At 41.7% G+C, this 1,153,433-nt stretch overlaps 5 protein-coding genes and 1 non-coding gene across 12 annotated transcripts; 2 read left to right on the plus strand and 4 right to left on the minus strand.

Moving 5' to 3' along the window:
• Positions 1-51,438: 51,438 nt before the first annotated feature.
• Positions 51,439-110,874, plus strand: accs (1-aminocyclopropane-1-carboxylate synthase homolog (Arabidopsis)(non-functional)). Of its 2 annotated transcripts, XM_080190270.1 has the most exons (16): positions 51,439-51,630; positions 57,896-58,576; positions 68,253-68,899; positions 71,413-71,472; positions 72,472-72,542; positions 73,284-73,353; positions 78,228-78,294; positions 81,251-81,348; positions 82,849-82,926; positions 86,319-86,419; positions 87,618-87,707; positions 88,751-88,796; positions 94,048-94,189; positions 95,728-95,870; positions 99,057-99,210; positions 101,941-110,874. In XM_080190270.1, exons 2-16 carry the CDS (start codon positions 57,919-57,921, stop codon positions 102,219-102,221), a joined length of 2,706 nt encoding a protein of 901 aa, XP_080046396.1. In that variant the 5' UTR covers positions 51,439-51,630; positions 57,896-57,918; the 3' UTR covers positions 102,222-110,874. The 2 variants fall into 2 exon arrangements, with proteins under 2 accessions (XP_080046396.1, XP_080046397.1); XM_080190271.1 differs by lacking the exons at positions 99,057-99,210; positions 101,941-110,874 and adding an exon at positions 97,468-97,713.
• Positions 110,875-141,854: 30,980 nt separating this feature from the next.
• On the minus strand, positions 141,855-147,370 carry LOC145343843 (ATP-sensitive inward rectifier potassium channel 11-like). The gene has a single exon (XM_080190272.1). The coding sequence runs from the start codon at positions 147,269-147,271 to the stop codon at positions 146,006-146,008; it is 1,266 nt and encodes a 421-aa protein (XP_080046398.1). The 5' UTR covers positions 147,272-147,370; the 3' UTR covers positions 141,855-146,005.
• Positions 147,371-154,416: 7,046 nt separating this feature from the next.
• On the minus strand, positions 154,417-406,412 carry abcc8 (ATP-binding cassette, sub-family C (CFTR/MRP), member 8). 4 transcript variants are annotated; one of them, XM_080190275.1, is made up of 41 exons: positions 406,044-406,409; positions 393,390-393,552; positions 393,115-393,256; positions 382,486-382,607; positions 365,429-365,595; positions 343,519-343,761; positions 331,858-332,046; positions 328,589-328,753; positions 298,448-298,603; positions 283,753-283,887; positions 280,746-280,908; positions 257,308-257,348; positions 256,112-256,257; positions 253,851-253,956; positions 253,450-253,560; positions 245,408-245,483; positions 239,755-239,860; positions 236,558-236,581; positions 230,380-230,418; positions 227,696-227,794; positions 220,003-220,087; positions 215,740-215,820; positions 205,755-205,892; positions 203,373-203,498; positions 202,819-202,924; positions 202,064-202,311; positions 189,830-189,996; positions 188,469-188,538; positions 186,121-186,278; positions 181,372-181,464; positions 180,897-180,999; positions 179,636-179,749; positions 176,815-176,935; positions 176,570-176,700; positions 172,742-172,820; positions 170,994-171,102; positions 167,833-167,936; positions 164,300-164,433; positions 160,630-160,692; positions 154,806-154,965; positions 154,543-154,630 (listed from the first exon to the last, which is right to left on the minus strand). In XM_080190275.1, exons 1-40 carry the CDS (start codon positions 406,062-406,064, stop codon positions 154,831-154,833), a joined length of 4,779 nt encoding a protein of 1,592 aa, XP_080046401.1. In that variant the 5' UTR covers positions 406,065-406,409; the 3' UTR covers positions 154,543-154,630; positions 154,806-154,830. The 4 variants fall into 4 exon arrangements, with proteins under 4 accessions (XP_080046400.1, XP_080046402.1, XP_080046401.1 ...); XM_080190274.1 differs by lacking the exon at positions 154,806-154,965 and having other exon boundaries at positions 154,417-154,630; positions 406,044-406,412; XM_080190277.1 differs by lacking the exons at positions 230,380-230,418; positions 236,558-236,581 and having other exon boundaries at positions 406,044-406,408.
• An 18,635-nt stretch (positions 406,413-425,047) lies between these two features.
• On the minus strand, positions 425,048-651,861 carry ush1c (Usher syndrome 1C). Of its 3 annotated transcripts, XM_080190278.1 has the most exons (27): positions 651,767-651,861; positions 622,223-622,290; positions 617,213-617,356; positions 607,354-607,492; positions 593,877-593,985; positions 584,300-584,324; positions 577,726-577,783; positions 568,000-568,103; positions 567,764-567,848; positions 565,949-566,008; positions 561,443-561,499; positions 557,092-557,234; positions 552,959-553,024; positions 548,855-548,979; positions 535,484-535,533; positions 526,982-527,134; positions 524,275-524,391; positions 521,435-521,971; positions 520,737-520,793; positions 512,529-512,645; positions 473,099-473,161; positions 462,675-462,716; positions 457,301-457,354; positions 453,885-453,984; positions 441,685-441,794; positions 433,726-433,781; positions 425,048-426,819 (listed from the first exon to the last, which is right to left on the minus strand). In XM_080190278.1, exons 1-27 carry the CDS (start codon positions 651,800-651,802, stop codon positions 426,807-426,809), a joined length of 2,688 nt encoding a protein of 895 aa, XP_080046404.1. In that variant the 5' UTR covers positions 651,803-651,861; the 3' UTR covers positions 425,048-426,806. The 3 variants fall into 3 exon arrangements, with proteins under 3 accessions (XP_080046404.1, XP_080046406.1, XP_080046405.1); XM_080190280.1 differs by lacking the exons at positions 473,099-473,161; positions 512,529-512,645; positions 520,737-520,793; ... (2 more) ...; positions 526,982-527,134; positions 535,484-535,533 and adding an exon at positions 537,580-537,653; XM_080190279.1 differs by lacking the exons at positions 473,099-473,161; positions 512,529-512,645; positions 520,737-520,793; ... (2 more) ...; positions 526,982-527,134; positions 535,484-535,533 and adding an exon at positions 537,580-537,656.
• LOC145344607 (U2 spliceosomal RNA) lies at positions 599,678-599,867 on the minus strand. Its single transcript, XR_013886908.1, has one exon. It is a non-coding gene; the product is annotated as a U2 spliceosomal RNA (small nuclear RNA).
• A 14,446-nt stretch (positions 651,862-666,307) lies between the features above and the next one.
• Positions 666,308-914,329, plus strand: otog (otogelin). The gene is made up of 58 exons (XM_080189956.1): positions 666,308-666,451; positions 673,819-673,940; positions 674,562-674,616; positions 683,649-683,736; positions 688,536-688,634; positions 690,806-690,966; positions 697,580-697,701; positions 700,972-701,177; positions 703,743-703,873; positions 706,737-706,843; positions 707,124-707,233; positions 710,565-710,690; positions 711,979-712,087; positions 715,519-715,565; positions 716,874-717,019; positions 718,991-719,123; positions 720,654-720,831; positions 726,331-726,455; positions 728,526-728,738; positions 733,180-733,345; positions 736,003-736,077; positions 743,724-743,767; positions 749,651-749,816; positions 787,149-787,256; positions 792,228-792,366; positions 793,219-793,353; positions 794,175-794,321; positions 795,903-796,022; positions 799,138-799,254; positions 802,498-802,654; positions 803,615-803,641; positions 807,796-807,963; positions 811,010-811,288; positions 842,437-842,554; positions 852,181-852,260; positions 854,661-856,921; positions 859,247-859,424; positions 864,477-864,622; positions 871,423-871,512; positions 873,413-873,599; positions 875,763-875,983; positions 879,173-879,311; positions 882,058-882,249; positions 882,510-882,722; positions 885,771-885,875; positions 888,319-888,423; positions 889,259-889,360; positions 891,671-891,769; positions 891,865-891,905; positions 891,992-892,067; positions 898,182-898,360; positions 899,838-899,939; positions 902,059-902,178; positions 905,706-905,748; positions 906,106-906,123; positions 907,630-907,680; positions 909,212-909,294; positions 913,879-914,329. The coding sequence occupies exons 1-58, from the start codon at positions 666,308-666,310 to the stop codon at positions 914,077-914,079; spliced, it is 9,420 nt and encodes a 3,139-aa protein (XP_080046082.1). The 3' UTR covers positions 914,080-914,329.
• Positions 914,330-1,153,433: the final 239,104 nt, after the last annotated feature.

A 1,153,433-nucleotide genomic window follows, 5' to 3' on the forward strand; every position in this document is an offset into this window, starting at 1 on the left:
TTAAGCCATTCCCTATTTGGATCCTCAGTGTAATGCTCCAGTAAACCACCTTGCATACACTCCAGGAAGTCACCCTCTACAACATTTGTACTAATTAAGTTTATCCAGTCTATACATAGATTGTAATTCCCTATGGTTACTCTATTTCCATTGTTATATGCACCTTTAATTTCCTCATTCATACTGTGATTTACATTGCCGCTGTTGTTTGATGGCCTATAAATAACTCCTACCAATGTTTTCTGCCTTGCTGTTTCTTAGTTCCATCCAAACTGATTCTACCTCTTGATATTTAGAACTAAGGTAGGCTCTCACTATGGTATTAATGCCCTTTTTAATTAACAAAGCTACCCCACCACCTTTTCCCACCTTTCTGTCCTTTCTGGATGCCACATATCCTTGGATATTTAGTTCCCAGCTTTGGTTTCCTTGTAGCCACATCTCTGAAATGGCAATCAGGTCTTACATATGAATTTCTACCTGAGCTGACATTTCATCTGTTTTATTGTGAATGCTGTGTATATTTACAAAATCTTTAATTCAGTTCTTTTACTAGTTTTGTTAACTCTGGCGCTATCTGCTGGCACTATCTTAAGTTTGCAATCATTCTCCCTTCCTCCCATACTCTGGATTTTATTACCTTTATTGCTACCTTGATATATTGCCTTATCATTTTACTTACGTTTTTTCAATCTTCTCCGGTTGAACAAGTTGGGCTAAAGGGCCTAATTCCATGCTGTAAACCTCTTCTCCTACATAATCTCTTCCTACCTCTGATTAAATAGGTTAAAGCCCTCTCTACTTTCCTAGTCATACAATTCACTAGAACACTGACCCCGGCACAGTTCAAATGTATACTGTGCCAAAGGTACAGCTCCTACTTTCCACAGTACAGGTGCTAGTGCTCTATGAACTGAAACCCATTTCTTCCACACCAATCTTTGAACAACACATTCATCTCACTGTAATCTTATTTACTTAGCTATGGATCAAATTGTATTTTTAAAAAGTGTAACTTTGTATCAATGTTTGTTAATGCAACATAAGAGTAACGTCAGTCAAAAACAGGTTTAAGGTTAAAATGCTGGAGTTAGAAATGTTTCAATTATTTCAATGTTTCTCATTGTGATGAAGGACCTACGCCCAAAACACAGAGTTCTCTTTTCTGTCTCACAGATACTGAAACAAATGTTGTTTTTTCCCCTGGATTTTCTGTTCATATTTTATATATTTATCTCTATTATCTCCTACATGCTTCTCCACAAGGAGTATGTCTTGTTGCCACAATTTTCTTTGGCTAAGAAAGAATAGATTGGTCTGTCTGAATCAAGAATTTCTCCACAGATCTATTATGTGTGATCAAGGGACATGGACAAGTTTGTCTAAATGAAACTCCATCTGCCATTCATCAGCCCACTGGCCCAATTGATCAAGATCCCGTAGCAATTGGAGATAACTTTCTTCACTGTCCACATGCCACCAATCTTGGTGTCATCTGCAAACTTACTAACCATGCCTCCTATGTTGTCATTTAATCATTAATATAAATGACAAATAACAAATTGAACCTGGATCCCTGATGCTGTGAGGCAGCAGTACTAACCACTGTCCCATCAAAACACAGCAACTAATTTTCACACAGCAAACGCGATTTGATTTAAAGTCATAGAGGTTTACAGCATGGAGACAGGCCCTTTGGCCCAACTTGTCCATGCAGCCCTTATATTTTTTAAAACCCTTAAGCTAATCTCAATTGCCCACATTTGGCCCATATCTCTCTATATCCACCTTATCAATGTAACTAAATGCTTTTTAAAAGATAAAATTGTACCCACCTCTACTAATATCTCTGGCAGCTCGTTTCAAACACTCACCACCGTCTGTGTGAAAAAAATGCCTCTCTGGACACTTTTGGATCTCTCCCCACTCATCTTAAACCTATGCCTTCTCGTTTTAGACTCCCCTACCTTTGGGAAAAGATATTGACTATCTACCTTGTCTATGCCTCTCATTATTTTATAGATCTCTATAAGGTCACCTTCAGCCTCCTGCACTCCAGAGGAAAAAGTCCCAGTCAGTTCAGCCTTTCCTTATAACTCAATCCATCAAGTCTTGATAGCGTTCTAGTAATTTTTTTCTGCACTCTTTCTAGTTTAATAATATCCTTTCTATAATAGGGTGACCAGAATTGCACACAGTATTCCAAATGTGGCCTTACCAATGTCTTGTACAACTTCAACAAGACGCCCCAACTTCTGTATCCAATGTTCTGATCAATGAAACCAAGCATGTTAAATGCCTTCTTCACCATTCTGTCCACCTGTGACTCCACTTTCAAGGGGCTATGAACATGTACCCTAGATCTCTTTGCTCTGTAACTCTCCCCAACACCCTACCATTAACTGAGTAAGTCTTGGCCTAGTTCAATCTACCAATATGCATTACCTCGCATTTGTCTAAATGAAACTCCATTTGCTATTCATCAGCCCACTGGCCCAGTTGATCAACATCCCGTTGCAATTGGAGATAACCTTCCTCACTGTCCAGCATGCCACCAATCTTGGTATCATCTGTAAACTTACTAACCATGCCCCCTACATTCTCATCCAAATCATTAATATAAAAAGCAGTGAGCTCAGCACTGATCTCTGAGGCATACCACTGGTCACAGGCCTCCAGTTCACAACCACTCTCTGGCTTCTGTCAAGAAGGCAGTTTTGTATCCATTTAGATACCTCACCCTGGATCCTGTGAGATTTAACTTTATGCAACGACCTACCATGCGGTACCTTGTCAAAGGACTTGCTAAAGTCCATGCAGACAATATCAACTGCACTGCCCTCATCTACCTTGGTTACCCCTTCAAAAAACTCAACGAAATTTGCGAGACATGATTTTCCACTCACAAAGCCATGCTGATTGTCCCTAATCAGTCCTTGCATCTCTAAATGCCTGTAGATCCTGTCTCTCAAAATACCTTCCAACAATTTACCCACCACTTATTGAGGATCACTGGCCTGTAGTTACCAGACTTTCCCTGCGCCGTTTTTAAATAAAGGCACAATATTTGCCACTCTCCAATCTTCAGGCACCTTATCCGTGACTATTTTTTCATTCCTATTTCTGTCAGATGTTGCCATTACTAACAAATTCCATGATTACATTTCCATTCTACAGGATGATAGTACTTTCTTAAATTAAAAAAACAATTTTCATTTACATTTATTTATAAGTTTTATATGAAGCAAAGAGGTAGCACGGGCGATTTTCCAATCTCACCGTGCCTGGCACAGATCACACCGATCCCAGAAAATAACTTGTGAGCCTAAAAATCAGTTTCGGGTCTTGCGCCGAACAGTTTGCAGTTTTCCAGTACCTTTCTCATGGTATGAACTGGGCGTGAGGCCGATTAGCATATTTAAAGTAGTATTTTAACATGCATATACCATTTAACACCAAATTCTCCCAGCACCTGAGACCTTACAATCTTCGGGCACAATCTGAGACTGGCAAAAATCACTAGTGGTCTTCACTAGCAGAGACCAGGCATGATGCTCTTGCCAGTGTGCTCGGTGGCCATTGAAGGCTCCAGGTGATCAGAGGCATGGCTGGGCAGTGTCCACCTGGCAGTGCATACCTGGCATCCTGGCAATGTGCATCTGGCACCTTGCCAGAGGCAGTGCCAAGGGGGTGGGTCTTGAGTGGGAGTGGGGCCTATGCGAGTTGAGCTATGATGGGAGGGGTGGGGGGTTGATGTGGGAGTATCATGCAGTGTGACGCTTGGAATGGACATGTCAGGGTTATGAACGGGGCACATCAGGAGTCATGAAAGGGGACCAAATGGGATGGCCTCAATGCTGGCGATCCATGTCAGGGAGGAGTTGGACCACAATGTAACCAATTAAGAAGGAGGGCAGTCCTGATGTCCACTGGGGGAAGAGGGCACTGAGAGATCAGGGCGCACTTTGAAAAGAACGCCTGATTGCTTTGCACCTGGCCTCAATGCCATATTTAGGCTTGGCCCCTCCCACGCAACTCACCACTCTCCCAAAAAATGACTGAGTGTGGGACAATTGTGGTCTGGACCACGCCTGACAGACTGGCACAGATCGCTCCAGTTTTCTCACCATTATGACACTTAGATTTTTTTGGAAAAATCACAGCCAGCGGTGATCAACCCCAAAGGATACTCATTATTAAATGGTAACATTTTTTGGAAAACTAGCTTTAAGTACACTTCAATATTTCAGATCAACATAGGCAAAATGAAATAGAAGTTCAAGTGCAAGTGACAGCTAGTTCTGGTTTTGGTGCACAAGAGATGATGGTGAGTGCTGCTATCATGTTTCAGTGCAATCCTGCTATACTATGAAAGGATTTTACAGCTATTAAAACTAATAATCTCAGTCTTTGTCCTCATTAGATTACAGCAATTGGGTAATGATAATATACAAGGAACTAATGCTGCAATTTAGTTTTTAATTGTCATATTAAGGACAATTGTCATCGTTGAAGTTTGGAGGAAGAAGTGAGTCAACTGAAATAATTTTTAACAAATAAATTTTCATAATGCAATGGTGCCATTCAAATAAAAATGTATCAAGTTGTTGGCAAAACACTCTTTGATATGTCATATATAGCAACTGAATTTCAAATTTCAAGAATTTTTGTGCACATGTAGATTCCTACATTTGATGGAAATTGTTCTCAGAATTTAAATATAGTAAGTTTGGATTAAAAACCAAAACTAGTGCAAGCTGCCTCTGTGTTTGATAGTCATTCAAGCAAAGGCTAAAAGCCTGTCAAACAACTTAGAGAATGAGTAAGGAGAAAGTTGCAATCATAGTCATGGATAGTTTTGAGGATTAGTCGAAACGTCCTTATCTGCATAATATTAAAGTGGCCAGTGAAGTGGTTAGTGATGGTACTGAAACAACTGAATAATTCCTTTTTGAAGCAAACCATTGAAGACAGGGATTATTCACTGAAACAAGTCTTCCATATTGATGAGATGGGCTTCTTTGGAACTATATACCACACTGAGAATCTACATTTCCAAAGAGAAGACAACATCAGGATTTCAACAGGCCAATGATCACCTTGACTGTTTGCTGGTTGGAAACACTGCAGCAGACTTCAAGTTCAGGGTCTTAGTGATATACCAGTCTGTGCTTTTCAGGATTAGACAATGGAACGTCCATATGTTACTTGCCATTCCAGTAAGAAATTCTGAATGATGGATTGTTTCTGTCTGTATGCCATCCCATATATATTGCACCAGTGAAAATATTGCCTTGAAGATATTGCTCCCCTTAGGTAATATAGCAGATTATCCTATCAGTCTTAATGGGTGGGATTTTACAGACTTTCTCACCGGCAGGATCTTCTGGTCCTGCCGAAGGCAACTCTCCCTTGGCAGGTTGTCTGGCGGCGGGGCGGGCAAGCTGCACAAGACATTGTGGACCTTGTTCAGACTGGAAGATTCTGTGAGCGACCATTGACAAACTGCCTCACTGCCAGAAAATACTTTGAAAACATAAGGCAATGACTTGTCCAAATGTGAAAGTGATTTTCCCAGCATGACTTTATTGTTGCAGCCATCGATCAAGGAAGAATAGAAACATTCAAAACCTACTATCAAAGGTGTTACTTCTCCAAAATCCATCTCATCATAGAACAATAGAACATAAAACATTACAGCACAGTACAGGCCCTTCGGCCCTTGATGTTGCGCTGACCTGTAAAACCAATCTAAAGCCTATCTAACCCACATTATTTCAGTATCATCCATATGTATATTAATGCAACAGATGGTGAGAAAGCACCATCAGTCTGGGATTTTTATGCTGCTAACATCCTCAAGGGTATCAAAAAATTGTTGATTCATGGGATGAAGTTATATTCTTGTATTGGACCACAGTGTAGCAAAAATAAATGGCCCAAATGTGTCAGTGACCATGGAAAATCTCAGGACACTGGTGTCTCTATTCACTCAGAAAGCGTGTGGGAAAATAACCCTTTCACTACAACAATGATAAAACTCAGTTTTCCAACCAGCTCTTACAGCAAAACACCTCTCTGTGTTGATTAAAATCAATGTGAATCCATTCTCCAAAACTTGTGAGTCTCCTCATGATAAAGACAGACTCAGACAATGCAGAGCAGGATCTTAACCTGAGACTAAGGTCATGGTTCACTGTGCAGCGTTGATCTCCACACTCCTATCTATGTTTCTGAGACTGGGACAACCTACAGCAAGCAACTGGAGGCATCACCAGTTTTGTTTTTTGAAAGATCCTCCAAATCTAGTCACAAGAAAAGTAGTTCAACAACAAGATCCTCCTCCAAACTAACATGTTCAGCATTGAGTCATTAATCATTCAATGCCACCGACACAGAAATGCTTTAGGGATGTGCTCAAAGCATTCCGGAAGATATCAAACATGTCTACTGATCCATGGTGAACAAACAAAATGAAGAAGGTTCATTCGGGAATGCAGTGAACACTTTGAGAGACCATGTCAGGAGCATGCAGAGCTGAAGTCAAGACAAGAGAGAGTGAGTGCATAAACTTGTCTGAAATAAAGAAATCTTCTCTGATAGTTGTCAATTTAAATTGTCAATTTAATCAAATGCTTTCTGGTAAACAAGCTATCTAATATCCACTGGATTACCATTATCTACTGATTGGGAAGTTTCTTCAAAAAGACTCATTCAGGCTGGCCATCCATTTTCCAAAGTCATGCTGTGTTTCTTTGCTAATCTGCTACACAATATCATTTTCTCCCATATTGACCTATTGTTGTATATGCAATGTCCCCTTCTACACTGACATGAACTCTATTAAAAAAAATCACAAAGACCAAGAGAGGAATTGTAACAAATACTAAATTCTTTAGCTCTTGCACAACACAATTTTAGGGCTATGGAACCTGTGTACAGTCATATTTTTCATGCAGCTTTAGTTTTCTGATTCTATTCAAGTAACACCCACAACATTAACCCTAGCGCAGCTATAAGCAGCAGGAGTCAGAGGAGTTAAAAAGTTAAATGCAATAAATATGATGCCAACATGCTATGAACATGCTCGCCACTTTATTCATATTGGTAAATGTTGAGATGTTCTAGACTCCCACCATAGAGAGATGAACAATTAGTTAACAAATTTAAATCATGTTCCCATTTGGCAGCCTGATTTAGAATTAGATATTGCAATACAGGTGTTCCAAGATCAGGAGACAAGAGTTCTTGGTTCTAGAAGGCTTTTCTCTACACTTCTTACGAGCCATGAAGAAAGGCAGTGCTCTCCTCCCTTCAAGAGCCTCAAGAAAACCTTGATATCTCCAAGACTTGATTATCGCCATCTTGATTGCTGATCTCTTTTTCTCCTTCACTTCTGACTGTGAACTCTTTCTCACCACCCCACCTCACTCCCAAATTATCCCTGATCACAGCTTATCTCCTTCCTTCAAACAGCAGTGCCTCCCACTGCCCTTCAAGCTGCAGGGGACTGTTACTCAGGGTCTTGGCTGTGATCACCTGTCACTAGTGTTCTCCCTTGGCTATCAGTCAGGCTGTTTGTTTGGCCAGCTGCTGAATGGCTTCCAAAGATAAAAAAAAGTTCTGCCATTATGGTCATCAGGAAATCTGCAACACCAATAATTCCTGGCGATTCAGCCTATTTTTGGTGATGTCCTCCTTGCCTCCCCATGAATATCAGGGCCATCATTTTTCATCCCGCAGCACAAACTCACATAAAATATTACAAAAGCGGAATATTTTTTGGTTAATTTTGTGTTATAAATTTTATTGCTAATGATTACCTTACTGCTCCATCAGCACATTAGAATTATAACTTTATATTTGTGCCATGAGTGAACCAGTTGGAAAGCTGCTCAGTTGGAAGAGCGTAAAGCTAGGAATTTCACTGTACAAGGCCAGCCGAAAGCACATGTTTTTTCTAAAACAAACCTGAAAATATTAACTTTAGTCTGAAGAGAAATGAAAATCTAATTTGAGATGGAGATTGAATATTAATGAACCAAAGCTCGTGGTAGAGTACTGTCTTTGCTTTGAGAAAGGCTTGAGCTCCTATTTACTTATTTGTACAAAAGGAACCATTTTGTCCAAAGCAGAAAGAAGGATATTGCTTTTACTGACTGCCAATTTGATATAGATTGTCACATTGGTGACAGAGGATGAGCTTCTGATTTTGATTTCTCACAAAGTTGGCTCTGGATTTTTTTCTGCTGGAATATGAAGGACAGGACAAGCCGGTTTGGATTTGAATTTTAGGTAGGCATCATGAAGCAGTTTTTTTTAAGAAGTAAATTTTATCAAAATCTACCATACAATGTGGTGTACAGGTCACAGTATTGGCAGATATGTTGCTCTTTATTCATTCACTCTTATTATAACAAACCTCAAAACTATTGTTGACTTTCCTCCACAAACAACATTATGAGAAACAGATTAACTGTTTTTTTCATACATTTGCTGTTTGAGATACCTTCCTGTGCACAAAATACATTCAAACTCCACTACCTGCCATGGCAGGATTTAAACCCAGGTTCCCAGAAGATTAGCTGAATTTCTGGTCTAATAACGTTGCGATAATACCAACACTATTAGTGGTACGGCAGCACAGTGGTTAGCACCGTTGCTTCACAGCTCCAGAGTCCTGGGTTCGATTCCCAGCTCAGGTCACTGTCTGTGTTGAGTTTGCACATTCTCCTCTTATCTGCATGGGTTTCCTCCAGGTACTCCGGTTTCCTTCCACAGTCCAAAGATGTGTGGGTTAGGTTGATTGGCCATGCTAAGAAATTGCCCCTTAGTGTCCAGGGATGTGTAGGTTAGAGGGATTAGTGGGTATAATATGTAGGGATATGAGTGTAGGGCCTGGGTGGGATTGTGTTTGATGCAGACTCGATGGGCCGAAGGGCCTCTTTCTGCACTGTAGGGTTCTATGATTCATACCACTAGGCCATCACTTCCCCTATGTGTATGGATACACGTGCATGTAGGAGAAAAAAATCTTCTGGATTGTCATGCATCATAATCCAAATTGCAGGAAAGGATTCTGCATTCACTCATTTAATTTTTCTTTCCCATAAAAACTGCCTTCTCTACTTACTTGAGTGAGATCATTCATTTGGCTCTAAACCATTCAGTCTCATCAAAAAGTCGTAACATATCAAATGGCAAAATAATAGCTATACATGTAATAAATTGTTCTACCATTAACCACACACGAGTTTTCATTGTTGTCCTGAAAGGTAATTTTCTTTGTTGGTGAGTAATTTAAATCTTGCTTAATGCGCATGATGACCATGTCTACAGAGCTCACTTCCCATTGAGTGATCATGTCTTATGTTTAAAGGTAATCAATCCTTACAAAATGGATGCATTTCCTTTTTTGCAATAACTGAAATAGGATAATGAAATAACTCCTTAGAGGCAAACTTATATTTATTTACATTACCAGCAACAGTCCAACATTCCTTGTACAGAGTATAAACCCAGAGTGCCAGTAACCCTGACATTCCACATTCTATACACGAGCAGGGTTCCTTGATAGACCAACTCATTACTACCTTAATCGGGAGCTCATATTCTAAGAGGTCTACCTTGTAGGCCTCATTAAAGTAATTACAGATAATAAAACCATTGGATAACTATTAGTGATGGAGTCTAACTGTTGCTGATATTTGCTTGGTAGGTTGCCTCAGCATTAAAAAGTGCAAAAACTCACCAGGAATTGGAATTGATTCTGACATTAAAAAAAATAAATCCAGGAAATCTGAAATGAGAATAAAAATGAAAATTAAGGACAAAATGTTTAATGGATTCACAAAGAAATTTAAGCAGGGACAGTTTGGTCAGAATTCTCTGTTTTCGTCCTTGGCAAGCCAAAATGGAAAATTTGGCATTCCAGCCAAAACTCCATTAACCTTCAGCGGCGCCTGAAAATCCCAGCTCTGATCGAGGACAGAGAATTTTCGTCATTGAGTGTGTTGTGTGAACAGATCTGATCTGAATCCCTTTTATATGACAAAAATACAAAGAAAAGGGTAGAAATTAGGATTTGAGACATAAGGCCCCGATTTTACCAAAAATTTGCACCCGTTTTCGGGTGCAAAATCACAGTAAATTCGGGCGTCAAGCCTGTAACGTGATTTGCACCCAAAACCGAGCAGATCGCGCCTTTTCCAACACCTGATTTGCAGCCCAACAATTTAAATACATTAACATGCATTTAAATCGATGTAATGAACTGCGCGCCCAACTCTACCGCCAAACCCCACTTTACCATCTTCGGATCCGTTCCGGATTTGCGCTGTTATCAACCTGCAGAATAAAAATCCGAAGCAGATTCCTATTCTGCAGGGGAACCTCCAAAGTCCATCCTTCTTGAACAACCTTCGCAGACTCCTCGCTAACCACCCCAGCAGACCCCCCCTCCCCCCCGCGATCCGAACCCCCTGGGAGACACACCCCTCCCTCCCCCCACCCCCCCCCCCAACCAGCACACCCCCCCCCACCCCGGGAGGCAGGCCCCCCTTGGCAGAGCACACCCCGCCGCGATCCAACCACCCCCCCACCCCCGGGAGGCAGCTAATCACCCCTGTTGAAAATGATGCCTTAGTGTTTTGGAGAATTGCTTTGCTAATTCTTTATAGATCTATTACATGTTAACGTTAAGATGATACGTCAACCAAAGAACTTCAATATTTAGTGTTGTGTGAGTAGTTAATAATTCATGATACTGCAAAATAATTTCATGAAAATATTTCACAATCCTAGCTTCTGTCTGATTAAGCTTTGACAACTCTAAATCATTGTAAAACTCACACACATTTAGAGGCCTCGTCAAATTATTTTTCTTCCTTAATAAACTGAACTCATAATTAAAATTAATAGACACAGTTCTTACATAAGTGAAAAATAGAAATGTGTGAACAAAATACACTTTTTTTCTCCATTATGATGGCTTGTCTTTGCAAAGCCTTGGGCGTTGTAGCCCAGGTTAACATCAATTATATCTGCTCGACTGATAACAGGGTCACCACTAATGGGGAGGGATGAATACCAGATATTCTTACATTTCTGACATATGGCATGCCAGGCAGTCCTTGAGCTCTGTGATCATTGAATTCTGAAACTATTATGTCAGTTTGGCTTAGTGATAACGCACTTTGCTTTGAGTCAGAAGGTTGTGGATTTAAGGCTTGCTACATAAGCAACATGTAAGGGGTGTCATCCTTCAAATGAGATGTTAAAGTAAAATTTCATATAATTGGATGCTAACCATGGAGTTTTTCTGGTGTCTAGATGCTAACCATGGAGTTTTTCTGGTGTCCTTGTTCCTTATCTAATATAACCAAAACAATATCATTGATTACTCATTTCGTTGCCCTTTGCAGGACATTAATGTGTGCAATATTATATTGAACTTTCATGAGGTTAACTTTTCCCTAAATCTTACCTGACTTGATGAGTGTTTCTAGCCCATGCTAGTTTTATTTCTAGCATCAACAGTATTTTGTGCTTTCTTTTCCATGTTAAAATGTTTGTTTATAAAACACCAGAAATTAAGCTGACAGCAAAAGGTTCAATAAAATGTGCATTGTCAATGGCAAGCAGCTGTTAGGTGGCATGTCATTTAAAAGAATATAGTTGAAGTGAGACGTAGTCAAGCTAGAGACCTGGCGGATGAATTGATCCATTTTCTGACCTCGATTAGCAGTGTGTGTTAGTTTGGCTCAATTGATAATATTTTTGCCTGAGTTAGAAGTTGATCTGCTGAAAGGGTTGGATAAGGAAGGATGGGATGGTGCTCATGTGGAGTGATTATGTCCATAGTTAGACCAGTTGGGCTAAATGCCACATTCTTCTGCTGTGGGCTCTTAAGGGCAGATTTTGGTCCAGCTCATCACAGTGGGAAATATGGCAGCCAAGGACACTAAATCCACAGGAGGCCTTGTGTGAATTTGCCAGCGGCGGGATGGTATTGATGCAGGAAAGTCTCTCAGTCGCCTGTTAATGAGCCTTGTTGATGAACCTGTTAAAGCCATTTAAAGTTGAATTCAATATTGTGCATCCCAAATTACTTGAAAACCCAGGGGTCTCCCATGGCTGCTGGAACTCACCCAGTTAAATTTGATGGCATATAAAGGGACTGGTGTCATTTTGAATCTGATCTACAGAAATGGAATCTATCATTAACTTGTTATATTCAGCCTGAATAATTTAGTAATCCCAGAGTGAGGTATGTGGGGGTGCCACAGAAAGCTGACTTTTTGACCTTAGATTGTCCACGCTCACTGCAGGAGCAGAAATCGGCTTCCTTAAGGGGCAGTGCAAATGTATGGCCTCTTTGCAGGGATGTGCAATGATATAAATTCATCCTGTAATGCTAAGTACACACCAGGTGTAAGTTTCCATTTTTGAGATGAAATGCAGTGGCACTTGGGTTTTGTTGTGCATACCCTGCTTCTTGGAATGGCAGGAACTCACACCCAATTTTGCACTTATAAGTCCATTAGTTATGCACAGGTGAGAACCTCTCTGAACCAGCTGGTGGGTCAGGAGCTGATTCATCTGCCCTGCCGTTAACTGATGGGGTCAAAGGTTTGTGTGCCAAATTTAAATGTCACCCAAACACAAACATCTCACTCTTCCAGCACACCTACTTCCTGGAGGTCATTAGAGATGTCTGCGGCCAAGGATAGAAGGCAGTGCACCCAGCTTTACCCACCAACCCCTCGAATGCATAGTGATGTGATTTATTCAGGCATAGCAGCAGAAAGCATACCAGCCTCACCTCTCCATCCTGGAAAAACAATGCAAAGGAGGTCGGTTAAACAGGATGAATGGCCACATCTGCTCCCACTAAGGAAAGTCATCCTTCAGCTCCCCCCAGTCTCAAACATTCCTTCCATACAGCCTCAGACCCCCCTCCCATTCAGATTTGCTTCCACTTTCAAATTAAAACTGTATGATAGCTCCAGTGGAGCAACTTGGTAGTCCTGCACTATTTCAAAATGAACTTCGACCATAAGATGTAGGAGCATAAGTAGGTCATCTGGCCCATCAAGTCAGCTCTGTCATTCAATGAGATCATGACTGATCTGACATCCTTAACTCCACTTTCCCACCTTATTCTCATAACTCTTGATTCCCCGACTGATTAAAAATCTGATTATCACAGCTTTGAACATACTTAATGACCTAGCATCTATAGTTCTCTGTGGTAAAGAATTCCATAGATTCATTACCCTGTGAGAGAAGAAATTCCTCCTCATCTCTGCCTTAAATGGATGATCCACTGGCTCTGCAAATATGTTCTTTGGTCTGAGACTCTCCAACAAGGGGAAACCACATTTCAGCCTCTATCCAATCAAGCCCCCTGAGAAACCTATCTGTCTCAATAAGGTTGCCTTTCATTTTACTCAACTCCAATGAGTACAGGCCCAACCCACTTAACCTCTCCACATAATAAAATCTCTCCGTACCTAAGATCCACCTTGTGAACCTTCTCCAGACTGTCTCCAATGCCAGTATATCCTTCTTTAGATAAGGAGACCAAAACTGTTCACAGTATTTCAGGTGTGCCTTGTATTGTTTTAGCAAAACTTCCTTATTTTTATCCTCTATTCCCTTTGAAATAAAGGCTAAGATTCTATTTGTTTCCCCAATTATCTGCTGAACTTGCATGCTAGCTGTTTGTAATTTACGCACAAGGATCACCAAATCCATTTGTGTTGCAGCTTTCTGCAGTCTTTCTCCATTTAAATAATAATCACTGCCATGAGAGCGCTCTTGAGTTGTCCAGTTGCCATTCCTCAGTCTACTCAGTGTGAGTTGGCACCTCCCTGCTTTTTGTGATGTGCTCTCAGAAGGATGTTTTGCTGGTCCACTGCAACAATGCTAGTGATGGTCTGCAGGTTTCTGCTAACATTAGGTTTCCACAGAATGGTCGCCTGGCTCAACTTCTCCCCAGACGAAACAATGTGTTTGCATACCAGAAACATGGAAGTGGTCATGGCCTGGGTGGACTCCACCATTGCCCAAACATGTCTGCTCAGTGACTCAGGCAACACTGCCAGATTCTCCCCTGTTTGCCTGGGCAATTCCAGCAGCCTGAAAAAGGGCCTCATCAGAGGCCTTTCATCGACCAGAGGCTCATTTAGAGCCTAACTTCCAGCAGACCTCCAAATGTCAGTGGCCTAACCTGTCACTGCAGTGCATAGCTGTAACATGCTCACCAGGTTGTGACCCAAGGCCAGTTCATTATTGTCGCACCAGCAAGTAAGGTTATCTACGTTGGTGCTGGGTGCATGGTACAGATGTTATTCTGTGACTTCAGAGACATTGGGACTGTCATCCTCAGAGGAGATATCCGAGGTGATGCATAGATTAATTATTCCAGTCTCTGTAACAGTCAAAGCAACAAAGGAAGCAGAAACACAATTACTTGAATGATTATTCAGTCTACTGCCACCTATTGATGCAGTAGACTTGTATTGTCTTCAGGGATGGGGGATAAGTGCAAATCCTCGTCACTCTCCATACCTGCCACGGCAAACTCAACATCGAGATGGGGTGTCTGCCCTGCTCCCTACCAGCTCTAGTGCTTCCAGGTCAGCATCAGTTAGCTGTCTGATGTTTAGGTCCTTTTGTTCTGCAAGCATAAGAGGCAAGCTAGTGAGGCTTCTGGTGATGCTGAGTAGAACCCCATGCTGCTGGACTTCTTCCCACAAGATATGATGATGTCCATCCATCATTCTAAAGCTCACGTTCTCAAGAAATATGGAGAGAAAGACACAAATTCCTATGTGAAACACACAAGCAGCTAATGTGATTGGAGAAGCTGGTAAGGGGCCACAATATAAACCTCAACACCAGGGCAAAGCTATAATAATTGAATGACGTTTCTGTTACTGCCATCTTTAATTCACGTTTTGCCAGTCTGTCACTCAAGCCCATCCCTGTGGGTCATTCATCCTGCTCCTGCAGTGGACCCAGTCTCTTGAATGCACTTCACTACTGCTCACCTCTGCAGTGACATTTATCTGACCTCCTTGGTCATCCAAGAGGGCTTCATGTAACTATCACCAGGATACAAGTTATGCCTATACTCGCAGATAATCTGGCAGAGGTCACACAGCGAGCTGTGGGGCAAATCACTGGCTGGGCTGTGACATTTCTGACCTATTCAGTTGTCACTTTAGTGCCACAGAATAAAACTGTGTGATGGCACTGGACTCCTCTCCACGGACCTTGGAAAGCCTCTTGGAGAAACAGAAATTTCTTTGCCAGAGTTTTAAACGACACAATTTCAGATATAAGGCTGGCTGCCCTTTATGGCCAACAGGTGATGATGGCTTCTCGATATCAGGGCTGCCCCCATCAAGTTACCTGACACCAAGCTGACATCACTCGCACTAACTGACCGTATTATCGGGTTCATCAGTCTGCTAGGAACCTGCAGCAGATCGAAGGGAGGTAGTGGCATAAGAGTATTATCACTGACAATTAATCCAGAAGAACTGGGTAATGCTCTGGAGACCTGGGTTTGAATCCTACCATGGCATGTGGCAATATTGAATTCAATAAAAATCTGTAACTAAATGTCTAATATTCGATTGTCATAATAACAACCCATCTGGTTCATTAATATCCTTTAGGGAAGAAAATCTGCCATCCTTACCTGGCCTGGCTGACATATGATTCCAGACCCACAGCAATGTGGTTGACTTTTAATTGCCCTCATGGATGGGCAATAAATGCTGACCCAGCCAGCGATGCCCACATCCCATGAACGAACAAAGATCACCGGCGACTTGTGCTCCCGCTGGAGGGAATATTAAATCCAGCTCTATGTAATTCTTTTGTTGGTTCAAGCACATTATTCCAGCCTTATACAATCATTTTGTTACATCAAGTACATTCTGGGATTTGATAGTAGGTGACTTGTTACTGAGAGACTACTGCATTGTTGAAATTGCCATCTTACAAATGAGGCCATTCCTCTTTTGACAACATATATTTTGTGGCTGGTATATTATTTTTGTTCTACTGTTTCATTACAGTAGCTTTTGGAGTTAAAACCTGATTTGGTGTCTGTTGTGTGAGCCAAAATGGCATTACCCTCCTAATGTCTTAATTGCTCTGTTGCGTACATACACGCTTTGATCTTACAGTTGCTGGAAAATATAATTGCATACAAGATGAGAGAACATCTTACAGTTTATCCAGAGCACCAAGACCAATTTCTTTTCATTCTAGGATAGAAATTCAATTTAAATTTGCTGGTTCAGCAGGACATTCAACAGCCTTTTGAAATTGATAAAGATGCATATTTGATTCCTGATTTATCTTCAAAGGAGTAAGAAATAGTATCCTTGAAAGTCTTGTTCTAATTTATCACCTTTTCTGAGGTCATCTAAACCTCGAGCTGCTGTCCCAGGAGAATATTTCAGGCCTAATTTTATTTTGAGCTTTTTTTTATTTTTGAGAAGCAGTAGTATGTTTTGTTTTTTATTGTAAATTTATCTATGCTAGTGCTCATGCACAGAAGTGCTTTGCTGAATTACAGTAATGTAATTTTATGCTACCGTGACAATGACAGTTGAGTTTAAATTCTACAGATCTGATCTCACTGTAGCAGGTTTAAAGCAACAATGAACACAGTTCTGCATATGCAATTAGCCATTCGGAGCAGGAGTAGGCCACCCAGCCCTTCAAACCCACTTTGTCATTCAATAAAATCTGATTGTAGCCTCAACCCCACATTCCAGCCAACCGCTGATAACCTTTCACCCCCCCCCTTGTTAATTAAGAATCTATCAAGCTCAGCCGTAAAACATATTCAAAGATTCTGCTTCCACCACCTTTTGAGGAAGAGAGTTGCAAAGACTCTCAAATCTCTGAGAGAAAAAATTCTCCTCACCTCTGTCTTAAATGAGCAACCTTTTGTCTAGATTCCTTCACAAGAGGAAACATCTCAACCACATCCACCCTGTCAAAACCCCACACGGTCTTAAAGGTTTCGATCAAGTTGCCTCTTACTCTTCTAAACTTATGCATATATGATCTGATCTGAGTGCTTCTATTCCATACCCAAAAAGAAAATGTATTTCATATTCAGCCAAAAGTAGTTCTTATTCAGATCTGTAATGCTATCTGTGTACAATCAGGTTGAAAACACCTGACAACTGATTAAATGTGAGACTTACAGAAAATACTTCTTAGCAAGTATTATAAATATAATCACAACCAAATTCAGTTGCGAATAAAAGAGCCATCTTGGTTTTATTTTTAGAAAATTATTTTTATCATTTATCAACACGTCAACTTTTTGCAATGCTGGCTATTTCACAGCTTGTCCCATGCCAAGCATGAATTCAGTTTTTCGTTCTTAATGTTAGTAGGGAGTCAATTGATAAAAGAAAGAAATGAAGTGAAAGAGTTGAGCATGTTGAAATGAGAAAAAGAGATTTTACAATTTCCTCTTGAGATTGTATGTTGAATGATGTCACGGAGGGGAGAGACTTATTGCGAGTAGTGATGGAAAGGTGAAAGTGTTAGGCTGGGATTCTCCCAAAAAAATTCTATGCTGAATTTGTGTAAATACTGGAGTAAATCCCATTGTTTTTTTCAGCAGGATTTTCAAAATTAATATCCCATACTCTGTGCATCATGGAGAACCCAAGCATGAATCACATTAAAAAAAATCAGTGAGTGGGGCCTATTCCCACGGGAGAGGCCGGCAGTATAGCGCTGACTAGGCCTCTGTGCATCACTGGCCTCTCCCCAACCCCAACCCCCCCACTAGAGGCCAACCTCCTCACCCTGATCACCAGCCTTGATCACTTGCCTCTCTCTCCCTCTGTTGCTGATCCCAAGTGCAGAGTGGCAGTGGGTCCCCCCCATTCCCACTGAGCCCTCCCTCACCTCCTGAAGACCCATGCCCATTAGGGCCTTCTCACCTCTGCCCCCACCCGTTGGCACTGACTTATGGGAAGTGCCAATGTGCCCCCTTGGGCATTGCCTCTTTGCCTCTTGGGCAGTGTCAGGAGGCCTAGGCTAGCACTGCCAGGCTGGAAATACCCGTGGACAAACCCCCCTTAACCTTGACCTCCTTGGGGGACTTCCATGGCCGCCCCCTTCACTCCAGTGGGGTTGGACCACCAGCTCCTCGTTAGTGGGGAGCTGCTGTAAACCCCGCTGGAGTGAAACACTGCTGTTGGGTGGGGAGGTGGTGGAGAGATGCTAGCGGGCCCAGTAATGAGATATGAATCACAATTTAAATAATTTATTCGGCTCCACACTGATTTCTGGCGCAGAGTTGACGATGCTGGAAATCCTGTGGCCAGATACACATGGAGGCTGTGGTGCCCAGTGGGAAGCCCACTAAACTGCCTCCTCTTAAATCTCCTAGCTGGGAAAATCGTCCCCTTATTGAGAGGTATGGAGAGGCAAAGACCAATATTGATTCCTAATTTTCTTGAGAGATAGTTTACCATTTCCTATCCTGAAACTAGATCCAGGGAGTGATGTTGCTGGCACCGATCCCTTCAGGCAGCTGTATATTGTATTCTGTCCTGATGAAAGTCCTCCAGGTGCTGGGGAACTGAACGTCACTCTTTGTTCTGATAACAACATGGAATACAGGTCTACATACGCAATTAGCCATTAGGAACAGGAGTAGGCCACCCAGCCCTTCAAACCCACTTTGTCATTCAATAAGATCATGGCCGATCTGATTGTAACCTCAACCCCACATTCCGGCCAACTGCTTCCTCTGACTCATTACAACAACAAGTCATGCTTATGAGTTTTATATAATAAAATTTCCTAAGGCATTTTGTGTCCATTATAAGACAAAATTTGACAGCAAGCCACATGACAATATATAGGCCAGTTGATCAAATCATAATCACAGTGATATGTATTAAGCGGTGTCTTAAAAAAGAAAAGTGATTTGGAGAGAATAAAGTTAAGGGCCCAAGCAGCTGAAGGCAAGGCCATCAACAGTGAAATAATTAAGATAAGGGATCATCAAGGCCAGAATTAGAGGAGTGCAGATATGGAGTCCCTACGGTGCAGAAGGAGGCCATTTGGTCCATCGAGCCTGCACCAACTCTCCGACAGGACATCTTACTCAGGCCCTATCTCTGTAGCCCCACATATTTTCCTTGTTAAACTGCCTAACCTACACAACTTTGGACACTAAGGGGCAATTGTGCATTGTCAGTCCGCCTAACCTACACAACTTTGGACTGTGGGAGGAAACCAGAGCACCCAGGTGAAACCCATACAGACATGGAGAGAACAAGCAAAATCCACACAGTCACCCAAAGCTGGTATCGAACCCAGGTCCCTGGCACTGCGGTGGCACAGTTAACCACTGTGCCACCATTCTGCCCCATCTTAGAGGGTTGTGGAACTGAAGGAGGTTACAAAGCTGGGGGGATAGAGGGGCAAAGATTTGAAAAGAAGGATAAGAAATTGAAAATTAAGGCTTTGCATGACCAGGAGTCAGAGTGGGTCGGTTGGCACAGCGATGGTAGGCGATCAGGATTAGATGCAAGTTAGGACATAAACGGCAGAGCTTGGATGACCTCAAATTTACAGACTGTTGTATGTGATAGATTGTAAAAAGTCTGACAACACCAGGTTTTAGTCCAACCGATTTATTTGATAGTAAACTCACTAGCTTTCGAGGGGTTTCCCTCTTCTTCAGGTGAATGGAGAGTTCTGGCCTCAGACAGAGTGTATAAAGCACAGACAGTTTACAGATTACTGATTAGGATGCGAATCTTTACACCTAACCTGCTGTTCAAGTCCTAAAGTGGCTGACAATGTGTGTGGAAGAAGCACTGATCACAGGTTAAAGAGATGTGTATTGTCTCCAGACAGTACAGTAAATGAGGTTTTGCAAACCCAGGCAAGTCACGGGGGTTACAGATAGTGCGACATGAGCCCAAGATCCCTGTTGAGACTGTCCTCATGAAGAACAAGACTTCTTCACTGCACAGAATCTTCAACAGAATCTTCTTCTAGTATACACTAGATACATCGATGACATTTTCTTCCTTTGGCCTCATGGTGAACAATCACTGAAACAACTATATGATGATATCAACAAATTCCACCCCACTGCCAGACTCGCCATGGACTATTCCCCAGAATCAGTTGCATTCTTGGACACACGCATCTCCATCAAGGATGGTCACCTCAGCACCTCACAGTACTGCAAGCCCACAGACAATCTCACGATGCTCCACTTCTCCAGCTTCCACCCTAAACATGTTAAAGAAGCCATCCCCTATGGACAAGCCCTCCGTATACGCAGGATTTGCTCAGATGAGGAGGATCGTGACAGACACCTCCAGATGCTGAAAGATGCCCTCATAAGAACAGGATATGGCGCTCGACTCATAGATCGACAGTTCATATGCGCCACAGTGAAAAACTGCACCGATCTCCTCAGAAGACAAACACGGGACACAGTGGACAGAGTACCCTTCGTCGTCCAGTACTTCCCCGGAGCAGAGAAGCTACGACATCTTCTCCGGAGTCTTCAACATGTCGCTGATGAAGACGAACATCTTGCCAGGGCCATCCCCACACCCCCACTTCTTGCCTTCAGACAACCACACAACCTCAGACAGACCATTGTTCGCAGCAAACTACCCAGCCTTCAGGAGAACAGTGACCACAACACCACACAATCTTGCCACAGCAACCTCTGCAAGGCATGCCAGATCATCGACATGGATACCATCATCACACGTAAGAATACCATCCACCAGGTACACGGTAAATACTCTTGCAACTCGGCCAACATTGTCTACCTGATACGTTGCAAGAAAGGATGTCCCGAAGCATGGTACACTGGGGAGACCATGCAGACGCTACAACAACGGATGAATGAACATTGCTCGACAATCACCAGGCAAGACCATTCCCTTCCTGTTGGCGAACACTTCAGTGGTCACGGGCATTCAGCCTCTGACCTTCGGGTAAGCATTCTCCAAGGCGGCCTTCACGACACACGACAGCGCAGAGTCGCTGAGCAGAGACTGATAGCCAAGTTCCGCACACATGAGGACGGTCTCAACAGGGATCTTGGGTTCATGTCGCACTATCTGTAACCCCCATGACTTGCCTGGGTTTGCAAAACCTCATTTACTGTACTGTCTGGAGACAATACACATCTCTTTAACCTGTGATAAGTGCTCCTTCCACACACATTGTCAGCCACTTTAGGGCTTGAACAGCAGGTTAGGTGTAAAGATTCGCATCCTAATCAGTAATCTGTAAAATGTCTGTGCTTTATATGCCCTGCCTGAGGCCAGAACTCTCCATTCACCTGCAGAAGAGGGAAACCCCTCGAAAGCTAGTGAGTTTACTATCAAATAAATCGGTTGGACTAAAACCTGGTGTTGTCAGACTTTTTACTATGTTTACCCCAGTCCAATGCCAGCATACCCACATCATGTGGTAGATTGGTCAGAGATACATTAAACAGTTTAAGTGTGGAGGTATCAAAAGCATGGATGTGGGTTTCAGTAGAAAATGAAATGAGATGGGACAAAGTCAGGCAATGTAATGGAAGTTAAAATAGACAGCCTTAGAAATGATGGGCCTATATGATACGAAGCTGACCTTGGGGTTGGATATGACACCAAGACTGCAAACAGTTTCAGCTTCTGACAGTTTCCAGGGAGAAGAATGGAATCGGTAAGTAGGAAACTGAACAAATGACAAAGGCTTTAGTATTACCAATATTTAATTACAGCAAGCTTCTGCTCATCCAATATTGGATGTTAAACAAGCAGTCAGCCAATTTAGAGAGAGTGAAGAAGTTGAAAGAGAAGGTGGGGATGATGAAGCAGAATTGATTAGCACCATCGTACATATGGAAAATTATGCATTTTTGGATAATGTTGTTTATAGACAGTGTGGGGATAAATAAATAGTATATTAGACCCTAAGGGGACACCAGACCAGAGGTAACTGTGTGGGAGTGGAAAGAGAAGACCATTCTAAGCACTCTTGCTACCATTATAGGTAAGAGTGAAATCAGGCAATGCAGTCCCACCCCCTAGCTGGATGACGGTGGAGAGAGGTGGAGGAGATTGTTTTGATCAACCTTGCCACAGACTCCATACAGATCAAGAAGGACAAATTGGACTAGTTTACCTTTGTTCCAGTCATGTAAATGCCATTTGTTGCTTGAGTAAGAAAGGTTTTGTTACTTGACTAAGAAAGGTTTTGGTACTGTGACAGTAGTTTGACTAGAGGACAAACAGAATCATAGAATTGCTACAATGTAGATAGAGGCCATTTGGCCCATTGAGCCTGCACTGATAACAATCCTACCCAGGCCCTATTCCTGAAACCCCACATATTTACCCTGCTCATCTCCCTGACACTAAGGGGTAATTTAGCATGGCCAATTAACCTAACCCACACATCTTTGGATTGTGGGAAAAAATCAGGAGCACTCAGAGAAAATCCACGCAGACATAGGCAGAATGTACAAACTCCACACAGACAGTTACCCAAGGCCAGAATTGAACCTGGGTCCCTGGTGCTATGAGACAGCTGTGCTACTGTGCTGCACTAAAATAAAGAATAATTCAGAAATGAAATATATCAGACTGGAGGAAAATGTGAGATTGTTTAGAATGCATGTGTATAAATGCCGATAGTCTGATAAATACAGTTAGTGAGCTGTAGGCACAGCTTGTCAAATGAGGCTATGAAATAGTGACTCAAAAGAGAGGAGGATTGGGAAATATCCCTGGTGACAAGAAATTCATCTGAAAGCACTTCTGGAACTCTTGCTGCTTTCTGACCTCTATCACTATCCCAAACCATATATGGGTGCTTCAAGTCCACTATAATGTTTGCATCTTGCCATAGTTTTTCCTGCAGATTTATTCCTCTACATCTTTCCCATTAGATGATAACCTATAGACTAGGTCTTCAGTGATTATAGAATACATCAAGGAATGTAATTCCACCCTTTTTGTTCCTTAGCTCTACACAACGTGACCCTGTCCTTGAATATTTTTTTCCAGTAATGCAAAACTCTCCTTAACCAACGTCACCTTTCCTCCCTTTTTTGTCCCTTTTTCGTTCTTTGTTCATGGAATGTGGGTATCTGAGATCTGAATCCAAGTCCCCAGAGCATTACCCTGAGTCTTTGGATTACTAGTCCAGTGACAATACCACTGTGCCACTGCCTCCTCAAACGTCCTTCCCTATCTTTCCTCGTACCAAGAACATTTAACACCCTGTCCTGCTCTTCTCTGTGACCAATACAACATCATAATTCTGCACAGCAAGCTGTGCTGTAACTCTCCAATGTTGTTTACTATACTCTATGCATTTATATACATAGTAAGAAGCCTCAAAACACCAGGTTAAAGTCCAACAGGTTTATCTGGCAGCACAAGCTTTCGGAGTCTTGGTCCTTCTTCAGGTGCTGCCAAATAATCCCGTTGAACTTCTAACCCGATGTTGTGAGGCTTTTTATTGTGCTTACCCCAGTCCAATGCAGGCATCTCCACATCATCTATATACCCCTGATTTATACTTCATTACTTTCTCCCTTACTACAACTCCACCTATTAGCTTACTATTCTCTATTCTCATGCTATCTGTCTCTCTCAGCATTTTATGCACCATGGTATTATTCTCTGATGTTATCTCCTGATTCCCACACCCCTGCCAAGTTAGCTTAAAGCATCTGAACAGCACTAGCAAAATGCTTCACAAGGAACTTAGTCTGGCTCTGTTGGATACCTGACAGTATTATGGACATTCTTTGACCAAATGTACTGCAGCAGCTTAAACAGAAGGCTTGCCAACACTTTTGCATGGAAAACAATGAGATGAATGATAAATTTTGGCATTGCCAGGAGTCCATATTTCAAAAATGAAATAAGAAATAAAAATCTTGTTTTCAGTTGGCTTTGGATGACCGCAAAGCAATTGCATTAAGAAAGTAGATGAGCTGCTTATATCCAACATAATTGCACGGTCAGCTTGACAATCATATTAAAATAAGCCCAAACATAAAATTGCCCATGCCTTATGTTGATGGCTTCTCATTCTCCATTTTGCTACCTCAATGATGCAAGTCCCACATTAAGATCTGAAGTTAAGTATCTCACATAGGTAACAGGGAAGTGTTTTTTGAAAAATATGAGCAGAACTGCAAGCAGTGTTTCATAATTCTGTCTGCAGCAGAAAAGATTATCTTTGTCTCAGAAACTTACTCTCTTTGGTTTACGCTAGTGTTAAACAGGGTCAATCTAGAGCTGGCATTTGTAATTTGCCTTAGCTATTCCACTGCACTTATATTTCCAACTGGTGTTGAGAATTTGTCTTTTCCCACTGAAGAAATCAAATGCCAAATTGTCAAAATGTTTTTATCCCTCTCTGCAAAACTGGGCAGGAAGCCATTGATAATTATGACGGAATAATAGTCTATAATCTATACCAAACTTGTCTCTTAGAGCCTATTTTTTGAAGATGTCAAGTAAACGGTTTGCTGGTATGAACACTTTACATATTATCTCTGAATCAATGCAATGGCAGGCATTGAAATAAAGAGTCCACTTAATCTTCCTCAGCCCCTGCCAAGTTATAAAAGGACACTAATATAAGAGACATTGCAACATGTAGGGGATGAAAGAAGAAATGTTAGGTATTTAATGATTGGAATGTCCCACTTATGCCAGAGGTTGTGGGTTTTAACACAAAAAGAAAATACATGGTTTGCACATGTAGATTCAAACTAACGCACAACAGGTTTTATTCTAAGAGATGTTGTGTGCATTGAAGAATACAAAACTGAAAGTTAAACAGCAGCCCGCAATACCCTAATGACATCAAATCATGTGGTCAGCTCTTAAAGCAATCTACAACCCTTTTAAATATATAACAATGATGTAGGTCTTCCTTTAAGGCTGTAGGTCTTCCTTTATGGCTGATGGTCTTGAATAACTTTTTTGTTTCGGTCTTCACGGAGGAGGACGTGAATAATTTGCCGGGTGTTAGCGATGGAAAGATGGTAGGAGTGGAGGGCCTGAATGACATTTTTGTTACTAGAGAGGCAGTGCTCGAAAGACTGGAGGGACTGATTGTGGACAAGTCCCCAGGACCGGATGGAATGCATCCAAGGGTTCTGAAAGAAATGGCAGAGGTGATAGTGGATGCCTTGGTGATTATTTTCCAAACATCGCTGGATTCCGGGGAAGTGCCGGAAGATTGGAAAACGGCTAACGTTATGCCGTTGTTTAAGAAGGGTGGCAGGCAAAAGGCAGGGAATTATAGGCTGGTTAGTTTAACGTCTGTTGTAGGTAAAATGTTAGAATCCGTGATCAAGGAGAAAATAGCGAGGCATCTTGAGGAGAATTGTTTGATAGAGCAGACGCAGCACGGTTTCATTAAGGGGAAGTCATGTCTGACGAATTTATTGGCGTTCTATGAAGATGTGTCTAGGGCGGTGGATAGAGGAGAGCCGGTGGATATGGTCTTTCTTGATTTTCAGAAGGCGTTTGATAAGGTGCTGCACAAGAGGTTATTACAGAAGGTCAGGGGGCATGGAGTTGGGGGTAGGGTGTTAGCGTGGATAGGGGATTGGCTGTCAATTAGGAGGCAGAGAGTGGGGGTCAATGGGTGCTATTCGGATTGGCGGTTGGTGACTAGTGGAGTGCCCCAGGGGTCGGTGCTGGGGCCTCAGCTATTCACCATTTATATAGATGATCTGGAGGAGGGAACCGAGTGTATGGTGTCGAAATTTGCTGATGACACCAAGATTGGTGGAATGGCAAATTGTGCGGAAGGTGTAGAAAGTCTGCAGAAGGATCTAGATAGGCTGGGTGAATGGGCCAGGAACTGGCAAATGGAATTTAATGTTGGCAAGTGTGAAGTTGTCCACTTTGGTAGGAATAATGGTAGGAAGGACTATTACTTACATGGCGAAAAACTGCAGCATGCGATGGTGCAGAGGGACCTTGGGGTCCTTGTGCATGAGTCGCAAAAACCCAGCCTGCAGGTGCAGCAGGTGGTCAGGAAGGCTAATGGGATGCTGGCCTTCATAGCGAGGGGGATTGAATATAAAAGTAGGGAGGTCTTGCTGCAACTGTACAGGGCACTGGTGAGGCCGCAGCTGGAGTACTGTGTGCAGTTTTGGTCGCTGCACTTACGCAAGGATATTTTGGCCTTGGAGGGAGTGCAGAGGAGGTTTACTAGGCTGATACCGGAGTTGAGGGGGTTGAGCTATGAGGAGAGGCTGAATAAACTAGGCTTGTACTCGTTAGAGTTTAGAAGAATGAGGGGAGATCTCATTGAGACATATAAGATGATGAATGGGATGGGTAGGATAGAGGTGGAGAGACTCTTCCCGCTCAGAAAGGACAGTAGGACTAGAGGGCACAGCCTCAAGATAAAGGGGGGGTGGTTTAGAATGGAGTTGAGGAGGAATGTCTTCACCCAAAGGGTGGTGAATCTCTGGAGTTCTCTGCCTGTTGAAGTGGTGGAGGCTGCCTCGCTAAATATATTTAAGACGCGGGTTGATAGGTTTTTGATAGGTAAGAGGATTAAGGGTTATGGGGAGAGGGCGGGAATGTGGAACTGAGCCATGACAGATCAGCCATGATCTTATTGAATGGTGGGGCAGGCTCGAGGGGCTAGGTGGCCTACTCCTGCTCCTATTTCTTATGTTCTTATGATAAAAGAAGAAAAATATCTATTTTTGAAGTTGGGAGGAGTAAGTTTTATATTTGTCATGGCATTCCAAAATGTAATTTAGCCAAAATTAAGCAAACTTAGGGATTTTTGATGGAGTATAGGATAAAATGACACATTAATGGAAGTAGGGGATTCTTTTCTCCAATGTTCCCAATTTTATCCATTTGTTAGGTACCTTGTCAGAGTTTAAAATATTATTAGTAATATCTTTGTCTTTTGCCATTTATTTTTTTCTTATTCATTCATGGGAGGTGGATTTATTGCCCATTTATTGCCCATCTCTAATTGCCCTTGAACTGAGTAGCACTTAATGGTCAACCACATTGCCATGGGCCTGGAGTCACATGTAGGCCAGGCCTGATAAGGATAGCAGATTTCCTTCCCTCAAGGACATTAGTGAACCAGATGGGTTTTTATGACAGTCGACAATGGTTTCATGGTTATCTTTAGGCTGTCGTTTCCAGATTGAGAATAGAAAATTGTATGTGGGAAGAATTAGCAGTTTATTGAGACTAGATTTGCTGAGAATGAATAATGAAAGGTCGCTGGAACTGGAAAAATTCTGCTTTGTCCTTCAATGGTAATTTAATATACATTACTGTTGAAACAGTGAGAAGGCAAAAAAAAACCCAAATATCAGATTTATACAAGATGATAAATGTTTACAAAGGCCACCATACAGCAAGACTGCAATAAACTTTGCAATTTGCTCTCATGTGTTTTGTAGCCTGAAGTTTTTTGTTTCTTCTGCTAAACTAACGAGTCCTTCATGGCATTACTAATGATAAACCTGAGGATGTGCTCTTTTATAATGCCAGGAGTTTTATATTATGTAATGCACAAGCGTCATTCTACTGCTAAAGTGATGTTGGCATGCATCTTTTTAGATTGTCAAGTCAAACTGCTCTAAATCAAGACAATCTAGGGACCACTTAATTGCTGTTCAGCAAGGGATGTTTGCAGATTGGAAGGTATATATAAATTCATGGCGCTGGGGTGGAAAATACTGCGTAATGGTGTTTTTCTTTCCAAAAATGTTGTCAAATATAATGAATATTCCCAAAATGCTGGATATCAAATAAAAAGTGGTCAAATGTATTTGGCAACATTATGAAATGGTAGAATGTCTCTGTATAGAGTACAGTGCTATTAACAGAAAAGGGTCAGGAGTTCTATTTGTTGTCTTTATTGAACAGAAAAAATGCATGAAACATTTCCAGTAAAATGAATACTTGAAAACGAGAATGCAAAGCACTCTCATATATAGATTGTCCAATTGTACACAAGTACAGGGAGTTTGAAATCAATCAACCCTATCAGATATTGTTGAACATAAAAGGAAGCCATTCTAAATAGAATCTAAGCTTCCTGTATGAATACATAATGCTCAGAAATGAACAAATTTATTTGCAGTGTGCAGATGCTATCAAACACGTGCAGATAATATCTTGGCAACTTTCAAAATACCAGGAAATGTTAAGGATTTATTTTTTGGAGGAAAGTGACCCTAGTAAATTTGCATTTATTGTTTATCTCTAATTGTTCTGAAAAGGTGGTGAAATAAGTTTCTTATGGAAATTGGATGTAAAATTGTAAGAAACTGTTTTCCTTACAAATCAATGATAAATTTACTCTTATTTCCATTGCTTTTATCTGTATATCTATTTCCTTCCTTTGTGCATCATATATAAAATTGGAAAATGTATTTTTCCCCTTTTCTATTGCAGTGCTGACATGTTTGCACACCTGTTGATGCACAATTGCGCAGGCTGCTCATTAAGGTCAGTGATGTATCTTATTTTAAAAGCCGTTAACATTTTCTTCAGAACGGCAGCACTTTGAAAAACAGAACCCTCTCCAGTATATTTTAAATTGCTGATTTAAAAAATGCTTATTTTATAATAGTTGTCACTGATTTTCATGTCCTACTTCAAAGTTTATTGCTTTAGTAGGTTTTGGCTTGTTGGATCGTATAGAGTGTACTACCATTGTACACCTATCAGAAAATGGATTAATAAAATGCAAAATGTTCTGTGAAAAAGTGAAAAGTTCTAAAAAGAAACACAAAGGCACACTGCAACAGGGAAACCAATAAATCAGTCAGGTGCCTGTTCAATTTACATTACAGTTCATTTCAAGTCTGTTCAGAAAGTGTGTTCCATACTGACAATGCTTGCTGTGCTGTAGTCAGTGCTGTGGGGTTGTCACCATAGAATCAGCTGTGTTGTTAGGAGCAGAACTTCACTCACCACAGTCACAACATAACTGTGAATCTGCTTACAGTTCTGGGTGCAAACATGCATAAATCATCAATGACCTGATATCTGGCTTTTGGGTGTTCTGTCTACAAGGTAGAGAGTGCAAGCTTTTGAGTGAAGAATAGATCATGATGAGGAGGTTAAACAGTGCATGTCCAATTCATTGCTACTAAAAAGGTAATGGTAAGGCCAGGGAACTTCACAGTACAAAGTTCAATTTGATAGTCATCAACGAAACAAGTTTCACCAGCCAAATGGATTTCTGGCAGTCCTGTTACTTTAGCTAGTTAGGGTGTAAAACATGAAGTATTTGAAGTATGCAACAACCATATTTATCATGCTGTCATTTATTGTGAAGGCAACTGCACATGTTAAAGATAACTGTCAGAATGATGGAGCTATTTTATATTTGTGCTAGTCTATTTATAAATGCTGACTACAGATGAAGGTAGCAGTGTTGATATTTCAGAATGAGACTTATAGAGATAGAACCAAAATAACTGTTCCAGTTTGATCCAGTCTTCAATCAACTTGTTCAGTTCTGCCTTATGATTGTTTCTTTTTTGTTGGTTTTGCATGGCTTGCTGTGGAGAACAGGCATTTATTGATTTCCTGTAATTGTGTTTGTTCATTGTTTATATAGACCAGCTGAGACACTAAATTCAGTAGATACTTAAAAACACTCACAAATTATATCGGATGCTGCAGATTATATATGCTGTAGGTATTTTACCATGTGATAGATTGGTTACATGAAATAATGAATAGTCAACTAACCATTGAAATTACAAACATATGAAATTAACAAGCAGGAAAAGACCAGCTGGTGCACAGAAGCTGCCCACATCTTGTGGCTACATCATTTTGAATAGACACCGCCTATCATTCTCAGCCAGCACTTCTTGACCATTTCCAATTGCCTGTGGCAGTTTGGTACAGTTGGACAGCTTATTAGCTAAGAGTCAACCACATTGCTCTGGGTTTGGAGTTGCGCATGTGTTAGACTGGGTAAAGACAGCAGATTCCCTTCCCAAAAGGGAATCAATGAACCAATTTTTTTTTGGCAACGTTCCATTAATTTCACATAATTACTGACACTAGTTTTTAAATTCCAGCTTTATTTAGAGAACTGAATTGAAATTCCCCAGCTGCTATGGTGGGATTCAAATTCATAATCGTCTATCCAGACCTCTGGATTACTAGTCTAATTACGTGACGATGATGCTTTTGCTTGTAGTATGAGCAATAAAGTTACAATTGTTTACCGTTTGTTATGGATCTGACTGCTAACAGCAGTAACAGTTTAACAAGGTGTGATGCAATCTTCCCCAGCAGTAGATGGAAATCTGTCCAGTGACAGCAGTAGCCAGAATTCAAAAGATGTGATTTTCCAAATAATGAGATTATAAGGCATTTGGACAGAACAGGTGTAAATCACCCTATTCATGGGAAACAGCTTACCTAGAAGACTGAGAGGTCAGTGGAGGTCTACACAGGCTAATTTCTAGGGTCAAGGAATTTGAGAGATGCAGATAGTCAACTACACAGAATGAAGAATCAGAGGAAAAATGGTACAATTGTCAGCATCCTTAGAAGCAGGCAGGCTAGTTTACATCTAGCAGTCGAGAAGTCTTTTCATATCTAACAGCTTGTGGGGCTAGCCCAGAACTCACAACTTGGAGGCTGGTCCCACATCTAAGTATTAGAGCCAAGGCTGTTCAGAAGCATTCATAAAGGCAGTTTAAATATTTTGACTGGACCAGGAGGAAATGTTTCTCAGACTTGATTCTCAGCTTTATTGTATGGTAATTATAGTCTGAATTTTATTTATATAATTTGGATGTTGTTTGGGGAAGGAAGAAGTCTTAAGACATTCAGGGATTGTAGCTATATATTGGAATAAGAAACTGTGTGTTTAGTGATTCATACACTTAATTGACTTAGAGAGTACTGTAGTTCTGTTCATGTGTATTTGCCTTTTCCTTAACTTAATAACTAGTATTTAATAATTGTTATACAACAACTGAACTAGTTATTCTCACTGGGGTTGACTCCTCACACCATTCCAAAGATGAAACTATACACCATCACGAATTGGTGTTTCAAGTTGGGACATCCTTGCAGATCATATCAGAGTGGTTCATGACATTGTTAGAATGGAATAAATTGAACAGTAACTTCCTGAATCCACACATGCACAGTTAGATACGAAAATCTGGAAGTTGCAGTCCCAGTTACTCTTGTCCTCCACAGATTTGTGCTATACAGCTATGTCACCAATAAACCAAGCACTGAAATACTTGTGCAGGCACAAAGTTGTGGTACTTACTGACTATTTATCCACTAATAACCCCTGTAGAGCCACTGTGTATCAGATACTTGATGACAGCAAGTTTCCACTTGCTTGCAAAAAACCGTTTACAGCTGCTGGGCGAGCACCATTCCTTTGTTGCTGCCCACAAAATCTGGGCCATTGTTTCTGAGCACATTTTCATTCAGTCACAAAAAGAACAAAATAATCAGGATAATTTTCAATTTAGTCTGTTATGACCAGGTGAGAAGGTTCCTCTTGATTCAACCTTTATGGTTGGTTACAGCAAAGGTTAAAGTTTCTTTTTCACAAGGATATGCCTTTTACAAATCAAAATGTATTTAACTATTTAAGCAATGAACAATGTGGAACCAAATAAGGCTTTCTTGAATCAAAGAACATGTCTATTATCCACTAAGTCTGACAAAAATAATAAAAACACAATATCAAGCATTTGGTCTCCTGCAGTCATTCAGGCTGGCCCAATACAAACACATGTCAGGAATAAGGAGAGTTAGAGTCTAATTAAAAGTGTAAAATAATATACAATATAATCTCCTTTGATTGTTCGTGAGGTGTTGATTTTATATGCTGTGGCCAATTTGAGTTACCTGGTTTTTGGGTGCAATCAGATGGAGAAAATATTGCAATTATTACAAGATCCTGGTTCGTTGTTAGGCTTCTGCCAGAGTTGGCTCCTTGAATCATGCAACATAATAATTCCAAAAAAAGGAGAGAGATATAAAGAGAGCAGCCTGTTTCTCCTCTTGAAGTATTTATTGATGCCCCTTGTGTGACCTGCAATCTCTCTCAAGTGGCTGGACAGCCTTGCCTTGAAATACTTAACCCACGGTGTATTTCCATGAGATTTCAGGTTTGTCTGTCTGTGGCAGCCATTGTTTCAACTGCTGGCAGAATGATTCTGTATGGTGTACAGAGATTTAGACATCTGGCGAAACAGCACTGTACACAACAGGTGTTCGAATAAATTACAGTGATTTTTGCATCAATATAACTGCCAGAGTGATTTTTGGAACCATGGTGGAAATGGGTTCTGAAGGAAGGCAATCCGGCCTGTGTCTTTGCCAAAGAATGTTCATAAAGTGATGGTGCAGATCAAGGGCAAACAAAGGAGTCGAATTGCTTAGCAGAGGAGGAGCTAAGGCCAATAAACAAGAAAGGGGACAGAACTAAAATGACCTTTCTGAATGGCGCTGAGTACACACATGTAATGTATTATCCTGCCTAGTTCTCTGAGGACATTATCAGACTTTATCATTGTGATGGAAAAAGTGAACTTGAACTTGGAATCAAAGTAGGACTGACTGAAAGAAAATATTGGAGAGGAAACAGTGTGTCACAAATGGGATGAAAGAAGAAATGTTTGATGGTGGAAGACAAGGACTGAAATGGGCCATATTGTTGTTACATTTGCATGTTTTGATTTTGTAAAATGGATGTATATTTATTGTAGAGTACTAGTAGTGTGAAATTGGCAGAGTTTGAGAAATGAAACCATTTTTGAATCTTGATGGTTCATTCTTTTTATTAAAGGAGGAAGTTTGTGTACCTTTAAGAAATTTTTTTTTAATCATGCTCTCTGCAGCTATAAGAGCTTTTTTTCATTGTCATGCTCTATGGAGAAGTCCCTATATTGCTAATTCAATAGCTTAAATGGTTTTGTTAATTTTTACTCTGGGGCCTCAGGGATTTTTGATGAACTTGCATTGTGAGAGGGAAGATTGATTGACAAGTCAAAGTCAGGTGGTTCCACCCCCAAAAAAAATCTAAGGATTCATTTTCAGCTTTGGTTTAGAAGGGGGCTAGTCAGCAGACTGGAAAGCAGCGTTTCTCTCTCTTCCCGGTTCTGGAAATTCTGCTGTTAGTTAGAAATAAGGTCCCTGACCTTCCTGCTGTTGGTGGTTGGCTTGCCTCGAGTCTCTCTCTCTCTGTGGTGTTTTGGGAAGCTGTTCTGGGTGTATATCCAGAGGACTGCTAGAAGTTACAAGGCTGGAAAGTCAGAGTTTCTATTCTCCACCCAAAGGACTAGGTTCCAGCATCACACGAGCATTTGTATTTTCTGTGCTGAACCTATGGAAAGGATTTGTGTAGGGAAGTTTTGTTAAGGGTTATACAAAACCATTTTTTTTTGTAATTGGTAAAAGTTATCGCTTTTTTCTATAAATGTTAACTGTACACTTCAATTGGAGAGATTCTTCCCGCTCAGAAAGGACAGTAGGACTAGGGGGCACAGCCTCAAGATAAAGGAGGGGCGGTTTAGAACGGAGTTGAGGAGGAACTTCTTCACTCAAAGGGTGGTGAATCTCTGGAATTCTCTGCCCGTTGAAGTGGTGGAGGCTGCCTCGCTAAATATTTTTAAGACGCAGGTTGATGGGTTTTTGATAAGCGAGGGGATTTAGGGTTATGGGGAGAGGGCGGGAATGTGGAACTGAGCCACGACAGATCAGCCATGATCTTATTGAATGGCGGGGCAGGCTCTAAGGGCTAGATGGCCTACTCCTGCTCCTATTTCTTATGTTCTTATGTTCGAAACTTTGTTTGATAAAAGCTCCTCAGTGTGTCATTTGAATCACACCTGAAGTGAAATATCCCATACTCACCCTAGTCAAATACAAAGTGCAAAACTTATGATCTAGGTGGACTTCATAAAACATTTTGGAGTTTCTGACCTGAGTTCTAACACATTGTCAACAATTCCTTGTGGATTATCCTCCTTATTAATGTTTGAAATGTGAAACTGCCACGAAGTAAAGATTTTCTTCGTGCATTTCTAATAAAAATTAATAACTCCAAGTGTTAGGGAGAATATTCAGGGAAATGAAAATTCCCTGGCTGTTAGCAGCAAAGAACTCAAAACCATAATTAATTCATAGTCCAGATGTCATTCATGGCTAATGCAGCAATCTGTACAAGTGGAGAGATTTTTGAGTATCTCATTCAGCACTCATCAAATCTGACTTGCCCATTTGTTTTCCTTTGGGTTCTTCGCTACTGGCAAAGCAAGTTGATAGCATAGGTCTCAACTGAGGTTTTGATCGACATCCATTTTAAGCAATACCAAGTTGTTCTTGGAATTGATTTAATTTTTCTGCATGCCCCATACTAATTCTCCAGAAATTAGGTCAACAGTTAAATCTGATAACTGAGCCAATATGAAGGTGAAAATCTGTGTTTCTATTTTTACTTAACTAACTTTTTAACCAGTATCACAATAATAATTCATATGTGTATGCAACATAATGCAATCCTATATGTGGCATGGATGCTTTTTGCTAACAACATGCTCATTCAGAACCAAATTGATCTCATTTGCATTTCACCATTTTACCTTCATTAATTGAAGCAGAATGAAAGCATAAGAGACTATATGTGCTCTGTGAAAATCTGAACCATCAGACTTGTCAGCCATCTCAAAACCCAATGAACCTGAGTGAAAGCAGGTCACCCTTGATCCTGAGGGGATTGCCTATTAATTCTGAGTATTAAGGAGGAGGAGTATGAATTAATGGATGGTATGAAAATAAAGAAGAAATATGAGGGGTTTAGCATTCCTGAAACTAGATAAACTTTTACGGGGAGGTGATGGCTCAATGGTATTATCACTGGATTATTAATCTAGAAACTCAGCTAATGTTCTGGAGACCTGCGTTCAAATCCCACTATGGCAGATGGTGGAATTTGAACTCAATAAAAAAAACTGTAAGAATCTCTGGATGACCACGAAACCATTGTTGATTGGCAGCAAAACCCATTTAGTTCACTAATGTCCTTTAGGGAAGGAAATCTGGCATTTTTACCTGGTCTGGCCTACAAACGATTCCAGAACCAAAGCAATGTGGTTGACTCTCAACTGGCCTCTGAAATGGCTTAGCAAGCCATTCAATTGTGTCAATCGCAAGAAGACAGCTCATCACCTTCTCAAGGGCAACTAGGGATGGGCGAATGAGCGGTGCCCATGTCCCACAAATTAAAAAAAAAACTACTAGGCCCAGATATAATGTTTCCCAGATTATTAAGAGAAACAAGGAAGGAGATAGTGAAGGTTATGATCATCATTTTTAATCTCCACTGGCTACAAGTGTGTAGCTGGAGACTGCTAACTTTGTTGAAAATGGGAAGAAGTGATAGACTATTTCATTACTGTCATCCACTGGTGGCGAAATTATTGGAAATATTTCTGAGAGATGGTATAAATTATGATTTTTGAAAGGCATGGATTAATCGAGGACAGTCAGCATGAATTTATTAAGGAGAAATTTCTCCTACCTAACTTGATTAAATGTTTTGAGGAGCTGACAAGGAGGATTGATTGAGGGTAGCATGTTCAAAGAATTTAACATGTTTCCAAATGGAAGTCTGGTCAAGAAAATAAAAGCCTATGGGATCTAAAGGAAAGTGGATCCAAAGGATATTTGGATCCAAAATTGTCTTTGTGGCAGGGAGAAAAGAATAATGGTTGAGGAAATAGCACAACATTAAGTTCCTTGTTTTTTGTGTGATTAAAATTGAAATGCAAGGGGCATGGTTAACAAGTAATGCAGATGAGTTAGAAGTAAGAGCCTGAGAAGCAAGCAGGTTGATGTTGGATGTGAGGAAGAAACCTGACTTGCTTCTATAGTGGGCAGAAAGGCAGTGGAATGATTGCCAAATTTTGTTTTGACCTTATTTAATCGCAGCTGGTGAGCTGAGGGCATCCTATGATCACACTGCCAGAATTCTTCTGTAAGAACGATGTGAAATCGTCTAACTCCTACACTGAGTAGTTGCTAGGTTGAGTTGAATGAAGTGGGATGATGATTCCAAAGGAATCTTGAATGGATTGGTAGCAGGCAAGAGATTTTTGGTGGGACGAGGAAGAATACTGTTTTTCTCATCACTCAAAAAACCCCCCAAAATTTCCCTAGCTATTTCTTGAGTATCCTTTGCCATGTCCAAAATTCTTGGTTACAACACTTGTATCTCAATTTTGCAATCCTCCAAATGATATAGGACACTGGTTTTCAATTAAGTAAACTTTATCTCTTTCAGATGGACAACCTGCTCCCCAATTTATCAGCCCATCTTAAAATGACATCAAGAAGGTCTTGAATGTCAATGTGATAAGTAAGGCATCTCCCCAATGTACAAATGCTGGCTGCTTGTTTTTGAGATGAAAAACAGGCAATTGTATGTTTAATTCTTTTTCCTTTGCTTTATTAAGCCACATTTGTTCCTGATAATGAAATGTCACCATCATTAAAGAGGGATGAATTCCTCTGAATTATCTGATATTCTGAATGTAGCTTGAAACATAAATGACATATTAGATATCAATGTTCCATGATAACTGAGCTTTACAGTCATGAGTCATAATGTGTATAATTTTGTGATTATGGCCCTTTATTTTCTGATATAAATTGGGAGGTACTGCTGTCTCACAGCACCAGGGATCTGGATTCAATTCTGGACTCGGGTCACTGTGGTGTGTGGAGTTTGCACGTTCTCCTCACGTCTGACTGGGTTTCCTCTGGGTGCTCCAGTTTCTCCCACACTGAGCAGATTAGGCTGATCAGCCATGCAAAATTGCTGTATAATGTCAGAGGGACTATCAGGGTAAATACGTGGGGTTACGGGAATAGTGCTTGGGTAGGATTGTTGTCAGTACAGGCTCGATGGGCTTGTACTGATGGCCTCCTGCTGCACTACAGGGACTCTGTGGTTCTATGAAATTACAAAATACCTGAAATAGATTCCAGTTGGTTGAAATGTGTTTGATTAAAGTAGTACATTGCAGTATCAATCTTTAGAGGATAGAAAATGATGATCAAGTTCAGAAATCCAGTGATGCAGAATGAAATTGTAGGACAGGGGATTGTTCTTATAATTCCCTCATGATGCAGCTTCAGTTGAACATTTTCTTCCTGCGGGAAAATAAAAATTGTGGAGGGTGTTGACTCCACTCTGTACAACTGTATACATTTTTGAGTAGTAGGCTCTTGGGAAAGTTGGGTTTTGAAGAATGCTGTCTGAGCTCTCAGTAAGAGAATTAAGCACAAGATGCACTTGAAACATTGCCAATTGCAGAATGTATAAGAACAGTTTGCTGAACACTCCAATACCCAATGCACAGGACGAGAACATAAGTTTATACTGTAATTAATTATTCTACATGGGTCAGCACAAGAGATCATGCTATTTGTATGCAATTCCAAAGTTCAGTTAACTTTGTTTATTCCAGTCAGTGACACAGCAAACTGCTAAATTTGTGTCAGTGCTACCTGATATCAGCATTTAATGACTGGAGGAGCACTTGTGTTGTAAGTCAACTTTAACTTAATGCACGCAAAATGATCAACTTTTGAAACTGTTGGGGTTGAAAAAATTAAAAATTACTCAAGTGGACAACTGGACACTTTCTTTATTATGTATTTTGAAGCAAGTGTGCCATCTAGTGATGGTAAGGCAGTTTGTCCTTCTGTATGTATCTGCAGAGAGTTTTCATTCCCTTCTATTGAAATAACCAGAGCTCGAGTAAACTGGTTGACTCAAAAATTAAAACTAGTTCATTAAAACAAAAGCCCAATGGTGTACCATTGCAGTTAACATGCTGCACAACCTACATCTTTAGTACTGCTGTCAATGATATCATTCAATTATGTGCCAAGGGTTAAAACCAGTATTAATGTTTTAATATCATGCACAGAATGATGACCACATCTTTTTGATCTTGAACAGCTACGTTGAAATGTTTCTAAATCATTTTCAAACAATGACTATGTAGCATTTGCAGTTAATAATAGCTTTTTTGAGACCTAGTGGTGAATTAACAAGACAGGGCTTTAAACTAACAGAGGGGGATAGAGAAGAAGAGGATTCACGTGACAGGAGATTTTGAAATCCAAAGAGAAAAGTCGAGGCAACAGAACAATGGATAAAATAAGCAGAATGGGTCAGGAAGGGCAGAGATTATAATAAACTGTGCATTAGTGAATAAGATCAATATGAGGAATCTTAGTAAAAAAATGAAACTTAATGTTCTTTATCTGAATGCACAAAGTATCTGCAGTGAGATTGTCATGAACATGTAATTATGATGTTACAATTTTTAAGGTCAGTTTTAAAGGCACAGTCAGTGGGTATAATCTCACGCTTGTCCATGCCAGAGTCTACCTTCTACTAGAGAATGATCTGACTAGGTGGGAGGTGTTACCCTGCAAAATTCAAAAATAATCCAGAGAGGCTGAGCAAACTGAATAATTTCAGCAGCGGGAATGTGTAAAGTTTTAGACAGCTGAAAATGTTTCTGAAGCCCTACAGCGGGCTGTGTTACAGCACATGAAGGTTGAAATGGCTAAGCCAGAATCCACAGAACTAAACAGGAAGGAGGGAAATCCCCTAACAGACCAAGCACAGTAAAGAAAAAGCCCCACATCATCGAAGAGCCTGAGGGAAGTCACTTGGCAGTTAAAAGAGCTGCAGGCAAGCCAATGAGTAAAAAGACACGGCAAAGGGAGACTCAGGCTCCCCAAATCAAAATGCATGAGAGAAAGGATAGAGACATCAGGATGATCCTTAAGCATTAATGGCAGCTACACTGAGATGAAGCAACACAGAGAATAGCCATGTCCATCATTGTGGAATTGCAGAATGCAGCTGAAAAACCCAGAGTCCCTGAAGTCAGCTTCAGCCCATGATTTTGAAAAACTGTGAGTTAAAAGATAGACTTAAGATGTTAAAGAAAAAAAGAAAAGGTACAAAACACAGAAGCTGGCAGCCCAGCTTGAAAATAATTAAATAAGACGTGATCTGCGTGGAATGAGGAAAGCTGATAGATTTTAAGCTATTCAAAGAAAGAAAAATGGACAATAATACCTTACATTTTTGCTAGAACATAGAAAGCATCTTGTAACACCAAAAAGAAACTGTGACCAAAACAGCTTATTGGCATAGAACAGGGCTATGACTAATTTGCTCACTGAAAGGGGGAATTTAAAAACTTTAAATCTGGGAAGTGAACAGGAAATATATCTGAACAAAGGAGTAGCAACTGATTCAGCTTTAGATTTGTCTGGCGCATTCTTTGATGCCATCAATGATGAAAAGGCAATGATAGCAAATCCAGAGAAGCTCCAAAGTTAAAATCAATGCGAACTGTTGTAAAAAAATCGATAAAAAGAGAAGGAAGATATTTACTAGATGAAACATAATTGAGAAATATTCGGAGAGAAAAAAGACAATAGGAAAGTGCGTTGTATCTGTTAGTGGTAAATATGTTAAATTATCCCTCACTGTATCCAAACAGGTGCCAGAGTATGGCGACTAGGGGATTTTCACAGCAACTTCATCACAGTGTTAATGTAAACCTACTTGTGAATAATGAATAAATTTTACTTTAGTGTCCTTATACAAAACATTTCCTATGGGAAATTTCAGAAAGTTTGAGTCAGTGGACTAGTCAATATTTAAGAACCCAGTGACCAACCTGAATGAACACACCACTCCAGTAATAATTTCATTAGTAAGTGCGCAGAACACTGTGCGCCAAAGAAGCAAATCTGTGTGTTTCCCAACCAGAAACCATGGATGAACAGGGATATCCACTGCTTGCTGAAGCCCAGGCCTGAGACATTCAAGTCAGGTGACCCTGACCTGTACAAAAAATCCAGATACAATCAACGGAGAATTATCAAAGGTTTCAACTGAATGTACTGGATCAAGCTAAAGTCCCAGGCTAGCCGCGTGGACTCCCACCGATTATAGCAAGGTCTGCAAGACATAACAGGCTACAAGATGAAGGCATGCAGAATCGCTGGCAACAATGCACCCCTCCCTGATGAGGTTATTGCATTCAATGCCTGTTTTGAACAAGTCAGCGAGAGGATGCCTTCCATCCTGGAAGCTTCAACAAAATCAGTATCCAAGGTCACCAGTGCAGACATTAGATCAGCCTTCTTGCAAGTCAACCCATGGAAAGCGACTGGCTTGGACTAGACACCCGCATGAGCATTCAGCTTCCTGCACAGACCAGCTGGCAGAAGTATTTGCAGACATTGTTAACCCCTCCTGATACCGAGCTGAGGTCCCTAACTGCTTCAAGAAGATAACCATTATCCCTGTATCAAGGCAGCATGCCTTAATGACTATTGTCTGGTGGCTCTGATATCCATCATTATGAAGTACCTTGAAAGATTTGTCATGGCACTGATCAACTCCAACCTCCCAGATTGCTTGAATCCACTACAGTTTGCCTATTGCCACAACAGGTCCTCAGCAGACGCAATCTCCCTGGCCCTACACTAAACCCTGGAACATCTGGATAACAAAGACACTTGTGTCAGACTCCGATTTATTGACTAAAGCTCAGCCTTCAACACCATTATTCCTACAAAACTCATCTCCAAACTCCATGGCCTAGGGCTCAGTTCCTCCCTCTGTGACTGGATCCTAAACTTCCTAACACACAGACTTCAATCAGTAAGAATAGGCAACAGCACTGCCATGATTATCGTCAACATCAGTGCCCACAAAGCACTGTCCTCAGCCCCTTATTATCCTCCTTATGCACTTATGACTGTGTGGCCAAATTCTGTTCCAAGTCAATTTTCAAATTTGCTGATGACACCACATAGTGGGTCAGATCTCAAACAATGATGAGATAGGAAACAGACAGAGAATCTGGTGAAATGGTGTGCTAACAATAATCTCTCCCTCAATGTCAGTAAAAAGGAGATAGTCATCTACTTCACGAAGTATATTGAAGGTCATGCTCTTGTCTACATCAATGGGGATGAAGTGGAAATGGTCAAGAGCTTCAAGTTTCTACGTGTCCAGATCTCCAATCTATCATGCAAACCAGCCTCCCATCCATTGACTCTGTCTACAATTCCCGCTGCCTTGGCAAAGCAGCCAGCACAATTAAGGACCCCACGCACCCCGGACATTCTCTCTTCCACCTTCTTCCTTCAGGAAAAAGATACAAAAGTCTAAGGTCATGTACCAACCAACTCAAGAATAGCTCCTTCCCTGCTGCTGTCAAACTTTTGAATGGACTGACATTGCATTAAGTTGATCTTTTTCTACATCTTAACTATGACTGTAACACTACATTCAGCACTGTCTCGTTTCCTTCTCTATGAACGGTATGTTTTGTCTGTATAGTGCGCAAGAAACAATACTTTTCTCCAAGTTAATACATGTGACAATAATAAATCAAATCAAATCGGTAAAATGTTAGAATCCGTCATTAAGGAGGAAATTGCGAGGCATCTTGAAGGGAATTGCTTGATAGGGCGGACGCAACACGGTTTCATTAAAGGGAAGTCGTGTCTGACAAATTTACTGGAGTTCTATGAGGATGTGTCTAGGGCAGTGGATAGAGGAGAGCCGGTGGATGTGGTCTTTCTGGATTTTCAGAAGGCGTTTGACAAGGTACCTCACAAGAGGTTATTGCAGAAGGTCAGGGGACATGGAGTTGGGGGTAGGGTGTTAGCGTGGATAGAGGATTGGTTGTCAAATAGGAGGCAGAGAGTGGGGGTCAATGGGTGCTATTCGGATTGGCGGTTGGTGACTAGTGGGGTGCCCCAGGGGTCGGTGCTGGGGCCTCAGCTATTTACCATTTATATAGATGATCTGGAGGAGGGAACCGAGTGCAGGGTGTCGAAATTTGCTGATGACACCAAGATTGGGGGAAAGGCAAATTGTGCGGAGGGTGTGGAGAGTCTGCAGAAGGATCTAGATAGGCTGGGCGAATGGGCCAGGAAATGGCAAATGGAATTTAGTGTTGGCAAGTGTGAGGTGGTCCACTTTGGTAGGAAGAATGGTAGGAAGGACTATTACTTACGTGGCGAAAAACTGCAGCAGGCGACGGTGCAGAGGGACCTCGGGGTCCTTGTGCATGAGTCGCAAAAACCCAGCTTGCAGGTGCAGCAGGTGGTCAGGAAGGCAAATGGGATGCTGGCCTTCATAGCGAGGGGGATTGAATATAAAAGTAGGGGGGTCTTGCTGCAGCTGTATAGGGCATTGGTGAGGCCGCAGCTGGAGTACTGTGTGCAGTTTTGGGCGCCGCACCTGCGCAAGGATATTTTGGCCCTGGAGGGAGTGCAGAGGAGGTTTACTAGGCTGATACCGGAGTTGAGGGGATTGAGCTATGAGGAGAGGCTGAATAAACTAGGCTTGTACTCGTTAGAGTTTAGAAGAATGAGGGGAGATCTCATTGAGACGTATAAGATGATGAATGGGATGGATAGGATAGAGGTGGAGAGACTCTTCCCGCTCAAAAAAGACAGTAGGACTAGGGGGCACAGCCTCAAGATAAAGGGGAGGCGGTTTAGAACGGAGTTGAGGAGGAACTTCTTCACTCAAAGGGTGGTGAATCTCTGGAATTCTCTGCCCGTTGAAGTGGTGGAGGCTGCCTCGCTAAATATTTTTAAGAAGCGGGTTGATGGGTTCTTGATAAGAGAGGGGATTAAGGGTTATGGGGAGAGGGCGGGAAAGTGGAACTGAGCCACAACAGATCAGCCATGATCTTATTGAATGGCGGGGCAGGCTCGAAGGGCTAGATGGCCTACTCCTGCTCCTATTTCTTATGTTCTTATGTTCAAATCAACAACCTGTTCTGGTCCTTCCATACTGATGTTATAGTTAAGAAAGCCTGTCAACACCTCTACTTTCTCAGGAGGCTAAGGAAATTCAGCATGTCCACTAAGACTCACCAATTTTTACAGATGCATCATAGAAAGCACCTTTCCGGATATATCACAGCTTCTGTTCTGACCAAGACATAAAAAACTACAAAGGGTTGTGAACATAGCCCAGTCAATCATGCGAAACAGCCTCCCATCCATTGGCTTCATCTACACTTCCATTTGCCTTGGGAAAGCTTTTTATTTCTTTCATGGATGTGGGCAAGATCAGCATTTGATGTCCATCCCTAATTGGCCTTGAACTGAAAGGCTTTCGAGGTCATTTCAGAGGGCATTACAAGTCAATCACATAACTTTGGACCTGGATCACATGTAGGCCAGACCAGGTAAGGGTGACAGATTTCCTTCCCTAAAGGGCATTAGTGAGCCAGATAGCTGCTTACAACAATCACCAATGGTTTCTTGGTTACCCTGAGTGAGTCGAGCTTTTCAATTCCAGATTTATTAATTGAACTTAAATTCCACCAGCTGCTGTGGTGGGATTTGAACCCTTGTCCCCAGGACATTAGCCTGGGCCACTGGATTACTATTCCAGTAATAGACACTAAAGTTAAGAAAGCCCACCAATGCCTCTACTTTCTCAGAAGACTAAGGAAATTTGGCATGTTTGCTGCAACTCCCACCAACTTTTACAGATGCACCATAGAAAGCATACTTTCTGGTTGTATCACAGGTGATATGGCTCCTGCTCTGCCCAAGACTGCAAGGAACTACAAAAGGCCGTGAATGTAGCCCAATCCATCATCAAACCAGCCTCCCAGATCATTGAATCTGACTACACTTCCTACTGCTTTGGCAAAGTAGCCTGCATAATTAAGGACCATGCACCCCAGACATTATCTCTTCCACCTTCTTCTGTGGGAAAAAGATACAAAAGTCTGAGGTCAGGTACCAACCAACTCAAGAACAACTTCTTCCCTGCTGCTGTCAGACTTTTGAATGGACTTACTTTGCATTAAGTTAATTTTTCTCTACACTCTAGCTATGACTGTAACACTACATACTGCTCTCTCTTGTTTGCTTCTCTATGAATGGTATGCTTTGTCTGTATAACTTGCAAGAAACAATACTTATTACAGTATGTTAATATATGTGATAATAATAAATCATATCAAATCAAAACACTATGGCACCATCTCCCCTTCAGAGAATGTGGTAGAAAGTCAACTCAACCATTTTCAGGGCTTATTAGTTTGTGCAAGCTTGGAAGTGTCAAAGTATATTTGTTTCAGGGATTCTTGTAAACACAGGAATGATTCCACATTTAAGATGTTGATATGGAAAGTTGATCTACCTGGTGCCAAAAGAAATGGTACAAATGGTAACAGAAGCAATGTGCAGTAAATTGTTTCAGCATTCAATCTTGGAACCAATTCTTAAATTGTTAATTTGATATAGTATGGTTTTGAAGCAAGCATTTTGAGAGTGAGGGATCTTTAATGATATTTATGACACAGGAGAACTACCAGAAGACTTGAACAAATCAATGTTTATTGTGCTCCCTAAAAAGCACAGAGCGATGGAATATGAGCCCCATTACACCATCAGCCTGATAACTCAGATTGATTAAGATCTTTCTTCGAATATTGATGAATTTGGCCAGGAACTAGATAAACCAGAAATTTCAGCTCTTCAGTGTGATTTTGTAAAAGATAGAATAGTGAGAAATGTTATCTTTTTGGTACACATGCTATCAGAAAGAGCCATAGGGATGAATAAAGATGTGTTCCTGTGTACTATTGATTTTAGAAAGGCATTTGATGAGGTGAAACATGAAAGACTGATAAGCATGTTACAGTCTTGATGGCAATGATTTTAGAGTGATGTGAAACCATTATTGGGAACATGCTTCAGCTTTAAAAGTTGAGAATGATATAAGTGATTTTGTCAAGATTAAAAAGGGCCATACCAGGGCATCTTCAATAATTGTTTGATTAGTAAGTAAAATTCTCCTTCTTCTTCATGCCATATCTTATGGTTTTAAGGAGCATTTTAAACCTGTGAAAACTGCGTTCATCTAATTCATTTTCAAATCCTTTATGTGGCAATATGTTCAAATGTTTGTGAAACATGATTGTGTCTTTGTGTATATGGTTTTCTTTCCTTAAAACTTAATAAAGGTTTAGGATCAATTTTAACTTGACAAAGTTAATGTTAACAAGGTGCAAATGGCCTCAAAATTGAGTCAGTAGGCTTACTACCCCATTAATGCCTGGACTCTGTTGTGATGTCAGTTTACTTTAAGAAAGGGTTTTTTAAAAATCTTGTTTTCTGCAGTTGTAAGCAAACCTTTTTCAGTTTGATTTCATTACTACTGAGTTGTCTATGAGGGCTTGTTTTATTGCTACTTCAATAGCTTAAATGGGAGTTTGTTTATTTTTACTCTAGGTTATTTTGTGGCCCTGCATTGTTAGGAAGAATGTCATGTGTGTTTGGACAGTTTTGTTTTCCTTTCTAGTGAGTTTAAAGTTTCATTTTCTGTTTGGCTACAGTTAGAGTTGAGTTTTAGAAGGGACAGCAGGCTGAAAAAAAGTGGTTCTCTCTCTCTCCCTGTTTTGTTTGGAAATTCTGCTCGTTATCTGAAAGCAAAGTCTCGTCTTTCTGAAGGAGAGAACCTGCAGTTGGTGATTTAACTAGAGTCGTTCCCTGTAGTTCTGACTTCAAGCTGGTCTGAGTGTCAAGAGACCCAGAGCATTCATCCAAAGGACTCATGTCCAGGATCACATCAGCATTTGTCTTTGCTGTATTAAATCTGTGAAAACTGTCTTTTGTCTATGGGATTGGTTTGATTGGTACACATTATATATATTTGTTAAGGGTTATACATTATAGTGGTTGTTTTGTTTCTTCTTTGTAATTGACAAAAGTTATTGCCAATTTTCTTACATGTTAACTATATTCTTAAATAAACTTTGGTTGATAAAAGCTCTCTAGTGGGTCATGTGAATCAAACCTGAGATAAAATATGTCATACTTATTCTAACCAAATACAAGATGCAAAACTTATGATCCAGGCAGGCATTTGGAGTTTCTGACCTGAACCATAACACTGTCTTCTATCACTTTTAGAGAGGCATACCTCAGGGTGGCTGATGCAGCTGCCTGCTTTGGGCAGAAGACCTGTTTTAATGTAGAGCTTGGGATCCTATGATGTAAAAATAAGATCTTTGGACAGAACTAATTAGCACATGCACAGTGCACTCCCTAAAACTCTCCATGTCTCCCCAGATTCCCTGCATACTTCTGGCTATGAATTGGAAATTTCTAAATTCCAAAACATTATTTATTATTAGAATAATCCTCCCATTACTGGAACTATGCAAACATTAATTTTGTGAGTCAGCATTTCACATGTGTAGAATTATTTTCCTCCTTCATGGGATGTAAGCATCACTTGCAAAGTCAACATTTATTACAAACAACTAATTTTCCTTCAGAAGGTTCTGGTTGAGCCGACTTCTTGAACTTCTGCAGTCGGTGTGGTGTATAACCCACAGTGCTACTAGGTAGGGAGTTCCAAAATTTTGACCAAAGAACAGTGATATATTTTTAAATCAGGGTGGTGTGTAAGTTGTGATCTTGCAGATGGTGGTGTTTCTATCTACGTGGTGGCTTTGTTCTGGGTGATAAAGGTTGCAGGTTTGAAATGTCAACTTTTAAAATAGATACTTCGGATACCTGACCTAAGTTAGGATTAAGAACTGAATGTTCTTGGACACAATGTATTCAAAAGGAATAATGTGAGGGGGGGGGGGGGGGGGAAGAGAAAATGGCAATATTGATCAAAGATTCCTAACAGCACTACAAATAGGAATGATCTGTGTAACAGTGTAACATCTGGATCTCTTTGTTTTGAGCTAAGGAAATCGAAGACTGTATTGTAGTGATGGCTGCGAGATCTTGAACAAGCCAATGCATGTATGTGTACCACAGTTTTCTGCCACCCTTAGAGAGCACCCTAACAGCAATATTCTCTGAAAGGAAACAATCATTGATGATGTTCACAAAAGTCTTGGCCATTCTCCCCACTACACTAGATGGTTCACTGATAGATGATTTAATACAAGGAAAATCTTCCATAATATAAATTGGTCTCAGGTTAGGAAACTGAGTTAGTTGTGAACAATGTTCCACATGATCTGTGATGCCTCTCCTGCAGTCTGTAACAAGTGCCAGTTGTAAACTTAAGGTTTAGAGTAACTGACTCCAAACAGTTTCAAGCTCCAACTGATGTATTAATATTTCTATGCATAGCAAGCAAAATATTGTTGACAAATAATGCAATACCTCTTCCCTTTTCACCTGTCCTACCATTCTTAAGATTGTGCAAAATGCCATATTGCAGGATATAACTGTCATTTATATCAAATCATTGTCTCTGTCACACCAATAACATGTGTTTTCTAATGCTGCATGAGATTGTAGTTCCAGCAGTTTATTTCTAAGTCTTCCCATTTAAACATGGGTGGCATTTATATTTTGTACTTTACTTCTGAAAAATCTAGGAAGTCTTTTTGTGCTACTTTCTGGTTTATCTATTTTACCCTTGGTTTAAATCTGCCCAAACCAAAGGCTACCTCAGAATTGTTGGCTACATGTGTGCACCTAGAAAGCCAAGGCAAAAATCCTTCCAAGAAAGTTTACCCTGTAACTGAAAAAAAATCCATTTGCCTTTCAAAATAAGCCTCTCTCTTTCTCTCACCAAGATCCTCGAGCCCAGTAGTTCTGCTGTTCCTTTCTATAGAATCCTATAACCTTGGAAGAAGACTTGCAATTACTACCTTTGCTCCCTTGTATTTTAGTTCATGCGTGGACTTCCTCCAGTTGTAAGAACATAAGAACATTAGAAATAGGAGCAGGAGTAGGCCATCTAGCCCTTCGAGCCTGCCCCGCCATTCAATAAGATCATGGCTGATCTGTCGTGTCTCAGTTCCACATTCCCATTCTCTCCCCATAACCCTTAATACACTCTCTTATCAAAAACCCATCAGCCCGCATCTTAAAAATATTTAGCGAGGTAGCCTCCACCACTTCAACAGGCAGAGAATTCCAGAGATTCACCACCCTTTGATTGAAGAAGTTCCTCCTCAACTCCGTTCTAAACCCCCCCCCCTCTTTATCTTGAGGCTGTGCCCCCTAGTCCTACTATCCTTTCTGAGCGGGAAGAGTCTCTCCACCTCTATCCTATCCATCCCATTCATCATCTTATACGTCTCAATGAGATCTCCCCTCATTCTTCTAAACTCTAACGAGTACAAGCCTAGTTTATTCAGCCTCTCCTCATAGCTCAATCCCCTCAACTCCGGTATCAGCCTAGTAAACCTCCTCTGCACTCCCTCCAAGGCCAAAATATCCTTGCGTAAATACGGCACCCAAAACTGCACACAGTACTCCAGCTGCGGCCTCACCAATGCCCTATACAGCCGCAGCAAGACCTCCCTACTTTTATATTCAATCCCCCTCGCTATGAAGGCCAGCATCCCATTCGCCTTCCTGACCACCTGCTGCACCTGCAAGCTGGGTTTTTGCGACTCATGCACAAGGACCCCAAGGTCCCTCTGCACTGTCGCCTGTTGCAGTTTTTCTCCACATAAGTAATAATCCTTCCTACCATTATTCCTACCAAAGTGTACCACCTCGCACTTGCCAATATTAAATTCCATTTGCCAGTTCCTGGCCCATTCACCCAGCCTATCTAGATCCTTCTGCAGACTCTCCACACCCTCCGCACAATTTGCCGTTCCACCAATCTTGGTGTCATCAGCAAATTTCGACACCATACACTCGGTTCCCTCCTCCAGATCATCTATATAAATGGTAAATAGCTGAGGCCCCAGCACCGACCCCTGGGGCACCCCACTAGTCACCATCCGCCAATCCGAATAGCACCCATTGACCCCCACTCTCTGCCTCCTATTTGACAACCAATCCTCTATCCACGCTAACACCCTACCCCCAACTCCATGTCCCCTGACCTTCTGCAATAACCTCTTGTGAGGTACCTTGTCAAACACCTTCTGAAAATCCAGAAAGACCACATCCACCGGCTCTCCTCTATCCACTGCCCTAGACACATCCTCATAGAACTCCAGTAAATTTGTCAGACACGACTTATAGGGCATTGGTGAGGCCGCAGCTGGAGGACTGTGTGCAGTTTTGGGCGCCGCACCTGCGCAAGGATATTTTGGCCCTGGAGGGAGTGCAGAGGAGGTTTACTAGGCTGATACCGGAGTTGAGGGGATTGAGCTATGAGGAGAGGCTGAATAAACTAGGCTTGTACTCGTTAGAGTTTAGAAGAATGAGGGGAGATCTCATTGAGACGTATAAGATGATGAATGGGATGGATAGGATAGAGGTGGAGAGACTCTTCCCGCTCAAAAAAGACAGTAGGACTAGGGGGCACAGCCTCAAGATAAAGGGGAGGCGGTTTAGAACGGAGTTGAGGAGGAACTTCTTCACTCAAAGGGTGGTGAATCTCTGGAATTCTCTGCCCGTTGAAGTGGTGGAGGCTGCCTCGCTAAATATTTTTAAGAAGCAGGTTGATGGGTTCTTGATAAGAGAGGAGATTAAGGGTTATGGGGAGAGGGCGGGAAAGTGGAACTGAGCCACGACAGATCAGCCATGATCTTATTGAATGGCGGGGCAGGCTCGAAGGGCTAGATGGCCTACTCCTGCTCCTATTTCTTATGTTCTTATGACTTCCCTTTAACGAAACTGTGCTGTGTCCTGCAGAAGGAACATTTTCTCTAAGATGTCATTTGCTTCCAGATGCAATGCCATAGTAAATGCTCTGTTATAATGAGATGATATGGTAAACAGAATTAAAACTGTTTTGAGCCTGCATGTGGTTGCAAGAATTGATCAATGGGTTGCGCTTCTCCACAAATCATTCAAATTGCTTTATGAAAAATCTTCAACTAAAATTTTTGCAGAACAACTTATTTGTGAGTAACTCAGATAAATTTTAAAGGCAACTATTTTGGTACAAATTAACAGCTAGAGAAATAAATTGTTAATTATTGCTTGAGACATATTCTAATTATAACTGCCCATGTAGAAAGGGCCACGTTTTCTCAATCTAACTCTTTTTAAAAAAAATGAATTTTGATGGATAAATACAAAAAAATTCAAAAAATTATGAATGTAACATGGAATTTCATTTTTCAGCACACTGTAAATTTTTCCTCTTTTCTGTAGCAACGTTGTATATTTATTCATTTTCTTGAAAGATTCTCACATATTTGGAAAACACCTCAAAGTACAGCATTGCCTTAAAAATTGGATCATAAGAACATCCTGAGAGGGATGTATCGCATTTAGTAGCCTTGTATAAATGTATCATTAAAAATGAAATTGAACATTGAGGTGCAAGTACTTCATCTCATCTGACCTTTAACTACTGGTGCTGGTGACATTTGGGAATACCAGCGTATAGCTTTGCCTTTTCAGTTTGGCTGTTGGTTCAGAACTTAAGAAATAGCAAATGAGTATTTATTTAGCACCTTAAAATACATCAAAACATCCTACTTGCTGAATTTATACTTTTGGAGTGTATGACAGATTGACATATGCAACACATTATTGGACATGTGCTACAGACTAGAGTTTCCACTCTTAAATCCAGACAAAATGAACAGACAAGTAGGGCAGAATATATGATCATAGTTTCAGTTCAGACATGTCCTTTATTGCCAATAACAAAATAAACTAAAACCTATGTTCTTAAAGAGAATCTTTAATTGTTTTCCGCTTGATTAAGTTGCACTCAGTTTCTTTTTTTTAATAAAACACTGTGGGCGTCCTGTTTATATTTCACCAATTTTGTAACACTCCACACATTAACTGGAGTGACTAGTCCCAAAAGCAAACAGGTGGCAATTCAGTATCAGCTACTGTTTAATGGTTTGGCAATAATCATAATTAACAAGGCTGTTGAGAGCCAACACATAAACTGGCAGGGTTACTTGCAGAACTAAGGCAAAGAAAGGAGGTGGGTAATTTAAAATTATACTTTTGCTTTGAAGGAGCAAGCAGCAGCATGGCTTTTAAACTTTAAAAAGTTGACAACTAGGGTGAGTGTCTCACTTCTTCAGTGATTCAAAAATCTGACCAGTTTTGTATAAATTGAGCCAAAGTGTGACAGAGGAAGGGCTCCCAGCCTCTTAGGCGCGCTGTGTGCCTACGTGCCGGCTAGCCTGGCTCCACACTGCATTTCTCCCGCACACACATCTCTCTATTCCCGTTTCCAATGGCTCTCCTTGTACAACAACCAAAGACTGGCACGGACCAAATTTATCCCGGAATAAGGACAGCACGCATGTGCCGTCAACCCGGATGTAAATCACTTGTCTAGTGCAAGCCTTGGTTGAATTTTGGCATTGTGACCGGGTCCGGACCGAGCTGTGCCAGGTCGGACTGCGTTTAAAATGGGAATAAAGGTAGCACCGGCAGGGGCATCGCGCCACATCAATCCCATGAGTTAAAAATTGGCCAATACAACCATCTGATCAATTGGGGAAAAGCCGGCGGAATTGGGCGAAATAAACCCGGGATAACTGGAATGGAAATAGAACCTGAGGTCGGTGTATTTGGTACTTGGGGGGGGATTTATCTGATGACAACTGTTTCAGGTGATGTAAACTAAACGGGATATTTGGAAGTCCTGGAATAAAAGGCAGATAAAATTCCGAAATACAATATTTCAGAAAACTGAATTGGGGAAATAAAAAAGAACCAAAAATATACAAAGCATTTTTTTTATTTTTGGCAGTTTGAATATGGCAATTTCCTTTCTTTCCCCTGTCTTGCAGATTCTGCCAAACTTTTTCTTCTGAAGTGCTGCCGACTGCAGACAATGTTGCACTGTTATTGTCGACTTCTTTTGTCACTAACAAGGTTTATTGCCAAGTAGATGACAGTTAGCCCCGCTCCACCACAGTCTTCATTCATCCTCGAAGCAACCAGCTCCAACCGTTGTGAAAAATCACAGCAGTGCTCCTTCCCTCTATCCCACATTGACTGAGTCTGTATTTCTCAATGGTGTGAGTTTCCACACATAAACGCCTACGTGTGCTGAAATGATAAACTCACATTCAATCCATCACATTAAGAACAATCCTTGCCCATCCAATTTTGGTTTCGTTAAGTTAGTGGAATGTAAAAATGGTTGGTTTCTTTTTTGAGGGGTTGCAAGAGAGAGCAGCACAACAATGTCTTGACAGCTGGATTTATCTGATGATAACTATTTCAGGTGATGTAGATGATACAAAATACTTTGGAGTTCTGGAGCAAAGGGCAAATGAGATTCCGAAATATTGCACGAAATATGTTTCGATGGATGGGGGAATTGATTCCTTCAGGTATGGTAGACCGTGTTGGAAGTGGGTTATGCAGCTGTATAGATCACAATGATGCTTGAAGGTCTGCCTGACAATGATTCTTTCAAGCTATGTGGAACTGCCATTAAGGAGTCACCTCCATTCCTTGACCACAGAAAAGACTTGGGACTATATGGAGGAGAAAAATGCAAAATCCATCCCTTCCCCATTGCATCATCCAATTGGTTCCAAAATTAATTCAGTGTTTTTATGTTCTGGACTTAAAATTTAAATTCTCTAAATCTTATATTCCTCCTGAACATCATCTTTCAGATGCCTTCTTTCCTTACTGAAAAAAACAAATCACTAGATTATTTTCCTCATAGTTTAAATCCTGAAGATTAGGCGTCAGGTACTGGGCCACCTCTTTTCAATGCTTCCCATGTTTCAATATCTCCTTTGTGTCTCAGTGACTGGAACTGAACATAGTATTCAAGGTGTGTTCTAACCAGCACCTACATAGTTTGCTCATGATTTTCTCTTGACCAGGGGAATTTTACGTTAACTTCACTGCCTTACTTGTGACTAATAAATAAACTTTTTTTTTACTTTTTGTATTCAGCTGTTCTGGCTAAAACATTCAGCATTCTGTGTTGGTTGGATTATTGAGTGTTGGGTTTCGGAAAACTTCTGGGTTACTTTCAACTTTGTCCCTAGTTATTTTAATACCATTCATGGACTATGTGTATTACCCAGTTTTCATTCTAATGTGCATTTCATCTAATAACATCGTGGATTCAAGTCCCACCCCAGAACTTGAGCACAAATCAAGGCTGACACTCTCAGTGCAGTACTGAAGGAGTGCTGCATAGTTAGACGTGATGCAAAGTTAAACTAAGTTCCTGTCTGCCCTCTCAGGCAGACGTAAAAGATCACATGGCACTATTTTGAAGAAGAGTAGGTGAATTGTCCCTGGGGTCCTGGCCATTATTTGTCCTTCAATCAACGCAGCAAAAATATATATAATTTTTACATTGCTGATTGTCATGAGAACATAAGAACATAAGAAATAGGAGCAGGAGTAGGCCATCTCGCCCTTTGAGCCTGCCCTGCCATTCGGTAAGATCATGGCTGACCTGAAGTGGATCAGTTCCACTTTCCCGCTTTCTCCCCATAACCCTTAATTCCCTTGTCTATCAAAAACCTATCTACCTGTGACTTAAATATATTTAGCGAGGTAGCCTCCACCACTTTAATGGGCAGAGAATTCCAGAGATTCACCACGCTTTGAGTGAAGAAGTTCCTCCTTAACTTTGATCTAAACTGCCCCCTCCTTATCTTGAGGCTGTGCCCTCTAGTCCTGCTATCCTTTCTAATAGGGAAGAATCTCTCTACCTGTACCCTATCATCCCCTTCATTATCTTATACGTCTCTATAAGGTCCCCCCTCATCCTTCTAAACTCTAACGAGTACAGACCCAGTCTATTTAGTCTCTCTTCCTAGTCCAACCCTCTCATCTCCAGTATCAGCCTAGTGAATAGGCCTTGTCAGAGTCAATCAGCCTCGTCAGAGCTTGCTATGTGCATAATGACTACTGCAATTCCTATATTACAGCAATGACTGCACTTCAAATGTACCTTGTAGCTGTACAGCGTCTTGGGATGTCTTATAGTTACAAAAGGTGCTATATAAATGAAAGGTTCTCTACTTATCAATCTTACTCAGATTGACCTGGGCAATTATGAAATTTAAGTTTTGAACTTCTATTCAACTGCCCTTTCTAATTTAGTACTATATACAAACTCAACTTGCATTTGATTTCTGAGTCCATGTCTTGATTAAAGTTAGAAACAATAATGATCCCAATGTTGTTTTGCTGAGGCATCCAACTCAATGCTTCTCCCCCATTCCAGCATAACAAGTGCCCATTATTTTCCATCTTTCAGCCAATTTCTTATCCATAGCAAAAATTTACCTTGAATTCCCTCAGGGGACACAGCATTTACCTGTAACTATACAATACCATGGTGGCAGAGTAATTAGCACTAGGGACTCAGGTTCAGTTCCCGGTTTGGGTCACTGTCTGTGTGGAGTTTGCACATTCCCCCCCTGTCTGTGTGGGTTTCCTCTGGGTATTCTGGTTTCTTCCCACAGTCTGAAAGACATGCTAGTTAGGTGCATTGACCTGAACAGGTGTTGGACTGTGATGACTAAGGAAATTTCACAGTAACTTCATTGTAATGTTAATGTAAGCCTTACTTGTGACTAATAGTAAATAAACTTTAAATAAATACATATTTATACTTATTTTGCTGTATTTCAACATGGCTGGAATATCTGAACTGTAGTTGTATTCCTTTGTCTTTGATGTGTAGCTTGAAGTATTTCCTTCTGAGAAAATGGATCTGATTCAGGGATCTGAGTGATCCCAGAAAAAAAAATTGCAAAATATATGGAAACATACAATCGAAAACAAAATCAGGAGTAGACCATTTGGCCCTTTGATCCTGCTCCACAATTAATTATGATCATGGCTGGTCATCAAACATTCAGTACCCTGATCCCACCTTGCTCCCCCCCCATATTCCTTGATCCCTTTACCCCTAAGTAGCCCGATGACCAACATCTAATTCCCCCTTGAAATCACACAATGTTTTGGCCTCAACTTCTTTCTCTGATAATGAATTCCGCATATTCATCATTCTCTGAGTGGAGAAATTTCATCTCACCTCAATCCTAATCCTCAAACTGCAACCCCGAGTTCTGAATTCTCCCACCATCAGGAACATTCTTTCTGAATCTACCCTGTTTAATCCTGTTAGAATCTTATCCCCTCTTACTCTTCTAAACTCCAATTAACATAATTCTAACCAACTTCCTTTCTCCTCATATGACAGTCCTACCATTCCAGGAATCAGCCTGGTAAACTTTCAATGCACTGTATCTACAGCAAGAACATCCTTCCTCAGATAAGGGCACCAAAACTGCACATAATATTGCAGGTGTGGCCTCACCAATGTCATATACAATTGCAGTAAAATATCCCTATTCCTACCCTCAAATTATCTTGCTATAACGGCCAACATACTATTTGCCTTTTTTACTGCCTGATGTACCTGCATGCTTATATTCAGTGGCTGATGCACAAGGACACCAAGGTCTCATTAAGTAGCCACCTCTCTCAATTTACAGCCATTCAAATAATAATCATATTATCGTCACTCATTCTGAAGAGTTCTCTCACAAATAGATTGCCAATTGATCCTCTCTCATTGCACATGACCCAGTCCAAGATGGCCTATTCCCTTGTTGGTTCCTCAACATATTGATCCAGAAAACCATCCTCTATACACTCCGGATATTTCTCCTCTTTTGTTCTGTGACTAATTTGACTCACCCAATCAATATGCAGATTAAAAACACCTATAATTACCCTTTAACACATGCATCTTTGATTTCCTGTCTAATGCTATTCCCAACGTTACCACTACTTTTCTGTGTTCTGTGTAGCACCCACTTGAATGTTTTTTGCTGCTTCGTGTTTCTTAACTCAATCCATGCAGATTCCATATTGTCTGTTCTAATATCTTTCCTCAATATTGTATGAATATCTTTAATCAACAAGACAACTCCATCACATTTGCCTTTCTGTCTGTTCAACCTAAACACTGAATAGCTCTCAATATTTAGTTCCCATCCTTGGTCACTTTGGAGTCATGTCTCTGTAATCCTAACTATATCGTACCCCTTTATCATCTATCTGCACAACTAATTCACCCATTTTATTTTAGTTGTTTTGAGCATTCAGGTTCAAAACCTAAACATTAGCCCTTTTAACCCTTCCAGCTTGTCCAGGTTCCACCTTCCCAGAACTGGTCTCAATGTCCCAGGTATGTGAAACCCTTCACCTCACCATCTTTTCAGTCATATATTCATCCTATATATATCCTGCTGTTTTTACTCTTGACTAGCACATGGCACTGATAGTAATCCTGAAATAACTGCATTTGCAGTTCTGTTTTTCAAATTGCTTCCTCGCTCCCTATATTCTGCTTTTAGGACCTTTTTTAAATCTACGTCATTTGTACCAATGTGTACCATAACAACTGACTGTTCACCACTCCAACCCCCACTTTACCCACTTCATAAATATATTCTATAATCACATAATGATATCTTAACAATAAAGGATGGCACAGTGTTAGCACTGCTGCCTCACTGCCAAGGACCCGGGTTCGATTCCCGCCTTGGGTCACTGTCTGTGTAGAGTTTGCACGTCCTCCCTATGTCTGTGTGGGTTTCCTCCAGGTGCTCCAGTTTCTTCCCTTAGTCCAAAGATGTGCATTGGCCATGCTAAATTCTCCCTCAGTGTACCCAAACGGGTGTCAGAGTGTGGCGACTGAAGGATTTTCACAGCAAGGCCATTGCAGTGTGAACGTAAGCCTACTTGTGACAAATAAATAAACCAATCCAACTATACTCACCAAACAGCTTAGATTACCTTAGGAGATGTAAACTTGCACTCCACTCTTTCTTATTGTCTTTTAACCATCTGGTTCTGCTCTTAGATTCACTTTCTCTTTATTCTTTATCCTCCTATCTTTGTTCCCTAATTGTTATCTTGTTGAGTTGTTTAAGTTTCTGTTATTTAAAGATGGTCCCGAATATCAGTTCTTACCAATCAATCAGCTTACTGCTTTCCTGTACCATCACTCTTGGATTTTTCAAACTGAGCGCGCTGTTGGTGATATAAATAAATATATTTTATTGTCTCATTTTCCTGTTTGAAGTAAGGCCAGGTTCCTTTGTAAGAAATACTGTTTCACATGCAATTCCTCAGAAATTTGACATTGATTTTGAATTGTTTTCATCCAAACCAGTTTTGATTTGATTAGGTTCTGCATGGCACTTTTCTCTTAAAACCAGGCTATGGATCCAACAATATCATCTTAATCCTGATATCTCCTTCTGTTCTTCATGGTGATGATAGAACCACTGCCATTATGATTCAGGTCCATTCCCTCCTGGGCTTATCTCAAAACAAATCTTGCACAGACCACATTGATGCTTAAACAATAATTACTTCAAGCTATGAGTGGAACTGCCACATAAGGTGTCACTTCCATTTCTTTGACTGCAGAAAGGACTTTGGGATTATATGGTATTTTATCAAACACTAAGGTAAGTCAAAATTTAACATTAGAAAGTATGAATTTTATTTGAAGCTGTAATATCAAGTTAAAAGTGTATTGGCATCATAATGGTCTTTCTTGTAAAGCAAACTTCAAATATAAATGGAAGACAAGTAACACTTTCCTTAGCTGTTCCTATTCATATGTAAATCATCTGGGTGTAAGAAAGTAACTTTATCTTTCGTGTGCAGTTAGTATGAGTATGTTACAATGGTAAAGTTTATCATGACTTGACGGGGAATGTAAATATTTTCAGATGTTAGTTACTTCTTACTGATGGATTGTAAAATGAGATTGCAGCGAGATATTTAAAATATACTGTTTTGCTGTTAAGGTCTTTCAGCCTAATGAAATGTGATGGATTTCCGAGGCAAGAAATACGAGCGTGGGAGTAACTGGTCAGATCCTGAGGTGGTGGAGCTGCTGCAGCTTTGGGCTGATGAGTCCGTTCAGATGGAGTTGGAGAGTTGTCTGAGAAACCAACATGTCTTCAACAGGATAGCAGAAGTCTTAAGGGAAAAGGGTATCCACAGGACAGGAGACCAGTGCCGGGAGAAGATCAAAAAAATGAAACTTGAATACAGAAGAATTAAGGATAACAACAAGATTTGTAGGGGAGGGCGGACTTGGAAATTCTTTGAGGTGATGGATAGAGTCTTGTCCAACAGGCCAAATATTTGTTACAGTACTGTGGGTAACACTGTGATAACACAGCAGATTCCACCAGGTGTTCTGGCAGCAGGGGATGGGTACATTCATCATCACCACCACCATCATCTTACTTCTCCTCCACATGGTATTTCTCATTCACACCATCCTCAGGAACTAATGGACATTAAATGTGAAGAAGTGGACTCAGACGAGCACAGCGAGACACCTGAACCACCCCCCTCCATTGTCCTTCAAACTGGGGATGATCATGGGATGGATGGGAGCCTGTTGGAAGGAGGACATCATGATGGGTCACCAACGGCTCGGCTCGATAATCCTACAGAGAATGCCATTTCTCCAACAGGTTGGTACTTAATACCTACCCTTGCCTCCTCATCCCTCTCTCCTCTTGCATTCTGTCTTTCTTTAGTCTTTCTGTATTTTTCTCACTCTCTATCTCACTCTCTATCTGTCTTACTCTCCTTTTATCTCCCTTTCTCTATCACTCCTGACTTCTAACTGGTTGTACTCCGCCCTCTCCACCAACACACATGCCTTCTATCTCTCGCCCTCTTTTCTCTGTCTGGCTCATTCCCTGCTCCTCACCCTCACATTGGGTCTATATTATCCTCTCCTCACTGTTTTCCTCCCAGTATGTCTCATATGCTTCTCCCCTCCTCCCGATCTGCTCATCTGCTTCCCCCTTCCATATCCCTTCCTTATCAGATGGCCTGCCACGTGCCTCCTTCATTTCAGTTCACCTATCCCCTTTCATTTCCTCTTTTCCTCTTTCACTCTAATTTTTTTTCTCCTTTCTTCTCTGTCCCTCCATTCTCTGCTTCACACTCTGTCTGTTCCTGCCCTATTCACTTGCTTTGTGTTTCTTCTTTTATTTCCCACATTCTCTTCTTTAGTTTTCATCCTTTGTTCTTTTTTGTTTCCTTTTCCACCTTTCTATATTGTTCAGTTTTTATTCCAGTGCTGCTTAACATGTTACATTAACCCAATTGACAAATATTTGATTTACTGTCACTTGATGTGAGTTAAATGATGTCCCTGAGATCAGTTCAAAGGGCCTCATTTTCCTTGAGACAATGTGATGGAACAAACTGAGCATAATGTGGATGTAACCAAATTGCGACCTAATACATATTCAGAATTGTTCTAGTTTTGTGTAACACATTCCAAACAACTTTTTCCATCATCATAGCCTCATGATAAGGCTATGAACTGCAAGCCCAATGTTTATATATATACACACCTGGCCCAAATACATCATGCTGCATTTGTCTCTATTGGAAAACATCTGTCCACACTGGCCTCTTTGCCCAATGGGCTTAGTTGCCCATGTAGGCAATTTATTTAATCTAAGGTGCTAACACCCCACATGTCATTGTCAGATAAAAATTGTACATTGTTTCCTCGTTGCTAATAAAGATGATGAAGAGCACATGCACTAACAATGTCTTCTGGGCTATTAGCGCCTGAGCCAGAAGATTGTACGTTTAGGTTCTGTTCCAGAAACCTGAACCGACACAGTCTTTGACATACCCATGCAGTACAAAGGGAATGGGGGTGGGCGGGATTTTCTTGAGAAAGTTCTACGTGTAAAGCAGGCGAAAAATGGGAGGTTTTCTTGCCTGCTTTTTTTTGCAGTGAGGTTGGTGAAAGTGACTCACAGCACTCTGTGCAATGGAGACTGTACTGTGAATCTTGCCAGTAGGGTGGATGGAGTCTCAACACACCTGGGAGGCCAGCTGCTGCGCTGTCAGGGTGCCATTGTACAGATGCCTTGATCTGTCACTCCACCCCCCACAAAGGACATTGCCTGGCACACCCTGACCGACTGATGGCCGCTTTGAACATCAACCCCACCCCCCTCCCCGATCACTGCCTGATTGGCTGGCATGGTGAGCCAGTAAGATCCTGCCTGATGTCTTTCAGATGGGACGTCATGGGTAGGAGGTCCCATAGCATGATTTCTAGAAAGAGCAAGGAAGTTCTCACTGTTTCCCATGCCACGTTTAATCCTTCAAAAATACCAAAAAGCAGATTATTTCATTAATAGCACAGTGCACTGCTTTTTTTGCAGAATCTTGCTGTGCACAAATTGGCTGGTATAGTTTGTACCTTACAACAGTGAATGTACTTGAAAAATAATTCATTGGCTGTAAAGCTTATTGGCGTGTCCTGAGTTTAATATAAATGCAACTCTTTCTTCCATATTCCTTTACAGTAATGACCAGCTGCGCATGTGTCCTATAATTCATAACTACCCTCTGAATCTGCAAAGCAGCTAATTCCCATTATCCAAGCTAAATCTGCCAGTCAATCCCATACCATCTAGCCTTTCTTAGTGAAGTTTAATGTTTACTTATTAGTGTCACAAGTAGGCTTACATTAAGACTGCAGTGAAGTTACTGTGAAAATCGCCTAGTCACCACACTGCCCCACCTGTTCGGATGCACTGAGGGAGAATTCTAGCATAGCCAATGCACCTAGCCATGAACTGTGGAAGGAAACCACAGCAGACACAGTGAGAATGTGCAGATTCCACACAGACAGTGACCCAAGCTGGGAATCAAAACCAGGTCGCAGGTGCTGTGAGGCAGCAGTGCAATCTCTTGTGCACAGTGGTGTGACAATTTACGGAATCATTTTTGAAAAGCAAGGTAGAATTGTGCATTGTCTGCATTGCGCCATCCAGAATACTGCAGTTTCTGCTGAAACCTGGAGTGCTGATGTACATGCATATGTAAGTAGCAGTATAATTTGGTGTGTCTATTTTATCCATTTATAGGATTTCACCTGTTGACTTGAGGTGTCAGTGGCCTATGCAACTATGTGTACGCAGGGTCTTCAGTGTGCTGTGATATTTTGGCATGCATAGTTAGGGCGTTATGTTAGCTGTGCTTCTTTCTCCATTGTTGAGCCACCATCAAAGATGGACTCAATAGTTGTACAATTTTTTATTTGGTTGTTCTCTAGTGGAATTTTTGCTGCTAGAAGACAAGTGCAACAACAAGATCCAAGTGTACAAAGGGCAAGCATGTGCTTTATACAATTTTTAAACTTTCCACAGTAAAGGCATGTTGGCACAGTGGTTAGAACATAAGAACATAAGAAATAGGAGCAGGAGTAGGCCATCGAGCCCCTCGAGCCTGCCCCGCCATTCAATAAGATCATGGCTGATCTGTCGTGGCTCAGTTCCACATTCCCGCCCTCTCCCCATAACCCTTAATCCCCTTGCCTATCAAAAACCTATCAACCCGCGTCTTAAAAATATTGAGCGAGGCAGCCTCTACCACTTCAACAGGCAGAGAATTCCAGAGATTCACCACCCTTTGAGTGAAGAAGTTCCTCCTCAACTCCGTTCTAAACCGCCCCCCCTTTATCCTGAGGCTGTGCCCTCTAGTCCTACTGTCCTTTCTGAGCGGGAAGAGCCTCTCCACCTCTATCCTATCCATCCCATTCATCATCTTATACGTCTCAATGAGATCTCCCCTCATTCTTCTAAACTCTAATGAGTACAAGCCTAGCTTATTCAGCCTCTCCTCATAGTTCAACCCCATCAACTCCAGTATCAGCCTAGTAAACCTCCTCTGCACTCCCTCCAAGGCCAAAATATCCTTGCGTAAGTGTGGCGACCAAAACTGCACACAGTACTCCAGCTGCGGCCTCACCAGTGTCCTGTACAGCTGCAGCAAGACCTCCTTACTTTTATATTCAATCCCCCTCGCTATGAAGGCCAGCATCCCATTTGCCTTCCTGACCACCTGCTGCACCTGCAGGCTGGGTTTTTGCGACTCATGCACAAGGACCCCGAGGTCCCTCTGCAACGTCGCATGCTGCAGTTTTTCGCCATGTGAGTAATAGTCCTTCCTACCATTATTCCTACCAAAGTGGACAACCTCACACTTGCCAACATTAAATTCCATTTGCCAGTTCCTGGCCCATTCGCCCAGCCTATCTAGATCCTTCTGCAGACTCTCCACACCCTCCGCACAATTTGCCGTTCCACCAATCTTGGTGTCATCAGCAAATTTCGACACCATACACTCGGTTCCCTCCTCCAGATCATCTGTATAAATGGTGAATAGCTGAGGCCCCAGCACTGACCCCTGGGGCACTCCACTAGTCACCAACCACCAATCCGAATAGCACCCATAGATCCCTACTCTCTGCCTCCTATTTGACAGCCAAATAGCACTGCTGCGTCACAGCACCAGTGACCCAGGTTCAATTCCGGCCTCGGGCCACTGTTTGTGTGGAGTTTGTATGTTCTCCCAGTGTGTGTATGGGTTTCTTCCGGATGCTCCGGTTTCCTTCCACAGTCCAAAGATGTGAGGATCAGGTTGATTGGCCATGCTAAATCGACCCTAGTGTCAGGGGATTAGCAGGCTAAATATGTGAAGTTATGGGAATAGGGTCTGGGTAGGATTGTGGTCGGTACAGACTCAATGGGCCAAATGGCCTCCTTCTGAACTGCAGGGATTCTAACTGTGAATTAAAGCACACAAGAAGTTAAATAAAAAATAAGTCTCAATAGTGAGCAGCTGGTTTGATTTGGTGTGACAAACCTACAGGACTCTACACTTACTGCGCCTAATGTGATGTCATACCCAACTTCTGCAATATTTCATAAAAACTCCAGAGGGCAGGCGTGCAAAATCCAGATTTTGCATAGATCTGAGCAATGAAAGTGGGTTTACCCGAGGCTAACTATCCTCAATCTTTACACACCGGTTTTGTGATTTTCTAACATAGACTATACCTTTCTCTTTTAAACTAAACACTTTGTAATTTTTTGAAAGATTTTATGTAAACTTTTCCTGCAATCAAATTGGTTGCTTCAACCAAAATACAAAACCCTAGCATTTCGAAACCAGTATCAAAGCCATTACTGATTGTTTTGTCCCGTGACACTGAAAATAATTGAAAGCAAAAGGGAGAAAGTCCGGTGAAGTAAAGAACAAAGGAGCAGTTCTGTTTGAAAATTATCGTTCAGTTTGAAGGTAGGGCAGAATCATTGTAGCAGAGCCCAGCCAAATGGGAGCTTAACAGAGATGTTGAATTTAGAGTTTTAGTGCTGCAAAAAAAAAGGAAGTGGGCAAAATCATTGTGTAATGTATAGGCTATAAAACACAGTGTTTGTAGCATTGACAGCTCGGGAATCAAATGCCCTTGTGACTTGAGGTGTTAATCAGTAAATTGGTGGCTACTTAGCATATTGTACTTTACCCTATATATACATCACGGATTGTAGCTTTCTGCACTTGCTGAAGATTGTATTACTGGCAGGTTCTAAAAATTAAGCACGGACCTATTCTAAGGTAGGAGCCAAGATTTTCTTTATTAGTGAGGAATTTGACCCAAGAACATTAACTAAGTTACTATTTAGTCTTCATGTTTAGCATTGCTTTTTGTTGTACAGATTTTTTTTTCTGATTGGTACAATGTTAAGAAATATTACATCAATACTCCAGGGACAGAGTGCATAGTAGGCAAGCAACCGGGGTTTCAAAGTATACTTCTCTCCACTGGCCAAAAAAGATTTTGATTTTCTTCCGATCCAATGGAATTGTAAAAAAAGAAACTAGAGTTTACACAGAGTGCTTTTCAAGATTTCTGCATAGCCCAAAATGTTTTATAATCAATTAAGATCTTTTTGAAGTGTTGTCACTTGTGGCGGAAACATGGTGGCCAGTTTGCACACAGCAGTGTCCTACAATCTGTGACCGTCTGCTTTATTGGGTGAGGGATAATTAGCTCGAACTATGACAGCCTCTCTGTTCTTTGATGTTTTTCTTGTATCTGAGGGAACAATAGGGCCTCACGTAGAAGAGTTTAATATCTCATCCAAAAGACAACACTGCTAACACAGCAACACTCCCTTAGTTTCGTAGAACAGAATCCCCACAATGCAGAAGGAGGCCAGTCGGCCCATCGAGTTGCACTGACAACAGTTTCACCCAGGCCCAATCCCCATAAGCCCCATTTTTACTCCCATTAATCCCCCTGACACTAAGGGACATTTAGTGGAAACTGGAGCACCAGATGAAACCCACACGGACATGGGAGGATGTGCAAACTCCACATTGTCAGTGACCCAAGGCCAGAATTGAACCCAGGTCCCTGGCGCAGTGAGGCAGCAGTGCTAACCACTGTGCCACCGAACTACCCTAGAACTTTATTTTGCTTTTTTTAATTTCTTCATTCAAGAGATGTGTGTCTTGCTGGCAAAGCTGTCATTTATTGCTCATTCCTCATGATGAATTGTGGCAGTCTGTGTTCTCAGAGTATTTCTAAAATGATTTTTGGTAGAGAGTTACAGATTTTATCCCAGGGACTGTGAAGAAATGGTGATATATTTCTAAGTTAGGGTGGTGTGTGACTTGGAGAGGAAGTTCGAGGTGGGTGATATTCTCGTGCAATTGCTCGCCTTGTCCTCCTAGGTGGTAGAGGTCATGTGTTTGGGAGGATAGGCAGCCTAGATTTTGTGCACTGATCCTTTAGTCAAACTTGAACCAACAACTGCTTAATTCAGGCAAGAGTGCTACTAGCAAGCCCATGCTGGCACGCAAGTTCTGTCTTGAATAATTCCTTTAAATTTTGATACTTGCTCGTCGTGGCCACAATGTTTTAAGTGAGTACATTTCTCTCTGCTTTGGCAGACTTTCAAATTCAGTTGGTGTGGATATGAATTATAGTGCGACTCAGCCAGGGAAATGTTTGACCTTCGACACAGATTAAGCAACTATCACTGAACTAGTAATCTACAGGCCTAGCTAATGCTCTGGGGACTTGATCCCTTCATAGCAGCTGGTACAATTTAAATTCAGTTCATAAATCTGAAACTTAAAGCCAGCCTCGGTAATGGTGACCATGAAACTATCATTGATTGCTGTTTTTTCAAAAAAAAACTCAACTAGTTTATTAATGCCCTTTAGGGAAAGAAATTTGCTGTCGTTTCCTGCTCTGGCTTACATGTGACTCCAGATCCATAACAATGTGGTTGATTCTTAACTGCTCTCTGAAATGGCCTAGCAAATCATTGATTTCAAGGACAATCAGGGGTGGCAACAAATGCTGGCCTTGCCAGTGATGCCCACATACCATGAAGAAAACAAAGGAAAGAAATCATCTCGTTGTTCAGGCATATTACATTGACCAAAAGCTTTAAGGAATTTGCATTTTCTTCTAGATCAATATCAGTAAAAATTAACATTTCACTGAACTTCAACTATTTATCAATGTGATAAAAGTGAAAAATCACTGTGGCCTGTTCAGTACCGATACCAAACTATAGTCTGCAGCTCTGAGTGTGTCTGCTGCCGGTATCTAGCGACGGGAAACTGTGTAAAATATCACTTCTGTGTTTTAGCAGAAAGTTGTTTTCATGGTTATTGAAAGGCTCATGTCTCTTAAGATGGAAAACACGCATGTAAGATGCAGCTGTTTGTTACTCGGTAACATTGCATTTTTAATGATCAAAGTTGAGTAATAAATAGGCTTTACCAGAGAATTAACAGGCTTATCCAATGAGTAAGTGAGAAATACAAAACAGGGAGACCCCAGTTTCGGGTTCCTGGTCTGTCCAGAGTTGATCAATTTCAGCCAAGGTGCTGGCAAGAATATTCAAATGCTTGGGTTAAGAAAGGTAAAACCCTTGGAATGTTTCTATTCCTGGTTTGCTATGTATCAACCCCACTCGAGGTTGGACTTGTTTACGATGACCACTGCCATCCCCATTCAACCCTGAAAATTAGACAAGTCATGCTCATTTGGACAAAGCGCAGGAATTTTACCATAGAAAGTCATGAACAGCTATTGACAGAGGGAAAACTAAAATCCTTGAGTCCTGAATCAAGTTTTATTGGTTAGTTTTGTCCCTTCCATTGGTTTTAAGTTTCAGGACCCACACCCAGTTGTCTGACAAAGGATCATCCAGACTTGAAACGTTGACTGTATTCTGTCCACACAGATGCTGTCAGACCTGCTGAGATTTTCCAGCATTTTCTGTTTTTCTTTCAGATTCCAGCATCTGAAGTAGTTTGCTTTTATCTTGATTATTTCAATCCCTTTTGTGAACACTCTGGGGGCTTGGCGAGCCAGTAAGATCAGGACAGAGGTGAATCATTAAGTTTGTACCCAGTCTTTCGTCTCTTGCGATGTTATTCGCACTGATTTGCTGGTGAAATCAGCTTACAGGCGCAGAGCCAATTTCAATATTCATTAGTTAATTTAAATATAATGAGTTAGTCATTAATTATTCATTTCAATATAGTTAGTGAGTCCCAGACACTATTGCATCTACCTGCCTACTCGCCGGTCAAGGTCCTAACCAGCACGGATCATGTATGGTTCCCACCAATGGAGGCCAGACGCGATGGCCTTGCCAGTGAAACCGGAGGCCATTGAAGCTCCGTGGATGGTCAGGGGCGAGGCTAGGCATTGCCACTTGGCACTGCCAACCCAGTACCCTGCAGTGCCAGTATGGAACTCTGGCAATGTTAGTCTGGCAAATTGGTACTCCCAGTGGGCACCGGGCATTGTCAGAGTGACTAAAAGGGGCGGGCCTGCAATGGGGACATGGCCATGATCAGATGAGGTGGGGGTGGGAGCTCCATGGTGTGGGACAAAGGGGGTACTCTGCATTGGGAGGACTATTTGGTTGGGCTGGTGATCGGGAGTGGCGGTGATTGGTGATGTCCAGGGCAGAGATTGGAGTGGTAGTGGGTTGGGGATTAGGTTAATGTTCAGGGTGGCAGTTGGAGTGGGAGGGGGCGATGTCCGGGGCATTGAAAGGGGGGGGGGGGAATGGAATCAGCGAAGTCCAAGGTGGCAATCAGAAGTGGCTGTGCAGGTCAGTGATCGGTGAGGGTTTGGGGGAAGGGGCAGTGTCCATGGTGGTGACAGGGCACTAGGAATTCACCTGCACAGTGGTGTCCTTAGAGCTCAGCAGACAGCTTCTGGCTGAGAATAGGCTCTGCCACACCCCCTACCGGCGAGAATCACATCTGCTTTCTTTTTTTATCCAAGTATCGTAAGATTGAGATTAGGAGCTCACCCAAAAAAATCACACAATTGTCTCCCATTTTCACGCTTGTTCAACATAGAGCCATAGAGGTTTACAGCATGGAAACAGGCCCTTCGGCCCAACTTGTCCATGCCGTCCTTTTTTTTTAAAACCCCTAAGCTGATCCCAATTATCCGTATTTGGCCCATATCCATCTATACACATTGTACCCATGTAACTATTTAAATCCTTTTTAAAAGATAAAATTGTATACCCGCCTTTACTACTATCTCTGGCAGCATGTCCTAGACACTCACCACACTCTGAAAAAATTGCCCCTCTGGACACTTTTATCTAGATTTAGATTTGTTTTGGTAAGATCACCCCCTTTAATTTGCATATTAAAAATACTGTTTTAAAAAGTGAATGGTCGGAATTTCCAGGGTGGGTGAGGCTTGTCGAACGACATTCTCCATTGGCCTCAGGTGGGATCTTAAGTGTCTTGGGCAAGTGAGGCAGTAAAATTCCAGCAAATCTGTCTAGGCAGTTTATTGCCCAGTAAGGACGGCACAATAGCACAGTGGTTAGCACTGCTGCTTCACAACTCCAGGGAGCTGGGTTCGATTCCCGGCTTGGATCACTATCTGTGTGGAGTTTGCACATTCTCCTTGTGTCTGCATGGGTTTCCTCTGGGTGCTCCGGTTTCTTCCCACAGTCCAAAGATGTGTGGGTTAGGTTGCTTGGCCATGCTAAAATTGCCCCTCAGTGCTCTGAGATGTGTCGGTTAGAGGGATTAGCAGATAAATATGTAGGAATATGGGGTAGGGAATGGGTGAGATTGTGGTCAGTGCAGGCTCGATGGGCCAGATGGCCTCTTTCTGCACTGTAGGGTTTCTATGAGTTCTGCACGGCTAAACCAAAGCAAGGTGGAAAGCAAATGACTTTCAATTACCCTTTATTTTCCTGTTAGGTATGTTTTGAAGAATTACATTAAACATGTAGTTTATGATTACCTCTGCAGGTTACATGGACCCAAATGTAAGTGGTACCTCCTCCGGGATGCATACCTCTGGACCTGCCTTTTCCGCGCTCCACAGACTTCGCCGGAAAAGGAAGCCACCCCGGGTAAAGGATCCTCTGGATGACATTCTTCTGAAATTTCTAACGGCACAAAGAGTGGTGGAGGAGCGTTTCTTGCAAATGGAGGAGCGAAGAATGCAACGGGACATGGAATTGGAAGACAGGCGGATGCAGTTGGAGCAGCGCCGGATGGAACTGGAGAGGGAGCATGAGTACAGAATGTTCACCATATTTGCCCAGATGGTGAATGCACTTCGGCATGGAAGCTCCATGCAGAACTTGGGCCTGGACCTCAGCCAGGCCTTCTCACAGCCTTCTGGTCGAGCTACAGAGACGGGTGGTCCCCCAGCCTCAGCTTCCATCTCCAAAGATGGTAACAGTAGAATAGTGCAGCAGCAGAGCAAATCTCTACCTAATGGACTGAAAGATGCTGTGTCTGGTGTAGAAACTAATCCAACATTCCAACGATCTGAATCTAGCATTTATTTATCAAAGAGAGGAAATGAAATTATTAATTCCTGTGAAATAACTCAGGAAGGTTATGATGCCTACCATGAAGATAAGTATGATGAAGATAAGAACCCTAATGTAAGTCTATTAAGCCATTTTAAATATGTTTTAAAATTCTGCCTATCTGTGGTGTTTGGAGTTTTACTTGTATTCGTTTAATTGTTGTTGGGGTAGGATGCTATGATATCTCCAAACTGATCTTAGAATGTCATAGAACACTGATTTTATTTCTTAGCCTGTGTTTCATTTTGAAGTCACAGCGAGGGACATCTACTTATTCCATGCACTTGGATGTTCATTTAAAAATGAATTTCCACAGCATAACGTTATATAAATTTGGCACTGCCTTTAGGATTATAATCTTAAATAGAGACAATGATAAATTGGGGTGAAAAGTGTTCATGAAATGTTTGGGTTCACATGTCTTGTAGGGAAACACTGCATTGTCTTATCTTTAAATGCTGAGTGTTTGAAACTGTAGCTTGACACAAATTGAACAATGTTCCAATTCTGATCTTTGTCATGTAATGTGCAGTGAATACTGTCCAGTATGACTGTCCACAGTCTTCAGATATGATGGACCTAGGAATGTCAGATTTGGAGCAGGAGTAGGCTTTTCGGCCCTTTGAGCCTGTTCTGCCACTCAATTGGACCTTTGCCGATTGGATCGTAGTTTTAACTCCACTTTCCTGCATGTTCCCCTCCTAACTGTTGATTCCCTAGTCTGTCAAAAAAAATTTTAACTCTGCTTTGAATAAATTCAATTACCCATCCTTCACTGCTTCCTGGGAAGAGAATTTCACAGATTGATGACTTCCTGAAAGAAAAAAAAATCTTCTCATCTCCTACTTAAGAGGGATACCTCTTACTCTTTCTTTCATAGAATCTCTATAGCGCAGAAGGAGACCATTCGACCCATCGAGCCTGCACTGAAACAATCCCACACAGGCCCTATCCCCACAACCCACACGTATTTATCCCACTAATTCCCCTGTCACTAAAGGGGAATTGTGCATGGTCAATGAAAGTAATCTACACAGCTTTGGACTACGAGAGGAAGCCGGAGTACCTGGAGGAAACCCACGCAGCCACTGGGAGAACATGCAAACTCCACTCGGGCAGTCACCTGAGGCCGGAATTGAACACGGGTCCTTGGCGCTTTGAGCAGTGCTAACCACTGTGTCACTGTGTGATCTTACCTATCTTTGTGTTATCAGCAACTTTAGCTACCATACATTCGTCCCTTCGTCCAAGCATTGATGTAAATTATAAATAATTGGGGTCCCGCGTTGATCCCTGGTTAAAGCTTGTCAACCTGAAAAATACTCATTTATCCCTACTGTCTGTTCCCTGTTAGCCAACTAATCCTTTATCCATACTAATGTGTTACCTCCCCCACCATGAACTTTTATTTTGCGCAGGAACCTTTTGATGTGGCAAATTATCAAATGCCTTTTGGAAATACAGGTATGCCATGTTTACAGGTTCTTCTTTATTCATCTTGCTTGTTACTTCCTCAGAAGAAATCTAATAATGTAGTAAAAACACTATTTCCCTTTCACAAAACCACGTTGATCTTGCCTGATCACATTATGATTTTCTGAGTATCCCACTATCACCTCGATAATAATGGATTCTAACAATTTCCCTCTGACCAATAGCCTGTACCTGAGTTCAAGTGTGTCGAAATTAGTTCAGTTTTTCTCCTGCATGTAGCTTCATTGGTACTTCCTGGCAATTCACCCTGCTCTGCGGTCAGCAACTGGATGCTTTAATTGGGATTTTAGTCACATGTATTTTGAACCCCTGGAGAAAAGCTTCCTTTGATTCAATGAATCAGAAACGTAAGAAATAGTGCAACAATGCCCTTTTTTCACTATTTCTCATAAATATGCTAAATGTTTCAACAAAATGGATTTTTGATCTCTCTGGAGAATGTCTTCCAGCCATAGTGTATCTAATACAGGGATCAGAGGAAACCTTTTTCCCTCCTTACCTCCCCTTCCCATAGGACAGCAGAGATGGCTGGTTTCAGAATGTTCCCATCTTTTCCAGTAATGTCAGCCATTGTTTTATGTACCTTTGTTGAGTTTCTAAATTTTGATGTTTTAAATTGTAGGCAGTGAAAATCCTATATTGTAGTTTTCTGTATGTGACTTAAATTCAATTTGACCTGGAACTGTGTGGCACAGTGGCACAGTGGTTAGCACTGCTGCCTCATAGTGCCAGGGACTCAGGTTTGACTCTCAGCTTGGGTCACTGTCTGTGTGGAGTTTGCATGTTCTCCCCGTGTCTGCATGGGTTTCCTCTGGGTGCTCCGGTTTCCTCCTGCAGTCCGAAAGTTATGCTGGTTAGGTGCATTGACCTGAACAGGCGCCAAAATATGGCGACTACTGAATTTCACAGTAACTTCATTCAGTGTTAATGTAAGCCTGACTTGTGACTAATACCTTAACTTTAACTTTAACTGGAGCTGGAACAACCTAGCACCCACATTGTGAATTGAAAACTGATGGGTGAGTAAGTCTAAGTGCAGCTTTTTGTTGAAATTACAGATGATTATGTTCTTTTTGTTCTTATCCATCTTGCAGGGCATTATTAATCTGGGAGCTAGTGAGAACAAGCTGTGCTTTGACCTGCTTTCCAAAAGGGTATGTGCATCTTTACTTCAACAACAAATAAGTTTTAAAATATCTGTGTCCTTCCAAGTGCTTTACCATTACCCATTGTTCATATCAACAGTGCAGACTCAATGGGTCGAATGGCCCCCTTATGCACTGTAGGATTCTATGCTTTGGAGTTCTCCCCACTGAGCACCCTGTCTCTATTTCGCTCTCCTTTAAAACCTAGCTACATCTGTTTGAACATTTATCTACATCTGTCCTGGTCTCAAATTTTGGTTGATATCATTCCTATGCAGTATCTTGGGTTGTATTATTTCTAAAGTTAAGTATGCTGAATAAATGTAAGTTGCTGTTGTAATAGAATTGAATTGATTAAAAAATCTATAACAATTTCAGAACAAGTCTTTGTTACGTATTGTTAACTGTTTTCCCTCCTGTTTAGTATTGCACTTTGAGTAATCCTTTTGTTGAGAGTGAAATAAATGCATAAGAACTGGCCTTACATTAATTTTGCTGCCGTATCCTTACGCTGTGAAGAGTGACAGGATCACGAGAACAGGAAACAGATACCCCACCGGTGCCAGCACAAACTTCAGTTGTCTGAACTTTACATTTTGGAATGTCTACCATAAACCTTTCTGCCTCTCCACTTCCTTCTTATTTAAGAAACTTTCTCAAGTCCCCATCTCATTCATTATGCCTTTGATTGGCCCTTTGAAATTTAACTTTCCTGGTTCAGCAAGCATTTTTTTTAATGTTAACCTAGGAAGCAATTTGGAATGATCTGAAATGCAACTATTATTTAATACATTCACTGAATATTACAAAGGTAATTTTTTCTTTACAAGATTTGTTCATGGTTATTCTTTTATTATTTTTGTCCAGAATCTGTTGTGCTTTTCAGCTTAAACTTTCTAAATACAGAAACACAAAAGAAAGTTTAAACCATTTCAATGTAGATTTCTGGCTATTAAAAGATTATTCCTTGTTCAATAATATGCTAATTGGTTTCTTATCTATTTGCAGTTGATGCAGCCTGACATGTTTCAGATAGACCCTCCACTCTTGCAGTATCCAGACTGGAAAGGACATGAGTTGTAAGCAATTTTATTGTGCTATTTGCTGACTTTAGGTCACATCTATCTAATAGTAAAAATTGTCAACCTCAGTGGGAACTCCATTATTGCAACATGCTTTGATGGAGATGCCATGTTTCACATAAGACATAAAAAAGGTCTGTGTTTGACATAAAAGATCACAAGCTACAATTTGAAGGACACAGGAAGTTCCTCAATGAATACCATCAAAGAAAGGAAAACACCTTGTTGCTGTTTGTGGAGTCCTGCTGTGTGCACTTTGGCTGTCCTTCTCTTTATGACATGCTTATTTCTGTTGCTGAAGACTAGAATTTAATGCTCCTTTAGGGATGACTTTGGGGGTAAGATGGGGGGATGGATGAAAGTATGTGAGTTGGACACTGCGCTGTCTCTCCACTTGCACCTGGTTAAGCCCCACTGAAACTCCTTATTCTCCCTATGGAGAATCTTCGTTGCAGGAATGAGACATTTGAAGGTGACATATCACCATCTTATCAAAGATAATTAGGGTGAACAATAAATGTTGGCCTTACCAGTAATGGCCAAATACTGTAAATGAAAACTTAAAGAAAAAGATTGGCAATGTGCAATTAGCATTTTGTAACACTGAGGCTTTTTGATTTGATTCCCTTTAAAAAAATGTTTTTTAATGATTAACTGTATCTGTGCATTTGTATATCTAGAGAAATGTGTAAGAAACAAATTCAAAACATTTTTCTGTTTGTCTTGCTGCCATCTCAGCCTCAGAGTACAAGTGGGAAAGTTTTTGACGTGCTATTGTAAAGCACCGGTGCCCCTGAAGCCTGAGAACGTGAGTAGTTACCACTGTCCAGCATTGCCACTCGTTGTTTTGACCTCTCCCTTTGCCAAAACAGCTTGCCACTGTGGAAACCCTTCAAACCTTTTGTAGTGGCTAGACTTCTTATTATCCTCAATCCACCTTTCTCTTCAGACGATTACGATGTTTTCTCATGCCAAAGGTGCTATACAAGTGTACGTTATCTTAGTCATGGCATTCTGATGATTTGATCTTCTCCCTCGGATCAAATTTACTTTATTTAGAGTGCATTGCTTATCTTTTGTAATGACCAGTGATCCACAAAAATAACATAATCTGAAGTATATGGGTATCACAAAAGCAAAACATTACGGAAGTTGGAAATCTGAAATAAAAACAAAAAATGGTGGAAAAACTCAGCTGTGAAGAGAAAAACTTTCAAGTCTGTATGACACTTCTTCAGATATAGTTTTTTCTGAGTCAACTCAGTGTCTTGACAGATGTGGAAGTCCATTTAAGAAGTTTTCATGTCAAGCTAATAAGAAATCAACAGATATAGGGGTGATTTTGCCCCCCAAAAAACTAAGTGACCAACAGGCGGAAAAACTGCACTGATCTCCCCATAGGGATATCGGCACATGCACATTGGCCCCACCATCACTGGCCTCCTGGTCACCGGGCTCCCCATTGGCTTTCCTGAGCCCCCCACCAATCGCTGGCCCAACATCCACCAGCTTCCCCCCCCACCCCAGTTGGCCAGTCCAAATTGCCCCCCTTCATCACCCATCAATTGCTGCGTGGGGTGCGCAGCAGTTTCCCTCCCCATCACCACCACCACTAATTGGCATGCCCTGGTCTGGTCCCAACCTCAAGGCCCTGCCCCCTCAGGCCCCGCCTCCTTGGCACTGCACAAGGGGGCCTGACCTTTGGGAGGGCCTCAATGGCCTCTCCCCCTACCAGTGAGACCATCACACCTGGTCCCCGTTGCTGGGGACCAGCTTTAATTCCCGCTGGTGGGATCCCCAGCAGGGTCAAAACATTAGTGAGCCCGGATGACACCGTAATCAGCATTTCCCAGCAGGAGGGTGATCATGCCATTAAAAAAAAGGCCTGAGAAAGTCACAGTTGACTGGACGCCAGTTGTGTTTCAACCCTCCCATCAGAATTTTCTGGCCCACTACACTTCTTGAGCTGCGTAGCAGGTCAGGAAAACTGCACCCACGACATTTGTTTGCTCAAGATGTATTTTGTTCTCTATCCTGGGGGTACTTATTCCTCTAACTCCAAAGACTTTAAATGCGGGTTAGTTTAGGGACTCCAGAATCAAGTTCTACACAATTTTAAACATTTGAAGCCAGGCCATTTATCAGTGTATAATACTGGTAAACTTGTAGCTACTTATTCACTAGGATCATTCTACATGTTAGGAGACAGAGTTATCAGTAACCAGGTGGCTGGAGGTTAGCTCATTGTAATGAATTATGCAACAGCATGAATACGGAACTTCAGCAATGTCTGCAATGTACAAGTGATTTACAACTTTGCTCACAAGTTAGCACCAAATACTTTTGGAAATCCATGTACAGCACCTCAAGAGCATGACCCTTGTCAACCTTCTCTGCCACCTCTTCAAAAAACTCCAGCAAGCAAGTGAAACAGATTTTCTCTTAACAAATCAACATTGGCTTTATTTAATTAACCCAAATTTGTCCATGTGACTATTAATTTTATCCAGAATTATTGTTTCTCGAGGATTCCCCACCACTAAAGTTAAACTGACTGGCCTGTTATTCCTGGGCTTAACTTTGCATCCTTTTTTGAATGAAGTTGTGGCATTTGCAATTCTCCAGTCCCATTGGCACCATCCCAAATTTAAGGAAGATTGGGAAATTGTGACAAGTGTCTCCATGCAGAGAGTTAAAAGGAGGGATAAGAATGGTAAGGGGCCAAAAAGGGGATTAATGCATGAGGCAGAGGACATAAATGAGGTTCTAAGTGATTACTTTGCATCTATCTTCACCAAGGTATGAGATGCTGTCGAAGTTGTAGTGAAACGGGAGCTGGTTGAGACATTGGACTGGCTAAAAAATTGAGAAAGCAGAGATATTAGAAAGGTTGGCTATATATAAAGTTGATAAGTCACAAACTGGATCAGAGGGCACTGAGGGAAGTGAGAGTGGAATTGCGGAGGCATTGGCCATAATCTTCCAATCCTCCTTAGGTGCAGGGGTAATGCCAGAGATCTGTAAAATTGCAAATTTCACCCCCTCATTCAAAAAAGGATAAACCCAACAACTACAAGCTGGTCGATTCAATCTCAGTAGTGGGCAGGCTTTTAGAAACAATAACAGGTCAAAATTAACAGTCACCTAGATGAATGTGGACTAATCCAGGAAAGGAAGCACAAAATTATTGTGGGGAAATTGTGTTCAACTGATTTGATTGAGTTTTTTGTATATGTAACAGTGAGAATAAAGCAGTTGATGTGGTATACATGAGCTTCTGAAAGGCATTTAATGAAATGCCACATAACAGGCTTGTCAGAAAAGTTGAAGCCCATGCTATAAAAGAGAGAGTGGCAGCATGATTACAAGGTTGGCTGAGTGACAGTAAATAAAGAGTTGTGGTAAATGATTGTTTTTCACACAGGGATTGATAAGATCATTGTTTCTCAATCTATATTAATGGTTTGGTCTTGGGTCTGCAGGGTACAATTTCAGTGTGTGAGGATGACACAACACTTAGAAGTATTATGAACTATGAGGAGGGTAGTGAACAACTTTAAGAGGACATGGGTAGACAGGTAACAGATTCAATTTAATGCAGAGAAATGTGAAGTGATGCACTTTGGTAGGAAGAACAAGGAAAGGCAACATGAAATGAAGCATATAGTCCTAATGGAGGTGCAGGAGCAGGGAGCCTAGAACCATAGAATCCCTACAGTGCAGAAGGGAGCCATTTGGCCCGTTGAGTCTGCATTGAACACAATCCCATCCAGGCTCTATTCCCGTAACTCCACATATTCATCCTGCTAATCCCCTAACACTGGGGTCAATTTAACATGGCCAATCAACCTAACCTACACATCTTTGGACTGTGGGAGGAAATCGGAGCACTCAGAGGAAACCCACGCAGACATGTGGAGAAACTCCACACAGACAGTGATCCAAGGCCTGGGGACTAATTGTACACAAATCCTTAAAGATGGTAGGACAGATGGAGAAATAGTTAATAACACATATGGAATCCTGGAAATTATAGATGGAGGCATAGAGCCAGTATAAAACACTAATCCAGCTTCAGCCAGAACATTCTGACCTATTTGAGGAACCACACTATAGGAACGTGAAGTCATTGGGAAAGGTGCAAAAAAGGATTTGCAAGAATAGTTCTAGAGCTGGAGAGAGGGTGGAGAGAAGATTTGATAGAGGTTTTTCAAATCATGAGGGGCCTGGACAAAGTAGATAAAAATAAACTGTGCTCATTGGTGGAAGAGCTGAGAACTAGAGGTGAATAGCAAAAAAAGGAGATGAGATGAGGACAAGGTTTTTCTTAATGCAGTGAGTGGTTAGGATTTGTAATGCACTGACAAAGTGGGGTGGAGGCAGATTCAATTGTAGCTTTCAAAAGAGGACTTTGGGAGAAGGCAAGGGAATAGGACAAGCTCAGTAGCTCTTACAGAAAGCAGCCACGGATATGACCAGTTATCTCCTGTGTTTTAACCATTTTGTGACTTCAACTGATTTTGGCTGATTGCTGCTTGAAGATTCATTAATTCTATGAACATAAGAACATAAGAAATAGGAGCAGGAGTAGGCCATCTAGCCCTTCGAGCCTGCCCCGCCATTCAATAAGATCGTGGCTGATCTGTCGTGGCTCAGTTCTACTTTCCCGCCCTCTCCCCATAACCCTTAATCCCCTCTCTTATCAAAAACCCATCAACCCGCGTCTTAAAAATATTTAGCGAGGCAGCCTCCACCACTTCAACGGGCAGAGAATTCCAGAGATTCACCACCCTTTGAGTGAAGAAGTTCCTCCTCAACTCCGTTCTAAACCGCCCCCCCTTTATCTTGAGGCTGTGCCCCCTAGTCCTACTGTCTTTTTTGAGCAGGAAGAGTCTCTCCACCTCTATCCTATCCATCCCATTCATCATCTTATACGTCTCAATGAGATCTCCCCTCATTCTTCTAAACTCTAATGAGTACAAGCCTAGTTTATTCAGCCTCTCCTCATAGCTCAACCCCCTCAACTCCGGTATCAGCCTAGTAAACCTCCTCTGCACTCCCTCCAAGGCCAAAATATCTTTGCGCAGGTGTGGCGCCCAAAACTGCACACAGTACTCCAGCTGCGGCCTCACCAATGCCCTATACAGCTGCAGCAAGACCTTCCTACTTTTATATTCAATCCCCCTCGCTATGAAGGCCAGCATCCCATTCGCCTTCCTGACCACCTGCTGCACCTGCAAGCTGGGTTTTTGCGACTCATGCACAAGGACCCCGAGGTCCCTCTGCACCGTCGCCTGCTGCAGTTTTTCTCCACGTAAGTAATAGTCCTTCCTACCATTATTCCTACCAAAGTGGACCACCTCACACTTGCCAACATTAAATTCCATTTGGATGGATGGGTTTCCATTGGTGTCTCATGTGAAGCATCAATTTAAAAAACAGATGCATATCTAAATAACAGGAGTGGATATCTCCATAATGTGAATCACACTGATGGGAATCAAAACTTGATTATTTGGTATGTAATTGGCCTGTGTCCTCTTGAAGTTAAACACAACTGAATATGAAATAATTCTTTAAAGTTGTGGTCCTCTTTCCTCCTTCCAGAATGAAAATACTTGTTCATGATGTGCTAGTTAATCAAGAACAAGGTATTTACACTTTTTTCTCCCATTTTTCTAGATAGTTGTGGTTAACGGTTGTGGTTCTCTGTTTTCTGCGCTATCCGCTGTGCTGTGTGATCCTGGAGGTAAGTGAAGATTGGAACAGGGTGCTTGTTGAGCAGTTAAACATTTGGATTTTCCTTTAGGTTTTTAGGGATTGTATCTTGAGTGTGATATTGTTTCTTGATACATCAGCACTGTAAACGTAAAATACCAGCTTTTGAGTTGACATCATCAGTGCCTTGATTCAGACACAGATGCAAGTGCAAAAACCTGGAAGGGAGGGAAGGGTAACTAATTGTCCTCAACATCAAAACAACATTCAACAGAATCTGGCAACAAATAACCCTAATACAACTAGAGTCAGTGGGGAAAATATATCTAAGAAGCATGATCCTGGTTATCAATGGCCAGTCCAACTGCATTGTTCTGGGTGAGAGTTCTTTAGGGTAGCACCTATGGTCCAGCTAACTTCTGTTGCTTCATCAATGATCTATCTGAATTCATTTCAATGGTAAGGCTGTTTACTCATCATTCTGTGGTGTTCAACTCTATTAGCAATTCCAAAACTAGAGCATACATATAACAAGACCTGGGCAACATCAAGTTTGGGCTGAAAAGTGGCAGGTAACATTTTTCCATGCAAATCCCAGGCAGTGACCATCTCCAATAATGGCTCTACTATCATTTATTCCTTCACCACGAACATCCTGGAGGCTACTATTATTCTGAAACTTAATTGCATAAGGTGAATCATCACCATACTTAATTAACAAGGCAACATCTTACTTTTTCTGTGATAGGTGACTTGTCTCCTTATCCTTCAAAGTCTCCTTGCCATCTACATAGCTTCAAAGTGTAATAGCATACTGGCTGCTTACCTGGATGGCTGCACCCTCAATAACACCTCAGAATCTCAGCATCATTTGACGCATAGTAGGCTGAACAATACCCTGTTTGTTTTCCCCAGTGCGTTGTAGCTGAGTGTATACCAGCTGTAGGTGACATTGTAACAACAGGATTTTATATTGCTGGCAGTTTTGATTCCACGATACCTGGATTTCTTTAAATGCAGGATTATTGAATTCAGCTTGCTAGAAGGATGATTGGCTTCCCGGTGAAGGCTGGGTACTGAGACAGTGTGCCAAAGCTGATCCTTTTTCCACCCAATGGATATTTTAATAATCACCACACAGACTGAGGTTACCAAAAGGTTAATGAAGATGGTCAAAAACTTTCAACTCTGTCAGTATGCTTCCAAGGTTGTAGAGTGCCTAATCCTACAGTGGATCAAGCTAAAAATGTAGAATGCCCTGAATGTGGACCAAATAGATTTTGGACAAGAAGAAAACCTATGTCGTCATATCCTTGTGCCAATCAGTTTTGTTGAAAGCAGCTTTCAAAGCAATCTTAGAACAGGGGCACTATTCCTTGACCTCACTGCAACATATCATACAGTCTGGCAAGTTGACCCATTCATTCAAATATCCCTCCCTGAGCTACTGGCACCACTGAACTGTTACTTTTGGACAGGGTGAAAATGGGTGATAAGACCATTGCCTGAAGGAGACAGATAAATGAGCTACCTCACAGATTTGTCTTAGCCCAACCCTGTACAACTTGTATACCAGCAACCTACCCCCAATCCAATCCCAGAAATTTATCTGTATAGATGACATCCGCTGTAGGATACAGGCTCAGATTTTGCGTGAAATGCAAGACACATTGAACGATGATATTGCAAAGCTGGCGGACTACTGCAAGACTTGGTGCCTAAATCTGAGCATCAGTTTACATGCTGTACTACGTTACACCTTCATAATACCATGCCAGAGAATACACCTGAGGACCCAGGGCAGGAAATTTACTCGGAGAAAACATCCAGCAAAAATCATTTTTGTCTTTGTAGACCTGACTGCTTGTTCATCCAGCTTTGATCCCCCATGGTGACAATGGGCCCTTTTTCCAGACTGGCCAAAGCCTCTGTGCAGCTACCAATCACCAGTGGAGTTGCCGAGGACCATACGGGGGTCAGCCATTGTGCAGACCAAACTATGACACAACGACTCTCACTGTCAAGGAAGGTCTGCTGCCTAAACCTGAAAGTGGGCTTAGAGAACTCCGTGTAGCCATTGAAAAGACCATTGCTTGGCCTTGGGGACCACACATATGTTAAATATATGAATACTGTAGCAACTCAGCAAGGTTACTTTGAATGTCTCCCAGCTGTATGACCTCTGTCACTGAGAAGGCCAGGAACAAGAAAGTCTTGGCAACAACATTATCTCCAAATTCCTCTCTAAGTCATTTACCATCCTGATTTGTTCGTATCGCACTGTTGTTTCATCATTGTTGGTTTGCTTTCTTATAACTTGCGACTTGCCATCAACTGGGAGGATGGGTTGAGGTAATGACCCATTCAGGACAGCTAGAGATGGGTAATAAATGAAGTCATGCCAACATCTCAAGAATAATTCCACAAAAAATCTGTGCTTTATCAAATCTGGCGACAACTTAAACAGACAACATTACACTGGTCACTCAGAGAAATGTATGAGGAAGAGATGAATAACATCCTAACTTTTCATTCTCCCCTTGTCTGCGTGAGTTTCCTCCCACACTCCAAAGATGTTTGGGTTAGGTTGATTGGCCATGCTAAATTGCTACTGTAGTGTCAGGGGGACTAGGGTAAATATGTGAAGTTATGGAAATAGGACCTGGGTGGGATTGTTGTCAGTGCAAGCTCAATGGGCTGAATGGCCTCCTTCTCCATTATAGGGGTTCTATGATTTTAGTGCATTCCCAATATTTCTCATTATTGACACCTATTTAAATCCCTGACACACCCTAGGATGTTATTTTGTGCCAGAGCATATTATTTATAACACCATTTACCCATATGCCATTAGTTAATTGCAGCATTTATGCTGGTAAATGGACCTGTTGATTCAGCAAATTAATAATTTTACGTTTGTCATCTGATCATTTATCATTTGATTCTGAAATTCACTGCACTGACTGGTTCTGTTTCTGTTTTAACAGATAGAATTCTGCTACCCGCTCCATACTATGGTTTTATCAAGGATGATATCTTTTTCTACAGTGCAGTCAAACCACTACTTGTGCATTTGGAGAGCAAAGTAAGGCGATCACACAGGATACAAACATGAATTCAAAATGTGAATGCTTTATCGATCTTTGTGTTTTGTGAAATATACAAAATTCTGAACTACAGTTTAAGTGAATGGAAATTAAACAACTGAGTAACTCTCGGGTTAATCTTTACCAATAGCTGTCTTTGAGTTATGTCCTGAACAGTAACATAAGGAGAATTTAGAAGTTTTGTTTGTTCTAAAAGATGTTTGTTAAATCAATATTGTCAGAAAACCTAACCATTGGTACACAGATGAACTTGATCAGAACACGTACCAGTCACTGAGCAGTGACTCACTTTATTACAAAACTGCCCTTTCAACTCTGAGCTCAAGTTCAGGCAAAGTTTATGTCTGACAAGCATATCTTGCAGCTCAGTATCAAATGGTGCAATTTGTTTTTATTTCTCCTCTTAATGCACCATGCACAAGTCTTTGACTGTGTGAGTTGTGCCCATATGGTTTTGCCAATTAGTGATATGTGGTCTCTTGTTGGCTTTTCTTTCCTGCCCTTTTTCTGTCTATCTCAAAAAATAAGGGTGGCACCGTGATTAACATGGCTGCCTCACAGTGCCAGGGACCCTGGTTTGATTCCAACCTTGGATGACTGTGCATGTGTGTGTGTGTGTGTGTGTGGAGTTTGCATGTTCTCCTCATGTATGTGTGGGTTTGCTCTGGTTGCTCCAGTCTAGAAACATAGAAACTAGAAGCAGGAGGAGGCCATTCAGCCCTTCAAGCTTTCTCCACCATTCATTATGTTCATGGTTGATCATCAAATTCAATATCCTGATCCCCACAGTCCAAAGATGTGCAAGTTAGATGGATTGACCATGCTAAATTGCCCCTTAGTGTCCCAAGATGTGTAGCCTACTCACAGTGGTTAGCACTGCTGCCTCACAGCGCCGGGGACCCAGGTTCATTTCTGGCCTCGGGTCACTATCTAAATGGAGTTTGCATGTTCTCCCCGTGTCTGCATGAATTTCCTCTGGTTCCCTCCCACACTCCAAAAATGTGCAGGTTAGGTGGATTGGCCGAGCTAAGTTGACCCTTAGTGTTATGGGGACTAGCAGGGTAAATATGTGGGGTTGTGGGAATAGGGACTGGGTGGGATTGTGTTCGGTGCAGACTTGATGAGCCAAATGGCCTCCTTCTGTACTGCAGGGTTTCTATAAAAAAAACAATAAATATGTGGGGTTATGGGAATAGGGACTGGGTGGATTGTGGTTGGTGCAGACTTGATGAGCCAAATGGCCTCCTTCTGTACTGCAGGGTTTCTATTAAAAAAAATTCAATAAATATGTGGGGTTACGAAGGGATATGGTGGAACTGGGTAAGATGCTCTGTTGGAGAGTTGGTGCAGACCTGATGGTCTGAATGGTCTCCTTCTGTAGGGATTCTGTGCTTCTATGAACATTAGCAATCTGCTAAAAAGAAAATTGTAGATGTAAAGCTAGGTCTTGCAGTGAACTTCTGATGGTCTTGTTTTAGGTGTCAGATGGAGATACACGTCCATTTCAGCTAACAGTGGAAAAGCTTGAAAAGTCAATGCAAATTGCACAGTTACAGGTGAGTGGATGATTCAGAAATATTCATTTTTCCTATAGCTTAATTATGGCATTGCTTTATTTTCGAAGTAAGTTTCAGCAAATTGGATTTCAACAGAATATCCATCAACATTTTGTGCATAATTCAAGCAAAGTCTTGTATATTCTGCAGTAATTGTGCAATGTCTATAGTATTCTAGTACTGAACAAATAGTGCATTATATCAAAGGTTTGCTTCATATAAACAAGCTGGGCCAGAAGTTGACAGATGTTGTAATGTCTCAGTAATTGAACCTTTAGGCATTCCAATTGCTGTTTCTGATGATGTGCCTAATTTGTCATTTTTCACTAACTGAAGCCTGGGAATACTGTGTATTTACTCTTCCCTTGATTGGTGATTAAAGTGCAGTCTGTACTTCTTTTAAATCTATTTCTAGTTCACCTGATTGTGTGAAATGCAGTTCAATTTATGCACTTTTTTTCTTGTTTAATCACTTAAGTGTTATGAGCAATTTGACTGATGGGTACATCATGTAAAAGACTAATTTGATGACCTATAAAATCGGAGGAGGAAAAGGGGACTGTTGAAGGGACAATTGCAAGTTTTACTGCTCCTAGCGCAATGCTTTTTTTTTGCAAGAAGGGTACACTAATCCAATCAGTGTTGCCTTTGAATGGGATTTTCTGGCCCTGATCCTGCTCCCACTGAAGGTTGACTGGGCCACTGTATCCTTTGTGACAGGTACTGCCATGGTGAGGCTGAAAATTCCCAGCCTTCTATTCCTTTCTCATTCATGTGCAGATCTAACTTTCTCCTATGTGCACTTGTCCTTTTCTCCCACACTGTTTCTTCTGGCCATACATTCCACATTACTGCTATACTTATGATTTTAAAAAGTTACTCCTGAATTTGCAATTGAATACTTAATTGATTATCTTATATTAATGACCTCTAGTTTAGAACTCTTTCCCCCTTGCCACACCCCCTCCAACCATAACTGGAAGCATTTTCTCAACATCTACCTTTATCAAAATTTTTCTTCATTAGTTCATCCCTTTTCTTTTCTGAGGAAATAGTCTGGCATATTTAACCTTTCCTGTTAAATATACTCTCTTAATTCTGTTACCATTCTTGCAAGTCTTTTTTGTGCCTTCCCCAGTGCTTCTCCATCTTTTTTACAATATAGTGATCAGTGGGGCTAGCTAAGGTTGTGTATAAGTTCAACATAACTTCTTTGTCTTTCTGTTTGATCTCTCTAGACATGAACCTCAGTGCTTAGCTTTTTTTAATCTCAAGTTTGAAGAAAGTCTATAATGGGAATCAAAATTTCTGATGTTAACTTTTGATGACCATTTTATTTGTGTCTGAAAATTGTTTGTTCTTTTGTTTGCCATTTTTTTAGATACCATTTCTCACTAGCTGGACTTAGTTCACATCAGAGAATCAGAATTGTGACTATTGCCCTTCCTGTGTTCTAAGTATTGGTTCAGTCTCAGCTTTTCCTTCTATGAAGTTTTACTAGCCTAATTCCTGGGATGGCTGGATTATATGAGGAGAGATTGGGTCCTCTGGAGTTTAGGAGAATGAGAGGGATCTCACTGAAATGTATAAACTTCTGACAGAGACTGGACTTACAGGATGCAGGGATGATGTTTCCTGTGGCTGGGGAATTAGAACAAGGGATTGTAGTCTCAGGGATACGGGATAGGTCATTTTGGACTGATGAGGAGAAAATTCTTCACTCAGAAGGGAGTGAACCTATGGAATTCTCTACCACAGAAGGCTCTTGAGATCAAGTCATTGAATATATTTGAAAAGGAATTAGATTTCTAGACTCTCTCGGTGTCAAGCAGTATGGGGAATGTGCAAGAGTATGTGTTGAGATAGAGGATCAGCCATGATCAAATTGAAGGGTGGAGCAGACCCAAGGAACGAATAATCTACTTCTGCTCCTGTTTTTTAAGTTTCTGTTATCGTTTTAGTCCCTATACTGAGAAGATTCTGTTTTTAAACATGTCAGCGTAAAGTATGAGAATCTGTTTCCCACGTTTTCTGGTAAAAACATTTTGAAAAATGAGCTGAGAAGTGACTGATTTGGAACAATGCTTTGTTGTTCCATCCTGTCTCTGTCCATCCTGTTCATTGATGGTTTCTTGATTCAGTACACTGTATGCTTCAACTGCATTCAGTGGGTATTTATTCATTGATTCAAAAGCTTGAGGAAAATGTCAACAACTTTCAATAATTCTATTTCAACTCCTTGCCAGTTGTTTTCACTTCCTCAGTGGAATACTTGCACTTGGCATCCTAAAAGGAACGTTCCCACTTGGGATTGTTATTGTGTTGTTTTAGAAATCATGGTTCTGAGGTTAGAGGTATGGCTTCTGTGCACTGTGGGTGGACACAGTAAGAAATCTCACAACACCAGGTTAAAGGCCAACAGGTTTATGCATGATCTTCTTGGAGATACTCTCCACTTGGAGCCAGCAGTTTGCTGTGTCGATCGTAGCTATGATGTGGAGATGCCGGCATTGGACTGGTGTAAACACAGTAAGAAGTCTCTCAACATCAGGTTGAAGTCCAACAGGTCAAACCTGTTGAACTTTAACTTGGTGTTGTGAGACTTCTTACTATGTTTACTCCAGTCCAAAGTCAGCATCTCCACACTGTGGGTGGAACAGGAGTGGAAAAAAGTACTCATCAAAAAATGTGCATTCCAATGTTAATTTTGAAAACTTGGTAAACTAATATCTCGTTATGAAAATTCAGTGCTGTTAACCTGTTTGCTTTGTCCACCCATCCTTCATTGCCATTCTGAGTAAAATTCAGAGAAATTGAATGATTGACCATTCCTGCTGGAGTTCCAAAGATGAAATGTAAAGTTGTGTAAAACTGCCTGGATGATAAATTCTGGAATTCTTTCCCTAAAACTCTCCAGTTCTTTATCCATCTCTCTTCATGATGCTCCTTAAGACCAAACTTTTGTTCTTCTGTCCTAATATCTCCTTAAGTGATATGAAGCCAAAAATTGCTCGACAAAACTCCTGTGAAGCACCTTGAGACATTTTACTATGTTAAAGGTGCTATATAAATGCATGATGTTGTTGTTAATCAATTCAAGCCATCAATTTGAGAGACAAAAGCAAGAAAGGGAAATGCTGCATATCAGAAATAAAGTGGCACATGCAGAACTGTCAGCAACTGCAAAATATAAAGGTCAACCTGATAGACTAACCAATCTCTGCCTCTTTGCACTTTATATTTTAGTTATAGTGATTAGCATGACTCAAATCTTGTGCCGTCAATATTTCATAATCAACTGAATTCCTATAATAGATCCATTCTATTTGGACAAAGCTTTTTTAGGAGATTGTTTGGTGTTGGCATTGATAATTTGTTTTGTGTAATCACAGGGCACCAGGGTCACGGCCATCATTCTGACAAATCCCCACAATCCCTTGGGCGATATTTATTCAGCAACAGAAATGAAAGAGTTTCTTGAATTTGCGAAAAGGTGAGATTTCCATTGGAGCTATGAGAGAGTCCTAAACAATCTCTGACCAGCAATGAAGGTTTGTAAGGAGTTGCATGATTCTTTTCAAATGTGCTAAAATGGTTGGTAATTAGATATTGTGAAGCCCCTGCTGATTTTTGCTTCTATCAGTTCCAGCTGTGTATAAAATAGTGTGATTTATTCTCATGTACAAGTCTGAAAAATATTTAAGCTACTTGTTCAATGCCTTTAGTCACTTCTCAGCTTTGATTACAAATAATTGTAATAATTGAAACAATTCAGTTTACAAAGTAAATCTAGTTTTAAATATTTTTAATTTTTGAGCTTCAGTACTTTGTATTTTTTTTCCTTATTTGTGATTGTATCCACCCCGCAGTGATGGCTGTTAGCTTGACTCTTTATCAGAGCTAATTATTTTTTGGGGGGGATCTTGTAATTTCATCCACACTGAAGAAGATCTACATAATTCCCATGATTGTGCTTTATTCTACTATAGAGTGAATTCAATCATTCTCTACACTCCCCACTCCTCCCCATCACACCCCACAACTTCTGATGTGTACAGATTGTTGTGTGCTGATGAGATTGAACCTTTTTCTTGCATGTTTGCCTGCAAAAATTAATATAATTTTGAGCCCAGAGCCTTGCCTGGCGTGTTCTCTCATTTAAATATTTCTGACTAAGTCACGTTGAGTTAATAAAAGGATCTGCTAAATCTTCGGTACATTTCAATTGGTGCAAAACAATAAGAGCTAATTCATGTTGCACAATTGAAAGGTAGGTTGTTATTTCGTACTTGTAATTTCCCCACCAAAGTGTTGTCAGAAGGCGTCAAGCAGAGGACAGGTGCTTGTCCATAAGGAGACAGGAAAATCTGATGTCAGGTCTATTTTGCCTTCTACAGCCCATCAGGTACTGTAACGTCATTCCTGGTCACTGGTTCACAGGTTAACATTAATAGGTGCCTCCAAGCAAGTTACTTGTGTAGTGTTATTTTTATTAGATCTCCCAAGGTGTAGACAAGGTGTAAAAAAATGACTCTGTCCTCAATTCAAAGTGTGCAAAAAGTGGCGTTCCTGCATCATTTATAAATAAAATATCTCTAAGAAAGGAAGATCAAAATCTGATTTTGAACTGATTGAGGTTTCTGCGTAATTTTATTAAATGCTGTTTATATATTTTTTTCCTGATGATGTAGATACAAATTGCATGTAATTATGGATGAAGTGTACATGTTATCGGTATTTGGTGACACGGACTCTTTCCAAAGTGTCCTCAGCTTTGACAAGTGAGTCTTACATTTTACGTTAAACAATGTGAATAATGTGACAATCACTTTGTTACTTTGCAAGTTACTTTGACATTTTTTGTCAACATCTAAAATTTGTACTTACAGAAACCCATCATCATTATTTAGAGGTCCCTAAATCAAGCTACTGAGAAATCGACATGTAGCATTTCTGTTTTTCTGATGCAGAATGCACATTCTGCCGCCATAGAACCATACATCCACTTACTCACCAATAGAGAGCTTTGGTGCAGATTGCTAGGGTCCAGGCTCAAGGGCCTTAAATATACACAGGTATATGGCTGGAAGTTACCAAGGAAAGACTACAAAGCTCCCTGCTGCTTTTCCATTCTATTCATTGGAGTATTGGCTTGCAGTTACCTGAAGCCACGTATAAGAAGAAATCTCTAACCCAAATTGGCAACTCTGCTTCATCAATAGATCTTTTCTGACCTACCTATTTCTAGTTCACCTGACTTGGCAAGTTCTTTTTCTTTCTGTCAATACTGTAATTTTGAAATTCCATTCTTGGAATAAATAAAATCAGCTCGTATTGCAAAACCATCTAAATGGATTTCAATTACTCACACTTAGTTACATTTCTATCTGACTGTACTATGCTGAATCGAGGCCTGTGTCAACTCATTTTTTATGTATGTAAATATGGGAATTTCACAGTAACTTCATTGCAGTGTTAGTGTAAGCCTTACTTGTGACCAATAAATAAACTTTAACTTTTAAACTTTAAACTGAGACAATGTGGAGCATTGGTGCACCAAAATTTGCAATAGCAGCTATAATACATTGCAACATTGCAAGGCGCCCAAGCAGTCCTTTTAATTTAACTGCGGTGTTTTGCCACTATTTTTGAGGGTAGAATAATTGTATTAACATTAATAATAGATTGACGACCAGACTTTGTTTTCAACTTTTCTGCTTCCAAGTTTAACCACTTAAGATGTATGCTGATGAATTTTACTTTTGAGCTGTTTGCTGTATTTTTGTTTACTTTTAAGTATTTATAATGTATTGCTGTTTTTCAGGCTTCCTGATCCACAGAGAACTCATGTGATGTGGGGAATTAGCAAGGTAAAGCATCTGATTGGTACTAATGGTTAATTATTTATGAAAGCATGTCATGTGTTGAAACAAGGTGGAACAGTGAGTTGGCATCTTAGCAGATTACTCCAGAGAGCAACACCATTCGATATATATCTCATGTGATGAGTCTACAGTCTTTGCTGGAATTGAATTTGGAACTAAAGAGTCAGTTGTCAGAATGGCAATGGTGAAATGCAGAAATATATTTCTGCTGTTCTTTACCTGAAATGGCTAAATGATGTGGAGACTTTATACCAGGTAAAACTAATTTCGATCTCTATAAACTCTTAAGTTATACTTATTCCAAGGAGGAATTCAGGAGAATCTCCTTTATGCAGCGATTGGTGAGATTATGAAACAATGTGCTAAGGCAAATAGGGAATCTTGGATGGTCAGTACATGCTAATTTTCTAAGTCTGTCCAAAATGAGTGAAAGATGTGCCAGATCATCGACACGGATGCCAATCATCTCATGTGAAAACACCATGCACCAGGTACATGGCACATACTCTTGCGACTCGGCCAATGTTGTCTTTCTGATACGCTGCAGGAAAGGATGTCCCAGGCATGGTGCACTGGGGAGACCATGCAGACGCTATGACAATGGATGAATGAACACTGCTCAACAATCACCAGGCAACAGTATTCTCTTCCTGTTGGGGAAGACTTCAGCAGGAAAGGATGTCCCAGGCATGGTGCATTGGGGAGACCGTGCACACGCTATGACAATGGATGAATGAACACTGCTCAACAATCACCAGGCAACAGTATTCTCTTCCTGTTGGGGAAGACTTCAGTCAAGGGCATTCAGCCTCTAATCTTCGGTTAAGTGTTCTGCAAGGTGGCCTTCAAGACACACAATAACACAGAACTGCTGAGCAGAAACTGATAGCCTAGTTCCGCACATATGAAGATAGCCTCAACCAGTATTTTGGATCCATGTCACACTATCTGTAACCCCCACGACTTGCCTGGGCTTGCAAAATTTCATAAACTGTCCTGACCTGAGACAATTCACACCTCTTTAACCTGTGTTTAACCCTCTTTCCACTCACATTGTCTGCACCTATTAAGATTTGATTACCTATTAAGTCTTGCATTCCAGCCATTATCTTGTAATTGAGTTTGTGCCTATGTATGCTCTGTTTGTGAATCCACTCTTTGTTCACCTGATGAAGGGCAGTGCTCTGAAAGCTCATGCTACCACATAAACCTGTTGGACTTTAACCTGGTGTGGTGAGACTTCTTACTGTGCCCACCCTTATCCAATGCCGGCAGCTCCACAACATAAAAGAAATGAGATGAATAGAATATCGAGTCAAGACTTTGAGCCAACAATATTCAACACGAACCAGGAGAAATAAAGAGACCCCAACAGAGCGACCTACAGAAGGACAGCAGAGGTTCAGTTGAGATGCAGAGGTAGAGAAACAATGCAAAATACAAGAGATCTATCAAATGCCAATGATACAAGGACATAGAGATAAATATAACAAAGACATAATTAAATTCAGATTTACAAAAATAGAGACACTCAGAAAAAATTGAATATTTTGAGGGGAAGTTAGAGTACAAGGAATAGAAAGGTATGCCTAATGGAGTTAAATGGACTAGCATAGAAAGGGGCAAGTAGAGCATGAGCACCAGCTGCAATCAAATGGTCTTGATTTGATTTATTACTGTCACATGTATTAGTATACAATGAAAATTATTGTTTCTTGTGCAGACAAAGCATACCGTACTTAGAGAAGAAAAGGAGAGAGTGCAGAATGTAGTGTTACAGTCATAGCTAGGGTGAAGAGAAAGATCAACCTAATACGAGCTAGGTCCATTCTGATGGCACCAGGGAAGAAGCCATTTGAGTCAGTTGGTATATGTCCTCAGACATGTATATCTTTTTCCTGATGGAAGAAGGTGGAAGAGGGTATATTTGTGGTGTGTGGGGTCCTTGATTATGCTTTTCTGAGACAGCAGCAAGTGTAGACAGTCATTGGATGGGAGGCTGGTTTGTGTGATGGGCTGAGTTTCGTTCATAACTCTTTGTAATTTTGCCGTCTTGGATAGAACAGGAGCTATGCCAAGCTGTCATCCAACCAGAAAGAATGCATCTGTAAAAGTTGTTTTTTTTTGTGTTGTGAATTCTATATAATATTAGCAACCACTCTGATAGCTTGATGCCTTTGTAAGATGGAAAGTTAGGATAAAGGTTATGAAGAAATCTTCTAAAGGTTGCAATTCTTTCTCAAACTATTCTTGAAGCAGTCTGTAAACTTCTCAGAAAGGGAATTGGATATTTACTTGCAAAAATTAATATTGAAGAGTACGAGGAGCACTAAAGAGAGATATTAAGTAACCAGAACACCAATTTAAGAGATCAGCGGTGCTTTATGATTTTCCATGGAAAGGTTGGTAATAATTCAAGACTAAGTAATTCTGATGACTCTTGCAAATTTCCTAATGGCAGTGAGAAACTTTTGAGAGAATTTGGGGTAGGTTGTCTACCTACCTGCCCAGAAGTGGCAGAGGGCAAAATGGGGTCTAGCGTGTGAGTGGAATAAAGGACTAACACGTTTTAAAATTAGTAATGATCATATTGCTGCAGGGGAACCAAGGTCACCAATTTGGAAATGATATTTTGTTAGAGAAATAGAAGATCTATTAAAATTACAAGACTGAGGTGCAGGGAAAAGTTACAGCTATTATCATAAAAAGAATTTGCCACTACGAACAGGTAAGGGGTGGCCTATATCATGAAAAGACCTAATTATATTTACACCAATGGCCAGATGGACAGAAAAGTGGCAAATGGGATTTAATCCGGAAAAGTGTGAGATGAGGTGCTTGGGGAGGGCACACAGGACAAGGGAGAACAAATTAAATGGTAGCATACTGAGAAACGTACGGCAGTAGAGAGACTTGGTCCACATATCATGAAGGTAGCAAGACAGGTCAGTAAGGTAGTTAAGACATATGGGTTACTTCCCTTTATTGGCAAAAGGCATAAGATCAGGGATGTTATGCTGCAACCATATAAAACACTAGCTAGATTACAGCAAGAGTACTGCATACAGTTCTGGTCATCACATGACAGGAGGAATTTGATTGTACGACAGTGGGTTTATAGGGTTTATAGGGCCAGGAAATGGCAAATGGAATTTAATGTTGGCAAGTGTGAGGTGGTCCACTTTGGTAGGAAAAATGGTAGGAAGGACTATTACTTACGAGGCGAAAAACTGCAGCAGGCGACGGTGCAGAGGGACCTCGGGGTCCTTGTGCATGAGTCGCAAAAACCCAGCTTGCAGGTGCAGCAGGTGGTCAGGAAGGCGAATGGGATGCTGGCCTTCATAGCGAGGGGGATTGAATATAAAAGTAGGGAGGTCTTGCTGCAGCTGTATAGGGCATTGGTGAGGCCACAGCTGGAGTACTGTGTGCAGTTTTGGGCGCCGCACCTGCGCAAGGATATTTTGGCCCTGGAGGGAGTGCAGAGGAGGTTTACTAGGCTGATAGCGGAGTTGAGGGGATTGAGCTATGAGGAGAGGCTGAATAAACTAGGCTTGTACTCGTTAGAGTTTAGAAGAATGAGGGGAGATCTCATTGAGACGTATAAGATGATGAATGGGATGGATAGGATAGAGGTGGAGAGACTCTTCCCGCTCAAAAAAGACAGTAGGACTAGGGGGCACAGCCTCAAGATAAAGGGGAGGCGGTTTAGAACGGAGTTGAGGAGGAACTTCTTCACTCAAAGGGTGGTGAATCTCTGGAATTCTCTGCCCGTTGAAGTGGTGGAGGCTGCCTCGCTAAATATTTTTAAGAAGCGGGTTGATGGGTTCTTGATGAGAGAGGGGATTAAGGGTTATGGGGAGAGGGCGGGAAAGTGGAACTGAGCCACGACAGATCAGCCATGATCTTATTGAATGGCGGGGCAGGCTCGAAGGGCTAGATGGCCTACTCCTGCTCCTATTTCTTATGTTCTTATGAGACTTACAAGGACGTTGCTGGGAATGGAGAATTTTGACCATGAAGAAAGGTTGGATTGGCTGGAGTTATTTTTTTTGGAATTTGAAGCTGATAGGAGATTAAATTGAGGTGCATAAAATTAAGGGGCCCAGATAGAGTGGGTCCTTAGCAGAGAGGTCAGTAACTCAGGGCCATAGATTTAAAGCGATTGGAAGGGAGTTAACGAGAAGTGTTTTCACTCAGTGGGTGGTGCGGTTCTGGAACTCACTGACTGAAAGGGAGTTGAGGAAGAAGTCCACATTGCACTTAAGAATTACCTGACTATTGCATTTAAAGTGCCGTAACCTGCAGCATTACAGACCAAGTGCTGAAAAGTGGGATCAGGCTGGATGTCCCTTTTCAAGTGGCACAGACACAGCTGGCCACCTCCAGTGCCATTCATTTTCTACATTTTCTATGTAAAATCTTTTAGTCCGAGAGGTTTGTTGAGTACAATATAAAAAGATTGCTCAACTTTATGCTGCTAGAAAATGCTTGTATAAATCTTCTGGTTTAGCAGTATGTGACTGTGAATAGGAGTTACTGCAAATGTCTTGTTGTGTGGCCTCTGGTTTCTGTGATTAGAGAATTATTAGGTCGTAGATTCATTATAGTTTGAATGCCAGAGAGTAAATGCTGAATGTTGGCGAGGGAATAACCCAATTCTGATCTCTTATGCATTTCTAATTATAATTGCTGCACCATTGTTGGCCTTGCCTTTAATTGTGTAGGCCTGAAGCTCTGAAATTCCCTCTCCACCTCGCTTTCCACTTCTAAAAATCTATCTCTTTAATCAAGCTTTTGGCCATCTGACAGAATATCTGTTTCATGTGGTTTGTGTCAGAATGCTCCTGTGAAGTCCCTCAGGGCATTTCATTACCTTCAAGGTGCTATAATAATATAACTTGTTGCTGAGTTTTACTTTTGTGTGACTGTTGACCTAAAACTACTTGCAGGCTTTTAAAACGTGTCAGCTTATGTTCCAATCCATCAACAAATCATTATGGGACTCTCTTTAAAGATAGAAAATCCAGTACTCAGCATAACGGACACTAAAGTGCAAATCCTGTTGACTCAGCACTTGGTGGCATTTCCTTTTGAATTGCAGTGAACCTGCTGACCTGCTGCTTGGCCTACTTGCAGTAAAAGTTGTGTGGAAATGTAAATGTAAATGCAAATCTGGGTGAGGGAAAAGATTCAAACCAAAGACTGCAAAAATCAAACCTGTTTTATTGCTTCCTAGGATTTTGCAGCCAGTGGAATTCGAGTAGGTACACTGTACACAGAGAATACAGCTGTTATCAATGCCCTTGGTCGGTTGTCATGCTTCCACGGTGTTCCAGGTCCCACGCAACATATGGTAGCACAGTTGCTGAGAGACGAAGGTAAGTATACCACGGTGGAGGGTTGCTTTATTCCATTTTTGGGTGGGTTGTTTGTGTCAAATACATAGTGAACACTGTTCTGCTGAGGTTTTTATCTTGGATTGAAGCATCTTCCTGCTGTTTGGCAGAGCATTATCCCAGAGCAGGGTGCCGGGCATTGGATACAATTAACCACTAAGGCACATAAAACGTTATTTAGTAACATATTAGTCAATAAGTAAATAAGTAGTTACATTTCTGAAATTATTAATTTAATAGGGTAAATTTATACTGTGCAATATTTTAAAACAAGAAGACTCGATACCCATTTTTAAACAATACTCTCTAGATTTAAGAGTGATTAGTAGCCAGTGAAGTTTACTTAATCAGTTAGTAAAATTACATCTTCAATCAAAGATAAAATTACATGGATTGAAAACCTTCTGCTGTTATGACAGGAATCCTGGCAAACAGGGGTCAAAAATCATCACCCATAATTAGCAGCTGATGATTATTCTAACTTGAAATATGCTACATTATACAAGGGTCACCAAGATCAATTACATTTCCTTAGATCAGCATTGACCAGGGGACTGAAGCTGAGACCTACTGGTTCACTTGTTTCGGTGTGATATCAAACTGTAGCCATAAGGGGTTACTTTTTCCTCTGATTAAGCATGACACCTTTTCCTTTAATCAGTGACTGTACCCCACAAGCATTGTAGAATGTGGCCTTAGCTAAGGAGTACATGCATCAACACAGTAATGACACTTCTATTAAAGAAATTTGAAGGTCATGAAATTTCTTTTGTATTTGATTTTCCAAAACTTTCCTCACTATTTTCTTCTTCTTGGCCTGAAGGTGCTCTTTTTGCTGGAGTATGGTTCTGCATGTACCATGCACATTGCCAAACATAGCATTCCTCATGCAGGAGCCTTCAGTCTATGTTAGCATGTTGTTACATGTGAAAGGTATGCAGATGAATTGAACTTCCTCTCCGGTCTCATCCAAAACATGTCTAACATACGCCCACTTTCTACGAGCTGTGACTGGATAGCAATCAGGGAATCTTGGCTGATTTTTATTTATTTTCTTTGCTAGAATGTTTGCAGAAACCAACTGCAGTCAGTTATCACGCTGCTGAGGTCAACCAACTCAGCTCATACCTGGATTCAAAACTGGCATCTTCCTGCTGTTTGGCAGAGTATTATCCCACAGCAGGGTGACAGGGATCAGATACAATTACCCATTAAGGCACATAAAACATTATTTAGTAACATATTAGTCAATAAATAAATAGTTACATTTCTGAAATTATTAATTTAACAGGGTAAACTTCTATTGTGCAATATTTTAAAATAGGAAGACTTGATACCCATTTTTAAACAATTCTCTCTAGATTTAAGTGTGATTTGGTAGCCAGTGAAGTTTATTTAATCAGTTAGTAAAATTACATCTTGTTGAAGCTGACACTTCTGTACAGATTTGTATTTTGTAGTTTAAAGATCAGTTTTGTGTCTTCATGTCCCCCCTACTGCCCCCCACCACTTTTCTGTAGATTGGATCAACCAGGTGTTTTTGCCAACAAACCGGGCCAGATTGAAAACTGCCCACAAGTATATGACAAATGAGCTCAAAGCAATGGGCATTCCTTTCCTGAACAGACACGCGGGCCTGTTTATCTGGACTGATTTTAGAAAGGTATTCAGTGCTATTATTGTTGTTAAGATTGTTTTTGTGATTTTCTTAAACACCAATGTAAATAAAGGAATATGTTTGGGATTTATGACAATTTATTCAGTTACAAGAACTGAGGCATTTTCGTGGTTCGATACATATATTTTTTGCAAATTGTAAAGGAGCTTAGGATTCGTGTTTGCAACTTTTGCATCTTGAATTTGATTTCAGATCTGGAATGAAACTCCATGGGAAGATATTTTAGGTAAAATGAGTTTAGCCAATCCTCAGTCTGTTTCTGATGGATTAATGTTCATAATTTGGTCCAAACTGGCAAAATACGCTGGGGAAACAGTTGAGACATGTGGATGTGGTAATGGAAAAAAAATCGTTGTGCATTGGAGTTGTGTTGACCACAAAGCAGTAATACTAAGGAAAATTTGTAACTACTTTAAAATACTTGAGGAATCTGTAATTTAAGAAAATGTTTCAAAGGATTTTTGAGAGATTACGTCAATTTGGAAGGGATTAATTATAAATTTCAGGTAACTATACTGGTCCATGTGACCCAATAACCCTTCATCTGAAAGTGGTATCAACAGAAAGGCAGATAGAATACAAAGGTCATATGGCACAGGGAGCGGTGGAAAGGGTAGAGCTGGAGGGAGAAAGTGTTTGATAGCCTGTAAGATTGTGGGATACTCTTTGTAGTATCTGTTATTCCATGTATAATTTATACATACTAATCATGATTTGCCTTTTAATGTATTTTTCATTTATGTTGATTCTGATTTGTGTAAAAGTTATAAAAAGTTAAATCTTGTTTGATATTAGATTGCGAATATCTTTTTCTGTATTTTATATATTTTAGAAAATAGCTTTTAGATTTAGGAATTAAAGTACTAAATATAAGATAAACGGAAACATTAGGGTAAGAAATAGGTAAACACCCTACGATAATTATCATTCAAAAGATAGAACTCTGATCTCTTTACATAAAAATTAACTAAGTGTGAAGGTGTTAAATAATGGGCTGGTTTTCCTGTTTATTTGGTACTAATGAGATGTCTACAGTTGACTTCATTTGGGGTTTAATCATTTTCCCCGATCAAAGAAGCAAAAAACCCCTTTGCAAACAAGAGGTTTCTTTGGGTGGAGGAGGGGGGGAGAAATGGGGAACCAGCAAATCTGGAGAGAGGATAATTGGCAGCATAGTAGTTAGCAATGCTGCCTCATCACGCCAGGGACTCACGATCAATTCCAGGGTCACTGTCTGTGTGAAGTTTGCACATTCTCCCTGTGTGTGCATGGGTTTCCTCTGGGTACTCCGGTTTCCTCCCACAGTCCAAAGATGTGCGGGTTAGGTAGATTGGCCACGCTAAATTAACCCTGGTGTCAGGGGGATTAATAGAGTAAATATAAGGGGTTATGGAATAGGGGCTCGGGGGGGGATTGCAGTCATTGCAGACTTGATGGGCTGAATGGCCTTCTTCTGTACTGTAAGGACTCTGTGATTCTGTTAACTCCATTGGAGAGTTTAATTATCCATGGGATCCCAGAATCAAAAGGTTTGGTTTTGAAGTTAAAGGTTAATTAATTTTGCTTATGTCGGCTATCTCAGCTAACCTCTAGAATGATTCAGCCTTGACTGGGATTCTGGAAAGTTGTCAATGGGAATTTTCCAGAAGGTCTTTGAGATTGGAGCCGAAAGAATCCAAGTAAGCCCTGAGATCAGAAGGCAGCAGAACATAATTTGCTTGAAGGTTTCATTCATGGGCATCACTGGCTGGATCCCTTTCCACTGCCTGGCCATTTCAAATAGCATTTGAGGATCAATCACATTGCTGTGGATCTGGAGTCATATGCAGAGGCCACAGCAGGTAAGGCCGTCCGATCTCCTTCCCTAAGGGCATTATATTTTAATGCCAATCAGTAAAGGTTTCATGGTCATCATTAGGCTTTTAATTCCAAATTTTTTTTATTGAATTCAAATTTCACCATCTGCCATGGTGGGTCCCCAGAGCCACCTGTGTCTCTGGATTACCAGTGCATTGACAATACCACTACCCCATTGAAACATTAAAGATCTCATGGCAATGGGGGGCTGGGGGGGGGGGGGGGGGAGGTGTCAGTATATTTGGCTCTTCTGGTTTACGGATCCCCATGCACATTATAACAAAGAAGCAGTGAAGGAGAATTAGTTTCTACACAATGCAGACAGTTTCTGTAGTCTGTGCTGTACACCATAGTGTCTTTGTGGAATGTAATGCTTCCTGCAGCTTTGACCCTTCTTACCATGACCACTGCAAAAATTTAATGACATGTGACAAATTTGGACTGTTGTAAGTATTATCAGAAGGTATTTATGTGAAAAATACAAAGGATTAGCACCACTCGAGTTCTAATTAAAAATAATTATGTATTAGTTAAATCATTCAACCTAATTGTTGAGCCTGTAGATGATTGGTTGGCAGAGAAGGAAACCTGATTGGAGAAATGCAAACAGAGTTGTGGGAATGGTGGGGACTAACTTCAGAGGTAACAAAACATTTAAAGTTGATGGCTTGCAAGAGTAGCAGGGTCCAGTAAAGGGTGGCACAGTGGTTAGCACTACTGCCTCATGGCACAGGGACCTAGATTTAATTCCAGCCTCAAGTGAATGTCTGTGTGAAGTTCCGTATGGATTTCCTCCAGGTGCCCCGGTTTCCTCCCACAGTCCCAAGATATGTGGGTTAGGTTTATTGGCTATGCTAAATTGACCTTTATTGTCAGGGGGATTAGCAGGATAAATACATGGGCTTGCGGCTAATAGGGCCTGGGTAGGATTGCTGTCAGTGCAGGTGTGATCAGCTGTATAATTTCCTTCCGCACTATAGGGATTCTATGGGTTTGCGTGAGGAGGACCTCACTTGATGGCTATGGCCTTCTGTTGTTCCCTGGTGTACTGGGTTGTGGAGAACCATGATCACCTTTACCAACCCTGATTCTGAAATAGTTGAATCTTGCAGTTTATATTTGATTGATTTTTCTTGCTAAAGTAACATCTGTGTTCTCACATACACTTCCTGTCTGCTCAGCAAGCTGCTTTGACTTCTTTCCCATGCTCAGAAGGAATTTAAACATCATTTGTATTAGGTGATTCAGCTGGAATGCTGCAGCAGGGAAAAAAGAAATCGCAGGAATTTATTGTACCCATTTGTTCTGGTTCAGTACCTAAAGAATCCAACATTCGAAGAGGAGGAAAAACTATGGAAGCGGTTTATTGATAATAAGATTCTTCTCACTCATGGAAAGACGTATGGATGCTGTGAGCCTGGGTGGTTCCGCCTTGTATTTGCTGACAAAACCTCCCGGCTAAAGTTGGGTGAGTAGAATAATAAACAGAACTTTGCCTTGTTGGTTCCTCTTTCATATTTCTGTCTTCACTTTCTTCAGGGTCTCCAGCAGTTTAAATGTGGATTTTCCACAGGTAGTGTTTCTTTAGCTGAAGAATGTAGGATATGAACATCCAGTTTGGTACAAATTCTAATGTTTATATTACTATACTGATTAAACAGCAAGTGCAAGATGGTACAGTTTCAGATTTGTGTATTTTATTGTTCTGAATGAAAAAGCAGTGATCATTGACATTATTGGATTGAAGTCCCTATTTGCAAATCAAAGATCACTGCATGCAATGTTGTGCCCTAATTTTTTTGAAAGTGATGTTGGGATTCAGAAGTAGAGCCTCCCCCATGCCCTCCTCACATCCTCACCACCACCACAACAACTTGCTAAACCACACCTATTACACCACATCATGTATTCATCTGCCTTCGCCCATATGCGCTTTGCCCATTTCTTCACAAAAATTCAAATTGACCTGGCTTCAATGCAGTATGGCACAAAATATGACAGAGGGTTCATGTCTGCCTTCCACTGGCAGAAAAATCTGCAGTTCAGCAGAAAGCAGCCTGTAGATAAAACTCGTCTTGTGACAGAATACAGTGAGGTTCATTTTGGAGCCGATTGGGTGCTCTGATTTCTTTCCACAGTCCGAAAATGTGCTGGTTAGGTGCATTGACCATGCTCAATTCTCTCTATGTACCCGAACGGGCGTCGGAGTGTGGCGATTAGGGGATTTTCCACAGTAATTTCATTGCAGTGTTAATGTAAACCTACTTGTGACTAATAAATAAACTTCAACTCTTAATTGACATCAGTTGTCCCTGAGCCCACTGAATTTACTGGTTGGTGAGTGATTAAATGCCAGTGCTGATTTCCCTGTTGTGTTTTCTGTGGTCTTTTAGCTGGGATGGTGATGGATAAGGTAGGAGGCAAAAGGTTCCTTTTTTTCAAAGGCATTTGGCGCATGATCAATGGACCTGGCACTATGCTGCAATAAGGCAGTCCTTGCTCTTGCCTCTGCCCTCCACCATGCAGTCCCCTCCCATATCCCACTCCCTGCAAATGCTATCTTGTCCTTGCTCACATGTGGCTTGGATTCCTTGCCAATCTAAGGCCTCTCCCTGGGTGCATTACTGGAAACTGTCAATGCTTCCAATTGCTTTGCCAGCCTCTGGCCAGTTTCTCTCAGCGGGTAGAATTTCCACTCCTGGCACCATAAATTCTTGGGTAGGCCTGATGCTGGCCAGTTAATCTGGTCCAGCCTACCCCTCCGCTGCGATGTGCATTTCAAACTGTTTCTCAAATCAGTGAGCTGAAACGGCGCCAGTTATCTTAAATTTCACCTAAAGTTCCTACTACTTAGGACACCAAAGTGAATATTTAAACAGCTTCTATGCCTTTATTGGGTGGGAGCAGCAGGTGTCCACTTAAAGGCTTGACTGAAACTCAGTTATGTAAAGGAACCCTACCAATTCTTTCACGGTTGCCTATTCTTAAGGCAGAAAATGGATTATTGGCAATTTAAAAATTCCTTCCCCATGGTGTCTATTGATGTGTACTCCACACCCAGCTAAAAAAAGGTTTAATTAATATGTTCTTATGTTCTTATATAGTGTGCCTTTATGAAATGTATTTGTCATTCTACTTGTGAAAGAAAAGTTAAAAGTCAGCTCTGATTATGGTGCCAATTTTTCTGCTCCAGGAGACTTGCATGCTGAGAATATAGAAGCATAATTGATTCTAGATATTGAAGTGTTTGTTTTAATCTGAGCAAATGCAGTTTAGTTTATTTTTTGGGTTGGCCCCTGAGGTTTCAGAGTAGGGTTTAATTAGGTTGATTGACAAGAGAGTGCCATGTGCTAATGGGGAGGAGCTAGGCTTACAGAGGGTAAAAACAGCCAGTTTTTACTTGGACTTGCAAGGAGCAACAACTTTTCTCTCTCTCTGAAGATGGAAGTCTGAGAACTGCTAGAAAATAGATATTTTTCTTCAGGTGTTCTGGTTGTTTGAAGACTAGCAACCTGCATACCAGTCTGTTGTTTTCTAACTGATTTTAAAGAGGCATTTACATGCATGAAGAAAGTTGCCTAAATTGGAACCAATAGAGATAGACTAGCAGTTAAGAATTATGTCTTGTCACATTAAAGTATTTCAGTTGATAAAAGTTACACTAATTCTTTTTGTTATGGTTATACTGTGTTGTTAAATAGAAGTTTCCTAGTAGGTTAACAGAATCACACCTGGAATGAAACACCTTACGCTCACAGTAATGCTGAAATCAAGAATAGTTGGGGTCTTAGCCAACTTCATAATAAACTTTGGTGTTTCTGAACTGGTCCCTAACAAGGGTGAAACTTTTTTCTATTTACTATGTGGCTTTCATTCAGCAAGCAGCATGAAGTGCAAGTGCTGCCTGCATTACATGATGCAAGATAATTGTGTATTGCAATCCTTATGTCCATTTTTAGAAACTACCCAATTTAGCCTCTGTGATTCCTGACAGAGTTTATTTTGGCTGTTTAAAATCAATCCATAACTTTGAAGGGAACTATAAGAGAATTCAGACTAACTTTACAGTCTGCATTTTAGCATAACAAATAGCTCAGTGGAGAAGGTTTGAAAAAGTAATTGTTTTCATTTTATTTTGTTAAACTTCATTAATTGTTGCCTGCATGACTAACTCACAGTTTAAAACTGTTTTGCTTAGGATTGCAGAGGATTAAGAAGGTTCTGGAAGAGCAAGATTCAGAAATCCAATCAATTGAAAAGGGACCCAATTCTGATTCTGAGAGTGGAACCACAGTTGCCGAGGATGTCATAGAAATTGGTGTCCAGCAATCTCCTCAAGATCCTGCTCTTGATGGTCTTATTGGACTTCTGCGCCAACAAATCCGAACAACTGACTGGTTACAGAGAAACACACCTGAACAATTTGCTCAAGAGAATCCAGAAGTGTATGAAGTTTTCTGCAAACTTGCAGAGAAGTAATCTGCCCCTGTAATTACAGAGATTGTATTAATTGGAATGCATTAGTGATTATTTTCCAATTTGTTAAATGCTTATAGGTCATTTTGCATGACCTTCCTACACTTACTGGTGGGTTAATAACAAGTCTTAATACTGAAGTGGTGCTGTATAACACTGCTGGTATTTTTAATTTTTAATTTCTCATCAGTCTCTAGTTTGGCCATGTGTCATCTATCCTCCCCAGTACAAGAAAACTCATTTATGATTGGAACCAAGCCCTCTTGTCTTACCAGGCGAGGCGTTCAGAAGTTTCACTTCCACAAGACTATAGCATTGTAAATACTTGCAATTTCATTAATTGGTTTTGAATTAAGGTAGATGGAACAGAGAGACAAAAGAAAATAAGTCTGGCTCTCCCTGTGAATCACATAAATTAAATGGTGCAAAATGCACAAAACAATATCTTGAAGGTTAGCAACATTTTAAGTATTTAAGAGGCAAGGTAGAGGGATACTGAGAAACCCAGTATGTTCTGCTTATTTTTATGTCCATTTAATGATTGAAACCATTACATTTTTAAATCTTTTTCAATAGAAAACAAATTGATTTCAAAAATACTTTACTAGAATTGTTATCCATCCTTAAAGTCCCCAAACCAGATTGTTTAATTGCATTTTACTAAATTCTATTGAACTCTAGTTCATGAAGATTAGTTTTATTCACCAAGATTCTCTATCTTGTAGTGCTTTAGATACGATATTATCATTGGTCATCTTTGTTGCATAATGTGCGAGAGGATTTAAAAAATTTTTAAGTGCCTTTATGCACTCGTAAGAAGCAGTCTTACCATTCTACACTGAGTCTCAAAGCAGGTCAGAAAAAAGGAGTGAATGTTCCCTTCCACTTCTACCGAAGATTAGAAACCAGTCTTCTATGCTCCCAAGGCACACATCATGTATAATGTCCGCTACCATGGACTTTATATCTGCATCTAATGAAAAGACAAGGTAAGTATTTTCTTGCACAAATAAAGCTGTGGGCTCATTTCTTAGTAGGTCAAGTTTTGCAATAAAGCTAATTTACAGAGCTGCTTATCTTTGGATCTCCAGAAAGTCTCGAGCTTGAATAAGTATCTATATTTTAGAATTGGTCAGAAATGTGTGGGAGTGGGGAGAATGGAGTCTGGCTGTCACAGTGATTGAGGTCATTGTTGTTATCATTCAGTCTCTTGTAGATCTTCCACTTGCTTCACTCCATTATTGGTGGCTATGCCTTCAATAATGAAGGATCAAATCTATGAAGTCCTATTCCCACAGCTGTTTGCCACCTCTCTCCTCTTTTAAGATACTCAAAATGTACACATCTTTGCCAAAGTTTTTAATCACCCATTCTAATATTTCCACCTTTGGCTTGCTGTCAGTTTTTGTTTGTTTGCCCTCTTGTTAAAAAAAATTGGAATCTTTTACACTGTATTTAACATTAATGTTACGTTACATTAATGACATTGACAATTAGAGGAAACATTCTACTCCCAATCTCCTGTGCTAGTCATATTGTGAACATGTTTTGTTTATAATTTAAAATTGCACTGCATAAAGCAAACGTAGTAATCTGACACAGCTAAACACCTTCTTCCAACTGGTGCTTTATTCTGTTTTTGGGCTGCATTGCAACCATGTTCAGTCTCTCAAGTTCACTTCTCTTTGCTGATTGGAAGGCCTGTTAATGAAATGGAAACTCTCTATCCAAATTCCTGCTGGGCATGAGACTAAATTACTGAACTGACAGTGATTTGTCTCAACAGTATTTCGCAGTCTTGCTCCTGGAGCCACAAAATGGCTGCAATTGGAAAAAGGAAAAGTTGTTCAAATGTGCAGTCAATCCTATTTTGAACTCAGCACTTAAAGCAGAGAGGAGAAAACTTTATTTGGAATCTGATCTGTCATGACCCAAACTGACAATGCTTTATGTTACTATTAGTGTTCAATGTAGCAGCATGTTTGTTTTCCCCAGCCCTGACCTGCTACCCCTACAAGAGTCATTACTATAAGATACTGTACCCTCAGGGAGGCGGTGAGAAACCAGTGTGGTCATTTTGTTCAGGTTGCAAATAAACTCCATTCCATATAAACAACATTAATTGTAATGGTGAATGATAGGTCACATTTTCAGATTTAACCAGTTGATGATGCTAGGGCACACTGCTTTCCATGTAATGACTCTCATCACTATTTAGGAGTTGAAGTTGACATATGGGTGGCATGATAGCGCAGTGGTTAGCACTGCTGCTTCACAGCTCCAGGTACCTGGGTTCGATTCCTGGCTCGGATCACTGTCTGTGTGGAGTTTGCACATTCTCTTTGTGTGTGCGTGGGTTTCCTCTGGGTGCTCTGGTTTCCTCTCACAGTCCAAAGATGTGCAGGTTAGGTTGTTTGGCCGTGCTGAAATTGCCCCTTAGTGTGCCAAGATGCATAGGTTAGAGGGATTAGCAGGTAATATATATATAAGGATATGGGGGTAGGGCCTGGGTGGGATTGTGGTCGGTGCAGACTTGATGGGCCAAAGGCCCTCTTTCTGCACTGTAGGGTTCTATGATTCTATGATTAATTGAATTGTTGTTCAGTGTAGTGGGTATTTTTGGGAAGAAGGAGGGCACATTCATGACAGCAACAACAAAGTATTTTCTCATTGCATCTAATGTCATAAAGCTCTTGAGCTGATATGTATTTAGAAGGATGAAAATTGTGAAGCTGAATGTAGCAGCAATGGGATCTTTTCTAACCTGCAGATCAATTAAATGTAGTTCTGACAAATGGCTCCTTCTGAATTATTAAGCTAACTTCCTTAGTTGCTGATTAGTTCCATTTCTAGCATCTTCTGTTATTTAAAATTTCTCGTGTTTTTAATCTCTGCAGAGGAATCCAGATCAGTTGTTCACTGAAGCAGGCAAGCAGCAACTTTATGTGAAGTTAAAGTTCATTTTATTAGTCTTGCAAATAGGCTTACACTAACACTGCAATGAAGTTACTGTGAAAATCCCCTAGTCACCACACCCAATGGCACCTGCTCATGTACACTGAGGGAGGATTTTAGCATGGCCAGTGCGCCTAACCAGCACGTCTTTCAGGCTTTGGGAGAAAACCAGAGCCCCGGAGGAAATGCAAGTAGACGGGTGGTGCGTGCAAACTCCTCACAGGCAGTGACCCATGCCGGGAATCGAATCTGACACAGTGAGGCAGCAGTGCTAACCACTGTTCCACCGTTTGCCCATTGTGCCACCCATAGCTCATTGATGTCTTGTAAATTTGTGGGTCAAATAAAAAGTTCCTGATTTTAGGAAGAAGTTAGTAATGGCCACAAAAAGCTGCCATCAATAAACATGCCACGACAAGCATGAATTCAAGCAATGAATTCTTAACATCTTATTTACTGTGGGAAAAGACTGTACGTGAACGGAGACTGTCAGAAGGATATTATCTCGTCCTGGTTCTCATGAGTAAAATCAAGATTTGCTCCTTAGATGTGGCTTTCAGATGTTTTGAATGAAAAAAATTGTTGAAGGTAAAGAACAGATTTAATTAAGGTAGTCTGCACAATTTGATTATAAACTGTTATGAAGACCCTGCACAGCCTTTTATCTAAACCACAGGTAGTGCTAAGGAATGGAGTGATCTGACTGGAAAATCCTTCAAACATTGACCTGGAAGGACTCAAATGTTTAATTGCATCATGTAGAATACTCCTATTTTATGGTCTGTTGAAAATTTATTTTTCAGTTTGTTGGGTTGCAATAGCAGCACACTGCTGTCTCACAGTGCCAGGGACCCAGGTTCAATTCTGGGCCTCGGGACACCTGTCCATGTGGAGCTTGCACTTTCTCCCTGTGTCTGCGTGGGCTTCCTCTCAGTGCTCCGGTTTCCTCCCTCACTCCAAAGATATGCAGGTTGGGTTGATTGACCATGTTAAATTGACCCTAGTGTCAGAGCTATTAGCAGGATAAATGAGGGTTATGGGAATAGGGCCTGGGTGGGATTGTGGTTGGCACACACTCGATGGTCCAAATGACCTCCTTCTGTATTGTAGGGATTCTACTCTATTCTGAGATTTCATGGCCAGTTTGAAGGTTAGTACAGCTGGAGATTGTTACTCTAAGGTTTTTTATTGCAGTAAAATTATGCTGCTTTTACTTTGAAGTGTTATTTGCATTGAACAAAAAATACTATATTGCAGTTGAATATGCACTGCATGTCAGTTGTTTTATATTAAATAATTTTTAATTACATTTTGTGCCAAATTTATTTAAGCTTGTGTTGCAATGTTTGTATATTCCTCTTGTTTACTTCATTTTGAGCCATTCTGTATGTAGCTTGTGAGCTCATTTTATAGGAGAAATTACTTTGTCATTTGAGTAAGTACAATTTGAGACTTTGAAGAAAATTTCATTTATTTATGGAAATGCTTTGCAGAAACACCTTGAAGGATTTATATTAACTATTGATGTCAGAGTATAAATCGCACTTTGAAGCCTGTCAAAATCCTTCCAAAAATGGGGGTCCACTTATACGCCATGTATACACAAAGCATGATCTTTGGGACTAGAAAAACAGGGTTGTCTTTTATACCAGATTGACTTGAATATCATAATTTATGGTAATATCTGTTCTTGCGCGCTATGATTTTGAACATGAACGTGACTTAAATGACGTCCATTGAAGACTTTGATTTTTCATGGTCCCAGTTCAAAAAATCTTCATGATATTGTTAAAGCTTTTGCCAAGGATCACCAAAGTTGTCTTTTCTTTAACCAAAGTATTTTTGTGTTCAGTTTAGACAAAAGATAACTTAAATAAGGAAAGAAAGGTTTTTTTTGGCATAGTCTCATCTGAAAGTCTCTTCCAGAAAGTTACCCATATTTTCTCTTCAGAAGTAGAGATATAGGTGTTGTCAACTCCCAGCATGTGGATAAACATCTGGAAGAAAATAATTGCAGGGGAGCGAGATATATTGAATAGCCCCACCAAAGAGTGGATACAAGTATGATGGGCTGAATGACATCTTTGTATGCTGTATCATTTTGTGATTCTATTATTTTCCATTTTTATTTCCTATTTTGAGCATTTGCAGATTTTTTTCCTTTTTCTCTAAAACAGTTTCCAACATGGGATTTATCAAGGGTTAGTTAACAAAACATGTCAGTGAAGTGCAGTTCAGCTCTCCAATTACATCGTACCTTCATTATTGATAGCACCTCACCTGATCGGAATGTAACTCTCATGCCGTAAGAAAGCACTGTTTTGGAGAAATAACTTTTCACAATACATGATGGAGTTCTTCTGTATTGCTAATTGACAGGGTGGGAAGCGAGGTTGACTTTGCCTAGATAAATTGAAGGCAGTGAGGTTCAGTTCCATTTTGTGTGAAAAATGTATGCTAACACCCAGATTACTCTGGGTAAATGTGCTGATTCTAAAAATATGGCTATTAATCAACTTCCTGTTGTTGAGAATGAATGAAAAGTAATTACCTGCTAAAAATGGGATTTAAAAAACAAACTAATTGAGAAGCACTTCTCACCGTACTCCGCCACACTAGCCTGGCAACATTTGAAAATATCTTCTTGCTATTTCACACTTAGCCTTGAAAGTTGATCAAATTACTGGAATTTTCAGTCTCCCATGGTAGTAAACATACTACAGAGTATTGGTCTGTCTTGCACTTTTCCTTCACTAATGTGTAATGTTCCATTCAGTAATTCAAATGGCTTCATTATCAGAGGGACATAATGTGTGTCACTTCTCATCAAGGTCTTGTCACAACAGCTAGGTCCTCAGGTGGCCTAGCCACTGTACTTGGAGCTAATGTATGTAGATTTTAAGTGAGGTTTAAATGTGAGTCTGTGCTGTGAACCCTGTTATGGGAAAGAAGGCAAGTATATTTCATGTAAAATGTGTTACATCCAATGCTGTATTATAAGGTGATAGATTGTATAAACTATTTGAAACATGTCACTTTTTAATGTAATCATTATTATAAAATTAGTTTTATTTTGTACTGCATATCTAAATGTCTAGTAAAATTACACGTTATTGCCACTTCTTTATTTTGACTCTGCATTATAATTGGTGTCACCAACCCAGCTGGTATCTATGAGGGTGCCAACTTGGAAACACTGGTTTGTGGTGGTATATGCAGGAATAGTGCAAGGAGCAACGTGTGATACCCAGTGTGAACAGTAACCAGCCCAGTCATAGTATATAACACTTGTTAAAGAGTATTTATTACAATAGAGAAAATACACATAATCTAAGACAGTTATGTACAAGACTGCTAAACACACCCACACAATTTAAGTAGGAATTACCCTTTTGATCCAAAGTACACTTTCAAGATCTTTCTGCACTTCCTGCATTCTTGCTTCTAGTTTGCCAGCTAGAATTGGCTTACAGGCTGCTTGATGGAATCTGCCACTTGCTTCCACGAAAAGTTTGCCACCTATGGCATTATTTCCTTCTAAGATTCCGTAGTTGTCTGCTCCCTCAGCTTCTGTAGTTCTGAGATTAATATGTCTGTCTTCCCTGAATGATTCAATCATCTATTCAAAGTGTTTTCTATTAGCGGGACAATGGTATTTATTTTAGTCAGTCTACAACTGCTAATCTTGGTATTGGGATTCACATCCTGTGAAATACCTTTTGAAGTGCTGATGGTTTTGAAACTGTTGGCACATTCATGACTTTGGGCTTCAAGTATCTCCCAAAAACTACAAACATTTGATCTGCATAACACTTTTATGCTTTCGCTTAATTTTCACAAGATAATATTTACAAGTTAATATCCCAATGGATGTCAGTGAATGAGTCAAAAGGAGGCTGTTCCCAGCAGTGAAGCTTTTCAATTATAAGGATGAAAAATAAATTAGATGAGACCTTTGACATTTCTGAAGTTTCCTTAGTATTTCTCGTGGTATAATGTGTGGGTTTTAAATGTCAGTTTTTTTCATGTCTCTTAAACAGTTCCACAGTTGTCTTTCAGTATCCAGCCCAGCTGTATTGATCCATCTTCTGTGTGAAAAAATTGCCCCTCTGGACACTTTTGCATCTCTCCCCTCTCATCTTAAACTTATGCCTTCTAGTTTTCAACTCCCCTACCTTTGGGAAGAGATATTGACTTTCTAGCTGATCTGTGCCCCTCATTATTTTATAGACCTCTATAAGATCAGAATCTTATCAAGATAAGATTATGTTATCACATTCTTTCAGAATGTGGGAGGAAACCAGAGCACCCAGGGGAAATCTGCACAGACACAAGGAGAATGTGCAAACTCCATACAGACAGTGACCCAAGCTAGGAATTAAACCTGGATCTCTGGCACTATGAGGCAGCATGCTAATCACTGTGGCACCCCTAATATTCCAGTGAATCTCTCTCAGCTTGTAGGTTTGAAATCCTGCCATGAGCACCTAATTTTTTTTACAATCCTGCAAGGTTCTATTAACATTTAGAGAAGAAATTAAAACATCCAGCAATTAATCGACAGAAATACACCACAAGGTTCCATTTTTTTTAGTCAAAAATTATTGTATATCACAAAATATTAAACAAAGTATTAAACTGTTAACATTATAACAAATAAAGACTTTTGTGTATGCTTTGTCTGTATAGCATGCAAAACACAATACTTTTCACTGTATACCAATACGTGACAATAATAAATCAAATCAAATATAAAAAACTTGGTTCTTTCTATTCCTGTCCTCCTCCCGCAAGAGCTCCTTTCTTAATTTACGAAACTTTTAAGATTAATTTAATTTTCATAGGATTAACTCAAAAGGTACATCACCGGTCTCAAGAATGCACTCTAATTTCAGTTTTATAGCTATTTACCAAGGTAGATTTCATGGGGCCCTTCCATTAAGTTTTGACTAAGTGACCCTACAATTTCTTCTGACCCCTTACGTCTCTGAATTCTGCAGGAACCTTCTTGCAACTCCCGTTCAATGGTTTAAAACATTAGAAAACACCCTTGGTTTACACTAGCCCATTGTTTTGGGTCCAAATTTCATCCAATCTGAATATATCCAAAACTGCAACAAGGTTAATGGCCTTTTATTGAAAGGATTACTGTAGATTTCTTCCTTCCACTGCTCAGATCTTCATTGCTTTTCCCCTTTCAAATTTGTTTTATGTTGGACACTAGCTCCCAGTCGCAGGTTGCTTCATGGAGGATAAATTTAGTATTTGCTTTACTTCAGGTGTAGGTCTGCCTTTTATCTCTCAACTTCCAAGTAGTTACAAGCTATATTACGCCTACAGCTGACATAGTTGCTTTCAAAGAATCAACTGGTCTTGCCTGCTGGTTATGTCCTAATTCAATTCACTCAGAATCTCACTAAGAAATTATAATTACACCATTGTAATCCCCAAGATAATGTCACACACATTGGGCCTATTCCCAGGCAGAAATGCAAATTAACTACCTTTTAATTCCAAAGTTTTCTTCAAATCTGGGAAGCCACAAGACCAACATATATATTTTACTGGAGTAACAGCAGATGTCATGTCTCCAATTTTTATGAGGCTCTCACCCTTTTACCCTGATTTTATCCAGTAAACACAAGTTTTAATTCTAATTATCTTAAATCTGTTAGTTTGCCAACATCTAGATGTTTAACCACCATCACTGAACTTACATTTAAAATTCAACTTCTAAAATGAAAAAGCTGCACCTCTAAAACATGTGAATTATGACATCAAGGGATAAGTGAATAGCACAGGAAGGTGGCTTGAAGTAGATTGTGAGCTATAATCAAACTGAATGGCGCAGTCGACACGATGGGCTGAATTTACTGCTCCTATGCTCCCGTGTCATTAGATAGATGTAAAAATAATGTCTTTCATGATTATTGCTTTTTTTTTAAAATTAATCCTCCAATTCTGATTCCTTGTTTCCATACAAATTATTCCATACTTATCCAAACTGAAGCATATCTAGCATTACTCATTTCAAATATTTCATTGTTTGTATTGTTCCTCATTTTCTCTTCCTCCTAATTCAATGTTTGCAAAGTGCTGCATAATTTAAACTTGCTTCCTGTGCTACATCCTGTTGTAAAAATCAGTCTGTTTTAACCCTTATACGATGGACAAATAACTTTGAGTAGACGTCTTATTAGTACAAACAAAATTTAATTAAACCCACACAATCAATAATCACCCACCCGACCAACAATAAGTTATCTTACAGAAATGCTAGAATTCAAGTACAATACAAGACCTTGACTTAACTTTGTGTGACTGACAAATACCCAAACATTTACTGGCCTTTATCTGTGTGCTGGTCTTGGTAGTTGTCTGTGTAGTTCGGTCCTTTGCTCTGGTCTAGCATTCTGGCTGTAGTCTCTCTTTCTTCCTTCTTGGGTGTGGTGGCTCTCCTCTTGCTGGCAATGTTCACCATTGTTGTAGCTCATTCGTGGGATCAGAGAGAGAGAGATTCCTGGTTGTGCAGCATCCTTTACACCATGTTTGGTTTCACACCCTTTTTTTGGCTATTGCCAATCAATCGATCAGGACTTGATCACCCTGATCGATAAGAGTCCAATCAGGTGCTACCACACCGATCTCTGGGTGTGTCTCTGGCGGCCATGCCTGTATGTGTTGTAGGCACATAGGTCACATACCTTCCTCCTAAATAAGGATTCACGGTGCCTTTACGTCTGGCACACAACCCAGTGTGACCAGAAAGTCTTTTTCATCCTGGAGATGGCCCATATCCTGTGTATTCACTCACCAGGGTTGCAGCCTGTTTGTCTGTCTTTAAACTGCAGCCTGTCGGTTTAGTTTCTTGCCCAGTTGTCCCAGAGTGCTTTACAAAATGCCATTTTAGAGGCCTGTTTGGCTACAATCCTATTTCGTATTTTATATCTCCTGCATCAAATGACTCAGTAAGAAGTCTCACAACACCAGGTTAAAGTCCAACAGGTTTATTTGGTAGTAAACACCACTAGCTTTCAGAACACTGTTCCTTCATCAGGTGAGTGGAGAGATCTGCTCACAAACAGGGCATATACTCACCTGACAAAGGAACAGCATTCTGAAAGCTAGTGGCTTTTACTACCAAATAAACCTGTTGGACTTTAATCTGGTGTTGTGAGACTTCTTATTATGTTTACACCAGTCTAATGCCGACATCTCCACATCAAATGACTCAGCCAGTGTACCTAGTGATTCCACACAAACCAAGACTACCTCAAATTTAATCTCATGTCTGTGCAATGCTAACTAATCACAGTAAAGAAAGAGGATGCTGCAATTTGCCTTAGTGCTTCTGTGTTAGAGGAGAAATTGACATGGGGCTCTTCTCTCTATTACTATTCAATGAATCCTGTCACTGTAGACTTCTGCATGTCTGTGTGAGTGGATGAGGTGAGGTAAAACATCCTTGATGTCCTTGGTGTGGAACATTGCTTGTTGTCAAGTTTCAAACATTGGCCACATACTTGGGCATTGTACTGTCTCAATGCCTTCAGGAAGAAAGTGGGGGAGGAATTAATGAGGGTGGCAAAAGTCATACTTGAGAAAAAATGGTGGCTGCTCATGCTGCACTTGAGTGATTTAAGCAAACTGTTATCAGTCCTCCATTAAATTGCAGCTTCTCACTAATCTTGTTCTATGGACAGGAAGAAGTTTAGAAGAATGAGGGGAGATCTCATTGAGATGTATAAGATGATGAATGGGATGGATAGGATAGAGGTGGAGAGACTCTTCCCGCTCAGAAAGGACAGTAGGACTAGGGGGCACAGCCTCAAGATAAAGGGGGGGGGGTGGTTTAGAACGGAGTTGAGGAGGAACTTCTTCACTCAAAGGGTGGTGAATCTCTGGAATTCTCTGCCCGTTGAAGTGGTGGAGGCTGCCTCGCTAAATAGTTTTAAGACGCGGGTTGATGGGTTTTTGATAAGAGAGGGGATTAAGGGTTATGGGGAGAGGGCAGGAATGTGGAACTGAGCCACGACCGATCAGCCATGATCTTATTGAATGGCGCGGCAGGCTCGAAGGGCCAGATGGCCTACTCCTGCTCCTATTTCTTATGTTCTTATGTTCTAAGATTATGCTGATTTTTAAAGTGCTCTGATCTGGCATTTCCTCTTGTTAGCACTCACCTCACAGGCATGCGACAGACAATTGGTTGAAAAGACTTTGTTTCCCTGCAAATGATTAAAATCTTATCATGAAGGCATGTGTTGGTTTTAAAAGCAAAACAAATGGGGCAATGTCTGGAGACTTGGAAGATTTGCAAATGTGTTTGCTTTTTTTCTATTGCTTCTGTATGTAAACAAATGAATTCTGGCGCCAGCAGTGTATTTTGCAATGGTCCAGTACCTTCAGCATTGCATTACTATTATTAATCACTTAAGAACAGCATGCATAAACCAATACAATATTTGTATCATTACAAGTGTTCAAGCAATGTCCATGGCAAAAAAGGAATTGTGTAATGATGCAGAATGATTAATTTCAAAGCAGATGATTTCATGGATTCTGCAGTTCACTTCTGGTGCTGAGTTATTGAAGTTACCAATGTTAGTACTTGCACCCTCACTCTGCATCAAGTATCAGCAAAACAGATACTTTAATTGTTAGTGTGTTACCTAAATGCCTGTGGCTGTGAGCATGTTCAGATCAGAAGTAATAGACATCACAGGTAGTCTTAACACTCATTGAGTGAGTGATATTGACCTCTTGTTCATCTTGGAGTCTCAAATTCTGGAGGTGAACACTGTTTCTTCAAGTAGATAATTGGTAAAATAATGAGCAACATAAACCAAGAACACATTCCCATCCAGTATGCAGAGCCAAATTGCGTGATATCTTCCTTGATTTGTTCCATATGACGCTCGGTGAACAAAGACCATGTGATGAGATACAGTAACGCTGAAAATACAAACATGGAAAACTTTTAATATTCCTGCAAAAATCAAGTTTGTAGCTCATACAGTGACCATTGATGTAAAGTTCTTTGTGACAGATGTCAACTGAAAATTGTCTAACCTAAACCAGGTAGTGAGAGATTAGAGCCAATGTTTCGAGTCGTCTCAGGAAGTGTCAACGAAACTCGGAACGTTAACTCTATTGTCTCTCTTCACAGATGCTGTAAACCTGCTGAAATTCTCCAGCATTTTCTGTTTTTGTTTCAGATTCCAACATCTGCAGTATTTTGCATTAAATCAGGTAGTTCTGTTTGATGTGACAACACTTTTCCAGACACTTTTAAATGATGATTTATGACTGATTAAGCCACACATTGTTGGTAGGTCCTCTGATTTTTTTTCAGGGTAACGTACAACAATACTTTTGAGCATCTGCCATTTTTGCCTATATCCATCACCTCAAACATTCCCTCAAACAAGGGAAGTCGTGTCTGACAAATTTACTGGAGTTCTATGAGGATGTGTCTAGGGCAGTGGATAGAGGAGAGCCGGTGGATGTGGTCTTTCTGGATTTTCAGAAGGCGTTTGACAAGGTACCTCACAAGAGGTTATTGAAGAAGGTCAGGGGACATGGAGTTGGGGGTAGGGTGTTAGCGTGGATAGAGGATTGGTTGTCAAATAGGAGGCAGAGAGTGGGGGTCAATGGGTGCTATTCGGATTGGCGGTTGGTGACTAGTGGGGTGCCCCAGGGGTCGGTGCTGGGGCCTCAGCTATTTACCATTTATATAGATGATCTGGAGGAGGGAACCGAGTGCAGGGTGTCGAAATTTGCTGATGACACCAAGATTGGGGGAAAGGCAAATTGTGCGGAGGGTGGGGAGAGTCTGCAGAAGGATCTAGATAGGCTGGGCGAATGGGCCAGGAAATGGCAAATGGAATTTAATGTTGGCAAGTGTGAGGTGGTCCACTTTGGTAGGAAGAATGGTAGGAAGGACTATTACTTACGTGGCAAAAAACTGCAGCAGGCGACGGTGCAGAGGGACCTCGGGGTCCTTGTGCATGAGTCGCAAAAACCCAGCTTGCAGGTGCAGCAGGTGGTCAGGAAGGCGAATGGGATGCTGGCCTTCATAGCGAGGGGGATTGAATATAAAAGTAGGGAGGTCTTGCTGCAGCATTATAGGGCATTGGTGAGGCCGCAGCTGGAGTACTGTGTGCAGTTTTGGGCGCTGCACCTGCGCAAGGATATTTTGGCCCTGGAGGGAGTGCAGAGGAGGTTTACTAGGCTGATACCGGAGTTGAGGGGGTTGAGCTATGAGGAGAGGCTGAATAAACTAGGCTTGTACTCGCTAGAGTTTAGAAGAATGAGGGGAGATCTCATTGAGACGTATAAGATGATGAATGGGATGGATAGGATAGAGGTGGAGAGACTCTTCCCGCTCAAAAAAGACAGTAGGACTAGGGGGCACAGCCTCAAGATAAAGGGGGGGCGGTTTAGAACGGAGTTGAGGAGGAACTTCTTCACTCAAAGGGTGGTGAATCTCTGGAATTCTCTGCCCGTTGAAGTGGTGGAGGCTGCCTCGCTAAATATTTTTAAGAAGCGGGTTGATGGGTTTTTGATAAGAGAGGGGATTAAGGGTTATGGGGAGAGGGCGGGAAAGTGGAACTGAGCCACAACAGATCAGCCATGATCTTATTGAATGGCGGGGCAGGCTCGAAGGGCTAGATGGCCTACTCCTGCTCCTATTTCTTATGTTCTTATGTTCTATTCACACCCACCAGCACTGATGTACAGTTGCAACAGTCCTGGAACTCCCTTCCAACAGCACCATGGGAGTGCAGTGAGTTAAAAAGCTTCCCAACCAACTTTTCAAGTATAATTAGGGATGGGCAATGAATACCGGGCTTTATCAGTGATCCTTCTATCCAATAAATCAATAAAAATGGAAATTAACTTTCATGTTCACCAGGTCTAAAGTTAACAAGAGTCAAAGTCCTTACAATTACTTTTTAGTAAATAGAACACATAATAAAACTTACAATGAGTTACTTCGCAGTTAATTTGACTTATTCCTACTTATACAATTGACTACTTAGCTACACTATATTGCTTAAAAAGTTAATTGAATGCTCAATTAGTATAAAGCTGAGTTTGGGCCCATTGTTCAGGAATATATCAAAATGAATCCATTATGTCATAGTGGGTAAATGGGCCATTAAGTTTAAAGTTTATTTATCAGACACATTAACATTGCAAATGAAGTTACTGTGAAATTCCCCTTGTCACCACACTCTGGTGCCTGTCATGTGTCAATGCACCTAATCTGCATGTCTTTCAGACTGTGGGAGGAAACTTGAGCACTTGGAGGAAACAGCACAATGCCACAATCTCAAGTCTATCTTTAACCTATGTAGAGAAAGCTGAGGTGGGAACTCTATAATTGGCCATGTCTTTGATAGTAAATGTTGGCGGGTTATTCATACAGGGCCATCAAACATGATGCGCACACATTCACTTTCTGCTAAATGATGATCAGTGCTTCAAACCCTTAACTATTATTTCTTTCATTAACTGAAGGGTGTTGATGTCAGTAGCACCCTTACTGCCATGCTATCTGATAACAGCACATATAGGGGATTGATTTTGAGACTTTCTTGGTCAGCAAAGCCCTGTTACTGACTGCTTTAACAACTGAACAACCTGAGGAGCTTCAGTGGCTTTGTTCTTACCAGTTGGCACCAGTATTGCAATTTGCAGTGTTCCTGGATAGAGAATCCGCCCAGGATTGATCTTGGATTCAATGTCAGTTTCTGGGTTCCAGCAAAAGATGAACAGCAAGGAGATAAAGATAGCTGTGATTGCCATCATACTCGCAATCACTCCAAATACACGCTCTGCTTCCACAGCTAAAAGGAAAACAACAGCATCTAAACAAAAAGCTCAGACAGCACTTGAACATAATTGATTCATCATTTATCATTTTAAATATCATTTTTAAGAAAGTTAATGAACAAAGTCCTAATTTCCTGATTATTTCTTCCATGGTTTAGGGTTCAAATATTAATTGGATGTAAAATGTCTTGTAGTTTGTGTAAATTGCACTCACTTTGGTACTTTTATCACTTCCTGCGGATAATGGAAAGGTTAAAGAAGGCTGGGTCTCTGCCTGTATATTCTAACAGCAAGCCTGAAAGGCCTGAATCCTGGAAGTAGATTGTGTATCCACCATCAATGGCCCAGAATAATGCTAGTTTAAAAACTGAATGCAGGAAGAATTATAGTTTGAATTGGGTGTGAATGTACTGAAATTATATTAATAAGAAGAAATATTCTGCATCATGAACTTTTTTATTTAAATGCCTGCTTTTTAATTCTGGATCATGACCTATTAGATTTATTTTACAAAACTGAGAACAGAATAGAAACAGAGAACTAGGAATTTTAATGGCACTGGAGGTAAAGAGCAGAAACCCAGTCTGTGAAGTAAGCATGACCAGAATTAAAACGTGAAATCAATGGTATCAGACCTGATGGCATCATGGAGAAGTGCAAATTCTTTGCCAAATTCTGAATTAAATCCCTTTCAAATTATGCTACAGTGTACTGGATATCACTGGAAAAAACTTGTATTTGTAAGAACCTATCCTAGATGCCAAATCAGGGAAGGCCTGGCTAACTGGCACTGAGATAGTGAAACAACAGAACTCTGCATGTAAGTTTAACATACTCACAATGTTCTAGTCCTTGCAGATATCTGCTAATTCTAGAAGATTGTAGCAATGGTGTTTGCTCTCATTCAGAATTCCCAGGCTAATGGATGGCCACGCAGGTCCAATAATTGTGAAATGCAGTTTTGCAACCATTTGCAATTATCCTTCAGATTGTTTGTTGGGTGAATTACATGAACATTTAAGCCCATGACAGTATCTGAGACAAATAGAGTGCCCCTCTCGGGCCAACCATGAACAGTCTAACTGGTCAGTCATTTCATTGCATGTTGAATGAACCAAGTGGAATTCTGTGACATTCACTTCCGCAATGTAATTCTCTATATATAAAACACTGTGTCAGTTTGGAGAAGTGCAAGTGTTCTAGTGCAGGTCTCTGACTATTTTTGGGTTTAGAATACTCCAATTTGGACTGAACTTTGCTGGGATTAAGGTTATCAGTTGCAGCAGGGGAAAAGCAGCATCTGGCCTGTTTCAATCTCTTGCAAGAGGGATGGTGTTGAAGTGAGATCCTGAGGGTGGTAAAAACTTCAGGTAATTTAGAATTTTGCTGAAAAAAGAGACATGCTGTTGAAGCTTTTTGCCTTGCATTCATCAGGATTGGTGCAAGAATTCAGATGTAGCAAACTGATCAAATTTCACACACGAGTCATCTATGTGTCAGAAATATATAAACGGTAAGATTAGAGTCTTCGTATCGAAAACACTCTTGTGACAAAAATGTTAATGAGAGTTGGCCCTAAAGGGGAACCCATGGTAGCACCATCTATTTGAGCATCTGTGGCATCATTAAAGCTAAAGTCATGAGTTCAATGAACACAGATTCAGAATCTACAGCTTCAGGTAAGAATTTCCTAACACACCTCAATATGCTTCATTCTGAGCTCAAGTTCACCTTTGATATGGGCAGGCTAATGAGCCCCCTTTTCTCAACATGTGAGTTGATAGATTTGCTGATGGGTTCTCTACTCTTGACACCATAAGCCTACCTTCACTGATCAATATATGCTTTGGGATCCCTACATTTCTTTGTGCTATAAGATTGGCCTTATTAGCAGTCTTGTAAAGAGAGCCATTTGCTCACCATACAATGGGCAGCATGGTGGCACAGTATGGGTGGCACAGTGGTTAGCACTGCTGCCTCACAGCACCAGGGACCTGGGTTTGATTCCAGGGTCACTGTCTGTGCGGAGTTTGCACATTCCCCTCGTATCTGCGTAGGTTTCCTCCGGGTGCTCCAGTTTCCTCCCACAGTCCAAAGATGTGCGGGTTAGATTGATTGGCCATGCTAAATTACTCCTTAGTGTAAGGGGGAATTAACAGGGTATATACATTGGTAATGGGGATAGGGAATGAGTGGGATTGTGGTTGGTGTAGACTCGATGGTCTGAATGGTCTCCGGCAGTGTAGGGGTTCTATGAAATGCAAGTTGGTGGTGAAATAGGGTGCATCAAAGCTCTTCTGCAGGACACTAGCCACCCTGATCAGATCAATGCTTGCTTGTATCGCACATATTCATGAATGGGCCTAAAGCCACCAGTTCTGGACCTGAAAAATGCCCAGTCTACTTCAAATTTACCCCGAAAGGATAATCTCAAAAATCTGATCCACAAATGTAGTTAGTCATTTCATGTTGCTACTATGCAGAGGCAGCATGAGTGTTGTTTTCCAGTAACAGGATGCTGTCATCTAACCAAAAAGACATTCTACCTAATGCCAAAATTAGCAATGTGATACATGCCAGGTACGTGGGCCATAAGTCCTAAGAACTTGTGGATCACATCAGACAACCCATCCCTTCGGCTGTATGCAATGAACAGCATATTCAACCAATCTATGCTTACAAAACTTAGAACATAATGTCCAATGTTAGATGTAATTTTGCGATTGGACAGCACTGGCTGAACAAGTGTGCTAAAAATTACATTAACAATCAATTTAAGATTATTGGTCAGGTTCACTTACATTTTATATAAGCCACATATATTTATATGCAGGGAACTGTCTTCGATAAGCAAAAGTATTATGTCTGATACTGCAATTTTTGTGAATAAACAAAAGAAATGGGAAATGATAGTTCACTGTTACATTCGTCATTGCAACAGCTTGAACAATCAGAGCAGACTTGCCAACCAATCAGCACCCTTTTTCTTATGCAGTAAAAGTTTTTCTGTCTGAAATTTGGCATTCTTGCACCAGTCCTGATGAGTGCAATATGAAAAGGTTTGACAGCATGTCTCTTGTTTCAGCAATACTCAGTAAGCATTTGTTTCGAATACAGACCCATGCTTTGGTTCAGAGTGACTCTGGTTCTCTTTCTCTATCATTCTGTGTGCAGTGATTGGCCTTTTAGTCACTGTGCCTTGGCTGTCTCAACCTCTCTCCATGAATCATTTGGCATGCCATTTGCTTTTTCTGCTTTCAAAATCTCCTGACCTGAACCCTGGCTTTCAATCTTCCTTTTTTAGGCATTTAGTACAATGCTGAATGACAGACTTATGAGCAAAGTTATAGCTCATGGAATAAAAAAGAAAGTAGTGTCATTGACACAAAATTGTCCAAGTGACAGGAAATAGTGAATAGTGGTTAGTGGGTGTTTTTGGGCTGGAGGAAGGTTTGTAGTGGAGTTCCCCAGGGATCAGGCTTGGGGACCTTGCTTTTCCCAATATACATTGATGACTTGGACCTTGGTGACAAGGGCACAATTTCAAAATTTTCAAATGATACAAAACTCACAAACATTATGAATTATGATGAGGATAGTGTACAACTTCAAAAGGACATAGACAAATTGGTAGAATGGGCAGACTGGAGACAGATGAAGTTCAATGGAATGAAATGTGAAGTGATTCATTTTGGTATGAAGAGGGCGGACAATACAAAATGTAGAGTACAATTCTAAATGGGCTGCAGAAGCAGAGGGACCTGCGTCATTGAAGGTGGCAGGACAGGTTGAGGAAGTAGTTAGTAAAGCCTTATTAATAGCAGCATAGAGTACAAAAGCAAGGAGGTTATGTTGAACTTGTAAAGGACACTGCTTCAGCCTCAGTTGGAGTATCACGTCCAACTATTTGTGCCACACTCTAGGAAGGATGCAAAAGTATTGGATAGAGTGCATTAAAGATTCACCAGAATGGTTTCAGGCATGGGAAACTTCAGGTATTAAGGTAGACTGGAGCTGTTCGGCCAGTTCTCCTTGGAGAAGAGAAAGCTGAGGGGATGTTTGATAGCAGTACTCAAAATCACGAGGGGTCTGGGCAGAGTATATATGGAGAAACTGTTTCCACTTATGAAAGGATCAAGATGAGAAGGCACAGATTTAAAACAAAAAGAGCAATGGCAAACTTCTTTTGTCAGCGAACGGTTCGCATCTGGAATACATTGCATGACAGTGTGATGGAGGCAAGTTCAATCTAGCCATTCAAAAAGGAATTTGTCTGTTATTTGAAGAGAAAGAATGTACAAGGTCAACGGAGAAGGTGTGAGAATGGTACTAAGTGAACTGCTCTCATGGAGAGCTCGTGTAGACATGATGGACCTCCTTCTACATTAACAATTCTGCATTAATAAAAAAAAGTATTAGAAAAACTCAGCAGTTCTGGCAGCTTCTGTGGAGAGAGAAACTGAGTTAACATTTCACATTCAATATGATTTTTCTTTGGAAATCTCCAATTCTGTTTCTTTTTTTTCTCCCTTTTCCTCTTGCTTTTTGTCTGTTGTTTACAAGCAACCGGTAAATTCAACACCTTGAAGCATAATTTGTATGTGGGGAATGCTATCAGAATATAGACTGATTTCAGTAAAGCTAATGAACATCTCTGGATAAAATCAGTTTCTCCCCATTCCCTGCGTGAATTACAGGATTATTGTGCGGTGACTGATTTAGTTTGTGCAAATTATCCAAAATTCATTTTACTGCACTGTTGGACACTGCTAAGGTAATGGCATGGGGACTTTTTAAAAATTATAAAACTATCGATTGAAACAAATTTACCAAAAATTAATTGGATGAAAAGCACTTCATATTGAACAGCCACAATGGTTTCTCAGTGCTGCCTTGTCATGTTGACAATGGTGTAGCAGTGAGCTGTTGAAAATTGTGAGAGATTTCAAGTAAGGAGAAACTGTGTCCACGAGCAGGAGGGCCAGTAAACAAAGAACACGGATTGAAGATAATTGGCAAAAGAACCAGAGGAGAGAAGAGGAGAATTTATTTCCTGCCACGTGTTGTTCTGAACCAGATTGCTCCACTGAGAGTGTGATGGAAACAGATTCAATAATAACTTTCAAAATGACTTTGAATTTATATTTGAAAAGGAAAATTGCAGGGCTCCACAAGAAGAAGATAACTTCTGTTTTATTCTAAAATATCAAACAAAATCTGCCATTGGGACTGAGAAGGAAATATTAGGACAGATGACCAAAATCTTGGGCATAAAGGTTGGTTATAATGAGGGAGAGATGGAGAGGATGAAGGAGGACTCAAGCAGCAGAATGCTTAGCTGCCAATTATGGAGAAATTAATATCAGGGGTACACAAGAGGCTAGAACTGGAGGAGTGCTGAGATTTTGCAGGACTGTAGAGATGAAGAGGTTTACAGAGATATGGAAGTGTGTGACCATGGAGGGATTTTAAAGTAAGTTTGGGGGGTATGGAGGTGGTTGTTGTGGAGCACTGGAGGTGGGAGTGTTGGGCAATTTGTGGAAGTGAGGGTCAGTACTTCTGGGGGGTCAGGGATCAGGTAGTCTGGGTGAGGTTAATGGACAATGGGTGGAATCAAGTATTCAAGAGGGAGTGATTGGGTACTTGGTAAGGGGGCTGACCAGGGTGCTGGGGAGGGGAGGTTCAGATAGTTGGAGGAGGTGTTTGACTAGTCAGTGAAGGGGTGGTCATACCAACAAAGGGATCAAAGAGTTGGAGGGGGATGGTTGGATCAGGATTGGTGAGGTAGTTGAGGGTTGGGGGTGTGCAGGGGTGAGTCCTGTGGGGCGGTCGTTAGGGAAAGTGGAGATGTAGTTAAGGGGGTTTCCAATCTATATATAGATTGGAACTATTTACATATGTCTGATCGGGAGACTCATTGATTTTGACTTAACCGCCACCAGCCCCAACCCCCCCCCCCCCGCCCCCCCCTCAACTATCCCCGCCTCCTAGAAGTTCTGGAAATACCAGAACTTCCTATAAAGCCCCATCCCCTTGGGGCTTTTATAGGTAGTGGGAGTGGGGGAATTCCACGGGCTGGGGATCAGTGTGGTTAGTCTGTATTATAGTTACCCAGCTGGTAGAAGCCGTTATAATTCTTCTATCTTTTTTCTGGGTAACTATTGATATAATCTGTGGAAACCATCCAAAGTTTGCGATTTCAATGGCAATTTCAGATGGTTCTTGGAGCAGGGCAATTGCCGAATGTGAAGTTTCCATTTCACGGCAATTTCCGTGTAATTGTGGGAAATCCCTGACTGCATTTTCAATTATACTACATGATATCCTCCCCGTATTGACTTGGAACACGGCATACAGCCCCAGAGCCGCTTTGGGATGGAAGTCTCTTACCTCGGCTGAGTTGCTGGTGGAGTGGAATTTTTTCAGCGGCTGGCGTCACGGATGGCTCCCACAGCCCCTTATTCTGATACCAGGCCGGGCTGCTAACCGAGTAGATCAAAGTTATCGAGCCGATGATCGCAATGCTGTTCTGCAGCAACCTGTACCTCAGCTCCTTTCCTCCCATCCTTAACTTTCCGAGTCAACCGATACTGGCAGAGGCACTGGGTGGGGTTGTATGGGGAGGGGGACAGTTGAATATTAACCTGGACTGAGAAAGAAACGACCCTGCCAACTGATGTCAACTGCTCAGTGGCATTGAGCCTGGCTGATTGGAACTATTTACATATGTCTGATCCGGAGACTCAATGATTTTGTCTTAACCACCCTCCGCCCCCCAGTCCCCGCCTCCTAGTAGTTCTGGAAATACCAGAACTTCCTCAGTAGCTCTTCAGCCTACTGAAGTGGGAAATCCCCTGCGATCGATCAAGCGGTGCAGGGGGGACTGGGCAATGAATGAATGACTCTGAATGGCCAGGAACCCCACCGTGGACAAACAGTTTCTGGCGCTAAATCTCCGAAGTACAGAAATGAAACTGAGATTTCAAACCACATTGACGTCAGGCTACAGGAAGGAAATGTTCTGACATTTCCATTGCTGTCTCTTTATTGTTAACTGCACAGCCACAGCATTTCAACAGCTCCTAGTTACACACACACCTGGGGCATCACTGTCCCTCTCTCTGCGGCCCCAGTCATTTGACAGAATGGCTGATTTTAATGGACGAGATTCTTGGATCAACTTTGAAGTTTTCAAGAAATCAACGGAAGATTTTCATCTTAAACGTGTTTCCCCCGCCCCCAACCCCACAGGTGACGTTTCTGGTAAACAGAAACTGTTTGTCCTCCTTCAATGCTACTGAAAGCAGCCGCACACAGCCATGCACATCATGCAGATATGTGATGTGAGCCAGCAGCTAGCTATCTGTAGTAAGACACTGTATTTCTTTTAAAAGGGCGAATCTTCTAATTGCAAAAAGTGCACTAAATATCCCAGAAAATGGTTCCGGGGTAATGGTTACCTGGATAGATTGGAGAGGTTGGAACTTGGAGAAGAGAAAGTTGAGAGGAGAATTGATAGAATCATGAGGGGCCGGGACAGAATAGAGAGGGAGAAACTGTTCCCATTGATGGAAAGATGTCCAGTCCAAAGATGTGCTAGTTAGGCAGATTGACTATGCTAAATTGCCCCTTAGTGTCAGGGGGACTAACTAGGATAAATGTATGGGGTTATGGGGATAGAGCCTGGGGATGGGATTGTGGTCAGTGCAGACTCGATTGGCTGAATGGCCTCTTTCTGCACTGCAGGGATTCTATGAAAGATCCAGTAGAAGAGTACAGATTTGACATATTTACCGAAAGAAGCAATGGCAATATGAGGAAAAGCTTTTCAGCGCAGTGGTGTCTCTGGAATATACTGCTGAGAGTGTGCTGGAGGCAGCATCCATCAAGACTTTTAAGAAGGAATTGGATAATTTTTTGAAAAGGAAGAATGTGCAGGGCTATGGGGAAAAGGCAGAAGGGTGGCACAAGGTAAAATTGCTCCTTAGGAGAACCAGCATAGACACGTCAGGCCAATTGGCCTCCTTCTGTGCTGTCACCATTCTGTGATTTCTGTGATCTTCTCGTTTAACATTAAAGTGAAGTTTATTTATTAATCACAAGTAGGCTGACATTAACACTGCAATGAAGTTATTGTGAAAATCCCCTAGTCATCACACCCCAGCACCTATTCAGGTACACTGAGGGAGAACTTAGCATGGCCAATGCATTAACCAGCACATCTTTCGGCCTGTGGGAGGAAACCAGAGCACCCGGAGGAAACCCACACAGACACAAGGAGAACATGCAGACTCCACACAGACAGTGACCCAAGACGGGTGCTGTGAGGCAGCAGTGCTAACCATTGTGGCACTATGCCACTCCATATGACCACATAAGTCCACATGACCTGTAGTTTCCTGAATGTTTGCGCCCAATGTCATGTGTAATCTGCAGAATTTTGGGTGTAAGTATAACATAACCAAATTTCCTCAATTTTTTTTGAGCTCTTATGGTCTGATTGGAACCCTTAACAACTCTTTCAGATTGTTTTGGTCTGCATGGGTCTTTTGGGGTCTCTTTGAATCTGTTTGGATCTGCTTGGGTTTATTTAAATCTTTTTTTATGGCAAGGCCGATATTTGTTGTTGATCCCTAATAGGCCCTTACGGAAAAGGAAGTGATCTACTCTCTAAAACCACTGTACATGCACAAGTTCATTTGGTGCAGGTACATCAGCAGTACTGTTAAGAAGAGAGTTCCAGCATTTTAAGCCAGCATTTTAAGCCAGCAAAAACAATTAAACAATGATGATACTGTTCTAAATAAGAATGGTTCATGGCTTCAAGGGTTTCCATCCATTTGCTGTGCTTGCTCTTCCAGATCAATGCTTCCCAAACTATTTTCCAGTGTGACCTCTTTATAGAACTGTGTAGAAAGAGTTAATATATTCACCAGCCAACTTAGCAATGCCCATGCTGTGGAAATCTAAGGATGGGATGCTGTTGTGGTTTGCAACGTATGATGGTATCACGATAATCACAGGTCAAGTTGACCTGCTCCTAGTGTCTTCCAAATATGTTAATACCAAGATTCACACAGATGTGGTGAATCTGAATTTCCAGAAGGCATTGGGCAAGGTGCCTCACAAAAGATTGTTGCATAAAATAAAGGTACAGTGCATTACGGGTAATGTATTAGCATGGATAGAGGATCAGTTAACTATGTGAGCAACAGGTAAAGATGCTGTTAACACATATATCTGTACACCATAGAAAAATAGCCTAAAGTTAGGTAGAATGGATATAGTCAGGCACATTGATAACCCACATTATGGGAACAACTGTGATTTTAGTCACAAACATAGGACATAAAATTCGCTGCTGCTAACAGAGCAATAGTCAGGGACAATAAAGAAACTGCCTGTGGTGTAGGAATAACACCAGATATGCTGTGTGCAGTGAGGCACATACACCACATCCTGAAGGAATGTACAAGGTCCAGGTTGTAAAAGCAAATGGTATACAAGATGTGTTGTTTCTACAACTGAGCATAAAAGGGGAAAAAGGTCGCTGAGATAGTTGGGACAGCAGTGATTAAGTTGGCAAAAGATTGATTACCGCCTATCTGAACTGGACATGTAACAGTGTTAGGTAAGAAGGATGAGTTTACTAATGCACTCTTTAGATGGGGAGTAGAGGGGATGGAAACTTGGGGCACCTTGAGCCAATAGGGGAATGACAACACATAGATGGGACAGGGACCACCAATTAGGGGAGATCAACACATTGTAAAGCCATTACAATGCTTGTAAAAAAAAGTATAAAAATGTGCTGCAAATCGATGTAAGGTGTGCCTTTTTTTTGGACACCCGGTCTTGCAAGAACATTAAATAAAATATCTTGCTCCTTCAGAACTTGACTAAATTGTTTGACTGTGAGCTGCGTTTCTCACAACTAACAGAAAGCGAAGAGTGGGGATAAATGGCCGTTTTTATGGTTGGCAATCAATGACTAATGGTATGCCTCAGGGATCACTGTTGAGACTGCAATTGTTTACAATTTACACAGATGATTTGGAGTTGGCGACCAAATGTAGTGTGTTGACATTCAGTGCCAGAACCACTCGAGCTCCAGACCAGCCGTCGTTACCAATATCCCGATGGGCGAAGGGTGTGAGACCTGTTGCTTGTATTTCTTTCAGATCATTTGCTCTTTTGTAATAAATCATTATAATAGTTCAGAGATTATAATTCCAGTCTACCTCTTATTTAACATTCTCCTGGGTCATTAAAAGAACAAAACGGAAAAAGCCCTTGCAAATGAACGTGAATCCCGATGTCAGTTTAAAAAAAAAGCAATAAATCAAGATGGTAATATGTAACTATTGGCATTCTCTAGAAAAAAATTGAAAACCTGTGATGAAATCTGTGGTGGAAAGGGAACTAACTCTTCTCTTTCAAACAAACCAATAGTGCGCCCACTCTCTAGTGTCTCTGACAGTGACCCAGAGGTGGTGTTACAATGAAACATGCAGTGCATGGGCAGAAGGCCCCGACCACTGGAGGCACCACCCCCTGCTGGCCGGTGTCTGTGGGAATTAAATCCAGTTTACTGAGTAACAATATTCACAATTGAGGCTTTGCAGAGAGAACTGGCCTGTGGGATGGGGGCCTATTCCTGTCAGCGGGCACCTGTGTGGAGTCTGTGAGTGGCATCAGCTCCTTTCAGTCGGATCATCTGGCCCAAGTATAAAATGAAGCCGGACATTTTTAAAGGGCTGTTTTGTGGGAATTTATTCTGTAAGTTGCCTGCAGCGTTTCAAATGCAGCAAGGAACGTATTTTTAAAAAAATGTTCAGAAGTAAAGCTATTCCTAGGCACAGTGATATATAAATTAATTAAATAATTTTAATTTCCCATATTAGTGCAACATTATGAAGTTAAAGTTGGATTTCCTGGAAATAACTCTATTTCTCCCTCTCTCTCTGTCAGTTTTCCCATTTCTCTTTCCTTGTGTCTTTCATTATTCAATGTGCCCATTATCCAACCATCTTTTAACTCAGTTCATTTTAACCTATTGGTTTGCTATTGACTTCACTCTTAATCAGAGTTAAACTTCTTCAGATTAATTTGAGAGGGAGTTATTGGCAAATCTTCCCCAGCAGTCAACCGGGGGGGTGCCACTTGTTTTAACCTGATCCGGAATCAGTTGGTGTTCAGTTTGGTGTGAGTGAGAAATGATTTTGATTCCTTATTGCGCTTCACAAATTTAGTGACGAGAAGGGAAGTATGTTTTCGATGGCTTGATACATGTAAAAGCACCTCAAAGCTGCGATGCTATAGGGAGCATCAAGTTAACCCAGACTGATCTATTTGTTGGCTGAAGCCATTTTCACAAATCATGCCTTCGGTTGTTGACAGTATATAGCACTGCATTGCACACATTTAAATTACTTTAAATGCACCCCGAAAAGACTCTCAGAAACAGACGTTTCAGCTTCCAAATGGAAACTAAAGGATTCTGTTTTATAACATCTCACACTGTAAATACAGATTTCGCTAACTGAATATTCAATATTCTCCGCTGTGATTTGTACAGCGCCCGACATGAACTGGGAATACAATATGTTGCAGACCCATCTGTAGTACCGATAGCAGTGTCGTGAGTTCTGAAGTTTCATGCCCTCATCAATGGATCAGGGCACTGCATCCCAATTTGCAGACCGCAATACATGTCTAGAACATTAGAGTGTGTATCATTGTCAGAAAATATGCTCCTTCCATGTATATTAGAACATAGAAAAACTACAGCACAAACAGGCCCTTCAGCCCACAAGTTGCGCCAAACATATCTCTACCTACTAGGCCTACCTATAACCCTCAATCCTATTAAGTCCCATGTACTTATCCATAAGTCTCTTAAAAGACCCTATCAAATCTGCCTCCACCACCACCGCCAGCAGTAGATTCCACTCACCCACCACCCTCTGAGTGAAAACCTTACCCCTGACATCTCCTCTGTACTTACTTCCCAGCACTTAAACCTGTGTCCTCTTGTGGCAGCCATTTCAGCCCTGGGGAAAAGCCTCTGAGAATCCACCTGATCAATATCTCTCAACATCTTATACACCTCTATCAGGTCCCCTCTCAACCTTCATCTCTCCAGGGAGAAGAGACCGAGCTCCCTCAACCTATCCTCATAAGGCATGCCTCCCAATCCAGGCAACATCCTTGTAAATCTCCTCTGCACCCTTTCAATGGCTTCCACATCCTTCCAGAACTGAGCACAGTACTCCAAGTGGGGTCCGATACAGCTGCAGCATTATCTCCCGACTCTCAAACTCAATTCCTAGATTGATGAAGGCCAGTCGACCATAAGCCTTCTGAACCACATCCTCTACTCGTGAGGCTAGCCATCCAATTTATGAGTCATGAGATCAAATCATATCAGAGTTAGAAATATCTTGTTTCATCTTCTGTGAGGGAGACATATCCTGGACGGCACCTTTTTTTTATTAGTCACAAGTTAGGCTTATATTAACAATGCGATGAAGTTACTGTGAAATTCCCCTCGTCGTCACAGTCGGGCACCTGTTGGGGTCACTGCACCTAACCAAACTATTACCGCTGAATTTGAAGTACCCAATCAAACCAAAGCATTTTTGCCATTCTTTGCTTTATAAATTGGCTATATTTTAGATAACCAGTTACAGCTGTAAAATGGTATTACTGCACTAAAATGCCAGTTTAAAGCGATTATCGTGAATGTATAAAAGCTTTCGCAATTTGTCATTCCATTGGCCTGTAGCCTTGTACAACATCCAGGATGTGCAGAATCTTACAACACATTTGGGGCCCATCGTGCCTGCATCGCCTCTTTGAAAGAACTAACCAATCAACCACACTCTCTGCACTTAGCCCATAAACCTGGAAATGTTCCCTAGACTACATATTTTTGAGCTAATATTGATAGTACAATGAAGCATCTGTCTCTCTCACTTTAGTTATTTCTCACGTCAGTCTTCCATTATCCCCCCTCTCTCCCTCTCCACAGTTCTGTCCCTCTTCCAGATTCCCTATTTGTTTCTGCATATAATGACTTAATTTAAAGTGAGGTGACAAGCTGTAATGAAATAGGTTGTTAATTTAAATGGAGGAAGATGGGTGAAGAATTGGACCCCATCTCCCTCTTGCTACTTCCAATTCTGTGTGTCCATGTTGTTGTGGGTTGTGGGAGAAGTTGACTATTTGACTGGGGCCTGTTCTTGTCAGCGAGCGCATGTGTAGAACCCGTGAGTGTTCTCTGTTTTGAGATAATAATAATGTGGTAATGCACATTTCTCTGTTATTCTAATCAATGAATACCCCACAGATAGTATTATTGAAGCTGTTTGATGTCATCATGGTTGTTTATAGAAGTCTGCTGCATGCAATTTTCCTATGCATTTTGCTACATAACAAGGGTGATAATGTTTTAAGTATAACCTATGAGTAGTTAAGCTACAGTTGGACAGTGGTATAAATCTGTGGATGCAAGCACACACACAATTCCAGTTTTGCTTTAGTACCATGTGTCCTTGGGAATATAGGTAGAGGGTTGTGGTGGTGTGCAGTCCTTTTGTTATATTCCAGCTGTTCAAATGTTACAAACTCAGTACCAAAAACATTGCAAGCCTGGTTAAAGCAGAAGATATTTAATTTCATAGCAAACTCCAGAAAATGTTCGAGCCACTGCAGTGTGAAGATGCTGTGCCTTTAAGAAATGTGTTTGAGCCAAGTTCTTGTGCAGGATCTGTTGTAGCAGCTTTTATGCACTCCGAGCCGTAGTGTCTACCAGCATGCTGTATTGTTATTGCAGCAGCTTAGTTGTTTCTAATGGCTGGAATTTTTATATAAACCTGAACTAATGTTGTTCTGCTGTTTTCTTCTGGGATTTTGCAGAATGGAGCTTCATTGGGGTGATTGGCAGGTCTGGTCATGTGACAGGAAAGGCAAGGCTTTTTCACTGAACTTTCCAACTTAGATGTTGCTTTTGAATTAGGACTGAGCAGTCTCTCACTTCTCCCCTGTCTGAAGTTGGAGACTGGAATCTGCCAGGAAGTAAATTTCTTTCTTGGAGATTCTGCTGCATGACAGTGGGTCTTTCTCTTAGCGTTGCTGCTTTGGATGCTGCAGAGAGAGCGAATCCCTTTCTATCTTTGAACTTGGAGACTGGGGGGATTGCTGGAGGTTGGGTTAGCTTCTCTTCGATTTTTCAGTTTTGAGGATGTATCTTTCTCTGAGAATTGCTGCCTGGACTTCTGTCCAGAAATGTTAAAAAGCTGAAAATCCAGCATTACATGAATTCTGAAGAAGGGTATATGTCTATGGAATAACCCTTTAAAATTGAAACAACAGAGGTAGCTAGCTGTTAGGAGTTATGCTGTGTCATGGTTAAGTCTCAAGATAAACGTTATGCTAATTCTTTTTGTTATATTCTAACTGTGTTCTTAAATAAACTTTGTTTGATAAAAGCTTCCTCGTGGGTCACTTGAACCATATCTGGAACGAAACACCTTATGCTCATCAATGCCAAAATAATATGTAAAACTTAAGGGCCTAGGCAGAACTCATAAAACACCTTGGAATTTCTGGCCTGGGTCTTAACAGCAGCAAAAGCTGAAATTAATTTATCTCATTGTTCAAGTTGTGAAGAATTCAATTGGAAAAGTATGATTTTTGGCTGTTAAACCTAAATAGTTTATTTTCAGCAATTTTTTAAACTTATTTTTCTAGTGACTCTGGACAATAGCTGCATGGTATGGTGTTAAATTCCAGTTACTATCTACAACAAGTTAGCACAAAACCAGCCATGATTCTAGCTTCTCATTAGGTCAATATTCTGCATAGATCTTTTTAAACCATTTATTCCTTCCATCTCCTTCCCTCTCTCCCTTTCTCTCTCTCTTGTTCCTACTTTAAACTTGCAGGTTGCTTCTTTTCTTACTTTTTAAACACTTAATTTATGGATGTGACACACATGAATTAATGTGTTGTTCTTGCTACTTCCAGCTCTATGTGTCCACATGTGTTTTGATTTGTCAAGGGAAATGTTTGTTTGACCGATGACCTGTTCTTGTCAGCAGGCACCTGTGTACAGTCTGTAAGTGTGGTCAGGCTTGCGATATTAATGCTCATCTCTCTGATATTCTCATCAATGAATAGCCCTCAGATATTGTGACTGTTTGTGGGGACCATTATGTGTATTTCCCTGCTGAGGTTGCTTCATAATAACAGCAAGTTTGGTGAGGTATGTAGTGGGGTGCTATGGGTTTTCTCCCAATCCAAACATTTTTTTTACAACTTGTCTATTTCTTGGTCTGCAACAAAGAACAACACAGCATGGGAAACAGGCCCTTTGGCCCAACAAGCCCGCGCTGCCATTTTAACAAGGCATTTTCCTTAACCTACCTTGACCCGTGTGTATGCGTATGGTACCCCCATTGGAAACCAGGTTCAGGGGAGAATAATTTAGGGACAATTTGTTACACCAATCAGCCTAAGAGCACATCTTTGGGGTGTGGGAGGAAACTGGAGCACCTGGAGGAAACCCACGCAACCACAGGGAGAATGCGCAAACTCCCACAGACACTGTCCCAAATCCATGTATCTGCACAGCAAACAGTGATAGTCACTGAGCTGTTGTGGTGCCCATCTGCTGGTCCAGTTTTAAGCACACACAATGACGCGAAGTACTAGGCCACTCTTGAAACATCCAAGAGCAGTCCACGCACGACCCACCGTGTGCATGCCCCTCGTTCGACAACAAAGTGGACCGACACACCTGCGGAGTAAAAGAGACAAAACATCAACACATGTAGTATTAGATTTCCAGTAACGTCCTGAGGCTCTGATCCTTTTTAAAACTGTCTCCTATGACTCTCCATCCCTGTTTCACTCATGTGCCTATCTAAGTAAACCTTAAACAAGTCCAGCGTGCCTGCCTCCACCACCTTACTTGGTAGTGCATTCCATACCCCCACGACCCTCTGTGTGAAAAACCTCCCTCTAGTATCCAAATTATACTTCTCCCCCCTCACCTTTAGCTCGTGACCCCTTGTGATATTTGTCTCCAATCTAGGAAAAAGCCTGCCACTTTTTACTCCATCTATACCCTTCATTATTTTATACACCTGAATCAGATCCCCCCTTAATCTCCATCTTTCTAAGGAAAAGAGCCCCAGTTTACCCAATCTTTCCTCATAACCCAGTCCTTCCATACCAGGCAGCATCCTGGTAAACCTCCTCTGCACTCTCTTCAGGGTCTCCACATCCTTCTGGTAATAAGGTGACCAGAACTGGACGCAGTACTCCAAATGCATACAGTCTGAAGCTGTACCATGTCGTGGTCACTATCACTAAAATGCCCTCCCACCACCACCTCAACTAATTGTCTGGCTTGATTCCCCAGAATTAGGTACAATACAGCACTGTCCCTTGTTGGACCCTCTACATATTGACCTAAAAGGTTCTCATGTACACTCTTTAAGCAATCCACTCCATCTAAGCCTTTAACGCTATGTCTATCTTAATTACACTCCTCCACACATTGTGCACATATTTACTCCTCGATATCCCACTGACTATCTGGGGGCCTATAATAAACACTTAGCAATATGGCTGCCTCTTTTTTATTCCTAAGCTCTATCCACAAAACTTCATTTGATGCCCCCTCCAAAACATTATATCTCCTTCGAGCAATAACTGATCCCTTAACTAATCCTGCAGTGCCTCCTCCTCTTTTGCTCCCTCCCCTATCTCGATTGAAGATTCTATATCCTGGAATGTTCAGCTGTCAAACCTGCACCTCCCATAACCATGTCTCTGTGATGGCTACCATATCAAAATTCCACGTGTCAATCCTCACCCTTAACTCATCCTGTAATACTTTTGGCATTCAGCATTGCCTTACTCCTTTGAAACCTAATACAGTTGTAATCCCTCTGACTTGATTGTTTTACTGTATGATTCTGTCCCTATTTTGCTAATAGCCTGCGCCCCCTTCCCCTGCAGAGTTAGTTTAAATTCTTCCTAACACACTCAGATGTTAGTCTCACTCTGGTTCAGATGTACACCGTCCCACTTGCACAGGGCCCATTTACTGAAGTGACATGGGAAACAATTTAGGTGTTAAAACTATAGAGGAGGTGAGTTCAAAGTGGAGTTATATGATTACAATTCACACATATAAGCTAAAATCCTGGTCTAGGGTGAATTGTTTAGATATAAAAGGTGATCAAAAGGGAAATAAGCTATATTAGTAGCTGGCTAGTTTATCAGGAGAGAACAATAGTTGGTAGGCAGATATGACCATAGCCATTCTCATCTGGAAAGTGGAAATCTCCCAGAGCACAGAATTCTAGGCTCCAATGGCCATTTGGAAACCTCAGAAATACTTGCTGAACCTAAGAAAGGCTTCCTAAATGTAAAGACAATTTGTGGGTGGTAACAATTTGCTGCATTTAGATCATTGATGTATAATGTGTGAGATATTAATTTGGGACAAGTGACTTTTCTGAGAGTTCAGGGATGTAGATAGATGAGGACATGGTTAATTCCATAAAATAATGTGTGTATGGCCATTATTTTAGTTAAGTGTACCTTTGTTTTGTAGTGGTTAATTGTGTGTTTCTTTAAAGTTAATAAATATTCTTTTATTTGAATGCTAACAGAAAGACTGAACCTTGCTTCACTGGTTTACATATCTTTCCTCATATTATATCAAATTGCAAAACAGACATTTAAGAGCAGGTGTTCCAAGTTGTGCTTCTGGGTTTTCGGATACTCTTGCATTTAACATCCATGGGGTTCTTACAACGATGATAAATCTTACAAATGCTGTCATAGACAAATGCATCTGTGACAGGTAGTTTGGTGAGGGTAAGGTCAAATAGGAATTTCTCTTTTGTTCGTTCACCCACCTCTTGCCTCAGGTCCAGTCTGGCAGTTATGTCCTTCAGGTTTCAGCCATCTCAATCAGTAGTGGTGTTATTGATCTACTGTTGGTGATGGGCATGGAAGCACCCAATCTGGAGTACATTCACTGTCCTTGTCACTGTCAGTGCTTCTTTCAAGTGGTAATCAATGAGGAGTACGTAGCCATCACCTGAAGGAGGGCTGTCAGTGATAATCAGCAGGATGTTTCCTTGCCTGCGTTTAACCTGATATCAGGATGTTTTATATGGTCCAGGGTCAATGTTGAGGATGGGATTGTTTGGCTCTTATGGATCTCTTAGTTTTTGCTAGTGTCAGTTTGGTATTGTTTGGGTCTGTTAGACTCTGTTGAAGTCTGCTGGGCCTATTAGGCTGTTTTAGGGTATATTTTTATGTGTTTGGGCCTGTTAGATGTTAGTGTCTGTTAAGGTCTGGAAAGTGTTGCAGCAGGAGGTTTGGTAAGTTGCTGCAGTGTATTTTGTATATGGTGCACATGGCTGCCAATGTGCATCAGTGGTGGAGGGAGTGAATGTTTAAATTGGTGGATGATTTGCTGATCCAGTGGGTTGCTTTATCCTTAAACGTAGACACTAAACAGAAATCCATTTATTGTAAATGCTATTCTGTTTCCCTCGCTGGCTTGGCTGAGAATGATTCTAAAAAGAGGTCCACTTTCAATTCTTGTAGATCATCTATTGATGTTCGTTGACATTGTTTTTTCATTCCTTCTTGAGATTTGGGCATCACTGGCTAGGCCAGCATTTATTGCCCATCTCTAATGGTCATTAAGAGGATGATGGTGAACTGCCTTCTTGAATCCTATGTACACCCACAGTGCTGTTTGGGAGGGAGTTCCAATATTTGGATCCAACAACAGTGAAGGAACAGCAATATATTTCCAAATCAGAATGGTGAATGGCTTGGAAGGGATGGTGATGGTGTTCCCAGGTATCTGCTGCCCTTGTCCTTCCAGATAGTAGAGGTTGTGAGTTTGGAAGGTACTGTCTGAGGAGGCTTGTGAGGTCCTGCAGTGCATTTCCCAAGTGAATTCTGTAACAGCTGTGCATTGGATGCTGAGCTTTCAACTGACTTACTGATTCTATTCACTTTTGAAAAACTTGCAAACAGTTATCAAGGTCATTGCCTCAACTTAGGGCACTGTCATTTGATCATTGCCCAAGTAGTTTGCAGACAAACTACTTACTTCGGGTAACAAAGTAAGGGACGGGTAATAATAAATAATATTTATTCAGATATGAATGATAGGAATTTCTCATAATACGATAGCTCTATCCAATAGACAGATTGGAGATATGTTTCTAAAAGACCACTGATTCAAGCTCTCTTGGGCATGAACTAATATGTCCATTTTCTAAGAAATCTTTTAAGAATGGTTAGGCATTCTTGCATACTTTGAGCATAAGTGTCAGTTAGAATTTTCCACACTGAGCTAGTGCTGGGATATTAAATGTACAGTTAAATGAAGCAATGTGCTTAATAGTTTGTAATTGTTTTCATCTCTTTCTTCTTAACATAATCATGGATAGCAAAGTTTGTGATGGTTCTAGAAACATAGAAACATAGAAAACTACAGCACAATACAGACCCTTTGGCCCACAAAGTTGTGCTGAACATATCCCTACCTTAGAGATTACTAGGCTTACCTATTACCTTTTATCTCACTAAGTTCCATGTACTTATCTAAAAGTCTCTTAAAAGACCCTATCAAATCCGCCTCCACCACTGTTGCCGGCAGCCCATTCCATGCACCCACCATTCTCTGAGTGAAAAACTTACCCCTGACATCTCCTCAGTACCTACTCCCCAGCCCCTTAAACCTGTGTCCTCTTGTGGCAACCATTTCAGCCCTGGGAAAAAGCCTCTGACTATCCACTCGATCAATACCACTCAACATCTTATACAGCTCTATCAGGTCACCCCTCATCCTTCGCCTCTTCAAGGAGAAAAGACTGAGCTCCCTCAAACTATCCTCATGAGGCATGCTCCCCAATCCAGGCAACATCCTTGTAAATCTCCTCTGCACCCTTTCTATGGGGTCCACATCCTTCCTGTAATGAGACAACCAGAACTGAGCATAGTACTCCAAGTGGGGTCTGACCAGGGTCCTATATAGCTGCAACATTATCTCTCGACTCCTAAACTCAATTCCTCAATTGATGAAGGCCAGTACACTATATACCTTCTTAATCACAGCTTCAACCTGCGCAGTTGCTTTGAGCGTCCTATGAACTTGGACCCCAAGATCCTTCTGATCTTCCACATTGCCAAGAGTCGTACCATTTTGCCATCCTATTTGACCTGCTAAAATGAAGCACTTCACACTTATCTGGGTTGAACTCCATTTGCCACTTCTCCGCCCAGTCTTGTATCCTATCAATGTCTTTCTGCAACTTCTGACATCTCTCCACACTATCCACAACACCTCCAACCATTGTGTCATCCGCAAACTTACCAACCCATCCCTTCACTTCCTCATCCAGGTCATTTATAAAAGTCACAAAGAGTAAGGGTCCCAGAACAGATCCCTGGGGCACTCCTCTGGTGACCAACCTCCATGCAGAATATGACCCATCTATAACCACTCTTTGCCTTCTGTGGACAAGCCAGTTCTGGATCCACAAAGCAATGTCCCTTGGATCCCATGCCCCCTCACTTTCTCAATAAGCCTTGCATGGGGCACCTTATCAAATGCCTTGCTGAAGTCCTTCCATCTACTACATCTACTGCTCTTCCTTCATTAATATGTTTAGTCACATCTTCAAAAAATTCAATCAGGCTCGTAAGGCATGATCTGCCTTTGACAAAGCCATGCTGACTGCTGACTATTCTTAATCATATTATACCTCTCAAATGTTCATAAATCCTGCCTCTCAGGATCTTCTCCATCAACTTACTAATCACTGAGGTTAGACTCACTGGTCTATAATTTCCAGGGCTATCTCTACTCCCTTTCTTGAATAAAGGAACAACATCCACAATCCTCCAGAACCTCTTCCATCTCCATTGATGATGCAAAGATCATCACCAGAGGCTTAGCAACCTCTTCCCTCACCTCCCACAGTAGCCTGGGGTACATCCTATCCGGTCCTGGCGACTTATCTAACTTGATGCATTTCAAAAGCTCCAACACATCCTCTTTCTTAATATCTACATGCTCAAACTTTTCAATCCACTGCAACTCTGCACCACAACCACCAAAATCCTTTTCCATAGTGAATACTGAAGTAAAGTATTCATTAAGTACCACTGCTATTTCTTCCGGTTCCATACAAACTTTCCCACCGTCACACTTGATAGGTCCTATACTTTCACGTCATATCCTCTTGCTGTTCACAATCTTGTAGGATGCCTTGGGGTTTTCCTTAATCCTGCCTGCCAAGGCCTTCTCATGACCCCTTCTGGCTCTCCTAATTTCCTTCTTAAGATCCTTCCTATTAGCTGTGTACTCTTCTAGATCTCTAATGTTACCTAGCTCTCTAAACCTTTTGTAAGCTTTTCTTTTCTTCTTGACTAGATTTATTACAGCCTTTGAACACCACGGTTCTTGTAACCTACCATAACTTCCCTGTCTCATTGGAACGTTGCTATGCAGAACTCCAGACAAATACTCCCTGAAAATTTGCCACATTTCTTCCGTACATTTCCCTGAAAAAACCTCTTTCCAATTTAAGCTTCCAATTTCCTGCCTGATAGCCTCATAATTCCCCTTACTCCAATTAAACACTTTTCTAACTTGTGCTATTGTAAAGGAAATAGAATTATGATCACTATCACCAAAATTCTCTTCCACTGAGAGATCTGACACCTGACCAGGTTCATTTCCCAATACCAAATCAAGCACAGTCTCACCTCTTCTAGGCTAATCCACATACTGTGTCAAGAAACCCTCCTGAACATACCTAACAAACTCTTCCCCATCTAAACCTCATACCCTAGGGAGATTCCAATCAATACGTGGGGAATTAAAATCTCCCATCACGACAACTCTGTCATTATTGCACCTTTCCAGGATCTGCTTCCCAATCTGCTCCTCAACAAACCTGTTACTATTGGGCGGCCTATAGAAAACACCCCTTCCTGTTCCTAACCTCCACCCACAGAGAGTCTGTAGATAATCCCTCCATGGCGTCTATCCTTTCTGCGGCCATGACACTATCCCTGATCAACAGTCCCTTCTGAAACATCTGAAACCCTGCACTTGAAGTAACCAGTCCTGTCCCTGAGTCATCCAAGTTTCTGTAATGGCCACCACATCACATTTCCAAGTAATGATCCGTGCTCTAAGCTCATCCACTTTGTTCACAACACTCATTGCGTTAAAATAGATACATCTCAAACCTTCGGTCTGAGTGCTCCCCTTCTCTAACACATGCCTACCCTCCCTCTCATAGTCAACAAGCTTTCTCTATTTGTGAGCTGACCTCCTCTCCCCCAGTTACTTCAATTTGATTCCCACCCCCCCAACCTTTCTAGTTTAAAGTCTCCCCAGTAGCCTTAGCAAACCTCTCCACCAGGATATTAGTCCTCTTAGGGTCCCCCTGGGGTTCAGATAAACCAAAGATATCAATGTAAATGACATATCTCTGTGTGATTTAGAGTTGAGGCTTCTGCAAAAAAAGTTTGCATTTATGTAGCACCCTTTGACAAACCAATTTATCCCAAAGCACTTTCTATCTAATTATAGTCACTGTTATAAAATAGGAAACACAGGAATATCATAAAACTGGAAGGTTACAATCATCTGCCAATCCGATTTTTGGTGATGTTGATTGCTGTATAAATATTGACTAGGACACCAAAATTAACTACCTCAGTATTCTTTTAAAGTATTATGGGATTTTATGCCCACTTGAGAGGGCAGATGACCTTGTAATTTACCATCTCATCTCAATGATGGCACCTCTGTAAGTGCAGCAATCCTGCAATATAATGACAGCCTAGATTTTTGATCTGAAGTTTCTGGAGTGGGACTTGAACCCACACGCTTCTGATTTCAGGTGGGAGTGAACCAAAGCTGATTCTCAGTAAGAGTTAGCACACTTAAATCAATGTTGTGCTTTCTTGGCTCTGTTGACAAACTTGGTCACCTTCAATTGTCAACATGCTCAAAATCCTTTGGTCTGATGTGTATATATAGAGAAGAAACTTTCTTTATCATTATGAATATGATAAACCATCTCCTTTCAACCACCTCACCCCTCGAATGGCATAGCGGAATTGACCAGCTGAATGGCCTCCTCCTGTTTCTATTTGAGGCTGACCACACAATTGTCCTCCATCGCCTTTCCTCTGTCATCCAGCTAGGTGAGCTATCCTTACTTGGTGCCATTCTTATCTACCAATTCAAAACCAGAGAATCACCTTTCTCTCCTGCACCATTATCCACTGATGATCCCTGGGCATCTATTCTCGGTCTATTTTTCAATTATATGCTGCCCTTTGATGGCATCATCTAACAGCATTACCTCACTTGGCAAATGTATGCTGATAACACACAACTCTACTTGGCCACCACCTCTCAAGCCCTCCACTAACTAATTCTAAGTTGTTAGACTAATTCAACATCCAGTGCAACATTTTTTTCAGGAAGATCAAAGCCATTTTTTCCATCTGTACTGTAAGCACAGCTCCCTAGCCACTAACTTCATCCCTCTTTTGGAAACTGCCTCAGGCTGTTCTTAATCTTGATGTCATACTGTACATAACGCCATGATCAGCTTCTGAAAACACATCCGCATAGCCACTAAGAAAGTCTATTTTTTCACCTTTGTCACATTGCCTGAAATTTCCCCTGCTTCAACTCATTTGCTGCTAAAACTTTCTTTCATGCCGTTGACTATTCCATTAATATTGGGATTTGTAATTCACCTAGATCACTCTTTTTTAAATCTTCTAAAATATGGAAAAATTTCAGATTTTTCATTATAATGTTCCAAAGAAATGTATGTCTTGTAATATTGGCTGCTTCATGAATTAGAATGGTATATGAGACATTTTTTTAAGGTGTACAGATTGATGTATAATCTGCAAGACAAAGGCTCCTTTAAAAGATGGATAAACATTTTGGGTAGATCAGTGACATGATTTTTGAATCAGTGTTTCTTCTCTCATATTGATTAACCTGGTGTATTTTCTTTTTAGTTATGTTGTTAATGCTAACTGCTCTGTTATTCTTCATTAGCGGCACGGTGGCAGAGTAGTTAGCGCTGCTGCCTTACAGTGCCAGAGACCCAGGTACAATTCCGGCCTTGGGTGACTGTGTAGAGTTTGCACATTCTCCCCGAGTCTGCCTGGTTTTCCTCTGGGTGCTCTGGTTTCCTCCCACAGTCCAAGATGTGCAGGTTAGCTGATCTTGCTAAATTACCCCTTAATGGCAGGGAAGAGTGATTACGGGGATTGGGCTTGCTGGTATTGTTATCGGTGCAGGCACGATGGATCAAATGGCTTCTTTCTGCAATGTTGGGATTCTGCTGATCCACTCAGTTTGGCGTTTTTCAAATTGTCTCATACCGCTAAGTCCTTTGCTTTCTGTGGGAATGGCACTGGAGGGATGTGTTGGAGAATTTTTACACTACTTGTATATCCCTGTGCATTAAAATAACCAAGCATTTTTTTAGACTTAACGGAACAGCAGAATATAAACACGAATTAAAAATTGCAGATTGAATCCTTGTAAGTCAGTTGAAGTATGAATTTAGTTCGCAAAGCAGGAGAGGGCGCCATACACCTTAAACAAGGGCAACAGCGCACCATCCAATTGCAATAGTTTCAGATGTTACAACCTACAGTTTTCATTTTGAATACGTCCGTCTTATTCTGTAATTTGAGGATGGAAAAATATATTTTTGCTAAGTAACAAAATCAACGGCTGTGAAAAAATACTTTATTTCTGAGGATTAAATTTCTGAAGAGTAAGAACAGTCAAAATAACTAATAATTTAGGATATCTTGAACATTTTAGGACTGTAAATATACATGATGAGTACATTTCAGAAATAGCTAGACATTAAGTTACCTTTCTTTACTCCACTTCAACCTATAGACTTGAGCCCCAGTGTCTGCCAGACTGGCGGATTATGTACTTACAAAAGCTTGACTCCAGGGGACACACTTTGAGTCGCCGCCAGCACCTGACTGCTTGATGTTTGTTCTTATCCCGTTCAAACTAACTATTTAGTCACTAAGACCGGAGGGCAATGTGAATTAGAATAAAATATATGCAATTATGGATGAAAAACTGATTGAGGGAAATACAAAGGCTATTAGGTAGATTGGTTAAACTAAATTAACTGGAGTTTTAACTAAAAATCCTGGTTGCGTTTTGTGGCGCATTGAACCATTGAGTACAATGCACTAGTTCACCCCAAGTAAAAGGCATAATCGAATAGATTGGCATGGCTCAAAACGGGCTACATAGTGCACTCTCAAATCTAAATAATTATGATTCAGGATAAAAGTCTGGCCAACCTCGTTTTAAGTATTAGATTTACCGATTTCTACTTGGAAACTCGTCAGCGCTTTATTTAAAAATGAAACTTTTAAAGCGACAAAACTTGATTTTTGGTTTGCTGGTGCAAAAGAAGCCTCTCCCTGAAAGTCTAACATACCGACTATGAACTGTGTGTGGCAGCATTAACCAATACCATGGGTGAAGTTATCTGCAAGAAAGGTTGGTTTTCCGCGAAGGTAACCACAGGTTTCAATTTTCACAGGCAATATTTTATGTCACGGAGTCCCGCTGTGTCCAACCAAAATAATAAATTGGTTTCATAACCGTTATGTTGTCAATTGTTTGTACACTTTGCATTTCAGACTTTCTAGATTGCTTAATCTTGTTTCACGCAGCAGGTGCGAAAGATTTTATTTCTATAAATTTCCACACAATGTTCCTGCATTTAATACATGTTTTATATGATTATTTTCTGTTCACAAAACCACTAATATTTACCACCATTGGTTAATGCCAAATAAGTTAAATTTATTTCCATTCCAATTTTCTTTGCAGGATTTGAGAGATTAAATTCCACAATGCTGTCCGTTTCCCCCATTAAAAACATAAATGTTATGGTGCACATATACTGTCGCTACCTTTCTGATTCTAAACAGTACTTAATTTATTGTACCAGCCTCCAACTGCATTTATTCTGTCCATAAGGAAGATTAGTACATTTGTGCTTCATAATACTACTCCTGCTTCTAGTTTCTATAACAGTTACAAGGGTTTGCAGTGCACAGTAAATGTTTTGTGTCTTTTAAGCCGGGTACGTTTGTCCCTAGATGATCAATGCGGCCCAAACTTCCTGCAGTGTCAAAGCTCAAACAATGAAATGACCTTTTCCAATAGCCTCATTATTAGGGCTCTAAGAGTGAGCTGAGTTGTACTGTAAGTTTTTAATATTGCTACAAAACAAGAACTGACGCTAATGCTGGACCGTAAACATATCCTTACTGCATCTAATTCCAGGTAGTTTGGTTTCTAATGTAACATTGGCTTCTCACATTAATCGATTCAGTTACAAATCTTCCTGTTCAAAAGGGCGGTGCTTTATTTTTTGAAATGGCTTTCCCTCCTTATATGGCACATCTGTACACTCTGAAGATGCCGGTCAGATAATCGCTTCCAGATTTAAATTCCTAAGGCTTGCTTGCAAACTTTGCAATGATGACATTGGGTATTTCCTTTGGGACTCCGATCTCCGAAAATACGCATTAGTCTAAGAGCTGTGATAAACTCCCTGACTTGCAATAACTGTTTTTCCCCCTTTTATTCTTTTCATGGGATGGGGGTCGCTGGAAAGGCCAACATTTATTGTCCATTCTTAATTACCCTTGAATTTTAAATCTTACCTGTCCATTTCAGATGGAACTTACAAGTTAACATATTGATGTGGGCCTGGGGGCGGGGGGAGCCACATGTAGACCAGGCCAGCTCAGGGCGGCAGATTTTCTTTCCTAAAGGACATTAGTGAATCAGATGGATTCTAACAACAAACGACGATAGTTTCATGGTTACCATTACCGAAGTCAGCTTTCATTTCGAGATTTATTCATTAAATTCAAATTCCATTAGCTGCCGTGGTGCGATCTGAGCCCATGTCTCCCATTGGCATTAGCCTACATCTCTGGATTATTAGAGGTTACCTTCACCGTCTGCGCCTTCGCTTCTAATTATAAGACTTATTTGTTTTAGTAATTGGGAAGCATTTCTTAAAACGTATGGGTTCAGTGATTGGGTAAATATGAGCCATGAAATGAGCCCTAAGACCTATTTACTATATAAAAGATGGTAAATACAGTAAGTTTATTACGGGTAGCTAGATGGGCCGACAGTGTTGCCAATAATGAGATTTAGGGTGATCACTTGCTGCCATTTGACTCTATTAGACCAAAATGTTGACTTATAGGAATTAGAGACCAGTTATCCTTAGTACAAGTCTCTCAGTCTGGAGGACTGAGCCATGTGAGCGACTCTTCCTCCCCCCCCCCCCCCCCCCCGCTACAGGAACGGAATTTCTTTGGTTTTAATTCGACTCTTGCGGAAAGTTGAAATATAGTAATTTATAAATATCTCCAGTATCACCCCTAGATTTCCTTTCAATGATCAGACATAGGGCACTTTCCAGGATGACCTTCCCATCCTTGTTGATTGCGATTATAAGAATGATCACAGAATTAAACTGAATTGAACCCGATTATTCGGATGTAGATTCAATATTTACGGGCTGTCATTTTTTTTTGTTCGTCCCTTTCTCCCAAATGGACGAATGTTTGTAACTTCTCCATGATTGGTGGCTTAGTGGAAATTGTCAATATAATTTTATTTAACAATAACGTGCAGGAGTTAACCACACCTGGTGAGAGCTCATACATTTTTACATTGCTTGCCGTTCCAATAGGATAAAAAGTGCAACTGTTTGAACATAAATGTTTGGGAGGACAGACTCATTCAGGTTGTGTTCATTTAAACTGTAATAATGGGTTTGCAACTAGTTAATGGAGCCTGAGGAAACTTAACTACTTGAACAGGGAACCTTTCGGACAACCTTACAGCTGACATGTTGCCAAAGAAGCTGCAGTGGGAAAATGTGCTTTCTATTTGTGAATACTGGGGAGTACACTCGGTTGAGATACACCCATGTATCTACTACGTATGTTCGTGCCTGAGACGGGGGTGCTGGATGTGAACTTTATATCTGGTTGGCTGTGATTGGGGACGGTATGGTCTACACTGACAGTTTAATCATTGGCTGGAACTCTTCGATTCTAAACTCGCTTGATTATAAAGTAGCCGTGTTTGTTTTTGGTCAGATCTGACTGTGCTTCACTGTAAACCCCTCTTCGGGATTGGGAAGTTTTAAATCCTGGAGCCGCGATGTTGTTCTCTGAGTCATTGCAAATTACTGCTTCCCTGCCGATTTAATCCATCCAGTGCGTTATTGCGCAAAGTCTCAACAACTATTAACTTCAGCACTATGGATCCCCGAGAAAAATACCTTTCCGACGCTCAAGGTTTATTGCTTGACCAAGTCACAGAGTCACTGAGTCGCTTCTGAAAAATAATACTTCTTAAATAGATAAATCCTGCCCCCCACCCATTTGAAAGAAATCCTGTTATAAAAATCTCCCATCAGATTGGCAGAGGCTCAGAGTTCGCTTTCTGACTGTTGCTCTCCCTGTCTCTCAATCACTTTGATTCTGTCTGTCTCTCTGTTTCTGATTGTCACTCGGCCTGTTCTTTTCTGCCTGTCTCCACCTGTTTCTCTGCCTGTCTCCCTTTTACTGTCTGTGATTCCGTCCGTCCTGTTGCCTGTTTCCATCTGTTTCTCTGTCCCTTTGCCTGTCTCTCACTCTACCCCTTTCACCCTACCTGTCTCCGTCTGTTCCTCTGTCACTCTGCCTGTCACTCTGCCTCTGCCTGTCTCCCTGTCCTGACCCGTCCCTCTGCCCTGTATGTGTGTCTCTGTCACTCTGTGTGTCTATGGGGAGACAGGTGTCTCTGTCTTTATGGCTGCCCCCTCCTACTCCGGCTGCCCTCCTCCTCCACCGGCTCCCCCCCCGGGCTCAGTCTGATCAGGGCCCGGGGCTGAGGCTCGCCTCCTCACCGACTCCTCCGGGGTGAAGATGTCGAAGGTGGCGGTGTGGGCCGGGGGGGTCGCTGCGGGGCTCCGGGCGCCGGCGGCCTCCTCGGCCGGCGCCGGCCCCTCTCCCAGCTCGGGGGGCATGGCGACGGGCAGGGTGTTGCCGAACTTGGAGTAGTCCACCGAGTAGTGTCCGTCCTCCTGGCTGACCACCGGGGCGAAGCGGCGGCCCCACAGGATCTCCTCGGCCAGGTAGGAGGTGCGGGCCTGGGTGGTGATGCCGGTGGTCTCCACCACGCCCTCCAGGATCACCACCACCTCGAAGCAGCGGCGCTGCAGGTCGGCGGCCGAGAGCGGGTAGAGCGGGCTGCCGGGCCCGATGGTGTGGGCGATGATGAGCGGCGCCACCAGGAAGATGCCGCCGCCGCCGCTCGGGCCGTCCACCGACACGTCGATCTGGTCGAGCGGCAGCACCTCGCCCTCGGCCGTGGCCGTGCGGCGCACCAGCTGCAGGCGGATGCTGGCGCCGATGATCATGCTCTTGCGGAGGTCGCCCACCCGGCACATGAAGCAGAGGCGGCCGTCCCGCGGCGCCACCACGGCGTGCTTGCTGAAGATGAGGGTCTCGGCCCGCCGGTGGGCCTGCGCCGTCTTCATGAAGATGCAGCCCAGCATGATGGCGTTGATGACCAGCCCCACGATGTTCTGGGCGATCAGCACGGTGATGGCGACCGGGCACTCCTCCGTCACCATGCGGCCGCCGAAGCCGATCGTCACCTGCACCTCGATGGAGAAGAGGAAGGCCGAGGTGAAGGAGTGCAGGCTGGTCACGCACGGCACGGCCGCCGCCGCCGCCGCCGCGCCCGATCCTCCGCCCCCGCCCGATCCTCCGCCCCCGCCGCGCCCGGCCAGGTCGCCGTGCGCGAAGGCGATCAGCCACCAGATCATGGCGAAGAGCAGCCAGCTGCACAGGAAGCTCATGGTGAAGATCAGCAGGGTGTGCCGCCACTTGAGGTCCACCAGGGTGGTGAAGACGTCCTGCAGGAAGCGGCCCTGCTCGCGGATGTTGGTGTGCGCCACGTTCAGGCCGCCGCCCTTGGCCACGAAGCGCACCCGGCGCTCGGGCGGCCGGTAGCGGGGCCGCGACACCTCCTCCACCAGCCGCAGCACATACTCCTCGGGCACCAGGCCTTTCCTGGCCAACATCTCCGGCCCATCAGACAGGGACACTCTCTCAGCCGCTCTCCGCCTTTCCCTGTGTGTGTGAGCCCGGGCAGGAGAGGCACATCCAGCCTGCCAGCAAGCTCCGGCTGGCGCCGCCAATCACACCAGTAACTGGATAGGGGGATGGAGATAGAGAGGGATGGAGACACAGAGAGAGAGAGAGAAAGGGCAGCCCGGGGAATGAAGCTACCCACAGCCTGGCGCAAGGCTCAGCACCAGCTCCCAGCCCCTCCCAGCCTCTTCCCAAAGGGAAAGGAGGCGCTCCCCTCTCTCCACCCTCTATCTCTCTGCCCTTTACCTCTGCCGCTCTCCCCATCCACTACCTCTCTCCCTCACCGTCTATCCCTCTCTCCTTCCCCTCTCCGCCTATCCATCCCTCTCTCCTTCCCCTCTGTCCCTGTCCCATTCCCTCACCCTGTATCCCTCTCCTCTCCCTCTGTGCCTGTCTCCCTTCCTTCTGTCCCTTTCTCCTTCCCCTCTCCCGCTGTCCCTCTGCCCCTCTCCCCCATCCTCTTTCCCTCTCCCCGGTCCCCTGTCCATGTTGTTCCTGCCCCACTCCCCCTTTCCCCTACCCCATTTCCCCTGCGCATCTCCCCTTCTCCCCACCTCCTTTCTGTCCCCCATACCCTTTATCCTCTGTTCCTTTGACTCCTCTCCTCCCCTCTCTTTCCCTCTCACTTCTCCACCCTCTCCCCTCCACCCTCACTTCCCCTCGCCCTGCTGCAGTTCTCTGGGCTCTGATATATAACTCGCCGTTTGTAGGGGATCCATTTCTAGTCGGCAATCGGTGCTGTGTAAACCGGAGTGGATTCACTGTTGCTGTCCCCGGAATGCCACTGCTCCCGCATTTCAATGGGATATTTTTGCTTCAGTGTTTATATGTCACCAGCGGAAACGCAGCTTGTTTTTTAAATAGGGGCCAACGGGAATTGGTAGAGGGATGTTGCCGTGCCACTTGAAGCAAATGTGATTTTAAAAACAAGATACTGGAAATATCCAAAGACTATAGGGAGAGAAACAAAAAGGAGCATCTGGCCTGACCAAAGAAACTCTATTAACTCTGCACCAATGCTGCCAGACAAGCTGAGTATTTGGCTTTGCCACTCTACGCAGGATAGTCAAGTTTCCCCAAGGTATCTTGGCCATCTCCAGCCTGCCTCATGTGCTTTACCTGTGTTTGAATGGCAGGACCAGCCGTTCAGATTTGAGGGATATCCCCACCATCCTTAGATGTGTCGAAGCTTGTCTATCAGCAGTGAGTTCTAGCATGGCAGCGGGATTAGTTATGCGATAGTGGTTACATTCACTGGATCGGGGTTTGTAGTGAGCCAACCATTTGCCCAGCTCCTCCCCCCGGGCTATAGTACTGCTATCTGTGATGATCAATGAAAGCCATTACAGCATAGCACCCTCTGTAGGGGATCTGAAACCTGTGTGCAGAATGTTTAAAGGGCTGACAGTCAGTCCACGGGCCCTTCAACCAACTCCCCCAAATCCCCCAGAGCGAAAATAGAGCATACGCATAGTCACTAAAAAAAAGTCGGGTAAAGCCTGAAGTTTAAATTGGAATAGTGAATCAGTTTCAAAATGGGTGTGAAAAAAACCCGGAGAGATTGGGTTTAAGAGAGATGAAAGAAATGAAGAAAAATCAATCTCCAGCTGTAATTCAAATATGAAGGAACAGAACTCCACAATTGTTGAAGTTAATTTTCAGTGCCAGTGAAGTTGATTGGCAATAATTAAGATTGATGACACCTTGTACTGGAGTGGACGAATCAAACTATTATGGTGAATTATTTCTGGCGAGTCACTTAAATACAGCAGCTCCTTGCTGTTCCAATCCCAATTCCATCAGTATGATCCTGCGATTGCACGGTTTCTAGAGGACTAGGATAGGGCAAACAACAACTTCCTGATTTCCACTTTCAGCTGCGTATGTTCTGTTGTCGGCAGTTGCTGTTCAATATACACTAATAACTGCGTACTGATAGTTTCCATGTTATTTTTACTCCGAAATCCAAGCCAATTTTATTTTTAATGAAGGGACCCCAGGTGGTCTTGGATCAGGCAACTATGTGTGGATTGGGGGTTTCAAGTTCAATTTCCCTGTCTAGGAAAGCGTTCTGAGCAAGTAGGTTAACAAACACGTCTGATGTCTCCTACCAGACAAATCAAATGTAACTGTTCGGAGGATTAGAAGACAATTGAAATAAACTCTAGATTGGATTGTAAGACATGTCTTGGTACCCTTCAGACCCCATCTGACATGGAACAATAGTCTATGCTCAAAAGAGTTGGCGCAGACTTGATGGGCCGAGTTGCTTTTTCTGCACTGTAAGGATTCTATGATTCCTGTGATATGAGCATGAGAGGAACCCCTCTTGTAAGCAGGCATCTTTCTGTAGATAGGTGGATCTACCAATTCCCCACAGCCTTCGGCCGCCTGTGCTAACCGCAGAACAGAGAGCTTAAAGTTGCAATTTAAATGGGGGTTAAGAGCAACAAGACACCAGTAATTGAAGGTTACAGGAAACTTTAAGGATGATTGAATTTTTTTTTGACGTTTGAAATGTTTAGTACCAGCAGTTAGCACTTGAATATCCTGATGGACAGGGGACAAAACGTGGTCGGTTATAGTGTCCTACAACTATTGTGTTAGCCTGTCTCAGGATGTATTTAGCTAGGGCTAGCTTGCATTTCATAAAGGGACATATTCCTGCCTTCCTGGAATGGTTACAGTAGCGAGCTGTGTATACCTGGATACAGTTTAAAAAGTAAATCCTACAAGGTAGAAGGAGCTATGATACTTTTATTTATAAACAAAACATCCGTACCCTCTGTCCTAACTTAGTATGAGGTAATACTGCGCATCCAGCTTTTCCACAATTTTGTGCCCTCGCAGAAGTGAAGAACCCTAGATTTCTTAGAGTCCTTCCTCATAATTCTGTCTCTTAACCCTTAGGATAATCGTCTGATTTCTCCAGTGACGTGAAAGCACTTTAAGATGATGTGGCTGGTGTTCGGATTGCAGTAACCAGTGCAATTATCGGAAGAGGAATAGCTTCCAGCCACTTGATCTCGTTCCGGCATTCAATTCCATTATAGCGGATCTGTATTTCAACCCCATTTGCCCGTTTTAGAATCACATCCCCTTGCCAATTGGAGATATAGCAACCTCAGATTTGACCTTTTCAATCAACCTTAGCCTCAAAATCTTTGGAGGGGAAGGATTGAAGATTTTCACCTCCTCTGTATGAGGAAATGCTTCATGACAGTTCTTCTGGGGAGCTCGAATTTTATAGTTAAGTCTCATAAGCGGCACAATTAGGCGATCACGTTAAAGGCAAAATACTGCGGATGCTGGAACCTGAAACAAAAAACAGAAAATGCTGGAAAAATGGCAACAGGTCTGACAGTATCTGTAGGGAAAAAATAGAGCCAACGTTTTGAGTGAATGATTCACAGATGCTGTCAGACCTGAGATTTTCCAGCATTTTCTGTTTTTGTTTCAATTAAACCATTCTTCAGAGCATTTGGGGTGGAAGAGCCCTTGACTGAACAGGTGGGGAACTGTTGCGGCTCAAACTGTTCATGGGCAAACTGGTTGCTTCATGGAATTAAGGTGAATAGCCAAGGTCTTTTCCCCAGGGTAGGGGAATCCAAAACTAGAGGGCATAGATTTAAGGTAGGAGGGGAAAGATTTGAAAGGGACCAGAGGGGCAGTTTTTTCACACGGAGGGTGGTGTGTATACGGAATGAGCTTCCAGAGGAGTTGGTAACGGTGGATACAGTTACAATATATAACATCCATTTGGACAGAAATTTGGATAGGAAAGGTTTAGAGGGATATGGGCCAAACGCAGGCAAATGGGACCAGTTCACTTTAGGATACCTGGTTGACATGGACGACTTGGGCCAAAGGGCCTGTTTCCGCGCCATATATCTGTAAGTCCATGACCAAAATCTACTGTCGCACCTGCCAAGGGAATCGGAGCGGGCGAGGGGCAGACAAGGATAAGGTCCGTTGACCTTGGGCGGGATTTTACGTTTTTGGGACAAGGGAGGCAGTAAAATCCCGCCTATTTATAACGATGATGAGTCTGAGCTCCAAGCAGACCTGGTTACTGTGATCACTGGCTGTAGTGGTGCCAGTTGGAAAGGTTGGGAAACATATAGTTACTAATAAAGTTAGATTGCGGCAGCTAGCAGATAAACATTTAACTTCTGAATCTATCTCGTGGAGCTGCTGGTTAGGTACTCGTGGCACAGGTTGCTGTGGGATTGGGATATGTTGTGCAGGTGGGAACAGATCGGAGCCCAGCTCCTTATGGAACCCACTTTGGGGTAGACCTTCCTCCTGAATGGAACATCCATCCGTCTGCTTCTTGCAGGATGGTATTTTTTTATGAGTGCGCCCCTCTCCCGCCCCACCATTACCCCTCTTGAAGGGAGATGAGAAGCCAAAGGCAGGAGCGATGTAATATAAACAAAAACTGCTGGAAAAACTCAACAAGTCTGGCAGCCTCTGTGGAGAGAGAAACAGAGTTAACGTTTCTAGCCCAAATAACTCTTGTTGTATCTGTCCACTCAGAGTACCAGAACTGCTGTGTTTATCCAGCATTTTCTGTTCTGATTGCAGATTTCCAGCATCCGCTGTATTTTGCTTTGCTTATAACACGAGAGCTTTGTTCACAACTAGTTGCCCCGAGTGACAAGATAACTAAAATGTGGATAGCACTGGGCACCACGAGAGCCCATGGCAACATGTCAAAATGCTAGCGATAGCTCGCGGTATTAACATATTCCCAGATTTGACTGTGGATCTTTCAAAGCTTTCCGTGTGACACTTTCCATTTCTTACCACCTTTCAGTGTCAGCCCTTGCCCATTTGTTTTGAATTTGTCATTGAACAATTATTTCACTCTGAGATATGTGTGAAAGGTAAGGTCGCAGCTTTGGGTTACACCCCCTTGTTCTGGTGTTTGACAACTCTGAACTGTCTTCGGTCAGTCCGGAACAGCAGGTGCTTTAACTCATTCTTCAGGAAATCCAGACCAATCTGGAATAATTGTTTACTCACCTGAGAGTTTACATCTCATAATATCCAAGCGAATGTGAAGCAAGCCTCTCGGTTCTTCAAACAAGTGAGGATTGGATGCACGGATAACGACCCTGTAAATGTCGATTATTTGCAGAACCAAGTTCTTTACACCGAGTGTTATCGGCCATGTTAAACTTGCAGTTTAACCTTATTAATTAGGATATTATTTAGGCATTACAGACGCGGATTCCACTCTGCAGTGTGTGCTCTGGTGAGAATGTGGTGCGTTGTTTGAATAGAGGCTTTCCTTTTTCAGTTATATTTACTAGTGTTGTGTCTGTTTTGTGAGCGGTGCTCCAGTTGTTCCCATTAGTATTATTTATTAGTGTCACATGTAAGTGTATGTTAACACTATAATGAAGTCACTGTGAAAATCCCCTGGTCACCACACTTTGACGCCTGTTCGGGTACTCTGAGGGAGAGTTTAGCATGGCCAATGCACCTAATCCGCACGTCTTTCGGATTCTGGAAGGAAACCATAGCACCCAGCGGAAACCCACACCAACATGGAGACAACGTGCAGACTCTGCACAGGCAGTGACCCAAGCCACGAATCAAATCTGGGTCCCTTGTGTTGTGAACAGCAGAGCTAGCCACCGTGCAGCATTGATAATAGTCAAATGGAGTAGACCTGTTGGAGTAATTTTTATCACCTATTTAGTTATAGTAATACACATTGTCTAGAATAGTAATAATATGACCCTTGACTGAATTAGAAGAATTATTCAGTTTGTTATTTTCTTCCTAGGAGCACTGGTATTTGATTTGTAAATACTGCCTGAATCACATAGCGAATGCCACAGCCAATGTGATTAGTTTCAAAACTTACAGGACAGGTGAAACATCAGTGTTTGTGAAGCTTGAGAAACGTATTCTTTATGGTTGTGTGGAAAGGCATTACAGGTGAAGCGGGTTTGCTATTAAAACATCATTTGTGTATAAATAGCCCAATTGTGTTATATAATTTTGAACACAGAATCCAGACTGAAACTGCAGAGCAATTGTTTGTTTATGTATTTGAGATTAGTTTTATGTATGGAATAAACAGCACATGGGCTATGGTCCACTGGAAAGTTTACAAGAAACTAGAGAATTCAGGACATTTGCTTTGCTGGTCTGAGTAGGGAATTATGATTATAAGTTATGAATTATGATTTATATGGTGGTGAATGCTAGCCATGTGCATTAGCTAGATAGGATTTGGAGGCTTATGGAATTCTCTTAAGTAATGGTAATAGTAAATGTTTCTGTTTGATGCTTGAAATGGTTTTATGTTAATATGAGTTTAGATTTGAATTGTAATAGGAACATAAGAAATAGGAGCAGGAGTAGGCCATCTAGCTCTTTGAGCCTGCCTCGCCATTCAATAAGATCATGGCTGATCTGAAGTGGATCAGTTCCACTTTCCTGCTCTCTCCCCATAACCCTTAATTCCCTTGTCTATCAAAAACCTATCTACCTGTGACATAAATATATTTAGCGAGGTAGCCTCCACCACTTCAATGGGCAGAGAATTCCAGAGATTCACCACCCTTTGAGTGAAGAAGTTCCTCCTCAACTCTGATCTGAACTGTCCCCCCCTTATCTTGAGGCTGTGCCCTGTAGTTCTGCTATCGTTTCTAAGCAGGGAGAATCTCTCTACCTCTACCCTATCCATCCCTTTCATTATCTTATATGTCTCTATAAGATCCCCCCCCATCCTTCTAAACTCCAACGAGTACAGACCCAGTCTATTTAGTCTCTCTTCATAGTCCAACCCCCTCATCTCTGGTATCAGCCTAGTGAACCTCCTCTGCACTCCCTCCAAGGCCAATATATCCTTCCTCAAGTGCGGCGACCAAAACTGCACACAATACTTCAGCTGCGGCCTCACCAGTACCCTGTAGAGTTGCAGCAAAACCTCCCTACTTTTATATTCTATCCCCCTTTTGTACTTTCCTTTTGTACTAACTAGTGCAAGGTATGGTGTGACATAACATTTTGATGTGATGGCAGTGAACAACTTATACTATTGCAACACAAGCCATAAGAAATGTGCCAATTTTATTTACAGATCAAATGAAATTACAAAAGCAACTCTAGAATGCAATTATTGCTATGTATCATTTATCTGCCTGCACAAAAGAGGCAAAGATTCCGTCCCTTTGTTCCAAGAGTATGCTGGGAGTGTCATATTCTAGGATAATTCCTCTTTTCATCACAATCACCAAGTCTGCATTCAAAATGGTGTGCACTCGATGCTGGAAAACAGGAACATCCTTTAGCACAATTTACTGCTAACCAAGGTACCTTTTCAAAAATATGAACATTGGTTAGCCACTCAATGCTGAAATATAAAACACAGCCCGTGTTAGTGTGAAAGCAGAGGACAACTCTTATGTGTATGAGGGGTTAACACAGCATTCCCATACAAACCCAGTGGGCCAATTTGCGACCATCTCTACTTATTGGACTTCACTAAAAAGGCAAAGGTACTGTTCTTGCTCAGTAAATTGGATACAGTATCATTTTCTTCTATTGTGCCATCCGACAGGACTATAATCTGATCCGCATCCAGAATTAAACAAACTCGGTGCTAGAAAGGAAAAGGGTAAAGAAATCCTTCACACTGAGAACAGCCAGGTCATAACAAAACTTCCATAATATCTACTGCATGAATAGCGTACAATACATTATTATCAATATACTGAACTACCCCATCCCACCTTCATCATTGTAAAACACACCAGAATTCTGCACCATTCCAATTTTAATTCACCCCATTAATAACATTCATTATCTTCTTTTTCAATCATCAAGCTGATTGTAATCAACAGTTACTCAAACACTCATGTCACACAGGCACACAGTAAAAGGTGTAGATCATTTAATCCCTCATGCCTGTGCCTCTATGTAGTTCAAGTTATAGAATGTTTCTATCCATTTCAATCACGTGCTATCCTGTAGCTCTACTGTTGTGATGTAACTTAATTTCTCTGTACACTGAAACTCCAACAGCGGCATTTATTGCAGTGAGGGCAGGCAGTAGCATTGTGGTATTGTTGCTGGATTAGAGGACTTGCATTCAGATTCCACCAGATAGTGAAATTTGAATTCAATAAAAAATCTGGAATTAAGAATCTACCAATGACCATGACACCACTGTCAATTGTTGTAAAAACCCATCTGATTCATTAATGTCTTTTAGGACAGGAAATCTGCTGTCCTTACCTGGTATGGTCTGTGATTTCAGCGTCACCGCAATGTGGTTGACTCTCAACTGTCTGAAATGGCTTCACAGTCTACTCACTTGTACCAAACTGCTAAAAAGCTTGGAACCAGATGGACCACAAGGCATTAACCTTGGCACTGGAAATAGCAGCAACTCAGCTCTGTGAACCCTGCAGAATCCTCCTTACCAACAGTTGGGGTAGTGCCAAAATTGTGTCTCACAGACTAGTTAAGCAACAGCCTGATATAGATATACTCATGGAACCATACCTTATAGATCATGTGTCAGACACTACTGTCACCATCCTTTGGTATGTCCCATCTCACCAGCAGGACAAACCCATCAGAGGAGGCGATACAGTGATATACAGACAGGAGAGAATTGTCCTGGGAATCCTCAATGTTGACTCTGGATCCTATGAAATCTCATGGCAAAACGTCAAACATGGGAATCCGCCTGCTGATTATGACATATGGTGCACTGTCCCCCACCAGCTGATGAATCAGTACCTCATATTCAGCACCACTTAGAGAAAGCTCTAAGGGTGGCAGCGATACAGAATGTATTCTGGGTGAGAAACTTCAATGTTGATCGCCAAGCGTAGCTTGGTAGCACCATTACTGATAGAGCTGGCTGAATCTTAAAGGGCATGGATTGCTAGATTGGATCTGTGGCAGGTGGTGAGGGAATCAATAAGAGGTTTAAGTATACTTGACCACACCCTCACCAACCAACCTGCTGCAGATGCATCTGTCTAGGAGAGTATCAATTCGAGTGAGCACTGCACAATTCTTGTGGAGACGAAGTTCTGTATTCACATTGAGGACATCCTTCATCATGTTGTGTGGTATTACCAAATGCTCAATATGATAGACTTAGAACAGATCTAGCAACTCAAGAGTGAGCAACCAAGTGGTGCTCTGGACCATCAGCAGCAGCAGCAGAATTGTACTCGATCACAATCTGTGACATCATGGCCCATCATGGCTCCGCTCTATTATTCTCACAAAGTCAGGTGATCAACCCTGGTTCAACAGTGTGATTGCCTCTGACATCACAGCAGAATTTGGGAGTGTGGCGTCAAGGTGTCCTAGCAAAATGGAAATTGGGCAAAATTCTCAATTGGTTGGAGTCGTACCTAGCGCAAAGGAAGATGATTGTAGTTGTTGGAGGTCAATCATCTCAGCTCCAGGACATCACTGCAGGTCATCATCAGGGTAGTGTCTTAGGCCCAACTGTTTTCAGCTTCTTCATCAATGACCTTGCTATCACAAGGTTAGAAGAGGGGATGTTTGCTGATGATTGCACTATGTTTCGCATCCAGCACGACTCAGACACTGAAGCAGCTTATGTCCAAATACAGCAAGAGCTGGACATAATCAAGGTCTGGGCTGACAAGTGGCAAGTAACATTCATGCCACACAAGTCCCAGACAATGACCATTTTCAACAAGAGAGATTCTAATGATCATGTCTTGACATTCAATAGCATTACCATCGCTGAATCTACCACTGTCAACATCTTGGGGGTTACCATTCACCTGAAATTGAATTGGACTTGTGAAACAAATACTGAGGCTATAAGAGCAGGTCAGAGGCTAGGAATCCTGTGGTGAATAATTCACTCCTGACTCTTCAAAGCCTGTCCACCATCTACAAGGCACAAGTCAGGAATCTGATGGAATACTCTCTTGTGTAGATGAATGCAGCTCCAACAGCACTCCAGAAGCTTGACACCATTTAAGATAAAGCAGCCCACTTGATTAGGACCCATCCACAAAGATTCCCTCCACTGACCACCGACAGTCATGTGTACATCTACAAGACCCACTGCAGGAATTCACCAAGACTCTGTAGTACTTACCAAACACACGACTGATTTGATTTATTAGCGTCATATGTATTAGTATACAGTGAAAAGTATTGTTTGTTGTGTGCTATACAGAAAAAGCATACTGTACGTAGTGAAGGAAAGGAGAGAGTGCAGAATATAGTTTTACAGTCACAGCTAGGGTGTAAAGAAAGATTAACTTATTGTGAGGTAAGTGCTTTCAAAAGTCTGATGGCAGCAGGGAAAAAACTTTTTGAGTTGGTTGGTATATGTTCTCAGACTTTTGTATCTTTTTCCGATGGCAGAAGGTGGAAGGGAGTATGTCCGGGGTGCATAGGGACTATGATTACGCTGCTGGCTTTTCTGAGACAGTGGGTAATGTAAATTGTGTCACTGTATGGGACGCTGGTTTGAGTGATGGACTGGGCTTCATTCATGACCCTTTGTAGTTTATTGCGGACTTGGACAGAGCAGGAGCCATACCAAGCTGTGATACAACTGGAAAGACTGCTACCATTTAGTAGGACAAAAGCAACAGACACAGGGGAACCCCGCCTGGAAATTTCCCTCCCAGGTACTCACCATCCTGACTTGGAAATATAATTGCTGTTCCTTCACTATTACTGGGTCAAAATCCTGGAACACCCTCCCTAACAGCATTGTGGGTGTAAACTACACCACTGGGACTTCAGCGATTCAAGAAGGCAGCTCACCATCACCTTCTCAATAGCGGATGGGCAATAAAATGCTGGCCTAGCCAGTGATGCCCAGATCCCCATGATTGAATTTTAAAAATCAGCATTTCAACCTTTTTTATAAAGACCCAAACTCCAATCTACTGTTCCCATGAATGATTCTTTAAACACCTTAATCATTCCATTCCTGCCATGTTGACAATAATTTGTCAGTAACTAGCTCATTACATCTGAGCTTCAATCCTTTTAAATTTTCTTTTCTTTAAAATTTACATCACACCAGTTACAGACCATCCCCAAAACACTTCATGGTTCTTTTCTACAGTATTATTGTTGGACATTAAGATATATCATACACATGGGACTCAATTTTTAATTCCTGGGCAAGGACATGCCAAAGTGAAAAGTCTGGCTTTCTGGGACTGCTGCTAATGGCCTGATCTCATTTTGTATGTTGTTTGCTGACCTCTCAGTCAAAAAGGATGGGAGGTTGGCAGGAAACTGGTGTCTGGCTGTTAAAATTGGATGGCAGAAGGCTGGCACTCGGATCCAGGGGAATTGTTCCAGCCATAATTGGAGAAAGTCAGCTGGGGGGGAGGGGGGGGAGGGGAAATCCAGGGTGAGAGAGGCCTATGGTTCACTTGTGGGGCCCACAGGGTCATTCCTTTCCCTGGCCCCTGATCTAGAAAAATACTTCTGACTGTGGCCACTCCCCTGTTCAGACCGTGTGTTAAAATAGTACATCACATCCTGATGATGTCACTGAAATTTGATCTGTATATTTAAGGATGTCCGCATCAGCTTAGGGTTAGTATTCTCGTTGCTGATAATTGTACACTGCTGTTCCCCTGGTTGGGATGGAAAATTTTAACTGTTGTTCCATTGAAAATTGGCTACTGCCTCCATTCATTAAAACAAATCCAACACTCTGGACTCTGCCCATGATTCCCGATCTCAAATACAGTCATACAATATATTTGTTTATTCTTATATTCTATTTATAGTCATGTAGTGGTTATGTTACTAAACTTGTAATCCAGAGGGTCAGATCAATTAAAACTGAGCTCAAATTCACCTGCAACCCACTCATCCCCACTCAAACGTTTACAGAAGAAATAATTAGTAAAAGTGGGTATGAAGTTGCCATATTAACCTAACTGGTTCACTCATCTTCTTATTCAGTCTGGCCGAAATCGACTCCAGTCCAATATCTGTATTGTTTATGCTCGATTACCATCTGAAGTGGCTGGTGTATCAGTACACCAGGTGACACATCATATTCTTGTGGCCAAAATATGTCACCGTTTTCAGTTTGAGTGAATTCAAAAAGTTCCCTACTCAAATCAATGTGCAAAACATGAACAATTCAGCATCCCATGCAATTGAATTTCCTGGGGGTGGGGGAAGAAATTCTTCCTATTGAAAGTTAGGGCAAGAATTTTCCCCCAAAATTTTAAGTTCCCAATTTGTATGAAAACGGGAGTAATTCCAGTTGGGTTTTTTTTAAGTGTGATTCTCAGATTGAATCTCCCACACGCTGTGCATCACAGAGTGCCCTAGTGAGATTCACTCTGAAAATCTGAGGCATATTCCCCATTGGAGAGGGCAGCAGCATAGTGCAGTGGTGCATGTGCTGGTCTGTCAGAGCGGAGATTGGTGCATGCGCAGTGCTTCTGCATTGCCGGTCTCCCGATTGCTGACCAGCCCAATCGCTGGCCAGCCCTGTGATCGCCCCCCCCTCCACTTTGCTGCCTCTCCGACCCAAGTCTCAATGTCCCCACTCCCTGGCCAGCCCCAATCTCTCCACTTGGCCAGCCCTGATCCCCTGGCAGCCCTTCCCTTCACCCAGATGGCCAACCCCAAACGCCATCCTCCCTCCCTCTGCCTACGATCCCTGTGCAAGTGGAAGCAGGAACTTATCACCCCCATCGATTGCCCCTCCCCCAATCAACTTCATTCCTCTGGCTTCACTTCCTTGGCATGGCCCAGTGTCCGATGGGCAGTGCCAAGGTGCCCCTTGTGCAGTACCTGGGGCCAGTCTGGTATTGCCAGGTTGAAACTGTCCAGGGGGCACCCCCTGTTAACCTGACCTCCTGGGGGAGTCCTCCATGGTCTCTCTTCACTCCAGTGGGGAGCTGTTGTAAACCCTGCTGGAGTGAAACACTCCTGGGAGGGCCAGGGGGTGTAGGGTGTGGAAAGAGATGCTCCTGGGCCCAGAGACTTGAGTCCCAGGCCTGCTATTCAAATGCAAGTGTAATTATAATACTGGAATGAGCTCTGCACTGATTTTCGGCATGGAGTTGATGATGCTGAAAAGCGTTGCCATGGAGATGTGTGGAGACCCAGGAGCCCAGCGTGAAGCCCACAAAACAGCCTCCGCTGATGCCAGCCCCTAATCTTCAAACTCCTTCATCTACAATTAGTGGCGCCTAACATCCTGGAAACTCTATGACCATTCCAAATCTTAGCAAAATGTGAAACCAGTAAAGCAGGTAATACTTACAGCAATGGTCACCACCGTCCGATCTGCAAAGGCTGTCATCACAACCTTCTGTAAAATATTTTCCTATGAGAGATAACAAATAACATTAGTTCTTTTTCCAACAGAGTTTACATACCAGTAACTACAGTTTACATAATCCCCATGTTACAGTTCCTATTTGTATGTTTCTCCAGCTGCCTTCACCCAATATTTCTCACCTAAGCTAAGTGAGACTGTCTGGAGAAAGATAGTTCACTTTGCTTCAGGACATGGTTTGACTTTCAATTTACACCACAGTGTGATGCAAGGGAAACCACTTCCCTCCAAAATTACATTTGCAGTTAAAGATACAATCTAAGGCTGAACTTGATGGATATTCACATTGTAAATGCAACACAGGACACAACAAGAACACATTCCCCAATAATGAGTCAAATCACTCTTTCATCAGAAACAATAGTAAATTAGATATGTCCAGGTTTTATCTTCCTCGGCTGTATACCTGGCCAGTCATCCTGGCCTTGGGTGACTCTCCATACGGAATCTGCATATTCTCCCCTTGTATGTGTGGATTTTTTCCCAGTGCTCCAGTTTCCTCCACAATCCAAAGATGTGCAGGTGAGGTGGATTGGCTATGTTAAATTGCTCCTTAAATTAGACTGATTAGTCATAGGAAAGGTGTGGTCTTACAGGGATAGTGTGGGGAGAGGGCCTGGGTGGGATGTGCTGTCAGAGAGTCTGCAGACTCAATAGGCCAAATGGCCCATTCTGCATTGTGTGGATTCTATACAGCCAGCAGAGTACTTTAAGGGACTCTTTCATAAGAACATAAGAAATAGGAGCAGGAGCAGGCCATCCAGCCCTTCAAGCCTGCCCCGCCATTCAGTAAGATCATGGCTGATCTGTCGTGGCTCAGTTCCACATTCCCGCCCTCTCCCCATAACCCTTAATCCCCTCGCTTATCAGAAACCCATCAACCCGCGTCTTAAAAATATTTAGCGAGGTAGCCTCCACCACCTCAACGGGCAGAGAATTCCAGAGATTCACCACCCTTTGAATGAAGAAGTTCCTCCTCAACTCCGTTCTAAACCGCACCCCCTTTATCTTGAGGCTGTGCCCCCTAGTCCTACTGTCCTTTCTGAGCAGGAAGAGCCTCTCCACCTCTATTCTATCCATCCCATTCATCATTTTATACGTCTCAATGAGATCTCCCCTTATTCTTCTAAACTCTAACGAGTACAAGCCCAGTTTATTCAGCCTCTCCTCATAGCTCAACCCCCTCAACTCCAGTATCAGCCTAGTAAACCTCCTCTGCACTCCCTCCAAGGCCAAAATATCCTTGCGTAAGTACGGCGACCAAAACTGCACACGGTACTCCAGCTGCGGCCTCACCAATGCCCTATACAGCCGCAGCAAGACCTCCCTACTTTTATATTCAATCCCCCTCGCTATGAAGGCCAGCATCCCATTAGCCTTCCTGACCACCTGCTGCACCTGCAGGCTGGGTTTTTGCGACTCATGCACAAGGACCCCGAGGTCCCTCTGCACCGTCGCCTGCTGCAGTTTTTCGCCCCGTAAGTAATAGTCCTTCCTACCATTATTCCTACCAAAGTGGACCACCTCGCACTTGCCAACATTAAATTCCATTTGCCATTTCCTGGCCCATTCGCCCAGCCTATCTAGATCCTTCTGCAGACTCTCCACACTCTCCGCGCAATTTGCCGTTCCACCAATCTTGGTGTCATCAGCAAATTTCAACACCATACACTCGGTTCCCTCCTCCAGATCATCTATATAAATGGTAAATAGCTGAGGCCCCAGCACCGACCCGTGGGGCACTCCACTAGTCACCAACCGCCAATCCGAATAGCACCCATTAACCCCGACTCTCTGCCTCCTATTTGACAATCAATCCTCTATCCACGCTAACACCCTACCCCCAACTCCATGCCCCCTTACCTTACCCCTTTCCCAAGTAGGGGAGAAAGAGATCAAAATAATCCTGTATTGCAGCAGGCTTCTGAAGCCATTTGTCTTATTTGTTTACCTCTCTTTGAAGTATTGTGCTCAGATTTGCAAAGTAACCATCCTGACAAATCTACTGCAAACTAAGATATTTCGGAAATAAAATGTGGCAATCTGCTCTGTACACCCAGAAAAACAACTGAACAAAATAGCTGCATGTGGGAATCACTGCACTGAGACCGGCGAAGGAACAGCTAACCATAAACTTCACTTTTCTTTCTTCACAAACTGTAGAAATTTTTTTTAGCCTATCCTCGTATTCTGCCATCTGTACAAGTGCGTGCATGTGTGTCTGTGTATGTGTGTGTGTGTGTGTATAGGAAAACCTGTCTCACTAATCTTTACAATGAGAAAGCATAAATAATGGGTATTGGCAAAGCACATTTTCTCTAAATTCACAAAATATCCTGTTATAGTCAAACCTGGAGTGAGAGACGAGGGGAGTTATTACATCCCTCCTCACTTGGTCTTAGCATCATCTACCTGGAAATATCTGAGGACATTTGTCTTTGCAGGCTAGGCTGCATCATTGAATTGTAGCCGTCTAACTAGCAAACAACATTGACCACATCCTGAATGAATTGACCAGCACCCCTTCTAAAGTTTTAATATCTTTCCTCTCTCTTTGAACCCAAAACTGCACTCTAAGGTTTTATTAAGATGTTGTAAGTCTTATCTGTTGGTGTTTATATGATCTATCTCTTCAGTTGTAACCTAGAATTTTAATGTGGAGATGCTGGTGTTGGATTGGGTAGGGCACAGTAAGAAGTCTCAGAACACCAGGTTAAAGTCCAACAGGTTTATTTGGAACAACGAGCTTTGATGAAGGAGGACCACTCTGAAAACGTGTGAACCTGTGTTCTTCCACACAATTTTGTAAACTTTTATTGAGTATCGTTTCTTCTGTTTTTTATCAAAATGTTGCCTCACACTTACCGACATTGAACTTCATCTGTCACTTTTTAGTTCACTCTCCTATCTTTTGCGCTTTCCTTTGGTCATCTGAAGAATGAATTTAATCTCCTATTTTATAATTTACTAATTTTGATATCAATCTTTCTTAGAATATATATGCAAACAATTGATGGAGAAAGTGAAGGAATATAGCTCCATGATTGAAAACTGTTGGACTCCGCTTACCACTTTGAACTTCTCAACTTCTATTCTCCATTTTTTCTCTAATAACCACTTTTTAATCAAGGTTGCAATTTCTCCCTTAATTTCAGATCCTTTAAACAATTCTACCAATTTCCTGTGTGCTATCTTGTCGAGCACCATTCAACATCTACGCATACCGCATCCACTATAATTGCCCTACCTACCATGTCTGTACTTCCTTTCAGATTATGAGGGTCAAGCACAAATGTTCCTTTTGAAATCCATACCAACTACATTTAAATATTTTCTCTTTTATCTAGATAAATGGTAATTTATTTCTTCATTAGTGAGACTAAAATTTCTTACCACAGATGTTGAATGAATTGTAGTCTTTATGCCATTTGGCTGGGGATATTTTTGATCCCTAGTCAAAGTCTTGTTGCAAGATGTTGGAATTTTCAAGTTTAAAATACCTTGACAATACAATTGCTAAAATCAATCCATAGAACCCTGGGATGATATTACACAGTGAATAAACCATCAGTGGAAGCTGGAGCATGGTACTTACTGTTGCCATGTCTATCGAGGCTGTGGCTTCATCCATGATCAGCACGCTACTCTTGCGCACAAATGCTCTCGCCAAGCAAAACAGCTGACGCTGACCCAAGCTAAAATTTTCCCCTCCTTCAGTGACTATAGCATCTACCGTTCAAAGGTAAAAATAAAAATAATTAAAAACCAGGATAATCATTGAATAAGCTTTCACCTAAACCTCAATAAGTAAATTTTCATATTACATACACCAAGGTCAAGATGTTCCAACACTTCTGGTATGCTGTGAAAAAGCAATATTTGGTCATCATTTTTCCAATTACTCTGTCTAAACTTATTGTAAATCATTGTCACCTTGTTTATTACTTTGAACCAAGTACAAAGAGCCTGATTATAAGTGTCAATGTGTCTACCTTTGTTCTCCAGTATCAAAATGTGTGGAGCCAAGGAGAGGTGGTTTAATTTAAATAATGGAGGCAGACACCTGTACCACTAGTGGAAACTGTCACAGTTGAAAAATGTGACCTAGCATTCCAGTCAAGGGGGATGGATGGATGGGAGAACACCAGTCAGAAGGTATAACATTATGTTGTGTCAAGTATCACAACTTGTTCCACCACGGATGATTGAATCTACCACATTTTGTTACTCTGTAGCATTCTGGAACTTTGTCAGTGTTTTGGAAACCCAATGGCATGAGTCCATCCATTTCCCTCTCAAAACTATAAATTGGCAGCATTTTCTGTTCATTTATCAAGGTACTCATATCATAAACCATCTTTTTCAGATACACATCAACTTGCACTGGGTTGGAGTTAGGTATTGCAATTAGACAAGAGATGCTATCTGGGATGTGATGGAAATGAGGAGGAAAGTGGCAGAGGTGGACGGGGTAAGTTGGATAGATCTAGAGACCCAGTCTGAAAGCCAGTAGGAAATTTAAATATTAATGGACCCATGCAATTTTCCCAGAGGTGGGAAGATGTTTAGGTTAGAGTTGGGTCAGGATCCCAAACACAAGTTCTCCAGCATCATGGTAGAAATTCTCAGTCCTAGGATGAGTTTGCATTTCCTGTTCATTTCATTGGGTTGAGTAGGTTTTGGAAGACTTCTGAAAACATGCCTTATTTGAGACTTCAGGAGCCTTGATTGAAGCATGTTGCAGAGTCAGGAACATTCTAATAGGTAAGTGTTAAAATTTTTTGACAACTTCAAATATCATTATTAAATGGCGTTTGTAAGCTACTTATATTTTTACTGCAGTGATTGATCACAGAACCCTGTGTTGTAAAAGTTGACCATTATATTGAGAAGAATTGTGTAAGTTTTGAGATGCATTAGAGTACCTTTCCCACTAGAAAAAATGCTTTCGTATGTCCAAACCTTAAGAAACCAGTGCTTCAGAACTTTAAGGTTATGATCTAAAGCACTTTAAATGTCCCGTTCTGTATATTTGAAAAAAACATGCTTTTGTTTAAATAAAAAACAGCCATCTGCTTTTGGACAGCTCCTCTGATGTAGCTTAAAAAAACATAGCTATCTGTTTTTCCATTTTCAATAGGTTCCATTGGTTACAGCGATATTTGTTTGTTTTGACATTTGAGCCCTTAATGAACACGTGGCTGAGTTTCAAAATCTATTGAGTAACTTATTTCAGCTGTGTAGCCATCCATCTGCCTGCTCTACCTGTGTCATTTTCTTCCTCATTCCCATCACATCCCTATCAGCCTCTCTTGTCTAATTGCAACATCTACCACGAGGCTCCAACCTAGTGCATATTGATGGGTATCGTAGGTTCTGAGAAAGATGATGGTTTAAAAATAGAGTACATTGCTAAAATCATGGCACTTAATCTTTAATCTGTCTTTGATGTGGTCACTTTTTCTTTTATAACTGAATGACCACTTGAGGAGGTTTTTTTTGCATTTGGCCTGGAGTCTTTTTCAGGATGATTTTTTTTTGAGTGACAGCTCTATTACAAGGAAGGCCCTCCATCCATCCCATCTCAGCACCTGCACTCCAATTATGCCACCCTGGGAGTCTAGAAACATAAACCCTGACTGCCTATATCTCCAGAAATGAAAATATCATGGGTATAGTCAGAGGTGTCAGACAAGATTTTCTGAAATCCAGGAAAAGGCCTGACTTGAATTTCTTGACTCCTATAGGAAAAAACAGCCCATTGTAAAGCAAGGGCTTTTGATTGGTACTTAAATAAAAAAAAATCCTTATTCACTTGAAGTAGAAAGATGAAACAAAGATGACAAAATAATTCTGTTCTGTGAACCAGTCATTTTTGATTCTCATACATTAAAAAGGTAGGTGCAGTAAACATTGAGTTTTCCACTCTCACTTTCATCAACCTTTCACTCTGCAAGCTATCTCGCTCACTCTGAACTAGAAATAAAAACTTTAAGATAGTTTTCTCTTGTCCAAAAATACTACATCTGATCTTAAAATCATTTGGAAAAACACATTCATAATGTGGTCACTGATTCAGTCTGTGATTTTGTGGAGGTGACATTCATCTTATACTGTAGTTCAAAATGGCCAATGGTGAATTGACAGCTCATTTTGCATTATTTCTCTAAATTTTCTTTTGGATTGACTTCAATGGGAAAGAAAATCAGGCAGACTATAAAATAGGTTGTCAGTCACTAGTGGCCATTTTGCACTACCTGCCAAGATGAATGTCTCTTTTTTTCTCTCATACACTCAATGTCCCTCAACTATTCTCTGTGTTCTATCTCTCAAATATACATACTCTCCCTCACAGACACTGCCTTTATCTCAAACAAACCTAAAGCGAGGTAATTGTCACAATTGATAATCACACAATCAAATTTGAAGCTGATTCAAGTCGGTGGTGGTGGAGACAAAATCGTTGGGGTCTTTTAAGAGGCTTTTGGATGAGTACATGGGATTTAATGGGATTGAGGGTTATAGATAGGCCTGGTAGGTAGGGATATGATCGGCGCAACTTGTGGGCTGAAGGGCCTGTTTGTGCTGTAGTGTTCTATGTTCTAACAAAATGATAGCTCCACATCAAAATATAAACTTAAGAACCAGACCAAAACACCTTGTCCAAGGTCAGGTTTATGAGATAAAAGGTGCTCATACATACAAAATATAACAGAGGTTTTATTATGTTATTATGAAATCAATTGCCTTATGTTTTATTTTGATGAAAATCTTATTTTAAAACTAAAGGTGGGCTTTTACAGCCTTGCTCATCCTGAAACTGTAAAATCCCGCCTGAGGTCAATGGACCTTCCCATGCTCCACCCATCACCCACTCTGATTCTGTGGTGGGCTGGCCGGTAAACTCCAGCCTAAATTTGTGGATTATTGGAAATTTTGTGTAAAATCAATTGAAAGATATAAAATCTATTCATTAAATGACACCTTTGAAGAAATGCAACCCTAAAGGAACAGAAGAGTAAATCGAAATCATGCATTCTCATCTATAACTGAAGTTTATCTATCATGAAAGCACAAATTTTGTTAGTGGTGTGCTTCCCTTGCAAATTATTTGATTGCCCCTGTTACCTAAACCTCCTGGTAATGCTTTCACCACATGTTTGAGCTGAGCAATCTCCAGAGACTCCCACAAAACGCTGTCTGTGCACTTTTTCTCTGGATCCAAATTAAATCTGCAAAAAGAAACTTGCATTCAAAATACAACTTTGCAAAAGAATTTTCTGGTTCCTATCATACAAAATACTGGTCAATAAATCTGCCAGCTTGTCACCGCTAGACCAGTTGGTCAATATATTTATAATGCAATACAGTAAGATTTTATTAGTGGTCGCTTACCCCATGAAAATGTCAGTTTCAGTTTAATTTCATTCGTAACTGTTCATATGCTAGTCAATATTTCTCAACGTCGCAATCAGGGGACCAGTTAAAAAAATTACTTTGAATGTGAAGGTTATTTCCTCTGCATCCACTTTTGCATTACCAAGAACTCTGAGATAAGCTCAAAGATAACTTTTCAACGTTCGAAGTATCATTCTCAAGTATAAAGAAAAGGCAAGTTTGAACATCGTTAGCCAATGCTAAATCTGTATTTTTCTTGCTAACATGAAAACTATTAGTTAGACCTTTGAGTTGAAAAGAGCACATCTGGTTTGAAATTACAAATATCAGAAATTTAAAAGGTAATGCTGGAGGTAGGGACAAATGTAACCATCCTCCTCAGCATGAAGATATTCAATATTTGAGCTAATGGGTTAATTGATTGTGAGGCCCCGATTAATTGATCAGACCCACATCTTATTCAGCCAGTAAGGCAGTCACCTGAAATACTGTTATTTCTCTTATATGTTTTATAAATAATCTCTGTTATACATGAAAATAGGGAAAACACCCAGGTTAATCTCTACAGTAGAGTTTGGCACATCCTTAAGAAATACCACTTCTGTCTCAATCCTCACGAGAAAAGGATCTTATTCTAAAAATAGATTTATTTTCAAATCATTCCAATAAGCAAAAACAGGTTCGTCAGGAAATCTGTTCTTCAGTGTGAATCTAATGCTTTTGAGGATGGCCTTAGACCTTTACCCTCTGGAGTCCATCTTTAATATGTACCGGACATTGATTTGAAGCCATGATGTGAGTAGAATAACTTTTCTGGCTTTCTCACCAAATAAACAAAGTAGCAAAACAAATGTTACGGTTACAGGTGCATTTTTTGGGGTTCCACAAGTAGGTTTTAAACCTCTCCTGTGCTGGGATCCTCCCTTGTCCAATTGTAACATTCACCTGCAACACCCTCCCTGGTGTTGCAGGAGAACATTACTTCATTTATTTGTCTCCACCTCACATTTTGCCTTTACCTTTTGCTACTTCCCATTAGTTTCAGGCAGGCAACTAACTGAAAGGGCCAGTAAATGAGGTTGGGATTAGCAGCTATATTAGCAGAGCCTCATGCTAGTCAGATTGGTTTGTTTTCTGTCTTGGCCTCGCTGCCCACCTGATTTCCACTCGAGAGTTAAAATCAGAGCTTTTCTATCTTCAGTTCATCCCCTGCCTTCTGAGTACGCAGAGACATGCTGTTCCCTCTCAGACATACTTTAATCCAGCTAAATCCCTATTCAATTTACAGAAACACTATCCCTTCCTCCAACCCTTGCAGTTCCTGATAACACTTTCCTCATCTTGTCTCTATTATTTCAGTCTGACATTCTTCGCTGTATCCCTTCACTTAAAACTGGTGCTCCCTTTTTCTGTCTGACTGTATATCCATGCTCCCCCTAAAGACCCATTATCACCACTACTATCCAGCTGAAGTTGCAGTCTCCTTTTACACTGCCACTGTTTCTTGTTGACACTTGCCTCCAGCCCTCTGTCCCCATACTAAGCCCCTGCTGACACTCCCCTTTAACACTGCACCCCAGTTTGTGTTGCTATGACAATTTCAAATACAATTCTTTTTGGTTGTACGATATACAGGAAGCTGAGTCTGGCTCATTGGCTAAGTATTTGGTGATTGGTGCTACCATAACACCTTTCCTGTGATTCAATGCAGAAACAAGATTTGTCGAAGTTTACAACCATAGTAATAAGACTAAAAAAAAAATTATTTTCAGAACCAGGGAACAAATAGCAAAGTAACCAAACAGATTACATCCGATTACGGGGCATTAGTGAATGTCTGATGCTGAAGCTCATCTGGGTGACATTTCCTGCACACTTCTTAAACAGGTAATCTCCACAAGTGATTTCTGCCAAGGGGATAGACTGCACTTGGAATATAGTGTTAAAATCTTGTTCCTCATACTATCAGAAAGATGTGGAAACTTTGGAAAGGTACAGAAAAGATTTACTGGATGTTGCCTGGTACGGAGGGCATTAGCTATGAGGAGAGGTTGGAGAAACTTGATTTGTTCTCACTGTAACAACAGAGTTTGAGGGACGAACTGACAGAAGTCTACAAAATTGAGGGGTATGGACAGAGTGGACAGTCAGAAGCTTTTTTCCAGGCTGGAAGAGTCAATTACTAGGGGGCATAGGTTTAAGGTGTGAGGGGTAAGGTTTAAAGGAGATGTACGAGGCAAGATTTTTTCACAGAGGGTGGTGGCTGCCTGGAATTCGCTGCCAGGGGAAGTGGTGGAAGCAGGTACGATTGTGAGTTTTAAGGGGCACCTTGACAAATATAAAAATAGGGTGGGAATAGAGGGATATGGTCCCCGGAAGGGTAGGGGGTTTTATTTCAGTTGGGCAGCATGGTTGGTGCAGGCTTGGAGGGCCGAAGGTTCTGCTCCTGTGCTGTAATTTTCTTTGATCTTTGATAGTACAAGTTTATTTGTGTTAGTACATAGCCCACAGAATAATCAGATCTGTCTCCCTGCTACAGACATCTATATATCCTTGTTTCCCTCAGTATTCTTTCCTTGTGGGTAATGACCCAGAGGTATGTCTGTTATAGAGATATTGTCTCACATTGCTTAAAATCGAGAAAGTGGACTAGCAAACCAACTTTAGCTCAGATATACCTCAACTGACAGAAGCTGATTAAAATTTAATCCCAGAAAATCCCGAACACAGTTCATTGTAATGAAAATTTTCCATAATAAACATTTGGAAGCAATAGCCATCTTAAAGAGCTTAAGCTGGTTGCATCCAAGGCTGACTCACATGTAAACTGTGGAATGGCTTTTGTAGAATTATTGACAGTAGGTCCAGATTGCCTGATGGTCAGTACTCACCGTATTGAACCACTGAACAACACCGGATCTTGAAGAATGATGGAAAGTCTGGATCGTAATGTGTTTAGCGGCAGTTTGGAAATGTCAATTCCATCAATAATTATTCTTCCTATGCAATAAAAGACAACAACACTTTAATTTTCAGCCATGCTGCTTTTAAACCATCATGGCATACAATATATATTTGATTAGAAAAGGAATATAAATATGGTGTTCATTTTCAATATATCTATATCTAAATTGATGGAGGGAATGAATGTTTAAGATAATGGGTGAGGTACTAGTTGAGTAGGCAGCTTTGCCCTGGGTGGTGTTGAGTTTCTTGAACATTATTGAGCTGCACTCACTCAGGAAAATATTCCATTATGCTCCTGATTTGAGCCTTGTAGATGGTGGACAGGTTTTTGGGAGTCATGAGGTGAGTTACTCACTGCAGATTTCCCATTCTCTGACCTGCTCTTGTAGCCCCAGTGTACGTATAGCTTGTCCAGTTCAGTTTCTGATCAATGTTAGCCACTAGGATATTGATAAAGGGGAATTCAACAATGGGAATGCCATTAACAGGAGATGGTTAGATTCTCTCCAGTTGGATATGGTGATGACCTGTCACTTGTGTGACAAGAATGTTAATTGCCATTTGTCAGCCCAGTGCTGATTAATGTCCATGTTTTGCTGCATTTGGACATGGACTGCTTTAGTGTCTGAGGAGCTGTGAATGGTGCTGAACATTGCTCAATCATCAACGAACGTCCCCATCTTTGACCTTATGATGAAGGGAAGGTCATTCATGATGCATCTGAAGCTGTTTGGGCCTAGGACACTACCCTGAGGAACATGTGCAGTGATGTCCTGGAGCTGAGATGACTGATTGATCTCCAATAGCCACAACCTTTGTGCTAGGTATGACTCCAACCAGTGGAGAGTTTTTCCTCTGATTCCAATTTTGTTAGGGCTCCTTGATGTCAAAGGTTTAGAGTGTCTTGCCCACCCTCATTCTAATTGAGGCCCTTAGCTGAACTTCCCACCTGTTGAAGCTGGTGTGAAGAGTTCCTTGGCAAGATGGGAGCCCTTCAAATCACTCTGCTTGGCCCTCAGGCAGGAAAGAGAGTCACTTCCCTCAACAGCATTTTGCCCTCTGTGAGGGCTCCCTACCCACCAGCCTTTCCATCAACATCCCACTCCTCTCACCCCATTCCCCTTGGCCTTACCTCTCCTCCCCAACAAAAGTACCTGTGCACTTATCTGGTCCTGGACGCCAGGAGAAAATATCTGGGGACTGCTTGTAGACCAATCCTAGCTGTTGTCACTGGCGTCGCTGGGGCTACAGAGTTGCTGGTCGATTGGATTGGATTGGCTGCCTGCTCTCTGAGTTGGAACTTCTGCCTCGGCCCAGAAACCCAGCCTCCAGCCAATCAACATTCCTCAAAGGGTGCAGTGGGTGTGGGGCAGCTGTAATTGGCAGGGTGCACTCCCCACTGACTCTCAGAAAACCTTGTCCTCCAAAAATTCCTGCTATCATAGAATTCTAGACTGGCTGATATGTGCTTGGATGGTCAACATTAGCGATTACAGGGTTTACTTTGACATTCTGCTGGACAGTGCAACCAGTACCATGGCTCTTCAGAATTTTATACTATCAGCAATGCATTTCAAAGTACCAATGTCTGTAGCTCAGATTCAAGACATTCTAGAAAGGTGTGACTGGCAGATGAGAGAATGCTTAAAACAAAGCCAAGTTAATTTTTTACCTTCAAACATATCTACCATCCTGAAAAAGGCTAAAGAAAAGGAAGACTTCCCACTGCCAGTTCGTCCACAGATTCCAACCTGTGTAATGAATGTATTTTAATATTGATTATAGTATAATACATAGTAAAGCCTTCAGTGACGCTTACCAATGGCATGTTATAGTAACATAAATGTTACGCTAAAATCTATTTATGCCTTCATTTGCATAAAATGGCTTCGTTTTTGTATTAAGGACAAGAACTTAAAAGAGAAATCTGTCTTCTATATCTGTCCCTAATCTAAGTTATCTTTCCCTCACCTTTTCTGTATCTGGTATTACAGTGAATTGAATGTGTTTATACTTGGTTTAGATTCTGTGGCCTGGATTTTCATCACTGAGGGAAGGGATTGTGGGAGTCAGGAAAATTCCAAGCCCACTTAGTACCCCCAAAGGTAGGACCTGCATTGCTGGGAGGAGTGGGTGTGGGCTTCAGTTGGGTTAGTCAATGCACAAAAGTGGTCAGCGACAGCCACAGGAGCTGCTGGGTGTGGAAGCAGGGAATTAAAAGGCCTGACTTGGTGCTGTGGGATTTGGTCCCAGTTAAAATAAAAAGGACCACCATTCCTCATGCCACCCCCCCCCCCCCCCTTAGACCTGCACACTTGCATGCTCTATTCATGCCACCTCATACCCATCATGCCAAGGTAAGGCCCACCAAACAATTCCTATAACCTTTTATGCCACCCACATTGAGTTATGGTATTTACATGCCCATGTATCTACTATACACCTTAAAGGAGCATTGAGCACAGTGGCACTTGCACAGTGGGGTGGCCACAGTGGTTAGCACTGTTGCTTCACAGTGCCAGGGACCTGGGTTCGACTTTCAGCTTGGGTGACTGTCTGTGTGGAGTCTGTACTTTCTCCCATTGTCTGCGTGTGTTTCCTCCTGGTGCTCCGGTTTTCTCCCACAGACTGAAGGACGTGCTGGTTAGGTGCATTGGCCATGCTAAATTCTCCCTTAGTGTATCCGAACAGACGCTGGAGTGTGGCGACGAGGGGATTTTCACAGAAACATCATTGCAGTGTTAAAGTAAGCCTACCTGTGATCGTAATAAAATAAACTTAAACAGTTGAATAAAAAAGGTTTAAAAAAGTAATTCATTGATCATTTTCTACTTTCCTAAAAGAAAATTTATCTTAATTACAGAATAATAAAAGAATCAATCACCCAGAACCTTGAAAGCTCTTTATCATGTGTAAATAAACACTGTGAAATTGACAGCAGAGATCAGTGAGCCACAACTGTCAAGCAAGCAATGTTTTTGTTGGGGCTAGAGTGCTTTGGTACTCTGATGGATGACTGGACTCTCAGCCAAGTATATCGTGTGAAAATTGAGTAATGAAAAATTTGAACTGTTGTGTAGGAATCCTGGTATCAGGATCCAGCTGCCATTTTTAAAGGGCACCTGAGTCATCTCAACTTGCTGAAAATCCAGGCCTGCATGTCAATGAATATCCTTTGGTCTGAATGGTTGAAGAACCACACTATTATTTGCCCTGCTCACACGCACCACAGATCTCTTGGAAATAATCTCCAGAAACCACACAATATTGCTGATAAGCCACACTAACAGTCTGTGGGCAGCTATATGCACATTGGAGGTGAACACTGTTCCTTTGTCACTGGTTACAAGCTCTAAGCCAGTGTCTTGTTATGAAGTTCACACGCAATCAATTACATATTTTAAACCATCAAAATTCTACAATCATCAGTAACGTGAATGACTTTAATTGATTTTTTTTATCGGTTTTATTGATTGGAAGAAATATAATGGTCAGGATGGCTGAAGAATGTCCTGCTTTTTGTTAAACTGTGCTGACATGAGATAGCTGGGTCCCAGATCAATTTCCCATCTAAAGGACTGCTGTAAAGACAGTTCAGCACTTCATCAGTGCTGCATTGGAATGTTGACCTAAAATCTGAGTCCTAGCCACAATGTGGACTTTAAGTCACAACTTTCTGACTGAACCAAGGTGACTTTAAAGGTGGCACAGTGGTGCCTTACAGCATCGGGGTCTTGTGTTCAACTCTGGCCTCGGGACACTGTCTGTGGGGAGTTTACATGTTCTCCCTAAGTCTGTGTGGTTTTTCTGCATGTCCACTCACACCCTAAAAGACATGTGTTTGATTGGCCATGCTAAATTTCTCCTTAATATCAGGGGGACTGGAAGGGTAAAAAATCGTGGGGATAGGGCATGGGTGGGACTGATGTTGGCATAGGCTTGATGAGCCAAATAGCCTCCTTCTGCACTGCAGAAATCCAATGATTCAATGACTTTTGTTCAAGAAATCAATAATTTTTCAGATTCTTAGACATCAGAATATTATAGTCAGGAACTACTTTAATCCATTTTCAATTAATTTATCTTTTCCGATCTGCCATTGTTATTGGTTTAGTTTTGTACTGATGCATGGCTTTAGGGTTCTTAATATTCTATTTTTTGGTTTGGTATCAATAAATCCACATCAAAACAATTGCAGGCTCAGACTCACAAGACTTCAATGTTCCAACTGGCTTCATGAAAAAATAACTAACTCTCCTCAGTACCATTAAACATAATAGAGCTGAATTCTTTTCTTTTAAAATGTTTTTCTTCCATCCTAAAGACACACGCTTTAGCTTGAGGATACCTTATACTGCATGAGCAGCTCTATGATACTCATGCAATGAGACATTATTCCAAAGCTTGCTGCAGCATGTAATCCATGAACACAATGCCTATGCAGAGCTGCTGGGGTTTCAGCATAATGGGCTGGTGAGAACAGAAGCAATATTGCACATTAATCAGAGATATAATTCAGGCAAGTGGAGGGGTGAAAGTACTTTATGTTGCTGAAATTTGCCTTCGTTCCAGCACAAACACCACATTATTAACTGCGGCAAAACAGTAGTGTTTTAACTTCTAAAATCTACTGCAATGCTTTGTCCTTATAACATAAACTATTTTGTCAAGTTCTTTATGAGCTGTACTCTCATGCTGATGGTAAACATATACATCAGCATTTCAGTGACCACTTTTTTGTTAAGTCTTCCTTACTCCTGCAGCATTTGATCTGCATTTTCATCGAATCATAGAATCCGTACAGTGCAGAAGGAGGCCATTTGGCCCACTGAGCCTATACTGACAACAATCCCACCCAAGCCCTATCCCCGTAACCTCACATATTTACCCAGCTAATTCCTCTAACTTATACATCCTGGGACACTAAGGGAATTTTTTAGCATGGCCAATCAATTATGCACATCTTTGGACCATACTCTCTCCATTTCCAAATGAGTACAGCTTGTTTAAATGGATCCTGACAGAATTCCAAACCATGAGTTTTGGCAAATCAATGCACACTTTTGGTCTGTAGAGGAAATTGGAGCATCCAGAGGAAACCCTTGCAGGCACAGGGAGAACGTGCAAACTCGACACAGATCATCACCCAAGGCGGAAATTGAACACGGGTCCATGGCACTGCGATCCTGCTGCTCCATCTTGTGCCATTATATGCCATCTTTTATGTCATAATTGAGAAGCATGCCATGTGCAGAATGTGAACACAACCCTTGCTCTCCTAATTAACCTATGACACAATGTATCCAACTACTAGTTGGACAAATGTTCTTCTGGAGGCAATGGTACTCCTGAGCCACTCCTGGTGTGTGCACAGTGTGGTGCTGCATTATTTTTTTGCCCTTGAATCATAATTCAATTCTTTGAAGACCAATTAACAGGGGTATTTCACCTATCTCCATTTGGCAGCACCATATTAGCTAAACATAGCATACCAACCTACCTTCTGTCCTGGGCTGATGTGGGCATTCACATTCTTTAGGACTGGTTTTAGAGTGCTGTCATATCGGACGCTGAGATTCTGAATTTTAATCTCGCCCTCGTCTGGCCAGTTTGGAGGGATTTGGGAAGGCACTATAGCAAAGTAACCAGGATGGGAAAAGAGAATGGTTAGAAGTTTTTTTCATTAAGTTAGCTGCCTCATTATATTTAACTTTCCTATTAAATGTGCCAACTGGGAATACTCACAAAGAAGTCCATCATAATTTTCAGTTTCAATTTTAAGAAGACTGTTAACCCTTTGCACGGCACCCATTTGCACTTCCATATCTGCTAGATTACGAACCATCCAGTTCAAGTAGTTTGAAATCTGAAGAGAGATACCAATGAAGAAACAATTAACTATATTGCTACTGGCAAATCCAGCCAAGCTAAATGTTCCACTAGACAGACTGTCAACATGATAAAACATACGCAGTATTGACCTTCCATGAGTAATAAATTTAATATTACATAAATCATCAATTTATATAAAAAGCATGACCTCATGTTTTTGTCCATCATTAATGGACAACATCTTTTCTACTTTGGTTTTAAATCTAGCATGAACTTCCAGGCAACTAAATGAATTAGTCCGACTTTCAGGATCTCAGATATATCAGCCAATATGAGCAACAATTAGAATCAATAGGAAATCCACCCTTGCAGTATTTATTTCTTTAAATTTAGAGATGTCATAAATAGTCATGCTCCTTTTCCAAAGTACAGCTTGTTTAAATGAACACCTACTCCCGACAGAGTTCCAAACTATGCATTTTGTCAAATTAAATACACATTTATCAGCACTTTAAAGTGTTATAAACAAGGGAAATGTATAGAGTTAGTGAATATTTGAGTTCAAAAGATGAATGTGACCAGCTTGTGCCTGAGTTCATAATGACACTCTTCATCTCCTTCCTCCTCCAGTTCATACTGAGAATCTTCACCTCAAATCATATAAAGGCAATTCGTCTCCTCCCTAATTCAAAAAGGGACTCTTTACTTCTTATTCTCAATTCATTGAAGCACTCACCTTACCCTTTCCTCCTGTTCACAAATGTACTGTTTTCCAATGTAATCCTCTCATCTTCCAGTTTATGTTTTTTTAATTCATTTGTGGGATTTGGGCATCTCTGGCTAAGCCAGCATTTATTGCCTATCCAGAACTGTCCTTGAAAAGTTGGTTGTTAGCTGGCTTTTTGAACTGTTGCAGTCCATATGGTGTGTATGCACCTATAGTGCCATTAGGGAGGAGGTTCCAAAATTTTGACCCAGTGATAATGAAGGGATGGAGATATAGAACATAGAACATAGAACATTACAGCGCGGAACAGGCCCTTCGGCCCACAATGTTGCGCCGACCAGTCTTATTTTTAAAAAAAAAACATTGACCCACTAATCTAAACCAATCCCTTTTCGTCCATAAACCTATCCACCAATCTCTTAAACGCCCCCAAACTAGGCGCATTTACAACTGCAGCAGGCAGGGCATTCCAGTCCCTCACCACCCTCTGGGTAAAGAACCTGCCCCTGACATCCGTCCTATAACTACCCCCCCTTAATTTAAAGCCATGCCCCCTCGTGCTAGCTTTCTCCATCCGAGGAAACAGGCTATCACCATCCACCCTATCTAAACCTCTAATCATCTTATATGTTTCTATAAGATCCCCTCTTAGCCGCCTTCTTTCCAGTGAAAACAACCCCAAATCCCTCAAAGTATTTCAAATATATTTCAAAGTCAGGATGGTGAGTACCTTGTAGTGCCAAGTGATGGTGTTCCCATGTGCCTGCTGCCCTTTTTTTTGATGGTAGTGGTCATGGGTTTGCAAGACATTGTCTCAGGACGCTTGGTGAGTGCACCTGCATCTGTCAGTGATGGAGATATTGAATGTTTGTGGATGGAACATCAATCAAGCAGGCTGTTTTGTCTGGGATGGCGTTAGCTTCTTGATTGTTGCTGGAGATGCACTCATTCAGGCAGGTAAAAAATATTCCATCACACTCCAGATTTGTGTCTTGTAGATGGTGGACAGGCTTTGGGGGTCATGATGTGAGTTACATGCTGCAGGATTTATAGCCTCTGACCTACTCTTGTAGCCACAGCATTTATATGGCTATTCCAGCTCAATTTCTGGTCAATGGTAACCCTCCAGGATGTCGAAAGTGCGGGATTCAGTGATTGTAGTGCAATTCAATGTCAATAGGCAATGGTTAGATTCTCTCTTGCTGGAGATGGTGATTGGCTGGCATATGTGTGTCATAAATATGAATGCCACTTGTCCAAGCCTGGATATTGTTCGGGTCTTGCTGCATTTGGATGTGGACGGCTTCAGTATCTGAGAAGTCGAGAATGATGATGAAGATTGTGCAGTCATCAGCAACATCCCCACTTTGACCTTATGAATGAAGGAAGGTTATTGATGAAGCAGCTGAAGATGGTTAGGCCTAGGACTAAGGCTTTTCCTTAGGAAGTCCTGCAGTGATGCCCTGGAACTAAGATGATTGACCTACAACAACCACAACCATCTTCCATTGTTCACATTATACTTACCTGATTCTTAACAACATTAAATCCATCAGACATCTATTTAAAAGATTGATCCTACAACTGTCTTCTTATATCCCCCTTTGTTCTTTCCCCTAACTTGTGTTTTGCCCCCTTTTAAAAACTGTGCCTGATACTTCAATTTTCTTTCTTACTTTCTCTTCTTCATTTTCTTATTTTACAGAAAAATTGGAAAAAGGAACACATTTCCACTACAGATTCACCCAAGTTTCCTGAGGGAGTTTCAAAACTATAAGTGATTTCTCAGACTTCATTTGCTAATTTAATGTGCATTCTTTTCTGCATGCAAATAATTCACTCGCCACCACATATAAGCTTCATCTCAACTATTCAAATATGTTGGGTTCTATTATCAAAAGCTGACTAAAACAAAGCTGAAGTAACCATGTTCACATGTTAGTTAAGTATCTGGTATTTTCAGCATTCAAACATACTTACAAAGAAAGGTCAACAAAATATTCTTACCATCAGTGCATAGGTGAGTCCCAGACCGACAAGTCCTGATGCAAGTCCATAATATAATGAGTTGGTGATAGAGGCTACTGCTGCAATCAGAACTACACACGCTCCAATGTATTCCTGAGAAATTGTAAGAAACAATCATTCCAGACATATTGTGCTTGAGCAAAATAATAGTGAATGAGTCAATGTGTAGTAACACAAAATCCGAGCAAAATTACGAACAAATGCAGAACATAATTTAGTCAACATTTAGTACTTTGTGGGAATCTAGCAAGCATTTGAACTTCTGGGAGGATAATACTGTGAACAGTTTTAAGTTATTCATAAAAGGCAGCATGGTGGCACAGTGGTTATCACTGCTGCCTCACAGTGCCAGGGACCTGGATTCAATTCCAGCGTTGGGTGACTGTCTGTATGCCTGTGTGGAGTTTGTATTTTCTGCATGTATGTCTGCATGTATATTTGTATGTCTGCATAGGTTTCCTCCGGGTGCTCTGTTTCATCCAACACTCCAAAGATATGCAGGTTAAGTAGACTGGCCAGGCTAAATTGCTCCCTTAGTGTGTGTACCAAGATGTGTAGGTTAGATGGATTAGCCATGGTAAATGTGTGGCTATGGGGATAGGGTGGAGGAGAGGGCTTGGGTAAGATACTTTGTCAGAGAATTAGTGAAGACTTGATGGGCAGAATAGAATCCTTATGCACTGTAAGAATTCTATGGATTTAAATTTTTGGTGGGGTAATACACTGACCAGTTTGTAATTATTGATAAAACAGCTCCACGAGGACACTTGCAGTCCAGAATGCGGTAATGAACTCGTTATAAACATGTTATAGGGACGTGGCCCAGACATAAGCAAGAAATGCCTATCACTGACTGTCAGGCTGCTGGTGGGATCTCCTTCTGAATGTTACGGGCAGCAGCCATTTAAATGGCTCCCAGTGGGTCTGCGATCCTTTCTGGGATGGCTGAACACTCAGGAGAACTGTCGGCTCAAACAGAGGGCCAGCAATACCACCAGGAGTGCTGCTCACTACTGAGGCAGGCAGGAAATGGCACTTCACTTTACAGAAGGTAGGCAAAAACCATTTTCAAAAGGTTCCAGGACCAGGATCTGGATGGGAAATCTCTCCATGGGTATCATTGAGACCACCAGTCCATCTTTGCTTTAAAAAAAGTCTTCTCTCCACAGGTCAGATACTAATTCCATAAAAATAAAATAAAAAAGGCAATGTGTAAAGACAGAGGGCCTGAAAACCTTACCATGCGTACTTCCAGCCAGCGGTTGGCAGCTGTGAGGAACATGGAGGCAATGTTGTTTGTGTCGGTGAGTTCCAGCAGCTGCTGCCTGAAGCGATTTTCTTCCCTGAAAAGACAGCCATGTAGATTCCATTGAAAGATGGTTTACTCGGCGTACATGCTTGGTGAAAATTAGTTCTTCCCCACAATGCTTATTCAGCAAATTAACTAATTCAATCTAATTCTAGATTCAAACTGGAGGTAGTGGATGGGATTTTATAGCCTTGCTTGTCCCAAAATCGTAAAATGTCAGATTCTTCAAAGAATTATGCTTTGAACTGCTTTTTTGATTAGAGGTTAAAATGGAGTTAGGGGTCCAAAAGATAGCTAATTAGCACTTTCTTCCTGGATACAGGCCCACGTGATTCATGTTTCCATGGAGATGAGCTTTGAGAGGATAAGTGTCCATAAGAAGCCATTTTAGTTTAGATTGCTTTACCTCAACGCCCGTATTGTCGTTAGACCTTCCACAGTTTCAGAAAAGTGGGATAACAGGGGAAGTTGCGTGCTGTCATCCAATTGCTGGAGGTCCCTGCAGAAATAAGTAGGAGAATGAGGAGAATTCCATTGAAGTTGTAGAGATCTTATCATGTCGCTTCACTGATATGATGGACACTCTAACTCAGACGTATTCCGATACATGGATAAACCCTCAGCTGCAAAAAGATTGTTAATTACTAACTTGAAAATCTGAATTATATGAAAGGTGCACATGTGGGATCAGAACATCCAATTACTTCAGTCAAGAAGGAAAAGTTATCATTCATAGCAGAACACTTGAGACGCAGGTCTTGGGGCACAGTGGGTAGCAGCAGTACCACTGAGTCAGAAGTCCTGGGTCTGTCTCCCACTTCACAACTTGATAGCCATGGAAACATTTCATAACATGGATGGACAATCTACAAATCTTTCCAATACATCAATTGGTAAGAGTGGGAAGAGTCCTTGGTCAGTTATGATTGATGCAGTGTGGCATCCCTCAAGTTATAGCCCCTGATGTAAGGATAATGATCTGTCCCAGGAAAAACTAGTTATGGAAATAGGTGTCAGCATGTGCTTTGTCTGCCTCATATGTCACTAAGTGTGAGAAGAAAGAGGAATATTTTACATGAGTTATGAACTTCTTACTTCTACTGCAGTAAGATATCTGTTCTCTCCCTTTTTGAATTTTGCTGATAAAACAAGTGTGCTGGTCGTTGGGCTTCAATGGATATACATTGAATTTTAATGATATAAAATAAATTTGAGGATATTTTCATTTTCTTTATGTTCTTTGAGTGTAGGTCACCTTTGTAAAATTTCCAAAACCTCATATTGGGGTTCAAGCATTAAAGCTACCCACATCCAAAGGCCTGAAACCAGTGTGATAATTTTGTTCAGTATTTCCAAAAATCGATATGTACGACAATAACAATTTTTGGGTATATGCAATGTTTTTAACACAGAAAAATCACATAATGCAGAAAAAAACACAATGATCACATTTGAATTGTTAGCAAGTTATAAAAAACATGAAGCACAGAAGGAGGCCATTTTGCCTGTTGTGTCTGCACTGGAAGACTAGTTACGTTTAGTCTCACATTCCCACTTTTTGTCTGTAATCCTGCAAAAACCTGTCCAATTCCTTTTAAATTCAGCTTCCACCACTTTTTTTGGTAGAATGTTCCAAATCTCAACAACTTTCTGACTAAAAATTCTCTCCATCTCCTCTTTCTATCCGTTGCCAATAATTTCAAATCTATCCCACTATCATGAAAGCCTTTATGCGATCATTATTTCACCTTCTCCATTCCAAGGAGAAGTCCTACCTTTTCATAACTTCCTCTCATAACTGGAGTCTCCGATCCTTGGTAACACCTTGCTAAACCTTCTCTGTACCCTTGACATTGTTGACATTACTCTTGTTCCTAAAGTACGGTGTCCAGAATTATCCACATTACTGTAACTGAGACCTAACCAGAGATTTATAAATTCTAGCACAACCTTCTTGTTTTTATATTTTGTTCTTCTATTTATAAAATCAAGTAATCTAAATGCATTTTTAAACTTATCCAACCACTTTTAAGGATTTGTATATATGAACAACAAGGTACCTTTGCTTATTTACACTTTTCAAAATTGTGCCATTATAACATACGGTCTTGCCATATTAGTCCTCTGAAAGTGCATCATTTATGTTTATCTGCATTGGATTCCATCTGCCACACCTCTGCCTATTTGCCATCCTGTCTATGTCATCTTCAAACATACAACTATCATTGTCACAATCTATCATAGAACATAGAACATAGAACACTACAGCACAAACAGGCCCTTCGGCCCACGAGTTGCACCGATCACATCAACACCTACCAATCCATAGACCTATCTATAACCCCCAATCCCATTAAATCCCATATACTCATCCAGAAGTCTTTTAAAAGACCCCAGCGAGTTCGCCTCTGCCACCACTGACGGCAGCCGATTCCATTCACTCACCACCCTCTGAGTGAAAAACTTACCCTTAGCATCACTTCTGTACTTGCCTCCCATCACCTTAAATCTGTGTCCTCTCGTAGCGACCATTTCAACCCGGGGAAATAGCCTCTGAGATCCACCCTATCTATTCCTCTCAACATTTTATAAACTTCTATCAGGTCACCTCTCAGCCTTCGTCTCTCCAGAGAAAAGAGTCCCAGCTCCCTCAACCTAACTTCATAAGGCATGCCTCCCAGTCCAGGCAACATCCTTGTAAATCTCCTCTGTACCCTTTCAATAGCTTCTACGTCCTTCCTATAGTGAGGCGACCAGAACTGCACACAGTACTCCAAATGAGGCCTGACAAGGGTCTTATAAAGCTGTCATGCTGTCAAGTTTTGAATCATCTGCAAATCTTGCTCCCAATAACAACAACATACATTTGCATGGCACATTTTACATTGTAAAATGTCCTAAGGCAGTCTAAAAGAGCAATACCAAAAATATTTTTGACATTTTTTGACACCAAACCATAGTAGGAGAACTCAGGAAAGGTGACCAAAAACTGGATCAAAGAAATAAGATTTTGGGAGCGTCTTAAAGAGGCAGAAAGGTTTATAGAGATAATGCCAGAGCTTAAGGCAAAAAAATGTCATCAATGGTGGAGTAATTAAAATCAGTAATGCTCAAAAGAATATAGCTGGAGGAGCACAGAAGTCACAAAGATTTGAAGGGTTCAAGAAAGTGACACAAAGGGAGAAGCGGGGCCATGGAAGGATCTGAAAACAAGGACGAAGATAATAAAATTGAGGAGTTCCTGGAGGAGAAGCCAGTCTGGGCCAGCAAGCACAAGGATGATGGATGACAGCGATTTGGTGTAGGTTAGGATACGGCTTTGGATGGGCGCTAGTTATGTAAGGTGGAAGACGGGTGGCCAACCCAAGAGCATGGAGGAGTCAAGTCTGGAGGTAACAAAGGCATGGATGAGTGGTTCAGCAGGAGATGAGTTGAAGAAAGGCTGGAGTCAAACAATGTTATGAAAATGGAAGTAGGAAATCTCGGAGATGGTGTGGTTTAGTAGTTGGAGATTCAACACAAGGTCAAACATAACAAATGGTCTCACACAGCTTAAGAGACAAAAATGGTGGACAAGGAGCAGAATTTGTGACAGAACCAATGACTATGATTTCAGCCTTCTCAATATTTGGCTGAAGGAACATTCTGATCATCCAGTATCAGATATCAGTGTGACAAATTGGAATCAATTGGCAGGATTTTCCAGCCCCTCTACTGGTGAGATATTCCAAAGTCAACCCCTTGCAGTGGTGAGGAGGGCAAGCCATACCAAAGTCCATAGGCTTTGGCAGAACTGGAAGATCCTGCCAGCAGCCAATGACTGACTGCATCCACTGCAGGAAAACCCACCACAGGAAAACCTGCAACGGGGGCAGGGAAATCCCAGCCAATGGAGGGGTTTAAGGAGGTAGTGATCAGATGGAGCTGACTGACAACTGTACATACATGTGGTATCTCATGTTATTTTCTTTGAATAATATCGCTGTGGGTAGCATGAAGATGAGAAATCCAAGGAGTCAAGAATAGATCCTTGGGAAACTCCAGAGCTGATACAACAAAAGTGGGAAGAAAAGCCAGTGGAGATGACCCTCTGGCTATGGTTAGATACAGAAGAATGGAACTAAGCCAGGGCAGTTCCACCCACCTGGATGGCAGAACAGAGCTGTTGGAGATGTCAATTTGTTTAGTTGAGCATGGGTAGTGGGAATTAGCTGGAAATTTACCTGAGCACCTCTCAGGATGCAAACTAAAGCTGCACTTGACGGGTTAGGAGGTGTAAGCTTATAATGCATAATAAATAGAAAAGTGTGCAAATATTGGCTACAGTTTTATCCACCAACTATTGGTTGCTGGATTAAAATAAGAGGAGGATGGTGTGGTCAACTTTTTTTGGATGCTTCAGACAAGTCCAGAAGGATGAAAAAAGATAGTTTATCATAAATATTGTAACTTGCCTTAATCCAAATGCTAGTGAACATGGATACATGATACAAAATTACACTGAGTTGGTAATTCCATTCAGAATTAAGGTATGGTGGCTGATCTTAGAAATGGATATCCTAGAATCATAGAAACCCTACAGTGCAGAAAGAGGCCATTTAGCCCATCAAGTCTGCACCGACCACAATGCCACCCAAGCTCTACCGCCATATCCCTACACATTTCCCGCTAATCCCTCTAACCTATGCATCTCAGGGCACTAAGGGACAATTTTTAGCATGGCCAATCAATTTAATCCATACATCTTTGGACTGTGGAAGGAAACCGGAGCATCTGGAATAAACCCATGCAGACATGAGGAGAAAGTGCAAATTTCACACAGGCAGTGACCCAAGCCGTGAATCGAACCCAGGTCCTTGGAGCTGTGAAGCAGCAGTACTGTGCTGCCCACATGTACGGCATACGAGTGCATTAGAAAATGCTCCTAAGTGCTAGAGGCTTAGAGGCAATATAAATTGTTGGGGCAGAGTACAGGGAACTTTACTTTGCAACTCACTGGGCCATACCTGACTTGAGAGATTTTGATGCAGATATTGGATGTCTGAAACAGAAGTTTCATTCCCCAGTGCTAACAAACTTCACTTTGATATTATCTATGGACTGGTTCAGTAAATCTCTGCACACCACAGCAAATTCAGCTCCTGATGATAGTTACCTGGACGCTACTCTGAAGTATTTCTGGATGAAGTAATAAGCCACAGCCAGAGGAACAAGGGCAATGAGGAACACTGGCGTCACATATGAGATCACGGCCAAGGCAGAGACACACAGAAGAGTTGATCGACTGAGACACTCCAGGGTGGCAGGAATGTGCTGAAAATAAACACACCGGAATGATCAATCTATTCAAATCAAATGGGCAGAATTTCTGTACCAAATCTCATTCTTAAAATTTATCAATCAAAACAAATGATCACTGCAACAGTACTATGGGCATCGGTGAGGAATTAAGAATCTAACTGACAAGAAACTGAACATAAAAGTTTGCTACTGAGAGATGATTGATTGTCCCTACTAACATCAGATTAGCTTCCTCATGTGGGTATAGCTTCAGTAAATTAAAACTATCACACCTTTCCTGTGATGTTAGAAGTACTCAACTTTTAGGGAAAATATTTAGAAATAATGATCAGGAGAAAATTAACAGCACATGAACAAGGATGGACTAAAAAAGCAGAAGCAGCAAAATGTCATTGAGGGCAAATCATGTTTGACCACCTTGATTGAGATTTTTGATGGGATAACGAAGAGTGTGGATGCAGACAGCACAGTTAATATTGAGTATATGGATTTTTAAAAGGCATTTGATAAAATACCACATATTAAAGTGGAGCTTGGTGGGCCAGATTCAGTCAAGTGGAAGTATTGCCTGGGTTAATATTCCTTACCTTCGTTATCACCCATCAGATGAAAGGGAATAAAGACCTGAGGCTGGATTTTCAGATAAGCCACCTGCTCTTGGCCCAATTGAGGTCTTTAAGTGGCCAATTGGCATTTATTGGCCACTTAAGTGCCTTTTCCCATCCGGCTTCAAATTTTTGGCTGGCAGGAGGGATTTCCAGTTGTGGGGGGTGAGGGCAGTGGGGGGGGTTCCGAAAACGATTGGACTTTTATCTCGGATGAGAAAAGAACGCGGGGGGGACAGGGGGAGGGCCCTCCATCAGAAGCCCCCTTCTAACCTTGGGCACTCTCTCCTTAAGGTGCAGTGGCAGGTACCAGAGAGCTGGTGATCAATCAGATGGGACTTCCTCTCAAGTGAGGTATGGAAGTCCTGCCTGCAGCCAACCAATGCTCAAGTGTGAAATGACTGCGGGACTGGCAGTGTTAGCGGGATGTATTCACCACTGAGATTTTGAATAGCAGGATGGAAAATCCTGCAATGTGAAATTTCCTGGTCAACGGCTTCATACCTGTGGGACCCAGAATTCAGGAGCAAAAACTTATAGAAGGATATTTTAACTACACCATAGTTAGGTGTAGTCTCTGAGGACAATCTCCCAGATGTGCAGCTTCTGATAGAAAGGACAACTCTTATTTGTAACAACTGCTCAGCAACTTTGTGTGCCAGGCAGGCATCGATACAACAGATGATACTGCATTGATCCTTGCATCAGGCCCCCAGATAAGAAGCAGTCAGAGATTACCACATGAATTTCTCAGTATAGATCTGGAACGCATTGGACAGGTGGTGCCTAATGTCCAGCAGTCTGTCATCAGTTCTGTCCTGAAGTGTCAACCTAGATTATGTGCTCAAGTGCTATAATAGATTTGACAACGTACAGCCTGTGAACTGATCTGAGTGCTACTCACTGAGATAATCTAATAATATCACACTTCAAAGTTTTTTTTTCTGACTTAGAGTCAGGTGCTTACAAGTAACTTTCAATCTGTGAACTGAACTCAATAAAACAACAATTTTAAACTTTGCTTGCTTTTAGGCAAGCAATCAGGCCTGCTGCACAGTTTAATAGAATTTCACTGTGGCAACAGGAAAGGCTACAATATTACTGTCTCCAGTCTGCAGTCTAAATCTTTGCAGATCTTATTATTTGCATCACCTATTAATGACCGTATGCTGTTGCGACCTGACTTTTGCACATCCACCTTGGGCGGCATGGTGGCACAGTGGTTAGCACTGCTGCTTCACAGTGTCAAGGACCTGGGTTCGATTCCCTGATTGGGTCACTGTCTGTGTGGAGTCTGCACGTTCTCCCTGTGACAGCGTGGGTTTCATCCGGGTGCTCCAGTTTACTCCCACAGTATGAAAGATATGCTGGTTAGGTGCATTGCCCATGCCAAATTCTCCCTCAGTGTACCCGAACAGGTGCCGGAGTGTGGTGACTAGGGGATTTTCACAGTAACTTCATTGCAGTGTTAATGTAAGCCTATTTGCACACTAATAAAAATGAACTTAAATAAACTCTGGGGAGTTTTATGAAGGTTCTGGCATAGCACAAGATACTTGTATTCGGTGTTACCTGCAAAATGACAGAAGTATCTTACCTGATCAATGATATTAGTGTCTGCAGAAAATCGATTCAGGATGTTTCCAAGAGGGGTGGTTTCAAAGAACCTGAAAGACAATAAATGCCAATAAAGAACTTGTAGTGAATGCTTAGAGCACTAGGTTACTTAGTATTTCATGGTGCTCCACGCCATTCCCTTGCCTTGCTCATGAGACATATTTTTGTTGCAATGCATATTTTGCATTTTTTGCCGTGGCTTCTAGTGCCTGATTGGCAGTGTAACTGAGTCAGCAAATAGTCCTTGGTAATGCTTGAATTGCATATTGCCCATAACTCTATTATTCTAAGAGTGAAACTCTTCAGAGTAATTCCCTTGTCAATATGAGCTTCTAACTTTCTTAATTGTTACCCTGTGGTCCCTGGTACATGAAGAAAATGACTTGTATTGATCAATTTTGTTGATTTCTTTCAGGATTCAAGTTGCCATTGCAATTTTTTTGAAAATTATCACCAGTAGCCACTTGTAACCAGCTATGCACTGATCAATTTATTTTTCTAAAGAAGTGTGAAATTCTGACAGGAAATAATAGCATTACTTTATCTGTCTGCCAAGAATCCCAATGATCTTCATCAAAATGGGTTAACCATTAGACTCAAAACAGGAAATGTTGGAAAATCTCAGCAGGTCTGACAGCATCTATGGAGAGAGAACAGAGCTGATGTTTCCAGTCTGGATGACTTTTCGTTAGAGCCATTTTAACTATTAGACTGTTGGAAGATCTAGAAAATCACAGGTCGCCTAAATGACTGACTTCCTTCACATTTGGGCTCTCCCACTTTGGTTGAAAAAATACTAGCAGGTGCAGTAATAAGACCACATAAATGTCACAAGCTTTTTTTCAAAACTATGGGAGTATTTTTCACTTAACCCACACGCTGGTAAACTGAATTGAAAAATGAAATCGCGCACCCATGCAAAAGGGGCTGCAAAGTGGCACAGTGGTTAGCACTGCTGCCTCACAGTGTCAGGAACCTGAGTTCGATACCTGGCTCGGGTCACTCTCTATGCAAAGTTTGCATGTTCTCCCTGCGTCTGCGTGGATTTCCTCCGATGCTCCGGTTTCTTCCCACAGTCCAAAAGACATGCTGGTTAGGTGCACTGGCCATGATAAATTCTCCCTCAGTGTACCCAAACAGGCATGGGAGTGTGGCGATTAAGGGATTTTCACAGTAACTTCATTGCAGTGTTAACGTAAGCCAAACTGTGACACTAATAAATAAGCTTTAAACTTTAATTTGAGTCATGTCAGTTTCCTGATTAAAAGCTGAGTTAAAATTACATTCATAAAATTGTAAGTGGACATTAATAAAAAACCATTTTAAAATGTAGTCCAATACCTCATTGGTGCCAGGATGACTTTGTTGAGCAAACTTTTGTGTAGTTCCTTGGTCACTTTGAGACCTGTCCATTCCACAGCAATAGAGGTAACCAAGCAGAGGACAATTCCCAGGCAGCAGAGAATGCTGAACACTATGGTGTAGTTGGAATGGTTGAAGCGACAGTCCTGGGGCAGTAAGCATAAATTAAAACCAATGTGCGATGATGCAATGCTGACCACGTGACAAACAAAATAGATGGCTTCTTTAAAGTGAACTTTATGTGACTTAGCTGTATTACTAACAGAGCCTTGTGAAATATGTACTGGAACAAAGATCCACAAATTATCTTTACATTTAAATTAATCATAGAAACCCTACAGCGCAGAAGGAGGCCATTCAGCCCAACAAGTCTGCAATTGACAACAATCCCAGCGAGACCTTATCCCCACAACCCTACATATTTACTCTGCCAATCCCTCTAACTACACATCCCGAGACACTTAAGGGGCAATTTAGTATAGCCAATCAACCTAACCCACAGATCTTTGGATTATGGCAGGAAACCGGAGCACCTGGAGGAAACCCACACAGATACAAGGAGAATTTGCAAACTCCATACAGACAGTGACCCAGGCCGGGAATTCAACTCAGGTCCCTGGAGCTGTGTGGCAGCAGTGCTAACCACTTTGCTGCTGTGCTGTCCAGAAGAATAGAAGAGAAATTTGATAAAATCTCCATTCCCGATGGCTACCACCCTTGCCTGATATTCCTGGAAGTGCTCTGCCCCACCATGCTTTACAGTTGCATGGTAAATGTATTTCTACGTTTCTGGCAGGCTATTTCTCCTATTCAATAATGCTCAGTCAAGGAGCATAATTTTCCAAAAGTTGTTAATTGTTCTCTTTTATTTGAATAGATGGCAATGAACACTTTAATGTCACTTTAGATTAATGAATCACTTGTACGAATCACTTTTGATATGTATCCAAAAATGAATAATAAATATTGATGTGCTTGATGAGTGGGTGTTGTCTTTGATGTTCCTGTTTACAATCTGCAACTTTATGCCTTAGATGCCAGTTAGCGAATGATTTATCTTTGAGTACACTTGTCAATAGACTTAAACAGCTAGGATTTTTATTGTCCTTTGAAACAGCAAAGAAAGAGAAAAGCCACAAGTAAGTAATTCTGTAATTGTCACTTTAAAATCTATATTTGAAATAGACAACTAAAAAAGGCTGACTGTCAGAATGTACAATGCATCTAATCAATAGAGTACTTAAATGGTCCAACTGCAACTTTTTGAAAGAAGATAATTATTAAGATAAACATGCTCAATGATTAATGCTACTTCATAGATCATTTGTTACTTTTTTTAATTTTCAGTAGAATTATTGCGCAGGTCATTCATATTTGTCCAGTTATCCAAAGAACCCCTGTATTTAACTGTCTGATTCGAATGGAAATTGTCAGGCTATATGTATCATTATGTGGTATTCATCTCACACTGATACAGTCAGAGGAGAGGTACTTTTCTGCTGACAGTTTGTTATTGGAACAGAGTTTATTTATTCATTTATGGGGTGCTGGCTGGACCAGCGTTTATTGTCCATCCATGTAAGAGTCAACCAGATCTGGAGTCACATGTCGACCAGACCAGGGTGAAGACAGATTTCCTTGCCTAAAGAGCATTAGAAAACCAGATTATATTTATGACAATTGACAATGTTTTCATTGTCATCATTAGACAATGTTAGGATTCAATTTTAATTCATGTGGGGATTCAAACCCAGGTCCCCAGAGCATTACTCTGGGTCTCTGGATTGCTAGTTCCAGTGACAAAACCACTATGCCTTCCGAGTAGAAAGGGCTGTACTCAGCGCCCTACTCTTGCATAGAATATAGAACATGGAACAGTATAGCACAGTACAGGCCCTTCGGCCCTTGATGTTGTGCCGAGCTATGTCCGAACTCAAGATCAAGCTATCCCACTCCCTGTCATTCTGGTGTGCTCCATGTGCCTATCCGATAACCGCTTGAAAGTTCCTAAAGTGTCCGACTCCACTATCACAGCAGGCATTCCACACCCCAACCATTCTCTGAGTAAAGAACCTTCCTTGGACATCCTTACTCTATCTCCCACCATGAACCTTATAGTTATGCCCCCTAGTAACAGCAACATCCACCCAAGGAAATAGTCTCTGAATGTCCACTCTACCCATCCCTCTCATCATTTTATAAACTTCTATTAAGTCGCCTCTCATCCTCCTCTGTCCTAAAGAGAAAAGCCCCAGCTCCCTCAACCTTTCTCCATAAGACCTACCCTCCAAACCAGGCAGCATCCTGATAAATCTCCTCTGCATCTCTCCAATGTTTCCACATCCTTCTTACAGTGAGGTGACCAGAACTGCACACAGTATTCCAAATGTGGTTTCACCAAGGTCCTATATAGTTGCAGCCTAACCCCAGGACTCTTAAACTCAAACCCCCTGTTAATAAACGCTAACACATTATAAGCCTTCTTCACGGCTCTATCCACTTGAGTGGCAACCTTCAGAGATCTGTGGATATGAACCCCAAGATCTCTCTGTTCCTCCATATTCCTCAGAACCCTGCCGTTGACCCTGTAATGCGCATCCAAGTTTGTCCTACCAAAATGAATCACCTCGCACTCTTAATTGACCAGTCAGTCCCAAATCTAAGGCAACTTGTGAAAACACTTTCCACTCTCAAAACTGACAAAATAAAGCAGAAATAATGAAGAGAAATTATTCACCTGAAAACCCAAACTGAGTAGACAAAGCTCTTAAGGCTAAATTTTTGTCTGCGCTTTGGGTGGGAGAAGCAGGGAGAATTCCTAGCTTCGCGAACCCGACTTCGATAAATGTCTGACCTAATAGCAAGTTTTTGGTCTGAAGGTTGGGTTCTATTAACAATCGGAGTGGGCAACCCTGGGAGTAATGAGAGGTCAGAAGCAGGCCTGGCACAGATTGGGTGACTCAGGCAGAGATAAAAGAATGAGTTCTCAGGAAAGGCTCAATTGAGAGAATGATCATCCAAGATGAAGTCCCTGTGTCTCACAGGAGGTGTCATTGTCTTGTCAGTGTTGCATTATGTTGTATAACAATGTGCCATCATGAGAAGGGAAGTCTGTCATGTGAACCAGTCTCAGTAGTACTTTGGCGTGTGAACAGAACACAGCACACACAGCTCTGCTGCTGATGTCTTAAAGTCTTCTATAAATGTATATCGGTTCTCATGTGCCTAGTCGAAATAAATTAATCCACAATGTGCTTGCACAATTCCTTATAAGTGATTCTGCCTTTATAATATCATTTACACCATGACAGACAGGTGAATGGGAATTCTGTAAATGTTGCCAACTGTTAGCTAACCCTGGAATGGATGGCCCATTATGGCCTTCCCTTGGCTAAACTGTAATTTTTGCTGCCAATTCCCAATGTACTGAACTGAAACACTGATTCCATGGTGTGGCTTCACAAGAAACAGCCATGGAAGTGATATTGCCTTGTTACCACTAACTGGCATAGATTTTCTGTAGTCATGTAGTTAGCTGCCAAGATTCAGAAGATTACTGCTAAACCATATCATGCTCATTATCCAATCTGATGGTCCTCTTGCCACCCACCTGTATGGATGTGCCCACACTGTTGACCCTTGAGCAGGTCCCTCACATCTGCACACTGTCATAGCATAACAGTGTGTCCAAGTGAGATAGTCACAGCTGCAATATACATGGCAGCAAACATTCGTGTGGTCCACTTTCTACATTAAGCCTTAACAGTACTCACTGATAATGTGAAAATGGTTTGTGCATGTAAGGACACAAAAGTGAATGAAAGCATTGTAATCAGTGTAGCTCATGACCCTTTTTGCTGTAGAATTTTATTGATAGAATGTCACATGGAGGAGAGAATGGGGAAGGGATGGGTCCAGCTTCCCCAGGTTATTCTGATCACAACCTTCATGTTTTGGTGGAGGAGGTCGAGAAAGGGAGAACAGTCTCTACCCTGCTGAAGGGAGAACAGTCTCTACCCTGCTGGCCGGCATAATCCACCAGCAACACAGAGTGGCCTGGATTTAAATGCTGAGTGTAGCAGGAGACCAGCAACACTCATGGAATCAGCACAGGAAAAGGTTCAATGACCTGCTGCATTCTGCAAGATGAGCAGCTTGGCTTGTCCACACAGAACTAAAAGAGAAGGGTCACGATAGAATACTGCAGTTAAGATGTGAGTGCTGCCTTATCTCCGTGCTTCAGCATTGAGATTTGTATGTATGAGCTCCCTGCTTCAGCACTGAGATTTGTATGTATGAGCTACTGATGTGAATGAGTAGTGGGATGCATGAACACAGTAAAGAGAAATAGCGCTATATGCAATATACATCAGGCTGATGGGCTGAGAACCATTTGCTCAGTTGGACCATGGAGATTGTCAGGGTGTCTGTTAGTGATGGTGAATTGCCAGCAATGGGGGATAAAGGTGATGTTAAAGTCATGTTTGAACATGGTAGTAATGGTGGAGGTCATGACGTTGCTTCACTGAGCACAAGGGAATGTTGGCATTAGAGGGAGTGCAAGGATGGGGGTTGCATCATATGGGCAGTGCAAGCATAGGTAAAGCAATGGAGTGCATCAGAGCACGCATTTACACTGAGAAGGGCTATACTTAAATAATTCATTTTCTGTCGAACAAACCCCTACCACCTCAGGGTGACACAGTGGCATAGTGGTTAGCACTGCTGCCTCAGTGCCAGGCATCCTGGGTTCAATTCCAGCCTGGATACTATCTGTGTGTAGTTTGCATGATCTCTCTGTATTGGTGTGGGTTTCCTCTGCATGTTCCGGTTTCCTCCCACTGTTCAAACATATCGATTGACTCTGTCTACATTTACCGTTGCCGTGGAAAAGCAGCCAGCATAGTCAAGGACCCCATGCGCCGCAGACATTCTCTCTTCCACCTCCTTCCGTTAGGGGGAAAATACAAATGTCTGAAACACGTACGAACTGACTCAAGATAAGTTTTTTCCTGCTGCCATCAGGTTTTTGAATGGACCTGCCTCATATTAAGTTGATCCTTCTCTACACTCTAGTTATGAATGTAACACTATGTTCTACACTCTCTCCTTTCTTTCTCTATGTACAGTATGTTTTGTCTGTATTGCACGCAAGAAACAATATATTTTACTGCATACATGTGACAATAATAATCAAATCAATTCAAATCAAATCACGATATGCAGGTTAGGTAGATTGGCCATGATAAATTTCCCCTTGCAGCCATGGGAATTAGCAGGGTAAACAGGTGGGGTTACGGGATCAGTCCTGGGTGGGAAAGCCATCAGCGCATACTTGGTGGGCCAAATAGCTTCCTTGTGCACTGTAGGGATTCTATGATTCTCATCTCAACACCCCACCTCCAGAGCAGATACCGCGGGCATCAAGAGGAGGGAGATATACCCAAAGAAGCAGTATCACACCTTAATAGCTCAAACGCACCAACTCAGATGCAAGCACTATAGAGGGATGTATCACATATATAGAGTCAGTGGCACATGGTAAAGGGCATTGCACCAGGTTAAGGAGGACGGGTCTGAGTCAGAGACATTTGTGCATCGTCCTCCTTCGAGGAAAGTCAATGATGCTCCAGTGAGAAGGAATGTGCGGACTCAGCGGATACCCTTTGGAGCTCAATATTAAGAGAATCAGCAGCAGATGTGTGGATATCTGGCAGACTTCCCTGAGGCAGTGGGAGCTCTAGGATTACAAATACAGGTGTTCATCACCCTCAGGAATGCCACATTGTCCCAGGGGCTCAACCTCATCTGCTCCAACCATGAGAAATTGGCCAGTCTCATGGAGAGACACACAGGCAGTAACAATCAGAGTGAATGCAAGCACACGGTTTCAGGCAGAAACGGATGCAGGCTTCTCTCAGGAACTTGGAATTATTCTGCTCAGAATATGCCATAGAATATACAATACATAAGGAGCTGCTCATTCTTAATAGGATGGTCGCACTGTTGGCACAGCAGTTGGCTGGATTGATGACTGCTGTGCACCAGCGGTCAGCCCCATCAATTCTACCTGAAGGTTGACCCAAGGCTGTTCAGGTAACAGAGGAGGATTAAACTCTTCAGCACCCTCATCTTCTTCTACCTTTCCAGCCCCTCTGCTGGAGCCTTTGGCTGTTTTTTATTCATTCATGGGACATGGGCACTGCTGGCTGGTTGATGTAGTTATTGCCTATCCCTTGTGGCCCTTGTTCAGAGGGGCAGTTGAGAGTCAACTGCATTGCTGAGGCTACAGAGTCACATCAAGGCCAGACAGGGTAAAGATGGAAGATTTCCCTCCCTAAAGGGCATTAGTGAACCAGATGAGTTTTTCCGACAATCGTCAATGGTTCCTTGGTAATCTGTAGATTTTTAATTCCAGATTTTGCCACAGTTGCCCATGTAGAGCTGCAGAGGTCGCAGTTTGAAAGCTGTCCCTAATGGGGTGCTTGTACAGTGAAGCCAATCACCATGGTACTTATTGCCACATGGAATGCAAAGTGATCAGCCTGCCTCCACCTTCTTTGAGGCAACATTGCGGTGAGGGTGGCACTTTGTAGGAGTGTGCGAGAGCTCAGACCTATCTCATCTAGAACACTGATGCATTCACCGTGGTTCCACTTTTCACATTGTATATGACTTTTGAGTGCTTTTTGAATATGTTTACATACATTCGTAGTGTGTTTTTGTACACTACAGAACTTCAAAAGACTGATAACATTATAAAGGGTGCCATTACCAGTGATAATGAAGGTGGCATGCTGAAGTCCATCTTGAGATGAGTTATTCAGAAGCAAAGATGTAACAATCTTGGTGAGGCAACGGAGAGTCTCTTCTTTCTCTAGTCTATCACATAAGATTCCAGTGATCAAAGGCATAATCATTGAGATTTTTGTTGAATCTGTCATTGTCCACCCAAACCTGACTTTAAGGAAGGCTCAATGATCAGACTTCACGGTCAGATGCTGGGCAGCAGGTGTATCTCAAGCATGAATATTGAGTGTGTGGAACACTTCTCCACACAACACTGGCACACATTGTCCTAGGTATAAGTATTACGCCATGATGTAATGCCATGTACCCTCCAGATGCTGTCCCATCTACATTTGCCCTCCAGATGGTACAGGATGTGCTTTGTGAGGGAAGCAGAGAAGCCTGGAATGTTGATTAGGGCATCTACCTCAGAAGCTGGACCATAAACTGGAATGGATGGCGCACATGTTTTTCAAAGATTGTTGTTACAGTTATGGGCTCATCTTGTGCAGTGAGCCTTACCTGATACATACAGTCTTAAATCATGTCACTCTCAGCATTGTGGGCATGTCACTCACAGTATTGTAGGCACGTCACTCTCAGCATTGTAGGCGTGTCACTCTCAGCATTGTAGGCGTGTCACTCTCAGCATTGTAGGCGTGTCACTCTCAGCATAGTGAGCGTGTCACTCTCAGCATTGTGGGCATGTCACTCACAGTATCGTGGACATGTCACTCTCAGAATTGTGGGCATGTCACTCTCAGCATTGTGAGCATGTCACTCTCAGCATAGTGAGCATGTCACTCTCAGCACTGTGGGCACGTCACTCTCAGCATTGTAGGCGTGTCACTCTCAGCATTGTAGGCGTGTCACTCTCAGCATTGTAGGCGTGTCACTCTCAGCATTGTGGGCGTGTCACTCTCAGCATTGTGGTCGTCATTCAGCATTGTGGGCGTGTCACTCAGCATTGTGGGCGTGTCACTCTCAGCATTGTGGGCGTGTCACTCTCAGCATTCTGGGCTTGTCACTCTCAGCATTGTGGGCACAGACCGATCATGGATAAGCTTTTGAAGCTCATTTACAGGCAGTGGTGTTTATGTGAGGGAGTCAGGTTGTGAAGGACCTTTTACAATGTATTTGCAGTATGTTGAGGCCCATGGTTATGATGATGAGGGTTTCTGCCATTTTAATGTAACTAAGTCAACCTCATTGATTTTGATTCTCTCCCTCATTGGGGGACAAATATTCCCCTGAGTAAATATGGTGTCAATGTAAAAGGTTCTTGGGAGTTGCTCACCAGGGACTGATTGGTTCAAACTTGAGCTAGCAGGATCTTCTATGAATTGATTTTGCACAAGGACACATATGGTGATGATCCTCTGGCTACATGGCCATGCCTCCCATACAATTGGCAGCTGTCATGATCTGGTGAGCAGGGATGAACTGGTTCCCCTGTAATCAGTTCCCTCGGTCAGTCACAACAAAGGTTTACATTTCTTCTTTCCAAAGAAATGGCTTTTCCAAATCAGAATGCAATCACTATTAAGCTGTGAACAATAAGGAGCCAATTAAACAAGATTTTTTGAGTCGAAGAATGAGAAATTCTCCCCCTCTCTTTTTGAAGACTTCTATCAAATTGCCTCTCAACTTGGTCTTATCTAAGTACAACAACCCCAGCTTCTCCAATCTATCCACTTAAATAAATTCCACATTCTTCCTGAAGTGCTGTGCCCAGAATTAAACAGAATAATCTGGTTGAGATATAATCAATGTTTTACAACAGTTCATCATAATCTCTTTACTTTTATACTCTGTGCCATCATTTATCAAGCCTAGGATCTGGTACACCTTTTTAACCCCTTTTCTCAATCTACCTTACTGCTTTCAACAATTTGTGCACACATACCCACAAATCTCTCTGTTTCTGCGCCTCCTATGGAATTGTACCATTTATTTTACATTGCGCCTCCTTATTATTCTTCCTAAAATGTATTACTTCATACTTTTCTACATTAAAATCTCCTGTCAGTTATCCAGCATTCCATCTGTGTGTATATGTCCTCTTTAAGTCTATCAGTATCCTCTTCACAGTTCACAATACTTCCAAGTTTTGTGTCATCTGCAAATTTTGTAGCTCTGTCCTGCACAACTAAGTCTAGATTATTAATACAAATAAAGAAGAGCAGCGGTCCTAGTTCAAAAGTACATTAGGCTTTCCAGAAATTAATGTTAACAGAATCTAGCTGCATTGAGATAACATTGGTAGTACCAAGCGTTTATCAGACAATTTATAAAAAGATCACTGATGATACTGTACACAAAACTTTTCCATAAACAGAAACTACTGGCAAGTAGCATTAGTTAGCATTGACTTCTTTCTTCTGCACTGCAATGGCAGCATTATTTCAATGTTCGTTCAACCACAAAGCTTTCAGAGTTGAGTGGGTGAGCAGGACAGGATTATTCAAAATTCGCCAACAGTATTTATTCAATGAACTGTGCTTCTGCAATTTAAAGACTGAACTGCTACATTATGAAAGTTGATTTCCCAGGGTGGTCTGTCAGAGGAATAAACAAATCAATCTCTTTGTTTTGCTATCCTCAACATTCTGAGATAATCACAATGGTTTCAAACAGTTAGACTAGTAGCCACAGCAGCACTTACTGATGTCATTGGAAGATACTGACAAGAGTTTATATCAGGATTATTTTTTAATGGGAATTCTTGGAATCATTATGCAGTTATTCCTGTCAGACACATAAGCAGTTGCTCATAATGTTAGACAGTTTCAAATTATGCTGGGAGTGGTAGGAATTAAATGAGAATTGTCAGTACATTGCAAATGAATTCATTCACTCCTGTGGTCTGCCCGAGGGCAGATCCTTTGGCTCCTTATCTGCTGATGTTTCATCCTGAGCTATTTCCTTGGCAGTCCTTTTGCCAGTGGGGATTTGTCAATGCCTTCAAAGTTCAGGAGCAGGGCGAGGAGGCAGGTTCCAAGCCTACCTAGGCATGGACGTTACTCTGAAGCAATCACTAGCCATCTAGTCAACTGTGGTAATTGGCCTCTAGCAAGTCAATTCTATGCTATAATTTTCTTTCTGTAGGACCTAATAAACAGGTTGCATGAGATCAATCTGCCCTTTGGTCATGAATGCGTTAAAGTAGATTCAAATATTTGTGGCTGAGTGAAATAGCACTGCCGGCTGGGATTTACACTGAAATCAAGTAAATTTGTTGTTTCTTTTGTAAATATAGAGCAGATATCAGATCTTGCATCTACCACTCATAAAGGAAGTTCACTCTGCGCAAACATAGATGAGCATGTCTCACTCTTACTAGGCCTCGTAGTGCTGAAGCTTTAGTTATTAGTTAGAATTGGTTGGAAAAAGAAAAGGATCCATCTGGCCATATAAATGAAAATTCACCCTTCAGTTAATTCCATCTGGCAACATAACAGGAGCAAGTTACTTTCCAGCTTTGGTTTCAATGAATCATGCAGTGAAGAAGAAGGTTACTTGGGCCATTCTGTCTTTGCTGTTATCTTGAGTATGTTGGAACATTTTTCTTATCCTCAACTAACTCTGATCTTGGTCAATGTTATATATTTTTCAATTTTAATGCTCACTTTCCTTGGTTAGAAAGGACTTACAGATTTTACTCTCTAGGTGTAGTAGTAGCTTCACAACTGAAACTTGGGGAGACTGATTAGGGGGATTGTAATTGGACAAAGGGAATGTAAATGGCAATAGTAACGGCTGAGAATGGTGCTGTGAGTGTCAGTTAAGAGATCAGGATGTGTAAATGGCAGAACAAAGGTACAGATTGTTAAAGGACAACCTGAGGAATATGAATATGGCCGGAGCTGGGTGGCGGGTAGGTTTGGAAGACTAGACAGAAAATGAGATTTCTGGAGTAGAAAAATAAACATAAGAATATAAAGTAATAAAAATAGATGGATGAGATGAAAAGAAGAAATGAAATAACATAAATGGAAATGGGGTGAAGAGGGAGGAGAGAATTTGTGCTCTGAAGTTGTTAAACTCGGTGTTCAGCCTGGAAAGCTGTAAAGTGCCCAGTCAGATGATGAGGTGCTTTTCCTCCAGAACACTCAGCACTTGGTTTGGAGTCTTCCAGCCATTCATGCCCCACCATCGCTGCAAATGAGAACGTAGAATTTGATGTTCAGTCAAATCACCATTCACTGGAGCAGGACCAGAGAATTCCATTGATGGTTCGGCCTGCTGGAAAGTTCCAACCTTGGTGTTTATTACGAGGGGAATGGAATATAAAAGTAGGGAGGTTTTACTGCAAGACTGTAAAAATTCTTTGGTGTGGCCACATCTGAAATACTGTATTACTTGTTTTGGCTTCTTTTTTTTGAAGAAAGACATAATTGCAGTTCAGAGAAGGTTCATTTGACTCATTTTGGGATGAGAGGTTTTTGTTATGAAAACAGGTTGAAGTGTTTGAGCCTACACTCATTGAAATTTATAAGAGCGAGAGGTGATCTTACTGAAAGGTGTAAGATCCCAAGGAGCCTTGATATGGTGAATAACTGGAGGATGTTTCCTCTTTTACGCAAAGCTAGAATTAAATGATGCAGTTTAAAAATAGGCAGTCTCCCTTTTCAGATTGAAATGAGGAGTTTTTTTTCTCTCTCTCTCTCTCAGGGGTTGTCTATGAAATTCTCTTTTCCAGAAAGTAGTGGAGGCTGTATCATTAAATTTATTCAAGGCTGAATTGGATAGATTTTGATAGACAAAAGAGGCAAGAGGAGTTGAAACCACAATCGGATCAGCCATGCACTTATTGGGTGGCAGAGCAGGTTGAAGGGCTGAATGGATACTCCTGATCCTCAGTCATAGAATCACAGACTCCCTACAATACAGAATGAGGCCATTCAGCCCATTGAGTCTGTACCGACCACAATCCCACCCAGGCCCTATTCCCGTAGCTCCACACATTCATCCTGCTAATCCCCCGACACCAAGGGGGAATTTAGCATTGTCAATCCACCTAACCCGCACATCTTTGGACTGTGGAAGGAAACTGGAGCATCTGGAGGAAACCCACACAGACATGGGGAGAAAGTGCAAACTCCACACAGACAGTGACCGAGGTTGGAATCGAACGTGGGTCCCTGGTACTGTGAGGCAACAGTGCTCACCACTGTGCCACTATACCGCCCCAATGTTCCAATGCTACTTACATTACAATTATGTACTGTATGAAAGCCAAGATGATTGCGTCAAATTTCAATATGTCTGGGGATAAAGAATCTACATTGCAATTTTCCTTCTATCGCAGTTTCTAATCTAGCTAAATGCCATACCTTCGGCTATAAAACTGGGTATGGCAAAGATTGATGCACATAGTAAAGGAATAACCAAAAAATTCACTATGAATCTTGCAGTCTTTACCTGGATCAAAGAACAGTTTCTTTTCTCTGCTTCAATCTTAACTTGAATAGCATCTGAGGTCCATTTTGCTAGCCAGTAGTCAATTGCCACCATCACTGTGTGCTTGAAGAGTTGTGAGAAAATCAGCAGAGGCAGCAAAAGACAACCTGCGGATCTCAGGTACTTCCCACAAGCACGCCATGGCATTTTTGCTCTCTGTCGCAGGACAGATGAGAGGTTGTCCTCATCATCACTTTCAGTGACATCTTCTGTAACAAATATGCAAAGGAGGTCATAAGAACATCAGGCTAAAATATTATTTTATTCCTTCACATTTGCTACAATGCCCATAACCAAACAGCCAAGTGTATGTAAGGGTTCTATCATGTCCACAATATCACAATGTATGCCATCTTTCTCTGGAAAAGATTAATTTAAAATCAGTGTGGAGTTCAAGGCAATTTTAAATATTGGTCTATGATCACTAAATACTAGTGTCCAAATGCACTTCACTTAATAAGCAGGGTGGGTTCAAACTCAGATCTGAGGCAAAATGTAACTTCTTATGGTGCTATTTCTATGTGTACATTTTTGGGTAAATTGTTGAAATCTCAAACTTCACAAAGAAAGTTCTTACAGATGACTGTTTCTTTGATGTGTTCTTCATTTTGCCTCCATTTATTCACATGTAAATGAGTTTACACAAAACACCACCAAGAATCTGATTTTTCAGAGGATTGTGTGTGCAATTTAATTCTTACAAATTAGAAGGATACCTTCAGCTTCAGCCTCTTGTAATGTTTTGAGGAGGGCCTCCCGGGAATACATTGCTCTCCGCAAGTTCTTCCGTTCCAATGCTGTCTTGCTTCCAGCTACAGTCTCCTGGAGAATATAGTCATAATTTTAATTTTTCAACACTCAACAAGCAGCGTTATTTCAAATAATAGCCAAGACTGGATTCAAAGCAATTTCTGGAATGAACGTTCAGTGCTATGCAGGATACCTTGTGTTGCAGGATCTGGATTCTCCAGTCCCGTTTGCTTGAGGTCAATGGGCTTTTACATGGTCCACCTACCACACCCCCAGCCACCCCCACCCGCTACGATTCCTGTGTCAGGTGTGTTGGGAGAATTCCAGCCAATGTGCATGGATCACCACTGATAAAGTATAAATCTGTTTAGCTTGTGATAAAATGAAACATTTTTCTTTGTATCATATTGTGGTGTTTGTTTCCTTTTGTCACTGAGGTAAGAATTTAAAATCATGTCAGTCGTCAATGTGACGTTGTTTCAATGTGACAACAGAAGTAAATCTCAGAAGATTAAAGAACCTTTTCGAGTTCCTGATCCTGCCTGTTCATTAGTGTTTTCCAAAGTTCAAAGAGTTCAGGGTCAGAATTCTGGATATCCTTGAGAGTTCCCTCTCTCTGAATTGTACCATCCTTCATTGCTATGATCTATGGAAACACAAATCACATAGAAGAAAACATACAACTGATAAATAGTTCAAATGGCGAATGTTATTGAGCATTATGCTGTATGTGAAAATATTACATAACCAGCTAAACATTATTAATTGTACAGGCATCCTGATCATGGGACAAAGGATAGCAGGATCTTAAACCGATTTTATGTGAGATTTTAAAGCAAACCTCTCACAATGAGATGGTTTACTAATTGGGCCCAGAGAAAGCATTAATTAGGACAGAATTATAATGCAAATCGAGCTGAAGGTCGATACAGAATGAATATCATGTCTTCAGAATTGTAGCATGGGATCTTTTATATCCACCTGAATAGGTAGCCAACGCCTCAGTTTAATGTTTTATTCAAAATTGTAAATTGTACAATTGTAAACTGCGCTAAAAGATATATAGAGAATATGGAATAAATATAGAGAAAGATTACAACTCCGAACCCCAAGGCAAAGAAAAATACTGTGGATTCTGGAAACCTGAAATAAAAAACAGAAACTGCTGGAAATGTTCAGCATGTCTGGCAGCATCCACAGGGAGAGGAGAACAGAGTTAATGGCCAGAATTTTACCGGCCCGCCCACCACGGGAATCAGAACAGGCAAAGGGCGGACCATGGAAAGATCCATTGACCTCGGGCAGGATTTTATGTTTTTGGGACGAGCAAGGCTGTAAAATTCCGCCCAATGTTTCTGGGATTTTGAAAAACTTCACAGATGCTGCCAGACCTGTTGAGTATTTCCAGCATTTTCTGCTTTACTTATTCTGTCCCTAGTTATACTGCACTTCATCTTCTGAACTCTGTTGCTGGATTTTTGGAAAAAGGCTGGCCTCTCAATGTGCACTTAGTCTCAGTATTCCCAATGTAAAAATGGCACAGAGGTATCCACAGGGCCATGGAAGGAGGCCATTTGGAGCTATCATGCATATGACAAATATTTGTTACAACCATCCAGAACAAATCCCACTGCACTCCCCATATAGTCTTGAATTTTCCTTTGCTTAATATATGCCTCGACTTCTAATTCCTAGAAATCTTCTAGGATTTAATTTTATCTGTGACACAGTAATATTGCCATCCACACATTTCTTCTCTTCACCTCTTGACATTGTATACAGGCATATACAAGGGCAAGAGGTGAATAATAAGAGGGACAGTTTTTTCATACAAAGGGTGGTGAGTGTCTGGAATGTGCTGCCAGAGATAGTAGTTGAGCTAGGTACAATTTTGTCTTTTAAAATGCATTTAGACAGCTACATGGGTAAGATGAGTATAGAGAGATATGGGCCAAATGTGGGCAATTGGTACTAGCTTAATTGTAAAAAAAAAGGGTAGCATTGACAAGTTGGGTTGAAGAGCCTGTTTCCATGTTGTATACCTCTATGATTCTATGTCTAAGAGTTCAGTTAAATGGACTCAGACATAGGCCAGAAACAACAGTACTTCATTAAAAAGGCAGTTGCATTTTTCCATTTCTTACCTCAACTTGTGTTTTGTCCCCTCAAATTGCCACCACTGGTATACGTCGGCTCCTTCTCTACCGGTACTCAATCACCAGGAATTTTTGTGTGACAAATAGATGATTTATAACCTTATATAATAACTCTACAGTGATTACTGCTGGAAGCTTCTAAGGTGCATGTTTAACAGAGAAAATGTTACACCATAAATTCTAATCATTTTGTGGTAGTTCCTTATACTACTATGAGTATCAAAATTATGCAAGAGCTCTATACAAAAATGTGTTTGACAAGGTTTTTAATAGTGAGGGACTTAATTATTAGATTCTTGCAGACCTTCAGTGGGATTTTCCGGCCCCTTGAGCCCCAAGACTGAAAATTCCTGCCCAAGATCAATGGACCTTTAAATGGTCTGTCAAATTTTCTGTCCCGCCCACTAGGATTCCTGCAGTCTGCAGGATCAGAAAATCTCACCCATCATTTCATTTGTGTATGCCCTGCCTGAAGACAAGTCCTTGGCTCATTGTCAGCTTCACCCCGACCTGCTTTCATTGCAGTTTTATTTTTGGCAGTGGTGGTTTGCCATTGCCTCCCACTCTCAAAGACAAGTGAAGAAGGCAGGCCCCAAGTCTAATTCAGCCTTTGCTCAAATTAAACCCACACTGTTGGCGTTATTTTCAATCAAACACCAGCCATTTAACCAACAGGGCCAACCAGCCCCCTCTTAGGCGTCATTTACAAAGCCAGAAAACGAAATACAAAATGGGGGCTGCCTCACCCAGTCTGCATGAGGCAGATACTGCAGCTTATGAGTGACCAGCACCACAGTCCGCTTCTCCTCCTGCAGCAACTTCAGGATTCCATCCTGCATGAGGTGATCACTCAGGTGGACGTCTAGCGCTGAGAATGGGTCATCCTGCAAACACCAGCATTTGATTAACGTTCAATTCAGTACCTTCTCTCAATTTCACTGGCGAACACATTAACATGACCTATGCATAACAAAAATATTGCGTTCATTTATAAACTGCACCTAAAATTAAAACTACATCTTCATGGTTTAATGTTTCTTGGTTGCCTGATGGGAAAGCAGAGAAAAAATCTAAAACTTCACTTTACAAGAGATCGTGTATAATAGTTCTTCCTTAAATTATTTTGAAGTTCTCTCGTTCCCTACTCTATCAGAAATCCAATCCAAGCTTTAATCATTCGTTCCCAAATTAGTCCTAAATTTGTGTTTCATTTGGTTAAACATGTGCTCTTTTCAGTATGCTGATGGGTTAACTTAACCTCAAAGGTTTTAGGTTCACCCTTCCTTTACTGGTTAACATTCCTGATCCCTCCTGCAGGTCCCCAGTTTTGCTCCCTCTGAGGTCCAAGCTTTTCATCATAGCTCAGTCTCTCTGACATTAGGAACTGCTCCCTTAGTTCTTTTCCACATTATCATAAATACTTGCATGTCTTGATTTTAACTGAAATGTGAACACTTAAGTAAAGCGTATGTGAGAAAAGGGGAAACATTTACCTTGGTTCAGCTTTCCTCAAACTAATGGCCAAATTTGCCGGAGATGGTGAGTAAGTTTGCTAGATTTTTTTCTGTTCCCTTTAGTTCAAAACCTTTTGCATCATTACTTGCTGGACAAGCAAGTTAATAACGGCCTGGTGAGAGCATGGGGTTATCAAGAACCAATGTTCCCTGCGGGTTGCTTCGCCACATGGCAGCCCCAAAGTTCCTGCACAAGCTGCATTTAGGTCAGTCCCTTTAAGTTATTGTCTTAAGTTTCTGAAATAAATTTCAGGCAATTGGTGTGTAAATACAGCAGCTTCTTAAAAATAACAGGAGACTAAATGCAAAATGTTGCTTCTGTGGTGTAAGAGCGCTGGAAATTAAACAGCAAGCTCTGGAGATTTGCAACTCACATCGCATCACTAAATAGTGAATTTGATGACTGACCTGTGCACTAATAACATCTTGTGTCACTAACTTGTGATTCCAAGGTCCCACTTCGTGGCCCTAATTGCGGGGCTGAAGTTGGAGAACAAGGAGTGGAGGACTTATGAAATGGAAACTACAAGGATGAGTTTCCCACCCATGCTGAAGTTGTTAGCTGAGGAATACCACATTTTCCTGCTTGTTTCCAGCCCAGCAGTCAGCCTGATTGGCAGGAAAACCTGCAGCAGTACGACATAGCTGAGCTTCGCTAGGGAGGCAACGAGAGTTTGTTGTCAAGGTGGGACAGAGGCTGTGGGGTTTTTAAATTTAAGTTTATTTATTAGTATCACACATTAACTTCATTAGCACTACAATGAAGTTACTGTGAGAATCCCTAGTTGCCACACTCCAGCGCCTGTTTGGATACACTGAGGGAGAATTTAGCATGGCCAGTGCACCTAACCAGCATATCTTTTGGACTGTGGGAGGAAACGAGAGCACCCAGAGGAAACCCGCGCAGACACAGGGAGAACATGCAAACTCCGCACAGCCAGTGACCTAAATAAGGAATCAAACCCAGGTCCCTGGCACTGTGAGGCAGCAGTGCTAACCACTGTGCCATTGGAGGGAAAGGAAAGGAGATGGTGGTTGGGTTGGTATTGGACAGATTGTTGGATCATGAAAAGCACTACTTCCCCCAGATTACAAGCATTAAAAAATAATTTTCAGTTTAAACTCTTCTAGCTGGCTGTCCCAAGGCCTGGAAATGTGGCCAACATAAGTTGCAGGTAGAAATGCACTTAAATAAAGGCACATTCCTTTTTCAAAAGCTATTATCATTTAGATGCCTCCTGAGGACGAACTGGTTGCCAGTTCCTTGCCCTGCCGCTGTTAAAACCAGTTTGAACATTTTGAAATTTTAACTTCTCATTGGCCCAAACCCAGCCATTTCTGGGGGTTATAAGTTGCCTCAAGGTGAGGGTGGATAGGGTTCAGATGAGGGGAAATTTATACATAAAAAGAGAATAGTTAAAGCATGGAGCAGTGTAGTGAGTTGCGTAAAGACAAATAGAGAGTGACAGGGTGGGACAGCTAAAAGTGTAGCGGTGAGTTAGGTCAAATCAGGGAAAATAGTAAAAAGTTAAATTACAAATGCTTTATCTAAATGCAGAAAGCATTCCTCACAAGTCAGTTGAATTAATGTCACAAATAATAATAACCAGATAGGCTGTCAATCAGATAGGATTACACAATGCCCAAAGTTGAAAGTTAAATATTTCAGGGTACTTGGCATTCCAAGAAGACAGAAAAAAATGGAAGTGTGGGGAATGACATATGGATGGAAGTAAGGAAGGTTCTGGTTCAGAAGGCTTGAAAGTAGAACTGGATGGTGGAGTTGAGGACTAGCAAAATTCAGAAATCACTAGTCAGAATAATTTATGGGCCTCCTATCAGTGGCCAGGTATCATGCAAGAAAGAAAAGGAACTAGTCACAAAGGATATGAAATAAATATTGGAGGCTTTAATCTTCATAGGATTGGACAAACCAAATTGGTAAAAAGTAGTTTGGATGGCAAGTATTTGAGATTTTCTCCAAGAACAGTACATCATGACACAGACCGGGGAAGACACTCTTCTAGATACTGTCTTGTACAACAGTATGGAGTTAATTAATATTCTCATAGTAAGGAAGAGTGATCATAATATGACAGAGTTTCACATTGAATTTGAGAGTGGCATCCATAAATTTGAAATAGTGCGGTAAAATTTCCAATCCCGCCAACTGCAGGAATCGTTGTGGGTGAGATGGACAATTTAAATGACTGCTGAAAGGCTTGTTGACTTTAGGCAGGAGTTTTCAGTCCCCAGGCAGACAGGACTGGAAGATCTGTCCAACACAAAGGCAAGTTGACTAAAGTAGATTGGGAAATTAGATTAAAACAGTATGATGGTACATAGGTAATGGTTATAACTTAAGGGAATATTTCATAATGCTCAAGGAATAAACATCCCATTAGACATAAATGGAACAATTCTCCCATTCCAACCCACTAATCTTTTGGCAGGACAAGTGGGAGATTCGTATGCGCGCCGATTCGTGGGATTTGTGCATGCATTCCTGATGCACATGCATTTCCCACCGCCGGATATCCGGTGCAATCAGGACCACGCTGGAAACCTTTTAAGTCTTATTTTAATGTGATTTAAATGTAATTATTGGGTCCGGGACTGAATTCTCCGAGCCCGATAGCATCTGCCACCCACCATTACACTCCGGCGGGGTTTAGAGTAGCTCCCCACTTTCAGAAAACTAGGGGGGACCCTGCTGGAGTGAAGGGGGGCAATTGGGGCCACTCAGGGGTTTGAGCGGTAGATGGGTGGTGCCCCCTGGACATGGGCGCCCTGGCATTGCCAGCCTGTGCCCCCTTCACACTGCACAAGGGGCAAAGTGCCCATGCCCAGTGGGTATCTTGGCACTGCCCACTGAGATTGGGCAGTGTCAAGGGGGTGGTGGCTAGGGGCAGGGTTTAGTGGGTGGGGTCTTTGGGGGTGAAGAGTCCCGCTGCCACTCTGCAGACAGGAACAATCAGGGTTGGAGGGAAGCCAGTGATTGGGGAAGGCTGGGGGGAGTCTGCTGGGGTAAGATGGGTGGGCAGGATTGTCACTGCTGTGGGGGGAATAGAGATCGGGGTGGTCTAGGAAGTGGGGGGAGGGTCGGGACTAGCCCAGGAATGGTTATGGGGGCTGCGATTGGGCCGTGAGGGGATTGGTGGAGGGGCAGCACTGCCAGGGTCCTGGGCTGGCCAATTGGAGGCTAACAGTTCCACATGTGCAGAGGCCCGGAACTGTCAGACTCTGGCGTAAATGGTCCCGCCCACGAGCTTTTAATAATATTCATGATTGTGACCTCTACAGTGCACAGAATGTGGGAGATTTGAATCTGAACTGAAAGAAACAGTTGTAATTTACACCATTTTTCCCGCACTTAGAACTTTTCAGCATTTAGAACTTTTTCTGGGAGAACTGTCCTCAAAATCTCCACAGGAAGAATGATCCATTCGTCAAAGCTACGTAAAGTGGTTGATGGTATTATGAGATTAAAAGAAGAGGGTTATAAAGTTGCCAAGAAGAATAGTAAACCTGAGGCTTAAAAACAAGCAAAGATTTATCAAAACATTTACAAAGAGAGAAAAACATGGAATACGAGAGTAAACTACACAGTGGCACTATGGTTAGTATTGCTTCCTCACAGTGTCAGGAACTAGCGTTTGATTCCTGGCTTGGGTCACTGTCTGTGCGGAGTCTGCATGTTCTCCCCGTGTCTGTGTGGGCTTCCTCTGGGTGTTCCGGTTTCCTCCCACAGAAAGATGTGCTGGTTAGATGGATTAACCATGCTAATTTCTCCCTCAGTGTACCCGAACAGGCGCCGGAGTGTGGAGACCAAGCAATTTTCACAGTAACTTCATTGCAGTGTTAATGTAAGCCTACTTGTGACATTAATAAATAAACTTAAAGAACTAGCAAGAAATATAGGAACAGTTACAGAAATATAAAAATTGAAAGAGTAGCAAAAGTAAATATAGATGCTATAGTGGGATAGACAGGAGGAATTATAACAGAGAATAAGGAAATTTCAAACATATTAAACGGATATTTTGTTTCTGTCTTCACAGTAGAAGAGTTACCAGAAATAGTGGGGAACAGGGAGTACAGGCCCTATAGTAATTAATGTAAGTGGAGAAGAAATACTGCAGAAATTAATGGGACTAAGAGCTGTCCCAATCCTCTGGATATGATAATCTGCAATTAGAGTTCTGAAAGAGGTGGCTACAAAGATATTAGAAACATGGGTTGTGATCATCCAATTTTCCCAGGTTCTGGACTATACCCAATTGTTTGGAAGGAAGCAAATAAAATATAATACCTCTATTCAAGAAGACAGAAAAAAGCAATGAACTATAGGATGGTTAGCCTGATATCAGTTGTCAGGAAAATGCTGGAATTAAGAAAGTAGTAACACAACACTTATCAAATAATTAAGAGACAACAGGATTAAATGAAAGGGAAAATGACAAATCCATAAGTATGTTTTGAGAATGTAGGTGGCAGGATGGATAATGGGATTAGCAATAATTTTATTGAATGTTGGAGTAGGATTAAGAGTCTGCGTGACATACTCCTGCTCCTATTTCTTATGTCCTTCTGCCAGAAGCATTTTCAGCTGAAGTGAATGTAGTGTACTGGATTTTCAAAAGGCATGAAAGGTTGTTACACAAGATAAAGACTCATGTAGTTTAGGGTTATACATTAGTTTATGTACAGAATTAGTTAAGGGACGGAAACAGGGCAGCACAGTGCTCAGCACTGCTGCCTCACAGCGCCAAGGACCAGGGTTCAATTCCAGCTGTGGGTGACAATCTGTGTGGAGTTTACACGTTCGGCCTGTGGCTGTGTGGGTTTCCTGCCACAGTCCAAAGGTGAGGGGTTTAGGCTGATTGGCCATACTAAATTGTCCCTTGTGTCAGGAGGATTAGCTGGATAAATACATGGGGTTACAGGGATATGGCCTGGGTGGGATTGTTGTTGGTGCAGGCTTGATGGACTGAATGGACTCCTTCTGCACTATAGGGATTCTACGAGGGTTGAATCTTCAATCTTTACTTGAGATGGGAATGAAGGTGTGTCGGGTACACAATATTGGCACTAGCCAGCATGCGTGTTTCCTAATGCCATTCTCACTGCTGGTGAGTTCTATCAATCAGTGCAGGAGGAGGGCAGCCACACTAACCTGCCCAATCAATTAAGAAAGCCAATTAACATTATTCAAGAGCTCACTGAAAGCTTGTTAAGGGCAGGTTGAGATTTTCATGTGGGTGCATGGGATGCAACTACTGTCCAAAGTAGACCAGCTGAATGGAGGTGGACACAGTGGGGAGTCGGTCAAGGCAGGCCCAAGTAATCAGGTGGCCCCAAAGGGTAAACAATGCAGAAGAGACTCAGCCATTGGGAAAAAGGTGCCATTGGCTCATAGCAATTGCAGGAAGAGTGGGCTGTAAGCACTTGGGTGGTGTCGGAGGAACAGGAGATAGGGAAAGGTGGTCAAATACATTGTGGAACTAATTAAATTCAAGGAATGCGTAGCTGGCCAATGGGGACAAACCCTCAGATTTCAGGTCCAGTGCAATGAGTAGCATCACCCTCTGCAGGAAGGTCAGAGGCCCAGGCATGAAATAGGTAGGGAGGAGGGGCAGGATTCTGATGGGTCATCAGCATAGGATCTATTGGCAAAGAAAGGGCTACCAGTAGATGTTGGAGAATCATTGCTGCAGATGGCTAGAGAGAGCATCACTTGGAGCACAACAGGTATTCCCTCCAGGCATCATGTGCCATCAGTGCCACTGATACATGCTCCATGTTACAGTGTGGCAGGTATCCTGTGTACATCGGTGCTCAGTTCCAGCATGCATTTTAAATGCTACCACACACACTCTCCCAATGAGGCTCATGTGTTCAAACTCTGAGCCATTGTGGCTCTCATGAGCTGGGTGGACCCCTCCATTCTCTACCCGTGACCCTGTGCTGCCTTGAGAAACTCTGACTTGAGGGTACACATGTGTTGCTACTGAAGATGTTAGGGCCTCCTTTCCAGTGGCTCCTGAGGTCCTACATTTAAGCCCAGTGAGCAGGGGAGTGTGGACAGATCCCCCCTCCATGGGAGACTGTCCATAGCTGCCTCTGGCACCTCTTTCTGCACAATAGTGCCATGTTCTTCACCTAGTGCCACGCTATCTCATCATGTGTGAGGATCCACTGGGGTGCATGTATCTGCGCTGGTGGAGACTGAATTAGTAAATTGTGACAACGCCTCTTCTGAGGTCTGATGGGGCTTCATTTGGCACAGGGATGGTGAGGATGTTAGTCTCAATGTCTGCGGGAGACACATGAAGGGATGATAAGAATGCCTTGGTGAATAAAACCCTCGGCATGCTATTACTTCCTGATACAATTCAATTTCCGTGCTCTGTTGGACAGGGTGGATTGCAATGCACCCCCTTAATGAATGCGTTGGCTTCTCTAATCACTATCCCAATCACAGATGCCGTTTTCGCCCTGTCCAATTTCCTTATGGTCCATGATCCTAGCAACATGAGGGTAAGGAGCCTTTTTGATCCCTTTTCCAGATGTTATGAACCGCTTCTCCTGCAAGGACAGTGTGTAACAAGAGACCATGGGGTTTCTATGTCAAATGTTACTGCCCCTTTACATTGGAACTTGCATGTACCAGTGCTGGCAAGTCCTCAGTAGCACAATGTCTCTAATTCTGAGGGGTCAGTAAGTACCTTGGGTACATTCTTCCCCCAGGTTCACTGGTAGTGATTGCCCAGAGGCCCCTCAGCTGATGTGTGTTGGAAGGTTGCACTCAACTTGCCAGAATGTATCAAGTCATTCAATCTCTTCCAACACTGGTTTAAAATTCAGTGTGCCACACTACTTTGACTGACTGTGTCAGTTATCTTCATTCTGGCCTGCTTAGTCTGTGTGGATGGCCTTCTCCTGCCACCCTCCAAGAAAAGGACCTCCCTCCTTTCTCCTACAGCCTTAAGGAGGACTTCCAGGTTCACATCAGAGAATTGAGGGTTGCCCTGCCCTAGTTTCCAGGCCTCTGGCTCTCCTGAATCATTGTATAATTCTGAACTTTTATACTTGTCCATATAGATGTTAAAGTACTAAAATGGCACATATGGTTACCATGATCTGTTTAAATTGTGTCTGTACTTGAGCAAAACTTGTATTCACTCCTGCTCCCTCAGCCACTAATTAACTGTCAAATCTGTCTCCTTGCCAGTTAACTAGGTGCCCCCATGAGAATCAGGGCCAATGACTGTTTCGCCCCCAGTGGAGAGGGTTTGTGATCTGGGAACTATTCCCACTTCCACATCCCACTCCCAGAAAAAAAACTCCTACCCAGACAGTTGGAATAAACTGATCATTTTCATATTGGCTTGCTGTTACTAATAGGGTGACACAAGAATCAGTGCTGAGGCATCAGCTATTTACAATCGATGTTAATGAATTAGATTACAAAAATGAGTGTAAAATATTCAGATTTGTTGGTCATACAAAGTGAGGTTGGAAAGAGCTTTGGAGGCCAGAATGAATCCACAAAGTGATAAAGACAAGTTAAGTTAGTGATTGTGGAGGTAGTAGCGGCACGATGGCACAGTGGTCAGGATTGTGCCCTTCAGGATTGATAGGGTCCTGGGTTCAATTCTGGCCTCGGTTCACTATCAGCACAGGTTTCTTCCAGATGATCTGGTTTCCTCCCGCAGTCCAAAGATGTGTTGGTTAGGTGGATTGGTCGTAGTAAATTGCTCTTTAGTGTCAGAGGGACTAGCAGAGTAAATGTTGGGGTTCTGGGGATAGGGCCTGGGTGGGATTGTTGTTGGTGCAGGCTGGATGGACTAAATGGTCTCCTTCTGCACTATAAGGATTCTAGATGGAATACAATGTGGGGAAGTGTGAGGTTATTTACTTTGGAATGAAAAACAGACCAAGAGTTTTTTTTATAAATAGCAGGAAACTATTAAATGTTGGTGTTCAGAGGAACCTGTACACAAAACACAAAAGGTAAGATGCAAATACAGCAAGCAATTCGGAAGGCAAATGGCAAGTTGACCTTTCTTGCAAAGGGGTTGAAGTTCAAGACTAAGGAAGTGCTGCTGTGATTACACGTGGTTTTGATGAGACTTAACCTGGAGTACTGTGTACAATTCTCATTTCTGTACCTAAGGGTGTACCAGATTGATTCCTGTGATGAGTCATCCGATTAGGAAATGTTGAGTAGAATGGGTTCATAGCCTCTGGAATTTAGCGGAATGAGAGGTGATGGTACTGTGAAATGGTTTGACAGGGAAGATGTTGAGAGATTGTTTCCTGTCACTAAAGGGTCAGAGGGTGAACTTTTCTGACACTGCCTGATGTTGGGATTGTCCACTCCCACCTAAATCAATTGACATTGAATCTCCCATAACAGGGCCAGAAAATCCTGACCTAAGACTAGGAAAAAGAGCCGGTCATTTAATATTGAGCTGAAGACAAAATTCTTCACTCTTCTGAATCTTTGGAAATTTATACCTCCAGAAGGCTGTGGGTGCACAGTTGTTGACTCAACTCAAGAATGAGATAATGGATGTTTGGACTGTTAAGAAAATCAGAGATGTGGGGGTCACGTGGGAAAGTGGAGTTAAGGTACAAGATCAGCTATGATCTTACTGAATGGCAGAGCTGGTTCTAGCTGACATATGGCTTAGTCCTGCTATTTTTTAATTTTGTTTGAATTTATTTTTATTTATTTTATTAGTATCACAAATAGGCTTATATTAACACTTCAATGAAATTACTGTGAAAATCTCCCACACTCCGGTACCTGTTCGGGTACACTGAGGGAGAATTTAACATGGCCAATGCATCTAACCAGCACGTCTTTTGGACTTTGGGAAAACAGCAGAGCAGCTGGAGGAAACCCATGCAGACATGGGGAGAATGTACAGACTCCGCATAGACATTGACCCAAGCAGGAATCGAACCCAGGTGCCTGACACTCTGATGCAGCAGTGCTAACTCTGTGCCACCACACTATTTCTTATGTTAAAAATTATTCACCTTAATAAGGCTTTTAAAATTGGACAATTTGTAACATTTATGGATTGCTTCTTTTCACTGAATCTGAACATTTAATATGTAATATTTAATTACTTATTAGAAAATGAAAATTAGTGACTTAACATAGAGAAATCCAAAGAGAGACAAGTGAAATAACTGAACTCACCAGGAATACCACATTTGTTCGCTGGTAAAGGGATCTTGCAACACTAATACGTTGCCGCTGTCCACCACTTAAGTTAATTCCCTGCGGAACATTGGGAGAAAAGAAATAATGAAACCAAGAGAAACTCAATTTAGCCACTTAACTACGGCAAGAGGAACAAAGGTATATGGACACTAGTCCATTCCCCACAAGCCCATTAATGTTTAATTAGAATTAAATGAAAACGCTCACATCCTTCACTAATGAGACATTAAACTGAGGCATTGCCTGCCTTTTTCAATAGTTCAATTGGATGTCAAAGATTTCGTTTTCTAAGAAGAGCAGCACTTTTTTTTCTGGTACCTGGCCTACATTCCTCTCTCAACCAACATCACCAAAAGAAAATTCTCATAAAGCAGGGTCCATTCTTTTTAGTGATGTACTGAGTCTGGTAATGAGATCTAATGGAAATAACATTTTCTAATTACATGTTTCCTTTTATTTGCAGAGTTTGGTGGGTCTTGGCAGTCCTTACCAAGATAGAGCATTAAAGAGTGACAGAATAGCCTAACTATGGGTGGTATTCCAGCAGTCAGAACTAAAGCAAATGGCAAAGCATCCTGGTCTCAGCAGTGTGAGGGCAAGGCAACTTTAACTCCTAGTTCATTTGTATGCTATTGAGGGAGCCTTATTGTGTGCAGAGCAAAGGCTACGTTTTGCTTACATAACAATAGTGACCCCATTTGGAAGTAATTCACTGTATACTCTGTTTGATAGATTTCTCAGAAATATGATAAAATGTGACAGAAATAAAAATTTATATTTTTCTATAGGTGTGATGAGAGTCTCTGGAGGTTATTTATATTGACTGGTATTGAGATGTGAACTCCTCCATATAACTGATGCATTCAGTGCTGTTGAACAGCGATAATGTTGCCTGTGAAAGGCTTGATGAATGAGTAAGTGTTCTGGAGTTTTGCTTGATTACATTTAGGGATTATTAAGACATCATGTGGAAACTTCCCTGACAAAATTAAATCTGTAGTCAAGTATCTGGCAGCATAGATTTTTGAACATAGATTGTGGATAAGCAGACTCGAAAGAAATAATGACCAGAAGTCATGCCCCTCTATCACTAACAGTGACAGTGGAGAATCTGGGACTCAGCCTAGTCTTTGTTCATTGCAACAGAATGGGAGTACCCTGGCTGTGAGCGAGGTCGGAGAATCTAGCCCAACATTTTCTCATTACACGCTTCCTTTTACTTGCTAGAGATAGGTGGATCTTGACAATCCTCACCAAGATATAGCATTAAACTTCTCTTTCTATACACATCCCACTGCAAGAACAACAACAACATGTATGTATATAGCAACTTGAACAAAGTAAATATTGTAGGAGTGATATCAAACTTGACAGAAAGCCAAATAAAGAGATATTAGTTGGGGACAGATGACCAAAGTCTTGCTCAAAGATGTTAGGTTTCATGAGTGTCTTAAAACAGGAAAAAGTCATTTAGGGATGGAATTTCAGAGCTTAGCCTTAGCAGCTGAAGGTGCAGTCACTAATGGTGGAGATTAAAAACAAGGACACTGAGAAGGTTGGATATGTAGGAGGATTGTATTGTTGGAGGAGCTTTACAGAGACAGGGAAGGGAAAGGCTATGGAGGGGTTTGGAAAAAGGTTAAGAATTTTAAAATCGAAGTGTTGCTAGTTTGATTTTGATGATACCATGTCTTTAAGAAATGTATTTTTTATCATGTTTCTTGTCAGGGGTATGTTTAAAATTCAGCTCTGTTTTACACAGTGTTAACTTGCTGCCCTAGACAGCTCATATGCTGAGAATGCGGGGCAATAATTGATTTTAGCAAAGCGTATGTTAGTTTTAATCTGAGTTAATGCATTTTTGTTTACTTTGTTTTTTCCTTTATGATCTTAGAGTAGGGTTTTGATTAGGTTGATTGATAGAGTCATTTGAATGGGTGAAGCTAAGGTTACAGGGAAAACACATAGTTCTCTTTATTTTAAAATATTCTGGTCCTGAAAAAATCACGAGGTTTCTTTCTGTCTCTTTCTTTTTCTGGAGGCTGCAGTTTTGGGCTATCAAAGACAAGTGCCTCTCTGTCTCCAGAGGCGTTCAAAGACTGTTAATAAGTACAAGCTTGTAAGCCTGGGGCTTTGCTAACTGATTTTGAAGAGAAGTTTAAGTCTATAAGGGTTCTATATTGCTTGAATTGGAGCTAACGGAGATAGGTTAGCAATTAAGAAAGTCTATAAGAGGAATATTGTTTGAATTGGAGCTAATGGAGATAGATTAGCAGTTAAAAATTATATCTTGTCATTGATAAGTATTTCAATTGGTAGAAGTTAAGCTAATTCATTCATTATAGGTAAACTGTATTGTTAAATGAAGTCTGTTTTGATAAAAGCTTCCTAGTCTGTCAATGGTATCACATCTGGAGTGGAACACCTTTTACTCACACTAATGCCAAAATAGAAAAAAAAACTCTTGGGATCTGGTTGGGCTTTGTAACATACTTTGGGGTTTCTGCTCTGGTACCTTAACAAAAACTGGGGGCTCTTGACGGATTAAAAACTATACGTCTTTGTTTGGTTTAGGATTATTGAACTCAAAGACAGTAGGTGTTGAGCGTTAGTGTTTTCCTTTCAGATATTCCATTCAGTTAGTTTAAACAGGGGGTGCTTTGTAGAATAATGACTCTTTCAGTGGCTAATGTTTTCCCTGGGTGTGGAAGAAATCATTCACAGTAGCTAACGAAAGATTATGAAAACAAAGCTTTTGGAATTGGCAAACAAGACTTTATCTGGAGGAGCAAGGAAGGCAGAGATAATTACAGTCATAGCTCAAACTTAAAATTGCCAGGAACAGTCAGAAGAATTAGAATTGGCTAGAATTTATTTACAAATGGAACAGCTTGAATTAGAAGTAAAAGAAAGAGCGCGAGTAGCAATTGCAGTGGAACAACAAAAAGAAGAATTAAAACAGTTTGAACAAATTAAAATAGTTAAGACAATTTGATTTGTAATCAAAAGTTGCAGGAAAAAGAGAAAGCAAGAGGAAAGGGAAAGGGAGAGAGCTTCGGAAAATTGAACGACAAAGCGAACATCAATTTAAACTGCCGGAGGCAAAGGTAAAAGCTGTGAATAGAGATGATGTCAGTGAGGAAGAATGAACCTATCATAATCAAAGGCTTGGTAAGGATCTATTTAAATATGTTCAAGCATTACCAAGGTTTGGTGAGAAGGATGTAGAAGCCTTTTTTCATTTCATTTGAGAAAGTAGCTAACCAAGTAAAATTGCCACAGACCATGTGAGCATTATTGATTCAAACAAAGTTGGTAGGTAGAGCTAGTGAAGTGTTTGCATCATTATCAGATGAGGTATCTAGGGATTATGATGATGGCAATCTTAAATGCATATAGACTAGTGCCAGAAGCCTATAGGCAGAGGTTTAGAAATCTAAGGAAAGAACGCATGTCAAATGCATACAGGATTTGAAAGAATCAATCAAAGTAACTATGGCAGGTGGAAAAGAGCAATGAAAATATGTTGCGTTTTGGGGAACAGTTATTTTGGATGACTTTAAAAATTCACTATCTGAAGTAGAGAGAAATGATGTGGAAGAACAGAGGGTTAAAATTGCAAGTTTGGCAGCAAAAATAGCAGATGATTATGAGTTAGTTCATAAATCAAGGTTTGGGTTTCCACCTCAATATCAATCTATGAGGGATAGAAACTGGGGAAAAAAATCCTCAAGTGGCAAAGGCAAAGGAGTTCTCATTGGAGATAGTAAGGATAGTTTACCTCAGTTTCCTTAAAGGAAACTTATTAAAAAGGAAACAGATGGAAGAGAAATAATAAACCTCAGACATTTTCATTGTAATAAAGTTGGACACTTGAAGTTGCGGTGTTGGTAGCTTAAGAAAAGCACTCTCAACATCAATGAATGGTGTAATATGTCACAGCAATGATCTATGAGTACAAAATAGAATACAAAAACAAAACCCTGATTTGCAGTGGTTGCTTCTCAGAGGTTTGTATTACTTTGGGGGTTGATGTGATTCCTGCAACAATTGCCCTATCACTCTTTCACTGGACAGTTAGTATTTATAAATTGCTGTTTCTATCAATTGTCAAGCATGGAAAAATAAAGAAAAGAATTCAGGCCAAAACCCCTTGATAGGCTTCTACTGAATCATATTTTTTATTTATAAGAACTATTTTTTTTTAAAAAAGCAAACAGGAGCAATGTAATTACTGACCCTCTCACCAATCTGAGTCTGATCACCCTGAGGAAGGATGTCAATGTCTGGCTGGAGTGAGCAGGCTTCAATTACTGCTTTATATCTGTGGAGAGAGTGGCAAAGAGTCAATAGGGATGAATCTATTACATCGAGTTAATTGATTCAGGGAAAATCAAGCACAGTCTGGCCAGATGGCAACCACTGATTCAATCTGAAAGCCTAATGGATCATCAGCCTAAGTGACATCAAGTAAACAGGGCAGATCTGCATTGTTTTGCTGATAGCGGCAAGAATTCCTTTTCCACAATCTGGTATATTTTATAGCGTAAAAAAAAGCAATGATTTAATCCACGTAAATGATTTAATTATTACAAGACAGTGATTTATTTCTATGCTCTTGTATGTTCAGGGCTGCTTAAACCATATTTTACTTCTCACCCCAAGATATTAGAACATTTTTCTATAATTTTGTTACTCCATTCAAATGTAGCAGTTTTGACACAACCCTAGAGTCTGACCGGATTTGAAGTTAAATTCGCGTTAAACAAAGAGTCTAACATTGGCTTTAATATTATACTTGGTGCTGTTCAAAAGAATGTAGTATTAAATGACTTTTAAAAAGTTTTTACCTCTAATACTCGGAAGATGGAAATTATATTTAACAGAATAAATGACAATAATTACACACTCTGCTTTGTACTAAAGGGATATGACATTCAGTTGTAATTTTCTATCTAAGCTTTACAATCACTCAGCAGAAGCTGAATACTTTCCCAGGAGAAGGGGGAAAATCAGTATTAATCACGCACGCACCCCTCATAATGGCCAACTATAAAGAGATTACCAGCGGTGTGGGATTAGCTCTTTGCCCACTCTCAACATCAACTGTTGTTTCTCTTCATGCATTTAGCAATGCACAATCATAGAATAATAGGATTCCCAACAGTGTGGAAGAGGCCATTGCACTGACTCTCTGACAAAATATTTTATCCAGACTCTGTCCCCTGCCCTATCCTTGTGACCTCACACATTTAGCATGGCCAATCCACCTAACCTACACATCTTTGGACTGTGCGATGAAACCGGAGCACCCGGAGGAAACCTATGCAGATGGGGAAAATGTGCACACAGACAGTGATCCAAGGCCAGAATTGAACCCAGGTCCCTGGCGCTGTGATGCAGCGGTGCTAACCACTGTGCCACCCCCAGACTCACATCTGTTCACATAGCATGGTTTTTCCTGAAACAGGTCATTAGCCTGTCGCCAGAAGCTTATAGCTTGAGGTGCGCCACTCTGCCTCGCATGGCTGACCAGGAGTATCTCCCACTCTTATCACGAGCCATTGGTGTGTTGGAAGGTTTTGCCTTTCGGCCATGCTATGAAAGCACATTCCTTGGCCATCATGTCCTGGGATGGGACTCAATTCCTGAATGTCTGGCTCAGAGTCAGGGATCCTACCCACTGCAACACAAAACCTCCTGTCAACATCAGTGAATGGTGTAATATGTCACAACAATGAACTCCAAGTACAAAATAAAATGCAAAAATAATACCCTGATCCGAATGATTGCTTTTCATTCTTTTATATTTAATACTGACAAATGAATTCCAGTTTTATTGGCTCTTTCACAATAAGAATTATCCCGCACTCCAATGTTGATGAGAGGAGGTTTGTTTGGTCAGACAACAGGACAAAGGTGGTCGCATTTAAATCTAAACAGGTGCTAATAATAACTTTGAGATCCCAAGGTAGTTCTACTCCAGCAACCTGCTTCATTCCCAATAGCAGAACAAGAAAACAAACTGAATCAATAAAAAACCTTGTGCTTAATGGTTGCTGCACGTACTGCCTGCAGCCAGAGCAGAAATTCCTTCCCAAAATTAACAAAGTTTACCTGCTCCTCCACATTTCCTGACAAGCCCTGCACGGGTGGGATTGAAATATCCTGACCTAGGCTTTTTGGAAGAATACCGTTCTATGGATCTATGTCCAATTAGCGGGGGATTTTGGCTGGCTCCAGTTCACCTTAGAGAGTTTTGTCATTGTGGAGAAGAATTGATTTTCTGTCCATCCTGGCAGCATTAGAACTTATGCCATAAAGATGAAATGCAACTGAGTGGGGGGGGGGGGGTACGATTATCCCCCAAAAAATGAAATGCCCAACGGGTGGGAAAATCTCCCATTTTCCCGTCTATATTTTGGGCTAACTTTTGAGCACTTTGGGCTTCACAGAATTCACCGGGGGACTCAAGCTGGTAGCAGGGCTGGGGGTGGGGGTGGGGGTGGCGCTAATCCTGCCTGAGAGGCTGGTATCAGCGCATTGAGTGGGCCACTGCGCATGCGTTGACCTGTCAGTGGAAAGATTGCACATGTGCCCTGTCCAGCCCCAACCCATTGCGGGCCACCCAATCACTGGCCTGACAATGCCTTCCCCAACTCGCCCCCCTAGCCCCTGGTGGCCAGTCCTGATTGCCCCCTCCCTCCCCTACCAATTGCAGTGCAGACTGCGCAGCAGCTCCCTCCCACCGCCACAACTGATCGGTTTGCCTCTGCTCCACCAGAAGGACCTTCCCCCTCAGGCCCCACCCCCTTGGCACTGCCCAGTGCCTGCTGGGCTGTGCCAGGGTGCCAGGCTGGCACTGCCCAAGGGGCAAGCCGCCAGTCCACAGTCCCCCGGAGAGGCCTCAATGGCCTCTTTCCCCACCAACGAGGCCATCACGTCTGGTCTCTATTGCTCGGGACTAGCTTTAATCCCCACTGGTGGGACTGGCAATTCCAGTTTGAACCCTCTTGCTAATATTTCTCGGCTCGCTGCACTACTTGGGACCCATTACTCGCACCCAAGATTTCTATGTTGCCCTATTCACCAAACTAGGTATACATACTGAAGAGTTTTAATTGTTCCCCTTTGATTGCTCCCAACCCCATGATATTTACAATTCCTCTATCCACTGTGTCCTCGTTGAGAAATATATCTTTGGATCCAAAAAATACCATCTGTCATGGTTTGTAAACATTTCCTTCTTCCCAGACTTTGCTTAGTGAATCATTAAAATGCTACAAATATTGACAGAGAGGCATTTATTTTTTGCTGTGACAGTTCAACCTTCATTAAGAACACCATATGTGAAGTAGAATGCACCATTATGATCCAAACTAAGCAAACACCATTAAAATATTTAAGAGTATTAGATCATTAATGTAAGGTTATCTCTGGCTGGTGAAACAGGAAAAAAAGACACTTACAATTGCACACTAAATGTACAGCATGTGATAAAGATAAATAGAATAGACAGAAGCTTCTGCTCTTACTGGCGGTGAGATTGGAGGCATGTAATAGGGTGGTAGTGTACTGGAACCACACCACTTTCCTGATTCCTTCAGAATTAGTTTCTGTGCAGTAAACTCTATGGTTGACCTTTCCAATGTGTCACTAATTGAGACCCTTAAGGGCCTTATTCTGCCACTGCTGCAAGCAGGCATGTTGTCATACAGAATGCATGGAGGTGAAACTGTGCAGACTGCTCTGGGTTGGGGAGGTAGTGGGGAGAGAGCTGCCGCAGGGCTTACCACTGTCTGACAGGCATATGGGTTAATAGGTATTCCCAAATAGAGGCAGCGGGGGTGTCTCCCCAGCTTCCCAGTCATCAGGTGAGACGCCCAAATCTCAACAAAATTCCGCCCAATATTTCTAGTTTCTGGATCACCTCCGGAAGATCTGAGTGCAAAAATATCACACAGTTCCAGATAGGCAAGTGTCAACAACGTCAAGAGTTGGGAGATTGTGTTTGACTAATTGAATAAAGTGCATTGAGGAAATAGCTTGCAACATGGATGGTACACTTGGCTGCCATAGCTCGTCAGTGGTGGAGGTATTGGATATCCGTGGAAGGGGCAGCAATCAAGTGGGCTGCTTTGTCCTGGATGGTGTTGAGCTTCTTGAGTATTGTTATGGTTTTTCAGAATGCTTGTTTCTTTTCTTAGCTTTACTATAGGTGGGCCGCTTCTCATTTAGATTAGGGTCACAGGTTTTACCTCGTTTTCTATTAGCTGTAATTCTCGGTGAGATTTATCCAACTCTTTTTTTCTTCAATCTTACTACTTCTTCTGCTGTGACTTGTCTTACTTTCTGTCTGATTACAGTTGTATTCTTTTCTTGTAATTCACTTCTACAACTTAAGGAACTTCTCATTTCAATATAAAAGGATGGGATGCAACTTACTTTTGGTTTCAGCTCTTCATTTAGTCAATTAGGATGTTTTGTTGCCCTCTTGGGGTCTTTTCTTGCCCTCTTGGGGTCTTTCAGTGCCCTCCGTCAGGGTCTTTCATCACTATCGTTCTGTCTCCTCCCCTTCACAGGGTTTCTCAGTAACCCCCTCCCCGTCAGGGGACTTTGACTGCCTACTCCGAATCAAGTGTTGCCTCTTCCTTGAGAATTTATTACCTCCTCCGAACACTACTTTGAGGTCTTAATTTCTTCCAGTCGGGTCTTGCTTTGCTTATTTTGGAGGCATGTTATGGGATGGTACTGTACTGGAACCACACCACTTTCCTGATTCCCTCAGAGTGAGATTCTGTGCAGTAAACTCCATTGTCGACCTTTCCACTGAGTCACTAATTAAGACCCTTAAGGACCTTATTTTGCCACTGCTGCAAACAGGCATGTTGTCATTTTTAGAGTTGCTCTATCTTTTTAGAGTGCCCTCTAACTGGCACCTTCTCTGATTTTTCTGTATTTTGTTCCTTGTTGTGGTTGTTTCATTAAATGTTGTACAACTTTAAATGCGTTACCTCTTTAAATGCATTACTGCTTTAAGACTGTCAACTTTTTTTAAACTGCTGCAGCTGCTGTATCTCTGTCTATGTCTGTGCTTTTCCTGCACTTCTTAGGCTTTTGGTAAGAACTCCTTCTTGGACCCTTTTTTAAATTGTTTAACTTCTTGGGGGTGGTTCATGAGGTGAGTTACTCACCACAGTATTCCCAGACTTTGAACTGCTCTTATAGCCACAATATTTGAATGGCTAGTCCAGTTCAGTTTCTGGTTAATGGTATAGTGGGGGATTCAGCCTTGGCAATGCCATAGAATGTCAAGGGACCATGGTTAAATCCTCTCTTGGTGGAGATGGTCATTGCCTGGCACTGGTGCAAATGTTACTTGCCACTTGTCAACCCAAGCTTGGAAATTGTCCAGGTTTGCTGCATTCGGACATGAACTGCTTCAGCATCTGAGGGGTTGAGAATGGTGCTGTCATCTGCAAACATCCTCACTTCTGACCTTATGATGGAAGGTCATTGATGAAACAGCTGAAGATGGTTGGGCCTCAGACACTATCCTGAGGAACTTCTGCAGTGATAATCTCAGTAGAGCTGAGATAATTGATCTCCAACAATCACCGCCATCTTATTTTGTGTTAAGTATGACTCCAACCATTGGAGGATTTTCCCCAGTTCCCACTGCCTCCAGTTTCGCTAGGGCTCCTTGATGCCATACTCAGCGAAATGCTACCTTGATGTCAAAGTCAGTCACTCTCATGTTACCTCTGAAATTCAGCTCTTCTTTGACAGCAAGGCTGTAATGAGGTCAGGAGCTGAGTGACCCTGGTGGGATCAAAACTGAGCATTGTTGGTGACACCTTCCATCACTTTGCTGACGACTGAGAGTAGACTGATGGGGTAGCAATTAGCTGGGTTGGATTTGTCCTGTTTCTCGTGTACAGGACACACTTGGGCAATTTTCCACATTGCTGGGTAGATGCCAGTATTGTAACTGTATTGGAATAGCTTGGCTAAGACAGGAATTTAGTGACCACAATCAGATCAATCATGATCTTATCAAATGGCAAGCAGACTCAAGGGGCTGAATGGTCTACTCTTGATTTAAATTTGTATACTCATATGGGAGCTGATCAAGGTGAGTGTGTGTATGAGAGAGTGTGTGCCTGTGTCTGTGATAGTGCCAAATGGGTGATAGCTACTCAGCAGTCCGTTTTATATCTCCTTATTTTTATGTCCAATGATTTCATAGCATTCACTCCAATCTTGAAACAACTGGAGATGTCAACTGGTAGCCCATAATAAACCAAGTTCTGGAGATACAAATGTACATATCTCTAGCTCTTCTCATCCATGTTTGTACAGCTTAGTAAAAGTATAAATATTTTTTATTATATAATGTCTTCTCCAGCGAGCTGGACCCTTCCAAGACAGACAAAGTAAGGGATAAGGGGTGGACCAGGCTGCCTTCCACCATTAATCCCAGTGTGCCATGATCCAATCAGCAATACCTGATCGTAATTTTCAGGGAGGAACCAGGTTTTTGGGTCCTTCTGGAGTTTGGGATGCCAGATATGAGATGCTATACAAATATAACTAAAAGTGATCATTCATAAAATAGAATCAGTTTTTTAAATTTGATTGAATCCATGCTCTGTTTCTTCATACACGGATTAAGATATGGTTCTAATTTGATTATGTGTTGTTATCTGTCATAATAAATCTTACTGAACAACACAATAAGAAAGGATATAACCAACTTTACTTTGAACTGTCACTATGCAGACTATGTCCAATTTATTAATCTCTGGGGAAAACTGAACAACCACAAGTAAAACTTTCTATAAATCAGGAAAATGAGCAACTTTTCCTTGACTTCTGCGGACAAACTTTCTTGGAGGTGGTCTTGTTAACTTTGCTTTCATGGCAATTCTAGCAAAGTTATGGAAGTGGAACAGGATCAGATCTTGCTGTAGGTTTCTAACTCCTCTCAATGTCTGCTACAGGATTCTCTTTGTCTCCCATCCTCGCCCACCAATCCTGCTCAGAGTACCATCCGCCCTTCCATAAATGCCAAAGTCCATGCATATAATGCTAATCTCTTCCTGCTGGCCAGGTAGACAACCTGGCTGGGTGTCAGGAGTGCTCCTGCAAAAATTTATTCTAACGAGGCCCTGTCTGAGGGAATAGAAGGATATGGACAGAGTAAGGGCAGGAGTTTTTTTTAGTTTAGTTAAGGTATCATGATCAGCATGGGCTTGGAGGGCTGAAGGGTCTATTCCCGTGCTGTACTTTTCTTTGCTCTTTGTCTTTAAATGGCCAGGTCCTTCATGTCTTCCATCTTGTTAGGTGCGTTGTTGTACTCTGTTCCTAGCAGAGTCCAAGGTCGTTTACTACATATCGCACCTGTCAAACCTCTTCATAATTTTAAATGCCTCAAAATGGTTTCTTTTTAGAGAGCCCCACCTTGTTCAGTCTTTTCTGACAATTGTCAGTCTGGTGGAACAGCTATGGTGGCTTTTCTGCTCGGGCCCCAAGTTGAAATGACCCTGATTTGCATTTATCCATGAGAACTGTGCCTACTTTAAACTGACAATTTATCTGCCTGCCAATTAAAATGGGAAATGGGTTTTGAGTGAGTAAGTAGTATGCTTGTTTTAAGTTGGCTTCCTACCCAGTCTCCACCAGGCTGATAGAATTAACATTGATCCATGTGACATTCCATGACTAAAATCTGCGTAGATCTGGGACTCACCATATAGAAACTGTGAGCATGAATTCTGCTCCCTCCAGTGCACAAAATACCAATACACAGTCCTAATTTCATTATTTGGCCAACTAGATCAAGTAAATGTAGAAAGAAGAGGTTCAAGTTAAAGAATATTCACTGCTTCTTGTCTATGCTACAAATTCAACTTTACATAAAGTTTATTACCTTTGCTTGTTGAAAGGATTTCCAAAGGTGATGTTTTCTTCCACTGTAGTGTTCAATATCCAGGGTTTCTGTGCAGCATAGGCCACAGCACTTCTTCTCCTAGGGGGATAATAAAAACAGCTTATAAATATATATGCAGATGGCAAACAAATAAACTGCTTGATATGTGCTAGTAAAGGGTGATATATTTGGATGACAGACATACTGCAAAGACCTAAATTCCCAGTGCACTGGTTAATAAAGGTGCAAACCCGTGTGAGAGACTGGTGCAATTTTGGTCATGGCCACTATCATGCATTCAGATCTTCCAGGATCCTGTCCTGAATGACACTTGAGGAGATTCTTATTCTCTTTAAGTTTCTGTACCATATCCTCTGTTAGTGACGTGATGGGATTCGCATGATGTTAAGCAATATGTTTGTATGCTGCAGAACCCAAACTTTATACTCGCTAGAGTTTAGAAGAATGAGGGGAGATCTCATTGAGACGTATAAGATGATGAATGGGATGGATAGGATAGAGGTGGAGAGACTCTTCCCGCTCAAAAAAGACAGTAGGACTAGGGGGCACAGCCTCAAGATAAAGGGGAGGCGGTTTAGAACGGAGTTGAGGAGGAACTTCTTCACTCAAAGGGTGGTGAATCTCTGGAATTCTCTGCCCGTTGAAGTGGTGGAGGCTGCCTCGCTAAATATTTTTAAGAAGCGGGTTGATGGGTTCTTGATAAGAGAGGGGATTAAGGGTTATGGGGAGAGGGCGGGAAAGTGGAACTGAGCCACAACAGATCAGCCATGATCTTATTGAATGGCGGGGCAGGCTCGAAGGGCTAGATGGCCTACTCCTGCTCCTATTTCTTATGTTCTTATGTAACTTGGAAATATATTTGTTTAGTGCAGAACAAAACACAACGGTTTGACACAGCACTCAAATGATTTAAAATGAAAGTTGAAAACTTGACACTTGAACACAGATAGGACCGGTGAAGTCTGCTCCAAAAAGCATTAATGACAGACATGTAGACAGAGGATGCAAAGGTATCACTGGTGATCAAGAACTGGTGATTAGAACTCTAAAACCGGAATGTTACGACCGTTAACGCTGGCCGGATTTTCTCATTCCGCTGCAGCTGGGTGCCAAATTCTCTGACCTCCCAACTATTGGAAACTTGCAATAGTTGGGGCATATCAACCTTCTCTATTGTATTTTGAGATAGTTGGGTCATTTGCCTGTTTGTAATTTTATTTGCTAATTATTTAACACAGTATGATTGACACAGATTTGCCAACATGTAGCAGGGTCCCCTGACATCAGTGTCACAATGTTCCTATTTCCATTGCCAAAAGTTGAGCGAAAAATTTATTCAAAGAAATAGAAGAAAATATGACTTTTATAGAAGGGACTGGTGTTCTCAGCCAGGACTTATAGAACTCAACAATATGATGAAATATTCATTTAACCAGATGCTTCAAACATTTTTTTCATTTTAAGAATATGCATGTACACTTGTTTTAATCTCATTCCTCTGCATTTTTAGACTGGGTTCCAAGAAAGTTGCACAGAAAAGTTACCAGTTGAACCAAGAATACTGCTGGAAAAAATAAAGCTAGGATGCAACATATTGATCAGGCTGTTTTGAGAGGGGGGTTTCAATAGTCCAAAAGCATAACTCCCAAGTGTAGCAATATGTTTGTATGCCGCAGAACCCAAACTTTATAAAACAACTTGGAAATATATTTGTTCAGTGCAGAACAAAACACAATGGTTTGACATAGCACTCAAATTATTTAAAATGAAAGTTGAAAACTTGACACTTGAACACAGATAGGACCGGTGAAGTCTGCTCCAAAAAGCATTAATGACAGACATGTAGACAGAGGATGCAAAGATATCACTGGTGATCAAGAACAGCCTAGGTAGGATTGCCAACTGTCATTGGATATATTCCTGGAGGTGTCACACATCCTTCTAGAATCATAGAATACACACAGTACAGAAAGAAGCCATTCGGCCCCTCAAGCCTGTACTGACAACAATCCCACCCAGGTCCTATCCCCATCACCCCACGTATTTACCCTGCTAATCCACCTGAAATTAAGGCACAATTTAGCATGTCAAATCAATCTACTCTGCACATCTTTGGACTGGGGGAGGAACCCAGAACACCTGGAGGAAGCCCATGCAGTCATGGGGAGAACATGCAGACTCCACACAGTCACCTGAGGCTGGAATTGAGCCCAGCTCCCTGGCACTGTGAGGCAGCAGTGCTAACCACTGTGCCATAGTGCCACCCCACATCCTATCCCACACTCCTGCCTTGATCACCAAACATGTCTAACCTTGCAGCGTACTCCCTCCCACAGCAACTGGAAACCAAACAACTCTTAATTATTTAGTCAAAATGGCCTTTTGATCCCATCTTTAATGTTTTGAAACAAATAAACATTGTTTAAAATTGCAATATTTTAAACATATCCCTATGATTTTATAGCTTTGCTTTTAACTATGTCCTAGTGGATAATATTTAATTCTAGGAAACTCCTGGACAATCCTGAAGAGTTGGCAACCCTAAACCTAGGAGACACATCCAACAAAGTCTGCTAATATCCACAATGGTGAAAGCACACCCAGGGAGAATTTTGGGCAAGAGTACAGCTTCTTAGTGATTGGGAGAAAACAACTTGATATACCTCACTTCAACATCAACAGTCGTGTCCTCCTCGGTGCTGCTGCAATATTTAGAAACAGAAAGAGGATAAAGCAGAATGTCTCTTTCAGACATTTGAAGCATTTATTACTTCAATTAATTCCTCCAAAATGCATTCAGATTTGTAGAAACAAAAAATGCAGGAACAACACAGCTGGTCAGCTGCCTACAATTGTGGCTTTCAATAGAATGAAGATAACTTTTGTACAAGTGTGTAGTTCTTGACACGGTTTTCCAATTCATCATTGCTTCTTTGCAAAATATGCATGCGGTACCCATCAATAATTTTTCTCCACCCAGCCTATTTTGGAAAAAAACAATTGACGAAAGGTCCCATTGAAAATATTAACCCATATTTTTATTTCAGATGTTGACTGCATTATTATTCATTTCATACTCATACTGTTTCTATTGCTAAATTTCATCATTTATAATTTATCTTCTTATTCCTAAAACATGCAGCTCTCATTCCAGTGTTACATAGATGGTAACAAAGGAATTTGATACTCTAGCTTTGAAATCCTTAAAAGATATTTGTTAAGTAGGCATTACATTGGGCTGTTCATTCAACTATTTTTCAACTATTCTTCACTGCCTGCCATTTTCTTTGTGTGAGAGGCAGAAGCAGAGTATTGTTAACAGGACATGAGCTCAAATTGAAACACTTTGAGCTGATTAATCATTTGAGTCTTGCAAGAACATTGGGTTCATGATATTAAGATTTAAGAATTAGAAGTCATACAGATAAAGCTTCTTTACTTCACTTTCATTTAACTGCTTACTCCAATTCAAGGTCCCACTGAGTTGGAGCCTATCCAAAGAGACAATGGGCATTGGGCAGGATACACCCAAGACAGGGTGCCAGTCTATCCAGGGCACACACTCTCACATACCCCCACACGCAGAGGGGCAATTTAGTATGGCCAATCCACCTAACCTGCATGCCTTTGGGCTGTAGAAGGAAACCAGAGCACCTGACGAAAACACACATGGACACAGGCGAAACTCCACAAAAACAGTCACCTAAGGCTGGAATCAAACTTGGGTCCCCATGAGCCAGCAGTGCTAACCATTGTGCCATCTTGGTGCCCTACACTTAAAGCACTTAATCAAATTCATTAATTTACTTCAAAACTTTGCTCCAAAGTCACTGCATAGTTTATAAAATTATCAAAAGGATGGTTTTCATTTGAAAAGAAACCTGTTAACCTTATTGTTGAACTCCATATAATTGAAGGAACACATTTTGTTTTACACTAACATCTAATTGTCCTTGAGAAGATGGTGGTGGACTGCATTCTTGAACTGTTGCAGTCCATGTGGTGTAGGTACACCCAGAGTGCCAAGGGTGGGGTGGGGGGGCGAGGGGGGGGTGTTACTTCCAGGATTTTGACTGAGCAACAGTGAAGGAATGGAGGTATACGTCCACATCAGAATGGTGTGTGGCTTGGCAGTGAACTTCCAAATATTGGTGCTCCCAGGTATCTGCTGCTCTTGTCCTGCTAAATGGTAGAGATTGCAGATTTGGAAGGTGAATTTGAAGGAGCTTTGGTGAGTGGCTACAGTGCATCCTGTAGGTGATACATATTCTGTCACTGCCTTTCAGTTGTGGGAGTGAATGTTGAAGGTGGTGGTTAGGGTGCAAATCAAGTGGGCTGCTTTGTGCTGCATGGTGTTGAGCTTCTTCAGTATTATTGGTGCTGGACTCATCTAGGCAAGTGCAGTTTACTCCATCACACTTCTGACTTGTGCCCTGTAGGTAGACAGGTTTTAGGGAGGTTTTTGAGGATATGAGTTATTCACCTCAGAAATCTCAGTCTCTAACCTGCTCTTGTAGTCAAAGTATTAATGTGGCTAATCCAGTTCAATGTATAGTCAATGGTAATCCCCAGGACGTTGATGGTGTGGAATTTAGTGATGGTGATGCCATTGGATGTCATGTGGAAATGATTGTGATGGTACTGTGCCTTTAAGGAATGTATTTTAATCATGTTTGTCTGCAGGATGTTTTGTCAGCACTGTGTTGTCTGTGACTGTCCTTTATTGTTTCTGAAGCAGGATAGTTGAAGCAATGATGATTTTAATCTGAACTTTGATTGAGTTTTTTGAAGGGGTAACCAAGAAGGTAGATGAGACCCATGCAGTTGATGTTGTCTACATGGACTTTAGCAAGCCTTTGACAAGGTATCGCATGGTAGGTTGTTGCATAAGGTTAAATCTCACAGGATCCAGGGTGAGGTATCTAAACGGATACAAAATTGGCTTCTTGACAGAAATCAGAGAGTGGTTGTAGAGGGTTGTTTTTCAAACTAGAGGCCTGTGACCAGCGGTGTGCCTCAGGGATCAGTGCTGGGTCCGCTGTTATTTATATTAATGATTTGGATGAGAATAGAGGAAGCCTGGTTAGTAAGTTTGCACATGACACCAAGATTGGTGGCATAGTAGACAGTGAAGAAAGTTATCTCCAACTGCAATGAGATCTTGATCAATTGAGCCAGTGGGTTGACGAATGGCAGCTGAAGTTTAATTTGGACGAATGCGAAGTGATGTGTTTTGGTAGATTAAACCAGGGCAGGACTTACTCAGTTAATGATCGGGCATTGGGAAGAGTAACAAAACAAAGAAATTTAGGGGTACATGTTCATAGCTCCTTGAAAGTGGAATTACAGGTGGACAGAGTGGTGAAGAAGGCATTCGGCATGCTTGGTTTTATCGATCAGAACACTGAATACAGGAGTTGGGACATCTTGTTGAAATTGTACAAGACATTGGTAAGGCCACACTTGGAATACTGTGTGCAGTTCTAGTCACCCTATTACAAAAAGGATATTATTAAACTAGAAAGAGTGCAGAAAAGATTTACTGGGATGCTACTGGGACTAAATGTTTGACTTATAAGAGAGGCTGGTAGACTGGGTCTTTTTTCTCTGGAGCGTAGGAGGCTGAGGGGTGACCTTATAGTAGTCTATAAAATAATGAAGGGCACAGATCAGTTAGATAGTCAATATCTTTTCCCAAAGGTAGAGGAGTCTAAAACTAGAGGGCATAGGTTTAAGCTGAGAGGGGACAGATACAAAAGTGTCCAAAGGGACAATTTTTCACACAGAGGATGGTGAGTGTCTAGAACAAGCTGGCAGAGGTAGTGGTAGAGGTGGGTACAATTTTGTCTTTTAAAAAGCATTTAGATAATTACATTGATAAGATCGGTATAGCAGGATATGGGCTAAATGCAGGCAATTGGGATTAGCTTAGGGGTTTAAAACAAAAGGCAGCATGGACAAGTTGGGCCAAAGAGCCTGTTTCCATGCTGTAACCTCTATGACTCTACTGCAGTGTTATGTGGTTTTAATGTGTCCCTTGGGTTGCTGAGTGGAGCTTGATTGGCGTTGATGACCGGTTATGTCATGTGGCTAGGGACAGCTATTTTTCAGAGAGCATTTCTGTGTTTACCTCTCTGAAGTTTGGCTGTTTTGAAGAAATATCCTTCTCTGTAAACAGTTAGCCTGGATTTCTATCCAAAAATGATACAAAGCTGAAAATCCAGCAACATGTGAACATTCTTGTATTTGTGCTCAGTCTGAAGAATGTGTATGTCTATGGGATGGTGTTTACATTGGAACAACAGAGAAAGCTGCTCGTTATGGATTACACTGTATCATGTTTAAGTCTTGTAATTGGTAAAATATATGCTAATTCTTTTTGTTATATTCTAACTGTATTCTTAAATAAACTTTGTTTGATTAGAGCTTCCTGGTGGGTCACTTGAATCTTACCTGGAGTGAAACATCTTATGGCTCACCCAAGTCAAAATCAAATGTAAAACTTAGGGGGAGTTTTCTCATCCCGCCTGACATGGGAATTGCCGCAGGTGGGGAGGCGGACCATGTAAAGATCTGTTGACCTTGGTTTGGATATTCCAGTTTTGGGGTGAGCGCTACTGGAAAATCCCACCCTAAGGTTCTTGGCTAATTTCACAAAACACACTGGAGGTTTTGACCTGGGTCTTAACATAGTTGAGGTTGGTATAAAGGGATATGGGCCAAACATGAACAATTGGGCTAGCTTAATGGTAAAAACTGAGCAGCCTGGACAGGTTGGGCCAAAGGGCTTGTTTCCATGCTGTAAACTTCTATGACTCTATGGGTGAATGTTCCCTTGTTGAACATGGTCATAGTTTGGCATTTGTGTGGTGTGCATGCTTCTTGCCGCTTATTAGCTGAAGGGTGAATGTTGTCTAGGTCTTATTGCATAGGAACACAGGCTGCTTCAATATTTGCAGAGTTGTGAATGGTGCTTTATATTGTATAATCATCTGCAAACATTCCCACTTCTGACCTTATGATGATAGGAAGGTCATTTACAAAGCAGCTGAAGATGGGTGGGTCTAGGATCCTAGCCTGAGGAATTCCATTCAGCAACGTCCCAGGATTCAGATGACTGACCTCCAAAAATTGCAAACATTTTGCTTTGTTCCAGGTATGACTTCAGCCAGTGAAGAGTTTTGCCCTGATTCTCATTGACACCAATTTTTATGAGAGATCCTTGATGCTGCACTCAATCAAATGCTGTTTTGATATTAACAGCAGTCACTCTCACGTTATCTTTTGAGTTTAGCTCTTTAGTCCATGTTTGGATGAAAGCTGGAGTAAAGAACAAAGAAAAGTACAGCACAGGAACAGACCTTTCAGCCTTTCAGGCCTGTGCCAATCATGATGCCTGAATTAAACTAAATAAAAACCTACCCTTACTCGATCTATATCCCTCCATTCCCTCCCTTTTCATGTACCCATCCAAATGTCTCTTAAATGTTGCTAATGTGCCTGTTTCTATCACCTCCTTTGGCAGCATGTTCCAGGCACCCATCACTCTCTGCATGAAAAACTTACCCTGCACATTTCCCTTAAACTTTCCCCCTCTCACCTTGAAGCTGACACTGATGTGCAGGAGTAATGTGCAGGAGCCAAGTGGCTCAGATGGGATACAAACTGAGTGTTGGTGTGCAGGTTATTACTGAATAGTGTTGCTTAATAGCAGTGTTGGCAACACTTTCCATCACTTTATTGATGATCGAGTGTTGGTTGATGGCATGGGAAATTTTCCAGGTATGTGCCAGTGTTGTAGCTGTACTAAGACTAAGGCGCAGCTAATTCTAAAGCACACAACTTCAGTACTATTTCTGGAATGCTGTCAGGGCCCATAGCCTTTGCAGTATCTAACCAGTGGCCTCAGCGGTTTCTTGGAGTAAATCGAATTGGCTGAAGACTGGTGCCAGGGACCTGAGGAGGAGGCCGCGAAGGATCATCCACTCGCCATTTCTGGCTAAAGGTGGTGGCAAATGCTTCATACTTGTCTTTTGCACTGAGGTACAGGGCATCCCCATTGTTGAGGATGGGGATATTAGTGGAACCTCCTCCTCTAGTTTGTTGTTGAATTGTCCACCATCATTCTTGACTGGATCTGGCAGGACTGCAGAGCTTAGACCTGATTGATTGGTTGTGGAAGCACTTAGCTTTGTTTCACATGCAAACAGTCTGGTGTTGCAGCTTCACCAGGCTGACACCTCAGAGTAAAGGCTATTGACCCAAAGTATCTTTCCACAGATTTTGCCTGACCTGCTGAATATTTCTGATTTCCAACATCTGCAGTATTTTGCTCTTGTACAAAAAACTCTGACTGTTTATAAACCACTAATCCATGGAAATAAACAATGTGTGATCACAAATAAGCCAGAATGTGATAAAGCTAAATTATCGAAAATTATCAATAGGTTAGGCAGCACTTCTAGAGAGAGAAAGAGACTGAATGTTTTGCCTGATGAAAGGGCACCAAGGTGAAATATTGGCCAGAATTCTATTGCCTTGCTGCCCCAAAATCAGGGCGGGCAAGGCTCACGGAAAAGAATTCTCCATTGGCCTGAGCAGGATTTTATGAGTGTCACCCCAGTGATGTCATAAAATCCCGGCCGTTAACTCTATTTTTCTCTCTCCACAGATGTTGTCCGGCTTGCTGAGTATTCCTAGCATTTTCTATTTATTATCCTCAGATTTCCAACATCTGCGGTATTATGCTTTAGACAAATATCATCTATTTTTAATCTTGTCCTTGAATTGCAGAAAGATATTGGCACAGTAATGTATAGTGAACAGAACTGGAGACCATACCTGCATTCTCCTTCCATGCGTTCACTGTCACGAATGCCAGAGGAGGGTAAAGAAAAACAGGTTAGACAAACAGACTAAAACAAAGAAGAAGGAACTTGTAATTATATAGCACTTCAGAGTAGTCCAAATACTCTACAGCCAATTAAGTAATTTTGCAGTGCACTCAATGTTGTAATATCAGAAATGTGGCAACCAATTTACTCATAGCAAGATCCCACAACCAGCTAAGTAATAAATGCATGGTTCATCAATTTTTAGGTGTTTATTGGGGGATAAATGTTGGCCAGTTCATTGGGAAAAATCCTCTATTCTCCATTGAATAGTGCCTTAGGTTGAGGATGGGGATATTAGTGGAACGTCCTCCTCTAGTCTGTTGTTGAAAGAAGACAGAGAGGGCCTCAGTTTCATATTTTATTGAAAAATCAAACAGAATGAATAAAGATATCATGTAATACTATGAAGACCTTTGACCTGAAAGCAGAATGGTAAGGAAAATTTGTTAATTCTTTAAAATGTCTGTGAATCTGTAATTGTTTTAAAGAACCACCTGTAAAAGACTTTTTCAGAGTTGCATCATTTGTAAAGGGACCGATTATAATTTCCTCACGTAATAGGCAATACTGGTCCAAGTGATATGGCAACATGACCTGAAATTTGTACCAACAGAAGGAAGTCAAGAAAGAAGCCATGTAACTGGTAGATACAAAGGAAAGCTGCAGACACAAAGGAGAGCTACAAACAGGAGCTGGAGGCGGGGGGAGCAAAGGAAATCATCACATGGATGCAGACATAAAGAGAAAGTAGGCAGAGAGGCAGAGACAGACAGAGGAACACAAAGTTCCTGTGACAGGATTTTCCTGTCCTGGGGCGAGCACGTTGGAAAATCGCAGTCTTGATTTCTCATATACTGAATTCCAAAACAGCTGGGATAAGGTTCCATGATTACATTTGTTTTGTCTCCTTATAGCTTAAAGTTATAATCTTGGTATAGAACTTTTGAATATCTTTTAGTTAACAGGGCAAAGAAAAAGTGACTCAGGGATACAAAGATTTGAAGAGAATTCATGGAGCATATGACCACTGCTGATTACAGTGGATTCAACATATTATTATTTATTTATTTATTAGTCACATGCAGGCTTACATTAACACAGCAATGAAATTACTGTGAAAATCCCCTAATCGCCACACTCTGGTGCCTGTTCGGGTACACTGAGGGAGAATTTAGCATGGCTCATGCATCTAACCAACGCGTCTTTCAGACTGTGTGAGGAAACAGGAGCATCTGGAGGAAACCCATGCAGCCATGGGAGCAGGTGTAAATTTCACACAGGCAGCGACCCAAGCCAGGAATCAAACCTGTGTCCCTGATGCTGTGAAGCAGCAGTGCTAACCACTGTGCCATTGTGCCATCTCTTATTACCAAAGCTATTACAATTCAGGGTGCATCTTAATTACTGAATGAAAGACATGATACAAAAGCTTTTTGTCTGGCACTTATTAGGATAGATCACAAGAAATTTCCATTAGTAACAGTGAAACACCAATTTATACTGCATAAGAAAGATGTGCAGATTGGTATGTGGACTCTGATTGATGGAAGTATTGCCATGGGGAATGCATGGTGTGGTGCCAAGTATTTAGGCCATATGTTCCAGGAATTATTAGATTGTATCTAGTGGCATGTCCTTTCGGCTGTTCACAACAGGCAAAGCATTGACCTGACCCAATCAGCCTGTGTGCAAAACTCAAAACATAGGGTGGAATTTTTCCATCAGGCACTAAGCCCTATTGTGAGGATGGGAATGTGGAGTATTTCCTGCTAAGGAGGTAACTGTGCCATACCTTCCATCCCTGACCTCATTAATATTCCATGGTGGAGCAGGCATGAGTCCCGCTGTCACATCTTGGCGCTGTAATGAAAGGGCACCCAACATCACCAACGCACCATTTAAGAAAGAAGATGGCCTGCCTGAAAATGATGGTGCTCCATAAATTCTCTGAGGCAAGAAGATGGATTCCTTCATAAAGAAGATGATTCTCCACAAATATTCTGATGCTGGAAGATGTGCCTCCACATGACAATGAATCTGGGAGATCAACTTGTAGATGATCCCATTATATACTGCTATAGCATTCCGGGGTCCACTACTGTTAGTGGCCTCCATCCTGAATTCCAGTCTCAGTCCCAGGCATTATTCAGATAAGTCCTCACTTCTGCACACCTCATCATTCCAAATGTGCTCTGGTTTGATGTGTTTTCCCACTGGCATCATGAAAAATTGCTGTGGGTAGAAGACTCCAACCAGTTTGTTATCTGCGTCCCATTAGCAGGATTCAAATCTGTTTCACACTAGCCTCCAGTGGGTTTCCCAATCTGCCACAGTGGGTGCCAGCAGGAGATCCCACTGGAAATGCACGCCAGCATGAAACCAATTTTCTGACTCTCACCAAATTCTCTCTCCCCTAACTGCCTTTGAACCTGCTGGCGGGACCATTGAAGAATTCCATCCCTGGTGTCCATCTTAAGGACTGGAATTCTTTGGTTTCACGAGCTCAGCTATTGCTGCCAAGCAGAATGGAGAATTTAGTGTTCAGCCAAATCTCTGTTCATAGCAGTGGGACTACAGGTGAGATCAGAGAATTCTGGTCAAGATCTGATTCCGTGATTGGACAGCATCTGTAAAACAATCCTGACTGCTAAGAATTACACTGAAAACCAGTTTAAAATCCTCAGTCAGGCTAATAATGTGGCTTATTCAAGCATGCAAGAAGCTGCATATATTTACACATAGCACCCTGTTCTTTGCAGACAGAAGGAACATATGCACATATTGTGTCTTTTTGAACAAAATAAAAGCTTAGCAAGCAATCATTCCTGGTACACTTCCCATGACAATGTCTTGACTAGAGTTGATCTGCCCAGTTTGAATTTGAACAAAGCTTGGTAGTTAACTGTTCCATGCTGCAATCACCATGGCAATGCTTCCACCAATCAGAGTCCACTTGCCAACCAATCAGCATTCTCTTTTCATGCAGTATAAATTGTTGTTCCCTATTTCTGTTGGAAATTTCTTGCAAACTATCCTAATGAGTGCAAGACAAAAATTTTGACAGCATGTCTTTTTTTCAGTCATACTCAAGTTCTGTCCTACCAGATGACTACACAGGTAAATACCATTTGGCAGCCTCAATACCTGTTCCAGTAGACATTTCCAGAATTTTTTTGCATTTCTCCAAGAATTGCCAAGAGGAGGGATGATTTGCCGCACCCGACCTGACCAACTATCATGGTTAGCTGTCCTGAGGAAAGAAGGAAACTTTTTAACGGTACAGTATCAATACATTGGGTCAGCACTTTTTACAGTTTGAGTTGTTCCGTCCCAATGAGTATATAATGAGCAGGGAATGTTGCCTCTGGTTTCTCTAAGCAGCTTTATTATAAAAAAATCAAAATGCATAAAGACTAAGTCATGGAGTCAATCACTTGCTAATGGAGCTACAGAGCTAGTGTCAGAGGTCTGAGTTATGAGAAAAGACTGGAAATACTTAGGATTTTCAGCTTGGAAAGGAGACATCAGAGACTGGATTTTTATAAAGGACAGATGATCATAAATTGCATAAAATGGTGAATCCAGAAAAATTATTATAAGTCATTGTTGCCCCTTAGCTGGCTAACCACAAATATGGCACCAGTAACAATGGTTTAGCCACATGCTCCAAATTTGGTACAAAATGACATATACACTCAGACAATACAGGTAATTAAACTTCATGTGTGTATTTCTAAACATCTAATCTAATTCACCGCAAAATTTTACAATTTTTGTCTTGAAATTACGCCACAAATTTATCAGATACATCTCAGTGCAACTTCTCGATTTCTCTGTAGCAGCTGTGAGTGGTACTTTGACTGCCTTAGGCTGATTGGTAAAAATGTTAACAAAATGCAGCAGATGCTTCCCTACTCTCCTTTCATGAGGATGCCGCTTGTCCATTGCTGTGCAATGTTCTATTGGAGCTACTGGTTATTTATTGAATTTGCTTTCTTCTGCTGGCCTGGAGTGATTACTCCCACTCGTCAAGCTCACCATGAAGACTGCTCTTCTTTCCATTCAGTGTGGCTGGTATGAACTTCTCTATTACCAATTGTTTAAAAATTATGAATCATGAATGCGATCATTCACTTCTGGATTCTCAGTCATCTACATGTGGCTAAGGCATTGGATGACATATAAATTAAACTTTGAGTGTAACACAGGCCCAAATGAGTAAAATGTAATTTTGCGACCATCGTCAGAAGGTTCCCCCACATAAAGAATTCTTAACATTTGCAATCGACTTCTGGGCAATGTGGTGGAGGTAAGATTCCCAGAGTAATTTAAGAAGCAACTACAGACAGCTTTGGGGCAGTGTAGGATTTTTCTGGATGGATGTGTTGGAAAATATTGAATGGCCATCATCATTCATAAGTATCTTGTGATATTTGAATATGAGCTACAAAATGTAACCCTGCACCTAAACACCGTCCCATTTATAAACATGTTAAATAACACAGCAGTGGCATTTCCAATTGATCAAATGTCATTCAAGAATGGTACTATCGGCGTATCAGAAGATACGCACCAGAATGTTTAGGCTCAAAGCTACCTCTAACATCAACACAGGTTTTATTCGGGCGACCTGGACAAAAAATACATGTCTCAGTGTTTAAGTAGTTCACTTCAAGATTAATAGGACAATGGCATCCATAATGGTCTTCAGAGATCAGTTTAACAGTTTTCCCTTCCCTAAATCCCAATTTGGCCACAAACATTTTATTTTGATCTAAAACAAGCAGTAACCCACCATTAATTTTAAAGATTTGAAAACTGAGTTGTTTCAAAAACTATGTAGGTACAATTTCTATTTGCCTAGATATAGCACAAACCTTTGTCTCATTATCCCAGCAGAAAGCTGAAGCCTAGGTTGGCAAAACATAGGCTTAGTTCTGGAGATTAACTTTCTACAATCATATAACTTACACATGGGGAGTTTCCTACTGTACATATAGGTAATTATGACTCCCTCTTATTTGGGCAGTATGTTACAAGGTTATCTGAAACCACATGGAAAAATTCCTATTGGCCATTGGTGAGCCATGTTGCCTGGTCAGTGTTAAGTAGTATTCTGGAACAAACAGGAGCTATCTAGTTTTTGGAACTATCTAGTTCTGCCATGGAAGTTTGAATAATTGAAACATTAATACTCTTTCACCAATTGTGCTATCTTACAACTATCTTGACTCCAAAGAAATCCTGATTACCTCCCTTAAAGGAGGACTTCCTTTAGTTACTTGTTAGGCAACTAAAAAGCTCCAGGGTGAGTCATTGTTAAGGAGACATATGACACAAACTTTACTTAAATTTTATAGTATCCATTATTGCTTACTATAAAAGTGGGCATTCATAGCCACCATATTCCTTACATTAGCAATGAAATGCTGTGTAACCTATTGAATGGTGCTTCAGCAGCAAGTCCTTACCTCTTACGGATACAATTATAGTAGATATTGAAAGCTGGATAAACAAACATACAATGTGAAATTTATATCAGTAGTACCCACTGATTGGAGTTGGTAGTGCAGACACACACTTCTGAGGTGAGCTGCACCATGTTAATGCACATGCAATGAATATCTGCGGGAAGCATATAGAATCAACAGATGCTGATTTAATATGACAGTGCTATGTTAGAGCTCATGCTCTAGCTTAACTTTGCACAGCTGTGCAGACATTCAGCAGGAAGGACTGTTTAGGTGTCTATTTAAAGTGATTATCAACTATTTACAGGTTAGCTGTTGGCTGATTTCTATTAGTTCTTGCTTAAATTTTGCAAGTGTCTACTGTGCCTTATAGCTGCTTAACTTTGCCATACTCTAAAGGCAGTGATGAGGCAACGTTAGGATATTTGCTGACTTCAAAATTTCTGCACAAATCAGTCACTCTGTGGATGGGTACACTGGTCACCATTTCCCTCAGGATACAGCGTGACTTGGAGAATGAGCAAAGCGAGGTGACATGAATCAAGACAAGCTGCTGGAAAAGGGAGCAGTGGGAGGGGAGAAACGCTCTCAAGAGGAAACCACAACCCTCTGCTTTCTGTTTCCAGCAGCCAGCTATCCGTTCTGCTAATTGTCTCCTCACTCCAAATACTCTAACTTCATTCATTTGTTCATGATGTTGGACTTTACTGAAAGTCTTTTGGAAATTTACAACTCTACCCTTGCTTTCTCCTTGTTGCCTTCTCAACAAATTCCAAAAGGTTGTTCAAGCAGAACTTTTCTTCTTCAAATCTCTTCAGTAGTAAGAATTACAGCTGCCACAAAAATCACCTACCGATGCAATCCGAGCAGTTACACAGGACTTCTGATGCAATACACTCCATTTACCTGGATGAGTGCAACTCCAACACTCTAGAAACTCAATACCTTACAGGACAAAGTGAATTGTTTGACTGGCAGCTCATCCACTACCTTAAGCATTTATTCCCTCCAACAATGGCCCACCATTGCTACAGACTGTACCATTCTTAAGAAATGCAGGCTTATTTGATAGGACCCTCTGAAGTTGTGATCCCCACCACCTATGAGAACAAGGGCCACTTTGGTTCAGAAGGCAGCTCACCACCAACATCTCAAGGACAATGAAGGCTGGGCAATAAATTCTGATTGCTCCAGCAAGGCTGATATTCCATGAATGAATAAACAAAAACATGCCTGCCTGTGTGTTCTAGCACTGACGCCACCAATGTATTAAAGTCAGCGTTAGAACACCAAAGCATGGGACCAGTAAGCAGTTGATTATTATGAGCCCACCATGGGTGCCCATCAGCCTAAAGAGGCTAAATTTCAAACATCTGCTGCTATGTATGGGTGTGAGGTACCTGGCTTTCCAACTGTACCATTCACCAACCCATCACAATATGGAGTTGTGAGCCTTTTAGCTATCTTGGTCCACATCCGGTGCCCGATAATGTATTTTTAAAATTTATTTTTACAAAGTTATCATTTTGAGATGGGGTCTATTTCTGTTCTTTCAGCAGCTGCAATGTCTCACCCACCCCACTAAGGCCACTTGGAAACATTGTAAAGCAATAAACCCATCATATTTGAATCTTGATTTATTTGTTGAGCCTTGTCCAGTGTGCTACTATGTGAGGTGTGTGCTGGAATCTGGCAGGCACCAGACTCCAATGGTATAATGATAAAATACTTACAGTCAATGAATTGTTAAATGCTGCTGTAAAAGCACTGAACTAGTTTTAAAATCATGGTTAGCCCTGTTTCCATTTCTGAACCCGTAAATGAAGACCGATCATAGAGGTTCATCGCGTTGACATAGATGTCAGTGAACGTGAGAGTTAACTGATTCCTATCTGTCCTATATTTGCAAGAAATCAATGCACCTCACAATGTAAATTTGGACATTCCTACATGCTCAGCTGAATAGGCGTTTCAGAAGGCGTTTGATAAGGTGCCGCACAAGAGGTTGTTACAGAAGGTTAGGGGGCATGGAGTTGGGGGTAGGGTGTTAGTGTGGATAGGGAATTGGCTGTCAAATAGGAGGCAGAGAGTGAGGGTCAATGGGTGCTATTCGGATTGGCGGTTGGTGACTAGTGGAGTGCCCCAGGGATCGGTGCTGGGGCCTCAGCTATTTACGATTTATATAGATGATCTGGAGGAGGGAACCAAGAGTATGGTGTCGAAATTTGCTGATGACACCAAGATTGGTGGAACGGCAAATTGTGCGGAGGGTGTGGAAAGTCTGCAGAGGGATCTAGATAGGCTGGGCGAATGGGCCAGGAACTGGCAAATGGAATTTAATGTTGGCAAGTGTGAAGTTGTCCACTTTGGTAAGAATAATGGTAGGAAGGACTACTACTTACATGGCAAAAAACTGCAGCATGCTACGGTGCAGAGGGACCTCGGGGTCCTTGTGCATGAGTCGCAAAAACCCAGCCTGCAGGTGCAGCAGTTGGTCAGGAAGGCGAATGGGACGCTGGCCTTCATAACGAGGGGGATTGAATATAAAAGTAGGGAGGTCTTGCTGCAACTGTACAGGGCACTGGTGAGGCCGCAGCCGGAGTACTGTGTGCAGTTTTGGTCACCGCACTTACGCAAGGATATTTTGGCCTTGGAGGGAGTGCAGAGGAGGTTTACTAGGCTGATACCGGAGTTGAGGGGGTTGAGCTATGAGGAGAGGCTGAATAAACTAGGCTTGTACTCGTTAGAGTTTAGAAGAATGAGGGGAGATCTCATTGAGACGTATAAGATGATGAATGGGATGGATAGAATACAGGTGGAGAGGCTCTTCCTGCTCAGAAAGGACAGTAGGACTAGAGGGCACAGTCTCAAGATAAAGGGGGGGCGGTTTAGGACAGAGTTGGGAGGAACTTCTTCACTCAAAGGGTGGTGAATCTCTGGAATTCTCTGCCCGTTGAAGTGGAGGAGGCTGCCTCGCTAAATATATTTAAGATGTGGGTAGATAGGTTTTTGATAGGCAAGGGGATTAAGGGTTATGGGGAGAAGGCGGGAATGTGGAACTGAGTCACGTCAGATCAGCCATGATCTTATTGAATGGCGGGGCAGGCTCGAGGGGCTAGATGGCCTACTCCTGCTCCTATTTCTTATGTTCTTATGTAATAGCATTACCAGGTTCAACAGAAGGGAAAGCACAACTCCTGGTTTCAGCAGCTGCAACTCTCCACAGGGAAGACAACTGATTAGTTCATGAGCCCAATCAATAAGATAACAGTTTATTATTGAAACATTTTTCATTCATTATTAATTTAATTCATTCACTGTCCTACCATGAGGGATCTTGATTTCAATGTTAGATAAAGTTGGGGCTCCATCAGATGTCCAGGTAAAAAATCCATTTGTCACCTGCAGTGTCATAAAAATGTATTAGAAATGAAAAGCTGTGAAATACAATTAGCTCTACAACTTCAGAGATCATTAGCATTACTATTTCAGGAACAACGAGACATATTGGCTTGTTAAATAGCTATTCTTACATGCCCATGATATGCTGAGATAGTAATCTCTAAACTGTCTGTGCTTTATATGCTCTGTCTGAGGCCAGAACTCTCCATTCACCTGACGAAGGGGCTAACCCCGAAAGCTTGTGAGTCTATTATCAAATAAATCGGTTGGACTAAAACCTGGTGTTGTCAGACGTTTTACTGTGTTTACGCCAGTCCAACGCCGGCAAACCCACATCATGCTGAGATAGATCAGGAATTTACCATTTGTGTGGAGGTCCTGATGGTGGGAGGAAATGTGTGTCACTGGCACGCACGGGTGGGCAGCGAGACTCTCATTTTATGGGTGGCAGTTAATTAAGTGACTGCCACCCTTTTAAGGACATCATCCAGCCCCCAGGTGCTGCTAGCCAATCAGAGAACTGACGGCTCAGCAGCCTCAGCTGTGCCACCCGAACGTGGGAGCATTTGTGTTCTTGGAATGCTGCAATAGAACTGTAAGATGCACAGGGAAACCAGACAGGCAAAAGGAGGAAAAATGGGCCTCAATGAGGAAATTATCTTTACAATATTGTTCGTAGGCCAGGTGAAGCAGCACTATTTACTCCAGGCCCAGCTACTTTAGCAATCAGATTCCATTAGACAACCAGCCAACACAAACCCACCCCCCCTCCCACCACACAATTGCACCTCCTGCTACAACCACCATCTATCATCTTCATGCCCAAAACTCCCATAATCAGATTCATTAGTCTGCCATCTCCCCTCACCACACCATCTACCCAACCGCCCCCCCCCCCCCCCCCCCACATATCTTGACCCCTGTATTTTAATTTAATGATTGGACTTCCCACTCAGTTGCAAACCACTCCTCAACTGGAGACCCCCAATGTGACCACTACCACCAGCCCTTATTGACCTCTCCCACGCCTTCCACATATACCCGCTCCCCCAACCTCCCCAAGGCTTGGCTGCTCTCAGCCCATCCTGGCAGCCATCTTGTGCTATAGGATAGCTTACCCGACATAAAGCCAGCCTGTGTGGGCAGAAACCTACAAATAAAATGCAAAGATATATTGCAGTTTTTGGAAAAGTTACACTTATTAGTTTTCTGATCACAAAACAGCCTCCACTCTTTACTCCTGTCTCCAAAGTAATATATAGTTCTGGGTGTCCAAGGCTAATGCCTGAAACAGATTTTATTTCCTTTGGATATACAAATAAGAGGTTTACCATCTGTTTGAGGCGCTCTGTGAAATATCAACATCCCTAGGGGCAGTTACACTAGCATCAGTGTCACTGTATTCAAGAAAATCAGGTTTACAAATTGGAGGCAGTTCTCCATGGGACCATCGCAGGCTGCTACCAAAGGATAAACTTCAAATGTTTAAAAAATATTTAACTGAATATGGAGCTGTGAATATTATTAATCCCCAACTCCCATTCCAGCCTTTTCCTTCCCTGATCCCAGCCTCTGTCCTCCTCCCACCTCCATTTCCATCTTCATTGGGGTAATTCTTCCATTCCACTGCACTGATTTTTTTAGTGTAGTAGACCGGGAGATTTACGTGGGGCCAGAGAGGTTCGCGCTAGGCACCGGGCCCCGAGCGTATCTCCCAGCATCGGTTTCCAGCACCGTCAGCTCTGCACTATAAATAGGCGCGGAGCTGCCTAAGGCATACAGCTTCTATTTTTAATACCAAACCCGGACTGAAATCTCTTTGCCTCCTAGCCTCCCCTCACCCCAGCAGGAATGTTTCACTCCAGCAGGGTTTACAATAGCTCCCCGCTCCTCTCTGGGTTGAGGGGGTGGGGTCGGCCTGTTGGGTGGGTCAGACTGCAGAGTGGGGGGAGAATCACAGGGGGGAGGAATGAACAGGCAGGAGGGAGACTGAGGCTGCCAGGGGGTATATCGAGAATGGCCTGAGCATGTTTGGAAGGCCAGTGATCAGGCCGTGGGGGTGGGCATAGTTGAGAGGGCTGGTGTTGTGGGGGTTTACAGGGCTGGATAGCGATTGAACTGGCCTGCAATGGGGAGACCAGCAGACAGGGGCCACTGCGCATGTGGCAATCTCAGCGCTGACGGATCAGCATATTCTCTTCAGCGGGATAGGCCCATCCACTGATTTTTAACAGGATGTATTGTAGTGCACTCTGCCCTGCACGGAGTATGGGAGATTCTTCTCTGAACTCCCACTCAAAAAACCAGCATGATTTACTCCAGTTTTTCACACGAGTTCCACACTTTGAATTTTTTTGGGAGGATTGCTCCTGTATCCTCTCCCCCGCCCCCCATAGCCCCTAGACCTGATCCTAATCTCTACCATCGTTATACCCCATCAATCGCTACATGCTCTACAAACCCTACTACGGCCTCCTGCTGTATTCGTAAACACGGTGCCAAAAAATATGAAAGGGGCAGGGAGAGCTCATAAATGATTGGAGGGCAGCCTGATGTAAATGAGTAAAACTTGAACTATGTGTATGTTGTGGGGGACGTGTCATGATTCATATCAGTGTGCCCTCATGCCAACGCAAATGGGCACTTTAATGTGGGAGTCTAGCAGGCGTAAAGTCCTGATAATGGTATGTAAATGGACGGAAATGGGAATCCTGACTTTTAAAGTTGGGTTTCCCATTATACCATTGGTAGGGGAAGGGGGGGAGACAATTGACTGGGGAGTTCCCACCAGCGTAAAAGCCATGTTGGGACTCCCGCACTATTCTCCACCCCCTCTTTCATTCCTGTACCCTAAAACAAAAGCGGAAAATCCATCCCATTGGTGTTGTTTGATTGGGAGCCCCTATGTAGGTTGACAAGTGTGAGAGTGATGGGTAAAAGGGACTTAGCTGAATTTCTGGAAAACCAAAACCATCTTAATTTTCTGTGCGACAAGAATTTCGCATTCTGTTGTTGCATTGTTCCAACTCTCCCTTGCCCTCAGATGGTGAAACCGCACTCATATCTTTCATCACCTCAAAATTCACCATCCCTAGTATTCTTCTATCTTACCACCACTCTCTATAAATTACTAAACTTAATGTCTAAACAAATTTACTAACTGTTTCCATTGCTGCTTGTTGTTTCTTTGCTCCATTAGTAATCAGTCTTTTAATGACTGCTGGTCCCTTAGAGGAGGAGACGGGGGATTAATAATCCAAAACCAGGAAATGTAGAGACTTTGAACAAACATTTTGTATCTGCCTTCATGGTTTCAATTCCAATTCTCTTTCTGTACCCAGTGGTGCACTAAGGCAGACCTTTATCTGTTCCCAAACTGATTAATTCCTGGAACAAGTTGATAGTCTGCCGCTGGGAGCTTACAGTTAGAGAGATACCACTCCACATAAAGCTTGGCTGACAGGCATCTCTCCTGTTCTTAATGCCAGTCATTGGAAAGATTTACAGGTTGACACACTCAGCCTGTTTGACTGTGCTATGAACCACCTTCCTTGGCCCTCAAGTTCTGGGACAGGACTTGAACCTGCTACCCACTGCGCCGCAAAACCTCTGCCTTCATGGTAGAAGACACCAATCGCATTCCAAGATAAACCAAGGGGCAAAAGAGAGGAATGAAGAAAACCATTATCACTATAGATAAAGAACGAGCAAAGGTAATGGGACTAAGAATTGACAAGTCATCAAAATCTGACAGCTGGCATTATAGGATCTTAAAAGAAATGACTGCAGAGATGGTGGATCCATTGTCTGTAATCTTCCAAAATTTCCTAGATTCTGAAAATGTCCCAGCAGATTGTTAAGCCACAAATGTAATGCCCGCATTTCAAGAAAGCAGGGAACTGTAGGCCAGTTAGGCTAATGTCAGTCACTGGAAAAATATCAGACTCCATTATTAAGGAAGTAGCAGCAGGACATTTCAGAAAATCATAATACAATGAGAAGAGTCAAAATAATTTTATGAAAGTGAAATTGTGATTGAAAAACTTAGGAAAGTTCTTTGAAGATGTAATAAGCAAGTAGGATCAAGGAGAACAATAGAGATAGTCTATTGGATTTCCAAAAGGTATTCGATAAGGTACAAAAAAGAGCTCATCATGTTTGGGATAACATATTAGCTTGGATAAAAAATTGGCTAACAGGACTAAGAGTCAGAATAAATGTATCATTTTCAGGTTGGCAAATGGTAACTGTGGAGTGCCACGGGCATCAATGCTGAGGCCTCAACTATTTGCTGCTCTTTACATCCTACCAGGACATTTATTGTCATGGTATATATTTGTCTGTCAGGGAATGGGTTATACACTACAGAACATCCAACTTCTGACCTGCTCTAGTTGCTACAGTATTTATTTGGCTGGACCAGTTACACTTCAGGTCAATGATAACATCTAGGAGTTGATGGTGGAGATTTGGTGATGACAATGCTATTGAATGTCAAGGGAGAGTTAGACTCTCTCTTGCTGGAGATGGTCATTGCCTGGAACTTGTGTGGCATAAATGTAACATTGATCAGACCTGCTCAGGTTTTGTTACATTTGTGCATGAAATAGCTTGATTAACTGGGGAGTTACAGCTGGAACTGAATATAACATATTCAGCAAACATGAACACTTCTGATCTTTTGCTGGAGCAAAGTTCATTCATGAAGCAACTGAAGATGGTTCAGCCTAGGGCATTACCCTGAAGAACTCCTGCAACATTGTTCTGGGACTGAGATGTTCAACATCCAACAACCACAACCATCTTCCTTTGTGCTAGTTATAACTCCAATGGTTTGTTAAAGTGTGACATAAGGCCCCTTTTGAATTCCACTTGAATTTGTTTTTTACAACTTGAATAACAAGAGTAATTGAACCATCCAACACCTTTGTATTGTCAAGACAAATAAAGAACACGCTGGGTGAGATTCTTTGGCCTTCCTGCCTTTTGGCATTGGATGGCGACAGTGTTTCGCTGGCAGCAGGATTCTCTCATCCCACTGCTTTCAGTGGGATTTCTCATTGAAGACACCCCATGCCACTAGGAAATGCATGGATGGGGTTGTATTGTCGGCGGGACCAGAGAATCCTGCTAGCATGAATGAAAGAACGATTTCGGCCATTATTTCTGCCATAATACGATCTACAGTTTCAGCTATTGCAGGATATGCAGAATTCTGCTGCAAAAAATGTACATTTTTGACATATATGCCTCAATCACTACCAATAAAGTGGATAACACTAGTACAATAAGGATGAAACACGAATGGTCAGTCAATGTGATTCAGAGTAATGGAAGACATGGTATATTTTGAACTCAGAGTTACTGCAGTGATCGCAAAGAGTCCTACCTTATCGATAGATAAATTATTGCTGAACATAGTCTATGCAACCTATTTATCCAGAAAAAAGTAACAACCTATTCAGCAGCAGTCAAAAACATAGTTAGTGTCACATACCTATGCATTTTGCACCTTCTTTGTCCTTCATGATGCCTACAATTGAAAATAGAAACTCCCCAGGCCTAAACTAGAAACAAACACAAACATGGGGTGGCACGGTGGCACAGTGGTTAGCACTGACGTCTCACAGCGCGAGAGACCAGGTTCAATTCTGGCCTCAGGCTACTGTCTATGTGGAGGTTGCACTTTCTCCACACGTCTGCGTGGGTTTTCTCTGGGTGCTCCAGTTCCTCCCACAGTCCAAAGATGTGTGGGTTAGGTTGATTGGCCATGCTAAATTGACCCTATAATTATTAGCAGGGTAAATGTGTGAGATTATGGGAATAAGGACTAGATGGGATTGTGGTTGGTACAGATTCGATGGGCTGAATGCCCTCCTTCTATACTGTCGGGATTCTATGATTTCATGAACATGACAAAAATAGAAACTACTGTATGTCAGGTTTTGTAGAAGGGTAGGGTGATTCTGGATCCAAAGCACAATAGTATTACAGCCAGGGCAGCTACTTTACTGTAGATCTCAAACAGTCTTCAGTGGGTGTCACTCAGCATTTGTCATGTTTCTGTCATGTTTTCAATTACTGCTGATTACTTCTCTAATCATCCACCCATTCACAGACATGAAGAAGCCTGCTCATTTTCTTTAATTAAAAATGCTGCCAACATATTTTGTTACCTAGTTTTAACAGAAATCATTCATTTTACATTGAAAGGAAGCACTACTCCATTTATTCAGATGGATTTGTGCCCTGATTCGCTGGACAGAATTCTCCCATCCTGCCCTGCAGCAGGTTTGATGGCAAGTGAGAGCGGGAAATCTAGCAGGAGCCAAAAAGTCGAAACCCCACTAGCATATCATTCTCCCGATGGTGGGTTACTGATGAGTTGATCTTCCCACAGACTGGTGGCATGAATACCATTTGCATTCATTTGCGTCTCATGAATGTTCAGTTAGCCGGCAGAGTCCTGTCATTATGTATGTCTAAACCCGATTATTAGAGTGGCATGCACAAGGTGGTCCTCAGTTTGCAAGAGAACTTGGGGTGTGTGCAACAAAGCCTTTCTGCCATAATGTTGCATTGCTCCTGATACGACGCTCATCACTCTGCCGGGTCAGACCAGTTTCTGTCTCCATCACCATGTCAAGTTGGTCTTCATGGACAGCACTGTGCTGCTGGGCCCATGGACCCTCCTGAGTAACTGGGGTCTCCTTTCCCTTGGTTCCACACACCATTCTTTCTCTGGACACCATTGTGCTGTGGATTCATGCAGTCAAATGTCCTAAGTTCAACTGGGGGTGGGGTCTGAGGTGAGGACGGAATGGGGGAGAGTGTGGCCTGACAAAGAGAAGAGGGAGACAATGTGAAAGGAGGGCTGTGCTGGGGGTAGGAGAGTGACGGGCTGATGATGGCAGGCAGACAGGCAAAGAGGTGGATGAAGAAGATGAACAATGGAAGACAGAGAACAGACCAAGGAGAGGAAAGCTGAACTCTAACTTAGCTGCCTGAAAAGCTGACAAACAAGGGAGTCAAAGGGATTGCACATTGCTCACTGGAAGGGGATGTACAAAGACCCGAGATGCGGCGGGTAGAAGTCCAAAGTGGGGCATGAGTGCCTCACAGGTGATGAACTTGTTGTGCTGGGGGTGGAGTGGGGGGGAGGCTGGTTGATTCAGGGAACAGAGTTCTTCTTGAGGCTGCTCGGCAGTTCCCTCTGTGTTGCTGACATCCTGCAGAGTCTGATGAACACAGTAAAAAGTCTGACAACACCAGGTTTTAGTCTAACCTATTTATTTGATAATATACTCGCAAGCTTTCGGGTTAGCCCCTTCGTCAGGTGAATGGAGAGTTCTGGCCAGAACTAACCCGAAAACTTGCGAGTATATTATCAAATAAATAGGTTAGACTAAAACCTGGTGTTGTCAGACTTTTTACTGCGTTTACGCCAGTCCAACGCCGGCATACCCACATCGAGTCTGATGAAGACAGGTGGGTTGGAGAGAGTTACACGAGTGTGCTGGACAGCTGTTTAAATATGTCGTCTGGGCCATTGGAGCCACGAGCTGATGATGGGCAAATGAATCAACTGCCAGCCCACCAAGAGATTCAGAGCGGAACTCGCCTGTGTATAATTAACGAAGTTCCAAGTGCAAAATCTGGCGCGGGGATCCTGCCATTGTGGCCAATGGGAAAGGTGCAGCCGGAGCCCACCACTGCTGAACTTAGTCTCAAAAATGGAGAATTCTGCCCGCTATATCAGACCACATATCCAACAGTTACATCTTTTTGGTCTTCACAGAGCCAACACAATTATAAAAATAACAATATTTTCTTTTAAAAATAAAAGTGCATCGTAAAACCAAATAAACCTAAACTATAAAACTGACAATCCTCATCTTCAGAAAGATTAAATAAAGGCAAGTACAGTAGCTGTTGTAGAGGTAGATATAATTGACAATTATTTCACCTTTATAAAAACATCATCTCCTTCTGTGACGCTTATCTGCTGTCTGGACAGAGGTTCGTAATTGTGCCATTCCTCCTTGCTCGGCCGTTTGCGGTTAATAACTTTAAGCGGCTGTGCAGGAGTGAGTGGAAAACGGAAGGGTAAGTGTTCATAGCATGAGAAGTGCTAATTAAATAAATACACACAAACACACAAGTAGCTTGAATCCCACAAACACATTTGTTATAGCTTGTGAATTGCAAGATGGATGCTGTTAACATGAGGAATGAACACGATGGACTTCCAGTTACTGCGTCACTTCATTACATGGCAGACTGTGAAGGGGCAGGAATGATGTGAAGGAGGTGGGTAGCACTGAGGAGCTGGCTAGCTGCATTGCAGAAATATCAACTCATACTCACTACAGTCTGGTACTTGCTATTATTTTCGCTGTTCAGCTGCACCACAACCCTGCTGTGATCCTCTCCAATTTCTTCACTCGAGAAGAATTCGCTTAGTTTCTGCACACTGAACAAAAGATATAGTGACTTATGGTAGCATGTCAATCAACTCTGGGAAATCATGTGACAGTGCACTTATCCGTGTAATGATAACCGATAAAATAGCTCAATCTTGATGTGAGAAATATTTCAAACTCTTTTACAAATATTGTTTTGTTTTCTCTTAGACAATGTGTTGAGTACAAGTTAAGGGGACTTGTACTCATTTACTAAGGTAAATGCATGGGGTTATAGGGATAGGGCCTGAGTGGGTTTGTGGTTGGTGCAGACTCAATGGGCCAAATGGCCTCCTTCTGCACTGTAGAATTCTATGAGAAGTCCACAGACAATGACCCCATTCCCTTATGTTGCAAAAATATGCATTTTCCTGATGCGTAGTGCTTAATAACAGGTTATTGAATTAATTGCGATGGGTGAAAAGAGGCTTTTCGGTTGGCCTAACCCAGTTTTATCTCAGGAATACATTTCACATTATTGGTTAAAGTTTACAAAATACATTTTGACTTTTTGTTTTTGCTCTCACTGGCATGTGCAATAATGTTGAAATGTGCATCTTTTAGCAACACTCACTGCACCGTGAAACAGAAACCCACACTGATTTCCCTTGCAGCATCTGCATATCAGTTCAGCTGCCTGCTCAGCTCAGCAGCTCCTCCGAGACATTTCTCTCCCCACCCCCATTGATGCCGTCAATGCTTTTGTATAGGAATTATAGAATAACTGATTATAAAGGTTAAGCCAAATTATTTCTGACCTGTTTTCTTTCTAGTTTCTATCCATTCTAAGCGCTTTCTCCTCCCCAACCCTGCCCTCACCCAGCAATAATGGCGTTTCAGAGGGGTTAAGACTGAGTTGGGTTCATTTACCAGTCAGAGGTCCACTCTTGTCTCGTAACATTTGTTTGACTCTTAAGTCAACCATGGCACTTGCTGTAGTTAGCTAGGGGCATGCTTAAATGCAGAAATTTGTGGCTCAGTAGTGATTTTAACATTATATCACGGTGAGTCCTGCATTGTGTGGGAATCAACATTCAACCCATGGCTGGTGGGGCTGACTGGAAGACAAGGCCAAGGTTTTTTTTAAAAAAATCTTCTATTTAGTGAAATCTTTCTGGTACAGGGTAGCTAGAATACTCTGATCTACCCGCTTGCTGGCCCCTCCTACCACCACACCCAAGAGATTCAAGGAGTCCTTGAGCCTCTCCAGCCCTAGTTTTGCCTCTCACTCTTGGTGCTACTTATCTACCAAAGGCCCTGGCAGAACTGAGGATTGGCTGGGGACAGCTGCTTTGGGTCCATAGCCTCATAAGATTCCTGAGTCATTATTCCAGCTGTCTCCTGCACTAGCTACCTGACCTGATGAAGACATAAATGATTACACTGTAACAGGGTTTCCCAAATTGTGAGTCACGACCTCAGACGAGATTTTGCTCAGTTGCAGCCATGGCTGTTGTGGATTTGGATTCATTTCAGAATGTGAGGCCCCACTTGACAGAGAAGTCTCCTTGCATGCTCAAAAACTCTTGCATCCAATCCAGAAGTTTTACTCTGGCGTCACACATAGTCTGAGGCATTAAAGTGTGGATCCACCGGGAAAAAGTTTGGAAAGCACCGCACTATAAAACCAATTACCTATTGCTAGTTGGCAGATCCCATTGTCTCATCGGGCTGGATTTGCATGGAGTCAGGATGACTCCGACAGCCTTTTAAAAGGGCGGGAATGGGACAAGATCCCAGGATTCCTGGTCCTATTCCCGGCACCAGTAGTTTTTCACTCAATCCCTCCCCTGTCTCCCTGGAATGAAAATAGTGAGCCTGGTGGGTCATTTATGGCGATGGATCTCAAGGAGTTGTGTTGAGAGCTGACTTGTATTTACCTCCCATGGTTAGGTGCATTGGCTACGATAAATTCTCCCTCTGTGTACCTGAACAGATGCCAGAGTGTGGCGACTAGGGAATTTACATAGTAACTTCACTGCAGTGGCGAACGTAAGCCTACCTATGACACTAATAAGTAAACTTTAAACCTCTGACTCTTTGATGTTTCAGGCATCACAGAAGTGCACTAACTGCTCTCGCTATTCTCTCAATTTTAGCACCTATGCACTGTGACAGCATTAAGTGAACCAAAAGGGCAAACATGGTCTTTGAACAGAATTTTACCTCATTAAAGCTTTGACAGTAGAACGGACCACACTGGAGAGCAGGAAGAGGGGTGTGACCAGGATGTGGAAGAGGGAGAGTGAGGCGAAAGCCACTGCTGGCGAGAGATCTGCATTCTCGTAGAGGTGAGTGTGAACAACAAAGGTCTTTTGGGAAAATTAGAAAACATAATTGAAATCATCTCAGCATGAGCGAGTAAAAATACATTTGAAATTAGATTTGCAAAGCAATCACACTCAGAAAACTAAACAAGCAACACTCAGCCTGTCTTGTTTTGAACATTTTAACCAGAGATTTTAATTATAACCATCCAATGAAAACCAGGCAGGCAGACTTTAAAAATGCCTCAGTTACTTATTCGCCAGACAGCTGCCTGGATCTCACTTTTCCAATATGCTACTAAATATTTCTGTACAGGCAGCTAAATGGCCAGGCCAAAGCCTGTAAGTCCCTAAATCATGTTTGCTCACAGGGAGCTAATAATATTCATCGACCATCACACAGATGACAAGTCACTGGGAAGGGTTTTGAGAAGCTGAACAGATCTTTTATTTAAGATTTCTACTTTCCTTGGTGGGTCCAGAAGCAGCAGAACTGCTCATCTTGACCTCGATTGCAAGGAACGTTTAGGCTTTCTCGAACATGAACTAATTTTTCCAAGGCTGGCAACTACTTCCTACTTTTTCTGGGTAGCTGTGACCATTATTAATTATGGTACATAAATTCAGTGAGGTTCATTTAAATATGCGTGCTGCCAATTGACCAATACCAGCAATGAAGAAACTGCGGGAGTGATTTTGAGGTCTTGGTCATTTACTGTTATTTGCCAGATCATAGGACTCACTACACCAGAGGACCACTGGGAATTTAAAAGGAAATACATCAGCAAATTCAGATGTAACATTCAGGACATAAGACACATGGCAATTATAGATAAACTAGCCTCATCTATTTTCATCGGTCCTCAGGGGAATACACAAAATGGGTGGGCCACTTGCGGAATAGATCAGCGAATTAAATAATCAGAGTCATAGCTTCTGAAAAAATGTTTAGAAATCAATCACTTAGAAAATTCTATCTATCCGCCTCTCAGTATTTCTCTATTGTTAACATATCAATAATTTCAGTATACAAGGCTAATATTTACAAAGGAAATATATCATCTTGTTGGAGTAAATTAAATACCAGATACTTACTGTGAGGACTGCTGCAATTGGTATTGCTGCATTCATGAAAACTGCAAATAAAAGAAAACCTGGTGAAGCTACAAGGTGAAAATAGTTCAGTACAAACAGTAGACTGTGTTTCATTCTGGAAAACCAGCTTGAATTTTTCAGGACATAGGACTGAAGGTTCTAAATGGTCATGGGTTACACCAATGAGGAGCATTTGAGGACTCTGTATTCAATGGCGTGTAGAAGGATGAGGGAGGGATCACATTGAAACTTACAGAATAATGTAAGGCCTAGATAAAGTGGACATGGGGATGATGTTTCCATGAGTAGAGAGACTAGGATCCACGGGTACAGCCTCAGAATAAAGGGATGACTCTTTAAAATAGGGATGAGGAGGAATTTCTTCGGCCAGAGGGTGGTGAATCAATGGAATTCATCGCCACAAAGCTGTTGAAGCCAGGTCATTGAGTGTGTTTAAGACTGTGAGAGGTTGGTGCTTGATTGGTGAAGGGATCAAAGGGAAAAAGGTGGGAGAAAGGGGTTGAGAAATTTATCAGCCATGATTGCATGTTGGAGCAGACTCGATGGACTAAATGGCCTAATTCCACTCCTCTATCTTATGGTCTAATAGTTGCAGTTTGGAAATGCCTACTTTCGTGTTTCACTTTGGTGTGTGACTGTCACAGTAGCTGAGATATTTGCTTGCTTCACAGACAGTCTTATCTTTGTCCATCCATCTTCACTGATTAGTGGAACCAAAGGGGGAGCATCTGAAAAAGCCAGCCTGTTGCAAGATCACACTGAGATTTAAGTGTGGAGGGGGTTGGGGAGGGGGAAGGGGCAGGGTGGGGGTGGGGGGGGGGGGCGCAGATTGCAACTAAACTAAAATACTGACTGACGTACAGGATGCCAGGCAACACAGCTCCCCATTAAGTTGCTTATGCTGAATCCAGAATATTTTGTTTCTAAATGAGGACAGTGTACATCCCCATGTTCTCTTGCTAGAAGAATGGGATGCAAGTTTTTATTTTTACTGCCAATTAGTTTAGGATGTGGGTTTTCATAGTGAATATCATGAAATATATAAAGCTAAAGAAAATATTAAACTAATTGGCTTCTTCATGAAGTACTGCTGTAACAGTTCATCGTATTATTAAAAGTTTGTGTTTACATAAATATTTAGTTTTTGGGGGTGCTGAGTCCTTGTGAGTTCCAAAAGGACATCTGCAGAACGCATGCAGTACTCCTGACCCAAATCCTGACTCACTTAGTGAGTACATCGTGAATATTTCAGTGAAGTGTGCAGGCAGGCCAATCAGATTTGATGCCAGCAATATCATTTGGAGTTCCACATTCCAGTTTAAAGTAAAAGTTTATTTATGAATCACAAGTAGGCTTACATTCACACTACCATGAAGATACTGTGAAAATCCCCTAGGCGCCACACTCTGTTTGGGTACACTGAGGGGGAATTTAACATGGCCAATGCACCTAACCAGCACATTTTTGGACTGTGGGAGGAAACTGGAGTATCTAGAAGAAACCCATGCAGACACGGAGAACGTGCAGACTCCACACAGACAGTGACCCAAACTGGGAATCGAACCCAGGTCCCTGGTGCTGTGAGGCAGCAGTGCTAACCACTTTGCCACCATGCAGCCCCTACCATATTGTACCATAGTGCTGCCATTTCCTCAAATGGAAAATCCCATCAATTTGGCTTCCAATATTCATCCTTCTGCAACATTCCCATTGTCCAGCTCAAATTTTTCATTTCTGTTCTCTGATTTCACTATTCCCATTTCTGAGGATAAGTTATTCACAAAAAACTTGCTGACTGCCACAGCTATCTTGACTTCCCTTCTTGCCACCACATTTCATAGATACATAGAAACTAAAAGCAGGAGTAGGCCATTTGGCCCTTCGAGCCTGCACCTCTATTCATTTTTGTCATAGTTGATCATCAAATTCAATATCCTGATCTCCCCTTTCCCCATATCCCTTGATCCCTTTCGCCCCAAAATCTATCTCTAATTTTTTCTTGAAATCAGACAACATTTTGACCTCAACTGCTTACTGTGGTAGTGAGTTCCATACTTCCACCACCCTCTGGGTGAAGAAATTTCTCCTCACCTCAGTCCTAAAAGGTCTACTCCTTATCCTCAAACTCTGACCCCTAGTTCTGGACTGCCCCACCATTCTTTCTGAATCTACCCTGTCTAACCCTGTTTGCCTGCAAGGGCCCAATTCTCCATCCCATCACAATTGTTCAAATGATGCCATCTTCCATATCAGTGCTTCAATATGGTCAGGATTCAGGACAAGAAACTCCTGCCAAAAGTCAACGTATCTTTGGATGGTCTGTCAAACGTGCAAGTTTTCCTGCCACATTTGGAACCAATCTTCCATTCTTCTCAGTTGAGGATTCCTCTGCAGTATAGTTTACAGGGTCCTTGACTGTGACCATCACATTTCCTTTTACGTTTGTTCCCACCCATTTCTTCCCTCCAAGAAACACAATACACTCTTTGTCTTCACCTTGCATCCCACCAGCCTTCAATTTCAGTAGCTCTTCCTTCACCGTGCCACCTCCAATGTGATGTCAGTATGCACCGAACACATGTTCACCTCTGCACTATGTTACATCTCCAGTTTTCCAGTTCTGATGAAATTTCATCAACTTGAAACATTGGGCTGGATCTTCCTGGCCCATTGGCAGAAGAGGGTTTACCAGAAGAGGAACACTCTTTGGGGCCAGATTCTGGTTATAGAACTTCCATCTATTTTTCTTTTGTTTACTACTGGTACACAACTCAAAATAACTTGTTTGAAGAATCTTTCAATCACATTTCTTGCCCCATAACAAATGGATGGTAGTAAAGTTTCAGGATAACTTAGAAGCTGGAGAATTTTGCCAATGATAAATAGGAAACATCATCAATAGTCTCAATTGAATTAACAATTTTGATTCATTTCTTGCTATCTGTTATCCTGTAGTCATTGTTAAGAGTGCTTAAACAACATCAAAACTAACTAAAGCTGCTGGAATGAGGTTACTAAAAATATAAAATGTAATAGACTCCTCAAGACTCAATGCAAGATAATGCAACTGGAAGCATGATGGTTTATGAATGTTATACTGCCAGATTTCTCCCCACTGGTTAGATTGGACTTGAACCATTATAAGCCAATGGAGTGAATGTCTCCATTCACTCCATTACCTCATAATGGTTCAAATTTAATGTGCAGGACCAAACTTGAGGAACCAAAGGGTAGCATTAAAAATCGCACAAAACTGCCCTACAAAGGCAACTTCTTCATGCTTAATAATCAATTGATGGAATATACTGCCACTTAGTGCAATAAGTATTAATGTATTCAAAAACTAATTAGATCAATTCCTAATTCAATATTGAATCAAGGGATTTACATTTGGGTAAGTGAAAAGATCAGATTTTGTTCTGAAACTTGACCTGGACACTACAAGAAAGTTGAATGATGTCTTCTGGTTTACATGGCATCAATTTAAACATTGTGCAGCATTGCATTGCATAGGTACTGTGGAAGAAGGGGAAATGCCACAATGGTTTCAGCTAAGGTCTGGGCAAACTGAACCTTCTACCTAAAATTATGGGGCAATTCTCACAGGAGACTCTAGCAGCAGCCATTTTGCAGGCTGTCCACTGGGCACTATGGTCTCCATAGTCTCCGGCAGCCAGATATTCAGTGCCATCAGCTCCACGCTAGAAATTGGCCCAGCAGCTTAATTTATTTAAATTAGCATCTCCATACAATTTTAATACCATTAGTGGGCCCGGAGATTTCAGTCCCAGGCCCGCTAGCCTCTCCTGCTCTCCAGGAATATTTCACGTTAGTATAATTCCCCACTTGTGGGGCGCTGGCAGCCTGACCCTGTTGGAGTGAAGGGGGGCAATCAATGTCCCCCAGAGGATTGGGTGCTGGGGAGTGCCACATGGGCATTGCCACCTTGGCTGTGCCAGCCTGGGCCCTCTGGCACTGCCTAAGGGGTGAAGTGTCAATGCACAGGGGTATTGTAGGGTTTTGAAGTTTTTCTTCGTAAACAGCTTCCGGTATCAATGAAACTGCAGCTCTAATGTCCACTTCTATTTTTGCCAGCTGTTCATCCAGTACCAGTTTGCTGTACCAGCAATAGCCAATTTGTTTAATGATGGTTCATCTTTAGACTGCATCGCAAGTCCTTTTTCATGCTCTTTTTGTATCATATCAATACTTTCTCCCTTATTCAGCATTTCTTTTGATGCATTCAGCTTTTGGTTTTTTGGAATTCTGGCCTGAAACTTGTTTCTTTTTCAAAAGGCACATTCAATGTGGCCCTTTTTAGCTACAGTTCCTGCACACGATGCCTTTGCACTAACAATCTGCTGCAGAGTGCCCAGTTTTTGCATACTGATGGCAATTGCAAATCTGCATCTGTGTTCAGTTTTCGACTGACATCTTATGAATTCTTGTGCTCAAACTTGATGTGTGTGAGGCAGTTAGATGTGGTGGCTGTAACAGAGACATGGTTAAGGGAAGGGCAGGACTGGCAGCTGAATGTTCCTGGGTACAAGTGTTTTAGGTGTGACAGAAGAGGGTTGAAGAGAGGTGGAGGGGTGGCACTGTTGGTAAAGGAAAACATCACAGTAGTGCAGAGGGAGGACAATATGGAAGAGATAGGGATTGAGTCGCTGTGGGTGGAGTTGAGGAATAAAAAGGGAGAGATTACATTGCTAGGGGTGTACTATAGACCACCCAACAGCCCGAGGTCAGTGGAGGAAGGTATTTGCAGGGGCATTTTGGATAGGTGCAGGAAGAATAGGGTGGTTGTAGTGGGTGACTTTAATCTTCCTGGAGTGAATTGGAGGGGGCCTAGAGCTGGGGGTACGGAGGGAGAGGAGTTTGTGAAATGTGTTTTGGAAGGGTCTCTAGAGCAGTATGCAACTAGTCCGACTAGGGGAGAGGCTATACTGGATTTAGTGTTGGGTAATGAGCCGGGGCAGGTGGGAGAGGTAGAGGTAGGTGAACATGTGGCTAATAGTGACCACAAGTCCGTCTACTTTAGGATAAAAATGGAAAGGGACGAGTGCCGGCCGAACGGGAGTGTGCTGAACTGGGGAAAGGCGAGCTATAGCAGGATTAGGAGGGAGCTGCAGGACACTGATTGGGAAGGACTGTTAGCTGGCAAGTCCACGGTTGGCAAGTGGGAGGCTTTTAAAGGCAAAATGAAATGGTTGCAGGGGAGGTATGTTCCGGTTAAGAGGAAGGATGGGAAAGGTAGGATTAAAGAGCCGTGGATTACAGGGGGTATCGAAGACTTGGTCAGGAAGAAGAGGGAGGCGTATGTTAGGTCGAAACGACTGGGTACGGAGAGTGCGCTGGAGGAATATAGAGAGAGTAGGAGGGAGCTAAAAAGGGGAATTAGAAGGGAGAAGAGAGGGCATGAAATGGCTTTGGCTGGTAGGATTAAGGAGAATCCAAAGGCATTTTATTCCTATATTAGGAGCAAGAGAGTAGTTAGAGGGAAAATTGGTCCTCTTAGGGACAAAAGCGGGGAGTTATATATTGAGTCGGAGGGAATGGGGGAGCTCCTGAATGAATACTTTGCGTCGGTATTCACGAAGGAGAGGGGTTCGGAATCGTGCGGTCTGTTAGAGGGAGCTGAGGATCAGCTGCAGGAAATATCTATTACGAGGGAGGAAGTGCTAGGGCTTTTAGGTAGCGTAAGGACGGATAAAGCTCCGGGGCCAGATGGTATTTATCCCAGGCTGTTTAGGGAGGTGAAAGATGAAATTGCTGGGCCTCTGGCGCAAATCTTTGTCTCTTCTTTGGACACAGGTGAGGTCCCAGAAGACTGGAGGGTGGCAAATGTGGTACCGCTGTTCAAAAAAGGTAGTAGGGATAACCCTGGGAATTATAGGCCAGTGAGTTTGACATCGGTGGTAGGGAAATTAATGGAAAAAGTACTTAGGGGTAGGATGTATGAGCATTTGGAGCGTTGCGGTCTGATTGGGGATACGCAACATGGCTTTGTTAGAGGGAGGTCTTGCCTTACGAATCTGGTGGAATTCTTTGAGGAGGTGACAAAAACGGTTGACGATGGGCAAGCCGTTGATGTCATCTATATGGATTTCAGTAAGGCGTTTGACAAAGTCCCTCATGGTAGGCTGGTAGAAAAGGTTAAGGCGCATGGGATACGGGGTCAGGTAGCTAGGTGGATTGAGGACTGGCTGGGCAATAGGAGACAGAGGGTAGTTGTGGAGGGGACTTTGTCCAGCTGGAGGCCAGTGACAAGTGGTGTGCCGCAGGGCTCGGTACTGGGACCTCTCCTCTTTGTAGTCTACATAAATGACTTGGAAGAGAGCGTAGGTGGTGTGATCAGCAAGTTTGCTGATGACACCAAGATGGCAGGGTTGGCTGGTACTGAAGTGGATTGTCAGGTGATACAACAGGATATACATAGGTTGGTGCATTGGGCAGATAGGTGGCAGATGGAATTTAATCCTGACAAATGCGAGGTGATGCATTTTGGAAGGAATAATGTAGAGAGGAGCTATGTGATTAAAGGTAGACAAATTAGGAGTATAGAAACACAGAGGGACCTGGGAGTGCAGGTTCACAAATCCATGAAGGTTGTGACACAAGTGGAGAATGTTGTCAGGAAGGCTTATGGAATGCTAGCCTTTATAGGAAGAGGTATAGAGTCTAAAAGCTGCCGTCTAATGCTTCAGTTGTATAGAACGTTGGTTAGACCGCATTTGGAGTACTGCGTCCAGTTCTGGTCACCTTACTACCGGAAGGACGGGGAGGCTCTGGAAAGGGTGCAGAGGAGGTTTACCAGGATGTTGCCTGGCATGGAGGGGTTGGGTTACGAGGAAAGGATGGAGAAACTGGGACTGTTCTCTTTGGAAAGACGGAGATTGAGGGGTGACATGATAGAGGTATATAAGATACTGAAGGGAATAGACAGGGTCAATAGTGAGAGACTGCTCCCTAGATTGGTTACGAATACAAGAGGACATGATTTAAGGGTGAGGGGGGAGAGGTATAATTTGGATATGAGAGGAAGGTTCTTTACGCAGAGAGTAGTGGGGGTATGGAACGCGCTACCGAGTGGGGTGGTGGAGGCGGGAACGTTGGACTCGTTTAAGGTTCAGTTAGATAGGCACATGAGTGAAACGAGGATGGAGGGTTATGGTAGGGGTTATTGAATAAGGGTTAGAACCTCGGGAGACACCGGAAAGGCAGGCTTGTGATTAACGTTTTTGTCTTTTCACTCCGCAGGTGGAGGTCCACCTCGTTGTCAAACGAGGGGCATGCACACGGTGGGTCGTGCGTGGGCTGCTCCTGGAGGTTCCGGGAGTGGCCTAGTACTTCGTGTCGGTGTGTGTGCTTGATCCTGGACCGGTAGACGGGCACCGCAACGCCTCGGTGACTAGCACTGCTAGCTGTGCAGATACATGGATTTGGGCCTGTGTCTGTGGGAGTTTGCGCATTCTCCCTGTGGTTGCATGGGTTTCCTCCGGGCGCTCCGGTTTCCTCCCACACCCCAAAGATGTGCTCTTAGGCTGATTGGTTTTACCAAATTGACACTATTCTCCCCTGAATCTGGCTAAGTCAGGGGTTCTATTTGTAGATACGCAGGGTAGAATAGGTGTAGGGTGATGCGGCGGCGCGGGCTTATTGGGCCAAAGGGCCTGTTTCCCGTGCTGGGTTGTTCTTTGTTCTTTGTTAACTCAACTGTTGAGCCTCTTTGGCTGCTAATTCCATGGATAGAGCAATTTCCAAAGCTTTCTTTAGGGTTAGGTTGCTTTTTGTTGACAACTGTTTTGAATAGACTTGCTCCTTAAGTCATAGACTAATCTATCTTTAATGGTGTCATTCAAGACATCCCTCAGTTTGCAGTGCTCAGCTAGTCTCCTCAAGGTAGCTACACACTGTGTGACCAATTCACCTTCTTGCTTTTGGCATTGACGAAAGGTTTAGTTGAATAGTTCCCTGCAATTTTTCCACTATTTCTTAGAATCATAGAATCGTACAGCACAGAAGCTCATTGAGTCCACAACGGCACATTACAAACACCTGAACTCCAACCTAATCCCATCTGCCAGCACTTGGCTCATAGCCCTGAATGTTATGCTCAACCAAATACTTTTTAAAGGATGTGAGGCAACCCGCCTCTATCACCCTCCCAGTCAGCACATTCCAGACCATCACCACCTTTTGGGTAAAAATGTTTTTCCTCATATCCCCCCTAAACCTTCTGCCCTTCACCTTGAACCTATGTCCCCTTGTGACTGACCCTTCACTAAGGGGAATAGCTGCTCCTTATCCACACTGTCCATGTCTCTCATAATCTTGTACACTTCGATCAGGTCGCCCCTCAGTCTTCTCCATTCTAACGAAAACAACACAAGCCTATCCAACCTCTCTTCATAAAGTAAATCTTTCATCCCAGGCAGCATCCTGGTATATCTCCTCTGTACCTACTCCAGTGCAATCACATCCTTCCAATAATGTGCTCACAATTCTCTGGCTGTGGCCTCACCACAGTTCTATACATTTCAACATGACTTCTCTGCTTTTGTAATCTATGTCTCAGTTGAGAATGTCAAGTGTCCCATATGCCCTTTTCACCACCCTACTAACATGCCCTGCTGCTTTCTGTGGACAAATACATCAAGGTCTCTTTGTCGCACCGAACTTCCTAGTGCCCTATCAATCATTGAATACTTTCCTGTCAAATTACTCCTTTCAATGAATATCAGCTCACACTTTCCAGGATTACATTCCATCTGCCAATTATCTGCCCAATTGACCAATCTGTCTATATTTTCTTGTAGCCCAAGACACTCAACCTCACTGTGAATCACACTTGTCTACAGTTAGTAAGTAGACAAACTTATTAATCCTGCCTCCACATAATCATCAATGTCACTTATATAAATGACTAGTAATAGGGGACCCAACACACATCCCTGTAGTAGGCCATTGGACACTAGCTTCCAGTCACTAAAGCAGCCTTCTGTCATCACCCTCTGTTTCCTACAAGTGAACCAATTTTGAATCCACGTTATCAAATTACCCTGTATCCCATGTGAATTTACCTTCTTTACAAGTCTCCCATGTGGAACCTTGTCAAAGGCTTTGCTGAAATTCATATAAACTACATCAACTGCACTACCCTCATCTACACACCTGATAACCTCCTCAAAAAAATCAAATTTGTTAGGCATGACCTCCCTCTGACAAAGCCATATTGAGTATCCCTGATCAAGCTTTACTTCTCCAAGTGGTGATAGATGATCTCCTTCAGAAGTTTCTCTAGTAGTTTCCCTACCACTGGCATGAGACTCACTGGTTTGTAGTTCGCTGGTTTTATCCCTTCTTAAATAGCGGAACCACATTAGCTATTCTCCAGTCATCTGGCACCTTCCCCGTAGCCAGAGAGGAATTGAAAATTTGGGTCAGAGTCCCTGCAAAATCCTCCCTTGCCCCCCACAGCAGCCTAGGACACAATTCATCTAGACCTGGAGATTTATTCACTTTGTCTACCAACACCTCCAATACCTTGTCCTTCCCTATGTCAATTTGCTCAAGAACCTCACAGGCTCTCTGCCTGAATTCCAAACCATCATCCTCATTCTTTTGGGTGAAGATGGATGTGAGGTATTCATTTATTTAATCGTATGTTTTCATGCTTGGGTTTTCTGGCTGTGATGTGGAGATGCCGGTGTTGGACTGGGGTAAACACAGTAAGACGTCTCACAACACCGGGTTAAAGTCCAACAGGTTTATTTGGTAGCAAAAGCCACTTGCTTTCGGAGCACTGGCTGCCCTTTGTCAGCTGAGTGGGAGTTTTAATCCCACTCACACTCACCTCCTAATCACCTGATGAAAAGGCAGCCAGTGCTCTGAAATCTGGTGGCTTTTGCTCTCAAATAAACCTGTTGGGCTTTAACCTGGTGTTGTGAGGCTTCTTACTGTGTTTTCTGGCTGTAACAAACATCTCAGGAGGTTAAATGCTTTTCTCCCAGTTATGCTCAGGAAAGTTTGGACCACAATATCTGCCGCTATCTTGTTTATTTAGTTGAATCCCTCTGTATATGAGCTCCTCTGCTCTGTATTGTCATCAAGCGGTCCTACAGCGCCGATGACTCTCGTTATTTTTACTATGGAAAGGGCTGTATGAGCATGATGTGCACATAATTTTCAGCACTACCATGCTCCTTTACTCCCCAAAACAAGGTAAACTTTAGCTCAGCCTGCTTCCTTTGTGTTTTGCAAGACCACCAGCTCTAAATTGTTGTAGCAGGGTACTTGCTACTGATGGTGCTCCTGGTGCTGTTACAGATATTTTTGGAACAGAGCATGTGGCAAGCTTCTTTCTGAAGTTATTTTCTCCAGAATCTTAAATTATTTTTAGTTCCTCCTGTGGCTGTGACAGTTGTTTGGCAGCCCTCCCTCACCTGCTTTTGTGTAGCGATGATTTCAATTATTTATTCCTCTGTCGGGTGTCTACAATACTGTCAGACATTTTCCACTTTTTTCTTCCTTTTAAATGGCTACAAGTGTGGTCAGACCACCTCATCACCCGTTTTCTATGTGGGGTTTTAAAAGTTAGGCTGCAAGCTTCAAGGATTCAAATGAACTTTATTGAAAGGATATTAACACTACAGGCTGTTAAGATGGACTGCCTGATTGCCTGTGCAAACAGCTGATGACATCATCAGTGATATCACATGATCGGTCTCTTAAAGTGCCCCCTTCCGCTGCAAAGCTGCTAGTAAGGAAACATCAGACATAATGGCCGGATCACACCGGTGGGATTCTCTGGTCTCACCGGCAGTGCACCCTTGCCTGTGGGTTTTCCACTGGCGTTGGGTGACATTAACAGGAATTGTCATTAACAGCAAAGGGACTGGAAAATCCCACCGTTAGAAAATAATGCACCAACTGCTGCCAGTGGGAGACTGGAGAATCTTGCCCAACAGGAATACACAACAAATGCTTTTCCCAGAAACTGTCTTGGGATAAGAGTCAAGTTCAATCTCATTGTCCTCATGTTTTTGTTGCAACACCTTCACAAAAGTAATATTTAGCCTTATTCACTTCATACATTTTATTTGCCTCAGATCTTTATTAGTTTTAGAATATGGGTATCATTGGTCATGAAGCTGGAACTGTCTGTTTTCATGTGTTAATATTAAATACTGCAAAACCTTCTGCTTACTGACATGGATATTTCTGCTTTGTGTGTCAGCATTGCCCCCTTTGGTGCTGATAATATATTGGAAATATCAAGTAAACTGACACTGAGGACTTGACTAAATCAACAAGGAAACAAATGAACTTGAATGTGTATCATCATCTCATGCTTTCTTAATGAGAATCACTCAAAATAGTCGTGTGTAAACTGATATTTGAAGTTTTAATGGGAAGCAAGGAAGGGACAGCTAATAGAGCTAAAAAATAGAACGTGTTTTCAATTTTTGCAATATGAAACACTGATACATACAGTATGGTTAGATATAGAACAGGGCAATTTATTCCAATGTTGCGCCTTAACTCCAAGCTCAGAAGAGCATCTCCATTACAGCTCAATAAACCATTACCCACATAACACATCCTATGGACTCTTGTGAGACTGGTAATTTAATACAAATTAGCTCTGTCCTCTCAACAGTTTTGTGCTGTGGTCTAGGTTTCATTACATCATTTGATGTCGTCTGCGAGAGTCATCTAAAAACATATGTTGCAATTGGGGATTACGTGTGGCATTTCATTGGGTTTTTTTATATGTTTTAGAAATTGATGAAGCAGCTAGAAACAGTGCAAACTGTATCAAAGATCGTGCTGATTCAGTCTAGGTTTGAAAAGCTTGAGTTTTTCCTATTGACCTGGTATTACCTATTGACAATATGGAACAACATTGAATCACATCATGCCTTAGATCAGATTCATCAACCTGGATTTTTGTGGTGCAAAATTAATGGTTTAAATTAACGGGGAGGAAATTGAGGGATGGCTGGGTAGGGAGACAATGTCCCCTCTGAGCTTTACTAGCGTAGCTGTGTAACAATCAGGAATATGGTGTGCATGTACTAACAGGTCATGCACAAACAATGTTCCCTTTAAGATAGGCACATGTGCAATCTTAATAGGACTGGACAGTGCAACAATCAGGCTGCACACAGCAAAGGGAAGCTACAGACAACATTGGTTAGGACTGGATGTATGGTTAATTTGGAAGAAAAAAATGACAACCACAACCTAACTTTTAAGTCTCATTGAGAATGTTTGGCTGCAGGAAGTAACCTGTTTATTAGAGTCTGCGCATGAGTCAGGGCAGGTGGAAAACAAAGACATTGGCAGGGATTTTGTGCTCCTGTTCACATCGGGCATGAATGCTGACGTGGGTGCAAAATCTCACAAGAGGCCCAAATCGCATTATGCATCAATGAATATCCTGTAGTGATTGTCCCCACCACCCACCAGTGACATAACAGGATTCATTAAATCTAATTATCAGATTCTTTGTCTCACAATATCCCCCATCACCCCCTCCCCGCTACCCCCACCCCATCCCTTCCCCCATCCTGTTTACAGACCCACTGGAGTTTTGGCGAGTGCATTGCTCAGTGAGAGAAAGTCATGACTGGGCAGTTGTGTGGGTGTAGGGCTAGTGTTTGACTTTTACTTTTGCGTATGAGGGAGACCTTTAAAAAACTAATTTGCTGGTAGGGCAGGCTCCAGCCTGACATTGTGGGGCCTGCCCTTGTCAATTTTTCTCAATGTTGTGAGCAATATGACTGATAAATCCATTGTTGGGGCTGATAGCTTTAATGCCAATTTTCCTGCCCGCTGTGATGCTATACAGAGAAATGGAGAAAATTTGCCCAAGGGTGGGATTATACGCTCACCCCATAGTATTTTTTCCTGTGGTAGAGGCAGCTTGCCATTGGCCGGTACATTTCACTAAGACCCATCACATTCAGATAACCTGAACTTAATAAATGCTCAAATCTTACAGCTGATTTGACTTACTGTTGTGGGATTAGCAAATACACAAGAGGCAGATGCACAAGATAAGGGCTGAGGTCACAGGAGACACTTCAATTGTGGCCGGTGTGAGAATGTGGATTCAACGTACCTTTCTGTTTAGGATCAGTAAACAATGTAATTTATAAAAGAAAAGTTTTAAAGTTTTATTTATTTGTCACAAATAGGCTTACATTAATACTGCAATGAAGTTACTGTGCAAATCTCCTAGTCATCACACTCCGGCACCTGTTTGGGTACACTGAGGGAGAATTTAGCACAGCCAATGCACCTAACTGGCACATATTTCAAACTGTGGGAGGAAACCAGTGCACCCAGAGGAAACACGCACAGACATGGAGAAAATGTGTAAAGTCCACACATTGACCCAAGCCCGAAATAAAACCTGTGTCCCTGGCGCTGTGAGGCTGCAGTGCTAACCACAGTGCCACCGTGCTGCCCCATTTGCAAGACTGTCTCTGCAGACATGTGCCAATCTGAGTGCCAGCAGAACGACTATGAGTTTTTATTAATGACAAGGAATGTTACTATATTAGTGCAGAGATGTACAACCTCAAGAAGAGGCTTATGCTGGTGTGCAGCATGGTGCTTTCATATTGAGGCAGTTGGGCACTCAAGACCTTTTAATTTGAACAAGGAGATTTAAGGACTAATAAATAGGAGACAAAAGCTGTCCTTTGTAAATCTGGCTCATGACACCTGTGGGAAGTTCCATAACACAGGTGCAGGAGTGTTGAAACCAGGCTACATGACCACCAGATATATTATAATGGGAGTCAATGGAATAGTGAGAATGCAATGTAGGTGCCGAGACAGATCTGGAGTACTGTTTAATGCTCACTGTGAGGTGATACAGAATGACAGTGGTGTGCTGACTCTTTCCTAACATAGTTGAGCAAAAAGCATTGCATGTGGAAATGAGTGAAGGCTTCAGGTAAGAACAATGAGGTGGAGGAATATTAAGATGAGGCACCATTGCCTAACAAGCTGCATACATTGCTGCCCGAGTGTCAGTGATGTCCTAGAAGCTCAAATATTCAGCAAGTGATGACTTACAGAGGAAAACATCACAACTGGAATTCTCCAACCCACTTCCAGTACCAGCACCCTCTCTCTGCAATAAAGAAACTTTCAGCCACACATTCACCCAATGCACACCTAATAAGTTATGTCACATAATAGCATAAAAGAAATGAAAGGGCAATACATACAACAGTCGGCAAGATGTGGGAATGGTGCTAAGCAATAAATTTTACATGTTATTGTAAGAAAAAGAAACTTAACAACATAGCATAATTTTTTTAAATCACTTGTGCCCCTGTTTTTGGTGAGCTACAATACATTTCTCTTTTGTGACTGACCAATTCCATGTGGCTTCTGAGGCTGAGAGACAGGCTGTTGAAATTCCCACCCTAAGTGTTGAAATGTTTTTGGCCTACCATCTGAGTCTAGAGTGCCGAGGTGATGATTATTGTGAATGCAAAAATCCCAGTGTAGCACACAAATAGATGTCTAAGAAATTTTCAAATATCAAAACGTTTGCCAAGATAAGACGGACCACGCTGCAAGCAGATTGGCAAAATATGCATTACACTCAAAAATTGCCTCTCAGAATGTGAAACATTGATGGCAGCTGCATGCAAAGCGTTCAGATAACCTCACAGCTCTTTCATCACTTATTATCCAAGAGCACACTACAGACTGACACATTTTTAATCTTAAAGATACAATTGAAATCATGCCATACTTATCAGAAATGGATTCTTCCAAAAAAAGCTAGCTGTACACTGCATGTTCATGTGTTCCATTGTACAAACACACACTGGGGTGCAAGGATTAGCACTTAAATGTCATTGCATATACCCTTGAGACTTCTGACATTTCAATACTATAGAGTTAGAATTTCTGTGCTAATACCCATCCCCGCTGTAATTTTGACAGAATATTGATAGAAGCTCCAGAGAAGCAGTGTTAATTATCGTTGACTCCTACGGATAACCTGCTGCAAAAAAAGCCTAGTCGAGGATTCCACTCCAACTGCATTTTATGAAATTAGTGGTCTTTGAGCGATAATAATTAATGAGTCCATTCTTGTTCTGTGCAAAGTTCCAATATTCTCACCCTTTCTCCAGGACTTCTCCCAATCTCCCACTGAATTTATGATATATGATTGCAGAAATTCTATACAAACTTCTCTGCTTGGAGGATGTGCTGACAGTTAAAAGGAGGGTGAAGTAATGCATGTGTTCAAAAAGGCAAATTTAAAGATAATTGGGAATGAAACTATAGAGGAAGCGAAATAAGGTGATTTTTAAGACTTTCCCCAAGATGAGTGATATCACCCTTTTTTGCATCACTTACTGATTTAATTTTACAATACCATACAAAGATACATCAAGTACAGCACCATGACACATGTATATTGCTGTTATGTTCTATACGTATTCATGTAAAAGTCAACCCTTGTTTTTCAAGTATCAATGGCCCAAAATGACACAACCAAAGGGAATGAGTGGCTAGGAAGAGAGAAGCAAAGGCTTCAAATGCTCGGGCTACAATTGGAAAGGCAAAAATGAAACCAACCAAATATTTCACAACATTAGTAAAAAAAAAATTCCCAGTTGTCATACAAATTACAAAGAGAAGTTAACCCATCAAAAATAATGCACTAATAGCTGAGATTATAAATGCTGATTTATTTCTTTTTTAAAAAGGGTGAGCATAATGGAACTTTGCACTGTGCAAGGGTAGAAGGCGGTCTTACTAACTAATAGCATTCAAAAACTGAGGCATTGAATGGTACTTTTATAAAATGAGGTAAATGCAATTATGGGCTAGGTTTTCTTTTGCAGCAGTTCTATGTTTAAGAATATCGAGCAGAGGATCAGATTTGAAAAGTTTATTGAACAGATTTCAGCATCCTTTTATAATGCATTAAAAATGATTTAAATTAATTTAGCAATACTTCAGCTTTCCCATCACCCGAGGTAAACTTGTCCAGTCAAATTAGTGCAAATCAAGCACACATGTTAACCTTTCAAAAATACTGCCCGTGTAAAAGTTGACTCTATGACCATTGATCTGAAAGGTTTGTCTCAAAAATTCAACCTTTACACACGTATTTATGGTAACTCTGAAAGGATACTATACATTCTCTAGACTTCTCAAACTAAAAAGTTGGGATAGCTCCATTACAGGTACATAGGCCCACCCACTACAGCAATTAGAATGGATGAAAGGTGGGCAATGGGAAAATTCATTGATCTTGGGTGGGATTTTACAGTTTTGGGACGAGCGAGGCTATAAACTCCCATCCACAATCTTCCTGGTCAGATAGAGTTGCAATAGATGATTGAAAGAAGACTTGTGGAAATTAAAGTCTTTGAGTGTGAAGTATCTTGAGTTATGATAGGTCTTGCATGCATGAGTGCAGATCTGTGGCCTACACATTTCTACAAATGTTTACTTGAGTTGGTTCCAAAAGAGATTCTGTCTGACTATGAACCTAATTCTTTTATCTTAATTAGTTACTCATGCCAACAATTCCAAATAAAGCAATTTTGATCCAATTCATACAATTCTACCTGACAATTTACTTGAATTCTTCGAGATAGTAACAAACAGGATAGAAAAAGGGAAACTTGTAGATGTAATATAGTTGGATTTCCAAAAGGCATTCAATAAGGTACCACACAAAAGGTTGCTTAATAAGATGAATCCATGGTGTTGGGGGTAGTATATTAGCAAGGACAGAGAATTGGTTAATTGATAGAAGCCAGAGAGTTGGGAGGGGGATTTTTAAGATGACAAACTGTAACTAGTAGAGTGCCACAGGGATGAGAGCTGGGGTCACAACTATTCACAATATATATTAATGACTTGGAGAGGGAAGTGAATATATTATTCCAAGTTTGCAGATGACAAAAATCCATGGGAAATCAAGTGGTAAGGATGATAGAGTCTACAGAGGGATAAAGACAAGATAAGTGAAAATGCACAATAATGTACTTTAGGAAGAAGAATAAAGGAACAGAATATTATTTAAATGAAGAATGACTATAGAAAGCTATAGAAGGTTTTGGGGGTCCTTGTGCAAAAAGCTAGCATGCAAGTTCAGCAGGTAATAAGGAAGGCAATTGGAATATTAGCCTTTATTTCAAAGGGAATGGAGTACAAAAATAGAGAAATTTTAATAAAACTATACAAGGCATTAGTTAGAGCACATCTGAAATACCGTGAACAGTTTTGATTCCCTTATCTAAGCAAAGGTATATTGGCATTGGAAGCAATCCAGAGAAGGTTCACTCACTTGATCCTGGGTATGGAGGGATGTGCTTATGAAGAGTGGTTGGGTAGGTTGGGCCTGTACTCATTGGAGTTTAGATAAGAAAACCTCATTGAGACATAGGATTTTCAGGAGGCTTGACAGGTTAGATGATAAGTGTGGTTATTTCCCTTTGTGGGAGAGTCTAGGACTGGAGGCATAATCTCAGAGTAAGGGTCACCCATTTAAAACAGAGAGGAGGAAGAATTTTTTCCCTCAGAGGGTAGTGAAGCTGTGGAATTCTTCACTGTAGAGTGCTGTAGAAGCAGGTAGTTACGTGTGTTAAAAGCTGAGGTAGACAGATTTTTGATCTGGGAATCAAAGGTTATGAGGATAAGGTGGGAAAGTGGAGTTGAGGATTATCATTCAGTCATGATCTCATTGAATGACAGCACACATTGATGGGCTGAATGGCCTATCCATGCTCCTATGTCTTATGGTCTTATTCTCAATTGAATGATTGGGTAGAGGAGCTTACTGCTACTCTAACAGTATGTCAAACACCAAACACTAGATGAAAAATGATTTACTTGCAGGAGCTACTCAGCAATCTGCAGGATTTCATTATTTTAATTATATGAACAGCAAGTGTGTACACTGTCACAGAGGCACAGCTCCACAGATTTGAAGTCAAAATAAAGTATAGACTTCATTTGAATCAGAGATAGAGGATAGGGCTTAGCTCTACCAGGATATGTTGCATAATTCAGCCCCATGTTAAAGGAATGCACTCCTTACACTTATATAATGACCAGGAATTTGCTGAAAATTTGAGATAATTGGAATGCATTGATTTTGTCTTTTTGCACAATGATCTTGCCATTTCAAACTTAACCTAAAACAATTTCCTGACCCTAACTATCATCTCTTCACTATGAATGTTCCAATTCCCAACAATTCCATCTCCCACCAGAATTGGTCTTCGGTGTCTTTGAATGAAGAGCTAACCAGCCTCCATCCACAACCTTCCTTCTGCCTAGCTGAGGTTTTCTTCTTTTTGTGGGCTATGTGGAACATGCTTTGTTTTATTCATACTCAAGCTCCCTTCCTCAAATCTCCGGCAAATTGATGTATTAGTGTTGTCTCCTGTTCTCATCCTGATCTAGAAAAAACAATCAACTTTTCTTCCGATTTCCACTCTTCTCTGACATTCACCTGGCTCATCTCCAACTTGTGGTCACAACTTCCACATCAAAACTGCTCTCTCCTGGATTTAAGAGATTATCTTTTATTTATGGCCCTTAATTCATGCTGCATCTGGAAGGGAAACATCCTTTCTACATCCACCCTATCAAAGCATTTCACACTGCTAAAGATTCCTTTCATCTCTTTCTTCTTAGAGCAAACAGACTTTACTTGTTAAATCTTTCCTGATAGATATAAGCTTCTGGTATCATTCTTGTAAATCTCTTTTACACCATCCCCATTATCTCCATAACCTCTAAAATATGGAGACCAGAACTATTTACAATGCTTCAAATACACAAGTTTAAAATCATTTCTGTTTTTCAATTTTATTTGTGTAAGAATGAACTCAAATGATTTATTTGATTTTTAATGGCTTTATAAATCTGTGCTGCTAATTTTAGCAATTTGTATATCTGTACCCTAGATTTCTCTGCTCCTTTATCTCGTTTTTGGACACGTATTTTCCAAGGTAATATGGCCTCCTTATTCTCCCTACCAAAGAAACTACGAAGAGTAGTTCGTAGGTCTATTCAAATGTCTGACGACAGCAGGGAAGAAGCTGCCCATCACACAAACCAGCCTCCCAACCTTTGACTCTGTCTACATTCTCAGAAAAGTAACCAGCATAGTCAGGGACCTCACGTTCCCTGGACATTCTCTCTTCCACCTTTTTCTTCAGGAAAAAGATACAGAAGTCTGAGGACACATATCAACTGATTCAAGAACAGCTTCTTCTCTGCTCCCATTGGGCTTTGAATGGTCCTACCTTATACTAAGTTGATCTTTCTCTACACCCTAGCTATGACTGTAACACTACATTCTGCACCCTTCTTTCCTTCTCTAAGAACGGTATGCTTTTTCTTTATGGTTTGCAAGAAATAATACTTCTCACTGTATACTAATACACATGACAAAAATGAATCAAATCAAATCAAAGAAACATTTAGCTATATTTACATTAATTTGCCAATTCTGTTTTGCAAGTTTATTAATGTCTTCCTGCATTTTCTCACTTTCTCACAACTTCTTCCCTGCTGCCGTCAGACTTTTGAATGGACCTAACTTATACTAAGTTGATCTTTCTGTACACCCTAGCTACGACTGTAACACTACATTTTGCACTCTATCCATGTGGTTTCATTGGCTAATTTATACTTCTGATTCCTGGGTCCAAATTATTTATTTCAATGATAAGTAACAGTGGGTCTAGGACCGATTCTTGTGAGACACCACTTCCACCTTTTGCCAATGTGAGTAATGATCCTTACTCTTCTTACAAGCTATCCATCTACAACATGCTCCCTGACTTGACAGGTTCTGGTTACAGTCATGAATCAATCACACAGTACCTTATCAAAGTCCTTCTGGAATTCTGCAACTAGAAATATCTTCTCCAAGTTTACCCAATCAGAACCTTTCATAATGATAAAGAACTCAGATTTCCCCCTCAGTCTAACTTTTCCAGATAAAACTGACCCAACCTGTTCAATCTCTCATTGATTGTGTTACCCTGGTCTACCCTTTTTGTTACTGCTTTGAAAGAATCAATAAGTCCAGTCAGGCATGACCTTCCATTTTCAAATACATGCCACTAGTTTTATCTTTTCAACTTCCAGGTCTTTTAAATTAAATCTCAGAATAACGTTTCTATTATCATGTCTATCACCAAAGCTAAGTTAATTAGTCAATGGCTCCCTGACTTTTCCTATTTTCTGTTTTAAATATTGGAATCACATTAGTTGTCTGTCAGTCCTCTGACAATTCTATCTCTTATAATGAGTTTCTTTATACATATGTAAATAATGCCTCTGCTGTTACTTACCTAAATTCTTTTAATATATGTTGATGCAATCCTGGCGTCTTATTCTTTCTAAGCTTGATTAGTCTATTAATTATCTCTATAATTTCTGTCATAATTATCTTTACATGTTTATTAATCTCTTCAAATTGTCAAAGTTCCTGTCTAAGAAACAATTCAAACCCTCAACATAGCTTTTGTCTGTATCTTCAACCTGGTTGACTACCATAACATCAGATGGATACAATTCTTCAAATATGACGCCCACCATATTAGCCTTTCTGGTAAATACTTGGCAAAATAATTATTTAATATTTCTGCTACTGGAAAAACTACATTTTTATCTCATTATCTCTTATTTTAATGGCTCTATTCCTATCCTGAAATTTATTTTGTTCTTTATGTCTCTGTGGAATATTTTACCTTTCTGAGTGGCTTGATAATTTATTTTTATAATTTTGCTTTGCCTTTTTTGACATCTTTCCTAACTTCTCACCTTTCTTTTGTCATCCTCTCTTTTGCTGTCTAGATAATCAGTACATGCCTTTTTGATCTAATTTCAATTTTTAAAAAATCATCCATTGTGCATCATTAATCACTAATTGTCATTGCTTTTTACTGGGATGTATGGCTCCTAGATTCTATTGAGCACCATTTTAAGCAGTTCCCACTGATGTTGTATTTCTTTGGTTAGTGATCCTCAGGCTGGTTCTTGAAGCGTTACTGGGGCAGCAACCACTGATCCTGAAGACACTGACACCAATAGAGAACAGCTGGATTCTTATTGGCTATATCCCCGAGGGGCAGAATTTCTACCCCACTGGAGGCCTGGTTATGTGGAAAACCCAATGTTGCCTAACTGAGTATCTGAGCATCCTTAAATCACATCATGCCTTCCCCCCATGGAAGGACATGGAGTTTTCCAAGTGGTGGGTTGACCATGAGGGAGTGCAGAGGCCAGTGTAGCAGCTGGGTGTTTAAGGACACGTGTGATAATATAGTGCCTTGAAAAATGTATTGGGGTCATGTTTTTTGTGCAGTATCTGTTTAAGCAGTTTGTTTTATTATTGGTATCATTTTGCCTTCATCTGGTAACCCTGTTGTTACTGCAGCAGTATAATTGCACCTAATTGCTAGAATGTTTGTTTTAATCTGCACTAATGCAGAGTTGTTTTCACCTAGTGTTTTCACCTAGGGTTTTTCAGGGTGAACCTTTATTAGGTTGACTGACATGTAAGGTCATATGACTGGATATAGCTAGGCTTACACAGGGAAATCAAGCTTACTGTGCTGCTTCGGAGCCTTAGAGAGAGATCGCTTTCTGTGTGTTTCATTTTCTCTTTGGTATTTGAGACTGGGTCTGCCAGGAAATAAATTTCTATCTCTGAGATTCTGTTGTTTATAGGTGGATCTTTCTCTGGAGGTTGCTGCATGAGAGTCAGAAGATAGGTGTCATTCTGTATTTATCCAGAGGGTTAAAATGCTGGAAACATAGCACCCATGTGTTGATTCTGAAGAGGGACTTATGTCTATGAGGATGCTGCTTACATTGGAACTATAGACAATGATAGCTGTTAAGAATTACACCTTGCCATGTTTAAGTATTTCAATTAGTAAAAGTTATACTAATTATTTTTCTTATAATTAAACTGTATTGTTAAATAAAATTTGTTTTAACAAAAACTTCCTAGTTGATCAATAGAATCAGACTGAGAAAGAAAACACCTTATGCTCACCCTAATGCCAAAATTGAAAAAAATGGGGTCATAGCTCAACTCATAATGTACCTTGCAGTTTCTGATTTGGTCCCTAACACATGTCAGGACAGTGATCTGGTGCATTGCATTTGGGGTGGGGGGGGGGGTGGTGGTGGTGGGTTGACTGACCCTGTTCATGATTGCGGGAAGGTCCCTTCTCTTTGGTCGAGGGTTGGGAGTATTCCTCTTGTCTGAAGGGGGTCAAGATGTCTGTGGGGATGGGGAGGGGGTTGGGATAGAATAGAATCCCTACATTCAGCCCATCGAGTCTGCACCAACAACAATCCCTATGCCCACAATCTCACACATTTACCCTGCTGATCCCTCTAACCTACACATCCCAGGACACTAAGGAGCAATTTAGTATGGCTAATCAACCTAACCTGTACATCCTTGGAGTGTGGGGGGAAACTGAAGCACCCGGAAGAAACCCACACAGATATGGGGAGAATGTATAAACTCCACTCAAGCCAGGAATTGAACCCAGGTCCCTGGAGCTGTGAGGCTGCAATGTTATCCATTGTGCCATCACACTGCCCCAAATCTTTAACTTTAAGTTGAAATTGGGACACTCTTTAAAAATGGTGCTCCAATCTTTGTGGAGCCAGTCTTGTTGGAATCTTTATGCCCCACCCCTCAGGAAGGATGGCATAAAACATGCACCCCTGCTTTTTCTGACAAAGTGTCAGAGAATCTGGAGAGAAAACCTGGCTATTTTGTGGAAAATCTCCCAAAAATCTATAAGGTTAGAAGGTATTTTCAGCATAATGTGCATATGAAATATTATAAAAAGAAATCTCTGTGGGTCTATGACTTTCTTACGTAATTGATCAGATATTAGACAGTGTGAAACTAGTCAAAAGGCATCTTGCTCCAACTTCACATGGCCCACAATTTCTTCATTGATGTCATGTTTATATACAAGGAAGATCCATATAATTAATTTTGACATTCTTACTGTTTAATTAATTAATTCCTTTTGACCTTCCAGAACTCTATTATGGGCCACAGTATTCAAATCGTCACACATACCGAAACTGAAGGTCCTTTCAATAGCCACAGAAACAATGATTTCTCAACCATTTCATCTTGAAAGGGAAGGAACTATACACTAAACTTTAATCAAACCTTATTATGCAGCTTTCCTCCCTTTTGGGAAATGTGTAATTCAGTTACGATTGCATGGCCGCTCCTGGTTATACAAAGGGCAAAACAAATGGAACAGATACAAGTTTGATAAGAGCAAGACAACTTAACATAGACATCAAACTGATATTGCACTTTTTAAAATGAAATGTAAACTGATTCTTACTCGATATGGAGGTATAGAGGGCAAAAGATTTGAGACTTGTTAACTCCTTGTGTCGAGTCTCTTCCACACTTTTATGAAAGATTTGCTCCCAAGCATAAAGTTTAAGTAACTTGATTCCTCGTAGCAGTTCATTCGTTTTCCTCAAGCGCTCACTTGAATAATCCTGCCAGAGAAAGGACAATCAACAGTTGGACTTGAAGAACTGCAAATTCATCCAATAGGGACATCTCAGGAGCAGAACAACTGCCCATCAGCCCAATACTTACTTCAGTCCCTCTATGTGATACTGTCCTTTCCTTTCAAATTCATTCATTATTTTCTTCTGCTAGATAAATCATGGTTGGAGATGGAACACATTCCCATTTTGGTAACAAACATCACATCAAGCGGTCTGACGTTCCATGTAGTATGGAAACTAAAACTTCATCTGTTCCATTCCAACTACATGTGTTAGCCTGAGAAATGTCCTTCAAAAAAGCACCAGTTCTCTCCCATAGTTCGCACACCAGCCACTCTACCGAACTCTCTGAATGAGACAGAATTTCAATTTTTGTTGATTCTGTGCGGCATTTAGCTCCCTGTCAGTTGGCAATAGTGCTCATATTGCCTTAATAACAACTACCTGCATTTACAAAGAGCCTCTAATACAGCAAAATGTCCTCAGGCCCTTCACAGAAGTGATCAGACAAACATTGTCAACAAGCCATAGGAGACATTATTTGGTCATGGAGATAGGTTTTAAGGATTGTCTTAAAGCAGGAGGGAGAGGTAGATTGGCAGAACAGTTTAGGGAAGAAATTCCAGAGCAAATAACCTAGAGAACTGAAAGGATAGCTACCAATGGTGCAGTGAAGGAAGTAGGGCTGCACAAGTGGTTACATTTGGTGTGACATAAGAATCCACTCAGGGTTGTGTGGCCAGAAGAGGTTACAGAGAGGGTAGTTCAAACATATTTTACATAGGATGTAAATTTTACGATGCAGTAATGCTGTAATTTACAGATAGATGTACAGTGTATTTCCACAGAAAAAGAATACAACATCCAAATGCACTGAAATCAAATGGTGGGTGATCTCTTCACATTAATTTCACTTTACACTGGCTGTAATATAACTCTAGCCTGCTGTACCATATCTTGTGAGAACCTTTAAAACTTCTGATAGAATGTTTAAATATTAGCAGTAAGTGGATGATTGCTTTGCATTCTTCTAATAGAAATTAGCTGGGGAGGCGATGGCCTAGTGGTATTATCACTAGACTATTAATCCAGAAACTCAGCTAATGTTCTGAGGGCCGGGGTTCGAAACCTGCCACAACAGCTGGTGGAATTTGAATTCAACGAAAAAATAACAGGAATTAAGAATCTACTGATGACCATGAAACCATTGTCGATTGTTGGAAAAACCCGTCTGCTTCACTAATGTCCTTTAGGGAAGGAAATCTGCCATCCTTACCTAGTCTGGCCTACAGGTGACTCCAGAGCCACAGCAATGCGGTTGACTCAAACTACCATCAAAGGGTAACCAGGGATGGGCACTAAATGATGGTCAGCCAGCGATGTCCATGTCCCACAATTGAATTTAAAAAAAAGCTGCTGGCTGGATTTGCAGAACATTAGGTTTGCAGCATCTAGATGTCACTTAAACTCAGATCAGTGTGAACTGATGTCTGCCAAATCAAGGTCCATTATGCTATTGACCCACTCTCCCTCAAGACTGATTTAGGACTACTTATACTAATTTTAAATAACAGAATGACTAAGTATTTGTTCATTATTTGAGTGGCTTTAAACTATAGTCTCAGCTGTAAAAGACTGAGATACAAATATGTCTTGGGCAATAGTTGAAAGCAGGCTGAATTGCAACGACTACAGAATATTGGATATGGTAATTAAAAATCATACTATAGTTACTGCCCAACCTCTACTGCTGTCCAGGATGAATATTTATCTTTATATCTGATCCTACTCACCATTCAGTCCCTCAACGAAAGTACAGCACCTGTACTTTATAGTTGACGTCAAGGAGTTGAAAGCATATAATTTCAGAAAATAGGTTTATTTTCTGTCCAAAACTTACTTCAATTTGCCCATTCACTTAGCAGAAAATGTATTACTTTCCATTTCTATCAAAATGTAGATTCCTGTACCATATTATTTCATAAAATACAAAAAAAAATGAAATCTGAATGGGTCTAATAGTTCCATTCATGTGGGAGTTTGAGTACTCGTGTTTTCTCTCCCAGCTACAAAATGGTAAAAGGAGTGAAATCAGGTGACTTACTCTTAGAATTCTGTTAAAGGTGTTCTCAACTGGAGGGAACTGTAAGGAGCTGTGTTAGAAAAGATTTGGAAATAGTCCACCTTTACCTCTTTGTGTCAAAATGTTTGCTTCCACTCTGTACATTTTCAAGCAATGTAACTGAAATAGGCACTCAGAGGAATGTTGAAGTGAACTTGTGCCCAACAATCTGTGGTATGGCACATTCATACCATCACCATGGCACATTGGTACTACACAGTACATTGTGCCAGCACTGCACCCCCTTCATATTGGTTTAACTTTAGTTTAAAAACTGTAAAACAAAAGCAAATTATTACAGTTTTGCCAAAACACCTACACATGAAAGGAAATTTTCATTTCATAGCTTTAACAATTTGATAGCCCCAGACATCCTTCTATTCATTATTATTAGTCAGAGATATAAGCATCATTGGTTCTATATACTCAGGATTCATCAAACAGCATAGTTTGGTGAACATAACAGCTTCATTCTTATTTACATCGTTAGAAGGGAGGTATCCATTAGAAGACTTTTCTCAGATTGGATGAACTGGATGCTGTGATGCACCCTACAAAGGAATGGTTGGTTATGGAGCAACAAAGATATAACTTGAAGATCAGGTCTCTTATTTGCCTGCCTCTTTGGTAAATGCAGCATATGTGGGTGTGAAAGGAACATAAATAATTCCCACAAACAAAGCAACATTTGATTAAGTGATACTCACCAATGTGCTTCTCTGTGCCTGAGAGAATTTGGTCGCTACGAAATACTGGACAGGGGCCAGAACTGCAATTACTGTAGCTCCGATTAAGGCACTAATTCCAAGGAGGTAGTAAAGAAGAATCACACCTACAATAATCTGCAATAAAGATACGATGACCATTTAGACAGATATTCAATTAACTCCCCAAAGGTTCAATCTGAATCCTAAGTGGTTCACATTCTGTTGAGTTTATAGCCATTATTTGTATTCTGTATCAAATAATTGTAGACTTTTCCCAGTTCAAATTCTCTCCTCAAGAAAAAAGATAGCATTGTGTAATAAGATTACAGACGTCAGGGTTCCTCTGATTAGCACCGGTGCAGAATTGAGTTACATAGTCTGGCATAGTCTAATATTCAACTCCTGGGTCTGTGCTGAGTTTGCTCATCTCAGGAAAAACAACTGCACCAGGCTACAATTTCATGTAATACAATTGGCCCTAGTCTGGTTGGCTTTGGCAATAAAAAAACAGCCAGGATTCCTACTCTTCACTACTATCCAATGAATCTTGGACATCATTGATGAAAGAATTGGGTGGGATTGTGATGTGACAATCATAGTTGAATAACTTATGAAGACTCAATGCTCATGCTGAACAAGAAAAATGGCAATTTCACTGACATACCACAGCTTTCCCAGGTACAGTAGAGCTTCATATTAATAAGAATGACTATCTTCAGTTTACAGGCATCTCAGATCAAAATGGATTCAATGCACTTGTATCAGAAAGTACAATATATTAATAACCAACAGCTCTATGTATGGATGAAACTACAGATGGTTGATTTTAACGTTTTGCCGTGGTAATGAATGGGTAATAGATGATTGAGTGGGCATTATACACACGGATTGATTTTCCTTTCCACTGACTTTGAGGGGATAACTGGGTGAGGTAGCTGATCTACTACTGTTGTTCTCTGCCACTGTCAGAAGTTAACACAATCCTCTGAATTCAAATGTGACAACAAGATAATGTTTCACAACAGCTGCTGGCTGGGGAATGTCAGTTCAGTGGAATCTGCTGATGCTGTGCAGCAGCCATTTACTTTATTATTGGAGCGTGACTTTCATCAGCTGTTCTAAGATTGATGATTTTTTTTCACCACCAGAGAAAATATTCCTCTGCTTTAGCCCCCCGGAGGCTCAATTACAGTAAATCTTCCCACTGAATCTTGTTCCTGGTATAAATAATGCACAGGATGGTGTGTGAGTTTATCAAAAAATAATAAATTCCCTGTCACTTCTTCCCACATTATTGCCACAGGATTTATAATCTTCTAATTACTCATTTTATAGTCTGATGGTCTCATTTACACAATTGTAACTGGCTTTCTTTTTATCTAAACTCCACATTAAATGCACAGTAATGCACATCTTCAGATATGTAGTCAGTGCTTTTTTTCACTGCTCAGTAATTCTTAATTAATTTTTTGGAGGCTTCGGACGTTAACAAACTGACATAATTAGTCTTATGGACCAGAAACGAAGTTTCACGTTTAAAAAGTAGACATTATAATTAGGCATTAAATTGCTGCAATTTACTGAATGGCCTTCAAAAGTCTAAAGTTCTCGAGAAGTTTCCTTTGCTTAAAAAAAAACAGTGATATTTTGTTTGATTTATTGATGAACAGGTTAGGTACATAAAAAAAATCCCCTGAAATGTCGTTGCATTTATTTTCCAGGACAAAAATGAGGCATATCATTATTGGGGTTTGGAACTGTCAGAGTATCCGTCCAACAGAGGCTGACTTAAAAGTGCAGCATCTTTTTCTTGTTTGTTTTTCCCTCAGTAAGTGGCTGAACCCATCTGCACTTTCTGAAAAATTAAGAAGTTATAAATCGGTGGAGTGGAATGCCATTGCATGATGTTCAGTTAGACAGCATGAATCTCAGCAAGGAGAAGCCAGTGATATAACAGGGCTGTTGCTAGGTGCATTCTGTACTGTTCAGTACCAGTCAAAAACTGTTAGTACAAAACCCTATATCTGCAGCCCACTGAATGCCAATTCTGGGGCAGTTCACAGACTTCAAATGCAAATTCTCGCTAGCTTCTAGATTATCTCAATCTTTTACCAACACCGATGTGTTGATGTTTTTGGCAACACAGTGGATTCTTGACCTCTTTCAGGAAATCAAATCTCAATCTTCCTAATCTTCAAACCCTCAGTCCCACTGGAACTGCTATTAGCTGTCACATGCCTTGCAGCTTAATCTCTGACAGTCAGTCCGTTCCATCCACATGACACCAAAAAATAAACCCTGGGACACTTTCCACAAGCAAATGCTATTGAAATGCAAGAGATCCAAAAAAGGTCAGAAGTAATTCAACAGCAACTTGTATTTATATAGCATTGTTAACATAATAAAACTTCCAAAGGCATACCACAAGAGCCTTATGAACCTGAACTTGACACCATGCCACATAAGGAGCAACTGCGTAGATACTTGGTCAAATGGGGAGGTTTTAAGGAGTATCTTAAAGGAAGAAAATGAAAGCCAAGGAAGGGAATTCCAACACTAGGCTGCTGAAGGCACAGTGATTAAAATTAGGGATCCTCAAAAAGCCAAAATTAGAGGAGTGCAGGTACCTTAAAGGGTTTTGGGAGGAAGTTACAGAGGTGGAGGAGGAGTCACTCAGAACAAATGGTTTGAAAAATGACAAATGAAATTCAACCCAGAAAAGTGTCAGGTAATGCATTTGGACAGGGCAAACAAAGCAAAGGAATATTCAAGAAATGGGAAGATATTGAGAGGGGTTGAGGAAGTGAGAGACCTTGGAGTGCATATCCTTGAAGGTGGCAGGATAGGTGGACAGGGTGGTCAAGAATGCATAGTGAATGCTTTCCTTTATTGGGTGAGGTATTGAATACAAAATCAGGGATGGAATGATGGAACTGTGTAAAATGCTGGTTAGGCTACAGCTGGAATTTTGTGTACAGTTCTGGTCACCACATTACAGGAAAGACAAAATTGTTCTGGAGAAAATGCAGTCAGATTTACAAGAACGGTGCCAGGACTTGAAAATTACAGCTATAAGGAGAGACTGAATAGGCTAGGCTGGTTTTCCACTGAAGAAAGATGACTAAGTGGTGACCTAATTGAGAGCACATAATTACAAGGGGCCTAGATGAGGTACACCAGAAAGACCTATTTCCCCCAGCTGAGGGTTCAGTTACCAGAGGGCATAGATTTAAGATGATTGGTAGAAGGATTAGAGGGGTGACACAGTGACACAGTAGTTAGCACTGTTGCCTCACAGCAAGAAGTTTCATAACACCAGGTTAAAGTCCAACAGATTTATTTGGTAGCACAAGCCACAAGCTTTCAGAGTGCTGTTCCTTCAACAAGTGAGTGGGAGTTCTGTTCACAAACAGCGCATATAAAGACACAAACTCAATTTATAAAATAATGGTTGGAATGCGAGTCGTTACAAGTAATCAAGTCTTAAAGGTACAGATAATGTGAGTGGAGAGAGAGTTAAGCGCAGGTTAAAGAGATGTGTATTCTCTCCAGCCAGGACAGCACCAGGGACCCAGGTTCAAATCCAGCCTTTGGTGGCTGTCTGTGTGGAGTCTCCCCATTCTCCCTGTGTCTCAGTGGGTTTCCTCCAGGTGCTCCTGTTTGCTCCCATAGTCCAAAAATGTGCAAGTTAGGTTGACTGACCAAGTTAAATTGCCCCTTAGTGTTAGAGGAACTAGCAGGGTAAATATGAGGGGTCACGTTGATAGGGCTGGATGGGCCGAATGGCCTCATTCTGCACTGTATGGATTCTGTGATTCTACGACATGGGGAGAAACCTTTTCATCCAGAGGATGGTGAACATCTATAGTTCACTGCTTAAGTTGCTGTTGATGTTGAAAACTCAATTAAAAGGTACTTGGAGCAGCATCTGAAATGCTGTAACTTGAGCAATTAGTTTATTTTTTCTTTTTTTGGCCAGTGCGGTCAGGATGGGCTGAATGACCTCTTTCTGCACTTTAACTATTCTGTGGTTCTAACTTTTTTTTCATATCCTCACCACCCAATCTTAAGTTTGGGTTTATGATTATAAAGGAGAGATAACGAATGAAAGTTTGGCATTTTCATAGAATCATAGAATCCCTGAAGTGCAGGAGGAGGCCATTTGGCCCATCGAGTTTGCACCAACCACAATCCCACCCAGGCCCTATTAACTCCACGAATTTATCCTGTTAATCCCCCTGACATGGGTATCAATTTAACCTGGTCAATCCGCCCAACCCCACATCTTTGGACCGTGGGAGGAAACCGGAGCACCCAGAAGAAACCCACGCAAACAAGTCCCTGGGGAGAGAGCCATAATGGAATAGTTGACCAATCCGACCACAATATTGAAAATAGTCTTTACAGAGGTCGGGGACATGCTGTCTGCCTGCTGTCACAATCATGGCTGCTGTGTCAAACAGGGGGTCTCAGAAAATAACAAGAGGAGCAAAACAGAACATGATTGAGCACCTCACGAGTTAGGACAGTTACTCATTATTCACTATCCTAATTCATGATATCACTGCCATTTGGATTTGACAAATAATGCCCTATACACAAGTTTAAAACATTTTTTATGTAATCATAAAATTGTAGACAACACATGGATTTCCAGTTGGATGTGCAGGCATGGTAGTGCTGATATGGATAAGAATCTTTGTCCTTTGAGGATTCAAACAGAGCTACAGACAATGAAAGCTCCAGCCACATGAGGCAAATGTGACAGGTGCCTGTAAACATCTCACACTTGCGTCGATCATTGTTGTTATCTTGAAACTATTCTGCAAGATTCCAGATGGGTGCCAAACTCTCACTTTGATTGAAATCTGCCTGTTAAGCAGGCATGGGAGACACACAGATGAATATTCAGCCCTGTTCAGTGGAGCATCTGTGATAATTGGAGTGGAAAGGGTAAATTTCCACCACTGTCAAATAAATTAGTAATATTCTGGGAAGTTGACAGTGAAATAAAAATGGTGGCACGGTGGCACAGTGGTTAGCACTAGTTCTCCCCATGTCTGTGTGGGTTTCTCCTGGGTGCTGCAGTTCCCTCCCACAGGCTAGGTGGATTGGCCATGCTAAATTGAGGGGGTTAGCAGGGTAACTACATGGGTTACGGGGATAGGGCCTGGGTGGGATTGCTGTAAGTGCAGCTTCAATGGATCAAATGGCCTCCTTCTGTACTGTAGGGATTCTATGACTCAAATGAGAATTTGATGTTTGGTTCCATTTTCAGTCAATATTATACATACAAGGTCAGAAGTTAAATCGGTTAAGTAACTGAGGTAGGTTATTTGATGTTGGTAAGACAAAAGACATTGGGGTGTACTTTTGTCACCAATAACAGCTAAAAAGTCAGGATAAGTAAACATATGGGGAAATCTGATTGTGTCAATCAAAACATCCTTGTTTTGGGAACTGAATCATCTTCTATTTACAGAAAGCAGTAGCTGTCAGTGGTCTGGAATTTGATCGCTGTGGGATGGTTTCTAGAAGCAATGTAAAAACACATGACTGGTCTGTGTCCGCTGAGCAGGCCAAGAGCTTCTCTCAACATAAACAATTATTGCCACAGGAAGTATTAATAGCACCTTGTTTATTTTACATTACTGTGATCAAAGGCAGTACTGTCACTGGCAGTGGAATGTAATATAAATGCAGCGGAAGAGAGGATCATTACTGCATATTATCACTCTTTATAAATGAATGTGGGACAACCTTTTTGGATTCACCCTCTTTGTATCTTTACACTTCAGGGATTTTGCCAATGGCTTCGATGATGGGAAATTTGTGGATTGTATTCACATGCAAAATATATAGTACCATGGTGCTCACAGCCCCTCCTGCAGAGGGAATAAAGACAAATGGCAGTCCCTGGTGTAAATCACACAGCTGACCTTCTTCTGCATATTTTGTCAAAGTCAACGAAATGTCATTGGGTATTCAAATGCCACAAACATGACCAATTCTCAACAGGTGTCTTCTGAGGTGACCCCCACCCAAAAAGCTGTTTCTATCAAACTAAAAGCCTGTGGTCACTTAAGGACCTTAACAGAGGCATGTGCAGCTTCCAAGATGGCATGGTGGCACAGGGGTTAGGGACACGGATTCAATTTCGGCCTTGGGTCACTGAATGTGTGGAGTTTACACGTCCTCCCATGTCTGCATGGGTTTCCTCTGTGCGCTCTGGCTTCCTCCCACAGTCTAAAGATGTGCTGGTTAGGTGGCTTGGCCATGCTAAATTGACCCTTAATGTCAGGGGGATTAGCTAGGGTAAATACATGGGGTTATGGGGATAGAGTCTGGGTGGGATTGTGGTCAGTGCAGACTTGATGGGCCAAATGGCCTCCTTCTGCACTGTAGGGATTCTATGATTTCTGTCCAAGGCCCTGCTTATCCCACTATATAATTGGCTCGGTGCAGGCAGGATCCTGGAGGGAATCCCATCCAACTTCACCTCAGAACCTGCCGAAGGAGGTGCGGAACTTAAAATTCTGGCCTAGATCTATTATAAAAAATGTATTTTTTATTTAAATTCATTCTCAAACTGTCCACAATACTACAATTTTATTGCTCATCTAGTGATTCCATGATTAGACAGTATTTGCTAAACTATCCTAAATGCGCTAAGAACTATGCTATCAAACAATTCAAGATTATCTGTTTGGCTCTTGGTGTGTCGCACTTACATGCACTGGAAGCTACATATGTGAATAGACGGGACCCTTCTCTTTGCAGATAGAAAGAACATATATATTACACCTGTACTAGCTAAACAAAATTGACCATTCTCTGATTCACTCCCCAGGGCAATGTCTTGACTAATCACAATCAACCTGCCTGGTTTGAATTTAAATAAAGCATGGAAGTTAACTGTCAGTCATCAGTTAACTGGTGTATTCTGTATGGCAACATATCAAGCAATCAGTGTCTACTTGCTAACCAATCCAGCACTCTCTTCCCACAAAGTATAAAATGTTGTTTACTCCACATTTGGTATTCTTGCAAATTGGCCTGATGAGTGCAATATGAAAAGTTTTGACAACATGTGTACTTTTTCAGCAATATTTAACTTCTGTAATACCAAACAATTTTAGTGAGACTGGTAACTTCTGACGTAATCTGCTTCATTGGCTTTACAGTGGCCAGCCAGGATTCTCAGGCCTTGGATAACTTGGCAACTGAAAGGCAGGGATGACAGTTCCAGAGAAAACGTAAAGTGTTTTTGTAGAACTTCTTGTTGGCCAGGGGGAGAAAGAGTGCTTCCTCCCTGGCACGCCAATCATTAATCTAGCCCAAAGTCAATTGGAGGCTCCCACCCCTTGGGTCATGGAGCAGAACTCTGTTCTGGGGTGGGGGGTGGAGGGAGGTGCGATTCTTCCAAAAGTACTGAATTAGCAGAAGAACTGTTTTTTCAGTGCAATCTCAGACCTGAATCTCCCACGCTCTGCGCACTGCAATTGTGAATATCATTAAAAACTCAGGGAGTGGGGCCTATTCACACCAAAGAGCCTCAAATCCCACACATGGATGTATCTGTGGGAGATCGCTGAAAAGACCTCCCTGCATCCAGATCACTGCCCTTCAAATCCCACAGACATCGCTGGCTTCATCACTGCCCCCACAAACCCCCCCACAGACAGCGCTGCCCTCATCGCTGCCCCCACAACCCCCCACAGACAGCGCTGCCCTCATCGCTGTCCCCGTAATCCCCCCACAGACAGCGCTGCCCTCGTCGCTGTCCCCGTAATCCCCCCACAGACAGCGCTGCCCTCATTGCTGCCCCCCACAACCCCCCACAGACAGCGCTGCCCTCATCGCTGCCCCCATAATCCCCCCACAGACAGCGCTGCCCTCATCGCTGCCCCCCACAACCCCCCACAGACTGCGCTGCCCTCATCGCTGTCCCCGTAATCCCCCCACAGACAGCGCTGTCCTCATCGCTGTCCCCATAATCCCCCCACAGACAGCGCTGCCCTCATCGCTGCCCCCGTAATCCCCCCACAGACAGCGCTGCCCTCATTGCTGTCCCCATAATCCCCCCACAGACAGCGCTGCCCTCATTGCTGTCCCCGTAATCCCCCCACAGACAGCGCTGCCTCATCGCTGTCCCCGTAATCCCCCCACAGACAGCGCTGCCCTCATCGCTGTCCCCATAATCCCCCCACAGACAGCGCTGCCCTCATCGCTGCCCCCATAATCCCCCCACAGACAGCGCTGCCCTCATTGCTGTCCCCGTAATCCCCCCACAGACAGCGCTGCCCTCATCGCTGTCCCCATAATCCCCCCACAGACAGCGCTGCCCTCATCGCTGCCCCCACAACCTGAAGTCTCACAACACCAGGTTAAAGTCCAACAGGTTTATTTGACAGCACAAGCTTTCAGAATCTCGCTGCTTCATCAGGTGTGGAGTGAGAATCTGAAAGCTTGTGCTGCCAAATAAACCTGTTGGACTTTAAACTGGTGTTGTGAGACTTCTTACTGTCCCACAACCACCACCCCCCCTCCTGCAGATATTGCTGGCCCCCCTCCCCCAAACAGACTTCGCTGGTTCCCCTCCTCCATACCAACATCACTGGCCTCATCGCTGGCCCGCATAACCCACCCACAGACATAGCTGGCCCCCTCCCCATACAGATATCACTGGGCCCCCTCCCCCCACAGACATCGCTGGCCCCACACCCCCATACAGACATTGCTGGCCTGCACAACCCCACCCCCCCCACAGACATCGTTGGCCCCCTCCCCTATACAAACATCGCTGTCCCCTCTTCCCCATACAGACATCGCTGACCCCCCCCCTCCCCATACAGACACCATTGGCCCACCTACCTCATGCAGACATTATTGCCCCCCTCCCCCAAATAGACATCATTGCCTCCTCCCCCACGCACAGAGATACCTGCTCACCCCATGCCCCCATAGATCTGGATAATGTGGGTATCCCATCCCTCCATCCTTGAACATACTGATCTCATTGCTGCCCTACGGAGAATTTGCATTGTGCTGACATGCACAAACCCAGCTTGTGATCATTCCCTCTCTTGAATGGGAACCTTGAGTATTGCAGCCCCCTGGACACAGCAGCCAATCAGCACCCTGAATGACACTCAACTGAAAGCAGCCTTCAAAATCTCTCACAAGTATTTGTCGCCAACGGGTCCTTGGCTGGCGACACCCACTGCACCTGTACTCCCCAGAAAGTCAGAGCTGTACATAAGCTGCAGGAATGGACACACAGACAGTCATGCCACAGAGATGTCTGCGCACAAACCAGCATGCAGCAGATTCATAGAGGCTGACCAGGAACACCTGCTAGGTGCCATGGAGGAGAGGAGCAGATCTTCCCTGGCCAAGGCCCTCGCCCAAGGGTTGCATTTGCCATGGCATTGTAGTAAAAGGTGGCATAAGTGGTGAATGCTAGGAGCCTGATACCAAGTTCTGGCAGGCAGTGCCACAAAAAAAATACAACTTTCTGCGAGCAGCAAGGGTGAGGGAGCATTCCACTTGAAACCCACACATGCTTGGCACGGATCTCAAACTCTGCTTAGACACCTGAAGGGCATGCAACAAGTTACCCTTCCTCCAGGAACAGAATCTTACCCCTTCCCCTCAATGAGCACCTTTCAATGGTGACCGCTTTCCCTGAAATTACCAGCACAATGCCCAAGACACAGGCATGCATTGTGTACCATGCACTGCAATACATTAATGCTTGTTATCCACCTTGGGTTCCCATAGGAAAAGAACATTCACAACATACGTGAGAAGACTTAGACTGGTAGTGGTGTGCCTGACCTGCGGCAGCTGACCAGCATGGGGGAGCGTACCATGGAGCTGGCAGGAGGTGCTGGGTCTTCTCGGTTGGTCACCAACAGCCAGGTTGGCGTCCAGCATGCAAATGAGCAGAAGCGCACCCTCAACCTTGGCCCTCCTCGAAGTAAGTGCGATGTTGCATGGAATGTTTTTCCTCCCTCCCCCTAATGTGTGTTCTTTATTGCAGCTCTCGGCCTACAGGAGCCCGACCCTTTGGGTGTTGCCGCCACCCCTGCTGCTCTGGAGCAAACTGCCCACGCACCCCTGGATGACACCTCGGAGGGAGGCACTGAGGAATCGTCTGAGAACAGCTGCACTAAAGCGTCACCGCCATGTACCACACAACCCACCAACACAGAGACAATCACCCCGGTGTGTACCTTTAGTATTGAGGCTTCTGGGTCATGGTCTGGTGAGCACATCACAGACACTGATGCACATCTGGTGGAGGCGGGAACATCTGAGGGCTTAGGCATACGGAGGTCTGCTGGAGGGCAGGATTCAGCTGTCCCAAAGCCAGCTGCTGGGCTTCTGGATTGTTCCTCCCAAGGCTGGTGGAGATGCATCAGCAAACCTGGGGAGTTGTGGAAGGGCTGTCAGCAACCATGATGCGACTGCAAGGTTGTATAGGGGAGTGCCACAGTGTGCTGTTGCAGGAGATGGTGCCGATGCACCGTGTGAACCAGACCAACACTGCAAAGATGGCAACAGCAATGGAAAGTCTGGCTCAGGGGTCTGTCCCCATGGGTGATAGGGTCCAGACCAACCTGGAGACACAATGGGCCACGGGCAAGTGTGTTTCTGGAATCCAGCAGGCACAGCATTTGATGGCCATGGGTGTCGGAGACATGCGGGAGACACTGGCTGGCCATGGCTGGGACTCTCACTGGCTTTCTGGAGGCACAGCAGGCCATGAGCCTCGACAACTTAGCCCAGGCTCAGAGGGCTACTGCTGAGGGGCTCCAGAACCTGGTTCCCTCACAGAATGCTGTAGTGAAGGGGCTCCAGAGCTTGGTCCAGTCTCAGAGGGCCAGGGCTGAGGGATCACACATAATGGGGCAGACACTTTTAGGCCTCTAGGACTGGCAGAGCTAGATGACACCGGAATTTCTGGAGCTCAGTTCAGCTACCCTGGCATCCCATGGAGTTTTTCTGGGGCCTCTGGGCACCGCAAGGGAGGAGGAAGGGTTTTAGCTCCTGCCGGGGCCTTCCATCTTGGCGATCTCGGCCTTCCCGAGACCTTCTGATTCCCCCCTTTCTCACACCAGGGCATCTCAGGTCCAGCGAGATTAACAGGACGGCATCAAACTAGTGCCATCCGCAAGTCAGCTGGGGTCCTGCAGGTCTTGGCCACCTAGGGGACATCCGTCAAGGGCATCACAGGCAACAGGGCATGCATCACAGCTGGAAAGCTCCACCTCCTATGTACATCCTGGAGTAGCACCTGGAAGAAGCAATAGATTGCACAAAGTAAGAAAGTTGTAGCTCACTAATGGAGCATGGGTGAAGGTCACCAGTTTACGTTAAAAACACAATAAATCCAACTAGGTCACCGCTGGGTGCCTGAAATGAGCCAGAGGCATAAAAGTTCAGGACAGCCGTAACCTTCACGTCAACAGGGAATGGGTGCTGCCCCTCCCCTGATGTACCAGGTGTGCGAACACCTTACAAAGGTGTCACATCATGATCTTGGGGAGCCGCAGCCGGCGACGGCACATCTCCTTTGAGAGGGCCCTGAAGGAATTGCAGGGCCTGTCCCACCTTGGCCTCAGCACACTCTGCCTTCTGTGCACCCTCTCAGGAGGCTGCTCACCCACCTCGTGGCCCTCAGCAGCACCCTGCCCTCCTTCCTGAGGGTCTGGTGGTGGCTTCTCTTGCAGTGGTCTCTCCACGCCCGCCCCCTCCTGAGCCACCACCTCCTCCCCCTCCTCTGCCCCTGCTGCCACCAACACGGCCAGCTTCAGATCGAGCAGACCAAGATCCATCTGTACAGTGGGGTTTAGAGAGAGCATAGAATGATGGATTATTACCATTGGCTGCATAGACCCAGCACCACCCCAATCTCTCATCTGGGCCAGCAGCCCCACTTGTGGGAGCTGACAACACCACACAATTCATGGTGCAATGCGTGACCTAATTAGGGTTGTGTGAGATTCCCATCATGACAAATGCTGGTGCAGATTATGCAAGTCAGTGTGCAGGCATGGGCAATGCGCACCCTTGAGCCATTGCTATGCGTACAACTGCAGCATCTGTTACAGGCAGGCCCATGTCACAGGGCAGGGGTAGACTGCAAAGCATCACCAGATGTGTGCCCAGTGACAGCAGATTCCATGCAATCCATGTCTGAACCTCTGCATCCCAGCCTGAAGTAACAGCTGCTTCATCTGGTTAGGCCTCAGTCAGCACATGGTGCACTTCTCTCCCACTCTGGAACACTAGCACTTAGCCGAGTCCCTGCCCACACCCTGCGGCAAGACAATGTCACTGCAAAGTGCCCTGGAGGGGAAGTCTGAACAGGACCCCTTAAGAGTGCCTCCCAACTGAGCTACAGTGTTGTCCTGGAGGGGAAGTCTGAGCAGGACTTCTTCATGGAATCTCACCCAGAGAGCTCTGAGAAAATAGAAGTCCCCCCACCCCACACCAGATATCACTGGGCCAGCACCTGAAGACAGCAGGCAGAAACCCACCAGGCATCTCCAGGGCCTGCCTGCAACATTCACCGCTCTCTGCTAGCAGCACTTACCTCTTCACACCAGTTCAAGGCTGCCATGGCTCACATTGAAATTAATGAACTGGGGCATACAGGGCATCTGTGACCTGCTGCGCACATCTGTGTGTGGAGGCCTGGGAGGTCCCAACTAGGTCACCACTGGGTGCCTGAAATGAGCCAGGGACATGAAAGTTCAGGGCAGCTGTAACCTTCACGTCAGCAGGGAACAGTGCCGCCCCTCCCATGAGGCGCCAAGTGTGCGAGCACCTCACAAAGATGTTGCACCATGGTCTTGGAAAACCTCAGCCAACAACAGCACATCTCTTCCGAGGGTTGAGACTTTTATATACCTACTCTGATTCCAAAGTGTCATCATGCCAAAGAGATGGGAGATGCAAACATGGGTGAAGATTGCTGTGTCGATCCTGATAATGGCATGCTAAGATATGGAAAGTAGTGCAAGTCAGTGGCATGCCGGTTTTCTGCGTGTTCCCGGAGGCGCCATTTTTTTCCGGTTGGGAGATGCGCGCGGGTTGTAAATGCTTGTGGGGAACCGCAAAATGGCTGACATGTGCATCTCTTGACCTGACCTGCCTGAAAATTTGTGGATCACTATGGGAGAATCGCTCCCCCCCGCCTCTCCCCGCCCAACCCCAATCTGCAATCTGGGCTAAGCTCCAGACAGGGAAGCTGTCAGGTTCAAAAGATGTGCACTGTGAAACTGGATTCCATATCATGGGCAAAATCGCAGGCTTCTAGGCTGAACAGACACAACGCTTTTCCCCTCCTGTGCTCCCACCAGTGTAACTTTCCCCTGTTAAAATCCAAACCATAGATACAGTAGTGTTCCTTGGAGTAATCCTTGTTGAGATTTAGAATTCTTCCAACATTTTTGTGCACACCACAGAAAGCAACAATATTGTCATGCCTTTGCCATTTGTTAACCAAAACTCAAAAGAAAGAACGAAAGAAAATATAAAAAGACTTAGCCTTTTCAGTTGTTCATATGATGTTGTCAGGGTTGCGATTTCCCAATGAACTAATAATTCTAATAAATTACTCTGTAAATTACAGCTACTGCTGTCATGGAGGCAGATATGGAAACTGATTGGCACACATCAAATGAGATGAATATCTTTGAAGAAGAGGCTTTGGGTGGAACTTTTCCATACATTTTCACAGTGTCCGACTCTGACTGAAAACCAGTGTGCAGCTCTCCAGCTGCACAGCCAAGTTCTCAGTCTGGATTTTCAGGCAGTCTGAAAAGTAAATTGTGTAGGTTGTCAGTTTAGTGGTGCAGGCCCTGATGGAACTTGCTAGATTGGCTCTACTGAAATCAGGGTGCAACTTTGAAAGGGTGCACAAATCAGCATAGACAGTAAATCCGTGTCGCCATTCTCGCTTTCAGCGAATGCAGGCACAAAATCGCTCCCAAAGGCTGAAAATGGTAGATGGAATTGTCCCAACCCATCTCAATGGGTTGGCGATGGGTGAGTATGGAGAATCTGGCAGGAGTCAAAAAAGTCAGAAACCTGCCGGTATAAAATCATGTAACAGTCCATCCTGTAGTATGTCAACAGTGGATTGGTCATTCTGATGCTTCCAGAGTTTTCTTCTGCTACTCGGTAGCTAGGAACATCTGGTTTCCTCAGACACAACAGCTGATGACCTTGCCTCCACTGACTGGGAGGATAGAGGTGTGAGAATCGGAGAAGAATGGAATCGAATAGAATCCCTACAGTCTTTATAATCTATCAGAATCTGTTATTGTACTCAGTTCCCTATCTTTGGCTCCACAGGGGGAAATAGCTCAGCCCCTTGGAACACCATGCAGGAATTGCATTGAGGACAGGTGCCTGCTATATTCACTCTGACCTAATTTCTGGCCCATTGGCAGACCCCTGTTAAAGTTACATTGAGTGGATACTAGTAGAGTTGTTGCCTTGAGTGGTCAGTGGATTTAGTAGAAATGTACATATGCTTACTTAGGCAAGTTATACTCAATTTTAGCTAAGTCGACAATCTTTCCAATGTTCTGCTTTATGTTATATATCTGCACAACCATTACTAATGTTGGGTTGACCCTGACTATAGAGGTTTAACTGACAGGCAGCATGTTCTTACCTGCACAGGCATGGCCCACAGATTTGGTGAAAGAAAGAAAAACCACATCAACTGATTTGTATCGATGGCGATCAGATTGCAGATCTGTCCAACTGTCATCTCACCCATGGACATGTTTGAGGTTGACAAACGGAGAATCTTATTGTAGATCTTTGTCTAAAATAAAAAGATGAAACACAGTTGGTGTGAGAACTCATCTGGAAAGTTCCTCACAGTTGATTTTTTATTTATTTTCAACTTGTGAACCAAATAAAAGTGATAGGAGCTGTATAAGTCCAGAACTTGAAGTGATAATAAACCATAAGCAAAGGGGAAATATATGATCTCAAATATATTTTATTGAATGAAAATGTCAGGGTTTTAAGCCTCACCATTTCAGTCTCTGTGCTGAAGTGTAATTGTTGATAAGTGTGACATTCACAACAACTCATTTCCATTGCATCTGGCAATTATATGCATCTTGCTATAGCTCATTGGTTCTTTAATAATTGGAAACTAACCAACCAGTAATCTGACCATGTGAAGGGGAAGCAAATCTCAAAAGGGCAGTAGCAGCCAGGATTTTGTGTTTTGTTAATGGGCACTCCTGTTAATAATGGCTCTGCTATATAAAAAAAATCACTATTTCCTTGATGAAAGGCCTCCAGTGGCCCTTTATAAACGGCTGGTTAGGCCGTTCACAGCGCCAGACAAATGTGTAGAGAACACACAACACATGGTCTACTTGTGTGTATCTTGAAATTGTCATTAGGATCCTGCATAAGTCACAGGAACTTGATTTGCTTCACTTAACAAGGCTCACATCTGATTCAGTTAGAAAACTGGACTAGCCTTGTAAAGGCCCTGGGCAATATTGTGGTGAGCAGAATTGGATTGAGAATGAGGCATCAGGTATAGACTGCTAATGCCGATGCTATTACTTCCCTGTTACACCAGATGAGCCAAGCTAAAACAGTCTCATCATTTCCCACACTAGATAGAATTGCAGTAACTCCTATCATCAGTGAATGATAATCTGTGTCTAGCAATGCAACAATCTCTTTTTTGTACTATTTCATTTATTCATCATCAATTAAACAAACTTAATTCTGCAGGACCACAACCACAATTACAGATACATCCAAATTACAGACAAACTTGCATCCAGACAGAAATATAGAGAGTAATTTTAACTCCCAAAATGGGTGGGCTAAATTTGGGTGGAGGTTAAAAATCTGAAACTGACCTGCTCAAATTCACTCACTTCTGATTGTAACAGAGGAAGGACAAAGTGGGCGGAGGGGGTGAGAGAGGTGGGGAGTACAGGGGGGTCGACAAATCTGTTCACAGGCCAGGGGTTGCACCGGGGGAGAGTCAAGGAAAGATCCCTGGATAAACACAAAGCTCTGAGCAAAGTGTAGTCATTTAATTCAGAGAGTTTATGTGAGTTTACTCATAAGCTTAAAAAAGGCACTCAATGTCACAGTGAAGTTTAACATCTCTGGCTTGATTTCTGACTCACTTGGCCCTTGGCTGCAAGTTACACAGAAATTGAGAGAGTACGAAATAAAATTCAACTGAACAGGAGGTTGAGAATTGGCTGCTCATTATATACTCTGCCTGATTTTCTTTCTAATGACTTCAATTACCCTTGTTACTAATCTGGGTCTACCGCAGATATCTCCGTAGACCCAGTGGCGTGATAACTACAGGAAAAGTCTGTGTTTTATTTTTTCTGGGAATTGACTCACTTTAGACTTGAATTTAATTGCTAGGCTATTTTATTTGCCGGTCAGTAAACATACTAAACAACAGTAACAGATGTATTCCCTTATGGAATTAAATTTAACTTGCTTTCATGAAAGATGTGACTCATGAAAATACAGTGGTGGGAATTCTCCATTACGTGGAGATGCCTGCATTGGACAGGGGTGGGCACAGTAAGAAGCCTCGCAACACCAGGTTAAAGTCCAACAGGTCTATTTGGTATCACGAGCTTTTGGAGCGCAGCTCCTTCATCAGGTGAATGGAGAGTTTGGTTCACAAACAGGCCATAAATAGACAAAAACTCAATTGCAAGATAATGGTTGGAATGCAAGGCCTTACAGGAAATCAAGGCCGCAATTCCCACATCCGTGCCCACCACTTTTCCGGCAGCCTTGAACAGGAATGTGCATATGCATGGGGAATGCATGCACATCTCCCAGAGCCAGCAAGAAGTCACCCACCAGACCACGCTAGAAATCAATGGGAAGGTAGGTAAGTAATTTAAATCTATTTTTAATCTATTCCATACATGTTGATGAGTTAATTATCAGGACGTTTCAGGTCCCGATCGAATCTCCCACCCTGGCTAGGGTACTTCATTCCAGCGGGGTTCAGACTAACTCCCCGTGTTTGGGGATCCAGCGGGAGACCCTGCCGGAATGAAGATGGGGGCAATTGGGCCTCCCTAGGGGGTTGGGTGGCAGGTGGTGGTGCCCTGTGTGTATGGGCACTCTTGCAGTGCCAGTCAATGTCCCATGGCACTGCGGAAGGGGCAAAATGCCCATGCCCAGAAGGCACCATGGTATTACCCATCAGGCATTGGACAGTGCCAAGGATGCAGGGCCTATTGTGAGCGGGGCGCAGGGGCAATTGTTGGGGGTGGGGGTTCCTGTTGCCACTCTGCATTGGGATCAGTCTAGGGTGGAGGGAGGTCAGTGATTGGGGCGGGCTGGGGGAGGGAGGATGCCTTTCGGTGGGGGGGGGGGGGGGGGGGCGGTCTGACCTTGGAGGGGATCAGTGGGGAGGGGCAGTGATCTGCTAAGATGAGGGGGGGGTGGGGGGATTGCCACTGCCGGGAGATGGGGCCTGGGCAATGGGCCACTCCAGGACAGGAGGGGGGGTGTCAAGGCTGGCTTGGGAATCATTGTGGGGGCCGCGATCAGGCCGGGGAAGGGCTGGAGGGACGGCACTGCGGGAGTCTCAGGCGATGAGGTGACAGTTTGGGGCCACTGCATGTGCGCAATGCTCCAGAACTGTCAACCTCCGGTGCGAATAGGCCCCGCCCCCTGGGTTTTTAATGACATTCACGGCTGGGTCCTCTATGTTGCACAGAGTGGGGAGATTGAGAAGGTGACCTGTCAGAACTGACATGATCTAGAACAGTTTTGCTGCCAATTCAGCACTTTTGGGAGAATCGGCCCCAAGTCTTTACAGGTGCAGACAATGGGAATGGAGAGAGGTTTAATCACAGGTTAAAGAGGTGTGGATTGTCTCAAACTGGACAGTTAGTGAGATTTTGCAAGTCCAGGCCAAACGGTGGGGGTTACATGTAGTGTGACGTGAACCCAAGATCCCAGTTGAGGCTGTCCTCATGTGCGCAGAACTTGGCTATCAGTTTCTGCTTAGTGATTCTCTGTTGTCCTGTGTCGTGAAGGCTGCCTTGGAGAACACATATCCAAAGATCAGAGGCCGAATGCCCGTAATTGCTGAAATTTTCCCCATCAGGAAGAGAACACTCCTGTCTGATGATTATCTAGCGGTGACAGTGGGAATCCTCTGACCATTCATGTCAGCGGGATTCTCCAGTCCTGCCGGCAGTGCACTCCGATCTGCGGGTTTCTCACCAGCATGGGGAACGGCAGGACCTGAGAATTTCGGCACCAAAAAACAATACATCACCTCGTGCCGGCGGGAAACATGCAGCTGGGGGAATCTCGCCCAATACCACCCAGCTTCAGCAGGTTCTGTGGCTCGATTTACAATTAATTTTCCAAAACCTTTTCTCTTGCATTCCATCCTTCTTGAAGCTTTTTAGTGCCTGACTACCCTTATAGCATCCTCTTTCTAAAGCAAAACTGCCCATGTCATTGTCAATGATTTGTTACCTGACTGAAGGAGATGGAAAAGCCTCCAACACATTACTGAGACAGTCTATAAAATCCTATATTATTTATAGCTCCGGCCTCTTATGTTTCATGCTTCCAATGTTCCTGTATTATACCTTCACATGGATTTACATCCTCTCAAATCTGCCAGCATCTTTTTGTTCCTAGGCTCTGGTCCAAGCATGTCTTTCTGTATTACTGTGTTCAAAGTTGCCAGTCAACTAGCATTCAGCCTGCAGCCTGTCGTGTCCAGAATCCGGTTTATACACCTTCTCCCTCAATAATCCCCTCCCCATCACCTCCGCACTCCCAGTTATCTGGTTTAAATGACTTTTAATTGCTCCCTCAATGTTCCTTGCAATTCTCTATTTCTGCTCATGACTAATGTTTTTGTGATAAACAGCTTTATTTTTCATCCAAACTTAGTAATTACAAGGGAATCAAGTTCTGCCCTTCAAGAATTGGGTGATGAAGCCAATCTCTGTGATTACTTAATGGAAAAAATAGGAAACTAATAATTTGGAAGACAATCCCTTAGTATTTCACTTTGAACCATGCGTAAATGAAGCAGGAAATAGAGTTCATCCTCCAAGTTATTTGCTGAGTGTTTGCATTCAATTGCATCAGTTGGGAGATTCACACGCAGAAGGTGAATTGGGAGATCCACATGCAGAAGGTGTAAAGAAAGTCAGAACATTCTTGTGACAAAATTAGATCATTGATCCTATATTCACTTGGTAGAGATTCCTTCACCTCAATCACAAGGTATGAGAGGGTATTTTTCTGCCCCCATCTGGAGACAAATCTGTGGGAATTCCTGCCTTGAGGTATTATTATCGTTCAGGGTAGCCCCAGAGCAAATCTTACAGCCCCCGAACGGTGTGTTTTCTGGTGGAACGCAGGCCATTGACCATAGAGTCAAAGAGTCATAGAGGTTTACAGCATGGAAACAGGTCCTTCGACCCAACTTGTCCATGCCACCCTTTTTCATAGAAAACTCTAAGCTAATTCCAATTGCCTGCATTTGATCCATGTCCCTCTATATCCATTGTACCATGTAACTATCTAAATGCTTTTTATAAGATAAAATTGTACCCACCTCTACTACTACCTCTGGCAGCTTGTTCCAGACACTCACCACCCTTTGTGTGAGCAAATTGCCCCTCTGGACACTTTTGTATCTCTCCCCTCATCTTCCAGTCCCACCAATGTCTATGATGTTTTGCTTGGCTCGCCTGGCCTGCTACTGAAAACAGTTGTGAGAAGTCACTATTGGTGAGGCAGGAAGATCACGCTGGCAGGCAGGGCTGGAAAATTCTACCCTATGTTTTTGATTCCAAAATCAAAGGGCAGGATTTGGGCTATGCTTGCTCCAAGGCTGGAAAATCCTGCCCAAGGTAAATGGACCTTTGCATGGTTCGTGTCTCGCCCATTATGATTCCCGTGACGGGGTGGGAAAATTCCGCCCCAAATTTTTAATTGAAACAGTAAACAAAAGTGGTCCCAACGTACAACCCATTGAGGGACATGCACTTTCAACTTCTGCCACTCTGAATATCTACTTTTATGCTTAATCTATCTTTTCTGTCTTGCAGACAGCTAAATGTCCATTAAAATACTTGCATGTAGTCTAATATGGTGCTCTTTTTGATCATGGAAGAAAGATGACGTGGACATGATTATCCCGATTGCTGAAGTATTTGACAGAAATGCTTCCAGCTTGTTAATCTGAGCATGTTATTAGAACTTATCTGGATATTGGGATATGTTTTGAGGCCAAAGGAAGCTGTTTGCTTTCCTGCGTTTGATGTTTCCTATCCATTATACATTCACATATCTACTTGACCTTCATCAGAGTGCACTCTGATTGTTTTGACTCACGCAGCTTGTCTGATTATAATTGTGCCAATGTCACAGGCCACAGAACCATTTGATTTAGCACAGGTAAATGGTCTCTGCACTGCACTTCATCGAGACCAGGATTAATGGTTCTTGTGTTAAGTGTTCACAATGTATCCTCAAACTTCAGAATATATGCATAATGAAATGTATTGTGAATGTCACTTGTATTGAGTGCCCTGTTAGGAGATATATTTGTTGTGCTATTTTTGGTTCAATTAAACCTTCAAGCTTATAAATGCTGTAAGAGTCCAGATTAATATTTAAAAAGACAACTAAGACACATTGTTACAGCAAGGCAAATTCTTGCAAAGGAAGCTATTATGTTCCCCCGTTGTTCCTATTATAAAAACTGTATAATACTAGTAGGAGAATGAGAGGTTGAGATAATGATCCTCTAATAAGAAGATACAAGGCTAGTTAATCCCCTGCGTACTGTCCTCCAGTGCATTTTCTCCTTAATATGAATTATTTACTTTGAAAGAAATCCCTGTTACCTAATATAATCAGATACTACAGTATGTAGCAGAATAGGTTAGATTGCCTTTAATATTATTTTGTCCTGTTGCTTTTCCCCATACTACTCTGCAGTCACAGCTAACACAGCACTTATATGCTAACCTAGAAAACCAGAAACAACTACATATAGCTAGTATAGCCCCACAAGTTTGATCACTCAAGAATGATCCTAAAGCAAATACATGAAATTATAGGTGATTTGGAAATTAAATTGTGACAGGATGATTGAGGATTGGTACTGTACAGTAGGGAACATTGGTATTCTACCCTTGAGGAGTGCCCATTGATTAAATAGACCATAGAAAACTTAACGCATTGTCAATGATCCCTCTAAATTTTCTTTATTGTACATGGCCAGCTTATTTCAATGCCATGTAGTTAATTTTTTTGTAACACCAGGTTAAAGTCCAACAAGTTTATTTGGTAATAAACGCCACTAGCTTTCGGAGGCCTGCTCCTTCGTCAGGTTCATAGATCATAGAACCATACAGTGCAGAAAGAGGCCCTTCGGCCCATCGAATCTGCACCGAACACAATCCCACCCAGGCCCTACCCCCATATCCCTATACATTATACCCAGTAATCCTTCTAACCTATACTTCCCTGGATACTAAGGGGCAATTTCTTACCATGGCCAATCAACCTAACCCGCACATCTTTAGACTGTGGGAGGAAACCGGAGTACCCGGAGGAAACCCACCTCAGGTTCACCTGACGAAGGAGCAGTGCTCCGAAAGCTTGTGGCATTTGCTACCAAATAAACCTGTTGGACTTTAACCTAGTGTGAGAATTCTTACTATGTTCACCCCAGTCCAAAGCCGGCATCTCCACATCGCTACTTCTTTTTCTACACACTACCTTAGTGACAGCTATGGAGCAGCCTGCACAGGAACTTTTGGATTGCTGAGTGGCTGCATATATTTGCAGCTTAGAGCGATCACTGGGTACTATCCTAAGGTAACAATGCTGGGACAACAGTTTCTTCTATAGTCACCAATCACTTTCCCTTCAAATGAATGCAGCCCAATTAAGAAATAAAATGTGCACGTTACCTGGTGCTTGTTGCCACTCCAGCCCATATCTTTTGAAATAGAACACCAGATTGATACATATGCCAACCTCTCCTCTGGCACATGGTGCAAGCTGCTAGATGGCTCTATGCTGAGTGCCAGTGAATTGAATGGGGATGAGGGGGCAATGTGGCTATGTGACAGTTATCTACAAAGAACAAAGAACAACCCAGCGTGGGAAACAGGCCCTTCGGCCCAACGAGCCCGCACCGCCGCATCACCCTACACCTATTCTACCCTGCGTGTCTCCGAATGGAACCCCTAACTTAGCCGGATTCAGGGGAAAATAGTGTCAATCTGTCCCAATTTGGAGGGTGGACGATTAGCCTCGTTGTTGAGTCCAATTAAAGAAAGCCAACTGGAATTTTCCAGTTGCATTCCAGTTTGCCACACTAACAGGCGATAGATTATGTGCCTGGAAGTGGGCAGTCAGCTGCATGTCAGGGGGCCAGCACTCCAAGTGATCAAGAGGCTCTCCCTGTCCATCTGGGTGTGAGAGCAGCCACATGCTGCCCTGTAAAGGGCCTCCAGCTTCTCCCTTCACCAAATTGATGGCCATAAGAATCTTTCTTTCATTTAAGTGTTAATAAGGTTGGTTAGAGGATATCTCCATTTGAAATGCCATCTCTTTTACTTACTTGCTATTTCAGCCTGCTGGTCCTCTTAAGATATGAGGCCTCTGATTGACCCTTCAGATTCAAGAGCTTGGCTGTTTCCCTTAATTGGACAAGAAACTTGGCTCCATGCCAATTAAGGGCACTCCTCCGTGAGATTAGGATGAGTTTAGGGTCTCGGAAAAGCCTGTTTCTGATCCACATATGGAAAAGAGCTCAAGTCTCAACCATGCACCCAGAGGAAGTAACTGACCTTAAAAGATAATTGCATAGGAGCTCACCTTCCCCAGCAGCTAAGCATCAGAGGGGAGGTTCAGTAGAAGCAGACTCTGGAAGTAAGGCCAGAAGTTGGAGAATTGAAAGCCACAGGCTGCGATTCTCCTATCCTGTTACACTAAACAATTAGCGCAGCCGACCGGGAGATTCTCGCAGCGGCCAATTTGCTGAGTTCGCTCAAGTGTTCACACCCCACGTGCAACTCCCAGTACCGGATTTCTAGTGTCATCTGCTCTACACCAGAAATTGATGGGGCGATTCAAACATTACTTACATGGTCATTGTGATATAATTTAAATACGATTAGTGGGCTCAGGACTGAAGTCTCTAGACCTGCTAGCATCTCCCACATCTCCACGGTATTTCACTCTGGCGGGGATTACAGTTGCTCCCCACTTTTAGGGGGCTTGCAGCCTATTTATTTATTTATTTTTTATTTATTAGTGTCACCAGTAGGCTTACATTAACACCACAATGAAGTTAATGTCAAAATCCCCTAGTCACCATACTCCAGCACCTGTTCGGATATACTAGGGAAGAATTTATCATGGCCAATGCACCTAACCAGCACGTCTTTCAGACTGTGGGAGGAAACCGGAGCATCCAGAGGAAACCCACGCAGACACTGGGAGAACGTGCAGACTCCACACAGAGAATGACCCAAGCTGTGAATCAAACCCCAGTCCCTTGTGCTGTGAGGCAACAGTGTTAACCACAGTGCCTGACCCCTCTGGAGTAAAGTGAGGGGCAACTGGGGCTCCCAGAGGGTCAGGTGGCAGGGGGTGCCCACTGGGCATTGGTTAGTGTACTGCCCAGTGCATGTCCCATGGTGGGTGGGATGGGAAAATTCCACCCATTGACTGGAATAGGAATAGAGGTTTAGAACATGGAAACAGGCCCTTTGGCCCAACTTGTCTACACAACGTAAAGGGACAAGAAATGTGAAAGTTCCTGGAATGTGTTCAAAATAATTTTTTGCAGCAGTATGTTTTTGGTCTAATGAGATGACAGATATTTTTGGAACTGGTTCTGGGGAATGAGTTAGCCCAAGTGGTTCACATAATAATTGAAGAACATTTAGGGGACAGTGAGCACTGTATCATTAGGTTAAGGTTGACCATGGGCAAGAACAAAGAAAAATCTGGTGTAGGAATAATTAATTAGGGGAAAGCCAACTTCAATGGGTTGAGAATGCATCTGAATTGAGCGAGTCGGAATCAAATGAAAAGATAGCAGCTGAATAAAGGGCCAGCTTCAAGGAAAAAGTACTATGCACAATGTCAAGGTATATTTCTTTGAAGGCAAAAAGTAGAACTAATGAATCCGGAGTACTCTGAAAAATGAAACAGATAGTGGTGAAGATCAAAAGGAAGAGCGTGGGTACGGCAGATGTCAGCTAGAAAGTACAATGGAGAATCAGGCTGAATATAGAAGGACCAGAGGGGAAATGAAAAAAACAATAAGAAGAGCAAGGGAACATGAAAAGTGACTGGCGGCTAACATAAAAGAGAATCTTTTATGGGCCTTCTATACACATACAAATAATAAAAGGCTGGTAAAAGAAACAGTAGGGCTGAGTAGGGATAAAAATGGGGATTTGTGCATGAAGCAGAGAAATAGCAGTGGCATAAAATTTGCATTTGTCTTTACAATGGAAGAAAATGTTATCCAGACTGCGGATGGTACAGTCAAAGAATTTACAATCAAGAAGAGAAGGTGTGTTAGAAAGGCTATCTTTACTTGAAATAGATATGATACTGGGACCAACTAAGACACATCCAAGAATACTGAGAGAAGTGAGAGTGGAAATTACAGAGACACTTGAGATAATCTTCCAGTCTTCTTGAGACACAGGGTTGATGCTGGAGGATTGAAGAATTGTGAATGTTACACCCTCATTCAAAAAGGGGTGCAAGGAATAGACTGGCGGCTCCAGGCTAGTTTGTTTGATTTCAATGGCAGGGAAGATTTTGGAAATTATAGTTTGGGATTAAAACAATAGTCACTTAGACAAGTGCAGGATAATTAAGGAAAGCCAACATAGATTCATTAGGGGAAAAAATTGTTTGATGGAATTTTTTGAAGAGGTAACAGACAAGGTTGATAAGGGCAACACTGTTGATGTGGTGTATATGAATTTCCAAAAGGCATTTTATATAGTGCCACACAAGAGACTTATAAGCAAAATTATAGCTCACGGAATAAAAGGGAAAGTAGGCATTTAGAAAATAAGTCTACAGGAACACAGTTGTGGTTAATGGCAATTTTTCAAATTAGAATGGATGGTTAGGACATTCTAATCTCTGCAATGCAGCCAGCCAGATTGGGAGCTCTGTCACACGACTTAAATTTGACACAAGGTGTTGACAGAAGGTAGTGCCCTCAAGAAAGTGCTTAGAATTAAAGGGATCATGAATTAAAGAAAAAATGAAAAAGAATGCTTAAATGATAAAGCTTAAATGTTAAATCACGAGACAAAATGTCTCTTCAACAAGTCAGACTGAAGATTCCGCACTGAGACATGGAGACCCTAAGCTAGGAAGTATGAGTCTGAATTAATGAAAATGCATATGCAGAAAATGAAAAAGGTGGAAAGAAAGGGCAGCATGGTTGCACAATGATTAGCACTGTTGTATCACAGCGGCAGGGACCCAGGTTCAATTCCGGACTCAGATGACAATCTGTGTGTAGTTTGCTCATTCTCTCTGTGTCTGTGCGGATTTCCTGGGAGCTCCAGCTTCCTCCCACACTCCAAAAATGTGCGGGTTAGGTTGTTTGGACATGCTAAATTGTCCCATAGTGTCAGGGGATTAGCAGAACAACTACATGGGATTACAGGGATAGGACATGGGTGGGATGGTTGTCAGAGCAAGCTTGACGGACCAAATGGCCTCCTTCTGCACTGTAGGGATTCTATGATTCATCATTCTATGATTCTGTGAAAGAGTAGGATTAAGGGGGAGATACAAGCAAGGAAAAAAAACAAAATTAATTTTCATTTTTGATGAAATCTTCAATAATGGTTAAAAATTAAAGGGATCATGAATTAAAGAAAAAATGAAAAAGAATGCTTAAATGATAAAGCTTAAATGTTAAATCACGCTTTTAAAAATGTATTCACACTTAAATGGACAAGCCCTAACTTCTTTGGATGTGTTTACATAGAACATAAAACATTACAGCGCAGTACAGGCCCTTCGGCCCTCAATGTTGCGCCGACCAGTGGAACCAATCTAATGACCCTCTAACCTAAACTATTCCAATATTATCCATATGCCTATCCACTGACCATTTGAACACCCTTAAAGTTGGTGAGTCCACAACTACTGCAGGCAGGGCATTCCACGCCCTTACTACCCTCTGAGTAAAGTTTGGTAGGCATTTAGTGGGGAAGTACTGAAGTTTCATGTCCTTTGTCTGTTTAATGGCTGAATCACTGAGCAAGCTACTGGGATAGCAAAGTTTGAGGAGACTGAGGACAAAGTGGACTACAATGTCCTGATTTTTATGCTTCATCACTTAGAATGTGGACAAGAGAAATTGGTGTCCAATTTATTCCTCAACAACAATGGGCACTGATAACCTCAATGTGAATCAAAGTTCTGGGCCAAAACCTCATCCAACTCTGCACCATTTCCCAGAATGTTTTCTCTCTTCCAACCTCCTCAGTTCACACTTGCACGCTTTAACATTACTTCCATCAATTCAAAGTGGCACTCTTCTTCTCCAACTCAGCTCAGCTGATAATCTTCTCTTGATCACCTATTTGAATCTGATATTGTTCTTACCCTAGTTGTTCACATTGGTGAGCTGCCTCCTCCTTCAGATCCTTCTCACTTGTCTTTAGTCAATTATGATATTCTTCTTCCCGTTCTATCCCACAGCATCACTCTCAACATCTTTCCCTTTTGCACCAAAGAGCTTCTACAACTTCCTACTGTTGCTTTTCATTTTATTTGCCTTCATTGCCATCCTTTCCCACCATGTTCACTGTCCTCAATGATCTTTCTTCATTTGTCGTTCATTCGTCCTTCTTTTGAAGCAGTCTATTCCAATTTTTCTGTGCTATTCATTTTCCTTCTCACTGCTATTCACTACCCTTGCAGTCATTCACCCTATCAATGTCTTTCACTGCCATCCATTCTTCTGCATCCCTTCTTTCATTGCCACAGCTACTCTTCCCATTCCACCTGAGAGTCCAGTGGTGAATACAGTGCAACAGCCTTCTCTTCATGCTAATAGTTAATATTGTAGCCCCCGTTTATTAGTGCAGAAGAGTTCAGAATATTATTATATGGCTGGATAATATGCAAGGTTGAAATTCTTATCAGTCCATGTATAATAAAGTAAAGACAGTAAGATTGAATCTTTATAAGCACAAGAACCATGGATGTTGTTTCTTCTAATTGTTCTTTTTTCTCTATGAGAAAATGTATTCTGAGATTAAGCTTGCCACGCTTTACATTTCTCTTCCCATTTACCTGGCATTACAGTTAATACTGGCACTCAGCAGTGTGAGAGAATTACAATGCAAGATCATGTGCCACCAGTTTGTGGTATTGTATAATGACACTCTACTATACTGTGCCAAAATTCAGAATAATTTGTTTCCTCTGAAATTTTAATCAGGAATTTTTGACTTCTCCACTTACTAATACTTACTTACAGCCCAATGCAGTGGCAGAGTCTAGCAGCTTTGTTTAACAAACAATTTCAATTACATTTTCAGGCATAAATCCTGCAAAAGTACATTTGAATATTTAAAGTGCAGTTCTGTGCTGGGTTGAGTAATGACAGATTAATAGCAGGCCAGATGATTTTTGTATGGCCACATACAAATCTTTCCAAAAACCAAAATGCTCATGTGTTTGGGAGAGGCCTTTAACAATCCTTTTTAGGACTACAGGTGAAGCCTCAATGTAGAGTGAAAGCAGGTCTAGTGCATGCTACACAAACGTCATTCAATTCTCCATCAAGGTTGCAGAGCTTCGCAACAGGCCTGATTTTCAGCTTTCCATCTGTGTTTCTAAGGTGTTCTGGATGCTTTGTTAATAATCTGCAAGGGGGCTGATTCAGGTGGGCATCTGGGTGCTCAAGGCCCAGGTAGATTTTCATCTGCTGATTGTGGAATACCTACTGTGCAGAAAGAGGTCATTTGGCCCATCAAGTCTGCACTGATCACAATCCTACCCAGGCCCTATCCTGTAACCCCACATGTTTACCTTGCCAATCCCCCTGTCACCACAGTCAATTAGCATGGCCAATCAACCCAACCTACACATCTTTGGACTGGGGAAAAAAAACAGAGAATTTGGAGGGAACCCACACAGACACAGGGAAAACGTGCAAACTTCATGCAGATAGTGACCCAAGGCAGGAATTGAACCTGGGTCCCTGGCACTGTAAGGCAGCAGTGCTAACCACTGTGCTGCCATGCCACCTTACATTTCACAGATAAAGAAGAGATAATGCCAACAATTGAAGTTTTCCCAAGAGGGCTGATATATCATGGGAGCGGTTGAGACATGCATAGTAATGTCATAATATCACTAGTAATTTTGATTAAAATAATTTGACCAGTGTTCATAAGAACATAAGAACATAAGAAATAGGAGCAGGAGTAGGCCATCCAGCCCTTCGAGCCTGCCCCGCCATTCAATAAGATCATGGCTGATCTGTCGCTGCTCAGTTCCACTTTCCCGCCCTCTCCCCATAACCCTTAATCCCCTCTCCTATCAAAAACCCATCAACCCGCGTCTTAAAAATATTTAGCGAGGCAGCCTCCACCACTTCAACGGGCAGAGAATTCCAGAGATTCACCACCCTTTGAGTGAAGAAGTTCTGAAGTTCCTATTTTGAAGTTCCTATTTGCTATTTTCAGTGCCTGCAACAATTTCAGAAAGATTTTCTAAATTTTCAGTTGTTGATATCTTCTTCAGATCTCCTTTCCTAAGTGAGAGAATTTCTAAGTAAAGTTGTTTGAGTCCTGAGAAAGAGACTGAGTAATTTATCTCTTGATTTTATATTTGTATGTCTTTTTATATATGCTTATCACAATTTCAAAGCTAGGACTCCCTGAACTTTGGTTCATCATTATGCTTGATTTTTCACATATTTAATACTAATGGAATTGACACGAGGATTAAGTATTTGAAATTCAAGTACAGGAATTCCTAACAAGATGCCTTTAATACAACAGCACAGCTTTTCCAAGTTACCATAAATAACTGTTAAATCTTTCTCCAATTCAGGCCGACAATTCAGAGTTAAGTATTCTGGTGCACATTGGCTTGTGCCAAGGGAAAATATTTCAAAATCGCGCACAGAATCCTACAGTGCAGAAGGAGGCCATTCAGCCAATTGAGTCTGCACTGACCACAATCCCACCCAGGCCCTATCCCCATAACCCCATGCATTTACCCTGGTTAGTCTCCCTGGTACTAAGGGGCAATTTAGCATGGCCATTCGACCTGTGGCCAAACAGGCCATCTAAAATGGCAATTTGGAAAACACTCTGGGACAATTGGGCAAAACTAAAACGACAGGTTGCAACCTAAAGACAGAGACAATCAGGCTGCAACCCTGACGAGTGAATAAACAGGATATGGGTCATCTTCAGGATGAAAGAGACTTCCTGGTCACACTGGGTTGTTTAGCAGACATAGTGTGACTGTGGCCCCTTGTCTGGGGGGGAAGGTGTGAACACTATGCACCTCCAACACCAATAAGCATGGCCGTTGGGTACACATGCAGAGATCAATGTGGCAGCACCGGTGATCAAGTCCTGATCGATTGATTAGCAGTGGCCAAAAGGGACACGAAACCCAATGGAGTATAAAGGGTGCTGCGCATCTAGGAACCTCTCTCTCTCTAACCTCATGAGTGGCGACAACAACGGTGACCATCACCAGCAACAACCAGCATGAAGAGTGCCACCACACCCGAGAAGGAAGGAAGACCAGAGCCAGAGTATCAGACCAGATCAAAGGACCAGACTACGCCAAGGACCAATGCACAGATAAAGACCAATATCTGCTTGGGTATTTGTCAGTCATGCAAAGTTAAGGTCTTATATTGGACTTGAACTCTAGTATTCTTTGTAGGATAACTTGTTGTTGGTTGGGTGGGTGATTATTGATTGTGTGTCTTCAGTAAATATTGGTGGTACTAACGAGATATATACTCACTGTTATTTGTCCATCGTATAGGGATTAAAACAGACTGTGCAACAGGCACAACAATTGGTGTCCCCGGGTGCGCTCGATAAGAAATAACTTTGTTGCTCTGATATTGAACCCTGCAGAATCTAGATGGAATGGTAGAGCCAACAGGTGTAAACTCCTTACTGGTCAAATAACTGCTTTCGGGAAATTATTTATTGTTTCATGCATTGTTACTAACAAGAAGGGTAGGGTAAACTCCATAGGTTTGTATTAGAATCCGGAGGGATTAGGACCGGAACATAGCCCAAAGCTGTACCTGCAGTCCCTCACTCAACTCCCTACCCCTTGTTGTTGAATATAGAATGACAGGAAACAGCACAGAGATGGAGAAGTGTCCCACGTGGGAAACAAAATTCAGGGAATTTATTAAGAAGAAATGGTGAACCCCATGGGCAGAATCTTGTGCCAATACTGAGACAGGACTGGGATCCCTAGGACAGAAGTATTGGGATGATCTAAGGAAAGTTCAGGGAAAACGGACAGACAAATGTGAGAAAGAAATTGCCATTGTGAGCTACTTAGGACAACTGCCAGGAACAGAAAAGGAATTAAACACAGTTTGTAAGGAACTGGAGGAATCGAAGCAGGCACAAGAGGAAAAGGAGGAGGAGATTAAGAAACTAAAGGAACAACAGCAGGAGAGGATAGAACAGATAAGAGCCAAAAACAGTAGAGAGGTAGATGAATTAAAGAAAACCAACCCAGGCAAATTTATTACATCTGGGCAATTTTCAAACCCAGTATGAGAGAGTCTACCAAGGCACCCAACGCTCTGTCTTGGCCAAAGGTGAAACTGAACGGGCAGTAGGCACGATTGGAAGCTAAGTTCACTGATCTGCAGGTGGCAATGAAGGCGCTATATCAAGCCAGTGAAGAACAGAGACAGGCAACAGCTGACCACTCCAAATGCCAGCAAGAAATTTCATGGCTGGAATCCCTATTATCAGTTCAAAATGGATTTATGGGTGCCTTTGGGACAGTAGAGGAAGAGGAGACAGAGAATGCGGATTGGGGAGAGTTAAAAGAGATTACTAGACTTTACGTTATGCAAACCGAGGATTGGCTTCCACCACCATCACTAGAAGAAGTCATAACCACTGCGCCTCCAGATTCATCTCCAGTACTGATGCACTCAGTGAGACTGAATGTCGGACAGGAGGGGCTCAGGGCCCAGCTGTTACATATACGACCTCATTTACAGTGGCACAATTGGCTGAGATCACAAATAAAATCACAACCTTTGAGCCATCGGCTGACCCACACAGTTTCTTTCAGGATGTTAGACAGTAGAAGATAATGCATGGGTTAGATGAAAAGGAAGAGGTGAAGCTGATACTCATGTGCTTAAGCAAGTTTGTGCGATCTGCCCTGCCAGCCCCTCAAAATATTGGGGAAGAAACCTTAAACGAAATTAAGGAAGTGATGTTGACAGCGGTAGGGTTTAATAAAGGGGATCCTGTAGATGGGTTAAATAAATATAGACAGAGGAAAGGGGAACATCCGACTGCCTTTGCTGGTCATTTATGGATGCCCTTCATGGGAGTATATGGGGAACTGGATTGGGCTAGATTGAATGAAGCTGATTCATCCAAATAGGCAAGGACATTAGTCTTGCACACCACAGAGGAAGGCAAGAAAGCCTGTGCTAACTTTGACCCTGCAGAAACCACGCACAATGAAACATGGGTTCTCAGGTGCTTAGCTCGAGTCTGAGAACAGGAAGTTCAGGGACCCTCAATATCACGGTCAGAAAGGGAAGCGAGAATGCTTCCAATGAGGGCCAGTCAGGGTCCAGTATGGAGAAACAAGGGTGGAGGGGATCACCAATACCAGAGAAATACAGTTCCACCTTACAAGCAGCCCCTGGGAGAGATAGAGGGACACGTTTTAATTGCGGGCAGCCAGGTCACTTTGCCTGAGATTGTAGGAGACCCCGCCACCATATACACAGTTCCCGAGATAATAGGACCACCGGCTCCACCAATTAGGCCAGCTCCTGAGTACGAGAGGGAACACCGTCCACCACTGATGGAAGGTCCCAGTCATCCCATGCATACCGTAAGCATGAGCCCATCACTGTATCCGACTGTCCCTGCCTATGGAACCCTAGATTGATGGTGCCTGGCCTCCCCAACCTGGATCTGTAGCACCAGGTGGGATAACATAGGGAGACCCGTAGTTAATGGTGAGGTAAGAGGCCACCTTGTAGAATTCCTTTGGGATACTGGAGGCTCCCGAGCTACCCTAAATGTATCAAAATTAAAAACAGACATCCCTTGGCCAACTACGAGCACAATTACACTCAGTGGATTCACAGGACACATGCAGGAGGGACGCATTACAAGCCCTGTACAGGTCTGCCTAGGTAACATGGTGTGTGACCATCCAGTAGCGTTAGCTGACCTTCCCCCAAATGCTGAACACATTCTTGGGTCCGATTATATGAATAGATGATCCAGCGAATCAATGCATTTGGCAGATGGCTACAATTAGCAGAGCGCCATCAATCATCCCAGTCGGGACGTATGCTAATAGGATTAGCACAATAGGGGAATTCTGGTTTGATCCCTTAACGATTAGCAGTGATCCTGCCATCAGGGAGGTGCTTCAAAGGAACAATGGGGTATTTGCACGGCATAAACATGATTGTGGCCAGATACCTGGGGTGGTGTTAATTGAAGGGCCGGACCCGAAACCACAGAGACAATATGGTTTCTCCAGACAGGCAGAGGGGGAAGGTAGCCAAAGTAATTGATAGTCTATTACAGCAGGGGGTGTTGAGATGAGTGGCATCCACAAATAATGCGCCGATGCGGCCTGTGACGAAGGTAGATGGATCGTGGAGCTTAACGGTCGACTACCAGGAATTAAATAAGGTTACCTCATTCACGACCCCCACAGTAGCCACAAGCCCCGTCACCATGATGAGACAGGGGGCCCAGGCAAAGTTTGTGAAGGTACTAGATATTAGTAATGGCTTCTGGTCCATCCCTTTAAATCAGTCTTGCCAGTACAAGTTTGCCTTTACCTTTCAAGGACAGCAATATACTTGAACTTGTATACCACAGGGTTTCTATAATTCCCCGTCCATCTTTCACAGACGACTAGCTACCGGATTAGAAGAGTTTTCCTGACTTGAGTGCTTGGTCTAATATGTAGATGATTTATTGTTACAGACTAACACCAAAGAGGAGCATATAACATTGGTGGAGGAACTACTCGCACTGCTCCACTCATTAGGTTGCAAAGCCAACCTGAAAAAAGACCCAAATTTTGCAACCCGAGGTTATATACCTAGGTACAGTGATTACCCATGGGAAGAGGGAGATCGAACAGAAAAGGACAGACTCCATAGTGCACCTTCTACTGCCCCGAGATGTGAGTGCCGTCCGATCTTTCCTAGGTCTGGTAGAGTACTGTCGGAACCATATAGACGGCTTTGCCATGAAGGCAGCCCCACTTCCGAATTGCTAAAGAAAAATGCAGCCGGGAAGCGGACTGAGCAGCACACAGCTGCAGTAACCGATCTAAAGCGCGCCCTTGCCACAGCACCAGGCTTACTAATCCCTGACTCAGACCTACCATACCCTTAGAAGTTGCAGCCACTGACCACACACTGTCAGCAGTATTATTATAAGAAAGACATGCTAGACCAGGCCCAGTAGCCTATGCCCCATGAGTATTAGACCCAGTCGAACAGGGCTTCTCCGGGTATGAACGACACCTGCTCGCAGTATTTTGGGCCGTGCAGCATTTTGCCTATATCACTGGACTGAATGCAATAACCGTCCTCACTGAACACACACCCCCACCCTGCTTCTGTTGGACAGCTGCCTTAAAGACGGCTCAATAAGCCAGGTCCGCGTTGCCCGTTGGACACTACTACTGCGGGGTAGGGACATCACTGTAAAGCGAACCAAAGTGCCCACGTTCCTAGCAGATAATTTAAATTATGGGGGAGATCTGCATGAGTGTCAGGTTATAGCCACAAAGGACCACACTGGTCCATTTATCCTGAAAAAACAGGAGAGACAATCATGGACCAAACAGATAGCCACCCAACAGCCACCCTCAGCCTTGAGAATTTATGTAGACGGTTCATCCATCATAAAGGATGGGACCAGAATCACAGGATGTGGCATTTATATGGAAAGCCAACAGGGACAGCCAATAATAGAACTCACCCTCAAATTACCCAGCCATTTGAATGCTCAAGCTGCCGAACTAGCAGCAGTCGCATACATAGTGAGTCACCCAGACCTATTTCCAACCCTTGCCAACATACACTCCAATAGTATGTACATATGCAATAGCCTGATTGAATTCCTACCGTTATGGGGAGCCAGAGGCTTCATATCTGCAGACGGAAAGCCCCTACCATCAGCCCCCTTATTAAAATACATTCTGCGGGCCACCAAAGGGTGCACATATGGGATTATTAAGGTTAGAAGCCACCATAGGACCTCTCCACCTGGTAATTATAAGGCTGATGCACTAGCCAAGGTCGGTGCTCGTACGGGACAGTTTTGGCAGCCACCTGTAGGAGAGTGAGTAAACGCTGTGACCATTTGCCAAACCAATATAGCCAACCCGGTCCAGGTGCAGCGCACTGACAGTTCCCTAAGGCAAATTTTAGATGGAGTCTACCCAGCCCCATATGAGAAATGGAAGGACAAAATACAAAGAACAGAGAATAGCACAGCACAGGAAACAGGCCCTACAGCCCTACAAACCCGCACTGCCCATTTTAACACTCAATGAATGTCTCATTCCAATCCTACAACTTTTGTCTACATCTCGTGGACTCCACAATAAAGGGTGTGCAAATTTAGAGAATTATATGTGCGCCAGATTAAGGGAGATCCAATTCAGGGACAATTTATTGACACCAATCAGCCTAAAAGCACGTTTTTGGGGTCTGGGAGGAAACCGGAGCACCCAGAGAAAACCCACGCAAGCACGGGGAGAATGTGCAAACTCCCACAGACACCGACCCAAGCTGGAGATCCAACCCGGGTCCCTGTAACTGCACAGCAAACAGTGATTACCACTGAGCTGTCGTGTTGCCCGTCAATTGGTCCAGTTTAAGTGTACACTAACGACGTGAAGCACTAGGCAACTCTCAAAGCAACGTCCAAGAGCAGCCCTCGCATGACCCACTGCGTGTATGCCCCTTGTTGGCCAACAAGGCGGACTGAATCGCCTGTGGATGTAAAAAAGAGACATCAATAAACATACAACAGCCTATACAGACATTAACTGAAGATCCCCAGTAGCTCCAACATAAGAGACAGGTGAACCATAAAATATGTTGGACGGCCCCCATAGGAATCTATTAATTCCCAGGAATGTCCTGAGGCTCTTGATCCTTAACTAGAACATTCTTTTGTATCCCTCCATATCCAGTCTGCTCATGTGCCGATCTAGGTAAGCCTTAAACAACTCGAGCGTGCCTGCCTCCACCACCCTACTTGGCAGTGCATTCCAGGACCCTACAATCCTCTGTGTGAAAAACCTCCCTCTAACATCTGAATTATACCTCGCCCCTCTCACCTTAAGCCCATGACCCCTCGTGATTTTCGCATCCAACCTGGGAAAAAGCTTCCCACTGTTCAATCTATCTATACCCTTCATAATCTTATACACCTCTATTAGGTCTCCCCTCATTCTCCGTCTTTCCAGGGAGAACAACCCCAATTTGCCCAATCTCTCCTCATAGCTAAGACCCTCAATAACAGGCAGAATCCTGGTAAACCTCATCTGCACTCTCTCCAAAACCTCCACATCCTTTTGGTAGTGCGGCGACCAGAACTGGACGCAGTACTCCAAATGTGGTCTAACCAACGTTCTATACAACTGCTACATTAGACGTCAGCTTTTATACTCTATACCCCTTCCTATAAAGGCAAGCATACCATATGCCTTCTTCACCACCTTCTCCACCTGTACTGCCACCTTCAAGGACTTGTAAACTTGCACACCTAGGTCCCTCTGTGTTTCTATACTCTTAATGATCCTACCACTTATTGTATAACTCTCCCCTACATTATTTCTTCCAAAATGCATCACCTCGCATTTATCTGGATTAAATTCCATCTGCCATTTCACCGCCCAGTTTACCAGCCTATCTATATCCTGCTGTATTGTTAGACACTGTTCATCACTATCAGCAAGTCCAGCCACCTTCGTGTCATCTGCAAACTTGCTGATCACACCAGTTACTCCCTCTTCCAAATCATTTATATATATTACAAGTAGCACAGGTCCCAGTACGGAGCCCTGCGGAACACCACTAGTCACAGATCTCCAGCTAGAAAAAGACTCTTCCACTGCTACCCTCTGTCTCCTGTTGCCAAGCCAATTCTCAACCCATCTAGCTACCTGTCCTTGTATCCCATGAGCCTTAACCTTTTTCACCAACCTGCCATGAGAGACCTTGTCAAATGCCTTACTGAAATCCATATAGATGACATCAACAGCTCATCCTTCGTCAACCGTTTTTGTCACCTCCTCAAAAAATTCTACCAGATTTGTAAGGCACGACCTCTCCTTTACAAAGCCATGTTGCCTGTCACTAATCAGATTGCTACGTTCTAAATGCGTATACATCCTATCTCTAAAAATCCTCTCTAACAACTTCCCTACCACTGATGTCAAGCTCACTGGCCTGTAATTACTCGGGTTATCCCTACTACCCTTTTTAAACAATGGTACGGATCCAGGATGGTTTGATATTAAAGGCAGGCAATATGTAGTCCCTAGCCAGGACAGAAACCAACTCATCTACCAGTACATGGCCACCAGGACATAGAGACAACAATCAAGCGATTACAAGAATTGAGTTGGTGGCCCGAACTGCACAGTGATGTTACCCATTATATTGACGGTTGTTTAATTTGTGTCCAGAACAGTCCCGATAGGTATGCCAGGAAAACGGAGCTAAGACGCACATGCCCGTGGAGAAATCTCCAAATTGATTATATCACCCCAATACCACCATGTAGGAATGGATTTAAAGACGTCCTGGTAATAATAGACGCTTTCACCAAATGGGTCAAGGCATTCCCCACTAGATCCAACATAGCTAAGGCCACCACAAAGATATTAGCCCAGCAGGTGTTTACACGATGGGGTCTTCCCTGCAGCACAGAATCCGACCAAGGGACACATTTCACCAGGCGGGTGATGCAGAACGTTACGGCTATGATCACATCAAGCAGAAATTCCATATCGCCTACCATCCACAGTCAGATGGAATCGTAGCGTGCATGAACAAAATGCTAAAAGGGATCATTAGAAAGACGGTACAGCAAAACAACACAACATGGGACACAGTACTTCACTTTGCCCTTATGATGGTACACAACACCATTTCAGTTCTACTGGATTCACCCCCCACATTATTGACCGGCCGACTTATGAGGGGAACTGAATATTTATTGGGGTCTGACTTAACTGAATCTGCTATCACAGCGCTCACCCACGAGAAAGCTGTCTAGCAGCTCACCAAAATCATTAAAGCAGCCCAGTTAGCCGCGGCTGTCTGATTAGGAGTTAAAAGGAAACAGAGCAAGGCATATTTCAATAAAAGGGTACATCCGGTAGCATATACAGCTGGCCAGCAGGTGATGATTTCCCTCTACAATCCCAGTTCTTTCTTGTCCCTGAGATACGCAGGTCTGCACACCATCACTGACAAAATAAGCCCCTCAGTGTATAAAGTCCTAATCACCAACGGGAAAATTGGTTGGTTCCAGGTCACTCAACTGAAAGCTTACGGGACTCAGAATAATCACTTCTACCATCTCTTATTAGGGATAGAGGAGAATGACACTAGGCAACTGGAATGGCCTCAGCCAAGAAATGTATTTTCCCGGACACTTTCTCACCCACCTTCAGACCCTTACCCCTACCACACTACAGCCCAGAGCCTCATCCACACCTGGAGTGCCCCTAGGGGTATAGATCGACCCAGACATAACAGGAGACTTAGGCAACCTAGGGGACTGGCACAACTCGCCAGATATCGGCCCTCGCAGCATTATGGATTCTCACATAGACATAAGCCTTAACAACCCCAGACCCAACAGTGAGGCCCTGACTAAACGATAACGGGTTATTTTGATGGGGACATCCGATGCTGCAACCCCACATGGATAAGGGACCAGACAGATAGATTAATTAGACTGGGGCACAAAGATGAAGGACCCCTTAACCCTGATACAAACATAGACCCCACAGTGCAGTCCAATGAACAGACATGGATATGGAAACCAAGTGAGGAAATAATGATGGCGCCGCATTAGACAAATGATTCAGAAGATGAGTCTCTGTTGGGCCATTGGTTAACGAAAATGCTAAATGAAGGAATCTAAGTTGCTCCAAATGATGACCTTCAGCCTACAACACAGACCAGTACAACGTACAGAATCTCTGATGGAAGCACCCACTCTTAAGCAGTCATATACTGCTCATATCATTAACCAGGTTGATTATATAATTCAATGCCAGCTCTTTCATCACCTTTCTTTAATAAGACAACACTAAGTCAATTACACAAATCATTGAGGCCATTGTGCTAAATTTTAAAATCTTCAAGGTGACTGAGCTGCATTTCAACAGGAATTGGAACAAAACTCTCACAGTACGAAAGCCTGGGACAATATGCAGCTACTCTTAACCCCGCTCCTTAGCGTTCCAAGTGACACTAAGAATTTATTTCCAGTGGTCTAATGAGAAAAACATAGAACATAGAACCCCACAGTGCAGAAACAGGCCCTTCGGTCCATCGAGTCTACACCAACCACAATCCCACCCAGGCCCTACGACCATAGCCCTACACATTTACCGTCTAACCTACACATCCCAGGACACTAAGGGGCAATTTTAGCATGGCCAATCAACCTAACTCGCACATCTTTGAACCGTGGGAGGAAACCGGAGCTTCCGAAGGAAACCCACGCAGACACGAGGAGAATGTGCAAACTCCACACAGACAGTGACCTGAGCTGGAAATTAAACACAAATCCCTGGAGCTGTGAAGCAGCAGTGCTAACCACTGTGCTACTGTGCCACCCTCTCTTTATCCCTAATGTTAAAGAGACACATTTTTGACTCTTAGAGGCACTTGTTCTTTACATGCAGCCCGCCTTCAAACTCCAATGCACTCACAGAACAGACACCTCTTCAGATCATTACAGACCGACTCCAGTGCAATTTGAAAGCCTATATTAATGGTGACTGCTGCTAGACTAAAACCGGCTGCCTTGATTTTGCTGGCCAATTAAATAAGCTCTTTTCTGACAACCCCATGACTCGTCTATTCATTGAACTGAACAAAATTGCTCCGTAGTGCTCCACAACTAGAGTAAAAAAAACTAAGACATGCAAGTGACACTTGATACACCTGGGTCCTCCTGACCACACCACTATCAATTAAGTGTCCACGGAAAAGGGAAAAATGGGGGAGTGATATTATCACATCAAATATTAGATGTGGTAACAGTAGAAATTACATAGAGCAACAGATGACGACAGAGATGCAACCTACGATCTACCGCATCGGAGTCATCATTGGGATAAGCACACAGGACATTTCAAGCAAAATGAACTTGTGATATCCCTGTTATTTATGGTTTGCCCCACCTGATGCAGGAGAATGTGAGGAGGGTGTATTATGGGTGCACCCCGAGAAGAGTATAATGTTTGGGTGTAACAACCAGCGGCTGGTAAACAGAAAATCAATTGGCAGTTCAACTGAATGTTGTCTGAGTGTCACCATAGAAGGGGATTGGTGGGGATTTTCAAATAATGGGTGTCCTGAAATTGGATGTATGGCCAACAGCCCAGGAAAAGGATTAGAGCTCGGGCAGCAGTGCCTGGGACACTCATAGAGGGAGCTTTGCATTGTATGACGTAAGAACTGGGCCAAAGCCAGCCCCAGACCCATCCCACCCAATTTGTCCCCCCGGACCACAGAATGGATGGATACTAAAACATACAGGGAAATCCTTGTATGACAACATTCACCATGAATTAGTACCTGTGGTGGTTGATATAGCTGGGATCCGACTGCCAGAGATTATACCTCCAATTAACTCGCAGACTGTTACTTTGGAAGGTAGGAATGGATGAAAGACAGGAAAGATCCAAGAGGGAGTTAGTCAATGACATGGCCACAGCATAAAGGGCAGGGGTAGCAACCATCAACGCCCTTGATTTAGCTGACCTGGACAATAAACTTAGGATTCTGACCCAACAGGTTAAACAGACACTAAATTCTACCAATGAGGACAATCAGCAGGATGCTAAAGCGGAACTGACTGGGAACACAGCCAACTTGGTGGCTGTATTAGAAGGACACACCAAGACAATCAATCAAATTATCAGAGGAAAATTAGAGGATGATGACTGACAACAGAACTGGACTTTATGTAGTGCATATGGACAGTGGATGATAGAACAGCTAAGGGAAAACCTTGCTTCAGAAGGTTAGGGGGCATGGAGTTGGGGGTAAGGTGTTAGCGTGGATAGAGGATTGGCTGTCTAATAGGAGGCAGAGAGTTGGTATCAATGGGTGCTATTCTGATTGGCGGTTGGTAATTAGTGGAGTGCTGCAGGGATCGGTGCTGGGGCCTCAGCTATTTACCATTTATATAGATGACCTGGAGGAGGGGGCTGAGTGTATGGTGTTGAAATTTGCTGATGACACAAAGATGAGTGGAAAAGCAAATTGTGCGGAGGGTGTGGAAAGTCTGCAGAGGGATCTAGATAGGCTGAGCGAGTGGGCGAGGAGCTGGCAGATGGAGTACAATGTTAGCAAGTGTGAGGTTATCCACTTTGGCAGGAATAATAGTAGGAGGGATTACTATTTAAAGCGTGAAAAGCTGCAGCATGCTATGGTGCAGAGGGACCAGGGGGTCCTTGCGCATGAGTCGCAAAAACCCAGTCTGCAGGTGCAGCAGGTGATCAAGAAGGCGAATGGGATGCTGGCCTTTATAGCGAGGGGGATAGAATATAAAAGCAGGGAGGTCTTGCTGCAACTGTACAGGGCACTGGTGAGGCCGCAGCTGGAGTACTGTGTGCAGTTTTGATCCCAGCACTTGCGCAAGGATATTTTGGCCTTGGAGGGAGTGCAGAGGAGGTTCACTAGGCTGATACTGGAGATGAGGGGGTTGGACTATGAAGAGAGACTAAATAGACTGGGTCTGTACTTGTTGGAGTTTAGAAGGATGAGGGGGGATCTTTTAGAGACGTATAAGGTAATGAAGGGGATGGATAGGGTAGAGGTAGAGAGATTCTTCCCGCTCAGAAAGGACAGCAGGACTAGAGGGCACAGCCTCAAGATAAGGGGGAGGGCAGTTTAGAACGGATTTGAGGAGGAACTTCTTCACTCAAAGGGTGGTGAATCTCTGGAATTCTCTGCCTGTTGAAGTGGTGGAAGCTACCTCGCTAAATATATTTAAGTCACGGGTAGATAGGTTTTTGGTAGGCAAGGGAATTAAGGGTTATGGGGAGAAAGCAGGAAAGTGGAACTGAACCACTTCAGATCAGCCATGATCTTATTGAATGGCGGGGCAGGCTCGAAGGGCTAGATGGCCTACTCCTGCTCCTACTTCTTATGTTCTTATGTTCTTCAGCGGGTACGCAGTAGAGAGTTCCATCCTGGATTAATGACGAACAGATAGAACACGTATTCATGGGTAAGAAACACCCTGAGTTATCTGGCTGCCAGATTCGACAGTTGACCAAAGTCTGGTTCAACGATGACTGCAAAGGGACTTCAGGGAAAGCCCTGGGAATGATATTAGGGCTCCCCATAATCACTGACGACGGGGTCAGACTGGAGTTCTTTGAAGTGGAGAATATAGGGACTATCCATGATGATATCTGGATAGGCACAACGGCACTTTACCATTTCTAGTGGAGAAAGAAGGGAGGCTCATAGACACTACTCTGGACAGATGTCAGCAAACTGATGAAATAATCGCATGCCCGTACCCAGTTTACTTAAACGAGCATTCACAGTGTGGCTTCAGAACAAACACTAGCTTAAATTGCTCAGTAGAAGCTCGTAGCCTGGACACAGACGTAACTCGGATAGCGTACAAGGGAGCAGGGAGATACTGTCTCACCACCTCCCTGAAACAATACCAGTATGGCGTGGCACATTGTAACATTACTAACACCACATTCTGCATCAAATCAGACATACCAGTGAGGGTGGGTCGCAGTCAACTAATAGACATCCATAAGAGGGAGAGGGTAGATTTGAACGCCACTGACGAACTCCGACAGACTCTAGGGGAGTACCATGAGAGATATGACACAAGCCTAAACCTCCTGCCAGTGGAATTGAACCTGATTCGAGCAAAATTGGCTACAGCCCACAGAACCTTCATCAATGCAGTACAGCAGATCCAAGAGATAAAAAGGGGGATTAAGGAAATTAAAGTCACCTCTTGGTGGTATGACCTTTGGAACTGGGGCTCAAACATCCTAATCCATCCATTTGTCCGCATAATGTCACACCTGGCAGTAGTACTGATTTTGTTCACCTTGGTATACCTAATCATCCTCACAGTCCAATTCAGCCAATGGGAAAAGAGGATCACCCGGAAGCAGAATGTAGTGTCCACGCCTGAACCATGGTCTCCTCTAATTCAGTAGAACAATGATTACAGGAAGCCTGCCATTTTACGATTTGTACTAATGAGCCATTGGAAATTCTACAAACAAAATGTGCTTCAGGTCTGCAAATACTTTATTCGAATGTTTGTTTGAATGTTGGTTTATAATTAGTTTATTATAATAATGGTGTTTGGAATATCTGATTGTCTGTATTTGTGAGTAACTAGCTTATTGTAATAATGGAGCCTAGAATAAGTGGTTGTTTGTATTTGTAGTGTGTTGTTGTCTGCAGTTTCTAGAATATGTTGTAGGAATGTATTAGCACTGTGCATGCTAATGCCTAGGCTTTGCTTGACTGCTGAGTGACTAGGGAATTCCTGACAGATACCACTTCGTGTTCAGGATCAAAGCAGGGGGGACCGTGGCCAAACAGGCCACCTAAAATGGCAATTTGCAAAGCACTCTGGGACAATTGGGCAAAACTAAAATGACAGGCTGCAGCCTAAAGACAGAGACAGTCAGGCTGCAACCCTGACGAGTGAAGAAACAGGATATGGGTCATCTCTCGGATGAAAGAGACTTTCTGGTCACACAGGGTTGTTTACTAGACATGAGGGTGTCATGGCCCCTTGTTTGGGGGGAAAGTGTGAACTCTATGTGCCTCCAGCACCTACAGGCATGGCCGTTGGGTATACACCCAGAGGTTGGTGTGGCAGCATCTGATTGGACTCTTATCGATCAGGGTGGTCAAGTCCTAATCAATTGATTGGCAATGGCCAAAAGGGACACAAAACCCACTGGGGTATAAAAGCTGTTGCGCAACCAGGAATCTCTCTCTCTCTCTCTGACCCCACAAACGGGCTACAACAATGATGACCATCGCCAGCGATGACCAGCACGAGAAGAGCCATCACACCCGCGAAGGAAGGAAGACCAGAGCCAAAGTGTCAGACCAGATCAAAGGACCAGACTACGCAGAAGACGTAGTCCAATACACAGAAAAAGGCCAATATCTGCTTGGGTATTTGTCAGTCACATAAAGTTAAGATCTTATATTGGACTTGAACTCTAGTATTCTTTATAGGATAACTTACTGCTGGTTGGGTGGGTGATTATTGATTGTGTGTCTTCAATAAATGTTGATGGTACTAACAAGATACACACTTGCAGTTATTTGTCCACTGTATAAGGATTAAAACAGACTGTGCGGCAGGCACAATACATCTAATCCACATATCTTTGAACTGTGGGAGGGAACCAGAGCACTTTCCAGGCCGGGAATCAAAGCCAAGTCACTGGTGCTATGAGGCAGAGGTGCTAACCACTGTGTCACCATGCATCTCCAGCTTAAAAGTTTGGGGATAAAATTTGTTCACGCAGCTTCAAGAAGTGCAACGCCGACAATGTCAGTTCTCTGGTGGGTGCAAGGCAGCACCGCAAGATTGGCCTGCACATGGTATCGAAGAGGAGATCCTTGTGGGTCATGCAGGTAGTGTCTCGCAGTGATACCTGCCCCTGGGGAATTGACTTAAGTCGGTGTAACATTACTTCAGATAGTACTATGCAAAAATACTTCTCCCTCTTTATGTTTATTAATGACCATGAGCAGTAAGTCAGGATGGGGAGTTAGCAGATTTGCAATTTGAATTCCAGGCATTTACCAGCAGCCAGGGAACGAAATTTATTATTACTCCTTAGTGTCAACTTGAGACTGCTTTTGTCAATTTTGGTATTGCGTGCTACACATTAAGTTAGGATTTGCAACTTACAGAAGGCAGAAAAATATTCACCCCATTGGTTATAAGTAGATTTAACTTTCAGTGGAGAATGTAGAACATGTAATGCACCACACTGTTTTTTCAGCATAATTTATATATAGAAACTCAATCTTTTCTATTAAAGTGAAATATTCCAAGAATGTGATTTTAATATACATTCGCATTATTTTTCTAAGAACATTTGTTGGGAAGGCAAATTCTTTACATTTTGAATGAGAAAGTAGCCAGATGGCAATGGCTGATGTTAGACCATCTGGATGGAAAGCACGTAAAAATAATACCTGAATTGCTCCTCGCAGGTTAATTCCAGTTTCTATAGCAACGTAATAAGATGCCTGAAGAAATGTCCTTTGCAGAAGAAGGGCAAGAAACAAGAGGACTGCGATAACATAAGCATTGGCCAAAAACTCTTGTGAGGAAATGAAGTAAACACCCAGCAACTTGACCTATAGAAACAAAACAGAGCCTGTAACTATTCAGCAGTAATGACTACACTGTGCAAACTGTAAAATATAATGTCCTTACAACATTCAGAAAATTTAGTCCCCTAAATTTATCTGTAAGACAGAAATAGACAATTTTGCTTCTATCACATCTATTCTCTTGGTCGTGATCAAATCATGTATTACAGAGCTTCATGTTTGCCCCTTCAGAGAATCTATGTTAACTACCAAATAGCTGCAATGCACAATTAACTTTCAATTGTATTTTTTTAGTATTCAATAATAAGTTGTAAATGGTTCCTTAAAAACAAATCATACAATGCTTCAGGACATAAAAACGTTACAAGGAGCGTAATCTATCCAACTACTGTAACACAAGACCAACTAAATAACATCAATCTGAAGGTTTTCAAATTCAAAGAAAATGCATGTAATTTAACATTCAGAATTGAAATGTCATTGCACTATATTGCCTTAAATCATTCGAGCATCATTAATAAGTTTGAACAAAGTTGCCAGTGATTCCGTTCTCAGAATGGACGAATTGTGCAGAAGAGCACTTGGGCTTATTCAGATTCAGACCAGGCTGGACTCATGCTGAGCTTAACATCAGACCTACTTTGTACCCTGAAATCTGGTATTTTAATATTGCTGTATGAAGATTTAATATGTTCATACTGAAGACCTGAGTTCATTATTTCAATGGAGGTGCTAAACTATTAGGTAATGTTTTCACTGAAATAACAGACACTAAAAGGGCATAGTGTACAATTTGTGTTGAATTATTGTTAAGCATTTGTATGTCATCAGCAATTTTGGTCTGTAATGTTCATATTGAACAAGAAGTGAGCTGTCACAACATTTCAAACTACTTTGTGTTTTAAATAAGGATTATTATGACATGAATACAAAGTTTTTTTTTAATTTTCTCTTTAATCAAATGTGAAATGGTTCATTGCAGAGAGTCATGTAATCAAATTCTGCCTGACAACAAGCTTATGTGATTTGGTTACCATGGAGACTGGCCACTCAGGTTGTGGTCTACTGGGATCAATGTGCAAAATGTTCACACCTGAAAACAAAGACAAGAGCAGCTGGGCTATCTGTGGACAGAATTTCTGTCTCCAAATTTTCAGATACAAAAAAAAGAGAGAGGTCTCAGAGAGACAAAAGCTGCTTTTTGTGTCATTAGCAGAGAGAATCATAATCGTAAAAATCATAATCATAACAACTAGAAACAGGAGTAGGTAATTCAGCCCCTCAAAACTGCTCCACCACTTAATACAATCACGGTTGATCTAATCTTGGTCTCAACTCCACTTACTTGCCCGTTCACCAAAGTCCTTCAAATCTTTACCAATTAAATATCTGTCCATCTCTTCCTAAATTTACTCAAAATCTCGGCATTCACCATGCTCTGGGGGTTGGGGTGGGGGTTGATGGTAATGACAGGGGGCTATGACGGGAGACTTTGCAGGGGGCTGAAGGGGGGCTAATGAATGGGAGCAATGTCAGGGGTCACAAAGGGGGACTTTTTGGGAGAGCCCCAATAACTCTATGCTGGCGATCCATGTCAGAGAGGGAGTGGGGAAACATTCTGCATACAAGAGGGAGGAGGGGGTCCTGATGTCCATGGAGGTGATCCCAATGTCAGTAGGTTGGGTCCCGATGTCTGTGGGGTGCTTGGGGCTGTGGGGAGGCAACATGAGATCTCACAGCATCATGGGAAATCTCCTGCCGCAATAGCATCCCAAAGCTCAGCAAGCAGCTTCACCGGCATGCTGAATATCACTAATCCTATTTAAGTAGCATTGACGGTGTGAAAACCATTAGTAAGGGGCTGCTTGCAATCTTTTTTTACTACTTCTGCTGCTCCATAAAGATGGCCTCTTTTCCCTTGGACAGAAAAGACATCAGCAAAAAAGCCTGTGACATTGTGCCACCCATACTCGAGACCGAATCCTCCAATCTCTCTACAAACATGCAGGAATGGTTGTAAGTACATTGTGAATTCTTTATTCTTCCAGAAATATCCTTTTTGTCAACAGGTCTCAAGGTTCATCATTTGCATTGAACGGAGCAGATCATGGAGCATCAAGGCTTCTGACACAGACTCTCTCTCCTGCTGTCTCTCTCCAGCTCTTGCTTACTTGTGATGTGTGAGACACTGAGTGAAAACCCAAAGATCTTGTTTACCAGTTCCACCAAAACTTGAGTATCTGAACTAATCTGCATGAAGTCTGTACAACCCTCAGATTGAGTGACCTATCTGAGAAATCATTATCATCCTCCTGCAATGCTTCCTATGGAGCAATTGAAGAACTTGTGGGAATTGGAAGAGATTAATTGAACTATTAAGGTTAGAATGGTTTAACTGCTCATTGTACACATGATCAGGTTTCATTCACTGCCAACATTAAGTCAGCATGAGCCAGTGCTGTATATTATGTGACTCTCTGATGCTTAATATTGTCACCAGGTAGTTTGGATCTCCCCATCTTCAATGACTAGGCGCTCCAAGACTCTGCATGCTCTACAGCTGTCACCATAGATACCACTGGGGTACTACCTCTGGTTTGCTGCCTCTGCTTTCTGTTCTGTGCTCTCTTCTCCTGCAAGGAGAACATAAGAGCTTAAGAGAGAGCTGAGGGGAGGCGGTGGCCTATTCATATTATCACTAGACTATTGATGCAGAAGTTCGGCTAATGTTCATGGACCTGGGTTCACATCCCACCAGGGCAAATGGTAGTATTTGAATTCAATAAAAAATATCTAGAGTTAAGAAGCTACTGATAAGCATAAAACCAGTGTTAGTGGAGAGAGAAACAGAGTTAATGTTTTGAGTCCAGTATGTCCCTTCTTTCAATCGAAGAATTTTGTTTCTCTCTCCACAGATGCTGCCACAGTTGCTGAGCTTTTCCAACATTTTCTGTTTTTATTTTGGATTTCTGGCATCTGCAGTATTTTGCTTTGAGCAGAATAGTGTTGTTTGTTTGCTGGTCATTATTCAGAGACAAAGAGAAATCACCACACAAGTTGCACCAAACAGATTTTACATTAGACCGGTGCTCGAACTGTGTTTTGCAGTTGTGATTAAGTTGCTGTACCTGTGGGCGGAAGGTTTTGTGTTCATCACTCAGATGATGTACAATCCCCGAGATGCAGAGCGGGCCTGCGAACCCCAGCAAATCGGCCAGAATGCGAAAGGTGCTGCTGAGGACAATGGGATGACCAAATGCCTGCCGCAGCACACGCCAGATCAGCTTCGAGTCCTGAGGGCTGACGCTGCTCTTTTTCTGCAACAGAAGGAAAAACAAACATGGTTTGCAGCTTATTTTATGCAAATAAAGTTGCATAAGTCGCCATCAGACTTGAAACAAAGCAAACTATCTTGTGATACAAGAGTGGAAGAGTCTGGGTAGGAGATGTATACAGACTGCCTGATAGTGGTAATGTAGAAGGGAAGATATATAACCACAAAGGCCAAGGAAGCCTGTAGAAAAACAAATATGATTTCGTTTTCATTTTGTTTTAATATTTATTCTTGGGACATGGCTGTCGCTGGCTAGGCTAACATTTGCTGCCTATCCCTAATTGCCTTTGAGAGGGATTTTCACAGTAAATGTAAATCTACTTGTGACTAATAAACTTTAGAGGGTGGCAGTGAGCTGCCTTCTTGAACCACCACAGTCTGTGTGTCGTAGGTACATCCACATGCTGTTAGGAAGGGAGTTCCATGATTTTGACCTAGTGACAATAAAGGGACAGCTGTATCATTCAGGTCAGGATGTCAAAGAGGCTGCAAATTTGGAAGGTGCTGCTGCAAAACATCTGCAGAGTTGACATTTTTCTTGTAAGAAGGGATACACTGCTGTCACTGTGAACTAATGATGGATGGAATGAATTTTTAATGTACTGGGTGGTGTGCCACTCAAGCAGGCTGCTTTGTTTTGAGTGGTAAAATAAAAGCAAAAATACAGTGGATGCTGAAAATCTGAAATAAAAACAGAAAATGCTGAAAAAACACAGCAGATCTGGCAGCATCTGTGGAAAGGGAAACAGGGGGGAATTCTCTGATTTTCAGGCTAAGTGCCCACGTCAGCGAGAAAACAGGAGTGTTTTCCGCTGGAGCTAGCAGCATCTGTCAGGTAGGATTCATCCACCTGAAAGATGCTAATGAGGTCAATTCAGGGAACTCGCCAGCCAGCCCGGTTGTTCCGAGATTGAGGCACAGTTTTTAAAGAGTATCCCAGTCTCCATGCTCAGAGCCCCCTACCCATAAAAAATGAAATGGTGTCCCCTCCACTCCTGCAGTCCACCATATTGATCCAGGGTGTACCACCAGACATTCACCAAATAGAGCCATCCCCCCATGTACATGCAGGCATGAGGGTGATCCAACCTGAAGCCTCCCCTCCCCCCTTGGACCCCCATTCAGCTCCCCGATCACCGACCTTACATTCAAGTCCTCTCCCCCTCAGACCCCCCACTCAGCCCCCTCCCCACTAACACCTTCATTCAGATCCCACAGCACCCCCCCCAACCCCCCGAATTCAGGCTATGCATCTTGGCAATGGCAACAATGCACTGCCCCCTGGCGCTGACACCTTGATCACTGTGAAATATTAAGAATACGTTAGATTTGTCAGTTTGTACTTGTTTCCATCATGCAAGATAAAATACCAGCAGTAAAAGAGAACTGACAAACACATCAAGGTGGAAGAGGGAAAGGGAGCTTGGGGGACTGAACATAAGACAGGAATTTCTGTTCGGCCTCACTGTTTTTATCGACACAATTCAAAACAGCTCAAAAAGTCATGGAATTTCAAGTGAATATTATATGCAGAACAAATAAGGTTTTTGTAATCTTTTGTGTTTTATAAAAAAAAATGTTTTGAGTAACACAGTGGCACAGTGGTTAGCACTGCTGCTCCACAGCTCCAGGGACCAGGGTTCAATCTTCGGCTTGGGTCACTGTCTGTGCGCAGTTTGCATGCCCTCCTCATGTCTGCGTGGGCTTCCTCTGCGTGCTCCAGTTTCTTCCTACAGTCCAAAGATGTGCAGATTCGGTGCATTCGCTATGCTAAATTGCTCCTTAGCGTCCTGGGATGCATAGGTTACAGGGATTAGTGGGGTAAATATGTGGGGTAATATAGGGTTTGGGTGGGATTGTTGTTAGTGCAGACCAAATGGACCAAACGGCCTCCTTCTGTGCTGTAGGGTTTCTATCATTCTATGATATTAGAAGCTAGCCCTGCCTACAAACCTGGCAAGTTGACTTAAGGTATGTGAGTTTTCACTAATTGCACTTATTTGCCTTTTAGGATGTTCTAAAAATTAGGCTGCTTTTCAGTGCAAAAATAGCTGTATACAGTATAGGCATGTTTTAAAAGCTTTTGATACAATTATTTTTAATGTAATACAAAACTGACTACTGTACACTAATATGACTTAAAGAAACTAAATAGAACCATTTTCAAGTATCTTGAGTTATTTAAGATCAACATACTCACAGTTGATGGAATAAATACTGATTAAAATGCTTATTTTTGGGCTGAATTCTGTCAGCAATATTAAGGAAACTGCACCAACATGCCATTCAGTTAAGGAATATATTTTAAAATAATTAGCTTTTAAAACATGCCTATACTGTATACAGCTATTTTTGCACTGAAAAGCAGCCTAATTTTTAGAACATCCTCAAAGGCAAATAAGCGCAATTAGTGAATGTGATGTTCTAAAACACTACTCACTCGCACCAGTTCATGATAGATTTTATATTCGCAGGCATGTAAATGAATTTGAATGGAAATTTGAGGGGGAAAAGTACTTCTCAAAATTACTGCAACTTATGTCCAGTTTGCAGATTGCACTCAAAGTGGAAAATGGAAGTAGAGAAAATAATAGGACGTTTGATACACATGTGTCCACATCAGAGCATTAAGATCTGATTAAAGATACAGGGCGGCATGGTGCACAATGGTTAGCACTGCTGCCTCACAGCTCCAGGGACCTGGGTTCAATTCCAACTTTGGATCACTGTCTGTGTGGGGCTTGCACATTCTCCCTGTGACTATGTGGGTTTCCTCTGAGTTCTCCGGTTTCCTCAATTCTACAGATTCAAGAATTATGTATTTGGATTAGGAGCTTTGGCCATGCTAAATTTCCCCTTAGATTCCCTAGATGCATAGATTAGAAAGATTAGCAGGTTAAATATGTGGGATTGCAAGGATGGGGCCTGGGTGGGATTGTTGTTAGTGCAAACTTGATGGGCTGAATGGCCTTCTTCTGCACAGTAGGAATAATATGAAGATAAATAGGTAAGGAAACTGCAAGTGAATGAAACATAATTTTCCAAGGCACTCTAGATTCAAGAATTATGTATTTGGATTGGAAATTACAAATGTCGCTACATTACTTTGGCAGGGAAAGGAAAATTGGCTAACTACAGAATTACCTGTTCCTTATCAGTCGGAGGTCATTTTTAACAAGGTCTCAAAGGAAGAGATGGTGCAGCACTTTAGTGCGGTGATTCCAAAACTAAAAAACTGCCATCAATGGTGAGCTGAAGGGAATGGAAGATATACAAGAGTCTTGGATTGGAAAAATACACATGCTTTTGGAGAGTTAAGGCATGGGGGAGACTACAGAGATCAGGAGTGTGGTAGGTGGGGACATTCATGGGAATTTCAATACTGAGGTGTGGCAGTCTCATTGAGCTGGACAAGGGAGAAGAAGCATTGGAGGAAGATGGCACTTAACTAAGTCAAAGGCTGCAAGCAAGTTGAGAAGGATAAGGAATGTTAGTGCAAAATGGTCACAATCACAGAGGGCGCAATTTGTGACTTGGACCAGGGCAAGAGGTTATTTATTTACTAGTCACAAGTAAGGTTTATATTAACACTGCAAGGAAGTTACTGTGAAATTCCCTGAATCACCACACTCTGGCATGTGTTCAGATACACAAAGGAGGATTTAGCGTGGCCAATGCACCTAACTGGCACATCTTTCCGACTGTGGGAGGAAACTGGAGCACCCAGAGGAAACCCATGCAGACATGGGGAGAACATGCAAACTCCACACAGACAGTGACTCAAGCAGGAATCGAACCTGGGTCCCTGGCACTGTGAGGCAGCAGTGCTAAACACTGTGCCACCGTGCCACAACGTACAGCAGTTACTGTACTGTGGCTGGGGTGGAAACTGACTAGAGAGGCACTGCCCTGTTATTGATGGTAAAAATGTGCATGGATTCAGGAGATGACAACATATTCGAGGACTTTGATTTGATTTGATTTGATTTATTATTGTCACACATATTAGCATACAGTGAAAAATATTGTTTCTTGCATGCTGTACAGACAAAGCATACTGTTCATGGAGAAGGAAACAAGAGAGTGCAGAATATAATGTTACAGTTATAGCTAGGGTTTAGACAAAAATAACTTATGCAAGGTAATCCAATCAAAAGTCTGATGAAAGCAGGAAAGAAGCTGTTCTTGTGTTGGTTGGTATGTGACCTCAGAATTTTGTATCTTTTTCCTGATGAAAGAAGGTGGAAGAAAAAATGTTCGGGGTGCGTGGGGTCTTTAACTAAGCTGGCTGCCTTGCCAAGGCAGTGGGAAGTGTAGACAGAGTCAATGGAGGGCAGGCTGGCTTGCATGATGGATTGGGAGAGGAAAGTGAAGTTGAAAAAGCGGCAGTAGTTTGCAAGATCAGAGTGATCAAGAGTGTTTTGTTTTAGAAGAAGCGTCCATGACATTTTGAAAAACATGGGACAGTCCCAAGAAGAGGGATACATTTACCACATTACTAACATGTAAGTTAGAAAGACAAGCTGGGTAGTCAGCCATTTAGTGGGAATATGTTGAAGAGAGCAGGAAATGGGTCTCAGGGGCAAGATGAGCTCAGAGATGGTATTAAAGAAGGCAGGAGAGTAACAAGAGAAAGCTGTGAGTTTATTGGTAGGGCAAGGGGCATCCTTGGCATGGACGGCAAATGGTAACGAGGATGCACTGGGACCAGCTAAATGGATGCTCTCAAGCTTACTGACGAAGAAGTGCATGCGGTATTCTTAGTTGTTGTTTGAAGTGAAAGGGCAGGGCTAATGTTTAAAAAACATGACTTGTTATGTAAAACTAAAACTGGGGTATACCTTTGAATTCCAGAATAATCCAGGAGTAGCAATCATTGTTGGCAGAAGAGAACATTACCTGATAGTATTTGAAGTGGTTCAGCTAGATCTGCATGGCTCCATAGGTTGTGCGCTATGTATGATCAAGACTGCAACTCTTTAATTTAGTGGAGTGAAGGTGGCAACCAAACCAGAGAGATGGATCAGAGAGAGAGTAAGGGCTTTGCTGGAGACAAGGGTATTAGGGGCAACATTAAGGGACTGATTTAGCAAATCGATAGTCAGAAGTATCATGGCAAATGACGACCAAAGGCTAGGTAGTGGGGAATTTGAAAACTCCATTTTAAGTGACTTGGAGATTTATTTCTCCAGAGTGGGCAGGAGAGGAAGTGTGGCTGGAGGTAGGTACAAGTAGTGAGAAATACAAGAAAGTAACCAGAGATGATGGAAAAAAAGAGGCCATGTGAAATGGTGAAGGGAGGTCATGGATATTGGTAAGAGAAAAATAGAAAGAGCAAAGTGAAATGGAAATCATTGAAATTGAGAATTTGCTTGTTGCAACAGATGAAGACAGAAAGGAATTAGAATATCTAGCTGATGAGAATTTTGATTGCATTGGTTTGGGTGTGCTAGTGATGGTAACTAGAGCCCTGTGTGGGAAGGTACTACATAAGCTACATTTCCATCAAGGCTATGATGTCAATGCCATCATCCACAATAAATCATTAATGGCGAAGGCTTTGTTCAAAAGTGAATGAACATCCTGGAGGCAGAAGTAGAGAATGTTGATCCAATGGCATAGTCAACAGTACCACAAAACGGGTAATGGAAATGTGGAACCGTCTTCCTCAAAATACTATTACAGCGTCTTGGCCAATTGAAATTTTCAAAACTGGCTTCGCTGGAATTTTTTGTTAAGTATGGATACCAACACAAGTATGGAACAAAGGCTGATAAGTGAATTTGAGATACCGTTCAGTCATATCGTAAGTGAAGGATGAAATGGGCTCCAGGGCTCATCAGCCAACCTTATCCCTAGGCAAAAACAATATGGCTCCCAGTTTGGTCATTATTTAGAGGTACAAAAAAGACAGCATCATGCTTTCAGCTTTTAGTGTACTTAGGTTGACATATTAGAGCGCTGGGACATTAGCATTCTGTGTGTCAACATATATCTCTACACAGCCCAGGACCTGTATTATTCTTAGACAGTGAGCTCATTTCAATGTTAACGTTAATATTAACAACACTACTTAGATAATTAAATGGAGCCAGAAATACTTGGAAGGGTTTACATTGCACACTTTGTGTGGGTTTTCGAATTTGATTTTGAAAGTTAATGAAAGAGGATAAGCAAACTTTCAATATCCAGCTAAAAATCTCAGCTGAACATTTATTGTTAGCTCTCATAACTTTCATCACTGGATTGAACAATAGTTAAAAAGAACACATTGGCCTGAATTTTACATTCCCCATCCTCTGGCAGGTTTTGGCATGTGGGGGCGGTGGTAGGGAGTCCACCCTTGCACCCTGTCTCAATTTTTAGGCTGTGGGTATTGGATTGCTGAGAGTGGGGAATAGAAAAAAAATCACTGGCCTCAATCTCAAATAGGAAATGGGGTGGCAGGGGTGGGGGAGTGGGGGTGGTTGGCGCCTCCATCAGAAATTCTCTCATGGACACCTCCCGACTTCCCACCCACCCTGACCGATCCCCTGATTTCATGCTCTCCCACCTCCCCCACCCCACCTCACACTTCTCCCTCACCCTTGACCCCCTCAGGGCATCTTCTACCCTTCCCTCCCCAGGATCCCTGCCCCTTACTGGTTTCCTGCATTTAGTTCCAGGCATGGCACTGCAGTGCCTCTTCCGACCACCGCAGCACTGTACCTGGATGGGCTGGAGAGCAGTCATAGAATCATGCAGTGCAGAAGAGGCCCTTCGGCCCATTGAGTCAGCTAACCTGATTGGCTAACAGCTTTCCAAGTAGGAACAGAAATCCCACTCGTGGAATCAATGTACATGAAATGTTAGCGTGTCTGTCAGAGTTGCGGGGATGTGAGCCCCTGCCAACCAAAAAATTCAGGCCATAAAGAAGAATGACTATTGTGAAACATAAAATAAACATGCACAACTTTAGTCATCTTAAAGTATAAGAAATTAGTAATAATTTCTAATTGATACAGAGATAGTCTTGTTTCCTCTTGGCTCATTTTCCTTCCTTACGTCAAATATTAATGCACTTAAGCAAACCATAAGTAAAGAAAACAAACATTTGAACCAGACAGGCTGAATCATTTACATAAGAACATAAGAACATAAGAAATAGGAGCAGGAGTAGGCCATCTAGCCCTTCGAGCCTGCCCCGCCATTCAATAAGATCATGGCTGATCTGTTGTGGCTCAGTTCCACATTCCCGCCCTCTCCCCATAACCCTTAATCCCCTTGCTTATCAAAAACCCATCAACCCGCATCTTAAAAATATTTAGTGGGGCAGCCTCCACCACTTCAACGGGCAGAGAATTCCAGAGATTCACCACCCTTTGAGTGAAGAAGTTCCTCCTCAACTCCGTTCTAAACCGCCCCCCCTTTATCTTGAGGCTGTGCCCCCTAGTCCTACTGTCCTTTCTGAGCGGGAAGAGTCTCTCCACCTCTATCCTATCCATCCCATTCATCATCTTATATGTCTCAATGAGATCTCCCCTCATTCTTCTAAACTCTAACGAGTACAAGCCTAGTTTATTCAGCCTCTCTTCATAGCTCAACCCCCTCAACTCCGGTATCAGCCTAGTAAACCTCATCTGCATAACTAGCCAATGGAAAAGACATAAAGCTGTCAAGGACATTGTTCTAACTCCCAAAAGATGAAATCAATACAAAACCTGTCAGAAAGGAAGTTAGAATTGATCCTGTTTTGTTTTTCTGTTGAATTTAGTTTAATTTTGATACATAGCTGTCGTTCTTGTATTTATATAATAACCTATCATAATCAGCATCTCAAAATTCTTAATATAAAATATTATTTTGCAAGTGTAATGGTAATTAAGTGGACAAAAATATAAAAAAGAGATCAAAAGGTAGAATTTCCACATTAATAGCTGTCTGAACCCATACAATTCCCTAGCAGAAATGATATAAATCTTACCAAGTTTCTTTGGGATTTCTGTTTAAATTTCAAAGGAAGTCAAAAGGATCCTTGTGGAATTTTTATTGTTCATTGTGTAATCGAGGGGACAGGAGAGTTACTGATCTATTTTCGATTGGAATATAATCCTTCTATGATCCCTTAACAACAACCTCTGCCACATGGAAGCATGAATTCGGAAGTGAGGGACTGAATATAAGGCTCAAGGTAGGTAACCCTGTATAATCTGGGAATTCCCTCCCTAATGGCATTGTGGGTCAACCCCCAGAACATGGACTAGAATGATTCAAGAAGGCAGCTCACCACCACCTTCTCAAGGGCAATTAGGGATCGGCAATAAATGCTGAACCAGCCAGCAATGCCAGTGAACCGTGAATGTATATTAAAAAAATGTCTACATTTTGATGAAATTGCTTTTTCACCAAGATTTCCGACAATTTGATTTTGTTAACAAACCATAAAGTATGGAGAAAATCTGACATTTTCATTTTGCAATAAAAAAGAATTTATATCTTCTTAGGTGTTTTCAGTGATGTCTAAGAGATGACTCCATTCTGGGACTCCCAACAGAAATCCAATAGGCATTTCCTGGGAACACATTATTCATATATGTTGGATAAAATTAACAGTGATGTCTTCTGTCGGAACATCACTCTTGTTTTGTTAAAAATCAGAACTCCCCATTCTGATAAAGGGTTATATTTGAAATATGACCTCATTTTCTTTCAGCTGGTGTGCATTTCTACCACTATCCATTTACATTGCAGACTTTAAGAACTTTCTTTATCCCAAAATACAGATAAGGGAAGCCATCTGACCCATCTAGTTCATCCTTCCATAGAACCCTCCATCACAGCATCAAACCATCACTTGAATGGTCAGAGCTTATACCCTTGTTACCTTACCAAATGAACAAATACAGATTTTCATACTTGTTTTTGAGAACTCAAATCTTTTCTAAATTGCCTTTATGGAATATTAGCTGTTCATGTGGCTAACGCTTTAGATTTCTATATGTAATTCCACAATGGTTAACAATGTGCTCACAAAAAAAAGTATCATGAATCTAAGCAGTTGGTATTGGCAGTTTTTCAAACATCTGGACACCAGCCTGCTACGAAAAATGGCAACCACAAATATCCTCTGAAACTTCAGACGTAAAACTGATTTTGAACAATTAATTTTCTTTCTTTATAGAATCAAAACCTCTGCATAGTGTCAAAACATGCCAGCGAGAAAACAAAAACAATGTGGATTAATTCTGTTTTTCATTCTTCAATTTTTTTTATGATTTTGCTTTTGTGTATTTAATCTGAATGTGAGTCAGGGAATATGATTAAAAGGGAAAGAAGATCTGTAGCTGTTATAAAGATATTTATGTGTGGTGTCTTGGTATAAAGTCATGCAGTATGGTAGATTACTTTGCCTTTAAATTGCTGATGAAAAATTAAAAAGATAACAATACAGAATTCATCACATCTAGCAATGTAAAGCTACAGGAGACTATTACTGTAATCATTTTATAGAATATAATTCACTTACATAATAATTTCCAGAAATTATGTAGTTTATTAATAAAGATAAATAGATGATGGCTACAACATAACAAACAGAACGGAAATAATGTCCTTGTCTTATTACAGATCTTGGGAAATGGTGATAGCAAGCAGATTGATCATTTATCTGGTTTAAACAGTGGCGCCTTTGATATAAGCTCTCAAAGAGATTATGTCTTTGAATGCAGCCCTGCTGGCTTTTTTCTCATACAAGTTCAAAGTTACACATAAATTGAGTTGCTTTCCAACAGCATCCATTTGGATTATAGCAAAAAGTCAAAGTCGCAAGCAAATTGGATTAGTGCCAGCCTTCACTTAATTTGATACACAAGAACTTGGCTGAGATTCTCCGGTTCTGTCCGCCCCAACCGGGAATCCAATGGCCCATTGAAATAGGAGAGGCAGCCAAATCAGCATTGCTGCCGGGCAACCAACCTGCCCCAAGTTTTCTTCCCACAATCCTGCCATGGAAATCAGATTCTTGCCCTAAATTAATTTTGATGTCATTAGTGGATTTTAAGCCTGATTCAATGGGCTCCCTCATTGCTCTCCCAAGCCGTGGGGGAAGCCCCTCAGGGGAATTTCCCTGGTAAAACTGACAGGTCATTTTTATAAAAGCAGTTTAAAGAGGTTATTTAACACCTAGAACCGATGACATTAACCAGGACCAATCTCGACCATGGACTGGTGTACTGCAGTGATTTTGAAGGCTTCCAAATGTCCATGGGGCATGGATATCAAAGTGACTAGGCCACTTCAAGGCTTAAATGACAGAGACAATAATAAATATCCTTACCAGAACGGTGTCTGAAATCACCATCCTGAGAGTGAATACACTTTTTCCAGGCAACTAGGACAAATGCAGACATTAGACCACTATCCCAGGGGATAGTCCTGAGGTCAACCCCTTTCCTCCAGCCCAACTCATCCAACTCTCAGGTCCCTTGAGAGACTTCCTCTGCAACCTGGCAATAGCAGAGGAGCCCATTGGCACAGGAGTTACCGCCCTCTGAGAGCTGACGAAGGGTCATCTAGACTCATCTGTTTCCCTGCTGTCAGACCTGCTGAGATTTTCCAGCATTTTTCTGTTTTTACTTCATCATTATATTCACCCAACTACAACTAGTGGATGTTTTGTTGGTAAGATTCACATCAATATGCTGGCTGCCATTTTTAAGTGTCAATTCTGCATCTCCTGATAGATAGTCTGGGGAGCCATATGTAATTGGCTCTGTCAATAAGCCAAAAACTTCACAAATGAAATCTGCTATGAAAAGGAATTAATAATCAGTTTCTAGGATGTGTGGAGATTGTGTAGATACAAGTAGCTTATACAGTTTCAGATTGTTTTTTAACAGATTTATTGATAGGTTGTTCTAAGAAGCATTAATGTTAAATAAACTAGCTTCTGTATCACATTAGCTTTTCTGTCAGCTCATCACTCCTCTCAGAGTGGTGGTTCACGATGGGGTGCTGTGTTTATAGGCATCAATATATCCCTGATCGTCAATTAATTGGCTACAGTTCCACTCTGACCTTAAAATTGTGAATGTCATTAGGCTGCTCAATCATTGGACAGGGGAGGGAGCTTCACAGTCAAGCTGTAGCTAGTTCTCACCTGATGTTTATACATGGAAACCTTTCCGCAGGTATCACTTGTATGTGGTAGTATGTTGTATCTGATGCAGGGAATCAGGTTGATTCTTTCCTCCCTAGCTTGTCTGTGCTGTGATTATTTGTGACACTTTCACTCCAATCCTTTGGTAAAATTGGCTAGCAGAGTATAGACTTGCAGCTGAATTGAAGAAATTCCTCCTGTCCCTTGGCATAGTTGTATGCTGAATTATCAATGGAACTCATTACACAGCACTAAACTCTTTAAGAAGCACAGAATGCAAGATTAAACAGAAAGATGTCAAATATTGGAGTACTCTACCTTTTGTGTCTCGTATGCTTCCTTAAGTTGTGTATAATTGGTCATTGCTCTCATGGCAAAAGGCAGCTTGCCAATGGCTTTAAGGTCAATTGGTCTTTTATGTGCTGTCGTTATGAAGGTATTCATCCACCAGTAAGTGCCTTTGGAGAGTAAGTTCACAAATGGTTGCAAGAATCTGACACCTAAATCCTGCAGGTCTTCAGGAGGTTTCACCTCTCGTGTGTGTTTGTAGAAGATATAGCGCTAAAGCAAGAAAAAGAAATTCTGGGGTAAATAATAATTTCCATGTAAACAGTAATACAGTTGAAAGTTTACATTATTGCCTAATTGTAGCAAACTATGAATCAATAATATTTTTTGGCAACATTATGATGCAAAAAGTGTGTATACACACTGCAATTTCCCCACATTTTTATTCCCTCCTTTCCTGAAGCTGTTAAATGTAATAGGGATAGAGCTCTGTGTTATTTGGTAACCATCTAGTACTTCACACAACCAACAGCGCATCAAAGTGTGGGCCCAAATGATGAGTTTCAGCAGGCTTTCTGACTGTGGGGCAGCATCATAGCAGAAGCTATTTCTAATCTCTCTCATGAACACAGTCAGACAAACAAACACATACATTGTTCAGGTAGGGTACCAGATAATCATCAATAGAAACTCAGGCTAATTCATTCTGCTTCCACTGAAGCTGCATATAATGCTACTTGCTAGTGAACATTATTCTTCTGCTTATATGTATATAACATAATTCTACTTTGGATTCTCAGCATGAATACTTTAAGAATGAAAACCAAACCAAAACAATTTAAATAAAATCCTACAGTGCAGAAGGAGGCCATTCAACCCATCAAGTCTGCACCAACCACAATCCCACACAGGCTCTATGCTCATGTATTTACCCTAGCCAGTCCCCCTGACACTAAGGGGCAATTTAGCATGGCCAATCCACACATCTTTGGACTATGGGAGGAAACTGGAGCACTCGGAGGAAACACTCACAGACACAGGGAGAAGGTGCAAACTCCATACAGGCAGTGACCCAAGCTGGGAATCGAAGCTGGGTCCCTGGCACTGTAAGGCAGCAGTGTTAACCATTGTGCCACCATGCCACCTCATCTTACAGGAAAGAAGAATTTTGACAATGGTAACAAATATAATAAGGAATGTATGAACTACTTCTCTCATCATTAATATAATCTATTCACTTTATATCAAATATATGCATCATGTCCAATGCATCTGGTCTGAATATAAGATATTACATCATATTTACAGTACAGAAAGAAGACCTTTATTCTAACAGCTCTATATTAATAGATGATAATCAGGTGATAGCAAGCTCAGTGAAGACGTGTTGGACGATGATAGTGTGCCAACTGTGGCTACAGACAGGTGGAGGAGGAGAAGGAGGAGGACAAAGTTACTTGCGTCACAATCACACAAGATGTTATTTGTGACTTTGGCGAGAGTTGTTTTGGTGCTATTGCAATATGGAAACCTGATTGAAGTGATTCAAACATTGAGTTTGGGGAAAGTGTGTATTACGTATAGAAATATATGAAAATTACAACATTGAAGTAGGTTTTCTGGCCCAACAAGTCTATATCAGCATTTTGTTAATCATATATGGCTGATCTGGATTCATGGCTTCCACTGACATCAGTGGATCCTGTTTTGTATAGAGGTAACAACAGCAGGAATGTAAAATCAGGTGAGAAAATTCATGTTTTTTTAACACTTTCATTTTAAACGTATAATACTTTGCTCTGTTAACTGGAAGGTCTCTGTGTAGAGTCTTTATACATTCACAGGCAGAAACCATGCGAGAAAGGCTTGAATTCTTGATTTGATGTTGCCAAGATACATTGCAGCCTTGTTTATTCTATATCATATAATATTAAATATACAGGGGTTATTGGAGATGCTTTTCTATGATTCTATTGATTTGTAGATTTTTGTTGAACTTGTTATAATGAGTAATAACTTGGCTGACTTGAACAGTACAGGATAGTCTTGCGAATGTTAAACCAAAGTTACATCTTATGTTGTACATGAAAATATCATGGTAGTATCATTGAACACATGGAGAACATGCAGACTCCACACAGACAGTGAACCAAGCTGGGATTTGAACCCTAGTCCCTGGTGCTGTGAGGCATCAGTGCTAACCACTGTGCTGCCATGCTGCCAGGTAAACCCAGTAAGAAGTCTGGCAACACCAGGTTTAAGTCCAACCAATGTGAGCTGAGTTTATGTCCAACCAATTTGGTTGGACTTAAACCTGGTGTTGTCAGACTTCTTACTGTGTTTGCCTCAGTCCAACGCCAGCATCTCCACATCATAAGAACATAAGAAATAGGAACAGGAGTAGGCCATCTAGCCCTTCGAGCCTGCCCCGCCATTCAATAAGATCATGGCTGATCTGAAGTGGATCAGTTCCACATTCCCGCTTTCTCTCCAAAACCCTTAATTCCCTGTCTATCAAAAACCTATCTACCCATGACTTAAATATATTTAGCGAGGTAGCCTCCACCACTTCAACGGGCAGAGAATTCCAGAGATTTACCACCTTTTGAGTGAAGAAGTTCCTCCTCAACTCTGATCTAAACTGCGCCAGCCTCTTACCTTGAGGCTGTGTCCTCTAGTCCCGCTATCCTTTCTAAGCGGAAAGAATCTCTCTACCTCTACCCTATCCATCCCCTTCATTATGTTATATGTCTCTACAAGATCCCCCCTCAGCCTTCTAAACTCCAATGAGTACAGACCTAGTCTATTTAGTCTCTCTTCATAGTTCAACCCCCTCATTTCCAGTATCAGCCTAGTGAAGCTCCTCTGCACTCCCTCCAAGGCCAATATATCCTTGCGCAAGTGCGGCGACCAAAACTGCACACAGTACTCCAGCTGCGGCCTCACCAGTACCCTGTACAGTTGCAGCAAGACCTCCCTATTTTTATATTCTATCCCTCTCGCTATAAAGGCCAACATTCCATTCGCCTTCTTGATCACCTGCTGCACCTGCAGACTGGGTTTTTGTGACTTGTGCACAAGGACCCCCAGGTCCCTCTGCACCATAGCATGCTGCAGCTTTTCGCCTTTTAAATAATAATCCCTCCTACTATTATTTCTGCCAAAGTGGATAACCTCACACTTGCTAACATTATACTCCATCAGCCAGGTCCTGGCCCACTTGCTCAGCCTATCCAGATCTCTCTGCAGACTTTCCACACCCTCCACGCAATTTGCTTTTCCACTCATCTTCGTGTCATCAGCAAATTTTGTCACCCTACACTCAGGCCCCTCCTCCAGATCATCTCTATAAATGTTAAATAGTTGAGGCCCCAGCACCGATCCCTGCGGCACTCCACTAGTCACTAACCAGAATAGCACCCATTGACACCAACTCTCTGCTTCCTATTAGACAGCCAATCCTCTATCCATGCTAACACCATGCCCCCAACTCTGTGCACCCTAACCTTCTGTAGCAACCTTTTATGAGGCACCTTATCAAACGCCTTTTGATAAGGTGGCCAGGTAAACCACCACACTACCAGGTAAATTCAGGTGAAGGCACCAGCAATTAAGATCAAAATTGTGTGCTAAATCAGACTTTCAAACAGACCAGTCTTATTAGCACTGCACTCACTTTCTCTCCCTTACCACTCCTCCAGCCCACAGGCAACCTAGATATCCATTTGTTGAGTTTATGCCTTTGTGCTGAGTTCTTACAATCCTGAGGTATAAATTGTGCACTAAAGTATATCTGCAGCAAGTACACCATCACACCCACACATGAAACAGTGTAACTTCCAATTATGATTAATTATGAAATGGAAATTACTGTGGTTCAAAGGGCACGAGCATGAAATATTTCTCACACTAAATTATTCAAATGGATTTTAGCATCTTTGCAAAGTCACATATTGCAGCACTGGGTTTCAGGATGTTTGTATATCTGAATTTTGATGCCATTTTTAACAGTTCTCAGGTCTCAACGTGAACAAGTCTAAAACACATCTCCACAATTTTCTACAAAGACGTGCATTTGTTTTGTTGCTTCTGTTCAATATATAATGTATGTTAGGTGCTTTTGAAGGTTAAGTAACAAGTTATATGTTACTTAATGTTATTAATGCAACCAGATCCTTTTATTTTATTTGCTATTGAATTCCACCTGCAGCAATATCTGAGCAGCAATACGTATGTGCTGAATTAGAAAAGATCTCGTTTTAAGCATAAATGGCTCCTTTACATGAAAGTGCCAGTACTAGGTGAAGTAAAGTTTATTTATTAGTGTCACTAGTGAGGCTTGCATTAGCACTGCAATGAAATTACTGTGAAAATCCCCTAGTTGCTACAGTCCGGCGCCTGTTCAGGTCAATGCTCCTAGCCAGCGTGTCTTTCAGAATGTGGGAGGAAACTGGAGCACCCAGAGGAAACCCACGTAGACACAGGGGGAATGTGCAAACTCCACACAGCCTGTGACCCAAGCCAGGAATCAAACCTGGCACTGTGAAGTAACAGTGCTAACCACTGTGCTCCTGTGCCGCCCAGATATTTCAATGTTCATTAAAAATGATCAGAATAAATTAATTTTTGGAAACACAAAGGAAAAAGTAGCAATTAGATATAAATCTGATCACAATGGAAAGCAAAGAATGGCCAGGCATGGCAATAACTAATGAACAGAATAGCTAATTTCGTGCAGTATAATCAGAGACTAGAATCTTGAGGGTCTGCTGCTCCAATAGGGCAGAACCGCTCAAATTAATCCTAGATATGGATTGGGATAATGAATATGGTTTTGACAAGTAAATTGTACTTGCAAGGGTACATCAGAGGCACTTGCTGCCCATTGAATGCTGCTTTATCAAGAAGATCCAAGTCAAAAGAAGTCTAAGAAGTTTATAAATAGAATGGGGGCCACTGACGTTTAGATTCAGGTCAGTAACCTGGTCCGAGCTTCATTACTTATTTACTTCCAGTTCTGAGATCTCTTCTGGGACCTCAGTGGGATTCACACCAAGTCCTAACTGATGAGTGTTCTGCTGGGCCACGTAAAGGTAATTCGGAAACTACCTCTGACATGTCTACTTCACATGAGTGAAAGATTGTCCTATGGCAGAACAGAATAGATGGAATAAAATCCTAGGAGGAATTTTGCAGCTCCCACAGCGGGCGTGCTTTTGGCAGGGGGCACATGAAATATGTTGGATGGATAGCCTACTACTTACTGCCCATCACCAATCTGGCCTCCGTAGTTTAGGGAATGGATAAGATGCCCAGTAGTCCATAAACCTACAGAGGTCATTAACTGCCCAACTAAATGTCAATTAATGGCCTCAATCCACCTCCACTGGGATAATACACTGGGCAGTGAAACGTGGCTGAGAGTGGGAAGGCTAGTTTTTTTTCACCAAGGTCGGGGGAAAGAGGAAATGGGAATACTTTTGCCAGGTGTCTTCTGTAGATCGGAAGCACCTATCATAAGCTCGCACCCGCCCCTCATTTTATGCCATCCTGCCTGTCCTCCAAAACCTACTCCCCATCCCCTCATGCTCCCACCCATCCGTCCTAATATTCCTGATCCCTTCAAGCACGAGAAACTCGGACTTACCTTGCCCGGCATCCACATTTTAGTTATAGAGTCATGAGGGAGAATTTTCCCATCCCGCCCACCATGGGAATCGTAGTGGGTGGGGGAGGGGGGAGAAACATGCAAAGGTCCATTGACCTCGGGTGGGATTTTCTGGTTTTGGGGCGAGCGCAGCCGGAAAATCCTGCTCAAAGAGTTTTACAGCAGAGAAAAAGGCCCTTCAGCCCATCCATCAAGCAACTATCTATTCTAATTCCACTTTCCTCCACTTGGTCCATAGCCTTGTATGCTATAGTGTTTCAAGTGTTCATCTAAATGCTTCTTAAAGGTTGTGAGGGTTCCCACCTCTACCATTCTTTCAGGCAGTGAGCTCCAGGTTCCCACCACCCTCTGTGTGAAAAAGCTTTTCCTCAAATCCCCTCCAAAGCTCCTTCTCATTACCTTAAATCTATCCCCCTGGTTATTCACCCCACTACTGCATCCTTCATAATTTTATACACCTCAGTATACAGGTAGGCTTATGTTAACGTTGCAATGAGATTTACTGTGAAAATCCCCTAGTTGCCACACTACCACTTCAGTCATTTCCCCCCCCAGTCTTCTCTGCTCCAAGAACCTCCAAGACCTTCGGGTAAGCATTCTCCAAGGCGTCCTTCATGACACACAACAGCGCAGAGTCGCTGAGCAGAGACTGATAGCCAAGTTCCACACACATGAGGACGGTCTCAACAGGGATCTTGGGTTCATGTTGCACTATCTGTAACCCCCGTGACTTGCCTGGGTTTGCAAAATCTCACTCGCTGTGCTGTCTGGAGACAATACACATCTCTTTAACCTGTGACCAGTGCTCCTTCCACACACATTGTCAGCCACTTTAGGACTTGAACAGCAGGTTAGGTGTAAAGATTCGCATTCTAATCAGTAATCTCTAAACTGTCTGTGCTTTATATGCTCTGTCCGAGGCCAGAACTCTCCATTCACCTGACGAAAAGGGAAACCTCGAAAGCTTGTGAGTTTACTATCAAATAAATCGGTTGGACTAAAACCTGGTGTTGTCAGACTTTTTACTGTAGTCTCCAGCTAGGCAGATCAAATAAAAATTACACCCTGGTGTAAGGATACACACACAACAGGACTGATATTGCTGGTTGTTATAATAGCCAAGTGTGCCCTCGAGATGTGGTTGACATATAAATACTAGCATAGGCCCCATAAAAAAAGCCATAATTTTCCACAGAAGACCAAAAGTATTTACATCACATATCCAATAGTTTCTAAGAATTACAGAAGAAGGCCATTTGGCCCATCAAGCCTACACCAACAACAATCCTACCCAGGCCCTATCCCTGCTAACCGCTCTGAAACTAAGGAGCAATTTTGTATGGCCAATTCACCTAACCCACACATCTTCGGACTGTAGGAGGAAACTGAAGCACCCAGATGAAATGCACGCAGGCATCGGGAGAACGTGCAAACTCCATACAGACAGTCATCTGAAGCCAGAATTAGAACTGGGTCCTGGCGCTGTGAGTCAGCAGTGCTAACCACTGTGCAGCTGTGCTGACTCAAACTCATTATTAATTGTAAAGATTAATGAATACATGTTGTTTACCCCGGAGTAGACAGAAGAGAAGTACAAGTCTATGATTTGTTCTGTGGATTGGCCATGGTAAATGCATGGGGTTAGGGGATACAGCCGGCGGGCTAGGTCTGAGTAGGATGCACTTTTGGAAGGCCACTGCAGACTCGATGGGCCGGGTGGCCTCCTTCTACACTGTAGGGATTCTATGTTGCGAGCTTTGCTGAACTGAGATGCATTTGTAAATTATGTTATCCCTCACAGAGGTAAAGAGAGAAACAAATTCCATGTCAATCTGCATATCCTGGCAAAAGCTGAGATAGCAACATTTACAAAATCATTGCTTTTTTTATAGAATCTCAAGCATTTCCTTAAAGATTCCTTGCATTTTTAAAAATAATCCCACAAGTTTCTCAGTAGCACCTGAAAAGCAACCTGCAATAAAGAAAAATAATTTGGGTTTACAGAATACCTTTCACATTCTCAAGATGCTAATCGTTCACATCAAACTTCCACAAATAGCATAGCAATGCATGGGATCAGTTTAGCAGTTTTACCACTCTTTGCATTTATATTGCACCTTTTTATGACCTTGGGATCTCCCAAAGAACATTACAAATAAAGGAATATTTTTGAAGGTGTAGTCTCTGTTGTAATGAAGGAAATATCGGTGCCATTTTCACACAGCAAGATCCCACACTGAGATTTTAAGAATGTTGGTTTTGAGATAGATATTGACCCTGAACATTCTAAGTATTAACAACTTATTTCCACTTAGTTCTCAATGATGACCATCAATTATGAAGTGCTTTGAAATGTTTGAAACAAATTTCAGATAGACAGCAGAAATGTCTTGAAGTCCTGTACGTATTGGCTGCTTTGAAGTCAGGTGCTAAAAGAGTCCCCGATCAGAGGTGGAACCCCTGTGTCTGACTCTGATCAGATAGAAAAGTACCCACTTACCTGCACATGTTGAAAATGATCTGACTTTCGATGCAGAACTCCCTTGGAGTTGGAATCCTCACAGAGAGCAGCAAAGTAAAGTTTATTTATTAGTCACAAGTAAGGCTTACATTAACACAGCAATGAAGTTACTGTGAAATTCCTCTCGTTTGGGTCAATGCACCTAACCAGCGCATCTTTCAGAATGTAGAAAGAAATGGGAGCACCCGGAAGAAACCCACACAGACACGGGAAGAACATGCAAACTCCACACAGACTGCAACCCAAGCTGGGAATGGGACCTGGATCTGTGGCGTTGTGATACAGCAGTGCTAACCATTGTGCTACCATGCCATTCCACAAAGAAACATTGCCTCCTTTTGACGACACTAACTGCCATGTCCTGGTAAGTCTTTAAAGATCCCAGAGTTTCTCAGCATGTTCTCGAATGAGTGAATGTGTAAATGAAAGGATGATGAGAGCCCTCCCTCCACTTCGGAAGCCTCAGCCGAACTTGTATCCAAGATTGCCTTCGCAGATGTTAGACCAGCCTTCTTGAAAATCAACCCATGGAAAGCAACAGGCCCGGACGGGGTACCCAGGCGAGCACTCAGATCCTGCGTGGATCAGCTGGTGGGGGTATTCACAAACATCTTTAACCTCTCTTTACACTAATTTAATGTCCTATCTGCTTCAAGAAGGCAACCATCATACCTGTACCAAAGAAAAACCAGGCAGCATGCCTTCATGACTATCGTCTGGTGGCTCTGACATTCATCATTACGAAGTGCTTTGAAAGGTTAGTCATGGCACAAATCAATTCTGGCCTTCCAGATTGCTTGGATCCACTACAGTTCGCCTTTTGCCACAACAGATCCACAGCAGATGCCATTTCCCTGGCCCACAAGGGAGATCTCCAAACTTTGTGGCCTGGGCCTCCTCCCTCTGTGACTGGATCATGAACTTCCTAATCCACAGACTGTAATCAGTAAGGAGAGACAACAACACCCCCTCCACAATCATCCTTAACATCAGTGCCCCACAAGGCTGTGTCTTTAGTTCCTTACTATACTCCATGCCGATACTATAGTAAAGAAAGCCCACCAATGCCTCTACTTTCTCAGTAGGCTAAGGAAATTTGACATGTCTGCTTTGACTCTCACCAACTTTTACAGGTGCACCATAGAAAGATTCTTTCTGATTGTATCACAGCTTGGTATGTCTCCTGCTCTGTCCAAGACTGCAAGAAACTGCAAGGGTCATGAATGAAGTCCAGTCCATCACGCAAACTAGCCTCCCATCAATTGACTGTCTACACTTACAGCTGCCTTGGAAAAGCAGCCAGCATAATCAAGGATCCCAAGCAACACAAACATACTCTGTTCCACCTTCTTCCATCAGAAAAAAGATACAAAAGTCTGAGGTCATATACCAACCGACTCAAGAACAGCTTCTTTGCTGCTGTAATCAGAATTTTGAATGGACTTACCTTGTATTAAATTGGTCGTTCTCAACACCCTAACTATAACACTACATTCTGCACTCACTCTTTTCCTTCTCTATGTACGGTATGCCTTGTCTGTATAGCACACAAGAAACAATACTTTTCACTGTATACTAAAACATGTAACAATAATAAATCAAATCAAATCAGAGTGAATGGATGAGTGTGTAGAAATGTAAAAGAGTTAGTAGGCATGGTGAGTGGGTAAATCAGTAGAGCAGCAGGTGGGTAAAGTAGAAATTAGGTATGGTAGAAGCTGAGTATGGTGGGCAGCAACAAGTAGGAAACAGGATGATCTGGGCCAATGTTTCAATGCAATATGCTATCCAATCCAATATTTGAAGATACTCTGATACATTGCAGAGATATTGATGGAAATGGCATTGTAGAATGCTGTTCAAAAGTTTTGATTTTCTTTTATCGCAGCTCAACAGTCCATGGAAAACACATCTGATGGAAATTCATGGACTTGCAAATATAATATGGGGACAGGATTTCAAGTGGAGGCGATGACCCCACCTATCAGCCAGAAAATTGGAGGGTCTGGAAGCTACAAATCAATTTAACTGTTTCAGGCAACTAGCTACCTGGAATAGAGACACTCTCCCTCTGAGGCAAATTGTCCTGCTTCCAAGAACTCAAGAGGGAAGTGGGGAGATATTCCCATTGCGCTGGCCTCTGCCACAAGGGGAGATCTCAATGAGCCTCAGGGTGTCTGATCAGAAGGGACTTCCCTATTCTACTTGTCCAGAGCTCAAAGGGAGGCATCCCTAAGCAGCAAAATGACCCCTTGCCACTGAAGAAATACCAGCAGTGGCGGGAAATGGCAGGTACTTAACCATTAATTGGTCACATAACAGCTTCAGTTGGCTTGAGGATGGGCAAGCTGTCCACCATCACTCTGCCACCGATAAAATACCAGTGGTAGTGGAAAGCTATGGAGGCATGGTGCCTCCAACCATCCAATTCAATTTTACATTGATACTACATCCCAGCTTGCTTCTGGGTAGAGGGGTCACAATGGTGGTGGCCTTGAATTGGATGAAGATCCACAGCACCATAAAGTGAATTTATTGAAATAAGATGAATTCATTGTTAAATAATCCAATGGGGAGTTACCTCAAAAGAGGGTGCAAATTGAAAAACTGTGCTACTCTGACCTAATTGGCTCTTCACTTATGGTGCAGATTAGTGCATTGACTTTTGATTATTTTCAAATTGGGCAATAACTGAATAAAATACATATTATAATCCAAGTATCGTTCCAGATTAGTAAAGTTAAATAATACACAGGCTCAAATAATCCTTTAAGTGCTGGATTTCCACATCAATCACTGAGAAAAAAATTTCTTAATAAAATGCACAGAAACAAATATATCAAATGCAAAAACATGAGAAGGATTATAGTCATTAATTTAGTTTAAAACAGTTGTTTCAAATTTCAAAGGGAATGCAAAGAGAATACCTCTGTACACTGGAATGTATAGAGTAAGCAGTGGCCATTAAACCCACAAACCTGTCCCTTTCACAAATTGTGCTTTTCTATTTCAGTTCCATTCTACTCATAATGCCAGCAGGAAGAAACGTGCTCAATGATTCTGCCAGTACCTTCCGCATCCCTACCCTCAAACCAATCTAAGTTACACTTTTCCACTCAATGGGTGCTGGGAGTCTGGAACTCTGCCTGAAAGAATAGTGGAAGCAGAGATTCTCCTAACATTCAATAAGTATTTAGATGTGCATTGTGATGCCAAGGCATACAAGGCTATGTGCTAAGTGATGGAAAATGGGATTAGAATAGGTAGGTGGCTGTTTTCGACTGGCACCGAAGTGATGGGCCTAAGGGCCTTTTTTGTGCAATAGATCTCAATGACTTTAAATCAATGTTTTACAAACTTTTTTTCCCAAGGACCCACTTTTGCCAATTGGCCAACCTTTGGCATGTTCACTTACCTTTAATGTGACTGGAGGACCTGTCAGTCACGTTCACAGGGTGAGAGGGTAATGCGCATATTAGGTGTAGAGTTCAGCCCATTTCTTTGCGCAGTCTTCACCTTTGTGAGAATGGAAAATCCCACTTCCCACATGTAGGTCGTCGTGAAGGGCAATTGCAACAAGATGCTTGTATGACTCAGTGCTGGAAAGTCCTGGGAGATGCTAATCCAGGATGATGACAACCCTATGGATTTGTGGCATGTTTTTAACATGTTGTCACAGGTCAGGTGCAGCAGCTCAGTCTCTTCATTTGTAGTCAGCTGCAAATTCATAACTGATTCTGGAATCTCAAACTCAAAAGGATTTTTCATCCAGCTCTTCTCTTTCAGAATCTGAAACTGCTCTGGAAAAACTGCTCTGGATCAGCGCAGCCAGTTGCGACTGAATATGTCTTCCCCTACAGACAGTTCCCTTACTAATGCTGTTTTCTTTAATGTGCCGTAGCAGTGTCAGGAACATTAAGTTGTCTTGGCTTTTTACTTGTACTTGCCGACTTTCACCGACTTTTGGAAAGCATCTACTTGTTCCCAGTGCCAAAAGCAATCATCATCCTTCTCTTGCAATTTTAGGTTCAGTTTGTTTAGAACTGAAAAGATGTCTGCAAGGTAAGACGGAGTTAGCATCCAACTTTCATCACCAAGTGAATCAGCCAGAGGAGATGATTTCCCAACAAGGATAGCGTGGATTTCATATCTCAGTTCGTAAACTCTGCCAAGCATCCGATCCCATGACAGCCAACATACCTCTGTGCAGAACAATAAATGCGTGTGCTTGACACCCATTTCAGAACACAGAGACTTGAAAAGCTTGGTAATGAGTGCACTGCATTTAATGAAATTCACATTTCAGGTTTTTTTCAACACTTTTTCAAGATTGGAGGAATTCCTTTCAATGTCAAAGCTTCGCAGTGAATGATTTCAGGCAATGTCCTGACCAGTTGCCTCTTTAATCCTTATTATAACTCCACTGTTTTTTTCCAGTCACTTTGGCTGCCCCATGACTTGTGATGCCTCTGCAATTCACCCAGTCGAGCCCTCACTTTCTAATCACATAAACATTCAATGTTTCAAAGATCTGTGTGCCAGTCACATTGGTTGGTAATGACAAGCAGCACAGTATAGCCTCAAAAAATTCATTGTGCCAAACATATCATAGAATCCAGAATCATAGAAGGTCATTCGGCCCATCGAATCTGCGCCAAACACAGTCCCACCTAGACCCTATTTCCATTACTCCTCATATTTACCCTACTAATCCCCTTGACACTAGGGTCAATTTAGCATGGCCAATCAACATAACCAGCACATCTTTGGACTGTGGGAGTAGACTGGAGCACCCGGAGGAAATCCACGCAGACTGTGACCCGAGGCCGGAATTAAACCCAGGTCAGTTCCTGGATCCCTGGTGCTGTGAGGCAACGGTGCTAACCACTGCTTCACTGTAAATTGGCAAGATTGCACAATCGGTAACATTTGTACTTTCATCTAGTTGTATTGAGAACTCCCAAGCTAACTTTAAATGAGAATTAAGCAATTCTCAGCAATATCACTTATTGGCGAGTCACTGTGTTATCACAAAGTGGGATACATTTCAATTTTTCAGTTGACTTTTCATCTGGGACTGTGCGAACAGTGTCTGATCTTTCAAGGAGAATTAATCCCTCTGCAATAATGTGGGGCCTTTTCGCCTTAGCAGTAAGCTATCATATCAGAAGCTAATTGTGTTTTGTCATTCAATGTTAAATTTCTGCTGAGAACTTGAGCTGATGATTTCAGTTCTTGCTGCATCCTTTGAAACAAATCCAAAGTTCTATTTTCCAGATTGCCATGCGTAGTCTTCAGATATCTTCGCAGTTTTGAGGGTTTTAAACTTTCATTTGCCAGTATCTCCCCGCTTATAACACACGGGGGCTTTGCATCCTGATTTGCGTTGGCACAATTAACAAAACCATACCTCGAGACATCATCTTTTTACTGTTGTGCTCCTGATTTTAGTTCCTTCTGTGTCTGCTGTTCACTGGAGGCTCCAGCGCCCTGTACAGAGCTAACTGTAACACTGTTCTGCCCTGTTGTGGACTCTCCAGCAGATTCCGTTGTGAGATCCTGGTCAGTCGGCACTCTTCTTGTTAGTGTCTCTGGCTGTCTCTTGTCACAAAACAGCCCATGTCCACGGTCGTCTTTTCCATCACAAATAAAGGAAATTCCCTTCCAAGTAATTCATTCCAAAAGCACGTATGTACAGCGTGTTTGGCGTCAAGTGTACATGTTGGGTGCACAAACTTGCTCACTGTTGCTTCTTATGCTTAGAAAATACTGTTAATTATGTTTATTTTGACTCTTACTTCTTGGCTTCTCCAGCCAGAAGATGTTACAAAATTTCTTCTACTTCTCCTGCTTGTGATGCACACCTGGTGGGCTCAGTGCTTCACTCTACCCATCCCCTGTCTGGTTCATAATTCCCAAGGGAGTAAAAATTAATACACTGGGGTTTGCCCACATTTGGAGTCCAGTGTGCAGTTCTCGGCACCAAAGTCAGGCGATCTTTGGGGAACACCATGTCCCTTTATATCCCATCCCCACCTGTGGGTCATGACCCCACTTGAAAAAGCCTGCTTAAATCAAAAATCCAAATGTCTGTGCAATTTTGCATCCTACTGTCCAAATGAACATATGAATTAGCAGCAGGAATAAGCCACTCGGCCCCCCGTGCCTGCTGATCTGATTGTAAACTCCACCCCTCATTCCTGTCAACCCGGATAAACTTTCACCTTCCTCCCAGCCCCGTAGAAGAGGTAGGAGAAGTTTTGTAACATCTCCTGGCTGGAGAAGCCAAGAAGCAAGAGTCAAAATAAACATAATTAGCTGTATTTTCCAACTATAAGAGGCAACAGGCCTGTGCACCCTCCATGTAAACTTGATGCCAAACACTTTGTACATACGTGCTTTTGGCATGAATTACTCGGAGGGGAGTTTCTTTTACTTGTGATGGAGAAAAGAACTGTGGAAATGGACTGTTTCGTGACAAGAGATGGCCAGACTCAATAACAGGAAGAGTGCCGACTGATCAGGATCTCACAACGGAATCTGCTGGACAGTTAATCAAGAATCTATCTAGCTCTGTCTTAAGTATATTCAAAGGTTCTGGAATTCTCTTCCTGAAAAGGCAGCGGAAACAAACACTCACCATTTTCTGAGAGAAAGAAATTCTCATTTCTGTCTTTAATGAGTGACCTCTTGGCCGATGTAGGAATGAGGGCAGAGAATTCAATGGACAAGCAAAAGAACTGTTGACCTTGGGTGTGAATTTCTGGTCAAAGAAGTGCAGCACCAGAAAATTCCAGCTCTTATTTTTAAACAGTGAGCCTAGTTTTAGATTTTCTCACAAGAGGAAACATTCTGTCCACATCCACCATGTTAAGAACACTCAGGACCTTAAATGTTTCAATCAAGTTGTCTCTTACTCTTTAAAGCTCTAGTGAATACAACCTAATCTGTCCAACCTTTCCTCACAGGACAACTCGCCCATTCCTGGTTTTAGTCCCGTAAACTTTTCTGAACTGTTTCTAATGCATTTACTTAAATAAGGAGATCAATGCTGTTCACGATACTCCAGGTGTGGTCTCAACAACGCCCTGTAAAGTTGAAGCAGAACCTCCCTACTTTTGTAATGTGGTTAGCACTGCTGTCTCACAGCATTAGGGAGCCGTGTTCAATTCCGGCCGTGAGCCACTGTGTATGGAGTCTATACGTTCTCCTCATGTCAGCATGGGTTTCTTCCGGGTGCTCCAGTTTCCTCCCACAGTCTGAAAGATGTGCTGGTTAGGTGCATTGGCCATGTTAAATTCTCCCTCAGAGTACTAGAACAGGCACCAGATTGTGGCGACTAGGGAATTTTCACAGTAACTTAATTGCAATGTTAATGTAAGCCTATTTGCATCACTAATAAATAAACTTAAAAACATTTAATCAATTCCCCTTACAATAAATAATAAAATTCTATTAGTTTTCCTAATTACTTGCTGTACCAGAATACTAGCATTTTGTGACTCATGAACAAGGACACCCAAATCCCTTTGAACATGAGTCCTTTGCAGTCTCTCACCACTTCAATAATAAGTTTATTTTTTATTCTTCCAGCCAAAATGGAAAATTTCACATCAGCCCACATTATACTCCATTTGCCAGCTCTTTGTCCATTTATTTAGCTATGTACGTCCCTTTGTAACTTCAGTACATCCTCTTGACAATTTACTTTCCTACCTATCTTTGTGCTGTTAGCAGATTTATCAATCATACCTTTAGTCCTTTCATCCAAGATATTTATTTAAATTGTAAAAAGCTGAGACCCCAGTACTGATCCCTGTGGCACACCAATCGTTGTATCCTGTTAACCAGAAAAAGAACCATTTATGCCAATTCTCTGTTTCTTGTTAGCCAGCCAATTTTCTATCTGCATCGATATGTTTCCCCTTACATGAACTTTTATATTCTGCAATGATATTTGCTGTGGCACATTGTCAAATGTCTTCTCAAATTCTAGGTACAGTACATCAACCAGTTTCACACAGAGGGTAGTAAATGTCTGAAACAAGCTGACAGAAACAAGTAGTAGAGACAGGTACAATTTTGTTTTTTAAAAAGCATTTAGACAGTTACATGAGTAGCATGGGTATAGAGGGATATGGGCCAAAAATGGGCAATTGGAACTAGCTTAGTGGTTAAGAAAAAAGAGCAGAATGGACAAACTGGGCCAAAGGGCTTGTATCCATGCTGTAAACCTCTATGACTCTATATCTAATAAATTGGTTAAACATGATTTCCCTGTCACAAAACCATGTTGACTGTGATTGATTACCTTGAAGTTTTATAAGTGCGCTGCTATAACATTTTAATAATGTTTTCTAACATTTTCCCTATGACAGATACTAGGCTAATTGGCCTTTAATTTCCTCCTTTCTGTCTTCCTCACTTTTTGAAAAAAGGAGATTGCTATCTTAGACCACTTGTCTGTTTTTTGTGTGCAGTATGGCACATTTTTAAGATCATCCCCACAAGCTCCAAAGCTGCTCACTTTAATTTTGATCATGTTACACGTTGCTGTATATGAGTCACAGGTTCATGTTTCATGCTGAAGGGGATCCCTTTATTAAGCTGATAATCATAGCACGAACATAACCATTTTAATTGATCCCTTTTTGACATGCTTATTCATCGATGCCTTGTCAATCCTCTCAAGCTGCTCGCTGTATTATATGGGCTTAAAACATGGAGGAGTGGCACATTGGAATGCCAGTGACAATATGCATAGAAATTGGCATGCAACAGCAGTCATTGACTTGCCAGTGGGTGTAACTATGATATAAAGAAAGCGTGCAGCATGGAAACTACAGAACTATGAAAAATCTTACAGAAACTTTAATAAAGTTTACAGATTATTTTCTACACATAGTACTATAAAAGTTTACAGTGCAGAGGTTGTTCAATCCATCATGTTTTGTTACTAAAGCTATTCAAGATAAATATTGCTTTCCTCTCCTCACCTCATAACCCTATATCTATGTCTGCTTTAAATGTTTCTCCTATTTCCCCTTGCACGAGGAGGTCTCAGATATCTGTGTCTATTTCCTTGTATTCTTTTACATGGTCTTGCTTGGCAATTGTTTACCTTGCTTCCCAATATGTTACTATTTATCTTTTGCACTTTTAAATTACCTTACGTAATGTATTTACCTGAATTTTTCAGATGGCATGCTCTCGCAATTCACCATCTGAAAAGTGTCCCCACTCCCGAGTGCTCCGCGGCCACTTCATGTCTGAATGAGTGTTACGTGGCTACAGGTAGGAATTCTGCCCCTCACTTAAAGAGCTGATGGCCAATCTGATTGGCCGGCAGCTTTTCAGTCATAGAGTCATAGAGGTTTACAGCATGGGAACAGGCCTTTGGCCCAACTTGTCTATGTCCCCCCCACATTTTGTTTAAACCGCAAGCTAATCTCAGTACTCTCATTTGGCCCATATCCCTCTATACTCATCTTACCCATGTAACTGTCTAAATGCTTTTTAGAAGACAAAATTGTACCCGCCTCTACTACTACCTCCCTGCAGCAACAAGAGCTGCAACGTATTGGAAAGGAAGTACATGAGGAAGTCCAAGACTAAAGTAAGTTCCAGGACAGGGAAGGGAGGATAGAGAGGGAAGGCCTGGTGGGGGGAGGGACGGTGGCAGGTGTGAAGTGGGTGATCAGGTTCTAGGAAATGAGGCCAGGAGTTGGGGGAATAGTAGATGGGAGAGAGATCCAGAGGCCATTGGACCTTGAGGGATCTGTCTTCTGATGGTGGTGCCACCAGCCCCCTCCCCTGATCCCTTCCACGTCTCCTTCCTGCCTGAGACCTAAGTCCATTACTGCCCCCACACAAATTCAATCATCCTGCCAGTCTAGAAGTTGAGACAGGGTAGGAAATGGCCCATTAAATGGCATTAATTGGCCATTTAAAGTCATCAAATGGGGCAAGGATGGGCTTCCCATCCGAAGAATTAGCAGACCAACAGAAAGTCACTATGCAATTGGGGCGGATGAGAAAGTGGAGGGAATCTTGTCCCTTCAATTTCACACTCCACTCCCCGTGTAAAAACCTGCCAGTGGGGGAATGTGAAATTCTAGCCATTATTCCCCATTCCTCGCCATCAAAACTATGCAGAAGCAACATGCTAACAAGCCTTAGCCAATGCTTCTCTGTGCCTTAAATTTAGCACCAGCAATATGGGTTGCTATACCTCAATGAGAAACATTATCTACTTCCCCCGCTTTCTCCTCCACATAATACCACCAGCAGAGATCCAGGATTCAGTATAATGAAACCGTGGATACCAACTTCTGTACTTTAAAGAATATTAATTTCTCCCATGTCCTATTTTTATCACACTGCTTAACACATTTATTTAAATGCCTGTCTGTACCATTCTATACTATAATTAATCTGTTTATTTTGACATAGTAATCGCTGCATTGAAATAGCTCAGGCAAGAATTTAACACAAAAGTATTAAGTGATGTTTAAGCAGTTATTGGCCAACCTTTAGACAGGCACTTTTGGCTTAAGCTGGGTTGTGTTTTGTTAAATTTTGAGAGACTTTAAAAAGATGTACAGCCTTATTTAAAATGAAAGTATATTGGGCCTGAAAATGTGGGGTGGTGGAAAAGCACTCTGCACACTATCTCAATTCAATGCCACAGACGTTGAATTGGATAGTGGATAGATTACACAGTAAATTATACTAGCTTCCCTAAAAAGAGAGGACACATCAGAGAGAAAGCTGTCCTGGATTACTTTCATTCGAATTCTCCCCCAGAGCAGCAGTGCTAGAGGCTTGGGCACAGATGCGTTTTATACAGCTCCATCAGAAACTTCCTGCTCTTATATTTTATGGTAAGAAGTCTCACAACACCAGGTTAAGTTCCAATAGGTTTATTTGGAATCACAAGCTTTCAGAGCGCTACTCCATCATGTGAGTCACCCTACCTCAGTCCAATGTCGGCATTTCCACATCATGGCCTATATTCTATGCTTCAGCTAATAAAGGCAAGTATCCCATAAGTCTTCTTCTCCACCTTATCTACATATCCTGCTGTCTTTAGGAATCTTTGGACGTGCACCCCAAGGTCCCTCTGGTCCTCTGTACTTCCTAGCATCCTACCTTTCATTGTATATTTCCTTGCCTTGTTTCTCCTCCCAAAATGCATTACCTCACACTTTTCAGAGTTAAATTCCATTTGTCACTTTTCTGCTCATTTGACCAGCCTGCCTATATCTTCCTGATATCTAAGACTTTCCTCCTCACTATTTACCACAGCAACAATTTTAGTGTCATCAGGAAACTTATTGATCATTTCCTCCTCCACACCCCCATTGACCATCACTCTATGCCTCCTGCCACTAAGTCCATTTTGGATCCAATTTGCCCAAATTCCCCTGGATCCCATGGGCCTTTCAAAATAATTAATTAGTTGTGAAATACTTTGGAACACCTTGAGCATGTGAAAGGTGCTATAATAAATGCATGCACTTTCTACTTTAATAACATTTCTGGATGGATTTCAAACTGATTTAGTAATTGCAGAAATTCTGCCCTTTAAATAGTAAATATTGAAGTCTAAAAATTAATTCTTATATTTTGGTTTGCCCAATCTCTCCAGGGGTGCTGCAGCTCTTTAAAATTAAGCTTTGCATTCTACAATAGAAGAATATTTGTGTTTCATTATTACTTCTTTTTTCAAATTGATTAGATCTAAAGGGAACTTTACAACACATCTCTCCAGTTGTTCAGCATAACAGTGCAAGTCAGAAACAGATCTACAGCACTACGAGACTACACAAAAAGTGAAGCTTTACAAAGGTCATCCTTCTACTGTTTAGTCTGCCAATAAACCTGGCTGAGGTATGATCCACTGTCCACCTCTTAAGCAATTTTCATTCTTTCTGATCACTTAAAATAGCTCACCTTCAGCTTTACGTTTGTGACCTACATGCTACATGCACCAAGAATCTATGTTCACAAGTACATTCAGTTATCTTGTAAATGTTTTCAAATTGATAAACGACATGTGACCTTGCTCATAATAAGTGGGTTGCATTAGTTATTTCATTTACATCGTGCACCAGGGGAATTACTGTGTAACCAGTCATGACATTCTCCAGATGAAGTATGCTGTTGATGTCTGGTGCCAGGTTGGAGAGGTTCTAAAGAAAGCTCCTTGACCTGAACTACTGGCTGAACGTTTCTGGTCCTTTCTGCTGGTAAGAACTTCTAGTCTCATTGATGGTGAACCCCCCTCAGTGTGTTTTCCAGTGGCAGAGGGTGCAGGGCACACAAAATCCCATAGACATTGACAGGACTGGAGGCTTCACCATTAGAAAATATGCCACAGAGGGCCAGAACATCCCACTGAAAGACCTGCTAATTATTTCCAGCAATGTCTATTGTTATTTATTATTGAAGAGATTAGATTTTGGATGGTGTTATTTTTAAAGCAGTTATTTATTTGGTTAAATAAAATTTATGCTAGGTCTCACTAACTGGCAAGAAAATGGTTATAAAACAACCCTCATTAACTTGCAGTTTACTCATAAATGGACTCTGTTAGCTTCTTTGACAGATTAGTGAAACATTCTGTATGCTACTAAATCAATTAGGTAACACGGTGGCACAGCGGTTAGCACTGCTGCCTCAAAGCACCAGGGACCTGGGTTTGATTCCCAGCTCAGGTCACTGTCTGTGCGGAGTCTATATGTTTACATGGGTTTTCTCTGGGTGCTCTGGTTTCCTCCAACAATCCAAAAATGTGTGGGTTGGTTCATTGGCCATGTTAAATTGACCATAGTGTCAGGGGGCTAGCAGGGTAAATATGTGGGGTTATGGGAATAGGGCTTGGGTGGGATTGTGTTTGGTGCAGACTTGATGGGCCAGATGGCCTCCTTCTGCACTGTAGGGATTCCCCATCAGCAAAGTTTAAAGTTAGATTCTTCATAATATTTAGCTATTTGATTTAGAAATATATTATATCAAGGTAATCTTATAAGTAGTTGAATGGGTATAATATTAAATGGTAAATATCTGTTCACTGTGTACCTATGATTTGAACTAAGTTGACTCCAGTTGGGATGGTTCTAGCAGTGTTAGTGTTGCCTCGGTGATCCAGACCATGTAAGGGGTGAAAGCAAAAATCTCCATGCCTTTATGTGACATACATCAAGATTTAGTAATTGCTTTATTATCTGCAAATTCCTTGTCCGAGTGTCTCAGGCCAGGGAACATACCTTCAGAATTAGATTCAGTTAGGAAAAATTTCATCATGCAAAGGGTGTTAAAACTTTGCAACTCTGTCCCCTAAAAAGCTGTTCAGTTAATAATATTAAATCTGTAACTGATATTCCTTTTATGCCCTCAGCTGGTAAAAGTCTATCAAACCAATCCAGGTACATAGAGTTGTAACACAGATCACTCATTATCTCACTAAAGGGTGGCTAAAATGGGCTTGAGGGGCCAAATGGACTTGTTGTTTTCCTGTGGCTAACTGTGACCCCCTGGTGAAAATGCATGTGTATTTGAATGATGGATGAGGAACAGGATTTGGTTCACATGAGATTCCCCAAGAAGGGGAATCTTGCTGATCCTCACCATTTGGTGTTGTAAATGCAGAAGGGTCATTTGGATGAGGTGGTGAAGGCTGGATGTCACACTGCCTTTGGAAAAGAGGAAGAACATTGAAAAAGGGAAAAGAATGGCTGTCTGCTTACCCGTACTCTGATGACATTGACTTCCACTGCCAGTAACATGCCATACAATATGGCCAATAATGCTGCAATACAGAATCGGAGTTGGCTCAGTCCAATTCCATGCTCACAAAACTTGGCAAATTTGACAGTTTTTGTAATGAAAGCCAAAGTCCAGTAGACCAGCAAAGCTGCAAAACAAACGCACATACATAACTGATATCAAACTATAAAAAATACCAACATAATTACACTTGTAATTCAACAGTTTGAATAATTAACATTATGTGCACTGCTGAGCCCATAATTCAAGTCTTTATGCTTGTGAAAACAAATAATTTTAAATAAAAACCTTTGACTGACATATATCAAGAATTAATAATTGCTTAAACATCTGCAAATTTGTGTCATTGAATTGTTAACATTTTTGATTGATTACTGTGTTATAAAAGTTCTCAAATAGAAACATAAGGACTGGAATAGACCATTTGGCCCATCAAACCCTCGTTACCCTTTTGTTAGTCAATGCATATTGTTGGTCTTTCTAATCCAAATACTTCTTCTATAATTAATCATCTTATTTTCCACCTATGGTTAGCATGTAAACGCCTTATCAGAAACAAAGATGTTAGACTTGCTTGTAAAATGATTTTGTATTTTAATTTTTAAAATATTAAAAAATATATACATAACTTGTTAAAATTATCCTTGTTCTGAATTCCTGTAGTGGAAGGCATTACGTCTTCTGTTGTCAGAATTTGATATAATCACACCCTGGATAGTCTCACAGAATGAGTTCCTATTTCTTTACAATTAATATAACAGAAGGAGCAGCTTTTTGTTATTTACCCTTGCAAACACCTTCATTCATCAACACTCCTAATCAGTTTATCCTCTTAACCTTGACATCTCTGGGGAATGTGATCTAATATTGCCTATAAATACAATAGAACAAAATCCTTAGTAGTTCATGTAGGGCATTGAATTATGCATCAAGATTTCAAAGGCAACGTGCATGAAGTCAGTAATTGACCTCACTCATGGGGTGTTGGCACTGTTATATAACACTTTGATTGTATTTTCATTGAAAATAAATGTATTTCAGTGACAATTGTACATTTAGGTCACATCTTCCTCCAAACTCCTTGGTATTCTCAAACAGCTTTATCAAGGAAAGGGCGTGTATGGGGTGTATTACCTTTGGTGGGGGAACAAGTCGCGTCCTTTCAGGGTGGTTTGTCCATCCTTCGTCCCCACCTGGCACTCAGCTCTCACCTGTGGCTCCCCGTAGCTGTTTGCATGTGACAGCGGCCACACCCCACGCAATGGCTCGGCAAGCCGGCTAAACCAGGTGAGGGTAGCCGACGGGTCTCAACCCTCGGTGAGATAGGGTGATGTCTATCCCAGCATGTGAAGACAGAGTCCGGCGGATTGAGTGGATGACACCAACGGAAGGTCCAATGGTCAGGAAGACGGTCTCTGCAAGCGTCGTGGAATGCAAAGAGCAGGACAAGATACAGAAGATATCCTGCATCCTGAAAACAAGATACAGAGGTCATCCGCTGCGCCTAGTCCCATCTCCAGCCGTCTTGACTCTTGTCTTGCCTCTGGATTTAGATGGGAATTGGGAAGAGAGAGTGAGGCTGATGCTGTGCAACTCTCCCTCACTTTAATTCAAATCAAGCGCTAGGTTCGGCACCATCATCATCATCATCATCATCAATGTCCTGTTCAATCCTTGAAGTCCTGTGGCGATGGGTAAGCGACGATGCAGCAAGTGTGGCTACACTGGGAGCGGTATTCACAGACTTGCACGCAGGCGGCTCAGGTCTAATGGTCGTTTTCCGCTGACCGAAGCAACAGTGGAACTCAGCGTCTACCTGGGCGACTGAGCAGTCCTCTTCAGGAATGCACTGCTCACCTCCATTGAATGAGGAAGGGGCTAGAAAAGGTGCCCTAAACATTGTCTGCTTCACTACACCCTGGCTGCGGCTGGCGGGGATCCCATCTTGCGGTCGAACAAACAGAATAAAATACAAGGTGACACCGCTCACCATTGGCACTTGGAACATGTGCATGCTTTTGGACAACCTTACAGCAGACAGACCAGAGAGAAGCATAGCCTTAGTTGCCAGAGAGCTTGCAAGATTGACATTGACATTGACATTACAGCGAAACTCGTCTTGCCAACATAGGTCAGTTGACTGAAACTGGAGGTGGATACACTTTTTTCTGGAGCGATCATGGCAGCGATGAGCGTCGTGATGCTGGAGTTGGAATCCCCATCAAGAGTCACCTTGTCCGGAAATTTGATAGTCTACCCAAGGGTGTGAATGACCGGCTTATGACATTACAGCTTCAACGACAGAACAGAAGTCAAGCCACCCTGATCAGCCCTTATGCCCGCACAATGAACAACCTGGATGAGATGAAAGACAAGTTCTACAAAGAAGTAGGTGCCCTACTATCAGCAATGAGCAGTACTGACAAGCTGATCTTGCTTGGCGATTTCAATGCAAGAGTAGGGTGCGACTCTGCAATCTGGCAGGGAGTCATTGGGAGGCATGGAGTGGGCAAGTGTAACAGTAACAGCCTGCTCTTAATGAAGACCTGTGCAGCACATGACCTCCTCATCACAAACACAACCTTCTGACTGCCTACCTGTAACAAGGCCTCCTGGATGCACCCCTGCTCTAACATTGGCATCTTATCAACTATGTCATTGTCAGGAGAAAAGACAGGCAGGATGTCAGAGTAACCAAGGCCATGTGTGGTGCTGACTGCTGGACAGATCACAGGCTCATTGTCTCCAAAATGAGGCTCTGCATCAGACCCAAGAGTCTGGAAGCAAGGAAGCAAGGTTATGAAAAGAATCAATGCAGCCAAGCTAAACAGCCCCAGCATAGCTTCAGCACTGGCTGAAGACTTAGAAATCAAGCTTGCTGACCTACACCTCGCAGGCAGCGCTGAGGACGACTGGGAACGCTTCAGGGATGCTATCCATACATCTGCGCTGAAGATGCTCGGACCCTCCACCCGCAAGCAGCATGATTGGTTCGATGAGAATGATGAGGCAATACAGGCTCTACATGTTGAAAGCACCGCCTTCATCGGGCCTGTCAGAACGACCCATCTTCAGCTGCCAAGAAAAATGCTTTTACCAGTGCTCGCAGGACAGTCCAGAATAAACTGCGTAAAATGCAGGATGCCTGGCTGAGCGCCAAGGCAGATGAAATACAGGGATACGCTGACAGAAACGACTTGAAACGATTCTATGGAGCCCTCAACACTCTCTACCGACCTCAGTCTCTCGGGAGCTCCCCCCTCCTGAGTACAGATGGTACAACTCTCATTACAGAGAAGGCTCAGATCCTGCGAAGATGGGCTGAACACTTTGAAGCCGTCCTCAACCGACCGTCATCTATTAACGATGAGGCAATAGACAGGATTCCCCAGGTTGATATCAACAGCGCCATGGATGACCTACCGGTAGTAGCCGAAGTCACAAAAGCTGTCAGCCAGCTATCGAGTGGCAAAGCCCCAGGGGCAGATGCCATTCTCGCAGAGATCTACATAGCTGTTGGTCCTGCATTTATTGAGAAACTCACTGAGTTGTTCCAGTCCTTTTGGAAGCAAGGATCCATCCCTCAGGAACTTAAAGATGCTTCCATTGTACACCGCTACAAGAGGAAGGGCAATCGGCAAGTATGCGACAACTACTGAGGAATCTTGCTGTTCTCCATCACAGGAAAGCCCTCGCAAGAGTCCTGCTAGATTGCCTGGTCACTCATCTGGAGCTAGGCCTGCTCCAGAGTCACAGTGTGGCTTCTGCAAAGGTCGTGGGACTACGGACATGATTTTTGCTATGCGCCAACTTCAAGAGAAGTGTCAGGAGCAGAATCGTGAGCTCTACACAACCTTTGTTGACTTCACAAAAGCCTTCGACACTGTAAGCCAACAAGGCTTGTGGAGAATCATGTCAAAGTTCGGCTGTCCCCCCAAATTCATTCAGATGATACACCAGTTCCATGATGGCATGATGGCCAGAGTACTGGATGGCGGAGAATCCTCTGAGGCATTTCCAGTCACCAATGGCGTCAAACAGGGCTGTGTGCTCGCACCCACACTGTTCAGCATGATGTTTACTGCCATGCTGAAAGATGTCTTCCAGGACAATGTTGCTGGAATCAGCCTCAAGTACAGAGTGGATGGAGGAGACTTCAAGCTATTACCAAAGTGAAGAGACTGTTCTGAGGGACTTCCTATTTGCTGATGACTGCGCCCTGTATACTACCTCAGAGCCAGAGATGCAAGTCAGTATGGACAAATTTTCCACGGCTTGTGACAACTTTGGACTCACTATCAACATTAAAAGGACTGAAGTCATGCACCAGCCTGCTCCTCATGCACCGTACACAGAACCCATAATCACAATCAAAGGGCAGAAGGGCAGTGGACCAGTTCACTTATCTTGGCAGCACCCTCTCCCAAACAGTGACTATTGATACAGAAGTTAACTGCAGAATAGCAAAGGCAAGTTCTGCTTTCGGTAGACTGCGCTCCACTGTATGGGAACGTTGAGGAATCAGCCCTGCAACAAAACTGAAGGTTTACAGTGCCACGGTACTCACTACCCTCCTGTATGCCTGTGAAATGTGGACTGTGTATCGAAGGCATGCAAGACAGTTCAATCATTTCCACATGACTTGTCTTCCCAGAATATTACGCATCCGATGGCAAGACAAAGTACCAGACACTGAAGTTCTCTCTGGAGCAAGTCTACCATCAGTCCACACACTGCTGATGAGAGCGCAGACCCGGTGGGCAGGTCATGTCATCCATATGTCGGACGAGCGCATACCCAAGCAGCTCCTTTTTGGGGAAATTCTGCTGGAAGATGCTCGCATGGAGGGCAGAAAAAACATTTCAAAGACACACTCAAGGCCTCCCTGAAGTCGCTTGAAATTGACATGACCACCTGGGAAGCACTGGAACAAAACCGACCTACCTGGCGCTGCCTTATCCGCAAAGGCTGTCAAGTTCATGGAGCAAGGTGCATTGCTGAAGATGTACAACTTAAGCGCGAGCTGCACAAGTCCAGAGCCACCAGCACAACATCTAGAGTGTCTACACAAGTCCGTCCAATATGTGCCAGGACACTCCGTGCCTGAATTGGCCTTATCAGTCATCTTCGGACACACCGCAACCAGCCTGAAAATGACTAATGGTGTCGAGGTCCTCATCGATGACGATGGACAAACAACAATATCGAGGAAACTATACTGTATTATTTGCTTTCTGGGTGTTAATGAAGTTGTGTACAACCTAATCAATGAATTTTCATGAGGGAACTGGGTATTTGGAGTTAGAAAACTTCCTGACTCTACAGTCTTTACTGCCATATTTTTGTTTCCTGGAGGCAGGGGAGGGATGGAAGCAATGGAAATGGATGGTGCAGCCTGCAGCCTGGAATGCACTCCCTATGTTTACCAGGATTTACACCTAATTGGAATGACGAATGCCAATCCCACAAGCCTTACCCCTCATCCAACCACCCATCCCAAAAGCCCCCTCCGTGACCTCCGTATCTCAAAGTTTCTTCCATGCTTCTATGCATCCTCCATGTCCAGTCTTCCAATATCCACAATGTACAGAAGCAATGAGCCATTAGCTAACTTAGCAAGTCTTTGAAAAATACCTGAAACTGACATAATGAGCAGAAGCTTTGAAAAGATGCTTTGGGAAAAAAATGGCTCAACTTGTATCAGTTAACCAAATACATTATAGTCTGGCATAAAAAGCTTTTCTCTACTTCACATAGCTTATTATTGTGTAATGGAAAGTCAAAATAAACACACAGGCAGGGAAAATACTCTTCAAAGAATCAGCATTATTAATACATGAAAATAGTGATGGCTGCAAACAAAGCTCTCTCTCTACTCTGCAACTCTGCAACAGGACGAGAGGACACAGCTTCAAGATAAGGGGGGGTTGCAGTTTAGATCAGAATTGAGGAGGAACTTCTTCACTCAAAGGGTGGTGAATCTCTGGAATTCTCTGCCCGTTGAAGTGGTGGAGGCTACCTTGCTAAATATATTTAAGTCACGAGTGGATAGGTTTTTGATAGACAGGGGAATTAAGGGTTATGGGGAGAAAGCGGAAAAGTGGAACTGATCCACTTCAGATCAGCCATGATCTTATTAAATGGCGGGGCAGGCTCGAAGGCCTAGATGGCCTACTACTGCTCCTATTTCTTATGTTCTTATGTAACTATGTAAACATTATTTGCTTAGATATAAGTGAATTAGACATTTTTGGAGCTTAGCCAGGTATCGATAATGTGGTCATCTGGAAAGTGTGTTAACAAAATTCGGCTGAACAGACAGCCTCATTAAGAATGTTTAGCTGAAGACCAAGTATGGTTAATGGATAGACATGTCAGCAAGCAATGTATATACAGATGCACTGTTCTAAAGGTCTTAAATTGGAGGAAACAAGCTCAGGGCAGCAAAGGTTTCAACTTCTGATATTGAGTCCTGAGAAGCAATGCTGCATGACTGGGCTTCGCAAAGGAAAGGTTTGTAAAATATATTTCCAGCAGCCTCATTGGCTTCACTTGGTTGCACAGCTGCAGTTATAAGTGGGCTAAAAATCTATCCAGATCCCATGTACGTCACAATTTGACTACTAAATTTAGAGGTCAGCAAGGCAGCAGCAAGAAACAGTATGCACTAAAATCCATTGAAGTCTTCTCTTTTAATCTTGATCAGAGATTTTGAAATTCCTTTCCATATTTTGTTACATTAAAACAAAATAAGTACAAAATGGTACCTCACTCTCAGAGTTCCGATTGACTCTTCATACAATTCAGATTTTGCCCCATAGTTTATAAAGGGACACTTGCAGGCTTGGCTCCCAGTACAGAACCTTACTAACAATGAATAGAAACAATGGAGCTAGGGCTACAGGATTGTCACCCTAATGTTCTGATGGCTAATTCTGCAAGGAATGAACCACTCCTTTGATAATTATCCCATGAAATCAAATGAAAACACTGAGTGATTCACAATAAGAATATTTTTATTTCTTTCCTTCCATGAATTAAAGCATAATAAACTAGTCCAGCCAAATATAATTTTACATATCATTTTTGAGCATTGTTTGACTGTGATTGGACTTAAGTTTAATTTTTCACAGTCAAGAGTTAAGTTTAAAAAAGGACTCAATAGCCATAGCTGAATAGAACTGCCTATCTCATAAATCTTGAATTTCAAGCATTGAAATTAAATTCATACTAGATGGGATGTCAAGGAAATGTGCTAAATTGGTAGTTTGTAACAGGAAAGCTTCCTTCGGCTTCCTCAATAAATCAGTGTTCAAGCGAGCTTTTTGGCATAGTGCTACATCATAAAAACAATGAGTAATGTTTTAACTGGGCCACGTGCTTGAGGAAGATAGATTGTGGAGAACCTGGAAGTTTCTGCAGTATGTTTATCAGAGGTTTTTTTAATCCAGTCACTGCATAAGCTTCTAACTTCCAGGATTCTCGACCAGTTAGCTGGTTTGGACATGATGATGACCTGATTTGATTTATTATTGTCACATGTATTAATATACAGTGAAAAGTATTGTTTCTTGCATGCTATGCAGACAAAGCAAACCATTCATAGAGAAGGAAATGAGAAACTACAGAATGTAGTGTTACAGTCATAGCTAGGGTGTAGAGAAAGATCAACTTGATGCAAGATAATTCCATTTAAAAGTCTGACAACAGTAGGTAAAAAGCTATTCTTGATTTGGTTGGTACTTGACCTCAGAGTTTTGTATCTTTTTCCCAATGGAAGAAGGTGGAAGGAAGAATATCGAGGATGCATGGGGTCCTTAATTATGCTGGCTGCTTTGACGAGGCAGCGGGAAGTGTAGATAGAGTCAATGGATGGGAGGCTGGTTTGTGTGATGGATTGGGCTACATTTATGATCTTTTGTAGTTCCTTGCGGTCTTGGGCAGAGCAGGAGCCATATCAAGCTATGATACAGCCAGAAAGAATGATTTCTATGGTGCATCTGTAAAAGTTGGTGAAAGTTGTAGCTGACATGCCAAATTTCCTTAGTCTTCTGAGCAAGTGGAGGCGTTGGTGGGCTTTCTTAACTATAGTGTCGGCATAGGGATACCAGGACAGGTTGTTGGTGATCTGGACACCTAAAAACTTGAAATTCTTGACCCTTTCTACTTCAACCTATGTGAATCTATTTCAGCAGAATCAATGAGACACAGTGAAGATTGAGGTTGAGGAATTGTCCAGGTGTTCAAACAATGGAAGCAACTTCAGAAACAGTTTCCCAGGGTGGCAATGTGTACCTCAATTCACAACTGTCTTCCAAGAGATATTCAACAGTTGGTCAGACTTCAGGAAGATTCTCCTCCTACCTTGTCAATGGAGGTAAGAAGGCTAATCCAGAGAACTCAAAGGTGGGGCAGATTGCAGAGGAGATTAATAGCAGGAGTACGGTGCACGCTCCCCAGTGCAGTGCCAGAAGAGTTTCAATAACTTGCTCAGGTCAGGGGGAGATAGCATAATGGTAGTTTCACTGGACAGATAATCCAAAGGCCCGGTTTAATGCTTTGGGGACACAAGTTCTAATCCCATTGTGGCAGCTTGTAGAATTTGACTCCCATGTAAATCAAAAAGCTGCCTACCTCGGCCTTGAATACATTGAACAGCTTACCCTCCACAGCTGCATGGGTTAGGAAGTTCCAAAGATACACAGCTTGGTGAGAGAGGAATTTATTCCCATCTTAACACTTGGGTAGACCTTTTATTCTCAAACTATGTCCCCTACTTTTAGATTCGCACATTATGGATATAATAATCTCACCAAGGCCAGTCTTCCATCATCAACTATGGAAAACGGTCCTCTGAGCATCGACCCCGCCATACCCCTTCTTTATGTTACGTATTTCATAATGCTTTGGAGGCCAGGTGGAAATGACAAAGGAGGGATGGAGGTATGAACACATCTAAAAAAGGAGTAGGAATAAGACATTTGGCCCCTTGAGCCTGCTCTGCAATTTAATAAGTTCATGGCTGATATGCTAGTAACCTTAAATCTAAATTCCTACCTACCTCTGATAATCTATCACCCTAGCGCTTACCAAGAATCTATCAACCTCTCCCTCAAAAATTCATACACTCTGCTTCCACCATCTTTTCAGGAAGAATCACAACACTCTAAGAGAAAAAAAATTCCTATCTCAATTTTAAATGGATTACCGCTTAGTCTTAAAAATTGACCCCCAAGTTCTAGATTCTCCCAAAAGAGGAAACATTCTCACCACATCAACCCTGTCAACCCTGTCAAGACTCCTCAGGATCTTGGTTGGGAGGGCGGGTGGGAACTACCTCCCCTATCTCCCAACCAAGGAGGTAGGTCACCCCTTCAATGATATATCTGCGGGGTTTAAAAAGAAACCTATCCACTAGGATTTGTTAGTGTGGCACGAGAGGGATGGGTTGCACAGAGATCTATGGTGATGGAGGAAGGAAAAGGCTTGTACAAGAGATGGATTGCAAGGAGATTCATGGAGGAAAAGGGGAGAGATACTGTCATCAGTGAAGAAGGAGTGGGAGAGCTTATTGAAAGACAGTTGTAGTCCCTGGACTGGGCCAAGAGATCAGTGTGTGCAATTAAAGGCAGTCCTTTGTGGACCTCGTAGTCAGCGTCAGAGATTAAAGGCAGACCTGGGGATTAGCGGGCTATGTTACTGGGTGATATATGGCACGCGTGTCATAGACCTGCTCCAGGGAAGGTCAACGCTTGTTTGCTCAACTGGGATAAAACACAACTTGTGTGCTTGCCAGAGTCTTTCTTTATATAACAGTGTGCACATGATCTTGAGATAGGAAGAGATGTCCACATGGGGACATCAACAGCTGGGGGGTGGGGGGAATGGAATGTCCACCACAGTTACAATGAGGTCCAGAAATACCAGTGGTGGGGTTGGGGGGGACACTGACAGCAGAGAGGGAGGGTCGAGCTTGCAGTATGGGAGGGGGCCACAGATGGACTAAGGGGCCCTTTCAGGGGCTACCCTCAAAATGCTTAGAATTTGAATGTTGAAATAGAGTCAGGGCTGAGAGAAAAGAGGAAGACTGTCTTGAGAAGGTATAATTGGAGTCACTGCCTTCTGACACATTTTAATGGGAGATTGCAGGAGGGCTTCACAACCCAGTTGCTCCATTTGAACATTAACAGAGATGTATCTGAGAATGGAAAATGCAGGCAACCATTAAGGAAGCATGGCTGCTGCACCTGCCAGATAATCAATGAAAGCTTCCTCCACTTGGCATGGATAACAGGTTAAAGGGCATCCAATCATTACTAAAGTGTAAGTTAATCTCAATCGCTGCATCAGATCAGAGATTGCAGGAATGCTTTGAGAAAGATGCCACATTTCTTGATTGCATCCAAACCTCTGCCAACATCTGTTGGATTGAGATGTCAAGTCTCAGGGTTAGCATCTTGATCGCCGAGATCTGCGAGTGAGTGTGTGCCTCAGCTATAAGGCTGTATCAGTGAAAAACTGGTAGCACAGACTTAGCTCTAGGGCATGACAGTGGTTTTCTGTTTGGAAGTGCGAGGGCCACTGTATTTGTTCAGTGTTCATTAATCTGTTACGTCTATCAGTCCACAGGGAGAAGAAGAGTTGAGTAATGAAGCCAATTCTCATTGCTGCCTTCTTGCTGACAGTGATCTGATTGAGGAGGAGTAGAGCTCAGCACCACCTAGTTCTTCTTCAGGAGGAGGTCCAGTCATATCCTTGATCCAGGGGTGTCCTTGGCGACACCCAGAGGAGGAGGAGTTCAGACCCATCTCATTGAGGTGACTCGTACAAATAAGAATCTATCAATGAAATCTTTCCTACCTGTAAATAAGCAACAGACAATGCCACGCATGTCGTGATATGGTGGATCATCTCTGCCCCATGGACTGTGAGGACAATCCATGCCCTTGCCTCTGAAGGCTACTGCCACAATTTATTTGTCTGCAGATCTTCCAGGGATTCACAGGGGACTCTAGTGGTATCTCACAGCCCTCAACACATAAATGTATCAAGGAGGTGATGGATGCCCGCTGCAATAAGGTTCATCATTATGTGACGTTCATAAGCTAGCCAGGATATCCGATTTAGAGAGTTTAGAGCAATCCCAGACTTCCCTAGAGTACAGCGTGCAATCAATTGCATAGATGTAGCTTTGAGAGAGCCATAGCAACATTAACAGGAAAGGATTCCACTACTGAATGTTTAACTAGTGTGTGATCATCGGGAGCACATTGCGCATATTTATGTGTTTATCTGGGAGTTCTGATGACTCATACATGCTGAGGTGCTCCCAGGTGTCTTACATATCTGAAGGGCATCAGTGGTTACTGTTTAGAGCTAAGGAATACTCGCTCAAATGATGGCTCATGACCTCATTGTCCTCTGAGTGATTTGGTGGAAAGATACAATGTGGCACATAGGTCAACATGATCCATCATTGAGCAGAACACTAGCATCCTGAAGGTTCACTTTCGATGTTTGGATTGCGTTTCTTGGGTGGATGCCCAACAGGCTGGCCTCCTTTCCCACCACCTGCCAGGACAGCGAGGGGATGCTGGTGGGCTTCATGAGCCTTCCCTCACTTACAGAACATTCCAATGCTGGTGAACTCCAGGGATGAGTGTCTCAAGAGAGATTGCTGAACCTGTTTTGTTGGACGCAGTCATGTTGAGACTTTCCCTCCACACAGCTGGGCTGGTGAGAGTTTGTGTGTGTGTGTGTTCGGGTGGTGTTTAAAGATGGCACCACAACCTTCAACCCCCGTAGGTAACATCAGGGTACACGAATCAGTGCCTGACTTGACATGTGATTCAAAGAGCAACTTGCCGGTGCATAATAAATATCTTCCAAGTGTGAAATCAGATACAATTTCCCACAACACAACCCAGTGGGAAATGCACTGTGAAACCGTACTTGCACCAAAATTTTGCTCCTGTTCATGCTGGCAGGATCTTACTGTCCTGCCTATGATGCATCCCTGCTGCAGGTTTTTCAGCAAAGAGGGGTGCATTCAGTGGGAAACCCTGTTGATGATGGCAGGACTATAAAATCTCAGCAGCAGTGAGCATGTGTCATCTTCCACCGCTGTGAAACATAACATGTAGAGAGAGATCGATGTGAAACATAACATGTAGAGAGAGGTCAATCCCACTCTTAGTCCCAAAAATTGAAAATTCTGCCTGATATTGACTCTTTGTGGACATCTTGTGTTCTGCTGGCAGCCTGCTTTCACCTTATTTTTGTATCACTAGCAAATGTGGCTGCAACACACTTGATCCTTCACTGATGTCATTAATAGATTGTACATCATTGAGGCCCCTGCCATGATCCCTGTGACAGCTGACTAGGAACGGTTTGCCAACATAAAAAATTACCTCTCTCTTCCACCCTTACTCCATTTCCATTTATTTCATTTCATTTCTTCTTTTCATCTTATTAATCCATTTTTATTACTTCATATCTCATTTTTCGACTTTTAAAATCTTGCTTTCCTTCTTGTTTTATCATCCCCCCCATTCCCCAACCCAATCGGGCCATCTGCCACAATTCTACACTCTGGACCTTTGTCCTGTCATTTACACATTCCGAGCACTTAATGGATGCTATTAGCACCATTCCTAGCTGTTATGATCGCCACTTGCATTTCCTTTGTCTTTTTGTCTATGCCATCCCTATCAATTACTGAACCTCCTGCACCCTCACAGTATAAATCTCATTCTATTTCCCTTCTATTTAGCTCCGATGAAGGGTTATCCAGACTCGAAATGTTGGCTCTGTTCTCTCTCCACAGATGCTGTCAGATCTGCTGAGATTTTCCAGCATTTTCTGCTTTTTGTATAAGAAATGACCCATTTATTCCAAATCACTAGAAATCATGGAAAGATTCATAGAATCATAGAAATCTTACAGTGCAGAAAGAGGCCATTTGGCCCATCGAGTCTGCATCAACCACAATCCCACCCAGGCCCCACCCCCACATCCCTACATATTTATCAGCTAATCCCTCTAACCTACGCATCTCAGGACACTAAGGGGCAACTTTTAGCATCACCAATCAACCTAACCTGCACATCTTTGGGCTGTGGGAGGAAACTGGAGCAGCGGAAGGAAACCCATGCAGACAGGAGGAGAATGTGCAAACTGTACACAGACAGTGACCCAAGCTGGGAATTGAACCCAGCTCCCTGCAACCGTGAAGCAGTAGTGCTAAACACTGTGCTACCGTGCCACCCACTGTTTCTGTCAGTTAGCAAATATTCTGCACAATAGCAAGAAACCTTGTGTCGTAACCTTTTATGTTATACCTTATTGAATGCTTTTTGGTAATCCAAAAACCCTGCATCTATTGGTTCTCCTTTATCAATCCTGCTTAATACATCCTGAATGAGCTCTAATAAATATGCCCAAAATAATTTCCCTTTTGTTAAAACCATGTTGCCTCTGCTTGATTGTGTTATGACTGTTGACCGGAGCAGTAGTACTGTGAAGGGCTGAGAGGAACAAGAGTGCCTAGAGTGTTGTTAAGAAAATGTTCTACAGCAGTATATTTCCAGTCCAAGTTGGATAGACTTTGTTGGACCTGTTTCTTAGGAATGCGCTGGCCCAACTGGATCAAATCTCAGTGGGAGAACATTTAGGGGACAGTAATTATTGCATCACAAGGGTTAGGCTGACAATGGAAAAGGACAAGAAACAATCTAAAATAAAAATAATTAACAGGGATAAAGCCAACTTCGATGGGGTAAGAATGAATCTGAACTGGAATTAAAGGTTGGCAGGAGAAACAGTAGTTGAAAACGTTAAAGAAGATTTTAGCTTGGGCACATTTAAGGTATGTTCCCTTAATGGAGAAAGTAAGGACAACAAATCCAGAGATTCCTGCGTGACAGAACTGATAGAAGCTAAGAAGAAGAAGAAATATGTTTATGACAGGTGTCAGGTAAATAATATGATGGAAAATCAAGCTGAATGTACATAGTTCCCACAGGGAGTGAAAAATCAAATATGAAAAGAGGAAGTATGAAAAGACATTGGCAGCTAACATAAAAGGGAATCCTGTAGGCATCTAAATTGTAAAAGCAGTGGCAAAAGGAGGAATAGGGGCAATTCAGGACAAAAAAAGGGATTTCAACATGTGGGCAAAAAGCATGGCTGAGGTACTAATTGAATATTTTATGTCTGTCTTTACCAAGGAAGAAGAGGCTACTCAGGCCGTAGTGAACGAGGAGGTGATTAACATACTAAAAAGATTCAAAATTGCTAAAAAGAAGCTATGAGAAAGGCTATCAATGCCTCAAGTACATACAACAGCATAATCAGATGAAATGCTCCCAAGGATACTGAGGAAAGTGAGAGTGGAAATTACAGAGTCACTGGCCACAATCTTCCAATCTTCTTTAGGCTCAGGTCTTGCCAGAGAACTGGAGAATTGTAAATGTGAAAATTAGCCCAGAAATTACAGTCCAACCGATTTAAACACAATGGAGAGGAATTTAGAAACAATAATTTGGAACAAAATTAATATGCACATGGACAAATATGGATTATTCCATCTTTCTGCAAGGAAAGCCAGCATTCATTTGTGACAGAAAAATCACATTTAATTAACTTTCTGAAGATTTGGGAAGAGGAAGGAAGTTTTTTGAAGGCAATGCTGTTGATGTGATGTACGTGGACTTCCAAACAGCATTTAATACAGTGACACACATAAGACTTGTGAGCAAAGTTATAGCTGATGTAATAAAAGGCACAGTAGCAATATGGATACAAAATTGACTGAGTATCAGGAAATAGAGAGTTGTGGTGAATGTGTCCGGAGAAGGTTTTGCAGTGGAGTTGTTCTGCAGGGATCAGTGTTTCAGTATTGAGACCTTTGCTCTTCTGGATATATATTAATGACAGAGCGCAATTTCAAAATTGTGATGACATAATATTTGAAAGTATTATGAATGGTGAAAAGGATGGTGTTGAACTTCAAAAGGGCATGGACACTTTGGAACGGGCGGACAAGTGGCAGATGAAGTTTAGTGTGGAGAAATTTGAAGTAATTCATTTTGGTAGGAAGAACATAGAGAGACAAAAATTAAGAGTATAATTCTAAAGGAGGTGCATGAATAGAGAGACCTGGCTGTGTATGTGCATAAATCATTGATAGTGGCAGGACATGTTGGGGTGGCGGGGGGGAGGATTTTACAGCAACACTCATCCTGAAACCATAAAATTCTGCCCAAGGTCAACAGACCTCTCCATGGTCTGTCCCTTGCTTGCACCAATTTCTGTGGCAGGTGGTCCACTAAAATTCTGGCTGTTGAATGCATAAGCATAAAATATTCTAGTCTTCATTAAGAAGAGCATAGGGTAAGTGAGGAAGGAGGTTATTTTGAACTTGTATAGGACACTCTTTTGGCCTCAGGTGGAGTATTGAGTTGAGTTCTGGTGCTGCACTTTAGGAAAGATGTGCAGGCAAGAGAGGGTGGAGAAAATGTTCATTTCATACAGACATGGCTCACCCCTGCTTAACCGGACTGTGCCCTACAACCAAAGGAATTCTCAATCCACTGAATGGACCATGCAGCAGTGTCAACAAGGGTAGGGGAAGTGGGGTCTGCCTTCTAATCAACAGCTCTTACCCGAATGATAACAATGAAAACATTACACAAGTGGTCACGCAATGCTATGTAAATTCAACTCATTTCCCTCTATTAACTTCATTATAAGGATATATCTGTAATTAAAATCTCTGGTTATGAGGAGAAATTTAAAATACATGGAGTTGGATAAAAAGAGGTTCATTATTTTTAAATTAATGACAGTTGTGAAAGGGTTACTAAAGAAACGACAAAAAGTCATCTTGTTAAAACTGTTTTGAAAAGATGAGAAAGCTAGGAGGAAAGAAGAACATTATTGTATCTGAACAAATGATCACTACTGTAGTTGCTGTGTACTGTTGCACTGTCAAGCTATGCCATGTTCTCCCCAGACATCTGCATGTATAATTCCCAGCAGGAATTACAATCAGATGTGGGAATACTGGCTATTTTTTTCATCCATCTCTGGTCCAAAGACATTAGAGGCAACTATGATCATTCAGTTGCTTTGCAAGCTAAGATCACAAGCATTTCCACTGCAAGCTGTTACATCTCAGACTGTGGGATAATTTAAGGAAAAAGTGGTTAAAGATTTACGGAAAAGAATGACACAGGACCATAACGTTGGGCTCGTTTTGAGTTATTCTGGAAAAGCAGGCATAGGCATGAACAATCTCCTCCAAACTGCATGTTTCGATCCTAAGGTTGATAAGCTTAAAAGTATTGAATTTATTTTGGGAAAACAACTCAGGTATGGGCAAATGAACTCAATCTATATACAAACTTCCTTATATTAAAATAAATCATCAGCTGTGAACTGACTGGGCAGTCAATCCTTTTCAAGTCTGCATAATAGATTAGTGTGACTTATCCAAGAACACCAATGATTGCCAAATCAATATTTTGAAGATAACAGCTTTGTTGGATTTGTAATTGAGTGTGATATCTGTGTTACTGTTACCTCTGAGAGGGCATTTCAGTTTTGACCCAACACTTAAGCAAAAAACAATGTTTAAATTTATTTACTAATGTCACTAGGTTGACACTAACACTGCAATGAAGTTACTGTGAAAATCCTCCAGTCTCCATACTCTGGCGCCTGTTTGGGTCCACTGAGGGAGAATTTATCATGGCCAATGCACCTAACCAGGGCATCTTGCAGACTGTAGGAGGAAACCGGAGCACCCAGAGGAAGCCCATGGGGAGAATGTGCAAACTCCACACAGACAGTGACCCAAGATGGGAATCAAACCTGGGTCCCTGGCACTGTGAGGCAGCAGTGCTAACCACTGGGCCACCATGCCATCAATGTAACAAATTTTCTGATTGTATTGCTATCCCACAGATAAGCTTCAGTTTCACAGTGCTTGTTCTAATAAAGAGAAACTTACCTAGTAATAGTTTGGGAAAGTTTGACGTTTCAATGTTGTGGTAATAAATTATTGATGTTATGGTGGCCAAGAAGCCCATACCAGCTGGCATATAGAGGTGCAAGTGACGTGAATCATTAAACCTAGAAACAGGGAAGCAAAAAGAGATACAAGATTGTGAACTTGGCAAAATGTCAATGCAATATTCATAAAATAATCAGAAGATGTAATCATTTTAAAGGATCTAACACTTATTACACTGCCTTACACATTCATATTCCTGGAGATTTCCTCTGGGATTCTCTCAATCAACTGCTGTAATTTCACTCGAACAGCAGCAGCATGGTGGCACAGTGATTAGCACTGCTGCCTCACAGTGCCAGGGACCTGGGTTCAATTCCGGCCTTGGGTGACTGTCTGGGTGGAGTTTGCACATTTCTCCCCAGGTTTCCTCTGGGTCCTCTGGTTTCCTCCCACACTCCAAAGATGTACACATTAGGTAGATTGGCCCTTAATATCCAAAGATATGTAGGCTTGGGTGTGGAGTAAATAATTGGGTTACAGAGAACAGGTCTGGGTGGGATTGTTGTCAGTGCAGTCTCGATGGGCCAAATGACTTCCTTCTGTACTGTAGGAATTCTATGATTCTATGAATATGTGGAGGTCTAGTGGCAGAGTGGTGGTATCCCTACCGCTGTACCAGAAGCTTCAGATTCGAGTCCAGTGCCAGAATTTGTTGGCATGGAAGGAATGCCAATACAGTTCAGCAGGCTAATAATCAGCTTGGGAATCCTTCCACCACTATTCCCCAAAGCTGAAACAACAATGTGGGTGCAAAGGTATGCTTAAAAATATGAGAGTATAAATGGGGAAGTTCTCACCAAATCAGTTGAAAAGTTTATTTATTTGTCACAAGTAAGGCTTATATTAACATTGCAATGAAGTCATTATGAAATTCCCCTAGTTGCCAGATTCTGGTGCCTGTTTGGGTCAATTCACCTAACCAGCACATCTATTAGATTGTGGGAGGAGACCAGAGCACCCAGAGGAAACCCACACAGGCACAGGGAAAACATGTAAACTCCACACAGGCAGTGACTCAAGCCAGGAATCAAACAGGTCTCTGGCGTTGTGAGGCAGTAGTGCTAACCACTGTGCCACCCCATTATATGACTGATTCTCATCATTGGGCGGTAAGATTAGAGAGTACAGTTTCACAGTAGAGCAGTGGATGACAGATCACACCTCAATGATTACTGGACTAATCAGCATTTGCTCTAAGCTCTGAAGTAGCTGTCAGATTCAGAGGAGTAATGATGGTGAATGCTGACAACTTGTTAACAAAAATCCAAGACCATTCATATTGTTACTGTATTTTATAAAGGGCGGTGCATTGGCACAGTGATTAGCACTGCTGCCTCACAGCGACAAGGACCCAGGTTTGATTCCCGGCTTGGGTCACTGTCTGCGTGGAGTTTGCATATTCACTCCGTCTCTGCTCAGTTTTCTTCCGGGTGCTCCGGTTTCTTCCCACAGTCCAAAGGTGTGTAGATTAGGTGGATTGACTCTTAGTGCCAAGGGATTTGAAGGTTAATGTGTGGAGTTGTGGGGATAGGCCCTGGGTGGGATTTGTGATTGGTGCAGATTCGCTGGGCCAAATGGCTTCCTTCTGCATTGTGGGGATTCTATGATATCTATGATAAAGGGTAACACATGAGTAATTTCATTACCATACTATATACTTGTAAGATTGAGGTTTAAATTCTGCATAAACTGGCAAAAGTAAGTAGCTACTTATTCTCTGTCATAACTGTAAGAGTTCTAATTAAATGAAGCTGATGGACAGCAATTAAGCTTCTTAATGGATATGTACCTATAACACAAATAGTCAAAACAGCTTGACTCTGACAGGCCAAAGGCTGACTGCAATGGAATGTGTAGATATGTTACATTGGGAAATGAGGACTGTCTAGACAGTAAATGGTTGTACACTGGTAATGTCACTAGGCTGGCAATCCAGAGGCCCAGGGACTGAGGACATGAGTTCAAATCCCACCATGGAGGCTGGTGAAATTTAAATTCAACTAATTAAATCTAGAATATAAATCTAATCTCAGTAATAGTGGCCACGACAAGTATAACTGACTGTGTAAAAACCTAACTGATCTACTGATATCCTTGCCAGAAGGAAATCTGCAATCTCTTACCCAGTATGGTTGGCTTACATGTGACTCTAGATCCACAGCAATGTGGGTTGACTCTTAACTGTCCTTTGAAATGGCCTAGCCAGAAACTCAACCCAAGGGCAATTAAGGAATGAGCAACAAATGCTGGCCTTACCAGTGACACCCATGACACATGAAAGAATAAAAAAAATTGGGGACTGATGATTCAATATTCAGTAATTTATTATTTAATCTCCTTCCCCTCTATAGTGGCTAAATTGCCACTTCGTGTAAAGGGGATGAGCAGGGTACATATGTGGGACTGTGAGGATAGGGGTTGGGTGGGATTTTGATTGGTGCAGCGATGATGGACTGAATGGTCTCCTTCTGCACTGTAGGGATTCTATGGATTTTATAGCTAATATTCCATTTATCTCTGATTTGCAAGTCTTAAGAATTGTTAACATATCAAGTATTTCTGGCATGTTGATTCCCAAATCCTTTAGGATATTGGTGCACTCAGAAAATGGTAGTTCATTAATACTATATAAAAAAAGAAATATGAACAGGAGAAGGCCACATGATCCCTTGTGCTTGCTCCACTATGCAACAAGATCGGGGCTGAAATTTCATATCAACTCTACTTTCCAACTCTATCTCCGTATCTCTTGTCTTAGTGCTCACAAATCAGTCTTGAATATTCTCAATAATGGAATATTCATAGCCCTCTGGAATATAAACCAAATTCCAAACATTTACAAACTGCTGAGTGAAGAAATTTCTCCTTATCTCAGTCTTACCTGGCCAACTGCTTATCTGTAGACAAAGCAGACAAGGGTGCAATGGAGTGGGGGGAGGGGGGGGGGACAAGGATTCGGTGGGTGGGTGCAGAACACTCTTCTATACCCCACTCATTTGCTTAAACTTGACAATGGCATTTTCACATTATTTCATGGATCCCTGGATAGTCTCCATGAACTGCCAGTCACCACGGTTTGAGAACCATTGATCTAGTGAACTTTGTGCAGCTCTCAGGCAAATACGCCATTCTTTATGTATGGAAGCCTAACCTGCATACAATATTTCAGATGTGGTCGCAACAACACCACTAAAATAAAGTAAGTGGTTATTGTATCAAAACATAAAAATATGGGGAACATTCATCAGATGAATCAGAAACTGATGAGTATAGCAGATTAGTTAACAATTAATTTTTCAGGTATAAATGCCTCATCAGAACTGGTCATTTACCTAAATTTTGTTTGTCGGGCCATGCTGTGCACAAAATTAACTGCCACATTTGCCTATAATATGAACAATAAGTACTCTTCAAAGAGAATATATTGACTGTGAAGTGCTTAGGACCTGAAATGCGCTATATAAAAACAAGCCTTTGTGTTTACATGCAGGTTATAACTCTGCTTTCTCAGTGTTAAATTTTGTGTGAGGTGAGTACCTACAGGAAGTTTGCTGCAGAGGTTAACAATTTGCGGCCATGCAATTGAACATCTATTATGCAGACCATAAATCATCCACCCCTTGCTGTCAGAATTGCTGACACGTACAACTGTCATGTAAACTCTGTGGCCAGGGTACCTTTACTTCATTGTGTCACAAAGCTATCTTACCGCATGTTCATTTTTTTTCTCAAAATGGCACCAGAGTAAGGCAACTTCTTGCAACCTGTACCCAGCATATCTTATAATTCTATCTTTTACTCTCGTTCTATGCTTCTAAAACTTCATTCTAACTCTTTTAAACTCTCTAACAAAATGCATTAGGTTGATCTTTCATCTACACCCTGGCTATGGCTGTAACACTACGTCCTGCGCTCTCTCCTTTCCTGCTCTATGAATGGTATGCTTTGTCTTTATAGTACACAAGAACTAATTCTTTTAACTTAATACTAATACATGTGACAATAATAAATCAAATCAAATCATTAGTTGCCTCACTTCCATCATTGATGGTAATGGGTGCTTCCAAATATAAACTGCAATATTATTGCTTTTACACATCCTTCTAATCACATCAGCAACACTTGTGCTTTTGTGGGGGTATCAGTATCAGCTTCATATTGATAGCTTTGTCTTAATTTTGTCCATTAGTTCATTGTGTGCATATCTTTGACAATAATTCTGTGACATTTTTCCAGTACTGATGAAAGGTAATCACCAAAATATGTTTCTCCCTCTGTGGATGTTGACAGACCTGCTAAGTAGTTCCAACATTTCTGATTTTATTTAAAATTTCAATATCTGAAGTATTTTGCTTTTGTATTGATTTGCCTTTACTCATTTTCAAGTTGTCTCACATATAGTGAACACACCTCCTCGTGTGATTTTTCCACTTTCTACATATCTCTAGAGATGGAATTACTTTCCAACATTTGAAGTGAAACATGTCTCTGGAATTTTTAATTACATTACAATTGTGGCGTTTATATGATTATTATGTTTTGGGACAATGGCCAGAATTTTACCGACTCATCCACCCCACAATTGGGGCAGGTGAAGCCCGCAGGACGGAATTCTCCATTGGGTTCAGGTAGGATTTTATGAGCCTCAGCCGAGCGAGGTCGTAAAATAGCAGTACGTATCTTTAAATTTAGGATAAATGAAAGGGGCCATATGACCTTCTGAAGTCTGCCTTACTATAAGCCTGTGCGGTTTGACATTTAGAGATGAAAGTTAGTTTTACTGGGAAGAAGGTTGAAGGTACTTATGCTTGAAGACAATGGCAGCACTCTACACTCTGTGTCACCCAAAGTCCCAGAAAGGTGTTGAAGGTATGAAATTATAAACAGTTGTGCTGTAAATTATCCATTTACTTCTAATATGGAAGTAAGTGGAGGGGTGGGCGTCATGGAAAACTAATTGGCATGACCACCTGAATGCAAGGTTAATGTGTTCAATGTTGACATGAAGAAGACAAAGCAAGTAGTTTTTGAGATCCAGTTACAGACTTCCCTACAAATCAATGAATGTTGCGGATAGATGGCAGTTTTTCTCTGTGTGGTCAACCAAGAGAAAGGCTGTTTGGCATTGTGTGCTGCCACAACTAGATGTGGGAAGGAGACAGTCTCTAGTCGAAGAGATGCTTCCTGCAGCCTTCTAAAGGCTCTGGGAGATTTATCCTGGCATGGCCAGGGGGACGAGGAATCAATAGAACAGGCATCACTGTTGGTGATGGTTTTAGAAACTCTCCAAATTCTGAGGAAAACCATTGGAGACAGTCACTCAAAGTCCTTACCTGGCAAAGCAAGAAGTAAACCCAGTGAAAGCTGATAACAACTGTTGAAAGTTTGCGAAAAGTAATTCCATGGAAAATGCAGTGAGTAGTAAGTATTAGAATGTGACTGTCTGTAGTGTAAGGAAAGTATAAGGAAAAGTAGTATTTGGCCAACTGTGGCTTTAGTCATTTGTTACATTAAAAATTCTAAAACATGAAGTCTTGTTGTGCTATTCTTCCAGCTAATAACTGGAAATTCAAATCTCTTTAAAAGTTAATTGTCTCTGTATCTGCTGGGATTTAGATGGGTAAGAGTTGAAATGATTGAAACAAAAGACTCTGAGGGGTATCAAACAGTCGATGTTGTTTCTTCCTGTGGGAGAGTCTAGTACCAGGGGCCACTGTTTAAAAACAAAAGGTCCCCATTTAGCACTGTGATGAGAGTTTCTTTTCTCCCAGGGGGTTTGGAGTCTTTTGAACTATCTTCTTTAAAAGGCAGTGGAGGCAGTCTTTTAATATTTTTAATGCACTGGCTGATAAATTCTTGGTAAGCAAAGAGGTGAAAGGTTATCATCGGTAGGTGGTAATGTGGAGTTGAATTTACAATCAAATCAGCTGTGATCTTATTGGATAGAAGGGTTAAATGGCCTCCTCCTGCTCATAATTTGTAGGTTCATACAGAGATCATAATAATGATAAAATCTTAATTTACAGTTAGTGCAGACACCTTTAACTCAAGGTTCTTGTTCATTTTCACCTAATCAGCTGCACAGTTGTTCTTTGTATCTATTCTTTTCATTTCAACATCTTGTAATATTAATCAGTTCCAAATTAACACTGAGCAAAATGTTTTGTGGCACTAGAATCAGATTTTCAAACATCTCAGGATGCTGATATAGGATTCAGTGAAGGCAATTTTTAAAAGATGATAAAAGAAGCTGATTTTAACTGATATCAAAATGAGCAACTACACAGATAATTCATCATCTATTTAATATGCCAGTGAGCATGATGTAACAGTGCACAACACTGTTATAAACTGAATACTGATCTTTTAGCTCTACTGACAATTTTCACTTTTCATATAATCCCTACAATGCAAAGGGAGGCCATTTCCCATCAAGTCTGCACCAACTCTCCCAAGGAGCATCTTTACGCAGACCAATTCCCTCAATTCCCATAACCCTATACATTTACCATGGCCCATTCACCTAACCTGCACATCTTTGGACAGTGGGAGCACCCAGGGGAAACTCACGTAGACACAGGGAGAACATACAGACATTCACAGACATTAATCCAAGGCCAGATTAGAAGCCGCCGGGTCTCTGGGTCTATGAGGCAGCAGCGCTAACCACTTTGCCACTATGCTGCCCACAGGAAAACTGCTATAAGAACCAAATGTTATTGGGTCTGTGTTACATTATAGGCTAGTTTTTGTACTGCTTATGATAATAAGACAAGCAGCAAAACAGACAGTAAATTCCAGTTAATAAAAACAGAAAATGCTGGAAAAGCTCAGCAGATCTCAGAGCATCTGTGGAGAAAGAAACAGAATTAACATTTCAAGTCTGTTTGACTCCTCTTCAAAGACATTTCAAAGACTCTTTGTCAAAGTGGCATACGAGCTTGAAATATATTTCTGTTTTTCTCTCTATGGATGCTGCAAGACCTACTGATTTTTCCAATCATTTTTTGACTTTATTTCACATTTCCAGCACTTGCAAAATTTTCTTTTTATTTTAGCAAATCCCAGAGTCTGAATAAATGCAAAATTCTGAAAGTTGGTCTCAGAGATATTCTAGTTTTCCACAGGGTGACTGAAATGAACACCAAAATAAATGTGAACTTTGGTAAATTTCCCTTTAGTTCCCTTCTAAATAGGCTGGAAAATGCTAGAATTGGAGAATTCAGGAATAAATGGATCTTCAGTGTTGTGGTAAGTGATAATTACTAACAAACAACCTCTCTGGCAGTGAAAAATATTTTTAAGGTTGTGCAAGTTCATTTCATGAGAAGCAAATATTGAGTTGGGATTTAAAACCAACTATATTCCCTCTTTGTTTTTCCAGACTGTTTTACCGCTCTCTTAATCGCATATTTCTTTCCCAATCTCTAATGCACTTTCTGTGCATGATTTAAATTTAATCTATACCTCCTACATTATACTTCCTGGTTCAACATTGCATGCCTGTGAAGATTCTTCAATCTGATTGGTAGAGGAACATTGCTATTTCTCATGCTGGTCAGAGGAGCCAAAGATGTCCTGTAAAAGGTGCCATGCTGGATCTGACACAGGATTAGTGCAAGTCTCGGTTCTATACCAGCAAAAGCAACAGGAGGAATGGTGAGTGCTGTCCCTTTGCCATACTGATCAGAAAATGTGGGTCAACATGATATATGTATTATTCCGACTTTTGCTGCACCTCTGTATTCAGTTACATAATGTAACAACTACCAATAGTAAATACTTATGGACTATTTCTGGATAAAAGTATAAAGTGAGCACTGTCAAAGCAATGCATAACAAGAGTTTTCAAACTAATACACAAAGGCAGCGCTCAGGTTACACACAAAAACTATTCTAGTTTCATCCTTCTGAGTTTTCTGGATGAATTTCAGTGGTCTGAAGTTCAATGAAACTTTTCATGCATTGAAATCTTTCAAAACACCATTTGCAAATATTACTGTCCACAGGTCAAACAGTTATAATTTACATTGTATGACCAATATAAAGCAATTTATAACAGCCTAGTTCCATGATTGGTTCGCAGTAATGTAATATGGTTTACTCTTGAGTATATGTGGAACATACAAATTTGAATCTGGAGCAGAAATAGACCATTCAGACCTTTGAACTTGCTCCACCACTCAATAGGATCATGGCTAATCTGATTTTGGGCTCACCTCCACATTCCCACCTTTCCCCAATATCCTTTGACTGAAGGGAATGTGGGTAAAGTTACTGATCAGATTCTGTACTTCATTTTGCCCATAACATGTGTCACTACAGCACAGTGACACAGTGGTTGGCACTGCTGCCCCACAGTTCAGGCACCCAGGCTTGATTCTCAGCTTGGGTCACTGTCTGCAAGAAGTTTCCGTGTCTGCATGGGTTTCTGCTGGGTGCTCTGGGTTTCCCCCTAGAGTCCAAAAGATCTGAAGATGCCAGCGTTGGACTGAGATGAACACAGTAAGAAGTCTCACAACACCTGGTTAAAGTCCAACAGGTATTCCAAATAAACCTGTTGGACTTTAACGTGATATTATGAGACTTTTTACTGAGCCCAAAAATGTGCTGGTTAAGTGCCTTGTCCAGGCTAAGTTCTCCCTCAGTGTACATGAACAAGCACCGAAGTGTGGGGACTCAGGGATTTTGATAGTGGCTTCATTGCCATGTTAATGTAAGCCTACTTCTGGCACTAATAAAATAAACTTAAACTATACCTGCTTAGTAAAAAAAACTTACAAACTTTAATTTCAGAACATTCCAGTGACAGCAAAGAGCTGACAATACTGATTTTTTTTTACGACTATTAGAATGTATCCCGGAATTGAACATTGCATGCAGAAAACTTCACTTTCCCTGACCAGGAGATAGTGTAGTAGCAGCAAAAATATTCAGTACTGTCAGTTTATTCGGTTTAGAATCAAATATTGTCTTCATATTAGCCCATGACAACATACAGCAAAACCTGAGACATTGCAAAAGGTTAGTCACTGTCCTTTTTCCCTGCACATTCATCATCAAACTATACAATTATATCTTTGGAAAGCGAAACAGATTGGAATTATTGAGATTTGTAACTAATATCTTCTGGAGACCTTCAACATGTTCATCTAGTTGAGCTAAAATTTGAACAAGGCTCCTTTCATTTTTTGGGCTGACAATGTTTCCAGCTTTTGCCAGTCTTGGTAGTAATCAATTCCTGGTCAAATACAAGATGGATTAAATACAGAGTAAATCTCTGAAGTGTTGTGCTTTTAACCAAAAACAGAGAATAGCGCCCGCTGATGAACCAGTATGAGGTTTCAATTTTCCACAGTAGCCTTCACAGTTCCAAGACACACAATTAGGGCCAAATTATGCAAAGATTTATCCCATGAACTCCGATGTATTGAAGGCATCATTTCAGTTGGCCCCAGATTAGCTTTTATTTAGATTTACTCTCCAGAAATTGTTCTATCCTATCTGTACTGCCCTAGATATAGGATTCAATGTGGAATGCCAAAAACTCAGTTCACTGAATTCATAAAATCACAGAATCTTAACAGTAAAGAATGAGGCCATTCAGTCCGTTGAGTCTGTACTGACCACATCCCACCCAAACCCTATTCCCGTAACCCCACGCATTTACCCTGCTAATTGCCGCAATGGTCAATTTTACACAGCCAATTTTACATGGCCAATCAACCTAACCCACACATCTTTGAACAGTGGGAGGAAAGCAGAGCAACTGAGGAAACCCATGCAGACACGGGGAGAACGTGCAAACTCCACAGAGACAGTAACCCAAGCCGGGGATCAAATCCACGTCTTTGGCGGTGAGGCAGCAGTGCTAACTACTGTGCCAGCACCATCCCTGCCTTATGAATTCTGCCTATATCTAGTAATGTGACCTGACAGTAGAAATCTTTCACACTGAGAAGTTCCTATTGTCCTCTTTTTAGAGGGGTTTGGCTGATAACCTTCCACAACCGTTACAATGTAATTAGAATTGAAAATTGAAAAAAATACTGCTTTTGTAAGCAATTGCTTATAAAAATTGCACATCATTTTTAGTTCTTCATGATAGCTTTGGTTTTACTTCATTTTAAAAATCTCCCCAAGAAGGATCTTCAGGAATAGTAAATAATTAGTTGAAAATTGTGAAGAATTCCAAATTGACACACTGAAAGCTATTCAAACATTCTGGAGGCGTTTGGCGCGCTGTTTGGTTTATAATTAAAAAGAAAGCTGCAGCTTTTATGCCCGAGTCTATCTGAATCTCGGCAAAGGGGACGCACTATGCCAACATGTACCTATTACAGGTTCTTTCACTCAAAAGCATGGCACGAACTTCGGGACGCAACTGATTGCTCGGGGTTAAATACTGGCACACATCCCGCCCCCTCCCCCAACCCCCCCACCCTTTCTCTCTCTCTCTGACACTTAACTAACAGTTGCAAAGCCAGCGAGACGAGAAAGGCGCTCAGCCCGGTCAGTAAAAATAGCCCACAGCAATCTGGAAATAACACACATGCGGCCACTTACCCATCTGAGACGATTCCCTCTGCTATTTCACACACCAGGATAAACATGAGTATAAAAGTGAGGATCCATCGCAAATTATGCCCAGGGAAATGCAACCACGTGCTGTGGTGAATGTGAACTTTGGAACTTTGACTTCCCCAACCTTAAATTCAAAAGAGTGCACACATTTTAGACAGACTGTTTTATATAGAGAGAGAGATAATGACAGTGCTGTGAATATGTAAACACCAACATGCAATCGAAATGGCTGTGAGCTTCTCATTCATATAGCTTACCAATGAATAGTATAGGGAAGGTGATGAAGAGCAGCAACACATGGGGGACAACATTCAAAGCGTCCACGAAGCAGCCGTTGTTGAGCACTCCCTTGTCCACGTTGTAGGCAGCCGTGTCGTTGTCATTGCCACAGAAAGACAAGGACATGGTCGAAGTGGGACTCTGGTCAAATCGAAGAGGAGGGTAAAGGACAAGCTTTAGCACATGTTCAGAGAACCATTGCCTAAAACGATCCGGGGGCTGGGGAGGAGAGGGCAAAATAAAAATAATGAAAGCGCCAGAATGTCAAGCAGGGCTTTGCTGTCAATGAGCTGTCAGCGTTCCGGACTGCTGAGTGTCCAGATCCATTTCTCCCATTACATCAGTGCTTCTAGCTGATAAAAGGAGAACAGGATCCAACTTCCAACGACTGCAGCAGCAGCGGCTCACTTCTGCAATCCTAAGCAAATCTGCAAGCCGCTCAGAGTTGGCCAGAAGCACAGACACAGATGAAACAGCGCTATCTATAAAACAGCGCTATCTATAAAGACCTTTAATCAGATGTGATGTGTGAAGCCTTTAATAATTAGTACCGGTAGTTAAAACAGAAAATAATTTTTGCGGCGTAATTATGACTAGACTTCACACACCGAAACACTTCATTATTCAAACAATTCCTTTCAAACATGGTTTTTGCTACGCAGTTACTAAGTCCTGGGTAACCACTGGGTTTATCCCTTGCTCATGTTCTGCACGTTTTTTTTCCATCACTAAACAATAATAGGCTATTTTTTTTGTCCACGTGCAATGTGAGGGGCAATTCTTGCTGAAAAAATTTACAACATAGCTACATGATGAATTTTAGCAGAAGCAAAATCATAATGAGATCCAAATAAGTCTCTCCCCTTCTCAGGGATCAGCTTCATTTCCTTGCCTTTCCAGTGCCCCAGACCCAGCTACCTCCATAAAACAATTTGCATTCATGTCATGCCTTCAACCCAATGGAACATCATAAAGTGCTTCACTGCTGGGTGACAGGACAAGCATTAACACCAAGACAAGCAAGAAGAGTCATGGCAAAAACAGAAAATGCAGGCAAATCTCAGAAGATCTGACAGCTTCTGTGGGGAGAGAATAGAGTCAACGTTTAAAGTCTAGATGACGAAGGGTCAGAGCGAAGGGTCTGACGAAGGGTCACCTAGACTCCAAACATTGGCTCTATTCTCTCCCCACAGATGCTGTCAAACCTGCTGAGATTTTCCAGCATTTTCTGTTTTTGTTTCAGATTCCAGCATCCACAGTATTTTACTTTTACGTTAAAGAGAGCTCTGGCTTGGTTGCTGCCACTCCCTCCTCTAAGTCAAAGAGTTGTGAGTACAAGTTCTACTCCAGGAGTTGAGTACAAGCATCAAAAATTTGACTCCAGTGCAGTACTGAGGGCGCGTTGCATTGCTGGAAGACTTTGAACTAAACCCCTCCTGCCTTCTGGGAAGATCTCATAACACAATGTAGAAGAAGAGCAAGGCAGTGCCCCTGGTGATCAGTATTTATCTATCATTCAACCTGACAGGAAGAACAATTGATCTGCTTAATGTTACATTACTTTTCCCGGTGCTTGCTCTTGCAAATTGACTGCTGTGCTCCCTACACCGCAACAATGAACACACTTCCAAGCAGTTAATTGGCTGTAAAGTTCTTTCAAATGTCCTCTGGTGGTGAAATGTGCTATTGAAATGCAAGTCTCAAAAACACATTATAAAGTCTGTCTTTTCATTTAGAATAAAAGCTGGAGGTGGGTGTTAGGGAATGTTTATGGAAAAGAGTGAGAGGTGGCAAAGAAGTAAGGTTGAGCAAAGAAATTCCAGCATTCAGGACCAGAGCAGGCAGTGGCATGACCTTCAGCATGGGTAGAAGAAAATGGGGGCAATGCACATGATCCAGAGTTGGAGGCACACAGAGTTCTCAATGGATTGTAGAACTGGAGAAGACTGCAGAGATAGGGATAGATGAGAACAAGAATTTTAAAATCAAGATGTAAGTGGCCACTATAAATAAGTGAGTTCAAGGCAATGGATGATAATTCAAGTTCAAATATACCACCACTGTTATGAATAAGCTACATTTCTGGAACACACAAGATGGGAGGAAGGCTTGGAGAGCATTGGAAAAGCTGGATTTGGAGGTATGAAAGAATGGAGGAGGGTTTCATCAGAAAATGGGCTGAAGGGTAGAAGTGGAAGGTCTTGGTAATGGAAACAATATAGAGGCAGAAACTTGGTTCAGAGTGAAATAGGCTTTGGGTCATGAGTGGTCTGCATTAGTCTCAGTCAAGTGATCAGTTTGGTGGGGAGAATCAGTGGCTGTGTATGAAATTTTAGCTGGATCACAACATTTTGTTTTTCCCAGTGTTTAACCAACATCAGTATTGGGTTATCCAGTGTCAGATAGTTTGACAACACAGGAGCATTTGAATGGTCGAAAGAGATGGTGATGAGGTACAGCTGGCATTATCAGCATGCGTATGATGCAAGTCAAGGGGCAAATGCAGAGAAGAAATAGGACAGCAGTCAAAAATAGATAGTTGGGGTGTCAAAAGGCAATGTTGGAAGGAAAGAGAAACTATTTAATTGCCTCTTGTACTCATTTATATTGTCCATTTCAATAACTTCTCCATCAACTTAAACAAAATATCAAATATCTCTTTAAGTTAAAATGTTCACCTTTCTTCACTTTCTTAGTCCTAACTTCATAATATGTGTCCATTGATATTTAAACCCATCACCACAATGAACAATTTGCTTGAATCAGTTTTGTCAATTTGCATCATAATTCTGAAAATGTCATTGCATCACTTATGCATGACATTATTACTGGATTTTTGATGTATTGTTATTCTGTTTATGTTTCCACTATAGTATTACAACAATTCCCCCATTAAATGTTACATTATTTTTTGTTGAAGATGATCAAATGAAGTAATAACTTGTTTCTCTTCTTATTGAAAAACAACCAAAAGGACAATTGAAATGCATTGAATACAGTTGAGGTTGAAAGCAACAGGAAAAAATAAAGCAATAAAGCAGTCAGTTGTGATTAGTTGTTACTGAACTTGTGGTTTTAAAATCTGCACATTAAAGAAGGCAGGCACACATTATACTTAATTAGTATTAAGACAGCAACTTGTCAAACCCATTCTCAATGTGACATTAAGATATTAGTGTTGAAGGAATATTTTTTACCAATTTCAGAAGAACTTTTAATTGCTTTTATACATCACCAGGCAACTGCCTTGTTCCAATTCTCATCAATTCAAGATTACTGCCCACTGATGTAAACAAATGCAAATCATTGGGAACTATCTTTTGATATGTGACAGCTGTTCAATCGTTCCTCAGTACAGCTTCAGTTGATATAAATAAAGAAAATACTTTTTTTTGTCAATTGGTGAATTTTAAAGTTTATTTATTAGTGTCACAAATAGGCTTACATTAACACTGCAATGAAGTTACTGTGAAAATTCCCTCTTGCCACACTCCGGCACCTGTTTGGGTATACTGAGGGAGAATTTAGCATGGCCAATACACCTAACCAGCTTATCTTTCAGACTGCGAGAGGAAACCAGAGCACCCCGAGGAAACCCATTCAGGTGCAGATTCCACTCAGACAGTGACCCAAGCTGGGAATCAAACCTGGGTCCCTGACGCTGTCAGCCACAGTGCTAAGCACTGTGTCAGCCTACCACTCTATTTTTCAGCAATTTTCACCAATTAGAAACTGCAATTTAGTTTTAAAATAAAGGAAATTCACTAGTGGCTGGCAGTTAAATATGTTCTTCTACAGGATTGCACTTTTCTTATTGTTCAATCCTATTTGAAATTTCGTCGATTGGAACAGACAGGAACACTGGAAACAGTAGTCAAGAATCTCGTTTTAACCACAAATCACTGATACACTAAGAGGGTGTTTTATCTTTCTTGGTCCCATTTGAGGTAACACGTACCACAGGGAACAAAAGAGTCACACCAGGTCCAACAGGAAAATTATTCTGCAGGTATTTTAGCATAGCACACTGCCATCTATGAGATCTTACACAGTGGAAATGGCACAAAGAATAATGAACAGAGGGGAGTGATTGTTGATGAGAATCTAATTGAAAAGTTCAGATTTATATACAGAAAACTACATTTCTGAAATGAGTTATAAGGAGCAATCCAATTGATTTGTTTGGTTTGATGAGAGGATTTATGTCCAAAGCAATACATACTTGACATCATTAAAGGACAGCAATTTAATCCAGGGCTTTAAATAATGCACAAAATTAATAGACAATAAAATCATTATCTAGCAGCTATTTAATTGAGCAATTGAGATATCAAAATATAAAAGCTAAAACATATATTTTCTGATGGAATTTAAATTCAATTAAGAAGTCTGGAATTAAAAGCTATCTTGGTAATGGGGATCAAGAAACTATTGGATTGTGATAAAAGCCTAACTGCTTCATTAATATCCTTTAAGGAAGGAAGTCTGCTACCCTTATCTGGTCTGGCCTACATGTGACTCCAGATCCACAGCAATGTGATTGACTCTAAAACTATTCTCATATCCTCAGAAATGGCCTAGCAAATCATTCAGTTCAAGCGCAGTAAGGATTATGGGAAATAAATGCTGGCCCAGCTAGCGACACCCACATTCCCAGAATGAATAAAAAACAATCTACTATCCTTATCTCGTCTGGCCTACATGTGATGCAACACCCATAGTGCGGTTCATTCTTAACTGCCCTCTGAAGTGGTTTAGTAAGCCATTCAGTTGTACCAAACCGCTACAGAAAAGTCTAACTCTCCCTCAGCTAATTGATCAATGTACGCTGAGTGTTTGGGGGCGCGAAGGGGGAGGCTTCGATGTCTCAGTAGCTCAGTAGCACCATTACTGACTGAACTGGCAGAGTTCTGAAGGACATAGCTGCCAAATTGGGCTTGTAGCAGGTGGTGAAACAATCAAGGGGAGGAAAAAACCTGCTTGACCTTGCAGACACCAATCTTGCTGCTGTGGTTGCATCTGACCATGACAGTTTTGGTAGGCATGACCTGTGCTAAAGGGAATAAATTCAAAGCAGATCTAGCAGCTCAAACCTGGACATTCATAAAGCACTGTGGGCTATCAGCTGTAGTAGAGTTGCTTTCAACTGCAACCTGTAATCTTGCAGCTGAGGATACCCCTTCTTCTACTATTACCATCAAACTCAGAGATCAACACTGTCTCAGTGAGGAGTGCTGGAAAATATGCCAGGAGCAGCACCAAACAGAATTAAAAATGAGCAGCAACTGAGTGAGGCTCAGACATACCAAACATTGGGAGCAGCAGACAACAGACAGAGCTAAGCTCTGCGGTCTTGCCACAGCCAATCATGAATAGTGATTGAAGTCTAGTACATCAGAGGAAAAGACAAAGTTGAAGAATTTGCAAACATTTTCAAGCAAAAATGTTTGCAGGTGAATCATTGTAGCCTTCCCCAGAAGGCTCCAGCATCACAAATGTGTTGTCAACCAATTTGATTCACTGCACATATTAAGAAACAGTTGAAGGCACTGGATATAGTAAAGCTTATGACCCCTGTTAACTTCCTGGCTCTAATATGGAGTATCTGTGCTCCACAACTAGCCAAACCCCCGGTCAAGTTATTCCAGTACAGCTACAACATTGACAATGTGGCAAATTGACCAGGAATGTCCCTGTTCACAAAAAAAAGACCAAACCCAATGTGGCCAAATACTGTCCCAGCAGACCTCTCTTGATCATCAATAAAATGATGGAATATGTTGCTCAACAGCATTAGCAAGCAGCAGTTACACAGCAATTACCTGCCCCCGTGCTTGATTTGGGTTCCTCTAGGGCCATTCATCTCTAATCCCCATTACAACTTTGGTCCAAACACAGACAAAAGAACTGAACTCAACAGGTGATGTGAGCATGACTGCCCTTCATATCAAGACATCATTTGACCCAATGTGACATCAAGGAGCCCCAGCAAAACTGGAGTTAATGGGATTGGGAGAGAGGAATCTTACCTAGCACAAAGGAAAATTGCTGCAGTGTTTGGAGGCCAATTATCTCAGCTCCAGGGCATCAATGTTCCTCAGGGTGGCGTCCTAGGTCCAACAATCTTCAGCTACTTCATCAATAACCTTCCTTCCATCATAAGGTATGAAGTGAGATGATCACTGATGATTACACAATGTTCAGTACCAATCACAACTCTTTAGATCTGAAACAATTTTTCCATATGCAGCAATACCTAGAAAATGTACAGGCTTGAGCTGATAAATGGCAAGTAACTATCATGCTACACAAGTATCTAACCATCTCCCCTCGACCTTTGTTGAAACTTCCCACTATCAGCATCCTGAGGATTTCTATTCATCAGAAACTTAACTGGATCAACTGCAAAAGCAGGTCAGAGACTGGAATCCTGCAGGCAACAACTCATATCCTAACTCCCCAAAGCCTGTCCACTATTTACAAGGCACAAGTAAGCAATGTGAGTGAATACTTTCCACTTGCTTAGATAAGTGCAGTTCCAACAACACTTGAGAAGTTTGACACAATCCAGGGAACAGCAGCCCACTTGATCTGCATGCCTTCCGCACCTTAAATATTCACACCCTCCATTACAGATGCAGCGGCAGCTGTATGTACCGTATACAAGATGCAATGCAGCTCCTTCAACGGCATCTTCCAAACCTACAACTTTTAACCCCCAGAAGGACACGAACAGCATGGGAACATCACCACCCGCAAGTTCACCTTTCAAGTCACACGTCATCCTGACTTGGAACTACATCACCATTCCTTTACTGCTGCTGGAACATTCTCCCCCTCCCTCTCAAAGGCACTGTGGGTGTTCCTGCAACAAATTGACTGCAGTGATTCAAGCTAGTGGGTCACTGCCACCTTCCCAAGGGCAATTAGGATGACTAACAAACGCTGTCCTTGCAAGAAGCACTCAAATGCCACAAAATAATTTTAAAAAATGACAGAGAAAACAATTCCTATCTTTAAAATAATGAATAAACTTGTGATGCATGGATGTAATAAATCAATATTTACCATGCAGTGCAATTTCCAAGCAATGTAAAATGAAATGCATTTTTTAGGCTGTAGGATTAATCTAACATTTCAATAATAATTACACACTGAATTTATCACAGTATCAAAGTTTCTCACCATTGTGAGTCCTGGCCTATAGCTTTTATAGGTAACATGAAGATCTGACTACATACCTATAGATTCATTTATATAATAAATGTGAATATTGACTATAGTAGGCAGGAAAACTGTTTAATATCAGAAGAAAAAAGCCTGATTTAATATCAAAAAATCAAAAGGGAAATGACCAAAATAGCCAGGAACAATGACAAAGAATAATATTTCAAAGTCACTTCAGAATCCTAAAGGTTTAATTCATATATGGTTCATATAATATTCATTAATGTTTTATTACCTCTGGCTGCTGATTTGAAACATTTATTTAAAATTGGGATTTTTTTTCACTTGATAGCCTAAGCTTCACAACAGTGGTAGATAGTAGTCCCTGTCTGGTCTCCAATGTTTCACCTTTAACATCACACATTGGATACTTTTGCCCACCCATATTGATTAGAAGATATTTTCCTGACAACATTGACTCTTGTATTGATGCTTTGAGACCTAGTAATCAATAACATTTATAAGTATTTGATTTAATGAATAACTTCTAGATTGGGGGACAGTAACTTAGTATTTTAGCTATTCACTTAAGCAGATGTTTCTGCATAGATTGCTCCTTTTTTGTCAGTTACTTGGACAGTAATTACTTGCCAAGTAAAATCCTAAAATTCAAGCAGCGACTTATGAACTCCTTGAGAGAAGTGGATTTGATCCATTTTGATGGATGTAGTTAAAAAGTATCATCTGAAATTCTACAATATTAATAGACAATTGCCTTTCCTTCTAGAGGCAATGGAACTCACTCAAGAAAACTATTCATTAGATTCAATTATCTTGAAAACGGACATGAATTTCACAGTAATATTTCTTGCAATTTTCTGCAGATACCTGGCAAATACATAAGTCACCACATATAAAACACAGTATAATCATAGGTTTTACATCGAAGCTCAATGGTTGATGGAATGTTTCCATAATTTTACATCAGGTTTGTCCAACATTATCGTTAATGGGCAAATTTTGGAAAGATAATGTTTGGCATTACATTACACTGACTTTCAAAAAAAGTTGAGTTTTTTTAAGAAGGAACAATTGCTGAGCAAAAATAAAGCAATCACATCGCAATAAATTATTCAGTTAAATAAGAGTAACTAACAAAAATGAACAGAATGTGAAAAGGTCAGAGTGTGTGCGTGCTAGGCTTACTTCCATTCTCACTCTCAGCCATCGTGTGTTGGTGAGAGTGAGTGAAAATCTGAGGCTGGGAGTAAAGCACACTCACTCTCTCACTCCCAAACACACATACACAATTCTTCACTCCCATACACATGCGCTCTCACTCACTCACCTTCTTCTTCAACACACACACACACACACACACACACACACACACACACTCACTCACTCTCTCACTCACTCTCTCACACTTATACACATGCATTCTCACTCACACTTCCATCTGACACACACACACTCACTCTCTCACTCCCACACACATACGCAATCCCTCACTATCTCATTCCCACACACATACACTCACACATAGTCACGCACACTCTTCTTTGACACGCACACACACACACTGTCAGTCTCTCACTCCCGTACACATACACTCTCACTCCTTCAGACTCCCCTCTGACACACACACATTCACTGTCTTACTCCCACACACACATACTCAATCCCTTACCATCTCACTCCCACACACATACACTCTCACTCACTTACACTTCCCTCCGACACACAAACACACACACACTCTCTCACTTTCCCACACACATACGCAATCCCTCACTATTTCACTCCCACACAGATACACTCTCCCTCACTCACACTCTTCTTCGATACACACTCACTCACTTCCTCACTCCTCCACTGATGAACCCACACAAATGAGAGAATTTTGAGGAACATGAAATTGTCTGAGAGGACACCAGGCACATGTTTCGATATCATTGCACACTTGTGCAATATTTCACTGGCGTGCATGTGGAAGAGTTGGAGGCACATCCACCAACAGTCAGGCAATTTATCCCATTGAGAAGTCAATGGAGTGCAATTACATGGGCCATCTACTTTTACAGTTGGCAGGTAGTTTTTATGCTTTAGTTGTAATGTTGCTCCAGGGCAGGATGAAATATCAGGGCTGACATATAATTAAAGGAGGTGTACAGGGACTGACTGTTTTTGAATGTGCTGCCTAGACACTGTTTGCAGTATTTTATCATTAGGGTTTAATTTGTACAGGTCTGCAACTCTCTGACACAGCTCACCTTAGAAGCTCCAGCCTGCATCCTCCCTTTCCTCAGCATCCACCCTGTTCCCATCCTCCCAGGTAGCACTGAACCTTTCTCAGTGAATGTTTAACACTGGCTGCCCTTTCATTGGCCAGCCAGCATGAAATCAACTCCATGGCTGATCACACTTTGGATCAGTGTCGAGGGCCTCTGAGTGTGTACGTGTGAAATGGGCACAAAATTCAAACCATACACAATCAATTTGCCACACACACCAACCAGCCTCTTCCTTAACTGCTGCGCATTGACCCTGGGTTTCACTCATTGGCTCTGCAGCCAACCTCTCCTCCCCAGCACTCAGGTCAGCTCCTGGACGGGGCACTCTGTTCTGCTCCTGGGCCCTAACATTCTGGTCTGTCCCTGGGCTCTGACACTCTAGTCCTGTTCAAGGCTCTGGTATTCTTCTCTACCCTGAGGCCCCATCACTCTACTATAACCTGAGACCACAGAATCACAGAATTGTAACCGTGCAGAAGTAGGCCATTTGGCTCTTTGAGTCTGCATGAGCTCTCTGACAGAGCATTCCATCCAGGCTCTATCACCATAACCCAATATATTTACCCCACTAATTCCCCTAACCTAAACATCTTGGGACACAAAGGGGCAATTTTAGCATGGCCTGCACACCTTTGGACTGTGGGAGGAAACTGGAGCACCCGGAGGAAACCCACACAGATACAGGGAGAACGTGAAGATTCCACACAGATAGTGATCCAAGATTGGAATTGAACCTGGGTACCTGGTGCTGTGAAGCAGCAGTGCTAACCACTGTGCTACCGTGCTGCCTCATCACTTTACTCCACTCTGATACCCCGTCACTCTGCCCAACGATCCCATTGCACTACCATGGGACCTCATCACTCCACACAAGACCCTATCACTCTACCCCAAGAGTCCATTGCTCTACTCAACCCCGAGATTCCATCGTTCTACTCAACCCCAAGACCCCATCACTCTACTCAACCCCAAGACCCCATCACTCTACCCCAAGATCCCATCACTCTACCCTGAGACCTCATCATTCTACCCCAAGACCAGATCACTCTACCCTGAGACCTCATCACTCTACCCCAAGATTCCATCACTCAACCCCCAAGATCCCATCATCCTACCCCAAGATCCCATTACTCTACTCTGAGATCTCATCACTCTATGTTGAGACCCCATCACTCTATCCTGAGACCCCATCACTCTTTCCAGAGACCCCATCACTCTATCCCAAGACCCCATCACACTAGCCTGAAACCCCATCATTCCACCTTGAGACCTCATTACTCTACCCCGTGACCCTATCACTCTACCTCGAGATCCCATCATTCTACCCAAGATCCATCACTCTACCTCAAGATCTAATCACTCTAATCTGAGACCCCATCACTCTAACCCAAGACAACATCAGACTACCCCAAGACTCCATCACTCTACCCTGGGACCCTATCACTCTACCCCAAGGCTGCATCACTCTACCCTGAGACCCCATCACTCTACCGCAAGACTGCATTACTCTACCTCGAGACCCCATCACTCTACCCGGAGATCCCATTACTCTATCCCGAGACCCCATCACTCTATTCTGAGACCCCATCACTCTACCCTGAGACCCTATCACTCTACCCCAAGACCCCACCACTCTACCCAAGACTGCATCACTCCACCTCGAGATCCCATCACTCTATCCCGAGACACCATCACTCAACCCTGAGATCCCATTACTTTACCCCGAGACCCCTTCAGTTTAACCCATGACCCAAACGCTCTATCCGGAGACCCCATCACTCTACCCTGAGATCCTACCATTCCACCCCAAGACCACATTACTCTTCCCAGAGACCCCATCCCTTTACCCTGAGACCCCATCATTCTTTACATTACACTATTAACATTACGTAACTCCCAGCCTTGATAGCAATACCCACATCCCTTGAAGGGATAAAATAATATTACTGGATATATCAGTACAACTCACAAATGAAAAACAAAGGGTTAGGAAATGCCAGCAGTCAAACCCACAATTACTGCCTGATACCTCCTTTGGAGTATATGAAAATCTCATCGTATTTCGCTAAGATTTGGGTTACATAGTCAGATAGCAAAGTTAAAGGTAAGAATGTAATTATTTTATGCAATGTTTCGTTGGGATATATTGACAGCCTCATCACGTATCCACCGATTTCAAGCGTGGCACTGATAGGACTAGAGTGAACCTGTTCACACTTCAACCCCAGCAGGACCTCATTGTCAGTGGGTTCACTTCCGACCAAACACCGCCAAGAGTTCAGTTGTGTAACAGACAAGAGAGCTGGCAGGGAGCCACCTATTGTACACCAGCAGAAAGGACACGAAGCCCATGGAGCAATGTGCATGCATTGTGTTGATGCTGGCATCAATTCCCATCTCCCAATTCTCATCAAACTGACCTACATACTGCAACCTTTTCAGCATAAAGCTGCCAATGTAACCAGGCGTAATTTCAAACCTACCTAAACACGAGCGGAAGATGCAAAGTGAGCAAGGGAAAGAAGCGTTCCCTCCCATTATCCGCTGCTTTTTGATGGAACAACGTGTTTTTTTCCCAAGCACGCCAATGTGTCATTCTGATAAGTAGCAGAATCTAAAATATTCAGCAGTGAAGATGAGGGGTTGTAAAACTGACCCTGAGCGCTACAGCAAATAAATACTGCAATGCATATCTTCAATGGCGTGAATTTCAAAGGCGGCATGGGTTTGTTACTGAATTGGGTATTTCCTTGATCCCACTCCCTGACCTTCCCTCATCCCCAGCCGCAGCATCCCTGTCCCTCCCCTTCTCCCTCACATCATTGGCTCAACAACGCCAGTGGCGTCCCCTTGCCAAACGTCATTTTCAGAAAAATGCCCCACTTTGGGCTGTTACCCTGGCACAAACTGAGCTTTCTTCTTTAACGGGGGATTCCCTTTAAAACAAATACCATTCTTTAAACATGGAAAATAGTTAACAGAAACATTAAAACGTGGGTGGGGGGGCGGACAGCATGTTTGCAACAGAATGGGGTAAAAGATTACCTTGTACTCCCGGTGTGAGTTACTCTGACAAACTGCTCCCAAAAACCAAACTACACAAAGGCTGCGCTTCCTGGGCACCTTGTCATGCTATCATGCTCAGGCGATGTCCGTGTCCATCAAACTTACCTCTTTATATCTGGTGATCATATTTTACTGGAGGGTTTAGGCTGCAAACATTGTGCCATTGAGTGTTACAAAGATGTTCATACACGTTCAACACAGCAGCGAAAGACCGGTTGCGAAGATGGCAAGAGCGCAGTAAGGTGGCATTAAAATCTGTCAGCGAAATGTCCTGCTTTGTTATGTTTCAAACTCCATCTTTTTTTCTCCCGCAGAAGTAGGTCGACACTGACATTCCTTCCTCTGGTTATATTTTTAGCCGCTCGCACTCAGGTTCTGCCGACTTCACGCTGGTTGGTTGAGTTCAGGTTGAGAACTGGAGTCCAAGTGCCACTACAGATCGGGAGTAAAAACACATACACACACATACAGATGCACACGTACCCCTATAGACGCACACACACACAAACACCCATCCACACACAGACACACGCACCTACACACAAACAGACCACACACAGAAACACCACCACACACACCTACATCTACACACACACACAGACACCCACACACACAGAGATACACAACTACATACTGACAGACCACACACAGATACACCCACACACAACCTACACACGGATACACAGAGACCACACACACACAGACACCCACACACAACACACACACACACACACACACGCACACCGGCACACACAGACACCCACTGACACACACACCCACAGACACCCACCCACACACACAGACCTACACACCTACACACTCACAGATACACATGCACAGACACACACAGACAAACACACACAGACACGCACACATACAGCTAAGAAATAGATGCTTTTTCCGTGTCGAGCTACATTATGCTTTCACCCCTGGCCGCTGAATATTAAACAATGCCGGGAGGATGATTTAATATATGGAGCACCGTGCGGCTTGGGCGCTCTCCATGGTGCTTGCAGTCATTCGGCGGAAGCTACGAGCCAGGTGAAGACGTTTTTAAAAACCCCGACTACCCTGGGGTTAGGCAATCTGATGTCACACTTGTTTATCGGGTGTGTGTTGTTTTCGCTTCAATGCGAATGAAAAGTGAGCATTGTAACAGTCCGGGGACAAATAATTGGAAAACTAGCCTGACACCGGATCAGGTATGCCAGGCGCTCAGAAAGAGCACCCGCAACTCCAGTCTAGCAGCAGACCCGAGTCGATCCAATTGCCCCTTTATTAAACAGACAACTATCCCGAGATCAAACATTTAGAACTTTTTCCAACTGCATAATTACAGAAACATCATTAATGGGGTAGATAATGATTTGACCTTTGCAAAGCATTATTTTTGTTTCATTACTTTTTATTCGACATATTTTAATCAACTCTTAATGAAAAGTTGATGCAAACATGTTCGGTTACAAAATAACCACGGTTAAGTTTACCTTGCTTTAGCATCAATCAGGAGCAATCCAACCTCACAGTGTACATTCTTAAAGTCCTACTATTAGAAACTTATCAAAAATGTAGCATTTCAAGTGCCTCAAAGTCCCACATCAGTGATCTCTTGAACATAAAATATTCCAGGGACTATTTCTGTTTATCTTGCACTCTATGTTTGCCTCGTCTTTTAGACTCGTTCCCTCTCTCTCACCCCAGTCCAATGGTGATGCTGATCTTGTATTTTCTCTTCCTGGTATCCCTTTTTTATTCCCGAGTTTATTTGTTTCGGTTTCACTGTCTGCAGTCACCCGCCTCTCTTGCATTTGTCGAAGATCTCATTGCCCTTTCTCGCGTTTGTTTGCTGACAGTGTTTTAAAAAGAGCCTCTTTGAAAGGACAACACATGTCCAGCTGCTCAGATTGGGCTGGAGACAATCAATTGAAGATGTGCTGAACCTTTGCTGGGAAGGAGCTGGGAAACAAGACATAAGAACATAAGAAATAGGAGCAGGAGTAGGCCATCTAGCCCTTCGAGCCTGCCCCACCATTCAATAAGATCAATGCTGATCTGAAGTGGATCAGTTCCACTTTCCTGCTTTCTCCCCATAACCCTTAATTTCCCCGTCAATCAAAAACCTATTTACCCGTGACTTAAATATATTTAGCGAAGTAGCTTCCACCGCTTCAACGGGCAGAGAATTCCAGAGATTCACCACCCTTTGAGTGAAGAAGTTCCTCCTCAACTCTGATCTAAACTGCAGCCCCCCCCCCCCCACTTATCTTGAGGTTGTGTCCTCTAGTCCTGCTATCCTTTCTATGTGGGAAGAATCTCTCTACCTCTACCCTATCCATCCCCTTCATTATCTTATATGCCTCTATAAGATCCCCCCTCAGCCTTCTAAACTCCAACGAGTACAGACCCAGTCTATTTGGTCTCTCTTCATAGGCCAACCCCCTCATCTCCCGTATCAGCCTAGTGAACCTCCTCTGCACTCCCTCCAAGGCCAATATATCCTTCCACAAGTGCGGTGACCAAAACTGCACACAGTACTCCAGCTGTGGCCTCACCAGTACCTTGTACAGTTGCAGCAAGGCCTCCATACTTTTATATTCTATCCCCCTCGCTATAAAGGCCAACATTCCATTCGACTTCTTGATCACCTGCTGCACCTGCAGACTGGGTTTTTGTGACTCATGCACAAGGACCCCCAGGTCCCTCTGCACCGTAGCATGTTGCAGCTTTTTGCCTTTTAAATAATAATCCCTCCAACTATTATTTCTGCCTAAGTGGATAACCTCACACTTGCTAATATTATACTCCATCTGCCAGGTCCTCGCCCACTCACTCAGCCTATCCAGATCTCTCTGCAGACTTTCCACACCCTCCACACAATTTGCTTTTCCACTTATCTTTGTGTCATCAGCAAATTTTGTCACCCTACACTCAGCCCCCTCCTCCAGATCATCTATATCTATATGACTCTAAAAGGAATCAAATGATTGGATGTTGGTATAGGAGATAGCAGGAAGAGGGGATCTTGTCTTAAGGCAGAGTGGGCAAGAGTTGAACTAGGGATCTGGGAATATTTTGATAGTGCCATGACTTTGGAAATTCTCAAAGTCTTGACATGGGGAGTCAGCCATGGGAAAATTCTCAGGACCAGGCATGAGGCTTCAGAAAAGTATTCAAAAGGTTGGAAATGTTTAAGAGGGAATTTGAAAACTAAGAGGACCTGGGAAACTGGTGTTGAAGGAGAATTGGGAAGCATTGGGAAGTTAGGGCTCAAGGAGAACTGCGAAACATTGGGATATGTAATCAGTCAGAGATGAGTTTAGAAACACTGGAGAGATTGGGAACAAAAGGGATACAAGTATGAAACCAGTTGAAGTAAGCTAGCCTTGAAAAATATGATATGGACTAGAATGAAGCAAGGCAGAAAATGCAAAAAGACCCCAACTGGAATACATTTTGCTATTGTCAAGGTAGTTGACACATTATGGGAGCACTGAATAAGAATTTGGGAGCATAGGTGTTATGTGTCCCACTCACCTGACAAAGGAGCAGCGCTCCAAAAGCTAGTGGCATTTGCTACCAAATAAACATGTTGGACTTTAATCTGGTATTGTGAGAGTTCTTACTGTACTTTGCAAGCCAGTGCACTGTACAATCACAGGATCTATGTTTTCTCATAGTTCAACTGACAGAGCAATAAATAATAGTTGCAGAATAGAAATCAGGTATAAACCAGAGTTAAGGGGAGATTGACAAAGATACCATAGGGAGTGTTATTGATGGTATTAAGGACTAAAGAAGTGCTAAAAATAGTATAAAGGTAAGAGAGTAGAATGAGTTAATAGGGGGACAAAAGTAACTGCACATTGAAAGCAAATCAGAACAAAAAATGACAGATGGTGCCATGGGGAGGGGGCATGGGAATCAGGGGTGAAACCTTCTACTGGTTTGAGTCATATCTGGCATGAAGGATGATGGTTGTAGTGGTTGGCAGTCAGTCATCTCAGCTCAAGGATGTCACTGCAGAAGTTCCTCAGGGTGGTGTCCTAGGCCCAACCAACTTCAACTGTTTCATTAATGCCCTTCCTTCCACAATAAGGTCAGAATGGTGTTGTTTGCTGATGACTGCACAACGTTGAGCATCATTCACAACTCCTCAGACACTGAAGCTAATAGCACTTTGTGGGCCCCCACGCTCATCTTCATTTCTGGATCCCCTTCCCTAATGAGGCGATGCCCCTCTGCCCAATTATGTTTGCATTTCAAATGAGCCTTTGTGCACAACCTCAGTCACTCACACACTTTAATATCTCACACACACATGCTCAAACTCCCCATCACACACACAATCCCCTGAATCTCCTTCATTCACATACATATTCTGTCACACTCATTCACTCCTTCAATCTCTTTCATACACTCACTCGTGCATATTTCTGTATAAGTAATGCATTTAATCCCCCATCTCCCTTACAGCAACAACTGATTGAATGCATAACTCTCAATCTCAAATTTAACAGCACAACTTAATCCATTAACAGTGCTTAGAATATTAAAGTCTGTAAGGTCATTGAGAAGGGGAAATAAATGAAAGTTGGTGATTCTACAGCAGTTCCCTCTCTGGGACAAGGCTCCTTAGTTTCAGTGAAATGAGCATTTGTGAAGTGACGAGCAGAAACAAGTTCCAGAAAGAATGGAGTTTTGGAAGGGGAGACAGAGGGGGTGAAGAATGTTCGAAGACCATGGAAATACAGCCAGAAGAGAGGAGTTTCAATGATTAAAAAGTGCAAACAGTGTGAGGGGAGAGAAAGCAGTGAGTGAGAGTGACTGAGCTCCATTGGAAGGGAGCTGGGTCAGAGTGAAAAGAAACTGTTCCTGGTTCCCGTGATGAACACAACAGCAGCAAGAATAGCCAGCAGTTCATTGTGGTTCTTGACACAGCAGATGCAAATAGTTCCAATAGCGGTTGAGTACAACCCGATCACACCCTCACAGAGAAGAATCAGCAGAGGAAGGACTGCAGGAGCCCCCACTAAAAAAACTAAAAGCTCTTTCCAGCCACAGCCTGCCAGAGCTGACTGCCCTCTGTAGCAACCCAGGGCTAAGAGAATCACACTTTCAAAGCAAGCATACACCTAAAGAATAGCCAGTCAGGAGGATGTTTGTCTGCTGTAACTAATACTTCTGTACCTCTCTCTGAATTCAATAATATTGCTGCAGACTTTGAAACTAATATAGACCCAAGGGACCACACTACTCTCTTCAATCACTCACACACATTCTTCTCTCAATCTCTGTCCCTCACACACACACACACACATTCAGTTACCTACATTTCTCTCAACCTTCTATCCTTAACTCACATATACTGTTTTTATTGTGAAGTCTCTGGGTGGCTTTTTCATGATGTGTTGATTCAGATGAAGGCCAACAGAATGAAATCTGTTTCCCACTGTGTTGGTGTTACAAACAGCTTGTTGCCAGTAAGCAAATGCAAATGGATCTGTGAGCAGTGCTCCTTCACACACAACTCACACACATGCACAAGCAAGGCAAGAAAGAGAACAAAAAAGATATTTGGAAGAAGGGAGAATAAAGAGGGGAGGGAGGCAAAAGCAGCAAATGTCATGAATGCTCCAAATCAGATGTCTGATTGTCATCATCATTTATCCCTTGTTGCTGGTGGCCATTTCATTTTCCCTAGATTGCCATAATAATGTCCTGGCTCCTGGGGAGCAGCCCTCTCCCAGGTAGTGCTTGGATGCTCTGGCCCCAATGTCTTGGGGAGATTTAGAAGTGGATTTTGGTGCAGGGGCAATTTGACAGTGGAGACCCGGAAAGGTAAGAGTAAGCACCAGACTTACTTGCACACCAAATGAAGGCCAGGCCCCCTGAACAAGTGCATATTGACCAGAATTTGAACTGGACTAACCATATAAATACTATGGCTACAAGAGCAGGTTAAATGCTAGGAATCCTACAGTGAATAGCTCATCTTCTGATTCCCCAAAGCCTATCCACAAGATACAACACACAAGTGAGGAGTGTAATGGAATATTCTCCACGTGCCTGGTTGAGTTCACTTCCAACACTCAAGAAGCTTGACACCATCCAGGACAAAGAAGCCCCACTTGATTGCTTCCCCTTCCGCAAAAATTCAATCCCTCTACTACCGATGAACAGTGGCAGCTGCATGCACCATCTACAAAATGCACTGCAGGAACTCACTAAGATTGCTTAAATAGCACCTTCCAGGACCACAACCATCTATAAGGACAAGAGCAGTAGATACCTAGGAATACCACCACCTTGAGGTTCCCCTCCAAGTCATTCACCATCCTGACTTGAAAATATATTGTCATTCCTTCACTACCGCTACCTTCTTGGGATGGTCAGTAAATGCTGGTCTAGCCAGCAACACCCTCATCCCATAAATAAATAAAGAAAAACAATAACCATCTTGCTTTGGTCTTGATATAATTGCAAGCAATGTAGTATTTCATCCATGATTCTCATTGCTTTCAATTTTGCTACAATTCCTTGATGCTACATTTATCAAATAATGCCTTGATGTCAAGAATATTTCCTCTCCCTCACTTCATCTAAAATTCAGCTCTTTAGTCTATGTTTGACTTTTGGGATTAAGCACCTAAAAATGCACAGTTTCTCTCGCCATGCATTGTGGTACCAGTAACTCTGCAAAAACGTACCTTTATTTCCTCAATCCTATCTGCTTTTGCCTCTTCCCCCATTCCTCTCTTGTCTCTCATCCCATCTGCTTCTCACTTTTGCATCACTGCTCAGCCCTTGACTCTCCACTTTTGCCTTCCCTTCAATTTTTGTCTTTCTCAGTTTTCTCCTTTACTTTCAGTTTATTCTTTTCACAATACTCCATCATTATTTCTCTCCTCCTGCACTTTGTCTATCCTCCTCCACAGTTGCTGACCCTTCTTTGTTACTAGTTCCTCTTTTGCGGTCTCCTTGACCAAGTCTTCTTCTTTCTTTTAGCATGCATTAGCCAGGAAGCAATTGCACTGCGTAAGTTAACGGATAAGTTATGCCCCACTAAAGGCAAATAGACTAGAAGTACAAATGAATGCATGGATCAGAAAGGTCCCTGGGTAGAAGGTAAAACAAAAGGTATTGTTCTGCAGGCATGTGAACATCTGGAGTGGAATGTATTCAAGCTGCATTGGTAGGAAGCTGCCCATTAAATATTAAAGATAAATGAATAAGCATTAGAAAACAGAAATAGGATCTGTTTTTTAAGCTATTGCTGACGATTGGTGGCCAGCGTGAGCGAGCGGGAAGGGGACAGAGAGAGAGGCAATGGCCAAGAGCAGAGAGGGGGAACAGCGAGCACCAACCGACTGAGTTTTAAAAATATTGCCCTTGGCAATACGCAGCTTAGATGATAATCAACACATTCTTTCTTGAATATTTGTGACTGGCTTTAGAGCCTCAATCACTTCCCCTTGGTACCAGCTTTTGTGGTTTAGCGATGCATAAACAAAGCAGAAATAGTGATGACGTTTTACATATATATTTTTATCTTAGTTCTCAGTAATTTGCATTTGCATTTGTGGTATAGAAAAGCAACATTTATACATCTCTTAGCATACATGAAATTATTGGTAAAACATTAGAATCAGTTATTCATTACAATAAATTCTTACCTTTTAAGGCTGTTGAAAATTCTGCCAATTTAAAATTGCATTATAATTTTGATTTGTTCTTTAAACAATTAAGGTTATGCACTGGATAGGACAAGCAGTTTATTTGTGTACTGAAGGGGGGATTGAAATCTGGCAAAATCTCACCTAAATTAGGCAAATTTTGATCAAATGCTAGCTCTAGAGATAGGCATTGGAACTTGGTAACCAATTCCTTTATGATTAGTACAATGTACAGTTGTTGTCTGTTTGATGTGGCACCCACACAACATTATAGTGGTAAGATAAAATACAAATCTCCCATTTTAGTCTTATGTAAATCCAAGAATATTTCACAAGTTTTTGAACAGTTACAGCAAAAGGCAATGTTTGTAAATTTATGCAATATATTACCTACATGATCAAGCTTATATCAATCACCTTCAATGTTCTAGAGTTAGTTAAACACCTTGCTAACCTTTCAGGATTAGTCAGGAATTTCTGGGAACTCAAGATTAACCTCCAGGACAATACTGAAGCAATCCGGAAGAAAAGCCATAGGGGCATTATATGAAAATTGTTTGCATGTGATTTTTTTCATTTTAATTTTTCTGATTTTTTAATTAGAAGAATGTTGAAGATGAAAGAAAAGTTGCTTGAATAAGGTGTAAGTATGATTCAATTGAGTAATGAATGGTTGTACTTCCAATTGGGGTTGGGAATGCAGGCAGTATTAGCATCGATGTGCTGGGCAACCAATGGCAGGAGCGCAGAGACAGGGCAGCTGGAGAAAGGAGGTCATGTGACAAAACCTCTGGGAATATATCTAACCAGGGATGGCATCACTATTTTTGAATTCATCACTCATGTTCTGAGAATATCTATATGTGATCATATCAACTCATTCTGAATGTCTAGGACTTTATGTACAAAGCTCCCACCTTAGGTCAACTTCTGGCCATATCCCGAGGCAACATTATGGATTCTTGGAACCTTGGTAAGCTTTTTGTAGGTTGAGGAAATAACACTGATACATTTATTGCCAGACAAGTTATTAGAGATGTAATTCAATCTCCTGTGATAAAGCAAAATTTATCAGGAAAAAAAAGTAAACTTGGGAGGAAATTATCATTTTATCTTTAAGTTACGCACCCAATAAAAATGGTTAATCCACTTAATTTAGATAAGTGAAAACATTATAATAATATTTCCTTCATTAATTAACCTTGTGTGTTTAACTTTTATTCATGTTAGGAAGATATAATTAGCTATAATTTACTTTTCATGCTGAAAGGCAGATGTGAAGAAGGACTTTGATCTATTTGCCCTGAGCTATAAACTTGCTTTAGTTTAGGGGAGACATTATGAACTCCAGGTAACGGATTTCATAATGACTAGATTTCTACCAGACTGCCAGTGGCCCAAAGAAGATTCAGGTGGATCATATTTCAGCACCATAAGTAAGAGGCAAGGTTAAAGGGGTTACAAGGCTCTAAGAACTGCAGCAATTGCAGGGGCTGGTCTCCCAAAAGTGTAAAATTGGTGGAAAAACTGGTCTAGATCATGGCTGTTCTATCAGTGCAGCTTCACACTTGAAACTGCCCACTCTGTGCAATGCAGAGGTCACAATAAGGAATATCATTAAAAACACAAGGTGGGCGGGGCCTATTCACATCAGAGTCTGACATTTTTGGACTCTGCACATGCGCAGTGACTCCAACCTGTCAGTCTCCCTGTTTGCTGGGCAGCTCAATCGCTGGCTGACCCAGGACCCCCACAGTGCTGCTGCTCCAGCCTCCCCCTCCCCATGGCCAGATGGCGGCCTCCACAACAATTCCCGGGCCAGCTCTGACTCTCTGGAGAGCCCTGGAGTGCCCTGATGTCCAGCCCACTCCCACCAGTAGTGGCAATCCCCCTACCCCTGTCACCCCAGCAGACCCCCTCCCCCATTGAACACCTGGGGTTAGACCCCCTGGGAGACAGCCCTCTTCCAGCAGACCACCCCGTCCTGAGCCTGCCCTGATCATTGGTCTCCCTCCAGCCCAGACTGATCCCCATGCACAGTGAAAGTGAGACCTGTACCTCCACCAGTTGTCCCTAGGCCCCACCCACAATAGCCCAATGGACAGTGCCAAGGTGTCCCCTGGGTATGGGCACTTTGCCCCTTGGACAGTGCCAGAGGGCATTGGCTGGCATTGTCAGGGTGCCCATGCCCAGGGGGCACCATCACCCCACCACCCAACCTCCTGGGGGGCCCTGATTGCCCCCTTCACTCCAGTGGGGTCTCCTGCCAGTTTCCAGAATGTGGGGAGCTACTGGAAATCTCACGGGAATGAAGTACTCCTGGCAGGGTGGGAGATGCCATTGGGGTCGGCATGGAATGGATAATCACATTGAAATGACATTTAAAACATATTCAAATTACTTACCTCATTTCCCGCTGGACTTCTGCGCTTTCTCGGTGGCACCATTTTCTTCCAGTTGGGAGATGCATATGGGTGTAAAAGCTCACGGGAAACCCGCAAAATGACCAACATGTATATCTCTGAACCCGAGCTACCAGAAAAGTTTCGAGTCACAATGTGAGAATGGGGCCCCACGTTTCTGATGGCCGTGACTAGGATTGAGGCTTTCAGCTGGCAGGCAACCTTTCAAAGGAGGACATCTTTTGAGCTCTCTTGTTCCATGCAAAATATTTGTTGCCATTACTACAATAATGATTCCAGGCCTGCTGCTAAATTTCACTGGAATGCCAGGAGCAGAGGTGGGCAAAAAAAGAAAATGGCGTAGGAACCCGTGCCTCACCATATTGCTCCTAGTGGTGGCAGTGAGAGGAAATTTAACATTTGTCAGGGAAACAATTTTAGGTCTTGCCATCTGATTTTCTGCACTGGTTTCAGTATTATCCTGACTTACTGAGAGATTTTAGAGAGAAAAAACAAAGGTGATATATTTCCCCTTCTAAAAAGCACACTCCACATAGATGTGATATCAAGCTGGAGGTTTCAATAACCTATGTCACATTTTCACCTAATTTTATGAGCATGTCACATAAAACATAATTCGTAACAACTTGCTCCACTTTCCAAAGGAAACTTGTATCTATAGCTTGAAAACTCCAATTGGATTTTCAAGGGTAGGAGTCTTAGCAGTGTTGAGGAGCAGAAGGATCTTGGGGTCCAGGTCCATAGGACACTCAAATCGGCCTTGCAGATGGAGGACGTGGTCAAGAAGGTGTATGGTGTACTGGCCTTCATTAGTCGAGGGATTGAGTTTAGGAGTTGGGAGGTAATGCTGCAACTTTATAAGACCCTTGTCAGACCCCACTTGGAGTACTGTGTGCAATTCTGGTCACCTCACTACAGGAAGGATGTGGAGGCTATTGAGAGGGTGCAGAGGAGATTTACAAGGATGTTGCCTGGATTGGGAGGCATGCCTTATGAAGATAGGTTGAGGGGGCTAGGTCTCTTCTCCCTGGAGAGGCAAAGGTTGAGAGGTGACCTGATAGAGGTTTATAAAATGTTGAGAGGAATAGATAGGGTGGATTCTCGGAGGCTACTGCCCAGGGCTGAAATGGTCGTTATGAGGAGACACAGGTTTAAGGTGCTGGGAAGCAAGTACAGAGGAGATGTTAGGGGTAAGTTTTTGACTCAGGGGGTGGTGAGTGAGTGGAATCGGCTGCTGTCAGTGGTGATAGAGGCGAACTCACTGGGGTCTTTTAAAAGACTTCTGGATGAGTATATGGGATTTAATGGGATTGGGAGTTACAGATAGTTCTATGGCCTGGTAGGTATGGATGTGATCGGCGTAACTTGTGGGCCGAAGGGCCTGTTTGTGCTGTAGTGCTGTAGTGTTCTATGTTCTATAAGTAGACTTTGAACATTATGGAGTCTAACTATTGATCTCCTGTAAGTCAGTCAGCATTTCTTTCAGTAAAATGAAATGAAACATTAAGATCTACTTCCACTATCCCACTCAAAATTTGGAAAGAAAAGCAATACAAAAGGGGTTAAAATTGAGTTGAGAACTTTTTTACTTTATTACCACTGCAACTTAATTACCCTCTTGTTCCACTTTCCTAACAGCTCTTCCTAGGACAATTATTGACTTGTACTGCAGGGTCACTAAATGAAGGCACAAATTTGGCCTTGGCATCATTTGCATGATAAATAGAGGGAGACATCTTCGGAGAAGCATTCCATCACTTCAAATAGGCCCATAGCATTTACTTCCTAAAGAGCTGGTTCTTCACAAAGGATTCAGTGGGAGATACACTGAAATACTTGGGGCAGATCAATTTAATGTGAGCAGGCTATCAGGTGTAAAGGCCTAATAATGACGTTTTAATGTATTCAAATAAGGCCCATAAATCCCAGTCTTTGTTACCAGTTTGAGATTGGGATGGATTTTACTTGCCCTCTTGTAATGGGCTGGGAGGTGGGATGACATGTTAAATGGCATGGGAAAGTTTCTGGTGGACAGCCTGTCAACTTTGTGTCATCCTGTCAGCAAAGAAGGTAGCCAAAGGCCAACTGAGCAATGTAAGTGGCCAAATATGGGCCTCTTTCCTTCCCTATAGGCATTTAACCAATGGCAGAGGGAGACTTTCAGGTATATCCTCACTACTTCCACATGGGACCTCCATTTTGGAGAAATATTTGGTCCTTGCAGGGACTTCCCAGTGGCAATGGTCATCTCATCATAACAACAGCATCACTTGCTCTTACCAACAACCTCAATCCATCATTCCACCACAGCCTGCATCCTTTCCTCCAGATGCATCCTCAGCAGTGGTTACCACTCCTGGGTGGTGAGGTTGCTGAGCTGCTGATCTGGTTGACTGGCAGCTCTCAAGCATAACAGCTGCCCCAGTGACAATAGCTGACATAATGCAGCTCCAGTTCCTGCTGACCACCAAAATGGGTTTGAATCCTCCCCCCAGTCCTTTCAGACCCAGCAACACTAATTCCTGCCAAGATTAACTCTTGAATTCTCATACAGATCATCTTCTACAGTGTAGCCTCTTCCATGAAGATGTTCACCTAGGCTCAAAATGGGAGGTAAATTGCAATTTCATTGCTCATCTTTACACTCATCCTGAACTGCAACAACTGTCAGGCATCAAGTGGCATCAGCCCAGTAAAAGGGGGACATAGCAATAATTAATGCATGTGGTTCCAATCCCTCTAGGTTGTTCCAGTTACACAGCACCCAGCCTTTTTCCTCATTTATTGAAAATGAACCTGAAAAAGCCGCAGGTCTCTAGATAGGAAGAGAAAGAAATAGACACAGACAAATTGTGACATTAATAATGGCATGTTTAAGTTCAATTTACTGATAAAAGACTAAAGTTTTCAGGATGGTGATTTAGTTGCAGTGAGAGTTTTGTTTTCTAGATGTCTAAACAGTTTCTAGTCGTACAAGCAGGTCAAGATGAAGAGACTGAATTAGACTGTTAGATTGTATCCAAATGTGGTTACAAAAGAGAAAATACTGGAAAATCTCAGCAGGTCTGGCAGCATCTGTAAGGAGAGAAAAGTTTACATTTCAAGTCCAGATGACCCTTTGTCAAAGCAGATGTGGTTTCTGTATTAATATACACTTACTCTCAAAACATGAGCATCATTGACAAAGTGCTGGACAGTTTAATCAAACTGAGGCTAGGCAACTTCAAGGAACAGTTAAGAGACAACTATGTTTGTGGGGGACTGACAGCACAGGTAGGGCAGGAATGGCAGATTTATTTTCCAAAGTAAATTAGTTCAATAAGGTACCACACCAAAGGCTGTTGTTTCCTGTTGCCTCCTGTGATTAAAATCTCTGAATTGGAATCTCAATGATGTCCTCTGCAGGTATCCCCCAGTCTTCATCCATGGAAACAATGGGCAGCCAAGATCCCTTAACTGGCAGCACAATGTAATATGCACAGCCTCAAATAATGGTGGGATTTTCGATTGCCAGAATATAGAGAAATAAGTAAATTCCAAACGAACCTGGCATTGGCCTCTACAATCTTGTGCTAGTGGTTGCAATAAGTTCCCTATTGAGGAAATAATTTTTCATGTATGTGACACATCTCTCATGAGGAACATCAAGTCCCAGAAATCCAGTAGATGATTCCATGGATCTGTAGGGAAACCTATATGTCTGTCAAAGTTAAAGCACAGACTTCATGCTCCCTGGCATCTAATGAGAAAACGGTACATGAGTTAGCCACAGAAAACAATAAACTGAAATTTGCCAGATGTAACATAATTAATGGTAAGAATAATATAACAAGGAAGTAATAACTCTCAACCATAAAGTAGCTCTACTTCCAAATCTGTGGTCTATTGGGCATGATAGCACTCAAAGCAATCTTTTCTCATCAATAAAATCATGTTTGCATGTGAGTAGACTGTACATGACCTATGAACTTTGCAAAACCAGAAAATCAAGTCTCAATCACTGTGACATTGCCAGCAAAAATGATTAGCTGCAATTGGTTTCAAAAGTTTCACCAACTTCATGTTCATGTCACCTTAAACACAATTTTTAATATAACAATTTGTTCTGCTTTGTAAAGAATACTCTGTTCTGAAGCTTGAAAACTTCAGTTGTATTATCTAGTAAGTTGTGAACACCATGAAATCTAACCATTGACCGCATGCAACAATGGCAGCAATGAGTAGTCAAGGCCCCCTAGTGAAGATCCCCGGGGGCAGTGCTAGGTGGTAGTGCAGAGGGTAGTGCCATGGTAGTGTTCCATAGACAGAGGTGTTCAAAGGTGTAAGGGGATGGAGTTTCATGGGAGGGGGTGGTTATTCCGTGGTGATGGCAGGGGTGAGTTTCATGGTGGTGGGGGTTGCTTGGGAAGTGGTGTTGCGTGGGGGTGGGTGTTCTGTGGTGGAGGAAAATTCCATAAAGGGTGGTCCCATGGTTTGTGGGGGTGGGGGAGTTCTGAGTTGGTGGTATTGATGGGGGTAGGGGGACTGGTAGTGAGTTGCATGGGGCAGGGTTTGCATGGGGTCGGTGGGTATTCATTGTATTTTTAAAAAACTGGGACACCCTTTAAAAATGGTGCCCTGATCTTCTGAAAACTTAGGTTGCTGATGCAGTGGGTTCTGATTGAGGAACTTTTTTTAAGAGTCTCACAACAAGGTGGACAAAGCCACTCTTGGGGCTGAAGAGTCCATTTTGTATCTCCTGCCTGTTGCGCCCCTCTGCCAAATAATAACAGTTCCATCTGAAGATTTTGCCACGACGGACTGCACACCAGATGATACCAAAGAGGCCATCCATTCCAAGCATGCATTTGTCTTTTTGAGTAGGAGCAGCAAGACACCATTTACATACACAAGAACATAAGAAATAGAAGCAGGAGGAAGCCACCAGGTCCTTCATGCCTGCCCCATCATTCAACAGGATCCAGGCTGATCTATGTCGGCCTCAACTCATTTTCTGCACCATTTCCCCACAGTCCTCTAAACCTTGATCTATCAAACATTTATTCACCTCCACTTTAAAAATTTCTAATGACCCATCTTCCATTACCATTTGGGGCAGAGAATTCCAGGGATTCACCACCCTCTGCGAGAAGAAATTTCTACGCAACCTCAGTTTTAAAAGACCCGTCCTTTATCTTGTAGCTATGTCCCCTTGTTCAAGTCTCTCCCACTAGTGAAACATCTCACCATTCACCGAATCAACCCCCCTCAGGGTCTTAGATGTTTGAATGAGGTCACACCTCACTCTACTAAACTCCAAATTTTCAGTGATGATGGTGTTAATGAATGATGAGACATTCTTATATCACTGATGGACATTAACTAGTATGTGTATAGCGCAAATTGTATCTGCCACTTGTCTTTCCAATAGGATTGTATATTTCTCTAGCATTGATGCAACATTGTGGAAGAAGCTAGGTAAAGCCATCCATGATGTTATCTTGTGTTTGTTGATGATTGTACAATGTTTTTCTCCATTCAAAATTTCTCCATGAATGAGGAAGTCCATTCCAGCCTGCGGCACAATCCAGGAAGCATCCTGGTTTGGAAAGACAAGTGGCAGGTAAAATTTGTGCTATATATGTGCTAGTTAATGTGCATCAATGACATAAAATTGTCCTGCCGTTCATTAACATCACCATCATAGATAATTCAATGCTTTCTCCCTCTTCAACCAGCCCCAGTAGCGTATCAAACTTTTGCCTAATTCCTGCAGGATAAAATCAGGGTAATTACGAAGAATAGCACACTTCCTAATCTCAAAAATCTCTCTAACTAGCAAGTCTAACAAGCGTGAGTTGTTCTATGGTTTAGTTACCATCTCCTTTTCACTACGAAGTCACTAACTAGCTTGTTTATAAAGTTAATGGTATGTTTCTGGGGTCTTATACTCAGATACTTCCTTTGGATTCAGGCCACTGATTAGTCTGTTGAGCAGATCTCATGTCTTTTATGGACTAGAGTCTGCCTTTGCTTGCCAACACTTATTGTAAATATTTTGCAACCCAGGATCAAAGTTGATTGCACTCCAGGCTCTGTTACAGTAATTACAAATTATTGTTCTCAAGATGCCAATAACACTAATCTGCAATATAAAATTGATTTTTAAATGCTGAATTACTGTCATGGAGCTTCTGGTTAACTTGAGACAATGATTTCTTGGAGTTACTCTAGTACCACTCATGTAACATATGATATATGACTTTTGCATACTTTCAATGAAGTTGTTCGGTGGATTGGCCATGCTAAATTGCCCCTTAGTATCAGGGGGACTAGCTAGGGTAAATGCTAAGGTTATGGGGATAGGGCCTGGATGGGATTGTAGTTGGTGCAGACTCAATGGGCTGAATGGTCTCCTTCTGCACAGTAGTCTATGATACTACTTGGGGTGAATTAGGAGCAGTTTTGAGAAAATTCCTGATATTTGCATTCTTATGGCCTCAGTGTAACTGCTGATTGGGAAAAGTCAGCTTCAATTATACCATTCAAACTCCTTTCATTAGCCATGAAAACAAAGGGCAATAAGCTGCATCGCTCATAAATACTGTCTGATACAGTATGCGTATTATTTTTACTTGGAAATTATCCAGTTACTTGAAACAATAATTCTTTCAGCTAGAAGTGGTACTGGAGCAGGCTGTGTATTGTGACAGCAGATCAAAAGGAAGAATTAATTCTCAATGCAACAGTGAAGTTCACTAGTGGTTTCCCTTAATTTGTATTACAGCATATCATTCAGCAGAAATAAGAAATCCCGTAGCATACCTGATGACAATAATGATGGAAAATGTTACCACAAGAAGTAGCTGGAGAAAGCAGGGACACAATGAAGAAGATGCTTAAAGGTTGATCAGACTGATACGTTAAGAATCCCATCCTGTAAAGTCTTTCACCAGTCCTAAGGAATCATTGAAATGTTATGGCGCACAAGGCCATCTGACCCATCATGTCAGTACTGATTCTTCAAATGAACATCATGACTTAGTACCATTTCCTGCCTTTTCCTGTCACCTTACATATCTTTTTTTAAAATAATCATTTAATACGCTATTTAATGTCTCTTACTATTGATGTTACTGAATACGATACATTCTTTTGAAATTCTATAGCCTTGGGAAAGCTGCCATGGAACGATTTATTGACTCACTGAAAGCAAAAGGTATAATTTTGAAAAAATTGTTTCTGAGATTTGTGATAAGATTACATGGTAAAATATAACAATGTTTTGCAGTGAGGGACGCCTGGTGTATCAGTTATTCCTTCCTGGCCAGTGCAGATTGTAATTACATGTTCTGATATCATTTTCACATGTCTATTTGGATGAACAGAAATAGAGGAAAGTAGCTTCATGATAGAGTTGAGAATTTATATTTCTGACACAATAGTCTTTCCCTTTGAATAAAGTTCATTTATTAGTCACACGTAGGCTTACATTCACACTGCAATTACTGTGAAAAATTCTTAGTACTCCAGTGCCTGTTTGGATATATTAAGTGAGAATTTATCATGGCCAATTCAACTAACCTGCACATCTTTGGACTGTGGGAGGAGAGCACCAGGAGGAAACCCACGCAGATACAGGGAGAATGTGTAAATTCCACACAATGACTCAAGCCAGGATCAAACCCGGGTCCCTGGCACTGTGAGGCAGCAGCGCTAAACACTGTGCCACTGTGCTGCCAAAAATGGGGCTACTTCTAGTAATTAAGCAAACAAAACATTTAGTGAACTTGCTAAATATTAAAACTGCAGAATAGATTGAAGCTGCCCAGCCCATTGCACTATATCAGTGATAGTTCCTTAACTGGAGCTACCTAATGTATCACAGCATCACAATCCCACCAAGGAAAAAAGCTTGTCAAAGATGGTCTATGAAGCTGGTGAATGTTCCAGAAGGCAAAGTTTTAAGACCACAAAGCTTGGAGTTCAATTGCCTGATCCACATACACCCAAGTTATGGACAATGTAAATAATCCCAACAATAAAACAAGCATTACACTTTTGATTGAGAACAGTTGATCAACAATTATTCCTATCACTTTATAAGCTTGTGAATGGTGATGTTTTCTTAATGGTTTTGTGGGCAAAACCACTAGTACTAGAAACACTAGGTTATTATGTATTTAAGCACATGCATATGTCAGAGGTTTAATTTGAAAAACATTCATGGTCAAAAATTTGGAATAGTGCAGCTTTAATATCAACTGACTTGGTACGAAGAACAATAAAAGCTAAATCTATTTGTTATTGGTGCATTCAGAAACTTTCCTTTTAATCTAAGAATTGTTAAACAACACAAACTTTATTAAAAATACACCTGCTTAATTCTTCTGTGCAAGTGATTCAGCAGTTATCGCTAAAATTAAATAAATATATTGCTATCTTCTATACTGATGTACATTGTTGGTGAGCCTAACTTTCATGTCACATATTACTTGTACAAAACATAAAAGCTGTAAATGATCAAAACTCACTGAAATTACTTCAGACCAATGTTGATAAATAATGTCAAGATTTATCATGTTCTATTGCAATGCGGAGCCATACCATTTGCAAATGTGGGTCACAAATTCATTCATAGCAATTTTTGGACACAGCAGTTACAATTTGCAGTGGGGAGATGGAGGTGGATCAGACACTAAATTCATCTATACACCGCATTTTAATGATTGTTACACAAGTTATGATGCCTCCAAAATTGGTCTCCTCATCTGAACATTTTCCGCAGTCCCAGCACATAGCAGGAGGCATGGTAGAATAGTTACACACTCTGTGGTATGGGCAACCTGCTTTATCTTAAAGATTAGCTCGCTCTTGAAGGAAAGATGTAATAAGATTGTTGCAATGGAAATTATACAATTTGAACACCAGGGCACACAGAAGGACTTTGGTTGAGGGATGGCACATTGGAGGCAGGTAGTAAGGAGGAGAGACATACAAGGTCCAGCAAGGGCGGGGGCTGTCGGGGGGGGGGGGGAGCGGAGTGGGCGAAGCAGAAGGCTCTCAAGGCTTACCTCTCAAAGAAAGTGGAAGCAGATGGTGAAGAAAGCCAACTCCCATAGTGTGTATCTGAGCTCCTAGCTGCAACTCCACAAGATATTTACTGATTTCATGTTGGTGGTCAAATGTCAGTGAGTGTATCTTCACATGACATTTCAACCTGCCACTAGTCTCTTATGCTACCTAAGGCACTACACCCAATCATTCATCCAGCAGCATGCCCTGGCATTCAGGACTTGTGCATAACATCCAATTATTTTATCTGTTAATGCTGCCAGTCTCACATCCACCCATCACTAACTCTGCATACCTTCAGTTATAGCAGGCTCATCACCCAATCATAGGGTAACACAGATATTGACATTCTGTCCTCCCCACTGAAGGGCAAGGCGCACCCAGTAGGAGGGAATAGAGCAGAGCTGGCATGAGGACAAGAATGTCTGTGAATCCTGATGGCTAAAGAGGATATGGTTTTCTGAATTAGGGGACTGATTGTGAAGTGCATTAAGGATGATGTCAGCTTTCTATCTTGTGTTGTTTCTCAATTCCCAACATACATTCATTCTGATATTTGGCATAATGAGCAAGTTGTGGATGATGTGACCATGAACCTCTTGCTTGTTAGAATGTAACCAGTGACAAATTTCTATTGGAAGTAATGTGACCAATGGGAACAAGCTGTATGGGTCAGCTAACCCAGTAAAACGTCACAGGGTTATGTAATAATCAGCTGACCAACAGATTCACTATAAATAAGGAACTCTGTAGAATTGTGGGAAGCTTGGAGTGGCCCAGGGTGAGGCCCCAAGTTTGGAGTAATGCTGTTTCTTTATTAAACCATTTCTTTGACTTATAAGTTAGAGTAAGTTTTGTTATTGTTTCATTAGCTGCGTTTTGAAGAGTTCCTCCTGAAGAAACATTGCATCCCACCTGAACCCTTTCACAAGAGCCTTCTCTTTCTAAGTTCCTGCTTTCAGTTTGTCAATGAACCATTTTCAACAGTAGGACTGGAATATTGTCATAATTGTTGATTCAGTTTGAAAAGCATTGTTAAAGGCTCTCACATAATTAGAGCTTATTCTTATTGAACAACAGCAATTTTACTGTTCTAGATTTGAAGTGAGTTTCATTCCATGACAAGACTTTGCTTTTCTTATCTGGTGCACTGGCTTTCAACATTCGACGAAAGCAGATAGCTCAAATGGTGCATTTTGCTTCACCCAACCCTGGACCGGTTCAGCAAGTTAATCATGCAAGCCGAGCTACAGTGGAACAACATCAGACACACAGATCTGGAGCAGCTTTATGATATGACAGTCAAATCTTATTCCAACAGCCTTATGAGGTTTAGTATACATGTCTGCTTATATTATTTCAATAAATTAAGGTTTAAGTCCTTGGTGCATTATAACAGAGATTTGTTTGAAAATGTATATCCAATTACTCTTGTCTATACCTTTCAATTTGATTTCACGTCAAAACTATTTGACACAAGTACATGAAAAATCATAAACTTCAAGTAAATGTTGTTATTAATTTCATTTAGAAAAAAAAGTTCAATTTCTGTTTACTACTTGTAGCAATACCTGCATCTTTCTTCATTATCATTGTTACATTAAAATCAATTCATTTGTTTTGCTTTCTTTATTGTTATTTTCATACATTGGCCTTGATGGGAATGATTTGATTCTGGGAGGACTGGTCTTTGTGATGTTTCTTATGTTTCTTCATTGTTAAAAGAATGTCCTATAAAGAAAAAAGAGTGTTAAGTTAATTACATTTTTCATGTACTTAAAAAAAGGGCTCCTTTCCCCTTTACTATGTCTCCCTGTGCAATCTACCCTTCCCTACCTTAGAGTAATCAGCAGCTGATCTGTTTCAGAGGGTCGCATCCAATGCTACTTTTTGACAACAATTTAAAACCATAATCAGGTTAGGGACTTCCCTTTCCTGCCTTCAATACAACTATAAATGGGTACATTCAATATGGGCTTGGCTCCTGTTTTGGTTTTGTTGCAAATTAACTTCTAACATAACCTCAAATTAATTCCAAAATTATCAATACTTCAGAAAAATATGTCAACAAGGTCAACAAATCTAAACTGTAAAGACTCAGTAATACCTTTTGGAGAATAAAATATTTTGCTGCAAATGAACAATTGGTGTGAAGTTTATACCACCTACCTAGGAAGCAAGAGGATTGGGCTGATCACATATCATGATCACTGCATCTTTTTTGCTGGAAAAGTTGGTTGGAGCTCCAGGTAATTCATTTGCAGCAAAATATTTTATTCTCCAAAAGGTATTACTGAGTCTTTACAGTTTAGATTTGTTGACCTTGTTGATATATTTTTCTGAAGTATTGATAATTTTGGAATTAATTTGACTGCAGCCATTTAAATGAACAATTGGTGTGAAGTTTATACCATTTAAACGGCTGCAGCATGAAGCCATCTCCAAATGTGCTATTGAGTGACTATGATTTCAAGCTAGACTGTGCATTGTAACATTGGTCATGCTAAATTCTCATAAACACAAGAACCATAACCTGGCTAGGCGGTGGTATAGAAATATGAAATGGAGAGGAAAATGTGACAGATGATGATGAAACACTCTCTGATCTCACTGACAGCCGGATATTATACAATGTACAGTTTAGAAGGTTGTACATGGAAAATAGGCACGAAGAAATGCATAAGATTGATTAAGTTGATTAAGTGATTTTTGCACCCAACAGGGCATAGTTTGACTCATAAAGATGGCTTGTAATGTTTGTTTTGTGGTGGCCTTTATTTCAGCACTGTTGCCAAAGGGATGCTGCTGTTATTTGTGAGGTGTGACTGTTGCTAAAGGGGAAATTGGAGTGGTGATCATTGGTACTGTCGTTAGATTAGCCAATCATGGACAGGCCATCTGGAAAGTGGGGTGTGTTGGCTGCCTCCCCCTTTTCTCCTCCACTTCTTTCACAACTGCTTCCATACACCTAGGGGCAAGGGCTGCATCCTCATGATGTGAGGCTGTACTACATTTAGCAGATCATGATGCACCATCATACACCATTGTAGAGCTTCAGCAGGATGGTCCAGGCAGCAGAAACATGATTGAACACTTCAATGGCTTGCTTGGTGGCAGTATGGCTCTCTTTCTGTGTACGTTGCCAATGTGTGCAGGGGTTGCACGTCAGAGTCATGAACCAGCTGGTCAGCAGATAACTTACATTGCTCAGCAACTACCCTCTGATCTCCTGCAGTGGCTGGAACGCAGGTGGTATAGCGAACTTGTACAGAGTAAAGGCATCATGATAGTGGGTGTTACTCTGCATGATGCATTGAGCATATTAAGAATGTGGATGCTTTGCAGTTGTGGTACATCTATGAATTTAGATGCAGTAAATAGCACTCTTCACTATGGGGAAGCCTAATATCCTGGCAAAGTTCTGCATGTCTCTCTGGGAGAGAAAGACTGTGGGTGGGATTTTCCAACCTGCTCTCCCCCTCAACTGGTGGTGTACTTCCTGTATTGGAGGCAAATTCCATTGGCCAGTAATAGGGACTTCTGGTCCTGCCAAAGCCCTTGGCATTTTGTATGCCTCACACATCCTGTTGCCAGGGGAGGGGGGGTGGTCACCTTCAATGAGACTGGAAGATCCTATACTGGCGGGAGGAACCAGAAAATCCCACCCAATTTATTTCCTTACTTTGCATGTTGAGTGCCAATATTATACAGCAATGAAGAGCAACTGCAAACTATTAGAAATGGCTCCTTCTCCCTCTCTGTAATTTTGCAGGCCAAGCAAGACAGAAAGTACAACACCCTTAATTAGGCACATTTTATACCAAATGGCATGGCTTTACTTGGAGCTGGTGTATCTGATCACTGCATTTGTCCCCACCGACACTGCATGCTTGGCCAGTTCCCCGGGCAGCAGTGGGCAAATGACAGTCTGGATCTCCTGGGATCTGGTGGGACTATGCTTGTTGGCATCTTCCAGGCAGAAAGCCTTGCTCACGATATTGTTGGTGAACGAGTTCATGATGCTTATGATGTTGGAGCTGATGCCAGTGTTGGGGTGAACCTGCTTCATCATTTCGTAGTTGTAAATGCATAACTCTTCTTCCTAGATTTCCTCCTCCTCTTGCCTCCATGTACGGCATTTTCTTGGATTTTTTTTGGAACGCTTCTTGGGAACTACTGCTTTCCTGTCTTCAGCCACAGTATTGTTTCACTTCAGACATGGAAGCAAGTGATCTGAACAGAAGAACCCTTCACCACATGTCTCATAATACTCTTTGAACTTCACAACTTTAAATGATAGGTACAAACCAGCCAATACTTTGATTAACTCAATAGCAGCCCTTCAAAATCAATTAGCAATGAACGTAAGAGGTAATCTTAGGTAATCCCTTTTAAAAATGCTGATGTAGGTCCTTCCTATTGCTGAATGCATGTTTAGGTGTGAAAGATTAAGAGAGGCTGGAATGTTGCAACTGAAAGTTATGTTGCTAGAATCAAATCTATTTTATATGCTGATGGAAATTGCAATCTTTCTGTTTCTGGTGCATGCTTCTAGAACAGATACTCATGACAGCATGGCTGCAGTTTAAGTGTAGGGACATGGTACAGATGTTATTTTGGATATGAAATGTATGTGTAGCATCAAAATTATGTTTGTGTGCAATGGTTACTTTGAGACCAGCATTACTAAGTAAGGGTCACGTGGTCTGAACAACTAAATTCCATCACTTACATGGTAGACAATTTACCAACATTTTTGACCGCAAGCTGCTTTTGGGCCTCTTGAAGAAGGACAAGGCTATCTTGCCGATTGCCTCGGCATGAATTCAGCAATGGGTGTTAATTCTATCCGCCTACAAATGTACTTTCAAATACTGACCTGGGGTACACATAGCAAATGAAAATGCCTTTAATCACCTACCCTTGCAAGAAAGCGTAACATGTACTCCTGTAGGACAAAAGATCATCATGGCATTACATTTTTTAGACTCATTACCAGTCTGTGCAAAACAAGTTAGGCACTGGATCAATCAAAATCTGCTTCTATCCAAAGTGGGAGACACAATACTTACAGGGTGGGTAAATGAGCCATTTTCCAAGGAAACCATTCTTTACCCATAAATACAATTGAGTCGCCAGAATGCCATCAGATTTGTGGAGAAAGAGTAATTGTTCCTGTACCAGGTAGAGAGCTGTTTCTTACTGAATTACACAGCATTCATCCTGGTTTCTGTAAGATGAACACGCTCACCAGGAGTTATGTTTGGCAGCCTGACATTTATACAGATATCAAAAAGCTAATCCTGCACTGTCAAATTTGCCAATTGCAACAAAGGTTGCTGACTGTAGCCCCACTGTGTCCTTGGGAATGGCCTGGCTAAACATGGGCATTGATCCATATCGATTATGTTGGTCCAATCCTGGGCACAATGTTTTTGCTCATGATCGATGCAAACTCTAAATGGATTAAGTTTTTTGAGGTGAAGTCGCCTACTTTTCATGCTACCATTGAAAAGTTACGTGAATGCTTTTCAGCTCATGGATAACACAACGTAATTGTTTCAGACAATGGAACCGTGTTCACAAGTGCTGAATTTCAAAACTTCATTTGTCTCAATAGATTTGTATATTATCACCTAGTATCAAATGGGCTAGCCAAGGGAGCTGTCCAAATTTTCAAGTTTGGCCTAAAGAGACTGTCAGGAAGAACTTTGAAAATCAAAGTCACATGCTTCCTTCCTAGCTTCTGTACACTCTGCATGCAATAATGGGAATTCCACCAGTAGAATTACTAATCAAACATCACCTCAGGACAAGACTGTTTCCAAATTTGCCAGGGAGAGTAGAGACCAGCAAAGATAATGAGAAAACAACCAGTGACCCTTTATCAAAACTGAACAAAGGGTCATCTGGACTCGAAATGTCAGCTCTTTTCTCTCCTTACAGATGCTGCCAGACCTGCTGAGATTTTCCAGCATTTTCTCTTTTGGCTAATGATTCATATATAGTGGACCGTGGAAAATGAAACCGTAAATGTGAAAAACTTTGATAGTAGACCAAGTTGGATTCCAGGAACTATAGTCTCTCAGAATGGCTTTCATACCAGGTAGACATAAAGGGACAGATCGTTCATAAACACATGAATCACTCGAGGGGTACAGGCACTCCAGCAGTAAATGTTCCCATCAAGAAATGTTTTTGAAGCACCAAAGTACCTGACTGACCTGTTACACAGAAAACTGAGGTCTCTGTTGAATCAAGTAGTTATCAACTGCCTATACCAAAAGAGGTACCCACTATTACAGTTCCTGATAACACTGATTCTGTGGAAACATCTCAAACTATTATATTACGCTGCTCTTCCCGAAACAGAAAACTTCCTCAAAGACTTGAGTTGTAATTATTAAACCTATGAATATAGTGTATAACGAGAATTCAGGACTAAGTACAAATGTAATTATTTCTCAGATTTTGACAGTGTTTTCTATTCACCTGTATCAGGTAATTTGGTAGGTAAGGATTGTAAAAAGGAGTTAAAGGGAAGGGATGTGGCAATTGTCAATTTAAGACCAGCCTTACCGAGTAAGGGTCATGTGGTCTGAACACCTAGTGTAAAGAACCTCTCTAAAGGAAGAGTCTTCTGAGTTAAAATGAGTGTACGTGAACTATCTCCCTGAAGCATGCATCTCATGAAACAACCTTGTAAATAAAGTTTGTTTGTTCAATTTAAAATGTCCCTTGAGTACATCTTCAAGGATGCTGTAGTGGTGATCTTTGCATTACTATACTTTAGCACTGATAGAATCCACAGATGAATGAAGTGCCAATTGCCAGCGACTTGTTAGTTTAGCAGCAACAGCAGCTACTTGAGACTTGGAAAGCATAGGAGGTGCATCATCTCAAGAACAATTGATCCCAAACATCAGACATACTGCACCAGAATCAGCTATCTAGACATTATTGAGGATCAGCTGATAATGTTGATCAGGTTCAGGAGAAAGCTGTAACCAAGCTGTACCATCTAGTCCAAAGACAGTTAAATCTCCGCAGTACACAACTAATAGCAATGTAACTCTCTCCACCCTCAACTGTAATGATACAACAGCCTTGTAAAATCTGTAGTGAACATCATAGGATTCAGCTGCTTTGTCATTGACTGTTGATTAAGAGATAACTGAAGTCTGTCTTATTCATGTACCCCTGACATAGGTGCAAATTTGCAGCTAAAATTAATGAATATTACAAGGTACATAACCCCTGCCAGAAACATCATTTTCCCTGAAGCTAGGGTGATAGATAAGAACATAAGAACATAAGAACATAAGAAATAGGAGCAGGAGTAGGCCATCTAGCCCTTCGAGCCTGCCCCGCCATTCAATAAGATCATGGCTGATCTGTTGTGGCTCAGTTCCACTTTCCCGCCCTCTCCCCATAACCCTTAATCCCCTCTCTTATCAAGAACCCATCAACCCGCTTCTTAAAAATATTTAGCGAGGCAGCCTCCACCACTTCAACGGGCAGAGAATTCCAGAGATTCACCACCCTTTGAGTGAAGAAGTTCCTCCTCAACTCCGTTCTAAACCGCCTCCCCTTTATCTTGAGGCTGTGCCCCCTAGTCCTACTGTCTTTTTTGAGCGGGAAAAGTCTCTCCACCTCTATCCTATCCATCCCATTCATCATCTTATACGTCTCAATGAGATCTCCCCTCATTCTTCTAAACTCTAACGAGTACAAGCCTAGTTTATTCAGCCTCTCCTCATAGCTCAATCCCCTCAACTCCGGTATCAGCCTAGTAAACCTCCTCTGCACTCCCTCCAGGGCCAAAATATCCTTGCGCAGGTGCGGCGCCCAAAACTGCACACAGTACTCCAGCTGCGGCCTCACCAATGCCCTATACAGCTGCAGCAAGACCTCCCTACTTTTATATTCAATCCCCCTCGCTATGAAGGCCAGCATCCCATTCGCCTTCCTGACCACCTGCTGCACCTGCAAGCTGGGTTTTTGCGACTCATGCACAAGGACCCCGAGGTCCCTCTGCACCGTCGCCTGCAAGATGTGCAAGGTATTATTGTCAACTTGCTTCTAAGCCTTGAATGTACCAACAAGGCACAGTTCTGTTCATGGAACTTGCATGTGCGTGCACCCACGGATTTCCTTATGAAACCTACCCACACAATGAATTCAGTAGTTGGTATTCATCAAAGATTAACAGTTTTTAAAAAAATATTCATTCGCAGGATGTGGTAATTACTGGCAAGGCCAGCATTAATTGCCATCCCCAATAGTTCAAAGAACGTTCGGTTGATTGTCTTCTGAAATCATTAGCAATTTCATATAACTGAAAGGCTTGCTGAACCACTTCAGAGGGCAGTTAAGTGATAAGCATGTTGCACCTCTGCCTTGTCCTTCCCTGTCCTCACCCCAACTTGGACTGCAGGTCACCTTCTACTGGCTTCCCCCACAGCAGTATCGGCAGCAGCCTGGAGATAAATCATTTGCCTGTTCTTTAAAGAGCAGAAAATGGTGGAGTAATGACATTAAAAAGAAAATATTTTGAAGATTAATACAGAAATGCTAATGCATATATATCAGGGGGAGTTGGAAATCAACCAAAGTCTGACTGTAAATTAAACTTACACTTCATCTTCATATTCCTTTGGCGGGGACACAGCAATAACAAGGTCTATCCAGTCCTGTAATAGAAATACAACAGCTTTATGATTGATAATAAAAATGGTTTATATCTACTTAACTATGGGATGAATCATTGACTAGTCTGATCCTCTTCTCAACAGATTCTCACGTACATGCATTTTCTAATGGATGTCATTTGAGTAGAGTTAGATGCAGGAACTTCAATCTGTTTTACTTATCTCTAGTCTTTGGACACTAAGGGATACTATTTTTTTAACCAACTTACCCAGCAGGCAGCAAGAATTGAATCTGAGATCTATTTGGCCAGTATACCTTTTTTGGTTAATTTTTAAATGTAATTGAGGTACTTGGCCATAGGAAAACTTGGGTGGGATTTTCTAGCCGCGCATGCTCCAAGACCCAAAGCCCATGGACCTTTAAATGGTTCTCCAAATTTTCTGTCCCATTTTGTTTTAATGGGGTTGATTTGTAATTTGAAATCAATGGGAATATCATTGGGATGTTTCTAATAATAAGCAGTTGATCCGATGTACCAATTTTATTCCTTGGCAGTAAGTTGTAATTCCAGCACAGTTTTTTTCTTGCTTATATTAAAATCCATCTTCTATGGGGTTGGAGACATTAATGTATAGATACAAGGTGATGGACTAAATAAATTTTAACCAATGTGTACTTTTCCACTAACTTGTACTTTGAACATAGTACGGAATTGCTTTTGACCTCATGTAGGTGTGCCTGTATCTTTTCATTCTTACTTAGAATGATTTTACAGATAATCAAAGAATGTTGGTGATTTGGGGGCAACACCAACTTTAGAAAAGTAATGAATCACCAGCAGAAATAGGAATCAAAAATATTGAGCTATGAATCATGTTGATGGTTATTTTTGCAGAAGTAATGGAAGGAACTTTATGAGGTAGTTGATTTCATGGTATAATAATGCATTGGGTGATGAAGTAATAATCCACTGGGGGGTGAAGTATGTGTACACTCTGTGGGTTGTGTGTTTCCATTTCCAATTTAGTAGATGTCTGAATCATAAAATGCTAAAATTGATCTAATAAACACTCCAAGCAAAAAAAAATTAATTCATGAGTGACAGTATGATTTTAAGTTAAAAAGCAGTTTATATTTGTTCTTCGTCTCCCAGTGTTTCAAATTTAAAATTCTTATTCTTTTATTTAAATTCCTCCATGGCCTGACCCTCCCCATGTCTGTAAACCAACGATTCTCTACACCCAACCTTCAAGACATTTTACTTGCCAACCTATTTTTGCATTCCTCCCTTCAATCCATCATTGGCCATCATACTTTCAGCTGCCATGGAAGTACACACTCTGAAATTTTCTCCTCAAAACCTGTTGGGACGGCACAGTTGCTGCCTCACAGTGCCAGGGATCTGGGTTCAATTCCTGGCTTGGGTCACTGTCAGTGTGGAGTTTGCACATTCTCCCTATGCCTGTGTGAGTTTCCTCCAGGTGCTCCATTTTCCGCTCACAATCCAAAAAATGTGCTGGTTAGGTGGATTGGCCATGCTAAATTCTCTCTTAGTGTATCTGAACTGGCACCGGAGTGTGGTGACTAGGGAATTTTCACAGAAACGTCATTGCAGTGTTAATATCAACCTACTTGTGACTCATAAATTAACTTTAGGTTAGTGCAACGAAAGCTCCAAGAGACATAACAGTATGGGCCACACAGTCTGCCATTTCCAGCATGGACCATAGAGAATCCTATTCTAATCAGTTGCATATGTGCCCTCTTCTTCTCAACTAGTGTTACTTAAAGGCTCTGCCATCCGACTTGCATTTGAGGTGCTTTTGAATTAATTTTGCTTCAAAAATGTTTATGAACGTGCCGTAGCTTGTTTTTGCAGGTCTCTTTGTGAGTTGTACATCCATTCAAGGAGGACAGATAATTTGATCTGTACAGGATACTGCAGCACCTGGGTCTGCAACACAATTGAAAACTGGAGAAGATGTTCCAGAAAGGGGAAGCTGTGCAAAGAGGAAGGTGAGATTTGCTCTCCACAGAATACACTACCCACCATCTGTCATCAGGGCAGCCTTCGTCCTCAGCCTGGAACAATATCTATTGTGAGTCAGATTCAACAAAGCCATGCAATCTCCTTAAGCAGAACATGGACCTTCAAACTAATGGATGAAGGTCATAGTTACTTAAACTTCTCTGGATGAGGGGAATATTCTCATGGAGTTCAGGTGATGGATATGTATCTCCTATATGTCATCCATTGCTATGTATGAGGAATGACAGAGGTTGCATTTCCAAGGAGAGGTGATTGTATCATGGAGTCTCTAAGCAGTAAGAAGCAGGGTAAGGTGGTGTGTGGCTTTGCTAGGGTAGTGGAGTTTATGATTATGCAGGGTGCCATTGTTTGCATGCTCCTGGATTTGCAGTCCTTATTTCCACTAGGAGTGGTACAGGAACCACAAGACCTATTATTGCTAGACAATTAATTCAGAAACTCAGCTAATGTTCTGGGGACTGGGTTCAAATCCTGCCACGGCAGGTGGTAGAATTTGAATTCAATAAAAAAAATCTGGAATTAAAAACCTACTGATGACAACAAAACCATTGTTCACTGTCAGAAAAACCTATCTGGTACTTTAGGCCACCCAGTGTGGCCTACATGTGATTCCAGAATCACAGCAATGTGGTTCACTCTCAACTGCCCTCAGGAAATTAGGGATGGGCAATAAATGCTGGCCAGCCACCAACATCTAAGTTCTACTAATGAATTAAAAAAAAAACTGCTGTCTGCATCATTCAGATTACTTCCTGCTTTCATTGTTTCCACCTCATTTATTTTGTCTTTCCACCTCCCTCCACCCCATACCTAACATCATGGCTCATCTACAGTCTGTATATTTTCACCTTTGAGTAGATCTCACACATATTCCTGAGTTGACAGACTGAATATCCATCCTTTGTTTTTATAAACGCTTAATAGTATTTACAGAAAGATGAGGGGGAACATGAAATGAGTTGGTCATAGAACATAGAACATAGAACATAGAACATAGAACATAGAACATTACAGCGCAGAACAGGCCCTTCGGCCCACGATGTTGCGCCGACCAGTTACAAAAACAATGACCCACTAGCCTATACCAATCCCTTTTCGTCCATAAACCTATCCAGAGATCTCTTAAACGCCCCCAAACTAGACGCATTTACAACTGCAGCAGGCAGGGCATTCCAATCCCTCACCACCCGCTGGGTAAAGAACCTACCCCTGACATCCGTCCTGTAGCTACCCCCCCTTAATTTAAAGCCATGCCCCCTCGTGCTAGCTTTCTCCATCCGAGGAAAAAGGCTATCACTATCCACCCTATCTAAACCTCTAATCATCTTATATGTTTCAATAAGATCCCCTCTTAGCCGCCTTCTTCCCAACGAAAACAACCCTAGATCCCTCAGTCTCTCCTCATAGGACCTCCCCACCATACCAGGCAACATCCTAGTAAACCTCCTCTGCACCCTCTCCAACGCCTCCACATCCTTCTTGTAATGCGGGGACCAGAACTGCACACAGTACTCCAAGTGCGGCCGCACTAGAGTAGTGTACAGTTGCAACATTACACTGCGACTCCTAAATTCAATCCCCCTACCAATAAACGCCAAGACACCGTACGCCTTCTTGACAACCTTATCTACTTGATTCCCAACTTTCAGGGATCTATGTACACACACACCTAGATCCCTCTGTTCATCCACACTATTCAAAGTCCTCTCGTTAGCCCTATACTCGACACATCTGTTGCTCCTACCAAAGTGAATTACCTCACACTTCTCCGCATTAAATTCCATCCGCCACCTCTCGGCCCAGCTCTGCAACCTATCTAAGTCTCCCTGCAGACTATGACACCCTTCCTCACAATCTACCACACCTCCAACTTTGGTGTCATCAGCAAATTTACTAATCCACCCAACTATACCCTCATCCAGATCGTTAATAAAAATTACAAACAACAGTGGCCCCAAAACAGATCCCTGAGGCACACCACTCGTAACTGCACTCCATGATGAATATTTACCATCCACCACCACCCTCTGTCTCCTATCTGATAGCCAATTCCTGATCCAACTTCCTAGATTACCCACAATCCCATACATCTGCATTTTCTGCAGAAGCCTACCATGGTGAACCTTATCGAACGCCTTACTAAAATCCATGTATACCACGTCAACTGCCTTACCCCCATCCACCTCTTTGGTCACCTTCTCAAAAAACTCAATAAGGTTAGTAAGGCACGACCTACCCGCTACAAAACCATGCTGACTATTTCTAATCAATTCATTACACTCCAAATAACTATAAATCCTATCCCTAATAATTTTTTCTAAAACCTTGCCCACAACAGAAGTAAGACTCACCGGTCTATAATTCCCGGCAAAGTCTCTGTTCCCCTTCTTAAACAATGGGACAACATTCGCTATCCTCCAATCCTCCGGGACTACACCAGAGACCAATGACGACCTGAAGATCTGAGCCAGAGGCTCTGCAATCACCTCTCTAGCCTCCCAGAGAATCCTAGGGTAGATCCCATCCGGACCAGGGGACTTATCTATTTTCAGCCCCTCAAGAATTTCCAGCACATCCTCTTTATCAACCGTAATACTGTCTATTTTACACCCCTGCAACCCAATGTCCTCCTCAGCTATATTCATGTCCCCCTGCGTGAACACCGAAGAGAAATATTGGTTCAATACTTCTCCAATCTCCTCCGGTTCCACACACAACTTCCCCCTGCTGTCTGTAACTGGCCCTAATCTTGCCCTGACCAACCTTCTGTTCTTGACATACTTATAGAACGCCTTAGGATTCTCCTTAATCCTATCAGCCAAAGTCTTCTCATGTCCTCTTTTAGCCCTTCTCAACTCACTCTTCAACTCCCTCCTAGCCAATCTAAAGCTTTCTAGTGCACTATCTGAGCCCTCCAATCTCATCCGAACATAAGCCTCCTTTTTCTTTTTAACCATCGACTCAACTCTTTTAGTGCACCACGGTTCCCTAGATCTACCAAATCCACCATGCCTGACAGGGACATACCTATCAAGGACTCGCAGTAGCTGCTCCTTGAAAAAACTCCACATTTCAGACGTTCCCAGTCCCTGTAATCCCCTAATCCAATCCATGCTTCCTAATTCACTCCTGATAGCCTCATAATCGCCCTTACCCCAGCTAAAATTGCTGACCCGAGGTTCATGCCTATCTCTTCCCATCACTAAGGTGAACGTAACCGAATTGTGGTCACTATCACCAAAATGCACACCAACTTCCAAGTCTAGCACCTGGTCTGGCTCATTTCCCAGCACCAAATCCAATATAGCCTCACCTCTAGTTGGCCTGTCTACATACTGAGACAAAAAACCTTCCTGCACGCTTTGTACAAACACTGACCCCTCTAGCGAGCTAGAACTATAGCAACTCCAATCAATATTCGTAAAGTTAAAGTCCCCCATAACAATTACCCTATTACTTTCACTCCTAACCAGGATTGTCTCCGCAATCCTTTCCTCAACCTCTCTAGAACTTTTAGGAGGTCTATAAAAGACTCCCAACAGGGTGACCTCTCCTCTCCTATTTCTAATCTCCGCCCATACTACCTCAACTGACAAGTCCTCATCAAACTTTCTCTCCGACACTGTGATACAGTCCTTGACTAGCAATGCTACCCCACCCCCCCTTCTACCTTCTTCTCTACTCCGACTAAAGCATTTGTACCCCGGAACCTGCAACATCCATTCCTGACCCTGCTCTATCCATGTCTCAGAAATGGCCACAACATCAAAGTCCCAGGTACTGATCCACGCTGCAAGTTCATCCACTTTATTGCGAATACTCCTCGCATTAAAGTACACGCATTTCAAACCCTGCTCCGCCCCACCCCCACTATGCCGTGCCCTGCATTCCCCAACTATGCCCCCCTCACTTTCACCCCCTTTCCTCACTATCCCTCCCCCCGTCCGAATCAGTTTAAACCTTCCTGCATCGCTTTTGCAAATTTACCCCCCAGGATATTGATTCCCCTCTGGTTCAGGTGTAGACCATCCCTCTTATAGAGGTCCCACCTTCCCCAGAATGAGCCCCAATTGCTCAAGTACCTGAACCCCTCCCTCCTGCACCATCCCCTCAGCCACGAGTTCAAACTTTCCCTCTCCCTATTCCTCTCTAAACTATCCCGTGGCACAGGCAAGAGTCCAGATATAACTACTCTTTCTGACTTCGCCTTGAGTTTCCACCCCAACTCCATAAATCTTTGCTTAATATCCCCTTCCCTTAATCTCCCTATGTCATGTGTCCCCACATGAACTATAACTTGGGGTTGATCTCCCTCTCCCCTAAGAGTCCTGAATACTCTGTCCGATACATCCTGGACCCCAGCCCCTGGTAGGCAACACACCAGCCCAGAGTCCCTACCCTTACCTCCAACTCTCCTATCCGTCCCCATAACTGTGGAGTCCCCAATCACGAGGCCCAATCTCTTACCCCTAACCACCTGAGGCTTGCCAATAGGCTCACCCCCAGAGACCTGCTCCCTTTGGCTATCCCCAGTTGATTTCTCCTCAACTGTAGCCTCCAGGACCGAGAACCTATTTTGGAGGGGAACAGCCCCATATATACATATATATATATATATATATATACATATATCTACAATTGTGTTTGTTGACATTGTTGATAGGGAAATATACTGGTCTGAGAGCTTTTTTTGTTATATTTTCCCTGTGACTGCAAAAACAAAATTGATTTCAGTTTTGCTTTATTTGTATATTAAGTGAAACGCAGTGTGGTGGAAAAAATAGTCACAGATGGTGATAGAACAAAAACTGTTTCTCTGACTAATGTGTTTTATTGAATCTCTGTTTTCAAAACCTCCAGGTAACTGATTACTTAAATTTCCAGGTGATAAGGTGTATATAACGGCATCATCAAGAGAACAAAATCACCTGTATTTAAATAGTATTTTCAGCATTGGAAAAGTCATATACAGTAAATATTTTTAAAAATGCATGCTCAAGCTAAAGGAAATAATAGGAAGGATGACTGAATGTTTGACCAAAGAAGTGATTTTAAAGTAATATCTTAAAGAAGGAGAGAGGAAAATGGAAAGGCAGAGAGCTAAAGATATGCTTTCTCCCATTTTGAGGCACACAGGTCAGAACTCACCCCTCCTTGTCTGCCCCTCAGTGCCTCTGAGATATATAGCAATGCTAACTTAGTGCTGCTTCCTCTTTTCCCTGATTGCAGGGTTCAACTGATCCTGTTGGCTGCCTGAAAGTTTAACAGGGGTCTAAAGGCACGTGAGGCTAGCACCTGTTCCAGCTAGCCTCCAACTCCAAAAGACAGTCTGTCTCTCTAAAAAGGGAGCTGCACCAACTGAAATGGGGTTGCTGCTTAGAAACAAAGGAAATTGAACATCAGAGCAAAGAAAGAGCACCAGCTCCATGGATGCAGTACTGGAGTATTACATTAATTAGGATGTTGAAGTTGTAAACAGTCTGGTTCAGCCAGGAACAGTGGCTACAGAAGAGATTTGAATCAATGCTTGAATATGGAGCTTGTCGCAGGCAGCTAAGACAATGGCAATGGTGAGTTGCAGCTCACCCATAACCGGATATTAGAGACGCAGTATCACAGCATAGGCAGTTGAGGGATTGAAAGATGTGGTGGTCAGGTAAACCTGAGTGTCATTACTGAAAATTAACTATATCCATCCACAATGTGAGTAATTAAAGGTTTCGGGGGTGGGGTGGGTGTGAGGTTGGGGGGGGGGGGGGGGGGAGGATGAAAATAATGAATTTTGTGTCTCTAGGCAGTTGAATGAGATCCAATTTGCTCTTTTGTTAAAAACGTTACGGGTAGCTTTTTGGTCATGCAGTAAATAACACAATATGAAGGATACAAATACTTACACCACCACTATTCCAAGCCTTTGCCACTGTTGTTTGGGCTTCATGTAGGGTGGCATCAGTGAGAATCTTTCCATTGACAGCCATTATTTGGTCTCCTTTCACAATTCCACCTAAAGAAGAAACAATTAGGCCATTTAGCCCCTTTAGCCTTTTGAACCATTCAATGAGAACTTACATTGCTGAAGTCCTTTGGTTAACAAAACTCTACCAATCTCAGTTTTTAATTTAACAATGGATCCAGCATCAAAAGCCATTTGTGGATGAGAATTCCAAACTTCTATTATCTTTTGCTAGTGCAATTATTTGTTAGCTTGACTCCTGGAAAGTCTTGTTCTAATGTTTTAGGCTGATTCCCCCCGGTTGAGGAGCCTGTTGTTTATTTCTACTTGCCCAATATATTGCCTTTGAGATCTCGGAAATATTAATCAAGTCATTCCAATGGGTCCAACACTGGCACTGCTGGCCTGACACTGTAACTGTGGCTCTGTCCCCTTGTTCAGGTTGGTACCCTGAATCAGGTGAGCAAGGGTGTGACTTCCATTTTGGGTGGGTGGCAAACTTGCTCACTGAAATGAGGCCTGAGCCTCAAAATGATTCTGATCACTTCATAGCCAAGAAGCACCTTTCATTGGCTGGCTGCTCAGAAGTCAAAATCTACTCTCATATTTCATGTATCACATTCACAGTTAAGGTTTATCACCCTTCAATCTTGACAGTATCTTCAATGGGCCTGGCATTTAAATAGGCATTGATTATGCACCCAGAATAGTCAATAGAAACTTCCATTTTTAAATAATGGAAATTTCTCATGCATCCACAGGGTTTTTCTGACACCTTTGAGAATTGGGGCAGCATTATTTCAGACCTTGCTTTAAGCTTTAATTGAATAATGACTTCACTGAATATTAGATGGGCAAGTGAATAAATAGCACTAATGTAATGCAATAAATGTTATGCTACAATAACTCCTCACAGGAAAATAATGAATCATTTACTGTCTCTAAATTACTACTTTATAGTTAATAAAATCTCCTGTTTCCAAAATCAAGAGCATCTTGGCTTCATTAAAATCAATACCATCTAGATTCCATTAATCTGCTTTTGGTGGAGAATTGAGCCACAAGTTCATTTTCTAAGACATTCAGTCTGTTTATTGTAACTGTACCCTAACTTGAAAAAAAACACTGCTGATAAGAATACACAATGATAACAGGTAGTAAGTGACCTCAGTATCCTTGGGGTGTTCATGTTCTAGTTGAAACATGTTAGTTGCCCTCCAAGTACAAATGTTACGAGGACCCCAATTCAATATTGGTCATCAATTGGGTAGAGATTTGTGCTGCAAATTCTCCTCCTAGATGTGTTGTTCCATGTCTTCAGCAGGATAACTCGCAGACTTTAAAGGAATTGCTGAAGGTAGCCACAAGAAGAGTTTTTTTTAAAAATAGCTTACTAAAATAAGCCTGCCTGGCTCTGCTTGTTCACGCTTTTTTGCCACTCCAGGTCCAGGGTACTATTTTTCCTTTGGAACCAGTTAAACTCCTAGATACAAGGCACTTTGGGAAACCCGGTTAGCATCCTGATTAGTCTGAATGGATTCTTCCAGGTCAGACCCTGAGGTCCTTATTTGCAATGATGTTACTCAGCTTGTGCCAGCAACTTGTGCTCATATGAATGTTTCCCACATCACCTCAGAATAAAATAAATGGCAACATCTACCAAGTGATATTTATTGAAACGAAAACAACACAAGGTCAATTATGGTGTGAAACCAAGAGATAACTTTGAACCCAACGTCCTCTATTGTGTGGTAAACAGCCAACAATAACTTTACCATAAATGAAAACCTTCATTTTCAGGACTATTATTAGTCTTGTTTCACAGTAAAGTATCCTCACTGACTAAAATCAGACACAGAGATCAACATCCGTCACTCCCATGGTGACCACAATCCACACAAATATTGCCATTCAAGCAGCTTCTCTACTGCTTAACGTAGCCTTGCCTCTTCCCTGCTGGCATGTTGCCACGCCTCAGTGAATGACCTCAACCTTTCTTCTGCACAACGCAAACATTGGTACAGCTATTGTGTAATATTTTGTAACCTTATACATATCCATAAACACAAAATTTGTAGATTCCAATAAAATTGTAGCAACTGTATTAACAAGTTGTTAATTCTATTAAATGTTACTTTGAGGGAAACTGAAATTTAACAATTTATTTTAACTAGCTTTAGTTAAAACTGAATTGGAACAATGGTCAATTTTTTATGGAACTACATTTCAACTTTTAAAACATGATCTTTAAGATTTTGTAGTTTAAAATTACACAAATTAAAGAAGGCTATTTATAATGGTTTAGCCCTTCACATTCTAACATAAATTCTGTGAATGGAGACTTCTCGAATAGAAGCATTCTGTGCTATAAGCACACAGTCCTTTGGGAGACATATGGAGTGCATCGGAATTTGCTTCACTTTACACCTCCTCAACTTATCAGCATATAGTGACCACTGTGCTATTTGACATAGGGCTAGTGAGAGTGTCATCACGTACATAAACAGGAGTGCTTGGAAAATATATTATTTCAAGGACTGCAGGCTCCTTGAAAACAATCTGTGCATTGTATCTATTCACAAAGCAATTAATTATGTATAAATATAATAGCTACTATTACTGTTCACTAAATATGCAAACTGATACACTATATATTGCTTTGCCACTTTATACAGGCCTGGTTCCACTACTCGTAACACTATCTCTCCCAGCTGTTCAGCCATTATCAAAATAAATTAGAAGCTGATAATAACGTGACATATACTGAAGACTGAAAGACTGTCTCTAAGTCGAGTCCATCTTGTCACCCCCGTCTCCCTTTCAGTGCAATATTTCACATAGAATTCCCTGTCCTTCATCATTGATTACTTAGTGGACTACAGCTCCGCAGTCTAGTCATTTGTCTGTAGCTCATCCTTGTGGGATCATGCTGAGGAGATCTAGAGGAGGAAGTCACAAGGAGGATTTTTTTTTTACAGTTTACAAAAATAAGGAAGACCACAGCCTGTCCGACTCTGCCTGCTTAGATTTGTTCCCCATCCCAGGGGGCTCCTTACGTTATTCTTGCGTGATCTTTGACGGTCAGCAAAAGCATGAGCCTGTTGTGATGTACATAGGTATTTGGTTTTTGATGGGAATCTTTGGATATTGATCAAGAGCAGAAACCGCTCCACTTCCTAACCCAGAGTATTACAATCAATTGCAATGTGCTCTGCCATCACTGCAACAGAGACTTTCCATCAATGACAAAAACAGAATAAATCCTCTAGACAGCAATTATAATACTCTGTATTGAGGCTTATAGTTCACCCGAAAGTTGTTGTGCAGATGTCTTTCTCAAGGCAACTTGTCGTGAAAACATGAATGTGAATATTCCAACAAAAATGTCCCTGCAACTGGTCTAAATATGTAGAAAACTATGGAATAATTGTATTATCCAGTACTAAATTGTGAGAATTACTCAGACAAGCCATTCAGTGGAGTGCTTGATTCAAACTTTCGATTGCTTTGCTTCTTTGTTGTTTCTTAAACTGAAAATGACTGCCTCCAATTTATCAAATAAGGTTTTGGTCACCTCTTCTCTGTCACCCTACTTTTGCACACATTTCCTTGTTGGCATCTTCTCAATTTAGTCCACACAGAAGTGGCAGGACCATCAGTGGGCCAGGGACCTGGGAAAATCCCCAGTGGCCTTTGTCAGGTCTATTTAACTGGACCATGGCATTATCTCACACATACAGGTTCCTCAAACGATCAGGGTGGGATTACAAGTTGGATCTGTCATTGAAGGATTTCTGTTTAAAGAGACCCTGGCAGGGGTCACAATGGCAACAACACATCTGGGACTGAAAACGATGAGAGCCAGATATAGGAAAGCTGGCTTCCAAATTTGTCTCTGATTGTAATGGTGGAATCACGGTCCAGGAAAGCATTCTGAGATAAGAACAGTCAGTCTGATAAAGAAGGCCTGGCTGGATTTGCTGACGTTGTGTGCAGCCAAAATGTTGTGCCTGGAAACTTGGGTCCCCTGCAGTAAAAGCTTAAATGATCTCATTAGTCCTGACATAGTGAATGTCATGCCACCTTGAGGTAGCAATTGTCACTCTCTCTTAGCTGCCTAACATTCTCCTGCATAACACTGCTGTGACCAAGAAACCTTGCAGTTACTCACATTTCTTTCTCTCCAGACACCTCCTCAAATCTCCACCTCAGATCTCATCACTCATATTCATCCTCTTGCCCTCTTATACCTACGTCTTATGGTTAGCTTCCTCAAATATTCTCAATCTATCCTTAACATTCATTCCCCTTCTCACCCATAACTCTGCCTTTTCTCATTACAGAAGATAACCCAAAACTCCAGGGAAAACATGAATTGGAATGGATTGACACCCATTGTCACCCTAACAACAATGGAGATTATCAGGGTGGCTCAAATACTGAGCAATGGCAATGGAGAGATGGAAGTGGCTCAGGGGCCTGGTGACAGCATTCAAATACACATTGCCACTTACTTGGTCCTTAACCATAAGTCATGTTAAATTCATGTCCCCTATAATGGAGCTATTGTGATCTGCACTTTGCTGAATTAATGCCCTTTCTCAACGTCAGCACTAATGCATGTTGTTGATATCCCACAATTCATTCATGGGTAACAGAGAAGCCATGGTGTGGAGATGTCGGCATTGGACTAGGTAAACACAGTAAGAAGTCTCAGAACACCAGGTTAAAGTCCAACAGGTTTATTTGGCAGCAAACGCCACTAGCTTTCACAGCGCTGCTCCTTCACTTACCTGATGAAGGAGCAGCGCTCTGAAAGCTAGTAGCTTTTACTACCAAATAAACCTGTTGGACTTTAACCTGGTGTTCTGAGACTTCTTACTGTAATAGAGAAGCTGCAGTGTGATCTGGCTGAGAAGACCCAGAAGAGGGTAAGCATTCTAGGTTATTACATGGTAAGGTGCACATCAGATTTCAGTAGCAGCAGGTGCTGCTGAGGGGGACAGTATTGAAGAATGCCCATTGGAGGGTGCAGTACACTTCAAGCACTGTTCATCTGGACACAAATGCTAAGCATCAAGGATATCCATCAGGAGGGAAATTATATGCAGCAGTGGTTTTGTCAGCATTTCTTGAAGCCTTGGAGATAGACTGGAGGAGTCCATCCCAAACATGACTGCCACATGTTTCAGGCAGATGTCCACTATCATGGAAACAATGGCTACATGAAACATCAATTGCAGTAGAGCATTAAGTACATGGCATCTCAGACCAATGACCCACTCACTGATTGCCATTTTTACACTGGACGGAGGAAAGCTTTGTATGAGTGTTCAATCTTCTGCTGACATGCAGTATCAAGCTCAAGCTTTCTGTCTGCACAGATGTGAAGGTGAGCCACAAGTGAAAGGTTGGACAAAGGGCTAAGGGGAAGTGGGGACCCTCCTCAAGGCACATCTGTTTCTCATTCCTTGTCCAGCAACACCCTTTTTGCCCCATTTTCAGTCAGAACCCCTCGTGTTGTTCCCAACCCCAATGATAATGTCTGGTGGACAGTCGGCAATCTTTGGCTGGGTCCTCATAGATTTTAAAACCCAGAGGACATCTCCTGCAGGCATCTCATTTGTCGATGCAAAGGAATGAACAATTATCCTTTAGCTCTGCTAAAGTCACAACACTATCACTACACAGAAGTGAAGAAAGCGGAAGAGAAATATTTCTGACTTCTCATTTGCACAAGGGAATGGCTTGGTTGTCTGCAACTGTGTAAATATCATCTAAAAGCAAAAGAGGAAAGTTTAAAAAAATATATATTTTGCCCTCTTCATTGCTACATTCCAATTTCCTCATGGACAAAAACCTTAATCAGAATGGCACACCTTGAATGGAATGTGTGCTTGTGAGGAGAAATTAATAACTGTGGAAATGCTCTGTGCTGGGATGTGATAGGCCCAGAGAATTTAGTCTTACTAATGGCTTTAGGCTTGTACATTGATCTGAACTGTACTTGCATGAACCTATTGTGGGCTTCCTGGCAGCCAGATATGTAACTACAGTGACCCTGGCCACATTTTGCTCCTCTGCCTCCTCCTCAGAAGATATCAAATGGTCTGCAGCTTTCTCTTCCTGCAACAATAAGAAGTCTCACACACTAGGTTAAAGTCCAACAGGTTTATCTGGTATCATGAGCTTGAAAGCTCATGATGCCAAATAAACTTGTTGGACTTTAAGCTGGTGTTGTGAGACTTACTGTACCCACCCCAGTCCAACACTGGCATCTCCACATCATGACTATCTTCCTACAAGGCCATATAATGCAGGACATAGCAGACAATCACTATTCTGGATGACCTTGCCTACTGATGGATGCACGCGCCCACAAACCTGTTAAGGCATCTAAATCTGATTTTCAACAAGCCAGTGTGGAGAATCATAGAATCCTAACAGTGTTGAAGGAGGCCATACAGCCCATTGAGACTGCATCAACAATTGCACCCAGGTCCTATCCCCATAACCCCATGTATTTATCCTGCTAATCCCTGTGACACTAAGAGCAATTTACCATGGCAAATCTGCCTAACCTGCATATCTTTTGGCAGCTGCTGTTGCAGCTCCCACTAGTGTTGGTGATGAGTAGTTATTAAATAGGCTGCATAAACTGCTCCCAAGTTGCAGCAAAGGCTGAAAATAGAAAGTTTTATAAGGTGCAAATGACTACCAAACATTGTTATTTGTCCCATAGATCAGGGAAATCTCAATCTCCGGGCGAGTGTTTAGAGCACATGCTTTTCCTATAAGCATGGCTGAAGCTGGACTGATAGCCGTGAGCCTCTTGAGTCAAATAACTCTTTCCAGTTCCTTATCAGTGTGTGGCTGAATTGAGGTTTGGAGTGATGCTGAGTGTGCCAATATCAATCAGTGACACGCAGTTGGAAGATTAAATCTCTGTGCCCTGAATAATGTAAGCTTTGGAAATTAAATAAAATTTACTTCAACTTGTGTGCATTCTGGAGCCAGGGGGCTACGAGCAGACCCAATGAAACCTTCACATAGATCCTCAGTTGAGAACCTTTGATCTAGCCTACAAAGCTGCTGTTGGATCCTTTCTTTAAGAACATAAGAAATAGGAGCAGGAGTAGGCCATCTAGCCCTTCGAGCCTGCCCCGCCATTCAGTAAGGTCATGGCTGATCTGAAGTGGATCAGCTCCACTTTCCCGCTTTCTCCCCGTAACCCTTAATTCCCGTGTTTATCAGAAACCTATCTACCCGTGACCTAAATATATTTAGTGAGGTAGCCTTCACCATTTCAACGGGCAGAGAATTCCAGAGATTCACCACCCTTTGAGTGAAGAAGTTCCTCCTCAACTCTGATCTAAACTGCACCCCCTCTTATCTTGAGGCTGTGTCCTCTCGTCCTGCTATCCTTTCTAAGCGGGAAGAATCTCTCTACCTCTACCCTATCCATCCCCTTCATTATCTTAAACGTCTCTATAAGATCCCCCCTCAGCCTTCTAAACTCCAACGAGTACAGACCCAATCTATTTAGTCTCTCTTCATAGGCCAACCCCCTCATCTCCGGTATCAGCCTAGTGAACCTCCTTTGCACTCCCTCCAAGGCCAATATATCCTTGCGCAAGTGCGGCGACCAAAACTGCACACAGTACTCCTGCTGCGGCCTCAACAGTGCCTTGTACAGTTGCAGCAAGACCTCCCTGCTTTTATATTCTATCCCCCTCACTATAAAAGCCAACATTCCATTCGTCTTCTTGATCACCTGCTGCACCTGCAGACTGGGTTTTTGCGACTCATGCACAAGGACCCCCAGGTCCCTCTGCACCGTAGCATGCTGCAGCTTTTCGCCTTTTAAATAATAATCCCTCCAACTATTATTTCTGCCAAAGTGGATAACCTCACACTTGCTAACATTATACTCCATCTGCCAGGTCCTCGCCCACTCGCTCAGCCTATCCAGATCTCTCTGCAGACTTTCCACACCCTCCACGCAATTTGCTTTTCTACTCATCTTCGTGTCATCAGCAAATTTCGTCACCCTACACTCAGCCCCCTCCTCCAGATCATCGATATAAATATCTTTGCAGATATGTACCCTACTGGCTTCTAGATGGCTGGAAAATATAGCTTCATAATTGATGATTTTGACCAATCAAGTTGAAGCACTGATCTATCCTTAAAACTGAGGAATTTTAACAAACTGGAAATTCAGTGTTTCCAGATTTTGACTACGTGGATCTGTGTGTTCATTTTTGTGGGACTTCCTTCTGAATATGGGTATCTCTTTTCCATGAATGAGTTTTAGGTTTTTTTGCAACAACACTTATGGGTGGGATTCTCTGGTCTGGCAGGACCTGTTGCAAGCGAGAGTGGAAGATTTGACATTCCAATCCAAACATCACTCACATGCACCAGAAAATCTCAGCTGCAATAGACGATTTTGTTTTTTTCCTGTATGGGTTCTTTGATTACAATGCAACAATGCTTGCACTATTGCATAATCATATGTAAAAAGAAAAAGGCAAGACATATGTTTATATTACATTTTTCACAACCAACGGTGATCTGAGAGGCAGCACAGTGGCGCAGTAGTTAGCACTGTTGCGTCACAAATCCAGGGACCTGGGTTCAATTCCTGCCTTGGGTCACTGTCTATGTGGAGTTTGCACGTTCTCGCCTTGTCTGCATGGGTTTGCTCCGGGTGCTCCAGTTTCCTCCCACAGTCCAAAGATGGGTGGGTTAGGTGCATTGGCCATGCTAATCTGCCCCTTAGTGTCCTGGGATGCATAGGTTAGAGGGATTAGTGGGGTAAATACGTGGGATAATGGGGATAGGACCTGGATGGGATTGTTGTCGGTGTAGACTTGATGTGCCAAATGGCCTCCTTCTGCACCGTAGGGTTTCAATGCTTTCTGTGATCTCAAAGTGCTTTACATCCAATGAAACATTGTTTGAAGTGCAGTCGCTGTTGTAACGTTGGAAATGTAGCAGCCAATCGCACAGAACAAACTCTTACAAACAGCCCTATGAACATGAATAGCTGATCTCTTTAGTGAAGTTTACTGAAGGACAAATCTATGGGGCAGGATCTTCCAATCTCATCTGTATCTGGCCCGGTGCCAGCAAAAAAAGGAGAATTTGGTGCTCAGTCAAAACTTCATTCACTGGAGCGACACCAGAGAATCACTATGCCCTGCCCATCCGAGGGCGGGGTGAACCAGTGAAATTACACAAGAGCCAAGAACTCCAGTTCATGCCCAATTTCTCTGCTCTTGTGATCTTACTGGCATTGGATTTCCAGCACATTCAGCCTCTCAACCATTTCTGGTAAGAGGCTGAATAAATTCTTTAAATATATTTAAAATAGCACTAACACATGATTAGTGAGCCCGGGATGTAATTGCTCGGGCTCATACTTTTGTGGCTCACCAGGAGAGGTTTTCTCCAGCGATAAAAACACCTGGTCCCAAAGAATGGGGAGCAGTTGTGATGGCTTTGCTGGTAGAACCAGACTGCCAGAGGGGCTGGGTCTGATGGGATGGGGCCTGAGGGGCAGGGTCACAGGGCAGGACCTATGGAGGGGCACGGCCTTAACGGGCAGGGCCAGGCTGGTGCAGGACCAGGTCAGTGAAGGGACCTACAGGAGGTTGCCCGATTGGGTGGGGAGGCGGGGCCTGCTGCCACTCTACATGCAATTGGTGGGGAGTGGGGGGTGCAATTGTTCTAGCCAGGGAGGGAGGGTGGGGTGATAGTTCTGGGTGATGGCGGGGCACTCACTGTTGACCATTGGGCCCCTGGATCGCTGGAGGAGGGCACTATGAGTCCCGCCAGCTCTTGCACATGTGCACCACAGGTATGCACATGTGCAATGGCTCCCTTGGCTGCTGCAGTGGCCTTGCTGCCTAATCCATCCTGTGGCTAGAAATGGTCTAGCTCATTTTTCAATGTTTATGTCTATAAGATTCGGATTATAGACTCACCCAAAAAATGGATCCGAAACTCTCCTGCGTACACACTAACTAGACACTTGGAATTCCCATAAAATTCCACCCATAGAGTTTTACAGCAGAGAATGAGGTCCTTCAGCCAACCGTGTCTGCACTGGCCATCAACTATCTATCTATTTATTCCCATTTTCCAGCACTTGATCTGTAGTTTTGTATGCTATAGCACTTCAAGTGGTCATCTAGATACAACTTAAATGTTGTGAGGGTTCTTGTCTCTAACATCCTTTCAGCCTGTAAGTTCCAGATTTCCACTACCCTCTGGGTGAAAAGGTTTTTCCTCACATCTTCAATCTTTGTCCCCTGGTTATTAACCCCTCTGCTAAGGGGAAAAGTTCCTTCCTATCCACTTTATCTCCGCCACTCAAAATTTTGTACACCTTAAATCAGGTCTCCTCTCAGCCTTCTCTGCTCCAAGAAATCTTCAAAGCAGTGCTTTGGATCATTTACACCTAGTCAAAGAGGCAGATGGGACCTTGATTTAACATCTCATTCAAAAGATGACACATCCAATAATGCAGCATACTCTCTGTACTACACTGGGATGTCAGCTTTGTTTTTCATACTCAAGCCCTGAAGTGAGACTTAAATGTAATCTTAGGTTTTGATACAGGTTTCTGATTCTGAAATACTGAACTCTTGAGACAGAGGAATGTCACAGTCACTGAGGTAGCATCCCAGTTCGAAGACCTTGCATTTTTACATAAAACTTTCATAAAATTAATCTATGCACTAGCCTACGACATATTTTCACTAAAACCAATGTGGCAAGAATTCTATGCTGGTTTTAGAATGAAGCTCAAACTAAATTAGAAGCTAGAGCTTATCTAAATTGGGACAAGGACATGTTTCCAATAAAGATAGTAAAACATGATACTTCACTGGCTCAGTTAGAACTTCTTGCTCAATCTTTCAAATCCCCAGAAGACTGAAGTTCATCCATGCAGGAAACTGTACAGGGGTTGTGAAGAATTTTTGCAACTTTGAAAATAGGATCTTCAAGTTTCAGAACAAAGTTGTTCACATTTGAATTGGCTTCAGTCCAATAACAAGCATTCTTGAGATAGGCATTATTTCACATTTACAAAGGATTATCCCTGAAAATATAATTCCTGCCACAACTTGATAAAAATACATCCATTTATTTTGTATTTTGGATAACTAACTTTGTATTTTCAAATCAGGAGCAACTGAATTCAGGCTAGCTTAAAATTTTATTCAGGGCATACCAATTATCTGTTACATTAGATGGGTATCATCCAAATGTATATTTAGGTGAACGCAGTCCCAAGATAGATTTTATTTCTATTTATCCATAAATTACGAGTGATCAGGAAATCATAGCAAGAAGGCAGCTAAATGTTTGCTATTTGATTTAAATAAAATGGAGAACCTGGATGGGTGAAAAGAGATTATACCACACAAGACTCATTGGAGGAAATTGGAATCATTATGATGAAATCACTGAAGTAGAGGTTGGGGTTGGTTTCAGGGAGATGAGTGGATGGAGCACCAGTAGTTTGGAAAAACACCAAAATGGTGTCCATATTTTAAAATAGTGACATTCTTAAATAGGAAACAACATAACAATCACCTATATTGACATAAGCTTTAACAGTATCAGTCCGATAGTAATTTAGGAAGCAGAGATCTATATGGTTTAGAAGGTGATGAATCTCCTTGACTAATCTCCTTGCATTATTTTAAGGAATTAACATCCCAAGTGCAATGAGGTAAACCTTGTAAAAGGTTATACCTGAATTTACAGGAGATATCTGACAAACTTCACCGTGGAAGACAAGTGATTACCTCAAAACCTTGAGAATTGAGGGTAAATGTTGGGCATGGATAAGAAATTGGTTGAATAGTAGAAAATAAAAGATATTTGTTAGAAAAATATCTTAGGATGGGGAGAAATACTGCATGTTTAAATTATTAATTTCCAACATTACCTTGACCAAAAGTATTTATTTTATTGCATGAACATTGGGTGAACATTTCCTCATGTGTTCACCTCCTACTTGTGAAGTGCTGGAATAATAAAATGATCTTGTAAATGGAAATCAAGGTTTTCTAAATGTCCCTGATACAGGAGGACACCAGAACATATGAGCAATAATCTCACCATGCTTGTCTGCAGCACCTCCATCATAGATTGCAGATACAACAATCTTCCCAAGTGGGGAGTTAATGCCTCCCTCGACTGCAAGATCCAATGGTCCCTCCTGTATAACAGAATATATAACAATGACATTTTGTAGCTCCGTTCAACAAATTAACAATTGGCTTTTGTTATCACAGCAGTTTTTATATGCTACATTTACAGTGTAGATCTTACGTCTGGAACAGCCTTGTCTCCTTGTCTCACTGTGAATGATTACATATGGTGACTCTGGTAGCAGTTTGGTAGTCTACATGGAACATTTCAAGACATCATACAAATGACTGACAAGTATAAATGGAAATCACATTTGAAACTTTTGAATAGCTGTCTTTTTACAAGTAAGTAACATTACAACGAGCAATGCTAAATTTGAAGTGCCAATTTGAACTGTTAACATAAAGAGCCAGCAGAGTGGCAGCATCTGATAAGAGAATGGACAGCATCACTGTAAACCTAATGTCGAGAACCTTAGCTAATTCAGTTTCAGCCCAAGTCACTGGAACCTTTCAACTTTGAATTGGTAACATTAATATCAAAATGATTGTAACAAGATTATTTTCATAGTTAGAAAAGAAAATTAATTAAGTTAAAATTAGTCATTGATAATGATGGCTAGTTTTAAAATACTTTTATTTTAACATATTGGATGGGATTTTACCGGCACAAATTGGTTCATATGATCCTGCCAGAGGCCAACGGAGAATGGCATTCTCCAAGCCTCGCTCATCCCCAGAATCGGACGGAAGGGCCAGTAAACTTCCTGCCTCTGTTTCTAAATACTAATAGCAGGAAGTATTCTTGGGGAAATTCACTTGATAGAATTACTGAGACTGAAAGAACAGTCAGAGTGAATGAAAAGCTGTGCAGGCAGCCTAGTACTCTTTCAGAAACTTTAGGAAAGTCATGAACTTCTGTTTTATAAATTGCTGTAAATTGCTGGTGGTACTCTTATAGTGCAGAGTGAGCTCAAGCCCTGGCACGTCATATCAGACAATGCCGGGCTGGCACCCCCTGCCAGGTTTGCACTGACTGATCATGTCCCACTCCCCCAAGTGCTATATTTATCTTTGTGCCCTGGAGATTCCCCTCAACTGCTTCACGTTTTGCAAAAGCAGTTGTTTTCTGTAGTCAGACAACAAGAGAATCTGAAGAGAAAACTCAGCTGGACAGCTGAAAAGCTACATGTCAGTTCCCTCGCTGATGGGTAATTCTTAATTCAGGGGAACATATGGTTGGATGCCCTTTAAGTAGACACAAATATATTATAAAGGATTCAACTGAGGTTCCTGTCTTTACGTTATTTTCCAACCTTCTCCCCATATCCTTTGACTCCGAGAAATCAAAAGTCTATTTGTCCCAGTCTTGAATATATTTAATAATGGAGCATCCACAACCTTCTGGGATTAAGAATTTAATTTTCTTAACTCTGAGTGAGGAAATCTCTCCTCATCTCAGTCTTAAATTATCAGTCCCATATCCGAAGCTGGGCTTTTGTGTCCTAGATTTTCCAGCTTTGTTTCTCCTAAAAAGATGTGTAAGAATCCACTCATTAACAGTTTCTGTTTATTTTATGCTGTACTGCCTACCCATTAATAGCTAAGTTTGTGCCAACCTGGATACTACGCCCATTCATCATCTGCTCATTCTGCCAACCACCCACTTTACAACTGGACCAAATCTTTAAATGCACAATAACATCACGCACATGCTGAGGCCTTCCTTGTCTTGGCTGCCCTCATTAGGTCATTGATTCTTTTCTGGCATTGGGATAATTTCCTTCTGACCAGCCCTACTCTGCTGACTGACCTTTTCAACCACTTCCTCTCAGGCTGCGCATGCATGGCCCAGCTTCCTCCCCTTACCGAGGTAGGTATCAGCTGCTCATACTGGTAGGAGATTACACATAGGAGACTACACATGAGGATGTGTCTGCTGAATCTAGGAGTTGGTTTGGCCCTTCATCCCTGTCTTTTCCTGCTTCAATGTCACAGACATTTTTGCCCCTTGCTCCAATGGCACAAATATTTCTGGAGGGGAGGAAGGAAAATTAGACAACTCCTCCATGCAAACAAGTAGTTAACTTGTTCAGGTTAAAAAAGAATGCCACCTCCAATGAATGCTAAAGTTTGGAAACAACAGAAATCAAAGTTAAATATGCTTACCGTAGAAGTCTACAAACTGCTTGATGACAAATCATCCTGCACAGTTTGCCAGGTCTCCTGACACTCACCCGAATGGGGAGGAACCTTTAAACTACAGGCTTTGACCTTGTTTCAGGACACAGCCTGTGACCTTGGAGATTTGACATCCTCCCTGCCTACGCTAATTGGGTGGAATGAAGGCCTCAAATGCACAATAACATTATGTACATGTTGAGGCCTTCCTTGTCTTGGCTGCTCTCATTAGGTCATTGATCCTTTTCTGGCATTGGGATAATTTCCTTCTGACCAGCCCCAATCTGCTGACTCGGCCACTTCCTCTCAGGCTGTGCATGTGTGGCTCAACTTCCTCCCCTTACCTTGAAATTAACAAGTTCCAATAAATATTTTATTGGGCATGTTCTGAAGGTGGGCCTGGAAGTCAAAAGGCTGTCAACTTCCAGATACGGAACTTGCCCTTGCCTCCCCAGTGTATTACTCAGCCCATGATCTTCACTGGCATTCACAAGATTCAAAGCATGTGCACAGTTCTGCTGATGGAAATATTATGAATGGCACATCTGCAATTCTAATCTGTTATTTGTGTTCAGTAATTTGCATGTTTAAGTAAATTAATGCAAGAGAATTAAAATCACCAGCTATGACCTATGACCTATGACTGTAGATGAAAGAGGACCATTAAAAAAACTGTATTAATCACTGATTTGAAACTATCTTGATAGCTATTGACGTTAACTATCCTTGAAAAATTACTGATTATTTTCAAACTACAAATTAAATTTCCTGTTCCCAATTTCTAGTAACACCTTGATGATTATGCATTGCATTTTTGTTCCCCCATTGAAAATACCAACTCTATTGCAATTTTCACATGTTGACACCTGGCCAAAAAGCCAAATGTTCATTCTGCAAGCTGGAATGACAACCCCAGCACTTGAGTGCGCAATCTGCGGCTTCGAGCCAAGACTGCTACCAAGATGGCATTTCAGAAATATTATTTATAGAATGCTCCATGGATAAAACATTGCATTTATCAAACAATAAACTGAATTGGAAGTAAAAACTGCAATGCAGAGTTGGACCCTCCTGAAGATATTTTGTTTAAACTTGTAGATGAGGATTGTATTGAGGAAAATATAATGGAAATAAAGCATATAAAACAGCAAGCTACCAATTAGGAACTTGAATGCATCCTGCTGATACATTATTCCTGGTTACCTTTTTAATTCTCAAGAGGCGAACATCCTTTCCTGCAATCTGCTGTGATGTGAACTGGAATATAATTATATCTTTGATTAACGTTGTGCCGTTCACTGTCATATTAATATAGTTTCAGATTCATAATTTATCACACAAAGATATGTCTTATTTTTCAAATAGATCAAGATAAGCAAACAGTGATATGCTACTAATAAAACATCTAATGAATTAAATTCCTGTCACATCTATAAATCATGTCTAAATAATTTGATATTCATTCTATGACTGATGAATCTATACTAATGTGATCGAGAGGTTATATTTTAATTAAATTATCAATGTTGTTTAAAAATGTTAATGACACGATTTACTATTGATTTGCATGACAATTGTGTGCAATATTTTAAATTGACTCAATAACAGTAATGAATAACTCTTGTGCTATGCCACACTTGCTATAGCAAAGGTGGCAAAGGAAAATGTTATCGCCTTTCTAGTATTGTCAAAGCTCCCGCTGATGTTTCCCAGCCCCTTGCAATACTAGAACAGCCCAGTGGGCTAGGAGAATTGACCCCTGTAGATCAAAATCTTAAAATTCTGGTTTCTTATTCAATTCATATCCCTTTCTTAACCTCAAAGGTTTTTGTGATAAGTCCTCAGGAGCAAAAGTCCCTTCATCAGAATTCCTTTATTTACACAATCCAACAATGCTACTACAAAGAATGCTCTCCGTATGTAGTCTGCATCAGGAGTGCAAAGGAACTGACACTCCTGTTTAATTACAGAGTTTGGGACTCCTTAATTGGACCATCATTTAGGTCATTTAAACATGGAGTTCATATTCAAGCAGGCCAATCTTAACTGTCTGGTTAAATTCTTACAGTTTTACAATGGTAATTGTGCATTTGAGTAGTTGCTTTTAAAGGGTGCAAAGTTGAAAGGAGTCCTTTGACTACAATTTGAGGCCATCTTCTCAGTGACAAAGTGTCACATACTGCTGGAATTATCTGTACTAAGCCCAGACATCATGGGGCATGTTATGTTGCTATGAATACAGCTCTCCGCCAATACATCCCAGTTTGTTCTGGAACTCATCCTCATCCCTTCAATTCAATATGATGCTCGTATGCCTTTCCAGCCAAGTTAGGCAGATGCATTCCTTCCCTACCCCTAGAACATGCTGTTGATCTTCTCCCACCTAACACTCTTCCTCACCATTCACTCTTAGATAATCCTAGTACCTCTTTCTTCCCATAATCCCAAGTGATACTCTCAGTTTCTGCCCTTTCTGCATCTCCTTTATTACTACTAATTTCCTAACGACATTGTGGGTGTACCAAACAGGATGGATGACAATGGTTCCACCACCTTCTCAAGGACAATTAGGGATGAGCAATATACGCTAGTGACAATCACATCTTTCAAAAAAGATTAAAAAGCCCCTTCCTTCTATTTTGATCAATTTTCTTCCCCTTTATTGCAACACCTTTCCTCCTTTCCAGAGTTGTCATTGAGCTCACCCCCACCTTTATTGTCACTCATTCAACTTTCCACCTCTCCTTACTTTTACTGCTACCTATTCATTCCTTCTTTGCCATTCATTAACTCTTCTTCATGGCTTTCCATTCTGCATCATTTATTGATCTATTTTTTCAGGCTTATCCACTTTCCCCCCTCTCTATAATCATCTATTCCCCTTTCACTGTTATCTATGTTCCTCTTTAATCATTGTTCATCTATCTTTGTGATCCATTCTCATCTTATTGACATCCATTTTCCCTTTTTATTGCATCTATTTCCATTGCAAGACCAATAATAAATATCCCCCCAAGACACATGAACTGATCAAACTAATTAATGCTTAATAACATACTGAATTTTTCAACTTACTGCCTGTTTCCGTTTACCCCCTCAAGCTTGGCAACTCTCTTGCCTCACCAGCCCCCTCAATTCATCATTTCTCTCCTCAACCCCCTTACTTTGTTGCCTCCATTCCTGACCTGCTCACTAGATGACCCCTCCTTTACTTACTATTTCCCTCCCTAACCCTCCCACTTGCAATTCAAAAGAAAATTCAGAATATCTGTCTTATACTTTAACATTCAGGCTTAATATAAGGTACATGTGAATTAACAGTGGTCAACCACATCACACTGTACAATAAACAACATAAGTCACCAAGACAGGTCACATAGATTGCTCACAACCCACTCAGATGTCAGTAACACGTAACCAATCTTATTAAAATTCTCTCGTGTTCTCTCTCCAAGTTCTTCATATTCTAAGATTAAGCCTGTGAATTCTCCCAAAGCCAAACTAACTCAGATTGCCTCAGTGACTGCACATTTCCAAAGGTCTCAAACCCATCTCATGAGACTCCCTTCCTCTGGATTTCTAAGTCTGCACGCTAGCCTCTCCTTATCAATGCATTTTCAGCTCTTTAATAGCAAGCTAGCTTCAGGGGGCTAGCGCTGTTCATGGATTTCACTAAGCTCCAATCTTCCCAACTACATCAAAATATAAATGGCTCCCAAGGCTTCTTCACAATCCTATCTGCTCAGAGCAATCAAAGAGGTCCTGGAATGTCTCCTGAGCGCCAAATACACATAGACAGCTAACAGCAACATTGTCGCTGCCTGGAGCCTGCCAACAACATCATCTTTTTGGTATGGCCTGTTCTCCGGTTGCAGAACATTCACTCCTCCAGCAAACATTCAGATAAACTGAAACCCAAGAACCTTCCTGGGCTGTACCATCTGTTGTAACCTTCCAGGGATCAATTTTTAACTAATTGTAGGTTTAACTCCCAAATCAAATCAACTCTCTTGGCTGCATTGCTTTGCAAACAGGACAGACTTCATCTCCAGTTCTCCAGCTAAGTAAGCCACTTGCTATTTTGTTATCTTACCTTTCTGGTTGTTAACCCCTTAAATCAATATGGCTCCATCCTCTTAAGTGTAATAATTTTCCAGCTAGTTGCATTTATTGTATTTTCTACAACTAAATTTTAATTTTTCCAGAACTAAAAATTACTATTAAAATATTCATATGAACCATGAACTAGGTATTGATAACAGTATACAGGATTATCACTGAACATCCATTGTATTTAATGCCAAATTAATAGATTTGGAGAGGACTGTGACGTTAACAAAAACTTAGACAAAGTGGCATCACAACAGGTTTTGTTCTGTGATGCATCTTCACACTGAGTAGATTTATGATGTATAAATCAATTTAATTGCCAATGTTATTTACAGAAATGAATTTGAATTGAATGATTTAAAGTGTGCAATACATTGTAAGAGGCACTGTTTCTATTACTGCAGCAGAAACATCTGAGCTGTTTACAATGGTTTCAAAATATGTTTTAAACACAGTGGGAGCTTTCTGCATAATTTAGCCGTTTTTCTATTAATACTCCTCTCATATCTTGCAACAGGTTTCCATTCATTTCATTTCAAATTCATTCCCCTGCCAAAAGAAATGAAAGGCATGGATGCATCATAAAAAAAAGATAAAGGGCAAAATTGTCTCTGGCCAAGAGCTGCTACCATGCAATTTTGAATAAGGTATTACTCATGCCATATTTTGCTCCCAGTTATCATTTATCTTCCACACAAGCATGTTCCAGGAGGTGCCACTGAATAGCAGCCAACAACATTGTTAATTTTTCCCATCTGTCTGATTTTTCCCCTATTATCCAGAAGTGCTAAGAGTAAGGTTGTTTTTGCAATTGCTGCCCTATTATGAGCAGCAAGCAGCACAAAATGACATTGAACCTGAGACTTTCTCCTATAATCAACACCAGAAAAAAAATTTAAACATGCCCAGGCAATATCAACCCATTTATAAATAGAAGAACAAAGACAACGTAAGGAACAGTGGACCACATTATCAGTCTCTAGTGTGTGGCTCATGAGATTTGTCTAAACAGTTGTTATTTAGTTGTGGAAATAGAGAATACTTTTACATGTCAAAAGCCATATATAATTTATTTTTTCACTTGCAAAACTGCTAGACTACTTTAATTCAAAGATCAGATATAAATCAGCATTATTCAGAAACAAACATTTAAAAATTATTCTTTTCATTTGGACATTGGTATATATGTACAATCACTACAGTGCAAAAAGAGACCATTCGGTCCATCAAGACTGCACCGAAAATAATCCTAGCCAGATCCTATTCCCATAACCCCAGATATTTACGCTGCTAATCTCCCTGAGACTATGGGGCAATTTACCATGGCCAATCAACCTATCCTGCACATTTTTGGACTGTGGGAGGAAACTGGAGCACCTGGGGAAAACCCACACAGACATGGGGGCAACCTGCAAACTTGACACAGATAGTTACCCTCGGCTGGAATTGAAGTTGGGTCCCCGACGCTGCGAGGCAGCTGTACTAAGTACTGTGCCACCATGCTGTCCATGATCAAAATTTAAAGGGTGGGATTTTCCAGCCCTCCCAACGGGACTGGAATATCCCAGCCAAAGAAACCAGAAAATCCATGGGTTCTGCTTATTGAATACGAAATGAATGTCCTTATGCTGTAGAGGTACCCCACCATATATACTCAAAAGGATTTTTGAGGGAATGTAAGTGTAGTAAATGGGTTTTTATGAATTAGATTTTGTTTTCAATATAAGGTAGCTTGCAATAGACATAACTTCATTTTACAGAACTTGTTTTATCCCATCTCTGCATGATCCTGAGGTCTGCCCATGACAGGATGTTGACATGGTAGTATAAGGCAAAGGGTGGTGGTTCCTCTGTTGCTCCTAAGTTGGCATAGGAGATATAAAGGTCATGGAATGGGTACAGGTGCATAGATTATCATAAAATGAATGAGATGCAAAAGAGACAGAAGCATAGCTTGGCTTGGAGGGTATGAGAGGCCATGGGAGAGGCGTGTGGATGCATGGCATGATATGGCACGAGTTGGCATGGTTGGAGCATGGGGATTGTTTGGGGGTGTTGAGGTGTGAGGTCTGGACACATTGTTGGAGCTTCAAGGCAGGCCTTCCACCCAGCCCTACTCTGCATTCAGTATCTTTCTCACTACATCCAGAATCGCTCACCATGTCTTATAGTAGTGCCCAAAGATCTGGGCGGGATTTTATGGCTTCGCTCATCCCAAAATCGTAAAATCCCACCCAAGGTCAATGGACCTTTCCATGGTCCGTCTCTTGTCCACTTTGATTCCCATGGTGGACATGATGGCAAAATTTCAATCCTGTTGTCTGGGCAGCCATTTTTCAAAGTTAGATTCACAGATGAAAATCCAGGTCTTTCCCTCTTCAAAATTCCCCTTCTCTTCCCAAAAGTAGTTTGGTATTTTGTTGCTGTAGTAACTCCTCTTTAGCCTCCAATTAGCTGCATTACTTACCATGGAATAAGGATCAAAGTCCTCCACATATTTCTGGAATCCCTGCAGTAATAAGAAACCATGCCAAATTACTTTTCAAATTATTGCAGTCATTGTCTTAAAAAGTTTCTTTCTTGCAATGAATCCAGGTTTAGTGAGAGTGCATATCCACATAATATTCTGACTGACTCTTTATCATTCTAATATTTGTAACTCTAAATATTATTGCATCATATTTCTATTAAATGGTATAACCAATGATTTACTTTATTTATATCTTCATATACAACGCTTACAGAAAATTGAACTTATTTTCTCTATTAAAATGCAGTTTAGTTGCTACCTAAGTTAATAGTTTCAAGAGAGAGTGCACAAATGTTTCTCCCATATCAAATCAATCCTTTGTCCCACGATGGGAACTCTCAGGATCTCATATAGGGTCCAAGGAAAATATTCTACAGATTGAAAATATTTCACTTTATAACAGAAAGGCAACATTTGCACTTATCTTACAATGTGCTGTAATTCCACCTGTCAACCAAAGGCAAGGGCACTGATAATCGCAGTTCTCTCTACTGCATGGTGTTTTTAACTATTCAATCTTTCAAGACCAGCCAATTGATTTCCTCATTCAACAATTTGTTTGCCTCAATCAATGCTTTGTGTGTTTATTGATGCCAAAATTGTATTTTTTAAAGATTGTATTCATGTCTCCCAGGTGGACACACATTATCGGGCCACTTTCCAAGCACAGTTGGTATGAACTACTTGACATGAAAACATCCCTTTCATGAGATTTGGCAATAAATACTGAGCTTGGAAAGTTAGTTTTTTGCATTCCTCTCCTGAAGCTTTTTTTTAATTGGGTATGAGCCACGCTTAAGTAACTCTCCCAGGTGATCATTTCAAAGATGTGCGGATTAGGTTGATTGGCCATGCTAAAAATTGCCCCTTAGTTTCCTGAGAGGTGTAAATTAGAGGGATTAGCAGATAAATATGTAGGGATATGAGGGTAGGGCTTGGGTGGGATTGTGGTCGGTGCAGACTCGATGGGCCAAATGGCCTCTTTCTGTACTGTAGGGTTTCGATGATTCTATGATTCTACGATTTGTCAAGCTCACCAGCAAGAATATGCAGTTATATACCTCTTGCCTGTCAGAAAAATCCACAGAGAACTTTAAAAAGCTGCATGATTTAAACAAAAATAAAGGTGTGTTAAAAACATTCGCTGGGGATATTATCAGTTGTGACCAAATGTTCGGTCACAGTTAGGTTTTTAGAATTCTTACGTCTGGAAGTGATCAAAAAGTTAATGGGGTTTCAGTGACATGGGGCTAAGATAGGGGTAGGAAATAAAGTAGAAGTGATTAATCTTTGTGATGGAAGGACTATGGATTCAAGTGCTTAGTGTGATTAGAACAAAATGCTTCAACTGTTAACAATCTAGCACAGTGACACAAAGGTTGAGGGAGGGGATGGAATTGGTAAAAAGAACATAAAGTTTGGGATGAGCCAAAGACCATGGATTCAAAAATATATAAGAACAGAAAATGCTTCCATCAAAGGTGACTGACATGAAACATTGGGCCCGATTTTACCATTATGTTATGCCTGTTTTTGGGTGCGAAAACTTAGTAAAATTGGGCATGAGTTGAGTAGTGTGATCCATGCCCACGTCGGTTCCCCCTTTACCAAGGCCGAAAATGGCCGTGATCAGGACCACGCCCAAAATGGGCACAACAGCCATTTAAATACATTTGCATGCATTTATTTGGCTTAATAGGCTGCACGCCCAAACTTATCAGCACTTCCCCCTTTACCACCATGTTCACCCATTCAGTTAGTTAGGAGGTAAGTGCCGAGTGTCTGACAGCTCTCTGCTTGAGGTTAGTGGCAAAGAGTGGGGGAGTGGATCCGATTGTTCTCTGCCTGAGATCAGTGATGGGGGAAGGGGAGGGTCTGCTGCTACTCTGCCTAAGAACGGTGAGGGGGAAGGGGGAGGGGCCAGTGATCAGTCTGAGTACTGAAGGGGGTGGGGGGTAATTTTGTGGGGGTAAGGCAGTGTCAGTGGGGACCAGGGGGAGGCATTATCCACCCCAGAAATGATATGGCAGGGGAGCCACACATTATAATCTTTTTCCTGTGCATGCGAAGTCAGAGGCGCCTACTGGAGCTGTAGGATTTTTGGGCATGTTAAGCCCCTGCCCAGAGGCTTCTGCAGCACAATTCAGAATTGCTGATAGTTTTTCAGGCAGAGTGCCTTTGGGGGCACCTGAGAACAGGTCTAAAGTCAGATCTGAAACACTCTCAGTTTCAAGTCCGCCCAACACTTAGAATCAAAATGGTAAAATAGGGCCCGTTAACTCTATTTCTCTCTTCACAGATGCTGCTAGGCCTACTGAGTATTTCCAGCATTTTCTGTTTTCATTTCAGGTTTTCAGCATCTGCAGTATTTTACTTTTGCATCGGTCTTCCTAATCTGTTAGTGAAGAAAAATCATGGCTTCAAAAGGAGATAAGCACAATAAAAATGGGGAAGTAAGAATAATAGTCCAAATTGGTCTTGTATACCTTAAAAGGGAAGACCAGTACAAACTGGGAAATAAGAATACTGGCCTGAATTGTTTTTTCTTATTGGGTTGGATGTTGGATGTGTTGTTTGATATTACAAAGGCAAAGGAACAGTTGATAGAGCTGGTGGCGAGGTAGAGCTGAATGTTATCAGCATACACGTGAAGCTGAACGCAATCTGCAGATGATATAAACAAGAGGCAGTATGCAAAAGATGTAAAGGTTGAAATCAAGGATAGGACTTTGGGAAAATGATGTAGGTGAAGGTTCTGGATGAGGTGAGCAGCTATTGCTGAAGATGCTCTGTGTTGAAGTTCATTAGCATGTGTGGGGGTTTTGGGGGGCTTTTCAGTCTGCAAGAAAGTGTTCTGCATGCAAGCCCTGTTTACAATTGCTCCTGCTTTCAGAGTTGTTACTATTATTACTGTTCTTCTGAATTACTATTAGAACAAAGAACAAAGAAAATTACAGCACAGGAATAGGCCCTTCGGCCCACCAAGCCAGCACCAACCATGCTGCCTGACTTAACCAAAATCCGCTACCCTTCTGAGGACCATCTCCCTCTATTCCGATCCTATTCATGTATTTATCAAGAAGCCCTTTAAAATTCACTACTGTATCTGCTTCCACTACAATGGCAATGAGTTCCAGGCACTCACCACCCTCTTTGTAAAAAATCTGCCTCGTACATCTCCTTTAAACCTTGCCCCTCACACCTTAAACCTGTGCCCCCTAGTAATTGACTCTTGCACCCTGGGAAAAATCTCCTGACTATCCACTCTATCCATGTCTCTCATAATCTTGAAGTCTTCTATTAGGTTGCCCCTCAGCCTCTGATGTTCCAGTGAGATCAAATCAAGTTTCTCCAACCTCTCCTCATAGCTAATGCCCTCCATATCAGACAACATCCTGGTAAATCTTTTCTGTATTCTCTCCAAAACCTTCACATCCTTCTGTTAGTGTGGCGACCAGAACTGCATACTATATTTCAAGTGCGGTCTAACTAACTTTCTATAAAGCTACAACATGACTTGCCAATTTTTAAACTCAATGCCCCAGCCAATGAAGGCAAGCATGCCATATGCCTTCTAGATCACCTTCTCCACCTGCATTGCCACTTTCAGTGACTGTGTACCAGTACACCAAGACCCATTGCCTATCTATACTCTTAAGGGTTCTACCATTTACTGTATATCTCCTACCTGTATTAAGCCTTCCAAAATGCATTACCTCAGATTTGTCCGGATTAAACATCATCTGCCATCTCTCTGCTCAAGTCTCCAATCGATCTATATCCTGCTGTATCCTCTAATGGTCCTCATGGCTATCTGCAAATCCACCAATCTTTGTGTCTTCTGCAAACTTACTAATCAAACCAGTTACATTTTCCTCTAAATCATTTACATACATTACAAACAGCAAAGGTCCCAGCACTGATTCCTGAGGAATGCCACTTGTTATAGCCCTCCATTCAGAAATGCATCCTTCCAGTGCTACCCTCTGTCTTCTTTGACCAAGCCAGTTTTGTATCCACCCTGCCAGCTCACCTCTGATCCCATGCGACTTCACCTTCTGCACCAGTCTGCCATGAGGGACCTTGTCAAAGGCCTTACTGAAGTCCACGTAGACAACATTCACTGCTCTACCCTCATCAATCGTCTTCGTCACTTCCTCGAAAATCTCGATCAAGTTAGTGAGACACGATCTTCCCCTCACAAAACCATGTTGACTCTCACTAATACGTCTGCTTATTTCCAAGAAGGAATAAATCCTATCTCGAAGAACCCTCTCCAATAATTTCCTGACCAGTGGCGTAAGGCTTACTGGCCTGTAATTACCTGGATTATTTTTGCTATCCTTCTTAAACAAAGGAACAACATTGGCTATTCTCCAATCCTCCGGGATCTCCCCTGTAGTCAGTGAGGATACAGAAATTTCTCTCAAGGCCCCAGCAATTTCCTCCCTTATCTCTCTCAGTATTTTGGGGTATATCCCATCAGGCACTGGGGTCTTGTCTACCTTAATCTTTCTCAAAAACCCCAATACTTCCTCCTTTTTGATCTCATCATGACTCAAACTATCTACACACCCTTTTCCAGACTCATTATCCACCAAGTCCTTCACTTTGGTCAATTCTCATGCAATGTACTCATTTAATATCTCACCCATTTCCTCTGGCTTCACGCATAGATTCCCTCCCTTGTCCTTGAGTGGCCCAACCCTCTCCCTGGCTACCCTTTGTTCTTCATTGTTAAATGTCCTTACTTATTTATATAAAGAAGATTGTTGTGGTAGCCATGAAGGCCTTGGGGGATAGATCTCCCCATGAGCTTTGTGCAGTCTGGACTTCCTTATTGAGTGAGCGAAGGTTCATCCAATTAGCAGCTGTCAGCGGGGGTTTTAACCTGCTACTCAACCGGGATGGGTGTAGTAGGTCCTGAGGTGTAGAATGTCCAGTTTTAAGCCGCACGTGCGGCCCTTCTTTTTGGTGCACAATTAAGGATGTTGGTGATGAGAAACTGGTGTTTTTCTAAATCATGACTAAGATAATTCTTTAGACAACAGTTTGATGACCTTATTTGTGGTCTGACATTACCACACTCTGGTTACAAAGGAGGGGAAGCTGATAGAGATCTACAAAATTATGAGAGGCATAGACAGGGTGGATAGTCAGAAGCCTTTTCCTAGGATGGACATGCAGAGAGAGGTAGGTACCTGGGACACGCTACCAGAGGAGGTAGTGGAAACAGGCACATTAGCAACATTTAAGAGGCACCTGGATGGATACATGAATAGGGAGGCAATAGGGGGAATGGACCAAGTAAGGGCAGAAGATTTTTTATGAAGTTTAGTTAGGGCATCACGATCAGAACAGGCTAAAGGGCTTCTTCCTGTTCTGTACTTTCCCTTGTACTTTGTTCTTGAAAAGGCAAAAGCACGCCCCAGTCCACATGAGCTGGAAAATTGGCGAGAAGGCTAGCATGCCAAAAGATACAGAAATGGCAACAAAGATTTCAAGGAGTTGAGGAAATTGTGAAACAAATCAAAGATGCAGAGTTAAAATGATGAACAGAGGGATGATGGGGAGTCCGAAGCTGATAATGTAGTTATTAATGATTACAGAGTTATTTCCAGAGGCTAACAGAGGAAAGTGTAGTTGGAAGGATTTGGGAATACGACAGTGAATCAAGATGGTCTTGCCACTGGATAGTCAGAAGCCTTTTCCTAGGATGGACATGCAGAGAGAGGTGGGTACCTGGGACACGCTACCAGAGGAGGTAGTGGAAACAAGCACATTAGCAACACTTAAGAGGCACCTGGATGGATACATGAATAGGGAGGCAATAGGGGGAATGGGCCAAATAAGGGCAGAAGATTTTTTATAAAGTTTAGTTAGGGCATCACGATCAGAACAGGAGGAGAAAGTGACTGAAGATGGTAAGAGCAATTGGGTGAGCGTGAATATTACCAAAGAGTTTACACGGAAGGCAAGGTCTCGGGAGGACAGGAGAATGGTGCAAGTCACAAGGTAGATTTTCAACTTTCATGACAAATGGGTTTTGTTTTAAGTGGTAACCAAACCAGACCCCAATTTCATATTCAGAAAGTGAGTTGAAAGTCTACCAAAATAATAATTATTTCAATATGGGAGCTTTCCTCAAAGTATTGCTTGCCAGAGGCATGCCTTCTGAGACTAATTGTGCTTCATTGAATCCTGACATCACACTGCCATGGAGACATTATGTAATGACCTTATAATGCGATGCTAATTGTCACAATGAGGTTCCCAGTATTGAATGGCAGGAAATGCAGCCCGTTATTGATGGGGGAACTGATGATCACTTCTTACTTTTACATTAAAGTGAAATGTGACTTTAGCCTTCTTGGGGTATTTTCCACTTGCATCTTCAAACCTGCTTACTTAAATAGGGGTGAAAAAACCCAGCCAAAGTCTGTGTTTTGAGGAAAAGAATTCCAAAGGTTCACTATTTTCTGAAAGTGAATATTTCTGCTTGTCTCTGTCTTAAATGGTTGCCCCCTTATTCTTAAACAATAACCTCTAGTACTAGATTCGGCCACATCCATCCTGTCAAGACGCTACAGAATCTTTAATGCTTCAATTGACTTATCTCTTATTCTTCTAAATTCCAGTGAAGCCTAACCTGTCCAAATGTTCCTCATAAGAGAACCTGCTGAATTCAGGTGTTAGCCCTGTAAACCATCCCTGAACTGCTTCTAATGCATTTACATCTTTCTCAACTAATACTGAGCCCAATACTATGTACATTATTCCAAATATGGCCTCACTAGTGTCCTGTACAATGGAAGCATGGCATCCATACTTAAATATTAAATTCTCCTCACAATAAGCAGTAACGTTCTACTAGTTTTCCTAATTACTTGCTATAACTGCATACAAGTCTTTTGTGATTCATGCACTACGATACCCAGATCTCTCTACACTTCAGAGTTCTGCAATCTCACACCATTTAGTTAATGAGATCCTTTTTCAATCTTCCTGTCAAAATATGTTCAATTTTCCCACTCAACTAACCCAACTATGGACAGGATTCTACAGCCATTTACTGATGATGGGATTTTCTTGTTCCACTGGCAACACACACCACCCGTGGGTTTCCCAGCAGCATAGCGTGGCTTCAAAAAAAGTCCCACTGACAGAAGTGGGACCAGAGAATCCTGCTGCCATCAAACAGTGCACTGCTTCCTGCCTCTGAGAAACATGAGAGAATCCCACCCTTTATCTTTTTGCAGCCTCCCTGTGTCCTCTTTCTAACTTTCCTGCCAATCTTTGGGTCACCTTCAAACTTAGCAACTATGCCTTTGGTCCTTTCATCTAAGATATTTATATGCATTGTAAAAAGTTGAGGCCCCAGCATGGATTCCTTTGGCACACCACTCATTACATCCTACCAACCAAAAAAAGATCAATTTGTGCCTACTCTCTGTTTCCTGTTAGCTAGCCAATCTTCTATTTATGCCAATAAGTTACCCCTTAGACCATGAGCCTGTATTTTTTGCAATAACCTTTGATGTGACACCTGATCAAATGCTTTCTAAAATTGTAAATACAGTACGTCCATTGGTTTGTCTTTAGCAACAGCACATACGACTTCTTCAAAGAACTCCAACAAATTGGTTAAACATGATCTTCCTTTCACAAAACCATGTTGACTCTACCTACATAATGGTATCCAACATTTTTCTGATTACAGATATTAAATGCATGGCCTGTAGTTTTTTATTTTCTGTCTCCCTCCCTTTTTGAATAAATGAGTTACATTTGATATTTTCCAATCTAATGGAACCTTCCTAGAATCAAGGGAACATTTGAAAATTAAAAACAACTCATTCACTATTTCACTAGCTACTCCATTTCAGATCCTTGGATGAAATCCATGAGATTCAAGGATTTGTCAGCCCCCAGTTCTGACAATTTGCCAAAATGCAATTTCTCTGCTAATGGTTTTACAGCTATTTCTGGGATAATGCATATATCCTCTATAATGAAGACTGATGAAAAATACCTATTTAATGCATCTGCCATCTCCTTATTTCCCATTATTATTTCTCCAGATCCACTTTCTGTAGAACTAATGCTCACTTTGTTAACTCACCTCACTTTAATATTCATAGAACCTCGTGCATGTATATTTCTTACTAGATTTCTCTTGTACTCTAATTTTCCCCTCCTTACCAATCTTTTAGTCATTGTTTGCTCTTTATTTTCGTTCCAATTTTCTGACCCACCACTTGTCTTTGCACAATTATGTAATTTTTCTTTGGGTCTGACACTACTTTTAACTTCTTTAGTTAACTGCACATGATGAGTTCCTCTCAAGGGGTTTTTCTTTTTAGTTAAAAAATATCTATTCTGTGTATTCTGAAATATTCCTTTAAATGTCTCCCAACACATCCCTAACGACCTATCCCTTAACCTCAATTGCCAGATTACATTAACTAGCTCTGTCTTCATGACTTCATAATTGCCCTTATTTCAGTTTAAAATATTTGTCTTGGACTCATTCTTCTCTCTCATATTGAATGTTAAATTCAATCACAAAATGATTACTGCTACAGAAACTGTCCCCAAAACAGTCTATGAACTCCCATCTCATCCATCTGATTTTTCAAGTCTGTATGTAGGTTAAAATCCCTCATGATTATCACTGTATCTTTCAACAAGCTCCTACGATCTCTTCCTTTAATCTGTGTCCAACTATGTAGTTACTTTTAGGGGGCCTGCACACTACTCCTGCAAGTGACTTCTTGCCTTTATCATTTCTCAAATCCACCCAAATCATTTCTACATGTTCGTTTCCTGAGTTCAAGTGATAGCTTTCTAATTATGCCAATACCATCATTAATAAACAGAGCCTCCTTGTCAAATTTCCTTGTTTCATGTCCTTCGTAAATGTCATGTAACCTTCAATATTCAGGCCCCAATTTATGTCATCTTGCAGCCACGTCTCTGTAATGGCTATCAAATCATATTTATTTCTATCTGCACTAGCAGTTCATCTCTTTAGTTTTGAATGCTACAGACACTCAGATACAAAGGTCAAAAGTTTCTGGCCCTTTCTGCTGGTGGTATTTTCTGAACATGCCAATGATGACTCCTATGGCACGTTCCCTAGTGATGGTGGGTGCAGATCCCATGGATATTAGTGGGATCAAAAAAATGCCAAAAGCAGACCTCCTCCATTGCTGGAAAATATGTTGTGGGGGGTTGGAGGGAGGGTGGGGGGCAGGAAATCCTGCCCAGAGCCTTTGGTCTTGTCCTTTAATAATTTTTGGTCTTGAAAGCTGTGTTACTCTTAGAAATGTGCTTGACTTCCCTTCCTGTCTTGTTCTATTTATCATTTCTCTCTTGCCTTATTGATTGCAAATCACTGACATTGCAGTAGAAGGTAAATTCATTATGAAAGCTATGATTTGCTCGAAAAAGTATGTGCTCAAATTTATGTCTGTTCCATGGTACACCAATGAAAATTTAATTACATTAGAATAAAGTATGCAGTTGTTAGTTACTATGGTCATCCTTATTCATGGCTAGGATTTCCCTGTGCCATGGAAAATGAATGGAGTTTCAGGTGTAGAGGTCAAAAGGTTGGAACGCCAAATTTTTTGTTCTTGCTTACAACGGTTCCTGTCATGGTTGAGATGGGAGAATTCTGCCGTTGTGCTGTTTTCTATACGTTGCCGTTTATTTCAAAGTTTGTCAATCTGAATCAATATATTAATGGTATTTACTATAAGAGTCCTACAGATGTGGAAATTGAATGAAACGTTAAACTGATATTCCTACATTATAACAGTGACAATACTCCAGAAGTATTTAATTGGCTGTGCTGCACATTTGGATATCATGTGGTCATGAAAGAGATTTACAAATGCAGGTCTTTCCTTTTGTGTTTTATATTGGAAAGAAGGTAAGTGGATCACCAGTGGGAGAGCTCTTTGAGCCTTTCAACAGAGTTGTATTATTTTCTGGAACCACACAGAGTGGAAAACATAAGAGATTGTAAGCATGCTTTTGTCATTGTTGTTTCTCACTGTTTGAATTACCCAGTTATAAGGAGTCCCAGTGAATGATAAAAAGGGCAAAATAAATTGCTACTAGTGCATGGGCAATTGAGTTCAGGATGTTTAGTGAATAGTACAAAATCACTGAAGAATCACATCACACATTAGGTAGGGGGCAAGAAACCTTTGAGAAGGCAAATGAATGGAATACAAGCAGCAACAAAAAATGTTGGCGATAAACCCAGAACTATTTCATGTAAGATGTCTGCATCAAAAGAGCACGCACAAAAAAAACCAAAGATATCATGATAAAAATTCCTGATTATTTACGTGCTTTCCTTTAGAACAAAACGATGAATTGTAGACCACCATTCGTTTCAACATCTCTGGTTGCTGTGAAAGGAGGAAAGTATTATGAATCAAGCAAAAATATGTTGTGCTCATACTGTGGCTACAGAATAGTCAAGAAATGGAATTAAAATTCTGATCAGTTTTTTTTTCTAGATACATTCACCTTTCACGAAAATGGTTTAAAATGTTTAAATTTCTTTATACGAAGATAATGTTGAGGCAGCGGCTTATATTTTAAAAAGCACCTTTCATGCATAAAAGAAGTCTTAAGGTGCTTTATCGAACTATAATCAGACAAAAATGGACGCTGAGCAACTTAGAGAGCACAGAAAGCAGTCTCTTAATGAAAAGCTGAAAATGCCATTTCTTTGTAATTAACACCTAGTAATTAAATTGTAGGAAGCCATGGGTTAGAAATATGCAATTTACAAGAAAGTGAATTCATTAGTGAATAGAATATGATAGAGGAAATCATGTATTCCCTTAATATCATTTAAATATACTTTGGAAAATAGAAAGGTCATTAAACCAACAGGTTTGTCATTTTTGATAGATCTCAAATCCATCTCATAATTTTCTTTTGTATACCTCAAACCATTTTGTTTTAATTGAGATATCTTTTGAATTTACTCAGGTAAGGGGAGTCAGGTTTGCGTACATGTTGCCGTCTTCTAAGTTTCTGTGGGACAGTATTAAAAGTGAGCAGAAACTCTGTCAATTAAGTAATTAAAGTCATTAAAATTAGAATTATGAAAGGTTTCAGGTCTCAATTCTGAATTTTCCAGCCAAGGCAACTGCTTCCGGACCTGTCAGCAACTCACCAGGGTCATTGAGGCAAGTGCACTGCAAAAAGAGCTTCTCCAGTAAAACTGACATTACCAACTTCTTGGAAGGCACTTCACCTGCCGAACACATGAGTCAGCTTCAACTGTATTTCCCTGTGACCAGCCTTTGTCTTGGCATGTGAGCAGCTTATGCAGATCTCCCTTGCACCTCAAGAGGAGAAGCAAGGCTAGCATCAACAGTACCAGCAGCAGGAGCAACATCAAGAACAGCAGCTGCAGCTACCTTCTCCTCAGCTATATGGTCCTTCACAAGGCAAAGGGGTGAACAGCAAGATCTGGCTGGTGGGAGCCAAGACCCCCAACATTAGATCTGCAAGCAGACGATTCTCACAGTAGATTGCTACTGGCCCTTCAGCCTCTTTCAACAAGATCTCTTTCTGAGTGGAGCTGATAGTCATGCATTGATAATGTGCATGTCACAGGAGGGCCATCCGCCAGTCTTCCTGCTACTGACCTGCTTGGTCACTACCAGCCTTTGAAAGCTTACCACACTGCAGTCCTCATGTCCTGCAGCAGGAACTTCCAGGGAAGAGACTTGCCAGGTCTCTTTTCCATTCCTGTCATTGTTGCAGCCTCAAAAATTCAAATGTTAGTGAGCGCATGTAACTCATGTCATGGGACGAATGCTCACTTTGACAAAACTAGCACACCATCCCATCCACCCTCCCTAACTGGTTGGAGATTGGATGCTAATGCCACGACTCTGAGAAAGAGCCTCGGAAAAACCCGCCAATTTGGAAAACAGGTTCTCAACCTGCAAGTGATCCTGCTGTTCCTCTTCGCCATTAATGCTGAGATGCTTCCCCTGTGTTTTCATAATTCCAAGAATTTGAGAAAACATATCTGGAAATCTGCTGTATGCTGCTTTTCTTTAGTCCTCAATTACAGAACAACTCATACATAGCACAGAATGACAGCTACACGTGACTGACAAGTAGCTGTGACCAAACTGACCTCTCATGCATATGCCAGTCCCACATTGATTATAACAGTCTTCTGTTCCTCCCTCGCAGTTATGATAAGCTTCCAAAACTTAAAGCCCTGTTCCAGTTTCACAGCAGGAGACCAAATACAACAGGAGACAGTACTGCAATGGCAGCAGAATAAACTAAAGGCATTTGTTTCATCATTGTTGCTAACATTTCAATTAAGTATAATGATGGGTTGGTGTTTCATATCAACTTGCACTGTGAAACTCATAAATCACAACCTTTCTTCTAAAATAGGATTATCTTCACCGAACATTTCTGGGATACATAATATGAATTCACTGGTCCCGCTGTGGGGGATTCCATCCTGGCACTGCCAGGATGCCTATGCACAGGGGACACCACCGCCCCCCCCCAGTTGCCCAACCTCCTGAAAGGCTCCAATTGCACCCCCCACCCCCCCACCTCCCTTCACTCCAGCAGGGTCAGGTTGCTGGCTCCCCGAAAGTGGGGAGCTGGCGTAATCCCTGCTGGAGTGAAACACTCTGGCGGGGTGGGAGAGGCTAGAGGGCCCAGAGACTTCAGTCCTGGGCCTGCTAATCCCATTTATATTGTAGGGAAATTATTATTTAAGTCACTTCCACTTCTCCCCACCAATTTCCAGTGTGGAGCAGACACCGCTGGAAATCTGGTACTGGGAGACACAAGGATCCAAACGCTCACGCAAACCCCACAATTCAGCCACCGTGAGGTTCTCCTAGCCCACTGCACTAAAAAGTTAGCACAGCAGGATGGGAGAATCGCGGCCAGCATTTTTAATAATTTGACATTACTTTGAGAGAAAGTTGTTCTGTAAATTGTTTGAATGTGTTCTCAGAATGGAGTTTCTAGCCTCAATAGTTAAAAGAGGACCTTTTTTGGTTTCTCCATTTCTGTGGTAACTTTTACCTAACAGATGTATATAAGCTTTTTATAAGTAGAAAGTATACTCAGTACAGTAAAAGGGTTATAAGTCAAACCGATGGGCTGGATTTGACAATCAAACCTGTCCTGTAACATGTTGTTGGCGTACTGGCACTAAATATTTCTTCTCCTTCCCTCCTTCAGCCATGTGGTCACTTGGAAGACATATATGCAAGTCTTCTGATATCAAAGAAAATCAAATTAGAGTGGCTGTAAAAATGAAGTGAGTAGTTAATTGCAATGCTGGGAACAAGATATTGAAACTAAATTAAACCATGTAGATTTTTATGGGAAAAGAATATTTCTTCACAGTGATACGACAATGAACATTGAGGACTGAGCTCAAGCTTATTTATGTGACATAATAGCGTCAAACCCAACCTAGATAAAACTCTCTTTAAAGGAAGACTGAATGATTAGGGGAGCAACAAATAAAACTTGATGCCTTGATATCCATGCTTCATTAGGTTTGACATCTTCCATGGACTTAAGTGATTGTTAGAAATGATCGACAACAAAAGAGAGGATATTTTCTGCTAAATGTATTACGCAGATTTTTCAATTGCATTGAAAAGAAGATTTTCTTTGAGTCTGGAGTGTCTAAAAGACTTATTGGCATACCCCTTTCTTCACATTTCTTACATGCAGTTTCTTATTGTTCCCTACTTCTATGGAAAGCTTTATTTAGCAGATGTAGAAGGGTGCTTTTTAGAAGTTCAAAATATTTTCAGAATGTATTAAAGCGGTGATAAAAGTGAAACTGAATTACTATATTTACCTCACATAAGTGGAGAAATGTGGAATTAAGAACATAAGCAGAAGTAGGCCATTGGTATCATATATGTAGCTGTCTTCCCGCTGGTCACCACTGTTTCTGCCTGCTGGATTTTTGGCACCATCAGCTCTGCGCCAGAAATCAGCACATTGCTGAATAAGTTATGGTAATGGTGATTTTAATAAAATTAGCATTTCATTAGTGGGCCCATGACTGAAGCCTCTGGACAGCAGTGGTTGGGGGGGAGAAGATCGAGGCAGGCCAGGGAATGGGCAGAGGTGTGGTCAAGTCACACCCGGGAGCCCAGTGATTGGGGCATGGGGCTGCCAGCAATCGGGAGGCCAGCAGTGCGGGGCTACTGCACATGCGTCGATCTCCACTATGACAGATTGGTGCATCCTCAGTGGCCCACTCAGCACTATGTTGCCAGCCTTTCCAGTGGGAATAGGCCCCATTCCTGAATTTTTAATGAGATTCATGCTAGTGCAATTTGCAGTGCACAGAGTGTGGGAGATTCATTTTGAAAATCCTGCTGAAAGAATCAGCAGGATTTACTCCAGTTTTTACGCAAATCTGACATTTAGAATTTTTTTGGGAGAATCCCACCCATAATGTATGTTGGGGTCTGGGGTTTGTACTGTCCCTTTAAGCGTTTGGTTGGATGGTACCTGGGGGATTAGTTTCTCCCACTATGGGACCAGTTGTGCAGTTTGAGATCTGACTGTGGGATGCCCACAATAAAGAGCTCCCAGTGTTCATGTTACCAAGCCTACCTTGTGGTTCTTGGGGCACAATAAGTTGATAGGTGCATATATAACAATTGAATCCTCAAGCTTGTTCTGCTATTCAATAAGATCATGGTCATTTCTGATTGTGGCCGTAACACCTCTTCTCCTCACCCACACCTCACCCCTCCATAACCCTTGATTCCCATTCCAGAAGGACAAATCAGTTTGAAACAGCTGAAAACCAACTGATCATAACTGATTTCCGCCACAAGAGCTCGCAACCAGTTTTAACTAGAATAATTAGAGATTATAACTGGACACCCACTGATATTCACAGGGGTCCATTTGGATCCAACAGGAGTACTGGAATCTTATTGCAATCAGTTGACTTGTTTACTGGTTTAATTGTCTATAACTGGAATAACTGGCACTCGTAATGAGAAGCACGCTGTGATTCTGCATGCCTGGTTGACTATTACTAAGACTAATTTATTTCTGCTGGACAGACACACTGGAACCAGTTGGAATTAAGGGCCCGATTTTACCAAAAATTCATGCTCGTTTTCAGGCGCGAAATCATGGTAAATTCGGGCGTCGGGCCTGCAGCGCAATCTGCACCTGAAACCAAGCAGATTGCGCCTTTACCAACACCCAATTTGGGCGCGGATCTGGTCTGCACCCCCAATCAGGCGGCCCAACGATTTAAATGCATTAACATGCATTTATATCGATTTAATGAACCGCGGCGCCCAACTCTACCGCCAATCCCACTTTACCATCTTCGGATCCGTTCCGGACCTGCGCTGTTACCAACCTGCAGAATAAAAATCCAAAGCGGATTCCTATTCTGCAGGAGAATCTCTGAAGCCCATCCTCCTCGAACACCCTTCGCAGACCCCCCGCTAACCACCCCAGCAAACCTCCCCCACCGCATCGGACCCCCCCTGGGAGGCAGGACACCCTGGCAGACCCGCCCTCCCACAATCCAAACCCTCTGGGAGGCAGACCGCCTCCACCCACGCACCCCCCCCCCACCCCCACCCCGCACCGTGATCAGACTCCCCCTGGGAGACAGGCCCCCCTCCGCAGAGCACACACCCCTGCGATCCACCCCCTCCTTGGAGGCAGCCTCCCCGCGAACCAACCCCCCCGGGAGGCAGGCCCCCCGTCAGACCCACCCCCACTGTCAGACCCCAGAGCCCCCTGGGATGTAGGCCCCTCCCGCCCCCCCCCGGCAATCAGACAACCCCCTCCCACTGATCAGGGCGGGGGGGCGTCTGATCGGGGGGCTTCTGCCGGGGGGCCTGCCTCCTGGGGGGGGTCCGATCGCAGCTCATCCTCCTCCCCCCACCCCCAAGCTCTCTCTGCTTGTTTTGTCTTTTGTCTTTCGCGCCCGGGCGCCCTGTTTCAGATTTTTTTCAAACTGCGCATGCGCAGTTCAGAGCTCTGATCGTTCTGGCAGCACTAAGCCCCGCCCACAGCGCGGACCGGACCGGAGCTGGTAAAAAGTGTATGGGTGCACTGGAACAAGAATTCCAGGCTCAGATCTCTTTTACATCCGGACCCAGCCCTTAGCCTCCGATTGGTGAAATCTGGCCCTAAGTGCAGCCAGTTGCCATGTAGCTGTTTCAATGATTATTTGGACTGGAAACTGTACCAGTTGAAGCCAACAGGGTTGACTTAAGTTAAAAGACTGCCTGATTGAGGCAAAAAGACGATGGCATACCAGTACATATTTTCACATCAAACAGCATGATAATATTCATCAGAACATAAGAAATAGGAGCAGGAGTAGGCCATCTAGCCCTTTGAGCCTGCCCTGCCATTCAATAAGATCATGGCTGATCTGAAGTAGATCAGTTCCACTTTCCCGCTTTTTCCCCATAACCCTTAATTCCCCTGTCTATCAAAAACCTATCTACCCGTGACTTAAATATATTTAGTGAGGTAGCCTCTACCACTTCAATGGGCAGAGAATATTTATCTGCTCACCTCACATATATGAAATGTATTACATAAATGCAAGGCTATTAGTGCTGTGCGTTTAACCATTACAAGATATTTGATTCTTTTTGAGTACAGTCACCACAAAGGGTCACACAATGGCAAAATATAAGCTGTATTACACAGCGCACTTCTCAGGATAGGAAATTAAAAAACTCAATGAGAAGAATGAAACAAAATCTATTATGGGAGTTACCACTCCCAAAAGTACCTTAGTTGCTATGAGATAGTGTCAATGAAACCCAGTAGGAGCGTTCCTTACACCTAAAGTGGTTAGGAAATAACCTCACGTTCTCCGATAATCCTTGTCAAGAATGGATAATGATATAACCCACATGGGCATCAATCAAGAAATGAGTTGAAAAAGTGGCAAATATAAATGGAACATAATGCAAAAATAATGAACACATTTTGAAAAATGCATACAAGGGTTGAACACAAGATATAAACAAATACAAGTTTTGATCAGAAAAAATGATGAACATTACAAATAAACATAAAAATACAATGGGAGAAGATTACCCCTTGTTGCTCTTTCCACCTATGGACCATGTGTTCCCCCTCACCAGTAGTGGCTGTTTCCTGCCCGCCTCGATACTCACCTTACCCATCACTGTGCCCAATTCCTTCTTCGCCTCTCCATTACGGTTGGCCCCATCCAGCCCGCTGATCACCTCACCCTCCCCTGCACTCAATACCTCTTCCCACTCCCCATTATTACCATCTCCCACCTGTCTCAGTACTTGCCTCACTGCCAGAAAATAAAGTGCAAGCAGAAACACTCAATTCATTTAAAAGTTTCTGGCTATACATCCTAATCAACACCTTGTGGTGCCTAGATGTAACAACACCGGCAACTTTCTGCTCACCAGACTTAGAATACTTGATGTTAAAATGCCGCTCCTAATACTTACCATGGGAGTTCATCTCCAATATCCTGGGGACAGTTTACATCCCACCCCATGCAGGCATGAAGATCGTGCGGGACGAAATATACACCACTATGAATAGCCTTGAGACGATACATCCCGACGCCTTGTTCCTCATGGCCGGGGACTTTAAATCAGGCCAAGCTCAAGAACGTACTACCAAGTTACCACCAACATGTCTCCTGTTCCACTAGAGGCCCAAATATCCTAGACCACATGCTTACTGCTCTATTGCCCGCCCATACTTTGGCAAATCAGACCACAAGACTGTGCTTCTGCTCCTGGCTTACATGCAGAAACTGAAGCAGGAGAATCCATCAAAGAAAGTCATGCAATGTTGGTCTGAGGAATCGGATGATCCCCTACGGGGCTTCTTGGAGTCAGTGGACTGGTCAATATTTAAAAACTCTGTGACCAGCCTGAACGAGTACACCACTACAATAACTGACTTCATTAGTAAGTGCGTAGGAGAAAGTGCGTGTGCCAAAGAAGCAAATCCGTGTATTCCCCAACCGGAAACCATGGATGAACAGGGATATCCCCTTCTTGCTGAAGTCCAAGTCTGAGGCATTCAAGTCAGGTGAACACTGACCTACACAAGAAGGCCAGATACGATCTAAGGAGATCCAACAAAGATGCCAGAAGACCGTACCGGATCAAGCTAGGGTCCCAGGCTAGCCACACCGAACCCCATCATCTATGGCAAGGTCTGCAAGACATAACAGGCCACAAGATGAAGGCACGTAAAATCATCTGCTCCAACTCACCCCTCCCTGGTGAGCTCAATGCATTCTACGCCTGTTTTGAACAAAAGGTCAGCAACAGCATGCCCTCCACCTTGGAAGCCCTGGATGAACATATATCTGGGTCAGCACTGTAGATGTCAGAGCAGCTTTCTTGAAGGTCAACCCCAGAAAGCAATTGGCCCAGATGGAGTGGCCAAATGAACACTCAGATCCTGCGTGGATCAGCTAGCGGGTGTATTCGCAGACATCTTCAACCTCTCTTTACAAAAATCTGAGGCCCCTATCTGCTTTAAGAAGATGACCATCACCCCGGTGCCTAAGAAGAACCAGGCAGTGTACCTTAATAGCTATTGGCCAATGGCTCTGACATCATTACGAGGTGCTTCATGGCATGAATAAATTCCAGCCTCCCAGACTACCTGGATGCACTACGGTTTGCCTACTGCTGCAACAGATCCATGGCAGACACCATTTCCCTGGCCCTGCAATCAATCCTGGAAAACCTAGTCAACAAGAACACAAATGTCAGACTCCTACTTATTGACTACAGCTTAGCCTTCAATACTATTATTCCCACATAACTCATCTCCAAACTCCTGAGCATCTCCCTCTGCGACTGAATCCTGAACTTCCTAACTCACAGACCATAATCAGTAAGGATAAGCAATAAGTAAGAAAAACAACACCTCCATGATCATCCTCAACACCAGTGCTCTATAAGGCTGCATTCTCAGCCCCCTACTATATTCCTTATACATGTATGACTGTGTGGCCAAATCCTCCTCCAATTCGATTTTCAAGTTTGCTGACAACACCACCATAGTGGGTCGGATCTCAAACAATGACGAAACAGAGTTTCGAAATGAGATAGAAAATTTGGTGAACTGATGCAGCAACAATAATCTCTTCCTCAATGTCAACAAAATGAAAGAGATTGTCATCGACTTCAGGAAGCGTAAAGGAGAACATGCCCCTGCTTACATGAGCAGGGACAAAGTAGAAAGCAAGGAGAGCTTCAAGTTTTTAGGTGCCCAGATCACCAACAATCTGTCCCGGTCCCCCCATGCGGACACTACAGTTAAGAAAGCCCACCAATACCTCTACTTTCTTAGAAGTACAAAAGGTCAGCGACAGCATGCCCTCACCGATCTCAGACAGGGTGGCAACGGAGAACCCCCCCGAAATTGATCACAGGCAGAGTTGCAACAGACCCCCTTTCACACCCCTCCTTGATCTCAAGCAAAGAGCCATCAGACACTCAGTCCTTACCTCGTCACTAACTCTCACTGATGGAGCGCCCGAATCGGACTTCTATAGAGCATGTCTATTTTGTGCCGATTCCAGATGGGCAAACATGGTGGTAAAGAGGGAAGTGCTGGTAAAGTTGGGTGTGCAGCCCATTAAGTCAATTTAAATGCAAGCAAATGCATTCAAGTGGCTGTTGCACCTGCTTCACCCGCAGTCCTGATCGCGGCCATTGGTAAAGGGGGAACCGACGGGGAGGTGGGCGTGGATCGGGCTACTCGCCTCACACCTGACTTTACCACATTTTCTCACCCGATGGTAAAATTGGGCCTCCTGTTTCCTGTACTCCATCTCATTACTGTTTGAAATCTGACCCACTACAGTGGTGTCATCAGCGAACTTGAAAAATCGAGTTGGAGGCAAATCTGACCACACCATTATATGGTTGTGCAGGCAGTTTAAAAGGAAGAACTCAGAAGGGTAAAGGCTGTTGAGGAGAGAGGTTTGGATAAGAAACAAGTAGTCCATGATCACCCTTCAGCAGCATTACATTGGATAGAACCAACTCCTCTTTCCTTTTCACCTGCTATCTCTGCTCCACATCGTTCTATTGTGTGTCACCTTGTCCTTCAAGAGAAATGGCAAAACGTCCATGGTGGTTTAGCACTATGTTTCGGTGCTGCCATGGATTTTACACTCCCCCACCAATTTGTTTGAAGAAGGTGATGCTCCCAAAATGGCCAACCCACCTGCTCTTGGTCTCTTTCCCATTTTACAAGGAGTGGCATTGGTGTCAGGCAGTCTGCCTGCCCTGAGTGGCTATTAATGTCTTACCATATTGGGAAAGGCAGGATGGTTGTCGGTCAAGGATTGGCAACCCAGAAGACTGCAGCCACAAGCAGTTCTTTAAGTTCTCATTTACAGCTCCCATTTAATGGTGTTTATGATACCATAACATCACAATAAGACCATAAGACGTAGGAATAGAATTAGGCCATTCAGCCCATCAAATGTGCTCTGCCTTTCAATCATGGCTGATAAGTTTCTCAACCCCATTCTCCTGCTTTTTCCCTCTAACCCTTGATCCCTTTTCCAATCAAGAATCTATCTATCTCTGTCTTAAATGCACTCAGTGACCTGGCCTCCATAGCCTTTTGTAATGGTGCAGTAACATTTATTGACCAATGTTTCTGCTCGTGTGAGGCAATTTTGAACGAAAAAAGTACAATATTTTCAAGGATTCATTCTTTCTTACATGCGTGTACAATTCAATCCACCCCAGCAGGCATGGAAAGGGCTTTCTATTGGTTCATGTCATCACTATATTAATTAATCAAAGATCTAGTTTCACCACAATCCAGATATTGGCCGGAACTCTACTATCTTGCCTGTAAAATCCCGCTCATTGTCTTTCCACGATCTTAAGTCTTAATTAATTTTTAAATTTAAGAATGTTCAAATATTTCACAACAATAATACTCACAGCAGGAAATCGCAGGAAGTGAGAACTGCTAAATGGGAAAACAGATGCAAACAGTGCACCAACTGTGTCGATTTTGCTATTCATTTAGTGCCTTGTTTTAAGTCCAGTTGATTAGATGTATTTTAGCTTGTTTCCAATGATGTTGCCTTTGACAATGCTCCACTTTGACATGCTAGTTATTTCCCATAGTGAGTTGGATTAGCAATTGAAATACACTAAAGGCTTCTTAGAAATATTGATCATATCAATATGCAAGCTAACACCTCACAATTGAATAGCTCTGAGTAGATGAAAGAGTTGAATTGAACTTTAGTGTGTTTTCAACTCCCTGGCTCACCTATCACAAACCCTTCTATCTCAACGGTGGATTGATTTTTTTCTAGACCATGGAGAAACAAACATTTCTGAATGTAATTCTCTGCAAGGACATAAAAGTTGATAATTAGAATACGTACGTTTTGTGCCAATGACTTTTAATTTTAAAAATGTATTAAATGGATTAATTGTTTGAGTCAATGCACCTAATTATGATGTTTAGAATGTGTCACATGTTAGAATAGGTCACGTGTTAAAACATAAAACCCTTTAACATTACTTCAAAGAAAACTCTCCAAAGGAAAGCAGAATTTTGACTATTAAATTAACAAAAATCAAATCCCAGCTGGTAATTATTATCAAAACTGAGAGGCTGGAATTTGTCAATTTCATACACTCCGCCACCGCTGCCAGTGGGAACGGAGAGCTTGGCACTCAGTCAAATCTCCAATCACTGCAGCGAGACTGGGGAAGCTTAACAGTGGGCGAGGTCGGAGAATTCTGGCCAGAATCTTTGCTGAAAAGTATCCATTTGGAAGTGAAATATTCTTCAAGAAAACACAGAGCAAAAGGGAAATTTAAGACTTGGGCAACATGAAGATTTATCTTTAAAAACAAGAATGATGGTTTTTACTTACTCCAGTGATGCCAAAACGTATTTTCTCTGATCTATACACAGGATTGAACCTCCATGAAATTCAATAATAACAGCAGTCATTCTTCTCAGCATTAGAGGGAAGTTAAAGCAAATGACTTGTTACAGCATAAAATAAGGGCACAATGTTCCTTACATTTTCAATAAACAATTCTTTTATCTTAAGGTATGTTTATATTTTTACTCCATTCTTTTTTTTTCATTTTGAGGTGCAATAGTTTTTTATTTGGGGCAATTCTCAGAAAAGGTTTTACAGGAAAAAAAAGATTGCTGACTCCTATTCTAGGTAATACTGGCTAGCTTTTAGTGGTCTTATGGCCTCTCACATTTTGTGCTTCATGTTCAGGTTTGCAGATACCAAACAGCATGGTTAGTCCTGGCTGCTCAATGCAATAATTTATCTGTGCAGCATGAGATTTGAGAGGTTGCCACAGGAGAGGTATTCCCCAAAGACCTATTGTGGTTAGATCCTCCTGCACAGTGCCACCTATCTGCATCTTCTGCAAGCTGTTCCTGCTCTCTCTCATCTCGACTGTCTGTGAGCACCCACTTGATAGTCCAGGGGACCATCTGATAACCCCTGTAAAACTAATTAGAAGGCAACCAAAATAAATGCTGCATCAACAGTATCTTCTTTTCAGCAGTCATAATTCCCATTTTCATATCAGAAAATGGGTCCAAAATTATTTATGATAATCCAGTAACTAACATTAATGTTGGTGAATCCCTTCTGCTTACCAGTTAGTGGCATAGGAGCAGATGAGTTTATCAAATTACTAGACAGGTGCTGGAATATCATAAAGAAGTCCTGTAAGATGGCCCTGTATTTAAATATTTTAAGCAGTGATTTAATAGTTTTGACATGCACCAAGAGACAAAGAAATGCATTCCTGGTGTGCAATCAGCATATGTGCCTTGCCTGTCTCATCACATTTATTTAAGAAACAGGTGTGATGCCATCAAATTTCTTGGCCTTGATGTTTTTGCAGGATATCTAAAGTGGAAAATGTCCTGTTCTGCAATGTTAACACCCCACACATCTTTTTGTTAGCCAATTTAGAATTGTATAAATATGATTATAAATTCTTCAAAAAATATAATGCAACACAAAGACTAAACATTATCACATAAAATATGTAACTGATGAACCTGGTTTCTGAAGGGAGAAATGTTTTAGATTTTGGTTGCTGTGATCGTAGTATTGACTACAAAACACTGTTCCTTGGCTGCGTTAATACTGATCTTAAGGAAAGTAAAATGTTAAGGAAAGGGCAAGCCAGACAGCTGATCTAGGGGCAATTGCTTAACCTTAATTAATTAATGGTACCAGCTGATCTGAAAATTGTAAATCGATGTCTAGTTTAAGTTGTTTAAACAAAACATTCCACAAATATTCTGTAGCAGACCCTTGTCTGATGGTAACTAAAATGGTAACAGAAGGCAAAAGTTAAGTTGCTTTGCTATTTTACAACATAGTAACAGATAAATAAAGTCTGTCAGTACATCCCTGTTCATCAAGAAAGAAGAAAATAATCAAAGCCTATTTTAACAGATTCTGCTGAATTTGCCAATACAGAACACTTCTCTGTGAAGAATGGAACTAACCTTTGAAATTATATTAGGTACAGCCCAATGGAACAGGGTAACAGCTGATGAGATGTGATTGAGCTGAATAATTTCTAATGCCTGAGTTAAAGTTCCCATCTACATATTCGAGCTGAAACATCTATTTCAAGTCCTGACAGTCAATAACCGTTTCCAAGCATTGTCTGTATGCACATCTGCTGATACCTCTTCTAAATGGATCACTCACTTAAAAGATTGCATTAAAATGAAAGAAATTCACATGAAACCCATTGTATTAATTAATTCCAGGTCACCAAACAGAGTCTACACTTAATTTACCTTTTAGAAGAATTTAGGACATTGCCGTGAATGTTTTGGGCTTAATCCCTTGCAAATGGGTTTCATTTTAACTTTCTTAGCAGCTGACAGTTTAAAAAGAGGGCAGCTGTACTCAGATGGTGACAATGAGGTTTTAAAAAGGTCAAACTACAAATAACTTTAATTGTTTTTCCAATGTCATTTACTTTGTCATCAAGGAAAGACAGTTAACTGGTTAGTTGAAAATGAATCTTTCCCCAAACTTGATAACTCCTCAGTTATGAAGTTTATAAGATTAGTAGCCCAGAACCTGTACTCCTTGGAGGTTTGTGCCCCTTTGAAAAGCCCCACACAAGGAATGGGCTGGAATTACCCAACATGTTTAAACTCCCGTTGGCAATTATCCTGAGCAGGGGACCATCAGAGACTTTGGATGATTGGGACTCTCTTAGCAGAATAGTTACCCAGGAAAAGTTACAAGGATTAAAACTACTTCTAACTTCTGGATAACTATGGTACTGACCAGAACAGCACCCCCCTGCCCCCACTCCCTCGCCTCCACCTCCACACCCCTATTGACTATCACCCTACTCTCCTGGATAAATCCCACCTCCGCCACCTGCCTCACAAATCCCTCCCATTAGCCTCCAACTTCCACTGACTACTCCCAAAGTCCTGACCACTTCAATTCCTCCAATAACTCTCCCAGACACTCAACACTCCTCCTACCCTGACCTCGCTCTAATCTCTGACTAGCCTCCCCCTTCACCCATTTATCTTACATACATACCTTCACCATGGCTCCTCAAAGTGGCCGGAGCTTTAAACTTAGCTGGCTTATAACATGTAGTGCCATAAAAAAGGGGCATAACTTCACTGTTCCTGATGTTACCACCCTGCACTGCAAGGGCTTCAGAGCTGCTGTGCTGTACATTTCTCACCATGCCCAGGATGGAAGATTGGGCAAGAAATGTACAGTGCCCGACCCGGACTGGTAAAAAGGAGTGGAGTGGCAACTCAATAGTGATTGCCATTGCACAGACATTCTGGGCCATTATGTTGTGGACTGTATCTTTAATTTAGCGTAAAATGACGGTGGTCATATGACCTGTTCTGAAAAGCTCAGTGGTTTGATTGGTGGAGATGAAAAGGCCCCAGGTTATATTACTTGGAAGAAGGTGCAAGATGTTCATGCTTGGAGATAGTAGCAGCAGCCTATGTGCTAACATTGGATAGACTGTCAATAGCTGCAGCCTCTGTGTTAACACTGGATAAACTGTGTGGCTCCAAAGTCCCAGAAAAGTGTTGAGAATGTCAGATTGTAAATATTTATGTTTTAAGCTGTCCAGATACTTCCAAGATAAAAGAAAGTTGGGGTCTGAAGGATAACTAATCAGCATTTTTATCTAGATATAAGGCCCATTTGATTCATATTGCCATGATGATCAGCTTTGGAATGGGAAGGGTACAGAGGAAACCATATGATATTGATTACAGGTTTTCCTGTAATATCATTGACCACTACAGACAGTTTAGGCTGCTATGTCATGAGAGTGAAAGAAAGAGATTAGAGACCAAAAGTCTCTGTGGTTCACCATACCGTGATGCAGATGAAAGATCATACTTAGACTAAAAAGATAAAATTCCTGAGGAAGTAAATTGAAACAAAGCTAGAAGATTTGCCGAGCGTGTACTAGAGTTAGGATCCCCAGTAATACTCTCACAATGAAGGACAGTTCCAGGATTATAAGTTACCAGTCTTAGAAAGGAAAAGAACATGGAAGGCCAGGTCTTGGCAGGCCTGGGAGGGGACAGTTGTGTAGGAATGAGAGAGTGACTGTGTGTACATGTCTGTGTGTGGGATTAAAAAAGAGTGTGTGAGACTGACTGTGAGTGTATGTGGGAGTGAGTCTGTGTGTGTGCATGTGTGGAAGTGAGAAACTGACTGTGTGTTTGTGGGAGTGAGAAACTTACTGGGTGTGTGTCACTATTTGTGGGAGGGAATGATTGAGCGAATGTGTGTGGGGGGATGACTGAGCGACAGTGTGTGGGAGTGACTAAGTAACTGAGTGTGTGTATGGGAGGGAGTGGCTGAGTGTCCGTATCTCAGTCTCATGTTTCTCATTCATTCTCGCAACACACACCAACCTGTACACTTGCACCCACTCACACTTGTCCACAATGAATCTCACACTCTGGTCAATTTATTACTATTTTTAACTGAACAATTTATTGCTATGACTTTTCTATGCCTTTGCTTAGCAACTATTTAGTGTCTTAAAACCAAAACATTTTTTGAAATTTAATTTATTGTTGCAACAAACTTTATCTTTTTGAAATTTGCTCATCAACCCCCTTGAACAAGAAAATATGTAAATGTGGCTCTCCTGAGTGAAACTGCTGGACAAGCCTGCTTTAAGCTCGCTACCATATAATGCATCTGCCTAGCAACCCTGAATACCCATTTATATAAAAAATTGGAAAACAATATTGAATGCATTACTATGTTACTTCTGCACCATTTCCTATGCCTCCATCTGTTTCATGTGAGCCCTTCAATATTCATCATGCACAGAAGCAAAGGCTACCTAAGGTTAAAGGCTTCCAGCTGCCTTCAAACAAAAACAATTTTGGTCACCCAGGTTTCTGAAACTTGACTTGTGGGCTTTAATCAGTTGAGGAAAAGGTCTAACCCTGTTGGAATTACTTGTAGAGTGAGGTATCCTTTTGGAAAGGTGAGCTATCACTTTGGATGAGGCAGGTCCCTTTGGATGAGGCCTTTGGTAGAGAACAATCCCACAGAGATACTTGAAAAAAGTGGATATGGATGTATGTAAAACATGGATAAAGTCTGTAGACACATCAGGCTATCAAGTCATTTAAATCCCTTGCAGTCAGCAGTTGAAAAAAAATCAGTGCTTGCTTTTTCAATGGATGTTTACGTAACAGCCTGAGAGCTGTCATTATAATACTATACATGGCAAGCTTCCACGTATAGAGACCAGTGCAGACGTGATGGGCTGAAAGGCCCCCTTCACTACTATAACAGTTCTGTGGTTCTGTGATAGCCTATCATTATCAGAACAAGAAGGGTTACATATAACACTACAGCACAAACAGGCCCTTCGGCCCACAAGTTGTGCCGATCACATCCATACCTACCAAGCCATAGAACTATCTGTAACTTCCAATGCCATTAGATCCCATATACTCATCCAGAAGTCTTTTAAAAGACCCCAGCGAGTTCGCCTCTACCACCACCAACGGCAGCCAATTCCACTCATTCACCACCCTCTGAGTGAAAAACTTTCCCCTAACATCTCCTCTGTACTTGCTTCCCAGCACCTTAAACCTGTGTCCTCTCGTAGCGACCATTTCAGCCCTGGGAAATAGCCTCTGAGAATCCACCCTATCTATTCCTCTCAACATTTTATAAACCTCTATCAGGTCGCCTCTCAACCTTTGTCTCTCCAGGGAGAAGAGACCTAGCTCCCTCAACCTATCTTCATAAGACATGCCTCCCAATCCAGGCAACATCCTTGTAAATCTCCTCTGCACCCTCTCAATAGCTTCCACATCCTTCCTGTAGTGAGGCGACCAGAACTGCGCACAGTACTCCAAGTGGGGTCTGACAAGGGTCCTATAAAGTTGCAGCATTACCTCCCAACTCCTAAACTCAATCCCTCGACTAATAAAGGCCAGTACACCATATGCCTTCTTGACCACATCCTCCACCTGCGAGGCCGATTTAAGAGTCCTATGGACCCGGACCCCAAGATCCTTCCGCTCTTCAACCCAGCTAAGACTCCTACCCTTGATATTATACTCCTGCATCCCGTTGGTCCTGCCAAAATGGACCACTACACATTTATCCGTGTTGAAGTCCATCTGCCACTTCTCCGCCCAGTCTTGCATCCTATCTATGTCACGCTGCAACTTCTGACATCCCTCCAGACTATCCACAACACCACCAACCTTCGTATCGTCGGCGAACTTACTAACACATCCCTCCACTTCCTCATCTAGGTCATTTATGAAAATGACAAACAGCAAGGGTCCTAGAACAGATCCCTGGGGCACTCCACTGGTGACCGACCTCCATGCAGGAAAGGACCCATCCACAACCACTCTCTGCCTTCTGCAGGCAAGCCAGTTCTGGATCCACAAGGCCAAAGCCCCTTGGATCCCATGCCCTCTCACCTTCTCAAGAAGTCTTGCATGGGGGACCTTATCAAACACCTTGCTGAAGTCCATGTAAACCACATCTACCGCTCTTCCTTCGTCAATGTGTTCAGTCACATTCTCAAAGAACTCAACTAGGCTCGTAAGGCACGACCTGCCCTTGACAAAGCCGTGCTGACTATTCCTGATCATTCTAAACTTCTCTAAATGCTCATAAATCTTGTCCCTCAGAATCCTCTCCATCAACTTACCAACCACTGAGGTCAGACTCACCGGTCGGTAATTTCCCGGGCTATCCCTGTTCCCTTTCTTGAAAATAGGAACCACATCTGCAATCGTCCAATCCTTCGGAACCTCTCCCATCTCCATTGACGATGCAAAGATCATTGCCAGGGGCTCTGCAATCACTTCCCTTACCTCCCACAATAACCTGGGGTACATCCCATCCGGTCCCGGCGACTTATCTATCTTGATAGAATTTAAAAGTTCCAACACATCCTCTTTCTTAATATCCACATACTCAATCCTTTCAGTCTGTCACAAACCTGTAGTACAACCTCTCAGATCACTTTCCACCGTGAATACCGTGGTTGTAGTTTCACAGTTTGATTGACAGTTCCAAGTAGTCATAAAGAGATTAGCTGTCTTTGATGTGAGGCTATGAATACAATGCTTGTTTTTAGTATTTCAAGGAAATGTTGATTTTATAAGGGATTAAATACTTGAAGAGATCTAAATATATTAAATGGGGCATTACCAATGAGAAGATTTTTAACAATATAGTAGTCTGTATTAGGTATTTAGAACTTTACTTCATCTCAGGATGGTGGATCTAAGTAAGTTGGCATGGAGGGTGTGAGAGAAAAGGATGGGTCTTGGGTTGGTGTACATTGGCACTATGCTGGAATATGGGCTAAAAAAGGCCTTGAGAATTATTGGAACTAAATCAGGATCTGGGTTACAAAGGGCCAAGTTGGTATGGAGAGGCATGGGTGCCTGGGGTTGTCGAGAATTCAGCCAGGATCCTTGGTGCCAATTGCTATTTGGTGCCCAGAGTGGATCGCAAAGGAGAGAAAGAAACTGAGTTGCAAAATATCTTTCCTTTATAGTCTATATATAAAGCTATATTGTACCAGTTGATAGAACTGGTATAATTGATATCATTTACAATTTGGATTCACACATTGAGGATGACTTCTTGAACTGTACTGAAATATAAATGAGCTCCTACAGGAAAAGGGAGCAAACTGAAAAATGTGGAGTCTAGTTAGTAGTGCGCTCTTTCTGGCAGTCACATCAGCAGTTGGAATTAAAATCCTAAGCAACTAAATTATTCAATTCATAACTATCAACCTCCTAAATTTCATAGGAACATAGGACCAGCATTCAACCCTTTGAACCTGGTCCACTATTTAATAAGATCATGGTGGATCTGATTGCGGTCTCAACACCATTTTCCTGTGTGTGTGTGTCCTGCCCATAACCCTTGATTCTCTATGTTTATCAGAATTCAGCTCGACATGAATAGGCACATCATAACTGTAGTGACCTTAGCTCTTCCACTGGAAAGCATGGGATTACTAATTAAATGGTAATTCAGCATCAACAGCAATTCTAAAAGCTTTTGTTTAAAAGAGACAAAAATACTAAAGTAACACTGCCTCCAGAAGATCATGAAATAGAGATTAAAATGCTCTTTGGCCCATCACAGCTCATCTGTGCAGAAAGGAAAACGAACAACCCTTCCAATATAGCATCAATGATCTCTTCAATCACTGAGGTTATCACCTCAACTACTTTCCGCTCTCCAGTGAATGAAAGTGGAAATATTTACTGATTTTCATTGACAACTCTGAAGTGTAAAAAAAGAAGTGTGGAAAATGGGCACAAAAAATGAGAAAAACAGTAAAGAAAGTAAATGAATAGTAAACCACCCTTACAATTTGATTGGCATCCCTTCCACAAACTTTAATTTCCTCCATCACTGACACAGTGGCAGCAGTGTGTACTATCTAGAAGATGCACTGCAGCAACTTGTTAAACCTTCTGAACATATGACCATTGTCAGCTAGAAAGACAAGAGCAGCAGGAGCACCATCACCTGGAAGTTCCCCTCCAAGCCACTCGCCATCCTGATTTGGAAATATATCTTTGTTCCTTCACTGTTTCACTGTCACTGGGTCAACATCCTGGAACTTCCTTCCTAACTGTGGGTCTACCTACACCACAGGTGCAGCAGTGGTTCAAGAAGGTAGCTCACCACCACCTTCTTGAGGGCAATTAGGGATAGGCAATAAATGCTGCCCTAGTCAGTGAAGCTCACATCCCATGAATGAATAAAAATAAATTTTGCTTACTGTTTTTAATCAGAGTGTACATTTATCCCCATACTAACCAAAAAAACTATTTTCTGATATATAATCACTATTTCTCATAATTTATGTACCTTTAGGAGATCTCTTCTTAAATTTCTATCTTATAATGAAGAGAGCTTCAATTAGAATCATTGAATGTTACAGCACATTAGATCATTTGGCCTGTCATACCTGTGTCAACTCTTTGCAAGAACTGTCCAATTTAGTCCCACATCTCAGAATTTTCCCCAGAACTCTGCAATTTGCTTCTTTTTAAGTGCATGTCCACTTATCCAAAGTTTCTAAGGAATCTGATTCCATAATCCTTTCAGGTAGTGAATTCCACATCTTAACAAATCCTGTGTGTGAATATAAATTTCTACTAATTTGTCCTCTACTTCTTTTCCAATTATTTCATATCTATAATCTCTGGTCACTGGTAATCTTGTTAAGCCAAAATAATTTCCACTTATTTGTTCTATCAAAGTACCTCTAATTTTGAACAGCTCTATTGGGTCCCCCTTTACCTTTGCTCAATGCAAAAAAAAATACAGCTTCTCCATTCTTTCATAACTGAAGCCTTCATATATCCCTTTAATCATCCTGGTAAATCTTGGTTATTTCCTCTCCAAGTCCTTGACATCCTACTTGACATATGGTGCCCAGAATTGTACACAAAACTACAACTGAAGGCTAAACAAAAGTAATGGTTTAGCATGACTTACTTAATTTTGTATGTCCTTATTTATACAGACAAATATCCTATATGTTTTCTTAACTGCCTGCCCTGCCATCGTCGGGCACTTGTGAGTAGGCCCCTGGCCCTTCTGTCCTTACAATCCCCTCAAAATGGTGCCACAATGGCACAACGTCAGGAACCTGGGTTTGATTCCTAACTTGGGTCACTGTCTGTGTGGAGTCTGCACATTCATAAGAACATAAGAAATAGGAGCAGGAGTAGGCCAACTAGCCCTTCGAGCCTGCCCCGCCATTCAATAAGATCATGGCTGATCTGTCGTGGCTCAGTTCCACATTCCCGCCCTCTCCCCATAACCCTTAATCCCCTCTCTTATCAAAAACCCATCAACCCGCGTCTTAAAAATATTTAGCGAGGTAGCCTCCGCCATTCAATAAGATCATGGCTGATCTGTCGTGGCTCAGTTCCACATTCCCGCCCTCTCCCCATAACCCTTAATCCCCTCTCTTATCAAAAACCCATCAACCCGCGTCTTAAAAATATTTAGCGAGGTAGCCTCCGCCACTTCAACGGGCAGAGAATTCCAGAGATTCACCACCCTTTGAGTGAAGAAGTTCCTCCTCAACTCCGTTCTAAACCGCCCCCCCTTTATCTTGAGGCTGTGCCCCCTAGTCCTACTATCCTTTCTGAGCGGGAAGAGTCTCTCCACCTCTATCCTATCCATCCCATTCATCATCTTATACGTCTCAATGAGATCTCCCCTCATTCTTCTAAACTCTAACGAGTACAAGCCTAATTTATTCAGCCTCTCTTCATAGCTCAACCCTCTCAACTCCGGCATCAGCCTAGTAAACCTCCTCTGCACTCCCTCCAAGGCCAAAATATCCTTGCGTAAGTACGGCGCCCAAAACTGCACACAGTACTCCAGCTGCGGCCTCACCAATGCCCTATACAACCGCAGCAAGACCTCCCTACTTTTATATTCAATCATCCTCGCGATGAAGGCCACCTCTGCATGGGTTCCCTCAGGGTGCTCAGGTTTCCTCTCACAGTACAAAAGGTGTGCTGGTTAGGTGCATTGGCCTTGCTAAATTTTCCCTCTGTGTACCCAAACAGGTGCCAGAGTGTGGTGACTGGGAGATTTTCACAGTAACTTTATTACAGTGTGAATGTAAGCCTACTTGTAACACTAATAAACTTAAACTTAAATTATTACTGATACTAAGATTAGTCATGTTTGACTGATGCCAGTGAACAGGCCCCCGTGATAAAACTCCTATCGTGGACATACAATGAATGTCCACAGTCCCTACATTCCTGGGCAATGATGACTTGCTGTGGGAACAATCCATAGATCCTCACAGAGCTTATGCAAATGTCTCACTCTCATCTGGCTGATGGCAGCTCATTTGGTCTCAATGACTAGGGTCACATCACGGCGATGCAGCGGGGAAGATTTTGGCTGTCTGCACCCTATGGTATCTTCATGAGCTGAACCCCTGACAAGATAGAAACAGTTGGGATGGGGCGTTAGCTGTACTTCAAAAGTGATGAGAGCTCACAGGAATAACGACCGACCTCTGTGATGCCAGCCTAGTACTTTTTGGCAAACATTATCATTCCTATTGAGATATAGACATGACTGATGTGTTCAGTCACAGCGAAAGAACACCCCTCATAGGCTGGAAAGGTCACACAAAACACAGGTAGGAAGTCCTGAACTGAGAATCCTGCCTTTATCTTGTGCAGGAATCAATTTTTCATTTTAGACTGACAGAAACACAACTCACCATAGCGAGGGCTATAGAAAGGGTGAAATTAGTGGCAGTTTAATTATAGAAGTGAATGTTACATGTAAGTGATTAACACCCATGCCCACACAGTGCAAATATTACTTCTTAACCTTCCTTACTCTGCTGCTATGTTTTAGTACACCCCCAACATCCAGTGTGGATGTGATGGCAGACTGCTGACTGCTACACCCTGTTATCTGCGATGACCTTGGCAGGCATCCTCTGGAAGGCCTCTACTGCATACAGCAGGCATTTGAGGGAAACATCAGTAAATCTGGGTGCTAAATATTTCCTGGGTCAGGCAGCCATGACTTCCCAGTGGCTCCTGAAGCATGCTAGCTGTGTGCAGGGATGGCTTTGAAATAGGCTGCTCAAATAATTGAAGCACTGTGGTGATTGGTGGGATGGGGCAAATCAGAGGTCACCCACCAGCGATACAGCATGAAAACCATACCTGCAATTTCTTTTCTCTAAGCTCCTCAGAATACAACAGAAACATCTACCATCAGTGGGCTCAAAGCTGCTTTTCCCCGCCCGATATTGGACTTTGCATATTTCTGAGATGATCCTGCCCCATGTGTTTCAGTTTTCCAAATAAATCTATCATGTGGTATGCCGTCAAATAGCTTTGAAAGTTTGTGTGTGTAACATCGAGTGCACTATCATCATTAAACCTCCCTTTTACTAAATCAGTTCTTTTAGTTTTCTTTCATTAAAAAAAACTGTGCGCCTTAACAGATATTATTGCATCTCTCAACGGTCCTGATATCCTTCCTTAAGAAAGCACTCAAACTGAACACAAAATTCTAACTCTGGTTTAACCAATTATTTATACAATTTTATCATTCTCTCTTTGTTTCTTGCACACAAAACTACTGATATGACTTTTTTAGAAACAGCTTTATCAGCAAGCCTTCCTGCTTTTAAAGATTTATATATCTTTGCTCCTCTAATTCTTTTCAAGATTTGCATGTCTCCTCCTTATTCTTTCTCCCCAAATAGATCAACTCAAATTTCTCCATGCTAAATTTGCTTACATACCTCTTCTAATTTTTTCCATTGTTATTAATATCTAATCATGATCCTCATTCAGCCTTGCGAATACATGATTCACTTGTAGGATCGCTTGCTGATCTTGTTTACAACTGAGCCCAAAAGGTTTCCTTGGCACTGTGTAGATAAAAGTTTAGCATTTGAAATGAATAAGATGCGTGGTTATTTAGTTATTGTCTCACTTGCAAAGGTATATTTGGGGACCATTATTTCGTTGAGCAGATGTCTTATATAATTTTAGAAACCTTTCAATTTTATGAAGGAACTGTATGAATGGGCCCATAATACCATATGGGTATGTCAATGATTCTAGAATGATTCTAAAATGATTCCAGATGTCATCTGGAAAAAAAAATGCAGTGCTTTATCATCTTGCTGCTGGAAATTGCTGATATGGTTGATTGCTTTGGGGAATAATGTGTTACTTACTTATTGTGATTGATTCACATCATTGCTTGAAATGTCGCTGTTACCTGTAGCAACAGGAAATGATCCAGAGGTAATAAGAACTCAAGGCTGTGGTGCTTTTGTCAACATGTTCCCTGTTATAGAAATGGCTCAATGATTGTTCTCACTTCTCATGTGAGGACAACCTCCAATTTGGTACAGTGGTTATGCTTCTCTCTACAAAAATGAAAAGTTTTTTTTAAATTACTATGTTGAGCAGGAAAACAAGCATGAGAATTCTGCCGGCCTGATAGGGGCAGAAACCAACCGAACTGGGATATGCCCAGCGTCCCACTTGTGGATCGACCGAGAGCCACAATTGCCAAAATTTTTCAGAGGCATAAGTGATCATGCTGGTGAGGCCCAGTGCAATGGGTGAGGGATCGGGGAAATCATTTTGTGGGCAGCAGCCAGTTAAGTGGCTGGGTCCAATTAAATATGGCATTCTGCCCCCACCATGAAAGAGCTTGCGGGCTCACAATTGGGTTTGGTGAACCAATACTCTGATGAAGTTTAGCATGGGTTGCTTAGAGGGCAGGCGTTGCCAATGCCTTGGGGGTGACCACTGCTGCTGTGGAGGGGGTCTGTCCTTCCCATTTCAAAGACTGCCCAGTTTCCACTTTTCCTGGTGTCTTTGCACTTCATTTTGCCAGCTTTCTCACTCTGGTGCCTCATCCGCTACCAGCTCAAAAATCCCAGCCTCTCTTCTTGGCCATCTGCGAAAACTGGTGAAACGACAGCATCCTTGTCAGTTTTCAGGAAAGCTTCTTTTCATTGACTTCCTGAGAGTCTGGAGGAATATTTGTGTCTTCTGTGCTCTGAATTCATCATTCCCTACGTCTTGATAACCATTTTTACCAATTCCTCCCTTTTCACACCTTGCTGAATATCAACTCTGTGGGTGCCTGACCATTTTACATTCCTAACCATTGGCATGAATATAATTCTTACCAGCTTCAGTTGGCAGTGTCAGGACATGCAAATGATGCTGAGCAGTTAAAGTCTCCTGCACTCATGCATGGGGAGGACTGCATGAGGTGGGTCTTCTGGTGGAATGTTACCTTCTTCAGCCCCTGTACTCCTGTTTCCACTCCATTTTAGAATCATGGCTCAAATTTTGTGTGTAAGGATGAATGTGGGTGAATCAGCAATTAACTTACTTTGAGCTCAGCAGTTCATCTACTTATTCAACTTGCAAATAACACAAACACGTTGTAAAATTTTCAGAAGTGATTTATGGGCCTTTCTATTCTTTGTGCGGAGTGAATGAGGCAGAAAGGTAATTGGTATTGATCTTACCATAAAAAATTGTGCTCTAAATTTTTGTTAGTTTCAATAAAACCAAAGATACAGATAACAAAACGTACTGTAAAAAATAATTTGGAAATGCAATATGCCATGAAATTTATTACAGGCGAACACAGCAGTGGTACTCAAGCAGGTTGCTTTTGACCTATGGCACTCATACATCCCTCATTAATAAAACAGTTTTTCCAGTAAATTTAGCAAAATAGCTGATATATTTGTTTATTTGTAGTATTTATTGTGGGATGTATAATCCATTTAACTTTTGTGCAGACAAGTTAACGAAGCAGGGCCCAAGGGATGCGAAAATGTAGTAAAGTTGGGTGGGAGGCCATTAATGTGATCTGCACCCGCGTATATGCCCACTTTACCAAGGTCTGAAAATGGCCGTGATCCGATATGAAACATGCGCAACAGCAATTTAAATGTATTTGCATGTATTTAAATTAAATTAATGAACTGCCCACCCAACTTGATCAGTATTCCCCCTTTACCGTCACATTTGTGCGTCAGATTTGGTGCAAACAGACATGCTCAGCAAAAGGTCTCTTTCGGGTGCTCCAGCTGGTGAAGAGGTAAGTTCAGAGCTTCCAACGGCTTTCTGACTCAGATCGGTAGTGGGGGGCGGTGGGAGGGAGGTGGGTCAGATCATTCTCTGGTGAGGCGGGGGTGGGAGAAGGGAGGCCCGATCATTTTCTGGTGGAGGGTGGAGAGGAGGAGGCGGGTCAGATGTATCTCTGGTGGATGGGGGGGTAGGGAGGACAGATTGCTCTCTGGTGGGGGGAGGGGGAGAGGGAGGCGGGTCAGATCATTCTCTGGTGAGGGGGTGGCAGGAGAAGGGAGGCTCAATCATTTTCTGATGGGGGGCAGGCGGGTCAGATGTATCTCTAGTGAGGGTGGGAAGGGGAGGAGGGCAGATTGTTGTCTGGTGGGGAGGGGGTATGGGGGGGTGGGGAAGGAGGCCAGATGGATCTCTAGTTGTGGGAAGGGAAGGAGCAGGGGAGTCCGCTGCCACTCTCCATGCGATCGGTGGGGGGAAAAGGGGGCAGAGGGATGCGATTGGTCTGGGTAGTGAAGGGGCAGTAGGTGGATAAGGGAGAAGGTTATGTTGTAGGGGCGGGGTGATGTTCGTGAGGACCATCGCTCCCGGGCCGCTTCATCTGCTTTCTGCATCCAGGAAGCAATGTGACAACGGCGCGATTTTCAAATTTTTTTCTAAATGCACATGCGCAGTTCAGAGTTCTGATCGTCTCAGGTGCGCTAAGTCCCACCCACAGCTCGATTCAGTTTTATGATTCTTTTTTCCAGTCTGAGTGCGTATGGATGCACCTGAAAGCAGATTTCCAAATCAGATCTGAATTGCGCCCAGATTCAGCACTTAGAATGAAAATGGTAAAATCGGGCCCGAAACGTCACATTGAGGCTCATTACAACATTAAGTTCTCGATATTAGATCTTCAGTCTGGCCTAGGTATTCTGGTCCTGACTACCACCTTCTTGCCCTGCCACAAGTCAGTGGCCCTTTGGCTGACTTGCCATATCCTCTGTAACAGGTTCTGCCATGGCGGAGCTGGATAATCCCAGTCTTTGTCTCTGCACTTACAATGCATTATTGACACTCATTGTCTGTCATTTCAGGGTGGATAGAGCAAATACATTTATTTATTTCAATCGTTTAAGGAATGTAAATATCTATTGGCTACGTCAGCATTCATTGCCCATCCCTAATTGCCCTTGAGAAGGTAGTGGGGAGTCACCCTCTTGAACTGCTGTGGTCCCTGTGATATAGGTACATCTACAATGCTGTTAGGGAGGAGGTCCAGGACTTTGACCCAATGACAGTGAAAAAATGGCAACATATTTGCAAGTCAGGACAGTGAGTGACTTGGAGGGAACTTCCAGGTGGTGGCGTTCTCATTCATCCACCACCCTTGTCCTTTTAGATGGTAGCTACAGTGGATTTGGAAAATGCTGCCTGAGGAGGATGCTAGGCGAGTTCCTGTAGTATATTATCCAGTTAACAACTGAAGAGAAATAAACCAATATTACCACTACAATTAGTACAGGGCAAAGTCATTTCATATGTTCCTGGAGATCTTTCAATTATGTAAAAAAGTAAACGGTAGCACTCTGAAACATATTTCGGACCAACAGTTATTTTTTACATGAAAGTAATTATTTTGATCAGATCTAGCAGTTTCAAAATTAGGACAATTTTCCAATTACTGATGTAAACCTAAACTCTCTTCATGGATACTGATGTTTCTTTACATTTCTGATTTGTAAAAATAATAACAGTAAGTGTACTTGAGGAAAGTGCAGCTAAGGAAAGCCATTCACCTCATCTATTGAGCTCATACTTCCAAAGAAACCAGCAATTAACCCATCGCAGCACTGACAGAACTTTAACAAAAGAAACATTAATTACCTGGCTGATTTGAGTGAGATTAGACTGCAATATCGTTCACATCATTAAAGCAACACGAAAATGCTGGGATAAGCACAGAATACGAAATGTACTTATCCTGCAGTCATTTGGGTTTGGGATTATCTCAGGGAATAAACTGTACTTGGATTATATCAGTGTTGTGCTTGGATATTTACTGATTTATTTTGATGGAATGATATTTACACAGTTCCTGGGTAGAACTTAGTTTATTCACGTTAGTGAGTTAAATGCCCAAGGATGGGACTATAAGAACATAGGACCGACAACTGAATGTCATTATTTTTATTTGTTTAGTTACAATACATATTCGTGTTAATGGATAAAAGTGTTCCTATCTATTTAAAACTTAATTCCTCAGAAACACTATGCTGGTTGTGAATGACAAACTCAAAAGAATTCATGCTACCACGTATATTTCGAATAATCCAAGCAGCTGACACCATGTGCATATTTAACACAACAGATTCCTGGGCTATGAGCCATTGTCCAATTGTGTTCCAATATGTTATCAAGGTAGGTGACCTTTTAGAAAAACCATCAACAATTCCAAATTGCTTGCTTTCTAGCAACATGGTTCTACAGTAATCTCAGATTGTTCAAAAAAAAGCTGACGAATTACAACAAAATTTGGAGTTTAACTTTGCATCTATCAATTAATGATTTGAGATTAATTGATATGGAGGGTGGAAAATGCAAATCCGACTGCACTTAACTGCAATAAAACCTACATTTGCAGGTACTGTTAATGTAGAAAGAAAAAAATGGTTTTAATCATTTGCTATATTGCTACAGTAGTCTACACAGTGTTTCTTCCAACCCTGTCTTTTCATTACAAATTTCTACGTCTTTATTCAGAATGAAAACTGCTTATGTAAACACATCATACTTTAGTTCCATCTGTATTATTGTTGTCACATCAGATTTTCATCTCCAAGTCTATAAAATAAAAATTACCAGGGAGAAATTGGGCTCTGTAGCTTCTGTTTTCTCAGCTATGGTCCAAGGAGATATGAAACTTCAGACAGGCAATGTTTTGAATGCCACTTTTGAAACGGGATTGTGGATACACAACTAATAAATGCCAGTAACATGCAGAGAGTCAGACAATGATGTCACCAGCATGTAGCAGTGCTGTCTTTGAATGTTAGCTGTTGGATTGCTGTTTGTGGGATCCTCACCAAGAACATATTCATTGTCGCATTTCCTACTTTATAGTAGTGATTACACTTCACTGGCTGCAAAGTCATATGAGACATCCAGTTGTCATGAAATCACTACATAAATGAAAGTATTTTTAGTTCTTCTGGCTCATGCTGCAATCCAAATATTTTGGGTGCTTTTCCTCACTTGTTTAAATAGTGTGCAGGTTACGGTCTGGTTGCTGCTGAAACATTTTTATTGGTGACTTAGAGGCTTGGACACAGACTAGATGGCCAAGAAGGCCTTCCTTTTGTCATCAGGCATATGCCATGTAGAAGGGTGGAACAGGGAGAGGAAGATGGGGAAAATGGCGCTCAGCAAATCCACTTCTCATGATGGCCTGCACTGTATCCTCAATGAGGGTTAAAACTTAGAGGTGTGCTTCTCTGTCTCGCTTTAATTTCTGTTGTCCCCAATTGTGCAACAACTCTTGCAAGGAGGAGACAATTGTGATAATGAGTGTCATGCAATAATACGTTTGAGTTGTGTGTTTGTCGTGGTTGAGTAGTTGCCAGTATGAATAAAACTTTGAGACACGAGAGTGAGATTTCCAACAGTGCTAACTGTGTCAGTGTGAGGTAAAGCACAAAAGTGCTAGGTATATGTTCTAATTAATAGAAAGAATTGTTACTTGATGGAAGTATAATAAATTATAATAATAGTGGATGAGGCCAGTAGTGCAATTGGCAAGAAATGACATTTGACGATGGATTCCCGACGCTGACAATTCATCTGAGATCATTAAACTTCATCCCCCATTGCATCTGGGTCATTAAGGCACCTGGTATTGACCTCCACCATTACGTCTTCCTGCTATCTTCTGAGCATGGAAGATGCTAGCTTCCTAACTCCCAGCATACAGGGTCACCTCTCCTCCTTTTCATCTCCTAATCAAGACATCGATGTTTGAAACTATAGTGCATGCTTGCTATCATAGTCAGCCATTGTTGAAGCTGCCACAGCACAGAGAGGCTGGATAGGCTGGGGTTGTCTTCCTTAGAGCAGAGAAGGTGAAGAAGAATCTGATTGAGATGTACCAAATTATGAGGGACATATATTGCGTAGATAGGAAGGAACGTTTCCTCTCAATGGAGGATTCAAAAGCCAGGAGACATATATTTAAGGTCAGCGTGGGAGATTTAGAAGGGAATTGAGGAAAAAAAACCTTTTCGCCCGGACAGTGGAGGCAAGCTGGAATTCACTGCCTGAAAGGTTGGTAGAAGCAGGTGCCCTTGTCATTTAAGAAGCATTTAGATGAGCACTTGAAATGCCACAGAACACAAGGCTACAGACCAAGTGCTGGAAAACGAGATTAGAATAAATAGGTGTTTAATGGCCAGCACATCCCCATTGGGCAAAGGGGCTCTTTCTGTGCTGTAAAACTCTGCAACAATATTCATCACCACAAGCAGCTACAGTCCACTGTGCTTTAAGAGATGCTATAACCACAATAGCTTGTATTTATATAGTGCCTTTGACTTAACAAAGTATTTCAAGATGCTTCACATAGGTGTTTTAAATCAAAAATATGATGCTAAGCCACCTAAGGCCTGATAACCAAAAGGTTGGTCAAGATGGGGATTTTAAGGCACATCCTTATTGAAACATATAAGATGATTAGAGGTTTAGATAGGGTGGATAGTGATAGCCTTTTTCCTCGGATGGAGAAAGCTAGCACGAGGGGGCATGACTTTAAATTAAGGGGGGGTAGCTACAGGACGGATGTCAGGGGTAGGTTCTTTACCCAGCGGGTGGTGAGGGATTGGAATGCCCTGCCTGCTGCAGTTGTAGATGCGTCTAGTTTGGGGGCGTTTAAGAGATCTCTGGATAGGTTTATGGACGAAAAGGGATTGGTATAGGCTAGTGGGTCATTGTTTTTGTAACTGGTCGGCGCAACATCGTGGGCCGAAGGGCCTGTTCTGCGCTGTAATGTTCTATGTTCTATGTTCTATGTTCCTAAAGGAGGAAAGTGAGGTAAAGGGGCAGACAAACTTAGGGAGGCAATCCAACAGCTTACAGCTGTAGACATCTGAATGTCTAGCCACCAATGGGGGAGGGATTTAAATCAATGATGCTCAAGGGTCCAAAATTAGAGGAGTGCAGATATCTAGGACAATTATGCAGCTGGAGGAGATTAAAGAGGAAGGGAAGAGCAAAGGTATGGAGAGATTCGAAAACAAGCATGAGGCACTTAAATTCAAGGCAATGCTTGACAGGGAACCAATGTAGGCCAGTGAGTACAGTGGTGATAGGTGAATGAAACTTGGTGCACATTAAGATAAGTTTTTTGGGATCCTAAATTTTCCAAAATGGCTTGAATCATTCCTTTGCAATGTCATCAAAAATAGTGTGACACTTGAACGTTTGTTTTACTTATCTGTACTGGAATGTCATGCGATGCTTATCAAAAATTATGACCCATTTTAATTTGGTTGATTTTGCGATACTTTTTCCTTTGCGATTGAAGGAGGAAAAGCCCATTCCATTATTTGAACATGTAGCTGCTGGGCAACAAAGTCTGTCCACCTAACTCCTGGCTCACAACAATGCGGCACAGCCGAACCACACGTGGCTAGTGGAAGTATAATGAAAGCTGTACTGTCAAGTGAAGCTTTATGGGGAATATTGGATGAGGACAAATTTCAGGCATGGAGGTTTCTATTCATGATTACGCTGTGCTGACTCTTTCTCGAGGCAAGCAGCATACAGACCTTATGTTGCCAACTCTTTTCAAAGATTTCCACTTATAGCTGAGTATGGAACATGCTGTTGACAGGGTGCATGCTCAATAGGGAGCACGTTATAATGAATGGCTAGCATGTTTCAACTAGACAGCATGCTTGAAAGGCAGCCTGCTCATTGTACTGAAGCTGCTGCATAGTTTCTGCAAAAGTCTTGGAAAGAGACTGATACATGGACAAGGGAGTATTGGACAAAGAAGGCTCACAGATTTTGAATACTGGGGAGACTAGGAGGTGCAAAAGAGGAAAATACATTTCTTAAGGTAGCTTGGAACTCCTAAAAGCAAACCCCAAGAACAGAATGGGACCTGGTTGCCTGGATGGTCAACTCCAAATGGCTGGCCCAGAGGATTGGGCAGCAGAGCTAGAAGTTCAATTACCTCACATGGATAGTCAAGATCAGTGTTGCGTGACATAACACAGCCACCACAATACCACCTTCTTACAATACACCACACCTTATTACTCATCAATCAGCAATCTCTAGAACCTTAACATTTAACTACCTCACATCACCACCTATCCCCTATCAGTCAAGTATTGCTGTCTCCTGCAAGAATGAGTGTGGTGTAACATATTTGAGTGATGTGACCGTCATAGTGAAATAGCTGACAGTGTGTATGAGCTGATAGATGTGAATGTGAGGCTTGCAGTATTGCTAATTGGGTGGGAAATGATACATATAAGTCATGCGTGATAGAGGTTTTGGTAGATGAGTGAAGGCTGGTGAATGGAGCACTGTGTGAGGATAGTTGTTGATATGCAAGGATATAACATTTGAAGATGCAGTCAGTCACTTTTGTCAGTCATGTGAGGTTATGGATCTTCTTTCCGCACTGCAGCTGAGTACTGAACTTGACTACTTTCATTGATTGTGAAAGTTATCTCTTCACATTGTCTGCTCAATGTCTTTTGATGGGAATACAATGGGTGGAATTCTCCAGCCCTTCCCGCTAGCAGGATTTTATTGTTTCACTGAAGTCCACCCCCACTGTGGGTTCACTGATGGCAGTACAGGTGAGGAATGTTAATCAACATTGACTTTGGCAGAAGCAGAAGATCCCACTAGTAGCTGAAGGTGAGTTGTCTCCACCATGGAAAAACTCACCATGGTAGGGGCAGTTGGAGAATTTCACCCAACCTTTCTCCTTCTGTTCATCTCCTGTGCCAAAACTACCAACATGCATCAGACAACCTTGGGACACCTTCTCTGCCCTGCTGGATCTTTTTCATTTTTATTCCTGCTCGTTGACTCCTCTATAAGCAATTTTAGCACATACTGAAGACAGAATGCACTTTCCCTTGAAGGACTGCTGGCTAACTAAAAGTGGTTCTCGCCTCATGCAAATTCACAGCTCTTGCCAGGGTGTGCAGCCACTCAGCGACACATTTATGACTGAGTTGAATAGTACTAATATTATAATAAGCAGACAGCACAAATTTTACATTGCTTTTTGTAACACCACAAATGGGCTTTTTTCACTTTTTCCTAAGGACGAAAATAGAACTTAATGTGACAGTTTTCTCCTTGTAAAGACACTGTGCAAAAGTAGCACTGCAATGTGGTTCATTATTTCTATCATCACTTTGTGTTTTGGCAAATTAACAAGAAAAGCTGAAGTTTTCCATCTGATTTTCACTCAGGGATATTTCCCCTTTAAGGTAGAAGAAACCTTCTACACAAAACTTTAACAATAATAGTTGCAATCAAGCATTTCTCTGAAATGCGGCATTCACTTCCTTCGCATCCTTGTAATCATTGGACTCAATGGCTACTCTTGGTCTGAATGCTAATTCAGGCAGATAAACTTTCTTCAAACTGCATCGAATAAATCAAATTGATCAGTTTTGTAAAGAATCAGTCCGGCTCTGCTGAAACTGGACACCATGAGTGGTTACACTTATTTTTCTTTTGCCTTTTCCAGGGTAATAAAATTTTGAATTTTTTTTTGGTTTGCTACCACAACTTCAAAAAAGAATATGTTTGAACAATGATTATTTTAAATTTATTCATAGGATTTCATGGAGTCTGTTGGTAAGGTCAGCATTTATTGGTCATCCTGAATTGGCACTGAGAAGATGGTGGTGAGCCACCTTCCTTAGTACAGCTGAGAAGCTTAGTAGGCCACATTGCAAACAACCAAAGCTCAACCACATTGTCATGGACCTCTGCCCATATAAAGACCAGACTGGCTAAGAAAGATAAATATTCTTTCTTAAGTATTAGTGAACCATATATGTTTTTCTGTCAATCTGGTGGTGTCCATAACAGATACAAGCTTTTCTTGATTCCAAATGTACTTAGCTAATTGAATTTAAATTCCCCAACTGTCAAGTGGGATTTAAACTCATGCTTCCAGATCTTTAGGCCTACTGAATTACTAATCTATTGCACCACTTTTCCACACCAGCAGCTTAAAACAAACTAATTAAATTGTTTATCGAATCAAAGAAATACTACCACAAATTTTTCAAATTCATGTCCCTCATTTGAAGCCTTTCTTGAGTATTAGCTGTTAATAGACAAGCTTGTAGCATTCATCAAGCACACTTCTTACAACAAATACAGAATCTTGGTCTGAGTACGTATCAGTGATGTTTTCCTTTTTGACAATAAAACTACAAGCTTGAAAATTGCAATTTTCAAGAGTTATTTGGCAGTTATATACAATGTGTGATGGGCAATCAGATATCCATTGGAACTACTTTATCTGACTGGAATGAGTGGCATTTCAACCAGCATATTGAAATATAATCATGAAGCCTCTTCTTTAAACCTATGGAATAATTCTTCAGTCACTAATAAAAAGAACGGACATTGCATTGCCAAAGTAACTAAAGACAATTTGCATTTATATTGCACCATTAATGCAGAAGAAGATTGTGAGGAAGAGGGATGCTGGGCAAATTAAGATGGTGCTAACAAAAAACTTGATTGAATGGATGACATTTTTGCAGAGAGGTCTTAAAGGAGAATAGAGAGCTCGGGGTAGGGGTAGAATAGTTTAGGAAGGGAACCGCAGATCCCTGGGCTTAACTAGTGGAAAGGAAATCAAACTTGCTGCCAAAAGTATGATGGAGGGAAGGAAACATGTATAAAAAGCTGCAGACCAAAGAAGAGAGATCTCAGCAGTATGGTTGGGGGGGGGGGGGCAGTGGTTTGGGGGAGGAGGGGGGAAGGGATGTTGGCATGAGGCGGTTAAAGAAAGAATTACAGAAAGCTAATGCTTAATTTAAATGCAATTTTAAATGCAAACATGTGGGTAGACCAGGAGCCAATGTGGGCTTTGAGGACAGGAGTGATATGTGACCAATGGTTATGCAAAGAAGGATATGGCTACAGAGTTGAGCTTGAGTTTACAATTGATGGGAAGAAAGCAAGGACAGCATTGGAATAATCATACCTGAAGACCACAAAAAACATGAATGAGTGCTTCAGAACCGCATGTTACAGTTTCCCATGAAATGGATAGGAGATCAGAAATTCAGACTAGGATTGAATATGATACCAAGGTTCAGATAATGTGATTCCTCATCCAAAGACTGACCCACAGCTTCCCAACCCACAGATCACAATCAGTGGGTAACGACTCCTCCATGATCATTCTCAACACTGGTGCCCCTCAAGGCTGTGTCCTCAGCCCCTTATTATACTCCTTATACCCTTATGACTGTTTGACCAAATTCTACTCCAACTACATTTTTTGATGACATCACCGTAGTGAGTCGGATCTGAAACAATGACAAAACAGCATACAGAAAAGAGATAGAGAATCTGGTAAAATGGTGCAATGGCAATAATCTCTCCCTCAATGTCAATAAAATGAAGGAGACAGTCATTGACTTCAGGAAACATGGTGGAGGACATGCCCCTATCTACTTAAACAGTGATGAAGTGGAAAAGGTCGAGAACTTTAAATTATAAGTGTTTAGATCACCAAAAATCTGTCCTGATCCCTCCACATTGATGCTTTAGTTAAAAAAGCCCACCAACGCCTCTACTTTCTCAGGAGGCTAAGGGAATTCAGCATGTTCACTACAAGTCTCACCAATTTTTACAGATGCACCATAGAAAGCATCCTTTCTGGATTCTTGGTATAGCTCCTCCTCTGACCAAGACTACAAGAACTACAAAGGTTGTGAACATAGCCCAGTCCATCATGCAACACAGCCTCCCATTCATTGACTCCATCTAGACTCCCCACTGCCTCAGAAAAGCAGCCAGCATGGAGACACCATGCCACCTGGATATACTCTTTTCCACCTTTTTCCATCAGGAAAAGGATACAAAAGTCTGAGAATGTGTACCAACTGACTCAAGAACAACTTCTTCTCTACTGCCATAAAACTTTTGAATGAACCAACTATATATTAAGTTGATCTTCCTCTTCACCCTATCGATAACTGGAAAACTATATTCTGCACCCTTTCCTTTCCATCTTCCCTACTCTATGAACAGTTTTTTTGTGTGTACAGCGCACATGAAACAGTACTTTTCACTGAATCCCATACACGTAACAATAATAAATCAAATCAAATTCAATCTGCAACAGTGAATAGAGTTGGTAGTGTTGATAGTGTTTAAAGACTGACTTCAACACTTGACTGGAGGGAATTATAGCTCACCAATTCTAGATATTGGATAACCAGAGTGATAGTACAGAAGTGAAGGATAAGGTGAGGTAATGGAGAGAAAGGTCAACGTATCATGCCATCAACGTACAAGTGGAGGCTGGCCTCATGTCTGTGGATGATGTCATCATAGACAGCATGTGATAGAGGGAGGGAAGGGGGCTAATGATAACTATTGGGGGATTGTGAGAAAAACTGCTTAGGGGTGGGAAGAGGAGCTTTTGCTGGAAATGCTATGGCTGTGACTGGATAAATAAGGGTATAAACATTGAAGTGAGAACAATCTCACATAGCTGGACAATAAAAACATCTGAGTGTAAGAAATAGCAGGTGTAGGCCACATGACCCATCAAGCTGTTCAGGAAGGTCACAACTAAACTTCTACATCCGGTATATGGGCTGAATAATATAGTCACACACTGATGGTTCCACACCCAGGAGTTGGTGGCATTCCAACTTCTGGGCTCTCTGTTAACGGTCGCCCGATAATACATTAATTACTGCCAATTAGTGGCAAGTGCAGTTGTAGACATTCATCCCGCCTAATGAATGCCGGAGGATGGAATGTCCAGTCTTAAGGCTGCAACCATGACCTGAAACAAGGTCATGGTTAGCACAATAAAGGGCCCTCTGGCATTGGACATGTCTGGTAACCCACCAGATCATCAATGTAGTGGATTAACTATACAGAAAGAAGATTTGGGCATTTTTCAGTTTGGCCAGGTAAATGTATTTAAATTGTAGCTAATCTCTGCAAAGCATATCAATCACAGGTGACAGAAATTTTAAAAATCAGCAAATCTCCCATCTTTTGACATTGAGGATCTATGTTTCATACATAGATCTCAGCACCATTGGAGTGAGGGGAGAGGTGTTCCAGAAGGGCCAAAGCATCCCCCAGATTCAATGAGGCTGCCCTTGATGCCCTCCTTCATGGAGTTCAGCTCATGTCAACCATTGGCAAAAAGAGGAAGACAGGCCAAACTTCTGCTGTGTGGGAGAAGATGGTCGAAGAGGTCATTGGTGTGGGCGTGGTGAGAAGGATTTGAAGCCAATGCCACAAAAAAGCTCACTGATGTCATGAGGTTGGCATGCGCCAATCTGTCATAGTGGAGATCAGTGCATGTTCAATTGTCCTGCACTGCTGGCCTCTAGACTGCTGGCTAGCTTGATTGCTGGCAAGCTTCACGACCCCACATTGCTGGCTCTCTCACCCCCATATGGCCCAATTGCTGGCCAGTCTGAACTACCCTCCTTCTCTCTTGGCCACCTTGATCTCCCCCCCATCCCCTAGCAGCCTGATCCCCCTCTTCCCCAGCAGCCCCAATCTCTTCACCACCCACCTCACCGCCCTGATCTCCTGATCCCCCCTCCACCAACTGCACCCCTCATCAGGCAGCCATCATCTCCCAATCTCCTCTTCTGTCCCCCACCCCGATGCCCAGTTCCGATTGCTGGTCTCCCTCCCTCCGCTTGCAATCTGCATGCAAAGTGGCAGAGGGACCCCACCATCGATCACCCTCTAGGGGTCCCAACCTCATTTTGCTCACCCACTTGGCACTACCTGATGCTCAGTGGGAATTGCCAAGGAATGCCCTGGGCATTGGTACTTTGCCCCTTGGGCACTGCCAGGGTCCCAGGCTGGCACTGCCAAGCTGGCTATGCCCAGGAGACACTACCCTCATCCCCGATCCTCTAGAGGGCCTCGATGCCCCTCCCCCCCTTCACTCCAGTGGGGTCGGGCCGCCAGCTCTCTGTAAGTAGGGAGCTATAGTAAACCTCACTGGAGTGAACCACTCCTACCGTGGGGTTGAAGCTAGCAGGCCCAGAGGCCTCAGTCCCAGGCCCGCTAATCATATTTAAAAAAGATTTAAATTGTAATTGACATAATTTATACAGCACCGAGCTGATGGTGCCAGAATTCCGGATACTAGAGACTCGCTGAGGCCGAGGCACCCAGCGAGGAATCTGCAAAATACCCAATGCTCGAGTCTCCCAGCCCGCAGCTCTATAAAAGCAGTGCAATGCGCTGGGAGAATCATCCCCCATATGTCAGTGAAAAACAACTGACATGATGTCCTGCTTCTTGATTCAATCCCCTTCCTTCCTCTGTCCTATAATAAAGACCAATGGAATGCATTGGCTTTAGCTATCTATTTTAAAAAGCTGTTTTGAAGCGTACGAATTCAAAATATAATGGAACTACCTTTAATCAACTACAAAATGTAATTATTCTGCAGCAGTTTCTAACTCCAGGCTTAGACCATGTTTGAGAGCATTGCAAATTCTACTTTTATAGTTTATAATCTGAATTATTCAGATTATTTTGAAATTATTTCCAGCTTTCTGTTGTTCTTTGTACATTTTTAATAACGAGCAACATCAGCTTATGTTACTAATGAGATCTGTAAGTTAGTTAATGCTAAAGTCTTAGTAATTAGTCACAGCTCACGAGGCATTATCTCTGTTAGAGAGAGACAAATGGTGTTACATTGCTGGAGGGGCACCACCATCATGCAGGATCAAGGCAATGAGGCAAGCCTCCATGAACCATGACAACCAACAGGGGGATTGAACCTTTGACATTGATTTGTCAACCTATAGCCACCCACATGTTTCTCCAGCACACACTAGTTAGCTTACACTGGCAGCCCTGCACTCATTACAAAACAGTCTCGTACCAAATCTTAACTCCCCAATCTTGGTCTGCCTCTTTATCCTCTAGCTTCCACCAAACCATTTCTCCAGGTGCTGACTCGCATTCAATCCTGGATTACCTACAATTATCTAGCCTCTTGACTGGTTCTGACTCTCTGCACATTGCAGACAAAATGTAGTAGCTGCAAGACATAAAACACACTTTGAATCTCAACTGCAGGATAATTTTGATCGACTGGCATTAGCTGCAGGTAATACTTGCAACCAATGGTTGTCATAAGCAGTTGGCTGTTACATAAAAATTCCAACTATCGATTCCACTATTGAAGGAAAACAAATTGAGGACAGGCAGAGTTAAGACTAACTAGATAGATTAAAACATTAAAATGTAACTTACCAATTCCAGTTTAACCCTTGTCTTATGCATGTGGGTTGGGCTAGGGGGCAACATGACTGGTTTGGAAGCCATCGGCCCCATGGGTCGCTTTTGAATAGGCGGGCTTGGGGCTAGTTGCTGGAGTTATGCGCAGTAAAAGATGGCATGTCATCCATGGTAGATGGAAAGCGAAAGCACAATTAACATATAAATAAAATATTTGGTCACTTACATTCGCTATCTCACTTAAATAAATGTGATATATATTGGATGCATTGCCACTCAAAAAAACACATCAATCTGATTATAATGCTGAATTTTATTCTTCATATTAACTCTTATATGTATATTTTTTGAACTTTACATTCATAATAAAACCTTTCTAGGAAGTACTTTACAATGGAAAAACAACACATTCCACCTAATCAATTATTGATAATGTAAGATTTTGATAATTCTACTAATTTTTAGAATCTGTAATATCTATGCATTATATTCTGCAATCAGTTTAAAATTAAGTCGTTCAGTTTTGACTTGTTGTTGGGCAAATAACAGTCAAGGTAACTGGGGAAACAGGAAAACCAACTGCTTGCAAGGAAACATATTTTACTGTTTCATGATGGAGTTCATTTGAGTCTTAAGATGAAGCCGTCTTCTGGCCACAATACAATTAGGTGTTTGTTTTTAAATCAGTTTAAAAGAATGACTAAAACATAGGGTAGTGACATCTTAAGTTCACAATGTGCTGTATATTCACATTGTTCCTAGTTGGAACAAGAGGATTTTTAGGGAATGAGCAAGTGACGTCCTGACAACATCATCAGCTGTTTGTGTGGGCAAATGGGAGGTCTATTCCAACAGCTGTAGAGTAAACATCTTTCCAATAAAGCTCTTTTTTATTTGTACCTTCATATTATTTCATGGTCTGCAAGCCTATCCTTTAAAAATACCACAAGGAAAACTGGCGACGAGGTGGTTGATCCACACTGCAAATACCCACAATAAGAATTGCAGAAATCCAGTCAAACACGTGGAAAAATTAGTCTAGATTCAAAAATTGATATCCAGAAAGACCCAAGCAGTTAAATTGCTGCAGCAAAGCTGGTGATGGAGGAGGGAGTAACAGCCATCAAAGGAGCAGAAATGTAAACAAAGATTTCGGAGGAACAACATCAAAAAGGTGCTCGCTATCCATGTGCTTTACATGGAAAGATCTGGAACAGTACAGGGAGCACTGAGTAGCAACTACCCAGCAACAATAAGTTTAGAGCTGGAGGTGCTGCAAAACCTAGAAGGAAACAGGCTGAGCTCAGGGTTGCCTTGTTTGAAAAAAGAAGTGAGGCTGTGCTAAAACATTTGGTGGCACATTGTGCTCACGCAACCCTTTCCATGTGGGGACTGTATGTTAAGAACATCAAGTGGTGGAGACTCATATACTGAAAGATTTGATTATTTTGCTCAAGCAAATAAAACTGCGGCAGATATTTATTTCCCGAGTACAATGGAGGGGGGGGGGGGTGCGGAATTAAACTTCCTGCGACGTCTGGTACAGTCAGAAAAGGCCAGCTTGAAAACCAATGATGAGATATTGGGAATATTGCAGGGCCACTTCTCATCGAGCTTCCGGTCACCGCCGAGATGTTCAGGTTCCATGAGTTCAATCAGTAAAAAGGTGAATGAATCACACAGTTCATAGCTTCTTTGAAGAAATTAGCTGAATACATTGAATTTCGGGATATCTTGAATGACACCATGACTAGAGTGTTTGGGTTAAGGTGTTAACAGAAAGCAAACTAACAAAGAAGGTTTTATGTTACAGTGACACAGTGTTTAGCTCTACTGCCTCACAGCACTGTCAGTGCAGAGTTTGCATGTTCTCCCGTGTCTATGTGAGTTTCCTCTGGGTGTTCTGATTTGCTCTCACAGCCCATAAGATGTGCTGGTTAGGTACATTGGCCATGCTAAATTCTCCCTCAGTGTACCCAAACAGCTGTCGCAGTGTGGTGACTAGGGGATTTTTACAGTAACTTCATTGCAATGTTAATGTAAGCCTACTTGTGGCACTAAGAAATAAAAAAAATGAAGTCTCCATAGAAATGGCAGCCAAGGAAGCTCAACAGTTAAGTTCACACACTAGAATCCATTAAATGTCAGCTGAGACCAGAACCCAGACACTGGTTTGAAATTGTCACCAATGCGCAAAAAATGGGCATGCAGCAAAGGCATAAAGTGTGGAAATTTTGGCAGAAAGGGGCACATCAAACATGTTTGTTGGAGAAAGAAACACCAAGTTCCAAGCAAGATTTATAAAAAGCAAGAACTAAATGCATACTGTGGAGAACCGAATAGAGGGAAAATTATCCGTATGATACAAAAAAAGTGCGAAAAAGACCAGAGTCATAGTCAGAAAATACATGGTTGTTGAACATATTGACTATTGTTGATGTAATGAACAGATGCTGGGTCACTCCTTTATGGGATGGACAACTGGTGAAAATGGAGGCGGAAACTGCAGCAACAGTTTCATTGGTTCCAGAAACTGTCTACCAAGAGAAACAATGATATATTGCCTTGAAACACTTGAAGATAATAATTAAAAACCTACACCAGAGAAGTGGTTCTGCTGAGGTGCAGTATCAATGTACATGTGCATTTGAATGGACAGATTGCAGACTTGTCCCTGCACTAATGGAGAGAATTAATGGAGAGAACCTGGCTGGAAAAGATCAAATTAAATGGATCAAGGTCAACATCATGTTAGATTCTGAAGCTGGTCTAATGAAAATTTTAATGTCTTTAATGGAGAGCTGGGAAGCATGAAGGAGATCTCAGTCAAATTAAAGAATAAGGATGAAAGTCAAGCATAAACGTTAAGTCAGTGCAGAAAACAATCAGGCTTAAGGTAATGGCAGAATTAGAATGGCTGGTCAAGATGAGAGTCCTTGAACCCATCACAGTGATTGGGCCACACCAGTAGTACCCATAATGAAGAAAGATGGTACATATTTGTGGCGATTTTAATACCACTATCAATTAGATACTATGTGCACAACGGTACTCTCTGCCCCAATTGATGATTTATGTGCTGGGTTATGGGTGATACTGGGTTGTGTGATGATACTGCTGGCACCTGTACAATAAGGGAATGACCAGATGGGCCACAGCAAAGAATTCATATAGATTATGCGGGATCATCTGATGGGCAAATGTTTCTCATTGTGGCTGACGTGCACTCGAAGTGGCCTGAAGTCAACATCAAGGAGACAATGTTCTCAGTGAGAACAGTAGAAAGGTGGATGAGATTTTTGGAAGATTTGGTTACCCTGATGAACTTTTGAGCAACAATGGACTGCAGTTCATTTTGTAAGAATTCACAAACTATTTAAAGGAGAACATAGAACATAGAACATAGAACATTACAGCACAGTACAGGCCCTTCGGCCCTCGATGTTGCGCCGACCAGTGGAACCAATCTAATGACCCTCTAACCTAAACTATTCCAGTGTTATCCATATGCCTATCCACTGACCATTTGAACGCCCTTAAAGTTGGCGAGTCCACAACTGCTGCGGGCAGGGCATTCCGCGCCCTTACTACCCTCTGAGTAAAGAACCTACCTCTGACATCCGTCCTATAATTATCACCCCTCAATTTAAAGCTATGTCCCCTCGTGTTAGCCATCACCATCTGAGGTGAAAGGCTCTCACTGTCCACCCTATCCAATCCTCTGATCATCTTGTATGCCTCAATTAGGTCACCTCTTAACTTTCTTCTCTCTAACGAAAACAACCTCAAGTCCCTCAGCCTTTCCTCATAAGACTTTCCCACCATATCAGGCAACATCCTGGTAAACCTCTTCTGCACCCTTTCCAATGCCTCCACATCTTTCCTATAATGCGGTGAACAGATCGAGAGACAAGTACTCTTGACAAAGGACTGCACGTTCAAGATGGCAGTGCTAGTCCATTGGTAAAATGGGAAGTTGCATAGGATTCTAGGTGGTGAAGGATCATTCTGCGTAACATAATGTCAGATCTTGGGGAGTATATGAACAGGAGTAAGCCATTCAGCCCCTTGAGATATGAAATTCATTGGATAAAAAGTCAAACATTTAGAGCAAAGGTGAACTGAAATTTCTTCGCTCAGAGGGTTGTGAATATTTGGAATTTTCTATCCACAGTCAGTGAAGTTTATAGGATGCCATGGTGGCACAGTGGTTAGCATCATTGCCTCACAGAGCCAGGGACCCAGGTTCAATTCCAGCCTTGGGTCACTGTCTGTGTAGCATCTGCACATTCTCCCCGTGTACATATGGGTTTCCTTCGGGCACTCCAGTTTCCTCCCACACTCCAAAGATGTGTGAGTTAAATGGATTGGTTATGCTAACTTGCCCCTTAGTGTCAGGAGGGAGGCTAACAGTGTAAATAGGCAAGGTTAAGCAAATAGGGCCTGGGTGGAACACAAGAACATAAGAAATAGGAGCAGGAGTACGCCATCTAGCCCTTCAAGCTTGTCCCGCCATTCAATAAGATCATGGCTGATCTGAAGTAGCTCAGTTCCACTTTCCCACTTTCTCCCCATAACCCTTAATTCCCTTGCCTACCAAAAACCTTTCTACCCGACTCTTAAATATATTTAGCAAGGTAGCCTCCACCACTTCAACGGGCAGAGAATTCCAGAGATTCACCACCCTTTGAGTGAAGAAGTTCCTCCTCAACTCCGTTCTAAACTGTCCCCCCACTTATCTTGAGGCCGTGCCCTCTAGTCCTGCTGTCCTTTCTAAGCGGGAAGAATCTCTCTACCTCTACCCTATCCATCCCCTTCATTATCTTATACGTCTCTATAAGATCCCCTATCTCTGTAAGATGGGATTATGTTCGGTGCAGAACCAGTGGGTTAAATGGCCTCTTTCTGCACTGTAGGGATTCTATGAATGCTCAAGTCATTGACATGTTCAGGATCAGGATCGATAGTTTTTTTTGGATTCTGAATAAACTGATGTGGGGATGGTCAGATCAGCCATATTAAATTGCAGAGATGGTTTCAGAGACTGTATGGTTCACTCTAGCTTTTTTTTTTAATGGCTTCTATTTCAATACAAATTACCCATCTGAATTCCCTTGATATTCTTACCAAAAATCTACTGACCTTATCAGCTGCAATTATCCATCATCTACACTTCCAAGTTCCCAATACACTCAAAGTGCCCCAATTCTCCTTTTGAATGGTCCAGGTCCAATTCTTTCCCCTCATTCCTGAAACAGGATTCAACATACCCAATCCACTTGTTATCGTCCTGCCAAAAAGAGACTGGCAAAATGGTTTATTCAGATATTTGTCGAAGGTAACTTGAGAGCGAAATTCATTGTCTAAATGATTGAGCTAAGTCTTCATGATCTACCAGAATACTACACAGTTGAGAACCCACTGTTCTCTGGCATTGCTCATGAAAAACGCCAATTATGCACAGCACCTGCTTTGCTTAAGCCACCAAAACAAGAGACATTGTCGAGAAGGAACAGCAAGATCAGGTCATATAACATGAGAATAAGGCTAAACATTGTGTTTTTCATAAAGATCAAGAAGTACTAGCAAGGAACTGTACCACCACTGAGAAGAGGATACCTATCATCATCTTAGCACAGAGATAAGCAGTCCCCTACACCATACTAACTTTATAGAATCATAGACTCCCTATAGTGTAGAAGGAGGCCATGTGGCCAATCGAGTGTGCACCGACCACAATCCCACCCAGGCCCTATCCCCATAATTCCATGCATTTACTCTAGCTGGTCCCCTAACAAAAAGGGGCAAATTAGCACGGCCAATTCACCCAACCCGCACTGTGAACTGTGGGAGGAAACCAGAGCACTCAGAGGAAACCCACACAGATATGGGAAGAACGTGTAGATTCCGCACAGACAGTGACCCAAGCTGGGAATCAAATCCGGGTCCTTGACGCTGTGAGGCAGCAGTGCTATCCACTGTGCCACCGTATTCGAAATGATGTCATGTGGAGAAGACATGCAGACCAACTACTGACAACCAGAACCAATTTGCCAGAGACAGAATCAACTGAGAGTCCAAACAAGCTGTGTCAAGTGAAGACCTGGACATACCTAAGAAACTGACAAAGTCCAAAGCAATTGGGGAAGACAGTACCCTAGTTGAGAACATTTCAATACTGAGTCAACCTCCAAACACTATGTTGACTCTAATAAAGACTACCAAAGTCTAAACTAAACCAAAAACATCAGAGGTTGAAGAAAACATGAAAAAGCCAATGCCTGAGATTCGCTGACAACCACCCAGAAATCGGCGTCCTCCGAAACATCTAACCTATTGACTGTTGTGATTATTAATTGTTCATATTCAGAATTTTGCTTGTTAACAGTATATTGTTTTTAATTGCAGGAACCTCTGATGTAAACTGGGAAGAAAGTGTTGTGTATCCATATTGTTCCTAGTTGGAACAAGATCATGTTGAGCGACTGATCATGTGACATCCTGATGGCGTCATCGGCTGTTTGTGCAAGCAAACAGGCAATCTAACCGAATAGTCTATAGAGTAAACACATTTCCAGTAAAGCTTTTGCTTGTTTGTAACTTCGTAGAGAGCAAGCTTATCCTTTAAAGTACAACACCATGCATTGCTTTAATTGAATGTACCAGACAGGAAACTTTTCTCTGACACTATGATAAGAAGTTGTCTTAACTATTGATTTTAATAGCTTTAGTGTGGGGCTTGGTTTAAGATATACTGACAAGAGCATATGAGTATTTATGGGTCCTCTGGAAGGAAATGTACATTTGTTAGTGATGGAATGTAAACTTCTAGAGCTTACAACCCATAAATCAGGTGTTGTTGCAAAGGTGGGGTGACATGAGATGAATTGCATCCTACAGCCAATAGGAGGAGTGCATTTGGACCATCTCCAAAAGAGGAAGGAGGAATGGGAGACTGGGGATAAAAGCTGAGAAATTGTCATTCTCATGGCGCACTGACACCATGGCTCTTCTGGACAACGTTTAACATCCTTTTAACAACAAAGACTAAAGAAGGAGGGCATTTTTGTGCTGACAACACCAAGTACTCCCGGGATCTTGAGAGATGAAAAACTTCTATGTTGTCTTCACTGCTTCTTGTTAAGTTTATGTAAAACCTTTCCAATAAATTCTACTTGATTCATAAATATTAGTTATTTATAGCTTCTTGGTTTAAACACAACTGAGGATCCTAGTGTTAGAAATTAAAAATTCAGACCTTAAAGAGGTCTCCTTTAATTAGAAGGGTCTTGTACCTCAAAATCCTAAAGCATAGTATAATTAAGCAATTGCTCTGTCAACGTAATGATCAGAAATACATAAAACTACATTACATTGTACCTTAAAATACTAATATTAGGATGTGATTCAATGAAGAGGAGATGTCAATGTGACAGTCTCTCAATTATTATAGTTGTAAATCTTTTCAAATATATCTCCATTGTGAATGAATAAACTTTTTAATGGATTCTTTTTAATAGTATACATTGCCCATTTCAAATTTTTAAAATTTTAGTTTAGTTTCATTTCAGCTAGCATTAACGGGAAATTTCTATAATTGGAAAATGTGGACAATACTGATCCAATAACAGAGTACCAGACTTTAAACGTTAATCGTATTTAGCATTTGTGGTACGTCTACATCTCACAGGCTTACCATTGTCTTGAAAAAGCATCAATTGGTTGCAAAGATGAAGTGTGTTGACCTTTTCCAGAGTCAGTCTGTTTTGTTCTAGTATCAGCTTAGTTTTGATCATTGATTCAGATTGCATGCACATGGATATGAATTGAAACCACTCCTCATTAATGCGACAGATATACTTTAATTTTGCTAATGTCATGAATTGTCATTCTAATTCTTAGTTTAAGAGTTGATCTGATAGTAATAATGTTCCAGACATCAGCCAATTAATTTATGTTGGCAATGAAGGTCTTGTATATATCTGAGCATCAACTTAAATACAAGTCCACTCACTGAATGTAGAACACATACATGAATCAGTTAATCACTCGTCTGACATCTCCAACAATATTTTTTTCTCTTTCACCCCAGAAAGTCTACCTGTTAGGTAGGTTCCATGTTTGCTTTTAATAATGTATACTATATTGCCTTCAGCCTATCATCAATGCCAAGAATGACCTATAATCGCTCATATAATCACACATAATATTTTTGTCACGTACCAATGGATTATTGGATGTGGAAGAGACTCTACTAGCATGAGATGTATTCCTCGCAACCTGAGACAATACAACACATATTCCAATCATCATTTCATATCTACATAAGCAGCCATATTTATAGTAATAAGTCACTCCAATCACATGCAACTTTCAAAGTAGGGAGCATGCTGGCCTTTGTCAGGAATAAAAAATATATCAAAAGGTAAAACTCAAATAACTGTTTGCAATTAATTAATATGCGAGGTGGGATTTTATAATTCCACCCGCTGATGTCAATGCACCTTTGAACTGTTTGCTGCATTTCACAGCCTCATCCATTCACACAATGAATTATTTTTGAGGTGCACTGTTGGGCAGTTGACATTTCATCCAAAGTATGGCACCTCCAACATGCAGCAATTTCTCAGCATTAGAATGGAGTGCCATTCTGATTACGTGCAATAAGTACATCATTGGGTTTTCTGATGCAGTGATGAGAGTTTTATTAATTAAGTTGATACCTTATGTTTATCAGTTGATAATAAATGTGCTTGGTTTGCCAAGCAGTCATTCATGTAGCCATGTCATTTTATTTAAAGGATTGCCTACACTAGTATAAATAATTTTTGTGCAAATTTAGGCTGAAAGTTGAGAAGACATGCAGTCCAGGGGAAGGGAACACGGCAAGCAAAACAGATATCATATCATGCAGTCAATACCTGATGACTATTTGGATATGAACGTTCACCAGCCAGGTTGTATATAGGACTGTACCCAGCTTTTGAACTATAGTTGTGTTCTTCCCAGTCTTTAACTGGCTCCATGCCAGCTTGGGAGTAATAGGACAAGTTGTTTTCCCTTGCTTCTGGAATAGTACCCTGAGAATGAGTAAAGGCAATAGCATGAATGGGCATTGTAACAGGGAGTGGCGGGGGTGGGGGTGGAGCCGGAGGACATGGAGGAAGTGGAATTGGGGATACAGGTGATGCTCTGGAGCCTATGTGAGATGGTTTTGGATGTCGTGGAATTGGTGGAGGTGGGGCAGGCTTTTTCCGTGATGGTGTGGCAGTTGGCGATGGCATCCTGGGTGGCTGTGCTGCTGGAACAAGATGAGATGCTGGTGGAGGAGGTGCCATTCGCTTTGCTGGCTGATCAAATTGATCTAAGTTGATGTCATCAAGATCTGTGGTATGCAGTTGGAGGCCACCGGCAAATTTCCGTACTGACGTTGAAGGGGGTGGTGGTGCACTTGACCCCTGTTAGTGAATAATAGGGGTTTTAAAACTGCATGATTCTCAATTTAAAAGGATAAAATAAAATTTTCACTCCAAGCAACATCAATAACCAACACTGAAGAGACAGTCATCTGAAAATGCTTTTCCAAGGCATCATTACTATCAATGAAACGTAAGAAGAGAATCCCCAGTAAAAGTTAAGAGTTGTTGATATTGTGCAAGTAGGCATCAAAATGAACATTGAACTCAAAATGGTCCCAGTGGAGCCAAGTATGGATGAGTTCACTCATCTTCTAAAGTTGGACTAATATGGACACGTCAGACCCTGAACAAAAAAATCTGAATGAGCTGTCATCTATTCCATATGGTGTATAAAACTCAGGAATATAAGTGATGATGATGAAGTCAAATCTAAATTTGCCTGATGTATTATTTTTACTGGAAATGGCTGTATTAAATCGAAAGTGTCAACATTAATTCATAAAACACTTAATTTTATAGTATTAAATGGAGGCAAATGGCATTTTGTGGCATGGTGGGTCGCAACCTTTTCTCTGAGACAGAAGCTCCAGGTTTGAGTCTTATCCCAGGACATGATGGCCAAGGAAAGTGCATTCATAATAGAGCCAGCGGGTTGAATATCAACCTGCAAAATTGTTTCAACATGCCAATAGTAAGTGGTAAGGGAAGGAGTGATTCCTGGCCAGCCGTGCTTGATGTGGCATGGTGCCCCTCAAGCTATAAGCCTTTGACAACAGGCTAACGACCTGCTCCAGGAAAAACCTCACTCTGTGAATATACGAAAGTCTGCCTTGTGCACCACTATGTGCAGGAAGAGAGACAGCAGCTTCCATAATGTTGCTATTTACATTACTGACAAATAGTTCACTGTTTCAGACAAGTGCCATTTCAGATATTATGTCAATCCAGTTTACATCAGAAAAATAAGATGGGATACAGGGGAAGACTGCAATATGGATCTAAAATTGGCTTAGCAACAGGGAACAAAGAGTAATGGTGGATGGATGTTTTTGTGAATGGGAAACAGTTTCCAATGGCATTCCGCTGGGCTTAGCATTGGGTTCCTTGTTGTTTGTTGGAAGAAGACAACAACCTTGGGAAGGTTGTCAGGTTGGAGATGGTTGCAGAAATATGGAGGGGTGAAGGAATGAAGGATTTGAACATTAGTATAAGAATTCTTAAGTCAAGCCATTGGTGAACTGGACATAGGTCTGCAAGCACTGAGATGTTAGATAATTGGGGCTTGGACTGATTAGGAAAAGGGAAGCAGAACATCAGATGAGCTCAAGTTCAGGAAGCATGGGTGATAGAAGTATGTGAGAAGTGGATTAGAAAAGTCAATTCTGGTGGTCATAAAAGCATGGATGAGGTTTTCAGCAACAGAAGTGGGATATAAGTGAATGATGTTATGGGAATGATAGTAGACGGTCTATGTGATGCACAGGATGTCCTGTTAATGTTGAGACAGCGGCTGGAAAAGGGAATGGAATTGGTGGCAAGGGTCTAGACTGTGTGTTGTGAACCAAAGGCAATGGGTTTCATTTTTTTAATATTCAACCAGAGTAAACTGGTGGCTCATAATAGACTGGATAATGGACAAACAGTCAGCAACACTGGGAGAGTGGGATGGTTGAGAAAGAAGTTGGAGAAGTTGCAGAAAGAGTGGGCATTTATTTGGAAGGTATCAGAAATTCAAGTGTTTTGGAAAGGAAAGGTGTCTTGGAACAGCTCTCAATGTTCAAAACTGCACTGGATACAGGCCCAGCCAGTCCAACCTTTCCTTATAAAATAGCCAGCCTCCCCACCACCAACATCCCAGGTATTAGCATATTGGTTGAGTAAATCTTCTAAATTCATAATTGACTAAATTAAATGAATTCACTAATTTCATTCTGGCTGTTTAGACAAAACTGGTAGAATGCTTTGAAAATTAGATTATCATTAAGTCTAGCAAACTAAATGATCTGAAAAAAATATTGAACTTTAACTTCATATCACCACCTGTTTTGCGCTACAACCAGAGACCAATTACAGTCCCAATATTTTTATATCAAGTAGGAGATGTATGATCATTTTATGTTAAAGAAATCAAAATTGGTTGTTCAAGATTTATTTGCCAATTTGATACTTGAAACAGTTTGTTGCCCACTTATTACTATAATGTTACCATACAAGTTAGTTGGATATTGTATTATTCCCCCACCCCATTGGAAATCACTTTCCATATTACACAAAGTGCCAATAATATTTCATGCAGTGCACAGACCTCTGTACATGCACAGTCACCTTGAATAACTATTTACCTCAAGGGATTCATTCTCTGCTGATGAGATTTGCTCTAATCGAGTCTGGCACAGTCTCTCTACCCAGTGCTGAACTTTTACAGATTCTTCCAGATCTTCGCGCTCTGTTTCAGATACCTGAAGCAATGCACCAATGGCTTAGCTCGCTCAGAAGATATTTCAAAAGAGTGATAAAGATATATAAGTTGTAATTGGAGCCTGGTAAATATTACTCAAAGAGAAGGGCAAGTCTTGGCAGACTATTTTCTTCAAGAAACCCCCATTTTCTGTTGAAAAAACACTCTATAAATAACCTTAAAATATGTTATAGTTGAAAAAGCTTGTTTTGTCCCATCTGGACAGCACGGTGGCACAGTGGTTAGCACTACTGCCACAAAATGCCCAGGACCTGAGTTTGATTCCTGGCTTGGATTACTGTCTATGTGGAGTCTGCTATTCTTCCTGTGTCTGCATGGGTTTCCTCCGGGTGCTCTGGTTTCAAAGATGTGCGGGATAGGTAGAATGGCCATAGTAAATTGCCCCTTAGTATCAGGGGTCTAGCAAGGGTAAATATATGGGGTAGGGCCTGGGTGGGATTGTGGTCAGTGCAGACTCGGTGGGCTGAACAGCCTCCTTCTCCTTCTATGATCAGACAGTAATCTGTTTTACAGGATATTTTGGTTCAAATTGGTTTCTGAATTGCAACCTCTAGTGTCTTCTAGTTATTTTACTGCTAAATAATCTTCCTTCCATTATTTTTATTCCTTTGCTTTTCTAAAAATTCTGACATCCTTGTGTGGATAATTTCTATGAATGCCTGGTTCTTCTTCACTTCGGCACAGCAACACAGTGGTTAGCACTGCTGCCTCGCAGAGCCAATGATCTGGGTTTGATTCCTGGCTTGGGTCCCTATCTTTGTGGAGTCTGCACATTCTCCCCATGTCTGCATGGGTTTCCTCCAGGCGCTCCAGTTTCCTCTCAATCCAAAGATGTGCAGGTTAGGTGGATTGGCCATGTTAAATTGCCCCTTAGTGTCAGGGGGACTAGCTAAGGTAAATGGATGTGTTATGGGGATAGAGACTGGGTGGGATTGTGCTTGGTGCAGACTCGATGGGCTGAATTGCCTCCTTCTGCACTGTATGATTCTATGATCTATGATTTTGCCAAGGAGGCGTGTTGCTACGAGACTTGGCAGTGAGTGTCAGCGTCATCACAATATAAAAGGAAAACATTCAGCCCATCGAGTCATGTCAGCTCTCTGTAAAACAATCCAGTCAGTCTCATTTCCCTGCTCCAACCCCATAGCCCTGCATGTTTATTTCCCTCAACTGCCTACCTAATAAATTTCTGAAAACCTTTAGTGCCTACAGGTCCCCGCATCCAGCAGGGATTACTGGACAGTGGTCAGGAGCAAGGACCTTTGTTGATCGACCCAATTTAGCATACAGCCACAAAGGTCAATAGTTCTCTCCACACTTTTGCCTTGCTGACATCAACCAATACCCAAAATAGCACAGACAAGAGGATAGAGGCTGAGGTCCTCCTGATCTTGCTAGCGATTGTTTTTTTTTCATAAAATGTCACTCCAGGGCACCTCTCTATTGTTGATGTAATTTAAGACACTTATGTCAAAAGTATTTCTTGGAGTATATATTTTTTCAGCAGATAATGGGGAGAAAGAACAAAAAATGCCTGTTAGGTTCTCTTTCACTTTATGGTTTTACAGAAGTGGCAGTTACAATGTGAAATACATTATTGTTCTTCATACCTTTTAAAGTTTAATTTATATTATGTGCCTGCTTTTCAACACATATTTTCAATGTGGACTACTTATTCTTGATATTCAAACCTGTTAGCAGTGGCCTCAAAACGCTACAGATTGAAGATCAAAATCAAGAACAATGGTTTTATAAATTACTGAAGACAGCAATGTTTACATTCAAATAAGATTTAAGTACAATGAGTTTGAGTCTTTCAGAACCAGGACTCGAGGCGGAGACCTAGTAAATAAATTAAGCAGGCTTGATAGATACAATTGACATTTTTTATAATTTAAATTTAAGATAATCCATGTTACATGCAAATACATTTCAATTCAGTAATCTTATGAAACCAGCAATATACCCATTGTAAACATCAACTAATCTTTCAATTTTGGGGAAGTTTATGTAACTTTCAAACTATTGAAAGCAATCAAGTAGGAAAAGTGTAACAAATGCTTTTGTAGGGAAGAATATTCTTTCTACAGCAAAAGGGACTTGACAAGGCACTCTCGTTAATTTGAGCGCTACTCAACAACATATCCAAACAGTTGTAGCACATTATTCAATACTTTTCCCAATAGTATCTAACATTATATTACTCAATAAGCATCCCAAACAACTGTAGTGCAATCCACAATCTTCCCTCTCAAGTACTTGCAGGATATTCCTCTCCCTTTTCATTAGTTATATTATCAAGGATGACTCTCATTTGTCATCAGTCTACTAAATTCCAAAATTATATGAAAATCCACTGGATTACAAGGATTATATTTAGTAAGCAACAGATAGGTAATTAGGCTGATTTGTATTTTATGATATTTATGGTCTCACCCCAAAAAAATCTTAACAAAACATAGATCAGAAAAATTATTGTTATCTCCCTATTATGTGGGTACTATTTAAATAGTGGAATTGCACAAAAGTATTACATGAAAGTAATTTATTGCACCTGTACTGCTATATACCTCTTGGACTAATCGATTTATTTTCAACTGCTTCTCTTTCTCCAACATCTCCTCTTTTTCTTTTGCGAGCTTCTGTTCAAATTCCAGCTCCTTCTTGTTCTTCCTCTGGTCAAATAATATCTCAGCCTTGGACCTCTTCCTTTCCTTTCCTCTCTAACAAGGTTCAATATGAAGATGCATTCATGAAAAAACCCTGAATTACAAGCAGCCCAAACTACTCAAAAAATTAAACTCACTACAGCAATAGAACTATGCTAGAATGTGCACAAACTAAAAAAAAATCAAATTCTCATTCCTCAACACATGCATAGTTCAAAGCATGCAAGTGAACACAACATAGACACACAGCAAATTAACACAGGAACCATTAAGACACTTTTTCTTCTTTTTCTGCATCTCCTTTCATAGTTCCTTGCTTCAGTTGCAAGTAAAAGAGGATTAGGGCCATAATAAAAGACATTAGTGATAGTGATACTCTTCAGTGTCAGCTCTTCATAGTGTTCAGCTTTAGTCTACACATTGCTTCCATCTAGGATCATAAGTACGGTGAGGTCAATCTCACCAGTTAGTATCCTAACTCTCCTTAGCTTGGAGGATGATTGGAGGCTAGTGTGAGAAGTGGGATGAAGATCAGTAAAATGAGCAATGGTTAATTAAAAAGGGCTGAGCCCAAAATTATTCCAGCATTTCTGGCTACTTGTATTTTCATTTGCACCATTGGAATTTATTTAAAATCAAGTCTATCACTTTGTCTTGCCATCGACTGGCCCCTGGACAATGCATTGCCTAATTCCATTTTTTCAATGTCCATAATCATGCTGAGCTAATGCAAAAATGACACAGCATTTTCCTGTTTGAACATTGCAATCATTGAGATTGGTGGAAACAATACTGTATGTTTGCAATTCCTAGTATGGTCAACACCAGTTCAACATTTGTGGCATATTTCTTCTTCTAATGACTTTTTACTGTTCGATGCAATCATGTTACTTAAAATACATTAATTATGCAAAATCAAATAAAATCAAGAATTTTGCTAATTACTGATTATTAATTTGCTAATTTTTGGATGTGTGTTCCTGTTTAATTATGGTTTCAATCTCACTAAAAAATCTAATTTGAATGCAGTTTGCATTGTATTTTTTAAAAAATGACAGCAGAGGTCACCAGCAAGGCACTGACTTATTTACTATGGACAATAACTAATCAGCCATTGCTATACTAAAAATGAACTCGTTTTAAATTGGACACTTTAAAGATTAACTTCAAGTCTGACAACACCTGGGAAAATACAGGGAAAACTCACATCCCCAGAATGTATATGGTGAGTTTTCCTGTTCCGCCCATCATGGGAATCGGAACAGACAAGGGGCGGACCATGGAGGTTGGTTGACCTCGAATGGGATTTTCCAGTTTCGGGGCAAATGCAGCCAGAAAATCCCACTCCTTGTGTCATTACAAAAATGTAACATGAAAGACCATAAAGCAAACAATGTGGCGAGTTACAAACAAAAATAATGGTATGTTTATGAAGCGGATAATCTAAATTCTCTCTTATCAACTTCTTTTCACTCTCAGATATTTCCATAAATTTAAGCAAACTTATGGAATTTTCATCCAGTTCAGAAGAAAGTCTCTTTAAATGTGGATTTAAAGATTTATGATAATGATCCATGATTATGGGATCCCCATCAGCTTGCTCAACAAATATACTAAAACCTGTAATAAGTGGGGATATACTGCAAAGGTGACAGCAGTAGCTCAATTGGTAGTTCTTGCTTCTGAGATTGTATATTCAAGCCTCGTCTCAGGATGCAGGCACAAAAATCAAAATTGACACTCCAATGTACCACTGAGGGAATGCTGCATTGTCAGAGGTGCTGACTTTCAGGCGAGATGCTAACCCAAGGACCCATATTTCAAGGAACAATAGGAGATTTATTGCTGGTAACCTAGCCAGTACTAACCTCTTACTTGCATCACAAAAACCGAAATCTGCTCATATCACAATGCTGCTTGTGGAAGCTTGCTGTGTGCAAATTGGCTGTTAGGTTTTCTACATTACGAACGGGTCTATGCTTCAGAAGTATATCCTTGGTTCTACAGTGGTTCATCCTGTTGTCATGAAAGTTGCTATATAAATGCAAGTCTTCATTGTTCTCTGGAGCAGTGTACTGGTGGCTGGGGAGTGTAAACTGCGAGTGTTCTGTGTATTTTTTTAAATTACATTGCTGGGTTGTGGGTTTTTTCCCTTTGTGCTTTCCATAGAGGGTCCTAAGTGCAAGGGCTGTTGGGAAGGGAGTGAGGGAGTATAAAAACAAGTGCTCACCTGGGGATCAGTCTCAATATTCTCTGGAGCACTGTACTGGTGGCTGGGGAGTGTTCTGTGTTTTTTTAAATTACATTGCTGGGTTGTGGGTTTTTTCCCTTTGTGCTTTCCATAGAGGGTCCTAGGTGCAAGGGCTCTTGGGAAGGGAGTGAGGAAGTATAAAAACAAGGCCACAGTAGATAGTGGGCAGTGTCAGGAGTGGGCATTGGAGTGAGGTGGGTGCTGAGTGAGTACTGCAAGGGCTTTGGCTCACAGGGCTTAGGCGAGGCAGGGTTAGGCAAGGTGAGTTACTGGTCAAGTTTTTCAAAGTGTGTCCATAGGTCTGAGGGTAGTCAAATAAATGGCAGGGACCATGGGGAGACATGTCAGCTGTGTAAGATGCAATATGTGGGAGTTCTTGGAGACACAGCATCTCCGGCGAGTCCACATCTGCACCAAATGTCTGGAGTTGCAACGTTTGAGGGCCCGGGTTAGACAACTGGAGTTGAGGCTGGAGGGTTTATTTTTAGTGAGGGAGAATGAGGCATTAATGAATAGGAACCAGATTCAAGAGGGGATCTCAGAGTCGAGGAGGGGGGATGGGTGGATTACAGTTAGGGAAAAGGAAAAAGAGGAGTAATGTTCCAAAGGCTACCCCAGGGGTAGTCTCTCAAGATAGCAGAGGTAAGGCACCGACTGAGGTGGAAAGGGCACGAGGGGAAGAGGAAAATGCCCCAGAGGGAAGGAAGGGGGCTGGATGTGAGATAGTGGTGGGGGACGGGAGGGTTAGAGGAGTTGATAGGCGGTTCTGTGGGCAAAAGCGGGACTCCAGGATGGTGGTCTGCCTCCCTCAAGCAGGGGTACAGGATGTGTCGGAGAGGGTAGAGGGAATCTTGAAGGGCCAAGGGACACAGGCGGATGTAATTATACATGTAGGAGAGAGGGACATAGGAAAGAAGAGTAGGGGGGAAATACGTACGCAGTTCAGGGGGTTAGGAGCCAGGCTGAAGTGTCGGGTCTCCAGGGTGGCAATCTCTGGGCTGCTGCCAGTGCCCAGCAATAGCAGGGATAAAAATAATGAGATCCTGCAGCTGAATGTGTGGCTGAGGGATTGGTGCAGGACAGAGGGTTTTAGTTTTGTTGACCATTGGGAAGTCTTTGCAAAGGAAGGGCACTTGTATAAGAGGGATAGGGAACACTTAAATGGTAAGGGGACACATATTTTAGCTGGGAGGTTGGCTGGAGTGTTTAGGCAGGGTTTAAACTAGTATGGGGGGGGGTGGGGTGGGGAGGAGAGAGACAGCTCAGGCACTGGGAGTGAGTTGGAGATCAGGGTAAGTCTAGTTGATAGGGAACTCCCCCAGGAGAAGGAGGATCCGAGAGGGACTGAGGGTCTTAGGTGCATCTGTTTTAATGCGAGGAGTGTGACAGGAAAGTCAGATGAACTTAAGGCCTTGATGTTCGTGAGGAATTTAGATGTGGTGGCAGTGACAGAGACGTGGTTAAAGGAGGGGCAGGACTGGCAGCTAAATGTTCCAGGGTATAAGTGTTTTAGGTGTGATAGAGGAGGTGGAGTTGCACTCTTAATTAGGGAGCAGATCACAGCGGTGCAGAGGGAGGATAACATGGAGGGGTTGGAAATTGAGTCTTTGTGGGTGGAGTTGAGGAATAAGAAGGGGGCCATTACTATGCTAGGAGTGTACTATAGGCTGCCCGATAGCCCTCGGGCAGTGGAAGAGGGTATATGTAGGGACATTTTGGATAAGTGTAGGAAGAATAGGGTTGTTGTAGTGGGAGATTTTAATCTCCCTGGGGTGGAGTGGAAAGTGCCTAGAGCTGGAGGGTCTGACGGGGAGGAATTCGTAAGATGTGTATTGGAAGGATCCTTGCAACAGTATGTAGATAGCCCGACTAGAGAGGGTGCGATACTGGATTTAGTTCTGGGAAATGAGCCGGGTCAGGTGGTTGAGGTTGCGGTAGGCGAACATGTGGCTAATAGTGACCACAACTCCGTCTACTTTAGGATGCGAATGGAAAAAGATGAGAGGTGTCCTAAGAGGAGGTGCTAAATTGGGGGAAGACTAGATACAGCTGGATTAGGCAGGAGCTTAGGGATACAGACTGGGATAGGCTGTTGGAAGGCAAGACCACATTAGGCATGTGGGAATCTTTCAAGGGAAAACTGCAAAAGGTGCAGGAAAGGCATATGCCAGTTAGGATGGGAAAGGTAGGATTAGGGAGCCGTGGATTACTAGAGATATAGAAGACCTGGTTAGGAAGAAACGAGAGGCGTATGTCAGGTCTAAGCAGCTGGGAACAGAGAGCGTTGGAGGAATACAGAGAGTAGGAGGGATCTCAAACGGGGAGTTAGGAGAGCAAAGAGGGGGCATGAGATGGCTTTGGCAGGTAGGGTTAAGGAGAATCCAAAGGCATTTTACTCCTATCTTAAGAACAAAAGGGTGGCTAGGGGTAAAATCGGTCCTCTCAGGGACAAACATGGGGAATTGTGCTTAGAGGCAGAGGGAATGGGGGAGATCCTGAATGAATACTTTGCGTCGGTATTCACGAAGGAGAGGGGCTTGATGTCTAGTACGGTCATTGAGGGAGTGGTAGACCGATTGAAAGATCTATTGATTACGAGGGAAGAAGTGTTAGGGCTCTTAGAGGGCATTAAAACCGATAAATCTCTGGGGCCTGATTGCATTTATCCTAGGCTGCTTAGAGAGGCGAGGGATGAGATTGCTGGGCCTCTGATGCGAATCTTTGTCTCTTCTTTGGACACAGGTGAGGTCCCAGAGGACTGGAGGATAGCAAACGTGGTACCGTTGTTTAAAAAGGGTAGGAGGGATAGCCCGGGTAACTATAGGCCGGTAAGCTTAACGTCAGTGGTAGGTAAGTTGATGGAGAGGATTCTTAGGGATAGGATGTATGTGCACTTGGCGCGTTGCAATCTGATTAAGGATACGCAGCATGGCTTTGTCAAGGGGAAGTCTTGCCTTACGAATCTGGTAGAATTCTTTGAGGAGGTGACAAAAACGGTTGATGAAGGACGAGCCGTTGATGTCATCTATATGGATTTCAGTAAGGTGTTTGACAAAGTCCCTCATGGTAGGTTGGTACAGAAGATTAAAGCTCATGGGATATGTGGTCAGGTATCTAGATGGGTAGAGAACTGGCTTGCAAAGAGGAGTCAGAGTAGTTGTGGAGGGGTCTTTTTCTAGCTGGAGGTCTGTCACTAGTGGTGTGCCACAGGGCTCGGTACTAGGACCTCTTCTCTTTGTAGTGTATATAAATGATTTGGAAGAGGGATTGGGTGGTGTGATCAGCAAATTTGCTGATGACACCAAGATGGCTGGATTGGCGGGCAGTGAGGAGCAGTGTCTGGCAATACAGCAGGATATTGATAGGCTGGTTGATTGGGCAGATACATGGCAAATGGACTTTAATCCGGATAAATGTGAAGTGATGCATTTTGGCCGGAATAATGTAGGGGGAAGTTATATGATAAAGGGTAAGCCCGTAAGGAGTATAGAGTCGCAGCGAGACCTGGGGGTGCAAGTGCACAAATCTTTGAAGGTGGCAGTGCAAGTGGAGAGTATGGTGAAGAAAGCCTATGGTATGTTAGCCTTTATAGGAAGGGGTATAGAATATAAGAGCTGGAGTCTAATGTTGCAGTTGTACAGAACGTTGGTTCGGCCGCATTTGGAGTACTGCGTACAGTTCTGGTCGCCTTACTACTGGAAGGACGTGGAGACTCTGGAGACAATGCAGAGGAGGTTTACTAGGATGTTGCCTGGTATGGAAGGTCTGGGGTATGAGGAAAGATTGAAGAAATTGGGGCTCTTTTCCCTTGAAAGACGCTGACTGAGGGGGGATCTAATAGAGGTATATAAGGTTATGAAGGGTATAGATAGAGTAAACAGAGGTAAGCTATTTCCTATAATAGAGACACGTAGGACAAGGGGCCATGGACTTAAGGTGAGGGGGGAGCGGTACAACACAGATATTAGAGGGAGGTTTTTCACACAGAGGGTAGTGGGGGTATGGAATGCTCTGCCAAGTAAGGTGGTGGAGGCAAACACGCTAGAATCCTTTAACAGTAACTTAGGCACATGACTGAGTTGGAGATGGGTGGATATAGGAGAACCTTTTAAATAAGGGTCATTAGCATTGGGGCGTCCCTGGTAATGTAAATAGGTATGGTATGATAATGTTTTTTTCTTTCATTCACAGGTTTTAAGTCGGTCCACCTTGTGTCCAACGAGGGGCATACAGGCGATGGGTCGTACTGGGGCTGCTCTTGGTTGTTCAAGATTGGCCTAATGCTTCATGTCGTTAGTGTGTGCCTAAACTGGACAAGATACTGGGCAAGACAGCTCAGTGACTATCGCTGATTGCTGTGCAGACACATGGATTTGGGCTGGTGTCTGTGAGAGTTTGTGCATTCTCCCCGTGCTTGCGTGGGTTTTCTCCAGGTGCTCCGGTTTCCTCCCACACCCCAAAGATGTGCTGTTAGGCTGATTGGCAGGAATAAATTGTCCCTAAATCAGTTTCCCTCAATCTGGATGGCCATGAAACATTAGATAGGGGTCATGGGTAGAGAGGTGGATTGGTGGTGTTGAGATGCTGGCGTGGGCTCGTTGGGCCGAAGGGCCTGTTTCCTGGGCTGATTTTGTTCTTTGTTTTATTTTGTTCATTTTTTTAATGCTTTTTGGACAACTTTACAGTGTACTGGTGGCTAGAGGTCTCTAAGGGGACAACCTCAGTCACCTAAATCTTGCTGATGGTCTTATGTGATCAATTTCTCTGAGCCTTTCCTAGAATTGGTCATAGATTAAATCCTCTAGATTTAGCCTGATGGGAAAGGATTGGGGAAATAGTTCAAGTGGAGAGATTCTATTTCCCACCAAGTTCCCACTGATCTGCCATTTAATGTTGCTAGCTATTGATGACACTCCCATTAGATTCCAAAGGACTGTCTTCCTAAGTGGCAATTGGATGACATAAACAGGACAAAGGCAACATTTTAAACCACTTTTGAATGGGGTGCTGTCAAAACCTCCCCACAAAATATAGTCATCAGGAAGCCAACATTACTCACTGAAATAAGTTAAAAAGAATTCTTTAAAAAAACTAATTTTGCATCTCTGGGTCTCACAGTAGAATTCTGCTGCTCAGGGCACCCTGACTCAACAACACCGCCCCCCCCCGCCCATTTCATTTTGCTACCAGCAGTTTTCTGTTACCACCTTGCCCCCCCCACTCCACCAGTCAACTGCTGCTTACTGCTTGAGATGGAGAAGCAGTTGATTGGAGGCATTCAAGTGTAGTCTGGTGGCTAAAAATTGCTAGGCCTCCAATGAAGGATTGCCAGCTACATCTGGCTTCCTGCTGAGAGTTAAAATTTTTCTTTCACCTGGATTTATGAACATTTATAGTTAGAAAGGTAATATGCAAACTCATACTGTCACCTAATCGAAGAGAACATGAAGGTAGCAACAATTTTTCTCACTATATTTTCCAACTGCTTATATGATAATTGAACTGAACCATGCACAGCAAGTTTGCTGATCTTGATTCAGGAGGATATTGGGGTATTAATCCTGGCAATGAATTCACTCATAACCAATATCTAGTGATACCTGTGGAAATGATGCTTATGGGTGCCTTGGAGAACAGAACTAGGCATGTTCTGATGTCTCCTGCAGTGGAATAACATGTAGTCATTCACTCAAGAAGTATCAATGAGTAATCACACTTAATTGAGCCACTGTAGGGCTGTTTATATCCCTGGAAGTTTTTGGAATCTGAATCAGTACCTTCAGGAGAGGAATGGCAGTGAAACAAAATGAAGGTTGCAGGCTGTGTATCGCAAAGTACTTGAAGTGCTGTAAAGCTGTGTCCTTGAGTTTTGGATATATCTAGCTTATCAGAAGCATGGACATGCTTTTGGCTTTAGTTTTGTTTACTTGCAAATGAAAGGCATTGTTCAAATACTTTGATTATAACGTACCATAAATGCACAAGCTACTTTCTTTGGAAGGTCATTATCACACAGCAAAGTGATGAAATGTATTTTCAGGAAATGTCGGAAAGGCAAAGAGCATTGTCAAAAGAATTAGAACCAAAGTAAATTTAAATTAAGTCCACACAAAGAGTCAAAAGCAACATGCCACACTATTAAAATTTTCTACCTTCCGGGTGGTTGGATATTTGCCTTCATATCGATAAAACCACCCAATTGCTATAAGCGAAAGAAGAAAAATCACGTTGTTAGTACAATGTAGCATGAATTATTTATTCAACATGGATTGCAGCCCATGGCGTGTCTGCACATATACAGAGGGAATACAGCTCCTCCTGGGATTGCCATACTTTCTTCAGAGAATCAGACACTGGAATTAAAGAATTATTAAGCCTGGTGGAATGCTGAACAACCTTTTGCCTGTACCTTACCTTACAAGTTTTCCTTTTATCTGGAGAATTCTGTCACCTCATATTGTCTCACTTTTTGAGATAAGTGTTCCAGTCTCTGTTCTCTGGATGGTTGTACCAGATGTGCTGGGGGACCATTCAGAAGACCCCACGCACTGACTACCTGGGAATTGTCCAAGAAATTTCAACTTTCATTCAGCAACTACCTTTCGTCTGGAACACTCCAAACCCTGATTTAAAAGTGGTGATTTTGGATGGTTCTGACTTACTTACCAGAATAATTACTCAGGCAAAGTTAGGATAAAATCTGTTCCAACTCCTGAGGAGCTATACAATTGTCACCCATACTGACAGCCACCCCGACTACCTCACTATGCTTCCCACCCTTAAACTACACCCCACGCTACCTCTGCTGAAAACCTTCATTGCCACTCCCTCACCACCCACCCCCATTGCTCACCCTGCCAAATCCTTCAACTACATCCCTGACTTCCACTGTTTACACCCATTCCCAACCCCACAACTGTCCTCCTGACTCACCTCTGAATACACACCCCCACCATTCCCAACCCTTGGCTACCCATTTGTCACGCAACTACTATCCTCACCCAACTACAACTCCCTTTCCCCAGCCACCCTCTTGAACCTCCAACTATTCGATCTGACATCCCAACTAACCTCCCTACTTCCAGACTATTCCCCCATGACTGCATGATGACCACCCACACAACCAACAACCAACAACAACTACTGACTAATCGGCCCTCTTTCCAATCACAGTGGTTAGCACTGTTGCCTCACAGCACCACAGTCCTGGGTTTAATTCTAGCCTCAGGTCACTGTGTGTGTCAAGTTTGCATGTTCTCCCCATGTCTGTGTGGGTTTCCTCTGGGTGCTCCAGTTTCCTCCAACACTCCAAAGATGAACAGGTTAGGATGATTGACTATGTTAAATTGTCCCTTATGCAGGGGGATTAACAGGGTGAATGCGTGGGGCCATGGGGATAGGGCCTGGATAGGATTGTTGTCAGTGCAAACGCGATAGGCTGAATGGCCTTTTCTGCACTGTTGGGATTCTATGAAACCTCCTAACTCCTTGCAACCCACCCGATGACTTCCCCCTTCCCACCCGCGCCACTGACAATGCTACTCCCTCAGCCTTACACACTTACCTTTTCTCCCTCACTGGTCAAAGTGGCTCAAACCTTTAAATTTGCTGGAATACAGTTGCTAGTGCCTTAAAAAGGGTTTCTGCAAGTCTTCTCCTGATGTTCCTACACAACAAGAAAATGACTCAAGGTGCAAACATGCTGTACATTTCTCGACAGGCCTGGGTCAGAATGCTGGGCAAGAAATGTGAATCTCCAGTGTAAGATAAGTAAATAGGATTGGAGTGCAAATCCAATGATGATTGGATCCTTAGAGGATTCAGCTCCTTATGTCATATGAATGTATTTCAGTTTCACTTATTTCTGTTGACGTCTACAAGATACTGACTAATGAAACATGGAAAATGTCTCCATGTTTTAAGAGGTTGATTAAAATACCTCTGATTTTGTCTTCAATAAGCAACTGACTATTCCATTAGATCCACCTGAACTTTTGATAATAGCTACGGGATATACACTTTTGTGTTACCAGAAGATACATTTGATGTAAAACAAAATTAGTTATGGCACATCTCTTAAGCAAGTTCTGAACAAATTTTGTAGGCAGGAGAATGAAATTCTGTGCTGCTCTGTACAGTCTGCAGCACATAGTATCTTAACATTTGGCAATACTTGTTTTGATTGACAAGTGGAATTTGAATGCAGCACACATTTGCAGACCCTAAACTATAATATTGGCTACCAAACCTGTTCCTTTTTCTGCTCCATGCTAGGCTCAGTCACCGCATCCACTGCCAGCTGATGATCATCAGTTTCCTGGTCTGCTAGGAAAGAAGAGTAATGGAAGGAGAGAACAACATTTTGTTTACAAAATATATAATGGCGGAACAATGGTGTTATCATTCTATGTCTTCTGAGCAAAAATAAAATTAGAATTGTCACAGAAATAGCCAATGTCAGACTGCATCAATGCACATTGTCAGACCTTCCCTCACCTCTAAGAAAACATTGTAACAAGCAAAGAAAAAAATACACTACATCTACAATGAAATATTTCCCTGCAGGAATGGTGTACTTTACAGACTATATCAGCAGTACCTTTTTCAAAAGCCAGAGGCATTTTCTGATCTTTCTTTCCTTTACGTACTGACCTTGAAGAGCTTGCTGATCTGCGGTTCCATGTACAGATATTGAATGCAATCTGAACATGGATTTGGTACTGATCCCACTCAATACGTTGGTTTCCAAAAAAGGAAATCCGTGATTGATTTTCAGAAACAAGATTATCCCACCATTCATGTTGGAAGTGCTATACCTGTGTCATTATGGAGCTGTTGGCTTATTTTTCCCTATTGGAAGTTTTGTGTTCTACTTGCTGTCTGCCAGCAAATTAAAATAAGAACGTTGTACGGTAGAAAATTGCACATTTCTGCAATTCATAATGAATTTGTGTGGTATTCCAGAAAGTAGACATTAGGATTTGGGATTGGCAGTCTCAACAAAAATATTCTGAGTAATGGATTGTATGATGATGCTTAGCAAAGAAAATATTATATATATTATTTATATTTATTCCATATATATTTATTATATCTATTTATATTATATACAGTAAAATCCCAATGAGTCAAATTCCAGGAGATCAGCCCACAAATTCATGATTAGTGGAGCTTTGTGATAGCTAAGGATGTCTCATTCCCTCATGAATGCATTGCTATGTAATTGGATAAGCCTATAAATACTGTCGATGTCTAAAAACAATAGGTTCAAATGCCAAATGAAAACACAGTAAGGCAGAAAACGTGTGCCTTCATTCAGTTTGTTCACATCTTACAATGACCTGACCTTGTAAAAGACCAGAACATTGCATTGCAAAGTATCAGGAGTTAGCTCTGGAAAAATTCTGTAATCTTTCTTTGTGCTCAGTCTTCGGATGTGTGTGATATAGCCCACTGTGTCATCCATACAGTCAGACATATTTTCAGTGTGTTCATGCCACAGTGCCAAGTCCAAGAGCATCTCTATGGTTTTTGTGGCATTAGCTGGGAAAACAAGCAGGTGGCATTCATCGGACTCTTCAGAGTCATTAGACTCGTTGGTTGAAGAATTTTTTACATCGATAATGACACCATTTGTCAATTCATTATGTGGCATCATCCACCTCTGTATGAGTTTCCATGGCTAACTCTGCTAAAATTTCAATGTTGGCCTCCTGCAGCTGAGTGAAAAGTGCCTCATCGGGTTGGTTGTCCTCGCCCTGCCCCTCAACATTCTTGACATCCTATGCTGTAATAATCTGTTTTGACCAGTGTGATGGAAGCTGTTGGCAATTATAGCTTCTGACACCATCTTCCAGGTGTTTTCATCATGTACATGCCTTTTGCACAGATGGATTGTATTCCTGCATGTTATCGATGGCCTCGATAACCTGAGACATTGGGTGTCATTGTAAGCGGAGTTTCAGATACCTAATCACTCCCTGATTTGTTGGTTCAAGCTTGGTCGTGGTGTTGGGAGGCAAGAACATCAGCTTGATGCTCTTGAGGCCAGTAACATCAGGGCGCTTGGGGCAATTGTCTGTAATGATGATAATCTTCCTTTTCTTTCACTCTGCAGGAGCGCAGTAGTCAGCACTGCTGCCTCACAATACCAGGAACCCGCATTTGATTCTGGGCTTGGGTCACTATCTGTGTAAAGTCTACTTGCCTTCTCCATGACTGCATGGGTTTCATCAGAGTGCTCCAGTTTTCTCCTGTAGTCCAAAAGATGTGCTGGTTAGGTGCATTTGTCATGCTAATTTATCCCTCAGTGTACCCAAACAGTCGCCGAAGTGTGACCACCAAGGGACTTCCACAGTAACTTCAATGCAGTGTTAATGTAAGCCTACTTGTGACATTAATAAATAAACTTGAAAAACTGATACATTTTGCTTACTTTCCTGATCCATGCCTCAAAAATGCTGAAGCTCATTCAGCTTGTTTTGTTAACTTTGAACTGTGTACGTATTATCTTGAGATTCATAGAGGAATGTGGCTTCCTGGACCTTTCCATCATAATAAATGGCAGCTTTTTGGTGCGACCCATGCTGGCTCAGACCACAGCAGGAACACATTCCTTCCTCTGCCTACCACCTTTAAACATCAATAAGTGGATTGGCAAAAGATGGTATAACAATTTGGTTTCATACGCATCCAAAATGTCTCTTGGTGCATACTCATTCAACACATCTGTGAGACTATTTTGAGACTAATCATCTGTCACTCCCAGACTCTCACTTCTTACTCCACGGATGACTACACCATGCCTTGTCTTGATTCTGTGCCATCACCAATACAAGTGAACTCCATGTGCTCAGATTCTTTGCCAGGACCACTCCACTTTCCAGCAGAATTGGACTGGAGATGGGCACAGTCTCTGCCTGAACAACATTAGCCGAGGTTCTTGAACATTTGGATTGGCTGTCATGCTCGTCCTATTTCTTGCTGCAGAGGATGCCTGCTTGTTAAACTGTTGCAAGATGCTTGCCTTGCGTTTCATCATGGTGGACAAAATTAATGGTGGAACCTCCCACTCCTTCTCAATGCCCCCTTTTCACTTCATGCCACTGTTTTCCACTTGCATATTAACAACACTTTCTCTCCAACCACCAACACTTTAATTTGATCACAGGTTTAGTTAAACTCACAGGATTTGCACGTCCTTTCACAGGGAGAGCTCAATGTCAAATCTTGTAGTGTGCATAATTTCATGATGTTGTGCAGTATAACTTTATTCTGATTGGTCAGAGTAGTCATATGACAAGCTTAGACAAGTTAACCTAATCTGGAGTTACCACTGCAGAATTTGGTTTCTCACGGGCATCGTTCTGTGGGATTCTCTACTCTGCCAGCGGGATTGGTTGAAGACTTTGGCATAACTGGTATTTCATGGCATCTGAGTTTGACTTATTGCGACTTCATTATATAGCGAAGGCAGATCATAACAGAGTCATGCTCTGTCCTCTCCTAGCTTATCTTCTGTGCATTAAGTTGCACAGAAGAATGAAGAATCTTTCAAGATACATGACATGGGGACACAAGTACCTAGTTAAATTAGTCAGTACCGCTTCTTAGGTTAATATGCAAACATACAGGTTAGAAGCAGAAGTAGAGCATAATTGGCTCTTTGAGCCTGTTCCAGTATTAATTGAGATCATGGCTGATTTGACTGTACCCTCCTGCCTACTCTCATTAACCTTTCCCCCCTTATTTATCAAGAATCTATCTATCTCTGCCTTAAAAACATTCAAGTCTCTGCTTCCACTGCTTTTTGAGGGATCTCCAATGACTAAGTTGTTAACTAGCCAAGGCAAAATTAATGGATTTAAAAATAGACCAAAGTTGTTCTTCTGAAACAACGCTATTTTTGTTACTCTCACACAAAATACTTCATGCTTCGATCATTTATAGCATGCTTTTTTAAACATTATCCAGCAGTAAGTTGTCTGAAAGGCTTAACGGCAGAGAAATCTTTGCTATATTTACAAAGTATTAAAAATTGAAAAGCTGTAGACTTCATATTATATCGAATACCTTTCAACATTACTATTATTGTAAGAAAGGTACCAAGACATTTTTAAAAGTAGTTGGGTAAACTTAAAGTTTGATATTTATATAAAGCAAATATTTATATATTTGTCTTATTATCTTTGTCTTATATCTGTATTCAAAAGTTAGGCAGATGGTGTTAATTTACCCCTAATCAGTGTGGAGAATTACTTCATTAAGCAAATTGCCAGTAAAACCTATAAGATTGATTGTGTTATTGATAAAAACAGCTGCAGCAGTTTGCTGCTTGAGCCAGCAGCTCTGAAGTAGAGGTTTTAAATAAAATAATTGAACTTAAAGAATAGTGTTATGAAATTGCATATATAAGGTTAAAAATGTGGTGTTTGAAAAATATAAATTGAAAAGAAATGCAGAAACCAAAAAAAGAAATCATAGAGCATTGTCTCTTTAAAAAGCCTGTATCTTGCTGTGGATTTTAAACTGTGGCAGCAGGTTTGTAACATTTGTATTCAAAGCAGCAGTCAGGGTTCCAACATAACAAAACAGGCTTTTGAATTGAACCAATGAGTTTAAAGCAAGCACACAGAGACAGAGAACCAATGGAATCTAAATGTGAGGTTTGTTGACAGCCTGAAGCTACTCAGACTACAGGAATATGGTAAGGTAATTCCACGTATTTAAACCCAAACAAGGGGAAACAACTGGTAGAGTAAGTTTGCCACCTCTTTAGTTGAAGGAGGGAGAGGCGAGGCTCTCATATAGAATCCTGCAGTTTAATATACACACCTTCAGAAAATCACCATCTAAAGAGAAAGAATACCAATGCGGAAAGTCATGACGTGAAGATGCTAGTATTGGCCTGGGGTGGACACAATAAGAAGTCTCACAAAATCAGGTTAAAGTCCACCAGGTTTATTCGCAATCACAAGCTTTCTGAGTGCTGCTACTTCATCAGGTGAGTGATGAAGAAGCAGCACTCCAAAAGCTTGTGATTCCAAAAATACCTGTTGGACTTTAATCTGGTGTTGTGAGACTTCTTACTGAATTCAGGAAGTGTTGCAGATGAAAGCGTTAGAAGAAAGTTCATACTTCTAACTGACGTCTGGTATATTATTTGAGAATGACTATATCCTATAAGGATTTATTTCATTATTCTTGAATGAGTCTTGTTGGGGAGTTTATTCAGTTTGTTAATTGTTTTAATGAGGTTGTCACTAGTTTTAAAATAAAGACCTGTTAATCAGATCCTGCTTTGATTTACCAAAACCAGTAGCATCCTAATACGTAATGCATATTCGTATAAGATTACGAGGCGAGGTATCGCTTTAGGTGGTTCCAAAATTGCGCAGAGGGAAAAGAAAATAACCTCTGCGTCGTAATACTAGTGTGAAATGATTCTTCCACTACAACCATTTGTCACACCAATTTAGATCTCTAGCACCATGAAAGCAGTGCTACTGATGCTAGATGCTCTCCAAAGGGCATTAGTCATATCTAATACAGTGATCCAGCCTGAGAAGGGTGCTTGCATTGGGGTTTGCCAAGCTTAAGGCCTTTTCCCAGGTTGTTACCTTTGCACAGTTGAGCTCCCAAACTATCCATTTGTAATATGTAATTTTACCTCTTGTTACTAACAGGGCGAGGAGTGTGAAATAATTGTTTCCTTTTACTCATCTCTCACCTGACTGCAACAAGGTGTACTTTTGAGAAGGAGTGTTTAATGCTTTTGAATGCTGTGACATTAAAGAAGACTGTGCGGCATTTACACATTCTTTACTTTTCTGCATGAGTTTCCTCTAGGTGTTCTGGTTTCCTTCCACTGTCCAAAGATGCGCACACTGGGTGGATTAGCCATGCTGAATTGCCTTTAGTGTCCAAGGATGGGTAGGTTGGGGGGATTAGCGACATAAATGTGTGGGGTTACAGAGATAGGGTGGGGGATAGGGACTGGGTAAAATATTCTGTTGGAGAGTCGGTGCAGATTTGACAGGCCGAATGTCCTCCTCCTACACTGTTTTGACCCTATGATTCTAACAGACACAAACAGGTTTACTTGTCAATTTAAATAAGGAGAAAAGATAAACACTTTTGTTCACAGCATGTAAAATGTAAATATAACAAACACCCAATTCCCAAATGGACAGATGCTCAGGCACACATAGATGTAATATGCACTAAGATTAATGAGGAAAACAAAATAATGAGAAACAAGTTCACTTGTTTAACTGTCTTTAAGATGCAAGTTGACAATTGTACAGGCCTGTAATATCTCCTCTAGTTCTCTGAATGTGAATGGAGGTTGGACGTTTCTGGCTTTTCAAGGGTGAAACTGTTGTGAAGCTTCTGGAGTAAAGAAATATAACCTTGCACGTAAAATAACTGAGCTCTTTTTATTGCTTGAGATGATGTATTTTTGAGGCATTCTTCTTGCTAGGTCTGATCTCCCTGTGTTCCCGGTCTCCATCTGCCTTGCTGGATTAATAAGATAATTGGGCCCTGTCTCCAGCTAGTTTCATTCACGTGACGGCAAAATTGATGCATTCCATTGTCCACATATTGGAGCTGATGTGATTGGTACACAATGGCAGGGGGTGGGGAGATGATTGATATTTTACTAACTTTCCATCATGTTTATTTCACTGAAAGACTTTATTTGATGTCACATCTTCATGGGATTTAAAGGTATCAGATATTTTCCCTTAAATTTCTTCCATTTAAATGATGAGGGATAGTCAATTTGCATCTGGGAAATCATTTGCATCTTCCCAGGCATAATGTCTCTGTCTATCTAGAAACCACAAAAGGAGTTACCCGACTTTCTGGAATTCATTTTGAAGGTCTACCAAGTCTTTTTTTGTGGCTTCCTTTTTAAAATACAGTGATCATTTTCAATTGTGATTATGCAAACCCATGTCTTCAGTGCACCTCTCTGCAAGAATAAGGCTTGGGTAACACATGATTGGCAGGAAAAAAAGACTGACAGTTTCCATGTTTGCTGTCTGGGATGTATCTTCAGCATCTCTTGGCAGGACAAGATCACCACCTCAGAGATCCTGCAGCATGCTAATTAATCAGCGTACATTCATCAATAAGCGAATGATATCTGCACCAGCTCGGCCATGTTTGACAGATGGATGATGGCCTTTTACCCAAAGATCTTTTATAGGTGAACTGAGCTGCCAATCTTCTAGGTGTATAACTCTGCTGCAAGAACACCTCAAAATTAGAGCACTGACACTGACAACTCAAGAGACACTTGCTGATGCCATGATTGCTGTAGGCTGACTGGAAGGCCATTTGAAGAGGCAAGCAGGAATGGAAAGTTCTGCTGGTCAAGAAAAGGGCCCAGAGAAAACAGAGGCCTGTGAAATATGCACCCCTTAGCTCACTGTCTTCCCCTGCAGAGAATGTGGCAGCGTGGCAGAGATGCCCATGTCAGAGTGGAGTTCCTGAGTCACACCAGGCAATGTTTAATACAGAGCTGACCATGGCACAAACTATCTCCTCTTGGAAGTCTGGCAACAACATTCTGCCGCCTTCCCTCTCAAAATAGTGAAGATTTTGTGTTCTATGGTCACAAAGAATGAGGATTTAGACTGTGTAAATATATTTTGCTTCAGATCCCGATAGCCAGCAGAAACATATTACAAATGTGAACACAGGAATTTATAAATGTAAAACCTGATCAAAAGTGTGATAAAAATGTAACAACAGGAAATAAAGTTTTGTATGGGGAGTGCACGTGGAGAAAAATGTTTTACTATATTACATGTAGGTTGATGTTTCAGTGCACACAAGTAAAACTCAATTATTGAAAAGCCATATAAACAATTAAATAATTCCAGAAGAAATTATTTAAAAATTAAAATATATAAAACATAATTTTTATTCTGGTTTGAGATGCACAATTCTTGTTAAACATGGTGGAAGTGTTTTTACTAATGTAGCTCAAAAAGTTTCACAAACCTTACGGACTGTGGCAATGAACCCTTTTTCTAATTCAGTCTTGCATTGTGGGTTTTGCTGCTATGGCCAACATTTATTGCAAACTACAAGTTTCCCTATTGTTATGCAATGAATTGAGTCACTAATTCACTTCAGAAGGTAGGTAAGAGTTGACCATGTTGATGTAGAACTGGCCATGCAGATAAGGACGGAAGGTTTCCTTACGCGAAGGACATTAGTGATGTAATTATTACAATCTATGGGCCTTTATATTGATTCCAGCCTTTTTTTACTGAAAGATTTTTTAAAATTGGGATATGAATTTCAACTCGTTGGACTATTAGTCAAAGTATTAGATTTGATGATCCAATGCCCCTACCACCACACTGCCATACCTTATTCAGCTGCAAAACAATTCTCTCATACTTTCTATTGAAGTTTCATTACATCTGTTTTCTTGGAGATATACTGCCATCTATTGTTTCACCCAATTTTTCTCCTCTGAAGGCTAGCAGGAGGGTAACCAATTTGTCCACCACTTCCAATAATATTCTGAACCTTGGTGATCATGCCGTGGCATCTGTTTACAATTATCCCTCCCTATCACTCTTTGGAGGACAACAATCTGGTTTCTGCTTGGCACTTCTGCACAGATTTGGCATCTTCACAAGATGATATTGCTGATGTTGGAAACTCTGTGGAGTGTGAAACTGAATCTTGTAGAACCAACCTGCTTCATCATGAGTTGGTCTTCCACATTACCCAAATATATAATATGCACCCTCAACTTTAGTCAATCTCAACTCAGTCAGCAGTGGCCATAAATCAAGAGTGCAAAACTGTCCATATTTGTATATTAAGTCGCATTCATACAGAGATCATGAGAATGACCTGTACAGGAAATAAGAATTTCATACTGCTGTAGGAGAGGTCATTTTCCTCCTGAAGAGGTATAGAAAGAATTTAATACTGTACTTTATCTGTGCCATTCCTGACTTAGGAGTGCTTGATGCTGTCATCCAAGCCAAAAAAGTGAAAATATTTAATTCTTTGGCACTGACACTAATTATCACAGTAAGTGTGAAGGAAGTGTTTTAAATCCTGCAAACTACAAACCAGTGCTGCAGTTTAGTGAGATTAAATTTATAGTCTCCCTCATCCACTGTGCGCCTTAGCTCTGCCTTGAACAATTTGTTGAAGATAATTAAATATTGATGGGCATTGTATTTCAGTTCTTACTTGCAATTTGATTTGCAAAACCCTACACATCTTCAAAAAATCTGTGACAGTTCCTAACAAGGCAAGCAATTTCAATAGAAATTAAATGGCAATATCTATTATTCTTCACAGCTTATATTGGTGAGGAGTATAAAGCATTAACTAATGATCATCAGCTTTGAATTTTTCATCGTGGTGCGTTTGCTGTGAACTAATCCAATATGCCGCTGCGCACAAAGCAGGTGATGCCCATATGCTTCACCAGCTGGATTTAAAGGCTCAATCTTGCTAGAAAAAAAATTTTGGCAGCAGGAAGAACTGAAAAGTACCACTGTGCTGGGGAGTGGACAGAGGTTGACTACCGTTGTGTTCTGCTTATGCTAAAGCTAAGCCTTCAGCCTAATTACATAATCTAACTATGCTGGCATTTATGGGCATTACCTTAGTCCTGGGGAGGATCCACAGTAAAAGGTCCTCAATAATATAAATTTGCATATCAATACAATGACAGCTGCCGATGCAAGTGACATTGCTGACTTACTGCCAGCTAATTTTCCAATTTGTTAAAATTTCTGAATGTGTCACTGCTAGGCTGATGCCTGACAAACTAGTGATTAACTTTTCTTTAAACACTCAGTAACCTTCAAATATCTTTAAAAAAAAGAAATTAACATAACTGTGTTTAACTTTTGGTATTGTTCTTAGGTTACAGAGTGATCAGAGTGCTGCCTCAGGGTAGAAGCTAGTTTGTGTTGGGCACATTTTTCAGAAGTACAATGGATGCAAAGGATATCAATTTAGCGATTGGAGTCCAGGACATCTTGTCACTCAGGAGGTAGTAGCCCTTTCTCTGAGCCCGAAGCTCTGGATTCAAGTTAATGGGCGACATGGTGGCATAGTGGTTAGCACTGCTGCCTTACAGCACCAGGAACCTGGGTTTAATTCCAGCCTCAGGTCACTGTCTGTGTGGAGTTTGCACATTCTCCCTGTGTCTGTGTGGGTTTCCTCCAGGTGCTCTGGTTTCCTCTCACAATTCAAAGATGTGCAGGTTAGGTTGATTGGCCATTCTAAATTGACTCTGGTATCAGGGGGGTTAGCAGGGTGAATATGTGGGGTTGTAGGATTGGGCCTGGGTGGGATTGTGTGGTAGGTGCAGGCTTGATTGGCCAAATGGCCTCCTTCTGTACCACTAAAAAACTACTTGCTCACAGTTCAAGTGTTCCTGAAGAGATTCAAAAAGTTTGATAATCAGCCTGCTAATTCTTCCAGTACTTCCCCACTAATCCCCAAAGTGAGAAGATTACACTGGATATAGGAAACAAGGAAGTGGGAATCTTAACGGAATTTAAACATGCTCATCGTGTAGGTAAAAGGATACTAACTAAAAGCCATTGGGGTCCTTCTACACACATGGATTATATCATCAGGACCTGACTATTATTTTAACTGAGACCTGAGTATGGGACTTGGGCCTTTCCACTCTAGGAGAGAAGAGGACAGGTCCACAAAGAGGTCAAAAAAGATTAATATTTATCTTTCTTTTGTAGGGTCATAAGGACCAGGCATGCTACATAGGCCCCACAAGCCTTTTTGAGTATGGTCTAAAATCAGGGTCTGTGTAATCTATGGTTCATTAAATTACATACTGCCCCATAAACAGGTTTTATAAAGATCCTGGTTTTGAAAAAAAAAAGGCCACATAGTTACTTCATATGCAAGTTGGGTTATACCAATCATGAATTGATATGAGCTTGTGGGATTAAAAAAAGAAAATTGAGCTATTGCTGTTCTGAAAATCTAACTGCTATTTAATAAAACTCAGATGCAAAACATTCTCCTGGTATCCACCCAATTAAGGCCCCTCAGGCGCTATGTTTCAATGAGAAATTATTCTAAACTCTTATGGGCATCAGCACAACAGGCTGGTTTGTTGAGTTCACAGCAGTGGCCCAAATATCTTCTACCAGATTTGAGTGGAATTTTAAGTCTCTCTGCTTGACATAAACTAAGCAGTATGGGAATTAAAATTGAAGCATTAGATATATATTTAGTTTTTACAGTGTGGCCATTTTCTTAACACTAGTTTAGTAGATGGTTGAGGCACTCACATGACACAACCTGGCGCTTCATTTACATTTACATTTACATTGACACTGTTACATAGATTCTGCTTCTCCATTTCCCACAAGAATAATATGCACTGTTCTCAACTGGATTCCTTGCTGTCATACTTGAAATACTCCCTCCGTAGCAGACAAAAAAAATGAATAGGATGCTTTAAAAAAGGAAAATATTACTATAAAATATCTCACTTTTACTTTTCGCTGGTGGAGGTGGGGATATGTCAGCACCAACTGATTTTGGACTTTTGGGTTGTTCTCGATGTCCCCAGTCTTCATCCCATTCCTTTTTAAACTTCTGCTCTGCTGCTTCTATCCTGTAAAGGACAATGATTATTACAATCTTTGCTTTCAATTAGACAAGAAGTCCACGAATAGCCTGGGAATAAGGAATGCTGACAATTGAAACAGTTTCACAATTATACAGATGAGTGGCATTGTGCAATGTACTTCCAATAACTGACAAATTAATAATGTAAATGAAACAAGAGTTCTGTTTCTGTACACTAGACATTTTCAAGACTGTGAGTAATGGCATTTGTTGCTAATAAATGAATGGATTTCACAACTGCAATTTGTCTTTGCTCATTAGTCACTGCTCAGCATGTCAAAAGGGTTTGCATAAAATATAAATATTGATATCCAGTATCAACACTAGTTAATGGCACCCAGCACTTTGATTTTTGCCCGGTTTTCCCTGTATATTTATAATTATGTAAATTAACACATGCATTAGAAATGAATTCTGCCAGTCTTCAAATGTCAATTGAGAGACAGATTATTGTCATTGCACAGTTCAGCAGACTCTCTCTTTCTTATACTCCGTCTTCTTATTGTTTGCGATCTGACCCACTACAGTGGTGTCATCAACAAACTTGAAAATCGAATTGAAGGGAATTTGGCCACAGTCATAGTTGTATAAAGCAGTATAGTAAGGGGCTGAGGATACAGTCTTGGGGCGAATTGGTGTCGAGGATGATTGTGAAGGAGGTGTTGTTGCTATCCTTACTGACTGCAGTCTGTGGGTTAAGAATTCTAGGATCCAGTCTCAGAGAGAGGAGCCGAGCCCCAGGCCACTGAGTTTGGGGATGAGTTTTGTAGGAATAGAAGTGTTGAAGGTTGGGCTGTAGTCAAAGAACAAAGAAAATTACAGCAAAAGAACAGGCTCTTCGGCCCTCCAAGCCTGTATGCTGCCCGACTTAACTAAAACCCCCTGCCCTTCTGGGGACTGTATCCCTCTATTCCCATCCTATTCATGTACTTGTCAAGATGCCCTTTAAAAGTCACTACCGTGACTGCTTCCACTACCCCTCTGGCAATGAATTCCAGGCACCCACAGCTCTGTGTAAAAAATCTGCCTCATACATCTCCTTTAAACATTGCTCCTCGCATCTTAAATCTATGCCCCTCTGGTAATCGACTCTTCCACCTTGGGAAAAAGCTTCTAATTATCCACTCTGTCCATGCCTCTCATAATCTTGTAGACTTCCATCAGGTCTCCCCTCAACCTCTGTCGCTCCCATGAGAACAAACCAAGTTTCTCCAACCTCTCCTCATAGCTAATGCCTTCCATAACAGGCAACATCCTGGTAACTCCTTTCTGTACCCTCTCCAAAGCCTCCACATCCTTCTGGTAGTGTGGCGACCAGAAATGAACATGATATCCCAAGTGCAGCCTAACTAAGGTTCTATAAAGCTGCAACGTGATTTGCCAATTTTTAAACTCAATACCCCAGTGGCTGATCAAATGGCCGATCAAATGGCCAATGAAGGCAAGCATGTCATATGCCTTCTTGACTACCTTCTCCACCTGCATTGCCACTTTCAGTGACATATGTACCAGTATACCCAGATCCCTTTGCCTATCAATACTCTTAAGAGTTCTGCCATTTACTGTATATTTCCTATCTGTATTAGATCTTCCAAAATGCATTAGCTTACATTTGTGGTCAATAAATAGGAGTCTGACATAGATGACTTTGTTGTCGTGGTGTTCCAGGGTTGAGTGTAGAGCTGGAGAGATGGCGTCTGTTGTGAACCTGTTCTGGCAGTAGGCGAATTGTGGTGGACCCAGGCACTCTGGGACACTAGAATTGATTCGTGCCATGACCAACCTGTTGAAGCACTTCATAATGATGAGTGTCAGAACCAATGGACAATTGATGTTAAGGCACGCTGCCTGGCTTTTCTATGGTACCAGGTTGATAGTCATCTTCTTGAAGAAGATAGGGACCTCAGATTATTGTAAGGAGAGATTGAAGATGTCTACAAATATCCCCGCCAGCTGGTCCGCTCAGGATCTGAATGCTTGTCCAGGTGCTCCATCGAGTTGCTTTTGGTGGTTGACTTTTGAGAGAGCTGCTCTGGTCCCTTTGATGGTAACCAGATACTGCTTTGTCCAAAGCTTTCGGGATGGAGGGTGTGCTCTCTTGCTCAAAAATGGGCATAGAATGTGTTGAACTCATCGAGGACGTATTCATTGGTGGCAGCAATTTTACATGTCTTCATCTTGTAGCTTGTTATGTCTTGCAGACCTTGCCATAGTTGGTGGGAGGCCATATGGCTAGCCTGGGATCTTGGTCTGGTACTGTCTTGGCAACTCTGATGGATCTCCTTGGATCCATACCTGGATTTCTTGTACAGGGTTGTCTAACTTGAATGCGTCAGGCCTGGACTTTGGTTGGGAAACACACGGATTTGCTTCTTTGGCACACAGTTTTCCACACACTTACTAATGAAGTCAGCAACTGCAGTGGCATACTCATTGGGAGTGGTCGCTGAGTTTTAAAATATTGACCAGTCTACTGGCTCAAAGCAGCCCCATAGGAGATCATTCGATTCCTCAGACCAACATTGTACGACTTTCTTTAACAGAATGTCCCATTTCAGTTTTTGCTTGTAAGCCAAGAGCGCGAGCACAGCCTTGTGGTCTGATTTACCAAAGTGTGGACGATAGGCACGTTTGATATTTGCATAGCAGTAGTCTAGAATATTTGAGCCTCTGGAGGAACAGGAGATGTGTTGGTGGTGTCTTAGCATGGCGCTCTTGAGCTTGCACTGATTGAAGTCCCCAGCCATGATGAACAAGGTCTTGGGATGTTTCATCTCAAGGTTACTTGCGGTGGTGTATATTTCATCCAGTACGGTCTTCACATCCACATGGGGAGGGGTGCAAACTGCTGTTACGATAACAGAGGTGAACTCCTACAGAGGGGCAGCATTTTAGCATCAGGTATTCTCGGTCCGGAGAGCAGAAACTCGCCTAGGCACCAAGACATGTTGATTAGAAGGCAGATTCCAGTGTGATAGTGTGGAAAATATTTGCTTGGGCCTGGGCCCCATTGTTTGACACTTTGGACACCCTCTCTCGTGAGCCTGGATGGAAACCCTATACCCTTCATCTGAATTCCTTTCCAATGATCTAGTTAAACGTATAAAATCAGCTGGTTTTGCACCACTGTCTAAGCTGAAAGGTAATTTTTTGTGGGTATTTTTGAGGAAAATTCAACAATCAGATTGAGTGGTATTGCGATTATTTGATAATGATCTGCACGAAATCAATGAAGCAAATGAAGTGTTGTTCCTGCCAATTAAATTTCAAATCTATTCAGTTTGTGCTACTACGTCAAGATGTGCAAATAAATAAAATGATCTCCAGTCAAAACAAAAATCTAGCTTGGGGCAGGGAAATATCTAATGCAAAAAGATGCGGTTAAAAATATTTTTCTGCTTTGGCGGCTTGTAAATTCTAATTGATGTAGTCTGGTGTGACCTGAGCAATTACACAGCAGCATTTTTTATAATGGCCATCTTCATGATATGCCATTTAATTTTCACTCAGGAACTCAATATAAATTCACAAGTTTGTTTTCCTAGCTCCTTAAACAGTATGTATCATTTTTGGTAAATTAAAGTGATCTGCAAGAACAAACATTAATAACTCTACAATATTGGTTGTTATGAAAATATGCTACATTGAATATTAATCTGTAATTTCATCTGCGATCTGTGTATGAGTGGGATATAAAATAAATACTGCACTTAAAAAAAATCATATTAAACAAAGGACATGATCCTTGAATAAGGGTTTTGATTATGTCTGTTAAGAAACATAATTAAGAAAACAGGCAGTTGGGCAGTAAACTAGAGAAGTCCCTACTCTTTTTGAATTGTACCATGGAATCTTTTATATGAGTCAAAACTTTGTCCTGGAAGGTTACAAAATACATCATCAAACTGACATTACTGCAAATCAATATTAGGTGAAAGGGACCAATACTTGTGCAAAATACTTACTGTTCAATTTCCTTGCGATATCTCTCTTGTTCTTCAGTGGTTTTCTGTGAAATCTCTAACTTCCTTCTAAAAATATTAAACATCATTTTAGAAATGCACTACTTTCTTTTAGATACAAATGCAAGGTTAAAAAAGAATTTTAAAAAATGTTTCATTCAATTCATGTCTCAGCTTCCCATTTAATTTAATCAGACTTTCCCAATGTACTTATTTTGAGGTTGCATAATCTAAATCTTTACTCCCCCCTCCCTCTCCTTTTCTCCCCTCTCCTCCCCACAGGCATATGCAATTTGAAAGATACTGTGAACCACCTGTCACAAAAACTGTGGAGGATATAATACTCTATTTGATTTTCTCTTTAACACCACAAGGACAAGTGACATCCACCTTCATCTCTATACAGTGACACAGTTGAGACAATACTCAGAGGGAAAAAAATTAATCCTGAATTCTTGTGCCAATGGCATTGACTGTTGGAGCAATACCAAACAATGCCATCGCAACTATCGCGACTAACACTAAATTGTTTGAAAGATCTATGTATTCAGGAGGAAAAAGGTTGTCAGCTACCTGTCTGATTACGTTCTTTAAAAAACAGGCACTGGGGCAATGTTCCTGTGTGCAGTTTGCAAGCAATAGAAAATTTCCATGCATTGAACAGAGTAAGGATTATAGCTGGATAGGTCAGAACAACAATTTAATTTGCATAACAAATAATAAAACATGGCTCCAACATTGGCTAATCCCTTGCTGCTGTGAACTGGGTCCTGAAAATAAGATTTCAACCCACAATCAGTGAGGCTAGCTCGAGAGAGAGCATTACAATGTAAATGGAACAAAGGGGAACAGGCTTGGTCATTAACAATACAAGCTGCACTTTGTCCAAAATTGGTTGCATTATCAAGTTAATGTGAAACAGAATAAGAACAATAAAATGAAACTCAATAGGCGGGATTTTACAGCTTTGCTCATCCCAAAACCATAAAATCCCACCTAAGATCAATGGACTTTTCCATGGTCCACTCCTTGCACGCTCTGATTTCCGGGGCGGGCTGTATGGTAAAATTCTGGCCAATGACTAACTGTTGTAATATGAACTCAGAACAGTGACATTTAAACATTTAATCCCACACAGATCTACTCTCAAGAGGTATCACTCTCATTTTATCACATAAACAGATGTTGATTCTTAAAGCATAAATAGACTTGGAGTTTTCAAGATGAAAAGCCACACCAAATATTCTCTGTTGCTCTAGTTTGTCAAAGATTTCAGAACTGTAATATTAATAATAATCTAAAAGATGTATGATATTCTCCATGTAATGAATTAACTAAATTACATACATCATTATTGAATGGATTTAACATATTGCAGATATCTTCCAGCTCCTGTGCATGATAACAGTAAAGACAACTATGTCCTAATTTTGGTCATTAAGAATTTTACATTTTGTTCTGCACTGTTACAGAGACAACACAATTTTCAGGTGAGGTTATCAATCGGTTATCATTGGTACATAAGGGAATAATATTCTAAAAGGTTTCCTGAATTAGTGATTTGTTGCATACCTGAATATAGGTTTACTAATGCAGCAATAGAAGACCTCAACTGCAACTTGATCTGAGCTGGAATTTAGTTTGACCCAATTTGCTTGAAGGTCTGACCTCATACAAAACATGATGGTGAATTGATTGAAATAGTTAAAGTAAAATAAAATCCTTCAAACGGATTCTGTGTAAGTATCGTGATTCACTGATAGCACTCACACAGTGCCAAATTTAGACTTGGCGAGGCTCTAAGCTATATAAAGCTTGGAGGCCCCTTGTTAAAAAGTTAACACCAATAGGTCTTACAAAGGTGTGTACCAAAACAGGACATTCAAAAAATTAGAAACATAATTATGCCTTTTAATTATTTAATAGCAAGGTATTTAAAGTAAAAAATTTCCTCAGCTGAGATTCCAGACTCTGTTGTCTCAGTAACAGAGGCACTAGGCTGTGGTTGTTTTGGACTTTGCTGATCACCTTGGGTTGGTGGATCCTTATCTGTTTCTGGACTAAAGTAACTTTTGGTTATTCTTTGAGTTGCTCTTCAAGCTGGTGCTTTTTCTTTTCTGGTGTCCACTCTTAAATGTTCTCTTCATTGTAAAGCTTCTGAAATTTTGTGAGGCCCCTGCAGATTTTGTGAGGCCTGAAGCTGTAGCTTGTTTATGCCTAAATCCAGCACTGCACTCACGTCCCTGTGGGATCAATTTCCAATTTAGAGACTACAGCATATAATCTAATTTGACATCTCAGTGCTGTACTGATGGAACTGCACTGGAATTTTGGAGGTTATTTGGAGTTTCCACTTTCCCTCTGAGTTGGAAGACTTCACCTGATGAAGGAGCAGTACTCTGAAAATTTGTGATTTCAAATAAACCTGTTGGACTATAACCTGGTGTTGTGTGACCTCCCATCTTGTCCATCCCAGTCCAACACCAGCATCACCAAATCTGTGTGGAGTTTGCACTTTCTTTCCATGTCTGCGTGGGTTTCTTTCGAGTGCTCCAGTTTCGTCCCACAGTCCAGAGATATGCAGATTAGGTAAACTGGCCATGCTAAATTTCCACTTAGTGGCCCAAATTGTGGGTTAGCTATGGTAAAATATGGAGTTACAGTGGCAAAGTGGAGGAGATGGTCTGGATGAGATAGTCTGTCACAGGATAAGCCAGATGGTCTCTTGTGCACTAAAGGGATCCTATGATTGGTTGCTGCACTTCCTACAATAATGAATATTGTTCATAAGTACCATCTGGCTGTAAAGTAATTTAAAACAACCTAAGGTTGTGAAGGTGATTTTGATTTTTTTCATTTATTTTCTTCCAACAGTACAAATAAATGAAGCTATTGTTCAATCGCTGCAAAACTTTTCTTGCAAAATAATAAAAAAGAATTATTACAATGTAAAATCCTGCCTATTGAGTTTCATTTTATTGTTCTTATTCTGTTTCACATTAACTCGATAATGCAACCAATTTTGGACAAAGTGCAGCTTGTATTGTTAGTGACCAAGCTTGTTTCCCTTTGTTCCATTTGCATTGTAATGCTCCATTAAAAAAGAATAGTGTTACAATTTAAACAGCAAACATTGGTGTGCTGAACTGTATGCAGGTAAAAAGAAATAGAGATCAGGAAACTGCCTTGGCTCAGTTGTGAGCAGACAAAGAAGCTACAATTTCTCTATAGTTTTGGAAGCTGAATGGCTTGTATGACAGACCTTGAGGGAAAGGTGACCCATCAGGTGCAGCAGGTGGTCAGGAAGGCGAATGGGATGCTGGCCTTCATAGCGAGGGGGATTGAATATAAAAGTAGGGAGGTCTTGCTGCAGCTGTATAGGGCATTGGTGAGGCCGCAACTGGAGTACTGTGTGCATTTTTGGGCGCCGCACCTGCGCAAAGATATTTTGGCCTTGGAGGGAGTGCAGAGGAGGTTTACTAGGCTGATACCGGAGTTGAGGGGGTTGAGCTATGAGGAGAGGCTGAATAAACTGGGCTTGTACTCGTTAGAGTTTAGAAGAATGAGAGGAGATCTCATTGAGACGTATAAGATGATGAATGGGATGGATAGGATAGAGGTGGAAAGACTCTTTCCCGCTCAAAAAAGACAGTAGGACTAGGGGGCACAGCCTCAAGATAAAAGGGGGGCAGTTTAGAACGGAGTTGAGGAGGAACTTCTTCACTCAAAGGGTGGTGAATCTCTGGAATTCTCTGCCCGTTGAAGTGGTGGAGGCTGCCTCGCTAAATATTTTTAAGACGCGGGTTGATGGGTTTTTGATAGGAGAGGGGATTAAGGGTTATGGGGAGAGGGCGGGAAAGTGCAACTGAGCAGCGACAGATCAGCCATGATCTTATTGAATGGCGGGGCAGGCTCGAAGGGCTGGATGGCCTACTCCTGCTCCTATTTCTTATGTTCTTATGTTCTTATTATAAGATTAACACTGCCGTGTTCTTTCTGAATATTTTTGTTAGTTCGCTCAGCAAATAAATACAATTAGAAGATGATGTCTGACTGAGGCCAGTCTGAAAAGGGCATGAATTTTGTTTCATTGCACTGTAGAAATGTCATAAAGCAACTTGAAAGTAACAACTCACAGCCTCTCTTTCTCTTGTTGTTCTTTCACGATCTTGTTGGTTTCCATCGCTACCTTTTTCTGGTGCATCAATTCCTGACGTTCTTGCTCACGTCGGTAATATTCATTAATTCGTTCTTCTTCTGTCTGGAATAGCTCTTTCCCCTGGAATGAAAAGCACAATGTGAAGAAATAAGCTATTGATGTTACAGGCATTCACTCTCTGATGTGACTAGAAGGGCTCTCATTTTTATATGTAGCCCTTCTGTTCATTTCTTAGCCTATCATAGAATCACAGAATCCCTACAGCACAGAAGAAGGACCTTCAACCCATCAAGCCTGCACTGACAACAACGCTACCCAAGTCCTATCCCCATAATCCACACAATTATCCCACTAATTCCCCTGGCACTAAGTGGCAATTTATCATGGCCAACCTACCTAACCTGTAGATCTTGGGAATGTGGGAGGAAACCGGAGCACCTGAAAGAAACCCATGCAGACTTGGGGAGAATGTGAAAACTCCATGCAGTCACCTGAGGCTGGAAGCGAACTCTGTCAGACAGCAGAGCTAATCACTGTACCACCCCAAGTTGTGAAGTTTTCATGATTTTCATCATTATCTTCAATATTAAAGGAATTCAATTATATCCCATTATCTTTTGATTTATCCTCCTCTTCTTTCTATTACTAAAGGTAATGTGACAATAGGTATGAGATTATGGAATTAGCTCGACTCCTAGTGCCCATCTTTGGAACAATAACCTTATGGATACAAACATGATCTCAGGAGAAATATGTTATTCTTTACAATTGTTTTCAATCCTTCCTCCACAGATGCTTTGTGAAAGGATATTACACAACTTGAGAACCTCGGATTATACACAATAGAGAGCATTGTGTTGATAAGTAGACCCAAATCTCATAACGTGGCTAATAAATGTATAGTATACTCTGACCCTAAGAGCAAATGGAATAGCAACACAAAATCTTACTGCATCACCAAATTAAATATATTAAAACAATAGTGAACTAAAATGCACTGAATTAAACTATTCATGTAAAATGGAAAAAGTCAGATGAAATGGAAATCTTTAAACCGCAAAGCCAGTCAATCAATACTGAAAAGATAAGTTAAAATTTATCTGTATGTCTTTTTTGAATGAGGGGTTGTGAGGGAAGATTTGAATGGCTTGCCGCATCTTGCACGGGGGAACCTGTTGCAAGAGAAGCTGTACAATCCAGGTATATGGGCTATGTGCCTCAAGGATAGGTTATATAGAAAAAAGGTCAGGTGGCAAGTGGAGTGGAAAACGCTGCTCAATCATATCAACATCTTCAAAGAAAAGTACAACCAATACAACAGATATTTTGGTATTGAAGCAATATGTAATATTTTACAGCTTTCTCTTAACAAATCTCTTTCTTTTATATGAAAAAGTTGTTACAAGATAGTTATCCAATGCACCCTCTGGACAGAGCAAATTAATGTGTAACAAAGCAATGAATTTTTTCAACCTTCGTAATGCTAGGCCATGACGCACGATATATCAAGTGAGGAGCAATTAGCTGTCAACACACTTGTGTCACCATTAGGTTCAACTCTACCATTAAATGGAGCCTCAGAGTCACATCACGTACGATAGATACCACTGCGTTTTACAATTTGATCAGAAGTTACCAAGAGTTAGATTTGATTGCCTTCTAGGCTCTGTCATTCACTTTTTAAAAATATTTCCACCTTACAATACCAATTATTTGTGATTTATGACAGGAAAAATTGTTCCACTTGAGGGCTGATCATGTACCCTTCACCAAGTTCCCTTCCCACTGTCATTAATCCATCAGGTTACATTTCTGATAATACTCATGCATTCTCTCTTTTCCATTTCACCAATTAAACAATTTATGGCCTTTGGTTCAGTTTAATTCATGTCAACGATCATGCCCTATTGCCCATCATACCTCAAATCTTTAATTTTAGATATATTTATTTTCCATATTTCACCATTTTAGTAGATTGTAAATTGCCATTTTAATATTTTATGTGCTAAGATTGGATCAACCATAATTTTGGTATCTTGTTCTGTTCAATTGCTATTAAAATACTTCATTCAATTAAAAAATCTATTATTCTTTTAATTTTTCATTTGTTACTTATCATAACAGCACATTAAATTAATTATGTCATCTAAAATATTGAATTGAGGTTTATTTTCAAGTTTGAGATTACAAGACAAGGAAAGGAGCTGCATGGCACAATGCAGTAAACGACAGCATCAACATCTCCAGGAGATAGTGGTGACAGACTGTATCCTCCAACTCATGCTGGGTAACTCCATGGGAGATCATGCAGCAATATATTAGCAATCTGTCTGTGGACAGTTCCTCATACTGCATTGGTAGAAGGGTGCATTTACAGTGTAAACAGATTACATGTGCAGTTTTCATAATACATATGGATATAGGAACTTAGAATGGACATGTAAAAAAAATCACGCCACATGATTGAGTTTAAGAAGGGGGTTAAATTATATCTGCATATCCTGGTTCAATTACCCGATGTTAGTTACCTTTTCCTAAAAGACCATCTTTGGTCTTACCTTTCTATTTGTGATGCTATAGGAGATTTACTATTTTGCTTTACTTTTTTTAAAAAAAATGAGCACCTAGTTGAAGAATCATTATGTAAGCTACCTTCAGAAAAAGTACAAGGAAAATCAGAAAGCAGCTTAGGTTACTTATCAGCATTTGAAAATATCTAGAAAATAGATATTAGGGGAATTGTATTATTTAAATAAGAGATCATTTGATGTAATTCCAAACAGAAGGCATCCCAAGTTCTTTACATGATCAAAACAGGCCATCTGTTTTTAAGTAACAGTATTCAAACACTGTTGAGTACTATGGACTTTTTTAAAAGTTAATTGACAAGATGTTAGCAACACTGGTAAAGTCAGATCTGTTGTACATCTCCATTTTTCTAAGATGTCAGTGCCCTTTTCCTTCAATCACTGCAGTTTTTCTATGGTCCTGTTCCCATGATATAGTGTTAATTAGTGAATTTAAGAATATGGAACTGTTCATTGGTTAAGTGGATTTTTAAAGAGGAGCCCTCAGTCCTCTGATTTTGTAAACATAATCCTTGACCTCATCAACATTTTGTTCATGTTTAAAAAAAATCCCTTTTATCTCCCTCAATATTATCAAATATGCCACAGACTGGGAGACTAAGATTCAGATGTTTTTAGGGACTTAGGGAGCATACCAAGCCTTTCTTGGTCATTTTAATTATTAAACCTGCTTTTCAGATATTTCCTCCAAAACATAAGGATTGGGAGGTGGTGGTTAATCAGAATGCTCCAGCCATCATGACATGAGACAGGATTGATGAAACAACTGGCCTTTTCGAAATTTTGTGTCTTTGTATGACCGTACTTCTAAAACCTAAGGAGGTTGATTCCTGATGCAGCTTGAACATTGAGACTGGATCTTAGGTGATGCACCCTTTTTTATACCTTAAATCTTTATTTTGTTTTGCCCATTTCCCCTATAAAAATATCGTCTACTGCAACTTGGTCTCACCAACTTTTTTCTCCCAGATCGAATACTCTTGGTGGATTAAATATTACTGCATGCAACTTTGGGTACAATTATCTATATTTTTTCAGAAAGTTACATTTTATGAAAGTATATCTTTATGAAAAGGGCAGCACAGTGGCACAGTGGTTAGCACTGCTGCCTTGCAGCACCAGGGACCCAGGTTCAATTCTGGCCTCGGGTCACTGTCTGTGTGGAGTTTGCATGTTCTCCTCGTGTCTGCGTGGGTTTCCTCCAGGTGTTCCGGTTTTCTCCCACAGTCCAAAGATGAGTGGGTTGGGTTGATTGGCCATGCTAAAATTGATCCTAGTGTTAAGGGATTAGCAGGATAAATATGTGGGGTTGTGGGAGTAGGGCTTGGGTGGGATTATGGTTGGTGCAGTCTCAATGGGTCGAATGGCCTCCTTCTGCACTTACAATTCTACAGCTTCAAACTATCCTTAAATAACCTCTCTAAAAGCACCTCTGTAGAAAAGTCATATGGACGGGATTCTCTGGCCTCCCCCACAGCGTGTGCTGCTGTCAATGGAATTTCCTACAGAATCCACGCTGCGGCCCTGAGAAACCCTCAGTTGGGGGTCTGCCATCAGTGGGACTGGACGATCGCACTGGCATGAAAATCCCACCCCTCAACTCTGTTTCTCTCTCCACAGATGCTGCCGGACCTGCTGAGCTTTTCCAGAATTTCAGGTTTTCAGCATTTGCAGTATTTTATTTTTATCTCAAAATCACTTGGTTTTCTTGTTGTTGTTCTCAAAGTGGTTAATACTTACTGCGCCAGTGAGCACAACGATCGTCAGGCTTCTGCTGCTTTTCAGCACTCGGACAGCCTGTTGCAAAAGAAAAGCAAAGATTTATGAACCAATTCAAAGCAAACTGACTTTGCTTTTTTGTCACAAGGTGAGAGAAGTAACTATAGAAGGCAGGTAAAACCATCTTGTGATTTATGCACCCAAATGGACCCTGGCATATTTTATTCTAACCTACTCCTATCAGCGGAAATTCCCCACACACTCACAGGTCACCTTCCCACCCTTTTTGGTTGGAGGTTGGGGGTCTCGGGACAACAATTTTCCTGGCAGTATGTAGAGGAGCCATGTGAGCCAGCCCACATGCTGTTAAGGTTGGCATGGTAAGTAGATTCACCACCCTCCTTGTCCCCCACTTACTCACCTGAATCACTTACCAAGTTCAAATCAGAGATAAAATGGTTTGTATTGTAATATATCACCAAAAAAAGTAATTTTCATGGGATTCTTTGAATATTCACGTTGTATTTAATAAGTGATTCAGAAATTCCTTGCACATGTTGATCAATTTTTACATGAAGAAAACTTCTGTAATATTTGTCTGAAATTTGCTGTTGACTAATTTGGACTAATGTTCCCAGGTAGTAATTCCATTGTTGGGATTACCATTCTCGTCCAAAGTCCAGGGCAGGGACCATGAGTATTTCCCATTGTGGAGCCCAGTGGGAATTTGCACCAAATCACAAACCCAAACTTCTATAAGCTTCTTTGTCGTGACTCACCATGGAAGGATAAATGGCCTGATGATCCCAGGGAGCTCTGCTCCACAGGTTTAGCATCATTTCCCTCAATGCAGAGGAGCTGGGAGTGACATCCTGTAAACCTGAGGATGAGGAGGATGCCAAGTTGTGTCTCCAATCCTGCATGGTAGGAGGTTATGATGTAGAGATGCTGGCATTGGACTGGGGTAAACACAGTAAGAAGTCTCACAACACCAGGTTAGAGTCCAACTAGTTTATTTGATAGTAGTCCCACAAGCTTTCGGTAACCCTTCCACACACCTGACAAAGGAATACTATTTCTGAAATCTTGTGGGATAACTATCAAATAAACTGGTTGGATTCTAACCTGGTGTTGTGAGACTTCTTACTGTGGCAGGAGGTTGCCAGGGTGGTCAATACCCACAGTCTCCACCAGAGGACTGCCCTGCAGTGCCAGAAATAGATCAATGACTGAAGAGATCACTCAACTGCTCACAGTCACCTCACTGAATGGTGCAGGGCTCAGTAACAAGGGTGGCCCTACATTAAAGAGCTACTTAATGTGACAAGATGATGTCTCATACCCCTAATGCAATCCATCCAATCTGCAGATGGAGAGGCCACTGCAGATCTTTGATCTGCACTGTTGGAGGGCGGGGTGGGGGTGGGGCGGTGTTGGCAGCAGCTGGTGGTTTATGTATTGAGGGCAAGCACCGCTAATGACATGGCCTCTGTGAGCCTTATCCTTCAACTCGCAGGGACTCACTATTCTGCAGTGTGCTTCCTCAGAACCCAAATCAGCAAAGAGCAGGCAGACAGTCTCCTCCGTCTCACATGCCATTCTACTGAGGACCTTCACCACCTCTGCTTGACATTCCCCCAATTCTCGCAGCATCTCCAGCATTTCATGCAGGGCCGATCCCAAAGGCCCATCCTGCAGTGCATCAATCATATAGCACACAATCAGAGGGTGATTTATAAGGATGGAAGCATGAGAAAGATAAATGAAACCTGTTCACTCTCAACACCATCTTCTCTTTCTGTGCAAAAGAAGTTACAGCACAACTGGAGACAGAGGGAGAGAGAAGACTTGAGCCAGGGGGGGAGCAACCTGAATTGAAGAACCTTACTGAGTTTGAGAACCAGGCAGCCCAGTAAACGAGGGAGGAACCAGACTGATGTTCTGCAGGTATAGAGGTTAGTAGTAAGGATCCAGTAAGGATCCATGCAGTTACATAGAAACTGAAGGGTTATGTGTTCCCTCATGTTTCAAACAGCTCATGTAGTCACTCGCTCTTTCCTCTTACAATTACAGGTGCCAGCAGGCAGAAGGGAAGGCCAGATGAAGTAATCCTGTCCAGGAGTACTGCCAGCCGTCACAGGACCAAGGGCTTTTGTGAAAAGAAACAAAAAGTGCACCTTGTGGAGGTGTCACAGCAGTCACCTGCACCCTTCACCAGCCCAGGGACAACACCTCGGGGGACAATGGACATGGTTCAGCAGGATTTCGCATTCGGGTGGTCACCACATGGATACATATCCATTGCCGAAGGAATCGGGGCCAGCCAAATTCACCAGCACTCAGAGGTTTGCTGAGGAAGAGCCATCTGCGATATCTAAGTTGAATGATGGGCCTTTGGGATCGGCCCTACATGAAATGCTGGAGATGCTGTGAGAATCAGGGCAACGTCAAGCAGAGATGGTGAAGGTCCTCAATAGAATGGCATGTGAGACGGAGGAGACAGTCTGCCTGCTCTTTGCTGATTTGGTTCTGACCTGTAAACACATGGAGGGTTCCATAGGAAAGATGACAAAAGCCATGGAAAACTATGTCAAACAGAAGGCCAAGTTTCTTTCAGAGATGCACGCACACCTGCACTTCATCGCTATCATGGGTGAGAACTTGCTGTGGTTACACAAGAAGGGGATGGGGCACCTCAACCTCCCTGCAGGGCCGCTACTCAAGGAATTAGTTAGGGGCTCTTGGGCACCCAAAGGGTGCAGGCACGGCTATTGTACACCCCGGGACCTCCATGCAATACTCTGAGGGTGGCTAGCCCTTCAGAATCCCTCTTGCCTGTGGCCCCTTCAGCTTCATTCTTTGACCAAGGAGCAGAAGAGCCAAAGTGTGCTGGGGCTCTCCAGGCCTCGGATCTCCAAAGGACGTTCCGCCTCCGCCCCCCCCACCTCCCCCCACCCAGTGTCATCCAAGACAAGAGGGCAAACTGGTCAGTAGGTGGCCTCCAACTCTGCTGTGGATATTGGGGGAGCTTCAAGGAGAAGTGGTAAGGAATGAAAGATTAATTAGTTAAAATTTCACATGTACTTGCACAGGTGCACTATAATATATAATTGTTAATGTTCTTCCATTTATGTATATAGACTACACTTGTACTTTAATGAGGTCTGATGTGGTTTAATTGTGTTTCATAATCATTAAGGCTGTGTGCCGCCACGTCTCCCCACCTCCGCTCTCCCAACCTCCGCGCGGCCCAACCCCCCACCTTCCTCTTCTTCAGGGGGACACCACATGCTGGGTCCATTTCCCTCAGAATCATATATGTGCAGGGGGGCAAAGATCTTTGCTGGGTCCCTTGTGAGCCATGTACTAGAAGCCTCTTGTACACATTGAGACTTTGCCCTTCACACACTCATTTATTAAAATGCCTCTGCATTATAGGTTCTATGTGCTTGTGTTCCCCTTCAGTTGTCCAGTTGAGCTGTCCTGCTGCTCTCTCCAGCCCCGGTAACCCAACTTCCAAGCAGCATCTCAAAATCTCAACCTCAAGGCTTCAGGTAGTGGCAAGCAACCATGTTGCGTGTGGCTTTTCAGGTAGAGTCCAACATTTTCCAAATTCCTACTGTGGCCCACATCCTTACCCACCATAACCACTGACCATCTGGTGTGACGTTTGACCCTCTGTCCCATGCAGATGAATGTCACATTCTCTGCCTCCCTGAGGAGTTCAATCCCCCTGACATCAGACAAGCCATCCCCAACCCTCACCATCCCTTCCTATCAACAATTCCCTCAGTATGCCTCCCAGAATTCATCAGTTGTCACCAAAGATGCCTCACTCTAACCAGGTTTCCCTACTCCCCCATGCCCATTCACTCTGGCACTACTGTCATGCCCATTCACACTAATACAGCCCCCCTTGCCTGTTTACATCTGTACAATGCTGGCAACACTCCACCAGGAACATTTCAACCCCCCACTCAATAAGCCACTTATTCATTCCTCACTCATTCCATGGTCCCCTCAGCATCCTTCTTTTCCCCCTACCACACCAACTTCCCCATCGGCGAGATTTGCGATTTCCATGTTTCTCCAGATCTTGAGCCCCCACTGGTGATCTTGCAGATGGAGAGTATGGGTTCAAGATCCTACCCTATGTCAAATCCAATGGGTTCCTCTTTTTAACTTTTTAAGCTTTTTCATTTTGGTCACTTTATATATTCTACTATGAAAATGGATACAAAGGGGAATATAATTTTAACTTGGCTCCCTGGGTGGGAAGCACATGGGATCAGGTGAAGTAACAGTTTTTACACCTTGTCCAATATTTATTTCCATTGACTAATGGAGTGTACAATTGGTTAGCATGTAAAATAAACCTTGTATCCAAACCTATCAGTGTCATGACAGGCCGGTTAGATTAAAATTGTCCCCTTTCGAATTAATTTAACAAGTGTGCCATGTTGTTACTATTAGAAATGGGCATCAGATAAAAATAAATTTAATTTCACAGAAACTTTTTTTTATTACCTCTCTATGATCCACATTTGTAAAATCTACTCCATCTACTTCGATAATTTGATCTCCAACCTGGATTTAAAATTGAGAAATATGATATATAAATGTAGCTTGACAACCTACGTTCAAACATTGTAAAATATCACTCTCTATTGAGTTATGTCCCGAACAACATACACATTCAGTCCCTCCTTATTAATCATCAGACACAATATAATGACACAAAAGACTCATAAATTACAAATGCACGAACAATTCCCAAAGGTCTTACACAAATTTGAAAGATGACAAAGTAAGAATAGGATTACTGATAGTGAAGAACAGAATACTAGGTTAGAACATAAATTGGTTTACGAGACAAAATGAACTGCAAGTGATATATTTCAGCTTTATATGTTCTAATCCCGGCCTATCTAGTCCTTTTGTCATAGCTAAAATCCTACGATCTTGACCATGTTCTCGCAAATGTCCTCAGCACCCTCTCCAGTGCAATCACATCTTTCTTGTAATGAATGCAGTCACCGGAGTTGGACTCAACCATGGTCTAACTAGTGCTGTATACATTACAGCATAACTTCCCTGCTTACATGCTATGCCTCAGCTAATAAAGAAAATCATGCCTTCTTTGGAAAATGTGTTTCTTTTAACCACCTTCTCAATCAGTTTTACTATCTTTAATGGTCTGTAGACACACTCTAAGGCCCTATGTTCCTTCACACTACCTAGTGTCCTTCTATTTATGGTGTGTTCACTTGCTTTGATGCACGTCCCAAATTGCTTTTTCTCACACTCTCCAGACTAATTTCCAGTTTCCACTTTTCTGCAAAATTGACCAGGCCATCTATATTTTCCTGCTGACTAAAACTTTCCTCCTCACCAACAACTATAGCACCAATTTTTGAATTATCTGCAAACTTGTTTATTATGGCCCTATATTTGGGTCTTAATCTTCAGTATTAAATATAAAAGTCAAGGGACCAAGTAGTGAGCACTATGGAACCCGAATGGTAACAAACTACAAGTTGCAGAAACATCTCCAAACATTACTCTTTGGATCCCAAGTTGGTTAGTGATAGGGAGCAATTTGACCCAACTATTGAATCCCAATTTTTTTGACTAGCCTGATTGCAGTGCTTTTATCAAAAGCACTACTAAAATCTATGTAGGCTTAATCCACCTCACTGCCAACACTAACCCGTCAAAATTCAATCAAATTAGTCAGACATGAAGATTTATACTGTTCCTCAAAATTGATTCCAGTAATTTTCCCACATCTAAAGTTAAGCTAACTGATGAATAATTGCTTGGATTATTCCTTCCTTCCTTTTTAAATAATGGAGCAATACTGAATCTTTCAATCCTCCAGTGCTATCTCTGTAACTGGGGAGGTATGAAATAAATAGATTGCACATAACATTTAAAAATGTATTTTGTATGTCATCTCTAATTGCTAGTAATATGTAAAAAATAGTGCAAGATATTCAGGTCATTTAAAACCTAACCATTATAATCCTGAATTTATAAGCTAAATCTCTCAGAGATCACATACGTTTTATTCAGGCATATAATATGAACACTGATAATTGTGCTTCTTACAGATCTATTAGTGTAAATCAGCCCAGGGCTGCAAACTGCCTATAACCAACCCAACAAAATCAATTTATTTATGTAACATAGGAATATTGTTTTATACAACAATTTATTATTTTGGTGTCCCAAATGATTTCTAACCCTAACCCGCTGCTTCACATGTTGCCAAACTAAAAATAGTGTTAAATAACTGTAACTTATTATCAGTGAAGAGTTCCAAAGCAAGTCTCACTTTACCTCTAAGCCCACCTCTGCTGATACAGAACCTGGTTTCACATTGCTGATAAAGATCCCTGGTTTTTGGGTTGGACCACTAGAAATGCTATATTAGAAGACAGAAAGAGAGAGTACTGTGTAAAAAAACAAATAAACAAAGAAATACTTTCAATAATTAATGGTAAAAGTGAAAAGTGCAACCTGTTTAAGAAATATTTACATTTTTGTTTAAAGATTTAACAAAAATGATGACTTACCTGCATCCCATGCCTTTTGTGCCAACTAAGCTGATAAAGACCTTTTTTTCCTTTATTTCCTTGCTTCCCAGTGAAGCCAGGCCAGCTACACTGATCTTTCCATCCTACAGAAAAATGATTTGGAACAAACTCAATAAATTTCAGACTTTGTCAAGATCTACATTCATGATATTGGTGTAAATATGTTTTGCTAGGTATATGATGAGTACCTTATTCTCAGCAAACATTCCTTGAGAATTAATAGTCATTTCTAAACAAGACTGGAGTTTCTCTTCAATGGTGCATAGAGGGAGAGTTTGCATACAACACTATAAATGACTGCAATTTCAAATTAATTTTGAACTTTTTACTTTTAGAAAAAGCAATGTAATGCTATGACCAAATTTCACATAAGAGCATTGAGATAGTAAAGGGGAAATTAATAAAATGAAGTCACACAAGAACTAAATGAGAAATGCTACACTGTGACTGTCAGTGTCAGCTATGGTTATACAGAATGTCAACTGGCATATACAAGCTTATCCACATACAGGGGATATATTGTTACAGTCAAGTTAATTTAAACAGCACTAATTTTTCCACTCACTACCTGTCCGTAGCCAGAAAGGTATTTTGTTCCCTCTTTGTATTTCCCAACCCCCTTGCGCTTCCTGTGATTCAATTTTCCAATAATAACCCCAATTAAAAACAGGATGAACTTGGACGATTAGTTTCTTTGCAAAATGTGGGATGAGAGTTTGCAACATTGCCTCCATGCTCAGACAATAAAGATAGCAAGACAGAAGAGAAGGATTTACAGTGCAGGGATCATAGAGAAAATAAATATTGGCCAAAATCTTTTGCCTGTTGGGTATTCTCATTTGGCAGGCTCAGAAGCCAGCGTGAAATGCACTTCTGACTGGGACCAGCCCCGGAATACAACTTCAAGCAGGCAGCCAATGTGAAGTGCATGCTGGGAAAGGCTCAGTGCTGCTGGGGAGGACGGGAGATTGTAGGCACTGTGAAAAGGGAAAGTGTGGGCTGGGGTTTCTAATGTGCGCCCTCAGGGAGAAGTATTCAGGGAACAGCAGATGTGGAAAAGATAAATTGGCAGGGGAAAGCTCTGCAAAGAATGTATAGGCAGCACATTCAAATACAAACCTCAATCCCCAGAAGGCAGGCAGGCAGAGTTGCAGCTAAAACATAAAGGCATCAAGCCAGGTGTCCTGCCCACCAACTGTAAAAGTAGATGGGCCACACAAAGTTGCATTGAATTGGCTCCTTCAAGAACTGAATTGCCTGTGTTATTGATGGCAGGTGTGCTTTTGACACACAACAAAATATTGTGTGAGTGAACAATGATGACAGAATGTGGCCTGATGTCTTCTCAAGTGATTTCACACATAAGCAACATCAAATTCTGACCATTGGTTCATGCGAGTTCCTGAATCAATATCCAATGAGGTATTCTCTCATGGAAGTCTGCAGGTTAAAAACCGATGCTGTCCAGTGGTGTTAACATTACAAAATGCCAGTCTGCGATGGTACAGAACTTCCAACAGGATCAAGATAGATGGGACCGTGAGCCTAACCTGGGTTAGAGCTTATTTCTTTGTCAGATGTTAAAGCAGCAGACTGAGCTATTCAGCTCAGCAAGGAAATATTAACTTGTCCAACAAGCCATCAGCCTAGGTCACATGCCCTGTCTCTCCATTTGGTCTCAAACAAAATAGTGGGTATCCAGCATTGTAATGTTGCTGGGTTTTGAATACTGCTAAATGTTTCAGCAAATATGAATTGAAAGAAAGGTTGTGGGGCCCCTTTGTCTGTGCAGACCATCAGTCTCTATTGGCTCAGCCTGGGTTATTGAATGCAGATGGCCTTTTTATAGCTCTCTGAAGTTGGGTTGTGCTCTGGGTGATCATTAATGGATCCTCAGGGATAATGAGGTGCAAGTTTCTCTGAAATGGCAACTTGGGTTCTTTTGTTTACTGGTAGAGATAGGTTCAGACATTTCAAAGGTCTTTGTTCAATTTTAGAATTTACAAAATAGCAACGAAGATAGCTACATATATTCTATAAAAAAATACATAGGTTAAGGTCTTAGTCCCTCACACTGTGCATAACCATTACATGGGCAGCAGGGTGGCACAGTGGTTAGCACTGCTGCCTCACACATCAAGGTCACTGTGTGTGTGGAGTCTGCACGTTCTCACCGTGTCTGCGTGGGTTTCATCTGTGCTCCGGTTTCCTCCACAGTCCAAAGATGTACTGATTAAGTACATCGGTAATGCTGAATTCTCCCTCGGTATACCCGAACAGGCACCAGAGTCTGGCGACTGGGGGATTTTCACAGTAACTTCATTGCAGTGTTAATGTAAGCCCACTTGTGACACTAATAAATAAACTTCAACCATTTGCTAAATCTTTTCTTTGCATTTAAGCAAGCTATCAAAGTGACCAGGAACAGCACTTTAATTTACATGAAGGCCGGAATTCTCTGGCCGTTCACACCCCGCTGCCACTGCCAGAGAGGACAGAAAATTTGACGCTCAGCTAAATCTCCGTTCACTGCAGTGGAACTGTTGAATCCCGACTGTGGGCGAGATTGGAGAATCCAGCCCCAAAATATTTAACATAATTGAGAACAAAATGAGAATTTATGTAACATTTTGCATATTAAAACTGTATCACAATCTAAAGCCTGGTCACTCACAGAATGAGTGCAGTACACTCACAGATTAACTTAAATAACAATTTACAATCCATGATTTTAGTTGCATTTTAAATAGGAGGCAATCAACACACTAACATTAGAGATCATTTCTATAAATGGTCTGGGCTGTATGTTCCTCTGAATTGTGACACTGTTTTAAGATTTGCAAAATGCCTCACAGTGTCTCATTCTCCTCCATGGTGCTTTAAAACTGCGAATCAAACAAACTGGTTGGAAGTATTTTCTATCATATTTCCTCTTTTGTTAGCATTTAGACACTGCTGTCATCATCTTCAAAACTAAGTCAAATTTATCTTTCCAACCTGTTTCCTGTCACCTCTCCAAGTGCTTCTACAAATATCTAGTATCAATGTTTTCTTCCTATCTGTATACTTTCCTACATTTTGGCAAAGACTACACTTCCAAAATTATTTCATTAGTTGCAGAAAGGGGACATCCTGAGGTCATGAAAGGCATTATGTAAATGCAAGTCTTTGTATGACATTGTAAGTACTAATAAAATGAAAGTTTGGGTTGATGCTGTTGCTCTCCAGAAAAATAAAGAATGATGATAGAGGAGTATAACAAGCAATCAGTTCAATGTGTCATTGGAAGTGGGGCGGCACCCAGAATGCCTGCTTCCGCTAGACCATTTTACAGCTTAACCTAATAAAAATAGATGTCTGTACAGCTTTATTAATTGCAAAATCCTTTCACTTTGTAACTCTTAGGGTTATATATCGAATTAACAGATTATATGTTATTATGGCGATAGTTATGGGGGATTTTAATCTGCATATTGATTGGTTGACCCAAGTCGGACATGGTGGGCTTGAGGAAGAGTTCTTCGAATGCTGTCGGGATAGCTTCCTCGAACAGTATGTGACGGAACCTACGAGGGAGCGAGCTATCTTAGATCTGGTGTTGTGCAACGAGGCAGGTAGAATTAGGGACCTTATTGTGAGGGATCCTCTTGGGACGAGTGATCATTGTGTAGTTGAGTTTTTGATGCAGATGGAGGATGAGAAAGTAGGGTCCCGAACCTGTGTCCTCTGTTTGAACAGAGGGGGGTACGATAGGATGAGGGAGGAATTGGCAAATGTAGATTGGGGGCACAGATTGGTCGGTAGGACGGCTGAGGAACAGTGGAGGATTATTAAGGAGATCTTTATCGGTGCTCATCAGAAGTATATTCCGCTGGTAAAGAAGGAATGTAGGAGAAGGGATAACCAGCCGTGGTTATCTAAGGAAATAAAGGAGAGTATTAAATTAAAAGCTGATGCGTTCAGAGTGGCTAAAGGTAGTGGGCGATTGGAAGATTGGGAAAAATTTAAAAATCAACAAAGAATGACTAAGAAGGTGATAAAGAAAGGAAAGATAGACTATGAAGCTAAACTAGCACTAAATATAAAAAAGCACAGTAAAAATTTTTACAAATATGTAAAGAAGAGAAGGCTGGCTAGAGTGAATGTTGGACCCTTAGAGGATGAGAGGGGGGATTTAGGGGTGGGAGATGAGGAAATGGCTGAGGCTTTAAATAAGTTTTTTGCCTCGGTCTTCACAGAGGAGGACACGAATAATTTGCCAGATCTTAAAGATAGAAGGATGGTAGGAGTTGAGGGCCTGAATGCGATTACTGTCACTAGAGAGGTAGTGCTTGATAGACTAATGGGACTGAACATAAGAACATAAGAAATAGGAGCAGGAGTAGGCCAACTAGCCCTTCGAGCCTGCCCCGCCATTCAATAAGATCATGGCTGATCTGTCGTGGCTCAGTTCCACATTCCCGCCCTCTCCCCATAACCCTTAATCCCCTCTCTTATCAAAAACCCATCAACCAGCTTCTTAAAAATATTTAGCGAGGTAGCCTCCACCACTTCAACGGGCAGAGAATTCCAGAGATTCACCACCCTTTGAGTGAAGAAGTTCCTCCTCAACTCTGTTCTAAACCGCCTCCCCTTTATCTTGAGGCTGTGCCCCCTAGTCCTGCTATCCTTTCTGAGTGGTAAGAGTCTCTCCACCTCTATCCTATCCATCCCATTCATCATCTTATACGTCTCAATGAGACCTCCCCTCATTCTTCTAAACTCTAATGAGTACAAGCCTAATTTATTCAGCCTCTCCTCATAGCTCAACCCCCTCAACTCCGGCATCAGCCTAGTAAACCTCCTCTGCACTCCCTCCAAGGCCAAAATGTCCTTGCGTAAGTACGGCGCCCAAAACTGCACACAGTACTCCAGCTGCGGCCTCACCAATGCCCTATACAGCCGCAGCAAGACCTCCCTACTTCTATATTCAACCCCCTCGCGATGAAGGCCAGCATCCCATTCGCCTTCCTGACCACCTGCTGCACCTGCAAGCTGGGTTTTTGCGACTCATGCACAAGGACCCCGAGGTCCCTCTGCACCGTCGCCTGCTGCAGTTTTTCTCCACGTAAGTAATAATCCTTCCTACCATTATTCCTACCAAAGTGGACCACCTCGCACTTGCCAACATTAAATTCCATTTGCCATTTCCTGGCCCATTCGCCCAGCCTATCTAGATCCTTCTGTAGACTCTCCCCACCCTCCGCACAATTTGCCTTTCCACCAATTTTGGTGTCATCAGCAAATTTCGACACCCTACACTCGGTTCCCTCCTCCAGATCATCTATATAAATGGTAAATAGCTGAGGCCCCAGCACCGACCCCTGGGGCACTCCACTAGTCACCATCCGCCAATCCGAATAGCACCAATTGACCCCCACTCTCTGCCTCCTATTTGACAACCAGTCCTCTATCCACGCTAACACCCTACCCCCAACTCCATGCCCCCTGACCTTCTGCAATAACCTCTTGTGAGGTACCTTGTCAAACGCCTTCTGAAAATCAAGAAAGACCACATCCACCGGCTCTCCTCTATCCACTGCCCTAGACACATCCTCATAGAACTCCAGTAAATTTGTCAGACATGACTTCCCTTTAACGAAACCGTGCTGCGTCTGCTCTATCAAGCAGTTCCCCTCAAGATGCCTCGCTATTTCCTCCTTGATGACAGATTCTAACATTTTACCTACCACAGACGTTAAACTAACAGGCCTATAATTCCCCGCCTTTTGCCTGGCACCCTTCTTAAACAATGGCGTAACATAAGCCATTTTCCAATCTTCCGGCACTTCCCCGGAATCCAGTGACGTCTGGAAAATAACCACCAAGGCATCCACTATCACCTCCGCCATTTCTTTCAGGACCCTCGGATGCATTCCATCCGGTCCTGGGGACTTGTCCACAATCAGCCCCTCCAGTCTGTCGAGCACCACCTCTCTAGTAACAGTAATGTCATCGAGACCCTCCAGTCCTACCACCTTTCCATCTCTAACATCCGGCAAATTATTCACGTCCTCCTCCGTGAAGACCGAAACAAAAAAGTTATTCAAGACCTTAGCCATATCCCCATCCCCTACCACTAAGGCCCCCTTCTCATCCTCTAAGGGACCAATGTTCACCCTAGCCAGCCTCTTCCTTTTTATATATTTATAAAAACTCTTGCTATCCTTTTTTATATTAAGCGCTAGCCCAGCTTCATAGTTTCTCCTACCCTTCTTTATCAACTTCTTTGTCAATCTTTGTTGACATTTAAACCTCTCCCAATCCTCTTCTCGCCCACTACTCTTAGCTACACTAAACACCTCCGCTTTTAATTTAACACTTTCCTTCACCTCCTTCGTTATCCACGGCTTATTAGCTCTCCTCCTACGGTCCTTTTTGACCATCGGAATAAATTTCTGCTGAGCACCAAGAAAGATCTCCTTAAAGATCCTCCACTGCTCCTCAGCAGACCTACCTTCCAACGCGCTCCCCCAGTCCACATTCGCCAATTCTTGTCTCATCCTACCGTACTCCCCTCTGTTCAAACAAAGGACGCGTGTCCGGGAACCCACTTTCTCCTCCTCCATCTGCACCAGAAACTCCACCATACAATGATCACTCTCCCCAAGAGGATCCTTCACCGCAAGTTCCCTAATTCTACCCGCCTCATTACATAGCACCAGATCCAAGATAGCTCTCTCCCTCGTCGGCTCCAACACACACTGTTCCAGGAAACTATCCTGGCAGCATTCCAAGAACTCCTCCTCGAGCCCACCGCGTCCAACATGGGTTGACCAATCAATATGCAGATTGAAATCCCCCATAACTACGGCCGTCCCATTCCTGCATGCCGCACTTATTTGCATGTTAACAGCCCGCCCCACCTCCAGATCATTATTCGGGGGCCTATAGACGACAAGTCCCCAGGACTAAGTAGAATGCATCCCAGGGTTCTGAAAGAAATGGCAGAGGTGATAGTGGATGCCTTAGTAATTATTTACCAAAATTCGCTGGATTCCGGAAGATTGGAAAACAGCTAATGTTACACTGCTGTTTAAAAAAGGTAGCAGTCAAAAGGCAGGGAATTATAGGCCGGTTAGTTAACGTCTGTAGTTGGAGAAATGCTTGAATCCGTCATCAAAGAAGAAACAGCGAGGCACCTAGAAAAGAATGGTTTGATCGAGCAGACGCAGCACAGATTCGTTAAGGGGAAGTCGTGTTTGACGAAGTTATTGGATTTCTATGAGGATGTGACTAGTGCGGTAGACAGAGGGGAACTGGTGGATGTGGTGTTTTTAGATTTCCAAAAGGCATTTGATAAGGTGCCTCATAAAAGGTTGCTACAGAAGGTTAGGGTGCACGGAGTTGGGGGTAAGGTGTTAGCGTGGATAGAGGATTGGTTGTCTAATAGGAAGCAGAGAGTTGGTATCAATGGGTGCTATTCTGATTGGTGGTTGGTGACTAGTGGAGTGCCGCAGGGATCGGTGCTGGGGCCTCAGCTATTTACCATTTATATAGATAATCTGGAGGAGGCTGAGTGTAGGGTGACAAAATTTGCTGATGACACAAAGATGAGTGGAAAAGCAAATTGCGTGGAGGGTGTGGAAAGTCTGCAGAGAGATCTGGATAGGCTGAGCGAGTGGGCGAGGACCTGGCAGATGGAGTATAATGTTAGCAAGTGTGAGGTTATCCACTTTGGCAGAAATAATAGTAAGAGGGATTACTATTTAAAGGGCGAAAAGCTGCAGCATGCTACGGTGCAGAGGGACCTGGGGGTCCTTGTGCACAAGTCACAAAAACCCAGTCTGCAAGTGCAGCACGTGATCAAGAAGGCGAATGGAATGCTGGCCTTTATAGCGAGGGGGATAGAATATAAAAGCGTGGAGGTCTTGCTGCAACTGTACAGGGTACTGGTGAGGCCACAGCTGGAGTACTGTGTGCAGTTTTGGTCGCCGCACTTGCGCAAGGATATATTGGCCTTGGAGGGAGTGTAGAGGAGATTCACTAGGCTGATACCAGAGGGGGTTGGACTATAAGAACATAAGAACATAAGAAATAGGAGCAGGAGTAGGCCATCTAGCCCTTCGAGCCTGCCCCGCCATTCAATAAGATCATGGCTGATCTGTCGTGGCTCAGTTCCACTTTCCCGCCCTCTCCCCATAACCCTTAATCCCCTCTCTTATCAAGAACCCATCAACCAGCTTCTTAAAAAATATTTAGCGAGGCAGCCTCCACCACTTCAACGGGCAGAGAATTCCAGAGATTCACCACCCTTTGAGTGAAGAAGTTCCTCCTCAACTCCGTTCTAAACCACCTCCCCTTTATCTTGAGGCTGTGCCCCCTAGTCCTACTGTCTTTTTTGAGCGGGAAGAGTCTCTCCACCTCTATCCTATCCATCCCATTCATCATCTTATACGTCTCAATGAGATCTCCCCTCATTCTTCTAAACTCTAACGAGTACAAGCCTAGTTTATTCAGACTCTCCTCATAGCTCAATCCCCTCAACTCCGGCATCAGCCTAGTAAACCTCCTCTGCACTCCCTCCAAGGCCAAAATATCCTTGCGCAGGTGCGGCGCCCAAAACTGCACACACTACTCCAGCTGCGGCCTCACCAATGCCCTATACAGCTGCAGCAAGACCTCCCTACTTTTATATTCAATCCCCCTCGCTATGAAGGCCAGCATCCCATTCGCCTTCCTGACCACCTGCTGCACCTGCAAGCTGGGTTTTTGCGACTCATGCACAAGGACCCCGAGGTCCCTCTGCACCGTCGCCTGCTGCAGTTTTTCGCCACGTAAGTAATAGTCCTTCCTACCATTCTTCCTACCAAAGTGGACCACCTCACACTTGCCAACATTAACTATGAAGAGAGACTAAACAGACTGGGTCTGTACTTGTTGGAGTTTAGAAGGATGAGGGGGGATCTTATAGAGACGTATAAGATAATGAAAGGGATGGATAGGGTAGAGGTAGAGAGATTCTTCCCGCTTAGGAAGGATAGCAGGACTAGAGGGCACAGCCTCAAGATAAGAGGGGGGGCAGTTTAGGTCAGAGTTGAGGAGGAACTTCTTCACTCAAAGGGTGGTGAATCTCTGGAATTCTCTGCCCGTTGAAGTGGTGGAAGCTACCTCACTAAATATATTTAAGTCACGGGTAGATAGGTTTTTGATAGAGAAGGGAATTAAGGGTTATGGGGAGAAAGCAGGAAAGCGGAACTGATCCACTTCAGATCAGCCATGATCTTATTGAATGGCAGGGCAGGCTCGAAGGGCTAGATGGCCTACTCCTGCTCCTATTTCTTATGTTCTTGTGTTCTTATTATAAATCTCCTTAATATAATTTATGAATCAAGTCTTTCTTCTTAAGATCAGATGCAATGTTAATTCTTCAATCCTTTATATAATTTCAGCTTCTTCAAATAGAATGACATTTGCCATTGAATTATTTTCAGGTACCTTTCACCAATGAAGTTACCACTGGTTCCTCCAATTTATCAGAATTTTTCTCATATATGTTAACACAACGATGATTCTATTTTAATGGTTGCAAGTAGAAGTAATTCAGATTTAAAATAGAAACAAATTAGCAAACAGTTGTTGGAGATGGGTTTCCAAGAGGTATAAATGGTCACAAATGAAAAGAAGGTGAACATAAATCAATTGGAAAAAAAATCAATAACCTACCCCAGTGTCTGACACAAACTGGTCCACAAACTGCCATTTCAAAGAATCCTCAGAGGAACTAAAGAGACAAAAAGAATGAAATGTCACTCATATCTGGTTATCCTTATGCAATTAGTCATGGCTGTCATGTCAACTTGCCAGTGGCTAAAGGACAAGTCGCTGGTGTGCTGTCGTACCAGAGATTGAAAAGCGCAAACTATTGCCCTCTTGTCGACTTATCAGAACTGAAAGACACAGGCCACTGGTGTCTCGTCATGCATCAATGACTAAAGGAAAAGCTAGAAAATCAGACTGGTAAGATCGCAAACTACTTCATTCTAAAAAAAAATCACTGTTTCAGATTTCCACATTTTTTAAATGTATACCCAGTGCAAATGGCATTTCTTAGCAATTAATCTATAAGTGGTTAGTTTTTTATCAACCTGAAGCAAGTATACATTAATTATGATTTATTTGTGGAAGACACGAAGGGTGGTAAATACCACTGGGTAGTGAAACTATCTAGAAAAAATGAAAGCAGTAAACACAACATCAAGAAACATTTTGAAGGACAAAATGTCAGATTTCAGATTATAAATAGCATAACCAAAATTTTATAGGATCAGCAAAATCCGTAGGAGTGGCTGGTTGCCAGCCAGCAGCACACTGAGCTGGCTGTGCACAGCTTTGCAAGGTCGGGTCACTTGAATAATTAATACAAGAACCCAGCCCAAGTAATGTCTTAGAGGGACAGCTGCAAGTCTAGAATTTAGCCACAAGTGACCACTTAAAAGATAAGAGGTTGCTCAAGAAGACGAAAGGTGTTTTAGCAGTCCTAATGTTTACATGCAGATTTGAAATATTTTTCAACCTTTGCAAAGGCTGTGAGGCAAGAAGCACTAGTTGAAAAGTAACTCAAGGAAATGCAATAGAGGCAAATATCAGAGCCTGGGAGCAAGTGATGAAGTGCTCTTGTCCCATCAGATAAAATTGAGATTCTGATCAACTAGCTGGGGTTGGATTTTACATTCCCCCCAGGTGTGAGTTGGAAGGCAAAATGTCAATTTGACCAGCAGCAGGGAGATGATCAGTATGCCTGCCTGCCTGTGAGCCAAATGAAGCCTAGCAATTAATAGCTATTTAAAGGTCCATCTTGCCACTGCTGCAATTTAACCTGCAGCAGGACAGGCCCATAAAAAGCGACAGCCCACAGTTTGCACTTCGTGGACTAGTGGTGGGATGGTACCTCTTTTTCAGGCACCCAAGTTCAATGAAATGCGCACCCTAAGATCTCCATACTCCCTCCCATTGCATTTAGTCTCCCACCTACTCCATTCATCCCGACTCACCAACCCTTTCACCAGGGCTAAGACAGCCATAGCCTTACTTAATTTTATCTCTGGCTATATGGTTTTTTTGCCAATGGGGACTGGATGCAGTCTCAGCAATGTTAACCACTCCAAGTAGCACTGCTGTGACCAGAAAATTGCTGGTCGTTTGCCGACATATGGCTGACATACTCCCCAGATGGGGGTGGATGTCCCACCTTAAATCACGTGCGGTCTAGTAACTTTCAAATTACAGGAAAGTGAGTTGCGGAGTGAGAGCAGGCCTATCCCTGACTTGTTCACTGAGGAGTTGGGGAAGTGGCAGACAGACATTGGCAGAAAAGTGGAGAGGTCTGGGAAGCCAGGGCTTGGTGGGGTTGGCTCAATCATCGGGGGAAGGGTTTGACATTGACAGGTCGAACATCGGGGTGAGGGGGGGTAGGTGGGCTGGGAGGGCAGACATCCTGGAGAGGTGGCGTTAAGTGGGTGGGGAGGGGTAAAGAAGGAGGCAGGCTGTTAAGTGTACCCCATGATTTTGAGGGCAATGCTTTCCTGAGGATGTCATATACACATGTGAGCTAAAAGGTGAACCTGGACTCAATGAACTGTACCATATATGGTTGGCACTGGAAATGCTTCTCATATTTCGGAACTCCATCACTTGGAACATATTCTGCACCTTTAGTCAAATATCAAATTGGTCACTGATAGCAATCATGCTGCAGAGTGGGATGATTCTATTCCAAAATGTGACTATGTAATGTAGGTTGACATTTCAGTTCAGTACTAACGGAGTGCTGCAATGTTGGAGATACCATCTTTCAGTTGACACATTGAACTGGCAGATGCCTATTCATCTGAAAGTCACCTATGATATTATTAATGAAGATGTGGAGGTGCTAGCGTTGGACTGCGGTAAACACAGTAAGACGTCTCACAACACCAGGTTAAAATCCACCAGGTTTATTTCGTAGCACAAGCCACTAGCTTTTGGAGTGCTGCTCCTTCATCAGATAAGTGGGAATTCTGTTCACAAACAGGGCATATAAAGACACAAACTCAATTTACAAAATAATGGTTGGAATGCGAGTTGTTATAGATAATCAAGTCTTAAATGTACAGACAATGTGTGGAGAGAGGGTTAAGCACAGGTTAAAGAGATATGTATTGTCTCCAGCCAGGACAGTTAGTGAGATTTTGCAAGCTCAGGCAAATTGTGGGGGTTACAGGTAGTGTGGCATGAACCCAAGATCCCGGTTGAGGCTGTCCTCATGCGCGCAGAACTTGGCTATCAGTCTTTATTCAGTGACTCTGCATTGTCGTGTGTCATGAAGACCGCCCTGGAGAATGCTTACCTGAAGATCAAAGGTAAGAGTGATCTCTTCCTGTTGGGGAACACTTCAGCGGTCATGGGCATACGGCCTCTGATCTTCGGGTAAGCGTTCTCCAAGGCAGTCTTCATGACACACGACAATGCAGAGTCGCTGAGCAGAAACTGATAGCCAAGATCCGCACACATGAGGACGGTGTCAACCAGGATCTTGGGTTCATCTCACACTATCTGTAACCCCATGACTTGCCTGGGGTTGCAAAATCTCACTAACTGTCCTGGCTGGAGACAACACATATCTCTTTAACCTATAAATAACCCTCTCTCCACTCACATTGTCTGTACCTTTAAGACTTGATTACCTGTAAAGACTTGCATTCCAACCATTATTTTGTAAATTGGATTTGTGTCTTTACATGCTGTGTTTGTGAACAGAACTCCCACTTACCTGCTGAAGGAGCAGTGCTCCAAAAGCTAGCAGCTTGTGCTACCAAATAAACCAGATGGCCTTTAACCTGGTGTTGTGAGACTTCTTAACTGTGGTTACCCCAGTCCAAAGCTGGCATCGCCACATCATCTTTGCAGTGGTCATTCTCAAACAGCTCACAAAGAATATAGTCATTTATCTCTTTGCTGTTTGTGGCACCATATTGTGGCCAAAAATGCTGCAGTGTGTTTTTGTAAGCTAATGGTAATTGCACCTCACAATATAATTCATCAGCTGTGAAGCAATTTGGAAACTTCTGAACCTGTGAAAGGCAATATGTAATTGAAAATTCCAAAGCACTTTGCATTCAATGGTGGATCTTTTAAAGTGTAGCACTGTTATTTTTATGATCCCCATAGACCTGTGGTTAGAAGTAACAAATCCTCATGAAACCAATGGAAATAAAACTGATGGGCAAGATTTTATTTTTAAAAGGTTTACTTTAACAAATCAACTAAAATCAACATGGGTCAAACATTAATTAACAGGCAAATGCTTTGCAATTAGAAAGATAAGTTTCACTTTCAATAATTGATTCAACAATAATAATCCTCAAATAGTTATAAGCATGACAATAGATCATAGGCCCATGGAAAGTATTCTTTCTGGTTGTATCATGGCTTGGTATGTCTCCTGCTCTGCCCAAGATTACAAGAAACTACAAAAGGTTGTGAATGTAGCTCAATCCATCACAAAAACCAACCTTTCATCCATTGACTCTGTCTACACTTCTAGTTGCCTCAGCAAAGCAGCCAGCATAAGTAAGGACCCTACGCACCTCAGACATTCTCTCTTCCAACTTCTGTCGGGAGAAAGGTATAGAAGTCTGAGGTCATGTACCAACCAACTCAAGAACAGCTTCTTCCCTGCTACCGTCAGACTTTTGACTGGACCTTCCTTGCATTAAGTTGATCTTCCTCTACACCCTAGCTATGACTGTAACCCTCCATTCTGCACTCTCTCATTTCCTTCTCTATGAACAGTGCGCACTGGCTGTGTAGTGCGCAAGAAACAATACTTTTCACTGTATGCTAATACATGTGACAATAATAAATCAAATAAAAATCTCACATTAGTTTGCATGTAAATTTGGCACCATATGCAATCTCAGTCTTTCTAACTCAATCTCCATTAAATAGGCTCTCTCACCTCCCACTCAATCATTTTAGTCTCAAGTCACATTCATAGTAGCCATATTCCATCCAAGGTGCCAAGATATGGTTAACACCATCTACAAACCCTCTCTCACTTGGGCCACAACAGTCCTGATGCTACAGAACACCCAGAATCATGACAATGGATCATAGGCTAAATTGATGAAAATGTTACTTGAATCAGCCAACTTAACAGCCACAACATTTCGCCATTTATCCTCATGGACAAGCCAAAGGCTAATTCATGTATTTTTTTTATTTTTAATTTTGGACTTTTCTACTCTGTGTGCATATGTGTTGTATTTTGTTATTTCCCACTCAGGTTTTAGTAACTAAAAAACTTGCTCTTTCTTTATCCACAAGGGAAGGGATCCTTTTCTAAATTAACCTTGTTGCGACCAGTTGGGGAAATGAATAAAGATAGGAAGCCGGCCCATCCTTCCTCATCCAGGAGCGTAACAATTTGGGAGTATCTCATCCAAAATCATATCAAATTGAGGATCTTGCCTTGGGATTAGCCAATATAGACTCCATTTGCTGATCCCTTTAAGTTGTATGGTGGACTCCGGTAACTCTGAAGGTAACAGTAGGTCCTAACCGGTCCACAATCTTTGCTCTTCCTTCCTTCAGCTCTGCCGTTTGTAACTGTATAACACACAATAACACAAGCTTTGCTCCATTTTCAGACAGCTGCTTCAACACCAGGATATGTTTCTGAACTGTCAAATAGGAAGTTGATCCATTCATAGAGTGCTTTGCTTGTTTCTATTTATACATAAATTATATGTGTTCTGAACTGCCTGCCATCAGACAGACTGGAATACCACCAATTAGCTTTCTGTTTACTGTTTTGCTTCTTAGGAACGTAGGAACACAGAGGCATGAGTAGGATATTCAGCCATTGAGCCTGCTCTACCATTCAATATGACAATGGTTCATTGTCCACTTCAGTGCCTTTTCCCACACTATCTCAATATCCTGCTGTCACTGGTATTTATAAATCTGTTAATTGTTTCTTGAAACATACTCAATGGCTGAACTCCCACAGTCCTCTGGGTTGGAGAATTCCAAAGGTTTGCAGTCCTTGGATTAAAAATGTCCAATGGCTTCCCCTTTACTTTGAAGTCTCCTGGTTCCACAACCAAGGGAAATATCTTGCCAACATCTATCTTACATATCTCTTTAAGTTTGTTGTAGGTTTCAATGAGATCACTTCTAATTCTTCAAAACTGAGACCCAGTTTCCCAATCTTTCTTCACAGGACAGCTCTGTCACCCTGAAAACAAGCCTTCTGAATCTTTGTTGAACTCCCACTATGGTAATAATATCATTTCTAAGGTAAGGGGACCAAAACATGCACACACAGTAGTCCTAGTGCATCAAAACATTGCCACTCCTGTACACAAATCCTACTGCAATAAATGTTGACATACCATGAGCCTTTCTGATTGCTTGCTGTACCTGCATACTTGCTTTCGGTGACTTATTGGCAAGGACACCAAAGTTAATTTATACATCAACACTTTCTAATCTCTTACCATTTAAGAAAATTAGCACATTGTCTCACCAAAGTAGACAACACTTCATTTTTCCATGTCATACATACGCCATCATATTACAAATGTAAATCTGGCAATCAAATTGCATGCAGTACCATCCTGTGATCAGCAATGGAATGACCAGATAATCCATTTTCTAAGTGATTAATCAAATTGGTCAGGACTACATATAGATGTCCTATTCTGCTTCAGATTGTGTCATTCACCTGAGATGGCAGATCAGACTGTAATTGAACATCGTATTTGAAAAATCTCACTTCGTATAAAGAATTGAAACACCAGCCTGATAATGTAATCAAATTCCTAGACGTGTTTGAACACATAATGTTCTGACTCAGGGCACAGAATGTTACCAACTGAGCCATAGTGACACAAAAATACCTTGAAGATCAACTGTGAAAGAAAGATTAAATTTTACAAGTGCAAATTGGCAACAACACCTGCTGACAGACAAGGTCCCATCACATTATCAAATGACACTGTGACCAGCATATTCTAATCCAGTAAACCAGGTCTAACAGAGAAAATAGAGTGAGCTGGTTTTATATGTTGCTTGTGTACCAGTAAGCATATTCTTCACATTTTCTAAGAAGTTGCATTTAGTCTAGTTAAGCTGAAATTGTGTATGGCCCATTCTGTGCAGTTAATCAATGCAAATACATTTATCAATATTCTGTCAACAGACACTCAAACATTTTTGACTTAGTGGTTTTAAAAAAAGAAAGGCACTTTCTCACCTTTTCACAGGAATCATTCCAACATCTGAAAGAAACAAAAACATGATGAACAGTCCCTGAATGATCACCAGTAATGACTTCTTAAGCACTTAAACAGACATATTCGAACTAATAGAATATTCAGGACCTAATTCTCCAACTCTTCAGATGGGATGCCAGCTGGAAATCCACATTCCTGAAGGGTGTGAAGGCTCTCGGGATTCAGCCAATCCACCTCACCATCCCCAATTGGGTTCCCACCCAGTGCAATTCGCATCCCGATAACTCTGCAAATACTTTCATCTCCATGTCATTAATGGGACTGAACCCAAATGCAGCGGCCACATAATAGTCACCCACCCTCCCTATCAGCTATCCTGCAGGTGTAGCTTGGAGTTACTCTTGAAAAGTAGGGATCAGGAAGCGAGGCATCTAAGGGGGAGCTAGGAGGGAATGGTCATTTCTAAACATTTTGTCGTGCTTGGGGGGACATGCATGACTCAATGGGGGCAACTGGGGTTTGAGTTGGAGGGAAGGGGGTTATCTCAAGGGAGGGTAGTGGCAGTTGGAGGGTTCCCCTGGGTCAGGGAGGACTTGCCTGATCTCTTCAATTGACTCTTTGGAGTGTTACAGCTAACTCAATCCGTATCAGATTCAGGCACCTATATGTCAAGACTGTTGATTCCTCTGTGTCTGAACACAGATCTGACCTTCTGGTTCCTTGGGAACCATGCTCTGAGGACATCTGGACTCCTGTATATTTGTACCTGTTAACTTCTTTCAGTCTGGCATAGTCCTGTCCTCATGCAGAAACCCCCAACTCAGGCAAGTCCTGTCCCTCGCACACAAGTGTCACTGACCCAGGACCTCTCTCTCTTCAAACCTCACATGAGCGCTGTTCCCCGGGCACACCTCATGGAACTCCAGTCACAGTCCCACACCAGATGAGAGAGGGGAATTGGAAAGATGAGTGCACACAAGTGTCAGGCGCCCAGCAGCAGCTGAACAAAGTGCTGCCAGGTGACTAATATTACATAAATAGCCTCATCACCGAGACACACATGGGAAGCTCCATAAGGGATGATGCTTGCTGTCCCTACATTTCAGTTGCTCCCTCATGTCTCATCCTTATCCCACTGGATGACAGTAACACTCCCAGACTAGTCTCACCAAAGAATGCGATAGAAACTCAGATTAGAACCACTGCCAGTATCACTCAGAGCAGCACAACCTCCCCCAAAGGTTCACATCTCTTACTGAAGGAAACCAATAGGTTTCACCACTTTCAGCACATCCAAATGCATTCCTTAAGTGCTGTAAAGGGGGGGCTGATGGGGACAGGAGGCCATGAGGCAAGAAGTGAGGACAAGAGACAAATGCCTCATCATTCAAGCTGGATGGTGTGGACACCAGTTGCTGTAATGACTTGATTTCATTTGATTTATTGTTGTCACATGTATTAATATGCAGTGAAAAGTATTGTTTCTTGCATGCTATGCTGACAAAGCGTACCGTGAAGGAAAGGAGATAGTGCAGAATGCAATGTTACAGTCATAGCTAGGGTGCAGAGAAAGATCAATTTAATGCGTGGTAGGTTCATTCAAATGTCTGATGGCAGCAAGAAAGAAGCTATTCTTGAGTTGGTTGGTATGTGACCTCAGACTTTTGTACCTTTTTCCCAACAGAAGAAGGTGGAAGACAGTATGTCAGGGGTACGTGAAGTCCTTGATTATGCTGGTTGCTTTTCCGAGGCAGCGGGAAGCCTAAACAATGTCAATGGGTGGGAGGCTGGCTTTAGTGATGGACTGGGCTTCATTCACGACCCTTTGTAGGTTCTTGCGGTCTTGGACAGAGCAGGAGCCATATCAAGCTTGTGGTACAACCAGAAAGAATGCTTTCTATGGTGCATCTGTAAAAGTTGGTGAGAGCTATAGCAGACATGCCAAATTTCCTTAGTCTCTTGAGAAAGTAGAGGCATGGGTGGGATTTCTTAACTACAGCGCTGGCATGGAGAGGCCAGAACAGTTTGTTGGTGATCTGGACATCTAAAAATTTGAAGCTTGCAACTATTTCTACTGACTCATTGATGTAGGTTAGTATATATTTTCCACTACGCTTCCTGAAGTCGATGACTATCTCCTTTGTTTGTTGGCATTGAGGGAGAGATTATTGCATCATTGTTGCACCAGTTCACCAGATTCTCCATCTCTTTCCTGTACTCTGTTTCATCATTGTTTGAGATCCAACCCACTACAGTGGTGTCATCGCCAAACTTGAAAATTGAGTTGGAGGAGAATTTGGCCATACAGTCATAGGTGTATAAGGAGTATAGTAAGGGGCTTCACTCTGCAAGGTGGTGGGGTGGGGGGGAACCTTGGGTTCATGTCACATGACTTGCCTGGTCTCACTAACTGTCCTGTCTGGAGACAATACACATCTCTTTAATCTGTGCTTAATGCTTTCTCCACTCACATTATCTGTACCTTTAAGACTTGATTACCTGTAAAGACTCACATTCTAATCATTATTTTGTAAATTGAGTTGAGTCTTTATATGCCCTGTTTGTGAATGGAACTCGCACTCACCTGACGAAGACGAAGGGGCAGCAAGTGCTCCGAAAGCTGGTGGCTTTTGCTACCAAATAAACCTGTTGGGACTTTAACCTGGTGTTGTGACCCTTCTTACTGTGTTTACCCTAGTCCAATGCGGTATCTCCACTTCATAGAAAGACTTAACATGGGGCATGGAACAGGACCATCCACAGTGTGATGTAAAGGAGCACATGATCATATTCTCGAGGACAGTTTAGGGACAAGCATAATAGCAGCTCCTGACTTAGACTTAATTTGTATATATGTATATAGCTACAAGTAGTTAATAGGCACTTACTGCTCAACTCTACAAGACTCAGTGCCTCTTCATGAGACCTACTGATGCATACACAGACCCAGAAATTCCTCAGGGTGGCAATCAGTAATGCATTGTAATTATGTAACAACTTATGTTCGCTTGAAATCTAAAGTGCCTGTCTCACCCAACCTCCCTAACTGACGCAGCGTGAGACTGAAGCAGTTCAGGGGTTCCAGCAACAAAGTGTGAAAGGAAATGACAAACGAGGATGATCTAGTTGCTATAAAGCAGTTGAGTTTAAAGGAACTACTGAAAAGGAGAAGGTACATTTCGAAGATGAGTGAAGGGGATGTGGGGGTAGTTTCAGACATCTGCAGGGTGGTGATGAAGAGTAGATGGGGGGTGGGTGGTGTCAGGTCAGGGTCTGATTTGTCTGGTTTGGTCAGGCTGAGTCGGGTATTGGTATTTGGGTGGGGTGGAATTTGGGTTGGGATGGAATGGGAGGGCAAAGATCACGAGGTTTAAGGTTAAGCCCGATCAGATCAAGGGGGAAGGGCTTTGGTTCAGCTTCGGTGCTTGGTTGGGAGGGAGGGAACGAGGGTGCGGTTTCCCCAGGGGAGGGCACGGGTGGGGTGGTGTCTTATGCAGGACTTGGGTCTGGGTCTTTATAATAGTTACACTGAAGTTAGAAGTGTTTTTCCTCTTTCTAACTCTTTCACAGTTGCTATGAGTGTAAAACTGACAGAACCATCCACAGTTAGTGATTTAAATCACTTTGTCAGTTGGTTCACAGCCCAATGCAATTGTGCAGGGGACGTTAGCTATTCTGGATGATATGCTAGATACCCTTCTGTGTGAACTTCCAAGAGGGATTCCCCAGAACATCTTTGGGATACACCCCCCAAATCCTCTGCTGGGGATCCAGGAAGCTGTGGCCCATCTTTGTGGTTTAAAAATTTACAGCAGCTTTAAGCCAATAAATTAGAAATTGTTAACTCAGATCAAAATCTAGCAGGGGGAGCATTTAGTGAGAAAATACACAAGATAGAATGGGTAGAACAGTGTGAAATTTACATTTGCCCCTACTGGATAACATATGATAACAGCAGTTAACTTAGGGCTATTCAACAGTGATAGTGACCTAATAGCATGCTGGTTGGATTTCGTAAAATACTGCAACAACTATCAGAGTGACTCATAACGTCAGAGAAGTCTTGGAAGAAATTTAAAACCTTGAAAATTATAACAGCAGCATTCCGAGCTGATGAAAAGCACCATAAATTATGGCGCAGAAGGAAATCACAGGAAAAAAGCTCCAAAGTAGGATTAGAAGCAGAAGGCAAAAATCAAACTCCACACTGTAGCAGAAGACTCTATCAATGCTCTAAGAGTGCAGAGTCAGAAAACTTACAGGGTGATCTAAAATAGCTGATGTTCTTGGCCAGATCATGCTTATAAATGTCTTTAAGCCAGCAGCTGTCAGGCTTACTGTTTTAATATGCACCACCAACAGCCAGAGTTGAAATCTGAACACGCGGCAGCCGAGCTCCCTCCGATTGAAAAAATAATCGGTAGCTAATAGCTCCGGCAAAAGCCAGCAATCAATGCATGATGACACAGTGGGCAGCATCGCTACCTCACAGCGCATAGACCCGGATTCAATTCTGGCCTTGAGTGACTATCTGTGTGTGGAATTTGCACATTGTTCCCGTGTCTGCGTGGATTTTCTCTGGGTGCTCAGTTTTCCATCCACACTCCAAAGATGTGCAGGTCAGGTCGGGGGATTAGGATAAATACATGGGGTTACAACGATAGGGCCTGGGTAGGATTGCTGTGGGTATAGGCTTGATGGGCTGAATGGCCTCCTTCTGCACTGTAGGGATTCTTTGGTTCTATGAATGGTTTCATGACCCTAGAAATATTTAGATACTGCAGGGAAGACCAAAAATGGTCACTCCAGGGATCCACTTTTAAAAACTTGTGACTGCCATTACTGCAGGAGCCCACCAAAAATCAACAAGCACAGGGGACCTCATTAAGAAGAAGTGTACAGTAGTGCCATCTTGGATTTCTGAATAGTGTTTAAAGCCACATACACTTTTGATTTTAAATAACCATAGATCAAAAACCTATGTTCCCAGATAACCTTGGATTCAGGTGAGGGTCAAATGTAATGCAGCATTGGGCATCCTGGAGAAGAAAATGTTTAAATAACTGGAGTACATCAGAAAAAGCTCAAATTAATACATTAGTATACTTGTTTCGTGAACTTGCTGATGAAGTACTCCTAATGCTATGTATTGATGAATTCTCAACCAGCTTTGACGAAATATCAAAAGCCTTTGAAAAATACTTCAACCTTCAAGTTGCGGAGTGTACAAAGCTTAAAAAAGAGGGATAGAGAAACCCCAGTAAGGCTGCAAAAGAGGAAAAGAAAATTGCCAAGCTAATCACACAATGGAGCCAGAAAGGCCAAATATTCCGGAGTTTTGAAAAATATATCTTTTTTTAAAATCCCAAAGTATTACATGAACTGCAGCAGCAGGTGGCAGTGCTGAACCACCTGACTATGACTGAAGGCAAAATAGTAGCGTTCCAAATTGCAGGTGGATTAAGAAAAGTTGGAAGCAAGATCAGAAAGTGTAACTCTGGAGCATATGACCAAGGAACGAGAAGGAAAAACATAGAAAATAAAGTGACTGAAATGGAAATCAAGAACCTAGAATAGGAAGAGAAAGTAGAAGTTTGTATAAAAGAGTGTGAATAGCCTCAGAAAAAATGGGCAGCAGTAATTACAGAATTTGAGTTTGAAGGATAAAGTAGAGGAATTATGCTTTACCAAGGAAAGAAAACTAATCAATGCAAAAAGCAGTTATCACATTGGAAAGATGAGATTAAAACCTTGTTGATAAGATGAGATAAGGAAATACAAAAAAAAATACAAACATACAAATTAAGAGCAGGAGTAGACTTCTTGGCCCTTTACGCTTGCTCCACCATTCAATATGTTCATTCTAATCTAATTTTAACCACAACTTCACACTCCTGCCTACCCCAATAACCTTTCACCCCATTGATATCTACCTCAGCCAACGTTTGATGTGGAGATGCCGGCATTGGACTGGAGTGGGCACCAGTAAGAAGTCTCACAACACCAGGTTAAAGTCCAATAGGTTTAATTGGTATCACCAGCTTTCGGAGCACTGCTCCTTCATCACCTGACATGAATCACCTAAATGATAACCTTGTGGAAATAAATGCAAAAAAGATAGATCTTCAATTGAAACTTGATAAACTTTAAGAATCAAAAGTAGGCATTGTGGAGAATGCCTGAAGCAGGAGGAGGAATTGCTGATACATCAGAAAGGTTGCTTTAAAGCAGAATTAACAAGAAGATCTGATGAAATTCTTGAACTTTAGTCCAGGCTGAACAACATAAAGGATGCAGTGCGCAAAATGGAAGAGCAAATCTGGACTTTGAAAGCAGATAAGCAAAATTCTACAAAACGGATTGAAGATTTATGCTTGAATTTTACTTGGGCCTGGAATGGGAGTGGGTGAGGCCCACAGAATGGCATTCTCTGCTGGCCTCAGATGGGATCTTACGAGCCTCAGGCGGATGAGGCAATAAAATTCCAGTACTAATGTATGAACTGAAAGAATGTAAGGATCAGTCAGTAGCGATGAAGGAAACATTCTGAAAAGACACAAATGACTAGATGAAGTTGTTAAACATATATAGAGTTCCAGAGAACTCTGATGCAAAGGCAACTTAACTTCTCAGAGCAGTTACTGAGATGAATGAAAAGTTTCATAAATTTTAAAAGCAACTGGAAAATAAAACAGGAATCAAGTTTTTAGCTGAAGTATTTGTGAAACAAGTGGGAATGGAGATTTCATTCTTGAAATGTAGATTTCCACATGCATCACAGTGAACGGTATATAGACGAGAAACTTAAAAAGCACTATAGATGAGTTGCAAGTTAATTCTCCTCACAAAGAATGGGATAAACCAATGACCATCGATAACATCGGATGGAGAGATGAGAAGGAAATTCAACTCCAAAGAACGAAAGGAGAGAATTAAGATCAACCAACCAAATGCCTGAATAACAACATCCAAAACAATCTCCTATTGATCAACATTAACGCAGTATGACAGTCTACCATTCCTCCAACTGTTATGAAGACAAGATCTGAAAAAATTATAAAACTTCCGGACTGCCTGAATGTGTAAACACAAACTGGTTGCGTAGAGGGGTCGGGGACATGGGGTGAAATGGGGTGGTGCTGGGGAAGAAAGGGTAGTAGAAGTAAGGTAAATATGTTGGGTAAACAGGAATGCATTGTAAACATATTGGATAAAGACTTGGGGGTGGGGGGGAGGGTTTATAGTACAAGAGTATGTCATAGAAAGGATTAATGTGGGACTGGAAACAGTACCATACAGTATGACTTAAATGCATGCTTGACCCAATCTAGAGGGCAATCTTGTACTGGATGGAGACATGTGTAGAGGCAAGTATAGTTACAAATAGTTAATAAATATTTACTGTCAAATCATTCAAGAATCAAAACCTCTTCATGAAATCGCCCCAAATACACATAAAATCTTACGAAAGAAGTAAGATTGACATAATCTCTCAACAATGATAACCAACCAAATTTAAAAAAAAACACTCAGCAGAATTTTTTCTCAGGTGAGAAATGCTGCCAGCTACACAGCTGGCTTTTCTCGCCATATTGTGCAGCACTTAGATGAAATAAAATCTGGAAGCATGGCCCATGCCATTCCATTGGCAGAGTGAGGCTGGAAAAGGCTGACAATATCAGGAACCCCAAGATTGCGTACTCTAAGGGAACCCTGATTTCTGATTAAAAAAAAGATGGATGCCCTCCCCCACACATGGAAAGCCCCCGCATACACATGGACAGCCCTCCATTCCCCCCACCACCATAGATACAGGGAACCCCTCCTCACAGACGTGGGAAGGCTTTCCCCCAGACCTCCCTAGAATGGGCCCCTTATCAGTGCTAGGGGGGCAGGGGTAGTGCCAAGTCAATGGCAGGGTTCAGTGGCAGGGTGCCATGGAAGTGCCAGGCCACCAGAAGGCAGCACCAGGATGGCATGGGCCAGGGTGCCAGGGTGCAGTGCCAGGGCAATAGTTACCACCTAAGCATATCCCTCTCCCTCTAGGGGTTGTACATACTTGAGCAACCCCAGTGGGTTCCTTTTACCCATTTTCCATTTTTAAAAACCCATTGCAAACCTCACCGATGGGCAATCCCAATGTTGGGGAGGGGATGGAACTCGTTAATGATATTGTAACTTATATAAATTAGGTACCCAACTTTTCTAGGCAGAAACCTCATTACATCAATGGAGGCGTTGAGGACAATTGTGCCATGATATCTCACCAGCGAGATAAGAACATAAGAAATAGGAGCAGGAGTAGGCCATCTAGCCCTTCGAGCCTGCCCCGCCATTCAATAAGATCATGGCTGATCTGTTGTGGCTCAGTTCCACTTTCCCACCCTCTCCCCATAACCCTTAATCCCCTCTCTTATCAAGAACCCATCAACCCGCTTCTTAAAAATATTTAGCGAGGCAGCCTCCACCACTTCAACGGGCAGAGAATTCCAGAGATTCACCACCCTTTGAGTGAAGAAGTTCCTCCTCAACTCCGTTCTAAACTGCCTCCCCTTTATCTTGAGGCTGTGCCCCCTAGTCCTACTGTCTTTTTTGAGCGGGAAGAGTCTCTCCACCTCTATCCTATCCATCCCATTCATCATCTTATACGTCTCAATGAGATCTCCCCTCATTCTTCTAAACTCTAACGAGTACAAGCCTAGTTTATTCAGCCTCTCCTCATAGCTCAATCCCCTCAACTCCGGTATCAGCCTAGTAAACCTCCTCTGCACTCCCTCCAGGGCCATAATATCCTTGCGCAGGTGCGGCGCCCAAAACTGCACACAGTACTCCAGCTGCGGCCTCACCAATGCCCTATACAGCTGCAGCAAGGCCTCCCTACTTTTATATTCAATCCCCCTCGCTATGAAGGCCAGCATCCCATTCGCCTTCCTGACCACCTGCTGCACCTGCAAGCTGGGTTTTTGCGACTCATGCACAAGGACCCCGAGGTCCCTCTGCACCGTCGCCTGCTGCAGTTTTTCGCCACGTAAGTAATAGTCCTTCCTACCATTCTTCCTACCAAAGTGGACCACCTCACACTTGCCAACATTAAATTCCATTTGCCATTTCCTGGCCCATTCGCCCAGCCTATCTAGATCCTTCTGCAGACTCTCCACACCCTCCGCACAATTTGCCTTTCCCCCAATCTTGGTGTCATCAGCAAATTTCGACACCCTGCACTCGGTTCCCTCCTCCAGATCATCTATATAAATGGTAAATAGCTGAGGCCCCAGCACCGACCCCTGGGGCACCCCACTAGTCACCAACTGCCAATCCGAATAGCACCCATTGACCCCCACTCTCTGCTTCCTATTTGACAACCAATCCTCTATCCACGCCACGAGATTCTCGCTCCAGAGTCTTATGGGAGTTTGCACCTGCATTGCCGTAATAGTGCAGAATAAATTTATCAGCTTTGTATGTGGAGGTATAATTGCAAAATCATCAGGAGCTGATAGTTAAACATTTGATTAGCAATCATACATATTACAGAAGACTTGATTTGGTACCAGGAAGTAATTGAATCAGCCAGATTATAGAAATTTACACACTTACGTTTGACTTTCAGAGACACAGTCTTTTTAGTGCGGATGAGGTTTATCACTTCCTCGTGGGTGCAAGATACTATTGAGTAGCCATTTATCCGAACAATCTCATCTCCAAGCTGAAAAACAGATTGAAAGGAAATTGAAGTACTAAGTTGGAACAACACTTACTGTTTGCATGTATAATGTTCTAGATGTTTTGGAGTTGCTGGCCTAAATTCTGTAATCCTAAGAAATCACTTATTTTTCTTGCAGGTATTTGGGTCATTGTGCAATATGATTCATCCCTCCTTATTTTGCCCTTTTTACACGCCAAGAATATTTTGCTTTTCCTGCTCTCACAGCTGATTGCACCTGAACTGTGCAGACCAAGAAGGTTCCAGGTTGCATCACTGGTCTATTCATGCTCAAATGTTTTGTGTAAATTAAGTTGAATTTTGAAAGCGAAAAGGCTTTTTTGTGAGAAACAGGATAGAAAAAGAACATATGAGCGGAGAGGAAAAGGAAAATAGGTTGATGGTGGGGGACCTCTTTTTCACTGCAAGTGAGAGATGGGCGAATTGATGTCTCTATGCTAAGGATGAGTTGAGTGAAAGTGGAACAAGATGGTGGCTGAGTAGGTGCCCAAAGGGGGAAGAGGATTACAGTAGTGATAAGAATGAAGAGGTGATGAGAAAGGGAGGAGCCCATGTGAATGTGAAAAGAGTGGGTTATGTGATGTATGGGAGGACACAGAGGAAGAAGCTGGGAATGGAACTGCTGTTTCTGCAACCACCTTCCAAGTACAGATTACAGCAAAGGGTAGCTTCCATCTCGACAAAAGAAAGTGACAAAGAATCAGAAACAGACAAAAGAGAAGCCAAAAGAGTCAGGGAAAGAAGGATAGAATGGAAAAGGAGAGAGAGATAAAAAAGAGAAGGCGAGAAGAGAAAAATACCAACACACAAAACCAACAGTGACAGCTGGAAAAGAGAGAGAGAGAGACGGAGGGAAAGAGGCATCGGCCCTGATTTTACTGTACATCGGCCCCAATCTGGGAGTGGTGAAGCTCGCAGAACGGCATTCTCTATTGGCCTCGAGCATGATCAAAAGAGCCTCTAGCGGGTGTGCCAGTAAAATTCCGGCCATCATGTCCTTTCATTGACATATGCAATATATCAGGACAAACAATAAAATGGTTCAATTTCATATAGGCACACACATATATGAAGGAGAAGGTAACATTAATTGGACACTTAAATTATAAGATAATTGAATATCCATTGTTGGTTGTAACTATTCATCATAGTGAAATATAAATAAAAATAGTAAAACTGGGAAATATGAGCTTGCAACTAATAACTAGGAATGAGTTCAGAATCATATTTGGCCACTGCAATTATGCATGCTAAGCTCTACTATTTTTAAAATTTGCTTTCACTGCTTGCTACATTTGCTTCGCTAACTAATTAATTTTATCTTCAATCAAATTTATCTGGGAAAGACAAATTAATCAACATTCTTTTATATCTCCAAGAAGTCTGAAGGGATGTTGCAACTAATTACCATATCTTGAATTGGAATCACTGCCATTATGCAAATAAGAAATCTCACAACACTAGGTTAAAGTCCAACAGGTTTATTTGGTAGTAAACACCATTAGCTTTCAGAGCGCTACTCTTTCTTTAGGTGAATGGGGAGTTCTGATCACAAACAGGGCATATAAAGGCACACACAGTTTACAGAATACTGATTAGAATGCGAGTCTTTACACCTAGTAAGTCTTAAAGGTGCAGACAATATGAGTGGAGATAGCATTAAGCATAGGTTAAAGCGATATGTATTGACTGCAGACAGGACAGTACATGAGATGTTGCAAGCCCAGGGTTACAGATAGTGTGACATGAACCCAAGATCCCGATTGAGGCTGTTCTCACGTGTGCGGAACTTGGCTATCAGTTTGTGCTCAACAACTCTGCACTGTCATATGTTGTGAAGGCTGCCTTCTTGGAGAAAATTCACCCGAAGATCAGAGACCGAATGTCCGTGATCGCTGAAGCTTTCGCCAACAGGGAGGGAACAGTCTTGCCTTTGATCTTCAGGTAAACGTTCTCCAAAATGGTCTTCATGATACGCAACAACGCAGACTCGCTGAGCAGAAACTGATAGCCAAGTTCCGCACACATGAGGACAACCTCAATTGGGATCTTGAGTTCATGTCACACTATTTGTAATCCCCATGACTTGCCTGGGCTTGCCAAGTTCCCCTCAGCAAAGTCCCATGAACAGCAAATAAACAAATAGCCAGATTAATCTCTTTAAGTGGCATTGGTAAGGGAAAAACATTGGCTCCTGGACTGGAAGAATTATGCGGACCAAGGATAGGTATATGGTATTAGGTCACAGATTAATCATGACTTCATTAAATGGTGGAACAGGTTAAATAGTCTTCTCTTCGTCAAGTTTTCCTATTCCCCTTTGTCCCTATAATCATTTGTGGGGCCAATTGTTAGATTTTAATTTACTTTGCATGAAACATAATTTCCCGATTTAACCGTGAAATACCTTGATTCTGATTTAAGAAATTTGCCATCTTTTTTTGCATTCTCCACGAGAAGTAACAGTTTATAGTACTGACCTACTCAAACTGCTTCACCATTTTAAACACGTCACGTACATCACCTCTCAATCTTCTAAATTCAAGGAAATACAACCTGTCTTCATAATTTAACCCTTTAAACCCTGGTATAATTCCAGTGAATTTGTACCCTTCTAAAGCCAAGCTTTCCTTCATTAACTTCATAATCTATCAATACATGTCAGCTTACATGTAGGTGCCAGACACTTCGTTGTTGAACTATATACAATCGTCAATAATAGTTCATCTCAGAATTTGTGGCAACTGTCAAAGTTCAATTGACTTCTTGGCATTAAACATTACCTCCCTGTCAGAACTACTTCAATAATACCATCAACTAGAATTGCAAACACTATGCTAAATAATGAGAGAAAAGAGAAGAAATTTTAAAAGTCCTTGCATCTTACGTAAAAACTGCAAATTCAGCAAGAGAACAAAACAAAAGATTATTTTACAATTTAAATGATTGGGAATGGGTTTGTAAGGAAGGAGACACACAAATACTTACAGCATCTGGAGAAAATATTATAAAGGATTAGGTAAATAGTATCACAAATATATCTATGAAAATACCACTTTGGTGTCTGAGTGGGTGAACCAGTATAATATTGAAGTTGCAGACATAATAAATATCAAAAAAAACTCTAATTTCAACGCACATTAGGAATGCTGCAGAAGATCCATTATATAATAAATGTATAAATAAATACGTTTCCAAACCAAACCTTCACTCTTTTATTAGACACTAAGTGAATTAGGGATGAGAGAATAAGTGGAGTCAAGGGAAACAAGATCAGCTATGAATGGCAGAGCAGTCTTTGAGAGACAATACAGCTTGTTCCTATTTTGTATTTTCTTACGTTCAAATTACATAATTTGAATAAAGCACCATTAAAGTAGAGAAAAAAGGCTCCCCATTACTTCTAATTCATATCAGGATTTTCTAACAGTAATTTACCTCCTGTGGTGCATATTCATAACAATAGACCACTTGACCTTGAAGGGACAGACCAGAACGTACACTGCAAAGTAACACATTAGCCCACAATTTCCTTTGGTAATAATGGGAAGGTTGGTACTCTATTAAACTGAGGAAAAAAGACTGTGTGCTGGGGGCACTAAAGATTGTGGCAGCTGCCACAGAGGCGCTATGGGAAAAAGACGATGTCTAAGACCTTTCAGCCATAGCGAACTGAGCGGAGGGGAAATGTATAGAACTCTATCAGAAAGGATGACTCATATTAAATTGATGCTATAACTGACACCATTAATACTGCCCCCTCCTCCATCCCCCACCTCTGATTCTCCCCCACTCTCACCCCCAGCTCCATCCTATAAGCTCAGTCTATAAATATGTGCACTGCAGCAGTGAGGGCAGGATTGTGGGAGGGAAACTTGCAGTTGCAGATTTGGAAGGCGCTGTTGCAGTGTTGCCAATTTGCTGCGGGACACCTTGTGAGATAGTATGTTGCTGAGGCCCCAGCCTGAGCTTTATTCACCAGAGGTGTATCCTAAACCGAGATGACAGTGTGTCCTTGACAGGCAGGGGTGAATCAGAAAGTTTTGCTGGGCAGAATGCACACAGTAGTACAAAAAAGAACATGGAAAAAATGGAAAGGGGGAAAATGCACCAAAACTGAAAGGTTTCTATTTAAGTCTCACTGGCACTGTTTCCTCCCATTTCTGATTTTTTATATATAGAAAGATTGCTGTCAAATAAATTTCCTTGTGAGAGGAAGGTTAGGTAGCTATGCCATCTAGTGGAAAAATGATGCCTAACAAGATGAACCTCCAGGTTGTGTCGTTTGGGATACACAACTGGAGCAGTGGTTCTTGAACATTTCTGAGTGAAGATCTTATGAGCCCCTATCCTAGCTTATATAAAAAAAAATTGTCAACTAACCAAAAGAAAATAGCACAACACTGCAGACAATAGTAAATGTACCAACAGTATACAGCAGCAAATTTTGGCAAGTCAAAGCATCAAATTTATCAACAAATACATTTCTGTTAAGCACTTTCCCTGATCTCTATATTGGGTTTAAATGGATGAAACCATAGCAGGGACTCCCTAAACATACGAAACAGTCTTTCACTAATCACCCTATCAAACACATTCAGAATTCCACTAAATATCTATCAAGTCTTCTCGGTTCTCATAAAAATACTTCCAGTATTTCAAATCTCCTCGCAACTATTGCTTTCCATCCTGATACCATCCTGGTCAAACTGCACTGCATGCCATTGATGTTCATTCTATAATGAAACGCCCAAAGTTTAATGCAGTATCTAATTATGGTCTAAGTTGCACTGGCAGTTCAACAATTAAGCATTTGAATTCCTAAGTCTTTCTATTTTTCCACATCTTTCAGTGACTAATCTTATGATTTGTTTTTCTTTCCAGAAGGTATTACCTCACATTTATCTACAGTTGGTCACAGTAGCATAGCTATTATGTTAGTGAGCTGCTAAACCAGAGTCCTGGACTAATAATTCAGAGACTTGGCTTCAAATTCAACCATGGCAGTTGAGGAATTTTAAATTTGAAAATCATAGAATCCATAGAATCATAGAATCCCTACAGTGCAGGAAGAGGCCATTTGGCCCATTGAGTCTGCACCGAACACAATCCCACCCAGGCCCTAACCCCTTAACCCCACATATTTACCCTTTTAATCCCCCGACATTAAGGGGCAATTTAGCATAGCCAATCAACCTAACCTGCACATTTTTGGAATTAATTTGTAACAAATGCATCTGCATGAAAAGATTAACCTGAATAAAAGTTACCATGCAGCTACTAAACTGCAGTAAAATCCCATCTGGTTCACTGATGTCCTTCAAGAAAGGAAGACCGCTACCTCCACCCAATTTGATCTATATGTGGCTCCAGATCCACAACACTGTTGGTTAATTTTTACCTGCCATCCAAAATGGCCAAGCAAGCCATTCATTTAATAGTATTTAGGGATGGGCAGTGCATGATCACATCCAATACATATTTTTCTGCCACCTACCTACCCATTCCACTCAAATCTTTATGTCTTTTATTTCATCCCAGTAGTTTTTTTTCATTTTTGTTTTTATTCCAATTCAATCCAATCAAGTCCAATTCAGAGACCCAAGAAGTTGAGACATTCCCGATCCAAGCTGACAAGACAGGGCTCTCACCGCCTGTCTTGGGCTTAGTCAACATGATCTAAGCTGATTGGAGTAGGCATAGCTCCTCCTCCAAGGCTTGATCTCATTTGCATCATAGCCAAAAGGCCGAGATGCCGCTTTTAAAAATTGCTTCAAATGAAGCTGAAACGTAACCTAATGACTTCAACCAAGCACAGCATGTTGATACTACACCTGATCTTAGCCAAAAGGCCGAGAAGCAATTAGTTCATCCCAGTAATTACTGCAACTCCTACTTTTGTGTCACCAGAAAGCTGTGATGGTGCTCCCTTTATTCAAAACCAAACCATCTCCATGCACCAAAAACAAGTGGATCTTGCACCAACTCTTAAGCACAGAATTTCCAAAACTTCTTTAATCCCAGCAACACTCATTTTCCACTTTTTTCAGTCTCTGTCGATCTGTATTTCTATCTACGCTTTAACAATGTTTCCTTTACCACATGGCTAAGTTTCTAAACTTTTCCAATAAGCCACTTAGTTCCTTTTCTGAAATTCCATTCATAGTTATATTCCTTTCATTTAGTTAATTGTGACTAACAAGAACTGTTAAGCTTGTCACATAGGACTCACATTTCACGAACTCATGCTGCCTGTACTGATTGAGCCATGCCTTTCTAAATGCCAATAAATATTATCTTGCATCATGGATTCATTGATCTTACTAAAAAAATTCCAAGTCCAGGATGGGCATGAAAACAGGAGATTTTGTGACCTGTTTTTTGGGCGAGTTCAGATCCAGTATCTTATCCACTTAGAGCAAGAAAAAATGGGCTAAACCATTCCAGTAGAGGAAGGGGCGAAGCTTAAATCACCAACAAGCCTGCTGTAGCAGCAGAGAGAGAGAGAGAGAGAGCGCGAGAGAGAGAGAGAGACCTGTCGGGCCTCTGTTGCTGCAGCCAGCCCAGCCTTAACCCAGCGCCTCCTCCCTCCCACCCGCACCTCCAGCTGTCGCAGAGCCCCAGAGCTGATTGCAAACACCACCCAGCCTGGAAATATCACCCCCTGCCATCTAGACTGATCGCCCACCTCTTCCTCCCCATCAATTGCTTGCAGAGTGGCAGCCACCTCCCTCCCTACCCAATTGGCCTGCCCCCAGGCTGGCACTGCCCAAGGGACACCCTCCTTATCCTCGACATCCTGAGGAGACCTCAATGGCCTCTGGATCTCCTGCGAGGCCATCACAACTGGTCCACAATTCTGAGGACCAGCTGTGAATCTCACCAGAGAGAGCCTCTCCCAGCGAGGCCACCGAGGCAAGTGAGCTCAGATGATAGCATGCCAGACTCGCAAATTCCATTAGAATTACATGCAAATTGAATTTAAATAATTTTTTCACCCAATTGCCAGAAATGGGTGGTGGTTAATTGCATCAGATATTCAGTGCATTGACTGGTGGGCACAGCTGTAAGATTCCGCCATCCCCCACCCGCTTCCAAGAGTTTGCCAATAAATTATGTTAGATCAGAAGTTAGATCAGATGTTTTTTCTCCCTTCTTGAGCAAGGATGTTTACAGTCAATTTGCATGCTAAAGGAACTGAAAGGCATTCAATGCTATTCAGTAAATATGACCATAGCTCAACAAGAATTAGAGAAGGGGAGAAAACTATTGTTCTCTGCTACCTCTTCTCTGACTTACTTTTAACATGATGTGGATGTGTCGGCTTTGGACTGGGGTAAACACAGTAAAAAGTCTGACAACACCAGGTTTAAGTCCAACCGATTTATTTGATAGTACACTCACTAGTGACTGATAGCCAAGTTCCGCACACATGAGGACGGTCTCAACAAGGATCTTGGGTTCATGTCGCACTATCTGTAACCCCCATGACTTGCCTGGGTTTGCAAAACCTCACTTACTGTACTGTCTGGAGACAATACACATCTCTTTAACCTGTGATCAGTGCTCCTTCCACTCACATTGTCGGCCACTTTAAGACTTGAACAGCAGGTTAGGTGTAAAGATTTGCATTCTAATCAGTAAACTGTCTGTGCTTTACATGCTCTGTCTGAGGCCAGAACTCTCCATTCACCTGATGAAGGGACTAACCCGAAAGCTAGTGAGTGTACCATCAAATAAATCGGTTGGTCTTAAACCTGGTGTTGTCAGACTTTTTACTGTGTTTACTTTTAACAACCTAGCTTGCACCTATTTAATGCTGGAGGCATATTTTGCTTTGAATTCTGCGAGAAAACAAAAGCCCTGAGGAAATAATCTAGGCTGGCAGTTCAGTGCAATATTGTACTGGTAGAGATGCCATCTTTGGACAAAATATTGAACTGAAACCCCGCGTGCCTCTTTGCAATCCCCTAGTACATACAGAGAAGCAGAAATTTCTCTGGGTATCTGGCCAACACCTTTCCCATCAAAAGTGGATTATCTGGTCATTCATTTATTCACATTTCATGGAACCTTGAAGGGTGCAGATTGGCTGCCAGTTGACATACATAAGAGTTAGTGAACTTCAAAAGAGTAATGTGCTGGTTGTAGAGCGTTAAGGTTTCATGAGGATGCAATAAGACAATATGCAAATTCTCACTTTTATCAGCTGAATACAAAACCAATAATTTCTCTGTCAAACAGTATACAATCAAACTAATTATTTTTCAATGAGAGATGCTGGGTGGGCATGCCATGGCAGGGGGCCGGGAGCTCATTTCCTGCCCATGCTATTTTGCCAGTGGTGGGAACGATGGCAGAAAGCCTATGAACCTGGAACTCAACTGAGCAATTTAAAAGTTACCAACTAATTAATCTTCTACCTCTGTTGACATTTTACCTGTGGTGGGGGTCCTTCTACATGTGAGAAGGTGGCCATTTTGGTGGGCCATGCTCCATTTTGCACAATCTGGTCCCTACCCAGTTGTAATGACAAGCCCCCAAGTAATGGATGCCACCTTCCCACGGCGAACCCTACAACCCTACCCAACCATTGCAGGGGCCTGCCTAACCGGCCCTGCCAACCCCCAGAACAAACTTACCTGGTTGAGGGTGCACATATTGTTATATCTTTTTCCTTGAGGTACTGTCCCAGCTCTACTCCCAGTTGTGCTGCTGAGGCAGCTGACCTGCTATCTCTCTGATAGGGCCAGTAGCCCTTGAGAGTGGGCTGCCATCTTTGGATGGACCCAGTCATCATGACATGGCCATGGAGGCTAAAGAATTGCTGGTAGCAAGTCTTCTTCCACTTCTGTGGAAATTAAAAGAAATGCCTCTTGACAGTCATGTGACATTATGACTTGACAACAGATGAAGAAGCAAACCCATTGGAAGCTGGTTTGTTGGACTAGTTCTGGAAAAACTGCCTCCACAAAATAACTCTGTCTTGTGGTTTACAGTCATGTTAAAATGTTAATGGGGGTATATCTTTACTGTGACTTAGAGAGCTAGCTGCCTATTAAGTTATGTTTTGTCAATGTTGTCTATATTTTGTTTGTTACAGTAAAATTCTTTAAACTTGAACTTTTGCCCTTTAATTGTTTTATGTTGGCCACTCGAAATTCAAATATCACAGAATCTTAGAATCGTTATCATGCATGAAGAGGCAATTTGGTCCATCATATCTACGCTGGCTCTCCAAACAAGTGTCTTGACTTAGTGCCATTCCCCTGTACATTGCTTCTATTCAAATTGTCATCCAATGCCAGCTTGAATGCCTAAATTGAACCTATCTCTATCACACTTCAGGCAGTGCACCTTTTTTGAAAATTTATTAGTCTCCTCCGCAGTGGTTCCCAACCTGCTGGGCTATTCTGCTGCTTTTATTTGATGTATCTGCCAGTCCGTCCCACAAAATGTCCGAGGTTGTGCTGCTCTCCTTCCACCTTTCCAGGCAGGGTAGGGAGTGGGACGGGCAGGGAGCGGGACAGGCAGGGAACGGGATGGCCAGAGAGAGGGACGGGCAGAGAGAGGGACGGTCCCGCTCCCTGCCCATCCTGCTCCCTGCCCATCCCCACCTACCCACCATCTGCCACCTTTCAGTTTGTGTAGCAACTGATTATAGTCTCAGTAAATAAAAATAAATGTAATGTTTAGGAGTAATTGATTCAGCTGTAAAAAGGCTGTTCGTCACATTGAAGTGTACCATGTTACTGAAAAGGTTGAGAACCACTGCTGTATGGTGATCACAACAATGAACACTTCGACAGTCAGCTGAAGGATAGTTGCACCAATAAAGTCATAGCCCAGAATGAAGCAGGCCAGAATGAATTCGGGAAAGAAAGACAGAATGGCTGAGGAAGGGCACAGAAGGATAGGGGACAGGGGAGGGGAAAGGACTTAGGAATATTGGGAGGCATTTTTACAAAGCAAACACCGACATGGGTCAGTTGAGCTGATTGGCCTATTGAGCTGAATGGCCTATTTCTATATGTAGATTCTATTTTTGTAATTCAATATCTAGCCAATAATGTGGCATAATTTAGTGAGAGAGAGAAAACTGGTAGCATTTAAAACGGAATAAAATTCAGAATTACCTTCTACGAGTTTTGCTTTAGTGAAGTGATTCATTCTAGATGTTTATAAACTGAATTTTCAGGAACTGGTGATGAATTCAAAATAATTAGTCTGCAACTCCTTGTGGATCTATAGACATTTGGACAATTTTGAGTTAACATATCTCTAATTAGTTATTCAAAGGTCAACAAATACTCCCGATTTATTCCTCCACTGTGAGGCAGAGAATACTATTAGAGTTACAACTAATTTTAAATTCAATTTTATAAAAACAAATTAATTATGATTAAAAAAAGAGAAAATTGAATCCTGTGTTTTTGTTCATCCTTGGATACCAGAGAGATGTTGAAGTTTGTTTATTTATTAGTGTCACAAGTAGACTTACCATAACACTGCAATGAAGTTACTGTGGAAATCCACTAGTTGCCACACTCTGGGAGAATTTAGCATGGTCAATGCACCGAACCAGCACCTCTTTTGAGCTGTGGGAGGAAACTGGAGAACCCGGAAGAAACCCATACAGGCACAGGGGGAACATGCAGACTCCACACGGACAGTGACCTAATCTGGGAATCAAACCTAGGTCCCTGGAGGTGTGAGGCAGCAGTGTTAACCACTATGTCACCATGCCATCTTTATAGACAATAGAACAGGGACTTTAAGCTGCTGTGCATAATATTTTGCACACATCTTTCCAGCGTAAATAAACTATGAGCTTGAACAGCAATATTAAAAAAAAACTTGTTTTGCACACTGAATCAATTGGAAAGGTGGCTGCTGCAGAGAGTGAAATTTCAGACAGTGTCTGCTATACCATGAGACAGCAGTTTGGAACAATGAACTTCCTATGTATCATACTTATTTCAGTAAACAGTTAAAAATCTATCAGAGAGTCTCTTTAGCAGCTACACTGTGGCAATCAAATAACAAAAACAGTAATTGAAGCTGAGATCATTATGTTTGACAAAGGGAGTTTTTGCTCACTTTACTGCAATGTATACCTAACAATGTTCATCTAATTTCAAATTATATCATGTTAGACATCTATCCCTTGACAAGCAAAATCATCCAAGTATTTCCAAAAGGTCAGCAATGGAATTTGCTTTGTAATTGTTTTTATTGGTAAACTGCCACTATAAAAAAGCACTCTGGACACTGCAAAAAACAGGTTGCTTTCAAAAAATAAGTAAAACAAATTGGTCAATTTCCAAAATGTGTAAGTTTAAAACATCAGTATGGATCTTCAAAAAAAACTGCAAATATAAATGATATACTTGGTCATTTTCTAATTGATGATGATTGGATGATTATTCTCCAATATCAATTTCCTCAATTCTCAACTCACAAACATCATTACAAAGTGGATTGGAAATTACAGTGTAAAATTTACAATTTCACGATGAAAATTTGACTTTAAAGACTCTTAGTACATAGTCCAATAAAGATTGTATAGAGTCTATCCATTGGCAAAAGCCCAGTGTTGTCCCTTACAATGGAGTATAAAGATTTATTTTCTCATGCACTTTTTTAACAAATGTGTATTGCATGTGTAAAAAGTATGGACAGCAGTGTAATAAATTGGAATTTTGTATCATTCAAATCATGAAGTGTATATATTTTAAACTCATCTGTGAAAAGTGACTGCTCACTTTAATTTTTGATTACCACTAACTTGTTTTTCTCACGCTACAAAGAATAAACATTATTGCCGAACAAGAGATCAAAATTTTCAAAGCAAGTGAAAAATCCTGATCACAGAACGTTGGCTTTGCTGTGAAGTCTACCAAATTAAAAAAGAATGCTTATCACCCATCAGTGAAAGCTACCTTGCATCTGAATGATATAAAGGTACCATTTTATTAACTGAAAATTTATTTCCTGGATGGAAGCATATTTTTGTGTTTTCACCATTCTCACCGACATTCATCTATCCCACTCCAAACAATCAGCCCTCAGCAAAGGCCTCAGCTTCAACCCCTTAAGGTCCCACTTCAATGATTTTCTTCTGTTGCCATTGCCTCATGCTCCCTTCCTTGGTCTTTCCTACATGAGGTAGAATCAGTGTTCTTCCCCATGGTGAGTTTGGTGATAGTGGGGCATTTAATCAGGTGGCGGGGCAGTGGGTGGATTTTGATAGGGTCCCTGCAAAGTGATGTGTGCTACTGATGGACCATGGCAGGGGAGAGATCATGTTTGTGAATCTTTGTGGATGACTGTAAATTTGCAGTTTTTTGGGTTTCTTGTTTCTTGTAGGGACTTTCATTGGAGGCTTCAGCCTTTTGTCCTTTGGTGTTGGAAGCTAAACTGGGGCTCTATGTTTCCCTTTGATGGGGTTTCAGTGCCTATTATAGAAAATTTCAAGAGGCCATGCCTGCAAAGAGCAACTGAGCTCTGAAGTAGGAGGTATGTAACACTATTAGGGTGAATTTGAAAGGCAGCGAAGGAGGTACACCCAACAGCTGCACCTTTTTCGTTAAAAGAAACCTTTCAGAAGGCTGCAGTTTTGAAGCTGTGGACATCTACTCCCTGCAGGATTTCCACAACACAGAAAACTTTGACATGACCTTCAACAAACTCATCATATGAAATTCCTTAAGGTATTTGGGGTGAAGAGAGACTTGCCAGAGTTTTGAATCCTCATGGCGAAGCTATGCCATCACAGTGGAACTGGGTTGGCAATAGGCAACTTCCTTCCGGCATGGACGACAGGAACTGTTGTTAAGGGCAAGACCCACAGAAGAAGTGGCAAAGCACCAAGGAGCTGAAAAGCAGAAACCCAAGCTCCAAAATATTTCTAATAGTAAAGAGGTCAGTGTACCCCAATCTCAAAGGGGGAAGTCAGGAGCAGTGAAGCATTCAGTGCACCCGAGCTCTGGACACTGGGAGCAAAAAACGTACTTCAGAGAGAATGAATTGGAAAGACTTTTCCAATGGATGCCAGCTGTAATCTCATTCTTTAATATTAACCAGGAACAATTCTAATGGGGTGGACCGGGATGATTTTCTTAGCCCAGCACAAGTGAGATTATTTGTGGACACAGTGAGTGTGCAGGAGTTCACCTTCCTATTAGGTATTTGTATCAATTCCTATTGGCTCACTGGCACTTCACTGTATTAACGTATTCACTGGAAATTATGAAATTAGGAAACAGGGTGGAAGAAGCACGGAAAAGTTCTGTTCATTTTTAACCAAAGTTTATCCTGCATATCACATCTCCAATACATAACACTTACCTGTAGGCCTACATTGTCTGCCTGCCCTCCTTTCACTAATTGAGAGATGAAAAGGCCACAGTTAAACTCCAAGCCACCTCGTACACTCAGGCCAAGTCCTTCTGGATGTGTTCTGTCCAAACGCACCTCTTTCAATTTTCTTCAGGGATAAAAAGACATTGAATTTCACAGGTGAGTAAATTTAATTTGTATTAGAACTAATGGGAAAGCAGATGTGGGTCAAAATTCTCACCAGCAGGATTCACTGGTCTCACTGTAATGAATTGAGGTTTTTTTTATATCTCCATCTCAGAGTGGACCAGGCAAATCCAAACCCATTCCTTGCTTTCTCCAAAAACCAAATTCAAACTGAGTCCAATTTATGGTCCCCACAGGAGTGACAAACAAGATCCAAGCTGATAAGATAAGGCATTGCACCTCATCTCGGGCTTGAACTGATGCTTGATCTTATCTAAAAGGTTTGCCTGAATGCCAAATTCACCATCCTAACTTGCAGTGGCACTGGGGCATGAACAGCTGGAGAATTCGGGCTCAACCTGAAGTTACACTAAACTACATGGGGCTACATTGCAGATGAAGTGGATAATTAATTCAGTGATTTCTTTATGAGCTTCAATTGCAAACATTAAAATTATTAGTGACCTGGTGTCTGTGCCTGTTCCACGTGTTAGCTTGATTATGACCTTAGATTTAATGCAAAAATTGATTTTCTCTTTCTTTGTGTTACCATTTGGAATATGAATAGCTGTATCTTACAAATTCCAAAGCCATTATAACAGAGTCAGTCTGACAAGAAGTAGCGCCAGTCCAACGCTGGCATACCCACATCAAGAAGTAGCCCGCCAGAGACAAAATTGGACCAAGCCAATAGACGCTAGCACTTTTGTCAATGGACCCTGGCTGAGAAGGGAACGTCTAGTCCCAAATATAATAATTTCTAAACACTGGACCTGGAATTACCTCGCTATGACCATGTTTGGGTAACTATTCAGCTTGTGAGGAACGATCTTGTGATGAGCCAACTAAGCTTCTTCGTATTTTAAGAAAATTTTTTATTCAGGCCAGTCAGATGAGGAAGATCAAAGAGGTTCCAAGTCTGAGACCTGAAAGACTCTGAGTTGGCGCTCTCTCTGTCTCTCTCTCTCTCTAGCCATCTTAGATACTTGTATCCCACCTGTTATTTGACCAACCACATGCTATGAATGGCATCTTAAAAAATCAACCAAGCAGCTGGTGACCCCAGAAAATAAAATAGAAATGGTTTGCAAAATTTTAAATGATTCAATGCAAAATCCAGAAAAACCATCGAGCCAGTCTGAAAATATCAGTCATCAATCTACAGGGTCTCTATAGAACAGACTTTACAGTGAGTCTTAAACAATTCAACCAACTCTTCCACTTTGTAACTTACTTCTGTGTATTTAATTAATATATATATAGATGTGCATGTGTGTGTATAGATGTGTGTGTGTATAAGTAGATATGTGCGTGTGTGTGTATATAGATATGTGTGTGTATAGATATATATGTATGTGTGTGAACTCTTAATGCATGTACGAGAGAGTTTTCACTAATTCTAACAATAAATAAAATATTCACTGATAAACATTACTCTCTCTGTTAGGACACATTGATGCCCAACTGCAGGTGGCAACATCTAAATTGCTGGGGATAGACATGGCTGCTTGTTCTTAACTCCACTGTTCAATGGGGTGGCCATAGCTGGGCAGACTACACCGGAAATTGGTGGGGAGGTGAGGCTAGCATTTAAATGATATTTTAAGTATCATTTAAATGCTATTAGCAGGCATGGGACCGAATTCTCTGGGCCCTCTAGCCTCTCCCACCCCATCAGAATGTTTCACTCCAGTGGGATTTAGAGTACCTTCAACTTTTAGAGAATTAGCAGCCCAACCCTTCTGGAGTGAACGGGGGAGAATTGGGCCCCTCAGGGGGTTGAGCGGCAGGAGGGATATTGTCCCCTGGGCACTGTCAGTGTCCTGAGCTGGCCAGCAAACAGGAGACGCTGACAGTTTGGGGCTATTGCACATGCACAGAGGCCCACTGGTTTCAGCATCCTGGGCAGGAATAGGCCCTGTCCCCTGAAATTTAATGACATTCACGCTGGTGATGTCTGCTCTGCACTGAGTATGGGAGATTTGAGTCTGAACTCCCACTGAGAAAAACAATGTGAATTACTCCAGTTTTCCCAAGACTTTGAATTTTGTTTGGGAGAATTCCACTCAAACTGTCTCTAGTAAGATTCCCTCCAGTTTAATTAATCATGGATACATGCACATGCAGACACAGATTTCTTTGCAAAATATCGCCATATTCCTAAAAATATTTAATAAATAACACCCAGCATCAGACATATTATTAGGATTTTTGAGATGCAACCCGAGAAAATCACCCATTAGAACACAACACTGCTGTCTCACTTAGAATGACAGTATTCATCCACCCACTTACTGCCACTCTGCCAGTTCTCTTGTTGTTGCTTGTCAGCTAACCATCCAGATTGTTGTTGCCAATGTTAAGATGGGGTGGGGAGAAGCCAGGCTTTCTAGGGCCAGAGATTCTTGGGGCTGGCCTACGAGGCCATCAGCAATCTCTTCCAGTGAAAGTTAGCAGCCTTCCACCCACTAAGCTGCAGCCACAAGGGCAGAACCACATAGAAGCACAAAGTCTGGCAAAGACCCATGGAATAATGGAATGTAGAAAGGTAAATACCTGATATTTGGATGTAATACAGAATGGTTTTGTCTGACTACCTTTAGTTTGTAATGTACTGTGCAGTGGCTTTTGTGTTGTAGCCAAGTGGATACTGTGATGATCAGCAAGACAGGCAATGTGGGACATGTGATAAATGGGGCTTTGGAGTCATGTTTACTTGTTTCATGGTCAAATGAGTTTATCAGGGGTGGAACTCTGTTGGTTGCCTTATCCCTTCCTCTTTCTCCTTCTCCTCATCCCTTTTGAGAACTTTGGAAAATGAAGAGTAAAATAAATGTCAGATTGGGGATGTGGGGTGAAACTGAGTGGGCTGCCTTGTAATCTCAGTGCTGGTACTACTATTCAAATGATTTGGTTTCAGAATTGCAATGACTAGTGACCAAATGTGCAAATAGTACCTTTCCAAGAGATGCACTAAGATTAGCAGAAAAGGCTCAGAAACAAGAGAAAGAATTGATAAGATGTGCTAGTGGGAAGATGATGGGCAGAATTCTCTCCCAAAAATCTAAGTGTCATAATGGCAAGAATAATGGAGTGACCTATGCAGGTCTCACAGGCACACTCTCCACTGCAATCCTCCCACACTCAGTCACTTTTTGGTAGATGGGAGTTTTGTGTCGGAACTAAGTTGAGGGAGGGGAGGTGAGGGGTTGGGGTAAACATGCAAGTGTCCAGTGGCCACTGCCGGGGTGTCAAGTGGGCACTGCCAGTGTGCCTGGTGGGTACTGCATCTGGCCACACAGCAGCTTCAATAACCTCCCAGCCCCTTGATGTGACCATCGTGCCAGGTCTCTGCTCATGGCGACCAGTAGTAATTCTTGCCATTACTGTGCCGTGCCCAAAGGCTGGAAAATCCTGTGCGCTGGGAGTTGAATGGGCAATGCATGTTTAAATGCTACTTTAAATATGCTAATCAGTATTGCACCCCTTCTCGGTGCGATCTTGTTTGCGCCATTAGAAAGGGGCCGGGAGAGTAGCAAATGATTTGGTGTCAGATGCAAAACTGATCTTTAGGCCTGCACGCTATTCTCTGGGATCACCGTGATCTGCGCCAGGTGCAGCGAGGTCGGAGAATTGCCCCTGACATTCATGCAGACACGTGCAAAGTGCTACACACAAGACAGAAAACTATACAATGGATGCACTTCAAGAATGATTCTGAAATAGTTAAAGATTAATCTGAAAGGAGCCTCGGATTCTTAGTAGGTTCAATGCTAAACAGGCCCAATCAACAGAGCAGCAAGAAACAAAACTAACTGTTGAACTACAATCAAATATAAATGAAAAGGGATAATGCACTGGTCAGATGGCACCTTGAATACTGTATATAATTCTGATCACAAACAAAAAGGAAGAGACCTTCAAGCATTAAAAGAAACACCTAGAAGAAAGATAAGCTAGCTCATGACCTGAGTTATGAGGAATTTGAGTTTTCAGTCTTGAAACGAGGTTTGGGATGTGGGCACCACTTGCCACGTCAGCATTCAAGACCATGATGTCTTGAACCAAGAATCCTGTGTGATGTAATGCTGCTAGTAGGGAGTTCCAGCATTCTGACCATGAAGTGATGAAGGAACATTAATACTATTTCCAAGTCAGAACAGTATGAAACTTGGATGGGAATCTGCAGATGGTGATATTCCAATGTGTCTGCTGCTCTTTCCCACTTAGAGAGATTATAGTTTTGGAATGTGTTTTCAAAGAAGCCGAGATGAGATGTGAAATATATCTAGTAAATGCTTCAAACCACAGTTATGGTGCTCTTATAGTGGAGTGGTACACAAAATTGTTAAGGGTATTGAAAAGGAGTAGAACAAGGAGATTGGTTCAAACCAATGTAAAGCAATTTTAGGATTAACGTCAGAAAGCACTCAACACATAGAAGAAACTTCCAGATAGAGTAGTGGATACAATGTGGAATAATTTGAGAATCAATAGTTGGCTAGCATGAGGCACATTTGGATCTCTTTTGAAGCATATGTCAAGATGGGCTGAATGGTCTTCCCCATTCACTATTGTATTATGGTCAAGTATTGCCAGAGTTAAATCCATTGTCTGGAAAATTTAATAGAGCAACATGTTGTTTTAATTAATTCCTTCTTTCACAGATGCTCCATTTTTATCTTAAAGCTTGAAAGAGGTGCATGAGGCAAGCAAGCTCCCATCATATAATTAAAAAGTTTCAGAATTCATGGTGTGGTTATGCAGTCATTCAAGCAACTCATAAAACAAGGAAATGAACTCTTCAACAATTCAACATTGTTTCCCTTCATAAAAAGCTTCTTATTGTAGCCAGTTCCACTGCATGATCCCAAGTGAACACATTACTGCATAAAGCATGGATAACAATTGCAAGCATTGTTTGGACCAAAGCACTTCCAAACTGTTTTAGCTGAACTCATTTAATATTAGAAAGCTGCCCTTCTTTCTGTATGTGAGAGAAAGATGTTTGAGTCAGTTGGCTTATTGTGCTTACCCAAGAGTGCTGTCTGACTTTTTTACTCGGTAACGTAGTTTACTATAAAAGGAGATTCTGCAATCTCATGCTCCCAGGAGGTGCTGCACTCACACAGTGAGTATTGATCCGTGGAATCAACTCTAAGATAATTACTAAAAAAAAGTATTAATTTAGTTATTTTCTCTCCCTCTCCAGCATTTTTCCCACTTTTATGTTGTGTGTTTTAAAGTATTAAAGGAACTGTACAAGTTGTGGTTGATGTGCAAATTCATGCTGGAGTATGGTTTTGGACATCAGGTGTTAGCAAGAGGGTAACGAATGGCCATCAGCAATATGCAGAGCAGGCAGTTCATAACTTCTGTTAGGGATTAAGGATTCACATTGTTTATTTTTATACAAAGTATTTAGACATGCTCATTGCTATTTCAGATTGTTTAAAAGTGATCAAAAACCTGGGAAACAGCAAAACCCATGTCTGTCTGTGATCTACATGAAGCTACTTGATAGTTTTTGAAAAACTCACACCTCATCATCTTAGAGGAGCCACCAACAACCCCTGTGAACTGTAGAGCCCAACTTCAAAAGGCCATCTGCCTGTAAGAGCCCAGGCTGGCCTGAGAGATGATTGGCTGCTAAGACAAATGCTTTGCCAACCTTCCTTTTAATTCCTCATAACCGAGACATTTAACAGTCTTGGAATTCAGATGATGGATACACATCCTTTGTCAAAGAATTGATGAAGTGGCAGTCATGTGAAATGGGCCTCAGGCTTGTGGAACAAGTAACATTGCCTTGCTGAACTGCATGGCTCAGTCTGCTGTTTACCATCTGACAAGCAGCCTTGTAGAATAAAAGCTCTGCCCAGTTTGAATAACTGGCCTCATCTACACTGTTTCCGCTGGAAATTCTATACCATTGCCTACAAGACTGATTCACCATAGCTTGTGAAGTCCACACAACCAGAAAAGTGATTGTTGCAAATTTTGTTTTCAGCCCATTGACCTCTGTGAAGGAATAACTCACTGGGCTTTGATACTGCACTTTGGAATCCATGTGAACCAATACTTCATTTCTAAGGCCTCTGTACACTGAGGCTACAGAGAAATTTGGCTTCTTTTCGCTATCCCTTACTTTGCTGTCTGATTGTGAGGGTAACACTGCAACTCTCTTTTTGGACTGCATTTTACAGCCTCACTTGTCCTGAAGCCATAAAATCCTGCCTGAGGTCAACTAACCTTTCCATTACCCGCCCTGATTCCCATGGTGGGCAGGGCAGTAAAATTCCAGCCTTCGTGTTTTGAATGTGCGCAATAAACTAACCCTATTTCAGTTCATCCTACCTTGCCCCTCTACCTCACCCCATTATGTGTGTAATACCTCAATCAACACACAACAATGGTTTAACGCCACCACTTTGCCATTTTGGAGCTCAATGCCCCAACGACTACCCTCTCTTAAGCACGCACAACTGAACTCACATTCAGTGAGAGGAAGGAACCTTCACCAGCGCTATTTAAAAGGCACCATCAATTACTTATAGGTTGGTTTCTGGTTCATTTCATCTGGCTGTTTCTTCAGTTCTACAAGTGTTGTTGCTTTCTATTATTATTCAAAGTGGCAAAGATTACAGGAAATGGTATGGCAGGTGCTGAAGGCCTTGGTCCTGATTTCAAAACTTTTGGACCGATGCTTTCACGTTGCAAAAAAGAAGTAAATTCTCTTAGTGCCTGTCTTTTAGATGCCAGTGCCTACTCTAGTGCTCCAATGTAATACTATCCCCATAGCTGTAGCAGGTTTGGTGGAAGGCTGCCAACTTTCCGTGGAAGAGGTGCACGTGACCTCGGTGGAGCATCTGAAAACTTCATGAGCCTTGAAGACCCAGACTCAAAGTGCATCATCTCAGTACAGGCAGCAATAGCATGGGCTGGTTGGCTGGCTGACGTGCAGTAGCAAGAGCACTGGCAGCGTGGCAACAGTACGAGGCTGAATGTTGCCTTCTTGAGAGTGAACAGCAGGTTCATGCACCATTGAGACATTGCCATTCATCTGAGATGACACCTGAGCAATTTGAGGAATCTGTCAGCAGAGGGATTTCTGAATAGCTGCAAAACCTCCAAGAACATTTATACAAAGAGCTATTGTGGCAGCAGCCTGGGTTTGCATGGCTGAAAGTTGACATTGCATGATTTCAGTCTGAGCTTCTGGTGGCTTTTGCTTAAGTTGCAATGGAAGTTAACACATTGGCCATCAGAGCAGCATCATGATAGGATCCACATGTTTGTTGATGGAATTGGCCACTATTTTCATGCAGTAAAGGATGGGCCAAAATATGTGCCAAGTTGCTGCTGGACTCTTTCATACTCCTTGACATTGACTACAGGCTTTTTGACAGGCTTCCTAATGCACTGAATATTTTGTTGTGCATACACATCAATGTTCTTCCATCAGCTGGCCAAAGTTCTCACCTGAGATCTCTGCAGCAAAACTATGTGCAACCTCGCTTTCCAACGAGCTGAAGCCTATGCTATCCTTACTCCTGCCCTGGGAGCAAACAACTGGCCCTGTGCAAATTCTGCTTCTATTTTAGCCACTAAATTAAAACAAGTACAATTTCTGAGCTGGTGGCTGAGTGTCTGAAATTGAGTGATGGTGAATCTTCTTCACTGTCACTTTCTTTTTCCCTCACTGGTTAGCCAGATTGTACTGCTTGTGTACCTAAAAGGAATATGATTAAAGGTTATTGTGCAAAGAGTGCAAGTATGAAGTGCATGATTACATAATCTGTACTTTGTAGCTCTGAAATGAGTATGGGATGAAGGGAGGTGGAATATGAGAAAGAGTATTAGCTGTGAGTATCATCCTTCATGGCTTCAGCTCCTCTGTTGGCCATGGTCTCAGCATTAAGTATCCCAATAATACCTAGCACTACCTCCTCAACTGGGGACAGGACATGCAAACATGCCTGGCCACCTTACAGGTAGCTCCTGCTGCTTCATGTTGTGCAAGACCTCGTCCTGCAAGAGACTGAGATTGTGCAATCTGATTGGGCCATGCAGCTTTAATGACTGAATTGTTGGCAATGTTATGCTATCTGCAAAATTTGAACGTGAGGCTTATAACAGTGCTCAGATTGTGAGGTTATGGTGATGTAAGTGAATGTGAGATATGCATTCTGATCGAAAGATACTGTTAGTAACTGAGTGATCGGGGTGTGGCAAATTGAGGAGTGTGTGAGGCTAGGGATGTAATTGCTAGAATATGGCATTTAAAAGACGTGTTCTCTGACTTTGACCTTCTACGAGGGATCATTGAACTTCTTGAAATATTGCATCCAAGTCCATAGGTTTGATTCCTGACACTGACTTCCACTTCCATCTGCTCTCACTTTCTTCTGAGTGTGTGTCTGGAGGGCCTCCTCACTTCTGCAGAAATAAGACATCTCTCTTACTTTCTGCCTCCTCCACCAAAGCCTCTAATGCAACATCCAATAAATCTTGGGCTTCACATCTCCCATGTTGTGTTTCACAAGTCAGATTCACTTGCTGCATGACTGCTAGCAGCTGCTCCAGCCACAAAGCACTACCCTGCTTTACATAGTGCAGATTAGCTTGAAGTGGTCTAGTCACTCATGACATTGGCCTCTTGCTCAGGTATCTGGCTTATCTACAGCACAGCTAGAACTGCAGGACACTGAGATGATACGGTTAGTTGAAGTTGGCATGATGCCTGCGTTGTAGTCAATCAGCAGAGATAGTTATGTATTGTGATCCTTCCACCAGTTTTGATGGACTATTGAAGTTAGCACTCTTCATGCCAGCAAATTATTTAATCACTGTGGTATCATAGCAGACCTGTCCACTATGGCATGGTGACACTGTGCATTGCACAGCACACAGCACGGCATTGCTGCCTCACAGCGCTAAGGACCCTGGGTTCAATTCCAGCTTTGGGTGACTGTGTGTGGAGTTTGCACGTTCTTCCCTGTAGGTCTACGTGGGTTTCCTCCAAGGACTCCAGTTTCCTCCCACATTCCAAAGATGTGGTCATGCTAAATTGCCCTTTAGTGTCAGGGGAATTAGCAGGCGAATAATATGGGGTTGTGGGGATAGGGTCTGGGTGGGATTATTAGCGGTGCAGCTGAATGGTCTCCTTTTGCACTGTAGGGATTCTATGATTAAGACTATCCTCACTAAACATCCCAGTCACTTGTATTTCTCAACAGGAACTCAAGCTTATTAGTATAAAGCTACCTTGATCAACTTTATAATTTTACTACAACCTCTGCACAGACTATTGTTAAATTTTGGAAATGTTCTGGTTCTTATCACAAAGCCCCTAAATTTTAAATTATAAATATCATCTTTCCAATTTTGCTTGGCAAGTACATTAAAATATTCATATTGCTAATCATACTTCATCTAACTCAACTTTGGAAAGATATAACTAATATAACTGTCCAGCATACAAATTAGCATATATATTAGCATACAAATGGGAATTCACTGAGTACAGTAAAAAAGAATGGTGGACTTCTCATTCTCTAATTATGAAAACCAATGGACTTTCTTTTCAAGAGGATGTTTTAATTTACATGAAACACATTCAGAGTTATATATTTTTAAAATTCAATCGGTCGAGGCTTCCTTCTTATAGTCTCCACCTTACCGTGATCGTTTTGGTGTCAGGTTATCATATTCCACTTGATGTTTTAGTGGAATAAGTGGTCGGATAGCATCAAGCATTGGCAGACGACTTGGCTCGTTTATCACCAATTTTAGATCTCCAACCAGAACAGGAAGATCCATAGATCTAAGAGACAGAGAAACAAAGTTAGCTAAAATTAAAACAATACAGTCACTATTTCTGTTTTTTTTTCCCCCACTTTATCTCATCATAACTTCACTTAATGGACACACCTTATCCATCCCCAGATTTTTCTGTCTCTTCAAACTACACTGATACTGCCAATTGATTCAAAAATGATAATTTCACTATTTCACACAAAGAGATACTGTCTCATTGATCCTCCTCCTCCTCTGTCCCACCAACTTTGCAAAATGATATATTCATTGTCTGCAGAGGGAACATAAATGTAGATGCATACATAATTTTCACAGATATATTACAACCAATCTAAAGTTATTTAGTAACAAGTTATGTTTCAGATCATTGACATATTTTATTGATAACATTCATTCACAATATAAAGCAATCTGTATTATCCCTTGACAGTTCAATACACCAGTAACACAAAAATAAAATTAAAGATAGAAAAACAGGTATCAGAAGGGAAAGCCTGACAATCTGCTGGTATATCAATTTTTTTTTACTATCGGGGGGTTTTAGATTTCATCCTGAAACCTAAAATCCCACCCAACGCCAATGGACCTTTCCATTATCTGCTCCTCGCCCGCTCAGATTCCTATGACGGATGGGGCAGTAAAATTCCAGCCTATATGTGAGGGACCATACAGTCTTTTGCTGCTCTATTTTCATGAAGCAACATTTCAGAAAGAATAGGGGAATCAGAATTCAGTAGTTTTAAAAGTGAAATGGGTAAATTTAAAAAAATTAAAGGGAAAGGTCGGAGATCATAATATTTAAAGACAGAATAGATCATTCAAAGTTTCAGGTGCAGGTCTTTCAAGAAGTGTAAAAGCTTATAGATAAAATAGAACAGAGTAAAGATGGAAGAGACTTTAAAAAGTACATTAGTAGCTGTATGACAAAACTGATAGCACCACTGAGGAATCCAACATAAAACAGTATCCAGAAAATGCTATATAGAAACTGAATACTCAGATTTAAAGGTGATTAAAATGACTTGAGTGTCAACTTGTTTCTTTAGTCAAATGTGCAGATACTACCGTATAAAATTTCAGAGGAAAGTAAAGAAATAGCGATACAATGTACTGGTATACCAATGCATTGTATGATGCAGTATTCAAACACTGGTTCATTTCTAACTCTTAGCCTCACCATAACATATATGTCAAGGGTTGACCAGCTCTTCTGCATAGTGGCATTGGGGTGACAAGACACCTCAGACTGCCCACACACACCTTTTGGTGGCCACTTCTATTAGTAGCAGCAAGCTGCCCACCTGCCTTGTAGTGCACAAAAACACAGCAGATAAGTGATGAACTGAACCAGTACTGTGTTTTTCCTAAGATCTCATCAAATACTTTTCAAGTTCATAATATCAAATGATTGCTTGAGAATCTTTACATTGTCAATTTTGCTACTCTATACTAGTAATTTTGAAAAGTGAAATTTGAGCCATACGGTGTCCTACTTTGCCACCAGCCTTGCAGCCCTGCCCTCTTTTTTGGGCTGTAAACAATGTATTATTGAATCATTATAATCAATTCCACTCTAAGTAGCAAGGTTCATCAAAGGGTAAAGCATTGAGTTCGGGGATGAGCTTATGGTTAGCTAAAGAATTCAGTCAGAAATTAGTAGAAGGAAAGGCAGTGATTGGTCAGGGGTCAGTTTAACAAAGCTTTGAGTCTAGAAATCTAATCATCAACCAACCCCCCCCAATACCAGGTATACCCCTGCTGTATTTTGTTACAGCTCAGCTAACTTATTTATGCAAATTTGTGCAAGTATTTTCAGTGCCTATTTCAAAAACTATCTAACACCTTGATCCAAAGGGTGGGTGGTGGAAAAATAGTAAATAAATAACAAGGCAGAGAAAATGGAAGTTATTATGTTATGGCTGCGAATTTCAATAACCTTACACAAGCAGTAAATTATTAAGGACCGTTGATTCACAGATGATGCAAACACTACAGGGCTTTGCTTTATGAATGGCAAAAGCAATTAGGCAAACCTCAATGAAACTGAATCGGAAAAGACCACTGAGAAACAACACCAGTTCTCTCTACAAAGATCACATGGAAACTTTGCCAACGTCTACATTTCAGTTTCTTTTGTGCTTCTTTTATTCAAGTAATGAATGGAAACAATATATCTTACAAAACATTTCTGTGGCAGTAGAAAACTAATAACCCATTTCAAAATAATTATTTTATGCAGAATGAAGATCTCCAACTCTCTCTGCATTTTGTCATTCTGTAGTTTAAACATTTGAAGACTGAAGAATGCAGGTTTAGTTCCTTGATTTGGCAGGTATGGCTTAAAACATTGCAAGTGAATTTTCTAAGACCATAATTCATGCTATACTTTGCAATTATGGAAGTGTGGCCACGTGGTTGAAATATATTTTATATAAAGTAATTAATCACTGCATACTACTTATTGGTGTGCATTTTAATCAGTCTGGAATTTATACTGGTGCTGCTTTGTGATTGGTTCGAGCTAAAAGCTACACACAGGTCACTGACCTGAATTATGTCATCAGCTGCACAAATTGTATCAGCAAAAGTTGAGTTTTGCACACATATAAAACTCTACTTCAAGATATCCAAATGGCATCCAACTTTTAATCATGGCAAAATGGCAGTGAATTAAAGACCTGGCTGATAGAATTAAAAGGGATTAAAATTGAAGTGTAAATGTTTCTACATAATCTAATTAACCCTTTAGAATTAACTCTTAATTGGAATTCAAATTACCATGGCAGGATTTGAAAGATGCATTATTGTTCCAGACCACCGGCACACTAGAAAATAATGTAACCACTAGATGACTATGCCCCAGAAATACACCAGAAATATTCAAACATATGCTGACACATGTTTATCCATATGCTCAGGTATTATAACTTTCAAATTATACTGTTTCTTCTTAGATATAGATAATATAAATGTTTGTTAATTATAAAATGTTAATTTCCAAGATTTCAGATTTGTGCAAAACCACTGACAGGTCAGACTGATAGCAATCAAAGCTCTTTTATGTTAACTTTTTTTATATATTTATAGGATGCAAGCATTGCTGTGTAGGCCAGCATTTATTTTGTTCTTTCACGGGATATGGGTGTTGCTGGCTTGGCTAACATTTATTGCCCTTGAGAAGGTGGTTTGTCCTGTTTGGAGCTTCACTGGGTGACACCTCATTTTTCAGTAAGCCTGCTGCTGCCCATGGTATGCACTCCTGCATTCTTCATTGAACCAGGATTAATATCCTGGCTTGTTGGTAATGGTAGAGTGAGGGATACACCAATCCTTGAGGTTACAGATTGTGGTTCTATACATTTCCACCATTTCTGATGGTCCGCAACATCTCATGGATATCCAGTTTTGAGTTCTTCGACCCATTTGAAATCCAGTGGTTCTGGCATAAAACACATGGTGGTTAACCTCATTGTGAAGATGCGACTTTATCTCCACAAGGATTGTGCGCTGATCACTTCTACACAACTATCATGGATAAATGCATGCGTGACAGGTTAATTGATGAAGACAAGGTCAAGCCAGCTTATTCCTCTTGGTGGTTCCATTAATACTATACATAGGGGAGGAAGTGGTACAGTAATATTGTCGCTGAACTAGTAATCCAGAGACCCAGAGCAATATCTGTGGATCCAGTTCAAATTCCACCATGGCAGATGAGTGAAATTTTAATTCAATAAAAATCTGCAATTAAAAGTCTCATAATGACCATGAAATCGTTGTTGATTGTCATCAAAACCTATTTGGTTTACTAATGTCCTTTAGGATAAATGCCATGCCTTATCACACCTTCACATCACTCCAGATTCACAGCAATATGGTTGACTCTCAAATGTCCTTGAAAATGGAGGGTAGTTAGGGATGGGCAATAAATACTGCTCAGCCAGTGACACTCACAATCCATAAAATAAATAATAAATAAATAAGCATCCCCAATTGCTCAATTAGTAAACTCATGATACTGAGGTATGAATGCCAGGAGAACTGGCTAATTGACATATACTTTCGAATTTTGGCCTGAAAGAGAGAGGGTGAATTAGCTATTGTTCCTGCTTCACACCAATGCTGGGAAGGATGAAGAAATATACGTCAGATGAGGAGGCAGGATTAGGCTCAACTGGGATGAACTCCAGTCCATCTCCCAATCAACCTTACAGTGAATTCCAAGCTAACACTCACTATCCACATCGACATATAAGAGGTTCTTGAGACCAATTACGTGACAGTTAAGACCTTCAAAAGAATAATGGTAAATCAGTTTTTCAATTTAACTATACATTGCTTTTGAGGTGAAAGAAATAAGTTTAGAATAATTATTATTGTGATCTGCCAAAATGAATCCTTAATTCTTAATAGTTCAACGTTTATGACAAAAAAGTTTAATATTTCCTGCATGAATGATTGCAACAAGAATATTCAGTTCAATTTGATAAAGTTTGCATAAATCTAAAGTTAAAAATTGTTAATATTTTCTACCTGAATGAATTATTTACTTGTACTTAATTGGCTGTTCAGTTCTTTCGGGTCCTGGGTCCTTTCTTTCTAATTATTAGTTCTTGCAAGCTGTATATATTCCCAGATTTTACAATTTACTAAATTTCCAGTCCATTGCACAGTTACCTTATTAAATTTATTTTTCCATAACATAATAAACTACAGCAAATCTTTTGGAAATTGGTCTTGCCAATTTCAGTCATAAGTATTCCTGATAGGTCAATAAAATGCAGTTGAAAACGTGATCTCTACTTGTCATTAAAAAAAATTCCCTCAAAACATGAAAGAGCTTTATCCAGAAATTAATAAAAATATTACTTACTGGTGATACATGCGTAATACATCATAAAGATAATCCTTTTCTGCATCATTATCAATCAACACGTCCACCTGGTAATTAGGGGAAAATACAATTTGAGGTTAATTTAGATGACATGTTTCTGCAAAAAGAGCAAACAAGCAATCAGACTATGCAGAATAACTGGATATTTAACAAAACTGTTACATTTTCACTCTTTTTAATTAATGAACAGGACATTTTCTTCAGTATTCCTGCAGATTGAAAAGTTAATAAAAGACACAATCAAAATTGAATAGCATGCCAGATATAAGTTTACAATCTTCCACTAAAACAAAGCTGAAACGTGATTACCAGTTGATACAGACTTGGATCTGCTATTAATAAAATTAGAGAAGGATCTGAAAAACATTTTGTTGATAAAATCTCTTGTACCTGATGATTACTAAGCTGTTTAATAAATACATTCAAGAACCTCTTGGGCCATTCATTGATGTAACACATTACTCCACTCCTGAGCTGGTGTATAAACACTGACATGTAAAGTGATCACTCGTTCTAAGTACATAATGTCAGCATCTAAGCAGCAGGTATTGAATGCTCATTGGCGGATTGGTTTCTGTTGGTTACCTGCTACCCAAAGGAGCCAACTGCTAATAGTCACTATCCCTCATTAACCGACAAGAGATTCTCTAAAGCCTGTGTCATTTTACTACACATTGTCACTTAATCTCCTACAAACCAAGGATAAATACAAATTAAATATTCCATATTGAACTCTTTATATATTTAGACTATATATATGTATGTCTGTATGTTTACCAAGACATTTAAACAACCATTTCAGAATAACTGGTTTTCAGATGTCTTAGAGAAATGACTATTGCAAAACATTAGTTCCTGGCAGCTCCAGAATTATAGCACGATGTATTCAACAGCATACAGAAATGTAGAAGTTTTGTTATCCGAATAAAGGAAATCTTTTGTAGGTTACTAAAAATATTCAACAGCTGAAGGATGTAATATAACAAACTCCTGGCAACATGCTCTCTCCGGATAGACCAGATGTAATCCTGGAAGCATATAATGACAAAACTACTTCACTGCCTCCGAATACTCATCATTACCAATAGTATCTGTTGTAGCTCTTGTGCAAACAACCCAGAACAAAATTTGACAGTCAAATTGAAACATGCTGATGCTTAATCCTCTCTTTTGTGTTCCCATCATCGTGCTACCATTGAGTGCTGTAGCTCCAAGCAACTAACTTGCCATCAATTTAAAACCATGCTAAAAAAACTCAGCTAAATAAACAAATCAGACTAACAGCTATCGTTTATCATGTACAATTGTAAGGTTTTCTTGGTTTCTCAATTTCCCTCGTGACTATCAACTTCAGCTCTATCTGCCTGCATCCTCCTAAATAATGACTCCTGTCTCAGCAGGTACTGCACACACTTCATGTGCATCATTTTCTTCTGGGCAGTTTTTTTTCTTCATTCTTTCATGGGTGTGGGCATCACTGACAAGGCCAACAGGGTGGCACAGTGGCACAATGGTTAGCACTGCTGCCTCACAGCACCAGTGACCCAGGTTCAATTCCAGCCTCGGTTCACTGCCTGTGTGGAGTATGCACGTTCTTCCCGTGTCTGCATGGGTTTCCTCTGGGTGTTCTGGTTTCTTCACTGTCCAAATTGTACAGGTTAGGTTGATTGGCCATGATAAATTGCCCCTTAGTGTCAGGGGGATTAGGAAGGTAAATATGTGGGGTTAAGAGGATAGGACCTGGGTCGGATGGTTGTCAGTGCAGGTTCGATGAGCCAAATAGCCTCCTTCTGCACTGTAGATTCTATGATTTGATGCCATGCCTAATTGACCTTGAGCTGAGAGGCTTGCAACATCATTGCATAGGAGTACTTAGAAGTCAACCACATTGCTGAGGGTCTGAAGTAACATGTAGGCCAGACAGGTAAGGATGAACAGATTTTCTTCCCTGAACACATTAGTGGACCAAAATAAAAGCAAAGCGGCACCAATGCTGGAGGATGAAGCTAAAACAGAAAATGCTGGAAAATCTCAGCTTGATATTTTCTGACATTAGTGAATCAGATGGGTTTTTACAACAATTGATGATAGTTTCAGTCATCATTATTGAGATTAACTTTATATTCCAGATTTCATTAATTGAATTTAAATTCCACCAGCAGCCATGGTAGGATTTGAACTTGTATCCTTATAACATTGGCCTGTGGCTCTGGATTACTAATCCAATGGGATTATCATCATGTCACCAGCTCTCCCCAGAACCATTATTACTATAATGCAGGTCAAAAATAGTTAAATATGCACCAATCAAACCGTAAATATGTTTTAACACATGTGTTAATACAAATACATCATAGTTCAGTTTTCACTTCTTTTGGTAGCTGAATCATTGATTTTGTTATCAACCCTCTGTATCTGCATCAGAATAAATAAAAAAAGGGCCACCCATCTAAATCACATCTTTCTTGCCTCCATTCCTGCTGTAACTGTAGTAATATTAGACAAAAACTTGTTGCGGTATTAACGCCTCGCCTGCTGGCTGGAGAGCCAATGAGACACCCAACCAAGGCCCATCACACCACAAGACAATCAGGCATAGAGGCCAGCAGTGTTGCCTTGCCCTAGAATCAAAGCCCCAGAAGCCATCAGATCTTGTGCTCACAGTGCCACAGGGGAGGTTGTGGCTATAGCTGCAAGGACATACACCATGGTTGCAGGATCATTGAGTGACAGATAGGCAATGTGGCAGGGTTGGGGGTGGGGGAGAGGGATGCTCTGGGTGGGGAGAGGGACAGTTTGTGGGATGAAGACAAGGGCACAGCAGGATGGTCCTCACTGGGCTGCCCTTTCCCAATGTCCACTCACATGATCAGGCAATGGGTGCTTTTGATCAAGGGACCTTTTGGGTTAATAGCAGTGACAAGGCCCTTAAGTCATGTTTAACTGTCCACTGAAGGATCTCAATGGGATGGCGAAACATGAAAGTTGACCATGGCTTTCCTACTCAGAGCTTAATCCCGGGCTGAGGGAGGAAGGTGGCAGGTTTCTGGTACGCCATCATCCTGCCTAATTACATATCCTTTCCACTTCCAAACTCACCACCAGCAAGAAAAGATGATTCTACCCATTATAAGGAGCCATGATAAAAATGTGCATTCATGCTGAATTATATTCTTCATTGTAACAGGTCGCTAACAAACCATATCCATGATCCTTTCTTGAAATAAACTTTTTTTTAGTTCCAAGAAAGTTGGCTGTATTGAATCACTGAGGCTAATAGGACATTAGAAATGACAAGTTGCTGATTGGGAGGAACTCCCAATGTTATGTCATTGTCAAAGATCGACAAACTACTTAGAATAGAGGAGGGAAATAGACTTTAACCTCAGTTTGTTTGAACACAATAATGCTGTGACACCTTGGCACAGATTAAGGAATCAGACCTCAGCCTGGAATCATGGATTTTATTGACAGCTATATCTATAAATGTTTTGAAAGGTGACTGATTAGCTGTGGTCGTGATACAAGGAAACAACAAGGTCAGAGTTCTTCTATTAAAGGTTGTATTGAGCCATGTGTGTTTGCCAAACAGTTTACAGTCAGCATTTGAGCTCCACAACTGCACCCTAGGGCTCAGGTTTTTTTCAGTACAGTCAGCAATAGGAGTAACTGACCTAGCTTTTAAATAGTAGCTGTTCTACTGGGCAAGAAAATGAACCTACAATTTTAAGTCTTTGTCAAGAGAGAAAGTGAGTTGTATTATATTACAAACAGATCTTCTGTGGCATGGAAGCGGAGTTAACATCAAGTGCAAAGATCAGAATAAACAACAGCAACTTGCATTTATAGAACACCTTTAATGTCATGAAAGGTCCCAAGATACTTCACAGGAACATTTTCAAATAGCAGTCTGACACCGGGACATATAAGGAGAGAGCAGATGGCCAAAAGCTTGGTTAAAGAGGAAAATTTTAAGAATGCTTAAAGGAGGAAAGAGAGATAGATATTTAGGTATAGAATTCTAGACCATAGGGTTTTGACAGCTGCAAGAACAGCCGCTAAATGTGGAGCCATTAATATCGAAATTCTCAAGAGACTGGGATTAAGTGCTGATATCTCAGGGTGTTTTCAACCAGAGGTGATTACAGAGATAGGGAGAGGCAAGGCCGCCAAGGGATTAAAGTACAAGGAGGAGATTTTTTAAAAGTGAGCTATTGATGAACTGGAAGCACAACAATGATGGATGTACAGGAACTGGTAGGTAGGAACACAGGCAGCAGTGTTTAGTATGGTCTCAGGTTTATGGAAGGCTGAAAGTGAGAGGCCGGCTAGGAGTGCCAAACTGGATTTGCCAAAACCAGAGGTAACAAAGGCATAAGAGTTTCAGCAGCATAAGATCATAAGAACTAGGAGCAGGAGTAGGCCATCTGGCCCCACAAACCAGCTCCGCCATTCAATAAGATCATGGCTGATCTTTTCGTGGACTCAGCTCCACTTCCCTGTCTGCTCACCAGAACCCTTAATTCCTTTACTGTTCAAAAATGTATCTATGTTTGCCTTAAAAACATTAAATGAAGTAGCCTCAACTGCTTCACTGGGCAGGGAATTCCACAGAGCCACAATCCTTTGGGTGAAGAAGTTCCTCCTCAACCCTGTCTTAAATCTGCTCCCCTTTCTTTTGAGGCATTGCCCCCTAGTTCTAGTTTCATCTGCCAGTGGAAATTTCCCTGCTTCTATCTTTTTTGTTTCTATAAGATCTCCCCTCATTCTTCTGAATTTCAATGAGTGTAGTCCAAGTCTACTCAATCTCTCCTCATAAGCTAACCCTCTCAACTCCGAAATCAACTTAATTAATCTCCTCTGCATCCCCTCCATGATGAGAGATGAGTTGAAGCAAGGGTTCAGTAGAGTTATGTTATAGAGTTAGGAATTGGTGATGTTAGTAATGATAACATATTGCCAAAAATTCATCTAGCGGCCAAATATGACATGTTGCAAACAGCCTGGTTCAGCTTCAGGAGTTGCCAGGGAGAGGGATCAAGTCTGTGGTTTTGGTCTTTCAAATGTTTAGTTGAAAGGAATTTCTGCTCATTCAGATGGTGTCATACAAGAAATCTGAAAAGTTAGAGAGCGGAGAATAAATCTGATAAGGTAGCGCCGAGTGTCATCAGCGTACATGTGAAAACTAATGGTATCTTTTCTGACAGCAGCCTGTAGATGAGAAATTGGAGATGGTCAAGATTAGATCCTTTAAGGGTTACCAGAGGTTGCTGTGGGGAGTAAGAAGAAAAACCATTGCAGATATTCTTTAGCTATAGTCGAATAGATAAGAACGGAAGCAGGCAGATTTAATCTCAAATCAGCTTGATGATTATGGCGAGGTGTAAACCTTCTCCAGTTTCTTTTTGCAATCTCTCACCTTATGCGAGGGGGCATGATGTTGCTCCAGACTGAGTCATGACAACCAAGATAATGTACATTGTAGTGGAGCTGGGTATCTACAAGACCTGTATGGGATGAGTTGTACCCATACTGGTACATGGTACTCTGCAATCGAGTAGCCAATGGCAAGGACTGAGGCCCTTATAGTTCAAGAATCTGCACCCCAAGTTTGCTTAGGGTGAGTGACTGGTGCCTTTATATTATTATAAAAACAAAGGACTGCAGACAGGTCGAGGAGGACTAGAAAGGATAGTGTGCCTTTGTCACAGTTACATAAAATGTCATTTGACTTTGGTGAGAGCTATTTCCATATTACGGCACGGCAAACTCTGTTGGGAGGGACTCAAACAGATTTGAAGTGAAGATAGGCACAGATTTGAGATGCAACAGCACATTTAAGGTCTTTGGAGAAGAAAAGGATGTTGGAGATGGTTTGCAAGGATGGAATATTGTTTGTTTTATCAGAGGAGTGATTATGGGTGATTTGATGGAGAAGAGGACAGTATTTGAAGACAAAGAACTATGGAATCATACCATCAGCAAACCTCCCAACATCAATATCCAGGAACCACCAATGTCTAACTTCATAAATACTTTTGCAGCATATAGTACAGGCAGCACATTCTGCATCTCTTGATTCTACAAAGCTTCTCATGATCAACAAGTCCGAAGTTAGGATTGTGGTGAAAATAAAGGCTGAGATGCCTCAAAGTCAAAGTGATTACTTTATCACTTTCTGAAACAAAATCAGGCATTTTGGCAATTTTTCCCCCTTTTTAAATATAGTTTATATTGTTCCTGTCTAATATAAATTAGTTATAGTGCTGAAGGAAGCCATTTGACCATTGAGTCTGCACTGACTCTCTGAAAGAGCGTCCCACCCAAGTGCTCCCCTCCACCCTAACCTCATAACCAAGGGGCAATTTAGCATGGCCAATCAACCTAATCTGCACATCTTTAGACTGTGGGAGGAAACCTACAAAGACACGGGGAGAATATGCAAATTCCACACAGACAGTCACCCAAGGCTGGAATTGAACCCGGGTACCTGGCATTGTGAGTTATGATGCAAGTTTCATTTCAATTCAGGAATTCAGTACTTGATTCAAGAATAATCTTAACTTAGTGAACCTGTCAGCCATAGCTCAGTTTGAAATACTGTTGCCCTGACATTAGAAAGTTCCAGTTCTAGTCCCATTCCAAAATTGAGCACAAAAGTCAAGACTGACATTCCAAGGCAGCATTGAGAAAGAGTTGCATGTCAGATGTACCAATTTCAGATGAGACTTTTAAGCTGAAACTCTATTTGCTCTCTTGGGTAGATGTAACAGATCCTTTGGCTCTATTTTAAAACAGAGCAGGGCAGTTGTCACCAATGTCCTGGTCAATATTTATTTGTCCAACAAGACTGTAAACATAGATTACACAGGCATAATTATATCGCTTTTTGCGAGCATTTACTGTGTGCAATTTAGCAAATTGCACTTAATTGACTGTAAAGCACATTGAGATGTCCAGCGATCATGAAAGAGTCTATACAAATGCAAAATCTTCCTTTGCCAAAAAAGGTCAATTGTTCACAAATTTGAGACTGTAAAGGAGTTCAATTATCTGTTTAGTATCTCAATGCCAGCAAGCTCTGGTCTGGAAGGCATTTATAGCACACAATCAGAAAAGGTTTCTGCAATGTTACTTCTTTCAAAATCAAAAATACCAAAAGCATGGAGGATATTTTTTGGTCTCAAGCATTGATGAAGTAGCACTTGCTCTGAAATGTTATCAGCTATATAAGTCAACAGTACTGCCAATCTCAATCATCCCATTAGCAATGGAAAAAAAACTGTCAGACCCAACATGAGATACAATTTGCCCTTTGTGCAGTTCTACTAAAGAAATATTTCTGCAGAATTAAAATTCTGTGAACTTACGAATGCAAAGAAATCTCAGGAAATAATGGTGTCAACTGCTTATACAATGGCTTGAGCCGATGTATTTCATGAAGATTGCAGAAACCACAAAATTCATATATGCCATTCAAGTACTGACATCACTACATTTGTATTTTAATTCCATCAGTTGAAATATTACTTTACCCAGAAAAAGGCAATGCTTAAAATCAGAACTGCGGAATAAAGCAAGCAAATACTGTAAACAACTGCAGTGGAAATACTTTGGATGCTGGAATTTGGAAATGGAACAGAAAATTGCAGAATTATAGTTGGCTAGTAACTAACTACTGAGTCATGTTAATGTTCCAAATAGAAATTCTTTAGCTAACTGCATTTTCTGAAATTTTTCCTGTAAATACAAACTACACGTACATTACAACAATAACTTATATTTAGAACTTTTAACGTAATGAAAAATCCCCACGGCGCTTCCTCAGAGTAATACATAACAGCATGACTCTGAGTCACATCGGGAAATATTAGGTCAGATGGTCAAATAAAAAGACCAAAGTGGTAGATTTTAAGAAGTGCCTTAAAGGAGGAAAGTGGGTGGAGAGATGAACAGGTGTAGGGAGGGAATTTGTAAGTGTGGGTCAAGGCGACTAAAGGCACGGCCACATCAACAATGGCGCAGTTATAACTGGGAATGCTCAAGTGCCCAGAATTAGCGGAGTACCTTGGAGGAATGTGGGGTTGGAGGAGTTTACAAAGATAGGGAGGGCAAGACCATGGGGATGAATGTAAAAACATGAATGAAAATTTTGCAATCAAGGTATTGCTTGATTGGGAGCCAATGCAAGTCAGTAAGAATAACGGTAGTAGAGCAATGGAACTTATTGTGAGTTAAGTCACAAGAAATATAGTTTTGAATGGCCTAAAGTGTACAGAAGTTAGAATGTGAGAAACCAACTAGAAGTAATGAAGGCACGGATGAGGGTTTAAGCAGCAGATGAGCTGAGACAGGAACAAAATAGATCAATGTTACAAAGGTGGAAAATAGTAGTCTGAGAATTGACATGAATATGAGGATGGAAGCTCATTCTATGATCAAATGTGACACCAATGTTGCAAACAGACTGGTTTATTCCCAGATTGTTGCCAGCAAGAAGGATGGAGTTGACAGTTAGGGAAATAGAGTTTAAGCGAAGATTGGAAACAATGGTTTCACTACTTCCCAATATTTAATTGCAGGACATTTTTGTTCATCCAGTCCTGGGTGTCAAGCAGTCTGATAATTTACCAATAGTGGAGGAGTTGTGAGAGATAGTGACAAAACAGAACTGGGTGCCATCAGCATACATATGGAAACTAACATTGGGGTCACAAGAATTCTTGTATCCAGACAGAAAACCCATATAGGTTTACAATACACAAAAACACCAAGGCCAGAATTTTACCACCCTGCCCGCTACAGAGTGGGCAAGCAATGGAAAGGTCCATTGACCTCGGGCAGGATTTTATGGTTTTGGGATGATTAGGCCATAAAACCCTGTCCCAACTCTCTTGACAACTCCACCGCACTTGCGCCTAAGGTTCTCATGTCACACTAGGATTAGATAAGGGTCAAAGATCAAACATGAAGCAATAAAGTAGAAGGTCATGGTCAGTAAAGTAACACATGATTTTTTTATATGTTGTTTTGTTACAATTATAGAGAGTGACAAAGCAGTGGTTTTGCAGCCAAAACAACCCCAATCTGAATCCTAAATGCCTACACATGTTAAATTTAATTGTGTTGAGTGCTGCTTTATTTAAGGTATAACCAAATAATGTGCTCAAATTTTCCTTTATGATGGATTTGAGAGTAGTACTTACAAATGATTAGGAGGTCTCATGGCAGTGGGTAGTATCCCATCTCTAAACTAAAAGCTCCAGTTTTAATTCCCACCCCAAGACTCAACGGCTAAGGAAAGTTCATTCATAATGCAACCAAACAGGTTAACTATCAACCTGCAAATCACCCCAACATGTGCCAATGACAGATCATAAAAGTGAGGGTGATGTCTGGTTAGCCATGTGATGGGAGGAACATTGGAGCTTCTAACATCACTATCCATTGCTCCAGGCTACAACATGCATATAGAAGTGCATGTTGCCACAGTAAGTTAGACTCCTTAAATGGACTATAACACACCACCATTGCTTATAAAGGAAGTGATGCAAGGTGCTCTGATTCAATAAATTCATCAGTTAAAAATTACTTTTTCAGGCTGAAGAATTTGTGTCATGTGCACCCCATCAAATTTTCAGCTGCTTCATCAATGGCCTTCCCTCAATCATAAGGTCAGAAGTGAAATGTTCATTAATTATTGCACAATGTTCAGTTCCACTGGTGATTCCTCAGATTCTGAAGCAGTCTTTGTTCACATGCAGCAAGAAATGGACAACATTCAAGCTTGGGCTGATACGTTGCAAGTAACATTCATCCCACAGAAGTGCCAGGCAATGACCATTCCAACAAAAGAGAATCTAATCTCCTCCCCATGACAGTCAATGGCATTTTCATTACTGAATCCCACACTATCAACATCCTGGGTGGCTGTCATTGCAGTAAAAAGTCTGACAACACCAGGTTTTAGTCCAACCTATTTATTTGATAATATACTCGCAAGCTTTCGGGTTAGCCCCTTTGTCAGGTGAATGGAGAGTTCTGGCCTCAGACAGAGCATATAAAGCACAGACAGTTTAGAGATTACTGATTAGAATGCGAACCCGAAAGCTTGCGAGTATATTATCAAATAAATAGGTTGGACTAAAACCTGGTGTTGTCAGACTTTTTACTGTGTTTACGTCAGTCCAACGCCGGCATACCCACATCATGGCTGTCATTGACCAGGGACTGAACTAGACCAGCCATTTCAATAGTGTGTCTACAAAGGAGGTTAGGGGCTGGGAATTCTGTGGAGTCACCTGTAAGACACAAGTCAGGAGTGTAATGGAATATTGTCTACTTGCTTAGATGAGTGCAGCTCTAACAACACTCGAGACATTTGACAACATCCAGGGCAAAGCGGTCCACTCGATAAGTACCCCATTCACCAATTTCAACATCTGTTCCATCCATCACCAATGCATAGTGGCAACAGTGTCTACCATATACATGGTGCACTGCAGAATGTCCCTATGGTACAAGCCTATGATCTTTACAGCCTAGAAGGGTAAGGCCAGCAGTTGCACGGAACACAATTACATATAAGTTCCACTCCAAGCCACACATGATCCTGACTTGGAAATATATCACCATTCCCTCACTGTTACTGGGTCAAAATCCTAGAATTCCCTCCCTACAGCACATGGGTGTACCTACACCACATGAATTATAGCAGTTCAAGGAGGTGGCTATCCAGTTCCGTATGCAGGGTGATTCCAGTCAGGTGGGCAAGCTACCTGCTTATGGAAGCCTGATTCTCAACCCTAACAGCTTGCAACTTCAGTGCTGTTTGATTTCTGATTCAGACCAGGAGTGGAGAAGTGAGAGACTAAGGTACAATTTTGTCACTGAAGTACTTTGGAAATATGTATGGTGGCTTTGGATTACTTAGATTAATAATCAATTACCTAAAGGAATACTCAAAGGCTAAATTCAAAATGGCTTTAATTTTGAGGAGCAAAACAGGAAATTTTACCAATCCTGACAATATTCCAGTTGAAATCAACTAACTGGCATAGTGCAAAGATCAAATCTAGATTTGTTAGATAATATGGTTCATTACCACGTATTGGCAGGGGGTGGTTTATGGAGCCGTAAAAGGGAGAAATATTGGGTGGCTGAATTTGCAGGATGCAAAATGTCAATTTCTGATAGAAAGGTGAGATGCAGAGGTAAGGTCAATAGTGTTTTTGCATCATGTTGCACCTCAGGTGAGTTCCTATTTGTAATATATTTGCATACCATGAACATTAATTAACAAAAAACTTGTCACAAAGTCCTACCTTCAAGATAAAGTCAACGGTGGATGAATGAGAATCTCATTGCACTAAGGAATGAAACCATTCCGTATCGAGCTAGACATCAGAAATGACAACGGCAAAAACAGCCATGTCAATGCTGCAAAGTCCTCCTTCCTAACATCTAAGAGCTTGTGCCATAATTGGGAAAGCTGTCCCACAGACTAGCCAAGCGTAGGCCAAATTAGTCATGTTCACCGAATCACACCTTACAGATAATGTCCCAGACACCACTAACATCATGCCTGGATATATCTTGTCTGACCAGCAGAACAGACCCGGCAGAAGGGGTGGCTCAGTGGTATGCAGCCTGGGTGGGGGGGCATGTGGAGGAATTGTCCTGTGAGCACTCAATGTTGATTCTAGACCCCATGAAGGCCCATGGCATCAGGTTAAACATGGACAAGGAAATACTCTGCTGATTACCACATTCCCAACCTTCCTCAACTAATGAATCAGTATTCCTTCACTAAGAGTGGGTCGGTGGCACCATCATGGACCAAATTGGCCGAGTCCTAAATGAAATAGCTGCTATACTGGGTTTGCCACAGGTGATGAGGGAACCAATCCTCACCAATGTGCCCATCACAAATGCATCTGTCCATGACAATTTTTTTAGTGTTACCACTGCACAGCCCTTGAGAAGACAAAATCTCATCTTTACATTGAGGAGATCTCCCATCATGCTAGGAGCATTCCCATTGTTTTAAATGCAATAGATTTTGAAAATATTAAACAACTCAAGACTGAGTATGTGGACCATCAGTAGCAGCAGAATTGTACTCAACCACGATGTTTATCCTCAGTAGCTCCTACTCTACCATTATCCGCAAGCCAGGGAATCAATCCTGGCTCAAAGAAGTGTACAGGAAGGCATGCCAGAAGCATAATCAGGCATATTAAAACTGAGGTACTGACCTAGTGGAGCCACAACACAGGACTACTTGGGCTAAACACAATAAACAAATCCACAACCAACTGATCAGATCTAAGCTCTGCAGTCCTGTCACATTCAGCTGTGAATGGTGGAGGAAAATTAAACAATTTGCTGGAGGGGGCAACAATCTTCAGTCAGAAGTACTGTGTGGCTCAGAAGTACTATCTTAGCCTCCTTTGAAGATCCCTAGTGTCACAGATGTCATTCTTCAGCTAAGGAAATTAACTCCATGTGATATCAAGAAATGGCACTGAATATTGCAAAGCTATAGGCCGACAATATTCTAGCAATGGTACTGAAGACCTGGGCTGCAGAAGTTGCCGTGCCTAAAGCCAAGCTGTCCCAGTGCAACTACAAAACTGGCATCTACTCAACAATATAGAAATTTGCCCAGAATGTCCTGTCCAGAAAAAGCAGGACAAATCCAACCCAGCCAATCACTACCCATCAGATTAGTTTCAATCATGAATAAAATTATGGAAGTGGTCATCAATACTCCGTTTGCAACTTTCTCCCACTTTCGCTCCCTTCTGCTCACCACTTCTAAATCCACTCTCTACTTCCTACTCTGCTTCCCCTTTCTAGACCACATTTGCCATTACTCGCTCCTGTTTATTGCTCTCCCTTTGCTGGTTCCTGCCAATTGTTCCAACTCGCTCCTGTTCATTGCTTTTTCCCATGACCTTCCACTTGCAGCTCACTATTCATGCCTGTTGCTCCCTGCCACTCAGCACTTCCATCATCCCACTTTTCTACTCACCAATCCCTTTGCCCCATCCTCTTATTCATCAGTCCCTTCAGTCTTCACTCCCACTCTTCACCAATCCTCTTGCTCACTGCTCCCTTTGGCCTTCACTCCCACTTGCCACTCCCTATGACCTTCAATCATAATCACCATTCCCTCAGACCACTCTGTTACTAAACACTCACAATGGCTTTCACTCCTGCTTGCCACTCACTTCACTCCTTCACCTGGTGAGGTAAGCAGGAGGGAGTGGGGTGGTGTTTTGAATAGGAGGGAAAATCCAGTGGGAGGGAGCAGTGTGCATGAGAGGGTGGGGGAGTGGTAAGCAAGTTGGAATGAGAATTGTGTTGCATGTTCTTTTCCATCATGGTTAGAGCTGCTCCATCTACAATACAGGCAGCTGCCTGGGATGTCACTGTCAGTGGTGTCAGAGGCACTGCAACTATATGCGCAGGGAATGTGCTCTCTCAGTTACAACATCAGCAAACAAAACTAAAAGAGTATTAGTGAGCATATTGGGAGAATTCCTTGCTACTCTTCACACAGTGATGTTATGATCTAGCAGATGTTAACTGTTGCGTAAAACAAATGCCAAAGGGAAACTTGGTCCATGTATCACAACTTTAAAGCAGGGTCTACTGAATTCAAAAGCCACTTATTCCAATAACATATATGGAATTTTAAGGAAACTTTAACACACAAGATTGCAGTTACCTTTGGTTCACAGAATATTTCTTAAAAAATTTCACTTGGTTAGACACAAAGGAAATTCAGCATGTCTGCTACAACTCTCACCAATTTTTACAGATGCACCATAGAAAGCATCTTTTCTGGATGCATCACAGCTTGAAATGGCTCCTGGTCTGACCAATAGTGCAAGAAACTACAAAGGGTTAAGAATGTAGCCCAATCCATCACACAAACCAGTATCCCATCCATTGATTCTGTCTAGGCTTCCCGATGCCTTGGAAAACCAGCCAACATAATTAAGGGCCCCACACACCCCGAACATACTCTCTTCCATGTTTTTCTGTTGAGAAAAAGATACAGAAGTTTGAGATCATGTACCAACCGTTTCAAGAACAACTTCTTTCCTGCCGCAATCAGACTTTTGAATGGACCTACCATATATGATCTTTTTCTACACCACAGCCATGACTGTAACAATATATTCTGCAACCTCTCTTTTCCTTCTCCCCTGTGTGCCCTATGAATGGTATGTTTTGTTTGTATCGACAGTGGTCTGTCCATCCACCTGAATAGGCAGATGCCACTGCTGTATCACATTTTAATCAGCCTCTAAAAAGAAAACACACAAACAATGGAAGCAGGAGTAGACTATATGGCCCATCATGCCTACTCCACCATTCAGTATCATAACGGCTGATCTCGGGCTTCAATTTCACTCTCCGTGTCCCTTGATTTTCTGAGACACCAATGATCTATCTAACCCAGCCATAAAAGTAACCCTCTGGGGTACAGACTTCCAAAGATTTATTGTCAATGAGTGAAGTAATTTCTCCTCATCTCTGTCCCAAATGATATGACAATGCTCTGCTTTTAAGAAATGTATCTGTCATATTGTTTGTGCAGGATCTGTCATAGCAGATTGTTTTAATTATTGGGAGCCATTTTGTCTGAATCCAGAAGCAGTGTAGTGTCGCTGCAGCAACATAATTGATCTTAATTGATACAGTGCTTGTTCTGATCTGAATTAGTGCAGCGTTCTGTTGTTTTGTGTTTTCCCCTGGGATAATGCAGAGTGGGGCTTGATTGGGTTGATTGACAGGTAGTGCACATGACTGGCTTTCACAGAGATCCTAAGATAGTCTGTTTCTTGGGATCTTTAGAGAGGGCTTGCTTTCTCTGTATCTCATACACTTCTTGAAGTTGAGTCTCGGATTGGCCAAGGAATCAGCCTTTTCCTATAAGATTCTATTGTTTGAGGATGGAGCTTTCTCTGGAAGCTGCTACATGAGAATTAGAAGACAAGTCTCTGTTTTGATCACTCTTCAGAAGTTTCAAATGGCTAGAAATCTAGTACCTACATAAGCATCTTTCTGTGCTAACTGGTTCTAAAGAAGGGACTCATGTCTAGGGCCATACTGCTAAATTGAATCAATAGAGATAGCTAGTTGTTAAGAATCATATTTTGTCATGTTTAAATATTTCAATTGATGAAAGTTATGCTAATTCTTTTTGTTATACTATAACTGGTTCGCAAATACCCAGTCTGCAGGTGCAGCAGGTGATCAAGAAGGCGAATGGAATGTTGGCCTTTATAGCGAGGGGGATAGAATATAAAAGTAGGGAGGTCTTGCTGCAACTGTACAGGGTACTGGTGAGGCTGCAGCTGGAGTACTGTGTGCAGTTTTGGTCGCCACACTTGCGGAAGGATATATTGGCCTTGGAGGGAGTGCAGAGGAGATTCACTAGGCTGATACTGGAGATGAGGGGGTTGGACTATGAAGAGACACTAAATAGACTAGGTCTGTACTCGTTGGAGTTTAGAAGGATGAGGGGGGATCTTATAGAGACGTATAAGATAATGAAGGAGGTGGATAGGGTAGAGGTAGAGAGATTCTTCCTGCTTAGAAAGGATAGCAGGACTAAAGGACACAGCCTCAAGATAAGGGCGGGGGGGGGCGGTTTAAAACGGAGTTGAGGAGGAACTTCTTCACTCAAAGGGTGGTGAATCTCTGGAATTCTCTGACCGTTGAAGTGGTGGAGGCTACCTCGCTAAATATATTTAAGTCACGGGTAGATAGGTTTTTGAAAGACAGGGGAATTAAAGGTTATGGGGAGAAAGTGGGAAAGTGGAACTGATCCACTTCATATCAGCCATGATCTTATTGAACGGCGGGGCAGGCTCGAAGGGCTAGATGGCCTACTCTTGCTCCTATTTCTTATGTTCTTATGTAACTGTGTTCTTAAAGTTGTTTTGATAAAAGCTTCCTAGGGGGTCGCTTGAATCATACTGGAGTGAAACATCTTATGCTTCCCTAATGCCAAAATCAAATGTAAAAGTTAGGGTCAAGGCTAACTTCATAAAATTCCTTGTAGTTCCTGATCTTATCTTTAATAATGATCAGCCCTTCACCCTGAGACTGAGCCCCCATTCTTTAGATTCTGAAATGAAATGGAATTCTGAAAGGAAATATCTCAGTGTCCACCCTATTAGCCTCCTTAGAATCTTGTTTATTTCAATGAGATTGTTTCTCGTTGTTCTAAACCCCAGACAATATTGGCATAATATACTCAGTTTATCATTGGATAACCCCTTCATTCAGAAGGACCAATTTAGTGGTCCTCTACTATATCCTCACAACACAGTCTCCCTTATGTCAGTGAGACCAAATGTAGATTGAGCAACCACCTTGCAGAACGTCTCTGTTCAGGCCTCAAGTGTGGCCACAAGTCTCCTCCTACTTCATGTCATTTTAATTCTCTGCCATACTTCTGTTCAGATGTCTGTCTCAAACTGTTCAAAAGAAACTCAACCAAGCTTGAGAAACAGCACTTCATTTTTCAATAAGGCCCAAGTGACACACTTCCAGACACATCACAGAATTTAACAATTTCAGATCATAAGCTCTAGCCCCATTTTTCTGGAGGGCAACTGTAGGTTGCTATTTCTAGTTATGCTTTGTCTGAACCTCCCTTTTGTTTTTTTTAACCTTGTCGCAACCATTCCCTTTAGCCTTCTACCGTTGTCACCTGATGCCTTCCACGCAATCTCAGACCTTCTCTGTAGTTCTTTCCTCCTCTCCCCCTTTTCCCTATCTCTTTAATTACTTAAAAGCTGTTAACTTTTTCCAGTTCTGGTGGAAGTCATTACCCTGCAATATTTCTTTCGCCATAGTTGCCTCGCTTGCAGAATATTTCCAGCAGTTTCGGTTTGGGTTCAGATCTCCAGAATTTGCAGAATATGCTTTTCGCAAAAGACAAGCTACAAGTGAAAGTGTCAGAATGGGCAAAGATAATGCAGAATTCCTTCCATACGAAGGCCCTTACATGCCCAAGCCTTGTAGTAGCGCTTGAACTCAGAACTTTCCGACTTAGAAGTGAAAGTGTCAGCAAATGAAATAAACTGACAATTTCACATGATTGGCGTCTGTAATGTTGCATATGTGCAATACAATGTTAGATATTTGCATAATTGTGGTGTAATGAGTTTGTAAGACTAACTAATCTGTGCTAAGCAAATAAAAACACGTTATCAAGTATCCATGCAAATGCCAGCTGTTTCTTTCTTATTTTGAGATATAGAACATAGAACATAGAACATAGAACACTACAGCACAAACAGGCCCTTCGGCCCACAAGTTGCGCCGATCACATCACCTACCAACCTACAGACCTATCTATAACCCTCAATCTCATTAAACCCCATATACTCATCCAGAAGTCTTTTAAAAGACCCCAGCGAGTTCGCCTCCACCACCACTGACGGCAGCCGATTCCATTCACTCACCACCCTCTGAGTGAAAAACTTACCCCTAACATCACTTCTGAACCTCCCTCCCCGCACCTTAAATCTGTGTCCTCTCGTAGCGACCATTTCAAACCGGGGAAATAGCCTCTGAGAGTCCACCCTATCTATTCCTCTCAACATTTTGTAAACTTCTATCAGGTCGCCTCTCAACCTTCGTCTCTCCAGGGAAAAGAGTCCCAGCTCCCTCAACCTAACTTCATAAGGCATGCCTCCCAGTCCAGGCAACATCCTTGTAAATCTCCTCTGCACCCTCTCAATAGCTTCTACATCTTTCCTATAGTGAGGCGACCAGAACTGCGCACAATACTCCAAATGAGGCCTGACAAGGGTCTTATAAAGTTCCAGCATTACCTCCCGACTCCTAAACTCAATCCCTCGATTAATGAAGGCCAGTACACCATACGCCTTCTTGACCACATCCTCCACCTGCGAGACCGATTTAAGAGTCCTGTGGACCCGGACCCCAAGATCCTTCTGCTCCTCAACACTATTCAGACTTCTGCCCTTGATAGTGTACTCGTTCATCCCGTTGGTTCTGCCAAAATGGACGACTACACATTTATCCGCGTTGAAGTCCATCTGCCACTTCTCCGCCCAGTCCTGCATCCTATCTATGTCCTGCTGCAACTTTTGCCATCCTTCCAGATCATCCACAACACCACCGACCTTCGTGTCATCAGCGAACTTACTTACCCATCCCTCCACTTCCTCATCCAGGTCATTTATGAAAATGACAAACAACAAGGGTCCCAGAACAGATCCTTGAGGCACTCCGCTGGTGACTGACCTCCATTCAGAAAAAGCCCCATCCACAACCACTCTCTGCCTTCTGCAGGCAAGCCATCTATATCTATAATTAAATTTTGTTCATCTGATTTAACATACATCATTTTTATCCTGGATCTTTCTCACTCAGTGTGCTGCATGTTGAGATCCAATTCTGCTCAAAGTCAATTTCTTATACATCCTCCCTGATCCAATCCCAAATCTCAGCTCCACAGCCCAACATTCAACTTAACATTGCATGTATCTGGCTTTCTCATCCTCAGTCCTCAACTGAGATTTACTGACTTGTGTTTTATTTATCATTGATCTCAACTCTTCCCAGCATTGGGAGCTTCTCAGCTTCAGACGCAGGCTTTTTAAAATTGACATGGAAGATTGTTGTTCTAGATCATGACTGTTTTCTCAGAGCAGCTTTTCACTTAAATCTCCCCACTCTGTGCAATGCAGAGGTCACAATCAAGAATATCACTAAAAACTGAGAGGGTGCTATTCACATTGGAGTCTGACAGTTCTGAAACTCTGTGCATGTACAGTGGTCCTGATCTGTCAGACTCCCCATTTGCTGGCCAGCTTGATCATTGGCTAGCCCGGGACCACAGTGCTGCCCCTCCAGCCCCAATCCCTCCCACCGCCCAATCATGACCCCAACAACAATTCCCAGGCCAGCCTCACCCCACTTAACCCAGAGCACCCTGATATGTAGCCTACCCACCCTCACTCCGCCCCCCCCGCCCCCAGGCTGTGGTGATTCTCCCACCTCCCTCACCCTGGCAGACCCCCCTCCGCTGATTTTGATTTATTATTGTCACATGTATTAACATACATCGAAAAGTATTAGTTCTTGCACGCTGTACAGATAGAACAAACAGAAACAGTGAATACAAACACGGAAAAAGTTTAAGAGTGGAAGACAAGCAGAGACACGGTTGTAGGAATCAAGCTGCTTTATGCATGAGGAATGCCATGGAAGATCAAATGACATTACAAAACTTTTCTACTATAGATCTGTCAGTGGAAAATCCAATACAAAAGCAAGCAATAAATAAACTTCAAAAATGTACAAAACACTTGAAGAAAACTTAGACACTGTGGAACCGGAAAATCTTGTGACACTGCACTTTTTCCGTCCAGTGATAACTTCAGATTTATTTTCCATTGCAAATACAATTATTGGTATTGTAAGATAGAATGATAGGAGTTGGCAACACAAAAGGAGATAATGGATTCAATGTTCCAATGCCAACTCTCTAGTTAAGTTCAAGTTTGCTCTTTTCCATTATCCCAAATCTTCCTCTGACTCAAGCTTTGCTTTTCCATTAAAATATACTTGCCTTAACTCCCACCTATGGTGAAGCATTCCATACTGAAAACTAACCCTGTGTTAAGAAGTTTCCTTCCAATTCTCTTTTCACTTTCTAAGTAACAAATTTAAATTAATGGAGCAATCATCACTGACTTTCCAAGTGAAACCTTGACCGTAATCTCCATACCCATTATACTTATTCTACTTCTCTCCCCAGCCACTGTCTCAGTTTTAACATGACTGTTTATAATCTCAGTCCCATTCAACACAACCTGAGCTTCCAACCTCATTCTCTCCCTCACGTTTCTACTTCTACCTCCATCATATCACCTACTTTATTGCTTTATATGCTAGTGTGAAGCACCTTGGGACATATCAATACTTTAAAGATGCTGTATAAATGTTGGTCTTGGATACTGCTTTTGAATACCGATTTTAACCTTCAGAACATTGTTGAAGTGTAGGGGCAAGGCAAGTGAAAAACACACTCACTTGTCTAAGTTTGGGATTCAGGGATGCATTTTAACTGCATCATCTAATGTCACTAATAAGTAGCAGCTGTCAGATGTGTGATAGAGGAAGATTGAGCAACCTACATAGCATCCATTGACAGAAAGGCAAGGCTCATATAAAGCAGGTCAATCATGTGGAAGAGATGTTTCAGTATCACGTCACAGGAGGGAATGTAGAGTGGGGGAGAGGTTGGAGAAAGGCAGGAAAGACCATATCCTTGTGCACAGATCCCATGGAAGCACTCCTACTCTCCCTGAACAGACACAAAATATTTTCAATTAACTTGGAGTATTTTTTCTATCTACAGGAAAGTCATAGGAGCTTCTTCACTTAGGCATCAGTTTTAATGCAATCAGGGTTTTTTTTGATGTAACACAACCCCAAATTGCATAAGTGCTTCATGCGAGCATTCATTCATCTTCCAGAGCCCAAAATTACAATAACAATGTTGGTCAAAGAGTTATGAACAAGTAAGTAACCTTTTTAACCATCCATCGGGTGTCTACAGGGTGAGTATGGTTTAAATAAACCTCTGTGGGAGGGATTTTACAGCCTCGTTCATTCTGAAACTGTAAAATCCTGCCTGAGATCAACAGACCTTTCCATTGTCCATCCCCTGTCCGCTCCAATTCCTATGACCAGGCAATTCCGGCCTGTATGTCTTTTTCTGAAACAGTCTCTGCTCATTTAACACTCTTCAATTCTGTTTAAACATGTATCTTTTCAGTTTTTATCTTTACATTCTGCATGTCTCTCCATCTCAGCGAAAATGCTTCCTCTTGCATAGAAAAACCGTCAATCTAAGGTACTCACCAAGAAATCTAATAAAGAATTCAGAAGGAACTTCTTCATCCAAGGAGTGTTAAGAATGTGGAACTCACTAGCACAAGTTTAAGTGGAACCTCGAATGGGGTGGTAAGATTTTTAAACCATTAGACATTAAGGCGGCACTGACAGAACTAGCAGTATTCAGTTAAATTACTTTTAAAATAACTTTATGAGCTAACAAGAAGCAAATTACACATATGAGGTGCAGTTAATTGATTCAAATGGGTGATGATTATAAAACATATACACTGATATTTTTAATGTATTATTATTGATCTTAAGGAATATTGTTCACTTAAAGTTTAAGGTTTATTTATTATTGTCACAAGTAGCCTTACATTAGCACTGCAATAAAGTTATTGTGAAAATCCCCTAGTTGCCACACTCCGGTTCCTGTTTGGGTACACCGAGGGAGAATTTAGCATGGCCAATGCACCTAACCAGCATGTCTTTAGGACTGTGAGGGAAAACTGGAGCATCCGAAGGAAACACACGCAGACAGGGGGAGAACATGCAGACTCCGCAGAGTTACCCAAGCTGGGAATCAGACCTGGGTCCCGGTGCTGTGCAACAATGGTGCTAACGACTGTGTCACCATGCCATCCAAAAGCAATTTACTGCTAGGTTAAAATGACATTAGGATGAAGCCATATTTCGATAGAATAATTGAACCTTTGAAATAGGCAAGATTTATCAGTTAAAGTTTTGGTTGGAAAGAACGTCAAGAACACTTAATCATATTTCATGAACAGGATTTATTCACTGTCCAGACAAGATGGACTGTAGTATCACGAGTTAGCCTGGCTAGAAAGTGACCTTTAAGGGAACCCATGAGAATGTTTATTTGAATTCTGGGCTGAGCATCTTAGGCTATTAGGCAACTTGCGGATTTTACGGACCAATAAAGTACCATTATGCTGGGAAGTGGGATGCTATTGGCTAAAATATTTGACAGGTATTATTGTCAATCAATGTATCCTGAAGATGATTGATTTAAAGTTACAGAAAGGCAGGAGTTATTGATAAGTAAACCTATAATTAATCTGCTTTGAATTGTATATGTCAGATTTCATTAGAAAGATCTGAAAGCTCTGTCGCAGATCTGTCCTGACCCTTTGATGGTCTCCTGGCAACTCATGGTTTAAATAAAGTTACATCTTTATACAGAGATACCTGCCTCGTGAGCCTTGTATTGTCTAAACTTTAGGCAGTACTGGTCACCTCGGGAATGATTGAAGTGAATTAATAAAGATCCAATTAACAGAAATTGGACAAACATATGTGTGAGAAGTGAATAGATGTTACAGTGGTAGATTTAAATGAGAAAAGATGGGGGGAGGCTCAAGTGGAGCATAAACTATGGACTAGTTAAGCCAAATGACCAGTTTCTGAGCTGTATATCCTTTGTGATATCTTTTCTCATTTTAAATTTTAGGGTACATCTGGGCTCACACCTCCATTAATATGAGTTCTGGATTTTTATAAGCTCACCATCAAAATACATTATTGTTTCTTTCTTGTTTTGGCTTTTACAGAATTCCAATATGTGGTGTATAATCTGCAAAGTCATCACCGCTTTCCTTTTGCAATAACTAAGACATTAAATTTACAATGTGTCTTTTGTTAATAACATGCTTGATCAAAACTGAAGGTTATAAATATTTGAAATGTTTTTTGTCACTAGACTCTCTGTCGTCATGTTACACTAATCATACAGTTTGACACTTATTACAGTGGTGTATTTTATAGTTAGTGAAAATTGGTCTGGTATTTAACGTTAGCCTTTCAAAAGGCAGTCCATTACTTCAATGTCTGTAATTCCAGCGAGCAGAGTGGTATAAAGACTGAGTGATTCAGACTCTGATGACCTGAAAATTGGGGGTGAGGAAAAACAGTGAAATAAATTTGTCTTTAATGAGCTTTAGACAGAACACAGAACCTGCTGAGTGCAGAAAATATAAGTGGCCATTGTGGACTGGGCCAATGCAAATGGATTGGAGCCATGCATGAATACAGGAGACATTGGTTCTTAAGAGTGAATGGGCAAGGAAAGTTAGCTAATGCTAAACACATCATGACTAATTGATGGGGCTAAAAAAAAGTAGGATGGACTGAACTGAAGACAGGTCACCAATCTGAAATGCTAAATCTCTCTCTCTCCACAAATATTGCCAGACCCATGGTGTATTTCCAGAACTTTCTGTTTCTTTTTCAGGTTTTCAGCTTTGGCAGTATTTTGTTTTTGTAACTACAGACTGGCCAGATCCACCAGAATGAGATGCAGCAATCAATTTCTGCATAAGGTGATTTGGACTGGACATGGAGTGCAAATATGAGGAAAAGGCTGATGCTTTCTGGTAGAAAAGTAGGGTGTTCCCTAGGGGCAAAAAGCATTGTTCTGCTTTAGTAGTGGCAAGAGGGTGATAGACATTAGAGCCATTGGGGAGAATGCAAGTTCATAATTTAATTGGTAATTTTTATTGAACTGTCAGAAATTTCCTTTATGTTTTAGGACTAGAAAATATTGGCAGGTTGCAGGTTATGGCTACACATCTTATTTAGTGAACTGCCACAAAAATTATCAAAAGTAAAAAGAAAAGTGCTGGAAATGTGCAGCAGATTAGGCAACAACAGAGAAACAGAGTTAACAGTTCAGCTTGGTGACCTTCTGCCAGAACTGGCAAATTTATTGTGCATCCACTTCATTTACATAATAAGGGAGCAGATGTTTCTTATAAAAAAGATCAATAAAGAGTCAAGGGACATAATTAGAATTTTGCTGTCACAAGCCGTGTTTTTGTCTAAGGTCTAAACTAAATGAAGCCAAAAGAAAGTCCAAGGGGATTTTAGCTTGCAATAGTGAGTGAGTTTGGCAGCAGATGGGGAGAGGTTAGACCCATAAGCTGGAATTTTACTGTCCTGCCCACTACAGGAATCGGAGCAGGTGAGGTGTGGACCATGGAAAGGTCCACTGACCTCGGGCAGGATTTTACAGTTTTGGGATGATCGAAGTGGTAAGATCTTGCTCATAAAGTCATAGAAATATACAGCATTGAAAAAGGCTCTTTGGACCATTGTGTCTGCACGTGTGAAAGACAAGCCACGCAACCCCATTTTCCAGCACTTGGCCCGTATGCCTTGGCATCACAATTACATACCTAAATACTTAATTGTTGTGAGCGTCACTGCTTCCACACACTTTCAGGCCGTGAGTTCCATACTCCCACCATTCTTTGGGTGAAAAAGTTTTTCCTCACATCATGTCTAAACCTCATAGTTAGTGTTTTATGGCCTCGCTTGTCCTGAAACCGTAAAATCCCACCCAAGATCAAATGGACCTTTCCATTGCTCATCCATCGCCAGCTCCGATTCCCATGGTGGGCGGGATGGTAAAATTCCGGCCCACGCCTCTTACTTTAAATCAAGGCCTTGTGGTCATTGATCCCTCCACCAAGAGGCACATTTATTCCATCTACTCTATCTCTGCCCCTCAATTTTATACAACTCAATCATGTCCTCCTTCAGTCTCTCTACTCCAATGAAAACAATTCCAGATTATCCAATCTCTCTTCATAATTAAAACTTTCCAGTCCAGACAACATCCTGGTAAACTTCTTCAGCATTCTTTCCGGTGCTATCACATCCCTCCTATAACGTAGAGTCCAGACTGCACATAATACTCTAGCTGTGGCCTAACCAATGTTTTCTTTAGTTCAGCATAACACCCCTGCTCTTAAACTCTATGCTTCAGCTAATAAAAGCAAGTATACCACATGCCTTTGTAGAAGCTGAAATGTTCAGTTTGAAGTTTCATGGTATGGGGGAAGTTAAATTGTGTGGAAGTTAAAGTGTTCAAATTAAAGTTTCATGCCTTCTCTGTGCAGTAATGGAAAATGCTTATCAGCTTACAGACCTTCAAAAGGGGTCAGTGTCTGCTATTCAGCATGAACAGGCTAATCTTCACCTGTGTAGGCTCCATAACAGTCTCTTTTTTGGCCTTCACCACAGAGTGAACAAGCCTAGATTTTTCCACAACAAAAAACAAAGACAAGATATGGGAATATGCTATGCAAATTAAGGATTGTTAAGAGATCAGTTTTTCATCGAATGAGAAAGAGCAAAAAGCCAGGATTTAATTTGCAAATATGTATGCAAATGAAGTATTAGAAAGATTGCTTGTTTCTGATTTGCTGTCATTTGACTATAATTAACAAGTTGTTTGTAACTTCAAAAACACTTGCAGGACAACTGCAAACTGGTTTCTTCTTATGCACAAGTCATTAAAGGCCTCATATCAGATTGTGCGTGATGTCCAGCACTGTTTATACTCAAGTCGACTAAGAGTGTCTAAAGTTGCTGGTAGCCAAGGTCTCTGGCACCTTCTTAACCACTTTATCCATCTGTCCTGCTATCTTAAGGGACCGATATTCATGCACACCAAGGTCGCTCTTATCTTTGGTGTTGCCCAGGGTCCTGCCGTTCATCATGTATTCCCTTGCCTTGTTTGTCCTGTCCAACTGCATCATCTCAGACTTAGCTGGATTGAATTCCATTTGCCACTGATCAGCCCATCTGGCCAACCCATCTATGACCTCCTGTAATCTAAAACTACCCTCCTCACTATTTACCAACCTACAAATTTTTGTATCATCTATGAACTTACTGATCAACCTCTTACATTTAAGTCCAAATCATTTATATAAACCACAAACAACAAGAGCCCCACTGTGGGACCCCACTAGACTCAGTCTTCCGGTCAGAAAAAGACTCCTCAACCATTACCCTTTGCTTCCTGTCATTCAGCCAATTCTGGATCCAATTTGCCAAGTTTCCTTGGATCCCATGGGCTCTTATATTTGCTATTAGTCTCCCATGTAGGACCTTATCAAAAGTTGATGACATCAAATGCAGTGCACTCATCTATACACCTCTTTGAAAATTCAATTGAGTTGGTCAGACATGACCCCCTTAACAACGCATTGCTAAATGTTCTTGATTAATCCTTCCCTCTCCAAATGCAGATTAAAGCTGTTTCTCAGAATTGCTTCCAATAGACCCCCCAAACCACACCCCCCCCCCCCCAACCCAACTCCACTGAGGTTAAACTGACTGATTACTTCCACCATTAATTTTACTACTTTGGAGTATTGTGTCTCTGATCTTTAGTTGGCAGCTGTGACCTAACAGATCAGCATGGATGTCGCTTATGCTTTATTGGCTTTGAGCTCAGGAGAGGGTCAGCAGCATCAACAGAATGGGCAGTAGCACTTAACTACACAGTATCTTTCAAGTTCCCAAATCCCTCTATTTCCCTAATCACAGAGCGAAACCTCCCCAAACAATATCCCAGAGATGTTAAAAACTCTATGAAAAATCCAGCAATAGTTACCATACCAGGCACATACATCTTGTGGCTTTGCTTTTGACATAGGACGGAGATAACAGGCTTTCTCCAGGATAAGCTTGATAGGAGTATCCATAGAATCCATACAGTGCAGAAGGAAGTCATTCACTCCATCAAGTCTGCACCACCTCTCCAAAACAGCATCTCACCCAAGCCCACATCCCGACACCCTATCCCCGTAATCTCGGGCATTTACCTTGGCTAATTAACATTTCAAAAACCTTAGTTCCATCACTCAGTCAACCTGTCTTTCTACTAGTCCCATTTTAAAATAGTTTGTTTGTCTTTAAACATACAACCATCAGAACACATTCCCAATTATTGGATTCATTATTTTTCATTTTATCATAATTTCTGAACACTGGCAAGCTTCTCTTTCTGTCATTAGGGTGTCTATCAGCCTTTACAGGCAGCAGCATCAGATGCAGTCAGGCATCAGCAGAGCGACACACATGCCATACATAAGGTGGCCACTGATAAATTCAACAGGAGAAACTTCTTTATGTGAGAGTATCCAAAGATTTGCCCTTGGACTCAGTTTGCTCTGGCCTGACAATTTCTAGTTCAAGATTACTGATGTTTACCACAGTTTGCTTATCTATAGACATTAGGAATGATTACATACCAGTTTCTCAATTTTTAGGGGTCTAAGCCACGATATTGCCATTTCAGGGCTAAATTCAAATGACTGAGTTACCACTCCTTATTTCAAGATCAGCAATGAAACACAAGTGCTCACCATTGACCTCAAGTAAAGATGACCATAAAGGTCTAACAATCTCTGTAGCATAGACTTTCCCCTTTTAAACATTAGTTTCACTCTGATGCCAAGTCAAGCAAACTCACCAATAACAGTAATGTCATCAAGCAGGGTAAAGTCGTCAATCACACTAAAATATTCTCACAGAGTAAACCAGAAAGTAAAGTGTACTGATTTTTTGCTTTTGATTAAATGTTCCATTATAGAGTGTGGAATAAATGATTAGAACATACACATGGGATCAAAATAGTGTCCTGGCCAGAGGAGGTCTCACTGTTTGAAGCCTTTTCACTTTCAGAAGAAAAGGAACTTTTAGGAAAATCCCTGAATTGATACTCCACTGCTGAGGAAACAACCTTGCCCAGATTTAAAACAGGAGGAGGCTGCTTCACTGCTGGGTGAGCAGGAGGTCTAGCTCCCCAAACACACCATTCCAAATGTGAAGATTCCAAAATACCTCACAGCTGGCGAGGAAAGACACCAGAGGAAGTCGCTGGAGCTACACCTCCACTCGAGGGCAGGGGTTTCCCAGAGGACATGGAACATGTTAGCAGAGCACTCCGTCCAAACCCAAAGGCCGCAGACAGGAAGCCAGTCATTCTTTTTATTGACCACTTTATGACTAATTTAAATGTGGAGCAGGAAAGCTCCCAAATTGGCCCAAAAAGAATGAGGATGATGCCTTACCAAGTTGATAACTCACCCAGGGGTAAAGCAAGATCCAACCACCACCCCCAAAGAGAACAGTAGTATCCCAAAAGACACAGAGCCCATCAGAGGGACCAGATTGGGTCCCCAAATTCACCTCACTAAGCTACTTCACTGTAGCTATATCCATTATTGATGCAGGAGAAGTCCTAACCAGAAGACCATGGTCCTGTCATTGCAGGCCAGAAAGGCTGATCCAGGTCCAGGAGCCAACTGCCTGCCTGCTGCTGTGCCAACCAAAAGCCCCAGCTAGTATCCTCTAAAGAGGTCAAAGTCCCATTTTCCTGACCCTTTAACCCCAGAACCTGAGTCCAAACAATAAGCTCACAGGTTACCAAAGTGGCCAGGCAGGACAAGAGCAACTCAGTTGTATGATCCAGGGACTGGTATCCCAAAATGAGATATTTAGCATTCCCCTGCGGCTCAGCCATTGGCAGCTTGACTATCACTCACACCTGAGTGCTAACCACCCTGTAAAACCCCCAGACATTTTTGGTGACGCTTAATCAGGAGGCTGGAATGCTTGAACCCCTACAGAGGGAAGTTAGAAATTTAGCAGTAAATGTAGCAAAGAACTGCCATTTCCCTGATCTGCCTTCATCAATGAGAGAATGCCTGTATACTTCTGCATTCCTATTCTTACTTCCCCAAGATCACGTTAAAGAAAAAATAAATTAAATGGAATTTATTTCATTTTCTCCAACAGGGCAAGCCTGTCCCAGCCAGAAGACAGATAGAAAATGTCCCTCCATCAGTCCAAATCTCTTTTTCAAATCTTTATTCCATCTAAACAACCATTTTTAGATGGTTGATCATTGACTCTCCCCTGAGTTTGGGACATAGGAAATTAACAATCAACCTCAATAGACGGGAAAAGTGGGAAATGTGTCAAAGTTCCCACGATAGCAGTCACTATCCAGTGACTTATGTTAGGAGGTGCACATGTGGATGTCAAGTGAAAACAAATTTGATCTTAGACTCAATGCTGTACTTACTTAGTTTGTACATGAAGAATGGTTACTTAATGGTAGAATATTTAACTTCCCTGGAAACTACATTAAAACTAATTTTTTACTATTTTTGATCTAACATCATTTAACTTCATTCAAATGATTGTATCGATTTATCGACTCGAAGGCAACGGCCCTTTAAGAATTTTGTTATAGGTATAATGTTACCAATCTATGTCAGAGACGAGACGCCTTAACCCGTGTCTGAATGCAATGGACCGGATTTTTTTTTCGCAGCTCTTAATAGTTATCATTCGGATATCGCATTTCAGTGGATCCACGACATTGGATCTACGAGCCCAGAGTTTCTGAAACTGCGGTCCCTGGCTCTCCCCGTCGGCGCTGAACTGCGGGGCAGAGTGGGATCATCCCTGGGCTGAACAACTGCTGCCTGAACAAGCGAAACATCCCTCCAACTTTATCACAATATCAACATTTCAAGGCGCTTAAATACAAACACACCGTTCGGACGCCACAGTTTAACAGATATGGGCCATTTTCCGGAAAGAAACATCAAGTGCCCTTCCCCCACCTGTTATAGATACTGCCGGGTCCATAGTCTCACACAGCCTAAGCTTCCTAACTCTTCCGTGGCGAAGAGCAACAAATAACGAATTAATTAACAATAGAAGAAATGTGCTCCAGAGAAGCTGAAAGCGGAATAGTTTTACCAGTTCGCTACTTTTCCCCCGTACCTTATGCCTGAATTCCCTGGCCACCTTCTTCTCCATTCTATCAGCCTACATACGATGGGAACAAGGATCGATCGACCGGCCCCTTTCCCTCTGAACCCGCTGGGTGTGGAAAGGCCACACAACAACCAGTTAACTACACACGCTGTCTGGGATCACACAAAATTGTGTCTTTCTAAAGTATAATTGCTCGTATTAGTTGTTCTATTGCACTGCATTTTGTTACTTGAAAATATATTTTATATTAAAACGTTAATGTTCATTTGCAAAGTAATTTATTCAGTTAATATTTTTAGCTCAGTTAACAGTCCAGTTTTTTTTAATTCTTAGCACCTCTCAGCCTTCATCATCATTTACATTTCCTTTGTCCAATTATAGCCCCCTCCCCCCATCCACATTGTATAAATTTCTTCTGATTGTCTTTGCCCATAGCTCTGACGAAAGGTCATCTAGACTCAAAGGGCCCGATTTTACCATCAAGTTGTGCCTATATTTGAGTAGCATGATCCATGCCCGTCTCCACACCGGTTCCCTCTTTACCAAGGCCCAAAAATGGCCACAATTGGAACCATACCCAAAACGGACATGACGGCCATTTAAATGCATTTTGTATGTATTTAAATTGACTTAATTGGCTACATGCCCAAGCTTACTGGCAGTTCACCCTTTACCACCACATTCGCCCATCCAGAATTGGCACAAAACAGACATGGTCTACAGAACTCCGATTCGGGCGCTTCAGTTAGTGTGGAAGTGCCGAGTGTCTGATGGCTGTCTGTTCGAGATCAGTGGGTGGGGAGGGGAGAGGAAGTTGGGTCCGCTGCTACTCTCTGAGATCAATGAGGGGAGGGGGTTGTCCACTGCCACTCTGCCTAAGATCAGTGAGGGGGAAGAGGTCTGCTACCACTCTGCCTGAGATCAGTAAGGGGGTGTCCCTGCCACTCTGCCTGAGATCAGTGAGGGATTGGGGGTCCGTTGGATAAGGGGATCAGTAATGTTGTGGGGGTGGGGAAATGTCTGTGGGGGTAGGGGGAGGTACTATCTGGCCCGGGAGGAATGTGGCAGGGGAGCGGTATTCTATTATTTCTTTCTCTGCGCATATGCAGTTGGAAGCATCGATCAGAGCTGCAGGATTTTGGGCACGTTAAGCCCCGCCCACAGGTTTGTGCTGCGTGATTTGGAATTGCTGATTTTTTTTCAGGCAGAGTGCATATGGGGGCACCTGAGAACAGGTCTAAAAGTTGGATCTGAAATACTCCCAGTTTCAAATCCGCCCAGCTCTTAGAATCAAAATGGTAAAAGAGGGCCCCGAATGTTGGCTCTTTTCTCTCGCCACAAATGCTGTCAGATCTGCTGAGAATTTCCAACATTTTCAGTTTTTGTTCAATATTCTTAAGGGCATGCACATTCTGGGCACGTAGAGAAATACAATAAATATAAACCAGATGTAAATAATATCTGGCTATGTATTTAAGGCGACTAAATAGTTTGGATTTCTTTTGTTTTGGAGCTCTCTATGAACAAAACATAGTCCTAGCTACAACACAATGCATCAAAGATGTGGGGAAGAAAAATGAGCATTTCTCGGGAAAAAATATTTTGGCTTTCGGTTATGGTACCTCAAAGACAACACACTTAAAAATGCAGATTTACATCTTTCTCTCACCCCGCAATTCACTTTTTTTTGGTACCATTCGGTACTTTAATTCTAATCAAAAACAAACCCAAATTAAGTCCAGTCATGGTCTCCACACAAAGAACAAACAGTTCAGGACATTGCATCCCATCTTGTACTCAATCAAACAAGATACAAGTTGACAGAATGAGGCATTGCACCCCCTCCCAGGCTTGATCTAGCATTTCATCTTAACCAAAAGGCTTTGAGAAACTGGACTAGATAAAGCTTTGGTGTAACCTTGTTGGCTGCCTGATTCTTTACCGTAGCTTAGGCAAACCATGATTGCAGATGTCAATACACCCCAAGTGCAATGGGGTGTGTAGCCTCGTCCCCTGCCTGATCATGGTTGCACTCTTGCCAACTATGTGTGTGGAGCTTCTCATGGGCAGCCAGTGAAAAGCACTAACTTCAAATATTTTTCAGAAGCTTTTTGACATAGAGCAAAGTAAAGACTGGGACATACACAAGGGATGAAAGGAGAGTTTATAAACTTTAGTTTTAAAGAATTCTATTAGTTAATAATATTGGCGACATTTAACATTGCTCCACAATTAGAAAAAAATTTTCAGGACCAGGTCTTTTGTTCAGCAATTACTATTCAGATTAAAAAGCCTCATTATACCTGATGGAACAATGTGTAATTTTTAATCAGTTCCTACCAGTGACATCAGAGTGGGAAAGGGAAATTTGCATCGTATTAACTGTTTTCAGTGATTGTTGGTTTGGTTGTGGATTGACTGGTGTCTACAGTGCAGCCTGTTCAGGAATAGTAACTAACAGACAACTTCAGGCTTTCCTCATTAATTTGCCCATGTGCTAAAACCTAAAGTTGGGGTCAGTTTCAGAGAGGTAAGGATTGTCAATGCTGACCATTCACCATTTAGAACCCACCCATCAAACCACAATGGAACAATGATTTGGGTTAAAGCTGCATTCAGTGTGAATCCCAGAGCCCCATCCTGCTATAAATGGGAAGACAATGTTCTTAAGAAAGTTTGCCTTGCAGACATAGCATCAGTTACCTGTTAGTACAAAATAATCTGCATTGATTTTTCTGTTTTCTGTGATAATCAGGAAGAAGGCAGAGCCAAAAATATTTAAGGCTGTTGACTACAGCAGGTAATGCTGTTTCAGCCAAGGCAGTTGGTTGCAGGTTGTGTTGCAGATGGTCAAACAAGTCAGTTGCAGTATTGTCTCCTTTATCAATGCGGCTCCGTTCTATATTTATTTTAGATCTATACACCTAGGACTATAAAATCTGTGGAAAGATTAAAGATTCCTTTGATCATGCCTGTTTCTATTTACTCTCCCTGCAGCTGCAGCTTTGTTGTTTCTGCTTCCTGCTGTTCCTCTTCTTCCTCTCTAGGCAGAATGTAATTGTCAGAAGAACTCTGAAGAAAAAGTGCATTGCCAGAAGCTCCTTAAGTTCAGAACATACTACAGCTACTATAAGTTCTTTAATATGGTCTAAATAGCCAAAACCCACGATTTAAAATGAGCAAAATGACCTCCAACACCTTTCAGCAATTTAGCTGAAAGTATCTAAGAATCCCTTTTAAATGTTGCTAGAAATAATTGTCTCCCAACTTGCCCACGGTTTGTGGGTGGAATGTGTAACTGGTGGCAGTAATATGCAGTAAAAAGTCTGACAACACCAGGTTTTAGTCCAACCGATTTATTTGATAGTAAACTCACTAGCTTTCGAGGGGATTCCCTCTCCTTCAGGTGAATCACCTGAAGAAGAGGGAATCCCCTCGAAAGCTAGTGAGTTTACTATCAAATAAATCGGTTGGACTAAAACCTGGTGTTGTCAGACTTTTTACTGTGTTTACCCCAGTCCAACGCCGGCATATCCACATCATGACAGTAATATGTGCAGAAACACAAATGGCATTGGAGGTCTTAACCTCAGTTTGCATATATCCATGTCTTACATTTCTAAAGTTCAGAAACCGGAGAAAATGGCAGATTGAATGGAAATGTGTAGATGTATAGAAGGTAAATGACTTGTACAGCAGTGGGAAAGTTATCTAGACATATTGAACAAGTAAGTATTGAGGACTGACAGGAAAATGGAAAGGTGGTACAATGTAGAGATATTAGAAGTGGGGTCTTTCGAATAGTAGGGGATCATTGGAAATGAAACAATAGAAGGCAGGTTCTAGAATGCCACCAAAAATGGATCTAGATCTGTATTTGCCACTATGACCTAGAAACTGGTTATAAGTATTTTGAAGCATTTATTGCATTTTCATATTGTGGTTTCCCCTTTTTATTCTCATAGTATCTGTGGTTAAGAAATGAATGTTTACGTGCACAATATAATTATTGTAAAAAAAACTGCATAAAAACTTAACTTCTTACAATGAATATAATCGTATAATTAAATCTTGAGATTTCTGTCTGTCGGCAGGTCTAACTCACAGAACTGTGATCTCCATCTCAAGGCAGCACCTCGAGGAGCCAGGTCCTGAATCCCACCCCAGCCATGACACAGATCAACCCATGTTGTTGCTGCCAGTCTAATCTACACTGGCTGGACAAGGAATCCAAGTTGCTGGGGCTATGGATAGTGATGGTAGAGGTTCTAATTTCTTTCCACACAGCTGACCAGGAATCTCTGCCACTCTTACTGCCTACCACATGTCGGAAGAATTATCATGTTGTTGCTCAACCTGTTTGGCTGCATTATGAAGCCACCTTCCTTGGCCATCAACTCCCAGAATGGGACTTGAACCCAAAGATTCTGTTTCAAAGACAGGGACAATACGCACTACGCCACATGACCTTCAATACAACCATGCTTAATATTGTTTGGTATGGATCAGCATTTCATTTTTGTATATGATGGTGCAATGCATTACTGTACAAAGGTGTAAAGGCATATCATGTGTTATTTATTAACATCCAAACCAAATATTATGTTCTGTATATCGCCACCTAGTGAAAAAGCAGTTGATATGGCAGCATCTGAGGAAATAGTTATTTAAAATGTTTATGCGAAAGTCACGCATTAGCAGGAGCTGATGTTTCAATAAAATACATGTAGGGCCTTCAACCTAAATATAGTGAATGATTTTAACCCTTCCCACCTGGCAGAAACTGGATGGGTGGGCTGTTAGTAGCGCCAAGATTATTTATTCGTCAGAAGCTGATGGTTTGGAACTTTAACCTGCTCAAATGAGCAGCTGGCAAAAACTGTTGACCCAAAACCTTTGGGACTCTTTAACACATGACTGTTGGGTCCCAGTTAAATTGTTGGAAAATTGATTACAGTTTTAAGTCAGCAGCCTGAGTGGTAAGTAAACTGGTGTGAGTTTACCACCAGACAACCTAATAAAGAAAAGTATCCAGACCAGAAGCTGCCCAAAAAGCTATATTTAAAACAAATTTTCTTTTCTTTCCTTTTGAGCCACGAGGAGCAGGAATCCAACTTTCCAGCTCTTGTAACTGTCCATACCGCTCACCTGGTCTTGACAGGAAGCTTTTGGACCATGTAATTTTTCTGCCATTTTCCTACTGACTTACCTTTGGAAAAGGTATGCAGTTAGTAGGTGGGGTTTAAACAGTCCTTTCTGCATCCTTATCGAACCTAATCAATAACGGCACACATTTCCATTTTACCCTTTGACATAGTGCATGATTGTCTCTTGTGTAGATGTGCAGGAATTACATATTTGCCATGTGGCCTCACTGCAAGCCAAAGTGTGTTGAACACTTTTTATTCACACCTCCCCAGATGTAGATATTGCTGTTTTTATACATTTTTGTAATGACCTCAAAGGGCCCATGAGATTGGCCTCTCAGAGTATGAGCTCCATGATTGAGGATAATGATTGCTTGTCCATGGCAGATGGACCAGCGCCACCCCAGAGGAGCTCAGGCCTTTCACCTGGAGCAGGACTAGCCTCCTCTACATGGGAGTTCATCTTTGCCCAGATGAGGAATCCTGGCCGGCGAACTGGCAGGAGTTGGAGACCAAAGTCACCTCTCACTTGGGTCATTGGACAGGACTGCTCCAAGTGCTGTCTTACCGCTCGCCTGGGTCATTGGATAGGACTGCTCCAAGTACGTTTTCATCATAAGCAAGCTGATAGCTTCCATGCTGTGGTACCAGCTGGTCACTTTGACTCCTTCCCCTGATTTTATCACAAACATCCAGAAAACCCTCATCCGATTCTTCTGGGACAATAGATTGCACTGGGCCCCTGTTGAGGTTCTAAATCTTCTGCTTAGGGAGAGTGGTCAGGTACTAGTGTGCCTCTGCACCCAGGTGGCGATCTTCCACCTCCAGACCCTATAGAGATACCTTTACATCTAGCCTCCTCCATTATATGTCCTAGTGACATACTTCTTCCACCAGGTGCACTGCCTAAATTATGACGTGCAGCTCCTGTACAAAAATCTGGAAGGTCTTTGGAACTCTTCGTAGGCGTTGCCCATCTTTACCAGTATGTTCTCAAGGTCTGGAACATGGTCGCCTCATGTCACAGCTCTCTCCTATCTGGAGCAACGGTTATCATTCAAGAACTGCTGCTCAGGAATCCGCTCCTCCAACCATATAACTTCCGGTGGCTGACAGAGAGGAAGGCCATGGATGCCAGGGTGACTAGGATCAGGAACATGCTGGGTGGCGAAGGAATGGGCTGGATGACACCCCACGAGCTCATTGAATATGCAAGGGTGGGCGTCTGACTAATGCCATCCAAGACCTTAGAACAGTCAAGCTTCGACCTGAGGGCACGTGGTCTATGGAGGGATCCTCCCTCACTATCTTGGGGATCTGAAGTGGAAGGTGGTACATACAGCAGTTCCTTACAATGAATGGTTAAATTGGTTCTTGGACTTCTAAGTGACCTGCCACTTTTGCAACCTTGTGGAGTCTATGTTGAATGTTGTAGGTTGCACACCATTTTTAGTTTCCTCAAAAACCTTTTGTTAATTTTTTTTGCACTTCAGCCCCACACTCCTGATCTATGGACACCCAGTGTGGAAGGGGGCGGGGAAGAAGGAGGGCCACATTATGAACCTGCTCCTGGGCTGGCAAAGCTTGCCATAAACAGGTCCAGGCAGCAGGCAACCGAGGTGGGTGGGGGGGGGGGGGTCATCCGACTCAACTGTCTGCCCCTCTACAGTGGCTATATTTGCGGCCGGGTGTCCCTGGAGAAGCAGCATGCGGTGTCTGAGGATACTGTTAATGCTTTCCAAGCCTGCTAGGCATTATTGAACCCTTCAATCACATTTTAATTTGATGTTTTAAGTTTCCTTTCCATTTCGTCTCTTGTTTCAGGCTGTTCCTCTCCTTTTGGAAGCCGCCCACTTTAATTTGTTCCCTTGTTAATCTGATTTAGTTTATTTCGTTGGCCAAAAATATTCGTAACGATTGCATGCCCAATCAGGGATCCTCACTTGTGTATGTCAGGGCTACTGACACTCTGGATTCTGACTTTGTACCTGAATTGGAGATATATTTGTAAATAAAGGGAATCTGGTGAAGGGACGCCAGCTTTGGAGGAGTTATTTCAGTGATGATGAGGAAAAAGAATGACCCTAAGATACTTATTCGCTAACAGTCGGCTTCACTTGGGGTAAGCCATTTTCAAGCATCATGCCTCTGTTCAGGAAACTGGACTGTTTTGAGGAGTGAAGAACCAGGCCCAATATGTGGACCCCATGTGTATTTTTCTAGAGCTAACGACATTGTTGCAGATGAAAAGCAATGGGTAATTCTCCTGACTTCTTATGGACCATTGGCATTTGCAATTATTTGCAGCTTAACCTTCCCGAAGGCACCAGATAATAAAATCTTCCAGGACCTGGTGGACCTAGTGAGGAAACATTATGGCCCTAAGCCACCTCTGATCCTGAGAAGGTTCTGGTTTTACTCAGCACTCCGGGAGATGGAGGAGTCTGTTATGGGTTTCCTAAAATGGTTGAGATGACTGGCAGAAGCATGTGAGTTCAGGCTGATGCTTAATGAGATGCTTCGAGACTGTTTGGTATGTGGGATAAATAATGTAACTATTCAAAAACGCCAATTGGCTGAAGCCCGACTGGACTTCAGACTGGTGCTACAACTGGTCTTATGGCAACGTATCCCAATGGAAGTGGGCAAACATGCCAGTTTGACTGAGTTCAGAGACGATCATTTGAGCACAAGCATTACACAGCCTCATGCAGGAAGTATCCAGATACAAGATTGACCATAATGCAGCTCCAAAGTAAAGCCAAGCTTTGACCAGACAGTAAACATTCTTTACAAAATCTCATCCGGCAAGACATTGTAATTGTTGCTAGTATGCGGTGTTGGAACAGGAAAAGAAACCTTCAAGTCCTAGATTTAGGAAACCGACACCAGTGTCCAGAAGAGTGCACACCCTGGAAGGTCCACCTACATTCAACTGTGTAGCAATGTCAAAGCTAACCCAATTAAGATAATCATAAGATTAAATAATCCTCCAGTATTAATGGAAGTCAACACAGGTGCAGACATATTGGTGGTTGGAGAATCAGTGTTCAGCAAAATTTGCTCTGGAATCCAACCCTTAACTTTAATCAAGACTTTAGGAAGAATGACAAACAAAGCAGGAGAACATCTGAGAATTGTGGGTACAACATTTATTCCTGTTTCTTAGGAAAGGCAACTGTTTTGGTTATCATTAATGGTAGTGGAGGGCTTCAGCATGAATCTAATTGGAGGGCATGGGCATGAAATTGGTTGAGAGAAATCCACCTGGATTGGGTAAACATGTTCCACTAAAAAAAAATGTTTGCTTCAATGAAGTCCTGCTCAAATACCCAGAAGTTTTCCAGGAAGGGCCAGGAACTATAAAAGGAGGACCTTACATGTCGACCATAAAGCAGTCCCAAGATTTTGCAAGGCCTGCCTTGTATTACAAGAAAGTACACCCAGATTGAAAAGGTAGGTTTGGCAGTAATATTTGGAGTGAAAAAATTCCATCATTACCTTTATGGGCAGAAATTTGTGATTGCCATCGATCACAAGCTGCTACTGGGACTGCTAAGAGAGGACAAAGTGATGCTATTGATAGCATCGGCCTATATCCAGCAGTGGACATTACTATTGGCACCTACAACTATCAGTTGGAACACTGGCCATGAGGCCATGTGGCAAACACAGATGCCTTGAAAAGGCTGCCTTCAGCAGATACCCCACTGATGGTACCACAAGTAAAAGAGACAGTAGTGACCATGAACATTTTGAATACATTTCCAGTGGCGCTTGTTTCATACATACCACCCATGTTGCACTCTGACTTGGGGGAATCGGATCCAGCATTAAAACATCGTAAGAGACCCATAATGGACGTGAACCACCGAGGTCCCTTGCACTCAAGGGGGGAGAGGTGTATTAATTTCAATGAGGCTCATGAGGTCAGCCTCTTGGAGTATGAGCTCTCTGATTAAGGTAATGATTTCCTGACCAGTGAGTCTAGCCTGTATATATACAGTGTGGAGTGTCAGGGCTACTGACACTCTGGATTCTGACTTTGTGCCTGAAGTGCTTTTAGGAGTGGTATTAAGTTTAACTAAAGGGAGCCTGGTGAAGGTGCACCAGTCTCTAGGAGGTACTTCAATTCTAAAATATACTTCATTTCCTCTGTCTTCTTTCATTCAAGTTTCCAATCAATTTTTTCTCATTTTCAATGCAAATTGCATATTGAGATCATGCAAAAAAATCTTCCAGCAACATTCTTTCAATATATGAGTCCAGTGTTCAATGCGTTGATTTCTTCATAAGCATACAAGTGAGCATAAGATGCAATCATCTGGACTACCTTGCCTTAACGGCCTTGCCAGTGAAAGTCCTCACTGGTGAGGATCACATATGGTCCCCTATTAATGAGGACCTGTCATGATGGTCTCACCGGTAGGACTGGAGGCGACTGAGGCTTCAATGGGAGGTCAGGTGCAGGGAGGTGCCCATCCAGCCTGGCATTGTCAGTCTGGCACACTGACAATGCCCACTGGGCACTGCCGAAAGGGAGATAGTCAGGGGGACATTGCACACCCTACAATCAGGATTGGAGGGGAATGCTGTGCATTCTGCAATAAGCAATTGACTGAGATGGAGGCGAGGGACAATTCACTGAACTGTGCAGGGATTGGAGGGGAGTGCAATCAGCCACAATGGGGGGAAGCGATTAGCTCTGAAGGCCAGTTATATTGGGGTGGGGGGGGGGTGTGGGGGGAGGAGGAGGAAGCAGAGACAGATCTCCCTGTTTCACAGAACAGAGAGATCTGAGCATGTGCAGTTGTGCCCTCTGTTGTGCCCTCTATTAACTGAGTTGACGCTCAGTTAAGAGTTAAAAAGCTCAGTTGAGAGTTGCTGAGTTGCAACTGTTTAAGTTTGAGTTGATGCCTGAAGTGTCAGCTTTCGGTGAACTTAGGCTGTGCCCCTGCTGATGGGAAACAGATTTTGCTTCATTTTTTGCTAAGTGCAGCAAGCTTGGATTTTTAACTCTCCCAAAAAAGTGGGTGCAATTCTCTCCCATTTTTACGTTTGTTCAGAACTTCGAATTTTTTTGGTAAGATCATCCACTGTGGCTACAAACTAAATTAGAGATTGGGAATTTTGTGCTGAGCAATTCACCTTCTAATTCCTCTCCACCATCTACAGGGCACAAATTAGGGAATAAACTCTATATGCCTTAATTGGTATAGCTCCAACAACATTGAAGAAGCTTGTGTAGACAGAGAAAGAACAGCTAAAGCAATGATTTTAAACAATATGGCAATAGTGGCTTTTAAATGGCTATTCTGGCTGAGAGTTAAGCATGCTGGGATTTTTGATCAACTTATAATTAAAACCTGATGCAGGTTGTAAAGTTGCTCTGAGTCAGAGTTTTGGTCTGGGAACCATGATCTGAAGCTTCCTGTGTTGATTAAATATGAGAAGTTGATTATGCTGACTCAGACATAATGACCTCAAAATTTATTGCTGTTATGTGTGGGACATGCAGCCTGAACTAAGCATAATGGCATTGTTACAAATAATTTCATTGGCTGTTTGAGCCATGTGATCAGTTTCTGGTTACATAGTTGACTAGATGACAGAGAATCTTCTGGAAGCAAGTGAGAATTTACAGATACAAGACGTTGCAGTCCTTTGTTTGCCAACGACAATGTTATAGAGATTAACTATTGTAAAACATGTGCTCTGAGGGAATCTTCAGAGAGAAGATAGAAGAGAAGATTCTACATTGGCAATATTTCTTGGCTAAACTTTTCCTAAGCTTGGTAGTGTCTTTTGTTCAATAATTAAAGTTAATGTTCAATTAAAGTTGATGCTCAGTTAAGAATTAAAAAAGCTCAGTTGAGAGTTGCTGAGTTGCAACTAAGTTTGAGTTGGTGCCTGAAGTGTTAAATAAAGAAATTGTTGAATGAATTAGAGTTGACTACTGTTCTTGTTTGTCTCTTTGGAAGGTATTTAAAATAAATGCCGAATAACACTTGACACCATTCAGGGCAAATCAGCCCATTTGACAAAGTGCCTCACAAGAGGTTATTGCATAAGGTCGAGGGACATGGAGTTGGGGGTAGGGTGTTAGCGTGGATAGAGGATTGGTTGTCAAATAGGAGGCAGAGAGTGGGGGTCAACGGGTGCTATTCGGATTGGCGGATGGTGACTAGTGGAGTGCCCCAGGGGTCGGTGCTGGGGCCTCAGCTTTTTACCATTTATATAGATGATCTGGAGGAGGGAACCGAGTGTAGAGTGTCGAAATTTGCTGATGACACCAAAATTGGGGGAACGGCAAATTGTGCGGAGGGTGTGGAGAGTCTGCAGAAGGATCTAGATAGGCTGGGCGAATGGGCCAGGAAATGGCAAATGGAATTTAATGTTGGCAAGTGTGAGGTGGTCCACTTTGGTAGGAAAAATGGTAGGAAGGACTATTACTTACGAGGCGAAAAACTGCAGCAGGCGACGGTGCAGAGGGACCTCGGGGTCCTTGTGCATGAGTCGCAAAAACCCAGCTTGCAGGTGCAGCAGGTGGTCAGGAAGGCAAATGGGATGCTGGCCTTCATAGCGAAGGGGATTGAATATAAAAGTAGGGAGGTCTTGCTGCAGCTGTATAGGGCATTGGTGAGGCCGCAACTGGAGTACTGTGTGCATTTTTGGGCGCCGCACCTGCGCAAAGATATTTTGGCCTTGGAGGGAGTGCAGAGGAGGTTTACTAGGCTGATACCGGAGTTGAGGGGGTTGAGCTATGACGAGAGGCTGAATAAACTGGGCTTGTACTCGTTAGAGTTTAGAAGAATGAGAGGAGATCTCATTGAGACGTATAAGATGATGAATGGGATGGATAGGATAGAGGTGGAAAGACTCTTCCCGCTCAAAAAAGACAATAGGACTAGGGGGCACAGCCTCAAGATAAAAGGGGGGCGGTTTAGAACGGAGTTGAGGAGGAACTTCTTCACTCAAAGGGTGGTGAATCTCTGGAATTCTCTGCCCGTTGAAGTGGTGGAGGCTGCCTCGCTAAATATTTTTAAGACGCGGGTTGATGGGTTTTTGATAGGAGAGGGGATTAAGGGTTATGGGGAGAGGGCGGGAAAGTGGAACTGAGCAGCGACAGATCAGCCATGATCTTATTGAATGGCGGGGCAGGCTCGAAGGGCTGGATGGCCTACTCCTGCTCCTATTTCTTATTTCTTATGACTACCACCTCATGGACCACTTTAAACATTGACTTCCTCCACATAGTTGCAGCGGTGTGTACAATTTACGAGATGCACTCCAGCAACTCATGAAATCTTTTTGCCAACATCTTCCAAACCTGCAATCTCTACCATGAAGAAGAACAAAGCAACAAAGACATAAGAACATAAGAAATAGAAGCAGGAGTAGGCCATCTAGCCCTTCGAGCCTGCCCCGCCATTATATCCTTATTCCTTCAGTGTCACTGGATCAAAATTCTGGAACTGCCTCGGTAATAGTACTTCGTTTCGTATGTACAGCACATGGCCAGTGATACCCACATCCCATGAAAAAGTTTTTTAAAAAACCGTAAGGGAAAAAAGCTAAATAAAAACAGCCTGGAGGTTCACCAGTTGCTTTTATTTACAATTTAATTTACACACCATTTACATGCAAGAAGCCTATTCCAACATTTCTTTCCTTTCCAACATTTCAGAAAAGGGGTGACAATGAAATTAACTTTCACAACAGTTTGGCGGGAGAGTGATCACTGTGCACCAATGATGCTATTGCCAGGGGAGTGGCCATTACCGCTGGAAGGGTCCTTCCATGGGCATGTGGCACCCATAACGTAAAACATTCCCCACCCATTCATGAGGAGCCTACTGGTAAGCTACTACGAATCACCCAGTTGTCTTCTCCCTTAACAGCAGGCCCTTCTGACATGGGAGAATGTTTGGAGGACAGAAAATAGCCTTGAATTGACTGCTTACTTTGTTCAATTGGTTGTCTGGTGGCTTGCTGAGCTGCCAAGCTCCCTACCTCTGGTAATATGCCATGGCGTAGGAAGACAACAGTTTGCGTTCCCAAGTCCTACACCTGCCAAATTGCCAACCCTCCCACTTACCGACCCATTGTCAAGGGGGCAAGAAAATACAGCTTAAAATCTTTGTCACCATTCATTTTCTCAAGTAACCTTTAAATTCAATCACTTGGCTACACGTTACAAGGCAACTGTTACCCCTTTTACCAAAACAAAGCTCATTGTTAAAACTAAATGTCTCCTGAAAAAATATTTAATAAGGAAGTTGTAATTAAAATGCACCTGGATTTTTTTAAAATTCAGTGAACCCAAAATAATGATGTTCTATTTCCTTTCAGCATGACAATATTGGTATGTTATTAAAAGTAATTAAAAACAGAAAATGCTGGAAATATACTTCAGATCTTTTGACATCTGCAAAGTGAAGATGGGTTAATTGGGTCAGCATTCAGAGAGAAGAGCCAACAAAAATACTGATTGAGAAATTTAGACCTTGTGTTATTATAGGAAGTAGGTAATTAAATTTGACATTTTAATTTCAAAGCAGTAATAAAATTCTGCTTTTATGCTGCATGTATCTCCTGGCACTGGTATAAGCTCACAGTGACATAGTTAATAGTTATACTGCTGGTTTCATATTATTCTTTAGTCAGATAAAGCAAAGATCTGTGCATCTACAATTTCATTACCATGCACGCACCAGATTTACTCAATGATGTCCAAACACTGGGTATATTTTCCATGTTAGCAAAAAATGTCAATGCCAGAAAATATCTTTGTGAATGTTTAAAGGAAATTAAATGTAAGTTCCCAGGCAGCCAATGTGAACATTGTTAAAAGTTTATTTCACACCTATTGTTGAAATTATACTGTAACACTGGGTCCATTTGATTTGATTCCAATGGAGATAAACCACCTATGTGGTTTTCGTTGGCCTAGTTGTTAGAAAATCAGTTCATAAAATCTGTACGAATAATCCACTATAATCATGTGCAACGCAATCCATTTTACCAGACTAATTATAGGAATATGGTATGATAAGCAGCAAAGAGTAACTTGATGATTGGGAAATCTAGTTTTAAGTATAGACCATGATGTGACAGAAAACAGTAAATGCTGGAAAATCTCAGCAATTCTGTGGGGGCAGAATACAGCCAATGTTTCAAGCCTAGATGACTCTTCATCAGAACTGTACTGACAGAGGGTCATCCCTCCTCATCTTCACAACTAGCCAGCTGGCCCTTTGACCTTTCTAGTTTCCTGCAGTGAAGACCCCAACCTGCATAAGAGGACAGATACATTGAAGGCTTAAGGGATTTACATTTCCTTCTCTCAAATTCCCCTACTGCGGAGCTCTATGTGTTCAGTGATGGATACCTGAGCACTATGCCTTGTGTGCCAGATGCACTCTACTGCTTTTCCACAATTTCACTTATGCTCTCGGATGAGCAGTCCTGTTTCATCATCTTCAATAATGCAGCTGCCCTACCATTTCCAAGGTCTCCTTTCCATACGAGTGAGGATATGAAGGTATGACACTCTTCTGCCAGTCCTGTCTTTTTCCTTGCTGTTGTATGTTGTTTTCTTCTGCAAGCACAAAAAGATACTTTTAGTTTCCCCACAGAGACAACATCTATGCTAGTGGCAGCCCAAGGGGTCCACGATTGGGACACACCAACGCCTCTTGCATGAGGGAATTCTAGAAGGACCTGGTGAAGATCAGGAATGACTGATGGCTGCCTCTCACTAAGATGAAGCCAAACCTCTGAAAAAATATGCTGACCTTTTTGCCACTGACTGGGTGGTCATTCCCTCTGTGCCAAGCTCTCATGTTGCCATATGCAAACCACAAAAGGGCAAAAAATATTGAAGCTCACCTTAATAGACTGAATGAGATCATTGCTTGTGGCACTGGTTCCAGGTCGTTTTGGTTCTTCACAGTTGCTGATTGCCTCTGTGATCTCTGTCCAGGCTTTCTTGCTCAGGCAGACTGTACTTCTCTTACTCCTGTACCTGGGAAGTTTGCAGAATCATACAGCCACCCAGGGTCTTCCTTCTGGCATTGAGGCTTCAAATTTCCATTCAACTCCTTGGCAGCAGGCAGCAGGCAGCAGTCAGCAGTCAGGCAGAGGCTTGTTGGCATCATGCGATGGTGAATGCAGAGCCAACAGCCTTTTAAATATGGTATCTGCTTTTGGTGCCGCTGCTGAAACTTATTGTCTTGCTGCAAATTTCAGTCTATATCCACTCCGTGTATCATATCAAAACATTTCATCATCTTAAGGAACTTTGTAAGTTACATTACAACTTTCTCTTTTCTGAAGAAAAGTATTCCAACCTGTTCATCCTTTCTGATAAGTGTATCTTCTCAGAAATGATATCATTTTTGTGAATCTTTTATACACCTTCTTCAATGGCTCTATCTCCTTGTTATAATATGGAGATCAGAAGTACGTACAATGCTCCAAGTGTGGTTTGATTAACGTAACTTCTCTGTTTTTCCATTCTAATGCTAATTCTAAAAATTAAACCCAGTACCTTGTTTTTTTTTAATGGTATTATGTTGCCTTGCTGCTATTTGTGATCTCTCTGTTTCTCTGCTACATTTAGATTCCTATACAAGCAGCATGTTACCTCCTTATTTTTGCTAGCAAGATGCACCACTTCACATTTGAAATTAATTTTCCAGTTACGCACCCAGTCTGTTAATTTATTAAAATCGCCCTTTATATTGTCGCATTCTTCCATGTTCTGAACTACATTTTCAATTAGGTGTCCTCTTAAATTTTGATATTGTACTTTGCTTATTGATTTCAAATCATTAATATAACTTGTGAACACCAGTGATCCCACCATTGGGATCCACGTGAAACACCATTTCCCACTTATTGCCAGTCAAAGTAGTTACCCTTGACCCCAACTCACTGGGCTGAATTTTTGAACCCTGCTGTAAGGGAGCTGGCCAGCTTGCTTGTTGCCCAGCTCCATCACATCTCTGGACCATTTTGCAAATGAAGGTTGGGGGTGGGGTGAGGGTTAGCTAATTTGACTCATTAAGAATCACTTAAGAGTAATTACAGGTAAATTGAAGGGAATTTCCACTCAGCTTCTAGGTAAGTGCAGGCAGCAGGAGTCCAAATATATTACCAAATATATTCCCCTTGTCTATCAATTCTGTTACTTCTTCAAAGAATTGAATACTTTAAATATTCTTTTGCATACATTATATTGTATTTTCATTTCCTAGCTGTTTTCAATTACATTTTTTGTGACATGAATTCTGTACTTGTTCCATCTTTTCCTTAACATTCATCCTCTGATTTTTTTTCTCTAATGAATTATGTCCCCAATTTCCTTTAACATGAATGGGAGCAATCAGCTCGACGAGGAAGCTTTTAGCCTTTTTAAGCTTGATTAATTTATCAATTATCTCCTCCCCTTGCTATTTTAAAAGCTCTTATGTCTTTTCTAATCTCTCCTCTAACTTCATACCCAATTTATTATTGTCCCTGTCAAATATTGAGGCAAATTAACTTTTCAATTTATCTGCCACTTTGCTGTGTGCTTATTTTATGCTTATTTTGAAAGGGATATCTGGCCCTTTCCAGAGCCTAATTTATTTTGTCATTTATGTGTCCGCTGAGTATATTATTCCCCAGTAATTTATTGCTCAAGTTTCTTTTCCTTTGTTTTAACTTCTTTCCTAAACTTTTCGTATTTGCTTTTGTCATCTTCACTTTTATTGACTGTGTAGAGTGCAGGATTTTTAAATTTAATTTCAGTTTTACACATATCTCTATATTCAGTCATGGTTTCAATATTGGTTACTTGGTTTTTTAACAGCAATTTATTTCTCCTGATGCTATTACAACCACCATGTTAAATATTTCCCACTGTGTACTATTCTAATTCTTTGTCTATGTTTTTGTTTGGTTTACCTTCACTATTACTTTACTCTCTTGCTCTCCAAATGATTTTGTCCAATTTAGTACTTTGGCTTTTGATTTACTTTTATCTTTCACAATCCTTATTTTAAACCTTATTATGTTATGATCATTATTGCCGAGACCTCCCCTATACTTCTATCAATCGATCTAGTTCATTTTCCATTCCAGATCTAATCTTAAATCATCTGTATTGGGTTTTTTATGGTCTGGGGAGGAAAGGAATTCCTAACATGCTGTAAAAATTAAATTCCCTTTTCTCATTTCTCCACCTCTTCATGGCAGTTTACTTGGAAGTAGCTGAAATTCCCCATGATTCTTATGCGATATCTTTTACTCATTTCACAGGTATTCCTTTACATTCTTCATTTCCATGATTAAATGTGCTATAGAATACCTTGATTTATGTGATTGATCCTTTCACTTTTGTTTCAATCCGTATGGATTTAATATCTATTTTATGTTAGTTAATCTTTTCTACTGCAATGGCATTATCACTAAGTAATACAACTACCCCACTCCCTTTCTCCTTCTAATTCCTTTGCAACTATCCTATATCCAGTAACATTTGCCATTGTTCTTTATTAAACCATATTTCAATTATCCTTACTACATCTGGTTCCTCATTATAAATAATTTCCTCCAAATTCCCCCATTTTGTTTTGGAAGGTGTGCACAGGTGTGTTGAATAGGAAATTTAATTTGTTTTTATTGATTGTTTAACTCATTTTTTAAACAATTTTATACTTAAGTCATCTCCCATCATTTGTAGTTATTCTTTCTAAGCTTGGACTTCCCTAATCATTATCACTTTATGTCACATAAAATTATTTAGAAGGGTCTAATTTTGCTGAAAAACAAAGTAACCTCAGTGACACTCATCACTCTCGATGAGGAAAAGACGCCCTGTGAATTGCAAATTGCCGCAGGTTGCTTGGTAATTTATGCTACTCTGCATTCTGAAAATGGCAACTCAATCTCCCCATGATTTTAATGAAGTTGTTATGGTTGCACATTAAATGCCAGTTAAACTCACCATAGAGAGTTAATGCTAGTAAATAGCAGCATATTGGTGTTCTTTTAATATGACAATTGTTAATGAACTTGGTGGTAGAGAAGAGGGTGTCCTGTGTATGAATCACAAGAAGTTAGTGTATAGATATATCAGGCAAATGGAATTGTGGTGTTTATTGCAAGGGGAATGAAATACAAAAATGAGGAAGCTTTATTGCAACTGTATAAGGCCTTGGTGAGACCACAACTGGACTACTGTACAGAGTTTTGTTTTCCTTATTTAAAAAGGATAGAAATGCACTAGGAGCAGTTCAGAGAAGATTCACCCAACTCATTCCAAGACTTCCTAGCTTATCTTGTGAGTAGATTTTGGACAGGTTGGGCCTCGACCCATTAGAATTTAGAAGAATGAGGGATGATCTTTTTGAAGCAAATAGATTGTTGAGAGGGCTTGACAGGATAGACGTTTTCCCTTTAAGGGACATTAGGACTAGGGGACACTACTTAAAAATAAGACGATTTGCCATTTGGAATGGAGATGAGAATACTTTTCTCTCAGCGTCATTAGTTTGTGAAATTCTCTTCCCAGACAATAACAGAGGCAGAATCAATGAATTTATTCAAGGCTGAGTTAGATAGATTCTTGATAGACAAGTCTAATGATACTGTACCTTCAAGAAATGTATTTTAGCCATGTTTCTTGCGCAGAATCTGATTTAGCATTTTTATTATCAGTGCTGTTTTGTCTGTAACCGGTAGCCTCTATTGTTACCGCAGCAGCATAATTGGTCCTAATTGCTAGAATGTTAGTTTTAACCTGGGCTAATGCTGTTCTGTTATTTTGTTTCCCCTGGGGTTTTGCTTGATTTAGGTGATTGACAGGAAAGAAAGCAGGTGACTGGATGGAGCTAGGCTTATATAGAGAAATCAGGGGCAGTCATTGGCCTAGGATCTTCAGAGAAAGCTTTCTTTCTCTCTCTGGAGTTGGAGATTGGAATTTTCCAGGAAATAAGTCACTTTCTCTGAGATTCTGCTGTTTGTGGATGGATTTTTCTCAGGAGGTGATTGTAAAAGAATCAGAAGACAGGCGTTAGTGTGGATCTCTTTCCAGTGGTGGAAAAGGCTGGAAATCTAGCATCTATATGAGCATATCTGTTTTTGGTGCTAACTGGGTTCTAAAGAAGGGATTTATGCTCCTGGGGTATTGCTTACATTGGAGCAACAGAGTTCGCTTGCTGTTAAGGATTATAACTTGTTATGTTTAAGCATTTCAATGGATAAAAGTTAAGCTAATTCTTTTTGTTATATTCCAACTGTGTTCCTAAATAACATTTGTTTTGATAAAAGCTTCCCAGTGGGCCAATTGAATCATACCTGGAAGGGGATCTATTATGTTCATCCTAATGACAAAATCATAAAAAGTTAGGGTCTAGGCTAACCCCATGACATACCTTGGAGTTTCTGATCTGATCCTAAACAGAAGGGAATCAAAGGTTATGGGACACAAACAGGAGAGTAGTGTTGTGACCATAACCAGATCGACCTTGATCTTATGCATGGTGGAGCAGGATGGAAGGGCTAAATGCCTTACTCCTGCTCCTATGTTCCTTCATACTCCAACCCTCTGAGAGCCAGGGAGTCCAACATTCTCAGCTTTCTCAGTAATGTTAAGACAAGGGTAAGAGACTCCAAAGTGTTTTATGAAATCAACCCGGCGCCTACATTTACATTCATTTTGGCATGGATTAGCATAAAAGTGTTTCACTACAGGTATGATTCAAATGAATCACTAGGAACTTTTATCAAACAAAGTTTAATTAAAAACACAGAATATAACAAATAATTATAATAACTTTTCCCAATTACAAGACTTAAACATGACAAAGTATAACTCTTAACAGTGAGCTATCTCTTCTGTTCCAAGTTAAAGCAATATCCCATAGAATTAGTTAGCACAAAAACAAATATGTACACATAATGCTGGATTTCCAGCTTTGTTACACTTCTGGACAGGAAATCTGATAGCAGTTTTCAGAGAAGGATGTATCGTCCAAACACAAAACCCCAGAAAGGTAAATCCAGTCTCTATCAGCTTCCAAAATCAGCACCCAGATAACAAAATCTCCAATTCCAATTCCAGAGAGGAGAAAAAACACTGCTGTGTCTCTCATCTTCAATCAGCTTCTGAAAAACAAAACTAAAACTGACTTCTCTGTGAAAATAGCTGCCCTTAACCACATTATCTGACTTGTCAATCACCCCCAAGCAAGCTAAATTCTGCCATATCGGGGAACACTGAAACAACAGAACACTGCATTAGTTCAGATTAAAACCAACATGATGTCAATTATACTGCTTCAGTTACAATAAAAGGTGTCAGTACAGACAACACTGTGCCAACAAAATCCCAGGGACTGCTAAAACATCAAACATCTTGCAGAGAAACATGATTAAAATATATTTCTTAATGGCACAATATTGTCACAGTAAAATTCATCCTAAGTTATTTACTGGATCCGTTATTGATTGTCTTATATTTTTGTTCTGCCACAAGATCAAATCATTTCTCCAGGACTATTAAATCCTCCATAATTCTAAAGATCTCTATCTGATATTCTCTTGATATTCTCTATTCTATTAAAATCAGCCACAATCTGCTCAACTCTCAATAGTTGCAACTCTGCACTCTTTCACTTTCAATCATTAGCAACATTTCCACAATTTGAGTAAAGAGGGGCCCACGGTTTTTTAAAAATTATTTGCCTCGATTTATTCCAATCATAAAGAGAAGTTCTCGCCTACCTATTTTCACACCTGGAGCAACCTCAAACCGAATGGCTCATGGCTTCGAAGAGAGAACGCATTTTTTTTCTCAGCTTCACTGCACAGTGGGACATATGCACAAGCAATGCAAAATTAAACAAAAATATATAAACCGATGGCGGGGCAAGAAAATGCAAGGGAATGAGAAACGTTTACAGCGTGCGGCAACTGCCTAGGTTTCGCGTGCTGGCCTGTGTGCGCCAGGTGCCTCACCTGCAGGTGAGGGTGTGGCCGGGGAATAGTGGGGGGAGAGAGCTGGGGTAAACTCCCGCGGCTCACGCGCCCCCTTCCCTCTTCCTCACTTGGTTTGGGGGGAGCGCGCCAGGTGAGAGAGAGGGTGCCCACGCGCTCACCTCTCTCTCTCTCTCCACTTAGGACCAAGGAAGTCAACCTGAGGGAGAGGACGCCACCTGATCGCTGCCTCAGAAACTCGCCCTCCTTCCCCTACCTAAAAAATACCAAAAAAAACCAAAAAGAGCCCTCACTTTTTTTAACGCAATGATATCATTAATTGTTCTCATTTTGCGCGACCAACTTTTTTCTTGAGGAAGTCCTAGATACAATGGACAACATAAATTCACGAAAGAAAAAAAATCTGCAGTTGGAGATAAGTTTAGTGCAGCCTACCCCATTTCCTTGCAAAATGTAACTATAATGGGATATTAAATTGTAGTGCAATGGGGAAAATGGTTAAATGAAATTTAAATCAGTATTTGATTAACCATTCACTCCTATCCAATGTTGCAAATATCGAGATATTCAGAAAATTACCAATAAAACTTGGATTGCGTTTAGAGAGTGAATTCAAGGTCACCAAAGAATTTTGGACGTTGGAAATAAATACTTGAAGGGTTAAATAGTTCAGATTTCTACAAAAAAAAGTAAAAGTTATTAAGCAAGAGGCTATGGATCTTCTCGTTAAAGTTGGGTCGGTAACAAGTGTCATGATTTCAGGTTCTGTGCTCGGTGTTACGAAATGATTTGGGTTTTTCATTTGCATACGCGCCTCCTCTTAACCAGTTAACCGGAATGCGCAGAACTCAGAACGGAATATCAGAGGAAGCCAACATTGGAAACATCAATACGGATTGAGGGAAATACAGTATCTCCCTGCAGGAAACGTACCCGAAGGTTGCAACTCGCATTGTCGGCGGCACACATGGAGCTCAGACCTCAGTCCAGAATAAAGAGCAACTTCTACCCAGCTTTGCACTGTTTGGTGATGTTAGCAACGCAGGGTGAGTTAAAATAACATAACGGTGATTTTAACCCGCATAGTTCCGCGGAGCGAACGTTAATCCTATTTCAAGTAACACAATCCGTGGTCATTAATACATTTTCAATGTGTATATGGCTTCACGAGTTAAAATGTGTTGTTAACATTGAAACTTTTATTCGGAATTTTTAAAACAGGCGAATTCCGTCCAAAATTAAACCAGTGCCCTCGTTTTATTTTCCTCCTCAGTGTTAATTTGCTGCAGTGGGAACAATGTGCAAATGTCCACTGAGGAAACTTCAGAGAGGTAAGCCCACCGTTAGCATCCGAAAAAAGGCGAAATGCCTGACAATTGTATTGGGGGAAAAAATAAACGACCGTTCATCTAATCGTGCGAGGAGTACAGAACATGTTCGTTGAAAAGAGGGTTCGATTACATTTATCCGATTGAATGAAGCGAGGTGTTTTTTTTTCTGATCGCGGGTATAAATGATGATTCTTTTTTTTAAGTGTCAACCGTTCGCTGTTTAGTGCGGAGAAGCTAGGCTTTTATTCGCATTCCTTTGCAGCAATGCGCACGCATTACCAGTGAAGGTGCAGTTTACCTGTGCAGAACAAACCTTTCCTTGTTCCCTTTCTCTAGGAAAAGCAACCGTATAATACGGCAGAAACGAGATATCATTTCCCAGGGAGAGCAGGTAGGTCTCTCTCTCTCTCTCATGCAACTTGTTATATTTGTCTGAAATGTTGCTTAAAATGAAATGCACACGGTGATGGCTTTAATTGAAAATTGCCAGCGCAGCAAACGGATTTGGAATTTTACGCCGCTGTAATGTGTACCAATACCACATTTTCGGTAACATAAAATATTAAAAGTCCAAATCTTGTGACAATCTAGTAAAGTCTAAAGTTAACTTCGTACATTAGGATTTAAGAGAAAACAGCGATATGCAGCGCGCACTGTACTAGCATAACACTTGTCCATGTTATATAATGCTTCACTTTTCGCAAGCATAAAGGTCAGAGATATATAGAAACACATCATTCAGGTTTCATCATAATCCCGAGAAGGGACTTGTTACTTGAAATAGTAACAAAAACTCACTTGACTGAACAAAGGTCGGCAGCACAATGTAAAAATACTGCGGATGCTGGTATCCGAGACAACAGAAAATGCTGGAAAATCTCAGCAGGTCAGACAGCATCTGTGGAGAGAGAATGGAGCCAACGTTTCGATTTCGCATGTTCCTTCGTCAACAGTAAAAATCTCATTCTATTTCTAGTTTTCTTCAGCTCAGAGGAAGAGCCATCCAGCCTCGAACTGTTAGCTCTGTTCCCCCTCCAAAGATTGATGGCAGTCTAACACTGCAACTGGGGAAGGGGGATAGCTAACTGGTCTGGAGAGCTGCATTTCCTTTCTAATTAAATTATAACCACAATCATAGTTGCACTTTCAATACGCGAATAAAGATACAAATAATGCCCCTGTTGCACGCAAAATCAATCAACTGCAAATTGCTAGTTAGGTGTTTAGGGTGTTCGCATGAGTAACTTTCAGTAAATAACGGAAACAACAGCGTCTGTTAAAAGTAGAATCTGAGGAGGGGAATTCAGGACTTTACGTGAACTGATGTGCAGGACCTGTCAACTGAAACAGACAGTTTGAGCTCCCTCAAATTATGCAAGTTGTCATGTGTGAGAGCATCAACCATGCTTTTGTGTTCCTCAGCTCTTTTCTAATGACCAATATCTTATTCTATTGCCTCCTTCAGTGTAACAGGATTAACAATTTCCCCGTGAAGTGGGAACAGTCAGATCGCAAAATTTGTAGCTATTGTTTTGACTCTCGGAATGCAAGAATATACTGGCAAACTCTTTGCACTTGTCAATTTATAGTGGAAGAAGCGCAAAACTCCCCTATTGACAAAAGCGCCCCCGTCCCCCATGTTTTACTATTTACCGGGTTACAAAACGTTTTGAAATGCGATTTTTTTCCCCTCTGAACATTAAAATATAACGGATTACTGAACGAGTCAGGTATATTGTTATGCTTTTACATTGAAAAGTTGCTAATCTGAAGAAATCGAGTGTTAGGTGGTTAGGTGCACTGACCATTCTAAATTCTCCTTCAGTGTACCCGAATCGGCGCGGAAGTGTGGTGAGTAGGGGATTTTCACAGTAACTTAATTGTAGTGTGAATGTAAGCCTACTTGTGACATCAATAAATAAACTTAAAACTTAAACGGAAGTTTAATAAACTTAAATTTAGATTGTACTTTGATGGAATGCACACTCAGAAACAAGTGTAAATCTTAGAAGTGGCGTATGCTTTCTCTGTATTTGTGCAAACAATAGTAGCATTTTGAAACCCAGAAGATGCACAATTGTTAAAGAATGCACCAGATATTCTTTTAAACTAGAAACTCAGGTAGTGATATAATATGCCAATATTAGCAGCCAAAACTTAACATGATCTTATAATATTCTCCATGAACCTTTCTAATAGAAATATAACCCATTTTGAATAAACTAGTTAAGAAACTGGCAAAAATAGCTTTGCAAATGTCTTAATAACAACATGTCACATTATCATATGAATAGTGCAGTTTTGTCTCATCAGGGAGGTGATGGTCTAGTGGCATTAACACTGGACTATTAATCCAGAAACTCAGCTAATGTTCTGGGGACCCAGATTTGAATCCTGCCATGGCAGCTAATGGAATTTGATTTCAGTTAAAAAAAAAATCTGGAATTAAGAGTCTAATGATGACCAAGAAACCATTGTTGATTGACGGAAAATCCCATCTGGTTCACTAATGTCCTTGAGGGAAGGAAATCTGCCATTCTTACCTAATCTGGTCTACATGTGACTCCAGATCCACAGCAATGTGGTTGATTCTCAACTTCCCTCATACAACCAACAATGGGCAATAAATGCTGGTCAGCCAGCAATGCCCATGTCCCACAAATGAATTTAAAAAGGCAGCTGAAATGTTGGTTTAAGTTTGGGTAGTAAATTTATTGCCATTGTGAAGTCAGACAGTTGAAAAGTTACTGCCTGGGAACAATTTAACACAAATAAGGGGGACTTCAAATTTGCGGAACAATATTACTGCTCAGTTTCCAATGGTAAAATGTAACTGGCTGCAACTAGAGTTCCGAAAATGCGTTCTTTGCTTCTGTGTATGCGGAGAGATCAATTGTCACTGGCCAGGTTGTGACCTGCAGCTGGCAACGCACCGTAGGTCTGCTGACTGCACTATGCACTTCACTGGTATGAGACTGGCATGTCTAATAAAACCTGAAAAACTGAAAGAAAATGCTTTCTTCAAACTAACTGCAACTTTTTAGAAGTGTTATGTAAATATAATATAAAATTTATTTTATACATATAAAATATGTAAATTTAATGTACAATTTCCTTGATTGCTCATGTACCATAGTTCAGAAGGAAATCATAAAAATATCAGATTTCCACTCATTTTTAAGGATATTCTCCTTATTTTCACCCAGAAAAAGTGAGAAATACTTATGTTTTGAAGGAAAATGTTCCCAACATGAAAAATACCAATATAGTAATTAGGAAGTATTTTCACAAGATCAAGCAATAAATAATTTGTTGCTTCATTTGAGTAAACTAACTTGTGTTGGAAAGTAATTTAATAAACTTCTGTGAAGAAAGGAATGCCAGAAAAAGCAGTTACAGGAAAAGATAGTGGACAGCATGCCAAGATGGTTTTCTCTAAGACTGGATACAGAGGAGTTAATCTGTTTAGTTAGGAAATATACGTACTATTATGAGGAAGCAATGCAAATTCAGTATTTGTGTCATTACAGAAAGACAAACTGTATTGATTGGTTATGTTTGTTCATAAGTTAATATGATGTAAAGTAAGCACCTTATTGATTTGTATCAAGTTTCATTTCATCAGATGTTCACAGTCTGTTTTCAAAGGCTTTGAGAAAATATGAGTGTTCCGCATAAAGAATAGGTAGTTTGATAATAAGGGAATGATAATGTTACATTCCTGGCTTCTACAATTTGATTAATGAATAAAAATGAGACACATTTATGCTATTGACTAATGTTACTGAAGCCAAGAAAGAATCTGCAGCATATCTGCATTTGGCTCAGTCCTGTTAGATATTTCTGTGGATGATTCAATTTGTAGGTGATACAGTGCTAAAATAACGTATCATTTCTCCCCCCACAATTGGGGGTGCCCAAACCATCACCTATTTCCTTTCAACTACCCTGCAACTCTTCTCAGTCCATGCATCACCCTCTTCCCATTGATCTCTTTCACTCCCCCGAGTACATTTACCTGCTTTTATAGGCTTCAACTCTGTAATGCAGACGTCTTACCCAGAGAGGCCTCCAGCCTGTCATCAGATTGTGGGTGGCAACACTACTTGTTTAAGAAGAGATGTAACTACATTGAAGGTAGATTAACGAGGGTCCACAAGATTGATTTCTGTGATGAAAGTGTTGTCTTACTGGGAAAGGTTGTACAAGTTGGGCGTATACTCATTGGATTCTAGAAGAGTGGGAAATGGTGTGATTGAACACAAAGACACTGAGGTGGTTTGACAGGCTGAGGCTATTTGTCCTCTTGTGGGGGTTCTAGAACTGGAGTGTATACTTTCAGAATAAGAGGCCATCTTTTAAGTTAGAAGTGAGGAGGAATTTTTTCTCCCAGGTCGTTGTGAATCTATTATTTTCTACCACAGAGAATTGTGGAGGCTGAAGCATTCAATATATTCAAGGTTAAGATGGACAGATTATTGAACTGTGGGGGAGTAAAGGGTTATGGGAAATAGACAAGAAAGTGGAGTTGAAGCCAAGTTCAGATCAGACTGTTATCTTATTAAATGACAGAGCAGACCTTGGGGGGCAATTTTAAGTACTCCAGCCCCCATTTCTTAGGTTCTTCTGTTTTCCTTAAAGGAACATTATAACTAAATTATCCTGGACATTGGGGAATCCCATTCTAACAGCCTCCCTGCATAAAGGTTGCTTCCAGATTAAATCCCATATTCGGAGGTCTAAATGGAGTAGCGGAGTAAAGGGAGTGAAGCATACACCTTCACCAATCATTTATTGGACCAATGCAAGTTAACAAGGTCATAAAATTGCAACAAAAAACACTGGAGCTCATGTTCACAGGCATAACATTGAAAAACAGGGATGTTCTGCATCTTAATAAAATGTTATAGTTGAATCACATTTAGAGTATTGTGCACAATTTTGGCCTGCACATTACCTCCCTTGTGGAGGGGTTCAAAATTACGATAGTCATTAAAAAAGATCAAGACACTATTTGGGAGAAAGTTTTTCATGCAGAGTGTGTTTAGGGCATGGAACTTGATACCACATAGAGTAGTTGAGGAAAATAGCATAGGTGTTTTTAAGTCAAGTTAGAGAGGTACATGAGGGAGAGATTATGCCAATAGCGTTACATGACGTAGAGTGGAGAAAGCTTATAGGGTGCATTTTATGATCGTAGGCGAGTTGTGATGAATAATCTGTTTTTATGCTATAATTACTGTATGATTCTGTCCGCGTTCAGAAAGAAAAATTGAAGGCCGGAATCTTATCACCATTCACGCTGGCAGGATTTTCCCATCCTGTTGTAATGAATGGAGATTTGGCTGGTTGCCAAATTCTCTGACCTTGTTTCAGTGAGAGCATGGCATTAACAACAGGTAAGATCATGCCGAGGTGTGACTTCACAGGAAAGCAATTGGTGGTGTCGAAATTTGCTGATGACACCAAGATTGGGGGAACGGCAAATTGTGCGGAGGGTGTGGAGAGTCTGCAGAAGGATCTAGATAGGCTGGGCGAATGGGCCAGGAAATGGCAAATGGAATTTAATGTTGGCAAGTGTGAGGTGGTCCACTTTGGTAGGAAGAATGGTAGGAAGGACTATTACTTACGTGGCGAAAAACTGCAGCAGGCGACGGTGCAGAGGGACCTCGGGGTCCTTGTGCATGAATCGCAAAAACCCAGCTTGCAGGTGCAGCAGGTGGTCAGGAAGGCGAATGGGATGCTGGCCTTCATAGCGAGGGGGATTGAATATAAAAGTAGGGAGGTCTTGCTGCAGCTGTATAGGGCATTGGTGAGGCCGCAGCTGGAGTACTGTGTGCAGTTTTGGGCGCCGCACCTGCGCAAGGATATTTTGGCCCTGGAGGGAGTGCAGAGGAGGTTTACTAGGCTGATACCGGAGTTGAGGGGATTGAGCTATGAGGAGAGGCTGAATAAACTAGGCTTGTACTCGTTAGAGTTTAGAAGAATGAGGGGAGATCTCATTGAGACGTATAAGATGATGAATGGGATGGATAGGATAGAGGTGGAGAGACTCTTCCCGCTCAAAAAAGACAGTAGGACTAGGGGGCACAGCCTCAAGATAAAGGGGAGGCGGTTTAGAACGGAGTTGAGGAGGAACTTCTTCACTCAAAGGGTGGTGAATCTCTGGAATTCTCTGCCCGTTGAAGTGGTGGAGGCTGCCTCGCTAAATATTTTTAAGAAGCGGGTTGATGGGTTTTTGATAAGAGAAGGGATTAAGGGTTATGGGGAGAGGGTGGGAAAGTGGAACTGAGCCACGACAGATCAGCCATGATCTTATTGAATGGCGGGGCAAGCTCGAAGGGCTAGATGGCCTACTCCTGCTCCTATTTCTTATGTTCTTATGTTCTTATTTCCTATTTATCTTTATTAAACAAATAAATAAACCAGTGAATCTTATCTTATTTTAAAATAAGATTTAGTACTAATAGTAAGGTATATTAAGTGTTATTAGGATTTATCAGTATTAGTAACATTTATTAGTATTGGTGAAAGTATATTAGCATTTAGCCCTAGCAATGTTGCTAACTAACAGATAAAGGAATGGCAGCGCTTCTTCGACCTTTTAAAGTGCACATCCATTGCTATGTGGGAACTTCAGGCTGCTTTCCATGTCCTGGATAAACATTTATGCATTTTTGTCAATTATAGCAGCTTGAGCTCTGGGTTTTGGAAGTTGAGCAGCGACTTACATCACTGAAGTGCAATCATGACGTAGGGAGCTTTGTGGACAGCATGCTTACAGGTGTGAACATCCTGCAGGAAGAGAGGGAATGGGTGGCCACCACACAGTTAAGTAGAGACATGCAAATAGTACAGGAATCTCCTTTGTGGAGCACTATCTGCAACCAGTATTCTGTTCTGAATACTGACATGTTCTGAATACTGGTGAGAATAATGGTTCATCTGGAAAGTGCAGCCAGAGCCAAGTTCATGGCACCTCTGGTAGCTCAGCTCTACAGGGAGAGTGCAAGGAGGACTGTAAGAGCAATACTGATTGGCAATTCTGTGGGGGAACATACAAGTGTTCCTAAGGCTGCAGAGATGAATCCAGTAAAGATCTGAAGGTATTGGAGTGATTGCAGAAAAGATGAACTAGATTGGTTCCAGAGATGTCGGGCTTCAGTTATGAAGATATATTCAGTAAGCTGTGGCCATTTTCTTTGGAGAAGAGAAGGCTGAGAGGAGATTTGATGGCGATAACAAATCATGACAGTATGGATAGAGAAACAATTCCCACTTGTGAAAGGATCACGAACAAAAGGGCATGGATTTAAAGTATTTGACAAAAGAAAGAAAATCGACATAAAAAAAACTCCATTACACTGAGAGGTTGGGATCTGGAATGCACTTCTTGAAAGTGTGATAGAGACAGGGTCAACCAAAGCATTTGAATGGGAATTAGATTCGTATCTGACATTGAAGAATGTGTACTGTTATGGGGAGAAAGCAGAAGAATGGCACTGGGCGAATTGCTCATTTGGAGAGTCAGTGCAGACACGATTGGCTAAATGTTCTCCTTCTGTGCGTCAATAATTATTCTCTGAATTCTGTGATTCTATGCCAATAGAGTGAACTTCAAAAGTACTTTTCTGTAAAGGCCATAAATTAGTAATGTTCTAGAAGCTCTTCTCTAAATGTATCCGGAAGAGGATACTGTTACTGATGTATTATCAGCTGAGATTACCTGAAATTAAGGCAGTAAGTTCAGCTAGAAACCAATGGAGAAAAATCAGAATTTAGGGATATAACTCAGTTAAAATAATAGACAGGTAATTGTCAGATGAATAATGTATAGTCTAATAATGCCAGTAGTAATTTCTAGTCTCTACTGTCTACACATTTTTTTTGTCTAAGATTTCACTTTCTTTCTGTTTTTGCTCATATTATACAAAATATGGTTTTATTGATCATACTTTTTACAAAGTGCCTTTTAAGATGGCACAGTAGTTAGCGCTGCTGCCTTACAGCACCAGGGAGTTGGCTTCAATTCTGGCTTCGGTGACTGTCTGTGTGGAGTTTGCACAGTCTCTCTCCATTTGCGTGAGTTTTCTTCGGGTGCTCCGGCTTCCTCGCACAGTCCAAAGATATGCAGGTTGAATTGATTGGCCGTGCTAAATTGATCCTTAGTGTCAGGGGGTTAGTAGGGTTAATACGTGAGGCTATGGGAATGGGTGGGATTTTTCAATGGACCGAATGGCTTTCTTCTGCACTGCAGTGATTCTATGTCTCTAATTATTGCAAAAGAGACTTTGTTAAAATGTTGAAAATGTTAAATGCCTTATGTATTTTAGTTAACCTCTCAAAATGTTTGAAGTATATCAGATCCTTTTATATAGTAGTGTAAAAAATATTTCAAACCCAGAAATTTGTATGGGATTAAATTTTCACTACTGAATTTAGGAGCAAATTTGCACATTTTAATTTTTGATCGTAGCTTATGCACGCTAGGTAAATTGTTACTTAGGTAGGAATTTGTAGAGATTTTGTTTTCATAGTCTTTAGGCTATCGTGAAATTTACAAAAATAAAGACTAAGCAAATATTTTATATAGCAGTGGCCATAATATTGGGCTGAATTATATAAGGCATTGTATCTTGCTGACCCCTATCTTCAATAAAATATTAAGGAGGGGAGCCTACCATGGGGAATACTGTTTGCCTGAAACTAGTTAACATGGCTGGGAATAGAATTTTCACACCTGATGAACGAGAAGTTCCACCTCAAAGAGCTGCCAGCCAGTCAGAGGCCAGCAACTCCGCAGCACTTCAGGACTGAGACATACCTGTATAGGGATTTGATTAAGTGCTTGGGGTCTTGCCTGGTCCAAAGCTGACATGTGCCAGCGAAGGGAACGAGGATACTAGGTAACTAGGGAGGGTTGGGATTTGAGAGGCTATTGTGGAGAAGGCAACCTGGGGAGAAACGCTCTGATGGGCCCAAACAGCCTGTTAAGGAGAGATCCAGTCCCTGCCTGCCACCAGCCCACATGGACCTCTCCCAATGCTGGTCAAATCCCAGCAGAAGAAAAATGAGCCCTTTAAGTTGGAATTCATTGCCAAGTTAAGAGTTTCAATTGGCCCACTGCTGAGCAGGCTGTTGACACGTCTCCCAACCCTACCACTGGCATAATTGCAGTGGTGGGAGGTTCGGGCAAGTCAATGTCAAGCAGACTGCTTGCTGAGTCTAATGAGCACCCAGCAACACTCCCCCTCCCCCCATTACATAAAAGTTGGCTGTAAGGTCTTGTGACAAAGTTCAAATATACTTTTTTTTTATATAAGTTAATGATCTTAGGATGGCATTAGTTGTCATAGATTTGTAAGTGTTTTGATTTTTGGAAATTAGCTTTAACTTCCTGTTGAACTTTTACACTTTATTTAGACATTACAGTCATCTGCCATACCCTCTCCTCTCTTTGGAACCACAGCTATTGCACGGAGATCAGGACCTTTATTTGGGGCATCAGCAAGTAAGTAAGGATTGTAAAATTATTTGCTTAAATTTCTATATTGACACTAGACAAAATAAAGTTGTGTATATAGCTGTTCATCTGAACACTGGAGTTTTTAACTAAATTGATCTGACTCCATGTATGTACGTCCAAGAGGTGTGAAGGCAGTGCCAGAGAGTTTACACACTTGGGACTCACACTAGGTACAGTAGAATAATTTGTTACTTATTCAAGACAAGATAGGTTGGTGAGCAAAGGGATTTAACTATTTGAACTATTTGTCTGCATTGAGAGCAAATGGTAACACAGACTGAGTGTTGGGCTGAATGATCAATGTTGTAATTTCTATGCATTTGTATATTTATGGAGAATAGTGGGAAAGTTCTACAAAACTTGAGACCAGTAAAGAAACAGCAGTTTATAAAAAACAACTGTGTGAAACAGGCTTGTAGCAAATTGGCAACTGATTTTTTTTACCGTCTTCCATCTCTGAAGTTCATAGAACAATAGCTCAAGCTCTTTTTAGAGACTTCCACAATGAAAAGTAACCCACATTTTATAGCAACAGATGGCCTGGTCTACAATAGCCACCTATCCTGGAAAAATACACGATATGAAATACTGATGATCATTTGAATTTTCCTGTGTTTCTTCTTTGCCATAGCTGATCGGCTGGCCACTCAGTTTAGAACCCATCTAAAAATAAGCTGAGGGCAAAAGATGGAAGTGAAAATTAAAAGTTTGAGTGTGGATGTGGCCATTTGAATACATGTTTACAGCAAACTTCACTTTAATCATTTACAAACTGAAGAAGAGGCAGTAACAAGAAATAGTTTCTTCCCTGCTGCCATCAGACTCTTTGAATGGACTGATCTTATATTAAATTGATCTTTCTCTAGCTATAAGTGTAACACTACATTCTGCAACTTCTTTCCTTCTCTATGTACAGTATAGCGTGCAAGAAACAATACTTTTCACTGTATACTAATACATGTGATAGAATCATAGAATCATAGAAGCCCTACAGTTCAGAAAAAGGCCATTCAGCCCATTGAGTCTGCAACAACCACAATTCCACCCAGGCCTTATCCCCATATTCCTACCTATTTACGCATTAATCCCTCTAACCTACACATCCTGGAACACTAAGGGGCAATTTAGCATGGCCAATCAGCCTAATCCACACATCTTTGGACTGCGGGAGGAAATTGGAGCACCCGGAGGAAACCCACGCTGACACAGGGAGAACGTGTATCCTCCACACAGACAATGACCCAAGCCAGGAATCGGATCCAGGTCCTTGGACCTATGAAGCAGCAGTGCTAACCATAGTGCTACCGTGCCTCCCATGTGATAATAATAAATCAAATCAAATCAAATCTGTAGATCAGTTCCAAATCCGGAAATCTCAATATACAATTTTACCTTTAAAGCTGATATTTTTATGGATTATTTTGCACTTCACATAATTGACTCCTTGTCCCTACCTGTCTTCTGCTTAAAAGGGGAGTTCATCCCCTGGGGTGATTACCTACTCTGAGTCCCAATTGGTCTCTCAAGCCAAGTGACCCTCTTCTGCTGTGTCCAAACCTTTCCATGATTTAGAACACTTATATTAAATCCCCTCTTCTCTAGGCAGAAATAATTCAGCTGCTCCTGTCTTTCCAAATAACTGAAATCCCACATCCCTGATACCATTTTAGTAAATCTCTTCTGACATTCTTCTAGAACCAGGCACAAGACTCCACTGGTGGCCTAGCCTGTGATTTATTAAGGTTCAGGATAACTTACTTTCTTTTGTGTACTTCATTTTATAAAGCCAATGACCCTGCATGCTTTTTTGTTTAAACAGATTCCTCAACTTGTTCTGCCACCTTCAAAGATCCCTGTTCTTTCACTTACTGTAAAATTGTAACTTTTTTTATTTTGCTTTGCTCATTCTTTTTACCAAAATATGTAACCACACACTTCTCTATTAAATTTCAACTGCCCTGTGTCTACCTTTTGCATCAGTATATGGCCTCCTCATGTACGTGGCTATTTCTTCATTATTTAGAATTTCACATCATATGCAAATTTCATCTTGTGAATTTAATCCTAAGTAAAAAGAGCAGTGGTGCTCATATCATCAACTGGGGTCACTGCTGCATATTTGTAAGCAGTCTGAAAGACAATGGGCAGGATTTTCCGCAAGCCCCACAGAATGTTTTGCAGTGGTGGAGGTGGCCCGCTATTGGCCGGCAATGGAATCTTCTAGTCCCCTGATGTCAACAGGGTTTCCTGTTCTAGGGTCACCCCACTGCCAGGAAAGTTGCAGGAGACATGAGTTCCCTATTAATGTTGATCCTGTGGAAACATCTCAGACTACAGAATGACACAGTTTTACAGGAGAAAGAAAACCCCGACAAGGACTCAATTTATAATTGTCCAACCCTTGTGTACAACTTTTAGTTAGACTTTAGGACTGAGTATCTGAGTTATTGATGATTGCATAAAGGACTTAAAGGGGAGTGATGTGGTGATTGTGATGATTGTCCCTTTAAGACCAATTGAGACTAAGTTCAGGTGATCAGTCAAGGGGTTGGAATCCTCTGTTAGGCAGAAGACTTGTAGAAGACATGTAGAGACTTGGGCAGCCATTGAGGTTGCTTGGCCCTGTATAGTTTTTCCTTGTTAATAAATATTTTATGTTCCTGATAATGGTATGTAGGGAGTGGAATTGGGTAGCTCTTTTGAAGACTCAGCCCAGATGTGATGGGCCAAATGATCTCCTTCTGTGCTGTCTCATTCTTAGATTCGATAGCTACAGTGATTTCCAATGTCCTAACAGATAAAGTTCTGAGATAAAGGTCCCAGGTCTGTACTAAATTAACTGATTTCAGACAGGAGAATAGTTCATATAGTACAATTGATATATTAGGGAAAGGTCAGAACTGCCTAGGTTTCCACTTCTGATCATAGGCAAATAGAATACATTTGTTCAATAAACAGAGGATATTGTTTGGTAGTATGTCAGAGGTCTGAAAGCCATGTTAAGTGCAATTTAAACAGCACTGCGTTTTATATATTACAAATATCATTATCCTCCTCTGTACTGCTTTTCAGGATGTACCTTAGTAGTTAGTAGTAATTTCAAAGCACCATCTGTGGGAATTGAATTGCCACGACATAAGAAGTGATTCAATGGCTCAGTGATTCTGAATACAACACAGCTGCTGGGGGTCAGAACTTGGCCATTTTACATCAGCACAATAATTCACATTGTACTCAGAGAACAATGCATTTGCTGAAACCTTTGTCTAGAACTAAAATAAATGTTAACCTGCCTTGTTTAAATTCTACTCTTGATTAATAATGATTTAATTTAAACTTCCAGCTGATTTTTTAAATGTTCAAACCTGTCATCTTTCTTATTATGGTAACAATTATTAACTGTTTTCTAGGTTTCTAAGATAGCTTTCATCATTGAAAGTAGCTGAAAATCTAAAACATGATGTATTAATGATGTAGGGCGGGATTCTCTAGTCTCATCTTTGGTGAGAGCTGTTGCAAGTGAGAACAAAAAATTTGATGTTCCAGCCAAAGCTCCATTCACTTTCAGCAGCCCTGGATACTTGCAACCACAAGAAAAGATGGAAGATTTCAGCCATAGTGTATTCTATCTATCTTTCATTTATTTAATGTTTTAGTGACTCCTGTATGAAGATCTTGTTTGGCTCCATTAGAATAACAGTATATCCACACAGCGATAGCTTACATCCACCTAAAAATTCAAAAGGGATATTAGGAGGAGCAGCTAAAAACTTAGTTAAATAAACAGATTTAAGGGATGATCTTAAAGGAAGAGAGTGAAGTGAAAAAGTGCAGCAATTTTGGTGGAAATACCTAGAGCGTGGGCAAAGGGCACCAAATAGATGTCCACCAATGGTTCATGAAGGAACATGGACACATAAGAGACTAGACACAGTGCACTGTTTTTTACGGGGTGGGTAGGCTGTGGTGGCAGGGTAGCGATAAAGAATGTTACGTAGAAAGGGAGGGGCAAAGTGATGAAAGGATTTAAGCCTATAAGGATGAACGTCTTACATTTGAAATGTTGGGGTACAGTGAGTCAAACTAGATCAGTGAGAATGGGTTAGTGTATAAATGGAACATGGTGGAGAATAGACTAGGGATAGGAAGGTTATAAGTAAACAGACTTCTATGATGGGTAGAGGATGAGAGGCTGGCCAGCAGAGCATTAAAGTATCCAGCTCTGATGAAGGGACATCTGGCTTCGAAACATTGGCTCTATTCTTTCCCCACAGATGCTGTCAGACCTACTGAAATTTTCCAGCATTCTCTATTTGTTGTGATTAAAATAGTCAAGTCAGGAGGGACTCACAATTACAGCAACAGAAAGAATGAATGAGGATTTCAGCAGGTCATCGGTTGCATGGATAGCAAAATCAAATGATGTTACAGGTGTGGAATGTTGTCTATGTTACAGAGATGCAGTAGGAAGCTCCTCAGGGTCAAACATAACCAAGGTCATAAACACACACAAAGTAATGTATATAGCAATAAACATGTCTGTGTCAGACCTCTCATGAAATTAAACATTTAGTACATGTTGAATAATACTTATTAAAACTGTAACCTTAATTATACCCTCTAAATATCTAAAGGAAATGAATTCAAGTATTTAAAGCAGCTCTTGCTCTTCCAGGCCTTAGTATACTGTATTACAAAATATTCTTGCTTTGTGTCATTTTAGTAAGGTATGTCACTATCATTTTTACGTCATTGACTAAATCTGGCCAATTTGTTTCTTTCAGCTCAATGCTTGCTCCCATGTCTCAATGCAGGAATATGTGTAAATGTGAACCAGTGTGACTGTACTGAGTTTGAGGCAAATGGAACACGGTGCCAAACAGGTATATATTTGATAAAAGATGAAATCCCAGTAGTACTTTTTACATCTATAATGCCTCATAACTAAAATTTGAGATATATAGGAATTATTTACAGTAAACTAATTACAAAAAAAATCACAATTTATAAGCAATATAAACAATCCCAATTATAAGCAATCCCACTGTTGTGGGATTCTCCCATCCTGCTGTGGTGAATGGAGAGTTGGCTGAGCACCCAATTCTTCATCCTCTCTGGCAGCGGCAGGAGGGCATGAATGGCCGGAGAATTCCAGTGTGTGTGTTTATTGAGAACACTGATGTGGGATTCTGTAACCCAACAGGCTGTGGTGGTCAGACAACATCTCACTCTGAACCCAAATGGCAAATGCTACTCAATCAATTTTTTGTGGATTTCTCTTCAAATTCCTTCTAGATGATTATCACATGAGTGCTTCTGAAACCTTGCTCTCAAAAAAAATGTTTAAAATCTTTCAGCCAACGCTTTCCCTCAGCTGTTTTCATTATGGATCCACCTTCATGATTTCCAACTATACTTGCAAATAAGGCTCTCAGCTGTTTTAGCAATGATCTGCCTCTAGGTTTTCCAACTGTCTTTCAAATGTTCCTTTGTCTTGAATTGCCACAGCATCCAAAGTTCTACACAAAATTTAGTTATTCAGTCCCCAACAGAATGCTTTTGATTTCAAAGGCTGGAAATAAGGATACCAAATATGTGATTGCTTCATGTGTCTGGCTTTTCCTTCGCCAAGTTTCCCTGGGTTTGCACTTCCATCTCTGTCTTTAGTTTCAGTGACCAATAAGCTGTTTCAATGGCAGTTCCCCTTTGTTCCTTTAACTTCAAACTTACAGAAAACCTCTAGTTCCTAGTTGTTTAGCTTTTCTGAAGTTTGCTTTCATGCCCATTACTCCACTGCATAACTTTCCAGCTTCTGGCAGAGCTAGGAACTGTGCTCTCTCTGGTTTTCTGTGACCAGCTGCCTGTAATTTTAGTTTAAAACATGTTCAAAAAGTCGTTCTATCCTAATGGTGTCCCTGGGTGCTATGTAATGTCTCATTATTTCTTCAAACTCAAGTTTACCTTTCCTGCTGTAAAACCGCTCTCAACCCAATAGAAACACATTTTAAACTAAAATCCAACTGAAACACTTTGTTTAACATGAATCTAACTAGAGTTGTACCCTTCCCTACACAAAACACAAAATTAAACTCAGTTACATCTATACTTTCTTTCTAATATTTTACAATGCAACTATTGATCATGTAAACCTACTTTAGTTTCATGTCACAACCCTCTCCAAGTGATCCCAGCTTGCGTAGATGTCCCACCACATTATTTACCTATGGCCTGGGTGACTTTGCGATCCAGGGACTCCGGTTTTGCCTTTTCTTCCAGCAGCAGCCATGGCCTCCACATTGGCACTGATGAGCACAAGAACTGCCAGCCTCCGATTGGCTGGCAATCTTCAGGAAGTGAAACCTCCTCCTCTGCCCACCCCTGCCCAGGGTCTTGATTCCTGGGGATGGCCTATTGCTGGCCTCACCAATGCCTGTTTGGCTTGTGGGTCAGCAGGCCTTCCTGAAAAGATGTAGTGTGAGTCTCTCACCAGCTTTCCAGCAGACAAGTGAGACCTCAGCCAGATTCTGTCCTCTGTGTCTTGAAAACCAATTTTGTGTTAAGGTGTGAAAACTGTCACTGGATTTTCTGTAGTTTTCAGTTACAGTGCATATGGGCATTGTTCTGATCAGCTTTTAGTCTGATCATCAGCCCCCAGTTCAAGACATTATATTTCATCTTAAATTAGAGTTTTAAAGCATAGCCGTCTTACAAAATTTCACATTTGCGTCAATATGTGATGCAAATTGCTCCCCAAGTATTTCAATTTACATAAAATGTTCCACAGGCAACAAAATGTTAACTTCTGATGGGTCTTAAGTGATAATGCATTTGCCTGAAGTGTAAGTGATTGTAAACCAGTTTGGTCCGTTTGAATGCTATGCAAATTGGGAAGAAATACATAAAAACTCGGATCATAATGGATTGGCAAATGCATTTTTTTTGGATTCTTGGTCATCAACAGAATTTAATCTGTTTGGCATGAAAGTTGTTCATAAATGATTTAAAATGCTTCATAAAAATTTAAAGAAATAATTAACTTATATCTGTTTTTCAGTTCCCAATAGAGGTAGCAGTCGTGATTTGATCTGTCGAACTTGGGGCCAATACAACTATGAAACATTTGATGGGCTTTATTATTATTACCCTGGAAATTGCACATACACACTAGTGAGGGAATGTGAGCAAAGCCAACAGAGCTTCTCAATTCAGGTAAGAGTAGATATTAAATGTAACATACTTTGAATGAATATCATTACAGTCCTTTTTTATTCATTTTCCAGTAACACTGATACAAACACATTTTTGTTTCCCATCCCTAATTCCTGTGGTAGGACTCCTCCTTGAACAGTTGCAGTCCTATGTTGATTGTGCTCCACAATCATAAAGATTTACAGGATTTTAGCCTGGCATTAATGAAGGATTATGTCTGAGTTAGGTGCAGTGAATTTGAGGGAACTTGTAGTCCCATTGTGGAGCTGCACTTGAACTTCTTGATAGTAGAGATTACACAGCTGGGAGGTACTATGAAAGTAAGCTTAGTGTGGTTGATGCAGTGTGCTCAGTAGATAGTGAGTATTGAAGGCGCTATGCACAAATGGTGAAAGATCCACATAATGTCATGTCCTCTATGGTGAAAAACATTGTGAGTCTTGTTGCTCTGCACCTATTCCCTTTTTTATATATTTATTTTGTTATCACATGTCTGACCTTAGCCTATTAGATACAGGAAAGTCTCAAAGCAGTGAGATGGTGAGGCAATCCTCAGGGTATCCTAACCAGGCCCAATTTTTGTAACCACATTGTTAAAATAGTTGTTCCTGTTGAGTTTATTGTCAATGACTTGCTATATTGGGCCGTGGGAGCACTGAAGAGAGGCAGCGATTTGCGAGTGGAGAGCTTGTGGGTGAGTAGAGCGATTTTTTTAAAGCTAACTTTTTACTAGTTTTTTTCTTTAAATTTAATACTGGAAGCAGTTGCTAAGACACTCGGGTAGAGCTTTTTTTTAACCTTACTATAAATTAGAGCGGTGAGGAATCCCGATACTCTACATAGGTAGAGTATCCCAACCCTCCCCCCTCCTCTAACCTAAAAAAGAGAGAGAGAGAGGGGCTCTGACTGAGAGCAGGTAAGTTTGTTTTTATTTTTGAGTGTGCTGTAAGGGCTTTGGCTCACAGGGCCAAAGAGATAAGGGTGAGGCAAGGTAAGTTATAAGTTTCTTTTTACTTTTTCCTCTGGGTTACTAAAAAGGGGCAAGTATGGGTGTGAGGCCAGTATGTTGTTGCCAGTGCAACATGTGGGAGGTCTTGGAGGCTCCTGGTCTACCAGACATCCACACCTGTGCTCGGTGTGTGGAGCTGCAGTCCCTACGGAACCAGGTTAAGGAGCTGCAAGTGCAGCTCGAGGACCTTTGGCTCATTGGAGAGAGTGAGGAGATAATTGACAGGAGTTATCAGCAAGTAGTCACACCAGGGCAACGGGAAGAAGGCATGTGGGTAACTATTAGGAAGGGGAAACCTCAGGTGATGGAGAGCACGCCGGTGGATGTCCCCCTTCAAAATAAGTACTCCTGCCTGAGTCCTAATGGGGGGACAGCTCATCCGAGGGAGGCAGCAGTGGCCAGGTCTCTGGAGCTGAGCCAGTATGTCAAAAAATTAAAAAAGAGAGCAGAAAGGTAGTATTAATAGGGGACTCCACAGTGAGGGGACAGGCGTTTTTGTGGACGTAGACGTGAGTCGTGGATGGTGGTTTGTCTCCCTGGAGCTGGGATCCGGGATGTCTCTGGGCGTGTCCGAGACATCCTGAAAGGGGAGGGTGAGGAACCGGAGGTTGTAGTGCATATAGGTACTGCTGATGTAGGCAAGAAGAGGGAGGCAGTCATGAAAAGGGACTATAGGGAACTGGGTAGGCAGCTGAGGAAGAGGAAAGCGAAGGTAGTAATCTCAGGATTGCTGCCTGTGCCACGGGAGAATGAGGGCAGGAATGGAATGAGGTGGAGGCTGAATGCGTGGCTGAGGGACTGGAGCAGGGGTCAGGGATTTTGGTTCCTAGATCATTGGGACCTCTTTAGGGGCAGGTGTGACCTGTACAGTAAAGACAGGTGGCACTTGAACCCCAGGGGGACTAATATCTTGGCGGGAAGACTGGCTAGGGCAACTGGGGGGACTTTAAACTAGAAAGGATGGGGGGAGGGAATTGTGATGGGGAGACTGGGACCGAGGAGGTTAGCTCCCAGGTAGGGAAGGACTGCAGGCAGTATGAGAGGGAGGTTAGACGGGTGGTGGAGAAGGGAAATGTCCAGACTGAGGGGCTGAAGTGTATCTATTTTAACGCCAGGAGTGTAGTAAATAAGGTAGATGAGCTTAGGGCGTGGATTGCTGCTTGGGAATGTGATGTGGCGGCCATTACGGAGACTTGGATGTCTCAGGGACAGGACTGGGTACTTCAGGTGCCAGGCTTCAGATGCTTCAGGAAGGACAGGGAGGGAGGCAAAAGAGGTGGTGGAGTGGCACTGTTGATCAGGGACAGTGTCATGGCTGCAGAGAAGGAGGATGCCGTGGAGGGACTATCTACGGAGTCTCTGTGGGTGGAAGTTAGGAACAGCAAAGGGTCGATAACTTTGCTGGGTGTATTCTATAGGCCGCCCAATAGTGACAGGAAAGTTGAGATGCAGATAGGGAAACAGATTCTAGAGAGATGTGGTAATAACAGAGTTGTCGTGATGGGAGACTTCAATTTGCCAAACATCAATTGGAATGTCGCAAGGGTAAGGGGTTTGGATGGGGAGGAGTTTGTTAGGTGTGTTCAGGAAGGTTTCCTGACACAGTACGTGGATAAGCCTACGAGAGGAGAGGCTGTACTTGACCTGGTACTGGCGAATGAAGCAGGACAGGTGACGGATCTCTCGGTAGGAGAGCATCTTGGGAATGGTGATCATAATTCTTTCTCCTTCACAATTGCATTGGAACGAGATAGGATCAGACAGGCTAGGAAGGTGTTTGTCTGGAGTAAGGGGAAATACGAAGATGTCAGGAAATTAATTGGACAAATAAACTGGAAGGAGGCATTCTTGGGGAAAAGTACAGAAGGAAGGTGGCGGATATTCAAGGAATGTTTGTCTGGAGCTCTGCACGACAACATTCCTATGAGACAAGGAGGTTTTGGTAGGTCGCGGGAACCGTGGTGCACGAAGGCTGTGGTGAACCTGGTCAGGAAGAAAAGGAAGGTGTACAAAAGGTTCAGGGAGCTAGGAGATGTTGAGGATCTAGAGGAGTATAAGGATTGTAGAAAGGAGCTTAAGAGGGAAATTAGGAGAGCCAGAAGGGGTCATGAGAAGGCCTTGGCGGATAAGATTAAGGAGAAGCCCATGGCCTTCTACAAATATGTGAAAAGTAAAAGGATGAGAAGAGAAGGGATAGGACCTATAAAAGGTGAAGGGGGAAAGGTCTGTGTGGAACCAGAAGAAATGGCAGAGGTGCTTAATGAGTACTTTGCCTCAGTATTCACGGTGGAAACTGATCTGGGAGATTTTGATACAGGTTTGCAGCAGATGGAAAAGATTGAGTATGTGGATATTAAAGAAGAGGATGTGTTAGAACTTTTGAATTCTATCAAGATAGATAAGTCACCGGGACCAGATGGGATGTACCCCAGGTTACTGTGGCAGTTGAGGGAGGTGATTGCAGAGCCCCTGGTGATGATCTTTGCGTCGTCGATGGAGATGGGAGAGATTCCGGAGGATTGGAGGATTGCGGATGTGGTTCCTATTTTCAAGAAAGGGAACAGAGATAGCCTGGGAAATTACCGACCGGTGAGTCTGACCTCAGTGGTTGGTAAGCTGATGGAGAGGCTTCTGAGGGACAAGATTTATGAGCATTTGGAGAGGTTTAGCATGATCAGAAATAGTCAGCATGGTTTTGTCAAGGGCAGGTCGTGCCTTACGAGCCTAGTTGAGTTCTTCGAAAATGTGACTGAACACATTGACGAAGGAAGAGCAGTGGCCGTGGTGTACATGGACTTCAGCAAGGCGTTTGATAAGATCCCACATGCAAGACTTCTTGAGAAGGTGAGAGGGCATGGGATCCAAGGGGCTTTGGCCTTGTGGATCCAGAACTGGCTTGCCTGCAGAAAGCAGAGAGTGGTTGTGGATGGGTCTTTTTCTGCATGGAGGCAGTCACCAGTGGAGTGCCCCAGGGATCTGTCCTAGGACCCTTGCTGTTTGTCATTTTCATAAATGACCTAGATGAGGAAGTGGAGGGATGGGTTAGTAAGTTCACCGATGACACGAAGGTCGGTGGTGTTGTGGATGGTCTGGAAGGATGTCAGAAGTTGCAGCAGAACATAAATAGGATGCAAGACTGGGCGGAGAAGTGGCAGATGGACTTCAACGCGGATAAATGTGTAGTGGTCCATTTTGGCAGGACCAGTGGGATGAACGAGTACACTATCAAGGGCAGGAGTCTTAGCAGTGTTGAAGAGCAGAAGGATCTTGGGGTCCGGGTCCACAGGACTCTTAAATCGGCCTCGCAGGTGGAGGATGTGGTCAAGAAGGTGTATGGTGTACTGGCCTTCATTAATCGAGGGATTGAGTTTATGAGTCGGGAGGTAATGCTGCAACTTTATAAGTCCCTTGTCAGGCCCCACTTGGAGTACTGTGTGCAGTTCTGGTCGCCTCACTATAGGAAGGACGTAGAAGCTATTGAAAGGGTACAGAGGAGATTTACAAGGATGTTGCCTGGATTGGGAGGCATGCCTTATGAAGATAGGTTGAGGGAGCTGGGACTCTTCTCCCTGGAGAGACGAAGGTTGAGAGGTGACCTGATAGAGGTTTATAAAATGTTGAGAGGAATAGATAGGGTGGATTCTCAGAGGCTATTTCCCCGGGTTGAAATGGTCGCTACGAGAGGACACAGATTTAAGGTGCAGGGAAGCAAGTACAGAAGTGATGTTAGGGGTAAGTTTTTCACTCAGAGGGTGGTGAGTGAATGGAATCGGCTGCCATCAGTGGTGGTGGAGGCGAACTCGCTGGGGTCTTTTAAAAGACTTTTGGATGAGTATATGGGATTTAATGGGATTGGGGGTTATAGATAGGTCTATGGATTGGTAGGTATTGATGTGATTGGCGCAACTTGTGGGCCGAAGGGCCTGTTTGTGCTGTAGTGTTCTATGTTCTATGTTCTATATTAGAGTCTGTCTGTCTGTTATATTGCTTATCTCTCCCCCTCTCACCCTCTCTCATGCAATGACCGGTATCTCTCTTGTTCTGCTGCACAGTGGTTCCTGTGAATTGTAGTTTATTAGAGCTCTGCATATAATTGTCTTTATATTGGGTGGTCATATTGTGCTTCTAAATAAGCTGGCTTCCACATCCAAAATGACATACACATATTGCAAGATTCCAAAATTAAGAACTTCATGCAAACAAAACACATAAAATGCAAGACACATAAATCCCAAAAAGGGAATCACCATCCATACCAAAACTGCATCCCTAAAGCTGTGACTTCCTCATCTCTTTCAAACATCTTGCTACTACACCCATTCTGGTCATCCCCTAAAGCCTGAAAGCTTGGAAGTTCCCTGATCTGGAAGATAGGAAAAGGTTGCTCTCAGATCAGTGGATTTACATTGATGAGGTAACATTATTTTCTTCAACTATCTTTCATTTTCTTCGCTTCAATTCTTCACTTCAATTCATATTTGTGTCTCCAATGGACCAGAAGGCGTAACTTTTCCAGGTGAAACTGAGACTTTTCTCTCCAACCAAACATGTTGATTCCTTAGTGGAGTACAGGCGTATGGTTGCTGGTCACCCTCTAGTACCCTATTATTTATCTGTGAATTATAAGCTTGGATGGTAGATCTGACAGGCTATTAAATTGGATTCAGGTTGTTGTAAGTAAGCTTGATTCTGTACTCATCTGAAGTTATCACACCCACACTTTCCAGACTGAAAACCAGGAATCGGAATCCCAGCTGATTTTGCATTTTGTATCTTTAAAGTACCAGGGCAATTTATATTGCTTCTTTCACTTACCTCTTGAGCTAAAATCAACTAGTTGAGCACAGAATAAGATCGAACCTCATTTTTATAGCTTTATGAAACTAGAAACTGGTTTTAGCAAGTTTAAATGAACATACATTTTCTCACATAAGTATTGTTTACTTTGGTTCAAACAGTCTGGGAGTCAGTTTACTAAATGGATATCAAACAATTGTTTATTGTTGTCCTTGATTTGACACATAACTTTGGGGCATTTGGAATTGGTTTCCCACTATTTGCTTCTGAAAATAGCACAAGGCACATTTGTGTCTTATATTAGAGGAATCAATCTAATTTTGATACCCCCAACAGAATTTCTAGCAGTTAGGGAAATTTGTAGAATCATGTAAATCAGTTTCATTGAGATAGAGGCAATGCTGAGATATTTATCCATAATTAGTACAAATTGTGAGTTACATAATTGCGGATTTTATAGGGCTAGACAAATACATCCTTGCTCATAAAGAAAATTATCCACCAGTGTGGCAGATACATTTAATACACTTTTGTGATTATGGCCTTTAGAAGGTATTTTTGAGTTCTGGAATGATCTTTATTATGGAGTTATTAGACTGAGACTGCTTGAACTTCAGTTACTTGAGATATTTAATCCATAGTCTGTAAGGGAGAAAAGAAATTTCCTTTTTCATGGTTGGATTGACACTTAGGTTTCCAGAAATAGTGAAGGGTGACCACTATCCATGTAATTTTGCTGCAGTACTGTTAAATTAACATTATTTTTAAATCCACTGTCTTTGATCTGTGTATATCATATTTCCTGTTCTGCAGGTACACAATGACCCAGCATGTCCCTCTTCTCCATATTCTTGTCAGCGATCGGTCAGTTTATTCTTTACGTATGAAGGGGAAATTATTCTGCAAAACTATGAAGTCATCCACCATGGACAAAGGTAATTATTGATGTTTCCAATATATGTCAAATCCTTCTGTTGAACTAAGCTTGTGCCAAAAAGACATGTGTTGAAGATTTACTTAATTAGAACTATTTCTTTCAATTACAATTGAATATTAATCTCACTAGTCACTGTATCATTCAGACTGCAACTCATAATAAGGAGACTATCTCAACACAACCTGAAGTTGCTTTTAAAAGCAGTCTTTTCTGTACAATATTTCTACATGAATTAGGTATATAAAACTGTATATTTGTTTGAAGCGATTCTGTGATACAGGCGAAAATGACACTGGATTTTTACATTCCCGTGATCTTTTTTGTGGGTGGCTGAGATATCTGACTTTACTGGGTTCAGCTTAGTGTGATAATTTGAATGTGCTCTTTATAAGTTTTCTGAAAGTCCAAGAAGCTCAGTGAATAAACGGAGGTAAAGAACCATGAGAGTATTAAGTTTTAAAAGTCTGCCGCTTAATACAGCTGGTTAATTTTGCTACATTGAAGAGAATCTATGAAACTTGCCGAAGATATGTGGGCACTGTTGCCCCCTGATGATGACAGTCTGGATGTTTTGCTAAAAGATGTGAAGCTGATAACAGTAGACATATTTTGGGTGGAGCCTTGGTATACAGCAAGCATGGCAAGAAGTGGTAGGTTGTGTGATTGCCATCTTTCATATTCATGTGGGAACAGTTGAGAAAGCAATTCTCAGGCCTGATGAAGAATGCCAAGGTAAGGGTGTCCACAAGTTGACACCTCAGTTTGCCTGTGCCTATTGAATGCATACCACAGATGCTGCATGCTGAACATCAGCATCAGCAAATGAGCAGGGAAGCAGAAGCATAACCTTTCACAGCTTTCACACAACCATGTCCTCAAAACTCTAACCTAAATCTTGCAACTGGCATTTGAAATACTTTACATGCCACAGATAACTGTTGTATTTATTTCACCAAATGAAAATTCCCTCTGAAAATACTTGCATATTGTACAATTATCCTCCTGCACAGGGTGGATTATGGACTATTTCTCTACATGTTCTCCTCAGTGCTAAAAATAAATTACGTGTTGCTTTATCAGAGCATACGGTGGGAACTTCCATTTTGGACCCCACCAGAGCATGGAGGTCACATAATTTGTATTTTTTCAATGAGCATATCTTGGGCACCTGCCAAAGGGAGGTTTAGGAAATGTGGCCTGGATGGTAAGTTTGGGGGAAGCGAAGATTAAACACTGTCAGTCCTTCTCCCACCAAGAAGCACAGAAAATATTCGACCAATTGGTAAAGTTGTCAATCTGAGCAATCACATCACTAATTTTCACAGACTTCCAGGCATGAAGTCAGCTTCTTCTTCAAGCTCATTCATAAAGACATGGGTTGTTTTGCTCATCAGCAGCAAGCTAATCAATATGTTGTTACCCAATTTCCTGCAAGGAACTCAAGATGACATACTTACCTGTAGAGAAGAGTAGGGTGTTGTGCCATTTCGCATCCATTCATTACTTTAACATAGTAATATTTGTGTTACAAACTTGTGTTTATCATTATAAACATGGATTATTTATGACAGGCTAAGTATATGCATGTTATAAATTGGAAAATCGTATCACTGTTGTATAAATTATATCATAGATAATACTGTTTTCCTATTTTTATAATTTAAAAAATCCTTGCTAACAAGGCTTTGTTTTTGCATCAGTTTACTGAAATTTGAATTGATGTGACATATATAATCAAAGACAGCTTCAAAGAATCTGGTCATGCAAAACTTTAAGTCTTCGCTAATCTTTATTACCACATAAGCAGGAGGGAAATTCTATCAACAGTACCTTGCCACATTCTCTGGTTTCAATGGGAAGACAAATGCTAGTGCCCTTCTTGAAGCCACTGTCACAAACATTCAGGCAAAACTTATGCAAAATCAACTTTGATGGACTAGTCACTGCATTCACATTGTGGAAAATATCGCCCCACTGTGTCCTGTTTTCTCAACTTGTAAATTCTCAATGCTGCAGGGGAAAATGCTTCAAAGATACTCTGAATCTCCCTTTCAAGCGTTGCTGCATTGACCTTAATGACTGGGAAGGACTTGTACCAATCACTCAATATATAAAAATAAATTGATCATCAAGCTGCCTTAAGCTTCGAATCCCAATCCTTACAGAGGCAGAGCAATGGTAGGGAAAGAAAGTAAAGGAAGCAAATCCAGCACTATGGATCCCACTATCCAATGATACATCCCGGCCTCTGTGCCCAAAAATTCATGGCTTGTTACTGGAATTCTAATGCTCAGTGTTGTAGTTAGTGCAAATTAGGCGACAAGGTTGCTGAGGGACAAGGTATCTGGAAACAGAAATATCAGAGGAAGTACTAGTAGCAAATTATATGAAGAAGAACTTTGACTTATTGATCATGCCTCTTACATATGAAACAGAGCAGGAAATCTCAGGATATACGGAAAAGATTTTTGATTTTACGATAAGATCAATTTGCATAGAGCAGAATTAAGAAATGTAATGGTGCTGATAACATCTTCAAAATGTTGCGAGAAATGTTCTGTTTCACAGTTAACCATCTCATGAATTAGTTACTCACTCTTACTCATTGAAATTATTGAGGCATGACCTGGGAATTTATTGGTGCATTCAGCACCTCATTATGACTCAGCCTGTTTTCTATTCTCTATCCCAAATTTGAATTAACTAAATACTGTTTCCAAATTCATTTACTCTCTTTCATTGTTTTGATTTAATTGTAGGTGATGCTTCTTGAATGTATTTGAAAAGGTGCTGTTATCATCCCAATAAAATGTTTTTATCCCCCCTAGTGCTTAAGAATCAACCCTAAACCAACTCCAAAGATTCAAAACTGTCAGCAAATGCTATGCTGAAACAGGTGTGGAAAATAACTCCAGGGTTAAGATGGCCTGCAGTTTTCTTACATTCCTGTGGAAACTACTTTTCCTTAATATACCACCTCAATCAGATGACCATAATGAAACCTAAGTCTCATCAAATTGGAAATTTTGTATGTGAACTTGTGTCCTTAACTGTATCTTACTTTCATTCATGGCTATTATTAAAATTATACAGTATGCATATAAGGACTCTGATTTATTTGGAGTTGTAAGCAAAGTTTTATATGCCTTGTTAAGTTAGTATAATGCAGTCAAAACAACATAACATTAGTTCCTTTTAAACTATAAAACACTAGGCTGCCTATTTTATAAAAAATGTAAATTTGAACAATTCTGTTTCTGTTCTTCAGTGTTCATCTGCCATATATTATTGGAAATCTAAAGTTTGAACAAATAGCTGGGTACATACTGTTTAGACATCACCATGGATTATCGCTGGCATGGGATGGTAGCTCAGGAATCTACATAAAAATGAACATGGATTATGTTGGAAAAATATGTGGACTATGTGGCAACTTCAATGGAAATATGCATGATGACTTGTACACCAGCTATGGTAAGTAAAAGAAAATCAAGGAAGTTAAATCAAGGAAGCACTTATATGGTAATTTGATTTTGTGATGTGCAGTATTATCTTGGACAAATGTTAGGTGTCTCAACATAGGAAATGATTCCTTCTATCCCACAATCTGCAAAGTATGTTTTTGTTTTACAATGTAATACAAATCTCCTCTGTTACTTTCTAACTTCATTGCTAAATTCATTTCTACTGGATGTACCAAAAGATCCTTATTTAAAAAAATGTGGAGCAGTGAGCCAATTTATCACAGTCCTATGTCTGACTTATTCTCCTTTTTATTGCGGAGTACCTGATCGTGCAATTGTCTCTTCAGACTTTTTCTCCACTACCCTTCTTCACAGAGCAAAGGAAATGGAGGTTGACTTCTCCATTCTCTCAGCAAATGCTAGCTTGTTGGCAAGCTTCTAAGAGCACTCATCATTTCCTGGTACATGGCCATCAGCTAGTCACTCAAGCACTAGTACTGCAATTGGACTTTACCTGCTGTCTCTCTCTTCGATCCTGATATACTAATTTGTCTGTGAGTTTCACGAATATCTTTTAGGAAAGCCTGTAACTTGTTCTCACACTGGCGCAAGGATGCTTCCCCCTCTCAAAACCCATCTTCATGGCAAAATAATTGGGCTGCACAGTGGTCAGCACTGCTGTCTCACAGTGCCAGGGAGTCAGGTTCAATTCTGGCCTCGAGCCACTGTCTTTGTGGAGTATGCACATTCTCTCTGTATTTGTGTGGGTTTCCTCCAGGTACTCTGGAGGAATACCTCCAGAGTTTCCTCCTACAGTTCAAAGATATGCAGGTTAGGTTGATTGGTCATGCTAAATTGTATCAGGGGATTAGCAGAGCAAATATGTAGGTTTATGGGAATAGGGCCTGAGTGCGATTGTGGCTGGTGCAGATTCAATGAGCTGAATGGCCTCCTTCTTACCAGAGGGAATCTATAATTTTATGAATTACCTGAGACTTGTATCTGGGTAGAAATGCAATTATTTTGAGATATCCATTCTATTCTTTCTTGGAAGTAAACAAACAGTTTAAAGCATAATTGTTTACAACCTGATACTCTCTGACTGAGACTTTGAAGATGAGCAGTCTGAACCACTATGTTTATATAGGTGCTACTGCTACTGTCTCCAAGTATGAACATCTTGTACCTTCTTTCCAGTAAGCAGCTGAGCCTCTATTTTGTCAAACAGCCTTCAGGATAGGTGGCATGACACCCCCCCCCTCAAATTAAAGAGACAGTCCCAAACATAACAATTTTGTAAACTTCATTTTTGTAACAATCTATTTATTAAGCAAATGCAAAGTTCCTAAGCCAAGCAACCAAGAAGGCAATCAAGGGCAGCAAAGACCAAGTTGGCAGTCCACTGTGACGTGAATCCTTGCTTTTTGATGCTCAGTGTAGCTCTTAGCTTAGAGTCTTAAAGGTTGAAAGCATTTACTTTAAAAAGATTAGAATGCTCAAAGCAGGCTGGCCATCTGAATACTCCAGCTTGGCATAACAAAATAGGACCTTTATTTCTATTTGTTTGCTTTTGGAACAGGGGCCACCAGAACCAATATGATCTTGCCTTTTCTCTCGGCTGAATTAGATAGATTTTTGATTGACAAGGGAATCAAGGGTTATTGGAGGGTTGGGGAGGTATGGGGCTGGCAGCCAGAAAAATGGAGTTGAGGCTACAATCAGGTCAGCCAGAATCTTGGCGAATGGGAGGGCAGCCTCAAGGGCTGAATGGCCTTCTCCTGCTTCTAATTGTGTGTTCTTGAGTAGCAAAATCAGCCAGTGTAAAATGAGCAGCCAAAAGCAATGCAGAGGGTAGTCCACTATCAGCTGTAGACAAATTTGTGACAATCTGCAGGGGTTCCCTTGGCCACCACATCTAGTGCTTAACATCTCATGATCCAATCTTGACTATGTCTTTTCCTTTCTCATTACAAAATGCCATCACTTACAGACAATTATGCCAGTCAACTTTCATGCTCCCACTCATACTTATCATCAAAGCCAAACTTAATTAGAACCATGTATGCATCTCTAAAATTTTCAGTGCAACTGTAACTTTAATTTCCAGCCCAATGTGTGTATGGCTGGAATTTTGCTGCCCCACCTGCCATAGGAAACAGTAGGAATCAGAGCGGGTGAGAGGTGGATAATGGAAAAGTCCGTTGACTTTGGGTGGGGTATTATGATTTTGGGATGTAAAATCCCATCCGAAAAGTCTAATGTTTCTTCACGTCATGATTTTCACTGGTGCTAGAGTACACTTTTGAAAACTAGCCCAGTGCCCTGCAATGGCACTTTCGACTTCCACAATGGCAAGCTCTCAGCGACTGGTGTTCCTGAAGATAGAATCTTGCTGCTGTTATGCACAATTTGCTGAATGCAGGAAGCCTAATGGAATTAGCTCATTTTTCAATAAGTGCCCATTAGTTACGATCTGTTACTTTTCCATTTGATTTTCATTCAAGAGGAAATGGTGGGCTTCAAGGACTATTTACTTTTATCGAATGAAGTTAAATGATTTTTTAATTTTTTTAAGGTTTGCTGACGGAGGAAATAGCTATTTTTGGTAACAGCTGGAGAGAAGACATGCCAGATAAGCAACCTTGTCATGTTATTCCAGTCAACTACCCAGCACCATGTTCTGGACAAAGCAAAAGAGTAACTGAAGTTAGTTATAAACCAATTTTGTTTTAACCAAGTTTTATTTGCAATAACTGTTTTGATGTTGTTTATGAATGCCAGAGATAGTAATAACTTCAAATTTTAATTCTTTGCTGGGATCAGTACAACTATAATATGATACATTGCTGCAATATGTGTTCTTTAAGATATAATTGATTTTAGTAATATAGCAACAATTTTATCTTCCAGAATCTGTAACTGCTTAATCCGAAAACAAATTTTCATAAGCAGTACATTTCCTGTAATGTCGCTTGTGCGCTGAACGTAAAGCCATGGTAACAATTTGATGGGATCCATTATGGGGGAAGCTGGAGGAAATGAATAATATGAAACACATTCAGAACAGAGAAGCTGAAGTAGGAGCAGAAAGAAAGACAACAGGAGCAGAGGGGCAAAGAACACCAATTGGAAGATAATGGTTGACAATGATATTGGAAGAGAAAACTGTGACAGGTGTACGTAGCTCAAAATCTGGATAAGAGGCTGGTTAAAAACAATGGAGCTAACACAGACAGCCAACAGTAGAAAGGTTTGCTATAGAGCCGGAATTTGAGTTAAGAAACAAGAATACAGATATTTTTCTCTAATAAATATGTGACAAATAATACATAAATAATAAATCAATGAGATAAATCTACATTCATAAGCAGGACAGATTTGATCAAATTAAATTTTATGTATATAAAAAGGTTTATCACGCTGTAATGTATGAATAGCATAACAGAAAAGGATGTCAATAATTTGATATCTTTCTTTACGATATATTCAATAAATTGAACATTTGAATATATTTTAACTTTGTTAGTGGGGCATCTGTGAATTGCTTGAAATTTCCATAGCTAATACTGCTGGAGTCACAGAAGAAAACCGAATCCCAGATTGCAGGCTTTTGTCAGAACAGATAAACAAAATACACCTTTTTTCATATCTAATTAACGGACCCTTGGTCTGACATCTCTATTCTCTATTACTGTATCATTGCTATGATTGTTGTCCAATCAAGTTTCTAAGTATATCGATGGGCCTTGTGATGGAAGCAAAGTTTTATTATTTCAAATGGATAACCTTTGTGTTTTTCATACATGATTTCAGATAGACAAATTTATGTTAAATTAAAACTTGCTTTGGAAGTGAGCCTTAGCTCAGTGGTAACAAATGGTTTATGGCACAAGCACCTCTCTAAAAAACCCTGCTGAATGGTGGAATGAATTTCAATCTTTGAGTCAAATAGGGTACATGCTTCTGATGAGAGCAGAGTGGCAACTTCAACCTGCTCCACCTTTGCACCTTATCCACCTCCATCCCAACAACCTGGTAAGATCAATGGTTTGACCACATAGAAAACGATCTTTATTGTGGAAGCAACCTACCGTATGATCTGTTTGAAGTAGAAGCAATGGAAGAAGTGGGCTATCACATGTAGCTGGGCATGGAACAGAAGGAGAAGCTGAAAGACTAACTTCATATTAGCTCTGTGGCGAGTTTGGTGGCAGGGGAAATTTCATCAAGCTGGTGGTTGAGGACCCACCAACTTCCTGCTTCTATCCTGATTTAGTTTGTGGCAGGAAGGCCTTGATACTGATCACCCCTCACTTCTTCCTACCATCATTCGCCTGTGGCCTGGGATCTAGTGACGATTCTAGGACTCAGGTGGGTGTCATTGCCTCACCAGTGGTGCTGCCATTCAATAGAGCTGTTCAATTGGCAGAGCTGTCCAGTGTATTTCTACAGTGTAGTTTTTTTCCCCGTAAACCTGCAAATTCTTCCACTTTGAGTACGTAACTTTCAAGAGTTATGCTAATTCTGCATCAGATAATTATTTATTAAATCTGTCAGGCCAACAGTAGACTTTGAATTCAAACTATTCACCTTTTGGAGCAAAATACCATTATATTTGTAAATTGCAACCACTTGGCCCTCAGACATGAGTGGTACCTCTGTAGTTTCCCCCACTCTAAGGATAGCTACACGTGGAACTCCTTTCACCAACCTATTCTCTTTAAAATGTGGTTCTGTGCTCGGATCACAGGATGTTACAATTATCCTTATTTAAATTATTTTCCATGTGGTCAAACCATATGTGGCAATTTCTGCTCCCTTCATGGCATGTTTTGCAGTGGCAGATGCAGCCTGCCATTGGCTGGTGACAGGATCTTCTAGTCTCACTGCTGTCAGCGGGGCTTCCTGTTGTTCACAACTTGGTTGTGGGAGATCGCTGTCAGTGGAACTGCAAGATCCTGCTGGTGGGAACAGACAGAAAATTCCACCTCTGTCACATGCTGAAGAAAAAGAATGACCAGTTGGTCAAGAATCTACTATTCACACTATATCTATTTAATGTAGAGACTGATTAATATCTTAATTATTGGCTGTTGAAGATTCCATACAATTGTGGAATGAACTTTGTTATGTTAGAAATATGTACATCTCTATTGTATTTTTCACAACTTCACAATGTCCTAAAGTGCTTTACAGCCAATGGAGTACGATTGAAGATTAGTCACTGTTGTAATGTAGAAACTAATGGACTACTTATTGTTTTCCTAGTTTACACAAATTCATTTAAGTTTTCTGAAAGGGCTTCACAGAGTCATCATCAGTTTAATGTGTCAATTAGGCTCAGTTAAAAGATATTTTACAGCCGTTTATCAATAATGTAATTACAACTCTTGCATTATGTTTCTAACTTCTATGTAATTAATCTGACTAGTTACAGACTCCATTTAAATTTTAATATATTATTGAAAACATAATGCCAGTTTCCATTTCTGGTTTGTAAAATATGGTGTATATTTAATTTACACCTTGACTTTATAAGTGTTCCTAACATTTTTATGATGATCTCCAGAAAATAAGAGACATGTGCACAGTGCTTCTCGAATATCCTTTTATCCACTGCCATTATTATGTACAACCTTATCCATATATGGCCAGCTGTGTGAATGATCTCTGCATGTGAGTATGTTTAAAGAATTACAAGTCCTTATCAATGTATATTTATTATATTTATCAGTAGTTTCATACAATATATAATCCCATAAATTTTTTTTATGACAATGAAAGATTATGCAAGTTTTAAACAGTATAATTTTTAGCATTCTGAAAAGCTAGGTTCATTGACTGGATTGCAAGTGTTCAGGAGTCAAAAACAAGACTTTTGATTAAATGAAGAAAGCATCATTAATCTGGCTGTGCAATTGCTGATCCATACTGTTACTTTCCCTCGTTCTATCAGGTATGGGCTTGATAATACAACATTATGTGGAGTGCTGACTGAGTATGCAAGAGCTTGTGCACAAGCAAATCGACCACTGCACGAATGGAGACAGTTATTCAACCAGTGTGGTATGACGCAATGCAACAGACTTATCGACCAGTTCTATAGATTGTTGGCTATGACACAAAGGGGGAAATTTTCCCATCCTGCCTGCCATGGAAATCATAGTGGGCAGAGGGCATACGTGCAAAGGTCCATTGACCTCCGATAGGATTTTCCAGTTTTGAGCTGAGTATGGCTGGAAAATCCCACCCAAAGATTTTTGAGTCACAAGTTATGAAATTCAAAGTAATGTTTGTCATAATATCAAGATAGGCAAAAACTGAGAAAATCGCCAACATCATGACTGGAGGTGGATGACTTTGGAACTGACAGCATTCATTGGATCTATGACTCCACTTTAGACTATGTAGTTGTTGGTGTGAGATAGGTACCCATCCTAAAAAACAATGCACCTAGAAAGTAAAATGCCTTTAGCACAGAGCAATGTAATATTTTTTAAAAATTTGAAGACAGTTGAGTGTTAGCAACGTCTAACCAATCAATCAAAATTGAGTGCAACGAATTTGGTGAAATATTAAGTTTAAGATGAAATAGGACACTTTGGTTATCGAATGGACAATGGCTAGGATTTTCCAGGCCCATGCGATACGTGTCCAAATCCTGTTATAGCTGCTAATTCTTGTGAGAGGTCATAACTGGATTTATGCTGACGAGATCTCAGAATGAGAGGAGGGGAATGGTGGAGGGAGGGGATTTCTGAATGCAGGGGTAATACAGGGGAGGGAATGAGGGGAATGCCTGCATTGCAGGATGAGGAGAGAGGGGGATGCAATGTATACCTGCATTACAGGAAGCGGTGAAAGCCTGCATTGCTGGGAGGAGGAGGTATGCCTGCACTGTGGGGGTGGGAGGAGGGCAGGGACGGAAGAGGAGACTCTGGTGCCCCGATGCTGGTAGTGATGGGGAAGGGGGCCTTTAACTTCTATTTGAGATAGGGATGCTCTTTTCAGAAATGATGGTGCAAAACATTCTTTCCCCTGCTTTTTGTTTTGACCAAGTGTCAGAAGATCTGGAGAAATGTCCTGCCTGTTTCTCTGGGGGAGAAAGAAAATAGCTGGAAATTTAGCGTTGCGCCCACCACGGGAGTCGAAGCAGTCAAGAGGCAGATCAGAGAAAGATCCATTTGACCTCGTGTGGGATTTTCCAGTTTCAGGATGGGAGAGGCTGTAAAATCCCACCCAATGGTTTTCAGTCAGAACCTGATACTTCATTTTTTTGGATAAATTACCATGGCACATAGCAAATATCAGTCTCATTTGGATGGGACAGTTGGCATACGTAAGCAGCTCTTTCTTCTTCTTTGGCTTTTCTCCTCAGTGTCCAAGTCTTCTTAAACCTTTTTAAGCAAGATTTAATTTAAAAACTGAGCACAACTTTCTACTCTTTGTTTGTTCTAATTATCTGCAAGTTGCTGTCCCACTAAAGACACCTTTTCAGACTAGCCGTCATTACCTAAGTTACCCCACTAATCTTATTTCTATGAAAATGAAACCTGAAGTAACTTTCAGTGAAAAAAACTTACAGAACTAACCTATTCCTCTAGCTATCAGGCTGATTATATATACATCTATCCTAGGCATGTAGCTTATTTCTAAATGATAAAACTTCATGGGGATGATTCTTCCAGAAGTGCTGAATTGGTGGGAAAACTGTTCTAAATCACAACTTTTTTCAGCGCAGCTTTTCACTCGAATCTTCCCACTCTGTGCAATGCAGAGGTCACAATCGTGAATCTCATTAAAAACTCAGGAAGGGGGGCAGGACCTATTTGTGCCAGAGTCTGAAAGTTCTGGAACTCTGTGCATATGCAGTGGCTCTGATCTGTCAGCCCATTTGCTAGCCAGCTTGATCGCTGGCCAGCCCAGGACCACTGCAGTGCTGCCCCTTCAGTGCTCCTCCCCATCCCTCCATGGCCCAATTGTGGCCCCACAACAGTTCCCAGGCCAGACCTGAAACCACCCCCCCCCCCACCCCAACCCCAGAGTGCCCCAATGTCCAGCCCATCCCCCCACCAGCAGTGACAATCCCCCTCACCCTGGCAGAACCACCGCCCCCCCCCCTCCACTCAGTCTACCTTGATCACTGACCTTCCTCCAGCCCAGACTGATCCCCATCCCCACCAATCTTCTTTGGGACCTGCCACAATAGGCCCTGCCCCCTTGGCACTGCCCTAGACCTGGTTAGCAGTGCCAAGGTGCCTTCTGGGCTTGGGCACTTTGCCCATTGAGCAGTGCCAGGGGGCACAGGCTAGCACTGCCAGGCTGCCCATGCCCAGAGGCACAATGTCCCTGCTGCCTGACCCCATGGGGGGCTTCGATTGCAGCCCCCCCTTCACTCCGGCGTGGTCTCCTGCTAATTCCCCAAATGTGAGGAACTACTCTAAACCTGCCGGAATGAAATACTCCTGATGGGGTGGGTGATGCTACTGGGGCTGGCACGGAATGGATAATCACGTTGAAATGACATTTAAATTACATTTAAAACATATTTAAATTACTTACCTCGTTTCCTGCCAGACTTCTCACATTCCCGATGGCGCCATTTTCTTCCGGTAGGGAGATGTGCGCGGGTTGTAAATACTCACAGGGACCCGCGAAATGGCCGATACGCATATCTCCCAACCTGACCTGCCAGAAAAATTATGGGTTGCAATGGGAGAATTGGGCCCCATATTTCTAAAGAGGAATAAGTTAAGTCAACAAAATTTGTGTTTAATGTGGAACAATTGCTGGAAAGACTTTTGCAACACTATCAGTACAAGGTTCTTGTGTATTATTCTTGTGTAACTAATGAATTATAGTTAACATCTGAGACTGTGAGTGAAATTTTGATTGGACTGGAAATCCCTCCAGAATCAATCAACTTTTGGCTGTTCTCCAAATTTTACTGGTCCTGTCTCCATTGATTTCTGTCATGGGTCAGACTGGAACACTCTCTGATCTTTGCTCTTGTGAACTGACTGCGTGGACAGTTGCTGCCAGTATTGTGGGATCTCACAGGATCTTATTTAGACAGATCATTAGGATAATATGGGAAATGTATAAATTTATGCAGACATAATTTGAGGTACTCAACTTAGATTGAGCTGTAGGCACATGGTTCACAGAGGGAATTTTATTCTACATCGAGCAGATATGAAACAAGGACTAGAAATATTTAGTGTTGGGATTGGGAGCCAAAGCTAGGGAAATGTTTAATTGCTGAGAGCAGTTGTCACGAGATAAATGTAAGAATTCCAAAACCTATCTCTTACGAAAATAATTTAATGATCCATGAATGAAAATCCCAAATTATTTCAGTTGATCATTTTTATTTTGGTGCTTTCTTTTCCCACAGCGGCAGTTTGTGAAGGTGAATTTGTCCACCAGGAATGTGTGGATTGTTGTCCCGTGTCATGTGGCTTGGAGCAGGAGTGCATTGATAATGATTTTCTCTGCCTTGATGGATGCTATTGCCCTAAAGGTAGAGTTATAATTTAGAGCATTTAGGCTAAAATCAATGCTCGTAGGTAAGGATAATACTATCTGCTTGTCCATTGTCAACCTATCCTGTTTTAATGTTTCAAAAATTGACATGTTTGTATGACAATGAGACCATATGTATCTTTTCATCTTAAGTTATTTAATTATCTTTAAATCTGGCTGGATAGATAAGATGACATGGTAATTTAAAATAAATATTGCCATTCTTTCCAAATGAGAATGGTGGAGGAAGAAAAGTGAAATCAGCTCTTAAATGCTTTCTTTAAAAATGATGAGAATAGACTAATAGTAAGTTAATTGAGAGAAAATAAAATCGCACTTAAAGTAACAATTCAGAGACAGTGGAAAAAATGCAGCAAATCAAATAACAGAGTGAATAGAAGTGTTTACATTTTATTTTTAATTGAACAGTCCATTAAGTCAGTTTATTTGTAACCTTGGTGTGACATTTCATCCTGAGGTGAGTGTTGTCATATTTGTAACATCATAAAAACTGCCTACTTCGACCCAACTCCACCCTGCCTCAGTCCATCTGCTGCTGAAACCTTCATTTCTCCATCACCTCTTATTCCAAAGCAATCCTGGCTGGTTTCCCACATCCCACCCTCTGCTTAACTTGCAGCATGTTGCATTCCACTTTCACTACTGTGTTCGCTGACCTACAATTATTCCTGGTCAAGTAATGTCTTGATTTTAAAATTTTCATCCTTCCCTCCGAAGCTGCCCACTCCCCCCACAACTCACTGTAAACTCTCACAACCTTTCAAGAAATCTGTGCCCTTGACCTTTTGTGCATTCCCATTTTAATTACTGTACTGTTGGTGGCTGTGCCTTCAGTTGCTCTGGCATATTTTTCCAACCCCCCTGCTCCACCCCCTGTCCCACCCACCCCCATGCTTTCCTTCTTTAAGACAAACCTCAAAACTTACCATGTGGCTTGGTCTCGTGCTTTGTCTTATACTATCCCTGTGAAGTATCTTGGGATGTTTCATTACATTAAAGATACTGTTGTAAATATATGGTTGTCATTGTTAAAAAAGTATTCTTACAGAACAATCAAATTTTTCTTGATGCATGAATATTATTACTGAAATGCTGTGATTAGTTCCAGTTTCATCAGCTGGCTATCCAAAAGATAGTAATTTCCTGCACCTGCCTATCACATAAGTCTTGAATATAACTTCTAATACCATGACCTATTGAAATTTCTGACAAACGTAAAATGTTTTTAGAAATGAGATATAAATTGATATAATTGCTTCTCACAGGTTTAATTCACGAAAATGGATCCTGTTTGAACCCCACTGAGTGTCCTTGTATGTTTCACGGTATTCCCTATACATCAGGCTCTGAAATTCAGGAGCAATGCACCTACTGGTTAGTGACTTTGGAGTTGTTTCTATTTTTAGTAGAATTCATTTTACATTAAAAACTATAAATCCTTCTATTATTAGCTATGTATTAGAGGATGTGTCATAAATGTAAATTCAAGTTTTTAGATACCTTATTAAATATGTACTTGACAGGGAGAGTTTTAAACAAAACCGGACCTCCAATTGCAACGACGATGATAAGATGGAGAACAATAGGAATATAAACAAGTGATAAGAATATACTGGATCAATATACTTGAGCTGATTTTCTGACTTTACTCACTCTGCAGGGAGAGCTAATCAGGAATTCAGGTGCATTCTGAGTAGTATTTTCCAACCATTAATGGTGCAAACCTTGAATGAAGGGTATGTTTGGATTTCCAATATACAATGCCAGAATGAAAGTCTTACTTCCAAGGGATCTATGTCAGAAAAGTACCCTTATTACACATAATAGGAATGTTCCAGAATTCTATACTTTTGATCATTCGGGTTCATATGATTAATTATCCTTCATCGTTTAGAAGCCTTTGACCCAAATACTAAATTCTGTATCAAGTTGTGAGGTGGACTTGGAGATAAGGTAGAGAAAGTTCTTGTCAGGGGAGAGGACTTCAACCTCCATCAATTTGTTCCTAAGAGCCCTGCAGGGAGAATCATGGTTATTCAGACCTCTTGAGCACCTGGTTAAAATAACTCATAATGAAAAGGTTTGGTATAAAGTATGGGACTTTGATCTACTTATCATATAATTTGGTATTGTATAGCTAGTTATCCTTTAGCTTTTCTATGAGTCCATTATGTAATAACTAAGAAACTTCTGAAACTTAAAATGACAGATGCTGGAAAGTGTTATGTAGAGACTAAGTAAAAGAACATTCATATATTCAGGGTTTGGTAAATGCACTGCAATAAGTCCAACATGGAGCAGGTAGGAGCTGCTTCAGTATCTAAGGATTTATAATTTCTACTGAACACTGTGCAGTCATTCATGAACTTCCCTACTTCTGAACTTACGATGGAGGGGAAGGTTATTGATGAAGCAACAATTGAGCCTAGGGTGTGACTCTAACGAAGACCTGCAGAAATGTCCTGGGTCTAAGATAATTGGCCTTCAACAAGCACAATCATCTTCCTTTGTACTGGGAAAGACTACAGCCATCGGAAAGTTTTCCCCTGATTCCCATTGACTTCAGCATGACCAGGATACCTTGATGCCACACATGGTCAAATGCTGCCTCCTTGTTAAGTGCAGTCAATCTCATCTCACCTCTTGAATTCAGATTTTTTTGTTCATGCTTGGATCAAGGCTGTTGATTAATTGCCTGTTGAGCTTTCCTGGAACAGTTTGGTCAGAGGTGCAGCTACTTTCAGAGCACAATTGCTCTGTCAGAGACCAGAACTCTCCACTCACCTGATGAAGGGGCATACCCCGAAAGCTTGTGGGTTTACTATTAAATAAACCTGTTGGACTTCAACCTGGTATTGTGAGACTTCTTACTGTGTTTACCCCAGTCCAATGCCGGCATCTCCACATCAGGATTCCTATAGGTACAGGGAATGATAACATGTTGTCACATTTGACAATCAAAGCAACTCAGATTACTGATCAGTATTCATCAATTGAAAGGAATTGCACTTAATTAATTCAGCTGCTATACAACAAGCAAAAGCTCATCATCCATGTATGTGCAAGATTCCCAGTGAGTTGCCATAATGCCTCATTCTGCGTCAATTCTCTCACAGATCTTTGTCCCTTAGGGACAAAGGTTACAGTCTATAAGTATCTGGCAGATGAAACCTGTGAGGAAGCCTATCACTGATGTCCAGGAAAGGCACTACCGAAGCCACGTGAACATAAGTGTGATCACTGAGGAAGCCATCGAAACACTGAAGATGTGATTCAGGCGCCAGGACAGATCTGGGGGCTCCCTTCAGTGTGTACTAGCGAGGATGTCCTGAATTATAATGGTCTGTTGTGCCTTGCTCAACATTGTGTAACAGAGAGGATTGGAGCTGCATGAGGAGGAATATGTTAACCATGCTACATGGGAGAAGGAGGAGGTGCAGTCGAAGGAGGAATCTACTATGGCAAGGGTACCTGAAGGCTCACACTTAGTCTCTAGGAGTGCTCAGGATGCACCAAGTTAGGTACACTTCAGCTAATTTGAAACAGTGCAACTATCTGTCACACCAATTCTGAACCCACTGTGCATCCCCATTTCCACCCATAAAAGCAGAAACGCAGTTCTATTGTCAATAATCCATCCTTCTCACAGACACATATTTCTTGTCTGTAACTCCTGTTTTACAATTTTTCACAAGACAGAAGTCTACATGACAGGCAGCAAGAAACAATGGGAAGGACAAGGCAGTGGGACTTTAAAGATCATGTTTGATGAACATTGAGTAGAAATGTGACAAATTAACACTTTTGAACACCCAAGGGTATCCTTGTGTCAGCTGTAGCTTAGTGTCACCGAAGATTATGGATTCTAATCTTTGGATGTAATCTTCTGATCATGTGGAAGGCAAGCATAAATACATGAAGATCTAAGGGACCCAGCTTATGAGAGGCACTTGATCTTTTCCAGATCTGGTTTAGAAACACTGGGTGAAATTTAATCCAGGTGATGGTGGTTAGAGACACTCTGCCATATTAGATGCCAATCAGGCACTTACTTGGCCAGCAGAATTTCAGACCCCAGGAATGGCAATCCTGCAACCCCTTCTCTTCGTCCTCTGAAATCTGCCTGTCAGAGACTGGAAGCTCTCACTTACATGGCAGTGCCACCAGGGAATGCCAATAATGCATCCACTGGAGGGCATCCCCCCCACCTCAACTTCCAGCAATTTTCTGATTTTGGACCTCTTAATCAGGCTGAGTGTGTTGAATACCAGTGGTGGCAAGATAACAACCTTAAGTTGGCCTTCCTGCCTCAGACATAATTGTGCGAAGGTAGTTGAAAAATCCCGATTAAATGCTCCCCGCCTCTAAACAGGAAGCACAGGCATCCAACCAGCTGTCGCATTGCAATAGAAACATATCTTTCTACTTCTAGTTCATTTTGACAATTGTACCCCTCTTTGAATTCAAATTGGCACTCTTCTATCCAGCTACACTGGTACAATACATCTATTTACCAGTTTCAAGCTAATACTCTTCTCCTTACTTCTTTTTCCAATACACAACTTCCATATTTTCACATCCCCCATCCCTTGCATTGAACGAACACACACACACTTTGTTATAATAAATTTTCCTCATTTCGCTATTGCCTTCTATTTCTCACTCTTTCTGATGGTGCTAAATATTCTGTTGTCAAAGTGTTACATATTTTTATAATTGTAAATTGATTTTAAAAAAATGTCCTAATAAGGAATTGAAGTATTACTTCAATTCATTTCACTTTAAATATCTTTATTTGGTTGCAGTATTTGCATTAGTGGCATTTGGAACTGTACCGAGAATAACTGTTCAGGTAAACAATTTTTCTTATTGTATTTTACATATTGTGTGTCATTAATTATTATGTGGGATAAGCTTTGGGCTTGGGCCACAAATAGACACAATATCGGGGATTCACCTGTTGTGCCCAGTCAATGTGGTATTTCGGAGGCCTAAATTACTTTTCAATTGGTTTTCATTGACATTTTGTACAAGCTGGAAATGGCAAATCGGTGCCTCAGTGGAGTAGTCATCTAACTGTTTCAAGTAGCCTCTGCTCCTTCTGCTTCCACATTGAGATAAGTTTCAAGATAAATCTTTCCCTTTAAGGACTGTTGGTTAGGCCACAATAGAACTTGAAAAAGTTGGCCACGTTTAGAGCAATGGAAGTTTTGACGACTTTTCACACTTTAGAGAAGGGCAATGAAAAGGGCTTCAGAAACCTCATTTCAAAATTTGCTGCTTAAATAAAAGTATAGTTGAATTTAGTCATGGTCTGTGTCCATTGCAAACTAGGTATCAGTCTTCCCATTGCTAAATTTCCCATTTTATATCTACCAAACAAGCTCCACACTGTTGAATTCAGAGCCTAATAAACTTTTACTTATTTGTTAATGAATTATCCTTTTGCTAATCTCTATATCAGAGTTGGGTGATGATTAGATGTTACCTGAATAAGAAGAGGGATTTCTTCCACAATTGCAACAGCAGTTCATGGTTAACCTAAATATAAAAATTATGAATTATGCCAATTATAAAAATAAGTCTAGTCTTTCTTGAATCAGCCACTCCTATCCTCCTTTAATATCTCCAGAAACACTTTCAATTGTCCCTAGAATTTGTTACCACTGTACACATTAACAGCCATTCCTGACTTCATTACGCAACTCTACGACCCTTTAGTTGTATTAGTTATGCCTGATGTCCCTTAGTTTTTTAACTGAGTGACTTATGTCTCCCCGAATGTTGAGCAGATTTGTTCTTACAAAGTAAATGATTCCCACATAAATCCATTTCTCTATACTCCACCCCAAGAAATGTTTACTCAAAGCCATGTCAAAATGATAGCACCACATAACTTGCATGTACACAATACAATTCAAGGGCAGTCTCACTCCTTATTTGTGGGTTGATAATGGTTTATGTCTAACTTCATTGCTGAAAATATCAAAATGCTATCAATTGTCATTTACCTCTGATTCAGAAAATATGGTAATAATTATTAACTTTTCAGCAGTAATTTCCTACAATGACCCATAAAGTTCTGATTTAGGTTTAATAATGTAGAGATTATTTACAGTGATGATCTGATTTTGCTTGGTGTTTTTCTTATTGATTCTAGCGGAGTGCTCAGTAACTGGAGATATTCACTTCAAGACATTTGATGAGCGGGTGTACACCTTCCATGCTACATGCCAATATATTCTGGCAAAGAGCCGTAACTCTGGAAAATTTACCATCAGCCTCCAAAACTCTCAGTGTGGCACAGTAAGAAACAGTTTGTTTTTGTTTTTGAAACAGACGGTCTGAAAGAAGAAGGGGATTGAACAAAATTGATTTTGCACAATAAAACAGAATTGAAGGAAAGTAAATATATAAAGAGGTCAGTTGGAGAAAAATAAGATAGGAGTAATGATTGGTGTTGGAAATTGAATAACTGGACTTTGCTGCATACCTCTTCTGAGATAAAAGCCTTTCAGCTTACCATTACTAAATGGCACAATCGAGGCCATCACATTTCACCTGAAAGAAAACCTACAAGGTTTCTAACTCTTTAACCACAAAGCCAGCAATCTTCTGGTGCCAGGAAGCTGATGAAAGTGATATTCACCAAGACTATGTAGATTTAAGAATCATGTGAAATTTGCAGACACATCTAGGACAATCAATTGGACAAGAAGTTGAGTCAATGGAACCTTATCTGTGTCTGTTGAAACGTCAATGACTTTGATGGTGTGGATGATGAAAGCAGGCTAGGATAAAAGAAGTTTGCAAAGTGGTTGGTGAAAGAGACAGCAGTTGATATGAAAACACCTGCTGAACATGGATTGATGAAATGTCATCAAAGAGACAATTCACCTAGAACAAGGAATTATTGTTGGCTTGAATTTCACTCCTTTTCTGGTTGTTTTTCTCCATACATTTCAACTTTTTATTGCTACCACTGGTAAATATTTAATATCCACTCTAGGCAGTAAAAATGGTGAGAAGGAAATAGTTTTCCATCATAACTGTACCTGAATATTCTGGTAATCTTTACATTTAGCCCTCTTTATATTCAGTTAAAAATTATTGAACCATGGTGATAATTTCCCATGCTGTAAAGCACCTCACAAAGGTCAGGAAACCTGTTACAATACAAATAGATCAAACAAACCCTCTGATATTTTCCATGTTGGTTGGCTGGGCCATTTTCAGTGAAAAGCATAATTACTCAGAATTCTGAACAGCTGAGGTGTGCATTTCCTTTCAAAGCCTTTTATTCTGATTTCCAGAACAGTGTGTAACACCCTGATACTAAATTAAGCTGCATTTTTGTCATCCAAATGTACAGGGTATACTATTTGTTAAGGTATTGTGTTTGTTTTTCCCTTTTCAATTGTTATTTGAAAACATGCTTTTATTGTTAAAAGGGAGACATGCTGCTGAAACTTTTTGTCCTGCACTCACCAGGACTAACACGAGAATGCCAAATTTCAAACAATCATGGCAATTATGATTTCAGGAGAAAACAGTGTTGATTGTTTGGCAAGATGACTCTGATTGGCTGAAGCATTTCCATGGTGCTCTGTGCTCTGTGTAATGATTGTGTCCTGGGCTCATTTGTAATATTTAAATTCTATTTGTCATAGTATTTAAATATTGAGATCAGCCATGTGCCCTTTTTGGGAGTAAGACTTAACATGCTGGCAGTCCGGTACCGATAAAAGCGTAAGATATGAGAAAGTGATTGCAAACCTGATGTTTCACCTCTCTTGCACCCTTACCGGCTCACCCCACCCATCGACTGTGGGACGAGAAGGTAAGATCGCACCCCCAATACGTTTTGTTCCTATTCTGTCCTATATATTTCACTTTGAAATATTTCAATTGACTTTACACCTATGGTATTTCATGGCAAAGTATTCCACATTCTTAAGCTGCTTTGAGTGAAGAAGTTTCACATTGATTCAACTTTAACTGCTCAAGTTCTAAGATTATCATCAAATATTCCTTTGGCTGTCTCAAGCAGAAATCCTGCCTAAATGAAGTTTCCCTTAATCTTCTGATGAAGTGGTGGCAGATGTTTGGGAGAACACTGAGGAAATTCCCAGTCTAATATGTGTTCCCTTTATTTAGCTTTCCCAATTAACAGATCTGTCAGACAGATTGAAATCACAATGTAAATGTCCTAAAAGTAAATGGAGCAAGCACACATATTATGAAATTCTAAACTGTGTCTGTTGCGTCTTTTCTCAGAATCTAAATGGTGCTTGTATTCAGTCAGTGAGTGTGGTTGTGGATGAAGATGTGAAGAAGCAGATGACATTGACTCGTTCAGGAGAGGTGTATCATTCTAATCAGTACAGGATCAGTTTGCCTTATACTGATGGTATGAATTATTGACTTAGTGCTGCTAAAATCTTTAAAAATGTCTTTATCTTTTAAAAATTGCATATTGCTACCCCATAGCATTTTCAGGAATTGTATTTGGTATCTATCAATTTGCTTAACTGCCTGCTTGATCGTTTGCAAGAATTAAACAGAGCCACATTCATATGTTCCTGAACAAGCAAATATTTTCGTTTGCTACTTGTTAGAACTGGGTAGCGATCTCCAAATATTACCTGATACTAGCAATTTTTGAGTGTATAGTTTCTACCAGCTTTGCTTGGCAGAAGTATTTTCTTTTTAACCTGTTAGTACAAGAGCTGGTGTTAATCATTTGTACATTTTTATATCATTGAGATGGAATGAGAACTCTGCATTTATTTGAGAGACAATTTCTATTTAGATGTTTGATACAGTCCAAATCTATTAAGATTAGACAAGATGCATCGGCTCCATCAGAGTTTTATGGCTTATATTTGAGAAGAGCACTAGGAGGCAAGGAATGACTTTGGCCTGGATTTTCTGCTCCCATTAGCATGGGTGGGTTCGATAACAGGAACAGAAAATATCATGAAAAAGTTAAGGTCATGTTTTGCATTGACGTGAAAGCTTATTGCAAACTTCCTCTCCCAAGTCAGTGGCAGGGAAGGGAACCTCATTTGAATACATTAGCATCTGATTATCAGGCCGATACGCTGGAATCATACCACCCAACTAACCAAAAATATATTCACGGCAGCTTGATGTCAGAATGGCACCTGGCAATCACCCCTCCGAGGGGAGTTTGAAAGTGCTTGTAGACCAGCTCTGCATATGTAGTGGGGAGAGGTGGTACCGAGGCTTGACTCAGGGGCTCAGCAGCCTTTGACTGGAGGGGGCGGGTGCGGGGGTGGGGGGGGGGGGGGAATGGTTGGTGGGCGCTGAGCATTTTTTGACCTGGGAGTAACCATCTTTTGATTGGGATACCTGGGTAGGGAAGACTCCAGGATACCTGGGGGAAGATTCCAGGGACCCTAGGGGCAGATTTCAGAGTACTGGTGGGAAGATTCCAGGTTGCCAGAGGACCTAGTAAGGGGAGACCAGGATAACATTGGCAGGGCGAGGCTAGGAGAACTCCAAGGTATTGGTGGGGAGGATCAGCAAACACTTGTAAGTCAATTGACATGCTTGAAGACTAACCAATGATGCAATTATGCCCACTCAAGTGATAACGTCTCAGTTATCTATGTTATATTGCATCTGCCATGTATTTACCCACTCACTCAACGTGTCTAAATCACCTTGAAGCCTCTTTATTTCCTCCTCACCACTCACAATTCCACAATTCAAGTGTGCTACATTTAACAATTTATGATGAGATCCATTGTGCATATGTGAATTTGAGACACATAGCTAACCTAATTGCTGTTGGCATTGCACCCAACAGACTTGGTAAAACTCAGCCAATTAGTACAATCAGTTTGACATCAACCTGCTCAAACAGAAATTTCACACCATATCCTCAATAATACACTTCCTTGTTTTTTAACAGATTTGTTTGAAGTCACTGAGCTTAGCTCTATGTTTGTGCAAATTAAGACAGACTTTGGACTGCGTTTGCAGTATGATAGAGAGGGGAGGCGGCTCTACATCCAGGTGGATGTGAGATGGAAAGAGGATACCATTGGACTCTGTGGAACGTTCAATGACAATATTCAGGACGATTTCTTGTGAGTATTTGTCATGCTTTGAGGTTAATTGGCTTTGATTAGAACTTAATGACTGACTACAATTTGGCTACAAAGAATAGTAGTCATAATCAGAAAATTTTTGTATCTAAACCTTTGTGTTTGTTTTCAACAAGGATTAATTTCTGACACTACTGCAGTTGAGTAATGGGGTTTTATTTCATATCTATGTCTGAAGCTTGGCAGGAACTTCAACCCTTACGTGCCAAACATATGCCCATTCTTCATTTGTACCAGGTGCTCACATGGTACCTGAAGTATAGGATAAATTGACATTTTATTCTACTACTTTAGCCCATAAAGCAAATTATAAGTTATCTTTCTCAAAGAAATTAGTAATTTATCAGAGCTGGAGACTGAAAATCTAAATTAAGCTATCCTAAGCTAAAGTTAAATGGATGAATTAGAGGAATAATTTTCAAAATAATTTTGCTCGCTTTTAATATTCTGAAAAGCCACCTGGTGGTCAAATTGTATAATTGTAGAGTTGTCAGCTTACATAGACAATTTCCACGACAAATACATACGTAAGATTTTATAATAAAACAAATCTTCTAGTCCCCAGATTGTTACAGACTCGGTGTAATTCTCAAAATAAACCTCAGGACTCTGTGAAAATCTTGACATTGGACTTGAGTGGGAATTTTATGCAGGAATTTTAAACCTCTTGAGGGCAATTCCGCTGTTGCCTATGACCCTTCCTGAATGTCTCTGACTTTGAGTTAGATAGATCTGTGTGGATTAGCTGGATAGTTAGCCAGGAATTACTAGATTGATTGAAACCTGGTCTAACACCTGGATACCTCCACAACCAACTACCCAGTTATCCCTTCCCAACCCCGTGACTGCCACACTTACCACTAGATTATCCCCTGGCTGTCCCCTTGACCTGAGCCAATTACTCATCGACCAGTCAAACAACAAAGAACAAAGAACAACCCAGCACGGGAAACAGGCCCTTCGGCCCAACGAGCCCGCGCTGCCGCATCACCCTACACCTATTCTACCCTGCATGTCTACGAATGGAACCCCTAACTTAGCCAGATTCAGGGGAGAATAGTGTCAATTTGGTAAAACCAATCAGCCTAAGAGCACATCTTTGGGGTGTGGGAGGAAACCGGAGCGCCCGGAGGAAACCCACGCAACCACAGGGAGAATGCGCAAACTCCCACAGACACAGGCCCAAATCCATGTATCTGCACAGCTAGCAGTGCTAGTCACCGAGCTGTTGCGGCGCCCGTCTACCGGTCCAGGATCAAGCACACACACCGACACGAAGTACTAGGCCACTCCCGGAACTTCCAAGAGCAGCCCACGCACGACCCACCGTGTGCATGCCCCTCGTTTGACACGAGGTGGACCTCCACCTGCGGAATAAAAAGACAAAAACGTTAATCTTACAAGCCTGCTTTTCCGGTGTCTCCTGAGGTTCTAACCTTATTTAATAGCCCCTACCATAACCCTCCATCCTCGTTTCACTCATGTGTCTATCTAACTGAACCTTAAACGAGTCCAACGTTCCTGCCTCCACCACCCTACTCGGTAGCACGTTCCATACCCCCACAACTCTCTGCGTAAAGAACCTTCCTCTCACTTCCAAATTATACCTCTCCCCCCTCACCCTTAAATCATGACCTCTCGTATTTGTACCCAGTCTAGGGAGCAGTCTCTCACTATTAACTCTATCTATTCCCTTCAGTATCTTATATACCTCTATCATGTCCCCCCTCAATCTCCGTCTTTCCAAGGAGAATAGTCCCAGTTTCTCCAACCTTTCCTCATAACCCAGCCCCTCCATGCCAGGCAACATCCTGGTAAACCTCCTCTGCACCCTTTCCAGAGACTCCACGTCCTTCCGGTAGTAAGGTGACCAGAACTGGACGCAGTACTCCAAATGCGGTCTAACCAACGTTCTGTACAACTGAAGCATTAGACGGCAGCTTTTATACTCTATACCCCTTCCTATAAAGGCTAATATTCCATAAGCCTTCCTAACAACCTTCTCCACTTGTGACGCAACCTTCATGGATTTGTGAACCTGCACTCCCAGGTCCCTCTGTATGTCTGTACTCCTAATCTGTCTACCTTTTATCACATAGCTCCTCTCTGCATTATTCCTTCCAAAATGCATCACCTCGCATTTGTCAGGATTAAATTCCATCTGCCACCTATCTGCCCAAAGCATCAACCTATCTATATCCTGTTGTATCACCTGACAATCCAGTTCAGTACCCGCCAACCCTGCCATCTTGGTGTCATCAGCAAACTTGCTGATCACACCACCTACGCTCTCTTCCAAGTCATTTATGTATACTACAAAGAGGAGAGGTCCCAGTACTGAGCCCTGCGGCACACCACTGGTCACTGGCCTCCAGCCCAACAAGGTCCCCTCCACAACTACCCTCTGTCTCCTATTGCCCAGCCAGTTCTCAATCCACCTAGCTACCTGACCTCGTATCCCATGCGCCTTAACCTTTTCTACCAGCCTACCATGAGGGACTTTGTCAAACACCTTACTGAAATCCATATAGATGACATCAACGGCTCTCCCATCGTCAACCGTTTTTGTCACCTCCTCAAAGAATTCCACCAGATTCGTAAGGCAAGACCTCCCTCTAACAAAGCCATGTTGCGTATCCCTAATCAGATCGCAACGCTCCAAATGCTCATACATCCTACCCCTAAGTATTTTTTCCATTAATTTCCCTACCACTGATGTCAAACTCACCGGTCTATAATTTCCAGGGTTATCCCTACTACCTTTTTTGAACAGTGGTACCACATTTGCTACCCTCCAGTCCTCTGGGACCTCATCTGTGTCCAAAGAAGAGACAAAGATTTGCGCCAGAGGCCCAGCAATTTCATCTTTCACCTCCCTAAGCAGCCTGGGATAAATACCATCAGGCCCCGGAACTTTATCCGTCCTTACGCTACCTAAAAGCCCTAGCACTTCCTCCCTCATAATAGATATTTCCTGCAGCTGATCCTCAGCTCCCTTCAAGAGACCGCATGATTCCGAACCCCTCTCCTTCGTGAATACCGACGCAAAGTATTCATTCAGGAGCTCCCCCATTCCCTCCGATTCAATACAGAACTCTCCACTGTTGTCCCTAAGAGGACCAATTTTCCCTCTAACTACTCTCTTGCCTTTAATATAGGGATAAAGTGCCTTTGGATTTTCCTTAATCCTACCAGCCAAAGCCATTTCATGCCCTCTCTTCGCCCTTCTAATTCCCCTTTTTAGCTCCCTCCTACTCTCTCTATATTCCTCCAGTGCACTCTCCGTACCCAGTCGTTTCGACCTAACATACGCCTCCCTTTTCTTCCTGACCAAGTCTTCAATACCCCCTGTAATCCACGGCTCTCTAATCCTACCTTTCCCATCCTTCCGCTTAACTGGAACATACCTCCCCTGCAACCATTTCATTTTGCCCTTAAAAGCCTCCCACTTGCCAACCGTGGACTTTCCAGCTAACAGTCCCTCCCAATCAGTGTCCTGCAGCTCCCTCCTAATCCTGCTATAGCTTGCCTTTCCCCAGTTCAGCACACTCCCGTTCGGCCGGCACTCGTCCCTTTCCATTTTTATCCAGTCCTGACTACCTTCCTGGCCCCAATCTCACTATCTCTCCAAGCCTGACCCGACTATCTCCACTGACCCAACCTGGCTACCCCTTTGACCCAACCACCCAATTACCCAACTCATCCCCATATCCACTCAACCACTCACTCACCTTCTCTTCACTCATTCTATTCACCTAGCCACTTATCCACCTACAAACTTACTCACTTACCCACCTACCAACCTTACCTACCATATCTGTTTATCCATCTCATTCATTCGCCCATCTATTCACTCACATTCAAAGACTGGGCATTTAAGCTTGCCAAGCAGTAGGTAATACCTTAAAAAGGCCCAGAGCTGTTTCCCTCTGATACCACTCTGCTCAAACAGTGTTTCCTGAAGTACACAGGAAGTGCAGCTTTCCTGTGAAAGCTGAGATCTGAAAATTCTAGAAGAAATGTGCAGCAGCATTGTGTTGGGAGAATCTGAGTGCAATTGCAAACCACTTGTCATTGCCACTGCTCGGAAGAATTGGCCCAATGAAAAGAACTAATTTGATATTGTTTAGAATCAATTACATAAGCAATAAGATTTTCTAGAAATTTATGAAGGTGTATTATAATAAGGTGCAGATAGATATTGTTGTACTGAAATATCTAGTTCATTTGTTAAAGACCTGATGTAAGAAAATAGCCTTTATTTCTCAGTTCATTGCAACAGAGAAGTGGGACGTGATCTTACAGCCAGTTCATGCCATGGTCCCGCTGTAGTGAAGATAGAGATTTTGGTGACAAGCCAAATCTCCGTTCACGGCAGTAGGATGGGAAAATCCTGTTGACATGATCGGATGGTCTGAAAATTTCAGCCTTGAGTTTTAGTCAGAAAACTCAGCAAGGAATAAAGAATGGTTAATTATCCTGCTGCAATGAGGGCAAAGGTTTATAGTTGAAGGATAGAGGTTTAAAAAAATAATTGGACTCAGCTGAGCCAAGTTACCTGGAACGTAGCGATATCCTCAGTTGTTTCTGTAACCATTGGTAATTAGCTGTTATTATATGCTGATATTACCCTAACGGGTCATCGTTACATTATTTTCCTGTCAGGGGATGTACTTTAATTATTTTTATTCTCACCACACAGCATCGTAAACCAAGAGAAAATGCAGATATACTATTAGGCCTCTGCTTGATAGTCCATTCCTAGGTGGTGGAATGGTTTCTTGGTTTTTCAATTTCCTTTCCTTATATTAAATTCTTGGCACTTCCCCACAATGATGCAGTCGGTATGCAACATCCAGTCAATGTAAAATCATATTGAATGTTTTCTCACAGTATTATTTTGAGAATTTAAAGCTATTTGCAGAATTATGCAAAACGTGGTGTTTCTATTATCTATTATTATGATTTCCCCTTCAATGGGAGATTTGACTGGTGGTGATTTAACGTGAAAATCACCATACCTCAAGCACAGGACAAGGTTGAGAAGGCAGACCTTCATGAATAACCTAAGCTAGTATGGGAATTGAGCATGCATTGTTAGCATCACTCTGGTCACTAATCAACGAAAGCCCAGTTGACTGGACGGCTGGTTTGTGATGCAGAACGACGCCAACAGCACGGGTTCAATCCTGTACCGGTTGAGTTTATTCATGAAGGCATGCCTTCTCAAGCTTGCCCTTCTCCTAAGATGTGATCATCCCAGGTTAAATCATCACCAGTCAGCTTTCTCCCTCAAAGGAGAAAGCAGCCTATAGTCATCTGGGATTATTCTGGCTTTATCTTACCATTTATCTATTACCTATTAAAACTAGTAAGATGTTAATTGGTGATAATGGAAGATGGGTAATAGCAAATTGACAGCCTTGTGTTGTACTGCACCCAATGTTTCCTTCCATCTTATTTTCATTACCATTTGTGAAGGTCCCCTGGGGGAATGATTGAAAGCACACCACAGCTGTTTGCCAATTCCTGGAGAATCTCCACAGCATGTAACCCAGGTACCAATGTTCCTGAGGTAGATCCATGTGACATGCATCAGCAATCTGGTGAGTCTTGGGTGAAGTGAACTTGGTTATTATTAGTCTTGATCATATTCCAATCTGTTTGGCTTTACTGCTAAGGTGATTTGGATGTCTTTTTGGAATACCAGTTCAAATTAGGCTGGAATTTTCCAGCCCCCTCCACCGCTGTGGGACCATTGAAACCTTCACTCACATCGGTGGGATGAAAAGATTCCACTGGGCATGAGGGGCTGGAACATTTGAGCCTTGGTCATTAGAGAATATTTGTGATGCCAATATCATATGGATTTTATATGCAGCCAAGATAATGCACTGAAGTGTTGCTGGTAAGACTTTTAAAAAGCGTTAAAAAAACAAATGAAAAGTTCAAAAGAACAAGGGCAGTGCTGAAAATGAAGGTATATTTTTCGGTCTCTGTCTCAATTATTAAGTTTATAGATTAGTGATTAGCAATGGTTAGCACTGCTACTTCACAGCTCCAGTGGCCTGGGTTTGATTCCCGGCTAGGGTCATTGTCTGTGTGGAGTTTGCACGTTCTCCTTATGCCTGCATAGATATCCTCTGGGTGCTCTGGTTTCCTCCCACAGTCCTAAGATGTGCGAGTTAGGCTGATTGGCCATGCTAAAATTGCCCCTTAGTGTCCTGTGATGCACAGGCTAGAGGGATTAGTGGGTAAGTATGTGGGGTTATGGGGGTAGGGCCTGGGTGGGATAATCTGCTGCTACTTCGAGGGCAGTCCTTGAGGGTACCTGGCTTTTCCACTGAACCATGACATCTCTCCTCCTGCACACATCCAACACCACATCAATCCAGACCATTTGCAGTTTCATTTCCCATGAAATTGCAGCAATATTATTTAGCCCATCTTCCCTTTAAGAAGGACAGACGGCATTTAAGAAGAGGCAGAGAGGCTACACCATGTGCTATTAGTACAAAGCTGATCCGACTCCTGCTGAGTACAATGGCCAATGACATTAACAAAGAGGCAGCCAGCAGCAGGAAATTGCTCTGTTCCACTCCACGACCATGGTAAATAGGTGAGAGCACCAAATTTATGTGCGGCTCATCTCCAAAGGAACTGCAGCTGTGGAGATGCATGCCTGTTTTTTTCACCAGAGCCAGTACTAAAATCGGAAGATTTCCCCATTGTCAGACTTATGTCTGCCTGCAGCTGAAAAGCTGAGTAACCCAATTTCTAGTCCAAATGCTTTTACTTTACTTACCTGTGACAGAGCAATTCCAGTGCCAGGGCAGTGCCAGGGGCAATGCCAGGGTAATGCGGGGCATGTCCCCCTCCCTCTGGAGGAGCTAGACTTCCCTGTGCATCACACCGGCAATGAAGGAATTCTCAAGCAGGGAATTTTTAATGTGGGGAGGGAATGTACGGCAAGGAAGCCCTTTAATTTAGTAATTTATACTCAGGACAACAGCTAACATTCACATATGCATTTCCTGCAGCTGGCTGTTATGTATGTATTTAGCAACGTATTGTGGAAAAAGAACATGAAGTATGCCTCGTAAACTTAAACAATGGGAACCTTCTTATTAGACATGTGTACTATCCCGCAGTCAAACCCTAGACTGGTTAACTGGGTTCCGACTTAAGCCCCACTCCTCCCCCCTTCCCACACATGACCGGCACTTAAAGGGACATGTACATACCCCTATATATATATGACACTGACATTTCTGGGTGGGAACCTCGTTACATCTCTGGCAAGGGGTAGGTTAAATCAGAAAATGTGATCTCACTGCTGAGATTCTCGTTTCAGCAATCTTGTGAGATCTTCCGCCGCATCACCATTTTCACCCATAGCGAACACTGGTAGGGAATCCTGCCCAATAAATCTTTCCGTACATGAAAGCAAAGAAGAGTTGAAAGTTTGCTGTCACTCTAGCCTGCTCAAATTTGTGTTCTTCATGATTCAAAGCAGAGATGAATGAGAACGTGGTTGAGAAAGTTTGATATTGAACCATTGGCTAATGGTGAAAAGATTTAATTAACTTTACACTCCACTCTTACAACAGGAAGATTTTTATTTTGTAAAAGAAACATTTCTCAACATTTCATTTTTTTTAATGTTTCATCTGCAGCCTCATATGCTACAGAGAAGTGTAGCATTATTGGTGGATATCTGTTTGCATCGTGTCATCAATATTTGAATCCTGACCTGTATCAACAACAATGCAAAACAGACACCTGCAAGTGTGGAGAAACATGTATGTGCTCTGCTGTGGCCCACTATGCTCGACAATGTAGAAGTTATGGCATTTTCATAGACTTCAGATCCACTGTCATAGAGTGTGGTAAGTAATACTTCATTACTATTTTCTATGCACATTTACCTTTTAAGCAAACAGGACGTTTTCTCTAATTTCAACTTACAGCAGAAACATTTGGATTGTCACATTTGTAAGTGAAGAAGTTCCATTGTTTTAATTACTTTTTCTTATAACTGGGTAGAATTGTTCTCTTTCTAGATTGAAATTTGCAACTTGCTAAATTAAGAAAGAATAACGAGAGTGAAAAGTGCAATAAAGAAACTTTGAGTGAATCAGGAAGTAATAATTATAAACCCAAATTTAAGAGGAGCAACAAAATAAATACAATTGTAGATATCATGGAAGAGAATGAAAGAATAGGGTATGGTGTAATGATTTTCATTTTAACAGATTTGATACGTGATAGAGAGGGGATTTTGTAGGAAGAACAAGAGAGGCTTATAAACTATTGAAAAAGTGTTGTGTTTGTTAAGGCGATTATTTCAATATTAGATATTTAAATCAAAGGATATAATGGGCAGGATTTTCTGGCTGCAGTCTCCTAAGGCTGGAAAACCCAACCCAAGGTTAATGGACCTTTGCATGGTCTGCCCCCGCCCACTTTGATTCCCATGGCGGGCAGGATGGGAAAATTCCGGCCACTGTTCTAAAGTCCCAAAATGCATGCCTGGTGCACTGTAGACCTTCTCATGAAATATAACATTGCAGAAAATTGAATTGTTACATATCTGAGGCAAAGCTGACACTATGGCTAGAGCTTTCCACCTATTCATGCTGGCAGAATCTTCTAAACCCACCGACAGCGCCCCTCTGTGATGGGTTTCGTGGCAGTGAGGGGTGCAGTCAATGGAAAACGTCATTGACTTCTGGTCCCACAGCTGACCAATGGTGGGCCACATTCATCGGCATAAAACGTGAGGCAGATTGAACAGAAAACCTTGACCTATGTTGTTTATGCTTGAGTATTGAACTTGGTCCACTATTTGCACTGTGGGAAGATGAGCAAGAGTAGAAAATGGTTGTTTTAATGATGGATGACCCACAATGTATCCATCAGATTCAGCTGGCACACTAAATTGTAGGACTACTGTCTTTTAAGCACAGTTACCAGGAAATGGCTGATATCAACTAGGAAGGTTGTGACATTATTCTGTTATCTCTTTAAACCAATACAGGGCGGCATAGTGGCACAGTGGTTAGCACTGCTGCCTCATAGCGCCAGAGACCTAGGTTCGTTTCCTGACTTGGGTCACTGTCTGTGTGAAGTTTGCACGTTCTCCCCGTGTCTCCGGGTGCTCTGGTATCCTCCCACAGTCTGAAAGATGTGTTGGTTAGCTGCATTGACCTGAACAGGTGCTGAAATGTAGCAACAAGGAGAATTTCACAGTAACTTCATTGCAATGTCAATGTAAGCCTTACTTGTGACTAAATTTAATCTTACTTGATACGTTCTGTAGAACATATATTTTTAAATTATGTTTTGTTCATCTAATAAGGAAATGTAATGATATATGTAAGGAGGGGGAGCAAAACATATCTGTTCAAGCTCAGATGCTGGAAGCATTATGTCTGTATTGGTTACATAGAATGAAATTTCTTGATGGGAAAAATATGCATTATATTCTATGAACCGAATTCAAAGTAGAACTGGACGTCACCTTATCTTAGGTCATGGGACATGTATTCTGATTTACCACAAAAATGTAACTACGTTTTGAAAGAGTATTAAAAAGGAAAATTTAGCCAGGATTTTGTTGACTAATGGGGTTCTTGCCCTATAGTCAGCCAACTGATAGGCAACCTCAACCAGGTTCACTGAGGAGGCCCCACAGAATCAATTGCCTTTTAGGCATTAAAAGACTGAGATCCCCAGTGGTGGTGGTGCCTGCAGAGAGCAGAGGGCCAATCAGAGGCTGGTAGCCTCTCATGCCAATAACATCAACCAGAGTGATGGTTGCTGGTGGCAATGAACTCATCAAAGGCCGAGGGTCATCATGTAATCCTAGGCTACAGGTGAGTGAAGTCCAGGTGTGAGGTATTGAAGATGGAAGCTCAGGTGAGGAGGTTGGTTGGATGTAATAGGAGGACATAGCTTTTGGCAATCAACTTCTTGCCCGATGCTGGGTCCATTGACCAGGCATAAAGTGCCTGACTGTGAGGGACATAACCTTAAGCTGACATCTGATGAAGTTTTCTGGGTAAAAGCTTTGACAAACTTCAGCTCTCTTTCCTTACAGATGCTGCCAGACCTGCTGAGATTTTCTAACATTTTCTCTTAAAGTTTTCTGGGTGGTTTTCTGAGGTTGTGTGAAGGCTCTGTGGCTCACCATTTAATCCCTGAGCCACCATTAACATGCAATGGGCTCAAGAATAATGGATATCAATTGACTCATTAATCTAACATCGGCCACGGGTAACCAGGAATTCTGTGTCAACCCCTTCTGCCTCCATATAATCAGAGATGTTTGCCATTCCCATTGTTAAGTGGATCAGAGGGCCATGTTTCCACAATAATGAGTTGCACTAAATCCAGCCCATTGTGACAATATGATTAAAGAATTTATACTTCTTTAGAATTAATTAAACTAATAATCTTGTTGGCAGAATTTATAATTATTAACAATGGCAATTTAAAATATATGTAACAAATTTAGTTTATATAACAAATAAATTTATGTATCAAAAGGCAGCACAGAGGCATACTGTTTAGCACTGCTGCCACCGTGCCTCACAGCGCCAGGATCCCAGATTCAATTCCGGCCTCAGCTCATTGTTTGTGTGGAGTTTGCACGTTCTCCCCATGTTTTCTCTGGGCGCTCCAGTTTCCTCCCAAATCCAAAGCTGTGCGGGTCAGATTGATTGACCACACTAAATTGACCCAAGTGTCTGTGGGATTAGCAGAGTAAATGCATGGGGTTGTGGGAATAAGGCCTGGGTGGAATAGTTGGTCAGTACATAAGATCATAAGGCATAAGAGCAGAATTAGGCCATTTGGCCCATCAAGTCTGCTCCGCCATTCAGTCAAAGCTGATATTTTTCTCATCCCCATTCTCCTGCCTTTCCCATAATCCTTATTAATCAAGGACCTATCTGTCTCTGTCTTAAAGACACTCAATGGCCTGGCCTCCACAGCCTCCTGCGGCAAAGAGTTCCACAGATTCACCACTCTCTGGCTGAAGAAATTCCTCCTCATTTCTGTTTTAAAGGATCGTCCCTTTAGCCTGAGGTTGTTAACCTGATAGGCTGAATGGTCTCCTTCTGTACTGTAGATATTCTATGATGTGATGTATAATATGAGTAAAATTAAGCAACATGGAAATAGTGAGATATGAGAAAGCCTTTCAATCCATGATATGTCAGGGTGCCTGTAAACTAATCATCTGGGTGCTATTATTCAGAATAAGTAATTTTGTTTTTGGGTTTATAAAAACATAAAAATCTGTGATTATTTTCTTCAGACCTGAAAAAAAGACGAGAGTGTTAATTCAGTTGGGTAGATGACTACAGTGTGTCTTAGAATAATACCAACAACATAGTTTCGATTCCTGTTCCAGCTGAGGGAGACTTGAGAACTGCCTTCTTGCCCTACCCGCTGGTTGATGTGGAGCCATGTCCCTCAAGCTAAATAATCAATTATTTCTCTCAGTTAAGTGACTGAGATCATTCATAGACTATGACTAATTATCTAGGTTCCTGTATCTTTTCTATTTTCCTCTGGAGAAACACAGGTCTGGATTTTCAATAGCTGATAGCATCAGGAAGGGGTGAGGATATGATTTAAAAATTGACCTCATTGCCACAGAAACACAATGCAATTTCCAAAGGGAGAGAGGGAGGGAGCAATCAAGGAATCTACTTGCCACTAATTGGCCCAGTAAACTTCTCAAGGAACTTGTGGAGAGTAAGAATATGAGTTCCAAAGCTGAAATCTCCAAACATGAACAGTCTGTTGCAACTTAATTTACAGCTTTTGGGTTCAAAGTGGACAGAAGTTAAAGTTTTTACTAATGCTGAAAAATTTCAGGAGTTGGAGGATCTTGTGCTTTATCTTGCGTTGAGCCATTTGGTCACTTTTTAATTCAGTAAGGCTTTTGGTTTGCCAAGGTCTGCTCTCTTCTGCAAGACTGTGTCAGGCTCCATCATGTCTGCAGTTTGTCTTTGCCATTCACGCTCAGCAAGCAGCTCCTGTCTCCCGGTGATACAATTGTGGTGCAGGGCCAGGACCCAAAAATTACTCGAGTCAAGTTCCCAGCCCTGATTTTAAAATTCTATCCCTAGTTTCTGCTTGTTATCACTTACTCCGTTGTATAGATTGAACCTAAAATGATACGTTGCAGTTCTCAAATATTCCAATAACGGCATCATCCATGTTTCCTGAAACAATAAATTTCTGATGGCTAACTGAAAATATCCTGAATTTTCCCTGATAAATAATACCCTTCATGCATATGTTTAATCTCTACAGCCATTCAGTGCCCAGACACAATGAAGTATGGCACTTGTGTATCATTCTGTAATCAGACCTGCGAGTCAATATCTACGCCAGAAGAATGTTTTGGTGAATGTGCTGAAGGATGCAACTGCCCTGACGGTACATTTTACAACACCAGATCACACACGTGCGTGAAGAAGTAAGTGACAACATTTATGAATCAGAAGAGGATTGCTTGTTGAAATGCCCTTTTGGATAATTTAACTGTTGCATGTGATATATAATTTAAGCAATACAATTCAAAGTTATAGGGTGGAATTTTCTGACTGTTCATGCTGGCGGGATTTTCTGAGCTCACTGCGCTGATTGGAGAGATGGCTGAGCGCTAAATTTTCGGTCATTGCTTGCAGTGACGACGGGGTGTGAATGGTCAAAAATCCCAGCCATAATGTTTTTTTCTTATTATGCTGCAAGACTGCAGATAGGCCAGTTGCACCCATGAGAGGAGTATATGACATTTATCGAAGGATGTTTGAGGAACATCCGAGATCAAATGATGGTCATTGATATTTTATGGAGGTCCATGAGATAATTTGTCTCAATCTCATTAATATTTGAGCTTTTTAAGGCTGTATTTAGTTGGTTGACACTAACGTGGTGGGCTGAATAGCCTTCTTCCAGGTTGTATCATTTGATGCAAACTAATCCAACAATTTCAAATATGTAAATGACCCTGTTTCCTTCCCTGAAAATAAAAATAACACTAAACTGAATATCTTAATTCCCAACTCGTGCTTAGATTGTATGTAACAATGGCTGAAAACCTTTGTGCTATATTTGAAGTAAATGTTTTGCACATATTACTGAAACAGAAAAGATACTTGAAACTTTCTCTGTTCACTTTGGCATTACTTTCCAGTGGGTCAACTAGTTGTCAATAGTGTTATGTTACCGTAACTTTGATACTCCTGTGCTGATTAATCAATTTTTGATATTCACAATCCTACACAGCTTTATATTCTTTCAGATTGTTTAGTGCAGTTAATGGGGTTAATAAGCTCCTAGTTTTTGGAAGCACTCCCAGTTGTAATTTTATATTATTCTGTTTGTGGAATGCAGCCGTCTTATATTGCAAAACCATGCAGCAAAACAGCCAGTAATTCCCTGACACATTCTTTTCCAAAAGAACGTACTTCAGCTTCCCAACTGGAAATTCAGCTGCTGGTTTCTTTAAGATAAGATATTCTTTAATTACATGATGTGTAGAATATGATTGTTGCCAAAAGTTTTGTGGAGATTGTGGGCAGAATTCTACCCACTGCCCAATTGGCTGAATGCCATGCGGCTACATTAAAATGACTACCAGACATAGCCTACCACTGGGAAATTTCTCAGCAATGGAAATGGCAATGGGTTAGTTGCCCATCTTTCTTCAACAGGCAACTAATTTAAGTGACTAATGGCCCAATTAAGGACAATTTTCCGAAACTATTGGCATTTTACCATTGGCAGGGCAGCCAACCCATAGCTCACAGTGGATTCCAAGGGCTTGGACCTTAGTACTGGGTCTCATGCTGCACAAAGTGGGCTGCCAGCAGTGAATGGCGCTCTGACGGCCCCAACTCTTTCACTAGAGGGATTTTAGCTCCATTCTCTGGGCCCCAGCCTGCCAGGCCTAGCTATGAATTTATGTAATGTTTAACCTTCTGGGGTGACTCAAAATGTAGGTACCTCTGCATTCTTTTTTTGGCCTCAGCACTGGTCACCTTTCTCAGCTACACCATGAAGATCTGAAGCTGCTGGCCCTCTGCTGACCTGAATTGGCCACCCAACAACGCCTCCCCCACCCTTGCTGGCTCTTGATTGCCTTCTCCTGGCAATGTTGTGGTAAAGTGGGTCAAAATGCTGGAACTCTTGAACAATACTGTGTATGTACCAATGCCACATGCACCATAGCGGTTCAAGAATGCAGTTCACCACACCTTCTCAAGGGCAGTTTGGGATGGGCAATAAATGCTGGCCTAGCCAGTGATGCCCACAATCCCTGAAAGAGTAACAAGAACCTGAGAGAGGCCTCCATCACTTCACCAAAATCTCTCCTTGCGTTTTTTAATGACTACCAAAAGATTCTCTCATTGAAAAATATGTCCTGGTTGCCTTTATTGTGAGTTTGTAAACTATTAATTTATGTTAAACTGTTGTTTAGTTCAATTAATGGTTATGGATGTCTCAAGAAAAACAGAAGAGGAGAGAAGCCAGTGATAATTGGGAATAGGTAATTTCCAAGGCTGGCGAAAGCTTTTAACATTCAAATTTGTTCAAGAGCCATAGTTACCACTTCTGAGATTTTCATTATCAAAGTGAGGCATTAGCCAACACAACAATTTTCACGCTGATTTAGAAATTTGTAGGTTTTGTCACAATAGAGCAACTAGCACTTCCAATTATAGACCACACATTTAATAAAGTTGACTATAAATATATTAATGTGTACATATAGCTGAACTATGGATATTAAACTGTTTTGTGGGCCCCTCTTAAAAGAGATTTAGAATCTATAAGATAAATATTTACTTTAACATATACCTTGATAATCAGCACTTCTCAGCATAATACAAGTTACATGTTATGATATAAAATGTATCTGGTAAAAGGATGCTCACTTTAAGTATAGCTTAAGCAAAAATCTCATCTGCCTTGGGACCATTGTTTTTCTATTCACATTTCAAAACTGATTTTTGATTGCAATTTGAAGTGCTATGTTTAATCCATACAATTTCCCCATAGCACACGTACATGAATTTAGTGAATGTATTGTATAAATAAGATTTGAAATGATGTAATTGACTTTTGCAGGAGTGATTGTCCTTGTTATTTTATGGGTGCAGAATACTCACCTGGAGAAGTGGCAATTAGTTCCTCAGGAATGTGGTGAGTAGTCACTGCAATTTCTAGTTCATCTTCCAGTGTTTATTTCTAATGCAACTGAACACTAGTGATAATTAAAACATGTTCACCATCTCTTGCTCTTGTACAACAAACTAAAGGAAGATCTTGGCTGGAAATCTCCAGATTTTCATGTCCTGCCTCCGCTGCCAGCAAGAATGGAGAATTTGGCACTTAGCCAAATCTCTTTTCATTACAGCAGGACAGGAGAATCCCAGCTGCATGGGAGATTGGAGAATCTGGCCTTTATCTCTGAAATTTATTAGAAAACTACTTGTAGTAAAGAGAGCATTTTTCTGGCTTAGTTGAGTAATTTTAGTTTTCATTGTAGGACTCTGCCCATCAGTTTTCAGCTCACTCTTAGTTGGGAGGGAAATCCATTTCCCTTTAGTATGTTGACTTACAAAAAGAACAAAGAACAAAGAACAACCCAGCACGGGAAACAGGCCGTTCGGCCCAATGAGCCCGCTCCGCCGCATCACCCTACACCTTTTCTACCCTGCGTGTCTACGAATGGAACCCCTAACTTAGCCAGATTCAGGGGAGAATAGTGTCAATTTGGTAAACCAATCAGCCTAAGAGCACATCTTTGGGGTGTGGGAGGAAACCGGAGCGCCCGGAGGAAACCCATGCAACCACAGGGAGAATGCACAAACTCCCACAGACACAGGCCCAAATCCATGTATCTGCACAGCTAGCAGTGCTAGTCACTGAGCTGTTGCGGCGCCCGTCTACCGGTCCAGGATCAAGCACACACACCGACACGAAGTACTAGGCCACTCCCGGAACCTCCAAGAGCAGCCCACGCACGACCCACCGTGTACATGCCCCTCGTTTGACAACGAGGTGGACCTCCACCTGCGGAATAAAAAGACAAAAACGTTAAGTTACAAGTCTGCATTTCCGGTGTCTCCCGAGGTTCTGACCTTATTTAATAGCCCCTACTATAACCCTCCATCCTCGTTTCACTCATGTGTCTGTCTAACTGAACCTTAAACGAGTCCAACGTTCCTGCCTCCACCACCCTACTCGGTAGCGCGTTCCATACCCCCACGACTCTCTGCGTAAAGAACCTTCCTCTCACATCCAAGTTATACCTCTCCCCCCTCACCCTTAAATTATGACCTCTCGTATTTGTACCCAGTCTAGGGAGCAGTCTCTCACTATTGACTCTATCTATTCCCTTCAGTATCTTATATACCTCTATCATGTCCCCCCTCAATCTCCGTCTTTCCAAGGAGAATAGTCCCAGTTTCTCCAACCTTTCCTCATAACCCAGCCCCTCCATGCCAGGCAACATCCTGGTAAACCTCCTCTGAACCCTCTCCAGAGCCGGTAGTAAGGTGACCAGAACTGGACGCAGTACTCCAAATGCGGTCTAACCAATGTTCTATACAACTGAAGCATTAGACGGCAGCTTTTATACTCTATACCCCTTCCTATAAAGGCTAGCATTCCATAAGCCTTCCTAACAACCTTCTCCACTTGTGTCGCAACCTTCATGGATTTGTGAACCTGCACTCCCAGGTCCCTCTGTATGTCTATACTCCTAATCTGTCTACCTTTTATCACATAGCTCCTCTCTGCATTATTCCTTCCAAAATGCATCACCTTGCATTTGTCAGGATTAAATTCCATCTGCCACCTATCTGCCCAACGCACCAACCTATCTATATCCTGTTGTATCACCTGACATTCCACTTCAGTACCCGCCAACCCTGCCATCTTGGTGTCATCAGCAAACTTGCTGATCACACCACCTACGCTCTCTTCCAAGTCATTTATGTATACTACAAAGAGGAGAGGTCCCAGTACTGAGCCCTGCAGCACACCACTGGTCACTGGCCTCCAGCCCGACAAGGTCCCCTCCACAACGACCCTCTGTCTCCTATTGCCCAGCCAGTTCTCAATCCACCTAGCTACCTGACCTCGTATCCCATGCGCCTTAACCTTTTCTACCAGCCTACCATGAGGGATTTTGTCAAACGCCTTACTGAAATCCATATAGATGACATCAACGGCTCACCCATCGTCAACCATTTTTGTCACCTCCTCAAAGAATTCCACCAGATTCGTAAGGCAAGACCTCCCTCTAACAAAGCCATGTTGCGTATCCCTAATCAGATCGCAACGCTCCAAATGCTCATACATCCTACCCCTAAGTATTTTTTCCATTAATTTCCCTACCACCGATGTCAAACTCACCGGTCTATAATTTCCAGGATTGTCCCTACTACCTTTTTTAAACAGCGGTACCACATTAGCTACCCTCCAGTCTTCTGGGACCTCACCTGTGTCCAAAGAAGAGACAAAGATTTGCGCCAGAGGCCCAGCAATTTCATCTTTCACCTCCCTAAGCAGCCTGGGATAAATACCATCAGGCCCCAGAGCTTTATCCGTCCTTACGCTACCTAAAAGCCCTAGCACTTCCTCCCTCGTAATAGCTATTTCCTGCAGCTGATCCTCAGCTCCCTCCAAGAGACCGCATGATTCCGACCCCCTCTCCCTCGTGAATACCGACGCAAAGTATTCATTCAGGAGCTCCCCCATTCCCTCCGACTCAATACATAACTCCCCACTTTTGTCCCTAAGAGGACCAATTTTCCCTCTAACTACTCTCTTGCTCCTAATATAGGAATAAAATGCCTTTGGATTTTCCTTAATCCTACCAGCCAAAGCCATTTCATGCCCCCTCTTCGCCCTTCTAATTCCCCTTTTTAGCTCCCTCCTACTCTCTCTATATTCCTCCAGCGCACTCTCTGTACCCAGTTGTTTCGACCTAACATACGCCTCCCTCTTCTTCCTGACCAAGTCTTCAATACCCCCTGTAATCCACGGCTCTCTAATCCTACCTTTCCCATCCTTCCGCTTAACCGGAACATACCTCCCCTGCAACCATTTCATTTTGCCCTTAAAAGCCTCCCACTTGCCAACCGTGGACTTTCCAGCTAACAGTCCCTCCCATTCAGTGTCCTGCAGCTCCCTCCTAATCCTGCTATAACTCGCCTTTCCCCAGTTCAGCACACTCCCCTTCGGCTGGCACTCATCCCTTTCCATTTTTATCCTAAATTAGACGGACTTGTGGTCACTGTTAGCCACATGTTCGCCTACCTCTACCTCAACCACCTGCCCCGGCTCATTACCCAACACTAAATCCAGTATAGCCCCTCCCCTAGTCGGGCTAGTTACATACTGCTCTAGAGACCCTTCCAAAACACATTTCACAAACTCCTCTCCCTCCGTACCCCCAGCTCTAGGCCCCCTCCAATTCACTTCAGGTAGATTAAAGTCACCCACTACAACCACCCTATTCTTCCCGCACCTATCCAAAATGCCCCTGCAAATGCCTTCCTCCACTGACCTCAGGCTGTTGGGTGGCCTATAGTATACCCCTAGCAATGTAATCTCTCCCTTTTTATTCCTCAACTCCACCCACAGTGACTCAATCCCTATCTCTTCCATATTGTCCTCCCTCTGCACTACTGTGATGTTCTCCTTTACTAACAGTGCCACCCCTCCACCTCTCTTCAACCCTCCTCTGTCACACCTGAAACACTTGTACCCAGGAACATTCAGCTGCCAGTCCTGCCCTTCCCGTAACCACGTCTCCATTACAGCCACCACATCTAACTTCCTCACAAACATCAAGGCCCTAAGCTCATCCGTTTTCCCTGTCACACTCCTAGCATTGAAACAGACACAGTTCAACCCACGAGTGTCCCTTGGAACCTCCTTCCCCCTGACAATTTTCCTTTCACCCAACTCTCTCCCAGCCACATCCCCACCCCCCCTCCCTATTAGTTTAAACCATTCCTAAACACCCCAGCTAACCTCCCCGCTAAGACACTAGTTCCCCTCCCGTTCAAATTCTCCCCACCCCTCCTGTACAGTTGCCCTTCTCTCCTAAACACCTCCCAGTGATCCACAAAAGTAAAGTCCTCTACCCTACACCAATCCCTCAACCATGCATTCAGCTTCATGATCTCGTCATTCTTTGCCCTGCTGGTACTGGGCAGCAACCCAGAGAGTGCCACCCTGGAGGTCCTGCTCTTTAGTTTGGACCCCAACTCCCTAAATTGCCTACGGACCTCTACCCTACTCCTCCTTCCTATGTCCCCCTCCCCTACGTGTACTATGACCTCAGCCTGTGCCCCCTCCCCTTTCAAAATTCCCTCTACCCTTTCTGTTACATCCTTTACCCCTGCTCCAGGGAGGCAGACAACCATCCTGGAGTCACGCCTCTGTCCACAGAACCTCCTATCAATACCTCGGACCCTACCACTATCACCTTGCCAGCCCCCTTCTGTCCCTCTAAGTCAGTCTGCCCCTCCTGCCTATCTTTCTGTGCCCCTGTCGTCGAACATTGGGGGGCCTCTGGGGAGGCCGGGGGACCCTGACTACTCTTCTTCTTCCTCTTTCTCCTCCTAACAGTCGTCCACCCTTCCTGCTCTTCAGCCCTTGGGACCTCTTCCTGCTCATGGTTCCTAGCCATTAACTCCTCATTTTCCCTGACTAGAAACGCATCTTCCAGACGCCCCTCGAGCTGCCTGACCCGGGCCCTCAAGCGCTGCAGTTCTAAACATTTAGTGCAGATGTGGACCTTGGGGACACGTGACGCCACCAAGAACTCCCACATGCGGCACCTGACACAGCTTATATTCCTCCCTATATTCCCTGCCAATGTCCCAACCTCCTGTAACCGCCAAAAGGTAGAAAACTGCAACTCCCTTGTCTAAGCCTGCTCTCTCCTAAGCCCAGCGAGCCAAAGCCCTTCTCACTCAGCTCCCACTCACTCTGCTGCCCGCTCCCGACGCTGCCCGCTGTATGCTGCTACCCCTTTTTTATACCCCCCGCTCCCCCTTACCGACAATCCCCTCGCCTAACTTCCGGTTCGGAAGTAAACTACACTCTAACAAGCCCCGAGAACCGGAAGTACAGAAAAAAAGCGGTTTTCAATTCAAATCAGGCACTCACCACAGCCACAGCCACCAGGTTCAATGCTCCGGAGAACAATGAGATTTGGGAATCTTTTCTTCTGGGTCCTTCAATTCATTTCCCAGTTGCCATTCCAGCTAGCAGTAAGTCCAGTAAAAGGAATAGTCATTCCAATACTATTACTCCTAAGTTACATGCTTTGGTTTTAATTTTTGATAAACGCTGTTTACTTTCTTCACTGATTGATATCATGATGTTTAACCATTTATTCATACTTGTGATCCAATGTTCCAGTATGATGGACAATTGTTCAATTAGATACTGTTTCTAACATGATTATGTTTATAAGTATAAATAATTAACATGAACAATCTTTTAGGGAGGGGTGAAAATATCATCGAAAATCTACAGTGCAGAAGGAGGCCATTCAGCCTATCAAGTCTGCACTGACAACAATTCCACCCAGAGTCTATTCACGTAACTCCACATATTTACCCTGCTAATCCCCCTGACACTAAGGGGAAATGTGGCATAGCCAATCACCTAACCCACACATCTTTGGAATGTGGGTGGAAACTGGAGCACCCTGAGGAAACCCACGCAGACACAGGGAGAATGAGCAAACTCTACACACACAGTGACCTGAGGCCAGAATTGAACTCTGGTCCCAGGCACTGTGAGGCAGCAGTGCTAACCACTGTGCCACCATGCCGCCCATATGTCAGAAGATAGAAATAAAAGTCTATGAGGGTTATCTATACTATACAGATTATCAGTTTACATTGCAGGACCTTAATCATAATATTATGAGAGAGAGAACTTTTCAATCACGTCCTGTCCTATTCACATTGGAAAATGGGTAATTAGCAATGAAAGATTGGAGAAAAAGATTGCTTGTCCATTAGCTGCCTGAAGCTCCCTTGACAGGGTTTTTAGACGTGTTGAAATGGATGACTAATGCATTTTATAGAAACCAATGAGAAGCTTATTGTCAGCATTGACCACCATTACTCCACTGAAACAGTTCAGAACTTCAGGAGTCCACAAATGTGTAGAGTATTCCCAAAATCTGGAAGTTACTGTCAGTGCTTATATGTTTCTCCAGGGGATGCAGTATTGCTTGGTGGACCTGCATTCAATGGGAAATCTTTGAACTGAAATTAACTTTCACTCTTAACACTCTAACTCTTGACAAAGTTACATTTAGCAGAACACCATTGTTGACCTTGAAGAACTAACTTTATTTTTGTGAAATGTCAAATTTCTCCATTATGCTGAAGTTTTTTGTTATTTAAAAAGTTTATCTTTATTTTAACTTCTATCTTAATCCAATTATTTTGTAATCTGAAATTTTATATTAATAATAATCTGGTTCAATGCTTTTAACTTCCTAGTTTGCTGTTTGTGGAAATGCTTCAATATGATTCACTATTTAATCTTCTTGTTGACATTACTGCAGTTCAGTTGACTTGCAAAATTTAAACTGCCTTTGGGAAAGGGGAAATCTGTGCCAGATGAATCTCTAGGGCCAGAATTTTACTTTATTCAGGCAGGTGTGCTCCCAACTCAGAAGTGTGTGAAATCACACCAAAAGTTGGTGGGAGCATGTTAGAGATGCATGCCTGCACTTTCTTTTTACTCAGATACTGTCCTTTCCTGCTCTCCCCAACAGCACTGAGCCTTTCCTTGTATGTGTTTCATGCCAGCTGACCTTTACTTGGCCAGCCAACGTGAATTAAAATTTCAGTGCTGACCGTAGCGTTTTGTGCCCACTTCTGGATGTGCTGAGTGTACATGCCAGACTGATTTAAAATTCAGGACCAGATCTTCGCGGGCAGCTTTCTTTCAAATCAGTGCAAGTTCCACAACTTCACCACTGCAAAATCCAGACCATTAAAATATTTAACGTGCAAAGGTTCATTAAAGTGACCTGTGGGTAACAGTTCCAAAGGATTTTCTTTTTCAATGGTGAAATTTGTGAATACCCCTCCCTTCACCAGCGCCCTCCAACCTTCTATCTCAGCTTCTCCAGACCTGAATTCAGTCTTGGCCCAATCAAACAGTCTCTAGATTCTCCTTCCCCAGACCCCCTTTATATGCATGTGCTCATTAAACACAGATGGCTGCATAAAATACCCCTACCAACTGCTTGATGTGTGCTCCAGAGGGAAAAATTTATCATCAAGACACCTTCTTAAAGTAAAAATCCTTAGTTCAGTTTTATCATGGTTGTGACTACAAGGGATCATTTCAACTGGCTAATTTGTTTATTGTATTAATTGGTAAGAATTTAGATGTTCAAGTAAAGTTTTTTGCATGTCCTTCTTTAGTATATGGGTAAATTAAAGATGGCTATTAGATGTTTAAACTGTGAACACGTTATTTATACTGTTAAGTTTTTGGAGACTGAGGGGAGGACATGACTGTGATGTATGAGGGGTACAGATAGAGTAGACAGGAAAAAACTTCTCCCCTTGGTGGAGGGACCAATACCAGTGGGATCTTCCAGACCAGTGGCATGCTGCCTCCCGCTGCGAGAAAGGCATCATGGGGACGCCAGAGAATCCCACTATTGACTATTGCCTTAGCTGATTAATGTTGGATGTGAAACACTTCATATTAAATATCTGCATTTGTTTTGAAGATTGATCATAAAACTGCATGTTTGAAAGTTATGTCTTTGTCATCATTTTCAGGATTTGTTCTGAAGGTGTCATGCAGCTCCAGACTCAAAAACTTGGTAAGTTCTAGATCTGGGACGATTAATGTTTATTCTGTGTTGAAAGATTAGACATTTGCCAAGAATGATTAATGAGCCAAGAATATATTTGGTATTTAAAATTTTATTACAAAGGTTAATTTGCAAAACTTACCTGTTTACCAAAACTCATCTCCTATTCTGCTCCCAGTTATCTGTTTTATGAAAAGAAACATTGGTGGAATGTAGTATAATTAACGCAGGTTCCACCCCAGTTAGAAAAATAGTGGTAAATCTGCAATGACACAGAGGAGCAGGTTCAATGGGATCAAGCACTTAACTAGTCAGCGTTAGGCCTTCACCAGGATTTAGGACCCCAGAGTCAGTAATGCAGTGCACTGAGAGCTGCTAGAGCTAATCAGAGGTTAGCGGCCCTCCATTTCAGGCAGCACCACCAGGAGCAATGTCTGTTACTGATAATGAACCTAGAAAGAGGCCAGGGATCACTGAGGAACATGGACCACAACAAAGTGCAGGATGGGATTTGTGAAAAGGAGGTCTTGAGAGATGGGGAACAGTGGGGTTGGAAGCCAAGGCAGTGAGTAGATGGCTTCCAGCATCCAGACTCTCACCATGCTGCTGGGTCTCTTACTGTGGCATTAGGTACCTTTTTACCTGGCAGCCTTCTGGAATCATGGGAAAATCAAGTCATTCACATGTAATTCCTGAGACACCATTTCATTCCAGAGTGCTCAAGGATAGTTGATGTCAGCTTATTCAATAATTAATCAATAATCCACTGTGAGCAGTTAGGATTCTCCCATTGTCCCATTCCTGCCTCCAGCTTAATCATGAGGTTTTTCTCACTGGTGCGGGACTGACTTGTCTCCCACGATTCTCGCTGTGACGGATATATTAAATCCAGCTGATTATCATTTGCCACAGAGCATATATATGAAAAAATATGACATATGAAATGTTGGATATTAGTACATATTGGACATAATTCTACAAGCTTTTTTGTAATTGTTCTGCTAGCATGAAAACAGGAGAGTTCCTGATCTGTTTTATGGGCAAGTTTTCACGCCCAATCAAATGCACTCAGTTTTTAAAAGTATGGGCTAGACCATTTCTAGCTACTTGAAGCAGTGGGTGGGGCCTAATTCACCAGATCAGAGACAGAAACTGTGCTTGTGTAAGAAAAGTGGGAAAAAAAACAGCTCTCCTGGCAGACGTCCCTCCCATTCCCCCCATTGACATCTGAGACAACCCCCTTCCCCAGCATTACTGACCCCCTTTCCACCACCACCACCAACAACCTCCCCCCTCCCTCCCCCCTCCCTCCCCAATCAGCACACCTGCAAGTGATGATTTGGCTTCTCCTCCATGGTAACAAGACAAACTGCATTAAACGCACGGAATTCTCTAATGGGCATGTGATTCGCCCAAACTGCCTGCAGCTGATCTGCCCTAACAAGAGACAATTCCATAAAACCCCAATGCTGGACAGCCAGTAAAGTAAAAAGAAAAAATAAAGTTTATTTATTAGTATCACAAGAAGGCTTACATTAACGCTGCAAAGAACTTACTCTGAAAATTCCCTGGTCGCCACACTCCAGTACTGTTCAGATACACTGAGGGACAATTTAGCATGGCCAATGTATCGAACCAGCATCTCTTTCTGACTGTGAGAGGAGGCCGGAGCATCTGGAGGAAACCCATGCAGACATAGGGAGAACGTGCAGATTCCACGCAGTGACCCAAGCCAGGAATTGAACCTGAGTCCCTGGCACTGTGATGCAGCAGTGCTAACCACTGTGCCACTGTATAGCCAGTGCAGGATGAAATGGCTTCCAGGAAGACAGCCCCCTGTTTTTCGGATGCTGGTCTGGCCAGGTTGCTGGTACACACAGTAAAAAGTCTGACAACACCAGGTTTTAGTCCAACCAATTTATTTGATAGAAAACTCACTAGCTTTCGAGGGGTTTCTGCTGGTGGCATTGGAGACAAGGCAGGATGCCCTTTTTCTCTCCAGCAGGACGTCATCCCACAGGAAGAGATGGAAATGCAGCCTGGGAGATGCTGGCAGCATGCATTAGTGCCAGAGCACTGGCCAGGAGAACTGGGAAGCAGTGCTGCAAAAACTGTATGACCTAATTCGGGTTGCACGGGTGAGCATTTCACCTCATTTTGCATCTTCCCTCTACATGAACCTCAGTTGCCCCGCTCCCCAGCATCCTGCATGCTTTCAGCACCTGACTCTCAGACACCTGCCTTCTGCTCCCCCAAGAGTATCAGAATCCTTGCCCTCTGAGGGCTACCCCCTGAAACCCTGCAGCACTCGTGCCGTCAGATTTTACATGACATCTTCTGTCCCCACAAGCGAAGAATACTCATTATCATCAGAGAGAGCGAAGACAGGGGGTTGTGTGCCTGAAATCTGGATCCTCACCCCCTTTGAGGAGGGGGCACTGGAGCTTGTGAAAGTGGAGGGGATGCGGACCATTAATGACAGCGTGGTAAGGCTGGATCATAGAAGTGAGCACTTGTTGGAGAAATCTCATGCAGCCCAGATTCCTCTCTCTCCCTTGCACTTAACCTTGTGTTCTAAGTTGCAGGGAGGGATCCTGATGTATCTGGGCCATCTGGCATCATTGCTCCCATTGCTGCTTCCATTCATCCTGCCCCTGACAGTTCAGAAGACTCCTCAGAGGAGGCTAATGAAGGGAGCTCCGAGGCCACACCAGTTTTACATCAGCTTCCACCTCACAACTCACCAGATTCTCACATTGGTGGGTCAAGTTAGTGGTGAGGCATCTGAGTCACTATCTGGGTGCACACGACACATCTCCTGATGTGCATCAGATGGAGGAGGAGATGTGTGAGATCAGGAGTGTGCTGGAGGTGAGGACTCAACTATGCTACATGCTGGGTCTCTATGGTCACTTATCCCTTAGCTGCTGGAGATGCAGCAACAGAACCACATATTGCAGGAGGAGCTGAAAGCAACACTGGTTTGACTGAGGCTTTTTGGGAGGAGTTGCAAAGCTTTCAGATGGACCAGTTACTGCCTGTCTTGCATGGTTGGCCTGATTCCCAGGTCCACACTGCAAGGCTGGCATCTGCAGTATAAAGCCTGGAGCAGAAAATCCTCACCTTGAGAGGCAAGATCCAAGTGATGACCAAGTCACAGCAGACCACGGCAGAGTCCCAGAGGGCCATGGCCGAGTCACAGCAGGCCACAGCTGAGGGCCTCAAGATTCTCAAGATTCTGTGGTCCATGGCTGAGAGACTCGAGAGCTTGCAGGAGACCCAGTGGGATAGTGCTCAGACATAGTGGGCAATGGTAGCAGCCCTTGAGAACGTGGCTCAGTCACAAGGTCATGGTTGAGGGGCTGCAGAGTGTGGCCCAGGCTCAAAGGGCACTTGCTGCTGTCATTGACAGGTGGCCTCTGACTCAAGGCCACCACAAGAACGCTGGTGTCCTTCAGGACTCGCAGGGCCAAGTGACACCAGAGCTTCTGGAGCTCACTGCGGAAGACCAATCCAGCTGCAGCGAATGAATTCATTAAGGCAGATGATCTGGGATGATTGGGAGTGAAGCTCGCTAATTACATTGTGATGAATGCAAAAAAATATAAATTGACGTATCACCTGTTTTGGGCAAGGTCCCAATCGTGCCGATTACTTTTTTCTTGGTAAAATGAAAACAGACACCATTCCTACTAGTCTTATTATGCCCAATTTTACAACATTTTCCCTCCATAAAACGGGCACAATGAGGTCATAAAATTCCATCATAAATACCAAGGAAGAAGCTTGGCATAGTTAACAAATTCATCTCAGACTTTATATTTGTTATTGCAAATAAGAAATGTAACAAATTTGTATTGTAGATTTGAAAACATTTTTTGCAGTTTGGAAGAAGTGGATCATATCCAAGGTGTTAATTTATCTGTTTTCTCCACAAATGCTGATTGACTTGTTGCATTTTTCCAGCATTTCCTGTTTTTATTTCAGCCTTCTAGTACCTGCAGTATTTTGCCTTTTCTCATAACAGGGATTTATCATTTCTCTGCTTTTTTTTACTGTAATATTTTTCATCTTAATGCCAAATCTCCTTACCTAAACTGATGTAGGAATGCTCCATTTACTATGAGCAGTACTAATACTCTGATATGTTTCTCCATATACTGCAGAGAACCAAGATCATTTAATAAAGAATAACAGATGGCTCATACTTCAAGGAGGAAGTTCAGATGAAACCACAATTAAACTAAACCAATTTTGACAGAAATGCAAAGCTGAAAATGTGTTGCAGCCTTAAATGTAGTCCTTGCCATCTTAAAATAAAAGTGTAATATCAATATTGTACATGGAAAGAGATAATATACAGTTTGTGACATGGAATAGAATATACCTCAAGCATATACCATGCTAGTGAAAAATCAATGGATGTAATGAAATAGACATAAAACTCTCATAAAAGTGAATAAATGATTTTATTAATTATTTATATAGATCCACTAATGTCACCAACACTAAATTTATATTAGTTTTTTAAATTTATAACCAGATGTGCTGGTTAGGTGCATTGGCCAAGCTAGCTTCTCCCTCACTGTACCCGAATAGGCGCCAGAGTGTGGCAACTGGGAGATTTTCACAGTAACTTCATTGCAGTGTTAATATAAGCCTACTTGTGACTAATAAATAAACTTTATTTTATATCTGAATTTCTAGCTGTGTTATTTCATTCAATAAATTCGAATTTGAATTAACTGTGCTGTTGGCTTTGCAAGCATATTTTTCCCCTTTATCATGAAAAAAATGACAGTCGGAGAACAGTAAGCAATGTGAAATGATTTACTTACTGAAACATGAAATTTATAATATCATCACTGGAAGATTAAGGAAATTTAACCTCCAGAACACTACTGGAAACCACATTGTTGGTAAATTGTAGTTAGGCGAGAACTACAAAAATATTGTAGAAATAAATGTAATAAAATCACCCCTTGTATTCTTTTGGAATTGAGCATGGAATGGTACTGCAGTGCACCAATGAAATTGACAGCTACTTCTTCATTGGTAGAATATTTTCAAGTGAATTTCAGAAAATGATCAGAACATATGTTGAGGACTTGTTTAGTTCCATTATTTTGGAAGTTCCAATTACTGCAAACAGTTACTTAAAACATTGAAACCAGTGTTGCCAAAGGGACCAATTGGTAAAGCTTGTTTTCTTGCAAACCTTTTCCAATCTAATACTTTCACCAATTTGTGACTACATTTGCAATTCTGCGCAAGGTAAGTCTTTGGCATGGATGAGATCAGATGACGACAGACTACCATCAAAAATGTTGCATAAAGTTCTGGAACTGATTGTGAAAATTAATATGGATACTGGTGTTTTTCTGGTGGTGGAGGTGGCCCGCCATAGGATTTTCCAGTTCCACCGATGGGTTCGGTAAGCTCTGCACCCTCTACTTCTGGGGAATGTGGAATAGGGGATTGCTATTTTCCAATCCCACCATCGAGAAGGATGGGAAAATTTCAGCAATTGTCTCAAATCTATCCAAAAGCCAAAGTTGTCCAAAAAACTGACAATTTTATAATGTGCAGTGCATCAATTTTAATTGAGTAAAATGAAGAAAATAACTGAGCTGGACAATTCAGTTAGACGCTTCATTTGTTCAGTGTGGTGCTGAACAAGTTCTCCACTTCGCTGCTTGCATGCCCTTCTATAGCTGCACGTTAAGTGACCGTTGACCCCACCCGATCTAGTTTAGCCCGTAGTGCCCATGGCCCAAACTGCTCAACCCAAAATCTGGCAATATCTGAAACCTGGCATGGCTTCTGTCCTGAGCATGCCAGTTTATGGTTATAGTTGTTCACAATATTATTAACCATTTTCCTAATGTACAGGTTCGCAATGTGGTCCTGAGCAAATATACTTCAACTGCAGTGCTCCCGTGAGTGGCTTTGATGCAAGTGTAGGAGCAGGGTGTAGAGATACCTGTGAAAATCTACTCTTAAACATTTCATGCCCGGAATCCATGCCATGTCAGTCAGGATGTGTTTGCCCATCTGGGTAAGTAACCATTATTTCAGCAATATTAAATAAGTGATGCATGCCAAGAATGTATAGTTAATCAGTAAGACTAAAGACAATGCTAATTATGTTACTATGGGTGGGACTTTACAACTGGTCCTGCCAACATAGGTTCCCCGGTGATGGAGGGTGCAAGCAATGGGAAACCTCATTGAAAGCAGCAGATCAGAAGATGTCAGAAGGGGAGTGGGCAATAATTTTGTCTAAGGCTGATGATATATGTGTGTGCAACAGACCAAATAAACTCAAAGTAATAACACTGTCAGTCTGCCAAGGGAGAGCTTCTCGTGCATTCATAGGACTCAGCTTCCCAGATATATATGTTAATATTAGGAAAACTTGTCGGCAGCACTCTCTTAAAATTGCGAAGATGCTATACTAACTTGCAAATATACCAAATTCAATGCAGAGATTTACTACTTTTTAAACCAATTTTCATACTGAAATGCTGTGTACTGTATCTGAGGTAATGAGTTCCAGGAGGGAAGCCTTTTAACTTGTCTTGTGTCTTCATTATTATACTATGATTCTGTTTTGGTTTTCTGATCCTCGGCTAAATCTTCTGAGGAGTGGCAGTCACTGTCAGAATGCCGTTCTACTGTTCTTTATTTACCTTGCACCCAAGTTGTACATTTTCATTTGGACTTCCAAACCAGGCCTCCTGCCCCTGGAATCCTTCCCTGGGGGAAGCTAAACCATATCCCTCTGCCGTATTCTGTTAAGTTTAAAGGTGCCAAACACAGTTTAACAAGCTACTGAAAGAAGGTGAGGGGGTAGGATGGCAGTTGGGTGAGTGTGGGGATAGGATGGCAGGTGGATGGGAGTGGGGCTGGATGGTTAGAAAGAGTCGAAGCATTGTTGGGGGTCATCAAGGGGTGGAGTGGTGGTTGGTGTGGGGGTAGTCAGGGTTGATGGTTGGTTGAGTAGTCAGGGATAGGTGTGGTTGATGATGTTGGTAGTCAGGATGGTCTGGAGGATAGTTGGGATGGTCAGATAGTCAGGTGGTCAATGGGAATGAGAGGTGGGTTTGCAGCAGTAGAGTTATCAAGGAGTTAGGACTGTTTAAATGCTTCTGACTTTTTCTGGGAAACTATCCTGCTAAGTGCATCTGAACCATCCAAAGTCTGTGAATTCAACTCAGTTTCAGAGGCAGGACAGTTGCCTAATGGGAATTGAAACTTCGCAGGCAATTCCCACAGAGTCCTTTGTGTTGGAACTTCTGAGGGTTCTCCAGCACATCCTCCAGGGTACAACAATCCACAGATTGGAAGATCTGAGTCCTCTGTTTTCCTGTGTTGATAATCAATAGAAATTGAACATTGCTGTGTTTGCTGGTGTGCATTGGATTACAGTTGCAATTAAAATAATCTAAACATTGTACGTTTGAAATTATAATGCACAAATAGAAACAGTTACTGGAGTACATATCTATTGAATCAATGTAATAATGTTCTATCATTCTATCATTGATGTTCAAGTCATCATTACAGAGAGAGGAATCATCAGTGAAATACAATGAATGGAATTTTCCGGCCATGCTCGCCCCAAGACTGGAAAATCCAGTCCAAAGCCAACAGATCATTGCATGGTGTCCCTGCCACCCCCACCCCCCGCCCCCCGCCCCCCCCCCCCCCGCCCCCCCCCAACCAACCTGCCAAAAAACCGTCACCTGCTATGATTTCTGTGGCGGGCTGGACGGGAAAATTCTGCCCGATATATCTTAACAATAAACTTAGCTTCAATGATTACACCTAGATACCAGGGTTCAGAATGATTATCCTTAAAAAATAGTACACCTGAGGCCATATAAATAGCTCTAGATGAGTCAATTAAAGGTATACAAATTTACATTGTACATCTGACATACCTGCACCGACAATGATAAACTATGATAGTTAAGCAATGCATGTTGGCATTACCTATGTCATCACTATTAAAACTATGATCTATGATCATTATGCTATTTGTAAGGTTGCCCTTTTCTCTCCCTCTTTGCTGGTGTGTTATGTTTAAAAGCAACAGGAAATTTGAGAAGTGGATATTCCAAATGGTGAGGGCTAGGTAAACATGACAGTGTTTTAATTTTAACATGAATTAAACTGAACTCTATTTTTAGGACTACTAAAGATTAATTTTTCAATATAATCCAAGTTTTTTTTTCACTTTTACTCTCTGAATGTTTCTATCCAAAAGTTAAAAAGATCATTCTTTGATGTAACTAACATTCTGGAAAGGGACGTACCAGTAGATATGCATTAATATAGCATATCGTTTAAAGTGGGGGGAGTGGCAGCGGAAATATGAAAGGAATGATGTAAGGCAAGTTCATTTACATGAACTGCAGACCCCCAACCTTACCCTCAAAGCTATATGTGCAAAATTTCTTAGGAAACTGGCTATGTTTAATCAGGGAAGCACAAACCTAGATTTTGGGAATTGTCCTTCCAATGAAGGAGAAGATCATTACAACCTTGCACTTTTAATGCCTTATTCAAAGGTATGATAATAACTATTCACTGGAGTAAACAATTACATTTTGAAAATTGTCAGTATGGCCACAGGTGATTTTTGGAGTTCTTACCACTGGCTCTGTGCCCTGGCCATCATATTAGAAGTGAATGAAATTTATACCCCTTACAATTTATTGATGAAACTGTTGGAAATGGCAGAGACTCAGTACAGCTGGGTTTATGCCATTTCTCTGAGGATTCTGCCAAATTTATGGGAGACAATTGAGAGAATCCTTTGAGAAATTAATGGCGTTCATGTTCAATACTGGCTGCATTAAAACTAACTTGAAAGAATATTGAGAGTCCAGTGCATTGTCTTAGAATATTAGGGGAGACAGATCATCCACCTGTTAGCCCTTACAGTCATTCATGAATTATTTCAAGAGAGCACTGCTGATGAGTGCCTAGTTGGCAGTTGTAGCACAAGATATGCACCAGTGATCATGAATCTCTTAGTTGTCTGTCATTACATTTTAATTAGAGTAACAAAACACACATTATAAATACTGGGTCAAGGCATTTGGAGAGGACCAGGAATTTAGCATGACATAGCTATGGATCAAAATGATCTCTTTTCAAGGTGGCAAGAAACAGAATGGATACATAGAAAGAGCACTGTTCCACTCAGTGGACTAGATGCCATTTCAGGACTTGACACCAGTGCTTCATGAACAAATTCTGTGAAGATCAATAGATTTATATTCAGGATTATAGTAAGATATTGAAATAGTCATATATGTTTGGGAAGTCCAGTATCTTTCTAGCTGCCAATGTGACCACTTGAAAAATAAGGAAAGATACTGCACTGAGGAATACAATAGGCTGACAAGGTTTATTTCCTCTCTAAGGTCAGTCTGTTGTTCTCATATTCTCCAGGTTAGCCTGGTTGCTTCATGCCTGTCACCTTGAGCAAACCCAATACAATGTTGATGCAGGAGTAGTTTGGAAGGGATGTGGGTGAGTGGATGGCATGTCCTCCCAGAAATGTTGCCAACATGTTCCAGACTGACCCATCCTGCAGTAGCAAAGTGCTGCAAGGCTGATTAACGAGGACTGAGTGGGACCTCTGTCCCTCACTTGGACAGAAGTCCTGCCCTCTGGAGCAAGCAGCTCTATCAGTCCTAGCAGTGCGAGAAGGCTGCTGCCAGCACTGCAGCAGAAGGAGAAGATGGATACAAAGAACAGGAAAGTCTGGGATCTTGGGTTGGGAAGATTAGGGTATGTTAGGGAGAAGGGCTGTGTTTAAGAGAGGGAGGGTATAGGAAGGAACAGGGAGGTTTGATCTTAAGTGGACTAGCCCACAGTCAGCAAAGGGAAGTCTAAGTGCAACTCCCCCACCCCGCCAACCCCACCCCTCCCCCCATCCACCCCCTCCCCCCATCCGCCCCCCAATCTCAATTTCTTCCTGCCCTTTAACTATCTCAGGAATAAAATAGGGCTGCCTGCTCCCACCTGGCTGTCCACTCTTTTAAGGCATGGGCCTTATTATCATAGTGAACAAGCTTACGAACAAGCCTAATTGATCCTTCAGTTCTTATTTAAGTACTTTGTAAGGGCTGCCAATTTTGGTGTCTGCTCACCCTTCTTATTTTGGGTGAGCTTTGGGGTGGGTGGGAAGATGGGGGGATGGGTGCCCGACCTATTTCGTTTGCCTCACCTGTGGGAAACACACCGAGGAGCATGTAAAATTCAGCCCTTTGAGTGTAAAATATACAAAAGAAAACAATATAAACAGGCAGTAATTACTCTGTTTTCTTGATAATATAAATCAAAGCCTAGAAGGAATATTCTGTTGGGATTACTGGAGAGCAAAATCATTATTACATTGCTTTGGAAGCAAATCTAAAGTATGATTCACTACATAAAGTGTTCAATTCAATACAAGTTGTGGAATTCTTCATATCATTATGCAAGGCCTGCCATTTTCCATGCTGTACTGCTACATTGATGCCTCTGCATTCAGTGAACCAATAACAAAGTTTATACTCCATCTTATGTCCCAGTTGCAGGATTATTGACCATAGTGTATTATCAAAATCAGGGAAGAATGCTGGTCTACTCCAAGCTGCAGTATAAAATGTCTGCCACATTTAGTTTAGGTTATAGAATTACTACTTAAGGTGACTTTAGTTGGATAATGTCTCCTAATGCCAGGATCCAGTATGTTCCAAGTGATGGTGCAACTGGTTTTGTAGGCTGCATCCTTGAGGTTAACGCAAAGTTACTGTGAGTAGTGATTCCTCCAACATTAATCTGGGCATTTGTTGACATTCTGTTGAATGGTATGCAGTTAAATTATGATTATTAATGCCCGAGGTGACAATAAAACCAAGAAATGGATAATGGCATTCGGCTAACTGAACCTTTATACTACTGACAGATAAAAGGAAATTCATATATCCCCATGCTGATTAATTCTGTCTGTTTTCAGCTCATGCACAATATCACATTCAAACACTGATGCTTATACCATACATCGTTTATTATCACTGTAATATTAAACATAAACTATGAGCATAAGTAGAAGTCAGGTCATCACTTTGATTATGGTGTCAAAAGAGGATAAACCTTCTATTTATAAAATTCCTTTCATGGCCCCGATCAATCCAAGGTGCTTAGCAACCAATGAAATTCTGGGTGGGATTTTCCACTCCATGGACTAAGCATGGTGTCGGGCAAGAAGAGCAATATTTTTCCCATTGGCCGCAACGGCGGGTTTTCATGCCTGATAATATGCTTCTCACTTCATTAAATCGTTGTATCGTGGGCAGGTGGTCTGTGGTTCAGCAGCCCCACCTAGGCAGATCATTGTATTATGTGCCACGTTCAAACCATACCCACACACAGCCTTCTCCGTGCCTGCAGCCCAGGACTGCTGGAACAGAGAGATGGCCCCCAATGATGCTGAATCTTGAGAGCTCCATGGTCTATCTGATTTTTCTGATGAGTTAGAACCATGGCTGCTTTCGGGAAAAATGATTATGTCGAAGAGGAGGAATGTTCTTTTGTTGCAGCTAGGTGTCTGAAGATTGTCCTTATGAGCTCCTTCATGTGCAATGGTAGGAATATCTTGAGCACACCTGTATGATGTGTTTGTGTCAAAGCTGCTTTCAAAATGAACATTCATGATATTCAAATGCCATTCCTTACATGGTGCCACAGGAAGTGCAGACCATCATTGAAGTCTGGACCAGATAATCGCGACCTATTTTCATGCTGCTATAAATCTGGCTTTTGCACTCGTACAATATTTTCACCTCCCATCTGCAATTACATCCGCCACTAAGGAAAGCAAAAAAAATTTACCTCTAATTTGAAGCGTAGTAACTTGGTAATATAGGAAACATGGTAATGCTTCTGTGAACTCTAAGGACCCAGTGAGATAACAATATAATAACCAGATAATCTGCTTTTAATGATTTTGATTGAACAATAAATATTGGATGATGTAGAAAACTCTTCTGCTTTTTAAAATATTACATCAACATAATAGGACAGACATGCTTTAATGTTTCATTTGAAAGACAGCACTTCTGACAACCTAACAAAGCTAGATATCCAAAGACTACTGGGGGTTGATAGAGGGGCATGAGTTGACATGAATGGGCCATGGGAGGGGTAAATGGTGAGAAATTGTGATGAGTTCTGGCTAGAGTGCCAAATATTAACTAAAATGACTGGGGCAAATTCCCAGAACACCAGGATGAGACGTTTAAGCAGGCTGCCTTGGCACTTGGCAGCCCTCATAGTTGCCTCCAAACTATTTTCACCAGACAAAATGTGATTGAGTAGACTACTGGGAAATTCAAAAAAGCATTCCTGCTCTGGACAATTCTGGAGGAGCACTGCACTCAGCAGAGCTTTGGTGATATTTAATGCACCTTCTGGCCTCCAACATCCCCCTCCGCTCCAGCTTCCGAAGGCAAGTCCAGAGATTAGCGTTCCAAAACCTGTAGAGACTGATAATTTTTGAAAAGAGATATGGATTTCCCAATGACCAACAGAAAGAATTGCACAAGATTTTGCATTTTAAGACATTTACTGAAACAAATAAATTGAAATTAATATTGGCTAAAAATTACTTAATAGGCAATTAATTTACTAAATTGCATAAAAGGTATATCTCCATTAACTAATTAACTCAATCAAAAACAGTTTATTGCCCATTTGTATGTTACGTCATGTTCTTGGGGGATATGTAACCTTGTAGCTTAAATCTCACATTCCTCCTGGCTTTAGAGCATGCATCCTGCTTCATGAGGCCTTGTTTTCCTTTTAAAATCTCTTCCCTTAGTCTGCTGACTGTCCCGGAAATTATTATGTTTAAATTTATTCATTCATCAGATATGGGCATTTCTGGCTAGGCCAGCACTTAGTGTCTATTCCTATTGCCCTTAAGAAGGTGATGGTGGACTGCGTTCTTGAACTATGACAGTCCACTCAGGGAATTTCTTATTTCTTAAATTTTCAAAAGTCTTGTCTGTTTTGTCTTCATCAGAATTTTAAACTGCCCAGAGTGTGTGTCAGGACTTCCACAGGGTCCTGACTCACATATCTCAACTTTATGGGAATATTCTCCCAGAAGTGCTGAATTGGTGGGAAAACTGTTTGAGATTGCGACTGTTTCTTTCAGTGCAGTTTTAGACTGGAATCTCCCCACTCTGTGCACTGTAGAGATCACAATCGGGAATCTCATCAAAAACTGGGCCGGGGGGGGGTGTGGCCTGTGCACGCTGGAGTCTGACAGGTCTGGAACTCTGCGCATGCACATGGTCCTAATCTGTCAGTCTCCCTGTTTTCTGGCGAGCTCAATTGCTGGCCAGCCCAGGACCTCTGCCGTGCTGTCCCTCCAGCACCCGCCCCCACGGTCCAATCGTGCCCTCCACAACAATGTCCAGCCCACACCCCAGCAGTGCCTCCCACCTGCCCGGCAGACGACACCCACCCCCCGCCCGCCCCGATCGCTGGCCTTCCTCCAGCCCAGACTGATCCCCATGCAGAGTGGCAGTGGGCTCCCCCCACCCCCACCAATTGCCCCAGGCCTAGCCCACAATAGGCCCCACCCCTTTGGCACTGCCTAATGCATGGTGATCAGTACCAAGGGGCATGGGTACTTTGCTCCTTGGGCAGTGCCAGAGGCACCGGCTGGCAATGCCAGGATGCCCATTCCCAGGAGGCACCACCCCCTTCTGTCGGACCCCTTGTGGGGCCTCGATCGTCCCCCCCTTCATTTCAGAAGGGTCTCCCGCAAGTTCCCCGAGCGCGGGGAGCTGCTCTGAACCAAAATGAAATACTCCTGGTGGGAGAAGAGATTCCACCAGGCCCGGCAAGTTTCCGATAATGACATGCAAGACATATTAAAAAAGATTCAAATCACTTACCTTTTTTCCCGCTGGTTTCCAGCGTGTTCTGGACTCGACTGTTCTCCAGCTCTGGGAGATGCACACGTGTTCCCGACGCATGCGCAAATCCTGGAAAAAGACCGACAACCCATATCTCCCAGTCCAACCGCCAGAAAAGTTGTGGGTCGCAATGGGAGTATCGCCCCCCAAGTTCCAGTTTTCACTGTATGGATACTGGAAAATTTGGGTTTATGCCAGCAAAAAGGAACATTTTTCTTTGATGCAATCAACCTGCCAATGAATGATATTTGTGAAATAACTTTTACAAGGTACAATATGCGATAAGGGAAAATATGTGGTGATTAAATGCAAAGATTTCATTCAGAATCATTTCGTCAAACTGAAGCACCAGTTAATTAAAATGCTGTAGAAAACTGGAAATCATGATTTTTAAGAATTTTATTAAAGATCTTCAGGATTTAATATAGCTGCAGTACACAATCAGTTCATTGTGGAAAACAGTACTTGGTTGTGAGAAGGTATCACAGATAACTGCCAACTCATCTCTCAAAAATATCTATTCATTTTAGGGAAGTGTTCAGTAACAGCAGTGAGAAATGAATATTTCATGTTTAAGCTTCATGAGAACCAAATCAGACTTCAGCATCTTGAGCATTGCATTTGGCAAAGCTTGTTAGCGAACTCTTAGAGAAATAAAATTAACTGCAAGCTCAGTTCGTGGAACAGCCTGAGATCTCAAAGCAAGATGTAATAATAAAGATACTTAAAGATCAAAAGATAAGTTAATGCTTATCCTTAGTCATTTGATTATGATATAATATGAGATATGATATAATCATATAATCAAGTAATTATATCTGAGTGAGTCTCGTGAAAGAGAGACGTCTATTTGCTTGAATACAGGCTTTCCTTAGACTTATAACATCATTGGTTCCTGAAGAATGTGTCTTAAGTCGAAATGTCGCAAGTCAGAACTGATTTTCCCATAAAAACAATGTTATAAATCAAATGAGTTCCTGAACCAAATGGTCTGATACTATTTTGACCAAAATAATCCAGAATTTTCTGCTTAATCAATTATGAAGAATAATAAAGCAATAAATTAATATTATCCAATAGCAATGTTAATAAAAGGTTTGGAAATATAATGATCAGCCAAGTCCATGACTCTATAGAACATGTTGGAACACCAAATGAGTGCCTTGGGACAGGGAGATGAGCAGCTCGGAACGTCAATGCACATATCTGAATGCTTTTTCACTTGTTCCCCAAGAGTGTCAGTTGAATAATGTTGTGAGTGCTGTTCATCATAAATGAAACGTTGTACAGTCGAGGGCTGCCTGTACATGTAAAGCATGTGATATGATGAAAGTATTATGCTGAAGTGTGATGAACGTTTAGTGTGCAGAGTTGTCTCTGCACATTATTGTTTTTATAAGATTACAAATTAATCTACTACCTTTGCACAACCACAACATTTTTCATTTTCGATCACCCATTCAATCCATACATGTCCTTCCTCTTGCATGCTGCTCTCATCCACCTTATCTGTGACCTACAGTAAAGTTCTCTCCACTCTTCTGCAATTCATGTGGTTAGAGGCCAGGAGAGACCTTCGCACCCTCAATCAATGCTTTCCTCTCCTCCTCCTCCTACATTCCCTTCATTTATTTCCATCAAAGGCTTTGTTTCAAAATTTAACCTACCTTTTGTGACAAAGTAAATCAAATTTTACTGAAGAAAGCTACACTGAGCTGGATTTTGTATGCTCTCACTGGGTGTTTTTATGATGGAGGTTGGCATGTAAAATATGGTGGGTACCCAGCTCACCTCATCTTCCCACCCAACTCAGAGCTCATTTCATAACAGAACAGTCGGGTGGGCGCCAAAATCAACAGCCCGTCCACCATATATAAATGAATAATGAAGGGTCAATGGAACCTATTAACATGCTTGGTGTGGGAAGGCAGGCGTGAGTGATCAACCTGTTTAAAGAAGTTTTTAAAAGGATGGGGACAAAGGGGCTACTATCTTTGGGAATGGGCTGCCCTTATCAAATCAAGGGTAACCCAGCTAAGAAAGTACCCCCCCCACTTTCCTACCCAAATGTTCTCCAAGACCAATCTGACTACACCCAGCCCCTCCTCTGCCTAAGCAGACCAAATCCTTTCTTCTCAATGCCTCAACTGGCCTCACTCCAGGATCCATTGGTTCTTGTTTTTGGGACTGGCTGAATTCCTGGCAGTGCCCTCTATTGAACTCTTGCTGCTGCCAGGGCTGCTGGAGGCAGCAGCCAGTCAGCCGATGTTGGGATTCCCTTTCCAGTGAGGGGCAGAAGTCAGACAACTTAGCTCCTTTGCAACACTTTGTGGCTGTTAGGTAGGTTTGCTAGGAGCAAATCAACTTTTCTTCTTAAGCACTAGCTGTCCACCTCTCTCGTAAAATGTGTCCCCCGCCTATTTTCTCATCCTCCCTTCTTTATCTCACTGGTGTTTGCAAATAGGACATTTATCTTTTTTAAAGTCAGCAAAATGTAGCTGAATAATTAGTTGGCTTCAAAATTCTGAATTCATTTTAGCTAATGACATAAGATTATATACACTCCAAGTTTAATACACTTTATAATTTATATTTGTTATGACGTTTGTAAACTTGTGAAGATTTAATCTTCACTACTTGGTCAATGATATAGCAGGGCAGACAACATACCCTTTAGAGAGACTGTTTGATTTTCATTCTGGATGCAAAGTATGTGGAAAGACTTTTCAGTAATTTGAGCAGTAAAGTTTATACAACATCATATAATGGCAGTTGTAGGTTTACGTATTTATGTCACTGGTTTACGTCTTAATCCAGTCATAAGAATTTACGATGACAAAAAGTGATTTAAAAATAAATAAATGGTAAAAGGAGGGATTACAGGGTGTAAAGTTTGGGCAGTGCATGCAGGCCTAATCAATAAAAAATGACGTGGAGTAATAGATAGGAACTGATGTCCTGTGGTGACTGTGATTGTGAGTCAGATGGACTATTCGATCACAACCAGGTCAATGTATTATAATATAGTTACTTGTAATATAGTAGGGTAGCACAGGGGCATAGTGGTTAGCACTGCTGCCTCACAGCGCCAGTAACCCGTGTTTGATTTGATTGGGTCACTGTCTGCATGTTCTCCCCATGTATGTGTGGGTTTTCTCCAGGTGCCCCAGTTTCCTCACATAATTCAAAAGACATGCTAGGTAGGTGTGTTGGCCATGCTAAATTCTCCCTCAGTGGACCCAAATGGGTGCTAAAGAGTGGCGACTCGGGGATCTTCATAGTAACTTCATTGTAATGTTGATGAAAGCCTACTTGTGACAATAATAAATAAACTTTAATCTTTAAACTCCCATGGCATTAGGCACAAGTAAATACAGTTTTCTTGTTGTAATTGGCTTCCCTCTTCTTGAACACAACATGTGTTGTGTTGTGTTATTCTCCTCCCTTTATCTTTTTTGAGTAAGGGGTTAACTCTAATGTTAGCTACCGAGCATGTGCACATGGAACGATGTCACAGTGATGTCTCCCACTGAGAAACGGTGTGAAACATCTCGGAGAGTAGCTTCAGCTACGTCTTCATCATATTTAAACTTTGTAAACAATTATCATATAAATAAATTCTTTTGAACAAAAGACCATTGCCTCCAACAAGATCTCTATGAGAGTAAGAAGCCAACAAATCCTGAGATTAAACCCTCAATAACAGATCTTCAACTCTCTCTGCATGGCTCCTTTGCTGCAACATTCTTGATGTTTGTATCAGTCTGCTCGTCTGAACATGAATTCAATTTGACTCTTTCTGAAAGTATTTCTTCTCTCTTGTTTTACCTTAGTTTTCTTGTGTGGATCTATTCTGTGGACAGGATTTTCCAGCATCCTTGCTGTGTTTTCCAGCGGCAAAGACGGCTCGCCATTAGCCAGCCCATTATTCTTACTTATAATGTTTGTGTTTAACTAAGCTAAATATTTCAAAGACTGCACTGCACTACTTTGTGTCCTAAAGGTATTTATAATATAAAACAAAATGTTTTGACCACTTGTTAATGGACCCATAAAATGAACAATAATTCAAGTAGGTGAAGGTTTAAATATTACTGAATAACTAATTGTTTTGAAATTAAAGTTCTTTATTGAAGGCAAAATAAACCTTGGGATTTTGGACATATGATTAATTGCAGCACTACTGAAGTAAGAACAAGTTTTTTTTGATCAGTAAATGTATTAGATAAGAAATTGAAGAAAAGTATTGGACAAATTCAAGAACTTCCTGGAATGAGTGCTTATTCTTAGGTGTGCTTGGCACATGGTTAGTCAATATGATACATTAAGAGGGGCCTCCGATGGTTTTTGCTTCTTATTGCAGATAGTTTGTGTTCCACCTGCCAGTTCGAGACAGACTAACTTTTGTATTATGACAGCACTGCAGAAAGGTGACCCAGTTTAGTTCATTCTTCCTCTGCCCTCCAAAAAATTCATTTGACAAATTAGGGAATTAGCTTGCTTCAAACTTCTGTTAATCCTGCCCACCAAAAATGGAGAGAAAATGTAGTGAATCTGTCTTGACAAATTTAACTTTAATTTTCCTTCCTGGAATTTTCCTTCCTTTCAATTAGTGATTGTATCACATAATTTTGACTCTTTTCAGTGATTCAAGTGCCAGTGATTCAACCTTATTGAGATATCATCTTAATGTTGCTGTTACAGTGGTCTAATATTAATTGTCTGCGTTTAAACATCCAGATTTTTTTGTTTTACACCAAAATTCTTTTCATTGATTGTACAATTGTTTCCCAAAACCTCAATATCGCATTTTTCATTAGAGGGTTTGTTGACCGTATTATGCATTCCACACTTCTGGCAGCGGAACAACATGTTTAAGATTCTATTCTCAGAATGTTTCAGGGATGAATGGATATATCCTTTTAAATTGACTTCTGAGTTTTCTTATCATAAGTCTTTGTTTTGAGATAATCCAAGTTTTCAGTTTCCCAGTAATTAAAGAATAATCAATGGTGTTCTAAGTATTCATCTTCAATAAAAAATAGATTTAAATTTCCAACAAAAATGAATATAATTTGTCCGACAGTCAAAATTTCCTAAACTTTGCTACTTATTACTGCTCACACTGCTGCATATTAACAACCATCTCCTTCGTCTTACAGTAAAAATAGGGAAAGCAGCAGTCAATTTTCCAACAGATCTTTCACAGCTTCCATGCGCACATTAACTATAAGATTCAGCACAGTTCCAAGCACCCTTACAAAACCAATCATTTCCCCCCTCCTCCCTCCACCACTCCCATAGACACAAAGGTGAGCATTTATATGAGCATTGACTTTCCTATTCTGCCTGGCATAACAGTTCAATGCAAGATTATACTTGTTAATTTTATAATTACTGAATAGTTGGCTGTGTGTGGAATTGTTTTCTTAACACCATTTGTGTCCCTGTTTATGATATATGCACAACTGTAGTAGTACTGGCAGCTATGGGTGCTATTTCTTAGACAATTTCATTTTATCACTTTGGGATAGTATTTTCTGCTTTACAACATGAATTGTGTCTTGAGTCCTTCATAGCTCTGAAACATAATATTCCAGGCTTTGAGCAGTTACTACATAGCCACCCTCGAGAAATGATTACATAGGTTCTTGCCTAGATAAAAAACCTTCCTGCTCCTCCACCAGCTTGAGAATGCTGAATATCTCAACCTAATAGATGGCCCAATTATCCAGTCTTGTACGGATACAAATGCCATAAAACGTATTTGAGGGTTTTTTCCTCCATATGCTTATCTTGTATATGCTCCCATTCAAAACAGTAGGTAGATATAATACTGTCCAATGTTTTATTTTTTATGTAGTACACTAGACACGAAAATTGGGACAAAGCAAATTTAAAAATTGGATTGCTAGGTAAATGACATTTATACACAGAAATGGAACAAAAGGCAGGTTTAAAGACAGCAGAAATGGGATAAATGAGGGGAGATGGGGAGAGTGGTACAAATGGGCTGTATACCCGGTCTCCCAATAGTTTGGAGAAAGTAAGCAAAGCATAAATATAATAAAATATCCCCTACACAGTATAAAAAAATCACTGCCAGAAGCTCATAAGATTTTCCCTCTAATACCTCAAAATATAATAAATATAACATTACCTGGGACCTGATTATGCAACATAGACAAAGAGAAGGTGAAAAGGAATGTAGTGGTAATTGGGGATAGTGTGGTTAAGGGTATTGACACTGTCCTTTGTCACAATGACAAAGAGCACAGAAGGGTGTGTTGTCTGCCTGGTGCTCGGGTCCAGGATGTCGCACCTGGGCTGCAGAGGAACCTGGAGTGGGAGGGTGAGAACCCGGTCGTTGTGATACATGTGGGTGCCAATGACGTAGGCAAAATGTGAACTGAGAATCTGGGGAGGGAGTATGAAAAGCTGGAAATGAAATTAAAAAGTAGAACCGACAAGGTGGTTATCTCTGGACTACTGCCTGAAACGTGTGCAGACGGGCGTAGGGTTGGTAAGATTAAGGAAGTGAATGTGTGGCTCAGGGATTGGTGTGGGAGGAATGGGTTTGAATTTATGGGGCATTGGCACCAGTATTGGGGTAGGTAGGACCTGTTCAGGTGGGATGGGGTTGGTCTGAACCGTGCTGGGACCGGAGTCCTGGCGAATCGTGTAGATAGGACTGTAGATAGGGCTTTAAACTAATTGGGGGGGGGAGGGTGCGAGGGTAGGTGAAATTACAGGGTCGAAAGTAAAGGAGAGGGTACAGGTACGGGAAGAGGCCAAGGATGTCCCAATAATAAAGGGAGTAGGGGGCATGAGTAAGGTTGGTGGCGTTCCAGCAAATAGGGCACAGGTGAAGGCTGGGATGAAGGCACTTTATCTCGAATGCATGAAGCATTCGAAATAAAGTGAATGAGCTGGTGGCGCAGATCAGCACAAATGGATATGATCTGGTGGCCATTACAGAGATGTGGCTGAGTGTTGGCACCAGGGACTGGGAGCTGAATGTACAGGGGTATCAAGTGTTTAGGAAGGATAGGCGGGAGGAAAAAGGGGGGGGGGGCATAGCTCTGCTGATTAAGGATAGCATCAGGGTGGTAGTAAGGGATGATATAGGAGCCAAAGAGCAGAAAGTGGAATCGTTGTGGGTGGAGATTAGGAACAGCAAAAGGAGGAAGACACTGGTGGGTGTCATCTATAGGCCCCCAAATAATGATCTGGAGGTGGGGCGGGCTATTAACACGCAAATAAATGCGGCGTGCAGGAATGGAATGGCGATAATTATGGGGGATTTCAATCTACATATTGATTGGTCGACCCATGTTGGACGCGTTGGGCTCGAGGAAGAGTTCTTGGAATGCTGCCAGGATAGTTTCCTTGAACAGTGTGTGTTGGAGCCGACGAGGGAGCGAGCTATCTTGGATCTGGTGTTATGTAATGAGGCAGGTAGAATTAGGGACCTTGTGGTGAAGGATCCTCTAGGGAAGAGTGATCATTGTATGGTGGAGTTTCTGGTGCAGATGGAGGAGGAGAAAATGGGTTCCCGGACCTGTGTCCTTTGTTTGAACAGAGGGGAGTACGATAGGATGAGAGAGGAATTGGTGAATGTTGATTGGGGGAGCACATTGGAAGGTAGGTCTGCTGAGGAACAGTGGAGGATCTTTAAGGAGATCTTTCTTGGTGCTCAGCAGAAATTTATTCTGATGGTTAAAAAAGATCATAGGAGGAGAGATAATCAGCCGTGAATAACGAAGGAGGTAAAGGAGAGTATTAAATTAAAAGCGGATGCGTATAGAGTAGCTAAGAGTAGTGGGCGAGAAGAGGATTGGGAGAGGTTTAAATATCAACAAAGAATGACGAAGAAGTTGATAAAGAAGGGTGGGATAAACCAGGAAGCTGGGCTAGCGCTAAGTATAAAAAAAAGTAAGAGTTTTTATAAATATATAAAAAGGAAGAGGCTGACTAGGGTGAACGTTGGACCCTTAGAGGATGAGAGGGGGGACTTAGTGGTAGGGGATGGGGAAATGGCTGAGGCCTTGAATAACTTTTTTATTTCAGTCTTCACGGAGGAGGACGTGAATAGTTTGCCAGGAGTTAGCGATGGAAAGATGGTAGGAGTGGAGGGCCTGAATGACATTATTGTTACTAGAGAGGCAGTGCTCGACAGACTGGAGGGACTGATTGTGGACAAGTCTCCAGGACCGGATGGAATGCATCCAAGGGTTCTGAAAGAAATGGCAGAGGTGATAGTGGATGCCTTGGTGATTATTTTCCAAACCTCGCTGGATTCCGGGGAAGTGCCGGAAGATTGGAAAACGGCTAATGTTACGCTGTTGTTTAAGAAGGGTGGCAGGCAAAAGGCAGGGAATTATAGGCCAGTTAGTTTAACGTCTGTTGTAGGTAAAATGTTAGAATCCGTGATCAAGGAGAAAATAGCGAGGCATCTTGAGGAGAATTGTTTGATAGAGCAGACGCACCATGGTTTCGTTAAGGGGAAGTCGTGTCTGACGAATTTATTGGAGTTCTATGAGGATGTGTCTAGGGCGGTGGATAGAGGAGAGCCGGTAGATGTGGTGTTTCTTGATTTTCAGAAGGCGTTTGACAAGGTGCCGCACAAGATGTTATTACAGAAGGTTAGGGGGCATGGAGTTGGGGGTAGGGTGTTAGCGTGGATAGGGAATTGGCTGTCAAATAGGAGGCAGAGAGTGGGGGTCAATGGGTCCTATTCGGATTGGCGGTTGGTGACTAGTGGAGTGCCCCAGGGATCGGTGCTGGGGCCTCAGCTATTTACCATTTATTTAGATGATCTGGAGGAGGGAACCGAGTGTATGGTGTCGAAATTTGCTGATGACACCAAGATTGGTGGAATGGCAAATTGTGCGGAGGGTGTGGAAAGTCTGCAGAAGGATCTAGATAGGCTGGGCGAATGGGCCAGGAACTGGCGAATGGAATTTAATGTTGACAAGTGTGAAGTTGTCCACTTTGGTAGGAATAATGGTAGGAAGGACTATTACTTACATGGCGAAAAACTGCAGCATGCTGCATTGCAGAGGGACCTCGGGGTCCTTGTGCATGAGTCGCAAAAACCCAGCCTGCAGGTGCAGCAGGTGGTCAGGAAGGCGAATGGGATGCTGGCCTTCATAGCGAGGGGGATTGAATATAAAAGTAGGGAGGTCTTGCTGCAACTGTACAGGGCACTGGTGAGGCCGCAGCTAGAGTACTGTGTGCAGTTTTGGTCGCCGCAAGGATATTTTGGCCTTGGAGGGAGTGCAGAGGAGGTTTACTAGGCTGATACCGGAGTTGAGGGGGTTGAACTATGAGGAGAGGCTGAATAAACTAGGCTTGTACTCGTTAGAGTTTAGAAGAATGAGGGGAGATCTCATTGAGACATATAAGATGATGAATGGGATGGATAGGATAGAGGTGGAGAGGCTGTTCCCGCTCAGAAAGGACAGTAGGACTAGAGGGCACAGCCTCAAGATAAAGGGGGGGCGGTTTAGAACGGAGTTGAGGAGGAACTTCTTCACTCAAAGGGTGGTGAATCTCTGGAATTCTCTGCCCGTTGAAGTGGTGGAGGCTGCCTCGCTAAATATATTTAAGACGCGGGTTGATAGGTTTTTGATAGGCAAGGGGATTAAGGGTTATGGGGAGAGGGCGGGAAAGTGGAACTGAGCCATGACAGATCACCATGATCTTATTGAATTGCGGGGCAGGCTCGAAGGGCTAGATGGCCTACTCCTGCTCCTATTTCTTATGTTCTTATGTTCTTATATAAATAAATGAAAGGAAAGAACTTACAACAGTACTCTGCCTTTCATATCTCCATGACATCAGAGACGCTTTTTTTTACCCCAATCAATTGCTTTTTAGAGTGTAGTCAATGTTGGAACATGGGGAAATTTAGTAGATAATTCTACGCAAAACAACGCCCAAGAGAGGAATGTAATAATTGACAAAATAAGTTGTATTTTAGTGATGTTCATTTAGCAATAAATGTTGTGTGATGTTTTAGCTATTGAGGCAGAAAGGCACTTTCTCAACTTAAAGGCACCTCTCACATTGCAGCACTCTCACAATACTGCTTTGAAGAGTCAGCTTGGATTATGCACTCAGGTCGCTTACGTAAGACTTGAGCCTATCACCTCTGACTGAAATGAAAGAGCTGCTGCTGAGATATGCAGAGTTGAGCTTGAAGGATTTGATGCTACACATTTTCACTCAGTGGGCAGTGTGTTGAACTGTAGGAAGAGTTGAACAAAATCTTTTAACTGCGATTGCATATTGGAAGGCAGCAACTTGTAGACGTACAGGAAACCTTCTAAAACCAGGCATTATGTACCCTGCATATGAAGATCAGGGTATTAATATTGGTCATTAAACCCAAATTGAAATTGGACTGCAATTGGGCAGAGGTTGTGTCATACTTGCTTTGTCCACAATTCAAGATTTTGAACATATGGGAGAGTTTGGTTACAGTTTCCCTTAACACTAGATAGTAACATTAATTTCCTACTCATATATACCACTGTCATTAACATTCTCTGATAATAAGTTGGTAAATTAAACTTCTAATAAACATCAATACAAATAACAATTGGGTAAAGTTTTTTGGGATTATGTTTATGTCTGTAAATTTGCAGTGATGAGTCTTTGTTAATCTCTGTTAATCTATGCAACAGAAATCATTTCTGACAATATCATTTAAGTAGAATCTGAACAAAGATGACACAGAATTCTTAAGGTCAAACCTTGCTGGTTTGAATTTTGTGCAAGATTTTCTAATTTGTCTACACACATACACTCTGATGGGGGTTTCAGATGACAAGTGTTTGCTCTACATAAAACACTGAGACTCTATAATTCTACTTCCTCCTATTGAAGCCCTTCTTTCTCATCTTCATACTCAGATATTCCAGTGCTTACCTGGGCAGCTTTCCACCCTCCAGCCATCACAAGTTTATCTTACCCCTTACAAAGTTTTGTTCACCAATCAGTTCTGTTCTTGCTGCCTGCTTTGGCTTCCTCAAAAACATGAATTTGTGTTGGTGGAAGACTAAAGTAAAGTAAATCCTGGTCCTAAACCTCCACAATTCACCAGAAGTAGGATGGTAAGCCAACATGCTATAAGAGGGGATGACATTCTAAAAGGTATAACTATTTATTTACATGTTCATGTTTAGCTTTTGCACAAGTGCACGCAACAGATGAATCTATGAGTCTCTAAAGCGTAAAGGTAATCTGCTCATATGCCAAGATGTTGTAATGGTAACCTTATCTGAAGGTTTTTTTAATTGCTCACAGCGATTTATGAGCTTGTCATTCATGGATGCTCCTGGTTGCATCTTGTCTTAGATGCAGTCAATCTGCATTGTGGTTGAGGAACCGGAATAGAGCTGGTTTGTCCTCAATTATACCTCACCATTGTGCCTTTGTATCTAATCCTTTCAAAGGACCTTGGTTCTGAACACATTTTTGTCACCTTGGCTAATTTCCACTAGCTTTCTGTGGGGTCCTGAATGCATCCTTACTGTTCCAACTGCAGTTTTGACAATTCTGTATCTGCAGTTTTATCTTGCACATTGGTCATCTTCTCTCTTAGTTTTAAAAGCTGCTCTCTAGTTTCTGAGAGAGTAGAATGGGTAAAAATATGAAAACTACTTGTCTGTCAAACATGAGCTCTGCTGGTGATAAAAAAGTTGCACGTAAAGTTGTCACACTTGGATGTAACATTACAATATATAGACCTTGTTTGGTCTGTCTACATTTGAGAGTTAGAGATTTCACTGCATGATTCATTCATTCAGTCAGGCTGTTAGATCTGGGGACATGAAGAGAAACATAGGAACATAGAAGATAGGAGCAGGAGGAGGCCATTTGGCTCTTTAAACCCGCTCTGCCATTGCATAAAACATAGAACAGTACAGCACAGTACAGGCCCTTTGGCCCTCAATGTTGTGCTGAGCTTTGTCTGAAACCTAGATCAAGCTATCCCACTCCCTATCATCCTGGTGTTCTCCATGTGCCTATCCAATAACCTCTTGAAAGTTCCTAAAGTGTCCAACTCCACTGTCACAGCAGGCAGTCCATTCCATGCCCCAACCAGGCTCTGTGTAAAGAATCTACCTCAGACATCCCTCCTATATCTTCCACCTTGAACCTTATAGTTATGCCCCTAATAACAGTTATATCCACCCGAGCAAAGCTTCATGAAAGATGAAAGATTCATCTGTTACATGCACTTGTGCAAAAGCTAAACATGAACATGTAAATAAATAGTTATAGCTTTTAGAATGTCAACCTGTCTTGTAGCACATTGGCCTACCATCTTACTTCTAGTGAATTGTGGAGGTTTAGGACCAGGAATTACTTTAGTTCTTCCAACTCAATAGTATAATCTTGCTTTTCCTCCATAACCTTTGATCCCATTCGCCCCCGGTGCTATATCCAGCCGCCACTTGAATACATTCAATGTTTTGACATCAACTACTTCCTGTGGTAATGAATTCCACAGGCTCAACACTCTTTTGATGAAGAAATGTCTCCTCACTTCTATCCTAAATGGTCTACACTGAATCCTCTGACTGTGACCTCTGGTTCTGGTCTCCCCCACCATTGGGAATATCCTCCTCCATCTATCCTGTCTAGTCCTGTTAGAATTTTATAAGTGTCTATGAGATCCCTCCTCATTTGTTTGAACTCCAGTGAAAACAGTCCTAATCTAGTCAAGCTCTCCTCATACATCTGTCCCGCCATCCCTGGAATCAGTCTGGTAAACCTTCGCTTCACTTCTTCAAGAGCAAGAACATCCTTCCTCAGAAAAGGAGACCAAAACTGCACACAATATTCTAGATGTGGCCTCATCAAGGCCCTGTATAATTGCAACAACAGTAAGAAATCTCACAACATCATAGAATTATAGAAACTCTACAGTGCAGAAAGAGGCCATCTGGCCCCATCGAGTCTGCACCGACCACAATCCCACCCAGGCCTTACCCCCCCATATCCCTATACATTTATCCACTAATCTAGTCATCTCAGGACTTGAAGGGGCAATTTTAGCATAGCCAATCAACCTAATCCACACATCTTTGGACTGTGAGAGGAAACCAGAGCACCCAGAGGAGACCCACGAGGAGAATCTGCAAACTCCACACAGACTGTGACCCAAGCCAGAAATCGAACCCAGGTGAAGCCTTCCATTGTTTGCTGGAGCAGACGAGTGAAGGAGCAGGGAGACAGATAAGAAACTACCTGTTAAAAACCTGTTTAAATAAGTTTAAAGCACTTTGTAGTAAGAACTGACCATGTAGAACTGTTTAAATCATTTAACAGCATTTTTGTGGGCTTTTTGTATTTACTGCTTTAAGAATTCTGAGGGAGTGGTTAGAAGGGAGTTGAGGGGGAGCAAGCTTTAAATCAGCGCCAGGTTTAAAAGGAGGCCTGGTGTAGACAGCGGGCAGCGTCGGAGCGGGCAGCGGAGTGAGAGGGAAGCAGAGTGAGCTATTAGGGCTTAAGATCAAAAGGGCTGGGGAGAAAAAGGGCCAGGTAAGTTAATGTGGAAATTTTCAAAACTACTACAGTGAATAATGGAGGGGCATGTGATGTGTTGTTTCTGCATGATGTGGGAACTGGTGGACCCCAGGGTCCTCCCATGTGACCATGTCTGCAGTAAGTGCAGGTTGCTGGAGGAGCTCCAGCTCAAGGTAGATGAGCTGGCCTCTGAGCTACAGACACTGAGGTTCATCAGGGGGAGAGAGGGTGCCATTGTCAATGTGGTGCAAGTGACATCCACCCTCCCTAGACTGGCTAACTCTAAGGGTCAGGAACAAGAGGGGGCTGCTGAGAGGAGGAAGGGGGGTGGGGAGAGGAGGAAGGGGGGGGTGGGGAGAGGAGGAAGGAGGGTGGGGAGCGGAGGCCTCAGCCACTCAATCTGCATAACAGGTTTGAGGTTCTTGCTTCCAGTCTGGACGAGGACGAGGGAGGTGAGGTCGGTGAGCAAACTGCACACAGTACAGTGATGCAGCAGGGCATAGGCAAAGAGAAGGTGAAAAGGAACGTAGTAGTAGTTGGGGATAGTGGGGTGAAGGGTATTGACACTGTCCTTTGTCACAATGATGTGGGTATGCCGGTGTTGGACTGGCGTAAACACAGTAAAAAGTCTGACAACACCAGGTTTTAGTCCAACCGATTTATTTGATAATACTCACAAGCTTTCGAGGTTTCCCTCTTCGTCAGGTGAGTCTCCATTCACCTGACGAAGAGGGAAACCTCGAAAGCTTGTGAGTATTATCAAATAAATCGGTTGGACTAAAACCTGGTGTTGTCAGACTTTTTACTTTGTCACAATGACAAAGTCCACAGAAGGGTGTGTTGTCTGCCTGGTGCTCGGGTCCAGGATGTTGCATCTGGGCTGCAGAGGAACCTGGAGTGGGAGGGTGAGAATCCGGTCGTTGTAGTACATGTGGGTGCCAACGACATAGGCAAAATGCAAACTGAGGATCTGGGAAGGGGGTATGAGAAGCTGGGAATGGAATTAAAAAGTAGAACCGACAAGGTGGTTATCTCTGGGCTACTGCCTGAACCGAGTGCAGACGGGCGTAGGGTTGACAGGATTAAGGAAGTGAATGGGTGGCTCAGGGATTGGTGTGGGAGGAATGGGTTTGAATTTATGGGGCATTGGCATCAGTATTGGGGTCAGAGGGACCTGTTCGGGCGGGATGGGGTGGGTCTGAACCGTGCTGGGACCAGAGTCCTGGCAAATCGTGTAAATAGGACTGTAGACAGGGCTTTAAACTAATTAGGGGGGGGAGGGTGCAAAGGTAGGTGACATTAAGAGGCCTAAAGTTAAGGAGAGGGTACAGGTAAGGATAGAGGCCGAGGATGTCCCAATAATAAAGGGAGTAGGGGGCGTGAGTATGGTTGGTGGCGTTCCGGCAAATAGGGTCCAGGTGAAGGCTGGGATGAAGGCTCTTTATCTGAATGCACGAAGCATTCGGAATAAAGTGGATGAGCTGGTGGCGCAGATCAGCACAAATGGATATGATCTGGTGGTCATTACAGAGACGTGGCTGCAAGGTGACAGGGACTGGGAGCTGAATGTCCGGGGGTATCAAGTGTTTAGGAAGGATAGGCAGCAGGGAAAAGGGGGGGGTGTAGCTCTGCTGATTAAGGATAGCATCAGGGTGGTAGCAAGGGATGATATTGGAGCCAAACAGCAGAAAGTGGAATCATTGTGGGTAGAGATTAGGAACAGCAAAGGGAGGAAGACGCTGGTGGGTGTCGTCTATAGGCCCCCGAATAATGATCTGGAGGTGGGGCGGGCTGTTAACGCGCAAATAAGTGCGGCGTGCAGGAATGGGACGGCCGTAGTTATGGGGGATTTCAACCTGCATATTGATTGGTCGACCCATGTTGGACGCAGTGGGCTCGAGGAGGAGTTCTTGGAATGCTGCCGGGATAGTTTCCTGGAACAGTGTGTGTTGGAGCCGACGAGGGAGCAAGCTACCTTGGATCTGGTGTTATGTAATGAGGCGGGTAGAATCAGGGACCTTGCGGTGAAGGATCCTCTTGGGGAGAGTGATCATTGTATGGTGGAGTTTCTGGTGCAGATGGAGGAGGACAAAGTGGGTTCCTGGACACGTGTCCTTTGTTTGAACAGAGGGGAGTACGGTAGGATGAGAGAGGAATTGGCGAATGTGGACTGGGGGAGCGCGTTGGAAGGTAGGTCTGCTGAGGAGCAGTGGAGAATTTTTAAGGAGATCTTTCTTGGTGCTCAGCAGAAATTTATTCCGATGGTCAAAAAGGACCGTAGGAGGAGAAGTAATAAGCCTTGGATAACGAAGGAGGTGAAGGAAAGTGTTAAATTAAAAGCGGAGGCGTTTAGAGTAGCTAAGAGTAGTGGGCGAGAAGAGGATTGGGAGAGGTTTAAATGTCAACAAAGATTGACAAAGAATTTGGTAAAGAAGGGTAGGAGAAACTATGAAGCTGGGCTAGCGCTTAATATTAAAAAGGATAGCAAGAGTTTTTATAAGTATATAAAAAGGAAGAGGCTGGCTAGGGTGAACGTTGGACCCTTAGAGGATGAGAAGCGGGACTTAGTGGTAGGGGATGGGGAAATGGCTGAGGTCTTGAATAACTTTTTTGTTTCGGTCTTCACGGAGGAGGACGTGAATAATTTGCCGGGTGTTAGAGATGGAAAGGTGGTAGGACTGGAGGGTCTCGATGACATTACTGTTACTAGAGAGGCGGTGCTCGACAGACTGGAGGGGCTGATTGTGGACAAGTCCCCAGGACCGGATGGAATGCAACCGAGGGTTCTGAAAGAAATGGCGGAGGTGATAGTGGATGCCTTGGTGGTTATTTTCCAGACGTCGCTGGATTCCGGGGAAGTGCCGGAAGATTGGAAAGTGGCTAATGTTACGCCGTTGTTTAAGAAGGGTGCCAGGCAAAAGGCGGGGAATTATAGGCCAGTTAGTTTAACGTCTGTTGTAGGTAAAATGTTAGAATCCGTCATCAAGGAGGAAATAGCGAGGCATCTTGAGGGGAATTGCTTGATAGAGCAGACGCAGCACGGTTTCGTTAAGGGGAAGTCATGTCTGACAAATTTACTGGAGTTCTATGAGGATGTGTCTCGGGCAGTGGATAGAGGAGAGCCGGTGGATGTGGTCTTTCTTGATTTTCAGAACGCGTTTGACAAGGTACCTCACAAGAGGTTATTGCAGAAGGTAAGGGGGCATGGAGTTGGGGGTAGGGTGTTAGCATGGATAGAGGACTGGTTGTCAAATAGGAGGCAGAGAGTGGGGGTCAATGGGTGCTATTCGGATTGGCGGTTGGTGACTAGTGGAGTGCCTCAGGGGTCGGTGCTGGGGCCTCAGCTATTTATCATTTATATAGATGATCTGGAGGAGGGAACCGAGTGTATGGTGTCGAAGTTTGCTGATGACACCAAGATTGGTGGAACGGCAAATTGCACGGAGGGTGTGGAGAGTCTGCAGAAGGATCTAGATAGGCTGGGCGAATGGGTGAGGAACTGGCAAATGGAATTTAATGTTGGCAAGTGTGAGGTGGTCCACTTTGGTAGGAATAACGGTAGAAAGGATTATTACTTACGTGGAGAAAAACTGCAGCATGCGACGGTGCAGAGGGACCTCGGGGTCCTTGTGCATGAGTCGCAAAAACCCAGCTTGCAGGTACAGCAGGTGGTCAGGAAGGTGAATGGGATGCTGGCCTTCATAGCGAGGGGGATTGAATATAAAAGTAGGGAGGTCTTGCTGCAGCTATATAGGGCATTGGTGAGACCGCAGCTGGAGTACTATGTGCAGTTTTGGTCGCCGTACTTACGCAAGGATATTTTGGCCTTGGACGGAGTGCAGAGGAGGTTTACTAGGCTGATGCCGGAGTTGAGGGGGTTGAGCTATGAGGAGAGGCTGACTAAACTAGGCTTGTACTCGTTAGAGTTTAGAAGAATGAGGGGAGATCTCATTGAGACGTATAAGATGATGAATGGGATGGATAGGATAGAGGTGGAGAGACTCTTCCCGCTCAGAAAGGACAGTAGGACTAGGGGGCACAGCCTCAAGATAAAGGGGGGGGGTGCGGTTTAGAACGGAGTTGAGGAAGAACTTCTTCACTCAAAGGGTGGTGAACCTCTGGAATTCTCTGCCCATTGAAGTGGTGGAGGCTACATAGAACATAGAACATAGAACATTACAGCGCAGAACAGGCCCTTCGGCCCACGATGTTGCGCCGACCAGTTTTTTTAAAAAAAAAACACTGACCCACTAATCTAAACCAATCCCTTTTCGTCCATAAACCTATCCATAGATCTCTTAAACGCCCCCAAACTAGGCGCATTTACAACCGCAGCAGGCAGGGCATTCCAATCCCTCACCACCCTCTGGGTAAAGAACCTACCCCTGACATCCGTCCTATAACTACCACCCCTTAATTTAAAGCCATGCCCCCTCGTGCTAGCATTCTCCATCCGAGGAAAAAGGCTATCACTATCCACCCTATCTAAACCTCTAATCATCTTATATGTTTCAATAAGATCCCCTCTTAGCCTCCTTCTTTCCAGCGAAAACAACCCCAAATCCCTCAGTCTCTCCTCATATGACCTCCCCTCCATACCAGGCAACATCCTGGTAAACCTCCTCTGCACCCTCTCCAAAGCCTCCACGTCCTTCCTGTAATGTGGGGACCAGAACTGCACATAGTACTCCAAGTGCGGCCGCACCAGAGTTGTGTACAGTTGCAACATGACACTGCGACTCCTAAATTCAACCCCCCTACCAATAAACGCCAAGACACCGTATGCCTTCTTAACTACCTTATCTACTTGATTCCCAACCTTCAGGGATCTATGTACACATACACCTAGATCCCTCTGCTCCTCCACACTATTCAAAGTCCTCCCGTTAGCCCTATACTGAACACATCTGTTACTCCTACCGAAATGAATTACCTCACACTTCTCCGCATTAAACTCTAATATTTAGCTACCTCGCTAAATATTTTAAGACGCGGGTTGATGGGTTTTTGATAAGAGAGGGGATTAAGGGTTATGGAGAGAGGGCGGGAATGTGGAACTGAGCCACGACAGATCAGCCATGATCTTATTGAATGGCGGGGCAGGCTCGAAGGGCCAGATGGCCTACTCCTGCTCCTATTTCTTATGTTCTTATGTTCTTATGTCCCTGGTGCTGTGAAACAGCAGTGCTAACTACTGTGCTACCGTGCCGCCCAGGTTAAAGTCCAACAGGGTTATTTGGTAGCAAAAGCCACTATCTTTCAAAGCGCTGCTCCTCCATCATGAAGGAGCAGTGCTTCGAAAGCTAGTGGCTTTTTTACTACCAAATAAACCTGTTGGACTTTAACCTGGTTTTGTGAGACTTCTTACTGTGTTTACCCCAGTCCAACGCTGGCATCTCCGGATCATAAGTGCGACAACACATTCCTGCTTCTGTACATGAAACCTCTCATGATAAAGGCCAACATGCCATTTGCCTTCTTTACCACCTGGTCCACCTGCATACTTACCTTCAGTGACTGGTGCACAAGGACACTCAGGAGCTACTGCACACTCCCTTCTTCCAAGTTACAGCCATTCAGAAGAAGCAGCATGATTGATTCCAATTCTCACACATATGCTGAAATGACTTACCAGTAAATTATGGACTGCTATCTGTAATGATCTCTATAAGTACACCAAATAAACTGAAAATAGAACTTCCAATTGTTTCACATTCTATATTTGACATATTGTGCAATTGTAGAATAATGGGATATTGGTAAAGTAGTTAATAATGACAGTAAAGTCAGTGGCATGGATATGAAAGAGAATGGATGTGAATTTGATCCAAGGAAGGACATGGACTTTATGTGGAATCGGTGGTGATTTGTGCTGACTTGGCATATGCTTTTGACATGTTTTGCATTTCTTGACGATGACTTCAATATCATTATTCATACCTGGCCATTGGATTGCCTCACTTGTGAGTCTTCTCGTATGATCTACGTCCCTTTGTGAGTAATGAGTTACCAAAATTGGCCTGTTTACTTTTAAAAATAACTCCTGGGGAGAAGCTTTACTCTTCCCAATAAGACCAAATAGTCTTATGTGGTCGTGGACACTCTGAATTGTATCAGGCCACCCTTCAGTGATGGTTTTCCACAGTTTTTGTAGTATAGAATCTTTTGCAATTTCTTCTTGTAACTTTAGGTAATTGTATTGTGTAAAATGTACCAAACCTATTTGGAGAACATCTTCAACTTTAATGTCAATGAAATCAAGTTGAAGATCTAAGGATGTATTTTCTGTTTTTGCTGGGACAGGCAATCTGCTAAATGTATCCAATGTGATCATCAAGTGCCTGGCTTGTACCTACTTGTACCTCATTCCTCAGCTGTAACCTTTATCAAGTCACTCATTCAAGATTGATTAAATATCTTGTGTATTTGTTTATTAAGACTAGGAACATTTGAACAGTTATAGATAGATATAAAGCTTGAAGGCATCAGACTTGTATGTGTATTCTTCTCAAAGCGAAAGTGAAGCTAAGACTGGACCACATGTCATATTTCCCTACTACTAGTGTCATGCTGATATCCCTTAACTTACGTTATAACAGAAATAGGCCAATTGACTATGGTGGCATAATGACATGGAATGATCTTCTCACTAGAAATGCACATTTCTGCAGTCTAGTGATTTTATTGGAAAGTAATCAGCCGTAGAAGTCCTAGTTAATTTTTTTCTATTTTCATTGAAGGCAAATCACCATCACTTTGACAACTAATTTGGCATAGGTTAGAGATCAGATGTGACATCTGGAACTGAGTACCTGACCAAACTTTGCATTTGTTTACTAAACCTGTACATAAGCAAGTGGTTGCAGACCTATACCAATATTCCTCTTGATTAAGTCGTACACAAGAATGGCCTAAGGTGAACTGCTGATTGCTCCTTTCCTCTTGTTCAGAAGCATAATTATTTTGGAACTTCCTTGAAAAGCTCACAGTAATGCGTTAGAGTGTAATGAATAGTCATGGGTGCAGGAAGCATGAATTCCTGATAACACAGTAACACCACAGCCACCGATTAATTCTGTATATTCTTAAATTACTTCTTTTATTGTAGACATGCTTCAAGTTATCAAACAGTTCATTCAGAACAATCTGAAAAGCATGTCAATTCTTGTGGCATTAATTTATAATGGAGATGAGCTTCTGTACTTGTGCTATAATAGTGAACATTCAAAATGATTCTATTTTTCAACTTTCCACTTATAAGAGTAATTTCTTGCATTTTATTACTTTTGGTGTTCTTTCAATAAGTTGCTTCTGATTTTAATTTGAATGGTAAGCAGATGGTCTGCAAGATCAGGTAGCCTCTAAGAAGCTTATAAGGGTTCACAAATGAGTATTCAGAACATCAGCACATCTTAATTTAAGAGTCAATTCTTGCAAAAAATTAGTGCTGTTTTTGCTCACGAACATTAATGTTAGTTTTCTCTCATCATGATAAATAGAGTAACAAGTTTGAAATAGACCAGGCCAAACATTTGGATTTTCATAGACTTCAATTTAAAATAACTTTAAAAATCAACAAAATATGAAGTTCTTTGTCAGTGGTTTTGGTGTATAAAGTCACTTTCAGAATCCCATTTAATGGTCAAACACTTAGTTCAATATTCTCAGCATGAGCCAATGGTTTTGACAGAGTAAGTAAGCCAAATAAATAGAGTTTGGGAAGGCTAAACAATTATTAATAATTGCAATGAAATCATAATGAAGAAGGAATTCAATGCAACAACTATGCCCCTATGCAAATGATGTAAACAAAAGGTTTTTGAAAAGTTAATCTTTTGGGAATATTTAACCTTTCAGGCATGCTTGGCTTCATCAACCGGGGCATCGAGTATAAAAATTGGCAAATTATGTTACAGTCATATAAAACATTAGTTAGGCTGCATTTGGAATGCTGTGTCCAATCCTGGTTGCCACACTACCAGAAGGACATGGAGGGTTTGGAGGGAGTACAGAAAAGATTTACCAGGATGTTGCCTGATATGGAAGATATTAGTTGTGAAGAGAGATTAAATAAACTGGGTTTATTCTCCCTGGAAAGACGGAAGCTGAGGGGCAACCTGATAGAAGTGTATAAAATTATGAGGGCCATGGATAAGATGAACAATTGGAAGCTTTTTCCCAGAGCAGAAATGACAATTACAAGGGGGCATAAGTTCAAGATAAGGGGAGGGGAGGGGGGAGGAAGGTTCAGTGGTGATGTATGGGGGAAGTCTTTTACGCAGAGGGTGGTGGGGACCTGTAACGTACTGCCAAGTGAGGTAGTTGAGGTGACAGTTATCTGAACGGACACATGAATAGGCAGCGAATAAAGGGATACAGTCGTTTGGTCTAGATAGAACAATGTGATTGGCGCAGGCTTGGTGGGCCGAAAGCCTGTTCCTGTACTGCCTTGTTTTTTGTTCTTTAGCGTGCCAGATTGAGAGTGCTTCTTTTCTGGGAATCAATAACAAACACATCCCCAGTCAGCAGTGTTATCCTGTTTAGATTTGGAGAAAATTGTCAAAGATTGGCTGTTTTACATTAAAGTCATGAGCATGTGAATCTTGCAATGCTTGCATATCAGTGGCTGGAAAAACAGAACTTTGGAATCAATATTTTAGATAAATTAAATCTAACTGGTTCAAAGTTATTCAATGGTGAGAACAGAAGATCCCAGACTATTGCTAAATAAATAATTTGGATTTAAAAATAAAAATCTAAGGTAGGTAGAATAGATTATAGAGTAAAATGAGTAAATTAAAAGTCAGAGGACAGAAAAACAAACAGAAAAATGCACATCAAGAGGTTTAATTATATTCTAGGTTACTTATGTTCATCAGGTGGACCAGACAAGCGCTGAGGAATGGAATTCTTCCCAGTTCAGATCAGTGTGAGCATCAAATTCAACATAAATGCGGACTAAAGATTCTCCAGCTCTATGCCTGTAACATGCCTCAGATAAATCCTCAGAACAGACCTAGGTGATTATAATGGGACCCAATATGCTCAAATCTTACTGTCTAAAGATAATGTAAGACCAGAAGTACACCCCAAGGTACGTGATGGGACCTCTCAGAAATCCTGACTCCATGGGGATTGTCCGGGAAGTTTGAACTTCTGATGGATAATTCTCCTGCTTCCTGGTACCCTCAGAGAAAGTCTCAAACTCTGAATAATTATAGTTGAAGACTTCAGACGTTAGAACGTATTACCTAGATTATTCAGGAAATGTTAGACATATTAAACGTAATTGAACCCCCAGGTAACTACAGACCTCAACCCTCAATCACTTAAGCTGACTCACATAACTGTCTTTGACCTGATCGGACTAGCTCTCCTGTCGATCCTCTGACTTCATCCTCCCAACAACCTCCGGTCCAACCTGACCTAGCCTCACCACCTACCCATCAACCATCCTACCCAGTTGCCTTACTTATACTACCTTCTATCTCAGCCACCTACCTCATCACCTACTTATCTTACCTATCCTGTCTCTTCACCCACCTTACCTTTTCACCCACCAACCCAGTTGCCACACTACCCCCTTACTTATCCTCCCCTTTACCTTGCCCACCTAACCCCTCACCTACTTGTCTTACCCATCCTATCTCTTCACCCACCTTACCCTCTCACCCACCTACCTTATCCATTCTACCCTCTCACTCACCTACACTCTCACCCACTTACCCACCCTACCCTCTACCAACTTACCTTATTCATCCGATCCCCTTATGCGCCCTGTTCCCTTACTCACTTACCTTAGTCACTTATCGTAGCTTTTCAAAGAATCTTTGGGGCATTTAACCTCTTTACTTACCAGAATATGGTAGCTCGTGCTGTCAAAAAAGACATAGTTTCTGTTCAGATTCTCGCCACTGCTCCCTCTGTGGTTTCCCGTACTGAGTGCAGGATCTTCCATCAGAAGATTGCCTAAAAAATTCAGAGGAAGGTAAGCATCTATTTTTCTTGTCAGATCAGGGCTTGAAATAGGAAAATTACCCAACAGTTCTTAATTGACCACATAGGAATCTCAACCTCTTGAGTACAAAAGACCTTACTGCTGATAAGTCAAGAATGCAAAATATCATTGTGAACATTTCTAAGCTAATTTACTTCAATATATGTTGTTGCAATGCATCTTTTATTAAGATTTCCTTACATGAATTATTGTAAAATACAAGATCTAGCAATAAAGCTCAGCTGCTATCACAAATTTGTGCTGTGTTAAAAAAAATCTTGACTTATATAGAACCTTCTCAAAAATGTTGCAAAGGACTGTAAAGGAAAATCATCGCCGGAGTTCTCCAGTCGTTCACAGTGATGGGGCTTTCCAGTCCTGCCTGCAAAGCGTACCCACCTGTGGGTTTCACCGTCAGCAAGAACAGTGGCATGGGCGCAAAATCCCGTGAGAATTGGGAAATGCGATTCTTGCCAGCGAAATCATGTTTCCTGATTTTTCATGCCCCTTTACTGATGATATAATGAGGTTGCCACCTCATAAAGGGTGGGAACCTCATTGTAGTAAATTAAAATAAATATTATTGTAGGTAACAAGCCCTTGCCACATGATTCTCCCTCACTCAATATTCAAATCGCTGACGTGATTGGATGAAGGTGCCAGCCTATGCCAACGTGCGTCAGAGGCCAGTGCCAGGGGTCGACCATTTGGGGAGCTCAATTGAGGGGGGGCAGTTTCTTGTTATTTCTGGTAGGAGACGGGGGAGAGAGTGCCAATTTAAGGGGGGGGGTGCTGACCATGAAGGGGAGGAGCTTGCAGTGATAGAGGAGGAAGTGGGCATAGAAAGGGGGAGCTTGCAATGACAGAGGGCACCTAGTAATGAGGGGGAGGAGAGAGATAGTCCTCAATGATTGAGTTGTGGTGGAAGATCCCCCAAGGACTGTGCCGTGGGGGGAATGCTGGATGATTATGTCATGGGAGGGGAGACTCCGATGATTGTGTCATGAGGTGGGGAGGAGAGAACCTCCAACACCACTGTAATGGGATGTGGGGGGTGCGGAGGGGGGGTGAAGGGGGATTTTTTAACTCTGTTGTTTAATGTGCCCTTTAAAGATGGCGCCTCAGTTTCTGTGGAGCCGGCTTTGCCGTGATTATCAGGGAACAGTGCCAGAACAATTATGTAAATCTATCTATCTATCTTTCTGTTGGCCTGCAGAGTCAAAGAAGGCTGCCCTTATTTGAACTGGAATTTATAATTCTCGCACCCCACACCCCCCCATACTTCAGTCATGAGCATACCTTCAGTACAAGGTTGGAATACCAACCCAGATTATGTGCTCAAACTCTGAGCTGGGATTTGAATGCATGATCTACTCGCTCAGAGATAAATTTGATTCTTAACTGTTCAATTTTGGAATACAAGCAATGAGAAGATGCTTAATGGAAGTTTTTCTCCAACTCAGTCTACATTTAAAAGTGAATCTCGCATAGCGAATGTTCTTTGGTTGTCATTTCAGCAGTAATGAAAATGCAACTCATCCTAGTTTATTGGCTTAATTTTTCCATAAATAAGTTGTTTTATATATTATTTAAGCAGAAAAGTATTTGCCAAGAGGATCAGATACCCTCTAAGAAGCTTAACTGAATCATAGATGAATACACATAACATCAACACTGTTTAATTAAAACAAACCAAAGTCCTTACATTATAATACAACATTGCATTTTTTCAAACAGTGACTTACTTTGCCTTTTGCCGCCAGCACAGTGCAGTGATAAATTGCAATGAACATTTACATTCAAGCATCTTTTAACTCATAATCAGGGAGGTTATTTTTCTCTCACTGTGGCCTGACGTTTCCAATCAGCACAACATTGCCAGTGCTCACGAAGATTTTCCCAACCTAACGCTACTGCACATTTCTTCTGGGATCTTGTTATCCCAGTTGTCAGAGAAATGAGCAGTGCAGTACTTCATTGCGGAGTTCCATCAGATTGGAGTAGAGTTGGAAGAATGGTGGAAAGCTTAAAGGTCCAGTCTTTAAGTATGCATTAATGAATGGATGAATGAATGGGTGAGTGAGTGCATGAGTGAATGTGTAGGCGGATAGGTAGTGAGTGGATAGATGGCTGAATGTGTAAGTAGATATGTGAGTGGGTAGGTGGGTGAGGTGAAAAAGTGGGTGAATGGGAACATAGGCAAGATGGATGAGTAGGAGGTGCATGTGTGAGTTGGGTGGGGGGATGAGGTGGATAGGTGGGTGAGTAGGTAGTTGGGTCAGGGTAGTAGGGGAGGTCAGGGGCTGGTCAGGTTAGGTTGGGGTTATTGGAGTGGCCAGCGGATAGTCAGATTGTTGGGGGATAGTGGGGCTGGGGGTGTTGCCATGTCCAGAAGTTGTGGGAGGTGGGGGGACGGGGGTGTGGGTGTGGTGAGGGGGAATTCCCATGAAAATTTTAGACAACTAAAAACATCTAATTTTCTTTTGAATTTGTTGATCATCTCTGCTTCCGCTGCCCTTAGGAGCAGTGAGTTCCTGTTCATAATCACTCATTGCGTAAAGTAGTTCTTTCATACACCTTCCCATCCCACATTTCTGACTCAACAACTTAATCTGTGCCCCCTTGTCCTTGTACAATATTATCTAAACCTTTCATTATCTTATACATGTCCATTTAAATCTCCCCTCAATCTCTTTTGCTCGAAGGAGAACAAGCCCAGCTTCCCCAACTTAACCTCATAACGAAGATCCCTCTTCCCTGGAATAGTTCTGCTAAAGCCCCTCTGCACTCTTTGAAGGACCTTCATATCTTTCCCAAAGTGTGGTCACATGTACTGGACACAATAGAATTCTGGCCTCACCAGAGCTTTATAAAGGTTCAGCCTAACTTCCCTGCTTTATACTCAGTACTTTCATTTATGAAGCCCAAAAGTGCAAATGCTTTTCTAATTATTCCCAACATGTAAGTTTTCCTTTTTCTTTGAACACCTTATTCCCAAGAATATTTAGTACCCAGTTCTGCCCTTTTTTAAGTCAGGCCTCTGTAACTGCCACAACATCATATTCTCACTTGGTTATCTGTGTCTGCAGCTCACCATACTTGTTTATCGTGCTCTGTGCATTCACATAGATGCACAGTAAACCTAATTGAAATCTTATTGCATTGCCTCTTACTCTGATCCACTTAATGCTTTACTACTTCTTACTGTAATGTTATTTGTCTCTTCCAGTTCTTTGTGCATTTTGCTTTTCCTTTGTAGTATTAACCTTAGATTCCCATGTCCCTTGGCAGATTAAATTAAAACCTTCCCAACAGCAGTAAAAAAAAACTGCCCATGTAGAGGATGGTCCCAGTGACCTATGCATCAAAAGCCCTCCCTCCTGCACCATTTTTTTTTAAATATACTTTCATGAGATGTAGGCATCACTGGTTGGGCCAGCATTTGTTTCCCATCCCTAGTTGTCCTTGAAGGGGCAAGTAAGAATCAACTACAATGCTGGGGATCTGGATTAACATGTAGGCCAGACTGGGTAAGGATGGCAGATTTTGTCCCTAAAAGAAAAAGTGAGCCAGAGGGGTTTTTGCTCCAGTTGATTATGGTTTCAATGTCATCATTAGAATTTTATTTTATTGAATTCAAATTTCACCATAACCCATGGCAGGATTCAAACCCATTACCTTGGGTCTCTGGCTTGCTAGCCCAGTGACATTACCACTGTGCCATCACCTCCCCTAAATCACATCCCCAGCCATGCATTACTCAACAAAGTTTGAAGCTAGCCAAGACATCAACCATAATTGCATATCCATGCTTTACTTTGTAAAAGAAATCGACAGTTTACGAAATCATAGTTTGTGCTTTGAATGACAAATCACTTTTGTTTGATATGATCCTGAGTCTTAACGTTCAGCGCTTTCTGGAAAGCAATTAATCAATGGGAGGCTGAATGGTGGATTGTTTAAAATCCTTTGATCACAGAAATTAATCTCTCCTTGGATTGGCAGTGAAGGATTCTGTTTGCATCTATGCTATCTGTCGTGTAATATAACACAGTAGTAAATCTCAGCTTCTGCAGCTCAGTGAATGCACTGTATTCTCTTTGAACACAGTTCTGAATCCTGGTGTTATACACCAGTGGGAACGAAGTGCGACTCAATGTTCTGAGGTTATCAGGAAATTGATCGAACAAACAATGTATTAGAAATGAAACAGATGGCACTCAGAAACAATTCAACAGTAACTTTTCTTACATGACTGTGGCCTGAACCTGTTCATTAATTTGTAATACTATTCTGAAAAATGATAATTCCATGGCTCTTAATGCTCTTGCCATATTGTGCTTTGATGGAATCAGAGCTCCAAGCTATGCTAAGTAACAAACAATGTTTGTCCATAGGTGCATAGGTTAAATGTGTCTTAAAATAGCTGTAGTTTAGCTCAAAGTTGTTTTCCCATGTTAAGCTTCAAAAATGAGAATTGAAGCTCAGCTGCCTGTAAAATGTGATAAAATCAGTCACGATTTTGCGGCCTCATGCAGTTTGTGCTGATCCTGGAAAATTGCTTGCAGGTCTAAAAGTGAGTTTTGCACCTGATACCAAACAGTTTGCAAACGTCCCAGTCCATTTCTGCTGGTACAAATTGGATCGCATCCAGAAAGGACGCAAGGTTGATTAGCATGAGATTGACTTGATTTCAAACTCATTAGCAAATTTGACAAGCGATCATGCTTGCTCTAGGAATGTTCCCATCTCCTCAGCAGGAAGTCACATAGGCGCAAATCACCACGGGTCCCTTGAAAAGCATGGATTGCAAAGGGCGAGTGAGGAGGTGAGTATGCTTAGCATTGACCTCCAGGGTGCAAAAGGGCAAGTCAGTTGCTGCCATGATGCGGGATGGGAGGTCTTCAAGAACACATGGGTAGGAATATGATATCAGGATAGATTACCAAATGTTTAAAAAAGAGAAATGAGGTCATAGTTCCCCTTTAACCATAAATTGAATAAACTAGAATTACAGAATTACTTCTAAGTACACTGTTATCAATAATTCTGAAACATATGCTAAGTTATGGTAACATATCTAGCAAACTAATAAGAATTAAAATTTTACAATCAAAGCTAAGGATAAATACGTTGTTCTGAATTAATCCACAATCCGATCTATTTAAGCAACATTAATTCTGTAATTCTAGCTTATTCAATTTATGGTTAAAGGGGAACTATGACCTCATTCCTTTTTTTTAAACATTTGGTAATTTATCCTGATATCATATTCCTACCCATGTGTTCTTGAAGACCTCCCATCCCGCATCATGGCAGCAACTGACTTGCCCTTTTGCACCCTGGAGGTCAACGCTAAGCATACTCACCTCCTCACTCGCCCTTTGCAATCCATGCTTTTCAAGGGACCCGTGGTGATCTGCGCCTATGTGACTTCCTGCTGAGGAGATGGGAACATTCCTAGAGCAAGCATGACCGCTTGTCAGATTTGCTAATGAGTTTGAAATCAAGTCTATCTCATGCTAATCAACCTTGCGTCCTTTCTGGATGCGATCCAATTTGTACCAGCAGAAATGGACTGGGACGATTGCAAACTGTTTGGTATCAGGTGCAAAACTCACTTTTAGACCCGCAAGCAATTTTCCAGGATCAGCACAAACTGCATGAGGCCGCAAAATCGTGACTGATTTTATCACATTTTACAGGCAGCTGAGCTTCAATTCTCATTTTTGAAGTGGATTCAACTGGTTGGAAAAATATCCTAACACACAATTAGGTTAACACCATCATTATATTTTAGTAAAGGGTCATCAATCTGGATAAATCACTGTTTTATTTAATTTCAATGCACTTTTACTAGCCTTGTGAAGCATGAAGATGAGTGCTTTAAGCCTAATGAATGTCCCTGTCTGTGGAAGGGGAAGGAATATTTTCCAGGTGACACAGTAAGATCACCATGCTATACCTGGTAAGTAAATCAGCTTCTAGATTTGGTTTATGCAAATCCTTCTTTAAGTTTTGGCAGTTCTTTGTATTTATTCCTCTTTTTCACCATTATTCCCTTCCTTTCCTGAGTGACTGTTTGAGCGATGTATGTTAAGCACTCTCTGGTACCTTATCCAAATATCAATTCTTCAAGTGACAGCTTGAACAGTGATAGGTTACTTGATCATAGCTGATACTGTCCACATCTGTACACTTCCAGTAACAATTTTCTTAAAAATTACATGGATATTGGAAAATAGTCAATAGTCGCAAAGTTGGAAATATGACAAACCGTACGGATGATACCAATCAAATGCAACAGTGAATAGTTAGCAAAAAGATGGAATTTAATACAGACAAATGTGAAATGATGCATTTTGGCCAAAACATTAAGGAGAAGCAACAGGACAGCAATAGTGAGAAAATGGATGTAATTTATTATGGAACAATGTGAAGAGATGCATTTTGGCCCAGATATTAAGGAAAGACAATGTTGATTATGTAGTACAGTTCTAAAGTGTGTGCAGTGATAGAGGGAGTGGGGTATGTTACGTTGATCTTTGGAAGGTAATGAAATATATTGAGAGAGTCATTAAAAAAGTATATATGATCATGAAGAGAGATACTAAAGTTGGGAAATTACTGAAGCTTTATAAAGCTCTGGTTGGACCTCAACATAGGAAATAGGAGCAGGAGAAGGCTGTATTTTGAGCCTATTCCACCATTTAGTATGATCATGGAGAATCTTCGGCTTAAACTTCATTTTCCTTGACCTGCTTACCAGAGATCAATTTGTATTAAAGATACCTTCAGGATCATTCATCTCCACAGAAGGGTCACAACCCTAAATTAGGCATGTAAATGGAACAAAATGAATTCTATCCATCTTAATTTAGATTTGTGTTGTAACTACCTATCTTAATTTTGCATTGGAAATTAGAATATGTTTTAAATGCAGTAAGAACTTTCAGAAAGAAATTATGTATTTGTAACATACCATTTTACTATTCATAATGGATTTCGTTAAATAGGATCGAGCATTTCATAATTAAACTTGGATTTTAACAACAGCAGGAAATGGTGGAGAATCTCAGCAGGTCTGACAGCATCTGTGGAGAGAAATTAGAGCTCATGGCCATGTTTTTCCAGCTACATCGTACCTGGCACAGGTCATGTTCGGGCGATGCAGGCCCAGAGAATCAACAATGAGGGTTCTAACTCATTTAGCGCTAGCACTAGCTCAAACCCCTGTTGGGATTTTCTCAGCCACTGCACCTGGGTGTAATTTGTTCCTGACCAGTGAGGGCGGGAACCAGATTACTGTATTTAAATAAGTATTTAAGTATGCTAATATTTAGAGGGATAGTTGGAGGGCATTGAAGCCCCAAGGGGTCGGGGACGTGGCTGGGATGTGCCTATCTGGCAGTGCCAGCCTGACACCCTAGCAGTGCAGATCTGGCAATGCCAATTTCACACCCTGACAATGTCAATCTGACAGTGTCAACCTGGCACAATCTGCCTATCAACCATGTGATGTTCTCCTTACTAACATTGGGGCACTTGTTCCAAAATTAGCAGAGCTACCTCATAGACTAGTCAAGTAACAGTATATAGTATGCTATAGTAACATTCACAGAGTCATACCTTTCAGCGAACATCCCACACTTATCCATCAAAGCTATAAAATTGGCCTCTAACCAGCAAGAAAAGAAATTGAAAGTATGTCCTGCCCACAAAAAGCAGAATAAATCTGATCCAGTTAATTACCATCCCATTAGTCTACTCTCAATCGCAGCATAGTAATGGAAGATGTTGTCGACAGTGGTATCACGTAACAGTTATTCATCAATAACTTGTTCAGGACTATTCACTTTGGGTTCAGCTAAGATCACTCAGCACCAAATTTTATTCCTGCCATTATCCAAACAAGGATCAAAAATTTGAATTCCAGAACTAAGCTTACAGTGACAGCCCATGCATTATTTGGCTGTGTGTACGGCCAGCAAATAGTCCTTGGAAGATTTCAGTTAATGGGAATTGGAAGGGCACTCTCCTTTGGCTGAAAACATACTTAGCACTAAAGAAGATGGTTGTGGTTGTTGGAGGATAATCATCTCAGCTCCAAAACATCACTGCAGGATTTCCTCAGGGTAGTGTCCTACTTTCAACCATCTTCAGCTGTTTCATCAACGATCTTTAATCGTAAGGTCAGAAGTGGGGAGAATTGCACAATGTTCGGTTCCATTCACAACCTCTCAGATAATAAGCTCTCTCTGCCTATGTGAATCAAGACCTGGCCAACATATGGCTTCACCAAGACACAAGAAGCTCAACACTATCCAGGAAAAAACAGCCATTTGATCAACACTATCAAACATCTTAAAAACCCACTCCCTCTCTCATTGCACACAGACACCACAACATATACCATCTATAAGATGTAGAGCTGTAACTCAGCAAAGTACCTTCCAAAACAGCAACCTCTAGTACTTAGAGGAGCAAGGACAAAAGATGCTAACACCTATAAGATACCCTCCAAGGCACATACCATCCTTGATTTGGATTTGTCGCTGGGTTAAAATCATGGAAAACTCTCTCTCCAACTGTGAGTGCACAACCGCATCTGCAGTGGTTCAGGAAGATGGCTAATCGTTACCTACTCAAAGGCAGTGAGGGATGCCATGAATAATGGCCTTGCCAGCCACACCTACATCTCATGAATATATAAAAAATTGGCATGCCTGGGCATGACCTGGCCCAGCTGGAGGGCAATCCCAGCACAGATGGTGGCACTCTGATATACAATCCTCAAAATTAAGGCTGAGCCTATGAATTCTCATGCTATCGCATCAAACATTAGCCAGGAAACCTTCTACTGCTTACCACATGTAGCTCTCCCTCGAACGATAAATCAGGGCAGAGTATACTCTGGGTGAATTTCAATATCTATCACCAAGATTGGCTCAGTAGCACCACTATTTACCAGGTTGGTCAAATCCTGAAGGACAGCCTCCGAGAAGCAAGAGGCTTCTCGACTGAGCTTTTAGCAGGTGGTGAAAGAAGAGAAAAACCTACTTGATATCATCTTCTCCAATCATTCCAGTTCACAGATGCATCTGACCATGATAGTATTGGTTGGAGTGACCAATAAATTCGATCATCACGCTGATGATACTTTCCATCATGCTGTGTGCCATACCACCAGGTTAAATGGATTAGACTCATCAAATCCTGGAATCAAAGAATGGTTCCAGCAAAGAAGGTGGAAATTCAGCTGGCTATGTCCGTACCAGCTCTGCAAGAATAATTCATCTAGCATCATTTCCCTGTAGCCCTGGAAAGTTTTCTTCTTTGGATAATGATCCAATTCTCTTTTGAAAATCATGATTGAATCTGCCTCCACCACACTCGCTGACAGTGCATTTGACATTCTAACCACTCATTACTTAAAGAACATTTTTCTCATGTCACCTTTGCTTCTTTTGCCATTCACATTAAATTGGTGTCCTCGGGCTCTTGATCCTTCTACAAATGGAAACAATTTCTCTCTCTCTTGCTTTGTCCAAATTCCTGTGGTTTTGTATACCTCTGGCAAATCTCCTCTCAACCTTATCAATTCCAGGGAGAACAGCCTCAGCTTCTCCAAACTACAAACAGGAAGAGATTAGGGGCCTCTGACTTGATGGAATGTACATGGTGGGGATACTTTGACTCCATGAAGACCTGGATGGCAGTCTTATGGATGGCTTTCTGCCTGGCTGTGAGTTGAAACCCAAAAGTGGTAGGAGGCGATACTTGTAATGCAAGGAAAGCAACAAGCGCATCCTGTTAGATTTGCTTGAGGCCTTCTGGGTTTGGGGAGATGTGCTTTCTAGACTGGAAAGTCCTTAAATCATGGGAGAGGAGGGGGTGGTGATGAAGGAAATCTGAAATCCTGATTTTCTGACTCTGGCATGGATTTTATGCCATGGCAAGTACAGGCATCGCAGGCGAGAACACCACCAACCAAGTACACAATACATATTCATGCGACTCGGCCAACATTGTCCACCTCATACGTTGCAGGAAAGGATGTCCTGAGGCGCAATACATTGGCAAGACCATACGGTACAATAATCGATGAACGGACATCATGTGACAGTCACCAGACAGGACTGTTCCCTTCCAGTCAGGGAACACTTTAGCAGTCAAGGGCATTCAGCCTTCGATCTTTGAGTAAGCGTTCTCCAAGGCGATCTTCAAGACAACAACGCAGAATCACTGAGCAGAAACTGATAGCTAAATTATGCATGTATGAGGATGGCATCAGCTAAGATCTTGGGTTCATGTCGCATGTAACCCTCACCATTTGGCCTGAGCTTCCAAAGTCCTACTAACTGTCCTGGCTTGCGACAATTCACACCTCTTTAACCTGTGATTACCTCTCTCCCCACTCACATCGTCCATACCTGTGAAGATTTGATTACTTGAAACTTGCATTCCAACCATTATCTTGCAATTGAGTCTTTATGTATGCCGTGTTTGTGAAACCTACCTCTGAACTCAGCTCATGAAGGAACAACACTCTGAAGGCTCGTGATTCCAAATAAACCTGTTGGACTTTAACCTGGTGCTGTGAAACTTCTTACTGAATTCTTGTTAGACAAGGGAATCAAAGGGATAGATGGGAAAGTGGAGCTTGAAACACAAACAAATCAGCCACGGTTTTATTGAATGGCAAAGCAGGCTTGAACAGGTTTGTATGTTTGGTTGCTGTAGAAATTAGAGATTTAGCATTTAGTGAGCTCATACATATTTACAACAAATGCTTTAATAAAATAGATGCAATGACATTAAAATTAAACAATGTTCTCGTCTAAGTATAAAAGAAAACTTCTGTTTAAGTAGCAAAACACTGAATGTAATTGTGCAAGTATTTGCGTAAGTTAATCCTTATTGATAACATACCTTTTAGTGTTTGCCAGCAGGGGACCTTCCAGTGCACATTCCAACCCTGTCCTTCAATGTGTACAGCATATGGAGACCGCCATTACAAGACTTTTGATGGAGTTCTTTATGATTTTATTAGCGCTTGCAAAGTTTACCTGGTTAAGGTAAAGGTTCATTTTAGTAAAGGTTAAATTCTTTATAAACCATATTAATTGTATAATGTTTAAAACACTAATTTTTCCTACAAGATAGGAACAGATAAAATGTAGGTGGGCACAAGATTTCAAATCATTTTCATCTGGCATATAGTTGTTCATGAATAACACAGACATAGTTTTCATTATCATAAATTAACTGGATATATCTATTGAATGGAGACTGAATCACTCAGTTAATAAAACTCCTGCCTCTATGGTAGATGCCTGTTGGTCATGGAAGGGGTGTTCAGGCAGCTCAAAGTAGGTTGTTAACTAGCCTGCAAAACCCTCCAATGCTCCACACCATTCTCCAAAGGAGAAAAGAATGTGAAAATATTCAAATCAAACAAACTTGTATATTTTTCTACTTTGAATATAATAGGATTGTCAATATGCTCATGTCCAACTGGTTACTGCTTGCATAATATCTTTATCCACAACTCCCACAAATTTCCCATCCAGAGCCATCATGATCTAATTGAATGGCCCAACAGACTTACTTCTGCTCATGTGCACCCCAAGTTCTCATTAGATACATATTACATTCCATTGCTTAGCAATGGAAAAAGATTTCCCTTTTCTGTAAGGAAGGGACCTGGATGAGGGAGCAATGTTGTTGGAATAAATAGGCTGCTTTGGTTCTTATGTTTACATCAAGCACTAGAAGATCACAACACACTGTCACCATTTTAAAAAATACTTCCTTTTTTTGTGCCAAATCTGAAACCAATAAAAAAATGTTTGTGTTTGATATGTAAGCCATTTCACAGTAAATGACACTCTACATACATGTATAAAAGGACATCTTTTTTCTGGCAGAGTCTTGGGACTTTAAGGCTGTCCATCATTACTGAAAATATTGACTGTTATGGGAGTGGAGCCATTTGTCGCAAAGCTCTGTCTGTCTCAGTTGGTCACACTTCCTTGGTGTTTGATGATGACAGTGGGAACACGGTAAGTAGGAGAGCAGAATAGACAAGATAAAACCATTTGTACAGTGAAACCCCAAGTTTACATGCCCCGATTTAGCGCGAATTCAGATATAATGCAATGAATCATTGGAGCCCTTTTTTTGCTCTTTCCGGGGAACTGAAAAATTTTTGGTGACATAATTTTGTGTTTTCTTAGATTAAAATGGAACAAACTGCTAAAGATCCTCCAACTCAGAAGCATTCTAGATTTCACTCGCAGCTAGCAAAATGCAAGGAACACTCAATCACTTTTTTAATAAATAAACTGTTGTTGTTTTGTTTATTAAAAAGCTTTATTAAAAATTAATTTGTGTTTTAATTTCTACTGTAACGACAATGATTTATTCGCGGAATTCTTTAACTAAAAGGTAATTTACTTGCCACGTGGTAAACGTGCAAAAACGGGTTAAAAGGGTGATAATAGGGGTGTTTTAGGATTTAGGTCAACATTGGGTCAGTTTGAACGCTGATTTTTTTGAACCCTGATTCGCAATAACATTTTATGGACTTACCAAAGATTTATGTACTTAAAGTAGTACTTTTTCTTGGCTTCTATCTTTATAATGGACTATAGCCAATGCCATAGTCACTACGATTGATTTTTAATGAAATATATTTAGATTTTAAAATTGAGTCATTGTTAATTAGAATTAATGTGCATTAGTATTAAATAAAAGTAATTTGTTCATCAGTAGTACTAAATGCATATTGCCTATTTGACCATTTTTCACTGGTGACCAATAAAATCCAGTGTACATTATATGTTTTCTTATTTATTATTTTTCATTAAATTAATCTTCTCAGAGTCCCTCCAGCATCACAGACATGCAGCAGATTGTACACATATGGAAAGCAGGTATTTTCACTGTCATACATTTCCCGGTTGAAGAAATTACTGTACTATGGGACCAAAGGACAACAGTACATGTGCAGATTGGACCTAAATGGCAGGTAAGAAGCATTATGCATAAAACTTTATATCTTAAACTCCTTCTTGTGAAATTGTATGTTCATACGCGGTTTAAAATCCTGCATAGTTAGGACATCACAATACAATATTTCAAATTTCCACTTTTATGCAGTGCAGTCACCTGACAGCTAAATCCAATTCACACAAGCCAATTGCCATTCACCCTTATCCTCTCAGGGAGATGATCCATTACTATACTCTTCGCAAAACTAAAAAACAAAAAATCGCAATCGCTTGTAAGATTGGTACAAGCTGTACAGAATTTAAAAAGCAGACAGCAGGGCCAAGTTGACACTACTAGGGTGGGACCAGGAGCAAGGCAAGAGACTAGGCCAGGAGCAAGGCCTTTAGGGAACTCCTCTGGGATGGAGGGGAGAAGGGGGTTCCCATTGTTTGGGAGGGAAGTGGTGATGGTGGGGGAGGGGGGAAGTGTTGTGCCTGCATTGCAGTGGAGGCACTGATGCCTCAAAGCTGGCAATGATGTGAGGTGGTGGAGGTGGGGTGATCTGGCTGAGGACTACTTATGCTTTGGGGGCCCTCTGTGCCAAGGCCCTTTGATGATGTCACACCCCACCCTGGTTCTGGTGCACCAAGTCCCGCCCCAAATCACATCATCATCCTTCTGACCCCACCACCCTCAGGTTACTTGAGTAGCCATAAAAATACAGAAAAGTATGCAAATCACTATTTTGGTGCTTTTTAACTTATGAAAACAAGCCTATGGTTGATTAATTCAATTCCACAATGTAAGCTACAAAAAAAATGCACAAAAGACACACCACTGTTTATCTCTGATACTTGTGTAGCATCAGAGATCCAGGCACGCTGATCTCTGTGGAGCCAGTCTTGCTAGTGTGTTTAGGCCCTGCCCCTCAGGAATCACAGTGCAAAACACCCCCCCCCCCCCCCCCCACCACCTCTGCTTTTATTTTGGCTAAATGTCAGAAGATCTGGAGTGAAAACCTAGCTGTGTTTCTGGGGAGAAACACATCGACTTTCAGTCAGTAACTGATTGACATCATTTTTAGGAAAATTCCGCCTATAGTTTTTTTTCCAACATTGACAACTTGCTTTATTTAGACCTTTAGCACATCTGAGACTGAGGATAATATTTATTACCTCAGTTTCATTGTTTTGCCACCCACCCCCACCCACCACCACGGCACAATGTGTTTTAAATTCCATTGAGATCAGATATTTGTGACATACCTATATTTTTCCTCAGTATGTTAATTTACACTTAAAACATGGCTGAGTAAATTTCAGAATTGCAAATAACTGGCTACCACAATCAGCCATTGGTTAAATTAAAAATTGGAAAGAAGAACTGATTGTACATTCCCGTAGGAGAACAGTACTTTGAGGGCAGAGAAGGAGTTCCATTCACAAAGCCAACAAAATAAACTTGCAAACGATCTATTCTGGTATAGGACGCTTTTCTTAATTATACGCTTTGCTTACGCTACTGGATCATTCCAAAACAAGTCAATAATCAGTAAAATTTATTGATTACATGAATTTCTGCCAAGTGGTATCTGTGCTACTTTTTTACTTTCCCGCAGGGAAAACTCTCTGGGCTCTGTGGAAATTTTGACATGAAAACTGCCAATGAAATGAGGAGTCCAGATCACATAGAATCACCAAACCCACAAGAATTTGGGAACAGCTGGACAGCTGTGGAGGTAAATAAGTATTAGAGAAACTGAAGTTCCCAGCTCACTAGTGACTTGACTGGAGTATGGGGAAATGTCTGGGTGCTGGATGATGTTCAGAATTGAGTTTGGTTGATTTTGATGCTTCCGAACATAGAATAATCTGTTGATGTCACTTTCAATTTCACCAGCAGGCTAGTGAATCAGTGGAACAGCACATGCATATCATTATTTAGACTATAAATTACAGAAGTGGTATTAAAAATAATAGAAAAGCAGTAGCAAAGGACTAGACAGCAACTTACTTCTACAAAACCTTCAACACAAGGCCCTTTCTTGGGTGTACATAAATACACGTTCATTTTTGGAGTTTTATAGAATATTACAACACAGACACAGGGCACTTGGCACAGCTGGTCTATGCCGATCTTTACACCACACACAAACCTAACCTTTTCTCACCCAATCAACATGGCCAGTATTCTCAGACTTTGCCGCCGGCCTGGATTCTCCAGTCCCACTGCAGTAATTGGAATCTTGGCTGAATGCCAAATTCTCCATCCTCTTGGGCAGTGGTGCCAAGATGTATGACATCAGAGAATTCCTGCCCATATCTTTCTATTCTTTTGCCCATATATCTGGTTTCCATTTAAAAGTATATATGCACCTAAGCGTATGTCCTCAACTCCCTACTTTTTCTCATCCATATAGGCAAGGGGTCAGTTCCTTTTTTATGCTGATGATACTCAGATTTACTTCCCCACAACTTCTTTTACCCCCATAGCTATCTTTATAATTTCAGACTGTTTGATTGACAGTAACTCATAGATGAGTCAAATTTACTCTTGTTGAACACTCAACAGTTCTTGAATCCATGAAGAAAATAGATCTTCTGAAAATCTAGATTTGTGGATAGAGTAGTAGCTGCTGAACCTGGATTGGAAGTTCATCACTGGAGGGTGCAATAACTGGTGAAGAATCTTTGAAGAACTGTTCATGTGAGAAATGCTGATGAGGTGGGAGAAGAATTAATATACTAGACCATGAAGTTATTCCAAATGGCTCTTGCCACTAAATACTTTATCTTTGATGTGCCATCCCCAAGAGCTTGAGGATCAGAACATATTAGGTATTTTTGGGCTGCTGCAATAGCTGGTCTGTATTTTAAAGCAGGCCATTGCCAGCTGGGACACAATGGGTGCAATAGTGAAGCTGCCCCAAGGATATGTTCAAGTACTGGAAAATATTGCTTTACAACACAATGACTTGTTCAGTGATGGTTTTGTCTCACCAGTTGTGCTGATGACTAAGAGTTACTTAAAGACTTCAGTAACTAGGTGTTAAGAGGATGTCCCTTTGCCCCAAGCAGGTATCTATGCACTAGGTGCTCCTAATCAAAAAATGTTTTCATGGAGCATCATGGCATTACCAGGAAGTGTGCACATATCTGTGCAGATGATATGATCACTTGAAGGGATCTTGAACACACTGCTTGAAGGGAAGGTAACCCCTTTCAGTTTATGGATAAGTTCTTTGATCTGCACACATGCAGTCAACTATTCCATACACCTGAAGGAAAGCAGTATTGGCTGTGTAGCAGACAACCTGGTCCTATTGTCCATGGGAAAGGATATGAAATTGCATGCCTTTTCATGCACTTTATCTGTCATCTATTAAATTTGGCAAGGTATATCCATCTCCGAGTAAGTAAAGCCACTATAGTCCCAGATGACCATAGGCTGTTATCCCTTTTGAGGGGGAGAGCTGACTGGGGCTGATTTAACTTGAGGATCACCACACCGCAGGCAAGGTTGAGAAGAGTGGCCTTCGTGAATAACCTCAGTCATTATGGAATTAAACACACGTTGTTGGCATCGCTCTGCAGCACGAACTAGCTGTCCTGCCAACTGAGCGAATGTGCACCCACTAAAACCCCATAGCTTGAAAGTCTTGCTACAGCAAACAGTACAGATCAATCACGTCCTCTCTCCTGAAGGGCAGACTCTTCAAATACTGGTAAGTAGTCTCGCAACACCAGGTTAAAGTCCAACATGTTTATTTGCAATCGGAGTGATGCCCCTTCCTCAGGTGAATGGAGAGTTGGGTTCACTAACATGGCATATATAGACAGAAATGCAATTGCAAGATTGCGGTTGGAATGTGAGTCTTTACAGGTACAGATAATGCAAGTGGAGAGGGGGATAATCACAGGTTAAAGAGGTGTGAATTATCTCAAGCCAAGACAATTAGTAGGATTTTGCAAGTCCGGGCAAAATGGTGGGGATTACATGTATTGTGACATGAACCCAAGATCCTGGTTGAGGCTGTCCTCATGCATGTGGAACTTGGCTATTAGTTTCTGCTCCGCGATTCTGCTTTGTCATGTGAAGGCCGCCTTGGAGAACACTTACCTGAAGATCAGAGAGTGAATGCCCTGGACTACTGAAGTGTGCCCTGACAGGGAAAGAATGTCCTGAGGCATAGTACATTGGCGAGACCATGCAGACGCTATGACAATGGATGAACAGACACTGCATGACAATCACCAGGCAGGAATGTTCCCTTCCCAACCCACCCTCATCTACCCCATGGAGAGTGAAAGCTAATGGGGTATAAATAGGTGGGTTTGATTAAAATTACTTCTTCAGTCAAGGCACAGTCACATTCATTTAGATCCACTGATCCAAAGATTGAGAGGTGCGTGTGCTTTTAAATGGTCTATTTCCTGCCTCCTGGTAGCCAGTAATTTTGCTTGAAAATCACTCAAGTCCATCTTTGTTACAGGATCACAATTTACAAATCGTGTCTGTTAGAAACAGGGGTGAATGGTAGAAAAGGGTGGGAGGCTATTAAGTTCTTTTAACTCCCTGGACAAAATAGTCATAGGTGGATTGAAAGTGTAAATAACACAGTGAATTATTTCAGCAGTGCAATTTGAGGTCACTGTCAATTTCTTTATGCTATATTGAGTGAGTTAGAATTGGCTACAGCATATGTAAAATCTGAGTTTCTTTCGTACCTTTTGAAATTTTAGTTGTTTAGTTTATCAGTGCGCTATTTGATTTCAGGCTGAAAAAAAGAGTAGCAAATGCACCCTGTTTGCTTTATTAGTAAACTCTCATAACAGTTACTTAATTTTTTCCAGTGTACGAACAGCCCTGATATCCGTAATCCTTGCAGCATGAACCCACTCAGGGAGCCGTTTGCTAAGAAGGAGTGTGGAATATTATTGTCTGACGTTTTTGAGCTCTGCCACCCAGTGGTGAGTGCTGATCGAAGCTTTTTCTCTTGTTACCAACAGTACCAGCTGTGGTCTCAGACCTTGTGTAATGGTAGTGTGCATAGAGCAAATAGGTTTTTTACTTGATTGATGTAATTGTCCTATTTCTACAGTTGCTACATTATACCATCCTAAATACTATACTTGTCCCAAATTCTTTCATTCCAAGAAAGTAGTGAAAAATGAAAAGGAATCCTTAATAAACTGACATAACAGCACTGACAGAATAGAATTAGAACATAGAACACTACAGCACAAACAGGCCCTTCAGCCCACAAGTTGCGCCAATCATATCCATACCCACCAGGCCATAGAACTATCTATAACTCCCAATCCCATTGAATCCCATGTACTCATCCAGAAGTCTTTTAAAAGACCCTGGTGAGTTCGCCTCTACCACCACCGATGGCAGCTGATTCCACTCACATTGTCCTATTTCGTTAGTTATTTTGGACAATTCAGCTTTCTTTAGATGTGTTTGTCAGCTATTCAATAATACCTGACAAAATGAATTTTTATGTTGATGTTGGATACTCAGAAATCAGTAGAAATGGTTCCCATGTTTCATGCTGCCTCTCGGGAATCAGGAAAGGTCAGGTGAAGTTCAGCTCCTTTTCTTCGGCAGTGTGCCTGCAATCTGAAACTCAATGCAAACTGATCAAATATTCAGCTTATGGTTTATTGAATTATTCTGTAATTTTGGGCTGACTGCTCACTTCCATTTCTCCTCCTAAAATTAAACTTAATACACGAGGGGTTTTCCACCCAATACATAGCAATAAAGATTGACTACATGCCCAAAAGAGGAAATTGTGATTAAACTATACAGTGTTCCAATCAGGCCTTATCTTATTCAGGTCACCCCATTTGAGGTCTGCCCAGGTGGATACTGGATGAGTTGGCATGAAGGATATAAAGGCAAAGGATGGGATGTGGGGCAGAATAAATTGACATACAGAATATCGGGGATCATAGGGATGAATGGGGGCATGGGTTGACATGGAAGGCATGAGATGCCATTAGGAACAGGTGCAGAGACGTGGATTAGCATGAGTTGGCAATGGATGGGCATGAGGAGTGGGTGGGGATTGAGTGGTGTGTGGAGTGAGGGGTAGGCTGTTGGAATGAAATATCGGAGAACCAAGGCAGGCCTTTTAACCAGCCCATCTCAGCATTCGGGAGCCCCCTCTAGCTGCTCCAAGTTGGGGGGGCCTAGCCTGCACGCACCGTCCCCTCCACCCATGCCAGGATGAGGATTCCAACATTGATTGAGGATTCTGTCAGCCAGGGCATTTTTTCCTGAGGCAAGTGCTACAAGGTGGAAAATTTCCCGAATCTGTGCCTCCTCCCCCTCCCCTCCCAGCTCAGGGAAAATCTTGGCCCAATGTTAGAGGCAAGAGTTCAGGGCAAAGACTGAAGGCTGGAGATACTTGGGATTTTCAGTCTGGAAATGATAGACAAATTTAATGTTTGTGACAGAGGGCTGGAAAACTGATGGGATCCACAAACCACCTCTGCTGGGGAGCACCCACTGGTATGAAATGCTTGCATCTTTGTTCAAGGGACTTCCGGGAAGCCTTCAAGCAAACCTGGCAGCATTTTCTTTTCAGGCACTCCACATGTTGAGTGGAATTCTCCCAAAGAAATTCCAAGTGTCAAATTTGCATGAAAACTGGAGTAATTCAGGCAGTTTTTTTCAGAGGCAGTTCAGAGAAGAATCTCTCACACTCTGTGCACTGCAGAGGCCACCAGCATGAATATCATTAAAAACTAGGGGCATTGCCGCTATTCCTACCATTCCTGCTAGAGAAGCTGAAATCGGTGCATTGAGCAGGTTACTGCACGTGTGCCGATCTGACAGTGCTGAGATTGGTGAATGCACAGTGGCCCTGCACTGATGGCTTCCTGATTGTTGGCCAGCCCTGTGACTCCCACAACGTCGGCTCTCTACCCCCTCTTGGCTCAATCGCTGCCCGCCCACCCCCGATTATTTCTGGACCAACCCTACACCTCATCCTCGGCCTGCCCCAACCTCCAGCCACCCCCACAGTCCTGACACCCATTTCCCTAGTCTGCACCGATTGCTGCTCTCCTTCCTTTCCCCACCAATCCCTATGCAGATGGCAGTGGGACCTCTCACCCTGACCAATCGCCCTCTAGGCCCCACCCCTTACACACCCCCCCTTTGGCACTGCTCCATGCCTGATGGGCAGTGCCAAGGTGCCCCTTGGGCCAGGGGCCATAGACTGGCACTGCCAAGGTGCCAATATCCCCCGGCCGCCTGATTCTCTGGTGGGTCCTGATTGACCCCTCTTCAGTGGGATTGGGCTGCTAGTTTCCTGTTAGTGGGGAGCTACTCTAAACCCTGCTGGGGTGAACCAGTCTGGCTGGGGGGAGGCTGTAGAGAGATGATATGAGTCCAGAGACTTCAATCCCGGGTGCGTTAACCACATTTAAATTATATGCAAGTGACCATTTAAATGGTCTTTGCACCTCCTTGCTATTTCCGGTGGATCTGACGCTGCCAGAAATCTGGCACTGGGAGGCAGGGAGTGAACATACGCACGGGCCCATGAATCGGCTGACACAAGACTCCCCTGGCCCACTGCACTAAAACATTAGCGCAGTGGGATAGGAGAATCATGGCCATTGACTCCCCCGCAGGACACTGGTTGAGTACCAACAGTGGCAGGATGAGGCCTTTTGGTGGTTCAAACATAGAAACTGGTAGATAACACCCTATTCAGTGGATCTGAGAGAAGATGAAGATTTTCATATGGTTTTCAACAAGATTAGAATGATCTAAAGGTGGGTTTTTCGAGGAGAGTGTAAAAGGGAGGTTGTGAATTGGAAACGAATAATACCTGAGGAACAATGGGCAATATCAACTTGCTGGTCCTAATGACTGGAGGGTCAACACTATAAGGTTTATATCAGGTAGCTAACAGGCAAACTATAAAGGTAAACTTGTTATTATTGTCAATGTATATAATCACAATCTTGTATCTTTAAAACATAACAATGACAACTCTGTTGATTTTGGAAAACAGTTTTCTCGATACATGGAAACTCTAACCAGTTAATGGCGGCACAGCCAAAATCTGAACTGGTTGGCAAAGAAGATATTGTTGTATTAATTGACTCTCCCAGTCTTGTTTAATAACCTATCTTGTAAAGCACCCGATCTTTTTGTGTTTTAATATGTTTTTCTTTTCAATGATTCAGGTTGATGCCACCTGGTTTTATTCCAACTGCTTGTCAGATACATGTGCCTGTAATCGTGGTGGAGACTGTGAGTGTTTCTGTACCGGTGTATTAGCATACGCTCATGCGTGCTGTCAACATGGAATTGCAATTGATTGGAGAACCCCCACAATCTGCCGTAAGTACAGTAACTATAGGAGGACAGTTTTCCCCCTCGCCACCCCAGCACTCAAGCAGGGACCTACACCTTCCAAATTCATTGCCCCTTGAGTCACAAAAGTGCTGACATGAAGCCTATGAATGTTATTGCCCATTTTCATTTGCTCTTATAGTATGTTGCTTTTGACTGTGGGGCTCTTTGGAGGAGCAATGAGAAAGTGGAACTTGTTTTCTACACTTTCCACAGAAATTCTTAAGGATATATAAGAGTTTTACCAGCCCTTTGAAGATGAAGTGGGAGGGGTGGTAAAATGATAATGTAAGGTATCATGAGGGGTCCTGATATGATCCTGACACAATGGGATCTTACTAAAGGCTGGATTGGCAGCAGCTCAGATCATTGGAAGATGGTAGCCAATTAAAGTTACTAACCTATATTGATTATATTGCCATTTTATGTTAGCATTTTAGCATTTTACCAGCATTGGAATGTCCCACTGCTGCATGGTGTGTCCCCCAGTTACATCAAGGCAGATTTGCCGCAGCTTCCCTGGGGGCAGGTGGTGGAGGAGGAGGGTATTCTTTTCTGAGGCTTTATGGCCCAAGAAGAGGGTCTGCCAACAGCAATGGCCATCTCTGCGTCTGTTACACTGCCACTGAAAGGTTTATCTGCTTAGCCTTAGGAACTCTTTCCTCTCCTTTCAGTCTCAACAATATGTATCTTTAATGGTGGCATTGCCAAGACTGCAGAACTACCTGCCCTTTGGGTGGGCTGGAATCTTGTAGAGGCAGGCTCCCTACCTTTAAGTGAATGACAACCCTTGGGATCACCACTGTGATACCCCCTGTTTGCCTGCGTGAGTTCATTTGGCCCCAAGGATCTATGAATTTAGAAATATTACGTTCAGTTGTTAGAAATTGGGCTACACTATATGGCAATTGTTCAGCATTAGTGATTTGCACTTTTCCTTTCTTTCAGCTTATGATTGTGAATATTACAACAGAGGTAAGGTTCAGTTTTATGATGGTAAGTTATGTGCAAGGTTTTTCCAACATTTTGATTAAATGTACTTCCTGCATTTCCGAGAGTTACTGTTCAAGTTGTAGGGATAGAATATACTGATGGACAAACAGTTATTAATAAGTTTTAAAGAATTGTGTTTGAATGTAGAAAAGAAAAGATTGTGAGCAGTGGATACAGTACATTAAAATGTATACTAAATTGTATACTAAAATATTTACTGAAATGTATACTAAAATGAAAGAAGTCTAACTAAGTTACTATTTCACTGGAAGGACTGTTTGTGGCTTTGGACAGTAAGAAGGGAAGAGGCCAAAGGGCAGATGTAGCCTGTTTTGTGTTGTAGGAGCGAAGGATGTTAGTGTTGATTGAGGTGGGAACCAAGGTATAAGGAAGGAAATGGTTCCTTCCGAATCCTGAAAGGAGAGGGGAAGATATAGAATCATAGAAATCCTACAGTACAGAAAGAGGCCATTCAGCCGATCGAGTCTGCACCGACCACAATCCCACCCAGGCCCTACCCCCATATCCTTACATATTTTACCCACTAATTCCTCTAACCTATGCATCTCAGGACACTAAGGGGCAATTTTATTTGCGTGGCCAATCAATCTAACCCGCACATCTTTGGACTGTGGGAGGAAACTGAAGCACCCGGAGAAACCCATGTGGACATGAGGAGAATGTGCAAACTCCACACAGACAGAGACCCAAGCTGGGCAGGATGGCATCATGATGGAGGTGGTGGAAATAGTACAGGATGGTCCTTTGAATTTCGAGGCTGGGGGATGAAAAGTGAGTACAAGGAGAATCCCATCATAGTTATGGGAGGGAGGGGAATAAGTGAGTACAGGAAATAGAACAGGCATAAGAATGAGCTCTTTCAACTACCATGGGGAGAATCCCCAGCTGTATTTGCTTCTCAATGTGATCTCCTGTACGTCTGAGGGAATCAAAATGCAACTAGGTGGCTGTAATAACCTCAACAAACCCCATGAGGTGGGCCTTTTGGAGTATGAGCTCCCTGATTGATGTAATGATTGCCTGCCCAATCAGAGAGACTCACTTGCATGCATGTTGAGGAGTATCAGGGCTACTGACAGTCCAGTTTCTGACTTTGTATCTGAAGCACTCTTTGGAGTGAAATTTTGTTTGTAAATAGAAGGGATCTGGTGAAGGGACACCAGCCTCTGAGGAGTTACCTCAGTGACCATTTTGTGAAACACCTCCATTCATTCCATAATCATGATCCCTAGCTTCCAGGTACATGTCATTTATATTCTCTACCATAATCGTACTTTAGCTGTCTGCAATATTCCAGCAAAGCTTAAAGAACAACACCCCATTTTTCGCCTCGACATTTTGTAGTCCTCTGGATTGAACATTGAGTTTGACAATTTTAGAACATAACTTCCGGCCCCATTTTGTTTTCTTTCTCTTTGCTGGTTTGGCTTAAGAACATAAGAACATAAGAAATAGGAGCAGGAGTAGGCCATCTAGCCCTTCGAGCCTGCCCCGCCATTCAATAAGATCATGGCTGATCTGTCGTGGCTTAGTTCCACATTCCCGCCCTCTCCCCATAACCCTTAATCCCCTTGCCTATCAAAAACCTATCAACCCGCGTCTTAAAAATATTTAGCGAGGCAGCCTCCACCACTTCAACGGGCAGAGAAATCCAGAGATTCACCACCCTTTGAGTGAAGAAGTTCCTCCTCAACTCCATTCTAAACCGCACCCCCCTTTATCCTGAGGCTATGGCCTCTAGCCCTACTGTCCTTTCTGAGCAGAAAGAGCCTCTCCACCTCTATCCTATCCTTCTTCTCTCATTTTTCTCTTATTTCCTTAACATTGCTTTTGGTTATTCAGGATTGTGCTATTTACACCTCCTCCAGACACATCATTTGTTTCTCTATTTGCTGCATTACTGTCCTCTTTGGTATTGCACATTGAAACCTTTTAATCTCTCCTGCCCTGCACTCTACCTTCAGTTCTGTTCTTCTTCTGACCCTCCCCTGTCTCCCACAGTTCACCCATTCAAATCGTTATATTTTTCCTAGTTCTGATGATGGGCAAGATTCTCTGGCCTACGCTCAGCTTTTCCTCGATAGCAGGAGGTGATGTGCAGTTTGCTGGTGGCAGAGTCCTCTGGCCCTGCCAATGTCGATGGGAATTCTCATTTAAAACCACACCATGCTGTCAAGAAACCCACAGCAGGGAATGCTCTGCCAATGGGACCAAACAATCCTGCTATCATGAACAGCCAAAGAATCCCAACCGAAGAACTTTCATTCTCCACAAGTGCTGAAAGAACATCTGAGTATTTTCAGCAATTTCTGTTTATATTTTGTAGTTCTGGCATCAGCAGTATTTTGCTTTTATATTCATATTATAGATTCCTTAGGATGCAGTAAAGTGGTTAAAATTTAGTTATGGCATCTGCAAGCTTCATAAATAACTGATCTTTGCCAAAATTTGATGTTAACATTTGTGAAGTCTTCTCAATCTGCTGTGTGCCTTTGATTTACAATGCCAGTAGAAAGATATGTAACATGAACATATTTGTGGAACATGCTAACATGTAATGGACTCACTTCACAATTATACATTCTCTGTCTAAAATTTCAGAATTTGCTTTGCAACAAATAGGGATATGTTTTGCATTCCTCCAGCTGTAAAATTAAAGACAAATTACTTAGCTGGGTGGTCAGTTCAGTTGAAGGATTGTTCTTCACACACAAAGAACAAACCCAATTGTTTTACACCAAACAGTGGATGAACTGCTCACTATGTGCATGCATGAGTTTAAGACCGCTAAATGAAATAAAAAAAATTAATGAATTTACACATCATGCCTGTTTGTCAGAACGCTAATGCCTGAATAAAGAGAAGCCACTTGATTATCAACAAGAGTGAGCCCCTAGAGGGGGCTAAGTGTTTTCTGTACAGGAGATTTGAAAATCAGTGTTGGATACAACCTCATTACGTAAAATTTTTTTTAAAAAACAAACTGGTGTCTGAACATTTTGCATAAATTACATAAAATACTCAAAAGTACAACAGGAACATTGAGCACTTATAAACACTTCATAAATTGTTGTGTAAATGTTAGTTTTGATTTCTAACTTTTCGGACCTGATGTATTGTGTACACATATTTGCTTAGATGTGTGTACCATCTACAAGATGGGAGGAACTCACCAAGGTTCTTTAGGCAACACCTTCCAAAGCCACAACCACAACCATCTTAAAAGACAAAGGCAGCAGGTACCTGGAAACACCACCGCCTGGAGATTCTCCTCCAAGTCACTCACCATCCTGACTTGGATACATATTAGCCGTTCCTTCGCTGTTGCTGGGTCAAAAGCCTGGAATTGCTTCTATTAACGGCACTGTGGGTGTACCTACCTCAAATGGTTCAAGAAAGCAGTTCACCACTGCCTGCTCAAAGACAATTAGGGATGGGCAACAAATGCTGGCCATGTCAATGAAGCCCATATTCTATAAATTAATTTAAAAAGGATATTCTTTTCAAACTTTGGTTCATGCAATTATAGAGAATAAATGTGGCGCCTTGTTCTTGATCCACTTCCAGCCCATCTTAGAAGTATACTAAATTACATTAGATGCTCCTCATGGCACAGCATCCATTTTATTCAAATGATAGACATTCCGCTTTTATTTAGTTTGAATGTAGCCAACATAGGAAGTTTTATTAACAAATCATCAAAGTGTAAAACAAAAAGGCTTGGAAAATAAAAGATTCCATTATTTACAGAAAAATTTGGGACGGAAAAATGTCAAGAATAAAAAGTCAATTAAATCTGATTCTTTAGACAAGCCAAGTGTTTAAAGAGGAATAATAACCAGAGGTCAGGAAAAAAATGAACAAACGCATCTGGGGGAATTCTCTGGCTTCCCAGACACTTGTTTCTCAGCGGCAAGAAGTGGTATGCTATTCACCAGCATTGGGATTCTCTGGTCCCACTCTCCCTGGTGTCCCCTGGTTATTTTTAACTTACAACATTAAAATGAATGATGCCAAGTCAGCAAAAAAGTACCTGTACTGCAGGTACAGTTGAAGTTCACATTTACAATACACTAATTTTCTAAATGAAACTGAATCTATTTTTCTTCCTGCAGTGCTGGGAAAAGGCCCTTACTCATTGGTCAGTTACTTGGATGGCAATACAGTGGTGGCAGCCAATTTGTCAAGTGGGGCTGTTTTTCCAGCTACAAGAGAAATTTCTATACCAGGAATATTGACACTTTTTATGCTGACTCCAGGGCTATTCTCACCTAAGCCATATGGTAAGTAAATCGAAGTCCGATTAACTTGGCAATTGCTCAGCAGTAAACACTGTATACTTGCCAGAAAGCAACATTATAACTAGCCATGCTTTGCACCCCAGCATCTTCTGATCATATTCTAGCCCTTGTGATAGAAATGCAAGTGTTAAGCATATGTCAAAGTAGCAACTGCGTAGTAAAATTATTCTTCATTTTCTGTCATCCTCCTCTGCTTTTGAGTTTCCTGCTATAGTTACTGAAAATAAAAAGCTGAAAGATAAAGCAGCTATAATGGTACAGCACTATAATAAACCTCAAAAACAAAGGTCTGTGTTGGCTTTTTATCACATTTTCCTATTGTTGGTTGAAGTCAATTCTAGGTGGTGTCTTCATGTTTTACTCTAAAGAATAGATGTCAGTGTACAGATTAGGGGGTAAATGCTTATGAAATCATTAGAATAATCCTAGATGCACAACTTGAGAATACATGTACGGAAGTACAATTTTCAAGAACCATATATCTATAAAGGTTTGGTATAGATCTATGAATATAAAGTTTAGCTTGTGTAGAGTTACATATTCCCTTTGTTCAGCATATTTGTTTAATATATTTGTTTCTCTTTCTTGGTTCCTCTTGAAATGAAGCTGTTAATTTAGGGCTATTTTTGGTCTCATCACTAGGACCCGGCACCTACCAATAGCTCACCCAATATCTATTCTTACGCACAAGATTATCAGGCAAGCAAGAACCAGACTGATCATTTTTACTCCTTGCCTAGTTCAAGGTCACTGGTGCCAGTTATATCATCCATTGAATGTCGACTCAGCTGTGATCAACAAACATATAAACAGTGAGGAATAAACTTGGGATTTTCTTATCTGAATGGCTCATCTATAAACTAGGGTATATTTTCTGAAACAGATGCAATTTCTTCTCAGGTAGTTAGAAATGGGATCAAAACATATCTGAAGTAAAGTAAATGCACGCATTTAACTGAGGTCAGATAATTAACACCATTAGGCACAGCTACAGCTGTAGATTTGGGAATGTAGTAGACTGACACTAATGGTGGAGCAGAAAATTGAGGGCTAGGCAAAAAGTGGAAAGGCAACAACACTTCTTGGAACCTTATGGAAGGTTCAAAAGTAATTTCAACACATTTGTAGCCGTTACCCAAAGTTGAAGGAAGAGGGCCATAGAAATGACACACAAAAATAAAGCAAAGGTAAAACAAATTTGTAGTACAGGCTTGTGGGTAAGTAACAGAACAGCTCAGGACATGGCCCTCTTTGTGATGGCTACAGAAATGAAGGTGGTTCAATATGAAGTAATCACTATGAAGGCAACACTATTTTCTTTAAAATGACACCACCCTGAAAGGTGAGCCCTGCAACATGCTTGGAAGGAGATGGACGCAGCTGAGCAGCACAGAGACCCCTGAGCCAGTCCTATGCTGATGTTAGCAGTCAGAGTGGTTGTACAGAGAGCACTCCTATATATCTAGATCTGTACTGATCTAGATGCCATGAGGTCAGTTGCTCAATCACTTTTCCAAGTTAGTCATAGCCCATGGATGTAGGATGTGCTTGCTGGGTAACTATGCTGAGAGTTGATCGCTGTATTCTGAGTTTTTGCAAACAGTCCCGTTGTAAACCATGATCTACTGCAGTTATTCTGAAACTCATCCACTACTATGGCCAGATATGCATTCAGATATATTTGTGCTGGTGGTACTGCTGTTTGCGAGCGCATGTGTCACTGTGCCAGTGAATACGCACAGATCCAATTCTGGTGCAGCAAGGTGGATGTTTCCCATGTTAAAGATGCTATAAAAATGTGGGATTTAGTTCTTTTAGAGCCAATAAAGTTAGGGATAATTGGCTGATAAAGGTTAATTTACACATTCTATTCAAATAGTAAGACACTTGGGGTGATTTTACGCCTATGTTCACCGTCAGTGACAATGTTGACACTGACAAAATACATGAGAGTCAGAAAATAAGATTTTCTCCACCCCCTCAACAGGAATGTAATGAGGTTCCCGCCTCACTTAGATAAATTTTAAGGGTCATCTGATCACACCCTTATAGAAAATTCAAATCTTGCCCACAGGTTCACATCAGCTTTATAAAAACAGCAAACTGTTGCGAGTACCCTGCTGGGGACACCAAGGCAATAAGAGCCCTTCTGGAATTTCCAGCCACTGCAAGGAGAGGGACATGTCACGGCAGTGCCATGGCAAGGTTGGCACTGCCAAGTTGACACTGCAAGGCTGGCTCCACAGATATCGGGCACCATCTTAAAGGGATACCCTGATCAGAACTATAGTGAAACTCCCCTCAGCAGCAGCCCCACCATGAAGATAACAGGACCTCCCCCCCACCTTTTGGCACAATTATTGGGGGCTCTCACCTCACCACACCCCACAACTAACAACCACCACAGCAATATCATTGGCACTCCCCCTCACTGCCAGACCCCACCCTCGATGCCAGGTCCCACTCCTCACTATCTACTCCCCCTGTCAACTGCCAAGTCCCCCCACCAAAGGCCTCAGCACTGTCTTCCTGTCTTCAACCCTCCCCTCACCCTGCCCATCACACATAGTGTGAAACTCCTATCCAGAGAGCCTGTCCCAGACACTGTCAACGACACAGACTGGCAGAATTTTCCCTTTTTATGCAGAGTATGGCAATGGGCAGGAAACATGGCTTTGAAGCCACTGGCCACAATGATGGCTTTCTCGTTGCATTATTAGAGAAAAAAATCCAAGGGGTATTTTCGACGACATCATGCTTGCAGTTCCAGGATGCAGTGCCTGGTTACTGCCTGTCTCTCTCCCCCGCTGAGCAATGCACTCACCCGGGCCCATTAGCTGGTTATTCAATATCAAAATTATTTAGTTTTTATCACATTATTATTTGTATTCAAATTGGTGGCCATGTTTCCTACATTGCAACAGTGACTACATTTCAAGAGTACCTAATTGACTGTAAAGTGCTTTGTGACTTACAGTGCTCGTACAAATTGCCATCTAACTGCAACTCTTTATTTTGTTTATTACAGATGCATCATTAATTTCCTTGGAAGTGGCTGACAAACCAAATTACTTCCTTCGGATGAGATATGATGGAGCCCTGCACCTTAATAAATGGGAATATAACAAAACTTTTCAAAAAGAAGCAACATTTATATTCCACAAAGATGCATGGATTTTAGGATACAATGCCTTTGAGTCTTACGGAAAGCCAGGATTCTTTGTTCATCAAATGGGTTCCTTGCTCCATCTGATGAAATACAATCACTCAGAGAGCTTCAGACATGCTACTCTTTTCCAGCTGGCAGGTAAGGAATGATCTTGGTAATAATGTGTCCAGGTTAATTGTTATTTAACCCATTTATAAAAATGTGCCACTGTAAAATGGGAACCTAGGGCTGAATTTTCCAGCCATTGCACAGCCTATTTTCTGGCAGTGGAGGCAACCCGCCATTGGTTGCTAGTGGTATCTTCCAGTCCTACCGATATCTATGGCGTGTTGCGTTGCTCACATCTTCTGCCACCACAGAGTTGCCATCAGTGGGACTGAAAGATCCCACTTGTGGGAAGAGCCAGAAGATTCAGTTCCTAACATTTATGTAATTTATGAAAATACATTTTGACATGAAGCTTCTGATAGACAAAACTTTATTTCCAGATAGGCATTCTCTTCTTAATTATTTTCTTTGCTGTAGTTTATTCTGGTCTCATAGAAATTGTATCTTTTAATATTCTTGATAAAGTAGCCGTTAAACCTTTCTTTTATTTAACACTTAAATTTTTTAGATATTTCTTATTCTTTAGAGTTTGTTGTTCTTCATTGCATTCTCCTACTTTATTAAGAGGGGAAAATGTTTGGCAGGAAAATGGAAACAGAGGCCATAATTTCATGGTGCCCTCTGTAGTCTCTCACTGCATCCCCCATTTCCCCATGCACTGTCCATCCAAACCCCACCACTCGCTTTGTGGGGAATTCCAGGGCAAGCCCAGGTGAAACCCCGGATTTGTCTTCATCTGAGCTCCCTTGGAGATTGTTGCAGTCCCAGCAGTGGCCACCACTTCAAGCACACTTGCTTGCTGCCTAACTACTCCAACCCTACTTTGATTTCACTAGCACTGGGGGAAGGGTAGTGACAAGTGTCCAGCCCACTAGGTGAAACTTACTGGCTGGTGAAGAGGATAGGATGCCTCTTTTCTGGACCCCTTGTCCCATTTCAAGCTCCCCATTCACCAACGCCCCCCCCCCCACCCCTTGCTGAGCCATGAAACCCGTTGAAGTGGTGGAGGCTGCCTCGCTAAATATTTTTAAGATGCGGGTTGATAGGTTTTTGATAAGCAAGGGGATTAAGGGTTATGGGGAGAGGGCAGGAATGTGGAACTGAGCCACAACAGATCAGCCATGATCTTATTGAATGGCGGGACAGGCTCGAAGGGCTAGATGGCCTACTCCTGCTCCTATTTCTTATGTTCTTACGTATTTATTGGGTAGACTGTTTGGCGACCAGATTAAGGGATGGGAGGGACAAAGTTTCATTTGAGGTTTGAAGAGATAGTGAAAGACTAAATGTGAAAAATCCGAAGTGATACAGGATTGCTCTTGGTTAAAATAATGAAAAAAATGAAGAAACTATTTTTGATGAACTAAATAAAATAAATTGACCTATTAATGATCAGAGAGAAACATTTAGCCAATGCACTGTTAAACGATTGACAGCATGAATGGTGAAAGCTTGTGATTGCAAGGAAAGTGCTTTGTCATTGTATGGTATCATAAGTAAATGGGAGAGAAGATTGAGCTCTTTATGTTACACTTGGATCATGTAACAAGACTTGGCGTGATTTTGACAAAACTATACAGCTATAAAGCATTATCATGGTTTTGGTAGGAGGATATACGAGTCAATTTTGATTACAGGAAAGAATAATATTGCTGGGGAAATGCATGTACTGTCCTGTTTTCTTTATGGTGTGAGACTTGAGCTTCATTTACCAAACTGACAGTGACCCCTGGAAAAATGTCCAAGTTTCATGTTCAGATAGTCAATACTTGGTGCTGTGTAAGAGTGGGACAAGACAATCTGCAACGGATAGGGAGTGGGATGGAGGAATTTCATGGATTGTACACAGTTGTTAAGTTACTTCACTTAATAAATTTTAAGTTACAGGGATATAATGTTTTTAAGTAAACAACACTGAAACAACAAAACAAGTGACCAATTGATTATTGTTTCAATATTATTGGTTAAGAATAAAGAATAGTACAGCACAGGAACAGGCCCTTAAGCCCACTAAGTCTTTGCCAACACAGATGTCTCTCTAATATAATTTTCTTTTGCCTCTACTGGTCCACATCCTTCTATTCCCTGTCTATTTATGTATCTATCCAGATGCTTCTTGAACACTGTTAGAGGATTTGCTTCCACCATCTCCTCTGGCAGCACATTCCAGGCATTCACCACCTTCTGTGTGAAAAACCTACCCCTTACATCTCTTTTAAGCTTTTCCCCTCTCACTCTTAACCAATGCCACCGAGTAATTGGCCCTTTGACCCTGGAAAAAAGACTCTGACTATCCAAGCCTGTCATTATCTTATAAACCTTTATCAGGTCCTCCCTCATCCTCCGATGCTCCAATGAAAACAATCCAAGCTTCTCCAACCTTTCTTCATAGTCCATATTCTCCAAACCAGGCAACATCCTGGTAAATCTCTTCTGCACCTTTTCCAGTGCATCAACATCCTTCTGGTAGTGTGGTGACCAGAATTGTACTCAATACTCCAAATGTGGCCCAATTATAATCTTATACAGCTGTAACATGATTTTCCAATTCCTGTACTCAACACCCGACCGATGAAGGCCAGCATGCCATATTCCTTCTTGACCACCTTGTCCACCTCAGTTGCCGCCTTCAGGGAACTGTGGATCTACACACCTAGATCCCTCTGTATGCTAATATTTCTTAGGTGTCTGCCATTTACTGTAGTAGACCTTCCAAATCACATCATTTCACATTTGTCTGGGTTAAATTCCATTTGCCATCTTTTGGCCCAAGTCTCCAGTTTATTTATATCCTGCCATATCCTCTGACAATCCTGCTCACTATCTGCTACTCCCCCAATTTTTTTATCATCTGCAAATTTAATAATCAGACTACCTACATTTTTCTCCAAATCATTTATATATATTTCAAACAACAGAGGTTCCAGCACTGATCCTTGTGGAACACCACTTATCACAGACCTCAAGTTTGAAAAGTACCCTCCCACTGCTACTCTCCGCTTCCTATGCCCAAGCCAGTTTTGTATTCATCTTACTAGCTTACCTCGTATCCTATATGACTCCACCTTCTGTGTCAGCCTACCATGATGAATTTTAATCAAAGGTTTTACTAAATTCTATATATACAACAGCCACTGCCCTGATCCTGGTCAATTTTTCTTGTCCCTTCCTCAAAGAACTCAATCAAGTTTGTTATACACAACCTCCTCTTCATAAAACAATGCTGCCTTTGCCAATAAGCCTATTTTCTTCCAGGTGTAAGTATATCCTGTCCCTCAGAATCTTCTCCAATAATTTCCCCACCACCGATATCAGGCTCACAAGACTGTAATTTCCCAGATTGTCTCTTCTGCCTTCTAAAACAGCGACTCTCCGAAGATCTAGTATCTTGCCCATGACTGAAGAGGGCACAAAGATTTTGGCCAAGGCCTCAGCAATTCTTTCCTTTGCCTCTCTCAGTATTCTCGGATAAACCCTATCTGGCCCTGGGAACTTGTGCGCCTTAATGTTTTTCAAAACCTCCAATACCGTCTCCCTTTTTATCTCAACATGTCACAAAATGTCAACATCCTCCTTTCTACACTATTCTAATATTTCTTCAATTATTTGTTAGGGGAGAAATGTCATCCAATAAATTCCCTGCTACTTAAATGGTATCATGTTAACTTCAGAGCTCTGTTGAAGCATCACCCTGATTTGAAACATTGGCTTTATCTGCTCTCACAGCTGTCAGAATTGCTGAGATTTTCCAGCATTTTCTGTTTTTGTCTCAGATTCCAGTGTTCACAGAATTTTGCTTTTATGATAAATTTAATGTCCGTTTAAGCTGCCATAATAGGCAGACACAAAGAATGCCTCTTCCAACATAGTAGAATATGTTTAGGATGGTACCTGAATATCAACCAAAATTATCTGTGTTTATAGTTTAAGTGGGACACAAATCTACAAACTGATTAGGAAATGTAGGAAATAGACACCTTTTAAATATTTTTAAAATTTAGATAAGAAGTTCAAAAAACAGATGCATGACTAAAGAAACATTTGTCATCACACCTAAGGCAAGGGTTGCCTTCACAAGGAGAAATTCCTCCTGTTGCAGTTCACTCCATTTGCAAAACATTCAATTGATATGTCAATGATTGCATTATGGACTTCATTGTGTTTTTTATGCATAATAACAGCAAGCTGACACAGCTGCGGTCGGCACGCTCCAACTTAGAAAATTGACAGATTTTGTCAATGTTAAGTGCCTGTTGTCCACTAACAAATGTCTTTAATCACAGATTCATTAAGAATCCAATAGGTGGTCTGACAAGGGCCTTGCCCAACAGTGGTATGTTTTTTAAAAAAAGGGAATTCTTCTGGAAACATAGCTTGCCTTCAAACAGTACCTCGTTCTTCCTTTTAAATGAAAGAAAAAGCATACTACGATCCTCAGTGGTAACCTTTTAAGGAATGCTACTGATTTATCTTTTTAAAGCGTGGGGATCTTTCTCTCAAAGCCATTTATGCTAAAAATCTAATCTATGCCAAAGGAAACCTAAAACAATTTATCTCAGCAAGTGGGATCAGATCAAATGATCAAGAGGCATTTCATTAATCACCACATCCAAGGATTCAAGTTTCAACATTTTTATAAGCAAAGCTCTTTTGAACTTGATTCATTCAGCAGCACACTTTCTTAGGCACAGCCTGGACCTAGCATGCTGATGCAGGGTAATTACACATTCTAAAAATATAGCACCATTTGTTTAAGTTAATGGAAAAGTTACACCAGCTACAGAGTGCAGAGGCAAAGAGAGATTAAGTTTCATGCTGACTATTGTAAATGCCTGACATATTAGATCAGAGATCATATCCAACTGGGTAATGAAGATTCTAAGGGTAATAGAAGGATGAGTGAAACAAACTGGATAATAGAAAGATTTTCAAGAAGCAAAAACTCTCCTTTCCTTTAATTCCTTATTTTATACTGAATTAATGGTTTTCAGCTATGAATTAGCTATTTACTTTTAACTTTCAATCTTATGCTTCCTCTCTCCCCTTGAAATGAAGGCTTACTTCAATCCTCCACATCACTGTTACTTCATGATTGAAATAGTGGAATTGGAGTTGGGGAGAGCTGGGTGGGGGTGGAGGAATGGTGGGGAGTCGGGGATAAGCGAAAAGACCTTTACACAGCTGGCTATATATGTTTTTCTTAACATGTTCACTACCTAAGATAAAACCTACCAACCCTGCAAAGTGCTACATCTAGTGGCTAGAATGAATATTGTCATGTTTACTTGTGAAAAGAAAATGCTGAACATGGACAACTGATCAATATCCGAAAGGAAAAAAGAAGTTAGCATTTTGAATGGAATCCACTGTAAAAGTACGAAGGAAAACAAGATGTGGAAGATAGAGCAATGGCTTGAAGGATGGATATTCCACATAAAATATTAGCCTATCTTTCCAACTGACTTGCGTGTATTTCCCATTTCAGAAAAAAGACCCTCAGGGTTATCTTGAAAAGGCATTAAGAATGAGTAAAAGCCTTCAGACCCTCTGATTTGATTCAAGCCATTAGGATCCCTACAGTGCAGGAGAATGCCATTTGGTCCATTGAGCCTGTACAGACAACAATCTCACCCAGGCCCTATCTGTTTAACCCCCACCCCCCACACTCCCCCATGTATAATTCCTAATCCCTGCTAATCCCCCTGACACTGACGGGTAATTTATGGCCAAACCAGCTAACATACACATTTTTGGACTGTGGGAAGAAACTGGAGCACCTGGAGGAAACTCACACAGACAGAGGGAGAACATGCAAACTCCATACGGATAATCACCCTAGGCTGGAATTGAACCTATTTCCCTGGTGCTGAGAGGCAGCAGTGCTCCCATCGTGCCACTGTGACACCCCATCAACTTATCTCTACAATGTTGGTACATGTATTTATATTGAGTGCAGTAGTTGCAATAAGCACTGCATTAATATATGCATATTATCATTACAAATGACATCACTGGTCACTAGTGTTGAATACTGCCAGAGTGAAGAAGCAGCCTGTGTTGAACTCACCTTGCAAATTAAGTTCTGTTACTTTTTAACCATTTGTGCTTTATAGCATCAGTACCATAATAGACAACACAAAAACTGGTGATGAGGATCTTGAACGGCACTTGTTGGGAGGGAAAAAATGAGCAAAAGTTGGAAATAAAGACTTAGAAGAAAAGTTCTTACATGTGCTCTGGACATCACTGGTGAGGTGGACATGTGTAAGGATCCTCCTCGGGGCAACTATAGAGCTAGGGTTTTTTGAAAGAGAAGCTGAAGCTCAGGTTGTTGCCTTGTTTAAATGGGAAAAGCAAGGTCATTCCATTGGGAAGAAAATGGCAGGAGCTTTCAGTGCCATGGAACACTTTGACGAAGGTTTAGAGTGATGGGGGTCCCATGGTGAGCCTTTTGACTATTTTGTGCAGGCTAACAAAGTAGTAGAAGATATTGGGGTTCCCATGTTCCTGAATGTGATGGGGAGAAAAAAATGATCTCCTCAGAAATTTAATGCAACCAGAGAAGCCAGGCAGTAAAAGGTATGAACAAATTGTAGAGATTCTGCAAGCATGCTGTTTGGCGAAGCCTTTGGTGATTACAGAGCTCTTCAGATTTCACAAAAGACATCAAGAAGAAGGGGGATCAACTGCACAATTGGTAGCTGTATTAAGAAGACTTGCAGAGTATTGTGACTTTGGTGATGTGCTGAATGATACAATTTGGGAACAATTGATCTGCGATCTGTGAAGGGAGATCAAAAGTGCTGGCTAACCAAGAGTAACCTTACTCTGAAAAAGGCCATGGGAATTGCTGATTCAATGGAGCTGACTGAAAAAGAAGCTCAGCGACTGAGATTGAATATCCAGATATAAAAACATGTCAGCTGAAATTACACATCTGAGTTTTGAAACTTGTACATGTCATCGATGTCAGGGCATTTAGCTGCAGAATGCTAGTGCAAGGATATAATATGCAGAAGCAGTGAAAACAAGGTTATGTGCCCACTCGAAGAAAAAGCAAGCTGCGAGCAAAAATAATAAGAAGCAAGAGCAAACCAAGACAATCTGTAAACACAATAAAAGAAGAGGTGTTCATGCTGTGCAAAAAGGTCAAGAGAAACAAAACATCTCTCAGTCTGAGGATGAATTATTACTGAACATGCTAGCTATTGATAGTAATATGAATAAATACTGGATCACTCTACTGCTGGATGGACAGCCAATAAGGATAGAAGTCGATACTGGAGCAGCATTCTTACTGATGCCAGAGGCTGTACATGAAGAAAAATGTAGACAGTGTTCCCTTAAAAGCTTCAAGAAGAGTGTTAAAGATGTATACAAGTGAAGTGGTTCCACCGAAGGCCCACATTGAGTAGCTGCACAATTTAATGGGCAAACAGCAGAATTGTCTTTACATGTAGTAAAGGGCAAATATCCAACAATGATGGGTCAAAATGCTTAGAAAAGATTTGACTTAAGTGGGCCAAAATCAACCTGATGACTAATGGAGAATCAGGTCACACAAAAATTCTAAAGAAACACACGGAGAATTGGGGAGTATAAACGACATTACAGTTAACTTGAAGATTAAAGAAGTAAGCCAAACAAAATGCTTGAAGGCAAGGTTTGTACCTCATGCTATCAGGTGAAAGTGAAGGCTGACTTGGAACATCTGGTGAAGATGAAATTCTTGGAACCGGTCAGTATTCGTGAATGTGCCACACTAATAATACCAGTCATCAAAAGGATGGATCTGTATAGATTTGTGGAGCCTTCAAATTCCGTGCTGTGTCCAGAACAATACCTATTAACCCACAATGAAGACCTGTTTGCAGGATTGGCAGGAAGCCAACATTTGAGAAAAATCCACCAGAGCCAAGCATACCTACAGATGAAGGTAGACCAGAGGTCACAGGAAATTCTGACAATTGTGATACATAAAGGCTTGTTCCAGTACCAAAGATTAATGTTTGGTATCACACCAGCTCCAGCATTGTTTCAAAGAGCAATGGATCATTACTTGAGTGGACTGAGTGGCATCCAGTGTTATCTAGAATGAGATCCCAGTAATAACATGAAAGTGGAGGCTGATTTGGAATGACTGGTGGAGACGGAAGTCTTGGAGCCTGTCAATATTTGTGAATGGGCAACACTAATAGTACTTGTCATCAAAAAGGATGGATCTGTTTGGATTTGTGGAGACTTCAAGAGCACCCTTAATCCAGTGTTGTGTATGGAACAATATCAACTAGCCCACATTGATTACCTGTTTTGTGGGATTAGGAGGCCAACATTTTAGCATAACTCACCTGAGCCAGACATACAGATGAACATAGACCAGAAGACACAGGAACTTCTGACAATCATGATACATAAGGCTTGTTTCAATACCCAAGTTTACTGTTTAGTATTACATCAGCTCCAGCATTATTTCAAAGAGCAATGTATCAGATAGTAGTGAACTGAATAGAGTCCAGTACTATCTGAAATGACATCCTAGTCACTGACAGAGCTGAAGAGGAATATTTCAGAATTTGGATGCCACTCTTCAGAGATTGGAAGATTATGGACTGAGAGTCTGCAAGGACAAGTATGAATTTTTCCAATCCTCCATTGAGTATTTGGAACATGTGATTGATGCCGCAAGCTTTCACAAATCTCCTTCAAAGGTGAAGATGATCCCAGACATGCCTGCACCACAGAATATTTTCAGGTTGCGATCCTTCCTCGGATATTTGAAGATTCGTTTCATACTTGGCAACCATTTTAAAACCATTGCATGAACTGTTGTGCCAAAACAAGAAGTGGAAGTGGTTAGATCAATGCAATAATGCTTTTGTGAATGCTAAAGAAACATTTCTCAAATCGGAAGTCCTTTTGCGTTTTCATCCTACCCTACCCCTACAGTTGACGTGAGATATATCTCCTTATGGTATTGGAGTGGTGGTATCACACAACATTCCATTGGGTGAAGAAAGATCCATTGCCTTTTTGTCTCAAATAATGCACAAAGCTGAAAGTAACTGCATACAAATCGAAAGGGAAGCTTTAAGGATTATATTTGGAGTAAAGAGATTCCATCAATTCCGGTACAGAAGAAATTTCACACTGTTGATGGACCATTGTTAACTATTTTTGGACCACACATATGAATTCCATCATTTGCAACAAGTAGAATCCAGAGATGGACATTGCTTTTGATGGACCTTCTCAATTATGACGAGCAAGTAATTTATCAGACTACTCAAATGGAAGTAGATTCTTGTTGCTTTCGGACAAGTGAAGCAATATACTCAGAATGATCTCATATTCTCCAAAGTAATGGACATGGTTCTACAAGGTAAGACCTCAGAACTAAAACCTGACTTGAAACTGTACTCCATGAGAAAAATGTAGCTTTCTATACACTCAGGATGTCTTCTTCGGGTACTCAGAGTAATCAATCCATCACCATTGAGAAGAAAAAATTGCACAAATTATGGAATTATGTGCATGAAAGAAATCGTGAGGAGCTATTTCTGGTGGCCTGGATTGGACATGGAGATTGAAGAGAAAGCTGGTATATGTTCATCATGTGTAAAGGTATGAAACTGGCCCCTGTCAGCACCACTGTATCCTTAGGAATGGCTGCAAGAGGCTTGGCAAGTTCAATTTGCAGGACCTTTGAAGGACAGTGTTATTAGTAATGGTTGATGCTCATTCAAAATGACTAGAATCTCCAGGAGAATGTGAGTGCAGTGGCCATCACAAAGAAGAAGGTTCTGGGGAAAATGAAAGGTCTGAAGGTGGATACATAACCTGGACTGGATGGACTACACCCCAGAGTTCTAAAAGAGATAGCTGAGGAAATTGTGGGGCATTGGTGGTGATCTTTCAGGAATCATTGGTGGCAGGGAGGGTCTCAGAGGATTGTAATGTAGCTGTTTAAGAAGGGAAGGAGACAGCAGGCAGGATATTAAAGGCCAGTTAGCCTGACTTCAGTCATTGGCAAGATTGTAGATTCCATTATTAGAGATGAGATTGCGGAATACTTGGAAGTGCATGAAAAAATAGGGCTGAGTCACAGCTTTGTCGAGGGGAGGTCATGTATGACAAATATGTTAGAGTTCTTTGAGGAGGTAACAAAGAAGTTAGATCAAGGAGACCCAGTGGACATGATTTACTTAGATTTCCAGAAGGACTTTGACAAGGTGCCGCATAGGAAACTGTTAAATAACCTAAGCACCCATAGTGTTAAGGGTAAGATCCTGGCATGATAAAGGATTGGCTGACTGGCAGAAGGCAGAGAGTGGGGATAAAGGGGTCTTTTTCAGGATAGTAGCTGGTGACTAGCGATGCGCTGCAGGGGTCAGTGCTGGGACCACAACTTTTCACAATATACATTAACGATTTGGAAGAAGGAACTGAAGGCACTGTTGCTAAGTTTCATAGAATCATACAGTGCAGAAGGAGGCCATTGGGGCCATCGAGTCTGCACCAACCACAATTCCACCCAGGCCCTATCTATTCCCACAATCCCATGCATTTACCCCAGCTAGTCCCCCTGACATTAAGGAACAATTTAGCATGGTCAATCCACCTAACCTGCACATCTTTGGACTGTCGGAGGAAACTGGACCATCCAGAGGAAACTCACGCAGACATGGAAAGAACATGCAAACTCCATACAGGCAGTGACCCAAGCTGGGAATTGAACCCCGGCTCCTGGTGCTGTGACGCAGCAGTGTTCACCACTATGCTACCGTGTCACCCCAAAGATGCATAAGAATATAAGAACATAAGAAATAGGAGCAGGAGTGGGCCATCTAGCCCTTCGAGCCTGCTCCGCCATTCAGTAAGATCATGGCTGATCTGAAGTGGCTCAGTTCCACTTTCCCGCTTTCTCCCCATAACCCTTAATTCCCTTGTCTGTCAAAAACCTATCTACCCGTGACTTAAATATATTCAGTGAGGTAGCCTCCACCACTTCAACGGGCAGAGAATTCCAGAGATTCACCGCCCTTTGAGTGAAGAAGTTCCTCCTCAACTCCGTTCTAAACTGCCACCCCTTTATCTTGAGGCTGTGCCCTCTAGTCCTGCTATCCTTTCTAAGCAGGAAGAATCTCTCTACCTCTACCCTATCCATCCCATTCATTATCTTACACGACTCTATAAGATCCCCCTCATCCATCTAAACTCCAACGAGTACAGACCCAGTCTATTTTGTCTCTCTTCATAGTCCAACTCCCTCATCTCCAGTATCAGCCTAGTGAACCCCCTCTGCACTCCCTCCAAGGCCAAAATATCCCTGCGCAAGTGCGGCGACCAAAACTGCACACAGTACTCCAGCTGCAGCCTCACCAGTGCCCTGTACAGTTGCAGCAAGACCTCCCTGTTTTTATATTCAATCCCCCTTGCTATGAAGGCCAGCACCCCATTCGCCTTCCTGACCACCTGCTGCACCTGCAGGCTGGGTTTTTGTGACTTATGCACAAGGACCCCGAGGTCCCTCTGCACCGTAGCATGCTGTAGCTTTTCTCCCTTTAAATAGTAATCCCAGATGATACAAAGATACATAGAGATATTGAGGGAGCACAGGGACTCCAGAAGGACTTGGACAGGTTAAGAATGTGGGCAAAGAAGTGGCAGATGGAATACAATGTGGAAAAATTATGCACTTTGGAAGGAAGAATAGAGGCATAGACTATTTTCTAATTGGGGAACTGCTGAGGAAATCAGAAGCACAAAGGAACTTGGGAGTCATTGTTCAAGATTCTCTTAAGGTTAACGTGCAGGTTCAGTCAGCAGTTAAGAAAGCAAATGCAATGTTAGCATTCATGTCAAGAGGCTAGAGTGGAAGAGCAGGGATATACTACTGTGCCTATGTAAGGCTCTCAGACCTCATTTGGGGTATTGTGAGCAGTTTTGGACCCTGTATCGAAGGAAGGATGTGTTGGCCTTGAAAAGGGTTCGGAGGAGGTTCACAAGAATGATCCCTGGAATGAAGAGCTTGTCATATGAGGAACAGTTGAGAACTCTGCATCTGTACTGATTGGAGCTAGAAAGATGAGGGGAAAATCTCATTGAAACTTACATGATAGTGCGAAGCCTGGGTAGAGTGGACATGGAAAAAATGTTTCCACTAGAACCAGAGGGCATAACCTCAGGCTAAAGGGACAATCCTTTAAAACAGAGATGAGAAGGAATTTCTTCAGCCAGAGAGTGGTGAATCTGTGGAATTCTTTGCCGCAGAAAGCTGTGGAGGCCAGGCCATTGAGTATCTTTAAGACAGAGATAAATAGGTTCTTTTTTTTAAGGAGATCAGGTGTTATGGGGAAAAGGCAGGAGAAGGGGATGAGAAAAATATCAGCCATGATTGAATGTTGAAGCAGACTCAATGGGCCAAATGGCCTAATTCTGCTCCTATGTCTTATGGTTTGATGGCCTTATAATCAAGTCAACTCCATCAGAGAAGATAATTGAGAGGCTAGGAGAAATGGTTAGTAGATTTGGATTCTCTGAGCAACTGGTAAGTGACAACAGACCTCAATTTGTCTCCCAGGAATTCAACTGTTTCTTGAAAGAGAATGTTATGCAACATATTAGGTCTGCAACATGCCATCTTGCTACGTATGAAATGGCAGAGCTTTTTGTTCCCACCATGAATCACACATTGAGATCCACCAGGGAACAAGTTTTGCTGATCAAGCACCTTAATTAGTTCCTACTGATTAATAGAAATACCACTCTTCTAACAACTAAAGCCTCTCCTGCATTACATTTGGCATTTGACTTATTGAAACCTCCAAAATCAAAAGAAACTGTTCAATAGAAGCAACATAGACAAACAAAATATCAGAAAAGTAAAGCAAAACAGCATGGGGGGCATTCTTATCTTCTTGTCCCACTGGTTGAAGGGTGGGACAAGCCAATGAAATCGTGAGAGAGCAAAAAAAGGGGCGTATGCCCGATTTCTCATCTCTTGCGATCTTACCAGCATTGGATATCCGGGCAAGGATCACATATGGTCCCCATCAGTGGGGATCTGTTGTGATGGTGTCACTGGTATAGAAGCCCTCCCTAGGAGTGGGAGCATGGGGGTACCTGGCACCCTGGCACTGCCCACTGGACACCAAGCAGTTCCTAGGGGACAGGATATAAGGCAGAGGGACACTGCACTCTGCAATGGAGATCAGGGGGCTGGAAAGTTGTGCACTCTGCAACCAACTATCGCCCAGTTACAGAGTGGGGGTTGGGGGGGGGGGGGGTGTGGTGAGATGATCAGCCGGTCAGTGGGCAGGGCCATTTGGTCCCTACAGGAGGGCTGGGGGGGTTGGGGTGCGGTGACTGGCCACAGATAGTTGGGGGAAGAAGATTGACAGATCTCTCTCTGTTCTGTGCTATTGTACACAACAGGCAGATTTGCACATGTGGAATGGCACCCTCTTCTGCTACAAGCTGCTGGCTTTCAGTGAGCTTAGACCCCACCCTTCCCCTGCCCCCAAAAAATAGATCTTGTTAAATTTTTTTCCTCAAAGTGTTGAAAGATTCAATGTTTAATTCGCACAAAATGCACATTTCTTTCCCGTTTTCATGCTCATTTGGCACTTAGAATGTTTTTTGGTAAGAATGCCCCCCCAGTGTCTTCCACAAAGGACAAGGAGTGTAGGCCAGTAATTACCCTACAGGACAGAAATGGATTCCCGCACGATCCTTGCACAGACTCGATCTGTCTCTCATGCCACAGCAAACCAAAGATGATGTCAGCTGGAGGAGGCATGTGGTAAACACATGTAAAAAGTCTGACAATACCAGGTTTAAGTTCAACCGATTTATTTGATAGTAAACTCACTAGCTTTCGGGTTTGTCCTTTCGTCAGGTGAATGGAGAGTTCTGGCCTCAGACAGAGCATATAAAGCACAGACAGTTTACAGATTACTGGTTAGAATGCGAATCTTTACACCTAACCTGCTGTTCAAGTCCTAAAGTGGCCGACAATGTGAGTGGAAGGAGCACTAATCACAGGTTAAAGAGATGTATATTGTCTCCAGACAGTACAGTAAGTGATGTTTTGCAAACCCAGGCAAGTCACGGGGGTTACAGATAGTGCGACATGAACCCAAGATCCCTGTTGAGACCATCCTCATGTGTGCGGAACTTGGCTATCAGTCTCTGCTGTGGCATGTGGACCAGCTGTTGCTGGAGAACTGATCCGCCAGAAATGAAACCTGTTGAAAATTCAAATTCAAATTCAACTGTATAAAGTCCTGACTTGAACTTTCCTGAAACCGTGACACTGACAGATACCTTTAGTTACAGTGTCGACACTAGTTAAAGCAGCCACTGATAATGTTCATGCAAAGATGAAAACATCAGTTTTCAAACATTGCAAAGAAAAAGACATCATCAGCTGTTCCAAGAGCAATGACCAATGACCTCCAAACCATCTGATTTATTGATTATTGTTATTGATTATTGTTTCTGTTACACTCTCTTTGAAATTTTAGGGCATGTTCAGCATTGAGTCTTATTAGTTGCAGTAAGCACTGTGTAATAATATATGCATATCATCACTGGAAGTGATGTCTGCGGTCGCTAGCGCAGGAAACCACCAGAGTGAAGAAGCAGCCTGTAGTGAACAAACCTTGTACATAAAGCTCCATTAGTTTTTACCCCTCCATGCTTCCTAGCATCCATATCACAGTACACAACAAATATTACTCTGCATTCCACTCCAGACCATTGAATAAGCGATCTGTACTTTTTGTAATGTTTCCAGGCATAAAACATTCAAGTCACCTTTTGTGTCATGGGGAACGATGACTGAGAACATACACACCAGCCCTTAACATGGGTCTCATTTTGTGAAAACACACAAATTCCTCTTTTTAATGAAAATAAATTCACCTGATTTTCAGAGTATATGAGTGTTCACATATCTGTCGGCAGATACACTAATCCAGATGCAGTACTCCAAAAGATATAATGAAGAATGCAAAAGCTTGAAGTAAAAACAACCAGTATGTGAAACACACAATGGGTCATTTGTAACTGAAGAAGAAAGATAGGTTGACATTTTGGATGAAATTTTGGAATTGGGGAGATGGTGGTGTATTAGTTATGTCACTAGACTAGTAATCCAGGAGCACCGGCTAATGCTGTGGGAACGTTGGTGCAATATCCACCATAACAGCTGCTGGAATTTAAATTCTATGAATAAATCTGGAATATAAAGATAGTTTCAGTAATATGACAGTGACAATCATCAAAAACCCATCTGGTTCACTAATGTTCATTGGAGAAGGGGTTATGATCGACCAGAAACTGAACTGGACTAACCATATAAATACTGTGGCTACAAGAGCAGGTCAAAGCCTAGGAATCCTGTAGTGAATAACTCACCTCCTGACTCCTTAAAGCTGTCCAACATCTCCAGGACACAAGTCAGGAGTATAATGGAATACGCTCTACTTATTTGGACGAGTGCAGTTCCCACAACACTGAAGAAGCTCAGCACCATCCAAGACAAAGAAGCCCGCTTGATTGTAACCCTTTTCCACAAACAATCAATCCCTCTGCCACTGATGAACAATAGCAGCCATGCATACCATTTACACAATGCACTGCAGGAACTCACCAAGATTCCTTCGGCAGCACCTTCCAAACCCGTTACAATCTAGAAGGACGATTTGTGGAGATGCCGGTGTGGGACTGGGATGAGCACAGTAAGAGGTCTTACAACACCCCGTTATGAGGTAAGTGATGAAGGAGCAGTGCTCTGAAAGCTCATGATTCCAAATAAACCTGTTGGACTTTAACCTGGTGTTGTAAGACTTCTAGAAGGACAGGAGCAGCAGAAATCTGTGAAAACCACCTCCTGGAAGATCCCCTCCAAGTCAATCACCATCCTGACTTGGAAATATATGTCTCTGGGCCATAATCCTGAAACTCCCTTTCAAACAGCAATCTAGTGTGCCACACCTCAGGGACTGCAGCGGTTTAAGAAGGCAGCTCACTGCCATCTTCTCAAGGGCAGCTACGGATGGGCAATAAATGCTGGCCTAGACAGCAGTGCCCATATCCCGTAAATGATTAAAAATCAATAAATAAAACTAACTCACTACTCCTCCTCAGACAGCGAGGGCTGTATTTTACCAGCTCTTTGGCAGCAGGCTGGCAAGGAGGAAATCTCATGAAATGGCAGAGGATGCCATCGGCTGGGGAGTGCAATGTCTTCCTGCAGCCATGGGATTTTCTCACTTGTTTGATTGCCCAGTAAATGCAGAAAAACACAGACACTTCATTCTGTATTATAAAAGCTGGTATACTCTTACCTCATAGTCTGTTATTAGTTCTCTAAAGTACTAGCTTAGATCTTTTTGAATCCCCCATAATGTAGTAAAGTTAAAGAGTAGAGCTTACATTATGGGCACAATTGGCATCCAAGGTGCAAATTGCATCCCAAATTCTTCCAGATTTTTGCTAAATGCAAGAGCTGCCATCAACTAACTCAATTGACGCCACACTTTACAACATCATTTTTCTTCAAGTTTATGTTAGAAATATTCTTTGATTTAATGAAATGTGTAACTCTCTTCAATTTAATCAATAAAGCCAAAAATAGACATATAGTCAAAATTTTACTCAGAGTGTCTCATCCACTACCTGTATATAACACCATTTTTAATAACTGGAAACAACTTTCAAAAACTACACAGAACAATTTGCCAGTTACATTGGTACAAAGCAATTTATTAATAAAGCTATACAAAAATTTGCAAGTGGGTCTATTCGTATCCTTGAAGTTAAAAACAGCTTAACTTTTAGAGCACCTTTGAAGCCTTACAAATGGTCACATAGAAACATAGAAACCCTAGAAGCAGGTGTAAGTTTTTGGCCTTTGAGCCCGTTCTGCCATTCATTTTGATTATGACTGCTCATCAAATTCAATATCCTGATTCCTCTATAACTCTTGGTCCCTTTAGCCCCAAGAACTATACTTAATTTCTTCTCAACATCACACAGTTTAAATTCACAATGGTGATTAATTCAATCTGAGGGCATAGCCAAATATGTTTGGAATAACTTCTAGTGCAGTGTTTTAAACAAGAACAAAAGATTGTGGAAACTCTAATTCCTCTAAATTTATATTGTACTTAAAATCTGTTGTCCTGGTGTGCCAAAACACAGTAAGAAGTCTGACAACACCAGGTTTAAGTCCAACCGATTTATTTGATAGTAAACTCAGAAGCTTTTGAGGTTCCCCTCTTCGTCAGGTGAATGGAGAGTTCTGGCCTCAGACAGTACACATAACAGCACAGACAGTTTACAGATTACTGATTAGAATGCGAATCTTTACACCTAACCTGCTATTCAAGTCTTAAAGTGGCTAACAATGTGAGTGGAAGGAGCACTGAGCACAGGTTAAAGAGTTGTGTATTGTCTCCAGACAGTACAGGAAGTGAGGTTTTGCAAGCCCAGGCAAGTCATGGGGGTTACAGATAGTGTGACATGAACCCAAGATCCCTGTTGCAATCTCGAGGTTGGAACTTCGAAAGCTTGTGAGTGTACTATCAAATAAATCGGTTGGACTTAAACCTGGTGTTGTCAGGCTTCTTACTGTGTTTACCCCAGTCCAACGCCAGCATCTCCACGTCGTGCCAAAACACCCAGCTCAACTAAGCAGAAACTTCTGGCCAGGGAGTTCAAATGTAAGGACTGCTTTATCAACTAATTTTTGACAAATATTTATCAAATGATTTGTTATTTTGCCTCATTTTCCTTTTCAATGGGACGTAAATTTAGAAAATTACAATGCTGTTTGCTTCAACATGCCACTAACATGTTTGTACCTTAATATTTTAATTCAATGTAATAATTGCATAGCTCTGCAGACACCAGATGGCACTGTATGTGTTCTAATTGTTTAAGTGCCTATGTTTCCGCTTACTCGTGAACTGTAGTACATGTAATTAACATTAAGTTGGTTTCTAACTTATTACCACCAAAATAATTTACTCCAGCCTGTTTTTAATTTCAGTACCTTTTATCCCTACAGTATTATTGGGAGATATTTTAGTATTACCCTTTATAACATTGGGCTGGGTATTATGAACCTTCCATGGGGAAGTAAGCAAATGGGTGTACTTTCAGGTGATGTGTCATTGGCAGTGCACCTGCTGCCAGTCACTGCCAGCTTCCCAGACCCGGCCCCACTGAAACTTTACCAGCAGCAGAGGGGACGTCAAGTAGTCCGGCAGCTCATGATCAAATTAATGTTGACATAATTACCTCTTCCCTGCTGTTCAGGTTTAGAAGGTGGTGAGAGAAAGTTGCACCCAACATGAACCCCAGCAGGGTTGACCCTGCAATGAAAGGGGGAGGATTGGTTGGGCGGTGGGGGCAAGTTGCCTCCATTCCAGGTCCCCAGTGCTAACTGGAGTTATCCTTGGCTTTCCCTGCCAACTTCACTCTCTCCCCTTGCCTTGCCCATCATTTCCCCCAACCACCTCATACCTCTTGCCAGGATCTGCCTGAGATCACTGGAGGTCCAAGTCCGTTGCTGATTGCCTCCTCCTTCATCTAGCTGCACTACCGGCATTGGCTGCTGCTCCCAGTGGCATAGCCTGTGCTGAAGAGTTGTCAGCTTCCAATTAGCCAGCAGTTCTTTCGGGTAGGACTTCCTGGACAGAAGTCTAGGCTCATAACAATTAAAAGCCAATTGCCGAAAAATTAAAGTGGGATGAATCAGCCAAGTGAAGGTAGGCTCTACCTCAACATTTACGCTGGGGTACAGAGTGCCCATCCCCTCAGTATAAACCAGTCCATTACCTCTTTGGGTTTTTCTTCTTGCTACTTGTGTTTTTAAGCCCATATTTAAACTTAATGTTTTAACAAGTACATTCATTTACTATTGCAAATAAGGAAGCACTTACTGTCTTACCTTCAAAAAATATCCGGGTAACAGGGTTATATTGTGAAAAGAGAGACTCAGATGAACTTACTTAGTTGATATGAGATTTGAATTAGATATTCAAAATGCTGAGAGACATGAATCATTTAAAGGTAAGCAGGATACTTTAACTTCAAGTGCAATCTAAATTACATGACACCAGAATTAAGAAAACTCAGAATAGCGATAATGGGATTGCCCATGTTCACCAATAGTTGATACACAGAAGAGACAACACGGTTAGTGATCAGTGTTGAGAAAGGTGAATCTGTTACTAAGAAAATTGAATAGGAGAATGGGACTGAAATCCATATGAATGTTACGTGCAAACTGAAAGGTCCAAATTATGGACCCCAAATCCTGGCCTGCCTAGGGCCACTGACAGAGGTCCAGAATTACAATTTTGTGACAGCACCAGTTTGGAAAGTTCTGTCTTCACTACTGTTCTTTAATAATAGGTTAATTTTATATCCACCAGTGACATAACTGTCCTGGCCGTGAAACTTTACAAAAAAAAATCTGAAAAATTCAATAAGTGTTCATCTCAACATGTAAAACACAATCAGCAGGCAGTTGGGCTAACTGGCAGGGAGAGTAAAGACTTCAAAGCAGAATGTCTGTCTATACATGTTTTATATCCTAAATAATATGTGGTTAAATAAACAAATTTATTAAATAAATCTATATATTAACTTTATTGAGTGAGCATAGATGAAAGAAGGGAGTGAGCTTTAGCTTAATGGTAGCATTTCCTCCCAAGTCATCCATCCAGACAGAGCAACTAATAACTCAGAGCAACTAGAATCAGAAGGTTTTTATTCATGCCTCATCCAGCTGTTTTCAAAATGTGGAGATGAGACTAGCAGTCCTCGAGTATAGAATTTAATAAGGGGTGGGAAGCCACAGATGAGATTTTCCAGCCTCCCAGCCACGTGTTTCCCGCTGGCAGGAAATGGTGCATTGCTTGCTATTGGCAGGATTCTCTGGAATTCCCATTGAGGTCACCCCTCATTGGTGGGAAACCCACGGACTGGAGTGTGCTGCCAGCAGGACCGGAGAATTCCACAGGCATAACAGCTGGAAAGTTCCAACCCTCATTTGTTGTAAAGGGTAGGTGAGACTCCTTGGCCATTGTTGCAGCTCACTCAGGGGAAGGTAATCCAAAAGAACATGCTCTAATGGATGAAAGCCAAGAGGAATTCAGCAGGAAAACACCTCAGCTATTCTTCACATGGCTGAAGAATCTTGTGTGAAACTTGGGCTAGAGCCTGTCCTAGGAGAGAATGGACAGATATGAAAGAACACATGAAACATCGGAACATGTTAGGCTTGGGCTGGTAAGTGGCAAATAACACTTGTGCCACACAAGTACCAGGCAATGACCATCTCCAAAAGAGAGAATGCAATCGCTTCCCCTTGACATTCACATGGCATTAACATCGCTGAAAAACATGCTCTTGTCCTGTTGACCTGAACTTCATCCTTCAAACACATTGCAAATTGAGATGGGTGATCTTCCAGCTTCCATAGTGTGCAAAAGGAGTTCACAGCTAGCTGTTCTCATCTTGAAAGACTGACTGAAAAATATTCCCAATATCAAAATTAAGGTGAATAATATTTCATTTGGTGGCTTTGCACTTTCCTTAATCGCGCCATTACTTTTAGAAAGTAACACAGGAATTCGGCCAAAATAAATGTGCAAAGTAGTGAACAATTGCTCCTTACTTATGCATGGTACGCATGTGTAGCAAGCAGCAGATTCTGAAAATGTCACACATTAGTTTATACTTTATCCTGCTTAAGGACAACATAACTAAACAACACAACCAAGGATTCAAACGAAGAGCCATATCCAAAATTATAATAAAAGAAAAACACTGCGGATGCTGGAAATCTGAAATAAAGTCAGAAAATGCTGGTTAGGTTCATCAGATCTGGCAGCATCTGTGGAAAGAGAAACAGAATTGGCAGCTGGAATTTTTCTACCCTGCCCCCCTCGGGAATTGAAGCGGGCAAGGGGTGGACCACGAAAAGGTCCGTTGATCTCGGACGGGATTTTACGGTTTCGGGACGAGCAAGGCCATGAAATCCCGCTCAATGTATCAAGTCCGTATGACTCTTCTACAGGAAGGCCATTTAGACTTGAAACGTTAATTCTGTTTTTCTCTCCAAAATTGTAACGCTTCTTTCTCATTCGGGTAGTAACTGATCCTCATATTTGTGGTATTTGTTCTTTTTTAATTTCAGAATTCCAGCATTCACGGTTTCACTTTTTATCTGAACGTGGTCATTATCTACATATTATTCAGCGGCAAATATAGTTTAATGCCTATTCTGAATGAAGGAAGGAGATGCATAAAACAGGCTTAATTATATTCATAAAGAATAGGGAATAAGAGCTGTTTTTCAACAGGTGCTTCTCATTTTCACCATTATGTGATTTCAAACAAATATCTCCACACCCCAGCTGTGGAATCTCACACTGAACATTAATCTTAGAGTCACTGAATTTTTTAAAAAGTTTAAATCTGAGCATAGTTTATTGAATAAAAACTATTCAATAATTTGATCCAGAGTTGATCTGGGGCTGATACACACACAAAATTTCAAAAGGAGAGAATACATAGCTAGAATTAATTCCCATAAACATTTATTGTTTTGAAGCATGCAGGTTAGGCCTCAGCTAGAGTATTGTGTCCAGATCTGGGCATTGCACTTTAGTAAGGATGTCAATGCCTTGGAGAAGGTGCAGAAGAGATTTACTGGAATGGTATCAGGCATGAGAAACCTCAGCTATGTGTGGAGACTGGAGAATTGGTGTTGTTCTCTTTGGAGCTGAGAAAGGGTTTGTTAGAGTTGCGGAAAGTCTTGAAGAGTTTCCAGTGGCAAAAGACCAGTAATCAGGACACAGATTTAAGATGATTGGAGAAAGAAGCCGAGGCAACATATTTTCTTTAAAACACAGCAAGTTGCTGTGATCTGAAATTCACTACTTGAAAGAATGAGAAGAGCAGATTCAGTAGAGACATTCTAAAGAGAAATGGATGAACATCTGAACGGAAGAAGAAGTACAGAACTGTGAGGCACGAGCAGGGACTTGGACTAGCACATAGTCGACCTTCGGTGCTATATCATTCTATGACCTGCAATTTATGGTCAACGCCAAAGGAAAGATTTTTGCTGTCCATTAAGCTTACAGCTGTCCACAGAATCTTTATGAGCATCTGAGTGGCAACTTATGGCTACCACTTCTACAGTGCAGCACCCTGTCTACAGGACCCATGGCATCTGTGAGTAGGGCATGCAACAACATATTCCTTCTGTCAGATTGCTGTCTCAGTGAGGATTTTCAAAGTCTAACGTAGGGAGTGTAATTAAGAATATGTGATTCGATGTAAAATCACACACAGAAAGTGAAACAAAGAGAGGGAAAGAAGGTTAGGATTGAGACAAAAAAAAAGAATCAAAAGAAAAAAAAATTAATTCAATTTCCAACAGTAATGAAGGAATAAGATTGTAAAAGCAACATTTTAAGTCTGGAGAGGTTCTTTAGCAAAAATTAAGACTTAAAATGCAGTTAAAAAAAAATTTACATCTGAGTGCATTGGCCCTAATGTTTTCTGGTGTATTTAATGGATAACCAGTAGACAAGAACTGCAACTTCATACCCTTTAGGTATCTTAATGTCACGTCCATTGGCAAGGTTCCAGTGGAACAAAGCTTTAGGAGGAGCAGAGAAAATCAATCAGAAAGTCCCAGGTTTAACCATGCATATATGTAACTAGAATTTGCTCTCTAATTTATTCCCTGCTGGACATACAACTATTACAATCACAAAACCTGTTATCTATGATTCTCATTCCCCCATCCTGTCATTTCAATCCTGTCATGACCTGTCTGAATAAGCAGTCCAGAAAAGTGAGGCCCTTAGGAATCAACATTGGGAATGTTATTTCCATTCGTACTTTGAAGCAAAGCTGACCATGTTCATCATTTGGGTGTTTGGCAGGATTCTAGGTGTATGTGGATGATTTCTAAGGCTGATCTAAAAGGTTCTGCTCAAAAGAATATACTGCAAATAGTAGAGTTTTGGGTGAGTTGCTGGTTTGGAACTTCCTCTCTTTGTGTTTTCTCTCTGCCCCAGATGTGCACTCGCCTTCAAAGGAGGCTGCATCTTATTTATTTGGTTGTGTCAAGTGCAGAGATCCTGGGTGAGCTTTTTCCAGGACTCGAAGCCAATTTCAAAACTTCTAAATGAAGCCTTCAGATTCTCTTTGTAGTATTTCCTGTGACTGCCCTGAGGGCACAGCCCAGAGTCAAACTTTCCATAGAAGAATTGCTTTGGTAAGTGAGTGTCAGACATTTTGGCTATAACTATTTACCATTTATATAGATGATCTGGAGGAGGGAACCGAGTGCAGGGTGTCGAAATTTGCTGATGACACCAAGATTGGGGGAAAGGTAAATTGTGCGGAGGGTGTGGAGAGTCTGCAGAAGGATCTAGATAGGCTGGGCGAATGGGCCAGGAAATGGCAAATGGAATTTAATGTTGGCAAGTGTGAGGTGGTCCACTTTGGTAGGAAGAATGGTAGGAAGGACTATTACTTACGTGGCGAAAAACTGCAGCAGGCGACGGTGCAGAGGGACCTCGGGGTCCTTGTGCATGAGTCGCAAAAACCCAGCTTGCAGGTGCAGCAGGTGGTCAGGAAGGCGAATGGGATGCTGGCCTTCATAGCGAGGGGGATTGAATATAAAAGTAGGGAGGTCTTGCTGCAGCTGTATAGGGCATTGGTGAGGCCGCAGCTGGAGTACTGTGTGCAGTTTTGGGCGCCGCACCTGCGCAAGGATATTTTGGCCCTGGAGGGAGTGCAGAGGAGGTTTACTAGGCTGATACCGGAGTTGAGGGGATTGAGCTATGAGGAGAGGCTGAATAAACTAGGCTTGTACTCGTTAGAGTTTAGAAGAATGAGGGGAGATCTCATTGAGACGTATAAGATGATGAATGGGATGGATAGGATAGAGGTGGAGAGACTCTTCCCGCTCAAAAAAGACAGTAGGACTAGGGGGCACAGCCTCAAGATAAAGGGGGGGCGGTTTAGAACGGAGTTGAGGAGGAACTTCTTCACTCAAAGGGTGGTGAATCTCTGGAATTCTCTGCCCGTTGAAGTGGTGGAGGCTGCCTCGCTAAATATTTTTAAGAAGCGGGTTGATGGGTTCTTGATAAGAGAGGGGATTAAGGGTTATGGGGAGAGGGCGGGAAAGTGGAACTGAGCCACGACAGATCAGCCATGATCTTATTGAATGGCGGGGCAGGCTCGAAGGGCTAGATGGCCTACTCCTGCTCCTATTTCTTATGTTCTTATGTTCTTATATTCAGCCCAACTCAGTTGTGGCTGTCTCAACATGGAGTGGATGCTTAACATACCAGCACACATGAGCATCTCAATGTCTGATATTTTGTCCTGCTATTTGATCCACTTAAGCTTTTGAAAGCAGCTTAAGAGCAGGTGGTTGAGCTTTTTGGCACGATGCTGGTAGTGCAAGTCTCAAATGCATAGAGTGGAGTGGGCAGACTCTATGGACTTTCAGTTTGATAGGTAGACCTACTCCTCTTCATTCCCAAGTTGATGTTCAAAGTCTGCTGAAGGTTATACTTGCTTTGGCAATTCTTGCATGTGTTGCAATATCAGTTCCAGAGAATGTGCTGCTGAGATAAGTGCTGACAGGTCTGGTCATTGTGATCAAGATAGGGTCTTTCTGATGCAGGCTGGGACATTAGTTTTCTTTGTGCTGATTGTAAGGCCAAAGTTGTTACATGCACTGGCGAACAACTTCATGCTATATTTCATGTCCAGCTCTGAACCAGCAGCTAGTGCACAATCGTTGGTGAACAAGAAATCATATAGTGTATCCTTGGAGACCTTAGTCTTTGGCTGAAGTCATCTCAGATTGGACAGCTTCCCATTCATGCACTGCCTGATTTTGATGCCAGAATCACAATAATGGAAGGCATCAGAGAGTATAGCAGAGATAAACATGCTGAAGAGGGTTGGTGCTAGCACACAGCCCCATTTAACTCCACTAATGGCTAGGAATGGCTCAGAGGACTCATCATCATCCACGACATGCACAAGCAAGCTGTCATGGAACTGTTGAACCATTCTGTTAAACTTCTCATGGCAGCCAAATTTCTCTCTTTCAAAGGCATTCATGGATTGTCACAAGATGGAAGAGTCCCTTGCAAATTGTAAAGGTGGACAATGGAGGCATCATTGTACTCTTGTTGGTTGGTTCCTGACTCCCACTTAAAGTGAAAGTGAGCTTCTTGACCAGACATTGACCTCCAGCCTTGGCAATTGCAATTGGGAAAGCTCCTGGAGCTTTGCCACTCAACAGGAGTTTGAGAGCTTCTGCCATTTCTACATTTCTAACAGCATTTATCTCAATGACAAGTCATCATTATCCAATCACAATTTTGAATGAAACATCCTCAGGATTGTTCAATGCAAGCTTAGAGAAATGCAAAACCCTTGGCTGAATAAAAAGCAGACAAATCTCAGTCATATACTAACCATAAAGACTGGAAATGATTCTGTGGTGCTCTGAAATCTCTTTACAGATCCCAGGCTACAGTTTAGTCATCAATCTTTGGTGCTGTTAGGTTAATACTGTTCACAGGAAAAAAAAACAAGTTCTAGAAAGATTAGGCAGAGCACTTTAGCCACAAACTCAATCGGTCTTCATCCAGCAATAATGAAGCAATCTACAGGCTGCTACTGGTTGCCATTAGCTGCTGTCTTGATGACCCTCCCATTGCAAATATAGTGCAATGGATGTATCCCATTTATCATAGGAGGAAATTAAGAAGATTTAATTGACAAAGCTACTGGAAAATCAAAAGTTGGTTTGCTTTGCCCATTCATGGCTGATTGTGTCAAAGGCCTTGGTCAGGTCAACAAACATGGTGTAGAGGTCCATGTTCTATTCTTGGCATTTCTACTGGAGCTGTCTAATTCTGAACAGCTTATCAAAAGACATGACTCGGGATTCACCTGGCTTGCTAGCTCCCGGCGGAAATCCCAATGTTCTGTTGAATTGGGCATTGGGCCTAAAATGGGATTCCCATTAGGTGTCAAACCAGTCACAATGTTCCCAGCCTGCCAGAGTGGGTGGGAATCCGATAAATATGCAAAATCCCTCATTGTAATGTTACTAGCAGTCTGGAAGCACAATTCAACAGCCTCACATGATGCGCTCACCTCCCCAGCTGAAAATTATGCGGGCGTGATTTGGTGCAGGTCCTGAGAAGTGGTGACCTGGCTCCATGAAATTTAAGGGGGAGCAAGGAGATAAGTGCCCTTCTCAACTTTACTCCAAGTTGCACAGGGGATTATGCAAATCACTTGGAGTTGGGGGGGTGGTGATGGGTTTCAAAGGTGTGACCTCAGTGAGTGCCCCAGGACCAGGTATCTTGGCTGAAGTTCTTCATGGTGCTGTTCAACACTAACAATGCACTCAATCTAATATGTTTCCTACATCATGAGCTTTTGCCCTTCCTCTCCGAACTCCTTTCTCTTACAGGGTTTGCCACTTTCATTAGGGCTTTCTCTCTTTCAGGATTCACTGAGCGAAAGCTCCTGGCACACCTCTTTGATCTCTCTTCATTGATAACCCCACAGCTGATAAGGGAGGGGCATAGCTGAGGTTACGAGTCACAAGGATCAGATGCACCACTATTAGTTAGAAATTGAGTTGGCAGACAGCCCATGTCACATCAAAGATTTCATTGTTCAGACTGTCAGTCGATGCTCCATGAAGGCTGATGCACTCTTGCTCTGCCTGGAAGATGCTAGCTATAAAAAAGCTATAAGGAAAAGTAAGATGGATTATGAGAGTAAACTAGTTCAGAGTATAGAAACGGATAGCAAAAGCTTCTACAGATATATAAAACAAAGAAGAGTGGCTAAAGTAAACATTGCTCTTTTAAAGGATAAGAAGGGGGATGTAATAACTGGAAATGAGAAAATGGCTGAGGCATTGAAGAGGTATTTTGTGTCAGTCTTCACAGTGGAAGATACAAATAACATGCTAAAAATTGATGACAGGAAGGCTATGGCAGGTGAGGACCTAGAAACTATTATTATCACGAAAGAGGTAGTGTTAGACAAGCTAATTCGGCTAAAAGTAGACAAGTCTCCAGGCCCTGATGGAATGCATCCCAGAGTACTAAAAGAAATGGCGTGGAAAATAACAAATGCACTTGTGGTAATTTACCAAAATTTGCTGATTCTGGGGTGGTTCCCACAGATTGGAAAACAAGAAATGTGACGCCACTGTTTAAAAAAAGAGGTAGACAAAAGATGGATAACTGTAGGCCAGTTAGCTTAACTTCTGTAGTAGGAAAAATGTTTTAATCATCATCAAGGAATAGCAAAACATCTGGATATAAATTGTCCCATTGGAAAAACACAGCATGGTTCATGAAGGGCAGGTCATGTTTAACTAATTTGGTGGAAATCTTTAAGAACATTACATGCGCAGTGGACAATGGGGAACCTGTGGATATGGTGTACCTGGATTTTCAGAAGGCATTTGATAAGGTGCTGCACCAAAGACTTCTGCATAAGGTAAAAGTGCACAGTGTTACAGATATTGTATGAGCATGGTTGAGGATTGGTTAACGAATAGAAAGCAAGGAGTGGGGGTAAATGAATATTTTTCTGGTTGGCGATCAGTGAGTAGTGGTGTGCCTCAGGGATCAGTGTTGGGATCACAGTTGTTTAAGATTTACATAGGTTTGTCAAAGTTCACAGATGATACTAAGGTGAGTGGCAGAGCAAAGTGTGCGGAGGACGCTGAAAGTCTGCAAAGTGATATAGATAGTCTAAGTAAGGAGGCACGGGTCTGGCAGATGGAGTACAACGTTGATAAATCTGAGGTCATCTATTTTGGTAGGAATAACAGCAAAATGGACTATTATTTAAAAGGTGAAAAATTGCAGCATGGTTCTGTGCAGAGGGACCTGGGTGTCCTTGTGTAAGAATCACAAGAAATTGGTTTGCAGGTGCAGCAGGTAATTGAGAAGGCAAATAGAATTTGCTAGAGGGATGGAGTTTAAAAACAGCGAGGTTATGTTGCAGCTGTGTAACGTGCTAGTGAGGCCACACCTGGAGTACTGTATATAGTTTTGGTCTCCTTACTTGAGAAATAATATACTGGCACTGGAAGGAGGGCAGAGAAGATTCATTAGGTTGGTTCCAGAGTTGAGAGGGTTGGCTTATGAGGAGAGACTGAGTAGACTGGGACTATACTCATTGGAATTCGAAGAACGAGGAGAGATCTTATAAAAATATATAAGATTATGAAGGGAATAGATAAGATAGATGCAGGGATATTGTTTCCACTGGCGGGTGAAACTACAGTAAGAAGTCTCACAACATGAGGTTAAAGTCCAACAGGTTTATTTGGTAGCAAACGCCACTTAGTGAAACTAGAACCAAGGGGCTTGGCCTCAAAATAAGGGGGAGCAGATTTAGGACTGAGTTGAGGAGGAACTTCTTCACAAAAAGGGTTGTGAATCTGTGGAATTCCCTGCCCGGTGAAGCGGTTGAGGCTACCTTATTGAATGTTTTCAAGGCAAAGATTAGTACATTTTTGAACAGTAAAGAAATTAAGGGTTATGGTGAGCAATCGGGTCAGTGGAGCTGAGTCCACAAAACGATCAGCCATGATCTTATTGAATGGCGGAGCAGGCTTGAGGGACCTGATGGTCTACTCCTGCTCCTAGTTCTTATGTTCAATCTGCCCTCGTTCTTTTCCCATGCGATCACATTTATAATATTGGACCTTTTGTACAGGTCAACAAAGCATTTTGACAGGGCTTTTTTTTAAAATACTGGCAACATTGCTCTGTGCTGCAAAGCTTCCAGCAAAGGCATACATCTTTTCTGTAAGCTTTAGTCTGTGGCACAGTTCAGTTTTTTCAGAGGGAGCTGCATGCCTGCCCAAAATTAACCAGCCTCTGCTTGCACAAATGTCCCTCACTAAGGGGCTGTATTGTCATCTCTATATCCTGGAAGATGGATGAGGTGGAATGGAGGGGTGATGTGCAAATAGTGGTCTGCCATTCAATGTGAAGATGCCAGTTGATACCGTGGAGTGTGGCAACTAACCAGGAAGAAGGTGACGTGATGGTCACTCCAGATCATACACCTGCAATTCTACTTTGCCTCTGAGAGCACCTGTGCTCTTTCACCTTCCTGCTAGTCCTGAACCTTTTATCATCATTATCTGTCATCATCACTAAATCAGCTAGTACCTCAGGTACTAAATCAAAGTTTGGCTCTTGGGAAGAGGCAGTCACAGGCAGGGTCATGGAGCTCATAGCCACTGGACGACTGAGGATCACCCAGTTGTATTAGAACATCTATGCTATCCATCTCCATTACTTCATCTAGTATCAACATTCAAGCTATTCTCTGGGCAAAGGAATTACTCCTGCATTTTTTCATAGTTTATTTATTAGTTTATTATTTGTTAGCTATCATGTAGTTATGATCCACAGATTTGGACTCCACAACTAGAAACATCTGGGGGCAATTCTTCCAGCCTGCTTCACTGCTTTTGTAAAGCAGCGGGCCGAAACACTCACGCAGAGGCCATTTTGTGGGTTCCCCGCTGGGTGCCACAGCCTCTGCATGCCTCTGGCAGCTGGATTTCTGGCGCCATCAGCTCCATGCCAATTTCTGGCGCGATGCTGCATAATTTATTCAAATCACCTTTTTAAACCTATTTAAATATGATTAGCGGGCCCAGGACTGAAATCTCCAGGCATGCTACCTCTCCTCCTCATGAGGAGTATTTCACTCCAGCCGGATTTAGTATAGTTCCGCAGTTGTGGAGAGCCGGCAGCCTGACTGCAGTGGAGTGAAGAGGGGGGTGGGGGCAATCAATGACCCTCACGAAGTTAGGTGCGGGGGGGGGTGTTGCCTGGACATTGCCACCTTGTCAGTGCCCAGGGATACCTTGGCACTGCTCACCAAGCATCGGGCAGTGCTAAGGTGGTAGGGCCTAATGGGGATGGGGACTCTGGAAGTGATTGATTGGGATATGGGGTCCTGCTGCTACTCTGCATTTCGGCTGAGTGTCAAAGGCCAGCCAACGATCTGTGCTGGGCATTGGGGTTGGGAAGGAAAGGGGTGTCAGCCTGCTAGGGGAGGGGCCAGGGCTGTGGTGAGGGTTGGAGCTTCCGGGGTGGGGGAGGAGGAGATCAGGTGGGCTGGGGGTGGAGGTGGGGGGGTCGAGGGTGGCCTGGACACATTCAGGGGTCAGCGATCAGACTGAAGTGGGAGCAGGGGTTCACACAGATGGCGATTGAGCTGGCTAGCAATTGGAAGACCAGCAATGCAGGCTACTGCGCATGTGCCGATCCTGCACTGACAGATTGGCACATGTGCAGTGGCCCACTCAGTGCTATGCTGCCAGCTGCTCCAGTGGGAATTGGCCCAGCCCCCTGATTTTTGAACTGATTCACGCTGGTGCACTCTGCAGTACACAGAGTGTGGGTAATTCATTTTGAAAGTCCTGCTGAAGAAACCAGCAGATTTACTCCCGTTTTCATGTCGTGAATGTCATAAGATTCTGGTCTATGACTCTCCCATCAAACTCCTTCATAGTGAAAGGAGATTTTTGGGCTGAAGGGAAGGGTGGGCCAAAATACCTCAAGGCTCTGCTGTCAATGGCACTGTAATGAGAGAAGGGGCTAACATTGAAAGATGGAGTGGAGTTGGTGGGGGGCAGGGGGCACAGGTTGAGACAGAGATAAGCAGGAGGCAATATGTGTAGTAGAGCAAGAGAGATGCATAATGCAATAAAGTAATCTAATATTGTGAGGCAAGGGACAAAGCATAAAGATGTCACAATGCAATGTCTATTTTATGAATGTAAAGGTCACTTGAGAGGCTCCAGACAGTCTGACTGAAGTGTTTTCTGCTGTTGGGAAGATTCCTGTACATTACAAATCATTGTCTTTGTCTTTTGTACTTGAAATAAAGATGCACAGGAATTTGAGGATAAAGCTTCATGTGTGGTAAGCATCAAAAGCAGACTGGGTGTTATTTTAGATTGCTGTTACAGGTATTTTATAAATAAAATGTATACATCATAATGGCTTCTGAATGAAATACAAATTTACTTGTGTATTACACAGATGCAGAGGTATTGTCTCCAGCTCATTCTATGTGTGAGTGGCAATATGAGACTTGCACCAGCCCTTGCAGCAGAACCTGCAGAGATCCCACAGGCAAGATTTGTCAAGCACTACCAAGGTATATGTACACTAAGGGAATATATTAACAGAATGTGAACCTCTGCGACCTGCCAGGCTGCTGATGAATGAATTTAAAATATTTCAGTGACAATAATAAAGTGCTTTAGAGAGTGGAAGTTTTTTTTAGATTTTTTAAACATTTCTTGTGATTCAGAGTGAAATGTACTTTGGTAACAGCATGCTGTGCCATGGAGTTATAATATGCAAGCTTTGCTCATTAACTGTTGTGCAATGACATCTTAAGGAATGCTGTTTCATGCTGGTAAAGAAAAACTAAAATTTTCCCCATAATATGGGAAGAACCATCATGGGGCAAGGCACTCCACACAGTAACTGGTTTCACACAAGAGCATTGTCCATTGATTGGCCTGAAGATTAGTACTTAGAAAATGAGTCATGCAAATTTTGCACTATAATATAGATCTGATACTGTTCAATTGACTAGTAAGATCAGAAAATTGAGTCAACTGCGAACACATTCGCTGTCTGAAAAGACATATCAGTTTGTCACAACTGCATTTTGTAGATTTGAAAGAAAAACGATTATTCACACACGAATGGGAATGTAGAACCAGAGAGATCAAATATCCAACAGTGCAGATTTTTTCATATTGAACAAAACCCTGCTTTACAGATGCAAGATTAGTTTGAAATGCTCACCTCTTGGTCTCAACAGATTTGCGATTCACAAAAAAACATATGTGAAATAAAATTCCTATAACTTCAGTTGTATATCCATATTTTCCAGCTTCACTGAGTATCTAAATTAATTCCATTATAAACATTGAACAGTATTTTTTCATCTTTGTAATACACAATCATATTATATGAAAATGCAGTGAAACAGTAGTACAACTCGGAGTGAGTGGTTCATGGGCCATTAAATAATTCACATTTGATGCAACTTCATTGAAACATTGACGCATAAAGTATTTTTTAAAAGGGATGACATTGCACATGTGATACTACACGTACACTTGGATAAAATTCCACTGGCTAGTTTAGAAAATATCTATATAATTCACGCTTTTTGTGACAAACCTGAGAATTTTAAATGAAGAACAGTTGTCCTTACAAATTGTTTGTGTGCATTTTTTCCTTAATCTTGTGTTGAAAATTAGAAAATTAGAAATATTACTGACTGAGAAAATAGTGACTAAATTTCTTTCAAGAGTGACTGGTTCAATAAGCTTTAAGGTACTGATGGATAAAGATAAATGTAGTCCTCAGGTGAAGGTGCTAAATGGGTGAAGGCTAATTACAATATTAAGCAGGAACTAAAGAAAGTAGATGGGGAGCAGATGTTTGAGGGCAAATCAACATCTGGCATGTGGGAGGCTTTCACATATAAGTTGATAGGAATTCAGGACCGGCACGTTCCTGTGAGGATGAAGGATAAGTATGGGAAGTTTCGGATACGTTGGATGACGAGAGATATTATGAGCCTAGTCAAAATGAAAAAGGAACCTTTTGTCCATGCAAGGAGGTTGGGAACACACAAAGCAAGTGTGGAATACAAGGAAAGTAGAAAGAAACTTAAGCAAGGAGTTAGGATTGCTAAAAGAGGCAACAATATGTCAATGGCCAGCAGGATTAAGGAAATTCCCAAAGCTTTTTATACATATTTAAGAGCAAAAGGGTAGCCAGGAAGAAGGTTGGCTCATTCAAGGACATGTGATGGAATTTATGCGTGGAACCAGAGGAAATGGGCGAGGCAGTAAATAACTTTGAGTCAGTATTCACCAGAGAGAAAGACTTGGTGGATGATAAGTCTGGGATGTACCAGGATGTTGCCTGGTATGGAGGGCATTAGCTATGAGGAGAGGTTGGAGAAGCTTGGTTTGTTCTCATTGGAACACAGAGGTTGAGGGGTGATCTGATAGAAGTCTACAAAATTTTGAGGGGCATGGACAGAGTGAATAGTCAGAAGCTTTTTGCCAGGGTGAATGTGTCAATTACTAGGAGGCATAGGTTTAAGGTGCGAGGGGCAAGGTTTTAAGGAAATGCACGAGGCAAATTCTTTATATAGAGGGTGGTGGGTGCCTGGAACTCATTGCCGGGGAAGGTAGTGGAAGTAGATACGATAGTGAGTTTTAAGGGGCGTTTGGACAAATACATGAATAGGATGGGAATAGAGGGATGTGGTCCCCGGAAGGGTAGGGGGTTTTAGTTCAGATGGGCAGCATGGTCACTGCAGGCTTGGAAGACTGAAGGGCCTGTTCCTGTCCTGTAATTTTCTTTGTTCTTTGTTCTGGTTCTAGTACATTTTAAATGACTATGTTGGTTGATCAACTATATGATGGCAAAGTGCTTATATCTTTTCCATTTCCTTTTCAATATTAAATGCGATCATAAAATGTATAACTGAAATTCCCGATGCAGAAAGCTAAACCTTGTGGACAGAATGCATACATCATGTACAACATACTCAGTGTAATGTGGTCTTTCAAAGTGATGATGGCTTATCTGAATTCCTGACTAGAAGATTTATCTTCCTTCCCTTTTTGAATTTTCATGTGTCATTTACTATTTTCACCCTACAAAGCAGACAGATGTGCCAATGCTCTCACTTTATGATCAGTCACTGGGAGATTTACACTATGAATTTTCATCCCTCATTTTCACCCCTCAATTCCTGCCACCTCAGATTAGGACACATCCAATTCAAATGACTGTTTTGAGAATATTCACTGTACAACTGAGAATAATTTAACTATATAACTCATTCTGTAGAGCTGAACGCCAGCTCTTGGTGGCAGCTTCAGGGCTTCAAGCTTTCCTCAAAGTATTGTTTATTAAGTGACAGACAAAAAGACGATTAAGTCAAAAGGGTACAAGTTTGCTGTTATGGCTTTTGAAATTTTGAACGTATGAATTTAGAACAGATCCAACATTTAGCTACAAATGGGTATTGCAAATTACATGTTAACTGTGGAAAATGTAAAATGTAAAAATTCAACTGTGAAGGTAAGAGTTTTTTTTGCTCAAATCTCAGTTGTTAATTTTCAGTAAAATGATTAAACTTTCAGCACGTTTAAATCATAGCTGAAAAGTATTTTTTTGTATCGAATTATGATTTCAATAATCTGAAATGCTATATGTTGAGCCAGAATATTACTGTCCCGCCCACCACGGGAATCGGAGCAAGCAAGGGGCGGACAGTGGAAAGGTCCATTGACCTTGGGCAGGATTTTACACTTTTGGAGTGAGCAGGGTCATAAAATCCTGTGTAAGCTCTTCTCTGCTTTTATCAATTAACATCTTTGCAGATTTAAAACAACTTCAGTCTCAAATCGCGTCTTTTCAGTTTAATAGTTTGGAAAAATGTCTGAGAAATAACACAGCTGTATAAACTTCCTGAATTTTGTTACATTGTTTATGCCACCATCATATTGTTCAATAAACACAAAATAATATTAATGTTTTTCCCTTCTCAATCAAAAGTATCCATCAACATTAATCTCCATGTGAGGTCCATTCTTCCATCTATCAAAAACGATATACAAATCCTTAGGCATGCTGTGTATGCATGTGCTATGTCTAAGAATTTAAGTATCAGTTTTTTTTTGGAGTGTCAGACCCATGGTCCACATACATCTGTGCACATTCACAACATTTCATCCTCATATCACTATTTCTTTGGCTATTCTGGGCTCTCACTGAGTAATGTAAGCTTTTGACAACTGAGAGACTATTTCAGCTTTTAATATCCCTAACATGTGCCTCTTGTTATACATCTACAAAAAGAAATCCCCAACTTTTATTACTAAATAAGTTGGAATCCATTGAGAAAGTTTACACAAAATAGTTTTGACTAGAACTTTCAAACTCAGGATTCTAGCCTTAATATAAATTACCCTCTAATTTTTTTCCTCTCCTCCCCTACAAGTGTTCAGTTGTGTAGGCATTCAGTTCCCCAACTGTCAGCAGCACCCAGCACAATTCAACATTCATTGATACATTTAAACCCCTCATATCTGAGCCTATATAGTTAGCGTTTGGTTAGTTATTCAAACATGGAGAGATGCACAGCTGAACCCTTTTTATCCTCACCTAATATAGAATCCACACAGTGCAGAAGGAGGCCACTCAGTGCATTGAGTCCTCAACGACCTTCCACCCAAGCCCTATCCCCGTAGCCCCACGTATTTGACCCACTAATCCTCCTAATCAACGCATCTTGGGACACTAAGGGACAATTTTAGCATGGCCAACCCGCCTAAAATGCACATTTTGGACTGTGGAAGGAAACTAGAGCACCCAGAGAAAACTCGTGTAGACACAGGGAGAATGTGCAAACTTCACACAGACTGTTACTCAAGGCTGGAATTAAACCTGGCTCCTGGTGCTTTCCCATATGGTCTTTCTGTTAGGATGTTGATCAGGTGCATGAACTTTTAGTGAATTTTCTTTCCCTTTAGCTCAGGGGTAAATTATACTGCTTTCACTGTTGAATTGGCTGAATGACCATCAATAGATCAGGGATCGAACCTTGTTTTTTTAAGTGTGTTATTTTCCTTTCAGACTTAAACTGTTATGCAATCACACAAAGGATACATGCAAGTGGAGCAAAGCTTTCTAATTTTTTGATTAAGTGTCAGAACTCAGATGGGAAAAACAAGGTGTTGCTCACCAGCTCCTCTGCTGGATTTTTCCATCATATCTTTTAACATTTGGTCTAAATAATCAAGGAGGCGGGACCCATCATGTCATGATGGTGGGGTGGGCTCCTGCCAACAACCTCAGCTCTTGACATACATATGGGGACACCCAATGTCAAAAATATAATAATAGAATAAAATAACCCATTATCATTATGGAACCTCCCCCCACTTCCTAGAAACCCCACCCCCACAAAGCCCCTCCTCCCCCACAGAAACCCACCTTTCAGTTTCAGTGGCACCAGAGTATTTCAGTTGTAACTAATGATGGAGATTTTCAGCGCATGTTTCTTCAGTCTTCAAAAAGTTGTGCAGGAGTTCTGCACAAAATTTTAAAAGATGTATTTTAGTGCCTTGTGGCACTCCCTTTTCATCATAGAGTAGATTCATCATATAAAGCACAGTCAAGGTCTTTCGACCCATCTTGTCTATGCTAGCTTCTTTGAACAGCAATCCAGTTTATCTTATTCCCCACAATTTTTGCATACCTCTGCAAGCATTCATCAAAGTCCCTTCTGAAGGCAGATATTGGTAGAGCATTCCAGATCCTACCCAGTTGTTACGTAAAAAAGTTTTATCTCATGTCATCTCAGATTCTTTTGTCCATCACCTTAAATCTATGTCCTTTGTGTATTGACCTAGATTTAACATGATTAGCAAAAAAAAACAGAGGCAACTTGAGGAAAAGCTTTCACATTGGACTTTCACAAAATGTTAGTCTCAGTGGTGCCATCCCTTGAATCAGTTAAGATTGTCCTTGACATTGCAGTGTGTTGTTCTACACCTGAAAACTCAAATACTCTACAAGGAGTTAGATTAAAAGAACTGTAGAACATTGAGTTTTCAGAATTTAGTTCGCAGGTTTGCCCAATATTTATACTGGGATTTCTATATTGTGGGGAATACTTTCTGGATCAACAAAGAAGGAATGTGTCAGCGCTAGATTTAGTTCCGAGGATTTATGTATGGCATATATATGATCAAAAGATTAGGGAATGTCTGCGAAACCCCTTTCATCACCTTACTGATGATCAAGAAGAGACTGAAAGGGTGGTAGCTGTCCCATTTGGATTTGTCCTGCTTTTTTAGTATAGGACATACCTGGGCAATTTCTATATTTCTGGGTAGATGCCAGCACTGTAGCTATACTTAAACAGCTTGATTAGGAATGCGTCAAGTTCCGGAGCACAAGTCTTCATTACTATTGCCAGAATATTGTCAGAACCTATAGCCTTTGAAGTATCAATTTCCTTCAGCTGCTTCTTAATTTCAAGTGAATTGAATTAATTAAAGACTGGCATCTGTGATGCTAGGGACCTCTGAAAGAAGCTGAGATGGGTCATTCACTCAGCACTTCTGGCTGACGATTGTTACAAACGCTTCAACCTAACCTTTTGTGCTGGGCTCCCCCTTCATTAAGAATGAGAATATTTGTGGAGCCTCCTCCTCCAGTGAGTTGTTTAATTGTCCACCACCATTCACACATAAATGGACGTGGCAGGACTGTAGAGCTTAATTCTGATCCGTTGGTTATGGGATCACTTAGTTTTGTCTATACACTGTTTAGCACACAGGTAGTCCTCTCAGTTGTGACTTCACCAGGTTGATACCTCTTTTTTTGGTATGTCTGGCGCCACTCTGCACCCGTCATTGAAGAGGGTGGATCCCCTGGCTTGATGGTAATGGTAAATGTGCTGGACCATGAGGTTACAGATTGTTTGAGTACAATTCTGTTGCTGCTGATGGCCCACAGCACTTCATGGATGCCCAATCTTGGGTTGTTGGTTCTATTCAAAATCTACCCCATTTGGCGCAGTGGTGGTGCCACTCAACACAATAGACGGTATTCTCAATGTGAAGAGCGGCTTTGTCCCCATCAGGACTGCAGTGATTACTCCTATCGGCACAGTCATGGACAGATGTATCTACGGCAAGCAGATTAGTGAGGATGAGGTTCAGTATGTTTTTCCCTCTTGTTGGTTCCCTCGCCATCGGCCGAGCAGCAATGCCCTTCAGGACTTGGCTAGCTGAGTCAGTAGTGGTGCTACCAAGCCATTCTTGGTAATGGACACTGAAGTCCCCATCTAGAGTACATGTTGTGCCCTTGACACCCTCAATGCTTCCTCCAAATAGTTTTCAACATGGAGGATTATTGATCCATCAGCTGAAGGAATACATGGTAACAGGAGGTTTCATTGCTCATTTTGACCTGGTGCTGTGAAACTTCATGCTATGAGACTACATCTAGGATATTGTCAGGAGCCATAACTTTTGCTGTATCCAATGTGTTCAGCCGTTTCTCAATATCACGTGAATGAATTCAAAAGGCGGAAGTCTGGCATCTATGATGCTAAAGACCTCAGGAAGTGCAGATATGGATCATTGACTTGGCACTTGTGGCTGAAGATATCGACAAATGGTTCAATCTTGCTTTTTGCACTGATGTTTTGGGCTTGCACAGCATGTAGGATGAGATAAAAGTGAAATACTGTGGATGCTGGAAGTCAGAAATGAAAACAGGAAGAGCTGGAAATACTTACAAGCTGAAGAAATGTCACATTGGACTCACAACATTAACTTTTTTTTTCTGGAATGGTGATGTTTGTGGAGCTTATTCCCCTATTATTTGTTTAATTGTTTTCCACCATCCAGAACTGGATGAGAATGCAAGGCAGAACTTTGATCTAACCTTTGTGGGATCATTTACACTGTCATTAGCATCCTGCCTCTGCTGTTTAGCATATATATATTCCTGTGCTGTAGCTTCACCAGGTTGGCACCTCATTTTTAGGTACACCTTGTGCTGTTCCTGACATGCTCTCCTAAGCCCCTCACTAAACCAGGATTGATCCTCTCGCTTAAATAAAACCAGAAAATGCTGGAAATACTCAACAGTCATGGCAGCATCTGTGGACAGAGAAACAAAATTAATGTTTCAGGTTGTTAACTTTCATCAGAGCTCCACAAAACCTGTCAAACCTGCTGAGTGTTTCCAGTATTTTCATCTTTTATTTGTCCCCCAGATTGATGGTAATGGTCGAGTTCAGAGTAAGGTTTGGCACATTGTGGTTGAATACCATTTTTCTGCTGCTTTTGGCTGAGAGTGCCTCATGGATGCACACATTTGAGCTGTTAGATTTCATAGAATCCCTACAGTGCAGCAGGAGGTCATTCAGCCCATCGAGTCTGCACCTACTCTCCAAAAGAGCATCTTACCCAGGCCCTGCCCTCTGCCCTTTCCCTGTAATTCCACGCAATTACCATGGCTAATCCATCTAATCTACACATCTTTGAACAGTAAAAGGCAATTTAGCATCACCAATCCACCTAACTGGAACATCTTTGGTCTCTGGGATGAAATCCATACAGATACGGGGAGAATGTGCAAACTCCACAGGGCCAGTCACCCAAGGCTGGAATTGAACCCTGGTCCGTGGCACTATGAGGCAGCAATGCTAACTATTGTGTCACCGTGTCCTTAGATTTATTTTGGGATTATAGAGCCCTCTGTGAGTCAGGCCAGATGACCTCCAGAATTAGTTCAGAGGCTATCAGGTGTTGAGGTGGGCCTGCCTTGGTATACTAAAGCTTTGTTAAAGAGACCTTCTTGCCCCATACACACTCGTCATGCCACCTCCATGCCAACCCATGTCATCTCATGCTATTTACTCACTACCATAGCTGCTCATATCCTGTATGATATCTGCCCATCACCATCCTAACCTGTGACCCTTCCCCACTCCTATAACCATAATTTTCAAATCAACCTATGCCCTCCACTCACTCACCATGGCTCTTTATAACCCATATGCCAACCTGATGCCAAGACATACCAATGAATGCCCCCCAGTTTACCCTTACACCTACCAGGTAGCCATGATATTCTCTATGGGCAGATCTCAGAAGCCATGCTTAGATTAAATAAAATTAAGTTGTAAATGTCTATTGCAGACTTTATTTTCTGAAAGAAGACAGTCATTCATAAAACCATCTATTTCATTTATTGCAGCACAAATAGTCCAGTATTGATAACCCTCAGACTTATGCCAAAAGACAGAGTGAAAGAGCAAGTAATGACTTTTTTAAAAACGCTGCAAAAAGTTTTTTAAAAGATTTGAAGAACAGATGTTTTAAGTTAATTAACAGCTGGATAGTTGATTTTGACACTTTTGGTACTTTCCTCCTCCCAGTTGCTTTCAACATTTGCTTTTGTCTCTTTTGACAGCCCCTCATTTCAGTTACTTTTACCCAACTTTTGATAGCTCCTCTTAACAGTTCCAATAAGTATGCATCCTTTTTATGCACATTTGAGTACACTTTTGACAATTACAAAGGGCACCTGGCTACTCCCAAAGGGCATCTGACCACTCTCAAATGCACTTGACTGCCATAAAAGGTATACTGAACCATATCCAAAGGAATACCCCACCTCTCTGAAAAACTCATGCAATTTAGACTTGTTCTTACCAGGCCTAATCTGCACGTCATTTTTCACACAGCTGGTCACCAAAATCAGACAAGAGCGGAAGCACATATTAATTTATATGGGTAGTTCTCTCTGTGAAACACGCATGCACAAAATACAAACCGTCCCATTCACACCCCCACAAAAATGATTGGTTCCGTAGTCAGGAGCAGGGCTTCTAGATTTTAGTCTTCTCCACCATTTCTGCAATGATGGAGAGGCTCTCCAGCATTTTAAAAATCCAGGTCTAAATTTCAAAATGTGATGCTGCCACATTATGGATCATTCATATGACTGGAGTTAAAATGTACAGTTTTAGTTAAGAAATTGGTTAAAGGAAAGTACACAAAATAGTGGTTCATGAATATTTTGGACTGGTAGAATAGAAAAATGGTGTCCTTTGGGCAACACTGTTCTCAATATTTCTAAATAATTTGGGTATAAATGTATAATGCAGATGTGATAATTAAAGAGTACTGAAATAATCTTTTTCTTAAGCGTGGAAGGCTGTGTACCTCGTTGTCCACTCAATATGGTGTTTGATGAAGATACACAAAGATGTGTTTATCCAGAGGACTGTAAGTAGCCATTTTATTTGTGTTTTCCTATAGACAAATAGAGTCAAAATATGCTAAAAAAAAACCTGACAGAATTAAAGTACTGAAAATCTTGGAAATCTAAAACAAAATAAAAGAGTATGCTGGAATAACACAGGATGGTTAATCAGTGAAAGCAGATAACTTTACATTTTCAGGCATAGTCCTAAAAAATATTTGTATCCAAATTGCTTGTTCTCCCCACAGATTCTTAAAGCCCCATTGTACATTCTAAGATTTCATATAAGACTATTAGCTTGCAACTTTGGAATGAAATCAAGTTTTGACAGATCAAGTAGAAATTACCTGCCTGCAGGTGTTATGGTCCAATGTGAAGTGAGTTTGGCCAACTTTAATCTGTTTCCTAAAAGATAAGCTTAGGCTCACAGCACAAAACTATCTTAATATTTTTGTCCAAATCAGGAACTTTACAGAAAAAATGTAAACATGTGACACTGATGCTGTGTAGCTGAGGCATGTCAGTTTGGGGTTTAGCAGCAAGAAAAGTTTATTTCATTGTCAACCAAGCTGCCCTTGAGATTCTAATAATTGAAGTTAACATTCTGTGCTTGAAATGGCCAAGTACCACATTCTCCTAAAAAGACTCTCTAAGTGAGCTATCCTCAATGAGCACAAAAATTTTACAAAGGTACAAGCGTATGGGTTCAAAGCTAAATATAGTTGGGTGATACATATGGTTATTAGTGTATTAATTAACATTTCAGACAATATAATTAAACTAACGACACTCTTCACAAAAGCCGTAAAGATAATTGTTGGAGTAGATAATGTATTAATACTTTATTTACAAACTAAGGAAGAAAATACATCCAATAATTACCTTTCTCTAAAATACATGGCAATGCAGACTGGAAAGATTGAGGTTTAACTCCTGACTTCTGTTGAAACAGCTGATACCAATACGTTGCCACAAGATGTGCTACAATTAGCCATAGAGCTTTGTGGGAACTATTGAGAAATTTAGGTAGCGCTCTCATTTGATCAATATCTAGTAATAGCTACAGGGAACTTTGTACATCTGGCAAGGACAATAATAAAGATGGTATTTCCCCAGAAGCACATAGCTTGCAGGCACATGCCATCTAGGCTGGCTTGTGGATAATAGTCTTGTGGGTGAGATATGGAAGGACTCCTGTCTCCCAACATACATGCATTCCTGCAGAAGAATTGGAGGAGGGGAGGAAAGGATAGAAAATTGGCTACAGACATATTAGTGTATAACAGAACAACATACATGTACACCTAAAGATTTTGGTTTGTCAATATGCAAAGAACCAAAAATCTATCACTTGTGAACTTGATTTATCTTACGTGCAGATATAACAGCACTCAAATCGTAGCTTAAAATATCTGTCCAATTTGTCGGCTGGAAACATTTTGAACTATTAATACAACGCGTAGCATTTGAGAGTAAATTTGTTAGCACAAGTGAATCCTGAAACCAGAATCAGAACGCAAAGGGCAATCTGCACAAATTTATTCTCAGTGGAAAGTCCAATGACTTTAAATAGATGCAAATGTTGGAATGTTAATCTATGCAAAGACGTGCATTGATGCAATATTTTACTTACAATTATAAGCAATAGCCCATCTTTCATTTGGTAAATTGCAGGTATACAGAATAAATTTTAACAAGTGTAATTTAGCCATAGAAAGCAAATACAAAGGTTTACTCATTTATCAATAAAGCACCCAATAGCTATTTTAGAATAATGGAATTATATTAGGGAAGCAATGTTTTGTTAAGTTTCTGGTTTTATTTCTACCTTTTGGTGAAAACAGAAACATTTTTTGTATTTCTGGGCATTTACCTGACAATTTACATATTGAATGTAATATGTGCTTAAACTCTGTTTTCTAAGACAAAAAAAAGGGTGAAACTTCATAACAAGTTTAAGTTTTCCACCAGAAGATACAACGGGATGGAATTGAAAGGGGATTGGAACCTCCACTGGCTTACACATCACTTTCCATTCTCCCTAGGTCTTGGGTTGAAACCTGATCTCATCCAATGAGTTGGAAATTTCCCCCTCACTCTAGGGTTTCCAAGTTGGATTAATTGCTATTCTCTCTACTGTGTTAACAAAAGATTATTCTGATCTACACTTTTGCTATTGAAACTCAAGCCCATCTCATAATAATAGAACGTGTTACATCAACATGAAACTTCAACAAAATCAGAAGGAAAATGACAGGTCAAACTGTAATCAGAACCTTTGATAGGAAGAATCAATTTGTTGGTTGTTGAAGGGTTTACTGCAAAACCCAAACTAAAATATGCTCTATGTATCTAAGTTTCATTGTTTCCATATTGTTGAAGTAGTAACATTCAGGAACTAATCCATGTTTACTTTTTTTTAGGCACTAGGCAAGCAGTACCTAAGCCCACAAGCTCAGCAGCATCACCTGGAATATCGACTTCCCCAGCCTTCACTGCTTCAGCCAAATCATTAACTTCTAGCACAACACCTGCCTTCAGCCAGTACAGAACTTCACTGGTAGCAACAACTAGTGCAAAGACCACCTCTTCTATTCCAACGGTAGAAACCTCTTTAGCGACCCATCTATCAACAATCCCAGTAATGGTGACTACTCCACTTCCATCATTGACAGGAACAACCACTTTTGGACAGAAGATAACATCTGCAACCCCACCTGGCACAGAGCAAACTTTGGTATCAAATTTCACAAAAAGCAGTACATCACCTTCTGCATTGGTAGTCTCTTCAGCAAGAGGAGTAACCACCACAGCAACATCTCTGCCTGATTGGTTAACATTAGCAAAAACCACAAGTGCAATTGAATTATCAACAGATTCTCGTTTCCTGTCCACTTCAGTTGAAACAAAGCCGATCACCACTACAACAGTGTCTTCAACGACTATGACAGGAATATTGTCAACAGGACCTGAAATTGTATCAAAATGGCCAACTACAAATAAGACAATTTCTTCTAAAACAGAACCACTACCAGTAAAGACTTTCTCTTCCACAACTATAGCACATCCATCAGTAGGAACAAAGTCAATGACACAAAAAACATCTGTATTTCCAACTTCAAAGGTAACCACATTGTATCCAACTTCAAAAGAAATAGAATCAACTATGCTTCCTACCTTCATCAGGACAACCACAAAAACTACAAGTTCTAGTCATCCAGTCTCTACAGTGTCTCCTTTCTCTGCTGGAACAGTGTCCTTGACAACTGAAAAGACCAAATCACCAATGCCAGCACTTTCAACAGGAGTCTTGAAAATATCAGCATCGACAGAGGGAACACTGCATCCATCAACTGTAAAACTTACAACAACGTCTTCGCCAATATTAATTCCAATGTCAGAAAGAAGTGAAACTACCATACAATCCATTTCAACAGAAAAGACTACAACTTATCCATTGAGCTCCAGAACACTATCAACAACAATTCCTCCCATGACCTATCCAGCTTTAACTACATTATATACAGCCTCAGAAGAAGCTACTCCGACATCAGCTGCTAAAGTTTCTTTAACATCATCTGCTACAATGTATGCAGAAACACCTGTCAAAACATCAGCGCCTGCAATATATCCATTTCCAACTAAAACAATCACATCATTTTCTGTACACTCATATCCGTCATTATCTACAAAAGCACCAGAAACAAGTTCAACAATACAAATATTCAAAACTGTTTCAACTCCACAGAGCACAGTAATGACCTCCAGTTCAACAACAGAGCCATATGTAACAAGTAAATCAACTTCTGTACAACCAACTACTACGCACAAATCTACTTTCAGTACTTCCACAGCTGCTCAAAGCACATCACTACTGGAAACTTCATCTGTTGAAACAAGTAGATTGCCAACCACATCAATTTCAACTTCCATAAAAATGTCCCCCATTTCTATTTCAACACCCAGAACAATTACTGCATCTAAACCAACTCAACTTGGGACTACTACAGTTTCACCTACATTGCTTATAACAAATAAAACCTCAGTATCACCCCAAACAACAATAGTTTCAGAGATCACATCCAAAATGACTGCCCTTCCACATGTAAGAAATGCAACCACGTCTGTTACATCACTTTTAGCAACATCAACCACAACAACTTCCATACGCAGCACCACTGAAAAGGTAGCATCCACATTGGTTGAAGTAGATGCAACTAGACCTACAGCTCTGTCTGCAGCACCATTAACAACAGAAACATCAACAGCTCCAGTGAGTGAAACATCTGTTATAGGATTACTTATTACAACATCAAAAGGAGTTACTAGGCTAACTACAGCACCTGTTACTCCTACAACAACTTCTGTTGGAACTGAAAGTGTTACAGGAAAAACAGTGTCACCTCAGCAGCTCACAAGCACCACAAAACACCTTTCTATGAGTTTGAATGGAACTGTTTCCACTGAAAGAAAAGAAACCTCAGTCAAATCACTTTCTTCAACAGCACAACCTTCAGTTACCACTACCTCAGAATCGTTTTCATACACATTACATACTTTACCCAATGTCACCTCATCTACAATTATTCCTCCTCATACTTCAGAATCTGTAGAAGGCCCAACAGTATTCTCAGCAACTGCTTATACAACAGCTTTGACTATCCCACCAACGAGTCAATGTGTGGTAAGTAAAAGATCAGAAAATTGGTAATATTCACCGAATAACTAGTCAACTATAAGTTACATCCTATACAGTATGCTGTATAGGCAATGCAAAAAAAACTCTTGCCTTATTGCACTTTTAGTTTGAGGGTGGTTTCAAAATCATCCCAGGATAATCCCTGGTTTCACTTCGCTACCAGAAATGATCTTCCTGTGTGCCCTCTCATTCTCCTCTCCAACATACCCTCTCTATTTCTAAGGACTACCTGTGTTCAACTCCATAATATTGCTGATTTTGACTACCACCATAGCCCATCTTCTGCTGAAATCTGTCTGCATGCTTTGGTTACCTCCATACTCAACTATTCTAATGCATTTCTATGTAGCATTCTACTTCCCACACTCAATAAACTTGCACTTATCCAGTCTCTATAAACTTAACGTCATCCAAATCTTTACTATCCATAACTTAACTCATATTAACTATTCTTCTCCTATTATTTCTATGATCTATATTGGTCCTCACTTTGGCAATACCTAGATTTTAAAATCTTAATCCTTATTGCTCAAATCTCTCCACGGCCTCATCCCTCTTCAACCCTGTGAACTGAGATTCTGACCTCATAGAATTTCTTTCTTCTTTTTCCTTCCTTAAGTCATTTCTTAAAATCTATCTCCTTTGCCAAGCATTTGGTCACCTGTCCTCATATCTTATGTGTTTTGTTGTCAAATTTTGTCTGATATCACCTCTGTGAAGCACTTTGGGACATTTTACTACACAACGGTGCTACATAAAAGTTTTTGTTGAACGCATGTATGTTTTTGTCACTAAGATTGAGACCAATCATTCAGCTGTCTCTGTATGAGCTCTTCCTTCCACTCACTTAGCAAGCTGAACTTTCCCCAAAGCTCCTCCCTACACCTGCCCCCACCTCCCCCCCCCCCCCCCCCCCCCCCCACCACCACATCCCCAGCCTGCGCTGTTTCGCTGAACTCACAATTTTTTCTGATTTGTCATGTTGCTAGTATGAAATCCAGTACTGGGGTAAGCAGAAATTTTGTCCAATTGAATATTATCTTCACACCCCCAAGTGAAAAATAGATTCCCTAACCATCAAACTGATCCCACTCCCCTACCATTATGAAGCTAATAAACGACTGTTTGCAATCCTGGCTATCTGATCCAAGCTTCCAACTTTATATCCTCTCCGTCACCATGACTTTCACCTCTGTAGTATGGACTGTCTCAGCCTATCTGTCACTGAAGCCTACATTAGGCTTTTGCTTCCTCCCATCTCAAATGCTCCTAAGCTCTCTGACTGACTTCCCATTCTCCACCATATGTTAACTTCAGCTGATCCAAAACTCTGCTGTCTATATACCACCTCTCATTACCCATCATGCCTATGCTTCTCAACTCAAATTGGCCCATCAGCAGCCAAAGATTGAAAATTTTAATCTTTTCTTTGAATTCCTCCATGACTTCATATCTGTCTGTCTTTCATGCTTTCTCTGCTTCTCCTCCTTAGGATGCTTCCTAAAACCTATCATTTTGACCAAGTATTTAGTCACCTGCCTTATTACAATACATTTCTCAATGTCAGGTTTTGTGTGAACTCTCCTATGAATTCAGGAGTGTGATGAAACACTTTTCATTTGCCTGGATGAGAGCAGCATCAAAAACATTCAAGAAGCTTGACATGATTCAGGACAAAGCAATTCTGGTGTCCCATTCACAAACATTCACTCTTTCTACCGTCAATAAATAGTGGCACAGTGTGTCCCATTTACAAGATGCACTGCAGGAACTCACAAAGTATCCTTAGACAGCACTTTCCAAAGCCATGACCACTACCATCTGGAAGGATAAAGGCGAAAGACATGGGAACACCACTTCCGGTAAGTTCCCCTCCCAGTCATTCACCATCCCAACTTGGAAATATATTGCCGTCCCTGTCACTGGGTCAAAATCCAAGAACCACCTCCCGCTAGAACACAAGGTTTCAAGATAGCAGCTCACCACCATCTCCTCAAAGGCAATTAGGGATGGGCAATAAATGCTGGCCTAACCAGTGATGTCCACATCCTAGTAAACAAATAATAATAAAAGTGCCTAAGGATATTGTTCCATGTTAAAAGCAGTATATAAATCCATGTTAGAGGTTTGTTACCTTTGGTCATTAGTTATACTTGTTGTTTTGTTGTAAGTAAATGCCATTTTTTCTAATGGAGTTTTTATTTTGATATTCACCATTGCTTTTTCACAGGCATTACAGATGATAAAATATATAGATTCAGTCTTACTACCAATGTAAATCAATCTTTTTTTTAAAAAAATGTTTTGCAGATTCCATTTTCCCAGGATCTAGATGAATGCATCAAACAAATATGCGTGGAAGGTCAAATTACCCAAATCAATAGATCACATCACTGTCCCCACATTGTGACTCCACCGAGCTGTGAGCTCCTCGGATTTGCTGTCCAGGTCAATGGTGACAAATGCTGTCCACAGTGGGAATGCCCATGTAAGATATACATCTGGCTTTGTTTAAACGCTTTAATCTTAAAATGGTTAATGTTTTAGACAATAGTATCCAAACTGATTTTGGTGGTATGCTCAGTAATCAACACAGACCACACTGCACTGTAATTGTGAATGTACTGAAACACTTGAGAATTCAATAGCAATAGAGCCGTGTCAACATTGCGAGACGTAAAATAGAGGAGAGATATTGTGCCCATCTTCGCCACAAGCACAAACAGCAATGTGGGCGAAAAATCTTGAGATACCTGGAAAATGAAAATTCCGCCGGCAAGATCTTGTTTCCCAATTCTCACGTTCTTTTATTCCCATTCAGGAAGGTTGGGAACCTAACTTCAATAAATTTGAATATAATTAGCAGGTTTTCTGTCATATTGTTTGCCCCACATTTGAAATTCCCCCTTCTCCAACATGATGTCACATCAGTGAGATTTACAACTGCATTTCAAAAGCAGGTGAAGGGAACCTATCGGGGGCATGCACGTAAGTATTTCTTCTGGGCGAGAGGGACATGTCTAGGCATTACCTTGGCGCTGTCCCCCAACGCAGCCCCTTAACATCCTGGCACTGCACCCTGGCACAGATTCCTGGGGTTAGGATTAGGGGCCAGTGCTGGAGGGCCCACTGGGCATCGCCATTGCAAGGGAGATTCCCTCTATCAGCTGGCAGCAGGGGGATTCCCTCATGTTCTAAGGGAGGGAGAGGTCCTTGTTGTGTGGTGTGAGGTCCCTCATGTTCATGGAGGGAGGTCTCCATGTGCATGGAGGGGATGGGTCACCCATGTCCATTGGGAGGACACCCCCAATCGGAGTTGGCACTTCTCTATTCCTCCAATCATTGGCCCCTTCTCCTCTGCCCAACGATCCTTGGCCCCTTCTCCTCCTACCCCACCCCCATTGGCCCCTTCTGCCACCCATCACCCCCCCAGATCATCGGCAGCTTCTCACTTCTTGGCACAGATTGGCACTGCTAAGTTGGCATGATGCCAACTTAGTGCCAAACTGTGCCAAGGGACACTTCCAGGGGCATTGCCAGGCCACATCTCTCTCCCCTAGGGACTCTCCTTACTCCAGGCAAACCCCCACAACAGGCTTACATCTAGGTTAACCTGTTGTAAATAGTGCCGGTGAGATGGCACATTGCGCCTGCTGAATATCTGGTGGGGGGTGGGGAGTTAAGTCCCAAAGAGAAGGATGGTAATGACATGCTAATGTATTAAAACGAGCTTCCTGCAGTCCACAGCATGTTTATATTGGCCTTCATCTGGGTTCTCAATGTGGGTCAGAATAATCTTGCCAATCGTTCATAACTTGTTTTGTAAAGAGGGAACAAATTTTATATCTAAATATAAAATTAATTTTTCGATACTTTGGCTCAACAGTACCAAACAGAATATTTGTGAATATCCAAACTTCATGGGAAAAAATTAAGGAGCAATTTTACACTTTAATTCTTTCATTTGTAATGTGAGATTATTACCAGTACAAACTTTTGCCTGGATACTTTATGCCAATTGAGCAGAAAGATTGAATAGCAAAAACAAAACCAATGCAGAAATAACCCATTTTTATCGTTGCAGTGACTTGAAATCTAATTTAAATCATACAGACACAGTTTGGAATGATTTTTTAAAAGATGATTAGTGTCACAAATAGGCTTACATTAACACTGCAATGAAGTTACTGTGAAATCGTCTAGTCGACATACTACAGCGCCTGTTTGAGTACACTGAGGAGGAATTTAGCATAGCCAATCCACCTAACCAGCACATCTTTCAGATTGTCGGGGGGAAACTGGAGCACCAAGGCGAAACCGCACGCAGACATGGCAAGAATGTACAAACTCTCCATGTGATCCAAGCTGGGAATTGAACTTGGGTCCTGGTGCTGTGAAGCAGCAGTGCTAACCACTGTGCCATCATGCTACCCCAGTTCCAATTATTATTACTTGAATCCCAAAATGTGTTATATCCTGAAATGCATACAAAGTGGCAAAAAAGGGAAAACAAAGGCAATATGTTAAAATGTACCTTTGATTAAAATCATTTTTTATGAGATTAAATAATGTGCTAGTAAGTGTGCTGTTCAGGTAAAATTAGTTTGTTGAGATGGCATGCTTAAACAAACTTAGGTTTTTATTGCTGGTGGGTTCATGCCAAACAGGTTTTCGCAATCAAATGACATAATTTGCAATTCACAGAACATTAAGTAATGATTCAATATAATGTTACAGTTATACAAAAAATGTATTCACCTTTAGAAACTATAATGGGGAGATCATTAAAATATGCACATCAGAGCAAAAACATTCACTTTGAGGCTTCATTTTGGAAAAATTACTGCCTTTTTTACCTTTTGTGTTATGAATGTCAAAGAGAAGGCAATTGTAAATTATGTTTCCCTTCTAATTTTCTACATCATACCTTCAAAAAATCCAGGATTGTAATGAAAACCTGGATTCTAAATTGCTCCATGTCTTTTGAAATAGAAAGAATATTTGGAAATGCACCAAATTACTTGGCAAAATGTAAAATAAACAGAAACTACGCAGAGGCTGTCATAATTGTCTCTTGGCCACCTGTCCAAAAGGGGCCTCCAACTCAACATTAAATTGACGATTGACATTTAAACATGTGTTAAACAGTGCTCAACAGACAGAACTATCCTCACTTATATTCTTACCAGATAATAAAATAAAATTAGAAAGGGAGAAACTTTTCCTGTAATTCAATGTAAAAAGGATAGTTCCAACATTCTAGGCTGCCTCTGAAACTTACATTTTCCAATTTCATGCCATGGTTTCTTGCTACCAGCACATCTGATCATTGGCAAGGACTCAGAACATTTACGTCTACCTGTAAAGCCAGCTGTGCAAATCTCTTTGTGTAGTGCACATTAAGTGCGTAGATTGACTGGGACAACCACCAGATAATCCCATGCTCTGATAATCTGACCTAATATTCACAGGTAGGCTGCTCACAATTTGATATCAGTGATTGATAGCTCTTTGATTTGGAGGACAGGTAATGAGCGGGTCTTTAAAGTGAGCTTCCCTCCCTTGGCATAGAGGTGCCTTTTAACTCATGAGTTGTTTCTTAAATTTTGGATGTCTCCTGCTGTGGGACTAAGTTTTAGAAATGCGACAGTGAATTGGAAATAACTTACTCAAACTGCAAAGATGAGAATGATGTGTTACATTCATTACATCTTAAAATTCTGTATCAGCACAGGACACTTTTACTCATCTGCTCCTACCTCCTTTGTGCTCTAACTTTTCCTCTCCTCCATTCCACATGCTTCCATTGCAATCACAACGGAAGGGTGCAGCTACTCTGGGGGTGATTCTCCCAAAAGTGCTGAATTGGCAGGAAAACCGTTCCAAATCCTGACTGTTCTTTCAGTTCAGCTTTTCACCTAAATCTCTGTACTCTGTGCACTGAAGAGGTCCCAATTGTGAATATTATTAAAAACCTGGCTCGATCGCTAGCCAGCCTGGGACCCCCACAGTGCTGCCCTTCCAACTCTTCTCACCCCAGCAGACCACCCCCCGACCACCCTCCAGGGGTCAGACCCCTCCGGAGGCAGGCCCCCTTTCCCCAGCAGACCGCCCCCCCGACCTGCCCCAGTCGCTGCCCTTTCACCACCCCAGACTGATCCTAATGCAGAGCGGCAGCGGGAACCCCCATCCCCACCCCCACCGATCATCCTCGGCCCTGCCCACAGTAGGTGCCATTCCCTCGGCATGGTCCGATGCCCAATGGGAAGTGCCAAGGTGCCCCTTGGGCAGTATCAGGGGACACAGGCTGGCACTGCCAGGGTGCCCATGCCCAAGAAGCACCATCCCCCCACTGCCCAACCCACTGGGGGCCCCAATCGTCCCCCCTTCATTCTAGCAGGGTCTCCTGCTAGTTCCCCGAATGTGGGGAGCTAGCCTGAACCCCGCCAGAATGAAGTACTCCCAGTGGGGTGGGCGATTCAATCGGGACCTGAAAGGTCCTGATAATGAACTCACATACATATTTAAAATACATGCAGAAAAGACTTAAATGATTTACTTGCCTTCCCACTGGTTTCCAACATGGCCTGACCGGCGACTGTTCGCGGGTTCTGTTCTGGGAGATGCGCATGCATTCCTGGCACATGTACAAATCCCTGTTCCAGGCCGCAGACAGGCTTCTCCCACTGCAACCCAACAGAAATGTTGCCAGTCGCAATGGGAGAATTGCTGCCCCTAATTTCTGAAGAGGTACAAACAGCATTCATATTTGATGCTGGCAGCAACTAAAAAGACATTCTGATAATTGCCTTCATCTTAGTGCCATTTTCTTGAACATGACCATTTTCCCATTTTGTTCACAACATGTTGCTTCTCTCTCAGTGCTAAGCCCACTCTATGAAGTGGGCTGACAAATCCTCCAATCCTTTTCATAAACCTCACATTAGTTTACACCCATCTTTCTTGCATTTCTGGCTCCCACAAATCAGCAATATTGAGGCCCTATACAATGTCTTGGCCAGATAATGGCAGGTAAATCTGCAATAGGAAACGAATGGCATCTCGCTCCCACCTGAAAGTAGAGTGAAAATCTGTCTTGTGTGTAAAGAAGGGCAGAGATTCTACTTGAAGATAATAATCTTCTAAATAATTCAGTGTAAGAGAGCAGTTAACCTTATATCACATAATGAAACAAAGGCTTACATGTGAATGTGCTGTTGTCCAAGTTAGAAAATATTTGCCTTTGTGTAACGTGATTTGCATTTTATGAAATATTTACTGCAGAAACTTTCCTAATCTACATATGCTATTTAAAATTGATATTAAATAGAAGTTTGAAAAGGTTTTACTAATGTTTTGTAAGCATGCTTGTACTGATTCAAGTCATTGTGAAAACATCATTTTATAATTTGAATATGATATGAAAGGGCTTTCTCAGATTTGGTCCTTCCCTAAACTGTAATCATCCTGCTGTGAAGCTCAGCTTACTGAAGTTAGGAACTAGTTTTTAATAACAACATAAGCCATTTAATTTTTATAGGTCGGTGTTCCATTCTCGCTAATCTACACTTAATTACTTTCGATGGAAGCGGCTTTGGCATTTCTGGAGCTGCTTCGTACATTATTGCATCACTGGCAAATGAAACCATTATTATTGGGATCAGTGAATGCCTCAGCAGCCAGATGGTAAGTGTTCACGATAATATAAACCCCTGAGAATCTGTGTTACTTCGCAGAATAAAATACAAGGTTGCCCAAATTTCTACAGCTTTCTAATTCTTAAATATCCCTAATCTTTCAACACATTTACCTTACTTTTAATCAAGTGTGCTTTGGGAGCCAACTTCAATTAAAGGAATTCCTTGGCATCTATTTTTAATAATTTAGTACAGTGTTACAACACTGGTATTTGTTATAAGAGAAATAACTATAACATGAACGTAATCCATTTGCCTTGGCAGGAAGGAGTTTGCAGCTGGTTCACTTGGGCCTGTTACACGTATTCATAGGTGGTACACATTTCCATAACCATTGGAGACACTGCAGTTCAGTTTCTTTTTTGTTGGCAAGTTTTTCCATTCTCCTGCTTGCGCTGACTTGCTGCTGTTCAGTCCAAAAGCACTGAGTGCTCTGAGATGTCTAGCTCAAGTGACCATTTTTTGTCTGTCCATGGGACAGATTGCCATGCCAGCCTATTTGGTTATGAAAGGCATAACAGTCCACTCAGCCGATTTCCACGTTTCCTATTAAGGGGCTCCAAGACAGTAGCCTGGAACAGGAAAGTTGATTTTCCCTTTCACCAGCCTGGAGGGACAAAATTGGAGGATCCTCGCTCCTCTACCAGTTTAGACCAAAAGTCAAACAGGACATTATTTTGCTATTTTGTGCACAATTAGCTTTTATGCAATAAAATGTTATTAGGATTAATCTTGTTCCATGTATTTATTTACAGTTTTATTTACAGAAAATAAAGTTAGTTTCCTCTTTAGAACATACAGTTATGTATGTTGAGCAGGGATAATTATAAGAACAAACAATTCTGATATGTGAACATACTTTGGTATCTCATATTTATTGTTTGCACTTTGACTGAAAATGTATTGGATTTGTGATTAATGGTGGTGTATCCTGAAGTGTTTGCTTTTCAAATCTTTGAAAGAGAAATCAGCCCATAGATTTTCTTTTTAAAATTATCTTTTTCCTCTCCATCATTGGGTTTGGATGGGTGAAAGTGCCATTTCAAATCTTATATAATTTCACTTGTATGTCATAGTGAATTACAAGTTGTATAACATCTGTAGGCAAAGATATGAACACAGAAATCAAGTCAGAAATGATCAGTTTTGAATCTGTAGACATAAGAGCAATTTTCAAGTTCCAAATGTAGACTTTGCATCAGAAATATTGGCACCTCTGCTGCCCCATTGAAGCCCAAAGTCCGCCTCAGCTAATTTTCAGATGGTCATGATGAACCTGCTAATTTCTGGTTGGAAGCTGTTTAAATGTACACATTTTGGTTTTGCTTGAATTGTAGGAACCCAATTGCAACTTTCACACAGAAATGAGTGAACTGTGAACTGTAGCAGGAACAGATGTTTGATAATGTTTCTGTGAAGCACATTGGGTGTTTTACTACATGAAAGACATTATTTATAAGCTAGGTTACCAAATGTGATAAATGCATTCTTGGAGGTTTCATCACATGACTTGCCCCCCTCCTCCAGCCATTTATCAGCCAACATGTCCATCCTGTGATGCACGACCTTCTAATGCTAATTGGAAAAATAAAAGACTCATTATCAATCGGATGATGCTTTATCATTAGCCAAGTAGTCTCAAAGAAAGCAATAAAATCAAGATAAGTATTTTTTAATGTCCTGATGATTTTTCTCTGGGGTTGCACATGGTTGTATTCTGGGGATTTACCTTCAATTCCTAAAGATCGCAGGCCAGCCCAGGAGGATTGGCAACAGCCGCCCCCCCCCCATCACACACACACACACACACACACACACACACACACACATATATTTTTATGTACAGGCTGTCTTAAGTGCAATATAAGTCGATAAAAAGCAATGCCTAAGACAACAACACATCTATGGAAATCCAAAACAAATATAATAGCAGTAGAGAGCCGTGATCCGAGTGTTTGCCTCTTTAAATACTTTTTTAAAGATTGACTCTGAATCAGAGAATGTGTTTGGACAGGATATTAAAAGTTTGGTCAAAGAGATTATCTTAAAACAGAGAGATTATTTCTAGAATAATTTGTAGTTAGGTCTGGTGAAAAGGTAATTGAGTACTGAGTCAGGTTGGAGGGGTGCTAGTCAGGTGCCCAGGGCTAATCAGATTGGGGAGGTGGTACGGTGTTGGGGTAGATGGGTTAGTAGGGGTCAGTAGGGGTCAGGTGGTTGGGAGGATGGCTATACTATTAGTCTGCTGCATTAAAAAAAGATAAAAATAAAGCTAAGTGAAGAACACATTTTAAATTTGACATCACAACATTAGTTTCACTGTAGAGGTTGCTGTGGCTCTGTGAATCAACCTCTTGGAAACAAGCCGAGCATAAATGAATTTGGGATGAATTTGCAATTGCATTACTCAGGTTGCATTGGAGAAGTTAAAGCTGTTTCATATTCAACATAATCTCTTGCATGATGGCCTACAAATTATCAAAACTATTGGAGTTCCTGAATAGAGAGCATCTCAAAAGAATGGTAACAAATACTGACAAAATCTTCAAATGTCCAATACGTTGTAGCTCAAAAGCTTTTCTTAACTGGACTTCAGCAGGTGTTTTTTTTAAATTAGGGTCAAGCTTAATCATGTCCTCACATGTATCTAACCAGACCCAAACCAAACCACTCCACTCATCGTTTCATTAATTATGTGTTTACTTATCAAGAACACCTGGTCCACTGCACAAATTAGGCCTTAATTGCATGTTATTAAATGTCTTTGCTACATAGCTATAATATAACAAAGCAGTTGGAAGGAGGTCCTGATTATTATAGTGCATCTATTAACAATATTTGTGGAAAAAGACAGGATGTTTGATACCTCGTTGTGAGAAAAATATGTGAAGTTTTTAATTAAGTTATGTACATCCACACGGTTTCCTACTTTATTCTACATGGTTCATATTTTGTCTAAACCTTTTGCCACGATATCCTCCCTGCTTGAATTTGGCTGGGTATGTGTTACATTTTATAATTCAATTTAAATAGGACCATTTTATAAATAGTGAATTACTACAGTTTCACTTCAGTTCTCAAGTTTCACCAAAGGTTTAAAAGAGAAGGTAAATGAATTGCAATATAGAATCCCAAGCTGTTTTTGCTGATTGTCAGCTGAGACTCATTCTATAAAAGTTGTCCCTGTTGGTAATCTGAGGGATGAGTTTTGAGTCCCTAATGGGGCTCAGGGGGCAGGTGAAGGGAAACTAAATATAGCCCAGCCGGACAGCATTCCAATTCCCCGACTCCATCCTGTCTTTGGACCATGTTTCTATAGGCAGGAATGGGGGAAAGTGATAGCAGACCTGCCCATACAGCTCATTAACATCGTATTAAGTCCAACTAAAGGACGCTGACTGGAAGTTTTCTGCAAGTAAAGGGGACTGTTTTTTTCCCATTTGGGGCTTTATTTCCAATCAAAAGAGCCAATTCAAATTAAATCCAATCGTGGTCAGCATGGTGGTCAGTGGTTAGCACTGCTGCCTCACAGCACCAGGTTCAATTCCCAGCTTGGGTCACTGTCTGTGTGGAGTTTTCACATTCTCCCCGTGTCTGCGTGAGTTTTCTCCGAATGCTCTGGTTTCCTCCCACAGTCCAAAGGTGTGCAGATTAGGTTAATTGTCCATGGTAAATTAGTGTCAGGGGGACTAGCAGGATAAATGGGGTGGGGGCCTGGGTGGGATTGTAGTCGGTGCGGACTTGATGGGCCAAATGGCGTCCTTCTGCCCTGTAGAGATTCTATGGTCCTCACATGAGTGAAGACTCAGACCCAAGCTGACAAAACTTTGCATCCCATCTTGGGCTCAATCAAACAAAGTCCAAGCTGACAGAATGAGGCATTTCCCCCGTTCCTGGGTTTGATCTTCACCTTAACCAAAAGGCCAAATTGGCTTTGAAAAATTGCATCAGATAACACCTCGGTTAACGTCATTGGCTACCCTGATCCTTTACTCTACCCTAGCTTAGGGAAAGCACAACCATAGGCATCAACATACCCCAAGTGCAATGGACTAGCCTTGTCCCCTGCCTGATCATGCTGTTTAGGTGTATGAATGTGGCTACTGTTATGTATGTGGTGTCTATCTCTTTAAGACAGTCCAGCAGAAGCAAGTCACCTGACTTGAGGGACGAATGGAAACAGAGTGAGTGATCACACCAGAGGGTGGAGCCCTCTATCAGAATGTGCTTGTCTGGATGCAGGACTAGTGACACACTGTCCCATGAAGGTGTACCCCTCTGCCACCCCACCCCAATACATGGTGGTCTGGTTGCAAGATCCATTTATTATTTTAAGATTTGAATAAGTTGGAATGAAGGAGGGTGCCTCCCTCTCCCCCCTGTATCTTCCATTGGAGCCTTTGCTTCTTTTAGACCTTTGATTGGCCTTCCAGCTTCAGGATTCTGCTTCATTGCACTGCATTATTATCCAGTCAGGATTGGAGGGAGGCCAGTGATTGGTGCAAAGCTGGGGAGGGGGGGGGTGCCTGACTCCTGTGGGGGAGTCTGCTGGGGTGAAGGGGGGTCTGTCTGACATGGGGGGGGGTTTGCTGGGGTGGGGTGGCTGGAGATCAGGGCACTCCTAGATGGGAGTGGGATTAGGGCTGGCGTGCAAATGGATGGATGGCCATGATCGAGCCATGATCAAGCAGGTCAGCAAATGGGAGGCTGACAGATCGGGGCCACAGCACATGTGCAGAGGTCCGGAACTGTCAGACTCCAGCGTGAATAGGCCCCGTTCTCCGAGCTTTTAATGATAATCATGATTATGACCTCTGCTTGACACAGAGTGTGGGAGATTCTTGTCTGAACTCCCACTGAAAAAACAAGTGTGATTTATACCAATCTTCCTGTGAATTCAGCACTTAGAATTCTTTTTTAGGAAAATCGCCCTCAAAACCTTTCCTGTGCAAAAATTAAACAAAGCAAATACTACTAACATATTTCGTAAACACTTATTCTTTATGCCTGGAAATCTCAACAGGACATTATTTTCTACATTTATTTCCATCTAAGAGGTCCCCTATACTCTGGAGGATCTTGATAGTTTCTTCATTTCTCCTTGGAACAACTAGGATGTGCCATTGCTCTCAGGAATTCAGTTTGATTCTCCTCATTGTTGCTGTTATTCTTCAAGACATGAGATTTTTGAGTTTGTCCCACTACCATCTGGTTAGGTGACCCTCCAATTCTCCTTAAGTACATCAGGATAGTGGGAGCCCCTTCTTAAGCATGGGTCTCACAGCACTCTTGCATAATGTCTCCCACCAAAGCTCTCCACTGGTTTCACTTGGGGATCTCTGCCAAACTGTTTGGCCCTGAGTTTCCACGGGGTGGTAATCAGAGTCGGATTGCCATTTTACTGCTACTTTTTACCTTTAAATCCTTTAATTCCTGTCCTGCCCGACCGATTGACTCAGGTCACGTAGATCTGTGCAGGACAATGCATTCCCAGACACTTCAGTTGAGAGCTTCAGAGTCAGATTTTACTTCTTGGCTGCCAAAAATCAGATATATTTAAAGGCCCAACCACATTCAAGACAGGGACAAGTTAGGTTTGTCTGACAACTGATTAGAAATGGTGGGGTTGGTCCAACATTCATTGTGGACGATGGTGGGGTGGATTTGGATAGTCGTATGGGGAGTTGGACAGTCATGGAGGGCTCACACATGGAGGGGTTAGTTGGACAGTAGTGGAAAGTCAGATAGTTGGGCGGAATCAGACAGTCAGGGATGGGGTCAATCAGTCAGCGGGGGTTGGACAATTGAATGGGGTATGGACAGTTGGGGGAGGGTTGAGATAGTAGATAGTTTTTTTGGGGGGGGAGGTGGGCACGAGTTGAACAGTCAGAAGGATCTGACAGCCTGGAGAAGGGAGCTATGGTTAGACAGCCTTAGTAGTATTGGACAGATGGGAGGGGCAGTGTCAGACAGTTGGGAAGGGTTCAGACAGCTGGGAGTGTTGGACAATTGAAAAGGAGAAATGGGTGGCAAGGGTGGTGGCGGGAGGGAGAGGGGTGAGGGGGAGAGTCGTGGAAATTGTACAGTTGGGAAGCAGGGTGGACAGTCATGGGGAGGGGGGGTATGGTAGATAGTCTGGGTAATCAGACAAGGCAGTGAGGAAGTCAAACAGTTAGGGAGGGAGGGAGGGTCTGGCAGTTAGAGGAGAAGTAGTTGGTGGTTAGAGATCTCCCATGGGGAATTATTCAGGGAAATAGGGGGTTGGGCAGGATACAGTCAGGAGTTGGAACAATCCTTAGGAGATTGAGGCAGAGAGAGGGATGCAGTGGGGAAGAGTCCTGTAGGTGGTGGTAGTTAGGGACAATTGTGCCCCAGGCTTACTAATAGGAGTTGAATAAGGTCATAAATATTTACATCAGAAAAAATGGCTTGGGAGGATTGAGGCCGGCCCGATGCCAGGTGTGATTCCCATTTTTAGCTTCCCGCTGAAATTTCCCACCCCATAGCTATGCTATGAGACCAGTGCAGTGAGATGGGAAAATCATGCTCATAATTGTTTACCCCTGGAATCATTCTTGTGAATTTCCTCTCTACTCACTCCAATGCTTTTACATCCTTCCTTAAGGTTGGCGCCCAGAATAAGATGCAATACTCCAGATGAGGCCTAGCGAGTGTCTTACAAACGCTTATTAAAATTGTTTGGCAACCTGTACCATGCAGATTCATTTTCAAACAAAAGCTGAGTGTTTAATCAACATGTTCCTTTCTAATCAGGCTACTATGATCCAGCCTCAATGGAATTCCAGCTTTCTATGTCTGACAAAGCTTAACATAACTCATGGATCAAATTATGTCATTATTGACCGACAGTTAAGAAGGGTAGGTTGATTTTCTCATTTATAATTAGCTGCATGTTTTTAATGTCTCAGAATTACTGCATAATTTATCCGGGTCATACAAATAAACAAGGTGATGCAGTTCATGTTAAGAACTACCATTCCTAATCACATGCAATAGCAGTACAGTGGGTTCTGAGGATATCTCAGTTCCTGTATATTAAAGGTATCAACATAATTGTGGTGAAACTTAACTGATACAGTTGAAATGTTTCTCTATGAAGGGATGAGTCCACTTTGGTAGGAATAATGGTAGGAAGGACTATTACTTACGGGGCGAAAAACTGCAGCAGGCGACGGTGCAGAGGGACCTCGGGGTCCTTGTGCATGAGTCGCAAAAACCCAGCCTGCAGGTGCAGCAGGTGGTCAGGAAGGCGAATGGGATGCTGGCCTTCATAGCGAGGGGGATTGAATATAAAAGTAGGGAGGTCTTGCTGCGGCTGTATAGGGCATTGGTGAGGCCGCAGCTGGAGTACTGTGTGCAGTTTTGGTCGCCGTACTTACGCAAGGATATTTTGGCCTTGGAGGGAGTGCAGAGGAGGTTTACTAGGCTGATACCGGAGTTGAGGGGGTTGAGCTATGAGGAGAGGCTGAATAAACTGGGCTTGTACTCGTTAGAGTTTAGAAGAATGAGGGGAGATCTCATTGAGACGTATAAGATGATGAATGGGATGGATAGGATAGAGGTGGAGAGGCTCTTTCCGCTCAGAAAGGACAGTAGGACTAGGGGGCACAGCCTCAAGATAAAGGGGGGGGCGGTTTAGAACGGAGTTGAGGAGGAACTTCTTCACTCAAAGGGTGGTGAATCTCTGGAATTCTCTGCCCGTTGAAGTGGTGGAGGCTGCCTTGCTAAATATATTTAAGACGTGGGTTGATGGGTTTTTGATAAGCGAGGGGATTAAGGGTTATGGGGAGAGGGCGGGAATGTGGAACTGAGCCACGACAGATCAGCCATGATCTTATTGAATGGCGGGGCAGGCTCGAAGGGCTGGATGGCCTACTCCTGCTCCTATTTCTCATGTTCTTATGAGCACAATAAACTCCTAGTATTATGATTTATACATGGCTCAAAGCAGTAATATTCAATTGAAGGACAAATGCTTTGACAAATTTGACATTAATTGTGTAAGTATGAGATATTTGTGATTACAACAAAGGATGCATTTTTATTCATTGTGAAACATTAAACACCCAAAGTGGCATGCACTGCTAAATAGACCTTAGAGTCAGAGGGACGAGCAGGTACATAAGTGGACGACGGGGTAGAGGCTGGATGGGATTGTTGTTGGTGCAGATTCAATGGGCTGAACGACCTCCGTCTGCACTGTTGAGTTTCTAAGGGGGGGTCTACCTGGAAATAGTGGGTGCTGCTGAAGCAGGAAGGCAAATATGGGGGTGAGTCAGAATGGAGGCAATGTTGGCAGCCTGTTGAAAATTTAAAATTATAGAAGACCATCAGTGTGGAGGGGAAATCTCTCCAAAGACATATGGCCAAAGATGTGGCCTTTTCATACTTGTGGCTCATTCATTGGGCCAGAAAGAAGAGGCACAAAACCATATCCAAACTGCTGGTGTCAGCGTCCAGACTCAACAGTGTGCCATGGGCAGATGCTGGCAGGTTGTGAAAATGGCTCAGTAGGAAGATTTTCTCACTCATCACCCTTCCTCTTGATTAAATGACCGAACCCACCATAAGGGAGGGGATGATCCTGCCTTTTGTAATAGATGCTAGGTCAATTCCACAATATAATACACGTGATTTCCAATCTTTTCAAGTACATTTTAAAACAAACTTTCATATTACAAATGTTCAATTGCATAATGATTAATTTTTATTGTCATAGAACTGTACATACAGAATATTTCTATTTATATTTCTTTAGCTGAACATTAATTCAAGGTTTGGGTACACTCCATTCCGAAGATTTGATTTTGAAATCATAGATACTGGGAGCATGTACACAATTCTGACTCCAGCTGGTATAAACATACAATGGTTTCACAGCACAGGAATTATGGTCATTGACACAGGCACGCCGAATAAAAAACTAGCTACAACTGGGCTCTGTGGTATGTAAACATTGGTTTTTTTACACTATATTTAAATTCAATTTTACAGAATAAGAATAAAAGAGTAAAGGAATTATGTGATATAATGCGCCCAATGTTAAAGAGATGGGTAGGTGTTGCGCGTGTGAGCCCTGAGATAAGTGGCACATCCTGGAATGCTGGGACCAGATGATCTAGCTGATCTTAATGGTCGGAGCCCTTACTTGCATGAGTCCTCCTGGATTCTTAGCAGAACCCAGTCAGGAGCTGGCCAGCAGGTGGGAGCAGTTGTCAGTGGCAGGTGGCTTTGGCCAGGAAGCTGTGGGAATAATGGATGGATTGAATGGCAATCCATCCACAAGCGGGAGAGCCACTGTGGCCATTCCCTGGAACTCCAATGCAATTTAAAGCTAATCAGGCTCCTACCTTCAGGAGAGGTGGCTATTGTTGATGCTGCAAGTGGTCCAGGAGGAGGAATATTGCTGGAAGCCCTGAGACCCAGATAAATGTGCAGCCTCACCAGAGTTAGTCAGGTAGGCCCAGTGAAGGGAGGAGAGGAGGGCTGATTGAAGAACAGAGGTAGGATGTTGTCCTTGTGGGTGCAAACTTTGCAGTTTATGGCATGCCCAAGCAGAAGTGACTTCCTCCTCAGGCTGCAGGCAGGTCCACCAGGGTATAAATGGTTGCCCACTCACCACACAATCACTAACCACCCCTATCTCCCCCCACTTCCCCCACAACTCCCCCACTTCCCTCCAGCACCACCACCCCATCCCCTCCTTCCTACACCTTAGTTGGTCACTTAAGGGCCTCACATGGCCTAGGAGCATGAATGCCAACTGCAACTGTCCCCATCCAGGATTTAATTGGGTGAGTCAAGACAGACTTCCCACCTTCCCACCTATTAAATGCCCCCCTGCTTTCTATCAAGCTCCTGGGAGTATTAAATTTTGTCTAGTGTGGTCTCTAATTTTAAAAGGCTTTTATTGAATTAAGCGCTATTCAGAAAAAAACTTGTATAAAATAAATTAAGTGGCATATAAGAAAGGGTTCCTGAGTGTAGGAATGTGTATACCAAAAACAGTATTGTGCTGCAGTAAGGAATGTATGGAATTTGTACTTCAGTGGCAATTGGATAGCTGTTTTTGCCCATGTTTTTGCATGGTTCATTTTCCATGTAGGGGTCTTAAGTGATAAATGTAACCTTTAGCAGTAAATTACCAGTTAGAGAAAATTCAAGATGACAACTCAAATGAACATCACAAATATTGAGATTGGAATTTGCTGCTTTTTTCCAATTGAGAGCGGTTAGATTCTAAATTCAAACTGAGTCATTGGGTTGTTCTGTTTTCTTTTGGTTACTCCTTCAAACGTAGTGTATACTATTTACTTTTATTTATTAGTTTCCCAAGTAGTCTTACATTAACAGTGCAATGAAGTTACTGTGAAAATCCCCTAGTAATCACGCTCTGGTGCCTGTTTGGATACACTAAGGGAGAATTCAGTATGGTCAATGCTCCTAACCAACACATCTTTCAGACTGTGGGAGGAAACCGGAACATTCGGAGGAAACCCATGCAGTCACGGGAAGACAATGCAGACTCTGCACAAACAGTGGCTCAAGCTGGGGATCGAACCTGGGTTCCTGACGCTGTGAGGCAGCAGTGCTAACCACTGTGCCACCGTGCCACCCTAAAATGAAATGCCTTTTACACTAAATTAATTAAATTTACTAAATTAAAAACCTTTTTTATGTGTTTGTGTTTAGTGAATCAATGATTTCTAAGATAAATTCTAATTACAGCTAGGCACGATCTTTGCTTCTTTATGTGTATGCAAGACATAATTCCCTCTAATCTAACAGATCTGTGAGTTACCGTGTAATGGGTTCTCTAAATGTAACCACTGAAATTACATAGATATATAGATGCTCGGTAATAAATTAAATAGTAATATCCTGAAACAAATGGTTTATCACTGTTTTGGTATTATGTGAAATCTCGGCAAGTTTATTAAATTTAAGTTCAACTCAACATCAATATTTTCTTTATGTATGAGGAATAAAGGTTCCCATTGTATCCTGGTTATAATATACCCGACTATTCCTGTCTTGCTGCATGAGAACATAAAATATTATTCATTGCCTTGAGTTTGTGTATACACATATATTTGTCATATTTACAGGCCAATGCGATGGAAATCCAATAAATGACCTAACTTTGAAAAATGGCACAGTTCTTAAAAAAGATGATGACCCAGCGACCTTCATTCAAGACTGGGCATTGGTCAGCACAGAGATTGGCATAAAGATGAGCCGACGTCTAGACGTTAACTGTTCCACGAGCAACTGCTCCGAATGCTTCAGAATGCTCCAGAGTGATACCTTTGCCCTCTGTCATGCACAAGTATGTAGTTTAAGCTTGTAACGGTTGCACAGAACAATGCATCACATAATTTCCACAGTGTCATTTTGGGGCTGATGGCCAAATTTCAGAAAGATAAGGTTTGGCTCACAGATAAACTGAATTTTGAAAAACATTTGAGGTTGTAGTGAAAGAAAGAATTTGCTAAGCAAAAGTAAAGCAATAGATTATTAAGTTAACAAAGACTAATTAATAGAAGTGATCATAGTGTGAGAGAGTCGGTATCTGTGGGTAAGCATAAGTGGGTGTGTGTGTATTCATTGGTGTGTGGTGGTGAGATGAGTGAGAAACCTAAGACTTGGCATAAGGCAGTCTCACACTCATCCCCACAAACTCAATCAGTCTTTTGCATTCACCCCCACACACCCATTCAGCACCCTCACACTCCTCTACTCACTCACTCAGCCTTTCCCACTCCCCTCCACCCACAAACAACTTCTTGCGCTCAGCCCTACCCACATACTTAGACTTTCACACCTTGTCTTGTGTGTCCAGCCGCATGATCTCACTCAACCTTTTGCACTCACCCCCATTCACAGCCTCTTGCAGTCTCCTTCACGTACTCACTCAGTCTCTCTCACTCCCTTGCACACTCACTCGACCCCCCCCACCCCAATGCACGTGCGTACACACACACACACACACACACACACACACAGCACTTTCACAAATGTAGACTTTCTCTCACTCCCGTATACTCACCATTGTATCATCTTCTCTTCAGGATTGCCAAATGCCTTCCCTCAGTTCCTGAAGGCTGGTAAACTCTCATCTCTGGGCATCTAACAGCCATCCTCCCACCCATTAGATCACCCATAGTCCACTATCTCTGAGCACCCATCAACTACGCCATTGGTTCTGAGCTCCCCAACAGTCCCCCCTTAGATTTGAGCATCCAATAGCCCCTCGTAGATGGGGCAGTGTCCATTTCTGGGTCTAATGCCCAAGCAAAGGTCCCTTCCTAACCCACCAGGTCCTGTTCTTTCTCCCAGCTCACTAGTTTCGTTCTCTCCCATCCACAACCTCTGGTCACCCTCCAAAATCCACCCCCTCCACCCCCCTACAGCCTGTATTCTCCGACCTGTCCACTTCTCAGTGAACTACTTTTTCTGCTCTGAGTTGCCCAGCCAGATGCCTAAGTATTAAAAATTTATTCAACAATTGAAGACATGACACTTGTCCAAACACAAACTTGTTTCACCCTATTCTGTATGTTGATTGGTGGCCAATGGATAAAGAAAACAGTGATTGGTTGAGCAATGAGAATCTAAAAGAAATCTCTCAGGGAATTTTGGAGTTTGACAATTGTCTAAATTAGAACAGCCTGGTGGGCCACAAGGAAATACCTCACATGTGGGAGTTGGAAAAGCTTGTAATAAATTAACCCACCGCATGTTTACCAAACTCTTTGTGGGCAATTGGTGCATTGTATTTTGTACAGTTAATAAGCAAATTGCCTTATATCATTATAATAACACAATGTGGTGGTCAGAGCAGATAAAACAAGTGGCAACAAGATTAAATATATGTATGACAAGGTGAACAGACATAGATCATGAATGACATGAGAAAAACTCTTGACATTTTGATCAGACCACAACAAAATACTGAATGTAGGGTTAAGTTCTGGAGACACAGCACTAAGCTAGTGCACAAATAAAAGAGTGGGTAAACAGATGAATCCCTTGTGGTTAGAGCCTATGACAACATTCAAGTTGTCATCAAGAAATGCGAGGCATGTGAAGAGCAAATGCCAAATTAGCACAATGTACTATTGATTTTGATTGTAGTTCCTTGGTCCAAAATCCCATCTGACCTTTCATGTACATGGCTCTCACCTCACTGTTATCATCAACTACTCTATCAGTTGCTCCATTATTCAAGAATTGCATAATATGTCGGTCAGAGTTGTCACTTTTAAATGCTATTTTCAGTTCATTTCGTGTGCCTAGAGAGATCATTACAGACAATGGTCTATAATTTATTGGTAAGCCATTTCAGGATATGTGTTAGAAGTGGAAACTAGTGAACAGCTTTAAAACTATAATAGAAGATAACCAATGTGCACATAGTAAAAATGCAGGGATGAACATGCCAAGTTTAGAGTTGGGACAGCAAGTTCACATCCAGGAATCCACAGGAGTGTAACAACCAGTTACAGTGAAAAGGATTTTTTCAGAACCAAGGTCTTATGAAGTGATTACACTCAAATGCACAACAATGGGGGCATAGCCAGGGACAAATCAGATTCATTCCAACTTTGCCATCATCATACGATTCAGGAACATTGAAGAATGACAACCCCACAGATCACTGTGAACAATTAAAGAAACATCCAGACAATGTTGTCACCACAAGAGCTGGGCATACCAGCAGACTACCATTACACTTTAGAGGCTCATAGATTCATCAGTTCTATACATTTATGTACTGATAACTAAACATGAACATGTATTTCAAATAGCTATGTTTTTTTGGAAGGATGAAAATATCTTTAAAAAAAAAAGGGGGTTGTTGTAATATGCCTTTGAGAGATGGAAGTATGATATCATTAGAAGGGAAATGTCTCATGAGATCCAGTTACAATTTCAGTTTTGCTTTGAGCTGATCACACATGCAGTTTTGATACTTCAAATTTTCTACTGTATAACTGTTGTCATGTGCCTAATCTTAATAAATGAATCCACAAAATATTTACCAAATCCCTTATGAACAATATGTGCCCTGTGTGTGGTAGAATAAATAAACATAAGAATTATATAATTATGACAGAACAACATTCCCTATTCTTCTTACCAAAATGCATCACTTCCCACTTACCTGCCTTAAGTTTCATGTGACATATTTGTCTGATGAAGTCTGTCTTCCTCACAATGTTATGTACCTCTTGCTCCTGGATCACTACTATGCTTATTAAACATTCACACTCGGACACTTTACATTTTATAAGCTTAATTGTTAGTACTTGGCTTTTCTTTTTAAAAAGTTACATGTTATGAGAATAGCAAAAAAATTGAAAGTGAATTAATGTAACAAACCCTGGTCTGTGTTCCTGGTTAAAGATGGCTCAATGCAATCTGCTGTCTTGACCTTCACTGTTAATCATTATTTATGTAACAGATCATCACAACCTAAGCTTTGTGAAGAATTAATTTATTTTTCTGAAATTAGGTTTCTCCAGAAATGTTTTGTGAGCTCTGGATCCGTGACTCATTATTTGTGAACAATCATTGTTCTGCTCTGGCTGCATACGTGGCCCTCTGTAACAAGTTTAACATTTGCCTTGAGTGGAGGAGGCCAGATTACTGCTGTAAGTGCACATTCTAAAAAAATGTTATACCATTACTGCATGACCGCTGCCACAGATCTAGATGCAGAGTAAAGCTAAAACAATGGGTTAGAAATTGTTGCAATTGCGCGTCATGTGGCACTTGACATTACTTGGATTATTTACTTCCATCTTTCAGATCAAATTATGTTTACTCCTCAAAATGCTGCTAAAGCAAATTGATAACATGACCATGGTATCAATGTGTCATCTAGACAATGTCATATCCAATTTTTATCACCCAAACCAATCAAAGAAAAGGATGAAGCAAGAAACAGAGAAAATGATAGACAAGATAGGGTCATTTATTTTATTTGCAATGTGGACTTTGCTGGTAATTCTTGTATCTTTTGCCCATCTGCAATTGCCCTTGAGAAGGTAGTGGTAACTTGCCTTTTTGAACTGCTGCAGATTATATGTACAGGTACGCCTCCAGTTCTATTAGCTAGGGAGTTCCAGGATTTTGACCCAACAACAGTGAATGAAGTTCCACAATTTTGACCCAATGACAGTGCAGGTGGCTCGGGTCACTGTCTGTGGAATCTGCATGTTCACCTCGTGTCTGCATGGGTTCCCTCTGGGTGCTCCGGTTTCTTCCCACAGTCCGAAAGATGTGCTGGTTAGGTACATTTGCCATGCTAAATTCTCCCTGTATTCTTAGTATACCCAAATAAGTGCAGAGTGTGGCGACAAGAGGACTTTCAGAGTAACTTTGTTGCCGTTTTAAGGTAAGCCTACTTGTGACACTAATAAATAAACTTAAACTGAAGGGAGTTCAGGATCTTGACCCAGTGACAGTGAAGGAGAACTTATAAGAGGTGATATTCCAATGCCCTTGTCCTTCTAGGAGAGAGAGTTCAAAGGTTTAGACGATGCTAATGTAGAAGCCATGGCAAGTTACCACAATGTACCTTGTAGATAGTATATACAGCAGCCGCGTTGTCCCAACATTGGAGGAAATGAATGTTTAGGTTTGTGGGGCATAGATGAAATAGGCTGCTTTTTCCTAGATGGTGTTCAGCTTTTTGAGTGTTGAGTGCACTTCATGCAAGTGGACAGCATACCATCACACTCCTAATTTGTGCCTTGCAGATGGTGGGCAAGCTTTGCTGTGCCAGGAGGTGAATTGCTCACTGCAGAATTCTCAATCTCTAATCTATTTTTGTTGTCACAATATTTATAGGGCTGAGCCACTTAAATTTTTGGTCAGATATTGATGATGGAGGATTCAGTGACGGCAATATTATTTAATGTCAAGGCAAGATAATTAGATTTACCCTTGCTGGAGTTGGTCATTGCTTGGCACTAAAATAGTTTGTCAGTTATTAGCTCAAATCTGAATATTGCCTGTTATATGAAGGCACAGATTGCTTCAATATCTGAGGAGTCACAAATGTTCAGTGTTTGTTCTAATCATCAATGAATGTGCCCGTTTCTGGCCTTATGATGGAGTGAAGGTCATTGATGAAGTAGTTGGAGATGGATAGGCTTAAGACACTGCAGTGAGGAATGCCTGAAGTAATGTCCTGTGATTGAGATGATTGATCTCCAACGACAATAACCATTTTTCTTTATGCTAATATGACTCCTGATTCTCTTTGACTTCAAATTTGTTTGGGCTCCTTGGTGCCACATTCCTTCAAATGCTGCCTTAATGGGCTATATTTCTGGAATTCAGCTCTTTTCTCCATATATGGACCAAAGCTGTAGTGAAGTCAGGAGTCAAGCAGTTTTGGCAGAATAACAATCTCAAGTGTCCTAAGAGTTACACTGACAACTGATTGAAGACTATCAGTCGGGCTTACAATGTAGCTCACTAATACTGGCTAGAAATTACTTATATTCATATGCATGGATCTGTCCCCTACAGGCAAAAGGAATACTCCCAGACATTGCACCTTTTTGAATAAACAAAAAACATGGGGGTTGATAGTTCCCTGGTGCATTTGCAATGGCAATACCTCGACCAATCAGTACCAACTTGCAAACCATGAAATATAAAGTGCTGTTCTCTTTGAAGTTTTGGATTCTTGCTTCGGTTCTGATGAATCATGGAATCCTACAGTGCAGATGGAGGCCATTCAGCCCATCGAGTCTGCACGGACCACAATCCAACCCAGACCCTATCCCCACAACCACATAAGAACATAAGAAATAGGAGCAGGAGTAGGCCATCTAGCCCTTCGAGCCTGCCCCGCCATTCAATAAGATCATGGCTGATCTGTCATGGCTCAGTTCCACATTCCCGCCCTCTCCCCATAACCCTTAATCCCCTCGCTTATCAAAAACATGTATTTACCCTAGCTAGTACCCCTGACATAAGGGAAAATTTAGCATGGCCAATCCACCTAACCTGCACATCTTTGGACTGTGGTAGGAAACCAGAGCATCCAGAAAAAACCCACGCAGACATGGGGAGAATGGGCAAACTCCACACAGACAGTGACCCGATTTGAACCTGGGACCCTGTGAGTCAGCAGTGCTAACCACTGTGTCACCCTGCCACCAAGAGACCCAGTGCAAGATGAAAAGCTTTGACAGCATGTCCTTTTTCAGCAATAGTTAAGAAGATTACAGCAAATCAAGCAAAATTAAAAATCACATTCATGGTTAATCTCATAGTAATTCTTATTTATTTGAATTGTACTTCATTCAGTTTTTAAACTGTATTGATTCTACTTCAACCTAAATGAATTAAACAATTAACATTTTTTCTCTGCTTCTTCAGCCTTTACATGTCCTACGAATATGATATATCAGGCTTGTGTACTGACCTGTGAAGCAAAGACATGCCAGAACAGAGTTTTTTTCCCATCAGAGGATGCATCATGTTCCATTCTGAGTGAGGGATGTGTTTGTCCAGAAGGAACTATCCTTCATCGACTTGACTCCACCTTATGTATACCTGAGGACAAATGTGGTACATCAGATTATCCACTCTATTTCTAGCCATGAAGAACTAGACACAAAATCTTTCCATTAATTTTTTAATTAAACTTATTATGTACATATCTACATACGTATGCATACACATGTACGTATACAAATGTATATTTGCAGCACCAAGCATAATTGGCTCAGACATTAACAATTGTTCTTTTGTTTGCTGATCTTCAATATATTTCATTGCATGCTCTTGTTTCTAAAGAAAGATAATTCCATATGTTTCATATTTTTCAGCTTGCACTGATACTTGGGGATTACCCCATGCTGCTGGTGAAAAATGGAATGCCTCACTGGATGGATGTTGTATGTACCAGTGTCTGGAGAATGGAACCATCATTACTGTGGACCACAACTGCTCTGCTGTCCCTGAACCAATCTGTCACCGTTCTGGGGAAATAGTAGTTAGTCTAGCTAGCGATAAGAACTGCTGCCCGAACAAAATATGTGGTAAGTGTTAAATTCTGTCTGCAGATGAATAATCATCCATGTTTTAAAAATGTTAGCTCAACATAAAGATAATTATACTGAAGCCATGCTGTTTAGATGTTCAGAAACTATCATAAGTCCTGAAGATAAAGCCATTACCAGTTACGCGAACCGCAAAGCCTTCTGTGAATCTATCGGGTGAATAGTTCAGTCCAGGCACCCAGAATTATAATGGCAGATTGAAAAATCAGGCAGATTAGAATGTCTATCTGCCTTGAGATTATGGCATTAACTTCACCATTCATTTAAATTTGCAACAATATTTACCCATGCTACCTTAGAATCTCACTTAAGCTGGGAAAGGAAAGAATACATGGGGCAGGATTTAACCAAATGGGCCAAGATTGTTAAAAATATAGGGGCCAGAAGAAGGAAGAAATGGAGTAGGAAGATTTGTTGTACCTGTTAATTCTCAGGTATTTTTGAGCAGTTTGCTTACTCAAAGGTTTTACCCCAGTGCCCTTATTTGCAAGATGGACAAAGGACAAACACAAGTAAAGGTTCATTAAGTTTATTCATAATAACACTATTAATCCTTAAATTACCCACATAAAACAAAAGGATACCCAAATTCAAGTATACTACCTACGAAGTTGATTTGGTTAAACTACAGGCCCGATTCTTTAAGTCCCTCTGTTCCGTCGTCATGAAGGTGAGTCTTGATTGCAGCTTCTTCCTTTCTTCCTTCTCTGGTCAGTCTTCCAGATGGTCAAGGTCACCTATCTCGTCGAGTCTTCGTAACTGTTGTGCCTGAGATGTGTACCTTTATTACCCTGCCTGCCTTTCCAGAAACTTCTCTGGTTTCTGACCAGTGAGGTCCCAGGAGGGGGGGGTCCCAATACCCTGTGGGTTTCTTGATATCTGCCTGACAGGACACCGGGACCCACCCATACGGTTGCTTACATGTAAGCAGTTGCCAGATAAGGTAACTGCAGGAAGTCTAGGTGACAGAAAGTCAGGCCTGATCTGGGCTTCTAACAATAGTAAAAAGTCTCACAACACTAGGTTAAAGACCTGATGTCGTGAGACTTCTTAGTGTGCTTACCCCAGTCCAATGCCGGCATCTTCACATCATCTTCTAACAATAGACCAGTGCACTTCAATGGGGTGCGATGATCTCCTGCTAGGTCTCAGTAGAGTGCAACAATTTTTGATGGTTGATTGATGGGCCAGGCCCAAAAATGTTCCTGTGTCTTTCTATATTTGACTTTCATCAAGTCTGGAAAGCCTGAGGTTTGACTGTGTTTGATTTTAATATGTCCAATTCTTTAATTTTAAGAGATTTGATTTGATTTGATTTATTGTTGTCACATGTATTAACATACAGTGAAAAGTATTGTTTCTTGTGCACTATACAAACAAAACTTATCGTTTATAGAGAAGGAAACAAGGGAGTGCAGAATGTAGTGTTACAGGCATAGCTAGAGTGTAGAGAAAGATCAACTTAATGCAAGGCAAGTCCATTCAAAAGTCTGACAGCAGCAGGGAAGAAGCTGTTCTTGAGTCAATTGGTACGTGACCTCACACTTTTGTATCTTTTTCCCGAAGGAAGAAGGTGGAAGAGAGAATTTCCGGGGTGCATGGGGCCCTTAATTATGCTGGCTGCTTTGCCGAGGCAGCGAGAAGTGTAGACAGAGTCAATGGATAGGAGGCTGGTTTGCATGACGGATTGGGCTACATTCATGACCTTTTGTAGTTTCTCACAGTCTTGAGCAGAGCAGGAGCCATACCAAACTGTGATACAACTAGAAAGAATGCTTTCTATAGTGCATCTGTAAATGGTGAGAGTCACAGCTGACATGCCAAATTTTCTTTGTCTTCTGAGAAAGTAGAGGCGTTGGTGGGCTTTCTTCACTATAGTATTGGCACAGAGGGACCCAGGCAAGTTGTTGGTGATCTGGACACCAAAAAAATGAAGTTCTTGATCCTTTCTACTTTGTCACCATTGATGTAGACAGGGGCATGTTCTCCTTTACGCTTCCTGAAGTCAATGACAATCTCCTTTGTTTTGTTGACATTGAGGGAGAGATTATTGTTGCCACATCAGTTCACCAGATTATCTATCTCATTCCTGTACTCTGTGATATCCAGTTTAATCAACCTTAAAACTAGGCCTTGATTATATTATTACAGGATGATTGATGGAAAATATCTGGCGGAGTTATAGAGCATTGTTACTGTGATCCAATTCTATTACCAGTGCTAATATCAGAGAAGGCTTTGACACAGAGAAATATAGAGCATAAGGAGGCCATTCAGCCCATCCAGTCTGCACTGACTCTCACCCAGCCTTACCCCATGTATTTACCTTACTATTCCCACCAATCTTGGAACACTATGGGGTAATTTAGCATGGCCAATCCACCTAACCTGTACATCTTTGGAGTGCGGAGGAAATCGGAGCATCTAGAGGAAACCCATGCAGATGTGGGGAGAATGTGCAAATTCCACACAGTCACCCAAGGTCAGAATTAAACTGGTGTTCCTTGCATTGTGAGGCAGCAGAGCTAAGCACTGTACCACCGTGCCGTCATGGTATTTGGAGTACCTGACATAGCTATTTGGAGCACCTGGCAGCACTAAGAATATCTGTGACCGTCTCCCCAAAATGGAATCCTGCAGGTCAGTCAGTAATCCAACATGGATGCTTTTGGTACTATGTGGAATGGATGATAAAAATCAGCTTGTGGAAGTTTAAGTATAGACCAGTGAGTATGAACATCAAAGAGATTCTATAATATTGTCTACAATGCAATAATAGTTTTAGCATAGGGTTTTACGTTGAAAATATAACCTTATATTTCTTAGGAGTAGTTACAAAAACATTTCTGATTTTAGTCAACTAATACAATTTGTGATGAATTGGAAAGAAAGGATGCTTTTTAGCAGTCCCCATTTTCTTGACTTAACTTTAGAAACCTTTAAGTTCATTGATGCTTTCAGGCTAATGTAGCAATGAGCTACTGAGTGCACCATGCACTAACATGACTCATTCCAATCTGCTTTCAGCTTGCAATCAAACAGTCTGTGAGAGTTTTGCTCCTCAGTGTGCATATGGAGAAAGGCTCATTTCCTATTACAAACCAGACTTTTGCTGTCCTGATTACTTCTGTGGTAAGTACATATATTAATACAAAAAGTATTGCCTGAAGTACAACCTTGAGTAGAATGGTTGTAGTTCAAAAAAGAGAAGCACTTAGCAATCAATGAAAAACTTTTGATGTGTAGCCACTGTTTAAACTGATAGCCAATTTTCTCACAAGAAGTATTGCAGAAGGTCGGGGACATGGAGTTGGGGGTAGGGTGTTAGCGTGGATAGAGGATTGGTTGTCAAATAGGAGGCAGAGAGTGGGGGTCAATGGGTGCTATTCGGATTGGCGGATGGTGACTAGTGGAGTGCCCCAGGGGTCGGTGCTGGGGCCTCAGCTATTTACCATTTATATAGATGATCTGGAGGAGGGAACCGAGTGTAGGGTGTCGAAATTTGCTGATGACACCAAGATTGGTGGAAAGGCAAATTGTGCGGAGGGTGGGGAGAGTCTACAGAAGGATCTAGATAGGCTGGGCGAATGGGCCAGGAAATGGCAAATGGAATTTAATGTTGGCAAGTGCGAGGTGGTCCACTTTGGTAGGAATAATGGTAGGAAGGATTATTACTTACATGGTGAAAAACTGCAGCAGGCGACGGTGCAGAGGGACCTCGGGGTCCTTGTGCATGAGTCGCAAAAACCCAGCTTGCAGGTGCAGCAGGTGGTCAGGAAGGTGAATGGGATGCTGGCCTTCATCGCGAGGGGGATTGAATATAAAAGTAGGGAGGTCTTGCTGCAGCTGTATAGGGCATTGGTGAGGCCGCAGCTGGAGTACTGTGTGCAGTTTTGGGCGCCGTACTTACGCAAGGACATTTTGGCCTTGGAGGGAGTGCAGAGGAGGTTTACTAGACTGATACCGGAGTTGAGGGGGTTGAGCTATGAGGAGAGGCTGAATAAACTAGGCTTGTACTCGTTAGAGTTTAGAAGAATGAGGGGAGATCTCATTGAGACGTATAAGATGATGAATGGGATGGATAGGATAGAGGTGGAAAGACTCTTCCCGCTCAGAAAGGATAGTAGGACTAGGGGGCACAGCCTCAAGATAAAGGGAGGGCAGTTTAGAACGGAGTTGAGGAGGAACTTCTTCACTCAAAGGGTGGTGAATCTCTGGAATTCTCTGCCTGTTGAAGTGGTGGAGGCTGCTTCGCTAAATATTTTTAAGACGCGGGTTGATGGGTTTTTGATAAGAGAGGGGATTAAGGGTTATGGGGAGAGGGCGGGACTGTGGAACTGAGCCACAACAGATCAGCCATGATCTTATTGAATGGCGGGGCAGGCTCGAAGGGCTAGATGGCCTACTCCTGCTCCTATTTCTTATGTTCTTATGTTCTTATGAAACAGCAGTATGATGATGACCAAATAATCCAGGGATAAATATCTGCCAGAACACTAGAGATAACAGCCCCTGAGAGGAATGTGAAACCATAACTTCCTATCTCAGGTGGCAGGAGTGTTCATGTTCTGGTCCTAATAGAAAGTAATTAAATTTAAAAAGAGATATGAGTTGCCAACGACAAACTAGGAATATTGCTCAAGATTTCACATTTTAAGACTTTTACTGTAACAAATAAGTGAAATCAATTTTGACTAAGCATTCTTAATATACAACTAATAAATCAAACAACAAAAAGATATATCCCCATTAACTAATACTCTATGACCCATTTGTATGTTGTCAGCAGATAGGCAGCCTTATAGATTACATTCAGCGTTATACTCACCCCAACAATTCAGAAAGCTCCCTTCTCCCTGCTAAACAAAGGTGAGTCTTCCAGTGTCCTTTGAAAGCCCCTTAACTAAGTCTTGTGAGTATCTTCAAAGGAATTCTGATCACAAGTTCCTCTGACAACCCCTTACTCATTAAATCTTTACTGGTCCCATCTTTTCAAACAGGAAAACAATTCTCCTCAGCACCATTGTCGCTGACTAACACAAAATAGTCTTTTCCCTTGCATTGCACAGCAACAGTTTATCTGCTTCTTCACCCAACAGCATCTTTCTCTCTACCTGGTGAGGTAAAGGCGGAAAAAGATCAATATTTCACATTACAAATTCACTTTTATTATCTGCAATTCATATCATAAAATTCACTATGGCAATGATGCAGCTTTGCACCTGCAGTTCCATGAATTCAAGTGTGTCTTCAAAGGGATTGCACAATAGACAGCTGGGTGGCTGCACACAGGGATGATAAGAGCGACCAAATAGATATGTCATGTCAGAGCATCTCCATGCAGCCGATGAAAATGTGTTATCAAGAAAAGTTTGTAACTTCAAATTGAACAGTGTTTGGTTTAGGGTGATGCATGAGATGCAACAAAAAGAACAATAATTTTGAATCTCTAAATATTGTGCGCGTGTGTGCAGAATATATACTTACAAAATAATAAACATTGTAAAAAAAGTTTTAAACTTAATCCATGCAATTTATTCAGTACCTGGTCTGACAATCTGTTCACTTTCTACAGAATGTGATCCAAAAAAGTGTGAGTCTGACATTCCAACTTGCCGAGAGGATCAAACCTTGATTGCCACCCGTGCAGATGGCAGCTGCTGCTTAGCATACATCTGTAGTAAGTTGTACAATGTGCAGATTAGATTCAAAATAAAATAATTTAATAGTAGTTTATTCTAAACAGTTTAAAGTCTTTTGGGACTCTGATTCAAAGTAATGTTGAATAAGTTCCATTTTGTCAGAAACCAAACTTAGGTTTTAAAACATTTGAGAACAGTCCACACAGAAATCAATATTGTAATAAACTAATGCTTTACTCTTACAAGTTTCTTTCTATTGCTAATTAACATTTTAAAATTGAGAGTGAACTCTCAGGTCACTTGTATTTAATACAGATGCACCCAGAGCTGTCCAGATGATATTTACATTTTTGTGCTATTTAAATTTTCCTGGAAGGGCATGAGGCTGATTATGTCAGTAAAAATGGCCTGGGAGGATCGCAAGTGGCCTGATGCCAGGCCCAATCTGCCCTGTTTTTAACCACCAACTCCAATATTTCCTGTCCCACTACACTATTCGACTATCGTAGCAGGGCTGAAAGATCGCACCCATCATTTCCAGTTCAAATCGTAACAGGATGTTACTGTTACCTTCCTGGGTTACATTAACAATTAAGTTATTGGGCAGTGAGAGTCACGAATTGCATGGAAAAGGGGTGGGATCTATTTTAGGAATGATTAATGCGACTGAACGCAAGCAAGTTAAGATAAGAAACCAAGCTTGCAACAGCCTCTATTAAAATAGTGAATGGAGGAATTTTGTACAAAAGCAGGAAGCTTTAGAATAATATTGCAGTTACATGTTCAAACTGAAATTTTTAAATGATCCTTAGAAATAATGTTGACACTTCTTATTCAATATGATGGTAACACTCTATGTTTCCCTACACATAGTGTGTGGTGCTTGTGCTGACAAAATTCCCACCTGCCAAAGTGGAGAAATCCTTACCGTAGACAACAATACCACTGAGATGTGTTGTCCAGCCTATCAATGTGGTGAGAATAATGTTTTACCATTCAAAAAACATGCAAGTTATTGCTTATAGAGAGAAAGAGAAGTATAGAAAGAAATCAAGTTGTGATCTGACTTCAAAAATGAAGCAGTGTGAGACTGCATCCTTTCACATTTTGATTTGATTTGATTTATTATTGTCACATGTATTAGCATATAGTGAAAAGTATTGTTTTTTGCACGCTATACAGACAAAGTATACTGTTCATAGGGAAGGAAACAAGAGAGTGCAGAATGTATTATCACAATCATAGCTAAGGTGTAGAGAAAGATCAACTTTGGTCCATTCAAAAGTCTGACAGCAGCAGGGAAGAAGCTGTTCTTGTCGGTTGGTAAGTGACCTCAGATTTTTGTATCTTTTTCTCAAAGGAAGAAGATGGAAGAGGGAATGTCCGGGATGCATGGGGTCTTTAATTATGCTGGCTGCTTTGCCGAGACATTGGGAGGTATAGACAGAGTCAATGGATGGGAGGCTGGTTTGAGTAATGGATTGGACTACATTCACCTCCTTTTGTAGTTTCTTGCGGTCTTGGGCAGAGCAAGAGCCATACCAAACTGTGATAAACCAGAAACCATGCTTTCTATGGTGCATCTGTGAACATGACAGTCATAGCTGACATGCCAAATTTTCTTAGTCTTCTGAGAAAGTAGAGGCGTTGGTGGGCTTTCTTAATTATAGTGTCAGCATGGAGGGATCAGGACAGGTTGTTGGTGATCTGGACACCTAAAAACTTGAAGCTCTTCACCCTTTCCACTTCGTCCCCATTGATGCAGACAGACATGTTTTCCTTTACGCTTCCTGAAGTTGATGACAATCTCCTTCATTTTGATGACATTGAGGGAGAGGTTATTGTCGCTGCACCAGTTCATCGTTAAAAATTCAGCTCAGCAAGAACATTATTTAGAGATTGAACTTCCTGTCTGTGGACAGAACAACTGATGTTGAGTTCCAAGTGACCTCACATGTATTTTGGCATTCAGATGATGTGCAAAGACCTTCTCTTTGGTAACATCTGCATCCAGAATCCTGAAAGAAAAGCTAGTTCTGCTGTTGACACAAGAGCTACAGGGCAGTAATAATATCTGCTGGTTTTAGAGCCTTGCAACCACTCTCCAAAATAGCAGCAAAAAGATCACATAGCCTGATCTGTAACTCTGCTGGCATTAGACCTTAGAGTGCCTTGGTCAGATGACTTCAGGGGCTTTAGGTCATTGTCCTTGTTGCTTGCCAATAAAGCTGGTACTGGACTGCCAAGAAAAGACACCTAGCATTGTAGGCCTTTCATATGCTTGTTGCCTCTCTTCAGATTAAAAAAGTTGGGCACAAACAGTATGGCCCACTAACTCTGGTGATGTCACTCTCAGCTCACTTGTATTTAATTACAGTGCCTGCCTATTTCATGTTCTTCACAGCATCTTGCAAAAAGATTTGGTTGAAATGATGGGTTTGAAATAGAGTTTAAAAGGAAGCAAGAGTTAGGGACAAGCAGAGTGGTCACAAGGTGAGAATCAAAGGAATGGAGAGATTGAGTTGGATTGAAGGTTGCAGAGGTTACAAGTTAACAAAGGATAAAGTATACAAGGATTTAGACACGTGGATGAGAATTTTAAATTGGGAAAATTGTGAATGAAACCAGTGGCCAACATAGGTCAGAGAAATCAGTGCCATGGATGAGCAGGATTTGAAGTGGGAAAGGAAGTTGGCGGCAAAATTTTGAATGAGCTGAAATGTGCAAGGGCTGGATATTTGGGGGCTGACTTAAGGGGAGCATTGGAATGGTTAAATCTGGAGGTGATAGAGGCATAAGTGAGGGATTCAGTGATGAGATAGTGGTGGAGGGGGGTTGTTACATAAATGGAGTTAGATAATCACAGTGATGAAGAGGATGTGATTTTTGGCACTTGGCAATCAGAGGAAAGCTGGCTGCTAGAGGACAGCTTCATCTAGTGACACATTTGAAACTTAGCTTTGATGCTGCCTATGATATTCCGAACAATTTCCCCCTATAGCTCAACTGCAGAGATGAAGCAGGTCTTAAAATGGCTTAAATGGTCTGTTGAATCTTAAATACTTTACAAACCTGAATGACAGACCTCACTCATGTAGGGCAGTTTGAACTTCCTGGTTACATTTCATACTTTGTAGGTATCAGTCTTGAACCAGTAGTGTGGTATAGACACATTTCCTAGATTGTAGCTTGAATAACTATATTGTGAGATCTCTCGTTACAGTTCAATTCATTATCATCCAGATTTTTTTTTGTTTCCAATAATCTCTGTTCTGTTTCTTTTAGTTTGTGAAATCAATCGTTGTCCGAAGTCTCAGTGTCCTTTAGGGATGAAAGTCATTGAGACATGGAGTCCAGATCTGTGTTGCCCATTTCATTCTTGCGGTAGGACGATAAATTCTCAGATTTGGAAATATTCCAACAAATTGCCAGATTCCATGACTGAAGTAACCAAGATTTAATTACTTTTTTTGTTTTAGAATGTGCATGTGACACAGTTCCTAAACTTCAGTGCAAACTGGTAAGTAACATACTCCTATCTTTTGATGTTATGTGCTTTTTTTAAATCTTCAGAATTATAACCTTTTAATATTTTGACACTTGTAGGGAGAGGTGTTAGTTATAGACCAGCAGCATGGAAATATCACAACCAATCCATGTGGATGTCCAGAGTACAAATGTGGTAAGTGTACATCCATCACTATGCAAATTTCCGCATGATCTAATTGTAAGCAAGGAATATACATCAAAGGGTAGAGAATTATAGATGAGTTTAAAAAATATAATTTTATTTCAAGAATATTATGAACGATTGAAGTATTCAGAAGCGGACTAAATCTATAGAAGACCTTACTTGTTTTTTACAAATGAAGGAACGTTCTGTAACAGCCAAAAATAGAACTGGACGGCGCATGAGTAGGCAACTGTGGTTTACTAGATAGCACTCTCTCCTCTGAGTCACAAGCCTCATTCCAGACACTTAAGTACAAAATGTAGGCAGATATTCTATCAGTCTATAAAATAACAAGGGGCACAGATCAGCTAAATAGTCAATATCTTTTCCCAAAGGTAGGGGCATCTAAAACTAGAGGGCATAGGTTTAAGGTGAGAGGGGAGAGATACAAAAGTGTCCAGAGAGGCGATTTATTCATACAGAGGGTGATGAGTGTCTGGAACAAGCTGCCAGAAGAGGCGGGTACAATTTTGTTTTTAAAAAAGCATTTAGATAGCCACATGGATATGATGGATATGGAGGGATATGGGCCAAATGCAGGCAACTGGGATTAGCTTAGGGGTTTTAAAAGAAAAAGGGCAGCATGGACAAGTTGGGCCAAAGGGCCTGTTTCCATGCTGTAAACCTTTGACTCTATGACTCTCTCATGGTGCTGCTATATCGGAGGAGCTGCTTTTCCAATTAAACATCAAACTGAGGCCCTGACTACTTTGTGAGGTGGAAATAAAAGATCTCACACCACTCTTCTGAACATGACTAGAGGAACTATGCCTGGTGTTCTGATTAATATTTTCCTTCAATCAATATCACAAAAACAGATTATTTGATCATTATCAGATTGCTGTGTATGGGAGCATGCTGTATCCAATTTGGATGCTACATTCCCCATAAAATAACAGATACCAGATTTCAAAAATGCTTCATTGGCTGTGAAGCAGTTTGGGACATCCTTGAGATTCAGAAAGGCAGTCCATAAATGTAAATCTTTCCTTCTTGTCTTTTGGCACAAATCTGCTCTAGGCTATTTGCCAATTGCAACAGTTCAAAGTAAAATCAAATTTGACTATTTTAACTCCATTCACAGTGACAATAATAATAGTAGTAACTGCAAGCAAATGAACATTAAAATAACAATAGCAATAGAAAGTTCGTAAGGTTTGTCAGTGTTGAAAGGAAAACTATGCTGCATCATTAGACAGAATAGATAATAGTGGGAAAATAGATTGTACAGTATTATGTTTTGTTATTATGCTTAATTTACCGTGTGCATCACCTTACATCATTTGAAACAATTTAATATGTCAAGTTACAGTTACTTTAATCGCATACTCATAGTGTAACTTTGGTTGAAGTACCATTTAGCTTTTATTTTCGTTCTGCTGAAGACCAAAACATTTGAGACAAAGACTTGCATTAAGAACTATTTTGTATCCTACAGTTCAAGTCCTCTCCTGTAGAAATTGCCATGCTCTCTCACTCCTATACCTGTTAGATTCTAGTAACTTCATGTACCTTACTCAGTTGATTCCAGGATCATTGTTCTTTTAAATAGAATTATTGTGGTACCCATCCAGCCTATTTTGAAAATCTTCTACAGCCATACTCCACACTCAGACGAAGTACTTGTTACATTTTCTATTATTTATCTATTCATTAATGGGATGTTGACATTGCTGGCAAGGCTAGCATTTATTGTTCATTTTTTATGGCATTGAGAAAATGCTGGCAAGCCATCTACCTTGAACATTGTCTCAGTCCCCTGACCCTCAGTGCCTATCCCACTGTGTATAGAGAGTTCCAGAACTTTCACTCAGCAAGGATAAAGGAACAGTGATATATTTCCAAGCTAGAATGGTATGTAACTCAGTGGGAGACTTTCATATGGTGGTGTTCCTGTGCATTGATGTCCTTGTCCCGCTAAGCAGTAGAAGTTTCAAATTTGGAAGGTGCTGTTGAAAAAGATTTAGCGTGTTACAGCAGTGCAAATAGATGGTACACACTGCATAATCAATGCATAAGTTGCGATGGAATCCGTTGTTTCAAAGCTTGTATTTTGTTGAGACAGATCCTTTTTGAAAAGGGAATCCAAAAAAGCAAATCAAGAAAGAAAACTGATCCTCCCATTTTCTCGAGGAACTAAGACCGAAGATTGGAGATTGGAAACCAAAATTTCAGGGGAGACTGAAACTAAATGAAACCATATAAAAAGATACAGAGCCACCAGAGCTCAGTAGATAATGATTCTAGTGCAGTCCAGGCAATTTGACAGTGTGAGGCTAGATCCACAAGCTGAGAATAGACAAATATGCAATTGTTGCTGTTGTTTCTGTTACTTGAAGGTAACATTGATGGATCTATGCCATCTAGACTGTTATAAGCAGAGTTGGGGAAATTCTGCAGATCGTTATCATTTTAGTGAAGACCCTTTCTATGGCACATGGTTGATTGTGTGCTGCTGAGTACTGGGAATCAAGGTAAATCTTAACTGAAGAGGAGTTGAAATTATTTGAGTTTTTAAGGACTTTGTATTTGAGATTGATGACATATATGTTGAGTGGCCACTGAGCCAATTGTATTTGCCATTTACTTTGTAATTTATAGTTTATAATTGACTGCAATTTGTCTTTTAATTCATGTTTAGCTAATGTTGATTCTGAGTCTGAGATTATGGTTGTTACCCAAGATAGTGTTTAGTGTTTGCTTTTGTCATGCCAAATAAAGGCATGTCATAGTCAAAGTAAAGTAAAAAGTTTATTTATTAGTTACAAGTAAGGCTTACATTACTTTGCAATGAAGTTACTGTGAAATTGCTCTAGTTGCCACAATCCGGTACTGGTATAAAAATATCTGAAGCTGTTTTTTAGTTTAAAATGGGCACTGATTAACTCTTGAGATGGCTGTCAAGAGGTCAGGTGCAGTAAGAAGTCTGACAACACCAGGTTTAAGTCCAACCGATTTAGTTGATAGTAAACTCGCAAGCTTTCGGGGTTTGCCCCTTCGTCAGGTGAAGGGGCAAACCCCGAAAGCTTGCGAGTTTACTATCTAATAAATCGGTTGGACTTAAACCTGGTGTTGTCAGACTTCTTACTGTGTTTACCCCAGTCCAACACCGGCATCTCCACATCAAGAGGTCAGGTGACCATTGCCCATTCAACACACACTATCAAATTCCTGGAAGGTTTCAAATTAAATAACTATTGTGAGGGTGGGGGCTGTGGGGGGGCTCCTCCTGGAATATACATACCAAGATGAATGTTATATGTGTAATTCACACCTGTCATCATTCCAAACTTAATCAAAAGACAGCCAATGGACTCACAGACTCTATGGGCCTGATTTCACCATTGCATTGCACCCATTTTCAAGCATGAAAACTTGCTAAAGTTGGGCTTGAGGCAAGTTGCGTAATCCGTGCCACCTCTGCACTGGTACTTCCCCTACCAAGGTGGCTTCATTCTTCCAATAAATAGGAGTCTGCATGTTCTGCCCGTGTCTGCATGGGTTTCCTCCAGGTACTCCAGTTTCCCCCACAGCCTGAAAGACGTGCTGGTTAGATGCATTGGCCGTGCTAAATTCTCTCACAGTGTACCTGAGCAGGTGCCAGAGTGTGGTGACTAGGAGATTTTCACAGTAACATCATTGCAGTGTTAATGTAAGCCTATTTGTGACAATAATAAATAAACTTGAAACTTAAACTGGATTTCATGTTTCTCTGTTTAAAAAAAAAGGTTACTGGTCTTGACCGAGACAAAGAGCTGAAGTGAGTGAATGTTTCTGGTGCTGGAAGAGATGCCAAACCAGCAGGCTGGGGTGCCAGTTAAACAGAATAGATTGAATGGATGGTGTCAAGTTGCTTGAGTGTTATTGGAGCTGAATTCATTCAAACAAGTAGAAAGCACTGTGTCACAATTTTGACAGTGCCTTGTAGGTGATGGAAATGCTTTGTAAAATCAGTAGGTGAGACATTTGCTGCAGGATACCCAGAGTCTGACCTTCACCAGTTGCCATCCTAGTGAAATATCTGGCTAGTCCAGTTAAGTGCCTGGCCAATAGCGATCTCCTGAATATGAGTTTCAACAACAGTAAAACTCTTCCTATTCAGTCATCAGAGGATAGTTTCTCAGTCACAGACTTGTGGATTTCTTTCCAAAATGATCTGTCCACATAATTATCTTTACCTTCAGTTGCTTTTGGGCTAGCCTTAAATGCATGTAAAGCACTAGTACACTCAGAAGTGAATAGCAAAATATAAATCTAGTCTGTTGATGCACAGAAATGACCATAACTATCACAAAGTCAACAGTAACTTGACTTCAGAGTCCCACCAGCACAGTATTCATTGAAACAATAATTTACTTATACTTCTACAAGTATATAAAAAGGGAAAAAGTAATGAATCTCATCCAGGTTGAGACAGGAGAAGTTATAATAAGGAATAAAAAAGGGAGATATATTTTTTGACTGTCTTCACTGTGAAATACCAAAGAAACATTATAGAAGTGGGGGAACCAAGAGTCAAAAGGAGTTTGGGAGACTTTACATAATAATTAGGAAATAAAACGTGCTGGAGAAATAATGGGACGAAAAGTCAATAAGAGCCACATCCTAGGATTTGAAAAGATATGGCAGCAGGATTAGAAGAAACATTAGTTATGTTCTTACAACATTCCCTAGATTCCCTGGAACAGTTTCAGTGGATTGGAAGGTGGCAAATGTAACACTGCTCTTCCGGATAGTGGGAAAGGGAAAAACAGGGAACTATAGGCCAGTTAGCCTGACATCAGTTGTCAGGAAAATGCTGGAATCCATTATTAAGGAAATGCCAACAGGACACATTCAAAATCAAAATATAATTAGGCAGAAGTTTTAGGCAGAATCAAGATATTTTTACAAAAGGGAAAGAAGTGATTCAAAGGAAAAGGAGGTGGGGAAGCTCTGTTTATAAAGAACAGGCTTAATACAGTAATAGTGAAATGATTTTGCCTCAGAAAATCAAGATTTATATAGATGATTCAGAGTTGGGGACCAAGTGTAGTGTGTCACAGATGACACTAAGCTGAGTGGTAGAGCAAACTATGCAGAGGACACTGAACATCTGCAAAGGGACACAGATAGTTTAAGTGAGTGGGCGTGGGTCTGGCAGATGGAGTACAATGTTGGTAAATGTAAAGTCATCCATTTTAGTCAGAAGAACAGCAAAATGAACTATTGTTTAAATAATAAAAAATTGCAGCATTCTGCTGTGCAGAGGGATTTGGGTGTCTTGTGCATGAATCACAAAAATAGTTGGCTTGCAGGTGCAGCACGTAATTAAGAAGAGAAATGAAATTTGTCCTTCATTGCTAGAGGGATGGAATTTAAAAACAGGGAGATTATGTTTCAACTGTCTCACCAGATGTTGGTGAGATCACACCTGGAATACTGTGTACAGTTTTGGTCTTCTACCTTAAGAAAGGATATAGTGGCACTGGAGAGGATGGAGAGGAGATTCTTTAGGTTGATTCCAGAGTTGAGAAGGTTGGCTTATGAGGAGAGACTGAGTAGATTGCATCTATACTCATGAGAATTTGGAAGAATGAGGGGGGGATCTTATAGAAACATTTAAAATTATGAAGGGAATAGATACGATAGAAGCAGGGAGATTGTTTCCACTGGCAGGTGAATTAGGTGGCATAGCCTCAAAATAAGGGGGAGCAAATTTAGGGCCGAGTTGAGGAAGAACTTCTTCACCCAAAGGGTTGTGAATCTGTGGAATTCCCTGGCCAGTGGAACAGTTGAGGCTACCTTGTTAAATGCTTTTAAGGCAAAGGTTGATAGATTTTTGAACAATAAAGGAATTAAGGGTTATGGTGAGCAGGTGAGTAAGTGGAGCTGAGTCCATGAAAAGATCAGCCATGATCTTATTGAATGGTGGAGCAGGCTCGAGGGGCCACATGGCCTGCTCCTGCTCTAGTTCTTATGTTCTTACTGGCTACCTTTTCATGATTACTATATCGTGCATTGTCTCCAACTAGAAGGCAACCATGTGAAATTATGGCATTATTTTTGTCTTGTTTATCACAGTAATTGACCAAGTCTGTATCGATGGGGAAAGAGGTATATTGCGCCCTGGACAGACCATTGTGGAGCATAAAGCAGATGGGTTGTGCTACACTACACAATGTACAGACAATCAGGACAACAAAACTGGCTTCTACCTTCTCCTTGTCAGAATGGTCAACTGTTCAGCCCAATGTGAAATGGTGATAATTTGTAGAGTAGCTATGTTATAACACTGTTTATCTTTGTTTCAGTTCTTGATTATGAAGTTAGAGGGATAACCAAAAGATGTAGTAAGGAAAAAAATCTATAGCAAAGGTCTACATAAAAATTCTAACTTAAAAAGCTATTTACATTAACACCTGATTCAACAATTTTTAATGGAAAGATTAATTTCATTTAATACTTAAATCAATGATGGTAACATTTTGGCGAATTATCCCTCTCAGGTATCAACTGATCCATGTATATCAGTATCTGAAAATTAAACAGTCTTCCGCATGTTTGGAAGATACATATTTATCTGAATTCAGACAAAAAGAAGAACTGATGGATACCCATGACAGTTGTTCCAGCAATTAATTTACAAGACATAAGCAGTGTAAAAGCATTCTGCACTTGTTAAGTAGCTGCACATTCTTGGAGTTTGAGCCCCTATCCACTAGCATGTATAAATTGATAACTTTTGAGAGATACGATAACTTGCCTTTTTGCTAAGTTCATCTGCATGATGTCCCCATAATGCCATGAGTCATAAAAAGAAAAACAACACAGGGCACATAACAATAAAAGGGCAAGTAAGAGTAAGAACTCAATATTATAAAAACAGAAAATGCGGCAATTACTCAGGTACGGTAGCACCTGTAGACAGGAAAAAACAGAGTTAATCTTTCAGGTCAATGATATTTCATCATTGACTTGAAATATTAATTGTTTCTTTCTGCAGAGATGCTGCCCGATCTATTAAGTATGCGCAGCCATTTCTGTTTTTAATCTAAGATTTCCAGCACCTGCAGTATTTTATTTTGGAATAAGAACTCACTGTCAATCTGAAAACTTCAGAGGTGTGAGGGCATTTCAGTAATCAACAAGCTGCTAATGGCTCACCCATGGCTCAATTCATCTCTTGGTCAAACAGATATAAAAAAACCCAAATTTTATCACAAGTCTGTGCTAATTGCATGTGACAGTAGGGATTCCTTGGTTGGTCTCATGTGCTCCTGGATTGAAAAGTGCATCTGCATCTGATTTCTACTGAACGTATAGCTTATTTAAGAGCGAATCAAGCTTCATGTTTAACATTATATGCTCATATAGTATATATTCAGAATCTAGCTCCCAGTTGAAGTAGATTAGTTTGACAAAGTAGCAGAGTTTTGTTGAACTTGTTGAACTATGTTAAGCCAGGAACAAAGTCTTTAAGAAAAATAAAGAAAGAACTCTTGGCAGAGAAAGGAGAAAGAAAAATATTTTATACTGCCACTTCTTGTAAACCAGTAATGGTGTTGCTATCTATAAGGAAAATACAAAAATGAAAGGAGCTCAGTTAAATTATATAATTTCTTAGCATTTTGATATAATAAATATAGTTAGCTTTGTACAGTTCAAATATAAGTATTTTATTTGATCAGCACACTAAATAAGTAACATGCTAACATTTGCTATCAACTTATTCAACAGAACCAGGTTTATATTCCTCCTACTGACCTGACAACATGTTGTGGCCATTGCAAGAATGTATCCTGTCTGGTTAACTTGAACAAAACTACAATCATGCATAAGGTAAATAAGAAAGATAAAACAAGATTGATATGAATACAGAACTCAACATTTCAGATACTAAATCCTTCCCCAAGACTAAGTGAGGTTTCAAGACCTGAAACAGAAACTTCTTTTTCTCCAAGGATGTTGGGTGGATTTCTGAGTATTTTCACATCTTTCTGCTTTTATTACCTAGTTTCTAGTATCTATTCCATTTAATTTTATGTTTACAGAAGAAATTAGGTCTGAAGTTATTACTTAAGCTGTTTACGTTGGTGTTTACCTGATATGTGGACCAGGAACAGGATTTCAAATGATATAACTGAGTTGTTTTATGCAAGTACATTTGTAAAATGACACTTCCTGCAAAGACAAGCCTGGAATTGGAATATATACCATGTATGCAATTGGGTTAATCTGCATGTCAACACATAAATTAGACACATTACATCTTCTCATATATTGCTATTCCCATCAATACATAACTTGCAATTTGGTACTTGAACACAAAATTACAAAATCAAAGTAATAAGAACCTTTGGAACAACTTGATCATTTTCTAAAACGGGCTCAGGTTCAATCCCTATCCATATTTATTTAGCAAATTTCAAATGGAATGATGGTAGGAGCACTGCAATTGGCTTCAAAACCTCAAGGTAAGGGAAGAGGAAACTTGCTTGCATTTCCACTCCTGATTATACCCCAGCAAACCCTGCTGGGAATGCATCTGTGTGAACATCAGGCGAGGACAGAATTGAGCATCATCAGACACCAATTAGCCTGTCAAGGCCCAAAATCATTAGTGCTCATATTCATTGAGGTACTAGAAGATGGTCATGGAACTGTATTAAGAGTCAATGCCTTTTTGAGAAGTTGATTTCCTCTCCCTTATCTAGCATTGTGGAAGTTAATTCCAATATTCTAACCTCTGACAGCTAAGCTCAAAATCTCAGAAGACTAAGGAAATTTGGTATGTCAGTTATGACTCTCACCAATTTTTACAGGTGCACCATGAAAGCATTCTTTCTGGTTGTATCACAGCTTGGTATGGCTCCTGCTGTGTCCAAGACCGAAGAAACTACAAAAGGCCATGAATGTAGCCCAATCCATCACGCAAACCATTGCCTCTGTCTTCACTTCCCACTGCCTCAGCAAAGCAGCCAGCATAATTAAGGACCCCACGCATCCCAGACATTTCCTCTTCCATATTCTTCCTTCGGGAAAAAGATACAAAAGTCTGAGGTCCCATAGCACTCGACTCAAGAACAGCTTCTTCCCTGCTGCTGTCAGACTTTTGAATGGACTTACCTTGCATTAAGTTGACCTCTCTCTAGTTATGACTGTAACACTACATTCTGCACTGTCTTGTTCCCTTCTCTATGAATAATATGTTTTGTCTGCATAGTGCGCAAGAAACAATACTTTTCACTGTATGTTAATACATGTGACAATAATAAATCAAATCAATCTACCGAGATAGGCAAAATCTTTCAAATGTTTTAATTTCATTTCAGCACTGCTTCTCAAATGACGTCATTACATGTAAACTTTACAAATTGCTATGCTATTTCCTGAGCTTAAAAGACAATTACTTAGGCCCATGGAATATATGCTATGTCCAGAGTTTGTTCCATTCTTATAAAACCTGTCATTGTAGTATGGGACAGTTCATAGATGTTTTATGATAGCAATTGGAATAAATATTGTTTACGTTGATAATACTTTGATGGGATTTTCTGGCACTATTGTGGCAGTCAAGCCAAAAGTTCATTGACTTTTGGTGGAACTGGAAAATCCCAGCAGTGGGCAGAGCTGGAAAAATCCTGGTCTTTGCCTCAACCTTTCTCATGCAGCAGAACTATTTAAATAATGCCTTACAGTTCTAGAGTGCAAAAAAGCCTTGAGAACATATTTCCTATATGAAGATGTATCACCATAAAACATATACTTAAGAAAATTTTGTATAACAAATCCAAATATGTACTTGATAAGCGAAATTTTTCATATCATCCTAATTTACAACCTAATATTTTATTTTCCTTCCACTTAACTTTAGGGAAAGGAAGTTATGCTGTTGTTAATCTGTAATCCTATTGAAAAAAATATTTTATCACATTTAACTTCTTTCTTCTTCTAATAGCCTGGAACATCTTGGTTGTCCAATTGTGTCAGGCATGATTGCACAGATACAGTCTCAGGACCTGTCTTGATCACCTCGAATATTAGCTGTCCTCCTTTCAATGAAACTGAATGCTTAAAGGTAAGTGCATCACTTATCAACATCATTTTACACCATGAAACACACTATTGAGATGGGAGCAAAATTACGTATCCAAATAAAGTCATTTGAGGACGCTTTCAAATTGAATGAATTTATCCAGATTGGAGGGTAGCTAATGTCACTCCAATATTCAAAAAGGGAGGTACAGAGTAAACAGGGAATTGTAGACCAGTAAGCTAAACATCGGTAGTGGGGAAAATTCTCGAATTCATTTTCAAGGACTTTATAGCACACATCAGTATGCTATGACATATATGAAGGCATATATGGCCTTGTCCTGTCCCTATCTTCTATGTTTCTATCTCTTGATATAAAGTTGCAACAGCGCAAGTGAAGGTAAATGCTTGTGCCTCTGCTCCTGACTTGTTCATGTCATGACAGAGTTTCTCGCTATCACCCTGGGTGAAATGACGGTTAAAAGTAGCTACTTGCACATTTTTGTTTGATTTGATACAATTTAACTCAGTAGGGTTCTCCTAAAAAAAATTCTAAGGGCCCTATTTTACCATTTTCATTCTAAGTGCTGGGTGGACTTGAAACTGGGAGTGTTTCAGATCCGACTTTTAGACCCGTTCTCAGATGCCTCCATACGCACTCTGTCTGAAAAAATAGCAGCGATTCTGAATTGCACTGCAGAAGCCTGTGGGCAGGATTGAATGCAACCAAAACACTGCAGCTCCAACTGTGCGCACGCAGTTAAAAAAAGAAAGAAAAACGCTCCCCTGCCACATCGCTCCCGGGCTGGACAATGTCTCCCCTCTAGTCCCCACAGACATTGCCCCACCCCCCCCACAACATTAATGACCCCCTTACCCCCCCACACCCCTTCCCCCCACTACCCAAACCGATCACGGCCTCCTAACCCCCACCGATCACACACAGTGTGGCAGTGGACATCCCGGCCTCCATATCCATTCCCCTCGCTGCCCCCCACCCCCCAACTGATCTGAATGGAACCATCCGACCCACCTCCCTCCCCCCACCAATTTGAGTTAAGCCATCTGACCTGCCTCCCTCCCCCCTCCACCACTGATCTGAGTCAGAGAGCTATCTGACCCACTGACTCACCTCCTCCCCTGCCCTCCCCACCCCTACCCCCCACCACCCATCTGAAGCAGAGAGCCACCGGAAGCTTGGAACTTACCTCCTCAGAAGTTAGAGCATCTGAATCACACCTTACGGACTATGTCTGTTTCGTGCCGAATCTGGACAGGCGAACGCGGTGGTGAAGGGGGAAGTGCCAGTAAGTTTGGACCTGCAGCCTATCAAGTCAATTTAAATGCATGCAAATGTATTTAAATTGATGTCAGGCCGACAGTGGCCATTTTCAGCCCTTGGTAAAGGGGAAACCAATGCAGAGGCAGGCACGGATAGCCCTACTCACCTCACGCCCAACTTTACTAAGTTTTCAAGCCAGAAAACAGGTTCAACTTGATGATAAAATTGGGCCCTAAGTGTTGAATTCACATAAAAATTGGAGTATATCACTGTGGTTTTTCCAGCAGGTTTTCAAAATGAATCTCACACACTCTGCACATCAGAGTGCCCTAGTGTGATTCATGATGAAAATCAGAGGGAGGGGCTGGTAGCATAGTGCTGAATAGGACACTGTGCATGTGCTGATCTGTCAGTGCCAAGATTGGGACCAGCTCCAGCCTGTTCCTGGGCCGCCTCGATTCCTCATTCCCCTTCTCCCATGGGCAGCCCTGATGACCCCTCACCCCGGCAGGCCACCTCCCCACTCCACTCCACGATGTCCAGCCCCGATTGCTAGCCTCACTCCCTCTGTCACCCGAGTGCAGAGTGGCAGCGGGACTCCCCACCCCCACCCCCGCCGATCTCACCCCAATGCAGAATGGCAGCGGGACTCCACCACCCCCACCGATCTCACCCCCCTACAGGTCCCAGCCGCATTAGGCTCCACCCCCTCTGGCCCCACCCCTTTGTACAACTTCTCCAATCTTTCCACATACCTGAACTCTGTCATCCCTGTTAGTATTTTGGCTAAAATGTGATGTACCCTATCAAAGACCTTGATATCCTTCTGCAACTGTAGTCACCTAACCAGAGATTTGTAAAACCCAGCATTACTTCTTTGTTTTTGTGTTCATTGTCACTATTTATAAAACAAATTATCTCACACACTTCCTCAATCACCTTCTCAACTAAGGATTACGGAGGCATGAATTTAAATATTAGAGTATGATCCTGTCTCTCTCAAACACATAGATGTGTCCCGCAAAGATAAAAGCTTGGACGTTACAGTTTAGTAATTCAAAAATTTGGAGCCATTTTGTATAATTATAATAATATTGCCATTATTTTCTTCAACCCACTTTAAGTAGCCTTTGTAGTGCACCTATTCAAGTTTCAAAGATTAACAGTTGGAATCATAGCTAGCACAAAGGAAGGTGGCCATGGTTTTTGGAGGTCAATCATCTCAGTTCCAGGACACCAATGCAGGAGTTCCTTAGGGTAGTGTCCTAGGCTCAATCATCTCCATTTGCTTCATAAGGTCAAAGGTGGTACTTTGAATACAAAATCATAAGGTCAAAGGTGAGGATGTTCGCTGATGATTGCACAATGTTCAGCACTACTCATGACTCCTCAGATATTGAAGCAGTCCACGTCCAAATGCAGGAAAAATTTGACAATATCCAAGCTTGGGCTGACAAGTGGCAAGTAACACTTGCACACACAAATGCCAGGCAATGCCCGTCTCCAAGAAGAAATAATCTAACCATCTGTCCTTGGCATTAAATGGCATTACCGTCGCCGAATCTCCTACAATCAACAGGGGTTACCATTGACCAGAAACTGAAGTGGACAAGCCATATAAATTCTGTAGCTACAAATGCAGGTCAGACGCTAGGAATACTGTAGCAAGCAGCTCACCTTCTGACTCCCCAAAGAATGCCTACCATCGACAAGACACAGGTCAGTGTGTAATGGAGTACTATCCACTTGCTTGGATTAGTGCAATTCCAGCAACATTTCAGGACTATGTTGCCTGCTTCATTGATATCCAATACACAGACATTCAATCCCTCTACCAAAAGCCATTTGCGGAAATGTGTACCATTGCTGTACCAATGTGCAGCAATATGTACAAGAAACACTGCAGGAACTCACCAATGCTATTTTGCCAGCACCTTTCAAACCCACAACCACTAGGGCAAGGGCAGCAGACACATGAGAATACCACCACCTGGAATTTCCCTTTCAAGCTACTCAACATCCTGATTTGGAAATGTATCACTTCCTCAACCACTTAAACCACAAGGACGGCACTGGTTCAAGAAGACAGCCCACCGCTATCTTCTCAAGGGGACCTAGGGATGGACAATAAATGCTGGCCCAACCAGCAGTGCTCACATCCCATGAATGAATTTTAAAAATGTTTCAATTTTGTTTAATCTCTTTCTCCCAGCACATAAACAAGAATTTTAAAAAGCACAACTCGGCTTTTGTTAATACTGGTAGTAACTGAGACTTCTCTTCTTCAGACTGGAGGATCAGTTATAGCATTCATGGATGGTTGCTGTAAAAACTGTGAGTATAAGTTTAACTGGGATTAACACTGTTCAGCAACAATTAAAGTTAAAATTACTTTGTCATTTTTACTAAAGAAAAATCAACAGCATACACAAAATGTTGGCATTCTTGAAATAAGTAAGTTATGAGTCCTCAACATTCCAATTTTAAGATACAGCTATTTCAGTATCAGTGTTGTGACCGGAATGTTTACAATCTGAATGCTTAGAGGTTATTTGAGCATATTTTTTGTTTTAATTATGATGATAGGGCACCACAAGGATGCACTATGATAACATTCAAGTAGACATAAATAAATGGATCATTGACATCATCATATTATGAGGAAGTGTTTCAATAATCCACATGTGGCGTGTAATGGTATTGGGGGTAAGTCACTCATTGGAGAACCAATTTTCATTGCAGACTGGTGACTGGTCCTCAAAGCCGATTTTACACCCATTTGGCAAATTGAAAAGCTACTTAATTTGTGAATAACAGCCCAGTTTTACAAACCCAATACAAATAGAAAGATGTAAAAATTGTATGCCTTGGCTTTCAAAATTAAAACTTCAGTCTAACTTTAGATGGAAATCAAATCATTCCTTTTTCTACATATTGTACCCATATTTTTTGAGGAATATACTTTCCTATTAAGTTTTAGAATGCAAAATGGAGAAGACAAAACTTGAGAGATAATCATTTTCATTGCAAATTTTTATCCATGTGTTTAATGGCAACAAAACTCATTATTTACATGAAATGTTGTCACGTTGAAACGTGCAGTTCTCATAGTCACTTTTACTTTTTGAACTATGTTTTTGGATGCACAAATACATATTCTAAAATTCTGTGTGCCACTCTCTTTCTCAGTTTGATAATTGTCTCAATATCTACACCATATTGTTTCTTAATATTCTGAAAATTTATCTTAAGAAATTAACAAAGCTCCCATTTCTTTTGCCATTGTAGAAGTTCTAAACAAAATTCTGATCAGTATTCATTCTAACACATCATGGTCTCTTGGTCACCTCTACATTGACATCGGTTTCTCCACTGCACCGGTGACACTAATCATTTCAACACTTTTGTTGATAATCAAACTGACACTTCCATTTGACATTTTCACACCAGATTTTTTTGAAAGGGGTTCAACAACTTAAATTAGTCACACACTTAAGCTGCCAGTGTCCATGATCCATGAAAGCCCAGAGGTTGAAATGAAAATTCTTATCATGGTATTTTGGCTCACTGCTTGCATCTTATGACCTCGTGTAATTTTTCAGATTTTAATAGGTGATCGAAAAAACAGTCCTCAAGTCTAGGGCTGTAAATGGCAAAATGAACCAGTAAATGGATAAGTGAACAGTAGCAACAGGAGACTGTACATTTACAGTATTGAACTATGACTGAAGACTGAAGACAAAGAGCTCTGTGTTGTGCTAAACTTCAATAGAAACTGGATCTTGTACAAGGGTCCGGATTTAACCCTAATTTATAGTTCATTGTTAATCTTCCCTAGTGTCTCTCTAACTTATATATAACTCTCAGATAGAGGCAGATTGTCTAATGTGAACAAGGCAGCTCTTCCAAACTGAAATAAATGGAACATATCCCTGTGACAAAAGAGTGTGCAGCCCATCTTTAAAAATTATATAGCTGTTCATACCAAGAAGATATCCCCTTTTTCAAAATTTGAATTGATTCTACATTGATGACTTTCTATATCCTCATAATCTTTGTGAATAAACTATTGCCAAGATTTGTTTTTACCCATTGTAGTTCTAACTTTAAGATCATGTTCTGGATCCTCATCATTACCAAACACATTTGTCACTTCATTAATTTATCAAACTAACTCCCAAATTCTAGGAGATATAGGGCAGAATTCTCCAGTGCTTCCCACAGTGGGATCTTCAAGCCCAGCTGGAGTCAACCCATGCAACAGGTTCCCTCATGTTGGCATGGTCAAGGAACGTAAGTCACCACTGACTTGGGGAGAAAGGTCCTGCCAGCCAATGGCAAACCATCTCTGTCATAGGGAATTGGAAAGACTGGACAATTCCATCCACAATTCCATCAAAACTCTTCCTCACTGATATCATCCTGGTGAATCATGATTACACTCTCCAAAAACCTGACATAATCCCTAAAATGAGATTCTTAAACTGAATTCAATGTTTGATGTACATAGCATCCTGTACAATTATGATATTATTTCCTTACATTAATGTTCTATATCTCCTCTAGCAATGTTTAGCATCCCATTAGCCTTTTAGGTCCCTCCCTGTATCTGTGAACAAGGTTTTAATGATATACATTCCTGACTCTTAAGTTACTTACTATCTCCTCCACCATTCCCGGATTTGACCCTTGTCCACTTGTCATGCTTACACCATGATTTACTGTCTGGTATTTTACTATATTGAGCTACAATAGATTTTAACAAATCTATACATCCCATATTATTTCGCAATATATATAATTCACTATACCTTCTCACTTACTGCAATTTGCAAAATTAGAGATACTCCTTCTTATTCCAAAATCTGTGTACTTAAATGTAAACCTTGGGTTCCAACATCAGTTCCTATAGAAATGTTATGCCTCAATATCCACTTGCCTCAGAAGCTAAGTCAAGTCCCAGTATTCAGCAGTGGCAGAAGCATTGCAAAACTGCAAGACTGGCCCTCACTTAGGCTAGTTGAGGTCCTCAAGGACCTTCTCCCACTACTACTGCTATTAGACCCCTTCTAATCTGGACTTTGAGAGTTATAGACAGCCTTCCTGTTCGGGCACCCTGCGCCTAAGGGAGGGTGCATGCCCCTCCGATTAAAGCAATTCCCCAGCTTCATCCTGTGTCCAGTGGAGGATAGCCCCACAAAGTACTTCCCCCAGTCTTGCCTATTCCCCCAGTACACTTCCAAACCTAGAACTTGAGCCTAACCCACTTGCTGGGATATACCAGACTGACCCTTGAAACTCCCCCTACACCTTCTAGTCTGGCTCCATTGTTGTTGGGGATTGGATGTAGTCCCAGGATTGACCACTACTTCTGGTAGCATTGCTGGGACTAATGAACTACCGGCAACTCTTCTGGGAAAGCCTCCCCTGAACTAATCAATTGCCCAAAGGCTGTAAACATAGATTAGAGCTTCGAGGCCAAGTGAAGGCAGATTAATTTTAACTTTTTAGCCAGCAGCAGGACCACCGCTTTTATGTAAAATCCAACCCAGTGTTGTCAAACACTAATTACATAATTCCTTTTATAAATAGATACCATGGTCATCAGGGTTTAAAGTGCTGCTTTAAATCGTTTGAAAGACAGGAATAAATAACTTCCAAAATATTTCCAATTTTAAGCTTTAACAGAAATAACTTTGAAAAGTGTCAATTCTTCTAAAAATTAAAATAGTTAACCTCACAGTGGATAATTTTAAAATGCACAGTGAAATATTTCTGAATTAATGATTTTGTGCAGGTAAAGAGGATGTGAAGTCATGTCAAAAAGTGGTGGTGAGAATGACCATACGGAAGAACGATTGCAGAAGTAATAGGCCTGTAAGTAACAAATGAAATTAAAGAAAACATGCTTCTTCTACACAAGTCAAATTCTCCTCCCTGGTATGATTTTGTGTTAACCTCACTGAACAATTTAAAATGCACTTCATAAAATGTGTTGTAGAATTCCATTAAAGTTTTGGATAACCTGTCTAGTTCCAAAACATACTATCTCAGATATGCGCATAAATGTTCTAAAAAACAAAGAATGGAAAATCCTTTCATGATGTAACACTTTCCAATCTTAAATCAAAAAGCTCCAGTACTGGCTGAACAAATGCTCACCATTCAGAAAAAGGTAATTAAGGAGAAATCAGTTAGTTCTATTGGCTGGATGGCTGGTTCGTGATGCTGAGCAAAGCCAACAGTGCAGGTTCAATTCCCTTCTTCTCAACCTTTCCCCTTACCTGAACTGTAGTGATTCCAGATTAGATCACCATCAGACAGCTGTCTCCTTCAAAGGGAAGGACAGCCTATGATTATGGTGACTTTACATTACATTTTACAGTAAATTAACAAGCAGTGCAAGGAGGTAGATGAATCTTGGTTGGTATTATGTAAGTATATAATGGGTCTGTACACTGTCTTTTGCCAAAGCCCCCCCCAAACACGAAGCTTGCTTCCTATTCTTTATTTAGCAATATTGTAAGCATGTTCATTTAATCTAATACCACCTATAACTTTAGTTAGCCATGGAGGTTGTACCACTTTTCAAACTGAGTTTTTAATTCCCCAAAGGGCTGTATATTCTTTTAGAACTATGAATTGTTGCTTTACATGTGTGGCATTGTTAGTGATGTTTCTTCTCAAGAATAATTTAAACTAAAAATTTTGCTGTATGTTGTTGTAAATATACACTTACATTTGAAAAAAAAGCTACTGGTGGCAGAACACTTGACAAAAAGAAAAGAAAAATAAACTGGCATTCTGTACCTCAACAATTAACAAAAACCATTGATCAGTGATCGTGAAACACTGGCTAAAAATGGTTTCCTAAAAGTGCAAATAAAGTTCTGATTATTTTCTGTCATCAAAAAAAATAGACAGAGTGTAATTGTAACAATTACATAGAGACTGTAAACTTTCATTGATTTTTCCTTGTGACTGACAAAAGTAACAAAAAGACAGAATTCTCTGACCTCACCTACAGCTGGAATTCTGTGGTCCTGCTGCTGTGAATAGAGATTTGGCAGAGTGCCAAATTTTCCATTCTCAGCCTACAAGGCCAGAGAATTCTAGCCAATATTTCACATTTCAAGAGTTTTGCCATAACACACCAACTAAAATCAATTCAGACTTAACTCTATTTAACAGGCAACTATTAAAATAATTTAAAAAATATATATTTCCATATCAACAAACTAACATAACCAAATATATAATTAAAACATTTTTATTTTGTACCACACTTCCGACAAATATGTAACAAGATTAAGTCCCAAGTTTGTTCATCTGGCAGTCAGAATACTCCAGTAGCAAGCAATAAAAGAACATAAGAACATAAGAAATAGGAGCAGGAGTAGGCCATCTAGCCCTTCAAGCCTGCCCCGCCATTCAATAAGATCATGGCTGATCTGTCGTGGCTCAGTTCCACTTTCCCACATTCTCCCCATAACCCTTAATCCCCTTGCCTATCAAAAGCCTATCTACCCACGTCTTAAATATACTCAGCGAGGCCACCTCCACCACTTCAACAGGCAGAGAATTCCAGAGATTCACGACACTTTGAGTGAAGAAGTTCCTCCTCAGCTCCGTTCTAAACTGCCCCCCCCTTATCTTGAGGCTGTGCCCTCTAGTCCTACTGTCCTTTCTGAGCAGGAAGAGCCTCTCCACCTCTATCCTATCCATCCCATTCATCATCTTATATGTCTCAATGAGATCTCCCCTCATTCTTCTAAACTCTAACGAGTACAAGCCCAGTTTATTCAGCCTCTCCTCATAGTTCAACCCCCTCAACTCCGGTATCAACCCAGTAAACCTCCTCTGCACTCCCTCCAAGGCCAAAATATCCTTGCGTAAGTGCGGCGACCAAAACTGCACACAGTACTCCAGCTGCGGCCTCACCAGTGCCCTGTACAGTTGCAGCAAGACCTCCCTACTTTTATATTCAATCCCCCTCGCTATGAAGGCCAGCATCTCATTCGCCTTCCTGATCACCTGCTGCACCTGCAGGCTGGGCTTTTGTGACTCATGCTCAAGGACCCCAAGGTCCCTCTGCACCGTAGCAAGCTGCAGTTTTTCACCATGTAAGTAATAGTCCTTCCTACTATTATTCCTACCAAAGTGGACAACTTCACACTTGCCAACATTAAATTCCATTTGCCAGTTCCTGGCCCATTCGCCCAGCCTATCTAGATCCCTCTGCAGACTTTCCACACCCTCTGCACAATTTACCATTCCACCAATCTTGGTGTCATCAGCAAAGAGCTAAGTTTAATATTAAAAAATGTCATTATACCACTACGTACATCCTGAACCACAAATGCTTCCCACAATCCTGTCTACTCTCTGTTTATATGGGGGTCAGTTGGTCAGCTGACCACCACATTATTTTGCTATTGGTTACATTGTCTACCAGGTCAGCTAACCCTCAGAGCATGTTATCATTGATTACATTATAACAAAGTTAATCCCAGCTTTGCAGTCGGCTCGCTTCTCCCTACCCTGCCACGTTGAATCTTCCAGTATCCGTCAAAAATCATTCAAATAAGCTTAAGTATTTCAGTATTGTCTTCCACTAGTAAGGTCCAACTCAGTGAATTTTTACTTGATAAATCTCCAGAAGTTACATCTGTTCTATTATTTTCTCTTTAAACAAAGGATAAACTCTCACCAGCATCCTGCTTAGTTACTAATACAAAAACAATGTTTTCCTGCACTTTACAGCAGCAGCTGCCCTTATGTGTGTCCCTCTCTCTCTCTCCATATCTCTGTTTCCCTGCTTCCAAAAAGCATTTATTCTTCTTTCCCGTTAGGTGTCAAAACTTTCATTTGATTTTCAATAGATTATAATTTTAGCTTATTTCTCCATAACAACCATATCACATGGCCTATCTCTAGGCAAAGGTTTAGCATAAACATCATCTCCCATTTAGAAAATCGTATTTTTTCAGTTTAAGGAGACATTTTAAAATATTACTGCCTTGAAAAGTCTCACATTCATAATAGGAAAGAAGAGATCATTCCTAATGAATAATTTTAATTTGGTTCAGTTTGTTGATGCTGAAGGATGTATTAAGCTATAAATTACACTTTGTCATAGATTACAGCTTTAGAAAGCATTCCTATGTATGTAAGTGTTACACTACTTATGATTGAATGAATTCATTTTGAACTTGAAGTGCTAACCCAAGGATGAATCCCTATATATTGGCCACACCACCCATCACCCATCTGTAATGCTTACAGTTTTATTGAAAATTACATAAAATATTAAATATTATCCCCTAATTGTCCAAATCCAGCATTATACTTCAATTGATGCTGGTTTGTTTAGAAATTTAAATGGGAGAATGTGGTTTCTGTCTTCCTATCACAGTGGAAACTAGTCAGAGAAGCCAGGTTTCACCAATACTGCAAAGATTGAACGTACAACCTGCTTTTGACAACTTAATTGAGAATACTCATTCTATTGCCTCTTCAGCAGACATTAATCTGTTCCAAAACCTTTTAAGATATATTTTTAAATCATACAGATTCACTCAGTGGACCAATAAGTTTGGATTCCTTAAACTCTGAATTGCATGATTGTCTGATAATTTCTAAAATTATAGTTAGAACTTTACTCAATATTGCCTGTTATACCAATCACACTTCCTGAATGCCACAGAGCAATGGACAGAAACCTCTACTGGAGCACATTGCTCTCTGTTCAATGAGTTTTTAGTTACAGCCAAGTCCCCAACAAAAAAAGACACATTTTCTATCATTTTTAAAGATTGCAGCCCAGTGTGAACTTAATGAAACTCAAATAGAAAGGTTCAAAAGATGATTATGATGGAAACTAATGCCAGATTTTAACATTTCTCATTTGGTCCAAAGGTATGTAACAGAATGTTCACAATACAATAATATTGCTGCATTTGTCACTGATTACAAATCTGAAAAGGTATTTCGCAAGATGCTTTTCCCTGATGACAGTGCTCCTTTAACTATAATATCCTAGTGGCTTAGATGTTCAGGGCAATGGAACCAAGACAATGCAAATCATAATTTACCATTCATCATGGTTTGTATTAGCAAGTTTCTAACTAGGATTCAAAGATGAACTATAATTGACTTTGGTAGTCCTGGGCTAGGGAAATTAGGGTTTGAGTCGAGGCAGGATGAGTAAACTCTTGTTAGTTATCTAGAAACTGGTGCTCCATCAAAATAGTGTAATTGTACTCAATATATCACTTGGAATAATACAAGAAGGATGCACACTTGTTGAGGCTGCAGGGTGACTGATTCATTTAGATCCATACTTCAGCACAAGTAGGCATTTTCATAAAACAGAGAAAATTGGAAGAGAGAGGAAGAACTATCATAAATCATTTGTCTGTGTTGTACAAAACTGGCAATTTGTTTTCTTCTGTTTTCCAGGTAAACATAGTCTCATGCGATGGAAAATGCCCCTCAGCCAGTATTTACAATTACAGCATTAACACACATGCCAGATTCTGTAAGTGCTGCAGGGAAATTGGGCTGCAAAAACGTACTGTGCAGCTTTACTGTAGCAGCAACTCTACCTGGGTCAATTACTCCATCCAAGAACCCACAGACTGTTCCTGCCAGTGGTCCTAAGGATTGAAAGAAGCTGCATACCTGTAATTCAAACAAATGTTTGTGATGATCTGTAGTTTGATACCCTGTGGAAACTACTCCAATTAATCCCAGTCTGTAGTTGGGCATTTTAATTTTAATTTTAATTTAGTTTCACTGCATGTTCTGAGGGTTCTTTGTTTTACCCCCTTCACCATTCTCTTCATGGCTGCCTGCAACAGTTTGTTGACTGCACTCACATAAGTAATCTATATATTCTACTCACTTCAGCTTGCCAAAGAAATCTAGCTACTTGCAGCCTAACCTGTGCAGTTTTGCCAATCCTCCAACTGTCTCTGACTTTATAACCTTGGTTCTTTGTAAGTGAACTAAAAATACACTATCTGACCTGAGGTGTTTTATGTTGGCAGGAAGTGTACAAATAAAAAACATTCTACTCCCTGACACTAACATTCCTCATCTAGAGGAACACAAATTCACACAGGCGTATTTTATAAAAAGTCATTTACAAATCACAAACACATAACTTTTTTAAACAAAAACCCTTTTTTTTAAATGAAAATTCAGCCATCTATGTCATAAGAAACCTGTTTTGTACAGAACTGTTGCCTAGTCATACCAATGGGTTTATTAAAATGTATCAAATTTTGTATTTTTATTCCTGATAATTTAGGGCAGTCACAGTGCTCTTTACCTTAAACTATTCTAGTGTTCATGATTATTTCAAAATTATACATAAATTAAAATTTTAATGAAGGAGAATTAAAGAATTAATGTAGCAGAAATATGATCAAAATAGGTTTTTGATAAACCTACCTGTTACATAGAGAGTAGTGTGTTCATATATAGAACCCAAACAATCAGCTGTATATTTCTTTGCACTTTATTTAAACATTAAAATAAATAAAACCAAATGAACTTTCTGTGCATTTGTGTGTATCTGATAGTTAGCCAAAACCATTCTGTTATACTTGAGGGATTATATTCTTGTGTATGGTGTGTTGCTTTTCAGTTTTATGTGGAGATGTTATTCTCTAACAGATATAGGCTCTGCTGACTGTGCTGTTTATATTAATAAAGATACAAAATGAGTATAGGTGAATTGTGATCAGCATGTCCATGATTTTCCAATATGCTCTGGCTGCATGCGTGGCTGTGTTTTGTGAAATTTGCTCTGTAACATCTAACTGACGTCCAATGTAACAAAAACTGTTTTATCTCTCTTCAAATTGTTCAGAATTTTGAAACTTTTAGCCATGGCAGGAAATCCAGTTTTACTCATGTTGTAATTTTTCTTGTACCTGTTGTATGATTCATTTCAACTTTCAGTTCATTATCACATTCATCTTCACTACCATTTAACCACAAATGTATCAATGCATTGATTTTATTAGTAGTAATTTTTGATTAACGGGGCACTGGCATGGGTAATGTGGAAGCTTAGCCATTAGCATAGTCTTCACCTAGGTGAACTGTGATGAACATAGAACATAGAACATAGAACACTACAGCACAAACAGGCCCTTCGGCCCACGAGTTGCGCCGATCACATCAACACCTACCAATCCATAGACCTATCTATAACCCCCAATCCCACTAAATCCCATATACTCATCCAGAAGTCTTTTAAAAGACCCCAGCGAGTTCACCTCCACCACCACTGACGGCAGCCGATTCCATTCACTCACCACCCTCTGAGTGAAAAACTTACCCCTAACATCACTTCTGTACTTGCCTCCCCGCACCTTACTCTCGTAGCGACCATTTCAACCCGGGGAAATAGCCTCTGAGAATCCACCCTATCTATTCCTCTCAACATTTTGTAAACCTCTATCAGGTCGCCTCTCAACCTTCGTCTCTCCAGGGAGAAGAGTCCCAGCTCCCTCAACCTATCTTCATAAGGCATGCTTCCCAATCCAGGCAACATCCTTGTAAATCTCCTCTGTACCCTTTCAATAGCTCCTACGTCCTTCCTATAGTGAGGCGACCAGAACTGCGCACAGTACTCCAAGTGAGGCCTGACAAGGGCTTTATAAAGTTGCAGCATTACCTCCCGACTCCTAAACTCAATCCCTCGATTAATGAAGGCCAGTACACCATACGCCTTCTTGACCACATCCTCCACCTGCGAGACCGATTTAAGAGTCCTGTGGACCTGGACCCCAAGATCCTTCTGCTCTTCAACACTACTAAGACTCCTGCCCTTGATAGTGTACTCGTTCATCCCATTGGTCCTGCCAAAATGGACGACTACACATTTATCCGCGTTGAAGTCCATCTGCCACTTCTCCGCCCAGTCCTGCATCCTATTTATGTCCTGCTGCAACTTCTGACATCCTTCCAGACCATCCACAACGCCACCGACCTTTGTGTCATCGGCAAACTTACTAACCCATCCCTCCACTTCCTCATCTAGGTCATTTATGAGTCCAGTGTTCTGGCAAATCATACAAATAGGGAAGTGGAGAGGGCTTTAAATTAAATAGTGGGGGGAAGAGGTCATGCAAGAGTTGATGTAGTAAATCAAAGAGAAACAAAGAACAACACAGCACGGGAAACAGGCCCTTTGGCCCAACGAGCCCACGCCTCCATCTTAACAATGTGTTTTTCCTCCTCCACCCTTGACCCATGTCTATGCTTATGGTACCCCCATTAGAAAACAGATTAAGGGGAGAATAATTTAGGGACAATTTGTTACACCAATCAACCTAATAGCACATCTTTGGGGTGTGGGAGGAAACTGGAGCACCCGGAGGAAACCCACGCAACCACAGGGAGAATGTGCAAACTCCCACAGACACTGGCCCAAATCCATGTATCTGCACAGCAAACAGTGATAGTTACTGAGCTGTCGTGGTGCCCATCTGCTGGTCCAGTATTAAGCATACACAAACGACGCAAAGTACTAGGCTACTCTCGAAACATCCAAGAGCAGCCCACGCACAGCCCATTGTGTGTATGCTCCATGTTGGACAACAAAGTGGACCGATGCACCAGCGGAGTAAAAGAGAAAAACATCAACACATGTAACAGTTGATTTCCAGGAATGTCCCGAGGCTCTGATCCTTATTTAAAACAGTCTCCTATAACCCTCCATCCCTATTTCGCTCATGTGTCTAAGTCAACCTTAAACAAGTCCAGCGTGCCTGCCTCCACCACCTTACTTGGCAGTGCATTCCATATCCCCCTGACCCTCTGTGTGAAAAACCTCCCTCAAGCATCCAAATTATACCTCTCCCCCCTCACCTTAAGCCCGTGACCCCTCGTGATATTTGTCTCCAATCTAGGAAAAAGCCTGCCACTGTTTACTCTATATATACCCTTCATTATCTTATCCACCTCTATTAGATCCCTCCTCAATCTCCGTCTTTCTAAGGAAAACAGCCCCAATTTACCCAATCTTTCCTCATAACCCAGTCCTTCCATACCAGGCAGCATCCTGGTAAACCTCCTCGGCACTCTCTCCAGGGCCTCCACGTCCTTCCGGTAGTAAGGTGACCAGAACTGAACACAGTACTCCAAATGCGGTCTAACCAACGTTCTGTACAACTGCAGCATTAGATGCCAGCTCTTGTACTCTATACCCCTTCCTATAAAGGCTAGCATACCATAAGCTTTCTTCGCAACCTTCTCCACCTGTGTTGCCACCTTCAAAGACTTGTGCACTTGCACTCCCAGGTCCCTCTGCATTTCTATACCCTTAATAGGTCTACCCTTTATCATGTAACTCCCCTCTACATTAGTCCTTCCAAAATGCATCACCTCGCATTTATCAGGATTAAGTTCCATCTGCCATTTATCTGCCCAATATACCAGCCTATCTATATCCTGCTGTGTTGCCTGACACTCCTCCTCACTGTCCACCAATCCTGCCATCTTTGTGTCATCTGCAAACTTGCTGATCACACCACGTACGCCCTCTTCCAAGTCATTATGAATAGAAGAGGCCCCAGTACTGAGCCCTGCGGCACACCATTGGTGACAGACCTCCAGCTAAAAAAGGACCCTTCCACTACTACTCTCTGTCTCCTGTTACCTAGCCAGTTTTCAATCCATCTAGATACCTGTCCTTGTATCCCATGAGCCTTAACCTTTTCAACCAACCTACCGTGAGGGACTTTGTCAAACGCCTTACTGAAATCCATCAACAGCTCGTCCTTCGTCAACCGTTTTTGTCACCTCCTCAAAAAATTCTACCAGATTCGTAAGGCAAGACCTCCCCTGAACAAAGCCATGCTGCGTATCTCTAATCAGATCGCAACGCTCCAAATGCGTATACATCCTAGCCCTAAGAATTCTTTTCAACAACTTTCCTACTACTGACGTCAAACTCACCGGCCTATGATTACCAGGGTTATCCCTACTTCTACTTTTTAAACAGCAGTAACACATTTGCTATCCTCTAGTCCTCTGGGACCTCACCTGTGTCCAAAGAAGAGACAAAGATTTGCGTCAGAGGCCCAGCAATTTCATCTCTCACCTCCCTTAGCAGCCTGGGATAAATGCAATCAGGCCCCAGAGCTTTATCAGTTTTTATGCTGCCTAAAAACCCTAACACTTCCTCCCTCGTAATGGATATTTCTTTCAACTGGTCTACAGCTCCCTCCAAGACATTACAAGACACCAAGCCCCTCTCCTTCGTGTATACCGATGCAAAGTATTCATTCAGGATCTCCCCCATTCCCTCAGACTCTAAGCACAGTTCCCCTCCTTTGTCCCTAAGAGGACCGATTTTTCCCTCTAACCACCCTTTTGTTCCTAATATAAGAGTAAAATGCCTTTGGATTTTCCTTAATCCTATCTACCAAAGCCATTTCATGCCCCCTTTTCGCCCTTCTAACTCCCCTTTTGAGCTCCCTCCTCCTCTCTCTATATTCCTCCAGCACTCTCTCCATTCTCAGTTGCTTAGACCTAACATATGCCGCTCTCTTCTTCCTGACCAAGTCCTCAATATCCCCTGTAATCCACGGCTCTCTAATCCTATCTTTCCCGTCCTTCCTCTTTACTGGCACATGTCTTTCCTGCAACCTTTTCAGTTTTCCCTTGAAAGCTTCCTACTTGCCGAATGTGGACTTAGCTGCAAACAACCTCTCCCAATCAGTATCCATCAGCTCATGCCTAATCCGGCTGTAAATTGCCTTCCACCAGTTTAGCAGCCCCCCCTTCGGACAGCACTCATCTTATTATCCTAAAGTAGACAGACTTGTGGTCACTGTTAGCCACATGTTCACCCACTGCAACCTCAACCACCTGACCCAGCTCATTACCCAAAACTAAATCCAGTATAGCCCACTTCCTAGTCGGGCTAGTTACGTACGGGGCGAAAAACTGCAGCAGGCGACGGTGCAGAGGGACCTCGGGGTCCTTGTGCATGAGTCGCAAAAACCCAGCTTGCAGGTGCAGCAGGTGGTCAGGAAGGCGAATGGGATGCTGGCCTTCATAGCGAAGGGGATTGAATATAAAAGTAGGGAGGTCTTGCTGCAGCTGTATAGGGCATTGGTGAGGCCACAGCTAGAGTACTGTGTGCAGTTTTGGGCGCCGCACCTGCGCAAAGATATTTTGGCCTTGGAGGGAGTGCAGAGGAGGTTTACTAGGCTGATACCGGAGTTGAGGGGGTTGAGCTATGAGGAGAGGCTGAATAAACTGGGCTTGTACTCGTTAGAGTTTAGAAGAATGAGGGGAGATCTCATTGAGACGTATAAGATGATGAATGGGATGGATAGGATAGAGGTGGAAAGACTCTTCCCGCTCAAAAAAGACAGTAGGACTAGGGGGCACAGCCTCAAGATAAAAGGGGGGCGGTTTAGAACGGAGTTGAGGAGGAACTTCTTCACTCAAAGGGTGGTGAATCTCTGGAATTCTCTGCCCGTTGAAGTGGTGGAGGCTGCCTCGCTAAATATTTTTAAGACGCGGGTTGATGGGTTTTTGATAGGAGAGGGGATTAAGGGTTATGGGGAAAGGGCGGGAAAGTGGAACTGAGCAGCGACAGATCAGCCATGATCTTATTGAATGGCGGGGCAGGCTCGAAGGGCTGGATGGCCTACTCCTGCTCCTATTTCTTATGTTCTTATGTTCTTATGTACTGCTCCAAGGACCCTTCCAGCACACATTTTACAAATTCCTCCCCATCCGAACCCCCAGCTCTAGGCTCCTTCCAATCCACTCCAGGAAGATTAAAATCTCCCACTCCAACAACCCTATTCTTTCTGCACCTATCCAAAATGTCTTTACATGTGCCTTCTTCCACTGCCCGTGGGCTGTTGGGTGGCCTACAGTACACTCCTAGCATAGTAATCGCTCCCTTCCTATTCCTCAACTCCACCCATAGCGACTCAATCCCTAACTCCTCTATATTATCCTCCCTCTGCACCACTGTGATGTGCTCCTTAACTAACAGCGCCACCCCACCACCTCTCTTCAACCCTCCTCTGTCACGCCTAAAACACTTATACCCAGGAATATTTAGCTACCAGTCCTGCCCTTCCTTTAACCACATCTCCATCACTGCCACCACATCTAAATTCCTCAAGAACATTAAGGCCCTAAGCTCATCCGTTTTACCCGTTACACTCCTTGCATTAAAACAGATGCAATCCAAACCTCCAGGCCCACTCGGATCGTCCTTCCCCCGGATAATTTTCCTCTCAACCAAACCTACCCTGTCACCCAACTCGCTCCCAATTCCAGTGCCTACTGAACATGGTAATAGAGCAGAGTAATGATATCCAAGGTGTGGCAGGAAGACACAGAGTATACAAACTTTAAGAGTGCACCAACAGAAAATCTGTAAAAATGGTAAAAAGTTAATGTTAATATCTGAATATGTATAACATTTGTAACAAAACAGATGAATTGTTAGCACAGATAGGAATAACTGTGTGTGATATGATAACCAATACAGAGGGTCATCAAGGCTGGGACCTAAGAAGGATATAAGCCTTATGGCCTTAAGGGTGATAGTAATCAACACATAGATTTGGGAATCAGATTGGCAAAGGTAGCCTGGGACATGAGTTCATAAAGTGTATTCTAGACAATTTCTTAGAGCTGTATTTTCTGAAGCCAACCAGGAAGCAGGCTATTCTGGACCTGGGCATGAGCAATGAAACTTGATTAACCAGTTAATGTAAAGGAACCTTCAGCTAACAGCATCGTAACATGACAGAATTTCACAATCAGTTTGAAAGGAGAAGTGTGGGTGATATTTTAAATCTGAATAAAGGTATCTACATGGGCATGAAAACAGATCTAGTTAAAGTGAATTGTGAAACTTGGTTAAGTAGCTGGAGGGTAGAGATGCAATGGCAGACTTTTAAGGAGATATTTAGTAACTCTCAGCAAAGATTTATCCTAGTAAGAAAGACTCTTTGAAAATGATTTATCATCCAAGGCTGATTAAGGAAGTCAAAGTTGACCGTCTCTGAACTGCTTCAATACAATTGATAGGGTAGGGTAGATATCCTGAGGATGTTTCCACTTGTGGGAGAGACTGGGGGGAGGGCGGGGTGGTGGAGAAGCAATCTTACCAAACAAATTCTAATTGCCAAACCAGCGTGAAAACAGGAAAGTTTTAGATCAGTTTTATTGACGAGGCCACAAATGAAATCTTATGGTGCACTGTGCAAAAGTGCTGCAGAATCTGATTCCCACCAGTAGAGGGAGGGAGCAGGCCTAAGCTCATCAGAAAGCCCAGACGATTGTGTCTTGAGCTCACTAATAATATTTAAATCAACTTTTAAATTGATTCAAATATTATAATCAGCCTTGCAACCCTTCCTGGGTGCAAGGCTGATCACACCAGAAATCTGGGCCCAGCGCGATCACGACAGGTGGGAAATTGGGCACAAACCTGATTTTTCACCTCTTGCTCAATCTTATTGGCTCACCCCACCCACCAACCAGTGGAATGAGATGATAAGATCAGCCCCTAGAACTAGGGCATAAAAATAAAAGGTCTATTCTTTAAGAAAAAGGTTTGGATTTTTTTTCTTTCAAAGTGTCATTAATAGTTAGAATTTTATTTCTGGAAAACAGTGGGGCTGGTCATTGAATTTATTCAAAGTTAATTTAACAGAGTTTTGACAGACAACAGAGTCAACAATTATGGGGGCAGGTGGCAAACTGGAGTTGATACCACAGTCAGATCAACCATGATCTTACAGAATGGCAGAGCAGGCCCAAAGGGCTGAATGGCCTACTCTTGTTCCTATGTGTTTTTATGTTCCTTGTCTGTATTAAATAACTGTACACAAGACTTAATAAGGAAAGAGTATTAATTGTTTAGAACACAAATGTATATTTTTTTTAATTTTATGACTTTTCTTAGAAGTTTCAACTGATGTTGACTATGTTCTTATGATATTTTCTCCAATGTTCTCAATTACAAAATATCAGATGAACAGTCTTGGAGAAATGTGCAAATCTATTCACTTGTATTGCCATCATGATATCTTATGAAGTGATCCTGGAAATTTTAAGGGAAGTAGCCTGATGCAGGCCACTCACTTATACAGAATGTATTTTCTATATTAGCGGCTGCAATTGTCCAGCACAGGTTGGAATGCAACTTATTTACTGGCCAGAAATGCTGTTGAAGTCTGAGGTTTGTGTTGAGATGAGCTGGATGTTGCTTATGCACAGAAAACGAATGTCAAGAGAGTTTAAATCTAACTCAGGATAGTGAAGGACAAAACCCAGACGGCCCAGAAGCTTTATATATAGCTTTATTTTTCAGGGAATACTGAAATGTTTGAGAGTAAACAGAAGTTGTTCCATTCTTCTGGTATTAAAACTGCTTGATGGAATCATACACCTACAATTTACTTCCATTCTTATGTTATTCAGTAAATATTATTTAGCCTCTCAGTTCATCAGCCCTTAATTTATAATTGTATATATATTTTTATCTATCCTTTCCTGCAGGTCACAGGCAATGGTAGGAGCACAAGAACATGATCATGTATTCCCCTATATAGTTGGTGTTGGTAGGCTATCTAGCCAAGAAGGGCATCACAGCTCTGCTCTATATTAAAAAAAGACTCTGGTTCATTTTTCAACAAATTGACAACATACTTTGCAGTTAATTACAATATGCTTAACTTCTGTACTCTAAAAACTTACATGTCTATATTATCCCTCATGTTACAATTAAAACCCCAGCACACTTAAAATTTTTAAAGGTGAGAAAAGATTAGAATGGAGACTGGAGGCACTGTGACAGAGTACATCACAAATACTGAGATGGTTTATAGTTCCAAGGGACAGGAATTAAAGAAATTAGCTTTCTGTCGAAGACCTAAAAAAAATGTAAAATGGAACACTCCAGTGCCCCCACTTATGTAACAGCATGGGGCAAGAAATGAACCAGGGCTGTTTTGGTTTGTGTAACTTAGAGTCACACCTGATAACTTATAAACTCAGAATTACTTTCATTCTAAAGGAAAAGAATCACTAAGGTTTAAATCTGTAATTTATTGAAGTCTGATGTTTGTGTTGAGATGAGCTGAATGTTGCTTATGCACGGAGAAAGAATGTCAAGAGAGCTCAAATCTAACTCAGGATAGTGAAGGACAAGACCCAGACGGCCCAGAAGTTGACATCGGAAGCAACCTTTATCCATTTATCTTAAACAAATCCCTCCTGTCATCTTCTGATCTATCCTTTCTCCTGTGAGTTCAAAGCAGCTCAGGCCCCAGGATTGCCTTTTTAACTGACTGTTTGAGAAAAATAATTAAATTAGAGGGAAGTGAGCACTTGTCCTTGGTGACCATTTTAACTTTAAAGTATTTTGAAGTCAGGAGAGTCTAATTAGTGGACTCTTTCATCCGATGTATCATACGAGAAATGAAGACAGTCTAAGAACATGGAAAGTGAAAGGATGTGGACACCTGGGCGAGCCTAGGCAACTGACTGCCCCTCCCCTCCTGATCTAAGAAATCTAATAGCACTCTCCTGTATACTTCAGGCAAAAGACATCTAAGTTGTCACATGGATAAGCAAACAATAAACATGATGATCAGAATTAAGATAAAATGTGGTAGATTTATATCAGTATCAAAGGCAAACAGCAAACACAATGTCAACTGTGCTTTAGGGAGTTGTGTTGTAACAGAAGCTGTTACTGTGGAGCGCACATTATCCACATGATTTTCTGCTGTTCCATTAGTATCAAACAATCTTGCAAGACCAATTTGCATAGAATGACATAAAATACACAGCACAGAAACATCCCATTCAGTCTATGTTAACATTTATGTTCTATTTGAACCCTCTCCCATCCTTCCTCATCTAATTTTCATCAAGATCTCTATTCATTTCTCTTCCATATGTTTACCTAGCTTTCAGTAAATGTGTCTATTTTCTTTGCCCCAGTTGCTCCCTGAGGTAGTAAGTTCCACATTTTTGCCACTCTCTGGTAAATAAGTTTCTTCTGAATTCCTTATTTGATTGCTTGGTGATTATTTTATATTGATGGCTTTTAGTATTGCTCTTTGTTTATTAGTTCATGGGATATATATTCATGGCATAAATTGCCTATTCCTAACTGTCCTTGAAAATGTGGTGGTGAACTGCCTCCTTAAACTGCTGCAGCCCATGTGGGCTAAGTGCAACAACTGTGCTGTTAGGAAGGAAGTTTTGAGTCGGCAACACTGAAGGAGTGGTGATGTAGTTTTAGTCAAAAGGTGAGTTACTCTCCACAGGATTCCCAGCCTCTAACATGCTCTTGTAGCCATAGTATTTGTATGGCTGGTCCAGTTGCACTGATGTACTGGACTTCCCTATCAAAGAGGATTTGGATATTTGTGGACCCTCCTCTAATTGCCCACTACCATTCATGATATTGCAGGATTGCAGAGCTTAAATCTAATCCCTTGGAAGTAGATTTACCTAGTTTTTTCCATCACATGCTGCTTTCACTGTTTGGCATGTGAGTAGCTTCACCAGTTTTAGGTATGCCTAGTGTTGCTTCTGGCATGCCCACCAGCACTTTTCATTGAACCAGGATTAATAACCTAGCTTGGTGGTAATGGTAACATGGGGGATATGTAAGGCCACAAGGCTACAGATTGGAGCTGAGTACATTTCTGCTGCTGATGGTCCACAGAGTCACATGGTTGCCCAGTTTTGAGTTACTAGAAGTGTTCAAAATCTAATCTATCTCACACAGTGGTAGAGCCACCAAACACAATGGAGGGTATTGTTATGAGCATATATTGTAAGAGTGAAATGACTCCCTTATTCCCATATTCCAGGTTTGGCTGTGTGGTAGTGTGCCTCTTTAAGGGATGAGAGCTCCCTGGTTCATGTGAATCAGTCAGTTCCAGGGACAGAGCACACAGTTTCCCTGGTTGTTAGGAGTCTGGAGTCGTGGAATACGGTAGTCTTTTCATCACTCTCTGTAAATAGCTATTTCTCTCAATGAACTGTTTATTCCTTAATCTACCTGTTGGTTGCCTGTCATTCAAGACACTACATTTGGCAACATGCAACAATTGGAGTGCCTTCATACTGCCACAGAACTCAGGAGAGCAGAGCTCATGTGGAAGCCTTTTGAAGCAGTCTGAGGGTGCCAAAATGCTCCTTTTTGTTAAACTGGAACTATTTGTCCCTAAATAGGAACAATATGTATTTATGTTGAATGGTTATGTTGTTTCTTTAATGCCAATTAAATGAGGAGGGAAGAAAAGCAGCAGGTTATGCTACCAACATAAGAACATAAGAACCAGGAGTAGGAATAGGCCATCTGGCCCCTCGAGTCTGCTCCGCCATTCAATAAGGTCATGGCTGATCTTTTTGTGGACTCTGCTCCACTTACCTGCCCACTTACCATAATCCTTAATTCCCTTACTGTTCAAAAATTATCTATCCTTACCTTAAAAACATTCAATGTGGTAGCCTCAACTTCTTCACTGAGCAGGGAATTCCACAGATTCACAAGGAGCCTGTAGGACATTTTTACCCAAAACCTTTGGTGATGCAAATTCAATTCAACAGCAAGAGCTGCACGGAAGGCAATGGTAGTGTTTTGATTTGATTTGATACTGTCACATGTGTTGCGATACAGTGAAAAGTATTGTTCTTGTATGCTATACAAACAAAACATACCGTTAATAAAGTACACAGGGGAGAAGGAAAGGAGAGGGTGTAGAATATAGTGTTACAGTCATTGCTAGGTGCAGAGAAAGATCAGTTTAATATATGGTAGATCCATTCAAGGTTTGTAGTGTGTCTAAGTCAAAAAATATTTTTAAGACGCGGGTTGATAGGTTTTTGATAAGCGAGGGGATTAAGGGTTATGGGGAGAGGGCGGGAATGTGGAACTGAGCCACGACAGATCAGCCATGATCTTATTGAATGGCGGGGCAGGCTCGAAGGGCCTACTCCTGCTCCTATTTCTTATGTTCTTATGTTCTTAAAAAGCTGAACAGTTCAGGTTTGGGCCTGCACTCAATGACATGTTGAGAGGCAGGCTAGTCTGTGGTTTTAACAACATAGTCATACAAAAGAATGATGAACAGAAGCAAAAATTACTTTAAAGAAGGTGTTAGCAATCACCATGACTATGGGGGTGGGGGGGGGGGGGTGCCCGCAGTGTGCAATGGAGCTGGAGAATGTCCAGGCAGGTGAGGTCCACCAAATTTGGCAAGAAGGCACCAGGAGTCATGCCACCAGGGTTGAGCAGGTGAAAAGTAATGAATGAAGAGTGCTGGAGCTAAAGGAATTATGAGGGAATATGGTCTGCAGAGCAGGAGTTATGAAACACATTACTGGTACGGAGGAAATCTCCCCAGGAAAGATGTAAATTCAGGGATGCTATGTACTTTACCTGTAATAGAAGGGAGCACACTAGGAGCAAATGCAAAAATAAGCAAAGCCTACAGAGGGGGGCCAGCAAAAAACTAACATGGGCTCCAATACATAATGGCTAGAATTCTCCAGTTGTTCACATCTTGCCGCCACTGTCAGAGAGGACATAACATTTGGTGCTTAGCCAAATCTTGGTTCACTACAGCAGGATTGGAGCACTAATGCCAATTAATTGGAGCACTGCCAGCACTAATGGCTGGAAAATCCCGCCCACTGTTGAGAATAACCCCAAAAATGGATCTGAAGTATATAGATTAAACTAGAATTAGACAGTCTTCTAGAGATTTTGTGATTATAAACAAGTACAAAGGCTTAAACCAGCACACATTTGGAGTCTCATCAGGCTGTGCAATTTTCCAGCACACAATGGAAAATTTGCGACAGGATCTACCTAAAGTGGTAATCTACCTAAATAATATGCTGATTACAGAAGCACCTGAAAAAGAGCACCTAGCAAACCATGAAGGAGCTTTAAAAAGTAAGGCTTAGAGTAAGGCTTAAGGGAAAAATATATGTTCCAAGCTCATGATGTAATGTACTTATAGTTTAAAGTTGACATCCAGGGACTGCACCCTATGGAAAAAAAAAACTAAAAACAACCAAGAAAGTACCGGCTCCTAAAAATGTGTCAGAATTGAAATTTTTTTAGGAATGGTGAACGATTCTGGCAGATTTATTCCTCACCTTTCCTACAATGTGGGCATGTCTACACACACAGCTTAAGAAATGCCAGAGTTGGTGGTGGGAAGAGCATCAGAAAGAAGCCTTTGAACAGGTTGGACTGTCTCTTAGTTCATCCAGTCTCTTAGTTCATTTTAACCCCCCCACAGAGATAATTCTTACCTGTGACATATCTTCTTATGGAGTCAGAACAATTTTATTACATTAGTTGGAAGATGGTGCAGAAAGGCCCATCACCTATGCCTTGAGAACTCTAACTGATGCTGAAAAAGCTTATTCTCAAATCGAAGAAGGCCTAGCTGTAATCTATGGAGTGAAGCATCTGGCCTAACTTCATAGTAGCTATAAATCATTGTTCGGATTATTTAGGGAGGACAAGGCCATTCCTCACACAGCTTCCACCAAAGGCCAATGCTGGGTTCTATTGTTAGCTCGTTTCCACATGGGCCAAGCACAGTAATATCAAACACGAATGCTTTTGGCCATCTTCCCTCCTCAGACAGTATACCTCCTCTGCCAGTACCACAGGAAATTGTTCTTGCCCAACTTTCTCAATACATTGTCTATATTGGCGTATCAGATTAAGTTTTGGACCCAGAAGGACACCATATTAGCTGAAATTCCTCTGTGACTGGCATTATGACAACAGGTCTGAGCAGTTAATACACTTTCAGATAAGAAAAGATGAGATAAGCTATAATAACAGCATGTTATTGTGGAGAACACAGCTAGTGTTTCCCACTTCTGCTTGAAGGTTATTATTACAGGAGTTACACTTTGCCCATTCTGGATGACAAAGGTCTAGATGCTCACATGCAGTTACGTATGGTGACCTGAGAGAGATACCGATATAGGGAATTGGTCAAATGTGACCAATGTCAAATTCAGCAAATGTGCCACCTGTGGCTCTAATGGACCCTTGGGAGTGACCTTGTGGACCTTGGGTGCGACTTCTTGTCAGTTTGGCGGGCACATTCGTGGACGGCACGTTCCTGGCCATAATAGATGCATATTCCTAGTGATTGGACATATACAAAGCCTACGGCTTTGTTCACAACGGTAGAGAAATTGTGACATTCGCCATCTTGCCAGAAGTGCTAGTCTCTGATGATAGGACTGTGTACATCAGTGAAGGATTCCAGCAGTTCATGCAAAACAACAGCATCCAACATATTCACACAGCCCTCTATCACTTGCTTCAAATCGGCTGGCTGAGAGGGCCATCCAAATATTCAAAGCCACAATGAAAAAACAATCATCAGCCTCTCTGCAAACCAAACTGGCCCATTTCCTGATTACTTATAGAACACCTCATGTTACCATAGAGTTACTAATGGACAGACATATTAGAACAAGGTTAGATCTGATATTTCCAAATTTGGTGGGGTGGTAGAGGCAAACCAGAATGCACAGAAGAGATATTGTGAGTCAAAAAGAACTGAGAAAGCATTTAAGATGGACGACTTGATACACATGAAGAATTTTGGTGTTGATCTGAATCGGATCCCTGTAACAGTCATGACCAGAACAGGGCCAGTGGTCATATGAAGTGGATGTCCTGGGAGGAAGTGTAAAGAAACATTTGGACCATTTGAGAGGAAGAGAGTTCCTGCAGAACCAATGGGGCAGACCACTCCAAGCATGCCTATTTGTGACATTGAAATGGATGAAATTAATACTGCAGCAAACTGCCCCAAGGAAGAGGGAAGTAATGCTCCAGTGGAATCTGGAGTGCTTATAGAGTCATAGAGATTTACAACATGGAAACAGGCCCTTTGGCCCAACTTGGCTATGCCACCCAGTTTTTATCATTAAGCTAGTCCCAGTTTCCCGTGTTTGGTCCATATCCTTCCATATCCATCTTACCCTTGCAACTGCTTTTTAAAAGACAAAATTGTACCCACTTCTACCACTACTGGCAGCTCATTCCAGACACTCACAATCCTCTGTGTGAGAAAATTTTCCCTCTGGATCCTTTTGTATCTCTCCCCACTCGCCTTAAACCTATGCCCTGCACTGGGGCAAGTTGAGAATCAACTAACTGATGTTCAAACCAAAGTTACCTCTGCTGATGGGGCACCAATTAGTGAATTGCAATGTCCCCAAAGGATCAGGAAATCCCCAGGTCTTTTTTTCTCATAATGATTGTGTTTGAGTTCCATTTATTGTACAATATTGTGATTAATTCAATTGCTATTTAAATATGTTAATTTGGAATTTAAAGGTAGAGGAATGTGGCTCACCCCTTTAAGGGGTGAGCCCTGTGGGTCATGTAACCCAATTGGCCACGTGACTCAATTGGCCACGTGGGCCAGAGCATGTGGTCCGAGGGACAGAACATGGGGTTTCCTTTATTGTTAGAAGTCTGGAGTTGTGGAGTTCGGCAACCTCTTCAACACTCTCTGTGAATATTTATCCAAATAAAACATTTATTCATTAATCTACCTGGCGGTAGCTTGTTGTTCAAGATACCACAGGCTGTAACAGGGTTTTTGTGATTTTAGACAGGATGTCCTCACCAATTCCGTAAGAGCCCCTCTATTTACACTTTTAGATTGTAAAGAATCTGGCAGATTTTCTTAGGCTAAACAAAGAACAAGTTAAGTTTCTTGAAACTATTTTCCCAAAAAAAAAGATAAGTCGCAACCACTTTTCACATATCACACGTACTCACCTGAACTCACACACACACTGGCACTTGTGGGAGAGTAAGAAGATAGCCTTCATAGATTTTTACTTTTTACTTCTTTTACTCCTCGCCAGGAGAGGTTGTGTCCGGCAAGGGAAACACCTAGCCCCCACGAATGGGGACCAGTTGTGATAACCTTGCCAGAAGAACTGGAGGCCATTGAGGCCCCTCCAGAAGTTGAGGGCAAGGGGGGGGCTGCTTGATGGACAGTGCCAGCCTGAGGGTAGGGCCTGAAGGCACAGGGCCTGAAGAGGGCAAGGCCTGAAGGCAGTAAGGCCTATGGCAGGGGAGGTGGTTGAGCCAATCGGGTAGGGTGAATTGGTCATGCTAAATTGCCCTTTAGTGTTGATAAGAATTGTAGGTCAGGTGGATTAGACATGGTAAATATGCAAGATTCCTGGGATAGGGCCGGGGGGGGTGGGCCTGGGTAAGATGCTCTTTGGGAGAGTTGATGCACACTCAATGGGTCAAATGGCCTCCTTCTGCATTGTAGGAACTGAAATCCCTTGTGCTTGATGCCATTCCAGTGAAATTTCCTCTTCATCCTTCCTAACAGGTGATTCCCAAGAACGTAGAACCTCATAAATGGCACCAGTATACTGTGCTATGAACTGGCTGTCATCTCCTGCCAGATAGGGGCTTCAATGGGGAGGCTCTTGTATCCCCTGTGCCGTTACCTCATGCAGTAGCAAGTTCATTCTGTTTGTCCTGTTTGGCGGCATGGTGGCAGTGGTTAGAAATACTGCATCACAGTGCCAGTGAATTAGTTTTGATTCCACCATGGGTGATGGTCTATATGGAGTTTGCATCTTCTCCCCATGTTTGCGTGGGTTTCCTCCGGGTGCTCCAGTTTCCTCCCATAGTCTAAAGATGTGCAGTCTTGGTTAAACTGTCAAGGTAAGAAAATGGTAAGTTAAGGCATCATCAGATTTTACTGACTGCTGACATCATATCAATATGAGAAAATCTTGCTGCCATGTAGCTGAGCAAAATTTAATTTTGTCAGCAGATAACCGGGTGACCTCCATCTCTCGATCTCTGGTGGTCAGGCATGCCAACACTTACAGCTTAACTGCAATGTCCCCTTCTCTGCATTGATCAGATGGAGGCAGCAGGGATGACTACCTCTAAATCCCTGCTGCTCCATCTTGATCTGTGCTCTCTTCCCCTGCAAGGAGGGTAAATGGAATCTTTAAGAGAAAGTAATGGACTAAGTAGGACAGGATCTTATTGGCTCGTCATGCTGGTCGATTGGTGTGCCAAGCCAGTAAGATAGGGCGAGAAGCGAAAAATCGGGTTTGTGCACAATTTTTCGCCATTGCGATCGTATCGGCCCCATTCTGCCAGCAAGTCAGCCTCGTGCCTGGGAAGGGGCAAGGCTGATTTAAATATAAGCTTAGCATGTCACTAATGAGATGCAGATATTATCATCTGGGCTCACTTTCCTTACCCGCTCGCTGGTTGACGTCCTCGCTGGCGAGGATCACATATGGTCCCATCAATGGGGTTCAGGTGATTTGGCCTCACCAGTGGGAATGGCAGCTATTGAAGCCACCAGGTGATTGGGAGCAGTGCCAGCCTGGCACTAGGCAGTGCCAAGAGGCCTGAGGGAGATAGGTCCATGTCAGGGGAAGTTGGCCTGGTTGGGGGTGGGGGGGGTTTCTCCATAGTGGGGGAGTGGGAAGGAGGGGTAGTTGAGCAACTGGATGACAATTGGCGAGGGAGGACAATTGGCTGAGGCTGTAATTGGGAGTCTCGGGGCACGATCAGGTGGGTAATTGGCCAGGGCTGCGATCGGGCAGGGTAAATCCGGGGGAGGGGGCTATTGGGGGTTAACAATACTCAGCACAGCGATTGGAGGTGGGGAGCAATTTGCATGGGAGGGTGGCGGTAAATATATCCTCCAGTATACTGTGAACATTGTGTACACAGTATATTTGGAGATCAGGGTGCCTGCACAATGGTGCCTCTAGAACTCAGCAACTGGCTTCACAGACAAGCTGAGACTCCACCCCCTCTACTGGCGAGAATCACATTACAGCCTCCACATTGCACTGAGTGCTGTAAATTACCATTGCTTACCTTGCTGAAAAACACCAGCAAGAAAACCTCCCATTTTCGTGCCTGTTTGACGCTTAAAATTATTTTGAGAAAATTCCGCCCATAAAGTAGATGGGTAATATTTGTTCAGGTTCACTGTGACATTAGAGATGAGTGTTTAATGTAATAGATCATGCCATTTTGGGCTGGGAGGAATTTTGGATACCATAGTCATCATATCAAAGTGATTTGTTTTTGAATAAAATATGAACAGATTTATGACAGTCATCTGGGACACTTTACAATTCCAACAATATCCTCAATTATTGTAAATAAAATAAGCATTTACCATCTCCAATACTTACCTTTGTTCACATGACCAGGGGTGTAACCAAGCAAACGGCCTTAATCCTTAGCTCACATTGGTCCTAGCATTTGTTTCAGCCAGATCAATAAAATCAAAATAATGGTGCATCCAATGTACTACATGCAAAAATCTTCAAATGTAGCTCCCCAGTAGTGTCTGAAAATAAGACATTTTCAAAAAGTTGTATGTATCAATTAAAAAAAAGCTTCACTTTGACAATTTAGCTATGCACTACATTTGGCACAGTGTGGCACCAGACTAGTTACTGGCTTTGCCACTTTGTGCACTTCTCTATCCTGCACTGCAAGTGACCCTTGACCCCACCAATTATCTGCAGCCAGAACAGTCTGACCCAAATTCTGGCACTGCCTTGGTCCAGAGGGTACCAGATTTGAGGTAATCTATCCGCACCCCCGATCAAGTATGGATTAGCACAATTCATTCTTGAAGCGTATAGAAGTGCAATTTAAAAGATTACAAATATACCTCTTTTTCCCAATAAAGGAACAGTGCTATGCTTCTATGTTTCCAGTCCAGGAACCTTCACCTGCAGTCATTTATTACCACCATCTGTCCTTTATGTTCTCTATTCCCGTACCTGTGATCCATTTAAATGTAGATAAGCACCGTGTACAATCCAACAGAACATGGGATGACTTTAATCTCATTCCTTGCTGTCAGTTTCCTGAGGCTCATCATTTACTTGAATGAGAGAATAGCCTGGAGGCCTGCCAGCCAGTCTGCTGCCAGGGTCACTCTTTAACCTGTTATATTGTGCTAGACGAGAGTGAGTGGCCAATGATTTTCCTATGATTACCAGAGTGGAATTCATAACGCCTGTCAGGTTTCATGGTACTGAGTCTTACGGCTCAGGTTTGTCGTGACTGCCTCCCCGTCTCTTCCCTTCCTCCATCTGTTTTTATAATAATCATAAAAAATGCTAACCATATATTCCAAGTATAATTGTACAAGGCATGTCCTGTTGGCGGCACATACAGTGCGAGACCACAGAACACATGCTGAGGATCTTCTGTTAAATCCCACTCACAAAGACTCATTCAGAAATTTACTGAGGGGTTTTCAAGCTGAATATTTCATAGATTACAAAGCAAGATCAACCAAGCTTCTTCCCCAAGGGCCTTCTAACAACACTAGCCAGGCTGAGGACACACCACCATTGTGAACTTTACACATGAAATTAGTAAACTTGGCTCTGCCTTTTTTGCACATCCCACTTATATTGCCTTTGAGTGTTTTTGTTGTTTAGTTCCTAGAGCTTTGTAGTTTAACAATTACAAGTGCAGATTGTATCTAATTAATGAAAACTTTCTTTAAAATTAAAGTGGTCATTGATTTATATCAATGATGAATCATAAACAGCCAATAACAATGTTATTTTACAAGGAGCAGGGTATTTCATTGTTTCACTAGAGTTACGAACCCAGCTGTTGCATTGAAATTAATGATGCAATTCGAACATTCTTGCTCTATTTTCCAAACAGGCTGTGTTCTAAGCTTGGACATTCCCTATCAGTAAGGAGCAATTCAACAGGCCATGCATTTATCAATGGAACTGTTGAGGAGCTTATCTTAATTGTATGAGCATCTTACTATATATATAAAATAAAGTTTTGATTTCACTCTCACTTCAGCCTTTTGCAGACTACAGTTAAACATAGACATAGATATGGAAATAAAAATATTAAAACATTAAATAAATATGTGTCCTGTGTAACGATGCCACTTTTGTGTCTGATTCTCAATGTCAATATTCTGGAGACAGGCCTCTCAATACTGAATGATTTTGGCTGCTTTATTTGTAGTTACTTGTTTTATTTGAGTCATGTCTAATGAAGAGGATTTAGCTGAAGAGGATTTAGTTTCTCTCACCTCCTCCTGTTTAGTAATGGTGTGCTCTTCACCCAATGCCACCCTTCCTAACCATCTTAAAGACACACAGATGTGAGTAATCTGTGCTAGTGCACTTATTGATAAACAGTGCTGGCTCTGCAGCTTGTATCTCTTCTAAGAACCACAGTGATTGTTGGTGCAACACTGACATGTTCCCCTTCCACAAAGACACTGTGGGAGACATAACAAGAAGATGTTATGAGCTTTATCTGAGAAAGATGCCTTTGTAGAGTTGTGGCTTACAGCTTTGGGGAGGAATGTACTTGTCTCTTCAGCTGGGGAATTCAATATCTTTTCACCTTCTCCAATTCCCTATTCCCCATTTACTCATGCAGCCACAGCTTCATGACATCTTCTCCATTCCAGTAAGGATGGTAAGCTGCACATTCCTCCAACATCCCTGAGTCCTCTCCCTGGCATTTTGTGCCCTCTTATCCTGCAAGGATAAAAGGAAGAGAAAGATTCGACAATGCTGGTGTCTCTCACTAATTCCAGTAGATCCTTTAAATATGATGTGATCAGTCCTAACTAGTTCCTCCTAAGTACGAGGGATTTATTCTAGTCTTGCTCACGGATGAGTAATTATCCTGAGTACGCACTTCTCTCATTTTCAGGAGAACCATGTGCTCTCAGGCTGCTCAGCTGGAGTGTCTGCTGGTGGCTGCAGACTGGAGCCTGGCACCTGAGTGATGTGCTGCATTTGCCTTGCCAGAAGAATGTCATTGAACTTCCAACAACACTGCAACCAAGTCTACCTCAGAGCACTATGTTTGTACACTTGCTCTGCCAACTCCAGCCGGGCCTGCTCAGTCTGATGAATGACCCTATCCAACATGTTGGATGATGTTAACCACCTCCAACATTACCTTAAGGGTGGTATCACTGAATCTTGGAGCTGCCTTACTGTGGGTGTCAGGCCTCCAGCTTTCCTCCTCTTCGTTTCATCCTGTCACAGCATTTCAATACTGAAGCCACAATAATGGTTGCTGAGTCTTCACTTTCAGCCTTCCATCTCCTTCCCATGTCTGTTGGTCCTAATTGGCTGCCAAGCCCATCCTCTAGACAATTAACACTAACGTCTGGGAAAAATCACACCTCCTGACTACCTTGGGGCACGGTCAGAGCCAGAGCTTGGAAATAGTACTGATGTTGGGGTCCCAACACTAAAAAGAAAATCCTGCCCTTTATCTTGATAAATGGCAAGTTTTAATGCAGTGTAAAATTTCTTTGGCAACTAAACAGTTAATAATGAAGTACAGATAGAGAGAATATCCTTTATCCAAAACTTTTGGGGTCCATTGAATTTTGGATTTCAGATAATTTCAGTTTTTGGATACACATCAACCTAGGCCTTTTTACCTTTCAATGGCCAAGGCCTCTGCTAGTTATAGTCTAAAGTAACTAAAATGGCTAGAATAGTAAGACATACGACTGAATAATAATTATGGAGTTCCCACCCATGGCACATCTATGACTGCGTGTAGGAGAGGTTTGCAAGGGAAACAGTGCAGACCATCAATGAGACTTCATGTGCTAAAGGTCGAGTGCAGTCAGCAAGGTGCGTGTCAGCTTGGGTCAAGGACTTCCTGAATTAAAGATGTGTGGTTGGCAAGGTTCATCTTGGCTTCACTCATGTCAGATTGGGTCACAAATTTCCCCTGCTAAAGATAGATAAGATTTTTTAAAAAGTGCAATGTTTGGATGCGTTCGACTTTCAAATTTACAGATAAAGGATATTTGACCTGTAGAACATTTTAGAGTTTTAATGTTGCCATATCAGAGTAGATATGCAGGAGAAAAAGGCATAAATGATATACCATACCAGCAGGTCAAATCTAATATCTTAAACATCATTAAAATCTAATATCTTAAGGCATCTTTAAATATAAAAATTATTTTTCAGCGAAGCTCAGTCCCTGGATCAAGTTTTGGGTTTCAAATGTGATTTTTGTTGTGCTTAAGCCCCTTCCTGTTCGGAATATTATTCAGTCAATATCGACATTGTCGTGTAATGATTTGAGTTAGAAGTTTAAGCGTGCTGAATTGCAGTCGTCATGGAGCTTCCAGTGTCATTGTTGAAAGGCGATACAACAGAGTGCAGCAAAGTTGTTTGACTGTAGCATTTTCCACTGAGAGTGTGCCTCTGTCCTCACATGCGCTGTGCAGGGGGCTTTGTTAATCCCTGGAGCAAGGCTGGGGAGTAATTTGTGGTGCAGCTGTCTATTGCTGGAACACAGGCAAATTGTCCTGCAGGGGGGTCAGCTGCACCAACAAATGTCCATAACAAATGAAGAAACAAGATGTTAAAACCACAGCCTCCAGCCTCACACAATATGGGACACGTGAGACTGGAAGTGAGTGCATTGTCTATATCAAACTATTTGAATGGAGGATTAGATCCAAGTGGAAGCATCACGTCAGTGGTGTTGGAGGAATGTTCCTGAGTTGAATAGGCTCACAGTGGGGTTGATTCATCTCTTTTGAGTTCAATGTGGTTTTGGCGTCTGATTATTCACACTTGAGTGAGGTAATCACAAATCACATCCTCACCAGTTTACAATAACCCAGAGATTTAACAAAAGAGATGAAATTCAATGAAAAATATAAAGCATTGACATATATGCTAAACCTAAAGAACTAACAAAAGCAAACAGCTTAGAAAAGAGCCCTGAACATAGGTGCATGAGAGAATTCACTGAAAGTGCAGTGATCCTCATGGAGGTTATAATTTAAACTGCAAGTGGACCCAAGAAATGATCACTTTTATCATCGATGTGCATATAAAACTGCCCTCTGCAGAAGTGGTGAATTCAAAATTAGTGAAGGAAGATGTGACATATTTAAGCAGTTGACAAAATATCCATTTAAAGGTAAAGCCTGATTTTTCAGAGTAGGTGTATGAATAATGGAATGTGCAAAATTTATCTTCTGGGAAATACAGAGGTATGTTACCTGAGAAAATGTTGATCTTTGACATTTTAAATTGAGCATTTTCAAGCATTTCTGCTGTTTAAAGCAGGAAATATTACTTCCTGGAAGGATTGGAGATATTTTAAATAGGAAAATAAAAGTGGCTGTTAGGATTCCAAGAACAGCAGCTTTGTCAAAGAGATGAATGGCAAACCTGAAGGGTCCTTTTGTGGAGTTGGAGAGGAAGAAGGATGGGCAGTTGGAGTTAGAGGACTAGGATTCACCAAAAACATGGATTTACCTTGTTGGTGAAGATGGTTGAGGCTATGTGTGCCATTTTCTTGACACCCAGGACTCATTTGCAGCGCAAGATGTTTACTGGCATTGCCAGAACAACCAGTGCAAGGTACTTGCTCCCTCAACCCTTTTTTGTAGTGCTTTATGTGGAATTCCTTCACCCATTTTTGTTACAGTACTCTAAAAAGTTGATTTATTAGTATCACAAGTAGGCTTACATTAATACTGCAATGAAGTTACCATGAAAATCCCCTCAGCATCACACCCCGGTGCTTGTTTGGGCACACGGAGAGAGAATTCAGCATGGCCAATTTAGCATGTCTTTTGGACTGTGGAAGGAACCCCATGCAAACACAGGGAGAACGTACAAACTCCACACAGAGTTTGCCAGGAATTGAACCCGACTCCCTTGCACTGAGGCAGCAGTGCTAACCATTGTGTCACCATGCACTCCCGCTCCCCCTCCACCACCACAACCCCCCCAGCCCCCGCCCCACCATAGGTCTGTACTCTGATCCCTGCTTCTATCCTGCTTCATCTTCTGCCTCCAATTACATCTTTTCTAACAGTATATTATGTATGAACATAACTTTCTAACTCACAATATCCATCAGTCCTTGCTTTTTTAAAGTTTTAGTGTCATAATCTGCTGTGTCAAACTTTTGTAACCAAACATTCTGTCCAGTCTTCACTGCAATAATCATGCCTTTTCTCTCACAGGCAAAGGTAAATACTAACCATCATGAATCTCAACCATGGGTAGTGACCCAACCCTAATTGTGACCCCACTAACCTCTCAAGTAAAAAATCTTTGGAGATCCATGTGTCTAGCGCTGAATTTATGTATTTTATTACTGTCTGTGATCAAAAATTTTGAAGTTTATTTCCATCCCCTTGGAATGGTTGTCCCAATCTAAATAATTTTCAGCAGCAATTTTTTTTATTTTAAAAATAAAGCTTATTTAAATTGCCCCAGAAGTTTTAAAAAGTAATTTCTCACAATAACCACCACCACACACACAAAGGTAAGATATGTTAGAAGAAAATTATACAACTACAAGTTGTAATGATTTCTCTCTCTCTGGCAGCAAGCCTGAAGTTTATCAGTTGAAGTTATACTATGGTATGAAGGACTTTGATGTACACATACAGCTACAAGTCCTTCCTTTTGCCACCAGATAAATTGTAAATGATCTAACCCCATATTCAGTTGCCACTGGCCCTCCGGCATCTCTATCCCAATATATATATAATTATGTACCTTGCCCAGTTAAGACATGAAGATACTGTGCATTTTAAAACTTTATTGCTTTTAAATAGACACAACGGTTTTAAGATGGCTGACAACATATCACAGCAAAAGGAAAGCAAAATTGTAAATTTGTGTACATCAAAGCCACTTTGTGATATGAATTTGAGGGTAAGAAAATATACCTGTACTTTGTTTGGCATTTGTATTTGCAAGGTCCTTTGGTCAGTTTGAAAAGGAGCTCATAATTCATTCCATGTTTCCTCAAGCAAATTTCTCTTGATAATTTTGTGGGTGTGCATGACCTTCAGGCTCTGGGGGAAGGGCACTTCACATGTCTCCTTCCTCCTATATGTGTTCTGACTCTACCATCAGGACTTAAATGGGAATTCCCATAGTAATAAAATTCATGAGAAACTCAAGCTCACCACCACCTTCTGAAGGCTAACTGGGATGGGCACCATAAGCTGGCCCTGCCAGTAACATCCACATCTAATGAATGAAAAATGGTCCAAACCAAGGCCTGACATAATGTTGCCATCATGTCTTCAGCATCATTCTGCCCTCAGCTTGTCTCCTTTTGGTGTAGATCTTCTTACCACTTACCACTGTTGTTTTTCTAGAGCTGTGACAGGCTTCTATTGTATGCATAAAGAAACTCTTGTTTGAAAGTGAATGACTCTTAAATTTTGATATGCAGAAGGATTTGGTGCTCTTGTACGTGAATTATAGAAAGTTAAAATGAAGGCACAGCAAGTGACTGGGATGGCATATGGTATGTAGCTGTTGAGAGCAAGGGGGTGATGTGCAAGAGTAAGAAGGTCTTGTTGCAATTAGGGTTTTGATGAGACCACACCTGGAGCAGTGCGCACAATTTTGGTCTCTGTGCTGAAGGAAGGACATACATAATTTAGAGGGAGTGTAATGGACGTTCATTAGGTTTAATTCCCAGGATAATAGATTTTTCTTATGTGAAGAGATTTCATTGAATGGATCTATGCTCCCTAGAGTTTAGAATAAGGAAATGTTAATACATCTAAAATTCTTAAGAGAGGCTAGAACATATACTCTAAGGATAAGTGGTCAGCCATTTTGGATTAAGGTGAGGAGAAATTTCTTCACTCAGGATTGTGTATCTTTGGAAGGGCATTGGTTGCACAACCATTGAATACATTTATGATTGAGATCCAGAGATGTTTAGGCACTAAGAGAATCAAGGGTTATGGGGATTGGGCAGAAAAGTGGAGTTACGATAGAGGATCAGCCATGATGTTATCAAATGATAGAGCAAGCTCAAAGGGGCCTGCTCCTGCTCTTTCTTTTATGTTCATATATTTTCAGAGGTCAAGGCAGCAGGTGCAAGTCCCAGTCTGACTTTTAATACGAGGACAGAAGAAGGATCACATGAACAGAGTACTGTGTCTGTGATATCACTTCTTAATATTGATCAATGCCTTTTGGATATGAAGAGGAATAATGATGGGGGAAGAAATCTTTTTTTAAATGACCTCATTTATAAGATGTGTCTTTATATGTAAGTATATTAACCTATCAAAAGTGGAGAAAATACTTCAGAAAACTACAAAAGCCTCCAAAAAGTTGAAAAATGAAATCAGCCTCAAATATAATCTGGAATTTGGGGAAATACTTGGATGGAATTTTTCAGTACTGAAAATCATCTGGTCCTGCCGCAAGTCAATGGATCATTGGCTGGGCTGTCAAATCTTCCACAGGGTGTGGTTATTACCATTACAGGGCTGGGAAATCCTGTACGAAGTCTGACAACACCAGGTTTAAGTCCAACAGGTTTATTTGATAGTAAACTCACAAGCTTTCGAGGTTAAACTCTTCGTCAGGTGAATGGAGAGTTCTCTCCTCAGACAGAGCATATAAAGCACCGACAGTTTACAGATTACTGATTAGAATGCGAATCTTTACACCTAACCTGCTATTCGAGTCTTAAAGTGGCCGACAATGTGAGTGGAAGGAGCACTGATCACAGGTTGAAGAGATGTGTATTGTCTCCAGACAGTACAGTAAGTGAGGTTTTGCAAACCCAGGCAAGTCACGGGGGTTACAGATAGTGCGACATGAACCCAAGATCCCTGTTGAGACCGTCCTCATGTGTGCGGAACTTGGCTACCAGTCTCTGCTCAGCAACTCTGCGCTGTCGTGTCTCGTGAAGGCCGCCTTGGAGAATGCTTACCCTCAGAGGCTGAAATCGTGTGACCACTGAAGTGTTCACCAACCTCCTGCTCCGCAGAGTGCAGAGTCGCTGAGCAGAGACTGATAGCCAAGTTCCGCACACATAAGGACGATCTCAACAAGGATCTTGAGTTCATGTCGCACTATCTGTAATCCCCGTGACTGGCCTGGGTTTGCAAAACCTCACTTACTGTACTGTCTGGAGACAATACACATCTCTTTAACCTGTGATCAGTGCTCCTTCCACTCACATTGTCAGCCACTTTAAGACTTGAACAGCAGGTTAGGTGTAAAGATTCGCATTCTAATCAGTAATCTGTAAACTGTCGGTGCTTTATATGCTCTGTCTGAGGAGACAACTCTCCATTCACCTGACGAAGAGTTTAACCTCAAAAGCTTGTGAGTTTACTATCAAATAAACATGTTGGACTTAAACCTGGTGTTGTCAGACTTCGTATTGTGTTCACCCCAGTCCAGTGCTGGCATCTCCACGTCATGGGAAATCCTGGTCATAGATACACAAATTTAAGTGGCAAGGGGTTTCTCATAGCTTGAACTGCAAGTTTCTGGAAGAAAAATATGTATTTATATTAATAAATATTTATATAGATAGGTTTGATTCCCGGCTTGGGTCACTGCCTTTGTGGAGTTTGCACGTTCTCTCTGTGCCTGCGGGGTTTCTTCTGGGTGCTCTGGTTTCCCCCCACAATCCAAATATGTGCAGGTTAAGTGGATTGGCCATGTAAATTGTCCCTTAGTGCCATTGGGATTAGCAGGGTAAATACATGGGGTTACAGGGAAAGGGCCTGAGTGATTGGTACAGACTCGATGAATAAAATGGCCTCCCTCTGCACTTAGGGATTCTATGATTTTATGAAAAGTGGGCTTTGTACAAATGGGGGAATCAACATTTCAGTTGTAAATATTTCAATGCGACATTACAGGGCCCTGTTGCCCCATGGGGATAAACAGCATTGTTTTGTGAATGGAAACTGCTCAGAACATGGATAAAGGACGGACATTTTCTTTTTCTCCCCCAAAGTGTTGACCCAGGCGAGGAAAGTGGTGTGCATCCTGCCAACTGCAACATGGCTTTTCAGGCCATATTTTAAAACACTTTGAGAAGAAAATTGCTGGACGCAGGTCCCACACTGTCACTATTGGCAACATCAACCTTCCAGAGATCGGACCCTTCTAATAAAGAGTCCTCTAATCTAATAGAATGAAAAATGCAACCAAATACTACCATTACGGGGCTGGGAAATCCTGGCCATAGATACACAAACTCAAGTGGCAATGGGCTTCTCATAGCTTCATCTGCAAGTTTCTGGAAGAAAAATATGTATTTATATTAATAAGTATTTATATAGATAAATAGGTGCTGCCTCATAGCACCAGGGACCCTGGTTCAATTCCCGGCTTGGGTCACTGCCTGTGCGGAGTTTGCACATTCTCCCTGTGTCTGTGTGGATTTCCTTTGGGTGCTCCGGTTTCCCTCCACAGTCAAAATATGTGCAGGTTATAAGATCCCCATAACGCACATAGAGAAACCCCCCCATGGACAAACACCCCCACTATGGACAGAGGAACTGACCCCCTCCACAAATTGACCACCTCAGAGGAAACCTCTGTTCCCAAATGGACCAATCAGAGGAAGTCCTCCTGGCACGGCCTCTTCCAGTACCTTGATTTTGTTCCCGGGGAAGTGTCAGAGTACTGCCTGGTCATGTTCCTCTTTTCCTTAGGACCATAATTACCTGTGAGCCCCAGCAGGCTCTCTTTAACTGGTTCATGTTGCTCCAGACCTGTTGTAAACCTTACCAATGTGACCTCACCATGGTGATGGGGGTAGATCCAAATATGGGACACAACACAGAGAGAAAGTCCACTAATGATAATAAAATGTATTTAAGTGGGGTCTCATTACATCCCTGCCAGGTGACAGGGACAATCGTGTCACATGTTCTGCCAGCATGAATCTGGTTGAAAGCCTCTTGTGAGATATTGCTCCCGTCACTATTTATTCCCATGGCAATCATGGGCACAAAATCTCGGCCAAAGTGCGGACAATTGGTATTCATTTTACAAACACATGACGAACTGTTCAAAAATAAGGTCTGTTTATGGGAACTGCCACAAAACCACTGCAAGAGAAGTAGTTTGTTAAAATACTTCCAAGTATAAACAGGTGGAAATATCATGGGATATTATTAACAAAGCAGACCGGCTGCTAGCAAACCTATAACAGGATGACTAAACCAGAAGGAATTTCTAGGATGCATTGTCAGCACACGTTCTGCCAACACCCATGACGGCTAGAGGGGAACCTAGCAGAGGCTAGAGAAGAAAGAACAATATTCAAATTTGTGCAAATTAGAGCTGGGGGTGGCAGGAGTGCAGTGAAGTTGGGTGGACACTTGAAAAATGTAAGTGCAGTAAATTTTGCCCATAGTATATTTATTGGGCTGGAATTTGCAGTCAATGAATAATGCCAACTGTGCATACCACTTGCACTTGCCCATAAGCTTCCTATGGGCTTTTGCACTGTGAAATGGTATTTAATGGAGACATAGAACATAGAACATTACAGCGCAGAACAGGCCCTTCGGCCCACGATGTTGCGCCGACCAATTAAGGAAAAAGCAATGACCCTCTAACCTAAACCAATCCCTTTCCATCCATAAACCTATCCACGGACCTCTTAAATGCCCCCAAACTAGGCGCATCTACAACTGCAGCAGGCAAGGCATTCCATTCCCCCACCACCCTCTGGGTAAAGAACCTACCTCTGACATCCGTCCTATAACTACCACCCCTTAATTTATAGCTATGTCCCCTCGTGCTAGCTTTCTCCATCCAAGGAAAAAGGCTATCACTGTCCACCCTATCTAAACCTCTAATCATCTTGTATGTTTCAATAAGGTCTCCTCTTAGCCGCCTTCTTTCCAACGAAAACAACCCCAAATCCCTCAGTCTCTCCTCATAGGACCTTCCCTCCATGCCAGGCAACATCCTGGTAAACCTCCTCTGCACCCTCTCCAATGCCTCCACATCCTTCCTAAAATGTGGGGACCAGAACTGTACACAATACTCCAAGTGCAGCCGCACCAGAGTTTTGTACAGTTGCAACATGACGTTGCAGCTCCTAAATTCAATCCCCCTACCAATAAACGCCAAGACACCGTATGCCTTCTTAACAACCTTATCTACTTGATTTCCAACTTTTAGGGATCTATGCACATATACACCTAGATCCCTCAACTAGAGGTCACGTCCATTGGCTGAGAACCCCTTTTATAGGGAAGGCCTAACTGAGGCAATTGACGGGACAATGGCAGGTCTCTGGCCTGCTGAGAGCTGCTTGCCAATCAGAGGCTGGCGGCTCTATTAAATGTGAGGATCATCAGGGAGAAGGTGGTTGCTGGCAGTAAGATACCTCAAGGCCTGGCATCATTGTTAAATACAGTAAGTAGTCTCACAACACCTGGTTAAAGTCCAACAGGTTTACTTGGTAGCAAAAGCCACTGGGTACCAAATAAACCTGTTGGACTTTAACCTGGAGTTGCAAGACTTCTTACTGTGTTTACCCCAGTCCAACGCTGGCATCTCCACATGATCAAAAGGCCATGTTGAGTCTTTGCACCCAATCATCAATTAAGACACTGAAATGGGCATTTAATGGTGGGGTGGCTCGCAATGCGATTAAAAGGATACTTACTGGAATGGACACAATCAGTTCATATAAATCAAGTAAGCACAACAATTTTATTTTATTCCAGTATTTAAATCATGAGACAGATGGTGAGATACCATGTTCAGGGAGCTTTTAGAGGAGCTGGGCAAGTTAGATAGCAACTTCTTAATTTCCATGGTTAACTGCACATTTGTGGTTCTGGATGTTGCTATCCAATTTCCACATAAATAATGGTGTGCACTATTATCCCCACATGATTTCATCTCTAAAATCCTACACATTCTATCCTCATTTAAAATTATAATGATGGGTCAGCATAGATATTTTTAATGTAAATTGTTTGTAAGTCAATAAATGTGGGATAAAGGAATGTGAATAAAGCAGGCACTATTGCATAATGTGTAGAGAAATTGATATTGTCACAAAGTCATAAAGTATTCCTTGATTACTGTGTTACTAAGAGGAAGCAGAGATCTGTTTGGGTGGAAGTTGACATTAGGAGATTGGTTGCAACATATATTCGAAGAAACTGAAATTTAATCACAAGAGAAAATGCTGGAAAATCTCAGCAGGTATGGCAGCAGCTGTAAGGGGAGAGAAGAGCTGACGTTTCAAGTCCAGATGATTCTTTGTCAAAGACACTTGATAACTTAACCAATTTAGTAGAAAGGAGGGAAAGGGTAATCATTGGGCTATTTACAACATTATACAGAAATGGGCAAACATGAGACTAGGATGCCAAGGGACAACTGGAAGGGGACATATAAATACAAATCATGACACCAATATATTCCCATTACTGTAACAGAAACTATAAGTAAACTAAAATCATTTAAGTTTCATATGAAATTGAGGATTAACAGGAGAAGGATAAAATTCTAAAACAAATACTGCTTGAGAATATATTTTTTAATTCAGCTGTTGTGAGTATTAATAACATACTTTGCAATATTAAAATCACAGTATCAATGTTCCAGGAACTTAACAATGAAACAGATGCTCCAACCAAACTGAAGAGATTTGAAAGCAGCAGGTCTTCAGAGATTGATTAACTACTTTGTGTTGTATTTCAAAAAATATGGGAGAAAGTATAAGGAACACCCACAATCATTTTGAGGAGCAAATAAAGATTTCATCGGAATGGATGCTGTACTTAAATACTTCTTAAAAGTATTTAGTGTTCTTGCTTCAACTACCTTTTTGAAAATTTATTGCAGTTGTTAACCACTCTTACAGATGACTGTCCTAAAGTTGTTTTTTGCTGTTCAGAATCTTGTTGTCCTTATATATCTAAAAAATGTTAGTCTCATTCTATTCAAGTAATGTATGCAATACACCATGATTGAATAAATACCTAATTGTCTACTTTCAAGAATGAAGAGCCTTGACTTACTCAATTATTTTTCATTGTTCTTCTCTCAAATATTGGAGATCCTTGCTGCTTTGATTCTCAGATTTGGATGGTCCATGTGTAGTGCTAGCCAGAACAGACCAGCCCAATTTTCACAGACAATACCTTAAGTGATTTGACAAAATAACAACATCTTATTTAAAGAGTCAATTGCTACAATGTTTAGACACAAGTAAGTTAACACTCTCAGGTATCTTTCAACTTCTCCCTTGGAAAGTCCTATATCTATGAGAGAACAATGGAATCAGAGATGCAAATAGTTAAGAAAGCCCATTTGATCAACCCCACTCTTGCAGTTGGAAGTAGCATAATGATATTGTCACTGGACTAGAAATCCAGAGACCCAGGATAGTGCTCTGGGGACCTGGGTTCACAGCAAATGGTGACATTTGAATTCAATAACAAAAATCTAGAATTAAATGATAACAATTGTTGTAAAAACCCATTTGGTTATTAATGTCCTTTAGGGAAGGAAATCTGCCAAACTTATCTGATCTGGCTTACATCTGACTCCATAATGAGTTCTGAAATGACCTAGCAAAGAATTTAAAAAAGGGAAATGACAGACCTCCCATCACAGCTCCAGAAGTTTCCCTTCCATTAAGTAGCTTGGCAGTTTATCTTTCTGTTTTTGTGAAGAACCTCCTGGAAAAGTCCACCTTTCGCCAATGTGGACCTGTATATTTGTCGTATTGTGACAGTTTGATTTGAAACAGCATCCCAGATTTGCCTTTTCAATACCATTATTTCCTTATATATATTCTTTCAGATCATTCACCTGCTTTTTAAAGTTCTAAATTCCAAGTTTCTTATTCCTCACCCTGTTTAACCAAATACATAAAAGGTGATGACCGATTTAAGTAGCAAATTAAAAAGTTTATGCTACAACTAAGAACTTCTATACGTGTACATTTTTAACGAAAATTGACGTTAGAGATGCAGATCAGTGAATGGTCTATTCTTAGTCCTTACAAACTTTTATTCTTCTGTTCATTCATCATCTATTTAAAAAAATGATGCAGCAGCTGGTATGAGCCAGTCAGCTAGGCCAGGCCCTTATCCTGCTATTATCCCGAGTCATTAACTGGCCACAATTACTGGCTATATCAGTTACTAACATCTGTTGTCATGGGCCACTCATAGGATTCCTGCCAGTGAAAAGGATTAACTGCAGAAAGCAAAGCAATGAAAAAATGATTCAGTGTTACCCCAAATCTGCATTTACAGTACTTCCAGTGTTGGCTCCATACAGTTTAAAAACTCTGCACAGCTGCAGAGAATTAAGGGAAAAGATAAACTGTAAAGACTTTTTCAAAGCTGGTACAGAGCAAGAATTTTTTTTTAGCATCTTTAACCAACTCTGGCCTCTCTCCCTGCCTTTGCAAACAATCAGAGCTTGATTAAAGAAAGAGAACTGATTCAAGCTGTTAGAGGAATAAAAATGTTATCTCAAAGAAAGCATCCTTTGTGAAGGGGAAAGAAAACATTCTCTGTTCAGCCTTGTCAAGAAAATTTGAATTAAGGAAAGTAGTGTGATTGAGGTAGCAACTGAAATATAGTGGTGCACTGGGGCCTCAGAGGACATTTAACACCCTTTAAACAATGGCTGAACATTAGTTCATAAAACAAAAGTATTATCCAAGGTGACAGGCAATACTGGGAGTGAAAGAAAACTTGGTGTGCTCTGGATTTCAATTTTATCTTCTTTATCTGTCTAACACATAATTTCACCATCCACATTTGTATCGTACTAATTCCGGCCAAAGCCAGGTTAAGGCTGATCAAACTCGATTCAAGCAAACCCTTACAGCTGTCAGAATGAAAAGACTTTGTCTCCATTAGTCTGGGCTATATTCAAATCCAGATTCCAGGGGTCAAACAACAGTGCATAACCTACTGTATACCACAACCTCAAACAGATTTCCTTGGTCCCATTTGTTTCACTCCTTTGTCAGTTCTATTCGTATCTCCTTCATTGGTGTGTGGGTTTAACTGATGAAACTTAAAACTCGAGCTGTATCTATTTCTTTCTAAAGTCAGTCCTACTGAACGCCTAACCACAAGCACCAAAATCAGCATGCTCGTGGTTAGGTATTCAGATGGTGCATCTGGGAACCTTTCCAAAATAGTCTATTTTGCTAACTTCTTACATTTTGCAGAGGAAGGATTTTATTGAATATGACAAAGATTTTGCAGAAGATCCAGCAATTCGAAAATCATGTCACTGTCATTCAGACCTCAGTCCAGTGACTTTTTAAAGCAAATATTTTATACGCAAAAAGAGACATTAGGGTCAGCTTTGGAAGAAGCTCCAAAAATCACATGTAAACAGAACAATTTGTGAGGAAATCACTGTCAAGGACTAGAAAGTCTCCACAACCTTGAAAAATCTCTAAGAATCATAAACAAAGCCTTGTATTTATGAAACAAACAAGATATTACTTTTCAAATGTAATCACTATTATTGTGTGTAGACAAATGACCCAATTGATGTGTGCAAGATTTCACAAATAAAGATAAGAAGATGACCACTTAATCCATTTCTATACTTTTGGCTAAGTCAGAAGACTGAGAGAACTTCCTGTTCTTCTTTAAGTAGTGGCATAGAATTTTTAATGTTTTTGTGAACAGGCTGGATCCTTATTTACTGTCTCAGCCAAAGAATGGCACCTCCAACAATACATCAGAACCTCAGTCCCAAGCTGCAGCCAAATAGCTTCACAAATGAAGCAAAAGCAAAATATTGTGGGTTCAGGAAATCTTTAATAATGCTGGAAACACTCAGGAGGTCAGGCAGCATCTGTGGAGAGAAAAGCAAAGTTAATGTTTTAGGTCATGGCCTTCTATTAGATACCTTAAATGTGGACTGTTTCTCTCTTCAAAGATGTTGCCTCACCTGCTGAGTGATTCCTTAATCAGATTAGTTTATGTAAAGGGTACTGATCAGAAGAAAACCTCTACCCACAAAAATGTGAGGCAAACTAGTGGATACCAACAGATTAACCACAGTTCCCACCTACCCCCATTGAGATGAACTGCTAGTTGTACTTCTCATTCTTCAAGGTAGCCCAGATACATCAGATTTTTCTAAATCAGTTTTGTGTTAGTTTAAAGGTTTTAAATAGTGACAAATCTGGAAGTAATGAGAAATTCACACCAATAGTCAGGAACTGAAACTTGCTGCACTTTTATAGTAAAGATGCAATGTCTTACTATATTTTCCTGTAGACAGATAAAGACAAAACAGAACTATAGATTACTTCTAATGTGATATCTGATTGTTTGATTGCAACCAACACAATTGTCCATTTTTCATGCAGATGAAGGGATAGATTTATAACTTCCTACCTGGGTAAAACACTGAATTTGTAAATTGGCTGTTCATTATTTAATTCTAAATCTACCTCAATTCTCTTTTTAAAAAAAGTACCTTCTTTTTTAACTTGAATGATGGTGATTAAAATGCCAAGTTCTCTGCAGTTTTCTGCTATGTACTTCCATTCATAAGGACCTCAGTTGACCAGTTCAAGATAATATCATTGGAGAGCCATGTTTGCAATGGACCAGAATGGTGCACAAGATTCAAAGCATAAGTGGCATCACTGACTAACCAGTGCTTCAGACATCATAACTGGTTGTGTAAAAGAGGAGACTTATCTTGTCAGTGTTCTAAATCCACAGTGTCAGTCTAGCACTGAAAATAATTCATTTGTGCAGGCTCTTTTAACTGACATGTGGAAACTTGGATTTGGGGATTGATATAATCTATTTTGCATCTGTGCAGAATCAAGAGTCTGATAGTCCTTAGGTGCAACAACAGGCTAAGAAATTCTTTTGAGTCCTTTTTTTCCCTCGTCTGTGCTTTTGGTATGGTTACAGTATTATTCAGTACTGCTCAAGATCTCTACACTATGTGCTGATATCCTGCAGCCGCCAGCAGGTGGCCTTCAGGTAATTTAGAAAACCAAACCACTTGAGTGAGACCAGAAATTCCCACCCAAGGTCAACAGACATTTCCGTTGTGCACTCCTTGCCTGTTCTAATACCATGGCGGGAGAGGCTGGAGAATTTTGATGCATATCCCCTCACACAGCCTATGTCCCATCCATGCCAACCTGTACCAAGTGATGCTCCTCTACCTACACCTCCAAGACTCCTCATGTGCCCTGCCAACCCACACCCTTCTGTTGAACCTCTATTTTTCCTCATATAATTGGGATATAATGGGAGGGATTTTGACCGCGCATTCTGTGGACAGGTTTTCCTGAGTGGTGTCAAAATGTTGTGAGATTTGAAAAGTGCGATACACACTGGTGTAATTGAATGGTGTGATTTTCAAAGCCCTTCACAGGCAGAATAGTGCAGATCATGCGAGGAAGTTTGAGAAGCTGATTTTAATACATTTGCATCTCACTATCAGGTACTCTCATGGGATTTTCACCCCGTGTGGCTTACTCACAGGGCACTGGAGTGACATTACGTTGGTCTCATTTACAACAGCTCTTTAAATGTATGAACCTGCTGCCCTTACTTTAGAGGGGAATTTTGAGGACATCACCCTACATGATGCTCCAGGCTCTGACAGCACCACAGAGGATGTGGGGGCTGCAGATATGTGTAACTTAGGGCCAGGGGTTGGGGTTTAGTAATGTAATTTGTGGAGGAGGGGTCCCTTGCAGCCCTCACCTTCCACTCATCTTGAGATGTCCCCTGCCTCAAAAGGGTCCAGTAGCTGGTTTGCAGTCACTGCCTCCCAGACGTGGTTGATAACATTGTTGGGTGGTCTTCTTCTGGTGCAAGGATAGGGAAGAATCCACCTGTCCGTCACATAATCCTCCTGATTTGATTTAAGACTGTCAAATGTGTTAGTATACAGTGAGAAGTATTGTTTCTTGCATGCTATACAGGCAAATTTCTTTGTCTGTATAGCATGCAAAAAACAATAGGGAAGGAAAGGAGAGGCTGCAGAATGTACTGTTACTGTAACTATAGCTAGGGTGTAGAAAAATATCAACTTAATGTGAGGTAGGTCCTTTCATAAGTCTGATGTCAGCAGGGAAGAAGCTGTTCTTGAGTCGGTTGGTACATGACCTCAGACTTTTGTACCTTTTCCCTGACGGAAGAAGGAAGAGAGTATGTTCGGGGTGTGCAGGATTCTTAATTATGCTGGCTGCTTTTCCCGAGGCAGCAGTAAGTGTAGGAAGTGTCAATGGATGGGAGGTTGGTTTGCGTGATACACTGGGCTTCATTCACAACCTTTTGTAGTTTCTTGAGGCCTTAGACAGAGCAGGAGCCATACCAAGCTCTGATACAGCCACAAAGAATACTTTCTGTGGTGCATCTGTAGAAGTTGGTGAGAGTTGTAGCGGGAATGCCAAATTTCCTTAGTCTCCTGAGAGAGTAGCAGTGTTGATTTGCTTTCTTAACTATAGTGTTGGCATGGAGGGACCAAGACAGTTGTTGGTGACCTGGACATCTAAAAACTTGAAGCTCTCGACCATTTCTACTTTGTCCTCATTGATGTAGACAGAGGCATGCCCTCCACTATGCTTCCTTAAGTCGATGACCAACTCTTTTGTTTTGTTGACATTGAGGGAGAAATTATTGTCGTTGCACCAGTTCACCAGATCCTCTATCTCTTTCCTGTACTGCATTTCATTATCATTTGAGATTCGACCCACAATGGACGTGTCATCAGCAAACTTGAAAATAGAGTTGGAGGGGAATTTGGCCATACAGTCAAAGGTGTATAAGGAGTATAGTAAAGGGTTAATGACACAGTCTTGTGGAGCACCAGTGTTGAGGATGATCATGGAGCAGGCCTATCCTTATTGACTGCAGTCTGTGGATTAGGAAATCTAGAATTCAGTTGCAGTGGGAGGAGCTGAACCCCAGGCCACAAAATTTGAAAAAGATTCTTGTAGGAATAATAATGTCGAAGGCTGAGCTGCAGTCTATAGGTAGGAGTCTGACACAGATGTCCTAGGGTTGAATGCAGGGGGGTGGCATCTGCTGTGAACTTATTGCAACAATAGGTGAATTGTAGTGGATCCAGGCAGTCTGGTGGGCAGGAGTTGGTTTGACCACCCTTTCGAAGCATTTCATAATGATGGATGTCAGAGCCACCAGACAATAGTCATTAAGGCACGCTGCCTCACTTTTCTTTAATACAGGGATGATTGTCATCTTTTTGAAGCAGGGAAGTCCAATTGTTGTAAAGAGAGATTGAAGATGTTTGCAAATGCCCCCACCAGCTGGTCCACACAGGACATGAATGCTCATCTGGGTACCTCATCTGGGCCAGTCGCTTTCCAAGGGTAGATTTTCTGGAAAACTGACCTTGGATACAGGTTCATCCAAGACCTCCCAGATGGAGGGTGTGCTCTCGCTGACCTCTTACTCAAAACGGGCATACAATGCATTGAGTTCATCGGGGAGGGGTGTATTGGAGCTGACGATTTTACCTGCCTTCATTGTACAGTCTTGCAGTCTTTGAGGGCCTTAGTAAATCGTGGTGCTGGCTTCCTGGCAGCTATTCCCTCACATAGTTCTGCGCAAGTGCTGATGAGTTCAGGGGAGGCATTTAAATGGAACTCCTCAGCAACTATTCATTTGAATTTTACCTTGGGTGAGTGAATCAGCAGGAGGGCACCATTAGTGCAATGTGAAGCCATGCTGATCAAAATATAATCAGTTTAAATTGAAGATTATCTACGAAAATCCAATGAGAGTTGGTGGGATCTGCAGTGCTGTTTAGTCTGAAGCTGGCGCTTTGACAAATTCCAGTAAGATTCTGGCTCCTTACTTCCTCAGCTTCCTCTGAACATGCCGTCTGGATGAGAGCTTCAGGTTTCTTTTGATTTATTACTGTCACATATATTAGTATACTGTGAAAAGTATTGTTTTTTGTTCATTATACAGACAAAGCATAACATACATAGGAAAGGAAAGAAAAGAGTGTAGAATGCAGTGTTACAATCATAGCTAGGTTATAGAGAAAGATCAATTCTTTGGTGGCCGAGGGGAAGAACATCTCCCTTGCTGCTGGATGCAGCACTGATTTCAGGGATGCACCAGTAAATCTGCACATTACTCTTATTTAATTCTATTTCTACATCATGCCTTTAAATGGAACTGAAATATTGCCGTGTGTGTCTGCATCATGTCTGCTTAGAGATACAAAATCCAGAAGTCGAAATGGATTGTCTCAATCGAGTTGAAACCAGCCTATCTGCATTTTGACTTGACTCTGGGGTTTCATCCACTAATTCCACAGCCCCATCAGAAGCTGTCCTCACGTTATTATCAGGGAACAGATTTCACTGACTTCCTGTATCCTCCAGCTGACTCAGATTCAGTTGACATCCCCCAGCGTCATACTCGGGTTTGGCTTGTTGACCACCCAATGAAACCAGTCACGTCAATTAAAAAAAAACCTGGGACACAGTGTTAACCTTCTCAACACATTGCCCAAAATAAGTGCATTTTTTCAAAATATTACATGTCAATCCCACTAGAATATGATTTTTGTTTCCACCATCTTGGTGGCAATTTGGCACTGCGTGTGTTCCCACTCATTATATAACCTAGATAACTTGCTTTCCGATGACATCAGTGAAACACAGACGATCCACTCTGCCAGATTATCACTCATGGATTGAGGGTAAAGATCTTATTTCATTGGTGGACAAGAAAAACTAACCTGGATCAATAGACAAGACGCAATTTGCATTCCCAGTCACAGTTGTAAATGTAATATTTTATCATAAGGAAGAGTCTTACTGACGATGATCTTTGCGTCATCGATGGAGACGGGAGAGGTTCCGGATGTGGTTCCTATTTTCAAGAAAGGGAACAGGGATAGCCTGGGAAATTACTGACCGGTGAGTTTGACCTCAGTGGTTGGTAAGTTGATGGAGAGAATACTGAGGGACAGGATTTATGAGCATTTAGAGAAGTTTAGTATGATCAAAAATAGTCAGCACGGCTTTGTTAAGGGCAGGTCATGCCTCACAAGCCTAGTTGAGTTCTTTGAAAATGTGGCTGAACACATTGACGATGGAAGAGCGGTGGATGTGGTCTAAGTGAACTTCAGCAAGGCATTTGATAAGGTCCCCCATGCAAGACTTCTTGAAAAGGTGAGAGGGCATGGGATCCAAGGGGCTTTGACCTTGTGGATCCAGAACTGGCTTGCCTGTAGAAGGCGGAGAGTGGTTGTGGATGGGTCCTTCCCTGCATGGAGGTCGGTCACCAGTGGAGTGCCCCAGGGATCTGTTCTAGGACACTTGCTGTTTGTCATTTTCATAAATGACCTGGATGAGGAATTGGAGGGATGGGTTACCGACGACATGAAGGTTGGTGGTGTTGTGGATAGTCTGGAGGGATGTCCGAAGTTGCAGCGAGACATAGATAGGATGCAAGACTGGGCGGAGAACTGGCAGGTGGACTTCAACGCGGATAAATGTGTAGTGGTCCATTTTGGCAGGTCCAATGGAATAAAGGAGTATAATATCAAGGGTAGGTCTCTTAGCAGTGTTGAGAAGCAGAAGGATCTTGGGGTCCGGGTCCATAGGAGTCTTAAATTGGCCTCGCAGGTGGAGGATGTGGTCAAGAAGGCTTTTGGTGTGCTAGCCTTCGTTAATCGAGGGATTGAGTTTAAGAGTCGGGAGGTAATGCTGCAACTTTATAAGACCCTTGTCAGGCCCCACTTAGAGTACTGTGCTCAGTTCTGGTTGCCTCACTACAAGAAGGATGTGGAACCTATTGAGAGGGTGCAGAGGAGATTTACAAGGATGTTGCCTGGAATGGGAGGCATGCCTTATGAGGATAGGTTGAGGGAGCTAGGTCTCTTCTCCCTGGAGAGACAAAGGTTGAGAGGCGACCAGATAGAGGCTTACAAGATGTTGAGAGGTATAGATAGGGTGGAATCTCAGAGGCTATTTCGCAAGGCTGAAATGGTTGCTACGAGAGGACACAGGTTTAAGGTGCTGGGTTGTAGGTACCGAGGAGATGTCAGGGGTAAGTTTTTCACTCAGAGGGTGGTGAGTGAGTGGAATCGGCTGCCGTCGGTGGTGGTAGAGGCGAATTTGCTAGGATCTTTTAAGAGACTTCTGGATGAGTACATGGGGTTTAATGGGATTCAGAATTATGGATAGACCTGGTAGGTATGGATATGAACGGCGCAACTTGTGGGCCAAAGGGCTTATTTGTGTTGTATGTTCTATGTATCTATGTAATCTGAAATCCCTTCTAGGTGAAGCTGTCACAAAGGCGATTGCAATGGAGATTTGATAGGTCCTTCACCAGGATCTCCAGTGACACTGGTAGTCACAGAAATATGCATTGTTGGGGAACCATGTTTTATAAAAGCATGATTTTTGAACTTTCTAACTGGAAACTCTGAACTGAGTTTTTTAAAAGGCTAAAGCCAGATTCTAGTGAATCGTGTTGAAGACGACTGCATATTTGCATCACTCTACCTTCTGCATTCTAAAAGTATTAAAACAGAGGCAACCCATCCACAAAGCTGTATCAGGAACAATAGCTGTGAAAGAGATGAATTGGAGGGCGGAATTCTGCTACTCCATTGGCATAGCATCCAGACAATCATCTAGATAAACAACTGGATAGAGACAAACCATTAGACATAACCACTTGAATAATGGGATCCTGGCTGAGAAAGGATGTCCAACCATGATTGAATTAAGGTAAATGGAAGACATTAGTCATGACCATATTTGGCCCAGTGGCAGAGAGAAGGTCATTTGACAAGCCAACCCACGGTAAATTTTAAGCAGCTTCTTTTTCTGCAGAATTGCACAAGCAATTGACGTGCTCATGGGGCAAGAGTCTGGCTGGGATTTTCTAGTCCTTCACACCAGCAGGATCTTCCAGTCCTGTTGAATGTTCCCCAATGGCATGCCTCCCATGCCACCACAAAAACCAGAGTGGGGGCAGAAAATCTCACCATTGAGTGGGTTCCCCATCTCCAATCAAGAAGCAAGTCTTAAACTCTGTCTGCTGCTTTTGATTGTCCAGGTACCACAAACAGAGGTTTAAAAAAAAAACTCAACCCAGCACTGCTGTGTCCAGAAGAACATCCGTCCTCTTCTTTAAACTGCCTTTACACTGAAAGCAGCAGACTGTTGAGTGAGAGCAACATGACCACTAACTGTAAGATATTTATATTGAGTTTGCAGTAAGCACTTGTATTAATATATGCGTATTGTCACTGCAAGTGATATCACAGGTCACTGGCATGGGAAACTGTCAGAGTGAAGAGGCAGCCTGTCATGAACACGAATTGTAAATAAATTTCTGTTAGTTTTTAACCCTCTGTGCTTTCTAGCATCAATACCATAATACACAACACAAAAACTGACAACGACAAGCATTTTGAATGGTACTTGCTAGCCACCTGGAAAAGGAAAAGAAATAATGAAATTTGGAAAAGAACAGCTCTCATATGTTCTCTGGATGTCAAGGGTGGACATGAGTAATGATCCTCTGCAGAGCAATTATAGAGCTGGATTGTGTTTAAAAAGAGGCTGAAGCTTAGGCTGTTGCCTTGTTTAAACAGGAAAAGCAAGGTAGCTGCTAAAACACATTGCAAAGTCTGCATAAGGGGAACCTCTTTTAGGAAGAAAATTGTGTTGTGGAACCCATCGATGAAAATGTGGAGCAACGGGTCTCCTATGTTTAGAGTTTTGGCTATTTTGCGCAGGTAAACAAATTAGCCAAAGATATTACAAGTCACACATCCCTGAGCATGAGGAGGGAAAACATTCGATCTCCACGAAAGTTTAGTGGAACTGGAGAAGCCAGGCACTAAAACTTATGAATCGTAGAGATTTTGCAAGCACACTATTTGGAGAAGCATTTGGTGATTGCAGAGATTTCATGTTCCACAAAAGTCATCAAGAAGAAGGAGAATCAATTGTGTAATTTGTGGCTGTATTAAGAAGACTTGCAGAGTACTGTGACCTTGGTGATGTCCTGAATGATACAATTTGGGACAGATTGGTCTGTGGCCTGCAAAATGAGGCAATGCTAAAATGGTTGCTAAGCGAGAGCAACCTTACTCTGGAAAAGGCCATGGAAATTGTTGTTCCAATGGAGTTGGCTATGAAAGAGGTTCAGCAACTGAGTTTGAATACATGGATTCACAAAATGTCACTGAATTGACATCTAAGATTTCACAACTCACATATGTCATTGATGTGCAAAGCCAGGGCATTCAGCTGCAGAATGCTGGCGCAAGGATATAATTTGCAGAAGATGTGGAAAAAAAGGTCACATAGGGAAAAGCAAGCTGTGAGCAAAAATAATAAGAACAAACCAAAACAACATGTAAACAGAAATTCTTAAGATGTGTAAAAGGATCAAGAGTAATAAAGTGACACACAGTCTGAGGATAAATTATTACTGAATATGCTAGTAATGGCTGGTGCTATGAATAGAAACTGGATCATTCTACTACAAGATGGACAGCCAGCAAAGATGGAAATCAGCAGTCTCACTAGAGACTGTATATAAGGAAAAACTCTGACATATTACCTTGAAAGTTTCAAGAATAATGTTGAAGGCATACATAGGTGAAGTGGTTGCACTGAAGGGCCATATTGAAGTACATGTCTTTACATGTAGTAAAGGGCAATTATCCAGCATTGATGGGTCAAACATGGTTAAAGACCCAACTGAACTGGGCTAAAGTCAACCTGATGACTAATGGGGAATCAGGCTTTACAAAAATTCTAAAGAAACACATGGTTGTGTCTGATGGAGAACTGGGGAGTATGAAAGACATTACAGTTAAATTGAAGATTAAAGAAGTAAGCCAAACAAAATGCTTCAAGGCAATGTTGGTACTTCATGCTATCAGGCTGAACATGGAGCCTGACTTGGAAAAACAGGTGAAGACGGAAGTCTTGGACCTGATCAGTATTCGTGAATGTGCTACACTAATAGGTACCAAAGGCTTTGTCAAATAGCGTGCTTGCAGAATCTCTGCAATTCATAAGTTTTAGTGCCTGGCTCCTCCAATTCCACTGAACTTATGAGAAGATTGAATGTTTATCCCTACCATGCTCAGGAATGTGATAGTCAAAACACCTTCAAATTCACCCTTAATCCAGTGCTGTGTGCAGAACAATACCTATTAGCCCACGCTAGGGACCTGTTTGCAGGGCTGGCAGGAAGTCAACATTTTAGCGCCAGAACCAGGCATAGTTATAGATGACTGTAGACCAGAAGTCACAGGAAATTTGGACAATTGTAATACATAAAGGTTTGTTTCAGTACCGAAGATTACTGTTTGTCCTCCTGCATTGTCTCAAAGGGGAATGGATCATATCCTGAGTGGACTGAGCAAAGTCCAGTGTTATCTGGAATGATATCCCAGTCACTGGAAGAGACAAAGAGGAATATCTTCAGAATTTGAATGTCACTCTTCAGAGATTGGAAGGCTATAGACTGAGGACAAGTAAGGGTTCTTCCAGTCCGCCACTGAATATTTGGAACATGTGATTGATTCCACAAGCCTTCACAAGTCTTCTTCAAAGGTCAAGGCTATCACAAAGGTGCCTGCACCTCAGAATATTAACTGGTTTCAATCCATCCTAGGATTGTTGAACGATGTCGGAAGATTTGTTTCAAACTTAGCAACCATTTTTAAACCATTGCACAAGTTGTTCAGCCAAGACAAAACACGGAAGTGGTCAGATCAATGCAATAATGCTTTTGTGCAAGCCAAAGAGGTATTGTTCAAATCTGAAGTCCTTATGCATTTTGATCTTAACCTACCCCACAGCTGGCATGTGTCTCACTCCCTTATGTTGTTGGAGCAGTGGTATCTCACATAATCCCATCAGGTGAAGAATGAATCATTGCCTTTGCATCTTAAGCATTGAGCAAAGCTGAAGTAACTATGTACAAATCGAAAGGGAAACTTTAGGGATTATCTGTGCAGTGAAGAGTTTCCATTAATTCTTGTACAAAAGGAAGTTCACGCTGTTGATGAACCATCAACCATTAATGGCAATTTTTGGGCTACACACAGGAATCCACGCAAGGAGGATGCAGAGATGGGCATTGCTTTTGTCTGCACATGGTTATACCAACAAGTATTGACAATCAAGTCTCCATTGGAAGGCAAGTGGAGTTTCATGATTAGTACAAGCAAGTCATTGATCAGACTACTCAAGTGGAAGTATCTTCTATTTTAAATAAGTAGATAGTACATCCGTCACTTCAGGACAAGTGAAGAAGTACACTAGGAGTGACATGATACTCTCTGAAATAATGGATGTGGTACTATAATGCAAGACCTCACAACTAAAATATGACTTGTACTCCTTACAAGATTGAAGCTATCTATACACTCAGGGTGTCTTCTTTGGGAGCTCAGAGTGATCGTTCGGCCACCATTGAAAAGATGAAAGAAACAGCAAGGAGTTATTTCTAGTGGCTTGGATTGGACACGGAAGTTAAAGAGAAAGCTGGAATATGTTCTTCATATGTAAGGGTATAAAACCAGCCACCATTAGCACCACCACATCCTTGGAATAGCTGGAAGAGGCTTAGCAAAGGGTGCACATCAACTTTGCAGGACCTTTTGAAAGACTCATGTACTTAGTAATGGTTAATGCTCAAAGTGACGAGAAATTACCATAATGAGGTAAACCTAATCAGAAAAGATGATCCAAAGGCTTGGAGAGGTCTTTAGTAGGTTTGGATTCTCTGAGCAATTAATGATCAACAATAGACCTCAATCTATCTCCCAAGGATTTAAACATTTCTTAAAAGAGAATGGTATTTAACATATTAGGTCTGCACCATACCATTGTGCTATGAATTGACTAGCAGATCATTTTGTTCAAACCATGAAACATACGTTGAAAGCAACCAGGGAACAAGGTTTGCAGATCAAATAGGATTACTGCTAATTTAATGACTAAAATCTCTCCTGCGTTCATAATAATGAAGAGACAATTATGTTTGATATTTGATTTGTTGTAACTTCTGAAATCAAAGGAAGCCATTCGACAGAATGGTGCAGAAGAAAAGCAAAACATTATGGGCATTTTTTACTGCCACTTTACACTCATTTCAGGGCAGGGAAATGCCGTAAAATTGAATGTAAAGCGACTTGCATGATTGGTGCCGGTTTTCGCGACCGGTGCAATTTTATGACACCTGGAATTCTGGCACTAACTGTCATTCTCACTGGAAATGGGCAAGAAGCTATTTAATTTATTGAAGTTTACTCTGATGTTCATAAGAACATAAGAAATAGGAGCAGGAGTAGGCCATCTAGCCCCTCGAGCCTGCCTCGCCATTCAAAAAAATCATGGCTGATCTGATAGTGGTTCAGTTTCACTTACCCACCAGCTCCGCACATCCCTTAATTCCCTTATTGGTCAAAAATCTATCTGTGACTTAAACACATTTAACAAGGTAGCCTCCACTGCTTCAATGGGCAGAGAATTCCAAAGATTCACCACTCTCTGGGAGAAGAAGTTCCTCCTCAACTCTGTTCTAAATTGACTCCCCCATATTTTGAGGCTGTGCCCTCTAGTCCTTGTTTCTATTCTAAGTGGAAATAATCTCTCTTCTTCTACCCTGTCTAGCCCCTTCATTATCTTATATGTCCATATAAGATCTCCCCTCAGCCTTCTAAACTCCAATCAATACAGGCCCAGTCTACTCAATCTCTCCTCATAAGCTAACCTCTTCATCTCCAGAATCAACCTGGTGAACCTCCTCTTCACCCCCTCCAAAGCTAATATATCCTTTCTTAAATAAGGGGACCAAAATTGTACACAGTACTCTAGGTGCGGCCTCACCAGTACCTTGTACAATTGCAGCAAGACCTCCCAGCTTCTATACACCATCCTCCTCACGATAAAGGCCAACATTCCATTTGCCTTCTTGATCACCTGCTGCACCTGCAAACTGAGTTTTTGTAATTCATGCACAAGGACCCCCAGGTCCCTCTGCACAGTAGCATGTTGTAATTTTTCACCATTTAAATAATAGTCCATTTTACTATTATTCCTTCCAAACTGGATAACCTCACACTTGCCAGCATTATACTCCATCTGCCAGATCCTTGCCAATCACTTAGCCTATCCAAATCTCTCTGCAGACTTTCTTTGTCCTCCACGCAATTTGCTTTCCCACTCATCTTTGTGTTATCCGCAAACTTTGTTACCCTACACTCAGTCTGCTCCGCCAGACCATCCATGTATACAGTAAGCAGTTGAAGCCCAAGCACCGATCCCTGCAGCACGCCACTAGTCACCAACTGCCAACCGGAAAAGCACCCATTTATTCCGAATCTCTGCTTTCTGTTAGATAGCCAATCCTCAGTCCACGCTAACACTTTACCACCAACTCCGTGTACCTTTATCTTATGCAGCAACCTTTTGTGAAGCATCTTATCGACTGCCTTCTGGAAATCTAAAAACACCACATCCACCGGTTCCCCTCCGTCAACCGCACTCGTTACATCTTCATTAAATCCAGTAAATTCATCAAACATGACTTTCCCTTCATGAATCCATGCTGCGTCTGCTTGATTGAACCATTCTTTTCCAGGTGACCTGCTTCTTCTTCCTTAATGATAGGTTCCAGCACTTTCCCGCCTATGGATGTTAAGCTAACCAGCCTGTAGTCACCCGCCTTTTGTCTACCTCCCTTTTTAAACAGTGGCATTACATTAGCTGTTTTCCAGTCAGCTGGCACCTCTCCAGAGTCCAGTGAATTTTGATAATTTATAACTAATGCATCTGCCATTACTTCTGCCATTTCTGTTAGTATCCTGGAATGCATTCCATCCGGGCCCAGGGACTTGTCTACCTTTAGTCCCATTAGCCTACCCAGCACTATCTCTTTAGTAATAGTGATCGTTTTAAGGTCCTCACCCCGTACAGTCCCATGACCGTCAATTATTGGTATGCTATTTGTGTCCTCCACTGTGAAGACCAACACAAAAAACTTGTTTAAGGCCTCGGCCATTTCATCATTTCCTAACTATTTAGTAAGCTTGGCACTCAATCGTCTGGGCTCACTTGCCTTTATGGCCTCATCAGGAGAGGTTCTCTCTGGTGAGGAAAACACCTGCTCCCCATGAGTGGGAAACAGCCGTGTTGGCCTCACCGGTGGGACCCAAGGCCTCTGAGGCCCCCTGGGAGATCAAATGCAAGGCTGGAGTGCTCCTTGGGCAGTGTCAGCCTGGCACCTGGGCAATGTCCACTGGGCACCTGGGCAATGCCCACCAGGCAGTATCAGAGGGTGGGGTCTGTGGAGAGGGCCTACTGCCACTTTGCAGGCGATCAGTGGAGGATGGAGGGATCTGCGATCGGTCAGGGCAACAGGGGGCCAGCGGGGCCTGCATCTAGGGCTGTGGGCCCCACGATTGTGGGAGATGTTGGTTGCTCTTAGAGTGTGCCTGCAGTAGCAGGGGCCTGACAACACTCTGTCCTTGTCCGTCAGATCCTTGCTACACATAATGAGCATATGTAGCATCAGAGGTCTGCACATGCGCATTACCTCCAGCTACAGGTGTCTGACGAGTTAAGCCCCACCTACAGCTTCTCCAGCCAGTAAAAGGTCAGTCCAAAATTTCCGAGACAGAGTGCTTAAGGTTGGGCATGAAAACCCACCCAGAAAAGGATCTCGAACTCTCCTATTTTCAGACTATCCGAACACTTGGAGAAAATCTCGTAAAATTCCGCCTTTGTCTTCCACTAAGGACAACAACAGTCAACAGAGGTCCCAACAGCCAGCGTAGTGGTAATGCAGGTGGCTTTGATATTCAGTAGGGAGGGTCAAAGCACAGAAGAGCAATTGTCATATGGGACTCCATAGTCAGGGGCACACATAGGTACTTCTGTGGTATGAAAGAGACACCAGGATGGTGTGTTGCCCCTCTGGTGCCAAGGTCTGGGATGTCACTGAACGGCCACAGGGCATCCTGAAGGGAAAGGGTGATAAGGCAGAGGTCATGGTACACGTTGGTAGTAATGACATAGGTAGAAAGTGGGATGAGGTCTTGCACCAAGAATTCAGGGAGTTAGGCAACAGACTAAGGAGCAAGACCTCTCGGTTTGTAATTCCTGAATTAATCCTAGTGCCACGGGCTAGTGAGTACAGAAATAGGAGAATAGCACAGAAGAATGTGTGGCTTAAGAGCAGGAGGGAGGTTTTAGATTCCTGGACCACTGGGACCATTTTTGGGGAAGGTGGGTCCTGTCCAATTGGAATGGTCTACATCTGAACCAGAGCAGAACAAACATCCTTCATAGTGGATTTGTGAGTGCAAGAGTTTGAACCAGTTTGGCAGGGGGAGGGGACCCAGACTGTTAGCAGAATAGGGACACAGCATAACGTAGAAAAGCAGTCGGTTCAGAAGGAACACAATGGTAGTAAGTTTCAAGGGAGTAAGACAAGGTTAGAGGACCTCTACTTTAATGTCAGGTGTATTAAAGGTAAAACAGATGAGTTGAGGGCAAGGATTTACACATGTGATTATGATTTAATAGCCATCACAGAGATGCGGTTGAGTGAGGGGCAGGATTGGCAGCTCAATGTCCCAGGATATAGAACCTTCAGGCAAGACAGAAGAAGGGGTAAAAGAGGAGGAGGCATTAGTTAAGGAAGTAGTTACTGCAGTAAGGATAGGTGATATCTTGGCAGGGCATAAAACGAAGCTTTGTGGGTAGGTCTTAGGAATAAAAAAGGAACAGCTACGCTGCTAGGTATTTATTATAGACCCCAGATAGGCAGTAGGTAATTGAAACGCAAATTTGTGTGCAAATCACAGAGAGCCTAAAAATAATGATGGTAGTTATATTAGGTGATTTCAACTTTCCCAACATTAATTGGGATAGCCATCGTGTTAAGGTCTTAGATGGAGTAGAGTTCTTAAAATGTTCACAGGAAAACTTTTTAAGTCATTATGTAGAGGATCCAACAAGGAAAGGAACTGTGCTGGACCTAATTCAGAGGAATGAAACCAGATAGGTGGTTGATGTGTTGGTGGGGGAGTATTTTGGTGATAGCCAAACATGGTTCAATCAAATTTGTTATGGACAAAGAGATTGACAAGATGCAGAAGAAGGTTTTGGATTGGGGGAAAATACATTTTAACAAGATTAGGCAGGATCTAGCCAAGTTAACTGGAACAAATTACTTGCAGGGATATCTACAAAAGAGCAGTGAAGCGGGGAGGTGTTCAAAATGAAACGGGGGGGGGCGTGGTGTTCAGGCCCAACATGTTCCCTCCAAGGATAAGAGGAAGGTGTAACAAACCCAGAGAACCATGGATGACCAAATACATTCAAGATACAATGAGAAGGAAAAGAGAGGCTTTTCATAAGTATTAGGGGACTAAGTCTATGGAGTGCAGTACAGAAAACTCAGGGTGGAGCTTAAGAGATCAATTAAGAAAGCAAAAAGGGGACATGAGAAACCTCTGGCTGGTAAAAGTAGGGAAATTCTGAAGATATTCTATAAGTTTATCAATGGGAAGAGGTTAACCAGGGAAACAGTAAGATCCATTAGGGACCAAAGGGGGAAATCTGTGGGTGGAGGCAGAGAACATTGATAGGGTGTTAAACAAATATTTCAAATCTGTCTTCACCCATGAGAATGAGTTACGGAACTTGGGGAGAGAGACTTTGAGGCTCTAGAGAAAATTATCATGGGGAGTGACAAGGTATTGACGGTCGTAAAAGTGGACAAATCTCCAGGTCTGAATGATTTGTATCCCTAGCTGTTGTGGGAGGTAAGTGAGGAAATTGCAGGGGTCTGACACAAATTTTTAATTCCTCCCTGGCCTCTAGGGAGGTCACAGTAAGAAGTCTCACAACAGCAGGTTAAATCCAACCAGTTTATTTGATAGTAATCCCACAAGCTTTTGGAAACGGTATTCCTTCATCAGGTGTGTGGAAGGTTCTGATCAGAGAAGGGCATATAAAGTCACACACAGTTTACAGGATACTGATTAGAATGCAAGTCTTTACAGCTAACCTGCTATTCAAGCCTTAAAGATGCAGACAATGTGAATGGAGACATGCCGGATCATCGACATGGATGACATCACTCATGTGAGAACAGAATCCACCAGGTACACGGCACATACTCTTGCAACTCAGCCAACGTTGTCTGCCTAATAAGCTGCAGGAAAGGATGTCCCGAAGCATGGTACATTGGGGAGACCGTGCAGATGCTACGACAACGGATGGACGAATATCGCTCAACAATCACCAGGCAAGACTGTTCCCTTCCTGTGGTCAGGAACACTTCAGCGGTCATGGCCATTGATCTCTGATCTTCGGGTAAGTATTCTCCAAGGCGGCCTTCACGACACACGACAGTGCAGAGTCGCTGAGCAGAGACTGATAGCCAAGTTCCACACTCATGAGGATGGTCTCAATCAGGATCTTGGGTTCATGTCGCATTATCTATAACCCCCATGACTTGCCTGGGCTTGTAAAATCTCACTTACTGTCCTGTCTGGAGACAATACACATCTCTTTAACCTATGCTAATGCTATCTCCACATAGATCTTTGAAGGCAGAAAGGCAGATTAATAGGGTGGTGAAAAAGTCACACCTGGCTTTATCAATTGGGGCATAGATTACAAAAGCAGAGTTGGCACACCATAACATTCAAAGTTATGCACCAAGTGCTGGCAAATGGGATTAGGTGGGCATGTCAGGGCCTTTCATGTGTCGGTGCAGATTTGATGGGCTGAAGGGCCTCTTCTGCACTGTAGGATTCTGTGACAAGGAGTGTTAACCAGGAATTACCCCACAGGAGAGAAGTAGGTTCCTGTATGATCCTTGCACAGACTGGAACTGTCTCGTATGCTGTCCAAACCAGATTTCATCTCAAGGAGAACATAAGAACATAAGAAGTAGGAGCAGGAGTAGGCCATCCAGCCCTTCGAGCCTGCCCCGCCATTCAATAAGATCATGGCTGATCTGTCGCTGCTCAGTTCCACTTTCCCGCCCTCTCCCCATAACCCTTAATCCCCTCTCCTATCAGAAACCCATCAACCCGCGTCTTAAAAATATTTAGCGAGGCAGCCTCCACCACTTCAACGGGCAGAGAATTCCAGAGAGGAGGCAGGTGGACCAGCTGTTGGCAGGGAGAACTGATCCATCAGAAATGGAACCTGGTGAAGATTCAGATTCAGCTGTAAAATGTCCTGACCTGCACCCTTCCTGAAACTGTGACACTGACAGACACCTTTGAGGAAGCCAACAACTCAGTTTCAGACCAAGCACAGAGTCAACCCCTAATTACAATGTCGACATGGATTAAATCAACCACTGATGGCATTCGTGCAAAGATGAAAACGCCAGAGATTACAAGTAATGGAAAAAGAAGATGCCAGAGATTTATTGTCAGCCACTCCAAGAGCAACAACCTCCAATCTGTCTGAATTATTAGTTATTATAATTTGAGTATTGTTCATGTTATACTGTTTGAAATTGTTGGGGATGTTCAATTTAAAGCCGGGGGGGGGAGATGTTATGTATTTATATTGAATCTTAGTAGCTGCAGTAAGCACTGTGTATTAACATATACATATCACCACCAGAAGTGATGTCACAGGTCGCTAGTGCGGGAAACTGTAAGAGTGAAGAAGTAGCCTGTAGTGAACAAATCTTGTGAATGAAATTCAGTTCATTTCTGACCCTCTGTACTTCGTAGTGCCAATACCACCATACACAACACCGAATTCATCCTGAAGCCAGCCAAACCTCAACAGCCGTATAGTTTTACTGGACTCCAATTTAATCTATCCTCCCCGCGGTGTAATAGATTTGTGCATACGTGTGAAATTTCTGTGTGTGTTTTTAAACTGGGTTAAGTATAATAAAACTATCCTTTTAGTTTTTAAAAACTCCAGAAAACCTGATTGTATCTTTTATGGTCATAGCGTTCAAACAGTTAAATGCTCACAGATTTGTCAGTATATCCCTTTTAAAAATACCTGTCAAATGAGGATCAGAAAAACCGAAGCCATTTAATTCCTTTTAACTTAATCAGTACAGTGTCAACAGAAACCTAAAATCACAGCACTTTGATGGAAGTGAAGAATGTGAGAGAAGTGGTCTTATGAGGAAAAAGTTAAGTCACACTGGGTTTAATTCCACTGGACTTTAGGAGGTTTGCTGGAGTGATACGTGGAATGAGTGGGTTGTCTTGTAAGGAAAGGTTTGACCAATCCACCTAACCTGCACATCTTTGGACTCTGGGAGGAAACCAGAACACCCAGAAGAAGCCCATGCAGACACGGGGAGAGCGTGCAAACTCCACACAGACAGTCAGCCGAGGCAGGAATTGAATCTGGGTCCCTGGCACTGTGAGGCAGCAGTGTTAATCACTATATCACTGTGCCACCCCAAAAGGAGAATAGATTGTTTCTGGGCAAGGGAATCAAAGGTTATGATGGGTAAATGGGAACGTAGAACTTGAAACGCAACCAGATCAGCTGAGATCTTATCAAATGGCGGAGAAGGTCTGAGGGGTTGTATGACTCACTTCTGCTCCTGTTTCTTATGTCTGTTCATGAAAGTCTCTCTCCGCTCACTTTCAAAATGAACAACATTTTCACATGATATACAGAGATAATTATTATAAAATCTCATATATGTCATTTTCCTCCGCTGAAGTAGTTTCCAGTTAAAGACCTCAAACCATATCAACTTTATTTAAGTGAAGCAAATTGCCAGATGATGATTTGCACACCAGAGTCCGCAAAAGTTTCCTAACTTAAAAGCTAAGATAATCTAAAGCACAATAGTCAAAATGGAGTTTGATGTACTGTAATGATTATAAATATACACATTTAATCACTATAACATTAATAGATCATTGGAAAAAGTTTTTGTTGGACACGTTGAATTTTAGCGAACAACTCTGGTTACTAGTGGGTAATATGACAATTTTTTAACTAGTCTCATTATACCGTGTTACTAATTGAAACATGCATTAACATACTAACTTCAGTGTCACAGCAAAGCTCAAACGTGAGGCTGTCCCTTTCAATTGGAACATAAAGGCAGGGTCAGATCAGCAGTGTGATATTTTCGTACTAAGGGCTCGACATTGAAACCTGCTACTGATGTTCACACCTGCTATTGGTTTATATACCTTACCTCAGCACAATCAAGGTCTTCTGGCTGTTCAGGTTTGTCAACTCAAATCTCCATTCACGCATGGTTTTGTGACCAGCTAGTGAAAACAGGAGTTCTACACTCTTTCACAAAAGGCTGCAATTTGTTTATTTTCAATTTTCTTTTTTACAGATTCCCTGGCCTGATATATTTGCAAAACAAAAAATTGTAAATCTATTGTCATTAACAGCATGATTCACTGATAGACAATGCCACAGAATAAGAAGTAGCCTCAGATCAGCACCTTCACTATCAATTTACCCAATTTAATTCACAAAATAAACTTAAACGTGGAGGATGGGAGGGCCTGATCAACAAAATCAAATGCAACCTGACTCTACAATGTCTCTTCAATGTATTATACATGCATAGTCTGTCCAGGACTCTGAGAACAATAGTCTAACACAGATAAGGTATTTTTCATCTGCAGTTTACCCACTAATTCTCTCACAATTGTCCAAAAAGCCAGTATAACAATTTCAGTATTTTCATTGCCATTTAATTGATTGTCTCTTGGATTTGGAGTTATGAATGGATTCTCCAAGCTAGTGTTATTAATTTCTCCAAAATGCTGGTGAACTTGACAGCAATAAACTCTTACTTCACTTTGCACGGGAAATAGAATGGCAAAAGGCATTTTATATACAAATATCCTGCAGAGGGCAGTGCTTTAACAATGAATTCTCCCCGGAACGTGTTACTTCCATTGACCAATTATCAGCTTGAGATGGATTAAATCTCAATGAGATGCACCTCCTTCTACAATTTCTGTGCTGGATAATTTTGTTTAATACATATAATTTATTTTAAAGTGTTTATAATTTAAGTTTATTTATTAGTGTCACAAGTAGGCTTACATTAACACTGCAATGAAGTTACTGTGAATACCCTCTAGCCATCACATTCCAGCACCTGTTCGGGCACACTGAGGGAGAAGTTAACATGGTCCGTGCACCTGACCAGCACATCTTTCAGACCGGCGGAGGAAGCCAGAGCACCCAGAGGAAACTCACGCAGACATAGGGAGAACATGCAGACTCCAAACAGACAGTGACCCAAGTTGGGAATCAGCATCAGAGTCCCTGGTGCTGTGAGGCAGCAGTGCTAACCACTATGCCACTGTACTAATTGCTACTATTTCCCCATTCCTCATTCTTTCCAAAAGTATAACTATGTCATCATCTGCAAAACATGTTTGTGTGAAAGTATGAGAAAGATGGTTTGTTGACTTTCTGTAAAAAGGAAAAAAGTTGGAAAATCTTAGAGCATGAACTCAATCAGGTGCGAATATTAGATAATCAGATCATGTGGATTTCAGAGGTAGTATATTTTAAAACGTAATTTAGTTGAATCTCCCCAAATTTGTTCAAAAAGCTGTCAAAATTATTTTCTTTTAATTGTACAAAAGTTTTACAAATTCTCCAACCCAGGCAGTTTACACATAGTACAATGCCTGAGTCAGTGCTTCTTTGACAGAGAAATTTGCTGAATTGTAACAAAGGATGCCAAAGAATTTAACACTTTATGGGAAGGCAAAGGCCTGGTGATATTATCGCTAAACTATTAATCGAGAATCTCAGTTAATGTTCTGGGGACCTATGTTCGAATCCTGCCATGGTAGAATTTGAATTTAATTAAAAAAAATCTGAAATAAGAATCTATTGATGACCATGAAAGTATTGTCGATTGTCAGAAAAAGAACCATCTGGTTCACTACTGTCCTTTAGGGAAGGAAATCTGCCATCCTTATCTGGTCTGACCTACATGTAACTCCAGACCCACAGCAATGTAATTGACTCTCTCCTGCTCTCCAAGGGCAACTAAGGATGGGCAATAAATGCTGGCCAGCCAGCAACACCCATGTCTCACGAATGAATTAAAGAGAAACTTAGCAGCAGCACTGGTGATATGGTAAGGATAAAGCAAGACACCAAAAAATAGCACCTGGAAAATTACTTTATTCTTGTTGATGTAAGAGTAGTTGACAAATAATCCATGTTTTACATCTTTAATTTCTTGCTTTTTACAAATCAAATCACTGCACAGTAAGTTCTTTAAAAAATCGATCACTTATTGGCTAAGCATTGTATGGTTGAGAGTATCTACAATGAGTGATAAAGTAATGGTGAGGAGATACCATCCATTTCTGTCTTTGAAGGATTATCCATTGTGTTTGGTGAAGTGGAGGGAGGATCAAGCGTTTAATCAAGCCCAAGGTGTGGTATATGTTTTATTTGTCAGCTTGAGTCTCGTTTATCTCTCTTATGGGGATCACAAATTAGATTCAATTGGAATTTGAATTTGGTTATTGGCGCAAGCAAGGATTGGATTTGGACTTGTCCGGTCTACTGCATACATTGGCTTTGTAACTTTAAGAATGGGGTAAAAGGTTAAGAAAAGGGAGACCGGCATTTCTGAGAATCACATTAATCTATAATCAACTTTAAAGATACATAGATAATGATAGGAACAGTCAGCATATCAGCCAGTATCTGGGAACAAAGAAACAATTAATGTGGCAGCTCTTTGATCTTTTGTATATTTGATGAAAACGATCATTGCTGCTACATCAACAGATCGGTTTTTCCAGCACTTTATCTTTTTTTATTTCATATTCCCAGCACCCACTATATTTTGCTTTTGTCAATGATACATCGGTTCAGCTGGAGTAAAATACCCATACAAAATCATATAGTCAGATGTGTGAAGTGTATTAAAGGGCTGGTTCAAGTTCAGGCTGTCCTAACACAATGACAACCCTCTACAACCCAAATTATTTATTGTTTCATTTTGGGTAGAGGTATCCATGATCCCCTTATGGTTTTACACACCTCTCCTTTGTGGAAAATGACCCAGAGGAAGAATATTTATAAAATGAACTAGGAATTTTTTAATTCAGTATTTTTTCTTTGCACTTTATAGTAGGGATGGAAACAAAATTCCCTTTTATAAGTAATGTCATTCAACAAAGCCACTGGTGTAGAGCAAAATCACACTGGTGTTGGGAGTGTGCTCTTTTAAAACTGGAGCTGAAGCATATCATTGAATGAGTAAAGGAGGTTTTACCCCAAAAACCAAAAGAGAAAATGCTGGAAAGCTTTGACAAAGGGTCATCTGGACTTGAAACGTCAGCTCTTTTTTCTCCTTACAGTTGCTGCCAGAACTGCTGAGATTTTCCAGCGTCTTCCCTTTTGATTTCAGATTCCAGCATCCACAGTAATTTGCTTTTATTCATGTTTTACTCCAAATTTTTGTGCTGTACCAAACCTGGGAGTGCTTGACATTGACACTGGATACGGTGGTAAAAAGAAGAATACAAGTACCATTTAAATGAGATGATAATTGTTAATACATTGTCAATTAATCTGTCCCAGAAATTGAACAATTGAAACTACAGAGTGTCATTCCTTTATGTAATGAATTGTGCTTAGCATCTTAAAAAAAATCATTTTTTCTTCCTTTTCCTTACTGTCTTTCCCCCCTCTCTTAATCCAATGATCTGAGCTTATTCCTTTTTGTATCCGATTTGACTCTAATTTATCCATGTGTATTCATCTATTACTTTCTATGTCATTCTCTCAATCTTTCAATCTTATTTGTTTAGGAGATATTCTGTTCCTCGTGGTGTTCTTTAAGGTCCTGTTGCCTTCCCATGCTATTATGAATTTGCTTTCCTGGCAAGTTATATTATAAATGTTTCAGAGTAGAAGGCAGTAGAAAAAGTCTAATCAATACTGTATATTATGATATGTCCCCAGTCCAACAAGATTCCAGCCCACTGTTAATTGGACAAACCATTGTATTCTTGCTCACTTAATGAATTGCTTTGAAGAGCAATGATTGCTAGTTCGGCATATGTGGTAACAATTCTATACTGGCAATGTTCAGAGAAATGTGATAATTTTTATAGGTAGTGCTGTTTAATTGGCCACATGTCAGAAAACATTCTGAAATAGGGTCATGCAATTTCTAACGTGTAGCTGATCCACCAGAACAGACAGATAACTCCTCATCATCTAAAAGGTTGTTCATAACTATGTAATAATTAACATTCAATGGCATCACCATCACTGGATACCTCCCCGAACTCAGCCTTGAAAATTTTCAAGGACTCAGCTCCCACCACTTTCTGGGCTAAATAATTCCAAAGATTCACCACTCTTTGGGAGAAGAAATTCTTCCTCAAATCCATCTTAAACGAACACTCACTTATTCTGTGACCATGTCTTCTGGTCCTACAATCTCACATGAGTGAAAACATTCTCCCAATGTTTACTCTGGTTAACCTCCTAAGAAACTTATATGTTTCAATCATATCACCTCTCATTCTATTGAACTCAACGAACTACAGACTGTTTAATCTTTCCTTATACGGCAGTCCCTCCCTATCTGGAATCATCTTCTTCTCTACTGCCTCCAATGTTAATATATCAATTCTAAATAAGGGGGCCAAAACTGTACGCAGTATTCTAAATGTGGCCACATTAGTACCTTGTAGAGTTGCAGCAACACCTAGGCTCTAGCCCACCCCACTTTGAAATAAAAGCCAGCTTTCCATTTGCCTTCCCTATTACCTTCTGCAACTGGATGCTAGCTTTCTGGGTTTCATGAACAAAGATCCCTGAGTCCCTTTGGGCTATAGATTTCTGCAGTCTCTCTCCATTTAGATATTAATTGGCCTTCTCATTTTTCTTCCAAAACGAATAATCTCACATTTTCCCACACTGAATTCTATTTCCCAATGCTTTCCCCACTCCCTTAACCTGTCAATATCACTCTGGAAACTATTTATATCCTCCTTACTTCCTAACTTCTCTCCCACCTTTGTATCATCCGCAAATTTGGCCACAATACACTGTTCCTTCCTCCCAATCAATATATATTGTGACGAGCCGTAATCCCAGCACTGATCCTATGGTATGTGATTGGCTACTGTCCTCCAACATGAGAAAGACCCCTTATTGCTACTTGCTGCTTCCTGTAGTTAGCCAATCCTCTATCCATGCCAAAATATTACCTCCAAAACCATGAGCTCCTAATTTGCACAGCTATGTGCTTGCGGCAGTGGCAGCCATGTGACTCCCATTCTCACCTCTCATTTCAATTTGCTTCCTATTCTTCTGGCTCTTTTGCAATAGCTGAAAATGTGTCCATTAATACATCTTTAATCTATGTTTCTGATAATCTGCTAACCTTCTGAAGACTTTTGATGAATTTATTTAGTTTACATCAAGGTTGTCCTCCTTATCAGAGATTTCACCTAATTTCCCCATCCTCTCACTTTTCATTTGTTCACCCTCCTGTCCTTATTCAATTTCCTGTTGACAACTAACATTTCCAATCACCTCCTCAACCTCAACATTATGCAGTGTTTCACCATACCTGCAGTATCTAATATTGACAAAGCCATTCCTGACTACTTTCTCATTTCTCTCTCAATCTATACCTCTTACTCTCAACCTCTACCTTCATGTGCTATACCCCTATCCACTTGTCCATTAAGCTCATATCACCCTCTCTTATTCTCCATCTGTCACTGGTAATTGTTTCTATTTAACAGTCCCCCTTTTTTCCTTTTATTTCATCAAAATTCTCAGGAATTCTCTTAGCATCACTCCTCTCCCAGTACAACACCCAACTGCAAGTTACCATGTATAAAGGCCACAGGCTTGAACACATATAGCACGTTGTCAGGTATCAACAGAACAAGTAACATCCTTCCCTCTTAAAGTCAAATTATCTTACAGCTCCAAAGTCACTTAGGAGAATGAAGTAATCCTAATTCAATTAAACCAATTCAGCAGGGGGAGCACATTCTTGCTCTCGAGGGAGTGCAGTGAAGGTTTGCCAGGCTGATTCCAGGAATGATGGGACTGATGTATGAGGAGAGATTGAATAGGGTTATTTTTGCTGGAGTTCAGACAAGTCAGGGAGGATCTCATAAAGACTTATAAAATTCTAACAGGGTAGACGCAGGAAGGATGTTCCCAATGGAGGAGGTGTCCAGAACCAGGAGTCACAGTCTGAGGATAGACCATTTAGGATGGAGATGAAGAGATGCTTCTTCACTCAAAGAGCGGTGAGCCTGTAGAATTCATTACCTCAGGGAGTAATTAATAACAAAACATTGAATGCGTTCAAAAGGTGGCTAGATACAGCACTTGGGGCCAGACAAGATCAAAGGTTATGAGGAGCAGGCATGATTAAGCTACTGAGTTGGACAATCAGCCATGATCGTGATGAATGGTGGAGCAGGATCGAAAAGCCGAATTGTCTCCTTCTGCTCCTATCTTCTATGTTTCCACGTTTCATAAACTGTTATAGAGTAAGCGGTACAGCATAATAAAGTAAAAAATTCAAGTCAGAGGTTTACAGCTTTATTAGCTTTCAAGGGAATAAGGCAAGGCTAGATGGCCTCTCCTTTAATGCCAGGAGTATTACAGGTAAAATGGATGAGTTAAAGGATTGACATATGGAATCGTGATGTAGTAGCCATCACAGAGACGTGGTTGGGGGTGGGGCAGGATTGGTGGCTCAACATTCTGGGATACAGAGTCTTCAGGTGAGAGACGAGGGGGCAAAAGAGGAGGGGGCATTCCATTATTAGTTAAGGAGTCAATTATTGCAGGAAGAAGAGATAATGGGGGCGATTTTCAAGCTTCGCCGTGCCCAGTGCAGATAACGCCAATCCCGTAAAATTGCATATGGGCCTAAAAAGGGGTTTTGTGCCTGGGGCCAAATGTTTTTGCAATCATCCTGGTCCCTAACCACTGACATAAACCAGATCACACCCAAAAGGCACACGAGGGCGAGTGATGTATTTAAAGTTGCATTTAAATATGCTTAGTCCATTCAACACTGGTTCTCCCAGCTCCTAGGATCTACCAGCTCTCGGGCGTAGTGCTTTCCACTAGCGGAAGTTAAGTGTGATGGCCACAATGGGGGGGCTTAGAGGCCATTGAAACCCCCCCAGGTATTCAGGAACATGGCTGAGCAGTGCCCATTCAGTAGTGCCCTTCTGGCACGCTGACTGTGCTCACTTGGCACACCAGATGTGCCAGTTGGGCACTGCCAGTGTTCCAGGAGCAATACCAAATGTGTGAGGCCCAAGTGGATGTAGGGCTTGAGTAAGGGCTGTGACATGGGGCGGTGGGTGTTATGATAGTGAGGGAGTTGTGAAGAGGTGGTAAATGCAGATGGGACATGAAGGGTGGTATAAAGTGGGGCATGTCGGGGGGGGGGGGGGGGGGGTTGCATATCGGGACCATGAACTGGGACCCATTGGGATGGTCTTAGTGCCCTGATGCGGATGATCTGTGTCGGAGCAGGGGTAGGGAAACATGTCTCCAATGAGGGTGCGTAGTCCCATTATCTGTGGGGTGGAGAGGGGGTCTACCAGTGCGCTGAGGTCAGGGTACCCTTTTAAAATGGTGTCTGATCAATTTGCAGCCGGGCTCGCCAGGGTGTTTAGGACCCATCCCTCTCAGAACTGGCACAAGACTCACCACTCTCCAAAAACTAAGGGTAGGATGATTGCAGTTCAGTCCATCACTCCTTAAGACAGCAATCAGAGGAGAAAATGGGGGACATGGTAGGAGTTGAGGGCCTGAATGCGATTACTGTCACTGGAGAGGTAGTGCTTGATCGACTAGCGGGACTGATGGTGGACAAGTCCCCAGGACCAGATGGAATGCATCCCAGGGTTCTGAAGGACATGGCAGAGGTGATAGTGGATGCCTTAGTGATTATGTACCAAACTTCGCTGGATTCCGGGGAATTGCCGGAAGATTGGAAGAAGACTAATGTTACGCCGCTGTTTAAAAAAAGTAGCAGGCAAAAGGCAGGGAATTATAGGCCGGTTAGTTTAACGTCTGTTGTTGGAAAAATGCTTCAATCCATCATCAAAGAAGAAATAGCAAGGCACATAGAGAAGAATTGTTTGATAGAGCAGACGCAGCACGGATTCATTAAGGGGAAGTCATGTTTGACGAATTTATTGGAATTCTATGAGGATGTGACTAGTGCGGTAGACAGAAGGGAGCCAGTGGATGTAGTGTTTCTCGATTTTCAAAAGGCGTTTGATAAGGTGCCGCACAAAAGGTTGATTCAGAAGGTTAGGGGGCATGGAGTTGGGGGTAAGGTGTTAGCGTGGATAGAGGATTGGTTGTCTAATAGGAGGCAGAGAGTTGGTATCAATGGGTGCTATTCTGATTGGCGGTTGGTGACTAGTGGAGTGCCGCAGGGATCGGTGCTGGGGCCTCAACTATTTATCATTTATATAGATGATCTGGAGGAGGGGGTGGAGTGTAGGGTGACGAAATTTGCTAATGACACAAAGATGAGTGGAAAAGCAAATTGTCCGGAGGGTGTGGAAAGTCTGCAGAGGGATCTAGATAGGCTGAGCGAGTGGGTGAGGACCTGGCAGATGGAGTACAATGTTAGCAAGTGTGAGGTTATCCACTTTGGCAAGAATAATAGTAGGAGGGATTATTATTTAAAGGGCGAAAAGCTTCAGCATGCTACGGTGCAGAGGGAGCTGGGGGTCCTTGTGCATGAGTCGCAAAAACCCAGTCTGCAGGTGCAGCAGGTGATCAAGAAGGCAAATGGGATGCTGGCCTTTATAGCGAGGGAGATAGAATATAAAAGCAGGAGGTCTTGCTGCAACTGTACAGAGTACTGGTGAGGCCACAGCTGGAGTATTGTGTGCAATTTTGGTCGCCGCACTTGCGCAAGGATATTTTGGCCTTGGAGGGAGTGCAGAGGACGTTCACTAGGCTGATACCGGGGATGAGGGGGTTAGACTATGAACAGAGACTAAATAGACTGGGTCTGTACTCGTTGGAGTTTAGAAGGATGAGGGGGGATCTTATAGAGACGTATAAGATAATGAAAGGGATGGATAGGGTAGAGGTAGAGAGATTCTTCCCGCTCAGAAAGGACAGCAGGACTAGAGGGCACAGCCTCAAGATAAGGGGAGGGCAGTTTAGAACAGAATTGAGGAGGAACTTCTTCACTCAAAGGGTGGTGAATCTCTGGAATTCTCTGCCCGTTGAAGTGGTGGAGGCTACGTCGCTAAATATATTTAAGACACGGGTAGATAGGTTTTTGGTAGACAAGGGTTATGGGGACAAAGCGGGAAAGTGGAACTGAGCCACTTCAGATCAGCCATGATCTTATTGAATGGCAGGGCAGGCTCGAAAGGCTAGATGGCCAACTCCTGCTCCTACTTCTTATGTTCTTATGTTATGTTCTTATGAGTAAGTTCCGGCGGATAAAAATATTGAAAATCCTAATATATTTTATACATATATCAACTGGAAGAGGATAACCAGAGCACAAGTAGAGCCTACTAGTGACCAAGGGAGTAATCTATGGGTGGAGCCAGAGGAATTGGTACAGTGTTGAATGAATACTTCATATCCGTCTTCATCCAAGAGAAGGAGGATGAAGGTATGGAACTCAGAGAGAGAGACTACAAGGTTTTGAGCAAATTGATTTAGGGATGACAAGGTATTGGAGGTGTTGTCAGCCTTAAAAGTGGTCAAATCTCCAGGTCGAGATTAATTGTTCCCCAAGCTGCAGAGGGAAGAGATTTCAGGGGCTCTGATGGGGAAGGTACTGTAAGATTGGGGGATAGCTAATGTAGTTCCACTATTTAAGAAGGGTTGTAGAGTTAATCCAGGGAACCATAGATCAGTGACTCTCACGTCAGTGGTAGGGAAACTATTGGAGAAAACTCTGAAAGAGAGAATCTATCTCCCCTTGGAGAAGTAAGGTTTGATCAGGGATAGTCAGCATGGTTTTGTCAGAGGGAAGTCATGCCTAACAAATTTGGTTGAAACTTTTGAGGAGATGACCAGATGTGTAGATGAAGCTCATGCAGTTGATGTAGTCTATATGGATTTCAGCAAAGCCTTTGACAAGATCCCACATGGGAGACTTATAAAGGTGGCAAATGCAGATGGGACGCAGGATAATTTGTTAAAGCGGATTCAAAATTGGCTTAGTTATAGGAGACAAAGTGTGATGATAGATGGCTGCTTTAGTGACTGGAAGCCAGTGTATAGTGGTGTGCCACAGGAACCTATACCCTATGGAGTTTATAAAGCTTTGGGGGGATCTAATTGAAACTTATTGAATACCAAGAGGCCTATATAGAGTGGACATGGAGAGGATGTTTTTACGAGCGGGAGAGACTAGAACTCGAGGGCATAACATCAGGGTGAAGGGACACTCCTTTAAAATTGAGATGAGGAGGAATTTCTTCAGCCAGAGGGTGGTGAATCTGTGGAACTCATTGCTGCAGAGGACTGAGGAGGCCAGGTCATTGAGTGTCTTCAAACGCAACTTCAGATAAACTTCAAATCCACCACCCAAATCCAATCTTGTAAAATATCCTGTTTCAATATCTCCCTGGCCCTTGTTAATCACTATTACCCCCCTATGTTTCAGTGCATTGATTATCACATTCGCAACCGTACCTGATGTTGCTCCTTACCTTAGCAACTTCTCCACTCCAAGTATTCTTTTCAGCGCATTCCCCCAAAATTCTACTCTACCAACAGGTGCAGAGTCCCACACTCTGGAATTGCCTCCCACATGTATTTGTTTTCTTCTGCATCATCAACTTCTACCTTTTCCATTATGTTTTTCATTGCTTTCTTAAAATTTCTCTTCTATTCTGGTGCAGGTCTTACATCCAGTGGAAGTATCTTGACAGGTTTAGTTGTTATAAACCACTATATAAGTACACGTGATTGTTGCCACCAATTTAACATTTATAATCCATCTTTCACATTTGCAAAATATCCCAAATTATTTCACAGAAATTTCTTTTAAATATTGTCACTGTTGCTTTGTAGACAAACATGACAACTAATTTACGAAGGCTAGATTCCACAAACAGCAATGAGGTGAATAGCTGGTCAATCCATTTTGATGGCTTTAAATGAGAAAGGAACGTGTCACAGCACACCAAGGCAATTCACAGGACCAAACCACACAGGAGAAGGCCATTTGGTCCAGTATGCCTGTGTCAGCCCTTTACAAGAGTCATGCAATTAGTCGTCTGTTCTTTCCCCATAACCCTTCAGTTTTTTATTCCTTTTTCCTCCCTGGTCTTCTTTGAAAAAGCAACATGGGGTCTTTTGTGAGAGGCGATAGCTTAACTCTCCATCCAAGATCTACTCCAATAGTGCAGCACTCTGTCAGTACTGCACTGACATGTTGACTGAGACTTAATGCTCAAATCCAAAGTATAGCTTCAACATGCAACCTTCCATCTCAATTATCCTAAAAACAAGGCATTTATAAAGATATAGAGAACTTTGTTACCCTGGTGAAACAACAATGCAGAGCCAGCAAAGCTGCTCAGTTGTGTTCTCACTGTCACGCTTGGCTGGCACTAGGCTCAGACAAGTACCTCTGGTATAACAATGGCTTCTGTCTGAGAAAATAAATTTGACTTGACGTTTGAGAAAAGACCCATCAATGTCCCCTGCAACAAGTGCATTCTTTACAGCTTATGTTATTGTTCTGTCTCCTATAGAGAATGGGTAAGATAGCACAATCAAATATGGTGGAGGCTCAATCTAGGGAACAATACTCACAGAAGTACAAAAAAAGTCATACAAGTAAACCAAGTTCACAAATGAAAGCCGTTATGAAATGTTTTAAGAGGTATTGATGGATCAGTGAGGTTCAATTGCAAAGGCACATTATAGAGGAACTTTTGATCTGCAAAATACTTCATCTTGATTATTCCCGTCAGCATTTTCCAAACCACAGGCTCCTCGGATCCCTGTTCCTCTGATCTTCAGATCTATTTTAGTGAGCTCATTTAACACATACAGTTTAAAAAAATTAATAGCCCCTACGCACATTACTGCTTACTGAGGTTTCAACTGGTTAAAAATAACAGCTGGAGATGAGGCGTGCAGTGTGAGGCTGACTGTCAGTGACCCCTGTGAAATACTTTATGCATGGTGCATAGTCTGGCTCGCTGATGTTTGTTTTGAATGCTTCAGCAAAAAGAAAATTGTGCAATGATTAAGACAGGATTGCATGCTGTTATTTTTCCATTACATGATGATTCCATTGCTAAGACCTCAACGTGTTAAATTTTCTCCTCAATTGTCAACTTCGGGTAAGGTTTATTCCTTTGCATTCAAATTCATTTCAAATAATCCCTGAATGAAACAATTTCCGGCAAAAAATATTTCATGCAAGTGTCTCAGGCTACTTTAGCAGTATCACTGGCACATCAACACTAAAGGTAAAGCTGGCATTCCAAGTTGGGCCAGCATTCACTTTGGTGATGCCAGTCACGGTTATACAGGATAGAGAAATGTGCTGGTGTGATATATTCTGAACCGGGGGGAAGCAAAGAAAAAGTGTTCAGCTGCCCCATAGAAACACATCTTCTGCTAATTTAATGATGCCAGTAACTGTGCTGATTACTGTAGGCCAGACTATCTAAAGAGGTAACAGTTGGTAGCAGCAGGAGTTACAAAGAATGCGTTAAATCTTAGAAAAGTTAAAGAATATTTTAAAAATCAATAACAATAAACATTTAATCTTGCTGACATGTTGAGGAATTTCATATAACTGTTAACTGAACTTTAGATTTCTCATGCCTTGCAATGCATTTGGAATCAATCTGCAACAGACATTAGTTCTATGTACGTCATAATATTTTGTAAATTGCAGCAATAACTCCTGTTGTGACAATAAAAGAGTAGAATCTTACTTCACACATCCTCTGAATGTTTGAGTTAAATTCCAGCCTGTTGCTCACTCCCGGATATTTGTCATTCCGTAACTAAATGATAAGAAGAAAGAATTGCTTCCTAAGTGTAGTCATTGTTGTAATGTAGGAAGCGCGCCAGTTAATTTGCGCAGAGCAAGCTCCTGCAAACAGCAAATTGATACTGATCAGAGCATTTATCTTGTTGATGTTAATTGAGGCTAGTACACTGGGAATTAATCCACTGCTGTTCTTTGAATATTACCATAGAATCTTTTGTGTTCACCTGAGAGACACACTCAGTCTAATCTCATCCAAAAGATGGCACCAAAAAAGTGCAGCACTCCATCAGTGCTACACTGTAGTGTCACATTTTGTTTTTTTATGCTTGTTGTTTCTTGGCCTTTTGGTTAAAATCAAGAGTCAGATCAAAGCCCAATATGGGGTGCAATGCCTTATCTTGTCAACTTGAACCTTGTTTGTCTTTCTTCTGGGGACCATGAATTGAATTCAATTGGATTTTGAATTTGGTTTTTGAAGCTAATTGAATTGGGTTTGCCCGGTCCACTCTGTCAGCTTTGTAACTTTAAGAATAAATGTTAAAAAAAAGTCGTGGGGCAAAATTTTCCCATCCTGTCCACCATAGCTCATAGCAGGTGGGACACAGACCATGCAAAGATTTTTGACCACAGGCGGGATTTTCCAGCACTGGGGTGAGCACAGCCATAAAATCCTGCCCCCAGACTGGGACTTAGAGTGGCCACTTCTTGGCTTTTTGGCTAAGATCAACCATTAGATGAAGCCCAAATCAGGTGCAGTGCTTTAACTTGTCAGCTTGGATCTTGTTTGTCTGTCTGTAGGGACTGTGAATTGGATTCAGTTGGAATTTGAATTTGGTTTTTGGAGCAAGCAAGGAATAGATTTGGGTTCGTCAGCTTCACTCTGAGCATTGGCTTTGTAATTTTAAGAATGGAGTAAAAAAATTATTTTAAAAACAGTCCTAGAATGGGACTTGACCCTAAACTTTGTGACTCAAAGGCAAGAATGCTAGCAGTTGAGCCACAGTTAATACAATCAGCAGAAGCTTTTAGTTGGATTCCAACCTATAATGTCACCAAAAATCCATTATTCTATATCCACCACCTCAACCTGTCATTTAGATTCTTGTTATTCATCGACTCTTATACCTTTATTTTATTATTTGTTTCTGCTCTACTTCCTGTTTTCATAAATATCAAGACTGAGTACTTTTTAAGCCAGTCTGAGGAGTTGCATTTTATGAAGTGTGGCCAGCTTGGAGAGGGATGCCCTGCAACAGAAAAATGCTTGTGTTAATGTGAACTGGATAGATAATTTCACTTTCCTGCAATACCAGTTTATCCACAGCTGGATGGGGACAGTATCCTTAACTGATGTTGGTAGCATAGAATCTGGTGATCAGAGTAATAGGTTTGCCAAAGGACTAAGTCTTTTGTTTCATTTGTTTCATTATTGTTATTTATACACTAAGCCATCTCAAAGATTTCATATTACTTCTGACTGGCATCATAAGAGCAAGCTGATATATTTAAATGGTTTTCAATAACCAATGTGTGACAAATTTGAGGAATTATAGAATCACATAGTGATAATAATATAGCACAGACAGAGGGCGTTTGGCTCATCGTTCCTGCACACCAGCTCTCTGAAAGAGCTATCCAATTTTCCAAATAACCATGCTTCCTTTTCCTTTCTCCATAAACTTGCCAATGTATCACCTTCACTTACTGATCCAAATCCATTTTGAATTTGCTTGCCTTTCAGGTAGTGCATTCCAGATCATAATGACCTGCTGCTTAAATTACATTTTCAGTTTTGCCTCGGATTTTATTGTCATTTGCTTCAATTCTCTGTCCTCTGATTCCTAACACTTCTTTCACTGGAAACAATTACCCTCAGCAAAATGCTCATAAAATGAAATGAAATTTCCCCTTTTACCTTCTCCGGCATAAGGAAGCCAACCCCAGCTTCCCTTTCATCCCTTCAAACTAGAAAGAAATTGTTCATACCAAGCAGAATATTTTAACCACTCTGCCGGCTGCCTAAATCTGACCCTCAATTCAGATGCATATCAAGTATTTCATCAGTAAGTAACATTGTCAGGAGTGATTATTAACCATACAACTGGTTAAATGACTGGAATGTCAGTCTGTTGAGGCTAGCTTTGCAGAAGTCCTGAAGAGAGCATACCACAGACATTCCAAACAGGACAGAATTCCTATCTTTTATCAGCAGATCAGATGATTTCAAGTGCAGCTCCCAAGATATTTCCAAAGACATCAATTTAATTCTTGAAACATGATATACCTTCATCCAGAATGCTGCTCCCAACTGTTGTTGTTTTGACAGGGTGTGCAATGATAAATGAGAAGCAAAACCTCAGGCAAGAAAGGAATTCAAATTGTTACAATGAACCAAATAATATTAGGAATAATCCTAAAGGCAATTATCCATTACAATTAACCATTTTTGGTATGCACCAGCCATCCTAAATACATGTACAACTTGCGCACGTGTTATACAACAGGACTAGTAGGTCAGGAGAAGTGACCTCAGATGTCAGGCTTGCTGAGCAGATGAATGGTATGAAGATTGGGTCGAACAGCATTCTGAAAATATGAAGCTGGATTAAAATGAATAATTATCAACATGTTCTTTTACATAGAACAAAGATCATCCAAACCAAAAAAGTAACCAAAATGCTTTCTGCAGATTCTGCCACACTCCTTCACAGAGTCATAGACTTTTACAGCACAGAATGAGGTCCTTCAGCCCATTGTGTCTGTGCCGGCTATCAAACACCTACCTATCCTAATCCCATTTCCAGCACTTGGTCCATAGCCTTGTATTGCTAGGGCATTTCAAGAGCTCACCTAAATGCTTCTCAAATGTTGTGAGGGTTCCCACCTCTACCACCCTTTCAGGCAGGGAGTTCCAGGTTTCCACCACCCTCTGGGTGGAATAATTTTTCCTCAAATCCCCTCTAAATCTTCTGCCTCTTACCTTAAATCTATGTCCCCAGGCTATTGACCCTTTTACTAAGGGGAAAAGTTTCTTCCCATCTACCCTATTTATGTCCCTCATAATTTTGTGCACCTCGATGAAGTCCCCCTCAGCCTTCCTTGCTCGAAGGAAAACAATTCCAGCCTAACCAGCCTCTCTTCATAGCTGAAATGCTCCAGCCCAGGCAACATCCTGATGAATCCTCTCTGCACCTTTTCTAGATCAATCAAATCCTTCCTATTATGTGGCAACCAAAATTACAGACAGTACTCCAGCTGTGGCCTAATGAATATTTTATGCAGCTCCATCTTAACCTTTCTGCTCTTATATTCTATGTCTCAGCTAATAACATAGAACATAGAACACTACAGCACAAACAGGCCCTTCAACTCACAAGTTGCGCCAGTCATATCCCAGCCTACCAGGCCTATCTATAACCCTCAATCTCATTAAATCCCATGTACTCATCCAGAAGTCTCTTAAAAAACCCTGCACATTCTATACTCCACTAGGGCATCCGCTGTCTTGAACCTGCTGAATCTGCTGTAAGCCTCCCTTTTGTTTTACCTTATCCAATGCTGTATATCTCTTGACATCCATTAACATGCCTCTCTTTGCACTGCCTTCCAGGCTGGCTTTGTTTCTCTTCTATATTTGGCTATGCATCACTGCACATCCCCCCCACCGCCCAACTGTATCTACATTCTGTGATCCACCCATCTCCCCCAATAGCACTAGTAACCTCCTCACAAAGATGTTGGTCCCATTCCGATATTCCAATTCATGTGTAACCTGTCTGACTAGTAGAGGTCCACTCTTCCCAGAAACAGATCCAATCTATTTCAAAAGATATTCATTGTGTGAAGCACCCTTGAAACATTTTGACAGTCTAAGGCACTGCATAAATCTAAATCTTATTTGGGAGGAATCACTATTGGCACAATTTAGGTACTTTGTAAATTAACCCTGATAAACCCATGTTTTAGTTCATCATTAAATTAATCAGGTTTAAGTCAATTCAAGGCATTTGCAAATTAGCTCTGCCTATTCCAAATTAAGGATCCTGAAAATCTGCTCACTTCTGGTGCCTGGCAAATCAAGATAAATAATCCCCAATACGATGTTTTGTGCTCAGAAACTATTATGGTGTGGTCCTGTTACAGAAGCAATACTGGTGATGGATTAGCAAACAAAATAGAAATAATCAATCCTTTATTTCTGATGGAACTGAGATTATAAATCCTGGTGCTGTCTGCCCTAGTCAGCCCTTAGAAACAGAGATTTCTTTTTTTAGAACACACTGCTGTGCTAGTTGGAACTCTTTACAAAGTCAAAACCAAGCCTTCCCTCAGATATTTGATTCTCTGAGGCTGATGTTGAAGATAGCAGACAGATCAAAAATGCATGGTCACTTATAACCAAAGCTTAAATGGTCAGTTTGGAGTGAACCAATGAACCGTGCTACGAGACCACCTTGAAATAATCTTATCGAAGATCATAAAAGTAGCTATGCAACATTCCAACACATTAACTGTTCAATATGTACAATCAATTTCTCCATTTCAAACAACTGTCCAAGTTTATTCAGCTGGTAACTGCCATTGAAGGACAGCAGATGCACAAACAATCCTAAAACCCATTGTGTATCTGGCAGAGTGCGTAGATTTTTTTTTAAATTTGTGGCACAAGTTCATGCATTTACACGTTTTGCATTTTATTTACACTCCTTTTACAGTTGCATTACATTGTACTGTTAAGAGTGGTGTACCTGGATTTTTTTTATCTTTTGAGAAATTAAAGTTAAGAACCAATGTCTTCAAAACCCTACGGCACCATTGAAATTGGAAAGCATAAAAGAGATGAGATAAATCAGAAAATGGCATTTAGCAATAGTGAGCTTGTATTGTAAAGGCTTAAAGACTGTAGAAGGCAACACCAAAGGTGATCAGTATTTCCACACTTCTAGGTGCTGGGGAAGACATAAGTACCATATTTTACAATGCAATGGCTACTCTGTACTCAGAGGTGGATTTGGCCCCCAATATTTATCAAGGCATGTTCTCCAGTGTTGGGGAGAAGTTATAATTGGAAGTGTACATAGCCTTCCTCTGAGGATTATTTATTCTCCTCCTTTAAAATTGGAAGTGGGTTGGTTCAAGGCAACTTGTGTTCAGATTTCAAATTAACATTTTAACTTCTCGCACAACCCAAGCCCATTCAACTTTGGAAATGAGGGAGATGCAGTGCGGTGCAAGCCAGTATTGATTTTCTTTCTCTGTTAGAAATTCAATTTCATTTTGTTTCAACAGATATGAAACTGAAAGTTATATGAAAGGGCACTTACAATATTCTTTAAACATTAATGATTCAAACATGGAGACCAGAATTATAGTCCCGCCTGTCACGGGAATTGGAGTAGGCAAGGGACAGACCATGGAAAGGTCCATTGACTTCAGGTGAGGTTTTACAGTTTCAGAGAGAATGAGGCCGTAAAATCCCACCTGGAGAGACTTAATACTGTCAGCTCCAAATCTGATTAGCACAAATACTTCAGTTAATTTGACCAGATGCCAGGCTTAAAGTTAATTGTCTCGTATTCTAAGCTCAGTTCTGACAGATAAACATAGAAAGTAGGAGTAGAAGGAGGCCATTTAGCCCTTCAAGGTAAGGAGCACTTACAAGATTGAGATCTGGCTCGTGTGCACCACTAAATGCTGATAAGCAGACAGCATCTTAAATATTTTCATGGCCTGTGAATGTGGAATAAAAGAGGTTACTGTAAAATAGTAAGCATTAGTTTATAAAAAAAAACTTTTGCCAATTGCACTTTTACTGTCAGCCTGATTTGAAAAGTCAGCATTAACTTTGTACTCTATGCCTATGACCTTCCCAACACAAAACATATATGCTTTCATATGAACCACATGGTTGTTAGCGGCTCAGTGGCACAATGGTTAGTACTGCTGCCTCACAGCACCAGGGATCTGGGTTCAATTCCAGCCTTGGGTGACTGTCTGTGTGGAGTTTGTTTATTCTCCCCGTGTCTGTGTGCGTTTCCTCCGGGTGTTCCACTTTCCTCTAATACTCCAAAGATGCATGTGTTAGGTTGATTGGCCATGCTAAATTGTCCCTTAGTGACAGGGGGATTATGGGGAGACGGCCTGGGTGGGATTGTTGTCGATGCAGGCTTGATAGGCCTAGTGGTCTCCTTCTGCACTGTAGGAATTCTATGAAGATAATGAGTGTAATAAAGAGATGCCACAAGTGCCAGAACATTTTAAGTCCTTTTCTTTCACAAGATAATAATACATGATATGCTTTTTGTCGGTGTTCTAATATGCTCGTTATCTGCATTGTACACAGCATACTAAGCATGGTCTAACCAACATTGTACAAAAACAATGCATTTTTTTATTTGAAACATCGTTCCAGCATTCCTCCAAATTAAAATTGTCAGAGAATTTCACCTCAGTACAGAATAAAAATTATTAGCCAATCTAAATCCCTCAAGTGGAGATAAAATATCCCACAGCATAATTGAAAGAAAGGCAGAAGAGTTTTCCTGCTGACCTGGCCAATATTTATCTGGTCAACAAATACAATAAAACTTACTGTTTTGTCATTTATTTCATCAGTGATTTTGGATCATGTGATGCATAAATTGGCTGCCAGCATTGCCTACATTAAAACAGTGACTACGCTTCAAATAGCAAGGCAAATCCAATCAACTCTTGATCATCAGCAAAGTGATGGAAGGTATTGTTGTCAGTGCTTTGGAGTGGCACCATCACAGTAATAACCTGATCATCAATGCTTGGTCTTGGCTCCACAAGACCTACTCAGTCCAGACTCATTACATTTTCAAAACAGCTGAGTTCAAAAGGTGAGATGGAAGCAGTTGCCCTTGATATCAAGGCAGCATTTGACTAAATGCAGCATCATGAACCTGAGTAAAACTGAAGCCACTGGGCAGCAGGGGGAGAAGTCTCAATGGCTAGCGTAATACTGAGTACAAATAAAGTTAGGTGTGGTTGTTGGAGGTCAATCACCTCAGCCACAGGAGATCACTGCAGGAATTCCTCAGGGCAGTGTTTTGGGCATGACCATCCTCAGCTGCCTCAATGACCTTCCTTCCATCATTAGGTTAGAAATATGATGCTCATTAACAATTGCACAATGTTCAATTCCATTCCCAACTCTCACATAATGAAGTATTCCATGCCAACACTCAAAAAAGACCTGGACACCACTTGAGTTTAGATTGATAAGGGACAATATCATCTGATTCATACAAGTAACAGTCAATGACATCACAAAAAAGAAAGACATTGAATGGCATTGTCATTGCCAAATTCCACACCATCAACACCTGAGGGGTTTGGTGGGGGTGGGGGGTGAGGGTGGGTCACTATTGACCAGAAACCTAACTGGACTATCAACATAAATACCGTAATTACAAGATCAGGTCAGGTGAGTGACTCACTTCTTTATTTACCTAGATATATACAGGAAGTAGGAACACCTCCATGTACCTCTGCAAATTACAAATCATCCTTGGTTAAAAATATATCACCATTTCTTCATCGTTGCCACGTCAAAAGCTTGGAATCTCCTCACCAATAGCACTGAGAGAGTACATTCACCACAAGGACTGCAAGTGTTCCCTTGTACCTGCTTCCCTTGTCCTTCTAAGTCAGTGTTTTTCAAACATTTTTTCCTGGGACCCACTTTTGCCGACTGGTCGATCATCGGGATCCAAGCCATTTTCACTCATTCACCAGTATTTTCCCACACACAACATACATTTGGACTTTGCATTCTGATTTACGTTGGCACAGTTAATAAAATCATACCTCAAGAAATCAGTTTTTTACTGTTTTGATCCCAATTTTAGTTTCTTCTTCATTGGCTGTTCACTGGAGGTCCTGGTGCTCTGTACAGAGCTAAGAGTAACGCTGCTCTGTCCTGTCCTGGACTCTCAAGCAGGTGCCAATGTGAGATTCTGGCCAGTAGGTACATGGCTTATTAATGTTTCTGGCCATCTCTTGTAACAAAATGACCCATGTTCCTGTTTTGCTGTCAAGTGAAAGAATCATAGAATCTCTATAGCACCGAAGGCCATTCAGCCCATTGGGTTTGTACTGACCACAATCCTATCCCCCTAGTCCTGTAATCCCACACATTTACCCTGCTAATCCCCCTGACATTAGGGTCAATTTAGCAAGGCCAATCAACCTAACCCGCACATCTTTGGAGTGTGGGAGGAAACTGGAACACCCAGAGGAAACCCATGCAGACAAGGGGAGAACATGCAAACTCCACACAGACAGTGATCCGAGGCCGGAATTGAACCTGGGACCCCGGCACTGTGAGGTAGCAGTGCTAACCACTGTGCCACCGTGCTGCCCCAAGAAACTCGCCTCCAAGTGAATTCACACCAAAATCACGCTGACCTGCTCAATGTTGCCCCTTATAGTTGAAGACTACCACCCCAAGCGAGTATGCATTGGGGCAGAGGTGTTTGGACACATTTAGAGTAGTGTGTGCACTTCTTGGCAGCTAAGTCTAGTGATCTTAGGGGAACACTGAGATCCTTTTCACATCTGCCTATGACCCATCCACAGGTCACAACCCCCACTTTGAAAAAGCTTGTTTCAAGTGATGGATGTTATGGGTTTAAGAGATGCTGTTATAGATAGTCCCTCAGTGCATATTGTAGATGGCACACACTATAGCCACTGTGCATCTCTTGTGGAGGGAGTGGATGGTTAAGGTAGTGAATGGAGTGCCAATCAAGCGTGCTATTTTGTCCTGGATGGTGTGGAGCTTCCTGAGTGTTGTTGGAGCTGCACCCACACAGACAAGTGGAAAATATTCCATCTCACTCCCGAACTGTACTTTCTAGATAGTGGAAAGTCTTTGACGATGATAAAATTTGCTCCAGCATCACTTTCTCAGCATTAGTTAGAAATAGACAGTGAGACCCACATTCTATGAAAGAATATATTTCATTGGTTGTAAGATAGTTTGGGGCATCCTGGGGCTATGGCAATGTAAGTTAATTTGTTCTTTTGTGGCAGCCAACACAACTACTGCAAAGTAGGAGAGATAAAAAATACAAGGGGATGATAGGACACAGTACCACTGTTCCAAGGGTGGGGGCGGGGGTCGGGGCGGGGGGTCAATCCTATAGCACCACACATAAGATAGGACATTTGGTTTGTCTATTGTCCAAAATGACCCAGATTGTAAAGAATATCATTCTTCTCTTCCACCATTCATAATTAAACAGATAGAATTACTATATCAATATAACATACTGTAAATGCCATGTGAATATTACGAGTGTAGCTGAGTGCACAAGATCGTCTTTTTTTAAAAACCCGAAAGTCAAAATTATTCATAAATGAAATGAATTTTATAGATTTATACACAAGTCCTTGTTCACCTTCAACATTTTGTTACACTTCAGCTATTTTGTCACATTTGTAAGCTGATTTGTTCTTGTGTATGCCATGTTTATTGCATATTAAGCAGTCCAGATTCCTGAGAGGTCAATTTAAGTTGGACGAACTGACTCTCATATCAAGTCCAAAGAGGCTGGGGATGGGATTGAGAGTTTTCATGTTATGCCCACAGGACTTCCTGTCATGTCAGACAACAGTTTGTCTGATTGCAAAGCACAATTGTCACCCATTTTTACAGTTTGTGTTTTTGATACTGGTTCCTTTCTATCTATTCATACTTGTCACAACTGCCACCGATCTTTCTCCAGGCTCCAGACTCTCAGCGGCTTTTTCAAAGTGCAGTCAAATACCAGTGCAAAATCAGCTGAGGAAAACTGGCCCGAGATGTGTCCGTCTGGATCCCCTCTGCTGCACAATCTTCCCTTAACTCCTTCACAGAAAACTGGCTGCATTAAAGTTTCACCAGCCTGTGTAAACTGGACCATAAAATCTCAAAGAAAAGGAAAGCTTGATGATCGACTGCGCGCCCCTGCCTTGAGAAGTAAACAAAGCACACATCATGTATCTTTTGCGTAAAACAAGTTTTTAGATAAAATGAGTAGTACATTGAACTATCTCACTATCCTCAATGGAAACATTGATACAACAATTTAAATCCCTCACTCGCATGCTTGATAATTATTTCTAAAGTTAAAATGCTGATTAAAAGCTGGGAACAGTTTAAAGTTTTACGGTTTGCTTATTAGTGTCACAGGTAGGCTTACATTAACACTGCAATGAAGTTACTGTGGAAAAACCCCCAGTTGCCACACTCTAGCACCTGAGGGAGAATTTAGCATAGCCAATGCATCTAACAGAATATCTTTCAGAATGTTGGAGGAAACCCACCCAAAGACTGGGAGAACATGCAAACTCCACACAGACAGTGACCCATGCCGGGAATCGAACCCAGGCCCCTGGTGCTGTGAGGGCAGCAGTGCTAACTACTGTACCGCCGTGACATTAAAAATGTCAACCCCACACATTCAGAGACAAAACCAATCCTCTTGACCTCACCAAAGTAAAAGTCAATAAGAAGCTTTAACCATTCTGAATCACTTTAAGAACAAATTGGGCTGTTTAATGCCTGATGCAAATGAACATAACAAATGTACTTGAGGACTGTAGTCAAGAGTCCTGCCTATGCCATAGGACTCCTATTTACACCTTTCAAATAGTATCCTATCTGAAACAAGTGGTCACTCTATCTGCCCATTTTGAGATGGTGGTTGTCAGAACACCAGCACGAACAGGCAATAAATGACTCAATGTCATTTTCAGGCTGTGTTGGGAGGTGGAGGGGGGGGGGAGGCGTTGGCAGCCTTAATATCAGCCCTATGATAATCTTGACATTTATTTGTTGCAACAATTCACTAAGCAACTTGAAGCGATCCCTGCCGGATATCAGACAACTACAGCAGTAAATAACAACAAAGGGTCACCAACCTGGGAAAAACTGTCATAAAGTATTCCTCCACAGAGATACAAGCTTGAATTAACACTGCAAGTTGGAGTGGTCTGTAGTAATAAAAAGCTGGACACAAAATTAGCCACCTGACAAACTGATTAAAATGAAAACCAGCTGGCAAATCATATTTAGAATCTACTTAAATCTTTAAAAATAACTAATTTTGGGTTGAGGAATTTAAGCAAGTTTTATTGAATCTAAAATCCTGATGGTAAAATTCCCGTGGTCTTCAAAATGCTACATGTATGAAAGTGCCAAAACTATATTTCCTGGTGGGATAATTACTGTTTTGGAAATTTATAAATTTGCCAACGAAGTGTCTAGATTTCATTTTTCCCCCTTTATAACAGCATTTATGGAATATTCTCAAGTTCATATTTCACTGTCCACTTGATAATGGAAATAAAAACCAAAAGGTGTAAAAACACTATTAATCTGCCAATGTTTTTCACTGCCGACCAAGTCAAAATCTACCCTTCTAATTGCAACCTGCTTGTGATTTTATTGTTTAGTGAAAGAGTGGTCAAGGGAGCCTCCCCAGACAAACACACCAGTAAGGTTCCTATTATGTCGCCAGTGACTTACGTGTTGAAAACTAATTAACATATTTCTGTCATCCAGTCTGCAGTTCTCCTGTTGCTGAGCTATTTGAGTTTGAGACTTCACTTCTCTGGTATCAGGCCCTGTTCCCTAAAATAGTGTCAACCCCCTAAGAGCTTAACTAATGTGAAGGCTTGTCTTACAGCCACAGCCAGTGGCTGCCGAGGGGAAAGGATGGACCAGAGATTCCTGGGGATTAGGGGCCTCATTCTGAAATGAAATATCTTGGGTTGCAAATAAATGAACAGATTATAAGACAACAAGCCTGCCAAGTCAAATGAAACAGAGGCTCAAGCACACTCTCTCAACTGGTATAAAATGGCTTGATGGAAGTTAAATGCTGTAACACCTGATCCATACAGACAGCTCTGGCTATAACAGCCATAACACTAAATACAACATTGTTACTGTCTGCAGGTTCATGGACGTGGGTTGATAATCATAAAGTGAAGCTCAGTTCAGTCATTCCTTACAGTGACACATTGATTCAGACCCATTATCACTGTAACAGCTTCTTCTGAAGTTACAGCAGTCTCCATGTCACATGCCATAAATCACTGACCATGTTGCCTGTTCAAAAACCAAATTCTTTTCTCTGCTTCCCATCTTGTTCTCGATTAATATAGTCAGTCTCGAATTTTCCAAGTTTTGCTTATGTCAGGGATTAAACTTCTCTGCTGCTTGAGATTGAATTGACAAAAGCAAGAATTACCTGCTCAGTCATAGCAATGAGATTTATTTTTGCATTCCCTGTGATCTGATTTTGTAAAATTAAAATAGATGATACTGGACCCGAGTCGCTCCTCCTCCTCATCCCAGCACTTGAAACTGAGTTCCTCTATTTCATTATGGCCGTAAGATCCATAGTGAAGTATGATCATTATGTTGATGGGGTTAGTTTAATTCTCGTACACATAAGAAGGTTTTCTTTAAAAACTTGGCTTTCATTATTTTCTTGCCATTGCTGATTCCTTACACTAGGGTTGGTGACCCTCTATGCTTTGTGCATCATTCTTCATGTGCAATTTCTTGTGCTTTATCATTTTACTCTCTTCATTATTGCTGGTGGCCTATTGACCAAGGTCAGGTGGCCAACATAACCCAGGATGATTCTGTTCACTCCTAAATTTCAGTCACTCACATACATACTCACGCACTCCAACACAAAAAGTGCGCACTTTCCAGGAATTGCTGGTAAGTCAAAGTCTAAGCTTAAAGTTAAGCTTCATCTCAGTATTTAATGACACACAGGCCCACATATATCACAGCAACATCAGATGCAGTATCTCACAATGAAGGCTCTTTCTTTGAAGATGTCCCAGAAGTTCCACATTTTAACATATATTCTCACCTGCCATTTTTGTAAGCCTGTTGATGTAGGCTCCAGCAGCGCGGACAGGCCAGCACCTCACAAAGCACTGAATTGCTTTCACCACATATGTCAGCACAGTTTAACATACTGAAAGAATTTAGATAATAAGCTTCAGGAGCTAGCCTCAGGGAAGTGATATTGCATAAATATAGAAGTATATGCAACAACTCTTGAAGAGGTTCCAGAACCTGTGGCCTAGTTGACTACATGATTTTGTTTTATTTGAACATGAGTGCCACTGGCAAGCCTAGCATTTATTGTTTATCCTTAATTGAAGAAGGTACTGGTGAGTGCTGCTAGGAAGGACGTTTCAGGTTTTTGACCCAGTAACAATGAAATAATGGTGTTAATTCACCAAGTCAGGGTGATATGGGACTTGGAGGGTAACTTTGAGGTGTTGGTGTTCCCATGGGCCTGATAATGCTCTGAGGAACTCCTGCAGTAAAATCCTAAAGCTGAATGATTGGCCTCCAAAAACCACAATCATCATCCTTTGTGCTATGTAGAACTCCAAGCAGTAGAGATTTCCCCTTGAGTCCAAATGATTTCAGTTCTGCTAAGGCTCCTTGATGTCACACTTTATCAAATGCTGCTTTGATACAAGGGCAATCACACTCAAAATACCTCCTGAATTTAGCACTTTTGTCCATGATTGGGCCAGAACTGTGATGAGGTTAGGAACCAAGTGAGCATAGCACAGCATAAACTCAGCAGTGGTTAGCAGATTATTGCTGAGGAAGTGCCATTTGATAGCATTGTTATAGATGATTGAGAGGAGATGGATGGGAGAGTAATTAGATAGACTGAATTTGTTCTGCTTTTTGTGGATAGGGCATGCCTACATAAATGTCCACACTGTGTTTGAACTGCAGTGGAATATTTTGGTGAAGAGCACAGCTCGTCCTGAAGCATCTAGCCTGTCCAATGGCCAGATGAAACCTGCTTTAGTATGTTTCTGTTATAGGATATAGGAGTAATGGCCCTGACATTTGGCATGTGTATGATTATTAGTATGTGATCGCTATGCAAATGAGATTAGAAATTGAATAGAATCAATAACTGGAACAATTCAGATGAAGTTTCTGGTTCCAAAAGTCACTTTAACAAAATCCCTCGTCCCAATTGACAATCTGGAGTGCATGAATTGAACCTTGGATCTGTTAGGCTGTTGGCTCAGTGGCGTAGATTTCCTCCAGGTGCTTTGGTTTCCTCCCATAGTCCAAAGATGTGGGGGTTAGGGTGATTGGCCATGCTAAAAATTGCCCCTTAGTGTCCTGAGATGCGTACGTTAGAGGGATTAGCGGGTAAATATGTAGGGATATTGGGGTAGGGCCTGGGTGGGATTGTGGTCAGTGCAGACTCAATGGGCCAAATGGCTTTTTCTGCACTGTCGGGTTTCTATGATTCTATGATAACAGGCTACACAGACAAAAAAAAATTCAATTCCAACTGGCTCAACTGCTTCAACCACTGTGCTAGTTAGAGAAAAGAAACAAAATATAGTAAGGGATCACACTTTTGATATGCTTCCAGTGAGTTTTTCTGGAAAGTGGACCTCTCAGGTATGGGAACGCAGGATGAAGTTTCTTTGCACCACGTGCAACCAAATCATAAAGCTGGTTTATGAAGTAGGTTTATACATTTGCGTTCTGTTGCACACAGAGAAAGCCTGCCCCACCCCAAGGTAAACAGGGCCAGGCACTGCTATACTCATTATCTCCACCATCATGGTTGATTCAGGTCAGATGCTAAATCTTAATATACAAATGTATACAGTGAGAAATTAGGAAGGTGGCTTACATAAAATACTGAAATAAAAACTACACAGTACTGCCAGAAAACCCTATTCATAATCAGGTAGAGCAGATAACTGATGTGCTTATGTTAAATATTAAACTCACTGGAAACAGTTTGAGAATACAATGTGAACATTAAGAACAATGAAAATTTGTCAGTGTGCAGCACAGGATGCTGACTTTAATCCAGCCTAAGGTTTATACTGAGACACACTGTGTAACCATTTCTACTGCCTTTGACCTGGATAAGTTTTACAAGATAAGTTTGAAATGACACTTTAGACCCATTTCACCCTCAGGAATGTGCAACTGAAACCTGATAATGTCATTTGCAAACGTCATCATTCTGAGAATTAATGGAAGTACATTAAAGAGGACTGTCATCTCTATTCTGGAAATATACTCTGTGTGCTAACACTGAAGGTTACTAAGGTCAGTCCTATGTCACTACTGAGACAACAGGAAGTGTCACTATTACACAACACTGTCAGCTTACAATCGAATGAGGTTCATCCTTAAGTAAATGAGTTTTTCAGTAAATAAACACAAGAATATAATAAACTAATTTTGTTTCCAAAAAATTGACATCGAAGATAAACAATTCTGCTTTGTTTGCTGTAATGGTTACTTTTTAATGGGAGGAGGTTGGTTGTCCCATTCATTTCTGATAAAGAACATAGGTGGGACATCATCATGGCATGTTTGGTTCACTCAGAGCTTATCATTATTGCTTCGTTGTTTTATGCTGCAGATCTTTAAAGTTTAAGTTTATTTATTAGTGCCAGGGTCCCAGCTGTGGTCCATGCCAGTGAGAACCTCCACTGGTGTGGTCAGAAAGGCATGTGAGCCCGGACAATAGTATCCGGAGCTCACTAAACAAATTTGAATCAGGTGATACATATTTAAATCAACTTCATGCCCTTCCTCGGCGTGAGGCTGATCACATCATAAAAAAGGCCCAGGAAAGATTCAGGTTTTTAGACCTCCCGCTGAATTTTCCCAAAGATGGTGGCAAGCTGCCTTCTTAAACCACTGCTGGCCATGAGCTATCAAAACACCCACAATGCTGTTAGGAAGGGAGTTCCAGGATTTGATCGAGTGACAGTAGTGAAGGAATAGTGATATATTTGCAAGTCAGAATAGTGAGTGACTTGGAGGGTAACTTCCAGGTGGGCGTGTAGAAGATAAATATACTCATACAACAGGCCCTGATCTTTGTCAGGATGGTGTGCAACTTGGAGGGGAACTTGCATATGATGGTGTTCCCATGTATCGGCTGCATTTGTCCTTCTAGATAGTAGAGATTGGAAAGGAGGGTTGGAAAGGAGTTATGAGGATTTCCTGCAGTGCATCTTGTAGATAATGCACACTGCTGCAACTGTGTGCCCTTGGTGGAGGGAGTGAATGTTTATTGTGATGGATGGGGTGCTAGATGGCTGCTTTGTCCTGGATGGTGCTGAGCTCCTTGAGTGTTGTTGGAATTGCACTCATCAAATGGAGACTGTTCCATCACACTCTTGACTTGTGCCTTGTAGATGGTGGACAGGCTTTGGGGAGTCAGGAGGTGAGTTACTCTCTACAGAATTCCCAGCCTCTGATCTGCTCTTGGAGCTGCAGTGTAAGTATGGCTGGTCCAGTTCAGTATCTGGTCAATGGTAACCACTCCTCCCCGTCCCATCCCCATCCCCATCATTCAAAGATAGCAATTTCATTGAGTGTCAAGGGGAAATGGTTAGGCTTTCTCTGGTTGGAGATGGATGATCGCTACTTGGCACTTGTGTGGTGTGAATGTTACTTGCCACTTACCAGCCCAAGCTTGATTGTTGTCCAGGTCTTGCTGCATATGGACATGGACTGCTTCAGTATTTGAGGAGTTGCAAATGGTGCTGAACATTGTGCAATTATCTGCGAACATCCCCACTTCTGACCTTATGATGGAGGGAAGGTATGATTACTGAAACAGTTAAAAGTGGTTGAACTTTGGACATTACCCTGAGGAACCCCTACATTGATGTCCAGGACTGAAATGGTCGACCTCCATCAGTTGTAACAATCTTGTTTTATGGCAGATATGACTTCAACCAATGATTTGTTACATCAACCAGTTAAAGTTATTTTTTAGTAATCTGTGCAGCTCAGTGGACCCCAAAATCTCTCTGGATTGCTACTGTTCCTAACTTTTCATTATTAGAAAAAAATTCAGATCAATTCATGGACCAAAATGGATGACCACACATTCACCTGCATTGAAATCCAGCTGTGACAGCTTAGTTCACTCACTTATCTATCAATGTTACTTTGCACTTTTATAACCCGGCCTGCACTATTTTTTATGCCACCAATCTCCAGCTTGTCAGTATTTATTGTCTCTTCCTTTGACACAGGTGAGGTCCCAGAGGACTGGAGGGTAGCTAATGTGGTACCGCTGTTTAAAAAGGGCAGTAGGGATAACCCTGGTGATTATAGACCAGTGAGTTTGACATCGGTGATAGGAAAATTATTGGAAAAAATTCTTAGGGATAGGATGTATAAGCATTTGGAGCGTTGCAATCTGATTAGGGATATGCAACATGGCTTTGTTCAGGGGAGGTATTGCCTTACGAATCTGGTAGAATTTTTTGAGGAGGTGACAAAAACGGTTGACGATGGACGAGCCGTTGATGTCATCTATATGGATTTCAGTAAGGCGTTTGACAAAGTCCCTCACAGTAGGCTGGTAGAAAAGGTTAAGGCACATGGGATACAAGGACAGGTAGCTAGATGGATTGAAAACTGGCTGGGCAATAGGAGACAGAGAGTAGTAGTGGAAGGATCCTTTTCTGGCTGAAGGTCAGTCACCAGTGGTGTGCCGCAGGGCTCGGTACTGGGACCTCTCCTCTTTGTAATATATATAAACAACTTGGAAGAGGGCGTACGTGGTGTGATCAGCAAGTTTGCAGATGACACCAAGATGGCAGGATTGGCGGATACTGAGGAAGATTGTCAGGTGACACAGCAGGATATAGATAGGTTGGTATATTGGGCAGATAGATGGCAGATGGAATTTAATCCTGACAAATGCGAGGTGATGCATTTTGGAAGGAATAATGCAGGGAGGAGTTACATGATAAAAGGTAGACCGATTAAGAGTATAGAAATACAGAGGGACCTGGGAGTGCAGGTGCACAAGTCTCTGAAGGTGTCAACACAGGTAGAGAAGGTTGTGAAGAAAGCTTACGGAATGCTAGCCTTTATAGGAAGGGGTATAGAGTTTAAGAGCTGTCGTCTAATGCTTCAGTTGTACAGAACGTTGGTTAGACTGCATTTGGAGTACTGCGTCCAGTACTGGTCACCTTACTACCGGAAGGACGTGGAGACCCTGGAGAGAGTGCAGAGGAGGTTTACCAGGATGCTGCCTAGTATGGAAGGACTGAGTTACGAGGAAAGATTGGAAAAACTGGGGCTCTTCTCCTTAGAAAGACGGAGATTAAGGGGGGATCTGATAGAGGTGTATAAAATAATGAAGGGAATAGATAGAGTCAACAGTGGCAGGCTTTTCCCTAGATTGGGGACAACTATTACGAGAGGTCACGATCTAAGGGTGAGGGGGGAGAAGTATAATTTGGATACTAGAGGAAGGTTTTTCACGCAGAGGGTCGTGGGGGTATGGAACGCGCTACCAAGTAAAGTGGTGGAGGCAGGCACGTTGGACTTGTTTAAGGTTTACTTAGATAGACACATGAGTGAAACAGGGATAGAGGGTTATAGAAGACGGTATTAAAAAGGGTCAGAGCCTCGGGACAACACTGGAAATGTAATATTATATGTTAATGTTTTGACTCTTTTAATCCACAGGTGTCGGTCCACCTTGTTGTCAAATGAGGGGCATGCACACGGTGGGTCGTGTGTGGGCTGCTCTTGGAGGTTTCGAGAGTGGCCTAGTACTTCGTGTCGTTGTGTGTGCTTAATCTTGGACCAGCAGACGGGCACCACAACAGCTCAGTGACTATCACTGCTAGCTGTGCAGATACATGGATTTGGGCCAGTGTCTGTGGGGGTTTGCGCATTCTCCCTGTGATTGTGTGGGTTTCCTCCGGATACTCCGGTTTCCTCCCACACCCCAAAGATGTGCTCTTAGGCTGATTGGTGTATCAAATTGACCCTACACTATTCTCCCCTGAATCTGGCTACATTAGGGGTACCATTCGCATACACACGGGGCAGGGTAGGTGTAGGAAAATGCTTTGTTGAAATGGCGGCGCGGGCTCGTTGGGCCGAAGGGCCTGTTTCCCGTGCTGGGTTGTTCTTTGTTCTTTGTTTGTTGTTTGTTATTAGGTAAATAATACCTATTATTGTTAGACATTAATAATATTATTAATAATTATACGTATTAATAGTTGGCTATAAACTATATGGTAGATTTATTATAAGTAATACTCACATACTCACTAATGATTAACACATTAAAGCAAGAAAAAAATAAATTTAATCTCACATGGTTGCTGAAATCTACTTTCTTGCAGAACTAAACATTCAAGGTTTTTTTGGATCTAAACTGTTTTTATTAATATAACAATTGATTTCTGAACCTATGGTGGTTGTGACGATTAACCCTCTAAGGGCAACACAGTAGAAGAGAATCATCTGGCTTGAAGTTCCAATCAGGACTGAAAATATTACTCCAGGAGTGGAGCTCTCTAATAAAAACAAAATACTGTGGATGCTGGAATCTGAAACAAAAACAGAAAATGCTGGAAAATCTCAGCAGGTTTGACAGTAACTGCAGGGAGAGAATAGAGCTAACATTTTGAGTCTGGATGAGCCTTCATCAGAGCACTATGAAGGGTCATCCAAACTCAAAACACTGGCTCTATTCTCTCTCCACAGATGCTGTCAGACCTGCTGAGATTTTCCAGCATTTTCTGATTTTGTTGTCTGGATGAGCTCTCTCTGAGGCAGAAGTCAGTCCGAAGCCATGTAGTTGACATGGAGATACTGGGACATCCAGTGGGCTGCCAGCCTCTGTACAATTTTCCCTTGTTAAAGTCTTTAGCATGCATCATTACCAAATCTATTGGAAGTATTTCTAAACTGTCTAAAACTAATTCTTGATATGGGTCCTGCTCCAATTCTAGGCTTATGCCAATTATCATTAGTGCTAAAGGAGACAACAAAAAGAAACTACCAAACACACAAGTCCGTTCAGAGATTCTAAACTATAGAGCTGAAATCTCTTATACATTTGCTGTGTAGCAGCATATTCGTTACGTGATTTATGACACAAGCGCTTTCACTGTAGCTGCCATCCATTTATTTGTTCCCCAGTTACTGTCTGTCTCACCTTGCACTCTATCTAAAACAGTAATACTAAATTGTAGAGTTTAAGGGACGAATAGTTTGCAATGTTTGATTTTATTCAGTGTATGAGTTGGTTGAGAAGTCAGATTGTTGCAGGCTGAATGGACTGCATATATGATTCTAATAGCTATTACCATCGGATACTCATAAATACACACTTCAAAACCAAACAGCATTCAGGTAAACCATTCAAAGAGTTGGTGTGGCTCATACATCATGTGACAGTCAAATATTCGGATCTATTCCACTGAGATGACAAATTGGACAAATGGCTACTGAGGGATTCTGTATCGTGCTAAAAACAGGGTGGTCGCTGAGCAATATTTGTATTTAAAAGAAAGATCCCATATCTGAATCACTCAGAGAGAAGGTACATATGATATCACACCTTAGAGGAGGTATGCAAAATGGCTGTGATGGTGTAAGCCAGCAGTCAGACAGCTGGTAGCTGCTAATCCAGTTTGTAAGTCCTGAAATGGAGTTGAAAAATAATTTAGGTCTCCTGCCGTCAGTTGCAAGAACCGTAATTTCAAATTATGGTAGCAACCAAACAGCTGCTTCTTACTTAGAATTCCTACAGTGCAGAAGGGGTCATACGGCTTATTGAGTCTACACCAACTCTCTGATAGAGTATCTTACTCAGGCTCTTTTCCCCACTCTATCCCTGTAATCCCACCATGGCTAATTCCATCTAACCCGCACATCTTTGGACTGTGGGAGGAAACTGGAGCACCCGGAGGAAACCCACGCAGACACAGGGAGAAGGTTCAAACTCCACACAGACAGTGACCCAAGGCCTGAATTCAACCTGGGTCTCTGTTCAGCAACCGTGCTAACCATTGTGCCACCATGTTGTTTGTTGATGTTCAAGCTAATATCAGACACAGGGACATTTTCAGGGTCAGTGGATACACTGATCAGGAGAGTGTGCTGCCAACTTTATTTATTATTAATGACATGAGCAGTAATCATACCTAATGAAGAGATGATTGTCCAAATTACTGTTACAATTTTTGTCAAAGAACAATCTTCTCTAATCAGTTTCATTCCCGCAAATCAAAATCTGTAACTCCTTCACAATCCACCCTATAGATTAATAATTAAATTATTCATTGAATTCAACATCTCATGCAGTATTAGCTATGTCAGTTTGGAGAGCTAGATTTTTTTCAAAAATTCATTTGGGAGAAATGGGCATCATTGGCTGGCCAGCATTTATTGTCCATCCCTAGTTGCCCTTGTTCAGAGGGCAGTTGAGAGTCAATCATATTGCTGTGGCTCTGGTGGCCAGACCAGGTAAGGATGGCAGGTTTCCTTCCCTAAGGGAGATTAGTAAGACAGGTGGATTTTCCGATAATTAACAACGATTTCATGATCATCAGGAGATTCTTAATTCCAGATATTGTTTATTGAATTCAAATTTCACCAGCTGCCATGGTGGGATTCAAACCCCAGTCCCCAGAACATTAGCTGAGTTTCTGGATTAACAGTCTAGCAATAATGCTACTAAGCTATCGCTTTCCCAAACATAATTAGGTCTTGCAAACAGCAATAACTTATTTATTTACAATTACATGAGCAATCATACAGTAAATATTTGAAGTGTAATAAATGGATATACAGCCACAGAAGAAAGTCAGTAATTAGTAATACGCTACATAAGAACATCTCAAGTTGATGAGCAACAGTTGGAGAGGCAGAGTCCTGATTTTGACAAGGTACATTCAGAAAAGCTTAGCTTCCTTTGTTATTTAAAGTGTATCATGCATCTCAGCTTACTATACTGCAACACATCAAGCCATCTGGCAAAAGGTTATTATTTCTGACCCGTAGTATTGACCCGACTTTTTTCTCTGGTGGATTGATTGAAGTATTGTAGTTTGGTAAAAAGCTTTGTTTACATCCCAGACCTCCCGAGTTTCCATACTTTTCCCTTTTTCTCTCACTCTAATTTACATTATTTTGTCCTCTATGGGCTTCTCCCATATCCTTTACAAGTTCTTTGCTCTATTAAATGTGTTATGGATTCTGGGTATGGTTTGCTTCACTCATGCAAAGACTTCATTTTAAGATATTTCTGCCTATACAATTATATTTAAATGCTAAGTTTTTAAAGTTAACTTGATCATATTTTAAACTCAGAAGGCATGCTGGGATTACCTTGAGAAATTGACTGCATTCTCTGAAAGTACAATGCTAGCAGGAATGGCTTTCTTATAAGCCAATACAAAGTTTACCATGGCGATAGCTACAAATTGTTTATGAAAATTATGGATGGCTCGTACTAAATAATTTCAATACTTGAAAACTTATAATTCTGTATTCAGCCAAATGTGTTTCAGTTAGTTTGGATCAAGTCTGTTTTCACGACCAGTACAATACTGGCTTTTGTTAGTATCTGTCTCTCTCTCTCTCTCCCAGTTTTCCCACTCTCTGTAATGTGTTCACTTTAAATTCTGCTGAATGAAAGAAACTCTATCAGTGCTGCCTCCACCTATTCTGAGGAATGAATGGACCCCACATAATTCTTTTCCAATGCCTCATTAGCATCTAATTTCTTTTATTGTGTGTGCCAGTGGCAAGGCCAGCATTTACCACCCATGACTAACTGCCCTCGAGAAGATAAAGGTGAGTTGCCATTTTGAATTTCTGCAGTCCATTCTGGTGTAGGTGGCACACATACTGCTGTTGAGGATAAAGTCCAGGATGTTGATCCAATGACAGTGAAGGAGCAGCAAAATAGCTCCAGGTCAGGATTTGGAGAAAATTTGCAAATTGTGGTGTTATGTGTCTGCTATTCTTTTCATTCCGTCCTGGAACTGAGTAAGAGTTTTGGAGCCTGGCAGAATGTAAACAGAGCACCAATGAGCAGATTATTGCTGAATAGATGCTGCTTGATGACAGTGTCAACAATATTTCTACCATTGTGACTTAAAACTGAGTAGTTGTTTGGGTTGCCCTCATTTCTGTGGACACCTGGGCAATTTTCTGCATTGTCGAGGAGAGACCAGAGTTGTGGCTGTACTAGAACAACTTTGCCATGGTTACAACTAGTTCTGAAACACAATTCTTCAGTACTACTTATAGCTTTGATATAAACATGGATAAAGGAGGTGAACTCAAGAGGTGAAGTGAGAGTCACTGCCCTAGATATCAAGACAGCATTTGACTGAGTGTGTCATCAATGACTCCTAGCAAAATGAAAATCAATGGGAATCAGGAGGACAAGTCTCCACTGGTAGGGGTCATACCCCGCACAAAGGAAGATGGTTGTAGCAATTGGAGGCCAATCATCTCAGTTCTAGAACTTTGTTGAAGGAATTCCTCAGGGCAGTGTTCTAGATCCAGCCATCATCAGCTGTTTCCATGGTGACCCTCCCTCCATCATGAGATTAGAAGTGAGGATGTATGCTGATGAATACAGTGTCCAGCGCCCTTCATACTACTCAGATACTGATGCTGTCTATGGGACGTTGTTGTGCCCCTTAGCTTTTGCTACATCCTGTGCGCCAAACATGTGCAGTGATTTGAATTGGCCATGTACTAGCATCTACAATAGTAGTGTGCTCAGGAGGAAGCCAAGACAGATCATCCACTTGATAGTCCTGGCTGAAGCTGATTGCCTCGTCTTTTGGGTTCAGGTGTTGTGCTGCTGTGAGTATTAGCTGTATATTAAATTAATTTACTACACACTACATCAGGATTGTAACTCATAGTGCACACAGTTTGTATACTGTACATTATAGCGGGGCTAGTTAGATGGGTGCATACATAGTCCGCATATTACATATTGTGTTGCGAATACTGCATAGTATCATGAAATTATGTTTCATGCTCATGTAGACTGTACATTATGTGACTGGGCTACGTGTACAATCTTTATTTAGTATGTTATATTGAGACTGTGAGTACTAGCTCTGAATTCTAGCGTTCAAATATTTTTTGTGTTTCCAGACGCCCGAAAACAAATTGATGTTCTCCATTTGGTATTAGTGCTCCCTCTGCTGGTAGAAATCCCTTCCTGGTTGATATGCCAACCACATGTGCCTTTTTTAATTCCAAGCCAACACTCATTATTCAATAATATTAGGCTTGGGCTGAGAAGTGGAAAGTAAAACTGGCACCTTCGATACGAGAGAATCTAACCATCTCCTTTTAACATTCAATGAAATTATCATTGCTAATCCACCATCCTGGGCATTGCCATGACCAAAATCTTAACTGGAGCAGTCATATAAATACGATGGCTACAAGAGCAGGTATGAGTTTGGAAATTTTGCAATGAGTAACTCACCTCCTCTCTCCCTAAACTCTGACCACAATCTATCAGGCACATAGATTGTGCCTGTAAATTTTTCATTTGACTGGATGAGTGCAACTCCAACATCATTCAAGAAACTTGACAGAAACCAAGACGAAGCAGCCTGCTTGATCAGCAACAATCTACCATCTCAAACATTCACTCACTTCATGACCAGTGAAGAGTGGCAGCAGTCAGTGCCATATACAAGATGCAATGTAGCAAATTAGCCAAGCCTCATTTTAAATCTGTGACCTCCATATCCAAAGGAAAAGGGTAGCAGATACATGGGAACACCAACCCCAGTAAATTCCCCTCCAAGTCACACACTATCCTGATTTAGAAATATACCATCATTCCTTCTCTGTCTAAATGGAGTGCAGCACTTCAAGGTGATGGCTCACCACCACCGCCTCAAGGGCAATTAGGGACGAGCAATAAATGCTGGCTTTGTCTGCAATGCTCACATCACAAGAATTACTTTTTTTTTAAATAGTGGAAATAAGTGGACTTCATAAATCAAAAAGCTCTGAGTTCATTTTATCAATAATTCTCAACTCAATTGTTGCCTTGGAACAACTCATGTGAACAATTGCTCCACAAATCCTTCTTAGCTGAACGGAAATATGCCCTATTACACATCTTCTATAATCTGGACTCAACATCAAGAAACATTCCCATTTGCTGTGAAAAGCCGGTTTCAGAGAGTGTGAGCTATGAAAGCAGTTGCTGAACAATGCTTGCCAAATTCAGTAATCATGTTATGCCCAAACACAAGAGTCCGGAACAATCTAATCAAGGGCAACAGTTCTCCAATGGAATATATCCCCGCAGTGCACATATTGTTCCTGTTAAGAATACAGAGATATGGATAATACTGGTACAATTCTCAGATGTAAAACTCAAGGGAGTTAAATTGTTTTTAAAGTGGAGAAATCCGGATTTTAAAAAACAAGAACTGCAGTGCAGAACTACAGCAAAGCTAAAATGAGTAAAAAGAAAACAACGCAAATTAGACTATACTGAATAGAAGGAAAGACTAAAGGATATGAAGGGGTTCCATTGTATTTAACGTCTCAAAGAATTAAGTAGACCATAGCTTGATGTGGAGTCATAATTTCAACACTGCATTGATGTTGTGCGTGAGATCACCTGGAATTTGTAGATTAGAGATTCAACAAGGCAAAAGCACTGATTACAAGGGCATCACTAAAATGGATACATAGCACACTATATTAAATATCACCAGACATGTAACATGTGTGATGGAGTAAGGAAATGTTACATCCTCAGTCTACTTCCACTTTTCATGGTCAAGTTTAAAACTATCTATAGACTTGTCTTATTGGTCTTGATGACTCAAGCACAACAGCGCAGACTAATAAACCGCAAGTTCTAATAATCCCATCACAGATCTACTCAATTCTGTCACTTTGACAAAGCTTAATGCTGATCTGTGATACTCAAGTTGATGGTTACCGAACCTCATAGGTGATAGTAAAAAAATCTCTATCTCAAAAGGAACAGGAAAACCAGATAGTTACACCATAATGCTTAAACATACCTCGAGTTGCATAAGGCAGCAGTTGTTAAGAAGTTGACACACCAAGACTTAATGTTATTCTGTATCATGCCTCCTACTTACAGGCAAGAATAGTTATAGAACTCAGAAAAAGTCATCAGCACGGCAAGGTGCAATCTCTTTACTGAAGGAGGATATATATAAACTCAACCCTTGAGGTGAAAAAGTAGAGGAGGGACAAAACATCTCAAGAGACTCCCTAACTAATGGTTCAATTACTTAAGTTCTTATGTTCTTACATTCTTATGTTCAAAGACAACTTAACTTACAATTCAGATTCAGGACACACAGGCAAGTGGTTATTACTGCACAATTACAATAAGTCTGTATAAGAGGGTGAAAGATTTCTGCCCTCATTGCAATGAGGTATGACAGTTTGAGACATGCTTTCTCCTATTGCGTCCATTGACATTGATTTCAGTGAAAATAAAACTCAGGAGAGATATAAAATAGGCTGTCGATTCCCTATCACACAAGGTCAACATCTACCTCATGCAGTTGCAGATTGTGCATTTAGAGTACAAACATCATTTATCATAAGTGTAGACTGTATAAAACTTGAGATCCTCAACTCTGAATTGGGAAGGGTGGAGAGTGTGTTCAAATGTAGCTCTCAGAATGTTGCAACTAAATTTTTTTTAAAATGCTTCAGTCACATGTGCTTTGCATGAGGAACATGGGGACAGGAGAAGGCTATTCAGCCCCTCCATCCTGTGGTCACATTCAATTCCATCATAGTCGCACTCATCTTGATTCCATAACGATAATAACCTTGTTTGAAAAGTGTAACAATCTCTGTTTTGGAATTTTCAGTTGAACTAACAGCTTTTAGGAGACAGATTTCCACTACACTGTTAGTGTTTGCACTGTCGTGAGCAAATGGAATGTCTTGTATTGGGTTTATTTTGCTTTGGTCCAAAGTGCTGTAAGTTCTGCTCAGTACTTTATTTATCCTTTCACAAAGCCTTTGACTAAAGCATTGCTTTAGTTTGCTGATCTCCTGTACTTGCTGTAACTAAACAGATTAAGAAAGATTTGGCTCTCTTTACACAGAATTCTAACTGATTGATGCACCTCATGAACAGGGAGAGAGATAAATAACCAGTGCCACTTCAAGTCCTCATCACTGCCCAGTAATCTCTGGTAGAACACACATGAACACTGGATGAAGAAATGCAGAGTTTAGCTGTGATGCTCCATATTATTGGAAGGCCTGCTGACAATCACTTTCTCAGCTTGCATGAAGAAAATTCAGTTTTCTTTATTTGTAGGACATGGATATCATTTATTGCCCATCCCTAGCTGCCCTTGAACTGGATGGCTTGCCCTTTCAGAGGGCAGTTGAGAGTCAACCACATTGCTGTGGCTCTGGGCCAGGCCGGACAAGGACAGCAGATTTCCTTCCCTAAAGGACATTAATGAGCCAGGTGTTTTTCTCCAACAATGGCTTTATGGTCATCAGCAGGTTCTTAATTCCAGATTTTTTTTATTGAATTCAAATTCTATCATCAGTCGTACAGGAATTCAAACACCTGTACCCAGAATATTGGCTGAGTTTCTGGATAAATAGTTCAGTGATAATACCACTAGGTTATTGCTTCCCCCTATCTTGGACAAGCTGTAATACTGCTGGGATGTTTAGTATGATTACACAGCGAGGGCCAGTGCCTGCAATGGAGAATAAAATTGAATCGGAGGAAAAGAAAGTTTAAATAATTAGTCCCGCGCAGAACATAAGAACATAAGAAATAGGAGCAGAAGTAGGCCATCTAGCCCCTCAAGCCTGCCCCGCCATTCAGTAAGATCATAGCTGATCAGAAGTGGCTCAGTTCCACTTTCCTGCTTTCTCCCCATAACCCTTAATCCCCTTGCCTACCAAAAACCTATCTACCCGTGTCTTAAATATACTTAGCGAGGTAGCCTCCACCACTTCAACGGGCAGAGAATTCCAGAGATTCACCACCCTTTGAGTGAAGAAGTTCCCCCTCAACTCTGTTCTAAACTGTCCCCCCCCCATTTTGAGGCTGTGCCCTCTAGTCCTGCTGTCCTTTCTGAGCGGGAAGAATCTCTCTACCTCAGAACACCCTGGGAATAACTAGTTACTAACACAGCACAACCCAGAAGCCTATATAGGAAAGCTTGGGTTAACATGGTTTTGGAGCCCTTCATACAATAGCAGGTCTTTAAACATCAAATCAAATTCAATTGCAGATGAATTCACATCTATGAATGGAAATTGACACCATCTTAACTTCAGAATTTACCTGCGCCATTTAAATAATGTAGGTTAGTGAGAGTTAGATCTGTTTATTTTGATTGTATCTGAATTACCAACTTCTGTGTAAATAAGGATTAAGCACCAAGAGAACAAACCTTGAAATAAAGCTTTTCAGAACTTAACAGGATAATGCACTTAGGCAGAAGAATCTGTGGGAAATGTAAGTGATACATGAGGCTGGATAAAAGAAAAACACACCAGAATTCATTCTCATGAAATAAAAAGCCAGTTATAACTGATAATTAATTGTAAATATAGTACCAATGGGTAATCACAGATGTAGAGGCTTAACGTCTTGAAAAAAATCATTATTAGTCACATCCTTTCCTAAATCTCATTATTACTCTTTAATCCTATCGGGGGATCATTTTCAAAATTGAATACACAGTTTGCCAATAGGTTTATTAATATATTCCTTTATATTGCCAAGAAAAATCTTCTGTTTTCACAGATAAAAGGAATCTCATTATTAAAATAGCTTCTTTCTTTTAATTCTCTTGAAACCAATTATTGAAAAAATACACATGGGTATTCGCTTGAGGTGCAACACAACTCATGTGTCACTCGAACCTCTCTTTGAAATTGACCCTGATGGAAATCTAACGTGTATGGTTGTGTTAAGAATCTAAGGGTCTTTCAGTTGCTTAAGATTATGAATGAGCACTCTCAGGCAGCTTGCAAAGATTAAGGGAAAGTGTGGCTTGGGGCCATGGGTAGTGAGGAAAATTACCTCTTCATTACCAACTGTGATGAGCAGATAAGGCTTGCCAGCTTTGTGTGCCCACTCCAAATCAACAAACAGTGTACCAGCAAATCGCAAAAGTGGCACTTTAATTCATGTTACAAGTTCTATAACTTTTTTTCCCAAGGAAACCTCACAGTAACAACTTTTTAAATTTTTCACTTACTGCTCAACAGCTTTTGGGGTCACTTTCTATAGAACTAAAAACATCAAGAGATGTGCCTACCTGTTGACCTCCATTCTAAGCCTGTACTTATATTTATGACAGGACTGAACGAAGTCTCAATCACAGTGAGAATGAAAATTCCATTCAAGGTAACAGTGGTTAGAAAAATATGAATTAGACACAATGGATTCCATAAAATGCAGTTTACAATTTGTGTGTAACAGAATTTCTTCAATATTCAGAATGGGTGTTTCTCTGAACACTTCAAAGAGGGTCCGAAATTTAACTCAATAAGGGCAGTGTTCACTCTGACTGTTTCAGCAAACTGCAAGTTAAACCCACATAAACCTTTTAGGCCAGAGCTTAGGCACACAGTTTTCTGAAGACAGTTCTGTTGTATGATGGTTGTGACTGGCTAAGGAATGATTAGACACTGCAACAGTGAAAGGGCAGCAATATTGAGGATGGTATGTGACTTGGGAGGAAGGTTGCAGTGGTGGGGTTCCTATGCACTTCCTGGCTTTTCACTTCTACTTGGCAATAATCATAGGTGATGTCAAAGGAGCCTTGATAAGATGCTTCCTTATGGAAATTATATACTGTGCATCAATGGCAGAAGTGTGAATGGTTGAAGAGGTGGGTAGGGTGCATTAAAAACCACATATCTTCTTCCAAGATAACCTGAAGCCCTTGGGGTTTCACTGGTTACTGCAAACAAAAGAGCCTGATGGCAATAGACAGGAAAACAGCTGCATGTTTTGTCTATAAAACTTCACCATTCCCGGGTAGGAAAGGAAAACTTGTTCACAAATGTGTGCATCTTAGGTATGCTTGGAAAAGAACATTGCTGATATCAACTTTATAGTAGAAATTTCTAACAACACCAGAAAGAATGGCCAGCATTTTGCATCCCCTCAGAAGGGAGCATAAAATGGGCCCCATGATGCAGTGGGATTGTGCCCATCATTTACCCATTGATACTAGGACTTTATCTGGGGTAGGGAAGCAAGAAAAGGCCCCCTTACCCATGGAGCTCTATAGGGTCTCCTGCCACAGTTGCTGGGATCTTATCTCTGCTGGGAGGTATTCACAGCACATACCAAGGCTACCAGTTTTCACCTTGTGTCCAAACAAAAAGGCTGAAATGGTGACATGGGGTCTCAGCCTAAAATTCCAGTGTTGCAATCATATCTTGGCTTGACTCAGTTACATCAGGAAGCTGAAAACTGGGAGTGGGGCAAATACAAACATTTACTTAAGCAGCATCACAATTTTGTTGTTCCAATTATGAAGCTGCAGAGCTTTAATTCATAAATGAACTGGTAGATCGTACATTTTTCATGGATTTTACAGGATTAGAGAAGCACTCTGATAACCAGTTCCCGTAATTCTCCATTTGGGCTATTTTTACTCATTTCACAGCTGGGGTAATGGCTATAACCGTAACAATAGTAATTTAACATGGATTACTCTCACATACACACAAGAATTGATAGCTCTTTCCAGGCCAATGAACCAAATGTCCACCTGCATGATTCAGAAATTTATGAACCACTTTGTGACTCTACCTATAATTCATATGAAATTTCTAAGTTTGTCCTGCCATCTTGCTTGTCTATGTTAACTTCAAATATTTAAATTAATTTTGTGATATACAGAAACTTACATACTCGTTACTTAGAATGTTATAGTCCATATTCTTGCCCGCCTCAAGTTCCGTGTTTCCACAAATTGCCTTTGTCAATCTTCACTGGTACCCAATGCTGAAACAAATAAAATGTATTTGTTAGTATCACATGTAGGCTTACATTAACACTGCAATGAAGTTACTGATACTACACACCAGTGTCTGTTCGGGTACACTGAGGGAGAATTTAGCATGACCAATGCACTTAACCAGCACAAGTTTTGGACTGTGGGAGGAAACCAGAGGTCCTGGATGAAACCCGTGCAGACACGGGGAGAATGTGCAGACTCCACACACACGGTGACCCAAGCCAGGAATCAAACCCGGATACCTGGAGCTGTAAGGCAGCAGTGCTAACTATTGTGTCACCGTGTATCCTTAAACTAAAGCAAAGGGCAGAAAATGTTGTGCTTTGATAACTTGCTCATGATTCAACTTTAATGACAAGGATTTCAACTCTTTTAAATACTGAAGTCACTGTTGCTAACTTTGAATAGCTTGAGTTTGGATCCAAAATTTGATGTGGCTTTTGACTAGGAAGAGGCAAAACTCTTTCCTGTCTGTAGATTGTAGAGTTCAAAATAGTGTAGAATAACAAAATATATTTCTCTTACCAGGCTGCCTTTGGCAGATCACAGACCAGCCTGGGCCCTGTGTCCATGCAGATCCATTTATGTTGAGCCTCCACATATGGGCAAAGTGTTGTTGCTTCCAGGAATGCGCACAGCTGTTCCAATTGTGAGCATGTACACAGGTGTTCAAATTTAATCCAGGCACCCAATTCTTTGCACATGTACAGGCATTTTCAGGGAAGTCTGGAGTGATTAGTGAAGAAATTAGTTGAGACAGTAAAGAATACTAATTTCTGTCAGGAAAAGCTGACAGGTAAGACATGGGGAATTGTTAAAACACTGATTAAATACTGATAGTTGCCATCTGTAGAAGAGAGGCCTATGCATGGTGACTGTTAAGAGTACTGAGGAGGAGCAGGCCTCATACTGCCTTCTGTGAGACATGTTCTGAATTCAATGATCTACATAATTGTGAACAGGACTCTGCTGCAACCCTTCATCTGCCTTAAGTCATCAGTCGATCTACCGTTGAAGGGTTTTGTTGTGGTTGGATTGATGTGCCAGCCTTTGTTCGCCATGTCACAGGATGTTGTAAGGTAGGTCTGTGGAGATTTTGAATAATGTAGAGCTATCACACTTTTACCCCATTCAACCCCAAACGCCCTGCTACTACAGTCCATGATTGCTTATTCCTCAGGAGAAGCCCAGTTTATTTCAGAGACAGCTTCCATATTAGCAGGTTGTCCTGGATATCCACACTGGCCAATGTGTTTCATTGCTGCAGCTCAGCCCAACAGTTGGCATGTATAATTTTTAGAAAAATATCAAACATTGCCCATTACATTATTGACGATGTGTGCATTCCTTCTTCTGACACAAGCAATAAATGTTCAGAGCAGGGTTTTAACTATGTGGTAGAATGGGCCTTATTAGTAGAGGCGGCATCTCTAGAGTTTAGAGGTTGGGCTTAAAGGAAAAGACTCCATTTTTGTTTTCTTTTTATCTCTGTCTTGTGTATAACAGTGGCATGTGTTGGAAAGGCAAGTACCAATCACCATCAGTGTTGTTGTGAAACCATTACTGCATCACCAGAATCCTGATTGCATGGCCTATTTTATCTTGATTAAAGGTAAAATCGCTAGAGTCCCCAATGATCATAGACTGTTCTTCCCCTCAAACCGTGGTGATTTAACCTGGTATCACTGCACCTCAGGTGAGGGGCAAGGTTGAGAAGGTGGGCCCACATGAATAACCTCAATGTGGGAATTGAACCCACACTGTTGGTGTTACTCGATATCACTAGCCAGCTGTCTAGCTAACAAAGCTAGCTGGTTCCCTGCTCCTCTGATTTGATGTGGAGATGCCAGCATTGGACTGGGGTAAACACAGTAAGAAGTCTCACAACACCAGGTTAAAGTCCAACCAGTTTATTTGATAGTAAACCCACAAGCTTTCAGGGTTTGCCCCTTTGTCAGGTGAATCACACCTCACCTGACAAAGGGGCAAACCCCGAAAGCTAGTGGCGTTTACTACCAAATAAACCTGTTGGACTTTAACCTAGTGTTATGAGACTTCTTACTGTGTCAATTTTAAAGTCAGTGTTGAAGCTATCCACTTCCTCTGTGACTGACCAATGGTCTTAATCTGGACCATTAACTTCTCTTAGGAATTATGTAATTTTGCGTCTGTCATTATTTCCAATATTTTGGATAGCTTGCATATCATAAATACTCTCCTGTCTTTTTTCTCCCATTAAAGTTGTTTGAGTCACCGAAGGACTTGAAATGTTCTGTCTTCGTACACTGGAAACACTCTGTGCTCCTTGCTGGGCAACCTTGGCAGCTGTGATTTTTTTAAAATTGAATTGAATCTCTACTATGCAGAAGAGGCCATTCCTGACTTTTTGCCCCTTTTGGCGGGTTTTTAAGTGAGTGCGGTTGCAACCCTTGGGCCTACCCAACTAACAGAGTCATCTAGAGCCTCAGTATTGAGATGGTTTACAATCTAAATTATCACTCTGTGTTTGGTCTGTCTAGCACACAGAGCCACCTGATCGAGAGTGAGGTCGTCTTTCATGGGTAAACTATCCATCAGCTTTTCATTGCAGACTCCGACAACAATGCAGTCATGAATAAATTCATCTTTCAAAGCACCATACCCTTAAGACTTGGCTAGGTGATATAGATCAGCAAAGAATAATTCAACTGATGCCCCTAGTCTTGGGGTCTTTGATTAAATCGTGCTTGCTCAATCATGAGGTTTCATTTCAGTTTAAAGTATGTGTCAAATGCTTTTAGGATTGTTTCAAAGATTGCCAGAGTCTCTCCTACTCAATATCTTGACTAGTCCAATGGCATAAATGAATGAATTAACCTCGTGCTTAGGCTGTTTAGCATATAAGCCCAACACTGTTCAATAGCAGAGGACATGTTTCTTCCATAACTCCCACTTTTGGCATCTCTACAGACCCTTGAGACTTTCGAATGGATAGGGTGGGGGCAGTGATGCCTAAATGGTACTCACAATGTTACTGCTTTGCAGTTTGCCTTGTTCTTAGGCACGTTTGCAGAGTTTTGCTTCTAACAGGTTTTCTACAGTTTTGCACCATTAGTGTTGATGGCACCAACCAATCATCAGATTGGTTTTACCAGTGATGCTACTGCAAAGATTTGAAAATTGGTTGTGTAGCCTATCTTAATGAAAGTAATTCTGATCTGACTCAAGTAATTACTTCAAACCACTTTATTGATACTCTATACAAGAGTAAGTATGTCTCTCCTGATACAGAATGTTTCACCTTCTCTGCCTGCAATGTCTCCAGCACATGAACGTTAATGCCTCATTTGACAGCAGCTTCAAACAAAAGGGGCATTTCAGGATTTTTGACCAAATCACTACCTGAATGTATAATTAATGAGTAATCTTAGCCAGTTGTCTGAAGTCAAAGCTACATGGTTCATGTAAATCAGATTTTTGTGATGGTATTAGGTACTGAACCACATCTTAACTGCTGAGGGAGTGATGTACCTGCCCTCCTCCATGAAATCCGAACTGCAGAAACAAGAGGCTTTACAGTGCTCCTCCAGTTTCCACATGGAAAATCCAGGCCTGTGTTGCCCTGGGCTTCCTGAAATTGACTTCAACCCCACAGCTTATCTAAATGCCGCTGGGTGATCTCTGGCTCAGCAGTTACCAGCAGTCAGCATGAGGTCAGCCCCCTCTTTTGCCCCATTTATTGTGAACAACTGGTTGGCGTCATGTAAATGAGACTTGTGAAGTAAAATCATTGAAGCCTCAAATTGGTGACCTGGGGTGGAGTCGTGGTCACTAGCCTTTCCCTTACCTCCAACACTGCCCTTACTAAAACCTCACACTAAATTGCATTTTTCCCTACTCCATTATGAACATCAAATAGTTGCCAGTTAGAAATAATGCTTAACTTCAATGCAGTTAGTCAGCATTACAAAGTTTCTATTTGTGAAGAGATTATAACAAGTTTAGAACAGGAAGACAAATAAAAAGCTTTTCTCCTTAATCAATGGCACAAAGATCAGGGGACATGGATTTTGGGTGGGATTTTACAACTTCGCTCAGGCAAAGCTGATAAGATCTCACCTTAGGCCAACGGAGAATTCTGTTCTGTCGTAGAATCCCTACAGTGCAGAAGGAGGCCATTCGGCCCATTGAGTCTGCACTGACCACAATCCTAGTCAAACCCTATTCCTGTAACCCCACATATTTACCCTACAAATGCCCCTGACATTAGGGTCAATTTACAATGCCCATCCATCTAACCCACACATTGTTGGACTGTGGGAAGAAACCGGAGTACCCGGAAGAAACACACGTAGATATGGGGAGAATGTGCAAACTCTACACAGACAGTGACCCGCAGCCAGAATTGAACCCAGGTCTCTGGTGCTGTGAGGCAGCAGTGCTAACCACTGTGTCATCCTGCCGCCTGTTCTATGAGCCTCGACTGCCCTGGAATTCGGATGGGCGATGTGGTAAAATTCTGGCCGAAGTTTTGGGCACAAGACATATGGACGGTGTGAGGAAAGACTTTTTTTTGTGTAGGGACAGTATTGACTTGGAATATATTGTTTATAAGGGTGTTGGAAGTGGCAATGAGCAGTGATTTCAAAAAGAAATTGAAGGGCACTTGAAGGAAATAAAGCTGATGAACTCTGAAAGAAAAGAGTTAACTGGATTACCCTGTAGAGAACCAGCAGGGACTTGATGGGGAAATGGCTTCATAGAACAGTACAGCGCAGTACAGGCTCTTCAGCCCTCAATGTTGTGCCGAACTATGTCCAAACCCAAGATCAAGCTATCCCACTCCCCATCATTTCTGGAGTGCTCCATGTGCCTATCCAATAACCACTTGAAAGTTCCTAAAGTGTCTGACTCCACTATTATAGCAGACAATGTATTCCACACCCCAACCACTCTCTGAGTAAAGAATCTACCTCAAACATCCCTCCTATATCTCCCACCATGAACTTTATAGTTATGCCTCCTACTAACAGCTACATCCACCCGAGGAAATAGTCTCTGCACATCCACTCTATCTATTGCCCTCCATCTTATAAACCTCTAAGTTGCCACTTATCCTCCTTTCTAAAGAAAAAAGAAATGCTCCCTCAACCTTTCCTCATAAGTCCTACCCTCTAAACCAGACAGCATCCTGGTAAATCTCCTCTGCACTTCTCCAATGCTTCCACATCCTTCTTATAGTGAGGTGACCAGAACTGCACACAATATTATGAATGTGGTCTTACCAAGTCAGGCATAGTTGCAGCATAACCCTATGACTCTTAAACTCAAACCCCCCCATTAATAAACCCTAACACACTATAAGCCTTCTTCACAGCTCTATCCACTTGAGTGGCAACCTTCAGAGATCTGTGATAAGAACCCCAAGATCTCTCTGTTCCTCCACGTTCCTCAGAACCCTGCCGTTGACCCTGTAATCCACATTCAAGTTTGTCCTACCAAAATGAATCACCTCACACTTATTAGGATTAAACTCCATCTGCCACTTTTCTGCCCAGCTCTGCATCCTATCAATGTCTCTTTGCAGCCTGCAAGAGCCCTCCACCTCATCCACTACTCCACCAATCTTGGTGTCATCAGCAAATTTATTAACCCACCCTTCAGCCCCCTCTTCTAAGTCATTGATAAAAATCACAAATAGCAGCGGATCCAGCACTGACCCCTGTGGTACACCACTGGTAACTGGCTCCCAGTCTGAAAATTTTCCCTCCACCACCACCCTCTGTTTTCTATGAGACAGCCAGTTACTTATCCAATTGGCCAAATTTCCTTCTATCCCACACCTCCTTACTTTCTTCATGAGCCTACCATGGGGAACCTTATCAAATGGCTTACTAAAATCCATGTATACAACATCACCTGCTCTACCTTCATCTACACACTTAGTTACTTCCTGAAAGAATTCAATCAAATTTGTGAGGCAGGACTTACCCCTCACAAAACCGTGCTGACTATCCCGGATTAAGCTGCATCTTTCCAAATGGTTATAAATCCTATCTCTCAGGACCCTTTCCATTAACTTACTGACCACTAAAGTAAGACTAACTGGCCTATAATTACCAGGGTCATTCTTATTTCCTTTCTTGAAGACAGGAACAATATTTGCCACTCTCCAGTCCTCTGGCACAATCTCCTTGGATGGTGAGGACCCAAAGATCAAAGCTAAAGGCTCCACAATCTCATCCCTTGCCTCCCAAAGTATCCTAGAATGTATCTCATCTGGCCCAGGGGACTTAGCGACTCTCAGGTTTTTCAAAATTGGTAATACATCTTCCCTCAGAACATCTACCTCCTCCATCCTATGATCACACACTCTTCCTCAAAAACATGGCCCCTCTCCCTACTGAACACTGAAGAAAAGTATTCATTCAATGCCTCACCTATCTCTTGACTCCATGCACAAATTCCTACTATTATCCTTGACTGGCCGTAACCTCAACCTGGCCATTCTTTTATTTCTCACTTGAGTAAAAAGCCTTAGGGTTTTCCTATATCTGATCCACCAAGGACTTCTCAGTCCTAGCTCTCCTAACCCTTTCTTTAATTCATTTCTAGCTACCTTGTAACCATCAAGCAACCCAATTGAACCTTGTTTTTTCATCTTTACGCTTCCTTTTTCCCCTTGACAAAACATTCAACGTCCTTTGTGAACCATCGTTCTCTCACTCGGCCATTTCCTCCCTGCCTGCCAGAGACATACCTATCAAGGACACGCAGTATTTGTTCCTTGAAAAAGCTGCACTTTTCGTTTGTGCCCATACCTGACAGTTTCTGTTCCCATCTTATACTCCCTAACTCTTGCCTAATCACATCATAATTACCCCGACCCAATTATAAACCTTGCCCTGCCGTGTGACCCTATCCCTCTCCATTGCAATAATGAAGGACACTGAATTGTGGTAACTATCTCCAAAGTGCTTTCCCACAAACAAATCTAACACTTGGCCCAGTTCATTGCCCAGTACCAAGTCCAATGTGGCCCACCTCTTATCGGCTTATCCCCATATTGTGTCAGGAAACCGTCCTGCACACACTGTACAAAAAGTGTCCCATCCGAATTATTCGACCTTTAAAGGTTCCAATCAATATTTGGGAAGTTAAAGTCACGCATGATAACCCTGCGACCTCCACACCTATCCATAATCTGCTTGGCCATTTCCTCCTCCACATCTCTATTACTATTTGGGGGCCTATAGAAAACTCCTAACAACGTGACCGATCCTTTCCTATTTCTAACTTCAGCCCATATTACCTCAGTAGGCAGATTACCCTCAAAATGCCTTTCAGCAGCCATTAAACTATCCTTGATTAACAATGCTGAGTGAGTGGGCGAGGAGTATAACGTTGGCAAATGTGAGGATGGAGTATAGCGTTAGCAAATGTGAGGTTATCCACTTTGATAGAAATAATAGTAGGAGGGTTTATTATTTAACGGGTGAAAAGCTGCAGCATGCTACAGTGCAGAGGATCCTTGTGCACGAATCGCAAAAACCCAGTCTACAGGTGCAGCAGGTGATCAAGAAGGTGAATGGGATGTTGGCCTTTATAGCGAGGGGGATAGAATATAAAAGCAGGGAGGTCTTGCTGCAACTGTACAGGTACTGGTGAGGCCGCAGCTGGAGTACTGTGTGCAGTTTTGGTCCCCGTATTTGCCAAAGGATAATATTGACCTTGGAGGGAGTACAGAGAAGGTTCACCAGGCTGACACCGGAGATGAGGGGGCTAGCTTATGAAGAGGGATTGAATAGACGGGGTCTGTACTCGTTAGAGTTTAGAAGGCTGAGGGGGGATCTTCTCGAGACGTACAAGCTAATGAAGGGGATAGATAGGATAGAGGTAGAGAGATTCTTCCTGCTTAGAAAGGATAGCAGAACTAAAGTGCACAGCCTCAAAATAAGGGGAGGGCAGTTTAGAACAGAGTTGAGGAGGAACATCTTCACTCAAAGGGTGGTGAATCTCTGGAATTCTTTGCCCATTGAAGTGGTGGAGGCTACCTTGTTGAAGGTATTTAAGTCACGGGTAGATGGATTTCTGATAGACAGGGGAATTAAGGGTTATGGGGAGAAAACAGGAAAGTGGAACTGATTCACTTCAGATCAGCCACGATCTTATTGAATGGCGGGGCAGGCTCGAAATGCTAGACGGCCTACTCCTGCTCCTATTTCTTATGTTCTTAATGCTACTCGTCCACCCATTTTACCATCTTCCCTACTCTTACTGAAACATCTATACCCCAGAACTGTCAACAACCATTTCTGTCCCTGTTCTACCCATGTCTCCGTAATGGCCACAACATCATAGTCGCAAGTACCAATCCACGCTCCAAGTTCACCTACGTTATTCCTGATGCTCCTTGCATTGAAGTAGATCCACTTTAAACCACTATCCTGTCTGCCTGTACACTCCTGCGACCTTGATACCTTCCTCAGTACCTCACGACCCTCAACACTGGCTTTTGGACTAGAGCTCATTTCCCATCCCCCTGGCAAATTAGTTTAATCCCCCCCCCGCCAAAGAGCCGTAGCAAATTTCCTTCCCAGGATATTACTGCCCATCTGGCTCGGGTGCAAACCGTCCTGTTTGTACAGGTCCCACCTTCCCCAGAATGTGCTCCAATTATCCAAGTAAATGAAACCCTCTCTCCTACACCATCCCTGCAGCCACATGTTAATCTGCATTCTCTCCCTGTTCCTCAACTCACTAGCACGTGGCACCAGCAACAAACCAGAGATGACAACATGCTTTGTCCTGGCTCTCAGTTTCCATTCTAGCTCCCTAAATTCCTATTTTAAATCCCCACCCCTTCTCCTACCTACATAGTTTGTACTGATGTGCACCACGACCTGCGACTGATCCCCCTCCCCCTTAAGGATCTTGAAAACACGGTCTGAGACATACGGACTCTTGCACCTGGAAGGCCACATACCATCCGTGAGTCTCTTTTGCTGCCGCAGAACCTCCTATCTGTTCCTCTAACCATCATGTCCCCAATCACTATTGCTCTCCTGCTTGCCCCCCTTCCCTTCTGAGGGACAGGGACAGACTCAGTGCTGGAGATCGGTCACTCTGGCTTACTACTGGTAGATCATCCCCCTCAACAGTATCCAACGCTTTTTGCTGAGGGGAACAACAAAAGGGGATCCCCGCATTGGCTGCTTCCTCTCAGCCCCTTTCACCCTCATCCATCTATTTTCATTCTTCAGAATATCCAAATCCCTAAAGCTTTTGTTTATGATCACCTGTGCCTCCCGAATGATCCGAAGTTCATCCAGTTCCAGCTCCAGTTCCCTATCGCAGTTTTTGAGGAGGTGAAGATCGGTGCACTTCCCACAGATGAAATCAGCAGGGACACTGATGGCATCCCTCACCTCAAACATCCTGCAGGATGAACATTGCACTGCCTTTCCTGACATTCCCTCTGGATAAAAAGAAAGAAAGATCTTGCCTGATACTCCCTCACCCCCTTAGGTTAAAGGCATAAACGAAAAAAGAAAGCTTACTGCTCTCACTCCAAGTCTTTTTTTTAGGTTAGAGGAGCGGGGAGGGTGGGAGACTCGGGTTTTCTCTCCGTTCAAATTTATTGGGCAAAAAAAACTTCCCCAGGTCTCACAGGGGCCTACTTCCTGATTTACATTTCTGGCTTAGAGAAAAGAACTGCGAAAAAAGTAAAGTAAAAATCCCTCTTACCTACAAGGTCTCTTCACTAAATCACCACTCCAACTGCTCCCCTGGAAACAATGAGGTCGAACTCTCTAAAGTAAGTACCTTATAAAGGGAAAAAAAAACTTTCCCAGGTCTCACTGGGGCCTACTTCTGGTTTTACACACCGGGCTTTAAAAAAACTCAGAAAAAAGGTAAAAATCCCTCTTATCTACAAGCTCTCTTCACTGAATCACCACTCCAACTGCTCTTCTGGGAACAATGAGGAGGCTTCATTCTGTACCTTGATGAATCTTTAAGAATAAAATAGCAATATTTCCAGGCATATTCCCCAGTATAATTCCCAACTCCTACCTAATGATTATGCAAATTGTCAGATCAGTTGACAAATCAGAAAATATATAATACTTTATCTGAGATTTGGTAATTAAATCTCATAAAATGAGTGCAGAAGGAGACCACTTGGCCTGTCAAGCCTATATCACAATAATCTCACCTGGGCCTTATCCCTATGCATTTACCTTGCTTATCCCCTGACACTAACAGTCAATTTATCATTTCCAATCAACCTGACCTGCTCATCTTTGGACTGTGGGAGGAAACTGGAGCACCTGAGGAAACCCATGCAGATATGGGAAAGATGTGCAAACTCTACACAGACAAGGTTGTAATTGAACCCAGCTCCCTGGCACTGTGAGGCTAACCACTGTGCCACCATTCTGCCCAAAATATGCTTATAAAGTGGCACAAAAATAAGAACAACTGAAATTCTGGATGAATATACAATTGAATTATCAGCAGCAAAGTACCACAGTTGAATCAGCAAGAGAAAGACCTCCACCCAATTTCTAGTGAAACCCTATGTATGTATTTGGTGAAATTGCTGTGGTTGGGTAGTATGGTCCGACTGAAAGAAAGGCCAGCAGTTTTGTGTGTTGTAACTGAAAGTAAAAGAGTGGAACCTGTGCAGCTTGAGAAAGAGAATAAGGAATAAGAGATGACACTGGGAGGAGTTGCTGTTTAAAATAGGTACGACGTGAGAGTTGCAAATGAGAAAGGAATCATCTGAAAGAGACAAAAATAGTACGAAAGAGCAAGAGCAACTGTAACAACTTGGAAGAAAACTTGTTAGTGATGACATAAACACACAACAAGACAAGTTGGTCAATCAGCCACATCTCACAATGACATTGAACATTTCAAAATCCGTGAAATGTGGGAAAATGAACATATGAATTAGGAGCAGGAGTTGGGCCCTTTGAGTTTATTAAACTATTAAATCAGGCCAGGACTGATCTTCGACTTCAACCCCACTTTCTCACACTATTCTCATAGCCCTTAATTTTGCTTGTACTGAAGCATCGACTGAACTCTGGTCTGAATATACTCAGTTGCTGATCATCTACAGTTCGCAAGGTAGAGAATACCACAGATTCATAACCATTTGAGTGAAGGATTTTCTCTTCATCTCAAACCTAAATGACCATCCTTTATTCTGAGACTGACTATATACTCAATTTCTGAGGCCAGGGAAACATTTTCTCAGCATCTACCATGCGAAATGCTTTAAGAATATTATATAGTTCAATTAGATCACCTCTCCTTAAAAATGCCAAAGAATATCGACCTAGGCCATTCATTCTTTCCTCAAAATTCACCCAACTTGTCTACATCCCACAAAGTCTTTTTGTATTTTCTTTCCCAGCTAACTTTGTACTATGAGCAATCTTGGGTACATTGCACACTGTGAGCTCACTTAATTCAACAGATTGATTATAAAGCATTGATTCTTGTAACATCCTGCCAACTACACCCATCAACTCAAAAATATCCCATTTGTTTCTACTGTTTTGTGTCCATTAACGAAATCTCAATCTATGCAAATATATTACGTTCAATCAATTTCATGAGTCCTAATTTTGTGTATTAACCTCTTTTTGACACTTTATCAAGTGGTTTTAGAAATCCAAATATACAACATTGACTGTTCCCCTGAGCCATTCTATTAGTTACACCTCAAAAAATGACTTCCCTGTCATAAATTTGTGCTGACTCTGCTTAATCACACCATGTTTTTCTAAATACCCTGTTACCATGTCTCTAATAATAATTTCTATCATTTTGTTTACTACTGATGTTAGGCCAACTGTCCTGTACTTCCCCATTTGCTACTTTCCAATCATTGGGAATTATTCTGGAATCTAAGGAATTCTGGAAGATCAGAACCAATGCATCCACTATCTCTGCAGCTAGCTCTTTTGAAACTCTAAGATATAGGTTGCCAGATTGAAGGGTTTTGTTGACCCTTGGTACCATTAACTTCTCCAGTCCTAATTAAGTTCCCCATTTTCAATAAGTTCTTGGTTCCCTGTTATTTCTGGAATTTTTATGTCTCCTACGTGAACAGAAATACAACATATTTATTATTCCTGCTTTTTCTTTATCCCCTTTTTTAAATGTTCATCTGTCTCCACTGCAAATGGACCCCCATTTTCTGTCTTTAATCTTTTCCCATTAACATACCTTTGGAAACATTTCATTGCCTCTTTACGGTTTGTTTTCTTTCCTTATCAGCTTTTTGGTCCTCTTTTGCTAAATTCTAAAATCTTCTCTATTGTTAGCTCATTAATGTTTATGGCAATACTGTCTCTTCCTTTAATTTTGTATTACTTTTAACGCAACTTATTGGCTATTGTTAGATTACTTTTTCTGTAGGGTCTGTATTTCAAAGGGATTTATATTATTTTGAAAATTATGCATTGATTCTTTATGCTGGCCACTACATGTCTTCTACCATATCTTTTAATGTAGAGAGGGACTCACCAGCTTCTTCACCGCTGGCAGGAATCCTGAAGTCCCACTGAATCAGACATTGGAGCTAAAACTGAGCCAAAAAGCCTTCACAATTCACCAAGCCGGCCCTGACCAGGTTACAGCCAGAGTGTGTGGAGACACAATAATTATGCAAATCTACTGATTTGTATGTTATTAACAGGCCAGAAGCCCAATTTAGCAGCCTCTGACAACACACATACCTCTCCAATGGGATCTGCACCTTCATTGCAGAAACTGGTCTACTGAATCTTTGAACACTCCCTTTAAGGTAAGTGTGTCCTTTCTTGGATAAGGAGACCAACACTACACATAGCACTCCAGCTGTGACCTCATCAATAACCTATACAATTTATCATAGTAAGAGTCTTTACTCTTATCCTCTAATCCCTTTGTAACAAAAGCAAATATATACCATTGACCTTCCTAATTGCTTGCTGTGCTTGCATGTTAACTTTCTATGATTCAAGTACAAGGTCATCCAGGCTTCTCCAAATGCAAACATTTCCCTGTCACTCACCATTTTCTGTTTTTTTTCTATTCTAAAGTGGATAACTTCACACTTCGCTACATTATATTCCATCTGCCGTATTCTTGCCCATTCACCCAACTTATGTCTATATTCTGTTGAAGTCTCCTCATATTCCCAGCAAACTTCCTCAATTTTCTCCATTAAATGCAAAATAGTTGACTGGCACAGTAAGCTAAAAAAAAAATTTTGTGTACATTCTATGAACTCATTCTCCACACTTTAAATATAAATATGATTTGTCCAAACATATAAATCTGACAGTATTCCTTATTTTTTAATAATTCATAGAGTGTGGGCATTCATAGCTAGGCCAGCATTTCTTACCATGATTAAATAAACCTCTCTTTTGTTCTATGTGCCACTCCCCTCTTTTGCTAAAGCATTAAACCCATTGCACTCCTACCTTCCTTCACTTCAGAAGAAAACCCATATTGGACTCTTTTTTTCTCCAAGATGCTGCCAAATCTGAGTTTTCCCAGTACTTTCTACTTTGATTTCAGATCACCAGTATCTGCAGTATTTACTTTAAACCATTGTTTGTGCTATTTCACAGGTTTTCAAGTCCCATATAAGTGTGTGCCATTTGTTTTTAAAGAAAAAAGCTATAAAGTTATACCAAAGGAGTATGGAATTCATTCCCATATTTTCAACATACTGATACTCGGAAACAAAGTTCTGAGGCTTGACTCAACTTCCATTGTGCCCCACACCTCAGCTTGAAAAGAATTAATTTAACATCTGCATCGAATGAACCTTGGCTGCATAAACTTGCTTCTAGTATGAAAATATGCAAAGGTCAATAGTCAAGAATATCGCCAAGGTTGAAAGAGCAGCTTGTAACAGTTGCTGGCAATATTTTTACTTGTAGGTTCCAGGCAAAGATTATCACCAACAAGAGAGAGCCTAACCATCTGCCCTTGACATTCAACGTCATTGCTATTGCTGGTGACACACCATCAACATCCAGGGATCACCACTGACTAGAAATAGACTAGATAAACCATGTGAATCCCAAGACTACTAAAGCAGGTCAGAGGCTTGGTATTCTGTCTCCCATCTTCTCCCAAAATCATTCCACCGCCAAAAAGACAGTTACGGAATGCTCTCCACTTGCCTTGATGGGTGTAATAACAACAGTACTCCAGAAATATACTGCCATCCAAAGCAACCGAGTCTACTTGGTCAACACCTCATCCACTTGCCCAGACATTAACCCCTTCACCATCAGAGTACCATGACTGCAATGCCTACTATTTAGAAGATATACTTCAGAATCTTTCCAATTGTTTTTTCAACAGCATCTCCCAAACCTATAGCCTGTGCCACCAGGAAGGACAGGTGCAACAACTGTACAAAAACATCACTATCACCAAGTCACATACCTTCCTGACTTGGCCATTTATCACCATCCTTAATTGTCACTAGAAAACTGGAACAAGCAGCACTGGGGGTGCACTTTTACCATATGGGCAAGAAGGTGATTAACCACAGCCTTCTCAATTGGAGATGTGCAATAAACTCTGACCATGCTAGAAACATCCACATCCTGAAACTGAAATTTAAAGTGCAGATAAATCTGGAAGTACTGGTTGTGTCAATTCGACATTCTAAAAGTCTTAAGATAACAGATGGAAAAGAAGAGTGATGGAGACAAGGAAATCCACATGTTTGAGGCCTCAGAAAAATATTAGAGGCAGACACAGTAAGATAATCTAAACTTGCAGGAAGAAAAGATGAGCATAGGATGGTGCATTAGAAACGCAAAAGGAACAACATCTTTTCAGACAGAAGAATCTTATATACTGCTCCCTCTCTACCATATTTCTATTCAGCGACATGCAATGGCATCCTTAGAGACAAAACAAAGATTGCTTACTGGATAATTTCATCATTTTACGAGATATATGGAATGACTTGAGGTCAGGAGGGTGGTTGGCACGTGTGGGCTGAATGCAGATCAAAACACTTTAACAGCCAACTATTTGTCACTTTAAAGGACCCCTTAAAATGTTTACAAAAGGAAAAGGGGAAGATGAAGAATTCTGCTAGCCTGACTACCATTAGTCCAGCAAAACTGCTGCTTCATTAATTAGTGCTGTCTGTTACACCATAAGGCACTTGCTGCGAGTATGCCAACAGGCCTGCAGCATGCTCAGATTTCAAAGGTGGCCCTTTGTGCCAGCTGCATCTGAAGATTCTGACAAATTTTAGGGATATAATTCTGGGCCCTTTTGAAATAAAAGCTGAGCTTGACTAGAGGAGATCAATGTACCAAAAAAAATGTTCGTTGTTTGATACGCAGCAGATGTCAGCTCAGGTTTTTTGGAAGGCTGTTGACAGTTCCTGACGTATGACATCTTGACTTTTTCACAGCTAATCCCCCATCAGTGAGGCTTTAAAACAACAAGACTTAAACAAATTTTGATAGTTTGAAATTTAGTTTTGCGGAGAAGGAAAGCCAGATGGAGCAAAATACTACACTGAGGAAAAACTCACACAGCATGATCCTTTCAAGGGCACTAAAGTCTGGGATTTCAAGACTTTCCCATTGTCCTTTTAGTTCAGGTCCATTAAATTCTCTTTTTTTTGGATACAAAACCACATTATTTGTACAGACTGTACTAGATTTGCTTGACATAATTATCCTCTTAATGCTATGGTTGAAAACTAAAAGCAATACAATGATTTTACTTGCATCAAACACTTCAGGCAATAGCCTCTCCCATCTCACCATGATTGTTCACTGTTCTATGATTTATTTATGTTGACTATGGTGCCTATCTTTCTCATTACGTTGTTTACTACTGAGGATATCTGGCCCTTCTTTTCACAAGTGTTTTGCGACATGCATCTTCGGATGGTGGTCCTTTAGCACCAGGACAGTTTCATAACTCAGGATTTACAAAGGTTACACATTTATTCATTTTCATTTCTGAAAAATTGTTTGTTTAAAAGAAAAAATATATATAAATGTTTCAAAAGCTCTAATTAAATGAGGCCTAAGAATTTATCACAATGTATTTTGACAAAAGAAGTCCATCAAAAAAATAATATTTTTGAGAAATAATTAGATAAAACAAAACATGTTTTCTAATTGCCCTATGCTAGCATTACTGTTAACCTTGTGAATTTGTGATAAGTGAATGTGCTTCTCTCTAATTCGTATTTTACTGTACTAAAGCCCAAACCCTGTCACCTTCTCTATCTAATCCTGTCTGCTTAATTAATTAATGTAATGTCCAGTATTCATAGCAAAAATGCTGTAATAAAGAAAATAGTTCTATTAGCCTGAAAAAAACATTTTTTTTTAAACAGCATATATTTAATCACAGATAAGCAATACTTAGGACAGATCCCCAGGAAAGCTGGCTAAACCCAAATCATGGACTTATCATAAACAGCTACATGCTGCATTCGAAAAAGGTGACATTTCTTCTTTGAAAGGTGAGATTAAATGAACAGGCGGGCTTCCTTCCTCTGAATTAGCCTTGTACTGCAAGCAAAAACACAGATTGTTATTGTGAAAGAACATTATTGCAATCCCTACCTGACACCACTATGGCACTTTAGATATTTAATCACATGATCCAACAGACAATTATATTAATGTTGAGAAAGGTAATCAAAATGTTGTATAACACAAGCAATGTGCAAGTTGGTTCTCAGTTTTACTCCTCAGAACTTTTGAATTCAGAAAAGTGATGATTGCTAGCTACAATCCAACTGCAGTCAGCAACTCTCGCTCGGTTAGAAACACTTGCACTGAGTTCAAAGACTGTGGATCAAGATCCAATCCAGACCTAGAGCACAAAGATCTCAATGCAGCACAAAGAGTGTTACAATGTCAAAGATGGTATCCTTTGGGTGAAACATTAAACCCAGGCTCCGTCTGCCTTCTCAGGTGAACATAAGGAATCTCTTAGTGCTATGTCAAAGAACAGATGAGGTATTCTCCCTGGTGTTCTGGATAACATTTATTCCCCGATCAACAACACAAAAACAGATTGGTCGAATCATTGTCACATTAATGTTTGGAGGAGCTTGCCATGTACAAATTGGCTGCTGTGTTTCCAACATTATAACAGTAATTATGGTTATAAAACACTTTGAGATGTCCTGAAGTCATGGAACGTGCACAAGTATTTCTCTTCATCTGACTTCCAAGCGTGAGACCAGAATCTAAGCACCAGTTACAATTGGCAATCATTCCATGCTTTCTCCATCTGGGGAGGGGTGTAGGGAAGCAGAAGATATCATCACGTGTTCTGGTGGATTTACATAGCTTAGACCAGACAAAGGAATTGGATGCAAATCAAATCTAACACCTGATGAGTCAACCAAGCACAGCATGAAGTAGAGACACGAGAAAGCTGTACCACTCTTCTGACTCAGTCATTGCCCAAAGACGTGAATAGCATTAACTTGAGGTAAATAAAAAGTGTAAATAATAGCTCAGTAAATTCACCCATCTGTATAGAACAGGACATATTAGAAGGCAGCTATTATAAAAAGCACATGTCAGCTTGAATGAGAACAGGATTGGGTTTGACCCTGCTCTGAAGAAGAGTCAAACGCACTCAAAACATTGACCGGGATTTTACCAGCTCACTCCGCACATCGATGGGTGGAGCGAACCAGTAAAATCGCACGAGAGTAATTCAGGATCACACCACATATCCTGGCTCTCGGGCTCTTACAAGAGCCAAATTTCTGGTGTGGTCAACCTCTCACCAGAAATGGGCGAGAGGCTAAATAAATTATTCAAATTTATAGTAATGCAACTTTACGTGTGATTAGCGAGCCCAGCACTGAACTGTCCACATACACTTGCCTTTATGGCCTCGCTAGGAAAGGTTCTCTCCAGCCAGGAAAACACCATCTCCCCATGAATGGGGAACAGCCTGTGGGCCTTGCTGGTGGAACCAGGGGTCAGTGAGGCCCCCCCCAGGGAGGTCAAGGGTAAGGGGGAGTGCCCTTTGGGCAGTGCCAGCCTGACAGTGCCACCTTGGCACCTTGGTACTGTCAGCCGGACACTTTGGCAATGCACACCGGGCACTTGCCAGGACAGAGCCTAGGGGGGCAGGGCCAATGGGGTTGGGGACAATGGGGGCTATGGAGGAGACCTGAAGGAGGTAGGACTGGTAGCACAGCAGTTAACACTGATGTTTCACAGCTTCAGGTTCTATTCCCGGCTCGGGTCACTGTCTGTGTGGAGTTTGCATATTCTCCTCATGTCTGCACGGATTTCCTTCAGGTGCTTCGGTTTCCTCCCACAGTCCAAAGATGTGCAGGTTAGGTTGATTGGCCATGTTAAAACTGCCCCTTAGTGTCCTGATTTGTGTAGGTTAGAGGGATTAGAGGGTAAAATATGTAGGGATATGGGGGTAGGGCCTGGGTGGGATTGTGGTCAGTGCAGGCTCGATGGGCTGAATGGCCTCTTTCTGCACTGTAGGGTTACACGATTCTATGATTTATAAGGGGCAGGGCCTGAAGGGGCAGTGTCACTGCAGAGGGAGAGGGCCCATTGCCACTCTGAACTGCAATCAAGTAAGGAGAAGAAGGGACTGCAGCCATTCTGCATCACGATAGGATCGGAGGAGGGAACACAATCAGTCTGGGCAGCAGAGGGGTGGCAGGGGCTGCACTTAGAATGGTATGGGGCTCGCACTCGGCCATGGGCCCCCACGATTGCAAGGGGGGTGGGTGGGGCAGGAGTTTTAGAGGCTGCCTGCAACAGCAGAAGCCTGACAGCTCTGTCTCCCTCTCTCTCTCTCTCTCTCTCTCTGCCTGTCAGGCCCCTGCTGTTGGAATTGCACATGTGCTGAATCAGAGGTCTGCACATGTGCAAAAGCTCCCTCTCCCCCTTGGGGTGGCACAGTGGCACTGTGGTTAGCACTGCTGCCTCAATGCACCAGGGACTCGGGTTCAATTCCTGGCTTAGATCATTGTATGTGCGAAGTTTACACCTTCTCCCTGTGTCTGCATGGGTTTCCTCCAACTGCTCTGGTTTCTTCCCACTGTCCAAAGATATGTTGGTAATGTTGGCCATACTGAACAGTCCCTCACTGTACCCAAGCAACGCTGGAGTGTGGCAACTAGGGGAATTTCACAGTCCCTTTATTGAAGCATTAATGTAAGCCTACTTGTGACTAATAAATAAACCTTACAGGCTGACTGGTGAACCAAACCAAACCTTACAGGCTGACTGGTGAACCAAACCAAACCTTTTCCAGTTGCCTGCAGCAACTGGAAAAGTCTAGCCCATATTTTCAATGTCTAAGTCCATAATATTGGGTGTGAAATCTTGCCCAAAAACAAATCAGTACCTTGCTAGCTGGACATTTAGAATTATTCTTGTAAAGTTCCACCCATGAACTTTGTTTCTTTATCCACAGATGCTACAGACCTGCTGAGTCTTTCCAACATTTTCTGTTTTGACTATATGTCTAATATTATACAGCTTGCAGAATCTTTTCTGCACCTTAGACCACCATCTTGAGCAAGGTACCAGAGACCCCTAACACCTAAGAAACTGTACTCTATCAAGGGTTTAATGTCATTAGAAGAAAAACAATCTTTAGCATTTCACAAAAGAACTACATGTATTTTAAGGAGCTAAACTGATTAAAAGTTACTTTCAAAAAAGACACTTGCATTGTTGGATTCAGAGGGATAGTAGAACCAACCACTGCAATATCCACTGACCTGTTGCTTTAAGCACTCTGCAAACATCATCTTGGTTGAAATCATTTGTCAATTATGTTTTAATCATCTCAGTTCTCAGGTGGTTTATTTTTCCTGAGAAACTTCCTCTTTTCTAACTAGTTGAACATGATTATTTGTAACATGAGCAAGCTCAATGTTGAACACAGCAAGATTTTTGCAAGGCTTCACGTTAATTAAGCGTGTTGCTTTCAGCAGGTCCTCCCTGTGGTGCACTAGGAAAGCACAAATATATCTATGCACATTCCAATCTCCACATTGCTTCATGTCCAGGTGACAATGTTGCTATCAGGCATTTGTTAGGAATTCATAAATGACACAAATTGTTTTATTTATCCACATTTTCAAGGGGTGCTGATACATCATATGGGGAGGAGCAAAGCAGCCAGCCAATAAATGTCTTGGTCAGTACCTTGAAGCTAGGGTCTTTACATATTTTCCCCTATCCCCCCATCCCCATTCATTTCATCAACAGTTTGTTTAATAATAAACCTTAATAACAACAATGCAGAGCCCAGATGACTTTAGCAATGTGAGGAGGGAAAACTGACTTCTAAAGTTAAAAATCACAACACTTCTAATATCCTTTAACCCTTGAGTCTTTAAATTCCCATTCCTCACTGATGATTACAATGTGACAGAACTTGTTTAGATTGACTTCAATTAATTCCATTAATCCCAAAAGTCATATCCAACCTTGCATAAATACATTTGGCCACTTCATGCATCTGTACCTGATCTCTGGCGTAGCCTCTCAATTCACATACAATATCCTGTGGAATATGCTCGGATACGTGCTGTATTGGCAGTTTTATTAATTTAACAGTTAGTTAAATTTGCTTACTCAAACTCATTTTCTTCAATAGTATACACATCTGTTTAAATTATTGAAGCATTCTATATCCTAAAAAGAGAAATATTTTGTGCAGATAATATCTGAAGAAGTGGCAAAAAAGCTACATTGGAATATTATTTATAACATTGCTTAACACAGTAGTTACATTATTTTATCTATTATTTTCTAACTAATGAAAGGCCTGCATTTCATCTTCAGGATGTTCCAAACTAAAATAACTACTGTAAAAACTGTACATATTGCTTTTCTTATATTTGTTAAAATGTATGTTTAACAGTTAAAGCCTAATTCAAAGTTTGCTGTTCAGGGAAGTCTGGGAAAATCACATGAAACATGTGGGTCTTGTGACGCAGTCGTTGCGTCCCTGTCCAATGCCAGGACTTGTTGGCCATGGAAGGAACATTCAGACTATGGTTCAATGGGCTTATGATCAGCTAGGGAATCCATCCCCACTATTCCACAAAGGGAAAAAAGTGTGTGATACACATAAAAAAAATGAAATATAGGAGTAATATTATCTGAATAAGTAAAAATAATCTGAGTAGGATTCTGTTTGTTCCCTGGACACGTGACAACTTTACCTTAATATGTGGAAATACCATCTGTGGCCCTGTTAGAGTTATCTGAAATATGGAAAGTGTAGAGTAACAATGGATAAAGAAACAGACATTACTTTATGGTTGCTTTATATTTATGCTCAATACTTCAAGACTTCATCAGACCATTCCACCAAACTAAAACCATAGGGCGGGATTTTCCAGCCACACTCACCCCAAAACTGGAAAATCCCGCGCAAGGCCAACAGATCTCTTCCCCCGCCGACTAAAATTCCTGATGGTAAATTTCTCCTCATAGAAAACAACTGAGAGTTAGGAAAAAGGCACACATTAAATACATAGGTAGCAGAGGTGTGCATGATAAGAGAATACAAAGAGACTGGGAAAGGAGTCAAAAAATAACTTGGAAGGCAAAGAGGAACTATGAAATTAAATTATCGAGAACAAAAAAATTGTAAAATATTTCACAAGGGCACGTCAATAAAAAAGGAAGACTAGCATGCAGACAGGATAACACCATAGCTACTGATAGTTGGATGGTAGAAATATTAAGCAATTACTTTCCTTTGGTATACAGCAGGGCGATATGACAAGTAGACATTGGATGATGAAATGACCAATGAGATAAATGTATTTTAAAATTAAAAAAGGGAATTATTTAACAAATTAAACAAACTCAGAATGAACAATGACCCTGGTCCAGATAAATTTCAGCCGTGTATTTTAAAAAATCTGCGGAAGAAATAGCAGAGGCGTTACTATTCATATTTAATAATTAGTTAGAAAAAGGTATGGTGCCAGAGGGACTGGTGAATAGATCATTCTTATTTTTAAGATGGGTCACAGAGCATGTCTAGGGAATTATGGACTACAGTCAGTTTAACATCAGCGGTAAGAAAAAGAATGAAATCCTTATTAAAGGAAAGAATAGAAGGATATCTGGAAATGAAAAATATAATAATCAATAGCATGGATTTCAAAAATCTTGCTGGTATTGATACACTTGTAACTTCTCGTGGGGATTAAGTGAGTCACTAGAAGTGATGGTGACCTCTTCATCTTACTGGGTGCATTTTTGTGGTTGCAAAAATCTTGTGCCGGCTACTTCAAAGGAAGGGGTTAAGTGTAAAGTACTTAAGATACAAGAAACAGCAACACATCACACTGCTACTGCCTGCAGTCAGGCACAAGGAGTTCAATACAAGCTCTTCTGGGAGCCCAATTACTTTATCCCTTGGTTGAGACAACAAAAGGGACACTGATGAACACTGGCAGAGAATAAGCTGAATGGTCAAAAAAATTAGAGCTTTGCGAGTTCTGTTTGTGTGACCTTAAACCCAATGAGCCAAACAAACCCATCCCAGAGGAGAGCTAACCTGTTATTGTTGCATCTTCAAAACTGTGATGTCAATCACCAGCTGGAATGAACCCATTAATTAAACATTTCCAAACAAAGCATTAATTAGTTCATTAATACCTTTACTTTGAAAAAAACTGCTTCAGCTTGATCATTCTAAATGTTGATAGCAATTACATTTTCTACCATTAATAAAACAACCAGCATCTAGAAAACTATTTGGAAATTAGAAATGTTTACCTTCAGTGGCGATAAAGCACGATTTAAAAGTAAGTGTAATCCAATATTTTACTAATAGAAGGAACCCCTTACAATCAATGGAAGTAGCCACTTTATTGCTTTTTTTGGCAAACCATATCATCTGTTCTGTCAACTCCAACTTGTATAGATGTTATTAAAATTACTCCCTGAAACATAAAAATCTATTCCATTCAAATAAGAATCAAACTTACCATAAACATCAACAACCCAAATCCACTTATGGCATAGTGTTAGATGTACTTGGTGTGGTGATGAGCAACACAAGCAGGAAGCTCCGATGTTATCATTATTCTGTGATGCATTAGCAATTTGTGCAATAACAAATTTCAATTTCCCAGATTACATTCAATGAAGTTCTTACGAGAAGGCAGTTATTTTGCTCAAAGTGGATGAGACAAACCCAAATTCATTCCCCACTCACTCCAAAAACCAAATTCAAAATCCAATTCAAAGTCCCTGCAAAAGAGACAAACAAGATCCAGGATGACAAGATGAGGCACTGCACCCATCCTATCCTGACCCAACATCTGAAGGCAATTAAGGTATAGAAAATAAAAAAAGTGATGCAGGTAGGGCAACACCTGAATCATCCAGTATTATTGGATAAGGACAAGATCAGTTTTGACTCTTTCAGCAAGAATTCCCATTCACATACGTCCTGCATAAATTCTTCTCCTGGTCCTAGACAAACTTTCCACCCAGTGCACATCTATCTACACCTTAGAAAGAAACATAGAAACTTAGAAAAACTATAGCACAAACAGGCCCTTTGGCCCACAAGTTGCGCTGAACATGTCCTTACCTACTAGGCACACCTATAACCCTCTATCTTACTAAGTTAAATGATGAGATGTTTCTCAGTCATTGGTGGGCATTGGCAAATCACCAATTAAATTAAAATGTGACCTGTTAAAGAAAATTGATTGGGCTCATGCCAAGACTACCAGTTGAGCAGCGAGAAGATCTTCCTGAAGACTTCTAGAAGTATGAACCTTGACTCAATTACTGGCATTCTCAGCTTTGGGTCAGAAGACTAAGGGTGTAATTTCTTATCCTAGAGACTTTACAGCCATTGCATTACTGAAGGAATGCTGCCCTGCCTTTTAGTTAAGACATTGAATAAAGGCCACATTTCTCTCTTGCTCAAGTAAATGTAAAAGATAACAAGGCACTTTTCAAAGAAGAGCAGTAAAGATTCTGGTCAATATTTATCCCTCAAACAACAGCACTGAAAAGATTTCCTGGCCCCAGCCCTATCTCCTTCCATCTCCCTGGAAAAAAACTATCCTCAATTCACTTACAGGTTTGTTTTCGAAATCCTAACCTTCTAATTTTTGGCCCTCCATTTGCCCCAACATTTCTGGAACTATTGATTTGCTCAACCATACCTTCATCTCCAAATTTGGCTGGAAGGCCTTTGGCTCCTTGTAACTAAAGTGCATCTGTCCCACTCTGGATCTCCCTGACCAATACCTCTAGGAAATCTTGCAGCCTACTCTGTCCCATGTGTCATTTTTCTCTCTCTTCAGGTCAATTCTGGTCTTGCATGACTTCCAGCACTGTTCTTGTTAGCTTTAACAGGATGCTCTCCTGTCTTGAACCCACACCTGAGGCATATACTCAACAGCACAATTAAGACTAACTGCACATTATTAATCAACAGGCAGCTAACCAACATGTAGCATGTCACTACCAGTATGAGATTGTATCAAATTAACATAAGTAGGATAGATCTAGCAGCCTAAAAGCGGACATCCATGAAGGATTGTGAGCAATGAGCAGCAAAATTGTACATCACAGGAACCTTCATTCTTATAGTTTGATACATCGCTCACTCATTAATTTCCAATAAGTTAATGAAGAAAACATTGACACCACAGTGTCAGCAAATGAGTCGGAGCATGGTGGAACATATGGAAACTATGGTTAACATAGATTGTTGATTAATGGAAGATTATTTGGCAAGCAAAATGCAATGAATGAAGGATAATTACATGTTACAAATTTATTATTTCTACATTCAAAATATAGTGAATATTCATTAGTTACACTCAAATTCAATATCTAAAATCAATCCCACTTACTTATAGCAATATTGTCTCTAGGCATGATTAACTGGGACATTGTGTAATCAGCTCAATTCTAGTTAATGGTTTTGGTGTCACTATATGCAGCCATAAATTACTGCATATATGCCAGTTCCAATACGGTGCGTGGTGGATGCTTTACATTTACTTAAACTTTCCGCCTCTGAATTATGCTTGCTGTGCCTGGTATGTTTGGCAGCTACATCTTAAACAACAGTCTGCACACTTCAACTATCTACCTTGGAAAAAAGTAAGATAAACATAAGATATTGACAGAGTGGATGAAGAATGATACTGCATAGAGGATTCTAGATTGGCAGTAAGGCTCCTCTTTTTATTCAAAGTGTCAAGGAATAAGTGCCCACCCAGAGAAATTTGGGGGCAGTGGTGGTGTGGTGGGAGGGGTGGATTGGTGTGGAAAGATGGGGAGCAGGTCTACTCTCTGTGGCTCAAGTACACATGAGTGTATTAATGACTTCGGCAGCTGTCAAAAGGAATTGCTTCCTCTCAATCTGTCTCAATAGAAACCATACAGCAAAAGGACAGGTGGCACGGGACTACACACTTGCCTCCATCACTGAGTGTAAAATACAGATCACATTCTGCAACAAGTACAGGAGCTGCAAAACCATTTTTTAAATTCAAACAAAGACCATTTAGCAGCAATAATAACTCGTCTCTTTAGATGGATAGCAGCAGCAGCTCTACTGTCAGTACAAGCAGGGTTTTTCAGGGAGTCATTGTCTCTGAATGGCATTCAGTGCTAAGAAAAGTTTGAAGGCAGAATTCTCCAAATTCTGCTTCTTTGACCTGAACCTCTTCTGCGCCACCCTCTTTCTGCCCTACCATTGATGATTGTATCTTCAGCTGTCTGGATTCCATCGTCTGAAATTTCCTCCTGAAACTCATCTACTTGGCTCTTATGTTTTAAGCTCACCACTAAAATCCAGCCTGCATGTCCAAGATTATGCCATCCCTCTTAATAATCTCTTTCTTTTCGATTGCACCTCAGGAAATTTTTGTACTTTAAAGATGCTATGATGAAACATGTTTTTAACACTGATGAACAGCACGTCAAAATTCCTCTGTTATTTAGTTCTAATTTTATCTAATGCCTCCTGTGCCTTGGTATGTCTTCCAGGTCAATTTATTTCCATTTGCTTCAAATATTATCAATTTCTTCTTTGGTAAATCCACCAGCTGTGCAGCAGTAGAGTAAAACATTGGAATGCACAGGGTCCAAATCTGAACAAAATGTGCAATTCTACTATTTCAGGACTAACTTCACAGGGTTTTTGTCTGCCTCAGATTTACCTTCCTTCTTCAGCACCTTACACTTCATACAAACATACAAAATAGGTGTAGAAGTAGAAAATTTGGCACCTCGAGCTTGCTCTGCCATTCAATAAGATCATGCATTTGTGCTTCGAATTCCAAATTCTCATCTACCCCAGATAACCTTTAATTCCCATCCCTAACAAGAATCTATCTACTTTCACCTTCAAAAAACCTCCACCTTGTGAGTCAGAAAGTTCTAAAGTCGCACAACAGTCTAAGAGAAAACACTTCTCTTCATTTCTATCGTTTTCAAACAATGTCCCCTAGTTCTGGACTCACCCACAAGAAGAAATATCCTTTCCATGTCCACTTTGTCAAAAATATTCAGAGTCTTATATGCTTCAATGAAGTCACCCCTTGCTGTTCAAGTCTCCAGTGGAAGTAAGACCAATATATTCAATCTTTCTTTCTGAAACTTGCTCCTTCCAGATATCAATCTATTAAACCTCTTCTGAATCATCTCTGAAGAATTTACATCCTTCCTTAAATAAGGTGACCAAAACTGCATGTAGTATGTCCTCATAAATGATAGCATCCCCTTAGCTTTCTTAATTACTTGTTGAACTTGCATACTAACTGTTGGAGGCTCATGCATGAAAACACCTAGTTTGTTCTGCAACTCGGAATTCTGCAGCCATTCTCCTACTAAATAATATTCTGCCTTTTCATTTTTCCTGCCAAAGTGAACTTCACATTTTCCCACATTATACTCCATCTGCCAGATTTTTATCCACTCACTCAAACTATCTATATCCATAGTATCTACAGGCAACTTCCTTACCTCCTCTGCACAACAGACTTTCCTACCTATCTGTAATGTTCAACATTCAAATGTTCTATGTTCTCTAGAGAGTTGGTGTAAATGGATCTCTGTCTGATAGGCAGACTGTGACTAGTGGAGTCTCACAAGGGCCTGTGCTGGGGCCTCAACTTTTAAAATTTGTATCAATGAGGGGAGCACAGGCCCTTGTGAGACTCCACTAGTCACACTCTGCCAATCAAAACATTACAGCGCAGTACAGGCCCTTCAACCCTCGATGTTGTGCCAAAATATCTGAATTTAAAGTACACTCAGAGCTAACCTTTCCTTTCCTGTGCAGCAACAGTCCTTACAGACATTTAAATCTATAGATTTCTAGTAATTTTAACGTGCAATTCCTTTTCACTCTTGGGGTGTCCTTTGAGGCTGACAGCAACTAGGTTCTCCAGGTCTAACCTTGTCCATACTGTTTTCTGGGAGATCTGACCAGTTACTATGTTGTCTTCTGAAAGATCTAAGTAGCTGTCCCCTCACACAAGCTTCAGTGTTTTCTTAAATGTGTTACTTCCCTTTGATCTCTCTATCCCCTATTATTTCACACAATCTCTCAGAATTGATCAAACGTCTTTCTTTATTTCATTACTTCTATATTTTAAAATGTTGCCTTCACATTCTACCTCTGTCCCGTTTACCCCTCCTCCACCAACATCTTCATTTGTCACAGCTTACAACTTCTCTACCGTTTGACCATTCACACCTCTTATTCTTTCTGTGGACAGCAGTCTTTAAATTAAGATATTTTGGAACTGTTTTAAAGTACTGTTACTTTGAAGGCGTTTTTGTTTTTAAGCGTAATGTTTTAATTTTATTTATTTTAATTAATGTCTATTGAAATATGAAATCATCATAACTGGAGACATCATTTCCTAATTTCAGTGCATCTCCTCATAATATACAAATTACAAAAATCATTTAGCAGCAGCTGTTTCAAGTTTCCATCTGGGATTCAGCATTTAGCATCAGCCATTCTTCAAGAGCTGCTATCTCCATCAGTTTGCTTAGTACCGTTTCTCTCATGATTGTAATTTCACCAAATTTCTCTCTCCCGTCCACCTCCTTGTTAACAGCTATTACTGAAATGTTTTTGTACCTTCTATAGTGAAGACAGAAGCAAAATACTTTTCAATTTCATCTGCCATTCCAGTATTATCTCATAACTCCTCATTCTCACTCTCCAGAGGAACAATACTTTACCTACTTTCTTCCTTTTCAAATACCTGTAGAATCTCTTGCTCTCCTTACATGTTTGCTAATATCTCTAGCTAGCTTCCTGTCATGCACCAATTTCAATCTACTGATTAACCTGTCATCATTCTCTACTTGTTCTTCGTTTTCTGACCAATCCTCTGACCTGCACTGAGATTCTGCATCTATTTTGTCTGCATTTGCACTACCATGCCTTCTCAACCCTGAGTCAGTAGGTTGTGGATTCAAGTGCCACTTGAAACTTGAGAACTTGGGCTGACACTTCAATGGAATATTTAGGAAGACTTACACAGTGAGAGGTGTTTCTAATGGAAGTTTGAATTGAAGTTCCTTCCGTAATGTAAAGGACTCCATGGCACCATTTTAAAACAAGTTATTTTCTCAATACCTGGCCCTCAATAATACCACTAGAACAGATTATCTGGTCATTTATCATATTGTTATTTGTAAGATTTACCTCTTCACAAATTGGCCGCCATGTTTCCTTACATTACAGTATTGACTACATTTCAAATGTGCTTCATTGACTGTAAATTATTTTTAGAAGGAACTAAACATACATAAAGGCATTACTTAAACATAACTTCTCTCTTTTTTGTATATACCTGCTTTCTTTTATGTTTTCCTATTTTAGGAGTGTTGTTCTGACTCTAATGTCGGTTATAACTGCTCCAACCTATGCCTCTGTCTTCTGACAGCAAGGGTAGTCCTCCAAACTTCCTGATATTTTGTCAGCCTGGAGCTGGTGAAGAGTAATGGGACACCCATTTGACATGTGGAACTCATCAGATATATGTTAAGGATTGTTCATCTGATTGACCTGATCTTGATCAGTCAATCCTTATATTCCAGCAGTCTGAGTGGAGGCTGGCAGTTGAACTCCTCCTTTTTGCATTCTGATTTATTTTTTCTATTGATTTGAACTCCATTTAAGTTGTTAGTATTTTAAATATTTTGTTTGTATTTTTCCACTAAACTCAAGTGTACCTTTTTTAAAAAGCAAAGATTTTCAAAGAAAAGTATAATTTCGTACAAACATAGAAACTAGAAGCAGGAGTGGGCCATCCAGCCCTTTGAGCCTGCTCTATCATTCATTTTGATTACCAAATTCAATATTGTGATCCAACCTTCCCCCCATATCCCAAAACCCTTTTAGCCTCAACAGCTATATCTAATTTCTTCTTGAAATCAGACATTTTGGCCTCAATTACTTTCTCTGGTAGTGAATTTCACACATTCACCATGCTGGGTGAAGAAATTTCTCCTCACCTCAATTCTAAAAGGTTTACCCCTTCTCTTCAAACTATGACTCCTAGTTCTGGAGTCCCCCATCATCAGGAACATTCTTTCTGAATCCACCTTGTCTAATCCTCTTATAATTTTATAAGTTTCTATGAGGACCCTCTCTCTCTTCTAAACTCCAATTAACATAATCCTAACCGATTTAGTCTCTCCTCATATGACAGACTTGCCACCCCAAGAATCACTGTACTCCCTTTATAGCCAGGACATCCTTCCTCAGATAAGGACATCAAAACTTCACACAATACTTCAGATGTGGCCTCACCAACACCCTATACAATTGCAGTAAAACATCCCTTTTCTATACTCAAATCCTCTCATTATGAAGGCCAACATACTGTCTGCCTTCTTTACTGCCTGCTGTACCTGTGTGCAACTGATGCACAAGGACACCAAGGTCCCACGTCTCCCAATTTACACCCATTCAATAATAATCTGCTTTCAACAGCGTTGCTTCCATACTGCTATGCTGTTCCCCCAGAAATTATTTTTCCTTTCAAGTTCATAAGAAACAAATCAGGACAAAAGGATGCAGGTGTTCTGTTCACACAATGTACAAGCAATAGGATTCAATCTGTGGTCCTGTATTCACACTGACAAAGGGGAAGGAAATGAATATGGCTCTTTTATGTTGCAAGAAAAAGAAACTGAGAAATTCCCATTAATCATTCAAATTAGCCTTATTCCAAACTCATCTCTCAACCAAACAATCGTTTCTCCATTGTTCGCAGAGCTCAACTCCTTGTTCATTCCTCCCAAACAACATGTTTAACTCATCATTAATCCCAGATTTGAGATACTTCTGTCCCAATGCCCCATGACCCCAGAATCTTGGTTTCTTGAGGGGTGCAGTTCTGTAGAAAGGTCATATGGACTCAAAACCTTGACTGTGTTCCTCTCCATGGATGCTGCCAGACCTACTGAGTTTGTCCTGCATTTTTTGATTTTATCCTAGTTTTATTATTCTCTTATCCGGAGATGCTGCTTCTGGTATTCCTACAGGCACCAACTACGCTTCCCCTCCCCTCCTCTCCCCTCCCCTCCCCTCCAATGCTCTCACATTTTGTTATCTGTAACTCAGTATCCCTAGAAGCTCCCTCTAATTCAATTTTCTGCTCACCTTGCCAATGCATTGATATCATTCTGCAGTCTATAGTTATATTTTCCATCCTACCAATTTTCATGTCTCCTGTGACCTTTTTGATCATGCCCCCTATCCTTAAGCCCAAATTATTAATGCACACTACAAATAGCAAGGGCCCCAGCACCAAGCCATACAGAACCCCACTGTGAATAGAACTCCAGTTTGTAAGCCTACTTGTGACATTAATAAATAAACTTTAAACTTCAGTCTGCCATGAAGGACCTTATTAAACATCTTGCTAAAGTCTATATCGGCCATATCAAATACATTAGCCTCATCAACACTCTTGGTTACTTTCTCAAAAAAATGTGACTAAATTTGTCAAACGATCTTTCCTTAACAAATCTAAATTGACTATCACTGATTAATCCATATCCATCCATATTCAGATATAATCTGTCCCTTAGAATTCTTTCTAGGAACTCCCCCACCACTGAGATTAGGCTGACTGGCCTTTAATTTCCTGGTTTATCTCTCTACCTCTCCTTTTAATTTCAAAGCTGGAATCTTAAATCTTGCTGGATTTCAAAGCCAGAATCTTAAATAGAAGCAGAAACTGAAAGAAAAACAGAAAATCTCAGCAGATCTGACAGCATCTGTGGAGAGATAATAGAACCAATAAAGGGTCATCCGGAATCCAGTCTCAAAACATTGGCTCTATTCTCTCTCCACAGATGTTTTTGTTCCTGTTTTTAGTAATGGGACAATATTAATAGTCTTCCAATCCACTAGCACCTCATCTGCGGCCAGACAGGATTTGAAAACTATTGCTAATGCCCCTGATATCTCCTCTCTTGCCTCCCGCAATATCTTTGCTCATCCATGCCTGTGGATTTAACCATTTTTAAGGCTACAAAACCTACTAGCACCTCCTCTTTTTCTATGTTAATTTCCTCTAATATTTCATAGTCCTCCAGCCTGATGTCTATACGTGTGTCATCCTTTTTCACTGTGAAGACCAATGCAAAGTATTCACTACTCACATCTTTCGGGTCTGCACACAGATTACCCATATGATCCCTAATTGTTAAGTTAAGTTTTAAGTTTATTTATCAGTATCACAAATAGACTTACATTTACACTGCAATGAAGACACTGTGAAAATCCCCTAGGTGCCTGTTTGGGCACACTGACGGAGAATTTAGCATGGCCAATGCACTTAACCAGAGCACCTGGAGGAAACCCACGCAGACACAGAGAGAACATGCAAACTCGCACAGACAGTCACCCAAGACGGGAATCAGACGCAGCTCTCTGAAGTTACAAGGCAGCAGAGCTAACCACTGTGCTACCATGCCATCCCTTCTATTTCATTCTCTTTTCCTAGTTATTCTCATGCTCTTTATATATTTTTAAAAACTCCTTTAGATTTTCCTTTATTTTATCTGCCAAAGCTTTATCATGTATCCTCATGGCTTTTCGAATTTTGTTTTTTAAGTTCCTCCTTGCACTTTTAATATTCCTCTCAGGACTCTGCTGTAGTGAGTTTGCAGTAACTGCCATAAGCTTCTTTTTATCTTAATCCTGACCCAGGGTTGCTTTTTTTGCATGTTCTGACAACTGCAGGCTGAAAGATGCAATGGCATATCTCTTTCCTAAGTAAATTTAAAGCAACTCACCTAATCCATAAAACCACCCAATACTTAACGCAAATTTCAAGTTTCACCCCACAAAGCCTAATTCCAGGGTTTGAGTTTGACAGTTTGGGACACGTGGGTGGGATTTTACGTCCTTGCCTATCCCAAAACTGTAAGATGCTGACTGAGGTCAATGGACATTTCCATTGTCTGCCCCTTGACCATTCTGATTCCATGGCATGCGGGAGAGTAAAATTCTGGCCTGTATGTATCAGCCCCTCTTTACTATATCACTAAAGCTATGGGAAGTACAGCATTTTTTAGAAGTCCTCATCCTCCCAGAGCTCTGTACATCTGTCCAGTTTCCCTAAATCTGACATTTATTTGTCCATCCCATGCCACCCACTCCAAACTATTTCCAGCTCGTAATGTTCTGTTCCTGATCAACCATAATCTTGATTTGTTCCTGATTGGCATTGCATTCCAACCTGTTTGGCCATGACTAATTCCTGGTGCATTTGGCACACCCACTCACATATGCCCTGGCCTTGTTTCTCAGAAATACTGCCAGCCTGAAGCTACTTTTATTACTGCAAACACTTCATGCTATTTGATTATGGTATTCATAATTACAGTCAATAAAAGTAGTTTAATTCAGTAAGGCATTGGTTTCAGCAGTCTGAGAGGTTAGAGGTAGGTCAGAGATTAGTTTAGCTGTAGAGAATAGCAAAGGGGAATGTTACAGGTGGAAGTAGTGGTAGTTCAGGGCAGTAGTCTTAGCTAGTTTCCCCTGTAGTTTTTTCAGAATCTGTTAACTGTCTATCCACAACACTGCAATATTCAGGACTGCCAGATCACTGGATCTTCTCTCCCAGTTGCAAATTCCCAATGCCATGATATCCAAGGATTCTGCATCATCTTCTTCCCCATTCCACATCTACCTCTTCCCATCCTCTCCACACCCACCCCTGTTGTCAACAGTGATAAAACCATTAAAATGATAATGAACAAGCAGTGGAAACTCTCAAAAGTGAGGTGGAAAAAAGGTATTGTTCAGATTGTCAATGTTTTGTTGACAGTTCTGTCAAAAGGTCATTGACCTGAAATGTTAACCCCATCTTCCTCTGTCCACAGATGCTGCCTGATCTGTCAAGTGTTTGCAACATTTTCCGTTTTTATTTCAAGTTTCCAGTTCTGTTATTTGCATAGATTAAATGAGTTGTTTGTTTAAGCAATTTATGTCTTTTAAAGCCTGACATGATCTCATTCCCTTCATTCTTTCTCAGAAATACACACTGTGCTGATTTGGTCTTGAGGGTAAAGACCAAATGTGCAGGCTCAGGTTTAGGTTTTAGTAGGTTCTAGATCTTTTGCATCCTTTTCCAAGCTGCATCAGCAATTGAGCACATTGCCAATTTGCCCCTATCTCAAATATAGCTCGACTTGGCAAAACCATTATGTAGCTGAGGCAGCTTTCTCCCTTTCTGTTATATTTACCATGCACTTACATAAGCCTGACATCTGAGGGGGACACATTTATTTTTATCTAGCTACTTGCACTGTATAACAAGAACACCTTTATTTTTAAAGTATTTCGCTGTCACTGAAAATAGTTCACTATTGTATCCAAATCTTATTAGCAGCAGTGTGCGGTCCTTCCCTGTCTCACGCCCCTTTAAGGTGCATAATCCTCAGGTTACTATGAACAACTGATGTCACTAAAATGGTGAAAGTTATATGGACATACCTGTACGATATGATTGATATATCTGCTTACAGTGATCCAGGGAGAGTAGACACTCTCCACTACTACTAAAATGATTAAAATGAAGTTTCAAAGATTCTCGGGCTATTGAATGGATTTCCAGTGAATGTGGATTGCTGTTTGTGCACCACCTTTCCGAAAACTTATACTGCAAAGTGAAAGTAGAGTTAATTTGAAGCTGTCATCTCGTGACAGCAGGGCAACAACTGTACTGAAGAGGAAAGGACCCCTTGTTTACAATAGCATAAAACTTGATGAAAGAGCAGCTTTTGACATTCGGGACATAGAATTGTGCGTGTTAACTGTGTTTCTTAACGATACCCTTTTATTAAATGCCATCCCCGATTTCTTCCTGATAACTAGTTGAAAGAAAGATTAAATGCACAGACAGCTCAGAGGTGGTCAATGTGAGCGTTAACAGCAAAAGGCAGAGTGTTAAAATTGGTTGGATAGCTCACAAATGTATGAAGTAAGGATGAAGTGTCATTTTGGCTCCTGTTTCAGTTTGCTCTCACAAAATTTAGGAGATTTGGCAATGCTTCCACTAAACAGGGATTTTCTGAACTGGGCTGATTGGATAACACTAGATTCCTTGTTTAGTATCACATTGCTCATGGATTACAGAATTGGCCACAGAAAGTCATGCTGCTTAAATGACAGATTCATCCAACCTGTGTTGGTTAGCAGCAAAACTGTGCCATGTTTTATTCAGCAGAGCTAATATTTTCCATCTGGTAATTGCATGCAAAATGTTAGAGGGCAGAGGAGTGCAACTCAGAGCAATGGGCATCTGAAAACATTACTCCACATTTAAAAGGGGCGATGAGAAATCAGTGCGAGTGCAGTCAAACCATTGTGTGGCCAGCACGATATTGCCCATTAATCCAAAAGACTGAAAATGTTGCAGTCTGTCCAAGACCCATCATTCAATGAGATATGCAGGTTCAATTATTATTGAAAAGGGAAAGATATGACATAGTTTTTTTTGTAAAATGAGTTCAGATCCAAGATAAAGTTTGATGGTCAGTGTACAGCCCAATGCAGCTATTTATTCTCCATGAGATGAGATGTAAAAGGATCGTTTTTGCAGCTAACTACAAATAACATGTATGATTGGAACCAAGCTTGATCAAGACTAGGTAATCCACAATCAGAGCCCAGCAGGTGTGCAATATTCCAGGGTGTTTTTGATAAATAAATGCTCAACTTAGATCCCCAATGACAATGAAGGTTGTCTCTCGGTAACATTGTAAGCCAGTGTTCCAGTGAGCAAGGTCCTATCAGGCAGTATAGCAGTACTCTGCAGTGTTTTCTCAGCAATTTGTTTGGATTGACTGTTTAAAATAGTTCAGACACAAGAATAACCCAAAAGAAGTCAACAGAAGCAGAAAATGCTGGTAAAACATTGAGTGAGGCAGGCAGTATTAGTCAATAGAATAGAAATATTGATATTAGAAAAATAAACCTCTTACAAGAACTGAAAAATATTATAGAGGAACAGCTTATAAGAATGACCAGAATGAGAGAAAGGAGGAAAACATTTACCCCACTAAAAGAGATTGACATGTAAAGTGATTAGGTGAAGAACAGGAGATGGCTAAATGTTAAAATCCACGCTGATGTTACCCATGAGAGTGTCCAAAACCCCAAAGGGTGACTTGAAACATTGGTTTTAGTGGTGTACATTTGTTTGCAATAATGTGAGAAACAATGTACAACCCTGTAAGGAATCAGTTGAGCCATTGTGTAAACAATTAAAAAGTATTTATTAAAGTCAAAGAAATGAAAACCACACAAGAAAGACTAAATTACAATTTGTCACTGAAGTATATTAATAACTAAATGCACAGTTTTATCTGAAATTACCTCTTGTTCCCAAAATATGCGTATGAGCCCTGAACTCACTAAAAGGGACCTGATTGTCCTTGTGTAAGAATAACAAGAATAACAAGGAGTTGGTTTGCAGGTGCAGCAGGTATTTAAGAAGGCAAATGGAATTTTGTCCTTCATTGCTAGAGGGATGGAGTTTAAAAACAGCAAAATTATGTTGCTGCTGTATAAGATGCTGGTGAGGCCACACCTGGAGTACTGCATACAGTTTTGGTCTCCTTACTTGAGAAAGGATATACTGGAGGGAGTGCAGAGGAGATTCACTAGGTTGATTCCAGAGTTGAGAGGATTGGCTTATGAGGAGAGACTGAGTAGACTGGGGCTATACTCATCGGAATTCAGAAGAATGAGGGGAGAAAATACAAAAACATGTAAGATTATGAAGGGAATAGATAAGATGGAAACATGGAAGTTGTTTCCACTGGCGGGTGAAACTAGAACTAGGGGGCATGGCCTCAAAATAAGGGGAAACAGATTTAGTACTGAGTTGAGGAGGAACCTCTTCACACAAAGGGTTGTGAATCTGTGGAATTCCCTGCCCCGTGAAGCAGTTGAGACTACCTCATTGAATGTTTTTAAGGCAAGAGTAGATATATTTTTGAACAGTAAAGGAATTATGGGTTATGGCGAGTGGGTGGGTAAGTGGAGCTGAGTCCATGAAAAGATCATCCAAGATCTTATTGAATGGCAGAGCAGGTTCGAGAGGCCAAATGGCCTACTCCTGCACCTAGTTCTTATGTTCTTTTGTTTTGATGGAACAGGCCTCAGTGGCTTTGATCGTAGATGGAATTGGCTTCTCTGAAGATGTTGTACAGTCTAGTTGTTGGATGGAAAATTAGTCAGGGTGCTAGCAGTTACACTATTCAGCTACTTTGACATCCCATCCTGTGAATTCAAGTATCTCCCAAATTCTGTGCCTTTAGAAGTTATCATTTGGTGTATCATTCTGATATGATAATGTTTCTGATATGGAAATCCACACTTTAATTTTTCCAGGTGTCTGTCTGTGTGGAGTTTGCATGTTCTCCTTGTATCTGCATGGGTTTCCTCCAGGTGCTCCGGTTTCATCCCACAGTCCAAAGATGTGCAGGATTGGCTATGGTAAATTGCCCCTTAGCATCCCAAGACATGTAGATTAGGGGAATTAGTGGGGTAAATACATAGGGTTACAGAGATAGGGCAGGGGAGAGAGCCTGGGTAAGATATACTCAAAGAGTTGGTGCAGACTTGATAGGCCAAATGGCCACTTTCTGCACTGTAGGCATTCTATGATAATTGTGTTACTGGGCAAATTGTGTCTTAGTATTCCTCTAAATGCCTGCTAATCATGTTATTTGTCTGTTATTTTTGTTTTCATCTCCAGTTCACTGTTAACCTCATCAACTTCCAAATTGCTGACACTAAATAACAGAAGTGAAAACAGAGGCATGATCAGAGAAATTATAAAAATGAAATACATGAGTAAGGACAGAGAATGTTTGAATAACTAGTACAGGATAAGCAATTTGAAGAAAAGATGCATAAAACTCTGTCAAAGTGGAACAGGGTCTAATGGCCCAGGAATCTTCTGGAGGAAACAGACGGGCCAATAGGATCCTCATGCTAATCTCCCCTACATAAAGCAATGACTAGAAACTTTTGACCTCTGCCAAACAGAAAGTATGTATTGTGGAATGACGTTTTCTCCTGTATGTGGTATCTGAATGGATATATGAGTCACCACACAAGATTTTACAACAAGCTGCAAACCTCGTTCTGCTTTTGTGAGAAATGGAAATGTCTTGTACAGGAAGGGTGTTCTTCTATGTACCACCCTATGATCAGAGCCATAGCGGAGTCCCAGAAAAAGGTATGCACATAACAGCCACCACATTCTGATACCTAATACCAATTTTCCCCCAAAACGGGGTCTGCATTGGCACCCTGGTGCTCCGGTGAGAGTTTTGGTGAGAGTGCCAGCACACATGCAGGAAATATCCATCAGAGCAGATTGTGACTTAAATCAGAGTGTTATACTGACTTGACACCAACTCCACCATTTTGAGGCTCAATGCTCCAGCAAACATGCAATCTTCAGCTTGCCCAACTGAACATGCTTCAGCAACAGAAAGGATCCCCCAGCAACAGCATTTAAAAGGAATCATCCAATGCTTTCAGGCCGACTGCTGATGACTGTCTTCCTGGCTCCTGCTGTGACTGAAGACAGTTTTGTTATTCCCAGAGTTGTTTTGAGTGGTGTGGGACATGGTGTGGGAAGCTGTTTTGACTTCAGTGAATCTGCACAGGCCTCTTGCTCCCAGACATAGGTGTAGTAGTTTGTATTACCCTTGGTTTACAGCATGATTGGTAGAAGTAGCCGAGGTGACACAAAGCAAGACAAACTGCTGGAAAAGAGTGGGGGAGGGAGAAGAGGGAAAAGGACTCTTATCAGGAGGGCACACCTGTACTCAGAATGTTCAGGAAGCAATTTCCCTATTTGGTCCTCAGTAAGGAACAGTGTGTCAGATGTCTTTGTTAAACCAAGGACATCCTCACTGAATTCTGTCAGTTGCTGCAGCCTCAGAGTGGGGCAAGGATGAAATTGCTAATGGTTGTAGTCATGAACTGTTGACTGTCTTATTTTTCCCAACCTGGAGCAGGAAATATTCACAACAATTACCTGTTTGCTGTCCCTTTTGGACAAGGAAGCTCACTGAGGTTCTGACCAAGACAGCTGAATACATTTTATTCTCTCCTGCCAGAGTGAAGCAGGTGGAGCGTGCATGTGGTTTCTGGAGGAATGCAAGCTTCTCCCATGGTGCAGGGTATCACTGAATGTACAGGCATTACCTTATAGGCAGCACATGTCAATTCTGAAGGAATTTCACTCATTCAACATCCAGCCGGTTGGGTGCCATACACTGTGAATGAAGTAGATTAATAACTGGTACTCTTATCAGCAGTCATGGTGCTTACATTCTGTGGCATTTCATCAGCAGTTGAGCCACAACGGCAAATCAGAGGATGACTACTGGATGGCAAAGATTATCTGCTGATAATGTGACTCAAGACTCCAGTTTGCAATTCCCTGGCACAAGTGGGCAGCATGCATATAACAAATGCCATGCTGCCAGATACAATGGGATCAAGCCGCCTATTGGGATGCTTAAACAACCCTTCTACTGCTCAATTGTTTTGAAGAAGCCGGGCTGTATCAGCAGAACGTACGTCAAGAATCATAGTGGTCAGTTGTATGCTGCATTACTTTGCCAACATCGTCAACACAGTCCTTGCCATCTGATAAACTATGACAAGTAGAGGAGGAAGGGATCAAAAGGAAGAGGGTGAGAGGAAGAATAAATGGGAGAACAAGGAAGAAGTAGAAAAGTAGGTAGAAGAGGAGGAGGAAATGTGGGAGAGGTGGAGGAGGAAGAGGGAGGAGGGACAAAGTAGGTAACCAGCAGAGCTCACTCTGCTTGTTTTGTCTAGTTAACTTGATCTACTGCCATTTGATGGACACAACTCCAATTTGTTAGTCACACAACACCACACTATACTTTCCCTCTGTTATTGACAGCAGTGCATCCTGTTGGCCACAGAGCCAAATAAAAAGGCAGATAGACTTGCAAGTTGATCTTGATAACTCTGGGCCTGGAAGATGTAGCTTTGGACTGCACTCCATCAGCCATCAGATGCCATTTCATGGGTTGTTCCACAAATGGTCACATGAAGTTGTTCACCACTCCAACACTGGTAAGGATAGTGTGTATTTGGAGACATGGCATTTGGAAGTACTGGGTTTAAAATGAACATGATCTTTATTTATTTATCTTTATTTATTTATCTTTATTTATGGTGTGTGATCTCTTCCATGGCTGTTGCTTCTTTCTCTGTTGCCCGCACGACATCTTATGATCTTATGACATCACTGCCATTTGCATACATTACTACAGCAGGGCTCCACAATAAGCCAATAGGAACAAATACAAATATATAACAATGGCTACCAGTCTTCACACAAAGCTTTATGCCAAATTGTTGCCAGGAACATTAAAAGTGACTGCATACTTTCAGGCAGGTTTGCCAATGTATAGACATTTAAGTGTGTAAAAACACCAATCTGGAGGCCACTCAACAAAATTCTCATCTGAATCCTCTGCAATAGAACTTGTGGGTGACCTCACCTTCCAGAAAGCTGCACCTACCCTGGCTGCAGGCTAATAATACTGAAGTCTCTCACCACGTGGAGATCCAACCTATAAGTGATCCTCTAAAGAACACACTGCATCAGCTTGCAAGCTAATAATTATGGATGGGAGAATGGATAATGGTGTTTCTTCATCATCAATGTCTTCCTGCTTTTCTATCTCTTATTCCTCCTTCACCAATGCCTAGTCAAGTTGCAGTTTTGGGGTATTTGGAAGGAGAAGGACACAAGGCATTGGTAATGTGATGGGAGAAAGTATGATAGGTATACTTACACCATTTGCATGTAAGTCAGAAGAGATTTTGGGATGAAGGTGATAGTGGAAAGTGGGAAGGGGAATTAGATCTGGAATTTAATGTTGGCAAATGTGAGATTGTCCACTTTGGTAGGAATAATGGTAGGAAGGACTATTACTTAGGTGGCGAAGAACTGCAGCGTGCGACGGTGCAGAGGGACCTCGGGGTCCTTGTGCATGAGTCGCAAAAACCCAGCCTGCAGGTGCAGCAGGTGGTCAGGAAGGCGAATGGGATGCTGGCCTTCATAGCGAGGGGGATTGAATATAAAAGTAGGGAGGTCTTGCTGCAGCTGTATAGGGCACTGGTGAGGCTGCAGCTGGAGTACTATGTGCAGTTTTGGTCGCCGCACTTACGCAAGGATATTTTGGCCTTGGAAGGAGTGCAGAGGAGGTTTACTAGGCTGATACCGGAGTTGAGGGGATTGAGCTATGAGGAGAGGCTGAATAAATTAGGCTTGTACTCGTTAGAGTTTAGAAGAATGAGGGGAGATCTCATTGAGACGTATAAGATGTTGAATGGGATGGATAGGATAGAGGTGGAGAGGCTCTTCCCGCTCAGAAAGGACAGTAGGACTAGAGGGCACAGCCTCAGGATAAAGGGGGGGGTGGTTTAGAACGGAGTTGAGGAGGAACTTCTTCACTCAAAGGGTGGTGAATCTCTGGAATTCTCTGCCCGTTGAAGTGGTGGAGGCTGCCTCGCTCAATATTTTTAAGACGCAGGTTGATAGGTTTTTGATAGGCAAGGGGATTAAGGGTTATGGGGAGAGGGCGGGAATGTGGAACTGAGCCACGACAGATCAGCCATGATCTTATTGAATGGCGGGGCGGGCTCGAGGGGCTAGATGGCCTACTCCTGCTTCTATTTCTTATGTTCTTATGTTCTTATGTTCTTATACCATCATCACTGATGGTTTTAACCCTGCTGTTGGGAACTGCCTCTGACATGGTCACTCCAATGTTAACAAGTTGGAAACACCCACATAAGGGCGTTTGACATTGATTGCATTGCTACAATCATTAAAATAGCAGTCAACATGAAGTTTAGACACTGTCTGCATCAGACACAACTGAACATCCATTCGTATTTTATCAATTTGGTAGCCAATGACTCATGAGCAACCCATTCTGCCTCTGTCACACTACAAACCAAAACAGGCACTAATACTATTGCAATTCATAATAGCCATATTAATAACTATAATGATTTAAAAAATTATCTAAATAGTTAGAAAATTATGTCTTATTTTAGTATTGGCAAATCATTCAAACTATGTTGTTTAATTCTATAAAGTCTCCTTAACAACCCAGCAGATGTATGTTTCGTGCTGTCATTTCTTTTTGTATTAACTTGTTACTGTTAACTTGAGAATGCCAACCCCATGGCAAAGTGTATCTGCTGTGGCTTCAGTGGCATTTTTGATCACAACCATACTTTAATCATGCTGTCACCTTACTATGTGTACTCGATTAAAACATGATTGCATTTATAATGAAATTGATCATTCTTTTGGATTCTTTCATACAACAAGAAATGTTTATAATAGGATGCTGATAGCTTCAGATGTCAAGTGGAGAAATGAGGTGATCCTGCAACAGATCTTAGCATGCATGTCAATGGACCTTTGCATGGTCATTGTCAAGCTCACTACAATTCCTGTGGCTGGTGGGATGGTAAAATTCCATCCAATGTGTTCCATGGTCAGAAACTAGCCACTATCACGTTAGGATATCTCTCATCTCTCACTTATGGACCATTTGGCTGTATTAGCCATAACCAGTTCACACTTGGTTGTGTTCTGTCCACTGTTTAGGATGAAGCCAGTAACCTCTGCTGTTGGGTCAATGATGAGGTGTTGGTTTGTATTTTGCTGATTAATGTACAAATATCACCTCAGTTGTTTCTGGATCAGATTCCCAGAATTCCATAGCAAACAACATTGTGGAAGCAGCTTCATCACACATGATGTTGCAGTTCAAGAAGACAGCTCACCACCACCTTCTCAAGGGCAACAAATGTTGGCCTTGTCAACAATACCTATATCCTCAGAATTAAAAAAAACTAATGGAAATAGCTTGAAGGAGCTTCTGAACCTCATATTATAAGCAGAGACAAACAAGAGACAAAGTGCTTCATAGGTTTTCTCCGTCTAATTCTTTCAGTTAATTTGGCTCCTTCATGCTTTCAAACCATTGACCTCCTGATTGATTTCATAAGAAAGCAAAATAAAAATGGAAACAATGTCAAATTCTTATCAGAACCCCAAGTTTACCATGTCAATTCCCATCTCCTCCTTTTCTGATAGCATGGACATAGAGCCATAGAGGTTTACAGCACGGAAACAGGCCCTTGGGCCCAATTTGTCCATGCCGCCTTTTCTTAAACCACTAAGCTAATCCCAAATGCCCGCATTTGGCCCATATCCCTCTGTACCCATCTTATCCATGTAACTGTCTAAATGCTTTTTAAAAGACAAAATTGTACCTACCTCTACTACTACCTCTGGCAGCTTGTTCCAGACACTCACCACCCTCTGTGTGAAAATATTGCCCCTCTGGACACTTCTGTATCTCTTCCCTCTTACTTTAAACCTATGCCCTTCAGTTTTAGTCTCCCCTACTTTTGGGAAAAGATATTGATAAGCTGATGTATGCCCCTCATTATTTTATAGACTTCTATGAGATCATCCCTCAGCCTTCTACACTCCAAAGAAAAAAGTCCCAGTCTATCCAGGGTCTCCTTATAATTCAAACCATCAAGTCCTGGTAGCATCCTAGTAAATCTTTTCTGCATTCTTTCTAGTTTAATAATATCTTTCTATAATAGGGTGACCAGAACTATACACAGTACTCAAAGTGTGCCCTTACCAATGTCTTGTACAACTTCAGCAAGATATCCTAACTCCCGTATTCAATGTTCTGACCAATGAAACCAAGCATGCTGAATGCCTTCTTCATCACTCTGTCCACCTGTGACTCCACTTTCAAGGAGCTATAAACATGTATCCTTAGATCTCTTTGTTCTGTAACTCTCCCCAATGCCCTACCATTAACTGAGTAAATCCTGCCCTGGTTCAATCTACCAAAATGTATCACCTTGCATTTATCTAAATTAAACTCATTCGTCAGCTCACTGGATCAATTGATCAAGACCCCGTTGCAATCGGAGATAACTTTCTTCACTGTCCACTATGCCACCAATCTTGGTGTCATCTGCAAACTTACTAACCATGACCCCTATAATTCTCATCCAAATCATTAATATAAATGACAAATACTCATACATATGGACCCAACACTGATCCCTGAGGCACACCGCTGGTTACAGGCCTCCAGTTTGAAAAACAAATACCCTCTGACTTCTGTCAAGAAGCCAATTTTGTATCCATCCATTTAGATCCCTTACCCTAGATCCCATGAGATTTAACCTTATGCAGTAACCTACTATGCAGTACCTTGTCAAAGGCCTTGCTAAAGTCCATATCAACATCAACTGCATTGCCCTCATCTATCTTCTTGGTTACCCTTTCTAAAAACTCAATCAAATTTGTGAGAGATGATTTTCCACTCACAAAGCAATGCTGACTGTCCCTAATCAGTCCTTGCATCTCTAAATGCCTGTAGATCCTGTCTCTCAAAATAACTTTCAACAACTTATCCACCACAGATGTGAGACTCACTGGCCTATAGTTCCCTGGCTTTTCCCTGTAGCCTTCTTTAAACAAAGGCGCAACATTTGCCACCCTCCAATCTTCAGGCACCTCACCCGTAACTATCGATGATTCAAACATCTCTGCTAGTGGATCAGCAATTTCCTCCCTAGTCTCCCATAATGTCCTGGGATACACTTCATCAGGTCCTGTGGATTTATCTACCTTGATGTACTTTAATGCTTCCAGCACCTCTTTCTCTGTAATATGTACACTCCTCAAGACATCACTATTTATTTCCCCAAGTTCCCTAATATCCATGCTTTTCTCAACAGTAAATACTGATGAGAAATATTAATTTAGGATCTCACCCATCTCTTGTGGATTTGCACATAGATGACCTTGATGTTATGTTCCTTGAGTACTGGGCATCCTTCCATATCTCATCCAAGTAGCCAACTGTCAATGATCAGCCAGGTATTTAACTTTGTTGAACGTCACAGCTAAGTCTGATCATGTTGAAGGATTGAGGGGGCTCTCCAAATAAATAGATATGGAGTGCAAGTCCCCATTTGGGGTTTACAATCCTCACAGATAGAAAATGTTTCTTTCTTTGATCATAACTGTATTGAAATGTTGGTCTCAAAAATAGTTGAACAGTCATTACAGCCGAGTTCAAATGAACTGTGCATCCTTCTTATTGGTAGAATAAGTGAGATGCAATTACTCACACATTTTAAAATTCAGTTCCGTTTTAATTAAAACTTCCCTCTTCATAAATCTTCTTCAGATAGTAGATTAATTTAAGTAAACATTGTAAGTTGTTTTGTAACTTTAAACTGCTTATTTCACTAAAATGCAGAAATATTTTAGCACCCAATGCATTATCCCTTCTGTCCTTATTACTCAGTTTCAGAGAAAAAAGCAATGCTCCAAATGATATATGGACCTTTAATGGAGAATCCTGGCTTCACCAAAGCTTTTATGAATCTGAAGAATTCTTTCCAGTACTTTTCTCAAAGAAATAATTGGGCCCCTCTGGTATCAACAAGCTAAATTTTCTGCTTATAAAATTCCAAATGGAAAAAATGTTCTTCACACATTCACATTCGCTCTCTCTCTCTCTTTATACTAACAGATGGCACTAGATTTTAGACATTCTAATTCAAACTGACCCAAAACTACATTAGGAGTTGAAACTTTACATTTTGTAATTAGTGAATAATAGATCTAGACTGGAATTTCCAACTAAGGCTTAAATTTCAAGCTTTAAAAGTTACAAATGAAACTGTGGTAAGTGTATCTGAAACTTGGATGAGAAGGTAATGACCGTAACTTAGTTTTTTCTGACCTTGTGTTACGAACTGATTCATTATAGTGGGCCCATGTTTAAAATGTGGGTTTTCTTTATTGGTGAGAAACAACATCAGTATTCAAGAACATGCGTGCGTTCTGGGAAAATCTCAGAGATTTACACAACAGGAAAAGAAAAAGAAGAAAACCTTCAGTTTGAAAAAGTCAATGTCATGATAAAAGCAAAGATTCTCAGGTCGATCTATTTAACACAAAATATTCCTCTTTGCTTTTCTTTTATTTAAAATAGCCCTTAAAATTGCACATAGATACTGTACACAGCATATTCTCAAAGCATATTCCTGTTGTATATTTGTAATGCCTTGGAATATTCACTAATCAGTTCGCAAATGAAACCAATATTAATAATTATTCTTTCTCTTATAAAACTAAGATTTATGGCATTATTATTCTTACACTTAAAAGTGCCTGAAGCCTGCCACTGCTGGGAAAGGACAAGCAGTCAGGAACCCTGACACATGTCATGACTTTTAAAGTTAGGGCAGACTCAACTTTGTGTACCAACATCAGAAAAAAATCAAGTGTCAGAACAAATCAATACATCAATTCTACTGAATTAAATTACTGATAGCTATATCAAAGTGAATGGTAGAGGCTTCTTGAATTTTGGGAAAATGGGTTAGTTTTCCAGTGGGGAATGCTTTTAATCCCAGACTAAAAAATGTAAATATCAATGCATATTTTACAGTAACAATATCTATATCTTGGAGACATATGTAATATTGTGGAGAGAAACCTTTGTGGGTTTGTAAAGCTTTGAATTGCTATACAAAAAAATGACTGCAAGTGTATAAACAACCGACTTCAGTTATATTCGTTACCTTTGTAATCTCCAGCATATGTTTAATCTCAGCTCTAAAATGTTTGAGCCTCAAAGTCTGATGAATTTTAATGTCTACAACTCAAAGAAATTGTGGTAATATAGCACAGGGTCACATCCAATCCAATAAACGAATATAGAATGGTTGTTAAACCATTGAGTGATTAAAGTCTGCAAGTGAAGACTCAGCTCTTGGATGTTAAAAAGTACAAAATCTACGTCAGTAAATTGTTGTGGAACTAATGCAAGAGGCAAACAGTTTTATTGTATATGAAGATATTTGATATTGTAATGGAGACTTAGAATGAACACAGAATGCACAATAATGCAGGCAAACTGGCCCAGTACAGACATAAATTCATATTCTTAAAATCAAGTTCCATGATACGGTAAGAATCCAGTTTATATCTTTAAGTAAACACACAGAAGAATGCAGTATTGTGGCCAGGCTTGAGAAAAGCAGGTACCATTGGAGGTGTGACCTAGCAAGAACTGAAGCTTTGTAGAGTCATGACAGGTGCCAAGCTGTTTTGTACAAATGAGCACTTCTGTCTGAACGATACATCATGGGATCAAATGGCACACTCTCCAATTTTCATCAACAGTTCAAAAAAGCCAGTTTATGTCACAGCTCCGTTTATAAATCTAAAGATCTGAATTTCATGGCTTGTGCTTTTAAAAAAAGAATGATTTCCTAAGCATCAAAGCCTTCAGGAAAGCATTGGGGTTGTGCCAAATGCAGGGCTGCAGATGTGGATTGTGTGGAGAAATTAATTACCAATGCACAGAAGCACTGTAGTTCATGTGGAGTAGACAGTAACTTCAAGAACATCTGAGAGGCACCTTCCATGTCAAAGCCATTAAGGGCATTTAGGCTTTCCCTAATTGATGTTTATATTATTAACATAGAAACTGAGGTAATAAAGTGAAACTGACATTTTCTTCCAGCTTCCAGAGGCTTGAGGATTAATTAGGCAGTCTTAAGAAGTGCATCACTGAATTCATTGGTGTCATTGTTATTGTAATCCCATCCATTAGCCACAGTGCTTGTTTCCAATGAGAAGCATGGCTCAGGCACTGATGATGGTACATTCTGCAACAGGCCGCAGCACGGTCAAATCCACAACTCGGTGTTGAGTGGTGCGAGAGGAGTGGGGTGTCTTTTCCATACCACCAGCCCAGACCACAGAATCCATTTTATGGTATGAAGGTGATGGGAAGGGCCTGGGAGATGAAGGGATATGCTTCGGCTCCTTCTGACTCAAAGCAGTCCCTGGAAGAACTTACCCTCTCCTCAAAGTTGTTTACGTTTCCCTTCAGCTGGTGGATTTCTTGAGGCCTGAGTAACCCAGCTGGCCACTACAAAATAAGCAAGTCAGATTAAATCAAGGATTGCCTGCCTCATGAAAACACCAACATTGACAACCTTCCTCCTGTCTCGATTTTATAAAACTCAGATGCATGTTGGAGTTCAGATTTTTAAAATGTTCACCCTTTACCTTCTAGTTTTTGTGTGCCAACATTCTAATGCTCACCTCCAACTATACTTGGACTTCCAAAAGAAGTGGGTCAAACTTAGACCTGGGAATGGATAGCATTGGTTGAAGGATAGAAATCAGCAAATATTTTAATGAAGAGTTATGTCAAAGTTTAGTGACTGAGGTTGTAAGTATTGAGCGGACATCCACTGCTGCTTCTTATTTATGTAGATGGGATGGATGCAGAAACACACGAGTAGAACTGGTATTGCTTTGGAATCAAACAAAGCTCATTAGAGCAACTTAAATAAAATATAAACAGGTGGACAGTTGAATAGGAGATTACAACTGGTAGATTATATGGTAGGTTGTTGCATAAGGTTAAATCTCACGGGATCCAGGGTGAAGTATCTAAATGGATACAAAATTGGCTTCTTGACCAAAGCCAGAGGGTGGTGTAGAGGATTGTTTTTCAAACTGGAGACCTGTGACCAGCAGTATGCCTCAGAGATCAGTGCTGAGTCCACTGTTATTTGTCATTTATATAAATGATTTGGATGAGAATATAAGGGGCATGGTTAGTAAGTTTGCAGATGACACCAAGATTGGTGGCATAGTGGACAATGAAGAAAGTTATCTCCGATTGCAACGGGATCATGGTCAATTGGGCCAGTGGGTTGATGAGTGGCATATGGAGTTTAATTTAGATAAATGCAAGGTGATGCATTTTGGTAGATTGAATCAGGGCAGGTCTTACTCAGTTAATGGTAGGATGTTGGGGAGAGTTACAGAACAAAGAGATCTGAAGATACATGTTCATAGCCCCTTGAAACTGGAGTCTCAAATGGACAGAATCTTGACGAAGGCATTCAGCATGCTTAGCTTCATTGGTCAGAACATTGAAAACGGAAGTTGGGATGTCTTGTTGAAGTATAAGACATTGGTAAGGCCATACTTGGGATACTGAGTACAATTCTGGTCACCCTATTATAGAAAGGATATTATTAAATAGAAAGAGTGCAGAAAAGATTTACTCGGACGCTACTGGGACTTGATGGTTTGCGTTATAAGGAGAGGCTGGATAGACTGGGACTTTTTTCTCTGGAGTGTAGAAGGCTGAGGGGTGATCTTATAGGGGTCTATAAAATAATAAGGGGAATAGATCAGCTAGATAGTGAATATCTTTTCCTAAAGTAGGAAAGTCTAAAACCAGAAGGCACAGTTTTAAGACGAGAGGGGAGACATACAACAGTGTCCAGAAGGGCAATTATTTCACACAGAGTGGTGACTGTCTGGAACAAGTTGCCAGAAATAGTGATAGCGGTGGGTACAATTTTGTCTTCTAAAAAGCATTTAGACAGTTACATGGGTAAGATGGGTGTAGAGGGATATGGGCCAAATGTGGGCAATTGGGATTAGCTTATGAGTTAAATAAAAAAGGCGGTATGGACAAGTTGAGTTGAAGGGCCTGTTTCCATGCTGTAAACCTCTATCACTACGACTCTATGACATCTGTTATTATATCAATCCTCATTTTTGATCATTTCTGATAATGTTGGAGTACTGAACACTGTGACAATCCACTCATCACCCTTTCAACCCCGGAATACTTCCTATTCACAAATATATTCTGTTTCCTACTGCTCAGCAATCATTTAATCCATTTTATAAGGAAGCATCAAACATTGACCAGAATTTTCTGGCCGTTCATCCCCCCCCACAATTGCCGCTGTGAGCGAGGGCAGAGAATTTGGTGCTTAGCCAAATCTCTGTTCACTGCAGCAGGATCGAAGAACCCTGCCAGCATGAATGGCTGGAAAATTCCAACCAAAATAATGTCTGCGAATTTCATGAGCCAGCTTTCACCAAGACAATTTATTGAGTGTCTAACTGAAGTTCACACCTCTATTTGCACTCTTTTAAATATCAACATGCTCCATTCAGTTGATTCAGCATGGCCCTCCTTTTATATGCCCATGATGACTCTTACCAATTACTCTACATCTCCAGAAATGTTTCACTATCTAATTTTTTGACAACTAATGCTTGAAATTTCCCTTGTAATAATGTTACACTAATATGGGTTATTGTTACTCTGATTTCCCAAAATGCCAACTTTTAAGGAAGATGCTTATATTTACATGTCTCTGGTCTCCTTGCACTTTTCTAATGAAGGCTGACCAATTTCTATTGCTGACCGTGCCAGGACGTGTCAGACTTTCCTAAGACACAGGGGCAGTCTCATTTGGTCCATTCAAATATCCAGCTAAGTAGTAATAAAATTTTCTCACACACTGGGATAAATCTCACCAAAAAATGGCAGAGTGATGCTTCCAGTGAGAAAACAGGTATATTTCTCTCCAGAGAAACAGATCAGTTTTCTCTCCAGATCTTAAGACATTCTACCAAAAAAAAGGAGTGTTATTTGCACCATCATGCAGAGGGGGCAGGACCTAGACACACAGAGATTGGAGAACCATTTTTAATGATCATAACATGTATAACGCCCACCCCCACCTCCCCCAACCACATCATGGAGGTCTCAGAAGCTTCTTGCTCCCTTCCCTACCCTCAATAAGAGTCAGACCCTTCTCAACCCAACCCCCCCCCCCCCAAAGATCATCAACCCCTTCTCTCCACTTACCAACCTCGCTCACAGTTTGAGCTGGCACCCACCTTCCCCCTTTCCCTCCAATAGCCATTGCTGGCAATACCGACCACACCCCACATCCCCCAGCCATAAGGCTCCCACTGGGACCCATACCTTAGCACAGATTGACACTGCAAAGTTGGCACTGATAGGTTGGCATGGACATGATATAAATCTGACAGTCCTAACCTGTGCCAAACAGCAGTGACAGAGCACTGCCTGACCAACTCCCTCAACCCCAGGGGCTACATTCACCTTTACAGCCCCAGGGCTACCCCCAAGACAGGTTCATGTGTGAACCTGTTGTAAACTACATTGACATGACATTCAAATAAATATGAAGCAGGCTCCTGCCCATAATGGGTATGAACCTGATGACATCGCCGGTGAGGGGCTGGGAAGATCCCAACTCGCGTTCTTGCCAGTGAGGTCAGTGACTTCCAGATCTTAAGACTCTACCAACATTTTCATGGATGGGGAATTTGGACTCAAGATTACCCCATATGCCTGTGCAGGAACATCTATTTTGATTGGAGTCCCACAGGCAGGGTCTTCCAGTCCCGCCAAAATCAATAAACTTTTGAATAGCTCACTGTATTTTTTGGTCCTACCACCACTGTGACAGGAATGTAAAATGCTACCCTTTGGGTCTACTAGTATGTTCCTCTTTTCCCTCATAAATACTGAACTCAGGACATCCATTTAGAAATTGTTTTCCATTGCTGGACAGGAAACATGAAAAAAATGTGTCATTTGAACTTCGGCCATCCTTTTTGGACTCGAGTGAGTCCTTCTCTCTCTAATGCAATGTTTGTCATTCTTTATTTTAATTGATTTACCTATGGGTCACAGTTCTCCACACTTGTTCCTTATAAGTCCCAAATATGCCATCTTATACGTTCTCTTGCTTATTGTGTTACTATGTTTAAAACAAAATACAGTGCACAGTTTCTCATTCTTTTTGTTCTTTCCTGGGTCCTCAAAATTGTAAAACTCTCAATTTCCTTTACTTTTTACAAGGTGCAAGATATAAATTGAAGCTTCTTATTCACTATTTCATTTTACTTAATTAACCTTCTCTCAGACTATTTCCAGTCTTGACGGTGATCTGCAGTATGAGCCTTACACTTCACCAAGACATCTCAACTTAAAAAGAAACACACAATAGGACTTTGAAGTGGGTAAGGATAATATGTTGACATGACTCTTTCACTGGGGTTAGTGCAACCCCAGCAATACTGAAGACACTCTTCCACTGCCCTGAGCTAACAGAATTTCTGCTAGTTACAAAGTTCATGGAAATCAGATGACTAAATTATCAGTTTATGCTCAAGTGAAAACAGACAGAATTGAGTTTGACTGGGATGTCCCTCACTATCAAGACTCACATGAACGATGGATGAGGGACAGAAAGTGGACCAGGATTTGTGGAATCACATCCCACAAATAAGGCAATGTCTACAAGAAAGAGAGGAAAAACTGACGCAGGAAAAAAAAACTGACAACAGAAAATCCAATTTTCCTGGAGTAATTTAGGGGCTGTCAAAGATCATCAGTCTCTATGTGTGTGAGGGTGCTTGAACTCAGAATGCCCTGGGGAGTGCAAATTGGTCAGCAGGTCAGAGAGTGATATGAGCAGACAGTGAACAGGTGGAAGTGAGCAGTCTGGATAGGGAACACTCCACAGACATCTGCCGTCACTGTCAATCAGTATTCATTTCTCTCCTAAATACACAGCAGAAACATGGCCACGACTTGGGACAACTCAGAGGGTCAAAAATCCCCTGGGGTAGCTTGCAGTGCCTTCAAGGTTATTAATACAGTCAAATGAATTTGCTCTCTTATGATTCATCAACATGCTTCTAATTTGATCACTGAATATTACAGTGTCAGATGTAAGGACTCATATAATCAACAAAATATCCTCCTTCAACCATTGCTGGCACTCCAGTGGGGTGAGTTTGCTGAGAGTTCCTACTCACTACTGTTTCTCAAGTATTAAGTAGACATTCTCTATTTCAGAGTTGTTTTTTGATGTGCTTATTTTAGCTGTATTATTCGTCAGACTGTATTTTGCAGTGGGAAGCAGGGAAGGGATTGGTACTAGCCAGCTGTAAAGTATTCAACCAAAATTTTTGAATGTCCTCACTTCACTAATCTAATTAATCTTAAAGACATATGGATTGACAATCATTAATTCTGGAATGAAAACATTTTCCATCATGGAGCAGCAGTTTGTCCCACTTCAGGGAGGAGTCAAAATATAATCTGACTTTATTAAAGTCAAGCAATTAATGAAATGAAATTTAAAGATTGCATTTTAGGTACTTCTTAACATTCATAAATAAATCTGGCTCCAACATTTCCTGATTTGGATGCGGAATTTCACAATGTAACCTCAAATACACAAATATTTTAAAGGGCCGTTACAATAGTGATAAAGTTTACATACACAAAATTTTTCCAATGTTTCAAATTGTTTTGTGTGTGCACAAGAAAGAAGGAAACAGCCATAGAGACAGATATGAGTTCATTCACAATTCCTCAACTGTCATTCCAAATTGGATGGAGGGCAAGGGCGGAATGTGGGGACATGAGTACAAGTAAGAGGATGTGTCAACTTGGGTCACTTTTGCACACTCTAGTGGTTAATCAGAAAGTTGGACACATAAGAGCGATTTTAATGGACGGGAAGTCGTGGCTGCTGCATTTGCAATAAAACCTTTTTTTAAGAACTAAAAGTACATTCCAAACTGACTGTGTAGATGTAATTTTGAGTATGCCAGAAATTATGACATTTGAATTCCAGATTTGATATTCCAATTTAGGAAACTTGCAGATATGACATTGCCTGCTCCGATTTATGCAGGGGGCTGTGAGCTTGTGCATCACTCAATACCTAAGCCCAAAAATCATGCGTGCATTGTCCACATCCAGAATCTACTAGCTAATTCTCAACTCTAACCAATGACTATTGTATCGCAGACTGCTTGTTTCACTTTTAGTTTCTCTAGCTCTACACAGCATAAGACTTACAGGAACAGTGTTGATCATGCAGTTGGAAAAAAGAACAGATTTTAGAACAGCAAATAGCTAAAATGTATATGCTTGGCTGTATGAATTACGCAGTAAAAGACGACAATAAAAGCAGAACATTCTAAAAATAAAATAAATCCTTCAGCATCTGAAAGAAAATAGCACATTAATGTTTTAGGAGGAGATCTTTAAATGTCTGTAAACATCAATTGCATTACCATAGCTCCCTCCTTCAATTGTTGACTTACTAACTGTCCTGCTGCTTGTTTACAGAATGTTCAATTTTAATTCAGATTTTGGGAGGTTTTCTCTTTCCTGGGATTCACTGACAAACTGTTTGTACCACTTGTTTACTGAACAGGGCTGGCATTGAGGAATAGGCAGTTTGGATGACAATGTACTGATTGAGCAAAGGGATCTGCAACAATAGAAGAGGGAAGAGGTACTTGGATCATGTGTTTGTTTTGATAGACTATGTTCTCGTCCTATGTGTTTCCAATTGCAAGCGTACGTCCCAGCTTTATTTTGATTCACAAGAACCAGAGACTCGTGGCTTCAGCTGTTCCATGTGGTATCCCAGCTCGTTCTCACTTATGCAGACAAGGGTATTCCCAGCATTCGTGGCAGATGTAGGTGTCTTTCAATGGGATACTAACACAGCTGGCATTCAATAAAGAAGCACAAAATATCTGTCCACATTTTTGTCACTTCTCTTTCATTTTAAACACACGTTTTCCACATTTCCAAACTTTACATTATCAATTAAGTTGTGCAAAATTTGAAAGGATTGTTTCTTATATTATCATTGGAAGATTTTTGTACAAAAGTAGACTATACCATACTCTGATCTAACAAAAGACAATCAAATAGAAAACACAAAGCGTTAACTCCACTCCAATACTCACAGAGAAATATGAAGATAACAATATTCTCAGAGCAGTTAAGCGTTTTCTGTTTAGTACTTAGAAGACACTCTGGAATATTGCATATCAATGCTTTATCCTCTGTCTGAGTATTTGAGATAAAGTAAGGGAGCAAAATAATTAAGCAGCCGAAAATTAGCAGTGGGAATCTGGGGTTCAATTCCCTGGTGGGGTGCTGCGAAGGTTTTGGTGGCACGGTGGCACAGTGGTTAGCACTGTTGCCTCACAGCGCCAGGGACCTGGGTTCGATTCCTGACTTGGGTCAATGTCTGTGTGAAGTTTGCGTATTCTCTCCATGTCTGCGTGGGTTTCCTCCGGGTGCTCTGGTTTCCTCCCACAGTCATGATGCGGGTATGCTGGCATTGGACTGGCGTAAACACAGTAAAAAGTCTGACAACACCAGGTTTTAGTCCAACCGATTTATTTGATAATACTCACAAGCTTTCGAGGTTTCCCTCTTCGTCAGGTGATTGGAGAGTTCTGGCCTCAGACAGAGCATATAAAGCACAGACAGTTTAGAGATTACTGATTAGAATGCGAATCCTTACACCTAACCTGTTGTTCAAGACCTGAAGTGGCTGACAATGTGAGTGGAAGGAGCACTGATCACAGGTTACAGAGATGTGTATTGTCTCCAGACAGTACAGTAAGTGAGGTTTTGCAAACCCAGGCAAGTCACGGGGGTTACAGATAGTGCGACATGAACCCAAGATCCCTGTTGAGACCGTCCTCATGTGTGCGGAACTTGGTTATCAGTCTCTGTTCAGCGACTCTGCGCTGTCGTGTGTCGTGAAGGCCGCCTTGGAGAATGCTTACCCGAAGGTCAGAGGCTGAATGCCCGTGACCACTGAAGTGTTCGCCAACAGGAAGGGAACAGTCTTGCCTGGTGATTGTCGAGCGATGTTCATTCATCCGTTGTCGTAGTGTCTGCATGGTCTCCCCAATGTACCATGCTTCGGGACATCCTTTCTTGCAACGTATCAGGTAGACAATGTTGGCCGAGTTGCAAGAGTATTTACCATGTACCTGGTGGATGGTATTCTCACGTGTGATGATGGTATCCATGTCGATGATCCGGCATGTCTTGCAGAGGTTGCTGTGGCAGGGTTGTGTGGAATTGTGGTCGCTGTTCTCCTGAAGACTGGGTAGTTTGCTGCGAACAATGGTCTGTTTGAGGTTGTGTGGTTGTCTGAAGGCAAGAAGTGGGGGTGTGGGGATGGCCCTGGCGAGATGTTCGTCTTCATCAATGATATGTTGAAGACTCCGGAGAAGATGTCGTAGCTTCTCCGCTCCGGGGAAGAATAGTGACCACAATTCCACACAACCCTGCCACAGCAACCTCTGCAAGACATGCCGGATCATCGACACGGATACCATCATCACACGTGAGAATACCATCCACCAGGTACATGGTAAATACTCTTGCAACTCGGCCAACATTGTCCACCTGATACGTTGCAAGAAAGGATGTCCCGAAGCATGGTACATTGGGGAGACCATGCAGACGCTACGACAACGGATGAATGAACATCGCTCGACAATCACCAGGCAAGACTGTTCCCTTCCTGTTGGCGAACACTTCAGTGGTCACGGGCATTCAGCCTCTGACCTTCGGGTAAGCGTTCTCCAAGGCGGCCTTCACGACACACGACAGCGCAGAGTCGCTGAACAGAGACTGATAACCAAGTTCCGCACACATGAGGACGGTCTCAACAGGGATCTTGGGTTCATGTCGCACTATCTGTAACCCCCGTGACTTGCCTGGGTTTGCAAAACCTCACTTACTGTACTGTCTGGAGACAATACACATCTCTGTAACCTGTGATCAGTGCTCCTTCCACTCACATTGTCAGCCACTTCAGGTCTTGAACAGCAGGTTAGGTGTAAGGATTCGCATTCTAATCAGTAATCTCTAAACTGTCTGTGCTTTATATGCTCTGTCTGAGGCCAGAACTCTGCATTCACCTGACGAAGAGGGAAACCTCGAAAGCTTGTGAGTATTATCAAATAAATCGGTTGGACTAAAACATGGTGTTGTCAGACTTTTTACTGTGTTCCTCCCACAGTCCAGAGATGTGCGGGTTAGGTGGATTGGCTATGCTAAATTGATCCTAAGTGTCAGGAGGAATAGCTAAAGTAAATGCATGAAGTTATGGGGATAGGGCTTGGGCGGGACTGTGATTGGTACAGCATGAATAAACTGAATGGCCTCCTCCTACACTGAGAGAGAAGAAAACCACAGAGAGAAGAACTAAAGAGAGAAAAATACTGCAGTTAAAAAAGACAGTTAGAAAAGACATACAAGAATAAAAAATAGCATCTAAGCTTAAGCTTAAAACAATTTCTGCTTGCAAACAAGTGCCTGCAAAATGTAGTATAATAACGAATTCTTTGTTGCATGTAGGAAGATGGAACAAAAGTAGAATGTAAATTTGACTGCAACGCATGTTTGGCAGTGGCAGAAAACTGATAGCAATTAGCTGTTCTTCATGTAACCACTTAATTTATTTATTTCCGTTCAACTTATCCATCCATCCTTCCTGCTTGCAACGTCATAATTTTAAATGAGAAAAACAGTGAAGTGATGACTTCACAATGATAGTATATCACTTTGGCACCTCAGTAGCTTAGTGTGTTTATGTAGCGAGTAACTGAGGCATACGGAAAAGGAATTCCTTACCCATGTTGAGTTAGCTGGTCTCAGAATGTCAGAAACTATGGTCACAATTTTCCTGAAAAAAATAACTAAAGATCATTTTGGGTGCGCAAACCAATGTGATTCACGACAGATAGGCCAGCGCAAATCAGATTGCAATTTTCCTACTTTGTCATGTTTTAGGAGAGTGGTGAGTTTTGAACCAGTTCTGAGAGCATTGGGGCCCAAACACACAAGTAGGTCTGGTTTCATGGAAATCGTGTGGCATATTTAAAGAGCATCTAGATCTCAAATTTTGGAACTCATTCCCTCCATCCACAAACACCAGGCCCACCTCCCTCATTGAAGGATATTTACCTAACCCCCTCCCAAACAAAGATTGCTGGCATTGGAGTGTTGGGGCCCTTCCAACGGGATCCCCTTCATGACCCCTCATTCATGAACCCCTTCATGATGGTCCCCACTTCATGATCCCCCCGTGATGACCAACCCTCATCCCAGCTCTCTTGGCACTGCCCTAGCAACCTGGCAGTGCCAAGATGTCATCTGACAGTACCAGGGTGCCAGTTGGCACAGCCAGGCTGGCACTGTCAGGTGGGCAATTCCCAGCTATGTCCCCAACTACCAGGGGCTTCAATGGCCCTCAAGCCCCCTCCTGACACGGCCATTGTGCCTGGTCTCCATTTGTGGAGACCCGTAGTGTTTCTTGTCAGGATCTCGTCCTGCCCAAGGGTTAGAGAATCCTCAGAGCAGGAAAGATCTGGCCTTAAATGAGCATTTACTGGGAGGCAATCCCAGACTATGTCCAGGAGCAGTGGGTGGGAAAATACCGATGAGGGTTGGCTCTGGCACAGGAAGCACTAAACCATTCACCCATGATTCTCTAGCTTTGTGCCACTCTAATGTGTTCTGTTCTGAGCATGACAAGGCTGTAAAATCACAGCCTACAAGTGATTTCAGTACCCCTGAGTTCAGATGTGAAAATTAACCAACGTTCCCATTCCTGACTGCTGTGCAATGAGCTCTTAGGAATGTCACATTAATAGACATTAAGTGGGGGCAGGAACAGGCTGGGCTGTGATACAAACTTGGTTGAATTGTCTCCTGCAACACTCACCATTAGGACTGGTGCTTGAATAATCCCACTTAAGTGAGGCAGCAGAAGATGACAAGCACCCATGGAGCAAGACCCAACGAAAAGGTTGTATCTTCAGGAGAGGAGGAAAAGACTGTCAGATAAAATTGTTGGGGAGAAAGTAATGAGCTTTCAAAATAAATTCATTCAGTAAATGCAAATGCAAAATAACTTCCCTCTTCAACTCACAAAGATTGTAGCCAATTGTAGCATTTCAGTCACAAAGACAGAATTACATTGGATTGTGTGGCTTTATGAATTACAGAATCCCTACAGTGCAGAATGAAGCCAGTCAGCCCATTGAGTCCACACCGACCACAATCCCACCCAGGCCCTATTCCTGTAACCCCACATTTGCCCTGCTAATCCCCTGACAGAAGGGTCAATTTAGCATGGCCAATCAACCTAACCTGTACATCTTTGGACTGTGGGAGGAAACGAAGCACCCAGAGGGAACACACACAGACATGGGGAGAACGTGCAAACACCTATGTCCCTGGCACTATGAGGCAGCAGTGCTGACTGCTGTGCCACCATGCCACAACCCGTGGGGTATTTGTCCACCAAGACATCAGAAGCACCTTTAAACAATTTAAGCAGTTTCAAGTTCAAATTGCAACTTTCTCTGCATGCTCTCACTTCACAATCTCCTGCCACCACAGCTCTTCTACAAAACTAAAGTGATAGATCAAAGGAAGATGCATAACAATCTCTTGTTTAAAACTGAGCTTGTCACCAGTGCAGGACAAGTGCTTTGCAAGACAACAAACTTAATACTTCAGTCTATGGCTCAAAGATCTTTCATCCATTTTCATTACATTTTGTTAGCCTTAAAACAAAATACTATATTTCTCAAGTGTAGTTGAAGATTAATTCTATTTTCCACCTGATAATGCTGCAGAATAGGCTTCAAGAGCTGCAATTTTCTGTGAACACAATACTTGTGCTGCAGCCAACCCTATCTCCAACTAAACCTCTTGTTAAAACAATGAATGGATTGGCCTTGTTCACCAACCCCTCTGAATTTTTTACTTATCTTAGTATGCAATCTGCATGTGAACTGAAGAACTGTTTCAGTGGATAACTGCTGTAAACCTGTTCACCCAAAATATCAGGTCCCAGCTGTCAGGTTTTGCGAATGTCACTGACTCAAAAAATACAAAATAATTTTAGTAGAACAAGTCAGACACATTCACCATTTGGATGTTTTGCAGCTTTAACCACAGTCTAGTAAAGAGTTTCTTTGTCTGGTCTTCTTCATTATTTAATCATCAGTTGATGGACATATAGTGCAGGAGCTCATTTAATTAAACTGAGGTTCAACACCTATGCTCCACCTCAGTCATGTGTCATAATTCATCCACTGATTAATGATAAACTGAGGCAGGAGACTCAACGTAACTGTTCCAATTGTTCAGAATGTTTCCTTTTTCTTTACAGTACTGAGCTTCAATATTTAAAAACCAGCTTTCTGCATGTTGTACGACTCTCAAAAAATATTTTTTTTGGATTTTGAAAGGCTAAGATTGAACCATAGAATCATCATAGAACCCTACAGTGCAGAAAGAGGCCCTTCGGCCCATCAAGACTGCACCGACCATAATCCCACCCAGGCCCTACCCCCATATCCTTACATACTATACCCACTAATCCCTCTAACCTATGCATCCCTGGACATTAAGGGGCAATTTCTTCGCATGGCCAATCAACCTAACCCGCACATCTTTGGACTGTGGGAGAAAACCGGAGTACCTGGAGGAAACCCATGCAGACATGAGGAGAATGTACAAACTCCACACAGACACTGACCCAAGCCAGGAATCGGACCCAGGACCCTGGAGCTGTGAAGCAGCAGTGCTAACCACTGTGCCACTGTGCCGACAAGTTCTAGTTCAATAGGTCAACTCTGGTGTGCACATGAATGTGAATAGTTGGCACCACTTCTCAGCTAAGGCATTGCTCATTGAGTGGACTACTTCAATTTAGAAAACATAACTATTAGAATTTCTCCCTCTCACACAGATTCATTTTATTTGCCAGGTAATTATGAGGCAGGATGATAGGTCACTAGGAGAGGCATTGGCCTAGTTATATAATCACTAGATTATTAATCAAGAAACTCAGGTAATGTTCTGGGGACATGAGTTCAAATCCCACCACAGCACATGGTAGAATTTGAATTCATTAAAAAGTGTTGGGATTAAGAATCTACTGATGACCATGAAACCACTGTTGATTATCAGAAAAACTCATCTGGTTCACTAATGTCCTTTAGAGAAGGAAATCTGCCATCCTTACCTGCTCTGGCCTACACATGACTCCAGAGCCATAGCAATGTGGTTGATTCTTAACTGTCCTCTGAACAAGGGCAGGCCAACAAATGCTCACCAGCCAACAACACCCATGTCCCACGAATGAATTTTTAAAATAGGTCAAAAAGCTTGGCCCAAGGGACAAATAATATATGGTATCAGGAAAGGGTAGAAAAAGGGGAATCTGAAAAATAAGAGACCAATCTGTGATACAGTAATAAGTTTGATAATGAACTGAGACAAAATCAATTGGAAATATACCTATGGAAGAATTGCCAAACCATTATAAAGGAAATGTTTATATAATTGGCATTAATATATTTTATTACAGAAAGATTAGAAAACATTGTCTCTTGTATATTTATGAACATGTCTCACGCAAAATCTGTTGGCATCAAATTGTGGGATTTTGAAAAAAAAGAACATTTCAATACTCACAATTCCAAGAATTGCAACTCACATATGAATCCAGGGATTTTGTAATCCTCCCTGACTCATTAACTATAAATGATACAAATCTAGAAATCTGCTGTTCATGTACTATTCAGTAGTTCATGGTGGGCTATTATAAGCTTCTGACAGAAACAAACCATGTTAATTTTCTCAGGGTAAGTATTACAATGGTTAATTTTGGATAATGGTATTGAATAGTATTGGATCGATTGCCTGCTTTTCCCTCCCATTCAGCTGATGTGTTGCATAACCAATTCAATCCTGCACATTTTTAAACATCATCCAATTACCCCCAACAGAGGCGACACACCTATACAGCAAGCCAATCAATGTAAAAACAGAAGTGTTTCTCTTTTTCTTCAGTTGAAATTAATAGGCAGAAAAACATCCAAATTAGCTCTGACAAACATCACCGGGGAGTTATGTTTTACAGTGCGTAAATTTGCAGACTACTCACTAAAAGGAGTATGGAAATGGAGTACCATATCTTAAAGTAATAACCACCCTGCTCTTCCCTTCAACCTCCAGTGAATGAGGCAACTAGAATTAGATGACTGAAATGCAAGTGCCAGCAATCAGCCACCAAAGGCAGGGCATGACTGATTCACATACATAGCTGAGGTAGGGTTAAAATCTATCAGAATCCCACCTGGTTATCAGTGAAATCCTGTCACCCAAAAGCACACTTTCCACGAGAGAATCATAGTGTGAATAGTGGGTTATGTGCAACACATCTGAAACAAATATGAGTAATGAGGAACAACATCATACCAGCCAAAGTGCCAACAGTCCAACATTGCATAATAATTGAAATAGATTCATTGTTTACAAACTTCACATTGTGTATTATTTGTCCATTGATTACAGTATGGCATATTAATATATGATGGCAACTGATCCAGAAAGTGTGAGACAAAGAAGGGTTGCTTCATATGGATGTAGTTTCCACATGAAGAAATGGTGTGGCTGTAAGTCTCTTTGAAATGTACACTGGAATTAGTGTCTGGTGGACTATCTTGCTTTAAGCATTACCAGTGCTAATTTTTAAATGATATTTTCATTTTCTTGTGATGGCATGATTTTGCTATCTTGATCATCAAACTGCACAGGGAAAAGTTAAAAGATTGTACACTGGATGACAAATATTCAGAAAACATTGGAAAGGGCGGCATGGTGGCACACAGCACCAGGGACCCAGGTTCGATTCCCGGCTTGGGTCACTGTCTGTGAGGAATTTGCACATTCTCCACATGTCTGTGTGGGTTTCCTCTGTGTGCTCTGGTTTCCTCCCACAGTCCAAAGATGTGTGGGTTAGGTTGATTGACCATGCTAAATTGCCCCTTAGTGCCCCAGGATGCATAGGGATTAGTGGGGTTATTAGTTAGGGCCTGGATGAGATTGTTGTCGACGCAGACTCGATGGGTCAAATGGCCTCCTTTTGCACTGTAGGGGTTCTATGATTCTTCTATGAGAAGGATGGATTGCACTGTAGGTTCATCCTTCATTAGTCCAGGCAGCTGAAGCACTGCTTCACGGTCCTAATAGTGTTTGTATTCCGGTTGTGGCAGGAGCTTTGTGGTACTTCTTCTCTGTACATGGGAGTAAAAATCACTTTTATGCAAAGAAGAAACACATACGAATTCAGGGCCTTGACTTTAATATCTACTGTTAGTACTTACCTGATGCTGTGCATTGTCAGGAGATCTTCCTGAAGGAAAATCATTGGATCCCTGCTAAACACTCTTAGGCACTCATTCCTACATAATTAACTGTGCATTATGTGACAGATAATTTTTAGCGATTAACTTGCCACCTAGCATCATTGGAAGTTTTTTCTGATTTTACTGGTCCTCCCCTGGCAAGACCCACACTGGCAGAGCAATAAGTAAGGTTAGAGCACTAACCTTAGTTCTCAGAAACCTAAAAACGTGGAAAATAAATTTGCAGCAGCCCAACTTTAATTCAAGACTTCAATTTTCTCAATGTACCTTCAGCAGCAACATCAGCTTGAGTAAGATGAATGTATCAAACGAGTAATGCATCAGTAAGGCAATATGCAGCACTTAACGCTTAAGTGCATAATCTGACACTTCCAAGGAAGCTAAATCGCCTGCCGCACAAATTCAGCACATTAGCAATCAAACACTTCCTTAAGCAGTAATTTTGCAACTTTTTTTATTCATTTGTGGGATATGGGTGTTGCTGGCTGACCAGCATTTATTGCCTAACCCTAGTTGCCCTTGAGAAGGTGGTGATGAGCTGCCTTCTTAAAACATTGCAGTCCATATGCTGTGGGTTCGCCACAATGCCGTTAGGGAGGGAATTCCAGAATGTTGACCCAGCGACTGCGAAGGAATGGGGGTATATTTCCAAGTCAGGATGTTAAGTGCCTTGGAATGATTAGGATACGAGCAGTAAGAAAATCCTGAACTCCTTCTCACAAGATTACTATCCTTCATTTGATGCCGATGTTGGATGTGCTCTCAATACCAGTTTCAAGACTAAAAATTGGAAATGACTCAATGCAAGTCTCAAGCAGATCTTACTGGGTAAAAAAATCTGGACCATACAAACTGGCAGCTTTCCTCAGAGACAATAACCAAGTTTGAACAAGAAATGAAATGTCACATGTTAGGGTGAAAGCATGTTCTCTGGGAGATTCTACACCTGGCCTTTACTATACTATACATATATATATATGTAGCAGGCAATTCTGAGTCAGCAAAATTGAAAAATGTTCCATTCTCTATTAATAACCACCAACCATTTCATTCAATAAATCTGGCCACTTGCAGGCTAGCAGCGAGCCTCCCTATCTAAATGTGGCAGCTGAACAGAAAGGCAAAGTCTACAATTTAAAAGAAATGCTAAAGTCTGATCAGATTAATATTAATTTTTCTAAGTGTCAGGCTGAGACTGAAAACCAGCATGCAGATCTCTAACTCCACTGACTAATTTTCTCTCCAGATCTTCAGACTCTTAGTCTAAAAAGAATGGGTGTGTTTTAGGCCTTCAGTCTGAGGGGCAAAGCCTCATAGAACCAGCAAGACCCAATCCTCAGATATCAGAGCCCTATCTTTAAAGGGCAAAATATAATCACCCTCAACCCCCACCCATCACAGAGGTATCGGGACTCTATCCCACCCCTCCCCCGTCTACAATCATCACTGGTATTCCCTCCTCAGTACCCACTCCTCCCCACCCCTTCCCCCATGACTGCATATAAATGAAATTGCCCCCATACCCCCTGCCAAATGGGGCTCCCTCTCACATAGGTTGGCACTGCCAGATTGGAACTGGCAATGCCAGTCCCTTTCTGCCTGGGAGCTAAACTTATTCCTGTGCCCCCGGAGGGATCCCCTCAACTCCCTCTTATTTGGCTAAACCTGTTGTGAAAGAATGTGAGGGGAGCATCATGTGGCAGGAACCATTGATAATATTTAAATGCATTAAAATCTATTTAAATTGGGTTCCACCCTTTGTGGGCGTGAACCTCGTGACAACACTGGCAAAGGGTTGGAATTCTCCAGCTGTTCACACCCTGCTGCCAGCATCATCACAGCCAGCAAGGACGGAGAATTTGGTGCTCAGCCAAATCTTCATTCACTGCAGCGGGACCAAAGAGTCCTATTGGCGTGACTTGCCGGAAAACCTTCCCCATGATCTCAGTAGAGAGAATCGTGAATGGCGAGTGTCTCTGGATTTTCCGCCCACATCGTCATTCTCTCTGACAATGAACACTGAAAATCCCCCCACTACATCCAGCAGGCTATAAAAATGATCTGTTATAACAGATTTCACAAATGACAGAACCATTGCTATCCAATGGAATGAGCTTCATTCAAATTTTTACTGAAACAGCATGTAGCAAGATTTTTACACAAGAATGTTGCAGGAAAATTCGGGTCAAAAGAACTGAATTATCTTAAATGGTGTGCTGAGCAAGTGGCTTCACGAATCATGAGGCCTGATGCGTATTATCCTGCAGTCAAGGTGAGAGAGAATGCTCCTAACATTCACAAATCTGAACTCAATATATGAAATGAGATTGTTTCACACATGTACCAAAAACTGGCTCGTACTGAATTTAGGACCATCAAAGTTGAGTAGTTTTTTTTTAATATGCCGGCTGGTTATACACAGATACTGCCTCCCACACTGCTGTACATAAATAGGAATTGGAATGTGTTTTGGAATGAACAGAAGTCAGTCCTGAATTCTAAGGTGCCATTTCCTAGAACATTTATTAGGTCTTATTTTTTAAGAAGACTTAAACAAGGCAGAAAATCAGTCTCTCTAATTCTAAGGCCCTAGTTAATATTCCTGACAATGTAAGAGGTCTTTCAGCAGTGCAACTGGCATGTGCAGTTTTTTCTAGAACTGGTAGCATAGGTGATTTTGTTGACCTTAAGACCACTTTTCTCAACAGCTCTCTTCAATATCAGCTCACCCCAACTGACGTGGAGAACTGAGAGATATTGATGCAGCCAGATAGATTACATATTTCATTTGTATGTAATATTTCCTGTTCATTAGGTAAAGCCTGTTTAACATCAACAGTTTATATTTACATAGTGTCTTTAAAGTCATAAAACGTCTCAAGGCACTTCACAGGACAAGCTGTAAACAAAATATGACACCGAATCACACCAGGAGGTAGTCGGTCAGATGGCCAAAGGGAGAAAGCAAGTTAGCGAGGCAGAGAAGTGTTGGGAGGGTAAGGGCCTAGGCAGCAGAAGGTGCAGCCACCTACAGTGGAGTAACTAAAATTGGGATCCCTCAGGAGGCCAGAATTAGAGGCATGCAGATATCTTGGAGGATTGTGGGACTGGAGGAGATTCCAGAGATAGGAAGGGGCGCAGACATAGAGGGATTGGGAAACAGGATGAGAATTGTAAAGTCATGAGGTGGACTTTTCCTGTCCCGCCCGCCATGGGACAGGACCATGCAAAGGTCCATTGACCGCGGGTGGGATTTTCCGCACATGGAAAATCCCACCCATGATGTTGCTTGACAGGAAATCAGTGCCGGGCAGCGAGCACAGCAGTGAGAGAGGAATGGGACTCAGTGCAAGTTTAAGTCACAGCAGCAGAGTTTTGGATGACCTCAAGTTTATAGAGGATAGAATGTGGGAGACCGGCCAGGAATATTCAACGTTCAGTCAGCAGTTCAGTGGGAAGAGGATCAAGGGAGCAGGAGGTGGTTTTCATGGATAAGATGAGATCAGAGAGGGCATTAAACAAAAGATAATATTTCAGTGCGATATTACAGTCAGTCCCAGTGACTGAGGCAATCTGAAAATGCCGGAATAATAGTTATTATTTTAATTTCTTCATCTCAATGACTTGGCTCTGACAAGCAAGTTTCATCCTTTTAGCCCACCGAGAGATAGATATATTTCATCAGGATATTTAATGTTTGGGAGTCATTCTGTAATAATACAGGTGATTTACATATCAGTTACTTTTACCCAGCTTCAATAAAACTTGAAGCAGAGCTAAATCTTTTTTCTGGTGCATTTTCTGTCTCGCCTGTAGAGGGTGCTGCCTCTCTAGCCCAGCAGGATTTGATGAGTGTTGTTTGGAAAGGCCGCGAGGGACTCTGGGTTTCTCTAATTGCAGGCAGTCAGACTGGCTGGCACCCCAAAAGTAGCTTCTTCATCCCAGAGACAGCTGCATTTTATGTGACGACACAGGCCGCGAATCAGGAACGAGCTGGATAGAGGCAACAAAGCACGCCCGAAGAACTTGAATGCCAGAGTCATGGGGCCAGCTGCCTGATAACAGTAAACACCATTCCTGTACCAGTGGGTCAGGAGGAAGAAACGTGTCCATTCGAACAGACTCATCTAGTTTGATTCAGCCTTCCAGAACAAGTTAAAAGAGATTTTTAAATACCAGTCATTGACTTCAAGCAGCTTCCCGGTTAAGCTAATCACATATGAACAATGGCATTCCCAAAATAAAAGCACAGCATTTTTTAACCTTGAGACCCCTCTGAATTTTAAACCCATGCCTGGTAGTGACGTATATCATAGAGCTATCATGACACAGAAGGAGACCATTTGGCCCATTATGTCGGCACCGGCTCTCTATGGAGCACTCCAGGCACTTCCCCGATCGCCCTATCTCAGTGGCCCTACAAGTTTAGTTTCTTCAGGCATCTATCTAATTTCCTTTTGAAATCACCTCCATTTTCACCAATCTCTCAGGCAGCAATTTCCAGGTCATTACCATTGCACTGAGACCACCTAAATGTATTATCAAACTGGCATTTAGTATAAACTGTCTATACAGGATGGGAAAAAAGAACAAATAGAACAAAGAAAATTTAGGCCCTCCAAGCCTGCACCAACCATGCTGCCCAACTGAGTTAAAACCCCCTACCTTCCTGGGGACCAAATCCCTCTATTCCATCCTATTCATGCATTTGTCCAAATGTCCCTTAAAAGTCACTATCAAATCTGCTTCCACTAACTCCCCCGGCAGAGACTTCCAGGCACCCACTACCCTCTGTGTAAAAAACTTGTCTCATACACCTCCTTTATATTTTGCCCCTTGAACCTTAAATTTATGCCCTCTAATAATTGACTCTTCCACTCTGGGAAAAAGCTTCTGACTATCCACTCTGTTCATGCCCCCTCATAATCATGTAGGCTTCTATCAGGTCACCCCTCAACGTTCATCGTTCCAGTGGGAACAAGATGTTGGTGAAAGTGATTTCAAAAGTAAATTAGATGCTAACAGTGTCTGCAGAGTTGAAGTCTGCAGTTTCTGGAATACTGAAAATTTAGAGGAACCTAGATCAAGCTGAATGTAGAAATAATTCCGTGTGCATGGAGGTAGTGTGGGTAGCTCTAGATGGAAGAATTTAAAAGGGCCAAGAGGCCCTTATCGGTAAGTCTCTTGTGAATTGGATTGGAGTAATGCTCAAACATGGGTCACCAGGAAATGTAGCTTCTCCACTTTTATGTAATTCAAGTTGTGGAAAGTTCAGATCCTCCTTAGAACGATTCCACTAAGATATTGGACCAAGAGAAACCAGAGTTTACACATGAGTTCGATATTGAACACATGGATTGGCATCAATTATCCTTAAATTGACATTTCTGGTTCTCTTGTTTAAATTATACAGGAGTGAGAACGTATTTTACAGTAGCTCAGTGTCAGATCAGGATAAGGCAATATTGTTCTCTTGGACAGTTTACTGTAGGTAGAGAGTCCAATATATTAGAAAATGAATGATAGCTGGAAGTACATTCCAGGTTAGAATTTAACTTCCTCCACTTAATTTAATACTTCCACTCTTTATCACTTGTTATTGATGATTTCTGTACCAAAATAATTTGTACTCAACTTAAAAAGAATCAAATTTACTGGGAAAATTAGAAGACTTTGCAGCACGTTTCAGTACTGTGAGTGGGAGTAATCCACCACCACTCTCGGTTCAATTAATATGAAGTTTCAAACATGAATCTGTTCACCTGTTGGTATGAAGATCAAGTTGACATATTGCCCACAGACACACTGAGCTGATCATAGACTTATTCAAAGATATTAGAAAGAATTCTCAGATTTAATACCCAATTCCACAATGAGTTGACTTCAAAATTCTCATTCTCACTTTAAATATTTGCAAGATCATGCCATGCTGTAATTTAACAATTTCTCCCAGTGCAAATGTTGCAGCGAGATGGAAATAATGTGGAGAAAAACAGAACATTAAACATAGAACATAGAACATTACAGCACAGCACAGGCCCTTCAGCCTTCAATGTTGTGCCGAGCTATGTCCAATCCCAAGATCAAGCTATCCCACTCCCTATAATTCCGGTGTGCTCCATGTGCCTATTCAATAACCGCTTGAAAGTTCCTAAAGTGTCCGACTCCACTATGCAGAAGATGCAGTGTCAGGCAGCAGAAAGGATTGAGAGACGGCTGCACCAAGGAAAACAGGGAGGAGAAGTTATAAAAAAATTTTCTTGGATGAGCAGAATGTGAGATGTGGTATAACTAACGAGGAGTAAGAAAGCTGGGCTGTTTTCCCTGGAAGAAAATACCAAAATGAGACCATTTATAGATCTTTAAAATGGTGAAGGCATTTGGTAGGGTGGATACGTCCACTTGGTGCTGATGCCAGAGCAAGAGGATGAAAGATAGTCAAAAACGAATCAATCATCCAAATTGACTCTTGGAACATAATGGAGATACGGACAACAGCTTATATATGCTGCTTATCTTTTACTTCCTTCAATTCATAGAATAGAATTCTTACACTACAGAAGGAGGCCATTGACCCACCGAGTCTGTACCAACTATAATCCCACCCAGGCCCTAATGCCCTTCCTCCATCCTTTCCTTCCAACCATCATCGGTACCTTTGATTTGATTTGATTTATTATTGTCACATGTATTAACATATAGTGAAAAGTATTGTTTCTTGCACGCTATACAGACAAAACCTAGAGAAGGAAACAAGAGAGTGTAGAATGTAATATTACAGTCATAGCTAGGGTGTAGAGAAAGATCAACTTAATGCAAGATAAGTCCATTTAAAAGTCTGACAGCAGTAAGGAAGAAGCTGTTCTTAAGTCGCTTGGTACATGACCTCAGACTTTTGTATCTTTTTCCTGATGGAAGAAGATGGAAGAAAAAATGTCTGCAGTGCATGGGATTCTTAATTATGCTGGCTGCTTTGCTGAGGCACCTGGAAGTGTAGATAGAGTCAATGGATGGGAGACTGGTTTACATGATGAATTGGGCTATATTCATGACTTTTTGTAATTCCTTGCAGTCTCAGGCAGAGCAGGAGCCATACCAAGCTGTGATACAACCAGAAAGAATGCTTTCTACGGTGCATCTGTAGAAGTTGGTAAGAGTTGTAGCTGACATGCCAAACTTCCTTCGTTTTCTGAGAAAGTAGAGGGATTGGTGTATAAGAAGTATAATAGGGGGCTGAGAACATAGCCTTGTGGGGCACCGGTGTTGAGGACGATCGTGGAGAAGGTGTTGTTGCCTATCCTTACTGATTGTGGTCTGTGAGTTAGGAAGTTTAGGATTCAGTTGCAGAGGGAGGTGTCGAGGCCCAGGCCACAGAGTTTGGAAATGAGTTTTGTGGGAATAATAGTGTTGAACGCTGAGCTGTAGTCAATAAATAGGAATCTGACATAGGTGTCCTTGTTGTTTCAGGGTTGAGTGCAGGGCCAGAGAGATGGCATCTGCTATGGACCTGTTGCGGTAGTAGACAAACTATAGTGGATCCAGGTAGTCTGGGAGGCTGGAATTGATTCATGCCATGACTAACTTTTCAAAGCACCTCAAACAAGAAGGGCCAAATCTTAGCTCCCAAAAATGTATGGGTTAAGTTCATGACAGACATTAAAGTGCAAAAACTCAGAAAAAGGAACCAAAGCCTCCTCAGATCCATTCAATGCTGATCATAATAGATGTGAGACTACGGGAAGTGTGTTGGTCATTTCAATTTTATTACAAGTCTGTCTGTCTTAATTCTAGTAGGTAATCTGCTTTTAGCCAGAGGTGGCTGGGTTACCGAAACCTCAGGAAAACTATTGGAAAAAATGTGAACAAGGGTTAAATCCATGCACTGTTTGTGGGCCAGAAGGAGCAGGAGCCCAAACAAGTCACTGAGTAAATATTGTCTGTGCCCTGATCATCATTAGACATGCCCCTCCCCCACTCCCACTGGCAGCAGACTCCCACCTCCAGTGATCTCTCTTACTCCCCCACTATATATACTTGCTCTCATAGGCTGCAATCTTGTGAAACACACTTCCTACTTCTCAATTAGATTGCCTGTGGGTATGAAACAAACAATGTATCCTGCAGTTAAACCAGCAGGACATTAAGAATATCTGAAAAATGGGGCTTTCCTGACCTTATAGATGCACCCCCTCACTTTCTGTACACCCTAGCTATGACTATAACACTACATTTTGCACTCTCTCCTTTCATTCCCTAAGTACAGTATGCTTTGTATAGCATGCAAGAAATGATACTTTTCACTGTATACTAATACATGTGACATTAATGAATCAAATCAAACATGGAACCACCTCTAGGCTAAAATCCAGACCCAAATGTGAGGATCAATCCAAGATCAACCTCATCCAATTTGCTGCCTCAGCCACTTTCTCTCACACCCCAATCCTTTCTCCACAGTCTCTAATATTCTAGAGCCATACATATTATCATTGTATAGCTCTCTTAAGCCTGAGAAATCCCATTTTTCTTCCAAAGCCCTCAACTCCCTCCCAACTCAACTTCATCCTAACAACTATCAATGGTCAGGTGGATAATCTATGACATCTTCAATGATCTTCAAATAGGAGGCAGAGAGTGGGGGTCAATGGGTGCTATTCGGATTGGCGGATGGTGACTAGTGGAGTGCCCCAGGGGTCGGTGCTGGGGCCTCAGCTATTTACCATTTATATAGATGATCTGGAGGAGGGAACCAAGTGTAGGGTGTCGAAATTTGCTGATGACACCAAAATTGGTGGAAAGGCAAATTGTGCGGAGGGTGGGGAGAGTCTACAGAAGGATCTAGATAGGCTGGGCGAATGGGCCAGGAAATGGCAAATGGAATTTAATGTTGGCAAGTGCGAGGTGGTCCACTTTTGTAGGAATAATGGTAGGAAGGATTATTACTTACGTGGAGAAAAACTGCAGCAGGCGACGGTGCAGAGGGACCTCAGGGTCCTTGTGCATGAGTTGCAAAAACCCAGCTTGCAGGTGCAGCAGGTGGTCAGGAAGGCGAATGGGATGCTGGCCTTCATAGCGAGGGGGATTGAATATAAAAGTAGGGAGGTCTTGCTGCGGCTGTATAGGGCATTGGTGAGGCCGCAGCTGGAGTACTGTGTGCAGTTTTGGGCGCCGTACTTACGCAAGGACATTTTGGCCTTGGAGGGAGTGCAGAGGAGGTTTACTAGGCTGATGCCGGAGTTGAGGGGGTTGAGCTATGAGGAGAGGCTGAATAAATTAGGCTTGTACACGTTAGAGTTTAGAAGAATGAGGGGAGATCTCATTGAGATGTATAAGATGATGAACGGGATGGATAGGATAGAGGTGGAGAGACTCTTCCCGCTCAGAAAGGATAGTAGGACTAGGGGGCACAGCCTCAAGATAAAGGGGGGCCGGTTTAGAACAGAGTTGAGGAGGAACTTCTTCATTCAAAGGGTGGTGAATCTCTGGAATTCTCTGCCCGTTGAAGTGGTGGAGGCTACCTCGCTAAATATTTTTAAGATGCGGGTTGATGGGTTTTTGATAAGAGAGGGGATTAAGGGTTATGGGGTAAGGGCGGGAATGTGGAACTGAGCCACGACAGATCAGCCATGATCTTATTGAATGGCGGGGCAGGCTCGAAGGGCCAGTTGGCCTACTCCTGCTCCTATTTCTTATGTTCTTATGTTCTTATCACTCTCTTCAGCTTACCAAATAGCATTTTCTTCAGTTTTGAATGCATAATAATGGCTCCCAAGCATAATCAGCTTTGTGCTGGAAATCATGCTGAGCTGATTATCATTTTGAAATTAGGACTTCAATATGATTAGCAGGCCCAGGACAGTATTCTCCTGACCCACTAATGCTCCCCCCACCAGAAGTGTTCCCTCCAGCAGCACTTACGACTCCCCACTAATGAGGAACAGGCATCCTGATCCCGCTGGAGGGAACAGAGGTCATTGGGGCCCCCAGTGAGATTGAGGGTAAAGGGGGTGCCTCTTGGTTAGTGTCATCCTTGCAATGCCAGCCTGCCACCCTGGCAGTACCCACTGGGCACCTTGGCACTGCCTGTTGGGTGCCTCTGGGGTCAGTGGGGCAGGGAGTACTGTGGGGTAGGACCTTTGGGAATAGGGACCCATTGCCACTTTGCAATCAGGATCAGTGGAGGAGGGAGTGAGGGCTATCAGAACTGGCCATCAGGTTGGGTTTCTTCATTGGATAGGGGGGAGATCAGGGCTAGCTGTGGGGGGCGGAGGGGGGTGGGGGGGAGTTATTGAGGCTGGCTGAGGAAGGTCCCATAAGTCAACTATTGGGAGGTGGGTGGGGGTCTACAAGGCCAGCGATCGGGGGATTGTGGGGTTGGCCAGCAATCGGGAGGCCAACAATGGGGGGGCCACAGTGCGTGCACTGATCTCCATTCTGACAGATCAGCGCATGTGCAGTGGCCCACTCAGCATTATGCTGCTGGACTCTCAGGAGGGAATAGGTCCTGTTCTCTACTTACCAGAGTGAATTATGCTGAGGCACTTGGCAATACGCAGAGTGTCGGAGATTCGCTTTGGTAAGTACACCCAAAAACGAGCAGGAAATACCCCCATTTTCCTGCCTGTTGGGCACTTAGTTTTGTTTTGGGAAAAACTGGGCCAACATTTCCCAATAGGAAATGTAATGCATCTCAATATTTACACAATACTGATCAATGTAATAATCAACTTAATCAATCATTGTGCTAAAAATATATCTACTTCATTATACAGCACCTAACTACTGAACTTGAAGGAACAGACTTTTTTACATTACAAAATCCATCAATAAAAAATTCCAGCAGGTGACTTTTTTTGGTTCCCTATTTGGGACTTTTGTTCCCCATAGTTTGCAATTCTTCCGAGATGCAATGAACCCATGCATTCTTGCAGAGGGGAGGCTCAACTTCACAAAGATAACCATAACCCTAAACTGGCCACCCCTATAATACAGCCAGTACAGGTGGGAGTGCAAAGTGTGGGAGGGTTACCTGTATTCTTATCCCCTACCAACAAAAATTGCCAAAAACAGGAAGTGGATGGGAATTTTAGAATTAGGCACTGACTGCTTGTTTTAAAAGACCCCTGATTTGTTAAAAACATGTTCCTATTTGTTGCCACAATTGTCACTGCTGCAAACTGGCAACCTAAAGGTCATCATTGTAAATGTGGTGAAGTCAGCAGATTGGTTAAAAGAAAGTTAATGAAATGGATACAGTGGTATATATTACAGCATTGAAAATGTAGCCTTGAGTTAAAACAACATCTTATAATTTTGCTGTTACATTATCAATCAGGACATCTGATGAGATGGCAATTCTGAAGTCAGTGTGTTTAGTTTGGGAGAGTTGTGGGCTCTTGACTACTTACCATTTCACAAATGCTTCATTCTGTTGCACAGCTGGTTTGAAAAGGAAGTTTGTTTACTCAGGGAGTTTCATGGGCTATTCAGCAGCTTCTAGTTATTATAATAGGGTTTTTGAATTCTGTTCACAAAAATGGAAAATGGCTGAAGGAATGAGGGGTGAGGGAGTGAGCATAGGAGAAAGGGGTTCAAAGTGGTCAGAAGGTTCAACTGTATATGGATGAGCCACTGATTGGAAGAACCAGGCTGAGGTTTTATGGCAATGCAGGCCTTTTAATCTGGACTCAGCCCATTTTACCCACCCCCACCATCAACCACCAACACCACTCAACTTAAGCAGCAGGCCCATCTCTGGGCCCACTTAGGGCTGGGGTGACTCCTCCTGCCAGGAATGGGATGCAGGAATAGTTTCCCTTCCTGACTCCTGCCTCCTACAAAAAAATCCAGCACCTTCAATCCAGTTTGCACCCAACAAAATGGCTCTAGTCAAAGGCCATATCAAAATGAAATGCCATCGTGGAACAGGATAGGGTTCTTGAGATGTGGAATTGGAGGAATTAATTATTTCCCACACCTCCATCTTTACTTCCTCGCCAGATAATTCCTTTTTGTTTCTGGGTTAAACATGCTGCTGGCTTTTGACCTTCCATAGGGAGATTCTCCATCTAGTAGCCCAGCAATATGACTGGATCACCAATGGTGAGTTTCAATCTTTGAGATTCATAAGAACATAAGAACATAAGAAATAGGAGCAGGAGTAGGCCATCTAGCCCTTCGAGCCTGCCCCGCCATTCAATAAGATCATGGCTGATCTGTCGTGGCTCTGTTCCACTTTCCCGCCCTCTCCCCATAACCCTTAATCCCCTCTCTTATCAAAAACCCATCAACCCGCGTCTTAAAAATAATGAATAGAACAAGTACAATAAATGTTTTAAAATGGCATAAACAGTCCTCACATTAGGTTTGTTCTGTGAACCAAATCCCTCCGTAATCCATGCACATACAATAGTGCAGAACAGGAGAAGTTTTGTGTCACTAGCGGTGCCAAACTTCAGGGACATTTAAACTAAGTCTGCCTGGTTAAGTAGATGTAAAATATCCAAATGTTCAATTTACAGATAAGCACGAGGTGCTCTTCAAACACCACCAACAGAAATAGATGTTTTGATCATTCATTAAATTAGTTTGTGGCAAATTGTGCGCATAGCTGGCTCTTTTACTTCTCGACCTAACCATAATCATAAAATCCCTACAGTGATGAAGGAGGCTATTCAGCCATTGAGTCTGCACCGACACCTAGGTCATAGCCCCATAACCCCATGTAATTCCTTGATACTAAGTGTCAATTTAGCATAGCCAATCAACCTAACCCCCACGTCTTAGGACTGTAGGAGGAAACCCCAGAGCCCCCGAAGGAAATTCACACAGACACTGGGAGAATGTGCAAATTCCGCACAGACAGTGACCCCAGTCCAGATTCCTCAATTTACAGATAAGCATGGGGAGCTCTTCAAACACCACCAACAGAAATAGATTTTTTGATCATTCATTAAATTACTGTTTGTGGCAAACAGTAATTTAGTTCCCTGGTGCTGTGAGGCAGCAATGCTAACCACTGTGCCACAGTGCCACCCTACAGTTCAAAATGTCTTGACATAGTCTGAGAAAGTAATGACAGGATTTATTTCTCATCCTTATTCCTGGTTTAATAAATCCACGGATAAAGTTAAATCTGAAAAAATGACAAACTGGAAATGTAGGGGTTAAAATTCAACCTTGATGGGGGCACAACGTGAGTGATAGCAGATCGGCCACCTGTTATATACAGGGTGTACAATGGGCAGTCAATCCATTTTGTACCCCCACTGAAATTGAACTTTACCCCATAGTGTTTAAAATGGGCTGGACTACTTCTGTTACAGATGAAATTTCTAAGCAGGCCTGAGTAACCTGAAGCCAAAAATGAAATGCACCGTGTGATTCACATATTTTGGAAAGTTTCCAATTCAAAAATAATTTTCACACCAGCTGCCTAAGTGAAAAGCAAGATCACATATTGTGCAAGAAAGCTGGAAATGAATTATATGCACATCCCCATTTAAAACTTCCCAGAATCTTTTAACTCTATGTGTGCCCAATTTCTTTTGTAATTTTCACCATAGTGCATCGTCTTTAAAACATCTTCCTTCCTGCATTTTCACTGTGGCATAATCAATTTCCTGATTTAACTGGGTAGGAAACCAGGGGAGTTAGAAATCTGTCCACCATGAGAAATCTGGCCCTGGGTAGTTTATCTCCTCAGCCTCAGTGACATGCTGATGGTCCAGAGGTTGGGAATGGTTGAGAAGCAGACATTGATCTCTGGAGAATGTGACAGGAAAGTCACTACAACATCCATCGTCCATCCTGTGTTGCAGTCCATTCTCTGTTAAGAAGGCTTTGTACAATGAATATTTGATGGCATGCAGCGACTTGAGGGCAGGGAAATAACCGGTGTGATTTTAAATGCACACCTATCACTCTTCTACAGACAGGTAGGCTTAAAATCTCTCTTACCAGCCAGTTTCATGGCATTGTGTACTATTCTAATTCATTCTTTCATAAGGAATCAAAACCACAGTGGCTCAGCAGTTAGTACTGCTATGTTTACAACTCCAGGGACCCAAGTCCAATTCCTGGCTTGGGTGACTGCGCTGACTCTGCATTGGTTTCCTCTGGGTGCTCTGGTTTCCTCCCACAGTCTGAAAGCCATGCTGATTAGGTACATTGATTATGCTAAATTCTCCCTCAGTATACCCGAACAGGCACTGGTCTGTGATGACTGAGGGATTTTCACAGTAATTTCATTGCAGTGTTAATGTAAGCTTACTCATGACACTGATGAATAAACTTTATAGAATCATTTTTTACTCTCTTCAGATTTCTTTTCCTCAGTTTTCAAAATTCCAGTTCTATATCAGCTAACCAAATGACCTCTTCCTGCTCCTATCTTCTATGTTTAACTGCTGCATCTTTACAATTCTGTAGTATCCTGCAAGACCCTGCCACTTGACTGCTGCTAAGGAAAGAATGAATCCTCCTGACAGGAAAGAAGAGAAACAAGGGCCTCATGGCACATACAAACCCCGAAGGATCAGATGATCATAACCACATATCAGGTTATCTCTTTTTGAAATACATTTACTTCCAGGGTGATTTGAGGTAGGCTAGACACTTTTCAGGTCCAAATGTGGCAGCCTTAGGCCTATTCATATGTATGTGCGATATGCAGCCAGCAATGATCTGATCAAGGTAGCCACTTTCCCAGAGGATAACTCTGAGCTGCCGTATTTCAGCTGGCATAGTGAGCAAATGGGTTGTGCCCCATTAACAAGATTGTCAATAAGGTCAAGCATACAGTGTGTGGAACTGTAGGAATCCCAACACATATACTGACAAGTGAGGATAGGTTGTGATAGACAATAAATTTGAGCAACAGATGAAGCTAGATACTATGATGTTGCTACTGTGCAGCAGCAACACAAAATTTTCCCACAAACAGGATGCTGCCAGCAAGTCAAAATGACATTGTGCCTATCCCACAAATGAGTAATGTGATATAAGGATTTCAGTGTGATGCCAGGTATGTAGGTTGTACATCCCAATAACTGTAAGAAGTTTCACAACACCAGGTTAAAGTCCAATAGGTTTATTTGGTAGCACTGCTCCTTCACCAGGTAACTGGGAGTTCTGTTCACAAACAGGGCATATAAAGACACAAGCTCAATTTATGAAATAATGGTTGGAATGCGAATCTTCACAGGTAATCAAGCCTTAAAGGTACAGACAATGTGAGTGCAAAGAGGGTTAAGCACAGGTTAAAGAGATGTATATCGTCTCCAGACAGTACAGTAAGTGAGATTTTGCAAGCCCAGGCAAGTCATGAAGGTTACAGATAGTGTGACATGAATCCAAGATCCCGGTTGAGGCTGTCCTTATGTGTGTGGAACTTGGCTATCAGTCTCTGCTCAGCGACTCTGCATTGTCGTGTGTCATGAAGGCCGCCTTGGAGAACACTAACCCGAAGATCGGAGGCTGAATGCCCATGACCGCTGAAGTGTTCCCCAACAGGAAGAGAACACTCCTGCCTGGTAATTGTCCAGCGGTGTTCATTCATCCGTTGTCGTAGTGTCTGCATGGTCTCCCCAGTGTACCATGCCTTGGGACATCCTTTTCTGCATCGTATCAGGTAGACAATGCTGGCTGACTTGCAAGTGTATGTACTGGTGGACGGTGTTCTCATGTGAGATGATGGCATCCATGTCGATGATCCGGCACGTCTTGCCAAGATTGCTGTGGCAGGGTTGTGTGGTGTCATGGTCACTGTTCTCCTGAAGCCTGGGTAGTTTGCTGCAGACAATGGTCTGTTTGATGTTGTACATTTGTTTAAAGGCAAGAAGGTGGGGATGGCTTTGGCAAGATATTCCTTTTCATCAATGACATGTTGAAGGACCCGGAGAAGATGTTATAGCTTCTCTGCTCCAGGCAAGTACTGGACAACGAACAGTACTCTGTCTGCCGTGTCCCGTGTTTGTCTTCTGAGGAGATCGGTGCAGTTTTTCCTGTGGTGCATCAAAACTGTTGATCGCCATATCATGTTCTTATGAGGGCATCTTTCAGTGTCTGGAGATGCCTGTTGAGATCCTCCTCAACTGAGCAGATCCTGTTTTTATGGGGGGCTTGTCCATAGGGGATGGCTTCTTTAACGTGTTTAGGGGGGAAGCTGGAGAAGTGGAGCATCGTGAGGTTATCCGTGGGCTTGCGGTACAGTGACTTCAAAACTCAAGACATAATGTCTAAATTTAAATGTGATTCCACGATTGGATGGCACTTGTTGAATAATCATTTACACTCACTTAAAATGATTAGTTGGGCATGCAATGTGGCTCACTTATATTTGCTAGAAGCTACACATATTCAGAGGCAGGAATTTGTCCTCTACAGGTAAAAGGAACATGTTCAGGTATTGCACTTTTCTTTGAATTAAGTAAGAGCAGGGAACAATAATTTCCTACTGCATTCACTTTTTTTTTAAGTTTGTTCATAAGTGTCACAAGCAGGCTTACATTAACACTGCAATGGAGCTACTGTGAAAATCCCCTAGTCGCCACACTTTGATGCCTGTTCGAGTGCCTGTGGGAGAATTTAGCAATACCAATACACTTAACCAGCACATCTTTCAAACTGCGGGAGGAATCCGGAGCATTTGGAGGAAACCCACACAGACACCAGATAACATGCAGACTCCACACAGACAGCGGCCCAAGCCGGGAATTGAACCAGTGTCCCTAGCACTGTGAGGCAACAGTGTTAACCATTGTGCCAACATGCTGCCCACTCCGTGGCAACATCCCAACCAATCAGAGTCAACTTGCCAATCAATCAGCACCCTTTTCTCATGCAGTGTAATTTATTGCTCCCTATGAAATTGTGCATTCTTGCATCAATCCTGATGAGCACAAGATGCAATGCTTTAATAGATCCAGCTGGTGAGGTCCATATGGGTATCAATGATATAGGTACAACTAAGAAAGAAACCCACTGAGGGTATATGAGAAGCCTTTCTTTTGCAATACTCTTACTGTTTGTTTTATCATACTTGCTAATTTTCTTTCAAATATCAATTTTTCCCTCTGTTATTTTTCTGACTTAATTTTCTGTTTTCTAAAATTTTTCTCAATCTTCTGGGCTAACACTAATCTTTGCAACATTGTCTATTTATAGCGGTATGGATCCAGGTTCAATTCCCGACCTGGGTCACTGTGTGGAGTTTGCATGTTCTCTCCATATCTGAGTGGGTTTCCTCCGGTGTTCCGGTTTCCTCCCTAGGTTTGAAAGACACGCTGGTTAGGCACATTGACCCGAACAGGGGCGCTGGAGTGTGGCGACTAGGGGAATTTCACAGTAACTTAATTGCAGTGTTAATGTAAGCTTTACGTGTGACTAACAAATAAACTGTATCTTTTATTTCAATTTGACACCATCCTTCCTTTCCTTAGTTGGCCATGAATGTTTATGTTTCTCAGCATCTTTCTTTCCCAATTAAATATATCTTTGCTGAGAGTAATTAATTATCTCCTTGAATGTTTGGCAGTTTCTCCATCATCTTCCCTTTAAACCTATTTTCCCATTCCACCTTAGTCAACTCTGTCTCTGTACCCTTAAATTATTTGCTTGTTCACTCTTACGTTTGTACGCTCGGTCCCTTGTTATCATATATTGTTTTTCACTACCCGCATCACTACCCTGTACTATTGTCATGTCTTTAACTTTCAAAAATCTCCCTTCATGTGAGCCCCATCTCCGAACAGTTTAGTTTGAAGCACTCTCTACAGCCCTAATTACACAATTTGTCCCAGCACGGTTCAAGTGAGGACCTTCCCAAAGTACATCTCCTTCTTTCCCCAGTAATAGTGCCGCTGCCCAATGAATTGAAACCCATTTCTGCCACTCCAATCTTTAAGTTATGTATTCAGCTCTCTAATCTTGTCTACTCCATGACAATTTGCTCTTTGCTCATGTAGTAAGTAATCTTGAGATTATTACCTTCAATTTAGCCCCCAGCTCTTAAGTACCCTCAGTAGAATTCTTTCTTAGTCGTACCTATATCATTGATACCCACATGGACCTCATCAACTGGATCTTTCATTTCCCACTTCAAGTTCCTCTCCAACCTTGAAGCAATATCCTTACCCCTGGCATCAAGCAGGCAATGCAGACTTTGGGACTCGTGCTCCTGGCTGAGGAGAATAGTATCTATTCTCCCTGATTATACTGTTCCATTCTGCAACAACATTTCATATTACCCCTTCCGCTTGAATGGATCCCTGTATCATGTGCTGTGTTCAATTTTCTTAATCCCCCTGCAGTCCTTTTTCTTATCCAAATAAGTTGGAAGAGACTCGAACCTGTTGGTCAATTGCAATTTATCCATTTCTACTTTCTGGATCTCCATATCTGCCTCATTTGTGACCACACCCTCCTGTCACTGATCCGTAGTATCAAGCCAAAGGGGTGTTACTGCCTCTTAGAACAAAGTATCCAGGTAATTTCGCCCCTCCCAGATGCATCACAGTGTCCGAAGTTCAGACTCCTGCTCATCAACTCAGAACTGAAGTTCCTCAAGCTTCACACACTTACTGCAAAATGTTTTATATATTTGTTTTTATTTTATATATTGTTGTATTTGTTTTTAAGTTATTTTTAAAATTTACATTTCCTCCACTTTTTTTTTGTATCTGGGTTTCCAACTTGTTTCGTCCTCCCACCCACTAGGGCAATCTGTTACATGACTCAGGTAGTCCTTTGACACTCTGCTTACCTTTGCTCTGCTGTTTACACATTCTGATCTCTCAATGGGTTGCTATCAGCACCCTTCTCAGCCATGGTCACAACCCCTTGATCTTTCCCTTGATCTTTTTGTCTATAACATCTTGCTCAATTACCTGGACAGTCTATTCTGCTCATTCAGCAGCCTCTGTGTAAAGTAATTCATTTTAAACTGGCTGTGCTACGCTTGCGGCTTTGTCCACTGGTTCGGGAATTTTTGGCACTCTCAAAAATATTTTGAGTTAAATTCATCACTGCCACAAGAATCTTGAATAATTGCCCAAATCTTCCGAGCAAAGCCAACACTGAGCATATTGCCACTGGACGTGAAGTTTCTCCCAACCCGATGCTGCTGCAGGTTTTTCAGGGATCATCCGATTCCGGCTGTCAGGGAAATGAACAACGCAATGTCACTCAGGGCGCAGAGTGGATTGGAATCGGGAAGACAAAAATGGAAACTTTTAAGGTCCAGTCTTCCATTCAATGCTTGCGGGTGGGTGAGTGAATGGATGAATAGGTGAGTGGGAGTAGTTGGGTGATTGGGGGCAAGTTGGGTCTGGTTCAGGCATGGGGGGGGTGGTGTAATGCAGTTGGGTTTGTTTGGGAGGTAGGTAGTTGGATGATTGGAAGGCAGTCATGTGATTGGAAGATAGTTGGGTCCAGTTTGGGGAACTAGTCCAGCCAGAATGGGGTAGTCAGTCGGGTCGGAAGATGGCATAACCAGGTCAACGGGGGCATTCAGGGGGTTGTCAGGTCAAGTCAGGTGTATTCAGATGATTGGGGGTCTGGTTGAGTCAAGTAATGTAGTTGGTTGGAGTTATCCAACTGTCAGGCCATGTTTTAATCCATTTCAAAGTTCTTGGGTGACTATCTAGGTAAATAGAGTGGGACGCTTCAAAATCTCTAACTAGTTCAGAATTGCAGGGATTGGCAGAGGGTCCTGGGTAGCAGGGGAATTTTCCATTGGAAGTTTAAACTTTCAAGCAATCTCCATGTCAGAGTCGTTTCAGGACTTCCACAGGATCCTGAGCAATGTCTTCACTCATATGTCTAGTGATCTGGAGAATGGAAGATTTGGCCCAATATCATCCAGATCCTTCTCTTCTCCAGAACACACAATCCCAAACACTCCAGTCTCCCTCAAGTTTAGATGCCTTAAGTTAGTATCAGTTAAGATATCTATGCTGAAACCTAGTGACCAGAACTGCACATTAAGTCCTGATGATGCGATTGTAACAATCCCTTCCTAAGATGAATTAACCATTCCTGTGGTTTGTGCCCTCTAGTTATACATTGGGAAGTTTGGTAAACGTTCTACACTGCAGCCATGAATGTGACAATATTCCCCCATCCCTGTGTAAACTAGATCTATTTAGTCAATATTCCCAATGCTTATTTACCTTTCCTCATCTTGTTGTCATGTTTTTGCTTACAATAAGTGTCATTTGCCATTGATGAGTCCACTTAGATTCATAGAATCATAGAATCCTACAGTGTAGAGGAGGCTGTTTGGCCCATCAAATCTGCACTGTCTCACTGATAAAACAATATATCCTATTCCCGTAATCCCACATAATTACCCTGCTAGACCCCCTAACCTACACATCTTGGGACACTAAGGGGCAATATAGCATTGACAATCAAATACCCTGCACGTTTTTGGACTGTGGGAGGAACTCCATGCGGACACAGGGAGAATGTGTAAACTCCACACAGACAGTTATCATAGAATCATAGAATTACACAGCACCGGTGGCACAGTGGTTAGCACTGCTGCCTCACAGCGCCAGGGACCCGGGTTCGATTCCCAGCTTGGGTCACTGTCTGTGTGGAGTTTGCATGTTCTCCCTGCGTCTGTGTAGGTTTCCTCCGGGTGCTCCCACAGTTTGAAAGATGTGCTGGTTACATACATTGACCCAAGCAGGTGCCAGTGTGTATGACTAGAGGAATTTCACAGTAACTTCATCACAGTGTTAATGTAAGTTTTACTTGTGACTAATTTACCACCTTGTCCAATGGAACTTATTCAGGGCAATTCTCCCAGCAGCACAGCGAGCTGGGAGACATCAGTGGAGGCCATTTCATGGGCTTACCGTTGGGAGCCTCGGCTTCCACGTGTTTCTACAGCAAAGATTTCTGTACAATCAGCTCCATGCTAGAAATCGGTGTGGGGCTGATCACAATATGGAAATGAGCACTTCCATATCATTAGCCGGTCTGGGACTGAAGTCTCTGGGTCCGCTAGCCTCTCCCCCATGTCCTCCCCCAGTGGGGTTTAAAATTACTGCCACTAATGATGATCAGGCAACCAACTCCATGGAGTAAAGAGAGGCAATTGAGCGTCCCCCAGGAGTGTCAGGGTAAAAGGATTGTGTCCTTTGGGCAATGCCAGCCTGGCAGTGCCAGCCTGGCTCCCTGGCACAGCTCAAGGGGCAAACAGACAGTGCCAAAGGAACATCTTGACACTACCCATCAAGCATCAGGCTGTGGCAAGGGTAGGGCCAGAGCAGGGCGGGGCCTTTTGGAGGGCTGATCAGTGGGAATGGGGATAGTGTCCCACTGCCATTCTGCCAGAGGACCGCAGGCAGAGGGAGGGAACATGAGATCTGGGCTGGCCATCCAGTTATGGGGGCAGTTGAGACTATCGGGAGTATAGGTGATCAGGGCTGGATGGTCAGGAAAATCAGGTGGGCTGGGGGACTGGGGGGCATCGGTGCTGGTCCAGAGCAGCCTGGGAGAGCAACGATTGGGAGATGGGGTATTAGGAAGAGCAGCGATGGGGTTTGCAGGGCTGGCCTGCGATTGGACTGGCCAGCAATCGGGAGGCCAGCAATGCGAGGCCATTGCACATACACCAATTTTGGCGCTGACAGATTGGCACATGCATAGCGCTATGCCGCCGAGGGCTCTTGGGTGGAATAGGCCCTGCCCCTGATATTCAAAGCGAACTGCGCTAGGGCACTCTCTGATGCACAGAGTGTCGGAGATTCATTCTGGGAATCTCGCTAAAATAACTAGCAGGGGTTACCCCTGTTTTTACGCAAATTCGGAACTTAAAAATTTATTGGGAGAATCCCAGCCATTAGTTTTGTACTGGACCCAGTTTTCTTTCGAATTTTCAAATCCTCTCTTGCAGCCAAGAGGAACCCCATTGAATGCTTGGAATGCACCAGCATTCCAAGCATTCAATGTTGTTAATTCATATGTGACAGAAAATGTTGAATGATGGACAACAGTTAAACTTTAACAATATGTCATGCACCAGTCCGGATGGAAATACCAGAAGTGGCACAGGGTATTCAGAAAACAGCCAAATGACCTCCCACAAGTTTTTACCATCATCCCTGCCCTCATTATCAAAAGAAGAAACTTGTGCCATGAATTTTTCCTTTTCAAGATCTTGCCCCTTTCCTTTCTGCTTACTAATTTCTCCCAGGACTCTCTAATGATGTCAATCCAGTTCCTCCACACTGACAAGCTCAGTTACTCTTTGTCAGTGAGCACAGATTTGTTGCTGACTCCACTGACATTGATCCAAATCCTCAGAAATCCTCCTCATTAATTTACTGATCTCAACCATCACTGTTTGGAAGATTAAACGAAGAATTACACCAAAATTCAGTAAATTAATTTAAATAGTGTTTAAAACAAGGAAAGGATTTGCTCCATTAAGATTTATATTTAATTATTAAATATACTTCCTCAGCAAAGAACTGGGCTGATCTATCTTGTTTTACAATAGAAGTTACTGAAGGCAAAGGTCTATAACTGCAGCATTTTTATGAATTGCCTTTTCATTTGTTACTAAAGTAATCTTGTCTGTCAAGTGATCCTTTTCACTTGTGAATACTTTAACCTTTAGCACCTGAAGACTTAATGCACAAAGCAGCAGTACTCAGGCCTGAGTGGAAAGTGATTGAGCAGGTGACATGGCTGAGAGGGGGCATGACATCCATGCCTGGTCCTCCCCTCTGATAAAGTGGCTCAGACAAAGTTACCTAAAGGACAAATCCAAATAAAATACCTTTCCTGTTTGGTAATCATCTTCCATCTTAACCTTACTGACCCCACACAAAGAGAAGAACAACATACAAGGGAAGAAAAAGCAAAACGTCGCTGTTTAAGGGAGAAATCCCATTAAGCACAGAAAATTTTTGACGGTTTTGAGCACTGGCATGTGTTCTTGCAACATCTGAGAAAACGATCGGCTAACTATTGCTGCCGTTGAATATTCAAAAGTAGCATCAAAGAAACATGCAGAACAATGGAATTTTTTAAACTCTTGGAATAAATTCTGTTGAAAATACAAATTAACACAAAATCTGCCCCTATGTTCTCTCAGATGGTTGGCATCCTTGATATTGAATGATTCACATAGGGGGACAAATGCATGTATCGGTAAGGTTAAAGTCCGATTAGAAATCAATACAAACTTTTATCCTGTCGGTGCTGAAACAATGTGGATTAATTCAGATATTTTACTTTCTGAAGTTGACTTTCACATAATGGAGAATTACCTTTTCTGGGATTAACTTGATAATCTACAACCACAGAATCCTAACTGTGGAATATGTCCAATCTTCATGAGCTTTCAACATAAAATTCATTGCTTCCCAAGGATTCAGACACTATGACACCATCATATGGAAGATTTGTGATCAGTATTAATGAGCAGCATGGTAGCACAGTGGTTAGCACTGCTGCCTCACAGCACCAGGGACTCTGGTTCAATTTCAGCCTCTGCAGCATTTGTGCATTTTTCCTGTGTCTGTATGGGTTTCCTTCAAAGATGGGCAGGTTAGGTGGATTGGCCATGCTAGATTGCCCCTCAGTGTCCCTGGAAGGGGGGATTAATGGAGTAAATACATGGGGTTATGGGGATAAGGCCTGTGTGGGATGCTGAGTTGGTGGAGACTCGATGGGCCGAATGGCCTCCTTCTGCACTGTAGGATTCTATCATTATATTTTATTATAAACAGATCAATTGATTATAACTAACTTGGGTTTAATGACAAACAAAAACACTTGAGATTTGCTTGCACAGTTTAGGGTATGGTTTACTTCTGATCAGAGCAGGATTTGAATCTCTGACTTTGATTTATTAAAAGCCACTGTGGCTGTCAAAGTTTTACAGAAGTTATTTTTATCCAGTTCTGGCAATTTCCCCAGTGGCTAGGGAAGGAGGGTGACTTGTCAGTGAATTCTCTTCACAAATTACAACAACAGAAACAGCAGAAGCTCAAATGGATGGCAGACGGACTTACTTTCCATCTTTACTTTGAGTATTAGCACCCCGTGTGTTTCCATTGTAGATGGGAACAGCATTACCATCAGAAAAAATTATCTTCAGTAACGTTTGCTACCCCTCATGTGGTGCATAATAACAGTCTTGCATTACCAATTATCCTTCAACAACACTGTAATAATATTGATGGGCTTTCAATAGTGATGAACTTGACCTGAAATACTTACCCTTGGTTTTACTCTCCACAGTTGCTGCCTGACATGCTGAGTGTTTTTGGCATTTTCTGACTTTATTTCACGTTTCAGACATCTGTAGTAATTTACTGTTCAGGCTGCCAGTAGTGTCTATCTGAGACCTCTCTGGTTCAGCTGATAAATGCATATCCCAAATTGGACCTGAACTGTTCACAGGCCAGATTATTGCGTGGAGTTGTGGACACTACAAGGACCTTTAAAAATAGCGGGCTGGACGCAGGTCAGGAAATCCTGACAGATCCTATTTTCACAGGATGTGATTCAGACATGGGGAAAAGTTGAACTCACCAAGGCAATTTGAATTCAAACAGACTCAATTCTTGCCAATGGAAGGGCCTTATCCTGTATTATGGGAGCTACAAATCTTTAGGGCAGTCAAGGATGGATTAGGTTTGTAGAACTGCTTCAAGGATGGATAAGCTTTGTAGAACTGACAAGCTGACATTTATTTAAATAGGTGACCCTCTTAAAGTTAAAAGAAGAAACTGCCTACCTGTGTCCATGAGTATTGAAGAAAAAAATCTGTTCTTCCTGTTTTAACAGTTGCTTTTGGCATAGCTATAAATGCTATCATTATAACATTAATAATTCCTGGCAGCTTTCCACAACTTCTTACCATAGTGGCAGGTGGTGGGGGGTGAAATTGTAGGTTTGTGGTTTGATTGACAGCTTAAAGTGGGTATTAAAGAATTAGCTGTCTTTGATATGGGCTGATGAATTCAGGTGTTTGTTTAAATGAAGAATTAAGTTCTTGCAGAGATTTAGATGTATTGAAATGGTTTTTGTGAATGGATGTGTTTTTTTTAACTCTGCACTAGATATTTAGAACTTCATTTCATCTTAGCATGGCTCCTGATGTCTGTCAATGATAGATACTGGATAGGTTGACATATGAGCTATAAAGACCCACTGAGTGGGTAAGATTATGGGTTGGCATGGAGGGTATGAGAGACCATGTCTAGCAGCATGTGTTGGCATGAGATGGCATTTATGGGTATGGGGAAGTGAGTGAGAGCTGAGGGGTTATCATGGGTGAGGGCTCAAGGGTTTAATGTTTAATGAAACAACTGGGACAAAGTCACAGGCAACCGAAGCAGGCCTTTTAAAAAATGTGCCTCAGCACTTGACAGACTGTGCTCCTGCCTCCGATCTGCATCCAGGAGGAGTGGGTCCAACTCCATCCTACATATTCCAACCAGAATAAATTTTGCATCATTCAGGGCAGTTTTTCCCAAGGTGTGTAATTTGCCAACACAGGCTACTTGCCTTGGGTGGTCCAATTAGCCAGTCTCAGACAAACTATGGTGGAGGCATATCATAGTGCCATGGTTCTTTAAGGGGGTGTGGGAGGGGAAGTATGTGAGGACCACGTGATCAGCGAGGACCCTGTGGATCATCTCGTAGGAAGCTGAACCCATCAACAAGAGAGCGCATACCAGGGTCGAGGAGAGACTTGGAATTGGAGCAAGAATGTCAAGCAGAGCAGTCACATTTGTAATCTAGTCTGAACATTAACCTTGCCAGATGCTCTAGACATTTGACCAGGTTGTGGTCCCTCAATCGTTATACTGAAATTCAAATTTCGTACAAAAGTCCATGAGCCAGGGCAGACAGGCTCAGGTTTGTTACCAAGACTTAGGGGACTGGCAGAACACTGTGAATAAACAGAAATGTTAAAGGACAGAATGGTCTGTGGTATAAACAACTTAATTATACAAAATAACTTACAGGCAGAGATCAAAATCACCTTTGAAAAAACTGGTGCTGATCCAGGTGACTGGACGTGTGAGCAGGGCATAACGCAATTGCAAGGTTCGCAAGACATGTCAAGCTAGATTTGTAAGAAGTCTCACAACACCAGGTTAAAGTCCAACCAGTTTATTTGATAGTAAACCCACAAGCTTTCAGGGTTTGCCCCTTTGTCAGGTGAGTGGAGAGTTCTGGTCTCAAACAGAGCATATAAAAGGCACACATAATTTGCAGAATACCGATTAGAATGAGTCTTTACAGCTAACCTGCTATTCAAGTCTTAAAGATGCAGACAATGTGCGTGGAGAAAGCATAACCCATGCCTAGTGCTATAAACTGGTTGGACTTTAACCTGGTGTTGTGAGACTTCTTACTGTATTTACCTCAGTCCAATACCGGCATCTCCACATCAAAACTAGATTTGTGGCAGGAAATGGCTGTGGAGCAAAATAGCCCAGGAACAGGCACAATGGTGCCCAATAGAAGAGGTGCAACATTGAGGGCTGAAGTATGTTTTCGATGTAAAGGTGAACACTCCCAAGAGTTTTGTTGATGCAAGAACTATGTGTGCTTCAAGTGTAACAAGAAAGGTCACTTAAAGGCGTGGTGCAGAGCAAAGCAATCAGTACAGTCAGAGCAAAAAAAAAGACAGTGACTCCTTGCATAACTAACTCCCTTAAACAATTTGGATGAGGAGCTCAGCAAGGGATTTGAGTCATTCACCCCAAACCAGGTGCAGTTAAACAAATTGCCCCATTGCTGGTAAATAGCGAGGCACTAAAAATGGAGGAAGATATGGGGCGATGGTCATAATCATAGGGGAACATGCATTTTGTTATATTCAAAAGGACTCCAACCATTAAGGCTAAGTGAGTAAGGTGCTGTTTTGTCCACTATAACAGAGAGACACTGCAGACTTTCACTGCAGCAACAATAACAATGACATATCAGAACCAGGGTATGAAGCTGCCATTCTTGGCAATCAAGGGTCACAGATTATGTTTAATGGAACGTGTTTGGTTAAAGCAATATGGCTAACCTGGCTGGAAATTTTAAACCTGAAGGATGGGGGTTTTCATGAGCTATTGTATAAATGTACTGTATAAATGTCTTCAGGGATGAATTAGGATATATATGGGGAGCTAAAGCTAATATCTGCCTGAATCAGAAAACAAACTAAGTTCATCCAACTTCTCCTCATAGCTAATGCCCTCCAATCCAGGCAAATCCTTGTAAACCTCTTCTGTACACTCTCCAAAGCATTCACACCCTTCTGATGTTGTGATGACCAGAATTATAAAAAAGCTTGCATTTTCTGGAAAGTATGAAGAGTTAGGGGTGAAGGGAGAAGTGTGATCCCTTGTCTATAGAATTATTAAAAATTCTTCAGAAACAAACATTGGCTGTGCAGCAGAGATCTCAAATTCCTCACAATATTCTCAGACCTTTTCATACCAAGGCCAAGCTGTGCCTTGTTGCGTCTGTACAGCACTGAAATAATTGAAAATTTATTCAAATACATTATCAACATTTACTTTTATGCCTTGTTTTCAAGTTATAAGGGCAAATGTTTATACTGAAGGAGCAGCATTTGAAAAGGAGGTTTGACCCACACAGATGTTAAGGCTCTGTATTTAAAAGCTACTGAGAATATGTATAATCCTGCCTTTCCGGAGCTATGCCAGGTGCTATGCTACTTTACAGAAGTACAAACGCATATCTGGTTTATGTCATCAGAACACAGATCAGGTGCTAAAAGTGGAACAGGCTCCAGAGACCAAAGGTCCCATTTAAACACCATTTCATGTTGCTGTTTCGATTAATCATTTAGCAAGATCTCAAAAAACATATAATTCCATTCCTAAAGCTGCCTCCAAGTAGTGAGGTTTCCTTTTTCATTTCAAACAAATCTTTTAACCTCAGCAATCCTTAACACTCTCTAAATCCCAATGTTGTTTCCATATCCTGTAACATCTCTTTCACAGTTCTAGACAAAATTCAATCTGAAGGGCAGTCCTTTTACTTCTAACTTCCAGTCACTCACCCATCATACCATTTCTTGTCTCTCTCTTTCTCTATTTTGAATGGTACTATGGTCAGTGGTTCTCTGAATTTCCCTTCCTTGCATATAAACCTATAAATGCACCATCCTCTCTTATGCCGCTCATGTTTGACATTAAGACATCTCACACTCATCCACTCAAACCTGTTCTTTTCAAGTCCACATGAATGCAAATTCTTAGCTCATTCCTTTAGTAATCTAAGGATGTTAAAATACAATCCTAGTGTCACCTAATATCTTCTTGACTTAGCTCTTCTCTTTCATTTTTTTTGTTTTAAACATTGGTAGTGTCCTGCACGATGGTCCTTTTCCATCGTCTGTTTCTCAAGTAACAAAACAGATATGTTGGGAAGGGGTGCCAAGAGGTGCAGCTCACCAACCAAACCGTCTTGCTCCAATTTGGGATTAGACTACTTTTAGAGAGCATCCTTCATTACTTCTTGAGTTTTGCCTTTCGTGCAGTGGACATTCAATGAGTGACAATTTGCTGTGGCTACAGATATAATGGCAAAGCGTTTTTAAAGAATCATAGAATGGTTACAGCCAAGAAGGATGCTATCTGGCCCATCAGTTCTATGCCAACTCTCTCCAAGAGCAATTCAGCTAATCCCATTCTCGCATCCTTTACCTATTACCCTACAAATCCATTCCCTTCAAGTACTCCTCCAATTCCCTTTTAAAATGAATTGGACTCCATTTCAGGCAGGACATTCCAGATTGTAACTAATTGCTGCAAATAAATGCTTACCTCATGTTCACTTTGGTTCTTTTGCCAATCTCCTTAAAGCTGTGTCCTTTATTTCTCAACCCTTCTACCAATGGTAACAGTTCCTTTCTATCTAATCTTACTCAACTGAAATGGCCATCCTCCAATGAAGTATTCTTACTCTAGAGTGTTATTTGTCAGTCAGATCTTATGATGTATGATCACAATTCCCTAAGTGTTCACCTAATGAAACTTGCTCTACTTGATCCACCTCATTCACCAGAACCAGATCAAGAAAAATCTCCGTCCTCACTGGGGCAGAGGTGTATCCATGAAGAAAATTCTTTTGAACCCACTTCCAAACTTCTTCTCCAGACTATATTAGGATAATTGAATTCTCCCGTTATAACTACTCGATAGTTCTTGTGCCTCTAATTTCCCAACAATTTGGTTCTCTACATCCTTTCTACTCATTCATAGCCGATAGAATACACATAGTTGTGTAATAGCACTTCTATTGTTTCTTAATTCTAACTAATTTCCCCAATTCTGTCTTTAAACTCTCTGGGACATCACATCTCTCTCCTGTACTGCATTAGTTTCCTTAATCAATACTGCCCCCCACCCCCACCTCCCAAGCACACTCCTTTCTTTCCTTCCCGACCAAAACATTTTTGTATCCAGGTATATATGGTACCCTGACCTCTTTGAAGTTAGGTCCCCCATGTTGCTATTTGTGCCTTCAGTTCACTAACCTTATTTGCCATAACTTGTGCATTTACACATAGGTATTGCAACTCTGTCTTACATCTTCTTTTAGTTTGTCTTAGTTTGATCCCATCTAATACAGTACTATTTGTTACTCTCATGCTATCTATCTCCCCAAATGCTTTATGCACTGTGTTTTTATCCTTTTATTGCTACCCTGTGAATCCTAGCCCCTTGCCAAGTTAATTTAAGTCCTCTACTACCACATAAATAATACCGTCTGTGAGAGTACTGATCCCAGCACTGTTAAGCTGCATCCTAGCTCGCCTGTACAATTTCCATTTCCCCCAGATCCACTCCCAGTGCCCCAGGATTTGCCCTCAAGTAGTATCAGGTGATGAGAAATGGAAGGGCAAATGAATCTGATGGCAGGATTTCCTTTTGTGTTGAGATAACAAGAGTGAATGTTGGATTCTAGACAGTTCAGCAACAGGAAGGAAACATTTGACTACCTGATAGAAGTTTTCATCCCATGTTGTACTTCATATATTTATATAATACTTCCATGGAATTGAACCCAGATCCCTGGAGCTGTGAAGCAGCAGTGCTAACCATTGTGCTACCGTGCTGCATGTGTTTTTGAGGGTAGTGCTAACTTGGTGGGGCTAACTTGATGGGGTTTGTGGAGGATCTGGGAAATGAAGAGAATCCTGTGGGTGGGATCGGAACTGCAGTGTTGGCTGGGCCATTACTAAAGGAACCCAGAAGTTAGAGGTTGTTTTAATTCTTCCAACTTTTGTGGTAACTATTGCTGTAATTAGTCAGAACCATCCAAGTTTAGGATTTAAATTGGATAGTTCCCATTGCAGGTTAATCGCTCAATGGAAGTTTGTACTTCCTCCACAATTGCTGTGCATTCCTCTCTGAGGGGATGCAGAGATATAGTGGTATTGTCACTAGACTAGTAATGCAGGGACCCAAAGTCTCTGGAATCCTTGGAAACTAGGATTCAAATCCCAACATGGCAGATGGTAAAAACATTGTTGATTGTCATAAAAACCCATCTGGTTCACTCATATCTTTTAGGGAAGGAAATCTGTCATCCTTACCTGGCCTGGTCTACGTGTGACTCCAGATCTAAGTAATGTGATTGACTCTTATTTGCCCTCAAGGATGAGCAATAAATGCTGACCTAGTCAGCGACGCCACATCCCATGAACAAATTCTAAATATGAGGAACACTCTGCAGGGAGTTCTCTGGAGCATCTTTGGGGTATCCCATGGGTATAGCACCCTGGAGCTGGGAAGTTATGGGCCATTATTTACAGTTAGATAGCAAATTAAGGCAATTTATGAATAGAGTTGATTGGGGAATAAGAAGTTTTTTGCAAATACAGGTTGAGGAGTGACAAAAATGGAAGTGAGACACTATAATTGCTGGAGGACAAATTTAGACAGGACATTTCTATTACAAATACGGATGGAGCCACTTAAAGTGGAGAAAGCTGATGCAGAAATGTAACAAACATTAAAGAAATGTGAGCAGCCATAATATTATTAACAAGATCTAGATATTGTGAAACACAAGTAATCCCTGTGAATGACAATATTGTCATGTAAATGAATAATGGAACTGAGCTACGGAAATCAGGAACATTCTTAGTTTGATCCCTGGTCTGTAATAAGTTGACTGGCCTCAATCAATCTAACAGTCAGAATACTATAGTTGGTCATAGCACCTCCGGCTGTGGAGCTCTAAACTCGTAGGATTAAAACTTTGTTATATTTTGTATAAAGATTAATGTAATTTGAAGCCTTTCACCTACAGTACATTGGGAAATATTAGTACAAGGAATATTTTGTCCAACTTGATGATGTCGGATCAGAACCATGATTGCCTCATAAGCATGATGTCAAGAAACTGTAGCTATTTCCTAAGTGCTGATAGAGTTGATTGCTGGAAGGGTTCAACTTTGTCCAAAAAGAGAGGTATTAATGAAAACCACACTTGAGAAAATCAACATCAGGCATTAGTTGGTGATGACCCTTGTCTTGGAGACAAAGTTCTGATAAATTGGGCAGTGAAGATGGGAATTAACGTCAAGAAGTGGCCATTAGAGGCAGCCATAGAGGTTCCCTTTGTAAAGCTGGTTATGGACATGATTGAGATGTATAAAATTATGAGAGGGGAAGTAGAGGAGACAGGAAGAAGCCTTTCCTCTTGGTGGAGGGATCAATGACTAGGGGTCCTATATTTAAAATAAGGGGCAAGAGATTTAGAGAAGATGTGAGGAAAAATGTTTTCACTCAGAGAGTGCTGGGAGTCTGGAACTCACAACCTGAAAGAGTGGTAGGGGCAGACACCCACATAAAATTGAAGAAGTATTTAGATGTGCACTTGCAATGTCAAGGCATCCAAGGCTATGGGCAAAGTGCTGGAAAATGGAAGAGTAGTTGGGTGGTTTGTCTTTGACCAGCGCAGACTCAAAGGGCCAAAGGCCCTCTTCTGTGCTTTAGACATCTATGAATCTACAACTCTATATCAGACCAGTCATAATCTAATAGAATTCACTGTGACTAGGAATGAGGCCAAACTGTGAAGTGTTGTGAACAGTCGATATTACATACTCCTGCTGTCCAAATGCAATTGTTTGTGTGATGCTCAAGTTAAGTTCCTTTTGTAATTATATTCTACAGTCATCCTTCTTGTCTTGACATGACATATAATCAATCTAAGAGACAAAATATTTGCATTGATTTAATGTCGTTTATAGCCTCAGAATATCCCATTCTAACCAATGAATTACTTTCAAACTATTTATGGAGGCAGGCATGTTAGCTAACTTACACACAGCTAGCAATCCCACAAACAGCAAATCAATATTGACTGAAGAGAAATGTTTACATGTGAGCTGAACATTTTGCTTTAATTATGGTGGATTGCTTCCGGTTAAACCATTTGAGTGTATCTTAAATCAAGACGGAATACAAGCATTTTCCAAATAAGTTATTTTTTCTGCTCTTGCTTATCTTCCATATATACCTCATGATGTATGTATATAGTAAGTAGGAAATAAATCAAAGTGACAGTGCTTTGGACCACCAACTAGAAGCTGTCGGGAGTCCCGCACCAGCTTGGAGGAAGGCCTGTAGAATTAAGTGCCAGACAGGCACTTAAGTGACCAGCGATGATCCTTCTGTGGATCAAGGGCCCGAGGAACTCCCCACCTCCCCTCCACCATGCCCCCCCACCCCCTGCACCCCAACCACCACCATCCAGAGAACTGCTGGCCTCTGTGCAATGCAGGCAGCATTAGTGGGAGCAATGGTTGCTGCCAGCAATGCACCCAGAGAGAGGCCTAGGATTGCCAAATGACCCAAGGCGCAGGTTGGACAAAGTGAGAAGGAAGTTGCAGGGTGGAGATCGTGGGACAGGGCTTTGGGGGTGGCAGCATTAAGAGCAGCATAGTTCTGTGAGATCGCCTCCCATTGCCAGTTCTCTCAGCTCTTTGAGTGAGGGATTCCCCTAGGAGTCCACATGCAAACACAATAGGGGTTTATTTTTGGGACTTCCCGTGTGGCACCATTGGTATCACGATGAGGCTCTCAAGAGGGCACCAATTGCCATTTAATTAACTTCAATTAACAGTGAGGTGGGATGGCCATCCATGAGACGTCCTACCACAGACTTGACTGTGGCAAGAACAGGAAGTGAGCGAAGTCCCCACCCAGCATCCGTCTGTCCAATTAAATGCCACCCCCACCTCCAAACTCACTTCGGGTGATGGCTTTAAATTTTGCCCAATGTATGAAATTAGTTGTGCATGTTTCTTGCTGGCTCACAATCTGCATTTATGAAGCACATTTAACACATTAAAACATGCCGAGCTGCTTCACAGAGATGAAAAACAATGCCAAGAAATGTTAGAGGAGGTGACTGGGGCAGAATTGGAGAGAGAGCTTTGAAAAAACTTGTGACAGAGAGGAGAGAGATTTAAAGAGAGGGCTAAGAATGTCGGGGTGAAAGGCAGTTGGAAAACACTGGTGCTGAGGAAAGGTGGATTGCTGACAAGACCTGAGCTGGAGAATGGTGGTTATATGTTGGTAAATTGAAGGTTGCCGAGATAGGAAGGGCTAAGCCTATAAAACAAAATTGTACAGGAGGAGGACTTAAATGTTAGTGCATTGAAAAATGCAATGTGTAATGTGCTGTTGACCCAGGCCGATTAGGAAAGCCTTAGGTTCATATCCCTGTGCCTGTGACAGCCTGGCTCATCTCAGCCTATTCAGCAACTGGGATACACTGATTGGCAAGGATAAGAAAATCAACAGTGGTTTCCATTTCCTCTCAAAGTGCGCTGATTTCTTGAAAATCTGGATGTATAGATTTTGGGTGATGCCAGGTCTGGGTTTGAATATGATATCTTTGACAGTAAATTAACCCATAATTTGGAAGATGTCGAAGAATACCAGTGACTACAGCATTGTACCTTTGCAATGGACAGCACAGTGGCACAGTGGTTAGCGTTGCTGCCTCACAGTGCTGGGAACCCGAATTCGATTCTCCGCTGCCTTTGCGGAGTCTGCACATTCTCCCCATGTCTGTGTGGGTTTCCTCCGGGTGCTCTGGTTTCTGCCCATAGTCCAAAAGTCTTGCTGGTTAAGTGCATTGGCCATGCTAGATTCTCCCTTAGTGTACCCAAACAGGCGCTGGAATGTGGTGACTAAGGGATTTTCAGAGTAACTTCATTGCAGTGTTAATGTAAGCCAACTTGTGACACTAATAAATCAACTTCAATACCACCAAATTTGTCAAGAGATAAATAACATCAGTTGCATCCTTAATGGGTTCAATTGAAGTGAATGAAATCAGTGGCTTTCTGCAAAGTTTGCTTGAGAGCATTCCAATGAAGTTTTACAGAAGAAAGGAACATTTTCCCAATTTGAATTGCTTAAAGCAAAGGGAATAATATAACCTGCCTCTGTGCAACAGATCCACAAATGACCAGTTCTTAAAAAACAAAATTGTCATAATTCCATACAACGCCAATGCTTCTTCCAGATTTGTAACAGATACTGTTCCACAAACACACATAAATACTGTTGCACGGAAAGTTGTACTGAGAAGCCCTACAGCAGTGTCACCTTTTCCCCTTGGCTTCTAGCTAACGCCCTTTTCCCTCCATAAATTCATAGGCTTAATGACCTCTGACAGCTTGAAATTTTCTCTACCACCCAGGTGACTTAAAGTCACCACACTAGGAAGTAACCAGTGCAAAAAGATAGGATTACTCCACAAGCTGCACTTATGTAGTTAGAATTGTTCATGGTCTCTTTAGCCTGACCTGACCAGAGCTTGTCTCAGGGCATGTCAGAAAACAGCCACGCTGAAGTAAATTAGCTCATGACAGTCACCAAGTACAGAACCAGAGACCTTGTGATGTCACTTCCATTCAAAAATATCACATATCTCAAAGGCTTCAGGTAAACTTATTTCTGGCTTAATCTAATTTAAAGTGAGATTATTAAAGTAGCCTAGTAGCACACTACGCTGGCATTGTGATGAACACTGTTGCCCACAGCATTTGCATTCATGGTGCAAGTGTGAACCTTTATGATACCACATAAGGAGAGCTGTATCCACAATGTATAAGGGGTTACTCTTTTCATTTATACAGAAATCTGTCTCCAGCTAGCATTTCTTAACAAAATTATCAACAAAGGACGACACGGTATACATTGCCCCTTCAAAGCTCAGTTCCCTGGCTAATGATCCCATCCCTCTCACTAGCTGAGACTAAAACTCGACTGTTCACATTTTGTTGTCATATCTACTCCCAAAATGAGATTCTGACCACATCTTCACTATCACCAAAACTGTATGCTTCTAATGCTGTAACAAAACTGACTTTGCTCCTGTTTCAGCTCATCTGCTGCTGAAACCTTCATTTTGTCAAATTGGTACTGCATGTCAAAAGATATGAGGCTGATTTAATGGTAATGTAGTACACATGACTGAGTAACAGAGGTTTGGAGGGAGGAGAAGACCCAATCTTGTTCAAAGATCCCAACATCTACATAACTGGGTGACATGGTGACACAGCAGTTAGCACTGTTGCCTCACAGTGCCAGAGATCTAGGTTTGATTCCCAGTTTGGATTGCTGTGCAGAATCTGCACATACTCCCCATATCAGCATGGGTTTCCTTCGAGTGCTCTGGTTTCCTCCCACAGGACAAAAAAATACGCTGGTTAGGTGCACTGGTCATGCTAAATTCTCTCTCAGTGTACCCAAGCAGGCACTAGGGTGTGGCAACTAGGGGATTTTCACAGTAACTTTGTTGCCTACCTATGACACCACTAAATAAATAAGACTGGTTTAACAAACTACAGTCTTGAGCAATATACCTTGGCACAGGTTCCCCTCCAAAGCCAAGGGGCTATAGGTGTGGTTGTAGGAGAAGGAATGCATTAGCCATCTCTGGCATTTGCCTGTCAGACATATAGAAGAAGCTAGTTTGCATGGTGATCATGCACTGACATGCCCTGGTTGGGTTCCTCTTGACCTAATTCCCCCTTGGCCGATGCTGACTGATGGCCATGTGGCCTATGTTACTGCATGATTAGGTCCCCTCCCTGGCAGATCCTCCCCTCCACCATCCGAGTTCGCAAAAGGATTGGATATAGGAGATCCATTGCAAATCCACAAAGTGAAAGTTGTGAAAAAGATGTCAGCCCTCTGTGGATTTCACCTTCATTGCAGTTGGCCAATGGGAATTATTGACCCTCCCCGGGCCACACCCAGAGCTCCTCAGCAACTGGATGAGGAGTTTGCACGTTCTCCCCATGTCTGTGTGGGTTTCCTCCGGGTGCCCTGATTTACTTCCACAGCAACCTGAACTATTGACAGGTAATAGTTTTTTAGCAGCCATGTCAATGAACACTAATAGCGAGGGGGATTGAATATAAAAGTAGGGAGGTCTTGCTGCGACTGTATAGGGCATTGGTGAGGCCGCAGCTGGAGTACTGTGTGCAGTTTTGGGCGCCGTACTTACGCAAGGATATTTTGGCCTTGGAGGGAGTGCAGAGGAGGTTTACTAGGCTGATACCGGAGTTGAGGGGGTTGAGCTATGAGGAGAGGCTGAATAAACTAGGCTTGTACTCGTTAGAGTTTAGAAGAATGAGGGGAGATCTCATTGAGATGTATAAGATGATGAATGGGATGGATAGGATAGAGGTGGAGAGACTCTTCCCGCTCAGAAAGGATAGTAGGACTAGGGGGCACAGCCTCAAGATAAAGGGGGGGCGGTTTAGAACGGAGTTGAGGAGGAACTTCTTCACTCAAAGGGTGGTGAATCTCTGGAATTCTCTGCCCGTTGAAGTGGTGGAGGCTACCTCGCTAAATATTTTTAAGACGCAGGTTGATGGGTTTTTGATAAGAGAGAGGATTAAGGGTTATGGGGAGAGGGCGGGAATGTGGAACTGAGCCATGACAGATCAGCCATGATCTTATTGAATGGCGGGGCAGGCTCGAAGGGCTAGATGGCCTACTCCTGCTCCTATTTCTTATGTTCTTATGTTCTAATACTGTGAACCTATAGCTAGAGCTCATCCATCTTGACGCTCCCTATCACAATCAAGCTTCCTCCCATCTCCTTTGATCCTCCAAATATCATCCTGCTCCATCCCCCAATCATGCTGGGACATCCAATAATCATCATTGACCCTCAGCCTTCCATCTCTCACCCTGGACCCTTCCATCTTTATCCTCAACCATCCTGTCATCAACCTGGAGCCTGCCTCCACCATCCATCACCTGTCTTTGCATTCCCTCAACCTTCCTTCAGGGGGCATTGACTTGTTGCCTCCTCCCCATTCATCCTGCCTGCTTCAAACTCAAGTTCCTGTTCTTGACTGTAGACCTGCCATATGTGGTACAGCTGCCTCCCTTAGGCACATAGTACAAGAACACTGTAATGACAGATTCCACTCTATAGTCCAGATCCTGATTCCTTTCAGACATGTCCCTTCCCACTGCCACTCCAAAACCTGCCAGTGCCTTGCTGGGCTACTGTTTCAGCGACACCCCTTGCCTTGTTGTCTGCTTCCATAGCATCACAGTGTATGCCCATTCTCAAATCATTTCTGACATCGGTGGTGCCTCATCTTTAATGTAAGGTGTTCTTGTGGAAGGAACCACATTCATGTGCTTTGCGGTGGTATGTCATGTTTATTCTTGGCTGTATAAGACTGAGGCTGAGATGTTCACCCATTTCTTCTGCATTATTGAAAAGTGAAAGTGTAATGTATAGGAGAGATATATTAACATATGGAGAAGGGGTATGTATTCTGGAACTCTATGTGCACTTTCTCAGGCTTTTCAATCAATGAGCTCATACTCAGAGTATGTGTGCACTCCTGTCTGTCATATTTGTAGCACATTGTGTGCACACCTTCCAATCTCACCAATAAATGGCTCCTCTATAATGGCTATATTCACAGCCGATTGTCTCTGTAAAGGGCTGTCCATGTCCGGCGGTCACTGCAGAGACTTACAGACTCTTTTAATCACATCTTGGTTTGATATTTTAAGTTTCATTAGTGATTTATTTTTGCCTGATGTGATACCCTTTCAAGTGGCTTCGCTTTCAATTTGACCTTCAGTTTATTTGGTTTAATTGAATTAGTTAATTTATTGTGCTTAACGGTAAGTGTGGGCACTTTCCCACCTCATTGTAATGGTTCTCTGGCCCTCTCAACTGCATTTCTGTGCTGGTGCTCAAACCTTGACCATTTCTCACCTTGCAGTTGTCATTGTTTCCTCCACAAGGCTTTCATCACAATGCAAGGATGCTTCACTGCTTCATACCTTCTGTACAGTGTTCCTCACCTAAGCACTGCCCAAAGTCAGTGATGGTAAATCCAAAGGGTGATGGATATATGGTGAGCATGCTCTGGAAGCAAATACGATAGCATTCGACAAGGCTGAGGGAGCAATGGGATAACAGTGAGTATGTTGTGAATCTGAAGTCTGCTCTTTAACATCACCAAAGCGTGATTTTAAGGGCTTTATAGTGTCTCCGCATTTTGGAGTTCGCAAAGGCTGGCCGTGAGGGCATTCTGTCCATTAGGCAAGTGTGTGAACATTGCCATCCTTAGGTCATCAACATCCATAGAAAAGTGAGGGTAAATGCTGGGACAGCAGCTGCAGAGTGCCAATGTCACTGTGATGGAGAAGAAGGTAATGCAGTGGACAGTGATCTCAAAGTGGATTAACACCTACAAAACATCCTTGGCTCTCATGGCTCAAAGGTAACCTCAGTTTCAGCATTGGTGTTACACAGGATGTATTTGCTGCTGCTGTAGATGGATCTTCTTGAGGAGTTTTGTCAGGCTGGGCCATGCAGCTACGAGTCCACTGAGCATTGTAGAGAAGATTCTGCCTCTATTACACTACTAATGTGATTAATATGCTGCAGAGATGCTTGAAGAGGCAGCACCCTCTGATTTCTGATTCCAGAACACCTTCTTCCTGTTAGAACCTCATCTTAGAAAGCATACATGCTCCTGAGGCTTCATCATCCTCCAAAGGATCAAGACAATAATGAGTTTAATGTGAAAGTAAGTACACTCAGATTGAAGTGAACGGTTGAAGTGAGAGGGACAGCAATTCTGCTGTTCATGTGGGTCCTTGATAGAGGACACCTTTCCAAGAGAATACTCAAACTTATCATTTTCCTCATGGGATCTGGTGACTATGGGAGCCCCATGTGCCGTGTTTGACCCATGCCATAGCCTCTTCCCCTGCATCCTCAGCTTCCTCAACCTCATCGCCCTCATCCCCTTCAATGTCCTCCATGTCGGCATTATAGAATCATAGAATATCTACAGTAGAGAAGCAGGCCATTTGGCCCATCAAGCCTGCATCAACAGCAATCCCACCCAGGCCCTATGCCTGTTACCACACGTATTTACCCCGCTAATGCCCCAATATTAGGGTTAATTTAGCATGGTTAATCAACCTAACCTGCATCTTCCTGTGGAAGGAAACCAGGGAACCCAGAGGAAACCCACATAGACAAGGGGAGAACGTATAAACTCCACAGAGTGACTGAGGCTAGAATTGAACCTGGGTCCCTGGTGCTATGAAGCCTCAGTGCTAACCACTGTGCCACCATGCCACATCTGGCAAGTCCTCCCCCTTTGCAGCGCCAGGTTGTGCAACACACAGCAAGCAACAGTGTTCTGTGAGACTCTGTGGAGTGTATACTGGAGTGCTCCACTAGATCTGTCCAGGTATTTGAGTTGCATCTTCAGGGTGCCAATTGTATTTTCCTTCAAAGATGTCCAGGACCTGAAATCTACTCAAGATACATGAGTCGTGGCAGCTTCCTAGTATCTCACACAAACCTGCATGATATTTTTCTTGTGGTTGCAGACCAGCTGCCAATTGAACAAGTGGATAAATATGAGGTTATCCACTTTGGTGACAAAAACAGGAAGGGAGATAATTATCTGAATGGTGACAGTTTAGGAAGAGAGGAATTGGGATATGACCTAGGTGTCATGATGGAATAGTCGCGGAAGGTTGGCATGCGGGTACAGCAGGTGGTAAGGAAAGCTAAAGGCATACTGGCCCTCATAGCAAGAGGATTTGAGTATAGAAGTAGGGATGTCTTGCTGCAGTTGTACAGGGCCTTGGTGAGGCCAGAGCTTGAGAACTGTGTGCAGTTTTGGTCTCCTAGTCTGAGGAAGGACTTTCTTGCTATTGAGCGAGTCCAGCGAAGGTTCACCAGGCTGATTCCTGGAATGACAGGACTGACATATGAAGAAAGATTGGATTGACTGGGTTGTACTCACTGGAATTTAGAAGAATGAGAGGGGATCTCATAGAAACATATAAAATCCTGATGGGACTGGACAGGCTAGATGCAGGAAGAATGTTCCCAATGTTGGGGAAGTCCAGAACTAGGGGTCAGTCTAAGAATAAGGGGTAAGTCATTCAAGACTGAAATGAGGAAGAGCTCCTTTACTCAGAGAGTTGTGAACCTGTAGAATTCTCTACCACATAAAATTGGGCCAGTTCATTCGATATGTTCAAGAGGGAGCTAAAGGAATCAAGAAAGGAAATGGGAGTGAGAATGTATATCATCAACCATGATCATATTGAATGGTTGTGCAGGTTTGAAGGACTGAATGGCCTATTCCACTATTTTGTATGTTTCTCTGTTTTCTATGTTGTGTGGATAGTACAGTGACACAGTGGTTAGCACTACTGCCTCACAGTGCCAGAGGCCTGGGTTCAATTCTAGCCTTGGGTGACTCTGTGAAGTTTTCACATTCTTCCTGTGTCTGCGTGAGTTTCCTTTGGGTGCTCTGGTTTCCTCCCACAGTCCAAAGACGTGCAGGTTAGGTGGATTGGCCATGCTAAACTATTCTTTAGTGTCCCACGCTGTGAAGGTAAGATGGATAAGCCATGGTAAACAGATGATGGAAAGAGGGTGCAGGAGAACGTCTGGGTGGGATATCCTGTCGGAGAGTCAGTGCAGATTTGAGGGGCTGAACGGTCTCCTTCTAGGGGTTGCATGTGTGTGAAAAGTGAAAGCCTTTCCTGTTGATTATTGAAGTGTCTGTTGCTAAGGAAATTTTATGGCCACGTGAGTGCAGTTGATGGTAGTCTACATTGGTGGGAATCGGAAATCACAGCAAAGTTTTGTGCTCTGGCATCTTGAGTTGCTTGACCTCTGATGGATGTAATTTTGGGCCTTGACAAAAAGGGCATCTGTTACTTCCTATATGCAGTTGTGTGTGGGGGCTTGTGAGATTTTTCAGAGGTCTGCAGTGGGGTCCTGGAAAAAATCACTCGCATAGAAGTTAAGAATAGTGTCAGCCTATGCAGTGCCGGGGGCAGTGCTACGGGCAGACTCTCTGGGCAGCCCCATTGGGCCATGGTTTTCCATTATGTGTGATGAGGTGGGGGGAGCACAAAGGTCATTGTGGGGGATACTTGCAGGCACGAGGTGGGGAGCAGGCAATTGGAGGGAATGCCAGTGATACTGTTGCGGTAGATATTGGATTTGGTGTGGTGGGAGGGAACCCCTGATGATTGTGTCATGGGGATTTGGGGGTGTTGGTAGTGGAGAGCCCCTGATACCTCTGTGGTGGTGATTGTGTTGGGGGTGAGGGGGGAGGGGGGGTTAGTTAAACTTCAGCACCCTTAAAGGTGGCGCCCCCATCACTGTAGAACCAGCCTTGCTGACTTTATCAGGCCCCTTCCCACCAACCTGATGGCTTTAACCCCAACCACAATTTATTTTTGTCAGAGTAGCACAAGCTCTGTTCTGAAAACTCAACAGTGCATCTGGTGAGATACATGTCGGTTTTCAGTCAGAGGCTGACACTGACACATTGTGGGAAAATTCCGCTCTATATCAGTATCTTTACAATTGAAACAACCCTGGGTAAGTCCAATTAGAAAATGCCTCTATGTAATGAATAGGGCAAGTCAATCATACAAGTGCTTGGACTTTAGTTTCTTCTTTGGTAGTTACTCAACTAAGCAGTTATCCTAATCAAGAAAAAATTGTGTTTTGAGGTAGTCTCAGTAACAACAACTTTAACATCCTAAAACCAGAATTAACTTGTTTGCTGGTTGTAATTCCATTCTCTCCCTTTCTTTCTCTCCACCATTTTAAATCATTCCCAACAGCATTGGTTATAAAGAACAGTCTAAGTTATCTACAACTTCTCTAATGACTCAGCCAGTTAATCTGGCTTATCCAATTTATTTCTGGCCATTCAGTCTCTGCTGATTTACTTGACCTCAACTAGGATAGCAGTTGGTTGCGGCAGTTGGCTTATTTGCCACTTTCTGGGAGCATAAACTGACATTGGGCAGGATTTTATGTCCTTGCTCAACTGGAGACTGGAAAATTCCATCTGAGGTCAACAGACCTTCCCATTGTCTGCCCTTCACCCACTCCAATTCCTGTGGTGGGCAAGGTGGTAGAATTCCATCATATTTGTCTTTATTTAATCACGACTGCCGCCAGAAAAGTATATGTGCATATGTGCTAAGTGAGAGTAAGATTGATGCTCAATTTGATATCCCATGATTGAATAACTTGCTGTTACCTTGCACCATCAAGGATATGCCAGCAGCATAGTGATATTGTGGCTGGTGTAATCCACAGATGTGGGTATGCCGGCGTTGGACTGGCGTAAACACAGTAAAAAGTCTGACAACACCAGGTTTTAGTCCTGACGAAGGGGCTAACCCGAAAGCTTGCGAGTATATTATCAAATAAATAGGTTGGACTAAAACCTGGTGTTGTCAGACTTTTTACTGTAATCCACAGACCCAGGGAAATGAATGTACTGGGGACCTGGGTTCAAAATTCAACCATGGCAGATGGTGAAATTTGAATTCAATACAAATCTAGAATTAGAATGATGCCCATAAAACTTTTGGATGGTTGTAAAAACACCTGGTTCACTAATGTCCCTCTAGAGAAGGAAATCTGTCGTCCTTGCCTGATCTGGCCAACATGAGACTCCGGAATATGGTTGTTGACTCAGGGATAGGCATCAAATGCTGGCTCAGCCAGCAATGCCCACATCCCATGAACAAATTTTAAAAACTGAATAATGAATGATGGTTTGAGCTATGGAATCATTTCAGAAAGAGGAGAGGATAGAAAGATAATGATAAAAAAAGTTTATTATTTGAATAAAATCTGTCAATTTTTTTGACCATTTAAGATCCTGTAATCTTTGATTGATACAATGTGAATGCAGGAAAAATTGTATAAATGTAGAGATAAAAATTCAAGTTTGGTTCCAATTTTGTCTTTGTTTATTTACTGTCAATGGGCATCAAGGATAATGTCCCATCACATTAGGTTACTAAATAATTAGCATTTTTGAATCCATGTAATATTAATAAACTGCATTACAAATTATTTTCAGACTTTAATATTATATACTTTGGGAACTGACTTGTGGAACCAGTAGTCTGTTTTTCTTCCACCATCTAACTGGCTGCCCCACAGAAAAGGAGCTCTACCCAGGTCAAGGAAATTTGCACCGTCAAGAATATGCCAGCAGCATAGTGATATTGTGGCTGGTGTAATCCACAGACCCAGGGAAATGAATGTACTGGGGACCTGAGTTCAAATTCAACCATGGCAGATGGTGAAATTTGAATTCAACACAAATCTGGAATTGGCAGTCCAATGATGCCCATGAAACTTTTGGATGGTTGTTAAAAACCCACCTGGTTCACTAATGTCCCTTTAGAGAAGAAAATCTGTCGTGTGAATTGCAGTGGGAATGTAAGTTTACTTGTGACTAATAAATAAACTTTTCTTTACCTGGACCCCATTTACACTGCTTCTGCTGGAAATTCTAGCCCATCACCTACAAAACTGGTTCATCTCTGCACGTCTTTCTCATTGTGTGATGTCAACACCACCTGGAAAGTGAACTATCCAGCATTTTGTTTTAGCCCATGACCTCTGTGAAGGAATAATTCATTGGACTTTTATTCTGGACTCTGGAATCCATGCGAAACAACATTTCTTTTCTCTGTGGACTCGGCATGGTAAATCTTTCTTTTCTCTATTCCCACTCTTTAATATCTGAATGTGGAGGCAAGGTGGCAACCTTCCTTTCATACTTTGAGTGTCTGTAAATAAATTAACCCTTTGAATTCATCCAATCTTTGGTTTGCTGTAAAGTTATGAATAAAAAATTGGGTCACACAGAAACCAAGGGTTTGGAAAATATGTCATCACTTATAAAGAGTGAAATAACTCAAAACACCTTTCTGTTTATGGATGGGGGGTGTTTAACTTCCCCTCTGTCCACAATAATACATGCAACACATGTTTTTTTTTGACTTGCTTGGATTATTTATATTTGGGATGTGTACTCAGAATGCATGCACAGTTCCAACAAAATCATTTATCACTACCAATGTTTGTAGGAAGGAGGAGATGTGTCAGTTTACTTCTAATGTCAATGTGTAAGTGAATAATGAGATGTTCATGATTGTGCCTTGTAATGTTTAACCTCCAATTTAACATGTCCTCTTCCATACGATAAAAGCACCTTGCTGTGAGATCAAATACTTACAAGAATCACTTCGTATGACTCCAATATTGGTTGAGCTGAAGTGCTGTGCCACACTTGATCCAGTATTTTAATATAACGATACCTGCCTGTTAACAGATCATATACTGACTACGGCAGAATGAGGCATCATAAAATTATTTCCTGTGTCATCTCTTACTCAGGCTGAATCAGTGATTAGATTATCCATTTGACATTCCAATTTTCTTGCCAGCTGGCATGAACTCTGAATAGCTAACATATAACCACAGGGTGGTGATTGAACCCCAGCCCCACACCCACCTCCCCCTCAACAGTCATTAAGCTACGCTGGGTCTTTAAGCCTTCTGTGAATTGATACTTCCTGGGTCTCAACCTAATGCATCACAGCGGGGCCCAATCCTATTGATGGACAAGGAAGTTTTACTAAATTCTAATAATGCCATTTGAATCCAAATGCAATGTCCCAAGTGATCCCATAGCTACAGTATTACAGTGTGATGTTCAAATATTATTCAGTTGTTAATCCACCAATGATTATTCTAATGACTTCTCTGTCTCAACGTTTCCTCATACCCTAACACACACATTTAAATGAATCACATTTCAGACAATAACACAATAATACACTTATGAACAAAAACAAGTTACTTACAACTGTAGTGACAAAACTAGAACAAAGAACCAGAGACAGCTAAAATTGGTGGATATGACAAATTGAACAGGGTAACACACTAATTCAATTCAGGTGGCACAGTGCTTAGCACTGCTGCCTCACAGTGCCAGGGACCCAGGTTCAATCCCGGCCTCGGCTGACTGTTTGTGTAGAGTTTGCACATTCTCCCCATGTCTGTGTATGTTTCCTCCAGGCGGTCAGCTTTCCTCCCACAGTCCAGGGATGTGCAGGTTAAGCTGACTGGCCATGCAAAATTGTCTCTAGTGTCAGGGGATTAACAGGGATTATGTGGGATTACAGAGATGGGGCCTAGTGGGATTGTAGTTGGTGCAGATTCAATGGGCTGAATGGCCTCCTTCTGCACTGTAAGAGTTCTGATTCTTCTGAATGAATCTAAGCATTCTGTTTCCATAATGGTCCCATCAAGATATGCTTGAAAGAGTTATTTGAAATATTGACCTTTTGTTTATTATAAGTCAGAATTTGGAACTCTGGTCGAATCGGATATGTGACTTCCTTAGTCTGTTGGTTGGTAGTGTTAAAAGCTCCAAATGCTCTGTACAGTTGCTTCCGTCCCTAATGTTACACCTGGTCATTGTCTCTATTGAATCATCGTTCCAAAGACACTGGTTGCACTTAAGTGTCCAGCTCAAACGTCCATTCTTCACTGGGAACCTAACTAGTAAGCAAGCTATTTAACCTGGGTGCACCACAGCCAATTTATCCTCAACTGACATCTTTCACCCAATTGTGATCATAAGCAGAAATCTTGGTTTAGTTTCCCCGTAATCCAAGGACACCAAGAGTTGGTGTTGACCGTCATAACTGTGCCACTGACATTCAGTATTTCAGTAGACCACTGGCCTATTTAGCTCTTAGAACTTAGGGAGCTCATTCCCCCAACTGGACCATCTGAAAATCTTTGCACTTTGAAAAAAAATTACTTCAGAACAGAAAAGTATTTTGAAATGTCTTGGCCATATTTGTTTATTTCAATATATTCATCCCTAACAATGCATAATTGATTAAATCTAGTCAGTAAGATCAGAGACATTTTGCCTTGTTGGACTCCACTGGTTATTCTTGAACTGCCTTCCTCAAATTCCAATGTGTTTTTTGCAGGCAGATTGTTATTCTGGCCAAGACTGCTTTGTACATACCTATTTGATCATCTCACTTAAGGGATTTCCTTAGAGGTGCAATTAATCATGTTGATGATGGATATAGCCCAAATAATTCTATTTAATTTTACCACCTTTCTGTGTAAAGTTCTTACATCCAATTAAAATTCCTCTTATATCTCTTTTCCCTAGATCCACAATATCATTTTATCAATGGCTACTTTGATCTTCGTTGCATGTCAAGAGGATTAAGGAATCTAGTGAATGTTTGACGGTAAACTCCTGATGACTAAGATTGGGAGCACCAGTCACAATATTGACTAAAAAAGGATCGGAAGGCTTCTCAATGGTGCAATGTATTTTTAACCCTTTGTATGCTGCAACGGCATTTCTGCAGAGGAATTAGAATCACATAGAATTTTTAAACTTTTTAATTTTCTTTCGTTGTTGTCATCTCTTTTAGGAGCAGTTACATTACTTCTTTTACCTCTCCTTTCCCACATTCTCACCCCCAGTTCATGTGCCCCCGACAACAAAAGTTCGAGCACACAACATGCTTCCTGGCATCTGTCACCATCACTCTAACAATGGCTGGAAGGAGGTTAAGAATGTGGCTCAAGGTGACTTTCTTTGGTTTTACTTCCTCTTTTAAATGCTGGCTCCTTCCATGTTCCTCTCACTCAACAACATACACCCCATTCAATCATTCCTATCTGGCTGATATGTATTTGGAGTGCATAGCCCTTGCTACATTTTACTGTGTCTGCAGCATTCTCCAGAATGGCTTTGAATAACACAGACCTGCCACCTGATGCCAGTGTTCTTAAGGTCAAATACCAACAGGTGTTACACTCTTCAACCTGCCTCCCATCTGCACTTTAACCTTTGACATTACCACCAAACTTACCACAACAATTGTAAACCACTGGAACTACATCATAATGCCACCAAAATACTAATGACCTAAAGAACTCAAAGCCATCACCCAGGTATTTAAAGTATTTCAAACACAGGTATTAAGGTAACATAACATCTCCACCAGCAAGAGCAATTTGTACTCTGACTGAGACATCAAATGGTAGCAGCAGTATATTCCAATAGAAAATAAGATGAAATCACAAACAAAGAAAATTCATACTTGAAATGACTTGAAGGAAGACGTTACATTTCAAGTTTTTTGTAATATAAAAAAGTATCTTCATCCCTCATCATATCAAAAATATCTCAAAGTACTTTATGATCTGGGGTTCAGATGGAATTGTAACTCAGGTTATGTTGTGGAATGTGACAGGCATCCTATGACAAGCAATTTCCCTTATTTTGTTCCAGCAACACTTCGAGCTGTGTCTTCTCAACCTCAAATGCAAAGAATAATCAAGCTCAAGATTGCATTTACCCCAATGGAAATATTCCAAAAAGACAAGTGCAAAAGTGAATGCAACTCCATGCTAATGGATAGACAGAGTCTACAGGATATGCATAATTCGTCAACCATTGACAGAATATCCAACACATCAAAGCTTAGTAAGCATTTTGGGCGGTATGGTCTCATACTTGCACCAAGGAAATACTCAGCTTTTAATGCTGTGTGGCACCAGAGGACATTTGAAGCACTAATGCAGAAAGCGGAGGCCAATACAAGTGGTCCAACACTTCGAGAAGACACAACCTGAGGCCACAGAGGTACATCTAGAACATATGCCAAAGAGGGTAAAGACAAGATCCATGAAATGTCTAGCCAAGGTAGAAGGTCAGATGATGAGGATGACCAGAATATTGACACTCAAAGTGAGCAGAGATTCAACACTTTGAACATCAAAGAATTCATTGGCACAGTGGCATCGACAGAAATCTTTGATAACGTCCAGATTATATTCCCAGAGGTGAAAAGTCAACATAATCTATATGCAAAACTGGATATTGTGAAGGTGCAAACATCTTTCCACTGAAATGTATATACGTACAGAAATAGCAAGTGATGATTCAACCAACCACTGTCAACTCAACATGAAGAGTCTATTCCTGGGATCCATTACACTCAAGTATCAGCATAAAACTAATTGTGGATAACATGTTCCAGTGCTCACAGGCCTGCCAGCATACAGGGATCTAGCCCTGGTCACCATTCACAGCGCCCAGAACTCAATGACAAAGGCAAAAGAACATAAGGACACCCCAGTCACCTCAGTAGCTGACCTAACATTCCTACACTTGGACAGTTTCAAAAGCATTTGAAGTTTCAAGTGTGATGCAGTGTTGCATCTGTATGCATACGCTGATCATTCCACTGATCTGCCATATGGGTGTAGCATTCTCATCCAGAACAAGATGGAAGCCAAGCTGGATAGGATGCAGGGAGAGATGGCACAGTCCGAAAAGTCCGGCACCACACAGATTGGTATAGCATCAACATGAATATCATTAAGGAAGATGGATCCCTACTCATTTACTAAGACACTATGCATCTGAATGTGTCTCTAAAATGATCTCCCTACAAAATGTTTGTGCTTGAGGAGCTGGCCTCAAGTTGTAAATGCCAATTTTTTTTTTTAACCAAAAATATACTTAATTCATAAAAAAAAACTCGATTAATCTATTTCAAATATACAGGGCTTTGAACAGCAAACACAACGTGGAATTAAAACACTTTTACAGATCCGTACAAACTACAATGACTACATTTCAAAACTTAAAAAACTATATCCATGCCTCAATATTTACAGATTTGTTCTGTTACAATGATTACATTTCAATACCTAAACCTTTCTACATGCCTCAATAAATTTCTGTGTGCCGTTATTGCTCAGATTGGCACACAGCTCCGCAGGTCGAGGGTATTCTGCAGTTCCCGGGCCCTCGGTCTGCCTCCGTTAAAAGGCCTTACAGTGTGGCCTTTCCCCATTGTGCCTTTGCGGCAGCTGCCCCAAGCTTCAGCACATCCCTCAGCACGTAGTCCTGGACCTTGGAATGTGCCAGTGTGCAACACTCGGTCGAGGACAGTTCTTTCTGCTGGAAGGTCAGCAAGTTTCGGGCGGACCAAAGTGCGTCCTTCACCAAGTTGATGACCTTCCAGCAGCAGTTGATATTTGTCTCTGTGTGCATCCCCGGAAACAGCCCGTAGAGCACAGAGTCCTGCGTCACCGAGCTGTTGGGGACGAACCTCGACAAATACCACTGCATCTCACTCCAGACCTTCTTTGCAAAGGCACATTCCATAAGGAGGTGTGCGACCGTCTCATCCGCCCCACAGCCGCTTCGAGGGCAGCGTGCGGTGATGTTGAGACCTCGAGCGTGCATAAAGGATCTGACAGGGAGTGCCCTTCTCACCACCAGCCAAGCCAGATCTTGGTGCTTGTTTGTCAGTTCTGGTGATGAGGCGTTCTGCCAGATGACGCTGACAGTCCGCTCAGGGAACCTTCCGACAGGATCCGCCATCTCCTTTTCTCTCAGGGCCCCAAGGATGTCACGCGCTGACCACTGCTTAATCGCCGTGTGGTCAAAGGAGTGTTTCTGGAAAAATTCCTCCACGAAGGACAGGTGCTGCGGTATGGTCCAACTACTCGGAGCGTTCCGCGGCAGTGTGGCCAGACCCATCCTTCGCAACACTGGGGACAGGTAGAACCTCAAGACAAAGTGGCACTTGCTGTTAGTGTGCCGAGGATCTACGCACAGCTTGATGCAGCCGCACACAAAGGTAGCCATCAGGATGAGGGCGGCGTTGGGAACGTTTTCCCTCCGTTCTCTGGAGATTTGTGCATCGCTTCCCTCCAGATGCGATCCATCTTTGATCTCCAGATAAACTTGAAGATGGCCCGCGTCACTGCTGCAGTGCAGGATTTGGGGATAGGCCACACCTGCGCCACGTACAATAACCTGGACAGCATCGCGCACCGGATCACCAGGTTTTTTCCTGTCATGGAGAGGGAGCGTTGCTCCCACAAGCCCAGTTTCTGCCTGGCTTTGGCGATGTGCTCCTCCCAGTTTTTGACGCAAGCCCCTGCCGCTCCAAACCATATCCCCAGCACCTTCAGGTAATCTGCCCTGACGGTGAAGGGGACAAAGGATTTGTCAGCCCAGTTCCCAAAGAACATGGCCTCGCTCTTTCCCTGGTTGACTTTGGCTCCCGAGGCCAGCTCGAACTGCTCACAGACCTGGAGGAGCCTGCGGACAGACGGGGGGTCCGAACAGAAGACAGCCACGTCATCCATGTACAGGGAGGCTTTGACCTGCGTGCCTCCGCTGCCTGGGATTGTCACCCCTTTGATGCTTGGGTCGCTTCTGAGGGCCTGGGCAAAGGGTTCAATGCAACACACAAAAAGGACGGAGGAGAGAGGGCAGCCCTGTCTGACTCCAGACCTGATTTGAAAGCTATCTGTTTCCTCCCCATTGACTGAAACTGTGCTGCTGATGTCTGTGTAGAGCAGCCGGATCCAATTGCGGATTCCCTTCTTCTCTAAACTCAACGTTCAGAATGGCAATTGGTCAATGAATCTTGAAAAGTCATCCCAGGAGCTAGTCACACTCCTTTATGGAGATGATGGTTTCAAAGGTTACAGTTTGGACTTTCTGTAAGCCATGAGCATTTTCCAATAACACATGGACAGGATCACATGCAATATGCTAGGATGCATCTGCATATATGACAACATCACTTTTGTTGGCACAACTAAACAGGAGCATGATTGAAATTTGCATCTTCTGATGGAAGCTGGAAGCAGGGAAGATCTTGTGTTTGATAGTCAGAAACACAGAGTCCACACTACACAAGACAACTTTTTCAGATTCATCTATTCTGGCACAGTTCTCCTGCCTGACCCTAGGAAGCTAGCGGATGTCAGTGCAATGCCCACTCTGCGGGAGAAAAATGATCTGTTGATTTGTTTGATTTATTGTCACCTTATATATGTGACTTCTTGGAAAATGTCTCATCTCTTCATCAAGAAATATTTTGTTTGGTGAAAGTACAATCAACATATTTTTAATGACCTTTAAAAGTTATTAACTGAAGGATCATCAGCTTTTCAGTTTTTCACCCCAACTGTCAAGACTATGCTTGAGGTTGATGCAACATCTACAATTTTTTGTAGATTGTATTTGGTTTGATGGCACTTCATGTTGGCATTTCCACCATTCCATCTTGAGAGAATAAGGTAATGAAATGGTATGGTTGACTCTCCACCTCTTACACATTGCCTTCGGGTCATCCTGTGTATTCCGGTCCATTTTCGGAAATAACTTCCTGCAGTGGGGCGGCATGGTGGCATAGTGGTTCGCGTTGCCACCTCACAGCACCAGGGACCCAGGTTCAATTCCAGCCTCAGAGTTTGCACGTTCTCCCTGTGTCTGCGTGGGTTACCTCCGGGTGCCCCAGTTTCCTCCCACAGTCCAAAGATGTGCAGGTAAGATTGACTGGCCAGGCTAAATTGACCCAAGTGTCAGGGGGATCGGCAAGGTAAATGAGGATTATGGGAATAGGGTCTGGGTGGGATTATGGTCGGTGCAGACTTGAAGGGTTGAATGGCTTCCTTTTATACTATAGTGATTCTATGATTCTATGATTCTAGTGCCCGGAGACACTGACGATTGAACTTATTGGACAAAATTGTCCAATTTTGAAACTTCAGTACCATGGCGGATGGGTTCTATGGTCCATGTCTCCCACTGGCCCAGCTGGCAGGAATGTGAGCACGATTTTGCAAGCTCATTAATTTTTCATAGGCGATTAGCTCAAAGAATCACCTGGCGGTTTGGGAGCATATTCCATCCTGCAGTCACCTGATGGGGTCAAAAGTCTGGGCACCATATTTAAATGCCACAGGAGAATACACATTTATTCTCTCTAGCCTATCTGTCTCTAAGAGACCTGGAGAGATGCTTGGTGACAAGATGACAAAGGCTGCAAGCCAGAAGAAGGCGGCTATAACTTGCTTCGGTCCCAAGGCCCTGCAGGCTTTCATCACAGCAGTGGGCAGAAGGGGTGTGTATTTTATCACAGGAGTGACTCCAAGAAGCATACCTGCCACAGCTCTCCAGGCCAGATGACTGATTGCCTCACGGAAACATTTGCATCGCTACCATCTCATCTATCATGTTGCTCAAACTCCATCCTCAGTCTCTCCTGGGGAGGGCTCTCAATACACAAGGGCATGCATGTTTCCCAACCTCTGCTCCACTCTTTCTTATCACTTACCACTCTTTTGTCTTCATCCAGGATAACCATAGATGGGAAATATCCCAGACTGCAGAAGGTTTGGTTGAATTTGTGCCCCTCACTCAGTTCAAGGAGGATGCTACTGAATTTGTTGAGAAAGACAGGGATCACTCCTGTGCAGAAGGGAGATCAACTTATCACAGCAACCTAGTATAGGTGACACTTCCATGAATTCAACACATACTGACATCCACAGCAAGTGACATGCAATCTTATATTCTGCCTGCTCCTGAACTAAAATTCTCTTGTTCTTCTTATAGGCATCAGCAGGTCTAGGCAGATAAGAATTGCCAATATAAGCCCCAATCCTCAGACCACCTCAGATGAGGACGCCACCGAGGAAGATCCATCACAATATGCATCCGCATTCACCATCAGTGCAAAGACAAATATCTCCATCTCTAAATCAGACTCAAGGTCAACTACTGGAGAACACTCACTGACACATCTCCACAGCAGTCAGAGGCAAGGACAACCCAGGTCTCTGCACTTGGAGGGCTGGTGGTGACCAGTCACCTGCTCAGTTCGAGGCAGGTGACAAGCCTCTGTGAGCACAGTGCTGGAGATGTAACGACAGGCAGTGGAACATCAGGCGGAGATGCAGCAGAAATTCAGCAGACTGGAGCAGACGATGGAGGAATCCACTCACATTCTGCCTGATGTCATGGCTCTGACATGCCAGTGCCTCAGAATTACCATGGGAAAGCTGGCAATCATCATGGAGACTTCAGTCCAGCAGGTCTTGCCAGGTTTGTGCTTAGCCCTGGACTCCATGACCACACACTCTGGTGGGCCCCATCAGATTGAGCAATTATGGGGAGCAGCCCTTTGAGCTCCTTCCAGGTGTCCTTGCCCTCACAGTGTCAGGCGGAGTCTCAGGCATCCACAAGCAGGAGTAGGAGCATCAACCAGATGTCATAGGGTCTCTAGTCAGGACAATGCAAAGGTGTTCAGCTGCTCCAAATTCTCTCTACTTATCATCCCATCCATTCTAGCTGCTGAGACCAATGAGAGTGCCCTTATCAGACCAAGTCTTACAGGCCTTGGGCTACCTGAGTATGTTTGCCGAAGTCAGCACAGATATCATGATGTAGCAGTCAGTAGGCTGTCTCTTCCTCTGCTATGGATGTTGGGACTGCACCCAGACATAGTGGTAGGGTTAACTTTTAATTAATTCTGCACTGTAGGGATTCTATGTATTGCAAATAGTTATACTTCTTTGGAAGGAGGATAGAGCTTTAAAAAGAAAGGGAGATGGTGTAATAAGGCTTTAAGGGATTGCTAGAAGAGAAGTATGTCATGCAAATCCAAACTTAGTTTCACTTTATCTGTGAGTGGAACACAGCACAGCTCTGACGTTTCCAAGATTTCGATGTTTGTATAAATGTCCTAAATGTCTTGTATCAATAAATAAACCCATAACATATTTACACAATCCCTTATGAGAAATTGGTGCCTACACCATTATAATAATGCAGAATCAAACATTTATGCACTTGAAACCAGGGCTGAAATACGATGCAATATTCAGCACGTATTGCCTGAGGTTTTCTTTTTAAAGTAAATCTGTTCTCTGCTTGACCATGTAAAAACAGCAACTTGCAATTACATAGCAAGTTAAAGTAGCAGTACGGACAAATATAGACAGTGAACCCAAAAAAAAGGTATTGGGAGGTATGACTAAAATGATGAATGCAAGGATTGTATGTTTCCTTATAGCGGATTTGTGAAATGCTTTTGTATAGGCACTGCACATTGAAACTTTCCAGGGTCAATAATTCCTTTAACTACGGTCAATCAATCAAATACATAACTCTTAAGGTGATATAGACACTGTGACAGAACTCAGCCAATCCAAGACCTTTGCTTCCAATCCTGGTGTGAGCTTGATGACCTATGAAGTCAACATGAGACCACCAAAGATTTAGCAAAAAAAACAGCCTCCAAACACAGGAGCATCAAGCAGTTAGAACATAGCAATGGGTTATTAGAATGTAACTGTTTAAAGTCAAAGCGCTAAGAATAAACTGGACAGACAAAGGCAGGACAGCAACAAATTTGTGTCAGATTTTTAAACATGTATGATTCTTGTGAAACACTTATTCTTCTAAAATTATTGATCAACAGCATCACCTCCATCAAGGAAACACTTAAAAATGATAAAATAAATTATTATAAAATAATAACATGATGTCTTAAGTTTTAAAGCTTATTTATTAGTGTCACAAGTAGGCTTACATTAATACTGCAATGTCGCCACACTCCGGCACCTGTTCAGGTACACTGAGGGAGAATTTGGCATGGCCAATGCACCTAACCAGCACATGTCTGCATTGTAGGAGGAAATGGAGCACCCAGAGGAAACCCATGCAGACACAGGGAGAATGTGCAGACTCCGCACAGACAGTGACCCGAGCCAGGGATCAAAGCTGAGTCCCTGGTGCCGTGAGGCAGAAATACTAACCACCGTACCACCTATTATGTTGCAATGCAATAACACACCTTAGGCCTCTGCTGATATTAATAGGAAATTACTTAAACACTGGCTATTACATTAAGCTTTTAGTGCGCTGCCTCTTTGTAACAATGTTGAGCTGCCTCAGTGTCCTTATCCTTGAGTGTGCCCCTCTTGCCATTGCCAGATTGCGCAGAGCACTGCAAACTATGACAATAACTGACACTCGCTTTGGAGGGCATTGCAGGGACCACCTCCTGCTAAAGCAGTCCAGGCACCAAAACCTCATTTTCAGTAGTCCTTTCAACCACTGCCCTTGTGGAGGCATGACTTGGATTACGGGTGGGATTTTATCGCCCATTCATCCTGAAACCTGGTAAAATCCCGCCCAAGGTCAACGGACATTCCCATGGTCCAGATGGGTGCTGTCAATACCACCCTGGATGTGGGGAACCTGCAATAGCTGCAAAACCACTGGCTGACTCAGCCTGGCTGGCATGGTCTGTCCATTTATTGATGAATGTGAGAGCAGATCTGAGCAGAATGTCAGTTGCAAGTTTGACACTTTCCACTGACCCCTGGAAAGTTCCAGAAGAATAATAATTGAGGGCAACTGTAATCTTCAGAGCCATGGGCATTGGAGTTGGTGGTGATTTCCAGTCCAATCATGTGGCATAATAATTTTGTGGTTTCCCTAGAGAGGCGGAGTCCCCTGCAGCACTGGAGCTTGGGCATGTTAAAGTTGCTAGATTACTGCCTGAACACTCTGGCAAGCTGGGTAGTGGCATCTTCTGTTGTTCCATCTTCTTTACCCTCCCTCTTGGCCCTGTACCCCCCAAGCCTATACCTCTCCCTGCAATGCTGCTCGCAGACTCCTGGCCTCCTCTCCTTTCTGCGTCTCTCTCTCTCTCTCCCCCCCCCTCAGAAGATGCCTCCTCAGTGGAGTACACGATCTTCGACTGCTGAATTGCAAATGGTGCTGTCCCGCGCACTGAAGGCTGCAAAGGGCAGAAATGCTCCAACTGGACTGACAGAACAAAAGTGTCCTCAGGACAAGGCTATCAAATCAAATACCACACAAGAAACCAGTGGAAGAAGTCTGAAGTCTCAACAGTGAAACGACACAGCAAACTCTAACCTAAACTCCTCACAACTAACACAGCCAGTGCTCCTGCCCCTTTTCATCCTGAGAGAAATGAAAAAAAAAGGCATGCCTACCTGCCTATGTTGCCTTTACACCAAGCTAAAACTCACTCAGGCAACATAATAATCCAGTCAATGTTTCTTTTAATCTCCATAAGTGCCTGCTTAATTATTGGCCGCCAACTCCTGCTCATGCCCGCTGACCGAAACATCACGCCAGTGTGTGATGACATTGGGACATGTACCTGAAGTCTTCTTACGCAATTTCATTCACTTCCAGATTGGGCGCATGCCTGCAAAGCAACATAAAATCTTGGCCTATGTATGATTGCAAGCCCAATGATGACATTGTGATGCTGCATCCTCCTCTAGCTAGCAACTACTTAAAACCATCCTGCAAATTACAATAGCATTGCATTACTGTCTCTAAATTGTTACTGTGGAAGTTTAAACTACAGAAGGAAAACACAAAATGAATTGCTTTGTTTCAGAGTCTGGGAAAGATAAAACTGTGATGGAAATTTCATTCTCACTTCAGATTAAAGTTGCCCACCGCCACTTTTCACTTGCCCACAATGCAAACATGGCTAAAGACAAATACACAGGAGTACAAACTATACATGATTGTTTTTGTTTTAATGCTAATTTCAGGGACACACCTCCTCTGACCCAAGGACTCTTTCAAGATATCCAACTCAATATTTCTGACATTTAGAGCTTCCATCTAAAACAGAAGCTTCCTGGTGTGTCTCGAGGTCTCCTGTAGCATTGTTCGTGATGAATTGGAGGATGCCCTGTTTTAACAATGTGGGGTTAGTACTACAAAACAAATGATAGTTATTTAATTAACTCAGGGTATAAGTAGAACCGTTGGTGGGCTTTCTTAACTATAGCTTCAGCTGGAAGGGACCAGGACATGTTGTTGGTGACCTGGACACCTAGAAACTTAAAGCTCTCGACCATTTCCACTTCACCCCATTGATGTAGACAGGGTCATGTCCTCCATTATGCTTCCTGAAGTCGATGATTATCTCCTTCATTTTGCTGTCATTAAGGGACAGATTATTGTTGTTGCACCAGTTCACCAGATTCTCTATCTCTTTCCTGTACTCCGTCTCATCATTGTTTAAGATCCAACCAACTATGGTGATGTCATCAGCAAACTTGAAAATCAAGTTGGAGGGAATTTGGCCACATAGTCATAGGCATGTAAAAAGTATAATAATGGGCTGAAGACATAACGTTGTGGAGCACTGGTGTTAAGGATGATCATGGAGGTGTTGTTGTCTATCCTTACTGAGTGCGGTCTATGGGTTAGGAAGTCTATGATTCAGACGCAGAAGGGGGAAACCAAGTCCCAGGCCACTGAGTTTTGAGGTGAATTTTGTCAGAATAATGGTGTTGAAGGCTGAGTTGTAGTCAATAAATAGGAATCTGATATTTTGTCTTTGTAATCCTGGTGTTTCAGGGTTGAATGTAGAAGGTAGCTGAAAGGAGGTAGCTACAGAGGTCGTGGATGCATTGGTAGTCATTTTCCAAAAAATCCATGGATTCTGGAACTGTGCCAAAGGAAAACTGCCAACATGGTACCCTTGTTCAAAGAGAGGAGGCAAAATGCAGGAAATTACTGGCCAGTTAGTCTAACTTCAGTTCTTGGAAATATATTAGAATTGATTATAAAGGAGAGAACATTTGGAAAGTCATAATCTGATCAAGCCGAGTTAGTGAGGTTTCACGAAGGAGAAGTCATGTCTGAAAAATGGAGTTCTTTGAGGCGATACCAGCCAGAGTAGATATAAGAGAACCAATCAATGTTGTTTTTCTTGGATTTTCAAAAGCATTTGATAAGGTGCCACACAAAAGGCCATTACGCAAGATAGGAGCTTATGGTGTTGGAAATAACATTCTGGCAATGATACAAGATTGGCTAATGAACAGAAAGCAGTGAGTACCGACAAGAAGATCCTTCTCAGGTTGGAGGGCAGTAATCAGTGGACTGCCATAAGGATCAGTCCTCGGACCTCAACTCGTCATAATATATATTAATGATTTGGTGGAGGGAACAGAATATACTGTGGTCAAATTTGTAGCTGGGACAGAGGTGGGAAGGAAGGTAGGAAGTAAGGGGGATATAAATAGTTTCCAGAGAGATATTGACAGATTAAGTGACTGGGCAGAAAACTGGCAAATGGAACACAACACGGGAAAATGTGAGAGTGTTCATTTTGGAAGAAAGAATGAGAAGGCAGATGATGATTTAAATGGGGACAGACTACAGAAAAGTGTAGTACCAAGGGACTTGGATAGCTTTGTTCATGAAATCCAGAAAGCTAGCTTAAAGATGCAGAATGTAAAAGGGCAGGCAAATGGAATGTTGGCTTTTATTTCAAGTGAGTATTAAAGAGGTGTTGCTGCAACTGTACCAAGTACTAATGCAGCCACATTTAGAATATTGTGTGCAGTTTTGGCCCTCTTATTTAGAATAGATGTATTATCCTTGGAAGCTTAATTTGAATGACTATATAAAATTAAATATATCAATGAATTAACGGGGCTAGACTGTACAAGATATATTTGGAGATCTATAGGTGGAATCTTTTGCCATCTTTAGTGGTGTGTTTGGAAGCAGGAAGGGCATTTGATTGGGTGGGAAGGTACCAGCTGAACCTGTCTTCCCACTTCCACTCTGATTAGGTTCAGGGCAGGAATGTTCGTGGTCGACTTGCCACCAATTGATGCCCTTACATGGATAGCCAATGACTACTTGAGGCACCTTATCCCTCCTTGGTTAACCTAGCTGTGGGCAGGCCTGTTGCCGTGCAGAGTATGGCAGATTAAACCCCTATGGATTGTTTCCCGTCTCCTTGGGCAGGGATGTCCCTCCTTCCAAGGCATTGGGTGGGTGAGGGGAGAGGGCTCGCTGAAATCCTGAAAGCAGGTAGGTGACCTGCTCTGTAGTCGCGATCAATAGTATTCTGAAGCCAGCAACTAGATGAAATGCAACTGTTTGGTAGCATTGATCTCCAAGAGAAAACAGAGATCCTAAGTATTGGGCTTGAATATAGCTCTGTAAATCTACGGATTTTGAATGAGTTAAACATCTCACATTACTTCCACAGAACTGCAAGACTAAGGTTAATAGCTCAGGATTGCTGTGGGAAACATAAAATGGCAAATGCCCCTCTGTTTCCTAGCATACGATGGTGATCTCACACACATATGACACCCAGGATCTCTTCAATTGCTTCATCACAGCACTTTTGCAAGAATTCAACTAAAACAAGTTTGTGTTTCTTCCCCAAAAATAGCAATTAATTTAGAGAAATAGAAACAAATGCCTGTGATTACAATATGACCAAAATAGGTCAAAGGTTAAAGCACTAACGGCTTTCATTAGTGTGAAAAGAAAACAAAAGGCAACTCAACATTGCTTTAATATCAAACAATCCTTTCAGAATTTTGTTTTCCACTTTTGAAACACACCAGCTTTTCATGGTTATGGCTCTGTGGAAACAAAACCCTTTTAATCTATTCCCTCTGTGTACCATCATCTTTTAACTGTATATAAAACAAACAATGACTAGAAGTACTTCAAAGTATGAAAACATTTTGTTAATGAAACTACTGAAATAGAGGGGTGAGAATGTTCAAGCTGGAGGAAGACACTGAAGCTATTTGTTGAGACTCGAGAAAAGCTAAGGGGGAATGAAATGCAAGGGGCCTCCCAATTCCATCAGTGTGAAATGTAGTGGGGCGATCTTGGCACAAAAATAATGATTTCTGTACAATGTTCGCTGTGAAGTAGCAAACAAGTCTTTCCTATTCATTGTCACTGAGTCACATGAGTTGTAATCTTACACATTTAATATTCTATTTCAATGGTAAAGCAGCTTTTTTTCAATTCATTCGTGATACGTGGGCATTGCTGGCTAGCATTTATTGCCCATCCCTGGTTGCCTTAGAGGTCAGTTGAGAGTCAACCACATTGCTGTGGCTCTGGAGTCACATGTAGGCCAGACTGCATAAGGATGGCAGATTTCCTTCCCTGAAGGACATTAATGAAGCAGATGGGTTTTTCCGAAAATCGACAATGGTTTCACAGTCATCAGTAGAGTCTTAGTTCCCAGATAGTTTTTGTTGAAGTCAAATTTAATCATCTGCCGTGACCGGATTCGAACCCAAGTCCCTCAGAACAGTTTCTGGATTAATAGTTTTGTGATAATACCACTGGGCCATTGCCTCCCCCAGCATTTTGTGCAAGACTGCTGAGGTGACCAATATTAGGGTAAGTTATCAGGTTCTTGCCTTGCCTTTCATTAGGTTCCCCACCCGACAGCCAAACTCCATTCCTTCCATCACTCCCCGTACGCACTTGCTCTTCCTGAGGTAGAATTTATCCAATAATTGCTAAAAAAAATGAATGAATTCAATCTGTGTTGTTCTGAATTTTACTTTGGTCGCCTCTTTATGCGACAGAGTGCATGTTCTCATTTCTGGATATAGTGCATTTCACTATTTCATCTGCTACATGCTGCCACTCTCTGGAGACATTTTATACCACCTTACATTTGAGTAACATTCTACAACTGTGAATTTTAGCCTTCTATTTAACACTAAAAATGTGGCTGTCCTCGTTTATTATAGGATAAACCATAGTGGATCCGTCTGCAACTTAATATTTGAAAGGTCAGCAATGTCACTTAAATGCGATTCAAACAGAGGAGGCAGGAAATGGAAGTGAGGAATGAGGTGAAAATTGCAAAGATTCAGTTCTTAAGTCTGACTCGCAGCGTTGTTTCAGCCTCAGTGAGTTAAACAGAAATGCTTTCCTGTTGACTAATCTCACCTGATCCCTGGTGGGGAAGGTCGGCCCCATAAAAATGAACACTTTTTCATGGTTGAATTTCATTTTTAGCATATCCCCTGCAGACTTCCAGATTCCTTGTTTTGAAAACCATTAATCAGCATTGTTCATGGTTCATTCCACAGCTTCTCTCTCATCACTGACTCTTAACATTATTCTTGGACAAACAACTATCCACTCGATTCAGCCTGTTAGGATAGTTTTTCCTCTCCTCAATTGGAAATCAAATCATACCATATAATTTTCTTAAACAGGAGCATATTAGTATTCGCTTGCGCTTGCAATATAGCAAAATCAGGCTGAAATAAGAGGAGCCCTTGGGGCCCTTACCAAAAATTACATGGAGTCACTTTGGTCTCTACACTGTAACCAACTGTCTATTCTTTAAGAGCATTAAGATTCTTCCCCTAGCTTCCTTGAAATTAATTATTCAAGCAGTCTGTTCTCTACAAACCCAACCAAACTTCTCAATAAATATCTATCCAAGTCACATTTAAAACCATTAAGTGATCCTAGAATCAATTATCTTCTTTAAGAATCTGTTCCATGGGTCCATAATCCTGTGAGAAAGAGTTTTTCTGGTTTACATATGAACATACAAATGAGGAGCAGGAGTAGGCCACTCGGCCCCAGGAACCTGTTTTGCCAATTAATAAGAGCATGGCTGATCTGCTTGTAACATCAACTCCACATTCTATCTATCTCAGATATCCTTTCACCCCCTGTAAATCAAGAATTTATCTACCTCTGCCTTAAAAATAATCAGACACTGCTTCCACTACCTTTTCAGAAAGAGAGTTGTAGAGACTCATAACTCTCTAAAAGAAAATACTTCTCTTCATCTCTGTCTTAAATAAATGACCCTTATCTTTAAAGAGTGACCTCCTACTTCATCATTCTCCCATAAGAAGAAACATTTTCTCCGCATCCACAATGGTCAATACATCCTCAGGATCTTAAATGTTTCAATAACTCACTTCTTACCCATCTAAATCTAACCTCTCCAACATTTCCTCATGGGACAACCCTCCTATTCCTGATATTAGTACCATAAACTTTCCCTGTACTGCTTCCTGCCCATTTACATCTCTCCTTAAATAAGAAGACCTGTACACCTTACCCAGATATGTTCTCATGAATACCTTGTATAACTGAAGAATAACCTCCCTACTTTTGTAATCAATTCCCCTCACAATAAATGATGACATTCTACTAGCTTCCCTAATTACTTGCTGTACCTGCAGGTAGCCTTTTGTAATTCAGGCACTAAGATACCCAGATCCCTCTGCACCTCAGAGCTCTGTAATCTCTCTCATTTACATAAGAAGTCTCACAACACCAGGTTAAAGTGCAATAGGTTTATTTGGAATCATGAGCTTTTGGAGCACTACTCCTTTATCAAGTGAGTCACTTGTTGAAGGAGCAGTGATCCAAAAGCTCGTGATTCCAAATAAATCTTTTGGACTTTAACTTTAACCAATCCAACACTGGCATCTCCATGTTATTAATATAATAAGCTTCTTTTTATTCATCCTGCCAAAATGGACAATTTCACTTTTACCCACGTTATATTCCCAAACTTGCTGGGGATGGTGTAACCCCAACAGGAAAATCAAAACAGAAACTATGATTCTGCAAGGACAGAAAGAACTTTTGCAACGGGTGATCTGATGCACATAAGGAATTTGAGGAATGGCCTCAGATGGGTCCCTGGGGTTGTTATAGAGAAAATGGGATCAGCATCTTGCAAGGTCAAAGTTCAGGTAAAACCTTAAAGAAGCACTTAGGCCATCTCAGAATCAAAGAGGCCCTGCCTGAGCAGACCCCATCACTGGCCATGGAGATAGCCGCTGCCAGTGCCAGCCTTCAGCTCAAGGCTGTCTCTACATTGGCCCCTCTGGATAATGAGGATACAGACTCAGTGATGGAGGCTAAAGAAGTGGGTCTCTGGGCCGAAGCAGAACCTTAGGAGGAACCCCCACAGGTATCCTTGCGATGCTCCTTCCAAAAGAAAAGGTCTCTTGTTCAATTAACACTGCCTGACCCTGTCCCACCTTCAAAGGACCTCCAACTGAGCGTCAAACAACAGAAAGGACCTCCTCGCAGTGGGGGTGCTGGGAGAGACGTTGACCTAAGGGGAAGAGGGATATTATGATGGCCACAAAGGCTATGGCGGAATCGTCAATAGATCTACCCATCAGCTTTGTAGAGTGCGAACTGCCTTTTTGAATGAGCGAATGCTCATCCAATGGGAAGCAACCAGCGGAGCTTTCTCAAGCCTTACGTGGACCTGAGTTGTAGATGCCCAGGTGAAGACTACCTGACGTAAGCTGCGGGAGCAGCCTTTTCCTTTTGTGCGTAATAAAGAATGTTGGTGACAGGAAACTAATGTTTGTTTGAATTGCTACATATACCTCATCTGATCCTCCTCTAATACCTGCAGAGAGTGAGGAATACCCAGTGCAATACACCTTCAAGTGAAAGGGGTATGAATAACTGAATGGGACATATGTGTGATATCTGTTTTATACAAGTTCTGAGTATTTGCAGCACCATGAGTATACACTGGACTATCAGAACATCTACAAAAATTACTACAATGTCTTAATGCAACTAGGTCACAAACCTTCCCCAACCTCAGTGCTACAGAGAATAGATACATAGCATTATATTTTTACCTCATATCGTCACATTAAAATCACCTTTTAACCAGAGTAGCGATATGATTGGACAAAATTGCATTGTTCAAGATTGGCAAACAACCATTGGCCCACTGTGAAGCCACCTCCTGTACATTAATCATTTCAATGCCAAGATTATTTTTGGGGTGAGGGTTACCAGTCTGCACCAGGCGGCAACAAGACAGGGCAACCAGTAAAATAAGGTGGAGCCGCAATTCCCTGACCTAGTCCTGCCATCAGAGAATTTTATTCATGGCAGCTAAGATAGCAAACTGGTCTCCTTCAACTTTCAAGTTTCTAGGTGTCCAGATCAGTACTAACTTATCTTGATCCATCCATGCCGATGCCACAGTTAAGAAAGCCCACCAACACCTCTTCTTTCTCAGGAGGCTAAGGAACTTTTCTGGTTGTATCACAACTTGGCATGGCTCCTGCTCTGTCCAAGATCACAATAAACTACAAAGGGTCGTGAAACTACAAAGGACCTCTACACAGTAGCTATGACTGCAACAGTACATTCTGCACTCTGTCCTTGCCTTCTGTATGTACGGTATGCTTTGTCTGTGTAGCATGCAAGAAACAATACTTTTCTTTGTACACTAATACATATGACAATAGTAAATCAAATCAAAATTCTGGCACAAGGAAATGGGAAGCCAGCTTGAATACGTAAAGGGTTATTTCACCAGGTCAGCTGCATTTTATCAATAACAGATCTCCCCACTGTGGAGGACACCAGTTAAACATCAGCAGCCTCTCAGTGTAGGCCTCAGAAAGGAGGGTGGGTTTTTTTAATCATCCAGAGGCTGTGGGTATAGATTGCAGCCCCTGCAACTCGAGTGACTTCCATGCAGGGATTTCCTGTCCATCAGCAGCAGATCTTCTGCAAGGCCACATCCTTCCTCAGGAGAGGAAGGCACCTGATGGTACTTCCGGAGACTCCAGAGCTGCTATCCAATCAGATTGGCAGGTAGCTGTCTGAGGCCAAACTTTGTCCCAAATTAACGATAGAAGTTCCCTCTTCAGCCAAATAACACTCCACATAGGACTAAATGGCTGTTGGATTGCCACCATTGGCTTGCCGACTCCAAGAATGGGGTACGAAACTTTGCCATCCAAAATAATCCTGCCCATTATTTGTGTTGTTACCCTGTTATATTGCTGCAAAACTCTAGAATTCTCCAGTAATACAAATCATATCACCAAACAGATGTACAATTGAGGCAACATGTTACTATTCCATATTGGTGAGTCAACACACTATCCAAGTCACTATCCAAGACATTGGGTGGATTTTTCCAAAACAAAATGGCCAAGTGTGAGGCTTTCACTAAAAATAAGTGTGTTACTCCCTAGAAACATTGCCAGCTTTTCACTCCAGATCTGCTGAGACTTTGCCAAAAAAAAAGCAGGGGTTGTGTTTTGGACAGTCAGTCTGGAGGGGCAGGGCCTAATAAAGCCGGCAAAGCCGGCTGCACAAAGGTAAGGGCACCCCAATCTCAAGGCAAAGAAACAGGCTCCGCTCCCCCTGTTCCTGTTCCCCCTCAGCCCCCACCGCACCCCTTCCCATCCCCCCAGGAAAATATCAGGAACCCCCATCTATCTGCACCGGCATCAGCTCCCCAACCCCCCCACCCACATAATTGTAGTACCTCAGTGGGGTTTCTAGAGGCCTCATCCACTTGGCAGTGCCAGGGCACTGCCTTTTCTTGTCCCTGACCACCCGAGAATTACACTGGCCTTGGCTCCCCTGGCGCAATCATCTCCACTGCTAGAAAGCAGTTGTGATTTCTGTCAGAGTGACATTGTACCTACCGGTGGAGAGGATCATCAGTACCCCCGAAGAAACAGCACTATCCCATGTATGGACATATAAAACCATTCAAATTAATGGAAGATCTCATTCTGAGATCTCCCCAGCACATATCCCCTTTTGACTATCTTGCCACAGTTTGCAGTCATAACGGGATTTCCACCTGGGGCAAACGGGCCATGAAAATCCCTGCCATCATTATAGTTCAGCCAAAAGCACCTCGCTTTTTCATACAAAGACATGCACAATAAATAAATGATAAAAAGGGACTAGATGTTTCTGTAGAACTACATGAACGTACAAAGTGTGTTCTATTGTAAGAGAAAAAAGTTCTAGTTTACATTCTATCTGACATTAAACTACAACTTCAATTTTTTTTAACTTCCTGGACTATGTCTGAAGCACTACTCTGTGTGTGGCTCTCTCTCTCCGACAGTGCTCTGTGTGACTTATTGTTCACTCTGACACAGCAGTCAGCTTCTGTATATTTAACTATTATCCTCTCCTTCATCACTCAGTCATATGTTGTCAGACTTGTTGCTGTCCGAATTGTTTTAGGTGCCTTTTCTATGGCAGCTGTTATTTTAACACATGGTCATTTTTCAAATCTACGAGTCCTGCAGATGACATGAGCCCAATACAAGAAAATGACAAGTAATCTGAAGCCATATAATCTTATATTTTTTGGTATCAGTTCTCTTTGTCAAGTCACAAACACACAGGATTCCTACCCGGTCTGCAATTGGCGTGACCAAGCCCTCAGGGTGAACTGGTCGAGATATCCTCACTATTTGTTTATCTAATCCAGAGATTACTAGTTTGTCATATAAGTACATGCATCACACCAAGTATCATGCTCAACACAAACAGTCATGGTCAGGATACTTGGAGTAAGGAAACATATCAGAAAACTCTCAATAGTATTATTATGAAGACAAATATTTGGAGAGTGTTACTACAAGGAATGGCAGCATTGTACATAGGAGTTTATTTGGGGATCTAGAAGGTTAAAGATCAAGGTTCAAGTCTCTCCCATGATCCAGTGAGTAAAGGTCCTGCCCAGTGTAGGACTAAACCATACAAAACATATGACGCTAGCCCCAGTTTTGGTCATCGGTTTGTGCAGAACTCAGCCAAGATGTGAGCCACAGGGGAGTCCAAAACTAGAGGGCATAGTTTAAAATGTATTTATTAGTGTCACCAGTAGACTTATATTAACAGTGCAATGAAGTTACTGTGAAAATCCCCTAGCCGCCATACTCCTGGCACCTGTTCAGGTACACTGAGGGAGAATTTAACATAGCCACTGTACCTAATCTGCACATCCTTTGGACTGTGGGAGGAAACTGGAGCACCCGAAGGAAACCCACGCAGACACAAGGAAAATATGCAAACTCCATTCAGGAAGTGACCCAAGCAGGGAATCAAATCCAGGTCCCTGGCGCTATGAGGCAGTAGTGCTAACCACTGTGCTTCAAAAGAAAGGGTAAGCAGCTAACATAAACCCTATTGCATGTGTCACCGTATCACCACTGTGTCACCGTATCACCCCAAAACAGTTTGGAGACTGTGAGTATCAATCCACCTACGTCTCGCATGCTAAGCGAATGCTCTACCATTTGAGTAATTTGTGGAAAAATGTAAGAAGGACCTGAGGGGCAACTTTTTCACACAGAGGATGGTGCGCATGTGGAATGAACTTCCAGAGGAATTGGTAGAGGCAGCTACAATTACAACATTTAAGAGACATTTGGACAGATACATCAATGGGAAAGATTTAGAGTGATTTGGGCCAAATGCAGGCAAATGGGACTAGTTCACTTTAGGAAGTCTGATCAGCATTGACAAGTTGGGCCAAAGGGCCTGTTTTCGCTATGACTTTACGGGTGTGAATCTCACAGCCTGCTGCGTTGCTCTAGCACAGCGAGCTGGGAGAATCACCCCCATAGAATCATAGAGATGACTGAGGCTGGCAAGGCTAGCGATCAGGGGCGTGGGGAGCTCTGCAAGCCAGCAGACTTCTTTCCAAATCATTCCCGGACAGGGTTTGTAAAGTTCTTGAAGAAAACAATTAAAGCATTTAAGGCAAAACTAGACAAGTGCATGAGTAAAGTAAAAGAAATATAAAGTTTTGCTGATAGGGTTGGGATGGGAGGAACTCATCTGAAGTATAAACATCAGTGTGAACCAGCTGTGCAGCAAATTCTATGTATTTTTTTTAAATGATAGGAATAGTAAAAAATGTCTCTAGTTCCCATGATGTCAATAGATTCTTTAATACCCTGTGCCTTGTTATATTCTGAATAAAAATTCATGAATCATGAACTCAGGACTGCAGTTCTCTCAGTTAAAAAAATCATATGACTGACCTCCTTACATTCCATAAACTCCAGCAATTATAACACTACATAGTGTTGTACAGATGGCTATCTGCCTTTGCTAATTATAATATTGTCATTGCAACAGTGCTAACAAATCAGTGAAAAGTATTTCCCTACAGATCAGCTGTGAGGGCTCCTTTTAAACGGTATACATTTTAAACCATTCACATTGACAGGTCTGTGTCAACTCCACAATGCTTTTGCTGGCACAATCATTTTAAGAGTTAGATCAAAAGCAATCTGGAGTTGGGGGAATTTCTCAGTCAATTACTCGCTAAAATAGATCACTTGTCTGTTCAGTGGAGACAAAGGAGTGAAAAACAATAACTTATACGCATGTGGTCTACGCTGTCACCACTGCCCTCCAGAACTATCAACTGTAGTTAGTTTATGAAAACGCATGATGTTCAAAGACCTTTTATGAAGTGCAAATGTCTCCTGCTCTTCCTCTTCAATTTTCTTCCCCTGAAGGGTGGTATGATTGCACAGTGGTTAGCACTACTGCCTCACAACGCCAGGGACCCAGGTTCAATTCCAGCCTTGGGTAACAGTCTGTGTAGAGTCAACACATTCTCTCCATGTCTGCATGTGTTATCATCTGGGGGCTCCGGTTTCCCCCACAGTCCAAAGACATGGAGGTTAGGTGGATTGGTCATGCTAAATTATCTCTTAGTGTCCCAAGATGTATAGGTTACAGGATTTAACAGGGTAAATATAGGGTATTATGGGAATAGAATAAGATGTTCTGTTGGCTAAAGGGATCAAGGAATATTGGAGGAAGTGGGGGGGTGGGGTTTCAGGATATTGAATTCAATGATCAGCCATGTTCAAGATGAATGGCAGAGCAGGTTCGAAGGGCTGAATGGCCTACTCCTGCTTTTAGTTTCTATGGAGAGCCAGTGCAGAGTCAATGGGCCAAATGGCCTTCTTCTGCACTGTAGGAATTGTATGATTCTATGAAGTTCTCACTCTGCCAACACAGTTCCGTAGATTCAAATGGCCCTTTAGTGTCTCATCCAAATAGTTATTCTTCATTTTATCTTTGGCAAGCCGATTTGGCATCAGCAGTCTGTCTGCTGTTGGAGTTGGTTACAGCTAAGCCCACCCTGCTGCCCTCCCATTATCAACACTTTCCAGGCAAGGTCTCGTGATCCAGTCAGGTGCAAGGTCACCAGCTTCGTTCTCCTCACTCCCAAAACAAATGAAGCCTGCTGCCAGATCAGATAAGTAATAAGGTGATCCCAGTTTGTGCCATTGAAAGGACTTAGAAATGCACACACTTATTTCTGTCATAGAAGGAATACAATCTAAATAATATATACACAGTAACACTTAAATTTTAATGAAGAAATCATTCACACCAATCAAATATGTAAACAAAAGCAAATTGAATCAAAACATTGAGATTAAAAGAATGATGGATAGCAAAGGATGATTGATAAACTACAATCTAATTACGCAGTTGAGCAGTGATATCACAGAATCAGAAAGTACAGCTTCAAAATTAGATTACAAACCTTGAAGTTGATTATTATTTAAGTAGGATCCTTTGGCTTATACCATTAGATTGGTTAGTCTCCCAGCTTGACTGTAGTCATGTTGTGACAACCATGAGGGGCACAAAAGCTGCAGATGATTTTCAGATTGGGAATTGGCCAGGATGAAATTTATATTAGTTCAAAATTGGTGGATTAAAAAAAAACTACTTTCCTCATTAATGATAAAAAAAGAAGTTCAACTGAAGTGAAGTGAAACATCTGATATGTCACTTATTGAACTCCTTAAATATAATTGATGTGAACTGGCAGTAGACAGCAATACACTGCAAAGTTCAGTAAACGCAGCCCAGTCCATCACACAAACCAGTCTCCCATCTATTTACTCCATCTACATTTCCTGCAGCCTCAGGAATGCAGCCAGCATAATCAAGGACCCATGCGCCCCAGATATACTCTCTTCCACTTTCTTCCTTTGAGGAAAAAGCTACAAAAATCTGAAAACACATATCAACAGACTCAAGAGCAGCTTCTTCCCTGCTGTCACCAAACATTTGAATAGTCCTATCATATATTAAGATGATCTTTCTCTTCATCCTACCTGTAGCTGCAACAGTGTATTCCGCACCCTATCCTTTGCCTTTTCCCTTAGGTACTTTATGAACTGGATGTTTTGCGTGTATAGCACACGAGAAACAATACCTTTCACTGTTTCCCACTACATGTGACAATAATAAATCAAATCAAATGGGAATGTGGACAACATAGATTATTGAACATTTGCCTTTCATTTTATAGTTCAAAGCCTTCAAGAACATTCCCCTCACTGCCAGCAATAAAGTTCCTGTCAGAAACTTTCAAACTGAGAACATGTGAATCAGAGGACAAACGTGCCTACATTTCTGCACAAGTTGTCTATCACAGAAGAAAAGCATACAAAATGGAAGTGTCACACTATGCAGTAGGGGTACCTTGGCACAGTAGTTAGCACTGCTGCCTCACAGCACTAGGAACCTGGGTTTGATTGCCAGCTTGTCTGTGGGTAGTCTGCACATTCTCACCATGTCTGTGTGGGTTTCCACTGGGTGCTCCAGTTTCCTCCTGAAATGTGCATTGGCCATGCTAAATTCCGCCTTAGTGTACCTGAACAGGTACCGGAGTGTAACGACTAGGAGATTTTCACAGTAACTTCATTGTAGTGTTAATGTAAGCCTACTTAAGACACAAATAAATGAACTTAAACTTAAAAGATTAGAATGACAACATAATTCTGGTTCAATGTGTAGGAGTCCTGAAACACTTCCCATTAATGTGCAAGTGCAATTTCTGAAGGGAGGAAGGAAGATTAGCTGCCACATCACTGTTCAATGGTAAATAAAAATAATGTATATAGTTCAAATTAAATGCATTTTAATACAGACATTGAAGGAATTCTTTGAACAGAAGCCTATTTATTTTTAATGCTGCTTTTAACCTTTCCTTAGAAGCAATTTGGATTGGTCAGCCATAGATTTGGTAGTAATAAAAGGGGAGAGAAATACAGTCTCCCCTCATTACAAAAATATTCACCAGTAAATTGTTCCAAATTCATGTGTGAAGGGTTTCTATTGCAGATTGGCAATTTTCCTCCATAACAATTGTCTGCTGCAGTTCATAAGTAATTCATTGTGTGAAAAGCTTTCAGATGTTAACAACGTACTCAACTTTCCCTCACAGACCAAATTATTGGATAATTCAATTTTGTTAATTAAAGCATAGTATTTCTTACTGCCCAGGGTTAACAAAAAAGAGCTTTAAAAAAAGGCACAAATTGGTCCAGGAATCTATCTTGCAGTGCACACAATACAGGATTTAAAAGTTGAAGATTTTAAATAAAAGGACATTAATTAAAGAAGAACTGAATATAGTAATGGTGCCACTTTTTCTAATTGCTATTTGGAAACTCAGCATTCGGAATATTCTATCCACTGTGGGACTGGGGATTAGCCAAGCCACAAATCCCTATTGTACTGGTAGTTGGTGGTACATCACTGTGATATTTAGTTACTAATCCTGCTAAAAAAAAATTGAGCAGGCTAATGAAATGTACAACAATGAATCATCAATGCTACTTCGCTCCGACAGAGCCTGTATCCTGTATCTCTCACTTCCAACTCTCAGCCTTTCATTTTTTCCCCTAACATAATTTCAAAGGCACAGATAATAGCAGATTCGTATGCACAGTTTCTTTTGCAAAATGTCAACCATTAGCATTTTTGAACGTACCCTGGAGGCTACTTGCGAGATACTTCTGCAGTTTGTTCTTCCAATTTCTGCCAAATCTATAAACTCTTCAGGAGAAGAAATGGGATTTTTTTAAAAATCCCATGTGGTCTTTTCCCAAATAGTAATTGATTGATCATGGCTGGAAATTTTAACAGGTTCAGCAAATTATTTCACAAAGGAAGAAAAATGCCAGCAGCTCATTGTAATGCAGTTTTAAAAACTGATGGGCTTTACTTCTCCTGTTTGTATGATGAATGGTATCATGTTGAAATCTTTTTTGTTCATTCATTCATGGGACATGGGCATCGCTGGCTGGCCAGCATTTATTGCCAATCCTTAGTTGCCTTAAGAAGGTGGTGGTGACAACTGGGTGGCTTTCTAGGCCATTTTAAAGGGTGGTTGAGAGTCAACCACATTCTGAGGATCTGAAGTCACATGTAGGCCAGACCAGGCAAGGATGGCAGATTCCCTTCCCGAAAAGACATTAGTCCGCTCCCTCCACCCCTCTTCCATCCCTCTGGAACAGCAACTTATCTAGTTCTACTCCCTATCTTATATTCCCAGAGCGTGCTAATTCTTTCACTTCAGATAAATATCCCATTGTCCCTGGAAAGCTTCAGTTAAATCTGCCTCCACCAAACTCTCAAGCAGAGCACTGCACCACCTAACTAAAAAGGCATCATTGCTTCTTTTGTGAATCTCGACCCTCCCACCAGTGAAAACAGCCCCTCCCTTTCTACTCTGTCCTGGTCCCTCCTGAATTTGAAATCCTCCTCTTAATTGTCTCTTCTCTGAGGAATTCAGCCCAACTTCTCCAAAATGAAGATAAAGCTAAGGGAGTGATCTTACCATTGCATCCTATTGGCTGATGGGCAGGGCAAGCTGGTAAGATCATAAAAGAGCCAAGAAACGAGATTTGCATCTTGGCACAAGGCTGATTGTAATATTTAAATTACATTTAAGTGCCTTTGTGGCCTTGTCAGAGAAGTTTCTCACTGGCGAGAATCACATCTGGTCTCCATCAATGGGGACCAGACTTGATGGCTTCGCTGGTAAAATTGGAGACTACTGAAGTTTCCCTGAGGGATCGGGAGTTAGGGGTACCCCTAGGGCAATGGCAGTCTGTCACTGTGGCATTGCTCACCAGGCATCCCAGCACTGCCAACCTGGCACACTAGCAGTGCCCACCCAGCAGTGGGCAGTGCCAAGGGATGGGGTCTGAGGTCGCAGGACCAGATGAGGGTGGGCCACTCAGTACTGCTGTGCACTCTGCAATCATGATCTGCTGGGGGGGGGGGACCACTGCATACTTTGCAACAGTGATCTTTGGGTAAGGGGACCACTGCCACTTTGGGGGCAGGGGTGTTCGTGATCGTTCTAGGCAGGAGTTATTGACATTGGACACAGCCCTGCTGTAGCATGGGCGAGTGCGATGGGCCACAGAGGCTGGCTATAGCAGCAGAGTCACTGACAGGTTCCTGTGCTCACACAGCACAGAAATCTGTACGTGCGCAATGGCACCCTCTGATGATATCAGCTGGCTTTCAGGTGAGTTAGGCCACTCCCACTTCCCCTACTGGCAGATTTCAAAGTGTGCCTGTTTTTTTCACTAGGTCAAGTAAGATTTGATTTTTAAGTCGCCCAAAGAAATGGCACAAATTTCTTCCATTTTCATGCTCATTTGGCACTTAGAACGTTTTTGGTTAAATCGTCCCCTAAATCTAACCAAATTTAAAGAAAGGCATATGATTACATTAGAACTTACAATAATAAAGAAATGTACGAGGAATATAATAAATGCAGTGGAGTGATGAAAATGATGATTAAGGATAGGATTTTCTAGCCTTTCTGCTCCTACCAGAAGTGACCTCCCCCACTATGGTGGGTTTCCAACCAGCAGCCACACAAAACACAGCAAATATCGGCAGGACTAGAAAACTCTACCCTGAGTCCTAAGGTGAAGATTAAAAGACTAACATTTAATACCTAAGTACATAAAATTCCACTTGATCAGGGAGAGATTAACAGAGGATAAAGGCCTGTTCAGGGTGGCACGGTAGCACAGTGGTTAGCACTGCTGCTTCACAGCTCCAAGGTCCTGGGTTTGATTCTCGGCTCGGGTCACTATGTGGAGTTCGCACATTCTCCTTGTGTCTGTGTGGGTTTCCTCCAGGTACTCCAGTTTCCTCCTACAGTCCAAAGATGTGTGGGATAGGTTGATTAGCCGTGCTAAGAAATTGCCCTTCAGTGTCCAGGATAGCAGAGGTTAGAGGGATTAGTGGGTAGGGATATGGGGGTAGGGCCTGGGTGGGATTGTGTTCAGTGCAGTCTCGATGGGCTGAAGGGCCTCTTTCTGCACTGTAGGGTTCTATGATCTATGATTCATCTACTGTGCTCCACTCTAAGGTGGGTCCTGGCTTATAAGAGTACACTTTGAAAGTATTGGATTGACTGTGAAGAGCTTAGGGTATCCTGAAAGGTACTTTCTAAATGTAAGTCTTTTATTTTCTAACTAATATTTCACGTGCGATTCCTGATCTTCTTGCCAGGAAAGAGTGGCTGAGGTTATTTCCCAATGTCTTTTGCATTGTTTTTATCTGCAGAGTACCCTTCCCAGTCAGGATACTCCCAGTATTATACCAGACAGTCTGGTTTTTAGCCAGGACATCCACTATCCAGTTATCAGATGCTTTGATGTCTGGTTTACCAACAAATTTCTGTGGCTCTGGTGTGCGATGAAGTCATTTCCCATCCCTATTCCATCTCCCCCATTGTGCCACAGTGTTGCTGAGCTAGTGCTTTTGATGTCCAGTATTCTTAGCCTCTAGTCATGGACACTCTACGCCTAGGTGAGCTACAACCAAAGTTATAATCCAATCTACTTACAAAAGGGAAGGAGGAGGAGCAGAGGTGCTTACACCCATCAGATCAAAGTACCCCTGCTCAAGTGGGATTCTAACCCAACCCATCTGATTCAGGTATAGATGATATGAGGCTCAATGTTGCTTAAAACTCATTTTTATTAGATGGTTGAAGCCAAATTTCTCAGATAGAATTGGATTGATGCTGGCAATCCTGCGTTACTTTGTATGCAAGCCCAAAAAGTGAATGTCAGCGTGCGAATCGGATGTACAAGCATCATAGCTGAACTCAACCCTAACCACATTCCATCTCCACATAACAAGAGTTAGGAATTTGGTGATTCTTCACTTCCCAGTTGGAAGCGTATTGGAGCCAACTGTGGTTCCACAACTTCTGTCATGGTTGAGATCAACTAATGCAGCACAGGCTAGGGATAGAATTTGAGATCATCAAGCCTGCGTATCAGATTCTTAACAAAACAAAGTGGAGTTAAACAGAAGCATGCTACATTCCAGCACTCTGAATAAAGTGGCATCTAAATGGTAACACAGGATGGAATTTTCTGCCAGCGGGATTTTCCTCTCCCTCCGAAGTCTATAGACTCTTGAATGGCTCCCGGCATTTTCCAGCTCCACACCCTCTGAGATGGGACCATAAATTCAGCGCTGAACCTTATCTCCTCTCCAATAAGCCTGTGGTCATCCAGATCAAATTGCAGTGTTCTTTGCTTCTACAGATTGGATTCATCCCCACATTTATTACAGCTTAACTAACTTCTCAGTATATCTTTAGGCATAAGTTGAACAACCCTCCTGATCCCAATGCCTAACAACACTCTCTCCACCTCTGATTCCCTCAATAAACACTTCCATCCTGACATGCTCTACCTGAATTATCTATGATATATGACGATTCTAATATGTAGAAAGGGAAAAATGTTTTGCTAGCAAAACAGTGACTAAAAGACACAGTTTAATTGAAAAGAAACCGCGGGGAGAAATAATAAGAATATTTTCTTTGCACTGCAAGGCATTATGGCCTGGAATAGACCACCTGAAAGAGCAGCATTCTAAAAGGGATTGCATAATTAACTCAAAAAGAGAGGTTTGCATCGTCCCGCCAGTGGAGGAATATGAAATTCTGGACATAAACCTGAGTGGGTTTGATGGGCCCTGACACTGATTACCAGCCTACTAATTAATCAAACTCTGAGCCTTTTGTTTGCCACTAGACTTGGTGGATTGCAATGCTTCAAGCAGGCAGCTCATCACCTCCTTCTCAAGAGCAGTGAGAGATGGGCAACAAATATTGGTTTTGCCAGTGATCCTCACATCCCACGAAAGAATAAAAAAAAGTACAAACATTTCACAAGCATGACTAAGTCCTAGGCACCACTAGCTTCCAGATTCTCCTTTCATAGTCAACCAATAATTTGATCTTTCTTATTCATCATCTGGTATTAGAGTTTGTGGTTGGGTTTTGGGTTTAATTGTTACGAGCTACAAATTTCCCTTTTATAGCCAGCATGTATGCTCGATGCATTTTGGCTACCACCCAGGCCCAAGTTCATTCTGCTTTTTGTTCCTCACAATCCCTTCCTGGTCTAGCACCTTCTCATTGTTTTGTTACACTATCTACTTCTTTGTTCTCTGTCATCAACTATCTTTCATTTCTCAACCCTGTGCCTCAGTTCACTTGCTACTCTTTTATGAGGGGTATGGACAGGGTGACTAGGAAGCAGCTGTTTCCCTTGGTTGAGGGGTCAATCTGATTTGAGTTGATTTGATTTGACTTGATTTGATCTAATTTGATTTATTATTGTCACGTGTTAGTATACAGTGTTAAGTGTTGTTTCTTGAATGCTTGAGGCAAAAGGGATCAAGGATATAGGGGGATGGGGGGATCAAGATTTTGAATTCGATGATCAGCCATGAACAAAATGAATGGTGGAGCAGGCTCAAGGGGCCAAATGGTCTACTCCTGCTTCTAGTTTCTATTTTTCCCGTTGGCCTCTCTCCTCCAATTTCTCTGCATTCATCCTCAAACTTACCCTCTGCACTTGCTGACTGACCCAAACTTAAGGCTCTCATCCACAAAGTTTTTACCCCCAGTCATTTTTAACCTTTAATGCATTAATTATCATAGTTTCACACTCTGTAATGCTTTCCATAAATCGCCATCACTTGCTCTCTTTCCCCTTCAGAAATCTCCTAAAAATCTTTGATCATGAGTCATCAGCCCTAACCTTTCATCAGTGCTCACAGCCTAGTTTATTTCACCTCCGTGGGATGCTTTATGCTAAAGTTGCTATGCGAATGCAAGTTTTCAGTTATTGGTGATATACATAAACAACTTTCAAAACCACAAATCCATGTCATTCTTTTACTGGTTTCTGTCAGTTACAACTATACTATAAATGAGATGGGATCAATGCCTCCAGCAAATCGGCTCCCATCTGCTGACACAATCCACTGCTACTCTCAACATATAAACATACAAGTTAGATGCAGGAGTAGGCTATTCAGCCCCTCAAGCTTGCTCCACCATTCAATAAGATCATGTCCAATCTAATTGTGGACTCAATGCCACCTTCCTGCCTACCATTATACCTGTTGACTCCCTTGTTAGTCAAGAATTTATCTACTTCTGCCTTTTAAATATTCAATCACTCTGCCCCTACTTCTCCCAGGGAAGAGAATTCCACAGCCTCAAACCTCAGAGAACAAACTTACTCCACATCTCCACATTTTCACACTCAGTCCCCCAGTTCTGGTCTCTCTCAAGGGGAAACACCCTTTCAGCATCCAGTCAATCAAATCCTCTCAGGATCTTCTATGCTTCAGTAAGATCATTTAATTTAAATTGATTTAATTTATTATTGTCACATGTATTAGTATACAGTGAAAAGTATTGTTTCTTACTGTACACAGAAGGAAAGAAGAGAGTGCAGAAGTAGTGTTACGGTCATAACTAGGGTAGAAAAGAAGATCAACTTAATGCAAGGCTCAACCTGGCCAACCTTTCACCCAGAAATCAGTGAAGTGAATCTTTACTGAACTATTTTCAATATGATTATGTTCTTCCTTAAATAATGAAACCTAGAAGTGTATTCTGTACTCTAGATGTTTTCTCACCAATGCCCTGTACCACTGTAGCTAAACATCTTGGCTTTTATATTCCATTACTCTTGCAATGGACAATATTCCATTTGACTTGCTGATCACTTGCTATACCTGTATACCTCATATGATTTATTTTACCAGGTCACCCATTTTTTCCAGTGCTTCACAATTCTGCAATCTCTCTCCAACTGAATAAAATATTGCTTTTCTACTCTCCGTCTAACAATTTTTTGTCCACTTACTTAACCTATCTCTCCCTTTGCAGGCTATATCCTCTTCATAGCTCCTACCCATCTGCAAATTTAGCAACCATATATTTTGCCCCTTCATCCAAATCATTGATATAGATTGTAAAAAGTTGAGGAACCAGCAGTGATTCCTGTGGCACTCCACTCATTACATCTTGCCAACCTGCAAATGGCCCATTTATGCCTCAGTCTCTGTTTCCTGTTAACCAATTAATCTTCAATCCATGCTAATATGTTACCCCCTGTACCAAGAGCTTTTACTTTGTGTTGCCATCTTTGATGTGGCACCTTGTCAAATATCTTCTGGATGTCTATGGCCCGATTTTACCAACAAGTTGCGCCCGTTTTCGGGTGCAAAGACTTGGTAAAGTCGGGCATGAGGCGAGTAGCATGATCCACAATCACGTCCGTGCCCATTCCCCCTTTACCAAATGGCTAAAATGGCTGCGATCGACGCAGCATCCAAAATGGGCATGATGTCAAATTAAATACATTTGCATACATTTAAATTGATGGGCTGGACGCCCAAACTTACCTGCAGTTCCCCCTTTATCACTGCATTCACCCATTCAGAT

Source organism: Carcharhinus amblyrhynchos, chromosome 6 (assembly GCF_965287045.1).
Source record: "Carcharhinus amblyrhynchos chromosome 6, sCarAmb.v2.hapA, whole genome shotgun sequence".
NCBI classification, from domain to species: Eukaryota; Metazoa; Chordata; class Chondrichthyes; order Carcharhiniformes; family Carcharhinidae; genus Carcharhinus; species Carcharhinus amblyrhynchos.

Bases quoted from the DNA above. Each gene is read 5' to 3' on its own strand.
- ush1c (XM_080190278.1), bottom strand. From the start codon at position 651,802: ATGGAGAAGAAGGTGGCCAGGGAATTCAGGCATAAG. The intron at 512,646-520,736 runs GTACGTGACAAA...GCATAACTCCAG, and splicing joins CCACATCCAATAATCCATTG to CAACTAGCCCCAAGCCCGCC. The intron at 473,162-512,528 runs GTAAGTTACATT...CTCCTTTCACAG, and splicing joins CAAGGGTTAAACTGGAATTG to CAACCAGAGATGTTGAAACG.
- abcc8 (XM_080190274.1), bottom strand. From the start codon at position 406,064: ATGATCACCAGATATAAAGAG. The intron at 332,047-343,518 runs GTAGAGTACTCC...CTTCTGTTGCAG, and splicing joins AAGCATACGAGACACAAAAG to AAAAAGAGCAGCGTCAGCCC. The intron at 328,754-331,857 runs GTACAGCAACTT...TTGTTTCTATAG, and splicing joins ACAAAACCTTCCGCCCACAG to GTCAAGTTGCTGGGTGTTTA.
- accs (XM_080190270.1), top strand. From the start codon at position 57,919: ATGGATTTCCGAGGCAAGAAATACGAGCGTGGGAGTAACTGGTCAGAT. The intron at 72,543-73,283 runs GTAAGCAATTTT...CTGCCATCTCAG, and splicing joins GACTGGAAAGGACATGAGTT to CCTCAGAGTACAAGTGGGAA. The intron at 86,420-87,617 runs GTGAGATTTCCA...CTGATGATGTAG, and splicing joins TTTCTTGAATTTGCGAAAAG to ATACAAATTGCATGTAATTA.
- LOC145343843 (XM_080190272.1), bottom strand. From the start codon at position 147,271: ATGTTGGCCAGGAAAGGCCTGGTGCCCGAGGAGTATGTGCTGCGGCTG.
- otog (XM_080189956.1), top strand. From the start codon at position 666,308: ATGCCTTGTGTGCCAGATGCACTCTACTGCTTTTCCACAATTTCACTT. The intron at 726,456-728,525 runs GTGAGTCTTGGG...TTTCATCTGCAG, and splicing joins TGACATGCATCAGCAATCTG to CCTCATATGCTACAGAGAAG. The intron at 902,179-905,705 runs GTAAGTGCATCA...TCTCTTCTTCAG, and splicing joins ATGAAACTGAATGCTTAAAG to ACTGGAGGATCAGTTATAGC.